Source organism: Dama dama, chromosome 23 (assembly GCF_033118175.1).
Source record: "Dama dama isolate Ldn47 chromosome 23, ASM3311817v1, whole genome shotgun sequence".
NCBI lineage: Eukaryota > Metazoa > Chordata > Mammalia > Artiodactyla > Cervidae > Dama > Dama dama.
Window position 1 is genome coordinate 8965219 of NC_083703.1, and position 1034782 is coordinate 10000000.

At 38.5% G+C, this 1034782-nt stretch overlaps 7 protein-coding genes, 1 long non-coding RNA gene and 1 other non-coding gene across 16 annotated transcripts; 3 read left to right on the forward strand and 6 right to left on the reverse strand.

Moving 5' to 3' along the window:
• Window positions 1-38057: 38057 nt before the first annotated feature.
• Window positions 38058-90011, reverse strand: ESF1 (ESF1 nucleolar pre-rRNA processing protein homolog). The gene is made up of 15 exons (XM_061125962.1): window positions 89991-90011; window positions 89763-89855; window positions 88285-88969; window positions 84645-85048; window positions 83874-83987; window positions 81833-81933; window positions 80698-80850; window positions 78105-78219; window positions 76304-76451; window positions 72905-73066; window positions 53799-53920; window positions 50841-50928; window positions 42312-42394; window positions 40764-40910; window positions 38058-38861 (listed from the first exon to the last, which is right to left on the reverse strand). The coding sequence occupies exons 3-15, from the start codon at window positions 88925-88927 to the stop codon at window positions 38568-38570; spliced, it is 2574 nt and encodes an 857-aa protein (XP_060981945.1). The 5' UTR covers window positions 88928-88969; window positions 89763-89855; window positions 89991-90011; the 3' UTR covers window positions 38058-38567.
• Window positions 90012-90068: 57 nt separating this feature from the next.
• NDUFAF5 (NADH:ubiquinone oxidoreductase complex assembly factor 5) lies at window positions 90069-117967 on the forward strand. 7 transcript variants are annotated; one of them, XR_009689989.1, is made up of 11 exons: window positions 90069-90407; window positions 92763-92803; window positions 97943-98006; window positions 101244-101291; window positions 102609-102712; window positions 103376-103415; window positions 107252-107449; window positions 110842-110902; window positions 114821-114917; window positions 117176-117259; window positions 117598-117640. XR_009689989.1 is itself a non-coding variant. In XM_061125963.1 (11 exons), the coding sequence occupies exons 1-11, from the start codon at window positions 90183-90185 to the stop codon at window positions 117946-117948; spliced, it is 1041 nt and encodes a 346-aa protein (XP_060981946.1). In that variant the 5' UTR covers window positions 90069-90182; the 3' UTR covers window positions 117949-117967. The 7 variants fall into 7 exon arrangements, 3 of the variants coding, with proteins under 3 accessions (XP_060981946.1, XP_060981948.1, XP_060981947.1); XR_009689990.1 differs by having other exon boundaries at window positions 117165-117259; window positions 117598-117616; XM_061125963.1 differs by lacking the exon at window positions 114821-114917 and adding an exon at window positions 117856-117967 and having other exon boundaries at window positions 117598-117680.
• LOC133044564 (chromobox protein homolog 1-like) lies at window positions 92811-94420 on the forward strand. Its single transcript, XM_061125967.1, has one exon. The coding sequence runs from the start codon at window positions 93476-93478 to the stop codon at window positions 94040-94042; it is 567 nt and encodes a 188-aa protein (XP_060981950.1). The 5' UTR covers window positions 92811-93475; the 3' UTR covers window positions 94043-94420.
• Window positions 117968-130498: 12531 nt separating the features above from the next.
• SEL1L2 (SEL1L2 adaptor subunit of SYVN1 ubiquitin ligase) lies at window positions 130499-236033 on the reverse strand. Its single transcript, XM_061125968.1, has 20 exons — window positions 235971-236033; window positions 207091-207146; window positions 201173-201341; window positions 184554-184656; window positions 180018-180180; window positions 167234-167287; window positions 166749-166808; window positions 166578-166659; window positions 165216-165370; window positions 164514-164570; window positions 156289-156357; window positions 155077-155154; window positions 150479-150541; window positions 149828-149915; window positions 146607-146755; window positions 145315-145480; window positions 145124-145198; window positions 140553-140725; window positions 130826-130954; window positions 130499-130686 (listed from the first exon to the last, which is right to left on the reverse strand). The coding sequence occupies exons 1-20, from the start codon at window positions 236026-236028 to the stop codon at window positions 130567-130569; spliced, it is 2067 nt and encodes a 688-aa protein (XP_060981951.1). The 5' UTR covers window positions 236029-236033; the 3' UTR covers window positions 130499-130566.
• LOC133044566 (large ribosomal subunit protein eL21-like) lies at window positions 133913-134471 on the reverse strand. The gene has a single exon (XM_061125969.1). The coding sequence runs from the start codon at window positions 134430-134432 to the stop codon at window positions 133950-133952; it is 483 nt and encodes a 160-aa protein (XP_060981952.1). The 5' UTR covers window positions 134433-134471; the 3' UTR covers window positions 133913-133949.
• Window positions 236034-240179: 4146 nt separating the features above from the next.
• LOC133045347 (U11 spliceosomal RNA) lies at window positions 240180-240312 on the reverse strand. Its single transcript, XR_009690220.1, has one exon. It is a non-coding gene; the product is annotated as a U11 spliceosomal RNA (small nuclear RNA).
• Window positions 240313-246439: 6127 nt separating this feature from the next.
• Window positions 246440-961115, forward strand: MACROD2 (mono-ADP ribosylhydrolase 2). Its single transcript, XM_061127556.1, has 6 exons — window positions 246440-246726; window positions 253852-253968; window positions 339975-340082; window positions 746404-746433; window positions 960489-960605; window positions 961024-961115. The coding sequence occupies exons 1-6, from the start codon at window positions 246681-246683 to the stop codon at window positions 961113-961115; spliced, it is 510 nt and encodes a 169-aa protein (XP_060983539.1). The 5' UTR covers window positions 246440-246680.
• Window positions 584117-597051, reverse strand: FLRT3 (fibronectin leucine rich transmembrane protein 3). 2 transcript variants are annotated; one of them, XM_061125970.1, is made up of 3 exons: window positions 596824-597051; window positions 588455-588655; window positions 584117-586896 (listed from the first exon to the last, which is right to left on the reverse strand). In XM_061125970.1, the coding sequence occupies exon 3, from the start codon at window positions 586851-586853 to the stop codon at window positions 584904-584906; it is 1950 nt and encodes a 649-aa protein (XP_060981953.1). In that variant the 5' UTR covers window positions 586854-586896; window positions 588455-588655; window positions 596824-597051; the 3' UTR covers window positions 584117-584903. The 2 variants fall into 2 exon arrangements, with proteins under 2 accessions (XP_060981953.1, XP_060981954.1); XM_061125971.1 differs by having other exon boundaries at window positions 587905-588655.
• LOC133044214 (uncharacterized) lies at window positions 695747-703460 on the reverse strand. The gene is made up of 3 exons (XR_009689898.1): window positions 703219-703460; window positions 697344-697488; window positions 695747-696069 (listed from the first exon to the last, which is right to left on the reverse strand). It is a non-coding gene; the product is annotated as an uncharacterized LOC133044214 (long non-coding RNA).
• Window positions 961116-1034782: the final 73667 nt, after the last annotated feature.

Sequence of the window (1034782 nt, forward strand, 5' to 3'; positions counted from 1 at the left end):
GTTTTTAAAGGAATCTCCATACCAGACGGAGGGGCTGTATCAATTTACATTCCCACCAACAGTGTAAGAGGGTTCCCTTTTCTCCACACCCTCTCCAGCATTTATTGCTTGTAGACTTTTGGATAGCAGCCATCCTGACTGGCGTGTAATGGTACCTCATTGTGGTTTTGATTTGCATTTCTCTAATAATGAGTGATGTTGAGCATCTTTTCATATGTTTGTTAGCCATCTATATGTCTTCTTTGGAGAAATGTCTGTTTAGGTCTTTTCTCCACTTTTTGATTGGGTTGTTTGTTTTTCTGGCATTGAGTTGTATGAGCTGCCTGTACATTTTGGAAATTAATCCTTTGTCAGCTGTTTCATTTGCTATTATTTTCTCCCATTCTGAGGGTTGTCTTTTCATGTTGCTTATAGTTTTCTTTGCTGCATAAAAGCTTTTAAGTTTAATCAGGTCCCACTTGTTTATTTTTGTTTTTATCTCCGTATAACGTATCTTATTCAGTTTTGCTAATTGTCCCCCTCATCTCCTTTTTCTGGTTCAAGTTCCAGTCCAGGGTCATATTTGCATTCAGTTGTTATGTCTCCTGAGTCTGCTTCAGTTCAGAACAGTTATGAATCTTTCTTTATCTTTCAGACAGTTACTGAATCTTTATCTTTCAGGACTTTGGCAATTTTGAAGAGTCAGTTATTTGGGGGCCAGTTAGTTTGTAGAATATCCCTCAAATTAGGAAATCTATTTTTTAAGTAATTAATCTGACAGACGTTTATTAAGCATTAGCTGGGGAACCAGCAGACACTATCCTGACCTTCAGGAGATTTGTGAAGTTTTTTTTTTAATTTATTATTATTATTATTTTATTTATTTATTTTTGGTTGTGCGGGGTCTTTGTTGCTGCTTGGGCTTTTCTCTAGCTGTGGCGAGTGGGGGCTACTCTCTAGCCTGTGGTTCACGAGCTTGTCATTTCAGTCGCTTCTCTTGTTGCAGAGCACAGGCTTCAGAACACAGGCTTAGTTGCTCCGAGGCATGTGCGATCTTTCTGGATCAGGGCCTGAACCCATGCCTCCTGTATTGGTAGGATGATTCTTTACCGCTGAGCCACCAGGGAAGCCTGGAAAATCTATTTTTGTGTGTTTTTTGCTTTTTTGGCTGTTCTGGGTCTTCGCTGCTGCACCGAGGCTTTCTCTAGCTGTGGTGTGAGGGCGTCTCACTGTGGCGGCTTCTGTTGTTGTGGAGCACAGGTTTCAGGGTGCTGGGGCTTCAGTAGTTGCGGCATGTAGGCGCAGTAGTTGTGGGGCATGGGCTTAGTTGCCCTGGGGCAAGTGGAATCTTCCCAGACCAGCGATCGAACCCCTGTCCCCTGCATGGGCAAGTGGATTCTTACTCATTGGACCATCAGGGAAGTCGTTGAATCTAATCTTAAAGTACTGCCTCTCCCTTTCATACTTCTCCAACCCAGATTCCGGAAGGGTATTAGGGTTCTGCTCTTGTGAGCAAACATGTGCTAAGGGAAACTTGGTGAAACTATGCCAAATAAATATTTATTTCTTCTACTCATTAGGGACATCCTGAAATACAGAGTCTCATGCTACTGATTTCATAAAGCTTATATGATTGAGTCTGAAATTTGGTCATCATTTTCAAGGAAGCCATCAAGTAGAATTTAATTAATTGCAAACAACAGAAGAAGCAAACTCAAGTTTTTAAGGCCATAGAGAAGATGTATTGGCCCATGTAACCGAGAAAGCTGGAGCTAGGCTGAACTTCAGGCAAGAGCTTCCTGGCCCAGGACTTCTAAGGTCTTTTTACCTAAACTCTATCTCCCTCTGTTTGGGTTCATCCCAAGGCTGATTCTCTCTTTGGTCAAAGAGTGGTTACCAATAGCAACTGGTGTGACATGCTCTTTTATCTACATCCAGTAAATTACTGAACATTGTCTCTAGCTCAGTCACTCAGGCTAGAATATGGAATGCACTGATTGCCTTAAGCCAATCGTAGCTCACCTCTGGAGCTGAGAGTTAAACTGCAGTCACCATTTCACATGTGGGGTGCTGTTGGGGAGATGGAGAAATGGGCAGGGCATATGCAGGTAACTGTGTCCACCCCAAGCTGGAATCCTTAGAAGCAGAAGCGCAGTTTAGTGTCTTTATGGGGAAGGGAGACTCTGCACAGGTGTGTTCCAATAGATGCTCAATCAATGCTAAGATAGTCTCAGTGAGAATGTCAGAAAGAACATTCTGGAAGAAAGCAGGCATGGTAACTGAGTGATACTGGTTTTTATTGCTGCTTGCATATGGTCCTATTGGCTCATTCGGTAAAGCATCCACCTGCAATGTGGGAGACTTGGGTTCAATCCCTGGGTTGGAAAGATCCCGTAGAGGAGGGCATGGCAACCTACTCCAGTGTGCTTAACTGGAGAATCCCCTTGGGCAGAAGAGACTGTCAGGCTTCAGTTCATGGGGTCACAAAGAGTCAGACACGACTGAGTAGCTAAGCACACATGCACACACACATATAACACTGTCTTTAGTAGCTATTTCAACCCATGCAAGCTCAGGTGTGTTCTGCACATGGCATACGGGATAATGGTGGTCACCAAGTGAAAAATGGGATCCTTGGGCAGGTAGGTTTGAGAGCTGTTTTCTGTATCAAACATACCTATGTATCCTCTCACATCTTCTTGGCCCACTATTTTATTCCAGCCATTGCCATGGCAACTCCACTGTGGGCATGTAACTCACTTCAGTCACATCATGTGTTTTCTGCTTCATAGTTCTTTTCACCACCTGACATGACACGTGTTATTTATTTGCTGGTTTATGCTCTCTCCTTTCAGTAGAAGGTAAGTCCTATGATTATTTCCACGTGTGTCAGTCAGTCAGTTCAGTCGCTCAGTCATGTCCAACTCTTTGCAACCCCATGAACCACAGCACGCCAGGCCTCCCTGTCCATCACCAACTCCTGGAGTCCATCCAAACCCATGTCCATCGAATCAACGATGCCATCCAACCATCTCATCCTCTGTCATCCCCTTCTCCTCCTGCCCCCAATCCTTCCCAGCATCAGGGTCTTTTCCAGTGAGTCAACTCTTCACATGAGGTGGCCAAAGCATTGGAGGTTCAGCTTCAGCATCAGTCCTTCCAATGAACACCCAGGACTGATCTCCTTTAGGATGGACTGGTTGGATCTCCTTGCAGTCCAAGGGACTCTCAAGAGTCTTCTCCAACACCACAGTTCAAAAGCATCAATTCTTCGGTGCTCAGCTTTCCTTATAGTCCAACTCTCACATCCATACATGACCACTGGAAAAACCATAGCCTTGACTAGATGGACATTTGTTGGCAAAGGAATGTCTCTGCTTTTTAATATGCTATCTAGGTTGGTCATAACTTTCCTTTCAAGGAGTAAACATCTTTTAATTTCATGGCTGCAATACCATCTGCAGTGATTTGGGAGCCCCCCAAAATAAAGTCTGCCTCTGTTTCCACTGTTTCCCCATCTATCTGCCATGAAGTGATGGGACCGGATGCCATGATCTTAGTTTTCTGAATGTTGAGCTTTAAGTCAACTTTTTCACTCTCCTCTTTCACTTTCATCAAGAGGCTTTTTAGTTCCTCTTCACTTTCTGCCATAAGGGTTGTGTCATCTGCATATCTGAGGTTATTGACATTTCTCCCAGCAATCTTGATTCCAGCTTGTGCTTCTTCCAGCCCAGCGTTTCTCATGATGTACTCTGCATATAAGTTAAATAAGCAGGGTGACAATATACAGCCTTGACGTACTCCTTTTCCTATTCGGAACCAGTCTGTTGTTCCATGTCCAGTTCTAACTGTTGCTTCCTGACCTGCATACAGGTTTCTCAAGAGGCAGGTCAGGTGGTCTGGTATTCCCATCTCTTTCAGAATTTTTCCAGTTTCTTGTGATCCACACAGTAGAAGGCTTTGGCGTAGTCAATAAAGCACAAATAGATGTTTTTCTCGAACTCTCTTGCTTTTTCAATGATCCAGAGGATGTTGGCAATTTGATCACTGGTTCCTCTGCCTTTTCTAAAACCAGCTTGAACATCTGGAAGTTCGTGGTTCACGTATTGCTGAAGCCTGGCTTGGAGAATTTTGGGTATTACTTTACTAGCGTGTGAGATGAGTGCAATTGTGTGGTAGTTTCAGCATTCATTGGGATTGCCTTTCTTTGGGATTTGAATGAAAAATGACCTTTTCCAGTCCTGTGGCCACTGCTGAGTTTTCCAAATTTGCTGGCATATTCAGTGCAGCACTTTCACAGCGTCATCTTTCAGGATTTGAAATAGCTCAACTGGAATTCCATCACCTCCACTAGCTTTGTTCATAGTGATGCTTTCTAAGGCCCACTTTACTTCACATTCCATGATGTCTGGCTCTAGGTGAGTGATCACATCATTGTGATTATCTGGGTCGTGAAAATCTTTTTTTGTATAGTTCTTCTGTGTATTCTTGCCACCTCTTCTTAATATCTTCTGCTTCTGTTAGGTCCTTACCATTTCTGTATGTAAAGTATTCCATGTATGTAAGAATGTGAATTCTGTGAATATTTATTTGAGTGTAGCTGTGTATTAGTCACTGTTGTAATTAAATGTCTCATTCACTGCACCCCCTGTACCTACAACAGTGATTAACACATAGCAGTGCTCAATAAATATTTGTTAATTTAATCAAAACTATGCAAAGAAGAGAGTGATCAGATTATGGCACAGAGATAGATGAACCACTTGTGGTATCCCTGGACTTTGCAGTTGCATGCTTTCATTATAAACAACTTTCATTTTTGATCGGGCTAGGAATTGGGTTTTTAGGAGGAACTGGCAACTGAAAGAATCCCAATATACTATGGAACTAAATGTCTCTAAATTTTATCCCCTTGTAGCAAAATGGGAAACCTATTACTATCTGCCCAGACTACCTTACAGACCTGTTAACATTTGTGTACCTCAGTTGAATTACTACATATGGAAGCACCTGGCTGACGTCAACATACTTCTGTCGTGTGTGATATTGTGATCCACTGTCGCTAAGTCACTTCAGGTGTGTCCAACTCTGTGCGACCCCACAGACGGCAGCCCACCAAGCTCTCCCGTCCTGGGAGTCTCCAGGCAAGAATACCAGAGTGGGTTGCCAGTTCCTTCTCCGTGTGATCCACTACTAGGTAAATAATAGAATCCTAGCATTAAAAGAAAAGTTAGACTGGGAAACTATATTACTTACAAGTTATCAGAAAAGCTATTCTGGCAGTCCAAAGTTCTCATCTAGGGACAGGATTCTACCCAGCTCCACTGAGTAAACTTACAGGGATAAAGGAGAACCAAGAATAAAACTGTTCGACAAGTTAAAAAGGAGAAGAAAAGGAGCAAATGGTGCTTGCAGATAACCATGCCCAGACCCCTTCTTTTTATAGATGAGGCCAAGAAAACATCAATGTTTTGTTCAAGGTTACATAGCTACTTCAGTGGCAGGATCAAGACCAGAAACCTAAGCCTCTTGGCTTCCAATCCCATAGTCTTTCCAATACCACAAATTCACAATTTTCTTCTTCTGAAGTTTTTCTCTGTGTTTTTCCTTCCTCTAAATTTTTGGAGATAAAGCATAGTGTTGGGGATCAAACTTGAAGTCTTCTCCATTTTAATATTTGACCAATGGAAGAATTTTCAGACAGAAGAAGGAGAGAGAGAGGAGGAAATTCTTCTTCCAGTATTCCAGAGCATTCCTGCCCAAGAAAATCTCAATAGCTGAGGCCGTTGGCTGCCACCTCTGTTCAAAGGCCTGAGAATCTTTCTTCCAAAGTCTCTTGGCTCTGAGACCTTTAAATTACACTGGTCTTTTATTAATTCCTGAAGGTCTTTTCACAAACATTGAACTAGGTAATAAAAGAAGATCAACTTTCAAAAGGAAAGGAGAAAACATCCACACAACTCTATGAAATGTGAGGAGTGCACACACGGGAGTGGGATGTTTGAAGACGGGGTCCACTCTTTATGGAGCCACTTCTAGGATCACGATCAGCCCTCAATATAATGGTGAAAGTGTTGACACAAGCATTGGCACCTGGCCTCTGTCTCCTGTGACCTTTCTGCAGCCAGCATCACGGTCTTGCTCTCTCTATTCCTACTCCTGGCTCTCAATCTCATCACACATCTTGAGATGGGAAAGAAATGTCAAGTTGGGACTTCCCTTATGGTCCAGCAGTTAGGAATTTGCCTGCCAATAAATGGGGCACAGGTTCGATCCCTGCTCTGGGAGGATCCCACATGCCACAGGTCAACTAAGCCTGTACGCCACAACTACTGAGCTCACTTGCTGTAACTACTGAGCCCACTCGCTGTGACTACTGAAGCTCTCATGCCCTAGAGCCTGGTGCTCTGCAACAAAAGAAGCCATTGCAAAAAAAAAAAAAAAAAAAAGAGAGAGAGAGAGATAGAGAAAGAGAGAGAGAAAAACCACCTCAGTGAGAACCTGCACACTGCAATGACGAGTAGCCCCTGCTCACTGCAACTAGAGAAAGCCCTAGCATAGCAACAAAGACCCAGCACAGCCAAAAATAAATAAATTTCTAAAATAATAAAATTTAGAAATGTCTTGTTGGCAGTGGCATGCAGAGATCTGAAGCTCAGAGATATACTTTGGGGTCACTCAAGCCTTACAGATTTTCCCAGCAGAGGAAGCTAGGTCACCCCAGCTTCTTCTAGGGGCAGCTCCCATCCAGTGACTAATGGCTGCCAGAGCACGATGGCCAGGCCATCTCAGCTTGACTCAGGACAACTCTGAAGACCCGCTCTGACTTCTGCCCTGCCTCTGGACTGGCTGAGTCTGTCATTAGCCCCACACCGCTCAACTTCTCCCTCTGTCCACGTATGCTTCTTTACCTCCCTTTCCTCAGGGGTTGATACACAGGACACTCCCCAGTCAACATCCTGCCCATCAAACTACATCTCAGAGTCCACTCTACAGGGAACCCAACTTGCAGAACACTCCCTTGCCCCATTCTTGCTTCATCTGTGCTTCTGGGTTCCCTATTTCTTGACTTGCTGATGGAACCTCTTACCAATTTTTCAACAATTAACTTGACCATGTGTTCTTCTGTTCCAGGTTTTCCAGAACCTGCCAGTTCAGCTGTTCTCTGTTGGTCTCAGCACTAGGAAACACCTTCCAGTCACTTGCTAAATCCTACTAGCTGAGGCTTTGTTTGTGGGGACCCAGATGTTCATTCCTTGGGACAGGGTGAAGACCATATCCCCTGTTTAGGTTGGATGAGCAGAGAATGTACAGTGCTAGCATCCTAAAAGAGCCATTGGGTCCACTGAAGTGGGATAAAAATAACCACAATCCAAGACAGAAGATGTGACAACATGCAAGTACACAGGCACAGCTTTAAATCCTGTGATGAGACTCTGAACCGCGAAGCCACGGCTGAAATACCAGAGGAAGCCCTAAAACTGTGAGGTCTCAGATGAAATTTGATAGAAAATAAAATTTTATATTTATCCCCAGTTGTCTGCTTTTTGCCTAAATTCGTTTGAATTTCTGAGCTTACCACCATTCCTCAACTTGTAGATATACATATATACTCATTGTGCTGTACTATCATTTATTTATCTTTAATATTTAATTATTTTAAATTAATTTAAAATTTGTCCACAGGTAATTTACTTTCTCAGCTGAGCTACAATGTCTTGTCTACCACTTCTGTGGATTCGTTTCTGGAAATAAATATTTAACGTGCTAATGAATAAATATACACAGAAGAGAATGGCCAGATCATCATGCCAATAGCATGGTTTGAGTTTCTGAATCCAGCTGAACCTGAAGACCTCCCTCCGAGGTTTTTAGTGACAGTCATCACATGTTCCCTGTTTGGCTCGTGCCAGTTGGAGGTGTGTTTTCAATAAAAGAACTTGTAGTTAGAACTCTGGCACACCACGTGATTTTGGGGAAAGTCGTTAAACGTCCTTGAACTTGTTTCCCAAGTAGCAAAAGGGCAAAACCCTGTCTACCTCAACGGAAGTAGATGCTGTCATATTCCCTCGAGCATTACAGGTTCCCTCAAGCTACAGGTTCACCTGAATTCCAACTGCTAGCATTTCAGTATCTTTGCCAGAAGTCTTCTTAACAAGACCAGTTTCTGCCGCATCTACTCGCCGGAGCAGCAAGTATACAATTTCCCCAGCTCCCTCAGTCCCGGCGTGGGGCGGGGCCGGGGCGGGGCCGGGGCGGGGCCGGGGCGGGGCCGGGGCGGGGCCGGGGCGGGGCGTGGGGAATCCCTGTGACGTAGTTTCCTGTGCTGTCCTCAGAAGTTCCCCAGAGAGGTTAAGCTTCCGCTGGCCACAGTGGTAACCTGCCTAGCCACGGGATCACCCTTCCTTTTCTTCCCTGTCTCCCTTCCCTGCACGCCCATCAGCATTTCCTGTGATCTCATCCCGGATAGACTGCTAACACTCAGATTCCTGTCCCAATGTTACTCCTCAGTCGTGTCCAACTGTTTGTGACCCCCAGAACTGTAGCCCGCCAGGCTCCTCTGTCCATGGATTTCTCCAGGCAAGAATACTGGAGTGGGTAACCATTCCCTTCTCCAGGGGATCTTCCCCAGCCAGGGATTGAATCAGGGTCTCCTGAATTACAGGCAGATTCTTTACTGTCTGAACCACTGGGGAAGCTCCTCCTTTCCCAGAGAGCGTCTACATGAAGACAGTTACCTTTCCAACACTGGCAAACTCGTATCTCTCAGGGTGATTTGTCTGTGACTAGGACTCTAGTGAATTTTGATTGGCTGAAGTGGTTTGAAAGTATTAGTCACTCAGTCATGTCCGACTCTTTGAGATCCCATGCACTGTAGCCCGCCAGGCTCCTCTGTCCATGGGATTCTACAGGCAGGAGTACTGGAGTGGGTTGCCATTCCCTTCTCCAGGGAATCTTTCTGACCCAGGGATTGAACCTGGCTCTCCTGAATTGCAGGCAGATTCTTTATCATCTGAGCCACCAGGGAAGTAGTTTAAACTAAGTAAACAATGAAGCACATTTGCAAACATAAAAGCTGTGATAAACACTCTCACCCTGAAGCCACGTTAAGCTCTTCATTTTATTCTATACACAATTATGTGTCTTTTAAAGATAACACTCCCAGGGAACTTCCCTCAAGGTCCAGGAGTTAAGAATTCATGCTTCCAATGAAGGGGACCTGGGTTCAATCCCTGGTGGGAGAACTAAGATCCCACATGCTGTGTGGCGTGGCCAAAAAAAATATGTCTGTATCCTAAAGATAACTCTCCAAAAGTGTCCTCTTCAATGGATTCTTAAGATAAAAGGATAAGGGAATTCTACACATGCTGTCTTACTTTAAAAACAGCTGAAAGGATGTGTACATTTATAGAATCAGTTACATGCACCACATTAATGTGACTGAAGCTGGAATCTATTCCCACATGACAAGCAAGAATCCCACAGAACTGTGCTGGGTGAAAAAGTATTTACTGTGGCTTAGAGAGGCTCTTGCTCAAGGTTCTCATCTTGGGAGGATGAGAAATGAGACGTCTCTTAATGAGCCAGTCCGCAAGTTTAAAAACTAACCGCACCTAACGTGAGACGGTGAGTAGCAGCTGCAGCCCTCAGAGGACTCGCCAGGTGCTCCCAGTGCGGGAAGACTGCCGGCCCCGCTGGTCTCAGCAGTGACACCTGCTCCCCCGGCTGGGGAGCGTTACTGGTGCTGTCATCCTCAAAAGCAGAGGACAGGGAACACAGTCCAAAGAAGAACCAGAAATGGGGGCAGACGGGGCTGGTGGTTTGACTAGCAGGTTCCTCCACTTAGGGACTGGAGCAGGGCCATCACGTCCTGTTTCCTGTGCTGGTGGCCCCCAGAGCTCATCTTGGCAGTGACCCATCACTTGCAGAGCTCTTTCAGATGTCTGGGAATTTTCCTCTCTTCCCACAACCTTCTCACCCTTCCTCCATTCCATTTCTCATACCCCAAACCACATCATCGAGGGTCCACTTAACCTCTGCATTACAATTTATGAATTGTTTCAGACCTACTTTCGCTTCTACCCCAGTTTCCACTATTATTCAGAGAATCATAGGATATCATAGTTGTAGGCCTCCTTAAAAACAAAATAGTACTGTGAATGCATATGTGTGTACGTATATAAATACACACACAGGACTTCCCGGGTGGTCCAGTGATTAAGAATCCGCCTGCCAATTTACAGCACACAGGTTCGATCCCTGGTGTGGGATGATCCCACACGCCTTGGAGCAGTTAAGCCCACGTGCCACAACTACTGAGACCCTGCTCTGGAGCCCATCCTCTGCAGCAAGAGAAGCCACAGCAATGAGAAGCCCATGCCCCACGGCAAGGAGTAGTCCCCGCTGGCCTCAACTACAGAAAGCCCACATGCAGCAACGGAGATACAGCGCAGCCAAAAAGTAAGCAAACACACACACATTTACCAGGTAGGTGCACGGATAACAGATACAAATAGATGATGGTCGATAGGCAGAAAATAAGCAAATGTGGTAAGAACTTTAAAGTTTTTTATTTTACTTTTGTCCAGTGTTATTGAGATATGATAGACATATAGCTTTCATAAGTTCAGGTGTTACAATGAATTGCTTTGATACACTTATATGCTGCAAGATGATTACCACCAGAGCTTTAGCCAACATATCCATCACATCACATACTTACCTTTTTTGTGTAAAGTGGTGAGGACATTTAAGATCTGCAGTAACTCTCCATTACACAATACAGAATTACTAACTATAGGCACCATGCTGCAGTTTAGATCCCTAGGACTTATTCACCTTATGACTGGAAGTCTATACCCTTTGACCAACATTTCCCCATTTTCCCAGCCCCTGGTAATTACCACCCTACTCTCTGAGTTCACAATTGCAGTAACATTTGAACCATTGGGGAATGTTGGTATGTGAAAGTTATTTATATTATTCTTGCAACCTTACTCTGACATTATTTCAAAGCTAAAAAATTTTTCTAAAACAAGGCAAACCAACAATAAGCACACTACTATAATTATGATTCCAGTAAGCAGTAATTTTTATTATTAAAAACCTAATTTTTAAGGTAGAACACCCAAAAGCTATTTTAAAAGGCTTTCTTTAAAAAAAATAATTTACTTATTTGCTTTTGGCTGTGCTGCTCTTTGTGGCTTTGAAGGGCTTTCTCTAGATGCAACGAGCAGGGGTACTCTGTTGCAGTGTACGGGCTTCTCATCGCAGTGGTTTTTCTTCTTGCAGAGCATGGGCTTTAGGCACAGGTAGTTGTGGTGCACAGACTTAGTTGCTCCTAGGCATGTGGGATCTTTCTGGACCAGAATCCAAACTGTGTCCCCTGCATTGGCAGATAGATTCTTATCCACTGCACCACCAGGGAAGTCCCTTAAAAGGCTTTCTTCTCTCCTCCCCCCACTTTTTTTTTTTTTTCATTTTTACTGAGGTGAAATTCACATGACATGAAAATAACCATTGCAAAGTGAATAACTCAGTGGCATTTTGTACTTTGACACTGTTGTACCAGCACCACCTCTGTCCAGTTCAGAGTGCTTCATCATCCCAAAAGGAAACCCAGTGACTATTAAGCGGTAACTCTCCATCTCATCCTTCTCTTGGCCTCTGAATGCCTCTATAAATTTGCCTATTCTGGATATTTCATATAAACGAAGTCATTCAATGTGTGTCCTCTTATGTCTGGCTTACTTCATTTAGCATAATGGTTTTGAGGTTCATCCGTGTTGTGGCATGTATCAATAGGTCATTTTTATGGCTAAATAATATTCCATTGTATAGTTATATCACAATTTGTTTATCCATTCATCTGTTGAGAAATCTTTGTGCTCTTTCCACCTTTTGGCAGTTGAATAGTGCTGTTATGAACATGGATGTGTATGTGTTAATAATAGAAAACCTAAATTCTTCATGTTTTTAATGTTTATTGATAGACATTATAAGTTCATGCCTGAAGTATATCTAAGCTTAGACTTTTTGGATATACAAGTCATTTCTCTTTTGTGTGTGAGTTAGATTGGGTTTGGTTTCTGTCAACTTGGAAGAATCCTGACTGCTACAAACTTTAAAATATCTCTCAAAATGTTGTTTTTTGGATCTATGGGGTTAGGGGGAAATCTGTTCATTAAGAATACCTTTTTGAAACATGGCCAAGTAAAATTTTCTGAAGTTCAGCACTCTTCTGTACCCAAGAAGCTTGAAATGAATAAGAATCTGAAATATTTCTGAACTAGAAGAATGATCTCAGTTTAGCACAAAACATTCCTGAACTGTATCTGCCACCACAACAGGATAATCATAACACAGAGCTTTTGAATCAGAAGCTTTTTGCATGTGTCAGATTTAAAGAAATTCATAGCACTGTGTTCGTGAAAGAATTAGAACTTTAAAAACCATCTCTCTCCTAAATCACTGGATAATCATTTTTAGCAACTCATGTGAACAGAAGTCCTCAAACACAAATGCTGTTCTTTATTTCTTCTCTCAACATTTGCTTCCTGCCATCCATCTTTCAGCTCTTGCGGTCATAGGAACTTCAGATTTTCTTTTCAGAAGTCTTCTAGGAATTGCCTTTGACTTACTTGATGAAACCCTCACCGCATACACTTCTTCAGAAGAACATGGTTTCATCCGATTTCTGTTGAAGAAAAATCGAGCAATTGGAGAATTTATCTGCTGACAACCTTAAAAGGAGGTCTCATCACCTTCAGTTCATTTTGATCTTGGGGTCCTTGACTCACCAGGTTTATGAGGATGCAAATATGGTGTGAGTTCTGTCAGGTTCCCTCCATGGCATGGTGGATCAGCAGTGGAGTTTGTATCTCCTTCTGCCCCTTGAATCTGTTTCCTCTCCTGTTCTTCCCTCAAGGCTACTCTGGATTGAGCCAATCAAATACCCAATTCCCAGAAATGTGATCATGGTAGAAGACGTTCTAATTCAGTCTGACTTGTTCACTTGAACTGAGGTGAATTGAGGAATCATCAGTCATTGGATACAGTCAGTGAACGTGAGTAAAAGGAGAGGAGAAGACAGAAAGGATGGGGAGGAGCAGGGCAAGAGGGATAGGGAGCTAAAGAGACAAAGAGAAAGAAAGGGAGGGGAGGAAGAGAGAGATTTTCTTGGTTTATATGACTGAAATGACAGAGGAATCTATCTTCAGATAAGGCTTGATCAAGTGGATCAATGACCTCCCCAAGGACAAGACTTTTCTGCATCTCTTCTCTATCTATGACAAGATCAAGATGATCACCACAAAGGCTCAGAGCTGTATGCTTTTTTTCTTTCACCCAAAAGGGATGAGATCCAGAATTTCTGCTTGAAAGCCCCCCAAGTCATGCTGATTGGATGGACATAGGCCACATGCTCACCCCTGCATCAGTTACTGTGGCGAGCAGGGAGATGAGCGGGATAGACTACGTTCATTGGATGAGTCTAGGTCATGTGTCCCGCCCATAGAAACAGCAGAGATCGGCACCCCCAGATCCACGTAGGTCCCTGGTAGAAACTTGGGACTACAGGCAAATGGGCAAGTGGGCAAGAGGGAAGTGGGAATGGAATCAAATAATGTACACCATATTCCTCTTTCTGTTTGGGCAGACAACTTCACATCGTGATAATTCCTCCTTCTTAATCTCCGTTGGCTTCTGCTACTTATAGCCAAAGAATGTTAACTAAAGGCATCCTCTTGGAATAGTGAAGAGAGAAAAACAGTGGCCTAACCTTCAGAGAGAGGTTGGACACTTAGCTTACACAAGAGGACAGTAATAGAGTTGGGGTGGCTCTGCCCACCAGTTCACTCCCCACTGGAGATGCCAAAGTGAGCAGCTCTTCCCCCAGCCCATCTTTGTTCTGTCTTTCCTCCCAAGGTATGACTATATCACCAGGCATTATATGATTCTAGTGTACATCTCATTAAGATGGCCCCGCACCAGCCCCTGCTATAACCTGTACTCAACAAAAGGAACAGAATGGCTGGAGAAAGAACCGGCACAGCAGCGCGTATTGCGTAGGTCAGTCTCCAGTGTGGCTTGTTTCTGGAGGGTTTTCAAAGGCAACTTTGCTAAAGGACTTTCAAGGAACGTTTCTGTAAAAAATACTTTTTCAAAAGACGTTTTGCTGGTTTATTAAACTGGACTCCATCATACCCAGGCAGATAACTATCACCCACGAGAAGCTAATGAAGCTGACCAGTGGGAGGGATAGAATATCACTGTGTCTACAAACATGACAGTTTGCTGGTTTGGCTCATATTGAGCAGTTATTAAAATGGGTCTCAGTACTTTGCGCACGGTTAGACCTTAATGAATATTGTGACATGGTACGGCTGATTTAGACAAAACAATCATGCCTGGTAATGTATCTTGGTGAGATAGTCTAGACCCAGCATGCTTGAATGCTGTTTGGGGGCATTTCATGGTGGTTTAGTGCACAGAGAGAGGTGTCCTAACTTCTAATACCACTTCTGCCATGAACTATTTGTGTGATCTGGGGGAAATTACATAAGTTCTCCGAGTCTCAGGTTTCCCCCATGGTGAAATGGGGAGAAAAATGCTTACTCTACTTGTTTTTCAGAGTTATTAAAAATCAGTGGCCTGTGCTCTCTTGGGCAGCAGCGCGATGTCTTTTAGGGGAGAATGGATGCTATACAGAAGGAAAACTATTCAGATGGAAAAAAATTGTTGGTGCCTCCGGAGACATTCAGTGAACAGTTTATCCTGCCTAATGCACCCTTGGATGTTGAAATAGAACCCACTACGAAAGTACAACCCACTGGTAAGCACAAAGTCTCCAGAACTCCACAGAAATCCTAATGAAGATGGTATTTCTACTTCTGTGTTGCCAACCCCCAACTTATGATCTTTGACCCAAAAAGCTCAGGAAAGGTATAAATTAAGAAAAATAGTCTCTGCTCTCCAGAGCAAAGCCTAATGCTAAATCAAACAATGAAAGAGACTTTGAGAGCCAAACACCCAGCTCCAGATTTTCCAAGCAGAAAAAGTAAATATAATGGGACCTACTTATGGTAAATTTAGACATTGTGATATATAGTGACGTGGAATGAGGCTTAGGTTGTTCCAAGCAGAGCTGAGGTCTGCGGTTATTGAATCCCTTCTCCTGGTGAAGTTGTTTCACAATTTAAACATTAGGAAGTATCTTTCCTGCATCAGCCTAAATCCTGTCCTCAGGTTGCTTCTCTCAAGGATCTGGCAAGGCTTGTGAAGCTACAGACTTGTCTTCTGTTCATTACTGCAGTTGCTTTATCACCGTCCATTCCTCTGAAGGATGTAGCTAAAAAAAAAAAAGTATCTCCAGGAACCTAGAATATCCCCTCTTGGTACCTACCTAGCAGAAAGACTTCCCTGGCAGTCCAGTGGCTGAGACTCTGAGCTTTGAATGCAAGGAGAGCAGGCTCAATCCCTGGTTGGGGAACTAGGATCCCACATGCCATGGGGCATGGCCGAGAAAATACTAAAAAAGAAAGATGCTGTCATGCATGTCCACCACAGACAAACAAAGAGTGCTTAGAGCTGGACTGTTTGTAATAGCCTTAAAGTGGAAACAGGTAGGTATTTAAATTAACTTTCCAACTTTCTTCATTATTATTTCAGCATCCGAAAACTATAGGAAATTAGATTGGTTGTACAGATCCAAGGAGACTGAGAATTCTGTCAAAGGGAAAGTTTTAACCATTCCTAGAATGACTAACAATCCGTGTGTGTGTGTGAAAATGGGGTATTTTCAGTAAACCCACATGTGACGGGTGAATTGCCAGCAAAGTTGTTAAGAAGTGACACAAGAACTTCCCAGATTGTCCAGTGGTTAAGACTCTGCACTTCCACTGCAGGGGGTGTGGGTTTGATCCCTGGTCCAGGAACTAAGATCCCACATGCTTTGAGGTGCACCTTCAAAAAATTATGGCAGGACAAAAATAAAATTATATTTTTTAAAAAGAAGTGACACCACTCAGCTATCTCATGACACAGGGCGTAGAAGGGAACAGAAATCTCCCCAAGCTAACTCAAGGAAAGGTGGAGTTATGTAAGGATCCCAGGGAAACTTGAGGGGCTCAACTAGAGGAAAGACAATTGGCAGCCACGTTCTTCTTGTCTCCAGAGTTTCATGGTGTCTCATCATTGTCACTTTCTGTCTGTTCTGTTCTGTCTCATTTCTCGCCGATGATCAGTTCTCTCCAATTGCTTGTTAGGTAGCCAGTCAACCCACACGATGGCTTTGGGCTGAGCCTATGTGACCTTCCAGTCTGGCTAACTAACTTTATTTCTCTCTCCCTGGAGATGCTTTTTTAGACACTCAATAAATATTAACTGACTTGGTAGACACTCAATAAAAGTAAATACCCATGAATCACTTGGTAGACACTTAATAAATATTAATTTTCTTTTCCCCTTCAGAGAATGAACAACATTGGAGTAGAAAAGAATGTTTGTTTGATAGTGAGTTCATGAAGCAATATTCTTTTCCCTGCCCTCCACATGTGTAAGGTAGAGAAAATACTTCCAGTTGGGTAAAGTACCCTTCTGGAAAGACCTCAGAAATTCTGACCGATTTGGCAAATCTACAAGATTGAACCAGGTAACTATTGTTTCTTAAATCAACATACTCTGTGGCCATGAGAAGGTGTTTATTTTCATATCCCCAAAGTTGCAATTTATGATTTTATTATATAGTAAAAGAAAGAATAATAAAACCCATTCAGCCTCCACCTGGCTGTGGATGAGGGCGACGGATGACTTTTCTGTTACCTCTGCTATAAAGAAGTCTAAATCTTGATTGGGAGCTGAAGTGACACATAACCTAAATGCTCAACTCTCTTGTGATGAAGCTTGAAATAGGATCAGATCAGTGACCTTTAGCATATATTCCAGAAGTGACATATATGACAATTTCTACTGGCCCACAGACTAGCTCTACAGGGTAAATGCCTGTAGAATCGTCTGTGTTTGTCTGCACCACACCCACTCCCATCCCATCCATTCTCCACTCTTCCCTCCCCTGTTCTGTGCCTGGCAATCTGGCCCCTGCTGACCAGAGTTCTTTGTAAGTGACATTTCTGGTTGGGTTTTGACAAAGGGAGCCCCTGGCAGTGTGGCCCTTAGACCCCGGCAACAGGGGCCAGCCCTGGGCCCGATGTTTTATATAGCAACATAGGCCACAGACACATGCAATAAATAAATAAGTAAATATATATATAAAGTAAATAAATAAAGTAAACATATATAGTAAATATATATATATAAAGATTAAAAGACACATGGGGGACTTGACTGGTGGTCTAGTGGCTAAGACTCTGTCCTCCCACTGCAGGGGACCTGGGTTTGATCCTTGGTCAGGGAACTGCCTCGTGCCTCGGAGCAACTAGGCCCGCAGTCCACAAGATGCAACAAAAGATCCTATATGCTGCAACTAAGACCAGATGTAGCCTAATAAATACATAAATAATTATTATTTTTAAAAAAAGACACACTTTTGTGTGTGTGCACTTTTGTTTCTTGGGCGAGAACACTACCATCAGAGCGGACAATGCTCAGTGGGCAGGAGAACTTAATGGCTGAGACCTTAGATGAGAAAAAAGACATTAGCTTGCTAAATTCTTCCCCTTTCAGAAGCGCAACGGGTTTTAGAATAATGAAGTATTGTTTTCTGGTGGTGCTAGGTGTCCATTTCCTTGCTTCTCTTTGGTTGTTTTAATTCAGGCTCTGTGTATTTAGTATTTACAACACTGTCACCTGTTGGCCAAGGAAGGCTGTGTGTATGCAGTCCAGATGTCACCTGAGTGAGCTATGAAACTGATTCTCTACATTTGGCAACTGTATGAACATCAAATGCTAAGATGGTAAATAGATTTGTGCTATAAAACTATTTTTAAAGGTTCTATTAAACTTAAAAATGCTTAGATTTTGAAATGTAATAATTTTGGAAGGTTCTAGAACAAAAAATTTTTGAAGGAAAATATGAAAAATAATTTAAAAGTTTTTACAATTACTTTGCAAGTCTTATGAAACTTTGTTGAAATGTTAAGTACAACACAATTGTATTTTAGCTTTAATCTTTTCACCTTTATTATCAACAAAACATGAATTATGTGAAATATAGATAATAGAACATAGTGATTTTGCTGAAATCAAGATAGAAATTAATTCTATGCACTATATATAGGGAATACTTTATAAATTGATTATGTCTTTATTATTCATCCAAACTTTGCTGGCCATAAAAAGCCAATCATACGTCATCATAATTAAATGTAGTTTTCTTTAATATTTTGTTGACTTTCAATTACATAAAAAACACAGGTTTGCATATGTTTTCAATTATGTGGTTATAAAGGTATATTTGTTGTTTTGGAGCAAGTTTTAAACTTTGGTGTTGTGGGCCAGACAGTTTCTGTTACAACTCTTACTGAGTGGAGTGTTAAGTAGCCACAGATAACATGTGAGAGTGGGCAGAGGTGTGTTCCAAAAACACCAAGGCAAGCAGGCTGCTGGGTTGGGTCTGCCGGCTGTGATTTGCAGATCGCTGTGTTTTCCCAGTAGTCATGTATGGATGTGAGAGTTGGACCATAAAGAAAACTGAGTGCCACAGAATTGATGCTTTTAAACTGTGGTGTTGGAGAAGACTCTTGAGAGTCCCTTGCAGCAAGGAGATCAAACCAGTCAGTCCTAAAGAAAACCAGTCTTGAACATTCATTGGAAGGACTGATGCTGAAACTCCAATATTTGACCACCTGATGCGAAGAACTGACTCATTGGAAAAGAACCTGATGCTCAGAAAGATTGAAGGCGTGAGGAGAAGGGGACGACAGAGAATGAGATGGTTGGATGGCATCACCACCTCAATGGACATGAGTTTGAGCATGCTCTGGGAATTGGTGATGGACAGGGAACTGAACTGAACTGTGTTAGAGGAAGCAGAATGTGTGAGACTCTAAAATGGAAGTTTGCATGCAGAAAGTTTACTGCAGTGGGGTAGGACTCGGCAGGAAGAGAACTTGAACTGGGTGTAGTCACAGTAGACTCCTCAGCTGACCCATTGGGAAGCCAGCCCTCAGGGTTGACCCTGTAGTCTTGCCCCAGCTCAGGGCAAAGCGGCCTGGCCTTTATACCTCCACATGCCCTGGGTGGTGTGGACCTCCACTGCGAGGTGTGACCCTAGACAGGGCATCTCCCTTCAACAGAGGGCAGTGCCCAGAGGGGGACCCCACTGTTGACTGTCAGTACCTCATCCTCCCAGAATCAGTGCCTGCATCTTAAGGAGAGATGTGAAGGTTAATTTTCTGTGCTATTTGTTGGGTCACAGTGCCCAGACACTTTCTCATGGAATGTTTTGTTTTGTGTTTTTGGCCCCAATACATGGCACATGAGACCTCAAGTCCCCAACCAGGGATCAAACCCACACCCCCTGCCCTGGCAGGTGAAGTCTTAACCACTGGGCCGTTGGTGTCCAGATACTAGGTCAACCATTGTTCTGGATGTTTCTGTGAAAATGTGTGTGGATGAGGCTAACACTTAAATCGCTGGACTTTGAGTGAAGCACATGACCCCCCCCCCCCCAACCCTCATAACATAGGTGGGCCTATGCAATCAGGTGAAGGCTTGAACAGAAGAAAAGGCTGACTCACCTGAGCAAGGGGGAAACCTGCCAGCAGACAGCCTTCAGATTTAAGTCATAGCTTCCCTGTTCCTCGGGTCTGCTGCCTGATGGCCCACCCTGCAGACTGTGAACTTCTCAACCTCCACAGTCAAATGACTAATTCCCTAACATACATTTCTCTATTATATACATACATCCTATTGGTTCTGGAGAACCCTGGCTAAAAGAAGAGATCTCGATGATGCACCAGGATGTTTACTATGACTGTCAAAACAGGAGGACAGAACATGCGGAGTGTGTAATCTTGCTTTGCAACTTTTAAATATTCAAGTATATGGCACGTGGGCTCTGAGAAATGGAGTATTTCCTGCCATATCGGTAAACAAGGGATGTCACAGTCATCAGTGACTGCAACCGCCATGGAGGGTGAGTGAAGTGGTGAGCCCCGAGAGGACTCAGGATATGAAAGAATACCCGCCATCCAGCGGCCCTCAGACAGCAGCTATTCTCAGCGGTGAGCCCCAAGGGGACTCAGGATGTGAAAACACAAGATGCTGGTCCCAGATGGATTAGGTACATGTCAAAGGAATGATTTCAGTGAGCCCAGACTCTTGTATCTTCCCATACATAAAAAAGTGCTAAATTCCTTAACTTGGTATATCGGGTTTTCCTTTAATTAATGATAATCTTTTGACATTCAGATTACCTGCCCATTTTTGCAAAACTTCTGTATAACCTGGTTATCCCCTGGGCTTCTCAGAGCAGCTACCTCAGGATTACTTGAGATGCTGCCTCCCAAGCTTAAAGTCCTAAAAATTCCTGCCAAATAAAACATAACTCTCAACTTCTAGGTCATGAATATTTTTTAAGTCTACAGCCCGATGGCACGGTCTCCTGTCTGATGGCACTCTTGAGCAGCTCACTAGGACCTGTAACCAACTGTAGGTATCTCTTTTAAATTCCATGTTCTCTGGTATCAGTTTGGTCGCTTGAAATCATCATGGTGAGAGTATTTCCAGTAGAGGAGTCAGCAAACACTACACATCCAGGCTGGTTGTGTAAATGGTTGTTAAACACGAACCTGTCTGTAAGGGGCTGGGTTCCGCAAGCGTTAGGAGCAGGCTTGCCTCTACACTAGCAGTTCACCAAAGACGGAAAGTCCCTGCTGCATGGCTTCCTCTGTCCTGAGTTCCTGTAACTCAGCTTCCTTCCCACAACCCTCCAGAAAATGGCAGGTCACAGCTCCCCACGGCTGCCCTGCTCTGAGTGCATTCCCACTCCTGACTGTCCCGTGGTGAGGAGGCCCTGCCCTGCAGACTCCTCCGCTGAACCGTCTGAGACAAATTGTTTCCTTCTGGGACCTCGGTGGCACAAAAGGGGGCCAGCAACTCTGGCTCCATGCTCACCCTAAGATTCAATGCCATCTCTCCCTCCATTTTCAGTTTCCATCGTTTGCACCAACAGCTGATAACCTGTTACATTTCTTATCTTCTCTCCTTTATACCTTGTCCATTCTCTACTCCTTCCAAAAGACATAGGAAATAGGGTGAAATCCCAGAATCAGTCTCCAAGTCACATGTCAAGGGACATTTCACAGCTAGGTGTTTTGTCCCTCAGTCACCTTGGTTATTAAAAATGTGTGTCAGTGTTGCTCAGTGAGGTTAATTTTGAAATCCCCAACTGTATAAAAGGAAGACAAAAGCCAACTGTCAAAATTAATTGGAAACAATGTGTTTAATTTCAGAAGGCGAGAGTGATAGAAATCACATGGAGCTGTTCATCTCTGGCTCATCTCTTTGAATTGTTTTAAGAATCAAAACCTCTTGTGGTTTTGACTCATAATCTCACATTTCTGCATGTCTGACATACACATTCAGTAATAGGTCTGGGCTTAGGGCAAGAGCCAGGGGCTGTGGGTGGGGAGTGGGCTTATAGACCCTGCACCCTACCTGGGCCATGGAGCTGGTGGAGAGGCCTCTGTCTGGAACACACCAGATCAAGGTGTTCTTGACCTTTTAAAAATATATATATAGTTTTTATGATATTTTGACCAGACCACGTGGCATGTGATATCTTTGTTCCCTAAACAGGGATTAAACTCACACCCCCTGCATTGGAAGCACCATTAGATGACCAGGGACGTCCCTGTTCTTGAACTTTTTTCCTGTTATGGCCTCCTGAAGCTTATGGACCTTTCCCAGAAGAATGGTTTTAAATATAATAAAATCACTTTAAAATATATTTAAGTAAAAAAAAAAAGGTTGGGGGGGGGGGCGCTTCCCTGGTAACTCAGATGGTAAAGAATATGCTTGCAATGCAGGAAACCCAGGTTTGATCCTTAGGTCAGGAAGATCCCCTAGAGAAGGGAATGGCAACCCACTCCAGTATTCCTCCTTGGAGAGTTCTAGGGACAGAGGAGCCAGGCAGGCTACAGTCCATGGAGTTGCAAAGAGTCAGACACGACTGAGCAACTAACACACAGACACATACAAGTACAAAAAACATCACCACAATAGCTCTGGAGTTTGGGAAGGTTTTCAGGTTGCCTCTGTGCTTCCAGCCCCTCTGGTCACACTGTTTCCCTAAGTCTGCATCAGTGACTCTACCCACAACACAGTGTTGGTGAGCTTTAATCACAAACAATGCAGAATAACTCTGCTGTCTTCTTTTTCATTTTTTTTTTTTTTTAATGACCTATGCTTTTTTGCTTGGAAGGAAGGAAAGGGGGGAAACGAAAGAAAGAAAGAAGGAAAGAAAGTAAACCAGGGTTTATTGGTTGGTTTGCTCAGCCCTTCTTCCTTCTCCTGCTGGAAATAGACCCAAACTTCACCCACCTGCCCTCAGCCCCAGTGAGTGAGGGACAGAGTCCAAGAGAGTGGAATAGATGGACCCACCTGACCCAAGGTGAACCAATCATATATTCTATTCCAGAAAATTGCCCATTGAGTCGGGTTGTCAAGATGTAAAACAGTTGCTTCTAAGACAACTAGGAGCAGCATTCTTGGGATAAATTTCCAAGCCACGGCTGACAGAGATTGCTAGAAGCACCTGGGTCCATCATTTGGAAAGTTTAGCTCTTCCTTTGAATCCATGAGCTAAACATTTTTCTGTTAATAAACCTCTTCCTTTGCTTGTAACCCAGGAACACTAACTGACCCAGAAATGACTTCTGGCTTTGCTGAACACTAATGTGGAGGAAATCAGCATAATCTGAAGAGGGAGAAGACCAGGGGAGCGTCTCTCCAGGGTGTCAAAGTGGAAAGACAGGATCTCAGGACAGTCAATCACAGCGAATCTTTGAAGAGGCCTTCCAGCCCCAGCCATCTGTCTTCCAAGCCCCCAAGTCGCAGCAGCCAAATTGAGAATACCAAGGAGCCTGGGAAAGCTACTTTTGACATACTTTCAAAGTATTAAGTTTAACTGCAGTAGAGGCCTTGGCCATTATTTAGTCCATTTTAGTAGGTTTTAGATTTAAAATGTAAAGCTTTTTCTTTTTTTTTTAAGTTTGTCCACCCCACACAGTTTGCAGGATCTTAGTTCCCCTACCAGGAATGGAACCCAGTCCGAAGGAGTGAAAGTGCCAAGTCCTAAGCACTGAACCTCGAGGAAATCCCCATAAAGCTGTTGCTGCTTCTTTTTTCCCCTTATCTTGTACCATCTAACAATACAAAGATCTTAAATGAGTCTGACCAGCAGTTTCACATTTGGATTCACATAAAGTCACTTCCAGAGGCATTGGTGTGTTTTTGTTTTGTTTCTTGATGTGGACCATTTTTAAAGTCTTTATTGAATGTTTACAATACTGCTTCTGTTTGTGTTTTGGTTTTTTGGCTGTGAGGCATGTGGGATCTTATCTGCCCAACCAGGGATCAAACTGGTGGCCCCTGAATTGAAAGGCAAAGTTTTAATCACTGGCTGACCAGGCAAATCCACAGGCATTGGTTTAAATCAATGGCAAAACCATGCTCCCAATCCAGGGAAACTCCAAGAAAAGATTTACCAAACTTATGTCAAAATGGATTGATTTGGAGAGGTGAGGGGGGTTGGTGGGGGGATGGATGGATTATTTTCTGGAATGTAATAATAATAATAAAATGAATAAGAGCTAAGACTTCCTAAACAATCAGTGTGTGTCAGGCAATGTTCAAGAGGCTATTTCAAGCATCATTTTATTTAATCCTTAAAAGCACAGTATTGTGAGTAACACTATATTGAAGCTGAAAAATCAAGACTGAAGAGGTTAAATTGCTAGCTCTAAATCACCTGTTAGTAGTAAGTGGCAGAGCTGAGATTGAAAACCAGATTTCCCGACTCTATATATACACTATTAATGCTATGTATAAAATAGATGGGCTTCCCAGGTGGTGCTAGTGGTAAAAAACCTACCTGTCAATTCGGGAGACATAAGAGGTTTGGTCCCTGGGTGGGGAAGATCCTCTGGAGGAGGGCATAGCAACCCACTGCAGTATTCTTGCCTGGAGAACCCCATGGACAGAGGTCCACACAAATGAAGCCACTCAGCATGCCCGCATGCACATGTAAAAACGGATAACTAGCGAGAGCCTACTGTGTAGCTCAGGGAACTCTGCTCAGTGCTGCGTGAGGACCTAAGTGGGAAGGAAACCGGAAGAGGAGGGGATATGTTTGTATGTGTAGCTGGTTCACTTTGCTGAATGGCAGAAACCGACACAACCTTGTAAGCGACTGTATGCCGATAAAAAAATCAGTTAAAAAAATAAATCCTATACTCTTAACCAGGACGTTAGTTCCTACATATCCATTGCTGTGGACACCCTCATTATTTGTCTTGGGTCCTAAACCTGGCCTGGTCAGAGTCCTGTTTTTCCCAGCCTTTGTGCACTGCACGGCAATGACGTAGTGGTGGGAGCCCACCGTAGTGTAACACAGCCCCTCATTCAAGATTGCCACAATAGGAAGGATACAGCCTGATGTGATAGCAGTAGACATCCTACAAGTAGGCCATCAAAAGAAAATAATTAATATAAACAATAATAATAAAATGTGCATAACTTTTAACATCAAGTTCGGGAGGAGGGATGAATTGGGAGATTGAGGTTGGCATATACACATTACTATAAACAAAATATATAACTAATAAAGACCTACTGTATAGCACAGGGAACTCTGCTCAATGCTCTGTAATGGCCTATATGGGAATAGAATCTTAAAAAGACTGGATTTATGTATATATATATAACTGATTCATTTTGCTGTACGGAAGAAATGAACACAGCATTATAAATCAACTATACTCCAATAAAAATTTTTTTAAATTAAATAGGCAATGCCAAAAAATTTAATTAAGTTCTCAGGGGAGGAAGAGAGTTTCCTTGCAGATACATACAAAAAGACCAGGATGAGAAAGTGTACTGAGTCCCAAAGGGTGGAGGTTAGGGCAATGAAGCATCTCAGTCCAACTGGATGGGCTAGGTCATGCTGCCAAACAATTAACTCCCAGCTAGTGGCTTAAAATAAGATTTCTTTTTTACATGAACCCTGAACATCTAAGTGCTATGAATCAATGAAGAAACATTGGTGACTTTCTCATTTTATATTAGGTTGATGCAAAAGTAATTTCGGTTTTGCAACTGTTGAACTTCGTCATTTGATATTGGAACACATACTTAAATAAATGTGGTATGTTTACACTTCATTTTAATGCACATTTCTTTTTTTATGCACATTTCTTGCTTTATGTTTTTGCCAATGAATTATTACTTGCTGTTTATTTTTTTATGTATTTTAGACTATTGAAATGATGTTAGACAAAAGGCAAATTCGAGCAATTTTCTTACTGGAGTTTAAAATGGGTCATAAAGCAGCAGAAACAACTTGCAACCTCAGCAATGCATTTGGCTCAGGAACTGCTAGTGAACATACAGTGTGGTGGTGCTTCAAGAAGTTTTGCAAAGGAGACTAGAGCCTGGAAGATGAGGAGCGTAGTGACTGGCCATTGGAAGTTGACAACAACCAACTGAGAGGATCATCAAAGCTGATCCTCTTACAGCTACTTGAGAAGTTGCCCAAGAACTCAATGCTGATCATTCTATGTTCATTTGGCGTTTGAAGCAAACTGGAAAGGTGGAAAACCTCGATAAGCGGGTGCCTCATGAGGTGACCACAAATCAAAACAATCATGGTTTTGAAGTGTAGTCTTCTCTTATCCTATGAAGCAACAAAGAACCATTTGTCAACGGGATTGTGATGAGTGACAAAGTGGATTTTATATGACAACCAGTGACAACAAGCTCAGTGGTTGGACCAAGAAGCAGCTCCGAAGCACTTACCAAAGCCAAAAGCTTCCTGATCTCTGGTGATCTACTGCTGGTCTGGTCCACGACAGCTTTCTGAACGCCGGTGAAACCACGACATCTGAGAAGCATGCTCAGCAAGTCAATGAGGTGCACCGAAACCTGCAATGCCTGCAGCCAGAACTGGTCCACAGACAGGGCCCCGTTCTTCTCTGCAGCAATGCCTGGCCACAGGTCACACAACCAACACTTCAAAAGCTGAGTGAATTGTGCTACAAAGTTTTTGCTTCATCCAGCATACTCACCTGAACTCTTGCCAACCACTCCTTCAAGCATTGCAACAATTTGTTGCAGGGAAAATGCTTCCACAACCGGTAGGATGCAGAAAATGCTTTCTAAGAGTTCGTCAAATTCTGAAGCATGGATTTTTAGGCTGTGGAAATAAGCACATTTATTTCTCATTGGCAAAAATGTATTGATTTTCTTGTTTTGATCAATAAAGATGTGTTTGAGACTAGTTCTAATGATTTAAAACTCAAGGTCCAAAACTTGAATGATTACTTTTGCACAAATCTAGTAGTACTGAAAAACAACCTAAATAAATTTAAAAATATATATTGTACAGGAAAAATAAAATTAAACAATCTGTCAAGGTTAGTTCTTTTTTGTTCAGGACAGGGAATTGGATAAAACATCGTGGTGTCCAATGTTCAAAGCTGTACTATTTACAGTAGCCAAGACATGGATACAACCTAACTCTCCACTGAGAGATGAATGGATAAAGATGTGGCACATATAAGCAATGGGATATTACTCAGCCCTAAAAAATCACCAAATAATACCATTTGCAGCAACGTGAATGCAGCTAGAGATTATCATGAAGTAACTCAGAAAGAGAAAGACAAATGCTATATGCTATCACTTACATGTGGAGTCTAAAATATGGTACAGATGAACCTATCTACAAAACAGAAACAGACTCATAAACTTAGAGAACAAACATATGCTTACCAAAGGGGAAGGGGGAGGAATAAATTAGGAGTATGGGATTAACATAGACACTCTACTACATAAACAGAGAATAGATAACCAACATGAACCTACTGTGTTGTACAGACAACCATACCTAATATCTTGTAATAACCTATAATGGAAGAGAATGCAAAAAAAAGAGATAAATATATATGTATGTATAACTGAATCACTTTGATGTATACCTGAAATCAACACTACATTGCAAATAAAGTATATTTCAATAAAAATTAACAACAACAAAAAACATCATGGGGAAATACTGTCTATGATCATTGGAATGGGATTTTTCTGGAGTGCAGCAGTCATTACACTGTCTGCAGCCTAGGGTTCCATGTTGGATACCTCTTTGAAGTCTTGGATTCTTATTGTATTTCACATATGTAGTCCCTGGCCCTCCCCACTTCCCCAAAGAGGAAAAGAGACAAATAACTAAAAGGATTAATTAAGAAATACTGATGGGTTACTAAAAAAATCCAACAGTTCAAAGTCAGTAACCCATGATGTAATTGGTACAGTGGACATCCACTGGAGCAATTCCTTAATTCTTTTTTTTGGAAACTGGCTCTCATTGACCATAGTTGATGGGTGAGGAGGGAACACAAGCTGGGCCAATCACATTGTCTCCCTGGAAATTTAGAACTTAGACTATTTAAAAAATAATTTTGAAAAAATTCTTTATTTGAAACAATCTCAAACTTACAGAAAATTTTGCAAGACAGTACAAAGATATTTGTTGATCCCTAAACTGTGTGACAGCAGGCTCCTGACATGACACCTCATCACCTAAAGTCATGCTCTTCACTGAATTTCAGTCATCAAAAGCAGGAAATTAACACTGATAACTGCTACCAGTTCATCCTCAGGCCACTCAAGTTCTTACAACATTCCATTTCCTTTGTAGTTATAGGGTCCAGTTAAGAATTATGACATTTCCCTTTATTAGAGTTTGGAATTTTAAAAGTGATATATGGCCTTCCCGGGTGGCTCACTGGTAAAGAATCCGCCTGCAATGCAGGAGATGCAGGTTCAATCCTTGGGTTGGAAAACTTCCCTGGAGAAGGAAATGGCTACCCACTCCAGTATTCTTGCCTCGGAAATACCATGGAGAGAGGAGCTTGGTGGGCTACAGTTCATGGGGATGCAAAAGAGTTGGACAGACTGAATGACTAAAGAACAACAAAAGTGACATATAGTAAAACAAAGCCATAGACAAAGGTTTCCAGAGGAAAGTCTTCCCCAGAGGTACTTCCTGTTATCAGCATCTTGTGCATACTTCTTTTAGTCTATTAAGTTCCTCTTAGCGCCTGAAAAACTAAGATCAGGTGTTGAAGTTCCTCTGTTAAGAATGTTATATGTTTGCTTTTGGCCCTTGCCTCATGGCTTGTGGGATCTTACTCTCCTAACCAGGGACTGAACCTGGGTTCCCCGCAGAGTAAGGGCAGAACCCTAACCACCAGACCGCCAGGGAATTCCAGCCCTTTAAGAATGTTGAATACCTGTTAGAACTTTCCATCAAGACAAAGGTTAAAGAAAAGAAGATTTCAGTTTTCCTTCCCTCTTTATAGGCATTGAGGATCCTTGTTGTTTAGTGCTTTCAAGTGCTTGGAACTTAGAACATTTTTAGACTATCATATAAGTCATAACTGTGTAAAATTGCTTCTGTCTTCAGTTTAGTTCAGTTTACTTGCACAGTCTTGTCCGACTCTCTGCAACACCATGGACTGCAGCACGCCAAGCCTCCCTGTCCATCACCAACTCCCAGAGCATGCTTAAACTCATGTTCATCAAGTAGGTGATGCCATCCAACCATTTCATTCCCTGTCGTTCCTTCTCCTACTGACTTCAGACTTCCCCAGCATTAGAGTCTTCCAGTGAGTCAGTCCTTTGCATCAGGTGGCCAGAGTATTGGAGTTTCAGCTTGAGCATCAGTCCTTCCAATGAATATTCAGGACTGATTTCCTTTAGGATGGACTGGTTGGATCTCCTTGCTGTCCAAGGAACTCTCAAGAGTCTTCTCCAACACCACAATTCAAAAACATCAATCCTTCAGTACACAGCTTTCTTTATAGTCCAACTCTCACATCCATACATGACTACTGGAAAAACCAAAGCTTTAACCAGACAAATTACTTTGTTGGCAAAGTAATGTCTCTGCTTTTTAATATGCTGTCTAGGTTGGTCATAACTTTTCTCTGAAGGAGCAACTGTCTTTTAATTTCATGGCTGCAGTCACCTCAAAAAATAAAGTGTGTCACTGTTTCCATTGTTTCCCCATCTCTTTGCCATGGAGTGATGGGACCAGATGCCATGATCTTAGTTTTCTGAATGTTGAGTTTTAAGCCAGCTTTTTCACTCTCCTCTTTCACTTTCATCAAGAGGCTCCTTAGTTCCTCTTCACTTTCTGCAAATAGGGTGGTATCATCTGTGTATCTGAGGTTATTGATATTTCTCCCGGCAATCTTGATCCCAGATTGTGCTTCATCCAGTCCAGCATTTCACATGATGTACTCTGCATATACGTTAAATAAGCAGGGTGACAATATACAGCCTTGACGTACTCCTTTCCCGATTTGGAACCAGTCTGTTGTCCCATGTCTGTTTCTAACTGTTACTTCTTGACCTGAATACAGATTTCTCAAGAGCCAGGTCAGGTGGTCTGGTATTCCCATCTCTTGAAGAATTTTCCACAGTTTCCTGTGGTCTACACAGTCAAAGGCTTTGGCATGGTCAATAAAGCAGAAGTAGATGTTTTTCTGGAATTCTCTTGCTTTTGTGATGATCCATCAGATATTGACAATTTGATCTCTGGTTCCTCTGCCTTTTCTAAATCCAGCTTGAGCATCTAGAAGTTCATGGTTCATGTACTGTTGAAGCCTGGCTTGGAGAAATTTGAGCATTATTTTACTAGTGTGTGAGATGAGTGCAATTGTACGGTTGTTTGAACATTCTTTGGCATTGCCTTTCTTTGGGATTGGGATGAAAACTGACCATTTCCAGTCCTGTGGCCACTGCTGAGTTTTCCAGATTTGCTGGTATATTGAGTGCAGCACTTTCACAGCATCATCTTTCAGGATTTGAAATAGCTCAACTGGAATTCCATCACCTCCACTAGCTTTGTTCATAGTGATGCTTTCTAAGGCCCACTTGACTTCACCTTCTAGGATGTCTGGCTCTAGGTGAGTGATCACACCATCTTGGTTATCTGGGTCGTGAAGATCTTTTTGGTACAGTTCTTCTGTGTATTCTTGCCACCTCTTCTTAATATCTTCTGCTTCTGTTAGGTCTATACCATTTCTGTCCTTTATTGAGCCCATCTTTGCATGAAATGTTCCCTTGGTATCTCTAATTTCCTTGAAGAGATCTCTAGTCTTTCCCATTCTTTTGCTTTCCTCTAGTTCTTTGCATTGATCACTGAGGAAGGCTTTTTAATCTCTCCTTGCTATTCTTTGGAACTCTGCATTCAAATGGGTGTATCTTTCCTTTTCTCCTTTTCCCCTTTAGCTTCTCTTCTTTTCACAGCTATTTATAAGGCCTCCTCCGACACCCATTTTGCCTTTTTGAATTTCTTTATCTTGGGGATGGTCTTGATCACTGTCTCCTGTACAATGTCACGGACTTCTGTCCATAGTTCTTCAGGCACTCTGCCTATCAGATCTCATCCCATGACTCTGTCACTTCCACCGTATAATCATAAGGGATTTGATTTAGGTCATACCTGAGTGGTCTAGTGGTTTTCCCTCCTTTCTTCAATTTAAGTCTGAATTTTGCAATGAGGAGTTCATGATCTGAGCCACAGTCAGCTTCCAGTCTTGTTTTTGCTGACTGTATAGAGCTTCTCCATCTTTGGCTGCAAAGAATATAACCAATCTGATTTCAGTATTGACCATCTGGTGATGTCCATGCATAGAGTCTTTTCTTGTGTTGTTGGAAGAGGGTCTTTGCTATGACCAGTGTGTTCCCTTGGCAAAACTCTATCAGTCTTAGCCCTGCTTCATTCTGTACTCCAAGGCCAAATTTGCCTGTTACTCCAGTTATTTCTTGAATTTCTGCTTTTGTATTCTAGTTCCCTATAATGAAAATTATATCTTGTTTGGGTGTTAGTTCTATAAGGTCTTGTAGGTCTTCACAGAACCATTCAATTTTAGCTTCTTCAGCATTACTGGCTGGGGCATAGACTTGTATTACTGTTATATTGAATGGTTTGCCTTAGAAATGAACAGAGATCATTCTGTCATTTTTGAGGTTGCATACAAGTACTGCATTTTGGATCTTTTCTTGACGATGATGGCTACTCCATTTCTTCTAAAGGATTCATGCCACTGTAGAAGATATAATGGTCATCTGAATTAAATTCACCCATTCCAGTCCATTTTAGTTCGCTGATCCCTAAAATGTCAATGTTCACTCTTGCCATCTCCTGTTTGAGCACTTTCACTTTGCCTTGATTCATGGACCTAACATTCCAGGTTCCTATGCAATATTGCTCTTTATAGCATTGGACTTTACTTTCCTCACCAGTCACACCCACAACTGGGTGTTGCTTTTGCTTTGGCTCCATCTCTTCCTTCTTTCTGGAGTTATTTCTCCACTCTTTTCCAGTAGCATATTGGGCACCTATGGACCTGGGGAGTTCATCTTTCAGTGTCATAACTTTTTGCCATTTCATACTGTTCCTGGGGTTCTCAAGGCAAGAATACTGAAGTGGTTTGCCATTCCGTTCTCCAGTGGACCACGTTTTGTCAGAACTCTCCACCATGACCCATCCATCTTGGGTGGCCCCACATGGCATGGCTCATATTTTCATTGAGTTAGACAAAGCTGTGGTCCATGTGATCAGTATGATTAGTTTTCTGTGATTGTGATTAGTTTTCTTTAATTGTCTTGGTTGGTATATAATATTCACAAGGAGATTTACTAAGCTGTGTTTAATTTTTTACCTTACATAACTGTATATAAATATATTTTTTAATTATAATTATATAAAATGTATGTAACCATGACTTCCCTGGTGGCTCAGAATCTGCCTGCAACCCCAGTTTGATCTCTGGATTGGGAAGATCTTCTGGAGGATGGCATGGTAACCAGCTCCAGTATTCTTGCCTGGAAAATTCCATGGACAGAGGAGCCTGGTGGGGTACAACACATAGCGTCACAAAGAGTCGGACACAACTGAGCGACTAACACTTTCACTTTTCACCTAATTCAACAGACGAGTTATCTTCGTTTTAATAGTATCACGACAAAAAGTTCCAAATTCATCCCTGAATCTCAAATATAAGGCAAAATTCTCTTCTTCTTCCACATAAAAATTGGACCTATAACTTAAAACGTGGAAACTATGATGGTGTCATCTTATTCCTCTTGTTCAGTGGGCTAAGGAGACTGGCCTATTGGTGTCAATGTGAGTAAAACAAGGCTAATAGAAGAAAACAGGAGTAAAGCAGAGTTTCTGAGGACATTGCATAGTTCCTGTTCGCAGCCTCTTCCTGAGAACTAACTGCCTTTTGCTTTGGATTCAGTTCTGTGAGATCCCACAGGACCTTTATCATAAAAATCCACCCTCACATCTTTTAAAGTTTTTGCTTGAGGTAGTTTGAATTGTTTTATGTTTCTTGCAACATTCCTAAGGCAATGGTCAGGGGATTGAGGTTCATTTGAATCCAAAGAAATCTGAAGGATCACAACACCTGGGTGGTTTCTGATACTGCTGGGGCCCTCCAGAAGAACCGTAAAATTGTCCTAGAACAAAGCTTTATAACAGATCCAAATGGAAGAACATACATAAATCCAGTTGTTGTTTTCAGAGTTTTTCTTTCATCAAATGATGAACTGCTGTCAGATTAAGCTTTTTCTTTTAGAGTCATTCCACTCTAACTTAAATGTCTTTCCTAACTGATTCTTGGTTCAATGATTTTTCCAAAAGGATTTAAAACATTTAATGTACTTTATTGGCCATTTCTTGCCTTATTCATCAGATGAGCTTCTTGAAACATGATAGAGTACATTATTTCTTACTAGTCTGAGAGAAAAGATACTTCTGATTAAGTTCAGATTTTAGTAAAAAGGGTTAAAAAACTCATGACCAGCTAAAGACAAGATCACGAGTAGTATGAAGGATAATGACTCAATTTTAATTTTAAAAAATTCATGGAAACAGCTCATAACCCCAAAGCTGGCATTTCTCACAACTTTCCTCAACACAATATAATCTTAGTCTATTTGCTTTGGCATTGTCATATAGCATGAAGTTCTCATCTCTACATTTTCACAAATTTTGGGTAATGCATAATCCATACTTTAGGCTGAGCACAGACTCTCATTCACACTCTCATTCTCCCGTGTGCCTGACTCTGGTTACTCTTGGCAACTCCTTTTTCATAAACTTTTCAAGGAAGTAATAATGTGAACCCATAGATGCTGAATATAGAGTTTGTAACTCTAATGTCAGTGGGGTTTGTGGAACAAAGGGTCTCAGTTGCCGTCCAAGAGTTTTGTCTAACTTCTCTTGACTCATGTCCATATCCAGAAATCTTGGAAACTTACATGATTGAGCATCCTGTTTTGGCCCTCTCAAGCTGCGAGTACTCTGACTATAATTAAATATCAAGTTTCCTTAAGAATATGGAGAAATGATCTGCAAAGCAGGGCAAAATAGTCATAAAGACTATGGCCCAGGACTGCTTGTTGTTCTGTTAAGATATAGGTAGAACAGCAAGTAACAGACTTGAGAAAATAGTGGCTTAAACTAGACAGTATTTTCTTTTTCTGTTACATTATTGTTTAGTCAATCAGTCAAGTCTGACTCTGTGAGCCCATGGACTGCAACATACCAGCTTCCCTGTCCTTAACTATCTCCTGGAGTTTGCTCAAACTCATGTCCATTGAGTAGATGATGCCATCTTATCCTCTGCTGTCCTCTTCTCCTGCCTTCAATATTTCCCAGCATCAGGGTCTTCTCCAGTGAGTTGGCTCTTCGCATCAGGTGGCCAAAATATTGGAGCTTCAGCTTCAGCATCAGTCCTTTCAATGAATATTCAGTACTGATTTCCTTTAGGATTCACTGGTATGATCTCCTTGCTGTCCCAAGGATTCTCAAGAGGCTTCTCCAGCACCACAGTTCGAAAGTGTCAATTCTTCATCACTCAGCCTTCTTTATGGTCCAACTCTCATATCCATTGTTACATAGTTATCTCAAAAAAGACAGTTCATGGGTGATATGGTGGCTGTGCACCACAAAGTCCTCAGGGATCCTGGGTCCTTCCAGCTAACTATCCACTAGTTATCAGTCTACATAATGAAACTATTAGTAGTACATAATTTTAATTTATTATTATGATTAAATTATTTCTACATAATGAATTTAATATTATTTCTACAAAATGGAGTTTTGTACTCAGGATCCAGTATGGCTGCTGTAACTTAAAGCATTACATCTTCATTCCAGGCAGTCAGGTAGAAGGAGAGAACGGAAGAGGCAAAACCAGTCTGCTAACATCAAAGGAAGGTCCCTAGAAGCTGTCATCTGCTTCCAAAAGGCTGCAAAGAAGGTTGGGTAAAATTGTTTTATTCTGGAAAGTCCTACGGTTAACATGGAAGATGGAAAGAACACATATTTAGAAACAACCATTAGTTTTACCCACAGTCACTGAAAGTCCCTTGAGGAGCATGTATAACCTTTTTTATTGGTCTCATCTTCTTAATGATCCTATCGACTATGGTCTAACTGCTGGTATAGAGTTTTCTTCACTGATTTGGGCTGTTGCTTATACTCATGCTTGCAAAGGCTACAGACTCAGGTGATCTCAAATAATGGAGCACTTACTATAATTGCAATATATATATTACAACTAATACAATTGTATATTACAATTATATTAATGTGCAGGGGAAGGTTTTCATGAAGTGGCTGGTGAGGCAAGCCTCATTTTCCAAAAATGGCTGTGACCACATTTTTGGACATGCATACTCTTCGAAGACTTTGCCACTCTCTTCTTTAAGAGGTGGAGTTTAATAAACCCCTCACGTGGGAAGACCTGTTCAACCACCTCGGTGAGTTAAGTATGGATGGCAGGCGTGACACTCTGTGACATCAGAGTCTAGATCAGAAAAAGTGAGAGCCTCCATCTTGATCACCTTTGGAACCCAGCTCCCATGCTCCTAATCAACAGCTGGCACCAACTTGCAAGTCACTGAAGGAGGCATTTTGGAAGCAAATCCGCTAGTCTCAGCTAAGGGGATGTGGAGAATACATGAGCCTTCTCCATTGAGCCCTCTGGACACTGAGTATTTTTAAGAAAATAAATGATTATGGTTGTTTTAAATTGCAAAGTTTGAGGGCGATTTGTTATAAAGCAATAGGTCACCAGAATGGTCGGGATCTTCCCTTGTAGCTCAGTCGGTAAAGAATCTGCCTGCAATGCAGGAGACCCGGGTTCGACTCCTGGGTCAGGAAGATCCCCTGGAGAAGGAAATGGCAACTCACTCCAGTATTCTTGCCTGGAGAATCCCATGGACAGAGGACCCTGGCAGGCTATAGTCTACGGGGTCACAAGAGTCGGACACGACTTAGTGACTAAACCACCACCACCATGGTCAGGAATCAAGGAAATTTACATGATCTTGGAGAGTGAAAGTTAGGTCTCATGAGCATGGGAATGTAAATTTAGGAATGGGAGGACTGTGAATTCCCTGGTGGTCCAATGATTAGGACTCCATGCCTTTGCTTTCACTGCCAAGGGTGAGGCTTCAACCAATGGTCATGGAACTGAGATCCTACAAGTTGTGGCTTAAAAAAAAAAAAAAAAAGGAATAGAGGGATCATTCAGGACCCAATATTGTTCAGGTGAGACTATCTTTGTATCCTTGAGTGTCAGCATCCAATCAGGAGAAAGAAAGAATTTGAACAAGGAAAGTTTAAATAATCACTGTAACAGGGTATTAGAGGAACTAGTCATTGTTGTTTAGTTGCTAAGTCATGTTTGACTCTTGCAACCCCATGGACTGTAGCCGCCAGGCTCCTCTGTCCATAGGATTTCCCAGGCAAGAATACTGGAGTGGCTTGCCATTTCCTTCTCCAGGAGATCTTCCCATCCTAGGGATTGAACACTTGGCTCCTGCTTGACAGTGACTTCAGTTCAGTTCAGTTGCTCAGTTGTGTCTGATTCTTTGTGACCCCATGAACTTCAATATGCCGGGCTACCCTGTTCATCACCAACTCCTGGAGCTTGCTCAAACTCATGTCCATCAAGTCAGTGATGCTATCCAACCATCTCATCCTCTGTCATCCCCTTCTCCTCCAGCCTTCAATCTCCCCCAGCATCAGGGTCTTTTCCAATGAGTCAGTTCATTGCGTCAGGTGACCAAAGTATTGGAGTTTCAGCTTCAGCATCAGTCCTTCCAATGAATATTCAGCATTGATTTCCTTTAGGATGGACTGGTTTGATCACCTTGAGGTCCAAGGGACTCTGAAGAGTCTCTTTCCCTCTATTCCAAACTTTTTTTTTTTTAAATGAGTATTAAATTTTGTCAAATACTTTCTCTCTTCTTATACCTGTTAATACAGTGGATTACTTTGGTTGGTTGTGAAAGAACCAGTTTTGCATACCTGGAATTAAACCTCCTAGGCCATATAATTAAACCCTCTTGGTGCATAATTCTTTTTATACATTGTTAGATTTAATATGCTAACATTTTGTTGAGTATTTTTACGCTTAAGTTTTAGAGACAGATGGATTCTCCAGAAGCAATCTCATCTCTACATATTAACAATAAACACCAGTGTGCAGGTATTATTTGTACTGTCTTTGGTCTTTGTATTACAGATACCATGAACTACAATCCAATCAAAATAAATGTGACCTTAAGAGTCACCCAAACTACCCTCACATTGTGGGTAGTGTGACAGTGGCCATTTTTTATCCCAAGTTTTACTACCAGGAATTATTTATTGAGAACCTAATATTCTTGGTGTAGAATGTTTATTTAACAAAGTACCTGATAATGCCATTCTTTTTTTCTACTTAAAAAAATATCAACTTTCTGAGAAAAGGAGCCAGGGCTGTGCATCTGTTCCATTTATTTGTTATAATCAAGTGTGTGCCTGACTAGTAAAATGAGACTTACAATTAAATATAGTGACTTAACAACAAAGGGCTCAAAAACAAAAATCCAAACCAAACCAATTAAAAAACCAAAGGGCTAAAAAAACCCCCCAAAAACCAAAGGGCTAAATTTCACAGTAATTTAAAAATCAAACTGAGTAATCCCAACACTATGATTAAAGTTTAAAGGAAAAAAGCCTTTTTCCTTGCATAAATGAAATATATACAACTGTTTATAGACAATATTCAAAAATACATTAAGATTCATGATCTTTTGTGATGAGTATGTAAATACTGCTTTATTTGGCTGAACTACCTAACAATGTCAGCACTTCATGGTAAGAACACCATGCCCTGCACATACTCTGCATTTTTCTGTTATTATAAGCAATTTTAGATAGCTTCTTTTTTCCTTCCCCTTTCAGAGACTGTTTATACGCCCTTATTATCTTGACATCATTCTGTATCTCATATCCTTTTATTCTTGAAAACATATAGTACATTGGCGGGCTTGAGTTTTTGTACCGATAATGTAAGTTTACTGTTAATCAAAAACTTGGCCAAATTCCTACTGCCTTTTTTTCCCCCAAGTGATCATTTTGGGTTTTTTAATTTTCATTTACCTATATAGCACAACTACTTCTTCTAAGTGGTCAGTTAACAGTTTATAAAATCTAGACCAGATGAGATCCAGGAGTATTAAAGCCTCAAAGGTGTGTTTTAATTTAATTAAAAAATTAAGATTTCTTAAACTCCACAGCAGCATATCTACCATTCCAGGCATTTCAAAAATCTGAAGGGCAGACAGAAGGATTTCCTGTTACTATAATTAGAAAAATCATCACAGAGTTCACAAACATTTCAAATACCATTATGAGTAATGCAAACCTGGAACTGCCTTTTCATGGAGATGTACTCTTAAAGAGTTAGTTCGGTTTTTAGATAGTTTTAGTTTTCCAGAGAGTGGTTTATTTGAGGTGAATAAGATGAAATGAATCAGTGTACACAAAATAATAAAAACTTTTATTTATAAATTAATGAACTATAATAAACATGACCAAACAACAAAGAAAGTTACTAGCTTCTATTCATTATGGCTAGAAAAATAAATTACTTAAACAAATATCTAAATCTGCCTCCTGCTTCCAGAGAAATTAATGTATTGCATATACATATTTTCAAATTGTTCCCAACTCTTACTCCAACTCAAGACTTGGGTAGTACTCTATTTTTTACATAGGAATTGTAAACAGTCTTTAAAAAAGCTAACAGAGTAAAAAATATTAAAATTTTATAAACCTTATAGTCTGGATTGATTATGATTAATTTGTGGAAATATACAGTACAAATCTTTCAACCACCCACAATTAGGTCTGTTATACATGGAAAATAAATTTTATGACTGTCAGATTTTACTAATATTCTTGAAAGGTAGACTGTTCCCAATAAGTAATCCTTCCACCACTTCTGTATACTTTCTACATTCTCAATTCAAAAAGAAACAACAAACAATTACTTGACTTTTTGTTTTTTTCTTGCTTGAAACTGCTCTGTTTTGTTTTTTACAGATTTAATCAACATTGACAAGGCAGGATCAATGGATCTCTTGTGTGATTCCTTTTGAATTTCACTCTCCTTTTTCTTTACTGCCTGAGTAAGTTCTTGCTCTTTTTGTTCTCTCTGACGGGCTTTCTCCTCAAGGATTTTTTCCATAGCTTTTGTTTTCTTGAAATTAGGATCTGAAGGATCCAAATTGAACAAGTGGGAAGTATACATTGCCTGAAACCTTGCATCCTTAACATTGACCTGCAAACCCAAAAGGAAAGTATAAATACATAAAATTAGTAAACCTAATAAGACCAGAGTTCAAAAAGTCAGTGAACTGATGATAAAAAATACAAATGTATTTTGCATTGACTCATTAGAAAGCCATTCCTCCACAGATCTTCAATGGAGTTTTTAAGTTTATTCTTGAATCACATGTGCAGGGCACACTGTTCTTATCACACAATGACAATATCCTTGGAAGGGAATTATCACAGTCTATATAGACACAGTGGTCTGTTACTACCGCAGCCTCTTAGACTGTCTGCAGGAGTGACCAAAGGAGACACAGGCTCACCTATGCTTACGGTGTGAAATCTCTTTCTGGCTGAGATAATTAAGCCAGTGATGGTATCTCCTATTGGAATTTTAGGCCAAGTCACTGCCTTCTTAGTACAATAAATGTTTTTTTCAACCTTGGTGCCAAAATGAGCAGCTACTGAGAGTGAATCAAAACAGCAGATTTAAAGATCATAATGGGAAAGATGGTACCCCCAAGACTAAGATCTGATCAGATACAAGCTTCAAATTTATCCTTTATCTTTCTACAAAAACACTGAATTCCCACATTTTAAGAGCATACTCTTAACTCCAGCCAGGCCTTCAAGTATTGCTGGGTACAGGAGTGACCAAACAGAAAGTGAGCATGACTCCCTCACTGCCACCCATCATTCCCCTGTGAAAAAGAGCCCACCCAGAGATGGACTGTAGAGTTATTTGTAGTAAGGACCACAGGCTCACGTGATACTACTACCACACTCATGAGAAATGTTTTTATATGTGATGGTCATCATGCATAAGACATCCTTTTCTGCATGATGATTAGTTATCATAATAGAATATTTGACTATAAATAATTCTCTGCTTTTAACTTTTTCTAAGAAAACTAATTTACCAAAAATTGATTTAGTGGAACAGCACCATACTTGGAGCTGACTTACAAAAACCAGAGTTACACAGTGGTCTCAAAGTCCCTCTCAGTGCTGCTTAGAAGTTATTTGTATGCTTGTCTCAATTCTCTAAACAAATTCAAAATCTCTCCCATCTTCTTCAGAGTCTATTCTTCCATGCCAATGGATGGAAGTCATCCAATAGTTCCTGAGAGTTGTCTGTAAGTTTTCTGTACAGGGTTCAAACTCAAGGATGGGGACTGTGTGGCCACTAGAAATATGTACTTAGCAAAAAAAGAGGGAAAAGAGGGAACAGTGGAAACAAGAGAGCAATTAAAGAAGTGTGGTCTGGGACTTTCCCGGTGGTCCAGTGGTTAAGGAACTGACTGCCGACGCAGGAGATGGGGGTCTGACCCCTGGTAGAGGAAGACTTCACAAACTGGACAACTAAGCCTACATGCATCAACTGCCGAGCCCATGCACCCTAGAGTTCATACTCCTCTGAGAACGCATCACAATGAGAAGCCTGAGTGCCACAGCTACAGGGCAGCCCTGCTCGCCAGAGCTAGAGAAAGCCTGTGCAGTGCGACAGAGAGCCCACGCAGCGAACGCAGACCAGCGCAGCCAAAACCAAAAACATCGCACCCACGGCTCTGGCCCTTTCAGAGAGTGTGACGTGAATCTGCTATTTCGTTGTCAGGCTTAATGATGCAGAACTTTCCCAGTGTGAGCATCACACTGCATGTGATTCTAATGCTAAAAGCTACATATTTTGGTGCAACATAGCTACCAAAAGAGAAGCCTACTACTTCACCTGACGCTCAGAGAACCACCCTGGGGATGAACTGGTTATACTGGACTAAAACGATGGTAGTTTTGGCTCCACAATGGGTCCTTCCTGAGATCAAGGGGCCAAGCTCAATTTTTATCTAAAGAGCTGACTTTAGATTCAATGCCAGCTTTTAACAGAATAATGACTTCTGTCCCTGGTTACCTCAAAGTCATCCTCCAATAATTCCTTCTTCTTCATGAGCTGTTTTTTCTTCTTTTTGCTCAGATTCTGGTGCTCCACAATCTTGTTATAATTGAAGTGTTTCTTGCTCTCTTCCTCCTCATCCATCACAAGCAAAGCCATTTCAGCCTGTGGAGAGAAAAAAAGAGTTCAAACATATGACAGTGTTTTTTCTCTCCTCAAACAGGAGTATGGAGCACAAAAATCCCCTCAGAAAAGGAGAAGCCAGTCATCAGTGCTCTGGGGTGACACCTGTCATCCACCACTGGCTGTGGATCACTGACCCATAAAGAAATCCACAGACCGCTGTACAGCACAGATATAATTTTTTGGAGCAACATCATTGACAACAGGAGAGGAGTGAACACTTTATTTAAAAACCAGACCACATTTCACATTATGTAACTGATCAGTAGGTGGTAGAAACAAAAGTCCTCAAGTTCCCCAAATAAAAATTCCTCATTTTCACTTTGGTCTTTTTAAGCAGACACTAAATCTCGTAAACATGTAGTAGTTTGTGATACAGACTAGACTTTCCACACATGTGCTTTAGGAACAATGAACTCCTTTTTTCTTTTGCTGTTTTTGCCTCTACTTCTTCAATATTGATATATTTCTATGAAGGCAAGATCTTAATATTTGCTTCTGAAATCTAATATAATGCCTGTTTCCACTCAACAGGTATTTTCTACTGACCACAAGATTAAATGTAAATCTTCAAGAATCAAGTAAACAACCATGCATGCTACAGAGAAAACAATCTTCCTCCACTACCCACTTGGACTGCTTTAATTTCCTTTCCTTTCCATGACGGGTACCTACAGCTGGCTTTCCTTTTAGAATGATTTCCTACAAACAAGGATTTTCTTTGTGTTCCTTAACTCTATGAACACTATTGCATATGCAATAAAAGATGCATTAAGATGCAGAGTTTAGGTGACCAGCCTGGCTCCCTCCTAGACAGTGCTGTGACCATCAGACTCAGGAATGCTGCTGACTCCAATGCCTGTCTCAGCAAAAACACGTACTACTACTGTGGGTTATGATGAAGTGCTTAAGGATAATATTCACTACACTTCCAAGAAAGGCTTTAATTCTGCACATTAATTTTCAGTAATAAAAAGAGAGAAACAAGCATTTAACAAGCCATAAGGCAAACTCTATTACAGGACAGATTCAGACTGAATTAAAACCATGTCAATATTATTTTGAGGTTTTAATATTAGTATTTTTGTCTCTTATTGTCGGTTTTGTCCTTTACTGTCAGTTATAATAAGAGTTTTGAAAGATAAGATATTTTCCTCTTAATCACAAAGGGACATGCCTTGGGTGTGAGCTAAATTTTAACTCTGTACTTGGAGAAATGTTTGGTGAAAAGGAGATATTTTAAAATAATGCTGCTAAAATATTTATAAACTTCACTGTTAAAATCAGTTATTTTTTAATTAGACATACTGGAAACTCATATGGACACTTTCACTTGAAGTGTACATATCACTTGTCCATTAAACATGTAACCATGACCATTACCTTTTGTCTTTCTATTTCAGCTTCTTCCTCTGGAGATATGTCATCTTTTGCAGATTTTGTTGATTTTTTCTTTTCTTTTATACCTGGCAGAACAAACCAACATAGAAGGGTTAAAAATTATGACTATCACAAACAACAATTTACTTATACTATTTATTTAAAAAATTTTGTTTATAACAAAAATGCAAGGTATCTAGAAATAATCTTACCAATAAATATATAGAAACTAAAGAAACAAACAAAAAAAAGTATTACTGAGATGACTATGGGTATGAATAGAATAATAATGGTCTGGACATGATGAGTGAGTATTATAAAAAAGGAACTTCTTCTTAAAGTAATGTATAATTCTACATCAATTAAAAAGAAAACTTGTAAGATCATTCTGGCAGAAATGGAATAAACACTAGATAGAATTCAGTATCCTCTCATTTATACATTTAATAAAATTCTAAATAAAATTTTATTCAAGGAAATCTTTGCAAGGAATGAGATAGATCTGATTTACTAGTGATACAGTATGCTAAAGTGTACTACAAAGTGGAAAAAAACAAAAATGTTGTAACTATACAATGAGAAAAATAGAACAGTATGGCTTAGCATATAATAAAATGTAGCACCATACGTCACTGGAAAAAGAAGGGATTATTCAATAACTGGTGCTAGGCAACTTGCTCTATTCTGCAAAGTAATCCTGAGCGATGGCTGTGTGCATGTGCTCAGTCACTGATTCATGTCCGAGTCTGCGCGACCCCACTGACTGCAGCCCACCAGGCTCCTCTGTCCATGGGATTTCCCAGGCAAGAACACTGCAGTGGGTTGCCATTTCCCTATTCCAGGGGATCTTCCCAACCTAGGAGCCATACTGCATAATGTACAGAAAAACAAAATGCAGATGTATTAAAGAGTTAAAACTAAAAAACAAACAAACAAAAAAACCTATGAAAAAATACAGGGGAACAGCTACCTGATCTTAAAGTAGAAGAAACGTTTTCTTAGCATAAGAACAATAGAAGAGATCAAAGAAAAAAAAAAGTAATTTAAATATATAAACTCTTAAAACTCATCAGCAAATTGAAAAATTCATCTGTTTAGTGACAATTTGACAATAACTACCTGGAAGTAAAAGTTTAACAAAACCCTTTCTCCTTCTCCAAAGACAAAGCTGATCTTTGTTTAACTTCCTGTTGTCTACTATTATTAGACAAAATTACTTATGGCAAGGGTGGCTCTTGATTAGAAAAACTTCCAAGGATGCAGGGACTTCTGGAGACCACAAGATGTCAGATGAGATGTTCCTGAAGGAGAGGTAGTAACCAATGGCAGTTAAGAGCACTTGAGTCTGGAGTGATTAGCTTGGGTTTAAACTCTGGCTCAACTCCACTCAAGCTATAGCATTCATGTTTGTGTCCTCCTTTGTAAAGTGGGGCACCTACCATCTAGGGTTACTGTGAGGACTAAAAAGATGTGAAGAGCTTAGTTAACATCAGGCAAATGGTGCTATAAACTACCTGCTATTATTTGCTATTATTGTTATAACATTCTGGCTACATATATATGATGTTCTGGGTTCCTTGTGATCACACAGATGCTCTGTTTTATTCTTCTTTTTGTGTGTCTGTTGGGAAGAGTTCAAAGATAATTGGTGTCAAAGTATGAAGAACCAGTCTGAAGAGTAAGAAGCTTCAGAATCCACAAAGCCACCTTCCAGAATGTTATTACACCATGTCAACCTTCTCTGAGCTGCTGGACACTCTTATTTGTATTTGGATGAGCTCAGATTTGTCCTTCCAATGCAAAGAAACCAATGGTTACTACTTTAGAAAACAGTAACAATTTAATACTGCTACAGCACTTACTATGCATCAGGAAACAGTGCTATTTACTTCCTTTCATATATGAACTACTTTAATCCTCACAATAACACTATGAGGTAGATTCTGTTATTTATTACAATTTTCATTCTGTTGTTGACAAAATTGAAACAGAGAGAGACTGAGTAATTTGTCTCAAGCTGAGTAAGCAAAGGAACCATGATGCAAACCCTAGCACTCCAGTTCAGGCTCTGGTAATCCCCACACTCTACCCTGCGCTATCAAATGTCACTCTCCCTGGAGTAGTTCTTTCCATTTACAAAGTACTTTGTTGTGAAATAATAAATTTCAGAGAACATATCATGATGGCTGAATAACCATATCTAGTGACAGATAACAGGAAGTCAAGATAAGCTTTCTTTTTTAAAAATTTATTTATTTTTAATTGGAGGACAATTGCTTTATAATATTGTTTGGTTTCTGCCATACATCAACATAAATCAGCCATAGGAATACATATGTCCCCTCCCTCTTGAACCACTTTAGAAGCTGCCTTGCGGGCATTAGCCCTCTGCATGGGGGCAGCCCTGCCCAGCTGAGAGAAGATGACGGTGTATAAAGTGTGGCCAAGTTCACCCCTCACTGCTGCCAAGGCATCTGTCTGCACTTTCAAGAAGAAAACATTATTGTATGTAGTCCTTTCTCGAAGTGAGACAGTGTTCCTTATTTCAAATGTTTCTCAGGGAATGATATATCTGTTTTAAGATTATAGCCTTTTCTCTGCTGTAAAGTACATGCACGTACGTGTCACACACATATATAAAAGTATCATCAAGGTTCCACTTTCTTAGAGTCTGACCCCCACACCCTCAGTTTACCTCTGCTCCTATACTCTTAAGGCAAGAACTCCTTTTGAAGTGAACAGACAAGTGACATATGCAGAAGATCACGCTAGCACGGGGAAAAATCAGGCTGTCTATGATTAATACATGAAGGAGATAAAGATCTTCACATACAGCTGTGGGAAATCCTTTCAAAGAGCCCACAATGAACTGTTTCAGATTTTATAACAACCTGGTGAAAAGCCATAAAAATAAACTTGAAAGGAAGACTTCAGTAGGGAGGAAAAAAGTCTCCAAGATGGTTGGGACTAAAAATGGTATCTAATTTTAGCGTGATGAAAATTTCTTTGCTCAAGAAGAATTTACTGTGTGCTAAACTGACCTGTTTAGTCCGAAGATAAATAACGTGTAGAGACCCTTTCTGCACTGTTAACAAGACCGCAGTAAGAGGGCACATCTTTACTTATTCATTTATTTAAGAAAAAAAAAAAAGCATTTTCCCTTTGGAAAGTTTTCAGACCTAATTTAGATGAAGACTACTGGGGAAATGAAAGTCCCTGTTCTAAAATGTTACCTTTATAACTTCATTTTCCATTACTTGTAAAGTCAGAGGACTGTTCCTGTAAAAAAGTTCTCTCAGAGTGTTCAGTTGAGCACTTCTTGTGGGACAGCAGTTAAGAGAACGCACGGGAGGGCAGACTGGTCTCTGTACCTACCAGATGGGAGTGGCAAATCCCCTAATGATTCACACTTAGCAGCCAGCTCCTGCACCCAAGAGCGCTGACTCATAATCAGATACAATATACCGCCTGTGTATCTTCCTCTGAACCAAGGCATTCAGCCTTGCCTGGAAAGCCAGCAAGTCCTTGTGTCCAGCTCTGACACATATGGGTCCTGGCTCTGGTCTTTACAATGCACTTGAAGAGTTACAAAATGCTTATAAAACCATTTGTAAACTGTAAAGTAACATATGAGTAGTATACTGTAAGTACTCAGCATACTGGCTGAATGAACCAAGTACATATACTTTACTAGATTTTTTTTTTCATCATGTTGTGTGGTCTGTGAGATCTTAGTTCCCATCCAGGGATTGAACCTGTGCCCCCTGCACTGGAAATATGAAGTCTTAACCAACAGACTGCCAGGAAGTCTCACCTTATTAGGTTTTCTTTGTATTTTACCAAATATCTAAAGTTGTCAAGACAAAGGATACACTCTAATAGGGTATATTTACATGTGATATACTCTAATTCACTCCTACTTCTTAAAAAACAAAATCTTATTAGAGCTTATGCAGTTAGATAGGAATAAGCACATTATCCCACCATTTCATTTCTAGAAAAAAAAAAAAAATGTTTTAACTCATTCTAGAAGTACATCTTCAAAACTCACATCTAATATTGAGTTTGCAGCTTAGAATAAAATAGAAAGAATACAGCAAATTTAGAGTCTATAGGGAAGAAAGAGAAGGGAGAATTAAAAAAGATTTCTGGTACTCATATTGGCTCCTAACCCGAGCCAAATACCAGGTCTGGCATCAGTCAGGGAACTTGATTTCTCCATATTTTTTGAACAGTAAGTTAGCTCTGGGACTGCCTGGGGTAAAGCTGTTATAAATATACTGAAGTCCATCTGGCTTAGAATGTCTCTGTCCTGCTCAACTGTGGGAACTGAACTATATACCCTTCCAAGCACAAACGCTTTTCCTATTTCACAGCTGTTCCTTCTCAGTTTCTTAAACTTTCCTACCTTCCAAGTATACCGTCTCCAGGATACGGTACTTTATGCAGGCTCTTGATTTCAGGGCCCAAACATGCATCTTCCTCTCTCACCAACACTTCCTACCTCTTGTTCTGTGGTTTGAAATACTATTTATAAGCTAACAATTCCTAAGTATATATTTGTAATTCAGCTGATCTCCAAGGCTCATATATAAATGTTAACCTAATACCTCCATGTAGATATCTGATTGACATCTTAGACCAATTATATACTACTGATCCTTTCCTAAGATTCTCCTTAACTTAGTAAATAGCAGAACATTATCGCAGCCACAGGACTGGAAAAGGTCAGTTTTCATTCCAATCCCGAAGAACAGCAATGCCAAAGAAAGTTCAAACTACTGCACAACTGCACTCATTTCACATGCTAGAAAAATCACGCTCAAAATACTCCAAGTTAGGCTTCAACAGTACGTGAACCAAGAACTTCCAGATGTTCAAGGTGAATTTAGAAAAGGCAGAGGAACCAGAGATCAAATTGCCAACATCCGTTGGATCACAGGAAAAAACAAGAGAATTTCAGAAAAACACCTACTTCTGCTTCATTGACTATACTAAAGCCTTTGTGTGGATCACAACAAACTCTGGAAAATTCTTAAAGAGATGGGAATACCAGACCACCTGACCTGCCTGCTGAGAAACCCGTATGCAGGCCAAGAACCAACAGTTAGAGCCAGACATGGGACACGAAACTGGTTCCAAATTGGGAAAGGAGTGCATCAAGGCTGTATATTGTCACCCTGCTTATTTACCTTATATGCAAAGTACATCACGAGAAATACAGGGCTGGATGAAGCACAAGTTAAAATTAGATTGCTGGGAGAAATATCAATAATCTCAGATATGCAGATGACACCACCCTTATGAAAGAAAGCAAAGAGGGACCTAAGAGCCTCTTGATGAAGGTAAAAGAGGAGAGTGAAAAAGCTGTATTAAACACAACATTCAAAAAACTAAGATCATAGCATCAGTCCCATCACTTCATGGCAAATAGATAGGGAAACAATGGAAACAGTGACAGACTATTTTCTGAGGCTCCAAAATCACTGCAGATAGTGACTGAAGCCATGAAATTAAAAGATGTTTGCTCCTTGGAAGAAAAGCTATGACAAACCTAGACAGCATATTAAAAAGCAGAGATATCACTTTACTGACAAAGGTAGGTTTAGTCAAAGCTATGGTTTTTCCAGTAGTCATGTGTGGATGAGAGAGTTGGACTATAAAGAAGGCTGAGTGCCGAAGAATTGATGCTTTTGAACTGTGGTGCTGGAGAAGACTCTAGAGTCTCTTGGACTGCAAGATCAAACCAGTCAACCCTAAAGCAAATCAACCCTGAAAATTCACTGGAAGGACTGATGCTGAAGCTGAAGCTCCAACGCTTTGGCCACCTGATGTGAAGAGCTGATTCACTGGAAAAGACCATGATGCTGGGAAAGATTGAAGGCAGGAGGAGAAGGGGACAACAGAGGACGAGACAGTTGGATGGCATCACCAACTTAATAAACATGACCTTGAGCAAGCTCTGGGAGATGGTGAAGGACAGGGAAGCCTGGCATGCTGTAGTCCATGCGGGGGGGGGGGGGGGGGGGTCACAAAAAGTCGGACATGACTGAGTGACTAAACAACAACAATTGCAGAGATTCAAAACAAGAATCTAGGAGTCATGCTTCGAAAATATTACTAGTAAGCTGTGTAGACTAACCATCTTGTCTAGACCTCTGCAAAAGCCTGGTCTCCCAGCTCTCAGCATGCTTTCTTCAGTCTGTTCTCCGCAGGACCCAGAGGAGCAGGCTTACATACATACCACACCACGTAACATCCTTGCTTTAAGACCCGTTAGTGGCCTCCCACTGTCAGTGAGTAAAACCCAAATTTGTCGCTGCGACACAAGGCCCTCCCTCACACTAAACTGCCATCTGCCCACATTCCAGCCACAATGGTGCCCTTCAATTCCACCACACATTCTTTCTCACCTCACGGCTGTTCTACCCACCTTCCCGTCATTTGAAGTGCTTTTTCCCCCAGCTCTCCGCGCCCAACTCCTCCTCATTCTGCAGGTCTCATCTCAAATGTTACCATCTCCAAGAAGCTTGCTTCACCCACCCTATATAAGAAAGCCACTCTCCTTCTTCTCTGGTACATGCTCTGTATTATCCTATTAGTTCCTTTAGAATACTGATCCTATTCTCATAACATTCTTATTTGTTACCTGTAAAGAATCTGCCTGCAGTGCAAGAGACCCAGGTTCAATCCCTAGGTTGGGAAGATCCACTGGAGAAGGAAATGGCAACCCAGTAGCCTTACCTGGAAAATCCTATGGAAAAAGGAGCCTGGTGGGTTACAGTCCATGGGGTCACAAGAGTCGGACATGACTTCGTGACTAAACTACCACTTCATGTCTTCCCGTCCCTAAAACCATAAACTCTGAGGGATGTAACTTGGCTTGTATTGCTAGTACTGTATCTTTAGCATACCAGAGTGTTTAGCACCTGGCAGGCACTCAAAAATATTTATTGACAGAATGAATAAACAATATATGGTGAGACCATGTCTTGGTCTAATTTTTATGTAAATTTAAAAAAAATCACTTTTTCCTTAAAAGAAAACAAGATATAAATTATTATTCCTAGGAACTATTCTGAAATCAAAAGTATATTGAAAACAAGCAAACTTTATCTGTACTTTCCTTTGGAACTTTTGATACTAACTTTAAAGAAAACTATTCACAATTTAAATGTGCTGATTCCAAGAAACAAGTTACCCTAAGCCACCACACTACATAACTTACTCTTTGAATTCTACTCTGAGTTCTGCAGTTTGACCAGATTTCACAAGCCAAATGAAGCACTTTGGAATGAGAACAAGGAAACGATAATGCTTCACATTTCTCCGTTATAAACTTGGTTTCCTGAAATGCGAGAATAAGGCTAAAATCCATCATCTTCTAGGAATGACTGCTCAGGTATGATAAGAAGAAGAATATGTTAAGTTTCCATTTCCCTTTCCAATTCCTAAGAACCTCACATCCTATAATAGAGTTTATTCATCTTGATCCCCTTTTTCATCAATAAAGCATCAGTACTAAAAGGCTATAACAACCAGGAAATAATTTTGAGCAATTTTGACTTTCCTGTAGAGAACTATTCTGGCCCACTAGTCACAAGGGACGAGAAGCAGGGAAACTTCATAAAATCCTTCTTACAATGCCAGCTTGGAGTTGCTCCAGGAGCAAGCCTTTGGGGTTCATGTGTGTGGTATGCAGAGCAGGGAAGGGCAAAATGCATGAGAACAAATGGAAAAAGCTTACAGTGGTCCTGTACTGACTTGTCCAAGTATGGTCTGAACCTTACCATACATATTTATACACACACATTTACATGGACGAAAAGGTAAGAATGAATGCATTCAGGAGAGAACTGACTGGTACATGTGCAATGGAAACAAGGCTCCTTGGAAACTGGAAATCAGATACCTGAGAGTTTATTTAGGGATTCAAGGAAAAAGGGGAGGAAGCTGGCTTTTCAGCTACATGAAAGCTAATCTTGAAGCAGAATAAATGAAATGGGATAAAATGAAACATAGATGCTGGGTCAACTGGAGCCAAAAAGTTTTCCCACCATGTACACATGTTTCACACATGCAAGCCATGTAAAAATTTTAACATATCCACATGAACACAAATGGATTTATTCCATCCTTCCAATTCTTCACAGAGTTTGCAAAGAGAGACCTGGAAAGGATGTGTTATATAAAAGCAGTGAAAGCACACAAAGATATGACTTCCTTTTTTTCCTCATCCTTTTATAATCAATCTACCTAGAATCCAGAAAGGAATCCTCAGTAAACTGTGAAACTAATCATGTTCACCCAAAGCTTCCCATAATGAAATTGCTTCTTGTATGTACAGGGGACGTGCTGGCCTCCCTATCCGACCAGTGGCTACATCCAACACGACAAACTCGCTTATAAGCCACAAGGGAGCCACACAAATTCCAGGGGTTTTCAAAGAGTGCACAGCTTACATTGTCTCTACCCATGTCACCTTTTTCGCTTTAGATTCCAACTGAAAATTACAAATATGGGTTGGCTTACCTATTTTTTTAGCTTCTTCAGCAAAGTATGGGTCATTCATATCAACATCAGAGGGAACATCATCTTCACTGGCCTCTTCAGCAAGAGCCTTAAAGATGAATATAAAAAATAAATACAGTTTATTGTAAGGACCAAGACAAATAAATGTGAAGAAAAACCCAATTTCTTTTAAACCAAACAATTCAATCTAAAATTAAACTAGTTTTCAAAAATGGCTAAGTTTACAAAATTAACTTCTGATTAACTCTTTTGTTTGTTCAACAAATACTTAGGGAATACTTTATAAATACAGGAACTATATAGGGCTTTTGAGAGAGACAACAGTTATCAGATATATGGTTTCTGTCTTCAAAAATTTTACGATCTATTAAAAGAAATTAGCCACATAAACAAAGGTATGGTGGTGGTTTAGTTGCTAAGTTGTGTCCGACTCTTTGCGATCCCATGGACGGTAGCCTGCCAGGCTCCTCTGTCCATGGGATTCTCCAGGCAAGAACACTGGAGTGGGTTGCCATTCCCTTCTCCAGGGGATCTTCCCGACCCAGGGATTGAACCTGGGTCTCCTGCATTGCAGGCAGATTCTTTACCGACTGAGCTATGAGGGAAGCCCTAAACAACAAAGGTATATAGTAATAATAATTAAAGATAGGAAGTTCCAAAAGAGACAAAAATAAAACACATTTGAGGAAAAGAATGCTTTTAGATGGGTGATCAGTGAAGAGAGGTAGCCTTATCTCTCAGAAAATTGAGAAATGGCAGTGATTAACAGCAGTATGAAGTAGTACACTGTGGAAGCCTGGTAGGCTGCAGTACATGGGTCACAAAGAATCAGGCATGACTTAGCGACTGAACAAGTACACTGTGGGTTATCTTTCAAATCATATTTAATGCAATTTATCTGCTGGTTAGTTAAAGAAAATGATTCTTTGTTATGAAATTTCAAAAATACAAAAGGAGTAAGGAAGGTATAATAAACCTCCTGTTCTCATCACCCAATTTCAACAATCACTTTGTTTTATCTATAATCCATTCACGAAAACTTCTGTACTAATTTTAAGCACATCAATCGGTTACATTTTCCCTAATCAAATTCAAACAGTTTACTAAATTAGTATATTTAAGTTAAAAAAAAATCAAGTCTATAAAGTAAACAGAATATATGCAAACTAAGATCAGACTAACCAGATGGAGTTTATCCCCAGGAATCTACAATATGAGTCATTTTTTTTTTTTTTTCAATATGAGTCATTTTAAGGAAAACATCTAGAATGCACATTGCTAAACATTATCCTACATGCTGAAGAAGACCCACCAAACCCTAAAGAATGTTCATTTTGGTATTACTATCCTTTTGAAGAACAAGGACTTCTAAGAATTTTTCATCAAATTATTATAATAGGTTTAGCAGCAATATGAAGTTTATAGCAAAGATTCTAAAATACTTATATATCTAACTACATCTTTATTTACATATTTTTAAAACTGTTCTTTTAGATCCAAATTACAGCTATATCAACTATGGCAAATAAACATGTATTAATTTCTTCAGTAATAATCTCTCAGTATCAAATGGAAGTGACAAAGAGTTGGGGAAAAATATTTTTAACCTGAATTCTTCAGATTCTCCTGTATGTGGAGAATTTCATGAGATGGAAGAGATCTGCTGAATCACCAAGTCCAGCACTCAGTATAGAACTGAGCACTCAACAAACCTGTTTTTAATATCATTGATAAAATTAGTCCATTCTAAGCTCAATAAAAGCAAAAGGTAAAAGCACAAGGAAATATCAAAGTACCAACCAAATGAAAATTAAAAAAAAACAGCTGCTAAATGTTTCACAGAAGAGTGACTACTTTATTGACTCCATGAAGACCCACTTCTAAGTCTTCCATTAAACTGATGGCTTAATAACTTGTGGAAATATTCTCTTTTAAAGATATTTTACTGCCTGGGAGAGGCAGAATATCAATGCAGGCAGGGCTCTGACTTCATTTCCTCATTTCCTCATTTTTCTATCCATTTCCAGAAACACTGAGTGTTAAGAGGAGTACAAAAATCAGCCCACTGCATCATTGCATTCCGTAGCCCTCTTTCAATACTGCAGTGCTCGTATCTACAGAGAGAAGCAGTGCAGTGCGCTTCTAGAAGGAGCCCTGGGGCAAGAGACCTGGATTCCGGCATCAGCCCGGCAGTTAACGAGGTGCATATTCTCAGATGGATCACTTCATTTTCTACAACCATCAATATAAAACATCAGGGTTGGACTAAAAGAAATCATTTAAGATTCCTCAGGTTGTAAAATTCTCTGACTAGTGATATAATCTTAAGATAATGAATGAACTGCTAGGATGCTGCATTTCACTGACAAGACAGAATATTTTTATTGGCAGGAACCCTAAGTGTCTCTGTTATTACTAAGGATTCTAACTCTGGAAAGATGTTATTTCTGAATCATGGGAGTCAAATCAGATTTTTCACAGACAACATATTAGCACACACAAAATATCTTCAAAAAAGGGATCTAATGACAATATGTTAAAAGATCTATATGCAAATATTGAAAAATTTCACAAAGAGTGAAAAATGCATCTTGAGAAATATACAGAAAAAATTTCATTCATTCTGAAAATGTCTCTCTCTATATATATATCCCCAAGTAAAAATGCCTGTCTGTACCTCTCTTTCTCACAAACACAGAACAGAATCAAACTGTCTTAAATCTAGAAATCAACTGAACTATGCATTTTATTGAGGCAGCACATAAATGTAAAACATTAGTGCGCAGCGGTTACCGTGGCTCTGATCTTTCACAGGTTTTATGCATCATTGTGTAACCCTGCAGAAAACATTTAACCTACCCCAGTGAGTGGTTACGTATGAGACAATGGGTGCCAAGCACTGGCACCTTCTGATACTTAGTGGCTGTTCAATAATTATTCAATCATAATTATTGATACCTTTTGTTTCTTTTTCAGTCTTTTTTTCTCTTTCTTCTTCTCTAAAAATTGTTCCCAAGGGGTCAGTTTATCCTTTCCTTCCAATTTGTTTTTGACCATCTCTTCTGCACTTTCTTTCAGGCCTAAGGGAAAACACAAGTAGTTTAGTTTAAAATGTTGTATCTTCACTCACTTAAAAATGTAATTAACCAAAAAAGATTATATTAATATATTTACTAGAGAAACAAAAAATGCGATACTCCAATGTCACAGAGTAACATAATATCAACCTACATCAAAGCTATTTACTAAAAACAAACAACTATAAACCTAACCAAACCAAAATAGATAAACAAACCAACTCAGCAGCTAAATATATGGTCAAGCTACTAAAGAAAACTCCTTTACTTAGCCTCAAACTTTATTTCTTGGTATGTAATTTAACCACTTGAGACTCGAAAGGTAACTGGTCTTTTAACACAGTTATGTCTACTTGCTTCTGTTGCCCAAGTAAAAGCTTATATTCCCTGGAAACTATAGGTGACCAACAAAAATTGATTAGTAAGGCCATCTCTGTGGAAATACCCCTGGAGGAAAGAATTCCTGTAATTTCTTCTCAAGGACTCATTCTGTGAGTGCACATCTTTAAGATCAAAAGGGCCATCAAGTTCAGATCCCACTTTCCATGGTTTACGTTCTTTCAGTGATGTTATTCGCTCTCATAGGGTTCTTGCTCCTTATATTCTGCGCTTCCTGAGATGTTTCTCGGTGGCTAATGCAAGAACTAGAGAGGGGTGAGAAGAAAGAAAAAGCCCCATGGCTGATCTATCAGTTCATGAAGACCTTACTACTGCCACAGTAAAGGAAATGTGAGGACTGTGTTATCACCTTTGATAAAACAAATGTTTATTTTGGAGTATTTTTGGGAGGTCATGTTCAGTTTGGAAAGAGGGGTCTTTAATATTCCAAAATTAATGGAATGATTCGAGAGATGAGGTCAATCCAGATCATCTTCCCAGATACATTCTAAATTCTAAGAAAGTCAAAACCATTCTAAGGATGTAATTCCCTTCTTCCCTGATGAGTATACTGAGACTGAGGATATTCAGCAGCTTGCCTAAGAACACAGAATAAGGAAGCTATGTACAGTTAGACTTTTAACTCTTAATTATCCTCTATACTATTACCAGATACATCTGAAATGCTGGTTTGATTGAGAATAAAGAAATGCATAGTCCACAAATAAAATCTAAAGCTTTGGGTCTCAGGTTCCTTATCTGCAAAGTGAGGCTGGGCTGGATCAGAAGCATACAACTTCTTCCTCCCACATACACTGTTCTTCCTCTTAAAGAAAATATCTGGTAAAAGACCAAATGCACAAAAGAACTGAAAGTCATACTTTGGGTCCTAAGCCCCAAAGAAGAGCATGAAACAGCTGGAACAGATGATTTTCAAAGGTCCCCTCTGGCTTATAAACCAAGACTTAATTTCTAAATTTCTATAACTTAGAAAAGCATTAAGGTATAAGCATACTCAAGGTTACTCAGATTAGCTTTCATGATACACTACTGGTATGTCTGATTTATGACAATACTCTCTGATTTATGGGATGCCAAATCAGAAACTCAACTCTCAATTCAAAAATGTTTCTTGTTAAGAAAAACACAGTTCACTTTACTAAGCAGTTTTCAGGAGAAATGTGAACTGTAGAAAACATGTCCAGATCTCTGACTGAATCAACAGATACATAGCACCTTAGGAAATGTAAACACTGGTACTCACTTGGGAGAAAGCAGCAAATCCTGACAAAACAAGTTGATTTCAAATAGGAAAATAAAATAATTTATATGTTATGCCTGTGGGTCAGCACACAGTCCAGTCTCAAATTCTAAATGCACAGTACTGTTATTAAATATGTTTAAATAATAATCTTTAAGATATTCTACTACAGTTTCCTCAAACATGAAGAAAGATTTTACTACTCCAAAATACTAAATTAAGCAATATATTTAGAGTCCCCCCACCCCCACCCCACCAAAATGTATTCTCTGGTTAATTTTAATCCTTGAAACATAAACTCTACTCCTATCTTGGCATGATGTTAAGGAAGGTGTTTCTTTTACACGACTAGACCACTGGTTTAATGGGTCTCAATCTCTATGAACTACTCCAATGTGACGACTGGGTCCTGGCATTTTGGGGGGACATGGATATCCTTATAGTTTGGTAAGAACTATGGAATCTCTGAAACACTGTGCTAGAAAAACTTGTCTACAATGTTCAGAAGTTTATAGATCTTCAACACCCATTTCTGTGGAAGGACCCAAAAGGCCTCAGGCAAACAGTACTACGGGGCAACAGAGGTCTTGAGGAAGGCGGGAGTCTGTCTCCCAACTTCAAGACTTACTGGCCCTAACACTTGTAGGCGCTACATGAAGGTTTCTTATTTCAGTGTGACTGTCATTTTGGACCAGATAATTCTCTGTTGTGAAGGCCATCCTGTGCACTGCTGGATGTTAAGCAATGTATCTGGTCTCTCTACACTAGCAGCCAGTAGCCCCAGCCACGAAAATCAAAAATTTCTCCAGAACTGCCAGTGTCCTCTTGGGGAGAAAAATCTCAACTCAGTGGTTCTGAGTTGAGAACTACTGTTATTGACAATGATTAGAAGTCACTTCTGAAAAGAAGGGCTGTATTTCTATGTTTGTGTCACATAAACTATGAATTATTTTATTTGGTACTTGATTATAATAATGTCTTTCCTACTTTGGCAATTTCAACTGAGTATGCCTTTTCTTTCAACCAGAACAAAGGCAGCTAAAGTCACCTTCTTTTGAATCCCATAATATTAAGCATAGCGCCAGACACATAGTAAGTACTTACTAAGCACTTAATTGATCTGTCTTGAAGAAAAAATTCTCATTTCAAGCCAAGTGTTTGATCTTTAATGTTTGGAACATAGTCTCTCCAACAGAAAATGAATCAAAACTTTAGGATCTAAATAAATGGCCTTCATCCCGAAACGGTTCATGCATTTTTTTTTTTTTTTTTAAGGAGCTACAGCTCTAGAATAATTCATGAAATATCATTCTTGGGAAATATTTTCCTGGTATTTAGTTTGTTTATAACAATAAAAAAATAGCATCTTTAGTTAAATCTAGTCTGAAATTTTTTGCCTGGCTCTCCCTTAATACACCAAAATAGTAGAAGGACAAACACGCTGCAATGAACTAATACACCGCCACGATAACTCAAAAATGCTTTGTTCTTGCTGTCATCATGAGGTCATTTAAATCTCTTGCCACAGATCACAGCTGTTTATATTCTAAATTCTTAAAAATATGCCCATCCCAGAAGCTTCTTGGCATAAGCACAAGAACATTCTTCAGACAGTTTTAGCCTCATTTGAGAGCAGCCACTATGTGACTGAAAAACAATTTCATTATAAATGTCTACTTTTATGCAACTTTGTTTTTTAAAAGTTTTAAGCATATAGTCAAGGGCTGTTGACTTAGTTAAAAATAACATTAATAATCCTACAAATAAGGGGTGAGAAGCTCTTTAAAACCAACTATGAACACAGATGACTCCATTTTAACAATAATTATTTAAGTGCAATTTATTCAGAATTATTTTGGCAGTTTGCATACACACAAAAATACTTTCAAATATTCTTTCAAAAGCCACTAAAATAAGAATACACATTTCTTCTGACCTAGCTCATTTCAAATTTTGAAAAGTCTTCAAAGGGCAGGACATGAATAATAATTTATAATAACTCAACTAGGTACTATAGTTGGTTTTGTTTATAGAAATAAAATAAATATTTTAAGATTTCTGATATAGGCTGAAACTGGCACTTTTAAAAAATGTATGTGAGAACTCAGGATCCACTGAAAATATTTATGAACACTTATGGTTCAATCTTTATTTATGTATGTTGTATGTTTAAATGAGGCCATGGTAACACTCAATTCCAAAAGTAGCTTCTAAAATGTAGCTAACTACCATCACCAACTGAGCTCCCAACAAGGAATTCACTCTGGGTGTAAGGGCTTTTAGAGGAAAATAACCAACCATGCCCTGAGGAACACCGACATCAAAAATATCCCTTCAAACTGGTCAGTTTTCTCCAATGGTAGGGGGAGAGAGATATTTACTTATCCTTCAAGTGTATCAGATATGCAAAACTACAAATCTTTGTAATGAGAAAGATAAAGATTTGAAGTGTTTTCAACTTGGTTCAAGATTTGCTTATCACAGGAATTTGTTTAGAACATTGTTCACAATTTGGTTCATAATCTGAACTTCTGTAACTCTTTTTCTCCTAAACTCTTATAGTATATTCTTTTATTCTGCTCTATTTAACACAGTTGTAACTTTACATTTATTTGTGTGATTTTTTAAAAAACTATTATTAATGGCTATCTCCCTTACTAGGTTGCAAGCTCTGTGACGGTAGAGGCTACAGCTTGCTTTTATTTTTACCCCAACAAAGGTAACCCTATGCTAGTGGAGGGCCTACTACATAGCACATGCTCTGCTGAATGAATGCAAATGCAATTGAAAGGATACATAAGTCAAATTTGTTCCCAACCTTACAGACAGAGAGCAATAATTCATGAAATTAAAAAGTAAAATAACAACTAGCCCTGGGAACAATAGTAAATAACAGAATTTAACAATCAGCCAGACAGAGCCAACAAAAGCTCTTTGTATGCACTTAACACTCTCAGAATACTGTTACATCTACTACATGGAAACAACACGGTTATAATAAAGATAAGAGAGTAGTATAGGTAAGCTATTTCGACTGGGAAGGCTTCTCATATAACACTTAATTCTGTTTCTCCTAAAAAAGTCAATGAGGTAGTCAAAGAAGACATTCCAAAATATGCACTAAATGAATAAATGTTAAGGCTTTTTATTGTTGTTCATTGTCTAAAAGCCATTTCAGTGGGTAGCAACTGGTTTACATTTGCCTTGAATTTGAGCTTATCATCCTCTACCCTCTTCTGAAACCCCTTTTACTCTCCCATAGAAGGATGTCTTCCATTTGCCAGTATATTCATGTCACTGTGAACTGAGCTGTCCCTGCTTCTTAGAATCAAATGTTCTTACGAAGCTGACTTCAAATATAAGACATTTGGGCTTCATTAGGAAGCTATTGTTTCCTGTATTTGTCTGTACTTTATTTGTATGTTGTCTTTGCCTTTCAAGTAGCTTGTGATCACAATGTACATAATAGCAAGCTGTCCTTAATACTCACAGAGTAAAACTCTGGCCAAGTCTGATGAAGCCATTCTGCTCTTTAATTTGTGGCAAAGAAGACTGAAGAACTATTTTTCTATTGTCACTTTATATACATAATGTTTACAGACAAGGTAGGAAATAAATGAAAACTTAAATGAATGGCTAAGACATAAGGAAGCTAAGGGAATTTTTTGGAATCTAGTCAAAATAAGAAAGCTCAAAGAGAAATGTTTAACTATCTTAGAAGTAGGGATTTTCCTTGGGAACATATACTAATCTGCTCTGGTTCAGCATGGATCTTGGGTTTTAACAGGCTGCTAGCCAAGGAGGCAGGGGACTGAGTTTGGAGCTCGATCTGATTGCAGGGCTCAGCAGAGACCACCACCACGAGGCCAGGGTCCTTTAGGAGATGATGCTCCTCCTCCAATGGTTTAGAAGGAATACATGCCTTTCTTGGCTTTGGCCACGGGCAGAACAAAAGAAGTAAAAACATATTTTCTCCCTCAGAGAATTTATAACCACAGGCCCACACATCCATGGGTTTGTGGCTAGGATTCACACCATTTGTGCGGCTCCAAAACCCTAATCCAAAAATTTGGTTTCAATTGGTCCAGGATTGGGAGTGCCCTTAGGTACCTGGCAAATACTCTCTAAAAGAAGCATGTTCTTTTGACTCAGGCCTCTGAGAATTCCCATAGGTAAAGAAAGATCCAAGAACAATGAGATCATAATCAAAATTCAATATGAACCAGAGTAAACTGAAACAAAATAAGTCAGACCTACAAAGACTAAAGGTTTTGGAATTATACAGAATATAAAGTCAGCACATTTTAGAGAAACAAAAGAAATTAAAAGATAAGATTATTAAAGGTATAAGACAGATTAGAGGAAGGAAAAAACTTCCAGAAATGAAAAGCAACTGAAATTATAAAGTCAACCAAGATAAATAGCAGACAGAGGTAAAGAAAAAATTAATGAACTGAAAGAAAGAAAAGAAATTACCTAGCACGCTGCACAACACACTCAAAGATATGGAAACTATGAGTTAGATTCAGAATGAGAAAGTACCACACATATCAAATGGGATTCTCAGAAGGAGAAAATAAAGATGACGGATAGGTAATATTTTAAGAGAAAAGGGCTGAGACGTTTTTGGAATGTTTAAATGAATGGGGAGTTACTGATCTTCAGAATTCTGGGTATCCAGTTAATAATAAGCAAGATTAAAGCTACCAAGCAAAAAATGACCTAGATATATACCATGGTGAAACTCTAGAATACTAACTAAAGTATTTTAAAAGCCAGGGACAAAGACAGCACTGTGGAATAAGGTCAACTCTTTCCATGACAGGGTTCAGAAGTGGGCCCCTGGGCCCTGGGATTAAAACAGCATATTCTTTAGTTACACTGGCCTCACTTGTAAACTCACATCAAGAGGAGTCAAGGGGAAGCCCTGAATGTAAAGTAACTATGCCCCTCCCTAGAAAAGGCTTAAGTGGTGACTAGGTTGGCATATAGTCAAAGCTATGGCTTTTCCAGTAATCATGTATGGATGTGAGAGCTGGACAATAAAAAAGGCTAAGCACCGAAGAATTGATGCCTTCAAACTGTGGTGCTGGAGGACTCTTGAGAGTCCCTTGGACTGCAAGGACACCAAACCAGTCAATCTTAAAGAAAATCAACCCTTAATATTCATTGGAAGGCCTGATGCTGAGCTGAAGCTCCAATACTTTGGCCACCTGATGCAAAGAGCTGACTCACTGGGAAAAGCCCCAATGCTGGGAAAGACTGAAGGCAGGAGAAGGGGACAACAGAGGATGAGATGGTTGGACGGCATCACTGACTTGATGGACATGAGTTTGAGCAAACTCCAGGAGATGGTGAGGGACAGGAAGCCTGGCGTGCGCAGTCCATGGGGCCGCAGAGAGTCAGACACGACTGAGCGACTGAACAGCAAGGCTGGTGCATCCATGGCAACAGCAGACAGTCTTCCCTCCCTAACCCTCGACACTCGCAGCCTCGCCACGGTCTAATCTAGAGGTCACCCACACACCCACTCCTCTGTCACATCTCCTTCTCCCTTCAATTCTCCATCACTAAGTTCTCCGGAATCCATGGACATCATCAGCAAAAACCCACCACTGCATCTCTGAACCTTTTCTTCATCTTCCTGCCCTAACTGAAACCTGGCTCTCCCCTGAAGGGTCTGCACAAGGCAGCACTTTCAAGCACTTTCAAGTTGCTCATGGTGGTGGGGGCATTCGGTTTCTTCAGAGAACAGTCACCAGCTGGCCGAGGGCAAGGGTGGATATATGAATCAGTAAAGCTCTCTATCTGGTTTTAGAAAGTGTTAGTGGCCCAGGGTTAGGAGGAGTAACTTACTGACCAATAAATCAGGGACCCAATCAATAGATCCTTACAGGTTTGAAACTCTGGTATCTGACAGAGGTGGTACATCCGAGTTCTGGGGGTAAGGAGAGATTTATTCTATAAGAAGAATTAAAAAGCTCTGCCATGCAAAAGAAGTTGAAATTGAATTCCTACCTTATACCATAAAAAAAAAAATCAACTATTGATGAATCAAGCACTTAAAAGTAAAAAATCAGTCCCAAATGATACAAATCCACCCTCCACACCAATGTTAATAAAGTTAAGAGCTTTACCACAGAATTCAGCCATTTAAAGAATATAATTTGATGGTTGTTAGTGCATTCACAGATATGTGCAACCATCACCACAGTCAATTTTAGAACATTTAATTCTTCTCAAAAAGGAACCTTTCTCTCCTCAGGTTCCATCAGGTTGAAGTGTTCAAGTTCCTCTCTTCAGTTGAAGCATTCAAGACACTTCAACACTGCCCACCCCTCAACCACTAATCTATTTCTTTTCTCTATGGTTTGTGCTGGATATTTAATATAAAATACGTGCCATTTTGTGACTGGCTTCTTTTACTTAGCACAATACTTTCAAGGTTCATTCACTTTATAGCATGCATCAGTACTTCCTTCTTTATATGCACCCATACTTTTTAGAAATACTTAATAAATGAGATGAAAACATATACAATGGAGAGCAAAAGAGTGGATGCTGAAATCTGGATGATGGTTACTCTTAGGTAACGAGAAGCAGGAGAGATCAAATGGATGGATTTAAGTTGTTGCACAATTCTAGTTTTTGTAGTGTTTTCACTTATTATTTACTAAAAATAAATAAAAGAGAGTCATGCTGGATCAATGGTAAGAGTGTCCTAATCCAAAGACTGTAATTAATGAACTCACATGAACTAGAGGTTCATAAGAATAAAAGGACACATTTAGTATATTTGCCTATACCACTTTTGTTCTTCAAAGAACATTATAGAGGGAATAAAAAGGAAAATCACCAACTAGAAAAAGTTATGTGCAAAATATACGGCTGATAAAAGATGAGCCCAAAATATAGAAGAATGCCAAATACAGGAAGAACTCCTAAGAATCACTAAAGCACAAAGAACATTAGATTAAAAATGACATCAAAAGACATGAATAGATATTTCACAGATAAGAAAGCAGGAAAAAAATGCTTTTTTCATTAGTAATTAGCCAAATGTCTGACCAATCCTTTAAAAACATGTCAGGCCATACATCTCCATTTCCCATTACCTTTCCAGTACAAGCTAAAGACCATCAGAGGCCCTTTGTGATCTGGCCACCTCTCTGCCTTCACCTTCTACTACTATCCACTCCCTGGCTCATTCTGCCTCATTATTCCTGAACAAATCAGAAATGCTTTCCCCTCAGGGTTTTTGCATTTACTGCTTCCCCTGCCTGAAATGTCCTTTCCCAGGATAACACAGAAGGTACCACATACTTTTGTACAAATGTCATTTTCTCAATGAAGCCTTCCCTGACCGTCCTGTTTACACTGCTGCCCACTCCCACCCCTGAACTTCCTACGCCCTACCCAGGTCTTATCCTTTTGCTTCCATAGCTCTTAACCACCATCTGATTATTTTAACCATTTACTAGTTTACTAATTCCCTTCCTCCCCTCTCTCCCTCAACGCACACACCAGAATGGAGGACTCCACAAAGGCCTAGGTCTTCGTCCGTTTTGTTAGTGCTATAGAGAGGAGGGCGGCACACACAGCAGGAGCCCAGCTAAGCTTGAGCCTAACATACAAACTAAAACCATAATGAACACCGTCACTTACAGACGCAACCGGCAAAAAGTCACCCGGCAATTATCAGTTAACAGCGAGGATGAAGAGCTGTGTGAACTCACACTACCAGTTAGAGTGAAATGCCACAAGCACCCAGGAAAACAACCCAGCATGACCTTGTTAAGGTAACTGTGAGTGTGCTATACAACCAAGAAATCTGACACATATCCAAGAAGTTCTATATATACCTTGGTGACAAGTCCAAGAATATTCACAAAGACACTGCTTATAAGAGCAAAATACCACAACAGCCAGCAACAGAACAGATATGATATATCTATAAGGGAATTTTATGTAGCAGTGAAAATTAATGGACCATGTACTCACATATGGGTTATGGATAACTCTCAAAAATAAAATGTTAAGAGCAAAAAGAAATGACAGAAGAATACATAGAGGATACTTTTATCAACTTCAAAATTAATAAAACTAAATAAAGACTTTAGGATACATACATGAGTGGTAAGACTATTATATAGAAAAGGGGAATGATTAACATGGAATGTAGCTTCACATTTTCTTCTGGGGGAAGGAGGAGGGTGTAACAGGGACTGCAGACATTGGTGATGTTCTTTCTTAAGCTGGGCACACAGATATTCATTTACTTGTTTTCCTTTAAATTGTATACATACACTGTGTTTAGCGTCTGTGTCTGTGTTCTTCTTCACCACAATAAAGTGTAAAAAAAGGCTGTGCTTGTGTGAATGTTCACTCTTTGACAACTATGTGCTGATAAACTGGCTTTCACTAACCTTTGTCATCTAATTCCCCTCAAAATAATAGGTACTTAAACTCAGATTTTCTGATGTAAGCCCTCTGTGCTCTTTCCATGATCATAGTAAACTACTGTTATCCCAAACTTCATTATAAGAAGGTCCCAATCTATACACTTTCTTTAAAAACCCACCTATCAACTAGTGGCCTGAAACTCAGGTGTCTGTTTTCCTCCCTGGGAGAGACTATAGAAGCTACTAACATAAGGGCATTTTGAGGCTGCAGTACAACCAAAAGAGCATTTCTAAATCAATTAAACCAAAAAACCTCGTCTTTAAGAAAAATGAAAAGAAATGAAAAGCACTTTGACCTCAGTAGCATTTAACAAGCTAGATTTTTCTTGCTGCTGAACTCTTAAGAATTTTCTTCTACCATTACTGGGATGAGTTTATATAAGTAAACTGTAATCCTGACCAGACTACTGTTAAAAAGACTTCCCAAATAACTATTAGGAAAGCAGTGTATTCCCAACCTTTTCCCTATGATGATAGATATAAAAAATAACGTTGTAGGGTACACCGGAGTAAACGGAGGAGACAACCAGAGAAGGAAACAAAGCTGGGGCCTCTGGCTGGCCTCAAGGAGAAAGGGATCAATACTTGGGCAAATCAGTAACTCACAGGTGGTATGTTGGATGGGAATCTCTGAAGCAGAGTATCATTTAAGGTTTACTCTTTCAAGGTTCCTAATATTTGCAATTACCCCAGATCTTATTTCACTGGCAATGTCCTCTACTGCAACATTGAAAAAATTACAGAGTAAGAGTTAACAGAGAATGAAAGTAACATGAAAATTTAGAAAATTTAGGACTTCAATTTATATCCATAGCTGCTTTTATAAGCAAGCACTGTTGCAATTCTTAGGGATTCACTATTGACAGAAATCTACTAATTTATGACAGGTCAAGCATTCTTTGGGTTCAAAAAGATATCAGAATTTTGGAACACTAATTAACAACATGTATGCCTAGAAACCTGCAGTGTTCAACGCAAATATGCAAAAGTTTTCCCTTGCCCCTTTTTTTTGAAACCTTCAGAACAGGTTACTAAACAGAAGAAGGCTTCTCAGAAGACAGGCTTCTTAGACATCATCACACATGTGATCCTGGCCGTGGACCAAAATGTTCCCTCACGCTGAGAAGTCTGTGCTTCTGGCTCAAAATTATGCATCCAAATAAATTACTTTAAAAACACTTTTAAATCTCTCTATGCCTCCACATAAAGAAGGAGTAACAGTGACCTACAGTGAAATATACTTAATGACAATCTAAGCTGACGATGCTTAGATCTTGGTGAATTGTGGTGGAGAACACTGTTGAGAGTCCCTTGGACTGCAAGGAGATAAAATCAGTCAATCCTAAAGGAAATCAACCCTAATTATTCATTGGAAGGACTGATGCTGACATTCTAATTATTCTGGCCACCTGACATGAAGAGCTGATTCATTGGAAAAAGACTCTGATGCTGGGAAAGATTGAGGGCAGGAAGAAAAAGGAGTGACAGAGGATGAGATGGTTGGACAGCATCCAGTCCATCAATGGATGAATTGGAAAAGCAAAGCGTACGCACATACATACATGCCATGGGATATTATTCAGCCTTAAGGAAGGAAGGAAGGAAGGAAATTCAGACTTATACCACAGCACGGATGAACCTTGAGGACATTCTGCTAACTGAAATAAGCCAGTGACAGAAAGATAAATACTTTATGATTCCATTTATATGAGATATTTACAGGAGCCAAAATCAAAGAGACAGAAAGTAGAATGGTGGTTTCCAGGGGTTGGAGGAGGGCCAATGAAGAGTTGTTTAATGGATATAGAGATGTAGTTTCATAAATGCTTCTGGAAATGGATGGTCATGATGGCTGCACAATAGTATGAATGTTCTTAATACCACTGAACTATCCACTTAAACACACCTAAGATGGCAAAGTTTATGCTATGTGTATTTTATCACAAAAAAATTGGGGGAAAAACCAAATGTGTTAAAGTAGCATAAGGATATATGGCTTTTCAATTATAGGGGGAAAAAAAGAAAAGAAGAGCAATAATGAAACTGCTGAAAGCAGTCTGAGTGAATTCTGTCAAAATAACATATGGAACATGTGTGAGAAAAATGACAGTTTGCTAGCCAGGCAGTTAGGATATAGAATGATGATGTGGGACAACCTCAAACAGAAAAAGCAAAAGCTCTGCTTTAAAGACCAAAGAATTCACAACTTCAAACAAATCGGCATAGCTGTGGGCTGTGGGAAAACAATACATGAAACACACTCTCTGCTCTTGAACTCACTTCAGGCAGATTGTAAATCTAAGGCAAAGTCCAAAAAAGTACTACTGTCTGGAAGTTGTGGCTGCAGATGCAAACAGCGCAACTGACGTGATACACATGCAGAGGGAAGGACCACATGAAAAGCAATGGCCGAGGTGCTGGCAACCAGAGGCCCTTACTGATTTACATGCTTAACTGGGATCCTAAAATAGCAGACCAGTTAACCTGAAACTTCTAAACATATGAGAATCTTGAGCACTTTCTGAAAATAGTGTTATTATAAAAATATCTTCAGTTTTGCTTTAGATTTTTTTTTAAAGCTTCCTGAAAAACTTAAAAAAAAATTAAATCTTAACAGAGAAAATTATCTTTAAAATAATCCAGGAAATTCTAAGAAATTTACTGGCAACTCTACGGAGAAAATGTGCTAGCACTGTTTTTTTAGATAACTCTAGCTGCTTCTCATTTTTACGACACATTCCACAAATGATTCAAATGTTTATTGGGTTTTTTTTTTCCTTTTTGCACAGTAAAAAGTTTCAGCTTATTACCTTACAAGGCCCTTACAGGCAATCTGTTAACTGGATGATTTACAGGAGTGTACACCTCAGTTTTAAAATCCGAGCCATCTACTAGCTGTGGCCAAGTAACAACAGTGCACTGCAAACTGGTTTCCTCCCCATGACCAAAATATGAAGCAAAATGCAAACTCTTTTCAGCTTATTTGAAGTTCAGTTTTCCATTTAATGCTCTCCTCTACAATGAACTCAAAATTTTAAACATCTGGTCATTTTAAAAGTTCTGACCAAAAAAACATTTTTTTGTGACTATATCTCAAATAATGGATATACTGGCAATAAATGGAAATAGACACATAGCCAAAAGTAAATAGTGAACAGGTTTTGAGAAGTCTGAAAATAAAACTGTTTGAAGCCGGACTGCCTAGTAAAATGAATGCCCAACAATTCAAAAACATTTTATTTCTAAATAAAGAATGAATAACACCATAGCTACAGTGTGTTTACGCTTCCCATTGAGTCACTGAATACAGAAAGGGAGACAGGATAAAGATGGGGAAAAGGAAGTACGAAGGATAAAGAACAGATATCAGAAACAAAGATATATGATGTACACCTTAAACTCACAAAGTAACATATATCTATTATATCTCAATAACGTTGGGAAAAAACCCAAGTCAGATCTTACTGCTCCTTAGCTGAAAGACTCCAGTTGCTTCTCATACCACTCGGTGAAGACGTCCAAGGCGAAAACTGGCCTGCAAGACCTTCTGACCCGGCCCTGTTATCTCTGAGCGCGCCCACTGTTCTCTCCGCACGCCCTCACTGCGGTCACACTGCTCTCCACGTGCTCCTCAAACACAACAGACAAGCCACAGCTGCAAAGCCGGGCACTTGTCGCCCCTCCACATGCACACTCTCCTCTCACGGTTCACCCCCGACCTCTACTTCCTTTTGCTGCTGTTTAGCTGCTCAGTCATTTTTGACTCTTCGTGACCCCATGGTATGTAGCCCACCAGGCTCCTCTGTCTATGGGATTTCCCAGGCAAGAAATACTGGAGTGGGTTGCCATTTCCTTCTCCAAAGGATCTTCCCAACTGAAGGATCAAACCTGTGTCTCCTCCATCGGCCAGCAGATTCTTTACCGCAGAGCCCCTGGGAAGCCTTCTATTTTCTAAATATTTTCCTACTAAAGACTTATCTGTCTCCCCTTAACCAGAATCTAGGCTTTAAGAAGTCAAGGATTTGTGTGTTTTGCTCACATGGTATCTAGAATGGTTCTTGGCATATGCTTAATAAGTATTTGAAGGAAAACTTAGGCATGGAAAGATGCTGAATAGAAAAAAGATTAGATGTCCTTTCACCAGTGCACATTAATCACCAGGTAACTAAGAAACAGAGGACATTTAATCTAATCTCCTTTAGGGACTCCCAGGGGGCTCAGTGGTAAAGACTCCACCTGTCAATGCAAGAGACGCAGAAACACAGGTTTGATCCCTTGTTTGGGAAGACTGTCTGAAGGAGGAAATGTCAACCCACTTCAGTATTTCTTGCCTGGAAAATTCTATAGACGGAGAAGCCTGGCGGGCTACAGTCGATGGGGCTGCAAAGAGTCGGATGTGACTGAGTGAGTGAGCACACACACATGCCTAGTCTTGCAAACATCTATGTCCCTGTCAATCTAGGCCAAATAAGAGTGAATGCTTAGCAATAGGTGAGCACTAACATACTGGCTTCCCAGGTGGCTCGGTGGTAAAGAAGCTGCCTGCCAATGCAACATACACAAGTTCGATCCCTGGGTCGGGAAGATCCCTTGGAGAAGCAAATGGCACCTGGAACTTGCCAGTATTCTTGCCTGGGAAATCCCATGGACAGAGGTGCCTGGCAGGCTACAGGCACCTGGGGTTGCAAAAAAGTTGAACACGACTCAGCGATTAAACAACAATAACAATCTCCTTTAAGATGATAGACAAAGAAACAGGTCATTATGAACACGTCTGTTCATATTCTGGATGAAATGCCAAAGGTCAAAATATACAGCTTGCATTATCTACAACAAAAATTTATCACACAGATTAACTGAACTATTAATACAGGAGAGGTTATTATATATTTATATGAGATAAAACTCATTATGCTCCACTTATATGTATATCACATATGCCCCAATGAGGCAAGTTCATTAATGAAGCCTCAATATGCTAATTACATGTCACCTTCTCTACTCAACAAAATGAGTCAGATAGGATACTTTTCTTTTAATAGCCACACACTGAGATGGGAAACAATACCCCACATCAAAACAATGAATTACAGATTTCCTTAAAAATCTTATAATTTAACATTTTAAATTATTTATAACATTATAACATTGTATTCTCATGTTTCCATGAGGAACTAAAATATCAACAGAAAGAATAGTTCATTCTAGTTATTACACCCATGTACCTATTATCTGCCCCTCTTAATCTTACTCTTAAGGAATTAAAACTCCTAATGTTACTATACTGCATGCGTGCTAAGTCAATTCAGTTGTGTCCAACTCTTTTGCAACCCTTTGCACCAGAGCCCACCATGCTCCTCTGTCCATGGGATTCTCCAGGCAAGAATACTGGAGTGGGTTGCCATGCCCTATTCCAGGGGATCTTCCTGACCTAGGGATTGAACCTGCGTGTCTTATGTCTCCTGCATTGGCACGTAGGTTCTTTACCACTAGCGCCACCTGGGAAGCCCATTATATTGTGCAATCCAATGTAAAAAGACAGGAAGTTTAAACATTTTAAATTTTTTTTTTTTAAATCAAGCTAAGCCATACTCTAACAAGTGTTAGTGATTATTAAGAGTACTTATTATTTTTCTAAAGAGTTTAATATTTGGGAAATTCAAGTCACAGAAAAACTGATGCGTGATAAAGTACAATCTTATACTGACCCTCTGTGGTTTAATGAAGTATAACATCAAAAAAGTTCCGTGGTTCAGGGTAATTATTACTGGGAACATACATTCCTTAAGACAAATTCAACAAATACACCTATGACATGAATAGTACTGTGTGTACTACGAAAGTACATTTATAATACCTCATTAAGCCAGAAAGGTATTATTAGTCCCACTTTCCAAATAAGTAAACTGAGATCCTGAAAGAGAAGTTCATTTGTCTCATCTAACATGTCAGTGTGTAACAGATCCCTTACATTCACACACACACAGAAAATGCACACACTTACTTGTGTGCACAACCACACCAAGGATCTACAGGTTAATAATACCCCATATGGGGCCTTCAAAAAATACTGTAAAGACTTTAAAAAAATGCATTATACAGCAGAATATCAATTTTCCTTCATTCAACTAAGAGCAAAAATTATATTGTGAATGTTGATGATAATTCCATGAAACTGGCGCTATCATCATTGTTGAAGGCTCTAAAAACTGGTACAACCCCTTTGGAAAGCATTTGGCAATAATCACAAGACACAAAAAGTGTCTGTGTCCTTTCCTAGTAATTCCATTTCTGGGAAGCTATCCTATGAAAATAATTCAAAATATGGAAAAAGCTATAGATTATTTATAACATTCTAGATGCTTGGCATCTGAGATTTAAATTTTGAGGCTTGGAAACTGGTAGTTCCAACAGCCTGTGAGAGAACCACAGGTTGATCCACAGCATATGTCAAGGTGCTATGTGAGTGAGGAAGCCGTGTTACTGACTGCTGAGTGAGTCTGCCTGCCAGGATTAGCTTCTCTTTGTGGCCTCTGCGGGTTCTCACAGGCACTGACATTTCTAAAACAGGGGGCTGGGGAGGGAGGAGGAGCATCTTTGTTAAAAAACTGTTTTTATAAGTAAAAGACCCTAAAGGAGTAAGCCAATTACCTGGCTGGTGATGAAAGTGAAGAGATCTAAGAAAGTACTGATATTTTTGGCTTTGGGATTTGTAACAGCCTTAGATAACATTTCTTTTCAATGCCATGGGCCTACTGAAGTGAAAGATTAGAAATATGATTAAAATATGATTTAATATTCACCAATAGAGAAATGATAAATTAAACCACAATCTACCTAATCACTCAGTGGCTGAATAAGGGAAATGGAATTACAGATGATAATTTTTCATTTTGTATTTCAAAATATTTTACATGACATTAATATCACATCCACAAATAGCAAAGTCAAGATAAAAATGTACTGCTAAATATCAGAGGGAACAGTGGCTAATTTATTACATGAGGTCAGCATTACCCTGATACCAAAAGCTAAGGACACTGCAAGAAATCGAAACTATAGGCAAGTATTCCTCATTAACACAGGTGCAAAAATCTTTAACAAAACATTATTAAACCGAGTCTAGGAATAAAAAGAAGGATAATGCACCATGACTAAGTGAGTTTTATCCTAGGAAAACTGTACTGTTTAAATCTTCCTATGCATCACTTTCTGGTATTTTTCACTATATAAACTATATTAATAAACACAAAAGTTAGATCTGGTTCACTCAATATCTCTGTAAAATATTTAATAGAAAACTTTTCAATCAAATTTATTTTAAATCTTTCTTATATTGTCACCTGAATATCTCAATTTAAAACATCTTCATTCAACAAGCTCATCCTAAGGTTAGAATTAAGCTACAATTCCAACATATTTGATTTAAAAGATAGACTCCAACATTTCTTTGAATCATTAACCCAAGGACCTCAATTAAAAAATTTCTTCACACATCTCTGAGTGGTAGGTTCATACTGCCTTATTGTGAAACTTACTGACAAAGGATACTCAACCCCTTAAGGCAGCCTCTGTGTTTTTTACTGAACAATTCTAACAATACAGAGAATTCCTCTTTATACTACACTGAAACCTTTCATTCAACTTTTACCCACTGGTCAAACACTGACTTCTGAGGTAGGAACTGAGATTAAATCTTCATTTACATACTTATCATGCAAGTACTTGAAAATATTAAGTCACTTTAGATTTTTCCTCTCCAGGCTAAATTAACTGTGTTCCCTTAGCCACTGTGCATATGCTAACACCACTAAACTTCACTTTTTCTTTCCACCACTTCTCGCAAAAGCCAAACATTTAAAACACATGGGTTAAAACACAGCACCAAATTCTTACAGAACATGTAGGAGACATATGGCCATCCTGATAAATTTACTATACTATAAATTTACTAGCATATCAAAATATGCTAGTCTCCCCGCTCCATGAAAACAATCTATGAAAACAGACATTTTACTCTCAGTGCAAAAACAAATGAGTTGTAAGAAACAGAAATAAATGAACACAGAACACTTAACTTTTAAGCAATGGTGTTATTAACAGTATTCTTTCATTGAGACAAACTGAGGCTAAAATAATCGAATCATTGCTAAAACTCATATTTATCTTTAAGATATATATAAAAAGCAGTAATTTGCAAAAACAGTATTATTCACAAAGATACATGCTGATTTGCCCAGGACTGTTAAGAAAAAATACCTATGTTAGAAAACAACCCTCATTTATCCTCTTACCTTGGTTTAGCTTTGACAAAGTTTTAATTATTATCGTAGTAGTATTTTACTACTCTAAAAAGTTCCTGAATCCTTCAAGGCAGTTATAAAAATCATAATGCTATACTTCTTGGACTATCCAACAATATTTAAAAACTGAGTTAATTGAGATGGAAAACTACATATTACATATTTTGTGTTAGTGAATCCTCACTAAGTAAAGTCTACTAGTGGTTAGTAGAGAAAAATCCACTTACGAATTACATATTTTGAAAAGAAGTTTAATGACTTTAGAATACATGGTGCCTGGAATCAAGTTTCTATATTCTGAGAACACTGGAATCAAGCCTAGAAAAGGCCTATTTTCATAAATGGGTAATTTATAGTGAGTAAATTAAAGAAACCAAGAATAAGCCGGCAAGAGTCTAAAACAGTAGTCCCAAAGTGAATTAAATGATGTATGCAAATATCATATTAACTTCCTCATGAAAACATTCCTGAAAATGTGATTTTTTTTTTAAGTTAATGTTTCCAAAGAGTTGATCTTCTTTTATTATCTGATGTCCCCAAATGAAGGAAAACAGTGAACATTTGGTTAGTATCTAATTCTTACCTGGAACCCACTTAATTTCCATTTCCATATCATTTTCTTTGCCTTTCTTTTCTTTGTCTTGAATAACTTGTAAGAGTTGCCTATATTTAGCAATTTGTTCTTCATCATCCTTCTGACCTTTTTTTGTTTTCCCATCTTCTTCTACACTGACTCCATCATCACCTAACAAAAAAATCAATTTCACTTAATATACAGAAAAAATTTCACTTCTAACTTCACTGTTCAATCTTAGTCACTGCAGCACTCTTCTCAAAGCTGTCAGATACACTATAACAAGAGAATATCAAAATCAGACTTAAACTTAACACAAATGAATTAAATGACTTAAATCTTATTTACAATAAAAATCAGCTGCAATGTAAGTTAGTACAGTGATAAAAGTATACTTGGGAATCTCTGTTTTTATTAAAATTCGTACTCAATATAATCCTGTAGTCATGTAACACCCTTGAATTTCTCCACCCTATAAGCAAGATAGCAGGAATGGCATTTCTTCCCCCTTTATGTCTCCTACCATCTAACACATGTATGGTCAATAAAAGGAGCTGGAGTAGTGTTGGGATGCATCTGATACATGGATTTAGCTGTTCATACTGATGACACAGATAAAGGAAGTTTCCTGTTATCTAAAACAAAGAATAACAAGTCCTTTCCACGTGATAATGAGCAAGCATGCCTACTCTCAGGGTCTCATTAGCACATATAGAATAAAAATGAACAAATTAGAAGTTTGTGCAATTAATTTTCCCATGTGGAAAAGCTTCACATTTCCATTTCCTAATTTTATAAAAATAATCATAATACAAAGGAACAGTGTAAAATTCATGGGCAACAAATACCAAAGAAAACTAATACGTAAAAAGTTTGTTTGCTCTGTATTTCCACTGTAATTCTCCATGTCAAAAACATAAATTAAGAACTTAGGTTTTAATGCAAAACATACAGACTAACTGAATTGAGTAAATGTCCTCAGTAAAGGGAAATTTACAGAAGACCCTCTCTTCTATGAGCTATAGCTAACTGGTCACTAAATACATCCAATATTATTAAGCATTTAGCTGTGAAACATCAATGTTAATAGATTGTCCTTACATCTTCAAAAGGTGATGTGAAAAAAATTGGTTAAATAAATGTTTTTATAGGTTTTTTTCCCTCTGAATGAATAAAAAATACTCCACAACATTCCTTCCATCCTATCACACTTTTACATTTTCACTTGAACAGCTGAAATTCATTTTTTTCCTGTTTGTGCTTTATGCCACAATAATAATGTTGGATGGAATTCTGTCATGTATCCCGTAATTCAATGGATAAAACATCAGGAACGCATTAACAAAATGGCAATGTATTTCTTTCTATTAAAAGCTTACTTCTGAAAACATAATTAGAAGCAAGCTGCTTCCAGGTTGAAATTTTAGTGGTAAGTCTCTGATGGCCTACTTTAAATTGATTTTTTCCAGTACTAAAATTTTACTTTCTGAAGCTCTAAAATGTGGGTTAACTCATGTAAGTCTGTTTTCTCCCAATTTAAGGACAATACTTTGTGAAAGACTTAATTCTATATAAGGAGTGAAAAAAAATTCTAACAGTAAGAAGCCCTGGTGTAATCTCTTATAAACTACAACAGGAACATCCAGTAACTTCAAAGCATTCAAATATACTAATGCATCTATCAGAGGTACTAAATTATAGATTAAGGTAAGCTTGCAATCAATTAAAATACTGAAGAAAAATGCATGTTTTTAAAAACTTAATTAGTACATTTCAAACAAAAAGCCCAATTAATCCTTAAAGTTTTAGAAGTAAAAATATATGATATGAGGTAGTATGCTAAGACTTTATATATGTTATCTCAATCTTTTCAAACACGAGCAGGTACTATCATGATCCCCATTTCACAGCTATGAAAAGAAAGGCACTGGGGCAAAGAAAATCTAACCCAAGCCTCAAAGTTATTTTAAAAAGAAAAAAGAAAACTTCAAAGAACTGACAAATTTGCAAAGGATTACCAAATCAGAATTAAGGAGTAGATGATCATTATTGAGAGGACCCCATTGCCCTGAATGCACCTACTGGTCTACCAAACAAATAGCCCTGAGGCTAACCGACAGTTCTGGCAGTCTCTCAGGCCAACAAAACAAAAGTTAAAGAACCAACTAGTACCCCATATTTAGGAGGGACCCCGAAAGATATACTCCAGGGAAAGGATCAACCAGCAGTAGACTAGCATAGAAAGACAGTAGATAAAAAAATATAGGAGAGAAACAACATGGAAGCTACAGTGAAAAGATATAATATATATTTAATTGGAGTCCCAGAGAAGGTAAAAGAAACGCCTGAATAGATAATGGCTGAGAATATTTCAAAACTGATTAAAAGATACCATGCCACAAATTCAAGAAACCCAACAAACTCCAAGCATAATAAATTTAAAAAATCTATTCTTAGTTCATATTAAAACAGCAGAAAGACAAAAGGAAAGAGAAAACTTTTAAAAACAGAGAATAAAATCCAGACACCCTTCAAAAGACTGAAGAAAGTAGAGTGACAGCTGACGTCTCAAAACCAACAAAACCAGAAGCCAGCAGAATATTATTATCAATGTGGGAACAAGAGGACTGTCCACCTAGAATTTTTTTTTTAATCATGAAAATATATTCATAAAGGCAAAATAAGGACATTTTTAGACTAAACTAAAACTCAATTTTGGAAATTACCACAGATATACTTAAGGTAGAAAGAAAATGATCCCAAACAGAAGTATGAGATTTAGAAAAGAACAAGGAGCAAAAGAAGTAGGGAAAATGTGAGTAAATGTAAACAAAACAGTAACATTAATGTACTATGGGACTTAAAAAGCAGAGTACACAGAACAGCATGGAAGTTCTTTTAAGATTCCTTGTACTCTCTAGGAGGGTAAAAATGTTAATTAGTATTCAACTTTAATAAGGATGCAAGTCATGGTTTCTAGGATGATCACTAAATGAACAGACAGAGTCTATTTTGTAAACTGAGCAGAAAAATGGTATGTAAAAAATAATCCAAAAACTCTTAGTTTAAAAAAGGGATGGTAATAATGCATTTTACTAGTTTAGGTGATTGCATAACTGTAAGAATCATGTGTAGTCTAAAAGACCAGACCCTTTTTTTGTGAAGTTAGGGTTTTAAAAAAAGTGTCTTTGGTTGAAGAAATTCAGGCTAAGAAAATATCTCTAAATAAAATATTTCAATGACTATCTACCAGTATATACAATACTGCACATGTAAGCATACTTCACAGACAATTTAAGGATTAGATACTCTCTTTCAAGCTACTGCCAAAGACATATTGTCATTAGTAAGTCTAGATTAAGTATTCAAATATTTACAAAAGTAGAACACCAAAAGACAAACAAATACCTTGCGGTTCTTCTTCTATTTCCTCTTCATCTTCACTGGAAGAAGCTAAATAGGCTTGAAAATCCATGTCCAAAAGCTCTTCCTTTTTAAATTTCCTGTTGAGTGTTGTAATTCTTTCATGATCAGTCTCATCCCAAGTGATCTCCACCTTCCACCAACGAATAAGTAAAAATAACAAATAAAAATGGAAATGTCAGCAACCCAAACTTGTAAAGAACACTTATTGTTAACGTGGATGTTTAACAGTAAACTAATGAAGACACACTAAAATCAATAACATATAACATGGTTAAGGCAAAAGTTTCTACCTGTGGAAAGGGAACCATTTCAATTAACCTGTGCTGTTATCCGAACTCTCTACTATATGCAAGGCACTTCATTACTGGGAGTAAAAATTCATCAGTATATGGACTGACTGTGGTGAAAATAAGAAAGCGCACTAGTGAAAAAGTTAACATTATGATGAATGAGTCAAACATGTTTTTCACCTAGAGTTCTAGGCATTTCAAGAGGTCTAAAAACTGAAACTTCCTGATAAAGCTTTTAGAACAATCTCAGTGTGGTCCTTTTTCCAAAAGAGATTAAAAGCCACTGAAAGGCATTTACTGGTTTAAAGTACAGGAAACCCTCATGACACAGGAATTTATCTATAATATGATCAGTCTGGTGACATACTCCTGTCTTCTACAAAGCCCCCATTCTCAGAGTCTTGTTAGAGATTTAATCTCCATCAGAGGGCGGGTCCCGCATCCTTACTTTTTTTCCCTTCAGGCTAACCTCCCCAGATCAGAACAAAAGGAGTTCTGATTAACTAAAACATCCAATCCAATCCTTAAAATAACTGCCATTGTTGGAGAAATTACAGCTAGTTCCACAATTCAGAATTATTCCCATTCTGATAATTAAGACTGAGCTGATAACCACAAAATCACTTCTGAACTGAGACAGATGTGGATGATACAGCCAGGCCATAGGAACTCCAGACTGGCTGACTGGACAGGCCTGCCTATTTTTCAGGCTTGAAAATAACATGATCCTAGGTTTGATGGGACTGAATCTTTCAGACCTCACTTACTGCATACTGGTGGGGTTTCCCTACCCTCAGTGACTAATCAAGGCCACACGGTACCCGCAGGCTGAGGGTGGCAGACACAGCAGCTCTCTGCCCCGGGCTGGCCTCAGAGGAGCACAGGAGAGGCAGCGAGAGGCAGCGAGAGCCCGCGTGGCTGCTGCAGGGCTCAGCTGTGGGTCAGAGGCACATGGGGCAGGAGAGCAGACAGGCGAGGCAGCCAAGTAACAAACTAATTCAATAAAAATCTGCTGGCTGTTTGTTACTAAACATTAACGTGACATCGAGTAGTCCAGAATTGTTCTACTTCAATTGTTTTTACAATTTGGGGTCATATCTGCAGAAAAAAATGTGTTCCTATTTTAAATCTCCACTGCTTCTAACTATGATTTGAAGTAATGTTAGCTCATTCCCCCTACTCTGTAGGATACTAATAACTGACATATTACTTATTAAAGAATCTGGTTAAGTAAGACTGTATAGGAAAGACAGAAGAGAAAAAAGAAACATTTGTAGGTAATTGACTCAGGCTTAAAGGCATAACAAAAATCTGGAAACAGGTTCAAATAGATGGGGTAGATAAAAATGCAAATACACCTGTGTTTCATTTCTATTTGTACTTATGCATTAAAACTTTGAATACTTTCCATTTCTAAAGATGCTATAAGTAAATAACAGTCTTTTCTTAAAGCAACGGAGTCCAGCTATACACTTTCTAAAGTGAAGAAATACCGTTGATGTTCCCATTGCAGCAGATGTGAAATATTTTGGTTTGTATGCTGTTAAATCCACTTCTGAGGCTACATCCTTGGGCTCATCATCAAAAGTAATATCATCTGGTATAAACCTAAGAAACAAAGGAAAAAAATGAATTCATTTAAACATATGCTGCAGTGATAAACAACCAGAGTTGAGACTGTCTTCTAATTAAATATGGTTTATACATACATACCACATAGAGGTTCTACAGAACACACATGCAGATGAAGTAAACAATGTTAGAAATAATCTTGGCACAAAACTTCTGAAGTTCATAAGCTATAAATCTGTAATTCCACTAAATCTAAGTGAACTCTGTAGGTAGAAACCCTGCATTAAGAGTCAGTTAATATGAGTCTGGTGTAAACACACATGAGTCCCTCATGCTTCAAAAAGACCTAGATTCCTGATAACATAGTCACTGACTTGCTTCATGATATTCTGAAGATCAGACAGAATTATTAATGGGGAAGTACTCTGAAAATAAAGTATCATACAAACAAGATATCACTGAAATAATGAAAAGCTTAAGGCTGATTCTTCAACACTAAAAATCTTAATATTATCTTACAATTTGTCACAAATAATAGCAGTTAAATGTAAATTAGTTACTGTAACTGTGACAATTCTTAGCCATCAGGCTAATGAATGGGAGGAAAAAAGCAAAGAGAAATGATCCATGGTTATTATATTTAGGTTTTGTCATTTTTATAAATTTTATTTCCACACACCCAAAAAAGCATGAGCTATATATTGCACCAAAAATGATATTTGAGGGAAGGAATGAAAAATGAAGGTTTATTAGGTCTACAGAATATCCTCCACCACATATACTTATGCACAGAATTAGTAGAAGAAACATAAACATCTGAGATCAATATTTTAAACGCTGTCAATAGGCATGATTTTGAGGCTGATGAATAGAGTTCCCTATATAATAGGATAGCAGCAGAAAACTCAACTTTCTTTTATGAAGTTATATATGACAAAATAAAACAGGGGATGTAAGTTTTTTCCATGGTCACTGATCTTATTTTCTAGGTACTGCCAAAGGTTATTCTAACACTGCATGGAAATGTCCCAAAAAGGAAAAGAAAGAAAATGATCCTGAGAAGAACATGTAAACATGAACTCATGACAGGCAGTTTGACATTCCAATGTTTAGTGAATATAATGAATACATTTAAAACAAGCACCTCCTTTTGAAATTATTAAAAAGAGAAGGAAACAGCTTGTTTGATGAGATAGGCCCTTCTTGCTATATACTCAAGCATGCTAAAATCTTACCCCAAACTATCAATTCAAAAAATTTTATTTGTATTTTTCTATGAGTCAGAATGCTTTTGATGTATGAAAGTCAGTGAGTATCAACTGATGCATTTTTTTTCCCCTAAAATATTTCATCTTGACAAGAAAGCCTCTAACAAACTTGGATACCAAGAAGTGATTTCTAGCAAGAGGGAGGTTCAAGAGGTAGAGGAGAAAACAAAAAAGAAAAAAAAGAAAAGAGTCAATGATTGTGAAGCACGCTCTTAATATATTGATGTGTCTACGTATTAGTTGCTTAGTTGTGTCCAACTCTTTGTGACCCCACGGGCTGTAAGCTGCCAGGATCTTCTGTCCATGCAACTCTCCAGGCAAGAATACTGGAGTGGGTTGCCATTTCCCTACTCCAGGGGATCTTCCTGACGCAGGGATTGACCCCAGGTCTCCTGCACTGCAAGCAGACTCTTTACTGTCTGAGCCACCAGAGAAGCCTTAATATACTGATACTTAATTTAAAATTAAAAATCTTAAAAAAAAAAATGATTTCTACTGACAGTGTCATAGTAGAATGGTTTACTGGGTTCAAAGAAGTAGGCCAATGATAAAATGGTACAAGTTTAGCTTCCTGGTTTCCTTGGAACAGACATTCCCAACCACCTAAGGTTTTTCAGCTTGGGTCAGTGAAGCCTGAGCACATGGTGGAAATAATGCCCAAGTCTGAAGACAAGGCCAGCAGGACCATCTACTCATCAGCACTGTCCAATCGAACTTTCTATGATGATGTCATCAAAGTTCTGTTTCTGTTCTGCCCAACATGTGGCCATTAAGTACTTGAAATGTGTTTAGTGTGACTAAGCAAATGAATTTAAAAATTTTAAGTTTTTAATTAAATGTAAATAAGCCAGACATGATTACTGGCTACTGTACTAGACAGCACAGATCGAGAGACACTAGTCTATTAGCAAATTCCCTTGCCTCCACCTCAATGCTTTAGATAAAGTTACTTCACTCTGGTTCCTAGTTCTAAAAGACAGTTGCCAAGAAATATTACATAAAACCCACCATTAGAACACATCTGACATACCTGAAAGGACATAAATGTGAGGTGACTTCTATCTAATACTTAGCATTTTCTCATTTCAGTTTTCTTTCTTAAGAGTGATGTTCTATGAGAGCACTCTGCTGAAAGCGAGAAGTCCTCTTAGAAAATGGAACAACAGCGAGCACTGCCAATTCTAACCTCTTAGTTCTCACAGTCACACTGTGCTAGAAGGTTACACTGGTACCACACACTAGTTACCTTAGATCTACAAACGAACAACTGCTTTCGAATTCCAGGCCATCACAATCCTCATAAATTTTAGCGGCTGTTTCAGGAGAATCACAGTCTACTACTGCATAATAGTATTTCAGTCGTTTGAATTGATAATCTCTCAGTTTTTCTCTAGAGGCCCTAAAAAGGAGGAAAAACTCATTAGGCTTACTTAAACAGGAACACAAATACCTCTCTCCTTGTAAAAAAGAAATGTAATTGTTCCAAAAAAAAACATATTACAAACTGGCTTTTATTATAATCCATCTTCCTTTATGAATAGCCTTCTTGCCTAACATTAAATACTTAAGCACAATTTATTATTTTGACAAGGTACAGACTAGGGATTTTGACTGGAATTTTGTATTTAGAAAACGGAAGCAAGAATTACATGTGGCTACCTCTAATTTTAATTGTTAGAATAGATTATTTTTTGTTTGTTTGTTTTATTACCATATATGGCTTTCTCAAGTAAATCCACTGAAGAGGACCACTGTAGTATAACATATGCTAGAAAAGCACTAGCTTTTATTATAAACAAATACCTGATCTTATAAAACTTTATTCATGTGTTGTCAAGACTAAATGGTATTTAAGTTCAACTTACTTAACTACAGCATATTCTTTGAGGGTCTTCATCAGGCAAATAAAAATTTGCCACCAATTTTTATTACATGCACATATAGCTCCACCTAGTGGATTCAAAACTACTTAAAGTTTATTTCTCTACATGATGATGATTAAGAACTTTATTATTCTTGCATTCTTGTATTTTTCTATTTAACTAAGAAAAACTATATAACTTGGAGGTAAATAATTTCAATGCCCTTTACATAGAAATCAACATCTAAGAAAAAAAGCAAAACTTACTGATTCAGGTTTAACCATGAAGTGTTTTTCAAAACTGCAATAATTACTTTCATGAATACAGAAATATAAATATATACAGAAAATGTGTTTGGAATAGTGTGCCACTTCTGGCAGACTTTAACATTCTTTGCAACCTGTTTTAACCATGAATGGCACAAATATAAACTTTAGTTCCAACTATGAAAGTGACCAGAATTCTGAATTAGTGATACAAACTCATATGTAGTTTTTTTTTTTCCAGAGTGTTTAATACCAGTCCTTTTCAGGAGCATCTTCAGGAATGCTTAATAACTCCACTGGTCCTTGAACATGCTCTTCCTTCATCCTCTCCTTTCCAAACTCCGAAGGATATATCTAAACACAAAAATATAAAATCAAAGTAATTTATAATTCCCTTTTCTCAAAATATACAGACCTTTGAAGGTCAGGAACTCTAAACAACTGGACAGAATGCAAACAGCAAGAATGGCACACACATACATGCTCCCGTGTGTGAAAAATGACTGGATAAATAATTTGAATTAAATCTTTGGTATTTTTTTAATCCCGGCTACTTTTGAGACTCAGGAAATATAATCATATTAACCTTCAGTGTTTTATTACCACCAGGCTTAATATTCATTTATTAACTAATGTAGGCTTTTTTTAGTTGTTTGAAATATGTAATTTATCGACCAGGGAATCCAAGTTTTTCTCACTAATCTAAGTTGCATAAAACAGGTTTTGTTTTTTTTTTCTATGAAGCCGAGCCAGGTTTATTCTAATACATCTATAAATAATACTATATTTAAAAACAATTAATCCACAATGCATGTAAGATAGGATGATGCAGGGCAACAGATTTAAACCATAACAGCTTTCAATGTAGAAGTTTTTAGCATATATGCAGTCACATATGTTGATTCTTTGTGGTTTTTCCTCTTTATAAGTCCAGTGATTCCTACTACCCATCTCCTAAAACATATTAACAAAAGCACCATTCTATTTCAATTCTGCCTATAGGTTGATTTTTAGTTTTTTCCTTACTTCATCTGGCTATCATTTGGCAAAGGTGAAAGTGAAAGTCGCTCAGTTGTGTCCGACTCTTTGCAACCCCATGGACTATATTTCTCCAGGCCAGAACACTGGAGTGGGTAGTCTTTCCCTTCTCCAGAGGATTTTCCCAACCCAGGGATCGAACCCAGGTGTCCCACATTGCAGGTGGATTCTTTACGAGCTAAGCCACAAGGGAAGCCCAAGAATACCGGAGTGGGTAGCCTATCCCTTCTCCAGGGGATCTTCCCGACCCAGGAATCAAACCGAGGTTTCCTGGATTGCAGGCAGGTTCTTAACCAACTGAGCTATGAGGGAAGCCTTAGTTGTCCCCATGCTTCTACCCAAACCTGTAAACTTCTGCAAGTTTATAATGTTATAAAATGTTGTGATGTTATAACTGGTAGGGTACATCCTTTTACACTGGTATGATTTCTCAAAGACTTATGAGTCATTCTCACTTGTTTATTCTTTTAGATGACTAATGGCAACCTTTTTCTTAACTTTCATTTGCACTGAGATTTTGACTGAAACTATACTAAAACTATAGAACTGATATCTTAAATATTTAAACTGAACAACAGTAATTTAGAGTTGCGTCAGGCACTGTGGTAAATACTTCGTATGATCTCCTTTTCATTGAATCCTTACCACTACCTTAAGAAATACTACTGTTGTATCTACTTAGAGGAGAAAACACATTTGAGAAATAATCAATAAAATGCACAAGATCATATAGCATGTGTCAGAATCAAGATTTGAATACAGGTCTGTCACACTGCAAAGTCTAGAGTCTTAATCACTATGTGGGCTTTCCAGAAATACAGTATCTCAAAATTTTTCAATTATTATTTATCAAGTGTTATAGCTTACTTCATATAGGTCGTGTTTATAAGGTAATCTGTAAGATTTTTATATATTTCTGCTGGTAGTAAAAATAGACTTTTACTTGTTAATGTTAGTAATGAAGCATTTTTAAAAAATATTTATCTTATACCCTGTCCCTTTACTGAGCTTTATTATAATAAGCTTTTCAACTGATTATTTTGGTTTTCATAATTAAACGCAATCATATAACCAATCAATAATTTTACCTGTTCCTTTCTCACCTTCACACTTGTTTCAGCAGTTTTCTGTCTAACTGTATTGGAACAACTTTCAGATTAACTATTTTCCTTAAAAGGAAAACTATGACTATTAAAAAAAGGGATTTAACTTAGAATGCTTAGAAATATTTACTTCAAAATGAAATAAATTCTCACCTTTACAGAAAATATAACACCTCCTTTAGGTTTAAATGAATTGAACAAAGCCAGCAAATCTTTTGCCTTCAATCTATCCCAGTCCATGTTGCAAACTGCTAATCGACACGTAATCTAAAAAATGACAAAAATTACTTATTACATAATCTAGATCATTCCCAATGCTTGCAAAATTAATATAGTAAATATAATGCCTTCTCCCCCCAATCCTGAAATCATTAATATAGCATTTATCTAAGTGATTTCTTCTCTAAGTGGTTTTCTAAGATAATCACTATATCTAAGTGATTTCAGTATGTAAAAGGAAACTTCTGATGAGCCATACAACAGTAAAACTGTAAACAGAAAAGCACTTTCTCTTATTTGGTTCTTAGTTTTTGAATCAGAACATGAGGATGGGTTGATTCTTTAACTACCAAGTTTGTTAAGCTATTTTGCCACCCATGAGTGAGTAGGAAACTTTAATATATATTAATCTATAGCATTTCTAATAGGTACAGTAGGAACTGATACACACTTCTAGTTAAAACAACCATTTTCTAAAAATTTCACAACTTCTAATTATTTATATAGAAATTTACCCCTAACTGCTGGAACAGATATTAACTTTATATAGGTATATTCTGTATCAAGAAGTTTTAACTAGAATCACCATCAAGAGTAATATTTACCAATAAAGCTTTACCTTATCAATTTAATGACATTAATCCTACCATCCATAACAGCTACTTGTACTCTTGACAAAATAATCTTATTTATTCAAAAGTTTACCTCATCAGCCCGAGGAGCATCTTTATCTAATTCTCTCCAAGCATGCTCAAAACCAGATTCCTCTGGAAGTAAATCTGCCATATCGTCTTCATCTTCAGAACTGGTTTCTATATTTCCTTTGCCCCTTGCAAGATCAGGGCCACTGTCACTTTCATCATTATCCTCACTATCCTCGTCTTCCTCATCATTTTCAATTCCATCATCATCATCATCTTCTTCTTCTTCATCATGAAGATCAGCAGCAGCAGCCCTACAAATGCCTGTAATTTCATCTTCAGATTCTTCATCACTTCCTGTTTCACTAGCACTTTCTGAATCTTCCTCCAGAGCATCTTTGTCAAATATTTTACCACCTGTTGAGTCTTCATGACCATCACTGTCTCTTGCCATTATGAATGGAACCACTGCAAAAAGGTCAAAGGAGAAATTTAAAAAATGTAAACCCTGAATTAAATTAAATCCAAGTTATTTTGACCTCAAATCCAGTAAAAATATAATTTCCATGAAGCAGACTAAAGGAAAATATAAATTCAACAAAATTTATGCCTAACCAAATGAAGTTTTGTTAGGAGGAAGAGTAGGAACTAAGCTTTATTTTAGTATCACAAGAGTGGGGAGTAATAAAAGATAACTAAAAACAAGCTTAAAAAGGGCATTAACCTAAGTTCTATAAATGGGATCAGAAAACTACCACAATTATGAAGGTAAATTAGTATGAGATAAACATCAGAATTCATTTTTAAACAACTTGCTTAAAATAACACCTTGGGGAGACATTCCTATCTAGTATTGCAGTATTTCTTAATCATCAGTTATTATCATACAATTTTCATGATTTTTGCCTATCACTGACATTTTTCATGAAGTTGAATGTTTTTTTAATTAAAAATATTAGCTTGTTCTAAACAATATCCCTGAAGTCACAGATTTCATATATCTGTGATGTGGTGGTTACTTTTTTCCCCTAAGATGTTGAACCACATAACTATTAATATAAAAATAGTTTAAATATCACCTGATAAGAAGACATCTTCTCACATTTACCAGTGGTACACATATCACATTTGGGGTTGTATAACAAACTGAACAAATTAAACAAGCTAGTATTTTAATATTTTTGACAATATCAAGTATACTCGTAACATTTATTCATTCACTAAATATTTGTTCAAAGCCCACTGTGTACAAAACCTTATTTTAAATAATGAGGGAATGCAAAGAAACAAAAATAAGCTAATAAATAAATAAACAATGAAGGAATACAAAAATAACTTCCTCTGTTTCTAGATGGCAATGCTCTGGTAGTGACTGCAAATACTACTACTTACTTACCTATTTTTAAAAAATGCTTTATTATTTTTCCTCTGATTACAAAAGTAATGACTGCTCATTGCAAAAGAAAAACAAAAAAATATGGTTTGATGAAGAAAATAAAGATGACTACTAACTTTTCATTGAGAAGTAACTGGGTGTTTATTTTGGTATGTAACTCTGAATTTGTTTCCAATGATACACCCACTAACTTGTTTTTAAGTAGCTGGTCATACCATCTACTCAATTTTGTAACCTATTTTTAAAACTTCATGTGTCACAGACATATTTGGATGTATCGTAACTCATTTAAGGGATTCCTTGACAGCTCAGTTTGTAAAGAATCCACCTGCAATGCAGGAGACCCCAATTTGATTCCTGGTTTGGGAAGATCCACTGGAGAAGGGATAGGCTACCCACTCTAGTATTCCTGGGCTTCCCTTGTGGCTCAGCTGGTAAAGAAACTGCCTGCAGTGCGGGAGACCTGGGTTGGGAAGATCCCATGGAGAAGGGAAAGGCTACCCATTCCAGTATTCTGGCCTGGAGAATTATACAGTCCATAAGGTCACAAAGAGTCAGGACTGAGAGACTCTCACTTTCCCTTTCTTTCACTAATGACTTATGTTACCATTTTTAAAATTTCAAAACAGGGCTACAGTCCACGTTCTTTGCACACGTCTAATAACTTACTTAAATTCTTAAGCACACAAGTGCTGGGCAACATTTTAAAATGACATGTAATATCAAACTGCAGCTCCTCACATCACCTTTACCTCACAGCACTTAAAAAGCCCCTTGGGCACAGTAGTTGCTGGAATGGTAAGTGATGAATAATAATGAGCAAAAGATAGTGATATGTGGAGTCACTTAATCTCTACTTATAGATAATGCTTTTCCTGGATTGAGGAACCAATGAAAATTACAGTAAGCAACAAGGTGGGGCAGAAAGACTCAAAGACTTGGGTTACAGGTCTGTGTATCCTTACATAAATCACTTTAACCTTGTTTCCTAAGTAACGTAATTTCTCATGGTTATTGAGAAACTTAAGATAACATAAAATAAATCCAAAGGATTACTGGACATATTATATTAACCCAGTACTCTAAATCTACCGAAATTTAAAGGAAGCTAGACTAACTTAGCTCACAAACATACCATCAGGCCAACCTTGCTACTGTTCCCAATCTGATTTTATTTTCCATTTTCAGTAACCAGACTTGCATCCAGGTAAAGCCTCTCTCTAGTTAACAAATACAAAGTAGCAGTGCTTTGTTTTTTTTTGAGTAACCTCTTCCTCCAAATTCTCAGAGGCCTTTACTTCTACGGTACTTAAAATTACTCTATTATGTATTACGGTTCTGATTTCTTCCACTTTATATCTGCACTATCCAATATGGTAGCCAGCAACCACATATGGTAACTGAGCACCTGACAAACAGCTCATCCAACTAGACACAGTAAGAAAAGAGAATGTAAAATATCCTATTTTTATATTATGTATTGAAATAGTTTTTGACATATTAGGTTAAATAGAGTATATTCATATATCTATTAATCATCGGTTTCTTACTTTTTAAGGTGTCCGATAGAAAATTCAAAATTTTCTATTGGACAGTACTGCTTCAGATCAGGGCTACTGCACAACGTTGCAAGCAGTTATTTGCAAAAGCTGATTTGCAAAGGGTCAAGAAGGGCTGCAATCAAAGCCAAACTCCAATCACCAAGCCACACACCCTGCAGGAACAGCGTGTCTGTCTTTTCGGGAAAAAGAACCTCTGGTATTGTCCTCGCCAGAGGACACAGCTCACAGAGCTGTGAGCTCTGGAAGCTCTGTGGGTCCAGAAGGGTGTGTGTTTTTCTAATTTTTGCACAGGCATCACTTAAACTAGCAGTAGCCCTAAAATGGGAGGAATCATGTCTTAATGTTCTATCTGCCCCATATTTGTTACTAAAAGTAGTTGAATAAATGAAGCAATGCCTGAGTACCCAACTCTACTTTCTTTCTTCAGATACATCTCATCTCACCCCGTCATGAGATCATGTGACACTTTATCTAGAGAACACAGCAGTCACTAGGGCCCACTACAAATCAAAATCACTGGTTCAGCCTCTTTCAAGACTCATACTTTTATTTGTCTCTCTTCTAGCCATTACGGCATCAAATCAAAAATTATCTTATGGTGTATTATCTTTCATAGCTTTATACTTCCAAATAAGTATCTGACCACTCCTATACTACGAAAATAATTATACATATTTCCTTTTTAAAAGACCAGTATAAAAATAAATAATATAATACCAAAGATTCCTTAGTTCTTTCCAACCAACCTGATTGCATTTTTCTTCTTCTTGTCTCAGAATACTTGACCTTGGGAGACTGAACAATCTCAGAGGTGCCTGAGTCTACCGTTCTTAGCTGTCCTTTGGGAAACGAGTCTGTGTTATGCTGGACTGTGTTTTTTTCCCCTTTTGTACTTTTTTGTGTAAATTCTTTGCTATCTTTCTCAGGACTTACTGAGTCTATCTTCTTAGATTTGCATGAAGTTTTCATTTTCTGACTTCTCTCAGAGTTATCTAAATCATTCTTATTTCCAGAACCTTTTTGACAAATTGTTTTGTTTTTTTCCTTTTTATCTTCAACAAGATTTTTTGACTCTACTTCATTTATAGTCTGGGGTTTTTTCTTCTTCATTTTCTTTTGACTCAGTGTTTTATTATCCTCATCAGAGAGATCTGAATCAGAATCTGAAAGGTCGTAAAAACGTTTCAAGTCCTCTGTAGTGCTGTGGTTGATAGGACGTCCTCTTTTATCCACAGCATAATTCAATTTGAACTTTTTGTCATGAAACATTGCTCGAAATCTCTTGTCAATTTTGACTTTTCGATCCTTTTCTGGCATTTCCCAAAATCTTGGGTCCTTTGCAACACGCCTAAACCGTTGGTCACTCATAATTTCTTGTTTGGACGCCATTTTTAAATGTGTAACTGGACAAATGCCTGAAGAAATCAAATACTAAAAAATAAAATCATAATGAAAGGTTAGTAATAAAATTAAGTAAGATACTTGGAGAAAATACTAATTCACAATACTATATTCTAAGCTACATTAAGTAAAATAAAAGAGGTCTAATTTCATTTCCCAAATGAATCCTGAGTCGCATCCAGAAAAGAAAACTTATCATAATACCTTCTTTGGAGAACAGCATTTGAAGAAATAAAACTTAAGGCAAAACCAAGCAGAATTCCAGGTCTTTATGGAGGGAGGCAAATGATTACTAGCCAACTGCCCTCACTTAAATATCCCATATTTCTACTTTATATTTGTATGTGTTACAAGTAAAAGCTAATATGATTAAAATATCCTTAAGTCTCAGTCGGTCTTATTTGTTGCTTCACATTCTGGTCCCATTCTCTCCATTAATCCTGACTTCGTTTTGTTTGGAACAGCCTTTAACTTCGACCAGGCTGTACTGAACAAAATGAATTCAGGTTTAGCTCACAAAGTTCCCCCTTTGTATACGACCACCCTTCGTGAACCAGGTAAAGCCTCTCTCTAGTTAACAAATACAAAGTAGCAGTGCTTTGTTTTTCAAAAGAAAGTTTTGGTTATGACGCACCATTAAACATCTGACCCTCAGAACAGCCTTGTGGGGTAAACAATTCATTCAACTATCAGAGGTAAAGCGTACAGATGTTCAGAACGAAAGCACTTGACCTCCGCCAGATATTCGGAGACAGGAAGGCGACCTGACCTCACCTCGGTCGCGCGCCCTCATCTCCGGTGCCCACCTGCCCCTCCTACCCACCCGGTAGCGCCGGGAACACCAGGGAACGCGGACTTCCTTCGCAGCTCGCAAACCTCAGAGAGCCGCTTTGGGGCTGAAGTCCCTCAACACGACCTGGAGGAGGAACAAAGAAGCTTGAAGAGAGGGGTCGGAAAGGCAAGGAGGAAGAGCGCGGCACTCGTAAACCCGAAGGAGAATCTCTGGGATACTGGCTCTGTCCCTCTTCTCCTGGAGCCCAATTCCACTCACTGACTCCGAATCCTCTCACGGCGTCACATGGGGCCCCACAGCCACAATCCTCTGCGAGACAGACCACCGTGACGGCACGCGAACTGGGCCAAACTTCCTCCGCTTTCCCTCCGCGAAGTGCTCTGGCGTCTTTGCCTTAGCCTCGGCGCATGCGCTCGATAACCGAGCCGGCTAGGGGTGTAGGAGCTGGAGATGGCTCTGCTCACCCCGCTTCGGTTCTCGTGGCGGCAGCTGCCGGCGGCCGGGGTCCCCGTGAAGAACTTCGGCCTCAGGACGGTGGCCTCTGGCTCCTCTTTCCCGAGTGGTGGTGGCTCGCCCAAAGCCTTCAACATCTTCGATCGGGATTTGAAGAGGAAGCAAAAGAACTGGGCGGCCCGGCAGCCGGAGCCGATGAAGTTCGACTACTTGAAGGAGGAGGTAAGTCTGCGAGACGGCGCGGAGGGTGGTTCAGCGCCTGGACTTCGGGTCCCGGAGCTCCGGCCAGGACCCGAACGCCGCCACCTCGCCGTGTGACCTTGAGCGGCCGCCCTGCCTGTCTGGGCCTTTGCTGTAATCGCGCCGGGGCCGGGCGCCGGTGTTTGCAAGGTGCGATTCATTCATTCATTTATTCATGCCCTTGGCAGATAGTATTAATACTTGAGTTACAGGTATACCTGGGGCAAAGCAAGACCGCTGCCCTCAAGAGATTTCATTCTTGTGAGAGACGAGACAGTAAATAGAAAAGGTAATTTCAGCTAATGAAGTAAGGCCAGGTAGTGAAGTGAAGTCGTAAAGTGACTGCACTGATCGGGGGCAGACGACGAGACAAGACTTTAATCAAACTGGGGTCTGGGGGGTGTCGGGGAAGCCTTGCAGGTAAAGGGAAAGAGGAACCCAGAGGCCCTGAAGCCAAAAGCGCCTTGTCAAGGCCTCCAGGAAAGCTCCAGTGGGAGGTAAGGGAGTGTCCAGGTCAGGAGGGCCTTAATGGGTGAGAACTTTGGATTTTCTTCTCTCTCTCAGCTGTACATTCCATGTGGTAATTTCTGGCCACATGCAGCTTTTGAGCACTTGATATGTCCCTTTAAGATGTGCAGTAAGTGTAAAGTACAGTGGGTTTCAGTGAATTAATTTGAAAAAAGGATGTAAAATATTTCCTTAATTTATTTTTATATTAATTACACATTGAAACTCTATTTTGATATTCTGGGTGAAGATCAACTTCTTTACTCTTTTTACAATGGCTACTAGAAAACCTTTGGAGAAGGGCATGGCAATCCACTTGCCTGGAGAATTCTATGGACAGAGGAGCCTGGTGAGCTACAGTCCACGGGGTCACAAAGAGTCGGACACGACTGAGCGACTAACACTTTCAACACTTTCGCTAGAAAATCTGAAGTTGCTCATGTGGCTCTGATTGTTTTTCTATTGGCCAACATGGCTCTAGAGTCTAGAGGAATGGGAGGCTGTTGAATGGTTTTCAGCAGTGAAGTGATGGGATCTGGTTCATCTTTTAGGAAGATTCATTAAGATGAATTAAGATCTCTGATTTGTCTGTGCTGATTTGAGAGACCTCCTGCTCTTTACCCAGGTAGACTAGGGACTTGAGTCAGTTTCTACTCTCTGGACAGGCAGCACAGAGCTCAGGCCTATGTAAGCGCTTCTTCAGGGATAGACCAAAATTGAAATCAAGTGTGACGAGCTCTTTGAAGCCATTGCAGCCAACACTTCCTGAGCTCCTACTTTGGGCAGAACCCTGTGCAGGTCCTGGCCAGATCAGATGATTGACTCTGTTCTCAGGGTGACACATATAAATATTTAGAAGATGTGAGTTTCCAGCACTCTTTTCCAGGAAAGGCAACTGGATTACAACTTGACTGAGGCCTCACCATTGTTTAGGACTAGAATAAATGAGATAAAGTGTGTGAGAGTCTGTTAAAATAATAAAAGATTTTCATATCAGTAGTGTAATAAAAGGTTTTCATATCAGTAGTGATACACAAAGTGGACTCCTCTGGGAGTCCACTCCCACTTCCTCTCCGCCTCATTTCCCAAAGAAAATACACATATATTCTGTTCTGAACTTTCAAGTCCTAGTAGAGACTCTGCGATGTTTACAAGGGGATGAGTGGAATGTGGGGAATATTAGTCTCCCACATCTTTATTCCTGCTGCATGAACCTAGCCCAGCAAAAGCCTTATGACCTCTTTTAAACTGGATTGGGATTGAGGAGGTTTCTTTAAATGTGGCAGACTTCTAATTTGCAGATGTTGCTCAGAAAAGTTATTTATCTATTTAGGAGTTCCACAAAATTTGTTAATAGTTACCAAATAATTAGTTTTTGTTAAATGATCACTTATACATTGATCTGTAATAATCCCCAGCTAACTAATTTTTCACTTTCACGTATCTCACACTAATATCTGTGGACGATATGCTTGTTATGTTTCTGTTGCTTTTTTTTTTAATAAGGGTATCCTGTTGCTTTTTGTCTTTGCACTCTTGCAGCACATAAACTATAAAGTCATAGATATACAGAATTTAGTCTTCTTTCCTTAAGTTGACTTCTGAGGTAATTAACTCAGTGTGTTTCCTTGGTTATTTTTATTTATGATGTTCCTATTCAGAATTTTAAAAGTTGCTGAGGTCAAATTAAAAAAGGGATAAAGGGAACTCAACATGTTGAAATATAAGTAGCCTATGGATTGTTGATTACTGGGGAAAGTGTTAACTTCTCTGTTAAACATACTCATCTTTACTTTTGTACATCATTCATTGCCTCTTGTCATCTGTCAGGTTGGAAGTCGGATCGCAGATCGAGTGTATGACATAGCCAGGTAAGTGATGACTGTCATAATAAAATACAATCAGTTTCCCTCGTGGCTCAAATGGTAAAGAATCTGCCTACAGTGCGGGAGAGCGGGGTTGGATCCCTGGGTTGGGAAGATCCCCTGGAGGAGGGCATGGCAACCCTCTCCAGTATTCTTGCCTGGAAAATCTCATGGACAGAGGAGCCTGGCGGGTTGCAGTCCATGGGGTCACAAAGAGTCCGACATGACCAAGCGACTAACACTTTCACTTTCAACACAACTTTTGGAGACTTAAAAAGTTAAATGCTTTCACTTTCACAGGTAGCAGAAACCCCAGTTACATAGTGGCTTTGCTCTAGAATTGCTCTGTGATATTAGCAAATCACTTTTTGTGCTTTTCTTTGTGCAAGATATCCATTAAATTAGACCAACATGAGATGAATTTATTACATTTGTCTATTTTTAAAAAGGGAAATTTTGCTCTTTTGTTCGTCTCAGGGGAGGGCCGTTGGCAGGGGCCTGCGATCCGCCGCTTCAGTGAGGGGGCTCGACAGTGGTCACCCGGCTTGTTGCTTTTCTGGTCGCCACTCCCCAGCTGGCCGGACAAGACCCACCAGTAGCGCGGCACCGATTCCTCTCGGGCTTGTGGGCGCTGCTCTGAGCAGCGTCATCCTTTATACCAGAAAGCTGGCGGGCACTATGTGGAAAAAACAAAAGAAGAAGAAAGTGGAGGAGGTGCTAGAAGAAGAGGAGGAAGAGTACGTGGTGGAGAAAGTCCTAGACCGCCGAGTGGTGAAGGGCACAGTGGAGTACCTGCTGAAGGGGAAGGGGTTCTCAGGTGAGGATAACACATGGGAACCAGAAGAGAACCTGGATTGCCCTGACCTCATTGCTAAGTTTCTGCAGTCACAGAAAACAGCACATGAGACAGTTAAATCAGAGGGAGGCAAGTGCAAAGCTGATTCTGATTCGGAAGATAAGGGGGAGGAGAGCAAACCAAAGAAGAAGAAAGAGGAGTCAGAAAAGCCACGAGGCTTTGCCCAGGGTTTGGAGCCAGAGCGGATTATTGGAGCTACGGACTTCAGTGGAGAACTCGTGTTCCTGATGAAATGGAAGAACTCTGATGAGGCTGACCTGCTTCCTGCCGAGGAAGTCAATGTCAAGGGCCCGCAGGGTGTCACATCCTTCTACGAGGAAAGGCTGACGTGGCATGCTTACCCCTCAGAGGATGATGACAAAAAAGATGGTGAAAATTCACTTTCTTGAATACCAGCCCCTGTCACATCTGACTGTGGGTTTCAAGTGGGGAAAGGAGGAGTTCTACTTGTCTTGACACCATAAAGGTGGCTTGAGAAGATGTCCTTTGAAGAGCCAGTATAGTTTCTGTGCCCTACAGCAGCCCAAGTGCTTTAAAGCCGTTCCATGCTGTATAGTTTGCACACCCATCTCCGTGGAGGGGAAGGAGGGTCAGTGTTTCAAGGCAACCCGTTCTGAACTTTGCTTAAAAAAAAACAAGCAAAGGGCCTTCTATGAAGGACAAAACGCAGAATGGGATGTGGGAGAGCAAGAGATACTGTAAATCTTCAAAGAGCGTCTCCACAACCCCCCACACAGCCTTCTTCCCAATAGTGTTAACTCTGCATTTTTACAGCGTAGCATGTGTGTAGTTTTTGGCTATTACTGGTGTATTATTTGGGGTGGGTGGGGTGGGGTGGGAAAGAAGGGAGATGGGTTAGGATCATTTTTGTTAAAATTTGGGGAAATGGTGAAACAAAAGAACAAACAACTAATGATGATTGAGTTCTGTGTCCAGAATATTGTATACTTTCAAAAAATGTCATTGGCAACCTAAATGAGGACTGTGAGAGACTGTTTTAAAGCTGTGAATGCCTGAAACTTAGAAGCCAAGGTATTCCCTGTCTGAGCTCAATGCTGTTCCCAACAAAGGACTAAGAAGCTACCAAAGCTGCCATTTGGGGGATGGAAACTGGTTGAGGAGGAAAAGTCTTATTGGAGTGTATACACAGGCAGATCATTCTGTCTCAGAGGCGCTACTTATGAAATTGACAAGAAGACCCTTTCTTTTCCTGTTGTGAAGTTACCAATATCAGCCTCTCCATCCAAACCACTGGTGAAGTATTTAGGGAAGGGCAGAGAGTGGCATAGGAGGTAAGTGAGTAGGGAAAGACAAGAGCCGGTGCTCATAGGGTGGAAAACTCTTGGAGCCTCTGTTTTTTGAACTTTGAAACCATTGGTGGCAGGGTTTAGTCACTGACAGCACAAGTTGAAGAGTTGAATGACTTCAAAAGCTCTCGTCTCAGGAGGAGATTTAATTTTCATACTGGGGCAGTGGTTCACTTTAAAACAAAACAAATTTTTTAATCCTAAGAATTAACTAAAATCCAAAACGCTGTCTTGAGTCATGAGATCCATCAGTTGTTGATATGGTCTTGACCTGCATCTAGAACTCCATTGTAATTTTTAGGCGTGTGATAGGTTTTTGTGGAAACTTGTTTAAATGTAAACTTCATATCAACAGTCAGTTTTTTGTCTTAATAAAACTATATAGATTTATTAAAAAAAATAAAAATAAAAAGGGAAATTTTGTAAAATTGCAAACTCTTGTTATCATATTTTAGATATATTCCTGGCTACTTGAAAGAGTCATGGGGTGAATCAGTTTCATAAAATTAAAGAAAATTCTTCATTGTTGCAAAAACCACCTTAATTTAATCTGCTTCATTAGTTTCATTATTTTAAAAATCTGAAAAGTAGCTAATTCTTTATGGTGTAGTCATTCATTTGTCTGGAGAAGGCAATGGCACCCCACTCCAGTACTCTTGCCTGGAAAATCCCCTGGATGGAGGCTGCAGTCCATGGGGTCTCGAAGAGTCGGACACGACTGAGCGACTTCACTTTCACTTTTCACTTTCATGCTTTGGAGAAGGAAATGGCAACCCACTCCAGTGTTCTTGCCTGGAGAATCCCAGGGACGGGGGAGCCTGGTGGGCTGCCATCTATGGGGTTGCACAGAGTCAGACACGACTAAAGTGACTTAGCGGCAGCAGCATTCATTTGTCTGGATTTTAGGTCATTTGTGATTTAATAAATGAAACATTAAACTTTCCAAATCAGATTGAATTTTGTAATCTTTCTCTGTCATAATACTCAGCAAAACACAAGTCTGTGGAGAGGACTGTGATTGCAGCTAAAAAAGCATGTCTTAAAATAACAGTTAACTCTTTGGAATTAAATTATTAAAAATATCAATCTAAAATGTCTTACACTGATCTATTATTAGCAAGAATAGCTTATTGTCAACACTGATCTTATGTTCAGATTTTAAAACTAACACAGAAGATTATTAAATGTCTTATTTGTGCTTTCTGAGGCTCACTTAATACTGTTAGAACCCATGATAATAATATTAGTAACTCCTAACTAACTGTTGTTGAACATTTGTACTGTGCTAAATACTTTACATGCTGGATAAAATTCTCATACCAACTGCATTTTATAGATGGGGAAACTGAGATCCAGCAAGATTAAATCTCTTGTCTGTGGTCACAGAGCCAGTAAATTGCAAGCCTAGAATTCTAACTCATGTCTTTGTGATTGCAAAGGCTATATGCTCTCCAAGGCCACACTGCCTCTGTTCAGTCAAGACACAGGGCATTAGCTATATTAGACGTTCTCTCGCCAGTGGTTCTCCAGCTGTGTACTGGTGTTCTATACTTGTGACATAGGTTTTTCACAGAAATTGCAAAGGTACTCTCCATTCCAATAGGAAAAGTTTTATTAGTGCATGAAGTTTCTTTAAAAATTGTCACAAATTTTTCATAAACCTATGATCCACAATTGGATATGTAAAGTGATTTAGTATGAGATGGTATGTTTGGAGGAGACAGCATAGCATAGTGGATAAGAGTTCTGGTCAGGCTTCTTTCCGACTGAATTCAAGTCTGACTGCTGCTTATTAGCTGAATGACCTTGGACTGACATACTTAACTGTACACTTAGCCCACGGCTTTGAACCTGATAAGATTTCCGTAAAAGTTAGCTGTTATTTAGTTGATGGTTTGTTTGGGTTTTAGTTTATCATGTTATATTTCATAGTATTTTACATAGTAATTTCTAAGTTGTCTGCTGCCTCAACAAATTTGAGAAATAGGGATAAGTAGTAAGTTCTTGATAGGTATGCCACATATTTTCATGTTAATTGCATTAACTCTCTTCATTCTCTGTCTGAGTATATTATCAGATTGAAGTTGTTGTTCAGTCGCTGAGTCATGTCTGACTCTTTGCCACCCCATGGACTGCAGCACACCAGGCTTCCCTCTCTTCATCATCCTGGAGCTTGCTCAAACTCATGTCCCCTGAGTTAGAGATGCCACCCAACCACCTCATCCTCTATCATCATCTTCTCCCCCTGCCTTCAGTCTTTCCCAGCATCAGGGTCTTTTCTAATGAGTCAGCTCTTCACATCGGGTGGCCAAAGTATTGGAACTTCAGCTTTAGCATCAGTCCTTATAATGAATATTCAGGATTGATTTCCTTTAGGATTGACTGGTTTTATCTCCTTGCAGTCCACGGGACTCTCAAGAGTCTTTCTCCAACACCACAGCTCAAAAGCATCAGTTCTTCAGCGTTCAGCCTTCTTTATGGTCCAATTCCTATATACATGACCACTGGAAAAAACCATAGCTTTGACTAGACAGACCTTTGTCAGCAAAGTAGTGTCTCTGCTTTTTAATACGCTGTCTACGTTTGTTATAGCTTTTCTTCCAAGGAGGAAGCATCTTTTAATTTCATGGCTGCAGTCACCATCTTCAGTGATTTTGGAGCCCAAGTCTGTCACTGTTTCCATTGTTTCCCCATCTGTTTAAGTACTTGCACTAAATCAATTCTTCAGATCCATGTCGTGGAGCACCCTTGTGGAAAGCCATTCATTGTGAGGCCCTGGGAGTGGCTTGGCCAGACAGCCTTGCCATTGCCAGTGTGTTCTCTGATGGAGACATCTGGTGAGGTGAGGGAGCCAGGCAGATGATAGGACTTTGAAAGTTGTGTTCACGAGAATCTTTTTTCTTAAGAAAAATTTGTTTTTAGTAATTACTTTATGGGCTGTATTATTATAGACAAAACATAACTCCTGTGTCTGTTTTTCAGAGATTTCCGTCTCGCTTTGGATGTTGGTTGTGGAAGAGGTTACATAGCAGAACACTTGAATAAGGTATATTTATTCAATGACTTAATTTACTTGGAGAAATAAAATTGGCCAATTTTGAGGAAAAGCTTTCTTAATTCAGTTTGTATCATATTTAGATTTTGATGACATCAGAATTGTTCATTTGGTTTTTTTTTAATTGCTTTTTTAAGTGATAGAATCAAAGGTTGTTTTATGTCTACTCCTGTGTTTTTCTTAAATGAGTTTTTTCTTTGAATCCATTTTATACAGTGTTCCCACTGGTAGTTTCTCTAAGTCTATATACAGTACATTGTGTGTTATTCCCACTTTGTTCAAATGTTTTTTATAAATCACAATAAAAATCACATTGACATTCATTTGGGACATGTGATTAAGCTTATTTTTTTATCTATGGAAAGTATTTACTTCATCATTTGGTTGGACATTTTTGTGTGTAATTAAATATAAATAGTCTTTATTAATGTCTATACTATTTTATTTTTCATTTTGTAATTCAGACCAAAAAACATTCATTAATTGTTTTAGCTTCTCTATGTAGGACACTATGCTGGACACAGATCAAAGTGGGATTTCTATATCAAATCTACTTAGGAAAAAGTGTATACTTGAGCCAAGATAGGGGAGGGGTATGTGATGAATCTCTGAAAATACTATAACTGATGATAATAAATGCCATGGAATTGGTGCAATGATTAAACTGCAACAGGAGTCAAGGGAAAGGAAAAATCAGTGGAGTTCATATGACCAGAGACTTCTGAAAGGCACAGAATCTGACCTGAGATTTGATAGAAACTGGATTGGTGCTCATAGCGACTGGAATTTAAGACATGGCTGGCGGGAAGGTGGAAGTGGAAAGCTGTCGGGTGTGATCAGCGATGCTTAAGGAAGGTTAGTTTGGGGATGGTGTGCAGGAGGGATTGAAGAAGACAGAGTATAGAGAAATGGACCAATTAGAGGGCTGTGTCAAAGGCAAGTGTAGGCATAAGAGAGAAAGGCCAGCCACCAATGTGGAGACGGCAGGATATAAAGGAAGGGATGTAGAGAAGACCTGGTAGAATCTACAGACCTTGGTGGAATAGGTAAGCTCTCTGGGGCCAGTGTATAAAAAGTAATCTTCCACACTTGTGTTTAGAGGTAAAGGAATGAGGAGGAGCCAGCAAAGATGTCTGGAAAAGTAAGATATGCGTGCATGCTAAGTTGCCTCAGGGTGTCTGACTCTTTATGACCTTACGGACTGTAGCCCGCCAGACTTCTCTGTCCATGGGATTCTCCAGGCAGGAATACTAGACTGGGTTGCTGTGTCCACCTCCAGGGGATCTTCCCGACCCAGGGATTGAACCCACATCTCTTATATCTCCTGCATTGGCAGTTGGGTTATTTACCACTCGCGCCACCTGGGAAGCCCAGTAAGATGGCAAGTGTCTTAATAAGACAGTGGGTTGTAAGACGAAGCAGAAATCCGCTGAAGCCAGTTCGAATACTAGGACATTCATTGCTTAGAGGCTCTTGCACTACTCCAGGATCTGGAAGCACAGCCAGGCCTCACAAGTGTGGGGACTTTGACACATCAGAGTGGAGGTCCTGTTCACGTACCACACGGCTGGCTTCTCCCTCTGCCCGACCCCCGCCCCAAGGTCTGTCCCTGGTGTCCTTCAGGCAGAGCATGAGATCGGAATGTGAGACCCGGACTCCGAGTGTGCTGCTGCTGCCTCCTCCTGGCCCGTGAGCACTGGCTGTTAGCATCTTTTCCCCACTCTGTGTTAGGGACATTGTTTCAACAGCTTCAAGTCAGCCATGGTGGGAGTTATACATTAGGGAGGTTGGCAAATGCTACAAAGCAGGGCCTGCCCAAAACCAGTTGTTACACATTTGCCAGCCTTCCCCTGAGGTCTACACGCTCCACCAAGTCTGGGAGCGGCCGCCCCATCTCCCAGTCTCTTAGTTGAAATTTTCAAGTGAGAGGCAAGCAGAGATGATCTGACCCACCTAATGTTCACCCCTCGCGCTGATGTGCTGGAGCTGGCTTTCGAGACAGACCATTGTGCACCTCTCTTCCCAGTGCCCCGCTGACAGCTTGTCTTGGTAGCATGAAACCCACCATTGTCGGGCTGGTTGCACTGTGGAAATCATCAGATCCTGCAGCTCTGGGCACTTCTTTTTTTTTTTTTGAGGGCCGTGGTTAAACATGTACCGCATACCAGTTGCCCTCTGCTCATCAGCAGCCTCCAGATAGTGGTGGGGTGTTGAGGTAAGGTAGCCTTTCCACGCTGTGGGCAGGCACCTTCTTCTCAAAGTGGGTAGGGTGAAGTAGAGAGGACTGGTGTTTCTCACAGAGAAGGGAAAGCAGGGCAGGACAGTGCTGGGGGTTTCTAGGAGGCCGTCAGGAGTGCTGAGCCTCTCGGAGGTCAAGTGCAGTAGGACTGGGAACAGGGGGAACAGCGGCCGTAGCTGGTGGGTCGGTTATGAGTGATTTTTATGACGCATGTGAGTAGGGCAGTGAGGGTGGAAATAGATCACCGAGAATCTAGGGGCACTTCGCGAGAAGTAGTGCTGTGGCTTACAAACAGGACAGCCGTAAGGGGGGTGGAGGTGAGGAGAGTTTCCAAGATTGGGAAGCTTATTCCCATTGTAAGGTGAGGGAGGGAGAAGCAGGAGAGATAGACTGAAGACTGGAGAGGTAGGGGAGGAAAGAGCAGGTTCCTGGGGAAGCGAGAGCACGGTGAAAAGTGGCCATCTCAGCGAGAAGTATCGTGGTGCCCTTTGCTTTGGGAGGGAGGAAAGGACGCGTGAAACAGAGGGGAGTGTAGCCACTGAGGCCTCCCAAGCATCTGTGTTTGTTAGGGCTTTCTTTACTCTTTGCAGTCTCTTTGAATAACAACCAAAGGCAGGAAAACCATTCCAGATCTTCTGTGTCACAAGAATGAGGACTAGCTCTTAGCGTATTATGGAAAAGTTACCACGTAAAACCTGAACCCAAAGATGGTGATTATTCACACCTATATTCTCTATTTTATTAAATACTGTTAAATATATTACATATAGGGTTGGCTGCATAGATTTAATGCTATGTAACATAATATATGTTATTAAAGGTGTTTGTCTACCATACTAATTATTTGCAGAAAAATACCCTTACAGAGCTGAAAATTAATCAAATTATCACTTTTTCCTTCAGCAGTTTCAACAGTTGTTTTATTTGTTACTGGGTTCTTTTGGTTGCCTGTCTTTTTGTATTATCTAATCAACTTTATTGCATTGCAGGAAACTGTTGGAAAGTTTTTTCAAACAGACATTGCAGAAAATGCTTTGGTAGGTAGCTTTTCAATACTATTGATTTCTGATCACCTGGTTTGGTTTTTAGTTCTTTACTTTTTATTTTTATTTCCTTCAGAATGAAGTGAGTTCTTTTTTTTTTTTTTTTTTTTTCTGATTATACTACAAATGAAGAATTAAACAGTATAGGAAATCTAAAGGGAAAGGAAAAATCACCATTAATCCCACCACTCAGAGACAACTGCTGGTGACATTTTCATCTGTGTCTTTGTAGATATATAGCTGTGTCCCCATCACAGCTTTATGCAAACAGTGTTATGCTAACATGCCATTCTTTTGTATCAGTGATAGATGCACACACACATATAGTATTCCAGTGTGGGAATATTCCATGCTTTATTTACTAAATTTCTAGCTTCTCAATAACCAACACTGCGGTGAGCATCTTTATATCAGGCAACTTTCTGTGTTTGATTTATTTTTCTCCCTGGGAATAAATTCCCAAGAGTGGAGTATATGGATTCATTGATGTTCACCTTTCAGTTTTTAATATCCGTCTCTAGACTGCCCTTTGAAGACAGAACAACAGCTTTAAATGAAGGCCCTCTTTCCTCCTCCTCGTTGGCAACAACAGGCCAGTTATTTTGTCTTTGTCAGTCTAATAGGTGGGAAGTAGAGTTTTGTCCTTTTTATTTGCATTTCTCCAATTGCTGAGAGCAACCAAACAGCTGTTGATATCTTTTGGCTGTGGGTGTTTTTTAATCTGTGAGTTTTGTCAGCAGTTTTGTGATGTGCCTGTCCCTTGCTCCTTTCTCTACCTGGCTGTTCTTATGCTAGGTGGTTTGTAAGAACTTGTCTTCTGGGATATTCATTTTTCTTTGTGTATTTTGTAAATTTTTTCCCAAATATGTTGTTTACATTGTTTATTGCTCTTTAGAAGTTTTTGATTGGTTTATCATTAAGCATATCGCTCTTTCCTCTTATAGTTTCTGATTTTTGAGTCATGTCTACTTTGGCATTTTCATCTAAGAGTCTAAAGTGTGCACCCATATTTTCCTCGTACTTTTTTGGCTTTGATTATGCCACTGAGACTTTCAGCTTTCTGAGGTTTGGTTTGGTGTGATGTGGTTATCCCATTTGTTTTTCCAAACAGCTAGCCATTTTTTCTGGCCAATCTTAAGTGCCATTTAAGATATATTTTTTTAGTGCTTTCTCTTTGGCTGCTTTTTTAATTTTTAAGAACTAGAAACTTTCAAGTAAATATAACATAACTTATGTTTAACAAACAATGATTGTGTTAATAATTAAGATGTTATATAAATGTGTTTTTGAACTTTTATTTTTAACCTTTAGAAAAATGCCTTAGAAACAGAAATTCCTACTGTCAGTGTTTTAGCTGATGAAGAATTTCTTCCCTTCAGAGAAAATACATTTGACCTGGTGGTTAGCAGTTTAAGGTTGGTAATCCATTTGTACTTTTAAAAATATATGTACGTTACAAATAGATACGCATGTGTGTGTGTGCGCCAAGTCGTTTCAGTCATGTCTGACTCTTCACGACCCCATGGATGGTAGCCTGCCAGGCTCCTCTGTCCATGGGATTCTCTGGGCAAGAATACTGAAGTGGGTTGCCATGCCCTCTTCCAGGGGATCTTCTGACTCAGGGATCGAACCTGCATCTCTTAAGTCTTCTGCATTGGCAGCTGGGTTCTTTACCGCTAGTGCCGCCTGGGAAGCCCTCAAAATAGGTATATTATTCTCTAAAGTTATAAAGTAATATTAAAGGTTTCTCCTATAACAAAAGGAGGGTTATCCCCTAATATTTTTATTTTAAAACTTATATGAAAACAGTGAATTTTTTTCCTTAAGGAGTTTATTTTTTGGCCACTAAATTCAGGATCTTAGTTCCCTGAGCAGAGATTGAACCTGGGCCCCTGCATTGGGAGCATAGGGCCTTAACCACTGGACTCTACCAGGGAAGTCCCAACAATCAGTGAATTTTGACGTGCCATTTCAAACATCCAAATTTACACCTTTTCTGTGACTTGCTATATTAGTGATTCTTGTGCTAATTGACTATACAGATTAAGTTAAAACAGATATGTGTTTTCGTATTTTAGTTTGCACTGGGTGAATGACCTCCCTAGAGCACTTGAACAGGTAAGAAGCTTAGTGCTTTTCAAATAGCCTGTGTTATTTTGTTTATTATTAGAAAATTATAGACGTGCCTACTTTTACACAGAAACTTATAGATGGTTTCTGTTTCACATTTTTGACAATTGGAAATGGAAGCAAATCAAAAATTTATTATCTTCTGTGGGCTGGATACACTTGGTACCCTTTGGCGTGTTAGGAAGTATATGGGTGACTTTCCGCTCCCAGAGAATTCTATAAATGTAACGATGGAGATGTTACTAAAGTTTTCATAAATATTTAAAACTTATTCAAAATAGTATTACTATCATAAGAAATTTTATGTGTGGCTTTTTTTTCTGCCTTAATTGTCTATAAATTTTTTGTGAGTAGGAACCCACTTGTACTTCGCCCATGCTTTATACTAAGACATTGCTGATAAATGTCTGTTGGTTGATATTTATCAGCAAACAGGTAAAGAAGGGGTGGGTAAAAAGCATTATGTTCAGAGGAGAGAAGGCGATTACTGTGGCTTGGAGTGGCCTAGGAAAGCTTCGAGAGGAAGACATTTCTTGAACAAGGCCTCAAAGGACAGGTCATATTTGGAGTGGGCGTGCATTCCAGGAAGGCAGGATCCTGGGATAGATGGGATGTGTGAGTGACTGAGAAGCCCAAAAGGACAGAGAGGAAGCCTGGGGGAGGAGAGTTTAGTGCCAGGTGTAGATGATGGATATTGGGACCAACTTTAGAGGACCCAGTGACAGGGTAAGCAATTGAGAGTTTTTTCTTTATGCAGTTCAGAACCACTAGTGCATTTTGAAGAGGAAAGTGACATGACTAAAAAGCTGGTAGGCAGGAGAATAACTACTGTATCTTACACAGGTATGGTTTGCCAGTCACTCTGCTCTGTTCCATGTATGTGTGAAATAACTCTGCAAGACAGCTTCATCTTGCTGATTAGAAAACTGATGCAGAAAGTCGGTTAAGCTGGAGAGAGACTGTGTCCGTGGTCCAGGCATGAAATAAACTGAACCCAGGTGGCAGCTGTTCAGTGGCTCAGTCGTGCCTGACTCTCTGCAACCCTGCAGACTGGAGATAAAAGGAAGAGAGGGGTCCTCAGGACTCTGCAAAGTAGGAATCAACAGTTTGGTGGCTGGTTAGAGCTGAAGATCGAAGAGAGGTCAGGAGTGAAAACTTGCCTCCCAAGTTTTGAGTCTGGATGACTGGAGATAATTAGTAAGAGTAGGGGAAAGAAAACCCACTCCAGTACTCTTGCCTGGAAAATCCTATAGATGGAGGAGCCTGGTAGGCTGCAGTCCATGGGGTCGCTAGGAGTCGGACATGACTGAGTGACTTCACTTTCACTTTTCACTTTCATGCATTGGAGAGGGAAATGGCAACCCACTCCACTGTTCTTGCCTGGAGAATCCCAGCGACAGTGGAGCCTGGTGGGCTGCTGTCTATGGGATCGCACAGAGTCGGACACAGCTGAAGTGACTTGGCAGCAGCAGGGCAAAGAATGGTAACGATCAGATAAAGGGACTAGAAGATGGTAATTAACAGAAATATAGCAGCTGGAAAGTGGAGTTGGTTTGAGAGTATGTGTTCTGTGTATGTTGGATGCCATGGGGAAGAGCAGCGGGTACGTTTGCCAAGAGACAAGTGTCTATGGCACTGCCAGCCAAAAGATAAATATAGGATCCTGGGAAGCTGTCCAGGCTCAAGGTAGAGATTGGGAAGTCATTCTTGTGAAACCTACGGGAACTGATAAGCCCTCTGAGGTAGAAACAAACTGATCATTTTAGGTACTTTAGTTCTATGAGAGTTTGGTGCCAAGAGAAGGAAGTAACACTGAAGGGACTGAAGGGAAAAGATTTTTATAGTCAGTTTGCTTATACACTGTTTTATATAAAATTGCTTCATAATAATTTAAATATACATTCAAGATATATAGAGTAGCCTACCATGATGTGCTGGAAGAAGGACAAGCTGGAATCAAGATTGCTGGGAGAAATATCAATAACCTCAGATATGCAGATGACACCACCCTTACGGCAGAATGTGAAGAGCAACTAAAATGCCTCCTGATGAAAGTGAAAGAGGAGAGTGAAAAAGTTGGCTTAAAGCTCAACATTCAGAAAACTAAGATCATGGTATCTGGTCCCATCACTTCATGGGAAATAGGTGGGGAAACAGTGGAAACAGTGTCAGACTTTATTTTGGGGGGCTCCAAAATCACTGCAGATGGTGATTGCAGCCATAAAATTAAAAGACGCTTACTCCTTGGAAGGAAAGTTATGACTAACCTAGATAGCATACTAAAAAGCAGAGACATTACTTTGCCAACAAAGGTCCGTCTAGTCAAGGCTGTGGTTTTTCCAGTGGTCATGTATGGATGTGAGAATTGGACTGTGAAGAAAGCTGAGTGCCGAAAAATTGATGCTTTTGAACAGTGGTGTTGAAGAAGACTCTTGAGAGTCCCTTGGACTGCGAGGAGATCCAACCAGCCCATCCTAAAGGAGATCAGTCCTGGGTGTTCATTGGAAGGACTGATGCTGAAGCTGAAACTCCAGTACTTTGGCCACCTCATGCGAAGAGCTGACTCATTTGATAAGACCCAGATGTTGGGAAAGATTGAAGGCAGGAGGAGAAGGGGACGACAGAGGATGAGATGGCTGGATGGCATACCAACTCAATGGACATGAGCTTGGTAAACTCTGGGAGTTGGTGATGGACAGGGAGGCCTGGTGTGCTGCGGTTCATGGGGTCGCAAAGAGTCGGACACGACTGAGCGACTGAACTGAACCATGATGTGGGTTCGGATTTACTTCAGAGTTCACCTTGCCCTATATGAAAGTAAAGTCAAAACTAGTTACAGACTGTAGTTCCAAGAGTCATTGAGTAAACATCTGTGATTCTGGAATTGTGTCGCTACTGTTTTGTTTAAGTTACCAATTAAAAATTGTTTTTGTTTTACAGCTGAAAAATAAGTTGGTTACTTCTCCTTAACTCTGGGTGTAACTAAATTAATTGATATGTTAATATTTAACTAAAATGTTACTGGGCATTTTAGTTGTGAATCATAATGGCTTCCCTGTAAATCAGCCTTTTCTGCTTAATAAGCCACCTCAACTTCGTGTTTTAAAAAAGTAAGTCACGATTTTGTGAGTTAGGGATTTGGGCTGGACTTAGGAGACTCTTCTGGGTCTGGCTTGGTTCACCCGCGTGTCTGACCTGGGGGTGGCTTGTCCCGGAGCTGTCAGATGGCTTCAGCTAGACTCCTGGCTGATCCCTGCATCTCTTCCTGTCATCCTTCAGCAGGCCAGCTCAGGCTTGTTCACAGCGGGGCCCGAACATGGGGCTCCTAGAGAGCAGGCGGAAGCAGCAAGGCCATCGAGCCCACTGCCATGCTGTGACTTGCTCTGCATTCTTTGGGTCAGAGCAAGTCGTGGGGCTGGTCCAGATTCTCCTCATGGGGGCTGTTACAAAGTGACATGTCTAAGGGCACAGATGCAGGGAAGACAGTGATTTCTGTAACCTACCACACTTAAAAGTCTTGTTCTTTCAATATTTTACTGATGGAAAAAGTAAGTTTTATCTATTATTAGAAAATTTGAGCGCATATAATGTATTTTATAGATATTAACACTATCAGTGAATGTTTATCTGTCTTTACAATAATATCCTGCAGAGCCTTTCTGATAGTTGGTTGTCTTAAGTATTATTTATTAAATTATCTGGTTTTTAACTTGACAAGATAAGAATGGTAATCATGAAATATTGATCTAGATTCCATGTATTTATTCTTTCAACATTTTTGTGTCTGAAATTTTGAATCATGTTGTTGTTTATATTTATTACAGATTCATTATGTTTTGAAACCAGATGGAGTGTTCATTGGTGCAATGTTTGGAGGTGACACGCTCTTTGAACTCCGGTGTTCCTTACAGTTAGCGGAAACAGAAAGGGAAGGGGGCTTTTCTCCGCACGTCTCCCCTTTCACTGCAGTCAATGACTTAGGACATCTGCTTGGGAGAGCTGGCTTTAATACTCTGACTGTGGTAACTATCAAGAGAATCGAGTAACCCATTAAGCACGCGGTTCAGAAATACTCTGTCTCTTTTTATCTTGATTGACACAAGGTAGGAATGTAAAATTTTTAGTATTTATTACCTAAATAAGTAACTCAAAAAGAGAAAGTACCTCAGTTAGCAGGGAGGCTATTTTCTAAGACATGCTTGTCCTTGAGCCCCTTACATCCAGAGTGGGTGTACCACGAGAGACAGAGCTTCCCCGACGGGGCGGAAGGAAGTGTCAGGAGCGTTCACAGCACGGCCTCTCCCACCAGCTCTCAAGGAAAGTGGTGTCGTGTGAGGCGGAAGTGAGGGAATGTGCCTTCGTGAGGCCCAGGGTTAGATCAGGTTAGACAGGCTTAAAATTAAAATAGCTTTTTAAGGAGGTGTAGTGTGAGTATATGTCATAAAATCAGCCCACCAAAATGGCTTTCATGCCCATCCACGCTCTGACAGAAAGCAAGGGGCTCAGACTAGCAGGGCCTCTGATGTTGGGAAGGGGCTGTGAGGGGAGGGGAGAGACACCAGATGAGGAGGCGGCACAGCCCTCGTGGGGTGATGCGAGGAGCTCGTGCCTGGTCAGACGGCTCAGTAGGAATATTAGAGGACTTAAAGGTTGTCGCCCGTGAGGAGAGAAATGAAACTTCTATCCTGAGTCATCAAAAGAAGGCTAAATTATGCTAACAACATGCAGTTTTCTAAGTTGTAAAGTGGGTTATGTGTTCTGGAAAGATTCCCATTGGTGCATGATCTTCTCTATAGTTTATAAAGTTAGAGGGTAATTTAATAATAAATTTATGCAAATTTGTTCCTGGAGACATATACATTGTCTCCAAAGTGCTATTTTAACATTGTATCCTGACTAATTTTCAAAAACTTCTATACAAAAAAGCTTTCATATAATCAATTATGCAGGTTTATGTTGCATATAACATTAGATATATTACTTTTATATTGCAATGGATTTTTATTTTTAAAGTGAAATCAAGTTAAATTAATATCATATAATTATATTTATATATATGACCCTCTTAATGAATTTTTTTTTTTAATTAGTTGGCATTCTAAGTGAAACTCATCTCCTTTCAGAATCATTTCCAGACTAGTATATTAGGAGAAAACTGTGAATATTATCCTTCGTCTTGATTTGAATAAGACCTTTGACAAGGCTATTTTGGTACTCTTTTGATTGAGAAGGAGATGGTACTTTTAGTTGGTTTCATTGAAATGTTTTCACAGGATATTGTTTAATGGTAGGCATCAGCCTAGAAGGAATTCTTTTTTTTTTTTCATCTTAAAATCTCTTTTTAAAATTAGTTTCCCAATGTGGAAAAATATATAGAAGAAATGGACTATCCAGAGGTGATCTTATTAAAAAGTGCATATACAAGTTAATCCATGCATTGTGTTTAATAGAAGAAGAAAAACACTCAGAGAGAGTAACACAGCGGGTCTAAAATGAGTGGAGGTCTCCTCCTGCCTCCTGACACCACCCCCCCAAGCCCGTCCCTCTCCACATGGACGCCTTTTGTCAACTGTCTTGTTTGTCCTTTCAGACATACTTCCTCACAGATTGGAGTGCAGTTATATCGCTTAAACATACATATACAACAGTACATATACTCTTTTTCTTTTTTCTATATGCAGTCTTCTTTTCCCCCCTGTCAATAACTTGGAGATCTTCCACTACAAACATATACCTCCCACATTCTTTTTTGACAGCTATATAGTATTTGAGGCTTCCCTTGTGGCTCAGCTGGTAAAGAATCTGCCTGCAATGCGGGAGACCTGGATTCGATCCCTGGGTTGGGAAGATCCCCTGGAGACAGGAAGGGCTATCCACTCCAGTATTCTGGCCTGGAGAATTCCGTGGACTGTATAGTCCTTGGGGTTGCAAAGAGTCGGACACGACTGAGCAACTTTCACTTTCACTTTTTGTATAGTATTTCATTGAATAGGTACACTTTATTTAACCTTTTCTCTGTTAATGGACATTTAGATTGTTTTCAGTTTGTTTGTTTTTTATATTCTTTCAAACAATGTTGCCATGAATTTTCTTTTACACATAATCTCAGCACGTATGTCAAATTGCTGAGTCAAAGAATCTATGCATTTCAGATTTGACACATAAAATTACTGTCTATAAGGTAGCATTAATTGACATGCCTCATCAACAGAATATGTTAATTTCCTGCTTCTAAGTAATTTTGTGTCTCTAATGTTAGAAAAATAGGGTAGTTGGTCATTTTGTTTAACATTTCTTTAGGAATTAAAATGGATATTTTTGATAACTGTTCTTTAGGGTTTTGTACTTGATTCTGTGCAACATTAAGTCCAAAATTGAACACATATTAGATAAAGCTACAGACCACAAAAAGATCTGAATGCTTCAAAAGTAGTGCCAATAAAATAAAGTTTGAGATACGTGCAGCATTTTGATAGCACAGTTAGGGGGAAAAAGGAAGTGTCGTATATTCAGGGTTAGTTTCCATTGTAGATGAACTCCTACATCTGAGTGGCTAACACACAGTTTTTATCAATCCCAGCCATTCTAGTTGGGCAGCTCATGTCCATTCTGTAGTTGTGCCATAGGGGCCTTGTGTCCCCTAAGGTCACTGCCCCAGACGTGCCCTGGAAAAGGCTCCCTAGCTGTTTATTACCTGCCTCCACCTCACTTCTCTTTTGCCAGAAGAAAGATGTGGGGCTGCGAAATGTCCAGGAGTACCTGGGTATTTGGGGAGCATCAGTGCTCTCTGCCACTGTCCCAACAGTGAACTCCTGCATCGAACTTCAGAAAGAGCGGGACACCATTGCTCACCAGGTCACTCAAGAAATAAACTGTGTGTGTCCAGCTGTGTGTCCATTCCTGAACTAGTCCTTGCAGTGCTGCTGCAGCACTGGGAGTAGGATGGAAGCATCTTGGGAGGTGACCCTATTTGACTCTGGGTGTCATATTTAGAGAGAGATTAATACTGACTATGTAGAGAAAAATGAAGTTGGCATGTGTAAGGATCTACAGATTTTGTCTAGAAGCCTAACCCTTCCCCTAAAAAGTTATAGTGTCCTGGAAGACTTTTCAAAGACTGGAAGAAAAGGGTAGTTTACAGAGTACAGAACAGACTTTACTTGTGTGAATCCCAAGGAGAGAATGAGAGGCAGTCGATGGCATTATAGGATGGTTACTGTTACAATGGCAAGCATTTACCCTGCAATTTGAAATCTTTGTAAATCAAGTGTAAGCAAGATAATACCTGCGAAGAGGATCACAAAGATTCCTGCTTACTGTGAGAGATTGGTCTGGGGAATTTCTGCAACTTCTTCTCTAATCTAGATTCTTGGTAATGAATGCCAAATGAAGATTCTGCTTTCTTTTTGAATAGGACACTGATGAAATTCAAGTTAACTATCCTGGGATGTTTGAGTTGATGGAAGATTTACAAGGTAAGACACTTTAAGGAATTTTTAGGCCCCTTTTGAGAGTCATATTTTGCGAGCTGACTATGGCAGTCACTGGGGCCAAGCCCTGGAGATATGCTGGGTAAGGAAAAAGTGGACTGTCTTGATGGAGTTTTTAATACAAGCTGGGTGCAGCCGACCTGAGGCAGCGGCCACAAAGATAAATGTTAAACTAGACATGTGGTAGGTGCTGTGCAGTAGGGGCACTTGGTGACTGCCCACGAAAGGCGGCAGGATTTTCCTGAAGGAGCGTGTAAGGATGGCGGGACACCTCAGTGACATTCTCGAGCAGCACTTGGCAGCTCGGATCCAGGCCCAAGAAAGCAAGCGTTGGCTTGCTGAAGGACTGGAGGTTGCCAGAGGGTTAAGTGGGCTAGGTCCCGATCTGGGAGAGTCAGTGAAGTCCTGTCTGAGGAACCGATGGCTGTGCCCTCAAAAATGAAGTGAGGCCACTGGGCGAAGCAGGAAGAGCAACATGTGCAAAGGCCCAGTTGCAGGAAAGAACATGCAAGAACTGAAAGAGGGGCATTTTGGCCAGAATAGAGGGAGTAAAAAGAGAGGACTGATTAAATTGGCAGGATAACGGGGGCCTTGTAGCCTTTGTTAAGATTGTGTGTCTTTTTCTTAAAATGCCCCGTGAGATATTTTATTGAGGGAGGGGTCATCATGTCAGATTTGTATTTTTTAAGTGGATTGGCAGATAAATGAGTAGGGAGATGTTGCTGTGAAGCTTCCTGAGAAATGACGGTGCTTTGGACTCAGGTGGTGATGGTAGAGATGCTGAGAAGTGAATGGATTTGATTCAGGAGACGTTTAGGAGATAAACGTGATAGTTCCTGCTGATGCATTACATGTGGGCTGATAAGGAGAGAGGCGTTTCAAACATGGCACTGAGTTTCTAGCTCTGATAGCCAGACAGATGGTACCCTTCATTGATAGAGAAACAGTGGAAGACTGTTGAATTCACGCCTGGGCATGTTGGGTTGGAAATGCTTCTGAAATCCCTGCGATGAGACATCAGGTAGGTGGCTGAGTGTGTGGCTGTGTAGCTAAGAGGAGGCAAGTGGACCAGGTAAACGCTGAGAGTCACTGTGAATAGGTTACCACCTAGAAGCAGTTGCCTGAAGCGAGAAGAGAAAGTGGCCTGGTCCGGAGCCTTTAGGAACCTAATGTGCAGTGACTGCGTCAGAAGAGGATGAGCCTGCAGACACTGAGAATGTGTAGCTAGCAGGGTGCTAGGGAGAAACAGCAGAAAGGGATCGTATTACCTAGACTAAGAGACCCTAAAGAGTTAAAGACAAAGGAAGTGTCAAACGCTGCTGGAAGCATGGTGTGGACTGAAAGGAAAGCCCGCTGACGGAGGATGAGGATGAGGAAGCTTCGGGGAGCGCTCTGCTGTCCGCGTGGGCGTGGTGGGAGAGGCGGAGGGAAGGGGATAGGTTGACACGTGTGGAGGGGGGTGGTTCGGGCAGCATGCATCTGTCTTCTCAAGAAACTTGATTATTCGAAGAAGAGGGGAGAGAGGGCAAAGTTACAGGTGTGAGTTGGGGAGAGGAATGGGAGATGGGGTGAAGTTTTTTTATGTTTCGTCTCAAGACTTGCATTTATTGAACAGTTGATTAGAAGAACCTAAGTGCTTCCATAGAAGAGGTGACTCTAGAAGAGACAGAGAGGACAATTAATCAGGTCAGGTACCCGAGAAGGTGGAAGGGGGTGAGATAAAAGGGGACAGGCCCACATGGAAGGGAAGAGGGACAGTGCAGTGGTCATGGGTGTTTGGTTTGATAGCGGGAGGTTCCCGTCTGATGCATCGATGCTTTCCATCAAGCAGAGTGTAAAGTCGTATACTGAGACTCAAAGGGTCAGAGGTTTGCAAATGAGTAGAGATTTGATGTAGTCACTGTAGAGAATAGGAAGGTGAATGGATCAGAGAGAGTTATCAAGTTTGAAGGGCGCATTTGAAGTTGGTCGAATGCATCTGTGACTTTCTCTGACAATAGCTGGCAGCCGGGGACCTGGTACAAATGGAGCCATATCAGTCTGGCTTGGGTCTTTACTAATTGAGAGTAACAAGAAGACAAAGGCAAAAGAGAATTCCAAGAGTGTAACCGAGGTCATAGGGCAGAAATCTAAGCTGGAAGAAAAAGGAAGTAGTAAAAAAAAAGAAGGTGGAGGAAGAGCTGATGGACTGGGAGAAAGTAGAGGAGGTCAGAGGATGATCGTAGTTGAAATACATGAAGACGCTTGAAGGAAGGAGGATATGGTCAGAAAATGGGATGTTTGGACTGGTGATTTTAGAAGTGAAGCAGTTACAAGTGCTGACTCGTCCAGGACACATTACAGGTGTGATGGTAGAGGTGGTGTGATGGAGAATCCCGCTGGTGGTAAGGAGACTCAGAAGTCTTAGAGGTCCTGGTACTTGCCAGTTATTAACCTTGGAGTCCTCCGGGGTGGTGGCACCACCTGGGGTACAGAGGGAAGCTGAGCCAGGTGCCAGACCCTTCGTTGAATCAGAGGAGGGCCTGGGAGCCTGATGTCCGACAGCAGGAGTGGGAGAGGGGGCCAGCCAAATGGTCTGGGTCTTCATGGAGCATAGGCGTTCGCCGAGGTGTTCAGTAAAATGCACCAATTGTAACTGTACAGATGCCTGTATTGTCAAGTATTACATAAACCACGGACTAGTACCTTTTCAGCCCCTCGAAGATTGCTTCATGCCCCTTTCCAGTTGATAACCCCTCCCCTTCCCTCCCCCTGATGGTTTCAGTCATATATTTTGAGGAACTGTTGCATAATATTCACCTTTAAGCAGCTTTGCCAGTGTTTCTCTTTACTGTAAAGCCTTTTACACAAATCATGTCTTTTAGTCTTTAATGTTTCTTATTCTTAAGAGGATTAAGAGGAATTATCTAAAGATAACTTGTGAAAATAATATTTATCAAAGTTGATAGAAGCATTACCTGGTTGATTTTATATTCGTTCACTCACTGTTTATTGAGCGTCTACCATGTGCAGCCGACTGAGCCAGTGTTGAAATGACAGCTTCTGATCATAGGGAACGTATGCTTTAGTAGAGAAAGAGACACACAGAGATAGACATGTGCTATTAACTGTAAAGTGGGATAATTCTTTTTACAAAGTGCAGGGAGAAACACAGAGAAAAGTCCCTAAGTCTGCTTAGGGAATCAGGGATGCTTCTGCAGAAGAGGCAGCACCTAAGCTAAAATGAGTTCATGATAGAAGGAAGGGGTGGGTACCCCTCTGGGGGTCAGGCCTTGAATTCCAGGCCAAGAGAGAGGTCTGTGTAAAATCATGGAGACTCCAGAGGGGACTCTCAGCCTCCACTTTCCTAACTGGGAAACTGCATCTTAATTCAGCATTGCTCAAATATGTAGAATGGGAGGATGATGGGAAGTGACATAGGCGAGTCCATCAGAGGCTTTTCTAGACTTTATCGGGGGAGCACTGCAGTCTGTTGGGAGAATTTTGTGCTGAGGAGGGACAGTCAGATTGATGTGTGCGCAAGCTCACCCTCCAGCATCGTTTATGAGGCCTATTTGTGAGGAAGGGGAGACCGGCTAGCATGGCTAACCTCTCCTGTGTGGCATGAGGAGACTGGGCACAGAGAAGTGACTAGCCCAAGGTGAGGTGCTTGCTTAAGTGCTCAAGCCACATCCTAAGATGTCGGCCACTGTCCCCTGGAGAGCCCCGAGGCAGCTGGCGTGGGAAGAAGGGCGGTCGAGGGGCGAGTGCTGGAGGGGGTGCTCGGCAACTCCCAGGGGTGCTGCTCTGCGGAGCGGAAGACGGTGCTACCGCCCCGTGGGTTTTTGGCATGTTACATCACGTTACACTTTTTTCTTGGCGGTGGTGCTGTTTCTCATTTAAGCTGCTATTATTAATTCACAGAAGAAAGTCCAGAACATTGACCTAATTTTGCAAAACAAGTTGCGTATCCGCCAAGGAACACATGAGAAGTTTTGGAGGCTTTCACAGTAGTTTTAAGGTAAGTTCAGTTGTTATTTTTTTTAGACAATACTCAGTATTGTTCCTAGTAAACCATAATATATTAGACCTTTTTTTAAATAAGCAATTGAACTTGACCTTAAAAACACTTTGAGAGTCTTAAACAGTTACCTGTTTCCCAAATCCTTCTGTTATCCCAAAGCCCAGAGCCAGTCAGAAGACCCCAGATGTGTTTCCCGGGTGGTCTCCAGGAAAGGTCTACCAGGGTGTGTTATAAAGGTGTTAAAACTTGAGTTTAATAGAGCTAAAATGACTTTGTCCCAGGTTATTTAAGGGCCAGAGCTGGAATTATGATCCCAAAGTCTAGACTTCGTTTGCCACATGACACTGCTTCTCTAGAGAGAAGATTCTCATGTGAGGGAAGGGTAGGTGTCCCCAGCAACAGTAACACATTAGTGTCTTTGAGTTTCTGTATCAGAAAGCATCGTGCCTAATAATCTTAATTAGTATGTCCTTATACCAATTCTTTGCACTTCCCAGGTGGCGCTAGTGGTCAAGAAGCCACCTGCCAATGCAGGAGACGTAAGAGACATGGGTTCAATCTCTGTCTGGGTCAGGAAGATCCCCTGGAGGAGGGAATGGCTACCCACTCCAGTGTTCTTGCCTGGAGAATCCCCGTGGACAGAGGAGCCTGGCGGGCTACAGTCCGTAGGGTCACAAAGGGGTCGGGCACGGCACAATGCCAGTTATTTAGAAGGCATTTAGAATTTCTGGTGCGTTAAGTACTTCCGTTAAAATAATTAAACCTTTTTTTCACTGGTGTGGCCTCTACCGTGTCAGTCGTAGCAGACGGGAAGTTAAGGAGAAGGGAAAGCTCCACAGCACCATTGACTGTCAGCAGCAATGATCCTTCCAGCACGGGTCCCAGTGTGCCTCTGGTCGCTTGTTGTGGTTGATGGTCATTATGTGGGAGAATTTTTTTATATTGGATTGTGTCATGGGTTAAAATGTTAGTGTTGGGAGCCTTTAGAGATCATCTAGCCTGGCCACCTTGAGGCCCCAGAGTGTTGGATCTGAGGTCATCTAGCTACTTCATGACCGCAAGAATAAGATCCACCCTCTTGTTCATGGTGATTCCTCTATCAATGCTGGTTTGTACACTGTGTCTCTTGTTCTTAATGAATTGGGACTGCTTTACTCACAGGATATGGGACATGGCTTTTAGTATCAGAGTTTCGTTATTTTAGGGAATAATAAGGACATCTTGGGATTGGAGAAAGCCAACAGATTTACTCATTCCATCTAATCTGTTGATTGTTTTTCATAAGGCCATTGGAAACCTGGGAGACTATTACTTTTAAACAACTAAAGAACATTGACATTGGGAATTTTATTGGTATCTCTTCTGAAAGTAGAAAAACAAAACTAAGAAAATGCTTTTTGATCATATAATATATAGAGAATAAATGTAAAGGGTTTTTAATTTTGATTCTTTTAATTTTGCAAGCTAGTTTAAAATGTGGGCTTTCAAAGTAATTTCATTTGACTGTATGCATTAAAAATATTAAATATATAACATTAAATTTTAGTGAACAAGAAGAGAACATAATCCTTGCTTTTAGCTATCAATTTGAAGGAAAGAAATCTAAAAATAAGTGTTAAAACATTAAGAAAAGTGCCCCTGAAGAGAATGCACATAATTGTTTCCTAATCTGGGATCAGTAAAATGTTGTAAAATCTGAAAACACGTTTTGGTACGACTTGAGTCTTCAGGCTTCCTTGGTAGCTCAGCTGGTTGGTAAAGAATCCACCTGCAGTGCAGGAGACCCCAGTTCAATGAGTCTTCAAACCCTCTTCCAGGTTTCACGTTCACACTTACATTTATGGCTTGGAAGGAGTGAGGTGTTGCACCAGTGTCCTGTCCTCTTTCAAAGAGCCGCTGAAAAGGGCGTGAAACGTGGCATCACTAGAGAGACCCTTGCCGGCTCCTGATGACCCACCTGGGGGGCTTGTGGGCTTGCTTTGGCCCAGCTGGCTTATCATAGTCCATTGCTGCCACATAAAGTGTGCTTATGGGGCTTGCCTCCCGAAATTTGACTTGTCTCACTACCCAGAGGCTTCAAGTAGCTTTGTCTGAGGGTCACTAACTATGATCTGAGAGCAAAATGAGGTTATTTATCTTACATGACTGTCAGAGATGAGGGACAGGTATTCCATTGGATGAAAGAAGATTAAATCTGTGCTATTGAGCGGCTCAGGTATTTGCTGAATCATCTCAAACCTCTAGTGTGTTTTTAGGGATGGGTGAGAGTAACTGTGCTTGGAACAGAAAGGCCCTCCTGCACCGAGACACGATGCTGGCAGCTGCCGCTGTGTACCAAGGTAAGGAGGCCGCCCGTCCTCCCAGCCAGGCCTCGCTGACCGGCCCGTGCCCGTCGTCTCTATCCCCTGAAATCGCACTGCTCTTTGTAAGGCACCTTCAGACTTCTTGTCCTTCTCTCAAACACAGATCCTGTGGCTGTGTATCCTTTTCCCCCAAGGCCCTATTTCTTTACTGTCAGCTTCTCAGTGTTACGGACTTTTTCACAAGAGCCTTTCTCAGAATCCCATGAGTATTCTAATGGTCATTTCTCTTTTGGAGGACATACTTTTTTGGAACAGATTTTTTTTTCCCCCTACTTGCATTTTTTTCAGACTTTAACCATGATTTGTTTTTATAGAAATGTACAGAAATGAGGATGGTTCTGTGCCTGCCACATATCAGATCTATTACATGATAGGATGGAAATACCATGATTCACAGGTATTATTATTAATATTGATCACTTTTCTTCCTGGGTTGATGTTTCCATTTTCTTTTTATTTATTTACTTAGGGTGGGGGATTTTTTTTTTTTTTTTAATATAAGACAGCATTAAAGGGTTTAATTAGAGCTATAGATATTTATTCATAATGTCCTTCATGTTTATTATTTTCAGGCGAGACCAGCTGAAAGAGGTTCAGCAACTGTATCATTTGGAGAGCTTGGAAAAATAAATGATCTTATGTCACAGGGGAAGAAGTCACAATAAATATTTTATTCAATGTTAATGTAGTCCAGACTTTTCATCAGTGATTGGTAACTTTCACATCTAAAATTAATGCATTCTGAAGCAAGAAGCAATATATAAGCTATTTACCATCAGACTTTTCTAATAATTAGAATCGCCTAATACTCCATCTATATTTAGTAGTGATTTCAATTGCACATGTTTTCTATTTTAATATGGATATTGTTATCTAGTAATTTGAGAGACTTGTTTGTAGAATCAACCTAAAAGCAAGAAGATATTTATTTCTCTGAAAAATCCAAAGATGTTCACGTATGTAAATGCTGGACCTGATAGAAAAACACCACTCATGCTAACGTTTTGTACTTTTCCCTCCATCTGAGCTTTTGTTATTTCTTCGAGAAGACATTAGCAATGGAGATGAGGGGATGAGGGGAAGGACAAGTTGGTAGATTCTTTAGTTTTCTGGTTCTTTGGCATAAAACTGTAGACTTTTATAACAACTACTCTAAGATACTTAAGCCAGAATTATTTGTGATACTGTCTTCCTTGCTCTTTAAAGAGGAACAGAGGATGATGAACCTCTTAAGAGCTATTAAGTAGTTTTGTACTTTGGAAGAGCATCTTCTTGAATCCTTCCTCGCCTTTTTATAACCATCAGAATTCTAATCTTGTTCCTTTTTCACCTCCACCATTTGGGTGCGAGTCCCATCGTTTCACACTCTACCTTAGTTAGGAGGGGAACTTGACTACGTCCTTTTTTTCGAGGATTTTCAAGGATTACAAAGGCAAAATCACATGTCAGGTACCTGCAGAGCGATGAACAGGGCTGTCTGACTTTGCCGTTTCCGGCCTCTGGCACTGCTATTCTAATGTAAGTCCACCATCCCGTTGTCATGATCAAAGTGATCTGGAAGCAGTGTAGAACAGGCGGAAGAAGGGGTTGCAAGGCCGCGGGGCAGGGTGGGGGGTGATGCTGGGAGGCACCCAGGAGTGACTTCAGGCGTGTTGTCACCGGTCAGCGCCAAGTCGTTTGCTGTGCTTTTCATGCAGGGGCGCAGCCCACCGTCCCTCAGCCGTGGGGTATCACAGGGTGGGCTTGCCTCTGTGTCTCTGTCCCCCCGCCTGCCCTCACTCTACCAGTAAGCACCAAGCCCTCCCTCAGCCAGCGCTGGGTCTCACACGGTAGCTATTCAGCTCCATTTTGAGTCAAATTAAACTATGTGAAGTCAGAAAGAAAAACACCAATACAGTATATTAACGCATATGTATGGAATTTAGAAAGATGGTAACGATGACCCTATATGTGACACAGCAAAAGATACACAGAGATTAAGAACAGACTTTCTTTTTAAATTAATTTATTTATTTTAATTGGAGGCTAATTACTTTACAATATTGTAAAGATATTTAAGAAAAACAACTACGTGGATAATGTGCCCTTTCATAGACTGAGTTACAGTTAAAAGCAGAATTTTGTAGGAGAAAAAGAAATTACTGTTCTTGCTCTCTTTAGTTGGGACATTCATTGATATTAGAAGTTGGGATACTCTTGATAGCCTTTTTTTTTTTAATAAGAGGAAAAGAATACCTAGGAAGCAGAATTTGGGGAAATTTTTTTTTTTTTTTTTTTTTTGTTTGTTGAGCTTGTTTTTTTCTTTTAAGTTCAATTTTCAGATTTGAAGGGAGAAGAGAACAGTGAAACCCCCCTGCATATTACAGTGTAAATAGATGCCTGAGGAAAGGATACATTCCACAGTGTCTGTCCCTAAAGGACGCGTGTTTATATGTTTATTACTTGTTTTTGAAGAATGCATGCAGAACTGTCCATGCTGAGGACAGGGGCTGAGGAACCAGGTGTGTGTGCACCTGTCCTGGTGTTTGAACACCCGTCAGAGGTGCATGGAGTGGGCAGAAGCGAGGAGGGAGGCCTGTACCTTCACTTTCTAATCTTTCTGTAAATTTTGAGGTTTCTTGCCAAGGGTATTAACTTTCGTTTATTTCATGCCAACAGAGAATATGTGGATGGTGGGGTGGGGCTGGGGAGGAGTCTACCTTGAGCTATCTTAGAAATGAGCTACAAAAATAAACAGGAATTAACACAACGAATTGAGGACACTTGCTGTTTAATGTGAGTGACCATTGTAAAATTGTTCATGTCTGCTTGAAGTATCTATTAAGGTTTAATTGTTTGGAACCCTTAGAAAATACATTTTTCTGAATAACTATGTTTTCCAAATGATTAAGGACATCCTTTTAGGTCACAAAACTTTTTAAAATGTCTTATAAGACATATTTCCAAAATACGTTTCATTCTTAAACAGTGTACAGGAACATAAGCATTTCTTTACAACTTTTTTCTTAATAGCTTTGTAACTTTTTGTCTTTATAACTGACCCTAAGAAAAATGTGGTTTGTCTCTTTCCCTGCACTTTTCTTGCTTGCTGTCAATCTCAGTAGCCTGACAGAAATGAACTTGCTGGCTCAGCTTTTCTTGCCTTTTCTGATGTGTAAGATTAGAGTTTAGATTGGAAGTTTTGAGGACAGTGTTTAAGGTAGGAAAGAGGAAGAGGGTTCTACAAGAAGGACTCTCCTTTGGAATAAAATGCATGGGCTTTATTGGTTCCCTCAACAAATCCCCGCTGAGGCCCACAAGCCAGGCTCCCGACCCTTCTCTGCACTTAGTTGTCAATCCAACAGGGCTCTCGGGGTGTGGACCTGGGACACCTGTTGGCTCCTGGGAGACTTTCTGGATTATTTCTTGGTTCTTAGCAGTATACCAGGTTGTTAGCCTAGAGAATTCCAGAAGTGGCTAGCATACATGAGAAAAAAAAAAATATTTTGAAAACAAAGGATTTCTGCAGGATTTGTTGAGATGGAAGCTACCCATAGACCCTCAAGTCTACATGAATGTAAAAAGTTGTAACTACAGAAAGATGCATCTCATGAAGTAGCTATGAAGCCAGTTTTGTTTTTCATACCCTTTTAGTACCATGTTTATCCACTAGGTGGAAACAGTTACAGTACGGCCCTTAGGGAAGACAAACGTCTGGTGGCTTGGATGGTAAAGAATCTGCCTGCAATGAGCGAGACCTGAGTTCAGTCCCTGGGTGGGAAGGCCCCCTGGAGAAGAGAATGGCTACCCACTCCAGTATTCTTGCCTGGAGAATTCCATAGACAGGAGCCTGGCAGGCTACAGTCCATGGGGTTGCAAAGAGCCAGACATGACTGAGTGACTCACATTATACTGAAGACATAATTTTTATAACTCAGTATTTATCCCTTAAATAAGGATAAAATTAACTATTTAACCGTCAGTTGGCTTCTGCATAAGAAAGAAATCAACATGTAAAAAAAAGATATTTGGGGAAAAGTATAGTTGGCATAGTAGTTATATTTTATTCCTTCATAAATTATTATTTTAGCTTCTTGCCTAAGAAATGTTTTGAGCATTTTTTTAATAGAGGGGGTCTCAAGGTGGGGTGGTTGTTGTTGTGGTTGTTAATAATGTGAAGTTTATTAGTTTAGAAAGCTAATAAACAGATTATTTTTCACAAATGTTATTGTGTAGCTAACTCTGCGACCCATGGACTGTAGCCCTCCAGGCTCTTCTGTCCATGGGATTTTCCAGGCAAGGATACTGGAGTGAGTTGCCATTTCCTTCTCCAGGGGATCTTCCCGATTCAGGGATCAAATCCACTTCTCCTGCATTGGCAGGTGGATTCTTTACCACTGAGCTTCCACAAGTTGGTGTACTTTAATTCTCTGCCTGGAAACTTGATAGGTGTTTATCTTGCTGCTTTAAAAAAATTAATTTGAAGATAACAGAAGGTACTGCTGTTAACAAATAGGGAAATAGTGCTTTGTGTCTGTGTGGTTTTAAAATCTGCCTGCAGATTCTTCAATACCCTTTCCTCCGAGAGGTGGAGCATCATCCTCCTCCCTGTGAGTTTGGGTTGAGTTCAGGGATCCTCTTCCAACAAATAGAGTATGGCAGCGCTGTGTGTCCCTCTGAGGAGGCAGTCAGAGGCCCCGCTTCCTCCTCGCCATGTCTGGGGTCCCTTCCCTGGGAGACCAGTGCCGTTCATGGGGACATCAACCAGCGCTTGGAGAGGACTCAGATCTGCCAGCAAGTGAGCCAACTCGGAAGACATCTTCCACCCCATTCAGACTCCCAGGTGACACCTTGATGGCAGCCTCATGACAGACTCAGAACCAGCCAGCTAAGCCACTCCCAAATTCCTGATCCTCACAAACAGATAACTGTCAGTGTGTGGAGTTATACGTTAAGGCAGTGGCGGGTAACTAATATGCTGTCTTTGGAGATGCCCAGGATGTGCCACGATGTTCCTTAAAGCATAGAACATAGCCTGCTTATTTGAAATTGCGTAAAGTCAGCATAAACTACGTTACCTTTTCCTCAGGGAGACCTGGGCCTGAGATGTGCTTACCTTGAGGTTTGAGTCCATGGTATCTAGAAGTAGAACTAACCTCCCAAGGTGAGTGGGCTTCAAATTTAGGTTGGAAATGTAGTAGGCTTCAACTTCTATTTCCTAGGAATACTGTCCTGGGATCACTTTTCTAGCAACCTGATGGGGTGAGTCCATAATGAACAAGAGAGTGTGAGGCGGCTCTGGCCTTGGGAGTTCAATGAGGCGACGGCAGCCGTGGTTTTCTCAGTCCCTCCTGCCTCAGCTGTTGAGTTGCTCACGGCTTGTTATCAGGATGGGCTGTTGATGCTGTGGGTTTGTTATAGGCTCTCAGGTGAGCACAGTTCTGTGGAAATGGTTCAGCTCAGTTCAGTCGCTCAGTCGTGTCTGACTCTGCAACCCCATGGACTGCAGCACGCCAGGCCTCCCTGTTTATCACCAACTCCCGGAGTCTACTCAAACTCATGTCCATTGAGTGAGTCCCTGATGCCATCCAACCATCTCATCCTCTGTTGTCCCCTTCTCCTCCTGCCCTCAATCTTTCCCAGCATCAGGATCTTTTCAAATGAGTCAGCTCTTCACATCAGGTAGCCAAAGTATTGGAGCTTCAGCTTCAGCATCAGTCCTTTCAATGAATATTCAAGACTGATTTCCTTTAGGGTTGACTGGTTGGATCTCCTTGCAGTCCAAGGGACTCTCAAGAGTCTTCTCCAACACTACAGTTCAAAAGCATCAATTCTTTGGTGCTCAGCTTTCTTTATAGTCCAACTGTCACATCCATACGTGACCACTGGAAAAACCATAGCCTTGACTATATGGACCTTTGTTGGCAAAGTAATGTCTCTGCTTTTTAATATGCTATGTTGGTCATAAATTTTCATCCAAGGAGTAAGGGTCTTTTAATTTCATGGCTGCAGTCACCATCTGCAGTGATTTTGGAGCCCAAAAAAAATAAAGTCAGCCACTGTTTCCACTGCTTCTCCATCTATTTGCCATGAAGTGATGGGACCGGTTGCCATGATCTTAGTTTTCTGAATGTTGAGCTTTAAGCCAACTTTTTCACTCTCCTCTTTCACTTTCATCAAGAGGCTCTTTAGTTCTTCTAAAGAACTAAATGGCTAAGGATAATCTAAAAGCCAGAGTCGCTGTCTTGGTCTTGGCTGGCCTTTGCCAAAACCAGGCAAAGATAAACTGTGTGTAGTCCGAACGCAGTCTGATCCATCTCTGGAATTCTTGTCGAGTCTCGTGCGGGTGCTTAGGACCCCCAGTGCTGGCTGTGTCAGAGCCAGGCCTGCAGAACAAGAGTCAGGAGTGGCTCCAGGCCCCAGGGTCAGGAACCTGTGCTGAGACTGGGAGTGGGAGGAGGGGGGGAGGAGGAGAATTCCAGAGGAGGACTTGATAGCCTTGCCAAGAAACAGGAAGTGGAGGGAAGGGCAGGGAGTGGAAGCCGGGGGTCTGGCTTTGGTCCTGGTGTTCTGGTTCCTGACACGTGGGCCAGCAGCATCTCTGACCTCAGGATGTTCACCTGTGGAATAAAGGTCTGGCTCTCAATCTCAAGGGAGGCCACAGGCCTGCCTCCCAAGTCCCTGAGGGGATTCTTCAAACAATATTTTTTTCCACGTTCCTCCTATTGGTTGAGAGTCCAAGCCATGAGGATTCCCGTCCCTGAGGGGAGCAGGAGGCATCGTCATTATGGTGGGAAGATGGCTGTGAGCCCTCTCTAGCAGGGTGAGCTCAGAAACGTTCAGCTTGGTTGAGGACCTGGGGCCCAAGACAGGAGGAGTCAGGATCGCCCTCTCGCCCTTGCAGTTTCTCAGTCTTCATGTTGACGGTTGGGGACTTGTCTTTTCAACGTTAACTTGGATTTCAACTGAAGCCAGCTGAACTTCTCAACAAAAACAGCTTCATTTAACCCATACCAAGGTGCCATGGGTTGGCAGAGCCCTCCTTTTAAACCGGAGTGTATTACACCTCTGCCAGGCAATGTGCTGAGGCTCTGATAAGCATGCTCGATTCTCCTTTCATTTCCTCAGCTCTCTGGCAGGTAGATGCTAGTACCATTGCCCCATATTTCAGATGAGGAAACAGGTTCAGAGAGGCTGTGATGACTTCCCCAAGGTCACATGCATGGAAGAGCCAATGTGACTTTGGTTTTGTCTGGGACGAAGCATTTAATTTTATCACACTGTCTTCTTTTGGGGGTCGGAGCCTTCTGTGTGATGTCCCAGTCATTTGTCTCTACATCTCTTCTCCCCTTTTAAGTGTAGTATGTGTCAGCCAGCGTCTTGGAACCTCCTCCGTCTCCAACACATGCCCAGTCCTGCACTGGAATCCGCCCCTGTGGGACCCCCTGCCCTTCAAACTCTTCCGGGGCCCTTCCACTCTAAACTCGCTTTCATCCAGTTCAACTTCATCCTGCCTTCTTCTCCTAAGCCATCCTGAACTTCTCTGAGTTCCATCTCCGTTAGCCCTTTATTTGATGTTCTTTGTCTACAACTTCTGCCTTTCAGCTAAGTATTCAACCCTTTAAGCAGTGGCACTGCTATAATCAGGGTTCATCAGCCATGGAGATGGTCCAGATGGACTCGCTGCCAGGCAGACAACAGGGGGATCCCCATGAGCACAAGAGGCAATGGGACCCTGGAAATACAGACAGTGGGGGCACCAGGCAAGTTCAGCTTCAAACTTCAGGGATCAGCTCCTTGGTTGGGGTTCCAGTGGTGTCTGAGTATCTCGCAGAGCAGGGGGATTCAGATTGCAGGGGCCAGGTGAACTGGGAACAGGGAAGGGCTTGGTGCTGGAAAATAAGATCCTGATGTGAGGTCACAGCAAGGCCCGCATCAGGATGACTGGGGATGATAGTCTCTGGTTCAGACAAGATATCCGGCTGTCATTAGATACCGGGGGGCCTAGGAGAGTGATCAGCATGAATTCTGAAATCAGACCTGCCTGTCGAATCCATCACTAACCAGCTTATCTTGTGTTGGTTACTCACCTGCTGACATGCACCATTCTTAGATTGTATGATGCCCAGCAGAGAATAAGCGCCAAGCTTGGAAACCAAGCTAATAAGATGACTTACATGTGCAGTGCAATAGCCCTCAAATTACAGTGTTACTAGGTCCTACAAAAGAAGATAAGGGTTGGAACAGGGGGGAGAGGAAGAGTTTCCAGAGGTAAATATGGTTGGAAAAGCTGAGTCACACAAGATTCAGTGGGTATTTTTCCTGTAAGATGCTTCAGAGTCTTTACTATGCCCACATTGTTGTGAATCTCCCACAAGAGGCTATGTGTGCATGCCTGGTAAGTCGCTTCAGTCATGTCCAACTCTTTGCGACCCTATGGACAGTAGCCCACCAGGCTCCCCTGTTCTTGGGATTCTCCAGGCAAGAATACTGGAGTGGGTTGCCATTTCCCCCTCCAGGGGATCTGCCTAACCCAGGGATCAAACCCAGGTCTCTTATGTCTCCTGCATTGGCTGGTAGGTTCTTTACCGCTAGTGCCACCTGGGAAGCCCCACAGAAGGCTATACTTTATGGCATCTTCCAGACTTAATGACCCAATAACCCCTTTATCAAGGGGTACCCTGCAAGACTGTGAACATGTTTGGGGAAATACAGCCTAGCACAACTCCTGGCATTGTGAAGGCTTTTTGAATAATTTGAATAGTTGCAGGAAAACTTATGATCAGCCATGAGAATGCAGTCACTTGCAAGAGTTGTTTATGAACTTTCTCAAGGCAGTCCAGTGCCGGGATTAAAAGCACAGACTCTGGACCTGGTTATTCTGGCTGTGTGGCCTTCGACAAGTTACTTGACCCCAGTTTCCTCTTCTGGAAAAGAGGGAAGATGATACATTATCCTCCAGGAAAGGTAGTTGTAAAGATCTAATGAGTTAATAACACATTCAGTTAGAACAGTGCCTGGCACATTATAAGCATGATATGTTGGCTATTATTATCCCAGACAGAATGAATTTTAGAGAAGCTTTCAAGAACAAATTATTGACTGCTATTACGATGCTAGCTTACCATTTGTCTTACATAAAATTTCCTCTTGCTCATACAAAAAGACTGATTAATAAACAGATACTGCTTAAAGTCATTATTCCTTTTTTTAAAAAAGAATGTCATAGGCCCTCAGACAGCTGTTTTGCATCTATGGCAAAATCCAAACCTGAAATATAAGAGATTTGCTCTAATATTCTCTTAGGTGAAGATTGAACATTCCTTTTTTCAGAGGCACTTTATCTTCACCTAGAAATTATTTTCTAATTAATAAAACACAAATTAGGATAAATCATTTCACACAAGCACACACTACAAAATAATGTTTCCATATCAAAACACATGCACAAATGCTGAATGAAACTAATTAGGTGGCAGGAAAAAAAAAAAAAAGAAAGCTAAAACAACCTAAAAAATCATTCTTGCCATACATGGAAATATTTTAAGACCTTTTCTGATATAGATCTTAATGTTATACTGAAAAGTCTGGATTGGAATTATAAAACTTTGGAGCTGTAAGACATTAGAGAAATCTTTCTTAGTTTGCAGTTGAGGAAACTGAGTCCCATAGAGAGACTCATTTGCCTGAGGTCACTAGCCGGCCCTGGAGAGACAGGCTTGGAACGAAGATGTTCCAGAGTCTTGTCCAGCCACCTGAGGCAGGCCCGGTCATTCACACAACCCCAGCAGAGCCAAGGCCCAGCCATCGTCCCCACCCGGCCGGAGGCGCATTTGTGAATGTCCCCAGCACAGCTCTCCATCCAAGCACCGAGTCTAGCGAAACCCAGAGTCACCCACGGAATCGTTTATAGCACACTTCCGTGTTGTGGGTTACAGTAGACCTCGACCTAGGCTCTGCTGCCTGGCTCCCACCCGCAGAGATTTTTGTTTAATTCAGCCTTGGGAGTTTTAAAAGTTATAGAGCATCAGCTTTCCTAAGGTGAGAAAACTGTGTGAATCACAGATAAACTCCACTGTAACCTCCCTTGTGTTGTAGCTGGGAACTGAAGGACCAGCTGCTCTGCTGGGTGTAAAAACGTGAGTCACTGTGCACTTCGTGACAGTGCTGAGAGAAGGGGGTGAGCTGGCCCGGGCTGGGGTGAGGAAGGCGGGTGTGGACCAGTTGGTCACCCAGTGCTGGCTGAGGACCTTCCGTAGGTGGAGGCCTGGGTACTCAGAGACGAGAAGGCCCATCCCGCGCCCTGAGGGCTCACGTGCAGCTGGACTGGCCGCGGACCACAGGGAAGCTGACACCGCTGTTTTCCTGCTACCAGAAGTCCTCTGACTGAGACACGTGCGGGAAGGCTCTGTGTGAAAGAGTGTGTGGTGCCCGGTGATCAGTCACCACGAGGCCGCCCAGGTGTGGGTGAGGGAGCTGCTACAGCCCTGGCTCGGGAGGAGAAGCCCAGAAACAGACGTTTGAATGAGTCAGACACCCTGAACCACGCTTGCTCTCAGAGCCTTTGGCTCGTGTTCACTTGGAGCAATGAGCTGAAACAGGGAAGTGATGAGCTCACCCTGGCCCCGCTCCTAGGTTTCAGGCAGTGCTCCCCTCGACACAGCACACCGCCGTCTCCCTTTCTGCCCCACCTGCAGCTGTTCTCACAGGCTTTAGCTCGAAGGAGCTCACTCTTCACCCGGTCCTGGAGCCAGGGCTCACCGACTCTACACTCCCCTCTGCATTTATCCCAATCTGATGTGCTGCATTCCAGACACCTGTCAGATAGAACTGCACAGCCAGCGTATGCATTAGGCCCTGACCTGAGGTTTCGATGTTGCCTGCTCCTTCCTTTCACATGTGTAAATTAGGCTTTTATTGTTCCTTTGGAAATGGAACTCTCTAGGAAGTCAAGGATTGTGTGCAGGAAATTCTAAATACTTGAACCTCAGACAGGCCTGGATAGTTAATGGCCAAAGAAAGACTGTGGCTGGCATGTGGATATACAGTGTTTACAAAGCATCTGTGAAGTTCAGTTCAGTTCAGTCACTCAGTCGTGTCCTACTCTTTGCAACCCCATGAACCTCAGCACACCAGGCCTCCCTGTCCATCACCAACTCCCGGAGTCCACCCAAACCCATGTCCATTGCATCAGTGATGCCATCTAATCATCTCATCCTCTGTCATCCCTTCTCTTCCTGCCCTCAATCTTTCCTAGCATCAGGGTCTTTTCAAATGAGTCAGTTCTTCGCACCAGGTGGCCAAAGTATTAGAGCTTCAGCTTCAGCATCAGTCCTTCCAATGAACACCCAAGACTGATCGCCTTTAGGATGGGCTGGTTGGATCTCCTTCAGTCAAAGGGACTCTCAAGAGTCTTCTCCAACACCACAGTCCAAAAGCATCAATTTTTTGGCGCTCAGCTTTCTTTATAGTCCAACTCTCACATCCATACATGACCACTGGAAAAACCACAGCTTTGACTAGATGGACCTTTGTTGGCAAAGTAATGTCTCTGCTTTTTAATATGCTGTCTAGGTTGGTCATAACTTTCCTTCCAAGGAGTAAGGGTCTTTTAATTTCATGGCTGCAGTGACCATCTGCAGTGATTTTGGAGCCCCAAAAAATAAAGTCAGCCATTGTTTCCACTGTTTCCCCATCTGTGAAGTTAGGCTTATTGAAATCTCACAAATCTCCAGTCAGGTAGGAATTAACCCCATTTGATGGAGGAAAGACTAGGGTTTGGAGAAACTATGCCCAAAGTCACAGAGCTACTAAGGGACAAAGCTGGACCTCAAACACAGGGTGTTTGGTTCCAAATCCATTTCACTCTACTTTCTGATTATGATAGACATTATCAGTTAACTCTCTTCCTATCCCTAGTTTGGGTTTTCAAGTAGTCAAGTACAATCTTTTCCTGCCTAAACACCCAGCATTTTGGCTGGAGAACTAACCTCTGGGTACTGAAACCACACTGACTGTTATCACCTCAGCTGTCCCCATGTTTCAACCAATCTGCCATGAACTTTTAGAGAATATTAAAAGTTGCCATTTATGGAAATTCATTCTAGATGCCAGACCCTGGGATAATTCCTTTACATGCATTATCCCATTAATCTTCATACCAGCTCTCTAAGATCTTGAAAAAGTGAAAAAGTCATTCAGTCGTGTCCGACTCTTGGCAACCCCATGGACAGTCCATGGGTTTCTCCGGGCCAGAATACTGGAGTGGGTAGCTTTATCCCAAGGGAAAAAGATGAAAAGATTGATCTTTTCGTTTTGCAGATCAGGAAACTGAGGCTCAGTGAGGGTGAGATTTCAACCTGGCCCTTGACTTCGGTTGTGGGTCTCCTGCACCTGTCTCCTCCCCGCTGCCCCAGCCCTGCCTCATCCATCAGGGGGACAAGAGCCAGGCCCTTTACCTTCTGTTCTTGGAGGCTTGTACCGTTACCCACTGTGAGTCCTCCGAAGGGGAGTGCCCAGGGTTCCAGTGAGGACTGGAAGAGAGGGATGCAATGCTGGACAGGCCCCAGATGGAGCTGTTCAGTACACGGCTGCAAAGGGAGCTCAGACAGAAGGACCCCGGTGAGGAAGCTGAGTCAGTCCCCGGGCACAGCACTGCCATGAGGAACTTTGGCTCATCAGAGATAGACTGTGGTTCACCAGGTCATTCCCTCAAGATAAGATCTGTTTGTAATTTTTGCCTTTCTCAAATTCTGAGGGATCTGTGTTCTTGCCCTTCTCAAACTCTCCCTTCTCCCAAGTTCAGTATGTCTGTAGGGGCCGAGAAACCCATTTGTCCTCTCGAAAGAGGACAGGTTGTCACAACCACATGAAAATGGATGGTCTTTATCCCTAACTCAGGACTAGAGCCTGGAGAAGGAAATGGCAAGCCACTCCAATATCCTTGCCTGGAAAATCCCATGGACCGAGGAGCCTGATGGGCTGCAGTCCATGGTGTCCCAAAGAGTCGGGCATGACTGAGCGACTAACACTTGGGACTGGAGCGCCCCAAAACGAGAAGTCTGTAAGGGAATCTTAGCTGATGAGTCTCCAACAAACCTCTCCCCATAAGGAGTCATCTCAGCTAAGCAGGAGGTCTGAAATGGTTTCTTAGAGGACAGGTCCCAGTCTTTGTCCATTTTCCCTCAAGGCCTGTATAAGAAGTCAGCAGCAGGCTCCTGAGTCTGATGGGGAAGTTTTTTATTTAGTGAAGATAACTTGAAGTGAACTGGTTCCCGTGAGCAGGTTTTTCTATGGTCCAGATCCTACCCATAGCGATTTTTAAGCAAGAAGATCAGCACAGCAACAATTAGGCCAATCACAAATAAATCCCAGTATGGTCCAATGGTGTTGTCCAATGTCATCCATTTCCATTTCCTTGTAAACTGCAGGCAAGAGACATTCTGTCAAAAATAAACCCAAGCCTCCCACTTTATTCAGAACATCATCTCCCCCTCATCCCTCTGCCCAAGAGTTGCTCGTTGGAGTTTCCAGAGATTTGGGACCTATTTGAGACAAACTTACATTAAAAAACAGGATATCTTGGAGCAAATGCACAGTTTGCAATTTCATGAGGGCCAAGAACACTGGTATGTGAGCGTCTGGACTTGTTTGAGCAGCCATGTCGTATAATCTCCTGGCCAAGTGAATGTCCTAGAAATAGAAGAACAGCCCATACTTATTAAGCACAGATTCTTTAGGCATAATTAAGTGAAAGCCACTGTTTGAAATTTATCTTTGGTAGGTCTGAATGCTTCCCCCACTACCCCCTACCCCAGGATGTTCATGCCTTAATCCTTGGAACCTATTAATAGGGGCTTCCCTGGTGGTCCAGTACTAAGACTCAACTTGGAGCTCCCAACACAGGGGGCCTCCGTTCAACCCCTGGCTGGGGAACGTGATCCCACACGTTGCAACTAAGAGTTCGCATATTGCAACTAAGATGCAAATAATTTTAAAAAGATAAAACATAATAACAAGATTGCTAAAGTCTATTAAAATTTTTTTTTACATGAATGTTAAAAAAATGTTATGTTACAATGGCAGAGCAAATTTTGCAGATGTAAATAAGGTTTCAAACGTTAAGGTAGGGAGATTGTCCTGAAGGACCTGGTGGGCTCAGTGTAATCATTTGAACCCTTAAACACTGAGTTTTCTCACAGAGCAGAAGAGAAAGGCAGAGAGATGTGGCAGAGGAGAAGTCAGAGGTTCTAGGCATGGGAAGGACTCAACTTCCTGTTGCTGGAAGGGACCCCTGGACAGGAGAAGGAATGAGGACAGCCAGCAAGGAATATGGGGCCACCAGTCATATAAACACAAGAAACTGAATTTGGACAATGATCTGAACAAGTTTGGAAGCAGATTCTTCCCTAGAGCCCTCCGTAAGGACCACAGCTTTGATTTCAAGTTTGCAGACCCTATGCAGAGGGCCCAGTCGAGCTCACTTAGACTTCTCATCTACAGAAACAGTGAGATAAATGTGTGTGATTTTAAGGCATTGAGTTTGTGGTAACTTGTTACAGCAGCCATAGAAAATCAACACAGTCTCCAAAGAGCTTTCTTGGTTTCACTGAACCAGATCTATGATTCCAATTAAAGGGGCAAGAGAACAGACATTAACAATACAGCTCCCAAAACAAATGGCAATACAGATAGTGGTAAGCATTTAAAGTTCCTACTTTTCTTCATGTACTTATTATACTTGAAGGTATGGGATGTGTTAATTCATTGTCTCCAGATCCTTGAAGACAAGGGTTTGAACTGCCTGTTTGCCCCTGAATTCCCAGTGCCTAATGAAGTGCCGGGTACATGGTAAGTCTTTAATAACACATCAAATGAGTGAATAAATGAGAAATGAGTGAATAAACTACTTTGGCTCTCAGGCTGGAATTTGATTCCATAAATGACATACTATATTTTTAGGAACATTTTTTCCTATTAAATTATGCCATGGCAGATCAAAATGTGTTTCTCTTTCATTTTCACCTACTTACGGCTTGTTTTTTGCTTGCTTTATAGTTGTTTTGTTTCCCCAAACAGAATAATGAGAAGGCTAAGTAGAATTGCTTTTAAAGATGTCCTCTGCTTGGATGCCTGTGGATTATTTTCAAAAGGGGAAGGAGAAGAATTTTTCACAAACTGTAGTCATCCTGCATGTCTCTCCCCTCCATCTCCCAGACTTCCGTTACACAGGCCTTAACAGTTGTGAATCCTGAAGCCTCGGCTAAACACATTTCTTGGGTGGTGTCCTCTCGGCTGTGTTCTGCTTGCCATTTCTTAAATTTTTCCAAAGTTTTGTGGACTGGTAAATTCATGTTTGAGAAAGAGGAATAAGGCCTGCTTAAAATACTTAAAATTCAGGAGACTGTTCAGAACAAATCTTTCTGGCAACAGAGAAAATGGATGTTGTAAAAACTCTAATTTGTGTCTCTAATTCCAACAAATTCAATGGCTGTTCATTTGAAAACACCCTACAGATGATAACAGTGGTGTCACCCCCACACGTGACAGGCATATTAACTTGAATATGCGATGTTCAGAAAAAGGCAGCCTGTGTCAATATCTCAGGCATTCCTTCTTATTTGAAGCCAGCAAGAGTTATTAATTCATTTCCTGGGGCACAACTATAACAATTCAGTCGCTTGGCTTATAGTAAAAAATAGCAGAGAAGTACCATTCAAGTGGGATGAGCTGGCTCCTGGCCAAGGCGACCACACCATTAGCAGAGGAGGTGGGATGGGATAGGAAAGTCTTTCTTTAAAATTACCAGAGAAAGAAAATCCTGAATGTTTCTGGCTAATTAGGGCAACTCATAGAAAGAAAATTTTATTACTAGACCCTGGAAAAGACTCCTTGTTCTTTGATCTTATTTGGTAAAAAAAAAAAAAAAAAAAAATCAAAATCATTTCCACACAAAAATTCCCCTTGATAAACAGTGCTTTGGTGATTCCCAAGGTTCATTAAATATGTCCATTACACATCTAGTCCACTTACGTTTAACTTTTCTGTGGTATATTTGAGTTTATTTTGCTTTAAATTCACTGATTAGGAGATTATGTAAACCGAGCTATAGACTTCTTACATGTTTCTGACTATAATGTCAGGTGTGCTGAAGTCCTGTTCAATGCTCACATGTTCAAAAGTTGCTCACAAGTCAAAGATACAGAATTCTCCAGCAATAAAGTATCTGGTTTATGAAAATTGTTCAATCACATGAAGTAGGGGCTTTCCAGCCCAGAATCTTTGGATGTCATAAAAAATTCCTTATACTGGGACAGAGATAGTTTCTTTAATAATCCATTCTTATTTTCTTATTATAAATACATTAAATTAGTGGAAACTTTGAAAATATAGAGGTGAACAAATGAGGGGAAAACACCCACAATCTCAGTGTACAGAGGTAACTACTGATATTCCACACACATCCTACTGGCATTTCAGTGTTTTTATATTCATATACACATATTTTTTTTATTAATATCTGTCAATTTATTAAAAAATGGAGTATACTGAACAACAAACTATCTTACATCTTTAAGGAAGAAAAAACACTAAATTTGAAAAGACATCACCCACTGAATTTGGACACAACACCTCTACTCAATTAAGAGAAACATTTGTACAGTCCAGGTCTTTATTTTTACACCCTTCAGGCCATGAATTCATAGGGAATGGGTTCCAACAGTTCAGGTTCCTTTCCATTGATCCTCACAAAGTGTGCTTCTCTGGGTGGAGCAGGCTGGCGCTTCAGCTGAACCCAAGTCCCTTTCTCTTTGGCTTCCTTCTTTTTCTGATCATTTTCCTTCACACGTTTTAGGAAGCTATCTCGGCTCTTAGACTGCTTAATATGCTCGATACGCACATTAATTCTCTTGGCAAGAATCTTGCCCTTAACTTGTTTGTTTACAATGATGCCAACAGCATGCTGGGTAACATTGTAGACTCTCCCAGTTTTGCCATGGTAACATTTGTGGGGCATTCCTTTTTGAACAGTACCCATTCCCTTGATATCTACAATATCACCCTTCTTGTAGATTCGCATGTATGTGGCCAAAGGAACAACTCCATGTTTTCTAAAAGGCCTAGAGAACATGTAGCGGGTGCCCCTCCTCTTTCCCTTTGTGTTGGTCATTTTGGCGAATTACTGGAAGATGGCGGTTCCGGCCGAAAAGAAGCTATATTCATATACACATATTTTTAATTCAGGAATTTTTCACTGTGTATACTTTGTCTTCTGTTTTCTTAAGCTAACAATATATTTCAAGAAATATACCACATTCTAAGATATTTCATTAGTCTATAAGATTTTTATTTTTAATGGTTGCACCGTATTGCATAATAATGGCTGCTGCTGCTGCTGCTAAGTCGCGTCAGTCGTGTCCGACTCTGTGCGACCCCATAGACAGCAGCCCACCAGGCTCCCCCGTCCCTGGGACTCTCCAGGCAAGAACCCTGGAGTGGGTTGCCATTTCCTTCTCCAATGTATGGAAGTGAAAAGTGAAAGTGAAGTCACTCAGTCATGTCCGACCCTTGGCGACCCCATGGACCGCAGCCTACCAGGCTCCTCCGTCCATGGGATTTTCCAGGCAAGAGTACTGGAGTGGGGTGCCATTGCCTTCTCTGATAATAATGGCTAATACTTATTAAATATTTACTGTGTAACAGCCACCTCTATTGTGGTGTCATTTAAACACTATGATAATGCTCTAGGGCAGATGATATTAACCCCATTTTAAATATGAAAAAACTGAGACACAGAGAGCTTAAATTACTTATCCAAATTCATATGACTTATAAGTGGCAGAGCTGAGATTTTACAGGTTTGTAAAATGAAATATTATTGATTCAGGCTGAGGACTCGTACTGTCAGATTCTGTTCTAAAATGTTTTTTTGACATAAACAGTAAGAAACACATGAAACTATTTTTATTTTGGGGGTTTTTTTCCGCTATTTTTGTTGTTGTTGTTTTGATATTCTTTAAAATGAAAGAAAGCATATATGTTTTAAGATATTGACTAGAAAATCTATCCAAATTAAGACAAAAAGTGAGAGGACATTAGCCTTTGGAAATGAATTTCAATATATTATAGTTAGACATACAAGATAACACATTTTTTTGGTTCCTGCAGGTAAAACAAAACCACATCTACTGAATAAACTACAAATAGATCTGTCAAAAATAAAAGTGTTTATGGCATGAGGCATTTTTATTTCTCATTTGTCTGGTCTGACCAACTATGGAGTATTAGAGCTGAAGCTTTAAACACCAGAACAGAATTATTTTCTGGAAAAGCCAAGTTAAAGTTAGATATTAAAATGGCCCTCTCAGAAATATGACAGGACAAAATATACATCTTTTAGAGAGTCATGACCTTTCTTAAAACATTCGGACAGTAATTTGAAGTAGAGGATTTATTTTGCAAAAAGAGAACTATGTTCAGCAACATGATTCAGTTCATTTCAGTTCAGTCGCTCAGTGGTGTCTGACCCTTTGTGACCCTATGAACCACAGCACGCCAGGCCTCCCTGTCCATCACCAACTCCTGGAGTTCACCCAAACTCATGTCCATTGAGTCAGTGATGCCATTCAACCATCTCTGTCACCCCTTCTCCTGCCTTCAGTCTTTCCCAGCATCAGGGTCTTTTCAAATGAGTCAGTTCTTCGCATCAGGTGGCCAAAGTATTGGAGCTTCAGCTTCAACATCAGTCCTTCCAATGAACACCCAGGACTGATCTCCTTTAGGATGGACTGGTTGGACCTCCCTGCAGTCCAAGGGACTCTCAAGAGTCTTCTCCAACACCACAGTTCAAAAGCAACATAGAAATGAACATTATTTTTCATACAAAGTTAAAAGCACATTATATTTCCATCCTGACCACTTACCCATCTCTTTAAGAGAGATAAGCTTCACCTAAATTACTTCATCTGATTGATGATTGTCATGTATAACTTTATTGCTACTTATGTCCCAGGTATTCCTTTGGGAAAAGTGTATGGATCCATCACATATTCTAATGTATTGTTGACAGATTATAAGATAAAGTCAAGCACGTATCTGCTGATCTTTTTAAGTTGACCTGTCTTTATACTTAGAAATGTCTCTTAGTAGTAGGCTTCTCTGGTGGCTCAGACTGTAAAGAGTCTGCCTGCAATGCGGGAGACCCAGGTTTGATCCCTAGGTTGGGAAGATCCCCTGGAGAAGGAAATGGCTACTCACTCCAGTATTCTTGCCTGGACAAAGGAGCCTGGCAGGCTACAGTCCCTGGGGTCGCAGAGAGTGGGACACGACTGAGTGACTATCATTCCCTCACTCTCTCCTGTGTGCACACACACTGTTTTGCACTTCCACCATTATTATGGATGTGGCTCTTCAGAGCGCACTGTGAACCCTTTGAAGAAGGCCTTGTTCTTGTATCCCCAGAGTCACATGCAGTGTTTCTGGACACAAAACAAGAACTTGGTAAATATCTGAGTAAGTAAATGAATGAAGAAAAGCAAGGCATGGTACCACAGAAGTTTAGAATCAGATGTCTTTTAAATCTAGGGATTCATCAAAGGATTCACAGAGGAGATGATATTGGAGCTATTCTTTGAAAAACGGATTGGTCTTCAATGGACAAAAATGTGAGAGGAGATCATTCCAGCAAATGGGGTGATATGACCTAAAGTCAGGAGAGTGCAGTTTAAGGGCATGGGGGAAAGAAAAAGCAGCCTAGAAGACATATAGGGAAATAGTGGCTCATCCAGCCATTATTACCAAGGCAGGTTAGGTCAAGGAGGGTTTTGAATGCCAGGGTAAGAAGTCTGGACTTCATTAGGCAATAGAAAGTCAGTAAGATTCTTTTTTATTTTTGCATTTGCTCATATTTATATCCTTGTGTGTGTGCGCGCGCGCGCACGCATGCTTTGAGGGAAGTTAAGTGGCAGAGTAACAATACTGGAGTTATACTGTTAAAGTATAAAGAATAACCTGGTGGGGCTTTGCTAGCTGTATGTACGTTAACTGAAGTGATGCTGACATCTGTAACAAACAAACCCCCTCGTTTCAGTGGTGTAACACATTCAGCCGTCCGTTGTGGGTGTTACTGGCTGGTGGTAAATTTTCCTGGGGTGGTTCTGTGCTCCAGCCTCTGGGAGAAGCTCCATCTTCTTAGCAGCCTTGGCCCAGAAATGACACTCTTCCCTTTCACATCCATTCTTTCAGTGAAGAGTAGTCACATGGATGTGATGGGAGCTGGGAAGTGCAGTCTCAGACTAAGAGCCATATCCCAGCAGCAAGTATCTCCTCCATCGGCGATTACACATCTTCGGTGGACAGAGCTTTCTCTGCCATACAGTTAGTTCAAGGAAGAACGCTAGAATGAGAGACCCCCGAGAAGCCTTTACAACAAACAGAAACTTTGGCCTGAACCAGGATAAGGACAAAAGAACAGACAGTTTAAGTTGAGCGAACTTAACTTGAAATCAGATATTGGAGAACGAGATGTTGAGATATTTCTCAATGAAGCCATTAGGATGATTAATCTATATCACCCTAGTCCCCAAATCTGCTCCTAAAGAAGGATGAGAAAAATAACCCATATTTTTGCATTGATTTACCAAGAGTTTATTTGTACCTTTCTTCTTCCAGAAGGCTTAACTACAGAGTTTACCAAAACCCTATTTGATTCTCTGATAAATCCTGTTAAAAATGTTAGACTCACCTTTTCCACTGGTTTGCATGAGGTTTAAGTAACACAAAGGATGGTGAAGAGCCTTGTTAAAGACATGCATAATAACTTGATGACTTGGGTGCTATCAAAGCCTGTTCTCCTAATTGCTTTGCTTTCATTAAACATCCCTGGAACAAGCTTTGGGCTTTTAATTATCCGCATATTTGTTTTAAGAATTAGAAGAAGTGATATCTCGTCATTAATTTGACGGCAAGATAGCAAGATTAATTAAACTTGGCCTCTGGGTACTTGGTTATTATTTTACTAATTACTAAACAAAATAAATTAATAAAGACAAAAGAGCAATGTCTCCTCATTAACTGAATCTAAAATTTCTGTGTCCAGGTCTGAGGTTAAGCGCAGCTTTTTCTTTTCTTTTTTTGGTTAAATGTGGAGACTTTCTGTAGGAAAAAAATGTATGTGTGACTGAGAGACTGATCAAAATGAACTACCCGTGATTTAACAAGAACCCTGACTGAAAAGAACAGAAATGTGACTAGAGAGAAACTTCAAAGTCTTTTCTAGATGGATGAAATGTCTGTCTCGACAGCTGCTATTTGACATTGTGAAGAAAGTGCCTAGGAGAGAGCCCAGCAGTAGCTCCACAGAGAAAATCCGAAGCCCCTGAGGGGGCAGGCCGGCTGTGCAGAGCCGCTCTCCCCACTGCGGGGAATCAGGGCTAGAGGACCTCTCCGCGGTGAGGTCGCCACGGCAAGTCCTCCTTGACTCACGGTGGGAGGGAGGGGGGCAGGAGAGCTCATCTGAATCTAACCCACGAGGTGGGGTCACCTTTATCCCCTATATAGACAATGCTCCTCTCACCAGTGTGATTAAGTTTTACATGGGGAATGAGGAACAAAAGCTTTAATCCTATTGAAGCCTAATTTAGCAATCCTTCAAGTTCTCTTCTGATCTACATAACAGCCATTCCACACACTGTTTCTCGACAAAGCCCTTTCACAAAGGCGTATTCGTTTCATCCTTAAAGCCTGGGGCAGGGCTTGTATCACTGTTCTGTTGTACAGATGTGGATGACAGCTGGGAGGGAGGGAGTGTGGTTTGATAACATCCGAAGAATCAACCAATTTAGCTATTCGGTCCGTCCCCTCTGCCCCCATTTTATAAACACCGGAAACTTGCACCTGCTAAGGACAGGGATAACAGACTGCATCTGGATTTGACATTCTTTCCACGACTTAGGGTGCCGGGAAGATGAAGAGTCATTAGGCAAAAGGCAGGTGCGGGGGAGCACAGAAAGGCAAGGATGTCTCCCACTGGACTGTGGGCACCTGAACGAGAAGCCCTTGCTGCAGTGTGCACAGGAGCGGCTGTCAGCTAGGAAATTCCCTGCAATACTCCCCAGTTACTAGCACAACTGGAAGGAAGAAGAAAGCATAGAAAATGCATTAATGCAGGGCCCACTCTTCCCACCAGAAACGTGGGGTCAGATAGGTCTGGGTTCAAATTCTGGTTCCACCACCAATGAGCCCTGCAAACTCGGTCTTGTGATTTAACCTGCTCTGTGGTTTCCTGATGCAAAAATGGAGGCCAATGATAGGATGCACCTCATTGAGTGGTAATGTGACTTAAAGAGGTGGTACCCACAATACACCAACACCTGGCTATTATTTTCATTACTGATATTTAATAAACCTTTCTCACCCTGTCAGACCCCGATGCCATCTTCTGCCTTAATTACACCTACTAAAGGATTTACTCAATATTCCCTTATAGTTTTAGCCCTCTTCTTAATGAATATGTCTCATCTGCTCAAGTCAAGTGTAGCTTTTAAAGGATGGAGATCCATCTTCTGGGGCCTCCTAGAGCTCTCAGCGCTGTGTCATCTACGCAGCAGGTGTTTCAAAAGACATTTCTGGATCAAAGCACCTCACAGTATCCAACTGGGACCTCACTCTCACTTTTTCCTTACTACTGAGAGCTTGAGAATTAGTGTACAGATTTTTTTTAATTTGTATTTTTTTGGAGTACAGTTGATTAACAATGTTGTATTAGTTTCAGGTGATTCATATCATGGATTCATACATGTATCTAATCTTTTCCAAATTCTTTTCCCATTTAGCTTATTACAGAGTCAATGGAAACTAATGGAAAGAGGCCTGGAGGTGGAAGGGAGTGGGGGCAGAGCCCACTACTGTTGCTGGAAAAAGCATGAATTCACTATGAATCAGATCGGTCAAGACTAGATTCTTGCCTGGAAAATTCCGTGAACAGAGCAGACTGGCAGGCTACAGTCCATGGGATCACAGAGAATCGGACATGACTTATCTCACACACACCACACACAGTCCAGATTTCTTCCACTTGTTAGTTATGTCCTAAGGCATCATGGAGAAAATAAATCCGGTCTTATGGAGCCTATGTTAGGGTCCATAGTACATGTTGGGCTGTGGGGGGTACTCAGCAAATGTGAAGACGTCTTCTCTCCATTGATGACATCAATGAAATGGGAAACATTTACAAATTTTCCTGCCTGTGCAGCCATTGCCGCTAGGTTTGGATGATTACCAGCACCATTACCTTTGTGATGCCCAAACCATGTTCGTACATGTAGCCCAGGTTGAACATGGCTTGTGCGCTGTGGTACTTGTCGGCTGCGATGCTGTAGTGTGTGGCTGCTGTGTGATAGTCTTTCTTGGTCCCGTAGCCATAGTAATGGTAATCTCCAATTTTCACTCTAGCAAATGCATTGCCTGATAGAAATACCAGAAAGAGAAGAAGAAGAACTCAAATGATTCAGGTGTAGTTCCTAGTAACTCAACCTAGTGATAATCTATACAGAAAAGAAGAAAAAAACACACTTAGAATCCCACAATCAGGATTAGATATGATTTATGGATAGAACACACAATGCTAGCTGTCTTCATTGAGGGATAATTCCCACAGTATGGCACAAATGTTCTTAAAGAGTAAAACATCATAAAAAAGTTTTTTTACATGTACACGCCGCTATATTTTTATTTTTGGCCATGCCGCGTCTCCATTGCTGCACGTGGGCATTCTCTGGGGGCGGAGAGTGGGGGCTTCCCACTGCCGTGGCGTCTCAGGGGCTTCGGTGGTCGTGGCACACAGGCTCAGCAGCTGCGGCTCGCAGGCTCTAGAGCAGAGGCTCAATAGTTGTGGTGCATGGACTTAGTTGCCCCATAGCATGTGAAATCTTTCTGGACCAGAGAGCGAACTAAGCGTCACCTGCATTGGCCGGAGGATTCTTATCCACTGTGCCACCAGGGAAGTCCCAGAATATAACATTATTAATTTTACCTTTTAGATTCATTTTCTGAAGGTAGGTCAACTGGATCCCATCCCTCTTTTCTCAGATATCAATCCTGCAGAAGCTCTGCTCTCCGGCATCGCCAGCTTCTCCCCCTTTCTAGTCCCATCAGTCACACAAACACCCTTTGGTATCTTCTGTGAATGACATCAAACTCTTCATCCCATTTCTTCATCCCACGGCATCTCCTTGTCACAACGTCCCATTTCTCAGTTTACTTCACACTCAGCCTTTCCAAAAGCGTGTTCTATACTCACTGTCTCGAAAGCATCTCCTCCCACATACTCTTCAACCCACCCCAGCCTGGCTTCTGCTCCCCCGTCCATGAAACTGCAACTTTCAAGGTGGTTGATAACTTCCATGCAGCCAAAACCCTTGGCTACATCCCTGTCTTCATTGCACTGGGCCGCTAAGCCACACTGGAATCCCTGGGCCTAACTGCCCAAGTCCTTGCTTCTCTCGACTTCCCTCATGCCCCACAGGCCTCTCCTTTACAGACTCTTGCCTGACTTCCTCTACTAACTTCTAAATGTCGAACTGGTAAGGGCTTATCACTGATTTTATTCCTCCAGCTTCTCTCCCTTCTTTTCTCCTCTCTTGCCTTCCCCTCCTCTCTCCACCAGTCTGCTCTGATGGTGCACGTCATCTCATCTAGTTCCACAGCTCTCTATGTTCACTATTCCCAATTTTGTATTTCCAGTCCTGTCTCTCATAAGCTCCAGATTCTTACAGGTGCCTTCTTGACTTTGCTACCCGGATCTCAAACTTGAGACATCCAGTAGAGATTCTTAACACGCCATTACCCCTTCCTACAAACAAAATCATCCATCAGTTTCTTTCCTCTCTCAGTGCCAGCACCCCACTTCTCAGGCCATAAATCTAGGAGAATTATCCCCAGTTCTTTCCCCTCACTTTTATTATCAAATCCATCTGCAAGTCCTCTTTCTCTAAAACACAGCCATTTTCTGCCCTCTCCTCTACCATCTAGTCTCATCCTGGAATATTACAACAGCCAAGATGATTTTTTCCAAATGTAAAGTCGAATCATGTTATTCCCTGTGTGAAAACCCTCAAGCGCCTTCACTTTGCACTTGGAATAACCCAGATTCCTGACCTGACCTGCAAGCAATGCCTTGTCTGTCTTCTGCCTCCCTGACTATCCTTATTGCTTGTCACTTTCTTGGTATATTCTGGCCTTCTTCATATTCCTTCAACAGACTGAGCTCATCCTTGCCTCAGGATCCCTGCACTAAGATTCCTTAAGCCCCTCTGCCTGGCTTGTTTGGAGTTCCTCATCCTTCTGATCTCACTGCAAATGTCACTTCCTGCCTAGCACCTCCTCTGATCACCTTGTCAGACTACCCTCCAGAAACTATCTGTCCCATCTCTATGCTTTATTTCTTCACGGCACGGATTACTATTATTTTGTTTACTAGTTTATTTTCTCTCTCTCTTTGCTGAGAGAAAACTTTGAAGCTCTTGATCACTAATACAGTCCCAGAACTGGAACGGAACCTGATGAATATTTATGGAATGAGTGGATAGACATGGTAGGGAACTTTTTTAGAAAATGCTTTGCCCAGATGTTAAGTATTTTACAATCTTAACTTCTAACAAACATGAAAATATTCATGTCGGAGTAGAAAAAATTCACATGACTTTTTAAGATGTGAGACTTCAGCCTTTTGAAGGCTAATTAGGGATGACCTCTAAGGGGGTCTCTGGGGCCCATGCTTTCAGTCATTAGGACTATGTTGATTGGAAAGATGAGGGGATGCTCAAGCAAGACATCCACTTCAACTGTGGCCAACCCTGATGCACAGTGTAGGCTTACTTGGAAAACCGGAAAGTAACCTTGTGTGATATGGTCCATGTCATTAAGGGCTATAGGACTCCTTCTAAGTTTTTCTCCCCATTTGACCTAATACAAAGCCTACAAAATTTTGAAATTGATTCCTTTGGGTTCTGAAGTTCTTTTAACCTTTTGGAATCCTGTACTAAAATGTAAACCGGCTTTAGCTTTCTATAAGTAGAAGTAACGTCATAAAATTCTTAAGCTGCCAAAGATATTAGTTGTTAGGGTTTGCTTCCCAGGTACTTCAAAATGTACAGGTAGCTGGGGGCAAGACCTTATAGAAATGATACCCAGAAGAGGGGCCCGGAGAGGCCTGGAGAGGCAAGAGATGCCTTGAGTTCTAAAGAGAAACCTGTTCCATCTCTAATTTTGCCCAAAGCTGCCTTAACCTTTGACCCCAAGATTCTGTCTGCACCATAACCACAAAAGAACAGGACTCTGCATTTTTTAGCTTTACAAGCAGTAAGCAGGACCCCGGAGGTCTCTAAGAATGAAAGGTTGTGAACAAGCAGATTTTCCAGCGGATTTGGCTCCACTCTACTCAGGGGACTGACTGGGGGCAGGTAGCAATCCTGACAGGCTCCCAGAGGGTCAGGGGGAGGGATTTCCCCTCCAGTTCACCATCTTGATGGTTCAGCAGCCTCATCACACACAGCAGCTCCCAAAGCTAAGCACCACCAGTGACTGACTGGAAGCCTAACTTCTACCACTAGACTTCCTCACCTCGAGGCAGCCATTCAGTGGCTACATCTTCAGGGACACTCATGTCTGACCTCTCTTTGACACATAATTATTTTTAGTGGTCTGACATTTTTATATTGGTGAATTCTGTTTAATATTAATGTCCTCTTGTTTTCAAGATCTCTTTCCCCTGGTGCAGCTTCTGCAGCACTTTATGGCTTGGGGTAAACCTGTATTTGCTACAATTGAGCTGATTTGCCACAGCTGAGAGATTGCTGGTGGTGTTTCCCCACTCCAAACAAGGTCTTCATTGAATTTTAGAAAACATGGGCTTTTCTTTTTTCAGGAATTTCTCACTAAAATCACACGGATGGCTTGCCGCTGTGGTAGCAGCTTGGCTGGATCCGAGAAGACACCAATGGTGACTTTTTCTTCTGCCTCATCAACTGAGAATTGTTTTTTATCCTATTCACTTCTTGGAGAAAAGGGATGATTCGACCATAGCATGAGGTGACTTTAAGAAATTAATTGGAAGTAAAATTGCTCTCTTACTATAAGACAGTTCCTCACATATCCAAATGCCAGTAGTGACAGCTTTGCAGAAGCTCTCTGCTTCTGGTAATATGATTTTAGGGAAAGAATGGAATGAGACACAGTGATGCAAATGCCACCTGCCACTGCTTCCCCACCACCCTATCTTACCTTCCTCATCACATGTGATCCCTGTAGTGGGGCCTAGGAACTCCAGGAAGTGGGGTGGGGGGGTGGATCTTGCTAATTAATTTTTTTTTCTGATGCTACCATACTAATTGTTATAATAAGGATCTGAAGTTTGTGGTAATCTTCAAAGTGATATTTTAAAAGAAGAATCAAGCAAGTCTTACAGCCATAAGTAATTTTATCTATAAACTCATTGAAAGATAGATAATATCTCTGATAAGTTAAAAAAAAAAAAAAACTCAGCAAATGAGTGACTGAAGCAAGACCAAGAAAACTGATTTCTTGAGTAAAACTGTCATGTTTCAGACAACTGTTTAGGTCCCCTGGAGACAGCGCCATAGAAAAATTCCTGCCATATGCTAAACTGGGGACTTTGAGAATAACAAAAGAAATTTCTGGAAATGACCTCCAACCAAAGACTGACCCTATCATCAGTTTGAAATACCATGTACTAGATATTCTGCACCTTTCTGCCTGTGCATCCAAGAGCTCAGCTGTAGCAAATCAGAGGAATAATAGTGGACATGAGCCAGACAGTGCTTATTTTTATCTAAGTTCGGATACCTTGAATGGCAGCTCGATTCCATAGGAGAAGTGCCATTGGATACATCTTCTCTTTTTCAAGAATTTTAGCCTTTTCTTAAAAAAAAAAAAAAAAGGAGACATTCCATTAGGAAGGCTTAAGATGCCCCTGTAGTAAAGTCAAATATGCATATGTACGATTAAGGAATGCAGAGAATTTTAACTTATCTTACTAGTTTCCAAAATGAATGCTGAATTGCTCTGAGCTACTTCATACCCCATTTCTGCAAGCAGTGCGTACTGAACCAGAGAAGAATCTATATCACCATTCTTATAAGCAAAGTATGCTGTCAGGAAGTTCTCAGCCCACTGGCCTAGTTCACAGACACCTTTATAAAGCTGTGTTTGGAAAGAAAAACCAAGCAGACCAGTTAGCTAATACGTGTCATTCCATGCAAATGATAACTGACATCAGTCTTTAGTTCCTCCTGGCTGGTCAGGCCAGGATTTTTGGTCTGAAGCATGGCTTTTGAAAATTATTCAGGGTGAGGAGTTCATACCTTTCACAGGCACAAAGATTATAAAAGTGTGTATTTTATTTGTCTTGAGCTTAAAGTTCCTGGGGCTTATTTTAAATTTGTGTAATAAACTTTTTTGACTTGGAGGCTATTTGGCAGGACAAGAATGTATCAACTTCTGGGTTTTTTTTTAAGGGCCTTACCGGGCACTGCTGCCCTGTGAGGGCAGCTAATGTGGAAAAGAGGACGAGGGGAAGACAGCGCCTGAGGGTGCAGGTGACAGAACGGTGCGGGAGGTGTGGGGAGGTATGGGGACAACTGTCAACTGAGCCGAACAGCGCTTACATAACCAGAAGAGGTTAGCATACATAATTCATTAGGAGGTTGGCAAAGGAGCAAATCTAAAGATAGATTATTAGCTGGCAGCTTTTGAAACGAATTTCAGAGGGGTCAGATCACAACGTGGAGGTATTTATACTGGTGCAGGGGAAGTGTTTAATAAATCAATGAAGGACATTAAGATCCTAAAAGCATTCTTTTGAAAAGTGCACCACTATTCCAGGTTAAAAGAATTCACTTTCTCAGGTGTCATCCAAATCATCAGAGAACCCTCAGGACCTTGCTTTCTGGGAAGAAGCGGGCTACATTTTCTAGGCTAAATCAAGCCTTTCATTTCCCAAGTTGCAGCTCCCAATCCCTCTAGAAGTGCCAAGTTGCCCTGGCGATTTGATTGAAGACTGGAACAGAGCTCCCTGACTGAATTCTGAGGAGAGCTCTGAACTTGATGAAAAGCCAAATGCAAGAGAGAGGGAAGATTGCTTCTCTGTCCCCCTTTCCCAGGCTGAGTTACATCACTGCTCTTCCTCTCTGGCAAATGTCAGTATTCACATTGTCAGCTGGAAGAAACAAGATAATATGTATAAAACCAAAGGCACCACAATTTAGGGACAGTATCACCTCCTCTGTGTGACAAATGAAAAGTACTTCAGAAACAGCTCTTGATCTACCTCCACAGCGGTTCTGCATGATCGCAACACTCCTGTTCCCGTGGCGTACATCTCAGCCAGGTAATAAATGGCTAGGGGCTGCCCACTCTGAGATGCCAAGTAAAAATATTTGAAGGCAAGTTTATAATCCTTCCATACTCCAGAGCCAGCTGAAAAATAAAAATCATTTTGAGCCACCCCTTATTTACATTATCTTTTTATATTATAATCTATGCATGTAATGGTCATAGTGATTCCTGCTATTTTAAATAGGTTGAGAAGACTCAGGCAAAAGTCAAGCTACTCTCGATCCACTATTTGCAGGGGTGGTGGGGGGGGGGGAGTTGAGTTAGATTAGAAGTAAGAGTGTGGAAATGAGTGTTCTCTGCCCACTCAGCAAACTGGAGAAGGACTGTCTAGTCTCATGAAAATGTCTCCTCAATATGGCACATATTGTTAAAGAAGTTAATGGAAAGGAGGCCAAGTGGTAGTCTCTGGGGACCAGAAGTCCCTCCGTGACGTGCGCTACCATCACTGTCGTCCTTCCATACCAGGGGGCCAGAATAGCTCCTCCCAGACGTAACCATGGAGTTTGGGGCAGGCGACTCCCAGCTCTAGGGGGCCCAGCTCAGACTCAGCTCATGCCTGGGGCAAGGAGAGGTGTTTGGAGATGGTGTGGAGAATCAGCTACTCCCAGAAGCTGGGGTTCTTGTCAGGGTTCTCCCATTACTCCTTTCGTGACTTGGGTACCTTGGGGCATATCCTTTCCAAGAGGAAGGGCTTTCTTTAGGTGGTTCTGACATTGCCTCCCAGCTCTAACATTTCTTAGCCTTTGGAAGCAGTGCCAGGTTGCTGCTGAGAGCAGCGGCTCTGCCGGTAGTTCATTTGGGTTAGAATCCCAGATCCACTGAGTGTGTGATCATGTGACACAAGTCGTGTAAGACTTGTGACCTCAATATGGCTCAGTTTGCTCATCCATAAACTGTGGGATACCCCGCAAGACGTGTTGAGAGGACTAAATGAGTAAAAACATATCAAGACTTAAATATCAGCCATAACTGTTACCTTAATTTTAGAAGCTTGAGGAAGCTGATGGATCCTGGGGCTGGGACTTGGAATAAACCAGAAGGACAGGCTATCTCAGGCAACCTTCCAAGATGTACAGAACAGACTCTCCAGCTGGACTATTGTGGAAAATGCCAGCTGACCTCTAGGCCAGATCTGGCTTCCTGATGATGCATCTGCTCCTGCCCTTGCTCCACCTCTGATGGGACGGACTGAGACAGAATACTCAAGATATATTTGGATTTCTTGGTATGTGTCTTGGCCAATCTCTTCCTCAGTCCTTACAAAAATGATTACAAATCTTCAAGGCTTTCTGAGATCACCTACCTCAATCACTCCACCTTTGTTCTCAGATAATGACTGTACCTCTGAGCTCACTAAAGGAATCCTCTCATTATCTTTCCTCACTTGCCTCTCTCCCTAGATTTACAACTGCACCATTTGTTTCATCATCTCTCCAGTTTTTGAGGACGAGAAATCCCTCCTCTTTATCAAAGCTAGTAAAGCTCCCTGGACCTGATCAGATACTTGCAGATTCGCCACTGGTCAGGTAAGAACAGAAATGCCACCTAAATTTTTCCAGAACCTCTTCATCAATTATCTCATCTCCCCAATGACACATTAACCGCCTCCATTGGCTGACTCTCTTTCATTTTTCTGCAAAAAATTATACTCAAGTCTCTCACCATCTTAAAAACAACTTTCTCTTGATTCTTGGTCTCCCTCATGCTATTATCTCATTTCTCTCCTCCATTTAAAGGCACACTACACTTCCAAGAATATTTGGACCCATCTACCTCTTCACCAGAGACATTACTTTGCCAACAAAGGTCCATCTAGTCAAGGCTATGGTTTTTCCAGTGGTCATGAGAGTTGGACTGTGAAGAAAGCTGAGCACCAAAGAATTGATGCTTTTGAACTACGGTGTTGGAGAAGACTCTTAGAGTCCCTTGGACTGCAAGGAGATCCAACCAGTCCATCCTAAAGGAGATCAGTCCTGGGTGTTCATTGGAAGGACTGATGCTGAAGCTGAAACTCCAATACTTTGGCCACCTGATGCGAAGAGCTGACTCATTGGAAAAGACCCTGATGCTGGGAGGGATTGGGGGCAGGAGAAGGGGATGACAGATGATGAGATGGCTGGATGGCATCACCGACTCGATGGACATGAGTTTGGGTAAACTCTGGGAGTTGGTGATGGACAGGGAGGCCTGGCGTGCTGCGATTCATGGGGTCACAAAGAGTCGGACACGACTGAGCGACTGAGATGAACTGACTGACTGACCTCTTCACCTCGCATGTACTCCTCAGCCCACTATATCTGGCTTCCCTCTCAACCAGTTCGATGACCTCACAAACATCCTCCTTACGGATAAGTTCCACTTTTTTCAAAAAGTGAGAACCAGGCTTTTCACTGAATTTCAGCGGAGTATCATTCATTTACTCTTTCTTGACATTTCTACCCCTTGTCCTCCTTAAGATAACCTCCTCCCCACCCCATCCCTCTGACTGTGCATTTTCAGTCTTCCTGTGATGACTCTTTCTTTGCCCATATTTTCAATATGGTGCCAAGGATCACCAGGTTTCTTTTTCTTTTTTTTTAATTTATTTTTATTAGTTGGAGGCTAATTACTTTACAATATTGTAGTGGTTTTTGTCATACATTGACATGAATCAGCCATGGATTTACAAGTATTCTGCATCCCGATCCCCCCTCCCACCTCCCTCTCCACCCGATTTCTCCGGGTCTTCCCAGTGCACCAGGCCTGAGCACTTGTCTCATGCATCCAGCCTGGGCTGGGATCGCCAGGTTTCTTATAGTGGCCTACCACTTCTTTCTCTCACACTCTCTCTCCGTTCCCTTTGGAAGCTCAGCTACTCTTAACTAACACCTATATGTTGATGCCATCCAAATCTTTCTCTCAAGTTTGACCTTTCTTGTCAGTTTCATACTTGCTCAAACTTGGCTTTTTAAGGTGAACTTTCTGGTTGTACCTCATTGCTCCCTCCCCCAAATAGTGTACTTTTCCTTGTCTTCTTCAAATTCCTCCTCAAATTGCTGCCTGCTTGTTCTGTCTAAACCATCCACACCAACCCTTTGATTTGTGTTAAAAAAGGAGCAGACCTAATGATGCATTTGTCATCCTAAGTAAAGCAGCCACATGTATAGTACTTACAGTAGTACATGAAGCCTAACTGAAACTGTGCGTTGGGCCATCCCTTCTCTGCAGCTTTCTGAAAGTATTTAAGCGCTTCTGCATAATTCTGCAAGATAATTACACTTTGTTACTCAAAGGTACATGCATAACTCCATGGTAACAATTGCCTTCCACTTTTTTAAAGAGTGTAGTTAGTGCCCTATGTGATTTAAGCTAATTAAAATTGTGTCAGAAGTGTTACACATTTTATTTCATTATTATATTAGATTCTACTAAGAAATAATTATCTCATTATCATTGTAAATTATGTCTTTTCCTACACTGACAATAGGTTCTGTTAGATATTGGGAGAAGGTCACTCAAAAGACAGAAGTTAAACTAAGAAGACAAATTTATCTATCCAAAAAAAAATCCTCTTGGGTTAGATGATTTCTAAGGTTACTTAGAATCTATGATTCTAAGATATTAATTGGGGTTGTTATTCTTGTCACAAGATTACTCTATGTCTCTAGCAAATATTTCACTGGATTATTTTATTTTGTATTATCAGATATGATACCTTGGCAAACCAGGTAATAGAGACTAATTCCTTTAAATTAATCAATGGTCATCAATTTCACCCTAGTCAATTTCTGGAAACATGGAAGATGATAAAACTATTTAACTTACCACAGGAACTCCTTTCCCATAAAAGTAAAGAAGACCGAGCCCATGAAGACCAATTGCATTGCCCTAGAATGGGTTTAAAAATCGAAGTAAAGTCTTAGAAGAATTCATGATAAGGAAAAGTATTGCAAAATCATTCACAAAATTTGAAACACGCACAATAGGAAGTGAATTAAGGCAGGTTAACTAGGCAGTTGGCATTATTCTGACCCTCTCTACTTTCTCTTTTCACACTTCGATAGCCCCCTTCTGACCAGAAAAGAGGGAAATGACAGTCACATCTTTCCTCCAATCTTCTTTTTCTTATGTTTTTTAAAATTGGAGAATGATTGCCTTATGACATGAAATCAATTTCTGCCACACAACAGTATGAATCAGTTATAAGTATACAAATACCCCTCCCTCTTGAACCTCTGTCCCAATCTTTCATTCAGCATTTCTTCAGGGATTGCTTTGTGAGACTCCACAACAGGCATCGGGCAGAGGTAGGAGGTGAAAGTCAAAAGATAATGAGGCAAACCAGACAGCCCCTGCCATGGCTAAAGACAGCCTGACAGGTCCGTGGGCTCTGACCCGCTAAGAAAGACCTCTTAATCATGGCAAAGGCGGTGAGTCCTATAGTGGAAACAGATAGATGGTGTTGTAGGTACCCCAGAAAAGGGACACTCAACTGCCTGCAGGACTGAGCAGAATGAGTCGTTAGAGGTGGTGACATTTGAGCTGGGTCTTAAAGGATGTGTAGGAATTTTTCAGAAGGGAGAAGCCTATCTAAACACTTATTACCTGCTTTGGGCAAAGGAGGTTGATGTAAGTGGCCAAATAACATTTTAGAGACTGTGGATTTCAATCTAGCCATTGTGGATGGTAAAGCACAGTTGGCCTATGTTTTTTTATTCAAATTTTACTGTTTATTAGGTTTATAGTATTTCCTTAGAAACTTAAGTTCTGATCGAAAACTCTCCAAATTTCTTTTTACTGCCTAAACATATTCATTTGTAATTATTTTTAATAATTTAACAATTGAAATGTAATTATTGCAGATACAGATAGAGTACTTCTCAGTGAGACAGAAATTGCACATAACTAGAGACGGCACAGTTCAACAACTATTTCAATATGCTTAACTTTGAACCTATCTCTATTCAAAGGGCCAGCCAGTGTAAGAATTCTTGAGGACAGTCTATGTGCATTTCAAACAGCTGGTATATGTCTACCGTCCTCTTCTCTCTTCTCCCCTGACTATGTCTACCTGTAGACCCAGAAGTTTGGGGACAGTCTGCTCTGGGGGTAAAGCCTAGTGTGATGCATGTGGTAAAGTGTTGAATCTATTTCCTTTTAGCTACCCTCATTTACTTATTTTTTATATTTTTTTATGTAGACCATTTTCAAAGTCTTTACTGTTACAATATTGCTTCTCTTGTTTCATGTTTTGTATTTTGGGCTTGGGGCTTGTGAGATCTTAGCTCTCCAACCAAGGATTGAACTCGCACTCCTTGCATTGCAAGAAGTCTTAACCACTGGGCCACCAGGGAAGTCCCTATCTTTATTTAGATGTTGAGAGAAATGAGAGGGAAGGGAAATGAGAGGAAGGAAAAGGGAAGGAGGCAGAAAGAGAAAGGTTAGAATAGTGGAGACAAATTCCTTTCTTTCTTTAAGAGAATCCCTGGGGACCCAGGGGCTCACTGGACGACTCACCAATGGTTTAAGGCCCAGAGTAATGGACACGAGTTTGCGCAAACTCCAGGAGATGGTGAAGGACAGGGAAGCCTGGCATGCTGCAGTACATGGGGTCACGGGTCACAAAGAGTCAGACACGACTTAGCGACTAAGCAACAGCAAAACCTGTTCAGAACATTCAGATCAAGAGCAGCCGACTCAGATGCCCCCAGAGCCATGCTGGTAATGTAAGACGTGCGTAAGCCAGGTTATGGGGGAGAGGTGGAGACCAGGGCGAGCCAAGAGCGCCTGCACGTCTAAAGGCAGCGGCACCTCCTCCGCTCTGCTGCGGCCCACTGTCCTCACGTGGAACGGCCACCTCATGTGCTCAGCTCTTCTCATTTTCCAAGAAAAGCTGGACATCCAAATTTTGATATGAAATTTCCTAATTTTTAAAACTCCTTCCAAGCCAAAAAAAAAAAAACATATGCGTAGGCAATCCCTCTCCTTATACACAACTTCCACTTAGGGCTCAGTGCTCTTGCTGAGATGAACTGACACGAACCTAGGGAGCAAATACTCAAGGAACTCCTATGAGGAACTGAGATCGCGGCCCTACTCTCGGTGGAGAGACGTGGCCTTCAGACAGGAGGAGGGAAGGCACGGGGTAGAAGCAGTGAAGTTCTAGCAGTACTTAGAATAGACAAGGGCACGTTCAGAAGGGGGAGGGCATGAAGTGTGCTGGGGAGGCGGGGAAGGCTTTGTGGAGGGACAGAGGACTGAGCTCTGCGCAGGGGATGGGTGTTCAGAATGATTCTGGGAAGGGAGAGGGGATGGCAAAAGTGTGAGGATGGAGCTGGCTGCCGTGTCCACGGTCGTGAGAGAGAAAACCAGAAGAATATGGTCCAGCTTGGGCCCAGCATCACAGTCGATGACTGTTCATGTTTCTGAGTAAGATACAAGTCAGAAAATCCATAGCTTTGCATCCTGGTACTGATATGAGTTGGAAACAAATTAAAAAAGCAGCAGTTAAAACAAAACATCTGTGTGCCTTCTTTGGAGAAATGTCTGTTTAGTTCTTTGGCCCATTTAAAAAACAGTAAAAGAAGATTATGGGGCTTCCTTGGTGGCTCAGTGGTGAAGAATCTGCCTGTGTTCGATCCCTGGTCTGGGAAGATCCCATATGCCATTGGGCAGCTAAAAATGTGCCGCCACTACTGAAGCCCGTGTGCCCTAGAGCCCGTGCTCCTCTGTAAGAGGGAGGAGCCACCGCAATGAGAAGCCCCTCCTGCACCGCAACGACAGAGGCGCCTCTGCTCACTGCAACTGGAGAAAAGCCCGTGCCGCAGTGAAGGCCCAGCACAGCCGAGAGATGGTCACCCAAAGGTTTGAAAAAGAGCAGCGTACACGTGCAGGAGTGGCAGACAGAAGATCTACACTTTGGTGGTGAGCCCAAGGGAGAAGTCTAATAAACTCTCCTGGAGATGATAAAGGGTTACATGCTCGTGTTTACCTGGTGCCATTCAGAAGAACGACCTTAAATACAGTGTTAGATTTCCTCAGGCTTAGGACAGATCACAACTGGTTACACAGCCCTGGCCAGCTTGGGGGCTGGGTTCATTGACACACTCAGCTCCCCGGCGTTTTGCTCCTCTAGCCGACAGACCAGCACTATTTGCTGTTTCGTTACCCCGCCTCTTTTTCAGTCTGCTCTCCTCATCACCCTAATCTAATGGTATTCTGGATGACTGTCTTGCTGAGCAACAATTTCATATAAATTACAAGGGAGGAGAGCCGACTACCAGCCTTCTCAGTAATTTACACCATAATAGCAGCAGTTCCGAGGTGCTAGTCATTTATAAATAGGCTCCTAAAGCAGCGTGTGGGCTTTTAAAAGGCATGAACAGTTGAAAATATTCTCCATTTGAGCACATCTCTACTGCCAGTGTTGCAGTAAGATGGTGTAAGACAACAAAAGGCTTCCTACCCCGCCGGGATAGAACCTTCATCAAGGCTGCTCTCCAACGTTAGGGTGGTGGGTGCTGCTCTGAGGATGTCTTTTATGCACCAGAGGGCTTTAGGGGAGCCTGTTAAACTTCACCTGACAGACCCAGCCTCACTGAGCTTAGGAACCAAGGCAGGCACCTCAGTGGCAGGAGCCACACTCCGTGATTCCTCTGTTTCCTCACAGATCCAATCCCTTCTGCCTTGGATATGCTTTGAAATTCACTCTACCTAACGGGCCCCAGACTTAGAAAGATAATTGCTGATACACAGCACGTACTATGCACCAGGCACTGCTTCAAGTATTTTTAATATGAGGCACAAAACTGTTGATTCATTAAATCCTGAAAACAACAATATGAGGCAAGTGTTCTTATATTCTCATCTTATAGACAGGGAAATTGAGATGCGGAGAGGTTAAGTAACCTGTCTATAGTCACACAGTCAGCTGAAGGACTGGCCTTCGAACCAGGGATTCTGTCTCCAGAGCTGTGCTCTCAGCCATCTCATCCTGGCTCTTGGACAGTCTTCTGCCTGAGCCAGAGCTTTTGAGTAAGGTCAGAGGAGAGAAAACTGGGCATTTCTTGATTATCTTTTTACTCAACTTACCATAGTTACTGACTGAGTAACTTTGCTCTGCCCTCATCTCTTTTGTTTCCTGAGCTAGATGGCCTCATGTACTACATGGTGGAGGGGATGCTGAGCTTCTGTCTGGCCTCCAGCTAGGATGCTATCTTCCATTTACCAAGAAGGCGAGATGGGTCTCTGCCTACCCCAACCTCCTATTTTATTGTCAGTGACACCGTTCTGTACCAGGACCCTACGCTCCTCCCAGGCCCGTTAATCTGGCACGGGGCTTTAGAGTTAACGCTTCAGCCCCAGTCTGCATGTTAATACAGGCAAATGTTTTCACGTGTCTGCAGGACGGGCTGGGTACATACCTTACTAGCGGCCATAGAAAAGTATTTGAAAGCAGTAGCGTTATTTTGTGGTGCTGCAGCATTTCCTTCTAAATACATCTACAAAAAAGAAACACACACACACACAAATAAAAAGATGTAAAAACTAAAGATTTCGAGGGCAATGAAAATGTTTTAGAACGACATCGAGGTGATGATGGCACAACACGTTGAATGTAGTAAATGTCGCTGAAGCACACACTTTAAAATGGTTAATTTTATGTTATTTGAATTTCTCCTCATTTTTAATAAAAGGAAAAATTAAGGATACAATCTAGTACACACACTCTAGAGCACCCCCACCTAAGGGTGAGAAAAGAATCCTATTGGTGTTTTTTTCATGTTCCCTTGCATCTAAATTTACTGTATGTAGTACTTCTGGAAGCCAGGCACTTGTCCCCATGGTTACTGATACAGACTGGCTGTGGGAGCCAAGGGCAGTGCGCAGGGGAGTGAGTGGTCTTGGAAGGAGAGAAGGGGCCACTCCAGAGGAACCTTCCACAAAGGCTCCTCCCATCAGCCAGGGAGGACCTGGTTCTTTGGTCAGTTTGGAGCTGGTTCTCCTTCCAGGGACAGTGGGAGGAGGCACCGCATTGGGGGGAGGTCTGTCCCAGGGTTTGATGTACAACTAGATCAGATCTCCTGTTATACGCCAGGGGTTCATGGGGAGGGCTCTGAGTTACGCTCAGCCAGGAGCCCTGGGCCACCGGTACTTTCAAAGACTGCTTTGGGGTAAGGAATAGTTAGGGAGTTTGGGACTGACGTGTACACACTGCTATGTTTTAAATGGATAACCGACAAGGAGAGAATGTATAGCACTTGGAACTCTGCTCAGTGTTATGTGGCAGCCTGGATGGGAGGGCGGTTTGGAGGAGAATGGATACATGTATGTGTATGGCTGAGTCTCTTTGCTGTCCACTTGAAACTGTCACAATATTGTTAACAGCTATACTCCACTATAAAATTAAAACTTAAAAAAAGACTGCTTTTGGTACCCCAGATAAGGACCACTATTGTATGGGACTTCTTCCCAAACTGTCACTTCAAGAATACCTCTGTCAGTTTATAGCTGAAGGCCCTGCCTAGCTGCTTTCATGAAAAAGGTGGGCAGACCTATTACCCTACACTGGTTCAGTTAGCTGGTACTACTAGGTTTTAAGAAATGAAAACTATTGATCAAGATGAAGCTTGTACCTTTCCTATAAATGCCATAGCATTTGCGCTCCCAGCTTTTGCTGCCTTTAAGAAGTAGTATAATGCTTTCTGGAGAGAAAAGGAACAGCATTATTGACAGTTATAAACATATCCTGTAAAATAGCTTTTGCATTAAATTTTATTTCATTTGACATGCATTAAAAAATATCTGTGAAATGCCTACTTGGTTTAAGGCACTCACTACTCCAAGTGCTATTTCAGTCATGAACCTGAAGAGTGGGAGATGAATATATATTTCATACATACAGTTTTAGAATGTGAAGGCTTGTTTTTCACATTTGGAAAGGCATCATGGGCATGTTGCTTTGTGGAGGAGAGATAAATCCCAGCTGTAGAACTAAATACTCCATTATTTTTAAAAAACTACACTTGTATGTTGACAGTATGTACTTAATGTGTAAGACAGTTTGTGTAACTGGCAGAATTGGATATATAGCATCCTAATGTTTACGGTGCAGGAGGAATAAGACCAGACATGCCTGGTTGCCTACTAGGACCAGGTCTCTCTGCAGAGGTGACCTCAGACCAATTCTTTCCAAAGAAAATCAGAGGGGGCCAGCAAAACCTGACTCTCTCTGGGTCATAACATTAAATGAAATGCTCAGTCTAAATGCACGGGAGTGGACCTGTCTCTTGCCGCCTCATTCCTCAGGCCTCCTCCTAAGTTCTCTTCAGAGACTTCATGGAGAATTAAAGAAATAAGTCCCAGGAATGAGAAATGAAGACACACTCCAAAGTGTCTTAGTAGGACACAACTTTCCTCTCTTTAAAAAGCCTTGACTGATTGTAAGGATCTGCAATTGATGGGCAAGGATCTGCCCCTTCCCAAAGAGAAGAGAACGCTTAAGGAAGAAATCTAGGTAGTTCTTTTATATGTAAATTTTCTCTAGAAATATCGGCAACTTATTTGAGAGCTGTACACATTATGTCCACAAGTCGGTCTGCCGTGGACATAAAGTAAACACAAAAGCCACCATCCTGGACCTCATCACGTCATGGATCCATTCATCCACCCAGCCTTCTCCTCTTCACTTATCCTTTCAAGATCTTGACTGATACCTGCCATACGTATGGTAATATGCTAGGTATCACAGGTGATTTATAGGTGAACAAAACCCACTGTGCTTACTTTGCTTCTTAGCAACACTGCTGTGAAAAAGTATACGTAAATAGCAATGACAATAAGTGAAAGGTAGAATAAAAGGAACACTAAGAAGAATTAGAGGGGTTTAGAATAACAGAAATTGTACCTAGTTCTTTTAAGCAATTTATAAGATTTTTCTTCCTTAATCTTCAAAACGGCACTGTAAAGAAGGTATTACTAATATCTGAGCTATTTAGTGACAGTTGGAGTCAAGAAGCCAATATTGGCATCCTGCCAGCAGCCTAAATCCAATTCCCATGCACTTGGCACTCTGCCTTCATGGTTTAAAGAACAAGGGCTCATATGATAAAGGCCACACAAAAGATGGAGAGGATTCACCACACACAGGGCATCAGAGGCTGAGGGAACAACGTGAGCAAAGAATGGAGATGGGACTGTCCAAAGTGTGTCCAAGAAATAGTCGTTACTTCACTATGGCTGAAGTAGAACATTCAAAAGCTAAGATGTGCTAAAATGTGATGGGACAATATTATTAACAGGCTAAGGACTTTTATTTTGTTTGGTTTAAAAATAGAAACCAGTGGAGATTCATGAGCACGTGGGAGTGTTGAAACAAATGCTGCTGAAAATGTCTGGAATAATATAGGTGTCAGTTGGATAGGAGAAAATTGTAGCAATGCATGATTTACTATACCAGTTACATATTGGCAAATAAATCAAATGTATGATAAAATGTATGATTTACTAATCACATTTATCAAAGAACATCAATATAAAAAAATATTTCCTATGAATATCCCTGTTGAACCAAGACCCAAATATATCCATCGAGAACCATAATGTGTGCAAGTCACAGTATAGCTGGCCTTGTTTCCTCATTCATGTTCTCCTCCTCTGTGCTCTTGGGCACTCTGTCTTTCCCCATCATAGCACGCATCCATTGATCTAATTATCTGCTTAGTTTTCTGTTTCCCCCAATGTTGAATCCTCTGTACTTAGCACAGTGTCTACTGTATATTAGGCAGTCAGAAAATGTTTCTAGGATGAATGAATGAGTGAGTGGATGAAAGAATAAATTTGTTAATCTCTAAAACAAAGGGACTGAATTTTAATCTTTATGGTCCCTTCCAGCTCTAAAATTATGATTTTATAAACTTATTTTCAAAGTCCAATTTTAGAATTTGGGCTCAAATATTCGGCATTAGAGAGTTACTCTGTGGGAAACTAGATTTGAACTGTTAAAAGAGAATAACCTATTCCCCAGAAGCAAATAAGAATCCTGGAGTTTTTCCCCATCCTTCAATACAATGAGCCCATAAAGACCAAAAATTGAGGATCTAATTTCTCCTTCTACTTTCCTTGCTTACTTGGCATCTCAGTTCTCTTTAATTTCTCTTTACATTAACCTGCCTTTAATGTTGGGCTTCCCAGGTAGCTCAGTGGTAAAGAATCTGCCTGCCAATGCAGGAGATGCATGTTTGATCCCTGGGTGGGGAAGATCTGGAGAAGGAAATGGCAACCCACTCCAGTATTCTTGCCTGGAAAATGTCATGGACAGAGGAGCCTGGCAGGCTACAGTCCATAGGGCTGCAAAGAGTCAGACATTACTGAGCACACATGTCTTTAAAGCTATTGTTTCAACTGCATAAACATTTACTAAACACTCTGTGAAAGTATCTGGCAAGCTACTTCAATGGTCATGCATGGGCCAACCTGCATTCTTGTTCTCAGAGTCAAGTATTCATCCATCCATTCATCTATCCATCTGCTGTGGCCTGCATATTTTGGTTCCCCTGCAAATCCACATGTTGAAAACCTACTACCCAACATGATGGTATTAGGAAGTGAAGTTTCTGAGAGGTGATTGGCAGAGTCCTCATGAATGGGATTAGTGCCCTTGAAAAAGGCCCCAAAGAGCTAGCTTGACCCTTCTGCCAGGTAGGGATACAAGGAAAAGCCTATAAATTGTAAGAGGGTCCTCACCCAAACATGGTGGCACCCTGATCTGAGACTTCCAGTCTCCAAAACTGTGAGAAAATAAAGTTCCATTGTGTATAAGCCACCGAGTACACAGTATTTTTGTTTTAACGGTTCAAACAAAAACACGATCCATTCATCCATCCATCTTTCAAATATTTACTGAGCACCTACCATCATATTTTACTGATTATAAGATGTATACCCCCTCATCTCTCATTTTAATCAGGACATTTTTTACTACCAATGGCATCATATAATTTATATTGGTAGTGTTTTCTCTTGCTCAGTAAAACATAATGTGTCTTATAACTGATGGTGTCTCAGGATGAAATATAGTGTGTCTTAGGCATTATGCTAAGTGAAGTTTTATTATTTGAATGCACATCTGTCTTTTTATTTTAACTGAAAATGATTTTTCGTTGTTCTAAGAAAATCCCTAGTTTAATCAGTTTGCAATGTTTCCTCTAGAATGACATGCCAAGAAAATGTTTTGTTCTAAAAACATTTGGGAATACTTCTTTTATCTCAGGTTCTGTAAAATACTCTTAAAAGGGATAGCATTAGCTCTCTTCTTTTTAATGGATGGCAGAGTGGACAAAGCAGTTGCCTTTACATATTTGATATTATTCCTCTGTTAGGTGTAACTTAATTATGCCTTATCTACTTTAATAACATGCACCAAAACACCCAGTTTTTCCTAATCCAATTCATCCTGGGCCGGTATATATTTAGAAATGCAAATAACATTAAAATGTATGTAAACAAATTCAAGACAATGTAATCAAGAATTGCATATACAATACTTCCCAATAATTAAGAATCTTGTGCGGAGGAGATGGTGAATGTGTTGCCTATAGTGACAACTCATGAGAGAAATTAGTTCAGTCAAACAATGAGGAGGGTGAAAACATCAAGCTAGTCATTTCTAGATATTTTGATTTTTAATTTGCTGGACAGTGCTGGGACAGGACTGGGAAAGGTCAGTTTTCATTTCAATGCCAGAGAAAAGCAGTGCCAAAGAATGTTCAAACTACTGCACAATTGCATTCATCTCACATGCTAGCAAAGTAATGCTCAAAATTCTTCAAGATAGGCTTCAACAGTACATAAATCGAAATCTTCCAGACGTTCAACCTAGATTTAGAAAAGGCAGAGGAACCAGAGATCGATTGCCAACATCTGTTGAATCATAGAAAAAGTAAAAGAATTCCAGAAAAAAATCTACTTCTGCTTCATTGACTATGCCAAAGCCTTTGACTGTGTAGATGACAACAAACTGTGGATAATTCTTAGAGAGATGAGAATACTGGACCATCTCACTTGCCTTCTGAGAAACTTGTATGAAGGACAAGAAGAAACAGAACTGGACATGGAACAACAAACTGGTTCCAAATTGGAAAAAGGAGTATGCCTCAAGGCTATATATTGTCACCCCGCTTACTTAACTTATACGCAGAGTACATTGTGTGAAATTCTGGGCTGGATGAAGCACAAGCTGGAATCAAGATTGCTGGGAGAAATATCAATAACCTCAGATATGCAGATGACACCACCCTTATCGCAGAAAGCCAAGAGGAACTAAAGAGCCTCTTGATGAAAGTGAAAGAGGAGAGTGAAAAAGCTGGCTTGAAACTCAGTGTTCAAAAAACTAAGATCATGGCATCTGGTCCCATCACTTCATGGTAAACAGATGGGGAAACAATGGAAACAGGGACAGATTTTATTTTGGGGGGCTCCAAAATCACTGCAGATGGGGACTGCAGCCATGAAATTAAAAGACGCTTGCTCCTGCGAAGAAAAGCTATAACCAACACAGACAGCACATTAAAAAGCAGAGACATTACTTTTCCAACAAAGGTCAAGGCTATGATTTTTCCAGTAGTCACATATGGATGTGAGAGTTGGACCATAAAGAAGGGTGAGTGCCATAGAATTGATGCTTTGTGAACTGTGGTGTTGGAGAAGACTCTTGGGAGTCCCTTAGACTGCAAGGAGATCCAACCAGTCCATCCTAAAGGCAATCAGTCCTGAATATTCACTGGAAGGACTGATGCTGAAGACGAAACTCCAATACTTTGGCCACCTGATGCAAAGAGCTGACTCATTGGAAAAGACCCTGATGCTGGGAAAGATTGAAGGCAGGAGGGGAATGGGACAACAGAGGACGAGATGGTTGGATGTCATCACCGACTTGATGGACATGAGTTTGAGCAAGCTCCAGGAGATGGTGAAGGACAGGGAAGCCTGGCATGCTGCAGGCCATGGGGTCACAAAGAGTCAGGCATGACTAACTGAACAGCAACAAGCAGGCATCACTTATATTTATAAAGAGCCTCACAATAATTTTCTTTGGTGGACTAAAACATTAGCATACTGGCTCAAGTGGTGATTCTTAGGCTGAGAAATAACATCTAATTCTTAGGATGCTGTCATTCATTTATTCAGTAGACAGTAAGTACCTAATACGTACCAGGTACTGATCTAAGTATAGGACACACATTAGTGAATAAGATGGATAAGAATTCACATTGCACTGCAGGAGGACAGTTAACAAGCCAAGATCAGTAAAGTACAAGGAATGAGAGGGTCTAGAGAAAAATAAACACAGCATGATAGGATAAGTGATTAAAAAAACATGGTAGAATTGATCAAGAAAATCCTCTCTGAGGAAGTAAGATTTTAAGGATAAGAAGCTAGCCATGGGGAGATCTTCCCACTCCTCTCTGCACATTCCACACTATTCCAAGTTGATTTTGTTGCAGCTAAGCTGTGGCAAGTTGCAAAAATAGCCATAATACTTTGCAGGTCTGCCTATTAAGAGAAGTTCTTTTTCCTAGTCTTTCAATGCTGGCTGGCCTTGTGACTTACTTTGACCAAAAGAATATGGCAGAATTGGTTCTGTCAGTTCTGACCCTAGGCCTCAGGAGACTTTCACTATTGCATTTGTAAAACATTTGACTGCCATGTAAAAAGCGTGGGCCTGCTGGCTGGAGGATGAGGGCATGTGGAGAGACCAAGTCATCCTAGCTGCCATGGACCAGGCCATCATAAATCAGCCAGCCCTGGTCAAAACTCTAGCAAACTATAGATGTGGCAACAAGCCCAGCCAAGATCAGAAGGATTACTCAGCTGAACCCAGCCATAACTACTGACTTGCCAAAATCATGAATTAAATAAATGGTGGTTGTGTTAGGCTACCTAAGTTTGGGGATGGTTTATGATGGCAGCCTAAGCTAACTGGTAAGCCAATGAGTCTTGATGTCTGATGCCTTGACGGGAATCCTTCATCCAAGTTCAGGTTTCTTTAGGCTAAGGAAAGCAGGAAGGATCAGCTTGTGCTTGCCCAACTGCTGGGATGGTTCTGGAATTAAACCAGTCTTTTTGAGATGTCTGGATGGGAAGAATGGGGCCCAACCTACCAACAGAAAATTAGAAGCAACCTGAGTGATTACATCATTCCTTTTTCTTGCTTTATGAATAAGGAAACTAGATATCAATGGCTAATGTTTTTTAAACTTGTTTCTTGTTTTTGCTCAGGTCAAGAGTAAGTAAGTAAGTTTTAACTTGAGTTTAAGTAAGTTGTAATGAAAGGAGCACAGGCTTTGAATACAGAAAAACTGAGTTGGACTTTTACTGCTTAACACTCTTACTACCTAGCTGTGAGATTTGAAACAATTTACGTCATCTATCCAGCCTCAGCTTCTCATCCGTAAAACAGAGCTAATGTGTGTGAATGAGCCCATAGCAGAGTTTGTCTGGGCCATTCAGCTGAGGCCCGACTGCCTGGCTGTTGCTGCTAGAGCACCAGACTCTTCTACTGCCAGTCTCGGGACTGCACCTCCTTCTCACCTGGAGGCAGCTATAGCTCCCATCTGGTGTTCATGCGGCTGCAGCTGAGTGGAAGTGCTTAGCTTTGTGGGGTTTTATATACTCTACAAAGGTTAGGGGGCGTTCTGTACAGGCGTGGCTTTGGTGCCTTCACAATCAAATTCTGTCTTTATGGAAAATGGGAACTTCTTCCCAGTTTTGCATCTTGTAGTTAGCAGAAGAAACTCATTACAGGCTGAAATCTGATATTGGCATAATATTGTGAATCCAGAAGTTCTCACCCAAGAAGCTAAAACCTTAGTTGAAGACCTTCAGTTGAGCTGTCCTGGGATGGATGCATATGTTTATTTCAATTGCTACCTATTTTATTACATTTTATAAAGCTAACTTTGACATTTACCTAATGCATATAGTACCTCATAGAAAACAAATTATAGTGCCAAAGATACATTCATAAAATAACAATATAAAGTGAAATAGCAAGTAATAGCAGTTCAGATTTTTATGTAACTGCTGGAAAAGTAGTTATTTCTATTGCTTAGCCATTGGGATTGAAGTAGAGCAAATACTCCTTTGAGATGGTGGGCACATGGCTCCTATAAAATGACAAGGGTACAAAGTCATCTTTTAAGAAGAATCTCAGTTACTTCCCCAGATGTGTGGGGATCTAGGGCCTTAAAACTACAATCAGGGTTGAGACAAGACCTCGTCCAGGGGCTTTGGCATCTCACTGAAAAGGATCCTGTGTAGATTAAGTTTATTTTCTTTTTTCTCCACCATATATTTGAATTGTTAATTAATCATCTAACTTCATTGGTATAAAGTAAGGTTAAGCAAAGCAATTGAAAGGAGCTTTACAAATTTATAAAGAAGCTTAATAATATACCCAATTATGTTGGAAGCAGCCTCTCCTCTGATTTAGCTAAAGGGGGTTGAGGCTGGTCCTCAGGCTCCTTGGCAGGAAACTCCAGGTGGACTTGCCGCAGCTGGCCTTAGGGGAGAGAGTGTGTCCTCCCAACCCAGCCCCAGGGCAGCTGTGAGTTTGGGTGGGAAGCTGGGGGGTTCAGTGGGAGCCCAGAAACTCCCTGCCCCAGCTACTCGTTCGCAGGCCTCTACCCCTCTGTATATAGAGGCAGGTAGAACAGTGCTTTCTCCACCGAGCTCTGTTCTCCTTCCAAAGCTGGGAAGCAAGTCTGACAAGGGAAGCCACGGTGGGCTTTCCCCGGCAGCTCTTCCACCCACCCTCAGCCTCTTACCCCACCCACATGACTCAAGCTTGAGATGGACTTACATAGTAATCCTGATCCAGACCTTTCCTCCCAATTAGATGCAACTGTCCGAGAGATACCTAGAAATGAGGAGTTTTGGAAAATGATTTTCGCAGTAGTATTCATTTTAACAAAGAAAAAGGGAAAAAAAATCACCTGATGATTTTACTATAGTACATCGATCCAGTTTGCTGCAGTTAGTGTGTCTTAAAAAAGAGGCAGGAAACTGTTTTTTATTGGGTAAATGGTTGACGTTGGGTGTGCAGCTTCTTCAGGGGCAGGAAGCTGGCCTGATGATGTGCAGCAATACCCAGGCACACTGGTGACCTTAACTTTTGGCTCTCAAAGGTCACATAAATGATGTCCCATGTCTATTCTCATTTCCAAAGACAGGCTGCTTCTGGCTCCTGATAAGAGTTCATTCATTTTAAAACCAACATTTATGGTACCTTTTTTCTATAATTACAATCTAGGTTTTTTTTTTTTAATAAGTTTTTTAGGAGTAAGTGCCCAAAAAAATGCCATTACTATGGCAACTGGCTCCTTCATAAGCTATAAGAAACTACAAGTTAGGGAACAAAAAAGGAGCAGAACAAAGAGGAGGGGGTTCTCTTCCCTTTCCTATTCAGGATGGGGCATTGTTGTTAACCCTTCTAGGACTCAGAGAGAACCAAGCCCTTTGTGATTAAAATGTTCAAAAATTTAAGCTCATCTGTATACATTACTTGTATCTGAACATCTCCTCTTTCTGCCAAAAATTTATAGTACTGGTATATGTCCCAATCCAAAATCTCACTGTTAGAACTCAGATTTTCAGGTCTTTCGGTTAGTCTCACTTTTTCCACTGGAATACCTTCACTTTTTTCCAATTTATCAGCGACTGTGAACAGAAACAAGTCAGAGCAATATATAACATTCATCTTAGAGCAAGCACTATTAGGCTTATTCTCTTTAAATTATGCCGAGATCAGGTCTACTAACAGAAAAGAAATATACTTAGGAGACAGAAATTTGCTAATTTTGTTTATTTGGTTCTGAGAAAAGTATAAGACACTACCTATTCTTTGTAACCAGTATAATCACTGTATCAATATATGTCAGACCCTACTGAAGACCTTAGCCAGGCAGACTCGGGATAGATGTCGGAAGAAGGAAACCAACCTTTCAATCACTGACTTTTTCTGGGCATCCTGAAACTACAATATAAGAGTAAGAACTGCTTCTTATTTACTTCCTTTGGATAGTCTGAAAGTAAACTGTAAATATGCTTGAGTAAACCTAACAAAACAGCAGTTTGCAATATATATATATATATATCAAAAAATTTCAGTTTCATTAAGCACATAAAAAATCTTGATATATAAAGCATCTTAAATTCAAAAGCAGTTTTTTCCTCAGATCCTAATCATGACAAAGATGTAAATTTAGATGTTATTATGATTATAGAAACTAAGCAAATGAACTTTAGCTTACTCACTTCTTAGACTTTTATTTAATACTCTATTTTGCAGTCCAGTTTAGTGATGCTGCATGTGGAAATATTACATGCAACTTTGAAAATTCTAGAAATATATAATTAACCTCATGCTCTTTTTTTTTTTTTTGTAGACAAAGGATAGGGTAATAGAGTAATGGTTACTTGAATTGTTCTCAAATGCAATGATAGAGATTGCCAATGTATGTATCTTGCACATACATTGTACAATGTACGTACATCCATAGCTTCAGGAATTTTTTAACAAGGCATCCTATATTTGAAATGTTTGAATTATTGAAACTACTCAATATTTATTGATATTATATTTAAATTCTCAGTTTAAGGAAAGAAGATCACAGGATCAAGTAAAACAGAATTATTTGGAGACATGAGCTGACGAAAATAAAAGATGAGTACAATCATTTAGAACTTTTTGAAAAGTAACTTAAGAAATCAGAAACTCCACATTGTATGGAAAGAACTGTATTATAACTGATGTTAAAGCACAGTCTTTAAATAACTTTCATAAATATTTCAACTAGTATTGATTTATTTTTTTAATTTCTTGGTAAGTCTCTTTATCTTAAAATAAACTATGTGGATTACTCACTATAATCTGCCACTTTCTTGTAATGACTTAGGGCAACTTCACAATTCTGTAGAACATTGATTCCTGACAAATATCTGTACCCCTAAAACACAGGCATATAAATTCTTAATATTCTGACAATGCTATATTTATAACACACTTATTTGGGCTCAAGAATATTTAATTACAAACCAAAATCATCTGCGACATCATGCTTCCTCCAGCACTTCCAAAGGTATAATATATCAGTGCCTAAATTAGAAAAAAAATTATTTGACATCTAACTTTGAAACTCAAACCCCAAAACTGCTTTTTTATTCCTAGCTCAGCAATGAACCTCCAACTACTCCCATATAAATCCCAAATTTCATTCTCTTCCTCTTTAAAGATGGCTGCCATTCACTGAGGGCTTATGCAGTCCTGAAGTTTGTGAAAAGGTGATTGTACATGATATTTCCTTAAAACATCACGAAATCCCTATGGAGTAGATATTATCTGAAACTTTATAATATGGAACATTAGGAAGCTAATGGCATTCAGGCCCTAACCTTCTCTAACTATCGAGCTATGCTGTTACCCACCACTCCAGAGTGAGCCCTTCACTCAGAGTAGACTGTCTATTCAGTGTCCTTTAAAGAAATCTTTTGTTCCAAAAAGAAAAAATAGAATGACTTTACCTTAGCTTGGTTGTATTCCATTCCTATTCCATAAGAAGACAAAAATCCTAAGGCCTAAAGCCCAAAAGAAAAAGAAAAATTCAATAAATCCATTTATTTTAGAGTTATTACCAACATTAGTAAGTACTATTTTAAATGTCTGCTCTATAATTACTTGTGTTGTTAACTTATTTCTTATAGTATAGCAAGTTGCATTATTATACTTTTGCTAAGGCGGCGCGAATTTAGAAAAGGTAACAATAATGGAAGCTTTTTATAATACATGTGGAAATAAGCTAATACTTAGTGAACTTTAGAATAACTATAGTGATAAAATAATATAAACCAATGCTCTGCATGTATCTGCCTTTTTAGAATTGTAAAGACATTTTTCTCCAATATGTTAAAATTTGAATTTGAATATTTTTCTTCATATTTTAAAAATAAAATGTGATGGATATAAAAAGTTTGAACAGGAAAAATTATATTGAATAAAAAGTCAAAGTCTAAACACAGATCAAGATGGTGGAATATGGAGGCCTTGTTCCTCCAATGGAGCCAAAATATACAGTCCAAAAAGCCTTTATGAGAACTCAAGAAACCAGTTAAGAAATCACTGTTACCCAGTCAGGCTCACAGCAAAGAACGGTCCATTGAAATAGGTCAGAAAAGCCATTTTATTTAATCTGCAATCACTCCTCCCCAAGCCAGCACAGCTTGGTGTGAGCAGGAAGGAAAGAGAAAAACGGGATAGGAATTCTGACTTTCAAGGAGTAGCTGATCAAAGATCTGACTTTCATCTCATCTGATTTACAGCACTGGCAGAACTGGAACGCTTTAGATGCTAGGGACCTCTAAGCAATAAAGAGAGCTTAGAGACTTGTTGCAACACTAGAGAACCTACACTACCATCGATTGCAGTACTTAAGGGACATGAGCAAACCGAACATTATATTACATGTAACAACATGGTAATACATATTGTGGGAGTCACAGAGGAGTGAGAGAAAAAGGGGCAGAGAGATTATTTTAAGAAAATTTGGCTGAAAACTTCCCAAACCTGAGAAAGGAAATAGGCGTCCAAATTCAAATTCAAAGAACTCCAAGGCTATGGTTTTTCCAGTGGTCATGTATGGATATGAGAGTTGGACTATAAAGAAAGCTGAGCACCAAATAATTGATGCTTTTGAACTGTGGTGTTGGAGAAGACTCTTGAGAGTCCCTTGGACTGCAAGGAGATCCAACCAGTCCATCCTAAAGGAGATCAGTCCTGGGTGTTCATTGGAAGGACTGACAATGAAGCTGAAACTCCAATACTCTGGCCACCTGGTGTGAAGAGCTTGACTCATTGGAAAAGACCCTGATGCTGGGAAAGATTGAGGGCAGGAGGAGAAGGTGACGACAGAGGATGAGATGGTTGGATGGCATCACTGACTTGATGGACATGGGTTTGGGTGGACTCGGAGTTGGTGATGGACAGGGAGGCCTGGTGTGCTGCGGTTCATGGAGTTGCAAAGAGTCGGACACGACTGAGTGACTGAACTGAACTGAACTGAAGCAGGATGAACTCAAAGAGCCCAATGCCAAGATATATCATAATCAAACTATCAAAAGTCAAAGACGCAGAACACTAGATTCAGCAAGAGAAAAGACTTGTCACACAAAAAGACATTTCCATATGATTATGAGCAGATATATCAGCAGAAACATTACAGGGTAGAAGGGAGTGGGATGAAACATTCAAAATGCTGAAAGAAAAAAGCTATCAACCAAGAACACTATATCTGGCCAAACTAATTTTAAAAAATGAAGAAGAAGTATAGAAATTCCCAGGTAAACAAAAACTGAGGGAATTCATCAACACTAGAGCTGCCTTATAAGAATTGCTAAAGGGTGTTCAAGTTGAAAGAATGTTAGACATAACACAAAAGCATACAAAAATATAAAACTGTCTGGTAATAAATATATAGACAAACACAGAATCATATAATAATGGTGGTGGATAAGTCACTTTTAATTCTGGTAGAGAATAAAAGATAACTATAACTAAAAAACTATGCTAGTGGATACAAAATATAAAAAGATATGATTTGTGTCACTGATAACATAAAATGTGAGGAGAGCAGAGTATATGTGATTGAAGTTAAGTCAATATCAATTTAAAATAGATTGGTGCAGTGGTAAAGAATCTGCCTGTCAATCCAGGAGATGCAGGAGACATGGGTTCAATCCCTGGGTCGGGAAGATCCCCTGGAAGAGGCAATGACAACCCACTCCAGTATTTTTGCCAGGAAAATCCCATGGACAGAGGAGCCTGATGGGCTATAGTCCATGGGGTCACAGAAAGTCAGACACAACTGGACAACTGAGCATGCATGTCATGACAATAAGATGTTTTATGTAATCCCGAGAGTAACTGCACCCTCGAGAAGGGAATGGCAACTCACTCCAGTATTCTTGCCTGGAGAATCCCATGCACAGAGAAGCCCAGCAGGCTATAGTCCATGGGGTCACAGAGAGTTGGACACAACTGAGCAACTAATACACACACACAAAGAGTAACTACAAGGAAAATACCTGTAGAAAATGCACCAAAAAAACGAGGAGGGAATCAAAGCATGCCATTACAAAAAATAAATGAAAGACAGAAGAAGGCATCAAGAGAGGAAAAGAAGGACAAAGTAACTATAAGACAAACAGAAAATAATGAACAAAATGGCCGTAGTGAGTCTTTCCCTTAAAGAAGTTACTTTAAATGTATATGGATTAAACTCAATTAATAGACATAAAAGGCTGAATGGATAAGAAAACAAGACCCAACTTAATGCTGTCTACAGAAGACTTATTTTAGATACAAAAACACACATAGTCTGAAAGTGAAAGAATGGAAAAAGATACTCTATGTAAATTGTAACCAAAAGAGAGGGATGATCACACTTAGACAAAATAGACTTCAAGTCAAAACTGTCACAAGAGATAAAGGATATTGTGTAATGATAAAAGGATCAATTCACCAGGAAGATATCACCATTTTAAATATATATGCATCTGAGAGCAGAGCACCCAAATACGTGAAGCAAACACTGACAGAGTTGAAAGAAGAAATAGACACTAATACAATAACAGTAGGAGATGTTAATTCCCCACTTTCAAAACTGGATAGAACAACCAGACAGAGATTAATAAAATTTTCTTTGTCCACAGATGACATAATCTTGTATGTAGAAAACCCTAATGATTTACAAAAAACTGCTAAAACTAATAAATTTAGAAAAAGCATAGGATGCAAAATCAACACACAAAAATAAATAGATTTTCTATACATTCACAATGAACATTCAGAAAAGGAAATTAACAGTCTCATTTTCAATAGCATCAAAAACAATAAATACTTTAGAATAAACTAACCAAGGAGGTGAAAGGCTTGTACACTGAGAACTATAAAACATTGCTGAAAAAAATCTGAAAATACATAAATAAATGGAAAATATCCTATGTTTATGTATTAGAAGAAATAACATTGCTACTTTATATCCGGAGGGATTAGATTTAGTGCAACCCCTGTTGAAATCTCAATGCCATTTTGCAGAAATAGAAACAACCATCCTAAAATTTATACAGAATCTCATATGTAAACTCACAAAATAGCTCATCTATCTTGAGGAAAAAAACTAAGCTAGAGGCCTCACACTTCCTGATTTCAAAATATATTACAAATTAGAGTGATTCAAAATCTGATGGTACTGGCATAAAGACAGACATATAGGCCAATGGAACAGTGTAAAGAGATCAGAAATAAATCCTCATATATATGGCCAAACGAGTTTCAACAAGGATGCCAAGGTATCGGATGCTTCTGAGAAAACTGCAATCTGTTCTTTCAATTCTGAACATTAATGTTTCTGTTCCAGTTACTGTGGCTGGTGTAACAAATCACTCAGAAACTTGGTGGCATAATGACCATTTATTATGCCAAGGATTCAGTGGGTCAGGAATTCGGCCAAGGTAAAGTGGGGATGGCTTTTCTCCGATTCATGATATGGGGCCCTTAGTTGGAAGACTCAAAGGCTGGAGTTGCCATAGTCTGAATTCTGGTTCATTTACACGTTTGGCAGTTGATTCTAGCTGTTGGTTGAGATCTTATCAGAGGCTAACAGCCAGAACAACAACATGGGACGTCTTCTATCACATGAGCTTCTCCAAGTATGGTGACTGTTCCAGGACTGAGCACTCTGAGAGCGAGAGCCGGGCAGAGGTGTATCCTTTTTAAGACTCCGCCTTCAAGGTGATGCAGCGTTACTTCCAGCAGACTCTCTTGTTTGAAGTAGTTACAAGCCCACCTGAAAGCAGTCTTAACCACTGGACTGCCAGGGAATTCTCAACCCTAGTATTTTCTGACAAGTTCTTTGCTATCAGATAGGATAAGATATTTCAATATCATCTTGTACATTTTTTGCCCCACACCTGGAATTTGAATTTTCCAAAGGAGTTGGCTTCTTTTCAGTGGGAGAGGATGTCTATTGTTTAAGAATAATTCCTTTGTGGGGGAAGAATGAATATCTAAATTTAACTTTTTATTTCTTGGTAATCAAATTAAGAGATGTATATGTATTAAAAATTAAAATTCTAATACTTCTGAGGGCTTAAAATTTAAACAGCAATGCCCTGCTCCTTTCTCGGAAACTCCCGATTTTCTTCATAGAAAACTACTTTTAATTATTTTGGCTGTTTTCTTCTGATAATTACCACCATTATGACTCCTGATAAATTGCTACTATTTGCTGCTAATTTATATTTTTCACACATTTAGCTATAGATTTGCTACATGATAGATAAAAATTTAGGTCATCTACATGACTTTCTTCTTTTTTCTTCTTGTTCCTCTTCTCAACAGAGTCATAATATTATTTTTTGTCAGAACATAATTGTAATAGTCTGTTTTGATGTTCCTAATATTTTCAAGCTTCTGCTCATTTGTAAGTTTATCATTCCTATCACCATTTTAGAGGTTCATTCCACACTCTTATGCATATCATTGGTAATACACTGTTCTTTCCATCAGTTCAGTTCAGTCACTCAGTCGTGTCTGACTCCTTGCGACCCCATGGACTGCAGCACATCAGGCCTCCCTGTCCATCACCAACTCCCAGAGCTTGCTCAAACTCATGTCCATTGAGTCGGTGATGCCATCCAACCGTCTCATCCTTTGTCATCCCCTTCTCCTCCTGCCTTCAATCTTTCCCAGCATCAGGGTCTTCTCCAATGAGTCAGTTCTTCGAATCAGGTGGCCCAAGTATTGGAGTTTCAGCTTCAGCATCAGTCCTTCCAATGAATATTCAGGACTGATCTCCTTTAGGATGGACTGGTTGGCTCTCCTTGCAGTCCAAGGGACTCTCAAGAGTCGTCTCCAACACCACAGTTCAGAAGCATCAATTCGTCAGCACTCAGCTTTCTTTATAGTCTAACTCTCACACCCATACACGACTACTGGAAAAACCATAGCTTTGACTAGACAGACCTTTGTTGGCAAAGTAATGTCTCTGCTTTCTAACATGCTGTCTAGGTTGGTCATAACTTTCCTTCCGAGGAGCAAGCATCTTTTAATTTCATGGCTGCATTCACCATCTGCAGTGATGTTGGAGTCCAAAAAATAAAGTCTGCCACTGTTTCCACTGTTTCCCCATCTATTTCCCATGAAGTGATGGGACCAGATGCCATGATCTTAGTTTTCTGAATGTTGAGTTTTAAGCCAACTTTTTCACTCTCCTCTTTCACTTTCATCAAGAGCCTCTTTAGTTCTTTGCTTTCTGCCAAAAGGGTGGTGTCATCTCCATATCTCAGGTTATTGATATTTCTCCCGGCAATCTTGATTCCAGCTTGTGCTTCATCCAGCCCTGCATTTTGCATGACACAGTCTGCATATAAGTTAAATAAGCAGGGTGACAATATACAGCCTTGACGTACTCCTTTCCCGATTTGGAACCAGTCTGTTGTTCCATGTCCAGTTCTAACTGTTGCTTCTTGACCTGCATACAGGTTTCTCAGGAGACAGGTCAGGTGGTCTGGTATCCCCATAAGAGTTTCCCACAGTTTGTTGTGATCTACACAGTCAAATGCTTTGACATAGTCAATGAAACAGAAATAGATGCTTTTTCTGGAACTCTCTCATTTTTCGATGATTCAACAGATATTGGCAATTTGATCTCTGGTTCCTCTGACTTTTTTAAATCCAGGTTGAACATCTGGAAGTTCATGGCTCACATACTGTTGAAGCCTGGCTTGGAGAATTTTGAGCATTACTTTACTAGCGTATGAGATGAGTGCAATTGTGTGGTAGTTTGAGCATTCTTTGGCATTGCCTTTCTCTGGGATTGGAATGAAAACTGACCTTTTCCAGTCCTGTGGCCACTGCCGAATTTTCCAGATTTGCTGGCATATTGAGTGTAGCACTTTCACATCATCCTCTTTTAGGATTTCTTTTCATGCTTTATATTAAGAACAATTTGGTAATACACACAGGAGGGCATGGCAACCCACTCCAGTGTTCTCGCCTGGAGAATCCCATGGACAGAAGAGCCTGGTAGGCTACAGTTCATAGCGTCTGAAAGAGTAGGACACTACTGAAGCAACTTAGCACGCATGCACTCACTCAGCTTACTAGCTGATGGAATATTTGAAGAGCACAAGTTTATAGGCAGTGTCCTGTGGTGGATTGCCAGAAAAGCTTTCACCTTGGCATAAATCCATTAGTCTATACTCTTTATTCACTATTATCAAAGCCCACATTTCTACTTTTTCATCTAGTTTATGGTAATATAATCCAAGACTTTGTTAGATGTCTCCCTAAAATCAAGATACAAGGTCTGATAATTTCATCAAAACAGAAAATGATTAATTTCTTAAACATTTTATTATAATTTCAAGGACAAAGAACTATGTTACTTTTTAAACTAAGAAACTGACTGCAGAGAGTTCAATTCCTAAAAGCATAATAGCTCTAACATGTGGTTTAAAATTTATAATCTACTTAATTCATAAACTAAAAAAAAATTATGATGCCATCAGTTTCTCTTTAGTCTCAAAGGTTCCATTTTTAGGAAAGTTGATCATAAAGGCTGTTATTACAAATGAAAGGCGTCTGGAATCCTGGTACTCCTCTAACCTCTATAGTTATATTTAAAATGTTTAAATTGGCTCTTTGCAAAAATACCTTTAGCCAATGTTATCGGCTAAATAATTTAGTTTTTCTTGCAGCTCTTAGCAATTTTTGATTCTGCTCAATTTAGAATCTTGTTTATGTAGAAACTGATAGAACACAAATATACTGACCTTCATATAAGAAAGTGAAGATACTGTTCTACTTAGTTGATCGTGTATTTTAAGATACTTTCACCAACACTGAATCATTTTGTGCAGAGCCTACCACACTTTTTGGCCTGATCCTCTTGGAGAAAATTGTGAGGTCGGGAGGTTGTGGATTGTGTGGGAGTTAATTTCCATCCTATGCTTGCAGGGGAGTGCTTTCTCTATATAATGCTCAGACTACAAAGTAAGGAACTAAAACCATGACTTTTGCAGCCTCAAATAATCAACTCAAAGAGCACGTTTCTCTCTTTAGCAGAAAAATAACAATGAGTGATTTTGAATTATTTCTATGGAGGGCTCCACTTTTTTTCACTCTTTAAAACATGGCAGGCACTCGTGGAAGACAAAAGATGTCACAGACTATCATGTAGTAAATATGCCAATTATAGTCAGGGTTGTCCTATTTCTTTACAGTTGGGCATGGTCACCTAACAACTTTACAGTAATAAGTTTTTTGTCTTCGGTCTTTTCTGAGATAAGGCTGAGGTGAAATGAGATGGATTATAGAATGATTAAATCTTAACCCAGAAAAAAAAAATTGCTGTAAGTTGAAGAGAAGCTATGCTATAGCGATGACATCATTGGTAGCTTTAAAAGGTCAAACTCTGCAAATTAGATGTGTTTATAAGACTCCGAACTCAACTACTGTGCTGTGTTATAGTATCTGGTATTTAAATTAAAAAAGTTAAGTGTAGAGGATATTTTAATCAATTTCAAAGTAAATTACTCAGGTTCCATAATAACAGTTTAAAAATTAAATATTCCTCCTTTTACTTTTTCTATAAGAAATCAAAAGAGAAAAAAGATCAAGCATTTAATTATTGTAATTATTTTATGAGTCTTAAAAGCATCTGTGGTCATTCTTTTTAGCTTAAATTGCAAGCCAAACAAAAATGTGATCAACCCTGATGAAAAACTCAGTTCCTTTTTGTACTCTTAATACAAAAAGATGATTTACATAAAAAAGAAATGCTCTACACAAGTGATCCTAGAATTATCAAAATGATTATTTGGTACTAAAGTGATTTTTTTTTCCAATTGTAGCACAGTGCTAATAATCATTACCATGATTCAATTAATTTCAAGGTGATACAATGTGAATGATCCATTTCTTGATTCTTAAAGCAAATGAGGTTTAGGCCCTACCTTCTTGTTTGGCAAATTAACAAACAAAGTTTCGTATTGAAATAGCTCATCAATATTAAAAAAAGAGTGAGCCTTCCTAATTCAGAATTTCTGCTTCCTAAATGAGAATCAGAGAAACAAAAAATACAAAACTTATCTATCTCTAGCTGGTATAGTGTAATATCTTATAAGATATCTTTTATTTTTATTTTTGCTTGCACTTTCTTCAGTTTTCATCATTTTCATGAAGACTAATATATGAATAGTTTTATTCAGAAGCTACAGTTTTCTTGAAAATCAATTCAACGAACTCTGTTCACAATCTTAGTTGCTTTTATTGCCCTTATTGGGATTTCTTTCAGTTTATTTGGACTTTTTGTCAGATGAACCATTCAAGGTGCCTGAAAAGAAATGATTATGCCTCTCTCCCTCCAATCAGCTTCCCTTTTATGCATAGCCGGAACCTGCATTTCTCCCCCTACCCCCTCAATGCCACTTTATAATCTGAATTCATATCTTTCTTGTTTTCTTTGTTAAATTAGGGCTCCACGAGCCCTCTGGCGTTCTGGCTTCTACCATCTATTACACTTCAGTATTTCCACTGCCCTCGACCTCTTCCCCAGAGATGGCTGTCTTCGTTTTCTCTATCTATCCCTCTCACTCGCTTTCATTGTCATTCTCAGTATACCATTCAGCTTCTTTAGCCACATTTCTGTTGCTACGTTGTCCTCACAGTTCCCAGCAACATTTCCTATATCAACCTGGCACAAACAGCTTGAGCGGAAAGGTGGTCAACCGGCTGGTCCTGTTAGAGAACTGTGATCAATATGGCATGTGGCCAGCCTGGTCCCAGAAACCAGCCATCGAACAAAGCAATGTTTGTACCACAGAATATTTTTAACTGTTCTTTGTACAAGGAGATAAATCAACTGCACAAGGATTTGCTGTTGGAAATAGATTTTTCTGTAGCGATGACTGGGATAACAGTTAAAATTTCAGAATAGAATCCAGCATCCATTAGAATAGAATCCAGCTGTAGCACTGGACCAGGGTCTTCTAGGCTCCCTGCCCATCCGGATAACACTTTGGTTCAATATCATGGGGAGCTCAAGTGAGGAAGGGGAGTCTGAGAGAAGAATAAGGGTGTTCAGGTTGTCAGGGAGAGCATAAGAGCTTGGGGCAGAGACTTTTTCCAATCAGTATCGCAGCACTTCAACAAACAGTGTGGCTGAATTTTGTACATCAGGTTAATGCTGGCCTTTCAGGTGAAGCATTTGTCCTCATCCACATTTTGTTTTCTTGCCCTCCTTGTCTGTGGTCCATGCCACAGAACCATACTACCTAGAGCATGTGGAGTAAAACTCTGATGTCAGCTCTCAGTCCATATGTTTAATGTACCTGATATGTTAATTTGGGATTTCTTTTCTGGAGTAGTGTTTTGACCTTGCATCAAATATGTCATTCAAGTACAGACAAATCCTTCATGTTGCCTATATCCAGTATTCTAGACTGAGTGTAAATGTTCCATTCATCCTTGAAGCCTTTTCTACCTGCCCCAGGCAAAGCCAGTCAGACACTTTTCTGTGCCTAAAACACTTTATACCTTAACTCTAGCCCACCTAAACTGTGCTGCAATTATTTGTTTATATTTAAGATTGGCCCATAAGGACTTTGATCTATTAATTTTTTCTTCCAGTCAACAAGATTGTGTGTGGCGCATAGTAAGTGTCCAAGAAACAACTGTTGACTTAATTAATACACCCACTGACAAAGCACACGTCCACCAGTTCATTACCTAGGGATTAGGTAATATTATTTGTAGTGGTGGACATGATGATAACATTTGGTGTTTTTTTGGAACTTTATATTTTTGATTAATCAAATATGGGATCTATTCACAGGGAAAGAGATCTATTTGGGTTGGCCAAAAAGTCTGTTCGTAAGAGCTTACGGAAAAACCGAAATGAACTTTTTGGCCAACTCAATATGATATATTATTAAGTGAATCAAGAGCTGATTAGGGAACAGTAATTAAAGTATGTCTCATTTTTGTAAAGAAACATTCTACAAAGTTATAGAAAAAAAATCCTAGGAGGATAATAGTGAGAGTAATAATAATATTTATGTATTTTTTTCTGGTGAATGATAATAAAGTTCTAGGTATGGAATTAAGTGCCTTCATACATTATTTTAATCCTCACAACTTTGTTAATTCACTCATCATGAATTAATTCACTATTCAGCTATATTTTTTTTGCCCCAGGCACTGCACTGTATTTTCAGAGATAGAGTTGCTGCTGCTGCTAAGTCACTTCAGTCGTGTCCGACTCTGTGCGACCCCATAGATGGCAGTCCACCAGGCTCCCCCATCCCTGGGATTCTCCAGGCAAGAACACTGGAGTAGACTGCCATTTCCTTCTCCAACGCATGAAAGTAAAGTGAAAGTGAAGTCGCTCAGTCGTGTCCGACTCTTAGGGACCCCATGGACCACACAGCCTACCAGGCTCCTCCAACCATGGGATTTTCCAGGCAAGAGCACTGGAGTGGGGTGCCAATGCCTTCTCCGAAAGATACAGTAGTGAACCAAATAAACACAGTACCCAGAGTTTTATCATTATCCTAGCTCATCTAATTTCCTAGATGGAAATTAGGGAGGTTGCCCCACCCATCAGAGTTCCTCTGGTCCAACTCCTGGTTCAAATGAACGTACAGACTCACAAGAGGCTACACTTGTCAGTCTGCTCAGGCGGACGTAGCATAGGAAGCAGAGTCTGCCAGAGGGCGGCATCAGCCTCCTTTGTGTAGGAGTCCTTGAAGCTGGTCACATAGTCCTCCAGCAGCCCTCATCTTTAGTCCCTCAGATGACAGACCAGGCTCAAGGAGATGAGATCTGCACTGGGTGGTGTGGCAGCCCCCCTGACGTGAAAGCCTCATTCCTTGTATAACAAGTCCATAGGCATAGTCAGTCCACATTGCCCAGGGTCCCTGCGAGAATTACCACATCATCTGGTATGTATAGTTCATGAGCGTTTCTCCCAAGGTAGTTTACCAAGCAGAGGTCATTTCAACGACAAGTAATACTACCTGGAAACATAGTGAACATTTTATTCCTATCATATCACCAGGGAAACAGAAGTAGAGGGTGAACCAAAGGTCAAATCCTCACACAGAGGGGGTAAGGATTTTGTTAAGTAGAAAGTGGTAGAGTGGATTTGAAGTTAAATCTGTCTGATTCCAAAGCTTAGCTTCTACATGTACTGGATGGAAAAAAAATGATCTCTGGGAAGAAAGCTTTTAGGTAATTTTTACTCTCTTTCTCAAACTTTCTGAATTCACAGGGGTTTTTTTTGTTTGTTTGTTTTTAATTGTAAGCAGCATAAATTTCTTCTCTAATCAGAAAGAAATGTTTTCATTAAGAAGACCAAGAACATGAAAACATACTTTTGCTACTGCACCAAGTACAGGTAGCCAGAAACAAAACAATGTATGCACTTGCTCTGTGATGATGATGCTGTAAAAAGAGGAAGAAGCCAAACAGAAAAACAGTAGTGGAGTCAGGATGGTTGGCTTATGAGAGGCTTTTTTTGGGTTTTGTTTTCATTGTTTTCCAGATTTTCTATGAAATGCTTATGTTATTCTGGGAATAAAATGAAATGTTGGTTGGTTGGTTAGTCACTAAGTCATGTCCTACTTTTGTGACCCCATGGACTGTAGCCCACCAAGCTCCTCTGTCCCTGGGATTTCCCAGGCCAAGCATATTGGGGTGGGTTGCCACTTCCTTCTCCAGAGGCTCTTCCTGACCCAGGGGTCAAACCTGTGTCTCCTGCAGGCAGTTTCCTTACTGCTGAGCTACCAAGAAAGCCCCATAAAATGAAACACACATTAAAATAGAAAAGCAAATCTATATAGCTTGTAAAATACTTAAACCAAGTAAAAACCAGGCAAACATCATCCTAAAGAAATAGATTTAGTTCCATATTTCTTTGCATAGGTAAATGCAGAGTATTTTTTTTAAATAAAATTTAACTATGTTAGGAGTTTGGAGTTCTCACGTTATTTTAAAACACACACGTGGACGTGGAAGATGGGAAGGGGGATTAGAGAGCCGCTCTGTTCCGTTCCTGAAAGTCACTCAGGAGCTAGAAGGACTTGCCCCAGGTCCCTGCCCTGGGTCCTGATGGAACATTTAGGGCATTGCAGTAACTTTCCTAGGCCTGGGCTTGTGCAACAGAGGCTCAACTTCTCTCACATGTGATTTGTCTATAGTTATTTCAGGAGGTAGCTATTTAAGATATAATTTTCTCTCAAAACTCACGTTTTGGGCTTTATATGATCCTTCCTTAGCCAAGGACTCATATAATTGGATAGCTGCTGTAATGTTTTGCATGCCAAAATTTCCAAATAGCAAAGCATCAGCCATTTTCTCCATAGCTTTCAAGTTTCCCATATCAGCTGCTTTGGCAAAGAATATGTAGGCTCTGTTTCAAGAATATGAAGTTAGAAGTGTGAGTATCAAAAATGAAAATTTCTGCTCCTCCTTCATTCTGCTTCTAACAAGAAGGACCCGGTTGACATTGCTACTAACACTACAGTTTAACTATAGTCCATTACATCTCTAGACCAGAAGATTTTTTTCAGCTCTAAGTCAGTCTAAGACTATAATTTCAAATATATCTGACAAATGATGAAGCTGCTGAAAAGGAAAAATATTTAAGCTATATCATCCATGCTTCAAGCTTGTATACCAAGTGGAGTGAAAAACTGGGGCATCTGTCCGAAAATAGTAAACCTTCCCACAGTAAATCCCATTACTTATGAGTATTTGATTTATAAAATGAACTCTGAACAATATAACTAAAATCAGTTTTAAGAAATCAAAATTGCAATCTCACACCTAAGAAGTTACTATCATAAGAACAACTGTCCCTTTGCATTCCAAAATAATTTTCTGAAGCAGAGTATATTCTTTAGCACAACAAAACCAGACTCTGTGGAAAAACAATAACCAAACAAAACCATAATGATTTTTAGGACTCTAGAGTCTGACCGACTGGGTTAAAATCTACCATTAATTAGTTTGAGAGCTTCAGGCAAGTTCCTTAACTTCTCTGTGCCTCTGTCATCTATAAAATTGGATAATAATAGCATCTACTTCATGGGGCTGCTGGGAAGATTCAATGAGATAATCCATGTGAAGTTCTTGGCATGCTGCCTGATATAGAGTAAGCCCTCAATAAATTCAGCTATAATTATTATTAAGACTATTGCATAAAGTTTTATGGCATGGTAATTGTTCTCCTATAATTTGTGGGTAAATCACATAAAGTTAGTGATTACAAATATAGACACCAGAGGATTGCCTTGCAGTACATTTTATGAGTCCTGGTCAGAAGTCACCCAGACCTGATCTGTGTAACAAGTAGTGATGGAGAGCCTTGCAAGGTCAAAACTTGTGTTGGAGACAGAGAGTGCTTTGAGGATTTATTTTTATTCTTATCACTTCCCCTTTGGTAGCAGTAAGATCACAAAGCATTAACCTCTGCCTGTGACCTTGACTCAAATACAGGAATAAACACACAAATCTACCATAGCTACCAATTCAGAAGGATTAGGAGACTCAGCTTTATATACCCTTACCCATGCTGTTGCTAAAATAAGTTGCTCATGGTCAAAGGCTGGAGCCGAATAGAATAGGCCAGAAGGGCCAAGGGTGAGAGCTATCCAGGTAAGCATTAGGGTCTTGCATGGTAAACAGAGAGTAGGTCCCAGTGGAACCAAAAGAAGCCAGGAGATCTAGCAAAAAATTAACCGTGGTCAAATCAAGTGGAAGTTCTGGGGGCCAGAAAGCAAATGGTAAGAGAGAAGGTTTCAAAGGTCAGTGACTGCATGAGTTTGGCATCACGGGACAGGCATGGTACCAAGTACAGATTCCCAGGAGCTCTTCTGTCACATGGCTTGTTGCCGCAACAACATAGTCTGCTGGACTAGAAGGGTACCAACATGGTCCAGAGCAGAGAAACCTGAGATGGGCTGCAGGGGCCAGGAGTCCATGTATTTGCTGGTCCCAAAAGGCAGCAAAAATTTGCAAAACCAATCCCTCTAGGTGACTTTGAGTCTGAGGGAGGAGGGGGTACATCTGTCCCATATCAGGGCAGTCCAAGCTGATATATGGAATACCAGAAGCTGGACCCAGGATAGGAGAAAAGTCATGGCAAATTAGGTGGGATTAAGATCAGGACTGCAATCCCCAAGAGGGAAAAAGTAGGAGAAACTGGGCAAAAGAAAGTTCAGTTAGGTGCCTGGATTGTCTCTAGAGGATTTGGTGTTGGATGTTTGGGTGGGTACTGGGGAAAGGGGAGGCTACATGCATCTCTAGGACATGTCAGAAGCTTATCTCCAAACCTTCCTCACTGATGAGTAAGTCTTAATGACAGTTAACCTTGGATATCATAGAGGCTTCTCGGTTCTTTCAGACAAGTTTGTGTTTCCCTGACATATGCTTGTTTAACCTCTGTACTTCTAGAAGCACTAGCTTGTTCAACAATTTTCCTCGCATACATATGAAGAGACTGAACAAATGAAATAGACCAAGATGTGAGTGTGGATGAGGCAAAAGGACTAGCAGTACCTGTGACTTATGCTACCCTCAGTGAGAAGTGGTGAGGCGAGGAGCGGGCAGGGCAGAGGATGAAGAGTCGCAAAATGACTCCCCTCTGGTCTGGGGGCATAGCCTTTTCTCTTCCCTGACCAGAATCAGAGATGGTGAAGTTGGCTGTATTTGGCTCACGTGGAACGCAGACAATCCTGAACACTGAAGGAGTTTCACACATCTGGGGAAACTGCTGGGGTCTCTGGTTATGAAGAGATTTGGTTTCAGTTCTCCACCACTGCCAGCCTAGAAGGGTCAGCAGACTCAGGTTTATGTACCCTCCTACGTGTCTGTGCTGCTGCAAACATAAGCTGTTCTGGGATTCTTGGGCAAGGACTGGAGCAGGATGTGGGGAAAGAGTAACCTGAGATTGAGTGACACCTGGTAGGCAGGAAGGTTCCTGCACTGCTGGACGGCCCTGCAATGAAGGGCTGGGTTTTCTCCCCATCCTTTAAGTCAAAAAAGGAAGGCACCTATCAAGGTTAGGCAGAACCTTCTAAGAGTGATTTTGTCCCATCAGGCTGAATCTAGGAGCTCCTTGGACTTAATGGGGCCCCTCAGCTTGGGTTCACCTGCTAGTTTGAATCTCAGGGACAAGCCCTTCCCAGAACGCCACTGTTCTCTCATCCTGCTAGGCTGGGCTCAGGATTCCCTGTCCTTCTTACTCATCTTCTCAGTGACACCCAAATGAGCTGACTTCCCTCTAAGGCTGGATTGTATTTTGGGGGCTTGGTTTAACTCCATCCTCATCATGACAGTCCCCAGGGACACTTAGCATGAGGCTTCAGTTTTTGCTGAGGATGGTTTATTTTGCTCTTATTAAGTGCTTCTAATTTAACTTTCCCTAGAGAGAGGACCAAATCCCTTACTTCCTTTTTCTTGTCACTTTGGAAAAATCAAAATCTTTTTGACCTTCTATTTCCTCCTCCATGATTTGGGGATAATAATTGATGTTTTACAATATCATTGTGAACAATGAAGAATAATATCCCACAACAAGTCACATGAAGAAGGAGCTTGAAAAATGGAAGTTGTGATGTTGTGATAACCAGGTTCATACTTAATCCCCTCACCCTATCCTCTACACTCTTAAGCTTGTCTCAAAGGCTTTGAGCTTTAGGAAAAAAATTATGGACTCTGCAGCTGCCCTGCCTCGGGTTGGCTACCACAACTCTGGGAAGTATCCCATAGGGCTGGTATGCCTAATCTGTGTGAAAACAAAAGAAACATCCTGTTGGAGGTTCAGAGTTTATTCCTTCTATTAAGGTTCAAGACACACTTGACTTCTTCTCTTCCATACCTTCCACTTACCAGGACTAGAAATAAAAATAACAAATACTTATCTCCTTATTTTTAGAAATAAAAATAACAAACACTTATCTCCTTATTACTGCGTGTCGGACATGGTTCTAAGAGCTAGACTGCGTTAAGTGGTTAAGTAACTTTCTCTGTCCCACAGCCAGTAGATGGTAGAGCCAGAGTTCAATTCCAAGGTTGTCACTAGAGACTTGATAGGACTTCAGGTTGTCCCCCTATCCTGGGGACAGGGGGGAAAAGATACTTCTGCCTCCCATTTAGACAGAGCAGACATGTGAAACAAGGAACAGGGGATGTGGTATGAGACCACGTGGCCACAGCCTGGTCGCCTCCCAGCTGTGCATTTGTCATCACCTCCCACTACCATCCTGGAATCTCTGTTCCCAGCATTTTAAAGGGGGTAAAAATGAAACTCTTCTTAACTCGTAATTCTGTTCTGGGGATAAAATGGCATGACATACACGAAAGTGTCCTGAAAACCATTAAGTGAGGCTCAAAAGCTGTTAGGCAGCACAAGACGTTCTAAAACAACAACGACTCTAGGTCAAATAATACATATTTTTTTCAAATAGTACATATTTTGTTTCACTTGAGTCGATGAAAGCCAAAACAATATTTTTGCTTGAATGCTCAGATCAGTGCCTTTATTCTGCGTTTCACTTAATGTGTAGGGCCTATGGTTTCACACGTAAGGTCTATCCACATGTTTAGGCTGATAATTTGTAGGAGTCTTTAAACACCATTTGATCCTTTTAAAAACAAAAGTTTATAGGCAAATAAGCTTATTTGTTATACCATTAAGCTTCTAATGACAAATCAGATTTTGGCTTGCTCTCTTTTCTCAACCTGGAAACTGAACTTGGCTGGAGTGCTGGGTGGACTTACTCTGCTTTTTGTTTCTGGTTTTTAGACTGCTGGAGGATCTTGATGCCCGTCTTAAAAAGCTGGTCTCCTTCCTCCGTGGAATTGTTCTTTGCTTGCTGTTTTACTGTAAATGGACAAACAAGGAAAAATGACATTATTTTGTGTTTTACATTTTAAAAATGATGTGCTGGCATATTATTTTGGGGTTTGCTCTCCGTATTTTTTAGCCTCTGCATTTCAAGATCACCCTACCTTTGGCTAGATGGTAGAAGGTGTCTACGAAAGTATTCTCTTACTCTCTTTTGTGAAAGGGTCTTGGAGGATGGAGGAGAGAGATGGATGTTTCTGATGATAGGAGGGAGAGAGATGTTCCCATTCTGAAAAAGGGGCGCAAAGTCCTGCAAGCAGAAGACAGGAAGCAAGGTCTCCAAGGGAAGGGGTGGCTTGGTGTATCCTGCTATCTGGATCTTAGATACCGGGCTTTTTAGTGCTCTGATCTCTTATCTAAAGCAGAAGATACCATGGCCAGTGTGTACTCAGGATTGGGGGAGAGGTGCTCCCTCGTCCTCCCCAGAGTCTTTCTAAGACCTTTCGAGCCTGACTGAGAACTGCTAGGGGTGAGCGTCAGGAATAAGTGGGCAGGGTAGGTATGCCAGAACACACCTAGGACCTTGAAGAAGGCACAAAGGAGGGGATCAATAATAATTTGCCTTGTGGGATGATACCTCAGAGTAAAATCTTATATTATTTAAGGAAAATAAGAAACATAATTTTACCTGCTATAAGAATAACACTTCTAAAACAGTGATATAACACTTCACAATTTTCAAAGCATGTCACCAGTTTACAGATGGGGAAAGCTGTTTAGAAGGAAAGTCTGCCCCCACCCCAACACACACACACATACACACACACACACACACACACATCATTCCATAGCATCACAGTGCCTCTTGAAGTCCATTATGACACTCACTGAAACCTCTGATTAGGTGAACCACATGTGAAGCCATTTTAAAGGAGAGGCATTCTGGGATTTGATGCCTCATTAACAAGAACACAAAAGACTTTTTAAGTGGTTCTTGCTTTTCTTCTTCCTAACAAGCTATCAGAACTGCCCACTTTCTTTTGTAAACTAAAAAAAAATTACAATTTACAATCCAGTTTACAGTTATTTTGAATGCTTAAAGTTATCCAATCAGTTTAGTAACACCAACATTTAGTGTCTAATTTCTGCTTTGAGTTATAGGTTATCTATACTAACGACTAAAAATAATGGGAAAAACATATTAATCTGTGTTTGGAACGGCAATCGGTCCTATTAAGATGCTTTCAAAGAGGGAGAATACATTTTGAAAGGTTGTCTCTACATCCATATATATGAGAGAAATGATTTACCACTATAGATTTCAAGCCACGGTTTTTGCATTTACATGTGACATGATTTTGGGCTTTCCAAAAACTTATTAAAATACAAGTTTCATGTACTATAAGAGGGCTTAATTACCAGTAAAGTTATCTTGACAACACTTTTTCTTTGTGTGGGTTAATGATTTCCAAATTTGGGTAAAGTACAGTCAGGAAATGATTTGAGGAGACAATCCTGAAGTTGTTGTAAAGGACTTTCATGACTCTCGGGTCCTCTGGATGCCTGTTGCTCTGTCCTGATAGGAGCTCTTCAGTGACTGAGGAGTGCTGGGGATGAGCCTCAGGGACAAAGGATGAGCGGGTGTCCCAGAGCAGTATTTAAGGCAGCAGCAATTGTGGAACTTGCTCCAACTAGACGAATTTGTACTTCAGTCTTTGTCAGAGGTATAATCTGTAGACAGTTCTAGACATTTTATTACTTTGTCTGTCTTATTATCAATATTCTCTATCTAATTTGGGGACTGTCATGGGCTGAATTATAACCGCCAAAATTTGGATGCTGAAGTCTCATCCCCCAGTACCTCGGAATGTAACCTTATTTGGAGGTAAGGTCTTTAAGGAAGTGACTGAAGGAGGCTCTTTGAGTGGAGCCCTAATCCAGTATGACTGGGTGTCTGTTTAAGCAGAAGAAACATCAGCAGCCCGCTGGCATAGAAAAGAGAAGATGTAAGGACACAGTGAAAAGGTGACCCGCTATAAGCCAAGGAAAGAAGCCTTAGAATGAACCTGTTAACACCTTGATTGCGGACTTCCAGCCTCCAGGACTGTGAGAAAATCCATTTCTGCTCCTTAAGCCACTTTGCCTGTGGTATTTTGTTATGGTATCTCTGGCAAACTAATACTGATGCTAACTCGGTATCACATGGAAAACAAGCTGTCTCTTCTCCGCATAAGAAGGGAGGCACCCAAACTCAGCTTCTGATCAGATCAGTGGCTACCCTCTAAAAGCAAGAAGGACTGAGATTTCCCACGGGCATCCAAGCTTTCCAGATGCTGGACCTCTGAATTTCCTAGGCAACCAAATGCCCAAGTAGCCCACCTCTGACAAGGCTGTGTTCTCATTGCTGTACTCAAAGTACCATGTAGTTGGTGGACCTTCCAAGTAACCATCAATCTCTAGATCCAGAAAACCTTTCTAAGATGATGGGCGAAACAGGAATCTATGCCTCTTCCTGCTGACACTTCAACTGTAAAATTCTCTAATCAAGTCTCTTTCTTAACTCCTGTCACTTGTCACTGTGGAATTCATGCAGAATCCTCTCATTCATAAGGACTAGAAGCAAATCTTTAGAAGAAAAATGGCCCACTTGCTTGTTTCAGATAGAAGAAGAAAGAGTGAAGTTGGAGACAACTCCTTCTCTGCCATTCATACATTCCCTTGTTCATTTCATTGGTATGAATTGATACTTACCATGTGTTAGACACAATGCTAAACATTGTATCTTAGCCTGGCAGAGACAAACATGTTTACCAAAAATTACAAGGCCATCTGGTAGGCTCTACATAAGAAGGCACTGTGGGAATACAGGAGCCTTCTTTGTTTGTAAGCCACAGAAACCCAATCTGATTGACTTAAGCTAAAGGAACTCATTAGGAGGTTCACAGATTCAATGGGGTTGATCAGGAATCAAAGCATCCTTGCAAACAGTGGCAAATGCTGCCACTGGGGTGGACCAGGATCCAATCCTTTTAAGACCTTCCTCTCTCTGTTCCAGCTCCATGATGAGTCTGATGGGTCTAGTAGGGAAGACAAAACATCTCATTACATTCCTATAAGAATGTATCCACTGGGGGAAACCTAATTCCACAAAAGGAAATTGGGATGGTGAGAAGGGTAAAACAGATGATGGGAAGCCCACAAACAGCAAATGCCCACCCACTTCAGGTCCCTTACTCTGGCTTAGTGAAAGAAAGAAATCTTCACAGATGAAATGCACTTCAGACAGTTCTCCAAAGGCAGGTAGGAATTTGCCAGACCAAGAAGATTAAACTGGTACTCCATTTGGAGGAAACAGTTGGTACAAAAGAACTGGGGTGGGCAGTGTATTTCAAATGAAGATGGAGAGCTTGCAAGTCATAGCTGGCCAGGCAGTCAAAGCTGGCAGCAAATGATACTGAGGAGAGTGGACAGAGATGTGAAGGACGAAAGGGAGGAGGCAACTCAGGGCATTGTGAAGGTGAAGGCAGGACAGCTAGGAGAAAGACAGAGGGAAAAGAAGTGGCAGGAAGACGGCCCTGATCAGAGACAGCTGTTTTTGAGTTTGAAATTATATCGGTGCAATGGCTCTACATGTGGCTGGTAAATGGCTGAGGAGAAATAGGGATGGAGTTGATTGGAATCCAGGAGGTCTAGCAAGAAAGGCAAGGTCTTACAACAGGGATATTTAACCCTGCAGGGCTCTGGAGGCTTCTAGCCACTGACTGATGGATGTGAAAGCACAAGAGCCCAGCCCCCCTGCCTGTGGGATGGGGACAATCCTCCAGTGCAATTTGCTCTTCAAAATCCTAAACTTCTCCTGAAACTATCTTTGCTCAGCTCCTTCCCTTGCCTTAATCTGCATTACTCACTTTCTTCAATGTTTCATCAGAAAATCTAAAACTTTAACATTTAAATTCAAGTATATAAATATTATCTAAATGATCTAGAAAAATAAAAGGGAAAAGAATAATAAATTCCTTAGTTTGAATCTCAGATTTTATTACTTCATGAATCACATAAAGGACCACTGAGAGTTAAAAGAATGTCTTGACACTGAGAGTTAAAGGAGATGAATATCTTCTACTCTGACTAAAAATCAGGTGCTTTCACCATTAAAATGATACAGAAAGATAAAATGGGAAAATCTTTGCTCTGCAGAAAAGCTTGCCTCCACAGACACTGCATCTATTTTATTTTAATTGTATTTAATATAAACCAACTTCAGTTTCTGATTTTCTGAATAATGCATCAGAAGAGATCTTCAATTTGCCCTTAACATCTGCTAGAAAGATACAATCTCAGTTAAGGTGGGAGAATAACGATCCATTTCTAAAAATAACATTCCACCCAAGAAAGAATGACTCAGCAGAGTTTAGTCAGATAAAGATGCCATCAACTCAAATACACTTGAATAGAGCACAGATATTTACAGCAGTCAAATTTATTCATTCTGTCCCCAGATCATTGTCCTCAGACATAAATACTTCCATTGGTATTTCTTGGAAACAGTAGACAAATTATAAGTAAAAAAAAATTTTTTTTCCCCTTCAAATATCTACTAAGCAAAGCTTAAAATGAGAGATCCTGACTTAGAAAGATATAATTCATGATCTAAAAATCCTTAATTTATCAGAAAGACATGCATTATAAAAAGTGAAGAATCAAATAATATACAGTTATAGTTATAATAGGTGCTAATATTCATAAACCACTTCAGTTGTAGGCAATTTTCTCATTGGCTGTCATTTTACAGATGAATCATGTGTTAAACACAAAGTTATTATCAAATGATGAAAAATTTGAATAAAAGGTCTAAAATACATTTTAAAAATAAATTTACTGTAATTGTTTAAAGTATCTTAAAGTTGTTTCTTTATAGTAATACTTCATTTACCTGACTCTTAAGAAATATGTTTCATATAAATCATTTTCCCCATTAGATGAATCATATCTCTTTTTATTTTGACTATTTTCTGATGTAAATCCGTCTAAAAAGGGTGTAAGATATTTCTCCACCTTCCCCAACACAAGATAATGAGTGTGATTTAACCAGGTCTTGATGATTCAGAGCATCATTATACACACATGATAATTCACAGTCTGGTTGGTTCGGACATGATTATGTAAGAAGACAATGCTTATGGGAGGCCTTGAATAATGGAAAGACCTTCATTAGTGAGTAGGAACAGAAGGGGCAAGAAAAGAAAGTGGCATGCTGTATTCATGTCCTCTGGGGTGGACAAGAGTGCCTGCTGGAAGTGGCTGGGGTGACACTTAGCTGCACATGATAATTTGTAGCACCTTAGGTCACTGATTCCCAAAGGGAATGTAGGATATTTTTTTACTGGAGTACAGTTGCTTTATAACGTTGTGTTAGTTTCTGCTCTACAACAAAGTGAATCCCCTATCATTTCAGTTTGCAACCCCACGGACCGCAGCACGCCAGGCCTCCCTGTCCATCACCAACTCCCGGAGTTGACTCAAACTCATGTCCATCGAGTCGGTGATGCCATCCAGCCATCTCATCCTCTGTCATCCCCTTCTCCTCCCGCCCTCAATCTTTCCCAGCATCAGGGTCTTTTTCAGTGAGTCAGTTCTTCCCACCAGGTGGCCAAAGTATTGGAGTTTCAGCTTCAACATCAGTCCTTCCAATGAATAATCAGGACTGATCTCCTTTAGGATGGACTGGTTGGATCTCCTTGCTGTCCAAGGGACTCTCAAGAGTCTTGTCCCACACTACCGTTCAAAAGCATCATATGTATACACATATCCTCTCCCTTTTGAACGTCCCTCCCTCCCCTCCCACCACCCCACCCCTCTAGGTCATTACAGAGCACTGAGTTGAGCTCCCTGTGGTACACAGAAGCTTCCCACGAGCTATCTATTTTACACATGGCAGTGTATATACGTCAGTCCTACTCTCCCAATTTTATCTCACCCCATAAAATAATTTTCAGTGGTACACACACAAACTTTAAAACTTTGATAGTTAAAATACCTAATATATATTCACCTGTAGATTCTTTTTATGTCAAGTGATGCTAATTTTTTTAAAATAACCATGAAACATTCCAAACATACAAAGAAATCACAGAAAATGGAACATACCTCACTATCACCCTCCCACCTCACACACTCAGTTTAACAGATGGTAACATGTTGCCTCATTTGTTTTATGTATCAGTTGTAAGGAAACAATGTCCAGACACAAGCAAGCCTCCTCCCAGCAAACCTGCCCCTGGCTCCCTCTTCAGAGGTGGGTGTTTTCCGGAAGTTGCTCTGTGGCTCTCCAGTTATTTATTTGGTTGCGCTGGGTGTCTCGTTGCTGTGCCCACTCTTTCTCTAGGTGTGCAGAGCGGAGGCTACTCTTTGGTTGTGCTGTGTGGGCTTTACACTGCTGTGGCTTCCCTTGCTGTGGAGCAAGGCTCTTGGGCGTGCAGACTTCAGCAGCTGCGGCACGCGGGCTCGGTAGTGGTGGCCTGATGCGCCCTAGAGTACGGAGGCTTCAGCAGGTGCAACAGGTGGGCTTGGTAGTTGTGGCTCACAGGCCCTAGAGCTTGGGTTCAGTAGTTGTGGCACACAGGCTTCGTTGCTCTGCGGCATGTGGAATCTTCCTGGACCAGGGATGGAACCTGTGTCCCCTGCATTGTCAGGCTGATTCTTATGTACTGTACCACTAGGAAAGTCAACTGTGTAGCTCTTTTACTACATATGTGTACCCAATGTTATTCCTATATATAAATAGCATCATACTGTATATCTTTTGCAACTAAGTTTTTCACGGTTTGAGATTTATTCATCTTGATTCAAGCAAGCTTCATTCATTCATTTTAACATTGCCAATTGTCTGGTCAAAATTCTTTGTATGAATGAAAGTGAAAGTGCAAATGAAGTGAAAGTTTCTCAGTCATGTCCGACTCTTTGTGACCCCATGGACTGTACAGTCACTTCCTTAGTGGCTCAGTGGTGAAGAATCTACCTGTCAACTCAGAAGATGTGGGTTTAATACCTAGGTTGGGAGGATCTCCTGGAAAAGGAAATGGCAACCCACTCCAGAATTCTTGCTTGGGAAATTCCATGGATAGAGGAGCCTGGAGGAGTCCAGGTGGTCGCAAAAGAGTTGGATATGACTTAGCATCTAAACAACAACAATATTCCATTGTATATATGTACCACAGCTTCTTTATCCATTTATCTCTGGATGGACTTCTAGGATGCTTCCATGTCCTAGCTATTGTAAATAGTGCTGCAGTGAACATTGGGGTACATGTGTCTTTTTGAATTGTGATTTCTTAGGGGATAAGCCCAGTAGTGGGGTTGCTGGGTTATATGGTAGTTTTATTGCTAGTTTTTAAAGGAATCTCCATACTGTTTTCCATAGTGGCTGTATCAATTTACATTCCCACCAACAGTGCAAGAGGGTTCCCTTTTCTCCACATACTCCCCAATATTTATTGTTTGTACGTTTTTGATGATGGCCATTCTGATTGGTATGACCTGATAACTCATTGTAGTTTTAATTCACATTTCTCTAATAACGAGCGAAGTTGAGTATCTTTTCATGTGCCATCTGTATGTCTTCTTTGGAGAAATGTCTGTTTAGGTCTTCTGCCCATTTTTCACATATACTTTTAAAATTAGTTTGTCAAATACCATGAAAATCCTCTTGATCAATTTTTAAGCTAATTTGACAAGATATAATATCTTACAATTTTGAATTTTCCCATTCACAATCATAATAACTATTTATTCATTTCTTTTATATATTATTCAAAAAGGCTTTATGCTTTTCCCTTTCTCAAACATCTTGTATATCTTTTATTAGATTTATTCTTAAGTACCTTTTACTTTCTATTGCTACTTTAAATAATACTTAAGTAATTTTATCATATTTTGCTTTTCATATATCATATACAGAAATGCTACTGAGTTTTATATATTAATTTTTAAATCTAGCAATTTTTCCAAACTCTATTAATTCTCATAGTTTAACAGATTTTCCTTAATTTTTCAAGATCAGCATCATATCATTCTGGTGAATTGTTCTTATGAACACTATGTGACGATACTTTCTCTCTACTAAGTGTCTTTATCTTTTAAGTCTATCCTGTATAAAATTAATAATAGCTGTCTTTCACTTAGTATTGCTTGAGATATCATTTCAGTCCTTTCATTTTAAATCTTTTTGTGTCATGCTTAAAGTATATGTCTTGAAAATGGTATACAACTGAGTACAATATTTTTATTTTAATCTAAAGGTCTCGTCTTTTCACTTCATATTTTCTTTCTGAGCTGCATTCAGGGCAATTTCTTCTGATCTTTTCTTATTTCATTAATGTTCTCTTCAACAGTGTCTAATTTTTCTGTTTACCCATCTGCTCACTTAATTTAAATGAATATGCTTTTGTTTTTCCTTAGTTCTCTTCGGTTCTTTGGCACAGATGGTCATTCGTTTTTCATGATGTCTTCTCTTTTTTCTTATGGTTTCTTAATCATTTAAAAATATGTTTATTTCATAGATTTATTTTCATAAACTTGAGGGGTCTATGCCTTATACTGTGTGTGTGTGGGAGGGGTGTGTGTGTGGGTGGGTGGATGCATGTACTTGCAAACTGACTCTCGCTGACTAGAATTTTTTTAACTTGGTGCATTAAAATTTTTTTTTCCATGCAAGCTTATCTCCAATAAGGTTTTTAATGTAGAAATTGTGGAAATGTTTCTCCAAAAAGTGATTTTGTGCTGCTTCTGTCAGGTTTCCAGATTTATCAACTTATTGGTGGAAGGAAATTCATATATGTGAACATATTGGCTTGAAAAGTATTCACAAAAATACCGGGTGGCATAAATTCAAATTCAAATCTATATAAGGTGCAGGGATGTGGTGTAAGTTTTCTCCAGGGAGATGCTTTTCCTTGTGAGAGCCAAGAGGGGGAACAGCTTCCTTGATATTTGCCTGTAATGGTGGGTGGTTGGTTTGTATTTCCTAATCTCCCCTTTCACTGTATGCACACCTTTATGAGACTCTTAGCTTCACTCATAGCTCTTCATTCCAATTCTCTTGTCAAAAATCCTTATGTCTGTTTTATTTCCCCAGCCTAGGATTAAAACTCAAGGCTCATCCATTACCAGTTCTGATCACAGCTTGCCAAAACATCAATTTACAGGTTTATTTTCCATTATTTCTCGCACCTGGGGATTTCAGTTTCTAGTGAGCTCAGTTCTGCATTTAAAAAGAGTTTTGGTATACTTTAGGTGTAAATTTTAGCTATTTGTAGCAGTAGGATTTTTATATTGAGTTAAATCACCATTTTGCAGAATAGGAGAGCTTCAGTGATTTAAAAAAAGATCAATTCATTTGCAAAACGTGTTGATTCAGAGAAAACTTTCAGTAAGTAATAGGAAAGCTATTAAAGGGTACACAGATTGGGTTCTCTGATAACCAGACTTTTTTGGGGTTAGTTATTAAGAGGTAACCTTGGGTATCTGGGGGAGAAGCTGGATTGGGCAGAGAGAGAGAAGCTATGATGCAGGCCTGTAACAAAGAATAAGCCTGACTCCACAATGCAGCCATTCCTTTAACTCTAACCCTTGTGCTCTATTGCCTGTGCTTTTTCAAGCTGGCTCTGCATCCTTTGTAAAAGAATGTTGCCTGTAGCCTGAAATATACATCAGTGCCTATTCTCAAGTTTCTGATCTTTAAAGGCATAACACTTTCCCATTCATATAGGGTTAAAAAGTTGCAGAACAGAAAACAACAATTGTCTTGCTGAAGGATAATAGGTTTATAGGAACATTGTGACAATATCTGGTTGGACAGCTGCAAGAATAAAGGATTCCTACACGAAAAAGTTTTCAGCAAGTTTTAATACCAAAGAAGCCTGAATTCTAACTCAGGTAAGATGGTTCTTTGGAACACTAATCCACCATCTTTTTGGTCTGCTGATTTTCTGAATAAAATCACTATTCCTCACCCCAGCAATGCATCTCCTGATTTATCAGCCTGTCACATGGTGAACAGGACAAGCTTGCACATGGTAAAAAGCCCAGTAAAACCCTTTCCTGACCACACAGGGTGCTCTGGAGTTAACATGTCTCTTCTAACTTGTCCCAATTAGGCTGACATGGTCAAGGCTTTATGCGCCTAAATTGATTGGAACTGGAAGTGGGCTTCCTAAAGTCATTGGAAGTGGGCTTTCCCTGGAAAGAGGCATAACCTTGGGTTATGCAGTTGTCTGCACCTAAGATAATCCCTGAAGGAACTGCTGCTGAAGGCTGTCTGTGAACTATACTCCCAGCAACTGGGCAACAAGTTCCCCATTGTGGAGAGAATCTGCATGGCACTTCCCAGGGTCCTCACATACATTCCAAAGTCAATAAAGTTTATCAAATGATAAACTTACCCTAGCTGGTCACAGACTCCAGAAGTGAGAAAAAAAAATGTGGAGACTGGCTTAAAGTAAGATTCCAAGACACCGCCCCCTGCCAGCCAAGCACGAAGGAGTGATATGGTCTGATCACCAAAATTAATGATGACTTAATTCCAAGAACTGCCAGGAAGGATCTGGTCAGGAAGGACAAAGAAGCTAGTGTTCCAGTTTCCTGCAGGAATAGGTTCCACTGTTCCCACTGCATGATTAATTATTGATTTATCTTGCTAACAATTTAACAAAGATAATTACTCTATTAGACTCAACTCTGACTCAGAAGGAAATATTAATTGTTGAAATTATAGTGATAAGATACCCTGAGAGAAAATGAGCATGCCATTAAAAAATTGTAATAGGATGTTAAAGTATTGTGTTCAGCTCTAAAACACTATTCAAATGTACTCTAAAAATGTAAGGCTTTATTGTTATTATTCATTTATTTTTTTGGTCATGTCACACAGCTTGTGGGATCTTAGTTCCATGACCAGCGATCCAACCTAGGCCCACAGCAGTGGAAGCACCAAATCCTAACCACTGGGCCACCAGGGAATTCCTAAAGTTTTACTATTTTTATATAGCACCTATATTATAGAGAGTGCTGAACCTGAATTCAGAAGGTCTGAGTTTACATCTTAGAATGTAAAGGTACAGGAAGAATTCAACTCAATTTAATTCAGCAAATATTTATTCATATTAAATATGACAGACAAAATTACTTCTTGCCTTGAAGTAAAGGGAATACAAATGCTATTGTTTATAGTTTCAACCTCTAGGAAAAGGAAAAACTGGTAGAGGTCTGAAAATTGGTAAATAGTTCCTCTACGTTCAATATGTGGAAAAACACATTCATATTCTAGAAACAGCTTGATGTCAACCTCCTTTATTTCTAATTTTTTGAACAAATTTTTATACACAGTTTATGACCTTGAGTTGAGGAGATATGATCACTATGAATTAGGAAGTTGTTTGGAGAATGTTAGGTTAAATCTCGTTTTTCTTTTCTGAAGTCTGAGGAGTAGCATTTATATGAAACACCTATATCCCATGTTTTATGATATCTTATGCACAAAATGTTGAAACAGAAACTGAATGGGAATGAAATTTAACAACGTTTTTAGCCAGTTCTACAACATGCATGCCTTCCCGAGTGGCACAGTGGTGAAGGATCTGCCTGCCAGTGCAGGAGACGCTCGTTCAAGCCTTGGTTTGGGAGGATTCCTTAGAGGAGGAAATGGCAACCCATTCCAGGACCCTTGGTGGGGAAATCCCAAGGACAGAGGTGCCTGGTGGGCTACAGTCCATGGGTCGCCCAGAGTCAGACACAACTGAGTGACTGAGCACAATGACCATGTATAACCCATGCTCCTGGTTCACTTTACAACTTGTAAACCTTCTCTCTAAGGAAGGTTTACTTCTCCATGGCTTTCTCTGCTTTATTAACTGCTAATTCTACAGTTTCCTGATACCAGACTTCTGTGTGGGGTTGGAGATGAGGGAACAGGAGAGGGGGGTTGCCTATTTTCTGTCTACCGATGCTTATTAAGGCACCTTCCCAAACAAGGGCAGTGCACTGTGTATAAGGCAGTCTCATAACTAAAATTTTATGTTTTCAACCTCATCACATGTAGATTTTTATCTGTCATTAGGGGGTAAATATAATAATAGAGATTTATGGTGGATTATTGTGGGCTCTAGGCTCTAAACTTGGTCCTGCCTTGTTACCCTCTACAAGGATTTGGATAAAAGATTGATAGGCATGCTCATCAAAAACTTGAACGACAGAAAACTAGGAGAGTTTGATTGATATAATCAATAGGTTGAAATAATCCCAAATAAACACAATAGATATAAATGTAAAATCTTTCACTTAGATTCCAAAATTTAGATGAACACATAAGGATGAGGAGATACTCGGTTGTGATGGACAGTTTTGTGTTTCTTCTTGGTGAGGATATAGTCCCCAGTTATTAAATTCAACATGAATCTAGTTGTTGCTGTGACAGAATTTAGCAGGCACATCTAAGTAAGAGAAGTTATTCTAGATGATCTGGGTCGATCTGATTCAAACAGTTGAAACGCCTTAGGAATGGAATTGAGGTTTCTCTAAAGAAGAAAAAATTCCAGCTGTGAACAGCAGCTTCAGGTCCTGTCCAAGAATTCCTGTCCGGCCTTGTTGATAAACTGCCTCACGGATTTTGGACTTGCCTCGACAGCTCGCATAATAATCATGTAAGCCAGTACCTTACAATAAGTCTTCAAATATATATCACCTACTGGTTCTTTTTTTTCTGGTTGAACCCTGATTGATACATTGGCATAGTACTTTTAGGTGAGAAAAGATTTCAGCTTGCTCTAACTTTGTTACCTGAATCTTAGAAAAAATGTGCACACAGCACAGGCTTCAGTGGGGATGGGGGCAACAGCTCCGTGACCGGAGTCCATATCCATAGCAGGATGATTCTGTCCCACTCCAGCTGCCTAAGATCACTATGGAGAAGGGATTTTGGTTTAATATAAGTTAAGAACTTTATAAGAAAGAGATATCTTCAATAATGTCACAGGCTGCCCCGTATGACGCAGTGAGCTTAGTCACATGTATTTAAGTAGGAGCTGGTATTATCTGCCTGGAATATCTGATGAAAGATGCTGGCCGAGATGACCACTAACATTTCCTAATTCTAAGATTCTATAATATTACTTTTAATAACTATGCTTCTAATGCATGACACTAAAAGTCCTCCTCCTTTCAGTTAATGCTGTTTAATTTCCCTTGTTTAAAAAGTCTGGTTGTCTTCTGATTGTCTTTCTAGAGCCATTCCACCCTGCTCTATGCCCACATGGGCTTCTTCAAAGGACTCGTTTGTCCTCTAGCTTCTGCTTAGATTTGGCTGAGAGGCACCACCTGGAAGTCTGAAGGGTAGGAAGAGAGCTAAGTATGCCCTGGTTTCCTGGGTCTGGGTTGTTATGAGCTGGCTTTGTCCTTGACCTAAGGTCATACTTCTGTTAGAGGGCCCTGTCCATACAGCTCTTGCTTTCTTTCTTGGAATCGCTGTAGCCACTGCTGCCCTAAGACCCCTCAGACCTAGGGCTGGTAATGAGATTGCTGTTACTGTTCTGGTGGGGGCGGGGGGGAGGGTTATTTTGTGGCTTCTCTACACTCTGTGTGCCCTTTCAGAAATAGGCCCTTGATTAAACTTTACTTATTTTCTTGGACTCTGAAATCACTGCAGATGGTGACTGCAGCCATGAAATTAAAAGATGCTTGCTCCTTGGAAGAAAAGCCATGACAAACCATGACAGCCTATTAAAAAGCAGAGATGTTACTTTGCCAACAAAGGTCTGTATAGTCAAAGCTATGGTTTTTCCAGTAGTCACATATGGATGTGAAAGTTGGACCATGAAGAAAGCTGAGTGCTGAGGAATTGATGCTTTTGAACTGTGGTGTTGGAGAAGAGTCTTGCAAGGAGATCCAACCAGTCCAGCCTAAAGGAAATCAGTCCTGAATATTCATTGGAAGGACTGATGTTGAAACTGAAGCTCCAAGACTTTGGCCACCTGATGTGAAGAACCGACTCATTGGAAAAGACCCCGATACTGGGAAAGATTGACGGCAGGAGAAGGGGACGACAGAGGATGAGACGGTTGGATGGCATCACCGACTCAATAGACATGAGTTAGAGTAAACTCCGGGAGTTGGTGATGGACAGGGAGGCATGGCATGCTGCAGTCCATGGGGTCACAAAGAGTTAGACATGACTGAGCGACTGAACTGAACTGAACTAATATGACTCAATGTAAATGTGTCATTTATATCCTGTAAAAATCCTACCTGATACTTCAAGTCACATGCATGTCAACATTTTTATGTCCTATATAGAGCCAACTCTTCAACTGAGCAGTGAACCAATCTTTTGGAATAAATATGGGAAAATACTCTTAAAATATTAAGATTTTAAAAATTTTAAATCTTTATCAAGGCAAGACTCATAAAGATCAAGCAGAGACTACAGTTAGTAAGAGTCTTTCCAGCTCTAAAACTAACCTCTCTCTTCTGGAAACCCTTAGTTCTTATTTTCTAATTATTGCTCTTATTAGTAGTGATCACTTTCCAATACTTATAATACTTATGCCAGAAGGAAATACTTTCTAATTTATGTAAATTTTTATGAATGGATGTTATGACTATTGCAAGACAGGGCTTTTCAAATGTTCTTGAAACATTTAGATAGGCAGTGATGAATGCATGTATACTCCCTAGAGATGTGGAGGAGAGGAAAACATTTTTTTAAAGTCTTAGGTTTGATAATTCAAAACGTGAATTTTGAAATATACTGTATACATTATACCATTAGTTCTAAAATGAAAATGTTTTCAATTATTATATTTACAATTATTTATTTCCCTTAAAATTATCAAGTAAATTTTGTGCTCAGGAAATTGAGCATCTTTGCCATTTAGTTCAATATTTGCCCTAAGCCATTTTGAGAAGCATGGGGTTAAAAGCACTTGTCCCATGCTTACTTGCAAAATACTGTCCACTTACTTTGTGAGATGCATATGGTCCCCTGAGAGCTAGAGGATTTTGGCACCAGACTAAGTTAAAATTCTAGTTTCCCTATTAAATAATGGTTTTATACTGCAAAGAAAATTACTTTATTTCTCTGTGTTGCAAGTTTCACACCTTATAAAGTGGAAATTATACAACTTATCTTAAGTTGACTAAACATTAAAACAATATGGGAGATGCTCAGTTTATTATTTATTATTATTAGGCATAATACAACCAGTTCCATATAAGGGAAAAAGATCTCATTTGAAGGATGACCTTAGTTACTCTTTTAAAAAGCAGAAGCTCACTTTATCATTCTCTACCTACCTTATTCACCAAATTAATCAATGACTTTCATATCTTCTATCCAACTTATGGACTGATGTCCGCAGCATATTGAATGCTTTGTGGCTAGTGGGATGCTCTTTGGTATAGGTGTTACTTCTGTTCCCACCCTTTGCATATTTGCCAAAGATCAGGATTGCTTGTTGCCAAATCTATTTGTATCGATTGTACTGTTATTATAATTACAGAATTTAACCAAACAATATGCAAACTTACTAAAATAAGTGCAAAAAGAAAATGTTTCTATGTAAAGTGATTGAAATATTATGAAAAAATGTGATAAGGAGAGCCACTAAAAGTTATCAAATTTAATTGTAGGTAAACCATTTATATATGACTGGGGGGAAAGTCAGTAAATATCTGGAAGGATTTTGCTCATAGTTGTTCCATAAATGTTTTTAGCACTTTGTTTCATTAAAAATCTGAAACAGGAAATCATAGATAATACAGTTTGAGTGCGGTTTACACTGGAAATACCAATCTAAACAAAAGGCAGGCCATGTTTCTATGTCAAAAAATGGTCAAATGTATGTTTCAGTGTTCATGATTTAGATTTAAAGTAACTTTAAGATATATACATATTATTTTTATAATGCCATTAAAAACTGGTGTTCTTAATTTTTCTCTGCCAAAGAAGATTCCCTCTCTTACATAAGATGTTAAATGACAGACACTCATTCATATTTATTAGAAGAGACAAAGCTTTCACATACCACATTTGAATGTTGAAAGTGTCTTAAGTTTTATAACTGAGCACCAGTTAGCTCCTGCACACAGAACCTATGGAGACATTATTTATATTTTTCTAGACTCTTCTTGTACCAGAGAAATCTATCAACTAATCAGGTATGGCTTTACTAGAGAGAGTTTTAGATTGCTAGACCAGAAAAAAAGGGTTCTGTATTAACTTCAGTTTTCTTTAGAGTATGAGAGTTTCCATTAGCAAAATATTTGATAAATGTTTTATTCACCTAATTACAGATTTTTTTATCCATGAGTCCTACCTTGCTTGTTATCCATTGGTACAAATTCCAAATCAAGTCGGGGGATAGAAGCTAACAAAATTTAAGGCTTTCATGAGTATAAATCTTTATGACTATATCCCAAGATTTCTTGGAAAGTAGCTATAAAATTTGATTTTAAATTACATGAAGTCATTTTAAATTTATATGTGAGAGGGAATTCTACTTACAGTGATCTTTATTTCTTTTCCAGAGATCTTTATTTCGAATTCCTTTTCGTCTTAGTTTATGCTGATTCTTCTTATTTTCTAAGAGATTTTCTTTTTTACTGATTACGTTAATTGGCTTTCCTTGTTCCAATATATTTGATAAATCTTGTTTGACTTTGTTCACTGATACCTACAAAGAAAAACATTTTTGCTCATTTTATGTGTTTTGAAATGAAACAAAGAGGCTCTTTAAAAATAGATTTACTGAGATATAATTCATATACTATAATATAAATGTATAATTACACATTTGCTTGTTTATTAAAACATTTATTTTTACTTTTTGGCCATGCCATGCAGCATGTGAGATCTTAGTTCCCTGATCAGAGATCAAAGCTGAGTCCCCTGCATTGGAAGCCCAGAGCCTTTAACCACTTCCAGGGAAGTCCCTATAGTTATACATTTAATATGATTCAACAGTCTTTAGAACAGTAACGGATAATGTGCAATCATTACCATGGTCAACTTTAGAATATTTTTTATCACTTCAAGCAGAAACCATGAATCCTTCAACTGTTACCCTCCCTCTACTCCTCTCCCCTCTGCTCCCAGCCTCCCGCAACCACTAATCTGCCTTCTGTGTCTCTACACAATCCCGTCTTCTGGACTTTCCTGTGAATGGAATCACATAGTAGGTGAATTTTTGTAACTGACTTCTCTCACTTAGCATAATGTTTTCACGTTCAATCCTTGCTGTAGCTTGTATCGTCACTTCATTCCTCCACATGGCCAAATACGATTCTCTGTATGTATACACTACGTTTTGTTTACCCATTGGACATTTTGGCTAGTTTTACCTTTTCACTGTTATGAATAATGCTGCTATAAACATTCATGCACAAGTCTCTGTATGGATACCTGACTTTATTCTTACGATATCATAAGTTTGCCATATCTGGCAAATAAAAATACAGGATGCCCAGTTAAATCTGAATTTTACGTAAGCAATGAATTGTTTAAAAGTGTGGGTGTCCTCCCTGGGTTGGGAAGATCCCCTGGAGAAGGAAATGGCAACCCACTCCGGTATCTTGCCTGGGAAATCCCATGGACAGAGGAGTCCATGGGGTTGCAAAGAGTCAGGTGTAACTTACCAATAGACAACAAATGGACAAATATTATATGTTAACAAATGGACCCATAGTATACAATGGCTCAGAATCAATAGCCAGGTCTTCAAGTCAATGTCACCTCTGCTCTATGCTGTCATTCAGGGATCTGGGCAGACAGAGGCTATGCTAGCTTCAACATGAGGATTCCAAGATTTCCCTGAGTGTTGACTGATATCTAGCAGACAGAAAGGGAAAGAGCACAGAAGATCTTATGCAGAAAATTTTTGTTGTTGTTGCTTCTTTGTTTTTGCTTTGTTACATTTGATTTGCTTTGTTCAATTTTCTTTTATAGGCCAGACCTAGAAGTGGCAGACAGTGTTTTCATCCACTTTCCATTGGCTGAAGCTGTCACATGGCCCCACCCAACTGCACAGGGAGCTGGGATATTTGGGTGTCATGAGGAAGAGAAAATGGATTTTGATGGGCCTACAGCATCTGTGATACAATGGGATTATCATGTTATTGCTATTATAAGAAATTTAATTTTTCAACTCAAAAACAGCCAACAGCTAAGTTGAGGAGGCAGTGAAGCTTGGCAAATGCCTCTGATTGCCTGCTGTTTCTGTCTCCTCCTTCTACAGAGGCTGTTTCCCAATTTTCATTCCTTTCTCACCCAGCAAGAGTGGGCAGAAACACAGCCAGTTGGAGCAAGTATCAGGGAGCCCCAGCAGACAGAGAGCCTTCCTCTAAGTCTTAAAAGATTACATAATTCAATAGCAAGTATTTATTGTCTATCTCAGACCCTGTTCTAAGATCTGGGGAGATAGCCATGAACAAAAGTATTCTCTGTCCTCATGAAGCTGAGGTTCTGGTGGGGAAGAAGAATCCAGTGATTAAAGGAGGTTTAAAAAAGCAAGAGTGAAAGGGATGGAATTGATCGAAGTTGGGGTGTTTTTGACATGGATGGGAAGGGACAAATTCTCAGATAGCATTTGAGTAGACCCCTTTGTGGGGAAGCAGGGAGTTAGTCATACAAACGCCTTGGGAAAGAGAGTCCTGGAAGACGGAATAGCAAAGAGAGAAGACTTGAAGCAGGAGGAAGCAGGGGTGCAGTAAGACAGCCCAGCTGAAGCAGAATACGGTGGCGGGTAAATGAGAAGACAGAGAGGCAGCTCCGAGGTCACCCTCAGGATTGCCCATCACATTCTGTGTGAAGCAGAGACCTGGGGAGTGTTCTGCGTGGAAAAGCGATGCTGACTGACTTAAATTTCCAAAGGACCACCCTGGATACTGTGTGGAGAATATTTAACGTTGGAGAAAGAGTGGGGAAAAAAGGAGCCTGCTGAAGTAAACTGGGTGAGAGTTGATGGTGGCAGTCAAGTCAGAAGATGGTAGACGGAAGTGGTGATAGTGGCTGGTTTCTGGATATGTTTCAGAGGTACCCTTGGCAGGATTTTCTGTGGAAAGACGATTCATGTGTATTTTTAGTTTTTAAACGGCAAACCCAGTGGAAGTATGTTTTTAAACTCCAAGTTTAAAGTATGTGCTTTGGAAGTATGTTTTCAAACTTCCAAGGCCCATTAGAGACTGAATATAGCTCTTAATCAGAGTGACAGAGTGTTTTGATAATGTCTTACTTGGCTCTGCTGCTGCTTCACTCCCCCGCCTCCTGAAATTCATGCCAGATGAGCTTTTCCTAAGGATCCATTTGAACACATCACTGACCAGCTCACAAGCCCTCAGTCCTCAGTAACAACAGGATAGAATCAAACTCCATTGCGCAAGATCTAAGACTGTTCAGAGTATGGCCTAAAAATGTCATAGTAATCTTATTTCTTACTACTCCCACACCTGCCTGAACATCTGCAACAGCCAAACTCTTCTATTCCCTGTTCTCCAAATAGAACAGGTTCTTTCCTCCCTCCTGAAGCCCTTGCTTACAGTCTTCATTGCTACCTCTTTCCTGTTATCCCAACTACCATGCCTGGTCCCAGACCCAACTCAAACTCCACTTCTCTCTGACCCATAGTGATCTCCCTCTCCTCGGACCTTGTGATAGCTTCCCTTCTTCATAAGCAACAGCTGAGATGATTCTACATCATGTATTTCGTGTTATATCTACTCAGCTAATTCCGGATGCACTGTAAATTCTTTAGTGTAGTTCTCATTTCACATAGAGTGTCTTGAGTAGAGGGAATCCTAACGAATGTGTTGATTTCCTTATTTTGGGGAAATCCATTGCTTTCTTAAAGCACAGGAAGAGTGGGAACATCTTCTCTCAGGAGGAACTAAATGATTTGTGGACTTGGAGGAAACAAGGTTGAATTTATCTCACTGTACATTTAATCCTAATTTACTTGTGGCTAGCTCATTCTTCTTGTGCCTGGCATGTTCCCTTGTGGCTCAGAAGGTAAAGAATCTTTCTGCAATGACGTAGACCCAGGAGACCCCGGTTCGATCCCTGGTTTGGGAAGATCCCCTGGATAAGGGTATAGAAGTTCACTCCAATATTCTTGCCTAGAGTATTTCATGGACAGAGGAGCCTGGGGTCGCAAAGAGTTGGACATGACTGAGCAACTACACGCTCTTTCTTTCATGTTTCTTGTACCTAGAGACATTTCCAAAGAAGGGCCAGTCCTGTGGTTTTTTTGCCTGAAAGCAAAACCAAACAAACACACAAGCAAAAACAGTCCTGGGATATGGGATGCACATTGAATAGCTTCATGTTTAAAAGAGTAAGGTATCCTGCTAAGGCTAGTGATTTGACTTAAGGGTTTATTCTATTTTGTTTGGAAGTTAATTAATTGGTTTTATTCTTTAAAAACACACAACTTTACATTTTAAATACAAGAAACTTTGATTACTTGTTAACATATAAACAGGTAACTTGTTCATCCAAATTGCTCACATCCCCAAAGAAATGTATTATAGATTTTTAAGACTATTATTTCCATTCTCTTCATAGTATTTTCTGTTCACCACTAATTAGATGTGTCTAACTGTGGGCAAGTTAACTAACCTCTCTGTGACTCAGTTCAGTTAATGTAAACTATTAAATGTAAATGTAAAATGGGGGTAGTAATGCTGCCCCGTGAAAGTGAAAGTGTTAGTCTTTCAGCTGTGTCTGACTCTTTGCGACCCCACGGACTGTAGCCCACCAGGCTCCTCTGTCTGTGGGATTTTCCAGGCAAGAACACTGGAGTGGGTTGCCATTTCCTTCTCCAGTGCATGAAAGTGAGACGTGAAAGTGAAGTCGCTCAGTCATGTCCGACTTTTCACGACCCCATGGATTGCAGCCTACCAGGCTCCTCTGTCCATGGGATTTCTCAGGCAAGAGTACTGGAGTGGGCTGCCATTGCCTTCTCCGTCCAATAGGCTACCCTCGCATATTTTCCCATCTTGGACACGAAAATAGTACTTTTTTCCCCCAAATATTCTAAGATCTCTAGTACAGTTCATATTTTTCTTTTTTTGCTTGGCTATCCATGGGTAAAGTTGGGGTCCTTTCCTGTGTTTACTATATAGGCCTCATCTATTGATGCTGGGCATTAGGGAGGACACTTATGGGCCTGATCAATATCCTTGGTCCCAGGTAGTAAGGTGATCCTCAGACCCAAAGAAGGCTTGGGTCTTCTTACATGCTATTGGGTAGGCACTGCATATCACAAGGCATCATGGAAAACAAAATGACCTGATGAAGCACATGTCCTTCAGTCTCTACCTGCTCAAGGACAAACTGAGTTTTTTGCCAAGATCACTTCTATTTATGCAGATAACAATCCCACTGCTACTTATGGGATGTGGTAGTTATGGTAATGGGGGAAAGCTAAATTTGGAGGGGTTTAGAAAATGTTGCAATGTAGAGAGTTTTTAAGTTATGCAAACATTTCTTCAAAGTTTACCTGTTTAACCTGGATTTTAGATTTAGTCATTAATCAATAGACATTTAATGAGTGCCTGCTAAGTGCCAGGCACTGTTCTAGCTACTGGGATAATAGCAGAGACAAAAAATCCTGCTGTCATGGAGTTTATATTCTAGAGGAGGGAGAGTGACCGCAAACATAACAAAGTGTTACACAATGGCAGTTCTGTTACAGTAAGGAAGGGAGGTACAAAGTGTTGGATAGGGTTAGTAGTTTTGGATAGAGTGATTGCAACTTCACAGAATGCCTAGGGAAAGACCCTCCTAAAAGATGATTTTTGAGCAAGGGAAGGGAGCCACCTGGACATCTGGGCTCAGGGAAATTCCAGGCAGAAAAAACAGAAAGGTGGGCACGTGTCTGGGGGTTTCTGAGCAACAGCACAGAGTCCGGTGTGTCTAGAATGGTGTGTAAGGGAGGTGATGTCAGAGAAAAAGCAGCAGGACCAGATCACAGAGCCTGTTAAGCAAGACATTGGTTTTACTTGGCATGAGGTGGGAAGCCACGAAAGGGTTTTAAGGAAAGGAGCAAGGGTTGCTGGGCTGAGAACAGATTGAAAATGCTGAATTCTTTCAAGATGTCAGAAGACATCCTGAGGTTAATCAAGTTTAACAAGGATCTGTGGCTCTATAAGCCGGGCTGGTCTCTGTCTTGGTATTTTAGGACCTCAGACAGACCATGATTTATAGGAAGGCTCAAGCCTGATGACATTCTTTTCTTCTCACAGTGGAATGAGTAACTATTTGTTGAATGGATGAACAAAAAATGTGGATTGAAAATGGAAAAAAATAACAGAAACAATAGTCAAAAATTAGTTTAAGAAATTCTGAGCATACCAAATAAATACTGTTAATAGTGCATATAGCTTAATTTGTGTTGGGAAAATATAATGATTTAGCAGAATTTTTACCTGTGTGGTGACATTTCTTCCTTTCTGCTTTTTACTATGTTTTTCTGCTTCAATAGCTGAAATATACAAAACATTTTTATAAAATACTAAAATTTTTAAAAAATTTCACTAAGTACAGTTTCTTGTTAAAAAAACTTGTGGGGTAACTTAGAATTCTAAGAATAATAGCTAAAAATAATTAAAAACTTAAAAGTTATTAATGCGATACAAAGCAATTTCTTCACTGATAATTTTTAAAGATGTAACTTGACACCAGAGATAATCTAAATACTTTAATCAAGTATCCTGAAACTGATATAACCTGAAAGAGTTCTACAAGTAATAAAGCTAATTACAACAGTGAAAAACTTTCTGAGCTACAATTTAATTAAAGTGTGTCTATGTAAATAAATGCTATCTATTAATAGAGAATATTAAAACACAGGAGAGGGAATACAATCTTTTAAATTTTTATAGACTCATCCATGTGGCAGAGAGACTAAAAATTAATACAGTTGGATGATACAAATATCTGAGAAATGTAGAGTAGTATAATTATATTAAGCTTTGAAATTTGAGAAAATTTTCACAAGAAAATTTTAATGACTCTTTTTATAAACAGAAGACTATATATACCATATATTAATAGACTATATATGTAGTCATTGGTATATTTCATTTTTGCATAGTACTTGAATTTTATTAACGTACATATTTAGAAAAATAAGAATTTGAAAACCTGATAATAACAGGGCGATAATCATGACATGTCAACTACTTTATTAGTATTACTCAGCTTCAATTACTGAAAAATTATTTGATGAACAGCAAAAATGTCACCCTACATATTTCCTGAAGTAAAACATGCATGTACATGATACATTCACCTTTTACAGACTGAAGAACTTGACTCAAGACAAATATAGGGAAATCCAAATTTTACATTTCCAATATATGAGTTTGTCCTTTAAAGCAGGTTGTCAATGTTCTAATGTTCAGTTCAGTTCAGTTCAGTCGCTCAGTCATGTCCGACTCTTCGCGACCCCATGAATCGCAGCACACCAGGCCTCCCTGTCCATCACCAACTCCGGGAGTTTACTCAAACCCATGTCCATTGAGTCGATGATGCCACCCAGCCATCTCATCCTCTGTTGTCCCCTTCTCCTCCTGCCCCCAATCCCTCCCAGCATCAGGGTCTTTTCCAATGAGTCAACTCTTCGCATGAGGTGGCCAAAGTACTGAAGTTTCAGCTTCAGCATTAGTCCTTCCAATGAACACCCAGGACTGATCTCCTTTAGGATGGACTGATTGGATCTCCTTGCAGTCCAAGGGACTCTCAAGAGTCTTCTCTAACACCACAGTTCAAAAGCATCAGTTCTTCGGTGCTCAGCTTTCTTCACAGTCCAACTCTCACATCCATACATGACCACTGGGAAAACCATAGCCTTGACTAGACAGACCTTTAGTGGCAAAGTAATGTCTCTGCTTTTTAATATGCTATCTAGGTTGGTCATAACTTTCCTTCCAAGGAGTAAGTGTCTTTTAATTTCATGGCTGCAGTGATTTCGGAACCCCAAAACATAAAGTCTGAGACTGTTTCCACTGTCTCCCCATCTATTTCCCATGAGGTGATGGGACCAGATGCCATGATCTTAGTTTTCTGAATGTTGAGCTTTAAGCCAACTTTTTCACTCTCCTCTTTCACTTTCATCAAGAGGCATTTTAGTTCCTCTTCACTTTCTGCGATAAGGGTGGTGTCATCTGCATATCTGAGGTTATTGATATTTCTCCCGGTAATATTGGTTCCAGCTTGTGCTTCTTCCAGCCCAGGGTTTCTCATGATGTACTCTGCATATAAGTTAAATAAGGAGGGTGACAATATACAGCCTTGACATACACCTTTTCCTCTTTGGAACCAGTCTGTTGTTCCATGTCCAGTTCTAACTGTTGCTTCCTGACCTGCATACAGGTTTCTCAAGAGGCAGGTCAGCTGGTCTGGTATTCCGATCTCTTTCAGAATTTTCCACAGTTTATTTTTGACTTTAAAAAAAATTAATTTGATATGTTTTATCCTTTCTCTCACTGATGAACTTTAGCACTTAGTCTCATAATTCTGTTTACTTCCTAAGCCAGATCTTATAGAAACTGATCGGGTTGTTTGATATTTAGTCCTCTATCAAATTAGAGAAACAGTTGGCAAATTCTAAATAAAAATCCAATAAGTACATGGTGCCAAATGCATTAATATAAAGCATATGAAAACTTTTAAAGATTATGTAAATTTCAAAAAAATTATACACATTAGGATTGCTCTTTAGATTCAGAATGTAAAATAAATTATCCCAAAATGAAAATGTTTACTACAAATAAAACTTTCTTTATCCCAAGTTTGCCAAGTAATCATTTGGGGTCATGAATACTCATTATCAGAGGCAACATACAGCATCATGACCCACCATTCGGACTTTGAGTCAAACAGGTCTGCATTCAAGTCATAATTTTATATTTATTTCATTAATGTGTTGTGCTAATCAAATGAGATAATCTAGGTAAAATATTTGGCATAGTACTTAATACATGTTCAGTATGTTTAAATGTTATCTATAGATAATGGCAACCCACTCCAGTATTCTTGCTTGGAGAATTCCATGTACAGAGGAGTCTGGAAGGCTACAGTCCATGGGATCGCAAAGAGACGGATATGGATATGACTGAGTGACTAATACACTAATATATAAAATATATAAAAATAATAACAATTATTATTATTATATGAAGCTTACTTCTTTAAAGGACTCAAGATGCCTTCAAGATAATAGTACTTGTAAATATGTATTTTAAAAGGACTATGATAAATAAAGAATTATTAGATTTAATACTCTATTAGAATTTATTAATGCTTTGCCTATTTGCCTTTTTCTCAATTAAGCACTTTCTTCGAAACAAATTAGTCTAATTATATTTGTGTTTTAGAAATCAGACAGTGACTGATACTACAGTCACAGTCAATGTCTACTAGCTTAAAAATTCCATTAACAAGAAGTAGAAAAAGCAATGTGATTTGATATATTCCCATTATTATATTCAAAGTACAGACAGTAAAATTAAAGTTAGTATGTACAGAATGTACAGACACAGAATAAGAAGTACAAAGTGTCATGTGTATTAGAGTAAGAAAAGAAAATTATGGATATTAAATGGAATAAAGTATGTATTATACATTGGACCAGAAAATCAAACTGTCAGTTGGTCAAAAACTAACATGAAAATTACAGGGCTAAAAGCAGTTATCAAAGGTAAAATAAATGTAGTTAAAAGAATTAGTGAAATGGGAGGAGATATAATAGTCTAACTCAAGGAACAAACTAATAGCTTAAAACACAAAAAGAAGACAAATGTAGTTGGTCATTATTTACAAGAAAAGATGCACAATAAAAAAAAAAACTCTTTGAAATTCATTTCAAAATATGTGTTTCTTTTCTAAATATTAGGCTTCTAGGTTTTCACGTAGATAAAACAACGTTTTGATGGGCTACCAGGGAAACCATTCTGCTGCAAAAAGTACCTTGCACAATGTTTTCTAGTAGATATTTATATTAATTGAGAGACATCTGTGATTGTTGGAGACCTCTTGCACTTTCATTCTATATGAACATTGATACTGCCACAGAGTTTAGCACTCCCTGAGAAAAACACAGTCTACTGGGTGCAGGAAGAAAATATTAGGCTCTCTACTTATGTGGAATTTAAAAATATCTTTTATAATTCCTACTTCTGGGGTGTGTTTTATAATAGACTAGATCAGTAGTAGGGGACTTCCCTGGTAGCTCAGAGGGTAAAGAATCCACCTGCAATGTGGGAGACCTGGGTTTGATCCCTGGATTGGGAAGATCCTCTGGAGGAGGCCATGGCAACCCACTTCAGTATTCTTGCCTAGAGAATCCCCATGGACAGAGGAGCCTGGTGGGCTACAGTCCACGGGGTTGTGAAGAGTCAGACACGACTGAGCAGCTAAGCAGAACAACAAGATCAGTAGTATATCACTCTTATAAATAATGTGTATAACAGCAGAATATGCCATCAAAACGTTTTGATACGGAGTTAGCTCTGGAAGGGGACTAATGTTTTATTCAGCTCTAGAACTGTAGCTCTAGGTATAATTTATTTATCTATTTACTTAAAAACTTTTTATTGGGGCATAGTTGGTTTACAATGCTGTCTGAGTTGCAGGTGTCCAGCAACATGAATCAGTTCTGCATATACATGTATCCACTCTTTTTTAGATTCTTTCCCCATATAGGCCATTACAGAGTGTTGAGTAGACTTCCTTGTGCTATACAGTAGGTCCTTATTAGTTATCTGTTTTATACATAGCAGTGTGTACGCATCAATCCCAATCTTCCAATTTAACCCTTCCCCCTTTCACTCCCTGGTAGCCATAAGTTTATTTCTATATCTGTAATCTAACTATAATTTATTATATGTCAGTTGGTTTGCATAATTTAGCTCCACTCTCCTTAGCAACCCAGCAAGATAGTAAGCACAGAATATCTATATTTCTATTTTACTGGTGAGGAAACTGACACCAAATGAGCATGAGTAAACTTGTTCAAGGTCCCATGGCAGAGTGGATTCAAATGCAGGTATGACTCCAGAACCATCCCTCTTTTTACCTACTGAGTCTCCAAACTATCAAAGGATTGATGATTGATCAAATTGCAAATTCTACAATGAGATAAACTCCACTGTCTTTTTAAAAAATCAATTTATGCACAATATTTTATATGGCATATCTATTTGTATAATGTGAAACATACACTTTTATGTACATAAGAGCTTCCCTATTGGGTTGGGAAGATCCCCTGGAGAAGGGAATGGTTGCCCAGTCCAGTATTCTTGCCTGGAGAACTCCATGGACAGAGGAGCCTGGTGGGCTACAGTCCATGCGGTTGCAAGACTAGGACACGACTGAGTGACTAACACTTTCTTCTTTCATTGAGAAAGAAGGATTTTGAAAAAGTAAGGAAGAAACTAGCACTACAGCTCACTGCCTCCAAAAGAATTATTGATGTGCCTTTTAGGGGTATGGAGTGAACCTGAACAACTTTATAGAATATCCACAAAGTTTTAAAAGAGTCGTGTTGAAAAAAACATCACAACTTGGAGTGAAAGAGACTGAAATAGAAGAGGCTTCTGGGCATCTATCGTTCAATGAGTAGGAAACAGGATGAGAAAGCTTCTCTCTTACAAGCATGGGTCATTTCTTACTGAGAAGGAAGAACAACCAAGAGGGCAGAGCTGAGAGTGTTGCCCAGAGCCCAGAAGAACAGAAGATTAGGCATATATTTCAAGAGAGTAGAATTGGGCCCTAATCAAGGAACTCTGCCTACTCTTGGAGTATAGAAACTTGCCAACATGCACCTGGCTGGATTTCCAAATTGTTATGGACCAGTAACAATTGTACACTTCTCCCTTCTCCTTTTTGAACATCAGTGTCTACGGTAGTGTGGTTTTTCTATCTCTCCAGTATACATTGGTACCTGAGGAAATGGGCGGATAACTTGCCTTTTTAGTTCACAAGTGTCTGAATCTAAGAACTGTAACCAAGGAACCTCACTGACATCTTAACCTGATGCAGATTATGAGATTGTGGATTCTGAGCCTTATGCCATGACTGGATGAGACACAGACAGTTTTGGAAGGGGAAGGGAGAGGATCATGTGAGAAAGAGGTGAATCATCAAAACCTAGGGTAGACTGTTGTAGATTACCACATCAACCGCCCCAGTGAATCACAATAACCCATGGTCATGCCCCTTTAGTGCTTCCTTGGTGGCTCCACAGTAAAGAATCTGTCTGCCAATGCAGGAGCCATGGGTTCAATCCCTGGGTCAGGAATATCTCTTGGAAAAGGAAACAGCAACTGACTTGAGTATTCTTGCCTAAGAAATGCCATGGACAGAGGACCCTGGGGTCTACTGTTCATGGGGTCACAAAAGAGTCCAACATGACTTAGTGACTCAATTCAGTTCAGTTCAGTTGCTCAGTCGTGTCCTACTCTTTGCGACCCCATGAATCGCAGCACACCAGGCCTCCCTTTCCATCACCAACTCCCAGAGTTTACTCAAACTCATGTCCACTGAGTCGGTGATGCCATCCAACCATCTCATCCTCTGTCATCCCCATCTCCTCTCGCCTTCAATCTTTCCCAGCATCAGGGTCTTTTCAAATGAGTCAGCTCTTCAGATCAGTTGGCCAAAGTATTGGAGTTTCAGCTTCAGCATCAGTCCTTCCAATGAATATTCAGGACTGATTTCCTTTAGGATGGACAGGTTGGCTCTCCTTGCAATTCAAGGGACTCTCAAGAGTCTTCTCCAACACTACAGTTCAAAAGCATCAATTCTTCAGCACTCAGCTTTCTTTATAGTCCAACTCTCACATCCATACATGACCATTGGAAAAACCATGGCCGAGACTAGACGGACCTTTAGTGGCAAAGTAATATCTCTGCTTTTTAATATGCTGTCTAGGTTGATCATCGGAGAAGGCAATGGCACCCCACTCCAGTACTATTTTGCCTGGAAAATCCCATGGACAGAGGAGCCTGGCAGGCTTCAGTCCATGGGGTCACTAAGAGTTGGACACGACTGAGTGACTTCACTTTCACTTTTCACTTTCGTGCATTAGAGAAGGAAATGGCAACCCATTCCAGTGTTCTTGCCTGGAGAATCCCAGGGACGGGGGAGCCTGGTGGGCTACCGTCTATGGGGTCAAACAGAGTCGGACATGACTGAAGCGACTTAGCAGCAGGTTGATCATAACTTTTCTTCCAAGGAGTGAGAGTCTTTTTATTTCATATCTGCAGTCAGCATCTGCAGTGATTTTGGAGCCCAAGAAAATAAAGTCTGCCACTGTTTCAACTGTTTCTCCATCTATTTGCCATGAAGTGATGGGACCGGATGTCATGATCTTTGCTTTCTGAATGTTGAGCTTTAAGCCAACTTTTTGACTCTCCTCTTTCACTTTCATCAAGAGGCTCTTTAGTTCTTCTTCACTTTCTGCTGTAAGGGTGGTGTCATCTGCATATTGATATTGATATTCCTCCCAGCAATCTTGATTACAGCTTGTGCTTCATCCAGGTCAGCATTTCTCATGATGTACTCTGCATATAAGTTAAATAAACACGGTGACAATATATAGCCTTGATGTACTCCTTTCCCTATTTGGAACCAGTCTGTTGTTCCATGTCCAGGTCTAACTGTTGCTTCCTGACCTGCATACAGGTTTCTCAGGAGGCAGGTCAGAGGGTCTGGGATTCCCAACTTAGTGACTAAACAACAACAAACGCTCCTTAACCGTGTGATTTTGCCCAATCCTCCCATCAAGAGGTGGAGATTATGTTTCCTATTCTTTGAATGGGTTGCTTTTGTGACTTGTTTCGGCCAAAAGAAATGTGGCAGATGACATTAACTTCAAAGGGTAGAACTTGGACCATTCAGTCTCTTTTACTGTCTTGGAAAAATGCCTTGAGATATCATACCTGAGTAAAAGAGCATATGGAGGGAGAGACCCAGCTGTCCCCACTGACCACCAGCTGAGTGAAGCTGCATGAGTGATCTCAGGTGAGACCAGTGGAAAAACCACCCAGTCAACCTCGAAGTGAATTACAACAAATAATAAATCATTGTTTCAAACCTCTGAGTTTGGGTTTTTTGTTATGCAGCAATTGATAACTAAAATAAGCTTGTTTCTTCAGCCTACTAGGACTCCTCAGATAGAATTCTCAATTCTCAGAAGCCACATTAGACCAATACATGATGCCAAAATAAATCATATATATATAATAAATTCATAGCATTGAGAAAAGGATTTTAAAAAATAACACCCTCAAATATTGCCTTGATCATTGTTCTTTTCAGACCTACTTTCTCTTGAAAAGCTTGATATAATTAACTCCTGGCTTTACCATGAAATCCTCCAGTTTGGCTCACCTCCTTTCTTTCCAAGACATGGTTTATCTTCCTTTAAGTGAACATCAGGATAGCAGTTAATGTGACTTTGACTGACTTAGGTTCTGCAAAAAAACACTTCTATCTTTAGGCGGGATCTGCCCAGGGAGTTAAAGTCAAATAAAATCTGTTTCTTTATTCATACAACACTGACAAATGAAACTAAACGAAGTATTTTATTGATTCTCCTATCCTAGTTCTCTAAAATGGTGCTTTCTTCCTCACTATGATCTTCACCTGATTCATTTGGTGTAAAAAATATTAGCAATTGGTCTTTCCAAGCTTCCTTTTTGACCCTGCATAGTACACTGGCTTCTGTGACTTTACACTACCCTGGATATCGTTCTTTCTTTCAAACCCCTATGCTAGAGCTTCTCAGCAGTTTTATATCCACTAATGACTGTGTATTTCTCAATGCTTGGTCCTCACCTTTTCTCTCTGGTGTGATCTAAGGGCTGAGTGCGATTAGGAAGGGCTTTGAAGTGGACAGATGGTGAGTGCAGGAGGTCATGAGCTGGGAAAGGATAATGTGCTGATTCCGGGACAAGCAACAAGCAGCCACGTCAGAACTAAAATTGTGGGAATCAAACTGCGATGGCTGGAAAGCATGGAAACACAGGTTACAGGAGAATCCAGAGAAAGAATCAGGTTGGGCAGAAGTGAGACAAGTGATGAGCCAAAACCAGGCAACGAGGACAGTTTGAAAACTTGGGACTAAAATCATGGGGGTAGGTCAGGGTGGGAACAGAAGTGTGTAGATGAGCGAGAAATGACTAAACAACTGTGGAAATGTAGGAGTAGGAAGACTGAGGGTTAGCACCTGTATGGGTCCAGAGATTATTCTGCAAAAGCATTTTTGTGGGGGTGAGTATTTGGTTTCCTGTGGAAAGTGTAGCAAGAATGAGATCATCATCATTTCAGGCCTGCTTTCTTATAACAGCCCTCTAACAGATTGAATAATAATTTATCTAAAACCATACAGAAATGGTATAGCCCTAACAGAAACAGAAAATATTAATAAGAGGTGGCAAGAATACACAGAAGAACTAGACAAAAAAGATCTTCATGACCTAGATAACCACCATGATCACTCACCCAGAGCCAGACATCCTGGAATGTGAAGTCAAGTGGGCCTTAGGAAGCATTACTACAAACAAAGCTAGTGGAGCTGATGGAATTCCAGATGAGCTATTTCAAATCCTAAAAGATGATGCTGTGAAAGTGCTGCACTCAATATGCCAGCAAGTTTGAAAAACTCAGCAGTGGCCATAGGACTGGAAAAGGTCAGTTTTCATTCCAATCCCAAAGAAAGGCAATGTCAAAGAGAGTTCAAACTACTGAACAATTGCATTCATCTCACACGCTAGCAAAGTAATGCTCAAAATTCTTCAAGCCAGGCTTCAACAGTACATGAACTGTGAACTTCCAGATGTTCAAGCTGGATTTAGAAAAGGCAGAGGAACCAGAGATCAAATTGCCAACATCCGTTGGATCATCGAAAAAGCGAGTTCCAGAAAAGCATCTACTTCTGCTTCATTGACTACACCAAAGCCTTTGACTGTGTGGATCACAACAAACTCTGGAAAATTCTTCAAGAGATGAGAATACCAGACCATCTTACCTGCCTTCTGAGAAATATGTATGCAGGCCAAAAAGCAACATTTAGAACTGGACATGGAACAACAGACTGATTCCAAAATGGGAAAGGAGTACACCAAGGCTGTAGATTGCCATCCTGTTTATTTAACTTATATGTGGAGTACATCATGCAAAATGCCAGGCTGGATGAAGCACAACCTGGAATCAAGATTGCCAGGAGAAATATCAATAAACTCAAATATGCAGATGACATCACCCTTATGGCAAGAAGCAAAGAAGAACTGAAGAGCCTCTTAATGAAAGGGAAAGAAGAGTGAAAAAGTTGGCTTAAAGCTCAACATTCAGAAAACTAAGATCATGGCATCCGTTCCCATCACTTCATGGCAAATAGATGGGGAAACAATAGAAAGAGTGAGAGACTTTATTTTCTTGGACTCCAAAATCACTGCAGATGGTGACTGCAGCCATGAAATTAAAAGGTACTCCTTAGAAGAAAAGCTATGACCTAGCTAGACAGCATATTAAAATGCAGAGACATTACTTTTCCAACAAAGGTCCTTCTAATCAAAGCTATGGTTTTTCCAGTAGTCATGTATGGATGTGAGAGTTGGACCATAAAGCTGAGTGCCGAAGAATTGATGCTTTTGAACTGTGGTGTTGGAGAAGACTCTTGAGAATCCCTTGGATTGCAAGGCATTCAAGCCAGTGCATCCTAAAGGAAATCAGTCCTGAATATTCGTTGGAAGGACTGATACTGAAACTCCAATCCTTTGGCCACCTGATGTGAAGAACTGACTCATTGGAAAAGACCCTGTTGCTGGGAAAGGTTGAAAGGTGGGAGGAGAAGGGGTCAACAGAGCATGAAATGGTTGGATGGCATCACCAACTCAATGGACATGAATTTGAGTCAACTCTGGGAGTTGGTGATGGACAAGGAAGCCTGGTGTGCTGCTGTCCATGGGTCAGAAACAGTTGGACACGACTGAGCGACTGAACTGAACTGAAATGAATCTAATTTTCATCTGATTTACATCTTCCCTCAGAATAATTTCACCCAAATACTGTTTCCGGCAATGCATGCATAAGCTTAGAAGCCCTTAAGTCTTATTGCACAATGGCTAACTTCCTATTTTGAGTTCTGGTTTCCTAATCAGGTTTAATTCCACATTCACAACTATTTTTTCAAGTCCAAATAATCTCTGCTTCATTAGCTACTAATTATTGGTTTTTTTTTTTAAGTTCTTCCCTTAAATTTTAACAATTCCTATTGAAGAGACTAAATATTAAAACTGTTAATAAAAAATATGATGTTAGGTCACTGATTGTCTTTTGTGAGATACTTAGCTTTGGACATCATCAAGAATGATGTTTAGAAATAACATTTCAAACATCCTTTTTAAAAATTTTATACATTTATTAGGACAAAGGATAATATATGTTGGAAGCTGGGGAGAGTTGAGTGTATGCCCTAAGGAACATAAATTAGTGATGGAGACACAGACAAACCTGAGACCCATGACTAATAATCTGTGCTTATGCACAATCCTGCCAAATTAACAAGTAGGAACAAAATCTCTGCCATCAAAGCCTCTGCTGACGTAAGACCATTTCATCGCTATTTTTCACAACTGGAGTGTAGTTGCCTCGCAATGCTGTGCTCGTTTCTGCTGCACAGGGAAGTGAATCAGCTAAGTGTATACACAGATCCTCTCCCTTTCGGAGCTCCCTTCCCTGCACACCCCCTCTTCACCCCTCTGCATCATTCAGGGTACCGAGCAGAGCTTCCTGTGCTGTGGGAACTTCCCACTAGGTCTCTCTCCTACACATGGTAGTGCATATATGTCAATTCCCAATGTGTCCCGTCACCCTCTCCCCCTCACATCCCGTCTACATGTCCATTCTCTGCGTCTGCAGCTCTATTCCTGCCTGCAAATGATTCATCTGTACCATTTTTCTAGGTTCCACATGTATGCCTTAACATGCGATATCTGTTTTTCTCTTTCTGACGTACTTCACTCTATATAGTCTTCTTACTTAAGCCATGTGACCTTAGATAGTTTAACTTCTCTGAGTCTCAGTTTTGTATAAAATGGGAATAGCAATACTATATGTACCTCTTAGAGCAGATGTAAAGACAGGATAGAATTAAAGTGTAATGTTCAGTGTTTTACCTAATACATGACAGCTAAATAATAAATGTCAGTATAATAATAAATATAATAATAATAAGTGTCTCTTTCTCCTTTTCCAAAGGCTTATCTTTTTAAAGAAAATGGTACTAGCACCTGTGAGATAAGTACTTCCCTCATCAGAATAAAATTAAGAAACTATACAGGTTTGTTATAATAGCATATAATTCTGCTCTTGGATCTAAAGTTCAAACAAAATGCTTTTAAAGTTACTACTGAAAACTTAGAATCAAAGAATCTCAGTTTTGGAATCGTCAAATGAAATTACATAGCCACAAAGACAAATTTTTTTGAAAAATTTTACACAAACATGTGGCTTTCCTCTTCAAAAAAATTTTTTTACTGTTGCTATGCTTCATTTCTGAAACAACTTTGAATTAAGTAGTTCTATTCATGAAGTTGTGTTATTTTTAAATCTTTATATAATATACTGTTTTTCAAGAACAAAGATGACACAGGACTATATAACATTACCATTCTTTTTTCCCCCTAGCTACCAATGGAATTTTTATCCTTTTTGCTCTACCATTAGAACATTACAAATCTGGGAACAGGCTGACCAAGATGAAGGTGCCTTTAAGTTCATATGTTCTTATATATGTAGAATTAATTGACTGATTGAGACCACAGATTAATTGACTGGTTACTTTTAGCAACCTGATATGGAGGATTTGTTTTGAGTATTATAAGAAGTAGTTTCAGAGCAGGTTTAGAACTATTGGAGCTTTTAGTTCATATGTCCTTATTTATCAATGTGTCTTTCTTTAAAAGTAAGAAAATGTGGATTATCAGTAGAGCAAGGTAATATGATTCAGAGGTCTTTAACTATAGTCTTAGTTCCCCTTGTAAATAGATGTGCTAATTGATTTGGGATGAGGCATTTATGTTTATCACATCTTGTCTTCTCCGGTGATCTAAATGTATAACTTGGGGTGATTAAAATTACTTAAATAATTAATGCAGTAGGGATCAAAACTGACAGAAGTTGAAAGAAAGATAATTTATCCGGGCCTATTAAATCAACCAACACAGGAAGTAACCATGTAGAACATTCCTAAAGCTTTTCTGTGGTATATTTGTATATTTTATACAAATATACACTTTATACAAAATATACATTTTATACAAAGATATATTTGTAGAAAACTATGTATGTGACCTTAGAAATGTGTAGTAATCTTGATACTGTAAGCACTTGAGGTAATATTCAACATCTACTTAATGTGGAGATAAGAAAGTAGTTTGTGGCTAATTCATGTCAATGTATGACAAAAACCACTACAATATAGTAAAGTAATTAGCCTCCAACTAATAAAAAATAAATGAAAAAAAAAAGAAAGTAGTTTGTTTATATGTAGAAATTTTTTGTTAATCATTCTTGAGGACTTCTGACATACTAAAAGTAAAATCCAGAATTTCAGGTTTGGAAGAGAGTCATCTCTACAATGATGTTACATTTCATTAGTTAATGGATGAGTTCAGTCTGTTCAGTCTGCTCAGCTGTGTCTGACTCTGCGATCCCATAGACACATGATATTCTCAAGGAATTTGCTGTTACAAACAATAATACTGTAATGGATAATCCTGAACATGTTTTCTGTGAAACATGTATAAGGGTTTGCTAGAGTAAACAACAAGAAATAAATTTGCTCACTTAAGAAGTAATATACCCAACTTAAATTTTAATAGTCATTGGTATATTCTGTTCAGTTCAGTCGCTCAGTCATGTCCAACTCTTTGCGACCCCACGGATTGCAGCACTCTAGGCTTATCTATCAATCACCAACTCCTGGAGTTTACTCAAGCTCATGTCCACAGAGTTGGTGATGCCATTCAATCATCTCATCCTCTGTCATCCCCTTCTCCTCCCACCTTCAATCTTTCCCAGCAACAGGGTCTTTTCAAATGAGTTGGTTCTTTGCATCAGGTGGCCAAAGTATTGGAGTTTCAGTTTCAACATCAGTCCTTCAAATGAATATTCAGGACTGATTTCCTTTAGGATGGACTGGTTGGATCTCCTTGCAGTCCAAGGGACTCTCAAGAGTCTTCTCCAACACCACAGTTCAAAAGCATCAATTCTTCTGTGCTCAGCTTTCTTATATAGTCCAATTCTCTCATCCATACATGACTACTGGAAAAACCATAGCTTTGACTAGACAGACCTTTGTTGGTAAAGTAATGTCTCTGCTTTTTAATATGCTGTCTAGGCTGGTCATAGCTTTTCTTCCAAGGAGCAAGTGTCTTTTAATTTCATGGCTGCAGTCACCATGTGCAGTGATTTTGGAGCCCCCCAAATTAAAGTCTGTCACTGTTTCCATTGTTTCCACATCTATTTGCCATGAAGTGATGGGACCAGATGCCATGATCTTAGTTTTCTGAATGTTGAGCTTTAAGCCAACTTTTTCACTCTCCTCTTTCACTTTCATCAAGAGGCTCTTTAGTTCTTCTTCGCTTTCTCATAAAGGTGGTGGCATCTGCATATTGGCATTCCCCAAAAAGCTACACTGACTTATAATTCCACACATGGTATACCAGAATATTAATTTTTCCTCACTCTAACAAACGTTTTCAGCTTTTTCCAGTGTATTGAACTTTGCATAGAAATTAATGATTAATTAATGATCTGGCAAGGTTAATGATGTTTTCACATTTAGGGGCATTTGTAAAATATATCCTTTCCAAGGAACTGACTGTTAGATATTTAGCCCATCTTTCTATAAGGCTTTTAAAAATACGTACCTTTAGGAATTCTTTATATATTCTGGATATTATTTGATTAATATTAATATTATAATATACCACCCTTATGGCAGACTGTGAAGAAGAACTAAAGAGCCTCTGGATGAAAGTGAAAGAGGAGACTGAAAAAGTTGGCTTAAAGCTCAACATTCAGAAAACTAAGATCATGGCATCTGTTCCTATCACATCATGGCAAATAGATAGGGAAACAGTGGGAACAGTGGCTGACTTTATTTTTTTGGGCTCCAAAATCACTGCAGATGGTGATTCCAGCCATGAAATTAAAAGACACTTACTCCTTGGAAGGAAAGTTATGACCAACCTAGATAGCATATTAAAAAGCAGAGACATTACTTTGCCAACAAAGGTCTGTCTAGTCAAGGCTTTGGTTTTTCCAGTAGTCATGTATGGATGGGAGAGTTGGACTGTGAAGAAAGCTGAGTGCCGAAGAATTGATGCTTTTGAACTATGGTGTTGGAGAAGACTCTTGAGAGTCTCTTGGACTGCAAGGAGATCCAACTAGTCCATCCTAAAGGAGATCAGTCCTAGGTGTTCATTGAAAGGACTGATGCTAAAGCTGAAACTCCAATACTTTGGCCACCTAATGCAAAGATCTGACTCATTTGAAAAGACCCTGATGCTGGGAAAGATTGAGGGCAGGAGGAGAAGGGGACAACAGAGGATGAGATGGCTGGATGGCGTCACTGACTCAATGGACATGGGTTTGAGTAGACTCTGGGAGTTAGTGATGGACAGGGAGGCGTGGCAGGCTGCGGTTCATGGGGTCGCAAATAGTTGGACATGACTGAGTGACTGAACTGAACTGAATATTATAATAAATAATTAATATTATTTGATTATTTGATTAATATATATGTTGTAAACATATACATTTTTCAATCTGCTGTTAGCGTTTTAACTGTTTATGGTGTCCTTTTTAGCAGAGGTTTTAAATTCTGATGAGGTCAAAATTATCAATCTTTTTCTCACTTACAACCTGTGTGTATGTATCTTGTTCAAGAAGGCTTTTTTACCAATCAGTTGAATATACATTCTCTTATATTTCCTTCAGCTATTTTTTAAAGTTTTGATTTCACTGTTTACTTTTTAAATCCTTCTGGAATCAACTTTTGAGATTGGTATCAAGCTGAATCTAACATTGTTTCCTAAATGAATGGACACTTTGACAACAGAATTCATTACAGTCAATCTTTTACCATTACATTAAAAAACCTCTTTTCAGGTACTAAATTCTGATTTGTACACTGGTCCATTTTAAAACTCTCTGTTCTATTTTCTTTATCTATTTGTGTATTCTTCTGCTAATACTCTAATTACTGCAGATTTTTAATTGTGTATTATACAGTCTGGTTGCACAAGAACCTCTGTGCAGATCCACACAAGTACACCCTCACTGTTCCTCTTTTAAGAACTTATCTTGGGAATTCTAGCATAATTTCTCTTTTAGAAAAATTTTAGAGTAAGGTTGTCAGATCCATCTCAAAAAATGTGTTGATATTTTCTCTGAGATTGCATTGGATATACATATTAATTTACAAATACCTGGGATATTTACAATATTGAGATACATTCAGTAGCCTTAATTTATTTAAATTTTCTATTTCTTCAGAAAAATTTCATTTGTATTACACATGTATGTATTGTTTCACTTTAACTAAATTGATTCTTGGGTATTTTACAATTTCTGTTGCTATTGTGGAAGGGATTTTTTAAATGAATTTGTGATTGCTATATTTTTAAAAATTAAAATGAATATTTGTGAGTAATCCTAAGTCTTAAAGATTTCTTTGCTTACCATTGAATTTTAGTGTTCCTCCTGAACTTACTTTCCTCCTTTCCTTATGATAGAGCATATCTTCTAGTAAATATTTCATCTAAAATTTGTGGGTGGTAAATTTTCTGAATCCATTCCTGTCTGAAAATGTCTTATTTAGCCATTACACTTGTCTGAGCATTTGTCAGATTATACAATTCTGGATTCAAAATCATTTCACCTCAGTACAAAGAAAATATTTCTCCAATATCTTTTTGTATCCAATGTTGCTGATGAATTTGAAGTCAATATGGTGCTTTTTTCCTTATAAATAATGTATTTTTTCATTTTACAAGTCTTTAGAATTTTCTGGTTATCCATGAAATATTTAAATTTTACCATTACTTTCTAGGGATGGGTCTTTTCTCAGTCTTCTTACTTGGCACTCAGTGGAATTTAATCTAAAAATGTGAGTCTTCTTTCACATGTGAGGACTTTTACTTCTTTATTTCTTTCTCTAAGTGCTTTTTCTCTTTCTGGAAATCCAATTTTGTGGATTTGTAACTTTGGATTGTTCCTCCAAGGCCTTTAACCTTTATTTTATACCTGTCTTCTCTGTCCATTCACCTTGTGGTCTAAGATAATTTCTCAGGTTGATCTTTGAGTATCCAAGTTTCTCCTCAGCCCTCAATTTTGCTATTCAGCTTGGAGACTTTGTTTTCTTCTTCTTCTTCTTTTACCATTATTTATTTCATTTCCAAAATAGCTCATCTTCCTTTTCTTCATTAAGACCCGCTCTTGTTTCAAGGATACAATAACCTCCCTAAATACATCTTATGACAATCATTTTATGTCTTAAAGTCTTCAACCATCTGTCCCACTTGTTCTGTTTCCTCAGGTGTTATCAGGTGTGTGTGTGTGTGTGTGTGTGTGTGTGTGTGTGTGTGTGTGTGTGTGTGTAGGCTGATGCTTTTCTCTCATGGTGTTAGTTTTCCTCAAATGTTTGGTGAGTCTTGATTATATTCTTGTTGGACTTGGATTTTCCCTCTTAAGCTGTATGTGAATGCTGTAACAATGAACTTAGCTTGCCACCAGTAACTTAGTGTTGCAGGACATGCTATTAGGATGTGACAGAAGCTAGTCTTCTGGGATAGAGGTTCCCCGAGCATCACTAGACATTTGCAGCTGTAACCTGTATTTCTGGCCCAAGTGCCCACTCCAAAATGCCCCCACTTAATGGTGCTTTGCTCCTTGTGTGCTTAATTATTTTATTAAGTACTAAAAACCTTATCTGAGTGAATTCTTTGAGACTTACAATGAAATTGCCTTCCTGTGAAGAGAACATGAATTTGCTTTTGCCAAGTGCCTGACGCACTATAATACAGGACCATCTTAGATCTAGTACTGGACTTAGAGTACCTGGGATCATCAAGTCTGAAAATCTCCAGGAGGGCTAGAGATCACAACTTCTTAGAAATGTATTTTTTCTTTTTCCTTTTCTCCCTGCTCTTCTAAGTGTCAAGACTCTGCAAATCCCTGGACTTTGGAAGGGGTATATTTATTTCTGGTTTGCCCTTGTCCTAAGAGTATAGCACTTTAAGGATTTAGGTTAATGTTGACAAGGTTTCCTATTAGACTCCTCACCTCGGACAGCTCTTGAGGACTAGATTCCATCCTCCTTGCTTTGTGAGGCCACTAAAACCAAAGCCCAAGTTTATCTGGCTCAGGGCAAAAGCTGTTTTGGTGTTCAGGTATAGGGCTGGAACCACGGTAAGGCAAGTCCTGGCCCTTCTCAGGTATTCTTTATTTACTTCTTTCATTCCAGCAATTTCTTATATATTTTTTAAAAATCTGGTAGTCCTTTACTAACTTCTCAACTCATTTGTATACTTCTGTGTCATGTTTTTCAGTGGGTGGGTTAGTCCAAATAAGCCCTCACCTAGGCTTTTGTTACTGGCAATCAACCTTTTTCTTTTCCTTTCTATCCGGTGGGAGTGCTATGTAGTGATGAGGGGAGTAGGGGTCAGAATTGCTAGACTGCTTCTAATGTTTTCAACCAACAATCTTTTCTTTTTGCCCTGGGGCTTCTCTTCTTTTTCCCAAATCCATGTGTACATTTCTTTTTTCTAGCCATATTCTCTTTTTACATTTTTTGGCAATAGTTTCTTCTTTCAATGCATTTCTATTTCTTCTCCTTTAGGTATTCCTAATTCCATTGCAGCCATGAAATTAAAAGATGCTTACTCCTTGGAAGGAAAGTTATGACCAACCTAGATAGCATATTAAAAAGCAGAGACATTACTTTGCCAACAAAGTTTCATCTGGTCAAGGCTATGGTTTTTCCAGTAGTCATGTATGGATGTGAGAGCTGGACTGTGAGGAAAGCTGAGCACTGAAGAGTTGATGCTTTTGAACTGTGGTGTTGGAGAAGACTCTTGAGAGTCCCTTGGACTGCAAGGAGATCCAATCAGTCCATCCTAAAGGAGATCAGTCCTGGGTGTTCATTGGAAGGACTGATGCTGAAGTTGAAACTCTAATACTTTGGCCACCTCATGTGAAGAGTGACTCATTGGAAAAGACCCTGATGCTGGGAGGGATTGGCGGCAGGAGGAGAAGCGGATGACAGAGGATGAGATGGCTGGATGGCATCACTGACTCGATGGGCATGAGTTTGAGTAAACTCCAGGAGTTAGTGATGGACAGGGAGGCCTGGTGTGCTGCGATTCATGGGGTTGCAGAGTCGGACACGACTGAGCGAAGGAACTGAACTGAACTGAACTGAATTCCATTTTCAACACAGATATTTGTTTCTCAGGACTGATGATCTGTTTTCTTAAAAAAAAAAACAAAAAACAGAAACTCCTCTGTGAGGGAAGCTGCAGGGTATATATTACTTTTTCCAATCTGGGAATATTCCCCTCAGTCCCTGGTAACCTCAGCTCCAAGTCTGTGGGGTAGACTTAAAGAAGTCTTAAAAGAAACCAGTTTTCCTTGCCTACCATATCTCTTTGGTGATAAACTATATAAATAAAATTAGATGGCTACAGCTAAAAAAACACAGTAGTAATATTACAAAATCAACAAAAAAACTGATAACATGCCACTGTTGAAGTTTATGTAATTGTCATTCTGCCAAAACGACTGGTTGAAAAGCAAGTAATGCAAATCAATCACCTAGCTGTTTGTTCTATACAGAAGCAAACACATATACACTACATTTTAAAATATTTGGATGATTGATTGAATTTATATTTTTCATCTGGTTGTTTGGTAGTATGTAGAAATAGCTCATGGCAAGTAAATATGGTAATATTCAGAGCAGTCTACTTTGGAGAATACATAGAATAACAAACAGGTGATAGGAAGTAAAAAACCAAAAAGCAAAACTTGATTCTCATTGGAGGATTTCAGTTTTACTAAACTCTAGATTTTAGAGTTTTGAAAATGTGTAAATCTAGAATAATAAAAATATTTACATGACTTATTTCAGAGGTTTTGGAAATGTATTTTACAAATTTTTAAAGTGTTACATGGGTATTAGTTATGATCCTATTTTACAAGTGCTAATTGTGCATGTGCCAAGTTCTGCAATAAGTTATAAGAAATTAATAAAGGTGGGGAAAACACAATCTCTACATTCAGGTAGTTGACAGTTTAATGAGAAAGGTAAAAACTAACTCAATTGTGAGACTGGGATGCATAAGAAAATAAAGGCACAATTTTCTATGAGGAAGGGCTTGGGAACGCTTCTTATTGGAGGAGTAGAACTTGAAATGGACCTTGAAAGATTAGTAGGATGTTATGCTGTGGATTTATTGTGGTGAATTATTTTCACAACTCTGGCAGATAGTCCTATCACATGTAAAAACATTGAATTAGATGATTCTTAGTGCATCCCAGGTGGCTGAGATGGTAAAGAATCTACCTGCAGTGAAGGAGACCTGGGTTCGATCCGTGGATTGGGAAGGTCTCTTGAAGAAGGGAATGGCTACCCACTCCAGTATTCTTGCCTGGAGAATTCCATGGTGGGCTACAGTACATGGGGTTGCAAAGAGTAAGACACAACTGAGTACCTTACACTTTCTTTCTTCAGTGCATTATTAACCATATGATCAAGAATTTGAGGTTTTGCACCTGAGAACCCAGGATGCTGGGAGAGATGTTGATGCCATTAAGAAGACAAGAAACATAAGAGAGAAACTAACTTGGAGAAAAAATGGTCTATTTAAGATGTTTGCAGATTATACACTCTTCATGACAATCATGTAGCTGATATGCAGGTCAAGAGATCTGGAGGAAGGTCTAGGGTGTAAATGAAGCCCTGGGGAACTTCCCTGGTGGCCCAGTGGCTAAGACTCCATGCTCCCAATGAAGGGGGCCCTAGTTTGATCTCTAGCTAGGGAACTAGATCCCAAATGCTGCAAGTAAGAGTTCATATGTCGCAGCTAAAGTCCCTGCGTGCCACAACTAAAGATCTTGCATGTCACAATGAAGATCCCATGTGCTGCAACTAAGAACTAGCACAGCTAGGTAGATAGATAAATTAAATATATAAAATAAATATAAAAGTCACAATTATTAAAAAAAAAAATTGAAGCTTTGGGGCCTGGGAGAGAGTATCAGAAGCACAGAATATGAAGACCAAGAAAGCTATGCAATGAACTTTGGGCTTAGCATTTAAAGGGAGGGTTGAGGAAGACAAACCAGTGGAAGTGTCTAATAAGACCATACAGAGGTAGAAGGGAAAAGAATACAGTGAAGAGTGTCAAATGCTGCAGAGAGTTTAAGTAGTAAGAACAGTAAGAGCCCCCTGGTTGGTAATCAATGGCTATTGGTCTTCTTTAAGAAAGCAGTTTCAATAGATGGGAAGTAGATCTTAGAATCAGTTAGGAACAGGTAGACGGCTATAGGGCTTCCCAGGTGGCGCCAGTGGTAAAGAACCTGTGTGCCAGTGCAGGAGACAGAAGAGATGTGGGTTCAGTCCCTGGGTCGGGAAGATCCCCTGGAGGAGGGAACGGCAAGCCACTCCAGTATTCTTGCCTGGAGAATCCCATGGACAGAGGAGCCTGGCAGGCTACAGTCCATGGGGTCGTGAAGAATCAGACACGGCTGAAGTGACTCAACATGCATGCACAGACAGCTATCACTGGCAGAGAGAATTCTTGGGGTAGGAGAGACATATGAGTCTTTGCATGGAGAAAATGGAGTAGAGTTGGCAAGAGTGATTTCTAGTATGACAAAAGGACATGGCAAAAGAAGTTAGTTCCTCAAAGCAGACAGAATAACCAGAAATAAAGCTGATGCCAGGGCATCCATGGAGCAGCTGAGGGAGGGGTCCATCCTGCCCTAGATCCTCAGGTTGAGGGCTGCCTTCTCCCCACAGAGTGCTGTCCTACTGAATCGTTCCAAAGAGGAATAGTAACTTAATATAGAAACGTTTCAGATGACTCTAGGCTATGAATACAAGGAAAACATTTACATATTTCAGGACAATTCACAAGAGGAATGAGCTTCCTTACTGATCTCTAACATCACATAGAAACCGAACTTCTGTCTAGTAGTCAATGGTCACCCCATGACACTCCTGCTCTTTCCCGCTTCTCTGCAAGGAAAGATGCTCCAGATACTGGCAATTTATTTTTTCTCTATTTAGCGGCATAATGTAAGGGACTGAAAAGAAACAGAGGTAATTGAAAACTCCTGGATTTCATGAGTTATTCAAAATATAATAGAACTGGTAACAAAAAGTAAGTTTCTGAAGCAGTAAGACATTGCCTACTTCTACTGCTTAGACCCAGCACCCTCTACAACATATCCAGGACTTGGCCTTTACGTGGCTCCTCTCTGGACCCTCCAGGAATGTAGATGTGATTGCTAGGCAATTGCTTTCTGACCTCTGATTAGAGTGAGATTGATGAACTTCTTGCCTTTTTTAACTGGGAAAGACAGTTGCTGGGTGGCAGAGTAACAGGGGAGAGAGTTGCTGAGAACTTTCTATTTTAGTGTGTATTTCAATTTACTTTTACTTTATTTTTTTCAAATTGTAGAAGTTTATGATAGTGAGAAATTACTACCAGAAAGTGAGATAGGATAGAGAAACCTTGGATCCTGAGTGATCTAGAGCCAGAACTTCTGGCAATGTCTTCTCTCTGCCTTAGTTATATACCTTATGTGTGCATGTGTGCTAAGCTGCTTCAGTAGTGCCCGACCCTTTGCGACCCTATGGACTGTAGCCCACCAGGCTTCTCTGTCCATAGGATTCTCCAGGCAAGAATACTGGAGTGGCTTGCCATGTGCTCTTCCTCTAGGGGATTTTCTCAACCCAGGCATCAAACCCAGGCCTACTGCGGTTCCTGCATTGCAGGTGAATTCTTAACCGCTGAGCCACTGGAGAAGCCCCTATGTACCTTATATTACCTTTTAAACCAGCAGCTGAACGGGTAGGGTGAATAGAAAACACACTTTTAGTTTTATTTCAATTTTCTAAGGCACACTTTGGGATAGACTGCTCAGTCTTTCCATGAGCATCAACTACTTCATTTTGAGCATTTACTAAAAGGGAAACCTAAGGTCAGTAACTATTTTAGAATGTTCCTGAGGTGAATGCAGAGTCAGGGAAAAATTGCAGTTATGGCATCATCCCTGTCTCAATAATTTCACACAAGTGAAGTCAAAGTAAAATGAACATAAGTGAAAAAAGCATAAGAAGGCAATATGCAAGCTCTCAAGGTATATGTGAACGTAAAAGGTGAGACCTGTTTTGCCTTGAAAAATAGGTAGAGAGTCAGGAAGACAAAATAGAGTAGGTTTAAGGACTGATTTTTACATATAGACCTTCAGGTGTTTTAGCACTTGCTGGGAAAGCAACTGTCTTCTCCCCCATGAGTGCTTCCCTCATACCTCAGTTGGTAAAGAACCTGCCTGAGTGCAGGAGACCCCAGTTCGATTCCCGGGTTGGGAAGATCCGCTGGAGAAGGGATAGACAACCCACACTAGTATTCTTGGGCTTCTCTGATGGCGCAGATGGTACAGAATCCACCTGCAATGCAAGAGACCCAGATTCAATCCCTGGGTTGGGAAGATCCCCTGGAGAAGCAAAGGGCTCCCCACTCTAGTATTCTGGCCTGGAGAATTCCAGGGACTCTATAGTCCATGGGGTTGCAAAGAGTTGTACATGACTGAGCAACTTTCACTTCACTTCTCCCGTACGAACTTCTCCTTTGGGTCTCTTTATATACCTGCAACAGATAAATGATATGTTGAAAACTCCTCTGACCCTGCAAAGTGTGATAATCCAGGAAGAGCTCTGTACTCATCATTGACTGTCTCTACTCGCTCTCCTCCTGTTCACTCCTACCAACTGAAATCAAATTTTTTCTCTGCTTCTCTGAAAAAAGTGCCTTGGAAACATAAATATTCGCCAGCTATTAAATCCAGTGTTCACTCACTGGCCTTTCTTTCCCTTCCCTACCCTCTCTGGCATTTGGCACTATTGGTTATTCTCATCTACCGGGCTTGCTTTCGCTCTGGACTCTTGTGACTCTCTTTAGTTTTGTTTTCCATCTGCAGTACTCCTTGGTCCCCACTGCTGTCTCTATAGTTGAAGTCCTCATTTCTTGTTTGGGTCATTTAATAGTCTGCTACTGGTTACATGGTCATCAGAGTTACAGCCAACCCACCTACCTCTCAACTACTAAAGTCATTTTTTTTAAAAAGCATAATTCTACTCACGTTCTTCAATGAGTAAACTCTTAAATGACTCCCTATTGCTCACAAGATCAAACCCAAGCTTCAAAGCCTATCACACAGTCTTTGCCTACTTCTCCAGCCTCAAAACTTTGTGTTCCACGCTTATTTATAGACCATGCTGTTTTATTCCTCTACGTCTTTATTCCCTTTACGTGGTCTAAAATGTTTTCCTCTTTTGCCTGCTTAGTGAAAACTCACTAATCTTTCAAGATTCAGTTTATGCCATTTCGTTTATGAAGCGCTCTGCTCCACAAACTGATAGAATTGGCCATTCCCTGATTTGTGCCCTATATATAGTACCTTATAAATGCTGTTATTTAAATACGTATATGCTTAGTCGCTTGGTCATGCCTGACTCTTTGCGACCCCATGGACTGTAGCCCACCAGGCTCCTCTGTCCATGGGATTTTCCTGGCAAGAATGCTGGAGCGAGTTGCCATTTCCTCCTCCAGGGTATCTTCCTGCCCGGGGATTGACCGAGGTCTGCTGCATTGTATGCAGATTCTTTACCGCTTAGCCACGAGGAAGCCAAATACCTGCAACATTTTACAATTTATTCACTTATAACCTGTTTTCTTCTTAACTGCTCAAGGATAAGGATTGTGTCTTAGATAATCTTCATGTATCTCTGGCATATAATTTTTGTTATATTCTTCCTATACCCCTGACATATAACTTTTATTAAATACTTCTCTCCCTGCAAGTCAAAGGCTTTTAGTATATTCACAGATCGCTATAATTTTAGAAGATTTTCATTACTCCAACAGTAATCTTGTGTCCTTTAATTATAATCTTCCCAAGTATCCTACACCTCCGAGCCCTAGGTAGTCAGTAAACTATTTTCTGTCTCCATGGATGTGCCTCATCAGGACATTTCATTTACAGGAGATCACACAATACATGGCCTTTTGTCTAGTTTCTTTCACTTAGTACAATATTTTAATGATTATCCATATTGTACTTTCTTTTTTGCTGAATAATACTACATTGTATGGATACACCAAGTTTTTTTCTTCACTCATTCGTTGGTGAAGATCAGCTTTTCCCCACTTGTTGGCTGCTAAGAATAATTCTGCCATTTGTGTACAAGTTTTTGCATGGAAATAAGTTTTTTGTTCCCTGGTATATGTACTTAGGAGTGTAATTTCTGGATCATATGGTAATTCTATGTTTAATCTTTTGAGGAACTTCAAGTCTGTTTTCCAAAGCACTGTACCATTTTTAAAAATTGAGGTGAAATTCATAACATACAAGTAACCATTTTAAAGTACACAATTAAGTAATACTTAGTGTATTCACAACCATCATGTATTTTTATTTTCAAAACTTTTTCATTAGCCCAGAAATACACTTTATCCTCATTAAATAACTCTCCACTGTCTCTCTGCATAACCACTGGCAACCACTAATCTTCTTTCTATTTCTATGGATTTGCCTATTCTGGATATTTCACTTGCATTTCATATAATAAAAATCAAATAACATGTGACCTTTTGTATCTGGCTTCTTTCACTTATCATAACATTTTTGCGGTTCATCCAACTTGTAGTATGTTCCAGTACTTCATCCTTTTCATGGTTGAATGATATTCCACAGTATGTATACACCACAATTTGTTTACCTACTCATCCATTATTGAGGTCGTTTCCATCTTTTAACTATAAAAAGTAATGCTTTTTTTTTTATCATAAAAGTAATGCTTTTATAAGCATTTATATACAAACTTCCAGTGTGGACATATGCTTTCACTTCTCTTGGGAATATTCCTAATAGTAGAATTGATGGGTCATTGGAATTGATGAGACATATGGTAATTCTTTCCAAATGTGGTGCTGGAGAAGACTCTTGGGAGTCCCTTGGACTGCAAGGAGATCATACCAGTCAATTCTAAAGGAAATTAACTCTTAACATTCTTTGGAAAGACTGATGCTGAAGCTGAAGCTCCAGTATTTTGGCCACCTGATGAGAACAGCCAACTCATTGGAAAATACCCTGATGCTGGGAAAGAATGAAGGCAAAAAGAGGAGGGGGCAGCAGAAGATGAGATGGCTAGACAGCAGCACAGGCTCAATGGACATGAATTTGAGCCAACTCTGGGAGACAGTGAAGGACAGAGGAATTTGGCATGCTGCAGTCTAAGGAGTCACAAAGAGTTGGACACAACTTCAGTCACTACTGAACAACAACAAATGACAATTCTAAATTTAACTTTGTGAGGAACTGCCAAACTGTTTTCCACAGTGGCTGTACCATTTTACATTTCCACTATCTGTGTGTGAGGGTTCCTATTACTCCACATCACTTCCAAATCTTGTTATTTTCCTTTTTTTAATTATAGCCATCCTAAATGAAGCTCAGCTGGGGAAGATGGGCTGCTGAGCTTGTGGAAAGTTGCGTTATCAGCTGGTGAAAATGACTCCATGTTCTGGCCCCTTTGGAAAACATGAATGTACAAGCTTGCCTGCTTCTTGCCACTGGTTTCTGTCTCTCTCCATCTTCACTTCCACCTACTCAACCTTTTCTCTCCTTTATTGCCTTCTCCTGAGGGTGACCAACCTTCTAGGTTTACCCGGGACTGTCCCATGATTGTATATAATGTAATATTTCATTGTGGTTTTGATTTGCATTTTCTTATTGAGCAATGATGTTGAATATCTCTTTATGCAATTGATGGTCATTTGTATATCTTTTGGAAGAATATCTAAATCCTTAGCCCATTTAAAAATGGGGTTTAAAAAACTGGGTTGTGTGCTATTTTGTTGATGAGTTGTCAAGATTTTTTTCTTATATTCTGAATACTAAACCTTTACTGAATATGATTGTCAACATTTTCTCCTATTCTGTAGGTTGTCTTTTTAGTTTCTTGATGCTGTCTTTTGAAACATAAAAGTGTTTAATTTTGGTGATGTCCAGTTTATGATTTTCTTCTTTTTGTTTGTGCTTTTGGTGGCATATCTAAGAAATCATTGCCTAATCTAGGGTCAAAAAGATTTATGTCTATATTTTCCTCTAGGAATTTTAAAGCTTTAGCTATTATATTCAGGTCTTTAATCCATTTTGAATTATTTTTCATATAGAGTGTGAGGTAGGTGTCTGACTGTGGTGAGATAGGTGGGTCTCCAGCTGTCCTCATCATATGTTGAAGAAATTATTCTTCCCCTTCCCCATTAACTCAATATTTTGGCATCCTTGCCAAAAATTGATTGATGATAAATGTGAGGATTTATTTCTGAATTTTTAATATTTTATTGATCTATATAATCTATCCTCATACCAGGACCACACTGTCTTGATTACTGCAACTTTGCAGTAAGTTTTGAAATAGAGAAGTATGTGTCCTCTTCTTTTTTAAAGAAGAACATTCATTCCTATACTAATTTTCAGATTTTGTTAATTTTTACGAAGAAATAAGCTGGGATTTTGGTAGGGATTACACTGAATCTGTAGATCAAATTGGAGAGTATTGCCTTATAATATTAAGAGTATCTTAACAATATTAAGTTTTCCAATCCATGAACATGGGAAGTGTTTTCATTTATTGAGATTTTCTTTAATTTCTTTCAACAACTTTTTCACTTTCAGAGGATGAACTTTGTGCTTCTTTTGCTAAATTTATTTCTAAGTACCTTATCTATTTTGATGCTATTACAAGTGGAACTAATTTCATTTTTGGTATGTTTACTGTGATGGTATAGAAATAGAATAAATTTTTGTGTATTAATCTTTTATCCTGCAACCCTGCCAAACTCATATATCAGTTCTAATACTTTTTAATAGAAAATCTTAGGATTTTCTGTGTATAAGATCATGTCTTTGGTAAATACAGAGAGGTTTACTTCTCCTTTCCCAACCTTTATTTCTTTTTCTTATTTAATTGCCTTGGCTAAAACCTCCAGTACAATATTGAATAGGAATTGCAGGACAAAAGAACAAGAACAAAGATGTCTTGTTCCTGATCTTAGGGGACCACTGGGAGAAAACATTCAGTGTTTCACCATTAAATATACTAGGTGCCAGTTTTTGAGGATGCCCTTTATTAGGCTGATAGGTGTTTTGATTTCTTATTTATTGAGTGTTTTTATACAAAAGGGAAGTTAATTTTTGTTACATGTTCTTCTTGCATCAATTGAGATGACCATGTGGTCTTTGTCATTTGTTCTATTGTGGTGTGTTACAGCAATTAACTTTCAGATGTTATACCAACCTTGCACTCCTAGGTTAAATGCAAATACGTATTTCTTAAATTGAATTCATGATGAGCAAATTATGTAAGGACTGGGTAAAAATTAACTCAATAAATGGAAGAGAAGACTGGAAAATAATTTCCATTTTAAGATAGTCACTAGTTAGGAATTATGGAAACTTTAAAAGTAGAATTGTTATTGTGGAAAGATTGTAAGAGACTATAAGAATATCAATTAAAGCACTTTACCACTCTTTGAGTCCTATAATTCTCATTTAAAATTCTAGAACTAGATCTTCATGATATTCTAGATTTAACAAAACTCAACAACCTGTGTCAAATATCCCTACTCTATAAAAATTACTATAGTGCTTTTCTCATAGACTGGATCAATGTCTGCCTCTCTTCTCTCTCTTTCAATCTCTTTCTCTCTCTCTGTTTCACACACACACACACACACACAGATATAAACACATATCCTTCCCAGGTACTGTCTTAAATGAGAGTATCATTGCTATCTATCCTTATTGAATATTTTAAAGCGCTTGTCCAAAAATTATGTTAATTAGAAACATTGTGAAGTTATTTACAATTTTCTAATCAGATTCCACTCTTAGTGCTAAGACCCTCATAGAGAACCATAAGGACAGAAAAACTTACTTTTAATTGTGACCCCAAGAATTAACAATATCTCTATGAGCAGGAACAAGGGCTTCATCTTCTTCTAAGTAGCTCCTTCTTACTGTAACACAGGCCGAACTAGGTGGCTAGCCCACAAGCTTCCTCTTTTCAGGCCTGTAGGGGTCAGGACTTGGTTGCTAAGCAACAATTTCCTTACTCTTGGGCCAATGAGCTGCCAGGAATTTCCTTTCAACCTGGAATGATGGCAGCTGATGGACAGAGCAGGCTGTGGGCAAGGAACCACATCTAGTTTGCTACTTCTCTGGTGAGAGATAAGCGGTAGGCTTGAAATAGGTAGGAGCTGCTCTCTGAACTCTTTTCAGAGTTGCTGGAAGTTCTTATTTTTATGTTACCTCCAGAGGTGCAAGCTGCAATTATGGGAAACCACAATTAAGCACATGAACTAACCGGACGTCATCCTTTAATCTAACATCTAAAGGGTACAGAGGACAAGAAGCATATGGACAACTGTGTTGTCCCCATCTTGGTGAAAATGTTCCTTCTCTGTTCAAGTAAGGAACTGCTGACGTTTTACTAGGGCCAAGACAAATTTCAATCAAGTGTTTCATTAGGCATTTTTATAAAAGGTGTTTAAAAATGCATCATTTATTATCTTAAAATATATGGGCATTTCACAAATGAATACCCTCAAGGCTAGGACCAGATATTAAAATGAGCATTTAGGTTGTGAAAGTCACTCAGTTGTGTCTGACTCTCTGTGACCCCATGGACTATTCAATCCATGGAATTCTCCAGGCCAGAAAGCTGGAGCGGGTAGCCTTTCCCTTCTCCAGGGGATCTTCCCAACCCAGGGATCGAACCCAGGTCTGCACAATGCAGGCAGATTCTTTACCAGCTGAGCCACCAGAGAAGCCCAAGAATACTGGAGTGGGTAGCCGATCCCTTCTCCAGTGGATCTTCCTGACCCAGGAATCAAACCAGGGTCTCCTGCATTGCAGGTGGATTCTTTTACCAACTGAGCTAACAGGGAAGCCCAAGCATTTAGGTAAAAGTATGGCAATATTAACATTATCCAAAGAATGGAGCCAGTAAAGCAATCATACCTAAAGTATACCCAACTTTTACAGTGTGTTCAGATAATTACTTCAGAAACTGATGTATTTACTGCCTTGAATTTTCAGCTTTAATTTACTTCCTTTATTGTCACTGCTGTTCTGACGAATACTACAAAAACCCCAGAAATTTATTCTCTTACAGTTCTGGAGGTCAGGAGTCCAAAAGGATTCTTACAGGACCAAAATTAAGAGCAGGTCTAGGGACTTCCCTAGTGATCCAGTGGATAAGACATCCAGTTCCCAATGTAGGGGACCTGGGTTTGATCCCTGATCAGGGAAGTAGATCTCACATGCTGCAAAGAAGACCCGGTGTGGCCAAATAAATAAAAAAAAAGTGTTTAAAAAAAAGAGAGAGCAGACCTAGTTTGTTCAGGGGAGAATCCATTCTTTGCCTGGAATTATCCAGCTTTTAGTGGCTGCCCACACTTCTCAGTTTGTGGCTACATCACTCCAATCTCTGCACAACCATCACTGTGCTTTCTCCTCTTCTGTGGTTTAATCTTTCTCTGTCTCCCTCTTAGGACACCTGCACTTACATTTAGGGACCACCAAAATACAGGATAATCTCTCCATCTCAAGATCCTTAGTCATATCTGCAAAGTTCCTTCTACCAAATAAAGTAACATTCATAGGTTCTAGAGATTAGGTCCTAGAAATATCTGAGATCATTATTTAATCTACCAGAGTCCCTAATATCTTTTCCTTTCACTAAGGGACTTCAAAATATAACTGTCCCAACATCTGTGCTTTAAAAAACTGTCTAAATAAAATTTATTTAAACTCTTAATATCATCCATTAAACATTCCTTACACAATCTTTTTACCAGTCCCCATTTGGATCCAGAATTATCAGCATCTTTCTGCAGATGATTTTGCTTCTTGTTTTCACTCAAACCATGGCCATTTGACCTATCTTCCCTTGACTTCCTTCCTCCTATGTTCAAACTTCTCTCACTTTTGATTCTATCCACATTTACTTTCTCTGGTACTTTAATCTATTTAGCATTTGTTCTTCTTTTTCTCTTTTTGTCTCTTTTTCTTTTTGTTTCAATCTTTTTGTATCAGTCTTCTTAATTTAAAAACTCTTCATTCCATCTCTCCTAGAAAAATTTTCTTTTGACTCCAGTATCCTTACTACTGTTATTAATATCTTCTCTATTTATCTTTTAGCCTCCAAATATCTCAAAAGAATACTCCATAATCACTGTTCCTGTCTTGCTGCCTCTCACTTATTCTTCAACTATTTGCTTTTATTTTCACTAATTTATAGAGACGATAAACCCAATTATCTTTTCTCAGTTCTTATCCTACTTAATCTCTGTGAGATATCTGACATTTCTGATCATTAACATCTTCTTGAAAATATAGTATTGGTTTTTCTGAAAATGTAATTGCAATTAATTTTCTACACTGTTGAATAAACTTCTCATTCTTCCACTGCGTCCTCCCTCATTCATTCACGTGTTGAAAATCTGCCATATGCTAAAGATGAATGGTAATACTGTTTGAGGTGTTCACAACAATTTTATCTGTTAGTTCCTCTCTTGGTTTTCACATTAAAATTAAGGTGTCCCATTTTGGTCTCATGTACTCTTGATGAAAGTGAAAGAGGAGAGTAAAAAAGTTGGCTTAAAGCTCAACATTCAGAAAACTAAGATCATGGCATCTGGTCCCATCACTTCATGGCAAATACATGGGGAAACAGTGGAAACAATGGATGACTATTTTTCTGGTCTCCAAAATCACTGCAGATGGTGATTGCAGCCATGAAATCAAAAGATGCTTACTCCTTGGAAGGAAAGTTATGACCAACCTAGACAGCATATTAAAAAGCAGAGACATTACTTTGCCAACAAAGGTCCATCTAGTCAAGGCTGTGGTTTTTCCAGTGATCATGTATGGATGTGAGAGCTGGACTACAAAGAAAGCTGAACACCGAAGAATTGATGCTTTTGAACTGTGGTGTTGGAGAAGGCTCTTGAGAGTCCCTTGGACTGCAAGGAGATCCAACCAGTCCATCCTAAAGGATGGTGTTCATTGGAAGGACTGATGCTGAAGCTGAAACTCCAATACTTTGGCCACCTGATGCAAAAAGCTGACTCATTTGAAAAGACCCTGGTGCTGGGAAAAATTGAGGGCAGGAGGAAAAGGGGATGACAGAGGATGAGATGGTTAGATGGCATCACAGACTCGATGGACATGAGTTTGGGTAGACTCGGGAGTGGGTGATGGACAGGGAAGCCTGGCATGCTGCGGTTCATGGGGTCGCAAAGAATCGGACATGACTGAGCGACTGAACTGAACTCTTCCTTAATTTTGCTAACATTTCTCTATAGATGCTTCCTTACATTTCATTAATTCAATAAACCTTTATTATGTGCCAGGAATTGGGCATTTTCTGTGAATGGTGAGCAACAAGATATACTTCGTATCCTCAGAGAGTTTGTTAAGTCTAGATTAAAAGATAAATATTAATAAAAATAATCTCACAAAACCTGTGAAAAGTGTTTTATAGGAAAATGAATTAGTACTGATGACATATAAGGGGAAACTGTGTGTAGAGGCCAGGTGGGGTCAGAATCACCAAAGGTTTTGCCAGGGAGAAGATTTTGCCAGCTATACTCTGAAGAAAGAGAATGGGTTGGCTAAGCATGACATGTCCTAGGTATAGTGATAAACATGTGACAAGGCCATGTGTTGAGAATAAGATGTGTTCAAGGAGCTGAAAAGCTCTAAGGGCTGCAATGGTTGTAATCAGAGATGGGTGGCGGGGTGAAGCATGGTATAAATTAAAGCAGAATTGGTAGTTGAGGGTCACTCCTAAATGATTCAGTTTTAACAATGATTGTTTTAGTCAGCTTGGGTGGCCAAAACAAAATACTGGGTGGCTTGAACAACAGAAATCAATTTTCTAACAGTTCTAGAAGCTGGAAGTGATCAGTGTACAGCGTCATCTGCTTCTTGTGAAGGCTCTCTTTCTGACTTGCAGATAGCTGCCTTCTCTTTGTCTTTACATGATGGGGGACAGTGGAATCAGGACCATGGAGTTAGAGGGAAGGGGGAAAAGAGAGAGAGCGCATGAACTCATCCTCTTTTTTTTTTTTTTTGGGGGGGGGGCGCCAGGACCAACGATCACCAGCTGCCCCATTAGCAAAAATTATGCTTCCGAAATCTCTTGATGTCGATTCCGCACGTAGAGCAAACGAGCTGCCCTACGTGTGCCACTCACGACAGAAGCCCTTTTTTTCATCCTCTTTTTTTAAGGTCACAGTCCTACTGGATTAGAGCTCCACCCTTATGACCTCATTTAACCCTAATGACCTCCAAAAGACCCTATATCCAGATATAACCATATCGTGGGCTAGAGTTTCAACATATGAATTTTTTGGGGAAACTCAATTCAATCTATAATTAAGACCATCAGAAAGTCACTTAATGAGCTACAGCAGTGAAATGACTTGATCAAATTTGATAACTCTAGATGCAGGGCAGCGAACAGACAGAAGAGAGGCAAAAGTTGACAGGGGGACAGACAGTAAGAAGTCTTTAATTCAGACTTAGCTTACTGCAGTGATATTGGAAAGGTGAGTAATTCAAGAATAGTAGTATGGAAATAAAACTGAGAAGTATAGCCATTCATTTGAAATGAGAGAAAAGTTTAAAGAGGTACCAGAATCCCAGGGACGGCAGAGCCTGGTGGACTGCCATCTATGGGGTCGCACAGAGTCAGACACAACTGAGGTGACTTAGCAGCAGCAGCAGCAGCAGGGATGGTGCTTAGGTTTCTATATTGCTCAACTGAAATGGGTGATGAAGCCATTCAAAGAGATGAAGATGATGGAAGAGGTCTAAGAGTGGGGAAAAGACCAGTGTGGTACATGGCACATTTCAAATACTTCTGAGATATTAAATATTAATATTTAGTAAGCTCCAGGAGTTGGTGATGGACAGGGAAGCCTGGCTTGCTGCAATCCATGGAGCAGAAAAGAGTCGGACGTGACTGAGTGACTGAACTGAATTGAATGATTTTCAATGGTATTTTGTCAGAGTAATTAAAACTAAATACTGAAACAAGGACCCTCTAACTACCAATGCCTTAACACAATACATAAGTTTCTTATTTACATCATAGTCCGATGTGGTACTCCTCGGAGCCCAGAGATACTCCTTCAAGCAGTGACTCAGGGATCTAAGTTCCTTCCTTCTTGAGATACTGTTTCTGTGATCACTGTGGAAAAGAAAGAGAATATGAATGAGTGCACAGGTGGTCTGATGGTTAGGCCTGGAAGTGGCATGTGTAACTTTTGTCCCATAACTGACCCAGGATGCAGTCATATGTACTAACTAAATTCAAGTGAAAGTCGCTCAGTCGTGTTGAATCTTTGGGACCCCATGGACTATACAGTCCATGGAATTCTCCAGGCCAGAATACTGGAGTGGGTAGCTTTTCCCTTCTCCAGGGGATCTTTCCAATCCAGGGATTGAACCCAGGTCTCCCACATTGCAGGCAGATTCTTTACCAGCTGAGCCACCAGGGAAGCCCAAGAATACTGGAGTGGGTAGCCTATCTCATCTGTAGGGGATCTTCCTGACCCAGGAATAGAACTGGGGTCTCCTGCATTGCAGATGGGTTCCTTACCAGCTGAGCTACGAGGGAAGCCAACCAACTTCAAGGGAGACTATAAAATATGGTCTTGTTATGGATTAAGAAAGAAGACACTGTATTAGTGAGCATCTCTGCCACATTTACTATGTGCTAGTCACTTTGTGTTTTAACTCATTTAATCCTTACATCAATCTTATAAGGTAGATATTATATTTTCATTTCCACATAACAGATCAACCCCCCCTCCCCACAAAGTTTAGAGACCTTGAGTAAATTGCCAAGAGTCACATAATCAGTAAGGGTAAACCTAGAATTTGAATTCAGATGAACTGGCTCCACATGCCTTTTTGCCAGTACGTAACATTGCCTCTTAAAATTAAGGTCCAGTACATGGTAGCATGTATAGGTCTAAAGTTCAAGAAGAAAGTTTTCCTGGAAATAATAAATTTGGGAGCCATTGATGTAACTCAGGATTTCCTAACCTCAGCAGTACTGACATTCTTTGTTGTGGGGGACTATATTGTGCATCATAGGTTGCTTAGCAGAATCCTTGGTTTATACTCACTCAAAGCCAGTAGCATTCTTCCCTCAGGTGTGACAACCGAAAATGCCACCAGACATTGCTTGTGTCCCCAAGGGAGACAGAATTGCCCCTAGTTGAGAATTATAGTTATAAATGGAGCCATGAATATGGATGAAATTATTCAAAGTAAAAAGTGAAAAGAGGTAAGAAGCTCTAGTTCTGAGTGCCAATGAACTCCAACATGTAATGACTGAAGAGAAAGATGGGGCAAAAAAGGAGACTGTAAAGGAATGAAGATATTAAGAAGAGGTGGCAAGAATACACAGAAGAGCTGTACACAAAAGATCTTCACGACCCAGATAAACACCATGCTGTGATCACTCACCTAGTCAGACATCCTGGAATGCCAAGTCAACTGGGCCTTAGGAAGCATCACTACGAACAAAGCTAGTGGAGGTGATGGAATTCCAGTTGAGCTATTTCAAATCCTAAAAGCTGGTGCTGTGAAAGTGCTACACGCAATATGCCAGCAAATTTGGAAAACTCAGCAGTGGCCACAGGACTAGAAAAGGTCTCTTTTCATTCTAATCCCAAAGAAAGGCAATGCCAAAGAATGTTCGTGCTACTGCACAATTGCACTCATCCCACACAATAGCAAAGTAATGCTCAAAATTCTCCAAGCGAGGCTTTAACAGTATGTGAACCATGAGCTTCCAGATGTTCAAGCTGGATTTAGAAAAGGCAGAGGAACCAGAGATAAAATTGACAACAGAGTTCCAGAAAAACATCTATTTCTCCTTTATTGACTATGCCAAAGCCTTTGACTGTGTGGATCACAACAAACTGTGGAAAATTCTGAAAGAGATGGGAATACCAGACCACCTGACCTGCCTCCTGAGAAATCTGTATTCAGGTCAAGAAGCAAAAGTTAGAACTGGACATGCAACAACAGACTGGTTCCAAATTGGGAAAGGAGTATGTCAAGGCTGTATATTGTCACCCTGCTTATTGAACTTACATGCAGAGTACATCATGAGAAATGCAGGGCTGGATGAAGCACAAGCTGGAATCAAGATTTCTGGGAGAAATATCAATAACCTCAGATATGCAAATAATACCACCCTAATAACTGAAAGCGAAGATGAGTTAAAGAGCTTCATGATGAAAGTGAAAGAGGAGAGTGAAAAAGTTGGCTTAGAACTCAACATTCAGAAAACTAAGATCATGGCATCTGATCCCATCACTTCAAGGCAAATAGATGGGGAAACAATGCAAAGAGTGAGAGACTTTATTTTTGGGGGCTCCAAAATCACTGCAGATCGTGACTGCAGCCATGAAATTAAAAGATGCTTGCACCTTGGAAGAAAAGCTATGACCAACCTAGACAGCATACTGAAAAGCACAGGCATAACTTTGTCAACAAAGGTCCATTTAGCCAAAGCTATGTTTTTTTCTATTAGTCATGTATAGATGTGAGAGTTGGACTATAAAGAAAGCTGAGCGCCAAAGAATTGATGCTTTTGAACTGCGGTGTTTGAGAAGACTCTTGCGAGTCCCTTGGATTGCAAGGAGTTCCAACCAGTCCATCCTAAAGGAAAGCAGTCCTGAATATTTATTGGAAGGACTGATGTTGAAGCTGAAACTCCAATACTTTGGCCACCTGATATGAAGAAACTACTCCTTTGAAAAGACCCTGTTGTTGGGAAAGATTGAAGACAGGAGGAGAAGGGGACAACAGAGGATGAGATGGTTGGATGGCATCACTGACTCTACGGACATGAGTTTGAGTAAGCTATGGGAGTTGGTGATGGACAGGGAAGCCTGACATGCTGCAGTCCATGGAGTAGCAAAGAGTCGGACCTGACTGAGCGACTGAACTGAACTGAACTGAAAGGAATGACTAGACAGGAGGAAACTCAAATTGAAGTGAAAGTGAAAGTCTTGCTCAGTCGTTTCTGACTCTTTGAGACCCCATGGACTATACAGTCCATGGAATTCTCCAGACCAGAATACTAGAGTGGGTAGCCTTTCCCTTCTGCAGGGGATCTTCCCAACCTAGGGATCTAACCAGGTCTCCCACATTGCAGGTAGATTCTTCACCAGCTGGGCCACAGGGAAGCCCAAGAATACTGGAGTAGGTAGCCTATGCCTTCTGCAGAGGATATTCTTGACCCAGGAATCTAACAGGGGTCTCCTCCACTGCAGGAAAATTATTTACCAACTGGGCTATCAAAGGAAAAGAACTCTGTAAGGAGCAATAAGAGGTTAATAGTGTTAAATGCTGCTGAAAGATCTAGTAAGAGAAAGATTGAATAGTGTTCACTAAATATAACATGAAGGTCACTGATTACCTTAGCAATAGCCATTTCTGTTGATTTATAGGATAGAACCCAGAACCCAGATTAGAGTGAATTGCAGAACAGAAAGCGGGATGTAAGAAAATGGACACAATATTTTGAATGGAAGAAGCTATAGCTTCTGCTAGCAGTAGTGGGTGTGGGATCACAGGAGGAACTTTTTTTTTTTTTTTTTAACATGGTAAAGATCTGAGAAAGTTTAAAAGTTGATGGATGGTCCCAGTTCTTTGAGTCAACATGAGATAATCAATAGTGTAATATTCCTAAGAAAGCACAGGTGGAATGCCTGGCTCTGGCTTGGGGTGGTAAAAGCTTCTCTTTTTTAACAGAAGAGATGGTGCCCAGATAACGCACTTTCCTGTAAACACCTAACATTTTGTATTTCTAACTGAGAATTCAATATTTTTCCCACAAAATTGAAACTGTTTTTGTATTGTTCATACTATTAATCATATTGCTGTTTTCCTCAATTATACCACGAAACCCTATATTCTTTCTCTTTCTCATTCTCTTCCCCAAATCTATTTCGTTACCAATTTATATTGATTCTGCCTTGGTAATGTGCCCTTTACTAGAGTTCACCTTTTATTTCCACTGCCAGTAAATGAGTATTTTTATTACTAGTTCAAATTTCACTTCCTTCTTGAAGCTTTCCTTATTTCTTTCAACTTTTTAGTTTCACAGTGTTGAGAAAAACAGAAGCACTGTCACAATAAAAAATTTTACCTGTGTTATTAATCATTTTCATGAGTGTCCTGTTAATCAGAACATTTCATTCTTTACAATTCTAAGTGGGGCCTCCCCCTTTCTTTTCTATTAAAAGAAACTGTGTTCCAAATAATTACTTGCTCTTACACATCTGACTTACCTACAGCACATATGGCACAGTACTCTAATTATCAAATGCGGATTCACCACTTTCGTCAAATCAACCTTGTAGATGGTCTGATGTTTAGAAACACCATAAATTTGGGGAGGGGGTTACCCAAATTTCCCCTAAATTCTAGGGCACCCTACTCTTATGGAAGACTTAAGTAGAACTGGGTTTTCAGAACACGTGCAGACTAGTATTGCCCAGATTCAAGCGAACGCTTTAGACCAGCAGCTTTACCTGAAGCAACTGGCGGAGAGTAAAGTAAGATGACGGACTTTGATTAACACCCACTTGAACTTGCTTTGATGGAAGTTCTTCAGTTTTCAATATTAAGTTTTGGCTGCTCACTCCTCCCCGGGTCTTAAAACTCTTGAGTAGTTCATTTTACTTCTGTTCCTTCCAGACTTCACCGGAATCGAGTGAAATATGTAGTTTCTACTACAAGGTCGGGGAGCTGATAGTGTATGGTTTGGAATCATCACCTAATCCTTTCTCTTCTTTCGGTTATATTTGCCCACCACGAGGGAATCCTCAGATTCTGTGGTAAAATCGGTCCAGACGGGGCGATGAGAGCTAGCGAGTACAATTCGTGTTGACTGACAGCCCTCCCACATATACAGCTTTAGGCCCTGAGGCAGCGTTGCCCGTCTGCAGTCACCTGGCGCACCTAGCTCTCCCCATAGGCCACGCCCTCGGGTTCTCCCTGCGCAGCGAAACCCGAGTGAAGCCCAGCTCTTCTCGTAGTTCCCGGGTGGCCGCCCCACGCCACGCCCCAGTCGTGAGCCACCTCCAGCCCCCTCGCGCCCTGGCTCCGCCCCCTCCAGCTCCCCAACGTCTCCGGCGTCAGGCCCGAGCCTGCGCCTGCGCGTGCGCCCTGGGGCCGAAGTCGGGGCGCGCGGCGGCTGGAACGCGGAGAGCGGCGGGAGGTGCAGCCAATGGGAGGCGGCGCTGGCTAGCGGCTGGGAGGCGGGGCCTGCGCGGGTGTTAGGTTAGCGCGAGGCGTGACCTAGTTGACAGGCTCTGAGGTGCTGCTGTGGCTGCGGCCGTAGGGCTGAGGCGGGTGGGAGCCGGAGCCGAGCGCGGGCTGAGGGAGGAGGGCGGCGACTGGAGAGCGGCGAGCGGCGCGGGACCCGGAGCCTCTTTCACTTTTTCCCTCCCGAGTGCCCCCTCCCCACCCTCCCACTCCACACACACCCTGTTTGCCCGTGAGCCTGGGGAACTTGCAGCTTAAAGCCAGCCACCCCCACGGCAACATGTACCCCAGCAACAAGAAGAAAAAGGTGTGGAGAGAGGAGAAAGGTAACCCGGCCGTCGAGTCCTGGGGGGTCGGGCGGCGGGGTGGGTTGGGGGCGGGGGTCAGGGGTCTGTGTGCCGCGGCGCGCTCCGCCCGGCTCCTGCCTCGCGCCCGCCCAGCCGGTGCCGCCTTCCCGGCAGGTCCGTGTGTGTACACGCGCGCACGCCGGCGTGCACGCGCCACCCCCGGGCACCTGCGGCTCGCGCACGTGTGGGCGCACGCCCCTCTCCGCCTCCTGCTGCGCCCGGTCACCTTCGCCTGGCCGGCGGCGCGGACCTCTGCGCGGCGGCCGCTGGGCTCCGCCGGACTCCCTTAAGCCCCCCGCCCTGTCCCCGGACCCCAGCCGGGGTTCTGGGATTCCCCGCCCAGGTGTCCCGCGGACACGTGCCCGCCGGCCAACGGCCGGACTGCCGCGGCTGATGCTGCCCGGCTCCTGCGGAGCCTCAGCCGGTCACCCCTCGCCTCGCTCCCTTGTGCTCCGCTGGCCGGGCGTCCCCGCCTCTCGGTGTTCAGTCAGGGCCTTTCCTTCTGCGCCCGCCGCAGTGTGACTTTTGGAACCTGGATCTCCGGGGACACCTGAAGCGAGCGTATCTGGTCCGCGAGGCTAGGTGCCTTTGGAGAAGTCCGAATGGGTTTTTCTCCGCAGTGCTTTTCCTCTCGATTCCGTCACGGTCTGAAGTTGCTCCGAGTAAGATTATGAGACTAATGTCACTCTGTGAATGAGCCTACCCCTGAGTTTTGTGCCGATCCAAGCTTGCCCACATCAGTCAGGTTGACGGCGGCATTGAGGTCGATAAAACACTGAAGTGTGCGACTCAACCATCTCCCCCCCCCCCCCCCCCGTTTCTCTTTGGCATCAGTTAGGCAATATTCTAAGAGTCTCTGCAGTTTTTTCTTTGTTTCTTAAAAATTAGCTAATTATACAGAAATGTAGTAAAAAGTACTTGCAGTGCTACTGCTAAGATATACTAAACTTAGAGTATGTCAAGAGTGACAGAAGTGCAAATCTCTCCTAAGTACCTTACCTTCTTTATAGAACAAGGATAAAAGAATGACTAGAGTGAAAGTTGATTTCCTTGATAATAGATGTTTAAAACCTGTGGATTGTTTTTGCAGTTCCTGGTCTTTATAAATAAGGCCAAGCAGCGGATGAAAGAAAGGGAATGAATGTAGGAAAAGAATCCTTTAATATAGGGCTTACTTCAAACAGCGCATGAATAAAGAGATTAATAGGGATTTCTTTTTCCACATTAACTACTGGCAAGAATTAACATAGCATAACTGAAGGAGCCAATTAAAAGGGTCTTTAAATATTTTTGCATACCATTTAATTACATTTTAATGATTATGGACATATATAGAACTAAATTTTGGTGTTGCAAAACAAATGCTGTTGATATATAAAGTAGTGTAAAATAATTTTGTTTTGTTTTCCCAGTAGAAGATTTTTGAATTTCAACAAGAATTTATCTTCTAAGCTTTGAAAAATCTTTTATGCCCATTTTTATTGATGATCTTGAAATATTAGATTGGTATTATTGATAATAATGAAGGCAGAATAGTGAAAGACATGGAGATTGTTTTCAATAGATGAATAATTGATGAAATTATAGCAATTACTTAAGAACTATCTTTATTCCATAATGATGTTCCTAAAGTAACAATGTTATAATGGTTCCTTCATTTAACGTATACACTGTTAGACTGTGATAAACAAGCATTTTAGAAACTGTAATGTCTTGATTTTTTTCTTCTCTTACTTGTAATAATAGAAAATATTACCAAATTAATATATCCTAACAGAGAAGCAAAGGCACAGTTAAGGCGTTTAACAAAGTAAATTTTTCTCTTGTCCAAAATTAACCTATTTTTACATGAAGTTAAATGTTAAAAGAGAAAGTTATTATGGCCTTGAAGACATTTTAGTGTGTCAGTGTCTTAATCAGAATATCTATTTTTGCAATAAATAGTATTTATAATATTGTAAATCAACTATATTTCAATAAAATTTCTCTCTATCTTATGTTGTGCCATCAAGAAGGAGCTAAGGATTTCCAGAATAGTAGTATTAAGAAGCTGATGGAATGCATGACCTTTTTCTGAATTGCAGTGAAGAGGGTATTATCGTATTTTTGTAGCTGTTATTTAAATCTAAAGGAAGGCTTACCCACCTCATTGAAATGTCAAGGCATTCTATAAACATATTTTAATTCAGTATACCATATACTAAGTATGACTGAAAAGCTGAAACATCCCTTAAGGAAAAGTTTTGTGTAAAACTGAAGAGACTGTGTATATGACTGTGGCCTCCAGTATGTGTCATTGTTTAAAGTCCACATAGGTTAAATAAATGATGTTGATCTAATAATTTGCACCCCCTAATTCAAAAGTACTCAGTGTGTATTATCATTTTAAGTACTGAAAGTTAAATTATCTCAGTGTTTTATCTTGTTGTCTTCTTTTGTGTCCATAGTTGAGTTTTTAAGTAAATGGAATGACAGAGGTCAGGTTGCTTTCCCATATGTACTCTGATACTAAAAAGTACAAGTTCCTTCATAGTATTTTCCATCCTGATTGTTGATATTGCAGTATTTCCATGTCAGTGATCTGAGCTTTTATGGTTGTGCTTTGGTAAACCCCAGTCATCACTTTTCTTCCTCTGTGATTATTTCATATTTACCATTCCCTTCAAGCTTCCTTTTTCACCAAGACCCCAACCTCCTATACTAAACAGATGACATTCCCTTGTGTGTGTGTTTTTTTTGGCTGCGATTGGGCTTTGTTCCTGTGTGCATGCTTTCTCTAGTTGCAGCGTAGGGGCTACTCTTCGTTGGTGTGAGCAGGCTTCTCATTGCGGAGGCTTCTCTTGTGGAGCATGGGCTCTGGGGGTGCAGGCTTAGTAATTGTGGCACACAGGGTTAGTTGCTTCGTGGCATGTGGAATCTTCTGGGCCAGGGATCGAATCCATATCCCCTGCGTTGTCAGGCAGATAACTATCCACTGTATCACCAGAGAAGTCTGCCATTGCCTTTTTGATTCATGGAGAAAATACATGTCATGAACACATGAACAGCCCTAACTTCATTCTCCATAGTCTCTTTCTTTACATGTCCATTGTTTTCAGCTTTCTTCCTTTTTTTTAGAGGAAACACTTTTTTTCCCCTTGGTTTCTAAGGTTAACCCATCTGCTTGTGCTCTTTATATCATCTGTATTCTTTGAGATCTTGTATTGTCATTTATGCTCATTTGGGTATGTTTAATTTCTCAGTGTCTTTGGGTTCCTCTTCTTAGCCTATAACAATGATTAAGTCTCTTCTACCCTAAGGTAGCGTTCCTTCCACAGGGTTCCCCTTGGAGTTGCTATTCTCACATTTCTCAGTCCCTCAGTCTCCTGGGTCTCAGTTATGCTTTAAGGAAACTAATGTTTCTAAAGTCACGCAGTAATAACAATGATGGTGGTACTGGTATAAAAAAATACTATTTGAGTTCTGTTTTTGTGTGCCCAGCATTGTTTTAAGTAACATACTTGAATTGTCTTATTTAATTCTCACAACTTCATGAGGTAGTATATTGTAAGCTTTGAGCTTGCACTCAAAGTTCTCTTGAGTTTTGAACTCCATTTGCCTGGGTTTGAATCCTAGTTTATTGCTTACTAGCTGTGAATCTATAGATAAATTATTCAACTTCTCTCTCTTAGTTGTCTCATCTATACATTGGGAATAATACCTACCGGCCTACCTCAAGAAGAAGAGAGATGTAAAGAGATTAAGTAACCCAAGATCACATAGATTTGCATGATTTGCGTTAGAATGCAGATGGCTCTGTTGACCATTTTGTTCTCTTTTCAGTGTTGTTTTTGACCTAGGTGATAAAAATATGTGGCTTATTAATTTTCATTCTTCCTGATCTTCCTGTAGCAATTGACAAGATTTCCCCTCTTCTCCTCAATAAAACACTTTTCTTTGCTGGTTTCTTTATCACTGGGACACTGATTCACCTTGTACCCCCAGTGACATCTGTTTTGTTTTATTTTCCGCTCTTTGTGTCCACTCCCTAAATGTTATTTGTTTGAGATTTGCTTATCCTTCTGTATGAACTTACTGTAGGACTAGAATTTTAGGTTATGAATTCCAAAATCACTAGGCTGGTTTTCTTTCTCCTGAGTTCCAGATTCTTGATTTCAACTTGAATGCCCTAGAGGTCTTAAATTCAGTATAGTGTTGACTCTGGAGTATTGTAGTATTGAATAGATCACATGTAAGCTGGTTCTAGGAGCAGGGAAAAATGTTGCTTCCCCAATTTTTGTTCACTTGCGCTTACATAAATACTTTTTGCCGTTTTATTTCTGTGAAAGAATCTTTTAAATTGATTATTTTATGAGGGTTCGATTACCTAAAATGAAATACTATCCTTAAAACCACTTACCTAAACTACTGTACCTCATAGTATGCTGAAAGAGAATCGAGAGTGCGAGTATGACTGTCAATCGCTCTACATCATGGAGACCTTTGGTAAAGTACATGATACATCATGACAGCTGACATAACAAAATGAGTGAGGATGCCAGTGTCAGTTTATACATTGAATATTAGTAAATCTTAACTTGTTATTCCCTTAGTTTCAAACAGAATTTTTACATTATTCCCCCCCCCCCCCCCGTATCCTAGTAGATCATTTTATGCACCATCTAGGATATGCATAATCAACTTTGAATATTAGTGGTATAGTTTTTAGGGTAAGGGCTTCCTTGGTAACTCAGCGGTAAAGAATCTGCCTGCCAATGCGGGAGATGGAGGTTTGGTCCCTGGGTGGGGAAGATCCCTTGGAGAAGGAAATGGCAACCCACTCCAGTATTCTTGCCTGGGAAATCTCAAGGACGGAGAAGCCTGGTGGGCTACAGGCTATGGGGTTTTAAAGAGTTGGACACACTTAGCAACTAAACAACAACAACAGCACCCAAAAAACAGTTTTTAGGGTAAGATTAAACTGCTTGGCATGGTATAGAGATTTCTGTCCATTTTTGTTTTATGTTTCCAGTTACTTTTCAAATTTGTGGCCATTTTCCACGTTGTATTAATACCTTCATTAAATTATTCTTGAATAGTTTATTCAAAGCTCAAAATTCTCTAAGCTAGGTTTCAATAGTACGTGAACTGAGAACTTCCAGATGTTCAGGCTGGATTTAGGAAAGGCAGAGGACAAATTACCAACATCTGTTGGATCATCGAAAAAGCAAGAGATTTCCAGAAAAACATCTACTTCTGCTTTATTGACTATGCTAAAGCCTTTGATTGTGTGATCACAACAAACTATGGAAAATTCTGAAAGAGATGGGAATACCGGACCTGCCTCCTGAGAAATCTGTATGCAGGTCAAAAAGCAACAGTTAGAACTGGACATGGAACAATGAACTGGTTCCAAATTGGGAAAGGAGTATGTCAAGGCTGTATATTGTCACCCTGCTTATTTAACTTATGTGCAGAGTACATCATGCAGAATGGCGGGATGTCATGATGAAGCACAAGCTGGAATCAAGATTTCTGGGAGAAATACCAATAACCTCAGATGACACCACTCTTAGGCCGGAAAGCGAAGAAGAACTAAAGAGCCTCTTGATGAAAGTGAAAGAGGAGAGAAAAAGTTGGCTTAAAACTCAACATTCAAGAAACTAAGATCATGGCATCCAGTCTGATCACTTCTTGGAGAATAGATGGGGAAAGAATGGAAACAGTGACAGACTATTTTCTTGGGTTACAGAATCACTGCAGATCGTGACTGCAGCCATGAAATTAAAAGACGCTTGCTCCTTTGAAGAAAAGCTATGACCAACCTAGACAGCATACTAAAAAGCAGAGGCATTACTTTGCCAACAAAGGTCCATCTAGTCAAAGCTATGGTTTTTCCAGTAGTGTGTGGATGTGAGAGTTGGACTATAAAGAAAGCTAAGCGCTGAAGAATTGATGCTTTTGAATGTAGTGTTGGAGAAGACTCTTGAGGATCCCTTGGACTGCAAGGAGCTTAAGCCAGTCAATCCTAAAGGAAATCAGTCCTGAATATTCATTGGAAGATCTGATGCTGAAGCTCCAATACTTTGGCCACTTGATGCGAAGAACCAACTGATTTGAAAAGACCCTGATGCTGGGAAAGATTAGAGGCAGGAGGAAAAGGGGATGACAGGGGATGAAATGGTTTGATGACATCATTGAGTCAATGGACATGCGTTTGAGAAAGTTCCTGGAGTTGGTGATGGACAGGGAAGCCTGGCGTGCTGCAGTCACCTCTTGGGGAGCTTTCCCTGAGACGGTAGTACTGTATAGTGGCTAATGGTGCAGGCTACAGTTGTTGATGGAGAGATCTATGTGGATTTTAATGGAAAGCTCTCTAGATTTGAACAAACTGCTGAACTTTGATGTGCTTCATTTCCCTATCTGCAAAATCCGAATAATTATACTATCAGTTTTGCTGAGTGTTGGAAAGATTATTTTAATAAAAGTATACATGTGAAGGTCCTGGCACACAGTGAGTTCTTTATAAATGACATCAGCTGTTGTTAATTCTAAATGTTTAAAAAGTGTTATAATATTAGAATCAAGACTTATAAAGTGTTATTTATATCACCTCCACAAAGGTATTATTAAATTGAAAGGGCATTTTTATTGTTGATGGCATCATAGAATTAAGGAATATCTTGGTGGTTGCTGTTATTGTGCTTTTAGCATTTGTATGTATTTGTCTTAGTATTTTTTATTTTATTTATGTAGCTATTATTTTTTATCTTGCCCGTTTCCCCTTTTGTCTTATGAACTCCTCCAGAGTTAAGGGTCACCTTTGTCCCTGCAGTGTATAAATGTATCATTTGGCACATAGTGGACTGCCAGTAGATGTCTGAAAGAGCTTCTTTCTGGACTGTCACAAGAATGTTTTCCTCATCAGGCTTTTATCTTTTTTTTTTTGCCTGCTGAGTGTTAATTTGACTCCATTCAAATATGGAGTCACTAGATTTGTATTTTGGTATTCTTTAAGCCCACACCAACTCTTGGTTACTTTAACATGGTTAATATTTAAATTATAAAATAATTCCTGAACTTAAAAGTTAAATACAAATGGAGATTCTGCTTTTATTTTGCAAGAACGTTTGCTGAAGATGACCATAGAGGAGAGACGCAAAGAATACATAAGGGATTATGTTCCCCTGAACACCATCCCATCGTGGAAAGAGGAGATGAAGGGCAAGAGCCAAAATGATGGTAAGTTTCTCAGAACATTTTTTCAGGTAGATACCATTCCTATTTGTTTATGACCTCTGGAGGACAATTGGTGATAGAATGGAATAACTGGCATTTAATAAAGAGATGTCATTTTTGCTATCTGAAATAATTGGTTGTCATTTAATTGTTTTCAGCAATCTACCCTGTGTTATTTAAACTTAAGAAATTGTATTAACGTAATTCATGTTTGGAAGTATACCACATTTATATGGTACTTTTTTACAGTTACTTAAACTATTCTACAGTAGTGTTTGAAGCAAATTATATTAGGGATATACTGCTTTGGTGGGATGGCCTGTTGTGTTTGTTTTGATTAAGTTCATTTGAAAGTTATTTTAAGAATTGGATACAGTTGAAAGAGTGTATTAGGAAGAACAGAGAAAAACCAAATAACATTTCATGTAATTTTAGAGAAGAGTTTATATGTTGTATGATATGATATGTTTACCTGTAAAGTATTTGTATGACAAAGTTAACTCACTCTTAAAGTTGTTATGATCTAATGAGAGTCTAGATTGTTTTAGGGAAATATATGTGTTAGAATATAAATGAACTATTAAGTATTAGAAAGGTATATGGAAACAGTTCTAAAAAAGCATAAGAGATTTAATGGATGTTTGACATATTATCTCTGAATGAGTACTCATTGGTGTTAATAGTCTGAATGTGAAATTTAAGAAGAAATGGTATTTTTAAGGATATATAAATATTGAGAATGAAAGCTAATTTTATGAAAGGGACTTAGAACCTTCTAATTTCATAGATTGTGGTCTTAGACCGGGGCTTCCCTGGTGGCTCCAGAGAGGAAATTATAGAGTGTACTGTGGACCCAGATCAAGAAGACTGGCATGGAATTCCTATGGGTAAAATCTGTGGGAAATAGCAGCCAAATTAGCCTTTGGTGTCTGTGCAGAGAACACGTTTACCTCAGTGTCTGGGCTTTAGAGAGAATTTTGTTTTTCTAGGAAAGCAAAGCCTGTGGGTTGTTTTAGAGCTTACTCTGCCTGGAAACATGTGTGACCTTGGGCAAATGAGGTAGTGGCTGTACCCCCAGTTCTTTTGGGGTCACTGAATAAGCTGATTGAGATGTACACATCTAACCTGCTTGCCCAGTGTCTTCAGCAAATGCAGTTGTTTTAATAATGGTTGAATTAAGACATCATTGAGAGAAGACAGTGCTGTGTAAAGAAAAGTGTATAGATCAGAAGGACAGATTTTTGGGCCTTGTCTGAACTAAGGCCATGTGCCTCTTCATGTTTTGGTCTCAGTTATTTATTTTTTTGTTTATTAGAAACTGATAGTGAATACTTAAGCTCTACTTTTTGTGACAGGTGAATCTCTCTTTACTTGTGCTTCATTTATCTGATTTTCTTTCTTCATTGCTGTTGTAGGTGGTCATTTTCTAAGGGTGATGATCTGTTTAAACAAATTTTGCATCCTGAAACAGGTAGATTTCTGTTGCTGCCAGAAGAATTGAAAAAGCAATAGTGATATGTAGGCTGCACTGCCCAGTTTTGGGTCTGCCCATGTCTGTGTAGAGGCTTGGCCTTTGTGTTGGTTGCTGTATTTGAATATTCAGCGTGAGAGACTTAGGGTTGAACTGGGTTGTTAGAGAACTCAAGAGTTTGGTATTTTCAGAGATACCACAGACCAAAATATTTCCCCCAATCAGAGAAGATACATTGAGTAACACCTCACATTGTTATTCCCTAACAAGAGTCTATTATTTAATCACTTCTCCCAGTATGAGCTCTGAAAGTGATTTACAACTGCTGTCTATATTTCATTTGTTTCTTCAAGTTTTTTGAATGTGAGTGTTTTTCATGAGGAACTAGGTGGTGTTATCAGAATTGTATTTCTATTAAACAGTGTTTTATGTCCATTTAATGTTACTTTATCGTGACCCAGAAATTGGTGACTGGTCTCTTCTCTTTTTCATGAAATGGAATAATACTGTTAATTTCTTTGCATTATATATATCTTTCATTGTGATTTCTTCCAGTGTTACCTATCCAGTGCTCAATTATACTGAAACATTAGTCAAGAGAATTTTGGTATTTTATTAGTTTGAAAGATCCTTTAAAAATATAAATCTTTGAAAAATGGTAAAGGTCAATTATATAGTAATATTTTTATATTTTAAAGTGTTTAAGCCACTGCTTATAAATGTGTATGTATTAATATATAAGTAGGTATTGGTATTTATAATAATTTAATCTTTTAAGTATAAGATTTCAAACTACGTTTTAAAAGACGTCTGTTGATAAGTCTGTGCCATTTAGTTTCTGATTTGTAGGAAAGGAATAATATTTGTTGGGCTAGCATAAGCATAATATTCCAATTTTAAGTTTAATAGTTTATTTATTTATCTGTGTTTTTTTTGGAAGACCATTTTGGCTTTGATGTCCATGATTACATGAAATGTTCTCAGGCTATTGTTTAACATTTTTTTTCTTAATTTGGTTCAGTTTTCCTTTAATTAAATGCTTCTTATTATTTCATTGTAATAGACATTTAAATAAAAATGAGGAGAGTGGCCAAATGTATTTGTTGTAATTTTAAGCTGTCTTAACAAAAGGAAACCAAAAATTGCCAAATAATATAAAATTAGTGTTTCTCCAGAAAGGAGGAAGCAAGTAGATGATATTTTTTACTTTGACTTACTTGTTTGATAATATCAGAAAGCTAGGGACCTGTAGATGGAGAAGGACATGGCAACCCACTCCAGTATTCTTGCCTATAGAATCCTGTGGACAGAAGAGCCTGGTGCGCTGCTGTCCGTGGGGTCCCACAGAGTTGGACACAACTGAAGTGACTTAGCAGCAGCAGGGACCCATAGAAGAAAGAATGGAAGATTACCCAAAAGACTGATACCCAGAAACCCATTTGCTTATTATTCATGCTTATATTTGTCAACTACTATTAGTAAATCTCTGAAATTACATGCTTCTGATTACTGCTTCCTATGGTTAGCAATTATTAGTAATAATTCTGTTTCATTTGTCAGTTGCTCTGTTGTAGGGAATTTTAAAATACTTGTTTCTCCTATTATACTATTTCTCTAGCACCTGTAATAGTGCCTTATGCCTAGGTGGGCTAAGTTAGTACATTACGTAAGAATGCTTCAGAGGTTAACAGTCTACAAAGGACAATGCTTTTTTATTTTTTTTAAACTTTAAAACGAGCATTTAAAAAGATATATAAAAATAGACTAGTATAATGAACCTTTATGTACCCACCATCCAGTTTCAACAGTTAATAATGATTAGTTTTATGTCATGTGTATCAGTGCTCCCTGGACATTTCTCCCAGACTATTTTGGAGCAATTCCTGTATATCTTACCAATTTTATCTGTAAATACATGTATGTGTGCCTGTGCATGCATCTCTAAAAGATAAGGGCACATTTTTGTTATTTTAATATAACCACAATACTACTGTACCTGAAAATTAAGAATTCTTTAGTTAAATGTCCAGTTAGTATTCACATTTTTCTCGTTATCTCATAAAGAGTTTTGCTTTCTTGTATGGTTGATTTGCTTCAGTCAAGACCTAGACAAGGTTCACATACTGCATTTAATTGATATATTTCTTAAGTCTCTTTTAATCTGTAGTTTCTTCTCTTTCTGTCCTTTTGCCTCTTGCAATTTATCTATTGGAAAAAGTAGGTTGTTTGTCTTACAGAATTTTTCACATTTTGGATTTTACTCAGTGCATCTTTGTTGTGTCATTTAGCATGTTCCTCTGTCCTCCTGTGTTTCTTACAAGCTGGTAGTTAAATCCAGAGGCTTGGTAAGACTTGAGTTTTATTTTTTGGAAAGATTACTTTATAGATTATTATACCTTCTTTTTGCATAAGGTCTGGTTATTGCTGTCTGTGGTGATTAGGACTGATCACTAGGTTCAGATATTGTCTGCCTAATCCATTCTTTGTAAAGTTCCCTAAAATAATAAAATGAGTTAGGTGGAAACTATAAGATTATTTTACTCAGGTATGACAAAATAGTAAAAGGGTCATTTAGAAACTTGATATTTCATATCTTATATGTAATATTCAAATCTGATTTATAGGTCATTTGAAAACATTTAACTAGAAAATACCTGAACTGTGAAGTCTTTATAAGTCTGAATTTCCATTTTTTGAGGTGTATAGAAATATTTTGAGATTTGTGGGTTGACTGGAGACATGTGTGTTTGTTTCTTTTGATTAACTTAGAATTTCAGCCTTATTTGCTCTTTTTAACTAACTTCTACTTTTGAATGATTTTTTAAAGAGGTGACGGCAAACCAAATAATATGTTAACTTTTGTAAGAGGTGGTGGCTGATCAAAGAAATAAAAGTTAACTCCAAATTCCTGAGTCTATCACATTGAGATCTTACTTCAATGTTTTGAATTTTGTTATACTTTACCTATGTCCCAAGTTGACTATTGATATTCAAACATCATCAAAGAAAGAGTATCTTAGTCATGTTTCAGTTCTTGTGAGGAGCCCTGTATTTTTATCCTTAGTAAATTAGCAATAATTATTTCTTGAATGTCAGTATATTTATTAATCACCAGAAATGAGGAAATAAAAATATAATTATGTTGCTGAAAATCAGATGGACAGGGTAAGGGACCATATGGCAAAACAAATTTAAAAATTTTAGTAACTATGATGAGGTGGGCTTTGCTACAGATTTTTAAACTATATTAACTGCACTATTTTTATTAAATATTTAATGTTATTTGAAAGACAGACCACAATTTAAAATGATTAAATAGTTAGAAACATGGTATTTATAACAGGATGGAATTGAGTATGGTTATAAAAATTGGAAAGGTATGTTTCCTATTATGGTCTTTTGATATTGATTCCTTTTAATATTATTTTCAGTTTGAGCAGTATGCTTTAAAAGTAAAATAATCTATAGAAGCAGAGGAAAACTCAGAGCAAAACACCTCTACTTTTTAAGGTAGAAATCTTTTGTTTTCAGTGGGTGGTGATTTTTTCCCCATTTTTTTCATGATCTTAAAATGAATTTAATTAAAAAACAGAAATATCTTTTTGCCTCAGGTAACTAAGATCACTCAGGCTTATTCTTTTAACATTTATTTGTGAAGTTTCCATTACCTGTGAATATGTTGCCCAAGTAGAGCTTATATTAGAAACATATTTTTCACTCCAGAAGTGAAAGGTAGACTTAAAGACTGGGCTTCCCAGGTGGTTCTAGTGGTAAGGAACTTTCCTGCCAGTGCAGGAGACACAAGAGACTTGGGTTCAATCCCTGGGCTGGGAAAATCCCCTGGAGAAGGAAATGGCAACCCACTCCAGTGTTCTTTGCCTGGAGAATCCCGAGGACAGGGTCACAAAGAGTTGGATATGAATGAAGTGACTTAGCACACACAGATTAAAGACTAAAATCCTAAAATGATCTGAATTCTTCTATGATCTGGCCTTTCTCCTTTTGGCCTCTTATATCACCCTTTTTCTTGGTCTCTGCATCTAACCACACTGTCCTTTCTCTTTCTGGAATGTTCTGTGCTCCTTCCAACTGCTGATTATTTATCTTTTTGTTTTTATCTTCACATCTCAGCTTTCAGTTCTCAGACTGAAACCTTTCTATTCTCCCTGCAATCTTCCCTGAACCCTTACTCTGAAACAGGTTCCTATGTTAAATACTTTCATACAGCATTGGTAACAGTTTGTTTTTAATGTACTCAATCATAGAATTATCTGATCAAGATTATCTCCTTATAAAGACTAATTACTGTGAACTTAGGGACCATGTTGTCTGTCTTAATTCTCCTTTATATCCCTGGCATCTAGCATAATGCTTGATGCACTGTAGATATTTAATAAGTATTTGTTTTGTGACTTGAATAAATGATAAACTATTTGCCTGGTGATATTTCATTTCATACATTATTTTTTGTCTTCTTACCTTTTTTTTCACTGAATTATAAAGATTCATGTGGGAATGATGGCCTTAGAAATTAATCCAGTTGTTTTTAATGTAGATAGCAAATACTTTTCCTCTCTGTATTATAAGGTCAGTCTTACTCTTTTAAAGGTTAGATAGCCTAATGATAAGTAACAGTAAAGATTTTACAGAACTACTGTATAGATATTTAACTAGTTAGTTGACCCAAGGATGAGAATTCATGTGTTACGTGCATTCATCAGTATTGTATATTGTTATTTGTAGTACTTAGTAACTAAACATCATTATTTTAATTTCTGTGTGCTTAAATGTCAACAAAACTTAAGTTAAATGAGTGTAAATGTAGAAGCTTAGGCCTATTATATAACAACAGTTTTAAGTGTGGAAAAATTGTAAGGTATTCTGAGTGCCTTTATTTTGCAATTATTGATTTTTGACACATAAAACAGCCTAGAAATTATCTTATTATTATATCCTGTTTAAGTCCTTTACTGAGTTTGTTAGTTTGCTTCCAAAAAGAACTTGGCTACAGATAAAGAATTAGGTTCCCATGGAAGAATTAAGCTGAGTAAGAGAATTTTGAGGATAAATGACGTTCACACTAATGTGTGAAAATATAAACAATTTTTGTGTAGTGGTATTTTGTGTGAAGGTGTAAGAATCAGTTTAGTCAGACATTTGTGAAATAAGGTTAACTTCTAAAATGGAGAAAAAAAGAATATCAAATTATATAGGGATTCATAATTCACTACATGGTTTTTGTTTTTCCTCTGCCTTTATCTCACCCTTGGTCTTCTAAACTACTTTCCAACACAGTTTTAACAACACATAAGTTTTATTGCACATTGCATTTTGTGCCACCAAGTGCTATGTAAATTGCCCTTGTATTTAAACTTGTTTTTAAAATAATGTAGAAACAAAACTAAATTGTTTTGGATACATGTAAATATGACCCAGTTTTGAAACCACAGGATTAGAAGTTCTTTCTGTGTATTTTGTAGGTCTGTAACTTCACCACAGATTCTGTTAGTTTTCTTTTTTAACCCATTAAATGAATTATACTCGCAAGTATGGTTTCACTTAAATATATTTGATCAAAGCACACAGATAATTTGAGATAGGTTATAGACTGGTGGTAGCCAAAGTCAACCTTCCCTCCTGCCCTCGTCCCCACCTTGATTGTCTTTCCTGTATGAGTCTTCTTTTTTCAAATATTTATTTGTTATATTTTCATATAAGTGTTCAAAATAAGGATTTGAACATAATTTACTGTTTTATTGAAGCCTTTGGTTTAGGACAAGTTGGGAGTTTATTGATAAAGCAAGTAACAAAATATAGGTAAAAAGTTCAATAAACATCCTTATGCCTGGCCATATGAATGCCAGGGCAGAAGATATTTGTGCATTTGGAGGTTTGGAAATACTACAGTTTAGTTTGGTCTAGCTCCAGGGCAAGTCATGGATTTCAGATTTTGGTTTGTTTCTTGGAGATTGAATTAGGATATATTCAGTTAAGAATCCAGACTATCCCATCATAGAGGTAATTCTCCCATCAACTTAGATTTGAGATTATATCTGCCATATGAAAATAACAGAGTTAAGAGATTTCCCAAATTTTATACTTTGCCTGTATTAGTGATTCTGTTGGGGTAAAAACTTTCATTTTTTTTCTTTTTGGTATAAGTTGATGCTTAATGTATCAAATCCCTTATGATTATACAGTGGAAGTGACAAATAGATTTAAGGGACTAGATCTGATAGATGGAGTGCCCGATGAACTATGGACGGAGGTTTGTGACATTGCACAGGGGACAGGGATCAAGACCATCCACAGGAAAAAGAAATGCAAGAAAGCAGAATGGCTGTCTGAGGAGGCCTTACAAATAGCTGTGAAAAGGAGAGAAGCAAAAAGCAAAGGAGAAAAGGAAAGACATTCCCATTTGAATGCAGAGTTCCAAAGAATAGCAAGGAGAGATGAGAAAGCCTTTCTCAGTGATCTGTGCAAAGAACTATAGGAAAATAATAGAATGGGAAAGACTAGAGATCTCTTCAAGAAAATTAGAGATACCAAGGGAACATTTCATGCAAAGATAAGCTCAATAAAGGATAGAAATGGTATGGACCTGACAGAAGCAGAAGATATTACAGAAGAATACACAGCAAGAATACAGAAGAATACAGAAGCAAGAATACACAGAAGAAATATACAAAAATGATCTTCATGACCCAGTTAATCACGATGGTGTCATCACTCATCTAGAGCCAGACATCCTGGAATGTGAAATCAAGTGGGCCTTAGGAAGCATCACTACAAACAAAGCTAGTGGAGGTGATGGAATTCCACTTGAGCTATTTCAAATCCTGAAAGATGATGCTATGAAAGTGCTGCACTCAATATGCCAGCAAATTTGGAAAAGTAAGCAATGGCCACAGGACTGGAAAAGGTCAGTTTTCATTCCAATTCCAAAGAAAGGCAATGCCAAAGAATGCTCAAACTACTGCACAATTGCACTCATCTCACACACTAGTAAAGTAATGGTTAAAATTCTCCAAGCCAGGCTTCAGCAATACGTGAACCGTGAACTTCCAGATGTTCAAGCCTTTTTAGAAAAGGCGGAGGCACCAGAGATCAAATTGCCAACATCTGTTAAATCATCGAAAAAGCAAGAGAGTTCCAGAAAAACATGTATTTCTGCTTTATTGACTATGCCAAAGCCTTTGACTGTGTGGATCACGATAAACTCTGGAAAATTCTGAAAGAGATGGGAATACCAGACTACCTGACCTGCCTCTTGAGAAATCTGTATGCAGGTCAGGAAGCAACAGTTAGAACTGAACATGGAACAACAGACTGGTTCCAAATAGGAAAAGGAGTACGTCAAGGCTGTATATTGTCACCCTGCTTATTTAACTTATATGCAGAGTACATCATGAGAAACGCTACGCTGGGTGAAGCACAAGCTGGAATCAAGATTGCCAAGAGAAATATCAATAACCTCAGATATGCAGATGACATCACCCTTATGGTAGAAAATGAAGAAGAACTAAAGAGCCTCGTGGTGAAAGTGAAAGAGGAGAGTGAAAAAGTTGGCTTAAAGCTCAACATTCAGAAAACTAAGATCATGGCATCTGGTCCCATCAGTTCATGTCAAATAGATGGGGAAACATTGGAAACAGTGTCAGACTTTATTTTTGGGGGCTCCGAAATTACTGCAGATAGTGACTGCAGCCATGAAATTAAAAGATGCTTACTCCTTGGAAGGAAAGTTATGACCAGCCTAGACAGCACATTAAAAAGCAGACATTACTTTGTCAACAAAGTTCCGTCTCGTTAAGGCTATGGTTTTTCCAGTGGTCATGTAGGGATGTGAGTGTTTGACTATAAAGAAAGCTGAGTGCCAAAGAATTGATGCTTTTGAACTGTGGTGTTGGAGACGACTCTTGAGAGTCCCTTGGACTGCAAGGAGATCCAACCAGTCCATCCTGAAGGAGATCATTCCTGGGTGTTCATTGGAAGGACTGATGCTGAAGCTGAAACTCCAATACTTTGGCCACCTCATGCGAAGAGCTGACTCATTTGAAAAGACCCTGATGTTGGGAAAAATTGAGGGCAGGAGGAGAAGGGGATGACAGAGGATAAGATGGTTGGATAGCATCACCGACTGAATGGATATGAGTGGATAGGCTCCGGGAATTGGTGTTGGACAGTGAGGCCTGGTGTGCTGCAGCTCATGGGGTCGCAAGGAGTTGGACATGACTGAATAACTGGACTGAACTGAAATGTTATCATACCCATCAACTGTATAATAATGGGAGTGATTTCTATTATTTTGTTAAGTATGTGTGTCTTCTTTGTTAACTCTGGGAATGCACAGATGTTGGGATTAAATGTGTCTATCCTCACATCCCAATTCTGCTGCTGTATACCCTACCTGGAGAACCTATGGCATCCCTAAACTTGTCTCCTCATGTATTAGTTACCCCACTGGGGCTGTTTATTTCTCCTTTTTAAGGTCATGATGAGAACATAATTGAAATCAGAGCTCCTTCTTATTACAGAACACACCTTCCTCTTGTGTGAAACTTCTTGTACTCATAGCCAGTGTGTAATAGAAAGTAGATTTTTTACCTAAGCTTGTGACTGTAAATATACATATAGTTTGAATTTGAACTGTCTGCTTTAGAAGGTAGGAAGCGTGACTGTTTCTTGGAATTTTATTGTATGATGTCTAGTGGAGGTTGTATACCAACCCATTTTGTAGTTTGAGGTAAGTATGCTAGGTAGAGTTAACAACTCTCAAGGAAAAAATTTTAAGACATTGATTATTTAGAAACATCAGAAACTACTTTTTTTTCTTCTTCTATGAGTGCTTGTATGTGGTTTTTAAGAATTTTGAAATTCGTACTATTAGATTTGAGAGAGAAGATGGCATGTAAAACTGAAAATACTTTCTGAATTAAAGGCTACTGTTTTACTATTTCTAATTTTTGTTATTATTTAGCACTTAGTAAGAGTTAATAACAAACTAATAAAATTTCTGGCCTTTAGTGTGTATGAATCCCAATTGTCATTGAAAAGGAAAAAATTTCTGTTTAAAACAAAACTTGGCTGAACAGTTTTTATATACTAAGGGAATAGCATAATATGTACATCAGAGGAGATGACTTTCAGTTGAGAAAAATATCTTGAACATTTGTGGATATGAGAAGCTTGGAAAGGAAAGGCAAAAGCAGACAGGAATTTTGAGTTTCTTAGGCCGCCTGAGAGAGAAAAGTGTGAAGGATGTAGGAGCAAAAGGAAAAGGAGATGTGAGAAGAAATAGCGAAGAGCAAGAGGTGGCAGGAAGCCAGTCCTGATGTAGAGACAATCTGTCCATCCTTAAGGAATATAAATAGGATGGGCTCTGGAGATATTTATCTTAGTTAATTGTTAAAATAGCGGGTGTGCCTGGGTGGAGATACCCAGATGCCTGACATCTTGGTTGTTTTAATGATGGTAGAAATTAAATGACTCATAAGAATACTGAATTTGACCATACTTATAAATGTCTTTGACAAATACAAAAAATATTCTGGATTCTGTAGTCTCTGGGTTCTTCCTCTTATGCAGGTGATACATGGCTGAGCAGAGATAATAATGACCATATAAGTTTACTAAACATATGCTTATCTCAGCTAAGTAACTGACTCAGATTTATGGTAACTTGGTTCTTAAGTGTGTTTAAAAGCTACTTAACCATTTTAATAATTCAGTGGCTTTTTCAGTACATTTTCAGTCATCAGTGTGTGTTAGTCGCTTAGTCGTGTCTGACTCTTTGTGACTCCATGAACTGGGGCCCTCTGTACTTCTTTGTCCATGGGATTCTCCAGGCAAGAATACTGGAGTAGATTGCTATTTTCTCCTTCAGGGGATCTTCCCCACCCAGGGATCAAACCAGGGTCTCCTACATTGCAGGCAGGTTCTTTATCATCTGAACTACCAGGGCTTCCCAATTCAGTGGTTTTTTAGTACACTTAAACTGTCATCATCAGTACCCATTTCCAAAACATTTTTATCTTTCCAAGTAGAAACTTGGTATCTTCCTAGGTGGTGCTAGTGGTAAAGAACCTGCCTGCCAATGCAAGAGTCATAAGAGCTATGGGTTCAGTCCCTGGGTTAGGAAGGGTGCCCTGGAGAAGGAAATGGCAACCCACTCCAGTATTCTTGCCTGGAGAATCCCATGGACAGAGGAGCCTGGCGGCTACAGTCCCTGGAGTTGCAGAGTCTGACACAACTGAAGCGACTTAACGACTTCATGATCCATTATATAATAACTACCCATTTTCCTCTTTGATCCAAGTTCTAGCAATCTCTACTTATTTTTTGTCTCCATAAATTGCCTGTTCTAGATTTCATATAAGTAGAATCATACAATATTTGTTTTTTTATGTCTGGCTTATTTCACTTATTAAAATGCTTTCTATGTTCATTCATATTGTAGTGTGTATTATAATTTTATTCTTTTTTATGGTTGGGTAATATTCTACTGTGTATATATGCCACATTTTGTTTATTCACTCATTTGTTGATAGACATTTGGGTTTCTACCTTTAGGCTATTATGAATAATGGTGCTGTAAACTTTGGTGTACCAGTATCTGTTTGAGTCTCTATTTTCAGTTCTTTTGGCTATATAAATAGGAATGTAATTGCTGGATTATATGGTAATTCTATGTTTAACTTTTCGAGGAACCACAGTACTATTTTCTACAATAGCTGTGCCATTTTACATTCCCATCAGCATTGTACAGGGTTTCCTCCACATTCTTAAAAATGCTTGTTATTTTCTGTTTTTTAAAATAATAATAATATAAAGAATAATTTCTTTCATCAGTGTTTTCTAATTTTCATTGTACAAGTCTTTCACCTCAGTGGTTAAGTTTATTGCTAAGTACTTTATTCTTTTTGATGCTATTGTAAATGAAATTGTTTTCTTAATTTCCTTGTTAGTTGTTCATTGCTTGTACATGCTCAGACATGCAACTGAACTTTATGTGTTGATTTTGTATCTTGTAACTCTACTGAATTCAACCTAGTAATATTTTAGGTTTTCTACACATACGATCATATCATCTGTGAACAGATACTTTCATTTATTCTTTTCCATTCATAGGTGTATTCCCTTTAGGCTGGTGCTGAATTCAGTTTCTGTTTTGTTGAAGATTTTTGCATAGTTATTCATAAGGAATATTGGCTATAATTTTCTTGTAGTGTATTTCTTTATGATAAATTAGTTTTGGTAGGTGTTTCTAGGTGTGTTTCTAGGTATTTGTCCATTCCATTTAGTTTATCCAGTTTTTTAGTGTATAGTTGTTCGTAGTATTCCCTTATAATCCTTTTTATGTATGTAAAATTTATAATCCTGTCCCTACTTTTATTTCTGATTTTAGAAATTTTAGTTTTCTCTTTTTTTATTGGTATGTTTTCACTTGTCAGTATACTTTCTGATTGTTTCCTTTGCCCACTGTTAATTCAAGAATGTGTTGTTTAATTTTCATATATTTGTTAATATTCCAGTTTTTTTTTTCTGTTACTGATTTCTAGTTTTATTCCATTGTGATGAGAAAAGATTCTTTGTATCATTTCAGTCTTTCAAAATTTATTAAGACTTGTTTTATGGCATAACATCCTGGATAATATTCCATGTGCACTTGAAAATGACATTATTTTTGGCTACAGTGTTCTGTATATGCCTGTTAGCTCCTTTTGGTTTATAGTGTTCAAGTCCTCTGCTTCCTTATGATCTTTTGTCTCGTTTTTCCATCCATTATTTAAAGTGGGATATTTAAATCTCTTATTGTATATTTCTCCTTTCAATTATGTCACTGTTCTTTTATATAATTTGGGGAGCTTTTTCTGTTGTTCAGTACATGTAAATCCATAATGGTTTATATCTTACTGATGAATTGACCTTTTAATCAATATATAATGTTCTTTATCTCTTGTAACAGTTTTTCTCTATTAGTATAACCACCCCTGTTCTCTTTTGGTTACTGTTTGTATGGAATATCTTTTTAAAAAATCCTTTCATTTTTAACTTATTTATGTCCTTAGTGAGTCTCTTGTGGCAGCATATAGTTGGATCCATTCTGCCAAATTCTCTCTTTTGATTGGAGAGCCTTATCCTCTCTTCTCATCTGCACATTATAGTCTGTTGTATATCTGCCCTAATCTTGTCCCGGGCTCACAGATTCGGTTTCTGTGAGTCTGTAATTGCCTAGAGCTTTTGTGAGCTCCTTTATGAGCATTGCCTGCTGATTTTTCAGTCTTAATTTTGAGTTAGTTGAAGTAGGGATGAATGTTGTCCGTCAGTTCTTTAAGTATCGCCTTAGAGGAGAACTGACTTACACAAGAGTTTGCAGAGATCTGTTCTAATTCTCAGGAGCGAACTGGCAACCACTGCTACTGCCTCAGGACCAAGACTGCTGCTTTGCTGGGGAGGGTGTAGGACAAGGATGAGTAAAAATATTTACAAAAGTTTCCTACTCTTTTGGAAATGAGTTTTTCTTGATTGGGTGTTTGCTTGGCTTCTGTATACCTTAGACTGTTTCGAGAATTTCAGCAAAGTTGATTCAGACAGTTTCTGCATGTTGTATTTGATGTTTATATCGGCAAATGAGAGGCTGAAGCTATCTGGTTCACCATTCTGCTTGAACTTTATAATTTTAGATATGAAAACTGACTGATGGCTGCTTTAACAAAGTAACCTTCAAGTTCAGTGGCTTACCCTGATAAAAGTTTATTTCTAGTTTACCCAACAGTCCACTGTGAGTGTTTGTGATTAGTGTCAGTGGAGGAGTGGTGGCGTGGTGGTGTTTGGATTGGGGAGTGAGAGTGGGTGTGTGTTTGAGGGAGCCTTCTGTTTCACGTAGTCCTTTACAACAGAGCTGATTTCCAGCCTGTGCCTTCTTTAACGTGTTGCTTCTGAGGTTGCCCTGGAGAACCTTAGGGGGAAGGGGAAAAGAGGGATGTATTAGAGGTTTTTATGAGATAGCCCTTGGAGATGGTGCACTTGACTTTTACTCACGTATGTTGGGCTAGATCTCAGGCACATGGTCATATTTAATTGTAAGACAGGCTGAAAAGTGTAATCTAAGCATATACTTAGGAAGAGGATGAAACTGGAAACTGGTTTTGATGAACAGTTAATAATTTATGCCCTACCAGCCATGCACAGAGCTTCCTTGAACTACCATGTTCTGTTGAATGAGCTATAAGATACACCACTATTTTATATTTCCATTAAGAAGAAAGGGGGAAAAAAGTGTTAGCAATTGAATAAGTACACAATGCCATCTCATCACTCTTACCTCTTTCATTATGTTTAAAATAGAAATTATTTCAGATTTACTCAGCTTTGCCTCAATCCACTTCTGAATCATTTTTTCCCATTCATAGTTGATGTGTTTTTTTCCCACAGAGTTATTTATGTGCAGTTAGGAGAGTTGGTGATATAGCACTGCCTCTGTACCCTGTTTTTGTCTGGGATTTTCTTTTAAACCACTGGTAATTATTCTGTAAGTTTTAATGCTGGCATATTCTTGATATTAGCAGATGGTGTTAATGAAAGGTTTTCAACCAATTCTTGGACTCATGTTTTTTCTTCAAATGGTCATTTGGATTGTTGCCTGAAATGTTGAGAGGTTGCTGTTGTCTAATTATATCACTATGAGAAGTGATAAATTCTCATACACAGTGAAGACTGTCATCACCACCACCTCCACAGCAGCAGCTGTAAATACTTTTAATTGTAAGGCACCTGCCAGTTTCAGAGATATTAAAATGTTTTTATTTTTTGAAGATATCTTACAGTTGAAGATGTATATAGTATGTTGAATTTGTTTTGAAATTCAAGTGTTTTTTTTTTTTAATATTTTGATTCATGTCAATGTATGACAAAAACCACTACAATATTGTGGAGTAATTGGCCTCCAACTAATAAAGATAAATGGAAAAAAAAAAGAAAAAGAATAAAGTAAAATCAAAGCATCAAAAAAAGACTTTTAGAAAATGATGTCTAAGCTATTGAAAATATTGGTTATTAGAATTTATAAAAAATAATTATATTTTAGTTTTTCAAGTTCTTTACTTTGGAGGATTAGGTGAATGGTAAGATGGATCAGCTATTTGGAGCACTGGCTTAAAGTTATGAGAGTCTGATTTTAGAACAATATAGGAAAACACTTAAACACTGTTGGTTGCTTCTGAATGGAATGGACTCTGACAGTGCTTTTTCTGTCATTGGAATTATACATAAAGGTTTTGGATGAAAATCAGACAAAATGAAAGCACTTCTTTTACTGGGCAGTAATTGAACAAAATGTTGTGTGATCTATCTTTCTGATTGCTGAGATTCTTATTCTGTGATAATTTAATTTTATATAAGTGGTCTTCCCTTTTCTGATTGTTGACAGTAATTTATCAATGCTTTCTGTTGGTGATTGGAACACTAGTGATTTTTTTTTCCTTAATGTAAGACAGACAACTAAGTACATATTTCTGTTCTATTTCTAATTAAGTGATTAAACACACTAAACCAAGACGTTCTTTGAAACACTGGCCCAGAGGAAGTATAGATTCAAGGAATAGTACTTTTCTCTTTGTGGATTTCACTACAAATGTTACCTCATTTTTCTGGGGGCTCAGGAAAGTTTGTTGGATCTTTTAAGGTTTAGTTTGTGAAAGGGGCTACTATCAATTTTATTTTTAATTAAAAAAATGTCTTATGAATATGACTTTCTTTTCTTCTTTCCTCCTTCCTTCCTTTCTTTCTGTTGTTAGAGAGTACTTTTGGCCAGACTCTTTGGAATTATCAATACTTAGACAGCTACATAAGTAATCTTCTGACCTGTTAATGACTCAAATGCTCATTAACGAGGATTGTTCAAACACATTTGGGGAGCACATTAAATAGATGAAGGATCACCATTCTATGGGAAGAAGGAGAGCCAGAGATATATATTTTTCTTATTTTCTTCCACGTACCCAATCTAGATGTCAAGTTATCTGGGATTTACTTTTACTGAAAATCATCATAGTGATAATAACACTTCCACTTTAGTTTTTGGCCATTCATAATTTGTGAATAGCTCCAACCTGGAATTTTAAAGACTGTCTATGTTCATGGAATGATTTACTGAGTAAATATATGTTCTTCATTGTAATAAAAACAATGGGAGGAAAACATATCTTTTTTTTTAAATAGAGTTGTACTGTTTTTCTAAGTGTTTGATACATCTCTCACTCTGCTTTATTTTTCTGGTAATATTTCTAATATATTGAAGTACTCTTTATTTAAAGTAAATATATAGTATCTCAGTATGCATATGGATTGAACTTCATTACTTTGATGAAGAATTTCTTAAATGCTATGACACATGAAATATGTCTACAAGTTAACGAGTAATTTATTTAAAGCTTTGTAATTATTTCTTAAAATGAGTTAACATTACTTACAAGTAAATAACATGTAGCTTTTCTTTAAATGTTATTTATATTAATTAAAATTATTTTTAAGAGTAATATATTGTAACAAATCAAATTTTTATTCTAGGAATTTATGTTAAGTATAATAATGATATAAAGAGGTTGGAAACCACTAGAAGTGGTCACTATTATACATTTGTATATCTATGTGTTTATATTTTGTATTTTTATGAAGCAAAAGAGTACATTAAATTGTGGTTATAATAAAGCACTCAAAAGGTATAAAAACATGAAGAATTAACGATGAGAGTTTCCACTTCCCTGAATACTGAATTCCAAACAAGTAAATACTAATAATGTTTAGGCTCTTGTTTTTCTAAACCTTTATAAAATTTTAGCTTATTTTTATTTAATGCAGCAATGTGTCAGGCATTGTTCTAAGCATTAGCAAATAGTGGAGTGTTATTATGAATACATTTTTATGTACTTAGCTTCCCTGGTGGCTCAGAGGTTAAAGCGTCTGTCTGCAATGCGCAAGACCCGGGTTTGATCCCTGGGTCGGGAAGATCCCCTGGAGAAGGAAATGGCAACCCACTCCAGTATTCTTGCCTGGAGAATCCCATGGAGGGAGGAGCCTGGTAGGCTACAGTCCATGGGGTTGCAAAGAGTCGGACACGATTGAGCTACTTCACTTTGACTTTCACCCTAAGTAATAAATTATGAGAAACTGAGACCAAGAGAGGTTAATTAATTTATGGTTTAATCTAGTCAGTCTGTCCATTGAGTCTATGCTCTTAATCTTTCTGCCTCTTAATGCTTTTGTAATGCAAATACTCTACTGTATATGTACTCTTATATATGTACATAGTATATGTACATATGTATATATGTACATAGTTTTTACTATAAAAACTAACATATGACATAGTTCTTTGGAGCTTGCTTTTTCCACCTAAAACTACATTTTGACTTGGCCTTGCTTTTTAAAAACTATGTTTTATCACAATTCATTTAAATTTACTTACCATAAATTATTTTATCCTTTATGGACCCTAGGTTTTTTTTTTTTCCCACAGTTACTAAAACATTATGATGAATATGTTAATAACCCACGTGTAGATCTGTAAGATTTTATGTGAAATCGATTCCTAAAAGTAGAACTGGGTCACAGGTAGTGCAGACTTGAAATTCTGGTAATATTGTTAAATCGTCCTTCAACTGGCTGAAATAATTTATACACACATCAGCATTGTATGAATACCTGTTTTCTCATAATTCTGCCAACAAAAGGTGCCATTAATTCCTGCACTGTCTGCCAGTGGAAAGGGTAAAAACTGTAAGTTGTTGCTGTTGAAAATTGCATTTTTGAATATTTCCAATTTGTTAGACATTTGAATTTCTTTTGTGAATTAATCTATTTATAACTTTTTCACACTTTTCTGTTGGATTGCCTGTTTTTGTGTTTTAACTTTTATATGTTGCAGTATTTTTTAAAAGCCTACTGTCGAAGAGTTTTGTAGTTAAGAAAACAGACTTGATACAGATGGCTAGGCTTGAGTCCTGGCTCTGCCACTTCTTGGGGAAGGTTGTTTAGTCTTCCTACTTAAGTTTCTTCAATGATAAAATAAGGTTAATGATGGTATACCTCAAGGAATTATTGTGAGGATTAAAATATTAGTAATTTTTAAATGACATAGAATAATGCCTAACCCTTAGCCAGTGCTCTTAAAGTACTAGCTTATAGTAATTACTGCTGCCGTCACTTCCATTGTCTTGTTATTAGCAAAATTTAAAATTTTTGATCACATTGGCTAGTGTCTTATTTAGTATCTTTTGCACTTGAGATTTTGTTAAATTAAGACTTTGTTCATTCTAATATCTGTGAAAACTGCCTTTTTAGTCTCTTCATAAAGTTGGGTAACTTACAGGTTGGTCATCTGTGTGAAATTTCTTTTGTGTAGTAGGAGGTAGGTGGCTTACACTTTTGTTCCAAAGAATGTCTAGTTATGCCCATTGGGGTTTTCTTAATCATGTACTAAAATTTCCATGTATGCAAGAATCTGTTTCTGGGCTCTTTTTTTCTATTTCATTGTGATCTATTTGCTAATTCTTGTATCAGTATTACACTCTTATAATTACTATAGTTTATTTACATATTTTGATATTTTGTTTGGGAAAGATCTACTCTCATTCTTGTTCAGAATTTTCATGGTAATGTGATACACTTTTTCAGACTGATTTTAGATTTTGCTCTATTTAAAGAATAGAATTCTATTCATTTTTTATTTAAAAAATCCTGTAAGGCTTTAAAAAGGTTGCTCTTTTAACAGTGTTCAATGTTCTTATCCAAGAAATTAATAAAGGTGATGCATGCACATGGAGAGTCAAACAGTACAGAAGAGCATAAAATGAAAAATAAGCCTTTATCTCTGGCTTACTTCCCAAATCTGTTATCACCATTAATATTTCATGTATGCTGTAGAAAATTTTTGTATTTATATAAATGCGTATTTAGAACTCCCTTATCCTTTTTTAAAAAATACTCATAGGATCATGCTCTAATACTTCCTTCTTTCCACCTCATGATCTATTGTGGAAATTTTTCTATAAGAAATTATAATGGTTTATTTGTTCCTAAAATCTTTCTTGTCTACCCTTGTGTGGGAGTATTGGGATTTTATTTAATCACTCTCTTATTGATGGGCATTCTGATTACATCAATTTCAGTTCTGCTAGTATAATTAATGTTTTATAGCATGTTGTATATTTATCTTTGTATTCTTGTATATGTTTATGTCATAAGGATAATTTCTAGCCATGGAATTGCTAGGTCAAAAGATTCAAGGTTTTCAATTGGCAGATGTTTCAGTTTCCACTCTTAAAATGTTAATTTATCATTATATTCCCACTTACAGTGTATGCAAATATGTATTTCCCAACACCACCTCTGGATTTTATCAACTGTGCTTTATTTTTTCCTCTTTGCTTGCTTTGTCTTTTTAAGTCATGACTGAGGTTGAACCTATTTTAATATGTTTAGTAGGCATTTTTTATCTGCCTAAGTTTACCATGGACAAAGGACCATACTAAGTGAATTGCATATTTGTTTAATGAATTATTCCTCACATCATTTTCTCTTTTAAAGAAATAATTTTTAAAATTAATCTAAGAGGTCAGTGCACATTAAAGAAATTACCTTTAGTTGTTACTTTGTGTGTTGCAGATTTTTGGTTATCACCTATTGTGTATTTTTAGTGACTGTGTATGTATATATTTTATGCACAATTTTATATTTTCATGTGGTCATGTGATATTTCATAATTTTCTTTGTCTCAGTCTTACCGGCTTTGGTTAGGCTTATTGCTAGATATTTAATAGATTTAAAATTAGGATTTTTATTCCTACTTAATTTTACAATTGATTATTCATAAGGTATACAAAAGTTTTGATTTTTGAATACTGATCTGGGATCTTCCCAGACCGGGGCTTGAATTCATGTCCCCTGCATTGGCAGGCGGATTCTCAGCCACTTGTACCATCAGGTGAATACTGATCTGAAATTTTCTTATCAGTAGCAGTCTTTTAAGAGATACTCTTGAATTTTTTAGGTGGACAATAAAGCTTTCTGCAAATAATCTAATGGTGTCTTAATATTCATACCTCTAATTTGCTTTGGCTAATGTCCCTAGTACAGTGTTAAATAAGACTGTTTATAACAGGAGTTCTTGCTTTCTTCTTGACTTCATTGAGATTTATTTGTGTGTTAATAGTCATCTCATCTTTCATGGAGACTTACTGTGAAGGAAAGTAGTCTGCCTGGTACATGACAGTACCTAGAAGGTTAACAGACCTAACTTTTACTTTAATACGTGTACTTGTACACACATTTTATTCTCAACCTTCCATTTATATAGTGAGGATAATTATTCACCTATAATGTAGAATTTTTTTGAGGGAGTTACTAAACAGGATATTGTAGTTACTCTATAAAAGTATCATTATATGACGTTGCCATTTTATTGAGTTGTTTTTAAGTACTTACTGATATTTCACACTGTGGCAAGACTTCTGAATAATGGAAAATTTTTTGCTGTGAATTTTTGGCTACTCTCTCTTCAACCTCAAAAGTAGTTTGTATTTTTTCATGGACATAGTGAAAGCTTGTGTGTGTCAGTCTCTCAGTCATGTTTGATTCTTTGCAACCCCATGGACTGTAGCCCATCAGGCTTCTCTGCCCATGGCATTCTCCGGTCAAGAATACTGGAGTGGGTTGCCATGCCCTTCTCCAGGGGATCTTTCCGAGCGAGGGATTGAACCTGGGTCTCCTGCATTGCAGGCAGATTCTCCACCATCTGAGCCACAAGGAAGCCCAGTGAAAGCTTAGTTAGAGTTGTAAATTGTCTATTCAGTTCTTAAATTCATCATTCAGGAAAATAGAGGGATAAAGTAGTTCAGATAAATAAAAAATTGTTAATCACAAACTTGTTTTTGAAATGCATCAGATAGCTAATAGGGATTCAGTAATGAACAAGACATGGTTTCTGCCTTTTCAATTCTGTATGATGTTTAATATTTAATAGTCTTGTTTTTTCAGGGAGACTTTTTGAGACTATATGGCCCAGATGCTGCAGTGGTAAGAAATCCTGCCAATGCAGGATATGCAAGAGATGGGAGTTTGATCCCTGGGTGGGGGAGATCCCCTGGAGTAGGAAATGGCAACCCACTCCAGTATTCTTGCCTGGAGAATTCCATGGATGGAGGAGCCCTGAGGGCCACAGTCTATGAGATTGCAGAGGTGGACACGACTGAGTGACGTGAGCAAGTCCAGCACTTACTGAAACTAATGCCTTAATAGTTTTAGTTCTTGGCACATGCCTGGAATCTTTTGGGTTCTCAGTAAAATTTTCTATGAAAATTCTACAGTAAAATTTTATTTTAGTATTTTAATTGGTAAGGTCAGTTGCTTTCTGTTTGATTCTGTCTTGTTTATTTTTTTCTTCTATTGCGTTTCTATTCTTAAATGTACATTAAAAACAAGGTGAGTTGTAAGTAACAAAAAAGTTTGCAAAGTTCTATTCAGTAATTAACAAAAGTTCCTTTCATGGTGTCACATAACTGATACTGAATATATTCATCATGCTGAGTATTTACATATTTAATTTGCTTGATAATTTAAGAGATACATATTTTCTTGATTGATAGCTTGATTGAGCTTTACTTAGCTCAAAGGAATGGATAGTTCATTTCTGAATTTAAATCAGTGATGTTGCTAATCTATGTAAACCACCTGTATTTATCTGTGTGTTATGTGGAGAGGAATGAAAGTAACCATAGAACTAAGAATTATTTGAGGTTAATAATAAGGGTCAGTTTTCATTCCAATCCCAAAGAAAGGCAATGCCGAAGAATGTTGAGACTATTGCACAATTGTATTCATCTCACACGCTAGCAAAGTAGTGCTCAAAATTCTCCAAGCTAGGTTCAACAGTATGTGAACCATGACTTTCCAGATGTTCAAGCTGGATTTAGAAAAAGCAGAGGAACCAGAGATCAAATTGCTAATGTTCATTGGATCATAAGAAAAGCAAGAGAATTACAGAAAAAAAATCTACTTCTGCTTCATTGACTATGCTAAAGCCTTTGACTGTGTGGATCACAACAAACTATAGAAAATTCTTCAAGAGATGGGAATACCAGACCTCTTTACCTGCCTCCTGAGAAATCTGTATGTTGGTAAAGAAGCAACAGTTAGACCTGTACATGGAAAAACAGACTGGTTCCAAATTGGTAAAGGAGTACGTCAAGGCTATATATTGTCACTCTGCTTATTTAACTCATATGCAGAGTACATCATGTGAAATGCTGGGTTGGATGAAGCACAACCTGGAATCAAGATTTCTAGGAGAAATATCAATAACCTCAGATATGCAGATAACACCACCGTTATGGCAGAAAGTGAAGAGGAACTAAGGAGCCTCTTAATGAAAGTGAAAGAGGAGAGTGAAAAAGCTGGCTTACAACTCAACATTCCGAAAATGAAGGTCATGGCATCCGGTGCCATCACTTCATGGCAAATAGATGGCAAAACTATGGAAACAATGACAGACTTTATTTTCTTGGGCTCCAAAATCACTGCAGATGGTGACTGCAGCCATGAAATTAAAAGATGCTTGCTCCTTGGAGGAAAAACTATGACCAACCTAGACAGCATATTAAAAAGCAGAGACATTACTTTACCAACAAATGTCCATCTAGTCAAAGCTGTGGTTTTTCCAGTGGTCATGTATGGATGTGCGAGTTGGACTGTGAAGAGTGCTGAAGAATTGATGCTTTTGAATTGTGGTGTTGGATACGACTCTTTAGGGTGCCTTGGACTGCAAGGAGCTCAAGCCAGTCAATCCTAAAGGAAATCAGTCCTGAATTTTCATTGGAAGGCCTGATGCTGAAGCTGCAGCTCCAATACTTTGGTCATGTGATGTGAAGAACCTGACTCATTGGAAAAGACCCTGATGCTGGGAAGGATTGAAGGTGGGTGGAGAAGGGGACGACAGAGGATGAAATGGTTGGATGGCATCACTGACTCAGTGGACATGAATTTGGGCATGCTCTGGGTGTTGGTGATGGACAGGGAGGCCTGGCATACCACAGTTGATCGGGTTGCAAAAGAGTCCAACACGACTCAGTGACTGACCTGAACTGAATGATAAGGGAAACAAGCATTCCCTTGGAATTAGGAAAGCTTCTGTTTTCTTTTTTAAAGGTATCTGTAAAATGCTTAATATGTGCCAGACATAGCTCTAAGTTCTTTACAGATGTTCACTTATATAAACATCCCAGCAGCCCCATGGGGCACAGGCATTATGTCAGTTTACAAATGATGAAGCTCAGGTACCAAGTGGTGGTTTTGCCCAAGGTCACACTTGGTTTGGGAGAGGCCTTCTGGCTTTCTATCCTCTTCACTTACCCTCTGATAATGCGTGCTTTTGTTTTGCAAAAGCATCGTTTATGTTTTTATGTGTTGTTTGCTTATTATTAATTACTTTTGAAAGATGTTTTTTATGCTGTGCATTGTATAATTTTTATGGATTACAATTCATAATGCCATGATTTAATTTTAAATTTAAACAGCTAAAGTAGAAAAAAGTAAAAAAGTAGAGTAGAAAAAGTAAAGTTGTTGTGGATAATAAAATTGTTAATAATTGTCAAAAAATTGTCAACACTGTGAAGATGGCTTTGTTCCCTCAAGTAGATGTATAATGAGTACCACTTGATACAGTATTTATTCACTTTTCTTCATAACTCAACCTGTATTCCAAGTTTGTACTTATGAATTATTGAAAGTTTTTTAAAAAATCTGCTTTTTTAGATTTTTTTTTTACTAGTCATAATTTTTTTTTTCAAGTTAGTGAGATGGACCACATATTGAACACAAACTACAGTTTGCAACTTTTAGCAACATAGTCTGTGAACTTGCTGCTCAGACTGGAGTGCTTAGCTATCTATGAATTTTTAGCAGGGAGTCTGTGAAGCCATGCGATAAAATGTATTACTCTTTTAAAGCACCATTTCTTCTAAAAGATCGGTGGGGGTGGAATATTAAGTAATTTAATTGCTCAACATTTAAAAAGAAGCTGAATGATTCTGAACATAAAAGACAAAAATTTTCACATTGAGGGTCTCTACCCTAGAGATCCTGAAGGTATGTATCAGTTCATTGTGTAGAAAGGTTTTAGCAGTCAGTGATTGCATTTGAAGTCAGTTGGGATCTTGGAAAGTTGTGAAATTAGTGAACTAACCAACATAAAATGCTGATCAATAAGGCTGAGAAAGAGCCCTGCAGTTTTAGCATTCAGTTACTATATATAGTTTCAGTGTATCAAAATGTTAACCAGTAATCTTTGTTGGGTTGTTGAAAAGAATAATACTATCAAAGAGGCATTTTGTTTTAAATCTTGGGAATATTTTTGTTGGATTTTATTTTATCAAACCCCACTTTTAAGTAATCCTGAATAAAATTAGGGTTTATAAAAAAAAGATAATTTGGGGGTTATTGTTTGATTTGCAAAAGCATTGAACATATTTCTTTTTTTTTTTTTTTTAATTTTTATTTTTATTTTTTTTCCAGTGGGTTTTGTCATACATTGATATGAATCAGCCATGGATTTACATGTATTCCCAATCCCGATCCCCCCTCCCACCTCCCTCTCCACCCGATTCCTCTGGGTCTTCCCAGTGCACCAGGCCGGAGCACTTGTCTCGTGCATCCCAACTGGGCTGGTGATCTGTTTTACCATAGATAGCATACATGCTGTTCTTTTGAAATATCCCACCCTCACATTCTCCCACAAAGTTCAAAAGTCTGTTCTGTATTTCTGTGTCTCTTTTTCTGTTCTGCATATAGGGTTATCGTTATCACCTTTCTAAATTCCATATACATGTGTCAGTATGCTGTAATGTTCTTTATCTTTCTGGCTTACTTCAATCTGTATAATGGGCTCCAGCTTCATCCATCTCATTAGGACTGGTTCAAATGAATTCTTTTTAATGTCTGAGTAATATTCCATGGTGTATATGTACCACAGCTTCCTTATGCATTCATCTGCTGATGGGCATCTAGGTTGCTTCCATGTCCTGGCTATTATAAACAGTGCTGTGATGAACATTGGGGTGCACATGTCTCTTTCAGATCTGGTTTCCTCAGTGTGTATGCCCAGAAGTGGGATTGCTGGGTCATATGGCAGTTCTATTTCCAGTTTTTTAAGAAATCTCCACACTGTTTTCCATAGCGGCTGTACTAGTTTGCATTCCCACCAACAGTGTAAGAGGGTTCCCTTTTCTCCACACCCTCTCCAGCATTTATTGCTTGTAGACTTTTGGATAGCAGCCATCCTGACTGGCGTGTAATGGTACCTCATTGTGGTTTTGATTTGCATTTCTCTAATAATGAGTGATGTTGAGCATCTTTTCATGTGTTTGTTAGCCATCTGTATGTCTTCTTTGGAGAAATGTCTGTTTAGTTCTTTGGCCCATTTTTTGATTGGGTCATTGATTTTTCTGGAATTGAGCTGCAGGAGTTGCTTGTATATTTTTGAGATTAATCCTTTGTCTGTTGCTTCATTTGCAATTATTTTCTCCCAATCTGAGGGCTGTCTTTTCACCTTACTTATAGTTTCCTTTGTAGTGCAAAAGCTTTTAAGTTTCATTAGGTCCCATTTGTTTAGTTTTGCTTTTATTTCCAATATTCTGGGAGGTGGGTCATAGAGGATCTTGCTGTGATTTATGTCGGAGAGTGTTTTGCCTATGTTCTCCTCTAGGAGTTTTATAGTTTCTGGTCTTACATTTAGATCTTTAATCCATTTTGAGTTTATTTTTGTGTATGGTGTTAGAAAGTGTTCTAGTTTCATTCTTTTACAAGTGGTTGACCAGTTTTCCCAGCACCACTTGTTAAAGAGGTTGTCTTTTTTCCATTGTATATCCTTGCCTCCAGACTCTACCAGAAAATTACTAGAGCTAATCAATGAATATAGTAAAGTTGCAGGATATAAAATTAACACACAGAAATCCCTTGCATTCCTATATACTAACAATGAAAAAACAGACAGAGAAATTAAGGAAACAATACCATTCACCATTGCAACAAAAAGAATAAAATACTTAGGAGTATATCTACCTAAAGAAACAAAGGACCTATACATAGAAAACTATAAAACACTGATGAAAGAAATCAAAGAGGACACAAACAGATGGAGAAACATACCGTGTTCATGGATTGGAAGAATTAATATTGTCAAAATGGCTATTCTACCCAAAGCAGTCTATAGATTCAATGCAATCCCTATCAAGCTACCAACGGTATTTTTCACAGAACTAGACCAAAGAATTTCACAATTTGTATGGAAATACAAAAAACCTCGAATAGCCAAAGTAATCTTGAGAAAGAAGAATGGAGCTGGAGGAATCAACCTGCCTGACTTCAGACTCTACTACAAAGCCACAGTCATCAAGACAGTATGGTACTGGCACAAAGACAGAAATATAGATCAATGGAACAGAATAGAAAGCCCAGGGATAAATCCATGAACATATTTCTTTAAATAATTTACTTCTTTAGCTTTTTCAGTTCATTATATTCAGTGTTCAGCCCTACATAAAAATGTACATAAATATAAAGCAGGGAAGCACCAATAGTTTACAGATGTTTATTTTTTTTAATGTAAAACATTGTGGTGAAAGATTAAAAGGATATAAATTTGAAAATTTGAATAACCAGTGTTTTTTTTTTTTTTTAAATATCTTAATAGGTGTGAGTAAAAGCAATATTGATAACTGCCTTTAATTTTATTCTAGATGCTGAGATCAGGGCTTGAATGTGCCGCTTTCTTTTTAATTTTTTTGGAGTATAGTTGATTTACATGTTGTGTTGGTTTCAGATGTATAGCAGAGTGATTCAGTTATATGTATATGTATATTCGTTCTTTTTTAGATTCTTTTCCCATATAGATTATCAGAGTATTGAATGCTGCCCCCTGTGTTACACAGTACGTCCTTGTCGGTTACCTGACTTGTGTGTAGTGGTGTGTGTGTGTATGTCCATCCCAGGCTCCTGATCGACCCTTCCTCCCCACATTTCCCCCTTGGCAGCCACAAGTTTGTTTTTGGTATCTATAAATCTGTTTGTGTTTTGTAAATAAGTTAATTTACATCATTTAAAAAATTAGATTCCACATATTACTGGTAGTATATAATTTTTTTTTCTGATTTACTTCAGTTAGTATGATAATCTCTGAGTTCATCCAAGTTGCTGCAAATGGCATTATTTCATTTTTTTGTGACTGAGTAATATTCATATACGTATATACACATACACAGACACACATACATACATACACAAATAATGCATTTTCTTTATCCATTTTGTCAGTGGACATTTTGATTGCTTTCACTGCCTTTTATTAATAAATATGACCATCATCATTCAACTTGTAGGGTGACATGAATCTATTCTTGAAGTATCCAGATGATAATAGCTTTTTTACTTAAATGACTTCAGAAAGAAAAGAGGGGCAAGGTGGGTGATAGGGAACCTTTAAGTAGGGGAGCTGTGGGGAGAGCAAATTAGAGATGGCATGCTATCCTGGAGTGTATTTTCTATGTGGAATTTGCACCCATTAGCAGAGGAAGTATAAAGCATTCTCTTTGTGTAATAAACTAAACCAGATAAAAATATACTTTGTTCTTTTTACTTTTACTTTGTTTTACTGCCATTTAGACTTGACTGAAGAAGAAAAATAGAGGTCAGTAGAGTTGGCATAGTTCTTAGTCTGAGTTTCTTCACTTATCACTGTTATTTGTTCCTTCAGGGACTTTAATTTATATCATCTGTAAAACTCTGTAGATTACAAATTTTCTATTACATGGCTAATTACTTTTGTAATAAAGACTATACTTAAAACAGAAAGTACATTGTCCATGATAAAAAAAAATTCTAATTTCTGCTTTCAAATTTCTTTATGCTTTAAGTAGAAGATTAACCAGAAGTAAGAATTGAAGAGTTGGAGAGTTTTGATTTTTGTTTTTGTTTTGGTGTTGGGGTGGGCGGGGTTGTTCATAAGATACAAGAAGATAACTAAAATAGAGGAGGTGGGGGAAGGAACTTTGTAAACTTCAGACGTTTGTATACAGGATGGTAATTATTTGAGACTCCTCTAAGATGTGCCCCTTAGTTTTCTGTTGTTCTTGCTGTTTTATTGCTTGTTTTGAGGATATGATTTCTGTGATATGATGAGCAATACTAGGATTTTATTTTATTTTTTAAATTTTTTTAATATAAATTTATTTATTTTAGTTGGAGGCTAATTACTTTACAGTATTGTAGTGGTTTTGCCATACATTGACTTGCATCCGCCATGGGTGTACATGTGTTCCCCATCCTGAACTCCCCTCCCACCTCTCTTCCCATCTCATCCCTCTGGGTCATCCAAGTGCACCAGCCCTGAGCGCCCTGTCTCACGCATCAAACCTGGACTGGCGATTCATTTCACATATGATAATATACATGTTTCAATGCTATTCTCCCAAATCATCCCACTCTTGCCCTCTCCCAGAGTCCAAAAGACTGTTCTATACATCTGTGTCTCTTTTGCTGTCTTGCATAAAGGGTTATCGTTACCATCTTTCTAAATTTCCATATATATGCGTTAATATACTGTATTGGTGTTTTTCTTTCTGGCTTACTTTACTCTGTATAATAGGCTCCAGTTTCATCCAGCTCATTAGAACGGATTCAAATGTATTCTTTTTAATGGCTGAGTAATATTCCATTGTGTATATGTACCACAGCTTTCTTATCCATTCATCTGCTGATGGATATTTGCATTATCATTACTTGCAAATATATGTTTGTTGGCCAAGTCCAAAATGTAGTGACAAAAGAAAATAATAAAAAATCCATTGCAATTCTGGAAAACAGGTAAGGATGCTGTCAGTGAACCTTAGGGACTTCCTGGTAAATATAAGACTGATAAGATTAGATTATTAAAAACCACTATTGAACAGCTTATAAGATAGGGAAAATTGCCTGTGGGCATTATCGGGGTAGGTAGACTCTAGGATCAATGAATCTAGATGAGAAATATACTAGTTTCTCCCCTTCACCACACTAAGGGCAAAACCCACCTAGGAAGTCTCACAACCATTTATTATGGGAAGGATGGGAGTCGGGGAGACTCTTGAGAAAAGTAAAGCAATGTCCTGAATCAGCCATCAGTAGTGAACAATCCAGGTCTTGATTTAAACAGATGAAGATAATGATGAAATACTCGATATTTGAGGGCTTCCCAGGTGGTGCCAGTGGTAAAGAACCTGCCTGTCAATGCAGGAGACACAAGAGATGCAGGTCCAATCCTTGGGTTGGGAACATTCCCTGGAGGAGAGTACGGCAACCCACTCCAGTATTCTTGCCTGGAGAATCCCATGGAAAGAGGAGACTGGCAGGCTACAGAGTTGGCCATGACTAAAATTTAGCAACTTAGCACACAGCAGTGCTAAACAGAGGACTCATTCTAAAATAAGCAGAGCAAATAGCCCAGAAATCAGTTAATATATATATAAAAAAGCAAACTGAAAATATTTAGTTTCTAGAGAAAATAACAGTGAAAAAAACCTCTTGACAATTAAAAATTTGATTGTCAAGTACAACCTGTAGAGGCCAAAAAATATAGAAGGTACTAGAATCCAGAGTGCTGAGTTGATTCCAAAGCTGTGCACAGAACACTTGCTGACTTAACTGCTTACATTGGACGACTTAAAATATATGAAACCTAGCTGAAGACGGAATTAATGAGCTAGAAGATAGATTTGAAAAAACAGAGATATGGGAACATGAAAGACACAGAGTCAGAAGAGTAAACATGTCTTAATATGTGTGAAGTTTGAGTTCAGAAAAAGAGAATGAGGAGACTGACAGTCTATATCCAAAGAAGGAATGAGTGTTTTCCAAAATTAAAAGATATCTATCATTAGACTGAAAAAAACAAAAACAAAAAACCAACACAGTAAATCCAGAGGAATCAAAATACCTGGATAATACTAAGGACAAAAGGAAAATAAATGTAGCCAGAAATAGATTACCTGCAGAGAGATAAAACTAGACCAGTAGCAGACTTTTAAACAACAGTAGATGCCATAAGAGAATTCAGCCTTCAAATACTAAAAGATTCCAGATACCATCTTGAAAGTAACTAGCAAAATCAATCAAAAACAAGTGTTTTGAAATATATTTTCAGGCAGGTATCAGATTGCTACAAAGATTAAAGTGTGACTATACTGTATGGGTTAGCATATGTTACAGCAAGAACTCTTAAGTTTGCAGAAGTATAAACAACTAGTTTTTGAGAGTAACTTGGCAATATCTAGGAAGCTTGCAGAGTTGACTCATTGGAAAAGACCCTATGCTGGGAGGGATTGAAGACAGGAGGAGAAGGGGACGATAGAAGATGAGATGGTTGGATGGCATCACTGACTTGATGAACGTGAGTTTGAGTAAATTCCGGGAGCTGGTAATGGACAGGGAGGCCTGGCGTGCTGCGGTTCATGGGGTCGCAAAGAGTCGGACATGACTGAGTGACTGAACTGAGGAAGCTTGAATGAACATTTCTACAATGATCTGGCAATTCTGCATATATATATATAATATATATATATGTATATACTCATGCTTACATATACCTTAGCATTGTTTATTGATCTGTTTTGACAATAACATAAATCAGAATTTCAGGAAACAAACTTTACTGTGTATTGCACACTTTGATTCACCTCTGTGCCTTACTACTTCTTCCCTTTTACCTTTACTCCTCACCTATGACCTTGACCTACTAATGTGATTTTATTGGTGGGTTGTAAGCTGTAGTTTGAAAGACATTCCCTTAAAAAAACTCACATATAAGTGCAATAGGGATGTTCATACCAGTATCATTTGTAAAAGTGAAACACTGGAAGCAGTCTTAAGCTCTTAATAAGTGGAGAGTGGACAAGTAAACTGTGGTATATTTCATATAAGGTGAAGAAGAATGTGTAAAGTATTAAGTTTTTATGAAGCTTAAAAATACAAAGCAATACTATGTACAGTTTATTGGGTGTATACATATATAAAATATATAAGGAAATTCATGGTAATGATAGACACCAAACTTAGATTATCTCTAGGAGGGAAAGAAAGGTATTCTGTTTTGTAGGTAACAGTTTTTCTTCAACTGAGGGGTAGATACATAGGTGTTTGTTAAATGGTATCTTACACTCCTTTGTATGTCTAAAATATTTCACAGTAAATTTTTTGAAAAGGGAGATAGTGATATTGACAGATTGAGATTTCTTTCAGGGAATAGAGTAAAAAGAGTTGGATTTCATAAGAGAAAAGTTTGAGACCTAAAAAATAGATTCAAGAGATCATTATCATAAGTGAAATAAGAATTCAGAAGTGAAAAATGCATACTGTAAAAGCAGTAGACAGTGAAATGGTAGAATAAAATTTTCCCGAGCTGAAGAATGCCATCAAATAAGATATGCTGAAATCAAATTTCTCGTATAATCAAATAGTGGTCAGATTTTGAATTCCAAGAATCAAAAGAAAACCAAGTTTCCAGGTAGAGTAAACAGACTTACCCTAATGCAAAAAAGGTATCAGATTGGCATCTGATTGCACTGGATACTAAGGAACAGTGGAAAATTTCTATAGAATTCTGAGGTAAAAGTACTATGATCCTAAGGTTCTGTATACACGCAAAATTGTTTTGAAGTATTAAGACAAATATAAAAGAACTCTGAACTATAACACTTACAAATGAATATATTATTTGGAAGTACTTAAGCAAAATGAAATGAATCAGAATAGAGAATTGTGGATGGAAAAAAGAAAGATATACTCTAAGTATAGATGAATAAAAGCAAACAATAAATCAAAACAGTGAAACTTTCGGTTAAATCTAAAAACTTGTTGCTAATGTACTTTGATGTATATTGAGGTGTAATATAAAAAGAGAAAATATTCCTGATAAAATGGAAGATATGAAAAAATGACCAGTAGGAAATAAGGTTTAGATGTTTTAATAAGAATAAAACCTGGGCTTTGGCAGGTTATGAGTGGAGGGAGGAAAGTAAAAGAATATTATACACAGTTTGCTATGTAAAGTATTTCTATTCGTAGAACTACAGAAGTGGATACTCTTTACCTTACTTATGAAGGAATATAAAAATCTTGAAAATTTGAAGAGACTTTTGTTGAAAGATGGTAGAGTATCAGCTCTTTCAAATTTCATCACATCTGTTTGAAACAACTAAAAATGTATTTTTTTAAAAGAAAAATACGATGGGCAGCAAGAAAGGGTGACATTGGTATAGCAAATTTGGGGGAATTCCGTGAAGATAGAAAGTAGATGGAATGAGAGAGAGAGAAACAAGAGCAGAGAAAAAACTGCAAGTGAAACCGGTAAGTTTTTCCTTGGTTGACTTCAAGAAACTCCCATCTGTTTTAACAATTTCAGAGGATTCAAGTGGTCTGTGGTGTAATCATCAGATTAATTAATTTAAGAACTGCCTGTACCAGCTGGACTCTCTTCTTCAATTGTAGGGAATGATAGTCAGCAGTGGTATTTGTCTCTAGGATAGGAGACGTGGCTTCTGTTCTGCCTGTGATGAATCTAGGAAAGGCTTCTGATTGTGGATGCTGTGGTTGGAGAGAGTAGCAAAGTGGAGCCTGGAACACAAAAGGGAGGAAAGGGAAGATCAGTTCCCCAGATATGAAACACAGTAAAACAGTCTGCCCCAAAAGTAAAATCTTCCTGTTGTTTGCAGTCTTGCAACAACCCGCTTTATGACATACATTCTAAATTAAAACCTCTTGATATGCTCTGCCCACTCATGTTCATTCTGATATCAACTCTCTAATTCAGGGAAGATTCCTTCAGAAAGTGACAGACCTATAGATCTACATTAGAAACCCTTGCTGTTAAGCTAACTCTGGGACACCATTCACAAAATTGGAAGACCAATGATTAGCAGAAAACCAAAAATATGAGTAGAAGATGAACTGAGAGAAATTGGCTCCTGGAAAATGAGAATGATGCAAGATGTTGGTAGAACCTAAATGTAATTTGCATCCTTAGAGAGTAAAGATCATAAAGCAGCTGAAAAAATAAGTCAGCCTGTTCTGAAAGCAATCTGCAGGGTTCTCAGAAACAAAAAATATTGCTAAAATAAAAAACATTCAAAGGAAGGGCTGAAAGGTGAAAGAAATAAGATTAAGGAAATAGCCTAGAACCTGAAGTTTAAGAGATGGAGATTAGAATATGAGCATTTGTTTAAGTGAAGTGGGACATGGAACCACATATGTGTTCTGGGAATGTGAGGGAGTGTTGAATATTACGGGAGATCAGTATATACAGATGTGACAAGATGGCCAAGATACATAAAGTGAATAAGCACGTTGTGAGAATAGTATTTTAGTATGTTTGTGATCATAAATCATATGCATGTTTGAATATGAATGAGAAAGATGAAAGGACATGAATGATCTCCTTTTGGGAAAAGGATGGAGGGATGAGAGAGGAATACTTTTCATTTTTCTTAAGACATTATTTTATGAGGAGTATATTTTTATTTAAATAATAAGTTATCAAAAATAATGTTGAGTGAAAAGGAGAGCAATGCAGGGATTAACTAAAACACTGATTTACACATAGTCTCAAGTCCATAATTTTCTTTGTAGTGTACAATTTTTCCTGTTACTTCTTAGCAACTGTCTCCTTCCCTTACTTCCTAGACTCTCAACCGAAGTGTATTTTCACACACTTCTCTGAACCTTCTTTACCCAAAGTATTGGGGCAGAGAGTGCTAATTCCTTTGTTGCATGTGAATTTTATGAGAGAAGATATATATATGTGGAGAATACCTTCAAGTAAGGATATTTTCTTGGTATTCCTTTATTAATATAGGTTAGTATCAATCCAACACCTTCTGTGGAATGAGTCAGGATGTAAATAAATTATGTTAATGATTAATAAAGAGAAAAATGGGAGAATTCCATATTTAAGATTTTGAAGTATATTCTGGTGGGATTTTTGGGGGTGAGAGTAGGAATTGCTCAATATCAGAACAGTAACATGTGAGTATAATCACAGAGGTGTGAAGTGGTGATCTGGACCCCCTGAAAGGCCCTGTCCTTTTTGTGAGGAGACGGATATGATCCTTGATCTCAATATGCTACATCTACTGTAAACCTCTGACCCCTCCACCATCACTGAGGATGCTTCTCTAACGGCTGAAGAAGCAGTGGAGGATCACATGAGAGAGTGCCTGAAGATGCTTGCCTGGGACCAGTTATGGGAAGAAAAGTCTTGCAGGTATTCTTCTTATGTGTTTTACTTGGTTGCTGTGTTTTTTTTTTTGTTGTTGTTGTTGCTGTGTTTTTATTGGAGAAAATAATTCTTTTCCTGGAAGGGGTGAGGAGTGGTTGGTGGGAGGTGGGAGATGAGGAGGAGTAGTCTTTTGTAAGTGTGATAGAACAGTTAGGAAACAGTACCAGCATCTTTGTCTTTTTCTTTTTCTGCTTTTACACAATGTTTTCTGTCATCTTCAAAATAAAGGAGGCTATTCTTGAATCACAGATTCACTTCTGTGGTGTTAAGATTCACTAAGAACATTTAGGTACATAGCATGCTGACATAATAGATTACCTAGTTGCAAATTTTAAAAACCAATGGTAAATGTTTAGATCTGTGAATGGTATTAAATTTAAATTTCTGAATATATGCTTAAAAAGCTTGTTTGTAATTAACTTGTTGATTATTTCTTCTTTTGTGTTAGTTGGTCATTTAAACCATTTGACACTGATTTATTTCTTTGGCATGAAGATTTAACACTGCTATGCACTTAAATAATTAACTGGAGCACCTTAAGTCTTACATTTGTGATTTTTCTCTAGAATAGTAGTCTCAAGTGCCAGGAGCCCAGCTCTAGTTCCAGTGCAACTTAAACATATTGCAAAAAATTATTTTCTTCAACTGTATGGCAGAGAATTTCATTGAGATTTTCTAGGTACTACTTATTGAAGTTTTAGAAATGGTATCTTCAGATGTATTCTTGATAATTTGTTAATTCTGTTGTGCTTTTTGAATGATAATATAAGAAGTATGCATGAGTGTGGGGGGAGTTGTTTTTGAAAACGTACAGCATTTGGAATATATAACAATTAAGTGGATATAGACAAAGATACGTCAATAAAATTGACCAAGGAAAAGTAAGTGAAATGGCAGGATATGCTGGTAGTTTTCTTCTTTTTTGTTTGAATGACAATAAGAAATGTTGTTCTTAATAGAGATTTTTGTGTCATTTTCTCTTTCTTTTTTTTTTTTTTTTCTAGCATGGACACTAGGAAAAGAGCTCTTTTATTTCATCTTGTCTTCCAGTCCATTTTGAATCAAAAAAGACTCATTGAAAACTCCTTTGAGAAGAGTCTGTTTTGAAGAAGGAAAAAGAAATACTGTTGAGAGAAGTTGTGCAGACCAGAAGGGAGATAGAAACACATGTTTTTGGTGTGTGTGTAACACCAGCAGGACTTCATAGAACGTGGAGAACTGAGAAGAGAGAAAATTAAGAAATGACTGAAAATTGTGGGGCCTAGTGGGAAAGTACTGGGCATCTACTAATGTGGAAAGGCGGTTGATGCTTCAGTCCCAGGACTTTTTGTCTCTGCTGTGCAGTTAGCATAAATTCTTCTCACATTCTGAACCTCCCCTTTATCCTCTGTGAATGATGGAACTCTTACTTCTGTTTCAGCAGTGCTTCCAAGGATGAGTGAAAATATATGGTGTCTGCCAAAACCTGCAAAGTGTCGTCCATTTACTTATCACTAGAGCTTTGTAAGGTACCCCTCCTGCATTTTAAATTCCTGTAGTTTGCAAAACCAGCCATTGTACGGTATTTGTTGGGGTTTTTTCTTTTTTTTTTTTGGTCAATAAATACTAGATTGTCAACATGAAATATAATGATTTTTCATCATTGTGGTCAGTTTTCTCCAATTTGATATCCATAGTCACCTTGGTGAAAACTAAGATTTTATTTTTTACACTTAAATACTTATGCTGTTTTTGGTGTGTCATTGTATGAGTTCCTGTTTTTCTCGAGATTTTAACAGACCTTGACTTACTGTATATGTCAAAATAAAAATATTTAAGTAGTAAAAATGTTCTAATATTGTGGATACTGATCTTAATTTTTCACTTAGTATTTAGTTTGATTTTCATATAAACCCTGACCCTAAATGTCACATTTATCTCAAATTTTGAAAGTTAGTTTTGTGTTACATAACAAGCATCTTATGGATTTGGCTTGTGTGTGTTTTATTTTATTTTATTTTTTTTTTTTTGTTTTTGTGTGTGTGTTTTAAATTTTACTTGTTTTAAACATTTTTTAAAAATAATGTACTCATTCTATTAGGCAGCTTTTCTTTGGAAATCAGGAGGACTTTATGTTTTTGAAACTGTAATTGGTTGTTTAAGTTCTCCAGACCAGTAATACAAATTCTGAACGTTATTTCTAATTCCATCTTTTCTTATTTTAAGGACTTTTAGAATTAATTGTGATCTTTTTTGAGCATAATATCTCAGTGTCAAGAATATGTTCTCCTCATCTTCCTCCAAGGAGGATATCTTGATTGAAAGTTCCTCTTGTACACTGGGTTCTCTTCTGAGTACCCTCTTACTAATGCAGAGTGATTGTGTGTGTATATGAAAGGGCATGATGTTGTTTCAGTCTGACATAGGAAATTGTACAAACGTGTTTATTAACTGAATTGCTTATTGTGGCAGAAAGCTAGAAATAACTTATAATGCACATCAAGAGGGAGAATGGTTGTGATGGAATGTTATGAAACTCTTAAAAATGGGTTCTTTGTTCATTCTAAGGAGTGTGTGTGATTTGTTTTTAATAAGTGAAGAAAGGTATAATTCACAGTGTTTCCTATTGTAAAAAACTTTGTTTCTATGAAACATGTTTTATATATTTTAGATAAAAGATAATTATCTTGAAATATGGGATGGAGGATAAGGAAGAAATAGGGATGATCTTTTTTTTCTTTTCATATATTTATTATCACATTCATTTCTGTGAAAGTGTTCCTTTTTATAATTTTTCAGGAAGAGTTTAAAAATTACCAAGAAGGTACTTAAATTTTTTTAATGTAGTTTTATAGTATTTTATAACTTTATAAAAGTACAGAAAAATAAAAATACTTGTAGTGGTCAGTGATACACACACACACACACACACACACACACACATGTTGTTATTACTGTGAAATAAGGAGGATGCAGTATGGATTATGATTCCATGGGAACACTAAGATAGAAGCCAGCTTTATCTATAGGAGATAATGAGAGTCAGAGGTAGTATGGACGTTTGAAATGTGGTCAAATGTGAGACACTAAATTGCCCAACAAAATTTAATTGAATTTACTTGTGGCCCTTCTTTCTACCTTAGAAAGGAGCAGGCAGAAGAGGAGCATCCAGCAGTGTAAAGAGGAAAACGTTGACTGTCACTTGAATACTGTGCTGGAGAACAGCGCACTGACTAAAACTGGCCGTTGTGAACCAGGCTCTGACCAAAGCATTTCTGGGCCTCTGTTTCTGAGCTACAAGGACTTTGTACTCAGGGCCCTCCTGGAAATAATAAAGAGTCCCCGCATAATAGAGAATTGATTTTAAGTTTTAATATTGCATCTGCCAGTAAATATTAATAGCTTTAGTGTTTTTTTTGGGGGGTGGGGTTAATATAGTGATACATGTAGATGTGAAGTTGGCCATTACTTTGCTCAACTAGAATATTGGAATATTTATCTTTTAAGACCTGATAAATATTACATAAGGAAAATTACTGCATTAGTAAATACTTGTGGCTTCCTTAGACTTGTACAGGTAACTTCATGAGTTCATAGGGTATAAGTGTTAAAGTATAACTTTAAAATACAGAAAAGTGACAGTTAATACATATGGAAGTGTTAGGAAATGCTTTTATACTATTGAAGGAGACAAAACATTAAATTTATTTTGTATTATGCCCAGGGAATTGTGTGTATAACTTAAGAAACAGTTAACCTTGAGTTTACTTGAGGAAAAAACATAATGTCTGTGGGATAAAGATGAAGTTTTACAATTAAGCTTCCAATTATGTCAAGTCACTGAACTCAGGTTTCACAGGCAGAGGCTCCATCTGCTTTTCATTTTTGTCTCTACTCTTTTTCTTTCCCTCAGCTTGAATACTCATAAGTCCCTTTGATTATTTTAATACATGATTATAAACTTAAATAAATTGTATTAGCCATGTTTTCTCCTTTCAGCTGGATTATCAAAGGATTGTATAAACCAGTATTTTCTAAACTTCAAATAGTTTTGTACAGTATTGTAATCAGGTCTAATATATGTGTGTGTACAGCATAAACTGTAATCTGATTTGTGAGTTGTGGTTCTGTATTTGCCTTCTGTATGTTTTAAAATACTCACCTGTTATTTGGCTTTTATTATAACTCACAGGATAATTATAAAGATTTGACAGTGGCTAGGAAAGCTTTGAAAAATATCAAGATTATACAAACAAATTGTTATTATTTTATTCACTGGTTTAAAAACATTAGAGGGCATAGAACTATATTCTTAAGAGCTGAAAATACTTTGCAAATCATTTACTGATTTTAGGTGTAATTGAAATGGTACAGTTTTAGGAATAGAAATATTTCCATTATATTGAGAAAGAAAATTGAGATTATTTTACTAGATGACTACTGATTATAACCAGTATTATTCAATGAGGTATGGAAATATTTGAGACATACCAAAATTTAGGGACAATCTGGCACATTTCAGAGTCAATCAGTAGACTTTGTCAAATAGTTAAGTGGCTCTGAAAATATCCACCATTATCCCATAGTTTGAGACCACAGTGTATGACCACAAAGTATTGAAATTTATTACCTTTTGTTTCTAACTCACTTTGGCCGAAACTAAACGCATTGTCTTCTTTTCAAGCCTATTCACCCTGTGGAAAAGGATCCCTTCGTCTCTTCAGTTACGGATAGCTGGATAACTTGTCTGAAGTTGTCGTTTACTGCTCTTCAGTAACACCTACTTCCAGCAGGTCCTAAATTGTTAAAATTTCTTCTTTAAAATGTCTTTTTTTTTTTGGTGCTTCTGTTTCTGTCACCTTAGCTACCACCTGAAATCAGACTCTAAATATTTTTCATTTGGGTTATAATGGTACCCTCATAACTCATCTGCCTAACTTTAAAATCTTGCTTCATCCCATCCATACCATTCTGAAAACCATCTTTCTCAAGGTAAATTTGATGAAGTCACTCTTCTGGTGTTCTACCCTTTAAAAGTCCTGTGATAAAGGACTGAACTCATACAAAGGGCCTCTTTATAACACTGCAAGATCTTTTTTCATTATATTCCTTGTGCTTTGTATTACCCCTGGTACTTTGTATGTCCTCATTAAATATTGGCAGAAAGAAGTAATTCTGGTAGGTCCTGAGAGATTGGAAAAGAGATTATAAAATGTATATTGAGAAATTCTCTATGCTTCCTAAAGAACTTTTTAACATACTGTTTTTAATGAGCCTTTGTCTCCATTTCACTAGCATAGTGCTTGGCAATTAGTAAGTGCTCCATAAATGTTGAGTTAATTTGATCCATTTGAAATAATTTGAATCTGAATATTGATGGCAGCAGTGGGTATGGAACATAGTTGCTTTGGCAGAGATGTCATCAGTTTTCATGTTCCATTTCCACTCTAGGTGAGACAAAGAAAATTATACTGCACATCTTCTGAGCCTAGCAATCTCCTTTCTTTTTTAAGCATTTATGTGGGTTTTTTTGGTCTTATTCTTTTTTTCTATGTCTATTTTTTCCAATAAACTTCCATTTTTGTTCTCTTTCCTTAGCCAATTCAAAGATGGCTTGTGGGTACTAATTGTCTGTGACGGGACGTGATTTTGTAAACCAAGCTTCTCTTCCTTTCTGTGTGTAAAAGATATACATATTTCTTTAACAGCCAGTTAAAAGTCAAACTTGTCGATTTACCAAATTGCCAGTTAGATGTCACACTTAATTGTTGGTCTTTTGTGTAGCCTGGGTATTAGATGGCTTCCCTGGTGGCTCAGCTGGTAAAGAATCCTCTCCTGCAATGCAGGGGACCCTGGTTTGATTCCTGGGTCGGGGAGATCCCCTGGAGAAGGGATAGGCTACCCTCTCCAGTATTCTTGGGCTTCCCTGGTGGCTCAGATGGTAAAGAATCTGTCTGCAATCTGGGAGACCTGGGTTCAGTGCCTGGACTGGGAACATCCCCTGGTATTAGATAGCATTTAGATTGAATTAGTCTCTGGGATTTGGTCAGTGAAAAACTTGAAAAGTCATTTATTAACCATTAGTTGTAGATGTTTTTCCTGTTACAGTTAGGACTAATTTTTAGTGCCCGATTTACTCAAGGTTCACTTTGTTCAGAATTTAATAAATAGCGAAATTTATATAGAAATTATATAGCAGTATAGCTGTTAAAAATAAGCACAGATAAGTTCATAAACCCTTAGGTAAATTCTTTCACTTTTCCAGTCAGGCACATTTTGCCTTGAATTAGGATGAAGGATTTAGTGAAACTGTGCTCTACAAATCTATATTTTTCAAGAACAGTCAATTAAGCACTTAAATGCTGTTCCTCCTTTTCATAATTTTTCAAGTAGAGAATTCATACTTGACTCTTTTTCTCTGAACAAATTAAATAATCTGTCAATGGTACACCTCCTTTTTTCTTACCTGTGGAGATAACTTTGGTTTCTAGATTACTACTTGACTACTTGGTCACTGTGCAGATCCTACTTTGTGAGCGTTAACCGCTTATAGTGGCAATGATTCTAACCACGTCCTCCCACTCCAGCCCCTACAGTCACATGCATAATCAGCCGTTCAAAATTATTATCCAAGGTGGCAATTTCCTCCTACCTTTAAACTTGTACAGATAATCTTGTCAAAGGATTCTTTGTATGATGAATTTTCATTTTTCCAGAAATAGCTCAAGGTGACACTTTGATTTCATAGTGCTGTTTAGTTGAGTTTACTAATCTTTATTAAATAAAGTTTCCAGAGTCATCATCAGTGATTTCTTGAAATAGAATCTCTAAATTTAGCTTTGATTTGTTTACTTCTGTTTATTTTTATTGTTGCAGTGAAGGAACAGAATGTGTATTTATTGCCTCTATGCAGAAACTGACTGGCTCAGAATAGAAAACACCAGGCTACTCCATCAAAACTGTTTATGCTCATTTATAGTTTAACTCAACTGACATTTTTAAAGCAGTTCTAATTTTGCTTCCCTGGTGGCTCAGATGGTAAAGAACCCGCCTGCAACACAGGGGACCTGGATTCTGTCCCTGGGTCAGGAAGATCCCCTGCAGAAGGAAACGGCAGCCCACTCCAGTATTCTTGCCCAGAGAATCCCATGGACAGAGGAGCCTTGCTTTCCATGGGACTGCAAAAGTCAGACATGACTAAGCGGCTAGCACAATGACGGTATTGCTTTCAGATACTTGGAATACGAAGAGTGAGATAAAGATTCTGACATCTAAGATATTTTAAATTGTAAAATAGTATGTGTAGTCCTTTTTGGGACTACAGGGACCAAGGAGAAGGAGGTGTGGTTGGGAGAAGTTTAGTAGAAGAGGTGATGACAGTGCTGAGACCTAAAAGAAGAGAATCAACTTCGGAGTTGGTGAAAGAGCACCAGAAAGTAGAAAAAAAGGTTTGTGAGACTTAAGAGGCCTACAGAGTTCTAGAGTCCTTTGTTAGCCATTTCTGAGGGTGGAGGGTTCTCTGTGTGAGAAGGGCAGGTGAGATAGTGGCAGAGGGAGTCAGGGCCACCAGATGAAGGGCCTCGCAGACCATCGCCTTTGCATGACAAATCGAACTAACATACACATGACTTGCCTGTTAAAATACAGATTCTGAGTCAGTAAGTCAGGAGTAGCATTCTGAATTGGGTGAGGGGATGTTCCCAAGTGATGTTGATACTGCTGGTTCCCTAACCACAGTTTGAACAGCAAGATTATCTACTACTATGAAGAGTTTTGCCTTTATTCTATGGAGCTTGAAGGTATGTATATGATCAAACTCTCATGTTAAGAAAATTTTGTTTACGTAAGAGTAGAAGAGGAGACGGTCATCTTTAGACTTAGCAAGGAGAAAGAATTGCGTGATGCTGAAGAGGAGGAGGAGATAGAGGCAAGAGATACACAGAATAAAAAGCACCTGGTTATTAATTGGCTATGGAAGGGAGTTGTTGAGTTAATTTGATAAGTTCATAGGTTTGCAAGTTGACCAGTTCAGTCGCTCAGTCATGTCCGACTCTTTGTGACCCTGTGGACTGCAGCACGCCAGGCTTCCCTGTCCATTTCCAACTCCTGGAGCTTACTCAAACTCATGTCCATTCAGTCCGTGGTGTCATCCAACCATCTCATCCTCTCTTGTCCCCTTTTCCTCCCGCCTTTCCGAGCATCAGCATCCCAGCATCAGGGTCTTTTCAAATGAGTCAGTTCTTCGCATCAGGTGGCCAAAGGATTGGAGCTTGAGCATCAGTCCTTCCAGTGAATATTCAGGACTGATTTCCTTTAGGATGGACTATTTGGATCTCCTTGCAGTCCAAGGGACTCGCAAGAGTCTTCTCCAACACCACAGTTCAAAAGCATCAATTCTTTAGTGCTCCGCTTTCTTTATAGTCCAAGTCTCACATCCATACATGACTACTGGAAAAACTATAGCCCTGACTAGATGGACCTTTGTTGACAAAGTAATGTCTCTGCTTTTTAATATGGAAATTGACTGACTGACAGATAATATCTACTGAGTTAGAGAGGAGAAGCAGGTTGATCTTGTGCCTGTGTGTAGGGGTCAGTGGAGCCGGACTCCACTGGGGAAAGGGAGCAATAAGAAAAAAATGCCAGCTAGACAGTTCTAAAGGACCAAATTGTCATGTCAGGCAAATACATATAGGCCACAGGGGACTCATCAGGTTCGCTCACTTCACATTTATTGAGGGTCTGGTGTTTGCCAAGTTCGCTGTAATACTGCTTAGCATACTAGAAAAGCTGAAATGTGATCTCTTCAATAAAAGATCTTACTAGTGAGTGGGAAGAGACAATCAAATGAATAATTGGAATCTTCACAAACCAATTTGCTAAGGGGATTCCTGGAAAATACAGGGGAAACTTTTAGAGTAGGTGACAGTTCAACGAGGTGTAGACAGGTGAAGAAAATACTATAAGCAAGTGGATAGGAATGGATATCCCAGTCAGTTTGAATGGGAAGTTAACTTTTGGAGTCCAAGTTGCAGGTCATTTGCTATTGTTGTTCAGTCACCCAGTCATGTCCAACTCTTTGTGACCCCATGGACTGCAGCACGCCAGGCCTCCCTGTCCTCACCATCTCTAGAAGTTTGCCCAAGTTCACGTCCATCACATCGGTGATGCCATGCAGCCACCTCATCCTCTGATGCCCTGTTCTTCTGTCCTCAATCTTTCCCAGCATCAAGGTCTTTTCCAGTGAGTTGGCTGTTCACAACAGATGACCAGAATACTGGAGTCTCAGCTTCAGCATCAGTCCTTCCAGTGAGTATTCAGGGTTGATTTTCCTTAAGACTGACTGGTTCTATCTCCTTGCTGTCTCCACTTTCAGGAGTCTTCCACAGTTCGAAGGCATCAATTCTTTGGCATCCTGCCTTCTTTGCAGTCCAGCTCTCACAACCATACATGACCACTGGAAAGACCATAGCCTTAAATATGTGGACCTTTGTCACTTTTCAGCACACTGTCTAGGTTTGTCATAGCTTTCCTGCCAAGAAGCAATCATCTTCTGATTTCATGGTTACAGTCACCATCCACAGTGATTTCAGAGCCCAAGAAGAGGAAGTCTGTCAGTATTGCCACCTTTCCCCTTCTATTTGCCATGAAGTTATGGGGCCAGATGCCATGATCTTAGTTTTTTTTTTTAATATTTAGTTTTAAGCTGGCTCTCTCCTCTCCTTTCCTCCTCATTTGCTATAGCAGGAGCTCAAATTAGAAAGCTGAGTGGTGGAAGAGCAGGCTGCAAGCAAGTGTCTGATTATCAGTTTTCTTGTCACATGTGGTCCCTTAACCTGTAGATAATGAGAGTAGGGCCCCCTGAAGTGGTTAATTTTGCACTTTGCATTTTATAGGAAACAATCCAGTGTCAGTGTGAAGGCTGAATTGGAGAGAGGTAAAATGTAGGACTTGAATCCCAGGTAGACAGTCTTAAGTAGTGTGTCCTAAGTCCAAATAATTGAGCCACCCCCAAACTCAAATTCCTTAAGGGGTCAGACAGATGAGATGAATACAGAAGTATCAGCGTGTAAGGCTTAAGGAAGGGCAGGTTCTGCAGTGAAAGGAAATGCACTGTGTTCCCCCGCCCCACCCCCACCCCAGGGAATCCACATTGTGCTGTAAAACACCCTTCACATTAGTAATTTCTAGTCAAAACCAAGGTGGTTACAGTGTTGACAGAGATAGTTATTTGGAAAGTAGAGTTTCTGTCTTGAGAGACAACAAGAGACCAACTAAGAGCTAAAGTGCATGGGAAGAATCACTTGCTTTTGGTGAAAAGTGAGGACGTGTTGGCTTAGCGATGCTTGTGGAATCTCCAGGTAGAGACAGCTAGTTTACAGTTGTCAGAAGTGGGCTGAGGAATGAAGTTTTAGGAAGTGGAATGAAGATTCTCCAAGGAAAAAAGCTAGAGAGGAGTGGAGTGAGTGAGAGAGGAGAAAGGGCTGAGGATGGAACCCCAAGGACTTGAGAACCTTAAGCAGTGAGCGGCGAGAGGAACAGCAGAGTACTGTTCATGGCCGAAGAGGCTGGTGGCTTGGCTATGCTGGAGACAAGGAATCAGTGTTTCCTTGAAGAAAATCACTCAGTTGTGTCACTTGCCACAGAGGTACACACACAAAGAATGCAAAGAGTCCTTCAGATTTGGTACAGAGCAGCCACTGACTAATTTGTGGGGCCAGAACCCAGAAAACTCTGGATCGTGGAGTGACTGGAAGGTGAGGGAGCAGAGACAGTGATTCCTTTTGGAAGAATTCTTTTTCTTCTGCCATTTGCTAAAAACACTTTCTCAAAGCTTAACTTCCTGACTGATCTATGTGTGATCTATGCCTGTGTGAGCATAGTTACATGCTAGATCAGTTAATTTTATTAATGTAAAATTTCTGGCATAAGTCATAGGAATATAAAGATATGTGATTATTTTTAAACTGAAAAGCTGCTAAAACAAAGATAATTTAGAAAATGAGTTTTTGTATTTATTGGCTTATTCATCTTTCATTAACATTACAGTAATCTGTTTTGTGAGACTCCAAGGAAATATTTTCTCCAAGTTTCTGAGTGAAGAAGAAAACTCTGTTCACTTATTTTCTTGACTTAATTTTAGTACTTAAAAAATGGGCTTAAGCATTGAAGTGCCTTTATAGTTTTACTGCAGACTTTTTTCTTTCTGTTAACTTAAAGGTTATTCATCGGCTTTGCAATGCTGCCCTCTACTGATCACTTCCCAAAATGCATTAATTAACCTGAAGAGTCTCTTCCATCTCTGACTCCACTGGTCCTTTGCCTCAGCCCTGGTTGTTTCCTGTCTTTTATCTTGCCTCAGTTGAGGGGTGTGTGTGTGTGTGTATTTCATAACCAGTTAGACTTCTTACACTCATTTAATGGCGTTAGGGAAAGATTGGAGCTTTGGAGCCAAAAAATTTGGTTATGGATTCTTAACACTAGAGTTCTTTTGAGAAGTGAAGGAGAATGTCTTTTTGTGGCACTCGATACAGTACAGAGTAAGCATTGAGCATGTGGCCGTTCTCTGTTCCACTTTCTTCTCTCCATCGTCATTGACTAGGCTAGAGAGTCAAAATTCTTTTTTACCACCTCTGATTTCTCCTGATACAAAGCATCTCATTATATTAAAATGCCTATTTGCTTGTCCATGCTCTGTAACTTCCAGAGGCTAGGAATCATGTTTGGCTTGTGCATGTTTGTGTCTTTAGTATTTAGCACAAAGTTCAGTACATACAAGATCCTCATTTAGATAACATATTTGTTGTATGACTGTGTGAACAAGTTTTGAATAATTGGCTCAGTTCAGTTCAGTCGCTCAGTTGTGTCCGACTCTTTGCGACCCCATGGACGGCAGCCTGCTAGGCCTCCCTGTCCATCACCAACTGCTGGAGTCCACCCAAACTCATGTCCATTGAGTCAGTGATGCCATCCAACCATCTCATTCCTTGTCGTCCCCTTCCCCTCCCACCTTCAATCTTTCCCAGCATCAGAGTCTTTTCAAATGAGTCAGCTCTTCGCATCAGGTGGCCAAAGTATTGGAGTTTCAGCTTTACCATCAGTCCTTCCAGTGAATATTCAGGACTGATCTCCTTTAGGATGGACTGGTTGGATCTCCTTGCAGTCCAAGGGACTCTCAAGAGTCTTCTCCAACACCACAGTTCAAAAGCATCAATTCTTCAATGCTCAGCTTTGTTTATGGTCCAATTCTTACATCCGTACATGACTACTGGGAAAAGCTCTGACTAGACAGACCTTTGTTGACAAAGTAATGTCTCTGCTTTTTAATATGCTGTCTACGTTGGTCATAACTTTTTTTCATGGAGTAAGTGTCTTTTAATTTCATGGCTGCAGTCACCATCTGCAGTGATTTTGGAGCCCCCCTAAAGAAAGTCTGTCACTGTTTCCACTGTTTCCCCATCTATTTGACATGAAGTGATGGGACTAGATGCCATGATCTTAGTTTTCTGAATGATGAGCTTTCAGCCAACTTTTTCACTCTCCTCTTTCACTGTCATCAAGAGGCTTGTTAGTTCTTCTGCACTTTCTGCCATAAGGGTGGTGTCATCTGTGTGTCTGTGATTATTGATATTTTTCTTGGTAATCTTGATTCCAGCTTGTGCTTCATCCAGTCCAGCATTTCTCATGATGTACTCTGCATATAAGTTAAATAAGCAGGGTGACAGTATACAGCTTTGACGTACTCCTTTCCCTATTTGGAACCAGTCTGTTGTTCCATGTCCAGTTCTGACTGTTGCTTCCTGACCTGCATAGAGGTTTCTCAAGAGGCAGGTCAGGTGGTCTGGTATTCCCATCTCTTGAAGAATTTTTCACAGTTTATTGTGATCCACACAATCAAAGGCTTTGGCATAATCAATAAATCAGAAGTAGATGTTTTTCTGGAATTCTCTTGCTTTTTCTATGATCTGGTGGATGCTGGGAATTTGACCTCTGGTGCCTCTGCCTTTTCTAAAACCAGCTTGAACATCTGGAATTTGACGGTTCACATACGGTTGAAGCCTGGCTTGGAGAATTTTGAGCATTACTTCAGTAGCGTGTGAGATGAGTGCAATTGTGCGGTAGCCTGAGCATTCTTTGGGATTGCCTTTCTTTGGAATTAGAATGAAAACTGACGTTTTCCAGTCCTGTGGCCACTGCTGAGTTTTCCAAATTTGCTGGCATATTGAGTGCAGCACTTTCACAGCATCATCGTTTAGAATTTGAAACAGCTCAGCTGAATTCCATCACCTCCACTAGCTTTGTGCATAGCAATGCTTCCTAAGGCCCACTTGATTTCGCATTCTGGGATGTCTGGCTCTAGGTCAGTGATCATACCATCGTGATTATCTGGGTTGTGAAGATCTTTTTTGTATAGTTCTTCTGTGTATTCTTGCCACTTCTTTTTAATATCTTCTGTTTCTGTTAGGTCCCTACCATTTTTGTCCTTTATTGAGCCCATCTTTGCATGAAATGTTCCCTTGGTATCTCTTGAAGAATTTTCTTGAAGAGATCTCTAGTCTTTCCCATTCTATTATTTTCCTCTATTTCTTTGCACAGATCACTGAGAAAGGCTTTCTCATCTCTCCTCGCTATTCTTTGGAACTCTGCATTTAAATGGGAATATCTTTACTTTTCTCCTTTGTTTTTTACTTCTCTTCTTTTCATAGCTCTTTGTAAGGCCTCCTCAGACAGCCAATTTGTGTTTTTGCATTTCTTTTTTGGGGGATGGTCTTAATCCCTGTCTCCTGTACAGTGTCACGAACCTCCTTCAATAGTTCATCAGGCTCTCTGTCTATCAGATCTAATCCCTTGAATCTATTTGTCACTTCCACTGTATAATCGTAAGGGATTTGGTTTAGGTCACACCTGAATGGTCTGGTGGTTTTCCCTACTTTCTTCAATTTAAGTCTGAATTTAGCAATAAGGAGTTCATGATCTGAGCCATGATCTGAGTTCATGTCAGATCCTGGTCTTGTTTTGCTGACTGTATAGAGCTTCTCCATCTTTGGCTGCAAAGAATATAATCCATCTGATTTTGGTATTGACCATCTGATGATGTCCGTTTGTACAGTCTTCTCTTGTGTTGTTGGAAGAGGGTGTTTGCTATGATGAGTGGGTTCTCTTGTCAAAACTCTATTAGCCTTTGCCCTGCTTCATTCTGTACTCCAAGGCCAAATTTGCCTGTTACTCCAGGTATTTCTTGACTTCCTACTTTTGCATTCCAGTCTCCTGTAATGAAAAGGACATCTTTTTTTGGTGTTACTTCTAGAAGGTTTTGTAGGTGTTCATAGAACCATTCAACTTCAGCTTCTTCACCATTACTGGTTGGGGCATAGACATGGATTACAGTGATATTGAATGGTTTGCCTTGGAAACGAACAGAGATCCTTATGTCATTTTTGAGATTGCATCCAAGTACTGCATTTCGGACTCTTTTCTTGACCATGATGGCTACTCCATTTCTTCTAAGGGATTCTTGCCCACAATAGTAGATATAATGGTCATCTGAGTTAAATTCACCCATTCTAGCACATTTTAGTTCACTGATTCCTAAAATGTCGACATTCACTCTTGTCATTTCCTGTTTGACCACTTCCGGTTTGCCTTGATTCATGGACCTAACATTCCAGGTGTCTATGCAATATTGCTCTTTACGGCGTCAGAGTTTACTTCTGTTAGCAGTCACATCCACAATTGGGTGTTTTATTTGCTTTGGCTCCATGTCTTCATTCTTTCTGGAGTTATTTCTCCACTGATCTCCGCATATTGGGTACCTACCAACCTGGAGAGTTCATATTTCAGAGATCATCTTCCAGGGTATCTTCCCGACCCAGGGATCGAACCCAGGTCTCCTGCATTGCAGGCAGATTCTTTACCAACTGAGCCACAGGGGAAGCCATAGAATGCTGGAGTGGGTGGCCTGTCCCTTCTCCAGCAGATCTTCCTGACCTAGGAATCAAACCGGTGTCTCCAGTATTGCAAGTGGATTCTTTACCATCTGAGCTGTCAGGGAAGCCTAAATAACTGATTACCACTTCTTAATTGGAATCTTGGAGTGTGCTACAGAAGTTTTTCTGGTATTATGCAGGATGCAAATGGATACTGTTGATACATGGTATAATTAGATTTTACCTGTGGCCTTTCATAGAGGTGTTTATTTGCTATTTTGTTCAATTTCTTCTATAGTTGTTAGTCTTTTCAGGTTTTTGACAGTAAAGGTAATTTTTATCTTCCATAAAAGTTGTCAACTTCACCCAATTAAAAAAGCTATTAGCAAACAGTTTTATGTAAAGTTTCCTTATAACATTTGATTTCTTCCATATCTGATTAAAATCCTTTTATCATTGCCAATTTTATGTCTTGTATTTTCATTAAAAAATAATTAGATGGAGGTATGTGTATTGATATTTTTGAAGTACTGGGCTTATCTTGAATTCTTTTGTTTTTCTACTCTCTGATTGCAAAGTTAGGGCTCCCCAGGTGGCTCAGTGGTAAAGAATTGCCTGCCAAACAGGAGACGTGAGTTCAGTCCCTGGGCCAGGAAGGTCCCCTGGAGAAGGAAATGGCAACCCACTCCAGTATTCTTGCCTGGAGAATCCCATGGACAAAGGAACCTGGTGGGCTACAGTCCATGGGTTCACAAAGGGTTGGACACAATTCAACGACTAAACAATAACAGTGGAAAAAACATATAATTTTACCTATATTGCCTCTTCTAGGCTTTTCTAATAATTTAATGTGCCCAGTTATTTTTATTCTTTTTTGTTAAAGCTTTTATTACTCTAAATTTGCTTCTGATGCCCGTATCTAATCCCCATATTGTTTGATGTATCATATTTTTGTTATTTCAAAGCGCTCAGTAAATACAACTGTGATTTTCTTCTTGACCTAAGAGTTGCCTAAGGAGGGTATTTTTAAATTATGAAGTGTGTGTGTATGTATATGTTAACAGTTGTTAATTTATAGTTTTACTATAATGTAAGCAGAGAAAAAGGCCCATATAAATTTCTATTTTTTTTCCCCTTGTGATACATACAGGATTAATATTTAAAATGTTCTTCAAGCACTGAGAAAAAAGATGTGTCCCCTGTAGGGTGTATAGTTCTCTATGTTTATTTATTTATTCACTTTATTTCAGATGCCTTCTACATTTTGACTACTTCAACCGTCATAACTTATTAGGATTAAAGTTTTATATTACTTTTGTGTGTTTGTTGTTTTTCTCACTTTTTAAAACATGTTTCAGTACTATGTTATGTGATGCTTAAAGTTTGTCATTGATATTTTCATAATGGATTTTCCTTTTCATCAATTAAAATAATCTTTTCAATAAGTGTTGCTGGTCAATTTGATACTCAAATGGGGACAAAATGAAACCCGATCTCTGCTTTCCACATGTACATTTGATTTAAGATCTAAATGTGAAAAGTAAAATAATGAAGCATCCATAGGACAATATAAGAGAATATCTTCTTTATCTTAAAGTGGGAAAATATTTCTTAAACAATACAGAACTTTGTAACATAAAAGGACAGTGATGATATGCTCCATCATTGACAGATTAAGAACTTTTGTCATCAAAAGGTACCAGAAAAGAGAGAAAAAGTAAACAAAAGAAAGAGAGCGCATATTCCAGACAAAGGGCATCTATCCATGTTATGTAAAAAGTCTTGTAAATCAATAATGAAAAAAAAACATAACCCGGTAGAAAAAGGGGAATGAGAATTGAACAGGCACTTTAGAAAAGAGGATATTCAAGTGGTTAATAAATATGTGAAAAATTGTTCAACTTATTCACCAGGGAAATGCTGATTAAAAGCTTGATGAGATACTACCACAGCACTCCCTAGAGTGGGTAGAATTTAAAAGATTGACAGTATCAGGTGTCAGCAGAATGTGAATGGCAGTGAAACTCTACTGCTGCCAAAAAGCCACTTAGAACGTTCTGCCAGCATCTGCCAAAGCTCTGTGTACCCAGATACCTGTATATCCCAGCAGTTTCATAAGATTCATGCAGATAACCAGTAAAATCAACTACAATCATTTTCAAAGCAGCAGTGTTTGTGTAAGTCAAAACCTCAAGACAGAAATGTCCATTAGCAGTAAAATGAATGAGTAAATTGTGTATTCTAATCCAACGCTACACAGCAATGAGTGATGAAAATTCCCAAATGACAGCTCCAAGCATGGATGTATTTCACAAATAATACTTGTCCATTACAAGTCATCAGATACAGAAGAGTACATGTTACATAGTATTCCGTGTATATAAGATTGAAACAGGCAAGACTAATCTGGGCTTTAGACCTCTGGATAGTGGTTAGTTTGGGGAGGAGGACCAGATAATGATTAGGAAGTGGTATTCAGGAGATGTCTGGATACCACTGGACACCCTGGAGTATGAAGTCAAGTGGGCCTTAAGAAGCATTACTACAACCAGAGCTAGTGGAGGTGATTAAATTACAGCTGAACTATTTCAAATCCTAAAATATGATGCTGTTGAAGTGCTGAACTCCATATGCCAGCAAATTTGGAAAACTCAGCAGTGGCCACAGGGCTGGAAAAGGTCAGTTTTCATTCCAATCCCAAAGAAAGGCAATCCCAAAGAATGCTCAAACTACCACACAGTTTCGCTCATGTCACATGCTAGCAAAGTAATGCTCAAAATCCTTCAAGCTATGCTTCAACAGTATGTGAACTGAGAACTTCCAGACATACAGGCTGGATTTACAAAAGGCAGAGGAACTAGAGATCAAATTGCCAACATCCATTATATCATAGAAAAAGCAAGGGAATTCCAGAAAAACATCTGCTTCTGCTTCATTGACTACCCTAAAGCCTTTGTGTGGATCACAACAAACTGTGGAAAATTCTTAGACAGGAACACCACATCACGTTACCTGTCTCCTGAGAAACCTGTATGCAGGTCAAGAAGCAATAGTTAGAACTGGACATGGAACAATGGACTGGTTCCAAATTGGGAACAAAGTAGGTCAAGGCTGCATATTGTCACCCTGCTTATTTAACTTACATGCAGAGTACATCATGAGAAACGCTGGGCTGGAGGAAGCACAAGCTGGAATCAAGACTGTCGGGAGAAATATCAGTAACCTCAGATATGCAGATGACACCACCCTAATGGCAGAAAGTGAAGAAGAACTGAAGAGCCTCTTGATGAAAGTGAAAGAGGAGAGTGAAAAAGCTGACTTAAAACTCAGCATTCCAAAAATGAAGATCATGGCATCCAGTCCCATCACTTCATGGCAAATACATGGGGTAACAGTGGAAGTGACAGACTTTATTTTGGGGGGCTCCAAAATCACTGCAGACGGTGACTACAGCCATGAAATTAAGAGATGCTTGCTTGAAAGAAAAGCAATGACAGACCTAGACAGTGTTTTAAAAAGGAGAGATGTCACTTGCCGACAATGGTCCATCTAGTCAAAGCTATGGTTTTTCCGGTAGTCATTGTATAGATGTGAGAGTTGGACCATAAAGAAGGCCGAGCGCCAAAGTATTGATGCTGTCAAGCAGTGGTATATTGGATAAGAGTCTTGAAAGTCGCTTAGACAACAAGGAGATCAAACCAGTCAATCCTAAAGGAAATCAGTCCTGAATATTCATTGGAAGGACTGATGCTGAAGCTGAAGCTCCAACACTTTGGCCACCTGATGCAAAGAGCCAACTAATTGGAAAAACCTTGATGCTGGGAAAGCTTGAGAGCAGAAGGAGTAACAAGGATGAGATGGCGTCGCCGACCCAATGGACATGAGTTTGAGCAAACTGTAGGAGTTAGTGAAGGACAGGGAAGCCTGGCGTGCTGCAGTCCATAGGGTCACAAAGATTTCGACACAACTAAGTGACTGAACAACAACAATTCAAAACACGTCTCTGTGTTGGTAATGTTCTATTTGTTGACATGGGTGGTGGTTACATCGGTATACTGACTTCAGGATAATTCAGTGAATTGTAAAATTTATTATTTGTGAGCTTTTTTGCATGTATATTGCACTTTGATTTAAAAAGTATACAAAGGATATAAATGACAAGCAAAATTATTGATATAGTGTAAGGATACTATTAATATTAAAATAATAGTAGAAATTCAGTATGACTTACCCACAAGTTTGTCAGCTGTTCTGCTGAAGGTGTCCATAAATAATGTCTCTGCCAGTTATTTATGGACTAAAATGCCTGTATGGTCTCAACCAACTTCTTGTGTCCTGGTGTATTTGTATTGCAGGGTGCATTCCAAACAAAATAAAGCTCCCCCCGCCACCGCCCGCCCCGTCCCCCCCCCCCCCCCCCGCCCGAATTCTTTTCTGGCTTTGGTTTTGTTTTCTTTTGGCAGCTATATGTTTGCCCTACTTTTTAAAAATTATTTTCCTCTTTTGAATTTTTACTTATTTGGAGTCATTGACTTTGCAAAGGAATTTTTATTTATTTTCACTCATAATCATAAATGTTGTCTTTATTTTTTATGCTTTATTGCTATTGTTATGCACTCTGTGTGTGTAGGTAATTAAACTTTATTCATTCATAATCATAATTGTTGTTTTCTTATTTTTATACTTGTTGATATTGTTGCACACTTTGGGGCTTCCCTGATGGCTCAGTGGTAAAGAATCCACTTGCCAGTGCAGGAGACAATGAGGATTTGATCCCTGAGTCAGGAAGACCCCCTGGAGGAGGAAATGGTAACTTACTCCAGCATTCTTGCCTGGAAATCCCATGGACAGAGGACCCTGATGGGCCTCTGTGAGGTTGCAAGATGGCAACAGTAATGTACTCCGTGAGTGTGTGAAGGCAATAAAACTTTATTTTTAATTGAAACTTTAAGTTTCTCTGAATATTTATACCTATGTTTTTCTAATTACCCGTTTCAAAAATAATTTTTTACAATTCCACTAGTTTAAAATGAAACCATTCATTTTCCCTATCCTTTTTTTCTCACTCTTACCTTTTATTTATGTAGTTTTTGATCCAGATTAAACTTCTTTGGATTATGTTTTGTATTTTGTTTAATTTCAGGAGTTAATCATGAGACTTAACACTATGTTTTATAACTACATTTATAATCATTAATTTATTCACCCCCAAATTTATTATATACCTGCTAAAGCTCCACATACTCTTTTAGGCAAATAAGAATATAAATGAAAAAGATAGATGGGGCTCTTGATCTCATCAAACTTTATATTATTTGGGTTAGATGGTCAATAAATAGTTACATAAGATATGATGCTTTTATATCTTGAAGGCCTTCCCTGGTGGCTTAGACGGTAGTAGGTATTTAAGATGCAGTCATGAATGTGTGAAGTTTATGCCTTTAAAGAAGTTGCATTTTACCTAGAACAAATGAAAAGCAATTTCAGATTGTGATAAGTGCTATGAAGATGAAAAATCGGAAAGATGCTGAGTGAAGAGAGGGGACCACCTTAGGTAATATAATGAGGGAAGTTTTTCTGAGGCAGTGATACCAATAGAAAGGTTCAGCCATGTGAAAACCTAGGGGAAGGGCATCTACAGCAGGATGTCAGTTGGATTGGAGACAGGTTATTGAGAAAAGAAGACAGCTGGTGTTGAACTGGTAAGGACCTTGGACTTTTTCTAAGTACAGTGGGAAACTATAGGTTCAGGTTTTATAACAAGAAGACTGTCAACTCTAGGGCATCAAACAAGACAGAAGCATCTCATGCAGCAACTCAGTATGGAGTTGATAACGGGCTCTGTTCCACAGGGTTGTGTAAGGACCCTGGTTCCTTCTGTCTTGGTCTTTAACCATCTGGAACGGTGTTACCCCTGTGTGTGTGGTTCAAGCTGCCTTACCACCTATATGTCCATGTCTCTAACTTTGCAAAGAGGGAGTGAAGGACTAGTGACTTCGTTTTTAAGTGTGGCTTCCACTTAAATTGTTAGTCATCATTTAGTCACATGTGCACACTTAGCATGGGAGCTTTAGAAGCATAATCCCTAGCTTGTTCGCCTTGTGGCCTCATAAAACTTGTGTGTGTATGTGTGGGTTATTAATAAAAATAAGAAGTGGAGACTAGGTATTGGGGGACAAATAGTAATATCACAAAGCCACTGAAGTGCTTTCAACAGGGGTTGAACTTTCATTAAAAAAAATTACCCTCATCCCTGTGAATATATTGTGCATGTGTGTGTGGGGGGGGGGGGCAGAAAGGTGAAAATGGGGGTCAGTTAGTCCAGGTGAGTGGTTTATGGTGACCTGGGCCAAGTGGGAGGCAATGAAAATGGAGAGAAGTAGATGGATTGAGTGTATTTTAGATGTAGCGCAACTTGATGAAGGCTCAGTTTCAGGGGACATGTAGGCCCAAGATAATCAATTTTGGAGCCACTCGTATTGCTGGATTTAAAACCATGGGACTGAATGAAATCCTTTTGAGTGAGTGCATGGGTAGAGAAAGAAAGGGTGCTTAGGACTGAGAGTTGGGGAACTTTTTAAGCATATAAAGGTGGCGGCAAGAGCCAGCAAAAGATACTGTGATGAATAATGTAATGGAAAAGAATATATATATATATATGTGTGTGTGTGTGTAACTGAATCATTTTGATGTACAGTAGAAATTAAACACAACATTATAAATCAAACTATCCTTGAATAAAATTTTAGAAAAATTTAAAAAAGACACTGAGAAGGAGTGACTTGTGAGATAAGAAGCTAGAATAATAAGAGGCTAAGGAAAGGACATGTTTCAAGAAGAGTAGTTATGTCTGTTAAATGCTTCTTAAAATATTGAGCAAGATGAGATCCAAAATGTTATTGTGTATGATAATATGTATTGTCGTTGAACTTGACAAATTCCCAATTTGGGGAAGTTTGACAAGAGTCATTTAAGTGGATTAATAGGGTCAGAAGCCAGACTGTAGAAGGCTGAAGAGTGACGCAGTGAAAGTATAAATTGGTCCAGCCACTCAGGAGAGCGCTTTGGCGCTGAATCTGTGAGTACTATAAGGCTTTGTGCTTCCACTCCCAGGAACATCATGGTAGTCTTGCGCTTGTGTACCTGGAAGACATGCCATGCTTAAGAGTGTTTGTCAGTGGTATCGTTCATATGAGCCTCACACTAGGAATAACCCTAATGTCTGTCAATGGAAGAATGGATAAATAGACTGCTACATATTGATACGTAAAATGGACTGCTGTTCCACAGCAAAAGTTGGTGGACTATTGCCTTGTGCATTAGCATGATGAAACCGCAAAACAATATTGATCAAAACAAGCAGTTCACACAAGAATATATACTATTTGATTCTATTACGTAAATTACAAAGATAGTAAAATTTGATGTTTCTTATATGGATACATGAATATTGTCAAGACGTCAAAGGAAAAAACCAACACAAAATTTAGGAAAGAGGCAAGTAGGGAGCTTCAGATATGTTGGTGATGGTTTATTTCTTAAGCTGGATGGTGGACACTTGAATATTCACCGTAAAAAGTGCTGTTCTTTAAAGGTCTTTATTAATGTCTTATCTTGGTATGCTCTACTTTAAAGTTTTATTAAAAATCCTCCAAACAATGGAAGAGTGAATGTGAAGTAAAGGTGTGGTGAAAGTGAATATGGACATTTTGAGAAACTTTTCTATGATGCAAATCTGAGAAAGAATAAAAATAACGATTACTGATCTTGATAAGAAAATTAAGGAGGGCAAAGACTAGGAAACAGTTAATCAGAGATGGAAGTTTGGAGATTACATTTTGAAAATAGTACATATTGTAGGAATGGATGAATAAGTTGAAGTAGAGGAGAGGATTGTTAGAGGTGGGAAGGCCAAGGAACCAAAGGCCAAGTGCATGTTGATGTTCCTGGGAACGATGACAGGAGTAAAACAGAAGAGGACATGAACTCAGAGGGTGGTCTGCAGTGACTAGAGGATGGAGGAAGGCTTCAGTGAAGAAAAGTGATCCTCAGGGATGTTGGAAGAGGAAGGAGCAGACGTGGTTTAGGTGTTGGAACGGTAAGCCTTTACTGCGCCTCTTAGCCTTGAGGGTATGTGCTTAGAGTTTAAAAAACAAAAAACCCTCTATTTGAAATGAATTGACATTCTTAGAGGACAGCTAAGTTTCAGTGAAATCCAGAAAACTGAGGAAACATCCAAAGACTAGACTGAAGATATAGTTGAGATTTCTGATTTCAGAGTAATTCCAGAAGGCATTGCACAGTGGGGACATTTTGAGACCCGGGTTGGAGTCTTGGGGGAACTCTTAACCACCTATGTCCTCAGAAGAAGAATCAGAATATTTTTCTCTATATGAATGGTTCCAGTGCCTACTCTCAGTCCATTTATGCTGTGGTGTTTTTCCTCTTGGATTATTATGTCTTATTTACAGACAGGCTTTACCACTTCTTTTAGTAGTGTTTTGGAATGTGCGTAGTAGTTGTATACCTGGTGAGCCTTTGTATATCTCGGCCAGATAATGAAGTCATTGGGAAAAGTCTCTGTCTCTGGAAAATCAGTAGCCCTTGTTTCACTGATTCTAATACTTGAATTGGTTGGCAGATTTTAAATAGTCAAGACTTGCATTCTTACTTAGATACCTGATATCTTAATAATAATCAGATAATCACAATGTTGTGATCACTCATCTAGAGGCAGATCTCCTGGAATGCGAAGTCAAATGGTCCTTGGAAGCATTGCTACGCACAAAGCTAGTGGAGGTGATGGGATTCCAGTTGAGCTCTTTCAAATCCTAAAAGATGATGCTGTGAAAGTGCTACACTCAATATGCCAGCAATATTGGAAAACTCAGCAGTGGCCACGGGACTGGAAAAGATCAGTTTTCATTCCAGTCCCAAAGAAAGGCAATGCCAAACAATGCTCAAATACTGCACAATTGCACTCATCTCACACGCTAGTAAAGTAATGCTCAAAATTCTCTAAGCCAGGCTTCAACAGTACATGAACTGTGAACTTCCAGATATTCAAGCTGGATTTAGAAAAGGCAGAGGAACCAGAGGTCAAATTGTCACATCCACTGGATCATAGAAAAAGCAAGATAATTCCTGAAAAACATCTACTTCTGCTATACTGACTACGCCAAAGCCTTTGACTGTGTGGATCACCACAAACTGTGGAAAATTCTTAAAGAGATGAGACTATAAGACCACCTGACCTGCCTCCCGAGAAATCTGTATGCAGGTCAGGAAGCAACAGTTAGAACTGGACATGGAACAACAGACTGGTTCCAAATTGGGAAAGGAGTATGTCAAGGCTGTATATTGTCACCCTGCTTATTTAACTTATATGCAGAGTACATCATGAGAAATGCCAGGCTGGATGAAGGACAAGCTGGAATCAAGATTGCCGGGAGAAATGTCAATAACGTCAGATATGCTGATGACACCACCCTTATGGCAGAAAGTGAAGAAGAACTGAATAGCCTCTTGATGAAAGTGAAAGAGGAGAGTGGAAAAGTTGGCTTAAAACTCAGCATTTAGAAAACTAATATCATGGCATCTGGTTCCATCACTTCATGGCAAATAGGTGGGGAAACAGTGGAAACACTGACAGACTTTAATTTGGGGGGCTCCGAAATCACTGCAGATAGTGACTGCAACCATGAACTTAAAAGATGCTTACTCCTTGGAAGAACAGCTATGACCAACCTAGACAGCGTATTAAAAAGCAGAGACATTACTTTGCCAGCAAAGGTCCGTGTAGTCAAGGCTATGGTTTTTCTAGTAGTCATGTGCATGGATGTGAGAGTTGGACTAAAAAAGCTGAGCACCGAAGAGTTGATGCTTTTGAACCATGGCGTTGGAGAAGACTCTTGAGAGTCCTTTGAACTGCATGGATATCCAACCAGTCTATCCTAGTGGAAATCAGTCCTGAATATTTATTGCAAGGACTGAAGCTGAAACTCCAATGTGTTGCCCACCTGGTGCAAAGAACTGACTCATTTGAAAAGACCCTAATGCTGGGAAAGATTGAGGGCAGGAGGAGAAGTGGATGACAGAGGATGAGATGGTTGGATGGCATCACTGACTCAATGCACATGAGTTTGAGCAAGCTCTGGGAGTTGGTGATGTACAGGGAGTCCTGGCATGCTCCAGTCCATGGACAACAGACTGTCTGACTCTTTGTGATCCCATGGACTACAACACCCAGGCCTCCTTGTCCTTCACCATCTCTCGGAGCTTTCTCAAACTCTTGTCCATTGAGTCGGTGATGCCATCCAACCATCTCGTCCTCTGTCATCCACTTCTCCTCCTGCCCTCAATCTTTCCCAGCATCAGGGTCTTTTCTGATGAGTAGCTCTTCGCAGCTGGTAGCCAAAGTATTGGAGCTTCAGTTTCAGCATCAGTCCTTCCAAGGAATATTCAGGGTTGATTTCCTTTAGGATGGACTGGTTGGATCTCCTTGCAGTCCAAGAGTCTCTCAAGAGTCTTCTCCAACACCACAGTTCAAAATCATCAATTCTTCGGCACTCAGCTTTCTTTATAGTCCAACTGTCACATCCATACATAACTACTGGAAAAACCATAGCTTTGACTATACAGCTATTACTTTGTTGGCAAAGTAATATCTCTGCTTTTCAATACGCTCTCTAGGTTTGTCATAGCTTTTCTTCCAATGAACAAGTGTCTTTTAATTTCATGGCTGCAGTCACCATCTACTGTGACTTTGGAGCCCAATAAAATAAAGTCTTGTCACTGTTTCCATTGTTACGTTCTCTATTTGCCTTGAAGTGATGGGATTGGATTCCATGATCTTAGATTTTTGAATGTTGAGTTTTAAGCCAGCTTTTTCACTCCCCTCTTTCAGCTTCATCTAGAGGCTCTTCAGTTCCTCTTTGCTTTTTGCCATTAGGGTGGTGACATCTGTATATGTGATTATTGGTATTTCTCCCAGCAATCTTTATTCCAGCTTGTCCTTCATCCAGCCTGGCATTTCTCATGATGTACTCTGTGTATAAGTTAAATAAGCAGGGTGACAATATACAGCCTTGATGGACGCCTTTCCCGATTTGGAACCAGTCTGTTGTTCCATGTGCAGTTCTAACTGTTGCTACCAGACCTGCATACAGGTTTCTCAAGAGGTAGGTCAGGTGGTCTGGTATTCCCATCTCTTTAAGAATTCTCCCCAGTTTGTTGTGATCCACACAAAGCCAAAGGCTTTGGCAGAGTCAGTGCAGCAGAAGTAGATGCTTTTCAGGAATATCTTGCTTTTTCTATGATCCAGTGGATGTGACAATTTGATCTCTGGTTCCTCTGCCTTTTCTAAATCCAGCTTGAATATCTGGAAGTTCACAGTTCATGTACTGTTGAAGCCTGGCTTGGAGAATTTTGAGCATTACTTTACTAGCGTGTGAGATGAGTGCAATTGTGCAGTATTTGAGCATTGTTTGGCATTGCCTTTCTTTGGGACTGGAATGAAAACTGATCTTTTCCAGTCCCGTGGCCACTGCTGAGTTTTCCAATATTGCTGGCATATTGAGTGTAGCACTTTCACAGTATCATCTTTTAGGATTTGAAAGAGCTCAACTGGAATCCATCACCTCCTTTAGCTTTGTTTGTTTGTGAAGTAAAGGCCCACTTTACTTCCCACTCCAGGATGTCTGGCTCTAGGTGAGTGACCACACCATCGTTATGTTATCTGTGTCATTAAGATCTTTTTTGTATAGTTCTGCTGTGGATTGTTGTCACCTCTTCATATCTTCTGCTTCTGTTGAGTTCATACCATTTCTGCCTTTTATTGTGCCCATCTTTGCATGAAATGTTCCCTTGGTATCTCTAATGTTCTTGAAGTGGTCTCTAGTCTTTCCCATTCTATTGTTTTCTTCTATCTTTGCATTGATCTGTATGAGTCATCATTATGGAGGGTGAGGAGTACTGGATGGTGTCAGCTAGTTCTGTGACTTGGGCAAGCAGTGTAATCTCTTATGATTTTGGTTTCTTTACCTATACAGTTCCAAGGTCTCTTTCGAAAATTCCGTGGGCTTCTAATTTTTTTCTTTTTATTAATTTAATCTTTGTAATTCCTTCTTTCCCCAGTATCGTTTAGATTCAGGTATCTACTACAAGTAAAATCAAAGCCTCTGAAAATGGGAACTTTTCATTTAAATTGTGCCAGTTCACTTAAATATTCATTTAAACTGTCACAACTTTGTATATGACATTGCAGAGAAGTCCATTATTATGGGCTTTACAGTATGCGTTTTGACCCCTAAAGAACACACTAGGTCCTCTTAAAACATGTTCACTAATCGACTGGTCAATGAATTCTCTGTTGTGAACTTACTAGATACCTGTGTCTGTTCCAGATCCTGTGAAATCATGAGATGTTAGTGAATTACTTGGGTATTGCTTCTGCATGCCAGAAATCTTCGAGAGATGTTCACTGCATAATAGTTTGAAGCCTAGTTGTTAAATTTGTTCATTTTTGTGAAATGATAAAATACCTAAATGCTATTTTAAAACATTTTTGTTTCAGATTAGAGATGAACACAAAGACAGTGATTTCAAAAATTTATTTACCCAAGATCCAGTTACAAACATGTATTATAACCTATAAATATGTGTATCTAAGTGCATGTAACTGAAAATTTTTATAAAACAATGCTTTTTATTATGATATATTATGAACTGTAATATTTTAATTCTATTCTATCTTTGTGGAAAAGTTAGTTGCAATCTATCAAACTGAGTTTACCCGTAAATGGATCTTAATCCACACATTAAAAAATCTTACACATGGGAATTCCCTGGTGGTCCAGTGGCTAAGACTCTGCGCTCCTGATACAGGGGGGCTGGGTTCGATCCCTGGTCAGGGAACTAGATCCCACATGCCACAAGTAAGACTCTATGCAGCCAAATGAATAAAAATAAATGTTTTAAAAAAAAAAAAAAATCTTACACTTAAATGTCTAAAAGGAAACATCATTAAATAGACTGCTATTTTTTTCTTGTTTTTTAGGCCTTTTCTATTATTTCTTTATTTGAACCAGAAATTGCCGGGGTCCAGCCTCAGCAGGATCCAGGGGTACCCTCAGGATGAATGGCGTTGGCGAGAAAAAGAGAGAGAGAGAGAGAGTGACCAGATGGGGGGTGCAGCAGAGTCTGGCAAATCTTTATTTTTTACCTTAGCTTTTATATTCTTTTTTTTTTTTTAGCTTTTATATTCTAAGTTAGTACATTTTTTAAGGGGAAGATAGTTTAATATTACATCGGCTTATCCTTCACGAAACCAGGGTGTTTTCTGCAACTTCTTTGTGAGAGTCTTATACATTATCTTCTGGCCTCGGGGCCTATTGACGTTTTATGACCTAGGTGAATGCAAAGCTGTTTTCCGTAATCTATTCTTTAATGAACACAAAGGTCAGTCCTTTTGCAGAAGTTATCAGTTAAATTTATCTAAAAGGTTTACCACACAAAGACTCTGCAGCTCGGGTGAGACAGCCCCTGTTTAGCATTCCTGGTTAAAATTAACAATTCTAAACTCTTATTTTTCTAAATCTTTAACTATAACCAGTTCTAGAATAATATTTTATGTTCTCTAATAGGGCTTCCTCACCCCCGAAGGGCTCTGTGCCTATTAGGGCCTTTATGTGATCAGGTTCTTTATGCTGTGTATGATTAAGGTGTTGTGAGCAGTCATGTGCATTAGTACGCACTTGCCAAGCAGGCTAGAATGCCAGCAAAGGGGTCTAAATTGAAACACTCCTTTCATCCTGGATAATCTTATAGGATACCACCATCTGGGGGACATATTGATTAAAGTTCTAAGTTGATTCTGTTTGGAGAGAGATTGGGGAAGGCCTTCTGCCTGTGTCACAGAAATTAGGGAGTAGTCTAATATAGCAAGCATCAGAAAGACAGAGATCATCTTTAAGGTGAGCGCCGGGGCAGCTTTTTGAAATCCCTGAAGTCCTGATCTGCCTTGCTTGTCAGGTCTTCTCCTCACAACCTTTCATGGGTGGGATCTCATGTGCTGGCTCCCGGCAAGAAATCATTTATCTGACTTTAAAAATTATGATTTGTTAAATTTACTAAAAGTATAGAAATTTGATTCTCTCTCTCATTGGGGTATAACCTTATGAACTTAATCAACTAATTTTTATGCAAGATTATTTTAAATATTAGACTGTGTTATTCTTAAATAAGCTTTAAACTAAGAGCCATTCTCTGTAGCCATATCATAATTTTTAACTAAATTTATTTTTAACAGAGTGTATCATTAAGATAAAACATTAAGCTCCCACCTCAAACGTCTTCAAGGATAGTCACATTAAACTTAAAAAAAATCCTATAAGAAAGAAGTGTGTCCTTATTTAAAGTCCATATGAATCTAATTTTTCTTTAATCTTGTGAGACTGATCCTTATCACGAGGCATTATTACACAGTGGTTAAACAGAAGGATTCTAGAACCATATTTCCAGAGTTCAAATCTTGTCTCCATCAGTTGGAAAACCTTGGGCAAGTTAGTTGCTCAATCTCTTTGTGCCTCAGTTTCCTCAAATTGTTGTTGTTCAGTCGCTCAGTCATGTCCGACTCTTTGTGACCCCATGGACTGCAGCTCGCCAGGCCTCCTTGTACTTCACCATCTCCCAGAGCCTGCTCAAACTCATGTTACCTCAATAGAATGATTATGATTCAAATTGCTAACACGGCGTGTGTGTGTTCAGTTGCGTCCGACTTTTTGCGAACTTATAGACTCTAGCCTGCCAGGTTCCTCTGTCCATGGAATTTTCCAGGCAAGAATACCAGAGTGGGTTGCCATTTCCTTCTCCATGGGCTCTTCCTGATCCAGAGATCAAACCCATGTCTTTTGTATCTCTTGCATTGGCAGACGGATTCTTTACCAACTGTGCTACCTAGGAAGCCCCAGTATGGAGAAACAGGCCATACAGAATAGATGGGTAAACGTTTGAATGTATCTTTTAGGAAAGAGGTGGAATTAGGATGGATGCAGAGGGGTGTTTTGTTCTTATTTAAAGACATGATGGTGAGCACCCTGCACCCTCTCTGGCACACACATTCATGCCTCTTCCAGCATATCCATTCATTCTTAAATCTCATGATTCTTTCAGGTGTTGTAGATGTTACACTAGAAGACTCTTTCTCCTAGGATAACTCATAATAATTGTTATGCTGGGAGTTTGTAACTTCATTTTTGTGCTGAGTTTTCTTCAAAGCCCCTTTTTACTCTTCCCTATCTCCTCCTCCTCACTGTATCAGTTAGCTCTACTGTGCAACAAACTCTCTCAAAATTAGTGGCTTAAAATATTGCTCATTAGTCTCTGGTTAATGAGGAGGTTTTATAGTCAGCTGATGAATTGGCTGGGTTTAGGTGATTCTGGACAGTCTCTCTCACATGTCTGACTGGCAATTGTCAGGCAGATTGGTTTAGGGAGGCTTAGCTGGGATGGCTTGTCTCTGCTCTAAGTGGCCTCTTATTTTCTAGTATGCTAGCCTGGGCTTTGTTTCACAGTGGTCTTGGCATCTCAGGAGGGTGCAGACACCCATGTTCAAGCAAATCGTTAAGCTGCTGTTGGGGTTGCATTTGTTGATGCCCTATTGGTCAGAGCAAATGTCATGGAAAACTCAAGAGTCATTGTGCAAGAGGATTATCCAAGGACATAGATAAAGGGAAGTGTTGATTATTTGTAAGTCTTTATGGTTCAATTTATGAAGCATATTCTGTTACTGAATTTTTACCACATCATAGATCCCTGTGTAAGTTTTGATTTCAGTCTGTTGTTTGATAGATGAACATTTAATTTGATGGGAACTTGGCACATATTCTTTTCCTCATGCTGTTTCAGGATTTTCTATTTTGAATAGATTTTTAATAGTTACCTTGGATGTATAGTCATTAACCTTTGGACACTCTTCTGCAGAAAGCTAACAACCAAATGCTTGTGGGAGATAGCCAGGGTAATATAATTGAGTGAGGCCAACCTAGTTCAGGTATGAAAAAATACACTTTGTAAATTGGAAAACAGAGGATGCTTGTCAAAACATGTAGCCTATCCTCACACGTCATGTGAGGATGTGGGACCAGTACTCCCAGACCTCCTTGTTTTTCACGAGAACGAGGAAATCTGTTTCAATGTGATATCTCTTGGTTTTGAATGTTAAAATTTAATTGAATGCGAAAATTGAAATGCAATTTGAAAAACAAAAATAGTGATACTGTTTACTGAAGAAAATCTTATCTATTGGCTAAATTCAAGAAAAAATGTCAATTTGTGACTTCTTTGAAAAAGGAAAGTATAGTCGCTCAGTCGTGTCCAACTCTTTTCAACCCCATGGAATGTAGACCCCCAGGCTCCTCTGTCCATGGAATTCTCCAGGCAAGAATACTGGAGTGGGTTGCCATGCCTGAGAGGGTAACAGGCAGGAAGGCCAGAGGTCTCCAAACGGAGGAAAGAGGCTGCAAGTGCCAGACATTTTTCTCTCTCTTAAGCGGCAGGAAGAAACAAACCAGCTATATGTTTTTCCTTCTCTAAACAAATTTAAAAGGAGGTTTCTCTTAAAATGCTGTGTTGCCATGACACCTGGTCTCACCTAAAGCTAACTACTCTCAAACCTTGAATTAACCAATACATTTCTTTTTCTTATGGAAATGTTGTCTTAAGCTATGTTAATGTACCCCAGACTCTATCTTCAAGTTGGTTCCGCCAAACGGCCTAACCTACTTACTCAGGTATTGTTCCCCTAATCTATGTAAATGAAACTATTTGTTGGTATTCTGCCCTTCTACAAGATTCAAGTCAATCGTTTTATGGCCAGGGATGAATTATCTGGTGCCATTCTAAATTTTATGACATTCCTTTCTTTTCATTAACAGACTGTGAGTGACTATATAACATACAGCTAAAGACTAGGAGGGGGGTACTCTTTTGCCCCCTTCTGATGCCTATGTCAGAAGCTTTCTCTATCTCCTTTATACTTTAATAAAACTTTATCACACAAAAGCTCTGAGCGATCCAGCCTCGTCTCTGGCCCCGGATTGAATTCGTCTCCTCCAGAGGCCAAGAATCCCGCGTCTTATCGTTCAGCAACAAGCTTTCATGCCCTTCTCCAGGGGATCTTCCTGACCCAGGGATCAAACCTGGGTGTCCTGCATTGCAGGCAGATTCTTTACTCTCTGAGCCTTTTTAATGGATCTCAAAGAACTCCTAACTGAGGCCATCTGTCATCTGGTTTGAACCTGAATAGTTCTGATCTTATCTGCCACTAACTCCCCACTTTGTCATCCTTTCCATATTCTCATCAAGGATGAATCCTTACTGTTCCTCAAGGCAAGCTCTCTCTTCTGACCCTTTGACTTAGGCATACTTTTCTTTTTTTCACTCTCATCCCATCTTGCTGTCCTCGAGTGATATTCTTCCTGAGCCTTTAGAACTCAACTTGGATATCTCCACTAAAGTCACACTTTATTGAGTGTTCTGTGTGAACCTCGAAGTACTTTTAAGTCTTTCTCATGGCATTTGTAGTGTTCTTCCCTGTATTGAAGTTATTTGTGCTTTATTATTTGTGTATGCTTTATTATTCTGCTAGAATGTGGAATTCATAACTTGGCTGGATTTTATATTTCCTACATTGGTTAGTATGGCTATCATGCCTGGATTCCTGCCTAGCTACTCAAGTGAGGTCTCACTGACTTTCCCTGACAGGACTAATTTGGAATCCCAAGGCTGAAAAGAAAGGGAATTTGCTGCCGAGTTTTTCTTCTGTGGAAGTTCTGTGTAACTTGGAGATAAGAAGAGAGGCAATGGATTGAATATTGGCCCAATTAAAGAAGTGAGCTGTTAAGTTGGAAGGTCAGAACAGGCAGAAATCTGGACGAGTGGCCTGGTACTGATTAGCCTGACATGGTCAGATAGACTGTGGAGGTGGGCAGATCAGCAGGCTGGCTGGTTTCAGTTTAGAGTCTCTCAGAAGCATCACTTGCATGGGGTTCCTCTAGCTCTCAGGCTGTATATCATTAAAGTCCCTTCATGAACCCAAAGGTATTTTTTGTCATCATCTTGATTATAATTTTAATTTAAATGATGATTTCTGTGAAAATTTGCTTGCTTGCTCTTTCTTTTGCAGCATGGTCTCCTACTAACATTTTTGTTTTATTTTTAGAGAAAATATTCATTTGAATTTGTAAATACACAGCTGGAGTAAAACCAAGCTGACTTTAACTAGCATCCTCAATAGAAGAGGTGAACTGGCAGTAGGGCCCTTGTTGTGGGATCACCAGCCAACTTATTGACACTCTTGGTAGCTTTTTTTTGGTAGCCTGCCTATAGGTATTAAAATGCAATCCCTATCAAGCTACCAACGGTATTTAGCACAGAACTAGAACAAATAATTTCATAATTTGTATGGAAACACAAAAAACCTCAAATAACCAAAGCAATCTTGAGAAAGAAGAATGGAACTGGAAGAATCAACCTGCCTGACTTCAGGCTATACTACAAAGCAACAGTCATCAAAACAGTATGGTGCTGGCACAAAGACAGAAATATAGATCAATGGAACAAAGTAGAAAGCCCAGAGATAAATCCATGCACATATGGACACCTTATTGTTGACAAAGGAGGCAAGAATATACAATAGAGAAAAGACAATCTCTTTAACAAGTGGTGCTGGGAAAACTGGTCAACCATTTGTAAAAGAATGAAACTAGAACACTTTCTAACACCATACACAAAAATAAACTCAAAATGGATTAAAGATCTGAATGTAAGCCCAGAAACTATAAAACTCCTAGAGGAAAACATAGGCAAAACACTCTCGGATGTAAATCATAGCAGGATCCTTTATGACCCATCTCCCAGAGTAATGGAAATAAAAGCAAAAATAAACAAATGGGACCTAATTAAACTTAAAAGCTTTTGCACAACGAAGGAAACTATAAGCAAGGTGAAAAGACAGCCTTCAGAACGGGAGAAAATAACAGCAAATGAAGCAACTGACAAAGAATTAATCTCAAAAATATACAAGCAACTCCTGCAGCTCAATTCCAGAAAAATAAACAACTCAGTCAAAAAATGGGCCAAAGAACTAAACAGACATTTCTCCAAAGAAGACATACAGATGGCTAACAAACATATGAAAAGATGCTCAACATCACTGATTATCAGAGAAATGCAAATCAAAGCCACAGTGAGGTACCATCTCACGCCAGTCAGAATGGCTGTTATCCAAAAGTCTACAGACAATAAATGCTGGAGAGGGTGTGGAGAAAAGGGAACCCTCTTACACTGTTGGTGGGAATGCAAACTAGTACAGCCACTATGGAGAACAGTGTGGAGACTCCTTAAAAAACTGGAAACAGAACTGCCACATGACCCAGCAATCCCACTCCTGGGCACACACACTGAGGAAACCAGAATTGAAAGAGACACATGTACCCCAGTGTTCATCACAGCTCTGTTTACAGTAGCCAGGACATGGAAGCAACCTAGATGTCCATCAGCAGAAGAATGGATAAGAAAGCTGTGGTACATATACACAATGGAATAGTACCCAGCTATTAAAAAGAATGCATTTGAATCAGTTCTAATGAGGTGGATGAAACTGGAGCCTATTATACAGAGTGAAGTAAGCCAGAAAGAAAAACACCAATACAGTATACTAACACATATATATGGAATTTAGAAAGATGCTAACGATGACCCTATATGCGAGACAGCAAAAGAGACACAGATGTAAGGAACAGTCTTTTGGACTCTGTGGGAGAAGGCGAGGGTGGGTGGGATGATTTGAGAGAATAGCATTGAAACATATATATTATCAAGTGTGAAACAAATTGCCAGTGCAGGTTCCATGCATGAGACAGGGTGCTCAGGGCTGGTGCACTGGGATGACCCTGAGGGATGGGATGGGGAGGGAGAGGAGAGGGGGGCTCAGGATGGGGGACACATGTACACACATGGCTGATTCATGTCAATGTATGGCAAAAATCACTACAATATTGTAAAGTAATTAGCCTCCAATTAAAATAAAAATAAACAAACAAAATAAACAGCCTGTTGTGTAATACAAAGAAAAAAAAAATAGAGAGGATATTAATATGAGGGAACATAAGAATTTGAAGTTTTCTGGGCACTTCAAGTGAGTATCTTCTAGCATCTTAGTCTTCTGAGTGATCAGAGTTCCCCGTGATGGTCCCCTAGCTGTGTATGAGGTAGACTTTAGATAATTTGGCAGTTCCAGGGGAAAAGTGATGAGACAGTTTTGTTCAGTATATTTAAAAAGTTTGAAATGTAAAGTATAATTATGATTTTTATGAAAATTCTATCATTATTAATAATTATAGTCTTAAAGGTTATGCTTTTAAAACAAGGGGAATGTTTGTCAGTTTATTTTAAATAAAATTCATTTAACATAGTTTGTTGCTCCTAAAGCATCTTAATGTCATTAGTGATGTAAATTGGATTAAATTTGCTTTTGTTGTTACTATAACATGGCATTATATTCTTACTTCAGAAGATGGATCATTATCTCTAAAGTGGTTTATTGATGCCTCAAGAAAAAGGTGGAAATAGTAACACAAATTCCAGAACTCAGAATAAGTTTATAAATTTAAATGGTAAACTGAATCTCAGTACAAATAAAGTAGGTATTGGGACAAATGAATCAGCAAGTTTGATGATTTTGCATAAATGAAAGAAAAAGAGAAAATACAAATAAAATGCATGATTAATATCTGCAAATTTGATTTTATTATGTGGTTCTCTAACCCCTGGTGTGTTGTGTGTTATGAAACTTTGTAATTTATAGCAGGAGATCACTGAAGCCGTTGTATTATTTTCAAAGTATGGTAACCACTTTTTTCTAGGGAGAAAGTAGGTAATGCTTTTGGAGGGGAGTGAAATTAATGCTTTTTGCAACTAAAGGGAGTGACAAGATCTCAATAGCAGATACCTCATTCAGAGTTGGACACCTTAAAATAAAAATAGGTAAATGAGAACCTGTATATCTTGGTGGTAAAGAGCATGGCTGTCTAGGTTCATATCCCAGGTTTGTTTAACATTTACCAGCTATGTATACTTGATCAAACAGCCTTCTTTTTGTATACCTCAGCTTCCTTATCTACATGGAGAGAGTAGAGGTAATATGTACTACATAGATTTGTTACGAGGATTATAGGAGGTAATATTTGCAAGCATTAGAACAACACTTGGCACATAGTAAATTCTATATGAGTATTAATTAAATAATTTAGAACTAAATGAAAATGTCTGTTAGAGGAAAGTGTTTTTATATAGATGAGATTATGAGTCATACAAATATAAATTGAACATTTATCAACAATTTTATTAACTCTGGTTCAAAGGAGAATTTAAAGAACCACACTTACGTACATTCACAGTAAGGAACTCTGAAGTGGAATTTACAAGTAAATGCAAATTGTCCATAGGACAGTATCAGTTGCATTCACGAGAACATAATTCGTTTGCATTTCCACAGACAAGGATTATTTGCATTATTTCTGTTTTCTGCAACTTGCGTGGGTGAGTGCATAGTTGCTCAGTCGTGTCTGGCCCTTTGCATCCTTATGGCTCCTCTGTCCGTGAAATTTTCCAGGTAAGAATACTGGAATTGCACTCCAGGGACTGAACCTGTGTGTCTTGGGTCTCCTGCATTGGCAGTCAGATTATTTATCGCTAGTGTCACCTGGGAATACAGAATTATAGAATAGCTCAAAGACAATGAAGGGTAGAGATCATTTGAGAGGGAGAGATCATTAGTGATCTCTAGGGCCTGGTGGTGATCTCCACTGAGCCAGAGCCCCAAATGACCGTCAGTTGAGGCACAATAAGAGTAGATTTTTAATCTCAAAATTCTGAGTATACTCTCTGAAGCTGAGTTAGAGGTTCAGGCTTCTTTATTTGGAAGGTGCTTGCTGGGTTGGAAATCTTTCTTCTTGACTCCTTATTTCAAGCAGAGATTCACTCTTGGGCTGGAAGCGCCTTTGTAAGTCGTCTCTTCTCCCTGTTTGGTGTGCCTCTCCCGTGGGGACTTCTCAGGCAGTTGGAACCCTCTTCTTGAGCCCCTGTGGACTATGTGCTCTGCCATCTCGTTCTACTTCCTTTCTCGTAGGAATCCATTGTATAGTGTGGCATGTGGGTATTTTGTGGGTATTTTGGAACTTCATTGGCTGGCTTCTTTGGGAAACTTAAAATTTCTTCAAACTGGATTCTCTAAGACTAAGATCCCTTTCCCATTACTTCTGGTCCTTCTTCCTTCTGTTATACCTTTTATGTACCCTTCAGTTCCATTTCAATCCTTTGATATATCCTTCTTCAAAACTCCTAACTTCTCCATCTCTCTCTCCCTTGCTAAACTTTTTCCTTCCTATTTCAGCTACTCAGCTCATATAGCACTGGAACTTTAGGCCCCTTGTTCCTCACAGGGGACTCTGAAGGAACTCAGGGGCCCTCGAAAGCAACTGTTAATACTTGAGGCTCAAAAGGAAGAAAAGGTAATTGAAAACAGACTGAATGTTTTGTTCCTCAGACGGGCTTCGGGCACATCCAGGCAGCTGCTTGATATTTCCTGTCATTTTCTCACCTAAAATTTAGTCCACAGCCTCCTTAAGATTACATATCTGGGCAAATGAAAAATCTTCAAAGTTTCCTCCACAAATAATGGTAAAAAACATTAACTCTCATATTGAACGGATAACATTAACTTGTTCTTCTGCCAGAAGCAAAATTTGGATAAAAATATTAAGGGGAGAAAAGACCAGAGTATATTGCTCTATATACCTGACTCATGGCTAAAATTTTAGAGTGAAAGCTGTAGAATCTCTGTGTGGATGTCTGTATGTATGTTTATGTATAGATATGTATGCATGTTATATGTATGTAATATTTTTCTACTTTCAGATGGTATTATCAGAATAATTCATAAAATCCTATTAAGGAATTCTATGCAAATTGGCTTTTTGAAGATAAATTAACATTATATAAATAAAATATTCCTAGTACTCTTAGAAATATAAAAACTAGCCCAAAACCTTTTCATATTTTCATGACTTGGGTAAATTTTTGGTAAATAAGGCTAGTTTAATACTGTTGGCTTAAAAAAAAAGTTTGACTTCTGAGTTATAAGCAGCAAATATAAAAACTGAGCATACATTTTTGTTGTACTGGGCTTACTAGTCAAATAAGCTTATGTTTTATCTACCAGGTATTTAGATTATAAATATTATAAATTCAACCCAAGACCAAATGTGCAAGTAAAGATGTAGTAAAAATGAATTGCGTGCCATTTATGATATCTTGAATATCAAGCATAGCATTAAAAGAAGATCCATATGTTTAACGTTTTTAGGTTTTTGCTTTGCAAAGCTTGCCTAACATGCATGTGCTATAAAAATAGTTAACAGGGTAATAACTTGAAATGATGGCGAGCTTTGTTATAATATGTCTGTATAAAAGTAGTTTCCAAAGACTTTTCAGTACCTTGTAACCTTAAGTAAGTATACTTAAGTATAGATGTTTATTAAAAATCTTGATTATTTTCAAGTAAAATAAGTTATTGAAATACTAATTACTGAACATAACTTCAAGTTTATATACTTTGGTTTCTTTTAATGTAGTGTAGAGAAGCTAAATATATTTGAATATGTTAATAAGTGTTCTTTTGCCATATTGAAAGATTGTACCATTAAAAAACATGTCTCTAGAAATCAAAAGATGCTATATGCATGAAATTTGCTAGTCTGCTACAGAATGCTGAAAGCGAAAGTTGCTCAATTGTGTTCGACTCTTTGCGAGTCCGGGGACTATACAGTCCATGGAAATCTCCAGGTCAGAACACTGAAGTGTGGGTAGCCATTCCCTTCTCCAGGGGGTCTTCCCAACCCAGGGATTGAACCCAGGTCTCCCGCATTGCAGGCGGATTTTTTTTTTTTACCAGCTGAGCCACAAGGGAAGCCCAAGGATACTGGAGTGGGTAACCTATCCCTTCCCCAGTGGATCGTCCAACCCAGGAATTGAACCAGGGTCTCCTGTATTGCAGACGGATTCTTTACCAACTGAGCTACCAGAGAAGCCCTTGCTGCAGAATGCTGGCGTGTGACAATCTGCAATCGTTTACTTCTTAGTCTTTTCTGTAAAGTGAAGAGTACTGATTAAAAATAATAAAGAAGAGAAACAACTCTGTATGCAAAATTTGTGAGGAATGGAAGATTTTTGTTGCTGTTGTTAAGGGAAAAGAGAGTCATTTTATTCTAATTTGAAATAAATGGTTAGTTCAGAATGAGAAAGAGGAAAAACACAGGAGAAAACTTGAATAGAGTTACAGATGGTTTTCAGAAGAGGAATTTTATCTGTGATCAAATTAGTTAAGATTGACTGAATTTGTTTTTTTTGTTTTAAATAAGCCTAATAATGTACTGATGCAAAATTAGAGTTGGATTTTCTCTCTGTTAAAATAGCAAAGTTTTCTTGGATAATTAGTCTGTTCTTAATAAGAGATCATAGAAAGGTCATTATCTTTTAAGTTATCTGCTTAGAAACAAGAATTCTGTGTCTTATCAAAATAATTTCCTGTGTGCTTGTTTTTATTCATTTATAAGAACTTAAGGATTGTTTCATAGTGATCTATGATCCTGTTTATTCAAGTGTTCAAGCCTTTTGACATTTTTGACAACTTCCCAAAGTCAAATTCTAAACGAAATTGTCAACTCTAATTGAGCTGATGTTTCCCACAGGGGCCTTGGAAAATCTCAGAGGGTTTGTTTTTTCACCTAATAAGAAAGAAACATAGGTGGCTCTGTGGTGCTGTGGATAGCGCATTGGACCTCTATACTGTAAAGTAATTATCCTCCAACTAATAAAAATAAATGGGAAAAAAAATAAATGCATCAAATTGTATACTTAAAAAAAAAGAAACATTAAAAAAATAATTTGGTGTATTTGATGTCTTAAATTGCACGTGACACATTGTCAAATAAGAAATACTTTCTCTACCTTTTATTTGTGTGGGTAAAAGTTATTAATAGATATTTCAGAAGTTGTGTGAAGTTCATAGAAATTTGCCAGTACCCTTTTTATCCATCATGTGTCCTGTTGTAATTTTGTGAGCTGTAATTTGAGTTTTTTTAAATCAAAGTGTAGTTGATTTACAATGCCATGTTAATTTCTGCTGTACAGCAAAGTTTTCCAGTTTTATATATATATATATATATATATATATATATATATATATATATGTATGTATATTTCCTTTTTCCCCTTCATGGACCACTGCCTTGTCATGGTGAAGGGGCTTGCATAACTCAATGAAGCTATGAACCATGTTGTGTAGGGCCACCCAAGCACCCAAGATGGGTGGGTCATTGCGGAGAGTTCTGACAAAACTCTGGAGGAGGGAATGGCAAACCACCCCAGGATACTTGCTGTGAGAACCTCATGAACTGTATACAAGAAAAAAAGATATGATACTGAAAGATAAGTCCCCCAGGTCTGAAGGTGTCCAGTATGCTCCTGGGGAAGAGTGAACGACAACTACTAATATTCCCAGAAAGAATGAGGCGGCTGGGCCAAAGCGGAAATGATGCTCAGTTGTGTATGTGTCTGGTGATGAAAGTAAAATCCCCTGCTGCAACCAACAGTATTGCGTAGGAACCTGAAATGTTAGGTCCACAAGTCAAGGTAAATTGGAATTGGTCAAGCAGGATATGGTAAGAGTAAACATCAGCATCTTAGCAATCAGTGAACTAAAATGAATGGGAAAGGGCAAATTTAATTCAGATGACCTTTATATCTACTACTATGGGCAAGAATCCCATAGAAGAAATGGAGTAGCCCTCATAATCAACAAAAGAGTCTGAAATGCAGTACATGGGTGCAGCCTTAACAATGACAGAATGATCTTGGTTTATTTCCAAGGCAAGCCATTCAGCATCACAGTAATCCAAATCTGTGCCCCTACCACCAATGCCAAAGAAGCTGAAGTTGATCAGTTCTATGAAGACCTAGAAGACTTCCTAGAACTAACACCAACTAACTACCTAGAACTAACTGTTCATCTTTGGGGATTGGAATACAATATATATAAACCTATGGCTGATTCATGTTGAGGTTTGACAGAAAACAGCAAAATTCTGTAAAGCAATTATCCTTCAGTAAAAAAAAAAAAAAAAGTAGGAAGTCAAGAGATACCTGGAGTAACAGGCAAGTTTGGCCTTGGAGAACAAAATTAAGCAGGGCAAAGGCTAACTGAATTCTGCCAAGAGAATGCATTGGTCATAGCAAGCACCCTTTTCAACAACACAAGAGATGAGTTTATACATGGACATCACCAAATAGCCAATACCGAAATCAAATTGATTTCATTCTTTGTAGCTGAAAATGGAGAAGCATATGCAGTCAGCAAAAAACAAGACCTGGAGCTGGCTGTGGCTCAGATCATCATTTCTTCTAGCAAAATTCAGGCTTAAACTAAAGAAAGCGGGGAAAACCACTAAGCCAGCCAGGTGTGACTTAAATCAAAATCCCTATGACTATTCAGTGGAGGTAATGAATAGATTCAAGGGATTAGAACTTGTAAACAGTGTGCCTGAAGAACTGTGGACAGAGGTCATAATATTGTACAGGAGGCAGTGAACAAGACCCAAAGGAAAAAAAAAAACCAAGAAGGCCACATGGTTATCTGAGGAGGCCTTACAAATAGCTAAAGAAAGAAGAGAAGCAAAAAGCAATGGAGAAGGGGAAAGGTATATTGAACTAATATGAACTAAATACAGATTTCCAAAAAACAGCACAGAGAGGCAAGACGACCTTCTTCAGTGAACAGTGTATAAACTAGAAGAAAACAACAGAAGGGGAAAGACTAGAGATCTCCTCAGGAAAATTGGAGATACCAAGGGAACACTTTGCCCAAAGCTGGGTACAATAAAGGACATAAATTGTAGAGACATAGTAGATGCTGATGAGATCAAGGAGAGATGGAAGGAGTACATGGAAGAACGGTACAAAAAAGATCCAAATGAACTGGATTACTATGATGGTGTGATCAGTCAGCCAGAGCCAGGCATTCTGGAGACTGAAGTCAAGTGGGCCTTAGGAAGCAGTGCTGTTAATAAAGCTAGTGGATGTAACATAATTCCAGTAGAACTATTCAAAATTTTGAACTGTGGCGTTGGAGAAGACTCTTGAGAGTACCTTGGACTGCACGGAAATCCAACCAGTCCATCCTAAAGGAAATCAGTCCTGAATATTCATTGAAAGGACTGATGCTGAAGCTGAAGCTCCAGTACTTTGGCCACCTGAGGTGAAGAACTGACTCATTGGAAAAGACCCTGATGCTGCAAAAGATTGAAGGCAGGAGGAGAAGGGGACGACAGAGGATGAGATGGTTGGATGGCATCACTGACTCTATGGACATGAGTTTGAGCAAGCTCTGGGAGTTGATGAAGAACAGGGAATCCTGGTGTGCTGCAGCCCATGGGGTCGCAAAGAGTTGGACACTATTGAGTGACCAACCAACAGCAACAATTTAAAACCCTTAAGGATGATGCCATCAAAGTGTTGCACTCAATATGTCAGCAAATCTGGAAGATTCCACAGTGGCCGCAGGATTGGTAAAGGTCAATCCTCATCCCATTTCCCAAGGAGGGTAATACTAAACAATGTGCTAACCATTGGACAGTTGCACTCATCTCCCATGCTAGTAAAGTCATGCTTAAAATCTTGCATGCTCGGCTTCAGTGCTATTTGAGTCAAGAACTTCTAGATGTCCAACCTGGGTTTAGAAAAGGAAGAGGAACCAGAGATCAAATTGCCAGCATTTGCTGGGTCGTAGAAAAAGCTAGGGAATTCCAGAAAAACGTCTATCTCTGCTTCATCGACTACATCAAAGCTTTTGACTGGGTGAATCATAATAAGCTGTGTAAAGCTCTTAAAGAGATGGGAATGCTAGACCATCTTACTTGTCTCCTGAGAAACCTGTTTGTGGGTCAAGAAGCAACAGTCAGAACCCTGTATGGAACAACTGATTGGTTCAAAATTGAGAAAGGAGTATGACAGGGCTGTCTGCTGTCACCCTGTTTGTTGATACACTGAGCACATCATGAGAAATGCTGGGCTGGATGAGTTGCAAGCTGGAATCAAGATAGGTGGGAGAAACATCAACAACCTCAGATATGCAGATGATACCACCCTAATGTCAGAAAGTGAAGAGGAACTGAAGAGCCCCTTGAGGGTGAAGGAGGAGAGTAAAGAGCCAGCTTAAAACTAAATATTAAAAAAACTAAGATCATGGCATCTGGCCCCGTTACTTCATGGCAAATAGAGGGGGAAAAGGTGGAAGTACAGACAGACTTCCTCTTCTTGGCTCTAAAATCACTGTGGATGGTGACTGCAGCCGTGAAATCAGACAACGATTGCTTCTTGGCAGGAAAGCTATGACAAACCTAGACAGTGTGTTGAAAAGCAGAGACATTACTCTGCTGACAAAAGTCCATATAGTCAAGGCTATGGTCTTTCCAGTTGTCACATATGGTTGTGAGAGCTAGAACATAAAGGAGGCAGAGTGCTGAAGAACTGATGCTTTCAAACTGTGGTGCTGGATAAGACTCCTGAAAGTCCGTGGACAGCAAGGGAATCAAACTAGTCCATCCTAAAGAAAATCAGTCCTAAACATTCATTGGAGAGACTGATGCTGAAGCCAAAACTCCAATATTTTGGTTAACGGATGCGAAGAACTGACTCATTGGAAAAGTCCCTGTTGCTGGGATAGATTGAGGGCAGAAAGAGAAGAGGAGGTCGGAGGATGAGATGGCTGGATGCCATCACCGATGCAACGAACATGAACTTTGGCAAGCTTCAGGAGACGATGAGGGACAGAGAGGCCTGGCATGCTGCAGTCCATGGGATCACAAAGGGTTGGACACGACTGGGTGACTGAACAACAGCATATTCTTTTTCATATCCTTTCCCATTTTGGTTTGTAACAGGATATTGAATATAGTTCCCTGTGCTGAATGTAGTAAGACCGTGTTGTTTATCCATTCTATATGTAATAGTTTGCCTCTGCTAATCCCAAACCCATAGTCCTTCTCTCCCTATTTTGAGTTATTTGAACATTGTATGTCATAGAAATAAATATTCCCGTATCAATTATATAAAATTTTTATAATAAAGTCTCCTCAGACCTTTGACAATGACCGTTTTAAGTCTTTTATCATCCACAGATAATTTTTGTTTTACTGTGATTCTTCCCTGAAAACTCTTGTAGTCAGTTATAGGCAAAAGTGCTTTGTCTTAAAAAAAAAAGTGGCTGTTTTAGAAATCCACGAAAAGAACTATGACAAGTACTTTGGAGTGCAGCTTCTGAGGGCACTATTGCTTAAATAACTTTGAGACTATACCTCTGGATCGAGTAAGGATTTCTAGTACTAATGGAGAAGCTGACTGGTTAAAAAAGCCAAAAAAAATACTGACCCAAGGTCTAGCAGAACAAAAATCCATTACATGAAGAAAAAAAGAGTATAGTATAAAGAATGTTTAGTAGAACAGAACAGAGAACTGGGAAATAGATCTCAGTATATAAGATTCGTTAATATAGATATCGAGTTAATGAAGTAAAAGTGAGTTTGTTGTAGTTGTTCTAATACATTAAATAATACCAGCGGGAAGAAAGAATCAGTTACACGGGACTGAATGAACTAACAAAGAATGATTTTGATTTTTATGGTTATTGCTTTGTAACATTGCTGGTTCTTTAATGTTTTAGTTAAGGAACTCCTTTTTAATCTTTTCTCAAGCTGTCTATAACTCATGGCACTTTAGTTGATTATACTTTTGTAAATAAAAATGAAACTTTTATCTTTTCTCCCTACTTGATCACTCCAGAATTCAGAGTCTCTACGGAGTATTCTTATTTTCATGACAGTGACATTATTTGTATAAGTTTAATAGGAATCTGTTTTCCTTGTAACAGGACATAATTGGAAAAATTAGTTGTATAGACTTTGGCTGGAATATTGTATTTGAGAATAAGAATCTCAAAGATGTAGATCTCATGTTATAAGACAGTTTTAAGGAACTAAGATTTGTTTTATAGAGCCAATGCTTACAAAGCCCTTTGGAGAAACCAGCCTGGTACATGGTTTATAGAGTTCTCAGCTTTACAGATGAGTAAGAAAGGTCACTTCCCGGGAATCCCAGGAACTGTAGGATATTCTGGGAGATGAGATTGAGAAGAGATGAATTTACCCAAATTTGTAGGCATTACAGGTTAAATTTGGTGGTAAGTTCTTATATTGGCTTCCAATCTTTGTTCAGTTCAGTTCACTCACTCAGTCATGTCCACCTCTGTGACCACATGGACTGTAGCATGCCAGGCTTCCCTATCCATCACCAGCTCCCAGAGCTTGCTCAGACTCATGTCCATCAAGTCAATGATGCCATCCAACCATCTCATCCTCTGTTGTCCCTGTCTCTTCCTGCCTTCAATCTTGCCTAGCATCAAGGTCTTTTTTAATGAGTCATTTCTTCCCATCGGGTGGCCAAAGTACTGGAGCTTCAGCTTCAGCATCAGTCCTTCCAATGAATATTCAGGACTGATTTCCTTTAGGATCGACTGGATTTATCTCCTTGCAGTCCAAGGGACTCTCAAGAGTCTTCTCCAACACCACAGTTCAAAAGCATCAGTTTTTCAGTGCTCAGCTTTCTTTCTAGTCCAACTGTCACATCCATACATGACTACTGAGAAAACCATAGATTTGACTAGATGGACCTTTGTTGGCAAAGTAATGTCTCTGCTTTTTAATATGCTGTCTAGGTTGGTCATAGCTTTTTTTCCCAAGGAGCAGCTGTCTTTTAATTTCATGGCTGCAGTTACCATCTGCAGTGATTTTGGAGCCCAAGAAAATAAAGTCTGTCGCTGTTTCCATTGTTTCCCCATCTATTTGCCACCTCCTAGCCTTGAGAGGATTTCAGAAGTCTAATTTGAGATTCTTTATGAAAAGTTCCCACAAAGCAAACCTGAAAGGCCTGAGTGGTCAGTGATCATTCTTGCTGCACTTAGGTAAATAATCAGGCTAAGTCTAATGAGACGAGAGTTATTTTGTAAACAAGAATAAAAATGGGGGGTGGGGGCCAGGTTGACTGTACAGAAATATTTTATGTTTCAATGGAAAACTATAGTGTATCCTTGTGGGTTATTAAATTCCAGTCTTGTTGATCATCTTGCTTATGCTCTCAGTTTTCTAGTTTCTTCCAGTGTCTGGCTACAACTCTCCAAAATATTTCCAATTTTTCTACCCTCCTCCGGATTTGGCCTCATTGAGAACTAAATCTGCCCCTTTCCTGGAGCCCTGGAAGCTGAAGCTGGTGACCTGATATAAACTTCAAAGAAATCACCACAACAGATCATGCATGTTGTACAACTTTCATGCTTGCTATTGTGAGGGCCATTCAGAAAGTCTGCTGAAACACCCGATGCCATCACTAAGGATATTCAAACTGCAAAAGATGATTCAAGCCCATCATCTGGGTATCTTCTTAACTTTCTTCCCTCTGGACTCAGAAACTAGTTTTATCGTATGCGCCAATCAATAATCTTTGCTTTTCTTTTTCTTTTCATAGAAATTCCCCTCATTAAATGCCTGACTGCTTGTGCCACCTCGCAAATATCCTCTACTTAACCAAACTTAACTAATAGTTCAGATGGTCCTTAAAGGACAAAAGGCAACCTAATGACAAATGGACTTACTTTGTTCAAAGAAGAATGTCTCTTTCTTCAGATAAGAGCAGGGACTGACAAAGACTCTCTTCTTTAAACTTCAATCAGGTTCCTTGACTAAACAGGGCTTCCTTCCCTGGTGGCTCAGACAGTGAAGAATCCGCCTGCAATGCAGGAGACCCAGTTTCGATCCCTGGGTTGGGAAGACCCCTTGGAGTTGGGAATGGCTACCCACTCCAGTATTCTTGCCTGGAGAATTCCATGGACAGAGAAGCCTGGTGGGCTACAGTTATGGGGTCAAAAGTAGTCAGACACGACTGAGTGACTAACACAAGTCAGGTTCCTTCAAACCCTTTTTTCTAGACTCCATCCTTGCCAAACTTACACTGTTCAACTTTCGTAAGAATCCTGCTTTATCAATCTAGAGAGAATTTTCCATCCTTGATATCTGGTCACCCTTCATGTCTAGTAAAATTCTGTTCCTCTCGCCCCCCACCCAATACCTACCCTAGGTGATATCTGACTACCTGACAGTTCTTTAGCAAGAATTGTGCTTGTTTAACCAAAATCTTTCCCCACCCCCATAGTTTCCTCTTAGTGATAGTAATTTTCTTCCCACTGATCCCCACTCTGCTTCTTGGCCATAAATCTCCACTTGTCTTTGCTGATTGGGAATTGAGCCCAGTTCTGTACTGAGATCTCTTTTCCCTTATTGTGGTAGTTCCCATATAAAACCTGTGTTTTTGTTTAACATGCGTAATATCAATAGAATACAGTCTGGAAGAGCAGCTAGTCTCATATGTGCACACTGAACAGATATTTCAGCTTTCAGTTGGTTAAAGCATGTGAGGAACACGATGTAAGTCAGTGCTTTGTGTACATAAAGAGTGTCTGTGCGGGAACAATGCTTGACAATTTTCTGTCCTGTTTATTACTGAAAACCCAGGATATGGGAAAAGACACATTGGAATCAGCACTGATGGAACACAGCTGGGTGAAAACGAAGGTAGTATGTTGCTGTTAAATATTCAAATAAAAGATGAGGCCTGTAGTGGTAATTTATAGTGTTGCATTTACAGAGAACAGTTGGTAGTCAAAAATAGCCATTTGGTTTTGGTTTATTGTTGGAGGAAATACTGATAGTTATTGATACTATCAAATTTTAGTTTTTTAGTACATTTAGGCCTTTTTGATATACTATGAGAAGAGTTGGGCAGCAGGTGTACTGGCTATGAGGAAAAAAGATGCTCATGTGAATTTTAAAAAGAAAGAGAGATAAAAATATTCCTTCATGATGCTGATAATTCTGATAAGACCATTTTGAGTAACTTATTGAATGACATGTCATAGCAGTGTATATATTAAAGATGTTGAATTGTTTGAAACTTTAGGCTTAAAATATCCCATTTTACAGTTTGCAGTTGAGAGATTAGGATTTCTTTTAAGAAAACTGAACTGTGGTATAAATGGTTTAAACTTTGATGTTTTCTAATATAATTCTTGTTTTGGGAAAAATACATGATTTATTTCTATATATGTTTTAAAGTCACATTACAATACATGCAGTATTATAGACATAATGCTTCATAAGAAAATGAAATACTTTTTAGAACTAAATGCAGCTAGATTAAGAATCTGTTTACCCTGTCTCCCAAATTGAAACAGTCCTATCTTTCTGCTTTCATTTGTGATATGCTTATCAATTAAATGCCTGATGGAGCTTTGAAACTCATCATCAGTGCGAAGTCTTTATAATATCTAGGTTCTCAATAGCCCAAATACCCAGAATTTTCTGACAAAACTACCAAATATTAATATTTATTATCATCCAATGATCTTTAATTGGGAATTAGGACTTTCTAGTTTGGTAAAAGTGGTAAGAATAGAAGCTTGTTGGTCATGGAACTCAGGGTCTTGTGACTTAAAGTCTTTGTCATTGGGCCAGGCATTGAAGGATTAGTAAGAGCACAAACAAAAATTGTTCTCTTTCTCTGATAAGGAGTCAGGATAATAATAAATCAGGGTAATAATAAATATTGAAAACATTTAAAAACTATTGTGGCATTTTGAATATAGATACTGAAATAATATTTGTCACCTTGGTTTGTTAAAAAAGGAAATGTATATTGAGAGCTTCAGTTCAGTTCAGTCACTCAGTCGTGTCTGACTCTTTGTGACTCCATGGACTGCAGCATGCCAGGCCTCCCTGTCCATCACCAACTCCCAGAGTTTACTCAAACTCATGTCCATTGAGTCAGTGATGTCATCCAACCATCTCATCCTCTTTCGTCCCCTTCTCCTCCTGCCTTCAATCTTTCCCAGCATCAGGGTCTTTTCCAGTGAGTCAGTTCTTTGCATCCAGTGGCCAAAGTATTGGAGCTTCAGCATCAGTCCTTCCAATGAATATTCAGGAGTGATTTCCTTTAGGATGGACTGGTTGGATCTCCTTGCAGTTCAAGGGACTCCCAAGAGTCTTCTCCAATACCATAGTTCAAAAGCATCAATTATTTGGCACTCAGCTTTCTTTATAGTCTAACTCTCACATCCATACACGAATACTAGAAAAACCATAGCTTTGACTAGACAGACCTTTGTTGGCAAAATAATGTCTCTGCTTTTTAATATGCTGTCTAGGTTGGTCATAACTTTTCTTCCAAGGAGCAAGTGTCTTTTAATTTCATGGCTGCAGTCCCCATCTGCAGTGATTCTGGAGCCCCCAAAAGTAAATTCTGTCACTGTTTCCCCATCTATTTGCCATGAAGTGATGGGACCAGATGCCATGATCTTAGTTTTCTGAATGAAATATTGAGAACTTACAATGGATCAAATATTATTCAAACATTCTAAGTTCTAAGTAATGAGCTCATGTTCACTGTAAAGTAGCCAGTAATTTATGAACTGAGACATGACGAAAATAGATAACTTACCCAAGGTCACCCAGTTGTTAATTGGTAGAACCAAGCTTTGAACAGTCTGGTAGAAAAGTCTTAAGCTCTTCCTCTTTACCTGACTTAGGAAAACAGCACTCTAGGATTTCCTGAGGTGGTTAAGTCTGCTGTAAGGGTTTTTTATTTTGAAGTCTTCTGAAATATTTGTTGTTTTAACATACAGTTCTCCCACATTATTTTCCTACTTATTATTTTTAGTATTACTACCACCACCAAGGGTCTTCCCTGGCAGCTCGGTGGTAAATGCAGGAGATGCAGGAGACACAGGTTCAGTGTCTGAGTTGGGACGATCCCCTGAGGAAGGAAATGGCAACCCATTCCAGTATTCTTGCCTGAAAAATTCCACGGACAGTGGAGCCTGGTGGTGTCGCAAAGAGTCAGATGTGACTGAGTGGCTGAGCATGCATGCATACCACCACCAATGAATAATTCATTAGAATCCTTTAAGGAGAGAAGTGGCTGCAAAGAAGGGGGTGCTTTGGAGATGAAGAGAGGAAAGATCACTTTTATGGCCACAGATTGATTACCTTAGTCTTGGCCAACTTCTTCTTTGGTTATTGGAACCCAAAGATGATTTAAGTGGCTTGTAACCTACCACCTCTGATCCACCACATCCCTCAAAATGTCATGCTTATTTGACAGTGTCTTTGTGAATCAATAGCATCACCTCCCCCCTTGAAACACTTGCACGTATTCATAAATAGTTAAAAACACTTGAGTTTATAAATCATCTTTCCTAAAAATATATTAGAAAACTTTTTATATATAGCAATTCAATGTATTTTAAAACATTGACTTTATATAGCTTTGTTTAATATATTTTAATATTATTATTTGTTTAAAATACATGAAAATACAGATTACAGTACTGCTGTAAAACATTAAAAATATATCAGGTTTTAGAAGGTAATGTTTGGCTTGTTTTAAATATACCAGCATGCTGACTGCTGTGTGCAGGACAGAGCTTTTTCTCTTTTAAATCTAGCAGTGCCCTCTAGAGGGAAAGGTTTACAGAATTTGATAAAGGAGATGTTTCACACTGCCCTGTGTTCTTGATCCCCTGCCATTCCAAGGGAAAGCTTGTTACATAGCAAAGAGCGGAACCTACAATTTTCTGTTCTGAGTAAATGTTCTTTTCAAGGATGCTGTTTAGGTGACTTGAACAAAATAGAAACAAACTTGTTCATTATTTTGTTGGTAGTTTGCACATTTTTTTTCTCATATTCTTGTGAAACCAGCTGTAAATAATTATGGCTTAAAATTCATATCTTTATAATGTTAATAGCAAGAATTGAATGTTTTGTTGACCAATATAACAGGGCTAAATTTACTGAATGCCTATTATATATATGATACTGCATTTTGTATTGAGGAGTACTTGATAATTCGGGAATAGACCACATTCCTGGTAATAGTTACACATTTATTTCCACTTGTCTAATGTGTCAGAGTGTGACACATATTGGCTCTTGTATTAAAATTGTCTTTATTAAATTAACTAAGAATATTACTATTAATATACATCCCTTCTTTATTACAGAAGAAAATACTCAGGAACCATCACAGGTGAAGAAAAGTTTGAGTGAGAAAGTTTCTCTGTATAGAGGTGACATCACATTGCTAGAGGTGGATGCTATAGTCAATGCGGGTGAGTAATTGATATTTTGTGATGTATTTGTTATACTGTTGCCCTAAATCTGGGTTTGCGTCTTGGTGGGTATCAGGCCAAAAGATACATCCAAGCCAAAACTTGAGAGAAAGAAAGATTTATTACTTAGAGCAAGTAAGAAGAACACTGGGGATCTTTTCCAAAGCAGTGTTTCCCAGAATAGTAAGGTTGGGGAATTTTTATGCTAAGGGTACTTGCATACTCATGAAGGGGCTTGAGCAGAGAATTCAGCTTAGAGCTGGGGCAAAGGTTGACAGAGCCCAAGTTTTAGTTGGTTGAAGTCAGAAAAGGTCATCATCATCTTTCCATGCTCCATCTGGATGGGGGTTCCTGCCTAACTCACACGAATTGTTAGCTGTATCCCTTAAGGAGGAACTATGACTCTGTTTTACTGCTAAACTATTGTTTCTTGACTGTTTCTCCTTTGTTCCTGCATTCCTTCACTTCTGGCAAGATCAGTAATTACTGAGATGTGTTCAAGGGCAAGCATTGTTACCCAGGCTTAGATCACAAAATGACTTAGGCCAGAAATGACTTCTTTAAAATCAAGAAAGCCATGCCTGATTCTCTTTCTCTGGGGACCCTGTACCCCATCTGCTTGCAATACAAAATATTTATTGTTTAAAAATATTTTTTCATAAATAGGAATATAAGTATTTAAGAAAAAATACCCTTCCAGAGATAGAAATGTCATGTATTAAAGACATTGAGATTTGTTTTATGTATGTGCTGCACTTAATGTGCTAACTCTACATGGTATCCATGCTAAGTTGTAACTAGGGTACTGGACCCCTGAAAAAGTAACAGGTTGTTGCAGAAAGTTCCTTAGAAAGAACTTTAGCAGCTGTATTATTGTTGATTTAATGCTTCAGTTAATAGTTGGCCAACATAAAAGCAAGTTCATTAAGCTTTTCCTTCTTTTGACTTTGTAAAGAGATAGGTTTGATCTACACCAGACAGAAGTAAAATATAAAGAAATTATTTCTGTAGTTTCCAAACTCAGTTGCTTGGTTTCAGCTATTCATGTTTGTTTTTAATGGTTTATTTTATGATTAATGATCTTATAATTTGGGGTTTCAAACATTGGGAAAATAACAATTAATGTTAAATTTTAATTTTAGTTTATTTTATAGTGGTCTATCTTTTATGTATTTTACCATGTGTCTGTATCTCAAGAAATATGTTATGTTTGTGATTCTGTAAAAATAAATATCAGTAATTGGATATTTCATAATTTTAATTTGTGTTCTGTAAAGTTAGGCTCTTTGCAAGTTAAAAGGTTTAAAAACAAATGCAGACTTAGGTAAAGAGAAGCATTATTCAAAAAGATTATTACAACAAGGGGTGGAGAATTATCTCAGTAGGAGGAGAAAGAATACTGCAATAGGAAAAACCACTTTGACTATGAGATAAGCAAGCATCTCAAAGTTCAAGCAGAAAAGGACATTTTTTTTTACAGAGAGGCATGAACATTGGATGTGGGTGGCATGATTGGACAGTTGGTCAGGGAACATTTTTCCTTGAGGCATCTTATTTTGGAAGGGGTCATTAAAGAGGGGTTGTTCACCGTCCATTGCTCAAGGGTAGGTCAGAGTTCAGCGGCTTGGAGGAAGGAAAGAAGCCTGAATAAAGTTTGGTCAAGTCTGGTTAATAGGCATTGATCAACCATTCTGGCTGATGGGTACAAATATTTCAGCTAATCATTTATGAGACAAAGAGTGGGAATTTGGAGAGTCTGTGCCTTGGTCTTGTCATAGGATACAAGGGGTCGTTGGGAGTTTTACCTCAGTCATATGGGGAAGACTAGCTCTTTGTAGTAAGCTGTTTTCCAGAACACAGAAGGGTGGGGTTAATCTCTTGACAGACCTTGCTTTCCAGGAATACGGAAGTTAGTTAGCGCTCAGTGTTGTCTCGGGGTTCACTCTGCTGACGTGTAAAGTCAAACGCACAGTAGGAACGTTCCTTGGTGTGTGCCCTAAATTCCATAAACGTGAGCTTTAATTTAAAGAAATTAATTATTTAATTAAAAAGTACATATACATTGGGACTTCCCTGGTGGCTGAGACAGTAAAGAATCTGCCTGCAATGTGAGAGACCTGGATTTGATCCCTGGGTCTGGAAGATCCCCTGGAGAAGAAAATAGGCAACTCACTCCAGTATTGTTGCCTGGAGAATTCCATGGACAGAGGAGCCTGGCAGGCTTATAGTCCATCAGGTCGCAAAGACTTGGACACAGCTGAGTGACTAACAGTTTCATAGTATCTGTACATCACTGGATCTCCTCTATATTGTTGTAATTTCCAGTCATTGATCCCAGTTCTGCCATATGGAGTACAGTTGTTGACATTTATTTCCTTCTTAAATGCCTTAAGACTACTCTCATGAGTTTTCTCTTTCTTGTTATTAACATAACATTGAATTTGCCTTGATAGCATACTTAATAATGCTAGTAATTATGGTTTTCTTTGAGTTTTGTTAACTGTTTACTCATTTATCTCTCCGTTGAGGCTGTAGACTGGTGTTTTTTCTACTTCTGGTGTAATTTCTCGAAGTAGTGTCTTGTCCTTATGATCTTAATAAACACCTGGTCCTCTGTATTTGTTACATTGAACTACACAATTGAGTTTATAGCATCTTTGACCCATAGCACATTCAACAATGGGGACTTGACACAGTGAACACAATTTGGCTTATTTAAGAAAAACAATTTATTTGATCAAGAAATAAAAATAATTTTAGTGAAATAAAATGGTGCTAAAGAGAAAGCATCATTAATAGGAAAACATCCCATTACTCTTTTGATGCTTTGTCCTTGCTTGTGTAATTTTTTCATAGCTGTCACATAGTGTACAAGAGTTTGACAAATTTATACAAAGGCAGGCAGCAACTCCAAAAACCATTTGGCACTGTTGGCCTACCTCTGGCTGAGGTAATTATAGTTTGGCCGTGTTCTGCATCTCCCAAGGACAGCCTCGTCAGGAAGTTCTTAGGCACACGGAAAGAGCTGCCAAAGGTGCAGTGTAATGACTTTATTTACAGCTTTCTGCTGTGCTGCTTGTTTGCCTGGTGTGTCAGGAGAGGAACAGCTGTTAACGTTCAGGTGAACAAGGCGGCATGGCAGGAAACTCAGGAGCTGCCTCTGGTGAGAGGGGAGTGGGAGGCGGTGTGCCCAGCCAAGCTGCCAAAGCAGCCGCGTCATCACTTTCCGCTGTGTAAAGTTCTCTTCCCATGTCTGGGTTAGTGCATTGGAACGCCTGGTTGTCGTGAATGAAAGGATTTGATATTTAAAATTTTTCCCAACCAAGTGCTTTCCAAACTTCAGTCTTGCAGTTCAGTTGCAGTTCAGTCGCTCAGTCGTATCCGACTCTTTGTGATCCCATGGATGCCAGGCTTTCCTGTTGATCACCAACTCCCAGAGTTTACTCAGACTCATGTCCATTGAGTCGGTGATGCCATCCAACCATCTCATCCTCTGTTGTCCCCTTCTCTTCCCGCCTTTAGTCTTTCCCAGCATCAGGATCTTTTCCAATGAGTCAGTTCTTTGCATCAGGTGGCCAAAGTGTTGGAGTTTCAGCTTCAGCATTAGTCCTTCCAGTGAATATTTAGGCCTGATTTCCTTCAGGATTGACTGGTTTGATCTCCTTGCAGACCAAGGGACTCTCAAGATTCTTCTCCAACATCACAGTTCAAAAGCATCAACTCTTCAGCTCTCAGCTTTCCTTATGGTCCAACTCACATCCATACACGACTACTGGAAAAACTATAGCTTTGACTGGATGGACCTTTGTTGGCAAAGTAATGTCTCTGTTTTTTAATAAGCTATCTAGTTTGGTCATAACTTTTCTTCCAAGGAGCAAGTGTCTTTTAATTTCATGGTTGCGGTCACCATCTGCAGTGATTTGCTAGCCCCCCAAAATAAAATCTCTCAGTGTTTACATTGTTTCCCCATCTATTTGCCATGAAGTGATGGGACTGGATTCCATGATCTTAGTTTTCTGAATGTTGAGTTTTAAGCCAACTTTTTCACTCTCCTCTTTCAATTTCATCAAAAGGCTCTTTAGTTCTTCTTCACTCTCTGCCATAAGGGTGGTGTCATCTGCATATCTGAGGTTATTGATATTTCTCCCGGCAGTCTTGATTCCAGCTTGTGCTTCTTCCAGCCCAGCGTTTCTCATGATGTACTCTGCATATAAGTTAAGTAAGAGTTAAATAAGAGTTAAATAAGCAGGGTGACAATATACAGCCTTGACGTACTCCTTTTCCTATTTGAGAACCAGTCTGTTGTTCCATGTCCAGTTCTAACTGTTGCTTCCTGACCTGCATACAGGTTTTTCAAGAGGCAGGTCAGGTGGTCTGGTATTCCCTTCTCTGTCAGAATTTTCCATAGTTTATTGTGATCCACACAGTCAAAGGCTTTGGCATAGTCAATAAAGTAGAAGTAGGTATGTTTATGGAACTCTCTTGCTTTTTCTATGATCCAGCAGATGTTGGCAATTTGATCTCTGGTTCCTCTGCCTTTTCTAAATCCACCTTGAACATCTGGAAGTTCATGGTTCACATACTGTTAAAGTCTGGCTTGGAGAATTTTGAGCATTACTTTGCTAGCGTGTGAGATGAGTACAATTGTGAGGCAGTTCGAGCATTCTTTGGCATTGCCTTTCTTGGGGATTGGAATGAAAACTGACCTTTTCCAGTCCTGTGGCCACTGCTGAGTTTTCCAAATTTGCTGGCATATTGAGTGTAGTGCTTTCACAGCATCATCTTTCAGGATTCGAAATAGTTCAACTGGAATTCCATCACCTCCACTAGCTTTGTTCATAGTGATGCTTCCTAAGGCCCATTTGACTTCACATTCCAGGATGTCTGGCTCTAGGTGAGTGATAACACCATCATGATTATCTGGGTGGTGAAGATCTTTTTTGTATAGTTCTTCTGTGTATTCTTACCACCTCTTCTTAATATCTTCTGCTTCTGTTAGGTCCCTACCATTTCTGTCCTTTATTGAGCCCATCTTTGCATGAAATGTTCCCTTGGTATCTCTAATTTTTTTGAAGAGATCTCTAGTCTTTCCTATTCTATCATTTTCCTCTATTTAACTTTAATCTTAGAGTTCTTTAAATGTGACCCAGGATGAGCTGCCTAAATCTTATATTCTTCTCTGCAGCAAATAATGCATATTTGTTTGTTTGTTTTTTTGGTTTGGTGTATTTTATTTTATTTTTTATTTTTTTTCAGTTAGCAGTAGGTTTGATTTTATTTATTTTTTTCAGTTTTATTTATTTATTTACTTCACAGTATTGTATTGGTTTTGCCATATATTGACATGAATCTGCCATGGGTGTACATGTGTTCCCCATCCTGAATCCCCCTCGCACCTCTCTCCCCATCCCCTCCCTCAGGGTCATTCCGGTGCACCAGCCCCAGGCACCCTGTCTCATGCATCAAACCTGGACTGGCGATTCGTTTCACATATGATAGTTTACATGTTTCAACGCCATTCTCCCATATCATCCCACCCTTGCTCTCTCCCACAGAGTCCAAAGGACTATTCTATACATCTGTTTCTCTTTTGCTGTCTCACATACAGGATTATCGTTACCATCTTTCTAAATTCCATAAAATGTGTTAGTATACTGTATTGGTTAGTATACTGTATTTCTGGCTTACTTTACTCTGTATAATAGGCTCCAGTTTCGTCCACCTTGTTAGAACTGATTCAGATGTATTCTTTTCAATATCTGAGTAATATTCCATGGTGTATATGTACCACAGCTTTCTTATTAATTCGTCTGCTGATGGACATCTAGGTTGCTTCCATGTCCTGGCTATTATTTTAATAGAGTGGATTTTGTAGGTCATGGGGACCATAGGAAGGAACAGAAGGTTTTGATTCAGGCAGACCAGGTTCCAGTTCAGGCTGTCACACCCAGGGCTACTGTTTGTTTAAACTTTTTATATTGAAAAAATTGTAGGAAATTGCAAAAATAGTACAGAGTCTTGTGTAAGTCCTATAGCTATAGTACAATATCAAAACCAATATCAATTGACATTGGTGCACTACTTATTAACTGGACTATATACCTTATTCAAATTTCAGCAGTTTTCACCTGCATTCATGTGTGTGTGTGTGTGTGTATGTAGTTCTATGCAAATTTTACCCATGTATATATTCTTGTAACCACCACCACCACCATACAGAACTGTTCTATTTCATAATAAAATAACTCCCTCCTGCTGCCCTTTGTAGTGGAATCCACATACCTGCCCCCTCTCTGTTCTCTATCTCTTTATTTTTATCATTTTAAGAATGTTATATAAATGGAATCATATAGCATGTAACCTTTTAAAAAATGTTTTATTTGATATTGTAGTTAATATTTATAGTTAATTGTAGTTAATTGTTAGTTAGCTGTTAATCAGTTAACAATGCTGTGATAAGTTCAGATGCACAGCAAAATGACTCAGCCATACATACACATGTATCCATTCTCCCTCAAACTTACCTCTCATCCAGGCTGCCGCTAACATTGATCAGAGTTCCCTGTGCTATATCATAGATCCTTGTTGGTTATCCATTTTAAATATACCTGTGTGTACATATAACCTTTTGAGACTGATTTTTTTTTTGTTTTTTGTGTTTTGCTGAGCATAAAGCCCTTGAGGTTCATTCCGGTTGTTGCATGTATCAGTTTGGTCCTTGCTGTTGCTGAGCAGTGAGTCCATTGCCTTGATAGACCAAAGTTTGTTCAGCTTTTCACCCATTGAAGGGCATTTGAGTTCTCAGTATTTTTTGTAACCAATAGAGCTTCTGTACAATTTTTTTTTTTTTGGTATGTAACAGCGTATATAATGAGACATTTCTGTGACTAGGTCCCTGTATAATTTTGTACTAAAACTGTTGGTCAGAGTTTGGGTCTTTGTTAGAGCCTGGGGAAGAATACGTCTGTTTACTTTCTGGTTCAGTATTATCAGACACAATTTTAGTTGTACCACAATCACAGAAAAATATTTCATAGGAGATGTGATATTTATTCATTTGTGGATTGTGGAGTGTATAATGGAAAAATGGTTAACTTTCCAACTCTAATGTGTTGGCTTTGGTCACAAGATGAATTTGGTTTGCCGTAAAAAGAATTTTTAAAGTAGCAAGTGAGGAAAAGGTTGTTTTGTTTACTTTAGTAATAAATTTTCCTTCCCCCAACATGATGATAAGGAGAGATACATTTACATTGTAGTTAATCATAGAGGTCTTAATGTCAGATCAATCATTATTTTAAATATGCCTTTTTAACTTCTGGGCCAAATGACCAGTAAATTATTTACCTTTCCGAGCCTTAGTTTGTTAATTGGTACAGTGGAGATCATAACAGGGCCTACTTCATAGGGCTGCTGTGAAAATCAAAAGAGGTAATATTAATACATAGAAAGTTCCTGCATCAGTGCTTAGCATATAGACATTCAGTAAACAGTAGCAGAATTTTACTGCTTATTTCTAATATCAGAAAAGTGATTGTTTCTGTCAGTGTCACAGGGTAAATTATGCATGTACCTGAGATCTTACGCACAGACAGACATATAACCGCCTGAAGGGCTTGTACTACGTCTACAGCTGCAGCTGTTATACCGTCTTGTGTACTGAATTGTGTCCAGGAAAAGCCCATTTTTTTTAAGATAAAAGCTAAGTTTCTACAATGTTGTTGGTAATTACTATGAACTAGTGACGAAGGGAAAAGAATTGTTTTTGTTTACTTTAGTGATGTGTTTTTACTGCATTAATTGTGAATGTCATAATCGTGACAGAAGTCAAGCTTCTGACATATGATTGGGTAGATAACCATTTAATCCTTGGTCATAACTTAATATAGCGTATCTGAATATTTACATAGGCAAATCAGGAAATGGAGTTGCATGTAATGGAAGAAATATTACTTTATAGAAATGTCTTTAAATAATCACCCCTACTTGCTTAAAATTAATGTTATTTTAATGTATTTTTTTTTTCAGTAAAACTGAAATAAGGCTAATTTGAAATTAGAATTGAAATCACTGGAAAAATAGGTTCATTTACTCCAAAATATTTTGGACGCAAATTGGTACACCTGTGTTACTTCATCCAGATCAAAAAGCAGAACATTATCAGTCCCCTGGAAGAGCTCTTAGCCTCCCCTAATATCTTGTAGTGAATACATCATAGTGGGTTCACTGTCCTGACTTTTAGTGGCATATATTAGTTTTGGGGCTTCCCAGGTGGCTCAGTGGGTAAAGAATCCACCTGCAATACAGGAGACACAGGAGACGTGGGTTTGACCCCTGGGTCTGGAAGATCCCCTGGAGGAGGGCATGGCAACCTATTCCAGTATTCTTGCCTGGAGAATTCCATGGACAGAGAAACCTAGAAGGATACAGTCTACAGGGTCACAGAAAGTCAGACACGACTGAAGCATGCACACACGCTTGTTAGTTTTGACTCTTTTTATATAAATGGAGCCATATGGTATATATGTCTCAGTGTTTGGTTCTTTCAGTCGTCATTGTACTTACAAGATTTATCTACGTTGTTAAGCGTATATGTCATTGCTTTTCATTATTATGTCATATTTTGTTTTGTGAATGCGCCATAATTTATCCAATCTAATGTTGATGATCATTTCATTTCAATTTTGGGCGTCTTTCTCCTGTAGTAAACAACCTAGCACATTTGTATGTGTGTATGTGTGTTTTTGTGAATAGCTATCTATATATTTCTCTTGGGTTTATATCCAAGAGTAGAGTAATTTTATCATTGGATATATGCCTATTCATATTTGTTAGATCCTGCCGTATAATAAGTGTGTTCTGTATCCATGCCAATGCTTGATATTTACTATGTTGTTTTTAAAAATAGTGCCTCACATAGATGAAGTAATAAGTTTTTAATGAATGTATAAAATATACTGACAATTTTGACAAATCAAATTTTATAGTATTTTTGTAGCTAATAATCTATTAAGGCTTGTGTAAGTGAAGAAATAAAGTAAAAATTGTAAATGTTATTTTCCTATAGCCGAGGATGGGAGTGTTTTATGTAGTTCCTTATTAGGTTCGTAAAGACATACATGTAATGAATTTTCCTCCTGTAGATAGCAGCAAGTGGAACACAGGCAGCCTCGTGCTGTGAAAGTACTGTTACTAAAACTGATACAGCTACCATTACTCTCAGTTCTACTTTTGGCGGATAGAAGACCAAAACCAGAGAAAACAGTCTTAGAAAAGGTATTCTCAAACCTACTTTTGGGGGGAAAAAAGGCAATTTCAGAAAGAAAACATCATGTCTATTTCTACATGTGAAATATCCCACAAAGCCTGTCATTTTGCTGAATACAGATACAAAAAAAGTCCTGCAATGTAGTCTTACAGACACATTCAAAATAAGGTTATATATTAGTTTGTGTTTGCGTTATGGATAATACCTTATCAATAAGACTCATTTAATGTTATATAGTATTGGTAATTTTAAAATGTGTAACATTTATTTTTTCTGAATATATCACTAATGCATATTTATTGCAAAAGTTGGGAAATGCAGAAAAGTATAAAGAAATAAAATGTCAACTTTTAATCCAGAAAAATCACTATTAATAACTTGTTTTATATCTTATAATCTTTAAAATGTTTGTATATATATAGCTATAAGTTGTGTACTTTGCAGCAATACTGTATGTGCTGTATTACAAGCTGCTTTTTCCTCCATTTATGTTGATCCCACTTTTCATTTCCTTAAATGCTACGAACGTGATTTTAAATGATTGTTATTCTGTTGTTTTCACTTTTGTAAATAAAACTATAATGAATGTCCTCATCCCAACATTTTTATGTCTGCTTATTTCATCAAAAATATTTTAGTTAAAAAGAGTTATTAGGTAAAAGGATATAATATTTTGAGAAATGATTTTGATATTCATTGCTCCTTAAAAAGAATCTTTTAATTTACTTTCTCAAGGGTGATATAGAAGTGCAAATTTTTGTAAATACTAGGTTACATCATTGTAAAATCAGTCTTACTAGCTTAATATTGCTAATATTATTCAGTTTCTCTTATTATGAGTGATATTGAATGCTTTTTTCTTATATTGATTGGGCACTTGCATTTTTTTAAGGTTTTATGCTTATCTTCCTTACTAGGTTTATTAGGCATTTGTCTTTTTATAATTGGGGGGTAAGCTTATTATATATTAGCAAGAATACTTTTCTTCTATCTTTTAAATTGTTTCTTTATATTAAGCAGCACATAAAATATATGCTTGTGAAAGATATGAGGTTGTGGTGTATGTTTTAAAATTATTGTAGTTATTACATGGGTGTTCTGGTTTGGGATCTGTGACTCCTCCCTCAACCTCTGCTTTTTGTCTGCCTTTTATTTATTGGTATAGCTCATGCTTTTATTCTACCAGAAAAATTTTAGAATTGTTTCATAACTACCATCACAACAGAAATCTCAGAAATATCAATGGAATTTGGTTGAAATTTAGGTTATTCAAAGAGTTTTGGTGTCTTTAATATAATGCATCTTCTTATCTAGGAATGGTGCTGAGTGCTACCTTTATTTAAGCCCCTTTTTCCTAATAACCCTCAGTGAAGCTTTGCAGTTTTCATCACGTGGATCTCACACAGTTGCTTTATTCTGTGCTGTATTACAGTGCTTAGCTGCGCAGCTGTGTCCAACACTTGTGACCCCGTAGACTGCAGCCCACCAGGCTCCTCTGTCCATGGGGATTCTCCAGGCAAGAACACTGGGGTGGGTTGCCATGCCCTTCTCCAGGGGATCTTCCCAACCCAGGGATTGAACCGAGGTCTCCCGCATTGCAGGCCGGTTCTTTTACTGTCTGAGCCACCAGGGAAGGCCTGTTTCATCCTAGCAAGTTTGTAATTTTGTTACTATCATGAATGGGTATAGTTTTTCTATTATTTATTTTACCAGGTTATTTTTAGTAATATAGAAAAGGTATTAATTAAATAATTGCCCACCTTCTTTACCACAGTTAGTTTTTGTAGCTTCTCAGTTGATTCTTTTGGGTTTTCTAGGCATACACATTGATAGAAACAATATTTCTCTACCCTTTTTATTGCATTGGATGGATACTCCATGATAATGTTATTTGTGATAAGACATTCTTGCTTATTCTTGATGTTGATGAGAATGCCTTTAATCACGTTTCATGATTCATTCAGCAAATATATGTGACTTATCTGCCATATGACAAGCCTTTTGCTAAGTGTGAGAGAGAGAAAATGGTGAGAAAAACAGACATCATCTAAGCTCTTTTAGTTTACCAACAGATGGGAGATTGTAGGTAAGCAGTTATTCGATAAATAAAAATTTCAGTTTAGTCGCTCAGTCGTGTTTGACTCTTTGTGACACCATGGACTGCAGCACGCCAGGTTTCCCTGTCCATCACCAACTACCAGATCTTGCTCAAAATCATGTCCATCGAGTCAGTGATGCCATCCAACCATCTCATCCTCTGCTGTCCCCTTCTCCTCCTGCCTTCATTTTTTCCCAGCAACAGGGTCTTTTCTAGTGAGTCAGTTCTTCACAAGGGTGGCCAAGTATTGGAGTTTCAGCTTCAGCATCAATTCTTCCAATGAATATTTAGGACTGATTTCCTTTAGGATTGAATGAATGATCTCCTTGCAGTCCAAGGGACTCTCAAGAGTCTTCTCCAACACCACAGTTCAGAAGCATCAATTCTTTGGCACTCAGCTTTCTTTTTAGTCCAACTCTCACATCCATACCTGACTACTGGAAAAACCATAGCTTTGACTAGAGAGACCTTTGTTGGCCAAGTAATGTCCCTGCTTTTGAATATGGTGTCTAGGTTGGTCATAGCTTTTCTTCCAAGGAGCAAGCGTCTTTTAATTTCATGGCTGCAGTCACCATCTGCAGTGATTTTTGAGCCCAGGAAAATAAAGTCAGCCACTGTTTATGTTGTTTCTTCATCTATTGGCCATGAAGTGATGGGACAGCATGCCACGATCTTTGTTTTTGGAATGTTGAGTTTTAAGCCAGCTTTTTTACTCTCCTCTTTCACTTGTATCAAGACAGTCTTTGGTTCCTCTTTGCTTTCTGCCTTAAGGGTGGTGTCATTGGCGTATCTGAGGTTATTGATTTTTCTTGATTCCAGCTTGTGCTTCATCCAGGTTGGCATTTTACATGATGTACTCTGCATATAAATTAAATAAGCAGGGTGACAGTATACAGCCTTGATGTACATATTCCCTTCCCAATTTTGAACCAGTCCATTGTTTCATGTCCCATTCTAACTGTTGCTTCTTGACCTGCACACAGGTTTCTCAGGAGGCAGGTAAGGTGGTCTGATATTCCCATCTCTTTAAGAATTTTCCACAGTTTGTTGTGATCCACACAGTCAAAGGCTTTAGCATAGTCAGTGAAGCAGAAGTAGATGTTTTTATGGAATTCTGTTGCCTTTTCTATGACCCAACAGATATTGGCAATTTGATCTCTAGTTCCTCTACGTTTCCTACATACAACTTGAACATCTGGAAGTTTTTGGTTCATGTACTGTTGAAGCCTACCTTGGAGAATTTTGAGCATTACTTTGCTACTGTGTGAGATGAGTGCAATTGTTCAGTAGTTTGAGCTTTCTTTGGCATTGCCTTTCTTTGGGATTGGAATAAAAACTGACCTTTTCCAGTCCTGTGGCCACTGGTAAGATTTCCAAATTTGCTGGCATATTGAATGTAGCACTTTCACAACATCATCTTTTAGGATTTGAAATAGCTCAGCTGGAATTCTATCACCTCCACTAGCTTTATTCAGAGTGATGTTTCCTAAGGCCCACTTGACTTTGCACTCCAGGATGTCTGGCTCTAGGTAAGTGATCACACCATCATAGTTATCTGGGTGGTGAAGATCTTTTTTGTATAGTTCTTCTGTGTATTCTTACCACCTCTTCTTAATATCTTTTACATCTATTAGGTCCATACCATTTCTGTCCTTTATTGTGCCCATCTCTACATGAAATGTTCCCTGGGTATCTATAATTTTCTTGAAGAGATCTCTAGTCTTTCCCATTCTATTTTCCTCTAGTTCGTTGCATTGATCACTGAGGAAGGCTTTCTTATCTCTCTTTGTTATTCTTTGGAACTCTGCATTCAGATGGGTATATCTTTTCTTTTCTCCTTTGCCCTAACTTCTCTTTTCTGAGGCATTAGTAAGGCCTCCTCAGACAACCATTTTGCCTTTTTGCATTTCTTTTTCTTGGGGATGGTTTTGATTAAAGACTCCCGTACAGTGTTACAATCCTCTGTCCATAGTTCTTCAGGCATTCTGTCTGTCAGATCTAATCCCTTGAATCTATTTGTCAGTTCCACTCTATAATCCTAAGGGATTTGATTTAGGTCATACCTGAATGGTCTAGTGGTTTTCCCTACTTTTTTCAACTTACGTCTGAATTTTGCAATGAGGAGTTCATTATCTGAGCTATGATGTCCATGTGTAGAGTCATCTCTTGTGTTGTTGGAAGAGGGTGATTGCTATCATCAGTGTGTTCTCTTGGCAAAACTCTATTAGCCTTTGCCCTTCTTCATTTTGTACTCCGAGTCCAAGTTTGCCTGTTACTCCAGGTTTTTCTTGACTTCCTACTTTTGCATTCCAGCCCCCCATGATGAAAAGGTATCTTTTCTTGGTGTTACTTCTAGAAGGTCTTGTAGGTCTTCATAGAACCATTCAACTTCAGCTTCTTTGGCATTAGTGGTTGAGGCATAGACTTGGATTTCTGTGATAATGAATGGTTTGCCTTGCAGATGAGCAGAGATCATTCTGTCATTTTTGAGATTGCATCCCAGTACTGCATTTGGACTCTTTTGTTGACTCAGAGGGCTGCTCCATTTCTTCTAAGGGATTCTTGCCCACAGTAGTAGATGTATTGGTCATCTGAATTAAATTCGCCTATTCTGGTCCATTTTAGTTCAATGATTGCTAAATTGTCAATATTCACTCTTGGCATCTCCTGTTTGACCACTTCCAATTTACCTTGATTCATAGACCTAAAGTTCCAGGTTCCTATGCCAATTATATCAAAGAAGTTCTTGCCCTGTTGTGTAAGTTCTATGGCCCATATCAGATTCCCCAACCTGGGGATCTGGCAGAGATTGAGAATCCCTGGGGAATTTGAAAGCCAGGGGACTCTGATTACAGAACTTCCACAGGACTGGGGAAACAGACTCTTGTAGGGCACAAACAAACCTGGTGCCCAGGAGAAAGGAGCAGTGAACCCACACGAGACTGACCCGGACTTGCCTGTGAATGTCCAGGAGTCTCCAGCAGAGGCGTGGGTTGATGGTGGGCTGCCTTGGGGTCAGGGGCACTGAATACAGCAGTCATGGAAACCGTGGGGTGTTCTCGCATAAGTCCTTTTGAAGGAAGTCGTAACCCCCAGCATAACCCTTACCTGGCCTTAGGTCAAACTATAGGGAGGGAACATTGCCCCACCCATTAACAGAAAATTGGATTAAAGATTTACCAAGCATGGCCCCCCTGTCAGAGCAAGACTCAGATTTCCTCACAGCCAGTCCCTCCCATCAGGAAGCTTCCACAGGCCTCTTATCCTTATCCATCAGAGGGCAGACACAATGAAAATCACAGTCACAGAAAACTCACCAAACTCATCACATGGATCACAGCCTTTTCTAAGTCAGTGAAGCTATGAGCCATGCTGTGTAGGCCCACCCAAGATGGATGGGTCATGGTGGAAAGTTCTGACAAAACGTGGTCCACTGGAGAAGGAAATAGCAAACCACTTCAGCATCCTTGCCTTGAGAACCCCGTGAACAGTATGAACAGGCGAAAAGATATGACACTGACAGATGAACTCCCCAGGTCAGTAGGTGCCCAATAAGTTACTGGAGAAGAGGGGAGAAACAGCTTAGGAAAGAATGAAGAGGTTGAGTCAAAACAAAAACAAAACAAAAAGCCCCAAAACCCGGTGGTAGATGTGACTGTTGATGGAAGTAAAATCTGATGCTATAGGGAAATGGCAACCCACTCCAGTATTCTTGCCTACAGAATCCCATGGACAGAGGAGCCTGGCAGGCTACAGTCCCTGGGGTTGCAAGAGTCGGACAGGACTGAGTGATTAAACCACCAAAGAGCAATATTGCGTGGGAACCTAGAGTGTTAGGTCCATGAACCAATGTAAATTAGAAGTGGTCAAATAAAAATTTACAGTTATGTAAATTTTGAGTTAACAGATTGAGGCTTTTGTTGTAAATAATAGCTTATAAAATTTTACTTACTGTAAGGAAGCCTGAGATTTTAACTATAGAGCATTTAGGTCCTTATTAGAGTTCATGGTGTCTGAGAAGTTGAACTACAATTGAAGTATTAACCACAGTTAAACAGTTATTGTACGTTTTATGCAAGTAGACAGAATAAAACTAATATTCCATTTCTTTCCATGATTTCTTTGAGGTTCTGCATTGTTTTTCTTCTTATTGACTGAGCACTGAGGCTTATGCGTCTTTATATTGCTTTTCCTCTTTAAAATGGTTCCTCCACCTTTTAGTCAGTTCTTTTCATTGCTTCTGAAGAACTTGATGGGACCTACGAGTCTGTTGAGTAAGGCAGTATTAAAACCAAGTGTTCATTATAAATTTACTGAAATCTCAGACCTCTTATTTTGGAATAACTGTTTATTAGACAGTAGCTAGCTACAGATTACTTATGGGGTGATAGCTAAAGTTTTTGGGAGCATTAGTTGTTAGCATGGAGACAGTAATGTTTAGAAACGACTTCTTACCTCCCTCTGTAGATCTCTCCCAGTACCCATTCCAGTGAAGCCAAGCAAAGGGGAAAGAATTACTTTCCATCCTTCTCTGCCTTAACTTTCCCTCCTATTCTGTGCTGGAACCTGCTGAAAAGTTTCAAAATCACCGCTGTGTGGAAAGCTGTCGTTTGATCAACCTGTGAAATACAGTTGAGCAGACAGATGTGAGTGCAGGATGGGTGAGAGCAATTTTTTGAGGGGTGAACTCTTAACACTGGATACAAATTTATGTGTGAGCTTCCAGCTGTTAAGAATATCAGTGTTTTTGCTTTATCCAGGGTGAGCATAGACAGAAAACAGGGTCTCTATGAGGATGGAGTGAAATATTAAATGAGAAAGAAGCTTTGTGATGTGTTAAAATACTCAAAGAATCCTCAAAAGAAAATTGCTATGGGAATGGGTGACTTCCAGAAAATTTCCTTCTGAGTTTTCAACTTCTATTTTTGACCACTTTTGTCACTATTTTTAATGGAGTATCCCTTGGAGCTAAATAGTAGCATAGTCCTCAAGGGACTTTGAGAGACTAAAATTTACAAAAAAGTTCTGGGGTAAAGTGATTGGAGCTGTTTGGGCATTTATTCCATGTTTTCAGGGATTTTTTTCTCTTTCTGAGAATTCTTCAGTGCACTTAGGAAGTTTATATTTTGTCACACATCCTATTCAGTTGGTTTTAAAAAATGTTTTAGTATTTTTTTGGGGGTGTCTTATTGCAAAAGGAATACACTTTAATATTTAAAATAGGGAAAATATAAAATACAGAAAAGAATAAAACATCTCCATGGTGTTTCCCAGCATATACATCATTGTTTAAGTTCAGTGTTTTTGCTTCAGGTTATTTTCTTTTTATTCCATAGGTGTATTTTGAATTGTAGAAAAATGCCACTTAATTTTTTAACACTGCGATCATTTTTACATGTCATTTTAAATTGCTGTGTGATACTCAGTTATACACATGAATATTGATTTAAGTATTCTCTCATTGTTGAAATTTATATTGTTTCTTGTTTTTACTATTATCAACAGGATGAAACAAACATCCTAGCAGATCTTTGTAAAAAATCTTTGATTAGTCCAAGGGGAGTATATTCCTTGAAGTGAAATTATGGCAGTATGAAAGTTTTTAAACTTTTGATGTATGTAGCCAAATAGCTTTATGGAAAGGTTAAATGAATTTATATCACTTAAGTTAAAAGATAATTTATTTCCCCAAACTTCATCAATGTTAATTTTAATGATTTTTTTAACCTATGCCTTTGAATTGTACTTTATTATTGTTTAAATTTCCATTTCTTTGAAGATGGCAAATATACCTTTTGATATGTGGAATTGAATGCAGGATTTTACCTGTAAAATTTTGTTGGCACCAATAAGGTACAGGTAGCGTGGTGGTGGTATCCTAGAGGCATTGGGTGTGGCTGGGTTGGATGGAGGCTTCAGGACAACAGTACTGAATGTTTCTCAGTAGAGAAACCCAGTAGCCCAAGTTCATTGCCGGTGTTCTGTTCCTGAAATTCAAGATAGTGGGGAAAGAGATGGACATTGCAGTGCCTTGAAATGAGAGAAACTGTTGTGTTCTTTTTTGCGGGGTGGGGGGGGTGGGTTTGTATTGTTTCTGTCCCTTGCAGAGTAGTACCTAGGATCCAGCACAGCACTTGGTCCTGAGGATGTCTTATGGCCATGGCTTTGGTTCTTAGAGGTTGTTGAAAAGCATAGTTTCTCTGAAACTTTGAACCTTTTCTCTGTGCCAGAAAATCTCAGAGCTCACCCCTGGGCTAGAATGGGTGGCAGTCCTTAGGGGCCATATAAGCCAGAGGACCCTGCTTTGTAAACAGTCTTGACATATACTGAAACCATCCCTAGCTTCTGAAATTGGATTCCGTGCTTTCATTGCTACTTTCCACTTGTACTGAGCCAGCTGGATGAGGGGACCAGTCCCTCGGAAGGGGAAGCAGCAGTGCTTATGTGGGATGAAGGGACTGGATAAGAGAATCATAATTCTATTGGTAGTTAATAAATATAAATGTTCTCTGCCATAGTTTGTCTTGTAATTGCATGACTTGTCAGTAGTTGATTATGGTTAAATCTAGTTAAAAACTGAACTTTATAATGGTGCTAGATGACATTTCAGGAGGCCTTGGAGCTGTCTAATGCTCATGTGTGACCTTATATGGAATCCTCTATGCTCCTTTACTTGTAAATTTTTTAATTTTTTAAAATTATACAGTAAAATTGAAAAATAATTTTATGTATACTTCTATTTATTTCAACCAAAGAAATTATATGTTTTATTTGTTTCATATACAACTCAGCTTAATTTCTAAGTTATTTTTCTTCCTTATGACTTTTGGGGAGCTTCTTCTTGTGGGGTTAAAGCATGTGGATGATATTTATTCTCTTCTGTTGGCTGAATATAACTGTAGTCACTTGGCTGTTAGTTTACTTAATTTTTCTTCAATTAAAGCCTTGGTTTATATGTGTAGGGAAAGGGAAAAGTGACATTGATTTCTTAATTCGAGTCATTAATTCATATAAAAATTAGGCTCCATAAATAATAGTGAAGAACACTAGCTTGTCTCTAGAAAGTAAGCGTTCTTATATTTTTCTGATATAGAGATTTTTTAAATTGCAGCAGTTTCAGAGGAATTACTGAGTTTTATTAAATTTGTATTTGATGAATAGTCCCCATATGGAGTAAATTCTATGTACTTAGAAAGAACAGAGTCAATGTTTGATGCTTGAGTAAGAAAAATATTCTTATAGCTCAGATTTGGTGCTTTTTTATTAACAAATCGTTTTATTACACTTAGTGTAGTATTAAGGAAGATTTTGGTCACTTTGATAAGAAAGAAATGTTGGGAAGCATTTTTCAACATTATTAACTGGTTTTAGCTGTCTGGTTGTAAAAGCAGCCAGTGTTTGCTTTAGAATAGGGACAGAAATAAATATTTTGTTTTGGCATACTATCAGTGCAGTGGCATCAGATTTTCACTACTCTTTTTATTTTTGTAACTGTTTGAAGAAGTAAATTTATGGCTTTAAATTTCCCTGGCTTTTTTTGACCTTAAGGTAACTCTGATTTGCTTTAAGTTTTAATTTTATGACAGATCACATCTCTGTTGTGTCCAGAGTTAAACTTCAGGGTAGAGGTATATTTTTCCATCCTGGGATTGTGAACAGAATAAATTACCAGAGAATTATGTTTAAATGAATGTATAAGTGTAGGAATGTTGACTAGACTAGCTACACTTCCCCGTATAAACAGCTTGTTAATGTGCAATCAGTCACTAGAGTTGCCATGAACTCGGAGCTTAATGAACAGGGGAAGACAGAGGATGAATCCCAATTCAAAGTGGATCTGACAGCTTATCAGGCAATTTCAGTGATCACTAATCCATTTCATTTGGCAACTTAATTTATCACACAGTTAGAATTTTCATCCCATGGGTTTCTGGGTGGAAATTAATTCAGAAACATGTCCAGTCCATAGGGTTGAAGAGATCTGTTTAAGCTTTGTGAGGACACTTAGAAATAAGTTATTTTAAATGCATAAAACAGGTTTCTTTTATAATTTTATTTGTGTTTAACCAAGTCTTCCTTAAAATATGTAGATGGTACCAGCATTTGATGGTATATCACAACTGTTAAATAAGGTTCATTTATCCTAAATTTCTAAATTAAACAGGTTGTTAATTTTAACTCATTGATGAAATAACACTAAAATATTATGTGAGTATGTTAATAATTCTGTCTTTACATATATAAAAGTTACTGGTCATGAATATGTTTTATAGCATCCATAGAAAGAAATAATGAGCAAAAGAAATTATTTCTTTAAAGCTTACAATTTTACATCTGCTGAGTACTTATAAATTCTCTAATTAGACTGATTTATAGCTCATTATTTTACTTAAAAATATCTCTTATGGCAAAATTCTTTGACAGAAGGGAAGAAATGTAACCTACCTCTCATAGCTCATACTTCGTGCTTAGAATTTGCAAGAATGAGCCTTATTAATTGGGCTCAGCTTAGGACCTGGCTGTGGTTTAAAATAACTTCAAAACCAGAAACACATTTTCTTCACTTTTTAAAGACTTGATTTATAGTGTATAGAAAGCTAAATTGAATATTGATCCTTGAAAAGCAAATGTGTCCTATAAAAATGACAGAACAAAAGAACACAATACTAGATGATAGAGTGATTGATTGTCCACAGCCTGGAGACAACCTCCTCCTCAGATGTCATCTTTGCTGGGCCTGTGTAGATCTGAGAGTGTGATGGGGTGAAGTGTCACTGAGATTAGTTGCACCCTGGCATGAACTGTTACATTTTATAAGAAAATTGAGGAAGACTTGTAACAAATCATTTCTAAGAAGGAATTTGAAGAATGAGGAATGCAGCACAATATCAATAAGATCTATGATATAACTGCAGGAGGGGACACAGGGAATTCCTTATAATTTCTCAAGCCCTGAAGCGTCTTCAAAAAGAATTTAACTTAGTGAAAAATAATTGAGATGACAGAAAACCACAAACTGGCACAAGGCTGTCATTGATTGGATATGTCAGGCAAATTGTGGCTATCATTCTTATGACCAGCCTGATTAAAGTAATGTCTTCATAATCTGGAGGGGCTCAGTGTTGAATCATCCTGGCACCTTTCCCAAATCCCCTTTCTAAGTCGTTGGCATTTTTCCCTGGAACATACTGCAAACCTGCAGTCTTGGCATTTTAGAAGCTGGGCTTTCATTTTTACCTTTAAAGGAAAATAGTCATCAAGTCCAGTACCAGACCTTGGGAATTGAGCCAAAAGGGAAAAAAAAAAGTCTTCTGTGTTTGACCTTTTCCTTTTTTTCCTATGAGAGTAATGATTAGGTCAAATTTTAGTGGGCATCAGAATCACTCAGAATTTTGTTTTAAATGCTGATTTTATTTTCCAATACCCCACAATTCAGATTCAGCAGGCCTAGGAGGGACCCTTGGAATTTCCAGTTAACAAGTATCTGAATGCAGAGGTTCCTTTGCAGGTTCTCTATGGAATCATTTCTCTATAGTCTTGGGCTTTGAGCGTACCAAGAAAGGCCTACACCCTTGCTCTCGGGTACTCTTCTTTCAGACATTTTTGAAAATCTTCTTTCTTCCAGGCTTTCACATATATGTGTTGGAAAGAACTGTATTTCTCTCTGTTTTCTTAAAGCAGTCTGGGCTTTAACATTCACCCTGCCCTCCCTTCTCTTCCTTTCCCTTCCCTCCTCATTTTCCTCTCAGATCCCCTCCTCTTCTCTTTTCCTTCCTTTTTTATAATGTAAATTAAGTTAGAATTTGTGCCTAATTCTCTGCCATACACTGGGGTGATAAACAGTCTTTGTTCTAAAGAACCTCATACTTTCTAGGAAGATACATACATCCATAAGTAATTATATGATTCAGGACTAATGACAAGTGACACTGAAGAAGTAGAAGCCAAATGCCAGGAAAGGAGTCATTAGGAGTGTGGACATCAGGGAAGACTTGATAGGTTTGATGATAAAGCATTGAGGAGAGTAGCATTTCAGTAGGCATAACGATAAGAAGAAATTGCATTAACAAAGGTCCAAAGCATGAGAAGTCAGGCCTATTAAAGAAATGGTGCAGTGGTTTAACATTTGTTTGTGGCTCTGGAAATATCGCTGGGGTAAGGAGTAAGGAGAATGGGGTTCCAGTGTTGGCATGGAGCTGATGAGTTGGATTTTAGTGACTTCAATAAAAGTCCACATGTGTCTTTCTCTTATTTTATTGGTTCTAATCTTAGATGTATGTCTCTTGCCTGGATGACTTTTCCCAAAGAAGAGTATATACTACTCCCCGTGGGACATTTCCGGAATATCTCTCATTCATCACCACACTAGGAACCCATGAAAAAATCAGCTGAAGAAGCAGTAGAGTTTAACGGTGTGGTAGGCTGAAAAATAGACCCAACCTCAAAGATCCCTCTCTTAATCCTTGGAATTTGTAGTATTACCTTACATGGTTGATGTAATCAAATTAAGGATCTTGATATTTGATTATACACAGAGGAGAAGGCATAGTGAAGATGGAGCCGAGGGAGATCTGAAGTTTAGAATGTTGGCAGCAACCAGAAGCTGGAGGAGGCGATGAGCTTCTCCTCCAGAGTCTTCAGAGGGAGGGAAGCCAAGCTTACACCTTGGTTTCTGCCCAGTGAAGCTGATTTTGGACTTCTGGACTCCAAAACTTTGAGAGGATAAAGTTGTGTTGTTTTAAGCCATGTCGTTTGTGGCAATTTTTAAAAGCAGCTCTAGGAGACTAATACAGTGGTTGAGAGGTTGAGCTCTCAAGTTAGAAAGATGGGGATCTTGTTAGTGTGACTTTAGACATAGTTCCTTAGATCTCTGATGCTTAAAATGTAGTTTTGAAGAGATGACCTACTGTGTATGTGCTTTCTGTGACATCCAGTTCCTGGTACATGTAAACTGCTTAATAAATGTTAAATGTGATGGTGATGATGACAGTGGCAATAGGAAAAGTATAAATCAAAGTGGAGAAAACCCAAATGGATCCATTGTGTTTATAGTATTTCTGATTTAATGAACTACTGACGCTGTTACTTCTGAGTAACTGATAAAGTATAGCTCTTATTATATAAATGATTCCTGGGTCAGGAAGATCCCCTGGAGAAGGGAATGGCTACCCACTCCTGTATTCATGGCTGGAAAATTCCATGGACAGAGGAGCCTGGCAGGCTACAGTCGATGAGGTCAGAAAGTCAGACATGACTGAGTGACTCACACACACACACAGGTGATAGGTAATAAAATTCTACTGAGAAGTCATTTAGTGAAATATGAAGATTCTGTAACAAAAATCCTCAAGTTGGGTTTATATTCTATGAGGAAAACATTGGAAGATCTTGGCTTTTGGGGCAGGGAGTAATTTTTTTTTCCCTTTGTTTTTCTTTTTTCCGTTGTTTTATTTGTTCTTCGAATAACCTGCAGCTTAGAAGGAGACACCTTTTGACTGAAAAACTCTATCTTGGTAGCTAGCAGAAATGGTCTCAGTGGAGAAACAGTGTGTTCACCAATTAGAGGTTCATATTGCTTCTAATTCTTCTAATAGTTTTAGAAGTTTGAGTGAAATTAAGATTTTTATCTTTCCTCAGTGCTGCATGTTGATCACTCATGATAAGAATTGGGAATAAAAAAAGACCAAAAAATGAAGGGTGAAATAAAATAAAACACATAAATACCCAGATTGTAGTGATTTTACTTATGAAAATTAGATCCTGTAAGTAAACTTGTGTTAGAATTATTGGCCATTCAAATGTTATTCTTCAAGCATTAACGCCTGTTAGTGAGCCAAGATGTTAGATCTGTAGATTTACTGAGGCGTGTGTTTAGGCATTGACTGATTCACTTTCCACTGTTGATAGAACTGATGTAATTTAAGAATCTGCTTCATCTGATTTGTGAGTCTCAGAAAAACAGTTGCTTGGCAGCAATGACAGGTCATATGCCCGTGTTGTAGGTAGACTGAAGTAGGGAGCTTTTACATTCTGTCAAACTAAAGCTTCCACCTATGAAGTGAGCTATTATTGAGAGAATTTTGTCTTCTCAGCAATTAGTAAAATATCATTGACAAATAAACCTCACTGTGGTAATTCATCAAATTAAGAGCTTTCTGAGGGCAGGGACTGTGTTATCCATTTATGTATTTCCAGCACCAAACCATGTCAGGTCCATTATTAGTGCTCAGGAGGTGCTTGTGAAATTAGTGAAATGTTGAGTATGCTCTTTCTTGTAATTAGGACTTTTAGTTTGAATGGTAGTAAATAGACTCTGGCACTGAGTATTTCTCATTTCTATCAACTACAACAACAACAAAAATATATAATATATGTGTGTAACATATAAGCATAATATAAATAAAATAAGAGGGAAACAAATTAGCAATTATTCTACCTTCTAGAAAACTGTGTTGGATTTTTTTCCTGTCTCTGTGTGTTTTTGTACTTTTTGGCATAACTATGGTTAGAACAAATACCTAAATTGGTACACAGAGTTTTTTAATTTAATAGAAACATTTTTATGTAGCTTTATATAGTTCATAATTATAATTTTACATGGTTATGTAATGTATTCTCTACTTTTTTTCACCTGTAATCCCTCATTTCGTCATCTGCTTTGGCTTTCTAGTGAATTTTACTTAGCTTTCAAGGCCTGGACCAACAGTTTCCTCACTGTTGCTGATTTTTATGATTGTAGTACTTTGCACAAATATTGATTATAAAACTTTTTGATATTATATAACTTTTTTATTCTTATAAAAATCATGAGAAATGAGGTATACTGGAGTATGGATTATACAGTTGTGGGTCCTAATGCCTCATTCAGTCCTGGTCACTTAATAGGCTCTCAGCAAATATTTGCAGAGTACATATACCATTCTAGAGACTGGGAACCAGAAGGTTAATAAGGTACAGTTTCTGGTTGTGATGCTCCAAGTATTATGGCAGAGACAGGTAGGTAAACTTCCTTAAGAAGTGACTGTTCCAGAGTTGTGTATGTGGTGCTGGGTAAACCCAGAGGAGGCTAATATAGTCATGTTACAGACTTTTCTTTCTCATGATTTTTTTTTGGGTGGGGGGTGGAGGTGGGGACTGTATTTCCAAGAACGGTAGGACTGGGCCACGGAATGTGACGTGTCTGTGGCTCTTGATTTTTCTTGGCGAGTTGTTTTTCAGAGTTTCTGTTCCTCCTGTGTGTCTCTCTGCCCACATTGTTTTCTCATTTATATTCAGCGTGTTGAAATACGTTTTTCACCAGATTGTGGTAGGCAGAATTCTGAGATGTTACTCAGGATTCATCATACCCTGTCCCCCAGCATTTATGCCCCGAGTAATCCCTGGGACTGTAAATTGGATAGTTTTCACTCTCATGATTAGGTTATGTTAAATGGCACAACTGACTTTCAGAAAAGGAGATTATCAGACTAGGTCTGGAGATCCTATAGTTATAACTACATTAACCTTTTTAAAGCAGTTTACTCTGACTGGTAGTAGTAAAGGAGGATGTCAGAAAAATTAAAAACATGAGAAGGATTCGTCATGTCTTTGCTGGCTTAAAGATCGAGGCGGCCACGTGGAATGGAACTGGATTTGTGATACTCAAGTGCCCAGCCTCTAGGAGCTGAGACCAACTCCTGGCTGACAACCAGTAAGGAAACAGGGGTCTCAGTCCTATCACTGTGAATAACTGAATTGTGTCAACAGTAAGAATGCACATAGAAGATTTTTCTCCAGTTTCAGACTAGAACTTAGCCCCACTGAGAGCTTAATTTCAGCCTTGTGATCCCCAGGCACATTGTACCTGTCCTTCTGACCTACAGATGTGTGAGCTCACAAATAGGTGTTGTTTTAAGCTGCTGCATTTGTGGCAGTTTGTTACACAGCAATAGAAAGTGAATGTTATAATAATTATTTGTGATATTTACTACATATTTCTTTTCAGGTTTATTGTGAGTTTTACTTGTATGAAACTTTTGGTATTTTTGTGTGATTGCATTTATTGAATTTCTTATTAGTGATTTCTAGCAATTCCTCAGATTTTAGGAGGTTGTTAGATAGCGTGGTGTGGGTAAGCCTCTAAGAGGATTTGAATCTGAGTCTCAAGTGATAAATTTGATCATATTCTGCCACTGGCATGCTTTTTGAGCAGTAATTTTTAATATTTCTACCTGAATGTTGATGCTTTCCATTGCTGCTTAGCTAAGAATCAATAGAAAGAAATTTACCTTAGGAAAAGATGGGGTTTTCTCAGTAAAAACATTCCTTTTGATGTTTGCATGGGATTTTAAATATAACAGTTCAACATTAATGGGGCCCTAACAATGGTGGACAGCTCCCTATACCCATTAACTCTTCTTCTCACCATACATCTTGGCAAGAGAAATCTCCAGACTTTTCATTTTTTTCTACCCCTCCTCCAAATTGCAGATTCTCTGCATGGCCTTGTTGTTGTTCAGTCACTAAGTCATGTCTGACTCTTTGCAATACCGTGAACTGCAACACACCAGGCTTCCAGGCCCTGCACTACCTCCTGGAGTTTACTCAAGCTCATGTCCATTGAGTCAGTGATGCCATCCGACCGTCATCCTCTGTCGCCCCCTTCTCCTCTTGCCCCTAGTCTTTCCCAGCCTCAGGGTCAGTGAGTCAGCTCTTCGCATCAGTGGCTATGGTACTGGAGCTTCAACTTCAGCATCAGTCCTTCCAGTGAATACTCGGTACTGATTTCCTTTAGGATGGACTGGTTGGATATTGCTGCCCGAGGGACTCTCAAGAGTCTTTTCCAGCCACAGTTTGAAAGCATCAATTCTTTGGCACTCAGCCTTCTTTATGGTCCAACTCTCACATCCATACATGACTACTAGACAAACCATACCTTTGACTACACGGACCTTTGTTGGCAAATTTTTGACTCTGCTTTTTAATAAGCTGTCTAGATTTATCATAGCTTTTCTTTCAAGGAGCAAGCATCTTTTAATTTTGTGGCTGCAGTCATCATCCACAGTGATTTTGGAGCCCAAGAAAATGAAATCTGTAACTGTTTCCACTTTTTCCCCATCTATTTGCCTTGAAGTGATGGGACCAGATGCCCTGATCTTAATTTTTTAATATTGAGTTTTAAGCCAGCTATTTTACTCTCCTCTTTCACCTTCAAGAGGCTCTTTAGTTCCTTTTCACTTTTGCCATTATTGTGGTATCATCCGCATATCTGAGGGTGTTGATATTTCTTCTTGCAATCTTGATTCCAGCTTGTGCTTCATCCAGCCTGGCATTTCTCATGATGTACTCTGCATATGAGTTACATAAACAAGGTGACAACGTATAGTCTTGACGTATTACTTTCCCTAATTGGAACCAGTCTGTTGTTCCATGTCCAGCTCTAACTGTTGCTTCTTGACCTGCATACAGGTTTCTCAGGGGTCAGGTAAGGTGGTCATGTATACCCATCTCTTAGAATTTTCTAGTTTGTTATGATCTACACAGTCAAAGGCTTTAGCATAGTCAATGAAGCAAAAGTAGATTTTTAAAAAAATTGCCTTGCTTTTTTTATGATCCAGTGGATGTTGACAACTTGATCTCTGCTTCCTCCGCCCTTTCTAAACCCAACTTGTATGTCTGGAAGTTCTTGGTTCATGTACTGTTGAAGCCTACCTTGAAGGATTTTGAGCATTACCTTGCTAGCATGTGAAATAGGTGCAATTGTGTGGTAGTTTGAACATTTGGCATTGCCCTTCTTTGGGATTGGAATGAAAACTGACCTTTTCCAGTCCTGTGGCCACTGCTGAGTTTTCCAAATTTGCTGGCATATTGAGTGCAGCACTTTAACAGCATCATCTTTTAGGATTAGAAATAGCTCAGCTGGAATTCCATCACTTCCACTAGCTTTGTTCATAGTAATATTCCCTAAGGCCCATTTAACTTCACATTCCAGGATGTCTGGCTCTAGATACATGGCCTAGATCTGGCCTATTGCCTATTATTGTCAGTGTTGTTTTGATTTGGTATGGGCTTCTGTAAGAGGCTAGAAGGGATAAGTTTTTGGTTTTCTTCTATGAGTCTAATATCAAACTTAAAGGCATAGTTATAAACAACAACTTGACTGCTATGATTTCTAACACCTACCCGTATTATTGACCTTTGTTGATGTTTCAGGTATTTCTCTAACATTCCTGTATTGATGTTACAAACATTCCAAGCATGGGAGTCTTTTACTATTATAGATGCATTTGTTCTTTCAACATACATATATTAAGGACCTACTACGTTCTAGGTCTGCAGGCCTTGTTTTTTTTTTTTTTTTTTCCTTTTCCATTGGAGACTTGTGTGTCAAATAGCTTGTGCCATGAAAATCTTCAGTGTTAGATAAGAAAGATGTATAGTGATTTTTTTTGGCTGACCTCAAAGAAAGGCAGCTGGGTTTTATATAGTCAGAAGCTAGTAGTTATATGAACCTAAGACACTATTTTTATTTTTATAATGTGAATGTGTGATGATTTGTTCAAATATGGGATTACTTCTGTTAGAGCTTAATTTAAGCATTGAGATGAAAATTAGCAGTATGGACTCTTGGAGTGGAAGAATTAATATTGTTAATATGACTATACTACCCAAAGCAATCTACAGATCTAATGCAATCTCTTATCAAACTACCCATGACTTTTTTTTCACAGAACTTAAATGACTAATCCTAAAATTTGCACCAAGACCCAGAATTACCAAAGCATTCCTGAGGAAAAGGAACAAAGGAAGAGGCATGACCCTCCTAGACTTTAGAATATACTGTAAAGTTACAGTGATCAAAACAGTATGGTATTGACACTAAAGAAGATATATGGATCAATGAAGAGCCCAGAATGAACTCACATACTTATGTTCAGTTAATCTTTGACAAAGGCCACAAGAATATACAAGAGAAAAAAAGATAGTCTCTTCAGCAAGTGGTGCTGGGAAAGTTGGACCGCTACATGTAAATCAGTGACGTAGAACACACACTCACACCATACATAAAAATAAACTGAAAATGGCTTAAAGTCTTAAATAGAAGTCATGATACCATAAAACTCCTAGAAGAGAACATAGGCAAAACATTCTCTCACATAAAATGTTTTCTTAGGTCCATCTCTGAAGGCAGTAGAAACAAAAGCAAAAATAAACAAATGGAACCTAATTAAACTAAAAGCTTTTGTATAGCAAAGGAAACCAGAAACAAAACAAAAGACAACTTGCAGACTGGGAGAAAATATTTGCAAACGATGTGACCAACGAAAACTTAATTTCCAAAATATACAAACAGCTCATACAACTCAACAACAAAAAATGAACACCGTGATCGAAAAACAAGCAAACCTAAATACGTATTTCTTCAAAGAAGACATCCAGATGGCCAACAGGTACATGAAAAGATTCTCAACATCACTAAGTATTAAGAGAACAAAATGCAAATCAAAGCTTCAATGAGATATCACTTCACAGAGGTGCCATCTTTACAGATGACATCAGTCAGAATGCCATCATTACAAAATCTACAAATAATGAATACAGGAGAGGATGTGGAGAAAAGGAACCCTCCTTCATTGTTGGTGGCAGTGTAAATTGGTGCTGCCACTATGGAAAAGAGTATGATGGATCCTCAAAAAACTAAAAATAGAGTTGCCATATGACCCAGCAATCCCACTCCTGGGCATATATCTGGAGGAAACTACTTCAAAAATATCCAGGCACCCCTATGTTCGTCACAGCACTATTTACAGTAGCCGAAATATAAACAACCTAAATCTCCTTTGACAGAGGAATGGATAAAGAAGATGTGGTACACATATACAATGGAATATTCAGTTCAGTTCAGTCTCTCAGTTGTGTCCCACTCTTTGTGACCCCATGGACTGCAGCACACCAGGCTTCTCTGTCCATCACCAACTCCTGGAGCTTGCTCAAACTCATGTCCGTCAAGTTGGTGATGCCATCCAACCATGTCAACCTCTGTCATCCCCTTCTCCTCCTGCCTTCAATCTTGCCCAACATCAGGGTCTTTTCCAGTGAGTCAGTTCTTCACCTCAGGTGGCCAAACTGTTGGAGCTTCAGCTTCAGGATCAGTCCTTCCAATGAATATTCAGGACTGATTTCCTTTAGGATGGGCTGGTTGGATCTCCTTGCAGTCCAAGGGACTCTCAAGAGTCTTCTCCAACACCACAGTTCAGAAGCATCAATTCTTTGGTGCTCAGCTTTCTTTATAGTCCAACTCTCACATCCATACATGACTACTGGAAAAACCATAGCTTTGACTAGACGGACCGTTGTCGGCAAAGTACTGTCTCTGCTTTTTAATATGCTATCTAGGTTGGTCATAACTTTTCTTCCAAGAAGCAAGCGTCTTTTAATTTCATGGCTTCAGTCACCATGTGAAGTTCCTTTGGGGTCACGAAAAATAAAGTCCCTCAGTGTTTTCATTGTTTCTCCATTTATTTGCCATGAAGTGATGGCACTGGATGCCATGATCTTTGTTTTCGGAATGTTGAGTTTTAAGCCAGCTTTTTTACTCTCCTCTTTCACTTTCAACAAGAGGTTCTTTAGTTCTTCGCTCTCTGCCGTAAGGGTGGTTTCATCTGCATATCTGAAGTTATTGATACTTCTCCTGGCAATCTTGATTCCAGCTTGTGCTTCATCTAGCCTGGCATTTCTCATGATGTACTCTGCGTTATACGTTACATAAGCAGGGTGACAGTATACAGCCTTGACGTACTTCTTTCCCGATTTGGAACCAATCTGTTGTTTTATGTCCAGTTTTAACTGTTGCTTCTTGACCTGCATACAGGTTTCTCAGGAGGCAGGTCAGGTGGTCTGATATTCCTGTGTCTTTAAGAATTTTCCATAGTTTGTTGTGATCCACACAGTCAAAGGCTTTGGCGTAGTCAGTAAAGCAGAAGTAGATGTTTTTCTGGAACTCTTGTGCTTTTTTGATGGTCCACTGGATGTTGGCAATTTGATCTCTGCTTCCTCTGCCTTTTCTAAATCCAGCTTGAACATTTGAAAGTTCGTGGTTCACATACTGTTTAAGCCTGGCTTGTAGAATTTTGAGCATTACTTTGCTAGTGTGTGAGATGAGTGCAATTGTGTGGTAGTTTGAACATTCTTGGCATTGCCTTTCTTTGGGACTGGAATGAAAACTGACCTTTTCCAGTCCTGTGGCTACTGCTGGGTTTTCTAAATTTGCTGGCATATTGAGTGCAGCACTTTCACAGCATCATCTTTTAGGATTTGAAATAGCTCAATGGAATATTACTCAGCCATAAAAAGAATGAAATAATGCCATTTGCAGCAACATGGATGGAGTTAGAGATTATATTACTAATGAAGTAAGTCAGAGGGAGAAAGACAAATAACCTGTGATATCTCTTAAAAGTATAATCTAAAATATTATACAAATGAACTTATCTTTGAAACAAACACTCACAGACATAAAGAACAGACTTGTAGTTGAAAAGCGGGAGGAGAGACAGAAGAGGGATGGAATGGGAGTTTAAGATTAGCAGATACATCCTAGTAGATAAAGAATATAAAGAATAGATAAACAACAAGGTCCTGCTGTACATACAGCACAGGGATCTGTACTCAATATCCTGTGATAAACCATAATGGAGGCATTTCCCTGGGAATCCAGTGGTTGAGACTTCACCTTCCAATGCAGAGGGGAGTGGGTTCAAACTGGTTAGGGAGCTAAGATTTCACGTGCCTTGCAGCCAAAGAATTAAAAAAAAAAAAACACATGAAATAGAAGCCATGCTGTGACAAATTCAAATGAAGACTTTAAAAATGATCCATATCAAAAGCAACCTTTTAAAAAACCATAATGGAAAAAAATGTGTGTGTGTGTATAACTCAATCACTTCTGTGTATAGCTGAAATTAACACATTGAAAATTAGCTATATTTTAATAAAATAAATTTTAAAAATTAGAAGCATAGAAATGAGAAAACTCTATTTTCCTGGCAGAGGCACATAGTCATTATGTATCAGGAGGTTAGAGAGTGATACAATCATGCAGTGTCATGTAATTTCTAAACTTGAAAGAAGCTGAAAAATTATCCAGGCCAGATGCTTCATGTTACAGATGGGGAGCCTGAGGCCTAAAGAGCAGAAATAACACGCTCAAGGGCATGCAGACTGTGTGGCAGAACGTGAGTAGGATTTAGGTTTCCTGATGCTCAGTGCTGTTCTTTTGCTCAAGTCAGTTACATGTTCTACTGCTCATACTTACTTAATAATTCAGTGGAAACTTGATGTGGATTTGGTGATATTAAGTTAACATAGTTAATAGGCTGGACTCTGGAGAGTTTTTAGGACTTATTGCTCTTGTCTTTAGTATTAAAACTGTATAGTTTCTATTAAAATACTCAGTGAACCTTCTGTCTTTTGAAATATTTGGACATAATTTGGATAGTAATGGAAACTTCTGACTGAAGCATTATAGTTTGGCTTGAGTGAATTTCTGAAATTTTTATATTGCTTTGTTGCTGAGTATTTTTGGCTTATTTGTTAGAGAAAGGGAATGATTCTACAGATATGCTTTCTTCTACTGCTTTTTTTTATTGATCTCCTTTTTTCTTAAAATGACAAAACTAAAAGAGTCATTGTTCTATCTTTTAATAAAAGTATTGATCTTTTATTTGTATAAAAACAGCTTGGTTGTTAAAATGCTTTATTACTTTTATGTCTTAGAAGTATGCTTTTATTTCTTTACTTCTTTTATATTGGAAATCTTAACTGTTTGGTGTGAGTTACTCCAATTGCTGCTTGTTTTAGAGTTGGCTTCTCTTTAAATTGAGAGACATGAATGAGTCCTTTTCCCCCTCTTAATTTCTTCCTGCTGCTTGAAAGACATGTTTTTGTAATTGTTTGATTTTTCTTAGCTGTCAATAATGTTACATAGGCCTTTTTGGGATAGCCTGGTCCTTTGTCATTGGTAAAAGTTCTGTTGGTCTTACCCACTTTTAGAAATTATTTCACAGTAACTGCATTCTTTGTTGCTACTTTGCAGTACATATGGAATGCAGGTGGCTTGGATTTGAATCCTGTCTGTTTCTGTCAGTTACTAGCCAGGGTGTGACTTCTGGGGAACTCTTTTGTGCTCCTGGGAGTAGTATATATTTAGATAGGAGTAATTACATAGATGGACAATATATTTTGCAGAAGTTCTATGCTTTTATATGGTGTTTCCATCTGTTCATTTTTCATTTTTGAAACCTGGATTTTCCTATATTAAATTCCTAAGGCAGTCAGACTCCCTCCCTGGCAGAGCAGAGTCTATGTCCATCCAGTCCACAAAACTCCCTCCCAGTGTATGAGGAATACCTTAGTCATTCAGGATTACAGCCCTTGCAGCGTTTCCTCCAAATTGTGGTTTAACTTGGGTCTGGCACCAAAGTAGTGTTTTTGTTTTTTTTTTAATGAGATTGGTATCAGGCAAGAGAATGAGGGTATCTCTGTAGTCTGATACCACAAAGAAATCAGTTTCTCTCATTCTGCTGAATTTCTCTCAACAAATGCAGAGAATCAGGTACATGGTTTTCAGTACTTGAAGCTTAATCACTAGTATAATCTCCTGACTTTACCAGGCAGTATTTGCTTTTTAACCTATCAGCTCTGTTTTAACCATATGCCATCTGAATATTACAAAATGTCAAATAATTTATATAAATAAAGTCACTGTAATGTTGTTAAACCTTTGTCTCCCGTATAGCACTAGAAATCTCTAGTGATCTTATCAGTGTGCATCCTCATCCTGACTGTTTCTTAAAGTCTCACCAGACTGTTTCTCAGCTGCCCTGTGGCATTGGCCATAGTCTTTCTCTTCCACTCAAGGTTTACTGGTTCACAGGAGCATCACCTTCACTAGTGCGGCAGGATTTATGCTGAAAATGTGAGGAGGAAGGACTGTGACCCTAGGTCCATGCTTCACCCAGTCACCTAGCCTTCCGGGAAACCTTTCAGTTCCCATAGTAGTAGTGTTTCCTAGAGTAGAAAATTTCAAGTTCTGCCTCCCCAGACATAAAGCTGCTTTTAAAAATCCTTCTGAAATAGTGAGGGTTTAAAATCTGCAGGTAGGGGTAATCACCCTGTTCAAGAATGGTAACGTTTCTGGCCTCTGAGTACATTGTGGAGACTGATGGATGTCAGTGAGTGTTTCTAGCAGGCTTATAGCTGGCTTAGGCAAGACAGGGAAGGGAGGGGTCAGGGTCGAACAGGAAATGGTTAACCGCGTACAGAAGGACTCTGTTGTCGTTCAGCTGCCAAGTCATGTCTGACTCTTTGCTACCCCTTGGACTGCAGCACGCCAGGCTTCCCTGTCCCTCACCATCTCCTGGAGTTTGCCCAAGTTCATGTCTATTGAATCGGTGATGCCATCCAACTGTCTCATCCTCTGTCGCCCTCTTCCCCTTCTGCCTTCAATCTTTCCCAGCATCAGGATCTTTTCCAGTGAGTCAGCTCTTCACATTAAGTGGCCAGAGTATTGGAGCTTCAGCTTCAGCCTCAGTCCTTCCAATGAGAATTCTCCTAGAGGAACTGTGTCCAAGATAGAACATTTTATCAGAAGTTTCTCGGAATTGGTATAGAGTTAAGTTTTTTTTCTTTTCTTTCCCCCCCTTTCTCTCTTTTTGCCTCCCTCCTTCCCTCCATCCCTCTCCTCCTTTCTCCCTCCTTTCCTTTCTTTCTTTCTCGATTGAATTCAAATTTCATTATTTTATCCAAGGGCTTATCTACCTTGAGAAGGAATATATCATGTGAGCTACTTCATACATTATTTATCAAGTAAGAACAGAAATCCACGGATTTAATGGGTTAGTATGCTATCCCCATTTCACCTATTCCATCCTGGACTTCAGCATTAGCTAAACTGACTAATTAAATTAATCCCAATCTTATCCTTGTTCCTAACGGACATGTTCTTATATTTAAAAATTTCTTCATATAATTTGGTATAATTGTTAGGAGTTTGTTGAGTGATTACTAGGACTGAAATGTCAAGATGTGTGTAGATTGGATTATAACATAATGAACTACAATTGAAAACTACTTTACACTGACAAGGATGGCTTTAATAAAAGAAAAAGGAGAGGGAAATAATGAGTGTTGAGAGGATATGGAGAAATTGGAACCCTCATTTATTATGGTGGGAATGTAAAATAGTGAAGCCACTATGAAAAACATTTTGGTAGTTCCTCAGGAAATTAAACATAGAATTATCATATTACTCAGCAGTTCACTCCTAAGTATGGTACAAAAGTTTGCATGTGAATGCTTATAGCAGCTTTGTTATAGCTAAAAGATGACAATAATGCAGATGTCCATCAACTGATGAATAAAGAAAATATGGTTTACCCATATGATGGAATATTATTTAGCCATATAAAAGAATGGAATATTGAGACATTTAGACATCTACTAAGCATCTAGACATGCTGCAATGTGGATGGACTTCAAGAATATTATTCTGAGTTAAAAAAGTCAGAAAAAGGTCGTATGTTGTCTGAATCTATTAATATTTACATGAAAGATCCAGAATAGGTAATAGAGACAGAAAGCAGAGTACTGGTAAATAGTGGGGGAGGAGATAGGGAATGACTGTTCAGTGAGTACTGGATGTTTTTAAGGTTACTGCATGTTTTTAAAGTAGAGATGGTAGTTGCACAGCATTGTAATAATGCTAAATGCCACTGAATTGTATACTTTAAAAAGATTAATTTTGTGTTATGTGAATTTCACCTCAGAAAAACAAGAATAATTGAACCCATGAGTTAAGTGTAAAATTTTAAAGTATGGATAGCTGTTTACTCCCGTTAGTCTTTGGAATACATGTTTCAGACCTTCCGAGGTGGCACTAGTGGTAAAGACACCGCCTGCCAATGCAGGAGAGATAATGAGCCACATGTTTGATCCCTGGGTTGGGAAGATCCCCTGGAGGAGGGCAAGACAGCCACTCTAGTATTCTTGCCTAGAGACTCCCATGGACAGAGGAGCCTGGCGGGCTACAGTCCATAGGGTTGCAAAGAGTTGGACATGACTGAAGCGACTTAGCACACACAGGCAGTCTTTCATGAGGTAGTATTTCTTTTAAAAATGTTTAGTCATTTTCCAATACAACATATAATACGTGTCACCAAAGATTAGCAAAAATGAAATTTTAAGTTACCTTAATTGTACCATTTGAAGCACAGCTATCAACATTTTGTATATGACTTTCCTGTGGTTTTCCCAGTGTGTATTTCATGTGCACATAGTCTACATATGCATATTTATGAAACAGGTGTTTATGGCATACTTTTATCACTTGATGCATTAGATAATAATTTGGTCTTTTTTTATGATTTTAAGAGCATGTTACATAGCTTTTCTTTTTTAATGTGTCTGTTTCTTAACTAGCAGCAAAGTAGCACAAAGATTGTGTTTCATTTGTCTTTGACTCTGGAGCAGTTGGATGGAAAAGGTCATTTGATTGAGCTGGGTTGGCCTGGATTGAATTGGATTGGATTGAATTAACATAAACCAAATAGAACTTCTGAAATACTGAGCATCCTGTTTTATTATTATATTCTGTTAGCTACATTTTGGCCAGTGACTTGATGTATCTTTTTCTTCTCTTAGGATATCAGGATTGTATAAGCCTGAAATAAATGTACCAACGTAGTCTATATTAGTTTGCTAGGGTTGTGAAGGTTCTGGAGCCAATTATAATGTGTGTTGGGGGTGTGTTGGGGGTGGGTGTTTCCTCCTTACCACTGAGCAATTCTCTGACACCAGCTGTGTGTCCTACAATTCAACTCAATCCTGACACTGTATACCTAGAGACAGTATTGGATTCCACAGGCTTAGAACTCAGTCCCACAAAACCTCCCTCCCTCAACACACACACACACACACACACACACTTCAGACATCAGTTGCAAGTCCCAAGTTGTCATTGCCATCTGTGCTTCTGACCAACTGGCTGTAGATTGGAGGTTCCACTGACCTCCCCCTGCCCTAACTTGGATTCAGTTAATTTTCTAAATTCAGTTAATTTTTAAAATTTCTGATTTTCTAAAGAAGCTCAGAGAAGCCAGGAAGAACATTTTACTTACGAGATCACTAGTTTATTATAAAAGTGAGTAACTCAGGTGGAAGAGATGCATGGGGTGGGGTACAGGGAAGGGGTACAGAGCGACCTTGTGCTCTTGACAGGTACCACTCTCCTCAAGTCTCTGTGTTCACCAACCTGGAAGCTCTCCGAATCTCCTCCTTCTGTCTTTATGGAGTCTTCAGTATATAGTCATGATTGATGAAATCATTAGCCATTGGAGATTGATTCAGCTTTGATCCTTTCTCCCTTCCCAGGAAATCAAGGGGTGAGAGTGAAAGTTCTAACACACTATTCACAGCTAGTTCCCCTGGCAACCAGCCCTCATCCTTAGGTGCTTTCCAAAAGTTACCTCATTAACATAAACCCCATTGTGGTAGAAAGGAGCTTATTACAAGTAACACGACACCCATATCACCTCTATGGCTCTGAAGTGGCTTCAGGAGCTGAAAACTGGAGGCCAAATATGACAGGAGATGTCCCTGTTACCCTTATTACTCAGGAAATTCCAGGAGTTGGTAACTATGAGATAAGAACTGTGGACATAGACCAAATATGTAAGAAATGTATTTTGATCATTCAAATCAAATATATATTTCTTATGAATCACAATATTGCCTGCCACCATAACAAAATACTGAAGATTGAGTGCCTTAACAAAAAATTACTTTCTCACAGTTCTGAAGGCTGAAAGTCCAAGATCAACATGTTGTCAGGGTGGGTTTTTCCTGAGGCCCCTTGTGGAGCTGCCCACTGTGTCCTCACGTGGCCTTTTCTCTCTGCGTGCACATCCCTGTGTCTCTACATTCTGATCTCCTCTTTTTATAGAGGCACCAGTCAGATGAGATTAGGGCTCACCCTGATGGTCTGTTTCTAACTTAATTACTTCTCTAAAGATTCTGTCTTCAAATAGAGCCATATTCTAAAGCACTGGCTTTGGGGGGACACAATTCAAATTCAGTACCTAATATATTCCAAATAGAGAAAGATGATTTCACTGTATCTCTAAGAATCTTTTTGTGTGGACTCAATTAAACTGAGTCATCCAAGTCTATCAAGAGATACATTTTCTTACATTTTTGAAAGTGAAAGTGAAAGTTGCACAGTTGTGTCCAAGTCTTTGTGACCCCATGGACTGTATTCCATGGAATTCTCCAGGCCAGAATACTGAAGTGGGTAGCCTTTCCCTTCTCCAGGGGATTTTGCCAAGTCAGGGATCAAAACGGGGTCTCCTGCACTGCAGGTGGATTCTTTACCAACTGAGCTATCAGGGAATCCCTATGTTTTTAGGGATAGCTCTAATTTGGAGAGGAGAGAATTGACCAAAAAAAAGAAAAAAAATGTAAGAGACAAGAACAAGAGGAAAAATATTTGATTGTTGCTATCTACATTAAGCATTGGAAAATTCATTAAAGCAATGTATTCTACTATTTTGATTGGCCTGAAGTGAAATAGCACTGTTTTAGCAGTATAGAAGTAACCGATAAACAAGTGTCATCAACCAGTATCTTTTGGGGATCAGAAAAGTTCAGGTTCTAAAAATAGAGACATTCCTTTCGAGTAAGAACAAACTGGGATAAAGTTGTGATTTTTTTGAGATAAATGATGGGTGCTTTAGGTGAACAGCACCATCTTAAAGGAGAATTTCTTTTCAGGGACCAAGTTTTGTTTGATTTTATCTTCACGATCTATGAATACAGAAACTTTTGTTTCCATATTGGATAATATTTATGACTTACTTAAAATGTATACTGTTCATTTGAGCATTGGATGAGGAATTGTTTTTTCTGAGGCGTACTGGCTTTTTAAATCTAAATGGAAATACATTAAAAGTGAAATATTATCTATTTTCTTTTCTCTTGTTCAAAACATGCACTCTATAGCATTCATACGTTAGCAGTCAAATAGTAAAACCAAATAAATTCATCCTGAGCAAGCTAGGTTAATTTGTGCTTTTTCATGTAGATTAGGTTGGCATTTGCTTATGAGGAGTCCCTTAAATGTAGCTTTGCAAGAAACATTTGTCTCTCAGAATGATGTGGATGAAATAACATAAGATGATCTCAATTTAAATGTTCCACTTGAAATCCAGTTAGTTTTTTATTATTCACACTAATTGAAGGAGGGCCAGAACATGTAGACTCCCAAGAGGCCTTTAATCCCAAAACTACTTCTTCTTAACATCTGAAGGCATTTTGGTACTGCATTTGGATAAGGGTGTGCCTAATGCCCTGTGACTTTATTAACAACCTTTGATTTTAGGTAGATATTTAAGTGTATTTAGTCCAGTGGAATATATTCAAGATTTTATACTTCTTTAGGTCTTTGGATTTCTTTCTGTTAAGGGTTAGATCCCTTTATAAGACCCTCTGTTTCTCAGACATACACATAAGAGGCAACACATTTAACAGGTAAATCCCAAATGATGGCTAATGTCCTTTGTAGAGAATAACAAAGTACACATTAATTACTTATGATTAGATTTATAATTTGCTCTCATAGTTAGAAGTTTCTTTATTTTAAGCTGTTCTCCAGAGAAACAGACTGAGCATGTTGGGCTTATATATATATAGCTGTGATCTGAATGTTTGTAAACCCCCAAAACTCACATGTTGAAATCCTATAACCCCCAAAGATGATGGTATTAGGGGAGCTGTTAGGAGGGAGTTAGGACATGAGGGTGGAGCCCTCATGAATGGGATTAACTGTTATAAAAGAGGCCTCAGAGAGCTTTCTTTTTCCAGTCCTGTAACCACTGCTGAGTTTTCCAAATTTCCTGGCATATTGAGTGCAGCACTTTCACAGCATCATCTTTTAGGATTTGAAATAGCTCAAATGGAATTCCATCACCTCCTCCAGCTTTGTTCATAGTAATGCTTCCTAAGGCCCACTTAACTTCACATTCTAGGTAGGATGTCTGGCTCTAGGTGAGTGATCACACCACTGTGGTTACCTGGGTCATGAAGATCTTTTTTGTATAGTTCTCCTGGCCACAGGACTGGAAAAAGTCAGTTTTCATTCTAGACCCAAAGAAAGGCAATGCCAAAGCATGTTCAAACTACTGCACAATTGCACTCATCTCACATGCTAGCAAAGTAATGATCAAAATTCTCCAAGCAAGGCTTCAACAGTACGAGAACTGTGAAGTTCCAGATGTTCAAGCTGGATTTAGAAAAGGCAGAGGAACAGGAGATCAAATTGCCAACATCCGTTGGATCATTGAAAAAGCAAGAGAGTTCCAGAAATACATCTACTTCTGTTTTATTGACTACACCAAAGCTTTTGACCATGTGGATCACAACAAACTGTGGAAAATTCTGAAAGAGATGGGAATACCAGACCACCTGACCTACCTTTTGAGAAATCTCTATGCAGGTCAGGAAGGAACAGTTAGAACTGGATATGGAACAACAGATTGGTTCCAAATAGGGAAAGGATTATGTCAAGGCTGTATAGTGTCATCCTGCTTATTTAACTTATATGCAGAGTACATCGTGAGAAACGCTGGACTGGATAAAACACAAGCTGGAATCAAGATTGCCAGGAGAAATATCAGTAACCTCAGATAGGCAGATGACACCAACCTTACGGCAGAGAGTGAAGAAGAACTAAAGAGCCTCTTGATGAAAATGAAAGAGGAGAGTGGAAAAAGTTGGCTTAAAACTCAACATTCAAAAAAAAAAAAAAACAACAACATTTCAAAAACTAAGATCATGGCATCCCGTCCCATCACTTCATGGGAAATAGATGGGGAAATAATGGAAACAGTGATAGACTTTATTTTTCTGGACCTCAAAATCACTGCAGATGATGACTGCAGCCGTGAAATTAAAAAACGCATGCTCCTTGGAAGAAAAGTTATGACCAACCTAGACAGCATACTAAAAAGCAGAGGCATTACTTTGCCAACAAAGGTCTGTCTAGTCAAAACTATGGTTTTTCCATACAAAGTCATGTATGGATGTGAGAGTTGGGTTATAAAGAAAGCTGAGCACCAAAGAATTGATGCTTTTGAACTGTGCTGTTGAAGAGTCTTGAGAGTCTCTTGAACTGCAAGGAGATTAAACCAGTCAATCCTAAAGGAAATCAGTCCTAAATATTCATTGGAAGGACTGATGCTGAAGCTGAAACTCCAGTACTTTGACCACCTAATGTGAAGAGCTGACTCATTTGAAAAGACCCTGATGCTGGGCAAAATTGAAGGGGGAGGAGAAGGGGACAACAGAGGATAAGATGGTTGGATGGCATCACTGACTAGATGGAGCTGAGTTTGAGCAAGCTCCAGGAGTTGGTGATGGACAGGGAGGCCTGGCATGCTGCAGTCCATGGGGTTGCAGAGAGTGGGACACGACTGAGCGACTGAACTGAGAGAGCTCTCTAACTCCTCCTCCCATATGGGGACTGAGAGACGGTGCTGGCTGGGGCTGGAAAGAGGGCCTTCATGAGAAAACGACTGTACTAGCATCTTGCTCTTGAACTTGACAGCCTTCAGAACTGTCAGAAGTAAATTTTTGTTGTGTATAACCAAGCAGCTGATATTTTGTTACACCAGTCCGAATGAACTATGTCATTGGTTCACACCATTAAGGAGCTGACAGATTCAAAAGGTTTGCAGTCGGCAAGATGAAGACCCAGGAGAGCTGATAGTGGAGTTCCAGTCTAAGTTCGAAGGCTTAAGAACCAATTTAGCCAATGGTGTAGCTCTAGTCCAAACGCTGCAAGGTTCAAGACCTAGGAAAAGCTGGTGTTTAAGTTTGAGTCAAAAGGCAGGAAAAAATTCAAGTTGTAGCTCAAAGGCAGTGAGGGAAAAGGAATTCCCTTATCCAGAGGAGGGTCAGCCTTTTTGTTCTGTTCATTCCTTCAACTGATTGGATGAGACCCACTCACATTGAAGGCCAGGAATGGTGGATTTAAATGTTAAACTCATCCAAAAACATCCTCATAGAAACACCCAGAATATGGTTTGACCAAATACCTGGGTATCTTGCGGCCCAGTTAAATTGAGATGTAAAATTAACTGTCATAATGACCTACCTTAATGTTCTTAGTTGTATGTTTTATATCTTTCATCATTGGTCTTTCCTAGTGGCTCAGCGATAAAGACTTTCCTGCAATGCAGGAGACTCAGGAGACAAGGGCTCGATCCCTGAATTGGGAAGACACCCTGGAGGAGGAAATGGCAACCTACTCCAGTGTTGCTGCTGGGAGAATCCCATGGACAGGGTAGCCTGGCAGGCCACAGTCCATAACATCTCAAAGAGTTGGACACGTCTTAGTGACTGACCACGCATGCACATATGCACTTTTCTCATCAGGATCTAGGTCAAGTTACAGCCTTTGCTATCCAGTTCAACTACAGTATGGTTGATGTGATATCAATGATGATAAGTAAAAATATTAAGTGAACTGATTATTTATGAATATGTTATTTTTCCTGCATTTTTCTAGACACTGGGGATAAGTGGTAAACAAGACAAAGTTACTCCCTCCTGTAAGTTATATTCCAGTGGGAGTGACAGATAACACCCAATAAACAAATACATGTATGTGTTAAGATACCTGGTAGTGATAGACACCATGAAACAATGTGACACATTAAAGAAGTCCATCTTAGAGAGATCGGTCAGGGAAAGTTCTGGCGGGATCACATTTGTTTAGAGAGCTGAATAAAGTCATGTAAACTTTGAAATGTAGCACATATGAGATAAAGTTTCTGGCATGGTTTAAGATCTTCCTTCCTTTTCCTAAATGCTTTTCCTAATGTGGCAGATACTGTTATGTGCCACCCAGATCCCCCTTCCTTGAGGGCTTGTTGCCCCAGCCTCTGGGGGTGCAGTGGACAGATAACCCATAGCTGTCCGTCCCTTGAGGGACCACGTCAGTGGCCAGGAGCAGGCTCAACTAAGGTAACTCTCTTTCCTAGGGTGGCCCACAATCAGTGGCTGATTGGCGTAAGACGTATAAAGGTCTGACCATTCTGGCCCAACTGAGGATACCTCGGAAGGGCCATTCCAGCTCCAGTATCCTGTGGCGTCAGTCAAGGCTGACACTAGACCTATATTGCGATTTCATTTTTCCCTCTGGCCAAACCTGCTTCATTCCCCTCTCTTTGCATAGGTTTGATCCTAGAGGTACTTCTTAACTAACATCTCTTGGTCTACTTCCTGGAGAACTCAATGTTTGCTGTGAAGTTTTCTGAATTTACCATTTATTTGTGGTTCTACAGTAGTAATTGGCAGCCTATTTTGTATCAAGCTACAGTCAGCCTTCCTTGACAGAATCTTACATGTTAATGTGAACTTCACTTTTCTGACTCTAGCACTCTGAAAATGGACTGTCTACTTTCAGCACAGTTTGGAAATTGCTAAAGAGGTTATATTATTTTTTAAGTACTTTGATCTTATTATTTCACAGAGAGAAACATGCTGTTTCAGAAGCAGCAGTTTATCCGCCCTGCTTGGAATATAACAGGATTCTAATATATTCAGTTATATTTAGCTTGAGTCTGGTCAGCATTAACCTCTTTTTCATTTATAAAGAAAAGAAAGTGAAGTCGCTCAGTCGTGTCCAACTCTTTGCGACCCCATGGACTGTAGCCTACCAGGCTCCTCTGTCCATGGGACTTTTCCAGGCAAGAATACTGGAGTGGGTTGCCATTTCCTTCTCCAGAAGATCTTCCTGACCCAGGGATTAAACCCGGGTCTCCCTCATTGTAGGCAGACGCTTTGCCATCTGAGCCACCAGGGAAGTCCATTTATAAAGAGAATGACACAAATTCATATCAATGAGTGGGATTTTCAGATTACCTCCATGCTGTAACAGAAGTGAATCCACTTTAAATTTATAGCCATGAAACTGTTTGCATCAAGTATTAATATAGTAGAAATGCAAAATTCCTGATAATGGCAAAAAAGTGAACCGATTCTAAAAGGGGGAATTTTTTTTAAAGCAACTGTTTTTAATGTATTATCATTTCATACCTTTATACAGTACAGCTAACTTTTGAAAAGTCAATATATAATGTAAATTCCTATTTACTATGTAATTTGCATCATTCATGAATTATCTTCATCTTTACTATATCAAGAAAGATATAATTTTGTAATTTGCATGATTTATAAACATCATCACTAGTTATCTTCAAACCTGATGCAAAAGGCATTATAAGACAACTGCATATCACTGTGCATTATGGGCCTATAAACACAATTTCTCTATAAAATTTTAGCATCTGAGATTCAGAAATATATAACAGTGATAATATTTCATGACTTAGTGGAATTTAAGTTTGGTTAAAAATTGAAAATCAGTGAATAATTATTTTATCAGGCTGAAAATGAAAAAATCATGTATTTCAATAGATAGAGGAGAAGTATTTGACAAAAATTATTATCCATTCTTGATAAGGATTCTTAGAATATTAGAAGTGAACTTTCTTTTAGTACTAGGGACATCTTTGAAAAATCTTCAGCTAATATCATATTTAATAATGAGAGACTGAATGCTTTTTCCCTACGTTGGGAACAAGATAAGAAAGTCCATTCTCATCATTTCTGTTCAACATTTTTCTGTCCCTATTTAGTGCAGAAAAGTAAAAAAAAGAAAAGGCAGAGGAGAAAGGAATGCATAAAATGGTCTTTATCCTCAAATGACATAATTTCCTATGTATGAAACTCTTAAGGATTCTATTTAAAAATGCTGTTAGGATTAATAAGTGAATTTAGCAAAATCTCAGGATGCAAGATCAATACAGAGAAGTCAATTATATTTCTATATACTATCAACAAACACGGAAATTGAAATCAAAATGTACCATTTATAGTAGCATCAAAAAAATGATTTACTTAGAAATAAATTTAGCAAAATACGCAAAAGACTGATGCACTGAAAATTGCAAAACAATGATGAGGAAAAATTTAAAGAAGACCTGAATAAATGGGGAGATATCCTATACTTATGGGTTAGAAGGCTAAATATTGCTAAGTATCAGCTCTCTGGAAATTGATTCATAGGTTCCACACAGTTCCAGTCAAAATCCTTGCTGACTTTCTTATAGAAATTGATGAGATAATTCTAAAACCTATGTGGAAATGCAGTGATCCTAGAATAGCCAAATAAGTTTTTAAAAAAGAAAAAAATTGGAGGAATTGTACTACATGATTCCCAAACTTAAAATTGATCCATGGTAATGAACAGTTTGTTATTGGTGTCAAAATAGACACACAGATCATTAGGATCAAGCATAAATCAATGGAACAGGAGAGAGTCCAGAAATAGTCTCACATGTAGTATAGAAAATTGATTTTTGTCAAAAATATCTAGGCTATTTGGTGGCAAAATAGAATAGTCTTTTTAACAAGTGGCACTTGAATAAATGGACATCTGTGTGTAAAGGGGAACTAAAGAGCCTCTTGATGAGAGTGAAAGAGGAGAGTAAAAAAGTTGGCTTAAAACTCAGCATTCAAAAAACTAAGACCATGGCATCCGGTCCCATCACTTCATGGCAAATGGATGGGGAAACAATGGAAACAGTGAGAGACTTTACTTTCTTGGGCTCTAAAATCACTGCAGATGGTGACTGCAGGCGTGAAATTAAAAGATGCTTGCTTCTTGGAAGAAAAGCTATGATAAACCTGTGATAAAGCTATGATAAAAGCTATGATAAATAACGATAGCACATTAAAAAGCAGAGACATTGCCGACAAAGGTCCATCTAGTCAAAGCTATGATTTTTCCAGGAGTCAGGTATGGATGTGAGAGCTGGACCATAAAGAAGGCTGAGCACTGAGCATTGATGCTTTTGAACTGTGGTGTTGGAGAAGACTCTTGAGAGACTCTTGGATAGCAAGGAGATCCAACCAGTGCATCCTAAAAGAAATCAGTCCTGAATATTCACTGGAAAGACTGATGTTGGAGCTGAAACTCCAATACTGTGGCCACTTGATGAGAAGAATTGACTCATTGGAAAAGACCCTGATGCTGGGAAAGATTGAAGGCAGGAAGAGAAGGGGATGACAGAGGATGAGATGGTTGGATGGCATCACCGACTCAATGGGCATGAGTTTAAGTAAGCTCTGGGAGATGGTGATGGACAGGGAAGCCTGGGCTGCTGCAGTCCTTGGGGTTGCAGAGTTGAACACGGCTGAGCGACTGAACTGAACTGATGTGCAGAAAAGAAACTTCACTGTTATCTCTACACCACATGCAAAAATAGAAGTGAATGAATCATAAAGTTAAATGTAAACACAAAACTAAAATTTTATAATGAATTGTAGGGGAATAAAAATATTGGTTGGAATGTTCTCACAGGTATACTCATTAGACATTTGTTGATAGAACTAGTAAAGGAAAAATATCTCTATATAAATATGTTTATCATTTGTAACCATTATGATAGAAATGGTAATCTTTCCTTTAACATAGTAAATGCATATTGATATTGTGAAGAAACACTCTACAAGGAGGACAGAGGTTGCCTAGCAATGGTCAAAATCATAGTAAATGGCAAACCATTTGGCATGGATCATTTCACAGTATTTGTATTTCATTGAATCCCACCAAATTTAAAATTTTATCAACAACAGAAATTTTCCTTAATAATTCAAGACTCACTCTTGGTTTGCTGTATACATGAAATAGTATACTCTAAAGCTGTTAGAAAATACTTTGTTTACCCCTTCACAGATTTATTTAAATGTTATCTTTTGCATAGTTTATGTGGTGAGGATATAAAGCCTCAAACTTTTCAGCAGTATTTAAAGGGCCTTAAACAGTGCCCCAAACACAAAGCAATAATATGCCCTCTTACATCATCTTAAAAATTGTTTTCAAGTTTTAGTTCAATATAAAACATAGAATTATGGGTAATAGTCCACCCAAATCCAATAATAACATAAATCATGGACATTAACAAGATATTTATCTTCCCTTGCTACATTATCATAAATGACTTCTTATTGAGCACATCAAATATTTCCTTTTTTGATTTTAGTAGAAAAAAAATTACCCTTTCTTAAAGAGAAAGCAATGAAATTATCCAGGGAACTTTTTCTTTCTGGTTACTGTTTCAAAATATAGTACATATTTATATTTGCCTTTTGCTTTGTCTGAATGCTTAAATGTCTCCAACATTCATATGTTAAAATTCCACCCCCAAAGATGATGGTATTAGGAATTGGAGCCTTTGGGAGGTACTTAGGTTCTGAGGGTGAAGTCTTCTTAAATGGGATTAGCGTTCTTATAAAGGGTGTCTCTGGTGACTCAGATAGTATAGAACATACTCCGTAGAGATCCTTCTCCTCTTCCACCACTTCAGGACTGTAACCGGGAGACACTGGCACATACCCAGGGACATATAAGAAGGTGCAACATTTCATGGTCTAAAGTTATTGAAATCATACAGAGTCTGTTCTCTTATCCCTGTAGAATTATGTTAGAAATCAGTTTCAAAATAATAATAATAATCCACATATTTTCAAGTGCTCAGTGCTCCCATTTCATTTAGTTTATGTTTTCCAATTTCTTCATCTCTCTTTTTTTTCTTTCTCAAGCCTTTATCAAGTGTAGTAGAAAAGCTTTTGTATACATATGTATATATAAATAGTATATATAGTATATATTTTAGAAAACCTATGAATTTTTGCTTAGCTAAGAAACTTATGACGTTTTGGTTCCACTTGTTTGACTAAGTATGAATAGAACGCTTATGTATTTTTGTTGTGCATCTCTGGATAAGACTAACTAGTATGATATTTATAAATAATGACTATTAGTTTTTAAGTCTTTTTTGTCCATTAGATTGTTAGGTCTCTGAAGAGAAAGAACCTGGTTCTGTTTTTTCATATCCACAAAACCAAGCAGGACATTGTGTAAAACACACTCGATAAACTTTCATTTAATGAATGAAGAAAAGGAAGAGATGATGTGTTGGACTTCCCTGATGGTCCAGTGGTTAAAACTGTGCTTCCAATGCAGGGGGCAAGGGTTTGATCCCTAGTCTGGGAACTAAGATCCCACATGCCATGGTGTGTGGCCAAAAAATTAAAATAAAAAGAAATGTTTTTAAAGAAATGATATGTCAACTTGATTTGAAGAAGCAAAATATTCTCCATTGCTTAAATGTCTACAGATCTCATGATGGGGTTGCCTTCAAGAGGCCTGTGTTTAGAAGGGGCCCATGCTTGGTTTAATGCTTTGCTGTTGCCATCTTGAAATTCTTAAGAATTTATTTAAAGAAGCTACTTATTTTTATTTTGCACTGAGTCCCACCAATTATGGTGCCAGTCCTGTGTTCAAATTACTTACCATGAACCTTCAGTATTAATCCACAGAAGATATGGCTGTTTCCATTCCTCCACAGAATCTCAGGGTCTAAACTCAACACTTATTTACCTCAGAGTAGTTTATATGAATAAATATTTAACTTCCAAAATAACTCTCTGTAATGGAACTAACAGCTCATGCTTTCCGATTTATATAATTTTTCAAACAATGAAAGATTCTTACGAGGCAACTCTAGAACTATTCTTGTCTATGTCTCCTTTCATCTTCCTGTTCATCCTTTTCTGAGTAAAGTGATTTCATGGTTACACTATATCTAGAATAATAGTATCCTATTTCATTGAGCATTTATTATGAACATGGCTTGGTCATCTTACATATATTATTTCATTTAACCCTCACAACAAATCTATAAAGATAGTACTGTTATTACTGCTGTGTTATGGTTGAATAAAAAAGTAAGTGCTAGTGCAGCCAGGATTTGAGCTCAAGTGATCTTATTCTAGATGAGTTCCTAACTATTACACAGTCCTGAAGTGCAACAAAGAAGTGAAAAATTAAAAAACCTAAGTAGTTTGTCTTTGACAAATGAATGGTCTAAGCTAGGACCAGTACTGTTCAATAGGAATATAATGAGAGTCATATATGTTAAAATTTTCTAGTTGCTACATTAAAAAGTAAAAACAGGTAAATTAATTTTAATAATGTATTTTATTAGCTCAGAATAGTCAACATATTCTATTTCAACATGTGATCAATACAAAATTAAGATATTACTGTTAGGTTTTTACACCAAGACTTTGAAATCCAATGTTTATGTCACAGTACCTCTCAGTTCAGACTAGCTGTATTTTAAGTGCTCAATAGCTCTCTGTGGCTCTTGGCTACAGTATGGGGCAGAACAGGTCTAGCTAATAAAAGCTAGAGGTGGGGAGTAGAGAAGTATTATGATCAGGAAAGAAGTTCACAGGCAGATGGGATTTGAGTTGGATTCTTAAAGAATGCGAAGGTTAGAAAATTGGGGAGAGCATCTCTGGAGGGAGCAGTGTAAAGGGCGAAGGTGGGAGGTGTGTTGGTGCAGACATTTGATTTTCAAATTAATTAGGTCCTTCAGTTCAGTTCAGTTCAGTTAAGTTGCTCACTCATGTCTGACTCTTTGCGACCCCATGAATCGCAGCACGCCAGGCCTCCCTGTCCGTCACCAACTCCCGGAGTTTACTCAAACTCATGTCCATCGAATCGGTGATGCCATCCAGTCATCTCATCCTCTGTCATCCCCTTCTTCTCCTGCCCCCAGTCCCTCCCAGCATCAGGGTCTTTTCCAATGAGACAACTCTTCGCATGAGGTGGCCAAAGTATTGGAGTTTCAGCTTCAGCGTCAGTCCTTCCAGTGAACACCCAGGACTGATCTCCTTTAGGATGGACTGCTTGGATCTCCTTGCAGTCCAAGGGACTCTCAAGAGTCTTCTCCAACACCACAGTTCAAAAGCATCAATTCTTCGGTGCTCAGCTTTCTTCACAGTCCAACTCTCACATCTATATGTGACCACTGGAAAAACCATAGCCTTGACTAGACAGACCTTTGTTGGAAAAGTAGTGTCTCTGCTTTTTAATATGCTGTCTAGGTTGGTCATAACTTTCCTTCCAAGGAGTAAGCGTCTTTTGATTTCATGGCTGCAATCACCATCTGCAGTGATTTTGGAGCCCAAGAAAATAAAGTCTGACACTGCTTCCACTGTTTCCCCATCTATTTCCCATGAAGTGATGGGACCAGATGCCATGATCTTAGTTTTCTGAATGTTGAGCTTTAAGCCAACTTTTTCACTCTCCTCTTTCACTTTCATCAAGAGGCTTTTTAGTTCTTCTTCACTTTCTGCCATAAGGGTGGTGTCATCTGCCATAAGTGGTGGTGCATATCTGAGGTTATTGATATTTCTTCTGGCAATCTTGATTCCAGCTTGTGCTTCTTCCAGCCCAGCGTTTCTCATGATGTACTCTGCGTATAAGTTCAATAAGTAGTGTGACAAGACAAAGGCTTGAGGTACTCCTTTTCCTATTTGGAACCAGTCTGTTGTTCCATGTCCAGTTCTAACTGCTGCTTCCTGACCTGCATACAGGTTTCTCAAGAGGCGGGTCAGGTGATCTGGTATTCCCATCTTTTTCAGGATTTTCCACAGTTTATTGTGATCCACACAGTCGAAGGCTTTGGCATTAGGTCCTTAGTACATAGCAGACACGGTGACACTCAGCATCTAATAACACACATAATCCATAGTGCTGTTGTTTTACACCTGAGCATCAGAATCACCTGGAAGGCCAAACATAATTTGCTGAGCCCCAGCCTCTGAGTTTCAGAATCAGTAGGTCTGTATTTGCATTTCTAACAAATTTCCAGGTAAAGCTAGTGGTGCTGGTCCAGGGACCATAGTTGGTGAATCACTGCCTTCAGTGAACACTTGTGGGTAGATACTATCTCCATTTTATAGGGAAGGAAAGTGAGGCTCAGAAAAGCTAATGACTTGCCAGGGGTTGCATAGGTAGTATATGGCATGACTATGATTCAAGAACAAATTTGGAATTTAAATCTAGTTCTGTTTGTCTTCTTTTAACTCTGAGCGCAAACTTTGATTTAGTTTGATGTATACAACTTAGAGGTTGATCAGCTTTCATGTAGGGGTGAGAGCACTGAGCTGTAATTGTTACACATCTTGCAGATGCACCTGTATTTTCATTATGCATACCCACATCTTTTCACCCTTCATGTTAAAATACCAGCGTTTTCATGGCAGAGCAGCAGGATATAGCTTGTATGTACCTCGGCCTCAGCTGCCAGGTAACTCTCAGCTGGCCCCTGTGGATGGTAGAGCTGCCTGTTTGCTTTTGGTGTCAAGCCTGGGCTTACTCGGGGAGAATGCGCCTGCCACAGATGTCTTTGTTTTTGAACTAGCCATCAGTGATGTTGGCCAAGAGTGCCAGCTGGGGGCTTGTGTACCTACCCAGACCTCCTCCTTATGGATCTTCCCATCTATGCTGGGAAAACAAAGTTGAAATTTACCACTTGTGTTGGCACTAGACTTGGTATTTATTGTGATGAATCAGTTGATTATAGTACAGACTCCTCCAGGATACCCTTCCTTCCTGCCTTCTGCCACCCAAGGAAAAAATTTTCTTCTAGTTCCTAATTTGCTGTAGCATACTGCTGCTGCTGCGTTGCTTCAGTCATGTCCCTCTCTGTGCGACCCCCTAGATGGCAGCCCATGAGGCCCCTCCGTCCCTGGCAAAAACACTGGGATGGGTTGCCATTTCTGTATCCAGTGAATGAAAGTGAAAAGTGAAAGTGAAGTTGGTCAGTCATGTCGGACTCTTCGCCACTCCATGGACTATAGCCTACCAGGCTCCCCTGTCCATGGGATTTTCCAGGCAAGAGTACTGGAGTGGGTTGCCATTTCCTTCTCCAGCTGTAGCATATACCTGGGTGTATTGCCAGGATAGAGCAGATATCTTTAGATGAACTGTAATCCTGGGTGATTCATGAAACCATTCCCTGCAGCAATAGAATTGTATACTATTTAGTAATTTAGAAAAGAGGTATTTGCTTGTAGTAGCTAAGCTCCGGTAATTCCTCATTTCCCTACCAGTCAGCTGTGGGGCTTTAGCTAAGAGGCTTCAGTTTCCTCATCCATAAAACAGGAAGAGTCAGTTTTGGATACAGTTACTTTTCTCTGTGGGAGTGCTGAGGAGCATCGGTTTTGAGTCAAAAACACCTAAGTTTGAATCCTGGCTCTGCCATCTACAGAATGCTTGTGTTTTGGGCTCCACGTTTGCCTTCGCTCGCTCACCCATATATGAGAGTTTTGTCGTAAACATTAGAGGGGGGACGCATGTAGAGAGCACAGTGGAGGTGCATAGCGAGCACTCAGCATGTCGTAGCTCTTAAAACGATAATTCCTTTTCAGCTTAGATCCTGTCTCTGTGTTAATTGTATTAATTCACATGAATAAAGTAGTAAGTAAATGAATTACATACAGCGCTTTCTTTGTGCCAGGTCCTGTTTGAAGCATATTACAGATACTTTATTTGATTTGATTCTTACGGCTGCTCTATAAGATGAACGTTTAAAAAAAATCTCTCATGTGAAATTAAGGCACGAACAATCCACAAACTTGCCCAAGCTTACACTGCTGGGACTTGAGTAAACCAGATGCTTTACTTGGTTTGTGTGAGCTCTCTTGGTCTTCCTTTATTTGCTTAGAAGTGCAGCTCTGCACGTGCTTGCGGTGCTAAGCGGCTTCAGTCGTGTCTGACTCTTTGCGACCCCGTGGGCTGAGCCCTCCAGGCTCCCCTGTCCATGGGATTCTCCAGGCGAGAATATTGGGGGATTTCGGTTCTTCTCAGATACAAAGAAGTTTCGTTAGCTGACTCTGCTCCCTCTTCTGGTGGTGCTCCAGTGACTTTAGTCAGGGCAGCCGGAGGTAGCCCGTTCTTGTCACCAGGGTGTGCTGTGATTCCATGAATCTGAGCTTACGCTGCGGCGAAGCTGGAGGGAATCTCTCCTCTGCTTTTGCTGCTGCTTAGCGACCACGGGTTTTCATTTTGGCTCCTTACCATCACCTGGGTAACTGCCCGAGGCCCCAAGTTATTTTCTCTCTGTGTTCTGCCGTCCTTCCCTGCTCACTGGTGTCCCCGCGTAAACGAGGGAGCCAGAGCTGCTGGCTTGTTAAGCACACTGCCTGGATGCCCCAGAAGAGCTCTGTGTGGGGAAGCATTAGGATTCTGCCATCACTCTCATTATTTTGCTAAATAAGAAATCAGTATGAGGCTGCCAAATTGATGGCTTTTTAAAATTTGATATCAACAGCATTTTCTTAAACTTACCACTGCTTTTAGGATTTGCATTTTAGTGTCTTTTGTCCTGTCTGCTAAGCATCCATAGGTTTGATTAGGAAAACCCCTATAGAATATTAGTATTTTCTGTAACCAAAATAGTCTGTAATTATGAATAAGTATTACTTGGAACTCTGATTACAAAGGATCACTTTATATTTATTTGTGGATTAAAAGAGATTATTGGAATGTCTATGTAGTATGAATTATGAAAAATATAGGTTGAGTTAAAGTCTTAGGGTGGGAGTCTATACACACACACACACAAACACATGTTAAGGAGTATAATATGGCAGTGTCTCTGGCAGACTAATCTTGCATTGTGTAGTAAATTAGGAAAACCTTTTATGTCTTTCATTATTCTTTTTCTTAAAAATTGAATTCATCTCTTGTCGGTAATTACCCTAGAAAATTTGATTAGTGGGAAGCTTAAACAACCAACTCGCCAAAAGGAAGTTATTAGCATGGCAATGTGATCCTGTTTTTAGAAGGTGGTTATGTGCATAGCTTTCAGTATATTAATTAATCTGTAGTTTTCCTTCAAAGGATACTTGTTGCTACATTCTCATAGGGGTTTGCCAGAAGCCTAGGCTCCTTTGTGAGATATCTTGGGAAATGATTTACATTATTTTGGCTAAAGAGACTTCTTTTTCCAGATAATACTGCTTTTAAGCAAACAGCATTTGTATAACCACTTTGCATAGCAACATTCAGCTTGAAGATAACAGCCTTCACATACTTGATGAAATGATGAAATCACTGACCGGCCAGATTCTTAAGTGGGGTCAGCATTTTATAGCAGTGTGATAATTCTGTTTAATGAATGGTTACAGCATCGAGTATGTGTGGAATTCCTACTTGGTGACCACTTACTTGAAGGAAAAAGGGAATATAAGACATTATAGTCTGGTTTTTTCATTGTGACTACATTTCTGACTATTTTATTTAATTGAATCCCCTGTTCTTATAAACACTTTGAAATGTAAAGTCTCTCTTCAGGCGACTGTGGATTGACTATCCTTCATTAACCTTGCTTCACACTAAAATGAGTAAGAGATATATGCTTTTTGAACTGCATATGTAAATTACAACTTCGCTGGCAAAGTCAGCAAATGAAACATATCCTTGAAGAAATTAAAATAATTAGATGAGATGATTTTATGGACATCACAGAGTGTCATAATTTGCTAAGAGAATAGATTTTAAATGTTCTCATCACAAGAAAGAAATGGTAAATATATGACATGGTGGACATGGTAGCTAATCCTACTGTGATAAACATTTTGCAATATATAAATATATCAAATCAATAAGTGTACATAATTTATATGTCATTTATATCTCAATAAAGCTGGGGAAAAATGGCTGGGTGAAAGATGGGGTCAATTTCAGGTATCACACTGGGCAAAGGTTTTCTCCCCTCTTTTGATCTCAATAACATTTTTTTCTGCCTCTGTTTTTTACGAACTCATTTTTTGAGGAGATTTTCAGGATAAAAATCTGATGCCTGGATAGATGTGAATGCACATATACCTAGGAAGGCATTAGTCAGTTTTTTCATGTTCTTTACTTGACCTCTTGGAGATGTATGAGTGCCTTTTATGTGGAATGCATGTAGATTAAAGACAGACTTTTTTATCCTAAAAAAGAAAATGTTAAAGCTGTTGGTGAGTGAAAGTACAAAGAATACATTATATACTTATTTATGAAGAATCAATCCATTTCCTTATTCTAAATCTGGATTTGTCAGTCACTGCTTTTCACAGACTATATTTTGGTGAAAGTGCATGATAGCATTTAAGCTTTTAATCAGGGTATTTTTAGGAACTGTCTGACCTTCCAGGATTCCTTCTCCCCTCAGTCTGACCTTCTGCTTAATCTGTTTTTGTTCATTTATTTATCTTCTACCTCTTAAAATGGACTGATTCACTTTTTTTCACTTATTATTTTTTTTATTGGAGTAAATTGCTTTATAGTATTGTGTTAGTTTCTACTGTCCAAGAAGTGAATTAACCACATATATACGTGTATCCCCTCCCCCTTGAACATCTCTCATCCTTCCCCATCCTACCCCTTTAGGGCGTCGCAGAACTCCAAGCTGAGCTCCCCCTGCTCGGCTCCCACTAGCTGTCTGCTTTACTCGTGGTTGCACATTTATGTCAGTCCAGTCCTCAGTTCATCCCACCCTCCCCTCCCCCTCCCGCATCCTCATGTAAACTTACCCCCTGTACACAGTTTAAAAAAAAGCCTTATAGTCACATTGGCGAGAAGTTTAACACATGGCTCTTACTATGCTAAAAGGATTGATTCACTCTTCATTCATTTAGCTGATATTCATAACCTGCCTGTATTTCCATGATCCAGATCTGTGGTAGGATCTTGAACACAGAGAGACATGGTCCTAGTATCTATTCTCACAGTGCCTATAGTCTATCCAGGCAAAGAAGAAAACAGGTAATTAAGTTATAATTACAACTTTAAGTTTTATAATATTCTTCAGCTCAGTTCAGTCACTCAGTCATGTCCAACTCTTTGCAGCTCCATGGACTGCAGCATGCTAGGCCTCCCTGTCCATCACCAACTCCTGGAGCCTAAAACTCATGTCCATTGAGTCGGTCATGCCCTCCAACCATCTCATCCTCTGTCATCCCCTTCTCCTCCTGCCTTCAATCTTTCCCAGCATCAGGGTCTTTTAAGTCATCATATTTTCACATCTTCATATTAGAGCATATTGTGTGTTTGTTCTGTGACCTTACATGTTCAGCAGCCTGCATGTTTTGTTTATGAGGGTGGTTCGGGGTAGGAAGAGACAACATTGATATGTTATTTGAGTAAGCACATCTTTAGTGTTCCGTAATTGTATGTGTGTCAAAGGTAGGATTGCTCACTGTACTGTCAGTGGTTTTCCAGATCCAGAATATTCTCTCAGGGCTTATCAGGTTCAGCCACTCTATACCAAAATAATTATATTTTTGTCCCAAGGTCCTTGTTTCATGCTCTGGTTGAGAAGATATCCTCTGGGTCACCCATTTTCCTTGCAACCATGCCTCCCCTTTTATTCATATATTAATTGATTAATTTAATGAATATAACTTCACAATGAAGCATAGTATGTGTGTATTATAGCTCTATGTGTTGGGCTTAAGGAGAGTTTAGAATAAAGATAAGAAATTTACTTCCCTCTTTTACTCAAAGAATTTAAAATCTAGTCTAGGGTCTATAGTACTTACAAATAAATACTAGTTAATATCATAATTATTCTTTGCATATGCCCCAGCTCATGTTTGGAGTTCAAAAAATATTGGTTCAATTAATTTGTGTTAATTTTTCATAGTTTTCTAAAGAGAGAAACATCTCTTAGGAAAGATTGACTACTCTGTTCATTATGGTTTAAATCATGAAGCCTCTTTTATTACAGATAGTGGCAACTAGTTTGAAGATACATATTGAGGAATATCAGAAATACCAACTTTTAGTGTTTTCTTATTGGTAAAGTCCTAGATAATAGAGCTTTGATTGCATGACTCTCCAGAAATCTAAAGTTAACTTTAATTCTTTTTACTTTCTTAAAATTATTTACTCGAATAGTTGAATAGTATTTACAAATTAATTAATTTGAAAGCTACACTCGCCACTTCAGTTCTTTCTGCTAAATTGTCTTGGAGTCGTTCTGGGGAGTTTGGGCTTCTTGAAGATTATAAATGTTCAAAATTTTCTGAAATAAAAAAGCAATTAACTCTTCAGATATTTGAACAGGGAATTAAATCAATATTAGCATAATTTTTAACATAATTGTTTTCTGCCTATTAGTTTATTGGAATCCTGTTTAATCACTGCCTAGGAGACTATTGTTTTCTATAAACCAATATTCTACTGAATGGTTTCTTCTTTGTAAGACTAATTTTAGTTTTATCCCCTTTGAAGATATTTGTCAGTTTTGAGTTACTCTGCAGTTTAGTTGTTGGAATCGATAAGCTGAATAAAAACCATACACTTGTCTTCTAGGCCTGCCACTTTCCTGCTTGCTGCTTAGGCTGATGTGATTTCTTGCTGCTCTGATTGACTGAAGGTGTGGGCAGGATGTAACAGTTGAGGGGGGAGGGACAAGAAGAAAAGGGCAGTCTCGGTGCTGACATGTGCTGCCGATGGATGTTTTACTTTTGTAGATTATTGATAACACCTACCCTTCTCTTGGCTGGTGGAGAAATCAAAGACATACCTGAGAAGCCTTCTAGATGGATCCTGATAGATGGAAGGAAAGGGCACCAGGTTTCCCCAGGTGATTCTGATAACCAGAGTTTGAGAACTGCTGGGGGCCTTGCAGGTATTGTCACGTTGAATCTTCACAGCGGCACCGTGAGGTAAACATGACCTCTGTTTTACATAGAAGCAAGCTGTAGTTCAGAACAAGTAAGTGGATTTCCCAAGGGGCACAGTGTGTAAAAACCAGAATTTGAACTGTGTCAGTTCTCTCTGTCTCCAAAATTATGTTCTGCCCATCCACTCACTTTTTCAGCAAGATGTTGACTCTCTGAGCCTCAGATTTCTCATGTGTAAAATTAGATTGATAAATAGTACCTTAAGCTGTGAAAACTGAACAATACATAGCATAGTACACTTAAAACTGCCAGATACTTAAGCTTCCAGTGTTAACTCTCATCCTTATTATTGCCGTAGTTCTGACTGTGGGACATGCATGTTAGAGGCTACTGATATAAAGATAATAAGACATTACTTGTCATCAAACAGTTTAAAAATAGTGGAAAACCAAGCCTTACCTTCTGAAACTCTTTAAAAAAATTGCAGAAGAAGGAACACATTCAAACTTGTTCTATTGAGGCCACCATTACCCTGATACCAAAACAAGACAAAGATACCACAAAAAATGGAAATTCCAGGCCAATATCACCAATGCAGCAGGAGCATCACTGATGAACATAGATTTGAAAATGCTCAACAAAATGCTAGCAAACAGAATCCAACAGTGCGTTAAAAGGATCATACACCATGATCAAGTGGGATTTATCCCAGGGATGCAAAGAATTTTTTAGTATATGCAGGTTATCAGTGTGATACACCAGGTGTCCCCAACCTCCAGGCTGTGGACCAGTACTTCCTGTCAGATCAGCAGCAGTGTTAGATTAGAAATAAAGTGCACAATAAACATAATGGACTTGGATTACCCAAAACCTATAGTCCATGGAAAAGTAGTTTTGTTGTTTCATTTAGTCGCTAGGTCATGTCTGACTATTTGCAACCCTGTGGACTGTAGCACACCAGGCTCCTCTGTCCATGGGATTCTCTCAACAAGAATACTGGAGTGGGTTGCCATTTCCTTCTCCACCATGGAAAAATTTTCTTCCAGAAAATCGCTTCCTGGTGCCAAAAAGGTTGGGGACCGCTATGATATACCACATTAACAAATTGAAGAATAAAAACCAGATGATCATCTCAGTAGATGCAGAAAAAACTTTTGACAAAATTAAACACCTATTTATGATTAAAAACTGTCCAGAAAGTGGGCATAGCGGGAATCTACCTCAAGATAATAAAGGCCATATATGACAACCTACAGCTTGCATCACACACAGTGATGAAAAGCTGAAAGCATTTCCTGTAACATCAGGAACAAGACAAGGATGTTCACTCTCCACTTTTACTCAACATAGTTTTGCAAGTCCTAGCCACAGCAATCAGAGAAATAAAAGGAATCCAAATTGGAAAAGAGGAAGTAAAACTGTCACAGTTTTCAGATGACATGATACTGTACTCTTGTGTAGTATCCTAAAGATGCTACCAAATAACTACTAGAGCTCATCAATGAATTTGGTGGAGTCACAGGATACAAAATTAATATACAGAAATCTCTTGCATTTATATACAGTAACAATGAAACACTAGAAAGAGAAATTAAGGAGACAATCCAATTTATCATTGCTTCAAACAGAATAAAATGCCTAGCAATACGTCTACTCAGGGAGTTAAAAGACCGGTACTCTGAAAGCAATAAGACATTGATGAAAGAGATTGAAGATAACACAAACAAATGGAAAGATATACTATATTATTGGATTGGAAAAATCAGTATTGTCAAAATGACTACACTCCCCAAGGCAGTCCATAGATTCAGTGCAATTCCTATCAAATCACCAATGACATTTTTCACAATACTACAACAACAACAAAAAAATTTTAAATTTGCATGGAAACATGAGAGACCCTGAATAGCCAAAGCAATATTGAGAAAGAAAGTTAGAACTGAAGAAGTTAGAGTCCCTGACTTCAGATTATACTACAAAGCTGCAGTGATCAAAATACTATGGTACTGACATAAAAAAAGACACAGAGATCAATGGAATGGGATAGAAAGTTCAGAAATAAACCCGTGCTCTTAGAGTCAATTAATCTACAATGGAGGAGGCAATAATATACCATGGAGAAAAGACAGTCTCTTCAATAAATGGTGCTGGGAAAACTGGACAGCTACCTGTGAAACAGTGAAATTAGAACATTCTTCATACCATACACGAAAATAAACTCAAAATGGATTAAAGACCTAAATGTAAGAACAGGTACTATAAAGTTTTATAAACTCCTAGAGGAAAACATAGAACACTCTTTTGACATAAATCACAGCAGTATCTTTTTGGATCCATCTCTTAAGAATAATAGAAATAAAAACAGAAATACGTAAGTGGGACCTATTTTAACTTAGAAGCTTTTTCTCAGCAGAGCAAATCATAAACAGAACAAAAAGACAACCTACAGAATGGGAGAAATATTTGCAAGTGATGTGACTGACAAGGGATTAATCTCCAAAATATGCCAACAGCTCATATGGCTCAATTGCCAAAAAAAAGAGAAAAAAACAATAAAAAAATAACCAGAAGATCTAAGGAAACATTTCTCCAAAGAAGACATACAAATAACCAAAAGGCACATGAAAAGATGGTCAACGTTGCTAATTATTAGAGAAATGCAAATCAAAACTGCAATGAGATATCACCCCACACCAGTCAGAATGACCATCATTAAAAAAATATGCAAATAAAGGCTGGAGAGGATGTGGAGGAAAGGGAACCCTCCTACGTTGTTGGTGGAAATCTTACTTGACACAGCCACTGGAGGACAATATGGAGGTTCCTTAAAAAGCTAAAAATAAAGATGTATCCACCCCAGTGTTCACTGAAGCACTGTTTACAACAGTTAAGACATGGAAATAACTTAAATGTCTTTCAACAGGTGAATGGATAAAGAAGATATATATAGTGGAATTGAAGAGGGAAACAGCAACCCACTCCAGTATTCTTGCCTGGAGAATTCCATGGACAGAGGAGCCTGGGAGGCTACAGTCTATGGGGTTGCAAAGAGTCGGACATGACTCAGCAATTAACACACTTGTACAGTGGAGTATTACTCTGCCATAAAAAGGAATGAAATAATGCCATTTGCAGCAACATGGATAGACCTTGAGATTATCATGCTAAGTGAAATAAGCCAGACAGAGAAAGACAAATATCTTATGATATAGCTTTTTATGAAATCTTAAAAAAAGATACAAATGAATTTATTTACAAAACAAAACCTAATTCACAGACATAGAAAACAAACTTATGGTTACCCAAAGAGGGGGGAGGAAGGTTAAATTAGGAATTTGGGGTTAAAATATACACAAAATTACATATAAATTTGATTATCAACCAGGACCTATTATATAGCCCAGGGAACTATACTGAATATCTTATACCTATAATGGAAGAGATTGTAAGAAAGAGTATATATATATATATATATATATGTCTATATATGTATAACTGCAGCACTTCACTGTGTACCTGAAACCAAAGCATTGTAAATCAGCTGTATTTCATTAAAAAAAAAAAAATTCAAACCAAACCAAAAATGGCTAACAAAAAGGTTCCTAAATCATCGAAGAATACATTGAATTCCCATACCAAAAATGGAGAAGAAAATGACAGCCCACTCCAGTATTCTTGCCTGGGAGATTCCATGGACAGAGGAACCTGGTGGGCTACAGTCCATGGGGTCACAAAGAGCTGGGCATGCCTGAGCGACTGAGCACACACATACTGAAGTAAAAAGAACAGTGAGCAATCACCCTGGTTGAATGTGATACTTTATTTCTTGTGGGAATCTGTTATAAGATGTGAGTAAAACTGGGTAGAATAACAGGGTCTCTGAGGTGCAGAGATGGGGCTGGTGGCAGGAGCCGTGAGCAGGGAAGGGACTGACTGCCCACAGGTTAGCCTGAGTGTGTGCAAATTCAAAAAAATTCGCAGTTGCTACATGTTGATTGTTGTGGATCTTTAGGCCGTTTAGAGTCCTTGAGTACTTAGTGTTGCTATCTTTCTTTCTATCAAACCGATTTTTAGAACTCTCATGATGATCTTTTTCTTTTAAATTGAAATATTGTATGTGAGCACAGTGTTTGAAAAGACGAGTGACTTTATGTGTAAGGAAAAGCTTTTAGTGGAGATTTTAGGTCTTTTGAGTCTCCTCTTGACTGTTTATCTTTCTTGTGACTCATAAGCAAATTCACCAGAAAGAAAAATTGAATCTGGAATTGGTTAAGTTTTGCTAGTCTTGGATATTAGGATGAAGGTAATAGTAGAAAGGGTAATTGAACATGTTGGCTAAGTTGAAATTTTAGATGCTTCTGAATTTCAGTGCTATTATTGACTTATGTTTGAGTTACTATGGATGATCTATCCTGTGTTTTTATTCACATTTCACAGTGATTAGCATGAAGTAGGTATTCAGGAATTATGTCTGAAATTAATGCATGAATAATGGTAGGGAATTATCAACTACTGGTAAATTAGTAATTGAGAAACATTTTTGTGATATGTTGAATCAGTTACTTTGGAAGACATTTGTATGCTGAAATGTGAAGAATATATCTGTAAAACCTAATTATTTTGTAAGATTTTGTTTGATTAGTTCCTTTTTGGTGTCATTTCCTCAGAAAATCATTTTATTATTTTGATTCTCTTCATTAGTTTGGTTTTTATCAGTCATCAGCAGTACAGTTAAGCATGCCACAGTGTTACATTACAATGTGCTTTGGAACCAGATATTCACACTTCTTTTTCTGTTGGACTGGTCCTATTTGATGAGATGAGTTTTCATGTAAGGAGAGAAATTGGTGGCTGTATCATAGAACCACATTTCCTCTCACTAAATACATTGAACAGTGTTTGGAAATAATTGGATTTTGTGAAGAAATGATCAAATCCTCTGGTTAAACACAAGTTTGTTTTGTTTTGGGTATTTAATCTAGGTAATCTGTTCCACTGAGAGCATTTCATATGCTTTTATTTAATGTAGTAAATTGTATTCTTCCAGCTACAAAAACCAAAGGAACAGTCGATTGTTGTTTGTGTTGTTTTTTGACTGAAGTGATCAATTTTTAGTAAATATGTCTATGTGAATGTTTAAGTTTTTTTTTTAAATTAAGGCATAGTTTTAGAGTCAGATTTTAGATTCACAGCGTGATTGAGGGGAAGGTACAGAGATTTCCCATATACCTCCCCCTTTATCCACATCCTCCACTGGAGTGGTACCTGTGTTATAATGAATAAAACTTCACTGGTACATTGTTACCCAGAGCTCATGGTTCACGTTACCATTCACTCATGCTATTGCACATACTGTGAGTTGGACAAATGCATAATGGTATGTACCCAAGTGACTTTTAATGTCTCTCTTCTTTTTTCCCCGTAGTTAAGTTGCAATAATACCTGTTTGATAAAATACTGTGATTTTCTCTTTAACTCTTATTTTCATGTTGACATGAACGTTGTTTATGTATGTAAAAATATCTATTTCTCTTATCAATCAGTGGTTAGGCACTATTTCTCTTCCGTTTTGTTACCGTTCTGTCCTCTTCTCTTTATCTTCTGTTTTTCTCCTTCCCCTCCTTTTCCCTTTTAGCCTCTTTCCTTTCTGTCAGTCTTTCTCCTTGCTCCTCTGATTTTCCCACTTCCCTCACACCACCTATACTCAAAGAAGTGAAAAACTGAGGTTCGAGATAGTTTTTATAAAGGCTAATATGGCTGATGCTGAACTAAGGACTACATTTAGAAGTTGGGTTCCTCCTTTGAATTAGAAAGTTGTGTGGGTGTTGTTGTATAAGTTACTTCATTTTTGGTAACCTGCTCTATTGCTTATATTTAATATATAAAAGCCCAGCTGTGCCTTAGAAATCATGTCCAATAATCAAAGTAAGCCTTAAATGTGTCATAATGAGTGTTCTGTAATAGCAATTCAGGTAGTCCTTTACTTTTTGAATTATTATAACTTTTCTCCCCAGTGTAGGTTTTTTTTTCCCCCCTCAGCAGACTTAGCATAACCCAAGGAAACATAAAATTATTATGAAGAAAGATTTCTCTCTCACTCTGGTTTCTGCTCAGTACAGGCATGTGTGTGATCAGTCGCTCAGTCGTGTCCAACTCGTTGCAGGCCCCATGGACTATGGTCCTCCAGACTTCTCTGTCCATGGGATTTTTCAGGCAAGAATGCTGGAGCGGGTTGCCATTTCCTCCTCCAGGGGATCTTCCTGACCCAGGGATTGAACCCGTGTCTCTTAAGTCTCCTGCATTGTAGGTGGATTTTTTTACCACCAGTGCCATGTGGGAAGCCATACAATTTCATTTTTCTTTATTGTTTTTGAACTTTTTTCTTTCTGTTTTTTATCTCTTCCTGCTTTATTTTTAAAGAAAAGATAACTTAAAATCAATTTAGATAATAAAGTATAGATTAAGGTAGTAGTTTTTGTTGGTAAAAAATGTTTCTTTACTAATAAAAAGGAGGAAAGGGAGAGAAAAATGATGAGGAATCCAGTCAATTATGAATTTACCAACAAGGAGTAGAAGTGAGGATGAGATACAGGAAAATATAGTGGTGATAGAGGCAACTTCTATTTCAAAAGAGTAGTTGGGGGTTAATTGTGATTCTTCAACAAATAAAGAAATAAAAAACAAATAAATCAGGTAACCTCACTCACAATAGCAGAAATTTCCTTTTTGTTATATATAGTAGAGTCGCAACATCCCCACATTTACTTTCTCAAAAATTATAATTTTAATGGGAATTTTATATATGCTACTTTTTCCTAAATTTTATAACTTGAAGAAAAATTGAGTTTTTTTTTAAATAGAAGTAATATATGTTTACTATAAACATGATCAGAAAATGCAGAGAAGCAACAAGAATAAAACTTAAAACATCTGTAACCTTAAGCACCCTAGGGATTAACTACAGTTATATTTTGGTATATATTTTCTCAGGTCTTTATCTACACATAAATTTGTATTTTGATTTTTGAAACATAGCATTGTACTTAGTGTTTTGTAACCTCTTTTTTTTCTTCATGATATGTAATAATCTTCTTGTCATAAAATATCTTCTGAAACATGATTTCTAATGACCATGTCATACGGATATGTCATGTGTGTGATAGCTGCTTAATCCTTTATTGCTAGGCATTTAAACTTTTAATAAAGCATTTTATATAAGTTGTGCTGTTACGACCATTATTTTCATCTATTCTTGAAAAAAAAATTTTCAGTGTTGTATTGGTTTCTGCCATACAAAAGCGCTAATCAGCCATAATTATATATACATCCCCTGCCTCCTTAACCTTTCTCCCCTCCCCCATCCCATTCCTCCAGCTCATCACAGGGCGCCAGGCTGGGCTCCGATTGCTGCACGGCAACTTCTACCAGCTCCCCATCTTACACAACATGCTGATGCTGCTTTCTCCATTCGTCCCACTCTTACCTGGCCCCAGTGGGTCCACAGGTCCATTCTCTACACCTGTGTCTCCAGTCCTTCCCTGCAAAAATCTACCATATGACCCAGCAACCCCACTACTGGGCATATACCCTGAGAGAGTACCCCAACATTCATAGCAGCACTGTTTACAACAGCCAGGACGTGGAAGCAACCTCGATGTCCATTTACAGGTGAATAGATAAAGAAGACGTGGCACATATATACAATGAAATATTACTCAGCATAAAAAAGAATGAGTTTGAGTCAGTTCTTGTGAGGTGGATGAACGGAGAGCCTGTTATAAGGAGTGAAATAAGTCAGAAAGAGAAAAAGAAATATCATTTATTAACATATATATATGGAATATAAAAATGGTATTGATGACTATTCTTTTTTGCAGATCTTTATATACTTTCATAACTTATCTGAGGATAAATTCTTAAGAAAGGATATGCAGACTTAAAAAGGGTAGGCATTTTTAAGGCTCTGATTCACAGTGGCAAGTGGTCCTCTAGAATGGCTGCTATCAAGTGTTCCTGCTATCGGATGTGTGGTTATAAATGTCATGGTCTGAAGTGTAAGAAAGCCATCCTTGTATGTGCTCAGATCTAAGGATACATAGATAAGCATATAATCCTATGTTGAGATCAGTGCAGTGATTTTTATGGGTGATTTTGTGGTTGGATACCCAACCATATGGGTGATTAAAACAAGATGGATAGGGCTTCCCTGGTGGTCCAGTGGTTACAAATCTGTCTGCCATTGCAGGGGACACAGGTTTGATGCCTGGTCAGGGAAGATCCTACATGCCATGGGGCCTCCAGGCCCATGAGCCACAACTACTGCGCCTAAGTGCCGCAACTACTGAGGCTCATGTACCTAGAGCCTGTGCTTTGCAACAACAAAGGCCAATGCAACAAGAAGCCCACACACCACAACTGGAGAGTGACCTCCACTCACCACAACTAAAGGAAGCCTGTGCACAGCAATGAATACCCAGCATAGCCAAAAATAAATAATTTTTTTTTTAAAAAACAAGGTGGATAAAACAGGGTTAACTACTTTGTTGACGTGTATTTTATGTATACAGTGCTCAAGTCAACTTTTCAAAATAGCAACTTAATGAAAATCTGCTGAATGATGTTCTCTGAAGCAGAAGGTCTGTATTTATTATTTTCAGCACCAAATAATCATAGATAGATTTCTTCCCAGAGGAAGAGAAAAATGTGTGTTTGTTATTAAACACACAATGCTTGTGATCACACCTAAGGAAGAGATGAATGAGCAAAGGTGGGTCAGCAGACAAAGTTGAAAGTCTGTGCTTGGTGTTCATTTCTTGGTGCATGTAAAATAGATTATATTCAGGTAATCTTGTATTGATAGGCTGTGATATTCAGCCTGGATTTAGGATGATAGTCTGTTTCTGAAAATAGTTAGTTGGAACACTGTGGCGATTCTTTAATTTTTAGAAACGTTGAATTGGATTTACATAGAAAGGCACTAGTTTGCAGGTGGTGTGGTTCGATGAAGTATATCGCAGAACTGGGAGTCATGTACTCGCAGTTGTTTGAGAGCGGCCTAGTGCCTGTCACTTGGTGATAGGAGAGGAGGACAGTTGTGTAGAAAAGATGGTAAATCATCTAAGACATCATTGGCACTATGTTATATCTGCCAGTCAGATTTTACGTTACACGTTATACATTTAAATAGCATAGTACAGTTATTAAGACATTTCAACAGTGCTGTGCTTCATATGTTTTTTTTCCCCTCTCGTCTGAGTTCTGAAGTATGGACCCCTAGCTTGAAGGTGAGAATGACGTGAGGAGAGGATGTTCATGAACCTGATTTTCTGTGCATGGTATTAAGTGCATTCTACTGCAGAGGATCCATAAATTTCATGCCAAGACCTAATAAAGATCAGGAACCTGTGTTGTTAGTCCCAGGTTGCATTTGGCATTGAAGTGCTAGCTAGGACATAGTAGAAGGAATACATTATAGTCATAGACCCACCAATGAAACTGTACCTCACATCTCTGATCTCTTTCCTAGAAAGAATGTTCTTTAGCTTTAAGTATTTTATTCTGATTTAGATTATCATAAAATTGGTGAAAGTTCTGCTAAAAATATTGAAGCAGAGTTTTCACCAATTTTATGATACTTTTTTTTTAGAAATAATTATGGTCTAGTTATTTGGCAGTTATCCAAAACGATCATCTCCAAAGCTGACTCCAGGATAAAAAATTTAACTATTTAAAGTGTGTGAAAGCAGGGTCGCTCAGTCGTGTCTAACTTGTTCCGACTCCATGGGCTGTGGCCCACCAGGACCCTTTGTCCATGGTATTGTCCAGGCAAGAGTTTTGGAGTCGGTTGCCATGCTCTCCTCCAGGGCATTTTCCTGACCCAGGGATCGAACCCACGTCTCCTGTGTCTCCTGCATTGCAGGTGGATTCTTTGCCCCTGAGCCATTGGGGAAGTCCAACTATTTTAAATAGTAGCTTTATAATCACTTTAGTAATTAAGCTGGTAATTGGCCTTCCTTTCTTGTATCTTAACTTCGTGTTTATTTCAGATCCTTCCTTCACTAGATTACATGCTTCATTTATGCTTCTCCATGTTTCAGACATGTTTTGACTCAGTAGAACTGTGTTTGTTTTTAAAGCCTTATGTGGATTTTTTCTTTTAAAAAATCAAACAACAAAATAAAATATCTAGTTTATTAGTAGAGTTTATCATTCTGTTGACAGTTTTTTTTTTGTTTTTTTTTTTTTTGCATTTGGCAAATGTTGTTCCCAATGCTTTGAATAAATTACTCAACAAAAATCAATCTTTTGAGTCTTTTCTCATTCTTTTTCTTTCTGTCTTCTACAGATTTGTTTATTATTATCTGTTTTCAACTAGTACTGGTACTTGTATTTTGCTTGTTGATGCATAATCTTGGCAACTCTTGTGTTTCTGTTAGTGAAATATTTTCGTGGATTCTATCACAGTCATGTGTTAATTTTCATTAATACTTAATATTAAGCAGTTTTCCACCATTGTATGCTTACATTAACTTTCCATTCTTCATTGCCAACCCTTTTATATTAACCAAACAATGTAATTTGCCTTGATTATAAGTTAAAATTTGGCTGAGTGGGTAGATATAGATATATACATAAATATAAACATAGATAGATGTTAATGATCAATCTTTATTTTCTGATCTAGTTTGAAATGGACTGCTAAGGTTATAATTAGAAAAGAATAGATGGTGTAGCTAGGACTTTTCTTGGTACCAGCACAATATTTGAGAAGAAAGTTCCAGCAATAGCAGGGAGAGGAGTAATGAATTGAGCAATCTTTCATTAGTGATAAAGTGTGATTGCTAGAAAGAAAAATAGTCTCTTGGGTGGGAACTAAAAACAGTGGTGAAAGTACACAATCTTTGGACAGAAAAAAACAGTGGAAAACAGTCACCTCCCTAGGGTGGCAGGTGACCCTAGAAAATTTAGCATAATTACACAAAATAGGAATATTCAAAGTGTGAAGAAAAAAGGGAAAAAGAAGTCCACCTAGGAATGTTGAGAGAGAAAATTGTCCACAATTTCAGCTATTTTATGATTATGTGTTATCATTGTGGGAGTAGTGACTGTCTAGTTCCAAGAGATATTAAGATTTTTGTCATGTATAGTCTATATATTAATGAAAACAGATCATATTAGCATTATTTTATTGATCCTCATAGGAAACAATACGAATGGTTCAGTGTGTGACTTCTGATTATATAAAACTGATAATTAAGTGGCAAATGACCACAAATTTTTTTTCAGTAAAAATGTGGTATATATATTCTGTATTGAGAAAAGCTAAAGTAAATGTATCAAAATGAGAGAAAATAAATCTTTGGTATAAAGGCACTCATTATGCCATTTAAAAAATTCCACAAAATTTTACTTCTAGTGTATATTAGTTATTTATAAACCTGATTCCCATGAAAATAGGAGCAAATATTTTAATATATATTTATGTAGTGTCAAAAAAGATTTCTGTTTTTGCAGTCAACTCTCCTTTTAAATTCTAATTTCAGCACTCTTTGCCGGTTTGGAGAAATGATTTGTCAGCTGCTGTGTGAACAGCAAAGTGCGAGAGGAGTCTTAAACGCACAAGTGTTAGGAAGGGGCGAGCCTGTTTGCCGAGATTCTGAACTAATGCTGCCTTGTTTCTTAATAGCGTTAGATCTACTAAATATTGTAAAAGCTTTTAAAGATTAATGGCTCTTTTGCATTCCCCACAGTGCTGATGACTTGATTGTGTCTGATTTTGGACTGACATCATCAGTATTGACTTGAACCGTTACATGGGGTCTGTCCTCATTAGGCCTGATGAGTGTCCTGGCCAGCTTTTGTTGCAGAATGAGGACTTTCTATATGATGAGAATACCAGTAACAAATGGAAATTCCATGGGCACTGAAAATGGGACCTGTCAGCATTGGGTTCAATGTGTAATTTAGTAATACCTTCAGTAATACCTTTTTAAAATTTATCGGTGAGCTCTGATGAAGCTTTCCTTGGGAGACTGGCCTCACATTCCTTTGACTGGAGTTATTCATCTTGCCCTGGGCCACAAGCCTTTACATTAACTCATTTCAGTCTTTGGAAGCACTCACTATGTAACAAATCTCTGTTTTAGCATGTATCATGTGTGTCATAATCACTTGTTTACAGGTCACTCCCCTGCTGGAATGTGAGCTCCTTAAGGATGAGAAATAAGTTGTTTTCTTCTTTGCATCTCCCCAGCTCTCAGCCCTGGGTGGAAAGGAAAGCTCTGAGAACATTGAAACGGAGCGTTATGAAAGGCTTTGGCTGTGTTTCACAATAGAAATCTCTGTTCATTTAGGTTAGAGTTAGTGGACATTGTTTGACTGGAAAGTCCTAGTGAGAATCATTCCTTAACCAGAAAAACTGAAATGTAGCTATTTTATTTAGTATATATATTATATATATAACAATTGAATTTAATCATCAGCATTTCTTTAATATTTCAAATTGAAGAAAGATAATTGGCTCAAGTGATTCAAATGCCTTTGAAAATTTCTACTGTAATTTCTAAATATTATGTCTTTCCTTTTCAAATATATTTTACTCTTTCTTTATAATTAAATATTATTGTAGACACCTTTTCATCAATATTCTGTTTCATGTATAAATTGATTATCTATGGTAGTCTTTTTGATGTCTTTGACTTGGAAATCCACAGATGTAACTGATGAAAAGAGATTACTGGCTTTATTTAATTCAACCTTAAGACTTCAGTCTGACTTCATTTAAAGAAGTCAAGATAAATGTGCTTCTGACTTTATTAATTGTCAGGAGATTTCTCAGCCTCTTTAGTAATTTGTTAATATTTCTGCTGTTGTAGTTCATTTTAGAAAGCTTTCTAAGTCCGTGATGCCCTTTTCTTAAAACAAGGGACATATTTTAACATTTCAACATTTTAATTATATCACTTTTAAATTTAGAATCACTGTGCCTGTGTCACAGTTACAATGATCACTTTTTAAATATTATCTTTGAGAAACGGTTATATACATTTTCCATATATAAACAGAAATTCTCTCAATTTCCTTGAAAAACTGTTGTAGGTGTGGAGCATACTCTGTATTACAGCTGTCTTTTGCTGATTTTTTGGATCCATTTCCAAATTAAATTGAGAATCAATATTTTAAGAAATGTGTTAGCTCTTTGGCTTTCTCATTCTGCATTGCTCAAAGGCCATTTTGTTTTCAGTCTTGCTTAACTATGGAATATCAGAATTTCTGATCCATTATCTTTATTTCCTCCAGGTTATTAGCTTAATGACCTGAAGAAAAATTAATTCTCATAGTACTGAAAGTGACATTCCCTGCCTATATAGCCTGTTGATCCAGTTTTGTTGTTGTTGTTTTGGTTGCTAAGACGTTTCAACTGTTTTGCGACACCATGAACTGTAGCCCACCAGGCTTCTCTGTCCACAAGATTTCCCGGCCAAGAATACTGGAATAGGTTGCCTTTTCCTTCTTCAGGGAATCTTCTCGACCCAGGGATTGAACCCATGTCTCCTGCTTGGCAGGCAGATTCTTTGCCACTGAACCACCTGGGAAACCCTAATCCAGTTTTGAGGCCCCACTAGATTTTTATCATCAGTGGCAAGATAATTTATAATACTTCAAAAAGTTTGCTATGAAAGTTTAAAAAGTTGATTTAATATTCATTTTATTTACACTCTTTTTTATATTTTAGGTTGCTTTCTATGCGAGTTATCCATGTAGTGAAGTAAAAGTCATCAAATTGATGTTAACCTTTGCATAATTTCTGCTTTCCTGAAGGAAATTTTTCTTATAGAATATTACATGATTACTGAAGTTGCTGATTGCCAGCTACTGAGAGACAATGTCTCTAACACAATTTTTGACTGGAATAAAAGAAATTACTTTGAAATGGTTAATGTAATTGTAAGGGTCATTGTGAACAGATGGTTCTCCATTCTGAGGGTTTAAAATCTTGAGTTCTGCAGAGTTCCATATTTTATACATTATCAGGAGTTTATTAGCAAAGTTGTTGAGATAGGATTTGAAATAATACCTAAATTTAACTTTAAGGAGATATTAATTTATACTCCTTTATGTTCCTTTTTGTGAAAGAAATTGGTAATTAGGTGCAATTAGGGTGATTGACTCTCAGAGTAGACTAAATTAAAGTACCAGGAATGGGGAAGAAGAAATGAGAAAAGAGCACATGAGACTTATTCATGCTAAAAGAGTCTTTTATAGAATCTCTAGAGTCAGGTAGAGGTAGACTTAAATTCTTTCACAAGTACAACCTTATATTTTGATTGACTTGCAAATTATATATCTTGATAGAAGTCAGATATTTCTACTTTGTCTCACTGAATAGGCATATGTGTTTGCGGGTGATAAAGCCCTGGATAGGAAGGTGTATCCTACTCATGTTTATGTTCTTGGTGCCTGACACGCAGTGGCTACTCAGTAATCTAGAGAATAAAGTAGTGAATGCATTGACTGAATGAGTGAAAAACCCTCAGTGATCAGTGTGGACAGTCTCAATTGTTAGGCTATGTTATCCTGCCTCTCTGGTCCTGTATGCAATTTTTCTCTACTAGGTAAATCCTCAGTAGGATATTAAGCTGTTGTCACCATGATTTTCAGAAGCAACTGACCTCCTTTTATTTTTAGGAAATCCTGTGTTCTTGAATAGGCTTTAGTGGAATTCACTCAGTATGGTTTCTGGTTCAAATCATATCATTATTTTCATTTTGGTTTATTACTGAATAAATTATCAATAGTAAATAATTTGCCAATAGTGAATAGTAAAATACAGTTGTCATTGACTGCTCCTTGAGGTCCAATATCTTTTTTTGTAAGGGAAAAAATGTTTTAAAGGGAAAAAATATTTTGTAGTGATTATAGGATTTTGAAATTATTGAACAGGAGTGGATCATAGGAAAGATTTTTGTGATAATATGGGAGAGGCAACAAAATTTTCCTTAGCGTTCCCATGATGGTTCTTGACTTCCCTCTTTGACTATATCGTGTGTGTGTATTTTATACTGCTGTTTCTTTATCTATGCCCTGAAAATAGATTCTCCAAATCTCAGTTGACCTTTTATTCTGCTGCTGCTGCTGCTGCTGCTAAGTCGCTTCAGTCGTGTCTGACTCTGTGCAACCCCATAGACGGCAGGCCACCAGGCTCCCCCATCCCTGGGATTCTCCAGGCAGGAATACTGGAGTGGGTTACCATTTCCTTCTCCAATGCATGAAAGTAAAAAGTGAAAGTGAAGTCGCTCAATCGTGTCCAACTCTTAGCAACTCCATAGATTGCAGCCTACCAGGCTCCTCTGTCCATGGGATTTTCCAGGCAGGAGTACTGGAGTGGGGTGCCATTGCCTTCTCCACCTTTTACTCTAATAGTTCTCTAAAGACAGTTTCTTTGGAGAATAGCATCTATTTTCAAGGTTTCAAATGTCACAGGAATGAAGCTAATTGCAGTTTATTTCTCTTTAGTTTTAATCTCACAATTGAACACCAATTCCAGTATTACCAAATGATCTAACATACATTTCTCTTTAAGGTCTCCCAGGCATTTCAAGCTTAACATGCTTGAAACAGTTGGTTCATTCTTATCCTTCTCTAGCTTCAGAAACTTGGACTCATCTTTGGTCCTACATACTTTATCTCCAATTCATTTTTCCTTTTTAATTTCCTTTTTTGGGGGGGAGGAAATAGGGTGACTTTTGCATATTTTCCATTTTCACTGTCCTCCTCCCAATTCAGTCACTTTCCTCATCATGCCCGTAATCATTTTTCTCACAGCTACTTAACTGTTCTTCCAGTCCACATACCTCCTTAATATTGTTGTTTGCTTGAGCATCTTGCTTTCCCCTGAAGACCTGTGAGTGCTTTGCATTGCCCAGAATTACAATTTCAACTCATTAGATTGGAATTCACTGTCTTCTTTAAATTTGCCCCACCCTACCTTTCTGGTTTTCACCCAGCCCTTCAGCCTCTGACTTCAACCACTCTGGCCGTACCAGTCAGCACAGGTGCTCTTCAGCATGTCTGATCTTTTACTTTTCTTCAAGATTTAACTCATTCTATTTCTATTTTGTGAAGCCAGCTCTTTCTAGCATACAGGATTTTTTTTTAATTCTCAGAATTCCTGTAGTACTTATCTAAGCCATTAATTGAGCAGTTAATCATTTACAATGTTGTGACATTTTTGAATGGAATCATTTATTTTCAGTTTTTGTATTTTTCCAGATGTATATGTTTCTTTGCAAACTAACTCTGAAGTCCTTTACTGAGTCCATAGGAGCAGGGACTTTATTTTATACTTTTAACTATTATTTTAAAGCATTTTTTCATTGTAAAGATAAAACCTCATCTAGTGCCATAATCTTCTAGTTAAAATTAAGCTTTTAGTAAATCATGCCTTTTGTAATATTTTTCGTGTATTCAAAAATATTAATTCAAGAAACGTTTAAAACTTTGTTAAGATTATCCTGTATGTCATGAACAGGTCTTAGGATCCATATACTTTAGTATATAGTACCATGTATACTATATGTAGTCTGTATAATATGATAACCAGTCATGTTAGTTGATAAAACAGGTTGATTGAATAGTTCATCAGTGGAAGAAGTAATGAATTAAAATTGCGTGCATCTAGTTTGGATATATCCTGGAGACTGACTTATCCTCATAGTAACCTATAAAAATAACTCTAGGATCTCCCATCAGAGAATGTATATAATTAATTTAAGATACTAGACTTGTAAAATAGATGATTCATAATCTCTAAATATGAAACTAATATATTATAAAAGATTTTAAAAAGAAAGTGAAATAACATAGAAGTTATATACTTAAAAGCCCGAGTCGATGATACTGCAAATGCTGTAAATAGTCAAACACTGAATGAATGGCTCAATGAATAAATTAATGAAGTATCAGCTGAAGAAATGCTAATGTGAACGTGAAAGTCACTCAGTCATGTCCAACTCTTTGTGACCCCATAGGACCTATATGGTCCATGGAATTCTCCAGGCCAGAATACTGGAGTGGGTAGCCTTTCCCTTCTCCAGAGGATCTTCCCAACCCAGGGATCGAACCCAGGTCTCTTGCATTGCAGGCAGATTCTTTACCAGCTGAGCCACAAGGGAAGCCCAATGCTAAAATAAATCCAAACTTAGCTTTTAAGTTGTTGCAGCAGAGGAGCAATCTATTAAGAGGCAAAATAAAAGAATGGATGTTTTCTTTTAAAAAGCTAATAGACAATTTTTTATAGCAGTTTTAAGTTTACAGAAAAACTGAGCAGAAAGTATACAATTTCTATATACCCTCTTGCACATATTCCAGTTCATACAGTTTCCCATATTAACAGCAGCTTACATTACTGTGGTATATTTGTTGAAATTGCTGATGCTGAATTAATAATATTGATGTGTTATTATTAATTAAATTTAATACTTTCAGTTCAGTTCAGTCACTCAAGTCATGTCTGACTCTTTGCGACCCCATCGACTGCAGCACACCAGGCTTCCCTGTCCATCACCAACTCACGGAGCTTGCTCAAACTCGTGTCCATCGAGTCGATAATGCCATTTACATTAGGGCTTATTCTGTTTTTAGAGGTCTATGTCATGAAGTTTTTCTCTTTTATTTCCTTCTAAGAATTTTTGGTTGTATCTAGGTTTTAATTTGGAAATAATTTTTATTTGGACATAAATTCTTTGGGTAAATGCTGAGGAAAATGATTGCTGGATCATATGATAAGACTGTGTTTTATTACTCAGCCATTAAAAAGAATTCATTTGAACCAGTCCTAATGAGATGGATGAAGCTGGAGCCCCTTACACAGAGTGAAGTAAGCCAGAAAGATAAAGAACATTACAGCATACTAACACATATATATGGAATTTAGAAAGATGGTAACGATAACCCTATATGCAAAACAGAAAAAGAGACACAGAAATACAGAACAGACTTTTGAACTCTCTGGGAGAAGGCGAGGGTGGGATGTTTCGAGAGGAATCGGGTGGAGAGGGAGGTGGGAGCAGGGATTGGGATGGGGAAGACGTGTAAATCCATGGCTGATTCATATCAATGTATGACAAAACCCACTGAAATGTTGTGAAGTAATTAGCCTCCAACTAATAAAAAAATTAAAAAAAAAAAAAAAAGACTGTGTTTAGCTTTGTAAGAGATCACTGCTATTTCTTGGGAAGTGGGAAGTGGCATTTTGCCTTCCCAGAAGCACGGAATGGGACTTCTTGTTACTCCACATTCTTGTCACCATTTGGTGTTGTCACCGTTTGTTTCTCTGCCATTCTATTAGATATGTAGTGATATAGAAAGTAGGGAAAACCGCTAGGTCATTCCGGTCTGACTTAAATAAAATCCCTTATGATTATACAGTGGAAGTGACAACTAGATTCGAGGCATCAGATCTGATGAACAGAGTGCCTGAAGAGCTATGGATGGAGGTTAATAACATCGTACAGTAGGTGATGATCAAAATAATACATGAGAAAAACAAATGCAAAAAGTAAAGTGGTTGTCTGAGGAGGCCTTACAGATGGCTGAGAAAAGAAGAGAAATGAAAGGCAAAAGAGCAAAGGAAAGATATACCCGTATCAATGCAGAATTCCAAAGAATTAGCTAGGAGAGATATGAAAGCCTTCTTAAGTGAACAATGCAAAGTAATAAAGGAAAATAGTAGAATGGGAAAGACTACAGATCTCTTCAAGAAAATTAGAGATACCAAGAGAACATTCCATGCAAAGATGGGCACAATAAAAGAGAGAAATATTATGAACCTAGCAGAAACAGAAGATATAAAGAAGAGGTGGCAAGAATACACAGAAGAACTGTACAAAAAAGGTCTTAATAACCTGCCTAAACGTGATGGTGTGATCACTCACCTAGAGCCAGACATCCTGGAGTGCGAAGTCAAGTGGGCCTTAGGGGGCATTACTATGGACAAAGCTAGTGGAGGTGATGAAATTCCAGCTGAGCCATTTCAAATCCTAAAAGATGATGCTGTGAAAGTGCTACACTCAGTATGCCAGCAAATTTGGAAAACTCAGTAGTGGCCACAGGACTGGAAATGGTCAGTTTTCATCCCAATCCTAAAGAAGGGCAATGCCAAAGAATGTTCAAACTACAGCAAAATTGCACTCATTTCACATGCTAGCAAGGTAATGCTCAAAATCCTTCAAGCTAGGTTTCAGCAGTTTGTGAACTGAGAACTTCCAGGTGTACAAACTGGATTTAGAAAAGGCAGAGGACACAGAAGTCAAATTGCCAACATCTGTTGGATCAAAGAAAAGCAAGGGAATTCCAGAGAAACATCTACTTCTGCTTTATTGACTACTCTGAAGCCTTTGACTGTGTGCATCACAATAAACTGTGCAAAATTCTTAGATGGGAATACCAGACCACCTTACCTACCTCCTGAGAAATCTGTAGGCAGGTCAAGAAGCAACAGTTAGAACCAGACATGAAACAGCGGACTGGTTCAATATTGGGAAAGAAGTAAGTCAAGCCTGTATTTTGTCACCCTGCTTATTTAACTTATATGCAGAGTACATCATGAGGAATGCTGGGCTGGATGAAGCTCAGGTTGGAATCAAGGTTGCTGTGAGAAATATCAATAACCTCAGATAGGCAGATGACACCACTCTTATGGCAGAAAGCGAAGAGGAACTAAAAAGTCTCTTGATGAGGGTGAAAGAGGAGAGTGAAAGAGCTGGCGTAAAACTCAGCATTAAAAAAACTAAGATCATGACATCTAGTTCCCATCACCTCATGGTGCATAGATGGGGAAACAATTTAAACAGTGAGAGACTTTATTTTCCTGGGCTCCAAAATTACTGAAGATGGTGACTGCAGCCATGAAATTAAAAGACACTTGCTCCTTGGAAGGAAAACTATGACCAACCTAGACAGCATATTAAAAAGCAGAGATGTCACTGCCGACAAAGGTCCATCTAGTCAAAGCTATGGTTTTTCCTGTAATCATGTATGGATGTGAGAGTTGGACCATAAAGACGGCTGAGAGCTGAAGAACTGATGCTTTCAAATTGTGGTGCTGGGGAAGACTCTTGAGAGTCCCTTGGGCAACAAGGAGATCAAATCAGTCAGTCCTTTTGAATTCTGTAAAGCAATTATCCTTCAATAAAAAATAAACTATTAAAAAAAAAGATCAGTCAACCATAAAGGAAATCAACCCTGAATTTTCTTGGAAGCGCTGAAGCTGAAGCTGAAGTTCCCATACTTTGGCCACTTGATGTGAAGAACTGACTCATTTGAAAAGACCCTGATGCTGGGAAAGACTGGGGGGGCAGGAGGAGAGGGGGACAGCAAAGGATGAGATGGTTGGATGACATGACTGATTCAATGGACATGAGTTCTGAGCAAACTCCAGTAGTTAGGGAAGGACAGGGAAGCTTGGCATGCTGCTGTCCATGGGATTGCAAAGAGTCGGACATGGCTGATGGACTGAACAACGATAGCAATTTACTATGTTGAGCATTTTTTCATATTGTTATGTATCATTTGCATATTGCATGTCTTCCTTGGAGAAGTTAAAATACTTTGCTCACTTTTTAATTGTGCTATTTTCTTATTGTTTAAACAGTTCTTTATATATTTTGGATAATAGCACTTTATCAAATTTGATTGGCTCATATTTTATCCTAGTCTGTGGCTTACATTTTTTTTTTTTCCTTTGAACAGTGTCTTTTGCAGGTCAGAGTTTTTAAGTTTAATGAAAGTCAGCGTATTTTTTAAAATCATTGATCATGCTTTTGATGACTTAAAGTCATCACTAAACCCAACATCACCTAGATTTTCTCTTATTTTATCTTCTAGAAGTTTAAAGTTCTGTATTTTTCACTGGGGCCTATGATGCATTTTGAGTTAATTTCTGTAAATTTCAGTATCTAGATTCTTGTATTTTGTTGTTTGCTTTGCACATGTATGACTGTTGTTCTAGTACCAATTGTTGAAAAAGACTATTATTTCTCCACTGGGTTCTTGCTCCTTTGTCAAAGATATATGTAATATATTTCTGTGTTTTCTATTTTGTTCCCCTATTTTATTTGTCTTTTCCTTTACCAGTATCACACTGTCTCTCTCAATGACTGTAACTTAACAGAATATCTTGAAATTTAGGTAATGTCAGTCCTCTGATTTTGTTCTTCAATATTATGTTAATTATTCTGGGTCATTTGTTTTTTTGATATAAATTTTATAATTAGTTTTTTGTTATTATCTGAAAATAATTTTCTTGAATTTAATGCAATTACAATAAATCTATAGATGAAGTTGGGAAAAACTAACATCTTGGCAATATTGAGTCCTTTTATTCATAAACATGGATTATCTCTCTATGTAGTTATTTAATTTTTTATCAGTTTTAAAATTTTGTACATAATTTTGCTCATATATATTTTGTACATAATTTTTGGATTTATACCTAAGTATTTTAATTTTTCTTCTAATGTAAATAATGTTGTTTTAAGTTTGAAATTCCATTTGTTCATCATTAGTGTGTGAGAAAGTAATTGATTTTTGTACATTAACCTTATATCTTGTAACTCTGCTACAATAACTTATTAGTTTCAAAAATTTTTGTTGTTGCTGATTCTTTGGGACTTTCTATATGATGGTAATGTTATCTGTTAACAAAGAAAATTTTATTTCTTCCTTCCCAATTAAAAGTATACTTTTGATTTTATTTTCTTATTGCATTAGTTAGAACTTACAATATAATGTTACATAGAACTTGTGAGATGGGACAGCCTTGTCTTGATCTTAGTGGGAAAGCATCTAGTTATTCACCATTAGTTATGACGTTAATTAAAAGAGTTTAGGGTAGATATTCTTCATCAAGTGAGGAAATTCTCTTCTATTCCTAGTTTTATGAGAGTTTTGTTTTTTGTTTATTTTTTTCATGAATGAGTATTGGATCTTGTCAAATGATTTTTCTATCTCTAGCAATATGCTCATTTGATCTTACTTATTTAGCATGCTAATGTAATGGATTAAATTACTTGAGTTTTAAATGTTGAACCAGCCTTGAATAAATTGAATAAATCCAACTTGGTTGTGGTGTTTAATTTTTTAAAATAATTTGTTCAATTTATTTTGCAAATATTTTGTTGAGGATTTTCATGTGTTTGTGGGAGATATTTATCTGTTGTTTTCCTTGGTAATCTGCAGCATCTTTTTCAGGTTTGGATTCTAAAGTAATTCTGACCTCACAGAATGAGTTAGGCGGTGCTCCCTTTGACTGTAAGTTCTAGAATGAATTGCAGAGGATTGGTATCATGTTTCCTTTAAATCTTAGGTAGAATTCACTAGTGAACCTGTCTGGGGCTAGTGCTTTCTGTTATAGGTGATTAATAATCGACTCAATTTTCTTTAATAAATATGTGCTTATTCAGATTATTTCTCCTAGTATAAGCTGTCACAGACTGTGTTTTCCAAGGAAGAGCCCCATTTTTTTCTAGCTTATCAGCTTTTTGGGCATGTAGTTTTTCATAATACTCTTTTATTAATTTATTATTACCCATGTGATCAGTAGCAATCTCCCTCTCTCATTTCTCAAATCAGTCTCTCTCTTCTTTCTCTCTGGTTAGTTGACTAGTCGTTTATAAATTTTCTGTATCTTTTTACAGATCCAGATTTTGATTCTAGTGACTTTTTTCTATTGATTTCCTATTTTCAGTTTTATTTATTTTTCAAAGTGAAAGTTGCTCAGTCGTGTCCGGCTCTCCGCTGTTCACTTTTTCTCTTAGAGCTCTTAAAACATTAATCGTATTATTTTAGATTCCTGTTCTGATAATCCCAAAGTCTCTGACATATCTAAGCTTTTTCTGTCTCTTCAGACTGTGTTTTCCTTTTAGTTGTCTTGTGACTTTTTTGTTGAAACTCAAACATGATATGAGGGCTTCCTGGGTGGCTCAGTGGTGAAGAATCTGCCTGCCAATGTAGGAGCCACAGGAGACACAAGTTCAGTCCCCGGATTGGAAAGTTTCTCTAGAGGAGGAAATAGCAGCCCACTCCAGTATTCTTGCCAGGATAATCCCATGGACAGAGGGGCCTGGTGGGCTACAGTCCATGGGATTGCAAAGAGTTAGACATGACTGAGCAACTGAGCACGCATGCAAGCATGATATATTGATTAAAAGGAACTGAGGTAAATAGACCTTTAATGTAAGGTTTTTTTTGTTTGTTTATTTGGTTTAGGGTTAGGCTGTGTTACTGTTTGGGCTTCCCTGATGGCTCACCAGTAAAGAATCTGCCTGTCAGTGCTGGAGACTTGGGTTTGATCACTGGGTTGGGAAAGTCCTTGGTAGAAGAAAATGGCAACCCACTCCAGTTTCTTGCCTGGGAAATCTCATGGACATAAGGACCCTGGTGGGTTATAGTCCATAGGGTTGCAAAGAGTCGGACATGACTTAGCAATTAAACAGCAACAACATATTTCTGTTCACTGTAGCTGTAGGTGTCTGATGCTAAAATTTCCTCTATGGCCCTTCTTTTTTTAACCCCGGTTGTCTTTGTGTTTCTTTGAAGACTCCTTAAATAAGGTCTGGGTCTTACTGTTCTTTCCACTGCAACCCAATTATTATACAGTGCCTCATATCAATGGGCTTCTCTGGTGGCTCAGAGGTTAAAGCGTCTGCCTGCAATGTGGGAGACCTGGGTTTGATCCCTGGGTCGGGAAGATCCCCTGGAGAAGGAAATGGCAACCTACTCTAGTATTCTTGCCTGGAGAATCCCATGGATGGAGGAGCCTGGTGGGCTACATTAGTCCATGGGGTCACAAAGAGCCGGACATGACTGAGCAACTTCACTCACTCACTCACTCACTCACATATCAATGTGGTCATGAGGGATGGGGGGAAGGGAAGAATTCTATAATTTTATGATTAGTCCTTATTTTTATATGAGTCTATTTCTCTGGGTTGTGACCTTCACAAATGCATCTATTCTCTTCATCCTTAGATGAGACAATAGGGCTAGAGATGGCTGGATTTGGCATTTCCCTTAATCAATGCACTTCCCTGGTGGCTTAGACGGTAAAGCGTCTGCCTACAATGCAGGAGTCCTGGGTTCACTCCCTGGGTCAGAAAGATCTCCTGGAGAAGGAAATGGCAACCCACTCTAGTGGAAAATCCCATGGACGGTGGAGCCTGGTAGGCCACAGTCTATGGGGTCGCAAAGAGTCGGACACGACTGAGTGACTTCACTTTCCTTTCTTTTAATCAATGGCAAAGGCTAAAGTAGGCTGGAGTTGGATGTTTTCCTTCCTCTAGAAGCTGATAGGCTCTGATGAAACCCAAGTAGTTTAGTCTCTAGCAGAAGATTTTTCTTTGAGTTTTTTCAATTAATATGTGTTGCAAAATATAAATTTTTAAAATTGTGCCTAAAATAAGAAATAATAGATACTGAGTGAAATTTAAAAAGTTTTCCTCTGTTTTATGTTTGTTATATTAACTTTTAGACATTTGTTAGATGTCTTTTAGAGTTTGGGCATTTAGTGGGTGAAATTACCCACTTACTGGCTTATAAGCAAATGAGGGTTTATTCTGTTGTCCTACTACTTGGTGAATTGCTTATTAACACTAAACTATAAACAGATATAAATGTAATTCTAGGGTCAGTAGAGGATGTGCCTCCTGTAACTATCACTAACAGTTGTTAACCGGATTTCTAAGCTTAGGCTGATCATGGATTTCCCAGTGCCAACACCTGGAATGTGAAATCAAGAACCAATCAAAGTTGAACTTGTTCTTCTCTCTGGTTTAGTAAAGATGCTTATCTGAGAGATTACCATGAATCGTAGGATTGTGAAGTTGCCTGTGATAACAGAAGGCATTTTTTAAAAACGAGAACTTCTGCAAGTTTCCAAAATAATTAAAATGCATAAGACAAACGCAACAGATGGCAAAAAGGGTTTGAATTAAATGTGTGTGACTTTTTTACTACTTAGTTTTTCATGCTAATGTGTTTGTGCAGTTAAGGTGATGACCTTTTATGGTAACATTTGCAGATATATACAGTGGAATGTGCTCTCTGGAGCTGCTAATATCTGGCAATTTTATAAAAGATATGAAAATACTTTGCTAATACTTTATATGTAATTTTTGTGTTGTAATATCAAATGACAAACTGTGAGGTTTCTTTTCTCCTTTATCCAAAGGGTTTGAAAAAATTAACTGACAGTTTTAACATTTTGAAAAAGCTGGTTTAAAATTCAGTGTTCAAAAAACGAAGATCATGGCATCCAGTCCCATCACTTCATGGCAAATAGATGGGGAAACAATGAAAACAGCAACAGACTTTATTTTCTTGGGCTCCAAAATCACTGCAGATGGTGACTGCAGCCATGACATTAAAAGACGCTTGCTCCTTGGAAGAAAAGCTATGACAAACCTAGACAGCATATTAAAAAGCTGAGACATTACTTTGTCGACAAAGGTCCATCTAGTCAAAGCTTTGATTTTTTCCATTAGTCATGTATGGATGTGAGAGTTGGAGTATAAAGAAAGCCCAGGATACCATAAACAAAGTCAGAAGACAACTGATAAAATGCAATAAAATATTCACAGCATTTATACAGACAAAAGGTTATCTCCCTAATACACAAAGAAGGCTTTAAAATGGAGGGGTAAAGGATCAAAAGCCCTATAGAAAAATAGAAAAAGGACATGGATAATTCACAGAAAAACACAACCAGATGAACATATGATAAACATGAAAAAATGATCAAATTCATTCATAATTAGTGAATTATGTAAATTCAAACCACTAAAATATATTTCTCACTTTTTAGAGTAGCAGAAAGTTTTTTAAAAAAATGACAAATTCTGTCAGTGGGACTGAAAGGAAATCATCACATTCAAGCTTTGGTGAAAGTGAAAGTCACTCAGTCGTGTCCAACTCTTTGCGACCCCATGGACTGTATAGTGCATGGAATTCTCCAGGCCAGAAATCTGGAGTGGGTAGCCTTTCCCTTCTCCAGGGGATCTTCCCAACTCAGGGATCAAACCCAGATCTCTCGCATTGGAGGTGCGATTCTTTACCAGCTGAGCCACATGGGAGGAATTGAAATTGATACAGTCCTTTGAATGGAAATTTGGTAATACCTAACAAAACTATGTATTTGTGCTCTGACCCAGCATTTTCACTCCTAAGAAGTTATCATGGATCATATACACCCAAAACATGCAAATTCATCTTTATGAGATTATTTACTGGGATAGTATCTGCAATTGTGAAACGCAGGAAATAAGCTGAATGTCCACAGGCAGGAGAGTGGTTGAATAAGCTGTAGTGTGGTCCCTCTTTGCCCAATGTAGTGTTATGCAGCTATAACAAATGGTAATGAAGGTATTTATGAACTTATTTAGTTATTCCTAGTATTTACTATTGAAAATTGTTAAACAATATAGGGTGCTAGCCTTAATGTAAGAAAGCAGATACACACAAATATATTGGTATTATGAAGAATGCATAAATGACCTGTAAAGTGAAATAGTGGTATTCACCCAATCAGAACAGTAAAAAGAAAAAAAATTAATGAGGATAATGGAAGGGCCCTTTGGGATGACATCAAGCATACAAATACTTGCATTGTAGGACATTTGCATTCTTCTCAGCAGGAGAAGATAGAGAGAAAGGGATAGAAAGTGTATTTGATCAAATTATGACTTAAAATTTCCCTTATGTGAAAAATGAAATAGATATCCAGGTCCAGGAAGTACAGAGAATCCCTAACTAGATGAACCCAAAAAGACCCATACCAGGACATCTCATATAAAAGTCATGTATAAAGGAACCCTCATAAAACTATCAGCTCATATGTCAGCAGAAATTTTGCAAGCCAGAATGGAGTGGCGTGATGTATTTCAAGTGCTGAAAGGAAAGAACCTATATCCTACGATACTCTACTCAGCAAGGTTATTTATTGTTCAGAACTGAAGGAGAGATGAGTTTCCAGCATGAGCAAAAGCTAAAAACGTTAATTTCCACTAAACTGGCCTTCCAAGAAGTATCAAAGGGTCTTAGCATTTTTTAACAATAAAATATTTTAAATTCAGGTGTGTATACTATTTTTAGACATACTGCTATTGCACTTAATAGACAACAATGGAGGATAAACATCACTTTTTTATGCACTGGGAAATAAAAATGTTCATGCAACAGGTTACCGAGGTATTTGCTTATAGTATTCTGGAACTGAAACCAGAATATCTTTGAGGTATGTCTATACATCTTTAAACAAATATGTATTATATGTAATATAATATACATATTTATTGTTTAAAGCATTAAAATTATAAATAAAATCAAAACCAAAGCAATGTAAAATTCAAAGATCTGTGGCATAATAATTCAGAGGATCCCAGGTTCAGATTCCACCTCAGATACTTACTAGGTCAAGGGCTTAGATGAAGTAGTCTTTTTAAGCTTCAGTTACCTCCTTTGGAAATGATGATAATTATTACTTACCTCTTAGGGCTATTGTGAAGACTAAATGAGAAAATGTATGTTAAACCCCTTTGCACATGCATTGTAAGGGTGCATTATGCTAGAACATATATGCATTAGAGTTTCTAAACTGTGAATGTGTTTATTGAAAGGTTTTTTTTTCCCCCATAACTGGGCAGTTAGCTGCCTTGCTGTGGGAGAGGTTTCTGACTCACTGACCAGCCTAGTACACAGTGACATGCTACATTTTTACCAGCCTTTCTTCACCAGAATGTATGGCTCTCTCTCTGATCTTTCTGATGCTTAGCCTAGTGGAACTTGCTAGCCATCTTCTGATATGTTTTTAATGCTGTCTGCTTTTCTGCATTTCAGTAGGGGTTGTTCATCATCATTTTTCATTTGCTAAGTCATGTCTGACTCTTTCTGGTCCCATGGACTGCAGTACGCCAGGCTCCCCTGTCCTTTACCATCTCCTGGAGTTTGCTCAAACTCATGTCCATTGAGTCACTGATGCTATCTAACCGTCTCATCCTCTGCCACCCCCTTCTTTTGCCTTAAGTCTTTCCGAGCATCTGAGCCTTTTCCAGTGAGTCGGCTCTTTGCATCAGGTGGCCAGAGTATTGGAGCTTCAGCTTCAGCATCAGCCCTTCCAATGAATGTTCAGGGTTGATTTCCTTTAGGATGGACTGGTTTGATCTTCTTGCAGTCCAAGGGACTCTTAGGAGTCTTCTCTAGCATCATAATTCGAAAGTATCAATTCTTTGGCGCTCACCCTTCTTTATGTTCCAACTCTCACATCTGTGCGTGATTACTGGAAAAATCATAGTTTGGACTATGTAGACTTTTGTCAGCAAAGTGATATCACTGCTTTTTAATATGCTGTATAGGTTTATCAAGTTATTTATAATCTATATTTGCCAGGTTCCATGGGGAATTAAAGCAAGATGTGGTAAGTGTTTCTGTGCTTTTTAATTCACCGTTTTAAGACCTTAAAGAATGTAATGTAAATTGACTGGAAAAGAGAAAATTTTGAGAAAGATACAGATTTCATGAAGTTGGTGTAAATGATGTTGGAGAACTTATTGAATAATATGTAAAGCTATTGATAAGAGGGGATATGACAGTTTGCAATTGGAACAGAGAAAACTGGTGGAAATGGAACTGGAAAAGCAAAGGATCAAGAGAAATCCTTTGGAAAAACTAATGAGGTTCTCAAATGTTTCTGTTTGATGGAATTTGTAATTATCTTTTATGTGTTAATTGTAAATTGATAGATGTTATAATGAAATAATTTCAGAAATATCAAAAAACTGTTGTGTTTTATTCTTTGATTTAAAAATTATCACAGTTATAACTAAAATTTTGTTTTAATGTAACACAGAGAGAACTTACTTTTTTTTCTTCAAGTTCCCTTTTAAGGTGACATCCCTTCTGTAAACAGACTCAAGTGAACTTTGTGGGGACCAGTTAATCTTAGATAATATTCTCTCTGTATCACCTTCTCCCTTGTTTCCTTCCCACCTTCAGGACACTGCACTTAGGATCTCTCCAATTCTGAGGTCTGAATTAAGACAAATACCTGTTATCTAGTTTCCATATCCTGTGAACTTACTTTCAACTAGTCTGTACCCAAATGTGGTTTAAAGGTTTTAGGAGGTTCAGATTCAGACTGGTATTCTACCTAAGCTAAAATGGTGGTAATGAGATCCACTTGATAAGTTGGGTAGTTTATCCTACAGAGTAAGATTGAAAGTTGGAATAAAACCAGATTATGAAAGATTTTAATGATCAATCTAAAAAGGAAATAAAATTTATCCTATAAATTTTGCTCAGTTGCTCAATAGTGTCTAAGTCTTTGTGACCCTGTGGACTGTAGCCCGCCAGGCTCCTCCGTCCGTGGGATTCTCGAGGCAAGAATACTGGAGTGAGTTGCCATTTCCTCCTCCAGGGATCCTGTAGATTAGTGTTTTTCAAATTGTGTTCCATAGATCACTTGCATCAAAATCACTCGGGATAATATATTAAAACTCTATATTGTGCTCCACATCTATGAATCAGATTTTCTGGGGCTAACTTTAGGAATACAAATTAAAAAAATATCTGTATGTGATTATTATGTGCACTATTGTTTTAGAGCCACTGCTAAACATAAGTAGTTTAAGAATTTTTTCCTTGCAATTTTCTTTTTCATTTTAGGATATTTATGATAATGCATTAGGAAAGCTTTGTCACAAAGAACTTTGAAGTAATGTCATACTTACCTGGAATTATAGTTTCATAATGTCTTTAGATATCATTTCTAAGCTTACTTAAAAAATATTTTTCATATTTAACTCTATATTTAAAATAATGTAAAGATAGCATTAACATTTAACTCCATGCTTTTGAGATTTTTCTTATAAAAACAAATTTTCTTCGAAAGTGTATCTGAATCTTTCAGTTTCTTCATAAGGAGGCCACTGCTCTTATGCAACATTGAAATAACAACATTGTTTTCACCCATTAAAATACCACTGCAAGATATTGTGAGTTGGCTCATTTGCCTTAAATTTTCTTTTTTTAACAAATAAGGCAGTGTTTTGAGTTATGCCAGATGTACAAATGAGAGATTTGAGTGCACTTGTAGAATTTAAATTGAAATGCTAATGAGATTCTGACAGGCAGAAAAAACAACACAGCCTACATTTTCATCTGTTTTATTAAAGTCATTATTTAACTGGAAAAAAACACATTATTTAGAGCTATTTATTTATGTGGCATTTGTAATTCAGCTCTTAAATTTTATCCAATTAAAGTGCTTCTCATTCCATTTCGCTTAATGTGGTGGACTGTTGTGGGCATTCATCTTTCACTGTTTCTCTGTCTCATTCAGCTGTAGAGTGGCAGTAACTCAACTGAATGAATGCATCTCTCTCTCTCCTCCTTTTTTTTTTTTTTTTTTACTAATGCTTACATGTGCTGCTTCATGCTGTGGTACTACATTGACATCTTTATTTTTTATTTTCAGTAATTCCACTGAAATTTCATGGTAGATTATCACACAAGACTGTTTATGGTTATTTCATGCTTTGCTTATTTCACTAGAATTTCTGAAATGTGAAAGTGAGGAAAAAAGTAGCGTTAAATAAAACCATATTTCTGAGAGAATAAATTGATCTTAGAGATCATTGAACATAGGGCACTAAACCTTTTTAAGTACTATTTCAATAAAGATATCCCATGCCTTACCAAAAATATTTCTGATTTTTAAAACTTTTGATTATTATTCATTTGTGCATGTTTTCAGTTTTTTTCACAGTTTCTTTAAACAAAGACTTTTTGTGAATGTTTGAGATTTGTTAAAATGTCTTTATTTTGAACATTGTTTTAGAGCATCTTTTAGGCCTCTTTTACTTATGCTTACCTACCCAACTCTTAGATGAGGTTACAATGAAAGTATTTGAGATTTTAGAGGCTTGAAATTTTATGTAAATATATAAAATAAGTACATTTAGAGGAAAAAAATAGTACAGAATTTCACAGGATAGCGTGAGGCTGGCTGAGGTCAAGCTCATGTTGGAATGCAGACATTATGGGAGGGTCTGAAAGACAATGCGCCTCCTTGAGAAGGCAGCTTCCGTGAAGAGAGTGAAATATGTGAACCCAGGGTTGTACAGATGTCACCCTGAATGTCAGGTCTTCTTTCACTGGCATTTACAACAGGTTTGGGGATTTTTACATAGTAACAATGCTTCATATATTTTAAACTGCCTGGTGATGCTTTTATGAAAATCTGTGGTAAAAGAAACTCTATTAGCATAAAAACCATTTCAGTTAATGTTCATTGAATAAAGTCTCTTTATTAACTAGAAATTGAACCCATGACTGTCACTTCCCAGACATTTATATAAAGATTCTCTCAAGGGTGCTCCATTAAGCAGCATTAAGGAATTTCACACACAGATCTGCATCCTTATATCTGAAACGTTTGTAAGAGAGAGACACTTGATGTGGCAGAAAGGCTTATGAACAGAGATCAGGAGACTGAATTCTGGTTCAGACTCAACAGTCATGAGCCATGTTGGCCTGGATATACCACTTGGCTTCATCAGGCTAGAGTTCTTCATCTGCAGAACGAAGAGCATTACTCACTCTGTGGGTGTTATATTATGATTCTTTCCTATGCCCCTCTTCAGTTACTGTTTTATTTATATAGCTGTGTTTCTAATTGTGGTACTTGTATTCACCCCCAAGAAGCCAGGACACATAACATTTAAACAATGAACACGTTTATCACATCTCCATACCTTCTTAACATGATGTCCAGAATTATTTTTGAGGATGCAGTATTTGGACTGAATTTCCTAATTAGCAGTCAGAATACTTATGGAAAATAGCTTATGTAGGTACAGCCAACTTTTGATTATTCATGCTAATGAGGGACAGCAAGTCTAACTGAAATGTGTATAAAGTCTTCACTCCTCACTTTGTCTTCAGATATGTCTGCTTTTGAAAAGAACATTTGAAAAGGGTTGCTGAAGAATACTAATTTGAGTTTCATCTTCAGTCTGGACAGGAAAGTGCCATTAGCATCCATATGTAGCTTTATTTTTAACCCACTGCCCCATTTTGCCAAATAAAAAAATAGAATTCATTATTAAACCATAGGAGTATACCTTATTTTAATCTATATTTTTTCCATCTCTTTAGAGGCACATTCCACTCATAAACATGCCACACTCATCTCAGTTTACATTTATGTGCACATTTGCATGTACGTTTCATGTACATGCTGCAGTTTTTGGCTTCATCTCTTTACTCATGTTCTTTTTTGTATTTTTCTTTTTTGACACCTGTTTTCCTTAAATAAACTCTTGGCTAAATTGTACCTATCTTGTAAAGCCCAGACTCCCAGTCCTTGATAAGGACTGTCTGGCCTCTTTAATAGTTTGGGTAAAGGGGAAAATGTAGATATTAAGTAGGCTGTTGAATATTATGAAGTGTGAGTCCCTCAGGGTATCTGTCCTACAGTAGGCATTCTACGTAATGCCTTCTGCTGCTTAATGCCTAATTCTAGTGAATGTCTTCCTTCTTACTTCCTTTTACTTATGTCTCCAACCAGAAGTTATCTCTTGTCCCTTGGAATTCTCTATTATGGCACACATTGTTTTTTAGGGTTGTTTGTATGTTTTTCCTTATTTCTTCTATGAGCCTAAACATTTCCTGAGGGCAGTTTCTTGGGAATTAATTTCATTTATCTTTATATATCCCATAATGTCCCTTGTAGGATATCATACACAATTATCGTTAAAAACATTTTGATGAAATGAATAAATTTGTGAACATATCCATGTGGTTTGGGGGAAATTTATAGCAGAATGTAATGCTAGGGTATTGGTAAAATAGATGGCTGAGAGTGAGGAACCTGTGGTAAACTCTAGAGTGTGTGTAGGTGTAGGCATAGGACAGAAGGTTGCTCGATGCATGTCAGTCTGATGTGGAGTGTGTGAGGAGGCTGTAAGTACTTTGGAGCCTCTCTTAGGAGGCAGTTACGTGAGTATCAGGTGGGGAATATGTTTGGGATCTGAGCAGTATCACCCAAGAGACGATGGTTAGCAAGTATGGCAGGACAGGGAACTCATACGGCTGCCGTATCTTAGGATATATTAGCAAGGAATATGGTTTATTTTTAGTGAGTAGGATAAATATGGGGAGAGATGTTGGTTTTGCCCCTGCCTCTGAGAGATACCAGGATGGATTCAGCTGGGCATGCTGCCCAGGGACTTTGGCTGCCTTCACCTCTGATTCACGCAGATGTGTAGCCTTAGCGTCTGAGGCGCTGTGGTTCCCTACAGGTGAGGATGATGCAGGTGAAGGAGTCTGCTTAGAAGAAGCACGATTGGAGGTGTAGATGGAGTTCTGGCCAGCCTCTGGGTGATCTGTCTGAGTGCAGCAAGTCCCTCGCCTTCACAGGGGAGTGAGGTAGACTTAGGAAATCAGTCGGGATGGTACTGTATCATTTAGAATGCTTGCCTCTGCACGTGGTAAATACCTGACTCAAAGCTGCTGAAGCGCAAGTGGTCTTTGTTAGCTTGTCTAACTGAAGCTTCCTATGAAGTTATTGTCAAATGAACTTGATCCAGCTCTTCAAATGATGTCACTGAGGATCTGGCTTCCTTGCAGTTCTCTCTGCTCTGCCTTTCCTAAGTCGCCATCATCATCCACACGCCACCCATGCCCCTGCCCGGCACCTTCACCTTGAAGCATTCCAATATCATAACCTTAATGCGGTCTTATCTGGTAGAAGAAAACCCTCTTTCTTGGTGATCAGATGGACAAGTCTGGACTTCAGTCCAGTTGGACCACTTTTAAGTTATGTGTCCATCTCTAACCATTTATTTTATTTATTGTGATCTAAGGTTACATTGGTGAGGATGGACTTGAGCCTCATGCTCCATCCTGATAGTCAGGGATAGAATAAGTGTAACTCTATAACTTGTGGACTTTGTGGTCTGGGAGTAGAAATCTGCAATGAAAACTAGGTTACTTTTACTAAATGATTTGTGAGGTGGGAGGTGGATTCAGGCCCACCAAAACAGGAGATTTTTACTTCAGGCATTATATTGTCAGGGTTTTAGAAGGGACTACTTACAGAAGCATGGGCAGGATTAAGAGTATAAAACAAGGGCAAGTGTGGCTCCTAGAGACCATTGTCAGCAGGAAGATGTTACAGCCCTAGACCTGTGAGATTAAGGAGATAGAATAGTGTTACTGTAGCCAAGAACTCGAGTTCTGGAGGAGGAGCCAGAGCTGTAGGCTAAGTCATCTCCAGCTCTTTTGTGACCCCATGAGCTGCCCACCAGGTTCCTGTGTCCATTGAGATTTCCTAGGCAAGAATACTGGAATGGGCTGCCATTTTCTTCTCCAGGGGGGATCTTCCCAAACCAGGGATCGAACCCGCATCTTCTGCTTGGCAGATGGATTATTTATCACTGAGCTACCAAGGAAGCTCAGGGAAGAACTACCCTGATGGTTTCCCTTCCTCACCCTCTAATCTCCTGCTCATAGCCCTCATTCATTGAATCCTTGAAAGCCAGACAGCTAAGGAATCAGTACGATGCAATCCTGAAGGGTCAAGCTGCTGGGAACATAGTAGGGCAGAATATGGATTTCAGTAGGGATTAAATGGAGAATAACCAGCACAGAAGACAAATCAGAACTTCAATCTAGTAACAGGGAAATATGTTGGGAAGGAAGACAAATTAGGAGTAGAAACTTACGGGCTAGAAGTTTACTCTCAGAAGATGGTCTGCGTGAAAAGAGACTGATCTCTAACAGAGCATAATGCGGGAGTTCAGCGAGTATGAGGTGGGTACTGAGCCCAGGTTAGTCTACTGTAGAGACTGACGATTACATGCCCTGCTTCTGTTGGGGAATGGGCACCTGCTTACCCTCCCTGTTCCACACCATGATTTGCCTGGGAACTAGGATGTGGCTGCTCCTGAAGACGTGGAACTTAGGTCTACTGGTGGGTTAGGCCCACAGCAGGGAAAGAACAAATAACATGTCGTGCTTGTCAAGGCGAAAACCATTGCTGCAACAGGTAGCTGCCCTGATTCTGTTGCTTGTGGTTATGTTCCTGACCCACATAGCTTGGGATTACTTCCTGCTCAAGCCCGACTTCAGAATTCTCAAGGGAGTTCAGCTGAAACAGCTGAGTGAATGAACAGGGGTGATCTTAACCAGTCTTCATCCGGAGTCCATGCTACGGGCCGCATGGCAGTTGCTATCTAGCAATGATGGTCACCAACTGCTGTGACAGGTATCTAAAAGACTCTGTGGAAAGGGGTTAAAAATGACCAAGATTATAGTAGGAAGCTGAAATCTGTGGCAAACGGAAGTAGTACAGAACCAGCTCCACAGGGGGACAGGGCAAGCACCAGCCATCCTTAAGTCAGCCGGCCTGAGACAGCAAGTGCCTGATACAAAGTTGGAAACCAGAAGAGGACTTGACTGAGCAATAAAACTCTTGGCTGAGCCTAAAATGATTTAAAAGCAGAACAAGAGTGGGACTGTTTAGCAGTAGAAGAGAAGCTTGGTTTGATGCCTAGAGAGAATTACGTGATGCTAAAAAATAAAGGTCATTATTTATTACATAGTTGAACAGTACAAATGTATCAGCAAGCTAGAGACAGTCTTTATCTGGGGTTCTTAGGTCTGCAATTCAGGTGAGAGAATATTATTGAGTCCAATCTGCTTATCAACCCTTGTGTAATGAGAGTATAAAAGTGAATGAAAATATATCCACTCTGCAATGAGAGAGAAATGTAATTAGACATAGAAGATCCTTTTTTCCCTACTTTACAGGATTCAGCCTAAATTTAACTTGAATTGTTCCAAAAGGGGGCTTATTATTTAGCCTTTTAAAATGAGAATATTTGCCTTCATGGAAAATATCTATTTTGTTGAGATAAATGAGCTTTGTTTTTGACTATCTGGGAGGTGTAGAGAGGAGAAGCCAATGGGAAAAGGAATATAAAAAGACAAAAGCTGTCAAGGACTGTTTGAGACAGAGGGATAGGACCAGGAACCCCAGGACCACCTGCCCTGGAGGCCACTGTGGCCTGGCTTTGCCTTGCATTTGCACAGGCCAGTCTTTGCCCACCTTCTTGGGATGTTGTCCCTCCCAGCTCCCCCAGTCATCTCTTCCTTGAGATGCAGTTTGGCTCTCATACTGTTACTGAATTAGGTCATATGGACCCCAACTTCGGCCCTTGCTGGCCTGAGGCCTCTTGCCTTGGTGGGGAAAGGTTCTTTTTCCATTCGGGTTCACACAGCCAAAAACAAAACCCAAGCTTAGATTGAAGCCGCAGAAGCTTTATTCTATGGCTAGAAAATGGAGAAGCAGGAACTTAGTTCACAAATCAAATTCTCACCCTAATGGTGAGAGAGATGTGGTTTTAAGGGGTGAGGACGATAGGAGGGGGGCTGATAATGAAGGGGAGGCCTGTGCATTAGTTTCCTGGGAGGAAGTGGGGTTTCTCCTGGAAGCGGGGAACCACTTTTTTTCTTTCCTTTTGGTCTGGAACTTCCGGCCAGGGCCAAAGGCTGGTGTATTATTTAGTGCCACTGATGTAAAATTTGCATAGAGTGAAACTCAGTGTCTGTTGGAGGTCAGGTTCCAGCTGGTTCTGTCTGGTTTTTGTTTTTTTCTTCACACAGCTTCCTTTCTTTATGTCTGGACCCTGTGACAAAGATAGAGGTTAGTTCCTGCTTAAGGGAGGTGCAGGCGTATGATTCTGGGGCAACACAAACCCCCTAACACCCTTCCTTCAAGTGCCAGCTGCGATCGATCTGTGTCGTGATGCACTTGTCATACTGTGTTGACAGGACTTTCTGATGTGTCTTCTCTGTTACACTCTTGGCCATTTGAGGGCTGAGCCAATGAAATAATAGGTATCCCTACAACCAAAACCAATAGCCTCCATCAGAGGGAGAGCAAGAGGAAATGTCCTTATTTCAGCATGACGAAGGTGTGATGAGGTCAGAGATACAGCTGGGCTTTGGGAAGAGCCTCAAGTAGAGGCCTAGGTGCTGTGGCGATTCTTACCATCTTTTATTTTGGCTTCTTGATCTGTTTAGTTATCCTACTTCTCCTGCTCTGCAGAATGGCTTCCTACATTCAGAAAATACAGCTGCTGACAGCTCTTAACTTTTCCATAGTAAAGCTTTGCCATCAGAGAATGACTAAAGGTTTTGACTTGACTTTCCTGCTCCCAAAGTCCCTGGTTCCCAGGCAGTGTCCCCGTGTGGGCCACTTGTGCCCCTTCCCTGCTCACCTGTCAGCTGCTCCCTTTGATATCAGGTGTGTGGGTGGGATGTGGGGAGAGGAGAGGTGCCAGTAACCAGACAAAATAGTACATTCTGTTCGCTTAACAGATGAGCCTACCATGGAGTCATTGCATTGTTGGGGCTCTACTTGCCTGTACATAAATTGTTCTCTCTAGGCCATACGTGTTTATGGAAGGAAATGATCATGAAGGCAAGTGTTCCAAATACTTAAGTAAACTTTATTTTGGCTTTTGAAATGCATAATATCATTCTTTTTATTGGAGAAATACCATCTTCATTATGTTTTCTGTTGGCTAGCATTAAGATGCAGTCTTTGCATTTATTAAGCGTAAACCGACAGGAACATAAAAGTGAGAAAGATAGCCTGGGTAACAAAAAAAGTTGATTAGGGGGCAGAAATATGCTGTGGTTAATTGATAAGGCAAGCATGTTGCTGACTAACTTGAAAATATTTTTATCCTTCCAAAAGGTATTTCTAAAACCCTGAAAGTGAATATTTAAATGCCACTTTCAATTGAAATTTTCTTACCAGCTTGCTTCATGGCTTTCAGGGGATGACTGACTAGAGTAAAAGAAACTGGCATGTTTACCGCTCACATCAGATGAGTAGAGGAGTATAAAGCTAAACAGCTTTTAAAAACGTCATGTGTACGGCATTAAAATTTGTGTGCATATGTGTAGCTCATATTCACTGAAGACTGATTCTAGATGTTAGTCAAATAGGAATGATTTTAGAAGTGACATATTTACATTACAGGTTGGAAAAATGAGCATAATTCTTTTTCCCTTTTATACTTTACAGGATGGGGAAACGGTGAGTGATGATTTCTGACCGTTGGTCCAGTGTTCTGCCTCCTTTATAACAACTCTGTAAGGGGCTGAGTGTGGAGGTGTATAGATGACGGGGAGGAGGAGCATGCTCCATGATTCAGTTATTAGTGAGGAGACCTCTGTTAATTTGATGTCTGGTAAATTTATTAACTCTCTTGCCTTTGTATGTACATCCTACTGGAGCAACCAGCCAAGAATGATATAGACTAGATTACGTGGACAAATATTGCTTCTGATTTGAATCTATGAGCATCTGAAGCCAGATATCAACTTGATGGACCAATCATATGAATTAGGAGACAACCCATTATTTCTGTTTCAGCCACTGGATTTCTTATTATTCAGTTAGAAACTTGATCTTATCATTTTCGGAATCTAAAACTCTGGTTATCCATCATATGGACACAAAATGTTAAAGGAAAAGGACCTTTCTTCCTACTCTATGTTAATTAACCCAGCCCATCAATCTTTCTTTGTCTGTATGTATTATGTAGTTCCCTGGTAGAATGTATATTATTTCTGTTTCTGGTTTGGCAAGAGATAACAATCAGTCAATTCTCTCTCTTTCTCTGCTCCCTCCTCTCTCTCTCTTTCATTATAACGTGCCTATGTTTAAGAATATCATGAAGCTGAAGTGCCCTTTATATTACCTTTGTAAATGATTTGAGTGAGGATTTTTCTACAGTGATACGAACTACTGACCTCAACGATGATTGCTTTTCTTTATACATCTTGAAGCCAGGGAAGGTTTCCTTTATATCATCATACTGCAATTTGAATTTCTTCCTTTTTAAAAAGTTCTTTCTCCCTCCCTCTCTTTCTCTCCCTGTAGTGAAAAAGGACAGCAACGTTTGACCGTGGGTTATTACTGAAGCTTATTTTCAGGGAGAAAGTAACACTGAAAATTAGTTACCATAAACAGAAGACAGACAGCTTTTTGCTTCCATAAAATAGATGGTTCTCTTTAGGAACTATTGATTCCACTCTGTTAATATTGCAAATCTTAACTAAAATAGACCTTATCTGTGTTTCATGTGGGTGAGTGACAAGGGTTCAACACTTAGAGCTTTTGCTAGAAAACCTGGAGGGCTGCCAGGTGAGAGCACTGTAACAGACTTCTAAGAAGTTGGAAAAGTGTTTCAGGAAGAAAAGCATTCAGTTTAGACAGTTGCATAGTTAACGATTATTAGCCTCAGAGAACTGATAATTAGCTCCAGTCAGTTAAACCAACTTCTAGCTTTAAACCAGAGTAGATGACTTGCATAGCTAAAATGCACAGTAGACTGTTAATTTACACTATCCAGTTCCTTAGCAAAATCTTTTCGTTTTTTGCTTTCAGTGTTGACCTTTTAGGGTAGTTGCTTTCACATGTTAACTGATATGCACCATGCTAGTGTGTTACTTTTCCTCCTAGCATTCTACCATAAGCCTTTTCCATGTTCTTAATTTTGAATGACTGCATATATTTTATGGTAATGATTATACACCAGACATAAATTATTGTATACATACTGATTTGTTTAATACTTACAACACCTCTATGAGATGGCTGGTATTATCTTCACTTTATAATGAAAAACGAAAACTGAGATACTGCAAGTAAGTGGATGGTGTAGGTCCCAAGGCCAGTACATGGCAGACATTAGTTAGCTTTCTTTCCTACCATAGATATTTGTAGATATTGTGTAATGTCTAATGTAGTTAATTATTATAAATATTGGAGAAGGAAATGGCAACCTACTCCAGAATTCTTGCCTGGAGAATTTAGTCCATGGGATCTCAAAAAGTTGGACACAACTGAGTCACTAACACACACACACACACACATTATAAATATCACAAGAGCAAAACACGATTAAGAAAGTGCTTCTCCACATATTAAAGGGTTTTTTTCCCTTAGGATGGGGCTTCTCTGGTGTCTCAGCTGGTAAAGAATCCACCTGCAATGTGGGAGACCTGGGTTCAATCCCTGGGTTGGGACAGTCCCCTGGAGAAGGGAAAGGCTACCCACTCCAGTATTCTGGCCTGGAGAATTCCATGGACTGTATAGGGGTCAAGAAGAGTCAGACATGACTTAGTGACTTTCACTCACTCCCTTAGGATAGTTTTTCAAAATAGAATTACTGAATCAAAGCTTAAAAGTTTTGAAGTCTTTTAATACATACTGTGTTAATAGCTTCCCTAACGGTCAGTTATATTTCAATAAGAATTTATTTTTGCATAGTTCAATAAATCACTTCTGACTCTAGATATTATATTTTAAAGTCTTTGTTAGTTTGGCAGCCAGATACGAATTTCCCCCCTTTATTTTATTTTATTTTTTTATATTCTTTCATATTTTCTTTATGTATTTTTTTTTCATTTATTTTTATTAGTTGGAGGCTAATTACTTCACAACATTTCAGTGGGTTTTGTCATACATTGACATGAATCAGCCATAGATTTACACGTATTCCCCATCCCGATCCCCCCTCCCACCTCCCTCTCCACCCGATTCCTCTGGGTCTTCCCAGTGCACCAGGCCCGAGCACTTGTCTCGTGCATCCCACCTGGGCTGGTGATCTGTTTCACCATAGATAGTATACATGCTGTTCTTTTGAAACATCCCACCCTCACATTCTCCCACAGAGTCCAAAAGTCTGTTCTGTACATCTCTTTTTCTGTTTTGCATATAGGGTTATTGTTACCATCTTTCTAAATTCCATATATATGTGTTAGTATGCTGTAATGTTCTTTATCTTTCTGGCTTACTTCACTCTGTATAATGGGCTCCAGTTTTATCCATCTCATTAGGACTGGTTCAAATGAATTCTTTTTAATGGCTGAGTAATATTCCATGGTGTATATGTACCACAGCTTCCTTATCCATTCGTCTGCTGATGGGCATCTAGGTTGCTTCCATGTCCTGGCTATTATAAACAGTGCTGCGATGAACATTGGAGTGCACGTGTCTCTTTCAGATCTGGTTTCTTCAGTGTGTATGCCCAGAAGTGGGATTGCTGGGTCATATGGCAGTTCTATTTCCAGTTTTTTAAGAAATCTCCACACTGTTCTACATAGCGGCTGTACTAGTTTGCATTCCCACCAACAGTGTAAGAGGGTTCCCTTTTCTCCACACCCTCTCCAACATTTATTGCTTGTAGACTTTTGGATAGCAGCCATTCTGACTGGCATGTAATGGTACCTCACTGTGGTTTTGATTTGCATTTCTCTAATAATGAGTGATGTTGAGCATCTTTTCATGTGTTTGTTAGCCATCTGTATGTCTTCTTTGGAGAAATGTCTGTTTAGTTCTTTGGCCCATTTTTTGATTGGGTCATTTATTTTTCTGGAATTGAGCTGCAGGAGTTGCTTGTATATTTTTGAGATTAATCCTTTGTCTGTTGCTTCATTTGCTATTATTTTCTCCCAAGCTGAGGGCTGTCTTTTCACCTTACTTATAGTTTCCTTTGTTGTGCAAAAGATTTTAAGTTTAATTAGGTCCCATTTGTTTATTTTTGCTTTTATTTCCAATATTCTGGGAGGTGGGTCATAGAGGATCCTGCTGTGATTTATGTCGGAGAGTGTTTTGCCTGTGTTCTCCTCTAGGAGTTTTATAGTTTCTGGTCTTACATTTAGATCTTTAATCCATTTTGAGTTTATTTTTGTGTATGGTGTTAGAAAGTGTTCTAGTTTCATTCTTTTACAAGTGGTTGACCAGTTTTCCCAGCACCACTTGTTAAAGAGGTTGTCTTTTTTCCATTGTATCTCCTTGCCTCCTTTGTCGAAGATAAGGTGTCCATAGGTTCGTGGATTTATCTCTGGGCTTTTTATTCTGTTCCATTGATCTATATTTCTGTCTTTGTGCCAGTACCATACTGTCTTGATGACTGTGGCTTTGTAGTAGAGTCTGAAGTCAGGCAGGTTGATTCCTCCAGTTCCATTCTTCTTTCTCAAGATTACTTTGGCTATTCGAGGTTTTTTGTATTTCCATACAAATTGTGAAATTATTTGTTCTAGTTCTGTGAAGAATACTGTTGGTAGCTTGATAGGGATTGCATTGAATCTATAGATTGTACGGCAAACGCTAATGAGTATGAAAGAGGAAATTAATAGTAACACAATAATAGTGGGAGACTTTAATACCCCACTCACAACTATGGATAAATCAACTAAACAGAAAATTAACAAGGAAACACAAACCTTAAATGACACAATGGACCAGCTAGACCTAATTGATATCTATAGGACATTTCACCCTAAAACAATCAACTTCACCTTTTTCTCAAGTGCACACGGAACCTTCTCCAGAATAGATCACATCCTGGGTCATAAATCTGGTCTTGGAAAATTCAAAAAAATTGAAATCATTCCAGTCATCTTTCCTGACCACAGTGCAGTAAGATTAGATCTCAATTACAGGAAAAAAATTGTTAAAAATTCAAACATATGGAGGCTAAATAACATGCTTCTGAATAACCAACAAATCATAGAAGAAATCAAAAAGAAATCAAAATATGCATAGAAATGAATGAAAATGAAAACACAACAACCCAAAACCTATGGGACACTGTAAAAGCAGTGTTAAGGGGAAGGTTCATAGCATTACAGGCTTACATAAAGAAACAAGAAAAAAGCCAAATAAATAACCTAACTCTACACCTAAAGCAATTAGAGAAGGAAGAAATGAAGAACCCCAGGGTTAGCAGAAGGAAAGAAATCTAAAAAATTAGGGCAGAAATGAATGCAAAAGAAACTAAAGAGACCATAGCAAAAATCAACAAAGCTAAAAGCTGTTTTTTTGAAAAAATAAACAAAATTGACAAGCCATTAGCAAGACTCATTAAGAAACAGAGAAGAACCAAATTAACAAAATTAGAAATGAAAATGGAGAGATCACAACAGACAACACTGAAATACAAAGGATCATAAGAGACTACTACCAGCAGCTCTATGCCAATAAAATGGACAACTTGGATGAAATGGACAAATTCTTAGAAAAGTATAACTTTCCAAAACTGAACCAGGAAGAAATAGAAGATCTTAACAGACCCATCACAAGCAAGGAAATCGAAACTGTAATCAGAAATCTTCCAGCAAACAAAAGCCCAGGACCAGATGGCTTCACAGCTGAATTCTACCAAAAATTTAGAGAAGAGCTAACACCTATCTTACTCAAACTCTTCCAGAAAATTGCAGAAGAAGGTAAACTTCCAAACTCATTCTATGAGGCCACCATCACCCTAATTCCAAAACCAGGCAAAGATGCCACAAAAAAAGAAAACTACAGGCCAATATCACTGATGAATATAGATGCAAAAATCCTTAACAAAATTCTAGCAAACAGAATCCAACAACATATTAAAAAAATCATACACCATGGCCAAGTGGGCTTTATCCCAGGAATGCAAGGATTCTTTAATATCTGCAAATCAATCAATGTAATACACCACATTAACAAATTGAAAGATAAAAACCATATGATTATCTCAATAGAAGCAGAGAAAGCCTTTGACAAAATTCAACACTCATTTATGATTAAAACTCTCCAGAAAGCAGGAATAGAAGGAACATACCTCAACATAATAAAAGCTATATATGACAAACCCACAGCAAGCATCACCCTCAATGGTGAAAAATTGAAGGCATTTCCCCTGAAATCAGGAACAAGACAAGGGTGCCCACTCTCACCACTACTATTCAACATAGTGTTGGAAGTTTTGGCCACAGCAATCAGAGCAGAAAAAGAAGTAAAAGGAATCCAGATAGGAAAAGAAGAAGTGAAACTCTCGCTGTTTGCAGATGACATGATCCTCTACATAAAAAACCCTAAAGACTCTTCCAGAAAATTACTAGAGCTAATCAATGAATATAGTAAAGTTGCAGGATATAAAATTAACACACAGAAATCCCTTGCATTCCTATACACCAACAATGAGAAAACAGAAAGAGAAATTAAGGAAACAATACCATTCACCATTGCAACAAAAAGAATAAATTACTTAGGAGTATATCTACCTAAAGAAACAAAAGACCTATACATAGAAAACTATAAAACACTGATGAAAGAAATCAAAGAGGACACAAACAGATGGAGAAACATACCGTGTTCATGGATTGGAAGAATCAATATTGTCAAAATGGCTATCCCCCCTTTATTTTAATTTGCTTATTTCTCTGTATTTGAATATCCTCTTTTGTACATTAATTTTTTATGCCCTTTTGTCTGTTTTTCTCTTAAAGTTTTAGGCTTATTCTTACCTCTTTTTATATGTTCTTTAACCAAGATATTAACCTTTATTAAAACTTTGCTGAAAATATATTTTCCAGCCATTTGTTTTTTATTTTAGAGAATTCCATTTTACCTATGATGGGTATTTTTGTTTTGTGTGTGTGTACGCGCACATGTTTTCTTGATATGTGTTTTTGTTTTTAAACACAATTTTTCCTCCTTTGTGATTGTTTCTGTTGAAAAAGGACTTCCATTTCTAAGAGAAATGTGAACTTACTTTTTTTCCTATGGATTTTTCCCTTTTGTGTTTAATTTTCAATCAATCTGGATTTTAATTTTGTTATAGTGTTAGCTATATATCAGAATTACAAGGTGGCAGAAAAATAAATTTGAGTTTCATTCTTTTCTTTTAAAGAACTGATTGAAATTTGCAAGAAAAGCCTTAGATAATCTATAAACTATACAACCAGTTTCTTAGATACTATTTTAATAGTTCTTTTCTTTTTACAAAGCAGAAATTGAGAATTGAATTATTGTACTTTTTATCAATAAATTGTGAATAGGCATATTCACGTATAATTTTGCATATTTTTGTGCTTAAATATTGTGTTTGCAGTATTTTTGTCTTTTGCTTTTATAAAAAATTTAACAAAGAAGAACTACCTATCTAACCTTCCTTGTTCTGAGGTTCTGTGTGCCTCGCTGAGGATAGTTTCTTATCTCTAGATTTCTGGCCCTCCTCTATAACTTAAAGCTGAGAACTTCTGTAAGGTTTCCTGATAGGTATAAAGGTTACCCTGATGGGTAGATGTCAAGCATATTATTTTTCTAACTGTTGTATTTAACATTTTGTAGCATGATAAAAAATAGTATTGAGTGATAAAATGGAAATAGAGACAATAAAGATGACTATGTCTCTAGAAAATATAGGAATAAAAGCACCATATGACCCAGCAATCCCACTCCTAGGCACATACCCTGAGGAAACCAAAAGCGAAAGAGACACATGTATCCCATTGTTCATTGCAGCACTATTTACAATAGCTAGAACATGGAAGCAACCTAGATGTCCATCGACAGATGAATGGTAAAGAAGTTGTGGTACATATACACAATGGAATATTACTTAGCCATAAACAGGAATGCATTTGAGTCAGTTCTAATGAGGTGGATGAACCGAGAACCTATTATACAGAGTGAAGTGAGTCAGAAAGAGAAAGGTAAATACCGTATTCTATACAGAATCTAGGAAAATGGTACTGAAGAGTTTATTCACAGGGCAACAGTGGAGAAACAAACATAGGAAAGAGACTTATGGACATGGGGAGAGGGGAGGAGAGGGTGAGATGTATGGAAAGAGTAACATGGAAACTTACATCACCGTGTGTAAAATAGACAGCCAACGGGCATTTGCTGTATGACTCAGGAAAGTCAAACAGGGGCTCTGTGTCAACCTAGGGGGGATGGACAGGGAGGAAAATAGGAGGGAGGTTCAAGGGGGAGGGGATATATGTACACCTATGCCTGATTCATGGTGAGGTTTGACAGAAAACAGCAGAATTCTGTAAAGCAATTATCCTTCAATAAAAAATAAATAAAAATACAAAGATGAATATGTCTCTAGAAAATCAATCTGTTGGCAGTAAATACCAAGATTTCAAAGTGAGATTGTTATATATAGCAACACACATATGTTATTAATAATTTGTGATTTAGTATTTAAGTAGAAGCTTGGCCTTAGAAAAATGCCTATCAAAATATTTGACTGTAATATTGAGACTCCTAAATAATTTGTAATTACTACTTCCAAAATGGTATGAATAAGAATATTTGATCTCCTGGAAGAATTTTTCTCCTCATCATATAATTACTAATTATTTGATAACCCTTATTTGTCTTTTAGCTTCATATTAAAATCAGTGACAAATTAGTATAAATACAGTGATTTGGCAGTGTTGAATAAATTGTTCCCTCTTCTCTACCCAACAGAATTGTATTTAAAATATTTGGTAAACCAAATTCAGTGACTTGTTTTTGAGGTCTGTTTAGTTTATTATCCAGTTGATTTGTATTGAAACTGATTGTTTAATCTATAACCCATACCCAATTTTGTACAGTGTCTTTGAAATACAGGAATTGAGAACTTTTATTAGATTGAAAGGAAGACTTTTATCTTGTAGCTTATTTTCCTTCTACTTTGGATAATTTTATTCCATGAGAATTTTCATTAAAAAATAATTGCAGTCTTTGACACAGTGAAGACAACATAATTACATAATGAATCTCCTTAATTATATCTCTTGTAACTTACTTTTGCTTATATTTTTCATTGTTCAAAAGAAATGTACTAGTTAGAAGGGAGGTAAAATCTACAAATTTGCAGGTCAAAGGGTGGTGGAGAGCATATAAACAAGAATGAAAGGAGGTAAAGCATAGAAGTGTTATAATAATATAAGTATTATACAGACTACTTAGTTACAGTAAGAAATGGATTCTTTGTTCTTAAGGAGATCATGAAACAGAGTCAGGTCCAAAAGTGATAGAAGTCCTCAAGTACCTGGACATTTTTTAGAACTCTCTTTAATGAAATAAAGGTATTATACCTAGTAAATTTTTATTGTTCTTAGAGAACTGTAGACACACGTAAGACATGGAGTAACAAGAGGGCTTAGTATTCCACATCAGAGATCCCTAACTTTCGGCTGTGGACTAGTACCTCCTGTCAGATCAGCAGCAGCATTAGATTAGAAATATTAATAAAGTGTGCAATAAATGGATTGCACTTGAAGTATCCTGAAAGCATCTGCCCTGCTCCCAGTCCGTGGAAAAATTTTCTTTCATTAACTTGGTCCCTGGTGTCAGAAAGTTTGTAGACTGCTATTCTATATAATTCCAAATTAGAGGGAAGAATTTCTTCAAGAGGTAGAAATTATAGAGAATATAGAGAGAGGAAATGCTGTTACTATGTTAGATGTATACTCTAGACTTAAAAAAAAAAAAAAAGTAGACTTAAAAAAAAAGGTAGACTTTAAAAAACTCAGGCAAAAGGTAGATATGATCAAATATCTGAAATAGGAATCCAGATTGGAGCAAGAATTGACAAGAATCTAAATCATGGCGTTATTTCCTTCGCGAATGCCCATAGGAGGCATTGTTAATGACTTTAGTATATTTTTTGCTGCTTTGTCTGGAAAAGATGCCTCTGGAAACCTTCTGAAGATGACACTGCAGGTAGTCACTGCAGTTTGATTGGTGTTGCACCAAATGGAGCCTATGTGATAGGCAGGCTCGGAGAAAAATAGCTAAAAATAGTATGGATTCAAGAGTGTTATAAATCTGTCTCTGATCTGTAAATTCATTAATCAAAATCCTTGGGCGTAACAGTTAAATAGATACGAAGTCTTCTAATTCTTACATTATTCAGTCCACATTTTCCTGTTTTATCTATTAGGATAACTCGAGAGATGTTATGTCATATCCTCCTAAAATCTAGATCACAGTGTCTGGAGAAGTAATTAGGTCTGTTTGCTTAGTTGCGCTTATTCACTCAGTTGTGCCTGATTCTTTGCAGCCCCATGGACTGTAGCTTGCCAGGCACCTCTGTCCATGGGGATTCTCCAGGCAGGAATACTGGAGTGAGTTGCCATACCCTTCTCTAGGGGATCTTCCCAACCTAGGGATCAAACCCAGGTCTCCAGCATTGCAGACATATTCTTTACTGCCTAAGCCACCAAGGAAGCCCTTAGTAAACAACCCTGAAAAGTAATCTGGCTGATCTAGAATACTGGTTCTCCACTAGGAGCAATTTTGTTCCCCAGGGAACATTTGGAAAGGCCTTGTGGATGGTGGGAGGGGTCTAGAGTCCTGGTTCTTGACTGAGAGCTTATTAGAAATGCAAGTTACTGTGCTTCACTTCCTAAGGAAACAGGAAATCTAGAGCTGATGTTCAGTTTGTCTTTTAGCCAGATCTTTGGGTGATTCTGATGTTCCTTAAAGTTTGAAGACCAATTGTGAGCCCATTTTGGCATGTTTGATAAAAAAAAAATGTTTATTCAGCATCTAGCTTGGACCAGGTACCTTTCTAAATGCTCAAAAACCAGCCTTTTCACAATCAGTTGTCTTCGCTGTGTTACCTAATGGAGTGTGTTTATCCTTGTGGTTCTCAAATTATCTAGCATGCTGTACACATTTGTTGAATAGTATTCAACTGCATTGGCAGCTGAACTTCCTTGTCATCTGATTGTAGGCATTCTTATAAGTCTTCTTTTATTGTTTTTCATCAATGACTTGATTGAATATGTAGTTGCCATATTTATCCATAGGGATAAATTGGTAGGGATTGGATGTCACAGGCAGACAGTTACTTATTCTTAATATACTAACTATGACATGGCCATAGTTGTAAGTTCCTAAATAACCATTATGTTCACTTTACCGAGCAATTTTTACTTTCAAGTCAGAATTTAGAACTTTCTTATTAATGGAGTGGATTGCATGGCAGGAACAGATTTTCAATACTCATTGAATTAAATTAAATGTATTTCCTGAGGAACTTTGGGAGACTGGTGGTGGTGGAAGAAAGAGGAGAGTATAAGAGAAAATGGGCAAGATGCTGAATTATTTTGTACTTGGTGAATATCAAGTTTATCAATATACCCCAAAAGGAAAGTGGCATGCAAACACAAGGACATTTTGTTGTGCAGGTTGGCGCTGGCTCCATCCTCACCACACAGCAAAGGAAAAAAGCACGGCGCGTTGTGGCCAGAACCGAGTATTTCACTTCTGCTTACGTCCAGTTGGCTAGAATTCAGTCCCATACCCACCTGACTTCAAAGGAGGCTGGGAAACATAGTCTGCTTTGTGCACAGGAAAAATAGAATGTATATTTGGATGATTAGCTAGCAGTTTATGTTTTTCATGGTTACCTACTGTTATCAAGATTTCACTCTTCAACAGTCCTGATAATTATGTTTATTGTACTTTGAAACAAAAGAAAAATGGTGACCTTGCCTCTCTTCACAGTTTCTGTACATTTCACAATTTAAAAATAAAGTTCATACTGAGGGAAGAAAAGTAACAGATTTGAATAAGCTAAATGATACACACTTGCGTCTTGCCATGTGTCTTCAGAATCACTGAACACATTTTTCATATTCAGTCCTCATTATCAACTTGTAAAACTCTAAGATAATAAATAGTCATCCTTTACAACAACAACTCCACAAACAGGAAAGATAAGTCAAGCTGGGATTTGCAGACAGGGAGTAAGTTCTAAAGTAAGTTGGTCTGGAGGCAGCACCAGGAAGCTAGCAACTGGGGTAGTGTCAAGGGTTGAATTCAGATATTGTGGGGAGGGAAGAAACGAATATGGGCACCCAAGGAGAGAGAAGGTTGGAATCTGTCTTCCTAATTCATAGGGACTTTCAGGACACTTATTGTTGGCCAGGGTCAAATCCATGGTGTGGGCAGTCTGCAGAGACGATGGCAGGTCCCCTGGCCGGAAGCAGGATTAGAGGGATGGAGTTCGTGCTGGGGAGAACTTCCACACTAATTCAGCATTAGCAGATTGTTCTGGTGGCTTTTGAACTTGAAATGATTATGTTGCAAAATTGGTAATATCAGTGGAAATAAAATATAAGCTTATTCACATCCAGGTTTGTTTTATTTTATATTTACTGTGATCATTGAAATTTGAATGTGATTAAGTTTTCAGGTGTACAAAATGCAATTAAAATCATAGCCTGTGCCCCGTGAGGCTAGGAAGAGTGAGACACAGTGAAAGGAAAATAAATCTTAAATTTGGTGCTGCTTGTGGTCTATGAAAGGCAAAATGTTTCATAGATGGCTGGCTGACTGGTGACCCCATGCAACTATAGGAACACATTAGTGTTCTGAGAACATTGAGTATGGTGCCCCTTGTAAGGAAAGGGGAATGCTTGTGATGACAAGGCAGGTCAAGATTTTAAAAGGTTTTGGAACTACAAGCATAGTAGTTGTCTTTACAATACTACAGTAAACCTTGTTAGGATTTATTGATATTATGGAGTGTACCTTATATCTATACCAGTTATGCATGATTTTATGAAATAAGGAGTTACACAGCAGATAAGGTAAAAATATATAAATTATGGAATCCTGTATAGCTCTTGTGTTATAGGAAAAACAACAAAGCAGGGTAGAGAGCAGTTAGCCAGAGTCAGAACTGGGCTCGAATCCTGACTTTCAGTTACAGCATGATGTCCTTGGAAAAGTTATCTAATCTTTGTAAAGCTCTGTTCTCATTTGTAAAGTAGAGGTAATAACCATATTCAAAGGCTCTGGAAATCAAGTGTTTGTTTTTCTTTGTTCTGTTTCTGGGTAACTCACTTGGTAGCAAAACCTGATGCAGACTGAAGAGAAGTTACACTCTTTCGTTATCCTCTTTGGTGTGCATCTTTATACATTTTTAAGCAGACTTATTTATATGTTTGATTAATGTATCCTGTCTCAGGGGCTTCCCTAGTTGCTCAGTGGTAAAGAATCCCCCTGCCAAGCAGGAGACTCAAGTTCGATCCCTGGGTCAGGAAGATCTCCTGGAGAAGGAAATGACTACCGACTCCAGTATTCTTGCCCGGGAAATCCCATGGACAGAGGAGCCTGGTGGGCTTGTGATGTCCATGGCATCACAAAGAGTTGAACATGTCTTAGCAAATAAACAGCAGCAACAACAAGATGCTGTCTCATACGCCACTCCGGCGGATGCTGTGTAACTTCTGTTTGTTATTTTAGATTTGCTCTCTACCTTTTTCTTTTCAGCTACGTGCCTGGGGGTCTGACTTTCTGTAGTCTGTATGTATGGTTCCCTTGAGATAGATTTACCCGTTGAATTTGGCCAGTGGAAGCCTTTGGAAAGAGCTTGGAGACAGGAAGCAGAGTTGAGGGTGTGTTCTGTTGTTTCGCCCAGAACCCTCTGTGAAGGGTCAGCACAGTGTGTCTCTAGATTAGAGGTCTGACCACCACACAAGCCGTGTGTGTGCATGTGTGCGCACGCGTGTGCTCAGTCGTGTCCAACTCTTTGCAGCCCCATGGACCGTAGCCTACTAGGCGTCTCTGTTCATGGGGTTTTCCAGGCGAGAGTACTGGAGGGAGTTGCTCTTTCCTTCTCCACCCCACAAGCCTGACTCTCTAGCTTTCTGAGACTGTCCCCTTCTCACTCTCTGTCTGGCATAGGCGTGGTGCCAGTGACTGGGATGCCAGGTTAGCCAGCGTGCTCTGTGGTTTCCCTGCAGCGTGCCCACATCGTGTTAAACAGCATCTTTATCAGATTTTCCTCAAATGATCCTAGTTTGAGCATAGCACCTGGTTCTTCCTGGGATCTTTAAAAATGCTTAATGCCATTTAATTACTTAAACTTTCTAAATTCACACACACATACACATTTTAAATTCCAAAACGTATCTGACCCCATGGGTTTTGGATAAAGGATTGTGGGTCTGTATTCTAACAATGTCTAGGATAGGCGTTGTATCATATTTTATAAATTGTTACTCTGTTCAAAAGATCCTATTTTTGTACAGTTAAGCACAGAACACTTCAATGATCTATAGATAATGCTGCCAACACCTCATTACTGAAAATAAAAAATCTGACATTCAGCTACAAGTTTAAATGAATCCTTCAAGATAGGTATAATATTTGGATAAACAGTTTCACAATTGTAATAAATTTGCCTTTGTTACTTTTCTCAATTCCATTTGATTACTTCTTCATCAATGAAAATACTTCACATGGCATCATAGGGGGACTTAAGGGGTGTCTAGCTGGTAGGAATAATGTAACTTTACCTAAATTATTTCACCTTTTCTCAGTGTTTCTGCAAGAATAAATTCAGTTCTCCACTTTCAGATTTTTGCCAGTGTGCGGCAATATAGTTTATAGGTAGAGGAGAGAACAAAATTTAGAGTTTAGGGGTGCTAGCTTTGGGTCTCACCTCTTTTATGCAGCCCTACTCACTTTGAGCTTGTAACTTGATTTCTAGAGCCCTTGTCTTTAAAATGGGGTTAAAGTACATACTTTGGGTTAAAATGGGGTTTTAGCCCCATTTTAAAATGTTTTTTTTTTTTTCTTTAAAATGGGTTTAAAATTCAAAAAACTAAGATTATGGTATCTGGTCCCATCACTTCATGGCAAATAGATGGTGAAACAGTGGAAACAGTGAGAGACATTATTTTCTTGGGCTCCAAAATCACTGCAGTTAGTGACTGCAGACATGAAATTAAAAGATGCTTGCTCCTTGGAGGAAGAGCTATGACCAACTTAGATAGCATATTAAAAAGCTGAGACATTGTTTTGCTGACAAAGGTGTGTCTAGTCAAAGCTATAGTTTTTCCAGTAGTCATGTAAGGATGTGAGAGTTGGACTGTAAAGAAATCTGAACTCCGAAGAATTGATGCTTTTGAACTGGGGTGTTGGAGAAGACTCTTGAGAGTCCCTTGGACTGCAAGGAGATCCAACCAGTCCATCCTAAAGAAAATCAGTCCTGGGTGTTCATTGGAAGGACAGATGCTGAAGCTGAAACTCCAATACTTTGTTTACCTGATGCAAAAAACTGACTCATTGGAAAAGACCCTGATGCTGGGAAAGACTGAAGGCAGGAGGAGAAGGGGACGACAGAGGATGAGATGGTTGGGTGGCATCACTGACTTGACGGACATGAGTTTGAGTAAGTTCCAGGAGTTGATGATGGGCAGGGAAGCCTTGTGTGCTGAAGTCCATTGGGTCGCAAAGTGGGCAGACACGACTGAGTGACTGAACTGAAAAATACATACCTTTTAGGATCCTGAGGATTAAAAAAAATTATATTAATCACCTAGTATGGAGCTGGACTCCGTAGAAGAGTTTGAGTGTTTCTCAAACCTGAGCTGCTCAATAGTGGATGGTGTGTCCTGGGATCCATCAGTGACCATTGCACCTGCTGTAGTGGCGTTTGGACTCCTCATGGACTGAGTTGAAACTTCAGGCTCTTCCTGTGAAAATCATGACTCATTTGGGACTGTTCCTTGCCACAAATCACTACAACAGAATGAATGTGAAGTGTATGTGAATTTTCACTGGAGAAGCAATGAGGTGACTGGAACGTTTTCTTATTTGTTTGTAGCTACATATTTAGTTTTTGCTTCCACTTATTCACAAGTGGACTTCCCTGGTGGCTCAGATAGTAAAGTGTCTGTCTATAAATGTGGGAGACCTGGGTTCAATCCCTGGGTTGGGAAGATTCCCTGGAGAAGGAAATGGCAACCCACTGCAGTACTTTTGCCTAGAAAATCCCATGGACGGAGGAGCCTGGTGTAGGCTACTGCCCATGGGGTTGCAAAGAGTCGGACACGACTGAGTGATTTCACTTATTCACAAGTATTATATTTAGCACTTTAAGATTCAATATATTGCCATTAAACGTGAATCATCAGTTTTTAGTCCACAAGAACACACCATACACACATGATATTTTTATATATTAGCCTCACTTGAGAAAGCATCAGTCTTTTCTAATGAAATTCTCTAATCATTTTAAGTAAACAGTAAAGTGGGCATAAAGAATTCCATGCTACAAAGTAGTACAGTTGCTAGAGATGGGCCAAATTGTTGACTGAGGCTCTAGTGGCTAAAGAAAAACAGGCCAAGTACCTGATTCCTAAGGATTCATAGTTGCTTCCTGGTTCCAAGACTTGAGAATAACTTCTTCTGGGGGCTTCATAAAGTGGCATACTACATCAAAAATTTTCAGAAGTAGTTCTGAGTAGAAAAACAGAGCCTTCAGAAATAAACACCAGCATAGGAAGCAGCTTTGTTGAACCAAATAGTCCTGTGGAAGTTGGTTTATCTTATTTGGGCTATAACTTTCATAGTGATAAAGGAATAAGAAATAATTGTCCTTTGGTTTTTTATTATAAAAATTAGTAATCAACTCTCTCTCTGGGTTGGGAAATCTCAAGAACAACATAGCATAAAGTTTTTTTTGACAGTCAAAATAAAATACTGTGTTTAAAGTTACTTGAAATCCATGATTATGATTATTTAGATAAAACATTTAGTTCCAAATTAAATTAAAAGTTTTCTTTATGATTTGTTTTTAGTTATTCTTCTCAAATTAATATTCCATCCAAGAATGGTGAAAGGAGAAGATTAAAAGAAGTCATGCATAAAATCATGTACAGTTAATGAGAAAGTGATTATCATTTGGTTCAAAGACAATTTATTGTGCCTCCTACTAATTGCCATTTTGTGCACCCAGAGGCCTTGGTTATCTTCAGATGGTTTCAGCTTTAGGAGAAATGTAAAAAAATAAATTAACATATACATATATTATTTAAAATAGACCAAAGTTAAGGCCTAAGTATTATTTAGTAATTGAAGTTTGTGAGTGGGCTGAATTTAAAACCATACTTACTAAGTCATTACTTTTAGGAAGAATGTTACACAGTTTGGGAAATGTGCCCTCAACCTTCATGGCCCCCTCTGTTGTAGTTGTAGGTATCTAGGATGGCTACTGTGAGCTTTGCGCTTTGGCTCAAAGTTGTGTTAAAAAAGCCCAAACCAAAACAGGGAGACCACCTGCCCTCATCCCTTTCTTTCACTGTCAACTCTGCTTCAGTTTTTCTCTGCTTGTGTTAAATTCTCCAGAGCTTTCAGGTGGTTAGTTGTTTCTTATGTTTTGTCCAGAGCTGCTTGTTGTTATCTGTTGACCATAGCAGAATCAGGCATGATCATGTGGCTTCCTAAACTCTTAAAAGCTTTTAAAATTAAGACAGTTAATTTTTAATCTACATTTAATTTTCAATAGTCTTAACTGTGAAAGAGTGAAAAAGTGGCTTTTTAAGAGTGAAAAAGCTGGCTTAAAACTCAGCATTCCAAAAACAAAGATCATGGCATCTGGTCCTATCACTTCATGGCAAAAAGTTGGGGAAACAATGAAAACAGTGACAGACTTTATTTTCTTGGGCTCCAAAATCACTGCAGATGGTGATTGCAGCCATGAAACTAAAAGACACTTGCTCCTTGCAAGAAAAGCTATGACCAACCTAGACAGCATATTGAAAAGCAAAGACATTACTTTACCAACAAAGATCCATATTGTGAAAGCAATGGTATTTCCAGTAGTCACATATGGATGTGAGAGTTGAACCATAAAGAAAGCTGAGTGATGAAGAATTGATGCTTTTGAACTGTGGTGTTGGAGAAGACTCTTGAGAGTCCCTTGGACAGCAAGGAGATCCAACCAGTCAATCCTAAAGGAAATCAGTCCTGAATATTCATTGGAAGGACAGATGCTGAAACTGAAACTCCAATACTTTGTTCACCTGATGAGAAGACCTGACTCCTTGGAAAATACTCTGCTGCTGGGAAAGATTGAAGGCAGGTGGAGAAGGGGACGACAGAGGACAAGATGGTTGGATGGCATCACCAACTCGATGGACGTGAATTTGAGCAAGCTCCAGGAATTGGTGATGGACAGAGAAGCCTGGCATGCTGCAGTCCATGGGGTCACAAAGAATTGGGCACAGCTGAGTGACTGAACTGGACTGAATCTTAACTGTTTTCCAGCTGAAAAGTTATGTAGCAGTGTTCTGATAATCATTCCAGTTCTTTTAGATGCTGTAGACATTGTTGCTTTAGGGTATGTTTCATTTTAACTGTCTCATAAGAATACTTATTTTTTGTCCTTTGATGGGAATAAAATTTTGTGGGGAGGTCACACATTCGTTTTTGGTTATGGTTAGGTTACAAGAAGCTTTCTTTGGAGACGCTCTAAATACAACAAGACAAAACAAAGTTTAGAACATCTTATCAGAAGACACAACCCAGAGTTGGACATGACTGAGCAACTTCACTTTGAATTAGAGAATCTTGATTCTAATCCCACTCTGCTATGTAAATTAACTTTTCTCAGCTTCAGTTTCCTCACTTGTAAAACAGGCTAATAATCCCAACCTTATAGTGCTGTTTTGAAATTGTCTGTGTTAAGGGGTTAACAAAGATACTTGGCAAACAATAAACACCCTATTAGGGGAGGTATTATTGTTAGATGCTACTTCTTGACTTATTCCCAATTCCTAGACTGGAGGAACTAGATTTTTTTTTTTTTTTCCACTCTTTGATTCAACCTCTGGGTTTCTGAAGGAAGTTGAGAAGGATTTTGAAGAATAGACTGGAGTTTTTCTTTGAATAATCAAATTAACTCTTTGTGATAATTGACAAATTGTCAACATTTGCTGGATCATCAAGAAAGCAAGGGAGTTCCAGAAAAACATCTACTTCTGCTTCATTGACTACGCTAAAGCTGTTGACTGTGTGGGTTGCAACAAACTGTGGAAAATTCTTGAAGAGGTGGGAATACCAGACTACTTTATGTGTCTCTTGAGAAGCCTGTTTGTGGGTCAAGAAACATCAGTTAGAATGGGACATTGAACAACTGACTGGTTTATAATTGGGAAAGCAATACAACAAGGCTGTACATTATCACCCTGCTTATTTAACTTATATGCAGAGTACATCATGTGAAATGCAGCGCTGGATGAATCACAAACTGGAATCAGGATTGCTGGGAGAAATATCAATAACCTCAGATATGCAGATGATATTCTAATGTCAGAAAGTGAAGAGGAACTAAAGAGACTCATGATGAAATTGAAAGAGGAGAGTGAAAAATCTGGCTTGAAACTCAGCAATTAAAAAAAAAACAACTAAAATCACAGCATCTGGTCTGAGGCAGTGGAGGACAGAGGAGCTCGGCATGCTACAGTTTGTGTGGTTGCAGAGTTGGACATGCCTTAGCGACTGAAAAACAACAGCAGCAAATAACTGACAAAAAATTAAATTCAGCTTTTAGAACTAACCACAAGGAAGAAGCAAGAAGGACAAGTGATATTATCTTAAGTGCTCAGATATTCATATGGGTTTTGCTTGCTCACATAAGGAATAGGTTGGAGTATATCAATAGTATTGTTGTTTCATTGCTAAGTTGTGTCTGACTCTTTTGCAACCCCGTGGACTGTAACCCAATGGGCTCCTCTTTCCACGAGATGTCCCAGGCAAGAATACCAGAGTGGCTTGCCATTTCTTCCTCTAGGGTATCTTCCCAACCCAGGGATCGAACCTGCGTCTGCTGCATTGGCAGGCAGATTCTTTATCACTGTTTGCATGTGTGCTAAGTTGCTTCGGTCATGTCAGACTCTTTGTGACCCTGTGGACTGTAGCCCACAAGGGTCCTCTGTCCATGGGACTCTTCAGGCAAGAATACTAGAATGGGTTGCCCTGCTCTCCTTCAGGGGATCCTCCCAACTCAGAGGTCAAACCTGTGTCTCTTATGCCTCCTGCTTGGCAGGCAGGGGTTCTTTGCCACTACCACCATCTGGGAAGCCCTCTTTAGCACTGAGCCACCATCAGTAATACATGCAGTCTTAAAAAATCCCATGGCCCCGAATCATCCGTCCTCCACCCCAAGTTGCTTCAGTTGTGTTCAACTCTGTGCAGCCCCATGGACTGTGGCCCGCCAGGCTCCTCTGTCCGTAGGATTCTCCAGGCAAGAAGGCTGGAGTGGTTTGCCACTTCCTACTCCGGGAGATCTTACCGCCCCAGGAATCGAGCCTGAGTCTGCCGTGTATCCTGCATTTGCAGGGGTGTTCTTTACCACCGGGGCCACCAGGGGAGGCCATGGACCCAAATACCTCTCAGACTTGTCTTCTACTGATTACTGTGTGTCAGGGGCGACCTAGACATGGTGTGAGAGGGAAAGATGAAGAAGTCAGGGCCCCTTTCTCCTGAGGCTGTCATGGCACTGAATGGTAGCTCTAGGAAAGCCCTGCTAGGGAGAAACTCTGTGCTGTAGGGGAGCAGTGGTTCCAAACTCTTGGTGTTGTGACTGTATCAGTCAGGGTGAGAGAGAGAGAGAGAGAGAGAGAGAGAGAGAGAGAGAGAGAGAGAGAGAGAGAAGGAGATTTGTCTCACGTGACTGACAGCTCGAGAAGCACAGTGTCTTCAGGGTGGACCAGCATGCTGGGGCTCGGCCCAGGGCAGTGCTGCAGTTTTAGTTTAATGGTGATTGGCCAGCACGATTCCCTCTTATTCCAGGGAGGTAAGAATTTATTTTTTCTTATTAAGACCTTCTATTGATTGGATGATGCCCTACCCGTGCTTATGGAGAGTAATTTGCTTTACTGAAGTCTACTGATTTAAATGTTAAGCTTATCTTAAAAATACCTTTATAGAAACATCTAGAATAATATTAGGTCAAATACCTGGGGTACATGGCCTAGCCAAGTTGACACATAAAACTGACCATCACAAGGACCTGTTCTTGGGGTTTGCCTCGGCCGCTGTGTATGGGGCTTCAGATTCAGCCATATATGGGGCCTTAAGCTTTCATCACTTATTACCTCTGTCCTGACTCTGTTCATGATTGTGTTTCCAGCCTACTTTGGCTGCTGGTATTGATCTTGGGTGAGCGCAGCCTGCAGCGGCTTGCAGCGGCACTTTGCTTTCTGGCCAGAGATTGAGGTTGGGCTGTGGCAGTAAGAACGCTAGACCACGAGGGACCAGTGGCCAGTGACAGGGCCCTTGCCCATCAGACCCGAAATGAATTTCCACATGGAGATGGAAAGATATGAAACAAGTAAAGTATTTATTAGGAGGAAAAAGGTATACGTGGATAGACACATGGGTGGGCTCGGAGAGTCACACACTCGTGGTAGTTTAAATCACTTTTTCCTTTTGAGATTGATGAGGGATTTTAACAGCCTAAAAGATGCAGGGATGAAAGATATTTACTGAGCTTCATTTTGTCCCAAGGCTGTTTTACAGATTATGTATAAATCCTTACACTAACCCTGTGAGATGTGGAAATGTGGCTGAGACTAGGAGAGGGCATTCGAGGTTAAACATATGGTAAACGGAGGAGCCTTGATTTGAATCCGGGTTTGTCTGTTTCTAGACACTGGAATAACTGTGTTGTATTACCAAAAGTTAAGGCTTAATTAACAATTTGGAGAGCCAGAATGATGCTTCAAAAACCTATAAGTCCCTTTTTATTGGGCACTTCTTCTGCGTTTCCTTTGGCCAGTCATCTTGCTTTGCCTGGTTCTGAATCCGTATTTGGACTATCTCAGGGTTCTCCCCTGTGTGCCTGCTTATGGATTCTACTGAAGAGGCCTGTGGGTGGTTGGCATCATTTCCTGTGAGGTGATGTCCATCTCTTTTGACCTCCAGGAGACTTTCTGTGCACATGTGGTTGGGAGGGTCTCCTTGACTTGGAGGATGAGGATTATGTGATCTTTTATCTCTTATCTGAATGAGACTCAGCTTCTCCTCCCTCCTTCTGTTTTGGAATATCTGTCCACAGGGGACGGACTCTGGCTGCTCAGCCTGGGGCCCGTCTGTCCCCTGCCTCAGTAGTGTGAGCCCTTTTGCCCCTCGAGCCGCATTAGCCTTCATTTTGCCAGTATTCCTGCCCTGTACAGACCTCTGCTTGCTTCTCCTGTAATCCTGTATGTACCACCTCGATCCTAGACTGTCTCATTCTTCTGCTCACACGGCCTGGCCTGTAGCCTCCTTACCAGAAGCAGGACACTGATAGCTCTTCGGTGGCCACCAGTGTTCTGAGAGTTAACCTCTCCCCTTAGATTTGTATATGTCTAAAAGTTATTGGGCTCTCTGGGGTTTTTATTACAGATTTTAAATACTCCCAGTCTTTGCTAATAGTTTTCGCAGAGCACTGTATCTGACTTGGCAGATCTCTTTTGCTTTGCTTAGAGCTCATTTACTGTAAGGCCATTCCTGCCCTCTTTGTTCTCCCATCCGTGTTTTGTGAGGAGGAGTAATTATTAAATATACTGCCATTCTTTTAATAATTGAATGTGTGTGGTATTTATGACCTGCAGACCAGCCCTTTTGTTTTGCTCCATTATGACTTTTATTCTCAGAGGTCTGTGGTTTTCAAATGCCACTGTTTGGGGTAGCTGTCTGCAGCATTGTTACCATGGCACTTATATACTGTAAACGCGTCACCCTACCCGATATCCTGTTCTAGCTTGCTGCTCAGTGCTTCAGATGGGATCTGATTTCTTGGGATTAAATTCCAGATGTTATTTTACAGCTTGCCATCTGCTTGTTTGAGGAAGTTTCTTTCAGGTCATAGGTCAGATGTATGTTCACTGACATTTTAAAATCTTATTTATTAGGTCTCCACTTGTTAGTGTTTTTTCTATAATGGAAGGATAATTTGTTTCCCTCTTCAGAAGAACTGTAAGGTGGAAACAAATAATTCTAGCTGAAAAACTACATCAAATGATTTCATTGATTGTGTTTTAGTACCCTGGAATATTAGAGGACAAAAAGCACATATTTTTTTCTGCTTTGAAAAGGGAAACTTAAATCAAGAGATATTTTGCCTGCAAACATGACTGCTTTTTAAAAGTATATATGAGAACTAGTATGGGAACAATAAAGTTTGATTCACCTGATAGACTGTGTGGACATTTATTCTTCATTTTCAACTATGATAGTTATATATTAACATGTATTTTTTTTGAAAAAGTATAGTCATTTCTTTTTAAATGTATTTAGCTTTTCAAATATGATTCCCACAGCCTCCTTTACGTTGTAAAAAGTGATGACTGAAGCAATTTTACTTTGAGATATAGTACTTAAAATCTTTGGATCAATATCACCATTTAAGTCTGTAATAAAACCTTATTTATGTCAATCAAATCACAAGTGTAGTTTTTTGCTAAGGTAGAAACTGAATTCAGGACAATTATAATAGACTATCAATCAATATTTTAAAATAAAGGCTTTTTAAACAACATTCTATATGAGTATTGATTTCAGTTGTCTGTGTTAGTATTAAGAGCAAGTGGTCTGAAACTAAGGGATTAAAAAAACACTTTTTAAGGTAGCTGTTTGAAACTTAAACTGCCTTTGCTAAAAACTAGGGTAATAAATAGAAAGTTCTCAGGGCCACCAACAAAAGCCTATTCAAACCATGCTGTAGCTGAAAATAGTGTTGTAATGGTGGCTTTGACTTCTTAATTCCGTGAAAATACCCTAATTCCTGTGTGTGTGTGTGTGTGTGTGGGGTGTGTGTGTGTGGGGGGGTGTGTTTGTATGGAGTGTGTGTATGTGTTTGTGTGTGGAGTGTGTGTATGTGTTTGTGTGTATGGGGTGTGTGTGTATTTGTGTGTAGGGGTGTGTGTGTTTGGGGGTGTGTGTGTGTGGGGTGTGTGTGTGTGCGTTTGTGTGGTGTGTGTGTGTGGTGTGTGTATATGTTTGTGTGTGGGTTGTGTGTGTGTGTGTGGGTGGGTGGGTGTGTGGGGGGTGTGTGTGTGGGGTTTGTGTGTATGTGTGTGTATGTGTTTGTGTGGTGTGTGTGTGTGTGGTGTGTGTCTTTGGCTGTTGAGCATGAGGGGCAGGTTTGGCTGGGAAGGGTGGGCAGTGTATGCATGTGGTTAGAGTAAAAGTGGGGAAAGTGCTTGCTGATCAGTTCATGTGGAGTTTGGATACAGAAGTTTCATGGGTCAGAGAGTTGCTAGGCATCAGAGAATGAACATAGGGAAGCTGTAGTCTCTCAGGGCCTGGCAGCAGCAGGAGTGATGTCCCTCTCCTTAGTAGAGAATCTCAGTGTTTCTGCAGGATCAGTGATGGGGCAGTGAAGTCTTGGTGATGCTGGCTGGTTGTGCATTTAGGATCTTTGTCAACTGGGTGTTTGTAAGAATTTAGTGTTTGGCAAGATTTAGACGCCAACTTTACATTTTTTTAAGTTCTGCTGGCCCATGGATTCAAATTTTTCCTTTGTTTTTAAACATTAATTTAATTACAAGGAACAGAGTCAGTGTTGCTGTTAATTCTTCCTAACTATAGGTTCAACATACTACAAATGTGTAGAAACTTTGGAATTTATTATAAGTGTGATGGGAAGCAACTGGAAATTTTGATCAAAGTTGTATATTTAAAAAGATTTATGTTTTAAAAAGAACTTCCTGACTTTTATGCAATGAAAAATTGGATGTTGGAGACAGGGCAGAAGCTGAGAAAACAGGAAGCTGTTTCCAGACGAAAGATGGTGGAAGCTTGTTTTAGGTTGCTGCTCTTGCCCGTTCTGCTGTTCTTTTCTTTCAATGTGTGTGCGATGGCAGGGCCGGGTACCAGAGCCGGGCTGCCTGGGTTGGAGCCCTGATTCTGCCCCTTCTGAGCTGCGTGATTTTAGGCATCCGTTATGTCATCAGTAAAATGGGCATTGTAATAGCAGCCATGTCATAGGATTGTTGCGAGGTTTATATAAATTAATTCATGAAAAATGTTTAAGATAATATCTGGCACATTGTAGGTATTCAGTAAATGTTGTTGATGATTCTCCTCTGATATTGTTACTGTGAAGTTTGTTACCTGTGACTGGCACATGCATCATGAGCGTGTTAACCCTGGGACCATGTTTACATGGGAGCAGTAGAATCTTGTGACCACGTTGTTGACATTCTTACTAAAGATTACCCTGAGTCTTAGAACAGTCTCTGAATGGTACTTTATGAAATTGCTCTTGTATATACATATACATTAGCTATTCCTATTTTCATCCAGCATTTCCCTGTAAGTACATATTTGCAAGTACATATTTCCTGAAGATACATAGTTATACTGTCATACAAAATTAAAAAGCTGTCATGTATTCAACATTATTTTATTTAAACAATTTTGTTTTAGATTAAGTTCGCAGTGTTTTTGGTATGTAATCTGCTCCATGTGCTCTATTATTATATTTTTTGGTTTTTTTTTCCAGATTGAATGTCTTCTGTTTTTCTAGTTTTTACCAACTTTTGCCAATGTCACAGCTTATATTTCTCTCTCTTTCCCTCTCTTGTCTTTCTCTCTCTACACACACACACACACACACATGCACACAGGCACACATATATGTACACTCTCGACAAACAAACACACATAAATGCTTGGACCTTACAGTTGAGATGCATTCTTGTCAGAGGCCTAACAATCCTGGAGTGAATGCAGCTGCCTCTCCCTTCCTTTGGGAGATCAGCATTACTCATCAGCTCAAATATTCTTGCTTTACCTCTTTGCTCACTGTTTTGGATATGCAGAAAACTTAAATATTTGCTCTTTTACTGCATTGGGATAAACTGGTTATTATGTTTTGAAAGTCAAATATGGATCAAAGTAGTTTTTAACGAAGATTTACTTTTGTTTTTAATGTGAAGAAAAAACCTCGTACTGTTTCTATGTATAGATGGCAATTGGAACTTGTTAAAAGGGCAGTCTAAACACAGGAACCATGTAGCTGCAGGGAGATTAACAAAGGTATCTAGTTATAAAGCCTATGTAAAGCCACACTCCAGATGAATATTTTCAAATGTGAGAGGGATAAAATTTATATTATTAACAGCTGTCGATTTAACTTAGTACAGCCTAAAATAATACTAGAAAATATTTTAATTATGGTTCCAGTTCTTAAAATATGAAAAAGATGTTGATTATACAATGAAATGACAAATATTTTTCACACATGCACAATTACAGCACAATTTCCAGAAAATAGCTAATATAAACTTAAACATTTTTTATGGAAAATGAAGAGCCTTATTTTTTTACCAGTAGTGGATTATTTAACCTTAATCTACATTATACATAATGGATTAATATTAGGACCTTGATTAAACTCATTTTCAGAGATACAGAGCACCTTTTCCTAATTGTAAAGTTGTTCTTAATTGGTTATAATATATAAGAATACCACATTTCTTTTCCTGCAGTTTAAAGCCCCACGTTAAAATGAAGATTATGATAACTTACATAAGATTACTTATTTTGTCAGCTGTTCTACTTGTCGTTATATTTCCCGTTTTGCAGATTGGAAAATAGAGGCACGCAATGGTTAAACTAGCTCAAGCTTATGTAGCTGTTCGGGAGGCCATGATTCAAAGCCCAAGCAGCAGGAATTGGAGTGCCTACTCTGAACCACTAAACCACATTGCCTCCATCGTAATTGAGATAACTCATTTTTCTCCCTTAAAATGCCTTGAAAAATTATGAAGAAATACTTCATCCAGCTGCAGAGTAACAACCAGCTATGTTTATTTTTGGAAATGATAAGGAGTTGTTTTGCCCTATACATAGACTTCTACAAGTAGAGCAATTGCATAACACAGTCTATCTGTGTAGATTACACTTTTTTCATGATTCATTTAACTTCTTGCATTTGGTATCATTTCCTTTCAACCTGAAGCACATTTGATGCAGATTTACTGGGACATTCACACTCTATTTTGGTTTTGAAAGCTGCAGACCTCATTTAACAAGTGCACAAACAACATAGCCATTTGGAACTACTCCATCCTTTATAGGTTTAATTTTTCATTTTCCCTGGAAAGGACAGTAATGCAAAGGAAAAAACATATTTATGGGACTACTTTAGTTTTTATTATAACTAAAATACTGCTTATGGATTGGCTGCAGATTAACCCACTGATATATGAAATTTCTAAACTGAGTGGCTTGCTTCAATGTTAAGAACCAATTTGTTTAGTGTAACTGACCATCCTAAGAATCCTTTGTACTCATTTGGAATGATGATTTTCATATTCCTTCCGCCTCTTTTTTTGTCTCTGAACAGGAAGCCCACGTATATTTTTTAACTCAAATCCAGACTGTTTTGATTTGTTTATGTTTGTGTCTTACAGTTTCAAAATCAAAGTGTAAAACTGGACTGACCATTCCTTGGAGTGGTTCAAAATCGAAAAACAGTTTGATTTCATGTTTATCTTAGATTAAGTGAGAAATCAACTGGAGATTAGAACTCTTCCAATTCATATAAATTCTTGAGATGTCATGAACTTTATAATAAAAGAACTTTCATACTCTTTGTGTGAGATCTCGTAGTAGTCATGCTTACTCTAGCAGTAGTGAAAGTTGCTCAGTCGTGTCCGACTCTTTGCGACCTTGTGTAGTCCATGAACTTCTCCAGGCCAGAATATTGGAGTGGGTAGCCTTTCCCTTCTCCAGGGGATCTTCCCAACCCAGGGATTGTACCCAGGGCTCCTGAATTGCAGGTGGATTCTGTAACAGCTGAGCCACAAGGGAAGCCCAAGCCCAAGAATACTGGAGTGGGTAGCCTATCTCTTCTTCAGCAGATCTTCCCGACCCAGGAATCAAACCCGGGTTTCCTGCATTGCAGGCAGGTTCTTTACCAACTGAGCTATCAGGGAAGCCTGCTTACTCTAAGTTAATAATAATAATAATTGGCCTACCACTGCCCAAAACACCCAAAAATAGAATAAGAAGAAACATTTGTTTACTCGATGAAAATGATTCTTTGACATTTTGTTCAATATTATTATTTTTTATTTTATTTTATTAAATTTTTTTTAAATTTTCCAACTGGATTTTTATTTATTTATTTATTTTTTAATAAAAATGTGACATACAAGTGAGTTTGAAGTCCCTGTTGTTACCTCTTTAGTCCCATAACTTCCTTCTCTCCAGAGGCTACTGCATTTATGAATTCAGTGTATATCTCTAGTTTATACTTTTGTTCATTGACTCTAGTTGAGAGTTGCTTATTTTTATTTATTTTTTATTTTTTTATTTTTTCCACTTATTTTTATTAGTTGGGAGTTGCTTATTTTTAAATGATTAAAAGAAGTCTGGACTCTTGCATCAATCATGATATTATTTGATGTTTTAAACCTTATGTAATCAACCTTTTTCCAGTCAAAATGTTAGTCTTATTTTAAAACCTAGTGTTTATTATCAATTCATTAATGATATCAGTTCATTAATTTTTTTCTTGCATCTTATTCTTATTGCCAAATTAATTTGTATTGAGTCTGTGAGTAGCCAATTCTCTTTCTTGTTATGACTGAAAATTATTTTTATTTTATTATTACTGTTTAATAACTTAGGTTTCTTAGTATAGATACCTGGGTATAGAATTTAGGTAGACATTTTTCTTCAACAATTGAAAGGTAGTATTTTATTGTCTTGTAGCATTTGTTGCTATTCATGAGAAATCAGCTGTCAATCTAATGATTGCCTCTATAGCAGTCTCACTTTTTCTGATAATTTTAAAGATTTTGTATTTACCTTCAGTGTTATGGAGTTTTATTAAATGTGTCTAGGTTTGGATTTATATGCAGGTACTCTGTGTATCTGTATATAAATATAATCTATTCTTAAAACTGAGGATTTCTTTTTTAAATTTTGGAGAACTAGCAGCCATATTCTCTTTAAGTATTGCCTCTATGCATTTCTCTTTTCTCATGTACTGGGACATGTGAAGTATCTTTTCATTCTTGTACCCTAAATCACTTACTTTCTCTTTCATTTTTAAATCTTTTTTCTTTCTATATTGTGTGCACATCATATTTCTCATTAGCTAAATCTAAGTTACAGCTCTTCTCATTTTTTGACATTTTCCATTTCTAGTATTCTTATGTTCTTTATGAAATTCTCCCTTTCACATTGTCCTAGTCTTTATTTATATACCCTTGTAAAAAGATGTGCTTAATATTCAGATTATTTCAGTGTCTTTTTTTTTTTTTTAGTGTATAAATTTTCCATTCATGCAGTGGTTGACTTTCCATCCTTGTGTGGGTTCTAATTTTCTTTTTTCTTTTTACTCTGCTTACCAACAGTATAGGTTTGCTTCCCACTGAGTCTTATGTATTGGGAGTTACAGAAGTATTCCTACAGGATAATTTTAAATTTTATTTTTCAGTGAACCTAGATATATCCCTGACTCTCAACCAGCATTTAAGCTTACTTTTCAGTTGAAGTCCCTATGTCATATATGTAATACAACTTTGGACTCCACACTTAACATGTGTAGCACAGCCTGGGATTCTAATTTCCTATAGATGACTGTTTTTCCAACCAGAGCCCTGATCAACTTTCTGCCTGATTCTCTGCTACAGTGGAGCAAGTGTTTCTAAATCCAGTTTCAGAGATGACTTTCTGCTGGAAACATGTTACTATATTCCAATGTTGTACCTAACACATCCTTCTGTTCTCAAAATAGTTTTTCCTTTATATTGTTGTGTTGACTTCTGTTGAAAATGGTAGGAGTTAATATATTCATTTGTTCATTTAACAAATATTTTTCAAGTGCTTTCTTTTACTGATTACCATATTAAGCACAACAGAGACAGTTGCTGCGTTAGTACAGCAACATTCTGATAGTTGGGGTGAGAGAATCAATCATTCAGTAAATAAACCAATAAATGTCGTATGTGCTGTGCTTAGCTGCTCACTCATGTCCGACTCTTGGTGATCCCATGGACGCAGCCCTCAGGCTCCTGTGTCCATGGAGATTTTCCAGGCAAGAATGCTGGAGTTGGTTGCCATGTCCTCCTCCAGGGGATCTTCCCAGTGTAGCATATGTCATACTTTTTTTTTTTAATGTATGCAATGCAAATGATAAAGCAGTGTAATGGAGATAGAGTGAGGTAAAGGGTAAGTAAGGGAGACAATGGAGATAGAGTGAGGTAAAGGGTAAGTAAGGGAGACAGAGGGCATTATTTTATATTTAGTAGTCAATAAAAAACTGTCTAATTAAATAGCATGTGGGCAGAGGTTCCCCCCAGAATGAAATTGTGATCCATGTGTATTTCTGGTGCAAGATCGTTACAGGCAGTAGAACCAACAGAATACATTCAACCTGTCCTAATAATGCAGGGGTGGCGTGGTGGAGGTGAGAGTCTAGTTGGAAGTTGGACAAATGGTAGAGGGGCCAGCTAATGCAAGCTCACCTTGACTCTGGGCAAGAGTGAAAGCCTTTGGAGGATTCTGAGTAGTAAAGTGAAATTATCTGTGTAATGATTTCAAGAAAGCATTGACTCACCTGATTTGTGGAAAAATTGAGTGTGGGGAGACAGGAGTGGAAGTATGAGCTCCAAAGAGGCTAATGTTTCAGGAGTCAGACTAGAGAGGAGGGTGGTTTTAGCAGCATGGCCAGGGTGGATGTGGAGAGAAGAAAAGGAAGGAGTCGAAGAAGGCCCTGAGGTTTTTGACTTAAGCAGCTAGATAAGTAGAGTTGCTATTTAATGAGCTAGAATAACCTGTAAAGGCATAAATATGGTATGAAAATTAAGTACATAGTTTGGATACATGAAGTGTGGGATAGTTATTAAATATACAAGATGCTGAGTAGAGAATTGAGCCTGATGATATCATCTTCAGAGTTATTATCGTTTTGTGGTTTAGTTGCTAAGTTGTGTCCAACTCTTTGCAACCCCATGGACAGTAGCCCACCAGGCTCCTCTGTCCATGGTATTTTCCAGGCAACAGTACTGGAGTAGGTTGCCAATTCCATCTCCAATTCTACCTCCGATGATGAAATATAGAATCATAAAACATGGGGGTGTCTTGCAAATTATTTTGTTTCACTTTACAGATAAAGGTGCAGGAAGATGATTTCTCATGTGACAGTCTCTTGATTTCAGAGTATGTATTTATGATTGCAAAATAATGAGATTTAAAATAGACATATCAGAATGGTTAAGTCCACAGTATTACAGTATTGCCCTGAAAGTTCATATTTTTATTCCAGTGTTTCTGTTCTACTAAGTCAGTTTTGTGACAGTTATTTGATAATCTTTTTCAGAACGTATTGTAAGCCATATATTAAAAGTCTCCATTATTTAAAATCGGTAGCTGTAATCAAACAATGGAAACAGTGGCTGACGTTTTTTGGGGGGGGGGGGCTCCAAAATCACTACAGGTGGTGATTGCAGTCATGAAATTAAAAGACGCTTACTCCTTGGAATGAAAGTTATGACAAACCTAGATAGCATATTAAAAAGCAGAGACATTACTTTACCAACAAAGGTCCATCTAGTCAAGGCTATGGTTTTTCCAGTGGTCGTGTATGGATATGAGAGTTGGATTGTGAAGAAAGCTGAGTGCAGAGGAATTGATGCTTTTTTTTTTTTTTTTTCATTTATTTTTATTAGTTGGAGGCTAATTACTTTACAATATTGTAGTGGTTTTTGTCATACATTGACATGAATCAGCCATGGATTTACATGTATTCCCCATCCCGATCCCCGCCTCACCTGCCTCTCCACCCGATTCCTCTGGGTCTTCCCAGTGCACCAGGCCTGAGCACTTGTCTCATGCATCCAGCCTGGGCTGGTGATGTGTTTCACCCTAGATAATATACATGTTTTGATGCTGTTCTCTTGAAACATCCCACCCTTGCCTTCTCCCACAGAGTCCAAAATTCTGTTCTGTACATCTGTGTCTCTTTTTCTGTTTTGCATATAGGGTTATCATTACCATCTTTCTAAATTCCATATATATGCGTTAGTATACTGTATTGGTGTTTATCTTTCTGGCTTACTTCACTCTGTATAATGGGCTCCAGTTTCATCCATCTCATTAGAACAGATTCAAATGAATTCTTTTTAATGGCTGAGTAATATTCCATGGTGTATATGTACCACAGCTTCCTTATCCATTCGTCTGCTGATGGGCATCTAGGTTGCTTCCATGTCCTGGCTATTATAAACAGTGCTGTGATGAACATTGGGGTGCACGTGTCTCTTTCAGATCTGGTTTCCTCAGTGTGTATGCCCAGAAGTGGGATTGCTGGGTCATATGGCAGTTCTATTTCCAGTTTTTTAAGAAATCTCCACACTGTTCTCCATAGTGGCTGTACTAGTTTGCATTCCCATCAACAGTGTAAGAGGGTTCCCTTTTCTCCACACCCTCTCCAGCATTTATTGCTTGTAGACTTTTGGATAGCAGCCATCCTGACTGGCGTGTAATGGTACCTCATTGTGGTTTTGATTTGCATTTCTCTGATAATGAGTGATGTTGAGCATCTTTTCATGTGTTTGTTAGCCATCTGTATGTCTTCTTTGGAGAAATGTCTGTTTAGTTCTTTGGCCCATTTTTTGATTGGGTCATTAATTTTTCTGGAATTGAGCTGCAGGAGTTGCTTGTATATTTTTGAGATTAATCCTTTGTCTGTTGCTTCGTTTGCTATTATTTTCTCCCAAGCTGAGGGCTGTCTTTTCACCTTGCTTATAGTTTCCTTTGTTGTGCAAAAGCTTTTAAGTTTCATTAGGTCCCATTTGTTTATTTTTGCTTTTATTTCCAATATTCTGGGAGGTGGGTCGTAGAGGATCCTGCTGTGATTTATGAATTGATGCTTTTGAACTGTGGTGTTGGGGAAGACTCTTGACAGTCCCTTGGACTGCAAGGAGATCCAACCAGTCCATCCTAAAGGAGATCAGTCCTGAGTGTTCATTGGAAGGACTGATGCTGAAGCTGAAACTTTGGCCACCTCATGTGAAGAGTTGATTCATTGGAAAAGACCCTGATTCTGGTAGGGATTGGGGGCAGGAGGAGAAGGGGACGACAGAGGATGAGATGGCTGGATGGCATCACCGACTCGATGGACATGGGTTTGGGTGGACTCCGGGAGTTGGTGATGGACAGGGAGGCCTGGCATGCTGCGATTCATGGGGTTGCAAAGAGTCAGACACGACTGAGCAACTGAACTGGAAGTGGAATCATACTTCAGTTTTTGGTATTGGTAGCTTCTCTAGAATAACAACATTTAAAAAATTCAAGTACATCACCAAAAAGGACACTACCTGCCCATCATTTATGTTGTCTAGTATAAAATGATGCAGGCTGTCTTAGTCTTTTTGGGCTGTTTTAACACAATTGCCATAGACTGGGTGACTAAAATGGCAAATATTTATTTCTTATAGTTGTGGAGTCTAGGAAGTCTATGATCAAGGTGTGAGCAAATTCAGTATCTGATGAGGGCCTGCTTCTGGGTTCACTGCTGACCCTCTTCTCACTGTGTCCTCACATGGTGGAAAGAGAGTGAAAGCTCTGGGAGGCATCTTTTGTAAGGGCACTAATTCCATTCATGTCTTCACCCTCGTGACCTAATCGCTCACAAATGCCCTGTTTCCTTATACTGTTATAATGGGTGGGGGTGGGGGAGTTGGGACTTCAACTTATAAATGTTAGGGGGACACAAACATTGCACAGACTCAGAAAAAGTTAAACATGACAGTTTTTGTCAACAGCAGTACCAATGGGATGAAGCTATACTCTCCCAAGAAGACAAGGCAGCCCTCATTTGTGTAAAAAATTCTCGTCAGTACATATTTTATAGGTAAAAAAACAGAATAGGTCTGGTATCCTATATATCTTCAAATACACTGGTTGTTCCTTTAGTGGTTCTCTTGAGTATCTTTGGGGAGATTAATAGTTGCCCTATATTCTTTTCAAAAGAACTGACCTGTATATATTCCCAATTAGGAATGTAAGACACACAAATGACTAACAGATTTTTAAGATCAAATTGAGTTTATCTGTGAAGTATTTGTTCTTTTTCTCCAGGAGGAATTTGGAAAGAGGGCCCATGTCCTCATTAGAGTTCTCAGAGAAGTGACAGTAAATTAATTGCAAAGAATGATATCATTATTAAAATGAGAACGAAATTAAACTGAGTTTAAAAACTGTATTTATAGATTAATAGCTTGATTCATTTTTTACATTTCTCTCAAAAATAGCAATGTGAAACTGCATTTGTTAGTTATTTTTAATGAAAAAATGATAAAGAGTAAACCAAAGTTGCTCATGATTCCCTTGCCAGGTATTGGAGGTGGGTAACCTAGAAGTAATACATGTAAAAGGTTAGTTGACATTAAAAGTACATGGCCTATATCCATGCTCTGGTGTAAAGTAAAAAGAAATAATGTATAAAGTGAACTTTTTCTCCTTTTATATTACATTTATGCTTCCCTTATGGCTTAGCTGGTAAAGAATCTGCCTGCAATGTGGGAGACCTGGGTACAATCTTTAGGTTAGGAAGATCCCCTGGAGAAGGGAAAGGCTACCCACTCCAGTATTCTGGCCTGGAGAATCCCATGGACTATACAGGCCAGGGGGTCGCAAAGAGTCGGAGACGACTGAGCGACTTTCACTCACACTTACAAGGATTTACATGTGTATTCTCATACATGTATCCAGTAAATGGGATCATGATAATTGGAATCATGATACAAATGTTAATGTTGAGCCTTACTTTTTGAAACTTAATATTTTTTAGATATTATATTGTAAAAAGGTATATACAGATATAAAGCATTCTCTTAGAACTTCAGTTATATCATCATATTATAATTTATTAAATAATGGACATTTTAGGGTGTTTCTTGTTCTTCATATCATGCAAATGTCTACAATGAGCATCCTTGTAGCTGTGTTTTGGCATCCTATGGAAAGTGCAAGGCAAATTCCTGTGGACGAAATGGAATTGCTGGATAATATTAAATTGTAAAAGTGAAAGTGAAAGTTGTTCAGTCTTGTCCGACTCTTTGCGACCCCATGGACTATACAGTCCATGGAATTCTCCAGGCCAGCATACTGGAGTGGGTAGCCTTTCCCTTCTCCAGAGGATCTTCCCAACCCAGGGAGTGAACTCAGGTCTCCCATATTGTAGGCAGATTCTTTACCAGCTGAGCCACATAAATTTATAGTCATTCTGTTATTTTCCAGCCTGATAAATGAAAATGGTGTGTGTGTGTGTATGTGTATTTTTAATTGGGTAAGATTCACGTAATATAAAATTCAGTATTTGAAGTGTACAATTTAGTGACATTTAATACAGTCATGATGTGTGATCATTGGCCTATTGAGTGTTAAAACATTTTCGTATCCAAAAATGGATAAAGCAATCACTGCTCACTTCCCTCTCAACCCGCCCCACAACCTCGCCCCTGGCAACCAATGATCTGCTTTCTGTATTTATGGATTCATCTTTCCTAGGTGTTTTATGTAGGTGGAATCATGATATTTGGCCTTTTGTGTATAGCTCTCATGCCTGAGCATAATGTTTTTGCGTTTCATCCACATGGTAGTGTGCATCAAGACTTCATTTGTGGCTGAATAATATTCTGTCATGTAGCTATACCATATTTGTTTTCCATTCACTCGTTGATGACTGTTTGAGCCTTTTAGCAATTATGAATAGTGCTTCTGTGAACATTTGTGTACGAGTATTTGTTTAATCATCTGTTTTCCATGTTTTGACTGTATTCATAGTTGCAGAATTGCTGTGTCTAATGATAATTTTTTGTTTAACCTCTGGAAGGCCTGCTAAACTGCTTTCCACAGGAACTGTATCCTTTTACATTTACAAGCAATATACAAAGGTTGCAGTTTTTCCACATCCTCACTAATACTTGTTCATTTCTTTGTTTATTTTAAATCATAGCTGTCCCAGTGAGGCTGAATAGTTTTATTTGTAGTTTCCAAATGAATAATGATGTTGAGCATCTCTTCATGTGCTTGTTGACCAAATAGAAGTATATGTTTTTTAGAGAAATATTTATTCAAACTAAATTGAGTTTTGTGTTAAGTTATATATGTTCTTTTTGTATTTTGGATAGTAGACCCTTCCCAGATATATGACTTGCAAATATTTTCTCCCATCCTATAGGTTTTCTTTTTAATTTTCTTGATGATGGTGTACAAAACTTTTTAACTTTTATCAAGTCTAATTTATTTTTTTCTTTTTCTACTCATGTTTTTGCTGTTTTATCTTAGAATCCATTGCCAAATCCACAGTTATGAAGATTTTCCTGTGTGTTTTTTTCTAAGAGTTTTATCTTATTAGGTCTTATGTTTAAACATTTGTTCATGGAGGTAATTTTTGTTCTTTGAGGTAATTTATATATATATATGGTAAGATACAGATTCAGTTTCATTCTTTCCCCTGTAAGCATTTAGTTTTCCCAGAACCATTTGCTGAAGGTACTATTCTTTCCCTATTACATGGTTTGGATATCTTTTGTCAGAAAGGAGTTGACTGTATATATTTGCTTTATTTCTGTACTTTCTTACTTTATTTCTGTTACATTGTTCCATCTGTATATCTATATTATTGGCATTTTGATTTGCATTTCTTTTGATGGAAATGAGATTACTCATATTTCATGTTTCCTTACTATTTGTTTTTATTTTGCCATGAACTGCTTATCCATAGCCTTTCTTGTTTCTTTCCGTGATTTTTTCTTGATTTTGTGTACTGTCTGGATTGTAGAAATTAGTCTTTTATCTGTCATATAAGATGAAGATATTTTCCTAGCTTATGCTTTCTTGTTTTTAATTTTTTATGATATTTTTAATGCAGAATTAAAATTTTCAAGTTATTGTGATTGCTGTCTTTTTCATTTATGACTGCTGGATTTTTACTAGCTTTCTTACTTAAACATAAAAATAAATTTATTCTATGTATTCTTCTAAAACTTTGGTTTTATTTTTTCTTTTATTAAAATCTTTTGTAATAGATGAACACTTCTTTTGTTTTAGTTTATTTTTATTTTTTGGCTACATAGCTTGAGGGATCATAGTTCCCCAACCAGGGATTGAACCTGTGGCCTTGACAGTGAAACAGCAGATTGCTAACCACTGGTTAGCATTTTTATTTACTATAAAAAATTGCATGCTTTTGTAGTAAATTAAAACACTCCAAATACGTATACATAAAAGTGGGTTGTTTCCCTTCTCTCCTTGTTGTTCAGCAGCTAAGTTGTGTTCAGCTCTTTGCGACCTCATGGACTGCAGCATGCCAGGCTCTTCTGTCCTCCACTGTCTCCTGGAGTGTGTTTGGATTCATGTCCATTGTGTCACTGATGCCATCCAACCATCTCATCCTCTGCCACCACCTTCTCCTTTTGCCTTTAGTCTTTCCCAGCATCAGGGTCTTTTCCAATGAGTAGGTCTTTTTGCATCAGGTGGCCAAAGTATTGGAGCTTCAACTTCAGTAACAATTCTTCTGATGAATATTCAAGGTTGATTTACTTTAGGATTGACTGATTTGATCCTCTTGCAGTCCATTGGACTCTCAAGAGTCTTCTCCAACACCACAATTCGAAAGCGTCAGTTCTTCAGTGCCCAGCCTTCTTTATGATACAGCTCTCACATCTGTACGCATCTATGGGCTTCCCTCATAGCTCAGTGGGTAAAGAATCCGCCTGCAATATAGGAGACCTGGGTTCAGTCCCTGGGTTGGGAAGGTCCCCTGGAGAAGGGAAAGGCTACCCGCTCCAGTGTTCTGGCCTGGAGAATTCCAGGGACTATACAGTTCATGGGATCACAAAGAGTCGGACATGACTGAGTGACTTTCACTTTCACTTTCACATCTGTACAGGACTACAGGAAAAACCTAGAGAAGAAAATGGCAACCCACTGCAGTACTCTTGCCTGGAGAATCCCATGGACAGAGGAGCCTGGCGGCTACAGTCCATGGGGTCTCAAGAGTCGGACATGACTTAGCGACTAAACTACCATCACCACCACAGGAAAAACCATAGCTTTGTCTATACAGGCCTCTGTCGGCAAAGTGACGTCTCTGCTTTTCAATGTGCTGTCTAGGTTTGTCATTGCTTTCCTTACAAGGAACAAGCATCTTTTCATGTAATGACTGCAGTTATGGTCTGCAGTGGTTTTGGAGCCCAAGAAAATAAAAACTGTCACCACTTCCACATTTTCCCCTTCTGTTTGCCATGAAGTGATGGGACTGGATGCATGATCTTAGTTTTTTTAATGTTGAGTTTCAAATCGGCCTTTTCACTTTCCTCTTTCAACCTTTTAAAGAGGCTCTTTAGTTTCTCTTCACTTTCTGCCATTAGAGTGGTATTGTCTGCATATGCTTGTTGATACCATACCCTTTATTTCCATTCTCTCTAGTTTAATCCTCTACTCCTTACTCTTTCGTGTTTTACTCATGCCAGTGCAGACACATTTGTATAATTTTTTACATTTATGTTTATGTGTGATTTGTTTATTTGTTTGGAGGAATAAGAGGCTTTTTGAACCATAAACTTAGTAAATATATTGAAAAATGCAGAATAAAATAGTTTTATTAAGTTTGATAGATTAATGTATTCCATTCTGAAAGAGATTATTTTGAACAGTGAACTACTTCAAGTTTAATTCCAGTGTCTTTCTCCTATGTACTCAAATTAATGGTTTGACTCAATTTCTTATTACCTCATCACTCCCTTTCCCAGCTCCCCACCTCACACCACTAAAAGAGGACTTACATAATTAGCTCATTTTGTAATTCAGGGAATCTGTCTTTAAAGGAGATTGTCATTTATGACACAGTGTTTTTAAAATTTTGTTTTGTTTGAGATACACATTAGAACAAAATGATGTTTAAAATATTTTTTTCCTGTTTTCAACATTAAAAGTAAATCTGACAATTAAGTTTCTATGGGAAGTTGAGTGATTTGAAATTTAAGTTCTCTTTATACTTGATATGACGAAAATGTACAAAACCAGTGAAGTTACAGAGAATTTAGACTTAAAAGTTAAATGTACATTTTAAATGAAAACTGAATGGTTGCACTGGTTTCTTGTCATTCTGAGGTGGGAAGTATTGCCAATTCTCCTAACTGTAGCCAGTCCCTACTTACAGACCACAGAGCAGAATTTTGGCCACCGAAAGCTCCAGCTGGAGGCGACCAGGATAAGATACTTGAGGAAAGAAATTTATAGTAAATGTTGACAACACACATGATGCTTGATATAAGTTAAATTTGATTTCTGATTTTCTTCCTGTTCAGTCAGGATCTTTGGAACTTAAAACTCTCGGCAGTCGTTATCGTCTGGCTTCCTCAGACTTGAACCATGAAAATTACTGCTAGTGTGCTGCTCCCCAGGACGTGCACGCTTCCTCTGCCGTGTGAAGACTGGTGTCACCATGGCATTACCAATGTGCCTGGAAGGTTTTCCTGAGACCTTAGAGAGCTGTGGGTGTGTTTGTCTTGTAATTGTCTGCTTTATTTATTTACTTTTTACTCTGCACTTCAGCATGCCGTTTTAAGCTCAATGTTCTTTGTTTTTTGTATAAACTTTCTTTTTCTTCATTTCCAGTTTTTCATTTGCCCTTTTCTGTGTTTGAGCTTTAATCAAGTGTTTTTCTCCTACCATACCTATAACCTTCTCCTCAAATATGCTTGTTAAAGCACAGGGAACTCTGCTCAATATTATGTAACAACCAAAATGGGAAAAGTCTTTGAAAAAGAATAGATGAATGCATATGTATAATTGAATCACTTTGCTGTACAATGGAAACTAATTTAAGACCTTTAATCAACTATATTCCAATATAAAGTAAAAAGTTTTACAAAAGCAAATGGTGAAGGCCTAGTTATATTGGCATTGTGAAGTCTTGTGTTTTTATGTTGTAAGGAGAGAATCAAAATGATCAACTCAAAAATATAACTGATGAAGTAGACTAAAAAAGTGTCAAGAGGTAGTTAGTGATTATCAATGGAAAGTGGTTGAAATATTTAACCCAGATAATACAATCTTAAAAATAATAAGGAAATAACACAACTTTTCTCTGTAAGTTTACTATTTGTGCTTTTCTCAAAAAGGTAAAATTTGCTAATTTGATTTTGACAAATTTTTCTTCTTCCACCCTGTGGTGAAGATAACTAATAACTCCAAAATAAGAAAAAAGATGAACATCTGGAGAGAAAATAGAAAGAAGCAAGGAACCCTAAATATCCCCAGCAGGTTGGATCATCAACCACCAGATGACCCAAGAGTTGGCTGAGTGCATTTCCAAATGAGATGCATTTTGTTGTTGTTGTTATTGCCTTACTGGATATTGGAAACAGTTGATCTTATGTCCCTGACTTTTGATAACATTGGGAGATGGGTAAATATTTCCTGTAGATTTTTCCTATGTGCTTCCTTTATACACTGCCAGAGTAATCTGAAACTTTTTTTAAAAGAAACTATATTGACAGTTGAAAGGGATGATACTAGGGTTCACAGTAGGATAAAAAGATTAGTGGGTGATCAACAAATACACTTACTGGATGTTTTTGAAACCTGTCACTATTTGGATGTCTCAAGGAATACAGTTTTCTTAATCTCAAGAACTTGCCATCACTTGCTACATATCAGTGCTGCATGTTTATTCTTTCTTTCTTACCAATAATTGCTAGCCATATTGTTAGACATAGTAGGTAAATGTGAAGACATCGAGGGGCTAATTTTTAATTCCAACCTTGCTGCTAACTTTGTAGCCCATTGGATAAGTCAGTCAGTTATTCTCTCTGGAACTGACAGTCTCATTCAAGCTTGAGACCACTTGTTTTTACTTGTTATTATAACTTGTTATTGTTGAAAAACATATCAAAAAAGGGAATTGATTCCTTTTTTAATGAGTCAAATGGGCTCTGGTATATGTTTTCTGTCAGGCAGAAAACTTTAATGATGCTTGAATTTATAATGTTTCTTTTTCTTTTCTTTCTTTCTTTTAAAATTACTGCATCCTAGATCTGAGACTTTGCAAAGCCTAGAATATATCATAAGAACTTGTATTTTTGCTGGCACTGCCAGCTAAATGATTGGATAAAAGATTTGAAAGTTCTGTTTTGTTATGAAAATTACAGATTCACCTTCCCTGCTTGTTTTATTTATAAACTAGCCTACTTATTTTAAATGGCCAATACTCTTCAGATAAGTAGATAGACCGACATTACCAGTTTCCACGTAGCTGGTCGGCTGGTTGCTGTGTTTCAGAGCTGGTTACTTACTTAGTCTACTTGTTTAGCACCAGGAATGGAAGGCCCTCCTTCTATGACGGATGAGTGCAGTGCCAGTGTTGCTCCGTGAAGGGGGTGAGAGTAAGAGAAGAAAAGTTAAATTATCTAGAGAGGCGGTGCAACAGAAAACTAAAATTGCTTCACCTAGAACGTAAGTGCAAACCATTTGGCAGCTCCTTAGGGCACTTGTACTCTGGAAAAAAGAACTTCTGTTGGGTTTAGGAGTTTCCTAGAATGGGCAGCTTGCACTCTCTGTTTTACATGCACACTTCTGAAATTGCTTTAATAGACAGTACATTATTATTTTCTATAGAGAATATACCATTGTCATATATGCCAGTTGTCTAGCAAAGCCCAAGCATTTTTAAGCCCTGTGTCTGCAGAGTCTTCCTTTTTATAATTCTATATCCCATTGTGATGGTGATAATTAACTTGCCCTACATCCTATCCAGTGATTTTCTGGTCATCTTAAGCCAAAGCCATAAGATGCTGCACTGTGGAAGGAGCCAGGAGAATGGCTACTGATGTAGAACAACATTAAAGTAATTCAATATTCAAAATTTTAGACATTTTATATTTCCACAGTGTCTCCATTTAAAACAATAACTGTGGAGTAATGTGGATTAGGAAAGCAATGTATTTTAGACGTTAAGACTTTGGCATCAGACTGGCTCGGTGTGTCAGCAAATTTGGAAAACTCAGCAGTTGGCCACAGGACTGGGAAAGGTCAGATTTCATTGTAATCCCAAAGAAGGGCAATGCCAGAGAATGTTCACACTACCACATAACTGTGCTCATTTCACATGTTAGCAAGGTTATGCTCAAAATCCTTCAAGCTAGGCTTCAGCATTACGTGAACTGAAAATGTCCACATGTACAAGCTGGGTTTTGAAGACACAGAGGAACCAGAAGTCAAATTGCCAACATTAGTTGGGTCATGGAGAAAGCAAGGGAATTCCAGAAAAACATCTACTCTGCTTCATTGACTACACTAAAGCCTTTGACTGTGGGTCACAACAAATTGTAGAAAATTCTTAAAGAAATGGGAGTACTAGGCCACCTTACCTGAGAAACCTGTATGTCGGTCAAGAAGCAGCAGTTAGAACCGGACATGGAACAATTGACTGGTTCAAAATTGGGAAAGGAGTACAATAAGGCTGTATGTTGTCACCCTGCTTATTTAGCTCCTATGCAGAGTATGTCATGCAAAATTCCCAGCTGGATGAATCACAGGCTGGAATCAAAATTTCTTGGAGAAATATCAACAACCTCAGATATGCCGATGATGCCATTCAAATGGCAGAAAGTGAAGAGGAACTGGAGAGCCTCTTAATTAGGGTGAGAGAGGAGAGGGAAAAAGCTGGCTTTTTTTTTTTTTTTCCAGTGGGTTTTGTCATACATTGATATGAATCATCCATGGATTTACATGTATTCCCAATCCCAATCCCCCCTCCCACCTCCCTCTCCACCCGATTCCTCTGGGTCTTCCCAGTGCACCAGGCCGGAGCACTTGTCTCGTGCATCCCACCTGGACTGGTGATCTGTTTTACCATAGATAGTATACATGCTGTTCTTTTGAAATATCCCACCCTCACATTCTCCCACAAAGTTCAAAAGTCTGTTCTGTATTTCTGTGTCTCTTTTTCTGTTCTGCATATAGGGTTATCGTTATCACCTTTCTAAATTCCATATACATGTGTCAGTATGCTGTAATGTTCTTTATCTTTCTGGCTTACTTCACTCTGTATAAGGGGCTCCAGCTTCATCCATCTCATTAGGACTGGTTCAAATGAATTCTTTTTAATGGCTGAGTAATATTCCATGGTGTATATGTACCACAGCTTCCTTATCCATTCATCTGCTGATGGGCATCTAGGTTGCTTCCATGTCCTGGCTATTATAAACAGTGCTGCGATGAACATTGGGGTGCACGTGTCTCTTTCAGATCTGGTTTCCTCAGTGTGTATGCCCAGAAGTGGGATTGCTGGGTCATATGGCAGTTCTATTTCCAGTTTTTTAAGAAATCTCCACACTGTTTTCCATAGCGGCTGTACTAGTTTGCATTCCCACCAACAGTGTAAGAGGGTTCCCTTTTCTCCACACCCTCTCCAGCATTTATTGCTTGTAGACTTTTGGATAGCAGCCATCCTGACTGGCGTGTAATGGTACCTCATTGTGGTTTTGATTTGCATTTCTCTAATAATGAGTGATGTTGAGCATCTTTTCATGTGTTTGTTAGCCATCTGTATGTCTTCTTGGGAGAAATGTCTGTTTAGTTCTTTGGCCCATTTTTTGATTGGGTCATTTATTTTTCTGGAATTGAGCTGCAGGAGTTGCTTGTATATTTTTGAGATTAATCCTTTGTCTGTTTCTTCATTTGCTATTATTTTCTCCCAAGCTGAGGGCTGTCTTTTCACCTTACTTATAGTTTCCTTTGTTGTGCAAAAGCTTTTACGTTTCATTAGGTCCCATTTGTTTAGTTTTGCTTTTATTTCCAATATTCTGGGAGGTGGGTCATAGAGGATCTTGCTTTGATTTATGTCGGAGAGTGTTTTGCCTATGTTCTCCTCTAGGAGTTTTATAGTTTCTGGTCTTACATTTAGATCTTTAATCCATTTTGAGTTTATTTTTGTGTATGGTGTTAGAAAGTGTTCTAGTTTCATTCTTTTACAAGTGGTTGACCAGTTTTCCCAGCACCACTTGTTAAAGAGGTTGTCTTTTTTCCATTGTATATCCTTGCCTCCTTTGTCAAAGATAAGGTGTCCATAGGTTCGTGGATTTATCTCTGGGCTTTCTATTCTGTTCCAAAAGCTGGCTTGAAACTCAACATTAAAAAAATAATAATAAGATCATGGCATTTGGTCCCATCACTTTCTGGCAGACAGAAGGGTAAATAGTGGAAGCAGTGATAGATTTTATTTTCTTGGGCCCTAAAATCACTGCAGACAGACCATGACTGCAGCTGTGAAATGAAAAGACACTTGCTCCTTGGAAGGAAAGCAGTGAAAAACCTAGACAGCATATTAAAAAGCAGAGATGTCACTTTGCTGACAAAGGTCTGTGTAGTTTTTCCAGTGGTCATGTACCAATGTGATAGTTGGTCCATAAAGAAGACTGAGTGCCAAAGAATTGATGTTTTCGAGCTGTGGTGCTGGAGAAGACTCTTAGAGAATCCCTTGGACTGTAAGGAAATCAAACCAGTTGATCCTAAAGGAAATCAACCCTGAATTTTCATTCATTGGAAGGTTTGTTGCTGAAGCTGAAGCTTCAATACTTTAGCCACCTGATCCAAAGAACTGACTCACTAGAAAAGACGCTGATGTTGGGAAGTATTGAAGGCAAATGGAGACGGGGACAGCAGGGTATAAGATGGTTAGATAGCATCACTAAGTCGATGGACATGAATTTCAGCAAACTCTGGGTGATAGTGAAGGACAGTGAAGTCTGGTGTGCTGCAGTCCATGAGGGAGCAAGGAGTTGGACACGACTTAGCTACTGAACAACAACATCAGATTGATGTTAGTTTAAATTCACATTTCTTTACCAATTGTTTTGCATTTGTTGCCCTTTTTACTTTCTGAGCTTTAGCAAATTCATCTGTAAAATGGAATCAATAATCCCTACAACACTGAGTTTCTGTGACACTCAAGTAATATGCCTAGGAAGTGCTTGATAGCATACTTGGCATGTTGTAAATCCTGAATACACGGTTATTAAGACTAATAGTATGAGATCAATCCAATATATTTTCTTTTTGTAGTATAGTTTCTGTATAAATATCTGTAAAAAGTTGTCACTCTTATGGTTTCTGTCTGCGAATTTACTACAGTGATGCAAATGAAATAGTTTGAGTCAATAGAAATGCAATGAGTTCAGCCTGTAACAAAGCATTTAAGAAGTGTATTGGATTACATGTAGCTCTTCAGTCTCCAATATTGAATATTCTAATTTTTTTTGCTCTGAAGAATATTTTTCAATTTAGGGTGCTTTCTGAAGGATAGTGATCTCTTGTTGAAAAATATATAGCAGTAGGTTTGGGAACATAGAATGGCAGTTCTGGAATTCTAAACATGTTGGCAGTATAACTAAACTTTGAAATAGAAAGGTCACCTTGAAATGAAATGGGCAGAAGTAAGATGGAAACATTTTTTTGAAGAAACTTGTATTTAAAAGGTTGTCTTTGTGTACTTTTATAGTAATATTCTTGATAAGTATAGAGACCTGCAGTTGTGCATTATCTTTTTTAAAGAGACGATAGTCTTCCAACAGTGTTAAGACTGTGCATCTTATCAAGAGCCATTTGGTGGTGGAATTTTTAGATTCTTGAGTTGGAGTTTCATGTGAGTAGATACATAAAAATATGGGAAACATTGGGAAAAAAATTTCTCCTTAAAAATTCTGTTAGATTGGAAATTACAAATTTAAAAAGTAAAAATGTCTGTAATAAGGTATTTGTATACAAACTTTTATAGGGTGAGGGCCACAATAAATAGATAGTACTAACCATATGGTTTATTTTAGTCAATTATTTCTGAGAATCTAAAAGACATGTTTTCTGATCTGGACAGAAAAACTCATAAAATATAATTAAGAAATATAGTTCAATTTTGTGTTCATATTTGATGCTGTAATTACCCTGTAAATAATGTTTAAGGGCTTCACTGCTGGCACAGTGGTAAAGAATCCCCCTGCCAATGCAGGAGACACTGCTTCACAGGTCTGGAAGGATCCCATGTGCTGCAGAGCAGCTAAGCCCACACACCACAATTACTGAGCCTGTTCTCTAGAGCCTGGGGCCTCAGCTCCTGAAGCCCACACACCTTAGAGCCTGTGCTTGGCAACAGCAGAAGCCACCGCAATGAGAAGCCTGTACACCGTAGCTAGAGAGTTGCCCCCCCCAAGCCTCCCCTCCTCCCTGCATCCAGAGGAAGGCCTGGGCAGCAGCACAGAGCCAGGGCAGCTGAAAACAAAATAAATAAATGAAATCTTTAAAAAGATTTAATTGATTAAACATAATGAGGAATACATTTGCCTGAATCCTACATAAGTTTAGGAAATGAGGCTGTTAAAGATCCTCCATTCGTTGAAGGATTCAGAATGCCTTTCTGTAGGCATTCTTCAGTTTGGGATGGGATGACTCGGACCAGACATTTGGGGAATAGTCTACTGGATTGTAGCATGAAGCATGTAACCTTCGTAGGAAGGTTGCAAAGTAGACAGAGACTCGCCTCAGAGAGTCTGTTTGAAGTTTAGGCAATTGACCATTATTGATGAAGGAGCCTAATATTACAATGCCAACCTTGGAAAGAATACAGAAGGTAGCACCATCAGGTTGTCACTGCCCGTAATGGTCAGAAGTCCAGGGAGGTGTTTAGGAGTGGGAATGCTGGGGATCAGGTCCAGAGAGGAAAGGGCCTTGTACCTTAGAGTAAGTTATCAAATACGCATTTGGAATGTGATTTGTGTAAAGCATTGAGCTAAGAGTGATGAGGGTTATAAATATATTTTTCCTGTTCAATGAAGAAGTTACATAGTGGACTGAAGACATGTACACAGATGTTCTTGTCCTCTTATGTTGGGAATGCTGATAGAAATTTCAAAGATAAATAGACAAGCTAAAGAAGAAAGAGGGAAGGTTGGCAACCCACATATAGTATAATTAGTTGTTAGGGAAATAGAAGAAACAATAAAATTATTTTCTGTATGTTTGAATGATTTTGCTATATGCAAATATGAGAAGAATCAAAAAGTATTATTACACAAACTTGTTCAATATAAGAGAAAAAGATTAATCATAAAAAATAATTATATCTGTGAAAATTATCATTGCACAGCAAAACCGTCCGAAGGGTTGTTGCAAAAAATCAGTAAAGTAGGGTTACCTGGTGTTTAAAATGTGATAGTGAAAGTTTCATTTTTTCTAATCTTATATAACCATTGATAAAATTGCAAATGTTAAATATTTTTCTTCAGTAAGTGTTATAGGCTGCTATCTCCTATGTATCATAAAGTATACAACTATCGGTATTTTGAATGATTAACCCTCAATCTGTCCATGATTTGCCTTTTTATTTTGCATCTCATCTAAATTCATTCTCTCAAAGTATTGGTAATACAAACAAGCCACGATGTAAGCCTGTCTAATGAATTGTTTCCACAGTCTATTGCTGTGCATGCCATGGACTTGGTAAAAGGAAATTAAGCCCTGTGATGGGATTACAAATCATTTCACTGAGATGGATAAGAAAGCACATGTCTTTGAATGGATGGGGCATTTGGGATTCTTAAAAACAGGGGTAAACCTGTTCTGTAAATAATATCTCTCACCTGAATACCTTTGTTATACTGTTTCTATAAATTATTTAAAATCTTTTCTAAAAAGGACTCCTTAGTTTCACTTATCTGCTTCAGGACTTGCTTTCATAGATATTATTTTAAAATACAACTTGAATGTGTTCATTTCATCAATCAAGATAATTTATCTATTGAATCCCATATTTGGTTTTCTTTCTTTTCTAACAGAGAGGCAGTTAATACTTGATAATGAATCCTTTTAAAAATTCTCATATTTTAAAAATGAAAACTTTGAGCTTTAGAATTTCTTTGAAATACATTTAAAATACATCACATTTTCATAATGTATCTTAACCAAAATTTGAAATTCAAATTTATTAGGTGAAATTTGAAGAATTAACACCACAGTGTACTTTTATATGCATTTTATCTTACGTGTGAGTGTGCATGCAAGTACGACTATATAACCTCTCTTTGACCACAGAGTTTGTGGTGTGTAGTCATGACATTCTCCCTCTTCAGGAGGCCCAGTTTCCCCTGGCTCTTCGATAGATCTCATGTAAGTCCGTGACTTTTCAGGTCACTCTTAGGTAGTGATAGAATACGTATACGTATGGTCTTAAATCACAAATAGTCTCAATTCAGTACTTACTAGTCTAGCAGTTCTGTGTAATAATCAAACCTGCAAACCTGATTAAAAGTTGAAGCTTCTTTTCTCTTCCGAACTGGATGTATTGCCGGTCAGTTGCCTGTGTGGGGAGGAAGGTCAGGGCCAGCTGTGAAGAGTGGTAAAGAAGAGATAAGTGAAGTTGCTCAGTCGTGTCAACTCTTTGCGACTGCATGAACTGTAGCCTACCAGGTTCCTCCGTCCATGGGATTCCCCAGGCAAGAATACTGGAGTGAGTTACCATTTCCTTCTCCAGGAAATCTTCCCAACCCAGGGGTTGAACCCGGGTCTCCCATGTTGTAGGCAGACGCTTTACTGTCTGAGCCACCGGGGAAGTCCAAAGAAGAGATAAGAGAACAATAAAGTTTTTACCTGACTAGTATTGTTTTAAATTGAAGTCATGTTTAAAGTTGATTCTTTCTTGTGGGCTGTTTTCTTCCTCATCTTCTGTTCCCTTCACCAAAGGGAAATACATATATCCCGATTCTGGCTGGTAGGGCCATATGCATCTGGTGGTGACGCCTACAGGCCTCACATTCGCTCTAGGTGGTGGTCTTGAATCAGACTTCACATGACTCCACGCCAGCACTCTCTCAGACGCGGTCCACGTGTGGCTCATGGGAAACACATTCTTCAATCAAAAAATTTCTAGGAGAACAGGCTGATTCATTTGCACAATTCTTGCCATCAGGGCAAATGAATAATCCCTCTCTCACTTTTTGCATTCTCCAGGTGAAGTCAGACAGCGTGAATACCCTGTCAGTCTGCAACTTTGGGGGCCATATATGAAACGGAGAGGCAAGGCGCAGACACCCACATACCCCTCCCTTTTATTCGGGTTTGGAGCTTCACTGCCTATAGAAGCTCTCCCCAGAATCTACTCCTGGGTCTTTATTATGTTAATCTCCAAATGCTGACTCTTAAAATAGTGTAGATGAAGGGTTTAATAGTCTTAAAGTTTTCAGATACTTCCTTTGAAAATTGTAATCTTATCTGACAGCTGACTTTAGAATATTTTGCACCTCAATCGCAATTTACATTTTTACATATTATTAAAAATATATAAAATCAATGTTTAATGTAAGTGATTTTGAATTTTCTCCATTAAAACTGCCATAGTTCTAATTTCACATAATTATGCATATTAGAATTCAGAGATTCAAGATTTGCTGAAAAACTTGGAATGGAACTGATTTTTCTAATATTTGTAATGTATTTGTATATATATGTACATATCTATATAATCATAGATGCTTTGAAATATTTTTTCTTTTTCAGAGTGTTTTCAAAGATTGGTTAATAAGTTATTTCTGGCATACTTACTTACACTCTCTCATGACATAAATTCACATTTTATGTGTATTTCAGATCTTCTGTACTTTTATTTTAAAAATACTTCAAATATCACCTAGTAGTAGTAGAAAGAAAGCTGAGTGTCAAAGAATTGATGCTTTTGAACTGTGGTGTTGGAGAAGACTCTTGAGAATCTCTTGGACTGTGAGGAGATCCAACCAGTCCATCCTAAAGGAGATCAGTCCTGTGTGTTCATTGGAAGGACTGATGCTGAAGCGAAAACTCCAGTACTTTGGCTACCTCATGCGAAGAGCTGACTCATTGGAAAAGACCCTGATGCTGATACTGGGAAAGACTGAAGGCAAGAGGAGAAGGGGACGACAGAGGATGAGATGGTTGGATGGCATCGCTGACTTGATGGACATAGCTTTGAGCAAGCTCCTGAAGTTGGCGATGGACAGGGAGGCCTGGCGTGCCGCAGTCCATGAGGTTGCAGAGAGTCGGACACGACTGAGAGACTGAGCTGAGTAGTAGGTTATAAAAGATAGAGTAGATCAAGGCTTTCCGTTGTTTCTGGAGGAACATGTAGGTGGCAAGGAGGATAATGTTATTTTTCAGCACTTTGATTGTAATGTTAGGGAACTTAAGAGGAAATAATTAGTGGTGAAGGACATGAGAATAATATCAAGAATAAATTTAGGATTGGAGATAAAGATTAGGGAGTCATTTCAAAGAAGTTAGGAGAATGGATGATCTCAAAGGGCAGTCTGTGGAGGAGAAGCCCACCCCGCTTGGCATACTAGGAGGTTATCTTTACAGAGGAAGAACATTAAGAGACCAAAGCAGGGAAGAAATCCAAAGGGTTAAGAAAAGAGTCGAGATGGCAGGGTGCTATGGAAGCTACACAAATAAAGTTTCAAGAAAAAAAAGAGATGGTGCAGCAGAAGAGTGATGGAGCATGAGTCTTTGGATGTGGCAACAAAGGAATTGGGGGAGAAACTAGACTGCAGGAAGTGGAAGTAGAAGGCTCTGTACGTTTATTTGAAAAAATAGGCAAGACAAGGAATGTAAGAAATAAAATTAAACCTAGAAGAGGAATGGGGGCAAAAGGGTTGCTTTTAAAATCAAGGACTTGTGAACACTTGAAAGAGTTAGTGGCATGTGAGAAATTACAGTAAAAGTAAAATTAAACCACAAACCTATTGAGAAGGAGAAGTTAAGAGTGGTAGCTAAGTGTCCCCAGAGCAGGGGCACAGGGATTAGCGCTCAGCTGAAGAATCAGCTGTGGCGGGGAGGCGAGACCCCCTCTGGAGGTGGGCGTCTGGGGAGCAGAGTGTGATAAAACATCAGCAGTCAAGGGCTCACATCTTTGAAAGCTACTGAATGAGACTTTTGGGGAGATGGATGTGAGAGAGAGCCAGCACTTGTGTTATTGGATAACTCTCTGGGGTCTGAGAGTACCATTTTGGTGCCTTATCATAGAATGGCATTTGGACCCTCTCTTTGAAATTCTGAGCTTATCAGGTGGCACTAGAGGCACAGAACCCACCTGCCAATTCAGGAGACCTAAGAGATGTGGGTTTGAACCCTGGATTAGGAAGATCCTCTGGAGCAGGAAATGGCAACCCACTCCAGAATTCTTGCCTGGAAAATCCCATGGTTAGAGGAGCCTGGCCAGCTACAGTCTGTAGGGTCACAAAGAGTCGGGCATAACTGAAGCAGCTTAGCATGTGTGCACACCAGACTATCTGCCAGGTGAATTTTTATTTCTGTTTCATTTTTATTTTGATTTAGAAATATTAGATCCAGAAATTAAGACAGAATAGTCTTTGAAATAGTCATATTTTGGGGGAGAGTTAGTCTTTTTGTGTCAGAAGACTATAGTAAAATATAGTTATTTTACAAAATTAAAATACATATTTAAGGGTGGAACTCATGCAGTTTTAAATGATGAAAGCTAATCTTTTTCTCTCAAATTATTTCTGCTACAGTTTAACAGATGCCTTAGAAATTTTATTTTTGGCAGTTGAGATATTAAAGCCAATGTTTTCTTATGATCTGTTTCAGAAATAGGTGTCTTTTATGTCCTAAATATTTGCAAATTTGACTTACTTCTTTTAAGTAGAAGGAAAAGCTGTAGGAAACAACCCTCAAAATATTCAGTTTTCAGAAATGTCAAATTAAATCATTGTACATGCATTTATTGGATTATAATATAGTATAAACTGATATAAACAAATCTTGCAAAATCTGCTTCCCTGCTTATCTGTTCCTGTGTTACAGATTATCCCAAACCTTTAACAACAATAGTAATTTATTTGACATATGATTGTGTAATTTGGGCAGAGCTTGTTGAAGAAGCTTCTTCTCTGTTCTGAGTGGCATCAGCAGGGTGGCTCAGCTGTTGGCTAGAGCCTTTCTTCTAAGATTGCCATCCTACGCGGCTGTTAAATTGATGCCGGGTGTCAGCTAGGCTGCTCACCTTTGGCTCATGGAGTCCTTGGCCCCCTCCCCTGTGGCCTCTCTGTGGGCAGCTTGGCCTCACACTCATGGCACGGCGGGGGGCTCCAGGAGCAAGCGTTCCACAGGGACCACACAAGAGCTCTGTCACCTCTTTAGCCATAGAAGCTGCATCATCACGTCCACTATAGTTACAGGCCAGCCAAGACTCAAAGGAAGGGAACATATAGATCCTGCTTTTCCATGAGTCAGAGTCACATTGTAAGAGGGGTTTGTGGGATGGGAGATTTTACCTCAGCCACGTTTGAGGAATACGGTCTGTGACATTAAGTGAATAAAGGATATAAGATTTGGGCACAATAGTGATTATAACCTACATAATCTGTATCCCCTAAAAGAGGGATAAAACCTGTATAAGAACGAAAGAAAGAGTTAGTCACTCAGTCGTTCCCGACTCTTTGTGACCTCATGGACTGCAGCCAGGCTCCTCCGTCCATGGGCTTTTCCAGGCATGGAGTGGGGTGCCATTTCCTTCTCCACTGGTCTTCCCGACCTAGGGATCGAACCCGGGTCTCCTGCACTGCAGGCAGATTCTTTATCAACTGAGCTGTGAGGGAAGCCCTAAAACCTATATATTCCTATAGAAATAATATTTGAGAGGGGAATCCACAAATTTTTTTTTATCGTGGTCAGATGCTAAGATTTTGAAAATACCATATATGCACCATCCACATTTATTAATAGCAAAAAGAGAAAGAAAAAGGAAACAATCGTAAAGTTTTTGAGATACCTCCCCTCATTTTCTCAACTTTCCCTAATGTTGGCCATTTCAGTTTTATATTTTGAAAAAGATAGCCACAACTAAAGTAAAATTAACCCCTAAGTTTACACTGGCCTCAGGTGCTGAAGGCAAACAAAGTGGATGTTTCTGTCATGTTGGTTTTGCTCACTGTTTCACTTGATCAGAGCGTTAAAATCTGTTTGTTATTGGATGTTTTCTTTCCAAATTATTCTTGCTTTTATTCATCCTTTCTTGTTCATGAAGTTCATGTTAATTAATAATGATTTTAAAAATCTGCTATATTGTTTATTAAAGTTGAATTCCCATTTTAGAATATAGGTATTACAGTATATAATAGGAATATTAATTGATTAATTTTCTTTGGGGAAGTCTTACAGTCTTTCCCACTTCTTTTATGTCTTCTTCATCTTTATTATTGATAACTTAGGATAAGACAGTTGTCAATTTTCAGCTTGCTCTTTTTTCTTCAAAATTTTCTATTTGGCATGGTCCCTCTAAAGGAGAAAAACTGCAGTAGACATTGCCATTCAGAACTAAAATTTTCCTGTTTTTCTCTTCTCTATCTGCTTTTAGCTCTTTCTTGTGCCCTGTGCTCAGTTGGTCAGTTGTGCCAGACTCTTTGTGACCCCATGGGCTGTCTCCCACCAGGCTCCTCTGTCCATGGGGATTCTCCAGGCAAGAATACTGGAGTGGGTTGCCATGCCTTCTTCCAGGGGAACTTCCTAAACCAGGGGTTGAACCCAGGTCTCCCACATTGCAGGCGGATTCTAACAGTTGAGCCTGCCAGGGAAGCCTTCTTGTCCTCTAGAGAGTCTAAATTATAGGTCAGGAGAATTGAGATGCTTTGAGAAACCAATTTTATGTTCAGGAAATTTTCGCTGATGCATACATGACAGGATTTTTTTGAGAAAAAAATTAACTACTGAGGTCTTTGGAAGTTCTGGAACACTGAAAATTATTTGACATTCAGACACATTGGTTAGGAGACTAGTAAAAAGCATTAACATTGATGTTACTACCTGGTTTGTTAATATAAATATGTTTTCTGGCTTCATAAATATGTAAAAAGCATCAATCATCTGATTCTTCTTGTAATCTCCTCCTCCTTGGAATCCCCGATTCCCTCCCACCTCATATGTGTAATTAATGGTCTGCCATTACCCTTTCTTTGGCTTATATGACATGGTAAATATTGCTTTCTATCTGTGCTTTTAAAATATATTGAATATATGTTATGAGAATTTTAACTCCTCATAGTTTCTATTTGGACTGGAATTTGGCCCCAAAGTTTTCTATTTGGGCTAGAATCAATTTGTATTTACCTTCTGGGTTTTTTTTTAGAAGTTTCTTTTTAAACAATTTATTTTACTCTTTGAAGAATTAACATGAATAGTTATTTCCTAGAGTATATTTCTCTTTTAGGGCTTTATATATATTTGCTTATTTATTATTATTAAATGACATCTTCTTGACAAATTTGTTAAAGGGAAATATCAGCTTGCTCAATGGGTTATATCTGTGCCCAAAGTGAATATACAGTTGAAAAGAGAACTGAAAATTTATGCAGTTTAACTGCAGAAGTTTTAAATGATGATCTGATTTGCATTCAGATTGGTGTATGATTTTTTTGGGGGGAATAGAAAATTTCCTTTATGATTGCTTATCAGTGCTTGGAGATTCCATGGATCATGAATACAGAAACATGGCAGAAATGGGAGCACCCAGTGTTGTGGATAAGCAGACATTTATCAAGCTACATATACGTAGATAAATAAACTTGTAGCTCTGACCATTGCTTTGAGGTAAAGTTGCATGATGACATGAATGCTTATGAAGGGGAGTTACCTATTTAGAAAGGTCAGGGGAGGCTTTCCTAAACAAGTGATTCTTGAATTCTAACCTGTGGAATGATGTACTGGAGTTGATTGGAGAGTGGGGATACCATTTAAGGGAGAAGGCCCTGAGGCAAAAGGAAAAAAATGGGTGAAAACGAGTCTTTGCATTTAGTTTTTAATTTTACCCATACTTTGCTAATGCCATTATCTAATAATGTTCTTTTATATAAACTTGACAGAGGCAACCCAAATTGATTCCTTCACAAAATGTATTTCCATTTATATTAGGGACCTACAGTAGATGTCGTAAACCTTACTATTCATTTAAACATTGAGACTGCTTAAAGTTACATCTTAGTAACCATTGTCATTTGTGTTAAAATCAAAAGATATACAGTGTAAGTGGTAAAAGACAGATTAAAGGTCATTAAATTCTATCCTGAATGTTGAGGAGATGAAAATTTGGATGTTCTCTATTTTGAGCTTTTACTTGACTTCTTCAAAGTGACATGCAATTTCATTTATCAGTTGTCTTATTTCAAAATTTTGGATTAGCCTTCTTATCTGATAAAAATTATTTTCTGTTTCTATATTAAGTACTTTGAAAAATAACAGACTTCGTTTCTGGACATCAGGCACTTCTAAAAAGGCCCAGAAATACTTGAATTTAGAATTTAGACTTTGGAAATATCTTGTTGCTTTTTATATGTAGTGTTTGAAAAATACATATAACCTTGAATTTAAATCATGTTGGATCAGAATGATCTTCCCATGTGAAATCTTGATATGCCAGCAGAAGGATGCATGTCTACTCTAGAGACAGTGCTGCTGCTGCTGCTAAGTCATGTCAGTCGTGTCCGACTCTGTGCAACCCCATGGACGGCAGCCCACCAGGCTCCCGTCCCTGGGGTTCTCCAGGCAAGAACACTGGAGTGGGTTGCCATTTCCTTCGCCCTAGAGACAGTGAGTGTAGCTCTAAAGGAGACTTTGGCCACGTATATACATAACATAAAGCATTTAAATAATTTTATTTACTTTTAACTGTAAAAGTGTTCTCTTGGATGGCAGATAACATTCAGATGTTAACCATTCAATTATTTGCTTCTAAAAATGGTCTATTTTTTTTGTGAAAAAATAGAAAATGGAATTCTTTGTTTATACCCTCATGTACTATTGATTTGAGCTTTATGTAATGCTTAAGTGGAGAAAACTAAATTATATACCTTTCCTATTGCAAGCATGTAAAGCAATGTAAAAAAGTTCATCCAATTCAAGGGACATAAGCTCATAGGTTTTCATTACAATCACATCCTTAATGTTCCTAGCATTTCTTTCAAAAGAAGGATTTTTGTCTATTATTTTACAATTGTTTTATTAAAATTTCAAATCAAACAGTAAAAACCAAGTAAAAACAACTCATTTCCTCTCTCTATCATGAATTACAGTTTTTTTTTTTTTTTTTTAGCAAGAAATCTTTTAAGTTGAAGGAACTATGCATGACCCTAAATATAAAGTTCATTGGCCTTCATATGCATTGATGGTGTGTTTTGGCTTGTCGGGGGGCCATCTTTGGAGACATGGTGAGGACTCCTCTCCAGCTTAAGAGTTTTTCAATTCAGTGTATTAACTGAATTTTGCATACAGACCATAATCTGTGTGCTGCATCTATTGTGATAAAACTTGTCAGCTTTTACATTGTTTTGCAAAGGGAAGAATACTAATCTTGGGTGACATTGATATACATTCAGTTTGAAACAAAGTGAAGTTAACCAGAAACTTAATAATTCCCTTGCTTTCTGTCTTTTTAGCTAACCATTTAGCTGTTTCTCTTCAGTCTTTTACTTTTTCATCTATAAATTCACTATAAAGACTGTCAGCTGGTTAATTTGATTGAAAACATGTGTCTAAACTATGTTAGGAAAGCTTTTCTTTTTTTTTTTTTTGCCTAGACCCTCGTGTTATTATTCTTCCTTGTTGATGAATGCAGATGAAGATTCATGATATGTACTCTGGTATTGCCTGTTTTAAAGAAAACACAGTTCAGTTATTTGCTTTGGTCAAGAGTTCTCCTGGGGATTTCTGACATTGGAAAAACTCTAGGTGTAATAGGCAAACTGCTGACTCAAAAGCAGTTAAAAACTTAACTCTTTAGTGGGTAGATTGTCCCAATTCACTTCTTTCATGGGAAACCAAGACTGTTTTAAACAACATGCTCTAGAACATATCCCATTTCATTAGTCTTTGTGTGAGGAAAATTAGCAAGCATGTGTAAGCTCAGGAAAGCTCTGTGCACATTCCATATAGAACGACATCAAGTCTATGATGAACACTTCCGTGACAGAATATGCTAGACAGAGCCAGGGCAAAAAATTGACACCTTTCTAGACTTTGCACTTTTTACACATCCCTGTGGAGGGGCCAGATTAGGCCGTAAGGAGGCAGCTTGTACTTACTGGAACATCTAAACATAGTCATGTTGACATTTGCTGAGCATCACCATACTCTAGGCTCTTTTCTAATTGCTTTATATTGTAGGTTTATGTTTCAGAATACTCTGAGATACTGATATTGTTGTTGTTTAATCTCTCAGTTGTATTCAACTGTTTTGCTACTCCTGCAGACTGTAGCCCGCCAGGCTCCTCTGTTCGTGGTATTTCCCAGGCAAGAACACTGGAATGGGTTGCCATTTCTTTCTCCAGGGGATCTTCTCAACCCAGGGATTGAATCCATCTCCTGGTCGGCAGGCAGATTCTTTGCCCCTGAGCCACCAAGGAAGCCCGCATAATGATATTATTATCCCCTTTCTGTAGCTGGGGAAGCTGAGGCAGGGAGAGGTTAAGAAACCGTCTCAAGGTCACGTAGTTAGCAGAGTGCGAGTCAGGATTTGAACACAAGATGTCTGCCCAAGGGCACCTCAGTCCCTGAGAGTGAGTCGGAGCCCGACCTCATGTTAAGTTGTGTGTGGAGAGAAGCGCCATTTTAAGTCCGTGAGCGTGTGCTGGGGGTGATGCTTAGGAAACCACGCCCAGTAGTGTGGAAGAGGACGTGTCATCCATAAGGCCATGGTGCCGGTGTGTAGATGGCCCATCCCAGGGAGGAAGTGCAGCGTCACAGTGTTCACGCGGGCGATGGGTTTGGCATCTGGCACAAAGACCTCCCGTTAGCCAGTGAATGACAGCACACCTAGGAACAGCCCTGTCCTTCTCTCCGGCCTCCTCCTAAAGCAGCTTCTGAGTATGCTCCCAGGGCACTGCGGAGGAGTCCTTTTCTCCAAAGAGTTGCAAGTGATGGCAGTTAATGGCTGGAACCACTAGGTCCTCACTTTTTTAAGAGAGAAATTACTCCTCGTTACTCTTATAACCTGAATACATGGAACCTTAAGCATGCCCTGATATTACTTGGCTTATTGTGAGTCCTCAGTAAATATAAAATAACCCTGACCTTTTAGAAAAAGATTAATGTGGCTATCAACCGTAGGTGCTAGTATAATATTCTTGTAGTTCCAGATAAAGCACCTAAGACGCAATACACAGCTGTTGTTCAGCAGACATGTTTTTTTTTTTTTTTTTTTTTTAAATTGAGCCTGACTGCTATTGTTTTTCATTCATAGAAAAAGTTAAGCTTCATGGGTAAGCTGTGTCTACTTTGTGGATGAAGAAAACTAGACTGAAAGCTTGGGGACTATGGAAACTAATTTCAAATACCCTTGCTAGGCACCTTCTGTGTATTATGTCACATCACATCCATTCTGGAAATGAAAAAATATTTATCTCTATGTTTCAGTGTAGGAAATGAAGCCCAGAGAGGCTGATCAGTTTGTATAAAGTTGCATAGTTACCAGCACTGAATCTAGGACCAGAGTCCAGGTACAAGGAGCTCCCAGCTTTGCTTTTGTTGTCTCATCCTCAGATATTGTGAAACAGACCATTTTAACACCTCAAAGAGTAAAACTAAAGTACCTTCCAGCTTCCTTTTGAATAATAAGGGGATATTATAAGCTTATGAGAAAACTGGTCTGTAGCACTTATTGGTACAACTTGTACCAACACTACAGGAGAGAGTGGGATCCTTTTCTTGTTCCCATGGCTATCGCCCCTACACCAGCACTCTTGACACCCTTCCTCCTGAGAGCTGAAAGTTCACAGATACCATTCCATTCCTCTCATTCCTCCCAAGCTGCTCTGGCTTAGACCCCTGCAGACTGTCCAGCCCTCCTCCCACCCCAAAGGCTGTGCTATCACGTTCTGAACATCTCACAAAGGGGACATCGTGCTGCTGTCAGGATTGCTGTATTTTCTCTCAGGCCAACCTCTCGTGTAAAGATGGGGACAGCCCTGGTAGTCTACTTGGTAAAGGTCAGATTCCTCCTTCGGTAAAGATTCTAGTTTATAGTTCTTCTTAATCATCACCTACTATTAAGCTAAATGAAATCAAGTTTTTACATAAAGTTTTCTGGTGAGAAAGTTTTTGCTTCTACCCGTGGCTTATCTGTTTAGAGCTCACTAATGTTTCCTCTTAAGAGTCTCAGTACAGCTATACACCTCATGGTGCTTCAACATACAGGCAGGCATGCCTGTGCTCTGAGGAGGCTCAGGGTGCTATCAGGATTTTATCATCGTAACCTCAGTCTTTTTCTATATTACTGTCGGTGCTGTGGATATTAGGGGAGGATAAAGTATTATATAATGACTCTACCCGGAACACACATGCTTGGACCTCTCCCTGGGAAGAACTCTTCTCTATTTAATGCCTGAGAAAAACCCAGTCAACTCTGATTCTAGTTTAAGCATCTCCATTCTATAAAGTGTTTCCTCATTCCTAATTTCAATGAGTCTGTTTATCTCTCTGATCTCTTAGGTCTCTACAGCCCTCACCTGTTCTGCCTCTTCATTCTACTTCTGCTGTCTCTCCTAGGTGGTCTCAACCTTCCCGATTAGTAGATAAGTAAGGGGTAAGGGGGCAGGTACAACAAGATGTGGTCATACACGCATTTCCTTTGTTTACTGTGGTTCTGACCACACAGCAGGTTTACCAGAATCAGAAACTTTCTAGCACACTGACCCAGTTTAACCCTATGATACATAATTTCTTCTCTTTATTCTGTTAAACAAACCTCTGCACACTCTTATGCAACCTCCCCCTCAGTTGAACTTGTAATTATACCTTTAATTACAAAGAACGTCACACCTGTTGTTTCACATTTTAATATAATTAACAAAAATGGAGGGCCTCATTTCCAGGGCATCAAGGAGTGAAGTTTTGCGCTTATCAAAATCTTTACTTGGTCAAATCCCCAAAGGCCTTCCTGGCTCCTCTCTTGCCTGTGATTAAAAGAATGCAAAATGTTCTGTTATTCCCTGACTGTTCTATCTAACCATAAGGTTTCCTGGATCTGTGCACTCATCCCTAAAATAAGTAACTTTGTCCTCTAGGTTATTTACCTAACCTTGATACATTTTCCCTTCTCTAATAACTTTCTGAAAGCAATAGCTTTCTGCCTGACCAACTCGCATATTCTGGCATTTTCCTTTTTATGGTACACTTTTGTACCCACCATGGTGCATTGCAAAGAATAGTCAATCAGTACCTGTCTGAATAATCTAAATATTCAGAATTTGGGACATTTATTGTGATACCTTATGGACGCTTATCTCCCTTCCTGTGAAAATAGAAATGTTGAATGATTTCTCCAGACAAGATAATAGGAGTATTTGTTTTATTCTAGAAGACATGCCTCTTGTTTTTCTTTGTAACTGAGTAGGAAAATCTAACTTCTTCTGTGAGTTTCTTTACTTTCACATTGTTACCACACACAGCAACACTTCTGATGTCATGTGGGATTTTATTCCACACCAAGCAATTCTGTGACACCATCTGGATGTCCTACAATTCATTTAATTCGGATGCTAACTGAAGTTATCACCGGCCCCATAGAGTAAGGGCTCTGTCCCATGAGACTGCCTCTGACTTCAGATGCCAATCCCACAGTAAATCCCCAGGTACCCCCCAACTTCTGTCTGCCTTGGCTATCAGTTTGAGGTTCCCATGATGTCCCCCACCTGGATTCACTGATGTGTTAGAACAGTTCACATGTTTCAGAGAAATACTTACCAGTTTATTATGTAATAAAAGCTATGAGAAAGAATGCAAATAAACAATAGCCAGGTGAAGAGATACAGAGTGAGGTCCAGAGTTCCAGACAGGCGCTTCTGTCCTTGTGGAGGTGGAGCGCATCACCCTCCTGCCATGTAAACGTGTTCGCAAACCTCAAAGCTCCCTGAACCCCACATTTTGGGGATTTTTATGGCAATTTCATCACAGAGGTCTGATGAATCAATAGCTCCATTTCCAGCCCCTTCCCACTCCCTTCTGGAGAATGAGGAATGGGGCTGAACATGCCAAGCTTCCAATCATGGCTTGGTCTTTCTGGTGACCAGGTGCCATCCAGGAGCCCTCCAAGAGTCATCTCCTTAGAAGAGAAGACCCTGCTATCACCTGGGAAGTTCCAAGGGGTTTAGGAGTCTGTGTCAGGAACTGGAGTCAAAGACCAAATATTAGAACCAAGGCGCTCCTGGTGCTCTTGTAACGGGGAAATCACACGGGTTTTAGGAGTTCTGCCTCCAGAACAGGAGTCAAAGCTAAATGTTAAAACAGAAGAGTAGCTAACATCCCTATTTACAAATAATTTAGGAGCTCTGTGTCAGGAACCAGGGTCAGAGACCTGTGTGTGTATGTGCATGTGTATGTGTGTGTGTGTGTGTGTGTGTGTGTATATATATATTTTTTTTTTTAGTATTTCACAAGTGTATTTATAATAAGAAAACAAGAATCAGTTATTCAAAAGACACTCTCTATCCCAGTAAAAGAAATTTTTGATGACATCTAAAGATCTGGGGCTGGAAATCTCCTGTATCATGTACTTCAGCAGTTTTCATAAACCAGCTACCTCATCGCTGGAGACTATATATTTTCTGTTATTTTGTAAGAACTTAGTTAAATACCTGTTTCCTGATCCACCAAATTCAGAATGCTCTTCCTCAATCCTTCAGCACCTCTACCTCTCTGTTCCTTCAGCTTCCCCCTATTTTTCCTTTTTAAATTATACTTCAGGTATACAATAGGTTCAGGTCTACAGCAAAGTGATTCAGATAATGCGTATACACACACACACACACACACATACACATACATATGTACACACACACACACACACACACACACCCCTGCACTATAGAGTTTGTCTTTGATGTTTATTTTATATACAGTGTATATATATGTGTATCTGTTATTCCCAAACTCCTAATTTATCTCTCCCTTCCCCTCCTGTCCCCTTTGGTAACCAGAAGTTTGTTATTTATGTATGAGTCTAGTTTTAGAAATGAGTTCATTTGTATCTTTTTTTTTTTTTTAGATTTCACATGTAAGTGATTTCATATGATGTTTGTCTTTCTCTGTCTGACTTACTTTGTGGTAGTTTAGTAGTAGTTTCTCAGAGAAGGCAATGGCACCCCACTCCACTACTCTTGCCTGGAAAATCCCATGGACCGAGGAGCCTGGTGGGCTGCAGTCCATGGGGTTGCGAAGAGTTGGACACGACTGAGTGACTTCATTTTCACTTTTCACTTTCCTGCATTGGAGAAGGAAATGGCAGCCCACTCCAGTGTTCCTGCCTGGAGAATCCCAGGGACGGGGAAGCCTGGTGGACTGCCGGGGTCCACAGAGTCGGACACGACTGAAGTGATTTAGCAGCCGCAGCAGTAGTACTTTGTAGTAGTTTAGTGCTAAGTAAAGTGATGCTCAAAATTCTCCAAGCCAGGCTTCAGCAATACATGAACCTTGAACTTCAAGATGTTCAAGCTGCTTTTAGAAAAGGCAGAGGAACCAGAGATCAAGTTGCCAATATCTGCTGGATCATCAAAATAGCAAGAGAGTTCCAGAAAAACATCTATTTCTGCTTTATTGACTATGCCAAAGCCTTTGACTGTGTGGATCACAATAAACTGTGGAAAATTCTGAAAGAGATGGGAATACCAGACCACCTGACCTACCTCTTGAGAAATCTGTGTGCAGATCAGGAAGCAACAGTTAGAACTGGACGTGGAACAACAGACTGGTTCCAAATAGGAAAAGGTGTGCCTCAAGGCTGTATATTGTCACCCTGCTTATTTAACTTATATGCAGAGTACATCATGAGAAACGCTGGGCTGGAAGAAGCACAAGCTGGATTCAAGATTGCTGGGAGAAATATCAGTAACCTCAGATATGCAGATGACACCACCCTTATGGCAGGAAGTGAAGAGCAACTAAAAAGCCTCTTGATGAAAGTGAAAGAGGAGAGTAAAAAAGTTGGCTTAAAGCTCAACATTCAGAAAACTAAGATCATGGCATCCAGTCATATCACTTCATGGCAAACAGATGGGGAAACAGTGGAAATAGTGTCTGACTTTATTTTTTTGAGCTCCAAAATCACTGCAAATGGTGATTACCACCATGAAATTAAAAGATTCTTACTCCTTGGAAGGAAAGTTGTGACCAACTTAGACAGCATATTCAAAAACAGAGACATTACTTTGTCAACAAAGGTCCATCTAGTCAAGGCTATGGTTTTTCCAGTGGTCAAGTATGGATGTGAGAGTTGGACTATAAAGAAAGCTGAGCACTGAAGAATTGATGTTTTTGAACTGTGGTGTTGGAGAAGACCCTTGAGAGTCCCTTGGACTGCAAGGAGATCCAACCAGTCCATCCTAAAGGAGATCAGTCCTGGATGTTCATTGGAAGGACTGATGCTGAAGCTGAAACTCCAATCCTCTGGCCACCTGATGCAAAGGACTGACTCACTGGAAAAGACTCTAATGCTGGGAAAGATTGAAGGCAGTGGGAGAAGGGGACGACAGAGGATGATTGTTGAATGGCATCACTGACTCGATGGACATGAGTTTGAGCAAGCTCCGGGAGTTGGTGATGGACAGGGAGGCCTGGTGTGCTGCAGTCTGTGGGGTCACAAAGAGTCGAACACGACTGAGTGACTGAACTGAACTGAGTGCTAAGTCATGTCTGACTCTTGTGACCCCATGGACTGAAAGCCTACCAGGAAATCTCTGTCCATGGGATTTTCTAGGCAAGAATACTGGAGTTGGTTGTCATTTTCCTTCTCCAGGGTGTCTTCCTGACCCACGGATTGAACCTGTGTCTCCTGCACTGCAAGGAGATTCTTTACTGCTGAGCCATCAGGGAAGTCGCTGACTTACTTTACTTAGTATAATAATCTCTAGGTCCATCTGTATTGAAAATGGCATTATTCATTTTTAATGGCTGAGTGTTATTCCATTGCATGTGCGTGCACACACACACACACACACACACACATACACATATCATCTTCTTTATTCATTCCTCTGTCATTGGACATTTAGGTTGCTTCTATGTCTTGGCTATTGTATTGTAAATAGTGCTGCATGAACATTGGGTGTATATATCTTTTGAAATTAGAATTTTCTTCTCCTCTGGATATATGCCCAGGAGGGGGATTTCTGGATCATATGGTAATCTATTTTTAGTTTATTAAGAAACTTCCATACTGTTCTCCATAGTGGCTGCCCTAATTTATACTCCACATCCTCTCTAGCATTTGCTGTTTGTAGACATTTGATGATGGACATTCGCACTGGTGTGACATGATGTCATGTTGTAGGTTTGATTTTCATTTCTCCAGTAATTAGTGATGTTGAGCATCTTTTCATGTGCCTGTTGGCCACCTGTATATCTTCTTTGGAGAAATGTCTATTTAGGTATTCTGGCTATTTTTTGATTGGGCAACCTCCTAACTTCTGTATCATTCCATTTACTTTGCCAGAGTTTGTAATTTTTACATTATTTCTCCTTGCTTAATTAAATTGTGCTTTGTAGCATTTATACTATCTTATTATATAAATGCTGGTTTCTGGCAGAAGTAAACTTTTGAATCTCTTCACCTCTGATAATTTCTGAATATTTTTATTGAACATCCATGACTGACTGATTTTGTCTGGAAATAAAATTCTATGTTTAAAGTTATTGTCTCTGAATTTTTCTGTCCTTTGCCTTATTGGTTTGTAAAATACCTCTTGCTAATAAGATGGCTTGGTCAGGTTGATTCTTTTCAAGTTATCTGATTCATGTTTGCTTTATTTTGTTTTTCTTCTTAGATGAAAATGTTGTTATCTCTTTTCCTTTGGTGTTCTGATACAGCAGGGTTGTATATATATAAAATCGAGTCTTTTTACATTCATCCTGTTTGTCACTCAGTATACCATTTAAATATACATACCTTTGTTTTTTTTTTAAACTCAGGAATTTCAGTAATACTATTTATTTGATAATTTTATCCTTCAAAAATTCTAATTTTCTGATCTAATCTTTATTTCTGATCTGCCTCTAATGTTTGCCTTTTACTCTGTTCTAGGTGGTTTCTTTTTATTCTAGTTTTATTCTTCCCTACACCTTCAAAAAGTTTTTCTTAAGGGTTCATGATCTATGAGAGGGCAGATGGGCTATTTTACTTCTGTTCACACTATGTAAAGTGAAGAGAGCCAGTTTTAAAGGCGGTAAGCAAGCACCAAGAGCCTTCAGTCCGCTTAGTACGTCACTTAATTCCTTTAGAATGAAGGTGGCAGAATGGATATTGTTTTCGTTTCAGAATTTGCATCAACCTTTGAAAAATGAGATGTTTCGCACAAAACTGGATGCGTGGCTCCTCCTGAAACATCTGTAGACGTGACAGCAATCCTCTGGGACTGCAGCATCGCTGCCCCATTGAAATAAGCCACTTGCTCTCCAGTCCAACATAGTCCCCACCGCTCCTTTTGTTTTCCCAGCGGTGGGGCCGAATGTTTACTGCTGTTTGTTTTCATGTTAGTATTGTAAGAGGGATGTTTCTCTGCATGCCTCATCTGGATTGTATTCATTTATTCCTTCAGTCAGGTCAAATATGTCTTTGCATTTGGTGTTCCCTCAACCTGGAACTCCATTTCTCCAAATCTCTGTGTCCATGCTTCCTTCTCATCGTTAAGCTTTTAGTTCAGTTGGTATCTCTTCAAAGAGGATTTCCAAGACTGCTTAGTGATAGTTGCCCAGACCTTCTCTCTGTAATTTTTTTTCTAGAGACTATTTATCTGTTTCTTTTCATGCTCATTTCTGTCTCTGCCAGACTAGAATGTAAGCTCCTGGAGGGCAGGGTTTTTGGCTATCTTGTTTTATATCCTGTTCTTAAAATTGTGCCTAGCAGGAGTGTAAGAAATGTTTATTGGAAAAATTACTAACAATTTCTCTGTCAAAGGAGGAAAAATAAAAGTAGGAAGGTTATGTGTTTTAAGAAAATGGGAGCATGAAGATTATTATAACGTATTTAATGTTTAAAGTAATCTATTACCTCAAGTTCCAGACTAGTCTTCTGTATTCATTTAAACTCTATTAAGTTACTTGCTTGTTCCTAACACCCATAGCACCATGTTTGAGTGTGCTGTTTTAGTTTTAGAGCTTCAGACTGGGGGTCTGATGCATGCATCCTTATAGCAATGGACCTTTAATTCATCACTTCCATTTCACCCCCTTTTCTCACTTCTGCATTTACTATCAGCTGACTCTGAGCTGTTTACTATCAGCTGACTCTGAGCATCCAGTCCCATCACTTCATGGAAATTAGATGGGGAAACAGTGGGAATGGTGAGAAACATTATTTTCTTGGGCTCCAAAATCACTGCAGATAGTGACTCTAGACATGAAATTAAAAGATGCTTGATCCTTGGAGGAAGAGCTATGACCAATTTAGATAGCATATTAAAAAGCTGAGACATTATTTTGCTGACAAAGGTCTGTCTAGTCAAAGCTATGGTTTTTCCAGTAGTCATGTAAGGATGTCAGAGTTGGACTGTAAAGAAAGCTGAGCGCCAAAGAATTGATGCTTTTGAACTGTGGTGTTGGAGAAGACTCTTGAGAGTCCCTTGGACTGCAAGGAGATCCAGCCAGTCAACCCTAAAGGAAATCAGTCCTGATTGTTCATTGGAAGGACAGATGCTGAAGCTGAAACTCCAATACTTTGGCCACCTGATGCGAAGAGCTGAGTCCTTGGAAAAGACCCTGATGCTGGGAAAGACTGAAGGCAGGAGGAGAAGGGGACGACAGAGGATGAGACGGTTGGGTGGCATCACTGACTCGATGGACATGAGTCTGAGCAAGCTCCGGGAATTGGTGATGGACAGGGAGGCCTAGTGTGCTGCAGTCCGTGGGGTCACAAAGAGTCGGACACAACTGAGCGACTGAACTGACTGAACTGGAACCCCTCCAAAGCTTTGTGGTGAAGAGTGGTGCCTTGTCTGCAGCAGCTACGATCTGTGCAACTTCATCTGCCTTCCATCTTTCAGAAATGTGTCTTGGTAGCCAGCCTCGAAGGTGGGCCCCTCTGATTCCCACCGCCTGCTAGTCACACACCATATCGTTCTCTCCCAATCAAACCAGGGTTCATCTGCATGACCAACAGCGTCTTACAGAAGTGTTGGTATGTCACTTGCAAGATTAGGTTGTAAGAGAATTCAGCTTTCATCTTTCATACTCTTGTTCACCACATGCCTTCTGTCCCTGGGATCTGTCACTCTGGGGGAAGACAGATGCCTGTCCTGAGGACATCCAGGCAGCTTATGGGAAGTGGAAGCCTCCAGCGAACTGCCAGCAAGAAACTGAGACCTGACAAGAAGAATGTAAGTGAGTTTGGAAAGACATTCTCCAGACCCTTTCAAGTTTTGCGATGCCTGCAGCACCCTTCAAGAGAGACCTGAGCATGACCCTGCCAACTAAGTTCCTCCAAGATTCCTGACCCTAAGGAACTATATGAGATAATAAATGCTTGTTATTTAAAACTGCTAAATTTTGGAGTAACTTTAAAAAATATAACTATCAATAACTAATACAGTGTTCATAATATTTTGTTGGTTCACCATTTATGATCTCCTACACCTATTTTGTTTTTAGAAAGAAGTGGTGCATAAATAATAAATACATTATCAACAATAGAGAAACAAATCATAAAATATGGACAGATCCAACACTTGATCCTAGGTCTTCGGGGTTCTTCCACTAATAAATGGGAGGGTGGAAACATGCCTTCCCATGCTGGAGATAGCTACCAATAGTGTATGTTGTACAATGTCAGTGATTATTTGTTTATGGAGTTCTGTATTGCTTATCTTCTGACTATGTCTCAGACTAAGAACCCTGTTAAGTGTAAGAAATGACTCAAAGTTGATTGTAATTTTTGAAATCATTTCCTTAATTGCTTTTATTTAGCCTAGTCAAGTTTGTTTGGAGGTGGACTTTTAAATATACCTTTGCAGAATATAGGGCTCCCCTAGAAGCTCACCTGTTTATTGGAAGGACTGATGCTGAAGCTGAAACTCCAATACTTTGCCCATCTGATGCGAAGAGCTGACTCATTGGAAAAGACCTTGATGCTGGGAAAGATTGAAGGTGGGAGGAGAAGGGGACAACAGAGGATGAGATGGTTGGATGGCATCACCAACTCGATGGACTTGAGTTTGAGTAAGGGAAGCCTGGCCTGCTGCAGTCCATGGGGTCGCAAGGAGTCAGACACAACTGAGCGACTGAACTAAACTGCAGTAGCTCACTGGGTAAGGAATCCGCCTACAGTGCAGGAGACCCCAGTTCAATTTCTGGGTCAGGAAGATCCCCTGGAGAAGGAACAGGCTGCCCACTCCAGTATTCTTGGGCTTCCCTGGTGGCTCAGCTGGTGAAGAATCCGCCTGCAGTGCGGGAGACCTGGGTTCAATCCCTGGGTTGGGAAGATCCCCTGGAGAAGGGAACGGCTACCCACTGCAGTATTCTGGCCTGGAGAATTCCATGGACTGTATAGTCCATGGGGTCGCAAAGAGTTGGACAGATCTGAGTGGCTTTCTCTTGTAGAATGTCATTACTAAGTATTGGAGTGTAATATTTTTAAAGATAATTTTTCTCCCTAATACTGTAAATGATAATGATTCACACCTTTATTTGGATATGAGATTAGATTTTTAAATTACATTTTTCTTTAATGTTGCTTAGTAACTTAGGAAATAAAGGCTTCTATGTTCTGTGTCATTTTAAATAGCACTGATGAGCCAAATGGCCATTTTTAAACCCCTATTATTATTCTGACTTAATGTCTGATAGAGGAATTTTTTTCTAGAAAGAAGGTTTTGTCAAAAATAATGAAATAATTGCTCTATGAGGTGTCTATGTTCTGCTTAGGGTCTTCTTTTCAATGGTCTCAAGGATGTTTGCGTAGGCAACATACCGTATGACTTTACATTTTGTTCTACTGTTCGTCAAAATACATTTGCTCTGATGCAGTCCCCTGAATTCATTCCAACAGCCTCAACTGTATAAGGAAATATGTTCAAGAAACCTGTCTCAGTATTACCTCCAGAGTTTGGATTGTCTGTAAACAGAACCTGAGAAAGGGATTTGTACACACATTATTCATTGAGGGAGGACTTTCAGGAGGAGAGGGAGGGAAGCAGGACTCAGTGAAAGGAGTTAAGGAAGGTTAGGTTACACCTCAGTTATGGTTCCGCTCCCCAGTGATGATAGTGGTGTCTGTGAACTGCACCACAGAGCTTGTCCGACACTGAGGTGGGGAGCTGGTGTTTCGGAGTCCCCCACTCAGCCACTGGTGGCTGTGCACTTCTCCAGAGAACAGGGCTGCTGGGAGACACGGGCAGTCAGCACTTGTAGCAGGCGGGCAGCGGGTGCATCCGCCAGGGAGAGGAGTTTAGTAGGGCACCAACAGCGAGTGCTACATGTTATATCTCAGAGTTGATATTCAACATTCATTACTCAAGAAGAATTTAGATACCTATTATGTGTTAGGCACTCAGTATGCCAGCAAATTTGGAAAACTCAGCTATGGCCACAGTGGCCATTCCATTCCAAATGAACTGTGGCCTGCCAGGCTCCTTTTTCCGTGGGATTCTCCAGGCAAGAATACTGGAGTGGATTGCCATTCCCTTCTCCAGAGGACCTTCCTGACCCAGGGATCAAACCCTGGTCTCCTGCACTGCAGGCAGATTCTTTACCGTCTGAACTACAGGGAAGATCCAACCCCAAAGAAAGGCAATGCCAAAGAATGTTCAAACTACCACACAATGGCACTCGTTTCACACGCAAGCAAAGTAATGCTCAAAATTCTCCAAGCCAGCCTTCAACAGTATGTGAACTGAGAATTTCCAGTTGAATCCAGGTGTTCAAGCTGGATGCAGAGAAGGCAGAGGAACCAGAGATTACATTGCCAACATCTGTTGGATCATTGAAAAAGCAGGAGAGTTACAGAAAGACATCTACTTCTGTTTTATTGACTACACCAAAGCTTTTGACTGTGTGGATGACAACAAACTGGAAAGTTCTGAGAGATGGGAATACCAGACCACCTTACCTGCCTCCTGAGAAATCTGTTTGCAGATCAAGAAGCAACAGTTAGAACTGGCCATGGAACAATTGACTGGCTCCAAACTGGGAAAGGGAATACCTCAAGGCTGTATATTGTCACCCTGCTTATTTAATTGCTATGCAGAGTACATCATGTGAAGTGTGAGCTGGATGAAGCACAGCTGGAATCAAGATTGCTGGGAAAAATATCAATAACCTCAGATATGCGCACCCTTCTGGCAGAAAGTGAAGAGGAATTAAAGAGCCTCTTGATGAAGGTGAAAGCAGAGAGTGAAAAAGCCAGCTTAAAAGTCAACATTGAAAAAACAAAGATCATGGCATCTGGTTCCATCATTCATGGCAAATAGATGGGAAAACAATGGAAACAGTGGCAGACTTTATTTTCTTGGACTCCAGAATCACTGCAGATGGTGATTGCAGCCATGAAATGAAAAGACGCTTGCTCCTTGGAAGAAAAGCTGTGACCAACCTAGACAGCAATATTAAAAAGCTGAGATACTACTTTGCTGACAATGGTCCATCTAGTCAAAGCTAGGGTTTTTCCAGTAGTCATGTATGGATGTGAGAGTTGGACCATAAAGAAAATTGAGCACTGAAGAATTGATGCTTTTTTTTTTTTTTTTTTATTGTTATTTTTTTTTCCAGTGGGTTTTGTCATACATTGATATGAATCAGCCATGGATTTACATGTATTCCCAATCCCGATCCCCCCTCCCACCTCCCTCTCCACCCGATTCCTCTGGGTCTTCCCAGTGCACCAGGCCGGAGCACTTGTCTCATGCATCCCACCTGGGCTGGTGATCTGTTTCACCATAGATAGTATACATGCTGTTCTTTTGAAATATCCCACCCTCACATTCTCCCACAAAGTTCAAAAGTCTGTTCTGTATTTCTGTGTCTCTTTTTCTGTTTTGCATATAGGGTTATCGTTACCATCTTTCTAAATTCCATATATATGTGATAGTATGTTGTAATGTTCTTTATCTTTCTGGCTTACTTCACTCTGTATAATGGGCTCCAGCTTCATCCATCTCATTAGGACTGGTTCAAATGAATTCTTTTTAATGGCTGAGTAATATTCCATGGTGTATATGTACCACAACTTCCTTATCCATTCATCTGCTGATGGGCATCTAGGTTGCTTCCATGTCCTGGCTATTATAAACAGTGCTGCGATGAACATTGGGGTGCACGTGTCTCTTTCAGATCTGGTTTCCTCAGTGTGTATGCCCAGAAGTGGGATTGCTGGGTCATATGGCAGTTCTATTTCCAGTTTTTTAAGAAATCTCCACACTGTTTTCCATAGCGGCTGTACTAGTTTGCATTCCCACCAACAGTGTAAGAGGGTTCCCTTTTCTCCACACCCTCTCCAGCATTTATTGCTTGTAGACTTTTGGATAGCAGCCATCCTGACTGGCGTGTAATGGTACCTCATTGTGGTTTTGATTTGCATTTCTCTAATAATGAGTGATGTTGAGCATCTTTTCATGTGTTTGTTAGCCATCTGTATGTCTTCTTTGGAGAAATGTCTATTTAGTTCTTTGGCCCATTTTTTGATTGGGTCATTTATTTTTCTGGAATTGAGCTGCAGGAGTTGCTTGTATATTTTTGAGATTAATCCTTTGTCTGTTGCTTCATTTGCAATTATTTTCTCCCAATCTGAGGGCTGTCTTTTCACCTTACTTATAGTTTCCTTTGTTGTGCAAAAGCTTTTAAGTTTCATTAGGAGAACATAGGCAAAACACTCTCCGACATAAACCACAGCAAGATCCTCTATGACCCACCTCCCAGAATATTGGAAATAAAAGCAAAACTAAACAAATGGGACCTAATGAAACTTAAAAGCTTTTGCACAACAAAGGAATTGATGCTTTTGAACTGTGGTGTTGGAGAAGACCCTTGAAAGTCCCTTGGACTGCAAGGAGATCCACCCAGTCCATCCTAAAGGATATTAGTCCTGAATACTCAATGGAAGGCCTGATGCTGAAGCTGAAGCTTCAATACTTTGGCCACCTGATATGAAGTATTGACTCACTAGAAAAGATCCTGCTGCTGGGAAAGATTGAAGGCAGTGGGAGAAGGGGATGGCAGAGGGTGAGATGGTTGGATGGCATCACTGGCTGGATGGCCATGAGTTTGAGCAAGCTGTGAGAGTTGGTTGGTGATGGACAGGTAAACCTGGCGTGCTGCAGTCCATGGGGTCACCAAAAGTCAGACACGACTAAGCGACTGAACTGAACTGATACATTAGGTACTGTGCTGAATATATAGCAATGAAAGATATAGTGCTTTTCCTCAGAGAAAATAAACTAGCAAACAAATTAATAGAATATGATAGGATGGTTCGGATAAGGAGCTGAGAGCAGGGATAGGACATAGCTGTTATCCTAGTGTTGGAAATAGACATGAGTGAAAAATCTTTTCCAACACTATGTTGCATTTCTAAATACAGGTCAGGGTAGCCTGGTAATGATGACAGGATGGGGGGAAGGCACTGAAGGATGTATCAAAAGTTCTGCTTCTGTGAGTGAGGTGAGAGAAACACACAGAGGTAGATTTGGTCATGATTTCTTTTAGACTGAAAAAAAAAAAAGGCTTTTGATTGCAAACAACAGAAGCCAACTCTGCTAATTAGCACACAAGGGATATATTGGATGACTGAGTGAGTACTCTCAGACATCATTCTTGAAGGTAATGAGAAACCAGTTTAAGGAAGAGCAGAGGCCAGTCTTCTGTGTTGATATCCCAATAGAAGTATGCTGTTAGACTTTCTCAGCCTGAACTTCATGCAACCTTTTGTCACTTTGCTCAGGAATTGTATTCTAAGGAGAGAGCCTTTTTTTGCCATGGGTTTTATCACCTTTCTACCCGTTAGCAAAAATGGGTGTACATGACTGAGGATCCTACCATTGCAGTATCTAGTTTTAGTGTCATAAGTTTCCAGGGAAAATTTAAGTTTTGTTCCTAGAGTAAGTGAGGGGGTGAATAATGGGCAATACAAAAACATAGGTTTTCCATTATACATACCATGCAACAGAATTTGGAATTTATCTTGAATATGACAGTGACTAGACACAGTTCTTTCTAGGGAGTGAAAGAAACAGGTAAATTTGACCAGAGGGCCCCTCTAGTCAGAGTTCTAAAGGCTCACTGGGACAAGGGATCCATCCTGCAGTGGCAGAAAGGAGCTGGGCCAGTAGGTGGGTCCAGGCTTGGATCTTGAGGGAGGGCCAAGAAAGAAGCAGGAAAGGCAGGATTATTATCCACATGTCCAGAAGGGTAAGAACAGGAGGATAATGGCAAAAACCAAGGCTTGGAGTCACGTGGAAAAGTGATCAGATGAAGTGGAGGGTAAGACTAGAGACCTGAAGCTCGATCATATTATTTTGAAAAGAAATGGGAAGGGACAAAACCAAGGTGAAGGTGGCAGGGATGGAGACAAAACCATGAATTCTCAGGAGCCAGACTTTGTCCTGGTTCTGCTCAACTTGCTGCACCAGTGAACACTGGAGAGAGGACCACAGCGGGTCACAGCACACTGTCTCCAGCATCCAGTTTAGAGGTGGCCCTAAGGCATCATTCAGGGCCTTTGGATGCTACCATTTTTGAAGGTCCCCCACGGACTTCCCTGATGGCTCAGTGGTAAAGAATCCATCTGCCAATTCTGGAGACAAGGGTTGGATCCCTGGGTCAGGAAGATCCCCTGGAGGTGGAAATGGCAACCCACCCCAGCATTCGTGTCTGGGAAATCCCACGAACAGAGGAGCCTGGCAGGTTACAATCCATGGGGTCACAAAAAATTCAGACACAACTTAGCAACTGAACAACAACAACAACAGCAACAAAGCAACATGAGGGCTACCATCAGGATCCTGATGGTTGTCATACAGAGTTTGCTTTTCTTAGCAGAATCCTCTGTAATCAAGTTCTATCATACCTGGTGAGGGCTTTTGGTTTTAATACTTTAGAGCAATTTTGGCAGAATGTGTACCCTACCACCTTTCTGAGAACACAAAGCATGCTAAGCTAGGAAAACCTAAGGTGGCGTTTTATAATGCTCCTGATAGTGGAGTAACTGAATAATTGAAAGCACACGAGAGCCACACTCAGAGGGGAACCAGAATACAATGATCATCAACCTGAGTCGGGGTCTGCACAGAGAAGAAGCAGAACTTTGGAGCAGGAGGTTAAAAGTTCAGAGACTCATGGAAGAGGTAGGTGGAGAAAGGAGAGTAACTTTACAGAGTGTCTGGGTAATAATTGTGAAGTCTAGGCTACCCAGCCAAATTAGATAGGAGATGCTGAAAGAAATGAACTAGCTCACTTTTTTCCAATCAAGACTGACTATGCATAGGTTTTTTCCATTCTGCAATAAAGAACTGATTTGTACCTGCTTTTGGACTGAGTGTGGGTGAGGGTGAGGGGGTGTACCATCCCATTTTTGTCATATTAAGGGCAGGGTAAGAGGACTGCATAAATAGATGTTCAACTGTCAATTTTGAATAGTGGCATGTTTGTGTCGTATTATAAACTCCCTGCTCCTACCCCCCAAATATTATATCCTGATTTACATTTCTTTTAATTTTACTGTGAAAAATACAAGTCATCACTGAACTAGGTGGTTATCATTATTAATTTTTAAAATTTTATTTCATTTACTAAACATAATGTGAATATTTACCACTTCTTCTAGCCCTATTCTGGAGAAGGCAATGGCACCCACCCCAGTACTCTTGCCTGGAAAATCCCATGGACAGAGGAGCCTGGTGGGCTGCAGTCCATGGGGTCGCTAAGAGTCGGACACGACTGAGCGACTTCATTTTCTCTTTTCACTTCCATGCATTGGAGAAGGAAATGGCAACCCACTCCAGTGTTCTTGCCTGCAGAATCCCAGGGACGGGGGAGCCTGATGGGCTTCTGTCTATGGGGTCACACAAAGTCGGACACGACTGAAGCCACTTAGCAGCAGCAGTAGCAGCAGCTAGCCCTATGCTACTTCTAAAAGTACATTGGAAGATACTCATTGAGCCAGATTCTTGAGTAGTAGGACCACTCTGCTTAGACCATCATAGCCTTTTTTTCCTTTTTTTAATTTTTAATATTTTATTTATTTGGCTGTGCCAGGCCTTGGTTGCAGCATGCAGGATCTTTCTGGTCGTGGCTCATGAAAATCTTCACGGCCGCATGCCAACCCTTAGTTGCAACATGTGGGATCTAGTTTCCCCGCCAGGGATTGGGCCTGCGGCCCCCACATGGGGAGCTCGGACTTGGCCACTGGACTGCCAGGGAAGTCCCCCGTAACTTGTATAGGTTTTTATAAAGTGTGAGACCCCAGTGACAACTAATAGAGCAGATAACATCTGATTCTCCAGCCAGTTGGGTGCAATGTGGGCACCACTGTGATCCTCAGACCTGGGTTGCACCTGTCCTTGACACTCACCAGCTGCAGACCATAGGCAGGCACTGGCCTCCCCGAGCCTCAGAACTGCTGTTTCTAAAATGGAGCTAATATAAAGCTTCCCTTGGAGCTGCAGGTAGCAAACGAAAATAATACACACAAAACCTTTTACACATGCTGCTGCTGCTGCTGCTAAGTCACTTCAGTCGTGTCCGACTCCGTGCGACCCCATAGACGGCAGCCCACCAGGCTCCCCCGTCCCCGGGATTCTCCAGGCAAGAACACTGGAGTGGGCTGCCATTTCCTTCTCCACATCATAGCCTTTTGAAAATGACCTTTCACTTGGAAAATTGTTGATTGCCTTTGGGGAAGTGTAGATGGGTGGGGAATTGTCTTGATTCCTTCATTATCTTTTACTCATACAGTTGGCTATCTTATGATTGCCTTTTCAAATATATAAAATTGTCCATGGTGTACATAATTTAATTTTCCAGATTCCTGACTTGTAGCAATAAATAATAACAATAATTCCAAGTTGTTTGCCAGACTTATTTGCTTCTGATTTAAAAAAAAAAATAAAATAATAGTACAGCTGAAACTGTGATTTTCTAAAGTGACCTCACTTAAAGATCGCAAAAAATTAGGATTTTTTTTTGTTCCTCATGGAGTTCTAATTGACTGTCAGCAATGCCATGATTGAAATGAATATTTATTACCTAACTGGAAAATAACATTTTTATAAAAGTTTGATAACATCTACAGATTTTGAAAGCTACACACACTTATTGCTGGTACTCCTAGATTTATGAAATTAAGTGACAGATGAATTCAAATGCGTTTGAAGACCTATGTATTATCAGATCACAACAAAACTTCATAACTGCCTTGTACCAAAAAATAGATTCAGGGACTAAACCATCTGTCTTACAGCACTGTGCAGCTTGCTTTTTCCTTTCCTTTCTAATTGCCTATCTTCTTTTTCTCTTGAAAAACATTTGCTAAGGGTACATCAAGAAAGAAAGCTGAAATTGAGCTGCTATGGTTGGAGAATGTTCTGTATTCTCTATTACATAATGAAGTGTATGCATTTTTACATTTAAAACATTTAATTATAATCTTATATTACAGTCTTTGTTTTATCTAACCTTGTGTTTCAGAGGGTATATCTGGATAAGATTTAACTGAATTCACCATACTTTTTCAGAATTCTGGATATTTTTCTCAAATAGGAAATGATTGAATTAAAGATAAAGCAAATGATAATATTTCTATACATGCTAGAGTACTAAAGGTAAAATAGCTAAAACCTATTAAAGATTAAATAAAAGGAACAAAAATAGTATTATAACTAGCTGAATGCTAAAAAAACAGCTTCTGAAAGTCAGTGGGCAAAAATGCTTATTGAAGCCATTGAAAAATAGGAACCTAGACAAAATTATGTTTTTAAATTTCTTTACTTTTCTATCCATGGACATAATGGGTAGTAGAAAAGAAAGAGAGTATTAAACTATAAAGTTTATGCAAATACTAGAAAAAGGGTCTAAAATGGTTGTGATTGTGAAAGTCGCTCAGTCATGTCCATCTCTGCGACCCCATGGACTATACAGTCCATGGAATTCTCCAGGTCAGAATACTGGAGTGGATAGCCTTTCCCTTCTCCAGGGTATCTTCCCAACCCAGGGATTAAATCCAGGTCTCCCACACTGCAGGCAGATTCTTTACCAGATGAGCCACAAGGGAAGCCCTGGAATGGTTAAAAACCAATGAATAAAATAGTTTCTCAAGCTTCTGTCATTAACACTCCTTTGAGAATCTCATCTGCATAGTTTTTGTGCCCAATTAATCTACTATTTCTTTACTTTTTTCTTGAGGTTTACTTTAAATCCAGTCTTTTTTGCAAAATTCTAAATCTTGTTCTAAGCACATATCGGTAAATAAAATTGTAAAAATTAAAAATTGCCTACTTATAATCATTGCATGTGTCTCACTATGGACACATTCCTTTGAGAAAATGGTGTTAAGTGTATCAGAAGGAAACTGTTCCTAAAAAATGAGAGATAAGAAATTGGAGGAAGAAATCTAGAGAGCTAAATACAGAATTACATAATTACAAGAAGCAGGAGAAAATTACATTAGATCTATGCTAAGTTTATCCAAATTAGGTCTCTCCAATCATATTGTGAGTGGGTGATATGAATCTTTTTGGAGACTTGCCCGTATCTCCTCCCCTCCTTCAATCCCTCTGTCCTTCAGTAATGATCCTGGCTATCTGGGATCAGAAGAAAATGTGGAGTGAGCTTTGGATGTCTTCATTTTCATCTGTAGGGCTTACTGCTGATGTTCTTTTTTTCTCTTCTCCATATAAAAATTCAAAAGAGGCTCTGGCTGTTAAAATCTATTGGTATTCCCCACTTAGTCTGTGCACTTCTGCTTAAATATTCACAAGCTATATGCATTACTTATTTTGTTTTTCGTCTCTTTCCCCCTTATTAGCACATAGTCCCATGAAGACAAGGGTTTGTGTGTTTTGTTCGCTGCAGTATCGTGAACTCCTAGAACATAACTTGACAATAGTAGCTGTTCGCAGTACTTATTTAGACTCTAACTGTTAGAGCTATACTCTTATTTAGTTGAAACATTGAGTTGAAACTCCAGAACATTAGCTGTGCCCAATTAGTTTTCTCGATTGTGTACAATTCAGTTTTGCAATATAATTCCCTATTGTTTTGTTTGTCATTATACCTTCTGTGCTTTATACATTAGTCATTTGATACAAATGGTACATATAATGGTATATATTAGTGGTATTTTTTATGAGTAGCAGAGATTTTGTGAAAAGCATTTCAGAGCTTCTATTTCTCTTGCTTTAATAAACACCTTTTACTTCATATAAGTTTATTTGTAGTCTTATGTTAGTAAATGTAATCTTACGGTTTTCAAAGGAAGTGTTTGCACATAACTTTTAAAAAACTTCTTAATTTCATATTTTGTTAATGCTTAAAGTGTACCCTTAACAAATAACTGAGGCAGAGCATGGGTTGTATGCATTGATCCACATGGCCAGAGTTATCTTTTCTAAGGTATGTGAAAGAATGTACAGTAGATATCCCCCCAAATATACTAATTTCCCCTGTTTGGAGTATTTTCTAAAATTTTAATCTAGATTTTTAGGATGTGAATATGTTTCCATAAAAGCTACTTTAAGGAATGTTTATTATGAGTTTGAATTTTTATTACTCAAAAAAACATGTTCAGATTCTCTTCTTCGTCTTTGTAGTTCAGATCAAGTAGAGTGGTTTTGTTCAAAATCACATTTCATTACTAAAGGGTTAAAATGTAAACTTTTTCAAACTTCTCAATTTGAAATTCTCTGTTTTCTGGGTTAAAGGATGACTTCGTTTTTGACCTCTACAGTTCAAATGATGATGAAGGGCATATATATATTTTAAGACTGGATAAGGTAGATAAAAATCACACGTTACTTTCTCATTTATTATGAAATGCAGATTATGTACATTTGCTTGTTTTATATGCTGTTCACTTTTTACATTCTAACAAAAAGGACAATTAAATGAGAAGAAATATAAACCAAATATTTAGAGTAAAAAGCTAGTCAAGCTTTCCCTGGTGGGTCAGAGGTAAAGAATTCGCCTCCCATTGTGGGAGATACGAGTTTGATCCCTGACCCGAGAAGATCCCACATGTCACGGAGCAGCTAAGCCCACGCACCACAACTATTGAGTCTGTGCTCTGGAGCCTGGGAGCCGCAACTCTTGAGCTTGGGCTCCTCAAGAGAAGCCGCTGCAGGGAGAAGCCCACATACGGCAACTGGGGAGCAGCCCCTGTTCCCGCAACTAGAGAAGAGCCCCCGCAGCAATGAAGACCCAGCACGGCCAAAAGTCAACAAATAAATTTTAAAACATTATTCGGAAAGATCAGGGATTCCCATATGTGAATAGAAAATATGTTTCCAAATGTCCCATAATTTATACATATCGTTAATACACAAATTTGTAATCTCTGATAGCAAAGAGAACATTAAAAAGATAGGTATGCAAATATGTTACTTTAGAGAATATTTGTTTCCTTTCCAAGAATATATAACATTAAAATCTTTCCAAACCACACTTGTTTGAAACCTTTACTGGTATATTACTCTTTAGGGCTGAATTCTGTGGTATATTTATTTATTTATTTTTTTTTGTTTTTTGCACATTTATTCTCTTTTTAATTAGCATATACATTGCATTAGTTTAAGTAGTACAGCATAATAATTTGATACATGTGTATGTTGTGAAATAATTGCCACCAAAAATTTAGTTAACATTTGTCACCTCACACAGTTACACATTTCTTTCCCCTGTGATGAGAACTTTTAAGATTTAATCTCTTAGCCACTTGCAAATATTCAATACAGTGTTATTAACTGTGGTCATCATGCTGTGCATTATATCCCCAGGACTGATTTACAGCTAGAAATGAGCACATCTGACCACTTTCACCCATTTTACCCACCCCTTCATGCTCTGCCACTGGCAACCACCACCAAGCTGTTCTGTTTCTATGGGTCCCATTTTTTTAGATTCCACATGGAAGTGAGATTATACAGTATTTATCTTCCTCTGTCTTATTTCAGGTAGAATAATGCCTCCAGGTCCATCTGTGTTATTTTTTTTGTCTTTGCTTATTTATTTATTTTTATTAGTTGGAGGCTAATTACTTCACAACATTGCCGTGGGTTTTGTCATACATTGATATGAATCAGCCATAGAGTTACACGTATTCCCCATCCCGATCCCCCCTCCCACCTCCCTCTCCACCCGATTCCTCTGGGTCTTCCCAGTGCACCAGGCCCGAGCACTTGTCTCATGCATCCCACCTGGGCTGGTGATCTGTTTCACCATAGACAGTATACATGCTGTTCTTTTGAAACATCCCACCCTCACCTTCTCCCACAAAGTTCAAAAGTCTGTTCTGTATTTCTGTGTCTCTTTTTCTGTTTTCTGTGGTATATTTAGGATTTTCCTAATATTGTTTTGCTTTTCAGGTATTTTTCCAGTGCCCTATTTCTTTCAAAAATAGTTAGAAACTATTTTTCAATCAAAATTTAAATATTCATTTAACATTTGCTTTAAGGGTTGTTAAAAAGATACACCTGAATATGTCTATACTGTTGTCCCTTTTCATCCATGGGGAGATTGGCTCTGCAGCCCCCCTTTCCACCGCAGAGGATACCAGAGTCCGAAGATGATCGAGTCCTTTAAATACAGTGACCTGGAGCAGGGGGCCCTCTGTATCCTGAGATGCAGAACCCCCTGATGCAGAAACTGTGATGATTAGCACTGAAGTATGGCTGGCAGTATCTTAGAGATAAGAAGGATGACTATGGAGTCATAATGTGTGGTAATATAAAATGAAGATTCAAGTAGGCCCTAGTTTTCCATGTATCTTGCAGTAGTTTGTTGCATTTTTCCTTTATTGTGTGAAATTAACACTTTAATTTTGTTCCATTTACCATCTATTTGTAGTAGTCATTTACCATCTATTTGTAGTAATATAAGGAAAAAAGGGATTACCTTTTACCATCTATTTACCATCTATTTGTAGTAATATAAGGAAGAAAGGGATTACTTTTTTAGTTTTAAAAAATTCAGCTAATTTCCACAATGGAATGTCAACCATTTCTACAAAATATTTCTTTGCCATTGTTACCAAGAAGTTATATTAAACATTTTTAGTTCTATTTTAGTGATGATGTTATAACTAGTGTTAAGTTCTAAAATAGAATAAAGGCACAAATGATATACAAATTATTAGATGTAATTTGTAGTATGTAGTGTTACTTGCTGATAAAGCCTCTATTTTAATATGTGCATTCTAGTAGTATTTCCAACCTTTTGACTAGTTAGTTTTTGGCTAGTTTTCATCTTCTTTAATGCCTCATTATTTTTATCTTTTAATAGGCAGACTATGTTTTTGAAATGGGGCAATATTTTGAGACTGTGGGAGATGTTACCTTTTTTTTTTTTTTCCAGAAATGATTTATTTTTGCTTGTACAAGCACTTAGCATTCCAAGATCACCTTTATTCTATCAGTTGAGACTATTAGAAGCTGGTCTTTATTTTTTTTGAGATGGCTGGCTTATTTCAGGTTCATTTTATTCCTGTGGTGTCTTAATGGAAAGTTTGTTCTGCCCAGGACCTTACTAATTGTTCAGCCATGGACTTCAGTTTTGTATCCCTTAAATCCCAGAATCTTTTGGAAGCTCCGTTCAGTTTCTTAATGTTTCAGATGCTACTGAAGGTAGCTATTTAAGGTTACTAAATACTAACCTTAGCTGGGGATTTACTCTTGTTTCATACCTTGGTCTCTCCAAATTCATTCCTGCTTTGGCATTTTTCTGATACCTTCAAATCGTTATTGTTATATTTTTCTGAGATTTTCCAGTCGTATGATGTTTGGTCCTATATAATCAACTACAATTATCAGAAGTGGGAGCAAGGATCTCGTTTGATTCTTTGGTTTCTGGAATTAGCTCCTTGTGCATGTCGAGGAGATTATTTAGGGAGGAAACAAAATAAAAATCTCCACCATGGTTCTAGTTATCTTTACTGCACAGCAGTGGGGTACATATAGATACGAGAGAGACTACTAATGTGAATCTTCCATGACAAAGATGATTGGTATGTCATGACTTATTTTTCACCTGGTCAAAATTTAAATGACAGATTCTCTTCACACCAAGCTCTATAGGAATAAAAATAATAAAAAAAAGAATAAAAATATTAAGATACTGTATTCCTAAGGAAAAATTAATCCTTTACCCTACATAACTATCAGAATTTTAAGATGCCATTTTTTCTTTGATATTTGTGCCTTTTTACTCTTCTAATTTTTTAAAGCCAGAAAAGTGGGCAATTAGAAAAAATAAAATATAGCTATAGTGCACTTTTTATATTTTATATAAAAAAGTCTTCAAAGAAATACTTCAGCATAAATGCAAGCGATCTTTTTAATAGCATACTTGCTTTCTGTTAAGATTACTTTAAAGGGAATCAAAATGTTTTTACAACTTAAAAAATTCTGTTGTTATGTGAAGGGGCCGTGTAATTTCTGATGATTTATAAACTTGCTTAAATTAAATGAGTACTAATTAGTTATTTTGGGGTTTCTTGATAAAAGTTGACAGCTAATTAGAAATTAACAGAAATCAGCTGCTTTTACTCCTTAGAACATTTCACTTATTATCTGTATTGTTTGAGTATCTTTCATCTCTAAATTGAAATCATTTTAAAATTACAGTTATGTTCATGATGATATATTAATTAATATAAAGATTTCTTTAATGTCAATTCCCTTAACTTGAAGAGTTAGAATGGTTTGAAAACAGTGGGAAGTATTTTGAACTGTCTCAGTACAAATACGTAAATTAAAGTTGCTAAAAATGAATAGTTCTCTTCTCTTAAATTTTATAAATCAATCTTGCTACTGCTTTGGGGCCAGCTATTTTAATATACTAGATTCTGTACTTTGGGAGGTCTTCCTAGATCCCTGGGTTGGGAAAGTCCCCCAGAGAAGGAAATGGCAACCCAACCCAGTACTCTGGCCTGACAATTCCCCTGGACAGAGGAGTCCATGGGATTGCAGAGTCGGACATGACTTAGTGACCGAACAACAACTGCATACTTTGGGAGCTCCCTTGTTTTGTAACCATAATCTGCACAATTATCCTCAGTTTTCATTCTTTGCATGTATGCTATTTATTACAAGGAATTATTAATATACTTCCATGCAAAAAGAAGTACTGAAAACAAAAAAGAATGAAAAGAGTATGTTTGTTCATGTACCATTTGTTCAATATGTGTGTATCTGCTATGTGTAAAGCACTATGCTAGATGCTGGGGACCCCCAAGTGAAGTGAGTATAGCATTTTCCTCAGGGAGCTGCCAGATTAGTGGGAATAGAGACAAGGAAAAAGGAAGTTACGTGGAGTGTGATTAAGTGCAAGTCTAGGCATCCCTGCTATTTCAGTTGGTAAAGAATCCATCTGCAATGCAGGAGACTCCGGTTCGATCCCTGGGTTGGGAAGATCCCCTGGAAAAGGGAACAGCTACCCACTCCAGTATTCTGGCCTGGAGAATTCCATGGACTGTATAGTCCATGGGGTCGCAGAGAGTCAGACATGACTGAGCGATTTTCACTTCACTTCAGGATTAAATAGAGCATGCCGTGGAGTTTCATTTTTTTCTAACAGTTGCGGAACACTGTCTTGGGTATGTGAAGGGGTAGGCCCCTCTTCTGTTTTTTTGTTTATAAGAAATTGGAGGGGAGGCGGGGAAAACTTGTAAATCAATCAGTTGTTACAGAACAGCATTCCAAAGAGTTGTGTAAAAGTAAATTGGAAACAGATTGACGTTCCTTAGTTCATGCAGCCCTGAAAATGGTTGGGGCCAAGTATGCTTTACTGTTGCCAAGCTCTGGTGTGTGAAAGATAGTTTGTCATTTTATTGACCTGTACCCACCCCCAGTTTGTGCTATTCATTGTACCGTCATCAGTTCTTGGAAGAGCTGACCATGGATGTTAGTAGAAATGCCATGAAATATAGTAATATGATACAAAAATTTTAAAAGAACAATATTTGTGTGTATGTGTGTATGTATGTGTGTGTGCATGGTAGAAGCATGAGTGTATCTGCACCTGTATTTTTGTACCAGAGTGTGTTTCTGTGTATGTGTTGTGTGTTTACATGGATGCATGTGACAGAGGACCTCTGGTTAAACACATTTATGCCACAAGTGGATAATGTCAGTGAGAACTTGCCAGAACTGACTTTGTAGGATTTCTTATTACAAAGGTGTGTGATCATATTGTCATGTTCTCCTTTCTTAAAGGCACTTTGGATCCCCCTAAGCACATACTAAAGAGGCAATGTGACGTGGTGGCTAAGAGCACAGATTCTGGAGCAGCATTGCCTGGTTTGAAGCTTACTCCCACTGTTTATTACTTTTTAACATATTACTTAATCTCTCTGTGCCCTGGTTTTATGACTATAAAATGAGGATGATAATAATAATACCTACTTTGTAGGATTATTGCAAGGATTAAATTATATATGTGTATGTGTGTATATCTATCTATATTATATATAGATATATATATAATATATATGTGTCTTAGAAGAATACTAGTTTAGAATGCCTGTTTTATATTGGGACTTGGTTGTGATATGTGGGTAGTTTTAAGGAAAGGAAGAAGGAAGGAAGGCAGAAAGGAAATCACTTGAATTTACAAAGTTCTGGTTCAATATTCACACATTTTATAGGTGAGGTAAACTAATGCTAAAATATAAATTCCTGAATTCTCAATCATGTACTTTTTCTGATTACACAGAAATACAGACATAGTGATAATGTGTGAGAGTGAAAGTATTAATTGCTCAGTCGTGTCATACTGTAAGGACCCCATGAACTATAGCCCACCAGGCTCCTCTGTCCATGGGATTCTCCAGGCAAGAATACTGGAGTGGGTTGCCATTCCCTTCTCCAGGGGATCTTTCTGACCCAGGGATCCAAACCCGGGTCTCCCGAATTGCAGGCAGATCCATTACTATCTGAGTCAAGATCAACATATTATTTTTCACTTGCTCTGAACTATAAAAATTAAAATGAAAGAGATAATATAAAGTATAATTAAAATGAAAGAGATAATATAAAGTATACTTTATATTATCTCTTTTTATTTTAATTTTTATAAACACTTGTGTATATACTTTATATTATCTCTTTCATTTTATATATATATATATATATATATATACACACACACATCTATATATATAGGTATATATTATCAGTGGCTCCAAAAGAAGTGTGGAAAAAAGTGATAATAAGTACAAATATAGAAATAGAGATTTTTAGTTAAGGATACATAGACATCATAACAGAAGGTGCTTTTTATCCATTAGTTTTAAATTAGTTTTTCTGAATGCTCCCTCGTTTCTGCAGTGAAATGAAAAACCTCACTTCCTGATGTTCCAAAGTTATTGTCTTATTGTACTTGATAGTAGCTTCCTCTGTGTTTGATTTCTTGTCAGCTAAACATGTCAGTTTTTTTTCTGATCACTTAAAACATGTGGCAGGGTGCCAGACACCCTCTTAGGAGTTATCCTTGTTTTCACTGTCTTTTACCATCTAGTCTCTGCTGGACCCACAATAGGACACACGGATTTGCATGAAACTTACATTTTGCCCTAGCTCTGTACATTTCCCTAAATTCCGTCCCAAGTGCTTCTTAAGCAACTGAAGGAAAGGAAGAGTCAAGAAAGAATGCCCTAAAACTGTGCATATACCACATGCAATTCTAGAGACTTCTCTGACCTTTTAAGTGTATGTATACATATACATACATATATATATATATATATATATATATATATATATATATATAAGTAAAGAAGTGGGAAAGCTTGAGGAATGAGCGACCGTGAGAAACTACCATGCTGAAATTCAGGATTTTGAAAGTTGAACCACTCTCAGTGCTAAGTTTCACAGAAAGCTAAGAAAGGGTGTTTTCTGTGTTGAAGAGAAGGTCAGAAGACATGCACACTGGGTGGTTGAAGAGCCACTGACATGAGTGTTGAAGTCAGCAGTGTTATCCTTTGGAGTGTGAAGTAAGTCTAAGTCAGGTGTCAGAGTCTTCAGGGAGTTAAGAGACGTACGTGGAAGAGGGGAAGATGACAGCAAGAGGGAAAGACAAAGAGGAGCGCCGTCAGGAGATGTGTGCCTCCAAGCGGGGCGGCTTGGTGATGCGAGCCTGCCGGTCACGGCCTGGATGTGACCATGGGCGAGTGCTGCCTGTGGGGAGAGAAGCAGGCGTTTCTGAATAAGGCCGGGGTCTAGTTGAAGAAATAAGGTTCAGAGAGCATTCTGGAGCTAGGCTGAAGACGGAGGTGGTGCTGCTGGTGGTAAAGAACCTGCCTGCCGGTGCAGGAGATGTAACAGACCTGGGTTTGATCCTGGGGTCGGGCCGAGCCCCTGGAGGAGTGCGTGGCTACCCACTCCAGTGTCCTCGCCTGGAGGACCCCAGGGACAGGGGAGCCTGGCGGGCTGCAGTCCACGGGGCCGCACAGAGTCGGACACGACTGCAGTGACTGAGCGCACACGGAGGGTGTATAAGCAAACGGAGAGTTTGAGAACAAGACGCCTAGAGGCCAGAGGTAAGAAACAGAGCAGCATGGGGAGCAGCAGTGTTCTGGCAGCGGCAGAGAAGACTGGATTTTGATGTGTGGCCAAGAAGAACCAAACGAAAGGTGTGATGAGATCAACCAGGTCCAGAGCTCCCGTACCCTGCAGGCTGGGACCCTGGCAGCTTTGAGGACCCCCGTGTTTAGCAGCTCTTGCTCAAGGCTCAGACGCTCCGTGTGGCTGCTTGTTTTCTTCCGTCTGCTCTTCCTTCGACACAGTAAACATGCAGAGAAGTTCATGCTCATTCTTTCTGGCATCACCTTAGAGTACAGTGTTTGGAAGTTTTAATGTTTACACTGTATGCTAGTTGCTTAGTCATGTCTGACTCTTTGCGACCCCATGAACTATAGTCTGCCAGGCTCTTTGTCCATGGGATTCTCCAGGCAAGAATACTGGAGTGGGTTGCCATTTTCTTCTCCAGTGGACCTTCCTGGGTCCAGTGGATTAAACCTGGATCTCTTGCATTGCAGGCAAATTCTTTACCATCTGAACCACCAGGGTATCTTTATTCACCATAGATGAGTTTCCAGGTATCACAGTGAGCAGAAGACTATTTCTGTTACAGAATGGATCCTGGTTATGGCTATTAGATGGGTTGTTTTATTTTCATAGAGGGAATATCTTGTAGTGTTGCTTATGATTGTGAGAAGAGGAGTGAGAGGAGGAAGAGAAGAAAGAAAAGGGGAACTAAGTTATTGTAAATGACTAACGCCAATATTTGGCAGACTCAAAATAGGCTTATCCCCAATTTCATTGATTTTGAGAAGCAGTGTTTCTTTTCACATTTTAATATTTGTGAAATGTTAAATGAATGGCGTGTTGCAATTAGAATTGGTTGTATTTTTAGCTTTGGTATTGGTTCATATTATAAAATGCCATCTTGAAGAGTACAATCTATTAAATGCTTTTTTAATTCTTATCTACCCCGTACTTTGTCTCACATTTAAAAAGTTCTTTTATTTTTCTATGTGCTTAATTTCTTTAATTTCTGAAACTCAACTTCATCACCCTATTTTCCTCATACTTTTTATTCCAATTTAATTTTTCTTCTTGCTTGTGTTCTACATGGATATTGTTTTTCCTTCAAAATCACAGCTTTAAAAAGATACCATGTAGTAAAACCTCTCTAAGCCCTGCTCTTTCATTAAATATCAGGGAGTCATTGAGTGACTCATTCAGCCTCTTTGGGTCATAATTTTCCCATATGCAAAGTGAGGAGTTGGGGCTTACTTATATCTAAAGTCTCTTTTTGTTTTGAAATATTTTGATCTCCTGATCCCTCAGAGGGCCAGCAGATCCCTCCTCCTGGGCAGTCCCTTCGAGGAATGAGGGAGCAGTGACATAGAGAATTCTGCTCTATTCTCAGACTCATCTCTTACAATTACATATATTCTCATTTTGCTATTGTTGAACCACTGGTGGTTAAAGATTTGTTACTGGACATTGGCATCCACCAATATCATCTTTAGTTACGTCAATCTACTAGATTAAAAAATAATATAGGTCCCTCTCTTCAAGTATGATGTAAAGATTCAATACATTTTGTAGTGAAAATTTTGATATTCTTTTCTGGGGAATCATTATTTTCTGTTATCTGTGGCATAAGTCAAGAAATAGTCTGACAACTGAAAATTTAGAAGAGATAATTTGTTGTGGATCACCATGTGCATGTGTATATGGCAAATTTACTATAAAACTATGGATAGAAGTCATATTATTTCTTATCAGTTCACTCAGAAAGTCGGGATTGTATGTTACCTAGTCAAATTAGAATGGCTGTTGTGTAACCAATGTAATCAGTATTTTTTAGCAATGATAAATCCTGGAAAATAAACTCAGTTGCATGTGAAAATAGTTGAGTGTCAAGTTTGCTTTATTTGCCAAGTGATTGTCTTGGGGCTACCTATAACGTATATTGCCTTTTTTTTTTTTTTAAGCAATGTAATACTATTGTCACGTCTTAATTACAGAGCAGAAAATACATCAGGTTATCACTCAAGTGGACAAATGATCCAAGTGACGTGTAAGGTAATGGCCCCATATGTGAGAAAACTAGCTATGAAGGAAGAGAATAGTTCCTTACAAATTCCTAGGGAAATTACTTTAAATACGTTGTAATTTGGTAGATATTTGTACTCCAAAAGTCCTTTAGTGAAAGCACAGATTAAGACTGCAAGAATGCTGCAAGGATGTGTATGTGGTTCATTAAGGGGAAGGATTTAATGTGAGTGATAGACTGTAAAACAAAATATAAAAGAAATAATTATCTAGGAAACTCAGGATAATTGGTAGGGAAGCACTGATTTAGCCAATGATTAGTTGGTGGAGGGTCATTTTATGCAAGTATAATAAAATTAATACAAAAATAATAACAGCCAAACTAACCTTTTCAAGAATCTGTTTATGTTCCAGATATTTTCTACTTTAGACTTTGAGTGGCTTAGAATTAGGATGACTATGTAATTTCATCATCCAAACCAAGGCAATTGACATTAAGAAGGCCTGTTCCAGGAAAACAAGGATACATACTTCCTCTGGGCTCCCCTGGTAGCTCAGCTGGTAAAGAATCCGCCTGCAATTCAGGAGACCCTGGTTTGATTCCTGGGTCAGGAAGTTCCCTGGAGAAGGGATAGGCTACCCACTCCAGTATTCTTGGGCTTGTGGGTGGCTCAGACTGTGATGAATCCACCTTCAGTGTAGGAGACCTGGGTTCGATCCTTGGGTTTGGAAGATCCCCTGGAGAAGGGAATGGCTACCCACTCCGGTATTCTGGTCTGGAGAATTCCATGGACAGAGGAGCCTGGTGGACTACAGTGAAAGGGGGTCACACACAACAAGAGTCAGACACAACTGAGTGACTTTCACACACACATACTTTCTCTAGTTAGAATCTACCATGTGTCCACTCTCATTTCTGATTATTTGCTAAAAATGTCTAGACATGTACTAGCTTAAGTCTCAACTGAAGGGAAGTAAAAGCTTTTCTCAGTAAGCTTCTATTCCAGTGATGCCTAACCTTTGCCAGAGCACCCATGTCTTGGACAGTGTGATGACACTGGCCTCTCCTACGGAGAAGTGAGTTAAGAATGAAAGATCAGGGAATTCATACACCCTGGAAACCCATCCAGGGGCAAAGAATTTTGGCTCAAGGCAGAATAAAAAAAAATAGTATAGCGATTATTTTATCAAAGCAAAAGAGCTGTCCATAGCCAGTAATACTTAAGCCATTTTAATGAAACACAATATAAAATTAAAACTGTTTATCATAAAAGTCAAACATACATAAAAATAGAAAGAACAGCTTGCCTTTATATAACTATCACCCCAAATCAAGAACTGTCAAGAATTTTTCACATTTATTTCACTTATTTTTTAGTTGTGGTTGTTGCTAAAAGCAATTAAAAGCAAATCCCAAATTTCATGTCATTTCTCACTCAAATATTTTAATAGACATCTTTAAATATGGCCTTTTTTTTTTTTTTAGTTTACTGCAATGTCATTATCACAAATGAAACAAATTATCATAAATAATTATAACAAAATTAACTCTGATTCTTTGGTCTATGTGATACTCTGTTTATATTCAGAATGTGTCAATTGCCTTGAAAATTGTGTTTTCTACTTGCTTTATATGAATTGGAATCCAGTGTTATACCATGCATTGCATTTTATTTTTACAGTCCCTCCACACTTTCCTGTCTTTTTGAAGTATAGACTGGGCCAGCTGTCTCATATTCTACATCCCTGTGTTTGCTTCCCAATAGCTTTGCATGACTTGATTCCCTGCCCCTCTATTTATTGTAAACAAGAGAGTTAGTAAGCTTAATTAGATTCAAGTTAAATTTATTTCCTTTTTTCATGGAATTTTCCCACAGATGATACTGTGTGTTTTATAGATGCTTCTATATAAAACTGTGAAGTTTTATTTTAGGAATGGTTGATAATCAGAAATTACAGTCTGTGACCCAAAGAAGGGCCATGATTAATCATTCTTCCATACCTCCCCAAAATGTCCGTCTATGTTCTGCCCCAAAGTTCTTGTGACCATCAAAATATTAAGAATATAAAATATTTATAAAAAGCAACAATGTCAAATAGTTTCTCCTAGAACATTGATTGAAGTTACTACTGGAGCATATGCTTTTATTGCTGCCTCCTCCCTTTTCTGGGTTCCTTTATCCCAACCTTTTAAAGAACAGGCCGCCAGTTCCCATAGCAGCCTTTACCAAGATAGATAAATATCAGCATCATGGTTGAAATACCAAAGTGCGGTGCCAACAATTATCCTACAATTTTGTGTTGGCATAATAACACACAGGGACAGGAGCGCATTGCTAATAGCCACAGAGGGTAGCAGGCTAGTCTCTAAACATATTAAAGCGCCTCAGAGGGCTTCTTCAGTGCTACATAATCAAGATTTGGTGATATGAGCTGCTTTGTTAGGACCTGTTGTGAGTGTTTCATTATCTTATTGTGTCTGTAGAAATTGGTGTGACCTTCATAACTTGGCTAAGGTAATATAAGATCAACCAAAAGGAGATTGAACTAGCTGAATGAAGCAGAAGGCTAATCACTGGGAAAAAAGCCTGTGATGTAGTGACTCTTAACTTGTAAATGAGAATGTAAGGGTACAGCCAGTTTAATTGGGGGTTGTCTGACAAATGCGCTGGTATCTGTCATCTCAGAACTGAAATGTTTTGATTTGCTAAGGTTTGATTTGCATTCCTGAGGACACGGATACTATCAGGGATGGATGAGTCTTTGGCTAAAACAAATGATTGAGCTGGCTTTTCCTCATTTTTATTCTCTTTCAAGTGAGTATTGACAAGTTAGATCTTATTATTCTTAGCAACATAAAAAAGAAGTATGGGGACAAAGAGTGCGAGAAAAAAGTTCAGAATTTTTCTTTCTTTTATTTGGAGTTTAGAGGAAACTAAGGTGAAAATGTTCTTCATATAGTTCCTTTGGCCTTCATTGCAGAATAGATATTAATAAAATAAGAATAATGAATGGTTTGCTGGCTAAAGATTTGAAGGGTTTCTGGAACACTGAAGCCGTCTGTAAACATGCTGCAATTTGAAAGTCAGATTCTCTGCAGCCTCTTGGACAAACTTATGTTTTTTATCACATCAGCTTTTAAAGAGATCTTGGGATTTGTATCTCCTATTAGTTATACTTTATTGTGTTGAAAACCTCCTGCTTGCCACTCCTAATTCTAACCCTGGGAAAAATTCCTATTGGTGGCTACTCCCATTGCTTAGGGATATTTTATAAGCATTTTTATCTTCTAGCCCAAGAAATCTGCATAAAATATGCATTAATATGCATTATGTTCAGTAAAGAAATTACAGGGCAGGGCATTAAGCAGATGCCACATGCAAATTATTTCTTTAGTATTGTCTCATTTTAGAAGGGGATATGGAGTAAAATTAAAAATATGCAAGACCCACAAAGCTTTAATAAATTAGCATATATGCATACATATGAGTTTCTCTCAAAAGCCCAACATAAAAAAGTCTTTATATATCTATATGTATATATATACATAATATGCCTACATATATATATGAGAAGTGATTCCATTCCAAAGTAGATCTAATTATTAGACTATGCCCTCTAAACTGAAATAAAATTCTGTTCCTCAGAACTTCTACTTAATTTATTTTTTCTGATATAATAAATGTATCTATGCCTATTTCTTTCCTTTTACGTGGAAACTTTTCAAATTAAAATATATGAAATATATGAAGACAAACATATCTCTTCTCAACCTCTTTTTCCAAGGCCAAATCTATTTTCTCAAATCCTTTTTCCTATGTCCTCATTTCAAGACACTTCATAATTCTATTCAAACTCCTTTAAATCAATGCATTTTGGCACTTATTGGAATATAGTACTTACTGCCTAACACACTACCCAAGTGTGGTCTGGTGGTGGTTTAGTCGCTCAGCTGTGTCTGACTCTGCGACCCCATCGACTGTAGCCGGCCAGGCTCCTCTGTCCATGGGATTTTCTAGGCAAGAATACTGAAGTAGGTTGTCATTTCCTACTCCAGGGGATATTCCTGACCCAGGGTTGAACCCACAGGTATGATCTGGTCAGAGTATTATAACTATTATTTTTTGACATCTGAATTTTGTGCTCTTGGTTTTTCCATTGGCGGTTTAGTCTTTAAGTCATGTCCGACTCTTGAGACTCCATGGACTGTAGCCCACCACGCTTCTCTGTCCATGAGATTTCCCAGGCAAGAACACTGGAATGGGTTGCCATTTCCTTCTCCAGGGGATCTTCCTAACCCAGGAATTGAACGTGGGTCTTTTGCATTGCAGGCATATTCTTTATCAACTGAACTACAAGGGAATCCCTGGTTTTTCATTAATATAGCCTAATTCACGAGATATTTTTTAGTTGCAAAATCACAGAATACTATGGTCGATTAATCTTTAGGCGGTTTGTCATGTTTTTAAAACAAAAAATACTATCAGGCTATATCTTTCTCTTTTTATGTGTGGTTAGTTGAGGCTCCAAGGGATGTTTCAAACCCTGTTCTATCACACAGCACATTAACTCTCACATTATCAGGAGAATTAAAATTTGTATTGGTCAAAAATCTCTCCCTTCCTTTTTTTTTTTCTTTTCTCCCTTTTAATATTGATCCTTTCAAAGAAAATTTGAGTTCTAAACTCACCTCTCTCATTTACAGATTGTGAGGCTGTGGGTAAGACCCTGAGAGTCTGTGAACTTTAATTTTTGCATTTATGAAGTGTGAATAGAGCATAGGTATGAAAGTTAAATGAGATAACACATGCATGGTTTTTAGCATGTGCCTATAGAAATTATTTGATAAGAGTACATTTTCTTCCCATTGTTGAGTTTTTACATAGAAGAATCTGTGTTAACCACTTGATAGACAATGCCTAAACCTACTGCGTTCTGTTTTGTTTTTCTGGCCACAATGCAAGGCCTGTGGATTAGGAACCACATGCCCACTGCAGTGAAAGGGTGGCGCCATAACCCCCAGACTGCCAGGAAATTCCATCTCATACTGTTTTCAAGCTCTGTTCTTGGTAAAACCCTGACTAATTTCTTCTAGGCAAACATTGGAGAGAACTCTGAATATCTTGAATTTAAAACAATATGCATCCCTTTTGCTGTATAATGGAAAATATATTCATTCTGGGAATCAGGATCAGTGTTGCCTGTTCATCTTCATGAAGTTTAAATAATCCTTCTGATTTAGACTTGAAAACATTTTTTTCATCTCAAGAAATGTAAACCCATAGAGAATGGAGTGATAAGTTTATTTGTGCTCGAAGCTAGATTATGTCATAGATGGCCAATGAAAAATGATAAAGGCCTTTATATTTCTCTTCACATTGTTCTTACCTTTATTTATTTGGTTATTACTCATGTTATTAATCTGTATAAAATGTCACTGTAGAGGCAGTGTTTTTCAAGATAGTTTAAAGTGTCAAGACAATTGAATATATTCCTATATTGATCAAGTTTCATCTGTAAGTACAATTTAATTTCAAATAGAGAGGCAGTTTTGACACAGAATCATTTGGCTTCCTGTTAGAGTCTAATTGGGAAGGTTTTAATAGATACAGACTCCCTTTAATTTCACAGTTGATTCTTTGGTAGGAATTATCTGCATCTTTTTTGATGCTCAGTAAGCGCTAACTTGAACATCTGGAAGTTCATGGTTCACATATTGCTGAAGCCTGGCTTGAAGAATTTTGAGCATTACTTTACTAGCGTGTGAGATGAGTGCTATCGTGCGGTAGTTTGAGCATTCTTTGGGATTGCCTTTCTTTGGGATTGGAATGAAAACTGACCTTTTCCAGTCCTGTGGCCACTGCTGAGTTTTCCAATAGACTGGTTCCAAATAGGAAAAAGAGTATGTCAAGGCTGTATATTGTCACCCTGCTTATGTAACTTATATGCAGAGCACATCATGAGAAACGCTGGGTTGGAAGAAGCACAAGCTGGAATCAAGATTGCCAGGAGAAATATCAATAACCTCAGATATGCAGATGACACCACCCTTATGGCAGAAAGTGAAGAGGAACTAAAAAGCCTCTTGATGAAAGTGAAAGAGGAGAGTGAAAAAGTTGGCTTAAAGCTCAACATTCAGAGAATGGCATCTGGTCCCATCACTTCATGGGAAATAGATGGGGAAACAGTGGAAACAGTGGCTGACTTTATTTTTCTGGTCTCCAAAATCACTGCAGATGGTGATTGCAGCCATGAAATTAAAAGACACTTACTCCTTGGAAGGAAAGTTATGACCAACCTAGACAGCATATTAAAAAGCAGAGTCATTACTTTGCCAACAAAGGTCCATCTAGTCAAGGCTATGGTTTTTCCAGTGGTCATGTATGGACATGAGAGTTGGACTGTGAAGAAAGCTGAGCACCGAAAAATTGATGCTTTTGAACTGTGGTGTTGGAGAAGACTCTTGACAGTCACTTGGACTGCAAGGAGATCCAAGCAGGCCATCCTAAAGGAGATCAGTCTTGGGTGTTCAATGGAAGGACTGATGCTGAAGCTGACACTCCAATACTTTGGCCACCTCATGCGACGAGTTGACTCATTGGAAAGGACCCTGATGCTGGGAGGGATTGGGGGCAGGAGGAGAAGGGGACGACAAAGGATGAGATGGCTGGATGGCATCACCAACTCGATGGACATGAGTTTGAGTAAACTCTGGGAGTTGGTGATGGACAGAGGGGCTTGGTGTGCTGCGATTCATGGGGTCGCAAACAGTCAGACACGACTGAGCAACTGAACTGAACTGAACTGAACTGAAGCGCTAACTTGGGCTTCCCAAGAGGTGCAGTGGTAAAGAATCTGACTGCCAATGCAGAAGCCTCAGGAGATGTTGGTGGGTTTGATCCCTGGGTGAAGTTGCCCTGAAGCAGGAATTAGCAACATGCTCCAGTATTCTTGCCTGAAAAATCCCATGGACAGAGGAGCCTGGCAGGCTACACTTACGGGGTTGCAAAGAGTCGGACGTGACTGAGTAACTGACCAAGCGCTAAAATGAAAACAGAAGTTTTCTTTAGTTCCTTAATTCTTGTTTCTGAGAGCTTTTTCCCAAAAGTAACCTAAAGAAGGGGCTTTAATATAAAGAAAATTCCATAGGCAGTCAAATCAGTAAATATTGACGAGGCACTATTGATGAGCAAAGTACTTTGCTTGGCTCTGTTCATGATTCAGTGAATTTCAAATTTTTGCTGTTAGTATTGTTGTTTTGCTTTGAAGAGCCTCTTTGCACTCTAATCTTTAAAACTATAGTCAACCTGTAATAATAATTTTGAATTGAGGGGATATAGAAATAGATATAAATATACTAATGAAACCATATTAAGTCTTTTACAAACCTTATTTAAGTTAGCAGAATAGGTGCTCAAGACTTGTTGAATGAACATGTTCAAAATATTCACTGTAAGATAATATAAACTCTGAAAATGGCTTCTAAAGAACTGGTTTGCCTGCTTGTATAAGGGTTTTGAGAAGTTAAGTGGTGTATGAATAACTTAATTGAAAATCTGGTGGTTTAACTAATTAAACACTCTAGGCTGAAAGAGTTTAGATCAGAGAAAAGGGTGGGGACTGTTGTTTTACTCTCATTTATTCGTCCATTTATCAAATATTTATTTGGCGCCACTTTAGTGCCAGGCATTGTGTTCTTTAAAAAAAGAAAGAAAGGAAATGGGCAGAGTCTACTGTTCTGTACTCAGAGAGGTGGGAGAAGTGCTTTCCAATTTTTCCATTTAGAGAAAGGAAAACATAGTGCTGATAGGATGAGTATTATAAAATATACTGAATTATTTCAGTGTTCATCAGGTAGGAAAAAAAAGGAAAAAAGCAGGCAAAAGAAGGTTTTCTAGGTTGAAATACTAATTGACCTCCTGGAGAGGAGCACTTTGATGCTTAGTTTTCTGAGGAGGGAAAAAAATTTGGGGAAGCGGCTTCCAACTTCAGGCTAAGATGAGTAAGATGAGGTACAGGAGCGTCCAGTCAGAGCCTGTGTGTAAGAAAATGTTTAGAAAATGCTGATAATAATTAATGAATAGTGAATGGTTAGTCAATTTCTGTAGCTAATTGTTTACTCTCAGGATGATTTTAAATATTAACTTTGCTTAGCACTCAGCATTTTTTTAAAAGTTAGTAATTTCAAAAATGTAAGTATTGATTTCAAAAGTGTTCAGATATACATACAGGCATATTCTTATACATGCACACTCATAACACAGTTTCCCCCTACTTTGTAGCCTAACTGTCCTTTCTATTTGGAATATACTGGACAGTGGAGAGAAGGCCACAAGTTACCCACTAGTGGATAAGTTACCAAATTTTAACTTGAAAAGACTTGAAAATTAGTTGGTATGACTGCAAACAAATCCATACTACTCAAGTACTTGCTTGAGAAGCACAACAGTATTGCTGTAAGTTCCAACAGTCCAGCAGTATTCTCTCTCTTTTTGTGATCTAATTGGTTTTGAAAAAGCATAAGGTTGATGTCACTGTAAATAAATATGTACATATAATATAAATATGATAGATAATTAAGTCTTAAGAAATAGAATGGAATATACTTCACAGTAACTATGTTTAGATCACTCAATAATTTTATTAAAGGGTATCAGTATAGGAAACAGTACTTCAAAGCACTACCGTTTTGAATAAATTGCTATCACATTTAGAAATATTTTAGAATACAGGAGTTGTTTTCTGCCGTGTGGATACATCAGAATGTATATGTGTGTGCATGCTAAGTTGCTTCAGTTGTATCCGACTCTTTGCAGCCCTGTTGACTGTCGCCCGCGAGGCCCCTCTGTCCGTGGGGATTCTCTAGGCAAGAACACTGGAGTGGGTTGCCATTTCCACAGTAGATTTTAAATTACTTATTAGTTTGTTCCTGTGATCTTCCTTCTGACATTAAAGCAAGGAAATCTGAATAAAGTATGAACTTTGGCTAATAAAAAGAATAATATATAGATGTTGGTTTAATATTGTGACAAATGTATCATACTAATGTAAGATGTTAATGATATGGAAAACTGGTGTAGGGTGTATAGGAATTCTTTTGACTATTCAGATGTTTATAAATCTAAAACTATTTAAAAACAAAAATTCATTTTATAGTAGAGCTGCATTATGATATATAATATTTGGTGTGAAGTGCTAAAGTTAAATACTAACTTCTGATTATAAACACAAGTTTCTCTTTGTCTCTGTAAAATGTCTGCTTTGGGAATTATAAAGCAGTTCTTTATACTTTCTTCCACTGTGGTCCCTTTACAGATGTGCTACTGCAGTGAAGTTACTTTGATGAGACTATCTATTAAAACCAAGTTTAAGTTTTAAAAAGAATTGCTTATTACTTTAAATAGACAGTTACTTATTGTTAAATAGACTGCAATTTAAGTAAGAATTAATTGAGAATTTGAATGCATTCTTAAGTGGAGTTTTTGTGACTATAAAGCAGAGTTGCTGTGATGAGAAGCTCATGAGGAGTGGGTTGGAGGGGTAGATAGGACCTGGAGCAGGAGTTGATGCTGGTCTTGGAGATCACTGTGGACCTTTGAATACTGAGCAGGGCAAGGGAGAACACTGAAGTGTTGTTTGAAGGAAATATTTCTGTTTGATGCCTGCAGTATGTTTTGGAGATAGGATATGCTAAAGGCTGAGACGCTAAATGAGAGAAAATTTTTGGAGTTCAGCAAAAATAATTTCCCCTTCAGATACCTTGCAATAGAGGCAGCACTTTTTTTTTCTCTCACAAACTGTTCTTCCTTCTCTTCCTCTTGAAAATAACAGTGTAATATTTTGTCTGACCCCTAGACATCCAGCGTAATCATACCTTTCCTCACATTGCCATTATGCTTGCTCTTGATACATTTGGTATTAGCCATTCTTCTACCTTGGCGATTGCAGTGAATTTCAAGAAGTCTATGTTGTCTTAAGATGATTTTTACTGTGATAATAGTAATGAGAATTTTAATCTAAGATAGCAATGTACAGATACCCCCTGTGTTTTATCAGGTGGTTTATTCGCATTTTGACAATTCTGCAGAGATGTCCCTTTTATTTTTATCCATAAGGAAATTGGTTCTCAGAGAAGCTCAATAACTTTTCCTGTTGTCTCTCAGTTGACAAGAAATGGAGGCTGAATTTGAACTTCAAAGCATTTGACTTTTCATGCTACTCTAAAGCCTTTTGATTATAACATATCTTCTCTTTTATAGGATGCATATAAAATTATATGTAAAGATCTAAAAGCATATTTTTTTTTCTCTTTCTGAATCCACATTTCAAATGAAGGTTGTAGGATGTGAAGATTTTTCCAACACATGGAATATGTCAGTACTGATGAGGAAATGTTTCTAGATTAGTATGTCATGTGGGGATCCAAGTGGGATAATTGGATGACCTTTGAGAAAATTAAGATTGCCTCTCAGAGAGAAGTTTATATCCCACTCCATGGAACAATCTTCCAGTGAAAGATAATTTCATTTTCAGTCCTCAGTAAAGACCAGTGAATTATTACCCTAGAACATATGCTTATTATTGAAAATAGTTATTTTAGTAATAGGAGAATAGCCGAATATCCTATGGTAACTTTCCTTCTTTCCACTGTCTATTTAGAACTTTAAATTATCACATATAGAAGAAACATGATCTAAAGTCTTTAGGAATCTTGTTTACTATATGAATTTGTCTTTAAAATTTGGACAAATTCAGAAAGCAAGAAGTAGATGTATAGTTATGGGTCAAAGGGCATGACAATTTAGCCATTTAGTCATTTAAAGAAAGCGAAGAAATTAAGAGATACTATTGAAGTTTACAAATTTAGCATCCTTTGGGAAAAAATATTGCTGATTGTGTTTTTTAATAGAAAAATTTGAGACTTTTCTTAAGGTTAAATTTACAACAGTGCTCTAGAATTATAATTGTGAAATGCTTGGTAAAATGAATGTTCTGTGAGCCACCAGTGAGGGGAAAGAAGTGCCAACAACCAGAACTTTGATAAAAATTGAATATTGAGAGTCATCTGGGGAAACTGGGACCAACTGTCCCTCCTCCAAGTAAAGCAAAGGAGCTAAGGAAATTATTCAGAAGTTCAAGGGTTGACACAGAGGCCAGTAGCCCATTCAGCTCATGGGTTTGATGGGCTTGTGTATATGAATTGAAGTTTAATATTTTTAGAAAGCTTTAGCAGTTTATATAAAGTAATAAAACATTTTACCTTTTTTAGCATCTCTGTAGAGGAAAATCATTTATTTATTTAAAAATTGTAATAATTAATATTAATCAGTTCATTTGCTCAGTTGCATCCGACTCTTTGAGACCCCATGGACTGCAGCACACCAGGCCTCCCTACCCCTCATCAACTTCCGGAGCTTGCTCAGACTTATGTCCATCAAATCAGTGATCCATCCAACCATCTCATCCTCTGTCGTCCCCTTCTCCTCCCACCTTTAATCTTTCCCAGCATCAGGGTCTTTTCCAGTGAGTCAGTTCTTCGCATCAGGTGGCCAAAGTATTGGAGCTTAAGCTTCAGCATCAGTCCTTCCAGTGAATATTCAGGACTGATTTCCTTTAGGACTGACTGGTTTGATCTTGCAGTCCAAGGGACTCTCAAGAGTCTTCTCCAACACCACAGTTCAAAAGCATCAATTCTTTGGTGCTTAGCTTTCTTTATAGTCAAACTCTTACATCCATACATGACTACTGGAAAAACCATAGCTTTGCTAGATGGACCTTTGTTGGCAAAGTAATGTCTCTGCTTTTTAATATGCTGTCTAGGTTGGTCATAGCTTTCCTTCCAAGGAGCAAGTGTCTTAATTTCATGACTGCAGTCACCATCTGCAGCCATGAAATTGAACTTAATACCCAATGAATTAACTAATTTAAACATTTATAAACTATAAACATAAAGTATAAAACCTACATAAGTTAGAACTCTTCGGGTCCCTCAGTAATTTTTGAAAATATAAATGAGTCGTGAGATCAAAACCAGGGGAACTGCTGCTATACAGAAACTTTATTGTAACTGCTTCTTTTCAAGGAATTTTCTTCATATTTCCTTTAGATTTTTGATTCAGAGGCATCCAGTGTAACTTTTGGCTCTTAGAAAACATGCTCTCTTGACAGTTTTATTTCCTAGATTTAATTGAAGGAGAAATAATGATCAACCAGTATGATAAAGTCATTCAAAAGAGGGTAAGTGTCATGGTTGCAGGGTGGGCCCAGATTCAAGAGAAGGAGAAAGAGACTCCACTTTCTGATGGGAAGAGTGGCAAAGAACTCTCAGCTGTCTATCCTGTGTGGTTCGACCTTTGCGGACACCTTGAACGCCATGGCTTTTGGGAGCTTGGCACCTACTCTCATTAGCTATTGTTCTTTACAGTGCTGCAACTTCTGCTTTGCAAATTAACAGAACCTTAATTGGCTGCTGCTTGAATTATTTAAAATTATTACCAAATGCAAAATATTTAATGCAGTGAGACTCAAAAGTGACTTATGGCTGTTTATTATCTGCCCATCCCTCCTGGTTTTCAATTTGTAAATTACTAAGTATTGTTGTTCATATTGATTTACTTAAAAACAGTTTCTTTCAATGTGATATAAAAATGTAATATAAATCGACTGTCTATCATAGTATCAGTCTGCTGTTTCTAAATTATGTATATCCACTTCCTCTCAGTGTTTGTAATGTAAGAGTCTCCTGGTTTTGCCCTTAAGGGTTAATCTATCATTGGTAATTATAAGAAGGTACACTATGGCTTCATTCATATAGTTATTTAATTATTATCTCTTTGGAAGAAATTAAGCCCACAAAACAGTATATAAAAATATGTTTCTTAACGTGAAGACAAAAAGTAAAAAGTGAGAAAAAAAATTTTTTTAACTGGTTACAGTTTTCAATTTGCTTTTCACATGTCCTGAAGTTAAAATGCTGATGAAATGCCTTTCAAGTCTTCTTTTAGTTTCTCCAGTAAAGGTAATATTTTATGCAAGCCCAGGTTAGAAATGCTTGCTTGTTATTAAGCATTTATGTAATTTGGGAATTTTGATAGTTATCAAAGCATGCTAAAAGCACCATTCTTTCAGCTGCCCTTAGAAGTTGCTTCTGAAAATCTGCTTTGAAATTGCTTTCTGAAAGCCTTATTCATGCTATACAGAAAATTAAGCCTTTTCTCTGTTGCAGAGTGGCAAAGGGTCTGTAGATTGTTAGTAGGGGTGTTAGGTTGGACAGGCCTGCTGTTACTGATCATGATAAGTAATGCACTGTGCTTTCTTAAAAGCACAGTATCAGGGAACTAAAGATTGATGGAAAGCTCAGCATACTGAAAATCTTAATGTTAAATTTGTTTCAAAATATTTGATAGAAAGACATTATAAAACTTGGAACATAGCGTATGAAATTTTTCCAGAGTGTTGCTGTCAACTCTTAAGTGTTTGCAGTACCAGAGCATAATTGGTCACCATTGCCATTTCAAACAGCAAATTAACTTACTATGGTATAATGTGTGTCCCTCAGAAACATTCTGGCTATTTTCGTCACATCTGAAAATCCAAGATGTGGATTTTAAGTATTCTTGAGAGGAAGATGTAGACTTACAAGGCATCATTTTAGCTAAATTTTTCCTGGCACCTAAATTCTTATTAAGATGAGTTTCTAGATTAGATCTGAGTTAGGGTGTAGCTGCCACACCTTGAACCTTATTGAGTCTAGAGGGGAGCAGCCCTTGTGATTCACAAGATGTTCTAAATTGCATAATACTTCCTAGATGCCTGTAGCAATCCCAGTGTGATTTTCCAGCTTTGTGAGTGTTCCATATTTCCTTTCCTTCTATCTGGCCAAACTAAAGTGTTTTTCTGATCAGTTTTGGCTACTGGTGCATTTTGGAGAGTTCACATTTCAGTGAAGAAACTCTTGAGTTTCCCTGTAAATAACCTTGTAATGTTTTCATGATGGAGCCTGGGCAAGGCCATATCCTAAACGCTAGATTCCTCATTTTGACTTTATGTATTATTCTGCCCTGCTCTAGCACCCTCTTTCATGCCAATTCCTGAATTATCTTTTACCTCCTTGTTGCCATGCATCAGTCCTTAGCTCATCTCCCTGTGATGCCCTGGCAAGATACTTTAACCTTTATTTGTTTGCATTCCTGGTTAGAGGTGATAGCACACAGTGGAGAAATTCTCCCTTCACTATTCCTTTGATTCTTTTATCCACTCAAGCAGTCATTCATTCTCTTATCCAATAAACATTTATCATACATTTCAGCATAATTTTTAAGTCACTGTCCTTGTTTCTATAGTGGAAACGAAGTTTTATTCAATCTTTACCTTCAAAATAAGGCACATAAAGAAGAGACAGTCACAATACAAAGCATGCATGCATGCGTGTTCTCTAAGTCACCTCAGCCGTGTCAGACTCTTTGCGACCCTGTGGACTATAGCCCACCAGACTCCTCTGTCCATCAATACAAACCACTCTGTGTGAAATGGTGCCACTAAAATTCATTTTGGTTATTTCCCCCAATGGACTTTCTCCCATAAAAAGGATTACATTTAGTGTGGTGATCAGGATGAAGACATTGTGGAAAGCCGGCAGTGAAGTGGCCATTAAGAGGTGAATGGGTAAGGTTTTCATAAAAAGATGATGCAGAATGGTGTTCCTGGTAGAAGGAACTGAGTTAGAAAATGCAAGAGTGAGAAAGAATAGCTTGAGTTTGGAAGACTTCAGATCAACACAAGTTCAGCAAGTATTAAGGAATAACAAGGAAGCAATTTTATTTTACTGGAGATATATCAGTATCACTAGATCCAGAAGTTTGCCCTGACTTCTTCTGTAGTATAACCCTTAAATGTCTGTTCTGATTTCCCTTTGGACATTGATATGCTAGTGACAATCTCCATCTGGGTCCCTATTCTGATGCATTAAAAAATTGTTCACAATATATCAATGATTTTGTACAAAAATTTGTTGTGTGCCACCAATTACACTTTTCAATGGATTGATTGTAAAAAATGGTGGACAATGTAAATTATTGTACTAGAAACCATAAAAAATTAATATATTAAAATGAGTGTATTGTTTGGAACTCCATAAGAGCCACAGAAGCCCACATTCTAGTGTGGCTACACCATAAATAGACACACCATTTCTCCTGAGGAAAACAAATACTTAAAAAAAAAAAAAAGCCAGAAGTTACCTTATGATTTTCACTTTTGAGTTAATAAGTGTCATCAGTTGACACATAGTTCATACATTAGCAAGATTTTTTATTTGAGCCATGAGCATACACCTTTAGTGAAAAGCAGAAGACAAAACAAATACAGCTAAATGTAGACCAGAAGCAAACAAAAAAACACCTTGAGAACTTTTCTCTTTCTTTCTATCCTATCAAGCTCATATTTTATAGGCAGGTAATACCAGGCTTGGTTACAGATGACATTATTGGCCTACCATTGGTAGGATATATGACTGGAATGGAGATTATTTCTGTTGACACCACTGACTATTGTACTTTCTCATTCTTCCTCCTTCCCCACAAGAACCAGTGATATTTATTGATGAGGTTTAGTGGTTCCTACAGTCTTGTGTCACAGTATGTATCTTTTTGTACAGTGCTGACTCCACAATGGGAAGGATCTTTGGGATGTGACCTTGTTATTATCCTGAAACTGATGTCAGAATAGGGACAGATCCTGCAGCAGGATAAAAGAAAAACAATTCTTTAGAAATGGAATTTTCTGCACAGGAGCAATGTTAAAATATTCTCCGTGTGTATGTACTAGCACTGGGGGGTTAATACACCTTGTTTGTAAAACATGAGTATGAACCATGTAGGGAAAACATCTTTAGTGATTCCAAGAATTTACAAATCACTGTCAATACCATGGTAGTCAAAATTTATGTAATCATTCTGATATCTTCTTTCAGTTAATGCCAGCTATTTCTGGGATGAATCTCTTCTATTTTTAGCATTTTTGTGCTTTACTTTTTCATTATTTTCATATACTCTCTACTGCTTATAAAATGTGGTGTTTTACATGATTTTTTCTATAAAAGGAAACAAAAGCTACTAAGTTTTTTGTGTGGTATCTATTCCTGTATTCATTCTAAGATTCTTGTTTGATATAAGCCAAAAACCAAGACCCATTATTGGATGTCTCCTGTTCCAATGGAACAGGAACAGCTAATGGAAATTCAGCTCCAATTAGACTTTAAAGTTGGTTGCTCCCAAAAAGTCTAGAAGTCGTATGAATAGAACTGTTTGCCCTGTTGGGATTTTATTCCTTGCTGCTAAACTCCTAGGCAAGGTGATGGTGATACTGGAGGATTCAGATTTAGGAAATGATAGTGATTACAGTGTTGATGATGATGGTGATCATGACAACGAACATTTATTGAATGCTCATTGTATATTAGGGACTGAGTTAGGCCTTTTATGCAGTACTGTGAGCATTTTATTACTAATTCATTGTTTTTTTTAATTGTTTATTTTTAATCATCTTTTGAATTATTGACTATTTTATGTTGTCTCATAGTAGCAGTTCTATTTTTATATACTTGTTAGGGTAGATTTCACTTTTCTGCCTCACTCCATTTTATATAATGGCTTAGCTTTGAATATCTTTACTTGATTTAGGGAACATTAATTTGCTTTAACATATTACCATTTAAAATATCTCAGGTTTTGTATGGTCTTGTAAAGACTTTATCTTGAAATTCTCTAAAGGGTGCTTTTTTTTCCCTCTTTTTAAAACATTTAAAAAAATTCCTCCTGGTATTCTTGTCACATACCATGATATTAAGCAGATGCTCTGATTGACTGTGCTAGATAATATTAAAAATGCATAAATTCAGGTTTCAAGGCAATTGATAACTTTCACTCCCACATTATTCTTCCAGTATTTGACTCCTACTCCATGACATTTTTACCTTAGTCTTCTAACAGCTGTTTCACTACTTAACTTCAAGCTAATTATTTTTCTCCTTATCCTGACTCCACACAGGTGATGGATCTATTTTTCCTAGACGCTCCTGAAATTCTTAACTGAACCCCTAGAGTACTGTGTCCTATCTTATTCTTTTCAATTCTTCCCCAATGAGGCATGACCAAGAGATTGTTGTATCCTTGAGAGGCAGGTTCTTGGAATGGAGTGGCAGATGGATATACAAGAATCACCAGTGCGGTGCTAATGGAAATTCAGCTCCAATTAGACTTTAAAGTTGGTTGCTCCCAAAAAGTCTAGAAGTCGTATGAATAGAACTGTTTGCCCTGTTGGGATTTTATTCCTTGCTGCTAAACTCCTAGGCAAGGTGATGGTGATACTGGAGGATTCAGATTTAGGAAATGATAGTGATTACAGTGTTGATGATGATGGTGATCATGACAACGAACATTTATTGAATGCTCATTGTATATTAGGGACTGAGTTAGGCCTTTTATGCAGTACTGTGAGCATCTGTCAGCTGCCTTCATTGTCAGTGTATTTTCTATTACTACATAACCAATTACCATAAACTTAGTGGCTTATTACACATTTATTATCTTAGTTTCTGTGCATGAGGATTCCAGGTATAGCTTAGCTGAGTCTTCTGCTTATAGTCTCACAAGACTACAGTAAAGGTTTCAGTCAAGCCTGCATTCTCATCCAGAGGCTCAACCAGGAAAGGATCTGTTTCCTCTCCTGTGGTTTTTCTTCTGAGAGCTTTATTTCTTGCTGGCTGCTGGCCAGAGGCTCCCTCAGCTCCGAGGAGTCACCCTCAGGTCCTCGCCATGTGGACCGACATGGCCACCACTTTCTCACGGCTGTCCCTGGGAGAGAGAGAAACTCCTGCAAGACACGTGCTCAGTCTTACGTGATGTGATCCTGTGTATTAGTCATCTGCATCCCATCATCTTTTCCATACCATACTGCTTAGACGCAAGTCACAGATCCTGCCCGTACTTGAGAGGAGAGCTTTTCACATGGATGTGAACGTAAGGTGGCAGGAGTCCCGGGAGCCACCTAGAAGCCTCTGCATTACTGGCAGGAATTGCTTTTTATCCCCCAACGTCTATTCTTTCTTTTTCTCCCATAAGAAATAGAAATCCTCTTTGTTAAATAGATATGTGATCATCTGGAATAAACATTTTATTCCCTAGATTACCTTGTAGTTAGGCATGGCCATGTGACTAAATAAGGCAGAGCAGCAAGATAAAAGACTTTGGAACTCTGAGGATTTTGTGAAGGTACCTGTCAGCCTTTAAAGATTCTCTACTCCTGACTTTTTGATGTGAGAGGAAAATATGCTTTTATTTTGTTTAATCTATCGTTATTTTTGGCTGTCCTTTGCAGCTGAACCTAATCTTAACTGATGTTCTTTTCCATCATCCCCTTTTCTCTTTGCAGCAGCTCTTCATTTCCATTTTGTGGTCTATGCTTTTTTTTTTCCCCCAAGGAATTTGAAATCACCCTTAGGTCCAAGTTAAGCTAATCAGCACATTCTGTCTCCTGCTTAGAGGGTTAGGACTGTGACCTATGCCACTCTAATCAGAGTGAATCTGAAATATTTTACTGAGAAATTATGGTAATACCTGAATGTAACAGTAATTCTTAAGGAGAAACAGACTTTGCCTGACTCTTGAGGCTCTTGCTTGACAGAGATGACTCGTGGGGCATGTAAACAAACTGAACTTCTTCATTATAAAGGCTGATATTTAGGGGATGGTCTAGAGAAAGCTTTCACACCAGTCCTGAGGTTGGAAATGACACAGAAAGAAGGATTCTGAGAGAAGTGCTCTGACTCCCAGGTTGCAGCTGGATTAGTCATGACTGCCTCAAGCAGGACTGGGGAACTCCTATTCAGTACGACTCTCAGAGACACATGTGTGAGTGGCGAGAGTTGATACCCCTGTGCCCGTGGATTGATGCACATACCACAGGGTGCTGCGATGTTCAAGTGATCAGTTCTTGCTAAACTGTGTATCAGCCTCTACGCCTGTAGTCTTCATTGTGGGGAACAGCGGTATGGAATTTTCTATTAGATTTGTAGAACTATCACAGTAGCCTCCGCTCACTGTAGTAGGATGAACTGTACCATGGTGTCTCCTGTGCTTAAAACAGATTCTTCCTCTCCCGGGGAGTCTTCTGCCTTCAGTCTCTCTTTCACTTAACTCCTTTTAGCATTACATTGATCAAACGTTCATTTAAAAAATGATCTGATTCAATACTTTTAATGTTCTTTATTTCAGTGATTAAGGGCTTTAAAATATTTTTGGCCTAAACAAAGAATAGTTTATTAAACCCAGAGCAGATTAAAATTGCTGAACATTTTGGAGACAGAATGAAACTAAGGATTCGTTAGTCTTTTCCTCGTAGGAACCTAACAGATAGCTTAGGGGATGAAAGGCTTTAAATAAGTGAATAAGAAAGTGCTAATCATGTACTTAATCTATTTTTAGTTAGGCAGTTACCACTGCAACTGTATATGTAGAAAAAAGGAAGGCAATGATTTGGAATAGTCTCAGAAGTTTCTCAAAAGGAAACCAGGCCTTGAGCTAGACAGAGGAGGACAGAGAATTGAGGCTGTCCTGAGAATCCTTGGCGTGAGACAGAAACTGTCACAAGACCTGGATGAACTTCCCTTCATTCCATCTCAGATCTAATGGGACAGAGTTTCAGAAGTGAGGCCTGAGTGTCTGTATTTCTAACAAGATCTTTAGAGAATTCTTTCTGGAAACTGGCTTTTATGTAGGAATTTCTGAAAAGCAGAAAGTGTGCCATATTATTATCACAGCTGCTTGAAAATTAATTTGAGAACACACTTCTTGACTAAAGGACTTTCAAAAAGTCATACGTCATATTCATAGTTCATTGGTATATTATTTATAGTCATTAAAATCATGTATTTGTACATGAGTTGTTGTTCTCTGAATTCTTCCTAAAAATTTTTAAGTCATTAATTTGTACAAGTTTTATTAAAAAGGAAAGAAGTTAGAGTCCACAGAAATAACCTTTCTGCACTCCTTCAATCATTAGTTCATTTCTTTGAAGAACATTGGTTAAGACTGGAGATAAGAAATTTAGAGCAAAATATTCATCTGGTCCTAGAGAATTTTACGGAGATGATATGAATTAAATACAAATAAATATATAAGGCATGCAAAATGTTGCAGGGGAGGGAGTGATTACTTTTAGCCTTGGAAATTTGTGAATCTTTTGTGGAGCATTTTGAGCCTGAAATCTGTACTTAATATGTAGGCGAGTTATGGACATAAGGTAAAAAAAGATGTTCCACACAGATGATCCAATATGAATAAAAGCACCTAGGTTTTCATTTTCAAATAAAACTAGAAAATTCACCTTTTAAAAAGTGTGTATATGCAAAGAATAAAATATTAGCTTAAGGAAAAAAAATAAGAAAAATGTGTATATATTTACACACATATATACACACATATATACGCATGTATATATACACATATATATTTTTGAAATGTGATTCTGCTTGATTCTGATAGAATGACCATTAAATACACATTTTGAAAACAAATATGAAGCTTCTAAATGGAGAAAGGCTTGCCCTTTGTTTTACATCCAGTGCAGTACATGGTGAATGAGTCATGTGATTTTGCAAAATTGATAAGTGTTACAGATTTACCATAAAAAAGGGGAAACGTAGGATCATATAAGTAAAATCAACCTGTTGAAAATCCTGGAGGGCAGAAGGTAAGTAGCATGGTTGAGCTGCTGCCTGTACCCCCACAGCCATCCACACCCTGTCAACTTGCCACGCATAAGTAATGAGTAAGTACTGCATTGTTTCTGTAGGAAGAACAGATGCCATTTTAAAACCCTGAATAAAATCTGTCAGATTTTGGAGGTGTACTTTTAATGCTTGTCTAAGCATTATTTTGTTTATTTTCTCCTTACCTTACCTGTCTTAGGTTAGGTTCCTAGAACCTGACCCTGAGTTGAGAAATTTTGTGCAAGTGGTTTATTGAAATAGTACTACTGAGAAAATCCTGTAAGAAAGCAAGGGAAGTGGGATAACACAGGGGGAGGCTTGACCGAGACGTAGTTTTTCCCCAAATCTAGTCATGGTCGAAGCCTCCTGGAGCTCTGGAGCAGGAGTAGCATCTTGGAGGCAGAGGGACTCACACATTGTATTCCTGTCTTTCTTTATTCAGTCAGTGTCTAAAGCTCTCCTCGGAGGGATGGCTTAACTTCCCAGAGAGGCAGCTCCCAGAGGCTGGGGACATTCTCACTGAAGGGGTGCTTTTGTCAGCAGCCAGGACCTACAGCACATAGGAGAAAGGTCCGCTAGAGATGAAGGGCAGTGATTTTTAACTGGGGACAGCTCTGTCCCTGAGAGATGAGAAATGTTTGGCAATGTTTGCAGTGGTTTTGATTGTCACAGCTCAGATAGAGAGGTAGTAGTGGTCTTGCTCCTGGAATCTGGTGGACAGAGGTCAGCGATGCTCCTAAACATCCTACAACGCACAGGACAAGTCTTCTACGACAGAAAGTTATCCAGTCCAAATGTCAGCAGTACCAGATTTGAGAAACCCTGGGCAAAGGGAATCTGAACAAAGCACCAGTGATGTCTACTACACCCTCCTTTCCATGTGTGCTGTTCTGTGTAGACTGCAATAGCAGGAAACAGTCTTACTTGGATCATATCAAGTGAAAAAAAAAAACTTCATCCATCCATTCACTCATTTATTTATTCATGCATGCATTAATTCAATAGGTTGATTCACCAAGTAACTATTGAGCACCTATTATGAACCAGGTATTTGACCAGGCAGTGAAGATGTAGGGATTAGTGTAACCAGGCATCTGCTGTCAGGAAGCTCAGAAGACAGGAAGTGAGAATCATTACAATCTAGTGACGTTGTCATATGTAAAAGAGAGGTTACACACTTACACAGATTGACTGTGCCAACCAACACGTAAATATTTCAATCATTTGGCAAATTCATATTATTTATTATTAACTACTATGTAATAGGGATTATTCTATTAATAGGTGCTGGGGACATAGCAGTGAATAATAAGCAAAAAATATTCTGCCATCAATGTGTACAATCCAGTGGGAAGAATAGCTCATAAACATTCAAGTGAATAATAATAGATAAATAAATAATAAGGTTTTAGATAGAGCCAAGTGTTCTGAAGGACACAGAAGAAAAAAAAGTGGAATGGAAGGTTGTGGTAGGATTTGTGGGCACCATATTTCAGTAGAGGTGATCAAAGGACACTGCTTTGAGGAGAAGATTGTTCAGATGAGACCTTAATGAGAGGGAGTCTGCCAGGTGAAGTTCTGGGGGACGAGGAAGGCCTGTTTCAGAAAGAGGAAGATACTTGGTCTTGTTGAGGAATGAAAAGACCAGTATAGTTGGATCCTGAGGCATAAAGGGGTGTAAGTAAGGGATGAGTTCAGAGAGGAGAGGGGCTAGATGATGCAAGATCCTCTAGACCCCCTTAGAGTTTGGATTTTAATCTAATTACAATGGAAATCCACTGGTGGTTTTTAAAAGCAGAATGGTGGCATGATGTGAATTATATTTTGAGATGTTCATTTTAGCAGATATCTGATGGTCCAGCAAGGAGTTTCCTGCAGTGATTCAGTGGAAGATAGTGATCACCAAGAATGACGTTGTGTGTTCGCCTGCAATGCCTCCCAAATTGTCTTTCTCTGTTATCTTATACCCTTACTTTATTGGGTAAAACATCTACCACTGAATACTGTAGAGATATTGAAATATATTTAACATGTCACTTTTCCTAACACCGCCACTGTATTTCTGAAGAGGTGAATGCATATTAGGTTTGAGCTTTAAAGAGCAGTGAAGCATTCATTTTGCTGTCCCAAAGGTGGACACATTTTTCGAAAGAGGCAACTTTTCAGATTAGTTATTTAAGACATTAGCTACCTAAAATGTATTTGGAATAGCTTCCCAACCAAATCAAATCACTTTCAACTTTCTAAAATATATATAGTTCTTTACTTTGAATGATGAGGCAACTCAGGATGAATAATCAGTCATTGAATAATTAATCATTTATTTCTTGTGTGTCTGTGTGTGTAGCTCACTGACATGAAGACTGAATTTCTCTTAGAATAAAATAAAAAAGGCTGCTAGATGAATAGTTTCTAGAATGATTATTGAGAACAGCTTGCAACCCAGGATTTATAGCTTGATTACAGTCTTCTCACAGACCTTTGGTGAAAAGCAATCATCAATGTAGTCTTGCCTTGAGTTTGAATGACACTATTTGTTTATTCTTGTGTTCACTGAGAGAAGCATGTAATAAAATGAATTCTTATATGTGTTAGTAGCTAATAAAATTTTTGACACATTAATAGGAATCTTGACAAAAGCCCAGAGGAGCTGGAATATTTTATGAAGATATTTTATAGACAAGTAGGTTTTTATTTTTTATTTTTTTTCATTTATTTTTATTAGTTGGAGGCTAATTACTTTACAGTATTGTAGTGGGTTTTGTCATACATTGACATGAGTCAGCCATGGATTTACATGTATTCCCCATCCTGATCCCCCCTCCCACCTCCCAACAAGTAGGTTTTTAAAATTAGCTAACATATCATATATGTATGAAATATATGATTTAAATATATATTTATTATGTAAAATATATTATCTATATATATATATATAAACTATAGAGGATATCAGAATTATTCCACTAATAAAAAGTAGACATTCTTTTGGTAGAATCTCCCCTCTTGAGACATATTTTTAAGAGGTTTCCCTGGTGGCTCAGATGGTAATACCTGGCTCAGGTATTTGACCAGGCAGTGAAGATGTAGGGATTAGTGTAACCAGGCATCTGCTGTCAGGAAGCTCAGAAGACAGGAAGTGAGAATCATTACAATCTAGTGACGTTGTCATATGTAAAAGAGAGGTTACACACTTACACAGATTGACTGTGCCAACCAACATGTAAATATTTCAATCATTTGGCAAATTCATATTATTTATTAATGTAGGAGACCCGGTTGGGAGATCCCCTGGAGAAGGGAAGGGCTACCCACCCCAGTATTGTTGCCTGAAGAATTCCATGAACAGAGGAGCCTGTTGTCTCAGGTAGACTACAGTCCATGGGGTTGCAAGGAGTTGGACATGACTGAGCGACTAACAGCAACAACAACATTCTTTTAGTAGAATCTTCCCTTTTGAGACATATTTTCAAGGCATATGAATTATAAATTTGGCTAAAGATGGAGCTCTTTGCAGTTGATTATTTAAGTGACATGAATGTTCAGCAGGATTTGTAACTGCTCTAAATGTCTTATTTATAAATGAAAATGAGTAAGCAAGTTTCCTTTTTTTTTTTTTTTTAACTACAACTCTGGCAATATTATTACTGTCTCACCTAATTATAAACCTAGTAGTAACTGTTTCAGACCCATATTACTTTATAGTGCTGAGCTTTATTTAGATGCATGGTATGACAGCACTGCTTTTGGTCAGAGAAGTAGAGGTTGTGCTAATTTCTGTCCATGTCACATTGCAGCAGTTTGGCTAGTTGTTATTCTATGTTGCTTCATAAACTCCTGGCATCTTTGTGAGTGTGCTGGTACCATTTACTATATCTGTGTGATTGCCTTTATTATCTAAGTGACTTCCATTTTCTGTCCCAGTTTACAAATAGGGCAAGTATCATGGCACTAATTTTTAAAATAAAAACCTGAAGGAGCATAGCAGATAAAAATAACTTGTTGAAACCCCTTTTTTTTGTAAGTGGTCAAGAGGCAGTTTAAGATTTGTATGTCAATTTCTGCCTCTCCAAGTCAGGTGACATCAAGTGGGTTTTAAAATGGTCGTAATTGTCCTGTGGTTATCCAGATGTATTTTGGCAGAGCTATAACTAGAATGGACTTTTTGAATATATGTTTCTTTCTCCCACTGACATGCTTCTGGGTGATAAAATTTTTATCATACATGTTACTGTCTCTTAGATCATTAGTTTCCAGTACTCAGGAATTGTAAAAACTCATTAGTGTGTTGGACTCTGGTGCCAGGTCAAATAGAATTTTGAAGTACTATTCTTGATCTGTCAGTTACCTAGACTGATCATACCTTTACAACAATAGAATAGTTTCATAATCCATCCTGATTCAACCTGATGGAGTCACCTATCTATATGGAAACCTAGCTAAATGGACGTGGAAACAGACGTGGATTTTCCTACCTGTAGCTGGAGCCCTAGTCATCAATCTGACTCATAGTTACAGTGACAGCACTTCCTACCTTGCCTGTAGACTGCGACTCAACAGTTTGAACAAATTCTCATATCTATGTGCATGTTATAAATAATACCTAGGGTGCAGCCACCTTGGTAAAACTTGGTATCATCTACTGAATTTGAAGTGATGCATATCTAGAGGCTCATCAGTTCTATTCCCAGATGAATACCCGTCATATTCATGAATGCTGCTATGCACTCACAGACATGTGCAAGAAGTTCTTAGCTGCATTTTTCACAATAGCACAGCCCCCCCACCCCAACAACTCATATGTCCACCAGCAGTAAAATGGATTATGTTTTGGTAGATCTGTATAATGTAATAGTATACAGTGGTAAGGATGAAATTACGTGCATACATAACATAGATGAATCACACAAATATAATGTTTGCCTGAAAGGAGCCAGACATAAAAGAATGCATAGTTGGTGATTTCATTTATGTGAAGTCCAAATTCAGGCAAAACTGAACCAAAGTAGGAAGAGATGCAAACTTAGATAAACTATTAAGCAAAGTAAGGAAATGATAACCGTAAAAGTAAGGATGCAAATAGCTTTTAGGCAAGGATTGTGATTATGAAGAGGCCAGTGCAGAACATCCAGGAGTGCTGACAGTGTTCTTCATCTGGATGGTGGTGTAAATGTATTCACTTTCTGATGATCCATTAAGCTGCCCGGTTATGTTTTATGCACAAAAAATGTGCTTTATATTTCACAAATTTAAAAAAGCCAGAATATAACTGCTTAACCCTGGGACTGTCTGAAAATTAATATTTGGAAAGTACCTTGTAGGGTATAGGGATAATGTCATTTGCAGAAACTTCTGAACAGAATGCTGTGATACTTTGGCCACCTGATGTGAAGAGTTGACTCATTAGAAGAGACCTTGATGCTGGGAAAGATTGCAGGCAGGAGGAGAAGGGTATGACAGAGGATGAGATGGTTGGATGCATCACTGACTCCATGGACATGAGTTTGAGCAAGCTCCAGGAGATGGTGAAGGACAGGGAGACCTGGCGTGCTGCAGTCCATGGGGTCGCAAAGAGTCGGACACGACTGAGCGACTGAACAACGACTGAATGGAGAGCGGAGGTGCCAGACCCAAGGTTTAGTTTTTCACACAAACTTCTAACAGAATGTGCTGTGTGTTATCACCTCCCGCCTCCCACACCCGTTACAGGCAGTGGTTACGGTAGGACCATTAGTGGTGCTTAGCATCTGACAGGTGCTGCAAAGGGCCAGTCATGACTGTCAGTGAGAAACAGTTAGTGGTCCCGCTCAACTGTTGGTCAGTGCCTCAGAGTGTCCTTCCCGCAAGTGAGCAGCTGTCAGCGATGACCCTCAGTGGTCCTGCTCAGCCACTAGTTGCTGCCACACTGGGCCCCTCCCCCACGCAACCAGCTGTCAGTGAGCAACTGTTAGTGGGACCTTTCAGCCAACAGTCAGAGTGGAATGGTAGTCTTCCGATGAGGACTGAAACTGAAGTAAGAGGCGGCTCCTCACTTTCTCCCTGGGGCCATACAGCTTACCCAGCCTCCGGTCAGCAGGCAAGCTGGGGGCCCAGGGAACAGACTGGGGCTGTATCCAGAGCTCCAGAGCCCTTGCCAAGGCCGTCCACTGGCCCGGCCCAGGCCTTGAGGCCCTGGTGACCCTCTCCCCCATCCCCGTCTCTGTGACCTAATGGCAGCGGCCATCTGCATAGGACGCAGTCTGTGGGGCCTGCCCCCTGCTCTGTAGCAGCCTGAGGAGCCTGAAGGGCCGGTGGGGGTCCTGGGCCCCTGGCTCCCTCAGCAATGACAGCTGAGCAGGGTCTGTGGACCAGGCCCTGAGGGAGCCACCAATGAGGTCTGCCTCCTCTTAGCCAGGAACTGGACCTTGGAGGGTGACCCGGGACCTGGCCCTTCCTTGTCAGATCAGAGAATAACATCATTTGGGGGAGGTTTACAGCAACACTGTTACCTGGCCATGTTGTTGTTGTTTAGTTCCTAAGTTGTGTCCAGACTCTTTGCGACCCCGTGGACTGTAGCCTGTCAGGATCCTCTGTCCATGGGATTTCCAAGGCAAGAAAACTGGAGTGGGTTACCGTTTCCTTCTCCAGGGGATCTTCTGAACCCAGGGGTAGAACCTGCATCTCCTGCATTGGCAGGTGGATTCTTTACACTGGGTCACCAGGGAAGCCCATAATCTGATCATGATCTGACCTCAAGAACAAAGGCTCTGACACCACGGAGTTCGCAACAATTAACCCACCCCTCCCTCACCTTTCCTAGAAAAGGGCTTTGCTAAGAGCTTTCAGAAAGTTTAGAGTTTTTAAGGCATGAGTCACCCATCTTCCTCTGGGGCCCTCAATAAACCTTTCTCTGTTCCAGACTCCGATGTTTTGGAAATTTTTGGCCTCACTGTGTATTTGGGACAAACTGGCATTTTGTTGACTTACTTTCTTTCAGTATATACAGAGAAATGTTGATTAATTGAGATTCTCATATTTTCAGTCCTACATTTCATTTTCTGTCTGCGTTAGACCCCCAAATTTATTCAAAGAAATTCAAAAGACTAGTGTAGGATTATAATATGTGCAGCTGCAGTGTGACAGACTCAAGCCTTGGAGCTGCCAGTGCAGCTTCTCTAGCACTTTCACATAGAGATTTTTTTTCTTTTTTCCTATTTTAAAGTTCTCCCAAATCATAAAAATGAGATTGCTGGTAGTTTGAGAGAAATTTCTCCACACCTTTTACTGGGAATAAATTGATTTCACATAAAAGTAAAATATAAATGTACCACTGACAACAGCTAACGTGTTATAATGTCTCTGAGAGCTTATCATGTTTCACACATTCTATTGTATGTGCATGCTTGGGCATTATTGCATGAAAATCTCACGCTACTTCCTGAGGTTGTGTACTAATATTATTCCCATCCTAGAGGTGAGGAAACTGAGATTCAGATGGGTGGGGTGTTGAAAATCGGTCTGAGTCCAAAGCCTATGCTTCTTACTGCTTGAATGTATACTTCATGGTGGATTCATTTAGTTCAAGAGTGCAAAAGAAGTCACTCTTAAGTTTTAATGGTAACTTTAATTAAAACAGAAAATATAAAAAGTTGATAAGCTCTTCATTGCAGTTCCACTGATGTTCTTTATGGATCTTTGAGACCTCCTTTGCTAAGCTCTTACATTTTTAAGCAAAATTCAAAGACAGAGATGGTCAAACTACCTATCTCAAGAATTGGTTCAGTTTTAGACTATTTCTGGGCTCATGTCTGAGACTCAGCTGGGCCAGTTTCAGACCCCTCTTATATTTTCCAGTCCATTAGTTCACTGATTCGTAAAATGTCGACATTCACTCTTGCCATTCCTGTTTGACCACTTCCACTTTGCCTTGATTCATGGAACTAATAGTCCAGGCTCCTATGCAATATAGTTCTTCACAGGATCAAACTTTACTTCCATCACCAGTCACATCCACAACTGGGTGTTGTTTTTGCTTTGGCTCTGTCACTTCATTCTTTCTGGAGTTATTTCTCCACTGATCTCCAGGAGCATATTGGGCACCTACTGACCTGGGAAGTTCGTCTTTCAGAGTCCTATCTTTTTGCCTTTTCATACCGTTCATGGGGTTCTCAAGGCAAGAATACTGAAGGGGTTTGCCATTCCCTTCTCAAAAGTGAACCACATTACAGAGTACCTGAAGAACTATGGGCAGAGGTTCATGACATTGTACAGGAGACAGTGATCAAGACCATCCCCAAGAAAAAGAAATTCAAAAAGGCAAAATGGGTGTCTGAGGAGGCCTTACGAGTAGCTGTGAAAAGAAGAGAAACTAAAGGCAAAGGAGAAAAGGAAAGATACACCCATTTGAATGCAGAGTTCCAAAGAATAGCAAGGAGAGATAAGAAAACTTTCCTCAGTGATCAATGCAAAGAAATAGAGGAAAACAATAGAATGGGAAAGACTAGAGATCTCTTCAAGAAAATTAGAGATACCAAGGGAACAGTTCATGCAAAGATGGACACGATAAAGGACGGAAATGGTACGGACCTAGCAGAAGCAGAAGATTTTAAGATGAGAGGGCAAGAATACATAGAAGAACTATACAAAACAGATCTTCATGACCCAGATAACCACAATGGGGTGATCACTCACCTAGAGCCAGACATCCTGGAATGCGAAGTCAAGTGGGCCTTAGGAAACATCACTATGAGCAAAGCCAGGGGAGGTGATGGAATTCCAGTTGAGCTATTTCAAATCCTCAAAGACGATGCTGTGAAAGTGCTGTACTCAATATACAAGCAAACTTGGAAAACTCAGCAGTGGCCACTGGATGGGAAAAGGTCAGTTTACGTTCCAGTCCCAAAGAAAGACAATGCCAAAGAATGTTCAAACTATCCCACAATTGCATTCATCTCACACACTAGCAAAGTAATGCTCAAAATTCTCCAAGTCAGGCTTCAAATGTACATGAACTGTGAACTAGTAGATGTTCACTGGATTTAGAAAAGGCAGAGGAACCAGAGGTCAAACTGCCAACATCCATTGATCATCGAAAAGCAAGAAAGTTCCAGAAAAACATCTACTTCTGCTTCCTTGACTATGCCAAAGCCTTTGACTGTGTGGATCACTACAAACTGTGGATAATTCTTAAAGAGATGGGAATACCAGACCACCTTACCTGCCTCCTGAGAAATCTATGCAGGTCAAGAGGCAGCAGTTAGAAGTGAACATGGAACAACAGACTGATTCCAAATAGGAAAAGGAGTACGTCAAGGCTGTATTTTGTCACCCTGCTTATTTAACTTATATGCAGAGTATATCATGAGAAATGATGGGCTGGATGGAGCACAAGCTGGAATCGAGATCGCCAGGAGAAGTATCAATAACCTCAGATACAGAGATGACACTACTCTTATGGCAGAAAGTGAAGAAGAGCTAAAGAGCCTCTTGATGAAAGTGAAAGAGGAGAGTGAAAAAGTTGGCTTAAAGCTCAAGATTCAGTAAACTCAGATCATGGCATCCAGTCCCATCACTTCATGGCAAATAGGTGGGGAAACAATGGAAATAGTGAGAGACTATATTTTTGGGGTCCATAATCACTGCAGATGGTGACTGCAGCCATGAAATTAACAGATGCTTGCTCCTTGGAAGAAAAGCTATGACCAACCTAGACAGCATATTAAAAAGCAGAGACATTACTTTGCCAGCAAAGGTCCATCTTGTCAAAGCTGTAGTTTTTCCAGTAGTCACATATGGATGTGAGAATTGGACTATAAAGAAAGCTGAGTGCCGAAGAATTGATGCTTCTGAACTGTGGTTTTGGTGAAAACTCTTTAGAGTCCCTTGGACTGCAAGGAGATCAAACCAGTCCATCCTAAAGGAGATCAGTCCTGAATATTCATTGGAAGGTCTGATGTTGAAGCTGAAACTCCAGTAGTTTGGCCACCTGATGCGAAGCACTGACTCGTTGGAAAAGACCCTGATGCTGGGAAAGATTGATGGCGGGAGGAGAAGGGGATGCCAGAGGATGAGGTGGTTGGATGGCATCACGGATTTAATGGACGTGAATTTGAGCAAGCTCTGGGAGTTGGTGATGGACAGGGAAGCCTGGCATGCTGCAGTCCGTGGGGTCCCAAAGAGTCGGACATGACTGAGGAACTGAACTGAACTAGTGTGTTCCATATCCAATTTCTGTCTTATCTATGAGCAGCGCTTACACTAAAGACCCTGGTGTAATGCAGGAGTAATGGTGCAGACAGAGGAACAGGTGAAGTTTTGTGGTGTGCCACCATGTTGCACAGGCTATAACTGAGAAATGTATCTGTCGTTAGGATATATAGTTTTGCTTAAAGTAATGAAACTAAAAGGAACACTTTGACAGTTTTCTCTAAAATTAGTTGTTTACTTCTTTTTGGTTGCACAGGGTCTTCACTGCTGTGCACGGGCTTTCTCTGGTTGTGGTGAGTGGGGGGCTACTCTTGGTTGCAGTACAAGGTATTCCCACTGTGGTGGCCTCTCTTGTTACAGAGCACAGGCTCTGGTGCACATGGGCTTCAGCAGCCGTGCTGCACAGACTTGGTGATTGTGGCTCACAGGCCCTAGAGCTCAGGCTCAGTAGTTGTGATGCAAGGACTTAGTTGCAAAGGCTTACTTAGAATCTTCCTGGACCAGAGTTCAAACACATGTCCCCTGCATTGGCAAGTGGATTCTTCTCCACTGCACCACCCGGGAAGTCAGAAGCCTGACTGTTTTCTTACTAGCCAAGATTTATTGAGCACCTAATATGTTTCAGGCACTGTTGCAAAGCCTTTTTATATATTAACTCTTAATCTGCACCACAAGCCTATGATGCATGTATTCTTATCTTCCCCATTTACAGAAAGGAAATGGAGGCACAAAGAAGTCAGCTAACTTGCCAAGATCACGCACTGTAGATTTGGGATTTGAATTGAGGAAGGCTAATTTTAGAACTCACTTATGAACGGCTATGTGGTGCTGTCTCTTCCTGAGTTGAACAGAGATTCAGATGTGTATTCTTCTTCTGTATTAAGAAGAAAATGAGGGACTTCCCTGGTGGTCCAGGGGCTGTGACTCTGCCCTCCAAATTCGGGGGGCCCAGGTTCAATCCCTGTCTAGGGAACTATATCCCACATGCCACAGCTAAGACCTAGCACAGCCAAATAAATTAATAAAGATATTTTAAAAAGGAAGAAAATGAGAGGACATCAGGTATTGTGGAATATTGCGTCTTTTGATTTATTTCAGGTTGAACTATCTGCAGAAGAATAAAGGCACTTATGGTTTGGTTGCCGTGTAGTCTGTAAGACAACAGATCTCATAGTGTAGGTTTCTCACACCGTGAAGCATTTGTGAACCCTTTGCGTGAACCCCTTCGTGAGTAGAGATCGAGTACCACAAAGTGTTCTTTTGGATTTCCCTGAAGCAACGTTATGAAATGAATGGTGACCAGGTGTACTGGTCCCTTGTCATTACTTGCTCAAAAAAAATGACCTTTGTATATATTGATTTCCACTTCTCTTTCAAAAATAGGTGTTTTTATTCTACCAAAGATTTGAAATGGAAAAGTTGTATTGCTTTCCCCTTAAATCATTATATATATATATATATATATATGTTTTTTTTTTTTTTTTTACCAAGATATTTTGGGATTATTGATCTAACATGTTTTCATCTTTTGAAACAGATATGGAGTTTAATGTATACAACATTGGTTTCTGGAATTCAATTCATATTTACTTATGAATTTTATTTTAATTCAGATCTTCTGTAGGTAACTATCATGAATCTGAGTTCTTTTAACTTTTTACTTCTTTTTGAATTAAGTCTATTTCTTATAACAATGTAGAAAATCAGATTCTTTATATTTATTTGGATAGATGGAAGAACTATATGTAGAAAGTACATTAGTTTTCTATTACTTAATAGTTACCACAAATTTAGTGACTTTAAACAGCATACATTTAAGTTCTGGGGATCAGAAGCCTATTGGGCTTGTTTGGGTTCTCGGCTCAGTATATCAGAAGGTTCAAATCACAGCATCAGTCTGCTGGGCTTTTATCTGGAGACTCAGGGCAAAAAATCTGCTCCCAAGATCATTCAGATCATTAGTAGAAATCAGTTCCTCATACTTATTGGACTGAGGTTCCTATTTTCTTGCTTATTGTCAGCGAGGAGCCACTTTTCCTCTGCCTGACTGGCTACAGAGAGACCTTGCAGGTTTCCACTCGTACCAGAGAGCTTGCTCTCCCAAAGTGGGTGGTCACAACCACAGTTGTCAGACCCCTGGTGTCCTCTCTGGAAAGTCACAGTGCTGATCAATGTCCAGAAGAAAAGTTGTCCTCAAGGTGCAAGACCCCACAGCTACTTCAGCTCATCCTCGCTCTCTTTGGCTTTCATTCACTGAAAAGACAGACTATGAACAAAATACACATCCTGCATATACTTTCTAACCTCTGAATCTCTCATTTCTGGATGCCTTCATTTGAGGATTCAGCTGACCCTATTTCTTTTATAACTGGTACTTAATATGCATCAAATTTGTTTCTTTTTTTAAAAGTTTGTTGCCTTTTCAGTTCATTACAGTTTCAAGTACTTTTTAATGAATCAAACTTCCCTGACACCCCTCCCAACTACCCCTATTCCAGTTCATTTAAATACATTTCAGCATAAAACCTAAAACTTCCCATTAGAACCAATACAGTGACTCATTCATAAAATGCATTGGAGAGCCTTCTAATGAAGGATAGGGGTCAGCTGTGTCATGGTCCCTTTCTGTGATTCTTTTGTGTGAATTCAAAATCTGCATTGATGCCCTTGAAATACTATGACTTCTTGCATTTTTAACTCGAGTCTTATCATTAATCAGAATAGCTATATTTTGAGTTTCTTCATTGTTCTGTACTACTTTTTTATTTAGGTAATATTGGTTTGTAACATTATGTTATGTTTCACGTGCCCAACATTATGTTTTGACTTCTATATACACTGTAGCATACTCACCTCCAAATTTTGGTTTCCTTCATTACCACACAGTTAATGCCCTTTACCCATTTTACCTTCTTTTACATCTCTTCCCCTCTAGTAACCACTACTCTGTTATCTGTATCTGTGCGCTTATTTTGTTTTTGTTTTTTAAAAAATATTCCACGTATGAGTGAAATTATATGGTATTTGTCTTTCTCTGTCTTACTTATTTCACTTAGCATAATACCCTCAAGATCCACCCAGGTTGTTGCCAATGACAAGATTTTGTCATTTTTTGTGGCTGATTCGTATTCCATTATAAGTATATGTAACATTTTTGCCATCCATTGATGTGTTGATAGGTACTTACATTGATTCCGTAATTTGTCTATTGTAAATAATGCTGCAGTGAATATAGGAGTGCATCTATCTTTTCCAATTAGGGTGTCTGTATTCTTTAGACAGACACCTGGGATTAGATAACTAGATCACATGGTAGTTCTATTCTTAATGTTTTGAGGAACTTCCATACTGTTTCACACAGTAGCTGAACCAATTTCCATTCTCACAAATAGTGTATGAGGATTCCCTCTTCTCCATATCCTCTCCAATACTTGTTTATTGCCTCTTTGATAGTAGCCATTCTAATGGACATATTATGATCTCTCATCATGGTTTCGATTTGCATTTTTTAATTGTTGGTGATGTCGAATATTTTCTTTCATGAGCCTATTGGCCATCTGTATGTCTTCTCTGGAAAAGAATATTTATCCGGATTCTCTGCCCATTTTTAAAATTGGGTTGTTTGGATTCTTTTTCTTGTTGGGTTGTATGAGTTCTTTATGTATTTTGGATATTAACTCTGATCAGATACATGATTTGCTAATATATTCTCCCATTCAATAGGTTGTCTTTCCATTTGGTTTATAATTTCCCTTGTGTGTAGAATCTTTTTAGTTTGATATAGTCCCATTTATTTCTGTTTTTTCCCTTGCCTGATAAAACTTATCTAGAGAGATACTACTAAGACCAATGTAAAAGAGCTTATTTCCCATGTTTTTTTCCTAGGAGTATTGTGGTTTCAAGTTTTACATTTAAATCTCTATTCTGTTTTGAGTTTAATTTTGAATGTAGTAAGAAAATGATACAATTTCATTATTTTGCATATAGTTGGCCAGTTTTCCCAACACTAGTAGTGAACAGACTGTCTTTTCCTTACTGTAATTCTTGGCTTCAGTGTCATAATATAAGGTATCATATAAGCATGGGTTTTTTTCTGAGGTCTCTATTCTATTCCATTGATCAACGTGTCTGTTTCTGAGCCAGTTATATAGAGTTTTGGTTACTGTAGCCTTGTACTATAATTTGAAATCAGGGAGTATGATATCCCCAGTTTTGTTTTTTTTTCCTTAGGATTGTTTTGGTATTTAGGGTCTTTGTGGTTCCATATTAATTTTAGGATTTTTGTTCTATTTCTATGTCATTATGATTTTGGTGGGGACTGTACTGAATCTGTACATTGCTTTAGGTAACATGGACATTTTAACAATGTCGAGTCTCTGGGCATGGGCTAGCCCATGTTTTTGTATCTTCAATTTCTTTCAACAATATCTTATAGTTTTCAATGTACAAATCTTTTACTTTCTTGGTTGAGTTTATTCCTAGTGTTTTAGTCCTTTTGTTGTGATTATAAATGTGGTTGTTTTTTAAATTTCCCTTTTGGCTATTTGTTGTTAGTTTATAGAAATAAAACAAATCTTTGTATACTGCTTTGTGTATCCTGCAATTTTATTGTATTTATTATTTCTGATAGTTTTAAGGTACTGTCTTTAGGGTTTTTGATATATAAAATCATGTTATCTGCAAATAGTTACATTTCTGCTTTTTCTTTTCCAGTCTGTATTCCTTTTATTTTTTTTAATACTTAATTGATCTGTCTAGGACTTCTAACACTCTGTTGAATAAGAGTAGTGGGAATGGGAATCCTTGTCCTATTCCTGATCTTAGTGGTATATCTTTGAGTTTTTCACAACTGAGTGTGATGTTAGTGTAGGTTTGTCTTATATGGACTTTATTATGTTGAGGTATATTCCTTTTATACCCATTGATTTTGTTCAGATGAATGTTGAATATTGTCATCTATTAAGATGATCATTTGATTTTTATCCTTCAGTTTGTTAATGTGATGTCTCACATTGATTGATTTGTAGATGTCGAATCATCCTTGCTTCCCTGGAATATATTCCATTTGACCATGATGTGTGATCCTTTTAATGTTTGTTTAATTCTATTTGCTAGTATTTTGTTGAAGATTTTTGAACTTACGTTCATCAAAGATATTAGACTGTAGTTTTTTTTTCTTTTTCTTTCTTATGTTGTCCTTGTCTGGTTTTGGTATCAGAGTACAATTGGCCTTATAGAACGAGTTAGGAAGCATCTTTGCCTCTTCAAATTTTTTGGAAGAATTTGAGAAGGTATTAGCTCTTAACTCTTCTTTCAGTGTTTAGTATAATTCACCAGTGAAACTGTGTGGTCCTGAACTTTTGGTTTTTGGTTACTGTTTCAATCTCTTTACTAGTAATTCCTCTTTTCATATTTTTTATTTCTTCTTGATTTAGTCTTGAAAGGTTGTGTGCTTGTAAGAGTCTGTCCATTTCTTCTAGGTTGTCCAGTTTGTTGGCATACGGCTGTTCATAAGTCTCATAACCCTTTGTATTTTTGTGGTATCTCTTGTATCTTCTCTTTGGTTTCTGATTTTATTGGAGCTTTCTCTCTTTTTTCTTAGTGAAGCTAGCTAAATGTTTTCAATTTTCTTTATCTTTTCAAAGAACCAACTCTTAGTTTCATCAATCTTTTCTATTATATTTTATAGTGTCTGTTTCATTTAGTTCGACTCTGATTTTTATTATTTTCTTCTTTCTCCTGACTTTGTCCTTCTTTTTCTTCTTCCTTTGGACATAAGGTTAGATTATTTATTTGAGTTTTTTTTTTTTTTTTTTTGGTTTCTTGAGGTAGGTCAGTATTGCTATAAATTTCCCTCTTGGTTTTAATTTTCATGTCTTCAGGTACTTTTTAAGTTCTTTTTTGATTTCTTCATGGATCCAATAGTTGTTTAGTAGCCTCTTTAGTCTCCAGATATTTGTAATGATTCTTTTCCCCCCCAGCTTCCTTCTCATAGATGATTTCTATTTTCACAACATTGTGGCTAGAAAATATTCTTGATTTGATTTCAGTTTTTGTAAATTTAGTAATTCTTGTTTTGTGTCTCAGGGTGTGGTTTATCCTTGAGAATGTTTCATGTGTACTTGAGAAGGATAAGTATTCCGCTACATTTGGATGGCGTGTTTTGTAGAAATCTTTTAAGTTAATCTGGTCTAATGTTTCATTTATGACTGCTGTATTTTTGTTGACTATCTATCTTTATGATCTATCCATTAATGCAAGTGGGGGTTTTAAAGGTTTCTCCTTTTATTGTGTTGTCAATTTGTCACTTTAAGTCTGTCAATAGTTGCCTTATATATTGTGGTGTTCCTATGCAAAGTGCATGTCATCTTTATGGATTATTCCCTTTAACATTACATAGTGTCCGTTCTTATCTGTCACCTTTTTTGGCTTAAAGTCTATTTTGTGTGGTGTGAGTATGGCTCTCCCTGCTTTATTTTGGCTGATATTTGCTTGGAGTATCTCTTCACTTTAAGCCTATTTTTGCCTTTAGAACTGAGATGAGTCTCCTGGAGGCAGCATATAGTTGGGTCTTAATTTTGATCCATCCAGCCACTTTGCATATTTTGCTTGGTGAATTCCATCCATTTACATTTTGTGTAATTACTGGTAGATAAAGACTTAGTACTGCCACTTTATGCTGTGATTTTTTTGTGTCTCACTTCGTTATTTCTTTTTTCTTGTATTTCTGTCTCCCATTTTTGGTGTTTTTTTCTGAATTATTCTCAATTTTCTCTCTTTTTTTTTTTTACTATGAGTTTTCTATAAAACATCTTATAGATAAAATAGTCCTTTTCTTGATAGCATCTTACCTTAATTTGTCTATATAGGTTCTGTCCTTTTCCTCTTTCCTTTTTATGTTTTTGTTGCCTCAGATGATTCCTTTTTATGTAATGAGTTTGTCACCAAATCAAAGTATCTATAGTTATTTTTACTGATTTTTTTCTTTTAACCTTTATGCTATGATTAAATGTTTAACGGTCTATTCTGATACAGAGTTGAAATTTTCTGCTTCTATTTATCACCTCACTCAGTTTTATATACTTTTGCCTTTTCATTTCAGGTAGAAGAGACTCTTCAACATTCCTTGTAAGGCAGGTCTAGCGATGATGCACTCCTTCAACTTTTATTTGACCGGGAAAGCCTTTACTTCTTCATAGTTGAAAGATAACTTTACTGGATAGAGTATTCTTAGGTGATAATTTTTAATCTTTCAATATTTAGAGGCTATCATTCTACTCTTTCCTGACCTATAAAATTTCTGCTAAGTAATCTAAGATATTCTAGTCATTTATTTATCTCTTTTAGTAGGTCATACATTTCCTGAAGACACACTGTATTTTTTATTTGTATATTGATCAAGGTTTGCCACCTAGCATATAGTAATCACTCAGTAATTTTTTTTCTTGTGTGAAAGCATGAATTTGAAATCTGCTTCTGCCATTAAACATTTATGTTTTACCTCTAACATGCAATTATTGGTAGAAAGGCTTACATATCATTACTCAAGTTATTATTAAAAAGCTTGAAAAATTTCCACTTGAGGACTGAATCCTGTGACGTGCTGTTAGAGACCTGTCTGCAGGATGTTGTTGAGCAATTTTTGGGCTTTGTTATTCAGTCTGCCTAATAGCATTACTATGAAGCCTCTGGTTCTCCATCTTGTCCTGGAGGATATAATTAAAGATTGTTAAATGCTTTATTGGAATCATGATCAAATGTAAATCACATGGGTGACTATCTCACAATAATACAAATTTTGACATAAGATAATTGGCGATTGATATCTGAAGTGTTTCAAGCCAGCTTCTCATTCGCAAACAGGGATAAGCTAGCTTCATATCTTCTCGGGAAGAGTGGAGGGGAGCAAAACAGGAGGCACATGGATCTTAACGTGCAGAGAAGCTGAGAGCATGTCCCTGACAGTCTCTCCTCATATTGCCTTGGCAAAATGAAGGTCAAATAGATGGGAAGCCCTTGAATTGCTGGAGCTATCCCAGAGGCGCCAGTTAGTCAAAGTTCCAGTTGCCCCTTGCATATTTGTGCTACAGGGACAAATACTACTAGTTGGGAGCAAATCAGTAGTTGGAACTGAGTTGTATATTGTTGGATTCCTGCAGCTAGAACCTAGCCATTTGTCCTACTGAAAGTGTGTGTGGTTCATGGACCAGACACACACACACACACACACACACACACACACACACACACACATGTATATACACTATTGTCTACTAAGAGGAACAGAGGGGAATTTTATTAATCAGAAAGGGAGGTAAAGTATAAGTGTACTTGGTTAGGGATGATATTGATAATTGCTTACCGTGAATTTGGAAACTGTGGTACAGAATTTGAGAATGAGATATCCACCCCATTAATGTAAAAAACTTGACATAAAGTGTGAAATCTTACTAATAATTTTGATTCAGGCACCAAAAGGACCTTTGCATGTGCCGTTTTGAATTTTGGTGAGTAATATGAAAAATACTTGAATCTCATTCTCAGTTGGTAACATGAGTAGATGAGGGACAGGGACTTCAAAGAAATTTGGCTTTTGTTTTTTTACTAAATTGGAGGATTATATGGGCTTCATCTGCTTATTTTTTTCTTTAAATAAAATTGTAGGAATTATTCAGTTGATTTCATTGATTTGGGAAACATTTTTTTGGATGTAGTCTAGAATAACAATTGTTAAGCTCCTTTAGAACTATGAAATTTGAGGTTAATATGTGACTATGCCAGAAAAATCACAAAACAGTAAGCTGGAAAGAGAACTAAGCAACTTTCAAGACACACTATTTATAGAACTTTAAATTGCTGTAAACTCAGCAAGAACCTTTACCATCATCAGTGGACTTTGAAATTGGCAAAAATTTTTTCTCTTATTTAACTTTGCCTCTGTACTTCATTTTGGTATATTATTTTGTCATTTCTATCCATTTCTTGGTTTTTCTCTTGTAATAGTTGACTTATATCTCAGAGGATATCATTGGTGGTGGGAGGGTAGTAACTGTTTTTCATGTCAGTTGATAAACTAGTTTGGTTTGGATGATTTTACTGAAAGTTAGCGTTGACTGTGTTCATCTGAAAAGGAAACGATTTTGACAATTAAAACATACAAATTGTGAGTGCTACATCTAGCTATTGCAGCCATAATGTGTTGATTGGAAGTGTTGCACGAATCCTTCTCAGGAGCAATCCAAGTGCTGTCCACTGCTCAGAAGGAAAATACGCTCTGTATTTGCCATCACAACGTGCTGATTGCCGTACTTGCCCAAGGCTAAACTTGCTGTAATAAAACTTCTGGACTGAAACACGGTGAGGGCACTTAGCTTATTTGTCTCCTAAGTTGTTTCTGCACTATGTAAACCCCAAACAAACAGCTCTCAGTTTGAAAACCTCAGAGAGTTCTGTCACTAGGCATTACTGAGTTTCCTTGTGTCAATTCTTTGAAGAATATGTTAGCTGAAGGCTTGCAGTGAGCAGTGGAATCTAGATCTTACGTAGTTGAAGGCAGTGGATTAAAATGGTTTAACATCTTCTGACTTTGTCCAGATCACTGTATGAAACTCACTTTGATAAGATGCCTTTCTGTGAGGGCGTTATTAAAGACTCATAGTGGATTCTTTGCCCTATGTATCCTTTGCTGTTTGTTGTTTATTCGCTAAGTTGTGTCTGACTCTTTGTGACCCATGGACTGTAGCCCACTAGTCTCCTCTATGGGACTTCCTAGGCAAGAATACTGGAGTGGGTTGCTATTTCCTTCTCCAGGGAATCTTCCTGACCCAGGGATCAAACCTGCGTCTCCTTCTTGGCAAACCAATTCTTTACCACTGAGCCACTTGCCTTCTAAAACAGTATTAAGTCAGGGATCTTAGACTTATCATATCATGCAAGTTTCTTCGTATGGTAGGAGGAAAATTTGAGAAAGACTTAGAAACATGACTAAACCCATCTTATAAATGCCGTATCCTTTAGAAATCAATTGTGGATTAGCGTGAGGAAGTGCCCATGTGTATCTGCATGGGAGGCTGCATAGATCTCTTCCACATATTTCAAAGTCTATCTGCAACCATCCCTTTTTAAATTCTTAGGAATAGCAATGTGGTTGAGTGCCTCTTAAAGGAAGTAATGAAAGAGAATAACCTACAACCTAGATTACTGTATCCAGCAAGGATCTCATTCAGATATGAAGGAGAATTCAAAAACTTTACAGATAAGCAAAAGCTGAGAGAATTCAGCACCACCAAACCAGCTCTTCAACAAATGCTAAAGGATCTTCTCTAGACAGGAAATGCAGAAAGGTTGTATAAACGTGAACCCAAAACAACAAAGTAAATGGCAACGGGACCACACCTATCAATAATTACCGTAAATGTAAATGGCTTGAATGCCCCAACCAAAAGAAAAAGATTGGCTGAATGGATACAAAAACAAGACCCCTATATATGCTGTCTACAAGAGACCCACCTCAAAACAAGAGACACATATAGACTAAAAGTGAAGGGCTGGAAAAAAAATATTTCATGCAAATGGAGACCAAAAGAAAGCAGGAGTCGCAATACTCATATCAGATAAAATAGACTTTCAAATAAAGGCTGTGAAAAGAGACAAAGAAGGACACTACATAATTATCAAAGGATCAATCCAAGAAGAAGATATAACAATTATAAATATATATGCACCCAACATAGGAGCACCGCAATATATACGGCAAACACTAACGAGTTTGAAAGAGGAAATTAATAGTAACACAATAATAGTGGGAGACTTTAATACCCCATTCACAACTATGGATAGATCAACTAAACAGAAAATTAACAAGGAAACACAAACCTTAAATGACACAATGGACCAGCTAGACCTAATTGATATCTATAGGACATTTCACCCTAAAACAATCAACTTCACCTTTTTCTCAAGTGCACACGGAACCTTCTCCAGAATAGATCACATCCTGGGCCATAAATCTAGTCTTGGAAAATTCAAAAAAATTGAAATCATTCCAGTCATCTTTCCTGACCACAGTGCAGTAAGATTAGATCTCAATTACAGGAAAAAAATTGTTAAAAATTCAAACACATGGAGGCTAAATAACACGCTTCTGAATAACCAACAAATCATAGAAGAAATCAAAAAAGAAATCAAAATATGTATAGAAATGAATGAAAATGAAAACACAACAACCCAAAACCTATGGGACACTGTAAAAGCAGTGCTAAGGGGAAGGTTCATAGCATTACAGGCTTACATCAAGAAACAAGAAAAAAACCAAATAAATAACCTAACTCTACACCTAAAGCAATTAGAGAAGGAAGAAATGAAGAACCCCAGGGTTAGCAGAAGGAAAGAAATCTTAAAAATTAAGGCAGAAATAAATGCAATAGAAACTAAAGAGACCACAGCAAAAATCAACAAAGCTAAAAGCTGGTTTTTTGAAAAAATAAACAAAATTTTTACAAACCATTAGCAAGACTCATTAAGAAGCAAAGAGAGAAGAACCAAATTAGCAAAATTAGAAATGAAAATGGAGATATCACAACAGACAACACTGAAATACAAAGGATCATAAGAGACTACTACCAGCAGCTCTATGCCAATAAAATGGACAACTTGGATGAAATGGACAAATTCTTAGAAAAGTATAACTTTCCAAAACTGAACCAGGAAGAAATAGAAGATCTTAACAGACCCATCACAAGCAAGGAAATCGAAACTGTAATCAGAAATCTTCCAGCAAACAAAAGCCCAGGACCAGATGGCTTCACAGCTGAATTCTACCAAAAATTTAGAGAAGAGCTAACACCTATCTTACTCAAACTCTTCCAGAAAATTGCAGAAGAAGGTAAACTTCCAAACTCATTGTATGAGGCCACCATCACCCTAATTCCAAAACCAGACAAAGATGCCACAAATAAAGAAAACTACAGGCCAATATCACTGATGAACATAGATGCAAAAATCCTTAACAAAATCCTAGCAAACAGAATCCAACAACATATTAAAAAAATCATACACCACGACCAAGTGGGCTTTATCCCAGGAATGCAAGGATTCTTCAATATCCGCAAATCAATCAATGTAATACACCACATTAACAAATTGAAAGATAAAAACCATATGATTATCTCAATAGATGCAGAGAAAGCCTTTGACAAAATTGAACACTCATTTATGATTAAAACTCTCCAAAAAGCAGGAATAGAAGGAACATACCTCAACATAATAAAAGCTATATATGACAAACCCACAGCAAGCATCACCCTCAATGGTGAAAAATTGAAAGCATTTCCCCTGAAATCAGGAACAAGACAAGGGTGCCCACTCTCACCACTACTATTCAACATAGTGTTGGAAGTTTTGGCCACAGCAATCAGAGCAGAAAAAGAAGTAAAAGGAATCCAGATAGAAAAGAAGAAGTGAAACTCTCACTGTTTGCAGATGACATGATCCTCTACATAGAAAACCCTAAAGACTCTACCAGAAAATTACTAGAGCTAATCAATGAATATAGTAAAGTTGCAGGATATAAAATTAACACACAGAAATCCCTTGCATTCCTATATACTAACAATGAAAAAACAGAAAGAGAAATTAAGGAAACAATACCATTCACCATTGCAACAAAAAGAATAAAATACTTAGGAGTATATCTACCTAAAGAAACAAAAGACCTATACATAGAAAACTATAAAACACTGATGAAAGAAATCAAAGAGGACACAAACAGATGGAGAAATATACCGTGTTCATGGATTGGAAGAATCAATATTGTCAAAATGGCTATTCTACCCAAAGCAATCTATAGATTCAATGCAATCCCTATCAAGCTACCAACGGTATTTTTCACAGAACTAGACCAAAGAATTTCACAATTTGTATGGAAATACAAAAAACCTCGAATAGCCAAAGTAATCTTGAGAAAGAAGAATGGAACGGGAGGAATCAACCTGCCTGACTTCAGACTCTACTACAAAGCCACAGTCATCAAGACAGTATGGTACTGGCACAAAGACAGAAATATAGATCAATGGAACAGAATAGAAAGCCCAGAGATAAATCCATGCACCTATGGACACCTTATGTTTGACAAAGGAGGCAAGAATATACAATGGAAAAAAGACAACCTCTTTAACAAGTGGTGCTGGGAAAACTGGTCAACCACTTGTAAAAGAATGAAACTAGAACACTTTCTAACACCATACACAAAAATAAACTCAAAATGGATTAAAGATCTAAATGTAAGACCAGAAACTATAAAACTCCTAGAGGAGAACATAGGCAAAACACTCTCCGACATAAATCACAGCAGGATCCTCTATGACCCACCTCCCAGAATATTGGAAATAAAAGCAAAACTAAACAAATGGGACCTAATGAAACTTAAAAGCTTTTGCACTACAAAGGAAACTATAAGTAAGGTGAAAAGACAGCCCTCAGCTTGGGAGAAAATAATAGCAAATGAAGAAACAGACAAAGGATTAATCTCAAAAATATACAAGCAACTCCTGAAGCTCAATTCCAGAAAAATAAATGACCCAATCAAAAAAATGGGCCAAAGAACTAAATAGACATTTCTCCAAAGAAGACATACAGATGGCTAACAAACACATGAAAAGATGCTCAACATCACTCATTATCAGAGAAATGCAAATCAAAACCACAGTGAGGTACCATTACATGCCAGTCAGAATGGCTGCTATCCAAAAGTCTACAAGCAATAAATGTTGGAGAGGGTGTGGAGAAAAGGGAACCCTCTTACACTGTTGGTGGGAATGCCAACTAGTACAGCCACTATGGAAAACAGTGTGGAGATTCCCTAAAAATCTGGAAATAGAACTGCCATATGACCCAGCAATCCCACTTCTGGGCATACACACTGAGGAAACCAGATCTGAAAGAGACCCGTGCACCCCAATGTTCATCACAGCACTGTTTATAATAGCCAGGACATGGAAACAACCTAGATGTCCATCAGCAGACGAATGGATAAGGAAGCTGTGGTACATATACACCATGGAATATTACTCAGCCATTAAAAAGAATTCATTTGAATCAGTTCTAATGAGATGGATGAAACTGGAGCCCATTATACAGAGTGAAGTAAGCCAGAAAGATAAAGAACATTACAGCATACTAACACATATATATGGAATTTAGAAAGATGGTAATGATAACCCTATATGCAAAACAGAAAAAGAGACACAGAAATACAGAACAGACTTTTGAACTCTGTGGGGGAAGGTGAGGGTGGGATGTTTCAAAAGAACAGCATGTATACTATCTATGGTGAAACAGATCGCCAGCCCAAGTGGGATGCATGAGACAAGTGCTCGGGCCTGGTGCACTGGGAAGACCCAGAGGAATCGGGTGGAGAGGGAGGTGGGAGGGGGGATCGGGATGGGGAATACGTGTAACTCTATGGCTGATTCATATCAATGTATGACAAAACCCACTGAAATGTTGTGAAGTAATTAGCCTCCAACTGATAAAAAAATTAAAAAAAAAAAAAAAAAAGGAACTGGTTGTTGTGGAGATAGGCAAAAGCTAGAAAGAGAGTAGGAAAGGAAAAAAAAAAAGAGAGAGAGATGGAGGGAGTGGAAAACTGGAGGTTGAAAGGATGAAGAATGAGTAATAAAAGTCATTCTGTGGTTATGACCTATACTCTTAAGGGCAGTCCAGTAGAAAAGTTGGCTCTGCTTTTGCTCAGAGGGAAGGAGCACTTTTCATTTGCCAGCCTTCGCTGTGTTTCCTGCGTGTCTTGGGATCGCACATCAGATGAGTAGGAGGAATTCTTCTGTCACTACCAGTGAAATTGTCATCACGTAGCATCGCTACTGTGATCCAACCTTTAGAAGACTTAAATTTGAAAGCAGTATGTGGAATCTCAGCCCTCGCATTATTATTTTTTCTTGTACGAAATGAGGGGAACCCAAGACCTTTTTTTTTTTTGAGGGAGAACATGATTCAACCTCTTCAAGGACAAAGTTTTTAAATGGCCATGTTGTCATATTCAAATAAATCTGATCCCTCAGATAGTATCCTTAAATAAGTAAGAGAATCATTTTCCCTAGCCATAAAAGTATATCACTTAGGACCCTTATAAATACTGCTGATAGTACTACTATTTTAAAGTAGGACATTTGGAAATTAAAAAAGTAAAAAAAAGGCATCTATCTGCAGTGAGCACTCAGGAGTAGTTATCAGAGTCCTAAGTGGTCCTTTATTTTCCTAATCTCTGGGACAGTGGATAACTGGAAAACCCGGCTGCTTTCTGGGGTCATATTTTGAGTAATGCCTATTAGATGCTATATTTTAGCTCGTGCTCCTATGGACCAGTAATATTTAAATAGCTTTAATGACTGCATTTAAATCTATTTTATTCCAGATTAATGCATATAGGTAGTAATTCTTTAACCAGAAGATTACAGAGAATTACCTGATGATTTCACTGTTGTACCTCTCCATGTACTACCATGGATCTTATACAGGGCTAATTCTTGACCATACTGGCTAATGTAATTAATGAAACATGTTGAAACATATGCACATTTGCTGCACTGTGGTTTACAAGTGTTTTTCATTCAGTATAGTAATATTAGTGCTGTTTTTGGTGAAATTGCACTTGGTTTTCCTTACATAATTATTTATGCTCGTGTTTCTAATAGGATGTAGATTCTAGATCTCTCAGTTGTAGACATTATTCATAGTTAGAGCACATATGTGGGTACATGTATGGGATGGGCTTATTGGGGGCTTGGGACAATGGAAGCTTATTTTCTTTTATCACTTTTTTGAAAAAAATTCCATTCCAAGTTTGTGATAATTTTACTCATGAAAGAAAAACTATAGCATGTTTCTAAGTACTAATGTTCAGAAGGGTCAGGAAAAAATGGCTATACCTTTTACATTATTTTTGCAGTGAATTTGGTATTTGAATGTTCTTCAGTTATTAGCATTTTTAGCTCATTAGCAGTGATAACACTGTCCTAAATAACTATAACAGATTTGTAAGAACCAGACCTCTGGACCTAAAGGTCCCCTGTCCCGATACTTTCTGAACTCTTCAGTCAAACGATAGCGTATAGAAATGTTATTCTGCCAAGGATGCTCTTCCTTTCTGTCTGACACTTTCATCTCCCAAATGATGTTAATTTTTAAGAAGTAGTTTGTTTCCCAATTAACCTTCATATACTGCTTTGCGAATTGTACTATAATAGTTACTTAGTAAATATATGCTTAATAAATATTTGGCACTGATATTCAACCAAATATTTGTTGAACTAAAAAATCATGTTACTGTTTCCATTTCCATTACATAATACTAGTAAAACAATAATTCTGGTTAGTGGGTGTGACTACTAGATATTCTTTGCAAATTCTGTGGTTGGGCATAGCTTCAACTAATTCAGGATTCTCAGCCTGCCTGGCTATAGGACTCATCTGTGAAGCTTATAATACTTACAGACTCCAAGGACCCACCCCAGACCTGCTAGCCACAATCTCTGGGTAATTTGGAACATCAGGTAAGTCAGAGAAACCTGAAACTAGGGAGTCTGACCTAGGAAGTTGGCCAATGTGTATCTGTATATTGGTATTTATGGGTCTGGGTTGAGTTAGTAGCGTTCATTTATTTCTAATGCTGATCAGCTAAAATATCAGAAGAGAAAATTGCTCTGATACGTTCTTTAAATTTCAGCTTCTATGAGACTTCATTGAAGTAATTTTTAAATTGTCATAATTGATAAATATAAAATTATTATTCTCATATGTGAAACACTCTTCTAATGCTTTTCATATGTTTATTAATCGTTAGTACAGAGAGGTGAAATAATTTGCTCAGGGCCACATAGGTAACAAGCGGGAAAACTTGACTTTGAACCTAAAATGTTGAATTTCAGAATTTTTACAATTAACCCCTGGAATATATTGCCTGTAGCCACCAAATACTAATGTGTTAGGCACTAATATACTAAGCACTTAATATACTTTTAAAGTCACTTACCAATCCTATAAAGTAGGGTTAAGAAAGGGAAGTTTAGAGAGATTAAGTAATTTGCCCAGAGTTACCCTGCTAGTAAGTGGCAGAACCAGTGTGGTTTGAAGCTTGGTTGGCTCAACTCCAAAACTCTGTGCTTTTAACTACTACCCTATATGCAAGAATGACAGGTTTGAATATGCTATCTCGTTATCTCTCCAGTATACTGTACAAATAATGGTAGTTACTGCGGGCTTTTTGGAAGGTAATTGTATAACACTTTAATGTCTACATTAAGTAATGCTTTCACTTAATATTGGCAATAAAAAGGGTCGACATTGAATTTTAGAAGAAAATCTGTGATATATTATAGAGTTCCTTGTCCCCAAAATATTTTCAAAGAATAGTTTGGTTCCTCTGTTACTCGCTGAAACCAGGGCTCTGGATTAACGTACTTTTCCTAAAGAGTCAGACAGGACTGAAAACCATGGAACGCGCAGAGACCCTTAACGCCGTGTGTTCTAACACTGCACCTGTGTGCTTAGTCATGTCTTACCCTTTGTGACCCCACGGACTGTAATCTTCCAGGCTCCTGTGTCCATGGAATTTTTCAGGCAGGAATGCTGGAGTGGGTTGCCATTCCCTTCTCTAGGGGATCTTCCCGACCCAGGGATTGAACCCGTGTGTCTTGTGTCTTCTGCATTGGCAGGCTGATTCTTTGCCACTAGTGTCACCTGGGAAGCTGTTTTAATGTTAAAGGATAGAACAGTTGGTGGAAAATTATGTATTTGTGAACACTGGGAAGATGTTACACTTAATTTCCTTCATTTGATCATTAAATGTTTTACACATGTGCATTTTGTCATAAGTAAGTGTTTTTCTCTAATTTGAAATAATTTATAAATTTGAGGGCAGGAGGAGAAGGGGACAACAGAGGATAAGATGGTTGGATGGCATCACCAACTCGATGGACATGTGTTTGGGTGGACTCCGGGAGTTGGTGATGGACAGGGAGGCCTGGCGTGCTGCGGTTCACGGGATCTCAAAGAGTAGGACACGACTGAGCGACTGAACTGAACTGATAAATTTAAGTACTTATTAAAGATTTAATAAATCTTTAAATTATTAGAGCAAGGAGGTCTGGCATGCTGCAGTCCATGGGGTCGCAAAGAGTCAGATACAACTGAGCAACTGAACAACAACAACAAAGGATTTAATTTGAAGTGCTTCTCTTTTCCCCTCGTTTTTGTACCAAAATGAAGGTGAAACGTTAATTGGTTTTAATGGCTCCTACTGCCATCTCTCTGTCTAGGACTTGTAAGGAAAGGGGGAGAATTGAAGAAAAACTTGTGAAATTTGTATGGGGAGGTGAGAAAGCTTAATGTGCTTGTGAACCAGCACACTTCTTCTAGGTAGTACTATTGCAGTGTAATAAATATTGAAATCCAATTTTTACTTTTAGCCCTCACCCTTTAAATGTAATAGTTAACATTCAAAGAGGAATTTTCTAAGGAAGCATGATAACTAAACTCCTGTACCTGGAAAATATCAGTGCCTGATAAACTAGGAAATAAGAGTGTCTTATAAAACCAGAGAATAGACCTTTTTTCCCGAGCAAGGGCCTGCTAATTTGGGTTCACAACCAGAATGGAGTAGTCCGGATTGTGCAGTTACTGTTGCACTTCAGCAGAAGACTATAGCTCTCTGAGCCATGTATCTGGCTGTTTATACTCTCTGTTTCCCAGTAAAAATGATCCCCACCAGCAAGGGCTAATTCATCCAAAACACTCTGCCAGTAACTCTGTGACTTTGATTTAACAAGTAACCATCTAGATACTTGTTCTTATATGGCAAAAAAAAATTTATTGGGGTTTTGGAATACATAAAGAAGACTTTTATCACTTTAAAGCTTAAGACAGCAAATCGTTAAAAATTTTGTTACTCCTTCCACTTTTTAGCAGGCCAAAATTTACAAATAGCTCATATAGCTTAATATTAAAAAAACAAACAACCTAATAAAAAAAATGGGCAGAAGATCTAAACAGACATTTTAAACTTTTACCAAGGGTCGAAGAATAATATATTGAGCCCCATCCTGTGTTAGAAAGAAAAGTATGTATGCCTTTGTTAACATTAGCTTCTATAAAATCAGTACACATTCAGAGGGGAAATAGAAATTGCAGAGAAAACCTGTTGATTTTGCTTCCCCACTTTCCACTTTTTGTCACCTTCTCTAATCATGATGGTGTGATCACTCACCTAGAGCCAGACATCCTGGAATGTGAAGTCAAGTGGGCCTTAGGAAACATCACTACAAACAAAGCTAGTGAAGGTCATGGAATTCCAGTTGAGCTATTTCAAATCCTGAAAGATGATGCCGTGAAAGTGCTGCACTCACTATGCCAGTAAATTTGGAAAACTCAGCAGTGGCCACAGGACTGGAAAGGATCAGTTTTCATTCTAATCCCAAGGAAAGGCAACGCCAAAGAATGCTCAGACTACCACACAATTGCACTCATCTCACAGGCTAGCAAAGTAATGCTCAAAATTCTCCAAGCCAGGCTTCAACAGTACGTGAACCGTGAACTTCCAGATGTTCAAGCTGGATTTAGAAAAGGCAGAGGAAGCAGAGATCAACTTGCCAACATCCGTTGATCATAGAAAAAGCAAGAGAGTTTCAGAAAAACATCTATTTGTGCTTTATTGACTATGCCAAAGACTTTGACTGTGTGGATCACAATAAACTGGAAAATTCTTCAAGAGATGGGAATACCAGACTACCTGACTTGCCTCTTAAGAAATCTGTATGCAGGTCAGGAAGCAACAGTTAGAACTGGACATGGAAAAACAGACTGGTTTAAAATTGGGAAAGGAGTACATCAAGGCTGTAAATGCAGAGTACATCATGAGAAATGCCGGACTGGATGAAGCATAAGCTGGAACCAAAATTGCTGGGAGAAATATCAATAACCTCAGATATGCAGATGACACCACCCTTGTGGCAGAAAGCTAAGAAGAACTAAAGAGCCTCTTGATGAAAGTGGAAGAGGACAGTGAAAATGTTGGCTTAAAACTCAGCATTCAGAAAACTAAGATCATGGCATCTGGTCCCATCAATTCATGGCAAGTAGATGGGGGAACAATGGAAACAGTGACAGACTTTATTTTGGGGGGCTCCAAAATCACTGCAGATGATGACTGCAGACATGAAATTAAAAGATGCTTGCTCCTTGCAAGAAAAGCTATGACCAACCTACACAGCATATTAAAAAGCAGAGATACTACTTTGCTGACAAAGGTCCATCTAGTCAAAGCTATGGCTTTTCTAGTAGTCATGTATGGATGTGAGTTGGACTCTAAAGAAATCTATCTGCCAAAGAATTGATGCTTTTGAACTGTGGTGTTGGAGAAGACTGTTGAGAGTCCCTTGGACTGCAAGGAGATCCAGCCAGTCCATCCTAAAGGAAATTAGTCCTGAATATTCATTGGAAGGACTGATGCTGAAGCTGAAACTCCAATACTTTGGCCATCTGATGCGAAGAACTGACTCTTGGAAAAGACCCTGATGCTGGGAAAGATTGAAGGCAGGAGGAGAAAGGGACGAGAGAGGATGAGATAGTTGGGTGGTATCACCAACTCGATGGACATGTGTTTGGGTAAACTCCAGGAGTTCGTGGTGGACAGAGAGGCCTGGCATACTGCAGTCCATGGGGTCACAAAGAGTTGGATATGACTGAGCGACTGAACTGAACTTCCAATGTCACTTCTAATATTAGATACCAAGAAAGTATTTCTTCCATCATCAAAGGTGAAAATAAAATGTACTGATTATTTATTAAGAGCCAAGTATAAGTTGAATGCCTAAGTTGAAATATATAATTTATTCCTTACAATTAGGAAGCACTATTATTATCCTCTTTTATAGCAGGTGAAACTGAGGCTTAGAAAGGATGGGTAAATTGCTCAAGGCCAAATCCCAAGTAGGTTGTAGAAACTGGATGCAAATCCAGATTTTTCTAATTAAAAGACAGTGCTCTTTGTCATAATTCTAATATCAATTGTACATAGAATTTAATAGAGTGTTCTTGTACATTTAGTTTTACACATGTGGAGTCAGCATATCCCAGTGAAGAGAGCAATGTAGAAAAGACAGGAGATCAAGAGTTAAGATCCTTGCAGCTGCATTTGGAATCAGGTTTTTTTTTTTTTTTTTTTTGAAATTGTAATTCTGCCGTTTATATTGTGTGAGTTGCAGAATCTGTTTAAACTTCACTTTCTTTTGTGAATTGGAAAGCAAAGGAGATAATTAATGTGGAATACTTCGTGAATGGTCTGAGTAGTTATCATGAAGTTGGTGTTGATATTCTTGTTTGCAGAATGGTTTACAGTTTGCAAAGAACTTTCAGAAAGGTTGTCTCAGATTTTACTTAGTGATACATCCCTTTGAAGCTCATTCATTCTTTTACTCCTTTATCAAAGAAATATATTTTTGAGTGTCTATTAAGTTCCAGGCATTGTTTTATATGTTGGGGTAATTTAGCAGTGAGGCAGCAGGAGAAAAAAAATTCCTTACTTTCATGGAATTTGCATTTTAATGGGGAATTTGGATGATAACACATACGTAAAATAGTCAGTATATTTGTGGCCCCATGGACTCTAGCCCACCAGGCTCCTCTGTCGATGGGGATTCTCCTGGCAAGAATACCGGAATATGCCCTCCTCCAGGGGATCTTCCCAACCCAGGGATCGAACCCAGGTCTCCCGCATTGTAGGCAGATTCTTTACTGTCTGGGCCACCAGGGAAGCCCCCATATTACGTAACAGTAACAAGAATAAAGGTGACATTTAGCTCCTGTATGGTGAATACTATAAGCCATGCTCTCTTCAGTAGTTAGAAGCATATTTTGATTCATAGATGTGTTTTTCCATTATGGACTTCTTAAACACTGTACACAGGTTATATAGTTCAACTGCAAACTTTTTTTCCAAATTTTGTTTTGTTTAAAACAATGAAGGGATTGATTTTTCTATTTAATTATTATTACACATCATTAAAATTTATGAAGGTTCTTCTAGGTATCTCTAAGATTTTGTGACATATTGGCTAAAATTATGAAATTAAATGTAGATCTCTAATATCTGTCTATGTCATAAATCTGGTAAGTATACTCTGAATAAGGCATTTCACTAATTCAAAGATTATTTTTAAAATAATTATTTAAAAACCATTAAATAATCTTGGCATCACTTTTCTTTTGTACATAAGTTAGTAGTACTCATGGGGTTTATGCCTCAAATTCAGCTCCAAGCCTGGTGAAAATTCTCAGTAATCTGGCACTTCCCTCCTGGGTCTTAGAAGACACAAAAGAATCATGAGAAGGTGTTACAGTGAACTCAGACATAAAGATTTGTCTGCCAACTCTGAGTATAAATTTACTGAAAGCTGCAAGGAAGACAAGTGTTATTCTCAGGGTAGTTTCCAGCCGTTATCGACCACCAAAAGTCACCGTTCAGCATCTGTAAGCCTTGGGACACAAATGCACATTTGCCGCATTGAAATGGTTTGAGATTTAATCCTAAAAAAGTCTTCTAATTGTTACCCCAGTAAAAGGAAGTAATTTTTTTATGGACTCAGAACTCAGTTTTAAAGTTATTGAAGAAACATTTCTGCTATTTAAAGAGAGTGGTTAAGAGCTCAAGCTTCTGGAGCAGACAGGGTCCTCCTTCTACCACTTGCTGACTGTGTAGCTAGCTAACTGTGTATCAGCACTGAGTCCCATAATACTCATTCTTCACGGAGGGGCTAATGGCCATCAGAACTGAAATCTGGTAGTCTGAGCCGTACACCTCTGTCTTCCTCCTCCTCCACCTGAGACCCCTGTTACCAGTCCTCCCAGGGCCTTCCCTTACACTCGAATGAGGTCTGAGCTTTCTGCCGAGGCCTCTGCCCACCAGAGCCTTCAGGGACTCAAGCTGGTGCGCGTCCCTGCCCTCACCTCTGCTTGCTCGCTGAGCCTGAGCCCCCTGACATTTCTTTCAATCCCTGAATTCACTAAACGACTCCGAACACTACCTCATTCTTCGTGTGGTTGACTCTTGATCTCTTAGGTCTTATCCCTTCCCACCCAATCTAAACAGGTTTTCCTGTTATACTCACTCAGGCACCAAGTTTTCTCTCTCATGGCATGTATAAAATCATGTCATGATTTTTTATTTTATATTCGTTTGGTTCTTGATTAATACCTGAATTCCTGCCTCCTCCAGTTATAATCCCCATGTCTTTTTAGTTCATTGCTGTATACCCAGACCCAGGCAGAGTAAATCATCATTAATGTTGAATGACTAAAATATCTAATACCATAAACTTTCAAAACATTAATTTTCTCATCTGATAAATACAATATAGTGCCTTCCTCTGCTTTCCTTTTCTGTTTTGTATCTCTTTCCATCTGAGGGTTTGACCTCCTCTCTGGCCCAGCTCCTAACTGCTTCGTCTGAGCCCATTTCAGCCCTTTACTTTTGGATTCCAACTTCCCATGCTACCTGTTAAGTTGCTGTGTGAAGTAAACAATATTAAAATATTTAAAACAGCACTATGCTTGACCAAGTTTCAACATAGGGCAGTATCTACAGCAATGGTATGTATCAATGGTATGTAGCAATGTATCTACCAAACATTCATTAAGAGCACTGTATGTGTGAGACATTGCTAATGTTTGTAAAACATATTTTTAAAAGATAGCTTTGTTAAACTTTTGTTTTACCTTATCTTTACTGTTTTATTACTATTAGCATTGGTCTTCACATCTCAGAAATTAAAATGTAGAATTCCAGCAGTGATTCCATGCTTTTAAATGGAACCTCGATATAAATGAGCCTCAATTTTGTAATGCCACACTTATTAGAGCCATGTTGTGCATTCAAAAGGGTAATTACTTTGGGTAGTCATTTCCTAGACTGCACTCCCCACCCCCTCAACCAGCTGGCACTGAGAAAGAAGCACTGCTTTCCTGTGTGCACACAATGAGTCTCTAAAATCCCATTATCCCCAACCTCCACATGCTTCCTTTTGAAGTCTCTTTAAAAAAAAAAAAACAAAAAAAAAAAAACCTTTCAAGACAGTCCTAAAATTAATTTCTAATTTCATTTCACCCATAGAGTATAAAAATGAGATGATGGGTAGCAAGTGGGATGGCTCTAGAATATGATTTTCTTACCCCTGGAATTCTCTGATATTTGTGGGAAAGCCTGGTAAAGTTTGCATGGGTGGGTAGACATACTTCTTCAAAAATACTGAGATAAAGTTAGATGTAAATCTATTTTGATGTCCAGAGAATAGAGAAATGTTAATTTGGTTATTCCAGTTCTTTTTCTTTCATCTGTTCATAGTGTCTATAGTAGTTTCCACAAACTTCTCAAGACCGGCATCCTTTTAAACTCTGATCTTCTGTTAGAATCCTCCTCTGCTCTTCTTTTCTGCTTTATGTCTCTTTCCACCTGAGGGTTTGACCTCCTCTTTGGCCCAGCTCCGAACTGCCTTCTCTGAGCCCACTGCTCTCCTTTACTTTTGGATTCCACCTTCCTGTGCTACTCTGCTTCTCTTAGCATTCTTGAATTAATTGACATTTTTTCCCTGAGAATGACACCTTCCCTCTTACCTGTTCCAACTCTTACTGTCACTGTTTGATGAAACTGGAAGAGGGGTGTGGAATAGAGATAGTTTCAGAACAGATTCCCTGCCCCTGAAAGACCTTTTCTTGGCCATGTTTTTTTCCGCTACTGTTCAAAGTCCTTTCTTTTGAAGTTCTTATTTTACATCAACATCATCTAATTACATCATGTCTCCTTCTTCATCTCCAGGGTACTTCCCCATCTTCCTTAAGGCTTGTTTTAAAGCCTTCCCTGCACACCAGTCCTTTTCACCTCTGAGCGGTTGTTGCCTCCTTGCTGGTGACTCTTCCAAAATTGCAGTTTCTCAGTCACAGCCTTTAACTTCCATCCTCCTAGAGGCACAGCCACAGCTTGGACCATGCCTCTTGTGCATCTCAGTTTTCTTTACTCCTGTTAAATAGGCTCTCTGTCCTCATTGTATATTCCTAACTCTATATCCCATCTCATTCCTGAGGTCAATAAAATCTTCCTGTTATTCACTTCCTTTTTCTCTCTCTTGATCGATGAAGATCCCTTTACCTCTGAACTTCTTAAAGTGTAGACGTAATCATTATTTCTGTTTTCTTTATCTCTCATTATCCGATGCCAACATCACAGAGGCATTTTGCCTCCTTATCCTGCTGACAGTGCTTGAGGATCCCTGATGGTCTCCTATTTTTCATATTCAATTTCCTCTTCCAAGTTTATATTCCTGACTGCCTTTTGGACATCCTCCTTTTTAAAAATGTTTCTAGCTCCTTGATTTCATTATACTCAATATTTTCTCATGATGATTTTCCCCCTTTGTAATTCATCGTTTTTGTTTTTTGCTTTCGTTCGCCTCTTTCCTCTTCTACCTGTACAAAGGGTAGGCATTCCTTTGTCTGTTTTCTCTCTGCTTGCTTTCTGTTGGTGATCTCACTCATCCTCTTAACTTTGGTAATCAGCTGTTAGGCATGCATTCCCTTCCTTGATGCTGAGGCTCCGTCCCCACACCCTTGTTTCCAGCTTCCTGGTAGACATTTCCAGAGGAATAACATAAGAGCACTTTAAACCTAAGGCGATTACTAGTTATCATCTAAGTAGGGACACTATCGAAGGCAAAGGTGGAACTATTCACAGGCAGCCAGTGTAAACCTGTGCTGTGCATGTGGTCACCTATTGAATCTCATTCCTGTTACTTTCATCATTAGCAATTGCTCACCAGCATTTACTTACTCAGCTGAAAATTATCTTCAGATTCAGTTTTTATTCTTTCTTCAGTTTCCAGTTCCTGTAAGTTCTACCTTTCCTGTGTCTTTTGGATTGCACCTTGTTTTAAATTTCACTGTTCACTCCTCTCACCTGGAATATTGCATTGATGTCTAACTTGTATTCTTACTCCCAGTTCCTCCTTTTTTTAAATCCTTCATGCGCTAGTCTTTATTTCTACAAAATGTTCCTAAAGCACATTGATTTTTTTATGCACTGCATAACAATCATTGTCAGAGAATGTCATGAAGATGTCTCAGCTTGAAATTTAGCACAGTTAACACAGTTTAACAACATAAAACTTGTTCAGCTTCATCTCCTTCACGGACTCTGTGTTTTCAGCTGGACTATCGGCTTCTCCCCAAACATCTCCTTAATCAGTGGTCCTCAAACTCAGCAGAAACACCTTTGAAATGAAAAGTATATATAAATACTCGAAACCTGAGAGATTTAAATTTAGTAGGTCTGTATTGAGGCCTGGTTAAATTAATAAGGAGCCTCCCCAAGTGATTCTGACAAAAGCCAGCATTGAGAAGCACTGCCTCTGTTTTCCAGCCTCTGTGACTTTGTTCACCATTTTCTCTCCATAACCAATATCTGTTTTTCTTGATTTCTCCTTAAATACTTTCCTATCTTCCAATACCAGCCTTAGTTTTACCTCCTTCATGAGGTCTTCTTTGATCCATCCAGATGGATGTAACAGTTTTGTCTATACTACAGTCACAGTAAACTTTCACTGGATTATTTGTTGTCTTAGGATCTCTAGACAGCACACTTCTTGAAGGTAAGGATCCTACTATTTTATAATATACAAGCTACTGGGTAAGGTCATTGGCTATTGAGAGTTTTTTTGCAGAGATGTTGAAGTTCTTAAGAAAGTGATTAATAACCAAGAGTTATTATTATTATTTGCTAATTTAACCCAAAATCCCAAAATGTAAAGTGCAGTACTTTTAATTCCAACTCTATGCTAAATTAAGATTTGCTAATCATGCTAAGGAGGAGAAAGGAATAGAATTTTAAATGCCACTACTGTTTTCAGGGACAGATGAGCTAATCTTAAAATTCAGTGGTGGATTGGTTCCCTTTTAACACCCACTTTTCAGGTGCTTTAAAGCATGTGGGTCTCTTTGGATTCCTCTTGAAAACTGTCATGTTGGCATATAGCTATAAAATGTGCTTCTCAGAAAATGTGGTGAGGAAAACTGACTTTTACTAGTCCCTTTGACACAGGGGAGTACTTTAATAAATAGGCTTCACTGAAAGATAGAGCGATGTTGCTTTTAATAGGGAACAGAGTGTAAGTATGGTGATTTAATGCAGGTACAAGTGCCTGCGTCCAAAAACAAAGTTTTGATTTTTGTCAAACATTCAGCAGGGGAGTGATTTTCTCCCTCATTTTTTTTTTTTTTTTTGTAGCTTCCCCCATTGTATTCTTCTTAACTGTGTATGGTGTATATTTAGAATTTTTTCCTTTATTTTTCTTTGTTAGTACCTGATCAATGAAAATTTTGAACATTCAGAATAGATGCATATATTTCTATTATATAATTAGTGTCCTTGAGGTAGAGATTTGTATTATTCATTGAAAGTATATATATGTGTGTGTGTGTGTGTGTGTGTGTGTATATATATATATATATATATATATCTCAACAAAGTAGTTGTATTTCATAGTGAGCTTAGGTAAAAGAATAAACTTTTAGCCTTTCAATGTTTTCTTTACTTGCTAGTGTAAAATGTATTTCTGATTTATCCCAGGTAAAATAATCAAAACACATACATTCAGTTCAGTTCAGTCACTCGGTCATGTCCGACTCTTTGTGACCCCCATGGACTGCATCACGCCAGGCGTTCCTGTCCATCACCAACTCCTAGAGCTTGCTCAAACTCATGTCCACCGAGTTGGTGATGCCATCCAACCATCTCATCCTCTGTCGTCCCCTTTTCCTCCTGCCTTCAGTCTTTTCCAGCACTGAAGAAGGGAATGGCAAACCACTTCAGTATTCTTGCCTTGAGAACGCCATGAACAGTACGAAAAGGCAAAAAAAATGCATATATACATAGAACACACAAATTTTTCTGTGCTCCTGAAAGGTATACTAACTAGAAAACAGTTCTTGGCTTTTGACTTTTTATAAACTCACAGGTTTATAGGGACTTTATGGAACCATTCAGCCTTGCTCTGACTTCTGACAGAACTGTAGCTAGACTACTCAAAACCCCTTAAAGCAAAATCAGACTTCCTTCAGATAATGTTCATTATATTCAATGTTAATCACATTTTCTTTGCTAGGTTATTCCTAGAAAACAGCTACCCTTCTTAACAGTTAAGTCAAAGGAGAAAGTACTGAGATACATTTGAAGATGGCAAATGAATATTGAATGAGGATTTATAGGCAGTTGGAGGTAATTCTTCGCAGAGTAGTAGGAGCAGCGATACTAGCACACCACTGGGAACACATGGCTCACTTTGCTTGACCATAATGGTGTGTCTTACATGTTGTGACCACTGTACAGTCTCCAAGCCCTTTGTCTCATCTAGTCCTTACAACAACCCTGAGAGGTGGGTGGTATTAATGGTCCCAGGACAGACAGTATAGACAAGGGCACTAAGCTAAGGAGAGTAAGTGGTTTGTTTTTACTTACCTGGTAAGTGGCAGGTCTGAGATTTTGGATCCTCTGATGCCAACTCACACTACCAAAAAGCTGTTTTTAAAAATAACATTTTTCAAAAACCACCTTAAAGTATCAGCCAGGACAACAGCAGCAGTGTACAAAGACTGAAAGGTTACAAAAGCACATCTGAAGCTTTCTGTAAGAGTATTCCAGCAGACTGTTGGGATATTCGTTTATGCCTGAAACACTGAGCCATTGAAGTAAAATGATACACACGCTCAAGATACTGCTGTCTTTTTATTTGTAGCCAATATTTATTTTTTTTGCCTAGAAAAATACATGGGGATATTTAGGACTACTGTGCTGGGCAGTTTGCTACTTTAGTGATAGGAACATAATCTTGAAAAAGCAAACACGATTATTTTGTACTTTTTTTTGTTTTATTCAGCAATAAGACCACAATTTTTCATATTTAAGGAAGTATGAAAAATTTGTCAAGTTTTAAAAGCTGAATACATGTAGCGTTGGATCAAGGCACATACAAGACTGGCCAAAGGGCGTACAATGCACTTTGGTTTTTTGTTGGGAAAAAAAAAAGTTATGGCAACGGAAAAGTGATGAGGTTTTAAACAAGTCATAGCTCACAATTCAGTAGAAAGCTGGAAAAAAAATGTTACAAGTTCATTACATAGTAGTATCTGGAAAACCGTGACAGTAATGGGCAGTATTCTTGATCATTGTGAAAGTAAATTGAACATTTATGTACAGTGTTAAAACATTTCACATAAACCAGATCTAAATTTGATTTCTAGTATTTATTTTTCTTTTAAATTCTCACTTATTTAAAGTACTACTTTCTTTTCATTGTTGAGGGGAATTGCTTGTAGTTATACTACTCTTAAAATGTGTTTAAGCTTTTTTTAAACTTCCTTTATGATAAAAACATTGTAAACACTAACAAGTGTGTCTTCAAAGTTGACTTTTCAAAAATCAAGACAGTATAGGCAAAACCAAAATGGAATTGATTCTTGTGTTTGTTACGCTATGTGAGTCTAAGTTTTCATGTTTTTTCCTAAGTACAAGTTTCCCCCACTTGGAAGCACGCTTACATTATTGTTTTCGTGAAGTCCTTTATTATCAAAGCTTTGTTAACAATGGCATTAACAACAGCAGACTTCACCCTCCTTTTCGGCCAACTGATGTATTCAGTTTAGAAGATAATGTTTATTTTCTTAAGGAGGTCTAATTTACTTAGCATAAAAATGGAGCTATGCAGCAAGTCTGATATTGCCCATTACTTCACATATTTTGATTATTGAATACCACTGGAATACAAATTTAATAGTTGGAACATTATTTCATAACTACTTTTTGAAATTTAATTTTTCTCATTCAGCCAGTTTTTATTTTTTTTTTACATTTTATTAATACCAAAGTGAAAAATGGCCTGTGCTTATACTACAAGGATCTCATGTGAATGCAGTCCTGATTGTTCAACACAGCAAGAAAATTCACTTTCACAGTCAACAAGTCATCTTACTCAGTAGAACACAAAGTAAATGGTTTATAACTTCAATATTTGCAAGGAAAATACAGTACAAATTACTAAAAAATACTAAAATATAGAATTGTGTTCAGGCATCTCCACTACATCAATCGCAGCAGTAACCTGAAATTTGAAACTTTTAATAAAAAGTTCTTAAATATAAATTATATGGCAAATGTACAGTACATTGCTTTTCTCAGTCTCTTTTTCCAGTGTTTTGCAGTAGAGCAGGGTTCCTACCATCACCCCCCTTAGGTTTAAAAAAACCGACACATGGTCTGCTGCAAGTCCTCCTGCATCATGAGTGTGAGTGATCCGAGTCTGGAATACCACTGTCTCTATAGCTTCGGTTACTACTGCTTTCACTGTGATTGTTTTTGTACAGATTCATTCCATTAGGAGGAAATATGGTGTGTATCACAAATTCCTCCTTTGAGATGGGTTCACTGCTTATCGGTAACATCTGAAAAGAAGTCTCCCTGATTTCCAGGATGGAGTTGTCCTTCTTGGTGCCGGCTTCCGCATAGTCGTCCTTTCTCCTCCGCCCTTTGCTGTACGCACAGTTCCGTGAGAAGAGGGACCCGTTCCTGTGAACGTACCAGCACACCAAAGCCAGCAGGGCGATGGCCACCAGGGCCACAGCCCCGCCAATGATGGCGGCCAGTGGCAGACTGGGGTTTTTGTAAGGTTCTTTCTCTTGCTCTCGATTAAGGGTGGTTGTAGGGTTGTACATTCGAAGGGGTGCAGTTTCAGTCTCAATACAAACAGGAGTTTCATCAAATAGATAGAGGTTACTGGTTTCCATGGGAACCATGCAGACTCGATAGGGTGAATCAGGCTCCAGGGCTGTGACCAAGTATTCGCTGCGTTCTCCTGTTACAATTGTTTCAGTTATAGATCCAAACGCTGGGCTGTGGTCCAGTTTGAGCCAGCTGAGTCTTAAAGCAGTCATAGGTAGGACAAGTTTCCAAGAGATATGAATTGTGTCAGGGGTGACAGATTTCACAGTAATGATAATTGTTTTTCTTGCCGGAATCCCTGTGGTTCGCTGGTCCTTAGTGAGTCTGGGGTTCTTCGGGTCTGGTTGTTTGGTCACAGGAGCTGGCCACTGGCCTTGAGCAGGATGTACCGTATTGGGCGTCCCAGTGGTTATCTGAATGGTGCTTACAACCGGGTTGTCCTTACAATCAAACAGTTCCACATTGAGGTCCTTGATAGCCATCCCTCGAACCTTTTCTGGAGCTTGGCACATGAGCCCACGCACGTTGACCTTCACAGGTAGTGATTGTAACCAGTCACGTACCCATTTCATCTTGCATCCACAATACCAGGGATTGTTTCGAAGAATCAATTGTGTTATGTTGTCCAAATCATCAAAGATACCCTGAGGTAAATTACTTAGGTTATTATTGGACATATCAAGTCGATACAGCTGCCTCAGATAAGAAAAAGCATTTGGGGGCACCCTATTGATATGGTTATCTTGAAGATAAAGCTTCCTCAGGTTTGTGCCTGGAAGGTTTACTGGTGCAGCAGTCAGGGAATTCCGCACCAGTGACAGTTCTGTTAAGTTGACTAGGTTGAAGAAAACTTTATCACCCAATCCATGGTTGTTCAGCAGGTTTCCATCCAAAACCAGGCGTTTTAGGCTAGTGAGGCCTTGAAGAGATGGTGATGAGATAGTGGATATGCGGTTATCATCCAAACGGAGCTCCTCTATAGTCCTGGGCAAACCCCAGGGGATTGTGCTAAGGTGATTACGAGACAGGAAGAGCAGGCGGAGATAGTTACTGTCTCTGAATGCCCCCTCTTCAATGCTAACAGCTGAGACAGAGTTATCATCTAAATGTAATTCTTCCAGATAGGGAATTTTTGAAAGTGAATCATAAGTGATGGTCCTTATGTTATTTTCTTGCAGATGTAACTCTTTGACGTACTTTGGTAGGTTGGTAGGAAATTCATCTAAACTGTTGTGATATAGGTATATTCTTTCTACTTTCAGCAAGTTTTTCAAATCTGATGGAATCCCAGCATTATTTATTTGGTTGTTCTGAAGGTAGAGAGTTGTAGCATCCTCTGGTATTCCTGTTGGAATGGATGTCAGAAAGCGATCATTACAGTAAATGAAACCGGCATCACAGCGGCACACAGATGGACAGGGTTTAGCCATAACTGATAGTGGTGCCACCTGGAGGAACAGCCCGATTTTAGTCCCAATGAGGAAGACGCTCCAGGCTGGGCTGATCATGGTCAGCAGTGTTGAGGTCCTTACACAAGGTAGTTTCAGAGCCCTAAAGTGGAGTGAGTTTAAAAAAAAAAAGCAACAGAAAACCATCAGACCAGCATACTTAAAATAGTATTCAAAATAGATGTGAACATTAAAACATTTAATAATCATTTTTATTAATTTTTTCTTGCATGCTGAGTTTTTTTTTTTTTTTTTTTTTGCATGCTAGCTAATGATGAACATAATCATACAATGTTTTTACCTTAAATATTTCTGGTATTAAGAAGTATTTTGTCCCAAATCTATTTAACTTTGAAAGTTTAATATAGTTTTATTGAATGTTTTAAAGCATTCTCATAGCACTTTTATGTCAATTTTGTGACCACTGGCCAAGCTAGTCGGATTTCTAATTTTTCCTTAATATTCATAATGAATTAACACATAGGAATATGATTTGTTATATTTAAGATAATCATGTTACTGTTCTTTAAAACCAAAAATTTATATCTGCTTTTTACATGGTAAGCTGTACAAGTATAGAAATCTGTAGTAAAAAATCTATTCTCATACTATGGAATAATTACACACCTCTGGAGACCCTGAATCCCAGTTAAGTCAATTGTTTGCTTTTATTATTTATATTATTTTTCTTTGATTATTAATATTAAACATTGTGAGATAGGCATTTCTAGCACGAAAATAAGAAGGGATAGTTTTCATTTACTTTTGGGAAGGAATGATTTATATAACTAATACGTCTGTCTTATCTAAGTGGAAAATTCCATTTCATGTTAAACTAACTCTTTTTTTCCTATTTTACTGTATGTTTTGTACTACATGGTATAATGGCTTTATGAACATTTTTCATTATATTCTAGCTCATAACATGTTTTCATAATGCATTTTATCTTTCTTCAAGTTCTAATCTAAAATATGATTCACCTTTCTCCATAGGTGGAGATTTATAGATTTATACTTATCTAGTGTGTAATATAATTTCTTCTGCACCTTTAGGTATTAATTAGCCTTTATAATTTCAGGCATGAAAATAAGACTTTAATATTTTTCCTACCTTATTGAACGATGTGGGTAAATTTTGCGTGAGTGAAAATCCAATGCACAAATATTATTTTCCTGGTGAGGGGCTGGGACTTATAAACTCTTGTTTAGTCCTTGGAAATGTTCTTCACTGTTTATTCAAGTAATTCTATGCCGCACACACCTCCAGATCAGGCTTGCTGTTGTCAATGAACATTCCAGCTGCGGTTCAGCATGGTGGGCAAGCTCATTAAAGGAGGGACCAGAAACAATTCAGTTTCCTGTTACTATGTAGAGCACATGGCTTCCTATTTTTTTTCCTTTCTTACAGAGTTTCTGTGTGAAGGTTCCTTTTGTGTAGCTTAATTCCCTTAGTGGAAATTGCTCTCTTTGAAATTCTTATTGGTTCTTCTGTGCAATGTGGTCAGAGATAGTAACTTCAGATCCTCATGAAGAAAGCCATTCATGATGCTAAGGCCTGTATAGTAATAGGTTTTTCAGGCAGTTACCCCCCACCTTTATTCCCATCCAGGATTATCCAAGTATAAACTTTGTACAGTAGCTACATCCTGAGGTATGATTACCTGCTGTGAAATAGCTATTTCCAGCTTTTGCTTCTTGATGCTTTTTCAGAATATCTGGAGCAGTCACAGGTTTTGCAAGAACAGATATTCTTTCAAGAGGTAAAGAAAACTTAATTCAAATATTCTTCATGGGAAAAATGGAAGCATACTAGATTTCCTTTATATTTCTGTTCCTTGAAATACACTGGACCTGAGCAGCTCCTGTGAAAGTAAAATGTTTTAATCAGCTATTAACAAAGAACTTTAACATACTAGAGACATTTCCTAGAAATTTAGCTTCAATTCTTTCTTTAGGCAACACCTTTCATCATAGTAGTTGTTGAAAAGGGATAAGATGACCTCTTTGTCTTTTATTTCCCATTTTGCTATATAAATAAAGTGGGAGCCAAAGTTGAGTTTGTCACAAAATAATTTCAGTTGTTAACTGACTGCTAGTGTGACTTTGAATTAAACACAGAAGCGAAGCTTTATGCAAGAGACAGTAAGCCTCTTCTATGGGTTTTGAATGCAGGTCAGGTCAATCTTTAAAATTTCACTTTCATATCTTATATAAAATGATAAAGTGTGCAAAAGGAAGAAAATAAGTACATGAAAGAGGTAAGCAAAGCCACAACTAGGATTTTTTTTATGAAATGCCATAACTTCTTAGATATTTCTGAACATAGTTTTACAAAGTCATATAGTCTACAATTTAAAGAGTTGAAAAGGGTTTGCTTTAGAAGTTTTCTTTTGATTTGCCCAGTGTCTTGTTTAATTCTTCCTGCAGGCCTCACTTTTCCCTATTGTGGAATGTGGGCACTACAACCTTCCTCCTTAGAACTATTTTTAAAGGCTAGTTGATGATCTTGAAACTCTAGTTACTCAGGTATTCTTGGCCAAAGGCAGTGTAGAAGTTCAAGTCATAACATTTTTTGAGAAGAATACAGTTTTTAACAAACTAAACTTGAGAAACTGTATTTGGAACAGAAAGGACACTATTTCAGTCCATCTCCTTGTAATGACTCTTAGGAAAGCATATCAAAACCTGACAAGGCATTTCTCTCTTGGTGCAAACAGGAACATGTCAGTTTCCAAAAATTATCTTTTTAACTTCTGAAAGAGGCTTACAGCTTGACCAAAGAGACTCATGATTTTAAGGATGACTGCTTTGTCCATTATCTAATATGCATGAAGATTTTGGGGGGTGGACAGGGAAGTGGGTAGTTTCAGTATCTGTTACATAAAGTTATATACTCAGGGACTTTCTATACAAGTAAGGTACATTAAGGTATCATGGAAATATTTGACCCTAAAAGTAGAAGCGATTTGTTTCTCCCTCAGTAATTACCTTGCATCCAACAAGGATAGCATCTGTTCCAGAATTCAAACAGTACTCAAACTGAATTTTAAATAAGACCAAGATTTGTGTTTCTGGCTCTCATTGAAAATTCAGATTCTTTTAGTTTGTCACCAGGTATCAACACTATCACAGACTGAATTAACAGAAGTAAACTGAAAAAACGTTACCAATACAATTAATTTATTATTTAGGAAACCTGAAGTAAAAATAGCAGTTAGCAGATGGATAAAGTAGTCTCTAATGAATATAGCAAAGTGCCCACAGAGGAAAGTTTAAGTGATGTATTGCTTAATGTTAGGTTTTACAAGTAATGCCTTTAGGGCTTTGCTCATTATTGTTGAATTTCGGTGGAGTATTTTCTTGAAAACTTGCTTTCTTGGTATGTGAACATGGGAAACCAAGCTGTGAAATTAATAATTACAATGTTACTTTAAAAAGTATCTTCTGTTAAATGTTTTCTAAGCTTGAAAATTATTCGACATATAAAACAATTTGGTAAATTTAAGAAAAAAAAGCAATTTAGGAAACAGTTTTGTTAAAATGCATTAAAAACTAATTAAAACCATTATAAAAATCGCACAGAGAACCTGCTTAAACTGTTGCCAATAGCCGGGCATTTCTCCTACACCAGGACAGACTTTAAAGTTGAGAAGATGAATCTGATGAATGGAAGTTAAAAATTGTTGGTCAGCCTAGAGTATGTACAAGGTGATGATCATAATGATAACCAGAGATACAGCTGGTAGCTGAAGTGTAAGTATTTTACCAATTCAAAATCCAATATGTATTGATTTCACATTTTCAAACTAGAGAAAGAAAAAATATTCCCCACTGGTATGAAGAGGAAGACGACTTTATGTTGTTTGTTTTGCTTTACATGTGTGAAGCTGCTTCCTCTGCTGTATTTGATGTGCAAACTCACATGGCCATGAATACAATGGTGGTAATAACCTGGGATTAACAGAAAGCCTAAAATCTCATTCAGTTCTTGGAAAGTGCCATTCTCTTCTCCCCAGATTGCATTAAAACAAAAGGCAAAAATACAAAACATATTTCTCTGGAGAGGATACTCTTTCAAAAATGAAGATTCCTTCACAAGTTCCTACTCCCTTTACTTAAACAGTCCAATGCATGAGTGACTGTGTTTCATATCTTATGTCTTCTCTTGCCTTTTTATATTTAAAAACTATAGTGCTAAAGAGGTTTGTTTTATTTTGCATATTAGAGGCTGTAATGGTCTTTCCATCTGAAATAAGCAGTTCTGCTTCCATGTTTAGACTTCCCTCTTTCTGAGCTGGTTCTACATATTCATGCATATAGAGACATTGTAGTTGCATGTGACTGATGAAAAAAAAAAAAAATGACCCCCACTGGCATGAACACTGTGGCCAGGTTTCCACAACATCGACTTCAGAGTCTTTATGTCTGCATAGGCTTGAAAGAGGCCATTACTTCTGAACAAAAAGGAATCAATCTTTTAGAAAAATATTGTTAATGGGGTAACTTGGGGGAAAGCATAAATGGAGCCCTGCTTACTTAAAGGAATGTTTAAGGTTTTAAAAAAAAAATCATATCCTTACTTAAGTATATAGCATTTAGAACTGTAGCAAAAAGAAAAACATAATCACCGTACTGGTAAATTAAACTTATAATATGGATCTTCCTATCAGTTTCTTTTTATAAATTAAAAAATATGGATTTAAAAAATGCATTTGTAATGTAATCACATCCATGAAAAGTCACCAATTGATTTCCATGATACACTTTAAAGAAGTATGTAAATAGATAAGGATGCTATCATTTTGAGATATTTTAAGAAAATGAATATAATTGAACAAGTTGTATCTGAATAGAATACTGGTATTTATAGTCAAGAACATGAGGCAGTCTATATGTTTATATGACTCCTTCTCTGCTACTATTTTGGAGGTGGGAATGTTTGAGATGAGAAGGTATTTGGTATTTCTTATGTTTTGATCACTTAGATTAAGATTATATGTTGATAGTGCTAACTTCCTAAATCCTTTATTTGTCCCTTTGAGTTAAATTGATTTTTGATATGAAATCATTGCTCTAAAATAAAATCTTAAATTGAGTAGAGTTTGGAGATTTTAGTTTGTTTTTAATGATTTGCCTCACATCATGGTCTCTAAACTATCCAGGGACTTTTAAATATATTAAATTTAAAAGTGGAAAAGTATGTAGAACTTTTAATCGAAGTTAACTGCATTATTTTGAGTAAAACCTTGAGACTGAAGAAAACACATGATTGCTCAAATTTATCCAAGTCTCTGAATATTTCCGGGTACACTGAAATTTGTTTTTCTTTTTTTTTTTGAGGGGTACACTGAAATTTATACAATCATAATTTAGAGTATTAGGAAAGTAATTTATTTATGAAGGCTTAAACTGCTGCTAGAAAGCTCTACAAAATGATCAATCTCTGAATGTTAAGTCTTTGCGACGACAAATAGTATTTCAAATAAACTATGTGTATGGTTAAACTGAAAAACTGGAGTATATCAGGTTAGTTGGTAGTGACAGCAAAATGCTTTCTAAGCAGCCTGTCTGGTAGTTAAATTTTCCACGATCATCAGATTTCAGGAAAGTTCCAATTCTTTTGTTTAATGCCAGGCAAGCAGAAGGACCTCTAACTCTCCTCTTGAGAGTCATGAAGTCTGAAGGGTTTGCTGAGAGGGAGAGAAGCAAGTGTGCCTTTCCTGACTTGGTTTTACCCAGACTATTTTCTAGCCTAGAAAGTTTGTTTCTTTTATGTAAATAGGGGATGGAAGTGCCAAAGCAAAGGATTTTCACTTTCTCCTTTTATGTTACAGGTTCTTTTCCCCAGTAGGTTTGTGATAAATGAATCTAATTCTGCTTCATTTATTTTGGCTTGTAAAGTTAAATCAAGCATCCTTAAAACAAAAAGGGAAACTGGGATGTTATCTTTCATCATAGTGAAACCTGCTGCTTTATTATGATATTAAGCCAAACTAAATAAGTTAGAGAACCATGGCTTATAAGAATGAATAAGAGATTAATTTAGAGGTTGGTAAAGGTGAGCAGCTGAGAGCTTGGGGCAGGGAACAAGCTTTAAGTTTGCATTGACTTTTAGGCAATTGCAATTAAAATTATGCTTATCCTTGTTAAACTGTAAACATTTTCCCACTGTGAGCCTGATATTCCTTCTTCTGTGTGGTGAGTACAATTTGGTTGATATGCTTTAAGTTTCTAATAGTCAAGTTTCCATACTCTAGTACAACAAATATATAGGTTCGCTGTGTGCCACACACTGGGCTGGAAGATAACATCCATAATCATAAAAACATCCTTTTTTTTTTCATGTCAGAGTTGAGTATAATTGCTGATTTAAACCGTTGAAGAGGAGGAAAATCATTAGCACACAAACTGGTCAACCCACAGTTCAGTGGCGCACTTTAAAAACGGGGTTTAACCAAGTGTGGTCTCTGGGCTTTCTTTTCAAAGTTGCCACGGTAACTTGTGCACGTGAAAAGTGAAAGAATAAAGAACAAAAGCTGTCATTGTCTCATCAGAGAGAGCAATTTCTCCTTTCTTGCATTTAGGCAGACTAATACCTGGAGAGAGCTTTTTATGCATTCCTGACACTTGATTTGGGGGGCTAGGAAAGAGATTATGCATATGTTAAACAAATGCAACTTTAGCTGCTGCTTAAATTACGTTTTGTTCTTTTTTACTTAAAATCTATTTTCTCTAGCTCTCTTGTCAACAGACATCAAAGTCCTGAAACCAGCTCTCCTATGCAATATAAACATGGCTTTCAGTTTGTTTTTTTAATGTGATGTTTTACCAAAGTTAGTGATGTTGATCTGCATTCTGTAACTGGAAAATGCTTTCTGAAATATATATTTCTGTTTTGGTTCTTAAGAGGCAGAAGACTTTTTCCAGGAGACATTTACAGACCATCTCTTAGTTAGAAATGTGTTTGTTGACTTGTGATAAGTTTTTGAAATGGTGGACTGTTAGAAAGAGTTGACAAAAGGTCCTTTTTATGCTCTGAAGAGAAAACTGCACTTTGGAGAATTAATACTGCTGAGAGATTTACTGTAGAGTTTTTGCCCGCTGGGGGGTGGTACACTCTACCAGAACACAGCTTTCAGAAGCCGCTAGTCAGATGTTGGCTGCTGCCGGCCAGTTTTCCTCTGGTTTAATTACAACAAAGCCTCCCGTTGAGAACAGTGAAGGCCTCTGGGGCACAAGGTGGGGGTGGGAGGGAAGGGGGACGGAGGGGAAAGGAGGGCAGAAACTACAACCTTTGAAAAATTTATTGAATCTTATTTCCCTTGTTGGCTTCGTTTATGCTGGCCTTCATTTGACTTTCAGCAATTAGTTACAATGCTATTACAATAAACTGGTTGAATAAAAGAATATTTAAGGGGGTTTATTCAGAATTTTTAAGTTAGTCTTGGATCTTGGCATCAAACACATTCTTTGTTATGTAGCCCACCCACCTTAAAAATAGGGGGAAAAGTTAACCACTGAAATGGCTAGTTTTAAACCTTTTTTTTTTTTTTTTTTCCAGATAAGCAGGTTTAATCTAATATTGATATGAACACTGGCATATCAAGAATAAAAACATAAAGAAGAAACATTCATATAACATTAATGCAAGGCAAGTCCTCTGCTACTGATTTTTGTTGGGTTTAAAATTGTTCAAAATAATCCAGAAAGAGGAGGAAGCCTTAGGGTGTGTGGCCAAGAAAAGCAGAGACAAATCTGTCTGCAGTACACTTGTGTGTTTAAAGCTGATAATTGTATTTTTCATCTGGAGACACTGACTGTTCATTAGGGTCTTGTGTCCCTAGGCAAGAGATGCTGAACGTAATTGGAGTTTCTATTTGATTGGGCAATATAGGCTAGAGAAGAAACTGGGGTAAAGATAATTAATAGCTTGCTAACAAAGTCTGACAGCCACAAGATTTCAACCAAATTTATTTCACACCGCTTCATTTAGCTCTGAAAAAGTTTTGATAGAATTGGAGGCTCCTTAATTAACACTTGGAAGCAAAAGAAACATACCTTCTATTTTACTGCCACATTCAGTTACGACAAATTTTCTTACTGTTTTTCTTCTTTTTGAAAAAAAGTTTACTTGCTGCCCAGTTATATATTTCACAGATGTTAATGTTTAGGAAGTGTTTAATTGGCCATTTTGAACCTAAGCATAATCGATTTAAAATGGGGGGGTGATGAAAAGCCCAATTAATAGCATAGTATTATACAGCACAATTAATAACTGGTAATTAGTATTATACAGTATTATATACAATATTAATGAATTCATTATGTTTATTCATTCAATAATATCTTTGCTGAATCTTGGGCTTGATATATGTTTGGCAGTATTCTATTTAAAAAAGAAATTAGATGTGATTTTCCTGTTTAAACACATGCAATCATGTTTTTGTAACCCTGTTTTTTATTTCAGGCTAATTAATATATCTAGATACGTGTGTTTGTGTGTGTGTACATTGTATACACACATATATCTGCAAACTAAGTGGCATATCTCTGATTTAATCTTCTTACAGGTTAAAACCTGGCATATTATTATTAATATTGGTAGTAGCAGTAACATTAATATTTTGTAGTACTTTTAAAAGGTTCATTTCTTTCTTTCATCATTTCAAAAGAGATGGGTATCAGTCATCTGTCACTTTGAGGTCCTGTCTGAAAACAAATTCATTCTTTATGTTTATGCTGGTTAGGATATTCCTGTGTGATTGGGGATAAATGAAAGGCATAGCTTCAGCCTATACACTATTATAGTGTCTTTATTCATATTGTTTCCTGCTAATGAGGGAACATATGTGTGCATTTTAGAGCTGATAGATTTATTAAGAAAATTTAAAATAGCTAATTATTAAAACCGTTAGAGAATTTGGTTCTATAATTGGCACATATCAAGGCTTTTTTTTTCTTTTTCATTCTCAGGAGGTAAATAAGAATCAAAGCCCCAGATGTTGAGAAAATATAGGCCTGTTGCACTCTTTACTTCTATGCAACCATTTTGTTTCAGATCTAATTCACTGAAAAAAAAATTTTTTGAGTAGATACATTTAGGTAGTTTTTGAAAGATTTGTGGTATGAAAATATTTCTTTCAATGTAAGATTTTCCTATTATAAGTTGTAAGTGAATGGATACTCTTGAGTATCCCACTTCATGAGGCTCTACTCATTTTTCCCCCTGCCACCCTGAAATCCCTGCATACATCAGGCTTAGCTTCCAGGCTGAGCTTTGTTAGTTTTTTCTGAGTAGACTTTGCCAATTACTATGCTAGTCACATACCACATTTGCCCAAGCAATGGATTTTGGCATTCTGCTGGATAGGGGATATGGTTTGTAAGAGAGTTTCCCCCTCCTCTGACTTGAATTCACTAGTTGAGATTTGCAAGCCTGGAATGCTTGAAGCAGCTCTGGCAGGATAGCAGTGCAAGCTTTAAAATCTAGGTGTAGCTGTTAATCCTTACAGAGGCACATCAGTCTCCAGGAGTAGCTGGGCTAGCTGTGAGCAAGATGTATGCTTTTCATGCACTGCGTACTCATGGGCTGAGGGATTATTGATTTTCCTTCAGAGTTGTAAAAACAGCAATTGGTGATCATACCACACATACAGTACACGCCAAGTTAGCTAGACCTTTCGCTTTCTCTCTGTGGAAAAAATCTGCCTTGTGTTAACATTTAACTTCCCAGCTTATCGTTTTCCATAAGCCTCTTTTCAAGTAGCAACTACACGAGACATAAGATAGCCACTTATCGTTATTATTATTTTTTTCTTTAATGAAAGAAAGGTTTCAAGAAACTTCTTGCATTTGGCTGCAAGAGTCCAATTTTTCCTTGCTGGCTTGCACGCACACACACTGCTCGCCCTGGTGACAGAGCAAACGTCCGTATCTGGACGCCTCATGATACCAAGCCATTCCTTTCTAGAGAGTAAAACCGAGCAAACTTTCTGGGACAATCATAAGGAAAAACAGGGGAAACACTTACCAGGAAGACGAGAAAAAGCAATCCCATATATCCTGCCGCGCTAGCTGTAATTCCACTGCCTGGGAACTGGAGTAATAACCCTCCCCCTCCGCCCAGCTCGGAGTCCAGTCCACACAAAGCCCACGGCAGCCGCAGGCTGAGCCGGTCCCGTTCGGATCACTCCTCCACCGAGGAGCAAGTAGGGGCCAGCATTTCAGTTTGCTGCACAGCCCACCTCCAAGTCTGAAGTTAAAGCCTCACCTCGCAGTGGTTGAAGAAGGGGGTGATGTCATAGATGGGCAGGACTTCGCCGAGCTGGCGCTCAGTGAGGTAACTCGAGGATCAGACAGATGAGCTTTGCCAACGCTAGAGGGAGCGAGAGCAGCCGGAATGAGGCGCTTGGCCTGGCAGGGCTGGGATGCCGCTGGTTGGTAGGTGGCCCTTGGGAATCGCAGCCTCTGCTGAAGTTGACTACATACAGCAGGGTGGTGGGAGCAAGCTTATGAAAAATGCAAGACTGCTAGAAGACTGTGTGTTACAATAGAAAGACATGGGTTCTTTTTAAGCCATCTGTATTAGAAAGGAGTTAAGCAAAATCATATTTTCATTGTTGACTAGTTACAGTAATGTTATAAATGTGAAGGCTAGTAAATCCAACAGTGAATATTTATTCAACAAATAAATAGAAAGTAGGTTCAAGTAATTAACTGATTGATTTAAGGGAAGGAAACAGGAATTCCACAAGGGTAAAAGAAAAAAAAAAAAGGTAACCATTTTTTTTTTTTTCTGGAGGTAAAGAGTAAGTTTTTGTTTGTATCTGTTGGTTTTAGGAAGTGAAACTATTTATCATATACTCCCCAAGTTATTTGTACATCTCTTTAGAGCCCAGTAGATAGATTTTTCATATTTAAAGGGACTCTTCCTAAAATAAAAAGGTTTTGAAAAATTAAAGAGTAGTTTTCTTTCTGATATATTTTTGCTTTGAACATGAGTTAAGATACAAACTTAAGATGCAAACATAGAAGAAAGAAATATTTCAGAAATAGTTTTACTTGTATTTAAATTGTTGTATTTTAATTTATGTATATGAGCAAACACTGGGCAATACAGTATCTAATTAGCAGAATTATAGACTTCCTATTTTCAATTTTGATTTTCATAGACTGGTTTCTACTGTTAGAACAACAGTTGCTTTAGGCCCATACGTTTTCCACTGAGTGAATCTCATTTTTTAATGCCATTGGGAAGAATTTTGCTTTTATATTTACCTGGAGGGCAATATCCTTAAACTAATATTATCTGCTTTATTTTCAGAGGTTCTCCTTTGTGCTTTTTAAAAGTTTCTATGAGTGTTTGTTTCTGAAGGAGGCTAGCTAATTGTCTTTCCCAGGAGTATTTGATTATGGTCTCTTCATTAGTTTCATTTAGTTTATCTATTTACATGCCTCTTTGATAGCAGTTTGGCCTTCTGAGTTCCTCTCCAAGAATGAATGATATCACAGTAGAAGGTGAACTCTTGATAAGAGGTATATTGACCTCTATTGTTCTATGATTGCACTGTTACTGGCCTCTGAGGGCAGACCCAATAAATATGGGAGGTTTAGAATTCTAATGTTTGTTGAAAAGCCAATGTCTTAGAAATGTTAGGTAGCAAAAGTTGAATTGAGATGCAGCTGCTGGGTGTTTAGAGGAAATGGAGGTTACACTAGAGATAATCTCTCAGCTAAAGGATGGATTTCTTTTTCTGTTATTACAAAATAAACACATGGGTTAAACTGTTTTATGAAATAATTCTTCCTAGAAGCTATTTTCAGTTTGAAGTTGATTAATTTAAAAAATACTTTTTGCCTAGCCAAATTCCTATAGTTTTATAGTCATGTTTAATCAGTTTTGACTCCATTCAGGCAGACCTTAAACAGAAAAGAAAGATAAATGGACAGTTTTGGTAATCAGTATCCAAAAGAAGGTACATTGGCCTGGGAGTTAGGAGATCTGAGGTTTCCATTCCCTCGTCTGCCATTCAGAATATGACTTACTATGTGCTCTGGGCTTTGGTTCACCACATGGCAAATAAAGGCAGCAGGGATTTATTGAATGCCAATTATGTATTGTTGCCTTTTTTTTTTTTAAGATGTGGATTAAAATGTAGAAGAGGCAAGAGATTATGAAGGAATATAAACTGTACTAAAGGCACTGACTTTGAAGGCCAACTTTGAAGGATAGCTTCCATCAGCCTACCCCATCCAAAAATATATGCCCTTTTGCTGCTTCCATTTGTTTTTGTTTTCGTTCTTTTTCTTTTTTACTTCTTGCTCTTATCAGCTGTCTGAAATTCTGCCAGTTGGAGGTGAACTTGTAATAATATGTATCCCTTTTGAAATAAAATGTGCCGCCTCTGAAAAGACTGAGTTTCTCTGAGTTAATTCAGGTTGCTTTCCTCTCCTCCTTCGTTACATAAGGGAGATGAACTGCAGTAAGGGGACGGCTGTCCCAGTAGGAGGGGAAGGAAGGCAGGCACTTTTCAGTGAGAAGCCCTTTAGGCTCCCAGTCTAGCATATCTGGGCTCCATCTTGGCTTTACCACTTGACTGTAGACAAATTACTAAATCTTTCTGAAATCATTAGCTCGGTACCTGACTTAAATGAGTGGTAACTGCGAGTATTGAGATGAGGGCATCTGAGCACTTGGAAAAAGGAGACATTAAGAAGTGATAGAAGGAAGCACAAAGAGAGGCCAGAGAGGATCAATGACACATTTTTTTGACACTTCAAAATCCCCCTTTGAAGTAGTAGTTCTACGTAGCCAGGAAATGAGGGAGGAAGTGGGCAAATAGGACATTGCCCTGTTGATTTTTTTTTTTTCCTGTTGTCTTCATGCATTTCATGGTCCCATGTCCCTAAGATTTAGAACTAGTAAATACTTTGGGTTGAAAATGCATTTGTCATTTTTTTGCATTTTGTTCAGTTTTATGAGTTAGCCAGTGAATCTAACACCGTACATTAGAAAATGAATTTCAGTTGGTAAACGACTGGCTGGAATATAAGCTTAATTAGCATATTCTGTTTTGAAATAGGAAACTATCTCAGACTATCTAAGCTGATCATGTCGATGAACTTTGCATTTTTCTGTTTTTGCGAAAGGTTATGAGATGTTCTCTGATGGAGGATGGAGGAGGTTGGATTTGGAATCAGGTTTCCCAGGCTCTGCTGTTTACTTGTGTATCCATGTGAAAACAACAACCACCAAACCTCTTTTATAAACAGCTCCCAGATGAAATGGAATAATTCAGCCCTTCCAACCTGCCTAGACTTAAGCTACCCCATTCACTCATTCATTCATTCACTGTACACAAATTCCTTAAAATTCCCTGTAAAAGAAGCTAGTAGGACTAGATGACCACCAGACCTCCAACTATGATATTTGAAATTTAATCTTAAAAGGTATTAAAGCTTCCTTAGGTCTTAGAAAGAAACAGTCTTGATGATTTTCCTTCCCCTCACCCTCTTCCTAAGAATAAAGTCTTCAAAGTTGTGTGAAAAGCAAACCAACCAACAAAATCAGCTTAGGCTTTTGGTATTTTAAAATGCCTTGTGCTTGTTACCAGTGAAGAAGTTTTTGGTTGCAAGTGATGGAAAGCTCAAACCTTACTATCTAATCAACGATTGGAAATCTGTTGCTTCATGGAACTGAGAAGTTCAAATGTCTGGTCTGGCTTCAGGTAAAGCTTGACACAGTGGCTTGAAATATGTCAACAAGAATACAGTTTTTCTCTAGCTCTGCCTTTCCCAGTGTTGGCAGCCTCCTGGGGCCATATACATCGGATCCTTGGCTGCTCCAGGCTTTCCCCTTAGGCAGTGACAATTCCACATATCACATTCCCATATTGCAGTGCTCAAGGGAAGATAGGTCACCTCCAGAAGCTCCTACACATGCACAGATGTATGATTCACTCTTTCTCATTTCTTTAAACTTGATCACACGTTCATTCCTGGACCTATTACAGGAAGAGAGCAGGATATGTTGGTGAGCTTAGTCCTATTATAAGAGCTATGGGTAGGGTTAACCCCACTCAAACACATGGCTGAGAATGGAGGATAGAGTTTGATCTGGAAGACAATTGGATACTGTTAGTTTGAGAAGGAAGGAACGGATGCTGGAGATTAGCTCATTTTTAGAGGACTTGGCATGCTGAAACTTGGGCATGTTTTATAAATTTATAAACTTGAAGCTGCTCTTTTTCTTTTCTTTTTTTTTAAGCCAAAATTTCTATTTAAATTACCAAAACATCTTTAAAAGATTTTTTCTATTTGTAGACCCTCTCAAGTCTAGCCCAGGTTTTTCTGTCAACAGTAGTGATGCAAGTCAGGACACATCAGTACTACATCTTAACATGAGCCTATGGGATGTTAATAAAATATATAGAGTGCACATTCAGCTATCTGTAATCCTGTGAAGTCAGGCCAGATGTTTAATGCACCAGTTAGAAACTGTACCACATTGTTCTGAACAATTCCAAAGGGTATTGGAGAAATAATTAGATTATAGCAGGTCACAGACCGCCTTAGAATACTAAATGGTTTTAAAAATGCTAAATTAAACTGCTCTTCTGTTTTGATATTTGCCTTTTATTAGTCAATACTTAAGATGTACCTAAAAACAATCACATATCCCTTTTAAGTATATTTCCAAAACATACTGCACTGGAGTGAGATCTGTCATTATGGGACTTGAAACAGAAATCAAAGCAAAACATCAGGTGGTTATTTCCCTGCCTGCCTGCCTGCCTGTCTGCTCACCCTCTGATCCACCCTTATTTTCCCCAACATCCAAGTTAGACTCTTATTACAGTTTAGGCTAGGGATTGGGAGAAAGATGATTAAAAAACAAACCTGAGAAAAAAGCACCTCCCAAGAAAGAGGAGGAATTGTGGTTCAGAACAGATTAGTACCTGGCCACAAGCGATGGACTGAGACTATTGTAGAACTGAGCCTGCTGATCCTTCCTCTCTTCCCTTTTCTGTGCTTCCATGTCTGGCCATGCAGATGGTGCATGATCCAACTCCAGCTGATGTAGGCTGGGTCCTTGACCCCCGCCACTCCCCAACGCCCTGTCACCCTTCTCACTTTGTTTTTATATAAAATGCAGAAAGGAGACTTCTGAAATGGACCTTGTAAGAAGCAAACTTGGAGCAAGCAGAGAGTGAATTTTCCCTTGACACACTGCGTGTGGCCCTGGGAGCAGAACATCAGTTCTTTCACTTTTGACGATGGAGATATGAGACCCATCTCGTTTTGCTATTATGGACTTCAATAAAGTAGGGCATTGTAAGGGTTCATTAAATCTGAGAAAGCACTTAACTTATCAAGACAGAGCTGAAACTTGTGCATAGTTGCTTTTTATCTTCATAGTGATGAGTAGGGCCAGGATCATGTCAGAAGGTGCAATTCACTACTGTTAAATTAAGCTATGTTCTTTAACACTTTATCTTTGGGAAAGAAGCAATTTGAGAAATGCTTCTGTGTACTGACCTGGAGGCTCAGACCTTAAGATAATAGTATCTAAGTCTTGTTCTGAGACTTAATTACAAATCAAGGGACAGATTCCTTATTCTTAGAAATGACTTGAAACATAGCTTTGGAGGAATTGCTTACAGTTATTAAGAGCAGATCATTTCAGTTGCTCAGTCATGTCTGACTCTTTGTGACCTCATGGACTGCAGCACGCCAGGCTTTCTTGTCCATCACTGATTCCCGGAGCTTGCTCAAACAAACTCATATCCATCGAGTTGGTGATGCCATCCAGCCATCTCATCCTCTGTCATCCCCTTCTCCTCCTGCCTTCAGTCTTTCCCAGCATCAGGGTCTTTTCCAGTGAGTCAGTTCTCATTGACTGAGAGCAGATCAATAGTCAGTTCTCACTGACAAAGAGTAGGTCAATATACCTCTAATTGTTGAGATACGTATTTACTAGTTATCATACATGTGGATTACCCTGGAGCCACATGATCCTCTCTATATAGCTCATTGTTAATATCCACCAAAACTGTCAGAATTTGCCAACCAACTTATTGTTTCACTGTGTCTGGAGTATTGGTGCTAATTTTAGGTACCCAAATAGATTTTCTGAGAGGACTGTTTCCTGAAATCTTATTTCCAAACCATCTATGTATTTTCGTTGTGTTTGAAGTTACCTCTTTTAAGACTGATATTTTCCTAAAGTTCAAGTTACTTGGGTACATAAATATGTTTGGTGCTTCCCAGGTGGCGCAGTGGTAAAGAATCTGCCTGCCAATGGAGGAGACACAAGTTCTGTCTCTGGGTCGGGAAGATCCCCTAGAGTGGTAGGAAATGGCAACTTGCTCTGGCATTCTTTCCTGGGAAATCCCATGGACAGAGGAGCCTGGGGGGCTATAGTCGATGGGATCAACGAGTCAGACATGACTGAGTGGCTGAGCACATACACGTGTTTAATGTTGAAAGAAACATATTTAAGGTAGAATCAAAAACTGAGGGGGTGGCTCAGATGGTAAAGAATCTGCCTGCAATGCGGGAGACTTGGGTTCAATCCCTGGGTCTGGAAGGCAGTGGCAACCCACTCCAGTATTCACGCTTGGAGAATTCCGTGGACAGAGGAACCTGGCGGATTACAGTCCGTGGGGTCCCAAAGAATTGGACACAACTGAGCCACATACACTTTGACTATACTCAAAAACTGTTTTATATTATATCTGCTTATAAATGACCATTAAAACTGTTCCTTCTTGGCACTGTCTGGGAGAAGCAGATGTGCTACAATTGATATTTTTTCCCTTAAGAATTGGCATGTATTGATTATCTGCAAAATCTTTTGAATGAAATATTATTAATCAATTAGATTTGGAGTAAGTAAATGTTTTACAATACCATCTATTTAAAATAAGTTAAAATTATCATGGGAAATTATCTTGAATATAAATCTACTTATTTAATAAATTTCCTGACCATCATTCATGACAAGTATGTTATAGATTAAACGATGTCTATGGTCCCCTCTGTTTCACTTCCTTCATACTCTAAGTGATTAACCTCAAATTTGGGGAATTTAAAAACATTTATAATTCTTTCATTATTTAAGTTTTTATTCCTTTTGTTTGACATTTAAAATGTGTTAGTGCTACAAATTTGTAGATACTTTCCTAGGTTTCATATGTGTGTTTAAAAATTAAGATCTAGAATTGATGAGTCTTGTTAAAAGTGCACAGATATTGCCAATGTGTTTTAGTGGGTTTTTATCCTTAATAACTTGTTTTTTTAAATGAGGATAGAATTGATACGTGATTTAAAAAATTAGTAATTTTTGTTTGGGAGGCAGCTTTTTGGTGGTTTAATCCTCGTGTTTACACAGAAGCAATACAGAAGCTCTGTGAGTCACTTGCCAGGCAGCTCCTCTTTGTTTTCCTCAGTGGCCCAGGGAGCAGACTTGTCACTCTGAAGTGCTCACCTGTAATTCTGTCTCCCCCTACTTCCCTGGGGCGCGTCTGAAATAAGCTTATCAGATCATGTCTTATTGACAAAAAGCAAAGCTTACTGGTTGACAAAAGAAGAGGAGAGAACAAGTAAAATGTAAATGACAGAGATTTGATGTAAAAAAAAAAATCTGGGTTAACGTTTTAAAATATTTTTTGAAAGTGGGACATACATCTTTTTATATTTGCTTGATTTTTACTTTGTGTAAAATTTTGAGTGCAATAAAAGCTAACAGTTTTGTTATAGTTATGTGTTCCTTGTAAGCAAATCTTTCTATCATATTTTTGAAAGAACTTAGAGAAAAGTATGTTGCATCTTATGTGCTTTCAGTATAATTTCCTGATAGAAAATAGATATGGCTTTCAGACGGAAAGTAGACAGAGCTTCCTGATAGGAAGCAGAAATATTATAAATATTGAAATCAATTATTATGAATGTTAAATAATTATAAGGATATTTTATATCATATTTAGGCTTCCCCTTTTAGCTCAGTTGGTAAAGAATCTGCCTGTAATGCAGGAGACCCACTCCAGTATTCTTGCCTGGAGAATTCCATGGACAGAGGAGCTTGGCAGGTTACAGTCCCTGGGGTCACAAGAGTTGGGCACGACTTAGTGACTAAACCACCACCATATTTATATCCTGTCTTCTTCACTAAACAAAAACAGTCTTAAGGAACTTTTAAATCATATTTATTTCTTGTCCTCTTGATCATATAAAACAATATTACCATCTCCATTATAATGCAGCTGATATTTATTAATTGCATAGCAGACGTAGGAACTTATTCTGGGTACTATGAAGGTGGTATGTGCTGTAAGTCTGATCACTTTGATTCATTCTTTGTTTCCAGACTTTTTAACCAACCTTCTAAAGTTGCTCTATCTACTAATACATATAGATGGGTCAAAACCATCTCCTGACTGCTAGATACTGGCTCCTAAGCAACCCCAGAGAACAAAGAAATCTGACCTTGGTCCATGATTGAGAAAGTCAGGTGAAATGTAGCCAATGCACTCTGGGCTACAAAGAGAGAAAGAGAGAAGTCGCTTAGTCGTGTCCGACTCTTTGCAACCCCATGGGTTGTAGCCTACCAGGCTCCTACGTCCATGGGATTTTCCAGGCAAGAATACTGGAGTGGGTTGCCATTTCCTTCTCCAGGGATCTTCCTGACCCAGGGATCGAACCCAGGTCTCCCGCGTGGCAGACAGACGCTTTACCCTCTGAGCCACCAGGAGGAGTACAAAACTATATTTGAAATGAGACTGATCTCAGCTAAGGAGGGAAAGGTATGGAAGAGACGTTAAGGAAAGAACTAGAGCTGCTAAATAGCAACAGTTGGAGGGAAAGAGAGCCACAATAGGTAGATTTTGAAGTTTTTACCAGTTACTATGGTGGTAAGTGCAAGCAAGAATAATAGAAGAAATTCCTGAAGCATATCATGAATTCATCCTCAGTCATTCTTGTTACGAGTTTTGGGTAAGGATAGAAGAGGTTGCTGAAATAGAGACCAGTGAGGAAGAAAAGAGAAGCTCCTAGACTTGAGGAAACTAATAGCATCAGTGTAATGATACTAGTATTCTGATAATCATGGTATTATGAAAAGACTGATGGAAAGCTAAGTGGAGACTAAAATCCTAAAATTTGATTGCAGAGGGAGGGGAAAAGGTATTCAGATATGGAGATACGTTACTAACTTAGGTTTTTGAGGAACATGACCTTGCTCAGCTCATACCCTTCCTCAGCTCTTCCAGGAAAGACTGTTGAGGCTTTCCAAAAGCTTCTTGTAAGTTTACAGTAGAGTCCCTGGGATTCTCAAGTTATTATCTGTCTACATTCAGGAGTGTAATCCCTTCAATAGGAAGGGTCTTCTCTACATGGAAAGGAAACCACCTGCTTTAGGATGGTGAAAGCTGACACATGCTGAGAAAGTTAGAATGGCCTAACTAAGCCATACCCGTTAAAATGGAGTTGTGTGCATGAGCCTGCAAGACACAATAAATCATCCACTTGTCCATTAGGAATATGGGGCAGCTCTCAGAGCCTTCTGGTTTGTATCCAGATTAACATCTAGTAATCTTAGTAGAGACAACGAAGTCATTCAAAATATGAAACCAGAATATATAGGTTTTAGAACATGGAATGAAAGTACTGTGTCATTAAGTTGTGTCAGAAAGTACAGGAAATAAAGCATTCAGAAAAAAGTTATACCAGTTCAGAATGTATCATCTACCATGTTGTGTGCCAGAATCCTAACAGGCATTGCTGGTTACACTTGGCTCTTCTGAACCTCATTCCTGCCTTTGACTTATCCTGTATGAACAACATCCTTCATTAGTAAACAAATGAACACACTTCTTCACTCAGCAGTTATAGAAAGCCACTAATTCACCTGTAAGTCTCAAGGATTGATTTTGGTGGAATTATGCCTGAATTGTATTTTTTTTTTTTTGCCTCAATATCTCTAAAATGGGATGCTTACAATCTTATATAAAAATAAATGAATGTTGTTTAGAAGGAGACAGAATGACTCTGAAGCCTATGCTGTTAGGAACCGTTTATGCATGTTTTAATTTAATTATGCACTTTAATGGTGGTAAGAATTGACCACCATTGCCTGTTTTCATCAGACCAGTTGCAATCAAGTGTTACAATTCACTTTATAATTTATAGCCATTAAATGACACTGTAAAGTTTTTGTATAGAACTGCCATATGACCCAGCAATCCCACTTCTGGGCATACACACTGAGGAAACCAGATCTGAAGGAGACACGTGCACCCCAATGTTCATCGCAGCACTGTTTATAATAGCCAGGACATGGAAGCAACCTAGACGCCCATCAGCAGACGAATGGATAAGGAAGCTGTGGTACATATACACCATGGAATATTACTCAGCCGTTAAAAAGAATTCATTTGAACCAGTCCTAATGAGATGGATGAAGCTGGAGCCCCTTATACAGAGTGAAGTAAGCCAGAAAGATAAAGAACATTACAGCATACTGACACATGTATATGGAATTTAGAAAGGTGATAATGATAACCCTATATGCAAAACAGAAAAAGAGACACAGAAATACAGAACAGACTTATGAACTCTGTGGGAGAATGTGAGGGTGGGATGTTTCAAAAGAACAGCATGTATACTATCTATGGTGAAACAGATCACCAGCCCAGGTGGGATGCATGAGACAAGTGCTCAGGCCTGGTGCACTGGGAAGACCCAGAGGAATCGGGTGGAGAGGGAGGTGGGAGGGGGGATCGAGATGGGGAATACGTGTAAATCTATGGCTGATTCATGTCAATGTATGACAAAACCCACTGAAATGTTGTGAAGTAATTAGCCTCCAACTAATAAAAAAAATTAAAAAAAAAAAAGAATGTTAATAACAAGAGGAAAACAAAAGTGAATTCCTAGTATTCAGTGTCAATAGAAGGTAGTATAAGTCTTTTAAGATTTTTATAACATATCTATATGCAAACAAATAAAATTAAGAAAATATGTGTTATACTTATTGCTTTTATTTTTATTATTGTAAATTTTTTCACTTAAGAAAATTGTCGAATTTTCTCTGCATTATCAAATATGCCTGGATAGCATCAGTTATAATGGGAGTATAGTATGCCGTTGTTTGCACAGATAGCAGTCACTGTAACTGGTCTGTCTCTTTAGGCATTTGTGTGTTCTTCAATTTTTTAAGATTATAATCAAAATTATGATGAAAATCCTTTTAACTAAATCTCTGTGCTGAAATTTATTGAGATAACTTCTTTGAGGTAAAACTGATGCTTATAGAGCTGACATTTTTTAATTAATTTGCTGTAATCACAAGATTGCACTCCAGAAAGGATGTATTCTCCCAACCCCTGCATCCTTGACAAGTCTGGGTGATTAATCTTCATCTTAATAGGAGGTAAAATTGGTCTTGATATTGTTTAAATTAGTATACATAGAAGGGAGCACATTTTTTTTCTTTTCGGGCCATAAGGCATTTTCTTTTATTTCATTCCCTCCTTCCTTCCTCTTTATTTATTTTTTTCTTTTTGGGTAATTTTGTCTACACAAGGATGTCTATATCATCCTCTTTTTTTTCGGCGAGGGTGGGATGATCTGAGAGTACAGCATCGAAACACGTATATTATCAAGTGTGAAACAGATCACCAGCCCAGGTTGGATGCATGAGACAAGTGCTCAGGGCTGGTGCACTGGGAAGACCCAGAGGGATGGGATGGGGAGGGAGGTGGGAGCGGGGATCAGGATGGGGAACACATGTAAATCCATGGCTGATTCATGTCAATGTATGGCAAAAACCACTACAATACTATAAAGTAATTAGCCCCCAACTAATAAAAATAATTGGGAAAAAAAAAAAAAAGTTAAACAAAGGGAAGTACAGAGAGCAAGTAAATAGAATATGCAACACCTAAAATTAACAAAGGTTTAATTTTCCTGGTGGCTCAGACAGAAAAGGAGTCTGCCTTCAGTGCAAGAGACCTGGGCTCCATCCCTGGTCTGAAAGGATCCCCTGGCAACCCACTCCAGTATTCTTTCCTGGAGAATCCCATTTGACAGAGGAGCCTGGTGGGCTATAGTCCATGGGGTCACAAAGAGTTGAACACAAGTGAGTAACTAAACGCACATAATGTTTCATTTATTTTAATTATTTATTGTTTTAGATCCTTAAAATAGAATATAAGAATACATATTCTTATAATATACACTATATACATATTGTTATATAATATAAAGTTGAAATATCATTTTCTCTCTAATCCACTTAGCTCTTTCCTTCCCCAGAAGCATCCACTGTCATGAATTTGGTGGTGTATTTTCAGTCTATGTTTTCTTATCCATTTAATTAAAATTAGGGTCAGCTGTTAGCCATAAAAAATTAAAAATAAGAGTGACTTAACATGAAGTTAACTTCTCACTTCTGAAAAAGTCCAGGTACATAGTCCAGAGTGGGCATGGCCCTCTACTCAATGATCTGTGATTCTTCTAGTGTCTTATATATTGGGTGGCTTTGATTTCATAATTCAAAATAGTGACATCCTCATTCCAGAAAGGACAGAAAAAGGTATTAAAAAGTATTAACAATTACTTACCTGTTATAAAAATTAATACTTATTTTAATGAAAATTAATCAGGAAGCAACAGTTCGAACTGGACATGGAACAACAGACTGGTTCCAAATAGGAAAAGGAGTACGTCAAGACTATATATTGTCACCCTGCTTATTTAACTTATGTGCAGAGTACATCATGAGAAACACTGGGCTGGAAGAAGCACAAGCTGGAATCAAGATTGCTGGGAGAAATATCAATAACCTCAGATATGCAGGTGACACCACCCTTATGGCAAAAAGTGAAGAGGAACTAAAAAGCCTCTTGATGAAAGTGAAAGAGGAGAGTGAAAAAGTTGGCTTAAAACTCAACATTCAGAAAACTAAGATCATGGCATCCGGTCTCATCACTTCATGGGAAATAGGTGGGGAAACAGTGGAAACTATCAGATTTTATTTTGGGGGGCTCCAAAATCACTGCAGATGGTGATTGCAGCCATGAAATTAAAAGACACTTACTCCTTGGAAGGCAAGTTATGACCAACCTAGATAGCATAGTAAAAAGCGGAGACGTTACTTTGCCAACAAAGGTCCGTCTGGTCAAGGCTATGGTTTTTCCAGTGGTCATGTATGGATGTGAGAGTTGGACTGTGAAGAAAGCTGAGTGCCGAAAAATTGATGCTTTTGACTGTGGTGTTGGAGAAGACTCTTGAGAGTCCCTTGGACTGCAAGGAAATCCAACCAGTCCATTCTACAGGAGATCAGTCCTGGGTGTTCATTGGAAGGCCTGATGCTGAAGCTGAAACTCCCAATACTTTGGCCACCTCATGCAAAGAGTTGACTTATTGGAAAAGACCCTAATGCTGGGAAGGATTGGGGGCAGGAGGAGAAGGGGACGACAGAGGATGAGATGGCTGGATGGCATCACTGACTTGATGGACATGAGTTTGAGTAAACTCCGGGAGTTGGTGATGGACAGGGAGGACTGGCGTGCTGCGATTCATGGGGTTGCAAAGAGTCGGACATGACTGAGCGACTGAACTGAACTGAACTGAATCAGTAATAAGCTGCAACATTGCTTTCAGTTGTCCCCCTATACAAACAAGAGTGCAACGAATATTCATTTACATATCTCTTCTTCTAGGTGGGTGAGCTTGCCTGGCTTGTGTACCTCGAAATGGAATTTCTGGCTCTTAGGGGATGGCTGTCCATACACAATACTATACTAGATATTGTGAAATTCTTCTCCTTGTTAGGGTACCCTCAGCTTCAAATAACAGACAATGGACTTTAAAGCGGCTTAAATAAAGAAATTTATTACCTCACATACCAAGAATTCCAGAAGTAGGGATGCTCTAGGTTTGGCTTCTTCATTGACTCAATATCTTGCTGTCTTCTCTTCACTGCAAAGAATCAAGTGCAGTCAAAACAATGGCCAAAGTCATTGTATCTTTTTAGTTCCTTTGAAGAGCAGGGAAACTTCCTAAAATAGCTTTCTTTCATGTCCTATTGGCTAGAACTGAATCACATGTCAATGTCTAACATGACTGTTAGGACGGAAGGCAGGGATGGTGGATGACAAGTAGGCAGTAAGTAATGTCTGCCTTATTTCTGAAGAGGCTGCTACGTTCCCATCAGTAGCAAATGAGTCCTTGATTGTCAGAACTTTTGTTTGTTTTTGCGAATACAATGAGCATGAAAAAATACTCTTTATTGTATTCCTTGGCATTTTTTCTGCTTCTGGTGGGTTGCTTACCTTTCTAGACATTTATAGGCCTTCTGTGTTTTCTCTTCTGCGAAAAGCCTTATTTATGTTTTTGCCTAGTATTCTCTAGAATCACACCCGCTTTTCTTATTGATTTGTAACAGTTTCAAAAGTATATTCTGAATAATAATTGTCTCTAAAGTTGTGTTAGAAGTGCCTTCTGCCAATAAATGGCTTGTCTTTTTACTTTGAATTTAAAAAAGAAGTTGCTATAACTTAAAGGTTTGTACTTTTTATGTCTAGTCCAAAAATTATCTTCTACGTGAAGGTCATACAAATATTATTCTATTCTTTTTCTTACTGAATGTTAAGTGACTAGCAACTTTTTCTATATGTATACTAGCAATTTTTAAAAGTAATGTGAGTACTCTTCCTTAGAATCTGTAAGATCAAAACTGCTTTTATGATGGTATTAAATGTTGTCTTTTTCACTTTCAATATTTTATACATGTAAAGTGGAGTCTTTCAGAGGCTGTATGGCCTGTAATCTCACAGCAAATTGAAAATATCAAAGCAGAGATGGGACCCAGTTGTCCCTTCTTATATTGAACATTAAAGTGATTTGTGAGACTAACTGATATTTTTATGAATAAGTTTTTTGTTTGTTTGTTGGAGATGACTTTTTTCCTCACAAGATATTTATGTAAATGTATTTGTGATTTATTCTTTAAAATATTGAATTTATAAGTATTTTTAAAAATTCTGTTTTAATTTCAGATATAATCCACATAAATGAAAGCTCTTTGGGATACTCAGTAATTTTTAAGAATCTAAAGGAGTCCTGAAACCAAAAATGTGTGAAAGTTTGCTGTACGTGAACAGTAATTTTTAGTTCAGAAATTCTCTTGCCTCGTAGCTATGTATCCAAAATTAGAACATTTATTTCCTTGTCTTTGGGAAAATATGATTTGGAAAACAATTCTGTTCCCATATACATTGTGTATTAGCTAGAGTAAAGATTAATTAACTTAAATGTTTATCACCCATCAACTGCAATCATCCATTAGCCCAATGGGTACCATGAAATAATAGAAAAAGTGTGAAATTTGGTGTCAGACAGACCTGGCTTTGGATCTCCAGCATGGACACTGTAGCTTACGCTAGTAGCTCAATCTGTCTGAAGCTCCGGGTCGGGGAGGGCGTAGTCCCTCTGCTAGTGTGTCTTTGTCCTTGGGAGGAGAAGAATGTGGCTGAGCAGAGTGCCTGGGGAAGCAGGTCCTGACTCGGCTGCTCACTACTGGGTCTTAATTAAGTCGTGTGTGCCCCCACTGCTCAGCGCTGTGGTTAAGGGCATCAGCTTCGTAGCCAGACCCCCTGGTGCATAGCCCAGTTCTACTTGCTCATTTAATTAATTTGTGAGTGAATTACTTAGCCTGTGTGTGTTTTTGAATATCCTAAAACGTAAATTTGGAGTAATAGTACTCTTTATGCCGTAAGGGTAATTGTGTGAATTGACTGAGTTACAGTGTTTAAAACCCTTTTACAGTTTCGCCGTGTAGTATTAAATGCTTACCTTTTCAGTTATACTTGCTCTTACTGTTAGCTATTAGCTGGAGTATTTCTCTGTTGCCTCATAATAAACCACCCCAAAACCATAGTGCCCTTAAAACAAAAACAATAATATATTTTGTGTACAAATCTCAGTAGTTACAGATCATCTCCGTCTACAGTGGCATTAGCTCGGGTGGCTGACCTGGGGCCTGGATGACTTGGGTCAAGTTGGATGACTCGCACAGTTGATGCTGACTTCTGCTCCGAGCGCAGCCAGGGCTGTTTGCTGGGGACTGCTGTACTCTCCAAGTTGGCCTCTTCACAGGTGTGGTTTTAAGAATGAGCATCTCAGGAGAAACACAGAGAAGTCCGTCAGATTTTTATAACTTGTCCTCAGTAGTCACCTACTTATATGATTTCCATTAGTCACAAATCCATCCAGATTTAAGAGGAGGGAACACAGACACCCTCCTCTCCATGGGAGTGTCAGAGTCACAGAAGACTGTGAGGACTGGGAAATACTGTTGCAGTCATCTTCAGCAAGTACAGTTTGCCATAATAGTAGTCTACTCATCTATGAGATAATGTAATAATCTTGTCATTCTTAATCACCAGCAGAAACAGTCTCAACTGTGTGTATCAGAACTATCTTAGCATATTTTACAAAATGTAGATGGTGGGCAACTTTTCCTTTCTTTTTAGTATTTTTCTCTATTTCCTGCCTTTTTTCAATATTGGGCACTTATTAACATAATGAAAAATTTAAATGAGGATTAACTATTTTGACAGTATATCGATGTATTCTCTATTCTATGAATATGGAATTTTTTAAGTTGAAATGAAAATCTGTTTTACTCCTTGTTTCTCAGTTTGGTCATACTTCTAGTGCAGTGACCACTAGAATAAAGGAAAAGGAAGACAGGAAAATGATCCTGTTCACAAATATTTCTAGGTTAAATGTTGGGTTCCTTAGGTCAAACCTCAGTCACCAAATATAGCCCATAAAGCCATGAAATGTGGTTCTCACTGCTTTATCCTTAGAACTGCAGGTTGCAGACCAATGATGAACTGCTGGTGAACTTGGGCAGAGAGCAATTTCTATTCACCTGTCAGGAAATTCATACACACAGTAAATATGTGAGTACATTTGATAATGATGAGATTCACACAAATGAATGTGTAAATAAGGTGGCACTCTTGAGATTTTGGGAAGTGGCCAAAAGTTTTATCCCCCACTAAAACTTTGTATCTGCCACACAGATCTCACACAAAGCCATCTCTTTGACTTAAATGTGTCTTATTCTAAAAGATGCCAGGAATAGTTCTTTGAAACATCCAGCTTCTCTTTGCAGCTGTAATATACTTTTCCCTTCAAATGGCAAAATTATTCATTTTGAAAAGCAAAGACCATTTCAGGTTTGAGGTGAAAGCAGAGTGAAATATGGAGGTAAAGGATCAGTTTCAAAGAAGAACAGTTCTTTTTAACAATTTAGTCTACTTTGAAGTAGCAGGTGTTGTTACGTATATAGGGAATAGTAAAATACTTGGAAATAAAGAGCATACTGAATGTCACTATGAGGACTTAAAAGAAGCTCATGTGACTTCTTGAGTAGATTAATTTACTCCTGGGGATAGTTTACAAGATAGTTGATTTTTGACTCAGTATAGTTTTCATTTATTGAGCACATATTATGTTCCAAGCCCTCTCCTGTGCACTTTACTTACTGATATTAATTCCTTCAATTCTCTCAACACCCCTGTGATATAGTTAGTACCATTATCCCTTGTTTATAGCCTAGAACAAAATAGTTAAAAACTTGCCCAAGGTCACAAAGTGCAGCAATCAGGCTTCATACCCAGGTTGACTAGCTCTAGTGTCCAGGGTTTCATGTGCTTCTTACTGTGTTGCAGATGAGTTTTGGTTTTGTTTGTTTGTTAAATTATAGTACTTGGAAATTTTGCATTAGGTGATTTTAATTTTGGAGTAGTTGCTTGGAAATTTTTGGACTAGATCAAGAGAATATAGTAGGGTTAGGGATTCTTTCAGAGTTCACATATGAAAACCAAGGGCAAGGCAGATCACAGAAAGGAAGATGAGGCAGCAAATTATTACATTTCAGCCTCATCGCTCAACTTCCTTTGCATCTGGAAGTCAGGTCTAATGTTTTTAGAATCTGGGACAAGGTTTGAGACCCTATACTGCTATTTGTAATAAGAATTTGAGTGAGTTACTTCATCTCTTCTGGGAATGTTAACAGCTGTCCCACCAGCCTCAGGGAGTTGTTGGAAAGAGCAAATGAATGAATTATCGTGGTTACAAATCCAGTCGCAAAATATAAAGTCTGTGTTAGCTATTATTATAATATTATTATAATTAAGAATAATTAAGCATCATTAAGCAACATTTCTTTTATACCTACCTACATTTCAGAAATACCTACTTTGAAAATCACATTTTGTAGTTTGTCCTTTTGTGTGATACAAGGTATGTCAACTGTTTAGAATGATGCTTAGCTTATGATCACACTCAATAGAATCTACTAGTTATTCGTCAATTTCTAGCAGATGTCTTCAGTTTGAGGAAGCAATAAAAGGACAATATCTCCTTCTCTTCAGACAGACGCTGCCAAACTAAGAGCTGAAACATGGGGCTAAGAAGACTTTCCTAGTTGGGAGGGGCTGTGTGGTACTGAGGAGATGTGGAAATTGAATTCACATCTTCTGTGTTCAGTGATAATAATCCCTCTCATTTATATTATCTTATTTATGTACTCATGTGCCAAGGCTGATCTGTTCATGGTGGCCCTCTGAGTACTGTTAAGTATTCCAAGGTCACATCCAGGTTGATAAGATAGAGCGTTATGATCTCTGCCTCCAGTGTTTGCCATCCTTAGACAACCCTTTAAAGTTTCTGAGATACTTTTGATTCTACTTCTTAATCATGCCATTGCTGCAGTCGGGGTTATCAATATTCTTCCATAACACAGGAGACAGACTGTGCCCCCTTTTCTTCTATCTCTGTATTTTTCCCACTAGAGCATACGGTCATGGCTTTGTGAAGCCCTTCACAGGTCTCAGCCCTTTTCTTGAAGTCTAGCATGGATCTGGACGCGTAACAGATGATCCATATAGTTTTGCTGAATTAAATTTTAGTGATTTCAGTCCTAACTGAATGATTGAGAATAGAGCCTTAAATGATTAAGGTTTTTTAATCTTAATCATTATTCTTAAATGATTAAGAGTAAAACCTTAAACCTAAAAATGGAGCTGTTAGCACTTCCCTCATTTTTCCTAAATACCAGCCTTTGCAGTTTCTGTTAGGCATGTCACTCCCGTAGGTGGAAAGCATGTGTGTGTGTGCTCAGCCACTGCAGTCATGGCCAGTTCTTTGTGACCCCAGGGACTGTAGCCCAACAGACCCTTCTGCCCATGGGCTTCTCCAGGCAAGAACGCCCTCCTCCAGGCTGTGTTCCTGACCCAGGGATCAAACCCGCATCTCCTGCATTGCACGCAGAGTCTTCACTGCTGAGCCACCAGGGAAACCTGGTTTAAGGGATAAACAGGCTAATTTAACTGCCTGATGTGGTTCTCAGGTCATTTTTGTCAGAATGGTCAGCAGACTAGGCAGCTGTCTAGAAGCCATGAAGGTTTGTGAACAGGATGTCAAAAAAAGGAGTCAGCATAATCGAGTGACCCTGGGAAGTAGGGAGAAAAGGTCAGGAGTTAGGATGCCTGCCTCTTCCCAGTGAATCCTTCTGACATTTAAGCTTCTTATGTTTTTTCTACAGCTCACCTTAACCTTTTATTTCCTTTGTGTATGCCCAGCAGTTTTATTTACTACATCTGTTTACTGATGTCTATGGTTTATTTGTACATTTCACTTCCTTTTCTAGCTTTATAATAAAGGTCATGTTTTTAACTACAGTGTTGGTGGTTTGTGCAGTAGACCCAGACATCGCTTCTGTAACGTCTGGTGGAATCCTTTCCACAAGACAAAAAGGAGTTTCTGAGTTTTCATAGGTCTGAGTAATGACTTTTGGTCTACAGAAATATAGATTCTAGTAATAATAATGCCAGGGACCTACTGGTTACTGTCATAAAATTAATCTTTTTAAAGTGAACAATTTAGTGGTATTTAATACATTCACAATCCAGTTCCAAAAACATTTCATCCCCTCAAAAGGAAAGCTGTACCCGTTAGACAGTTACTCTGCATCTCCCACCCACCCTAGCTCCTGCCAACTCACAGTCTCTTTTCTGTTTCTATGGATTTGACAATCTGGACTATTCATGTAAGTGGAATCGTACTATTTATGTATGGCTTCTTTCAGTTATAATGTTTTAAATTTTTTATGGCTAGGTAATATTCCAATGTGTATGTGTGTGTGTGTGTACATATATATATATACACACACACCAAAATTTGTCTATCCATTCATCAGTTGATGAACATTTGGATAGTTTCTATACTCTTGCTATTATGAATAATGCTTCTATAAACTTTAGTGTACAAATTTCTGTGTGGGAATAAATTTTCATTTCTCTGGGTCATTGTAATTTCAATTGTAAATTCTAGTCCAATTTATCTATTTTTTTCTTTTGTTACTTGTTTTATTTTATTTTTTGTGTCAAAGCTAAGAATTCGTTGCCAAATCTAAGGTCATGAGGGTATACTACTACAGTTACAGTTTTCGTCCTTATATTTTGGCTATCTATCTATTTGCGGTTAGAGTTTATATATGGAGTGAGTAGGGTACAGCTTAATTCTTTTGCAGATGGGTGTCCAGTTATGCCTGGAGAAGGAGGTAGCAGCCCTCTCCAGCGTTCTTGCCTGGTACATCCCATGGACAGAGGAGTCTGGAGGGCTGTAGTCTATGGGGTTGCAGAAAAGCTGGACACGACTTAGCAACTAAACAGCAGCAGCAACACTCAGAGTTCTTCCAGTACCATCTGTTGATGACACTGTTCTTTTGACCTTAAATAATCATGGCACTTTTAATGAAATTTGAATGACCGTACGTATTTGGGCTTAATTTTGGGCTCTCAGTTTTATTTCACTGATCCCTGTGTCTGTCCTACATGAGCACCTCTGTTTTGATTAATGTGTTTTGAAATTAAGAAGTGTGGGTCCTGCAATTTTGTTTTTCTTTTTCAGTGTTGTTTTAGCCTTTGGAAGCCCCTTAAAATTCCATACGAAGTTGAGAGTTGACTTTTAAAATTATGCAAAAGAGAAAGCCATTGGATTTTGATAGTTTTTAAAAATCTATTCTGCCAATCTCTGACTTTTGGTTGGTGAGTTAATTCATTTGCATTCATATTAATTAATAGGGAACAGCTTCCTCCTGCCATTTTGGTATTTGTTTTCTGTATGTCTAATAGCTTTTTTGTTGTTTACTTCTTCCATTACTACCTTCTTTTCTCTTTAATCATTTTTTTCTGTTGTTTTGTACTGTTTTGATTCTCATCATTTTGTATTTATTTTTAAGGGTTTTTTTGTTTGTTTTTTTCAGCGATTGTCATGAGATTACAATTAAAATCTTAAACTTAAAACAACCTAGTTTATATGGGTACGGACTTATACTCAATAGCATACACAAACTCTTCTCGTATAGCTCTTCCCGATGATGCTTTCATTCACAAATTACACCTTTTTACACTGATGCTTATTAACATAATAATAATTATTTTCTTGTGCATTTGTTTTTTAAATACTACTATAAATTAAAAGAGGCATTACAAATCAAAAACATAATACTGTATTTTTTATTCACTATGTAGCTATCTTTACCAGAGCTCTGTATTTCTTTATATTGTTTCAAGTTGCTGACTAGTGTTCCTTTTATTTTTAGCCTAAAGGACTCCATTTTATTATTATCATCTTATCATATCATGATAAATGTAATTTTCATTATTTTATCATTATATTTTGTCATCATCTCTCACAATTTGTCTTGAGACTGTGTTAATTTCTCATTTCTAAAGGATAATTTTGCTAGTTATAGCATCCTTGGTTGACAGTTGTTATTAGCATTTAAAAAGTTTCATTTCATTCTCTTGTGGCCTCCATGATTTGTGTTAATTTTATTGAAGATCCTTTATATGAGTGATGAGTTCCTTGTCCTTTGCTGGTCTCCAGATTCCCTTTTTGCCCTTGGTTTTTGACAGTTTGATTATAATGTGTCTCTCTGTGGATCTCTTTGCATTTATACTCTTGAAGTTTGCTGAATTTCTTGAATATGTAGACTTGTGTATTTTAGCAAAGTTGGGAAATTTTTGGTCATTATTTTTGCAAGTATTCTCTCTGCCTCTTTCTTTTCTCTCCATCTGAGGTTGCCCTTGCGTATACATTGGTGTGCGTGATTGCGTCCCAGAATTCTCTTAGTCTCTGTACTTTTATCTTCACTGATCCTTTCTTCTGCCTACTCAAATCTGCAATTGAAATCCTTTAGTGAGCTTTTCATTTTGTTCCCCTTTGGTTTCTTTTTGTAATTTCTATCTTTCTTTATATTTTCTATTTGTGTAGATATCTTATTTCTGGTTTCCTTTAGCCCTTTGATTTATTATGAAAGTTGATTTAATGTCTTTATTTAATAAATCCAATTGCTCTGCTTCCTCAGGGACAGTTTCTGTTAATGGATCATAGTTCCTTATTTTTTGCATTCTTCATAGATTTTTAGTTGAAAACTGGACATTTTTAATATTCTTATGTGCTAACTCTGGAAATCAGATCCCCCCCCCCCCGCCCCCCAACTCTTGGGTTTATTTTATTGCTTTCTGTATGCTGGGACTATTTATTTAGTGATGTTTTGATCTAATTTTTAAAGTCTGTTTTCTTTGTCACATGTGGTCTCTAATGTCTCTATTCCTTTAGCTTATGTTCAGTTAGTGTCTTTACAGATAGAGATTAACCTGAATGCCAGAAAGCAAAATACAGGGAAAAAATAGGAAAGAGAGCAAGAGAAGAAAGAAAGAAAAAGAAGAAACAAAGAAAAAAGGTGGGGGGAAGGGAAAATATATCTCTAAACCTCTTGAAATTCTTGTAGATTGGCTTCTGCTGGGGCACTCCTTCAACCGTTTGCCAGGCCACTTTTTATCTCTGCATTAACCTAAATAAGAAATTATCTTGCTTGTGCTCATCCAGTTCAGACATAGGTGAAGGCATAATGTCTGATTAGGTCTTTTCTAGACCTGTACTTTTATACTTTTTCAACCAGTTTACAAGAGTGCTATACCTGCCCTATTTTCAAAAAAGAAAGAGAAGAATAACTCTTCAACTTTTTCTTCCTGGCTTTGGTTGCTGTATTGTATGCCTCAATCATTATGTTTTGTCCCAGAAAACAGTGGATTTTTGTTTACTTTACAATATTGTCAAAGAATTCTTGTCACTTGTCTAAGTAAGTTCCCAGATAGGCAAAACAAAGTCAGGTGCCATGCATTACTTCCCTAGGTAGTCCCCAGAATGGTTAGAACACACAGAATCTTTTGTGAGTGTCTTCTCTGACTTCTCTGGAATGCAGGACCAGGGTAGTACACTGGGTGAGCTAGCTGCCATCTTTAAGCTGTTGTTGAACTAGGGAGGGAGTTAGGGCAAGGGCAAATGAAAACATCACAAGTATATCCTGCCATTTTAGAATTTTCTTTGCTCTGATTCAGTGTTCACTTGGTTGTTGCAACCTCAGACTGCTTCCCAGAGTTCTGACCAGGTTGATTCTGACAGTTTTGTTTGATTTCTTGATGTTTCTGTGAGGGCCGTTTCACTGACTGCACTAGCAGTTTCCTTTTGGGGCCTTAGTTATCATGTGATGTGGTATGCACTGCCTCTTGAATCCAATGGTGGCATATTAATATATGGTCTTCTTTCCTGTTTAGTTTTCCTCTCCTAATTAAATTATCCACACAATTTTTTAAAAGTATAGACAGTTTTCAAGTATAGAAACTCTAGTTCTTCCCTGTACTATGTCCACCACCCTCATTAAAAGTGTCTAAAATATAATCGATAAATACTTATTGTGGAAATACACTCCATTTTCCCCCACACAGCTTCAGATTAAATAAAGTGAAAAATCATTTCATAAATAACCTTTGTGTAACTGAAAACTTTGGCTGCTGAAAATAATTCTGAATTGGTGACAAAGGCAAGATTTTTTAACAAAATGAAATGTAAACTTGTGTGAAGTTAGAAACAGTTGTTGTATTGATTTTCCAGTGAGAAATGATTATCACAGAACTGTCAAGACTATTATTAGACACACATGGGTGTTAACTTTTATCAGCCATTGTGAGACTGTCATTTAAAATTTTATTATTATATTCCTGTTCAATACTTTACAAACTAATGTGGTTAAGAATGATTGGAGAAATTATTAATGTATGAGTTGTAATTGAATTCTCATGTTTTATAGTATCTTTTAATTATTAGAGACCAAAGTTAATTGCTGGAACAAAGCATTGAGGAATGAAAAGAGCAAAAATAAAGTTTGATGAAAGTTCAGCTTGGATTCAACTTCCAAGTAGTGAGACTGGAAGGACTTTAAGGGCAAAGCTTTGTTTCTCTGGGTTTGGGAAAACAGGGAGTACTTGCGATGGAAATTTTCCCTTACCTGATTTTTTTTTTTTTTTTTAAGAGAGAAGAGAATGTAAAGGATTCCTTTAATAAATTCCTATAAGGGGTTTTCTCAACCACTTTTATCTACTGCTCAGAACTTAGATTTAATTAAATTTGCAAGACTGAGGGTGGGGTCAGGACAGTAATCTATTTCAGGGTCAGAGAGCCAACTTTAAATTTCTTGTCCTCAATCCATTGGTATGACTACCTCACTGTTATTTAAATGCATGATTTTTTATTGAATTTCCTTTCAAGGAACACATAAAAACAAATTTCTTTTTTCTAAGAAACAAAGACTCTCCCTGTAACTTACTAGGTAGACAATTGCATTTTCAGTCTGTGTGATAGCACACTAAAACATTATTGTGTAAATGTGCAGGTGAAGATCCTAAAAATTAAATAGTCATTGTATTATTAATAATATTGAATTAACTTACATACATTTTGACCTCAATGGGGAAATTTTTAATTATAAAAGAGATTTGCTTAGGATACTAAAATTTAAGTATAAAAATATTAAATTATTTCTCAAAAGAAATGATTCTCTTTCTTGCCTTGTATTAATTACAACTTTTGCTCTCATATTTTATAATTTTTGAGCAATTTATACTGAACTTATTTATATTGAAATATCATATTCATAGTCTAATCCAGCTTTTTATAAGGTTTAAAAATAACTTTGATCATATTTCATCTACACCTGTCTGCATACATGCCTTTTTGTTCTTAGTAACGTAAGAAGAAGAAAGTTGGTTCTTTTCATTATTGACTTCATTCTACATATTCAATTAGTGTGCAGTTACTATACTGAGATTATTAGAAGTCAAGCAAAGTAATCAATGAACCAAACGAATAGACTTTTAGAATCTCCTTAGTGTTTCTGTGGTTATTATATATTTTCAGGAGGCCTTTGCCAGACTGCCTTACACTATAAGCCTTTTGCACATGGGTTCTGTCTTCCATCATTAATCTTCCCTTCTTTCTTCATCTAGATAAATCCTTCCCATTCTTCAGATTTTAGTTCCTCTCAAATGTCTTCCCTGACCTGCCTCATCACATCAGTTCCCTTGAATGCTTCTGTGTTGTAATTACGTGTTCTTCTCCTCTGTGGCCTTCATCATAGTAAACAGTTTGACTTCTCTGTGATTATCTGTCCAACTCCATCATACTGAGAGCTACATGGGACCTATTTTGGTTTTGCTCACTATTGTGATCTTTGAGTCCTGAAGAGGTCCTGGTACAGAGACAACTTCCAATAGCGCTTGATGTTGAATGGTTTATAACACTGTACTAGGAAACACCCTAATGTGCTGTCCTATTTAAAATTATATGAGCTTGAAATGATTTTTCTAGAAGATAAAATTGCTTTTTAATGTGTGTGCAAAATAAGTCCCATATCCATGATAAATCAAGTTGCCAATTCTCTTACCATTCATTCATTCAACAGTCCCTGCTCTGTCGACTGCTGTTTTGGTTTTTTATTGCGGTATAACAAACTGTCCCCAGACTTCGTCGCCTGATACCACAGTCATTTTATTATCTCTGACAGATTGTGTGTCAGGAATTCAGACAGTGCGTCAGGAATGAGTTGTCTCTGTTCCACGTGACGTCACAGAAGCTGGAACCTCTGAGTTGGCTCCTTCACTGACGTGTCTGCTCAGCAGGGGTGTCTGGGGAAGCCTGGCTGAGGCTGGAGGGCTGTGGCTCGTTTCTCTTGGTTAACTGGGTTTTTTATTCTCCTCCACGCAGTATCAGAACCCCTCTCTCCATGGAGCTTTTACACATGGCCTGCCCACTTAGTCTCTCTCTGTGGTCCTTCAAGCTGGGTAATCTAATTTTTTTACATACACTCTTATGAAGGTAAACATGGAATCACCAGGCCATATTCTGTGTGAATCTCAACCAGACCATTTTAAGCAGAAGGCACTAGATAAGAGGTGAAGGCCAGGGTGAGTGATTATTTGCAGGTGACCAGAGTAAAGCTTCTGTGGTAGAAAGTGAAATAAGGTTTGCTGTCAGCTAATTCATAGACTAGGGAGAGAAAGGTAAGGGAATGAATAATTACGGAAGCCATCAGTTAAAGTTATTAAGAATGTAAGCTTTGTGCAAATCTTACTTTTGCCTCGTCACTTACTTAATGAGTGCTTAGATAGGTTAGTTGGTTCTCTCTCTGAGCCTCAAGTTTCTAACCTGTTCAATTACTTATGCAATTCTGAGAGACATGCAGGAAAGCCTGTGTTGTAAGTAATAGAAAACACATATTCATTTCAAATACAGGGGATTTCACAAAGGCTGCAAGTGAAGTCTCACGTAGCTTCATCCTTTAATGGCAGTATATTAATTTTAAAACATAATAATAAAAGTATGAATAAATTTTTCTTTCCACTTGGAAAGTTAAAAAATATAAAATGCCCTTATTATAGGTAGGCTGAAAAGTTCATTTGGGTATTTCTGTACCATCTTGCTGAAAAAAACCTAATGGACTTTTTGTCCAACTCAATATATTCATTTATGAGGAAATTAAAATGGAAATCACAAACTTTTTAGAATAAGCAAAATATGCATTATTGTGTATCAAAACCTACTAATATAGTCAAAGCAGTAAGAAGAGGAAAATCTATAATCTCCAAACTATTTATTACAAAGCAAGAGTAGAAAAAAATGAACTAGGAAACAGAACACTGTAAGTATAAAGAAAGTAAGAAGAACTTGTTAAAAGTTAAGGCAGAAATAGTTAAACTAAGCACTTGTTTAAAAAAAACTGAGAAAACCTACAAACTTCGACAGCTGTGATTAAAAAAAAAAAGCATGAATTAAGGATGAGAAAGAGAACATGAATACATTTCAGAGATTTAAGAAAATAATTTAAAAAATAGTGTAACATGCATTTAAGAAGCTGGATGAAATATAAAATTTAATTCAAGAGATTTAGAAACCTAAGTAATCAATAACTATAGAAGCAGCTGAAGAACTAGTTGTTCACGTTTCTTTTTTATTTATCCTAATCCCCTTCAGTGGATTTATACTGATTATTTAAGACAGTGGAAAAGGAAACAGGTTTGCAGTTCTCAGCTTCTAGAAATTGAACACCCAATAAATCCCTTTTATTTACAAGTGAAGGCCACCCTCTTCATGATCTTATCCTATTTCCCAGTTTCCTCCACTGAACTTCCCAGAAGAAGGTTCTGACCTCTAATGACTATATATTTCATTTGCTTCAGTCTTTCTGCGTTGTTTTAATACCTTAGAATTTGAAATGGGATTATCAGGAGTGGCTAGGCACGCACTGCGTAGTTGGATCTGAATAGAATTGCCTACTTCTAAAAGTGGGATTCCAATCATACCTTTGGCTCACCTCACATTTAGGATTTCAGTAATACAAACACTTCACATCTTCTCCCTAGTTTTCTTCGCATCTCTCTCTGTTTTCCCAATGTCTCTTCTTAATTCACTGGATTGATTTCTGCTAATAGCATAATTAAATTCAACATATACTAGCTTTTTAAAGTTAGCAAAAACTGAAATGAAACTAAAGATAGCACAGATATATGTGAAAACTATTTTTCAGTCTTAATTAAGCACATTAATGCAAATATCCTAAATAATATATCAGCAAATTATATCCAGTGGTGAGTATATTATAATAATAATACAATATGATTAAGTATGAGTTTTATAGCATTTTATATAAATGTCCATATAAAACTATTTGGCCTTAGGCCTTTTTTAGTGACACATTTTTAGCTAGTATTGATTAAAACTGGTCAAATTTTGAAATGTAATATATTAAAGAAAGGAAAGATACTAAATTTTGTTTCTTTGCTTTTTGATTCAGTCTGTCCGAACATTATTCATAGCCCCCAGCCTTCCTGTCTCCCCTGCCATTTTATTTCTTATTTATGGTAGACTTCCACCCTTCTCATAGTACATTCCTGTTTCTGGAGGATTCTGTGAGGTATTTCCCCACATGGCTGTCTACTTAATGCTTTAAAAAGTTTTGAACCTAGGATTTTTCTTCTAGTCCATAGCCAGGCAGAAAAAGATGTAATCAAAAAGATTTCATTGGTTCTATTTGCTGTATATTCTTTACTGGTCATGCCTCATTCTCCCATGGCATTATAACTCTTTGTTCCAGTGTGGTTTGTTTAGAATGATTCTTTTCTCTGGGGTATATTGTCAAAATTCACACTTGAATTTCTTTTTTAAATCCTCAAATATTTTGCCATTCTAAAGGCTTCTTTAGACCTTCTAAAGACACCCAAAAGATCTAAGGAACACATGGGGAAAAAAATCACTGGCATACCCTTTTGGACAGATATTGTAGGTGAAGGAAATAAAGCTGCAAGTGGTGTCTCCTCTTTCAACAGTCCTGCTTTCTGAGACTCTCCAAACTTCCAAGTGAAAAACTTGAAAGAAATATTTAGTTCCTTTTCCTTGTGATGATGTATCTGGTAAGATTGTTGTTGTGTGTGTTTGTGAGTGTTTAACTTCTATCCTATTTATACATATGAGCTATAAAACATTTGAATTATGATACTTTTTCCAGATTCTTTAGAGCAAAATAGGTTTTATTATTTACAAAGATAATGGCAAGTGTGAACTGTCTAAAGTATTTGTTTAAGATGTATGTTTTTAAATTGAGTTAGTTTGGGGCTATTTGAATATGTTTTGCTTATGTAGAAAATACCCTTGTTTAGTGTTTTTCTGAAGAGTCCCACCTCTGGATCGTCACACAGATACACACACACACACACACACACACACACACACACACACACTAAATAATATGCTTCCAATGACCAGCTTAGAAATAATCAGTGTTTCAGGATAAATTTCCACAAAGCATTGCTTCAGAATGTGCCTTTTTGTAGAAAAGATTAATCTAGCCCATTATAGGCGTAATGAGAACGTCTTGAAAACAGTGGTTCACAGTTTATATGTGAAATCCTACTTTAATTATGCAGTGAGAGTCCACCTAGATACAGGAGGCAGTCACATTAGGAGAGTGGTCCCCATTACGTGTTGTTACTCGAGCTCTATACTCAGATGCTCACTGTTTTCAGTTCAGTTCAGTTCAGTTCAGTCGCTCAGTCCTGTCCTGACTCTCTGCGACTCCATGGACTGCAGTTACGCCAGGCTTCCCTGTCCATCACCAACTTGCAGAGCTTACTCAAACTCATGTCCAGTGAGTCTGTGATGCATTCCAACCATCTCATCTGCTGTCTTCCCCTTTTCCTCCCGCCTTTAATCTTTCCCAGCATCAGGGTCTTTTCAAAGAAGTCAGTTCTTCACATCAGGTGGCCAAAGTATTGGAGTTTCAGCTTCAGTATCAGGCCTTCCAATGAATATTCAGGACTGATTTCCTTTAGGATTGACTCCTTGGATCTTCTTGCAGTCCACGGGACTCTCAAGAGTCTTCTCCAACACCACAGTTCGAAAGCATCAATTCTTCGGCACTCAGCTTTCCTTATAGTCGAACTCTTACATCCATACATGACTACTGGAAAAATCATAGCTTTAACCAGACTGACCTTTGTCAGCGAAGTAATATCTCTGCTTTTCAATATGCTGTCTAGGTTGGTCATACCTCTTCTTCCAAGGAGCAAGCGTCTTTTAATTTTTCATGGCTGCAGTCACCATCTGCTTTTGGAGACCGAAAAAATAAAGTCTGTCACTGTTTCCATTGTTTCCCCATCTATCTGCCATGAGTTGATGGGACCAGATGCCATGATCTTAGTTTTCTGAATGTTGAGTTTTAAGCCAACATTTTTACTCTCCTCTTTCACTTTCATTAAGAGGCTCTTTAGTTCCTCTTCACTTTCTGCCACTAGGGTGGTATCTTCTGCATATTTGAGGTTATTGATGTTACTCCCAGCAATCTTGATTCCAACTTGTGCTTCATCCAGACCAGCGTTTCTCTTGACGTACTCTGCATATAAGTTAAATAAGCAGAGTGACAATATATGGTCTTGATGTACTCCTTTCCCAATTTGAAACCATCTGTTGTTCCATGTACAGTTCTAACTGTTGCTTCTTGACCAGCATACAGACCTGTCTCAGGAGGCAGGTCAGGTGGTCTGGTATTCCCATCTCTTTAAGAATTTTCCACAGTTTGTTGTGATCCACACAGTCAAAGGCTTTGGTATAGTCAATAAAGCAGAAGTTTTTCTGGAACTCTCTTGCTTTTTCGATGATCCAACTGATGTTGGCAGTGATCTCTGGTTCCTCTGCCTTTTCTAAATCCAGCCTGAACATCTGGACATTCATGGTACACCTACTATTGAAGCCTGGCTTGGAGAATTTTGAGCATTACTTTGCTAGCATGTGAGATGAGTGCAATTGTGTGGTAGTGTGAGCATTCTTTGGCATTGCCTTTCTTTGGGATTGGAATGAAAACTGACCTTTTCCAGTCCTGTGGCCACTGTTGAGTTTTCCAAATTTACTGGCATATTGAGTGCAGCACTTTCACAGCATCATCTTTCAGGATTTGAAATAGCTCAGCTGGAATTCCATCACTTCCACTAGCTTTGTTCATAGTGAGGCTTCCTAAGGCCCACTTGACTTCACATTCCAGGATGTCTGGCTCTAGGTAGTGATCACAACATCATAGTTATCTGGGTCATGAAGATTTTTTTTTTTTTTTTTTAAATAGTTCTTCTGTGTATTCTTGCCACTTCTTCTTAATATCGTTTTAGGTCCATGCCATTTCTGTCCTTTTTCTTGTGCCCATCTTTGCATGAAATGTTTCCTTGGTGTCTCTGATTTTCTCAAAGGGATCTCTATAGACTTTCTCATTCTTTTATTTTCCTCTATTTCTTTACATTGATCACTGAGGAGGGCTTTCCTTTCACTCTTTGATATTCTTTGGAACTCTGCATTCAAGTGGTTATACCTTTCCTTTTCTCCTTTGCTTTTAGCTTCTCTCCTTTCTCAGCTATTTGTAAGGCCTACTAAGACAACCATTTGGCCTTTTTGCATTTCTTTTTCTTGGGGGTGAGCTTGATCACTGCCTCTTGTACAATGTCATGAACCTTCATCAGTAGTTCTTCAGGCACTCTGTCTATCAGATCTAATCCCTTGAATCTATTTGTCACTTCCTCTGTATAATCATAGGGATTTGATTTAGGTCATACCTGAATGGTCTAGTGGTTTTCCCTACTTTCTTCAATTTAAGTCTGAATTTGGCAATAAGCAGTTCATGATCTGAGGCACAGTTATCTCCCGTTCTTGCTGACTGCATAGAGCTTCTCTATCTTTGGCTGCAAAGAATATAATCAATCTGATTTCAGTATTGACCATCTGGTGATGTCCACGCATAGAGTCTTATCTTGTGTTGTTGGAAGAGGGTGTTCGCTATGACCAGTGCGTTCTCTTGGCAAAACTCTGTTAGCCTTTGCCCTGCTTCATTTGGTACTCCAAGGCCAAATTTGCCTATTACTCCAGGTATTTCTTGACTTCCTACTTTTGCATTCCAGTCCCCTATAATGAAAAGGACCTCTTTTTTTGGTGTTACTTCTAGAAGGTATTATAGGTCTTCAGAGAATTGTTCAACTTCAGCTTCTTCAGTGTTACTGGCTGGGGCATAGGCTTGGGCTACTGTGATATTGAATGTTTTGCCTTTGAAATGAGCAGAGATCATTCTGTCGTTTTTGAGATTGCATCCAAATACTGCACTTCAGACTCTTTTGTTGACCATGATGGCTACTCCATTTCTTCTAAGGGATTCTTGCCCACAGTAGTAGATAGAATGGTCATCTGAGTTAAATTCCAGTCCATTCTAGTTTGTGGATTCCTAAAATGTCAGTGTTCACTCTTTCCATCTCCTGTTTTCATTTATTTTAGGCTTTTCTCAGAGAATGATCTGATGTAGATAAATATTGTATGTGTAGGTAGTCTTTATTTAATAGATATTATGCTAAATGACTACTAATTTGTTGACAACAATGTCCTTGTTTCAAAAAAGATCATTTTATCATTTTGAATAATTTATAGTTGGAGGAAGAATCTGCAGATGAAATTATTTGTGATTGTGTAATCGTGAAAACGGCAGGTATATCACATTATGTCCATAGACCTATAAGCAATGTTATGTTATTGAAAGTTCAACACTTAACTTTATTTTTCCAGCTTCCTTAGAGTTTAATAAATTGGTTTCATTGTACATTTTATGCCTTCTACCAAAGTACTATTCTAAAAATTCTAACAGATCAAAAATTTAGTTTGCTTATCACAAAAAGCTTCAGCACAATTGACCTGCTGACCTTAATTCCCAGGAAAACTGTCACATTACTTCTTTACCCCTTTGTCTCACCTAACAATGTGACCCACAATACTGCAGATCTTTAAAGTTTCTCAGCATTGTAAGGTCAAGCTTTGGTCACCATAGTTACAGTTTAGCTCTGCAGGTCAGAGGTCAAATGGATTAATGATGTCAGGCACCTCTTTCAATGGTTCTAACACTACTTCACCAAGTAGTAAACAGCTGAGCATATTTAATATGACAAAAGCATTCTTCAGTCTTGCTAATAAGAAGATCTTCAGAGACATATGATAGAAAGGCATTTTCTATAAGGACATGCAATATTGAGGCTGTGCCAATGGCAATAATACTTGACTTATTAGATTTCTATTATCGGATGGAGATTGAAAAATAAAATATGTGGTATAGTTCATATTACACTTTTCTGCACATTGTTCATTTTTCTTCTGTCATCAATCTGTTTGAACATCCATCTGTTTCTAGGAATAGGTATCCTCACCTCCCTAGTCATTTGTGATTAACATTGAAGATGGATAGAAAAACAAACCTTCTGATTAGGGGTATACTGTTTTTCTGTGTGATTGACTTGGGTATCTTTTCTCTTGATTTGGGAAATACGCATTAAAAATAGTTATATTTACTTACAAAAGTGTGTTTTGAAAGCCCTTCTCACATTAGAGATCAGGTAAATTCTCCATCTGTGTTTTATACCCAAATCTTTTTTTATGGCTTCAAAGTCTCTATTTTCAGATCTTGAGGTTCTATACTCAATTATTTTTATCCCTACAAAGAAAGTTTCCTTCATTGTGACTCAGAATGGAAGAGAAAAAAAAGCTATTAAAGCAAAACACTACTTCTAGAAAATTTAAATGTTGACTTTTCTTATAAATTAGAAATTCTCTAAATAATTTTGGATCAAAAATCACAGAATTATACTTAAAAGGTGATGAAGCAAAATATTGTGAGATGAGATTAAAATTATTATTGAAATATATTTAGCTAAATAAAAAGTCACTTGATTATGACTTACAGATTTGAATTATACTGCAGAATGCTTTATTTTTTAACCTGTAACAACATGAAATTTTGCAGCTAATAAATAGAAATATGTTTAAGCAACAGGCTTAAGTTAAAGTAAGCATTAAAGGATGTCCTGTTTCAGAAGGTTTTGTTTCCCAGTTGTACTTTGTGCAGCTGTAAGATTTTAAGCTTACTGGAGCATTTGCTCTTGATCACATACTATAAAGGTAGACAAAGGAGAAGGCTAGGAGGTTTGGCAGCTGGGAGGTGTTCATATGGAATTTAATAGCAAAGAAGAGGGGGGCTGGGCTTTTCTAGGTGAAACAGAGATTGACAGTTGGGAGGAAGAAATAAGTCTTGGTGTCTGAGAAGAGCTGCTAGTTCAGTTGCGTGTAGTTTCAAATGACAAGCTAGCTTTCATGTGAATGAAAGGATTGTCTTCTTCCTTGCTTTCCATTCAATGAAAATCCTTTTTTTTTTTTTTTTTTGATAGACATCATGGAAACCAACTATTCAGCAAAGACATTAAATACTAACCAGTTTGGCAGTACTTAGGAACACTGGTTGAACACATTGATGGACTATTCTATTTGTTCATTATGCTAGGAGAATGCCAAATCAATATTTAACTACCTAAGAATTCACACCACTGAAACACTGGTTATATTTAAAACTGTTTATTTATATACATGGAAAATGTCCTGAAATGCATGAAAAATGACTTGTTCTAAATGTACACAATTACTGGTGTCAAATAAATTATCAGATTGAGTTCTGACTTTAAGAATTTGAAATACCATTTTTTTTCTATAAAAGTTGATGTGTGCCTTGCTTTTAGGTCTCTTGCTCCTGCTACTTACATTTTTTAAATGGACAAATCAACTAATATTTAATTTCATAATATTTGTTTATCAGAAACACATGGAATTTTGTGTACATTTTATTTACTCTTCTTTCTTAAAGTAATTCATTTCTTCTTCTCTTCCTATCCTTTTTAATTTATTTTAATATTTCCAGCTTTACATTTATACAGTCAGCAAAAACAAGACTTAGAGCTGACAGTGACTCAGGTCATGAACTCCTTATTGCCAAATTCAGACTTAAATTGAAGAAAGTAGGGAAAACCACTGGGACATTCAGGTATCACCTATATGAAATTCCTTAAATTATACAGTGGAAGTGACAAATAGATTCAAGGGATTAGATCTGATAGAGTGCCAGGAGAACTATGGATGGAGGTTTGTAACATTGTATAGGAGGCAGTGATCAAAACCATCCCCAAGAAAAACAAATGCCAGAAGGCCGAATGGTTGCCTGAGGAGACCTTACAAATAGCTGAGAAAAGAAGAGAAGTGAAAGGCAAAGGAGAAAAGAAAAGATATACTCATCTGAATGCAGAATTCCAAAGAATAGCAAGGAGAGATAAGAAAGCCTTAAATGAGCAATGCACAGAAATAGAGTAAAGCAATAGAATGGGAAAGACTAGAAATCTCTTCAAGAAAATTAGAGATACCAAAGGAACATTTCATACAAAGATGGGCTTAATAAAGGACAGAAATGGTATGAACCTAACAGAAGCAGATTTTAAGATGAGATGGCAAGAATACACAGAAGAACTACACAAAACAGATCTTCATGACCCAGGTAACCATGATGGGGTGATCACTCACCTACAGCCAGACATCCTGGAATGTGAAGTCAAGTGTTCCTTAGGAACGATTACCATGAACAAATACAGTGGAGGCAATGGAATTCCAGCTGAATGTTTCAAATCCTAAAGATGATGCTGTGAAAGTGCTGCACTCAGTACGCTAGCAAATTTGGAAAACTCAATAGTGGCCACAGGGCTAGAAAGTCAGTTTTTATTCCAATCGCAAGAAGGGCAATGCCAAAGAATGTTCAAACTACCATTCGACTGTGCTCATTTCACATGCGAGCAAGGTAATGCCCCAAATTCTTAAAGCCAGGCTTCAGTAGAACCTGAACTGAGAACTTTCTGATGTAGGGCTGGATTTATGAAAGATAGAGATCAAATTGTCAACATCCACTGGATGATAGGAAAAGCAAGGGAATTCCAGAAAAGCATCTACTTCTGCTTTATTGACTACATACAAGCCTTTGACTGTGTGGATCTCAACAAACTGTGGAAAATTCTTCAAGAGATGGGAATATCAGACTACCTTGCCTGCCTCCTGAGAAATCTGTATGCAGGTCAAGAAGCAACAGTTAGAACCAAACATGGAATAACAGACTGGTTTAAAATTGGGAAAGGTGTATGTCGTGGCTGTATATTGTCACCCTGTTCATTTAACTTCTATGCAATGTACATCATGCAAAATGCTGAACTGGATGAGTCACAAGCTGGAATCAAGATTGCCGGGAGAAATATCAATAACCTCAGATATGCAGATGATACCACCCTAATGGCAGAAAACGAAGAGGAACTAAAGAGCCTCTTGATGAACATGAAAGAAGAGAGTGAAAAAGCTGGCTTAAAACTCAACGTTCAAAACACTAAGATCATTGCCTCCAGCCCCATAACTTCATGGCTAATAGGGACAAAATGGAAAAAGTGATAGATTTCATTTTCTTGGGCTCCAGAATCACTGCAGATGGTGACTGCAGCCATGCAGTTAGAAGACACTTGCTCTTTGGAAGAAAAGCAATGACCAGCCTAGCCAGCATATTAAAAAGCAGAGACATCACTTTGCTGACAAAGGTCTGTATAGTCAAATCTGTGGTTTTTCCAGTAATCATGTACGATTATGAGACCTGGACCATAAGGAAGAATGAGTGCCAAAGCATTGATGCTTTTGAATTGTGGCCCTTGGACTGCAAAGAGATTAAACCAATCAATCCTAAAGGAAATCAACCCTGAATATTCATTGGAAGGACTGATGCTGAAGCTGAAGCTGCAATACTTTGGCCACCTGATGTGGAGAGCTGACTCCTTGGCAAAGACCCCGATGCTGGGAAAGATTGAAGACAGAAGAAGGGGATGATAAAAGATGAGATGGTTGGATGGCATCACTGATTCAGCAAACAAGGGTTTGAGCAAACTCTGGGAGATAGTGAGGGACAGGGAAACCCGGTGTGCTTCAGTCCTTGGGGTCACAAAGAGTCGGAGAAGACTCAGTCACTGAACAACTACAACAACTCTCCTGGCCAAAAGTGCACATGTTTTGCTACTGTAGTAGCTTAGCAGCAGTTACCCAACCTTGGTGCACACTGAAGTCACCTGAGCAAAATGCTCGGGCTCACCGAAGAACAGTCGAAATAGTATAGTTGAAGGAACGCATGCTTTGGGGTCAAACTTCCCTGCAATATGGCTCTGCTACTTAACGCTGTGTGGTATTGAGCAAATTATGCAACCTCTCTGTGTCTGTTTCCTTGGACTTCGTGAAGATTTTATAAAACACTGGCATTAATTTCTAGCCTCGTTCCTGGTACGTAGGAGACTGTACTAAAGGATAGTAGTAAGTGAGAAAAAGAGTCTTCCCTCTCTCCAACAGTGTGTTATGGTGCCCTGAGCAAGAACAGCCATTCAGGCCCATTTCTTTACATAAGGAATGCAGATGCAACAACCCTGGCCAAAGTCAAAGAGTACTTCCAACCTTCAAATTACAGATGCTTTGAAGGTTGGAGACCAATGTAGTAATGTAAGATTAGCTTTCATTCAAATTGCTAAAGCTGCTTGTACCAGGCTCAAGGAAAACACCATCAACATTTGAGAATATTTGTGTAGGGTATTCAGTACTTCAGTTGTCCTTTTCTCGGAAGATTTCCTGGAATGTTCTGTTGAGTTGTGGACTACACCATGACTCCTGTGTCATTGACTACGTGGAGTGATGACATCCATGAAGAATATTTTTACCGCCTTTCTTGTCATTGCTTGAAATTTGTCTCACTGTTGTCTGTCACATAGAGTTAATGCAGACTTGGGGTTTTTTCTTTGGCCTTTTTCAACTCTGTGCATCCCTCTTGGCTGCTAAGAATATTTCTTTAGAAAAGACAAATTGCGTTAAGACTATTTCCTCCCTCCTTTCTGAGCTCATCTTGTTATTTTCACCTAAGGGTCTTCTTACGAACCCAAGAAGATAGTCAAATGTTAACCGAGTTGGATTTGGCCAGAGTCGTCTACCTCTCATCGTACCGTTTTGCTCAGGTCACATTATTTTTCCCTTAACATGTTCTTTTATGTTTATAGACTCTTCTGTGATAAGTATAGCTTCATTGTTTTATTAATTCACTTTTCCATTAATCTGTGTCCTATAGTAAGTGCCATATCAAATATTGCTACAGCTCAGTAATAATCTTCAAATCTAAAAGCCAACAGCTCTGTGACTGACTCAAAATCAGGACTCTAAGTGAATGAATTTTAATATTTTCCAGTAGTGTTGAATGACACATTGGTAAAGAATCCATCTGCCAATGCAGGAGACACAAGAGATGTGGGTTTGATCCCTGGGTCAGGAAGATTTCCTAGAGTAGGAAATGGCAACCTACTCCAGTTTTCTTGCCAGGAAAACCCCATGGACAGAGGAGGCTGGGCTATAGTCCATGGAGTCACAGAGAGCCATACACAGCCGAGCAACTGAGCAGGAGTTATTGAATTATCAGTCTGTGGTATGCATTCACAAGGTGCGGATTGTACGACAGCTGTTCTTGCAGTGGGGTAATTTTCTGTGTGCGTTTTATGTGCACGTTACACAGTGTATGTAGCCGAGGTTCTCAAACGCAGCAGACATCTGCATGGCCTGGAGGTCTTATTGAAGCACAGATTGCTGGGCCCTAGCTCCAGAGTTTCCTACTCAGCAGCCCTGGCAGGGGCCTGAGAATCTGCATTTCTAAAAGGTTTCAGGCCTTGCTGCTGCTGCTTCTCTGGAAACTGCACCATAGGACCCCCTGATGCGGTGAGTGCTAAGTAACACTGCGCAGATCCCCTCCAGGGCGGGGCCCTCACTCCTGACAGCAAGGAGTCCCGGCTGTGATGGCTTCCAGTCCCTCCCTGCCAGGGGCTCTCAGTTGCTGAGAGCTGCCTCAGTAAGACTACGCAGCCTGCTGTCCTTACACCTGCAGGAATTACAGCGGCGATTCTTGTCTCAGATCATGATAACTGAAGGACCGGCTCAGCACCAGAGCTCCTGTGGGTTGGCTCAGTCCTCTGTCGCACCTTCATAGCCCAACTTTCTCTCTGGCCAATCTCCCTTCCTTTACTCCCAAAGCACTGTCTGATTAACCTTTATCTTAAAGTCTGCATCCCGTGGCTCTGACCTGCAGCAGTAGATAATAAAATAATGTTGTATTTGTTAAGTACATATCTGGCCATGATTAAATATCCCAGCTCCTTCTTGTGTAGGAGCAGGAGGTTTGTTATGGTTGGTTTGGTGATTTGTGAGGCCCTAGACCTTTAATTCACCATCAGAATCACTTAGCAGGCTGGTACAAAGCTCCTTTGTCTCTGATTCAGAGCTTTTGTTATTTTTCCCTTACCTACTTTATCTCCCGTGTCTCAATTTGGTCCGTATCTTCCTTTCTGTTCATCAGTGTTCAAAGATGAGAGGCTTTCCCCACAGTTGCCATTCTTCGTCTTTGCTCTTAGAAGCTTTTGAAACTCCATGTGTTTCATAAATCAGGTGGTGGTTCTTCAGTGGGTTAGAAGTAGATTGACTCTCTCCAAATCTGCTGTGTCTAAAATTCCAGATGTGCTCTTCTCTCAGCACTTTTACTATTACTAATGACCAACGTTAATTCTTCCTATGGGTCAGCTGTTCATTTAAGAACTTTAGGAATATTAACTCTTTAATCCTCATAGCATTCTATGAGGAATTTACTATTTCTCTTATTTTAGAAAAGAAGAGGCCATGGCATAGAGAGATTAAATAACATACCAAGGTCTTAGGACCAAGAAGCAGTGACTACAGTTCAAATCCAAGAAGACTGGCCTCAGAATCTGTGCTCTTTCCTCATATAGCATGCTGAGGGTGCTCACATCTGATGTATTATCAGTTTGCATTTATTTTAGGCAGTTTTTTAAAGTTGACTGATTTTTAGCATTTTTATTGAGATGTAATTGCATACTGTACAATTCACTCACTTAGCTGTATAATTCAATAGGTATTCATATATTACATTATTAATTTTTTAAATTGTAAAATGTAGCCATTTAACCATTTTTTCCAGTTATATTGAGATACAGTTACATATAAAATTATATAAGTTTAATGTGTAAAACATAATTATTTAATATATGTATGTATCATGAAACGATTACCACTGTAATTTTAGTTAATATCCATCACCTCACATAGTTATAATTTTCTTTTTCTTGTGATGAGAACTTTTGATATGTATTCTACTGGCAACTTCCAAATAGTACAGTATTGTTTTCTGTGGACACTATGCTATACATTATATCCCTAGAGGTATTTACCTTAGAAATGAAAATTTGTATTAGTACCTTTTGGCCACCTTCATCTATGTCCCCCACCACTTCTAACAACCACCAATCTATTCTCTTGCAATAGCTTTATTTTTTTTTAGATTTTCATATATAAGGGAGGTCATAAAGTATTTCTTTTTCTCTGTCTGACTTATTTAACTTAGTGTATGCCCTCAAGAATGTGTACCTAGGTATAGAATTCCTGAGTTACATGGCATTTCTATGTTTAGCTTTTTCAAGAATTGCCAAAATTTTTTTATAGTGACTGCACCACTTACATTCTTACCGGTAGTGTATAAAGGTTCTGGTTTCTCCACATCTTTACCAGTATTTGTTGTTGTTTTCATTTTAAAAATTATTACATCTATTACATCCTGTTAGTTGTAAAGTAGTAACTCAGTGTGGTTTTCATTTATATTTCCCTAGTGACTAATGATGTTGAAATGTTGTATAACGCTTTTGGAGAAATGCCTGTCAAGTCCTATGCTCACTTTTTAATTGGGTGAAGTTCTTTATATTATTACGGATGTTTTATACTTACCTGACATATGATTTGCATCTTTTTCCCATTATGTAGGTTGTCTTTTCATTCTCTTGAACATGTCTTTTGATGCACGGATATTCTCTAATTTTGATGATGTTCAATTTCTCTTTTTTTTTTTTTTGTCTTTTGTTGGTTGCCCTTTTGGTGTCAAATTTAAAGTTTTATCACCAAATTTGAGGTCAGGAAGATTTACCGTATTTTTTTTTTTTTTCTCTAAGAGTTTTATAGTTTTAGCCCACTCATGTATTTAGATTGTTTTAACATTTTTTAGTTAATGTTTATGTGTGGTGTGAAGTGGGAGCCAATCTTCATTCTTTTGCAAGTGGAATTCCCTTTATTCCAGCACCAGTCCTTGAAGAGGCTATTCTTTCCCTGTTGAATCACCTTGACAATTAACCATAGATGTTTATGTTTAACTCTGGATCCTCAATTCTGTTTTATTGGTCTGTGTATCTAGCCTTATGCCAGTACTGTATTCTCTTGATTATTGTAGCTCTGTATTAAGTTTTGCAATCAGAGAGTGAATCCTCCAACTTTTTTTTTTCCCAAAACCGTTTTGGAGTTCAGGGCCCCTTGCAATTCTGTTCTGTTCTACGATGGTTTTGTACTGTTGGGATTCAGTGTTACTTTGTTTTGCTGCCTTTCCTCTTTTAGGTTGTATTCATACAGTGCCTATCACCGCCTTTTAAAAATATTTCTTGCTAATTTGTTCATCTCCTGATTTATATGTCTACTACTGTAAATCTGTACTGTCTTATCTACAGTTCAGTAATCCAAAACCAAAACAAATCCTGACCAGAACCTCTTTGTAAGCAAAGACTGACCTAGACTGACTGAAAGTATTTAGTCTTTTTAAAAATCTTACCTGATGTGATTATTCTTATCGTTTACAGCAGAAATATTAATATGTTTGATAAGAGGGTACTATCTGAGATCTCATAAGGATGTTATTTTATTTATGGTACATAAACTAGATTTTGTTTTTACAACTGAAGAGATTCTGAATCCTGAAGCATATTTGACACCAAGGGTTTCAAATGAATTATGATTGAGCTGGATTTTGATTTTTGAGGTCTGTGAAGGTGTATCTTCATGATGTGGGGAAAGGGCATCCATGCTTTCTCCAGGAGCACCGCTCTCCTTAATCTTCATGTGTTCACCAACCTGGAAACTCTCTGAACCCTGTCCTTTTGGGTTTTTATGGGCTTTCCCTACATAGGCATGTATAATGAAATAAAAAAGCTTTGGTAATTGATTCAGCCGCTAGCCCCTGACCCTTCCTTGGAGGTCAGGGATGGGACTGAGGGACTGGGATCTAGGTCCTTAATCATGGGTTTGGCTCCTTTGGGAACTGGCCTCCATCCTTAGGAGCTTTCCAAATGTTATCTCATTAACATAACAAAGATGCCTTTATTATTCTACAGGTAGGCGGTTCCAAGGGTTTGGGAACTTTATGTCAGAAATAAGGGATGAAGAACCAAATACATATTTCTTATACTAAATGACAATATCACAATAGTTGTTGACAGAAGAACCTTTTTGGATTGAAGCCAAATATATTGGGCAGGAATTTTCACTAACATTATTTATTACTTATGGCAAAGCAATGTACATTATAAGAAGGGCGACAGCAAGAGCAGTGAGGTGGTTTCTCCTGTATAAATATGTTGCATGAGTAGCGGCTGTGCTTCTCCCTTCATCTAAAAACAGATTCTTTGTCTCTCATGTTCATTAAAACCCAGTGCTAAGACTGTCTACCAGAAAAGGAAGAAAAGTCTATCTTCATCCCTCCTGTCCCCGTGTTATGATAGCAGTTGCTGCCTATATTGATACCAAAGTCTGTTGTTTCATTCATACTCAAATGATGAGAGAAAAAACAACAGAGGGGCGTTTGTCTCAACTATATTGTTCCATGACAATGGTTATTAGTTTTCTAAAATCAAACTTTGGTGATAAAAAGAGTAGTGCTGTTTGTTTCGGTACCACATATGATGGCACTGATCCAAAAGGCAGCTTGTGCAGAGGTGACCCACAAATTTGTTAAGTGCTCTGTATTTTTCAGGAGACAACATGAGGAGTTCTCAAACTTCAGTCATTCTTGAACCACTTTCAGCATTTTTACCGCAGTTGAATAACCCCATATTGTTATTTATTGTTTTTTGTTGCCTTGTTTTTTAAAGAAACTAAATATAAAAATGAAAATTTGTGTAACTATCATAAAAGAAAAACCAATATCTTTCGAATAAATGCATGACTTCTAAAATAAAAAATATACCTATGTTTACTACCTAAAATGATCTCAACACTGGAAACACACCACACTCTCAGGAATACTGCCCCAGGCTGACTATGATGCATCCTTTAAGAGGATGCGTTTATCATAGTCAACCAAGTGAAGGAGATGTAAAGAGTCTCAGGGAGGATGAACCCAAAGAGGAACACACCAAGACACACAGTAATCAAATGGACAAAAATTAAAGACAAAAATAAAACATTAAAGGCAACAAGGGAAAAACAACAAATAACATACAGGGGAATTCCCATAGGCTTATCAGCTAATTTATCAACAAAAACTCTACAAACCGGAAGGAAATGGCACAGTGTAAAAGTGATGAAAGGGAAGAACCTGCAACCAAGAATACTCTGCCCAGCAAGACTCTCCAGACGTGGTGGAGAATTCAAAAGCTTTCCAGATAAGGAAAAGTTAAGGAAACTCAGCACCACCAAACCAGCTTTAGAACCAATACTAGAGGAACTTTTCTAGGCAGGATGCACAGAGAAGGAAAAGACCTATACAAAATAATCTCAAAACAAGAAAATGGTAATAGAATCATACATGTTGATAATTATCTTAAATGTAAATGGATTAAATGCACCAAGCGAAAGATATAGACTGGCTGGGTGGATGAAAACATGTGCATAAATGCACTTCCACTTACCACATCACTCTATTTAACCCCCAGATTGTAAAAACTTGTAATCACTTTTTAAAATCCAGATGCATACCAGATTTATCTTGGAATTTTTTGAAAAATACAAATGCCCAGTTATTGCTTTTTTTCAAAGCAGCCATGTTTAAAAACAACTGGACTGTGTGATAATCTTTTACTCTTATCTAGTTTTTTTCACTTTTTCTATTTCATATTCAGTGCTCCCATTTGATTTAGTTTATATTTTCCAATTCTGCCACCTCTTTTTTGTTATTGCTGTTCTTTCTCAAGGCTTTAGCAAGCATAATAGAAAAGTTTTTGTATACATGCATATATGTATATTATATATACTACATATAATATATATATTTTAGAAAATATATATATATTTTAGAAAATTTATGAATTTTTGCCTAGCTAAAAAAATTAATGACATTTTGATTCTACTTGTTGACTTAGTATGAATAGAATGCTAGATTTCTAATTTATAGGCACACAAACTTTGATACAGTTCTGTGCATTTTGGCATCTGGTATTACTGTTGAAAGTCTAGAAATTTTATTATTTTAGTGATTTAAAAAAGAAAAATTGAATAAGGCTTGAAACTTCAAATCCAGTTCTGAGAATATACAAAAATACTATATTGTAAAGAAAAAGCAAAACAAACAGGAAGTTGATGCATGATACGATATTATTAACTAACCTACATATTTTGTTCAAATTTCACAAAATTTTATTCTAGTGTTCTTTATTTGCTTTCATACCTTATTCAAGAGTCCACCTTGTATTTATTTGCATTGGGCAGCTTCAGCTGCGTGCAACAGATTCTGACAAATTCTTTTTTCATTTTTTTCTATTACAAATATTTTCTAATTTTCCCTGTTATGACTTACAGCGATCATTTAAAAGTGGGCGCTTAATTTCCATATACATGAAATTTTTTAAAGTATCTTTGATATTAATTTCTCATTTAAATGCTTTATTCTCTGCAGTCACCCTCTGAATTTTTTTCATTTTTCTAAATTTATTGAGGTTTTCAATGGCTAAGTCAAAGATCTCTCTTGGTAAATGTCACATTGCACTTGAAAATGTTATTTTCAAATATCTTTTGATATTGATTTCTAACATAAGTCCACAGTGATAAGAGAACAGACTGTATATGCTTTTAATACCCTGAAGGGTTGAAATTTTTTGTTTTATATCCCTGGGTATGTTACAGTGTCTCCTAAGTTATAGTCAATGGAAACTTGAGTAGAATTTGTATCCTACTGTTGGTGAAAATTATATAAATCTTAATCATGTTGTATTGGTTTATAGTGCTTTTCAGGTCTACTGTATCCTTCTACTTCTCTGTATATGAATTCTATTAATTTTTGGAGTTTGATACGGAAACTCCATCTAAAAATCTTAATTTATCTACTTAAAAAATAATTGTAACATATAGTGCAACTTCACTTGAAATTCTGTATTTCCCAAGTCTCCTAAAAATGTGTTATCATACTTTCATAATTTAAAACAATAACAAAAAAGATAAAAAAGAGGATGCATTTATAGGAAAAATTGTATGTGAGGGGAGGGAACCCCACATAATTTTCTCTAAATCTGAAATTAAGAATTCATTAGTGTTTTCTTAAGGCCAAAGTTAAGTACGGTGAAGGGACCACCACAGAAGTCCATACATGTTTCATATATTTCCTCATTGTATGAAAGCAATCTGTTAATATGCTGGTTACCTCAGACTGAAGTCTTCTAGAAGAGGGAAATGGCTTATCCCTCTTTGTAACCCCATGACCAGCGCAGTGTAAAGTAAATACTCAACCCTTCCTAGAGGTTTCTTTAGAACACAAGATAAAATGACAAACAAAAACTGCATTTTGCTTCTTTCTGCACACTGAAGTTTTGAACAAAAAGATAATTCATAAGGTAGAAATGTTTGGAATTTGACTTTTATCATTCGTATTAATTTTCTCTAGACACTTGAGCTCACTTTCAAGAGATTGGCCATTTGTAAAGTGAGAGATCTGATGATACCAGCCATTTATTCCAAAAGGGTGGAAAGACATTATATATTAACAGCTCTTCAACGACATGAAATTAGGAACAAAAAATCGGCTTTCTTGATTTATTATCACAGTGCATTTAAATACAGTGGGTTTATAAAGCGTTGTAACCTGTTAGTAGGAAATAATTATGGGTTGGAGAAATTGTGGTGAGTTTGTCTTTTCTAAACACTTCAAAAATTTTATGTATCAGCTATAAAGACTGAGCCGTCAATGAAGCTTACTGTTAGAGAGGTAAAAATGAAGCTATTATTAGGAATAAAGGCCAACTTTTCATTAAGTTCTACTTTTATCTATTAAAATGTTAATTCGGTTATGGTCTCAAGCTCCTCCTTTATTTCTTATAAGAATATTTAATAGAGAAATTTAATGAGATAGTTTTGATTAAATCTTTTACCATAGTTTTGTAATTTAATACATTGCCAGTTTTTTGAACTACAGATACAAATCTCTTATAATTTTCTATTTGTTTCCTAAACTTTGGTGATTTAAATGCTGTGTTTATGTACTCATTTGCTTATGCTTCTTGGAAACCTAGTCTTGCAGTAAGAGAAGGCTTAAAATGCCAGAATGCTGTGGTAAATAATAAAAAGTCCATTGTATTTTTCACATTATTTAAAACACTAATGAACACAGTCTAATTCAAATTTATAAAATTCTTAATTTTTAAGTAGGACGTTTTATTAAAAATGAAAGCCATTGGCAAATTAATTTTAGATTGTCAGAGAACCAAAAAGAACCAATGTCATTAGAAATTATTTGTCCAAAGCTTTCTTTCACTTGACTAAAATTGAGAAAACTACAGTTGTTTTTGAAGCAACTGTGTGGAAACTCAAGGCTTTTAATATTTTATAATTGGCACCAACCATAATTGTCACAAGGAAAGGAAGTGAACTAAAGTTGTGTTAATATAAACACAAATGTTTTGTTTCCATCTGAAAGGAGAAAGGTTTTTGATGTTCCTTGGTGGAGATATTTATTGCAGAAAAGTCTATTGCCAGTCTACATTCCACTGCAATTGATTTTTAAATATGGAGCTAAACAGGAAATGTCATGAGTAATGTGACCATCTGTCAAGTGTAAATGAAGTCAGAGCAAGTAGATGGAATCTGCACGAACAAGGTAATTGCATTGGAGTTCAGTCTGACAGATTTTAAACTCAAGAAGCTATGAGTCCAGTGTATATTTTCTGTATCACACACTTGTAGTTCCTGTACACTAGGGTTTATTGTAGCTCTTGTCACAGCTCTGATAATTTCTGCTAAGTGAATTTAAATAGCATCTCATTCCAGTTTCATAGTTTCCATCTGATATGCTTTGGAATACCTGGAACTTCATTTCTTTAGTTCTCTTTTGAAATCCTTAGGAGTTCTTTCTGAGAGGAGAAACTTGTTTTCGTAGTAATTATAAATTGGGAGTGCAGGTAAGAGGAGGGAAGAGACACAAAAGGGTACTTTATGAAATCCCACCCCTTTGCTTTGTTCAGAGCTGTGAAAAAGGAATCAGGAATTGTTAAAACTCACACTAGGGGATTTATAGAAGGCATCAAACTGGTGACAAGTTACAATAAAAGTTTTCATTGTAAATGCTCTCAACTAACAATGTAAGATCTCATCTTAGTAATCAGTGGAGAAAAAGTTCTTTCAGGGAAAGTATAGTATATTCTAAAGTGATTTTTTTTTGAGATGTAGATAGTCTTTTAAGTAAAGCTTTAGGAGTAAAATGATACATCTATCATTTTGGTTATACATGTTATATACATTTTTCTTGAAATGTGGATGGCTTTACCTTTATCAAATTACAGTTTTATTATTTCATTGCTGTTTACATTAATTTCCATTAACTCTGTTGTGATTCGTAGTTTAAAATGGGACACAAAAATTGCTTTCATCATTTCACAATTTTAAAATAAGTATCAACATAAGGCTATCCTGTTCCTTTAATGGATCAGTTTAATCCTTAGTAATGTAACCCTTTAAAGTCTACATGTCAAAGATAGCATTTTTACTTGAAGAAAGTAAACATAAAAGAACTTTAAAGTTTTTAGTGTCTGTGTCCTTTGCTGATTTTAATGGACTTCAAAAACAATCAAGGGCAGTGGGTGGCCTTTTACTGGTAGAAGCCAGTTTTTAAATGCATATATTTTTTCTTCCATGTTGGCCTATTACCAGACATATTTACTCTCTTTTAGAATTATATATGGTAAATCAGCTTTTGAAATCTAAATAAGGAGATGTTCCTTTTCAGCAGTCAATTTGAAATGCTACCCTTTATAAATTTAAAATGATTGAAAAACCCAGACATACACATTCATGCTTAGACACACACTACATATATCAAAGGATTTTATATCAAATACACTAATGATTGTATTTGTATCAGATGCACTAATGATTATATTTGTATTAAATACACCAATGATTATATTAGTTGCATGTTATTAACAGCAAAGAATATACATTATTCACTTATACTTTCATGCATATTTTTAATGTCTTGCTGATACACTGTTAATGTCAGGTACCTGATATGTACCTCTGTGTGTGTGTCTGTGTGTTTGTGTGCACATGTGTGCACAAGCACACACATGCACACTCAAGTTATGTCCAACTCTTTGCAAACCCATGGACTGTAGCCCGCCAGGCCCTTCTGTCCATGGGATTTTCCGGGCAAGCATACTGGAGCGGGTTGTCATTTCCTGCTCCAGGGAATCTTCCCAACTGACCCAGGGATCTCCTGCATTGGTAGGCAGATCCTTTTCCACTGTACTACCTGGGAAGTCCAGAATATGTGCCAGACTCTTTGCTAGCTGCATTCAGTTCAATCTATTACTTGTTTTCACCATAGCAATTTAGGTATGTATTGTTTTAATCTTCTTTTACTAAGTGAGGACATGTTAACAGCAGAGTGGCTTACTCAACGTATTCCTAGAAACTGTTGACTTGACAGCTGAAACTCTAATCTGTTTTTATGGAGAGCCATAGTGCATAGTGGAATCCTATAAAATCTGTTTTGTAGAATTCATAGTTTCCTAAAATAGTATGGGGTAACGTTATTTCCATTGAATTCTGCTATATTGCCCCCTCCACCGCACCCTGATTCATCTTTATTTTCCTTAATGGCTTTTCTCAGTCTCCTTTATTTGAAATGCAAAAGAGAAGCCAAGAGCAGAGACAGGTACGTTGTGAGGATGTGGCTCTGGATGAGATCACCAGGAAAGTCTGGAACAAAACTAATGTTGAAGATAGAAGTTTCCAGGTGGAGCTAGTGGAGAAGAATCTGCCTGCTGATGCAGGAGCTGTGAGAGACAAGCACAGGTTCTGTCCCTGGCGGGGAAGGTCCCCTGGAAGATGAAATAGCCACCCACTCTTGTATTCTTGCTGGGAGAATCCCATGGACAGAGGAGCCTGCTGGACTGCAAAGCGTTGGAGGTGTATGAGTCAAATTTGATGTAGTCAAATTTATGCTTTGTGGAATGAAAATTGACTGCAGTTAAGCTCTACTGAGAAAGAGTATAGTAATTTATTGCCACTTCCATGCAGATGAACTTCCCAGGTGGCTAAGACAGTGAAGAATCTGCCTGCAATTTAGCAGATCTGGGTTTGATGTCTGGGTTGGGAAGATCCCCCGGGAAAGAGAATGGGTACCCACTCTAGTTCTTGCCTGGAGAACTCCATGGTGGACTACAGCCCATGGGGTCACAGAGTTGGACACGACTGAGTAGCTAACACTTTCACTTCAGATCCAAGTGTTCAGTTCACTTCAAGTGAGTCACTCAGTCGTGTCCAATTCTATGCGACTTGATGGACTGCAGCACGCCTGGCCTCCCCGTCCATCACCAACTCCTGGAGTTTACTCAAACTCATGTCCATGGAGTCGGTGATTCCATTCAACCATCTCTCATCCTCTGTCATCCCCCTCTCCTCCCGCCTTTAATCTGTCTCAACATCAGGGTCTTTTCCAATGACTCAGTTCTTCCCATCAGGTGGCCAAAGTATTGGAGTTTCAGCTTCAGCATCAGGCCTTCCAATGAATATTCAGGACTGATTTCCTTTAGGATGGACTGGTTGGAACTCCTTGCAGTCCAGGGGACTCTCAAGAGTCTTCTCCAACACCACAGTTCAAAAGCATCAATTCTTTGGGGCTCAGCCTTCTTTGCAGTCTAACTCTCACATACATACATGACTACTGGAAAAACCATAGCTTTGACTAGATGGACCTTTGTTGACAAAGTACTGTGTTTTTTAATATACTGTCTAGGTTGGCCATAACTTTTCTCCCAAGGAACAAGTGTCTTTTAATTTCATGGCTGCAGTCACCATCTGCAGTGATTTTGGAGCCCCCCAAAATAAAGTCCGTCACTGTTTCCATTGTTTCCACATCTATTTGCCATGAAGTGATGGGACCAGATACCATGATCTTAGTTTTCTGAATGTTGAGTTAGTTCTAAGCCAACTTTTTCACTTTCCTCTTTCACTTTCATCAGGAGGCTCTTTAGTTCTTCTTTGCTTTCTGCCATAAGTGTGGTGTCATCTGCATATCTGACATTAATATTTCTCCCGGCAATCTTGATTTTAGCTTGTGCTTCCTCCAGCCCAGTGTTTCTCATGATGTACTCTGCATATAAGTTAAATAAGCAGGGTGACAATATACAGCTTTGACGGACTCCTTTCCCAATTTGGAACCAGTCTGTTGTTCTATGTCCAGTTCTAACTGTTGCTTCTTGACCTGCATACAGATTTCTCAAGAGGCAGGTCAGGTGGTCTGGTATTCCTATCTCTTTATTTCTTTACCTACATCTGATACAAGTATAGTTATTCATAAGCTTACAGTGCTTTCTATTAAACTGCAGTTGCCCTTTAATGAAGTAAAACTTTCTTTTCTTTCTCAGTATAAGATATCAATGACTGTTGAAGATATTGATGAAAACTGATTGACTAACATAGTCAACTTTTCAGCTTCCATAAGCTTATTCGCTGGGATATTGTACCAAAGTCAATTTTTCTGATAATATTTGCTATATCTCTTTAATGCCAGACACAGTAGTTCCCCCTTATCTGCAGTTTCACTTTCCAAGTTTCTGTTACCTGCTGTCAACCACAGCCCCAAAATATCAATTGGAAAAAGTTCCAAAAATAAACAATTCATAAGTTTAAAACTGTGTAGAGTTCTGAGTAGTGTGATGAAATTTCACACCATCCCACTCCATCCTGTGTGGGATGTGAATTATCTTTTTGTACAACATATCTTCCCATTAGTCACTTATTAGCCTTTTTGATGATCAGATCAGCAGTCAAGGTATCATAGTGCCTGTGTTCAAGTAACCATAATTTTATCTAATAATGGCCCCAAAGTGCAAGGGTAGTGATGCTGTCAATTCAGATATGCCAAAGACAAGCTATAAAGCACTTAACTAAAAGGTGAAAGCTCTCATGAAGGAAAAACAAATCATGTGCTGAGATTGCTAAGATCTATGATAAGAATCAATCTTATGTCTCTGAAATTATGAAGAAACAAAAGATAAAATTTATGATAGTTTCACCTCTGCATCTCACACTGGCCACGATGTGTGATAAATGCTTAGTTAAGACAGAAAAGGTAATAAATTTGTACAAGAAGATATATTGAGAGAGTGTGAGACCACATTCACATAACATTTATTAGAGTATATTATTATAATTGTTCTATTTTATTATTAGTTATTGTTAATCTCTTAATGTGCCTAGTTTGTGAGTTAAAATTTATCATTGTTATATAAGCAAAGTGTCATACATGACTGAGTGACTGAATCAATAAGCATTGGAAAAAACATGTATAGGGTGTGGTACTATGTGCAGTTTCAGCTCTCCACTGGAGGAGACATTCTTGAAATCAACCCCCGTGGATAGAAGAGGGAGTGCTATCAGTTCAGTTCAGTTCAGTTCAGTCGCTCAGTCGTGTCTGACTCTTTGCAACCCCATGGACTGCAGCTTGCCAGGCTTCCCTGTCCATCACCAACTCCTGGAGCTTGCTCAGACTCATGTCCTTCAAGTCAGTGATGCCATCCAGCCATCTCATCCTCTGTCGTCCCCTTCTCCTCCTGCCTTCGATCTTTCCCATCATCAGGGTCTTCTCCAATAAGTCAGTTCTTCACATCAGGTAGCCAACGTATCAGAGCTTAAGCTTCAGCATCAGTCCTTCCAATGAATATTCAGGGTTGATTTCCTTTAGGATTGACTGGTTTGATCTCCTTGCAGTCCAAGGGACTGTCAATAATCTTCTCCAACACCACAGTTTGAAAGCATCAATTCTTCTGTGCTCTGGTTTCTTTATGGTCCAACTCTCACATCCATATATGACTACTGGAAAAACCATAGCTTTGACTAGACGGACCTTTGTTGGCAAAGTAATGTCTGCTTTTTAATATGCCATCTAGGTTTGTCATAGCCTTTCTTTCAGGGAGCAAGTGTCTTTTAATTTCATGTCTGCAGTCATATCTGCAGTGATTTTGGAGCCCAAGAAAATAAAATCTGTCACTGTTTCCATTGTTTCCCCATCTATTTGCTTTGAGGTTATAGGACCAGATCACATGATCTTAGTTTTTTGAATGATGAGTTTTAAGCCATCTTTTTCACTCTTCTCCTTCACTTTCATCAAGAGGCTCTTTAGTTCCTCTTTACTTTCTGCCAGAAGGGTGGTGTCATCTGCATATCTGAGGTTATTGATATTTCTTCCAGCAATCTTGATTCCAGCTTGTGCTTCATCCAGTTCAGCATTTTACATGATGTAGTCTGCATATAAATTAAATAAATATGGTGACAATATATAGCCTTGACATAGTCCTTTCCCAATTTGGAATCAGTCTGTTGTTCCATGTCCGTCCGGTTCTAACTGTTGCTTCCTAACCTGCATATAGATTTCTCAGGAAGCAGGTAATGTGGTGTGGTATTCCCATCTCTAAGAATTTTCCAGTTTGTTGTGAAAGCATAGCATAGCCAAAGGCTTTGGCATAGTCAATAAAGCAGAAGTAAATGTTTTTCTGGAACTCTCTTGCTTTTTTGATGATCCAGCAGATGTTGCCAATTTGATCTCTGGTTCCTCTGCCTTTTCTAAATTCAGTTTGAACATCTGGAAGTTCTTGGTTCATGTACCTTTGAAGCCTTGCTTCGAAAATTTTGAGCATTAATTTGCTGGTATGTGAGATGAGTGTGGGGGAGTACTACACTTTGATTTTAAGTATATTCATACTTCTCTGTTTAACATAAAATAATGACTACAGGTTAACCATGTCATGTGACTTTGGGATAACATGATGCTCATTTGCTGTTCATTGAATCATTACAAGGGCTGTTTGCTTGCCCATTGTTCTAGATTGTTATGCTACTTGAGTTCTTATATCAATTCTTACATCTTACAGTTGCTTTGTACAATTGGTCAGCTCTATTTTTGATGTGAAATTGGGTGTGGTCTTTGAGCCTTTAGCAGCTCGTTTCTTCAGATTTGCTGTTTCTATTTAGCATAGCATTGGAAAACCAATGTCATGGCTCAAAGAATTATCATGTTCACAAGAGGAAGTATTTTGTGAGTGAGATGTTCCTCTGTTGTCCTGAGGAACTCCTCCACGATTACAGGTTAGTGTATGGGCTTTAGTAAGTATAAACACCCTGAAAGGGCTGTTTTGATCATCTTTTTACTTTGTCAGCTGGGTTCTGGATGGTTGAAGGCACCAGAAATGTGGCCTCTGAATTCTGTAACCCAGATTTTTCACCCCATCATTAGGATAGGCCAGCTACTTAAAACGAGTAGGGAAAATCTATGCTTAATAATACAATAACATGCTTTGAGGCACTTTTAGTTTATTTGGCAGGTTGTCAATCGCATTTGGATCAGACTGGCAACTTCCCTGGGGATGAAAGTAGGAGGTTAGAAATGTACTAAGATTGTCCCGCCCACTGTTCAGCCACCATCAAACCTATGTCTTTTATATTTTAGATACTGAGCGTCAGTATACAGAATAGCAGCCTCACTTTGGTGAAGTAACTGTTGGTACCTTCTCAGGAAATCATGTCATTTTAAAATCTCCCTTTCTTTTGATTGAAGTGAAATTCACATAATGTACAATTAATCATTTTCAAGTCAGCAGCCTTTAGTGCATGTGTATGTTGTTCAACCATCACCTCTATTCCAACACTTTTTCATTACCCCAGCAAAACACCACATCCCTCCATAATTATTCACCCCCAGCCTTCTCCTTCCCACTTTCTGTCGCACTAATCTGCTTTCTGTGTCAATGGATTTACCGATTCTGGATAGTACATGTAAATGAATTATATAACGTGAAACCTTTTGTGTCTGTCTTCCCTCACTTAGTACTTAATGTAAGGCTTTTTGAGGTTCATTAAAGTCATAGCATAAATGAGTACTTCATTCCTTATTACTGAATCTTATTCTGTTGTTCAGATTGTGTGTGTGTGTGCTTAGTCATGTCCAACTCTCTGTGACCCTGTGGACTGTAGCCTGTCAGGCTCCTCTGTCCTTGGGATTTTCCAGGCAAGACTACTAGAGTGGGTTGCCATTTCCTGTTTCAGGGCATCTTCCTGACTCAGGGATCGAATCCATGTCTCTTGCATCTCCTGCATTGGCAGGTGTATTCTTTACCACCATGCCACCTGGGAAGCCATATACATTCAAGTTGTATATACATATATATATTGAAATATACATTCAAACATGCACTTTATATATGCATTCGTTTTTGGACTATGGAGTTGTTTTTATCTTTGAACTGTTATGTATAAGGCTGCTATAAACATTTGTGTACAAGTTTCTGTATGGATATATGTTTTTATTTCTTTTGGGTATATATCTATGGTGGAATTTCTGGGTCACATAGTAATTCTATGTTTAACTTTTTGTTATCAGGCTTTGGTATCAGGATAAAGCTGGTCTCACAGAATATGTTTGGAAATGTTTCCTCCTATTTTTCGAAATAGTTTGAGAGAATTGGTGTTGATTTTTTTTTCAATGTTTATGGAAGTGACTGGTAAAAAATTGTCTGATCCTAGATTTGTTGGGATGTTTAGATTACTGGTTTAATCTCTTTACATTTGATTCCCTTCTTCACAGTATTATATTCTACAAAATTACTCTGAACACTAAATTAGAGACTACTGACTCAGAGCTACCGGGGAAATGCAGGGTTAGATTTCTGAAAGCCTTCGGTAACAATTTTTGTCAAATCAAAACATAATATTATTTTATATGTGCTTTTCTTTAAAGATACATTAATACTATTTCTTTTTTTTTCCATTTATTTTTATTAGTTGGAGGCTGATTACTTTACAATATTGTAGTGGTTTTTTCCATACATTGACATGAATCAGCCATGGATTTACATGTGTTCCCCATCCCGATCCCCCCTCCCACCTCCCTCTCCACCCGATTCCTCTGGGTCTTCCCAGTGCACCAGCCCCGAGCACTTGTCTCATGCATCCAGCCTGGGCTGGTGATCTGTTTCACCCTAGATAATATACATGTTTTGATGCTGTTCTCTCGAAACCTCCCACCCTTGCCTTCTCCCACAGAGTCTAAAAGTCTGTTCTGTACATCTGTGTCTCTTTTTCTGTTTTGCATATATGGTTATCATTACCATCTTTCTAAATTCCATATATATGTGTTAGTATGCTGTAATGTTCTTTATCTTTCTGGCTTACTTCACTCTGTATAATGGGCTCCAGTTTCATCCATCTCATTAGAACTGATTCAAATGAATTCTTTTTCATGGCTGAGTAATATTCCATGGTGTATATGTACCACAGCTTCCTTATCCATTCGTCTGCTGATGGGCATCTAGGTTGCTTCCATGTCCTGGCTGTTATAAACAGTGCTGCGATGAACATTGGGGTGCACGTGTCTCTTTCAGATCTGGTTTCCTCGGTGTGTATGCCCAGGAGTGGGATTGCTGGGTCATATGGTAGTTCTATTTCCAGTTTTTTAAGGAATCTCCACACTGTTCTCCACAGTGGCTGTACTAGTTTGCATTCCCACCAACATATTAATTATATATAGTATTTTTAAAGTGACAACACTAGCAAACAAAATTTAACATTTTCTTGACTTTGGGGGAACATTATTATATATTTCCTTGTCTTTTAGCTTCAGAACAGTACTTTCCACTGTATTTTGTTTCCGGTTATTATTTCATGAATACATAAATTTAGCCACTGTTTCACTTTTCCACAGCTTCTTCACGTACTATAGATGTTACTTTAGTTGCTTCTGGAGCAGGCTCACATATAGCTTGGCACATTTCTTCTTCCTTTTTCTGGATGTGCCATGTTATTGACTCATTACTGCTGAATTCACATCCAATAGACAACACTATATTAGCTCTATGCTTCAACCATTGGTGTTACAGATAAAGTTTGTTGCTGCTCAGTTGCTAAGATGTATTGGACTCTTTGCAGTACCATGGATTTCAGCTTACAAGGCATCCCTGTCCTTCATTATCTCTCAGAGTTTGCTCAGATTCACATCCATTGAGTCTATGATGCTATCTAACCATCTCATTCTCTGTCATCCCCTTCTTCTCCTGCCCTCAGTCTTTCCCAGCATCAGGGTCTTATCCAGTGAGTCAGCTCTTCACATCAGGTGGCCAAAATATTGGAGCTTCAGCTTCAGCATTAGTACTTCCAATGTATATTCAAGGTTCATTTCTTTTAGGATTGACTGGTTGGATCTCCTTGCTGTCCAAGGGACTCTCAAGAGTCTTCTCCAACACCACAGTTTGAAAGCATCAATTCTTTGGCACTTAGCCTTCTTCAGGGTCCAAGTCTCACATCCATACATGACTACTAAAAAAACCATAGCTTTGACTATACAGACATTTGTCTCTGCTTTTTAATACGCTGTCTAGGTTTGTATAGCTTTCCTTCCAAGAAGCAAGCATCTTCTAATTTCATGGCTGCAGTCACTGTCCACAGTGATTTTGGAGCTGAAGAAAATAAAATCAAGTCACTGCTTCCAATTTTTCCCTATCTATGTGCTATGAAGTGATGGGACTGGATTCCATTATCTTTTTTTTGAATGTTGAGTTTGAAGCTATCTTTTTCACTGTCCTCTTTCACCTCATCAAGAGGCTCTTTAGTTCCTCTTCACTTTCTGCCATTAGAGTGGTATCATCTGCATATCTGGGATTGTTGATATTTCTCTTGGCAATCTTTATTCTAGCTTGTGATTCATCCAGCCTGGCATTGATGTACTTTACATATAAGTTAAATAAGCAGGGTATTAATACATATAGCCTTGTCATACTCCTTTCCTAATTTTGAACCCAGTCTTTTGTTCCGTGTCTGATTTTAACTGTTGCTTCTTGACCTGCATACAGCTTTCTCAGGAGACAGGTAAAGAGGTATTCCTACCTCTTTAAGAATTTTCCACAGTTTGTTGTGATCCACACAGACAAAGGCTTTAGTGTAGTCAATGAAGCAGATGTATTTCAGGAATTCCCTTAATTTCTCTATGATCCAGTGGATGTTGGCAATTTAATATCTGGTTCTTCTGCCTTTTCTGAACCCAGCTTGTTCTCGGTTCACATACTAGTGAAACCCAGCTTGAAAATTTTTGAGCATATCCTTGGTAGCATGTGAATGAGCGCAGTCGTATAGTAGTTTGAACGTTCTTTGGCATTGGAATGAAAGCTATCCTTTCCAGTCCTGTGACCATAGCTAAATTTTCCAAATTTTCTGGTATATTGAGTGCAGCACTTTAACAGCATATCTTTTAATATTTGAAATAGCTCAGCTGGAATTCCATCACCCCCACTAGCTCTGTTCATGCTTCCTAAGGCCACTTAACTTCACACTCCAGGATGTCTCGCTTTAGGTGAGTGACCACACCATCATGGCTGTCCAGGTCATTAATACATTTTTTGTATAGAATCTGTAAAGTCTGCATATTCTTGCCACCTCTTCTTAATCTCTTCTGCTTCTGTTAGATTCTTCTCATTTCTGTCCTTTATTGTGCCCATCCTTGCATGAAATGTTCTCTTAATATCTCCAGTTTTCTTGAAGAGATCTCTAGTCTTTCCAATTTGATTGTTTTCCTTGGTTTCTTTGCATTGTTCATTTAAGAAGGCGTTCTAATCTCTCCTTGCTATTCTCTGGAACTTTGCATTCATCTCACTATATCTTTCCCTTTCTCCCTTGTCTTTTGCTTCTCTTCTTTTCTCAGCTATTTTTAAAGCCTCCCCAGAAAACCAGTTTGCCTTCTTGCATTTCTTTTTCTTTAGGATGGTTTTGGTCATTGCCCCCCATACGGTATTACGAACCTCCATTCATAGTTCTCAGGTACTCTGTCTACCAAATCGAATCTTTTGAACTTATTTGTCGCTTGCACTGTATAATCATAAGTGGTTTGATTTAGATCGTACCTGTATGGCCTAGTGCTCTTGCCAGCTTTCTTCTATTTAAGCCTGAATGTTGCAATAAGGAGCTCATGATCTGAGCCACAGTCAGCTCCAGGTCTTGTTTTTCCTCACTGTATGGAGCTATTCCATTTTTGGCTACAAAGGATATAATCAATCTGATATTAATACTGACCATTTGGTAATGTCCAAGTGTAGAGTCATCTCTTGTGTGGCTGGAAGAGGGTATTTCCTATGATCGGTGTGTTCCCTTGACAAAACTCTGTTAACCTTTGCCTTGCTTCATTTTGTATTCCAAGACCAAATATGCCTGTTACTCTAGGTATCTCTTGACTTCCTTCTTTTGCATTCCAGTCCCCTTTGATGAAAAGAACATCTCTTTTTTTTGGTGTTAGTTCTAGAAGGTGTTGTAGATCTTCATAGAACTGATCGACTTCAGCTTCTTCAGTATCATTGGTTGGGGCATAGACTTGGATTACTGTGATATTGAATGGTTTGCCTTGGAAATGAACTGAGATCATTCTGTTATTTTTGAGATTGCACCCAAGTGCTGCATTTTGGAGTCGTTTGTTGACTATGAGGGCTATTCCATTTCTTCTAATAATTCTTGCCCACAGTAATAGATATAATGGTCATCTGAATTAAAGTCACCCATTCTGATACAATCTAGATCGCTGATTCCTAAGATATTGATCTTCACTCTTGCCATCTCCTGCTTGACCACATCCAATTTACCTTGATTCATGGACCTAACATTCCAGGTTTCCTATGCAATATTTTTTGAACAGCATCGGACTTTACTTTCACCACCAGAGACATCTACAAATGAGCCTTGTTTTCACTTTACCCATCTGCTTCATTCTTTCTGAAGCTATTATTAATAATAACTGCCCTCTGCACTTCCCCAGTAGCATACTGAACAGCTTCTGACCTGGGGAGCTCATCTTTTAGTGTTACATCTTTTTGCCTTTTCATACTGTTCATGAGGTTCTCGTGGCAAGAATACTAGAGTAGGTTACCATTCCTTCCTTCAATGGACCACGTTTTGTCAGAACTCTTCACTGTAACCCATGTGTCTTTGGATAGCCCTGTATGGCATGGCTCATAGCTTCATTGAGTTACGTACGCAAGCCCCTTCTCCACAACAAGACTGAACAATATAGGGGTTAACTTCTTGAGCTTAAGATGATCAGCTTAAAGTCTTCATATAGTTAAGTCAGATGGCTGGGCTTCCTCAGGTATGGTTTCTGGTTTTTTTCCCGTTGTAAATTGACCTTACATTCTTGTTGCTTTATGTGCTTTGTAATTTTTGTGTAAAGAATTGAGCATTTTAAGTATTATAATGTGATAACTGTAGAAATCAGATTCTTTCTCCTCCCCAGGGACTGTTGTTGCTTGATGAAATCTTCAAGTTGTCTGTTTATTTAGTGAATTTTTCTATTTTTTAAAAACATATATTTCTTGTCCCACGTAGGCACTGTCTCTGTTCCATGGTCATCTAGTGATTTTTCAAAGAATTCCTTGAAAGCCTGGATATAGTAAGAAAGGAAAAAGAAAAGTGTTCTGTTTCTCTCTATATATTCCTTTGATAGGTACTCCCTAGGAAGCTGCTTTAGTGTAATTAGATTGAAACAATGGCCAGCCCCTGTGCCGGTCAATCAGTGAGTTGTAGACAGTTCAAAGCACAGAACCCTAGATTTTGGAAGTTGTGTACTGTCCTTACTGGCAGTCAGCAGCCAGCTGCAACAGTACCACCATCTCTCCTCACCAGGGCTGCCTGCCCCAGGACTGGAGGGTGGAAGATGGTAGCTGCTATGTGAAACGTCAGAATTTTCTGAAATTCACCAGAAAATTTATTCCTTTTTCATTTAGCACTCCTCTGAATGCTGCAAGTATTTCACTAGACTTCAGAGCTCTGAAATAGTTTATTCTGACAGTCCCTGACACCTCAATAGTTGTTTCAGTGGAGAAACTAATTTCTGGAACTTCCTGCTTAACCATTACCTATGACATTAAGTTCAGTTGCTCAGTCGTGTCCAACTCTTTGTGACCCCATGAATCACAGCACGCCAGGCCTCCCTGTCCGTCACCAACTCCCGGAGTTTACTCAAACTCATGTCCATCGAGTCGGTGATGCCATCCAGCCATCTCATCCTCTGTCGTCCCCTTCTCCTCCTGCCCCCAGTCCCTTCCAGCAGCTATGACATTACTTTGGTCCAATTTTAAATTTGATTTTAATTTTATTTTCTGTAGCTGAATTTTATGTGTTAAGTCATTTGGAATTTCACTGTAAGTAGTTAAAAGTCATTTAATAGGAAAGGTTAATTAAAATGGAAAAGTATATATAGAATGAAAAATTATTTATTGTCATTATGGTTTTTATTTTCATTGGAACTGACTGACTTATTCCTCAGAAATAACATACATTAAATGGTGTCTGATGTTTTCTCATTTATGAGAGAATTTTTTTAGGTTTTAGAGGTCTAAAACTTGGTAGACTCGGTAGATCAAACTTACAGAAGGAAGTAGAAAAAAAAATGTTAGGACATAGGAATATTACATGATTTCTAGAGAAGGCCAGAGTTTGCAACTCTCTTGTATGTGTATCTTCGATAATAATGATGATGGTATAATCACAACTCTTTTCCAAAATTAACTATACTCCACATTAAAATAAGTGAATAAATATTTGAGATATATTCCCAAGTAATATATGACAAACACTTTCAAAGAATGATCTATTTAAGCTAAGCCTAAGTTCAGTTTTCTATATCCCTATATAAAATATTGTTAAGCAGTAACCCAGCAAATGATTAGTACCCGTTAAAATATGGATTCTTTAGTGATGACTTTGGAAAACCATTAATTACATAGCTGGTATTCAGTAACTGTTTCATATAAGGAAGAAAGAGAATAAAATGTTTTTTTTTTTCTTATCTGTAAAAGCCATTGTTTTACTCAGTTACAATGGAACTAATTAAGTAAAATCTGGAGAGGAAGTTGCTTTTTAATATAAATTAAAGTATGATGAACATGGAGCTATTTAAGTAACTTGTTTTTTGATACTAAAGCAAAAAGTTACTAAGTAACTTGTTTTTTGATACTAAAGTGCAGGGCTTCCTGCATGATGTTAGTGGTAAAGAACCCACCTGCCAATGCAGGAGACATAAGAGATGTGGGTTTGATCCCTGGGTTGGGAAGATCCCCTGGAGTAGGAAATGGCATACTCTCCAATATTCTTGCCTGGAAAATTCCATGTATCCTAGCGGTTACAGTCCATAGGGTTTCTAAGAGACATGACTGAAGCAGCTTAGCATGCACACAAAGTCATGAAAACTTTTGTTTGGGAAGTCCTTTGTGAAAAAAGACAGATGGAAATATCTGTATTAAAATTTGATTGAAATTTTTAGTTTTTAAATCACAATTTTCCTTCTGAGTGTTAAGAAGTTTCCTGCCTTAGGTATATAATTTTTCTTTTTTCCTCTATAAAAATGAAATTCCATACTATTTCTCTTCTTGAAATTAAAAGTTGTCATTCTACTTTCACAGGAAACATTTTTTATATTTGATCAACATCATATAAAACAAATTGGTCTTTCTAATGAAGTCTCAAATTTGATATATGTAGTAATTTTGATATATGTAGTACTTGATATATGTAGTAAATTGTCATATATTTCAAAGTTCTACAAATTTAAATACTTCCCCCTTCTTCCTTTCCTCTTTTCTGCCTTTTCCCTTGCTCCCCACTTCCTTCCTTACCTAAGGTATGACATAATGTAGCTTCTGTGTAGGTATATGCAATTGACTATTTTCTGAAATGTTATATAATTTCAAAAGATTATTTTAGTTTATCTTATTTATGTAGATCAGGAAATGATTCCTTTGAGAGAGATTTTAGTATTATAAGCCACTGAAATATCATTTAGTTTATGTTGAAGTTGCACTTTACCTTATATCAGGGATCGGGATGGGGAATACGTGTAAATCCATGGCTGATTCATATCAATGTATGACAAAACCCACTGAAATGTTGTGAAGTGATTGGCCTCCAACTAATAAAAAAAAAAATAAATAAATAAACCAAAGCAAAAAAAAAAAAAAAAAGATCAGGAAAATTATTGATGGAATTTTGGGAATATATTACTTAAAAATTAGATATGATAAATTTCCAGTCATCATAAATATTTTTATTTTACCTTCAGTTGAATAAATACTAAGCCAAGATGAATCTTCATTTTTTAAATTTTTTATGATAATGGTTTTATCATTCAATATAAAAAATCCTTCCATGGAAACCATTTTCAACTCATTTCTAAAGAAAAATTGGCAAAGTTATTTCTGTGAGCTGCAGTGTTAGCATTTTATGAAGATTGGTGGCACTAGTGATGATGTGGTGGTAATAAAAATAATAATGATGCAGCCATCTCAGTGCCACAACATATCTGATTTGGGAACATTAATATTTTAAAAATATATAGTCCCTTCTTGTTGATAAATCTTATTTCATGTTTTGTAATTTATTTTGATGTGTGAAGATGTCATTAGTCAATTGGAATGCTAATCTTGGAAAGCTTGTACATTTTGGTAAATACAAAATGATAAACTATTTCAAATTTTGCCAATCAGTTTTTCCCTGCTCAATCAAGGGTTAAGACATTTTAGGTAAATTTCAGTAAAATTTTAATTTGGAAATTGTGTTGGCATTTACAGAGAGAAATACTTTATAGAAGTAAAATGAGTAAACTAACATAAAATATTGTTTAATATGCCAATAAATATCATGAGAATTGCTGTTCTGTAATGTACTTGAACAATGACTTAGGTAAAAGAGTAGCACATATTTACCATTAAAATATATATACATTAATGTGAGATGAAAAAGTTTGGGTAGATTATTACATAATTGGAAAATAAATGAGTTTATAAATGTTTACTGCTTAGTAAAATGACATATCTGTATTTGAAAGTGATTAGAAAGTAAAGGTCTTTTTAATACTGATAATAAATGGATGTTTGCCACCTTGGTGTGACATAAATTGGAGTAAAACCTTGATGGTTTTTCCATTATCTATTGATATAGGTAATATAGATAATGGATTCCCTTGATTGTGCCTTGAAGGGAATGCCTCTATTGCAAAACTCATTCTTAGATTTTTAACAGTTATTCATCCTGTATTACAGAAAACTCTTGAGCATAATGTGTGCTTTGATTATGAACATTATAAGTTGTTTAGAATTAGCTCAACCTAGAAAATACTTGAGTTTACCTGAACTCATTTTATCAGGGGAAAATGATTTATTAGGCTGGGAAATGGTATGGTGAGTCTGAAAAAGTTTTCTGGTGAGCCCCAGAATTTTCAGGGTGCTCATTCTAGCTTCATTGCAATGTCAGTTCAGTCACTCTGTCATGTCTGACTCTGCGACCCCATGGACTGTAGCACGTCAGGCCTCCCTGTCCATCACCAATGCCTGGAGCATGCTTGAAAGCATGTCCATCAAGTTGGTGTTGCCATTCAGCGATCTCATTCTCTGTCATCCCCTCTGGTCCTGCCTTCACTCTTTCCCAGCATCAGGGTCTTTTCCACGGAGTCAGCTCTTGGCATCAGGTGGCCGAAGTATTGGAGCTAAAGCTTCAGCATCAGTCCTTCCAATGAATATTCAGGACTTATTTCCTTCAGGAGGGACTGGTTTGATCTCCTTGCAGTCCAAGGGACTCTCAAGAATCTTCTCCAACAACACAATTCAAAAGCATCAATTCTTCAGCAATCAGTTCTTCATTGCAAAACTTGATGGTTTCAAAACTGTGTCTTTCTTACAGTGGCCACTGACCACATGTGACTTTTGAGTTTGAAACATGGCTAGTACAGATGAACTTTAAGTGTAAATTACATACAAGATTTCAAATAATTAGCAAGGAGAAAACAAATGCAAAATATCTCATTAATAATTTATTATTGGTTATATGTTGAAATGATAATTTGGGATATATTGGATTTTTAAAAACTTAAATGTTCCATCTGCTTTTTTTTAAAACCTCTTTTAATGTGGCAGCTATACAAATTTAAGATCCATATGTGGCTCATATTTATGTCTTGTCTGTTTCATTTGGATAGCACTTTCCTAGATGACCTCTTAATTGCTAGGTGCAATTTTCTCACTGGACCAGTGGAGGAATTAGACTAAAATAAACTTTGAGACCTTTTCTAACATCAAATTCCATTTTTTTCCTCCTCCAGTTAAGTTAGGTTGCTACTTCTGGTTCCCCAAATATTTATATTTCATCCAGCTATGTTTTACCTTGAAAGATAAAGCAATATGGAATGTCAGTGTAGTGCTTTGGTAAGCATTTTGGAAGACATAATATCAAGTATATCAGTCACTCCCATTTGGTAGTTATTCTGACACAGATAAGCTAATTTTTGCTTAATGGATTTAGGTTATTCTTTGAGAAACTTAATATCAAATGTTCTGGCCTTAAAGTAAATATATCTGTTGAACCCTGAGGGAGCTCATTTTATTGCCATTACTCAGTTTTCCTGGCATACTAGGAAGCTATGATAATGGAATTTTGTCTTATTGTGCCTTTGTGTTTATAGTTGATCCTCAGCAAATTCTAGATACTTTAATGTAAACTACTTAATAAAAGACAGGAGATATAATAATCCAGTGTGTGATAGAATCTTATTTGGGTTATTTCCCTATTGAAAGGTAGTAGGTTTAACTAATGTGAAGATATATATCAGTGGTTTACTAACATAGCTAATGATTATAAGACTCTTAAAATACATTTATTCTTACGGGTTAATGCAAGTTCAAGGACTTGTTAAAATTTTGCCATTCAGAATGTTAGAACTGGAATCTTCAAGCTATATTTTAAATGATATTTACTTATTGGTGCATAGATTATAAAAAGGTAAGTGAATCAAGAATCTGTAATTATAGATTCTATACTTCAACACCATCACCATTTACTAAGTGAATAACTGGTGGAATTCACTTCACATCTCTAACCTTCAATTTCTAGCTCACTAGCCTTTCAGAGCTGTATGTAAAATAAGATTATATAATATGCGAGTGCCCTCTGAACTTCTGCATAAATATAAGATATTTGAAGTCCAGGTATAGTTCTCTCCTGAGTGTTTAAATGTATTCCTTTCAGCCTAGAGTATCCCCCTCCTAGCCCTACACACTAGGCTGAAGGGGATAGAGAAATCTCATTGTGAGCACAAACCCACTATCTGTTTTTATCCAGACAGTTTTTATCCAACAGCTTGCCTGTTTGGACTGTCCATCTCTAGCTTTAATCCTCCCCAGCTCTCCAATCCATTAACTCTACTCGTTGGGTCTTGATAAAGTGCCACCATAAGTTTCTTATTTTGAAGGTGGGTTGGATGCATGTCTCTTGCACTGACCCATGTGTGGATTTGTGCCTGTCTCCAGAGCCATATTCAAAGCTATGATATTTCCAGTAGTCACGTATGAATGTGAGAATTGTGCTGTAAAGATGGCTGAGCACCAAAGAATGATGCTTTTGAACTGTGGTGTTGGAGAAGACTCTTAGAGTCCTTTGAATTGCAAGGAGATCAAACTAGTTAATCTTAATTCTGAATATTCATTGGAGGGACTGATGCTGAGGCTGAAGTTCCAATACTTTGGCCACCTGATGTGAAGAGCCAACTCACTGGAAAAGACCCCAATGTTGAAAAGAAGGGATGACAGAGGACAAGGTGGTTGGATGGCATCAGTGACTCAATGGACATGAGTTTGAGCAAACTCCAGGAGATGGTGAAGGACAGGGAAGCCTGGCGTTCTGTAGTCCTTGGGGTTTCAAAGAGTCAGACCTGACTGAGTGACTGAACAACAACCAGAGCCGTGCAAGACAGCTCTGGGTCAGAAGGACTTCCATAGCTAACCTCAGACCTGTGCTATCCAGACTGAGTCTGTGGTGTCAATGTGTTTCTAGGGCACAGGACTGCAAAATGTGTGTTCACTCCAGTCCCAAAGAAAGGCAATGCCAAAGAATGTTCACTACCATGTAGTTGCCCTCTTTTCCCATGCTAGTCAGCTAATGCTCAAAATCCTTCAAGCCATGCTTCAAGAGTACATGAACTGAGAACTTCCAGATGTACAAGCTGGATTTAGAAAAGGAACCAGAGATTAAATTGCCAACATCCCGCGGATCATAGAAAAAGCAAGAGAATTTCAGAAAAACATCTACTTCTGCTTCATTGACTATGCTCAAGCCTTTGACAGTGTGGACCACAACAAACTGGAAAATTCTTAAAGAGATGGGAGTATAAGACCTCCTTACTGTTTCCTGAGAAACCTGTAAAAAGTCACAGTTAGAACCAGAAATGGAACAACAGACTGGTTCAAAATTGGGAAAGGAGAATGACAAGGCTGTATATTGTCACCCTGTTTATTTAACTTATATGCAGAGTATATCATAGGAAATGCTCAACTGGATGAATCACAAGCTGGAATCAAGACTTCCAGGAGAAATATCAGCAACCTCAGATATGCAGATGATACACTCTAATGGCAAAAAGTGATGCTTTCTTCTTTTCAGCCTTTTTCTCCGTTTCATTTTGGATAGTTTCTTTTCCCATGTTTTTGGGTCTACTGTTTTTTTCTATATTGCCTAATCAGGTCTAAATCCCATCTACTGTTATTTAATAAAATTTGTATATTGTTTTTCTCAGCCTTAGAAATTTGATTTTTAAAAATCTTCTATGTTACCATATTCATTCTGTTTTTAACTTTTTAAACATATGGAATGTAGTCATAAAGATTCTTAATGCCCTTGTCCACTAGTTTCTCATCTCTCTCATTTCTAAGTCTTTAAGTAATTGATTTTTTCTCCTCCTTACAGCTTCTATTTTATGTGTACCTATGTGTCTTTGCATGCATTATACTTGTTGATTGGATGACAGATATCATAACATTTACCATATTGGGTGCTGAATATTTTTGTATTCTAGCAATGTCTTGACTTTTGTTCTGAAATATATTGAAGTTACTTGAAAACAGTTTGACCCTTTGAGGCTTGCTTTTAGCTTTCTTCGGCAGGACCAGAGCCAACTTTATTCTAGGACTAATTTTCTCCACCACTGAGTTTAACACCCTTTGAATGCTCTACCTGATGCACCATAAATTATGAAAATTTTCACTTCTGGCTAATTGGGACATAAACTTTTCTCAGACATGCATGAATACTGGAGATTGTTCCCTCAGGAAGTTTCATCATATGCAGGTGCTGATCAACTGAAAACAAAGAGGTACTGTCAGTAGATCTCAAAGCCCTTCTGCATGACTTTTTTCTTTCAATATTCTGCCAGTGAACTACAGCTGCCTTGACATTTTTGGGTACTGCACTCCATTTCTTAAATTCAGGAAGACGCTTGAATCCAGCGTAGTTCCTGCTCCCTGTGTTGCCACATGGAAAAACCCTTGAAGCAGTAAGTTGGGAACAATCCTAGGGCCCATTTCCTTTGTCTCTCTTCACTCAGGATCACTATTACATACTGTTTAATACCCTATATCTGAAAATTATTGTGTTGTATATTTGGTCTGCATTTTTTTTTTTTTGCATTTTTAAATTGAAGTATAGTTGATTTAGAATGTTGTGTTAGCTACTGGTGCACAGCAAAGTGATTGTTATATATATATATATATATATATTTTTTTTTTATTATGGTTTACTACAGGATATTGAATCTACTTCCCTGTGCTATACCATAGGAACTTATTGTTTATCCATTCTATGCATAATATTTGCATTGGTCTAATAATTTTAGTTGCTTCAGACTGGAGGGTAATCTGGTCCCTGTTACTCTATCTTGTCCTGAAGTAGAAGTGCTTATACTATATTTAGACTACACTCCGGGCAATAATGATCTGTAATGTATTATAATTATAATACTTGTAATGTTTATGGTCAGTGTCCTTTGGTGTGTCAGTATCATAGGGTTTGCTATGTGATGCGGTTACTACAAAGATGCACGGTGTATCCATATGGATCTATAGAGACTAAATGATTTGGCTGCATTGACCAGTCAATTTAAATACTTATTTTGCCAGAAACTAATTTTCCTTCTCTTTCTTTAAAATATTTTATTGAATTAACTAAGATGAGCATTTTTCTGAGTGTAAGTTTAGTCTAGTTGTCCTATTTTCACCAAGAGACAGGGATACCATAAACAGTGTACATTTTCCACCTCAGTATGAAATAAAGCATGTAGTGTATAGCAGGACTGGTTGATGTATCTGTGACTAAAAATTACATAGTATTTTAAACGGTAGACCATATTTCATGGGAGGAAAGGGTAAGAGTAGATATGGGAATAATCAGCAAACATGTCTTAGAAGTAAGTTTTAAACCGGATAATACAGACCAGCTAGAGTTAAACCGGCGCATGTGTATGTGTGAAGAGTGGGTCGGGTGGAGGCAGCTGGGGCTCAGAGCAAAGAAGAGCTCTAATGCTGAGGAAGCATAAAGACAGTTACTTTGTTTTCTTGGGAAGCTTTAGTTCTTTTCTGAATACAGTCTACATGTACAGACTGTCACAAAGAACTTTATAGAACATTTACTACAGCATTGTTTATAAAAAACATGGTCACGACCCAAATATCCTTAAAATACTTGACAATCATTCTTTGAAATATTATCCCATATATCTATATATGCTCATGTAGTTAGAAAATTGTCTTAACATTTTTCCAGAAGGAAAGAGCAAATTGAAGAAGACCATGGGCAGTATCATTTTTGGAGTGGGTACTTTATAAGAAATATCGGTATTGGGAGAGAGGGGAGATTTTGCTTTTTATTTTATGTCCTCCTTTTCTGCTTGATACTTTGAAGTTACATATATTATTTAAAATAAATGAACAAATACTTAAAATTCAACATTTGATATAAATAAATTCAGCATTTAAAATATTTGGTATTTAAGATAAATAGATTTAGACTAAAATGATCTTTCCTGTGGTTAAACTAATGAGAATCTAAATCTAAGTCAGTCACATTTGTTTCTTCTTGGGTATATTCTGCTTTATTTGCCAGTCAGCCATCCAATCAGCGTGTTTATCTGTATTGACTCAAAAAACTCAGCATGTCATTTCCTCTTCCTTTGTAAGTCTACACCTGTGAGCACTGATGGGGTAGCATTGTGAAAAGGCATCTCACAGTAGTTTTCTTGGTTCACAAATCTGCTTGTCTTTTTTCTTTTTCTAATTCAGTCTCAAGACTGCCACCATATTCTTTAGTGCTGTCTTTTTTTGTAGTCTTGATTGTAATTCTATTCTGTTTCCCCTTTCCTAACCTATGATACTGAACACGTATGGGAGAGGCTGTGTCAGTACCGTTCCTCCCTGTTCTCAGTCTCCAAAGTGAAGTGACAAACGCCAGCTGTTGCCTTCTCTGAACAGGCAGGTTGGTAGCAAACTAAAGATTTTATGGTACGCTGCAGGCCTAGTAAATTCTTTTAAGTATATAGATACAGAAATAGTTTCATAGCACATAGTATGTATTAGCTGTCTTCCTTGCTATTATATGTAGCTATTATAGTTACATGATAATTGTGTGTATGCATGTGCATGTGTGTTTCCAGCTTAATGTCTTCTGGCTCTACTTTTTGTTGCCTGGAATAAAAATTATGAACCCTGAAGGGCAGTGACTCTTGATGTGTTTTTCTAAAACAGTTAAGTTCTCCTTGTACTCTCTGCAATTTTCAATAGCTTTGAAAATATGACCCAGAAAGTGTTTTGGAATAAAATGTGCCCAAGAGAATTGTGTTTGTCCTATTTATTTACTGCTCATGCTAAATTGTTGTCTTATTGTGTTCTTTATAAACATACTGCTCTAACTGTTCTAGTTTGGATCCTCTTAGATTAAGCATTTTACGAGAATAGTGGGTGAAAAGGATTCACATAATAGGGGAAGTGTGTGTGTTTGTGTGTGTGTGTGTGTATTTACTACAAATGTTAAATCCCATTTGACATGTTAAATCTCCTTTGTAGATTTGCATCAGTTATGGCTGGATTAAATGAGACCTCTGAGGTGATGTGCTAACAAAAATGAGCATGTCATCCTCTTTTCCTCAGTGTCCCTTAAGGGTTGCCTAATAGGATCTCTCTCAGCCAACAATCATAAACAGAAAAATAAAAGAAAATTCCTTTTTTTAGAAGAAAAAGAGTTCCAGAGTCATAGGACCTTCAGCTTGATCATATTGTTAAAGTATATCCTTTTGCTAACCACAGAAGTTCGGGGCTATGTTTTCTTGTCTGAGAAAGAGAAAGAGAGTCCACGTTCTACTGAGTGGAGGAAGCTGTCTTCATGGGTGTGTATGGACACAAAAGCATTAAAATGGCTTTAATAAATCAAAGTAGCTTATACACATTACATAAAACATTTCAGAACATGGGAATCATATTTAATTCACAAAGGTGTCAAATTATTTCCTCTTTAATTATTTTTTTAAAATAAGGTGTTAAGGGGATTTGTAGTTTATTTTGGAATATGAAGGAATTTCTTTTATACTGGAATTTTATCAAGATGAGAAAAATGTAAAATTATGCCTTTGTTTAAATTCCACTGGAAATCAAAATGATCACTTCTGAAGAGTCCATAAACAATGCATATCAAGTTATTAGTTTATTTTACCCCTCAAAATTAACATTATTGTCACTGAGTGATTTTCAATAATTGAGGAAAGGCAAGTTCTTTACATATTATTTACAAAAAATGATTTAGACATTGTCTTAATATTTTTTACAGAAGAAAGGCATTCTCCGTATCTTTCAAAATTGTTAGTTGGCTTTATTTTAGATAAAAATTAAGACGTGATATTGTTTCTTTTCTAATACCCAAATAATATACATCCCACACTCAACAGATGATCAGAAGGTCCATCCAGTCTTTAATGGAAACATACTTCAAATCATAAACTATAAATGTTGAAATAGAATTGTATCATCAAACATAATATTTAATTCTACAGATACAAACTAGAATCGTCATATTATTTTGCCTGAAAAATAGTACTACATTCTTATATAGAAGAGACAAATATCCTTTTTATGAAATACTCATCTGCAGGAAACAAGTATCTGGTTGTTCAAAATGCCACAAAGTGAGAATTTAGTTTAAAGAAGTTGCAGGTGGGTAGTGCTTCCAGAAACCTGAGAAATACAAATCAAATTAAGAGTTAAGCATTATCAATGAGGCCTCAGAGATTCTCATAAATGAAGCTCTAATAAACATGAGCTTTAAATCAAAATTTGTAAAGCACATAAAAACACAAGGAACCTAAAGGACTTCAGATATTGGAGTAATTAGATACAGAATCGGAGAAGGCAGTGGCACCCCACTCCAGTACTCTCGCCTGGAAAAGCCCATGGACGGAGGAGCCTGGTAGGCTGCAGTCCATGGGGTCGCTAAGAGTCAGACACGACTGAGCGACTTCACTTTCGTTTTTCACTTTCATGCACTGGAGAAGGAAATGGCAACCCACTCCAGTGTTCTTGCCTGGAGAATCCCAGGGACAGGGGAGCCTGGTGGGCTGCCGTCTCTGGGGTCGCACAGAGTCGGACATGACTGAAGCGACTTAGCAGCAGCAGCAGATACAGAATAGAAATATATATATTTAATGTGATCAAGGAAATAATTGGAGGAATTGAGAATAAAAGTAGGTCAATTAAAACAACCAGTTAAACTGGAGAAAACAAAGGTAAATAATTACTATAAGTTAAATGTATAGTAATGAAACTATAAATGAGGCGGTGGGATGAACACATCTAATGAGTGACTTAGTGAAATTTAGATTTGAAGAAGTTACCAGTAATAGAAAAGAGGGATAAAGAGACACAACACACACAAGAGAGGTTAAGGGTCATCACAGAGTTAGAATATTCATTGAGTCAGAGTTCCAGGACAACATACTAAGGAACGGGGTTGAGGAGGCGTTTGAAAATATAATAGCTAGCAATCTTCCAAGTGTGATTCTGGGTGCACATGTATATGGATCAAGGCAGATGAAAAGAAATCTAAACCTAGAAGGACCTTAGTGGAGCTGTAGGTCACCCAAAACAGAGAAGATATTTTAATAACTAGAGAACACGAACAGATTATCTAACAACAATGAGAATGACAGCTGACTTAGCAAAAGCCACAGCAGAAGCAGAAGCCAGTGTGATTGCTACCTTAAAAGTGAATGTTGTTTCTAAAGTTACATACAAAGTGAGAGTATATAACAGTTTTGAAGACAAAGAGACTTCAGAAGAACACAAACTCAAGAAAATTCTGAATGGAGGACATCTGATATTTATCTACTGAAAATCAGTTTAAAATAAAAATAGAAATATTGAGTAAAATTACTTCTAAAATATGTGGGAAAATCTAGTTATTGACTATATTTTAAAATATTCATATTTTTGTGGGCCAAAAACAAGAAGTAAAATACTGGCAAGTGAAATATGTAACATAAGAGGAATAATTATTGGTCAGGTTTTCCAATGTCCTTGTTTTTGAAAGGAAGATAAACATATGATTAAGTATTAAGTTAATGATTCATATTATAATTTAACCATGGGAATAATAGAAGATATAAATTTCAAGCCAGTAAAGAAAATCAAATGACATGAAGCAAGAAAATTTAATTAATACAAAAGAAAGTTTAAAAATAAGGAAAAGAAAGCATGGCAGATAAGCACAAAACACAACTCTGGAAATAAATACAAATATATATCAATAGTTACAATAAATCCATATGAACTAAACTCAATAAATAAAAGCAATTGTCATGGTAGAGACATATTTAAGACAAACATTGAAATTGGAAAATTAAAAAAGGAAAAAAGTGATATAGCAGGCAAATACCAACCAAAGAAAGATGATATAGCTATGATTGCATCATAAAAGTAGATTTTGGAGCAGGCCTATTCCTAGAGATAAAGAATTCTAAACGTACATGTATGTAATATAAAGTTCAAATAGAGAAAAACAAAACATGCACAAATCCAAGAGCATACTGAGACTTTTTACGTCTCTGACATTAATACTGAGCTTAAAAAATTCAGGAAGGATACAGAAGATTTGAAAGAACACTGAATGTTTGGTTAGCCTTTGAATTAGCTTGATAGCTAATACAACAATAATAAGAATGGTTATTTAGTAGGAAGTTTTTAATCAGAAACCCCTTTAAACAACTGATTACTTGAAGGCCTTAAATATCTTTATGTCTGATTATCATTGAAGGATTTATTAATTGATATTTAGAAATGATTTATTTCTTTTGTGAAGTAGATTCAAAATATTTTGTTAGGTAGAAATATTGTAGGTTTCTCCACTCAGGAATGAAGAGAGTTTAAGACTCTAGGGATTCCAATAGCCTTTTGGAGGACTTTGCCTTGTCCTATGTTCATTCATGTTCCGGGTGTTCTGCCACTGGAACTCAGTAGAAAGGCAATTGAATACTGCTGCTAGGATGGAGTTGAATCTGCTTCCACTGAGCATTTCACGCGAAGGTGCTTGTCAGTAAGAATAGTTATGTGGGCAGATAACTGAGACTTCTTACAAATTCATATTTGTATGGTTACATTCAGTCTCAGAGCTTTTATTTGTTACATACCATGAGTAGTTACAGTTTTGTTGGAGAAAAGACCTGATTATGAGCTACAGTTATTTATAGTCAAAGCTGTGTTTTTTCCAGTAGTCACGTATGAATGTGAGAGTTGGACCATAAAAACGGCTGAGTGCTGAAGAACTGATGCTTTCAAACTGTGGTGCTAGAGGAGACTCTTGAGGGGCCTTTGTACAGCAAGAAGATCAAACCAGTCCATCCTAAAGGAGATCAACCCTGAATATTCATTGGAAGAACTGATGCTGAAGCTGAAGCTCAAGTGCTTTGGCCCCCTGATGCAAAGAGCCGACTTGTTGGAAAAAAACCCTGATGCTGGGAAAGAGGTGAAGGCGTGAGGCAGAGGAGGTGGCAGAGGATGAGATGGTTGGATGGCATTAGTGATTCGATGTACTTGAGTTTGAGCAAACTCAGAGATGGGTGAAGAACAGGGAAGCCTGGTGTGCTGTAGCCCATGGGGTTGCAAAGAGTTGGACACAGCTTAGTGACTGAGCAACAACAAGACCGACAACACGGATATTTACATCCGAAAACAAAAAGTAGTCATTGTGAAGAATCTAATGCATACTGGTTTGTCCACAACACTGTGGTTCCAATTCATTGACTGAAGATCAAAATCCAAAATAACTGCTCTAGTTTTGTGTGGAAATTTACTCATTTTATCTAATTAAAATTAGATCATTTAATTTCAAAACAGTAATAACTTGAATCATTACCATGAATGGTAACTGGGTGATTTTGACTGATAGTAAATGAGAATATTTATGTTAAACAGGAAAAGAACCTAGAGTGTATTTTATTTTATAGAATCCTGAGAACCAGTTTGACAGCAGTTTGCTCATTTCTAACATATATCATGGGGAGAGCCCTGGCAATGCATAGAGGATATTTGTTCTTCATCTGTGAAACTGTTAGTCACTCAGTTGTGTCTGACTCTTTTCAGGCCCATGGACTGTAGCCTCTGTCCATGGAATTCTCTGGGCAAGAATAAGTTCTTCATCTGAGATAACCTTTTAATTGCATTAAAGATAGTAAAAATTATGTACGTCTTTCTGAGATATGCACTAAGTTATTTAAATATTGCTTTTTGCAAATGGAAAAGTAGATGGTTTAGATCTTGGTTTAGAAATATTCTGATTTTATGTTCTTGTTAGTAAGCTGTGAGGCAGTTTGTGGAGAATGGGATAACTCAGTAGAAAGAATGATATAAGGGTGGTAAATGATTTTTAGAACCAGGACAATACTAGATTGTGGTTGTGTCACATTATATATCCATTAGCTACTGAAACTGCAAAATACAGTTATTTTTTTCTTCTTTTAAAGAAGAAAAACCCTATGATTTTCCTCCCTACTATTGTGTGATTAGCTGTCTTGCCCTTATCTATCCAACTAAATAGATGCCACATTCCTCAAGGATAGGAAGACATTCTCTTTGGCTTTCTCACATGCCTAATCTTTCTAGCCCTTTGCCTTGCATGTAGTAAATATCCACTAAATATTTGTCAACTGACTATTTCCCTCAAACCTGGCACCCAGGGTTTTGGCAGCATCAGTGGTCACTTGGTAAACACTTGAGTGTATCAGCTATTAGTCACCGACCTTTCAGAAGCAGAGAGTTCTGGTGACTTTTTAGCCCTAAATTACATTTTGTTCCCTTGCACAGAGGGCTCCAGCAGTCTTCAGTTTTGTTTCCCTCAGCACCTAATAAAGAGCTTTCTCAGGACGAGACTTTGTGTAAAGTTGCTCAATTCAAATGTGGATTCTGGTATCAGGAGAGACTGTAGTATAGCCTTGCAGATGGTTTCACAAAGCCTAATGGCCTGCAGGCATGCTTGAGCCACATTTTCCACCAGTCCTTTAATCAGGATCTAGTGATGCGAGATCTGATGGCAGTGTAAAACCACAGTAAAAGAAGTATACCACCATTTCCCCTGAATGCGAATTTAAGTTCATTTAAATTCTTTCTTGCTCTGCTCTTTTTGGCTCCGTCCTTGCGTTCTACTAGTGTTTCATCTGTGGATCTATACTCGTTTATTTGGCAGGTATAATCTGTCATTCCCTCCCATCCCCTATTGTTTTATAAACTTCTTACCTTATGTCACCCCTCTAGCTGATGGTGACTCTCTTTTCCGACTGCATAGGAGGCTTCGTGCCCTTTGTGTGAAATGAGCTGTCTTTGATTACAGTTCGTCAGTGTGGTCTGACTGCTAACACTGATTCCCAGCAGTCAACAAACTTTGTCATATTGTTCAAGATTAGGTTTCGATGTGTCATTTTAATAGACTAAAAAGCCATTCTCAGTAAAATTGAATTCCTATGGGAATCATTCTTAACGATGCTTTCAAAATGAAGAAAAATGTTGTAATGTTTCGGAGATTTCACTGGGGAGGTATCCAGGTGGCTACATTTACTGATACTGCCCCTTGTTTTAGCTGGATTTGATATTCTGATAATGAATGTTAAAACTTGTTAGCCTTTATTTAGGTAAAACATGATTCACAGTATTTAAGCTTTATGAACTTTTTCATTTAGTCAAGTCTTAGAATGTTTTTATTTCTGTCTCTGATAGAATGAAAATACTTGTTCTGTCTTTTCATTTCTGTATGTGACCCTAGCTAAATTCAGGGCTAGAGCAGGGTCCTGATCAGGGTAGAAGCATGGTGCTTTTGCCTTCTTTATCTTAATGCGGTGTGGTGAAAACTGCAGTTTTGGGGCCATACTCTATGGGTTCATATCCCCCTTGTGTCATTTCACTGATTGTGTGACTTTCAGTGTTAATTTCTCTGTTTCTCAGTTTTTCGTCTATAAAATGAGGATAGAATTATAGAATAAGAATTAATACACCTGTAAAATATATGTACACTTCTAATGTGCATCAGTTCAGTTCAGTTGCTCAGTCATGTCCCACTCTTTGTGACCCCATGGACTGCAGCACGTCAGACTTTCCTGTCCTTCACTCTCTCTTGGAGTTTGCTCAAACTCATGGCCATTGAGTCGGTGATGCCATCCAACCATCTCATCCTCTGTCATCCCCTTCTCCTCCTGCCTTCAATTTTCCCCAGCATCAGGGTCTTTTTCAATGAGTCGGTTTTTCACATCAGGTGGCCAAAGTACTGGAGTTTCAGCTTCAGCATCAGGCCTTCCAATGAATATTCAGGGTTGATTTCCTTTAGGGTTGACTGGTTTGATCTCCTTGCAGTCCAAGGGACTCTCAAAAATTTTCTCCAACACCACAGTTTAAAAGCATCAATTCTTTGGCACTCAGCTTTCTTTATAGTCTAACTCTCACATCCATACATGACTACTGGAAAATCCATAGCTTTGACTAGATAGACCTTTGTTGGCCAAATAATGTCTCTGCTTTTTAATATACTGTCTATGTTGGTTGTAGCTTTTCTAACAAGGGGCGAGCATCTTTCAATTTCATGGCCACAGTCACCATCTGCAGTGATTTTGGAGCCGTCCAAAATAAAGTCTGCCACTGTTTCCATTGTTTCTCCATCTATTTGCCATGAAGTGACGGGATCAGATACCATGATCTTAGTTTTCTGAATGTTTGAGTTTTAAGCCAACTTTTTCACTCTCCTCTTTCACTTTCATCAAGAGGCTCTTTAGTTCTTCTTCACTTTCTGCCATAAAGGTGGTGTCATCTGCATATCTGATGTTATTGATATTTCTCCCAGCAATCTTGATTCCAGCTTGTGCTTCTTCCAGCCCAGCATTTTGCATGATGTAGTCTGTATATAAGTTAAATAAGCAGAGTGACAATATACAGCCATGACATACTCCTTTCCCAGTGTGCATACCTCATATTTATATATCAGTAAATATTATTTCCTGTCATTATTTTCTATTATGCTGTTATTGTTGATCTTTTGAAGTTGTTAGTTTCCAAAATATATTTGGAAACATTCCTTAGCCTTAGGTGGGACAGGATGCAGAAGTAACCAAAGGTTACACTCTTTATTGATTCAGTGGCTTATCTCTGATACCAGCTTTGCTCTCTTTGGTTAACAAAAAGTCCTGCAGTAGAATACAGCAGCTCTCCTTGGGTGGCAGTGTGGAGCCCTCCATGACTACTTAAGCAGGCTTTAGGAATCTGATTTTCTTTCCTCACCAGTTCTTCCTTGAGTAAGGTTTTTAAGTAAGGTCTTTAAGTAAGGTTTTCCACATTTAAAAAGATTTCCAATGGTGGTGTTTTGTTATTTGACAAGCAACTAAATAGGCCATCCTTAATCACCGTCTGGCTATATATATATATATGTCACCTAAGGCTCAGCTACCAGATCTCAGTCTCTGTTTCAGAGGGATTTAGGACCCGGAAGGACTCCAAAGCAGAGTGGAGTGACCTCACTAAGCATTTGGTTATCTGTATAGGCTCATTAGCCACAGACATGGCAATAGAGCACTCTTAGTTAAATGAGGTCTTAATCTCTGTGTAGACTTGCTTTACAGGCACAGATAAAGTAAGGTTTGCCTCTAGAGAGAAACTCGGTTGATTCCAGAGAAAGTCTTTATTTGCCAGAGTCTGGTTGTAGCGATGAACTTATCTTAGGGCTGCTTGTAGTATGTGCCTCAGATTTAGGCCTGGTTGAGTCAGAGTAACCCAGGATACACTAAACTTGTGTCTTGGCTAAACTACTGCACAGGGAACCCTCATCTCTGTTACAGCTGCTGCCCAGGTCGTGATGTCTAGACCTTAGTCTTGCTGGCCTATGCTATGAATTTTGAAGCTTTGTGACTGAGTCTTGCTTTGCTACCTCCTGTCTGCCAGACTTGGGCCCTCCAGACCCTGTTTGTTTGTTTTTTCCCCCAGCCTGGAGTGCATTGCCAGGCAAATGATAGGCCCTCAGCAAATGCTTGTGGAGTGTAACTCCTGGATCTCTTAGCAGTAGGAGCTGTTCAGTTTGCTGTGACGGTGCATTTGGCTTTGACCCTGGTGTTCCTGCACCTGTATTTCTTAATGTTCAGTGAGCCCCTAAAAGTGCCAAGCACTGTGCTCATCACCTTATATTCAGAACCTCATTTTATCCACACCGAAACCCTAATTACAAGTATTTTTATTATCATGGCCATTTTATAAATCAGGAAACTGAGACCCAGAGCCACTAAGTAACTTATCTATAGTCATCGAGGTCGAGTACATTTAGAAGATGGGATTCAAATCCCGATCTATCTGACTGCAGAGCCAGAGATCATAATCTCTACTCTGTTTTCTTTTCCACACCAGTTGAAGAGAGGGTGTTACTAGGAGTCAGCCAACCAATACATTAAGTCCATATTTCATGCAGCTGGGCTAAGTTCCCACCACATGTGACCCCCTGCTCAGATTCTCATGAAGTTGAGGGTAGTGTTCTTACCCGCTGCGTGCATTGGGAAAGGCTTTGTTTTCAGAAAGTTCAGGAATTGAGCAAGAGAGTGAGATGGAAACGCCAACTGCTGAGCTGAATGAGTCCTGCTGGTTTCTTTAGGAGAGACCTGGAGATGGAGCAAGCCGCAGCCCTTCTTCTGTCCCCAGGGCGTTCAGTGTTCCTGTGGTTGGTAGACACCGAGATTTTCAGTTGCAAGTACCTGCCATTGGTTGTCTGAGAAGTGGCTTTGGCTCCTGAAGCCAGCTTAGCTCAGGTGGAGTGAGGAAGTACAGCAGAAGTGACAGGGAGCTCACAGTCAGGCTTCCTCGGTCAGTGACCTTCAAGAGTTGGTGGATAAGAACCTAGTTTGTCTTAAACTTTAGTGTGCTTACGCGTCTTAGAGAGCTGTGTAAAAATTATTAAGTCAGAGAAGAGGTCCATAATTTTTATTTCTAACAGCTTCCAGATGATGCTAACCCTTGAATCATCCTTAGCAAGGCTCTATCTTCTTGTCTCTCATTTGGGAAAGATATGAGGTTTACTGTATGCAATCTTCTAAGTTTCTTTGAAGAATTAAGCTTTAGTTGCCCATAAATGTAACCTGCTAAGTAGTAAATATTTGATAATTTTTTTCCCTTTCCTTTCTGACTTCCCCATCTTTACACCCATGCTTTTTGGCATCATCATCCAGATGAACTGTTTGCACTCTCAGGCCCATCTCAGGCTCTTTTTCTGGTAGAGCCCAATCTAAGCAGATGACTCTACCAGCTTCTAGAATGAACCGCTCCACCAAGACAGTGTGTCTGTCCCCAGGGCTCCAGATTTCAGCTGCTATGAGGTCATCCTCACAAATCTCTTCCAGGAAAGTCACATCTCACTGGACATGAGGTAGCCCAGGTTAAGGTGGTCTGAACTTGGCCTATATTGATCTTAGAGTATTTACAGATGAGGGCATAGCTGGCGTTCTTCCCTTGGTGATTTGCCAGGACTGTTATTTGAGAGAAAGATACTGTGTTCTTGCTGTAGGAACTCTAGAGCCCATAAATTAAATATGAACCAAGATTTCCAAGTACTCTGGGGTAAGTTTTTCCCTTAAGAGTGGAAAAAAAAAAAGCAAAAATGGAAATCTCCAAACCTAATGAGTTAATCCCACTCTCGAGTATTTGTCAGCGTATATAAAGACTAGGGAATGGTTAGTCACCTGTATGCTCTCACTCTGAATTCCTGTTCCCAACTGAAGTCTCTTTTAACTGAAGTTCCTTTTGACTTCTCTGCCTGCTCCTGCGTCTCTCTGAGTCTCATTAACACCAGAATTAAATATGGCTCCTCTGCTTCATTCCCATCATCCTGTTCAGTGCTGTAGACTCCTCCTGAAGGCTTGAAGTTGAAGGATGAGAACTATTTAGAGAACACTTAATTTTCAGTATCACTAAGATGCCAAATAAGTAGGAGTCACTGTCATTTTCTGTGACTAAGAATCAGAAAGGCTTGGCATCTCTTTCTGCTGCCAGGCTTCCCATCGTGGCAGCTAGTTGCCCTGTTGGCCCCTAGGACTCACTTTATTTCTCATCTCTGAATCCAAGCCCTTCCCTATTAGAGCCTTCTTATCTGGTTATTCAAGATGTAGACTGTACAATTCTTGGGTCATGTCACATAGACTGTAAAGGGAATGACATCTCATGGAGTTTTTGCAACTTGACAGTTCTGCTTTCTGTCAACCCCAAAAGTCTCAGACCCTACCCCTAGAAAGCCAGGAGAATTTGAAATTTTCTGTTATTTTATTTTACTTTTCTTGCATCCTTTATTTTCCAGGTGTACCCCAGCATCCTACTTTAAAAGTAGGATAATCTAAAGTCTCATGAAAGTATTTCTTGTTCCCCAACACAAAATACTTGTTCTTTTTTAATGAGGAATTCTATCTTCCTTCTAATCTCAAATTGTGTCCAGCTTCTAAAATTGTAGCTTCTATGCCTTCTCCCTCTTTAACTGAGTGAAGAAAGATAGAAATCCTGTCTAGGCTTTAATCAAACATATAGCTGTGAGGTTTGCTGTCTCCACTGTGGCCTTGGACTCAGGGAATCCCAGTTCCTCCCAGGCCCTGCTGGAGCCAGTTTTTCATCTTGATGTTGCCTCACATCCAAGGCAACCTTAGAAAACCTTTTAATTGATGATTCCATGTTGGCCTGAATAGAAGTAGTTCTTTACACCTTTCATTCCCTTCCAAAAGACTGAAGCCACTCAAGAAGAGTTTGAGATCTAAACCATTCTCAACTACCACAGGCAGCTGCAGGCCTCAAGAAGAAGACTGAATTCCAGAATCTGTGTCCTATGTTCATGCTAGTCATAATAGGGGGTTGGGGATGGGGGTAGCTGGAAACACAGGGAAGGAGCTAAGACAAGGTTCTCAAAGGGACCTAAATAGATTTATCAGCTCTGTAAACTTTTGGAATTTACATAATATTTCAGTCAGCTCTAAAATAGAGATATTCTTTACCTTACAAGGCTGTTATGAGGATTAAACAAGCTAATATTTGTAAGGTTCTTAGCATTAGGTCTGACAGGTCACAAGTTCTCAAAAAAAATTCTGTTGCCATAGAACCTCCAAATCTGTGCTTCTAAGGGATGTAGTATCATGTTTTAGCCTGCTAGTTTTTCTTAAATAAATTGAATCCACCCAGGAAAAGGAAAAGTTTATGAAGGAGAGCTCAAATCCTAAGTGGCATGTGTTAGCACACTGCTCTTACTAGAACAGTGACCCCAGATTGTGGTTAATTGCAACATCTTCCTATGGAACTCCTGTGAAACATGGAACCAATGGTTGAGACTCAGGCCCTGTGGGATGTGACCTTACCCACAGATACAGTCATAGTCTGTTGTTGCCATTTTTGGTAGTAACCAGTTATGTATGCTTTAGCTGCCCTGCATTATCTCAGGAAAATAAACAGCAATAATTTAGTCCTCAATAGCAAATCACATTGTTGTAACTTAAGATTGTATTTGGAACCATTTACTTTCTAGGTAAAAATTAACATTGAAAGTATCTTGGAAAACATTTACCCATATTGAAACCTGAGTCATTCTTTTATCTGCTTGGCCTTTGTACCTACTTTACTCTTTTGAACATAAGAATGCTCTCTTATCTTTGTTTCCCCTCTCTGGCTTTCTTCCACTTTTTTCTTTTGCCTTTAACATTCTTTTTGTAGTACCTTCCTTGACAGATCCACATCTTCCACTCTCAAAGGACAAAGTAATGATGGAAGCATTGTGTTTGTCTTTTGTGCGTATGTGGGCTCATGAGCTAGACCTTTCTACTTGGTGTGACCAGCCATTTACTTAGCCATCATCTCCACTTTTAGTGTCTCAGGTGTGAACTACAGAACTCAGGTAGAAACTGAAAGCAGACTTTCAGCCACTCAGTACGCTGAGTATGTGCTGTAGGTTATACATTTTATCAGAAAATAATCTTGTAGGTTTTACTATCATGGAGTTCCAAACAGTACCAAGAAATCCAGTGGATCTGAATGAAAATATGTCATATCAACTTAATTAGACAGATCTTTAAGGAGTTTGTATATAAGGAAAGGAAAATTATTCAGGAAGAGGGAAAAATAAGAAAGGTATTAGTACATATACATCTGTCAACTTATAATAATGACAATTATTTTATGTATGCATTATATATATTAATTACATATTTTATATTCATTTCAATATTACCAATTTCTGTTTCTTGAGTGTTTGGCATGTGTGTTTTTAAGTCTCTCAACAAACTTATGATGAGATTACTATTATCATACCAATTTTCAAATGAGGAAACTAAAGATAATCAAGGATTGGGCTGGTATTGAAACCCAGTCAATCTAACTTCAGAAACTGTTCTCTTAACCACTGTGTTTTTCTGTCCTCCTAAGTATGTGTAGAGAAGGATTTGGGCAAGTAGGCGCTGGAGCGGCGGCTGCGTGGCGCGGGAGAAGTTCTGTACAGTCAGCAAAAACAGGACCGAGGAGCTGACTGTACTCAGATCATGAACTCCTTCTTGCCACATTCAGACTTAAACTGAGGAAAGTAGGAAACCACTAGACCATTCAGGTATGACTTAAATCAAATCCCTTACGATTATACAGTGAAAGTGACAAATAGATTCAAGGGATTAGATCTGATAGACAGAGTGCCTGAAGAATTATGGGCGGAGGTTCATGACATTGTACATGAGGCAGGGATCAAGACCATCCCCAAGGAAAAGAAATACAAAAAGGCCAAATAGGTGTCTGAGGAAACCTTACAAATAGCTGTGAAAAGAAGAGAAGTGAAAGGCAAAGGAGAAAAGGAAAGATATAACCATTTGAATGCAGAGTTCCGCAGAATAGCACGGAGAGATAAGAAAGACTTCCTTAGTGATCAATGCAAAGAAATGGAGGAAAACAATAGAAAGGGAAAAACTAGAGATCTCTTCAAGAAAATTAGAGATACCAAAGGGAACATTTCATGCAAAGAGGGGCACAATAAAGGACAGAAGTGGTATGGACCTAACAGAAGCAAAAGATATTAAAAAGATGTGGCAAGAATAAGATCTTCATGACCCAGATAATCACGATGGTATGATCACTCACCTAGAGCCAAACATCCTGGAATGTGAGGTCAAGTGGGCCTTAGGAAGCATCACTAAGAACAAAGCAAGTAGAGGTGATGGAATTCCAGCTGAGCTGTTTCAAATCCTAAAAGATGATGCTGTAAAAGTGATGCCCTCAATATGCCAGCAAATTTGGAAAACTCAGCAGTGGCCACAGGACAGGAAAAGGTCAGTTTTCATTCCAATCCCAAAGAAAGGCAATCCCAAAGAATGCTCAAACTACAGAACAACTGCACTCATCTCACACGCTAGCAAAGTAATGCTAAAAATTTTCCAAGCCAGGCTTCAACAGTACGTGAACCGTGAACTTCCTCATGTTCAAGTTGGATTTAGAAAAGGCAGAGGAACCAGAGATCAAATTGCCAACAACCATTGGATCATAGATAAAGTAAGAGAGTTCCAGAAAAACATCTACTTCTGTTTTATTGACTATGCCAAAGCCTTTGACTGTGTGGATCACCGCAAACTGTGGAAAATTCTTCAAAAGATGGGACTACCAGACCACCTGACCTGCCTCTTGAGAAATCTGTATGCAGATCAGGAAGCAACAGTTAGAACTGGACATGGAACAACAGACTGGTTCCAAATCAGGAAAGGAGTACATCAAGACTGTATATTGTCACCCTGCTTATTTAACTTATATTCAGAATACATCATGAGAAATGCTGGGCTGGATGAAGCACAAGCTAAAATCAAGATTGCCGGGAGAAATATCAATAACTTCAGATGTGCAGATGACACCACACTTATGGCAGAGAGCCAAGAAGAACTGAAAAGCCTCTTGATGAAAGTGAAAGAGGAGAGTAAAGAGGTTGGCTTAAAACTCACCATTCAGAACACTAAGATCATGGCATCCAGTCCCATCACTTCATGGGAAATAGATGGGGCAACAGTGGCAGAATTTATTTTTCTGGTCTCCAAAATCACTGCAGATGGTGACTGCAGTCATGAAATTAAAAGATGCTTGCTCCTTGGAAGAAAAGTTGTGACCAACCTAGACAGCGTATTCAAAAGCAGAGACATCAGTTTGCCAACAAAGGTCTGTCTAGTCAAAGCTATGATTTTTCTAGTAGTCATGTATGGATGTGAGATTTGGATTATAAAGAAAGCTAAGCATGGAAAAATCGATGCTTTCGAACTGTGGTGTTGGAGAAGACTCTTGAGAGACCCCTGGACAGCAAGAAGATTCACACAGTCCAGCCTAAAGGAAATCAGTCCTAAATATTCATTCGAAGGACTAACGATGAAGCTGAATCGCCAGGACTTTGGCCACCTGATTCAAAGACCTGACTCACTGGAAAAGACCCTGTTGCTGGGAAAGATTGAGTGCAGGAGGAGAAGGGGATGACAGAAGATGAGATGGTTGGATGGCATCTCATGGACAATGACTTGATGGACATGAATTTGAGTAAGCTCTGGGAGTTGGTGATGGACAGAGAAGCCTGGCATAACTGTAGTCTATGGGTTCACAAAGAGTCGGACACAACTGAGCGACTGAACTGAACTGAAGTATGTATATGGACTTACCTATTTCTGCACATAAATAACAAATTATGTGCATTTATATACAGTATATATTATGATATAAAACATTATATATAAAATTTCCAATTTCATTAAATATCTTTTCCTATAAACTTAACATTTGTAAGTTTAGGACATATTTTTTCCTTTATCTTTAAACCATGACCATGTTTATTTTGGTCTCATGAATGAAAGATGTCACTGGTGTTTCATAAACTTGAACATTTTATGGATTCTTTTAAAAGGAATTTTCATGGACCCTTAGTATTTACATGGATAATTTTGTATTGGAATATTACTGTTAAACGTATAAACATATAACAGATGTACATTCCTTGTGCTTTTATGTCCTAAAATTATTTTAAGATAAATTTTGAGATGAGAAAGCAATAAATGCATTTAACAACTCAGGTTTCATGTGATAGATAATGATGTTCTACTGAAATGTTGCTATTTGAGAAAGCAATATGATATAGGCTTATATACAGTTGGAGTTTAGAGCTTAGCATGGCACAAGTGCTGTAATTCATGTGATTAAAACATTCTTTTCCTGCTTTTTTCCTGTTGAAAGAATTGTGAAACCTTCATTCACCCAGTGTGCAGAGGTAGCGTTTTCCCTTGGTGTGGATGCAACTTTCGTATAGTCAGTGTCTGCCTTCATTTATTCCTCTAAAATAATGCTACTTGGTAGAAATTGATTGTAAAAGCAATATAGATGGGGACTGCTGTGACATGTCAGTACTTTTATCTGAAGGGGTGGTGAGGGGATCTTGCAGATGACACTAATGAGCTTCTCTTCTGCCATCTACACCCTCTCCCTCTGATCTCCTTGTTTTAAATACAATCCTCTCCCTGACAACTCCTAATTTTTATCTGTAGTCTAGACTGCTCCTCTAAACTCCAGACCTGTGTATCTAACTGCCATGTCGACATCTCCACTTAAGATTTCTAAACAACATCTCAGAATTAACAAGTTATTTTGAACTTGTTTTGGTTTCTCCTTATTTCCCTGACCTGCTCCAAACCTGCTCACGCAGTGTTCTCCATCCCTCAAGAGAGCAACCATTACATTTTTCCTGTTATTCAACTGTCAGCCTTTTGTCATCCTTTACTTTTCTGTTTTTTTTTTTTTTTTTTTTAATTTTTATATTTAAATCCAGTCGGCCTGAGAATCTTGCTGGCTTTGAAATATACCCAGGATCTGACCTCTTCTTACCAACCTCACTGCTACCATCTCCCCTCCCACTGCCCCAGGTCCAAAACACTGACTTCCTGCCGGGATGGTTGCAGGAGCCCCCCCTGGCCTCCCTGCCTTTCCCCGCTGGCCTTCTCTACTCGGCAGTGCAGGGTATGTGCTGCCCAGCAACAGGAGATGATGCTTTACGTGAAACCCAGAACAGGTCACTAGATGATTCCTCTCCTCTTCTTCAAGCCTACCGAAGGTTCCCTCTCAGAATGAAAACCAAAACCCTCACAGTGCTCTGCAAGGCCTGCTCCCAGCCCTGTCTTTTGCCCAGTCTGTTGCAGCCTCACTTTCCCTCAGACCTGCGGCTCAGAGCTTCTCGGAGCCCTGGCGCTGCTGTTTTCTCAGGGGGCCACCTGGCTGGCACCCCCTGGCCGTTGTTTAGGTATCCCTTTAACAGTGGGCCTTCTCTGAACATCTGAGAAAACATCTTGACTCCAGCCTGCCTCCTCCTCCTCTCTACTCCCTCACCTGCTTTGGTTTTTTTCCCACTGCATTTATCACCATGTATTACATTTACATTATATTTACATTATATGTATTATATATTATACTTTGTGTATGTGTATGTGTATGTGTATAAATTGCTTATTGCCTGTCTTTTTTTATGGGAATATAAGTTTCATGAAGGCAAGGACTTATTTTTTCCTTAGATCCTAAAGTACTACTTGGAACTTAGTTTGTGTGTAACAAGCATTTGTTGAATCGATCAGTGAATACTCAGTGTTTTGTTTTTACAGTTATTTTTTACCAGAACAAAAGCAAAGGGAAATATTATTCGTTAGAGGTTGTAGATCACAGGGTGAAAAAATGTATATCAGGCTTTGACACAAGTAATCAAACTGCTAAGTGCAACTTGGATTTTATGAAGCATTAGAAATCTTTGTATTGCCAGTTCTCGTTTTACCAGCTGCAACATCGTTTGGGTTTTGCAGTTGAATATGAACTTCTAACTTCCTCCAGGTATTTGCCTGTTAGGGCTTTGTGTACATATTTACAGCTTCTTTGAAAGTTACTAATGGCATTATTCATTTGTGTGACCACTGATACCATGCTGGGCTGTTAATACAGTTAAGATTTTCTGAGAAAAAGCCCTCTTTGTAAATCAGCTGCTCCCCTGATTTTCACTTGGAACTCATCCAAATATTGACGCCACTTAGTTTGTGAAATTTCCTCAACTCAGTGGAGAACCAGTAGCCGGCAGAACCAAAGCCCTGATATGCAGTGGAGATTACCATTCAGAGGGAAGCGTGTCTGTTGAACTGTGTAACAACTATCCATGTAGGAAACCCAAACAGAGTCCAAAGAGCAAATAATTGTGGTGGTTAAACTGATAAGCTGGTGACATAGGGGAAGAAAGTACAAATTGAAGTTTCGGCAACAAGTGTAAGGCACATGTCTTTCCTTTCCTGGTATTCTTAGGAAAGAAATACGATAGCTTGGTTACATGATTAAAATAGACAAAGTCCAGCTGGAATCCCACTGACTACCTGTTGTTTGCTTACTCTTTTTTGTCTTATCAGAGGTGTCGAGATCTTTAAATTGTTACAGTTTACCACTTTTTGTTTTCCTTTATCTTTTAGCCTTTATAGCAAAGTACTGTTAGTATAGAGTTAAACCAAGGCTTTCTTCACATTCTTCTGGTTTATTTCCCCCCCCTGTGGTATAAATTGATGACTTACTCAAAACATTTTTAAATTTATTATAAACTAAAATGTGTATACATTTTAACTATACATACTATAACAAATAGTGCATTCATAAATACATAGTGTTGTTATATAATTTTTAACATATAACATATGTTTTTTAACATATAACATAAAACATATAAACACATGTTTTATATATTTGTTTGTATTGCAAGAACGTTATGAAAATAAGGGATGAAACCAAGATTTGACTTTCAAGGATAAGAAAAAGAACCTCTTCTTTTAAACAGAAAATTAAGTCATGTAAAGATCATACTTCATTGTTGTAGGAAGCATCCTATTGTAAGCACATCTTAACTTTTTTCTTTCCTCCCCTCCTCCATTTCCTATTTGAATTGATATTGATTGAATACCCATGGATATCAGGCAAGAAAAATACAGACTCAGTCCTGGGGATGATGTGAAAGCTAATTTAGCAATCCTAGACTATCATGGAGTAGCTTCTTTAAAGTACATTGGGAATTAATTGGGGTCAGCCTGCACCTGGCTGGACACAGGTTGGACACAGGAAAAAAGAGGCCCATTTTTATGAATTTCGGTTTCTGGTAGTTCGACTTTTTCAAGGGCAAGGTGCTACATTCATTCCCCAAGTCTGGTTTCAGAGACTTTCGTTGTCTCTCAGCTATTTTAACAAATGCACACACACACACATTCTTTATCTCTACCTCTATTTTTTTCTTCCATCTTCCACTTCTTACAGCTCCTTTTTCATCTCAGATTCTAGGCTGCTTTTATATTTTCTTCTTATTTCTCCTCTGAATTTCTTGTTTTAGTTTACAATGTTAGCAGTTTATGTTTTATATTGTTACAAATTGCTTTGAAGGGAACGTTATACATTGATTCAATATGGAAATAATTGCCTTCCTGTATAGAGATCTGAAAAGATAGAGGGGTTGAAAACTGCCCTAAGGATGGATGCAATAAAAGTGAAATGTTTTTAAAAGAAATTAAACAGGCATATTAACTTATTTGCTGCAGACCATTCAGTTCAGCTCAGTTCAGTTCAGTCGCTCAGTCATGTCTGACTCTACGACCCCATGGACGCAGCATGCCAAGCCTCCCTGTCCGTCACCAACTCCCGAAGTTTACCCAAACTCATGTTCATTGAGTTGTTGATGCCATCCAACCATCTCATACTCTGTCATCCCCTTCTCCTCCTGCCCTCAATCTTTCCCTTCAGGATCTTTTCAAATGAATCAGCTCTTCGCATCAGGTAGCCAAAGTATTGGAGTTTCAGCTTCAACATTAATCCTTCCAGTGAACACCCAGGACTGATCTCCTGTAGAATGGACTGGTTGGATTTCCTTGCAGTCCAAGGGACTCTCAAGAGTCTTCTCCAACACCACAGTTCAAAAGCATCAATTTTTTGGTGCTCAGCTTTCTTCACAGTCCAACTCTCACATCCATACATGACCACTGGAAAAACCATAGCATTGACCAGACGGACCTTTGTTGGCAAAGTAATGACTCTGCTTTTTAATATGCTTTATAGGGTGGTCATAACTTTCCTTCTAAGGAGTAAGCGTCTTGTAATTTCATGGCTGCAATCACCATCTACAGTGATTTTGGAGCCCCCAAAAATAAAGTCTGGCACTGTTTCCACTGTCTCCCCATCTATTTCCCATGAAGTGATGGGACCGGATGCCATGATCTTAGTTTTCTGAATGTTGAGCTTTAGGCCAACTTTTGCACTCTCGTCTTTCACTTTCATCCAGAGGCTCTTCAGTTCCTCTTCACTCTCTGCCAGAAGGGTGGTGTCATCTGCATATCTGAGGTTATTGACGTTTCTCCCGGCAGTCTTGATTCCAGCCTGTGCTTCCTCCAGCCCGGCGTTTCTCATGTAAGTTGTAACTTATACGCAGAGTACATCATGAACAACAACAGCAACAACACATTGTCAAACTTCGTAATTCTTATTTGCATTCAGGTCATCAGATTCAGGAAATAATTTTCCTTGGAAGTGCTCAAACTATAACTCATGGAACCTGTCTTCACTAAAACAAGTGGACTTCTTTTGGAAGAGGAGATGTTTTGGAATCTCTCTTGTAATAAAACACAGTACAATGTTACATGTGCTAGGATATAACAAGGCCTAACTTCCATTTCTGCCTCTACCACCTGTTTGGACCCTCTGTTCCTCTTCTTCTCTTCCTTTCTTCCTTGCTCACTTTGGTCCCCGAAAGAATTATAATCTTGGTCCCCAAATGAAATGATAATCCCTCCTTTTGGGCAATTTCTGCTCACTCTGTCTTTCTGCCTGTGTTGTGCAGCCTTTCTGTCCCTAACCTCACCGAGTCCCAGTGTACACACGTTTACACACATACTTACATATGACACATGCTCAGTTGTCGTATGACCTAGTTTGATTACAACTTTGGGAAAGTTGCCCTGTAATGTATGATTGTGTGATTTCTCTATTTTACTCTGTGTAGGTCTAGAAAACCTACCTGGAGTGAAGGCTGGCATTTCTTTGATTTCATCCATGTTAAATGGTAAAACTAGAAATGCTCAGTTAAGACCCGACTCCTGGTAGCTTTTTAAAAATTCGCTTAATTCCTTAGTCCCAGTTTGAGTACTTAAATACCAAATGGATGAATTTGCAGATGTTGGCAGATTGTGTAATGTTCTCTTGTAGATGGAAACAGTTAATAGTTTAATGTAAATGTCCTCTAAAATTTGGGAAAAGGTAATAATTCTGTTTTCTTTTTTGTAACCTTATCATAATTTCTGCCGTGGTGATGAGCAGACTTTTAGACTGGTAATTTAATCAAAGTGTTAATCAAATAATAATATCATGTGAAGCAGTTTAGTATATAGTCTCAAATATGATTTAGTAGAAAATATTAGCCATTTTATAAACTGACATAATTCAATTTTTAATTGGTTAGAATGCAGATTAAGAGAAATATCAAAATGGATTGAATAGTGTTATAATAGCTGATCCTTTTAGAGCAAACTGCACTGTCATCAAAGTGAAGTGAAGTCGCTCAGTCATGTCTGACTCTTTGCGACCCCACAGACTGAGTGTAGCCTACTGGTCTCCTCTGTCCATGGGATTTTCCAGGCAAGAATACTGGAATGGGTCGCCATTTCCCTCTGCAGGGGATCTTCCCGACCCAGGGATTGAACCCGAGTCTTCCGCATTGTAGGCAGATGCTTTACATGCCTATTAAATCTTTGCATTCTACTTTTATATATAACAGTAATGCTATTAACATAAAAACATGTGACTGTTGATTAATAATGTTCGGTCTGTGGCTATTCAACACTCTTTCACAGGAAGAAACACTGTCTAGTATGTATGTGAAATACCTTAATTTTTAGAATTATGTACATAGAAGATTATATCTGTTGTTTTATAAAATTAAAAGGATGCCTGTTGTTGCCTTTTCAGATTAAGCATATTGGTACAGAATTTCATCTTCCCAATATTAATTTTATACTACTCCTGTAGTTTTTTTGCTAAGATCGACTTGTTTTAAAAAGTTAAAGTAAATTATTTAAAACAAGAGAAGTTTTTTGCAATTAAACATTGGTAATAGGATTGAGTTGCAGCAGTGTTACACTCTTTGAAATGAAGTGATAGTGCCAGTGAGAGTTATTGATTAGAATCTTCCTATGGGTACTTACACTGAATTAATGGAATGTGTATGTTTATTAACAGCAAAGATAATGTGGTCATTGAAATGGTGTATCATCCAGTTTTTTAAATTAACTACAATAAGAACTTCCAATAAGCGAATTTTCACTGTATAATCTAATAACACCCCAGAGCCTAGTTCATATGGAACTTTGCTCTGGAGCTGACTCATAAATTCTGTGCTTTTGGATGAGGTCATTTTGGTCCTCCAGTAACTAAACACTTGAAGGGAAGTCTAATACCTTGCTGGTTACTGAACTTCACTCCTGAATTTGGAGTGATGCCGTGAGGAGTTGCCTTTTAATATATAATTTGTATTGCCTGAAAAACTGAGGTTGAGTACTCTGTTTAGCCTGTTATTAATGAATTGAGAGTTCAGCCTCACCTTCACAAATGGTTTAAACCAAGTACCTATTGATATTTAAACTCACTGTAATGTTTCACTTAAAGTGAATAACGGAGGTGGGCATTCTAAGATTGTAAGAAACCCACAGTTTCCTTATTATTATTATTTTTTTTACACTACACGTTTTTATTTTTTCATACTACACCAGACTTTTAGAATTTACAATCAGAATGATTTTTGTGACCTTTAAATGCCCATGGTGCTTGATTATTTTCTCATTGTTCATTGTACTGTGAGGTAGAATTTTTATAAAATCATGCAGCCTGATAATACATTTAATAGCGAGAATAAGAAAGATCTGTCTCATGGAGAGAGATCAAGCAACAATCAGATACTTTACGTCTGAGAGATGAGAGAAAGCTTCACGGGAGAGTTGCCTTGGACTGGTCCTTGGCACTGAAGTAGACGGGGTTTGCTTCTAGCAGCAGACTTTATGGTGCCCAGCCCCGCTGAGGACCACGGCCACCATGGACAGTTCTGGCATGCTGATGGTCTGCCACCTCAGGCTGCAGAGGTGGCGTCTGCACCTCAGGACTCTCTCTGGCCCCCGAGGAGCTCGCGCGGGTGCCCTGCAGGGGCCACAGGGGACTGTGAGGGAGTTATTGCACCCCCATGGTTGGGTTGGGAGCTGATAAGTCTCAGCGGGAGGTGGTAAAGAGCCAGCGGATGAATGCGCAGCTCCCCAGACCTCTCCAGGAGTACAGTTTGGTCATGGGACCTTCGTGTCTTCAGGATTGTGCTCCGGTGGCTCACAGCGGCACTGCTCGTGAGCATTGCCATTGTTGCATTTTATTTCTTTTCTTCTTCTTCTTTTTTCACTCACACGTCCTAAGATAGCTTCGCCAATAAACTGTCTACCCTGAAATTCTTATCCCAGCCTCTACTTTTGATGGTACCCAAACTAAAACAGTTTGGTAGAGATGGAGGACGAACAGGGTGAGTAAAGTTGTAAAGATGAAGTACAGCATCAGTGAGTGACTCAGTTTGCTTGAAATATCAGATTTTTGGCTTCAGAGCAATAAAATCGGTTATGTCACAAGGAAACACTGAGGATTTGCAGATTTTCTTCAGGCATTACAGGTCTTCTAAAGTTTTTGCAAAGGGAGGTGACACGATCAAAGCTCTGTTTCCAAATTCCAGTCTGGTAGTAGTTTGTGGTGGAGATCAGAGATAAGAGAGATGGGATGAATGCAGAACATCAGTGAAGTCAGTCTGGGATCTAGATGAGGAAATGGAGAAGAAGGATGGTGGATGCTCCATATGGCAATTGTGTTGATGTGAATATCAGGGGAATTGAAAGGCATTAGAAAAAATGCAAGTATCTCTAGCCTCTGTTACTGACTGGGAGGATGACGATATTTTGTTTGAAATAGAAAAACCTAGAGGAGAAGTATGTTTAAGTGAGATAAAAAACCTTCAGTTTGCTTCTTTGGAAAATCTGTCTGTATAATATTCATTCTCCTTTTATTTCTTAGTGTCAGAATCCTCATTTTGTACAAGTCCATGATGTGCCCAGCTCAGAGATCTTTCCCAACTTCTCATTACAGCTGGTTGTAGCCATATGACTAAGTTCTGGGTGAAACAGTGTAAGTGGAAATGTGTTAGATTTCAGGGGAAACTTGCAGGTGAGAAGCAGGGCCACCTAGAGCTGTGCCCCTTCATCTTGTCCTCATTCTTCCGCTCTTTTATGGAAAGAGAAGTACAGCAGCAATCTTGGACTGCGAGGGGCTTTGAGGATGAAGGCCACAAAGCAGGAGTCTGTAGTGCCTCAGGGGCCTACAGCAGCCCCAGACTGCCCAGCTCCAGAGCTTATTTACTTAAGAGGAAAATAAGCTCCATCTTCCCTGAGCCACTGGTATTTTATGGCACTTGTACGTAACACTCAATTATGATGCAGAACATGTTGAGTCTGAATTAAGAACAGGTTATCCAGGTGAAGGGGGCTTCCCCAGTGGCTCAGCGGTAAAGAATTCACCTGCAGTGCAGTAGACACAGGTTTGATCCCTGGGTTGGGAAGATCCCCCACAGAAGAAAGTGGCAGCTCACTCCAGTATTCTTGTCTGGGAAACCCCATGGACAGAGGGGCCTGGCGGTCCCAATAGAGTTGGACATGGCTTAGGAACTAAAGAAGCAATAGCAATCCAGGTGAAGAAGTTCAATGGGCATTGTTACATATGTATATAACAATTTATCATTATATGAAATTGTTATATATATATAACTGTTTCCCTCATTATATTTGGAAATATATATATATATATATAAACAGATAAATATAAACAAACAATTTGAAAATATAAACAAAAAATAAATAAATGCAGCTAGCATTTCTGTGATACCAAGCATATGCCAGGTCAGGATACATAGAGTAGATTAACAGTTTGTACGGTATATAGAAATAAGTGACATAGCTGGGGATTGAAACCCAGATCTGTCTAAAGCCAGAGTGTATATTCTTGTGCTGTAATGTGGAACAGAACTCAGAAGACAGGTTATAAGAATTTCATTCTAAGGTAGGGTGATCTGAGAGAAGAAACTTTAAAACTACCAAAGGTACAGAGCTATTCATTTGCATGTGCACTTTGCAGAATAAAATTTTGCTACTTACAAAGCTTATGCATAATATATATATAAGTTGCACAGGATTCATAAGTAATATTATCAATAAATTCAGTTATCAATCTGAATTGTAATAAATGGTGGATTAGGCAAGTTTAAAAATATTTGTCTTGTCTGTTTAGAGATGTTTTATTAGGAATTTCCTAGATACAAACACATGGAGAGGTCTGTAATTAAATTTTAAAGTTGGAAAATAATTTTGAAGTTAGCCAGTTCAGTGCCCTGCTTTTACAGATGAGAAACAGAGCTGAAGCAGGTGAATGGTGGCCTCCTTTGTTCTTCCTGAAAAATGTTGAACATGCTCCCACCTCCGGGTTGCCCCACTTAAAATCCGTTCTGCTTCAAGTATCTGCTGTCATTAGTTGCAGAGCTCAATTTCCCATGTCCTTTACGTGTAGTTCATATATCACTTTCTAGGATGTATTGCTGTTGATTTTTTAAACAGGATCCTTTATTTATTTATCTGTCTACTTATCTGCCACCCTTGCTAGCTCCACGAGGGTAGGTACTTTGTTTAGTTCATTGCTGTATGTCCAATGCCTAGATCAGAATCTGCCTAACACATAGTAGTTACTCAATAAAATATATATTGAATGGAGAGAACAGTATGTGAGGTCATCTCCTAAAAGTAATATTCTGTAACATAGGCTGTAGCAGAGAGGTAACTCGATAGTCTTAATTTCTGTTTTCTTGAAAACCACTGTGGAATTACAGTAAACCAGGAGGGTTTAACATATTGAAAGCCAGATGTTCAAAATCATTCATTTGGAGCACTTTGTGTATGGGGCTTTTTCGAGTCCTTCATGAGTAGCCAGCATGAGCTGTCTTGTTCTTCAGTTATTCCAAATTTCTGGAATATTCCTGCAGTATGGCAGTAGGCCTGGGCACTCTGCCATCATTACTTTTTGGTAGTAAATGACCCTGTAGTAGTCAGAGCAACTTGATGTATTTTACTTGCTAGTAATAAAGTAAAAAGCAGAGATACCGCTTTGTTGACAAAGATCTGTATAGTCAGGTCCATTATTTTCCCAGTAGTCATATATGGAGGTGAGAGTTGGATCATAAAAAAGGCTAAGCACTGAAGAATTGATGCTTTTAAATTGTGGTGCTAGAGAAGGCTCTTAAGAGTCTGTTGGACAGCAAGGAGATCAAACCAGTCAGTCCTAAAGGAAATTAACTCTGAATACTCATTTAAGGACTGATGCTGAAGCCAAGGTTCCAATACTTTGGCCATCTGATGTGAAGAGCTGACTTATTGGAAAAGACCCTAATCCGGGGAAAGATTGAGGGCAAGAGGAGAAGAGATTGAGATGGTTAGATAGTATCACCAACTCAATGGATATGAGTTTGAGTGAACTCTGGGAGATAGTGAAGGGCAGGGAAGCCTAGTGTGCTGCAGCTCGTGGGTTTACAAAGAGTCGCGGACATGGCTTAGTGACTGAACAACACTTGGAAGAATATACGTCAGAGTCCAAGTCTTATTTGAGTCCAAGTCTCTATGCTAAAAAGCATAGAGATTGAAAATTTTATTCATACAAATTCATAGTCATAGATATGTTGTTTAGCCGGTAAGTCATTTCCAACTCTTTTGTGACCCCATGAACTATATATAGCCTACCAGGGTCTTCTCTCCATGGCAGGAATACTGGAGTGGGTTTCCATTTCGTTTTGCAGTTAATTTTCCCGACCCAGGGGTTGAACCTGCATTACCTGCATTGCAGGGAGATCCTTTACCATTGAGCCGCCAGGCAGCAGGCCGTTATAGAAATGCATTTCCTAGTGACATGGCTGTGTAATGATGATGAAATGACGATGACAGTGATGATGACAGTGATAGTGACGGCTAGTGTTTGACATCTCACTGTGTGCTTGCAGTGGTCTAAGCACTTCACACATGCTGAAACTTTAATGCACATGTTGCCATCAGCGGGTAGGGAAGCCTTTCTGGTTGGAGAGTAACAGAGTCTGTTCCTGTGCTTAAACAGAAAAGGTAGTAGAGAGCTCTGCTTACCTTCAAGAAAATTATAATTTAATTTACCAAATTAAATACTGACAGGCTTTTTAAAGAGAATAAACACAAGACTTTTACTTTAGCCCAGTGAGTATGTACTGTCGTACATGACCAATAATATGGAGAATCAAGAGAAAAAATGACTTTCTTAAATTAAGAAAATGATAAAAAATTTGTAAAACAAAATAAATACCTAATAAGTGATTTTTGGAAAGAAACCTGAGTGCCTTAAAATACAGAGAATTGCAGAGTAACTAGAATGATAAAATTCATTCCTCACCAGATAGAAAGTTGGCTGTTCCCAGCTAAACAAAGCAACTGCCTTCTTTTAAGTTTCCTTCCTGAAGAGGTAAGAACCAACAGAAGAGAAAATTTTAGCCACTAGCATGTGGCAGCAATCCAGTGAAATGGAAAGAGAAATGGCTAGTTTACCTGAATATTCTCTCATCAAGGCATTTTGTTAGTATTCTGCAGAAGTGTCTGGAGAATTGATTTGGTTGTATGTGATTTGACACAGCAACATTTTTTTGCAGCCTGGGAAAGCGGTTCCCAGACAATTCAAAATAGAGAAATGTGTCAGGTGATTTTTATGTTCTCAATATAGCTTTATCTATGGAAATGGCTTGCATACACAGTTAATGTTATAATACTGTGACAGAAAACACACAATTCTTTTAACCATTGTCACGTATCACTGAAGACATATATTATAGTTCTAGAAGTTATAGGCACTTTGTGGATTTTCTAAATATTTTAAGTGTCATGCATGAATGGCTGATCTTAGTTTTATGTATTACGCTTTTATTACCAGTAAGTTACAAATACATCAGATAAATGGATGAAAAATTAATCTTGTGATTGACTTGGCTGAAAGATATGAAACTTTTAAGTTTTCAAGTTCTGTTATGCTATTCTGTATCTATTTGATGTTACTTTCAAAGCAAAGAGAAAAAAATTGTCGAAATGTAGCTTGTGAGATAAGTGCAAGGGATTATCAAATCAAATGAGGTAAACCAAAGTTATTTTGAAATTTCCATATATTTGAGTTATTATGTTTAAGACTTTCTGTCATTGTCTGACTCAGCTTAGATATTTGTTCTTTAGAAAAGCCTCTCTGATCTCTACATTTACCATCACCCCCTTTCACAGGATTAGGTCCTTCTCTTATGTTTTCACCTCTCCTTTCTTCCACTCAGTCTGCTCCAGTGATTGAATTAAAGTCTCTGATCCCATGTTCATTGCAGCTTTATTCATACTACTCTAGATATGGAAGCAATCTAAGTGTCCATCGATGGATGAATGGATAAAGAAGACATTCTTCTTTTTTATGGTTGACTAATATTCTAAGTTATATATTGTTTAGCCATGAAAAAGAAGGAAATCTTGCCATTTGTGAGAATATGGATGAACCTGGAGGATATTATGCTAAGTAGAATAAGCCAGATCAAATACTGTATGATCTTTCTTATATGTGGAATTAAAAGAAATGAACTCCTAGAATAAGAGAGTAGAACAGTGGTCACTGGGCATTGGGGGTTGGGGAAAATGGGGATATATTAATCGAAGGGTATAAAATTCCATTTATAAGGTCAGTAAGTTCTAAGGATTACACTTAGTAATACCGTATTGTATACTTAAAATTTGCTTAGAGAGTAGATCTTAAACCTTCTCACCACACACATACACACACACACACAAAGAAAGTGGTAACTATGTGAAATGACGGATATGTTAATTACCTTGATTGTGGTAATCATTTTGCAATGTATACGTTGTACAAACTATCTCATTGTTCACCTTGAATATATAGGATTTTTTATTTGTCAGTTACACCTCGATAAAGCGTGGGGGCCAAATAAAGCCTCTAATCTTGACTTTATTACAAACTCCCCGAAGGCAGGGGTGATGTCAGTGTTACTAACAGCCTAAAGTGAACCAAGGACATGACCCTATCTGTCTTTCCTTTTCTCCTGAATCATCAGTTTCCCATTCTCTGTTGATCTGTGTTATCAGCATACAAATAAGCTATTATTAGTGTTTTTTTTTTTTTAAATCTTTCTTTTGACTTCATTTCCCTCATTTCTGTTTTCCTTATAACTTTTTAGCAAAACTCCTTCAAATGTTTGTCCATACTTACCTATCTTCAGTGTCTGGCTTTCCTTTCTGACCCACTGAAAGCACCCCATCACTCTGCCGACACAGCTGTTATCAAGAACACCATTGAGTTCTACTGGTCGTTTCCCGTTTGCCTGTTAAACACCAGGGTCTGTTACTGTAGGGTCCAGTCCTCTTTCAATTAAACCAGCTACAAGATAACTATGCATTGAAGACTCCTTCCACAGATGACCTGCTGATAACTGTTTTCTTCTTAGGGTGGCCATGACAGTACCATGAACTTGGTGGCTGAAAACAACAGAAATTTGCTGCATTATAGTTCTGACTTGATAGTCAGACTTGTGGTTCAGAACTGAGGTGTCAGCAAGGCTGTACTTCCTTCCCAGGCTCTAGGGAAGAATCCTTTCCTGCTTCTCCCAGCTGCTGGCAGCTTTAGGTGTTCCTTGATGGTGGCTGCATAACTCTAACCCCTGCCTCCATCTCTACCTGGTATTCTTCTTGTCTGTCTCTCCTGTGTCTCATGTGAGGACAGTTGTCATTAGATTTAGGGCCCAACCAGATAATCCAGAATGGTGCCATCTCAAGGTCTTAATTATATCTGCAAAGACTCTTTTTTCCAATTAAACACTCATTCAAGATTCCAGGGATTAGGGTAGACCTATGATTTTTGGGGGGAGCCACCCTTCAGTCTCCTATAATAATGATCCTGTTGTTCAGTGTGATCATTCATAGGATCATATGATATACTATTCTAATCAAAATGGCGATTTAACAACTAATAAATTTTTTCATGCAACAAATAGTTAATGAGTACTTCCTATATGTCAAGCACCATTCTGGGTCCCACAGAGAAAGGGTAGTTAGCATATCTCCCCTCCTAACAGAGTTACATACCAGTCGAGGGAAATAGAATTATCCTTTGATCTATACCTATTGCTTAAAGTACATCAGTATATTTTCTAAGGTTATAGAAAACATTTTAAATTTGTAATTGAGCTCACAAAAGTCATAGTTTTATAAAACCCAGAACATACAGAATACAAAACAGTAATTTTCTCATTCATTCGTTAACAGACTACATATCAGATGTTTTACCAATGTGCTAGCGTAAAAGAGGAAAAAAGTGCCAAAAGTCTGGTTCAATTTACATTTATCTGTTGACAAGTGACACAAAGCCATGATAGTGTGATTATAAACCCCTAGAGTAAGTAGAAAGTGATAGCATTATGACCCTGATTTTCATTAATGTCTTATTTATACCACATTAGTCTAATTAAAATAAATGTAAATATCCTACTATCTATGTTATGAAGCCAATTTCAAACTAACTTCTGTTTCTTTTGAAAACCTTCCCTGCTTTCTCCTCTTCTAAAGGATGATTATGCCTTCTTTCTTAGTAACACTAATTGAGCACCTACTGTATGTCCACACATTGGTGTATCACCCAATGCACCCCCTACCAAACAGTGACCTCCTTAAGAAGAGGATCAGCATCTTTTCAATCTCTTTTGTTTCAGTTGCCCAGCACTTAACACGATACATCACACATAGTAGATACTTACAGATGAATTAAATTTAGTTCGATGGAGGCTTGGCAGCTACCCGGAACAAGATTGCTCAGATGGTGGGTGACCTTGCTGAGTCAACTGTCTGTCTGGGATTGAATTCTTCTTTGCCAATTTAACTTGGTGCCTTCATCTGTAAAAACTTGAAAAATAATAATAGAAGGACTTACAAATAGAGGACTTAACAAAGACTTACTTACTTGCAGGACCCAATTCTTACAAAGTATTTACAGTGTGCCTAAGTTATAGTAAGCACTCAATAAATCTTAGCTATTCACATTGCTTGGTTGTTATTTTTACTACTGTTGTTTTTAAACATTTATCCCTGGTGGTCTAGTAGTTAAGACTCCATGCTTCCACTGCTGGGGGCACAAGATTGGGTCTGTCTCTGATTGAGGAAATAAGATACTGGATGCCACGCTGCCAAAAAAATGTATATCCTAAAATACAATGGAATTTCATATTGTGCAAATAACTTTTAATTGAAAACATGGAAGTTTCAATTTGGCAGGACCGAAGGTTTAAAGTTACAGCCACATAGTAAGTAGAAAGCATAATTAATGGCTTAAAATTTAAAAACCATTACATGGGCTATTTTAGTGACATGATTTGGAAAAAGAATTGTCTACATAAAGCACATATTTTTATAAAAAGAAAAATAAGAGGTGATGTTTTCTAACCTTTCTACTGTTTCTCCCAGGCTACTTTCTTTGATTGGATGATGTCATCCTTAACTATTCCCATTCTTTTATATTTCGTATCTGACTTTTCACTGTTTTTTTTTTTTTTTTCTTGTAGGGTTTCCTGTGCTATGCAGTAGGTCTTTGTTGATGATCTGTTTTAAATAAAGCAGTGTGTACCTGTCAATCCCAAACCCCCAGTCTATACCTCCTCCCAACTCCTCCCTCCAGTAACATAAGTTTGTTCTCGGAGTCTGAAGTCTAAGAAGTGTTCCCATTAAATATTATATCTGTTTTCAGTGATCTTTGATGTTACTATTGCAAAAAGATTATGGCTTGCTGAAGACTGAGATGATACTCTTTTAGCAATAAAGTAGTTTTAAATAAAGGTACGTACTTTTTTAGACATAACGCTGTTACACAGTTAATAGACTACAGACTGTAAAACAGCTTCCCTGGTGGCTCATATGGCAAAGAACCCACCTGCAGTTCAGGAGACCTGGCTACAGTCCCTGGGTTGGGAAGACCCCTGGAGAAGGGAATGGCTACCCACTGCAGTACTCTGGCCTGGAGAAGTCCATAGACAGAGGAACCTGGCTAACAGTCCATGGGGTCACAAAGAATCAGACACAGACTGAGTGACTTTCACTTCACTTCATTACATAAACACAGCTTTTATATGCATTGGGAAACTAAAAAATTCATGTGACTGTCTTTAATTGTGGTTGTCTAGAGATGGTTGGATGGCATCATCGACTTGACGGACGTGGGTTTGGGTGGACTCTGGGAGTTGGTGATGGACAGGGAGGCCTGGAGTGCTGTGGTTCATGGGGTCACAAAGAGTCAGACATGACTGAGCAACTGAACTGAACTGAACTGAGAATGGAACCACTGTCTCTCTGTTATGCCTTTATACAAACTGTTGAGAGAACTCATTGAGTGTGTGTTAAGGTCATAGGCTCCAACCAATATTCTAGGTCTTAAATGTAGGTTCTGCTACTTATAGCTGACTTCAGCTGGAATACTTAATCTCTCTTTGTGTCAGGTTTTCCATTTGTAAAATGAAAATAATATTATCTCCTGATAGAGTTGTTCTGAGGACTGAATTAGTTAAATTGTTTACAGAAGTGCTGAAGTGTAGAAATAACTGAAGAATAAAAACTAGTCCTTAAGATTATTAAGCAGAAATTGATGAAGAGATTTTGAACTTTATGCTGTAGACAAAGGGAAATGTTGAAGACGGTGCAGAGTCTAGTACATGGTCTTTTTTAGGAGTAGGGGATTCTATTTTTTTTATGTTTGTATCCTTGATTACACCTTTTTTTAAAGTTTTATTTTTAATTGGAAGAGAACTGCTTTACAATATGGTGTTAGTGTCTGCCATACCTCAACATGAATCAGCCATAGATATACATAGCACCAAAGTTCCTGAAACTGATTTTTAGTTCTTTTTTTGGTAACTGCATTTCATCATTGATAATAATGATTCCTGTATCATAGGGTGTTATGGGGATTAAATGAGGTAATGCAGATAATGTACGTAGAGCACTGTCTGGCTAATAGTAATTCCCAGTAGAACATTAGCTATTATAGATTGTGAGCAATGGAGTGATGTGATCGAATCTGTGGAGCTTTACATAATTCTGGGCAAAGGAAAATACCTAAACTTCCATATAAGAGCAGACAGAGAATGAGAGGTTTGCATAAGAGTGATGATTAGTGAGTGTCTTGCACTTGACCTATTTTTTCAAAAGGTTGGCCTGGGAAAGGTCATTGCTGAAGATATGCAGTCATTTCTGAGCATCCAGGAGACATTGGTACTGTAGCTGGCCTTTCAGGAAAGCTAGAAAGCCTGACACATGAAGAGGGGATCATATGCAAAGCTCTGTTCCATCGGATACCTTTGTGCAGATTGAAAAGAAGTATCCTTTTCTCTGGGCATCTATAGCCCAGAGTAAGACGCACGTTTTGCAGCCAAACACTTCTACCCCAAAAGCATTTGACATTAGGAAAATTCTGCCTAGCCAGAGAACGTGTCCTTCATTTGTGTTTGTTTGCCAATCCCTTGAATTTGAGGTGGTTTTGTGATTTACTTTCACTGCTAGAATGTGATAGGAGTAACTATGTGACTACAAAGGCTAAGCCTTAACTGGGTTTGAAGCTTCCATTTTTACCCTCTTGGGATTCTGCTCTGAGATCATTCACTCTAACATCCTAGAGGATGGGAGGTTGTGGAGGAGAACATTAGTGCCCTGTTTGACAGCCGGCACGCCCTGGCAGCTGCCTCTTGGGAGTGGTCCCAGGCAACACCAGAGGAACCACTTCTTAGGCACAGAATTGCTTATCTATAGGATCTTAAGCAAGAGTAAATGGGTTTTGTTTGTAACTTGGGTTTTGTCTTTAATTGAGGTTTTGAGGTGGTTTGTTACATAACAGTAGATAACTGATATATCTAGGTCAAAAGGGAAAGATGAGGGGTAATTCTCCATCTAGAGCTCTTCTCTGGAACTTCCCTGGTGGTCCAGTGGCTGAAACTCCATACTTCCCCTGCAGGAGACATGAGTTCAGTCCCTGATTGGGGAACTAAGATCCGCAACCCGTGCTCTGTGGCCTCCCAAAATAAATAAATAAAACTGCTCTCTAATTCCTACATTCTCTCAGATTCCAGTTAAAGACATTTCCAGTGATGAGACATTGAGTCAGATCTTTCTTTCATGGACAGAGATATTAATGTATTACACAGATCAGTTTGGTCTGTAGGAGCAGAAAAATTGTCTACAGAGATTTCCAGGATAGTTTTTTGATACCAGAGTGCCCTAGAAATGTCTGCTGGCTGATTGCCTTTCTAGTCAGTCTATGTCTCCAGAAGACTTAATGAAAGACTCAAATATTAAAAATGAAGAATTGCTGAGTCCCTGCCTAGTTCCAATCACTGTCATGACTGAGATACATTGTCAAAAGTAATGGTCCATGTTTGAAAAAGAATATTCTACATGAACTAGAAACTCATGTGAGATGAGCTAGTGAAAGTACAGCAGGAATCTGAAGAATTGAGAGAAATTAGAAAGAAGTTAAATGCCCTATAGAACTGAAAATATAAATAAATTATGTTTAGTTAATAAGGGAAATTAAAGGAACAGTTGAATATTTATATTTTGATCACATCTACTATCTTATTTTATAAAAACATTATTTTCTTTGATTTTTCGTGATGTTTATTTTTAGTTTTAACCTATAGAACCAGTAGTTTTGATGCCAAGTTGAAAAACACAGAGATGTTAGAATCACACAAGTTTCTTTTGCTTTTCCTCCTACTTTCCTTCCCTCCTCCCTTTCTTTTAGCTTAAAGACTTCCCTGAAAAGGGAACAGTGAACAGTGCACGTCAAGCGTGTTCACACTGGACTCCTGGAGCTTCTCCTTGCACACCTAACCCTGGCCCTTAGGTAGAGCAGAGTGGGCCCGAGCAGTCTGCTCTCCGCTTCCCAGGTCCAGCCTGTCTGTGGCTGGTCCCCAAGGCTGGAATGTCTCCCAGGTCTGCAGTGCTCATCCCTCACAGGAGACCGCACAGAGTCAGAGACAGTGTGACGTTCATCCTTCCACGAGAACTTCGTGTTCTGGTACTGTGGCCCCTGGAGTTCGGAGCTCTTCCTTGCCGAGGATGAAGGGATGAGGATGGAGGCGCTGCCCTTTTAGATTGCATGAAGAGGCTACAGGGCGTGCAGCCTGTGCTCGTTATGGTGAGATTAGTCAGCACCAAAATGGGTAGGTTGTGGGGAATATTGCCAGATCGATTCAGTTAAGATAGAGGAAATATTAGTGATGGTATCATGCAGTGGGTATGTTTGGGTAGCATGGAGTCAGACTGAGCCTGGATCACGGGCGCATCACAGACAGCGGGCGGAGGAGAGTCTGTCCTATTGCCGTGACACCCAATGGTGACGGACAGTCACTGACTAGACTTATCCTGGTGATCACTGCGTCATGCGCTACACTGAAAAACCGTCTTGCTGTGGTGTACACCTGAAAACTGATTTTTAAAAAAGAAGGAAGAAAGGAAGGAAAGAAAGAAGGAAAAAGAAAACACTGTCAGTCAGTCAGACTTCAATTTGAGAAAAGTGGGACTGGGGAGGGAGGGAGAATAGGGTGAGGAGGAGGAGGGGCAGGAGGAGGAAGGAAAAGACGGATTGCCTTGAGGGGGAGGGGGGGGCGTTAAAGCCTCAAAAGAGTGGACAGGACAGTCAGGTGAGTGCAATAGGGAAAGGAAATGAAGCCAACACATGCAGTCCCAGCGCTGGTTTTTAAGTCCAAGATCAAGATGTGGATATCAAGGTTCATCGAGCACACAGTGACACACAGCCCTCGCTTGGCAGGGGAGTTCAGGACCCTCAGATAAACCTGAAAGCTGAAGCTGAAGAAAGAAGCTGTCACGTTCATCCATGGCTGAAAAATACCACAGTCCCATGACATTCAAAAGTCCTATCAAAGCACTTAAAGACTCACTCACTCGCCGTTAAAATGTAGAGAACAGAAAACGAGAGAAACTACGGTGGATGGATGGATGGATGGATGGAGGAATTTCCATGATAGTCTTATCATGGAGAACACCGACAGTAAAGCATCTGAGTCACTTTTGTAAAGAATCTGCCTGTCTTCTTGGCCTGGTATCTTTCCTGTGTCTGGATGATTACCGCCACCCCTACCCCTACCCCCTAACTTTAAGATCAGCCTCCAAAATGATGTCCTTTGTGCTCTCAAGGTCCTGTTGGAACTATCTCTTGGAGCGCCTTTCTGAAGGGGAACGTTTTCACCCAGGTCATCGCTCTGAGACATCTTCAGCCTGTCCCTCCCGACCCCTACCCTCCCCCCAGCCCCACCCCCTCTTCATCTGTTCAGCTTCTAAATACTGGAGTGTCCAAAGAAACAGTCTTTGGGCCTCTTTTCTAACTTCATTCACTCCCTGGGTGGTCTCACTCAGTTTCACAAATTTAATTATAATTTATATTGAAATGTAAACGTATACATCTACCTATATGTACAGACACACACACTCCCAAATTTATATCTTTAGTGTATATCTCTCCTCTTAATTCATGATCCACTTCCCAAGCCCATTTTATATCTCCACTCGAATGTCCAGATCGATATGTTGAAAATTAGCTCCTTTTGTGGTCATCACCATCTCAGTACTTACAGCTTGATGTTATCCTTGAGTCTTCTCTTTAACGCGCATGTAACATCACATAGCTTATCAGCAAACCTTGTCAGTTCTGCCATCAGCATGTGCGGGTGTGTATGTGTGGTGGGGTGGAGGCGAGAGAGAGAGAGGGAATATGAGAATTCACCACCACTTCTCACCACCCCCACAACCATCGTCCTGGGCCAAGACATCATCATTGCTGGATTGTTGAAATAGTCTCCTAGATATCTCCTTGATTCTATTCTTGTCCTCTATGATTTGTTCTCAAGATAGCAGCCAAAGTGGACTGGTTAAAGTTTAAGTCAGATCATGTCACTTCTCTGTTAACAATTTATCAATGACTTCTCTGTCACCTATAGTTGGAATCCTTTAGGGATCTGAGTCATCTGCTCCCCTGCCCCCATTATCTTTCTGACTTCCTCTCCGTCCGCTTTCTCTCTGGTTCTTTCTGCTCTAGCCATGATGGCCTCCCTTCTGTCTCTTGGACTATAATGAGGGCAGGGTTTGTGGCTGTTTTCTTTTCTCTGTATATCCAGCATCTACAATAGTACCTAGCCTACAATGAAGACTTGCTAAATATTTCTTGAAGTTTTGATTATTTCTGAACTTATCTCTTTTTACATACTTTCTCACAAAGGCTATTGTACAAGGTGTTAATGCTTGTATCCATCTTTATTAGAAATCTGGGATGATGATGGAATTTTTTTTTTTCATCATACTGTTACTCTGTTTCTTTTCCCCTCAGGATTATTAACACCTCTTCCTGATTCCCCATTTTCCTGAGTGCTCTTGTCCTCAGATTCTCATTCGCCAGCCCCCACTCCCCCCTGCCCAGAACTTGACTCCCCTCAATTGCCACGCAGTGATTGTTCCCTAACCTGGACTAGGTCTGTCAAAATTAGATATAGGCTTGGGAAAAAAGAATGGAAAAGCCAAATTTTCCTGTTCCCTTTTCTTTATTATAGTGCTTTTATGTTTTATGTTTAAAATCATCTTCAGGAAAATTCCAGGGGTAAAAGTGAAAGTATGTTTGTGTAAAGTAATTGCAGTTGCTCTAGCAGATAATTCCCCAAATCTCAGTGGCTTAAGACAATCCGTTTCCCCCTCATTCATATAAATTCCCAAATGGGTGTTTCTAATCACTGGGCTTCTACATGGCTCTTTCCTCCCATCCTGCAGTTTTACCAAAGAAGAGGGAGAGAATGTGGAGGATTATTGCAGGATGTTTCTGTGGGGCAGGCCTGTGCATATCCATCATTCCTACTCATATTCCTCTGTCTAGAACTTAACTCCGTCATCACAAGCTGATAGCTAAGTTCTGGCGTGGATGGCAGTGTGATTTGCCTTTGTGCCCAGGAAGAAGCCAAAGCAAGTTTGATGATGACCAGGCTAGAGCCTCTGCCATACATTGTATTGCCTTCCTTTCTATTTTCACTCCTTATTCATACATCTCTGATATGACGATTCTCTTTTTGCTTAGTGCTGTACATGAAAATAATAACAGAGCACTGAGCTGGGTAGGAGGGAGGCTTACGAGGGATGGGGTTTATGTGCATTACAGCTGATTCACTTCATTATACAGCAGAAACTAACACAACATTTTTAAGCAATTATACGCCAATTAAAAAAATACATTTTAAAAAAGAATAAAAACAGCAATAATAAAAACTCTGCTTTTCACTGATTATATTTTTAAATTCTTAAAAATAACTGTAAGATAGGACTGCTGTTATCAACATTTTATAGATGAGGAAATTGAGGTATGAAAAAGTTACTGTGTTTAATGTCATCAGCTGTTAAGTGCCAAAGCCAAGATTGAACCAGGCTGTCTAATCTGAGGGTTCACCTGTTTAACAAGCATACTGTATTGATTCCCATGTTTTGAAGGAATTAAAAAGCTTTTTCTACATTATATTGCTTCTCAAGGAGCCAGAATAAACCAGTTAATTTGCTAATTTGATCCCAGGGTCTCCAGTTCCTAAACAGAATTCCTCAAGGCCTCCCACTGCACCTGCACGGAGTAACAAGTTGAGGCTGAAGGCCAGGGTAAGGGAGCAGAGAGCCCTGTCTGTGTGAAAATTCTCTTAGAGCCGTTCATGTGGCACTCTTTACAGATCTTAACTCTCTTAATTGAAAAACATTTCACCAGGCAGTACTACAAGTGATACAGTACTTATAATGAGAAAAAAGTGAAAGTGTAAGTCGCTGTTTTGGTCTGATCCCATGGAATGTAGACCACCAGACTCCTCTGGCCATGGAATTCTCCAGGCAAAAGTACTGGAGTGGGTAGCCATTCCCTTCTCCAGGGTATCTTCCCAACCCAAGGATGGAACCCAGGTCCCCTTGCATTGCAGGAGGATTCTTTACCATCTGAGCCACCAGGGAAGCCCCACTTTCAATGAACTCCCTTGGAAGAAGAGTCACTGATACCAGCTACAAACAATCTATGCACTGCACCTTACCACCTGTTAATGATATTAAGTGTAAAGAAAACAAAGCCCATACATTTATATACCGATACAATAGAATTTTTTGTTTAGTTTTATCTGAGCCACCAAGATATATCAGACACCAAAGTTAATGAAAAGGATCAAGTTGTCAGAGATTATAGAGGGTTATGTGAGGGTGATTTCTTTGAAAGGTAGAGAAAGAGAGAGAAAGAGAAAGAGGCAGATATTGATTGATTTACATATCTGCAAAGCTGAGAGTCTGAAGCCATTTCACAGTAGTACCAGTCAGGTGAGAACCTTGTATCCCCACTTTCTCTACCTCCTTTCTTTTATTCAGGCTATAGATAGGAACTGGTCTGAAGCTAGGGGAAGTAGGGGGAGGGTTGTCTAACTTTTGAGTTAAGATAAAAGTGTTTCTTAATAAATCAGACTGAAACTCTTACTTGCCAAATTGAGGCTCCATTCTGTGACTAAGCAATTTTCTGTTACCTGAAGTGTTCAGAAGTATCACAGGGCTTGCTCGAGTTTTCATTCACTGGTAAGGGAAAAACTTGCCCCATTGAAGCTATTTTAAAAAGTCAGTGGGAGGTAAATATAAGCTGCTTTTAAATTACATGACTTGCATTCCATGATTATATTCCATTATGTAATACTTTATTGTGTTTATAAGGAAAGTATTGCTCTTCAGTAAATACAGATTTTCAAATATGATTAATTTTTAGTTCAGTATGGATAATTGGATATATCAATTCTCTACTTTTTAGAGGGCACTAAAGTTATTACTGAATTCATTGATTAGTGTTTGGTTGATATGTACCTTAAACCTCAAATAATTTGAGAATTATTATAAATCTATAAATTAAACCCACCGCTTAGAGAATCATCTCTCTGTCATTATGAAAGCTGGGATTCTAGTTGAGGAGGCTGAAGAAAGTATAGGCAGTTTCTGTGCTTTGTGTTGGACAAGAGATGCCTTAAATGAGGAGGTTATTTTCTTGTGCTGTTTTCTTCCTTCATCTAAGTCCTTTGGAAAAAGAAAGGATATGTTCAGTGTATGTTCAAACCTTGACAGATTGATTTCTTTCTAGTGCTCAGTTGGAAAAGTCACTCTAAACTAGAGAAATGAATAGGTGTTTTTTTGCAGACTGGCTTGGCATTTGTTTTCATGGACTTTCTCGGATTGCGTCATGTAATGGATCAATCAGCAGACATCTGTTTTGCACATCCACTAAAGTTTGTAGCACCGTGCTTGGCACTACAAGGATTTGGAATTCAGTCTAAGTAAATTCAGTGGATCTTTCTTGGGTACTATCCCATGTCAACAACTGTGCTCAGCCCTGAGAAAATTAACCTGAATGTTTAAACCCATGGAAGGTGGTCTGCTTGTGAAATATGAATACAGTATAACACTCTGTCTAATGATATGAATGTCAAATTTGGTGAACAAACAAAGCTGAGTAGTAATAGTGATGAGGAAAGGATTCATTCTAACTGAAGGGTTAAAGAATAAAAATAATAATTGCTATTACTTATTGATAACTGAAGATAGTTCAAGTACTCTTTAAGCCATTTCTGAATGTTTATTTAAAAATGCTTCTTGGGGTAGGGTTTTTTTTTTTAATTGAAGGATACTTGCTGTACAGAATTTTGCTGTTTTCTGTTAAACCTCAGCATGAATCAGCCACAGGTACACATATATCCCCTCCCCCTTGAACCTCCCTCCCATTTTCCTCCCCGTCCCACCCCCTAGGTTGACACAGAGCCCCTGTTTGACTTTCCTGAGCCATACGGCAAATTCCCGTTGGCTGTCTATTTTACACATGGTGATGTGAGTTTCCATGTTACTCTTTCCATACACCTCACCCCCTTCTCCCCTCTCCCCATGTTGATAAGTCCATTCTCTGTTTCTCCATTGCTGCCCTGTAAATAAATTCTTCAGGATCAATTTCTAGGTTCCATATATATGCATTAGAATATGATATTTATCTTTCTCTTTCTGACTCACTTCACTATGTGTAATAGGTTATAGGTTCATCCACCTCATCAGAACTGACTCAAATGCATTCCTTTTTATGGCTGAGTAAGATTCCACTGTGTATATGTTCCACAACTTCTTTATCCATTCATCTGTTGATGGACATCTAGGTTGCTTCCATGTTCTGACTATTGTAAATAGTGCTGCAGTGAACAATGGGATACATGTGTCTCTTTTCAACCCTGGTTTCCTCAGGGTATATGCCTAGGAGTGGGATTGCTGGGTTATATGGAGGTTTTATTCCTAGATTTTTAAGTAATCCCCATACTGTCTTCCACAGTGGCTGTATCAATTTACATTACCACCAAAAGTGCAAGAGTGTTCCCTTTTCTCCACACCCTGTCCAACATTTATTGTTTGCAGACTTTTTGATGAGGGCCATTCGAACAAGTATGAGGTGATATCTTATTCTAGTTTTGATTTGCATTTCTCTAATAATGAGTGATGTTAAGAATCTTCTCATGTGTTTATTAGCCATCTGTATATCTTCTTTGGAGAAATGTCTGTTTAGGTCTTTTCCCCACTTTTTTATTGGGTTGTTTGTTTTTCTGGCATTGAATTGTATGAGCTACTTATATATTTTGGAAATTAATCCTTTGTCAGTTGTTTCATTTGCTATTATTTTCTCCCATTCTGAGGGTTGTCTTTTCACCTTGCTTATAGTTTCCTTTGCTTTTCAAAAGCTTTTAAGTTTAATCAGGTCCCACTTGTTTACTTTTGTTTTTATTTCTGTTACTCTAGGAGGTAGGTCATAGAGGATCTTGCTTTGATTTATGTCAATGAGTGTTCTGCCTATGTTTTCCTCTGAGAGTTTTGTAGTTTCTGGTCTTACATTTAGGTCTTTAATCCATTTTGAGTTTATCTTGTGTATGGTGTTAGGAAGTGTTTGAATTTCATTCTTTTACATGTAACTGTCCAGTTTTCCCAGCACCATTAATTGAAGAGGCTGTCTTTGCAGCATTGTATATTCTTGGCTCCTTTGTCAAAAATAAGGTACCCATAGGTGCATGGGTTTATTTCTGGGCTTTCTATCTTGTTCCATTGGTTGATATTTCTCTTTTGGTGCCAGTACCATACCGTCTCGATGACTGTAGCTTTGTAGTATAATCTGAAGTCAGGAAGGTCGATTCCTCCAGCTGCATTCTTCTTTCTCAAGACTGCTTTGGCTATTTGGGGTCTTTTGTGTTTCCATATAAATTGTGATTTTTTGTTCTAGTTCTGTGAAAAATGCCATTGGTAATTTGATAGGAATCACATTGACTCTGTAGATTGCATTTGGTAGATTGATTCCTTAATTTCTCTTTCTGATTTTTCATTGTTAGTATATAGAAATGCAAGTGATTTCTGTGTATTGATTTTGTATCCTGCAACTTTGCTAAATTCACTGATTAGCTCTAGTAATTTTCTGATACTATCTTTAGGGTCTTCTATATACAGTAGCACGTCATCTAACAGTGAGAGCTTTACTTCTTTTCTGATCTGGATTCCTTCTATTTCTTTTTCTTCTCTGATTGCTGTACCTAGGACTTCCAGAACTATGTTGAATAATAGTGGTGAAAGTGGACACCCTTGTCTTTTTCCTGATCTTAGGGGCATTGCTTTCAGTTTTTCACCATTGAGAATAACGTTTGCTGTAGACTTATCATATACGGCCTTTACTATGTTGAGTTAGGTTCCTTCCATGCCCCTTTTTTGAAGAGTTTTAACCATAAATGGGTGCTGAATTTTGTCAAAGACTTTCCCTGCATCTATTGAGATTATCATACGGCTTTTATCTTTCAGTTTGTTTCAGTCACATTGATTGATTTGCATATGTTGAAGAATCCTTGCATTCCTGGAATAAACCCAACTTGATCGTGGTGTATGAGCTCTTTGCTGTGTTGCTGAATTCTGTTTGCTAAAATTTTGTTGAGGATTTTTGCATCTATGTTCATCAGTGATATTAATCTGTAGTTTTCTTTTTTTGTGTTGTTTTTGTCTGGTTTTGATATCAGGGTGATGGCAGCCTCATAGAATGAGTTTGGAAGTGTTCCTTCCTCTGCAGTTTTTTGAAAGAGTGTTAGAAGGTTAGGCATTAGCTCTTCTCTAAATGTTTGATAGAATTCTCCTGTGAAGCCATCTGGTCTGGGGCTATTGTTTTTTGGGAGATTTTTGATCACAGCTTCAATTTCAGTGCTTGTAATTGGGTTGTTCATAATTTCCATTTCTTCCTGGTTCATTCTTGGAAGATTGAACTTTTCTAAGAATCTGTCCATTTCTTCCAGGTTATCCATTTTATTTCCATATAGTTGTTCATAATAGTCTCTTATAATCCTTTGTATTTCTGCATTGTCTGTTGTAACCTCTCCTTTTTCATTTCTAATTTTGTTGATTCTTCTATCTTTTTTTCTTGATGAGTCTGGATAAAGGTTTCTCAATTTTGTTTATCTTCTCAACGAACCAGCTTTTAGTTTTATTAATCTTTACTATTGTTTCATTTCTTTTTCTTTTATTTCTGCTCAAATCTTTATGATTTCTCTTCTACTAACTTTGAGGAATTTTTGTTCTTTTTCCAGTTGCTTTACGTATAAAGTTAGGTTGTCTATGTGGTGTTTTTCTTGTTTCTTGAGGTAGGATTGTATTGCTATAAACTTTCCTCTTAGAACTGCTTTTGCTGCATCCCATAGGTTTTGAGTTGTCATGTTTTCATTGTCATTTTTTTCTAGAAATTTTTTTATTTCCCTTTTGATTTCTTCGGTAACCTTTTGGTTATTTAGAAACGTGTTGGTTAATCTCCATGTGTTTGTGTTTCTTACAGTTTTTTTCTTGTAATTGATACCTAGTCTCATAGTGTTGTGGTCAGAGAAGATGCTTGATACAATTTCAATTTTCTTAAATTTACTGTGGTTTGATTTGTGGCCCAAGATGTGATCTATCCTGGAGAATGTTCCATGTGCACTTAAGAAGAATGTGTATTCTTCTACATTTGGATGGAACTTCCTGAAGATATCAATGAGATCCATCTTATCTCATGTATCATTTAAGACTTGTGTATCCTTATTAATTTTCTGTTTTGATGGTCTGTCCATTGGTGTGAGTGGGGTGTTGAAGTTTCCTACTATTACTGTGCTACTGTCAATTTCTCCTTTTATGTCTGTCAGCATTTGTATTATGCATTGAGGTGCTCCTGTGTTGGGTGCACATATATTTACAATTGTTATGTCTTCCTCTTGGATTGATCCCTTGATCATTATGTAGTGTCCTTCCTTATCTCTTCTAATCGTCTTTATTTTAAGGTCTGTTTTGTCTGATATGAGGATTGCTACTCTAGCTTTCTTTTGCTTCTGATTTGCATGAAATATATTTTTCTATCCTCTCACTTTCAGTCTATGTGTGTCTTGAGGCCTGAAGTGGGTTTCTTGTAGACAGCATATATACGGGTCTTGTTTTTGTGTCCATTCAGCCAGTCTGTGTCTTTTGGTTGGAGCATTTAATCCATTTACATTTAAAGTAATTATTGATAGATGTATTCCTATTGCCATTTTCTAACTGTTTAGCATTGATTTTGTAGATCTTTTTTCTTGTATTTCTGTACACTTTACATTTGTTTTAAAGCTGATTTGGTGGTGCTGAATTCTCTTAACTTTTGCTTGCCTGAAAAGCTTTTGATTTCTCCATCAATTTTAAATGAGATCCTGGCTAGGTGCATTAATCTTGGTTGTAGATTTTTCGCTTTCAGTAGTTTAAATATATTGTCCATTCCCTCTCCCCTGCAGAGTTTCTGCTGAGAGATCAGCTGTTAAGTGTGTGGGTTTCCCTTGTATGTTACTGTTGCTTCTCCCTTGCTGCTTTCAATATTCTTTCTTTGTGTTAAGTCTTTGTTAGTTTGATTAGTATGTGTCCTGGTGTGTTTCTCCTTGGGTTTATCCTGTGTGGGACTCTTTGTGCCTGTTGGACTTGATTGCCTATTTCCTTTTCCATGTTGGGGGAATTTTCAACTATAATCTCTTCAAAAATTTTCTCATACCCTTTCTTTTTCTTTTCTTCTTCTGGGACCCCTATAATTAGAATGTTGGTTCATTTGATATTGTCCCAGAGGTCTCTGAGACTATCCTCAGTTATTTTCCTTCTTTTCAGTTTATTCTGCTCTTCTGAAGTTATTTCCACCATTTTATCTTCCAGCTCACTGATTGAATCTTCTGCTTCAGATATTCTGCTACAGATTCCTTCTAGAGTATTTTTAATTTCAGTAATTGTGTTGTTTGTGTCTGTATGTTTATTCTTTAATTCTTCTAAGTCTTTGTTAATTGATTCTTGCATTTTTTCCATTTTGTTTTCAAGGTTTTTGATCATCTTTACTATCGTTATTCTGAATTCTTTTTCAGGTCGTTTGCCTCTTTCCTCTTCATTTATTTGAACTTCTGTGTTTCCAGTTTGTTCCTTCATTTGTGCAGTATTTCTCTGCCTTTTCATTATTATTATGTGTTTAAACTTACCATGCGTGAGGTCTCCTTTTCCAAGGCTTCAAGGCTGAATTCTTTCTTCCTTTTGGTTTCTGCCCTCCTAAGGTTGGTCCAGTGGTTTGTGAAAGCTTCATATAGGGTGAGATTTGTGCTGAGTTTTTGTTTGTTTTTCCTCTGATGGGCAAGGCTGAGTGAGGTAGTAATCCTGTATGCTGATGATTGAGTTTGTATTTTTGTTTTGTTTGTTGTTTAGATGAGGTGTCCTGCACAGGGTGCTACTGGTGGTTGGCTGATGCTGGGTCTTGTATTCAAGTGGTTTCCTTCGTGTGAGTTCTCACTACTTGATACTCCCTAGGGTTAGTTCTCTGGTAGTTTAGGGTCTTGGAGTCAGTGCTCCCACTCCAAAGGCTCAGGACTTGATCTCTGGTCAGGATAGAAGATTCCACAAGTGGTGTGTTACGGCATTAAGCAAGATTAAAAGGAATATAAAAGACCGAGAAACCAAAGTTTAACCCCAGATAATGGCAGTTACAAAGTCAGGCAAACAGTTATTGAAATACTGGAATATAGTATATACATATACATCCATGAGCAAAGTCAGATCAGCCCAACAAAAGTATAGTAGATTGAGCCAGCGAACAAAGGAAATAAAAAATTATATTTACCAGTTAAGAACAAAACTAACTAAAGTGGAATACGTGTAAATCTATGGCTGATTCATATCAATGTATGACAAAAAAAAAAAACAGGTGCCAAGTGGGGAATAAAGCAATGAAAACAAAACTAACAAATATGTTGAGAGGACAGGGAACAAAGAAAAGAAAGAATAGATATTCAGAGTTAAGTAGAAGTAGATAAAGAAGATGTATGTACATTAAAGATTAACTGCAAGGGGAAAAGAACAGTAGGAAAGGCAAACAAAGGAATACATGTAGAAAATATAATAGATTAAAAAAATTAAAATTATAAAAAATAGAAAAGAAAAAGAAATGGATGAAAAAAGAAAGAAAGAAAAAAAAAAGAATACTCCACAGAGCTGCAGAAGCCCAACAAGGAGGCAGAGGTTTATAACAACAATACAAAGTGTGACTGAGAATAAAAAAGCTCAAAAGCTTAATTAGATTTCACAGTGTCAATAAAAGGGGGAAGAAAGGGGGGAAAAATCCAAAAGAATCTACAGAGCAAGTCAAAACCTAAGAATAATAAATGTTTTTCTGGAGTCGCTGCTGTCAGAGTCCTTGCCCTCGCTGGGAGTCACAGTCCACCTCACCTCCCTAGGATGCCCTCCAACACTGTGATGGTCTCTGGACCTGCTCTGGGGGCAGCTCAGATTCTAATCTGGTCCTGCTCCTCTGTGTTCTTGCCTCCAATGCCCACAGCTATCAGAACTAGTGCGTTTTCTCTTGTGGGAGCTCTCAGTGGCCTTTTATATATTCCCCAGACACAGAGTCTGCCTAGTGGATCGTGTGGATTTAATCTGCAGCTTGTACAGCTGGTGGGAAGGTTTGGGGTCTTCCTTAGCCACACTGCCCCTGGGTTTCAGCTGTGGTTTTATTCCCACCTCTGCACGGGGGTCGTCCACTGGGGTTTGCTCCTGAGGCTGCCCTGGAGGACTTGGGTTTGCCCCTCTGAGGGCCGGGTGTGGAGGGGGTGCAGCTGCTTGGGTCTCAGGGGTTCTGGCAGCACCAGGTACTCAGGGGGGTTGGCGGCTAGGGCAGCAGGAAATATAGTGCCTGAGAAGGGTATGGCGGCCAGTATTGGACAATATGCTCCAGTCTTCTTGCCTGGGAATCCCCCTCCCTGACGGAGAATCCTGGCAGGCCACAGTCTGCAGGGTCGCAAAGAGTTGGACACGACCCAGAAGACCCTGTGTGCATAGGCACAAGATTTTTTTGCCTGGGGCAGCTCTGCCCCCATGAGAGTTGAGCATGAAGGTGGTGCAGCTGCTGGGCTCGTGGGGACCCTGGCGGCGCCAAGTGTGCAGGGACACGGACGCCTCTGCCACAGGAGTTACGGCCTTATCTGAGCCTTTTTTTGAGCCTTGTAGCTGGTAATCAGAAGGCCTCTTTGGCCAGTCTTTCTCTGCAGTTCTGCCCATTGAGGCACTTAGAGGCTCCCTTGCCTGGGGTCCTTCTCTGTTGTTCCGCGTGTCAGGCACATAGAGGGGCTACCCTGGGTGGGGTCCTGCTCTGTAGTTAAGTGCGTCAGGCATTTGATGGGCCGGCATCTCTATTGTTCAGTTGCCGATGCTGGCGTGTGAGGGGAGAGAAGCTATGGTGATGGCTCCACCCGCAACGCATGACTCAGCAGTATCGCCTTGCTTCCATGGCTGCCCGGCTTTCCTCCACAGGCATTTCCCACCACAGTCTCCTCCGTCACCTCCCCTTGATCCGTCTCTGCACAGTCAACAGCAGCCCTCGCCCTGGGATTGCTCCACAGTCCCCAAACTCCAGCTCCCAGCCACTGCACCTTCCACGGTACCCTCGTCCCTGTCCAGGATTTGTATGGCTGCGGCAAGGACTGTCTGATTCTCATTCCATTTAGGCTGCCACAGATCAGCTATTTCACTCTCAGCCTTAAACGTTTCTCCTCTGACTCAGACAATTACCCTGATGTGGGGATCAGACCCTTCCTTCAGTTTCCCCACCTGCTGAGGGCAGGTCCAGTCCTACTAACACTCCTGTTTTTCCCCTAGTTCCTTCATCCTACTGAGATTTGCGTGGTTCTGTATACTCTTTCCCACCGGTCAGGTGCTCCTGTCCACTCTCAGCTGCTGTTCTGCCTGCGCTTCTGTGTCTGAAGGTGTGTTCCTGATGCATCCATGGAGAGAGATGTACTCCACGGCCACCTACTCCTCCGCCATCTTGTTCTCTCAGCAGCATATTATTTGGCCCATCTCCATGTTCCTGGCTCCTGTGTTACGTTTTTCCAGTGAAGTCTTCATTCATTGGGTCCTGATTTTCTGAAGTTCAGAAAGGGGGCTGGGCAGCACCCCGATCACACCATACCCACTGCAGTATGCTCCCTGAGCGCTCCAGGGGAGTATCCCCTGAAAGGAAAAGTCCTCAAGCCGGGCACGGTCCCTGTCCTGGCTCTGGATCCCAGGGCTGCCTGGTTCATCCTGGTCACCTCAGAAGAAGGAGGATGCTCTGCAGAAGGCCGTGTGAGCCAGGTTTCCAGGCCTCCGATCTGGGGTAGTTTTCATATGCCCATTTTTCTGACTGCAGTTTCAGTGAGAGATTAAACAGCTTGTCCAAAGCACATAGCTAATAGGTGACAAAACCAGCAACTAGAATCCAGGTCTGTTAGATTTCAAAGCCCATAGCTTTTCTTTTTAGCTACACTGCCATATCTGAGTTTGTGGAGGATCATTCCAGATTAAAAGGACCTGTGAAAGCAGAAGTATAGACTCAAGAAGGAAGCTTTCAGAGATAGATCATCTGGTGTGGTTGTGCATGGCTTAGGAGGCTTGCAAAGACTGAAGGTACATTGTAGAAGATCTTTCCATGCTAAGAAATTGGGCTTCCTTCTAGATGCATAATGAGAAGCCATTGACAAATGTTATTACAAAAAGGATAAATAAACAATGACAATATGTAACAGGTGCTAACTATCTAATGTAACTCAGAATTAAAAAATTGTGCTCTTATTTCTGTGACATTATTAAGAAGTATAGTCCAAATCATCTTGTAATTGAGTCCAGCACAGTGACTGTGTTTATTTGTTTTTGTGTTTATAAGCATGCTGGTGCTAAGAAGTGCTCATTGGGCTAATGAGAACAGAACAGAAGCAAATTTTGTATGTAAATTAGACTGTTTTAGGAAATGAATGTCAATGATGGCAGAGTGCACACACTGAGCTAATGTGTTCATGTTAATCAGGATGAAGCAGACGGTGAGATCCTTATCATCCCACAGCACACAGTAGGACAGGCACACCAAACTTCTAGGAGCTTGCACCAGAGCCACACCTTCAGAGATAGTAATTAACCGAATAAAAATTACATGGAATTAACATTAACTGGGATTTCTTTGGCTTTATCATTCTGGTATTTGTAACTTTGTACTCTGAACAAAATTTGTGACTTTCTGTTGATTTTATACTTGCCTAAGTGTTATGAACCACAGTTGTTTATACCATTTTAAGTTAATATGTATTTAAATAGAATATACACTCTATAATTATACTTAAGGCTAACATTGAGGACCCAGGTATTTAAGTTTGAGAAAGGTTTGAAGAAAAATTACTATTGAGAATGTTATAAAAGTATATGGAGAAAATGGAGATAGAGGATGGGATAGAATGCCAAATGGGTTAAGAAGAGAATCAGAGATGCAGAAACAGGAGTAAAGAGGCAGCTTGGCTACAGCATGAAGTCCTTCTCCTGGTAAGTGGACCTTGAGGCTAAAAAAGCCAGAAAAGTCACATGAATGTTTCACGTCCCCAAAGCGAGGAGTCAACAAGAACTTTTCAAGAGAAGAATGGAGTAATAAAAATATTACTTAATTTGGGCTAATCCCCCAGAGCATGCCCTGATGAGAGGATTTGAGAGAAGGAGTTTATTTTGAAGATGATCCTGGGACATACTGGTAGAGAAGCATGGTGAATTGAGACGTGGGAGGGAAGAGAGGTGGTACAGAGCGTGCTTGTGAAGGAAGATACACTGTGGTTACTCACGCTTAATTCCACTGAGGAATGTGTGTAGCAAATGCTGCTGGCCCTGACCTGTGCCTTTGGGTTATCACATTGATGGACAGAGAAACCAGGGTGTTTAGATTCCTACTTTGACTCGTATTTGGTTGAGAGATTTTCACAGGGCACATTGATTCTGCATGGGCAGCAAAGAAAGGTCTGAGGTCAAACAAAGTCTGTAGGCAATGCAGTGCAAGTATTGGCTATAGAAATAGGGTCGTGTGCAATGAAGGGGTAAGGCCAAACAGGCATGGGGGAACATCCATAGCACCTGCTATGTGATCTTTGAAGGCTGCCAGTTTTGTATACGAAGGAAACTGACATTTCTAAGTGTCTATCATATGCCTTGAATGATGATGGTCACTTGCACATTGATTCCTATAAAAATAAAGCAGAGTAGAGATTCTCTCAGTGTTTTATAGGGGGTAAAACTCATCCTCAGAAAAGTTTGGTAATCTCTAGAAGATCCCACAGCTAAGTCATGTTAGAGTTAGAATTGGGAGTCAGGTTTTGAACCCAGGTATTTCGGATCCAAAAACCTCTGATCCTTTTTCTGCTAATGGAATGGAAAAATGGGAAGTTTGGAGAATAGAAAGTAATAATTTATATCATGCTTTGTTTTTTTCTTTATATTTTATGCTTATTAAGAAGTCAATTTTCCCCTTACTGTAACTGCACATGGCCAGTTATATTCTCATTTGTAATGTGCTAAGTAAAGAAATTCTTGTTTTCTTAAATGCTTATTTTGAGGATATATGACATAGAGAATTCTTAACATCAGAGGATAGTTTTCTTAATGATATGATAGTGTTTCTAGTAGATGATGGATAATCTTGAGTTTTTAATACAACCAATAATAATAGTAGCAGTAATAACACTGTCACCTCGTGTCAGTCTTAAAATACTTTTCATTATACAAAATAAAATAACAAATTAATTTCACTGAATCCTTGCAATAATTCTGATATACCAGCAAGGGTTCTGTTATTACCATATAATAGATAAGGAAGCTACAGTTCAGATAAGTGGCTTATCTGATGTGATTTGGCTCATCAGTGACAAGCCTGGGTCTAGAATTGCATTATCTCAGAATTTATTTGTGACATGCAGGTTCAACTCCTGTTGTGCAATATGTGAAAGTGAAAGTTGCTCAGTCGTGTCTGTGCAGTTCTAAATGAGTACACTTTTAGTCCTGAAGTGAAAGTCGCTCAGTCATGTCTGACTCTTTGCGACCCCATGGACTGTACAGTCCATGGAATTATCCAGGCCAGAATACTGGAGTGGGTAGCCTTTCCCTTCTCCAAGGGATCTTCCTAACCCAGGGATTGAACCCAGGTCTCCCGCGTTGCAGGTGGATTCTTTACCAGCTTAGCAACAAGGGAAGCCCGAAGAAAGTGAAGTCGCTCAGTCATGTCCAACTCTTCGCCACTGCATGGAATATAGCCTACCAGGCTCCTTCATCCATGGGATTTTCCAAGCAAGAGTACTGGAGTGGATTGCCATTTCCTTCTCCAGGGGATCTTCTCAACCCAGGATTTGAACCTGGGTCTCCCGCATTGCAGGCAGACACTTTACCGTCTGAGCCACCAGGGAAGCCCTTTTAGTACTGGGAAACTTGTTACTCAAAGCAATCTTATTTTGACTCCTTCTGTAAACTGAATGGTCTTGTCTTTGGTCCTAATAAGGATTTTTCACATTTGTTTTGTTTGAAAGTGATGAGTTCTGCCATTTTGCCTTGTAAATGACGATGTTTATTTCTCAGTGGGCCTCTCACATACTGCCATTTTTTGTAATTTTGTTTTTTAATTGGAGTAGAATTGCTTTCCACTGTTGTGTTAGTTTCTGCTGTATAGCACTGTGAATCAGCTATATGTATACATGTATCCCTTCCCTCCTGTGCCTCTCTCCCACCCCACCCGCCCCGTCCCCACCCTCCAGGTCATCACAGAGCACTGAGATGATTGACATTTTCTTCTCATAGTGGCTGGGGAAGATCATCGAGAAGATGTGATCACTCTTTGACCCAAGAGCTAGACCCGTGCAATCCGAAGTCCAGCTTGTCTCTCCTTGCCCTTCCCCTGGAATGTGTGTTCTGAAACCTTTCCTATAGCCATAGCCATTTAAAGGGCGCAGACCTGAGAGTAAAGTGTTTTTGAGACCATATGAATTGAATACATGGCTGAACCCAGTTAGGGCCTTGGTATAGACTTTTAACATTCCGGCAGGCTGACGCAGAGATCTACTCATCTTGCCGTCACCCCAGGCAAGACTCATATGTAAATCCCCTTGCGTTTTAAAGCTGCCACCTGCCTATCTGGAGTCCTCTTCCTCTTTCTTTGCTGTGTCCTTGCCCTCTGGGTGTGGGGCCAGTTTTTGAACCAGCAATGGTTAGATTTTCCTGAGATGGCACTCCTCACTATAGGTTGCTGAAATCTACTGAACAGTGTATACTGATTGATATCATTTCTCAACTACTGATTTCTATTACCTTATCTAGTTCCTCAGGATAAGAAGTGAAAGATACAACCTAGCTCTAAAAAAAAAAAAAAAAAAAAAGTTTTTTTGAAGGAATGTCGTGCTCCAGTGCAGATGGAGGGTTTTCTTTTGTGATGTGAAAGTCATAGTCATCTACTGGCATGAATGTTGGTGCTGATGGTGATTTTGCATTTCTGTGGATATTAGATCACCAAGGACTTCCGGTTACTTGAAATTCAGCCCTGAGGAAGCCTGTAGTTTGTCAGTGGTTTGGGGGCTACCGTTCCTGTCTGGTGCTCGTGCCTACCCAGCCCCGTGGGATTGGGGTCCTTGTCTTGAGATGGTGCCATCTATCTTTGATCACTGCTGTCATTTCCTCATAATCCACAGCTTCAGGCTGTTTGGCTAAATCACTTTAGAGTGTTCTTTTCCCTGCTTACCTTGCATGCCATTGTTCTAGTTCGTCGCATCTCACTGTATAAGCAGTGACATTGGAATTCTGTTGTTATCTATCTTCGCATTCTAGCCATGTGAAACTGAGGCATAAGAAAATGCTTCAGTGATGGGAAGTTGATCAAATGCTTTGAGTACGTGAATCTCTTGCTGTTTTGGATATCAGAGATGTTAGCAACCTGCATTCTTCCCCTTTATCTTATTTTATATGACCAGCTTCACAACCAGTCAGTGGACACAGGAACCAGGAACATGTTATACGCTTCATAGTGTTGCATTGTCAGGACCCAGCCCATCCACCAGCAGGTCAACACCAACTCTAGGACACCTTGGGAGCCTCAGTCAGCTACCTTGAGATCTGGCCTTAACAATCAGCAGGCTGACACCAGCTTCAGGACACCCCGCACTCTGTAGCCAGTCTTGTCAGAAACCGATCCTGTCTCCCAGAGGGCCAGCACCAGCTTTGGAATCCCTATTACCCTGAAGCCAGAGACCCCAGGACCCAGCTCCTCGCTTTAGTGAGTTAGCACCAGCCAGGCCCTCCAGCAGCTGAGCCCAGCTCTGAGACATGTTTTATTATAATCACTATTTAAGAGCACCAGCTTACTAGTCACCATATAGAACATTGTGTGGCACAAGACTTATGTAATGTAAAAATGGGGATACTGCATCAATGGGGATATAAAACCAAGCAAATGTCAACCAGTGGAAACCAAACTGTCAGACCAAACCATCAACCAGTTATTTTAACAACACAATTGCCTTATAATCAATTAGTTATGTGATGCAACTGCTTATGGCAAAGATATTTAGGGCAAAAATTACTGGACATGTTGAAGACTGTATTTGTGCAAAGCATTAGACCTGACCAGTGGTAACTGACTTTATAAATTAGGTGGGAGAAAGGAGCAGTAGATACTATTTTAAATAAAAGATGTAAATAGTAGTTGAAAGCAAGTATAAATTACGTGCCGCACAGTAGGGCAGGTCTGCTTTCTGAGTGAATGGAATGTATCCTGGTTTTCTTAACTTCACTCATTTTAAAACCAAAATTAGGATTTTTGTGTTAACTATAAACTATATTTATTTAATATTTAAAATATTTGTTTAATATTACTCTAGATAATATTTGTATAGTATTTTTTCTCTAAAACAACTTTAACTTGATTTACTTTTTCAAAGTTAACTTCTTTTTTTCTTTGCTTTTCATATATTAGCCGATTTTTAAAAAACACTTTTTATTTGGAGGAAAAGTACTTTACAGTATTGTGTTGGTTCCTGCCGTACAATGATGCCAATCAGCCATAATTATACATCTATAATTTCCCTCCCATTCTTGCATCCCACCCGTCTAGGTCATCTCAGAGCATCAAGCTGGGCTTCCTGTTTTATATAATAACTTCTCCCCAGTTATCTGTTTTACACATGGTTGTGTATATATGTTGATGCTACTTTTTTAAAGTTAATTTCTTTTAAAGTAATAATACACATGAACTCATGCATTTCATCTCTAGGTATCCTTTTTAAAGCTATACTTATTTTTAACACCTAATAATAAATATAGATCTATTGAAATACAAACTTATCTCCATGTACCATGTAAAAATCATCAAATGTCTCAATCTTTGAGAAATACTGGCTAATACAATCAATTACTGTGAAGTTTAGTTAAAAAACAATAGAACAAATTTGTGGTGACTCTTGAAATGTATGAATTAAAGAATTCTCTTGCTTCTCTAAGATCATAATCAAAATTGTGGCTCAGGTATATTGTCTTTCAGATAATAGCATATTAATAAGGACTTCTTTGGTGTCAGTATATATTTTATACAATTTAGCTTTAAAAATAGCCTTCAAATAACAGCCTTTCATGAATGTTGAAAGGATTTAGTTTCATTTTTAATCTTTCAATAATAGATCCCAGGAGTGAATAAGGTTACACATTTCACTTTTATAATCATCTTCACTTAATCTGCTGAAGTTAGGAATGCATTAATATGGCATAGCACATTATTTCTTCTAGGCTGCTTTATAATTTTTTCAGAATGATTGCAAATCTTACTAAAAGCAATTCACATACTTCAAAAGGAACTCATCATTCATGATTGAAGACACATAAGCCTAAAGAAATATCTTCAGCTAATTTTGAAGAATCATTGAAAGATTTGGGGAAGCAGCCTTCTTAACCAAAAATAACAAAATTTAGAATTCAGTTTACAGTTATATCTACACTTACATCCATTAGCTCATAATATCCAGACTATATATTAAAAGGGAAATATTTTAAAATGTTGATTATTTTGAGTGGAAATCTTTCTAAAATGTATTATCTCCTTCTTAAGGAAATAATGCTAAATATAAAATACATTTCTTTATGACTCAGGGTCATCATCTATGAGTTTCCATTACACATCATCAGAATCATCATACACAGAATCATACACAGAGTCATCAGATTCTGTGGTGTTCAGTTTTTCTGTCTCTGTTTTCTGTTTGTCTTATTTTGCTACTATTATGCTTGTCACACTAATAAACCTTTGCCTTAACTTTCCAGTTTGCTTCACCTGGTGTTTTATGGCCACAGTGTTAGATAATGTAATTTATTTAATACTATCTGTCAAATGTGAGTGTTTATGAGAAGTTTGTTAAATTTATCATTACAGCATCAGATGGTAGAAATTTCAGGGAACTTTTCTTCCTATTTCTAATTTCAGGAAAGTGTTGTGAATGGTTTCAGTTGTGAGAAGATTAAAATTTAAGTATATGAGGTTTTTGATGAACTACTTTCTGATTTTTGTTTGTTAGTTTTGGTCCTGAATGATGACAGCTTTTAGCAGTGTTTCATTAGCACGGTAGGCTTTAGAGTTTTAGGGCACTTTCGTATACTAGACTGAATTTTATCTGAGCTGTCTGTGTTTACCCCTTGCTTCCCATCTTTGGGATTGGTGCAGTGGAGACATTCTGTAAGTGTCTAGAAAATTTTGAAGATGTACTTTTGAACTTGCTAGGACATAGCAAAGAAGTATTCCCCTTTTCCCCTGACTCTGCTAATTGGAGAACCTCTATCTCTGTCAGTGAAGTTCTTTATTCATTTATATTCCTCATGCTAGTTGTGTATAATATTCACGCATGTGCACACACTTATCTCCCACATACAGAGCAATCACATTTGTCCTAACTTCCCTCATTCCCTTTGAGATCAAAAATGCATTCAATGAAGAGGCCCAGGAATTCTTGTCGCTATGAACCAGGGAAACCAAAGGACCCTGGTTGGGGGTACAATTTGAGAAAAGGCGATTGTTCAGTGTGTGTTCATAGTAACTCTCATTGACTAGAGAGGAGGAAAACACTGGAATTCCAGTGTTTTATGTATATATATTGTGTGTATATATATATATATATTTATGTACATATAATATATTCTATATATATAAATAAATTGCTATTTATATCAATTTAAAAGCCAAGGAAGAATAAAAGTTTACTAACTTTGAAATCCAGAGCTTATCTGAAATGGCGAGGTACCCTAGAGGAAGAACTGGAATTCCACTGTCCAAAGGGGTTTTCTCTCTTATTCATTAACCTTCCAGTTATTACAATATGTTATGATTTACATGCTGCAGGATTTCATTAATACAGTTAATTTTATACAATAAAGATCTTTAGCATATTTGGATATTTAGAATATTTTTTAATGAGATGAGGAATGACCAAGAAAATTCTTTTAGATTACATTGAGGTCTGTGGGTTTCCTGGTGATAGAGTATTTAAAATGTTTTTTCTGATGAACTATATCAATTTATGTAAAAGCAAGGGTTCCAACTTGGTTGACCTTTCTTGTGATAGTCACTGGTTGTCAGAAATCAGTTATTTTGAAAAATGAGCTATATACTTTGCTGCTCCAAACACAGTAAAATCAGTATTGTAAGAATGAGTGAACACGTAAGTGCTTTTCAAAAGGAATTAACGGAGAGCATGAAATGCATTCACCATTTTGTAATTTTGTTTTTAGAAATTATGTATGTCATCTAATAGTGTTATCAGGCTTATAAATCATGGAAATAAAATTTTTAACTTTTTCAAGTATCTTAAAAAAAAAAAGCTATGTGGGTGGTGGGCATGTGTTAATTGTTTTTATGTCTCTGAACCCAGTCAGAAGGTATGCTTTTATATTCTCAACAACTGAAGTCAAAACCCACTGGATCTCTTCTTTTGGAAGATTTTTATTTTTAAGTTTTTCCAATGTTTTATTATGACAGTTTTCATGTACGCAGGCCAGTTAAGAGAATTTTATAGTGAACAGCCATACTAATGAGTTATCTTCTGAAATAGGTGGGGCAGGAGTTTTTATATTAAGTTTATAGAGGAAGAGATTGAGACTGAGAGAGATTGGGAGACACTCTGTGGTCACACGGCTAATGAAGCACAGAGGTGTGACTCACCCTCGTGTGTAATTCTGAGTCCAGCGTCCTTCAGCAAAACCACACTGCTATTACAAAAAGCTGCAGCCTTAACAAGACTCTGCATAGGAGTGGTCTGAAGTTCCGTTCTGAACAGCTGTCATTTGTTAGAGTCCCCATTTTTTCATCCATCTATTCATCCTTTCATTTATTCTTTCAGTCATCAATCAATATTTATTATCTCTTGTATGATAAGCTTTGTAAATTACACATGACCTCACTAGAAAAATAAGAACCAGTCCTTTCTTTACTTTAAAGCTTAATGAATGCCTCAGCAAATTAATTCAATTCATTTATTGCTTTATTATTTAGAAATACTATAGTAATAATTACAGTATTTTATTCTTTTGAGAGAAGAATAGCCACATTTTGAGTTTCTTTAAGTTTATTTGAGCCATATTTTCAGTTCATTTAAGAAAATAGCATGTAATAGAATCAGAGATAAATTTTTGGTTTTGCTGTATGTTCTTAAGAATCTTTGAATCTTAGGCCATTTTACATACTTTATAAATTATCTAGATTAATTTAGGTTAAGAATGACAAGAAATGTTACAAATATAATATAAGACTATTTAAAAGGTTTATATTTATGTATATATATATATATACATATATATATATATCAATATATCATCCCCCAGTATCTATTTTCATAGTTTATGACATTCTCAAAAGAAGACCTCTAACCCAAGAGCTCTGAGTATCATTCCAGATAAGAAATTTGTAAAGGCTATCTTTTAATACAATTTTCCATTTTCTTTAGATATTTCAGAAATTAAGGCTTTTTCTGTATATTCATGTGAAATGATTGTTCTGGGGCTCAGAGAGTTTAAATCTCTTGTCCATGGAAAAAAAGGAATTTTTTAAAAATTGTATCATTCAAAAGAAGATAAATGATAGGATAATTCTAGGTCATAGGAATGACAAATAGACAAAAGAAATGACTTGTGATGGGAGAGTACATATATTTGTATATTAGAAATCTAAGTAAATTATATATGTATATATATGTCCATATCTGAAATGTATTTATATATAAATATTTTGATGTGTAACCAGATTTATATAAGTGTTTGTGTGTATCGTGTGTCTATCTATGAAATATATTTTTACTTTAGAAGTTAGTTGATTGGCTTGAAAAGTTTCCCCTTTAAAAAAAACTTGGAGTGTCACATAATTTTACCAATCTGCATTTTTTTTCAACCTGCATTTTTATTTTATATATTTGTTTATTTATAAAGATTATAAATACTAAGCTCGAAACTACAAGTTATTTCACACAGCTGGTGGATTTTGATATACTGAGTGACAGCCTTATAAGCTGTTTCTTGTTTAAATACTTGCTGTGTAGCGCATAAGTGAATTTTAATGGGCTTCCGTTTTGTTAGAGGGTTTCTGGGACGCAACTGACATTTGAAATGATCTCTCTCTAAGATCTTTGCTGCTTCTGTTAATTGATGGTGCTGTTACCAAGACTCGTGGCACTGAATTCGAGGTGCAAAATAAAAGTTCATGCTTATTTTTACTAATTTGTGTTTCATTAATTTTTGAATTCAAGTATTATAATAGAACAGTTAAAAAACATTAGAAAGTCATAAATCACTAACTGACCTCAGGAGTACCTCTGAGATTCCCATATAGTTGTTTGAAGCAGGAAGCTACCTTAGGGTGAAACATTATTGGGGGAAAAACATGAAAAATCTTTTCTAAAATGATTAAATTATTACAGTAATCTTGAAAAATACATGCAAAGTGGCCATCAAGGCTTTAAGAATAATCAACTGTATTTGCTCAGGAGAAGCAAGATTAGCATTCTTTTCTTTCTGTTTGCTCTGATGTTCAGCATGATTTAAATGATTCAGGGTTTGTAGGACAGACAACTGCTGGTCTTTGGTTGTTAAAAGCATTCCCTTAAGTACCAACTGAGAAAATCTTAACATTTAGGAGGGTTTCAATAAATCTTAATTTTTGGATTAATAAATTTATTTATAATTCTCATTTATTTTAATATTTTGATTTTTCTCTGTATGTAATCATTCATTAACTGATTACTGTTTGGAATAAGCGTTCCTTTCACTCCTTATAAGGAGCATTTAATTTCATAATGGGCAGGATTATCACATTCATATTTTTTGCCTGATTTTTATTAAGGTCTGTTTGAATGCATTTTAAAAACAATCACTTTTTCCTATTTTATTAATTTCCCAAATATTTATAGAATGCTTGCTACAAAATAGGCATCATTTTTGATACTTAAGAAACAGGTTCTAACATACATTGAAGCCTTTATATGTGCTGCTTAGTGCTTTAGTTAATTTTCTTTTTTAATCCTTACAACCCTAAACTGAGAGATAACCTCTCTCATTGATGGCAGCACTGGGTAAAAAGATATGAATATATCATAATTCTTGCCTTTGGAAAGTTCATAGTATAATGGAGTAGAACCCAGAAAAGCAGCAAATTGTAAGTTCATGGTAGAAATGCTGCAGAAAAACTTGTTTCCATGCCACGGACCTTCAGAAGAGGAGTGTCTGTGTGTGGAGGAATCGGCTAATGTGTCACAAAGGAAATGACGTTGGAAGTGGATCCTAGAGGTTCAATAGAAGTTTGCCTAGGGAATGAAGACGGTAGGATGGGATGGCTTATCCTAAGTTGTGAGGTGATGAACGGGCCTTGTAATTGGTGGTTCTGGTGGATTAACTCTGATTGACAGGAGACTCGGTTGTTTGTGTAAGTGCGTGAGTCTGAGAGTGTATGTGTACACACACATGCACACAGTCTGGGTCTGGAAGGTCTAAGGGGCTAGGAGGGTGGGATGATGAGGCTAGAGAGGTAGGTTTAGGGCATTGTGGTAAAAAGTTTCCTTCCCAAAGTTTGGAATTTGATGATCAAATTGAATGAAAGAAAAACCATGTCACTAGTTAAGCCAAAGTTTTCAAAAAAGGTTTTAAAAGTTATAAGTAACAACTTTAGTATAGCCAGATTGAACCAACGGCTGAATGTGTCTCTCATATCCTTTTGGAGTTTACTCCTCTATTTTAAAGGGGCTTCCCAGGTGGCTCAGTGGTAAAGAATCCGCCTGCCAATGCAGGTGACATAGTTTGAACCCTGAATCGGGAAGATCCCCTGGAGAAGGAAATGGCAACCCACTCCAGTATTCTTGTCTGGGAGATCCCATGGACAGAGGAGCCTGGCAGGCTGCAGTCCGTGGGGTTGCTAAAGAGTCAGTCATGACTTAGTGACCAAACAACAGCAACCACTATTAAAAAAAATTTTTTTTTTAACTTTTACTTTACAAAACAAATTATTGAGGCTAGGTTTATTCCAGCTAGTGTCTAGAAGTGCAAATAAAATATATTGCTGGTTCAAGTTCTTTTAACACTAAGTATTGATGTTTCCCTAGTATTACAAAACCTCATTGCTACCTAGACTTGATTCCTGACCAACAAGTCAGTCTGTTGATCACATAGGGACCTTCATTCATTACCTTTTCTCTTCCATGACCTGACTTTTGAGTTGTTTCTTGGTCATACTCTGATTCTGCCAAAGATGAATAAGGTATGGATAAGAAAAACATTGGATGTGTTTTTTCTTAATAAAGTAAACATTTATTAGTGAGAAGGATGAGTAGATTAGACCATATTAGATTGTCTGTTCCCATTTATTTAGTTAATCCACTTTGCTTTTTTTGTTCTTCATTAACATATTAAATGAGATGTCACTGGCTGTGTCTGTCCATCGTGTCAGTGGCAGAATCATTGCCAGTTGTCTGTGGGTTGAGTCACTTTGCTCAGGCTGAACAATCATTGAGACTGTCAGTCCCTCAAGTACCATGGAGGAGGTAGACGTGACTGATATGCAATGAGAATTATAGTCAGAATAATCCTTCTTCAGTGACTCTTCGTGCCCAAGAACTAAGATGACGGAAGGGGATTTTTAGGCCTGGACAGAATTTGGCTGCTGAAAGGACCTGGCAGATAGCCTTCACTAAGTTGCCAGGAGTTCAGATGCTCGGGGAGAGGGCACTATCGCATGTTGAACAGGAAGCCTTGACATTCTAGGGAGTTTGCTCAAAAAATTTAAAAGTTGGGATCAATTAAGGAATGGATTGTGATAACTCTATACCCGGAGAGCAGTGAGTTCTATAAGAAAGCGAGTGGTCTGTGAGATGATTTTAGCAAATTCTTTTGGCCATCACAGCAGTACTGATTGAGTAGAAGGTAAACTGTTAAATGACTTTGAAATTTTAAAGTTATAATGTAAGGATTTACATAGGAAACATCAGGCTCTTGATATTTACATTATTTAGAACTATAAGAATACTGTAGTTTTGTGTTCAGGAATTTGCTTCTTTGCTTCCACTTCACAAGTTTGTATAGGTCTATTTTTCCCCAGGGTATGTAAAACATTTTTAATAAAGAAATTTCAGAATATTTTACACTGTCTCTCCTTTGCTCCAACATTGACTTCATGATGTAGCACCATTATCATTAATGGTAAATTTTATTTATTTGAATTGTATTTATTGGAGAATTTGATATAGAATGTAAAAATGGAATGATTTGAATTTTAATGTAAAACTGCACTTAATATCCATTATTGAAGGTTCAAACTAGACTAATATAATAAAATGTTGGGGGGATACTTTTCTTGTTGCCCTGGAGTTGAACACTAAGACCTAAAGCTAAGGGCCAAGAGGCATCAGCTGCCCACATTCAAAGAAGAGCCTCTAGCGGTTGGTGGTCAGAGGCCCACTCCGTTTAGTGATGAATGCCTCGTGAACGCGCTCTGCTCTGCCCACTGTCACCCGCCTCTGTGACTTCTGTCACAGGCTGAGTCCTCCAGGAAGCAGACTCAGATAGAGATTAACGAGCAGGATGCTTACTGGGAAGCATCCTAGGGATTAAAAAACAAACAAACAAAAAACATAAAAACTGTAGACGAGAGGGGAAGCAAGCAAAACTGAATAGGGAAGAAGGTGAACTATGGTACATTTTCAAAAGGGCCCTGAGTTGGACATCTGGGGAGCTGAGGTAGCCCTTCAGAGTTGTCTTGAGTTGGCGCAAGGGCTGAGCCTTAATATTCTCATGTGGATCAATTATTGGACATGGGGCCAGGCTTTTACACCCTCAGGTTATGAGGTGTGAGCCCCTGAGGAAGGGAGCGTGACCTAGGTGAGGTAACTCTTTTTAGCTGAGATAGTCCCTGGGGAGTCCACCAGCTAACCTGTCATTTGAACTGATATCCCCCTAAAGGATATAGGTTGTGTTTTTTATTTCTCTCTGACTGCTTTCAAGATTCTTTTTTTTTTTTTTTTTTTGTCTTTAGTTCTCAGAAGTTTAATTATGGTGTGTCTTTGCATGGATTTCTTTGGGTTTATCTTATTTGGGATTCACCTCATGAATCTATTGGTTTGTATTTTTCATCAAATCTGTGAAGTTTTCAGTTGTTCCTTCTCTGGATAATCCATTGACCCTACTCTCTTCCCTTCCAGGCTCTTGGATCTATTGTTTTGTCCCATGGATTCCTGAGGCTGTGTTCATTTTAGGAGACTCAAGCTCCTACTTAAATCTTTAGTTTTAATAAGAACTGACTCTATTTAGGTTTAGTTCACAGGTCTTGGACTACCATAGTAGGCTCTAGCTCCAATGACAACTTAGTTTTCATGGCCTTTATGAAATTATGCTTTTGGTTTGCTGTAACTGGAATAGGTGGGGCTCCCAGGGGTCCCTACTGGTTCTGCCCAAGTGAGCAGAAGGAATTTCCTTGTGCTTCTAAATGGGAAAAGGGGAGTCTCTGGCCTGACAGAGTAGAGTGCTTTGGGGTGTGCCTGCTTCTTTTGGTGGGCATCCCTCTGGCCAGCTTTCCGCTGCCCAACTTCTCCCTGGATGTTTAAGTGGGAGAAAGAGTCTCTGGCTTAGTGGGGAAGAAAAGCACTTTCTGAGCCGGAGCGTGTTGTGGCAGATGTCCCCTGCTCATGGCGGACGGTGAGCCTTCCTGGTCTGGGTGCTTGTGCAGGGTCCTCTTTACTGGTACCCCCCAACCTTCCAGTGTCTCTTGCCATAGGGGGAGAGTCTCAGGCCAGGAGGAGGAGAGCACTTTTATTGAAGGCTTGTTGTCAGTGAGGCTTCTATGGATCCAGGGAAGAGGGAATCTATCTGCACTGTCTTCTGTTGCTAGGTTCTGTCAAGAGATGCTGGGCCAGGATTGCCTTCTTCCTTTAGGTGGGAGGAAGTAAGATAGCTCGCACCTCGATTATTCTTCCTGTCTGGGAGTCTCTGACCAGTTCACCTCCCTCCTTACACCTTTCGGAGGTTTTCTTTGGTTGCCTCTTGTATTTGTTTTCAGCATTTATAGTTGTAATTAGGGAGCAAGTGGGAAGGAAGAGGAACAGAAAGAAACAAATATATGCCATCTTGTCTGAACTGGAAGTCTAAGAAGACAAAATTTTGGAAAATATAATATCATAAAATGGGGCTTTCCAGGTGGCTTTAGTGGTAAAGAACCTACCTGCCGATGCAGGAGACTCAAGAGACATGGGTTTGATATCTGTGTCAGGAAGATCCCCTGGAGAAGAGAATGGCAACCCACTCCAGTATTCTTGCCTGGAGAATCCCATGGACAGAGGAGCCTGGTGGTGTACAGTCCTTGGGGTCACAAAGAATCGGACAAGACTGAACACACACACACATACACACAATATCATAAAGTACCATCAACTTGTAAAACAATATTTTTCTTACTTCAGCATCATTCTCATAGATCCTAATATTTAAATATTAAATGCATTAATTATATAATAGTTATAATTTATAGATTTATTTATCTGTAATTATTTAGTGTGTCTATTTTACTTTCTATTTATTCTCAACGCTTATCCCAGAGCATCCACACATAGTGTCTGCTTAACAGATGGTTGTTAAAGAATTAAATTATAACTTATATTTATAAGTGTTAAGTGAGGCACAGAGGTCTAGGTGACCTGCCCACAATTATATAACCAATTACTCGTGCAGTTTGGATTGATGTTAAATACTTTTCTGGTCGACCCCAAGTCCATTGCCGCTGGAATACCACTTACACGTTCTTTGTTTAACTGTTGCTGCTTCTCTTCTGTTCCTGGTATTTGTTTGTATATCTCAGAGTGACGTTGGAACTATAACTATTTTCAATAAGTATTTTTTGGTTCTCCCGTGAGATTTGTTAAGTAATAATAATTTTTAAAAGCCTCTGCATTCAGTAATCAGCATCTCACCAATGATAATACTTTTGCCTGAGATTAATATTAGTGTTTTTCAGTGCACCAGAATAAAACTAATCTCTATTATAGAATCCACAGCTGGCCTGATGGAACTGTTATAACAAAAGTAATTGGTATTTTTTGATATACACAGCATGCAAATTATAACTTGTCTCCTGTGTACAGAAAAAAGAGGATCTTTTTGTAAATGATTAAGTTGATGTTGATAACGTTTTATTTTTCTGTGTTTCAGAGGAGTTTTTTGATGCTTGTAATTTGCATAAACATAATAATATATTTATTATGTCCTTGAGCAACAATTTTTTTGCACATTGAAGAAGGCAGCCATAATCTGAAATAGAGTTATTAAGATATGTAATTTAATTTAGAAAGGAGAAAAATCATAATTTTTTTACCTTGAGTTATCAAAATTATTCTTTAATTTATAATCCTAAATTCCAAGGTGAGGAGTGCTAGTGATAGAAACTTTAGGACAAATAAAAGCATATATTTATTTTCATTTTATGTGTTTCACTATAAGTGTATAAAATCTTAGGCTAGCCAGTTTGCATTTACTTGGTGAAAGCCAAATGTTAATGTATTATTACTGTTTTGATAAATTTAACTGAGCTCAAGTCAAAAGTCTTTGTTAATTAAGAAATATATACCTTCCTTGATGGCAATGTATATATTTTTGTTCATGTTGCCTAAAATACTGAGAATTTTCATGGTTTTGAATGCCACCTTTTAGTGTTATCAGAACATTAAATGTGAGTTTTCCCTTCAGGTTTTATGTGATCTAAATTACTGAATATTGAAAAAATAAATAAATAAATTACTGAATATTGTACTAGTGCTAGTAAGTGACATAGAGAAAATATAGGTAAAGATATTTAATTTCTTTAACTTTAAGTTGTATGATGTATGTAAATACTGTCCATTCTGGTCACTAATTAGATTAAAAAACTAGTACAGCCGCTATGGAAAACAGTGTGGAGATTTCTTAAAAAACTGGAAATAGAACTGCCATATGACCCAGCAATCCCACTTCTGGGCATACACACTGAGGAAACCAGATCTGAAAGAGACACGTGCACCCCAATGTTCATCGCAGCACTGTTTATAATAGCCAGGACATGGAAGCAACCTAGATGCCCATCAGCAGATGAATGGATAAGGAAGCTGTGGTACATATACACCATGGAATATTACTCAGCCATTAAAAAGAATTCATTTGAACCAGTCCTAATGAGATGGATGAAGCTGGAGCCCATTATACAGAGTGAAGTAAGCCAGAAAGATAAAGAACATTACAGCATACTGACACATGTATATGGAATTTAGAAAGGTGATAACGATAACCCTATATGCAGAACAGAAAAAGAGACACAGAAATACAGAACAGACTTTTGAACTTTGTGGTAGAATGTGAGGGTGGGATATTTCAAAAGAACAGCATGTATGCTATCTATGGTGAAACAGATCACCAGCCCAGGTGGGATGCACGAGACAAGTGCTCCGGCCTAGTGCACTGGGAAGACCCAGAGGAATCGGGTGGAGAGGGAGGTGGGAGGGGGGATCGGGATTGGGAATACATGTAAATCCATGGCTGATCCATATCAATGTATGACAAAACCCACTGGAAAAAAAAAATAATAATAAAAAATAAAAAAATAAAAAACTAGTGATATTACCTTGACATTGGTGTTATTTGAATTCATTGTTTATCATGGGTATTGAATATCCATGTATTTTGAAATAATATGGGAGAAATGAAAGTATTCCTTAAGAGAGAATCTGGCTTGCTGTAAAGATAATTGGATAGATGTTTAATTAGGAGGTTCATATATTGGGTTGAATACTAACTTACTAACTCAAAACTTTGTGGCAATTTAGTGTCATTACAGCCTTCATTTCCTCATATGTTATAGGAAAAGTAAAATTCCATTTTGCAATAATGTTTAAAAGATGACAGATACCATATAGGTTGACTCTCAAACAGTTCCTAATAAATAATAGATGCTTAGAAAATTGTCATCATTATCTATTTATATATTATTTAAGTTGGTTGTGATAATGGGCATATTTTCTGTCTTGGTAAGGTTACTAAAATGTGTGTCAGATTGTCCACTGGCTTGGTGATTCAGAGCATGACTTTCTCATAGAAATGAAACATACAAGAGCTCATTTTAAAATTTTCATAAGTTGATCATGTCACAAGGCCACATTTGGTGCAAGTAGTTAGATCAGAGCTACTTTATGATCCAAGTGTTACATGAGGATCAATGGAAAGCTGGGTCAGCTCTTCGGTCACCTGCACACTTTAGCTGTGTAATGAGACTTCACCGAATTCGAGGAAACATGTTGCTTTAAAATGATATGGTTAGATTGGTGAATGAAAACATAGCTCTATTGAATATTCTTTAATATAATGTAAGTAGAATTGGCCTTGCTGGAGAAACTTCTCATACACTACAACAGTTTAGAAAAGTAATAGTCGTACTTAGCCTTGAAATCCACACTGAGCTGAAGCATTCTTACATTTCTTTGTGTTTTTGATCAATTTCCCTTCCATCCCTTTCTAATGAGTTAATATCTATTGAATTTCTTTATCTTTAAAATTCCAAAGTACACTTTAAATCTGCCAATAATTTAATTAGAAAGTAGAGGTACTTTTCTAATCTTTTCTAGCCAAGTTTTTAGTTTGCTTTGAAGTTCAAGACCTATCATGGTTTGTGTCTAGTAAACCTGAAAAGAAAGTGCTTAAAGAGGCTCACCGTCAGTTGAGATGGATTTATTATTTTTACATTAAAAACAGGCCATTTTAAAATTTATATATTTGAAATCAATCAGAAATTCAGACTGAAAATCTTTTCAGGTGTAAGTGAGAAATTTTCACTGATGTATTTTACATTTAAATCAGAAACAGTGCAGTGAACCTCATCTGCAATGTGAAGACATTTTGCTTCTGATTATTAAGGTTTTATGTGCTTCCCAGGGTATACTTGTGAATGTTATATTTTTGCTATTTTTGACTTATTTTAATATGCAAGTTTTAATAATTATTAAACTCTTAAGTTTGAAAAAGGCATATCTTCTGTTATCCATAAATAGTTTGGAGGAATTGTTCTATAGGATAGAAGCATCAATATGTAGTAATACACACACATATAATGATTTTTACTAGAGATTTTTCTATAATGGCAGAACTGGAAAAAAACCTTAGTGCCCATCAATAAGGGAGTGGTTTCACTCAAATTTGTGAAAATTATAGTATATCATAAATTATTTTATCAGACCAGTTCAGTTGCTCAGTCATGTTCCATTCTTTGTGACACCATGGACTGCAGCACGCCAGGCTTCCCTGTGCAACGCTAACTCCCGCAGCTCGCTCTAACTCATGTCCATCAAGTCAGTGATGCCATCCAACCATCTCATCCTCTGTTGTCCCCTTCTCCTCCTGCCTTCAGTCTTTCCCAGCATCAGGGTCTTTTCCAATCAGTTTGTTTTTTGCATCAGGTGGCCAGAGTATCGGAGTTTCAGCTTCAGCGTCAGTCCTTCCAATAAATATTTAGGACTGATTTCCTATTTAGGATTGACTGGTTTGATCCCCTTGCAGTCCAAGAGACTCTCAAAAGTCTTCTCCAACACCACAGTTCAAAAGCATAAATTCTTCGGCACTCAGCTTTCTTTATGGTCCAAATCTCACATCCATACATGACCACTGGAAAAACCATAGCCTTGACTAGATGGACCTTTGTTGGCAAAGTAATGTCTCTGCTTTTGAATATGTTGTCTAGGTTGGTCATAGCATTTTTTTTCTTTCAAGGAGCAAGTGTCTTGTAATTTCACGGCTGCAGTCACCATGATCTGCAGTGATTTTGGAGACCAAAAAATAAAGTCTGTCACTCTTTCCATTTTTTTCCCATCTGTTTGCCGTGAAATGATGGGACCAGATGCCATGATCTTTGTTTTTTGAATGTTGAGTTTTAAGCCAACATTTTCACTCTCCTCTTTCACTTTCATCAAGAGGCTCTTTAATTCTTCTTCACTTTCTGCCATAAGGATGGTGTCATCTGCATATCTGAGGTTATTGATATTTCTCCCAGCAATCTTGATTCCAGCTTGTACTTCATCCAGCCCAGCATTTTTCATGATGTATTCTGCATATAAATTAAATAAGCAGTGTGACAATATACAGCCTTGATGTACTCCTTATCAGCTACAGCCCTTGATATATTGATACATTAGAAAATTAGGTTGCACAATAATTTTTATAGTACAATAATTTTATATAGCACAATTTTATAATGCAATAATTTTTATAGTAGAATCCATTGGTTTTTAAACAATAATACCAGGAAGATTCAATTATGTGTATATATTTATATGAACATGAAGAAAAGTATGGAAAAGAATAGAACATAACAGGAGTTGAGATTGTTTATAACATGTGTTAATTCGCATGTTCAAATGGACTTTTCTTGTAGCTCAGTTGGTAAATAATCTGCCTGCAATGCAGGAGCCCTGGGTTTGATTCCTGGGTTGGCAAGATCCCCTGGAGAAGGAAATGGCAACCCACTCCAGTATTCTTGCCTGGGAAATCCTGTGGACAGAGATGCCTGGCAGGCTACAATCCATAGGGTCCCAAAAGAATCAGACATGACTTAGCGACTAAACTACCACGTGTTCAAATGAGTACTTCTTTTTATAAAAACATTTTGGCAACATCTTGCAGCATGCCAACAAAAGTCTGTCTAGTCAAGGCTATGGTTTTTCCAGTAGTCATGTATGGATGTGAGAGTTGGACTATAAAGAAAGCTGAGCACTGAAGAATTGATGCTTTTGATCTGTGGTGTTAGAGAAGACTTTTGAGAGTCCCTTGGACTGCATGGAGATCCAACCAGTCCATCCTAAAGGAGATCAGTCTTGAATATCTCTGGAAGGACTGATGCTGAAGCTGAAACTCTAATACTCTGGCCACCTGATGCAAAGAAGTTACTCATTAGAAAAGACCCTGATGTTGGGAAAGACTGAAGGTAGGAGAAAGGGATGACAGAGGCTGAGATGGTTGGATGGCATCACCGACTCAATGTACATGAGTTTGAGTAAACTCCAGGAGTTGGTGATGGACAGGGAGGCCTGGCATGCTGCAGTCCATGGGGTCACAAAGAATGGGACACGACTGAGTGACTGAACTGAAGTGAACTGTGGCATGCAGAATCGTAGTTCCCTGATCAGGGATCAAACCTATGCCCCTTGCAGTGGAAGCATGGAGTCTTAACTGCTGGACCACCGGGGAAATTTCTTTATGTTTTTAAAAAATTTTTTAAATTTTTAAAAAATTTATGTTTTTAATTGATAAGGAAAACTACTATATTGATTATTCCCTAAACCATTCTCACTAAGAAAGTTAGTCTGGGAAGAGGTGTGTGATTTAGGGTAGCCTTCACTTGTGACCAGTTTGTGTAAACCATATCTGTTCAGTCAAATTCCCAACAGGAACCTTGGCACAGTCAAATTAGGTTACTTCAAGTACAGCTTTTTTATAAGAGGAATAAGTACACAGGTTGGAGAGAGATATGGTATAGGAGAAACTCAAGGGGTTGTTCACGAACCAGAGGCTACCAACAGCATAGCTGTTACAACTCTAAGCTCAAAGAGATAAGTAGAGGGAGACGTATCAGAACTCAAAAGGAGAGGAAGTCATGTTATGATCTAAATGACCTTTATTCAAGGGACATTGTCAGGCAAGATAAGCTTACAGGAAGAGAACCAGGAAAATAAATACCTGCAACTCATTCTCAACTCTCCCACCAGCTGCTCCAGGGACTTCCTATTGTGAACTCACAAGAGCCAGAGGACCCATTGATGCCATTTGTATAGTTAAATCACTTTGGGCAGAAAACAGGGGTAGCTGTATTGAGTGGGTCTTGAAGAGTAAATAGAAATTATCTGCCATAAAGTAACATTATTTTAAAACTAAATCATCAAAATAGTCCAGAAGACGAAAGTGTTATGATATGCACAATAATGCCATCCATTTTCTTTACGAACATATAGATTTATTTTTAAATTGACCTAAACCCAAAGGCAGACTTAAATATATTTGTAATCTGGAGATACCCTTTTTCCTCAGTCTTATTTGTGCAGAAGTTCTTTCATCCCAAAACTCTGGTGAGGGCATAGCCCAGAACTGGATTGAGGGTAGAGGACAGTAGTTCTCTATGATGAACATGGCCCTGCTCCCTGCAAAGTAAGGATTAGTCTGAATGCTTTTAGTAAGTCCCCACTATTAGTGGAGGTTTTTATGCTAACCTCTAGTATGTCTTCCAGAAGCAGCACTGTAATCAGGGTCTTGGATAGGGAACTGACATTACGGTGCCTCAGCATATTCCCGGTGCCCTAAGTGCGTTCACGTAGTTTAGCACTCTTAAACCTCTCAGCTGACCTGTACCATGACCATTAGTTTACCAACTGGCTGATTAATACAAGTGATTAGATAATCAATTAGAGTTTTAACAACTTTCTCAAGGACAGTGATAGAGTCTGGAATTGTGCCTCCATCTGTTTGGCTCCCTCCTGGCATAGCCTCACTTTGCTCTGAAATTGAGAAAGAGTCATTATGTGTTATTGTAGCTCTTTCATCTGTCCCCAAAATATGACTTTCCCTTCCCCCTCTCTCTCATTCCCCTGTCTTATATTCATTCTCTTAGTTGTGTTTTTAAGAGGTAATTATTCAGTCCCTACTCTTTACTAAGAACTGTGTATGGTACTGTCAATACCAACAAATATGGCATTTACCTTCATGGATATTACAGCTTCATAAGTGTTCTCAAGGTAGCAATCCTATTCCTTTCCTTTAACCCCAATCCTTTAAATTTGAGATTCTTTGTATCAAGCTCTCAATTTATTTACTATGACAAAATTATTCCTTTGTCTTATTGGTTTAAATTAAAATATAAGCTAAAATATACCTTTTGTAAAAACTCATTTGCTGTTTCATTATCAGGGAGAAGTAAAGATTCCTTAATATTATAAGAAAGATGAAATGAAGAAACTATGTAAAACAGTTTTTTAAAAAGAGGTACTGTCTGGTTTTGTTAAAACGAATTAGTCTTTCTGAGAAGTGTATAAATGAGAGTGCATGTTCAGACTTATATTTTCATTAGGATAAAGTGTATCATATTCCCTCAGATAAGTGCATCTTCTGTTTTTCGAATTGAGAGTTCATTTGCATTCAGAATCTTCCTTGTGAAAGACAAGTTAAAAACTTCTTTTCAAGTGTCTGGTATCATTACAATTATAACGCTAATGTACATTTGAACTCTTTCCCCCAGCCCCCTGTTTAGACATGTTTGTTCACTCTTTGGAAAGCCCAAATTGGGTTACTCGAGTAATCCCATTTTTGTAACTGAGCCAGTGTTATCATTCTCAAAATTACAACTGATTCAGGGCACAGTGTCAAGAAGGATGACTGTACGCATTAATAGAAGCATGCACTGATTCCTCTTTATTTCTGTATTGAACTGTGAAGCTGTAGAAACCACCGATGCTTTAGTTTATTCTTTAGCAGTTAAGTTAGGTGAACTTCAGTAGGGTAGCATTTGGTAGACCCCATGCACATTGCATTCTGTTACCATCTTTGAATGTGATTTCAGAGGAACAAACAAACAACAATCATATACACATATGTATGTGTATATATATTTCCAATTTGAAACTGGCAATATTGTATAGTAGATCCCAGGGTCTTCTCCTAGGCCTGATCCTAGACAAGTTACCTGACATCTCTGATCCTCTTTATCTTTCCAGTTTTGTAAAATGAAGGAGTTGGACAAAATAAGTAGTTTTATTTCCATGCTGCAGTATTCCTAGAAGTCCCCAAGCACCCAGAGTAATAGCTGGTGACATCATATTTGCAAAACAGGACAGCTCTAGCTCCTTCCTTATAGTTCAACAAGAATAATTACATTTTGTTTCATTCATTAATACTCTCAAGTAAGTTTTCCAATTCCTGATGCCCTTCCATCTATTTATACATAGTAGGACTTACTGTATTCTATTTTTGGCTTCAAGGTGGGTTACAACTTATCCAACCCACACAGACCCTGGAATAATTCTTTTGAATTCTGCATTGTATGACATGTAAATTATCCATCATGTGTTTATGCCTGGTTTATACATGTGAAATAGTTAAGCCTATTAATTTTCTCTCCCTGTGAGCTTCAAGGAAGGAAATTATACCATTGCCCCAAACTTGTGGCAGGCTTGGTTTTGTTTAGAAGGTGCGAATCTGGGAAAGCATTAACAGAGTGCTGTTGCCAAATTGATAGCTATATTTGTCTGTGTAGATTGTGTTTCCCCGGCTGTCAGTTGAGTTGGTTGCTCCCTGTATAAAGTGGTTCTAGAGTCATGCACATGCTTAGGATTTTCATCTTAACAGGTGTTTTTAGCCCTTCCTACTTTGAATTTCAAAATCAAGGGGCTATGATGTGTGCCATTCTAAAGGGTGATATTTTGGCTTTTGTATTTTCTAGGATAACATGTTGTGAACAAAGTGATGTTTTAAGTAGAGCCCCTGGGGAAGTTTTTTGCCAACAATCATTTTGACATCCCATGTGCTCTGTTGTAATAAGAAAGCAGAATAAATAAGCTAAACGAGGTGGTCAGGATCCTGTCAGGATGAAAGCAACTATAATTTTCTTTATAATGATGAAAGGCAAACAAAAACCCTGAACAAATAGATTTAATCAATGTTTAAAGACTACTCTCTCAGGCTGTTGCTTATTTGACAGATAGTCTTGGGTGGAGTAGTAGAAATGGAGTGGGAAAATAAACAATTACTAAGTACAGATAATAGAAATTACTGGGCAAGTGAAATAAAAAAAAAAGTTCCAAACACTTATCACGCCAGTTTGACTCGCAGTGGACACGGGCTGCTTCACCCAGCTGTGGACTGTTTCACAGACTGAATTATTTCAGACTTGGAAACACAGGAGCTATTATCCATGTTAAGGTACAATGATGGTACATATTAGGTTAGCAGTTTTGTTTTTCAAGATTATTGAATCAAATTTGATTACATTAAAACTGTCAAATCTAAAAGAAGTCCTCAAATCCAGAGGTGCTCAATAGATGGTATGTGTGCTGCCTTTTTATTCTTCCTATCCTTCTCTGACCATGACTAACGTTAATTAGTCATGGCTCTCTTTTCAGCAGAGCCTGGGGTTAGCCTCAGAATCCTTCTCCAATCAGAGGTGCAGGTATATTCTCGTAATTAATGAATCTGAATTGTTTAAAACCTGTTTGCCATCCCTGATTGATTCTAAATTTCCAAACAGAAGAAGAAAAGTAAGAGTTTTGACTATGATTTGCTCGATTCACCTGCTATTTAGTTACTGAAGTAGAGTTAACATAGAGGTTATCTGGCTCTCAGTTCTTAGTTCAGTATCCTTTTTATTACCTTATGTAGACTGAAAAGGATTTTGACATCTTAGGAGGAAGAGTGTTTTAAGCATATAATAAATTAAAGCTTTGTCTTGGGTTTTTAATAATGTTAGGGCCTATTTTGCATCTAGGAACCTCCAGTGACATGACTGCAAATGTAGTAATTGTATTTTTCATCATTTGATCCACAATTTGATTATAATTATATTCTTAAAGGGACACATACTTGTAGAAGAGGGTCACTTAGGAATTTTTTAAAGGAAGACTACTGTAGTGTCATGTAGCGTGCTGCAGTCCGTGGGATGGCAGAGTCGGGTACTACTGAGCGACTGAGCTGAACTGACTGTAGTGTAATATTCCATTTATATCTTGAGAAAACCAAAAAGAGTGATGCTAATGTCAATTACCACGGTTATTTCTCATGTAGGCTAATTATCCCATGAAAAGGATTCCTGCTTTGTATTTAATTACTTTTTGGTTTTGATAATTTTATAATGAATATTCACACTTGTGTATAATTTGATAGTTTTAATTAAAAAAATCAAAACCTAGTTTAAATGGAAGAAAGCTGTTTCTCATAAACTTCAAAAAATAATCATTTGCTTAGGGTATTATAAATAAATTATCCACATTTGTCACTTGAAATTAGATTTTGGTAACTCTTACTCATTTTATGGTCAGTGCTGTTTTTACTTTCTAAGTAGTGAAACTATTCATTTCACTGAGTTGTTATTGTGGGAGTAAAAACTGGAATAGACAGATTCATTAATTTGTAATGAAATTACATTTGAATTTGAATTTATGAATTACAAATTCATAAATTTGTAATTTATTTTAGTTTCTCATTGAATTGATCTTTGAGACAATTACTGTAGCTTCATTTTTTCCTCTACCTCTTCTGGTAACAGGGGCATTTTATTTAGGAAAATATGAAAGAAGTTAGTGCTGGTTACCTAGAAAGCATGCTCAGCAAAATGGAGATTGCCATTTCCTGCTCCAGGGGATCTACCGACAAAGGATCAAACCTGTGTCTCTTGCATCTTCTGCATTGGCAGGTGGATTCTTTACCACTGTACACCTAGGAAGTTCAGTAATATACTGTCCCAGGCACTTCTGGGATTTGAACTCAGGATCTTCTGTTCGATAGACAGGTGCTTTGACCAGCTAAGCCATGATACTGCCATGCTCAGAGAAGCCATTTTTAAATATTATTCTGGACGCAGTAGCATCATGCTTATCAACTTCAAGCTTTCTTAGTTCCTTTTTCCATTTGATGGAAACTCAAGGAATAACAAGAGGCATATCCAAAATTCCCTCCAACAAGGGACTTAGATAGGGACGTAAATATATAAACATATTTCATACATTCTTTTTAAAAACTTTTAAATTTATATTGAAGTATAGTTGGTTAATAATGTCATGGGAGAGGGCGAGGGCAGGATGATATGGGAGAATGGTATTGAAACATGTATATTATCATATGTGAAACGAATCGCCAGTCCAGGTTAGATGCATGAGACAGGGTGCTCAGGGCTGGTTCACTGGGATGACCCAGAGGGATGAGATGGGGAGGGAGGTGGGAGGGGGTTTCAGGATGGGAAACACATGTACACCCATGGAGGATTCAAGTCAATGTATGGCAAATCAATACGATATTGTGAAGTAAATAATAAATAAAAAAATAATGTTACGATAGTTTCAGTTTTCTACATTATTAATCACTATTTCTAAATAAAGTGTAGGAGTTTCCTTACTGACTTTGATTTTACAAAAAGAAAAAGGACCAAAGTTTTCTCTTTCTATACACTTCAGTAAACAAAACCTGCCTTCTCTGTCAATAAAGAAAAGGGATTAAATCTGCCAATTATCTGACTATTAGAAAACACATATTGAGAGCTTATTAAATGCAGACCAAACTGTTAAACTCAAATCTTATCTTTAAGAACTTCCTATCTAATTGGGATATACGTCAATTTATTGGAAGTAATTAAGTAAAAATTCAGTTCAGTTCAGTTCAGTTCAGTCGCTCAGTCGTGTCCGACTCTTTGTGACCCCATGAATCGCAGCTCGCCAGGCCTCCCTGTCCATCACCAACTCCCAGAGTTAAACTACTGTTAATTTCAGACACACAAAAGTCATTTTCACTTCTGTGAAATGGAAGAAATGCATTTAATCCATCTGATCAATAAATGTTGAAAATCAGTTATATTACATATAGGATGCTTTGTAAAGACTGAATAATAGAAATCATAATAAAGATTCACTTTTATTTGCCTACAGTTATGTCACTTTTGCCCCTGTGGCTCAGCGGCAAGGAATACACCTGTAATGCAGGAGATGTGGTTTTGATCCCTGGTCGGGAAGATCCCCTGCAGGAGGGCATAGCAACCCACTCCAGCATTCTTGCCTGGAGAATCCCACGGACGGAGGAGCCTTGTGGACTATAGTCCAGAGGGTTACAAGAGTTGGACATGACTGAAGTGACTGAGCACGCATGCATGTCACTTTTACTGAAGAAAAAGCATTTTATTTTTTAATTTTTAGAGAACAGAAGTTCATAAAATAGACTTAAATTTGATGGATTCTTTAGATAAATCATTATTGGGATTATAGTTATTAGAATTGCTTTGAATTTGATTTGAATATATTTAAGCAGCTTATATTAAGATTATATTACATGAATGGTAATGCACATGAAATTATCTTAAAAATGATTGTGCACTTTGTAGATGCCACAATTTTATGAAATATTTCTATGTTGATGTTAAAAGTGTAACCAGAAATGCTCATCTAGACATGAGCACACATCTGAGATAAATGGACTTGATGGTCCTCCAAGCCTGGAATTCCAGTTCCTACACCTACTCCCACTCATCCACCCACATCTATTGGACAAGTGCCTGATTAAACAGATGGGACTTGGTCTGTGCTCTCCAAACAGGCAAACTCTACCTTTATTAAGCAAAACATTGGGGAAAAATAGGTTATATTGTGTTATTGTGATTCTGGGCATGATAATTTGAGTGTAAAGCTACTCTTCATTACTATTGTTTGTTGTTGGAAATAAGTTTTTCTTTATGAATGAATATGTATAAATTGGAGGACAACAGATGGAGTTTCAGGGATCTGGAAAACCTATAGACAAGGAAGGAGTTCTCAGTCAGATTTAAAAATAAAAAATCAGCAGAAGTGTGAAATGCCATGCAGTTTTAAAAATGCATGTAGCTAAGATTTTTAAGAAAGTGTTTGGGTTTGCCAATAGACATCATGAAATTTCCCCCATCCACTAAAGGTTATGGACCCAAGATAGAATTGGTAATGATTTGAGAGAACAGCATTGAAACATGTATATTATCATATGTGAAATAGATCACCAGTCCAGGTTGGATGCATGAGACAGGGTGCTCAGGGCTGGTGCACTGGGATGACCCTGAGCGGTCATCTGAGGGATGGGGAGGGAGGTGGGAGGGGGTTTCAGGATGGGGACACATGTATACCCATGACTGATTCATGTCAGTGTATGGCAAAAACCACTACAATATCATAATTAGCCTCCAATTAAAAAACTTAATTTGTTTTTTGAATGTTGAATTTTAAGCCAGTTTTTTCACTCTCCTCTTTCACATCAAGAGGCTCTCTAGCTCCTCTTCACTTTTTGCCATAATGTTAACATACTAGAAGCTGTAAGACAAAGCAAGGCCAAGAAAGCCCCAAACATCAAAGCTTCAAAATAAAAGCCAGAACACTGTTGGTTTAACAATAGCTTTTCAGGGAAAGAAAAAGAAAAATGGCCTTATATACACACAGCAGTTCTGAGATCCTGAGGTCAGATGTTTTTGAATTGAGGAGCATCAGAGGCAAGTTTGAACTCAGGACTGTGTGGCTTCAGAACCATTATTTTTACTATTATTCTCTGCTCTTCCAATTCAAAACATCAGTCCTCAACTACAAGATACTAGGAAATGCTCATGAAGAAAATAAAATTCTTATAGAAAATTGTGAAAATGGAAGATATAAAACCAAAGGAAAATATGAAAAATGCCCCCAAATCAAAACAAAAACACCATTAACTTCAAACTTGCCAGCAACATTTAAAATAAATGCATAAAAAAAAAAAAGACTTGGTAACATCTTTCCTCATGCCTCTTCATCAAGTTGCCACTTCAACACAGTTTGATTTTGGGAAAATATTAAGTCCTGGATACCATCTAGGTAAATATTACACGTTTTCACTGTGATGTCAGGAGGGTTTGAGGACTCTGAGTTGACACAGTGGCAGATGACTTGTAGTATCTGAAGTGAGTTTTGTTTGACTAATGGGGTTGCTACTCAGTACATATTTGTGATGAAAGCACCGAGGAAAGCCAAGCACAGCTATTATTGTTAATAGATGGCCCTGTGCTTGGAAGATCATATGAGATAAGGTTTGATGCTCTAATATTGACATATTGAGAAAACCTTCAAAGATGTTTGTTCTCCATGCATTTTTATAATGTTTTCTTTATTGTTGCAATAATAAACCATCACATATGGATATAGGCATTTATTCTTAAAATGTTACATTTTTTTATTGATGAAATCATTAACACTCTAATATTTGCTTCTTTTACTATGACAGTGCATGGTCTGTGGATATCACACTAAAATTGAAGTTAAAGAGTCCTAGTATTCCTTCTTAAATGATTTCTATAATCTTTTGGTAGCTCAGATTTCTCCACGAAGAGTCACCTTGATGACTACGTACTTTATGTTGCTCCAAGAGTTCTGTTTTCTGACTTTTGTAGTGACTAGATTATCATAGGCATAAGGTGCCATGGAACTTTTTGAATATTTGACCTCTTAAAATCTAAATGGAATTGTCTTATATTTTGCTTATTATTTGACTTCTATAATTGTGTGTGCTAGATTAATAGATAAATGGGTGTGAAATGGCAAATCATTGCTTTACAAAAATATTTAAAATGTGTTTCTTTCCCACAAACAAAAAAATTACTGCAAAAAAGAATAAATCTGTTACTGTTTAAGTTCATTCTTATAGCAGAGTAACTTGAGATAGGTTTATTTGATGGTGTTTAATTTAATTAAAATTATCATTATACTTTTCTGTTACATTGTCCTTTGAAATTATTGAAATTGCTTAAGTAACATTTTTATATCTCTACTTGATAAAATGGTGAAAACAGAAGGTTAATTTAGATACAGAATGGTAATAAAAGGATCATAATATGTATTTTATTTTATTAGAAATAAGAACATTGTAAAAATAGTCATTTGAAGAGAAAAAAGAGATAAAAATAATGAATATTTACATTTTCATACATCATAAAACAAAGGATCTATCTTTATATGAAAGTACATATTGTGATATATGTGTGTGTGTATATGTATAGCATGATCATTACCAACTTTTTCTTGGAATACTCTGGCATAAACATACTTTAATATATTATTTAACATCTTTTGTTTGTTTTCTTTTAAACAGCAAATGCCAGTCTTCTTGGAGGTGGAGGTGGTAAGTCCTAAATATCACTTAAAATATATTTTATTACTACACCAACCATAAGATGGTTGGTAAGTTCCCTGATACTTTAACAAAATTAATTTTGCTGTATTCATCAACCATGCAAATGATAATCTTCCAGAGAATAATTCATAACAGAAATATCTTGGGTTTACCTGAATGTTATTTTAACTGACTTCAAAATATGCAGAATACTGTTGTTCTTCTCATGAAGCTTTGTGTTTCTACCTTTGGCTTAAGTTATAGCAGCAGTAAGCTATTGAGATAAATACACATTTGGTAGATAATAGAATCACTTTAAAAGAATTACTTTATTGACGTATAGTTGATTTAAAGTGTGTTAATTTCTTCTGTATCGCAGAGTGACTCACTTATACATGTGTATATATATATGTGTACGCGCTAAGTCGCTTCAGGCATATACAACTCCACGTTACCCCAAGGACTGCAGCCTGCCAGGCTGCTCTGTCCATGGGATTCTCCAGGCAAGAATTCTGGAGTGGACTGTTGTGCCCTCCGTGTGTGTGTGTGTGTGTGTGTGTGTGTGTGTGTATAAATACATATATATATATATATTCTTTTCCATTATGTTTATCACAGGATATTGATTGTAGTTCCCTGGACTAAACAGTGGGATCTTGTTTATTCATTCTATGTATAATAGTCTGTGGGCTTCCCTGTGGCTCAGTGATAAAGAATCCACCTGCAATGAAGGAGATGCAGCAGATGTGGTTCAATCTCTGGGTCGAAAAGACCCCCTAGAGAAAGATATAGCAGCCCGCTCCAGTATTCTTGCCTGGGAAATCCCATGGACAGAGGAGCCTGGCCAGCCACAGTTCATGGGGTCGCAAAGAATCAGACACAACTGAATGAACAAACGACAGCAACAGAACATTTGCAAATGCTCATCCTAAACCCCCAGGCCACCCTCCCACTTGCATTCTACGTCGTCAACCACAAGTCTGTTCTCTATTTCTGCGAGTCTGTTTCTGTTCTGTAGGTAAGTTCAGTTGTGTCATATTTTAGGTTCCACATGTAAGTGATGCCATATGGCGTTTGTCTTTCTATTTCTGACTTTCCTCACTTAGTATGTTAATCTCTAGGTCCGTCCATGTTGCTGCCAATGGCAGTATTTCATTCCTTTTTATGGCTGAGTAATATTCCACTGTGTATATATACCACAACTTATTTATCCATTCTTCTTTCGATAAACATTAAGGTTGTTTCCATTTCTTGGCCATTGTAAATAGTGCTTCTGTGAAGGTAGGGGTACATGGATGTTTTTGATTATCATTTTGTCCAGATATATGCCCTTGAGTGGAATGGCACCTCTATTTTTAGTTACTTTGAGGAACTTCCATACTGTTTTTCATAGTGGCTGCAAGATAGAGGCACTTTTTTTAAGAGTCACTTGTAGTGTGAATTCTAAAACAATGCATCTGGAAACTTGTGGTTTTTCTTTTTTCATCATAATGACTAAAAAAATCTTTGTAGCCTGAGGGCTTCACATATCAGCAACTTACTGTGAAAAATAAAGAAAGAAATTAGTATTGACATTTTGCTTTTTCTTTTTTCCTTTTTAGAGGAGAAAGAGAAAGAGATCAAAGTGAGATAAGGAAGAGAGAGATTCCTGTACTAGGAATTCTTTTCTGATACTAAAATCTTGGCATAAAAATAAAATATTATTTTTATTTCTAGGTTGAAAGATGAAAGCATTCCTAGCCCCAGTCTATATTACATAGTGAGGGAGGAAAAACATATACAATAGAATGGGGTCTTTTTCATTTAGGACCCAGGTGGACATGAGTAGGTTTATTTTCCTCCTGCTCCTTCTTTTCATGTACATGGTTGAAGTAGACATGATTATACGGAGCTTTAGGTTTTCAACAAACAATCTGGAACTTGTTTACTTGATCTTGAACTTTTAAGAAATATAATCCTTTATTAATGATAACCAGGAGATTTCAGTGTAAATTTCATTAGAAAATTAAAATTTTCACCATTGTTCTCATATTTGAATCAATAGATTTTTAAAAACAGAATGTTGGAAGTGGAAATGATAGAAAATAGTTTAAACTAGAAAGTGCTCTTCATATTATCATGTCAATGCGCATTCTGTAGCAAAATATTTTTCTTCTTCCTCAACTTTCTTTAGAAAATACATGCAAGGTTTCTCATTGTTCTACTTCTTTTTTGGTATTCTTTGGGAACTAAAAGGGAAATTTTCCTTCAGAATTTACTGGTTTCCTGGTAAACTTTTATCTCTAGGTTTCTTATATGAAAGAAGCATTAAAATAATTCATTCGTAGTGCTGATTTTCTTCCATGACATGTTAGTATTTTAACAAATTGGACTACTACCATTAAATAGGATAAAAATGTTAAAGTTGAGTCTAGATATATAAATCCAGACTATTATAGTTCTTGGCTAAAGAAAACTGAATTAACTAATTATATAAGTTGAAATCATTTTAGCTGCCCATAACAGAAAACCCCACAATAACAGTGACTTAAAAGAGATAGAAATATATTTCTGTCTCTTCTAAAAGTAGTCTAGATGTAGGCTAGACCAGTGGTGTGATAATCCCATCGAGCACTCAAGCTCTGACTTTTATGGTCTTCTTCCTACTGCATGGAACTTAGGGTCCATGAAGGCTACTGGACTTTAGCCATCAAAAATACGGGGTCAGTAGGAGTAAGGCAACAATAAAGAAAGATGGCTCCTCAAAATCATGCCAGTTTTCTTAGCGCAGCTTTACTAAAGTCCCACATTATCCTTGAATTGATCAAATGTTCATTCGTGGATAAGACAGTTTTATTCCAGGAAGCAATATGCTCATCCAAAAAAGAGCCGTGTTCTCTTTTCTGTGGAAGAAGGAGAGGGTGGAGGTTTTGGCAGGCAGTGACTAGTCTCTGCCATTGTGAGAAGGCAGACAACTAGTTCAGGTACCCTTGTCGAACTGCTGGGTTTCAGTCTACGTGTGCACGACTGGCCTGTATAGAGTTAACTCTAGTGAGTTAGCCTGTATTTCCCTGTGGTTCCTTCAGCCTTTGTGGGAAGAAGTATTGTAAATATTGTCAAATATTGTAGATTTTCAGCAATGGCGAGACATTCAGGAATAGGAAAACTCGGTTTTTCTTTACCTGAAGAATATACTTGAGTCCTCTAGATGGTTGATTTTGCTAAATGCATTTATTTGCCATAATTTCTCATTTCTAAGTTCTAAAATTAGCAGCTCAGTATCATTATAAAGATAAATTATAAGTATTTAAGATGGCTGTAATTTCTTTCATTAAAGTAGGTCATTGACAGGTTTAAATTCATTTATGCACTTCTGGAGATGTCAAGATTGCTCTAAAATGCATGTTTGATTTTTGGAAGGCTGCATTTAAAAATTAAATTTAAGGAATATTTTTAGCCTTCTTTGAACTTATTTTTGGCCTTTTGATTCTATGAGGATCTTATTAATCCTGTCAGTGATATTTGCACAGCAACAGCTAATAATCATCCGATAAGGAACACTTGAACTGATATAATCCTCTTGGATTTAATCAATGATTCCTTTTGTTGACTTGAATTAATATCCCTTCAAAAATCTCTAAAGGAAATAGTTCTTTGATTGACTAAACAATTTGATCAAGAACATTTGGCACCATATAAAAAATAATAAGGGTACCTTAAGTACCATTTTCTCAGGTTCTCAGGAGAGCTTCCCTCCAATTCTGTGTAAGTTGTACTTGAAATTTAGGCAAACTTAGTCTATACAAAATTGTATTACCTGTAATCTTAGCATTTTGCTGTTCTTTTTTGAGTGCTTATTAGCAAGACTTCTCCTAAAAGGAGATTGTAAGTATGGTTACAATCATCCTCTCAGTTTTGGTTTTAAAGTGAGAGAATCATTTCATGTAGGTGTGCATTGTCATCTTTTGCCAGAGGTCACTATCTTAGAAACTTCATGTAACTTAGTGTCACTGCAGTGAACATAAGTGATAGGCTTTCAACTACCTAGGCATATCAGCTAAAATACTTGATAAAATGGATCATCTTTGTATATATTTCCTAGATATATTAAGGGCATATAAATATAATAATATTTAAGTAAGAAGTGGCCGGTCTATAGTGACTGGACTCTATCTTTCAGGAAGCCTTTATATTGCCTATGTAATGGTACGGTGTCAAAAAATCTTAGAAGTCCTATTAATTTTTTACAAGGTCGCCATCATTGCTCACGGTAATAACCTGCACAGCTGTATTGAACATTGATATATAAAACAAGTGAATTTGATTTTCTTATTTAGTGCTTTTGCTAGTCAGGGTAGTCTATATTAAACTGTCCTAGTGGCTTAAGACGGTAAGGCTCATTTCTTGCTCACATCATAGTCTGGGCAGGTTGGTGGCTATCCTACTCAGGCTCTGCCACAAGTGGTAACATAGAGTCTCAGGTTGTTTTCCTATCTTGCACCTACTCTGTGTGATATGTGACTCCAATCACAAAACAGGAAGAAAGAGCTGGTGGATCTTGTGGATTGTATTTACAGAGCAGTTCGTGAATGGCTTGTGTCAATTCTGCTCGTTTCATGGGTCAGAATTCAGACAGGTGACCCCTAACCTGACTTCAGGGAAGCCTGAGAAGAATGAAATGGTGTGGTAAATACCTAGCGCTGTCTCAGACACAGTGCACAGGTGAGATCAGTTTTAGTATTATTTTAATGCTTGAGAGAAATTCGACTTAGGGAAATTTGGTGACTTCTTCAAGGTCACACAGCCTATAAGTGCAAAGGTCCAACAAAAAGACAGGGTTCTTGATTCCCACTCAAGACTCATACCATTACTGATCTGTGATTTTTAATATATCTTTGATCTTTATATTTGCCTTTTCTGTGCACAAGTAGGTCAGTATTTACATCTGGAAAAATTAAGGAGAGGAAAGGAAAACATGCAGCTGAGATACGGATGATGCTTTCCCTGGTTTATTTTAACAAGGCTTAAGCTCAGTTGATAATTTGAAAGTACATACAGTAGCACTATCTTACAGTACCTGTGGACTGTCATCCAGATTCATATACCTTTTTTATGTATTTGATGTTTAGTCTGAGAGCACATTGCGTTTTAAATACCCATTTACTCATCTGTAATAAGCATGTTTTACATGCACAGAGTCCTATGATGTTGTACTTCTGGAATATATAATAAAAAAGACCTTTGGAGCCAGTCTTAAATTATGTCAAGAAGCAGAATTATAAAGAAAAAAGCGGAATTAAAGGGATACGTCCTTGATTTCCTTCCAGAATGTTATGTAACAGACTAGAACAAAAATTACAGTCTCTTAGTTTAGATAATGTCTTTCCTTTTCATTGTCACAGTAATTAACATAGGACTGGAATCTGCTGATAGAACCCAAACAAGACCTGGTTTATGGGATTTGCTTCCTTTTTAGGCTGTCAAAAGCTCCTGAGTACTGAAGCCTGAGGCATAATGTTAGACATTTAAAATGACATTTTCTGACAGAGTAGCAATTTAAGGTTGACTTTTTATATGCATAAATTTGTAGGACTGCTTTTTTAATTATACACACACATATATACATATATATAGATATAGCATATATTTGTATCAATACTGTGATTCTAGACCTTATGCTTGAGGTGCTTCTGTGACAGGTTAATTTTAAAAACTCTAGGCATAAGCAACTATCGCTAAATAAACTCTCAGCCCCAGATGGAATGCGTGGGAAAGCTGCTTTTCTAGAATGAGAACACAGCATATATAATGCTATTCTCTACCTCCAAAGGCTTCTTGCTCTTCTTGTACCCCTCGATAGAGGGGCCTCGATAGACGTGAGCTTGCGTAAGCTCCTGGAGTTGGTGCTGGACAGGGAGGCCTGGCGTGCTGCGGTCCACGGGGTCACAAAGAGTCAGACACGACTGAGTGACTGGATTGACTGAGAGTTTAGCGGGGTGAGGTGCCGCATGCGTCTCAAAAGCAGCAAAATCATAAAACTGTTTGGTCATACAGTAGGTGCCATCGGTGCATCTCCACTCGACCAACAACGCACATGTTCATTCATTCATTCAACAAATGCTCATTTAGTAACAACTGATTGGGATCCCCAAGTGGTTCAGTCAGTGAAGAGTCTTCCTGCAAGGTGGGAGACCCAGGTTCAATCCCTGGGTTGGGCAGAGCCCCTGCAGAAGGAAATAGCTACCCACTCCAGTATTCTTGCCTGAAGAATTCCATGGACAGAGGAACCTAGTGGGCTACATTCCATGAGGTCACAAAGAATTGGACACGCTTGAGTGATTAACACTTTCCCTTTCAACTACGAAATACTAATTTAGTAACTACTGTGTGTCAGTATTTGATTATTTATTTTTTTAAATTGGAGGATGTTTGCTTTACAATATTATATTGATTTCTGCCATACATCAACACAAATCAGCCATAGGTATACATATGTCCCCTCCCTCTTGAATTTCCCTCCCACCTCCCAGCCTATCCTACCCCTCTAGGTTGTCACAGAGCACCAACTTGAGTTCCCTGCATCATACAGCAAATTTTCACTGGAAATCTAATTTTCCCATATGGTAATAGTATTGATTTTTGATTTGGCAATAAACATAACCCTTTACCTGTGACTAGTCATGGTCCCTGTTTGACTGAGTTGTCTGAGCAGTTATCATTCACCATGTTCTTTCAGGTGTTCCAAGAATTTTCCTTGCATGGATCTTTTGAATTAAAATGATACATTAATATCAATATAATGGGCTTCAAGTATCATATTTCTTCTTTAAAAAAGCAGAACAGATATCCTGAAAAATACATTTTTCACAAAAACCCTGAGTTTCAGCCAAGCATTCCTAGCATGAAAAAGCAACCATTGAAAGGGCTTTTCAAGTGTGTCTAAGTGGGAGTGCTTTCATAAATACCTTCTCAACATTCACAGGCAGAGTGGAACACCTCTTACTCACCCTCCACCTACAGAATGGAATCCCTGTGGAGATTGTGTGTTTCACTCTTGTTATGTCTTGAGATTTGGCTGGGCCTTAGGCATGCTGGGGGTAGATCTCGGAGAGTGGTCTGCAGTGAGGGACCAAGTCCAGTTAAAGCAGGTATAGTGTCGGAGGTGGCCCCTCATGAGAGTCAGTCCAGCTTGTTGGGCAGTGAGTTAGCCTGCTAGCTTCTGTTCAGCAGATGGAGGGATCCCAGCACTGTGAAAGAAACTCAGCAGATCTTGCCGTGTTGGTCAGGTGGGGACCCAGTCTAAGGAGTAGAGCTTGAGAAAGGGATGCAATGCTGAAATATGGAAGATAAGTCTTAAGATCTGACTGCATCAGGGGGATTGATCGTGGCCACTGCAGGTGGGTGAGCCTGCTAGGGCCCATCAGGAGGTACAGAAGGAGGGGCCAGGGGATGGAGGGACCAGGAGCCAGGCCAGGTCTGACAACATGCAGTTACACGGTGAGTCAGCCTACCATTGCCCCTCCCTTCTTCTCTTCCTTCTTTCTTTCCTCCTTCCCTCTTCCTTTTTTCCTTCTTTCCTTTTTCTCTTTCTCAGTCAACAGCATGTACTGATCACCTGTTGTGTACTAGTCTTGACACTGAGGTAGGAATGATTCTTATAGCCAAGTGCAGTCTGAAGTATTAATATAAGTATTTATTTACACATTAATATTATAAGAACCAGAAAGGTTCTTATTACAAGAAAAACGAAGCAGAAAAGATGAAGCCAGCATGTCAGTGTGATCAGAGAAGGCTTCCCACAAGAGGTGATATCACTGGAGCAGTCTTGGAGGATGTGTTATCATTTTCTAAGAGAGGAAAGAAATGACCCACTCAGTTGTATTTTTCACTGTTTGATGTAGGTATATCGTATAGATAACTTACTGTGCTTCAGTGGTTCTCCGCACTGTTCTACAGTCAAGTTATTCAGACAATGGTTAAACAGTTTCCTCTGACTATTCAGGCATGCCACTTAAAATGGAGTGAACAGTGTTAGAAATAAAGAAAAGAGCTCTGGTACTAGTGCTGTTGGCAGTAAAGATCCATCACAGCAAGGTGGGTAAAGTCTGGTGGTCACACCAGCACAAGCTCCTCCTTGCCTTGCCTTCTACTCTAACTACCTCATCTGTATCTCAGTCTAAGAATGAACTTAGATTAAATGCCCCTTCATTCTGGCCAAGCTGATTGAACCTGGAAGCATACAGTTCCCTACTGGAGCATCAGTTCTGTTCAGTCACTCAGTCATGTCCCACTCTTTGTGACCCCATGGACTGCAGCATGCCAGGCCTCCCTATCCATCACCAACACCTAGAGCTTGCTCAGATTTATGTCCATCGAGTTGGTGATGCCATCCAACCATCTCATCCTCTGTCATCCCCTTCTCCTGCCTTCAATTTTTCCCAGCATCAGAGTCTTCTCCAATGAGTCAGTTCTTCGCATCAGGTCGCCAAAGTATTGGAGTTTTACCTTCAGCATCAGTCCTTCCAATGAATATTCAGGACTGATTTCCTGTAGGATGGACTGGTTGGATCTCCTTGCAGTCCAAGGGACTCTCAAGAGTCTTCTCCAACACCACAGTTCAAAAGCATCAGTTCTTTGGTGCTCAGCTTTCTTTATAGTCCAACTCTCACATCTATACATGCCTACTGGAAAAACCATAGCTTTGACCCGATGGACCTTTGTTGTCAAAGTAATGTCTCTGATTTTGAATATGCTGTCTAAGTTGGTCATAGATTTTCTTCCAAGCAGCAGGCTTCTTTAATTTCATGCCTGCAGTCATCATCTGCAGTGATTTTTGAGCCCTGAAAATTAAAGTCTGTCACTGTTTCCACTGAGAAGGCAATGGCACCCCAGTCCAGTACTCTTGCTTGGAAAATCCCATGAACAGAGGAGCCTGGTAGGCTGCAGTCCATGGGGTTACTTAGAGTCAGACATGACTGAGCGACTTCACTTTCACTTTTCATTTTCATGCATTGGAGAAGGAAACGGCAACCCACTCCAGTGTTCTTGCCTGGAGGATCCCAGGGACAGGGGAGCCTGGTGGGCTGCCGTCTATGGGGTCGCCCAGAGTCGGACACGACTGAAGTGACTTAGCATCAGCAGCAGCAGCACCGTTTTCACTGTTTCCCCATCTATTGGCATGAAGTGACAGGACTGGATGCCATGATCTTAGTTTTCTGAATGAGTTTTAAGTCAACTTTTTCACTCTCGTCTTCCACTCTCATCAAAAGGCTCTTTAATTCTTTACTTTCTGCCCTAAGGTGGTGTCATCTGCATACCTGAGGTTATTGATACTTCTCCTGGCAATCTTGATTCCAGTTTGTGCTTCATTCAGCCCAGCATTTTGCATGATGTACTCTGCATATAAGTTAAATAAGCAGGGTGACAATATGAAACCTTGATTAACACCTTTCCCAATTTGGAGTCAGTCTGTTGTTCCATGTCCAGTTTTAACTGTTGCTTCTTGACCCGCATATAGATTTCTCAGAAGGCAGGTCAGGTGGTCTGGTATTCCCATCCCTTTAAGAATTTTTCACAATTTGTTGTGATCCACACAGTCAAAGGCTTTGGCAGAAGTAGATGTTTTTCTGGAACTCTCTTGTTTTTCTTTGATCCAACTGATGTAGGAATTTGATTCTGGTTTCTCTGCCTTTTCTAAATCCACCTTGAACATCTGGAAGTTCACAGTTCATGTACTGTTGAAGCCTGGCTTGGAGTATTTTGTGCATTACTTTGCTAGCATGTGAGATGAATGCAGTTGTGCAGTATTTTGAGCATTCTTTGGCATTGCCTTTCTTAGGGATTGGAATGAAAACAGACCTTTTCTGGCCCTGTGGCCACTGCTGAGTTTTCCAAATTTGCTGGCATATTGAGTGCAGCACTTTCACAGCATCATCCTTTAGAACTTGAAATAGCACAACTGGAATTCCATCACCTCCACTAGTTTTGCTCGTAGAGATGCTTCCTAAGGCCCACTTCACTTTGCATTCCAGGATGTCTGTCTCTAGGTGAGTGATCACACCATCATGGTTGTCTGGGTCGTGAAGATCTGTTTTGTATAGTTCTTCTGTGTATTCTTGCCATCTCATCTTAAAATCTTCTGCTTCTGTTAGGTCCATACCATTTCTGTCCTTTATTGAGCCCATCTTTGCATGAAATGTTCCCTTGGTATCTTTTAATTTTCTTGAAGAGATCTCCAGTCTTTCCTATTCTATTGTTTTCCTCTATTTCTTTGCATTGATCTCTGAGTAAGGCTTTCTCATCTCTCCTTGCTATCCTTTGGAACTCTGCATTCCAATGGGTATATCTTTCCTTTTCTCCTTTGCCTTTAGCTTCTCTTCTTTTCTCAGATATTTGTAAGGCATAAACTTCTTTCTCAGATATTAGGGCATCATGTTCTTTTAAAAAAAGAGAGATTTTTTAAAACTCATTTTTACAAGTTCTATTACAGGTAGTGGGTATTTCATTTACTATCTTCCATTCTGGATTTTTAACATGCTTAAACATTTCAGTTTTGATTAGTTTGCTCTAGAAATATAATGTCTTTATCATTAGATGTTCTCTAAATGACAAGATAAAACTTAAAAAAATACTTATAGCAGATAACATGATGAGTATATGCATATTTATGTAATAATTATTTTAAGCATTGTATTACCTTTTATTTCTAAAAAGTTTCCATAGCTAAGATAGTATCATTTACTTTAAACACACAATTATTTTTTTAAATTCTGCAAAATAAGGAGAATAATATATATTTCTATAGATGTGGAAGTGAAGCATATAATATTTGTATTACATGAAAAGAAGGAAAGACTGTTTTTTCGTTCATGTTTGTCATTCTGTAGGTATTCAACCAGTTATATCTTTCAATCAGAAATATTATTGTCATTATTGATTTTTCTTGTTCAAACCTTTTGACAAAACTTTAAAGTGCTAATGTGCCTGTTAATAAGATTTAACATTCATTGAGAAATAGAATCAACACGCCTTACGAAAAGTTTTTACATAGATTTGCTTAGCTCTTGAGCTCTTTAATTCATGCTTGAAAAGTGATGGACAATGAAAATCATGGGCAATAATCTCTTAACATGTTACTTGATTTATGATTTTCACTGAGAACAATGAACCAATTTTGTAATATACTTATAATTTAAAATATTAAGACATAAAGACAGTAGGTTACTTTGAATGAGCAGTGTAGGCATTGGAGCTACAACTTTTATTTTATGTTTCATTACAGTAACTAATCACCTTTTAGATTCATAATTTTGTGCACTATTAGATATAATTGGTTCCTTTCTCTGACATATGCTTCATTTCATTATCTTGTGGATATTCCATAAAGCCTTTGTGTAATCAGTGTATTCAATCTGAACACACTGAAGAAAAGTAAAACCATTTACTCTTAAGTTTTCATGGTTCAAGTTCAATTTCCAGTTAAATTACTTAACTTAAATTACACTGAAGTTAAAATGATAAATCTTATCATTGTTTAATATTTCTTCACACAACTCAATAAAAGATTGTATGTGTTCATTGCAATAGCTGTTTTGCCTGTTAATAATATAAACTGTTGAGACAGAAAATGTTGAATAAAATAGTAATATCATTACAAAACAGATAACATGAGAAGGAATTTTTTACATGTGTTACTGAGAAAGAGAAACCCAACCAAACTGAGGGGAAGACTTTAGATTTTAAAGATATGGTAGACTGAGGAAATCAGAAAATCTCCTTGCAACAAACTCATATAAGTTTGGGATAAAAAAATTAATTGAAGTATGTCAGACACCTTGCAAGAAAGAAATTGCATCTTTGGTTGCCATAAATAAGAGAGTACTGGAAAAGCAGAGTGAACCGAAGCCGTGATGTGAACTGTGCGTGCCTTGTGGCAGGGCAGATGGTGATGGGCATTGGACACTAGGGGCCATGAAGCTAGTTCTCACTGGGGAGTAGAAATAGGATTGCATAAAGTAGGAGGCTAGAGCTTAGGTCCTGAAACCAACTAAAGCCAAGTTCCTCAAATTATTATAATCTCAACAGAAGGTTGGATTTGAAAACAAAACAAAAAAAATTTCTATACTGTCTCAAGGTGACTGCAAGGAGGACTCTAAAAAGTTTCTGTCTTTGTCTTGAAGCTTCATTGTGTTTGGTACTGAAATCTACACTACCTATGTATGTGACAATCCCAAACACAAGAACCCCGACTTTATAGTGAATAAACCTGATAAACACTACCTCAGCCTGGTAATGAAATTCACAACTAACAGCGATAAATCATATTGATAAGGTGTACCTTTGATATGCTATATTGAAAATGCTGCATTACCTCTTATTTTCTCTAAGAATCGATAACTTCAATCTAATCATGAGTAAAATATCAGACAAATGCCAATAGAGGGGCATTCAACAAAATATTGAATCAATATACCTTGAACCTATCATATTTTGATATCATTGAAAAAAAGGAAAATCTGAGAAACTCTCACAATTAGGAGGAGCTTAAGGAGACATGACAACTAACTCTGATGTACTCTTCTGGATGATATCCTGGAACAGAAGAAGATATTAGGTGAAACTAAGGAACTGTGAATAAACCATGGACCTTAGTTAATAATTCTATGTCAGTGTTGGTTCATTAATTGTTAAAATGTACCACACGTGCTTAAGATGTTAAGAATAAGGGGAAGCGGATGTGAAGTACATGGAAACTTTCTGTACTATCTTCTCAATTTCTCCATAAATCTAAAATTTTTCCTGAAAGATAATCTATTACTTTTTTTTTTTTTAAAGGAGTCTAAAATCCACCTCAAATATGCAAGAGTCACAGTAGATATTAGGATTGGACTTCAAAGCTCTTAAGGTAGCTAAATAGCACCCTAAAAGATAATTGAAAATACTAATAAATGTGTTTAACACAACTAAATGTATAAAAATGAGAATCCAAACTCTAAGAAAGTGATAAAATATGAAGAAAAGTCAGATGTCAAAAGAAACAAATCCTAATCCTAGGATTGAGAAATATGGACTTTGAAGTTAAAAACTCTAATAATAGATTTTATAACATCATATTAGACATAGCTGAAGAGAGAATTAGTGACTTGGAGGATAACATTGTAGGAATTACCCAGAATGTCCCACAGGGATAGAAATAGATGGTAAATATTAGAGAGAAGGACAGAAACAAGACAGACAGAGGGAAACATTTGACATATAAACAATGGGGATTCCAGAAAGAGGGATTGCAGAAAAGGCAATATTTGTAGAGAAGATAGCTGAAAAGTTTTCACTTTTCAGTGAAAGAAATAAAAGAAAGAAATAAATTATCTCAAAAATAGACATTACTGATTTCTACTGAGGAAAAATTAAACCAAGAAGTGGACACATTAGAGTGAAGCTATAGAACACAAAATAGGTAGATTTTTTCTTTTTTAAAATGTATTTTTAATTTGAGGATAATTACTTTTCCGTGTTGTGTTGGTTTCTGCCATATAAGACGTGAATCAGCCATACTGTACACTTGTCCTCTCCCTCTTAAACCTCGCGCTCCCCTACCCCCATCCGGCCCACCCAGGTCATCACAGAGCGCGGGGCTGAGCCCCCGTGTTACACAGCGGCTCCCTGCCAGCTATCATGTTAGGCTGTATACACGTGTCAGAGCTGCTCTCTCTGCTTCTCCCCGCTACCCCCATCCCACCCACCCAGGTCATCACAGAGCGCGGGGCTGAGCCCCCGTGTTACACAGCGGCTCCCTGCCACCTAGCCATGTTACATACGGTCATATGCACGTGTCAGCGCCGCTCTCTCTGCTTCTCCCAGCTTCTCTACCCCGCTGGGCCCACATGTCTGTTCTCTGTGTCCGTGTCTCGATTCCTGCCTTGCAAATAGGTCCATCAGTACCATTTTTCTAGATTGTATATGCATGTGTCAATATACAGTATTTATTTTTCTCTTTTTGACTTACTTCACTCTGTGTAACAGGCCCCAGGTTCATTTATGTCAGTTCAACTGACTCAGATTCATCCCTTTTTATGGCAGAGTAATATTCCATTGTGTATATATACCACAACTTCTTTATCTGTTCATCTAGACAGGTAAAGATTTAAAGACATCAGAAAGAATTTTCTATAAAGAAGCAATTTTTAGATTGACAGATAAATTATAAATAGAAATAGATACTAAAAGACAATGAAGTAATAACTGAGGGGAATTAGTGTTAACCTGGAGTTCTTTATCCATTGGAACTTCCATTCAATTGTGAGTAAAAATAAGGACATTTTTAGATAAGCATTGAAAAAATTAATCATAGATCCTTGCTGAAAAAGCTGCCAAAATGTAAACTGGAGAAAAAAGGAATTTGAACCCACTTCCCACCCCCCACCAAAAGACTGATGTATCAATTCTGTTATTATTTTTTAAAGTTTTTTAGATAGAAAATTTTAAATGTGAATATCTAGATTAAAGCAGTATTATGAATTTAATTTTATCATCATGAAACTTCATCAGTTTTCAACTAATAACCAATCTTGTTTCACCTACACCTCCATCTACTCAAGCATGTAGATTATTTTGAAGCAAATCTGAGAATCATATCATTTTACCTGAAGATATTTTGATATGTACCTCTCAAAGACAGGAAGTGTATTTTTCTTTTCATTTTTAAACCTAAAAAGCTTTCTTCTATCAAATGTCCAGTCAGTGTTCACATTATTGCTATCAATTTATGATTTTATTTTTGTAGTATATTTGCTTGAATTGTGATACACATAATATTTATATGCTGCTTGGTTGGTATGTCTTTTTCAATGTATAAATTCCTCCTTACTATCTAATCTAAATATGTATCTCTAAAGATAGTATATTTATGTGTACATGCTCTCAAATAGGTACACATTTAGGTTCATTTGTTTCCACTTTGGTTTTGATTTGGGAGATAGCATTTTAGAATATAGTTTAATAAATTGTGAATATTATTTTATATTACTTTTGCATTTTTGTTTCATAGTCAACTTTTGGGAAAATATGAAGTTTAAGTAATTCTGTCAAGAAATATTTGGATAGGTAAATCTTGCTCAAAGACAGGGAAAAATAATTACAAAATAATTTTTTGAAAAAATGAAATCTCTCTTTTCAGAAATGGAAATTCCTTCATAAGAATTCTGGACTTTTATGAATGCTCTCACTGTGCTTAGCTGGCTAGATGGGACCTAAATGCTTGGAAGCATAGATTCATATCTAAAAGCAAATAGGTTAGAATTAGGAAGTACTTTGCCCAGCTGTCAGGATATGTCTATATATCCACCTAATAGTATAGTAGATATATTATTATGCTTGTGTAGCTTATCTACTTGTGTTAAAGGTAAAATCTTTTCAAAACTATGCAAACAAAAAGTTTATTGAGCTCCTGTTTTAGATATCCCCAGGGAGACTCTGAATGTAACCTGAAAGAGCACAGTAGGAAATAAAAGTCCAAGCAAAATACTGCAGGTCAAGTCTCTTGTGTTCTGGGATCACTTGATTGTATCCCTTCAGTTATGGGGGAGAACTTTTTTTTTGTCATGCATGTTTTGGCTCCACAGAAATACATGGTAGGGCAATTTCTTTGGAAGCCACTTTTATAATCTATTCAATTTCAGCACTAATAAGAATCCTTTTTTTGTTGTTGTTGTTTGGAGCTGCTTTCATTTACCTCTAAACTGGAGATAAGCCGTGGGGTGTGGGGGGAATGAACTTGGACAGTTCTGAATGGGAGTAAATCCACGAGGATCTCAGGAGTCCAGTCACAGATATTATGGACCTGTGAACCACAATGTCCTTTCTTTTGCTTTACATGATCATTTATTGCTGCAGCTCTGTCTTTGGACAAAAGTCATTAAATTTTTTTTTAATGAGTTAAAATAAATTCATTATTTTGTGTCCTAGTTTCCTCCTCTGAAAAGGTGGTTATAATGATATATAACTATTTTACAGAGGTGGAATAACTAATTGCTCATTGGAAAGTGTTTTTCAAATACAAGATGTTAGATACATGGTTATTACCATAGTTGTCATTATTATCTTTATAGTCTCAAACTGAAAGATGCTGGGTAATTTTAAGGTGTGGTGATGTTACATCCAAATAAAGAAGAATATCCTGAATTGTTGGATAATAGAAGTCTAAATACTGTGTGGCAGAGTAGAGTTTCTTTTGTGGGAAACTAATATAGATAGTGGTACCTTATTTAACCCCAAATAAGCCAAAGGATTTTGCATGTAAATATAGGTAGAAGATTATCCTAATAGTAGTTCATTTCATCCTGTGTAGTACTGATTATAAGGAACCTTTCTTTCAATTATTTAAATACCCAGAGTCAGAAATTTTTATATCTTGAAGTGTGATATATTCTAGCTCATGCAACCTTACTAGGTCAGGAGAAAGTGAGCTAAGGGCATCCTTTAGGGCAGGGCATGTGTTAAGGCTGTCTCTCAAAGCACGGGTAGAACAAGAAACAGCAGCATTTCCCTGTCCCAGTGATTTCTTAGCACTGGGGAAGAGTTGAGGAATCCCACAGAACAGAATTGGTGGCCATACTGTGCGGGTGCAGCAGGCAGCTGGGCCTGGGAGTGAAGGGAGGGAGAGGAACCCAGCAGAAGCTTATCAGGCACAAATGTGGTAGAGGATGGTGAGCATGCCATACTCTGGAGGGTGGCAGAGAAGACCCCATATCCTTATGGGGCCCCTAGCCCTCTATCTGAATGGCAGCAGCACAGATCTGGGCAACAGTCCGGAGCCCAGGGTTCAGTGTTGAGGTTGGTATCCAGACTACAGTAGCTTGAAAAAGTAATACAAGTCAAGCTCCAGCTCAGAGAAGGTAGAAGCCACTTAAGTATCTGAGTGTCCAAAACTGGCTTTCTAAGCAGAGATGAACAGAACTTATGTGTGGAGAACATCAGTGGACTCAACTGTGAACACCTGCGGGGATGAGGCAGGAGGACTGAGAAATTCACAATATTGGAGCACCAGAAGACAGTAAGCGAGAAATGATGTATCTATCAGGAGCTCATAGCTAAAATGCTTCCTCTGCTTCTGCTGCAGGGTTATTTCTGGCCAAAAAACCCCCCAAAACAAACAAACAAAAACTCCCAGTTTTCAGAAATGGCTGCAAGGGGCACAAAGCCCTCCACTAAGCTAAGTATTCACCAACATCTGCATCTCATTCCAGAGGCTGAGCACACCCAAGGCCTCAGACTCACAGATGGGTTATATATGCTGGCTGTGCCTGCAGGGTCAGCTCTGTAGTACATACACCACAGCGACATCCGTAAATCTCCAGGTTCCATTTCTCCTATAATTAGAAAAAGCATAATTCATTCATTGGATTTCATTGAACCAGGAATGATTCTACATCTCTATTAGTCCTAACCCCCTGATCTATTCATCGGATGAACTCCTCCTCACCCTTCAGATCTCCACTTAAGTAATCCTTCAGCAGACCCTTCTGCATGCACTGGACATCAGGACTGTCACCCTCCCTACTGATAGTGTGTTTCATTGAAGTTAGTGTACTTAGGTAACCACCTCCCATTCCTGATACATTGTTCTAAACCTGATACGTAGGTTCTAAAATGACGTGGACTGTGTCTTGTTCCCTTGCTGTATGGTCAGAATGCAGCAGAGGGTCTTAAATGTAGTAGGTACATACCAACTGACTGGATGGATGAACAAAGGAATGATAATGACAGCCAACCTTTATGGGTTGCTGGCTCTGTGTCAGGCACTGTGTAAGGTTGCTACATGCACTGTCTCCTTTAATTCTGTCAGTAGTCCTAAGAGATGGGTCTTGTGATTATTCTCAATTTAAAGATGAAAGAGAAAAAATTCAGAGAGGTTAGGATGACAAAGTATTGGCAGACTCAGTATTTTAATGGAGACTCTCAGACCCTGCACCCCTCTCTTTTCACCAGTGCCCCATGATTCATTAATTTAAATTAACCTGGAATTAGTCATGGGAATAAGGGTGTAGCCATAGATTCATGTGTTTCGAAACTCTGCTTTTCTGACTTCTCTGAGTAACAAATTTGATTCTCTGAGAATAAAATTCCCATGCCTCACCCCTGTGTCTAACCTTTATTCTCTGGAAATAACTTTTAACCCTCAGAGTTATTTTCTGGGAACAGATGAATCAGGAATTTCTAGACTTATCTGTCCTTCTGAGAATCACCACTCAGCTCAAGTAAGCTACAGTGCCTACTCTTTAACCAAAGACTCTTCCTTCTACTGATACTTTGTCTTGGGCAAACGGTATTGCCAGTATTCAAAATTTGTGAGGACGTTCTCGTATTCTTGGGAACCGCACTCGGGTTTTCTCTAAGATGACAGAGTAGAACTTGTACTCATCTTCTCCTGTGAGAACTCCAAAATTACAACTCGCTGCTGAACAGCCATCAGAAGGAGAATGTTGGATCCCACCAAAAAAGATACCCCTTGTCCAAGGGCAAGGGGGAAGCCCCAGCAAGATGGTAGGAGGGGCGAAATCACATTTAGAACCAAACCCCATACCCTCCAGAGATGCTCGGAGGGCTCAAACAAACCTTGTATGCACCAGGACCCAGAGACCCCACAGAGACGGAACCAGAATGGTGTTTGAGTGTCCCCTGTGGAGGTATGGATCTGCAGTGGACTGCTGCAGGGGCAGGGTCTCTGGATGCAGTAGACCTGGGTATGGCATAAGCCCTCTTGTAGGAGGTCACCATTAACCCCACCATACAGCCACCAGAATTTACACAGGACTGGGGAAACAGACTCTTGGAGAGCATAAACAAAACCCTCTGTGCACCAGCACCCAGGAGAAAGGAGCAGTGACCCCAAAAGTCACTGACCCAAATGTGCCTGGGAGTGTCCAGAAGTCTCCAGTGGTGGCGTGGGTCAGCAGTGGCCTGCTGCAGGGTTGGGGGCACTGAGTGAGGCAGTGTGTGGGCTGGGCCTTTTGAAGGAGATTGTCATTATCTTCATTACCTCCACCATAGTTTGGCTTCAGGTCAAACAACAGGGAAGGAACACAGGTCTGCCCATCAACAGAAAATTGGATTAAAGATTTAATGAGCATGGCCCTGCCTATCAGAACAAGACCCCATTTCCCCTGCAGTCAGTCTCTCCCATCAGGAAGCTTCCATAAGCCTCTTATCCTTTTCCATCAGAGGGCAGACAGAATGAAAACAATTGCAGAAAACTAACCAATCTGATCACATGGACCATAGAGTTCTCTAATTCAATGAAACTATGAGCCATGCCATGTAGGGTCACTCAAGATGGACAGGTCATGGTGGAGAGTTTTGACAAAACATAGTCCATTGGGGAAGGGAATGGCAAAGTACTTCAGTATTCTTGCCTTGAGAACCCCATGAACAGTATGAAAAGGTAAAAAGATAGGACACTGAAAGATGAACTTCCCAGGTTGATAGGTGTCCAATATGCTACAGGAGATCAGTGGAGAAATAACTCCAGAAAGAATGAAGAGGCAGAGCCAAAGCAAAACAACACCCAGTTGTGGATGTGACTGGTGGTGGAAGTAAAGCCCGATGCTGTAAAGAGCAATATTGCGTAGAAACCTGGAATGTTAGGTCCGTGAATCTAGGCAAATTGGAAGTGGTCAAACTGGAGATGGCAAGAGTGAACGTCAACCTTTTAGGAATCAGTGAACTAAAATGGAAGGGAGTGGGGGAATTTAACTCAGAGGACCGTTATATCTACTATTGTGGGCAGGAATCCCTTAGAAGAAATGGAGTAGCCATCGTAGTCAACAAAAGAGTCTGAAATGCAGTACTTGGATGCAGTCTCAAAAATGACAGAATTGTCTCTATTCATTTCCAAGAAAAACCATTCAGTATCACAGTAATCCAAGTCTTTACCCCAACCAGTAATGCTGAAGAAGCGGAAGTTGAGTGGTTCTGTGAAGCCCTACAAGACCTTCTAGAACTAACATCCAAAAACGATGTCCTTTCATTATAGGGGACTGGAATGCAAAAGTAGGAAGTCAAGAGATACCTGGAGTAACAGGCAAATTTGGCCTTGGAGTACAGAATGAAGCAGGGCAAAGGCTAATAGAGTTTTGCAAAGAGAACGCACTGGTCATAGCAAACACCCTCTTCCAACAACACAAGACAAGACTCTATACATGGACATCACCAGATAGTCAATACCAAAATCAGCTTTATTATATTCTTTGCAGCCAAAGATGGAAGAGCTCTCTACAGTCAGCAAAAACAAGACCGGGAGCTGACTGTGGCTCAGATCATGAACTCCTTATTAGCAAAGTCAGACTTAAATTGAAGATAGTAGGAAAAACCACTAGACCATTCACGTATGACCTAAGTCAAAGCCCTTACAATTATACAGTGGAAGTGACAAATAGATTCAAGGGATTAGATCTGATAGAGTTCCTGAAGAAATGTGGACAGAGGTTCTTGACATTGTACAGGAGGCAGTGATCAGGACCATCCCTAAGAAGAAGAAATGCAAAAAGGCAAAATGGTTTCCAAAGAGACCTTACACATAGCTGCGAAAAGAAGAGAAGTGAAAGGCAAAGGAGAAACAGAAAAATATACCCATCTGAATGCAGAGTTTCAAAGAATAGCAAGGAGAGATTAAAAAAAAGTCTTCCTCAGTGATCCGTGCAAAGAAATAGAGGAAAACACTGGAATGGGAAAGACTAGAGATCACTTCAAGAAAATTAGAGATACCAAGGGAACATTTCATGCAAAGATGGGCACAATAAAAGGACAGACATGGTATGGACCTAACAGAAGCAGAAGATATTAAGAAGAGGTGGCAAGAATACACAGAAGAATGGTACAAAAAAGGTCTTCACTTCCCAGATAATCTCAATGGTGTGATCACTCACCTAGAGCCAGACATCCTGGAATGCAAAGTCAAGTGGGCCTTAGGAAGCATCACTACGGACAAAGTTAGTGGATGTGATGGAATTCCAGTTGAGGTATTTCAAATTCTAAAAGACAATGCTGTGAAAATGCTGCACTCCATATACCAGCAAATTTGGAAAACTCAGCAGTGGCCACAGGACTGGAAAAGTCTGTTTTCATTCCAATCCCAAAGAAAGGCAGTGCCAAAGAATGTTCAAACTAACACACAATTGCATTCATCTCACACACTAGCAAAGTAATGCTCAAAATACTCCAAGCCAGGCTTCAACAATACATGAACAGTGAACTTCCAGATGTTCAAGCTGGTTTTAGAAAAGGCAGAGGAACCAGAGGTCAAATTGCCAGCATCCTTTGGATCATCAAAAAAGCAAGAAAGTTCCAGAAAAACATCTACTTCTGCTTCCTTGACTATGCCAAAGCCTTTGACTGTGTGGATAACAACAAGCTGTGGGAAATTCTGAAAGAGATGGGAATACCAGACCACCTGACCTGCCTCTTGAGAAATCTGTATGCAGGTTAAGAAGCAACAGTTAGAACCGGACATGAAACCACAGACTGATTCCAAATTGGGAAAGCAGTACGTCAAGACTGCATATTGTCCCCCTGCTTATTTAACTTATATGCAGAGTGCATCATGAGAGACGCTGGGCTGGAAGAAGCACAAGCTGGAATCAAGATTGCCAGGAGAAATATCAATAACCTTAGATATGCAGATGATACCACCCTTCTGGCAGAAAGTGATGAGGAACTAAAGAGGCTCTTGGTGAAAGTGAAAGAGGAGAGTGAAAAAGTTGGCTTAAAGTTTAACATTCAGAAAACTAAGATCATGGCATCCAGTCCCATCACTTCATGGCAAATAGATGGGGAAACATTGGAAACAGTGACAGACTTTATTTTGGGGGGCTCCAAAATCACTGCAGATGGTGACTGCAGCCATGAAAGTAAAAGACGCTTGCTCCTTGGAAGGAAAGTTATGACCAACCTCGACAGCATATGAAAAAGCAGAGACATTACTTTGCCAGCAAAGGTCTGTCTAGTCAAAGCTATGGTTTTTCCAGTAGTCAAGTATGTATGTGAAAGTTGGACTATAACAAAAGGTGAGTGCTGAAGAATTGATGCCAAAGAATTGTTGGCGAATACTCTTGAGAGTCCCTTGAACTGCAAGGAGATCTAACCAGTCCATCTTACAGGAAATCAGTCTTGAATATTCATTGGAAGGACTGATGCTGAAGCTGAAACGCCAATAGTTTGGGCACCTGATGTGAAGAACTGACTCATTGGAAAAGCCCCTGATGCTGGGAAAGTTTGAAGGCAGGAGGAGAAGGGGATGACAGAGGATGAGATGGTTGGGTAGCATCACTGACTTGATGGACATGAGTTTGAGCAAGCTCCGGGAGTTGTTGATGGATAGGGAGGCCTCGCATGCTGCAGTCCGTGTGGTCACTAAGAGTTGTACACGACTGAGCAACTGAACTGAACTCTCATATTCTTAAATAAAATAAATAAAACATTATAAAGTTGAAAACCTTTTTCGCTTCTCTTCCCAATTTTATTTCTCCTCCATACAGAAGTAATCATTATGCATTTCATGTGCAAGTGTTTGTTTTTTATCATAGTTCTATATACATGTGTATCTATGAACAATAAGTAATATTGCTTTGTTTAAAAATGCATACGTGTATTATGTGTTATAGATATTCTAAAGTTTGTTTTTTCACTAAACATTGCTTAGAGATCATTAATTACAAAATGATTACTATAAGGATACTTTCAGTTGGAAGAAGAATGGCCTTATTCCTTTTGAATGCATGTCCATAAATAATTTAGATTTTAGGAACATACATACCAGTTATACAAAAATACATCTTCATTATCCTGGTACAGTCAGGTCTTTTTAGTGAAGAAAGATGGTAATAGTGGGAAGCGTACATTTTTGGAAAAGCTGTAGTACTAAATCTCATCTTCCAGATGTTTGAATGTAGCACAGTAATACATCTGGATAACATTCAGGTTGGTGCTCTTAAATCCTTTCCAGTACTTCTTTGTACACGCCATGCGACACTAATTTTTAGCCTAAAAATAGAAAAATATTAATGCAGGTCTTTGGACCCCAATTCAAAGATATGTCAGCCCTTAATCCTTTGTCAAATAATGCAAAATGACTTTGATAAGACACCTAAAGTATTTTTATATTTGGCTATTTTCCCTTGAAATAGAGAACTCCAACAACAATTATTATTGTTATTAAATAAACTCTAGATCAGTGACTCTAATCTTTGGTGTGCATCAGAATTGCCGGAAAAGCTCGTTAAAATAGAGATTACTGATGCACATATTCAGAGTTTTTGGATCAATAGGTCTGGGGTGGAGCCTGAGAATATGCCATTTCTAACAAGCTCTCTGTTGATGCTGGTATGCCAATATGAGGACCCCTCTCTGAGAATTTCTTCTCTAATAAAAGTGATCAAAGAACAGACCTCAGGCTATAATAGATTGAGGAGGTTGGTATACTCTCAAACCCAAACCAATAAAAAACACCTTTAAAGCTAGACCAAAAAAAACCCCAAACAAATGCACAACCATTTCAGAACTCTGAAAATCAAACTATGGAATACAGCAATCTGAGAAGAATTTATACTTTAAAGGCTGTTGAATATCAGGTAAGAATATTGGAAGTTTTCACATTCTTGCTTCTATTCCCCTCTTCCCAGTTTGTTTGGTATGGAAATTCTGCCAGGATGGAGCAGGCCATGGCTGCTGTGGCCAAAAGAGACTCAATTGACTTGGATGTGGATGACAGTCACACCCAGAAGAACTGTCAATGGAAGTGAAGATATCGGCAAGATGAAAGGTCAAAACCTGAGTTGTGGTTTCAGGTTAGACAGACATTTCTGACTGGGGCTGAATACATGTGGAGTGGAGAGTAGAGAAGTACAAAGATTTTCATGTACTCTTGGCCAACCAAGGCTTCCCTGGTGGCTCAGATGGTTAAAGGATCTGCCTGCAATGCCAGAGACCCAGGTTCAATGACTGGGCTGGGAAGATCCCCCAGAGAACGGAATGGCTACCCACTCTAGTATTCTTGCCTGGAGAATTCCATGGACAGAGTAGCCTGGTGGGCTACAGGCCATGGAGTCACAAAGAGTTGGACATGCCTGAGTAACTAACACTTTTACTTTTCACTTCACTTGGCCAACCAACCCTGAAGCTATGTCTATGTGCATAAGGGACAAACAGGGCCCAGAGAATAGAAAACCCGGAGATTTGAAAATAGCCGGAGATTTGATTATTCTCTCTTAACCTCATAAGGATGTTTGAGCAAAATTACTGCCCATTCATTGTCTGACAACTCAGCTACAGTGAAGCAGAGGCAATCTTTTGAAATCTAGGTTTAAAAATAAACACAGGAATTGAAAAATCTAAGCAAAGATATCAGAGACTCTTTATCATGGGAAAGACATATTTCACAGATTTAATAGAAAAGTAAGGTAAGTTCCTATTAAAATGAGCAAACAAACTATCCCTCCGCCAACAGCAACAACACTATTCAGAGGGAAAATGATCAGATTCCAGACCTGATAAAATATGTTAACCAAAATGTCTGGTTTTCAAAAAGTATATGAAACGTGCAAACAAATAGGGGCCTGTGACTGATCCTTTTCTGATGAAAAGTTCTGGAGATTGATGGTGGTAGTAGTTGCATAACAATGTGAATGTACTTAATGACACTGAACTGTGCACCTACACTTAAATGATAAGCTTCATGTTATGTATATTTTACCACTGCACCAAAAAAAGCATTTAAAATACACTGTCACTCAGTGCCCCCGAATGTTCAATTTAGCAAACAAAAAATTTGGAACAGTATTATAAATATATTCAAGGAACTAAAGGGAACATTGGAGAAGGAAATGGAAACCCACTCCAGTATTCTTGCCTGGAGAATCCCATGGACAAAGGAGCCTGGCAAGCTCCAGTCCATAGGGGTTGCAAGAGTTGGGCACGACTTAGTGACTAAACCACTACCAAAGGGAACATGTTTAAATAATTAAAGGAAAGTATGACAATAATGAATCAACAAATAATGATTCTTGATAATGGGGTAGATATTTTAACAGTCTGGATTTAAAGAGTACAAAACTGAAATGAAAAGCCCTAACAGGGCCTAATAGCGGATTAAAGATGTCAGAAGAAAGAATTGGTGAACCTGAAGATAGATCAGTTAAATTTTCCAATCTGAAGAACAGAGAGAAATGATTGAAGAAAAATGACCAAAGCATCATAGAACTGTTGGACAAGAATAAATATGCCAACATATATGTAATGGGAGTCCCAGGAAGAGAATAGAAAAAGGGAAAGAAAAATTATTTTAAGAAATAACAGCCAAAATCATCTCAAATTTGATGAGAAACATTAATCCATGCATCAAGGACACTCCAAGAAATATTTATAAAACAAATACAAAGAGATCCACACAATAGAAAAATCCATCACTATGATTAATGGCTAACTTATAGTCTGACAGTGGTAACCAGAAGGTAGTGAAATCCAACACTAACCAAAACTCCTTAAAAAATAAAGATGAAATAAATTCATTTCCAGATAAACAAAGACTATAGACGTTTCTAATTAAAAAATGCTTAAAAGAAATACTTAGTTCCTCAGGAACTAAGAAAATACTTAGTTCCTCAGTTCCTTAGGCTGAAGGAAAACTACACTAGAAGGTAATGTGAAACAAACAAAAAAGTACCAAAGTGATAAATGTGGTATTATATGTTAATAAAAGACTATTGAGTGTATTTTTCCACATTTCTTCTATTAACTTCTTTAAAATATATAAGTTATTTCGCTTATAACATATATAAATGGACAATATCTGACAACAGTAGCACAAATGAGAGGGTATGAAATGAAGATGGATTACAGCAAAGTTTATACATTTTACCAAAATGTAGTTAATATTGAACTGAAATAGATTTTGATAAATTAATACTCATATTGTAATCCCTGGAGTAACCAAGAGGAAAATAGCTTTTTTATAAAGGTGAAAAATCCAGAGCACAATTAAAGCAAGAAACTGAAAATATTTAATGCAAAAGAAGGTAATATGGGAGGAACAGAGGAAAGACAGTAACCATATAGAATAGGAAAAAGCAAAATTGCACCTGTAAATCTAATCATACAAAAATTCCATTAAATATAAATATTCTAAATGCTACAATCAAAAGCAGAGGTAATCATATTGCATAAAAAGAACAAGATACTGCTGTATGTTTTCTATGAGTGATACATGTGACATTCAAAGATACAAATATATTGAAAAAAGGATGGCGAAATATATACATGCAAACAGTAATCATGAGAGTTGTAGTTGCTATCAGGCAACAAATATTATTAGAGACAAAGAAGTATAATTTATCATGTTGAAAGGGTCAATACAGCAGGAAGAAGTAGCAATTATAAATGTACATACACCTAATAACAAAGTCTCAAAATGAATAAAGCAAAAACTGACATAATTGAAAGGAGAAATAGTATGTTCAATAATAATAATTGGAGATTTTTATATCTTACCCTCAGCAATTGAATGAATAAGGAGATATAAAATTAGCCTGGACATAGAAAATTGGAACACTACTTTCAGCCAATTCACCCTAACTTATGTATACATAAATGCTCCACTCAGATGAATGCAGAATATACATTTTTCTCAAGCAACGTAGAACATTTTCCAGCATTGATCATATGCTAGATAATTAGGAGAAATAGACACAAATTATCAATACAAAGAATGAAAGAAGGTCCATCCTTACTAGCCCTGAAAAAATTTAAAAAAGATTACAAGGGAATATTGTGAACAACCTATGCCAACATACTAGTCAACTTAGATAAAAGAGGACAAATTCCTGGAAATATATATAAATTCCCAAACCTGACTCAAGAAGAAACATAAAGTCTGAATAGACCTATGACATGTAAAGGAATGAATTGCTAATAAGGTCTGCCTATGAGTGACACTGCCAAAAAATGGCAGAGTAGGGGATTCCAAATCTCCATCCCTCCAGTAAAGCGGCAACAACTCTCAGGATCATTTTTTCCAGATCTCTCAAATCTAATAGCAACCAGGGGAACACTTAAGGAAATATCTGAAGTCTGTGAAAGAGCATTGTTGGATTTAACTCACTTGCCTACCATCTCTCACTTTCCAGGATAGCAGTGGCCATGACGATACATGGCCCATGTTTCCAGTGCAGCTTGCTGACACTGGAGCGGGAGCGGTATGGACCGTTCTCTGAGAATTATGATTGTGTGCACTGATCTGTTTGTTGCTTCCCTGATGGTCACCCGAAAGCCTTGTCTTTGCTTCACCTCAGAGCTTTCCCAGGACTTGGGGAGCATTTGTGAAAAGTGTTTAAAAACAAATATAAGAGCTGTAGTCAACTAGGACAAGGGACAGGAGATTGTACAAGTATCAAACCAAAAACCCTGGGAAGGAAGGGTTTGGGAATGAGCTACGTAAGGAAACAAATGCTTTGAAAGGCTTCTGCAGATACAGAAAAAGCCTCTATTTCCAGAAAGCCATGCACATGCCCAGGGCTTTATGTATTCTCAGGAAAGACCCGAGGAGATGTTTGGCTTTCAGCTCTGGCTCAGCTTTAGGCTCAATGGAGAGAGGAAGTGAAGGCTAAGGCAGAGCTGTAAATAGAAGTGTTGAAGAAGAGCCCCGGGAAGAGCCAATCTCCAAAGATGAGAGAGTACTTTCTTCTTGTCTTTTCCTTTTTTTTCTTCTTGTTTTCCTTTCCTTCCCTTATCTTTCCTTTCCTTTATTTTTTTAGCTCCTAACATTTAAGGAATTTTCTATCAAATCAGTAGTCAACAGAGCAGAAACCTCAAGGACATTCATGTTAAAAAGTGCAGTCTTCAAACAAGTCATTGAGGAAAGTCACTATAAGAACTAAAAAACTACCACCCACAACAAGTGAAAACTACAAACCCAGAGAGGTGGAGATAATCCTGATTCCTTATGTGTTTCTCGTATCATTATCGTATTCAAATTGTTTACATTCAACAGAATATTATGAGGCATGCATCTCTATGTTTCAAGCACTGGTCTAGGCACTAGCAAAATAAATCAGACAAAAATTCTTGTCCTTGTGAAGTAGATATTTTATTAAATAAGTTTTTCATTCATTAAGATATTTTTTCAATATTTTATTATGGTAGTTTTCCGACACATAGAAAAGTTGAAACAATTTCACAATAAACCCTCACATGTTTATCTCCCAGATCTCCCACTGATGTCGGACTGTTCTTGTCCTGTCTTGTCTCTCTCCATGTAGTCATGTTGCTATGAGTCAATCCATTGTTTCCTTGTAGCAGTATAATTAGGACTACAAATTAGAAGCAACCAAATATACAATAGTAGGGGTTTAGTTACATAAGTTAATGCACTTCCACCCCATGGACTTATATACAGCCATTCAACTTTATCTTTTTGACTATGGAAAATCCTGTATGCAATAATAAAGATAAAACAGAATATGAAACTGTTCACTGTGCCTTGTAATTTCAACACCATAAAACAAATTATACAAATGAAAAGGACCATAAGTGGATATGGAATATTAAAAGACACAGTCTGTTAGAGTAGTGGAATTTCTGTAACTACCTTCCCTTTCCCTTTATTGTGGTTTTTATTAAAGTTGGTGCATCTTTTATTATTAATTATGTACTTTTAAAATTTTAAAATCAGGACAGTTCAACCATTATCTATGATGTGCATTAAAAATATTTAGCAGAGCAGGGAATAAATTGTAATGTCTTTTATTAGCTAATTGTATATTGAATATTTTCTAGTACCTGCATATATGATGGTGAATAAAGGGGTTTCTATGCCCATTAGAAGCTTCCAGTATGTTAGAGAGTATGTGTTCATACTGTGGAAAATTGTTAAAGAGATGGGAATACCAGACCACCTGACCTGCCTCTTGAGAAATCTGTATGTAGGTCAAGAAGCAACAGTTAGAAGTGGACAGGGAACCACAGACTGGTTCCAAATCGGGAAAGAAGTATGTTAAGGTTGTGTATTGTCACCCTGTTTATTTAACTTCTGTGCAGAGTACATCATGAGAAATACTAGGCTGGATGAAGTACATGCTGGAATCAAGATTGCCAGGAGAAATATCAATAACTTCAGATATGCAGATGACACCAACCTTATAGCAGAAAGTTAAGAAGAACTGAAGAGCCTCTTGATGAAAGTGAAAGAGGAGAGTGAAAAAGTTGGCTTAGAACTAACTCACCATTCAGAAAACTAAGATCATGGCATCTGGTCCCATCACTTCATGGCGAATAGATGGGGAAACAATGGAAACAGTGACAGACTTTATTTTTGGGGGCTCCAAAATCACTGCAGATGGTTACTGCAGCCATGAAGTTAAAAGATGCTTGCTCCTTGCAAGAAAATTTTTGACCAACCTAGATAGCATATTCAAAAGCAGAGACATTACTTTGCCAACAAAGGTCTGCTAGTCAAAGCTATGGTTTTTCCAGTGGTCATGTATGGATGTGAGAGTTGGACTGTAAAGAAAGCTGAGTGCCGAAAAATTGATGCTTTTGAACTGTGGTGTTGGAGAAGACTCTTGAGAGTCCCTTGGACTGCAAGGAGATACAACCAATCCATCCTATAGGAAATCAGTCCTGAATATTCATTGGAAGGACTGATGCTGAAGGTGAAACTCCAGTAGTTTGGCCACCTGATGGGAAGAACAGACTGATTGGAAAAGACCCTGATGCTGGGAAAGATTGAAGGTGGGAGGAGAAGGGGATGACAGAGAATGAGATGGTTGGGTGGCATCACCGACTCAATGGACATGAGTTTTAGTAAACTCCAGGAGTTGGTGATGGACAGGGAGGCCTGGCGTGCTGCAGTCCATGGGGCCGCAAAGAGTCAGATGCGACTGAACTGAACTGCACTGATGTGTTCATAAAAGAAAAGCTACACAATGAGCAGTGATTATGCTGCATGTATTACATAATGTTTTAAAAAGTCAGCTCTGAAAACGGACCTCCTATATTTGATTCCAGGCCTCATTTCATACCACTGATTTGATATTTGGCAAGTTACTTCTGTTTGCCTCAGTTCTTCATTTTTATTGAGGTTAAACATATTTCCGAGCTCTTAGATTTCTGCGAGGATTAATGTTTAAAATAATATCTGACATATGATAAGTACTAGAAATGTTGGCGATTTTTACTATTTAATATTAATATGTTGTTTTCAAGATTCTTCAGTGAGTTAGATTCTTGTTTAACTCCTGTGAATCATATATTTTAATCCATGTGCTCTAATAAAAAACTAAAAGATAACATAATTATGTTTAGATGTTTAGACATTGAAACTGTATATTTTACTTCAAACTGATATATTTAAATTCCCTTTAAAATCTTTATTGGGAAAGCAGCTATTTAGAAATGTTAAGAAATGTCCATTTCTAACTTAAAAATTTATTTAAAATTATTTTAGAGTGCAGATTGATTGCCTGAGAAAGTTGCCTGCTTTCTAGTATCTTAGCAGTAGTACTTAATTTTTCTAGATTTATGGCAGCCTTTTGAACTCCCTCATGGATTGCATTTGATCAGGACATGTGGTCAGATTAAAAGCAGTTTCTCTGTACTTTGAGCTTACTGCCAGTAGGAAACTATATTGAAAAGAAAAAAATGTCTCCTGGGTGTTTGGGATATATTGTATAATCCCTTGATAAAAAATAATATAAATATTTTGTGGTTAGTTAAGGCAGAAATACATAAAAATTTAGATGCTTATCTCACAAATCATCAAACTGAAAAGATAACATTTATTTACTTATCTTTGTATTTTTAACCTCTTTTCCATAAAGAATTTGAGATGGAAAAGTCCCTAGTTTTTAATTCTCCTCTCTGTGAATATTTTAATGCCATTAAGTGGGAATAATTTGGATCACATACAAGATTAGGATGGAAATGATGGAATGATGTAATGACTTTGGAGCAAGTTTTATCCTGTCTCAGGAGAACTCATTATTGGATTGTGTTTATGGAAGAAGATGTAGAAGGAGGAGAGATAAAAGTGGAATAACTTCTTTATCTTCACTAGACCCTCCACTCTGTATCACAGAGTTTTTCTTTTCAGGAGGGCACAAAGAACTTCTAGATACCAAGTTTCCTATTCCATACATAAAGTCCTCTTAAAGGAAAGTTTCTTTTCACAAAGGGGAATTTAAGTTTTAGAAACTCTGTCCTATTTATTGTGTGTTATTTTTATGTGAGTTTCATAGAGAAACTCTGACATGAAAGAAGTGAGCTTTTAATAACCTGGTTTTACATGACAAGTGCTGGGAAAAAACAGACACAGGGTGTGAATGGTGTCATAAGACTGTAAGGGGGACCAGTGCCAGAACTGCAGGTTGGTAAATTTTTTTGGGTAAATCAGAAGATAATTTAAGATTACCTACATGATTGCTCTGTTCCTCACCATCCTTTGAGATATTTGGCATGACAGAATGAAAGAATGCCGGATCTTAACAGTTAGTGAACTGCTTTTCCTTAGAGCTGATGCCTTTGGTTATCTGGGAAGACTGGATAGTGATGAAGACAAGAGTTGATACAAGTGAACTTGAAGATAGTTTAGGGTTATTTTTTGAATTAAAAAAATTGTATATATTATTTAATTGTATATTTAAATACATATGTGTGCATATTTACATACATACACATACATACATTATATATAATTTTGGAAAAAAAAATTCCCAGTCCAGCTGGTATGCATGGCCATTTTGGATTTTTTTTTAATCCTGAAAATGGCTTTAGAGATCATCTGGAATATTCTGAAATATATTTTGTCTCAAAAGTTAAATAATTAACTTCACACCACACTTGACATATTTAAACATACTGTCTGTTGAGTTTGGTTTGTGAAAAAGCCCAACTCCAATGGCTCTCCAACTGTTTTTTATATTTTACAGTGTAAGAATCTCCATGTAAATTATAAAATTATAGATCTCCATGATGCTGACATTGAAAAAAATTATATATATTGTTGTATGTTTGATTTAATCATCTTTTCCAGGGCATGATATTTTAACAATCATGAGGTATGATAAAGTTTCATTCTGTACAGAGCTTTCCATGGCACCTCTGTCCTGACTTGTTCCATGAAACTATACTACACAATTCAATAAAGAGTTAATTTCTGTCAACCTAGTTATTATTTAAGACTGGAAGGAGAAAAAAAATGAGGATTTCAGTTGGAATGAGATGGAGAGTTAATGAGACATAAAGATACAAAAAGTCTGTTCTAGCTGGCACAAATTCCCAGGGAGGTCAAGAGTAGGATAGATAAAAATGAACTTAAAATACAGAGGCAGTGGGAAGGAAATCTGTGAAGGCCCATGATATTAGAGCAAACAGACAGATTTTCTTTCCCAATAGGAGGATATATTTAAAGAGAAATTAAATGCAAGGCGAACCTTGGGAGTGATTTGTAGAAATCACATAACAACTGAGCTGTTCTTTGTTTTCCAGAGTGTGAGGAAACATTCTGTGTTTGTCAACTGATGAGAAAGAGCACTGAATTCTGAATCAGGGAGCTCCCGCGGTGAAGGAAGAAGATGCTGGTGTGTGGATAACCACGCAGCTGGGGCTGGGGGAAAGCTAGCGGTGGAGGGATCCCTAGAGTGTAGGAGGGCCTGGAGCCGCGAATGAGGAAAACCTACAGCCAGCCAGTTAAGACGTCTAATTGGTTATTCATTTGGAAACGAACGGAGACTTAGGTGCCCAGAAGCTAGCAAGTAGCTCAGAAGTGATGTTTCCTGGTGGATAAAGCAGCGGGCGAGGAGGGATTCCAGCCCCCGCGGCTGTTCTTGCCGCTTTCAGAAGCGGAAGTGAAACCCAGCGTGCCTCCGCAAGCCTCCCATTATGTAGAAGCCAGAGGTGAAAGATCAAAGGTGAAAAAGATCACCTTGAGGGGAAAAACCCTCTGCTACTTTAAGACTCCTTACAGTCTTATTTCACAGCAAACCTGTTCACGCGCCAGAGCCCTGAGCCGGGCCGTCTGCATTCCCGACTTCGTGTGCAAGCAGCAGCAGTTGACGGAATTTCACCTCAGGTCCCATTATGCCCAGGGAGGCTTCACAGGCTTCGAATGCCGGCCTTTATTTTATACATCGAGAAGCCTATTCAAACCTTTAGGGCTGTGCCAACTTGGCGAGAAGAGCTGGCAGACTTCCCTCTCTGGGTTTCTTTCGGTTTGAAGGTTTTGAAGTGGGTCTGGGTCTGGTGAGGGAGGCTGTGATGAATGCTGTGTGGAGTCCTTGTGAGGTCTCTTATTTGTTGACTGTAAACTTTTCATCATTTGGCGTGAATGAGAAGCGGCCTTCCTTTGCAAGGGTTTTCCTTTTTTCTGTTTCTTTAAAGTTATCTTAGAGACTTTTCAGTTACCATATGAAATGAAATCATAAATTCTCTGAGCAAATGTCTGTTTTGACAGAGTGCTTTGAAGATGCATGGCAAATGTTTAAACAGGTCCTAATTGATAGGATTTGTATATAATAATTAGTTAAGTTACTAAAGAAAAAAAACTACCCCTTGCTTTTTTTTTTCTTTTTAATTCTCACAAGTTTTCCTATGAATTCTGTAGTTAAACAGTTTGAGTAAAGGAAATATAATTGTGTTAGGTCTCCTAAGTGCTTGACACACTGATGATAAATTTTAAGGTTTAAGGTGAGTCTACCACTTGTAAGTGGGGTCTTTTTTCCCACATAGCTTCTTTAAAACGAGTCTCCTGCATTGCAGGCAGATTCTCTACCCTCTGAGCCACCTTAAAATGAAATCCTCTAGGAGAATAAAGAAAATGCAGATAATTGCTACAGAAGCAACAAATGCATTAAAAACTCACTAAATAATAGTTGCCTGAGTGTATTTGATTTTGTGTGTTTGATTGTTCCTAACTGAATGAAATAATATTTGAACAAAGAGTTTTTATGACTTTCCTATGGACTGGTTATTTACTTTGTGTCGCAGTCTCTATCTTCCTTAATGTTCCTCTACAAGCCACCTTTGCATTGTTCTAGTTTTTACATGACAGTGTGATGAGTTTGCTTCACTGGTAGCTCAGTGATGCATTTAAACTTCTTCTCCCCTGTTTTCTTAAAAACTTCTCCCTAAGACAATATACTATTTTTATTTTAACTTCTGAAACCTTCTTATCCATGGCTTTCTCATCTAACTCTTAAATGCGAAAAGGAATCTCTTCCTTACTGTGCTTGTCATAAAGTGTTTACTTCTTGCTCTTTTGTCATTTCCTGTATGAAAAATAAGTTTCTTGCCTCATTATATTGTGAGGGACTTAGGGGGCAGAGGAGAAGCCTTAATTCTTTCTGAGAGCTAGGATAATATGACACAGACGTCTAATATAGTTCACTGAAATGTGAGCTCCCCATAAATAATAAAGAATTATTGCCAAGAAGCAGCTACTCCACCAGATGACATTCCCCAAGTCTCCCTTGCATCTCAGTGGGGCTTTGTATCTAGTTTTCGTGAATGGAATGCAGAAGAAAATCATGTGTGTAGACCAAGGCTGTCAGGAAACAGGTGTGTCTTCTCCATGGTATCTTTTCCTGTCTGCTGGCTGGTTGTAGAAGCCTCTGAGGACCTAAGAAATGTCAGAGCCACAAGATTGAAGGAGTATGGGTCCCTGTATCACCACATGGAGGAAAGCTGTAGATTGATGAGAATTACGTTGGACAACTGCTTGAGCACAAAATTAAATTCTGTCATGTTAAACCACTGATTTTTTATAGCAGCTAATGTTACCTTCACCAATGTAGGTGAAGAAATCTTGCTGTTTGTCATTCTTGGAGGGATCTTTCAATCTTGCTGATCCCGGAGGAATTGGAGGAAAGCTGCTTTAGTGTTTTCATACTTTGTGAATTGGAGAAGTCTACCAAAAGACCTGGGTTATAAAGATGCCCTCAATGAGTTCCATGAAATGCTGACTGCAGAACCCAGAACAGGTGCAACTGTGATGTCCATGGTGCATTTCCCACTGCCTGAAAATGGAATCTGTCTGGCAAGTATGTTTGATAAAGAAACATCCAGGCAAGAAAGAGAGAGGCTATTCACAATTCTTTTACGAATATTCTAGTTGAGGATCAGTAATTTATCAGATAGAAAAGTGGACTACGATTAAATCAGAAATAATGAAAAAAATTGGAAGAAAACTTTATCAAGAAGAGGAAGGGGTGCTCTGAAGAAAAGATTGAAGATGGATACTTAATGACTGAGTATCCAAAAATATTCTGAAACTAAAAGAAAAATAAAAATTCTACTGAATTCAATAGATGAGCTGAAAAAGAAAATCCTGCTGCTTATGCAAAATTAATGTTACAGAACATCAAGTGAAATATTTTAAAGTATTGTGAAAAAATAGAAATAAAATTCCTTTGATTATAGAACAATTCTGAAAAATTATGTGGAATATATGTGGAAAATGAAGTAGAAATTTTACAAACTCTTTAAGCAGGCATCTAAGTATCCTGATTTGCTTAAGAAATAGTCCTCCCTTCAGAGTTCTTAGAATATTTTATTTTCTAATGCTGTTATTTTATTTTTTGAAATTTATTTCTTAAAATATATATCTTTATGTATTTTTGTATATTGTACGAGATAGGGGTGTAACTTTTTTCCCCCCAATATAAATGCCAGCTGTCAGCACCATTTAATAAATCAACTATCCTATCCCGTTGATTTGAAATGCAACTTTTGTCATCAGATGCATCTTCTAGACACATACTTTATGTGCTCTATTCTTTTTTATTGATATTTTATCTCTTCTAGTAGCCATACCATGCTGTACTGATTATGGCATCTTTATGGACTGTTGAAATATCTGATAAGGGAAGTACTCTTTCAGTATTCTTTTTTGCAAACATTTTTGGCTTTCTAGTCAAAGTTATTTGCCAGTTTACATAGTCACCACAAAACATCATTGACATTGTATTAATCATTGTATTTTTCACTTCTTTGATTTTTATATGATTTTAAAGTTTTGTTTGTGAAGGCATTGTAACTTTATTATGAACTCATTCTTACATATTTTATAGTTTATATTGCTTTTGTGAATAGTATTTATTTTTCCTATATCCACTAATAATTTATTGCTTTATTAAAATGCTGTTGATTTTTTTGTATTTTTATTCAAATACAGCTACCATATTGAATTATCTCATTAACTTTTGTTTATCTATTTTGAAATAAAGACATTTTGTCTTTTTTCTTTCCAATGTTTTCGTTAATTGTTTAATTTGAATGTCTTATTTCATTAGCTAGAACTTCAAAGGCAATGTTGAAATGCAGTAATGGTGAGGCAAGAGTCTCTATTTTTTCCTTTATTTGAATGAAAATGGTTTTAATGTTCCCCTGTATTTGGTGTTTACTGTTGAAGTTTGGTAAATAGTCTTTAAGATGAATCCTATTATCCCTTTATTGGGAGTTTTATTTAAGATGGCTAATGAATGCTACCAAATACCTTTTAGGTGTTTGTTGATATAACTATATTATTTTTCCGTTAGAGGAGGTTTTGATATTATAGAATTGTCCCTCTAAAAGAGAAAAAAAATCAAGAATGGAGTGGCACTACATATAAAAATATGAAGCCTAGTTCCTGCTCTTGTGAAACATTCAGTAAGTGAGGGAGATAAGACTAAAATGTTCATATCAGCACTGCAGAGGAGGTAATTCACATGAAATTATGCAGTTAAGAGAGGAAGCCCAGATCCAGTGAGGTCTGAATTTCACAGGAAAGCTTTCTTAAGGAATGAGAATCTGGAACAAGATAGGACAGGCTTATTCATGAAGTTTTGAAAGCAAAGAAAGGATTAAAGAACGAAAAATTGTATATGTGAGAAGAGGTTAAAAAATTATTCAGCCTCTGGAAATGAAAATTAGGGAGATTTTTAAGATATGAATATGATACAGAAGATAATTTGATCTTCTTCACTAGAGATAGGTAAGGGAAATGACTAAACTTACCAAGTACAGCAAAGAAAAGCATAGCAATGTGAATTGTTAATCACTAAAATGTTTTACCCAAAAAGACATTTATTGCAAGGCTGGAAAATTTCCCATTTCTGCTAGAAAGCAGAGATGCGGAGGCCTTTTCTAGAGTCAAGATCCATTGGTTTTAATGGAATATATTTAGGAAATCAAATAACAGTTCTTTTGGTTGGTGATCTGTTTATTCCTGAAACTCTTAGGTATCCAACACTGTAGGGAATGAAGAGATCAGAATCTATAAGTAGGTTTGTTAGAACCTAGAATACCAAAGAAGTACACTAACAGGAGACTTCTTTTATTTTATTCTAAGTTTTTAAAGGATTTTTTTTTAGTGTGAATCATTTTTAAATTCTTTATTGGATTTGTTACAATATTACTTCTGTTTTATGCTTTTTTTTGGCCCCAAGGCATGTGGGATTTTAGCTCACCAATCAGGTATCAAACCTGCACCCCCTGCATTAGAAGGCAAAGTCTTAACCCCTGGAGCACCAGGGAGTCCTAGGAAACTTCTTTTAAAAGATAGTGGCAGTGGCGTGTAAAGTCAATTTATATACACCGCCTTCTTTTGAAATCCAACAAAAACAATAAAAAAGAAAGAAAATTCAAGAGAAGTAAGTTCCTTTACTGTGATTTGCCAGTCTTGGCTGGATTTTATCCTTATATAAAGAGCTCAAGATTCTATATCGTTCAAGTTCTCTCTTGCTTCCTCTACAACTTCTTCTCCAGATGAGTTGAACTGGTTTTGTTTGACAGAACTGATGCCACCATCTACATACACCTCTGCATGGGGATCCCTTTGTCCTCACTCCCATCACACCATCCTCCCTGGTGAACTACCCATTCTTTGTGACTTAGCTCCAATACTACCTACGACGTATAACCTTTCCTGACCTCTCCATGTAAAGCTGACTAGTCTCCCTTTTCTGCTCCCATTATGCCTTCACCTTTCCTTTATTTTCCACCTGTACTGACGTGCTTTTGCTTTGCTTTGTCTTGTTTTATTTATGGATCTTGTTGTGATCAGTCCCTCCTCTCTCCATTCTCTCCTCCAGAAGTATCTTTCCTCTTCAACCCAGGGCCAGCCTTAAGCAGGACATGAGCATCACACACACTTAAAAACACACACACTGCAATTTAGGTTCTACTGAAGATTTCCGGAGAGGTGAGGAAAGAGGATTTCCATCATGCCCTACGAAGCAGAGATTTATAAAAGTGGATTGCACACTCCCCCCCCCCTTTTTTTTCCCTCAAGTCAAATAGCTTATGCTTTTCTTTCTCATAATACCATCTCTTCCATATATCTTTTCAAACATGAGCTTTGTCACCTTAAGCAAGTTCATTGTCACCCTCAATTTGTATAAACTATGCACTGGAGAAAAAGCTTCTGTAGTTTCTAAAGCTTATGCCATTGAGTGCCTATTCTCTGGCCTTAGGTTGCTTAACAATGTCTTTATTCTTTGGAAATTCATCTTTTTTGGGGGGGAGTCAGTGAATGGGAATAGAGGATTAAGCTATTAATAGTAGGGAACATTTATAGTTCATTTACCCTATGCTAGGCACTATGCTGGGGCTTCCCTGGTGGCTCAGTGATAAAAAGTCTACCTGAAATGTAGGAGACACAGGAGATGAAGGTTTGAACTCTGGGTCAGGGAGATCTGCTGGAGGAGGAAATGGCAGCCCGTTCCAGTATTCTTGCCGGGAGAACCCCATGGGCAGGGCAGCCTGATGGGCTGCAGTCCACAGGGTTGAACAGATTCGGACGCGACTGGGTGATTGAGCACAGGCCCTATATTGATGTGCGAGCTTAGTCGCTTCAGTCATGTCCGACTCTTTGTGACCCTATCAACTGTAGCCCACCAGGCTTCTGCTCCCCGTCCATGGGATTCTCCAGGCAAGAATACTAGAGCGGGTCGCCATACCCTCCTCCAGGGGGTCTCCCCCACCCAGGGATCAAACCCATGTCTTCTGTGTCTCCTGCATTGCAGGTGGATATAGTAATACTATATTAATACTTCATTTAAATAAAATTTAAATAGACATTTAAATAAAGCTCTCGTTATATTCTGGTACCTATAGTTTTGTCTCCTATAGAAAGAAGACTGTGAGCATTTTCGCGGTGATGGCCGTATTATTTTTCTCTGTATTCTTAATACCTGGCAACATGTCAGGCACATAATGAGCACTTCATAAATGCCTGTTGGATGAATAGGGAGACTATGTATGAATGTAGTCTGATTGGTAGGGAGAGTCATCAGTGTGTCCCCAATACCCTTAGCCATAATTCCCTTATATTTGTTTTCTCTTTCCGCCTCACCATGGTCCTCCTCTGCTAATCTGTCCTTGTGGTTGGTGCAGGCCTTGGCTTTCACTCCACTCTCCATAGTTATTGCCAGTTCTCATTTTCTGAAAGCTAATTATTCCATTGGAGATCTTTCAGTCAAGATTCTCTTTGTTTACTCTTTGTTTACACTGGGATGGCTTATCCCTTCCAATATACCTCTTTTCACCATTATGCAGTGATGCTGTTGGATTGTATGGATGGGAAGCAGCACATCCTGCCAATATAGACAGGTTAGGGTCTTCAATCTGGTGGGTACACCTCTAGGGGTTTAATGAAGCCTCTCTCACAGGCCTCTGTGATGAGAATCCTTGGTATGTTGTTGATAAAATGCAAATAACTTAGTCACTCTAAAATATCCTTAGTTCTCTAAGGTTGATGAATATGTTGTACAGGTTATGGCTAATTTGATTATATAATTTATTATTTGAAACATGACACTTTAAAAGTGAGAGAAATGGTATGTATTATTGCATTGGGTCAGAAGTTGTAACCCAGGGCTCTGGTTATGGCTGAAATCTGTTCAGAAAGCCTATCTCCAACTTATTTCAACAAATATGGTGAGATTCTTTCAGAACTCCTCTCTAAGTTACTGTCACCTTAACGGTTCACTTTTCCTGACCCACCAATGTCATTTACAAAATAATTATGTGGTCCAAATTCAACCACCCCTTTAAATTGTTCATATTCTTAACCGCCTTCTTCATCTTAGCCTCAAAATTTGTCAAGGGCTCTAGAGATGCCCTGGGTTCCTTCTTGAACAGAAAGAGGCTGACTGGCTAAATGGAGGTTTTCTTTTCTAATTTACCTTATTAGCAAATTGGAATTTCACTCTCATTTGTGTCCTAATCCTGAATGTGGACTAGCGGTGGCAGGGCAGGAGTGATGGGGGAAGGAAGGGAAGGGTAGGCTAAACGAAGGCTGTATGCTGCCTAGGTGTGTGTCTGTACTTGTCCTCTGCTGGCGTTAGTCTTCGACTCACTGTTCCTTTGATCACCTCTAGGATTCCAGTAAATGGGAAAGGAAGGAAATGATCAGAATACTTCACTTTGCTCTTACTTCATCACCTTCACTGATGCTCCTCGAGCCCTTGACTTTTTCCTTAGCTTCCCTAGCCGTCCTTCCTGGTCCTGAGAGCTGAGTACTGCTTCTCCTGACAGAGACCCTGTCCTGTTTCTTCCCGTGCCTCATTTTTTCTCTCTGGATTCTTTTCATCTTGCTAGAGCCCTGTCACTCTCATGGGGGTGAAAGCTTGCAGCTTGGACAACCCCATTCTCATCTTTTTATGCATGAAAGTTTGAGCAGTTGGGAAAATTCTATTTTCTTCTTTTTGTATCAAGAATACAGGTAGAGAAGATGTGGTCTTGGTACCCCAATTTGAAATTTTAAATTGGTTTTCTAATTGAAACTCCTTTATAACTGACCATTTGGCTTTCAAATACAAACACTAATAGTCTTTGGGTATACTGGTGTTTGGATATACTGGTGTTTGGGCTTCCCTTGTGGCTCAGCTGGTAAAGAATCTGCCCCGCAAAGCGGGAGACCAGGGTTCAGTCCCTGGGTTGGGAAGATCCCCTGGAGAAGGGGAAGGCTACCCACTTCAGTATTCTGGCCTGGAGAATTCCATGAACTATATAGTCCATGGAGTCGCAAAGAGTCGGACACGACTGAGTGACTTGCATTTGGATACTGGTGTTTAAATAGACACCATGTTCTTATTTGTCAACTTATTCACTTACTATCAGAATATTTCTATACAAAAATCTGAAGTTAGCTCTCCAAGATTGCTTAGATGAACTTTGGGAATATCACTTCAGTTCAGTTCAGTTGCTTAGTCATGTCCAACTCTTTGTGACCTCATGAACTGCAGTACACCAGGCTTCCTTTTCCATCACTAACTCCTGGAGCTTGCTCAAACTCACATCCATCAAGTAGGGAATAGAGTCTGTTTATAATTATGTCTGTCTAAACAACTTTTTGCTGATTGTCATTTGAACACATTCAGTTCTAAGATGTTGAAAATAGCAATGTTAATGATAATGATGATCATTAATGTTTCTTAAGCATCCACCATGTAGCAGGTACTGTACTATTCAATACATTATCATTATTCTTCATAACTTTACTGTAATTCAAGCATTATCTTCATGTTACAGATTAGGAAGGTGAATCACAGAGAGAAAGAGTGACAGGCTGAAAGATACACAATGAGTAAATGATGAAGTTAAGATTCAGGTCCAAGCTTGTCAGACTGTGTAATTGACAACTTTCTTCAATGCCATATGGTTGCTTGTACCTGGCCATATTTTACATTATTGCTGTGCCTTTTTTTAGGTTATGAACAATCTTAGAGAGGTGCCAAACACTATTCTGCATTTTTAATGGCATTTAGGCATATTAATTAGGACAGTTGGATGTTAAAGCACTTCAAATAACTTTTTAGATCATTTGCATGTCTAGAGCATGATAAATAAAGATGTCAAATAAACCATGTAGTCACATTAATTTCAAGTTGCCTGTAAGGTTCTCCTGTTCCTGCTGGCTTCCATTCAGTGGATCCAACAGAAAGATGTTGAATCCATGTTGATTACTAGGCTAAATAAATCTACCCTTCTTGTGACCATGATCTTTGAGGTCTAAAGGGGCTTGAGGAGGATGGGAGAAACATTTACCACAAAATTGATTTCTAAGTACAAGGCAGTGATTAAGACTGAAGTTAGGATGCTGGTTCTAAAAACAAACAAACAAATAAACAAAAAGTAGAATTTCTACTGCCATGATGGTTGTAATCAGATATCTTGCATAGCTTAGAGTACTATACAGGTGCAATGAAAGTCCCAGAATGACTCTGAAATCAGTGTCTTTTCGTGTTTCCCTCAACTCTGTCTTGACTCTTCTGAAACTTAAATTGCATAGAAAATGCGTTTTTTCACCTGTCTGTAAATCCTGGTTCCCTTTCTTGTTATCTTTCTTTTTACTTATCAGTTAAAATAGGATGGATAAAAAATGACACGAATTCTGACACTGCAGAAGATATAACTATTTTGAGAGCATACTGACTTTATGAAGATCCAGTGTTGTCTTTCAGAATTTCATGTACATTCTGCTCATTCACACTTAGACTTTTTTTTTTTTTAGTTAAAAAAAGCATTAGTAAATCAAGGCAGCCATCTTGTCTTGCCTATATGTTTTAAATTAAACTGTCAACTATCCTGAGTGTTTTGGGCTGAAATTGTCTCTTCATAGACAAGAAGTCTTTCAAGTCTGATTTATATTTCTTTTCAGATTACAATGTTCAGTTCATCCTTTTGCATACATTGACAACTTACATCAGCTAGTTTTCCAGAATATGCTTAATACCAAGTCTGATTACATAGGCATAAAAAAAAAAAAAAGGCTTCTGGAGAACAACCTGAAAACCACAAATAAAATATACATCAATGGATTACATTAACATTACAGGAAAATATGCTAACATGCCATTTCTATAGAAAGAATGCTCTAGGGACAATGACTCACACTGGGCATTGTGAAATCATGAATTTCAGCAGTTTCATTTTCTGTGATTTTCATCAAAATAGCTAAGAAATAGTTCATGTTTTGAAAAAGCATTTCTTAATGATCTGTTAGACACATCCCAGAATGTCCTAATGTTTTCACATGTGCTTCAACTGAGTTTGTGAGGTTTGATGACACTCTGTTCTGAAATAAATGAGTGCCCCTAAATTTAGTATTATTTTCCATGTCCACTTAGGGGGCAATTATCCCATCATTATGATTCAGGGAAAAAGGCTGATTAAATAAGTGTCTTTAGGAAGACTGAGTAAAATAAGCAGCCTGGTTTGCAAAGAAGGGATTTGATTTTGGGGAAAGGCGGTTAGGTTCCCTTTAGGCCTGCCTTTCTCAATTCCATCCTCAATAGCCATCAGTATGATATGAACTAACATTTTATATAATCTTATTCAGTCTTAATGTAAGATACAGTCTGGCCTTTAATAAACTCGACTGTGCCTCAGAATAAAGTCTGTAATTCTTGACATGGACTACAAAGTTAGTAATCTAGCCCCATCTGCATTTTTAGCCTCTCTGTTCACCAGTCAGCCTAGTACTTTCTGTAGCCTCACTTGCTATTAGCGCCTCCCTCATCTCCTGTTCTTTCATACCCATTTGCCTTTGTTACACGGTTTTTTCTCCCTGAAATACCTTTCCCCCTGCCCCCCGCCCCATTCCAACACCCTTTCACTTTGCTTGTGGATTATTTCAAGAGTCAGCTGATTTTTCTATTGCCCAGAAAACAGATGTTGACCATTGCTTAGAGTTGATTGAGCCCTCTTCTCTGATCCAGTAGCAAGGAATAATCAGCATTACAAAGAAATATAACAAGCTCTTGGTAAAACCTGTGTGTGTATGGTCTCATTTGACTCCTACACCAACCTCTGAGGCAGGTGTATGAGAATAGGTCTTATATAACAGTAACGAGCACAGGTTATCGCCTGGTTTTTTTTTTTGTTTTTTTTTTTGTTAATTCTCCCTCCTCTATCTTTTTCTGTCATGTAGAACTAGTTGTAACCAATTATATTTATTCAGTTCCCATTTTCAGTGACTTCTCAGGAAAGAGCATTAAATGCATTTGTGGCTGAGAGATCTATATAGGAACTAATAGTTAGGTTGCCCTTACCTAGAAAGGTGAGATACTCTATATGGAAGCATTTTGCATAATGAAAAAATTTTTTTATAAATTTTAGGCTGTAATTAACAGAAGATCAAGAGATTAAACAAAAGGAGATTTATTATTTCACATCCCAAGTCCAGAGATATGGCTGTTCCAGGATTAGTCAATTCAATTGTTGGAAGATATAAAAAAATCCAACTTTACTTTCATCTTGCTGCCCTGCCACCATTAGCTTGTTGTTTTTGTTTCCAGGCTGGTCAGTTCATGCTTGTGATATAGCTACTCTAACTTCTTGACCAACTCAATATTTACAAGCCAGGGGAACAGAATGACTCTTCTCTCTTTTTAAAGATTGAGATAAAAATTCTTGGAAGCTTCCCATTAAACTTTTACTGTTCAGGTCCTATCAGCCAGAAGTACATCTCCTGTCCATGCCTACGCAGTCTGGGAGAATGGGAATGAAATGAACATGATCGGTAATGTTAACTGGTTTGCTCCCTGGACCTGTGGAGGAGTTGGATTACCTACAGGCACAGAGCCATTCAGTGCTTGAATGAAATTGGCCATCAGGTGAAAGAACAGGTTGGGATATGCCTTTTCATTAATGAGCACTGCCTACCACAGGACTCTACAATTATGAGTTATCATTTTCAATGTTGGTATGTCCATATGTACCATGCAGCAGTGGTTTTAGAAAGATTCACCTTTGAGGTCATTTTAAAGCAAAGATGTTTTTATTTTATTTTTGAAAGGTAGTAATATTCTTTGTTCCCTGTTTTTGGGTGGGTTGCCTCAGAAGCAGATTCTCAGACAGGTTTGAGTGTAAGTAGTTTGTTTTAATGGAGAAGGCGATGGCACCCCACTCCAGTACTCTTGCCTGGAAAATCCCATGGACAGAGGAGCCTGGTAGGCTGTGATCCATGGGGTCGCTAAGAGTCGGACACGACTGAGCGACTTCACTTTCACTTTTCACTTTTACACATTGGAGAAGGAAATGGCAACCCACTCCAGTGTTCTTGCCTGGAGAACCCCAGGGACTGGGGAGCCTGGTGGGCTGCCGTCTATGGGGTCGCACAGAGTCGGACACGACTGAAGCGACTTAGCGGCAGCAGCAGCAGCAGTTTGTTTTGAAGGTGGTGGTTGTTCTTCTTCAGTCGATCCATTGTGTATGAGTCCTTGTGACCACATGGACTACAGCACACCAGGCTTCCCTACCCTTCATTATCTTCCGGAGTTTGCTCAACCTCATGTCCATTGAATAATAGAACCTGATCCAGGGATTCAGGAAAGGAAAGCCAGCCTAAAGGGACCCATCAGTCAGTTCAGTTGCTCAGTTGTGTCCGACTCTTTGTGACCCCATAGACTGCAACATGCCAGGCCTCCCCGTCCATCATCAACTCCCAGAGCTTGCTCAAACTCATGTCCATTGAGTGGGTGATGCCATCCAACCATCTCATCCTTTCTTGTTCCCCTCTCCTCCTGCCTTTAATTTTTCCCAGAATCAGGGTCTTTTCCAGTGAGTCAGTTCTTCACTTCAGGTGGCCAAAGTATTGGAATTTCAGCTTCAGCATCAGTCCTTCTGATGAATATTCAGGGATGATTTCCTTTAGGATTGACTGGTTGGATCTCCTTGCAGTCCAAGGGACTCTCAAGAGTCTTCTCCAACACCACAGTTCAAAAGCATCAATTCTTTGACACTCAACTTTCTTTATAGTCCAACTCTCACATCCATACATGACTACTTGGAAAAACCATAGCTTTGACTAGATGGACCTTTGTCAGCAAAATAATGTCTCTGATTTTGAATATGCTGTCTAGGTTGGTCACAGCTTTTCTTCCAAGGAGCAAGCGTCTTTTAATATCATGGCTGCAGTCATCATCTGCAGTGATTTTGGAGTCCAAGAAAATAAAGTCTGTCACTGTTTCCATTGTTTCCCCATCTATTTGCCATGAAGTGATGAGACCAGATACATTATCCTAATAATCTAAAGGGACACATTATCAAAACAGTTATGACTGTGGGTGACAGAAGCCATAGGGATAGTCTGGAAAATGATTTAGATACTGAGTCATGGCATAAGGAGTAAGGGAACTGGGGTATTTGTACCCCAATCTCTGTCAGTCGTCCGTTGAGACATTCAGGAGATTGTGTGAACATCCCCAGAACCCTTGATGTGGTTTTTTGGAGCTTGTGGGGAACCTCTCAGGCCGAGAGGCAGATCCTGGAAATTAGGCATCCCAGGGAAGAGATGAGACTAGGGATGTGGGCTGAGGTCAGACAGCAGCTACCACATTCCTTTATGTCCATAAAAACAGGATCAAGAGCAGAAATATCACAAAGCATTCAAAACTACTGGAAATGGTTTTGTCAGACAGGAGAAGACATTCTATATTTTTTACTTAGCTCTCAAAAGGGATCATTTCTAAAGCCGTGTGATTTATCCATGTGTTATAGTGAGCTGTTTCCCTGCACTCTGCTTACATTCAAATATTCTGCTGATTTTAATAGCTCCAAAAATAGATGTTCTCACCTGCAGAATTTGTTTTGATGCTTACTTAGAACAGCTTAAGAGTTGAAACCTTACATTAAGAATATTAGCTCTAATTGTTAGCTGAGTACATTTTGATGTTACAGCGCTGGTTTAAATGCTGGTATCCTTCCAAACTTCCAAGCTGATTAAGAGTTCTGAAATGCAATTTATCTTCAATTTTTAAGTGTGTTTTTAATTTTCTCATTTATGCCATACATAACAGAATGGCAATTATTAAATCTAAAAGTAAGAGAATTGCTCTTCAAATCAGCAGGCTATGCATCACTTAACTCCTACAGTATCACATTCTAGAGGAACAAACTCGTGCATCCCAGTAGCAAAGGTTGTTGATAATAACATAATAATCACTGTGTATACTTGCTTGGCAAGATATTTCCTCCACAGCATTTTTGTTATTTTCTCTTTTTATTTTCCCTGAAATACACACCAGTTAGCCAAAACTAAATGAAAGCTCTGGAAATCATTTTATTTTCCGTTTGTAGTTTAGGAACAGAGAACATAGGAGCAGAAGGGAAGGAAAAGGATAGTGGGTTCAATGTTGCACCCTCAAAAATTATGTTCTCTGGAACCTGTGAAGGTGACCTTGTTTGGAGAAAGGGTCTTTGCAAATAAAGTTAAGGCTCATGAGATGATATCTCCCAGCTTTAGGATGGGTGTAAAGTCAGAGGGAGCTCTGAGACACAGGGACATACACAGAAGAAGACCATGTAACATGGAAACAGAGATAGGAGTCATGTAGCCCCAAGCAAAGGGCTGTCTGGGGTCACCAAAGCCTGGAAAAGCAAGGGATGGTTGTTTCCTGGAGCCCGTGGGGAAACATGGGCCTGTTGACATCCTGATTTTAGATGTCTGCCTCCAGAACTGTGACATGATAAATTGTTGTTTTACCTACCAGTTTTAGAGTAACTTGTTACAATAGGTCTAGAAATGAATATAGCAGCTGTTGTTCGTTTTGTTTTAGTGGTAGAGCCAGTAATGAAGATGTTATGTATATGTTGCCTAGTTTACCGAATGCTCTCATCCGTGACCCTCAGAGCCAGCTGGTGAGCTGAATGGCTCAGAGAAGGTAAATGGCCTGCCCCAGCTATAGTCGTGAGCTCCAGACACAGAACCACCCACAGGAGGCCGCCTCTTTGGCAGGAGTTTGAGGAGCCACTCAAGTCTGGTGGAAAGTTACAGCTCCCTGCCCAGATTTCCTCTTTTCCATCTGGCCTTATAAAAGCTGTGCCTCGGTTTCTTACTAAAGGTTCCTCTCAGGACTCCATGTTCACTGTATGGACATATCCCAATTAATTTTTGTTTCTTTATTATGTGATGATTTCAGTTTGTGCTCATTGTAGAATCATTAATTTCTTCATTGAATGAACATTCCCTTAGACCCTACTAGGTGCCTACATGCATGCATGGTCATTTGCTCAGTTGTGTCCAACTCTGTGACCCCATGGACTGTAGCCCACCCTCTGTTCATAAAAGTTTATAGGCAAGAATACTGGGGTGGGTTGCCATTCCTTCCTCCAGGGGAGCTTCCTAACTTAGGGACTGAACCTGTGTCTCCTGCATTGGCAGGCAGGTTCTTTACCACGGGGCCACCAGGGGGCTAACCCTGACTTATTCTAAAGATCAATAATAATATAGTGATTTTAAAATCCAGAGAGTCTAAGAAGTGTAGCTTTGATGTTTTCTGCAAAAAACAACCTCTTATAACTCATAAAAATTTTAGTGTAAAATGTTTACAGTATTATAAACAATTAGTATGTGCATGTACCATGTGATTGAGGTCATGCATACCCTTTCAATATTTGGACAAGTTGGTTTTCATTAGTAGGTTTTGTTTTGTTTTTCTAATATGCTTCCTCTTGATTAAGAGAGTACATATGCTGCAAGTGTAGTGACCTGAACACCTGTTGCTCAAAAACGTGCCGCTGGTATTTTCTTAGAATGTCAATCACTTCATGTCTGCTTAAATTTACTGCATATACTGCTGAATTATTGATGTGGACTTGAAGGTTCGGATCTGGCTGATGTATTGTAATCAGGCCTTGTAGCAGAGATTACTGATGTGTGTGCTGAGCCTGTGGTATCTTGCTATACCTTCTGTCTTGTGGAAAGGGCCAAAAAATGTAAAGTTGTATTTAATCTATAAAGGACATATAGTAGTCACATGACTTACAATTGTATATCTGTAATTTCTTGATTATTAAGGCTCTCACAAATTTATGGGAAATAAATGACTACTAGCTTTAGCTTTATGGTAGACCAGATGGTGAATCATTTGATCTTGGAAGAAGAAAAAAAAAGAATGGAAATGGAAGAAAAATGCATTCATACCTTGTTCCTAAACATCTGATCACATTATGAGATTCTCTTTTACCTTCAACCTCAAATAATATTGTTTTAAAACTCTCACATCCTGCTATATATCTCCTTTACCAGCATAACTATTCACTTTCTTTGCAGATATTTTTATTGGAAGTCCTAATAGAAGTCATAGTTTGCCTTACAGTACAGGTAAAGAATTTAAGTTGAGAGTCTTCTTACCTGTGTTTGGACGTAGCGTAATGTGTCAACATATATACACTGTAGTTTGAAGCAATAGCGGCTACATTAAAGGTTCTTAAATGTGCCATGTACTAATTTGATGGTCAATATCTGTGATATTAGATCTTCCCCTGCAAGAGAGTTGCTGTTTACAATTCTCATCATCTGTTTTCAACAAATACCAGTTGAAGAAGCAGGAAATTCAGTTCTTTTAAAAAAAAAACCTAAGTTATAATTTATACATGTGTTTCTTGAGGATTGACTGGAGCTCCAAAAAATAAAGTCCACAGCACAGAAAGGACAGCACTGTCAAATTAGGTTTTCACTTCATCCTCAAGGGTGGTTTCATTCTCTTCAAACTGGGTGCTAAGTGAAGAGGAACTAAGTGGTAAAGACCATGTGGGAAATTGAGAGTGCTTTCAAGGTCTTGTAGTTGAATTTTTATTCTCTGGCTTAAGTTTTGTTTCAAATATGGTAAGTAAATTTCAAAAATTGTAGGTATTCTGATGTTCAAATTTAAACATATGGTATATTCTCACTTTTGTCTTATTCATTCTCCTATTTTCCTCCAATGACATAAAATTTTATTTAAAAATACACACATTAATCTACTATAGTTAATAATGGATATTACATATGACTGGGAGCCAATGGGTAATTCTGTTGATCAAGAATGTCCTCATATATATATATATATTTTAGAAGGGCATGGAGATTGCTCTTTTTCCAGCATACATTTTTTGAGCATCTACTTTGTGCGAGGCCCTCAATGTTCAAAATAATTGAAATAATTTATTCATGCTCCAAGGGCCCAAAGTTAATTCGTGGATGAGAGGGAAGAAAGAATTTTGAAAGAGATAAATAAGAGACAGTTACTAAACAGAGCAATGAGATATATGCTCTGTTGTCATTGGAGAAACAATAGATGAAAGAGGCAGGGAGGATAGTTTTGACTTATTATCAGAAAGAAAAGTTTTGACTTTTTAATAACCAAAACCATCCAAAAATGGAATGATACCCCCTTGGGAGCTAGCAAATACTTCTTCATTAGAAATATGTAAACAGAGAGTGAATGATTTAATCTCAGAGTACCATTATGTTGCTTTGGAGGGTTAAAAGAACCTCTAGCATCCTTTCTGAATTTAAAATTAAGCCACTATCCTCTTGAATTAGGTATCTTTATTAAGGTGGGCTTCCCAAGTGGTGCAGTGATAAAGAATCTGCTCTGTAAATGGAGGACCTGTGGGGAACGTGGGTTCAATTCCTGCATCTGGAAGATTCCCACTCCAGTATACCAGGATAGTCCCATGGACATAGGAGCCTGGTGGGCTACAGTCCTTGGGGTCACAAAAATATTCAGATATGGCTTAGCAACTGAGCACCCATTCATGCTTTATAAGGGTAACCTACTTTACCTAGAGGTGTCTTGTCAAAGAGTTGGGCATTGGTTTGATTAGGTATTTAGGAAGTTATGACTTAAAAGTTACTGAAGTCTTAAATAATTAGTGAAGAAGAAGCAGCGAGAATTAATTAGGCAGTGACGTCTCCCCAGCATTTTCCCTTAGCTGCCAGTGACTTTGCACGACCCTTACTTTCCTTGCACTAAATAACCAGGTAGTACTAAAATAAATTATACCAACAGACTTAAGCCTGGGGGACTAAACTTATCATATTGTGTCCTAAAGAGGTATTCTAGAATTGAATTTCTGGGACTTTTATTTATTATTTAATCATACCTATCTTTATAGATAGGAAGTAGTAAGATTCAGTTCAGTTCAGTTGCTTAGTCGTGTCTGACTCTTTGCAACTCCATGAATCGCAGCACGCCAGGCCTCCCTGTCCATCACCAACTCCTGGAGCTTAATCAAACTCATGTCCATCGAGTTGGTGATGCCATCCAGTGATCTCATCCTCTGTCGTCCCCTTCTCCTCCTGCCCCCAATCCCTCCCAGCATCAGGGTCTTTTCCAATGAGTCAACTCTTCGCATGAGGTGGCCAAAGTATTGGAGTTTCAGCTTCAGCATCAGTCCTTCTAATGACCACCCAGGACTGATCTCCTTTAGGATGGCCTGCTTGGATCTCCTTGCAGTCCAAGGGACTCTCAAGAGTCTTCTCCAACACCACAGTTCAAAAGCATCAATTGTTCGGCGCTCAGCTTTCTTCACAGTCCAACTCTCACATCCATACATGACCACTGGAAAAACCACAGCCTTGACTAGATGGACCTTTGTTGGCAAAGTAATGTCTCTGCTTTTTAATATGTTTTCTAGGTTGGTCATAACTTTCCTTCTAAGCAGTGAGCGTCATTTAATTTCATGGCTGCAATCACCATCTGCAGTGATTTTGGAGCCCAAAAAAATAAAGTCTGACACTGTTTCCACTCTTTCCCCATCTATTTCCCATGGAGTGATGGGACCAGATGCCATGATCTTAGTTTTCTGAATGTTGAGCTTTAAGCCAATGTAATTCTTTGTTTATGGACTAGTGTTTACTTATTAGAAGGTATGAAGTAGTTTCAATCTGATAGAAATAGTTCTCTTGTTTGTTGGAGAGAAACACGTCATGGCTTCACAATACAAAAGCTGGAACACAGCAACTCTGAGAAGTAGAATCTTTTAAACTATTTGTCATTGGGAGAAATCACCTATAGTTTCATGGAGCTCTCCACAGAGAACTTTCCCACAGTTTTCAGGAACATGTATATATGGAATATAGACTTTTGGTGATTCCCACTTAATATAAAATAATTCTCTGTTCCTGTTTTCATTTCTTTAAAAATTCACTCACCATTAATGTTGTTGGAATTTGGCCAATACTTTTAAACTTTCATGTCTCAAGTAGAGGATTTCTTTGAGTACAGAAGAATGAAGTAAACCGCATAACATGAACAGAAGAGAATTGAACTTAGTTTCATATTATCCATATTATAAAGATATTATAAAGATAGTATATGAGAATTGGGGATGTAGAGCCCATATGTAAAAGAGCTGGTAATTATTTATTTTATTTTTCATGGGGAAAGATTACCTTTATAAATAAGTATAAAATGGCTAAATGCAAGTTCTTTAGTAGCAAAATAAGAGAATTATTGTTAACTTCTTATAAAATCTAAAGTAACTGGGTTTAACCTTGGTGTATGTGTGTGTGTGTGTGTGTGTGTGTATGTGTGTGTGAATTAAGTTGCATTTCTTGTATTTGTGCCTCTTTGGACTGAAGGCAGAGATTGTTGGATAGCACATCTATTTGTGAAACGTTATTGGGAACATCCAAATTGGCAAAATGATTTGGTGCCCATCTGCAATAAATCAGGATGTACATCTGACTAGGTTGGGGCTTCATGCCAGTGCCTGTCTCAGCATGTTCAGTTTTTAACTGAATTCTGTCAGATTTTTGAGTCATATTATAATTAATGTCACAGACATTTTATACATCCTTCTTATGGAAGTACCTATCTGTGTGACTGTGGTTCTAGTCAGACGTGGTCTGGGTGTCTTCTTGGCCCTGATGTAACTTGGAGCACCTCCTGCATGTGATAAGCTTTCTCTCTCCCCCTCCCATTTTCTGTCTGCTGTCCTTTCACTCCTGGATCGATCATGGGAAAGTGGTTGGGATTTTCTGCTGCACTGTGGAAGGGAGCTCATGTGAGGACTGAGATGTTTTGAGGTGCTTTATATGGTGTCCTAGTTTGTGTACTTCCAAAAATACAACCTGAGACAATAACTTGAATACAGTTTTTGTTGTACAGCCACCCAGCCACGCCCGATTCTTTGTGACCCCATGGACTGCAGCACGCCAGGCTTTCCTGTCCTTCACCATCTCTCAGAGCTTGCTCAAACTCATGTCCTTTGAATCAGTGATGCCATCCAACAGTCTAGTCCTCTGTTGTCCCCTTCTCCTCCCACCTTCAATCTTTCCCAGCATCAGGGTCTTTTCCAATGAGTCATCTCTTCACATCAGGAGGCCAAAGTATTGGAGTTTCAGCTTCAGCATCAGCCCTTCCAATGAACACCCAGGACTGATCTTTAGGATGGACTGGTTGGATCTTGTAATCCAAGGGACTCTCAGGATACGGTAGTTTATCTGATACTCTTAGGAAACAGGGGTGAGGCAAGGAGAGCGAGTCACCCCCCAGAAAGGGTATTTTAATGAGCAGGTTAAGGATATGTACAACTGGCGCTCAGCTCTCTGGGCATCTGTGTCAGATGGCCTCAGAACTGACCATTCTCCATGTGGCATCCAAAGAGTATTTAAAACACACAAATCAGATAACACTACCACCCCTGCCTAAACCCTCCAGTGGGGTCCCAGCGCTCTGAGAGCAGAGCCCGTGCTGCCGATTCGGCTCACGAGAGAGCACCCAGCTTGCTCTGAGACTGCTCCTGCCCACCCCCAGCCCTCGCCTCCCACCGCTTGCCTGCACCTCGCTCAGCTCCATCCGCACTGGCCCGCTTCCTGGTCCAGGCTCACCGGGAGCTGCGTCCCTCCTCAGGATGCCAGTGTCCCCCCCACCCCCAACCCCCGCCAGGATTCTCTTCCCTGCTGCGCCCTTACCTAGCTGGCCCTGCTGTCGTCCAGCTGTCCACTTAGAAGGTACCTCCTCTGCTGACCAGCCCCCTCCCTCACTAGGCATCTCCATCTGTAACCCTCCTCACTTTTCTGCATAGCATGTGTCACAGTCTGGAAGATTATCTCATTTATCTCGGAGTCCACATGTTTGCTGTCTGCCTCCCTGACCTCAGACTCCCTCCAAGTGTAAGTTCTGTGAGAGCTGGGACTTGGTGTGTCTCGTTTCACTGCTGGATCCCTAATGCCCAGAACTTCCTGTTCCATTTTGTGTAGTATTTTGAGCCAAACACATTTTCCCTGCCAAATTTCCACTGTTCTGTTTTACCTAGGGAGGAGGAGGGGAAATAACAATTTTTTTGCAGAGCAGAGTACCCACACATGCAGGGTGGCATTTCTTCTAGCTTTCCTGACCAGATTTAGATAATCAGACACAAAACGTAACACATCTCCTATGGCTCTATTCTTCCTTGACTCTTGCTTACCCGGGGGCCTGGAGGAGGTGGGCTGGTGGTGGAAGAAGAGAGAGTGTAGGAGGGAGTGAGGGAGTAACTTGTACGAAAATGATTTCATCCCACATTTAGGGAAGGAGGGCAGTGTAAAAGCTCTGAGTGAGTAGAAGTCGGTGCTCTTCAAAACTGGGCCCATTTTTGCACAGGCGGATATATCAGCATTCACACCATTGAGATATTTTAGAAAATGCTTCATCAGAAAAAAGGAGTTATATCTAATTTTCCCTAGTAGTAACTTTAAAGAGAATTAATAAGATACATTTGGCATGTGTACCATAAATTATTCTTAAACGCTTTGGAAACTGAAAAACAATGCTGTTGGTATGTTGGCAGGTTGCTTAGCTTTTTTTTTTTTTTTGAGAGACTGGGACCTTTTGTCTTGCTTTGTCCTCAAATGCAGAGACTGTAAGTTTTGGTAAGATGTGATTCGCATGTTCCTGCTGGTTAATGGAGTTAAGGTGGGCTGGGAGGAAGGGTTAGACATAAAGGCTGCCATCGCCAGTTTCTGGATGTTAGGAACCTGCTTCACATGTGAACACCTTGGTCTTTCATCATCAGGAAACTGTCTTACAATTCTTTTAAAGGTCCTAGTAGCTTTTGATAACTCACAGATAATTATGGCTCAGATTCAGTTATCTGGAATACTGTAAGTATCTTCACATATATTTTAAAGAACAAGGTGTCATGTTAGTACTCTTAATTACTAACAGAGTCATAATCTTAATATTTACCTGAGCCAAGTGTAGACTTTCAAAAAAGTCCCAATTTATTCAAAATAAAATTCTAAATAGACATGAGTTTGCGCAGACTCTCGGAGATAGTGAAGGACAGGGAAGCCTGGCGGGTTGCAAAGTGTCAGAAACGACTTAGCAGCTGAACAACAGCAACAAAAATTCTAAAACCAGGAAAATGATGGGACATTATCTTCAAATTGCCCTTGTTTACATACAGGACATTTTCAAGTTTGTCTTGTCTAAGAACTTCGTTATGTTTATCACCCAGATGGTGTTTTACCACATGAGCAATTAATATAATTGGAGACTATGAAGTGTTTATGTCAAGGCAAGAAGCAGTGGAAGCTTCGATGTGATAACGTAGACAGATGAACATATTTTACTGTGTGCTTACAACATTCCCTTTCCCTGCCCTTCCCCTTCTATTTTTATACTAAACAGAAAAGAAGGGGAGTTCACAAAGGCACCCAGAAACTGGCAGTTTCCTGAAAATGTGGTATATTTCTAATTTCCATATATTTCTTTCAGTGGGATGGCCCTGGGAGCACAATTACCTTCAGTGTTGACAGGTGTAAAAAAGGCAAATTCTGCCAGTTCATGATTGAAATGTTATCCTGACTGACTTTTCTGAAACTGGCATGATGGGTAACAAAAGACAGAGATGTTTCTGGGTCAGGTGAAGTTGTCATAATCCCCGTTTTGAACTCCTGAGCAGGAAAATCCTATGTCAAGGTGCATTAGCACCACCTCAAATCAGCTCCTTGAAGGGCTGGCAAGAGATAGGTTCTTTAACTTTCCCAGCCCTACTCTCTCTTCAAAGGGGCTCAAGGAAAGAAAATCAGACAAAATCTCTGAACACTCTGTAATAAGCTCACATTTTTTATGCTTCATCTAGATTTCATTTTCTTATATGATAATGATCTGCCAGGCGTGTAAGAAACCCCTTTTTGTTCCATGTTGCATTGTGCAGCACTTATGAATTCTCTTAGTAGGGAGGCCCCTCCTCAAGTAATGCATGCATTCCTCACCAAAGTGTACATCAAAAATTGGACGTAATGTTATATCTTAATTAGAGAATTGACCTCTCTAAACATAACGTTGTGGTAAGTCCTTGCTAAAGTTTCATGCCTTTAAATCCCAAATAATGGATTGTTCTCTCAGTTTGGATATACTTCACATATATTTTATGTGAGGATATACACCATAATATGTATGTATATGTACACATCATTGTGCTGCTGCTGCTAAGTCGCGTCAGTCGTGTCCGACTCTGTGCGACCCCATAGACAGCAGCCCACCAGGCTCCGCCGTCCCTGGGACTCTCCAGGCAAGAACACGGGGGCTGCCGTTTCCTTCTCCAATGCATGAAAGTGAAAAGTGAAAGTGAAGTTGCTCAGTCGTGTCTGACTCTTTGCGACCCCATGGACTGCAGCCCACCAGGCTCCTCTATCCATGAGAGTTTCCAGGCAAGCGTACTGGAGTGGGTTGCCATTGCCTTCTTTGACACATCATTTTATATATATATATATATATATATATATATATATGTATGTATATACACACACACATACATACATATATACATATATATATATGATCAATACATATATATATGATCAACCCAAGTTTGAACTGAACAAGTCCACATTTTTTTTTTTCCAATAAATATAGTCTTAGCCAGTTTATTCTTGGATGTGGAACATGTAGATATGGAGGGCCACTATTAGACTTGAGAATCCTTGGATTTTGGTATCCTCAGAGGTGGATCCTGGAACCAGTTCCTTGTGGAGACTGAAGAATGATTATGTTACCTGGAGTGAAAGAAACTGACTGTATTACTATTTGCTTCTGGTTTCTCTTGATGCTCCTATCTCTTATAATAGGATGAGATGTATCTCACTGCTCACATCTTAAATTAAAAAAAAAAAAAATTGATAAATAGATCCTTTAAATCTTGATTCTGAGACTCTCCTGTTTACTCAAAGAATGAGCTGATCATAATAAATGTATATTACTACAGGGAACTACAAGTCATGAAATAACACGAAACTCCAAGCAAGAGAATACAAACTGGGGAGGGGAGAACTTACAGGCTCAATTTGAACCACATCTTGGTTTTTTACACTTTACATTAATTGTTAACATTTTATAAATTGAACATATTGTTTGTAAAATCTGTATTTCCAGCCCTCTTTGAATGATCTGAAGGTCTGACATGGCTGGAGCTAAATGTTAAAGTGTTGATTGCTGTCTCCACCCCTCCCTTTTGTACTTTTCTCACCTTACTCCTACATTTATCTTGCAGGTCTGGGCATTGTTGGCATTTGGCAAAGTGTCCCTGCTCTAAACCAAATTAATCCTTGGGCATCCTATCACATGCTGCTCTTTATTTAGTTGCTGTGATGGAATTGAAAAAAAAAAATTATCGACGTTAAGGGAAAAAGACGGTATCATTTGTTTTACTTTAGAATTTCTTAATATATTGGATTTTTTTTAAAGAAAAGAAAGCTTCCACACATATTTCTTTTCTTTCCAAAATGATCTGTCACTCAATGTTCTATATCTTGAGCAGGGTTTAGATATTTATAAGTATATACATTTGTTAAAACTCAAAGAATGAACAGTTACAATTTTTGCTTTTCATTGCATGCAAATTTTATAAAATGAAAGTAAATATTGAACTTTATTTAATCATATGCATATGCAGAAGCATTTACGGAGAATTTTTCTGATTCTGAAAACCACTTTGCAGTGTTCCAGGATGGATTACTGAATGGGTAGAGGTACATATAGATGCCTAGACATGTAATAGAGGAAGCGCAGTAACATGGTAATGGTAGAATCTTGGTAGTGGGTACATGGGATTTCACTTTACAATGCTTCCAACTTTGCTGTATGATTGAACATTTTCATAATTAAATGTTGGGGAAAATAATCTGCAGCTATATATGACTCTAATTTGCATGCAATTTATGCTTTTGGGAAGATTTTTTCCAAACTAAATGCTGTAAAATTTTACGTAACAATTAATGAAGCAGGGAATTATTGTAAATTTTTGAATCTGCCTCTCTAGGATTAATTTTCAAAGAGTTTTTTTACATTAAAAAAGAGTGATTTGGAAATGTAATAATAGGATATTTTTATTCTGTAGAAAACTGTCTTTTGTTCATTTTTTTCCTGTTTCCTATATCTGTTTTCGTATGACCAATATGTCTCAAATAGTGTTCCCTGGGCTACATAAGTTCCATATATTTTATACTGCATATGTGGGATATGAGTTCATTTTGACTGATGGTAGTTTCACTTTATACTTTGCAAGTTGGAGCCATTTAGGATTTAAATGTTGAATGCATATGTTTTTTTGTAAGTAATGGGCATATTGGTACAATTTAATAGGCAGTTTATCTCTCACAGACTGTTTCTTCCCTACATTTAGAAACTTCTAATCTGAAATTATGGACTTCCAAGGTGGCTCAGTGGTTAAGAACCTTCCTGCCAATGCAGGAGACATGGGTTCAATCCCTGAGTCAGCAAGATCCCCTGGAAAAGGAAATGGCAGTCCACGCCAGTATTCTTGTCTGGGAAATCTCATGGACAGAGGAGCCTACCAGGCTATAGTCCACGGGATGGCAAAAGAGTTGGACACAACTTAGTGACTAGAACACACACACATACACACACACACACACACACACACACACACACACACACGCATTCTTTGATTATAAGTAGCAAGTTGTGGCACTATTAAAAGTAACTTTATTGTAAATATTTGAAATGGCAAGGTGTTGGAGGCAATGGTTCAGCCTTCCGGTCCTAAGCAGTAGTCTACTCTTAAACAATGCATGTAGTTAATGATAACATTTGGATTGTCAGTGGGCAGAGTTTGACTATAAAGTCTTCAAGTAAAGCTGTTTCTTCCCTTTTGTAAAAGAAGAGTGAAAGTGAAATTTGCTCAGTCACGTCCAACTCTTTGCAACCCCATGGACTATACAGTCCATGAAATTCTCCAGGTCAAAATACTGGAGTAGGTAGCTGTTCCCTTCTCCAGGGGTTCTTCCCTACCCAGGGATCAAAGCCAGGTCTCCCACATTGTGAGTGGATTCTTTACCAACTGAGCTATCAGGGAAGCCCTTGGAAAAGAAACCCACCACCAGTTAGATTATCTCCAGTGAAATGAAGTGATTTTTAGGATTCTAAAATCCAGAATTTTTTCCACATTACTCTAAATTGAATTTAACTTTTTTCAAGATATTTAATTATTTTATTAAAGCACCATTTGCATTACATTATCAGACATCTTTGAAATGCAGATCATTCTCTGTAAATACCACCATTGGAGAGACCATAGACCTCCTTTCTCCTTATTTTGTAAGATTTCTATTCCTTATCAAAGAACAGCAATCTCCTCTGAAACCAAGTTGAGTCTTAGTGAAATCAGTTTTTCCCTCAAACATTTCCATATCATTAAAATTTACTAGAACTCAGGTCAGTCAGTTCATCTAACATTCAATGAATGCCTATTAGGCTGGCTTCTGGGAATGCAAACATAAATAAGGCATAGTCCCTGCACTTGAAGAGATCTCATGCTCTTATAAAATGCTGCTGTGGCAAAAAGGAGACATAACCAAACATTTAATGGAGGAATATTCTAGTTGAATTAAAATATATTCATCTAATGACTCTTTTTGAAAGTATTATTAGGTTAAATGTATTCTTGACATTTATTTGTAAGTAGTGAAATAAAATTATTTCCTTCTGATATAGTTTTAGAAGATAGAGAAGAGCTCAGCATGTGGATTTTGTTTTTAAGTCATTTTAATTTTAGTTTTTGTGGGTGGGAGCATAGTACAATAGAATGAACAGATTGGGTTTAGAATCAAATAGATCTTGACCTCTATCCTTCACTTACTAACTTAGTGGTCTAGATCTCAGACTTATTTCATTCCCCCATATCTCTCTTCATCAACTGTAAAATATAAGCAGAATACCTGCCTCTTGTGAAAATTAAAATTTTAAGAGAATAATGCCTGAAACCCTCAAATCCTTGCAGAAGGAACGCAGTGAGTGGTGAGTATTGTCGCTGTTGTCATGATGATGAGGAAGGGGAGGGAGACGATGTGGAGGAGGAGGAGGACAAAGATGCCGATAAGGATGATTTTATTGGGGCTCCTAGAGAATCACACCTGAGACAGATTCTACTGTAAGCAGCTGAGGTAGAAGCTGTTCCCAAGGAGCCCTGGTAGGGAGTGAAGAAATAGGAGAGAGAAAGTAGAAAGCCAATGAGTGGGTGGGCAACTGGAGTGTGCTAATACTTAGGAGTTCTGAGAGACAGTGTGGAACATGGACCTCAGAGTTACCCCATCTGAGAGATAAGGGAGCTGGTGTGTTTGTTCATCAACTCCAGCCAGTCATTAGTTGAGGGCAGCTCCAATGGGCCTGAATTCCTTGGCCTTTACAGCCTGCCACATGCATAGGAGCAGTGGTCTTTGGCAGGCAGAGGAGGTGCTCAGGCAGTGATTCAGGTGTTGGCCGTTGGCAGTCAGCCTGGTTTGCTGAAATGGTCAGAGCTGGAGGTGTACGGACAGAACACTGATGCATCTGTCCATGTGATGACAATGAGACTGTTTGATGAAGGTGGGGCATGATATGTCTCTCTGAGAAATGAAATGTAAATGTGGGTGATTAGATGTAGGGACAAGCCTCTCTAGGAGAAAAGGTACTGTGTCTCTGCCTACCTGCATGCACTTTATCAGACAGTCTTGAACTTATTCTAGCCTCGGCCAGTGAGTCGTTTTGTTTTCCCACAAGTTTCCTCTGTACACAAGATCCCCTGTCTGGCCCTGGGTGGGTTTTGTGCACTAGAGGCTGCTCCTTGGATCCGAGACTCCAGTGTTCATTATTCCAGACTTCCTTCCTGGAGTGCTGTGCCTGTCTTAGCCAGCAAGCTTGGTCTGAGATGATCTACTCATTACCGCCTGCAGGATCCCTTAGTAGTTATGATTCAACAGTAACCCACACCTAATGAGCAGGAAGAAGCAGTTCCACCACTTGCTTGCATTGTTTGAGGAGGTATCCCACCATCTCCCAGTTTAATTATGGGATGTGGTTTCTGGGCAGGAGAGCAAGTGAGATATGTTTTCTGCATTTTGTTTTGCTCGTAACTGAATCAGAGTAATTAAGCAATCATGTGGGGTGTCAGCAATAACTTTGTGAACATCAAGATAGTCCATTTCATAACATCAAAATGCTTTGCTTGTCCAAGTTCACTTTTGAGAAACTGTGGTGATTGTTAGGAAAGCACTATTAATTTGAAGGCGTGGAGGAGAGAGATAAGGCACCTCTCCTAGAACAGTGTATGTTCAGGTAGCTATTATATTTGGGAGACACTGAAGGTGTCTTCTTTAATAAATCTCAGAAGGTATACAAGCCATAAACCATTATTTACATATATGGGTATAAAGATAGCTGTATACAGGTACACATACATTATTTCAGCTGTGTCCTAGACACCTAACAAAGATGGAATTGCAATGATTGTTTGCAAAGTCAAAGACGAAACAGTAAACTCTAACCAGAGTTCTTTTAAAATTCACGAGTATAGTCTGTTTTTATTTTGAAAAATGAGAGTAAGTTATTATGGGAATGAATGTATTAGCAATAGTTCTACTTAAATAAGTGCAGGAAAATAGATCCCCTTATTAATTTTTGAAGCATCAAATGCTATGTATCCACACTGTGCAAATGAGGATTTATTGAAACCCTCTTTAAACATGCTAAAAATCTGTCACAGATGGCAATGTGAAATAATTTCTTTAACCTTTCTTGTACTGATAGCATCAACTATTGAGGTTAGCATTTCAGTAGATACAATGCTGTCATAGTAATAGGCATGTTGTTGACGAATATGAGGTTTGCTGAAATAGACTAAAGAGTCCTCTGGGAGGAAGAAAGAAGCAAATGTTTTACAAATCTACTTTCCCACCATGATTAGAAGATGGGTGATACTTTGCTACTCATCATAAATGGTTCTCTTAACCTTCTGACTAGTTCAAGGAAAAGAAGGGCCATGATAGTCATTATTATTCTTATTTAGGGAGCCAGTTTTAGGACGCTGCTGGGGAGAAAGTGGAGATTATATCTTACTATCCATGTTTCCTCCTCTTCTCACCTGCACTGTCAGACAGATCCTTGTCCTTCCTATTTGGCCTCTTGTCTTTCTACTAAACTCTTCCTCCACCTGGCAGGCTTTCCCCTACTTGTGTAGCCAGGTCACATCATCAGAGATCTTTGAAGATTATATTCATAGAAAGGGAAATAGTAGTTTCACAATGCACTACCTAATCCTGATGGCCTCCTCTCACATTTCGAAAGCACATGTAGACTTGAGCTCTAATTTGACAAAAGTGGAAAGTGTGTCTGTTGTTGCACATCATTGTAATCCCAGTGCCTGGAGAAATATCTTGTCACAGTAGGTACTCAATATACACTTGATCAATAAATAAATTAATAGAGCAGAGTAGAAAATAATGCAGTGAAAAGATCATTTTTAGTATCTTTGCCACTTTCTCGCTGTTTGACATGTTTCTTGCTGACAAAATGTGGTCCACTGGAGAAGGGAATGGCAAACCACTTCAGTATTCTTGCCTTGAGAACCCCATGAAGGCAAAAAGATAGGACACTGAAAGATGAACTCCCCAGGTTGGTAGGTGCCCAATATGCTCCTGGAGATCAGTGGAGAAATAACTCCAGAAAGATTGAAGAGACGGAGCCAAAGCAAAAACAATACCCAGGTGTGAATGTGACTGGTGATGGAAGCAAGGTCCGATGCTGTAAAGAGCAATATTGCCTAGGAACCTGGAGTGTTAGGTCCATGAATCAGAGCAAATTGGAAGTGGTCAAACAGGAGATAACAAGAGTGAACATCGACATTCTAGGAATCAGTGAACTAAAATGGACAGGAATGGGTGAATTTAACTCAGATGACCATTATATCTACTACTGTGGGCAGGAATCCCTTAGAAGAAATGGAGTAGCCCTCATAGTCAACAAGAGTCCAAAATGCAATACTTGGATGCAATCTCAAAAATGACAGAATGATCTCTGTTCATTTCAAAGGCAAACCATTCAATATCATGGTAATCCAAGTCTATGCCCTGACCAGTAATGCTGAAGAAGCTGAAATTGAAAAGTTCTATGAAGACCTACAAGAACTTTTGGAACTAACACTCAAAAAAGATGTCCTTTTCATTATAGGGGACTAGAATGCAAAAGTAGGAAGTCAAGAAATACCTGGAATAATAGGCAAATTTGGCCTTGGAGTACAGAATGAAGCAGGGCAAAGGCTAATAGAGTTTTGCCAAGAGAACGCACTGGTCATAGCAAACACCCTCTTCCAACAACACAAGAGAAGACTCTACACATGGACGTCACCAGATGGCCAACACTGAAATCAGACTGGTTATATTCTTTGCAGCCAAAGATGGAGAAGCTCTATAGAGTCAGCAAAAACAAGATCGGGAGCTGACTGTGGCTCAGATCATGAACTCCTTATTGCCAAATTCACTTAAATTGAAGAATTTGGGAAAACCACTAGACCATTCAGGTATGACCTAAATCAAATCCCTTGTGATTATACAGTGGAAGTGAGACATAGATTTAAGGGACTAGATCTGATAGACAGAGAGCCTGATGAACTATGGACGGAGGTATGTGACATTGTACAGGAGACAGGGATCAAGACCATCCCTGAGAAAAAGAAATGAAAAGAGGTAAAATGGCTGTCTGAGGAGGCCTTGAAATAGCTGTGAAAAGAAGAAAGAGAGGTGAAAAGCAAAGGAGAAAAGGAAAGATATAAGCATCTGAATGCAGAGTTCCAAAGAATAGCATGGAGAAATAAGAAAGCCTTTATCAGCTGTAAGTGCAAACGATAGAGGAAAACAATAGAATGGGAAAGACTAGAGATCTCTTCAAGAAAATTAAAGATACCAAGGGAACAGTTCATGCAAAGATGGGCTCAATAAAGGACAGAAATGGTATGGATCTAACAGAAGCAGAAGATATTAAGAAGAGGTGGCAAGAATACACAGAAGAACTGTACAAAAAAGATCTTCATGACCCAGATAAGTATGATGGTGTGATCACTCACCTAGAGCCAGACATCCGGGAATGTGAAGTCAAGTGGGCCTTAGGAAGCATCACTACGAACAAAACTAGTGGAGGTGATGGAATTCCAGGTGATCTATTTCAAATCCTAAAAGATGATGCTGTTACAGTGCTGCACTCAATATGTCAGCAAATTTGGAACACTCAGCAGTGGCCACAGGACTGGAAAAGGTCAGTTTACCTCCATTCCCAAAGAAAGACAATGCCAAAGAATGCTCAAACTACCACACAATTGCGCTCATCTCACATGCTAGTGAAGTAATGCTTAATCCTCCAAGACAGACTTCAGCAATATGTGGACCGTGAACTTGCAGATGTTCAAGCTGGATTTAGAAAAGGCAGAGGAACCAGAGGTCAAAGTGCCAACATCTGCTGGATCATGGAAAAAGCAAGAGAGTTCCAGAAAAACATCTATTTCTGCTTTATTGACTATGCCAAAGCCTTTGACTTTGTGGATCACAATAAACTGTAGAAAATTCTGACAGAGATGGGAATACCAGACCACCAGACCTGCCTCTTGAGAAACCTCTATGCAGGTCAGGAAGCAAAAATTAGAACTGGACATGGAACAACAGACTGGTTCTAAATATGAAAAGGAGTATGTCAAGCCTGTATATTGTCACCCTGCTTTTTTAACTTATATGCAGAGTGCATCATGAGAAATGCTGGGCTGGAAGAAGCACAAGCTGGAATCAAGATTGCCAGGAGAAATATCAATAACTTCAGATAAGCAGATAACACCACCCTTATGGCAGAAAGTGAAGAAGAACTAAAAAGCCTCTTGATGAAAGTGAAAGAAGAGAGTGAAAAAGTTGGCTTACAGCTCAACATTCAGAAAACGAAGATCATGGCATCCGGTCCCATCACTTCATGGGAAATAGATGGGGAAACAGTGGAAACTGTCAGATTTTATTTTTTTGGACTCCAAAATCACTGCAGATGGTGATTGCTACCATGAAATTAAAAGACGCTTAATCCTAGGAAGGAAAGTTATGACCAACCTAGATAGCATATTAAAAAGCACAGACATTACTTTGCCAACAAAGGTCCATCTAGTCAAGGCTATGGTTTTTCCAGCGGTCATGTATGGATGTGAGAGTTGGACTATAAAGAAAGCTGAGTGCCGAAGAATTGGTGCTTTTGAACTGTGGTGTTGGAGAAGACTCTAGAGAGTCCCTTGGACTGCAAGGAGATCCAACCAGTCCATCCTAAAGGAGATCAGTCCTGGGTGTTCATTGGAAGGACTGATGCTGAAGCTGAAACTCCAATACTTTGGCCACCTCATGTGAAGTGTTGACTCATTTGTAAAGACCCTGATGCTGGGAGGGATTGGGGGCAAGAGGAGAAGGAGATGACAGAGGATGAGATGGTTGGATGGCATCACCGAGTCGATGGACATGGGTTTGCGTGGACTCCGGGATTTGGTGATGTACAGGGAGGCCTGGTATGCTGGGGCTCATGGGGTCACAAAGAGGTGGACACGACTGAGCGACTGAACTGGACTGAACTGAACTGCTGTATGACTGTTGATAAGGAAGTTAATATCTCTGAGATTCAGGTCTGTTGTTTTAAAAAGCTTTGACTTGTGTTTTTCAACATTTGCTCATTAAATTATCTTGTTCATTTTTACCTGCTTCTTTAATTTTATCTGGGTTGTATTTTGGGCAGAGTAAGCTTTTTTTTTTTTTCATTTATTTTTATTAGTTGGAGGCTAATTACTTTACAATATTGTAGTGGTTTTTGCCACGCATTGACATGAATCAGCCATGGATTTACATGTGTTCCCCAACCTGAACCCCCCTCCCACCTCCCTCTCTATCCCATCCCTCTGGTAAGCTTTTGCTTAGAGAAAACTGCTGCTAGAGCTAAGTTTCAAGATAATTTTCAGATCTCTTTCTGAGGGAAAATTAAGTGAAGAAAGTTGATAAAAGGAATAAGTTGAAGAATGTCACAATGGTGCAGAACCCACATTAGTGCATTCTTTCACCAGCCAGTAAGGACGCATTTTCTGTTGAAAGCCACGTTGACCATTTAGGTGTTTTTGAGAATATTCACAGAAATACATAGCTAGAGAGACAATCAAAGAGTCTTAACCACTGGGAAGCAGTGAGAAAGTCACTCTTTTCTAAGGTAGCGGATCAGAAAGTCCCTCTCAGTATTGAGCGCTTTCTTGCCGTGAAGTGGATTCACAAGTTTTGGGTTTTCTTTTTTTTTTTTTAATAATCTTAAAACTATAAACTCATTGAGAGCAGGAATGTATTTTCGTCATATTTTTGGTTCCAAGCAATTTGTACCTTGCTTAGCACAAATGAAGTTCTTGGTTATTTTTTGCTGAGCAAATAAGAGTGAGTGACCAATTACATAGCAGGAATAAAACATTATGCATGTGGGTGGGGGATGATGATGCTATCGGGTCGTCATAAGTCTCACTTCCAAATAAAAGCTATACTTTATTACACTGTTTATTGAACTGTTCATATTTACTGTCATCTTACCTTTTTACACGGGAGATGCTCAAGAAAATAAATTCTGCCTTTTCTCCCAGTATAATTGTTCCTAGCTTTGGATAAGTAACTTCTATAATAGAAAATCTCCTTACATGCAGTAGAATTCTTGGTCTGCCTTTCTGTATATGCAATTTTTTATCGTGTAGACTATTTTGAAGAGCTTGAAATTTAAGATTTGATACACCAAGGGTTCTGTTAGATTAAAGTAGTGGAATCGGTTTCTTAAACAGTGCACAGTGTTAGAGTATAATGTAAATTAAATCAACTTGTGATTCAGTAGTCTTTTTATTAGCATTCAAATATTTATTTAAATAGAAACATTAAATTATGCATGGTGGAAAAGAGGCCTTGCTTCCCTGACAATACATGAATGTCATGAAAATGTTTTCCTTCTCTTATAGTTGAGTCAAATGTAGGACATAGGTTAAAAACAGTCTTCAAACTTCATAATTTCTGACACTGTAAGTTATGCTGAGGTTAAAAGAGACATTAGTTGGCAAAGGATTTTTGATTATACATATGACCGGTGATTGGGGTACAGATTGGAGATGATCTATTCTGCCTGGTGGCTCCGATGGCCAAGAATCCTCCAGCAATGCAGGAAACCTGGGTTCAATCCCTGGGTTGGAAAGATCCCCTGGAGGAGGGCATGACAACCCAATCCAGTATTCTTGCCTGGAGAATCCCCATGGACAAAGGAGCCTGGCGGGCTACAGTCCAGGCGGTCACAATGAATAGGGCACAACTGAAGAGACTTAGCGTGGACACGCGCCGTTGCAGTGATCTCTATTGCACAGATGGCCAAGGTAGAAGAGACTAACTTCTTTGCATAAATTTTGAGGGTGGATTATAATTTCAAATGTGGCTATGCACTTGGAACATTTTATAAAGGAATATATAAGAAGAGGATTTTCTTTTTCTTGTATAAAATTAAAATTATAAAAGATAAAAAAGCAGCCTAATTCTCTCATTTAAATTTTGATCATATTAAACTTTGAATGAGGTTTTCCTGAGCTGTCCAAATAGCTGTCCAAAATAGGAAAACACTTTTTATCCAAATACTGCTGTAAATTTAGCTATGCATTTACAATATTCTTTCATATGTATAAAAACATTTTTTATATATTTTCATGACTGTATATACACTGATATATATGGAATTATTTTGAAAACTCCATTTTCCCACTTTTTATAAGTTGTTTCATTGAATTGTTTTTAGTATAGCACTGAATGAATATTGCCTTTAATAAAAACCTTTAATTTCTCTCATCCTTTTCACAGATAAAAGTGTATGCTTTTTATCTTTTCCCTTAAGATGACAAGGGCTTCTCATCAGGGCGATCAGAAAGCATGACTGGCATGCTGAACCTAGTATCAGAACATTTTTGTTTTTTATTCTTTATTTCATCTGACCTTGGAATGAGGTAATGACTCCTAGATCATTTTCTCAAAACTGACTCTGCTTCTCATGCATTTACATTTCAGTGGCCCTTTGAATTATCTAACTCTCATGCTGCCTGGTTTGCGTTTTTAAATGCTTATAATAAATAAAATTTAGGCAATTCTTATCCTCTGGGTTGGAAGGTATGGATGCGGGTTATGGAGAAAGCATCTGTTTCTCAGAAAGGTAGGACATAAACACAGCTTACTCCCCCAAAAGATTCAGCTACAAGAAGAGTAAAATGCACATAGTAAAAAAGAGACCTTAAGGTATAGAAAAAAGAGACCTTGAGGTATAGAATCAATTCAGTTCAGTTGCTCAGCCGTGTCCGACTCTTTGTGACCCCATGAACTGCAGCACGCCAGGCCTCCCTGTCCATCACCAACTCCCGGAGTTCACCCAAACTCATGTCCATTGATTTGGTGATGCCATCCAACCATCTCATCCTCTGTCGTCCCCTTCTCCTCCTGCCCTCCATCTTTCCCAGCAGAGGTATAGGATAGAGGATTCCAAACTTTGCCAAGCTTCAGTATCAGCAGGGAAGCTTGTTAAAATATTTATATACGCTAAACCTATTGAACCAAAATTTAGAATCCTAGGATGTGGGCAGCTGGCTAATATCCATCAAAGTCGGCAATACATGAGGTCAGGACCTAGCCCAATTGGAAGTAAGAAATGGAGGAAATTTCCTGCTGAACTTAACTCTTCCACTATTCAAGTCAGTTCACAGTTCTGAGGCATGGATTTCCATTGGTCACAGAATTTAGGTCATTAGTTAGTGTTGAAATTCCTTGCCCTTGATGACACTAAGGGTCAGTTGTCCCGAGAACTCAACTCGGTCTCATTTCCTCATGTCCTGTGCAGCTGTTTGCTCTTCGTCCTTTCATTTGCCAGTGTAATATCTGCTAGCAGTTCTTCTTTTGGGCTTTTAATATTTCTTCTCATGTCCCTGGGCTTTTCCTGTTTTTATCTTCAGCCCTTGGAGTCAGTATTTCTCCTGTCTCAGAGACTGCCTCTGAATCATCCATAGTTTGGAACTCACCCTTTGGGAAACACCCAGATTCTCACACCTTTCATTTCTCCGCCCTGTTCAATCAGGTCAGGAATGGCTGCTGACATGTCCCTTGACACTGAAAGGTGTGGTCAGACTAGAGGGGAAAATGCTTGTTGAATGTGGAGGGCCGTGTAGCTTCACTTCTTGGCTGCGAGGGCGAAGCCTCCCAGCTCAGTGATGTGCTGGGGCTGTGCGGCCTGACCGTCCTGAGCCAGGATTGTAGCCTGGAGCATCTGGCTGCTCTTTCAGGAACATTCCATTGGATAAACTGGATTTACTATTTCAAGTGTTTCCACGTCCCTGTCGTAGGTCAAAGAGGTAGAACTTATGACGGTAGTTTGAGCTTGAGAAACCCCACTTTACCCAGAATTGCCCTTTAGTTTATGAGACAGCAGTAGAAAAAGGGAGCGATGAGCAAGTATTTAATTATTGAGATTCAGTTGCTTGTATGTGGGGGATATGTACGGGAAAATCTTTACCTTTTCTACACGATTTACAAATTTATTTAATCCTCAAACAACTCTCAGGAAAAAAACAGAATTAAAATAGAAATTTGAGATTTGTCCTTAAATATATCTTTAGAAAAGTATACTTGAAATTCAGTGATTTATAGGGAAATATTGATCTAGAAGATTAGATCTATGGGGAATTCCCTGGAGGTCCAGCGGTTAAGACTCCAAGCTTCCAGCACAGGGGGAAAGGGTGGATCCCTTGTTGGGTAAGTACGATCCCATATGCTACATGGCATGGCCAAAATTTAAAAAAAAAAAATGTTTTTTAAAAAAAAAGTTAGAATTTTTACCTTTATTCTGATTAAATATATGTCTGTTTTGAGACTGAGGTTTTGTTTTGTTTTTTTTAGTACTTTTGAGAGAGACACTTCCCTAGGGAAAAATAGGTCTGGGATTCCATGATGTTCTTTGGTTGATATTCTGAATTATAGAACTGGAATTCTGCCTCTTAAATTAGAATATGGAGGAATGTCAAAGCCAATCCTGGTCCTGAGGTATGTGAGCTCTCGCTCCACTGTTTGGTCAGTGAAAAATCAGGGGGTCAGAAATGTACTTGCTTAGCAATTTCTATGGACCAAGATATGGTGAAAGGCACTTTACACACTTTCATTTAATCCTACTAGAGAATTATTAGCTTCTGGAGCCCATAGGTTATGCTTAAGGAAACTGTGTTTCTGAGATGTTAAGTAACTTAACCAAGGAGGAACTGAGATTAAGTTTCATCTCACCCCCCAGCCCCATCCTCCTCTTGTTCCCACAGGACCACATACAGCCAGCATTCCATCACAGATACTGGCACAGAGGAAAGGCTGGGAATGCCTGCTATGCACACAGGTCTCTGACTATATCATGCACCAGCTTGCTACAGGGCTGCTGCTGCTAAGTCGCTTCAGTCGTGTCCGACTCTGTGCGACCACACAGATGGCAGCCCACCAGGCTCCCCCGTCCCTGGGATTCTCCAGGCAGGAACATGGCTACAAAGGCCCAAATAACAACTCTGTGTGCTCCGTATCCCTTTATTAGCACATCTTCTTTTGCATGGTTATCCAGTGCGAGTATGTGGTGAGTTGGGGCTGTGGGTGGAAGCTGCTGCAATTATTTTTGCCTCAGGTAGAATGCTGACATCAGTTGTAATGAGATTAAAATCTTCTACTCAGCTGTTGCTTGAAATATTCTCTTGTGTTCTCATCCAACTGCTTTAACTAATTGAAGTGACTTAACCATATAATTATTTTCAAATGTTTACAATTACTTTTAGATAAATATAAATGAATGCTTGCCTGTGTATGAACAACAAAAAGAATAATTTGGTACCTCTTCCCAAATAGTCTAACCTTCCTAAGACATTGTGGGAGGAAATCAAGTATACCACAGTGAAGTTCAAATGACATAAATGAGCAATTTAAAAACTAAAATGAATATTACTTTCATGTTCACCAAGATGTAGTAGCCCCATTCCTCCCAACTCCCCCTCCTTATGACTGAAAATCCCTATTTATCACATGACAAACAAGTATTGGAAGACTCTGAAAGACTAAAAGAGGAAGGTGAGGTGGGCTGCCTAGGAACTTGAGGGACTTGAGAAACTTGAGGAACTAAACAGCAGTGAGTACCTTCAATCTCCTTTTTGCCTGTCATATACCCTGGACAGGGGGCTGCAGAAATCTCCATCCCATGACCACCAACAGGTACAGACCAAAAAGCTCTAAGAAAATCCTGTTTTCCTTAGCCAAACAATCAAGACTATGGTGGCCTAACAACATAAAAATTTGGGAGCAATGTCTGTCAAACATCATCAGTAAAACCACATCTGTAGACAAGGAAACTAAAGTTCTGAGATGTTAAATAACTTGCACCAGGTGGATCTGAGAGTCTAAATTCGGTTTACCCCACCTAAAAAGCCCATAGTCCTCTTGGGTTTCAGCAGTGCTGAGCTGGAAGTTAATTCTCTGCACCCTCCAAATGCTGATACCGTAATATTGGACTGTGATAAGTCACATATATTTCATTATGTTGCATATAGAGAGTAACCTGTAAGGAAACTATGTACAACAGTATACTAAAAATCACTGTGAGTCAGGCACCCCCAGCCTGTGGGCTGAGGACTAGAACGGGGCCACACAGTAGGAGGTGAACAGCACGCCGGGGAGAGAAGCTTCATGTGCTGCTCCCCTTGGCTTCCCACTGCTCACATTACCCCTTGAACCATTGTTCAAGTTACCCCTTGAACCATTGCTCAAAGTACCCGCTGAACTATCCACCACTCCCCAACCCCCGGTTCGTGGAAAAATTGTCTTCCATGAAATCGATCCCTGGTGCCAAAAACGGTTGAGGACTGCTGCTGTAAATAAATCAAGATAAGAAACCTTAAAAGGGATCAAATAACCCACAGGAAAGTAAGAAAAGAGAAGCAGAGGGAAGAAACAGAAAGCAAGTTATAAAATGACAGAATTAAACCTGAAAATATCAATTGTTGTCATTCAGTTGCTAAGTCACGTCCAACTCTGTGACCCCATGGACTGCAGCTCGCCAGGCTCCTCTGTCCTCCACTATCTTCTGGAGTTTGCTTAAATTCATGTCCATTGAGTCAGTGATGCTATCTAACCATCTTATCCTCTACTGCCCCCTTCTCTTTTTGCCTTCAGTCTCTTAGAAGAGGTCATAGGTATAAAATTTGTGATGTTGCATTAGGCAAGGGATTCTTAGATGTGACATCAAATGCATAAGCAGCAAGAGAAAGATAGATACACCATGCTATGCTGTGTTTAGTCGGTCAGTCGTGTCTGTTTCTCCGCGACCCTGTGGACTGTAGTGGGTTTCCATGCCCTTCTCCAGGGCATCTTCTCAATCCAGGGATTGAACCCACGTCTCCTGCATTGCAGGCAGATTCTTTACCATCTCAGCCACCAGGAAAGCCCATAGATACACTGGACTTCATAAAAATTTAAAACTTTAATGGTTCACAGCACTTCATAAGGAAAATGTAAAACAACTCACAGAATCGGAGAAAATATTGCAGATTATATATTTGATCTAAGGGACTTATATCCAAAATATGTAAAGTACTCTCACAATTCAAGAAGACAATACAATTTTGGAATGAGTAAAAGTTCTGAATAGATACCTGTCTCCCATGAAGTTATACAAATGACTATTAAAATAGAAAAGAAGCTATGCATCATTAGTCATCCGAGAAATGTAAATCAAGACCACAGTGAATCACTACTTCTCACCCACAAGGATATATAGGTATTATCAAAAGACAGATAATAACAACTGTTGATCAAGTTATTGACAAACTGGAGCCCTCATTCTTTTCTGGTGAGACTGTAAGATGGGACTGTCACTTTGGAAAATGATGTGACAAGTTTTGCTAAAAATAGAATTACCATTTGAGATAGACATATATATACTATTGATACTATGTATAAAACAGGTAACTGAAGAGAACATACTATATAGTACAGGAAACTCTGCTCAATGGTCTGTGGTGACCTAAATGGGAAGGAAATCCAAAAAAGTGGGGATAAATGTATACATATAGCTAATTCACTTTACTGTACAGTAGGAACTAACACAACATTGTTAAGTAACTATACTCCAATAAAAATAAAAAACCAGAAAAACAAAAGAATTACCAATTACCATCTGACCCAGCAATTCTCCTCTTGGCTATATACCCGAGATACAGAAACATACATTCATACAATAAATTGTACATGAATGTTCTAGCAGCATCATTCATAGTAGCACTCAAACAGAAGCAACCCAAATGTTCATCAACTGATAAATGGATGAAATTTGTATTATATTCAGGAAATGGAAAAGTTTCCACAAAAATGGAATGAAGTACTGATACGACAACATGGATGCACTTTGGAAACCTTACGCTGAATGAAACAATTATTCATAAAAAATCCATGTAATGTATGATTCTATTTATATGAAAAGTCCAGAATAGGTAAATCTGTAGAGTCCAGAAGCAGATAGCTGGTTTCCTAGGGCTTGAGATAGGAGTTGTTGCAGGGGGTGGAGGGGGGGTGAGTTTGAAGGAAAACAGAGAGACAATACTAATTGGCGTGGGTTTCTCTGGGGGATGATGTAAATGTTCAAAATTGATTATGGCAATGGTTGAGCAAGCCTGGGAATATACAAAACTCACTGAACTATGTCCTTTAAATGAGCCAATTTTATCATATGTGAATCAACAAAACTGTTGAAAATGCAAATGGTCTAAATACTCCAATTTAAAGACAGATTTTGGCATAGTGGATAAAAAACATGATCCAATAATATGCTGTCTGTAAGTTATTCATTTCAAATAAAACACAGACTGGCTGAAAGCAAAAGGGTAGAAAAACATACACGGTACAACATTAATTTCTAAAAGCAGTTGTTATATTAATACCGGATAAAGTAGACTTCAGAGTAAAGAAAATTATTAGATGCAAAGAGTGGCACTGCAGAATTATAAAAAAAGATCAGTTCATCAGGAAAGGATAACTACTCTAAGTGTGTACTCCTTAAAACAACAGAGGCTACAAATATATGAAGGAAAATGAAATACTACATGGAGTATTCTTAACTTCTTTAAATCCTACTGCATCTGTAACAATGGCCTTTACTTACAGCATAAGTTATACTTTTTATATCCAAGTCTGATTCCTCTAAGAAATGCCTATGTCTTTTTACCCTTGTAATTCTATGCTGTGTTAGGTATTGAATTAATGTGTGTGTGCGTGTTGTGTGTATTTACACCATATAGACAAAGTCGATGATTCCTTAATCATAGGATTTAGGGTTGTTGCTGCTCAGTCCCCCAGTCATGTCCGACTCTTTGTGACCCCATGGACTGCACCACGCCAGGCCTCCTTGACCCTCACCATCTCCCGGCGTTTGCCTAAGTTCATGGTCATTGCATCGGTGAAGCTCCAGCCATCTCATCCTCTGACACCCTTTTCTCCTTCTGCCCTCAGTCTTTCCCAGCATCAGGGACTTTTCCGATGAAAATTTAGAGTTAGGTGATCATCTTTAAGGCTCTTTTTATGATACACATTCACAGAAGCAGAGAATCAAGTTAATTCCATAAACATATACTGGTAATATTTTTGACGCTCTAAGCCTGTTGTAAAGCAGCAGCATTTCTTGCGAAGTGATATGATGGAGAACGATCTCTACCCAAAGAGATAGTATGAGCTTAAGAAATAAAGAAAAATTTTAGTATTCGTGTTTGGGAGCGATACATTTTGTGTTAGGAATACCTATAAAATGTAGGCATACTTGCCTGCTATCTCTCTGAACCTCATGGGTAAAATAATTTTCTTTCTAATTTACTCCTCTTAAGGTATGCAAATTAAATACTCTAACAGCTTGTTATTTTACTAAACAAATAAAACAATATATAAATTTAATTTAAATAAATAATTATATTTTTATAAATCAATACAAGCTGGGCTTTGGTAATTTTAACACATTACCTATGTAAATCCTATCCACTATGATAAATAACTCCAACATAGTCATCTGTGGAAGAGGATGAGTCTCGAATACTTATATAGCTCCTTTCATCACCATCACCCCGCATTTTGTCATCTAATTTTGGTTGAATAGCTCTTTGTTTGTAATCTTTATACATCTAGATTATATATACTCAAATCCCTACTTGATTTATCAGCTTCAAGCATTAAGCTTATATAATTATTTCTAAAGTTTCTGAGGCCTAAAATATTTGTTATAATTTATAATTATAATGCCCAATTTTTTTCTTTACTTATGTATGTTAAATGGTTACAGGGCTCACCTCCAGACTTTTACAGTGGACTTTGTAAGTTGACTGGACTGATTTCTAAAGCTATGAATCATGCATAGTTTGTAGATCCCTTTGGGAGATGCTGAGATTCTCAGAGGTTTTACACGTGTAATCAAGTGAAGGCAGTACTGACTTTCCCTCTCTGCCACCCTGGTGTCAAACAAGGCTCAAGGTCCAGCTATGCTGCAGTTTGGAGCTTTTTTCTTGTATCTATTCACATTTCTGTGTTTTGACCTCCTGAATGTGAAACTTTTAAAGAGCATTTGTGTTTACATATTTAAGTTTTCAAGCTCTTTTGCTCAGTTCTTAATGATTGATATTCTATCTGTGCCTTTTGACAAGCCAAAGATTTCTTGGAGTGAAAGAGAAGTCCTTGATATTTGTTTTAGAGAGCCCATTGGAGAGATTTATAAAAAGCAGCATTGTTAGGATTTTGTTAAAGGAACATTTTAAACGCTAAAAGATGGAGAGGGGTTTCCCTGGTGGCTCTGTGGTAGAGAATCAATCTGTCAGTGCAGGAGACGCAGGTTCTATCCCTGTTGGGGAGAATCCCACATACTGCAGAGCAACTAAGCCCATGAGTCTCTGCTCTAGAGCCCGGGAACCACAACTACTGAAGCTCACGTGCCCTAGAGTCTGTGCTCCTCAGAAAGAGAAGCCTTTGTTAACTTCAACTAGAGAAAAGCCTGTGCAGCATTGAAGACCCAGCATGGCCAAGAGCAAATAAATAAATAAATGAATAAATAAAATTATTAAAAAAAAAAAAACAAAGAATATGGTAAGCTTGGTGCAGATGCTAGGCAGAAGGAATCGTTTGCTCCTCGTTCTCTGTTTCTTGGAAATGTGTATCTGTATGTAATGTACACGGAAACATACCCACTACCATGGATACCCAGGAGGTGAAAATGAGATCAAAAACTGTCTTCCGGAATATGTGGCAGGCACTATTTTGTGGCTGCCTCTCGCTTGTCATCTGGGCATTGTTATAGGAAGTACCGATCAATGGACTTGAACTTGAGTGAACCTGGGGAGATGGTGAGGGACAGGGAAGCCTGGCGTGCTGCAGTCCGTGGAGTTGCAAAGAGTCGGACACAACTTGAAGACTCAACAACAACAACATAAGAAGTACAGTCTATCTCAGGGGTTCAGAAGGGTAAGAACAGGGTGAAATATGAAATTTTAAAATTTCACAACTTATTCTATCAGTGATTATCATCCAGCTTTACTATTTAAGTAGCAACACATCCTGTGTTTGATTGTCATAAAGAATACTTTTTCTGAAGTGGTTTTCTTGAGAGTACTGTTACACAATGGCCTTTGTGTCCTCCGCTAGACCTTCGTACACCAGAGTGGGTCACATTTCAGCCATCCCATTTCACCGTAACTTTTAGGCAATATTAATTGGTTTCTGGTGAATGGCAATACATAAGCTAGCATTAATTCCAGAGTCCTGTCCCCCCAGTAACAGCAAAGAAACTAATAAAATGTATTGAATTTTAATCTGCCTTTTTACCTCTTATTCCTTGAATAAACTTTAGAATTTATTTTGTTAACATACAAGGAACCTCTGACATTATTTTCCTGGAATAAAAATTGATTCATTTTCATTCATCTGAAATACCAGATGCACTGTCAGATTCAAATGAAGTTTTGTTGCTTTATGGTAATACTTAATGATTAAGATATTGTCCAGATAGATTAACACCTAGACCCTGGAAGTCTTATAGTCTGGCATTTAGGTTTAGGTATATGGTGCATTTGTAATACTGCATGCAAGCCAAAGAACATTGCTATCCACTGTTAAAATTTACATATAAAGTATGTATGAGGAATTGTTTATAATCTAAGATAGTGATATTATTTAAAAACATTTTATTAGATTTAGTTTTAGATTTGTAACCTGATTTGATAACTGCTCTTTTCAAATTGTTCTTTCTAAATGTCTTGATCTTTGGGACATTTTAGTTCAGTCATAAACTGCCTTATGATTATGGACTGAAAACTGCTACAAGTTTGGGTAAATACTTGGGATTAATACTGAAGAGCCTTTTAGTATCCAAATAGTTTATATTTTCATGGACTTTTGAGTTTTAATAAAGTGACCTTCATCTCTATGTTAGATTTTTGGAGCTGCATATGGGAATTTTGTATTTTTATTTCCAAAAACAATTCAAGATTTCTCTAAAAGTGAAAGTCGCTCTGTTGTTTCCAACTCTTTGCGACCCCATGGACTATGCAGTCCATGTAGATTCTCCAGGCCAGAATACTGGAGTGGGCAGCCGTTCCCTTCTCCAGGGGATCTTCCCAACCCAGGTCTCCCACATTGCGGGCGGATTCTTTACCAACTGAGTTATCAGGGAAGCCCTCAAGATTTCTCTAGGGATTTTTATTGATCATTGGGATGGTAAGTTTTTGAGGGGTTTTGTAATGACTAAGAGACTGTGTAAATCTTCATAGTATTATTAGATTTTGTCAGTCTGCACAAGTTATACCCATGTATTGTATTGATGAGGAAGGAACACTGCATTAAACATGTGAAATACTTCATGTGTGTTACTTGAAAATGACAAATACTTTATATGGGTTACTTAGAAATGACAAAAACTATCATGTAATAGAAAAAAATATTCTTTGAAACATAATCCCTAGTGCTATATTTTCTCTACTATAGTTAAACTGCAGTCCTCATGTTATTCATAAGAATGAGCTTTGCCATCATTTTTAAAAGCTAAAATAATTGGGATGAGAAACAGAAAATGCCCAAGAAGTTATTCTGATAAGAATTACAAGTCTAGGTCCAGAAAGTCAGTAAACCAGAATTTGAGGCTTGATCATTTTTGTTTTTGTAACTCTAAGAGTCCTATAGCAATAATTGACAATTTGCTGGTTTTAACAGGAAGCACATTACTCTACGGCCATCTGGACATCCTAACAGAACCTATGCCTCTGGATGAGGGAAAGGCATGATGATTAGATAGATGTTTTGGCAGAAAAACCCCTTTTTTAATGTCTTGGGATTTGGGATGTAAAACCAATGGCCATAATTTTGAAACATCTGTCCTTTTCATGATCTACTCTACATGAAAAGAGATTAGGAAATGGAGTGTCCTCAAACACCACTTTGTTGCAGTGATCAAAAATTTTTATTTTATCCACATATGTAGAATAGAGTCAAATTTGCTTCTTAGTAAAACCTATTATACCAAACATGTAGCTTTCTTCTTTTTTCCGAATTCAGCATTGTCTTTATTAACTGGATTACTTTATTGTTTGTATATCCACTCACTCCTAAAGAGGGAATGAGTGATTTTACCCTAAAAAGACATAGATATAATAAAAATGGGAACATTCACTAAGTATTGCATGATAGCGAAAGGATGATTAAACCAACATTTGTCAAGGACAGTAACTATAATTGACTATGAAAATTGAGGATGTGCTCTTTGACCTTGAGTCATTTTCTTACTGTTTAAAACTGGTGTCCAACTGTCCTTTGGATACAAGTCCCTCTCCTGGAAAGAAAGAGAAGTGAGAATGTCAGTGAATCTAACACCCTAGACCCCCAGATTGGGAGAATTTAAAAGTGAATGGTGCGCTTTTCCCCTTCTGTCAAACCTCTTGGCTTCCTGGGTTCTTTTAATCCTCTTTTATTCTTTCTCCCCCTCTGAGAGTAGATTCTATGGGAAAGCCTTTCCCTGAATCTTTTTCCTGTTAGTCCTCTCCTAGGGGATAACTCTGTCTTCTGCGGTGCTAATCTTTTGTCTTGCTTTGAAACTCCTGGAAAAACTTGGTGCCATCTGCATCATTCTGACTATTTTTTGTTCTGTGATGTGTGAGCTCTCAGTTCAGTTCAGTTCAGTTGCTCAGTTGTGTCTGACTCTTTGCGACTCCAGGGACTGCAGCACACCACGCCTCCTTGTCTATCACCAAGTCCTGGAGTTTACCCAAACTCATGTCCTTTAAGTCGGTGATGCCAATCCAACCATCTCATCCTCTGTTGCCCCCTTCGCCTCCTGACTTCAATCTTTCCCAGCATCAGGGTGTTTTCAAATGAGTCAGCTCTTCGCATCAGGTGGCCAATATCTTGGAGTTTCAGCTTCAGCATTAGTCCTTCCGATGTATCAGATTTCCTTTGGATCTCGTTATTGACTAGAATGAGTCAGAACCTGCAGTTACAACCTTCCTTGGACTGCATTGGATTATGGGCCTTCTCTGTGCAGTACTAGGATGGAATTAAATGTAACTCTCACCCCACTTTCCAGTGCTCCTAGTCTATCTTCCACTAGCGTCCTTTCCAAGGCTGTTCCCTCCTCCTCTGCCTGTATGACTGACCGGAGGCACATGCTAGGGTGGGTTACTCCCTTACAGGAGGAAAAGGCCTGCACAAGCTTCCAGGGAGTCAGCTTTAAAGGGGACGACACAGTGAATTACAAAACTCTCAGAGTATAATGAAAGCAAATAGAGCAGTTTACAGGGAAGAAAATAACCCCTTCAGAAGGGAACCGGGATCTTTTTTTTTATATTTAGAAAAAAAAAACTCTTCATTATTCCAATTAGTCATCTATTTAAAAGTTAAGAGTTATAGGTACTATAACACACCTATTAGAAAGGCTAAATTTTAAAAATATTAATAATAGAAAATGCTGAATTAGAACAAAAGATTTTACCATTTGTATGGAAACACAAATGACCAGAATAACTAAAGCAATCTTGGGGAAAAAAAAAAAATGGAGCTGAAGAATGAGCTCCCTGACTTCAGACTATACTACAAAGCTGCATTAATCAGAAGAGTATGATACTGACAAAAAAGCAGAAGTATGAATCACTGCGACAGGATAGAAAGTCCAGAGATAAACCCACGCACCTATGGTCAATTAATCTACGACAAAGGAGGCAAGAATATGCAATGGAGTAAAGATAGTCTCTTCAGTAAGTGGTGCTGGGAAAACTAGACAACTACATGTAAAAGAATGAAATTAGAACATTCTCTAACACCAAAAAAATAAACTGAAAATGGATTAAAGGCCTAAATATAGGACAACGTGCTATAAAGCTAGAGGAAATCATAGGCAGAGCACTCTTGGACATAAATCACAGAAATGTTTTTTGGAATCCATCTTCTAAACCAAAGGAAATAAAAGCAAAAATAAACAAATGCGACCTAATGAAACCTAGAAGTCTTTGCACAGCAAAGAAAACATCCACAAAACAAAAAGACAAGCTAATGAAAGAGAGAAAATATCAATATTTGCTAATGATATGACTGATAAGGGGTTAATATCCAAGGTATATAAACAACTCATACAACGCCACATCAAAAAAACAAACAACCAGATTAAAAAGTGGGCAGAAGTACTGTATAGACATTTTTCCAAAGAGGAAATGCAGATGATCAACAGGTACATGAAAAGATGCCCAACATTGCTAATCATTAGGAAAATGCAAATCAGAATGCACAATGAGGTGTCACCTCACACCTGTCAATAAAAACAAGCTATCAGGTGTAAGACAGGCTTAAAAATATATTGTACAACATGGGGAATATAACCAATATTTTATAATAACTGAATGGAAAGTAACCCTTAAAATTTGTGTTTAAATTTTTTTAAAAATTATAAAAAGCAGATGTAGAGAATGCAGAGAAACTGGATCTTTCATCATTGTTGACGAGAGTTTAAAATGGTACAAACATTCTGTAAAGGAATTTGGAAGTTTCTTTTTTTATTAATTGATTTTTGAGATAATTATACATTTACATGCAGTTGTAAGGAATAATACAGAGAGATTCCATATACGTTTTACCCAGTTTCCTCCATGGCGACAGTTTGCAGAATTATGGTAAAATGTCAGTTCTATAATTTCTACTTGGTTCTTTTATATAGATATACATATATACACACACATTCTGTTTCTTTGCAGAGAAGTTATAACTTTTGCTTCCGCAAAACAATAATACAATATAATTTCCCAGATGTTGAAATTGACAGTCAAGATACAGAATCCTTTGACACCAGGATTCCTCATGTTTTCCTTTTACAGCCACAGTCCTTTCCCTCTTACCCGATCCTTTCCTTAGCCTTCATGTCACAAGAATTTCATATAAAATCAATAGTCAAGTATGTACCTTTGATATTGGACTTTTTTCTCAACATATTTTTCTATAGATTCATCGAAGTTGTTGCATGTATCAGTAGCTGATTCCTATATACTGCCAATTCTTACCATATTCTATGGTATGAATATTGTTTCACTCTTCACCCATTGAAGGACATCTTTGTGGTTTCTAGGTTGGGGCTATAAAGAATATAGGTGCTACATTCATGAATAAATGTTTGTGTCAAAAATCTTCATTTCTCCAAGTTAAATGCCCAAGAGTGCAGTTGCTGGATCATGTGGTGATTGCATATTTACTTTTTAAAGAAACTGCAAGAATATTTCCCAGTGTGACTATAGCATTTACATTCCCACCAACAACGTGCGGGTGAACCAGTTTGTCTGCATTCTTACCGGCTTTTGATGTAATCAATATTTTTTGTTTTAGCCATGCTGATTGGTATGTAGCAATGCCTCATTGTGACTTTAATTTGCATTTTCCTAATGGCTGGTCTTTTCATTTGCCTACCTGCCATTAGAATATCCTCTTTGGGAAATGTCTCTTCACTTTTTTGCCCATTTTCTAGTTGAATTGTTTGTTTTTTATTGTTTAGTTTTGAGACCTCTTCATATATTTTAACTTTAGTGCTTCGTTGGATATCTGGTTAGCCGATATTTTTTCTTACAGGAATCTTTCACAGAGCAAATGTTTTATATTTTTATGAAATCCAAGTTTCATTTTACGGATCATACTTTTGGTATCAAGCACGAGAAGCCTTTTCTTATCCCTAGATCCCTAAGATTCTCCTTTTTTTCTAAAAGTTTTGCATTCAAGTCCATGATCTGTTTTGAATTAATTTTTGCATGAGGTGTGAAACATCAGTCAAACATTGCTCCACTTTTATTTATTTATTTCTGGTTGCGCTGGGTCTCTGTTGCCGCGCCTGGGCTTTCTCTGGGTGCAGTGAGGGAAGGGGGCGCTGCTCTCTATTGAGGTGCGTGGGCTCTGGGCACACGGGCTCAGTGACTGACTCGGTCTCCAGCGCGCAGGCTCGGCAGGTACAGTCCCAGGCTGAGTTGCTCTGCAGCCTGGGGAATCTTCCTGGACCAGGGGTTGAGCCCACGTTCCCTGCCCTGAAAGGCAGACCCCTCACTGCTGCAGCACCAGGGATGTCCAGGCTAGCTTTATTTTTGTGTCCTGAGTGTCCAGCTCCTCCGGCGCCGTTTCTTGAAAAGCCTGTCCTTTCTTCATTTAATCGCTCGTGTGCCTTCGTCAAGAATCCTCTGGCATGTTTGTGTGGATCTGAGTCTGGGTGCTTCGCTCTGTTCCACAGTCTGTTTCTGATGCATGTGTCTACCCCTCTATTACTACCCCATCTCACCCCTGCCCCCGGCCAGTACTGATTGCTGTAGCTACACACCTATAACTTATCACAGTCTACTACTGTCATTTAATCAGTTGAAGTGAAATATAAAAACCTTACTTCTTCTTATACCCCTTTGCCCTACCTTATTTATAATACAATTATCTTAAATATTCCCTCTCCATGCATTCTAGACATATTAGATAGGGTTATGATTTTTGCTTCAATCATAATTCCTAACTTAGAAAACTCACGTGAAGAAGGAAAGCCTAATGTATTTACCCATACTTTTTCTTGCCCTGTTCTTTTTTTCTGCCTGATGTTTCAAATTTCCTTCTATCATTATCTCTTTCCTGTTTATAGAACTTTCTCTTGCCTTCCTTGTAATGTAGGTCTGCTGTTGACAAATTTTCTTAGTTTTCATTGATCTGAAAATGTACTCATTTTTCTCTTCATTTCTAACGAGTATTTTCACCAGATATAGCATTCTGGGATGACAGTTGTTTTCTTTCATCCCTTGAAATGAACTGTGCCACTTCCTTCTAGCTTCCATGGTTTAAATGAGAATTACATCATTGGAATTACTGTTCCCCTTTAAGTAAGGCATTGTTTTTCCTAATCTGCTTTCAAGATTTTTTCTCTTGTCTTCAGTTTTCAGGAGTTTAGTTACGATGTGTTATGGCATGAATCTTTTTGTTTTGCTTTTTTTATTCTCTTTAGGTTTGATTTGACTTCTTAAATCTGCAGTTTATGTCTCTTGCAAAATTTGAGAAATCTTCAACCTTTATTTCTTCCAGTACTCTTTTAGATCTGCCGTCTTTTTACTCTCTCTTAAGGACTCAGATGATGTAAATTCTAGGTCACTATGGCCCTTTATTTATTTATTTGTCTCTGTTATTCAGATCTGATAATTTTATTTTTTTGTCTTTCAGTTCACTGATTCTTTCCTCTGTCTCTTTCCTTGTGTTGTTGAGCTCATTCTTGGTCTTTTTATCAGTTCTAAAATTTCTATTTGATGTCTTTATTGAACTTTCTGCTTTTTTGTTGAGACTCTTTTTTTTCATTTGTTCCCTTTGCTTTTTCATTTGTTTTAAGTATGTTTGTAGTTGTTCATTGCAGATTTTTATCATGGCTGCTTTAAAATCTCTTGTCAGATAATTATAACACCCATGTCATCTTAGTTTGGGCATTTATCGATAGTTATTTTTTATTAAGTTTGAAATCTTCCTGGTTCTTGGTATGATGAGTGGTTTTTTAAATTTTATTTTACTGATACCTAGAGATTTTCATATTATGTTTTGAGATTCTGGATCTTATGTAAACTTCCTGCTTTAACTGAATTTCTCTTACCCTGTTCTGGCAGGGCAAGGGGGAATACTGCCTCCTACTGCTAGACAGATGAAATGCAAGTACCTTCCAGGGACTCTCTTCACACCCAAGAGTGGGCCTCCTTCCTATTGCTGGGTGAGAGTGCACGTTCTGGCTCCCCACAGTAGTTTTCATTTATACTGTGTATGGAAGCCTCTTTATCAGGGTATGGGGGTATGAAAGTCTCAGCTCCCTGATTGCCTTTCTCTGCTGCGGCTGCTGCTACGTCGCTTCAGTCATGTCCGACTCTGTGCGATCCCATAGACGTCAGCCCACCAGGCTCCCCTGTCCCTGGGAGTCTCCAGGCAAGAACACTGGAGTGGGTTGCCATTTCCTTCTCCAATGCGTGAAAGTAAAAAGTGAAAGGAAAGTCGCTGAGTTGTGTCCAACTCTTAGCGACCCCATGGACTGCAGCCTACCAGGCTCCTCCGTCCATGGGATTTTCCAGGCAAGAGTACTGAGTGGGGTGCCATCGCCTTCTCTGACCATTCCTTAATTGGGAGAGGAAAATTGGGCATGCCTCCCTGCAACCTTGCAAAGCTAGAAGTCTGTGCTCTTCACCTGGCTTTGCTGATGGGTAGGAACACATCTTTTCTTTTTCCTGCTGTGTTTGACTGAAATAAACTGGCTGTCCAGAATTCTGTCTTGCTCAACAGTAAGTATTTTTGTTGGGCTTTTTTGTGTCTATATCCATTGGCATTTTTGTGTTAGTAACTTGTTCAATTCCAAGTCTGGGGCATATAGGACAAGGAGTAAACCCAGGGGACTCAATACTCTGTCCTTTGAGTCTTGAAGTCCTTAGCTAGTCTGCCTTTGCTACCCTACTTTTTAGAGTCTTCCTGTGTTTGTTTTATATATGATGTATAGGGCTTTTACTTGTTTTTAGGATGAGAGATATAGAAAATACATCTACTTCATCTTTCTTAGAAGTAGAAATAGCAGTTTCTTGTAAAATTAAACATAACCCTCTCTATTACCAAGGAGCTGCCTCTTTGATGACTTAATCCAGAGAAATGAAGACATAGTCACCCAGAAACCTTTTGTGTTACAAATAGCTTTATTGTAACAGCAAAGACTGGAAATGAGTCAAATATCCTTCATGATAAGACCATTGTGGTATATCCATACAATGGAATAGTACTCAGTAATGAAAAGGAGAAGTCTTTTGATACCTAAACTACTTGGATGGATCTCAGTAATGTTGATCTCAATAATGCTGAGAAAATGAAAAAAGAAAAACAATTTAAAATAGTTATATGCTGTGTATTTCTGTTTATATAACATTCTCACTGTGAGAAAATTATACTGAATGAGATTTCACTAGTTGCCAAGGGTTAGAGTTGGGAGAAGGATGTAACTATTAAGGGTTAATACAATAGAGTTTCTTTGTAGTGATGGAAAAGTTCTGTACCTTGATTGGGGCGATATTTACTCAAATTTATACTTTCAGTGAAATTTCATAGACTCACACACAGACATATAAATGAGTACATGTAAAAATTGGTAAAATCTAATGAAGTTCTTCACCGGAGTGAATAATATTGTACTAATATCAGTTTCCTAATTTTCGTAATGTGCTATGGTTATGTCCATCATATATTTATCTTCACTGGAGGAATCTGGGTGAAGGGCAAACAGGAACTCTATGTATTCTGCAACTTTTTGCAAGTTTTAACTGTTTCAAAATGAAAAGTCATTTTAAGCATAGCTAATAATAATGATAAAATTGTAATGTTGAGAAAGTTTTTAAAAGTTGAGAAGGTTAAATGTTTTCTGTGGTATGTTGATTATTCTACATTTTCCATCCTCTAACTCTAAATCCTCTCTTCCCTGCTCTAGCTTATTCCTAAGAGGCTTATTTTTATTGACTGTATCACCTCCTCTTCCACATCTCTATCTTTTAACAAACTGTTAATTCTGTTCTTTCTCTTATCCCTAAGACCTAGTGATAGAGATAGCTCTCTTTTATTTTTAGAACCTTTGTTAGTTCCCTTCATGTTGTTTGTATCACTAGATATAGCCCTTTTTTAAAATTCTTTTCAGTTAAAACATTTGGGTGTGCTATCTACCCCTGCTAGGATCCTGATACATTTGGCAAAAAATAATAACAATAATAAATATATAATGGAATGACAAATGATAGGCTGGACAAATATTTGTAACTCATGTGATAAAAAATTCCTTTTCCTGACGTACAAGACTTCCTATAAAATGATATGATGAAAACTAACACCCAAAGAAAAATGGACAAAGGGTATGAATAAGCATGTCAGAGAGGAGACATTCCAAATGGCCAATAAGCTTGTGAAAATATGCTCCTGCGTTAGTATTTAGAGAAATACAAAATAAAACAATAATGAAATACTATTTTCACACATAAGATGGAGTCACACTCCCCTTTAGGACTTAAGAATTCTCTTTGCTACTGAGAGTTTATGTGACTGACAATTCTCATCTGATTACCTTTCTAAGAATTTTTCTCCATCAAATGGAGTATATTGCCCAAGATTCTGCCCTTCTCCTGCAAGCAGTGGTTCATGATGTGAGATACAGAGGTCCAATTCCTTGCTCCAAGGTGGACAACTTACAGTTATAAAGGGCTCTTTTCCAAGGATCTCAACCCACAGCGCAGCATGTGTGAACGTGTAGGGATGTATGAACTCTTGTAGTATGAAATGTTGCAATCTCTTTTGGAAAGCAATCTCACATAATCATTGAAAAAGAAATATGTATCTTTTGACTTAACCATTCTGATTTTCAGTGTTAGAAACAAGAAAACATAAATGATGTGTCAGTTCAGTTCAGTCTCTCAGTCACGTCTGACTCTGCAACGCCATGGACTGCAGCACACCAGGCCTCCCTGTCCATCGCCAGCTCCCTGAGCTCGCTCGAACTCGTGTCCACTGAGTCAGTGATGCCATCCAACCATCTCATCCTCTGTTGTCCCCTTCTCCTCCCGCCTTCAATCTTTTCCAGCATCACGGTCTTTTCAGATGAGTCAGTTCTTTGCCTCAGATGGCCAAAATATTGGAGTTTCAGCTTCAGCACATTTGCAATTTTATTTGCTGGGATAACAGAAAGTAGCCTAATATCCATCAATAGAGAAATGACCTACCATTAGAGATGGTACATCTATGCCCTGAGATGTGATGGTCCTAAGAAGAATGGACTAGATTTGTATCTGTGGCATGCACAAGGTATCTGAATGTCAATGGCTTAATCTTGTGTAACAATAAAAGATGCAAAGCACATTACAGATGTACGTGTGTGTGTGTATGTGCCCTGCTATAGCTCATTGAAGGTGAACAAATAACAGTGACTGTTAGAAAAATATGTTTTATTGGAGCTGCTCTTCAGCCAAAACAGACTTACATGGCCATGCTTGTTATTCAGGGATGACCACTTTGATTGGCTGGGTGTTTATTCTATTAGTCAGTGCCTGTGAGGCCTAGTTGTTAATAATTTTTATTGTTGTCCCTGCCTATAAATTTTTGCAAGCCTGTGTATATGGTTGGCTACAGAAACAACAAAATAAAAGATTCTCTAAGCCACATTTGTATTCAAATTATGCCACACATTTGGATGGGAAAGGAAGTATTCAATCCAGGTATTGTATCTGTGTAACAAATATAAACAAGTTAGACTTATAGTAAAAGTTCTAATTCTGTCTGGTAAGATCACTGTAATATTCACTCCCTCTGCACTGTTAATAACATATGGAAGAAGAGAAAGATCACACAGTTTATAATGGAATACTGGCAAAGCATTATTTCTCACTACTCCCACCTTGGACTTCTGGGGATACTGTAACATACATTTAGGACTGCCAAATCCTGAAGTTTAGGAAATACCATTGTAAAGCATAACATATACATCAGAGGTGCCTTAGGAAGAGAAAGGAAATATTTTATTAAAAGCTTTGAACTAGTTGGTGGACTAATAAGCATATTTTTGCATTAGTTGTAATGATTTATATTGCTTTTCTTCTAGAGATGCATTAGCACAATGAAAGAATATTTTGATTGGTTTTATAAATAAATAGGTGATTACTTAAAAAATAAGTATATTCAGGTTAGAGTTTGTTCATTTGTGTTTGATATGATTTGACACTGCAGAAGGGCAAAGGATCTCATTATTACCCAGGTCTTTACAAGAAAGGGTCCCCAATGCATGACATGGCAATTTGTCACCTTTATTTGGATGGATTTAGACAAAGCTTGCACGGTTAGCGTTCAGTTCCTTTGACAGTACCTTTTAACATCCATCTTATTGTTCCATTTGTGGGTCATTGCAAAGCATTCATGATGACTTTGTGGTTTAGGGAGCAAGTGAGGCTGTTTTCTAATTTGTGGTAATTGCTTAACTTACTCAAATAGTTTAATTTACCTCTGAATATGTTCAGCAGCTTAGAAGAAAGGTGTTTGTTCAAACATGAAATCTTTATAATTAGAAAAAAATCATTATATGAGTTTGTGTTATATAAACCTTAGTGAACTTTCTCCTTGCCTAATCTAATTAATCTTTAAATGATAACATTGGTTTAGTTCTTTGTGGGGGAAGGGTGCAAGGAAAGATTATGCATGGAAGATTCAGACTTTTCTGAGATGTTAGCATGCATTTTTTTATGTGAAAGACATTTTCCCCCTTAAATCTCTTCCTAAACATCATTTTGGCTTCTGCCTGAGGGAGTGGATTAGCTGTATCTCTCCTCACTCTCAAATTAACCACCTCCCTGCAAACTGCTACAGCCTCAGCGTGCTTTCAGGTTACCAAACCATGGGGGAGTACACAAAATGTTCTTTCTCTTTCCAACCTAATCTATCTTTGAAGTGCCAAGGAGAGAGAGTCTGGCAGCATGTAAATCTAAAATTCTGTTTTGCTTAAAAAAAGAAAAATGAAATTCTCACCCAGGCATTATTCCCTTCAAAACAGCAATCTTTTCCTGTCCTTTGTCTATCTCAGTGTCTTTGAGCCATCTCATTAGTGGGCTGGTATTCCTGACACAATGCCTTTTAGGAGTTGAATTTCTGGCTAACTCTATGCTGCATTTTTAGTGACAAAATAGCACACAGGCAAAATGAAAAATAACACCAGAGTCTTGAATAATGTTGTTAGCTCAACTTTCGTGAGTTAATTACATTTCTTCTCCTAAAAGGAAAAAAAAAAAAAAAACCAAAAAACTATTAGAACTTCAATTTCACATTATGTTGCTTTCACAAATACAATGGTTAATAGTATAGATATTGAGCCATTACTGAAAATGAATTTTTGTTGCCTAGAGTCTATAGGCAGGAAGAATAATATAAAAAATGAAGACTTTGTATCCCTCCATGCCTATCCAACCCTTCCCACCCTAATTTAATGAAACTTTACTCTTTCTTGAAGAAATTACCTGCTAGACTTGGTTTAGCAGTCTGCCAGTATATACATCCCTCTTCTTGTTTGTTTGTTTTTTTCCTATCAGTTTCTAGGAAGGCTGAAATTGACTGGAAATGACAGTTTCTGCCTATGCTTAAACAATGAAAGTAAAATGAAGTTGGGAAAGTTTATTTTAAAGTGAACTTAATATCTTTTATATGGTTAAATCTACCCAGGAGCTTAAACCTGAAATGCTGGGTGAACATTATAGACTGTGAAAGGTAAAACTATAAAGGAATTTGGATCCTAAACACCATGATTAAGGAAAACTTTTCAAAAACCAGCCATAGACAATGCAAAATAAATCTCACAGTAAATGGTTAAAATGGAAAAAAGCAATCAGCTCCAATCACTGGAGCAACTGAAGTTTTGAGGTTCTTCTCTTCTGCTGGCGAAACTGCTACCACTTCAGAAAACTAGCAGTAGAAGTAAAGCTAAACATGCACCCACTTTCTGACGTGGCAGTTTTGTTCCTAGGTGTACGTCCAACAGAAATGAATCCGTATGTTCATCAAAGGTTTTGCATGGGAGTCTTCATAGGAACATTAGCAGTATTAGTCCCAAGGTGGAAGTAATCAAGTCAGTAGTATGAATGTGTTAGGGAAGCCCCATTAATTGTGATAACTTATTGCAAATTAATAATATAGAAAAAAGAATGAGTCAACTGTCAATATATAGAGAGATATGGATGGATTTCACAAGGTCAATGTTGAATGAAAGTAATTGGACACCTATGAGTATATCTTGTATTATCCAACTTATATGAACTCTAAAAAGAGGGAAAATTAACCTACAGGGTTATAAGGTAGGGTGATGGTTCGCTTTATGGGGTAATAACAGGAAAGGAGCACCAGGTAACCCTTTGGAGTTCTGATGGTGTTCAGTTTCTTGCTCTGGGTGCTGGTTACCTAATGTTTGCAAATTTATGCATAAATATGTGTATCTTTTTTGTATGTATATGTATGTGTGTGTGTATACTCCAGTAAAAAAGATTAAAAAGGAGGAGTGAAGGAAAAAAAACAGCTATCGAAATGAAGAGGATTGGGAGCATAAAAATGTGTGTATTTTGGTTTTATCAACCATGGAAAAAGATCAAGAAAGATACATGAAGATACACGATTAAAACCTACCTGAGTCAAAGTTTTCATCTAAGTGGCCAAGGTTAATTGTTTGAATGGAGTACAAGACCATTATCACAGTGTATCAAACTTTCCTGATCTTTAGAGTCACTCAGGGAAACTTATCAAAAATATTGACTCTACGTCCTTCTTTGGGAGATTCAAGTTTAAGGTGTTTGAGATGGGCCAGTTATCTTTTTTTTTTTTTTTTAATTAATTTATTTTAGTTGGAGGCTAATTACTTTACAATATTGTATTGTTTTTGCCATACATTGACATGAATCCTCCATGGGTGTACATGTATCCCTCATGCTGAGCCTCCCTTCCACCTCCCTCCTCATCCCCTCCCTCTGGGTCATCCCAGTGCACCAGCCCTGAGCACCCTGTCTCATGCATCAAACCTGGACTGGCGATCTGTTTCATATATGATAACATACAGGTTTTAATGCCGTTCTCCCAAATCACCCCACCCTCGCCTTCTGGCACAGAGTCCAAAAGACTGTTCTATACATCTGTGTCTCTTTTGCTATCTCGCATACAGGGTTATCATTACCATCTTTCTAAATTCCATATATATGCATTAGTATACTGTATTGGTGTTTTTCTTTCTAGCTTACCTCACTCTGTATAATAGGCTCCAGTTTCATCCACCTCATTAGAACTGATTCAAATGAATTCTTTTTAACGGCTGAGTAATATTCCATTGTGTATATGTACCACAGCTTCCTTATCCATTCGTCTGCTGATGGGCATCTAGGTTGCTTCCATGTCCTGGCTATTGTAAACAGTGCTGCGATGAACACTGGGGTACATGTGTCTCTTTCAGATCTGGTTTCCTCAGTGTGTATGCCCAGAAGTGGGATTGCTGGGTCATATGGCAGTTCTATTTCCAGTTTTTTAAGGAATCTCCACACTGTTCTCCATAGCGGCTGTACTAGTTTGCATTCCCACCAGCAGTGTAGGAGGGTTCCCTTTTCTCCACACCCTCTCCAGCATTTATTGCTTGTAGATTTTTGGATAGCAGCCATTCTGACTGGCATGAAATGGTACCTCATTGTGGTTTTGATTTGCATTTCTCTGATAATGAGTGAGGTTGAGCATCTTTATATTTTTTACTTTTATTCATTCTATATTTCTTTTATTTTTTAATTCTTTAAAATTTTTTATACAATTTTTAAAGGTTAACTCCATGTACAGTTATTATAACACATTGGCTGTATATCCTGTGTCATACAATATATCCTTGTAGCCCTTCTTAGATTCAGTCGTTTGCACCTGTCACTGTCCACCACTGTCTTTCTTGCCTCTCCCCCATGCTCCCCACTGGTAATCACTAGATCATCTTCTATAAATGCAAGTCTGTTTCTTTTCTGTTATATTCACTAGTTTGTTGTATTTTTTAATTCTACATGTAAGTAATATCATACAGTATTTTACTGTCTTTCTCTGTCTCATTTCACTTAGTGTAATGTCGTTCAATCTATAATTTTGAAACATGACCTAGATAATTCTAATGGTTAGTCAAAAAGTGGAAAATGGAATTATGCACTTCCTTTTTTTTTTTCTATAACAGCCAAAAACGGTGTAGCCTGATTTATTCCTGTTCCTCTTTCCTTCTCCCTAGTCAGCCCACCTATCCCCAATTTCAATTTGAACAGCAATTCTCAAACTTTGCTTTAAGCACTTGTAAAGAGGCAGATATCTTGGTCTCTCCTCAAAGATTCTGAATTGTTAAGTCTGAGGACAAGCATATGCATTTTTCATAAGCACCTTAGAAGGTGTTCAGATTAGAAAGCAGCTGGTTTCAATATACTCTGAGGAACTAGGACCTGCAGGAAAAGAATACCCTGGCCAAAGAGATATATTTGGCTTAGTTTTCTCCTTTATGGCTGGGCTGGTTATCTAACATTGGTTATTATTAAGTCTTTAATAAATATTAAGGTTACGGAAGATAGGAAATGTCTCCGTTCCTTTTCTGGGGCAAATTTCACAGCATCTGTGAATGTATTGCTAGCCAAGGAGGATTAGCAGGTTGTAAGTCCGGATGATTGAAATTCTTTTTGGCACCGTTTATTATGTCATTGTTAGAAATTAGCCTGGAGGAACATCGCGTTTCTTATTATATTTACATCACTTTTAATAAAATGGTAGTCTTTTTCCAGTCTTAAGGTTTATTGAGTATCTATTATGTGCTTTACTTCTGTACTATCCTTTGGTTCCTGTCATTTCATGGGCTTTAATTGGAGGCTTAAGAGCAAAAAAGATTCATATTCCAAATGGTACAGAGCCCAACTGATACAGAGCCTCTTTCATTTTTGATGTTTCAGTTTTCAGAATTAGGATATAGATAAGTGTTTATCTGCTCACAGCTCTATGATAGACTTTCTGTTAAAATCAAAAGGCAGAGACACTGTCAGAGATAGGCTTAGTTTATCTTAGTGTAGATTCACCAGCTCTTGCTCATTGCAATTGTCAGCTCTTTCTCCAATTAAAAAAGACCAAATTATTCAATCTCCCAGAAACTTTGCTTTCCTAACAGCTTGTCTTTATGCATTAAGTGCTTGCTGTTATTCTAGGAGAAGACACTTTATTATTTCAGGAATGTACAGATATATGAGAATGAAAAGGAAGTAAAAGACTATCATCATTCTAGTCAAATAATCAGTCATAGTAAATATTTGCTTAAACCATTTTCTCAATGTTTGGGATGCCAGGCATCTTGACTTTGTTTTGCCACCTTTATTCTGTAGTTCCTGTTGGTACCTGCAAGTGCCTTGTAAAGAGGCTAATAATGAGGAGCACCAGGGTGTGTTTATTTGTTTTGTTGTTTCCACTATTCTAATACAAACCAGCCAGATCTGAATTTCTACAAAAACAAGAAAAGTAGTGTGAACTTGTCTTACAGATAAATTGGTGTCCATTTTGAAGGCATTTTGGCATCTAATTTAAGTATTTACCGCTTGGAGTGAAAGTCTCAAATACTGTTGGCAAGAGAGTAAGTGAGTACAACCACTTAGGAAAGCTATTAGACTGTATCTATTAAAGCTAAACAGATATCTGCCCTGTGGCACAGAGATACTGCTCCTAGGCGTATGCTCAGTAGAAATATGTAAAATATTCATCAAAATACTGAGTAAGAACCTTCATAGCAGCACAATCCATAATTGTCCCCAAATGGAGACTACTCTAAAGCCAAGCAGTAGTAAAGAAGATAGATAAATTGAGTGAGAATAAACGGTCTCTAACTATACACAGTGATATGGATGAATCTCACAGACACTACTGAGAAAACCGTGTCAGATGCAAAAAGAGTATATACTGTATGATTCCATTTATTCAAAGCTCAAGAATAGGCAAGACTAATTTCTGCTCTTAGAAATTAGGATAATGGTTACCCTTGGGATTTGTATAGTAACTGGAAGGGGGCATGAGAAAGGTTTGGAGGAGTAGTGATGTTCTGTCTTTTGATGCTGCTTGGAAGGGTGTTCAGTTTATGAGAATTCATTGAACTCTGTTACATTTATGACAAGCACCCTTTTTATGTGTATATTTTAAGCACCCAAATTTTTAAAGATATTTATAAGCATGAGGTTGATGTGAACTGAAATCAGTTTCCAATTTTTAATCCAAAGTTTACATGTACCTGTTTTAGAACATGCTGGCTTTGGAGAAAAGTAGAGAATAACATATATATATATAAAGTGTATATCCTGAGGCATCATAAAATATCCCTTTTTCAGATAGTTTTTAATTTGGTGTGTGATGAGGAAGTGACACAGCCAGATGGAAAAGCATCAGGATTTGGTATCAAAAACAGATCTGAGTCTGGCTCTGCGCTCGGTAAGCTGAGTTCTTGAGCTAGGTCACGTGACTCCTCAAGGCCTTACTTTCCTCATATGAAAAAGGGCTGTAATAATGCCTAATGTCTATTGTGAGTCCCTGGATTTATATGAAAGAAAGCGATAGTCACTCAGTTCTGCCCTTCTCTTTATGACGCTATGAACTGTAGCCTGCCAGGCTCCTTGTGTCCATGGAAGTTTCCAGACAAGAATACTGGAGTGGGTAGCCATTCCCTTCTCCAGGGTATCTTCTTGACCAGGGATCGAGCCCCAGTCTCCTGCGTTACAGGTGGATTCTTTACCATCTGAGCCACCAGGGGGGCCCAAAGGAAATCATCAGCAAAGGAAAAGTCAGCCTACTGGAATGGGAGAAAATCCTTACAAATCATATATCCAGAAAAGGGTTAATATCCAAACTATATAAGGTATCTCATATGACTCAATAGCAAAAAAAAAAAAAAAAGAAAAGAAAAGAAAGACAGAAAAATCCAAGTAACTCAATTTTAAAATAGTGAAAATACCTAAGTAGACATTTTCCCAAAGAAGACATGCAGATGATCAGCAGGTATGCAAAAAAGTGCTTAAAAAGACTCATCATCAAGGAATTGCAAATCAAAACCATAGTAAGATATCCCCTCACACCTGTCAGAATGGCTATCTTTAATAAGACAAGAAGCAACAAGTGTTGCAAGGATGTGGAGAAAAGGGAACAATTGCACACTGTTGGTGAGAATGTAAACTGGCATAGCAACTATGGAATACAGTATAGAGATTTCTTAAGAAATTAAAATTAGAAATATCATATGATCCAGCAGTCTCATTTCTGGATATACACCCAGTGGAAATGAAATCATTATCTTGAAGAGATATCTATACGCCCATGTTCTTAGCAGCATTAATAGTAGCCAAATATGAAACAATCTAAGTGTCTGTTAACAAGTGAATAAAGAAAATGGGATATTTTTCAGCCTTAAAAATGAAGTCCTGAAATTTGTGACAACATGATTGAACCTGGAGAGCATTTTTTAAGTGAAATATGCCACACAGAAAAAGACAGATACTATATGGCATCATTTATATGTGGAATCTTAAAAAAAAATTCAGACTAATTAAAAAAAAGTAGAAAGGCAGTCATCAGGGGCTAAGGGTGGGAAAAATAGGGAGAAGTTGATAAAGGGATACAAACTGCAATTATAAGGTGAATAATGTCTGAGGACCTAATATGGAACATGGTGACTGTAATTCATAGCACTGTAAAATATAGTTGAAATTTTCTAAGAGAGTAGAACTTGTGTTTTCACACACACACACACACACACACAAAAGTAAATATATGAAGTGATGACTGTGTTAATTAACTCAATGTGCGGCGCTTTCACATTGTGTATGCATACCAAATCATCAGGACATGCAGCTCAAATATCTTATAATTGACAATTTGTCAATTATACCTCAGTGCATCTGGAAAAAAAAAAAATCAGAGCTGTGAGTCAGGCACTTTGCTCTACTACTCACTGTGGTATAGAATTAAGTTTAATCAACTATCTCTGCATTGAAGGGGATTTAATTTGTAGCAGTTACCAGAGTACAGCCAGGCGTACCAAATCATGGTATCATTGCCCTTCTTCCTAGAGCTACAGAATTCATTCATTCACTTACTCATTACAATGTTTATTTATTAATTAAACACATATTTGTTGAGTGCCAACTCATAGTCATTAAGAGACAGACATTCAATGGGAATTAATACAAATCTTCTTCTATTTTTTCCTGAAGTCTCTGTTTATGTTCTTATATTCACCTGAGAATCTGAGTGCAGTTTTTTGGGGGGGAAAAAAAAACACAGGCAAGACCTTTTGAGTTAAAGGTGTTATGGATAAAGAGTTGGATTAGGCCTCACCTCAGTGCAAATAGTAATTTTTTTTTTTTTAAGAATGCACCACACTATGCACTTTCTTCAGGTGTCTCTTCCAGAATGAAAGAATCCTGTATCCTAAAGAATTCTGATTGTTATGCTTCTGTCTTTGTGAGTGTTCCCCACTTCACAATGGAGTAGACTAACTAAAACATCCCTGAACAATTCTACTTACTGAGAAATGAGATCTTTACCCAATTGATCTGAACAGTGTGTGGCTGGTAACTAAACCTACTCAGAGTCCATCTTTGCTGAGGCTCAGGGGATATTCTTGCCATGGGTATTCCATGGGTACCTGGGCTCAGCTGTTACTTATTCCCATCAAAATTTAGTATTTCCTCCTTCAGGATTGGCCTTCTGAGGGCATCTAAGTAGCCTCAACCATGAAGGACTGACCTTTCACAAAACGCCTGATGTTTTCAGCGTCCCATTAGAGGTGTGATAAGTTGGTACAGGACAGGTGCCAGGACCTGTGAGAAAAAGAGATGTTCCTGAGACTCTGTTTCTGCTCACGTTATTCCTTAGGTGCAAAGGTCCACGTCCTGCCTGGACTTCCACATGTCTTATGTTTTGGATTGACCCAGTCAGACTGTTCTCTGGTCTCATTCTGTTGAACCATTCTCTTCAGTTTTATTTCTAACCAAGCAATAGCACTTACCCTGCTTGTTAGAGTTGTGGAATGAAGGCTAGGCTCTGCAGGGACTAATGGGCAAGACAGACATGTGATCTGAACCTCGCCTTGGTCAAAGCGCCTCCTGCTTCAGCTCCATGGGGCGCGTCACTGGGCCTGCTTCTCTGATTCAGTCTCTGTTCACCTGTCCAGTGCTGTTCAGACTAAGGCAGTGTTCTGCATTTGGGAAGTAACTAGTTAAATATATAAATTGTAAATGTATATATTTCAAAAATATATGCATATGTAATTTCTGTATATGTAAAAATAGATATAATAAAATGCGTTGCCTGTTATAAACAAGTACTCACATATTTTTGGTATCATGAACGCCTTTCCACTTTAAAAAATGTTTGAGCACCCCAAAGAGTTGCTTATTCTGTTACACATATAGCAGTGTTTACTGAATTAGAAGGGCTTCCATGGTGTCTCAGCCGGAAAGAATCCACCTTCAGTGCAGCAGACTCAGGAGATGTAGGATCCTCCTAGGTTGGAAGGATCCCCTGGAGGAGGGCATGCAACCCACTCCAGTATTCTCGCCAGGAAAATCCCATGGGCAGAAGAGCTGGTGGGCCACAGTCCAGGGGGTCACAAAGAGTCAGACAGATTGAAGTCACTGAGCATGCCATAGCACTGAGAAATTAAAGCATAATTTTAAAATATGTGTTAATTCCTTTGAAAAATAAAAAACCTGTTATATAAATAGCAAATATAAAACCCACTAATATAAATATATTTAAATGAAATATAGTTATATTTTCTAAATAAAAAATGTAGTAACATGAACAGCATCATTTTACATTTTTGCAAAGACATTTCCATATCGTTGGAAGGACTGATGCTGAAGCTGAAACTCCAGTACTTTGGCCACCTGATAAGAAGAACTGACTCATTGGAAATGACCCCGATGCTGGGAAAGATTGAAGGTGGGAGGAGAAGGGGACAACAGAGGATGAGAGGGTTGGATGGCATCACTGACTTGATGGACATGAGTTTGAGTAAGCTCCGGGAGTTGGTGGACGGGGAAGTCTGGCGTGCTGCAGTCCATGGGGTTGCAGAGTAGGATACGACTGAGCGACTGAACTGAACTGAACTTACATATCATGTGTGGCTTAATGAAGACAGCTGGGTTCTCCTGTCTGTTTCAGCATCAATTTGTTATGCTACCACACATCACATAGCCTCTGGAAAAATACACTGTACATTTTTGAAAAATGAGAATAAAAAGTCAAATAATTTCTTACTATGATTATGAAAATAGTTTTGACCTCATGGACTCCTTGAAAAAGCCTCGGGAAGGCCCAGATGTTTGTGGGCCACACTTGAGGAATGATGTAAGAAATTCATAATTCTATGTATTCCATGTCACATTTAATTTGATCAATTTAATTTCAGTGGGTATTCATAGACTCTTAATAATCCTGGATCCAATAAGAAAATTTATTTTGGTGTATGTGTATGTGTATTTTACAAATACATATTTTAGTTAAATACATATACATATGTAGGTAAAAATTATGATTAGTATTTAAACTTTATTTGGAATAAGGAATATTTAAATGTAATTTTAATCAGAAAATGTTCTATTATGTAGGTCAGTGAACTTTATAAAAATAGGCATATTATTGCCAAGATATAGTATAATTAGATTGCCTAGACAAATATTTATCTATTTATTAGATGATACTTATAATTCTGTAAGTACATAGACCTTGTTGGAAGAGAATCCACTTCTATTAAAATGCCCATTTATATTACAGGCACCTAAATATGTAGCTGTCTTCATCATTAAATTGGAGAGCCTAGACTATAAGTGCTTTATGAAAAAATGAATTTTTCATGGGCATATGATCTTTTAGATAACAGGCTTCAGTATGAGGTATCAGTACACTGATTTCATAATTCAGATTCCTCATCCCCACAATCGGTATTTATGAAAGGGAAAAAGCATGCCATACTTGATCCTCAAGCTGGCATAGAGAGGATGTGCTGCTTGGGCAGAGGCTTCCAAACGTGCAGAATCAGGCCCGGTCTTTGCTGCGGTGCGACGTCCACCAGCAGCAGAGCTGCCAGTCTTCATGGGGGTTAAAGGCAGCAGCGGTGGGATGGACTAACCGCAGCGCCCTGCTGCCCCGAGTCTCCCTTCGATTCAAGGAAGCCCTTGTGAGAGGCTTTTTATGTGAGCCTGGTTCCCTTGCCAGAGTCTATTTTAATTTTTTTTTTTAAATCTTTGCTACTGGATTGAAAGTGTAACTGCCATTTCCAATATGCCTCAGAGCCACTAATGACAGAGTTGCTTTGGGGAGCCAGTTGATTAATTTAGACAATGCAAAACATGGAGGCCCCAACTCAAGAACACTCTGTAGGACTTTGCCTTATTTGGATATAATTAAAAGGCCCAGATTCAACCTAAATGTGACACTTTTCACTGACATCTGGACTTTCTGTTTGCAAACTCTGTAACATAAGGGCTCTCAGAGGTCAAGGGAGCAGGAGGCCACTCTATTTTTCATTCTTTTTCATATATAATAAAGATGAAGGCATACAAAAGCATGTTAAAATGGAATTATATTTTAAAGACTTATATTGAACAAATGAATACTTCTAGCTCTTATATAATGCAGTATAACTTACTGCAGGATTTATTTGAACATATCTTTAAAGTTTGTTACTTAAACTTTGTAAACATATCCAGTAGTAGCCGTGAATTTGAATTGTATGGTAAGCACCATGTTCTTTTGATATAATTCAGAAATTCCAGTTGTCTTTGTGAATGACCTCATATGGTGATAAAATCCTAATTTTTAAGCTCTTTCAGAGCATGATCCTTGAATAATAGACTCTGCTGCTGTGTCTTGAAGGAGTGACACCTCTTCATCAGTAATCAGATACTATTTATGATAATGTTTTTAAACTTAAAGGCACTAGGTGACCACATCTTTGAGGAAATGACTCTTAAGGGGTAGGTAGATTTCCAAACTTTTTAAATATTTTATGTAAGTAACCTATTAATGCAATCCCCAAATGTGCAGCTTTTTAAAAATAGTGTGCTCACCCTTGAGGAAAGCCATATTTAATATATAACTATGTATGCATGGATAAGGAACTAATTTTATACTGGAGATTACCTTTAATGAACCCATAAAACATGTACTTCCAAATTACAGCTTTTTTTAACCTAAAAGTGATTAAAACAATACTTTGTTTTAATCTAAACTTTGCAATTATGGTTTTAGAAATTAGGTTCAGGCTTCAGAACTATTAATATCTAAGGAGTAGCTTGGAATTAGAATTGGGGAAACCATCCCTTGACTTAGAACCACAGGACTGGAAAAGGAAGAAAAGGAATGAATGCCCATTCCCCCTAATTAAAGATGAGAACACTCAGGTCAAATGGCAGAACTGATTTCTCCAAGCGACTTGTTGAGGAGCCTGGTCTAAAATTCAGGATTTCTGAAGGACAACCTGATGTTTTTTCTATTCTATGACGGACCACCTTCTTAAAATTTTACATATTCAGAAAATTCATGAAATTTGAAAGGCTCTTACAAAAGGGAAGATGATTATTCATATTCAGAAAAAGGAAAAAGATATATATTATGCCTATACCAGTAGCAGCTTTTCTATATAATTCTAAAAGTTGAGGGGGAAAAAACTAGTACAGGTTTAAATATGATATAAAATATTAAACATGAGCTATTATAATTGCTTTAATTTTTAACTTTATGAGCTTTTTTTTATAATTTGTCTTTGCACATCACATAATCTTTTTAACAATCTGATGGTTGGATTTTTAAACATTGAACTCTGATGCTTTACACAATTTGGAATATTCTGTTTATTCTTTCACTTAATTGCTAAAAATGTTTATAAAGAATTTTTCATTTATTTGGAGCAAATGAAAATATAAGAAATATTCACAGACAGGCAATTTGTTATGGAAGTTGTGTGTTTTTGGAAAAATGATTGTGTGTGTGTGTTTCATTTTTTAAATTGGAGACAGGAGTTTTGATGCTATATTTAATGTAGGGATCGATAACATTGTGATTTTTCTTCAGACAACTGCCTTTTAGATATGTGTTCTTTGTTAAAATGTCATTTTTTTTCTCTAAAGATTTCTGTTGAGGCAAATGTTTACTTTGCTTTTTAAGAAAGAGTAACTTAGGGAATCTCATCTCACCTTTTAGGTTGTTATGGAGTATAATTTCAACAACAGTGCATCTAATTATAAATACTTTTGCCTTTATTTAGCCAAGACTCCAAAAATATCACAGCCAAATATCAGGTATATCTAGTTACAAGCAGTTTGATTTAATTTTTGTGTGCAAGTACTGCTTCTGAATAAAACAAAAATGTTTATGTCAGATGAAGGTAAATTCACTAAAATTAGCTAGATTTGATTCTATATGGAAAATAGTTTACTTTTCTTCAGCTTTGCTAACTCACAGAGTTGGGCATATAGCTCTGTTTTACAGGTTTTTCAGCTGTTTCTTCTAATAATTCCTTTTCTTCTTCCGGTCTACATGGTTTTCAGCTATTTCTTTTTAGAATCCTCTCATTTTTCTTGGAAGTACTTGTGAACGTTAGGGGTTGTATTTCTTTCAACTTCTAGCTGAAAGCTCTCATCCTCACTTTTTTTTTTTTTACCATTTCATCCTCTTTTAGTTCCGGTATCAGCCTATAGTTTTAAAACCTCACCCTTTTTTTAAACTGGGCAGCAACTGTATCCAATTCTTTATTGTTTGTGTAACAGATGCCAGTGACATTTTATAATCAGGTTGAAAATTCATGTTTAATTATTGCTTTTTGAGCTTTTCGTGTAAAAAACATTTCAATATTTGGTTAACACATTTTTCAGTTATCACATTTTATTTTTAACAGAACTTTAGTTTTTCTTGTACAGATATAGTTTGATTACCGTTAACTTTTTCTTTTTATATGAGGTATATGAAAAATTTGAGGGGAAACCCCACTTTAATGTGTTGCCATAATCAAGGATTTCAAAATCTACTTTGCATATCTTTGTATACTTGAATTAGTATGGAAGCTTGATAAAAAGATGAGATTTAAAGTACTCAACCTGTTAGGAATAAGTAGTTTTATTGTTGATTTAAGCTGGTAGATTGAAATATCTCAGAATGCTAAAGAGGCAGACCAGCAGGTTTCAGGTGATTAAAGAAAATCCCTCATCTTGGAGGAACTTGAAGGAACATGATGCTATTTAAATAGAATCTCATCAGGAAGAAGAAAAGCTTGGAAGTAAAAAGACGGAATGTTTCATGTCGTTATTTGCAAAGCAACTGAACAAAAGGTGAGCAAGATAATTAAGTGCCTTGCTGGTAAGTAGAATTTTTCAAAGTGGGTTGATTAGAGGTCTTTCTTAAAAAAAAAAAAAATTAAACATCTAAGTCTAGGAAATCTAGTTGAAACAGCTAACTCAGTTATAAAGGTGGAGACCAGTTTGGAAGAAAATCGACAGTATTGTATATATGGTGGCAGATGTTCACAATGATGAGTTTAATTGCTCAGCAAAATCCTGATCAGTTCTGAATAGTTTTAGCATTAATGATATTTTCCTGTGTTTTAGGTTTTTGAAAAATGGAAATCCAAGCAGACTTAACATGTGATGGCACTAAATAGATTATTTTCCAGTACCTTGGTTACTGTATTTTTCAATTAATCTGGATAAATAGGACTTGATTCTTTTATGTTTCCCTTTGCCTGAAAAAATACCAAAAGCGAGTATTATCATTCTTATTATAAAATGTTATTTGTAACTGCCAGGCGAAAATGGGATGTCATTTCTTATATCTGCATTTTGTGTTTGAAGACATTTCTGATGATAACATGAGGAAACTGACATGTCCCAGGTTGCGCTTTGTGAACACACGCTGGTAAGGCTCTGCCTTCTCTTGAAGTCAGGCCAGGTCAAAGCACTGATGGACGCATTATAGCTGAAAATGAAAACCAGGAAGTCATGACCTTAGGACCTACTTTTCTGCCGAGGAAAGGAAGCTTGAAGCTAATAAGTTATGCCAGTCAAACACCTCGTGGGCATATGTTCTTTTGCAGTGTTCTTTTACTCTTTTTAACATTCTAATGACCTCAGGCTTACTTAGTAATGCATCCTTTGGGGGCAAACATCCAGCAGCAGATCACTTCATTTGTTATCACTGAATTTGTTTATTTCAGTCAGTCATTGCAGAGCTTTGTCTCCAAGGAATTAATTTTAAAAGTTAAACTGACCCTCGGTCACCCGGCAGTCCACTGTGAGTATAAAATGGAGCCCTACCATCTGCCGTTGAGCAGTTTCAGAGGCTGGTGTTGGGACTGTCGTCTTGGACTGTTGTTGCTTAGTCGCTTCTGTCATGGCCGACTCTTTTGTGACCCCAGGGACCCACCATGCAGCCCACCATGTAGCCCTCCTCCGTCCATGGGATTTCCCAGGCAAGAGTACTGGAGTGGGTTGCGTTTCCTTCTCCAGGGGATCTTCCCCATCCAGGGATCGAACCTGCGTCTCCTGCATTGGCAGGCAGATTCTTTACTCCTGAGTCACCAGGGAAGATCGTTGTGATTTTGGACACCCGTTTGAAAATAAAAAATGATAACAGGGCCGGGCATTCTCAGCTGAAACAGATGATCTAAATACTTAACTTAGAGAAAAAATGATTTTTGGATTGTAGACCCTACTTAGTTACTAAAAACAGCCTTGGTCTTTAACTTGTGCCTTTTTTCAGCCAGCGTTCCTCAAATTTGCCTGCGCATAATTACCTGGGGGAACTTGAAATAATTCTTATGTCCCAGTCACACTCCCCTCCCAGGCCAATCAAATCAGAATTTATATGGGTTTGGACTTGGGAGCACCATGATTTGGGGTTTATATTATTTTTACATTAATTAAGTGCATCAGACTTTGTCACCATGGTTTGATTTATACGGGCACTTTGGTCGACAGAGGATGCTTTTTAATACGCGTGTTAGACATCTTTTATGCTCAATATCATGTATTTCTAACCCAGTTCTTTTTGCCTTATCTATTCCTGCTGTGGGCTTCCCTGGTGGCTCAGTGGTAAAGAATCCACCTGTCAATGCTTAGCGACTAATCAATAACAATATTCCTGCTTCATTAGATGAACAGAGATGTAGCTTGATGACCCTTCAGCTAGTCCGGTGTATTCACATGTGTGATTCAGCCTGTGATCAGAGTGGGATAGGAGCAAATGGTCCCCCGCTCCTCTTTTCTGTCTCAGACAGCCAGTTCTGAATTGTGTCCTACACATTTCCCGAGAGAGGGTCCTCAGGAAGTTGAGTCCCGGTTGCTCTCATTTGCCACTGACTCAACTGCACACCCTTGGGTTGGCTTTCCTCTTTCTGTTTCATACTTCCTACCCTCTCAATCTCCATTCTTGTTTCTAGGGAATCACTTCCCTCAAATAAACTGCCTGCATGCAAGACCTCATCTCAATCTGACTTTTAGTCCATCTAAGCTAAATCAGTCCAGATGGAGAAAATCATGGTAGACATATTTTAATGTGTGATCCCTTTTCTGTTGTGATTTTTGATCACACAATTTTTGTACTTAATATGTTGACTTATCAAACTATGACAGGAAACATTCTATTTCCAAATCTTCAATTCCAGACAATTCCAGATGAAACCTTTGTCCCTGCAGCATCAGTTTGTGGGCCTGATGCCATGGGCACTTTTCCTGCCCTCATCGTATGCAGTGATTTGGTCTTGAGTTCTCTTCTTGGTGTCTCTCCTCCTAGCATTTTGCCCTGTACACTTGATCAGTGCCCACAACAACACTCATTCCTTCCAGACCATGCAGCAAATGTTTTACAGATTCAAACCACATAACTCAGTAGCATCAGCATAAGACTAAATGAAATGGGGAGATTTTGCAGAGAGCAAAATGATGCTGATGTGGTGTGATGCTATTTGTGTAATGGAACGGCAAGCACTTTTTAGGCAGGGTCCTGGTGGGGTAACTGCATCTTTTCTTGCCCATAAATAAATACAGTTAACATATATTAAGAAGAACAGCACATCAGTCTTCTTCCTCCAGCACTGAGATAGATTTCCTTTTCCTCAGTTGAGGACCAGATGTCTGAGGACACATGGACTGCAACATGATGACGACCCTCTTTGCTTTGAGGCATTCATATGGTAAGAGGAGTTGCAGCTCCCATGTCACACTGACTCTGGGGCATACACGCCAAGTGAAATGGTGTCAGCATCGTCCGAACCCTTGATCATTTATTTCTGTCTGTCTCCTTTGGCTGGGTGCATGCAGTTGAGTACATGAAAGTTACAGGCATGGATGATGCGATTCCGTTATCTGGGCTCATTTCGAGGTTCAGCATCTGAGGAACTGTGTGACTGTCACAGATGATTCTGATGTGTTGTGCCGCGTATCCTTGGCTTCTGTCTGATTTCAGGCGCAGATGCAGTAGGCAGTTCTGAGCAAGCTCGGGTTCACCTCAGGCTAGCACGAGCGTGTCTGTGACCTCCCTGCCCATGTGCTTTTCTGTTGTCAGAGCTTCTGCACCCAAATATTAGTAGTGGGGCCGGAAGGAGGAGGATGTTAATGCTCCAGGGGAAGCCAGTAACCAGTGGGGTTGGGAACCCTGGGTAAACGTTTCAGTCTCTCAGCATTTAGGTGGGCAACCCTGGGAGGCATGTGTAGTCTTTGTGGGAGATTCCCATGGGTTCAAGCCCTGGGGAACCCACAGCAGTAACTTCAGCAATGGGTCCTTACACTGACCTCTCTTTTCTCCCTCTCTCATTGTTCATATAATCTCAATCCTGTTTCCTGGGGTCACCTCCCAAATAACCCGTCTATATCCGAGTCTTCAGCTCTGATTTCAGGAGGCTACAAACTAAGATAATGATCTTAGATCTGTTATGTGATCTGAGTCAGTACTTATTTATCTATGAAATGGAAATGTTAAGGTTTACCTGACAAGGTTGTTGAGGGGACTGAATATAATTTATACAAAGAATTTATCCCTATTTGGGGTATACAGCTCCCTTTAGAAACTTATAGGTAGATAGTAAAAAAACAGGCAAGCACAAGTTTGAATACCTCCTCCTAACATACTTCTATAGCAAAGGCAGAAGATAGAACAAACCAGAGATGTTACGTGCGTGAATATTTACCATTTTTCCATTCTATCATCCTGAGACCATTACCACAAGATGTGATCAACCTTTTCACAGTCCAGTCTTTGCACATGTGTTACCTTGGATGGGGTGCCCTGTTGTCCTGTTCTTTTATTCTGTCCTCTAACAGTTGTTTTCAGGATTTATGGGCTTCATTTTCTTATGTCACTCATCTCTAACCATTCTCATTACATTTTATCCCAACCAATGAGGTCTTCAACTGAATATTTTCCCATTTAATAAACTCAGGTGGGCCCAAATTTTATACAACTATCTCTTTTCCCAACATAGTTTGGTTTTGAAATTAATTCTTCCATGGTCCAAAGCATGATGAGCAGCTGAGCCTCTTTAAGGTATGTTTGTTTTAGAAGTACAGTATTAAGACTTGGGCCATTTATTTGAAGTTAAAAAATAGTAAGTATTGAGGGTGACAGATCTTTCAAAATTAGTACGTACTTTTCTACCTACATTCATAGAATAGATTAAGCCTAATGAAAAATTGAAAAAAAATATTATTCAGGATTATCTTAAGTAGAAATCAGATGATCCTTTAGTTAATGAGAAGCCTTGACAAGAAGTTGTTGTTGATTCTATACTAGTTACTTAATAAATTCTTGTTGGATAAGTTATTGGACGATCAAATGAATGATTCTTCCCTGAGGTTTCTTTGAACTGTAAGATTCTGTCCTTCTGTGATCAATGAATCCTTTGAGGGCAAATCTTCTTTCAACAAAATTGGCCTAACGTCCTCCAGAAATCTGGAGATGCCAATCTCCTTGTCTTAATAGCTAAGGACCATAATTTAATCTGTCAGGCAGGTTTTGCTGGAGTAACTTCATTCTGACTGGGCTGAAGGGCCACTTTGAAGTTTACATGTTCTGACCAGAACTGTTACATAGAAGGAACATTCTAGTTGGAAGGGGACCTAGCAGGCTTGTCTTGGAGCTAGGTATACATAAAAGTGTGTTGCTTTTTACTTGGCTGGTATGCTTTTTTTCAGGTAGTAGGATTTCTGAAAATTACGGAGTGCGAACACCTCCCAAACGTATACGCTATGCGTTAGATATAGCCCCATCTCTAAAGAATTGAAACTAAGCCTTTTAGAGTCATGTTGTAAAGTGCCAGAGTAAATTCTGACTGAGGGTCTCAGAGGATATCACAGCAGGAATATGCAAGCCCTTCAGTCTTTGTTTGGGCTGCCATAACAAATTACCCTGGACTGTGGAGGCTTAGATAAGTAATATTTAAAACGTTTCACAGGGGGACATCCAAAACAAAGCATGAGCAGATCAGCTGTCTGTTGAGGGCCCACCCCTGGTTTGCAGATGAATGTCTTCTCATTGTTGGGCTTCCCAGATGGTGTTAGTGGTAAAGAACCCACCTGCCAGTGTCCGTAGATATAAGACATGTGGGTTCAATCCCTGGGTCAGGAAGATCCCCTGGAAGAGGACATGGAAAGCCACTCCAGTATTCTTGCCTGGAGAATCCCGTGGACAGAGGAGCCTGACAGGCTGCAGTCCCTATGGTCACACAGAGTTGGACATGACTGAAGTGACTTAGCATGCACATATTTCTTCTCACTGTATTCTCACATGGTAGAAAGCAGAGAGAAAAGCATCCTCTCTCATGTTTTTTCTTGTAAGGGCACTAATTCCACTTACAAGAGCTCCACCCTCAAGATCTAATGAACTCTCAAAGGTCCCACATCTAAATACAATCATATTGGGGACTAGACTTCAACATATGAATTTCAGAAGGATACAGAGCTAATATATGCATTATCTTTAGCCCATCATTCACAAAATATTTATTGCATACATTTGCTGAGATAATTATTGCCAAAAGTCAGTAAACAAGACAGTTATGGTTTCTGACCTCATGGTGCCTGCAGGAAATCTTTGATCTGTGAAGTTCTATGCCACTGAGGAAACCATTCTAAAGACTACACACCTTTCCATAGTAGAATAGTTATTTGGACACAGTTCTTCTAAGGTATAGAATCTTGGTAGATTAAAATATTTGTGTTTATGTTAAATTATTTTTAAAGAAAATACTGACCTTTAGGTATAGTATTTAGAGTGTGTAGCTTTCTGTATAGGAAAACTCATGGTTTGGTTGCCAAAAGGGGACTATTTATTAATGAATCAATAACCATCAGACAGCATGTATGTTTTTCTCTTGCTAAGTAAAGATGTTCTCTGGACTTGTGATGAAGGGTGATGAGTTGCAACTTAGGTGGCAATGTAAGTGTGTGTGTTTTAAATGTTGATTCTGATGATGTGTGTTGCATATTCTTTGAACAAATAGATCTTTTATATTTTTCTTAATCTTCTAGATACATTGATTTATTCAGTAAAATCTTTCTTCAGGTTTCCTAATTCTAGTGTGCCTTGCAGACAGATGCAGAAGGGTCCTTTCACACAGCACAACTTACACAGCTTCGTAAGCTGCAGAGCTTACATGGTCGTGTTCCGTTTGTGACTTATAGCTGTGTTACAGCCCAAGTGTGGCGCTAAGGAATGAATCCTTTCTGTTGTAACAGTGAAAAAATTAAAGTGCTAGTTTCAATACCAAGAGACTAAGAAAACTCCTTCTGTAGGACTCTGCACAAGGAAGGTCAGTTTTGCCTTCTCTGTAGCTAACTGGCTGGAATTGCAGATGGTGGCTTTATCAAATTTCAAACCCTTATTTGGCATAGTTTGGCTCTGCACACTTGCTTTATTTTATATCCGCCAAATCACTCCCCACAAAAGTTAGTCAGCTATCCAGGGGGCGATCCTGTCTTTCTCTCAATGTTTTGATATGCTACAATTGTTTTATATATATTTATATATATATATATATATACACACAAACACACACTTATATGTATACATATATATGTATATGAGTTTTTTTCAGGAGATTTCTGTCACTGATCTGTCAGTTATAAACTCTGGTTTTAAAATATTTTAATTATTATGACTTTATAATATTTGGAGAAGCCCATATTGCCTCATTATACCTTTTTTGGAAACCTCCTGGATTTCTACATAATAGATATTTTCTTCCATCTAAACTATAAATTATTTCAAGTTCTAAAAAATATTTTTCTATTTTTGCACCTTGTTTTATGTCCGTGAATACGTTCTAACGTTTCCTAGTTTATAGTCTATGTGAACTTGAATAGATTCTACTATTGAACTTGAATACTGTGAACTTGAATATATTCTACTGTCTGTGTGTGCATGCATGCTCAGTGACCAGGTCATGCCCGACTGTTTGTGACCCCATAGACTGCAATCTGCCAGGCTCTTCTGTCCATAGGATTCTCCAGGCAAGAATGCTGGAGTGGATTGCCATTTCCTCCTCCAACTATTGCATGGGAATTATGTAAACCTTAATTATGTTGAATTGGTTCATGGTGCTTTTCAGGTCTACTATATCCATCTACTTTTCTATGTATTTATTCTGTTGATTTTTGCACATTTGATATTAAAACTCCAATTAAAATTCTTAATTTATCTACCTAAAAAAGGAATTGTAATATGTTCTGTATTTTCCAAGTCTGCTGTAAGTGTGTTGTCATACTTTCATAATTTAAAAAATAAAAAAGAAAGAAAAATATTCTTCTGGTGCTTGTAGTTGATTTTATAGCTTAATATAGGGAGGACAGGTTTATTTGTATAATATCGACTTTTATTATCTACTAACAACATATATGTTTTCTTTTATCTGTATCTTTTTTAACTTCTATAGAATTTTATACTTTGCAGATCATTATGTTTATTTCTAAGTGTTTACTGATTTCTCTTCTATTGTAATTAGAATGTATGTTAATTTTTAACTTGGTAAGTGTTATTAAATATCACATAATAATTTTCTCATATATAGCTACTTTGGATTCCATTTTGTACTAAAAATTTTTTAGTTAGTATTTTTATTTCCCTTGTTAGCTATCAAATATTTTCTGCATGTTGTCAGAGTTTTGTCTCATTTTGCAATATCTGAATGATTTTATTATTAAATCAGGACAGAGCTCCATTTTTGTATAGTATCATTAATAGTGACATTCTTACCTAAACTCTGACATAAATGACAGTCCTTCTAATATTTCATCATTAAAAGTTTTTTTTTTTTAAGTTTCAAGAGGGTATCTTTTTTTCAGGTCAAGTTTTTAGAATTTCTCTATTATACAGCATGATTCTTCAAATTATAAATGGATTTTTGATTCATAAATATGGAATTGAGTTTATATATGTATTTACACATATGACACATGCACACATACAATTTAAATGAACTAACTTGAGAAATTTCATTAGTAAGTTTCATAATATTGAATCATTGTTGTATTTTCAAGATGATCCATACTTTATACTGATATGTTAATCTTTGAATATATTACTGTATTTTCACATGTTATTTTAAAATTAATGTATAATATACACACAGTAAAATTCACTATATTTGATGTGTAATTCTGAGTTTTGAGAAGCAAGTGGACTGGTATTATCACCACCCATTCATGTATATTGCTTTGATTGCTGTAATTTATGGTTTTACTTTCTAATTCTGTCAGGCAAATAGGACCACTTTTCTATTTTTTATGTTATTTATCTTTATCTGGCCTGGTGTCCTGTTCATTTTAGCTTTATGGAAGGAATTAAGAACTTTTGCATCTTTTCATATGTTCTGGAACAGTAAATAACATAGTGATCATCTGCTTCTTAATACTTTTGCAGAAGAACCTGCTTCTTCCTAGGAGTAGATAATTTTCTCCTCATGGTTGTTTCAAGTTTCCAGATTTTCCAATTTTATGTATATTTTTAAAGAAAATAATCTGTTTTATTTAATTTTTTTTGAATTACTGGCAAAAAGTTTGACTATTATTTGCCTATGTTTGCTTTTATTTTAATTTAGTTTATACTTATGACCCCTTGCTATTTAATTATATTTTCTTCTTTAACTTAATGCATCTTGAAATATATATTTTATATATCTTTTAAAAGGACAAGTTTTTGCTTTTGTAATTAGATATTGTTTGATTTTCTACTTCATTCTTTTCTGGGTTTGTATTTTTCTTTTCTTTCACTGATAATTTCTCCCAAATTTACTATTATTGTGGGGTTGTTTTTAACTGGATTTTTAGTTCTAGACTTTTTATTTTCTAGCATACATTTAAGTTACATTCTTTCCCCATTACATAGTAAGTGTCATAAAACATGAGTCTGTAGCACCTCATAAAAATATATTTTTACTTCATCTCAGAGCTTTAGATACATATGGTTCATTTTGTCATTTATTTCTAAGTAAGCTGTAATGTTATTTTAAGTTTCTTTTTTAACCAGAAATTATTTAGACTTTAAAGAAAAAAATCATGAGCTATTAAATTATTTTAGAAGTGGGAATATCTAATTTTATTGTTAATTTATAATTTTATTCCATTGCCTCAAGAAAAAGGTATCCTGTAGGCTTTTCTGTTTTTGTGTTGAAATTTTCTTTCCTAACATGATATTTTTGTTTAAAGATAATTTACTTCTTGATTTATGGGATTATATTTCTGGGGTACATTATTTTATATGTATATGTAATGATAAATTCAAATTTGCTGTAATAAGTATTTGAATCCCTTAATTATTGTTATATACTTAAATGACCAATTTCTGAGAGAGATCAGTTATTCTTGTAAAATGGTCAGTGGCTCTTTGTTTCTATTATTGCCTTATAAATTTTGAAGCATGTTAGCATAAAGTCTCAATAAATGAAATATTATTTGACTCTAACTTTTGTCAAAATAAAATAGCTTTCTTGGTTTCATTTTATGCTTTTCACATAGAATTCTATTACATGTTATAGGATTCTCACCATTTATTCTTGTTTTTTATTATTCTCTTGTCTGTTATTATTCTCTTGTCTGTTATATATCTTCTAGTTAGAATCTTTCTGTAACCATTTAATTTATATGTGTAATTCTGCCCGTTCTAAGAGTCTTTATTTTTTTAATAACAGACTTTAAACCGTTCACATTTATTATACTGGTAGAAGTATTTAGAATTATTGCTATGATTTTATTTTTTATTTTCCCTGTAGTGCTCTTCCCAGCTCTGGCTGTATTAATTGTGGCTAGCCAGATGCCAGGTTAAGCTGAAAATTCAGGTAAAAATCTATTTTAAATTTACAGTGCCATGTTCTAACACGAACCAGCTGAAAAATTGTCATCAGCATGCAGTTTACTGAATGTTACATAGTCTGTATGGCATAAATATCTGCAGCATTTTATAAAAATATGCTGCCCTCATATGGAGAGGTATATGACCTTTCCATCTGTGAGACATGTGCTTTGAGCTGCTTTTCATTTGTTGGTGAAGAGTTGTGTTGAGCCATGCATGTATTCATATGACAGCTTCTTGAGGTTAGGATTTAGAACTATGGATATTTGACAATTTTTCCTCTTTGCAGCCCTATGGAGAATTATGCTTTTAGTATCATAATTTATCTCTCTTGATCACTTTTAAGCAATTTTGACTACTTTTACGTGACTGTCCACACCATAATGCTTTCAATTATAAAAGGGGCACTACTAATAATTAATACTGTGGAAACAGATATGGGTTGTCTGGGTCAAGACGGGATGTAAAGCCATTCTAATCCTACTAGCAAGAAGAAAAAAAATTGTAGATGTGATATAAATGAAAATTTCTTTCCACAGCTTTCTGTCCGTAAGATACTCACTAGACAGGTCGCAGGATGTTTAGTCTGGATTTGGAGCTTTGTGGAGTATCAGTGAATGAGAAAAGAGGTTATGATGTAGTGCCGTGGCTTAGGCAGGACTCAGCTCCTAGCACACCCCACGCATTTGAACTGTGAACACATCCTTCCTGAGGAAGGCGTAGGAATCCAAATTCACTCATTTTGCCCAATGTGCTAGAGGTCTGATTTCACTCTTGCATTTTTACTTCTTTTTTTTTTTTTTTATGAATTATGGTCATATTACTTTTTCTCCCTTATCTATATATTTTAATAGTTATTTTATCTTGAATGGCCCTGTTTACCCAGTTGTACGTTGGCTGAGCTTTATTTTATTTTGAATAGCTGGTGCCATTGAACTTCTTTCTGTATTCTAAATTTAATGCATTTAATTAGTTTTCTCCCTCACTCCAAAAGAATATAGGACGGTTAACAGAATTCTTTAGTCTGGGGATTTAAGAGACTCAAATCATCGTATATCAGCTCTCTCTGCTTTCTCCTTTTCTTCATAGTTTCCTTTTTGTAAATTGCAGACTATAGCTAGATTGGCTCCTGGTTAAGTATATTTCATAGGAAGAAAACCTTAAGATATTTCCAGAGATGCCTGTTTTAAAAGTGATTTCAGCAGCAACTATGCTTAAATCTGGCCACCTCTAGTTCCAGGGCAATTTTCAAAACACCAAAAGCCAGTGATGAACTGGACATCACCACTCCATGTCTGCAAGAGAAGAACATTAACTTACTATAGTCTGATGTGTGGAAGAAAATGCACAGCCTCATAAAGTTTGAAGAGAGCTTTTTATATATTTAAGCTTCAGTATAATGCCTTTCTTAGGTTCTGGGAACAGGAGCAGTTATTGTCCTCAAAGGCTAGCTACTGTTACAACAGCTTTTTACTGCAATAGTCAAAAACACATTTGGGTGTTAAAAGCCAGCTATATACCAGGCAATATGCTGAGAGTCCTGGAAATACAGAAAAATATGAAATAATGTATGATCATGTAATTACCGAGTGAATGAGTATACATTTAAGTACTCTAGTATTTCCACAAATGGAGAGCTCAGTTCTTGGCAAGGAATTCAGATAGAATATGAAGGTAGCAGGAGATTGGTGAGCAGACAGAAAGAAGACATGCTGGATGGAAGAAACTTGATGTGAAAGGGCTTGGCAGATAGGAGTGTAGAGGGCGTGACTGGATACTCAATTGTGTGTGTTGGAGAATCACTACAAATACATTTGAGTGGAAAAGGAGGACTCTATTTGTTTGGAGTTTCTTTTAAACTAGGTGCAAAAAAAGAAAATCACATAATGTGGTAAATGAGAGAAAGCCTTGAAGGATATTTGAATGAGAAGAGACATGAGGCCTCTTTATTTCAAAAAGTTAAATACAGTGGTTAGGCTAAATTGGAAGAAGCAGCTCAGAAAGTAGAGACTCACAGTAGCTTATGATGTAGTTGTGGTGTTTTAGAAACTTTGGGGCATTTACCTTGGCCTGCTAAAAGAAGGGAAAATTAGAACAGAGGAAATGCATATTCTGAAGTGTCTCCCATATTTTAGACAGACTACTTTTATTGGCAAGCATAGGTATCACTTACTAGCAGTAACTACAGCAGCTCTGGACTTCCCTGCTAACTCAGTGGTAAAGAATCCGCCTGCCAATGCAGGAGATGTGGGTTTGATTCTTGGATTTGGAAGATCCCTTGGAAATAAAATGGCCACCCATTCCAGTATTCTTGCTTGGGAAATCCCATGGACAGAGGAGCTTGGTGGGCTGCAGTCCATGGGGTCACAAAAGAGCTGGATATAGCAGCAAGCATCTCTATATCAATTGTAATAACTAGCACAGTATTTTTTCTAATGTAACCAGTACAAAATAGAACATTTCTTTCTGTTTATAGTTTCTGTCTTTTTATTATTTTCTCATATTTAGAAAATTTAGTGCCCACAAGTTATTCCTTAAATTTTGGCCTTGCATAATCCTAAAACATTACTGGGATAGTTTGAGATTTAGGCAAATGGTAGATGTTTGTATAATCATTATTACTCAGTGAATTAATTATGATAAAATCTTAGGTCAAAATTTTATTTTGAAGACATATAGTGTGTGAGTCATTTTTCTGTAAATCTTATAAAAACTAAGAGGTACATTTTGATGTTATCCATAACTACATTTTTCTGAAATCATACCAGCTACTAAATATGTCAATGATATCTTCCAAGAATAAAATATTAAAACTTTTAAATGGCTCTATAAAATATATTTTTATTATAATCTTCACATATTGTTACTAGTTTTTTTGCTTGGTTAGAGGAAAATTTTGGCTAACTCTTTGTAAAAAGCAGTTGAATTAAGAATACAGATTGTGCATAATAATAAACTATATATGTGCAAGTAATGTTCTGATTTGTACTTTAATTGCTGTTTATATGCAGTGTGAATTAAGAATAAAACAAGGTGAGGTGAGGGAGGGAAGAATGAATAAGGAAAATAATTAACAGACTCGGTAGCTTTGCATTATAGTTGCTTTAATTAACAGCTTTGTAGTGGCAAAACAAAATGTGATTTGGAAAAGCTAAGAATAACTAGAATCGTGGCACCTTCTTTGGGAAAAAAGTTGTTTATGTTCTTAATATTTATTTAATTTTTTGATACACAGGAGAGAAATAAGTTATATGACATATTTGTGTTATAGAAGATATTTATATGATCAATTTCACCAATTTGTATGCATTGTTAATACATTTATTCATTAATTCAAATAGATTTCAGAATATTATTAGCATATTTATTTTTATCCTTCCAGAATTGTAGGTATATATAGTATTTACTGAGGCTTCCCTGGTGGTTTAGATGGTTAAAAATCCACCTGCAATGAAGGAGATCCAGATTTGACCCCTGGCTTGGGAAGATCCCTTGGAGAAGGGAATGGCTACCCACTCCAGTATTCTTGTCTGGAGAATTTCATGGGCAGAGGAGTCTGGCATTCTACAGTCGATGGGGTTGCAGAGAGTCAGGTGTGAATGTATGACTAACACTTTCTTTTTTTTTAATATTTATTTTTAATCTGTTGATGATTGCTTTACTATATTGGTTTGGTTTCTGTCATGCATCAACATGAATTAACCATAGGTGTACATATGTCCCCTCCCCTTTGAATCTCCCTCCCACCTCCTGACAGTTCCTACCTGTCTAGGTTATTGCCGAGCCCCAGTCTGAATTCCTGAGTCACATGGCAGATTCCCTTTGGCCGTCTATTTGCATCTGTAAGTGTATGCACATCCTTGCTACTCTCTGCCTTTATCTCACCTCTCCCTCTTCTCCCCAGCCCTTGTCTATATCTGTTTCTCTGTGTGTGTCTCCATTGCTGCTCTGTAAACAGACTCCTCAGTACTAGCCTTCTAGATTCCATATGTATGTGTTAACATACAATATTTGCTTTTCTTGTTCTGACTTACCTCACTCTGTGTAATAGGCTCTAACTTCATCCATCTCATTAGAACTGACTCAAACGCACTCCTTTCTTATGGCTGAGTAGTATCCCATTGCATATATGTACCACAGCTGCTTTATCCATTCATCTGTCAATGGATATCTAGGTTGCTTCAATGTGCTGGCTATTGTAAATAATGCTGCAGTGAACATTGGTATACATGTGTCTTTTTTAGTTTTTGTTTCTTCAGGGCATATGCCGAGAAGTGGTATCACTGGGTCATATGTTGGTTTTATTCCTAGCTTTTTAAGGAATCTTCATAGAGTCTTCCTTAGTGATTGTATCAATTTGCATTCCCACCAGCAGTGTAGGAGGGTTCCCTTTTCTCCACACCCTCTCCAGCACTTATGTGTGGATTTTTTTTCACAAATAAAGATGAACTATTTAATCTTTCTTTCTTTAAAATAAATATTCATGTAATATATATTTGTTAGAAAAAACAAAGAGAATTTAGCATTTCTACTATTATTTAGTACTATTACAGTAACACTGTTATTAATATTAACTGAACGAAGTGGCAAAACTCTCACAAAGATATGAACGTGTAAGACTTAATTAAAGCTATTACTGAGAACTGGTTTTCCTGAATGAGCTTTTTTTCCCCTGTTAATTAGTTACCTTACCATATTTATGATTATAGTCTGTGGAAAATGGAGTTTTTGTCTTCTTTTGTTACTTTTGTTTTCATTGTTGTACTTCTACCTATTCTGGTGAACAAGTAAATTAACCAAATTATTGTATGACTGTTTAGTACACTTTTAGAGGTAGCAGAGTATAAAGAAATTGGACTCTGAAGACCCAGTCTGGATTCCTTTGATCTTATTACACTGTTCCCAGTTTCTCTAAGATTCAGTTTTTCCATCTATACAATGGAGTGAAGAAACCTACCTTATAGGATTGTTTGGAGAATCAAATGAGATGTGTTTATAAATGTGATTTGTAATTGGTAAAGTCCTACACATGTGCAACCTACTATTATTTGACCATCTCACTTTGAGAATTTCATCCACCATGTAAATTATCATGATTTGAGATTTGCTGTTCATTGTCATAGTTTTAAACATTGGTTTACTGAAAATTTTCAAAATTCCTATTTGGTTTCAGAAATATGATTTGCAAAGGCAGTAAGTCTGAAGATCAATTTTTACAGCCTTTTCTCTCTCAGGGGATGAAATGATAAATTCTTGATGAAATTACATCATTATTGCTTACATACAGTGGATATATTTCCATTACTGTGTAAATAAATTACTGTGTAAACATATGGTTGAAACCAAGTAAGTTTTATATGAGAATAAAGGCAGTTTGTTGTTCTTGGCATTCCATTTCTTCAAAAGAGCCTTTCTTAATCTTTTAATTTCCAAATAGTGTTTTTGAAGAAATGTAGAGGGAAGAGTGCTCAAAGAGTGAAGTGACTTGGAAATGTTTATTTAAACCTCAAAAAACATGTGAAAAATATCAAGAAGCTTTGTCATCTTCGAATCTGGAATCATTTTGGAAGATCTACTTTGAAAATTAAGCTTCTAACACTAAGAAACTGCCTTACCCAACTATCTTGTTTCAAGGAAAATAGAGAAGGCAAGTTGGCTGAAATGAAATCTGGTTCATTATTCACTAGCCTTAGGGATAATCACATTTAGGGGCAAGGCCTTAATTAGCTCAATTGTTGCTTTTTACCACATGTGTGGCAAAATCCAATTGCCTCTTCTTTCATTTTCCTTTTTAAAAATATCTTCTAATATTGTTCCCAACTTATATATTTCAGATTTGGCAATTCTAATAGCAAGTATTATTCAGTTATATGTTTTTCGATGACATAACAAATTCAAATTTTTATTGTCTTTAAAACTTGTACTTTGGAGTTATCTATTGAACGTTACATTATACTCAGTTACCTTGTTGGTAACTGGCCATGTCCATATAAGACTGACTAAAATATACTCTTTTTATCAAAAGTCTCCGATATAAACAAATCTGTGCTTCTCTACCTTTGTTTGCTTGCTTCAGCCTCCAGTAAGGACTACGGTTGAAAGTTTATTTTAATTAGAGTTTAAAAGTGATGCACATTACAATCAAACATATGGACGTTCCCAGAAGCATTTCTGCAGCAGTACATACATCTGCAGATTCACTTAGCCTTATGATCATATTAAAAAATTCCTTGTGTTTAAAACCATCTTACTTCAGCAATGTATACATTTCTCTTATACTTCTTCTGATATTTCTAGTCTAAAATGTAAAAAGTCTCGTCTTCTTTATTTATCCTTACATTCATAGTAATCATTTTTTCCCAAAGGTATTTATCTTTTTAGAATTTCAAATTGACTTTCAGTGTGATTATTCTAAAATTTCTATTATTTAAGTAGAGTTAAACTACTAGGAAATTTAAGTCCTACAATCTATGACTTTAAAAAAATGCTAGTTGTAGCTTGGAATGTAATTTTATGAGTGATATGAATTTTTATGCCCAGGGCTTAAGTGTATTATGTTTATATTTTGAATTCTTAGTTCTTCAGGTTAATTTAACCAGTTCTCTGGAGAAACTAAATATATTAATGATTTACATATTAATTAAGTAATTTTCACTAGGAGTACTTTCTAGGAAAATGATAGAATTTATTCACCATGAAGCTTTTCTGATAAAAGTGCATATGAAGAACTGTAGTAAGGAAAGCTGTTTGAGGCTTAGGAAATGCCTTTTATGAAGGATTTTAGACTTCTTATTGCCCAACAATTCTTCATAGTGCTGCAACACAGGCCACACACTTTTGGCTAGATTCAAAAATGAATAACTGCAGCATATAAATCATCGGTTTGACAGAACAAAAGTTATCATACCATCATACATTTGAATTATATCTGTATTATAATCACAACAATAAGATGCTTAATTGGCTTTGGATGTATATGCTTAAAAAGTTTAATACAAAGTATAGATATAAATGGGGATAGTTATATTGATAATATACATATTGATTAAGAGAATATGTTTGTGTTGAACTCCACATGGTAAGGGGTTTGTTCTGGGTGTGTCATGGTAAGGAGTTTACCAGCTAGGGGACAGGCATTTCCAAATACTATAAAGCTGTGTGTTTAATGTAATAATAAAGGTATGGAAAACAGAACCCTAGAAAGCAGAGGAAAGTGTAGGACAGGGGCAGAGGCTGGGATGGCAAACCCTAACCCTAACCCTAACCCTAACCCTAGTTAACTCTTCCAGAGGAGTTAACACTTAGGTTGAGCCCTTTTAAAATACATAGTGTGCTATGTACCCAGTTGCTCCAGGCGTGTCCTGCCCTTTGCGACCCTGTGGGCTGTAGCCCGCCAGGCTCCTCTGTCCATGGAATTCTCCAGTCGAGAACACTGGAGTGGGTTGCTGTGCCCTCCTTCAGGGGATCTTCCCAACCCAAGGATGGAACCCAGGTCTCCAACATTGCAGGCAGATTCTTTATCCCTGAGCCACAAAGGAAGTCCAAAATACATGACAAATACTATTAAGACATTGAAGATAGGGATGGTGGGAAGAGAGGGCACTGGTAGAATATAGGAGAAGAATTATTGGAAGATGGTACATTTGATTGGCGCTTTGGAGGGTAAGTAGAATTCTGACAAATGTAAATAGAGTAAATAACATCCAGATAATGAAATAGCAGCAGCAAAAATGTGGGAACAGGCCAGCATATTCTGTAATACTGCCATTTGACTGGATGTGAGCTGCACAGAAGAAGAAAAGGCTAGATAAATAGGTTGAGGCAGACCATAAGAAGCCTAAAATGCTAAACAGAGCTGCTTGGACTCCTGTCTGTAGGAAAAGTCTTTTAGCGGCAGTGCCTAGGATGGCGTGGAAGGTGGAGGGGTTGGAAGTAGAGGTATGTGCTATGTGTCAGGAGGCGGTTATTGAGCTCTAAGTGAGGGGCAGATTAAAGACTTGAATGGAGCAGAGAGTGAGAGTAGTAATGGGAAGGTGGGGACAGATGCAAGGGACATGGTGGATGAGGGATTGACAAGAGTTGACACTAGGGGAGGGAGACGGGAGAGGGTTTCAGGATGAGCTGAATTTTGGCCCCTTGTGATGAGGAGGAAGGTGTTACCAGTGACTGAGATAGCCATCAGTGCCGTTAGGGGTAGGGCTCTGAGTTGAATTTAGGTGTTGAAAGCACATTGAGGTTGACATTTTCAGCCATCACTGAGAATTAAGAGCCTGGTGAGTAGGAAAAACTCAGCTGATGAGTCTACCACACTGTCTGGATACTGCTGACATGATAAGAAATTAAGATTTTAAGGAACAAATGATTAAAGTTTTGAACATGTGACAAGACCATCATCATCCATCCAAAACACTCCCGTATCTTTGTCAAATCCCTTAATATTTCAATAGTATACATTTCTCAGCTAAAAAGGAGGAAATTTGTAACAATTATATATCCATCTTCTAGAATCTGGGATTGTTTGGTCAGATATCTAAAATGGGAGACTGTGTATGTATATATATCTATTGTTATTATATTGAGAAAACTCCAAAAAGAAACAGAATACAGCTAGTATTTTAATTTTTTCAATTATACATTGTAAGATGTTCTAATTACAAAGATTTATAAAAAATTATTAGCTTTTAGTAGGTTTGTACTCTGTGCCAGGCACAATTCTAAGTTCAAGTGTTAAATAATTTAATCCTTAGCACCAGGACTTTCCTGGTGGCTCAGACAGTAAAGAATCCACCTGCAATGTAGGAAACTCAGTTTGATCCCTGGGTCAGGGAGAGCCTCTGGAGAAGAGAATGGCTACCCCCTCCAGCATTCTTGCCTAGAAAATCCCATGGACAGTGGAGCCTGGCAGGCTACAGTAAATGGGATCACAAACAGTAGGGCACGTCTGAGTGACTAACACTTTTACTTTCAGTCTGAACTAACACCATAACATTTTATTATCTCTATTTTACAGAAAAACAAGGCTCAGAGAAATGAAAATATAGCATTTATAAAGCTGACACTTGGGCTTCAGAGCTAAGCTCCTAGTTAGCCATTAATTAGTTCTTGCTGCCTTCACATTGAATAGACACCTGCTTCAGACCCTGCTTCATTTTGTTATTGCATTTGCATCAATGTGGCCTTCTGCATTGCCACATTGCAGAAGCTCTCTCTTTCTGAAGTTCCTGTGGTCCAGATTCATTGCCTTTGCTTTCACACATACTTGTTTCTTCATCTTTATTTTTTTTCCAATTTTTTTTAAAATTTTATTTATTTATTTATTTTTTTATTAGTTGGAGGCTAATTACTTCACAACATTTCAGTGGGTTTTGTCATACATTGATATGAATCAGCCATAGATTTACATGTATTCCCCATCCCGATCCCCCCTCCCACCTCCCTCTCCACCCGATTCCTCTGGGTCTTCCCAGTGCACCAGGCCTGAGCACTTGTCTCATACATCCCACCTGGGCTGGTGATCTGTTTCACCATAGATAGTATACATGCTGTTCCTTTGAAACATCCCACCCTCACCTTCTCCCACAGAGTCCAAAAGTCTGTTCTGTACTTCTGTGTCTCTTTTTCTGTTTTGCATATAGGGTTATCGTTACCATCTTTCTAAATTCCATATATATGTGTTAGTATGCTGTAATGTTCTTTATCTTTCTGGCTTACTTCATTCTGTATAATGGGCTCCATTTTCATCCATCTCATTAGGACTGATTCAAATGAATTCTTTTTAACGGCTGAGTAATATTCCATGGTGTATATGTACCACAGCTTCCTTATCCATTTGTCTGCTGATGGGGATCTAGGTTGCTTCCATGTCCTGGCTATTATAAACAGTGCTGCGATGAACATTGGGGTGCATGTGTCTCTTTCAGATCTGGTTTCCTCAGTGTGTATGCCCAGAAGTGGGATTGCTGGGTCATATGGCAGTTCTATTTCCAGTTTTTTAAGAAATCTCCACACTGTTTTCCATAGCGGCTGTACTAGTTTGCATTCCCACCAACAGTGTAAGAGGGTTCCCTTTTCTCCACACCCTCTCCAGCATTTATTGCTTGTAGACTTTTGGATAGCAGCCATCCTGACTGGCATGTAATGGTACCTCATTGTGGTTTTGATTTGCATTTCTCTAATAATGAGTGATGTAGAGCATCTTTTCATGTGTTTGTTAGCCATCTGTATGTCTTCTTTGGAGAAATGTCTGTTTAGTTCTTTGGCCCATTTTTTGATTGGGTCTTTTATTTTTCTGGAATTGAGCTTCAGGAGTTGCTTGTATATTTTTGAGATTAATCCTTTGTCTGTTTCTTCATTTGCTATTATTTTCTCCCAATCTGAGGGCTGTCTTTTCACCTTACTTATAGTTTCCTTTGTAGTGCAAAAGCTTTTAAGTTTCATTAGGTCCCATTTGTTTAGTTTTGCTTTTATTTCCAATATTCTGGGAGGTGGGTCATAGAGGATCTTGCTGTGGTTTATGTCGGAGAGTGTTTTGCTTATGTTCTCCTCTAGGAGTTTTATAGTTTCTGGTCTTACATTTAGATCTTTAATCCATTTTGAGTTTATTTTTGTGTATGGTGTTAGAAAGTGTTCTAGTTTCATTCTTTTACAAGTGGTTGACCAGCTTTCCCAGCACCACTTGTTAAAGAGGTTGCTTTTTCCATTGTATATCCTTGCCTCCTTTGTCAAAGATAAGGTGTCCATAGGTTCGTGGATTTATCTCTGGGCTTTCTATTCTGTTCCATTGATCTATATTTCTGTCTTTGTGCCAGTACCATACTGTCTTGATGACTGTGGCTTTGTAGTAGAGTCTGAAGTCAGCCAGGTTGATTCCTCCAGTTCCATTCTTCTTTCTCAAGATTACTTTGGCTATTCGAGGTTTTTTGTATTTCCATACAAATTGTGGAATTCTTTGGTCTAGTTCTGTGAAAAATACCGTTGGTAGCTTGATAGGGATTGCATTGAATCTATAGATTGCTTTGGGTAGAATAGCCATTTTGACAATATTGATTCTTCCAATCCATGAACACGGTATGTTTCTCCATCTGTTTGTGTCCTCTTTGATTTCTTTCATCAGTGTTTTATAGTTTTCTATGTATAGGTCTTTTGTTTCTTTAGGTAGATATACTCCTAAGTATCTTATTCTTTTTGTTGCAATGGTGAATGGTATTGTTTCCTTAATTTCTCTTTCTGTTTTTTCATTGTTAGTATATAGGAATGCAAGGGATTTCTGTGTGTTAATTTTATATCCTGCAACTTTACTATATTCATTGATTAGCTCTAGTAATTTTCTGGTAGAGTCTTTAGGGTTTTCTATGTAGAGGATCATGTCATCTGCAAACATGTTTCTTCATCTTTAATGTGAGTCAATTGAGGGCTGGTCATGTGTAGGCAATGGCATCCCACTCCAGTACTCTTGCCTGGAAAATCCCATGGACAGAGGAGCCTGGTAGGCTGCAGTCCGTGGGGTCGAAGAGTCGGTCATGACTGAGCGACTTCACTTTCACTTCTTACTCCCACGCATTGGAGAAGGAAATGGCAACCCACTCCAGTGTTCTTGCCTGGAGAATCCCAGGGACAGGGGAGCCTGGTGGGCTGCCGTCTATGGGGTCGCACAGAGTCGGACACGACTGAAGCGACTTAGCAGCAGCAGTGTGTATTATAAGGGAAGTATTGACAAGGCAGGTGAAAATGAACAGGCTTTGAATCTAGTCCAAATGCTTGGCTTATTAAATCTGAGCATGCTGTCTCGCTAACCACCTTGAACTCTGTTTCTTCATCTGTGAACACTGAGATGTAGAGAGTTAAGCAACAATATATGTGTGAAATGCCCCTGTAATGTAAAAATCAGTCCCCAGATATGCCATTCGCTGAGCACAGTTCACATGGTGTAAAGAATCCACAACATTTTTTAGGGACGCCCCAATATGTTTTAATTTCTTTTCAAGTCAGAAGGGAAAAAAATGAACTTTAATTTGAATAAAATGTTTAATGTGTATTAATATATTTATTTTTATGCTTTTTGTTCATCTTTTGAGATTATCATGTGTTGTTTGTTTTTATTCTATTGCTATATTGTATCAACTAGTTAAGATCTGGAAGAAAACAGTGCTTTCCTGATCTAAATGCCTCTTGGTCATGGCATATATTGGGTTGGCCAAAAACTTTATTCAGATTTTCCTGTAAGATGTTGCAGAAAAGTCCAAATGAGCTTTTTGGCCAGCCCAGTAATTCTTTTTGTATGTTGCTGGGTTCAGTTTGCTATTTTTGTTATTGTAATAAAATATACATAACATATAATTCTGCATTTTAACCATTTTCCAAGTTGATATATATTTTTATTCTTCTATTTCCAGCCTGTTTGTGTTCTTACTGTGTGTCTCATGGTTTTGTATTTTTTCTTTTTCACCGAAGTATATCATTGATTTACAATGTGTTAGTTTCAGCTGTACAGCAAAATGATTTAGTTATACATAATAATACATTCATTTTTATATGATGTAATTGAAAATGTAATTTTAAAAAGCTTTTAATTGAGCAAAATCGGCCTGGGTCCACAAAAGTCGTAACATGTGCTTGGTCACTCAGTGGTGTCTGACTCTATGTGTCCCCATGGAATGTAATCCCATGTACAGTTCCTGGGTTTATCCCGGCAAGAATCCTGGAGTAGGTTGCCATTTCCTCCTCCAGGGGATCTTCCTGTCTTAGGGGCTGAACCCTCGTCTCCTTGGTAGATGGATTCTTTACCACTGTGCCACCTGGGAGCCCCAAAGTCATAGCAGAGTCCTGGCCATTTCTTCCTATTTTAGATTCCTTACAACTCTTCTAGTGTCTGAGCCATATGCTTTCCCCATACATTTTGGTTAATTGAGTCATTAGCCAGCTAGTTTCTAGCTTAAGTAAGTTAAAATAAACTTAAAACTCACATTTACATTCCTTCATCTCCTTTCTAAGTAGTTCATTGTTTCCTTTTCTAGGCTACCTCTGTACTGTGTAAACTTCTCACCACATTTAAACTATTTATTTACATATCTGTCTTTCCTACTAGACCATCAAAACATTTTGAGAACATGGGCTGCATCTTATCCACTCCTGAATTCCCAGTAACTAGCAGAGTACATGGCCCATAGAAAATTATTCATGAAAGTTTGGTGAAATAAATTGATTCTGTTTGTTACATTGGTGTTGTACTGCCAGCCATAGTGCTAACTCCTGGTGGAGATGTGCTTTGTATCTAAGATTTCACCTGAAACTTTTGATACCGGAAATGAAAAATTGTCATCTACTCTGCAAAATGATGACTTTTCTATACTTTTCAGCACTACTCTCTACCATCCTAATTATTCCTTAAAAATTGAATTTAAATAAATTAGTTTGTCAAGACTTCTTCCCTTCCTTGCTAAATTAATTTAATTAGCCAAGGGCCTATGAATATAGTCAAGGCCTTTTGATATCTCCATGTATGCATTTCCATGTTATAAATAGATCCCATGTCTCACTGATCTAATGAGGCTACAATGTGAGTGAGAAATGAGTCTTAATTTTTCAGGACCAAGGCAGACCAGCATTATCTAGTTATAGAATAGGAGAGAACATATATCACCTCTAGGGTTTAAGCACCTATTTAAGTAGACAGTGTTTTTTCTAATTTAACTTCAACTTTATTTATAAATAAATTACTAGGACATTTGTTGCTGATTACTTTGCACCATATAATAGTTTTATTTTTGTTAAAGAGACTGCCAGGTGCCACTTTGTTTTTCATTTTTATTCTTCCTACTCTCTGATTTATAACTTTCTCAGACTTGAAAAGCTTTTATATCTTTAGTAGACTGTGGTATATAGAAGAGTGAGATACTAGAGAGGAAAGGAACTGTTTGCAATTTGGACGATTGTGGGTGATAGTACCAGTTATATCAGAGAAGCTGGAGAAAAGGGTGATTTTCGTTCTTTCTCAAGTCTGGTCCTGCACATTAGCCTGAAACAGGCTTGACTCTTTGCTGAGATTATTTTCCATCTTTAATATCTCTTTGAAAGAAAAGTGGCTGGTTTTAGCTGTGGAAAACCAATGTTTGCTCATGTATAGAGAATGAAATTTCGTAATTTTGGAATGGTCTAATACTTGTAGTCTCATGTTTACTGGATTCTTCTAAAGTTATTTAGATTCCTATTCATGAAGGAAAGATAGTTGATAAGGAAAATGAGTAATTATTACCTTGTTATGAAGTTTTACTGGATAACTTTTTTCTTTTTTCATTTTAGTAGTAACAATTGATAGTATCTACTATTAGCAGGACATTTTTCAGCTAACACAGTGCTTTCAGAGGCATTATTTCTTTCGATGCTTATAACCCCACAGGAGAGTATTATTATCATCAATATTTTACAGATGAGGAAATTGAGCTACATGGACTTTAAGGACTTAGACAAGATTTCACGGTAACCAGCAGAATCAGGACCAAACTCTGGGTCTTGCTGAATTCTCTCATTATTTATGACTTCCTTGCTTCTAAGCCCTTTAAGTCAGTAAGATCTAGCAACAGACCTCCTGGCATGTTTGGAAGGCAAGCTGTATTTGACCCTTCCCAGAATCACTTACCTTAGATATCTTTTCCACCTTCATTTGCTATTTGAACCTTAATTCACCCTTCTGTTCCCTCCAATTTGGGTGTTGTATGTGTTCTCTGTGATATTTTGAATTTGACTTGAAACATTCACATTTATTTGTCAAATTAAGAGCTCAAACAATTACATACCAGCAGGAATCCAGAAGCCTGTAAGTCTAAAAAGAGGCATTCTACCCCACAACTGCCAGTAGAGAATAGATCTGAGTAGTTCATTCACTCCTACCATTGCTTCTGGCTGCCAGTTCTGCAGCTAAAACTTATTCCCTGTGACCAAGGGCCTGATAGGTATACATCCCTTCTTAGCTCACAGGGATGCCTCTTGCTGTGTGCCTTGATTACAGCTCTTGTGGGTCACATTTCCAGGTCCAGGCACTATGCCCTGAAGCAGCATGGCCTTGTTGAGTTTGGAAGGGTTCCCTGCATATGCCTCCAGCCACCTCATCTCTCAGAAACATCCATATGTCCAAATCCAAGGCTCCAGTTGACGTGCTCCCTTTCCTCAAGTCAATTTTATTTTAGTGACTTATTCTCTTTCCTGCCACAGACTTTTGGTGGGGTCTGTGGCAAAAAAGAGATCCTGATCCACCTTAACAGGTCTCTCAAACTTTGAATTTTAGGGAACAGGTAGGTTCTTTCTTCTAGAAGAATCAGGGGTCTCAACAGGTGGCAGATTTTTTCATATTACACCCCCTCCCTTTTCCAAGGAAGAAGTTGCCTTCATGCCTTATGTTCACAAGACTAAGAAGACACCTTCAAGGCTAGGAAAAGGTCTCTAACTCTATCTGTGGAAAGGTTGGTGTAAGCTTAAAATAAACTGCCTTGGGCAGAGCTGGTTCCTTCTCAGGGCTGAAGGAGAACCTGTTTTGGGCCTTCTGATAGCCATGGGAGCTCCTCTTGCTGCTAGGTGGTGCTCTCCCGAGAGCAGCACGCAGTTCTCCCTCTATACATGCCAGCCTGTGTGTCCAAGTGCCCCATTTACGTAAGGACATCTGTCCTATTGGATCAGGACCCACTCTAATGACCTCATTGTACCGTGTCATCTGCAAAGACACCATTTCCGAATTGTATTCACAGGTACTGAAGGTTAGGCCTTCAGCGTCTTTTATGGGAAACAAAATTCAATCCAGAGGAGGAGGAAAGCCCAGAAAGTAAATTAGGTTTCCTAACACTAAGTACCATGGGATTTGTACTGTGTTCTGAAATCTCTTATAATTTTTTTCAGTAGCTATTAAAATGTTTATTCAGGAATGTACTTAGTTGTCATAGATTTAATGGCTTCTGATTTTTCTACAAAATAAGATTTTAAAAAAATTTTCTTTTAAAGAATTTTCAACTGAATCTTGACTTATTGCCTTACTATTATGTAGTCGTTTTCTAAGAATTACTTCTAAGTTTGTTTGAAATACATTTGTTAAGAAAAGATTTTTAGGCTTTAAAGAGAAGCAAATGGGGAACAATACCTTTAGGCAATATAGAGTACCCCTATTTATAGTCTTAGGTTTGTGTGTGTTTTGTCTATTCATATTACCAGGGATAATAGAATGAAACATTTATTCACTGCTGCTTGATATTCCTTGTAAGCTCACAGAGATACCTCTTGAGGATGTAATCTTAGAGATATCAAATAGAGTGTGTACTTCTTACTGTTTACAAATATGACCTAAAATAATATTGAGATGCTTCCTAAATGTAAACAAATGAATTTAACAGTCATTATCTTTTCTATATCAATGTAAGTAAAATAAAACAGTAGTTAAAAGTAAATATGATATATATATAAAACAGTAGTTAGAAAAAAGTTCAGTTCAGTATGGTTCAGTCCCTCAGTTGTATCTGACTCATTGAAACCACATGGACCACAGGATGCCAGGCCTCCCTGTCCATCACCCACTCCCGGAGCTTACTCAAACTCATGTCCGTCGAGCAGGTGATGCCATCCAAACATCTCATCCTCTGTCATCCCCTTCTCCTCCGGCCTTCAATCTTGCCCAGCATCAGGGTCTTTTCCAGTGAGTCAGTTCTTTGCACCAGGTAGCCAAAGTACTGGAGATTCAGCTTCAGCATCAGTCCTTTCAATGAATAATCAGGACTGATTTCCTTTAGGATGGACTGGTTGGATCTCCTTGCAGTCCAGGGGACTCTCAAGAGTCTTCTCCAACACCATAGTTCAAAAAGCATCAATTCTTCGGCGGTCAGCTTTCTTTATAGTCCAACTCTCACGACAGTACATGACTATTGGACAAACCATAGCTTTGACTAGATGGATCTTTGTTGACAAAGTAATGTCTCTGCTTTTTAATATGCTGTCTAGGTTGGTCACAGCTTTTCTTAAAAGGAGCAAGCATCTTTTAATTTCATGGCTGCAGTCACCATCTGCAATGATTTGGAGCCCAAGAAAATAAAGTCTCTCACTGTATCCATTGTTTCCCCATCTATTTGCCATGAAGTGATGGGACCAGATGCCATGATCTTAGTTTTCTGAATGTTGAGTTTTAAGCCATCTTTTTCACTCTCCTCTTTCACTTTCATCAAGAGGCTCTTTAGTTCTTCTTAACTTTTAGCCATTTGGGTGGTGTCATGTGCGTATCTGAGGTTATTGATATTTGTCCCGGCAATCTTGATTCCAGCTTGTGCTTCATTCAGCCCGGCATTTCTCATGATGTATTCTGCTTATAAGTTGAATAAGCAGGGTGACAATATACAGCCATGATGCACTCCTTCCCTGATTTGGAACCAGTCTGTTGTCTCATGTCCTGTTTTAACTGTTATTTCTTGACCTGAATACAGGTTTCTCAAGAGGCAGGTCAGGTGGTCTAGTATTCCCATCTCTTTAAGAATTTTGCAAGTTTATTGTGATCCACACAGTCAAAGGCTTTGGCATAGTCAATAAAGCAGAAATAGATGTTTTTCTGGAATGCTCTTGCTTTTTAGATGATCCAAAGGACACTGGCAATTTGATCTCTGGTTCCTCTGCCTTTTCTAAATCCAGCTTGAACATCTAGAAGTTAATGGTTCATGTACTGTTGAAGCCTGGCTTGGAGAATTTTGAGCATTACTTTGCTAGCGTGTGAGATGAGTGCAATTGTGCAGTAGTGTGAACATCCTTTGGCCTTGCCTTTCTTTGGGATTGGAATGAAAACAAATCTTTTCCAGTCCTGTGGCCACTGCTGAGTTTCCAAATTTGCTGGCATACTGAGTGTGGCACTTTCACAGTGTAATCTTTTAGGATTTGAAATAGTTCAATTGGAATTCCATCACCTCTAGTAGCTTTGTTCATAGTGATGCTTCCCACAGCCCACTTGATTTTGCATTCCAGTATGTCTAGCTCTAGGTGAGTGATCACACCATCATGGTTATCTGGGTCATGCAGATCTTTTTCGTATAGTTCTGTGTATTCGTGCCACCTCTTCTTAAAATCTTCTGCTTTAAAAGGATAGGACACTGAAAGATGAACTCCCCCAATCAGTAGGTGCCCAATATTCTACTGGAAAAGAGTGGAGAAATAACTCTAGAAAGATTGAAGAGATGGAGCCAAAGCAAACCCAACACCCAATTGTGTATGTGACTGGTGATGGAAGTAAAGTCCGATGCTATAAAAAACAGTGTTGCATATTAGCCTGGAATGTTAGGTCCATGAATAAAGGCAAATTGGAAGTGGTTAAACCGGAGGTGGCAAGATTGAACATCAACATCTTAGGAATCAGTGAGCCAAAACGGAAGGGAATGGGTGCATTTAACTCGGTTCAGTTCAGTTCAGTTCAGCCACTTAGTCGTGTCCGACTTTTTGCAACCCCGTGAACCGCAGCACGCCAGGCCTCCACGTTCCATCACCAACTCCTGGAGCTTGCCCAAACCCATGTCCATTGTGTTGGTGACGCCATCCAACCATCTCATCCTCTGTCGTCCCCTTCTCCTCCTGCCTTCAATCTTTCCCAGCATCAGGGTTTTTTCAAATGAGTCAGCTCTCCCTATTAGGTGGCCAAAGTATTGGAGTTTCAGCTTCAACATCCAATGAACAGTCCCTCCAATGAACACCCAGGACTTATCTCCTTTAGGATGGACTGGTTGGATCTCCTTGCAGTCCAAGGGACTCTCAAGTGTTTTCTCCAATACCACAGTTCAAAAGCATCAATTCTTCGGTGGTCAGCTTTCTTTATAGTCCAATTCTCACATCCATACATGACCACTGGAAAAACCATAGCCTTGACTAGATTGACCTTTGTTGGCAAAATATTGTCTCTGCTTTTTAATATGCTGTCTAGATTGGCCATAACTTTCCTTCCAAGGAGCAAGCATCTTTTAATTTCATGGCTACAATCACCATCTGCAGTGATTTTGGAGCCCAGAAAAATAAAGTCAGCCACTGTTTCCCCATCTATTCGCCATGAAGTGATGGGACCAGATGCCATGATCTTAGTTTTCTGAATGTTGAAGTTTAAGCCAACTTTTTCACTCTCCTCTTTCATTGTCATCAAGAGGCTCTTTAGTTCTTCCTCACTTTCTTCTATAAGGGTGGCATCATCTACATATCTGAGGTTATTGATATTTCTCCCGGCAATCTTGATTCCAGCTTGTGCTTCCTCCAGCCCAGCATTTCTCATGATGTACTCTGCATATAAGTTAAATAAGCAGGGTGACAATATACAGCCTTGACGTACGCCTTTTCCTATTTGGAACCAGTCTGTTGTTCCATGTCCAGTTCTAACTGCTGCTTCCTGACCTGCATAGAGGCTTCTCAAGAGGCAGGTCAGGTGGTCTGGTATTTCCATTTCTTTCAGAATTTTCCACAGTTTATTATGATCCACACAGTCAAAGGCTTTGGCTTTTAACTCAGATGAGCATTATATCTACTACTGTGGGCAAGAATCCCTTAGAGGAAATGGAGTAGCCTTCATAGTCAGCAAAAGAGTCCAAAATGCAGTACTTGAATGCAATCTCAGAAATGACAGAATGGTCTCTGTTCATTTCCAAGACAAACCATTCCATATCACAGTGATCCAAGTCTATGCCCCAAACAGTAATGCTGAAGAAGCTGAAGTTGAATGGTTCTATGAAGACCTACAAGACCTTCTAGAACTAACACCCCAAAAAAGATGTCCTTTTCATTATAGGGGACTGGAATGCAAAACAAGAAGTCAAGAGCTACCTGGAGTAAGAGGCAAATTTGGCCTTGGAATACAAAATGAAGCTAGGCTAAGGCTAATAGAGTTTTGCCAAGAGAACATGCTGGTCATAGCAAACCCTCTTCAATTAACACAAGAGAAGACTCCACACATGAATATCACCAGATGGTCAATACCGAAATCAGATTGATTATATTCTTTGCAGCCAAAGATGGAGAGGCTCTATATAGTTAGCAAAAACAAGACTATTAGTTGGCTGTGGCTCAGATCGAGAATTCCTTATTGGAAAATTCAGACTTAAATTGAAGAAAGTAGGGAAAACCACTAGAAAATTCAGGTATGACCTAAATCAAATCCTTATCGATTATAAGTGGAAGTGACAAATAGATTCAAGGGATTATCTCTGATAAACAGAGTGACTGAAGAACTATGGACAGAAGTTCGTGACATTGTACAGGAGGCAGTCATCAAGACCATCCCCAAGGAAAAGAAATGCAAAAAGGCAAAATGGTTGCCTGAGGAAGACTTAAAAATAGCTGAGAAAAGAAGAGAAGCAAAAGCCAAAGGGGAAAAGGAAAGATATACCCATTTGAATGCAGAGTTGAAAAGAATAGCAAGGAGAGATAAGAAAGCCTTCCTCAGTGATCAATGAAATGAAATAGAGGAAAAAGGTCTTTGGAGTAAGACAAATAAATATGATATAGTATCAACTTATTGTTATATGAGTAGCCCTGGGTAAGTAACCTAACTTCCAAGCCTCGATTTTCTCATGTCCAAAATTTGCAAAATAATTTCGTTTTCCTAATAAAACTTGTGGAATAGTTATTTTAAAATCATGTTTAGCATGCTTACAGCAGTGCCAGGGCAGTGAGCCTAAAATAAACATCAACTGTACTGTCAATATACCAATTAAATTAATCAGTTTCACTGAAATCATACTTACTATTTTACTCTGTTAAAATACGGAGCTGAAGAGCAAGGGCTGCTGTGACTCTGTGCTTAGAGCAATACTAGAGGTATGAATTGTCGGCAGTGAATTGTTGCTGTTGTATGTCAGAGAATGTCACTATGGTCCTGTTTTTTAAATAGTTCTTCCTGTAAAACTAATAGTTTTAATTGAGTTAGAACCCACCCTGAGTCATAATATTAAAAACATTAAAAATATTTATCTCACCGTTTGGCTGTTGATTTTTCTTTATCATTAGACACCCTTTCCTGTGCTTTTGTTCTCAAAATTTTTTGTCATTTTAGTTTGTTAATTAGAGAAGCTGCATTTCTTATTGTTACATACTTTTATTCTTTAAGTGGTTGTTTATTAAAAAAAGTTGTAAAAACAAAAAAAAACGTTATACAAACAAATCTCCATTATATAAGTAATACATTTTCATTGTGTGGATAAATAGATAGGTGTACCCACACACACATATACATGTATCAAGCCACCTGTAGTCTCACACTCCATACAAAATCAATGTTTGCAGTTTGAGAGAGGATCCCTTAATATTATCTCTGACTCTTCCAACGTCTTCTGGTCAATTACATTTCATCTGCATTGATACCTGCTCTACCTGGCCACCTCTTTTGGTTGTAGCAACATACAGGAAAGAACATAGACAGCAAGAGGAGCCAATCAGGGTTTTATATTCATTTCCCAGGCCCAGGGCCCTTTCATACTGAGATGGCTCCCCATAGCACTGCTGAGGTAGCAGACATTCATTGAAATTTATTTTCATTGCCTATTATTGTCAACTGAAAAGACACAAACTCTGAGACACCTGTTTTCCAGACGAGAGGAATGGTCACCCAAGTTCACCCCATGTGAATTTACCCTCTACTTACTGCCTGCCCATTCTCTCCAGCTCTTTTCCCATCTGTCTTTCAAAGTGAAGCTAATGGCAGTTTATTTTATTACATATGTTTCTCATTTACTATTGAGGCCTGAAAGTCCTTAATCTGCAATTCTGAAATTTCATTTTCATACCCCAAGTGTTCTAAGAATGAAAATATTTCCATAATTAATATGAAGCTTTTACAGTTATTATTTATGATACTCAATGTGAATATTCAAATGTCAGACTACCAACGTATAAATGCACTTGATTACAGAATATTGCCCCAGATTCCTCTCAAGGTGGTATGTAGCCTGTGTTATCTGCACTAGATTACCTCTCTAAAATCCAAGAAAGTCTGAATTATAAACACAACTGGCCCTAGAGGTCTTGAATGAGTCTTCAGCCTGTATTAGCACGTAGAGGGGGCTGAGGACTGGTGTAATGAAGGGAAGGGCTGAGGAGGATGGGTTCGTTTCAACTGCACCAGCATTCTGCGAACTTCAGGTCTGTACTCCACCTGCCCTTACGATAATGGCAGTGTAAACTGTTTGCAGTCCCCTCCTTCTTTATTTTGTCCATTTCTTACTGTGTTTTGCCAACTGAGACATGTTTCCTGAATTCCTACACATAATCCTTCTTATTTCTACTAATGACACAATACGTTTCCTTCCTCAAATAAAATATAGATTTCCTTTGCAATCAATACCACACAACGGTTAGGCTAGAATGATCCTTTGCTAGAACTATTTTATGTATGATACCTATTTATGGGGACAGTAAATCAATAAATCCATGTCATAGTTTTATCTCTGAGTTCAGAGGATTCCCCAAGGAATAGCAAAAGATCACACTTCAAGGCTATGGAAAGAAGAGAATAAAGCACAGAAGCAGAAGACGAAGGAACAAAGGAATTTCTTTTCCATGGCAGACAGTCGAATTATTTTTAGTTGCTGTTGTTAACATTATTTGGAAAATACCTACCAATGATATATCATGTTTTTACCCTATAACACACTGTGAGGACTTTGTGTGGTTTCCCCCTTGGCATCCATAAATATCAGAGTAATGGCGTTTTGCTAGTTACCGAGTAAAGGAACTGAAAAAAGCATTTCTCATTCCAAGTTTTTCCTACAATGCCAGGTGTGAAAATTCAGGTAAAAGTGAGGACTGTAAAGCAGATTTTCTCAGTCTCAGCACTATTCATATTTTTGGTTGGGGAAATCTTTGTTGTCCAGGGCTGTCCTTGACACTGCAGAAAGTTAGCAGCTTTCCTAGTCTGTACCCACTAGATAACCAGTGGCACTCTCTCTCCCCCCGGTTGTGACAAGGAAAATTATCTCTACATATAGCTAAAAATGCCCTGAAGGCAAACTCATTCCTGCCTCCCCAACTGAGAACCACCTTCTGTGAGGTAACTCTTATGTGTTTAGACGTTTCTGTAGGGAGAGGTAGTGCTGCCGCTGTGATAGCTTTATAGCTGAGGGTGGGGATAATCCCCGGCCACATGGTTTTCTGAATTTTACTTTGCATCTTTTTCATTTTGCTGTGTTTGTTGGTCAGTGATGCTGAGCCAGGACTTTTGCTGGGTGCTGGGATAGTAGTGATTAAGAGAGCAGGTCCCTGATCTCCTGGGGTGTGCCTTCTGAAAGTGGGTGGGGTGGGCGAGTGACAAGTGTAATTAATTAGTGCATGTATGTGAGCTTGCTCCATCGTGTCCAACTCTTCACGACCCCATGGACTGTAGACCACCAGGCTCCTCTGTCCATGGGATTTCCCAGGCAAGGATACTGGAGTGGGTTGCCATTTCCTTCTCCAAGGGGTCTTCTCCTCTATCTGCAGGCAGATTCCTTACAACTAGCACCATCATTAGCAACCAACTGTATGAATAATATAATTTCAAACAGTCAAATATGCTATAAATAAAGTAAAATAGATAATTGGGCAGCATGATTGGAGGACAGTTGATTGCTACTTTAGACAAGAATCAGAGGTTTCTCTAACCTCTGAGCTGATAAAAAGAAAGATCTAAGTGAGGTGTGTGATAGAAAGTGTGAATAAGTTAGTTTTGCTCCATGGCAGTGAGAAGGCCAATGTGGCCGGAACTGAGAATTTACTGAGAGTGGTGCTCTATGAAGTTGCAGTTAAGGAAGGTCTGTGTGCCACAAAAAAGCAGCAGTTTGATTTCACTGTGATTGCAGTGGGCCACCATTAGAGGCTTTTAAGCAGACAAACTAAGATCATGGCATGCGGTCCAATCACTTCTTGGCAAAAAGATGGGGAAACAGTGGAAACAGTGAGAGACTTTCTTTTTTCGGCTCCAAAGTCACTGCAAATGGTGATTGCCACCATGAAATTAAAAGATGCTTGCTCCTTGGAAGGAGAGTTATGACCAACCTAGACAGCATATTAAAAAGCAGAGACATTACTTTGCCAACAAAGGTCCGTCTAGTCAAGGCTATGGTTTTTCCAGTGGTCATGTATGGATGTGAGAGTTGGACTATAAAGAAAGCTGAGCACCGAAGAATCGATGCTTTTGAACTGTGGTGTTGGAGAAGACCCTTGAGAGTCCCTTGGACTGCAAGGAGATCCAACCAGTCCATCCTAAAGGAGATCAGTCCTGGGTGTTCATTGGAAGGACTGATGTTGAAGCTGAATCTCCAGTACTTTGGCCACCTCATGTGAAGAGTTGACTCATTAGAAAGACCCTGATGCTGGGAAAGATTGAGGGCAGGAGGAGAAGGGGACGACAGAGGATGAGATGGTTGGATGGCATCACCAACTCGATGGACATGGGTTTGGGTGGAATCCGGGAGTGGTGATGGAGAGGGAGACCTGGAGTGCTGCGATTCATTGGGTTGCAAAGAGTCAGACACGACTGAGTGACTGAACTGAACTGAACTGAAGCAGAGGAACAGAAGAGTTAGCATGTTCTCACTTAAGGCTTTAAAAAGATCATTTGAGGGACGAAAGTGAAAGTAGGTGAATTGCATTAATAGCCTTTTCAAGAAATGAGTGATGGTGGTGGTTTTATTTAGAGTTGTACATTAAAAACAGAAATTGGAAGATTCAAAATGTATTGCTGCTGCTAAGTCGCTTCAGTCGTGTCCGACTATGCGACCCCATAGACAGCAGCCCACCAGGCTTCTCCCTCCTATTAGAGAAGCTGAACTGCTAATAGTTGCTATTGTATTGATGAGATAACAAGGTGATTCCTGAGTTTGAAGCCGCAGCAGTTAGGAAGATGATACTGCCATTTACTGAGATAGGGAATCCTTTTGGGGGAACGGGCTGGTTTAAGATGCTGCAGGCATTTGAGGGAGTCCTTAAAGGTCACCTCTATCCCCTCTTGTGACTCTTTGCTTTGTGATTACTCATGAAGTGAGAGTATCCACCTCTTTTAGATGATCTTTCATGAACCTCCAACTTTGAATCCAGTGAATCCTAATTTTTGAAATACCAAATACTATAAAGTATTGTTGTTGTTGTTTTCTTTATGCAAAAGTGCTTATGTAGATGAAGATTACACAGATGACCAATTCTCGTAAATCATCATGTGTTCAGAATTGTGGTTCCAGAAAGATGGTGGATTTATATGGAAACAGGCGTCCTCATGTCGCAGCATCTGCCTTTGATCTTTGACCCATGAAGGTCTGGGATCACGCACCGTGGAAGAGAATGAAGCTTCTTTTCCTACACTGGAGAGAGAATTCCAAGGATCCATGTTTTAATATATGGAATTTACCCAGGGAAAAAAAAGAAAAAAAAAAAGAAAGAAACTTAACATCTTTCTAGTAAATTACTAAGAGTTTTCTTTTCCTCTCTCCTTTTATTTCCTAAAGTTAGCCTAAAGCCTGTGTATACTGAAGGGTCTTATAGCTCTCTTGTCCTTAAATTTAAGGCAGCAATAAGCAGACATTTTTTGTAACCAAATCCAAATGTGCTTTAAACTGAGAAAATCTCATCTGGCAAACAAATGAACAACAGCACCAACAAAACGAAATTAATAGGATGCGTTATTTACTTTGGAAAGGGGCTTCTTGTACGATATCTTTAAGAAATGAACAGCATTAAAGAATTTAAAGTATAATTTTAAAAACAACTTCTCTGAGATGCATTTATTTCATCTAACATGGACCTTCTATAATGTGCTCAGTCGCTCAGTTATGTCCAACTCTGCCACCCCGAGGACTATCGCCCGCCAGGCTCCTCAGTCCATGGGAATTCTCCAGGCAAGAGTACTGGAGTGGGTTTCCACACCCTCCTCCAGGGGATCTTCCCAATCCAGGGATGGAACCCAGGTCTCCCACACTGCAGGCAGATTCTTTACGGTCTGTGCCACCAGGGAAGCCTGATACCGTATTGGATCTAAATGTCTCTCATTAATGCATAGGTAAAATGGCCATGGAGATTTTTTACTTCCATTTCCAAGAAAATACAATATAGTCTTTAGTTTTATTTTTCTTGATGAATAAAGTATTTGTCATTGTTCAGTTCCTCCTACATTTTATTGTAATATGAGTTCTTCTGGCAATTTTCCATTTCTACCTGGGGTTTCTTTTTTACTCACAGATGAGTTTATTTCTCAGGTTGGTAATAGTGTTGGGATAAATTCATAAATAGTTATTCTTTGAATGCTGAATAGAAATGTCTTTTATTCCTGAATAAATACAGAATTTACTTGTTGTAGACATTATATTTGGGTGTCAGTACACAGCTTCTTTTTCCTGTTACGTATTTTAAGTGATACTGAAGATACAGAGTGACAGATTTTAATCAGTTAGACCTGGTATGGGTTGAGGTTTTTGTTCTGTGTGTATGTTTTGCAAGGTAATACATGTGAAAACAGATAATAAAATAACAGCAAATAATAAAATAGCTGGATTCAAATGAAGATGCTTTGAAATGATACAAACATGCAAATATGTTATTTTTATTAGTAGTAGTACTCTTTGTGATCATCAAGGTGTGCAAGGTACTGTTGTTGGTCTGGTTTCTAGTTCAGGCGTTAGACCAAAAAAAGCCAAAGTATAGTTGATTTTGTAGTAAAGACTCATTTCATAAGCGTTTTTTAGAAGTACTTTTTAGGAGTTTCATAGAAGTCTTTGGTGGGACTGCATTTCTTGTAGACTTACATTCTTGGAATACCAGTCTTTAGAGTTGTTCATATGGTGGTTAAGATTGTGCCTTATGGTGCCAAACTGCCTGGTTTCAAACCTCAGCCAAATTTCTTAATAACTGTAAGAGCTTAGACAAATTTTATAGCCATTTTGTACTTATATTTCCTTATATGTAAATGATGATAAATAAACAGTACCTAGTTTTGAGGTTCAAATGAACAATATTAGTCAAACATTAGAAGAACGTCTAGCATATAGTAAAAGACAAATGTTTGCAATTATTATTTCTTGAACAAGCCTGATAAAAATTCAGGTTGACAGGTTATCAAACTGCATTGGTCCTGTTTGGAGTCTTCTTTGTTATGTGCAGAGATTGGTAATGACCTGTTTTTGTTTCGGTCATAATTTGCCTAGTTATTACATCTCATATAAAAGAAAAACGAACAAAAAGCAACAACAAGGCTTGGGCCTTCAGAGGGACGAAAAAGGCAGCATCTCAAACCTGTGCTCTATACAAGGTCCGGGCCCAGGACCCTCTGTCGTCGCACCCAGGACTCTGACCTGTGATAACACAGGGCCTTGCGTCTTCATTCTCAGTAAATCTGAGTAGCATTCTTATCTTAAATTCGGCCTTAAGCTGTAGGGAAATCAGAAAATTTGAAAGTGTAGTATTATGGCTGAAATACTAAACTTTTTTAAAAAATGCATGCTTTAGTTTGTTTAGCTGTCTAATATTTTCTCTGTTCTCAAATTAGCTACCTCTAAAAATGTATGATTTTAAATTACATGCTGCATTATGCAGGTACTCATCTAACATTTAAAATGTAAACAATGCCAATGTTTCTAAAGGCAAGAGGTAGGAGATTATTATATGTGAAAGGAAGTAGAATTATGGTCTTTTAAAATTCTAGCTTGCCTTGGATTTTTCAGTTTTAATCAAATTGGCATTTAAAAACACTGGGCTCACAGTTCCGTTAAGAACTGTGTGTTGTTTGTAGAGATTTTTAGGTGCAAATTATCTAGCCAGATGTTTAAACACTAAGGGGAAATCAGTTAAATACAATTAACGTAGTCCTCATTTATCAAGTAGTTAATTCTCAGCAGTAGACCACAAGCTTTTTATCCCCATTTATAGATAAATAGACAATATAAAAGGAAAGATCCAGAAACCTGATTTTGAAACTGTATGAACCTTGCAAAATTAGGAAACATTCTATTCATTATAGGTGGCTTCCCACATTTTGGTTATTGATTGCTTTCGACTTTTCTGATGATTCAAGACTTTAATGAATATTGGAATAAATATTAGGTTGCATTGTAATTTCCCACCAAGTAAATCATATGCATTGATTATGGGCCTATGAAAATATCTGAGAGTGGAGTCAGGGTGGGGTTGCATAGGATACACACACACACAAAATATAAAGATTATATTGCATAATATTGCTTTATTTCAGTTGCCTAATTGCAGCTCAACTCAACTTACCTATAAGACTGTATTAATGTGGACATTTTAATATGTTTAATATGCTATGAGGTGGGTGATCCTAAACTAGTCATGCTGGGAGTGAAATAGTTCTTAAAATAGTTCTGATTATTGTGAATTTTAAAATGTTCTTTATAATTAGTTAAAAGAAAGTATAAAAGTAATATAAAAGTGCAGAAGTTGTGGGTTTGCAAAACAAAGAAAAAAATTACTGCTTAATAAAAAATGTGTGCACTTAATAAAAAACATGTGTACCCTATTATATGGGCTTCCTATGTAGCACTAGTTGTAAGAAAAAACTCTCCTACTAGTGTAGGAGATGTATGAGATGTGAGTTCAATCCCTGGATCATGAAGATCCCCTGGAGAAGGGCATCACAATCCATTCCAGTATTCTTGCCTGAAGAATCCCATGGACAGAGGAGCCTAGAGGACTACAGTTCATAGGGTTGCAAAGGGTCAGAAATGATCGAAGCGACTTAGAAATCACCCTATTATATATCTATATGATCTCTATATATCCCTATCTATTTGTATTTCCCATTTTATTTTCAGTTTTGTACTTCATTTCTTTTATGCATTTACAGGGCTGTTGTAAATATTCTGAGTTGTTATATATGTTCTGGGTTCTTAAATCTTCCTGAGGAAGACCTTAAAAATATTTTGAGTTTTATAAGTCTTATTGGAAATATAGGGAGTTACTTTCAAATATTAATTTTGAGGCTAACATTTTAAAAAGTATTAAAAACAGTGACATAGTAGAAATTACATTAAAAATCAGGGGTTTATGTTCAAGCCAAATTCCAAAAAGATGAAAGTTTGAACTTGGTTATTGTAGCTTCCTTTAGCTCTATCATTTGAGGTCTGGGGTACATCTATGCATTGAAAATACAAGTATGAAGCCATGAGAATAAGTTATCATCCATATGGCTTTCATAAAACCATGCTCTAAGCTTAACAGAGATTTATGGACATCTTTTTCTGATATTTTATTTCACTGTGATGGACTGATTTATTTGGGGCAGAGAGAGGCTTCTGTTTCTATCGTTAATATTGTTGTTGTTAAGCTGCCCAGTCATGTCCGACTCTTTTGCAACCCCATGGACTGTAGCCTGCCAGACCCCTCTCTCCATGGGATTTCCTAGGTGAGAATACTGAAGTGGGTTGCTGTTTTCTTCTCCAGGGGATTATCCTGACCCAGGGATCGAACCTCCATCTCCTGCTTGGCAGGCGGATTCTTTAGCATTGAGCCACCTGGGAAGCTAATATATACAAGGAGAATGTTTGTATACAATGTATACAAGGAGAATACATTTGTTAATGTATACAAGGAGAAACAGAAGGTAACAGGAAGGACTGGATGGGAGCTAAAAAGGGCTTGGCGAGCAAGGATGAGAACAATTGAGAGGGATACAGCAACTTAAGGATACAATTATTTATTTGACAGCTGTTTTCCAGTATGTTAACTTGGGAAATAGGCGAAGGTTGATAACAAAAGGAGTGAAGTGTTAAGGAAACAAAGAAAATACAGCAAAAGAGGACACCCCACTATTTTTGTCTTGTTCCCATGGTTTCCATTATTTCTTTTTCCTTTTTTGCTTGTTGCTACTTTCTGGACATGAAGGAGGGAGTATTTTTAAATTATTTGTGTGGGTGCTCAGTCATTAAGTTGTTATCTGACTCTTTGTTACCCCATGCAGTATAGCCCGCCAGGCTGCTCTGTTCGTGGGATTTTCCCAGCAAGACTGTTGGTGTGGTTTGCCATTTTCCCTTTCAGGGGATCTTCCCAACCCAGGGATTGAACCCACGTCTCCTGCATCTCCTGCACTGGCAGGCAGATTCTTACCTCTGAGCCTCCTAAGGCCCTAAACCACCTGGGGAGCTCTAGACAGTTAATTAACCCAGTAGAACAATAGTTTTAAGAAACTACAAAAAGGTATTCTGTTTTCTACAACACAATTAAATAAGAATCAATTTTAGTCATAAGTTGCACAGCGCTAAACAATTTATTTATCTATCTTATTTTCACCCCATCTGCCTATGTAGACTCATCCTTATTCTTAGCCTCCCTTAAAAATGAAATTAGGTTTTCTTCTTATTCTAATAGAGTCAAAGGACAACCCAGATGTCAGAAGTTTATGTTGTTTTTTGTTTCCACTATTGAGTACTCCCAATTTTCAGGTGGTAAAACATTTATATAAAGCTATAATACTCAATGTAAATTAGTTTGCATTTAACTTTGTCTCTGTAAGTGATGCAGAATAGCAGAGCAATGAAAAGCCACATAGTTGGAGCCTGGGTGTGGGGGGTTGAATTCTAACTCCACACTGAACCAACCAGACCTTGGACAAATGGCTTCTCTCTTCTTTGCCTTAATTTCTTTGTCTATACAATGATAATGATATACTTATATATAATGATATTATATATCATATATAATGATAATACTTATAACATTGTCTTTTTATGTTGTTATGAAGATTAAACTAGTTAATTTAAAGTAAGTACTTAGAACAGTACTTAGAGCACATAAGGTCTTCATAATTCCATGGCTCTCAACTTTGTGACACATTCGAATCACCTAATGAGCTTGTGGCCAAGGCCACACACTGAATCTATTAAATCTGAGTCTTTGGAGGTGGGTACCAGAAGTGAGAGTCATGCAAACTCTTTGGGTGACGCTAATGAGCAGACAAAGCTAAGAACCATTACTAAAACTGTGGGCTATAATTATCCTGCTGACTAAATGATAAACTTCCTGAGGGCAGGGAGAACCCTACTTTTATTAATATACTCCTCAGAGCCGCTATCTCAGTGTCTTATTTGTAACTAATGCTCATTAAATACGTATCAATAAAGGAAAACATGTTGATGATTCTTTAGATGTGTAAAGACGTTGCAGCACCACAGAGGTGCTGATTTTAAGCCTTAATTATTTATTCCCTCATTTATTCACTTATACATGCTTCACGGTTCTGAGTCTTGATTTACTAGGCTAACGGCTGCAGGCATACACAATTTGGAAATCCAGTCCCTGTTCTGAAGAGTTTATAGCCTAGTGTTGTGATGGGGAACATGAATAAACACAAACATGATGTTAATAGTAGGAAAACTGACCATGTTTAAGTGCCCTGTTGCAATTCAGATTCCCTAACAGACTGCCTATAAGATGGAGCATGCTGCCCGTTTGTTTCAAAGTGCTCTTGGGATCAACAACCCTGCTTGAGTGATGAGAGGATGGGAGCGGCATGGAGAAGCATGATTGGGCAGGGAGAAAAAATTACATTTCACTGTATTCCCAACAGAGTGTCCAGACAACCCCACAAAGAGCTCTTCAGAGCTTGTCTCAAGTTGGGCCGCAAGTGTGAACGACCAGAGTTCTTGGTTTCATTAATCAACAGAAATTGATAAGAGGCCAGACAAGAAATTCAGACAAAGCCTTATTGGGAGCCACGGGGAATAAGAACAATTCACAGGTTCCCTTGCTCTCTCCCTGAGTTGGAGGCAAGCTGCTTCCTTATCGGGGGTTAGACCAGAGGGGTGGCTTGGGTGGTCTGCCCACCCCCTTGGTGGTGCTAAATGCAGGGATCATGCATGGATCAACCTGATTTTGCTCCTCACTCCTCAGAAGTGGCAGTTGGATTTTTGGTCTTTTTGTATCTGTTGTTTATAATCTGCCCCAACTCTACATGCACCCAATTCTATTTAGTCTCTTATAGTTTCCTTGTATGTTGCTCAAGGAGACGTTTGTCCAGGTGCAAGTACCACAGCCAAGAGTCTCAGGTCCCAGGGTTCAGGTCCCACCTGTCTCAAAAGGGCTGTTTTTGTTTTTCCGTGTTGATCAGTACTTGGATACAGGGGCTGGAAGACGTGACCTTGGTAAAACACATTTCTTTAGCTGAAGCCATCCCCAAATAGACCTGGCAGCTCAGGGTGTCTTCTGGTAGTTTTCCCAAACAACAGGGGAATACATCCTTCATTCCTAATGGGGGATTTGGGTAGAGCATTATAGTATCACCATATGCGATACAAGAGATTAATTCTAACAAACAAAAAGACTACTCTGACTCAGAGAAGAGAGAAGTCACATTTACTTAAGGGGAGAGAGAAGAACCAAAGGTGAAGTGAGAGACTGCTTTCTGAAATAGATAGTTAACATTTCAAGAGGCTGGGATGAGGTGCAGAGTATTTCAGGTAACATCAGAGTTACAGATTGGGGAAATCTGCAGTTATCAGTTTGTTCAGAAGCTTGTGTCTAGAAACCCAGGATAAACAGTGGAAGCTTAATTTGGTTGCCATTCAGGAGCAGGGAGAAGAGTGGACCAGTGTGCTTTAGCAAGATCAGTCAGGTAGCGATATGTAGGTGTAGGAAGGGGCAGAGCTTGAAGTCAGGCTTATTGGGGAGCAAGCCAATGAAACTGTACCTCAAGGACCTACCTAAGGCGGGGGTACCTGTGACAGGAGGCAGAGAATGGCAAATGACTGATTGGGTTTAGGAGGCAGTGCAGAGATGAGACCAACAGGCTTGATAGCTGACTGAACTCAAGATGGTGTGGGTGGTTAGCAGGTCGGGGATGGCTACATTGAGGAAAGGCATCATGATGGAGAAGCAGCCTCAGAAAGGGCAGTGACTCTGACCCATTGTTAGGACTGAAGAGACAAATGTGGCCAAGGTTTTGCATTGGGCATTAGGAGGACATGAAAGCACGTTGTTCAGGTTGACTTGCATCCTTGATTCTTGTGTTACTGTCTGAGGATTTCCTGACAACATCAGGCCATTTTGTCCTGGTGACTCAGGGAAAGCTCATCAGTGGTCTGAGCCCAGTCGGGTCGGAGCACTGTCCTAACTGGTGCTTGGTAGAGCTGTGAAATACCTGATATTTGTTCCTAGAATGCCAGCCTTCTCTCTTAAACTGTCAGAGTATTTATCCTCCCTCCGTATTCCCCATTTTCTGCCACAACTGGTCAATTATACCACAGTGTTGGTTGCTCCAAGTATCTATCATCTACTCCAGAAGAATCTGTAGTGGCAGATTTAGACTCTGGGTCTTTTAAAACACATTTCAGCACATGGTATTATTTTAAGCAAGAGGAGCCTCTGAATATTATGTTAAGTGTAAGGTCACCCTCAATGATTTAATTTTGAGGACCAGCATTTTCAGGATTTGAACAGGATGGAAAATTAAGCCACACTTGGAGCTTCTTAACCTCAGAAGGAGATCCTGCAAGCTTCTAAACACGGACTTATGGGGGACTAAACTGGGGGGCATAGTATGCCTTAACATAGTTATAATTTCTCTCCCCCACAGAAATGAAATGGGTGGACTGATCTTCTGGTAATTTTTTTATTATGAAAGAACTTTTCCTACTTTATCTTAATGTCTATGGTGTTTCATTTAAGAAGAGCTTAACTGAACCCTATATCGAAATGAACTGTGTTGTAGTAGCATTAGTTCCCAGCTTATTGCTCTGTGAAGGCACAGAATGCTACATAATCTCCCTTCCATCCTGAACTCTTTTAAGAAAGTCATTGAGGTACAGACACTTGAGAATCTCTCTCTCTCTCTCTCTTTACATTACGAATATTTTATTGGAGAATAATTGCCTTATAATATTGTGTTGGCCTCTGCCATACATCGACATGAATCAGCCATGGTTATTTTCTTGCTTTGCAAAGAAATTCCAGTTTAGCATTTACCTGGTTATGGTCCCCACATATTTCTCGAAGGAAGATAAGTCAAGCTTGTTGGGAAGTTCCTGGTCGTATATTATCCAGTCTCGTTACCTGAACAGTCTTGTTTGACATTGTCGGTGTGAACACTTACATGGCTGTGATTAGAGCTTGGTGTCAGTTTGCTTGCTAACTCACTCTTCTTGCCTCTCTCTCTCCATCTCTTTCTCTCTCTTTCTTCCCTAACTTGAAGATTCACTGCAATTCTTTGAAATGATTTATATTTCACCCTAAGTCATTAGTGTATATTTCCAAGTGGCCAATCTTTCCTCCTTTGTTGGTTAATGTTTACAAGCAATCTCTTGGAATAATGACTCACCGTGATGACTTATCACTTGCTTGCCTCCAGTATCAGCGATGAGCTTATGTTTGAGACTTTACCCTTCTCTCTCTGTCATTAAAACAAATTCTGTTCTCAGACTGGTGAATATGATTCTGCACCTGATCTATGGAGAAACATAAAGCATTCTCTATCTATTAGCAAAGATAGATGCTTGCTACACTCCTCTGCTTTTCTGCAAGGATTGTTCTTTAATCTAAAGACCAAGAAACCAAAGGCAAGACCCATTTAGATTACTTCAAGATGCATAGTAGTACTTATATTAGAAGTCACATTAAAGGATAATAAATAACAAGTCTTTTTACTAAGAAGTTTTCCATTTAAAGAACTAGGTCACACAACTACTCTCTTATCAATTTTTATGTCTAGTAAATTAAAAGAAAGTCTACTTTCTTTGCTTAGTAACAGAGTCAAGATGCTGTGAGACTCTGCTGAATTTGAATTCTACCTGTTACTGATACTCCGCATCCTTATAGATGACATTCAGGAGAGGAGAGCCTTTCCCAAATGACTTCAGTCAGAGCCTCACAATAATGAAGGGAAGAGGGAGCTCTGTGGTGCTTATTTGTGCAGGTGGCAAATTGTACCCAACTAGGATTCAGAGTCTTAGAGCTGATGGGAACCTTGAAGAGAAGTGTCTCCAGTGCCCCTTATTTTAGGTAAAGAAGAATGTCCTCCTGACTAAAGTGATAAGGGGAACTAACAGTCTGAGTAATGATTTAACCAAGGTCACTAGAAGGCATCTGCGGTCCACACTCTCAGCTGCCACCCCTGTGACTGTTTTCTTCACCAGTTTATCCCAAGTCCCTGAAACAATGTCTAGTACTTAGAAGGTCCTCGGGGTGAACGGATGAGCAAGAGCCAAGGGGACTACAGAATAACAGTTGCCTTCCTTATAAGAGAGCATTACTTCATCCGTTTTAAATTTATTTTATTTTATTATTTTTTTATTCTTTTTCACAGTGTTTTCCCATTTCAGTTATTGCAGAATATTGAGCAAAGTTCCCTGTGCTATTCAGTAGGTCCTTGTTGGGTACCTATTTTAAATACAGCAGTGTGGACATGTCAGTCCCAAACTCCCAGACTCTGCCCCCCTCCCACCTTCTCCCCACTGGTCACCATCATTTGTTTTTGTTTTGTTTCATTTGAGTCAGTAAAGTAGGATGTTCTAGTATATAAGTTCTGGAGCCAGATTGCCTATATTGAAATTCCTGCTGTGTGATCTTCAACTAGTTACTTACTTCACTAAGCCGCAGTTTTCCTGTAAGGTAGATAATGGACCATATCTCATAAGATTGTTGTGAGGATTGAATGAGTTTAATTATGTAACGGGATTAAAATAAGACCCAGTTTATGGCCAGGGCTCCGTGTCTGTTAGCTGTTACGTTAGGAGCGGGGGCAGTCAGTGGCATGCGGCGTAACCCCTGGGGTTCCTCCTGTGGGGGTATCTGGCATCTGACAGGTCCTTCTCAATGAGGGCAGAATTGCGGGCGCTCAGGGTGGGCCCCTGAAGACCGGCGTCTTTGCTTCTCTCTCCTCACATTCCACATCAGTCACCAGATTTCTGCCACCACAGCTGCTGTGCTGAAATCTCATAACCAGTGTGAATATACTCAGATGGTAAAGAACTAAGCATTTGAAATTGAGGCAGTGAGATGCAGGAAATCTGATGGGCCTTAATCCCACCCAAACCTGATATTGATACTGGCTCAGAGACTCCTTAGCTGCCTGTCCTGGCAAAATTGTTCAAACTCTTGTAACTTTAGCTTCTTCATCTATAAGTGGGATAAAAAAAAGTATCTCTTGTATGCTATAAAAGATTAAATATGACAGTATGTACATTTAAAGTGCCAGGTGCACCATAGGGATATAATGAAGGCTTGATTTTATTACTTATTATCACAATAAGAAAACCTAAGGCCCAAGGCATTGGCAAGAAAAACAATGCCCATTACCATGTAAAGATGCCACGACCTCATTTGCTTGCTGCTTCAGAAAGTGACAAGATAGACAGGTTTCTAGATAGCAAGTACCATGAAAGTATTTTATCTCAGAAGCAAATAGCTTTATTCTTGTAACTTTGAGTCTCATCTTTGAGCTACTTGTTAAAATGATTCTATGACTTGTGGGACATCTCTAATGTTAAAATCTCACTCCAACCATTGTGTTTTTAGAAGGATTTCAGTGTTAAAAAGAAAAAAGAGAGAGAGAGAGGAGGAAAGGAAGGAAGGAGAGGAAAGACTCTCTATTTTCCATATAATGGAAATTGGATCTTGTTGATAAGCCTTTCATTTGACTTTGGTGAGATAAATCTGGGTGTCATCAAAGATGAGGTACTAATCAGAACTATTCACAATAGCCTGAAATAGCAAACAACCCGAGAGCCTCAGGACTTGTATCAACAACAAGAAAAAGACTGTTTCCTGTTTCTACCACAGTTCGCTACTGCTGGCATAGGGACACCGCCACACCTCATCCGTGCCGGGGATGCCGGCCCACACAAACTCCCTATGTGAAGCGTGCCAGGAGGGGACAGAGGAGACAGCGACACTGTGGCTGGACTCTTAACACATCTCTGTGGCCAAAGGATCTAGCCCTGGCATTTATCACGTTGAGGCAGGAAGTAGGTTGGAAGAGGAATGAGCCAAATATTTGGTGACAGTCATTATTGCAATTCTTACGTATTCTGCTCCTCCTCCTCAGCACACATGGTGGGACTGCACCTCTCTGCCCACTCCAATTAGCCACAGTTACGTAATTTGCTTCAGTCAGTGAAGCGTGAATGGGGATAATGTGTCACTTCCAGGCTGAAACTTCAGGATCCAGGGTGCAGTTGTAACATTCCTTCTTCTTGTCAGGGTGACTCAGACGCTTAGGGCTCTATCAGTCTGGATCTCTGAGTGAAGGGGGAAAATAGAGAACCACCACCCCCTCCATCAACCTAAGATGGGCATGTTGTTCCAGCATGGCGCATTTGTGCTATGTCACTGAGATATAAAAATCGTTTGTTACTTTAACATATCCTAGACTATTCTAACTGATTCAGATAGGGAACATATTAGGATAAATTTTCAAAAGTTAAAAAAAAAATTGTTTCCTTTTGCTCGCGTAGATTTATACATCATCAAAGTTAAAGAGCTCAGGTATTTTTTATAATCAGAGAGAGAAAAAAAAAGATTACCTAAAAACCTCAGATTGGTTCTTTTGACTAATAGTTGTGGTACTCGTGTTAGTGGGTAGTCACACTTGGGAGCAAGGAGCAAGGAGCAGGGAGGCTGTTATTAGTTACAGCTATAGGGTAAGGCTGGTGTGGCAACTCCTTTTCTACTAGAAACAGAACATTCTTTAGTGGCCCATCATAAAAACATCTGACAGTGCTATTGGAGACCACGCGATGTTTGTAACATGCTGTTCTTTTTCTCTGATTAAAATGAGTTCACTATGTATTTAGATGTTTTAAAGGGAAGATTCTTAATTTCTTACCTTTGTGCTATAGAAATCAGTGAACACAAGAGAGTACCACTAGCGAGTGGAGACAAGTCTTGTAGTCCACGCAGATGGTTTGTGGATCTCAAGAATTTCCACATTCTCTGCTACTCCTGAAAATGAGAGAGAGAGTGCTGTGAATTCAGGTACAGATCCTACCACTGATTCATTATGTGCCCGTGGGCAAGGTACTTAATCGTTTTGGATCTCAGTTTCCTCATCTTTAAAATGAGGGTAATAACACTGGCATAGGTCATAGGGATGTTGTGTGGATAAACTAATTAATGATTATAAAATGCTTTGAAAGTGCAAAGCGTTGTATAATTGTTAGGTGTTATTATTAAGAAGTATTATTAGTGTGTTGTGTTTAATTTTTATGAGGGCTTCTCTTTGCTTTGAAGTTAGCATCCACGTGGATTGTGGGGTAGGGATAAGTTTACAGATGTTCTGCTCTCGTCCCTCTTTTTGCCTGTAGAAAGTAGCTAGGGTAATCATCATTATGAAGAGTATCTCTTCAAGATAAAAAGATAGGAAATGATCTTTCTTTTAAAAAAAATGGAAATTGCTCTAACTTTAAAAGTATCAATGAATTCTTTAAAACCTCACATGGCCCTGTGTTTCAATAAAGTCTAACAATGTGCAGAATTTGAAACTTCAGGCATTTTCTGCTTTAGCATAAGATAGGAAATGTTCTTGCTTAGATAACTTTAAATCAGCTGAACCAGCTTTTTCTAATTTTCCCACAGTGTTTGCTTCAAGGATGAAAATGAGTGAGGTATCCTACAGAGGAGAGAAATTCTGATCTGTGGATGTGTTTTGCATTTTCAAAAAGTAAAAAACAAAACAAAACAGTTCCAATTAATTTTCATCTGCTTTATAGACTGTCTTGGGAAATGTGTTTCTAGGTACATTAAAAACAAGCTGTTCTTTTGAAGGTCAACCATATACCATGTTTATAGATGACTACACGGTACACCTAAATAACACTGGCTTTGAGGCGAAAAGTCCGAGGTCAGGCCTTGGGAAGACGTGCTTTTAGTTGTGTGTGTCTTGACAAAGTAATTTAGTATCTGTCTCCATTTCCTTAAATAGGTGTGTGTGTAAAATAGTTTCTGCTGAACTCCGGGGGCTCTGGAAAGAATGAAAGCAGGTAGAGATCTTTGAGAAGTGTTTACAAAACAAACTGAGCTATTCAAATTGTATTATTAATTATTTAACATTTTATTTTACATTTAATTTGTTCTTGAGTTATGAAGCCCCTAAATATATTTCAGTGGGTAATAAAGATACTAACTTTGACTGTGTGGATCACAACAAACTGTGGAATATTCTTAATGAGATGGGAACACCAGACCACATTACATGCCTCCTGAGAAATCTGTATGCAGGACAAGAAGCAACAGTTACAACAGGACATGGAACAATGGACTGGTTCCAAATTGGGCAAGGAGGACATCAAGGCTGTATATTGTCCCCCTGCTTATTTAACTTATATGTAGAGTATATCATGCAATATGTCAGGCTGGATGAATCACATGCTGGAATAAAGATTGCTGGGAGAAATATCAACCGCCTAGATATGCCGATAATACCACTTCGATGGCAGAAAGCAAAGAAGAGCTAAAGAGGCTCTTGATGAAGGTGAAAGAGGAGGGTGAAAAAGCTGGGGTAAAACTCAACATTCAAAATACTAAGATCATGGCATCTGATCCTATCACTTCATTGCAAATAGATGGGTAAAATGTGGAAACTGTCAGATTTCATTTTTGGGGGTCTCCAAAGTCAATGCAGATGGTGACAAAAGCCAAAAAATTAAAACACACTTGCTCCTTAGAAGAATAGCTATGACAAACCTAGACACCATATTAAAAAGCAGAGACATCATTTTGCTGACAAGGTCCATATAGTCAAAACTATAGTTTTTCCAGTAGTCATGTATGAATGTGAGAGTTGGACCATAAAGAAGGCTGAATGTGGAAGAATTGATGCTTTTGAACTGTGGTGTTGGAGAAGGTTCTTGAAAGTCCCTTGGAAAGCAAGGAGAGCAAACCAATCAATCCTAAAGGAAATCAGCCCTGAGTATTAATATTATTCATTGGAAGGATTGGTGCTGAAGCTGAAGCTCCAATACTTTCACCACCTGATTCGAAGAGCAGACTCACTGGAAAAGACTCTGATGCTGGGAAAGACTGAAGACAAGAGGAGAAGGGGTGACAGGGGATGAAAATGTTGGATGGCATCACCGACTCAATGGACACAAGTTTGAGCAAACTCAGGGAGATAGTAAAGGACAGGAAAGCCTGGTGTGCTGCAGTTCATGGAGTCACAAAGTATTGGACATGACATCAACTGAACAGAACAACAAAGATATTAAAATCTCAACTAGTTCCCTTGAAACTTTATTGTGTCCCTGTCTTTAGTCTAACCCTATAGCATGATGAGAAAGAGGTTGATAAGCACTTTCTGAGAAATTGTACAGTAAGCAGGACAAAGTGATGTCAGCCATTTGAATGGGCAGTTTTGCCATTAGCTTTGCTACTATTACATTAAAAAAAAAACACCTCTGTGTGCACACCTGTACACCATTACATTTTAAAGTTACTAGAAGCTGTGAATAGGGAAGTCTGGCATGCTGCAGGATTGCAGAGTTGGACATGATTGAATGACTGAACAAAAACATGATTAACTAAATGTTTGCAAGAAGGACAAATCCTGCAGTCCATCTATTTCCTTTCCTAAAAATGGTGACTTCATGAAGTGGCTTCCCTGGTGGCTCAGACAGTAAGGAATCTGCCTGCAATATGGGAGACCTGGGTTTGATCCTGGGTCGGGGAGATCCCTTGGAAAAGGATCTGCCAACCCACTTCAGTACTCTTGCCTGGAGAATCCCATGGACAGAGGAGCCTGGTGGGCTACAGTTGATGGCGTTGCAAAGACTCAGACATGAAGGAGCAAATAACACAAATGAAGTGACAGCCAATATACCAGAGCTGTCAAAGATGTCACAGATATCAAAGAAGAGAGAAATGGAGAATTTTAAAGATTTATCTCGTTATTTCTAGGCCCATTGGCAGACTGCCTAGAGGAGATGCCCTGGTATGCCACTCAGCTCCCCATTTCAGAACTGAGACACTCATTCCCTGTTACTGGGAGTGTTATATGCTGATGACTCAAGCTAAACTTCTCTATTGGTTGTTGTTGTTCAGTTGCTAAGTCTTGTCCAACTTTGAGACCCCATGGACTGAAGAGAAATGTCTTTCTGGAGCTCCCTTGCTTTCTCCATGATCCAGTGAATGTTGGCAATTTGATCTGTGGTTCCTCTGCCTTTTCTAAACCTAGCTCGTACATCTGGAAGTTCTCAGTTCACATATTACTGAAGCCTACCTTGAAGGATTCTGAGCATAACCTTAATTACCATGTGAAATGAATGCAATTGTACAGTAGTTCTTTGAAACTGCTCTTCTTTGGGATTAGAATGAAAATTGTCCTTTTCCAGTCCTTTGGCCATTACTGAGTTTTCCAAATTTGCTGACTTATTGAGTGAAGCACTTTCACAGCAGCATCTTTTAGGATTTGAGATAGCTCAGCTGGAATTCTGTCACCTCCCCTAGCTTTGTTGACAGTAATACTTCCTAAGGCCCACTTGACTTCATGCCTCAGGATGTCTGGCTCTAGGTGCGTGACCACAACATTATGCTTATCCAGGTCATTATGACCTTTCTTGTATAGTTTTTCTGTGTATTCTTGCCACCTCTTCTTAATCTCTTCTGCTTCTGTTAGGTCCATACCATTTCTGTCCTTTATTGTGCCCATCTTTGCATGAAATGTTCCCTTGGTATCTCTGATTTTTTGGAGGAGATCTCTAGTCTTTCCCGTTCTATTGTTTTCCTCTATTTCTTTGCATTATTCACTTAAGAAGGCCTTATTATATTTCCTTGCCCTTCTCTGGAACTCTGCATTCAGTTGGGTGTATCTTTCCCCTTCTCCCTTGCCTTTCACTTCTCTTCTTTCCTCAGCTATTTGCAAAGCCTCCTTAGACCACCACTTTGCCTTCTTGCATTTCTTTTTCTTGGGGATAGTTTTGATCACTACTTCCTGTACAACGTTCTGGACCTCTTTCCATAGTTCTTTAAGCACTCTGTCTACCAGATTTAATCCCCTGAATTTATTTGTCACTTCCACTGTAGAATCATAAGGGATTTGATCCAGGTCCCCTGAATGGCCTAATGGTTTTCCCTACTTTCTTCAATTTAAGTCTGATTTTTGCAATAAGGAGCTCATGATCTGAACCACAGTCAGCTTCAGGTCTTGTTTTTGCTATATAAAACATCGCCATCTGTGGCTTCAAAGAACATAATCAGTCTGATTTTGATATTGATCATCTGGTGATATCCATGTGTAGAATCATCTCTTGGATTGTTGGATAAGGGTGTTTGCTATGACCAGCATGTTTTCTTGGCAAAACTTTGTTATCCTTTTGGACTTGATGTCTATTGGAGGATAGAGGAGCCTGGCATGCTCCTGTCCATGGGGTTGCAAAGAGTCAGACAGAACTTAGTGACTGATCAATGACAACAGCCCCCTTCAGAGGTTATTCCTGCCTCCTGGGCCTAGCTCGGTTCAGTGGCTATTAATTTAGACAGTATAAACCACATCTCCTTGCGTTGATGGGAAATCAGTCTGCAGGACTCTGCCAATACCAGAGCTTCTTGTAGGATTGGCTGAGGCCTGTTTTACAACTGAATTGTAATTTCGTTTCTTTACTCAACCAATTTCCAGGTCATAAAACTAAGATCTAGGATCAATATCCGAAATAACATGGCCAAGGACATGCTAGGTATGCTACAGTCAAAAGTCCAAAGAGCTATAGACCCCAGCTAACATGTCCTAACCAGAACTAAGAGAGTATATGGGAAATTGGATCTGGAGGATGCTTGTTCTAAGTGACTGGAACATAAAGTTGGATAAGGGAAAGTTAATTAACATGGGAAAGCTCTCCCATAATATGAACTTTAATAGCCTGTCAGTGACTTTGGGAGATGATGTTAAAATATTGCTGGGATCGGTCTTAGAAGCTTGGAGACAGTGATGGCCTATAGAATGAAAAATAGAATTGCTGTGGTAGACAGTGGATGAAAGAAATTGCCTTGGTAGATCAGATATACATAAGGCTGGAAACCCAACCAGATGGGCATATTCTGTAGGAAGACCTAGAGGGTGTTCCCTTTACCAAAGTGATAATGGAATCAATAGTGAGAGGAACACCATTATCTCTGAGGAGCTCACTGGTACCTATTCTCTGATGGCCAAGGCTGATGGAAAAGATGCTGTTACAGAACTGGACTTTCTGACAGTGAAGTGAACAATGATGGGCCTAAGTCTGGCCTCTATGAAAATCAAATAAACCCTGGTGAATTACAGAGGTCTACCACAAACTCAGTTAAGCTCCAAGTATATGGTTTGCAGCTATTGATCTGGCAAGTACATTCTTTCCCATCCCTATCAGGGAAGATGAACAGAAACATTTTGCATTTACTTGGGTGAGATGACAGTAAAAATTTAAATCTCTCTGTCTTTCCCTGGAAGTGGCCTGGACTTTCTGGATATTTTACTGAATATCACATTGGCCTCTTACTTGTTGATACTGTGTTTGTCAGATTGATCTGCAATATGTGGCAAGCCTTAGTAAGGCATGTGTAAGGCAGAGGGCAGGAGATAAGCCTTGTGGAAATTCAGAGGCCCTCTGGGCCAGTCAAGTTTTTAGATGTCTGAGATATACTGAGACATCTATACCACCCACATATTTTTTTCAAGAATGAGACGTTCATTCCCTCAGTTGCTATAAGTGTTGATTACTGATTATTCAAAACTGATTATCTCAATAGGAATCGGAAGTAACTCTTTCCAAGGTCATGACCTATACTCATGAGTGTATACTGCAAGTAATGACTGGTTGATGAAGGGGCACAAAAGCCCAACCCCATTGCCTTGATGGAGGCCAATTTTGCAGGGCCATCCTGGATTCAACATGCTGGTAGGATTAGCTGAGGTCTCTGTTGCAACCACACTGCAGTTGAACTTCCCCTTCTGTTGAGTTCTACTTTTCTCACTTCCTTATATACAAAGTTCCTGAGATAACCTCTCAATAAATGTGCTGTACACAAATATCTGCCTCAGAATCTGTTTTGAGGGGAGCAGAACTTAGGACCTTAACCTCAACATCAAAATGCAATTTACTTTAAAAATACTTAAATTTTGTATTTTTGTTTATTATTTTTAGTATTTATTTATTTTAGTTGATAAAGTTTCACTTTTAGCACATATGCAGCATTCCTGGGCATTCTCCTTACACCTTTTTTGATTCTTAAGACTAGTGTCTTTTTTTTTTTTTTATTCTGATTTTTATTTATTTTTTTTTTATTCTTTTTTAAAAAATTATTTATTTTAATTGGAGGCTAATCACTTTACAATATTGTGGCGGTTTTTGCCATACAATGACATGAATCAGCCACAGGTGTACATGTGTCCCACCATCCTGAAAACCCCTCCCACCTCCCTCCCTACCCCATCCATCTGAGTTGTCCCAGAGCACCAGCTTTGAGTGCCCTGCTTCATGCAAGACTGGTGTCTTTTATTCATTCTATTTGATTCAACATTTTAAAAGCGCCTGATATGTAATAGGCACTGTGCCAAGCATTCTGGATTTAATGGCAAATAATGCCTGACCAAATGGTTGATGGGAGAAGTGGTTAAATTAACAGACAATTAAATATACTATGATTCATAGAGCGTGCTGAGGGAGCCCAGACATAGGACATGGAGTTTAGACTGTTGAGCGGCTAACAGAGAAATCTGTAAGGTTTTCTGAAAAAGTGTCTCATCTGAGCCTTCAGGATAAGTAAAAACTATGTGGATAAAGAAATTAACATGTTCAAAGAGTGGGAGCAGTGAGAGGAAAGTAGAGAACAGGTTTCGAAGTTAGAAAGCATTTCCACAGAGCCAGACGTGGTAGACATTGTGGTGCAGAGAACCGACGCATTCACTGACTTGCTCCCGACAGAGGGGAATACGGTCAGATTTTAATTTTGGAGTTATTATTCTAGTCTAGCAGAAGTATAGAGGATAAAATAGAGATGGGTCCAGTTAGGAGCTCCTTGCAGCAATATAGTTAAAAAATGATGGCTTCAACTACCGTGGTGACAGAAAAGATGGAGAAAATAATGGATTCCTGAGATAGAAAGTCAAATCAATAAAAGATTCTGATGGATTGATATGGGAAGTTAAAGGAGTTAAAAGTGGACCTTGGCATCTATCTGCTTTGAGAAGGTAGAAGCATCACTTAATGAAATAAGTGGTGGAGGTGAGGGCAATTGTGGTATATGTGAATGTGTTTATATGTGTTGGGTAGAACGCAGAAGAGCTGAGATATGATGACTCTTATTTTGATACTTCTTCCAAGAAACTTTCCATCCAAAGATATCCAGAGATATTTCCATCCAAAGGTAAATGGATGTGTGAACAGAGAGATCTGGGCTTTGGAGATCACTCATGTTGATAGACAACCTGGGATAATCTCATCTAAGGAGCAAATGTAGAGTAGGCAGGAAATGAAGCTGAAATTGTTTTCAGCAAAGATAGTGAGAAAAGCTGTCTATGTTTGTCATCCTCTCTGTCGGAATTTTAAGTTATAGAAACTATTTAGTATGGTCTTTTAGCCAGGATCAGTGATCCAAGCTTTCTTAATCTTTCCTCATAGTTCTAACGGTAAAGTTCTTTGGAACTATGACCAAGTTTGCTCTTTTTCCATTTTGTTGTATAGAGTAGAACTAGATACATTATATTTATTGTTATTGTATTTGACAATACCAGCATTTAGAAGCCTTCCTAGGATGGCATGTGCTTCACTTACCTGGGAAAACAGGAACACACTTGTGACTTCTGTGAAGTAGGTGACCCAAAGCAGTTCTTGCATGTGGATTAAAGAAAGCAATGCAGATCTTGGACAAAGCAGCATGAGAGGACTTGTGTTTAGGATCTCATTGGTTCACGCATGTGAGATCATTTGAGTAGGAAATGTTTTTAATTATTTTGACCCCTTAAAGAATGTTTCTCTCTCTCTACTAAATGAACCAGAATTTAAGTGAAAGTTAAAAAGTCCCTCAAATTAATCCAAAACAACACATAGCCTTTTGATTTGTGAGAATTAAGTATTATACTTCATTACTTAAAAGCAGAAATTTGTTTAAACCTTAAAAGCAGATGACACACAATTATCTTTAACAATGGGAAAATTTTAATGCATTGCAATCTTTGTTTATTAATTATTTAGGGAGATGTTAAGTGATTTTTAAAACCCTTTTTACCTGAAATGATTATATAATTCGTGTGTAGAGTATTTCAGCCACATTCGATGAATATGAAGCTGTAGGAAAGGTGCCTTTTCTAAATCTGGAGTGACTGATTTCAACCTTTCCCCCAACTCCTCTCTAAGTCTTCAGAAAGGGTAATGAGTGCACAGATGCTGGAAAGTGTCCTGCTATAGAGATGTGCTGTACGTTAGTCTGGAGTCTGGATGTTCTTCCTCTAGCCAAGCCCTTTTTTTTCCTATCTTAAAGAACCCTTAGTCCATCTTTTTATTTCCTGGCTGATCTTAACATTTATAACGTTTAACTTTAAAACGCTAAGGTTTGTTCTTATTTTTTCTGTCTCAAAGAGACACATACAAAGCAATCAGTGCAGCAGCTTCTCATCACTTTCTACTGTGTGCCCAGCTCTGAGTTTATTAACCCTTTTAAGGCTCACAATAATCCCCTTATTGATACTGTTATTATGCTCCCTTATTAGATGAGAAGGTGGAGTCATGGGAAGGTTTAGTAACTTGTTTGAGATCTTGTGCTAGAAAGTGGTGGGACCAGGACTGAAGTCTTGGCACTGGGGCTCCAGAGCGCATCCTCTTAACTATCATGTTGTCCTGTCTTTCAACACTGTGAGCTTTAAAACAACATGAGATACTTGGTGTGCTGCAGAATGTAACTGGGAGATTTGAGCAAGAATGGAGGGGAAAAAAGAACTATTCTTTGCAGGTGACTAAGATTAAAAGAGCCCAAGAGCATCTCACTGGTTTCTAAAATTTAGACTTTAGGAGAAGTGAAAAAAAATTTTTTTGTTGTTGTTTTTTCTTATTTATTTGCTTTGTTTTTTTTTTCGTTTGTTTTTTTGTTTAAACTTGTTACACAGTAGAGGAAGATAATTTTGAATAACTGAACTTCTTTGAGGCGTTAAGAAGTAAACCCCTGAGACTCAAAGATCAAATGGAAGAATGCTAAAGTTAGTAATTGCTTACTAAAAATTCATGTAACTCTTTAAGCCTTCTAAACAATGTAAATCATATATGCAGATTATCTCTAATTATAGTGTTTTTCTCTCTAGATTATTGAACTCTTACACAATAGGATTTTAGTTAGTTCTTACTAGCCTGCATGCCTAGGATTTAAGTAAAAATATGCCCACTGTCAAGAACATAAGCTCATTTATATATTTATAAGTATTTCAAGAATAATAGCAAAATTTAAATCTAATCAAGTCTTGTTATCTACATTGGGAAGAGTAGCACACTGTCTAATCTCAATGAAGTATATTTAGGACAACCTTTCCAAGGAGATAATTCACAGATCTTTAATTGAATCCTATGATTTAAAGCACTTTCCTTGATCTATAGATTATTTTTTGTTTGTTTGTTTGTTTTTTACATTTCCTGGCTTAATAAGAATGTAATTCACTTATGGAATCACTTTTGTGGGTCGTCGGACTTCTAGTGTTCCAACAGCTGTGATTTGTCCATTACTTACTAAGCCAGTTTGGGATTATCAGCACATTTCAACTGCCTTCTTTTAAAGTTTATTATTGGTATTTTTTAAAAATACGTGGGATTCATCATGAACTTGCACACCATTGACTCTTCTCTGTATCTTTACAACTTGAACACACATGCTACTAGAATGGGCTGGCCAAGTGGCAACTTAGATAATGACCATCTGAAGAGGCAAACATTTTGGTTGCTTCTAAAAAATTTTAAATGTAGCATGTAATTTGTAATGTATTGGAATGGCATTTAAATTTCCAGACTGTCTTTTCCTTGAGATTCAAAAGTCTTTTCAACAGCTTTTCATTTAAAATGAAGTGTTTTAGACATAGGGAACACTGGTTGCAATGTTAGTCTGAGTGAAGCTCAGAGAGCAAGGTGAAGGGGCCATGTTGGATCATGAATAATGTTACTTCTTTCCATTCAGGGTGGCCATTCAAAATCTGACTGAACAAGGGAGAATTCTGACCAAAATAGCCCTTAATTATCTCTTAATATAGTTAGTATTTTATTTAAACACTATGTATCCTAGAGTCGGGATTAAAAGGTAGGAGTTATTAAGAAATTAAGAAACTTGCAATATGAAAGCTTGCTTTATTCATACTCCTCTTTGATTATATGATGGGATAGGTAAAAAAACAGATTTTCTAAATAGAGCAGATATGGAAAATTATAAGAAATGGTCAACTGCATGTATGGTTTTTGTGGGGAAAGGTTTTTTTTAAGTAGCCCTGTTCTGTTCTCTTGAGTATGTAAGGGTAAGTGTCTGTCTGTCCCACGAAGTCCCTTTTCTACATCTGTGGCTTTTGTATTTGTTGTTTTTATATTACACATATTGCAGTTGATGGTATCTCAGAACTATTTTGCTGCTGTTGATTCATGATATCCCTTATTTAGCGTGGAAAGTAAGAAGGCAGTAGGTAGATAAAAGTTGTTAGTGTCTGATGCAGAGATGTTTCTTTAAAAGTGTAGTATACACAGTTAAATAATTTGGGAGATTTACTTTTGAAGCAGAGTTTCTCTAACTCTAAACAACTCTGACAAAAATGATCTCTTAAGATACTATTATAAATAAAGCAAGAAAAATATTTTCAGAAAATAAATCTCAAACTTCTTTGATTGTTTTGTTAATCATTTCATTAATTTACTATGATGGGATAGGTAAAAAAACAGATTTTCTAAATAGAGCAGATATGGAAAATTATAAGAAATGGTCAACTGCATGTATGGTTTTTGTGGGGAAAGGTTTTTTTTAAGTAGCCCTGTTCTGTTCTCTTGAGTATGTTTCACTGATTATTGATCATTATTTTGATTGTTGCCATGTGAACATATATTGAGATTTTTCATTTACATGATAGAATTTACAAGTTTGTAAGTGTGTTAGGTTCCCATGACTTCTGTAACAAATTATCAAAAACTTAGTGTTTTAAAATAATAGAAATTTATTCTCTTATAGGCATATAAGCCCACTGAGACTCTTCTAATGCAAGTCATTAAGACTGAAACTTCATAACAGCCTCCAAACTGACCACACCATGTCCAATTTCCCTCTATTCTATTCTGTCTTGCACCCACCAGGTTAATATTCCTAAACCTTGGCCATCTAATTTTCCTGCACAGTTGTGTGGTTTGGCTCCTGATTTCATACGAGCTTAGGTATCAACTCAGCCTAGCCCTGATCTACTTTTTCAGCTTTATTTCTGATGTCTTCCTTACATCATCCTTGGGTTGTAGGTAAACTGCTCTGCTCAAAGGCTCCTGAAAATGCCATTTTATTTCCCCATCTCCAACTCTTTACCTACTCTTTCCCTTTCTAGACATGCCTTTTCCCACTTTGCCTTTTAAGTCTACTCACCTTTCAAGACTCCTCTGAAATGTGGCCTGAAATATGGCTTTGCCCTCACACTCCTTAGTGATGTCTGTAATCTTCTAGCTTGAGTTGCACTTATCGATAAGGAAGTCATCCTTTTGGGGGATGACTGCTTAATGGATATGGATTATGTCCTGCCCTTTGTTATAATTCTTTATAGTGTTTTGCATAGAGGAGTCATTTAACGACTCTCTCTTAAGTGAACTTTTTAAAGCCCACAACTTGAGATGAAATTTGCCATTTCCATGCTGCCATATTTCTCTTTACTCTAGTGTGTTGCTCTGATCACATATTGTTCATGAAATCTGTAACTCTTTACAAATTTTAAATGAACACATTTGTTTTTATCATTGATGTTCTTTCTCTTGAAAATAAATTCATTACACTTCTCTTAGATATCTATGTTAAATGGAGACCAGCATGGGTAATATTTTTTACAAGTTAAGAAAATTTATATAGTACATGTTCATTAAAAATTCAAACAATAAAAAACAAAGTGAAATTGAACATTATTAATGTATACATTGATTTAATCGGCAAATTGAACATTTTAGTGTAAGTTTTGGAGAAGTTTTTTTTCTTATGCACATAAAAATATATAAAAATTTAAATTCCTGTTCCAAATATTTACTTTGTGACAGGCTAGGCTTTGCTTGGGTACCTAAAGATACTGGTGTACTTGTTCTATGTGTTTCTCATCCTGATACCCAGGCTCCAGGAACAGCCCCTGTCTGGGGTATGACAGAGCACAGGAAAGAGAGGAATAGAGAGAGAGAAACTGAGCTTCTGTTGCATTGTGGCAAATATCATGTCTTCTCATAGTCTAATGGTTTAAAACATGCCTTGTGATTATTTTTCATGCTTGACATTTGACCACAGTGTTGGTTCTCCTATTTGTTATGCTCCACTCCCAAGTAGGGATGCAAATTTATTTTCATCTATGGTTCCATCAGCAGAATTGTTCAGGGAATTTGAGCAAAGCCAGATTTCATGAGAGGGTTTTTTATAACATGCCTTTCAGGCTACAGATATTGTGGGGCACGGGGTGATCACAGAGTCTGTAGGAAAGGCCTCTGGTTTTCAACATTGAAGGCTTTTTGTTTTCAAGATATCCAAAATAGACATAACATGTAGAAGTATATGCCCTCAACGTAGTCTCTCTTTAGTCTGAAAATGTGTGCTTGCCTGAGACTAACAGCTCTGGACAGGAAGCTGTGTCCTTGAGGCTTTCATCCTGAAAGGGTGAGAATAAGCGGTTTCAACTCAGGCCACCCTGCAGACTCAACCTGCTTTACCTCCTGGTCTACAGGGAAAGTTTGTCCCCTAGTCTTGTCTCCCAGGCAGAAAGCTGGAGTTAATATTCTAGCCAACAGTCCTCTGACTGCAAAGTTCAGCAAGGATAGGAGATGAAGATGCATCTTTGCGGAGCTATGTCATTGACTGGTCGGAAAACAAAACAAAACAAAACAACTATAGGAAAATCCTAAAGAGAGTGTTAAAATGCAAATATCTCAGTTGTACAATCACCATGTAGTTATTCCTGTGTTTTTTTCAGGATCAGGCAGCAGCACAGTCTCCCTGGCATTGTAGTAGCATTACCACCGTGTGCTTATTGCTTTTACAGTTTATCACTTCATTGTCCCCACTTACATTTATCCAACTTGTTGTTGTCTAGACCAGGGGTTGCTTCACCTACAAAGCAAAGGTCCAGGAGATGTCACTAAAATGTTCCTTTTCCAACCTTCCAAAAGCAGAAGCTGTTTGGTCATGCTTATAGTAGATAAAGCTCACTGATGCTGAATTATCAATGCTAGAATGTTCCATTATAATAGTGTTCAGAAATGAGACAGCCTGCTTTGAGAAGAAATGTAAAAAATGCTAACATAAAATTATTAATTGTCCTGACAATTTTTATTAATGAATTATAAGAATTACTTTCTGGCTGATGGATTTATCATTAAAACAGATGTAAGGATTTTTTTTTTAATTAAAAAAAATTTTTTTCCATATATTTTTATTAGTTGGAGGCTAATTACTTTACAATATTGTAGTGGTTTTTGCCATACATTGACATGAATCAGCCATGGATTTACGTGTGTTCCCCATCCCCCCTCCCTCTCCATCCCATCCCTCTGGGTCTTCCCAGTGCACCAGCCCTGAACACTTGTCTCATGCATCCAACTGAGGCTGGTGATCTGTTTCACCCTTGATAGTATACTTGTTTCAATGCTATTCTCTCAGAACGTACCACCCTCGCCTTCTCCCATAGAGTCCAAAAGTCTGTTCTGTACATCTGTGTCTTTTTTTCTGTTTTGCATATAGGATTATTGTTACCATCTTTTAAAATTCCATATATATGTGTTAGTATACTGTATTGGTCTTTATCTTTCTGGCTTACTTCACTCTGTATAATGGGCTCCAGTTTCATCCATCTCATCAGAACTGATTCAAATGAATTCTTTTTAATGGCTGAGTAATATTCCATGGTGTATATATACCACAGCTTCTTTATCCATTCATCTGCTGATGGGCATGTATCTGCTGATACAGGACACATTGGACAGAATACACAATTTTAAGAAAGTTTTTATAAACTATCTTTTTCTAATGTTCAATGAAAAAATAGAAATTGATTTATTTTTGTTTTGCTTTACTGCATCTATTAATTTTTCAATACTGTACAGTTTGTTTTCAAGGTTTATTTATCTTCATGTTTACTTGATGTAATTCTATTGCTTATTATAATACACAGACTATTCAGCTACAAGAACAAGAATTCTGTTAAAATGTCATTTTAATGTGTTAGTGAATGGAAAAGGAGTTTAATTCTGATTTATTTTTCATGATAGAATTTATTTCACAAGTTCTTCTTAACGAGAAATATTTGGGAATAATGTTGATATGTTGGATAGATGCTCTCTGTCATTTTGTCTGTAAAATGAGATGAAACAAATCTAAACAGATGCCTATTCATCCTCCATTACAGTTTTTAGAGAATATAATTACTATGACCTGAAACTAGGCATAGTTCTCCCCACTTCACCCCAATATTCCCCCATTCCCTATCCCCAAGGGCAGCCCCAAAACTTCCCAACCTCTCCAACTCTCCAACTACCACCCCTAAAGTAATAAAACCAAAATATGCTCAAAGCCATATTGTCTAAAGCTAAGTAGTAGACAGTTTGGAAGTGAGTGGGGCTTAAAGCTGAAGTAAAGAGAGAATGGATATAAAGGAGTATGTTTCTCCTATGGAATTTCATTAATCTGGAACTGACAAAGGGTAAGAAGATTAATTTTTTTTTTCTCTCTTCTTCTCTTTCCTTTCTTTAACTGAGAGTCACTGTAGCATTTACACTTAAACAACTGCATCCCTTTCTGGGGCTCAAGAGGAAACACCTGCAGTATTGAGACAAGCAAGGCCAGAGTAATCCTGGAAAATCAAATGGGAGTCCTGTAGAAGAGAGAAAATGATGCACAGAGACTTTGTTTTAATCCATTACCAGGTTGACTAGATGCCGAACCTTGTTATTATTCATGAGGTATGCAGCTGTGCTCAGACGTTTCTGTATGTTGTATATTTTTGTAAGAAAATAGAAACAAAATGTTCTAGAACATCTTCAGGCTCTTGTTCTTTATATCTGCAAGCGTTTTTTGAGCACATGCTGTGTAAGGGACTGTGGCCTCTGTCAGAGATTCAAAACTCAATAAAATATGGTTCCCTATTTGGGGAAGAAGGTCAAAAGCAGATCAATTACAGGCAAGGATAAGGAAACCTAGAGGAAGAAAACACTAATGCTGATGGAATCTCCTTACATAATGTTACTGAATAACAGTGATTAAAACACATATGAAGACTAGAATTAGAGAGTACCAATAGTCAAGACATATAATAATGATGGTAGATAAAAAACAATAGAATCATTGAATAGAATCATTGAGATGGTTTTCCATCTTCACAAATAAGATGTGTCAATATAACACACTTATGAAATGAAAAACTGGAGCATACCATCAAGAGGAGAAAGGACTTGAGAAGCCAGGGTGGGAGGAGAGGAAAGCTCTGAAATGTTTCCATGGGATGCTCTTAGAGCTGCCTTTCTCTACATGCTTTGAGGATTAGTTTGCCTTGACTTACATATTTCTAAATTTCAGCTTTGTGGGTATACCTTGACTTCTCCAGCTTTAAGAAAAAAATTTTTCACTCTGGAGTGGACATTATAATCACTTTTTAGTCAATCATCTAGATGTACAAGTCCTGGACAAGTTGGTAATCTTACCAGGGTCGTTGATTTGTTATCATTAAACTGCCTAATTGGTAGTTATGTTGAAAAGAAGACTGAGTGAAATATTAAAGTGAAGACCAGAGGGAAACATTACATCTGAGATGTGTAAGTTGTCACCTTGCTTGGTGTCTCTGTTCTGCAGCACCCTGAAGGCCTAGTCATGTCTTCTGTGTAGTTTTACACGTGTAGACTTTTTCTTCAATACCATCTTCCAATTCCCTATTGTTCACACTGTACTGGAGCAATAATCTTTGTCACTTTTGAATCAGTGTCCAGGTGGCTGCTGTCACATTACATCCATTAGATGTTCCTCACACCCACGGAGGTGACGCGCAGTTTTCTGACAATGTGATTTTTTGTTCAAGTTTTGTCTCTTCCGTGGAAGAGAAATTTGCTGTCGTCTTTGACAGCTGGACAAGGAGAGATTGCAATCTCATTTTCCTCTCAGTATTTTCTACCTTGCTGACATCATGAATAAGCAACATTTTAGACAGTTGACTTCCAAAAACCATCCTGACAGGATGGTTTCCTGTCAAGCTCCTGTCAGGATTTTGGAAGTCAGAGAACAACTTCTTTTCAGTTGTGATTTTCTCTAATTTTGTTCTTGAAGTCTGAATTATGATTTTTTTTCCTTTCTGAAGTTTAGTTTTTCCATAACCTAAAGCTGGGAAGAAAAGGAAGCTTAATTCCTTCTTGTGTTTAGTTTGATATGGAGAGTATCCTCTGTGTCAGTGGTACGTCTATACTAATGGGATCCACCAGTGGAAATCTATGTTATCATCTCTTTTATTCATAGTTTAAATTACTATTGTTACATTTTAAATTTAATTCTGTCTTTCACAAGTCAATGTCTAGATGACTTTACATTGACCATTTTCAGGATATCTGTGATTTTTAAAAACCCCATTGCATTTCATACACACAGATATAGCGTAACATTGAAAGAAATGGAAAAGGTAACACTATCCCTGTCATGCAGGCCTTTTCAACCTTCTGTTTTCTCCTCAGTCCTTAGACTTATTAAGAGGAAAGGAGGAAAAGAAATTGGGAACTAAATTAAATGTTTCAGAATTGATCTCAAAGAATGAAATGGAAGTCTTTTAAACACACCTGAAATCTTTTCCTGGTACTTTCTTCCTGACTTCAAAGCTGCAATTTCCTACAGTCACTCTGGGTTACACTTCTACAGTATTGTTTCCACAGAGGGGACTGAGCATAGTTGTTGAAAATATGGTCTTAGAAGCCTGGCTCCAAAACCTGATCCTGCCAGAATTTGTGTAACTCTGAGCAAGTTCCTCACCCTCTCATTCCCCTAGGTTTCACATCTGTATAATGGAGATACTAAAAAGGAATGTTCACATTTTTGAGCTATAGTTAGAATTTAATGAGTGAATCCATGTAAGGTGCTTAGGTCAGCAGCACAGAGCAGGCATTATGTGTGTGTGATAAAGAGATACATACATACTTAGTGTATGAAGTGAAAAGTGACGGTGAAAGTTGTTCAGTCTTGTCCGACTCTTTGTGACCCTATGGACTATACAGTCCATGGAATTCTCCAGGCCAGAATACCGGAGTGGGTAGCCTTTCCCTTCTCCAGGGGATCTTCTCAACCCAGGAATCGAACCCAGGTCTCCCTCATTGCAGGCGGATACTTTACCAGCTGAGCCACAAGGGAAGCCCACTCAACGTGTATCCAGCCTCATATTTTGGTCCAGGGCCACTGGACATCTTATCCACCAGTGATAGCACAGGTTTAACCTTGGCGGTGGCATGTTTGCTCACTTGTTTCCAAACAAATCCCCTGGGTTTCCTGACTAATGTGGAGGAATTAATAAGGGTAAGCTATTTGCATTTAAGCAGAGTCTAAAGTATCTCTTCCCTCCTTCTCTTTTTCCCTTGTGAGTAAACTTAAAATTGTTCCTGGTAGATCAAATTCATCTCTTAAAGGAATTAGCACATCATTAAGATCCAGGTACCTTCTCCTTGAATTCAATTCACTCATTCCATGCCCAGTTTTAGGTATTGTAATCAATCCTTCCTTGCTCTAAAATGTTTATTATTGTTTATCCAATTATCTTAGAAGGTTCTCGTGGAGTAAATTCCCGTGGCTAGGGAAATTCCTTTAATCAGTAGTCTTACAATGACCTGTGGCCAGGCAGGACTGTTGTTTCTCTTCAGCCATAATCTGGATGCACTTACATAGCTCAGTGGGGATTTCTCCATCATTTTTTCCCCTTCAGAAGCTGATTACAGCATAGCTACCATTCAATAAAAAATCTAAAGGCTTGTCTAATTCTCTGGCAGTTCAGAGCCCTTTAGCCAACTATAGATGTGCACCCTTAAAAGTAATAGCATTTACTGAGCTATCACTCAAATTCCTCCTCCATCCAAGTTCTTAACCTTCAGGATTGCTTCAGCATTAGGAATGACACAACAGCACATGAAGTACCGCACAGTATTCTAGTGGGGAGCACCGACTTTTATAACCTCGGAGTAGGACATCGTCTTTGTCTCTCCTAAGTAAGGGGACCACCAATAGGATTGTAAGTAGTTCTTCTCGTCACCCCGTCCCTTTCCATTCTCTCCTGTCACGCTCTAATAGGAGCTTCTTAATACTTTTATGTGTGTGTGTATGTTTTTGACCTCTTGGTAAACCTGTTTGCTACCCTTAAGGAACTTAGAGTCTAGTGGGAGAGGTGGTGGCAGGGTCAAAGAGTGTCCAGAAGGGGCAGGGATGTCACATCCCCCTAATATATAGCAGCCTTCCAAGTGCACCCCACAGGGGTTGTAATATTACGAAGTGAGACAGGCAGGGACCTGGGACCCTTTGCTGCAATGCTTGTACCTGGACAAACTTCTCAAGAAACAAAATACAAACAAACCCTCAGTTCAGTTCAGTCTCTCAGTCGTGTCCGAATCTTTGCGACCCCATGAATCGTAGCATGCCAGGCCTCCCTGTCCATCACCAACTCCCGGAGTTTACTCAAACTCTTGTCCATCGAGTCGGTGATGCCATCCAGCCATCTCATCCTCTGTCGTCCCCTTCTCCTCCCGTCCCCAATCCCTCCCAGCATCAGGGTCTTTTCCAGTGAGTCAACTCTTTGCCTGAGGTGGCCAAAGTATTGGAGTTTCAGCTTCAGCATCAGAAATCCTAAGGGACTAAAAATAACTGCCTGGATGCAGAGTTGGGGCAAATTCTGGACAAAAGATACAAAAAGACCAAAAAAACCCAACTGCCACTTCTGAAGAGCTGGGAACAAAAGTAAAGTGTCAGGAGCAAAACCAGGGTATTGCACATAACCCATGCACTCAGTACCACCTTAGGGGTGGGCAAACCACCTAAGCCACCCCTCTGGTCCAAGACCTGGATTGACCCCTACCCTCACCCCATATAAGGAACAAGCTCACCTACCCCCACTTCAGGGAGCAAGCAAGCAAGGAAATGTTTCCTGTTCTTGTTCACCCTGGTGCAGCAGGGGCCTCACAAAAGCCCTGCCTGAATTTCCTGTCTGTCTTCTGATCAATTTTTATTGATTGAGGAGACCAAGAACTTTGGCTGGTATCAGACTGGGTGAAATTTTAGGTTAAATATGAATTAAGTACTCCTTAGAAAACATAAATATTTTTGCTGTTACATGATACAAAATCCAACTAAAATGTGCATGTTTTCTATGGAAATACAACATAACATCCCCTAGCTCTGCTTTCAAAATACCATAGCTGCCCACTGCGTGTCCCCTTCCACCTGTTCTCCTATATAGAATCTTGGTGCCTTCCTTGGGTTAAATAAAAAGTAAGTGGATAAATTTAATGACAGTCTTCAGAAATCATTGTTAAGTCAGTGCTGTAAACTTGGAGTCTGAGTGACTGGGTGACTATTACAGAGTGATCATTCGGGCATGTCGTGAACCTGGAGCCCTTATAAAATTCAGAACTCATACCATTGCAGGTTTATGTGGCAACACACACCTGGTGTTTTTGTTTACAAGTGCAAGTGGTACTGTTACTTTGTGAAAACCCTTTAAAAGTTTATGACATTTAGTCCATTTGTAATTAGGCCGTCTTGATGAACTTTGGGAGCAGTTGCAAAATTAAATTTTACAAGTAAAGTGAGGTATTGAAATATTTCATCTTACTTTATAATGTATCATTTCATAAGTTGCTCTTCCTGAAAGGAAAAAAGGAAAAGAAACATGAATTTAGTGGCGTTGATGACATAGAAGTTTAGACTGGTTTTCTCTTGTTCAGACAGTAATGCCCGTGTGCTGATTGCTCACGAGCTCATTGACGAATGGGGGGCTGGTGTTGAGAAATACGTGGCCCCTTTGGTGACTCTGGGTCCCTTTTTCACAGTGATAGCCTCAGCTTCTGCTATGAGGCCTGACATTTGGTGATATTCAAATATTTGGTGAATGAATGTATGAGTGAGTGAATGAACAGACTGACGGATGTCTAGATGTGTGAATGAGTGGAATTAAATAAACAAGCACACTAAGCTTCAGTTCCTCCCCTGGGACATGGGAATAATAATACCTATTGGATGGGATTATTGTGAGAATTAAAAGCAATAATGAACAGTCATCCCTCTGTATCTGGGTGATTGGTTCAGGACCCCCTCAGTTACCAAAATCTACAGATGTTCAAGTCCCTTACATAAATGGTGTTATATTTGCAAATAACATACACATATCCTCTTGTATACTTTCAATTTTCTCTGGCTTACTCAAAGTACCTAATACAATGTAAATGCTACATTAGGAGTTACTGGCATGTGGCAAATTCAAGTTTTGCCTTTTGGAACATTCTGGAATTTTATTTTTTTCTAATATTTTTTATCTGTGGTTGATTGAGGCTGCAGGTGCAGAACACTTGTTTACAAATGGCCGATTGTATGTAAAGTATTTAGCAAATTGCATGTAAGCACTAAATAAATTATGACTTTAATAAAATATAAAATTCTGATTATTTTAAATAACTGTATTTTTGCCAGCCATTAAAACTGTGCTCCTGTGAGTCTAAGAAACAGAGGTGAATTTGGATTGTAGTTTTGTATTCTTTGTGCCTAGTAAATGATGTTTCATCATGAGGAAAGGGCCTTCTTTTCATGACTAAGAGCCTGACACAGCTGCTTGACAACTGTTAGTAGCAATGGAAAAATCTGAGTATGTTAGCTAGAAAGCATGATCAATAAATGTGCGTGCTGATCTTCAAAAGCCCATTTCACAGCTCTTTTAGTACTTTGTAGTGGTTTAGTTGCTTTTTCTTAGTAACTCATTAAAATAAAAAAAAATTGGATCCATCATCATAATAGAGTTTTCAAAAATTATTTATAATTTAGTATTCTAATAATGTTTTATATGTGCAGATTATTATATGATAATTTTTCTTCTGAAATCTTACCCTGGGGTAGATTAATATTTCCTTATTATTACAATTTTCAAAATTCTCTAAATAAATATCTTTGAGTCAGATTTCCATTTTACTTAAGTTTATCAAATATGCAATGAATGCACTATATTTAAAATTAATGCTTGTATGACAGAACATGAGGCTGTACATGGTCCATATATGTAACACAATCTTATTTCTATCTTGTCACTTCACTTTTGCCTGCAGAGGCAGAATTGTATCACTCTTGTTTTCACATATCAAATATTGGGTTAGCCAAAACTTTTATTTGGGTTTTTCCATCACATTTTATAGAAAATATTGAGCGAATGTTTTTGTATTTGTATTTGTATTTGTGTGAGCGCAGGATGGGTAGCCAAAAGCAAATGACAACAAGATGAAATAAACAAGCCCAGGATAGAGGCAGGTAGTAGCAAAGTCATAGACAGGGCATGCAGAGGAAAAAGGCCAACAGGATGACATAGAGATTCTCATGGCAATTTTACATGCATGTACTGAGCAATATATACAAATAGAAACATATTATTTTCACAGGGAAAATGATTATTTTAGAATTGCTTCTTGTCAGTGATAAATTTGTTGTGAAGTTGATCTTTGCAAAAGAGCTTTCTTTCCTTTTTACTGATTTGTTCAGTCACTCAGTCTTGTTCAACTCTGCGACCCCATGGACTGAAGCATGCCAGGCTTCCCCTATCCTTTACCATCTCCCGAAGTTTGCTCAAAACTGATGTCCACTGAGTCGGTGATGCAATCTAACCATCTCACCCTCTGTCGTCCCCTTCTCCTCCTGCCTTCGGTCTTGCTCAGCATCAGTGTCTTTTCCAATGAGTCAGCTCTTCGCATGAGGTGGCCAAAGTATTGGAGTTTCAGCTTCAGCATCAGTCCTTCCAATGAACATCCAGGACTGATCTCCTTTAGGATGGACTGGTTGGATCTCCTTGCAGTCCAAGGGACTCTCAAGAGTCTTCTCCAACACCACAGTTCAAAAGCATCAATTCTTCAGCACTCAGCCTTCTTTATGGTCCAACTCTCATCTGTACATGCATGTAGGAAAAACCATAACTTTGACTATACAAACGTTTGTTGGCAAGGTAATCTCTCTGCTGTTTAATACATTGTCTATGTTTGTCATAGCTTTTCTTCCAAAGAGCAGCATCTTTTAATTTCATGGCTGCATTCACCATCCTCAGTAATTTTGGAGCCCAAGAAAATAAAGTCCATCACTGTTTCCATTGTTTCTCCATCTATTTGCCATGAAGTGATGGGACTGGATTCCATGATCTTTTTTTTTTTTTAAATTAATTTATTTTTTATTGAGGGATAATTGCTTTACAGAATTTTGCTATTTTCTGTCAAACCTCAACATGAATCAGCCATAGGTACACATATATCCCCTCCCTTTTGAACCTCACTCCCATCTCCCTCCCCATCCCACCCCTCTAGGTTGATACAGGACCCCTGTTTGAGTTTCCTGAGCCTACAGCAAATTCCTGTTGGCTTTCTATTTTACATATGGTGATGTAAGTTTCCATGTTACTCTTTCCATTTGAAACTTGAGGTTTAAGCCAGGTTTTTCCCTCTCCTCTTTCACCTTCATCAAGAGACTCTAGCTCCTCACTTTCTGTGATTAGAGTGGTATTATCTGTATATTTGAGGTTGTTGATATTTCTCCTGCAATCTTGATTCCAACTTGGGATTCATCCAGCCTGGCATTTCATATTATGCACTCTGCATATAAGTTAAATAATTGAAGTGGCAATATACAGCCTTGTCATACTACTTTCCCAATTTGGAACCGGTCTGTTGTTCTAGGTAAGGTTCTAACTGTTGCTTCTTGACTTGCATTCAGGTTTCTCAGGAGACAGGTAAATTGGTCTGGTATTCCCATCATTTTAAGAATTGTCCACAGTTTTTTGTGATCCATACAATCAAAGGCTTTCTCATAGTCAATGAAGCAGAAGTAGATGTTTTTCTGGAATTTCCTTGCTTTTTCTAGGATATAGTGGATGCTGGGGCAATTTGATCTCTGGTTCCCCTGCCTCTTTGAAACACAGCTTGTACATTTGGAAGTTCTCGGTTCACGTACTGCTAAAGCCTAGCTTAAAAGATTTTGGGCACAACCTTGTTAGCATGTGAAATGAGCACAATTGTATGGTAGTTTGAACGTTCTTTGTTATTGTCCTTCTTTGTGATGGGACTGAAAGCTGTCTTTTTACAGTTCTGTGATCACTGCTGAGTTTTTGCTGTAATAATGAGTGAAGCACTTTAATAGTATCATCTTTTAGAATTTGAAATAGCTCAGCTGGAATTCCATCACCTCCACTAGCTTTGTTGATAGTAATGCTTCCTAAGGCCCATTTGACTTTACACTCCAGGATGTTCAGCTCCAGGTGAGTGGCCACATCATCATAGTTGTCTGGGTCATTAAGACCTTCTTTTTTAATAGTCCTTCTGTGTATTCTTACCACCTCTTTTTAATCTCTTCTGCTTCTGTTAGGTCCTTACCACTTCTGTTCTTTATTGTGCTCATCCTTGCATGAAATATTCCCTTGATATCTCTAGTCTTCTTGAAGAGATCACTAGTCTTTCCTATTCTGTTGTTTTCCTCTGTTGCTTTGTATTGTTCGTTTAAGAAGTCCTTCTTATCCATCTTTGCTTTTCTTTGGAACTTTGCATTCAGTTGGGTATATCTTTCCCTTTCTCCTTTGCCTTTAACATTCTTCTTCCCTCCGCTACTTGTAAAGCATCCTCAGACAACCACTTTGCCTTCTTTATTTGCTTTTTCTTTGGTATGGTTTTGGTCACTGCTTCCTGTAGAATATTATGAACTTCCATCCATAATTCTTCAGGCATTCTGTCTACCAGATTTAATTCCTTGAATTTATTTTTCACCTCCATTGTATAATCATAAGGGATTTGATCTAGGTCATAATCGAATGGTCTAATGGTTTCCCCTTCTTTCTTCAATTTAAGTCTGAATTTTTCAATAAGGAGCTCATGATCTGAGCCACAGTTAGCTCCAGGTCTTGTTTCTGCTAACTATATAGTGCATCTCCATCTTTGGCTACAAAGAACATAATCAATCTGATTTTGGTATTGACCATCTGGTCCATGTGTAGAGTTGTCTCTTGGGTTGTTGGATAAGGGTGTTTGCTATGATCAACACATTCTCTTAATAAAATTCTTTTATTCTTTGCCTTGCTTCATTTTGTATTCCAAGGCCAAACATGCCTGTTATTCCAGATGTCTCTTGACTTCCTACTTTTGCATTCCAATCCTCTATGATGAAAAGGACACATTTTTTTGGTGTTAGTTCTAGAAGGTGTTGTAGGTCTTCATAGAACTGGTCAACTTCAGCTTCTTTCTCATCAGTAGTTGGGTCATAGAATGGATTACTGTGATGTTGAACAGTTTGCCTTGGAAACAAACCAAGATCATTCTGTCATGTTTGAGTTTGCACCCAAGTGCTGCATTTTGGACTCTTTTTTGACTGTAAAGGCTACTCCATTTCTTTTAAAGGATTCTTGCCCACAGTAATAGATATGATGATCATCAGAATTAAATTCACCCATTCCCTTCCATTTTAGTTCACTGATGTTGATGTTTAATCTTGCCATCTCCTGCTTGACCGCATCCAGTTTACCTTGATCTTGATTCATGGGCTTAACGTTCCAGGTTCTTATGCAATACTGTTGTTTACAGCATCAGACTTTCACCAGCAGACACATCCACAACTGAGCTTCCTTTCTCTTTGGCCGAGCTGCTTCATTCTTTCTGGAGCTGTTAGTAATTGCCCTCTGCTCTTCCTTGGTAGCATATCAGAGACTTTCTGACCTGGGGGGCGGGGGTGGGGGGTGGGGCTCATCTCCCAGTGCTGTATCTTTTTGCCTTTTCGTCCTGTTTGTTAGGTGCTCCTGGCAAGAATACTGGAGTAGGGTTGTCATTTCCTCCTCCAGCAATGATAAATAGTTTTATTTTAAAATAAGATCCTACTTTTTGAATTTTTTTCCTTTCAATGTTATTTTATCAATTTAAAATTTTCCTTCGTTGTAACATTAAATAGAACTATAAAGCTCTTTGAAAAATAAACTCTATTCTCTAGGTACTCCTTTTTCTTTTTCAGTCAATGAGTGTTAAACGTATTAGTTATGCCTACAGAATGTAAATGACATGAATTTAACATGAATCTGTTGAATTTGTCACTGTAGCTGCATGAATGAATACCTTCTAGTCAGTTTTACAATTTTGTAATACTTCTTTTTACCTCCCACAACTTTTCATACAGTGTAAACTTTTTTTTTTATATCTAGTTTTCAAGAATAAATTGTTGAGAACTTAGAATTGACTTCTGAAGAGTAAAAAGAATATACCTAAAGTCATATGATGGCTTCCTTTCCCCAAGTTAATTTGATTTGGGTATGTTCAATTTGTAATCTTTTAAAAACTTTTAAATTTTATGAAAATACATCTGTAATACCTTTGACATCCAATTAATAGCATTATTTGGGTATGGTGTTTCTATATATAAGATTTCAAGAGCATTGCTCATAATGTTGCACATTTGTTTCCAGGAGAGAAATTCTGACAGAGAATTTTATACTTGTGTTAGTGTGAACATGCTGTTAGTATTGGTTGCATTTGAAGGATCCTTTCAAAAATAGGTAATGTTCAAAATGATTTTAACTAGAACATAAAAGAGACAGTAAGAGCAGAGAGATCCTATTCTCTCTGTAATTTATTTTAATGCCATCACACAGGGAATTCAAGACAGATAAAACTTCTCCATTTACAGAAACCAAATGTGCAAAAATGGATTATCATTATTTCAGTTGAATTGATAATATATACTCTCTGGCACATTTTTTATTAGAAATTGCTTGAAAAAATTATATATTGTATACAAAGTAAATATATGATGGTAGCCTTAAGATCTCTCTCAATGTTAATTTTCCCCTGATGAATTACAATGCAATTTTCTAGCTCACTAATTTCACTAAAGAAAGTAATGACTAGAGCAAAAGTCTAATCAGCTGCCAATCAGGATCCCTTGAAGCACAGAGTGTCAAAAATTGAAGCAATTTTTACAACTCATAAAAGCACTTATGTTCCATGATATGTCATAAAACCTGATAATGAAGCTACCTTTTTTCTCAACTTCTTTCCCAAACAAACAGCTTTCACATTTAACCAAAACTTTTATTAATATTTGTCTATTAATATACTATTATTATATTATCCATTATAGTACCATTACATTACCCAGCTATTGCAAGATAAATTATTATATATAAATGTCAGTTACAGAGCTCAGTGGATTCACATTAAAAATTATAATGGTGGGATTTTTCTTCCATAGGAAAAAAATTAGTTTTTTTTTGATAGAGTAGATTTTTGATTTTATGTTGTAAAAACAAGGCAACATACTGCACTTTCACCCTCTGAGTCATTTATATGTCATGAAGCCTTTATTCCTCCCATAGTGGTACATAGTTTCATGATGAGTAATCATAGTTAAAATTAATTCATTTACCAGTTTAGAATGTAGTTACTTTCCTGTCTTGCTTAAAACAAATCTTTGGAGGTACTGTGTAATCACATTTCTTCACTGTGTCATCATCCTTTCTATTAAAACATACATTTTCTAAAGCTATTACATGTGTATTTATGTGTTTTTTCATCTGTCTTCATACACATAAATATGTGTGGGTTTTGTTGTTAGTTGAGAGGTGGGAAACATTTCCACACGTCTGAGTATTTGCTGCCAACCTTCTTAATAATCTTTTTACTCAAGTTTGTAGCATGCTGGCATACCCCATGTGTGATCTCAATAAAGCAATCAGCGTTTTCTTTTTAAAACAGAGGCTCGCGAGCCTACTTCACTTGAGGATCTTAATGTGGCCTTTCCTCAATTCTTTGAGAAATTTATTTGTGTAAAAAGGACATACCACCCAATCCCTGATGTTTCTCAAGCTGAGAATTTAAGGATTTAGATGAAGTTACCCAGTTTGTTTAATTGTTTGAATTTTTGTTTCAGCACCTGATCCTTACCCTTCCTTTTTGAGGGAGGTAAGATATCTGAGTGAACTTTAGTAGTTATGCTTATGGGCCCACGTGTAGAAGTTTCTCCATTATCTTGAAAGTGGTGTGATGATGAATGGAACAGTGTTCATCTGAGCAAAAATATTAGCTAAGCTGGTACCATTTATAAAATCTATGAACATATTTCAGTGCACTGGAAGGGTGAAGTGATTGTCATGCCAGATGAGACCTTTCCCCAGGTCTGAGGGGGCATCATTCCAGAGGGTGATGGTCATCATTCAGCCACCAGAATTCCTGTTAATTTTTTTTTCCCTTTGTCCTGGGATTTGCTGTTTTCTGGACTACCTCTCTATTGCTCTTCATTCAGGGGGCACGATATCTTATTTTCCTCACTGAATCAGAAAAACCAAGTCCACCCCTTTCCCCAAAGCACTGCCATCACATCCTGGCTTGGTAGGATAAAAACAATTTTCACTTGAGTAAGAATTTTTAGAGGCAGTCCAAGGTTTGTGTAACTTTGCCACCATAGTGACTGCTCAGAGTGATAATAGCCAGTATTTATGTGGCATTAAACATGGATGGAGTGATAGTACCAGGAAAGGTTAGAGCTCATAGCCTCCGAAGTGTGGATTTTGACTGGAAATAAAGGATACGTAAAGATCAGTGTGGTTTCTGCATGCAGAACGACTGATCGTACAGTAGAATAGTTCCTTACTCTACATAAATGCAAAATGAATATTATCATCAAATCAGGTCATTAGTAAAATTTACAAAATGCTTCTTATAGAACTTTCTAACTCAGAATACCCATTTGACATGTAAAATCTGATTTACTTTCAATACACTTTTTCCAAAATCCATTAAATTAAAAACATTTTACAAATTAAACCATACTCAATGTAAAAATGAAATTAGAGCAAGAAATGTCAAAATATTTAGGTAACAGAAGCAAGCAGTCTAATGTGGATCTTCCTATGTCTCTTTCTGTTCATTAAAAGAAAAAAAAAAATATATATATATATATAAATCTCTCCCATAGAAGGTATTTGTTTTGTTTTTATAAAAATGGAGTCAGATAATATGTATTATTACTCTACAATATAGTTCATTCACCTAAAAGTATGTAATGAACATTCATTTGGGTCCTGATAAAGATCCAATTTATCTTTTTAATAACTATATAATATTCTGTGGTCTGTGCCATTATATAGTCAACCAAGATATATATCTATATAGATAGAGATCTATATAGATCTATCTTGATCTATTACCTTACTCCATACTGGAAAAACAGCATCTTATTGTTAAATAAGATAAGCATCACCTATGCCAATTAGTCTCCTATTTCTAGAGATTTAAGCTCTTGTCTCTCATCTGGGAAAATAGAGAAGGAAAAAGATGGGGGTCCACAGTTTCTCCTCAGAGCACTGTTTTTGATGGGTCCATGAGGCTATCACTGAAATTAATGTGTTTTCTCAGGAGTAGACAGCAGAACTGGAGGCCTATATGTGTTTATGAATGCCAGATGTCCAATCTTCTCCACTTAACATTTAAGGCCCTCCATACCTAAGGCTCCCACCTCCCTGCCCATTTTTGTTAAAGGCATGTTTACATCTTAGAACATGGATAAAAAGAAAAGGAATAGCAGTTTGTGTTCCAGGATACATCCCACCATTTTCCTGTTATGCACTCAGCTAGCATTGCCATGAAGCATGGGCCATCTGCTAGGAGGAAATATTCTTAAAGATTGTGGCAGGTTGGACTAGTGGAACTGGTCCCCAAGAAGGCATTGTCCGTTTCGTCAGCTATACATCAAAAATGACATCTGTAAGGTCTACTCTTATGGGCAGGGATGTGTAAGTAGTAACAATGGAAAGCTTCAGAGTAGAACATCTTCACTGCTTGCGGCAAGGTTCTCCTGGATTAAGCCATGACCACAGCCACAGTGTGGAGAGTAAGAAAGGTCTATCCCCTAAAGAGCCTGGGAGGAATGTTTAAGATCTTAGCTCAGTGAGTCAAGCTTCAGAGCAGGACTGCAGTCCACTCAAGGACATGGGCTGCTAACAAAGAGCTAGAGCTGGAGCTTGGTCATGGGGGACTGCACACATAGATTGGGGGCTGGCATTCAGCTGTAGCTCTGTTAGTACCAGACTACCACACACCCCACCCCCACCCCTGTCAACCAAGGTTTGCCCTGGGTACCACTAGTGTTAAATTCAGGGCACAGAAGCTAATGCCGGTAACCCTTTGTTAGAATCCCACGTCTAGTACACACCCAGGTCTGGTTCTCACTGAGTCACAGGCTGGGTGGGGCTGGGCTCACAGGATGAATATCCTCAGTTCTTGCCTCTGGATCCAAGGAGGGCGTGCACAGACTGATAATGACTTTTTGCAGTGCTCCTGCACATTGAAGGCTTGAGTTGAGCCATTGAGTTGAGTTGAGCCAATAACTTCCTTCTCAGAAAAGTCAAATCCATACACTCAGAAGGAAGAGGAGGTAGAGAGAGACATCTTGTCACCTTATTAAAGTGCCTAGACTTAACACATCCTTTTATTAACATGAGGAGGTTTGTTCTGGGCATTTCAATAGCTGAGATACCTAAGAATCTGGGCCTCCCCATGCTGGTTGCTACTAAATTTTGGTGGGCAAGTCTTGCTACTTGGAAGAGAATTTGTTGGTTATGTCTGCAACTTACTGAGAAGTCCGAAGTATAGCAAGTCTAAGCATCTTATCATGAAAACATGTCCTGATCTGACTTTTAGCCATGAAACACTTGGTTATCATCATTGACTTCCTATTTCCTTCAAGTTAAATGGTGGATATCATTCTATCTTGATCTATTACCTTACTCCATACTGGAAAAACAGCATCAGGAATTGCCCCCTGCCCTGTTCTTTTTTTTTTTTTTTTTAAGTTTTGGACTTTTAATTAATTTATTTTTAAAACATTTATTGGAGTATAGTTGCTTTACAATGTTGTGTTAGTTTCAGTCATGCAGCAAAGTGAGTCAATTATATGTACTCAATGTAATATAGTGTATGTATCCATTCTTTTTCAGATTCTTTCACCATATAGGTCATTACTGAGTAGAGTCCCCTGTAACCTTTAGGCTTTTGAAAAATGATGATGGAGAACAGAATTTATGGTGGAGTTCTTAGTGGTTCTTAGCCATGAGAAGGTTAGAGTTTCACTGCTAAAACATAGTAATTGTTTGTGGGTTGAAAAATAAAATGGAATTAACTTTTTCTGTCCTTTGGTTGTTATGGTAGGCTGACAGCAAACAGCTAGCTGTTCTTCTGTGGCTACATAATCCCTATGGAGCCTCTTTTGTCTTTTGATGCTACTTCCCCACCAAATGATGAGATTTTTTTGAAGGACAGACAGAAACTGATTCCAATAAGTCAAAAAGTTAGTTGTTAATAAACTTTAACACCACGTACCATAGTACAGACTTTAGTGTAGTTGCCAGAAGCAGTGCTGAGTGAAACACTGAAATGACAAGTGAGTTTATGTAATTTCGTCTATGAAAAGCATTCAGAGACAAAACCACCATGGTAGGTAAGGTACAAACACTATTGCCGGACTGAGAGCTGAAAATTATGAAGTATGGAAACAAGAGATCAGTGGAACAGAAGATATAAGAATATCCAGAGCCACTTGGTAGAACATGGGCCTGTAGGATGTCAAGAGGGGTTATGTCCAACGTGGGGTTCTGTGATCAGGTAAGTTTGAGAAATACTGAATTAAATGTCACTAAATAGATGTCTTTCCTGTAAATTTATTATACTAATGTGCACTATTAATCTCTAAGACAGGGACCATGTATGCTGCATTTACCAAACTTGTATGATTTGAAGATCCCACTTAGGACAGTGTTGTTATAGGAGGGTAAAATGCCCAAGAGAAAAGACATAGGGAAGGCGTTCCCAGTGCCGAGAGGACTGGTTTATAGTCTTCCAGAGAGGCAATTGGGACCTGCACAGAACTAGCAATGACCCAACCCTGCTCTCATTACACATGAGGAAAGTACCAAAACAAGAAAGGAGAAGGCCAGAGGAGGACAGGGCAGGGCTGCCTATCTTGACTTTGACTGGACCGTATTTTCCCGATCGTTGGTATTCAAAGCTGAAATCAACTTACCCAAGAATATACAGGATTAACAAGTGATGGGAGAGAAACGTGTGTGGGAAGGACATAGGAGAGGAAGGTAGAGGCTGGAATCCCTGGTTTGTTTGATTACAAATCTCAGCCCTGAACCATGAGGCTGCACTGTAGCAAATTCAAGGAATGAAGGTGGCCTAATACTATCAGAAGCCCAGGTGTAAGATGACCGCATCGCCCGGGCCTGATTCCTGCATCACGATGTGTGCCCTCCAGGTCTTCCCGCCTCACTTGTCTTTGATTCCAGCCACAGATGTGGTGACCAGTTCACAGCTCCAACCAGCCTAATGCATGTCCAACCCACAGTACCTGACCAAATCCAATCCCCGCCCTGGGTTTATGTATTGATGCTATTGATGCTTCTTGGGGAACTCAGAGCCTATGGCTCAGTTATTTAGCAGAATCTGTTTCTCACTTATACATAGATAATTATGAATTCATAAATATATTCCTATTATGAAAGATTCCAGTAGAGCTTCTGATGGGGGCCTAGTCAGGTGATAAACAGCAGAAATTTAAAAACTCCTAAAAACTGTCTGGTCACTAGATACCAAGTCAGGAACACAGAGATACCCAACCAGGCTGGGTTACCTCATCAATATTTTGAAACATGCTTGTCTTGAATTTTATTTTCCTGCCATTGGCTTATTTTCATTATTTTTCATAAATGTTTAGACAGTTGACTGTAAGGGATCTTTGTTCAGAAATTTCTCTCCTAACCTAAATTATTTATGTGTTTAAACCTATAAGTAGTAATATTAACTTTAATAATATTAATTTTGCATTTTGAGGAATTTCAGAAGAAAATAACTTCACCATTATATTTTATCTTGTATATCACATCATTTTTTTTCTCAAACTATGAGGTAGCTGTCACATTTGTAGCTACCATTTAGCCTTATTCTGCTAAAATTCTATTTGTTTCCTTTCTAATTTCCTTCCCTTTTTAATATTGGGTACAACTGTGTCATATTATTTGACCATTGCAATTAACAACAAAACAGAAACAAAAAACTTGAAAAGTTAAAAAACATCACCCCTAGAATCACTCCCACCAATCTTTCCTATACAAAACTCAAAAATAGTTAGCATTTCAGCAAATAGATGAGCCTTAGGTGATATATAATATGGACCTGGACTCACTCAGACCACCATATTGGAGGAATTCCAAGACTGGAGACCTTCTGGCAAAATGTCTACATGATTATCAACATACAGTTGAGGGTGATGGCCTGGGTCTATTTTCTTGTCCTTGGCAGGGTCCTCGTTGCTTTCAGCCTTCCAGTCCTTTCCCTCAGTTCCAGTAGCTCTTTATTTTGCCACTGTGAAGGAATAAGGCCTTCAATAATGCTGTCTCTCTCACACTTGGGGCTTCCTGGAATGTTACAATGGACTCTGTTTCATTCCTTGTCACTATACCAGTATGGTCAGGACTAAGGTTTAGAGACAGACAGTCCCAGATTTCCCATCTCTGCTTCATCATTTATTAGTGAAAACTAAGATCATGGCATCCAGTCTCATCACTTCATGGCAAATAGATGGGGAAACAATGGAAACAGAGAATTTATTTTTGGGGGCTCCAAAATTACTGCAGATGATGATTGCAGCCATGAACTTAAAAGACACTTGCTCCTTGGAAGAAAACTATGACCAAATTAGACAGCATATTAAACAGCAGAGACATTACCTTACCCACAAAGGTCCGTCTAGTCAAGGCTACAGTTTTTCCAGTAGTCGTGTATGGATGTGAGAGTTGGACTATAAAGAAAGCTGAGTGCTGAAGAATTGATGATTTTGAACTGTGGTGTAGGAGAAGACTCTTGAGAGACTCTTGGACTGCAAGGAGATCCAACCAGTCCATCCTAAAGGAAATCAACCCTGAATATTCATTGGAAGGACTCATGCTGAAACTGAAGCTCCAATACTTTGGCTACCAGCTGCGAAGAGCAACTCATCAGAAAAGACCCTGATGCTGGGAAAGATTGAGGGCAGGAGGAGAAGGGATAAGATGGTTGGATGGCATCACCGACTCAACGGGCATGAGTTTGAGTAAGCTCCAGGAGATGGTGATGGACAGGGAGGCCTGGTGCAGTGCAGTCCATGGTGTCGCAAAGAGTCAGACATGACTGAGCAACTGAACTGACTCTTTGGGGCAACAAAGGATGAGATGGCTGAATGGCATCATCGACTCAATGGACAAGAGTTTGAGTAAACTCTGGGAGCTAGTAAAGGACATGGAAGCCTGACGTGCTGCAGTCTATGAGGTCACAGAGAGTCGGACATGCCTGAGTGACTAAACAGCAACCTTTGGTAAGCTGCTTAATGTCTCTGACCGTCAGTTTCCACATATGTAAAGTGGAGGTCTTATTCACATCATAAGATCACTATGAAGTTGAAATGATATCATGTGCTGTAGACTACTAGGGCCCTGCCCTTGTACCTGGGCCCTCGTATATGCACCCCACACTCTACTTGCTGAGAATGCTTTCTGTTCTTTGCCTGCCTTCTGGCTTGGCTCATTCAGAAGGCAAACTGGAAGTCTCTAGAAGTAGCACCTCCAGAAGCAGCCTCTCGTTTGGACCACCTCTGAGGCGTGTGCTATACTTTCCCAAAGGTCCCTGGCAGGACTTAGTTCTGTGGTCCATAGAAGTTAACTGCTTGGTACTACCTCCTTCCTCTTCCTTCTGTTTCATTTTTCCTTCACTTACTGGCTTTCCTGGGATCTTCTTTCATATAAATTGCTTGCACTTAAATCCTTGTCTCAGTGTCTACTTCTGAAAGAACTCAAAATGAGATGTGCAAAGCTCTGTGCATTGTGTCTGGCACATAATGAATAATACTAGTTATTGATTGCAGAAAACATTTAGATATGTAAAAAGAAATCAAGGAGCTATGTTTTTGAAAATCAGCCTTATGGCCGTCCCAGCCACTACTCTGATTTTTCACCCTTTCTCTTGTTGTTGTTTGTTGTTTTTTAAATCAATACTTGAACACTTGTTTTGTATTTAAACAGCAGAAGCATGTTCAGTAGGCAAATTTGGGCAATGACTTTGCTTGCACTGATTTTTCTGCCTTTTAAAATCGAAATTTCTGACACTGACTTTGGTCTGGCAGTTCATCTGAAAAATAATCATGGCAGAATTTTAAATGTGTAGGTAAGAAAAATTGTATTGGAATCACATGGCATTGTAGAAAAGCAAGAGCTGTTTCACCAAAAGGGCTCCATTTTCCCATTCAGTGGATGCTGAACGTTGATAGCATGTTATGATAAATTAACTATGATACTCTTGGAGGCCAAGTGTCTCGGAAAAAAAGCAATAGTAACATCTTAGGCAAAATGGAAAGCATTAGATTCACACCTGAAACTCATTAATTTGGACCAAGGGTTACATTTCACAGAAAGCAATTACTGGGATGGATTGAGTTCTTTCATACACAGTGAGTTTTTATTTTTTTAATTATAAGACTCTGTTGAATGTTTTCTCTGGCCATGGCTGCACTCAGCAATATCCAGAGCTGGTGGCCATCGAGTACTTCAGTGTTTCTTTCTTTTCAGGCTGACAGGGAATAGTTAACTATTTATTACATTCTTAAAAAGTTATGTTAGAAGAACGGATGCCTGTCTTTTTCATCTCTTCTTAAAGAGTGTAGCTCATTGTCAATTGAATAACAGTCTGAGAAATGCACTAATTACCTCTCTAATGCAAACTTGTGTGTAAGTCATAATTGGGTGCTGTGTGTATGTGTTTTGAGTGTGTGTTTATGTGTGTGGATGACTGTGTTTTGCTTTTGCAGACGTTCAGTTGTTAACAGAACATCTATTTACACAAAATTCTTTAGTGATGAATAACTTAATGAAGATAAAATCATACCTGGGTGGCTCTGGGTGCTAAAACTTACCTGTCTCTTCTCAAATGTCATTCTTTACAGGTTCCAGTAACATTATCACTAAATTATAAGAGAATGGGGATTTAGTTTCTTTTTGCTTTGAGTCTTCTTTTATCTTTACACATATTTCAATATTCCTTCTCTTTGCCTCTTCCTTTTCCTAAAGAAGAAACATTTTTATGTGCTAACTTTCAGGGTTGTATGTAAATGCAGCTCATATTATTGTTGATAAATTAACATAATAATCAAGTAGAAATTAAGTTCCTGTGATTAATCAATACAACTCTATTGAACAGCTTTCATTCAAAATTGTTGTTGCTGTTGACCATTTTTGCTATAATGAGTAAATTAGTTTTCTGTGACATGATAAAGACTGTCCCAAATCCCAGAGGTCTATAATAGCATTTTATTTTCTGTGAAGCCATTTGTCACTGTTACTTGATACACAGGGGCTGATTCTCAATCCCTGGAAAAAGAGTTGAAGGAACTTTAGGATCACCTGCCTCCTTCTATTAATGAGTAAATCAAAGCCCAGAGGGTTTGTAACTTTCCTAGAATCACAGAGTTAAGTCATGGGCAAGACTTGAAGCAAAACCCACCACTCCCATAGCCTGTTTCTCTTTAATCTAGTTTCTGTACTGGATGTCTTTTGGCATGTCTGCAGGAGTTAGCCCATGCCTTCCCTCATCACCTCTGATGTGGTTGTATCTTGGATGTCATGGAATATTGAGGGACTTAAGAGATCTTCGTACCTCTGTCGCATTTATACTTCAGAGAAGGAAACTGAGTCCAGAGTGTTGGGATGGCAAAGAAATTCATGGAGGTGATTTATGATCCATTCCATCCATTCTAAGTTTGAAAGAGTGGGGATCAGACTTGATTTCAAAGCACAAGCTGGGCTGTTTCCCCATCCAAGCCTAAGAGAACTTGTGACACCACATACAACAGCTATTCATTTCCATCTGGCGCGGACAGAAGTGTCCTAGGTCATTTACACCTTTCCCTTTCTCTTTGATACAGGTTGGCTGGTTTATTTACGTATCACTGCTGAAATAGGCGATGCATGTTGGCTGAACCGTAGCTTATGGAGAAAAGCTATTCCTGTTTTATTATAATGCATTCAGCAACCCTTTGCTAGCATTGTGATGAAAATATGTGGCTCAGGGTTGTTCCTGGGGAAATGCCAGCCAGGGAATTTGGCTTCAGCCCAGGGACTCTTCTGCTGACGTGAGAGCGGTGTCATTATTGTGGGGGTTATATTGTTGCACCCAGTTTGTTTCCTGGTGCTCTTGGTAGATAATTTTGGACTTTTCATCATGAAAACTGCTGTGTCTGTATTTTACTGGGGTGGGGGCAGTATTTTCTCTCTGCTTTCTTAGGTTTCTAAGTTCTTAGACCATAAATGAGAGTTAAGATGTACATCAATGTCTACCATATTATAAACCACTGCATATAATACCTGTTGTAACTTGAATGTAATACAACACACTCACATACAACAGAGATCCATGTATTCTCACAATAGGGGTGATGCATTCTGGTCTTGCCATATTGTTATCTTCTTACATCTGTGCCTTATTTTGTGTTTTTCAATGCATTATTATTATGGATTTTTAAATTTATGTACAACATAGCATTTACATAATTTTAAATGTTAATTCAAAATCATTTAAAAATGTAACCCCATAAGTTATGATGCCTCATTCAGTGATTCAAGTTAGCATCCATTTTTAAGTGTGTTATTACTTATTCATTAATTGAAGCCCTTTAATTTTATATTCGGCTCTGGGCAATTGTGGCTTATTTGGTGCTTGTTACAGCCACTTTAGACAAGTAAATAAAATCAGATGAAAAACCTCAGCGACAGCTGGAAATAAACTAGTGGTTTGTGTGTGTTTTTGGCAGAGTGAGCTGTGCAGGGCTGGGCAGGGAGAGATGGCAGCCAGCACTGTTGACTCGGCGTGAGGACAGATTCCGTGTCTCTGGGGTTCGGGCTTCTATTTACTAAGGGTTTTCTTTGTCCAAGAAAAGTGCCACATGTGTGGCTGGGCAAGAACATAAAACAATTAAATCATTATCACAAAGGTGATGGTACATGTCTACATGTCTTTCTGGCCTAGTGGTGATAAGAAAACCTTAAACAGAAAGACATAAGACAATGTCAAATGATATGAAAAGGCTCTTTGAAAGGCTTATTCTTGTTGTTATTTTTAATTTTCCCTCACTAGCATGTAGTTTAAATACATGATAATTCTAGGGAATTGCCAGTCTTTATCAGACCACCCAGGAAAGAACAATGTTTTGCCAAAAAGTAAAGCCATTGGCTTGTAGTAACTTGCTTATGACTGCTAAACCACACTTGTTATGGTAAGCAAATGCCTTCTAAAATATCTGTGGGGCATAATGCTGGATTTCTTTCTTTCCTCTCCCAAGGGGGTATGGACACATTAGTTTTAAAAAGACTGTTAAATACCTGATAATTTCAATAACATATTTATGGTGACTGTATTACAGTTTAACCTTTAAAAATGAATTAGCTATTTGTATAGTGTTCTTTCAGTAAACAATTTCACGTCTAGGATGATATAGAGGGGAGATGATTAAGGTTTGGAATTCTTATTGCAAGACTATTAAAAATTAATTATGTCTAATTATCTAATTATAATTTTGCTAACTGGTAACATTCTTGCTGAATAATTGTTTTTTTCTTCCAAATTATACTCACTTTGTAGAAATCAATTTAAGCCATAGCATATGAAGCCCTTAAAATTGTTTATTGACAGGTATCTTGATCTCACAAACTTAAATCATCTTAATACTTCTTAGAATAAAACCGGAAATGGAGGAAGAATAAAAAAAAAAAAAAAAACTGTCTCTAAATCTTGTTTCTCCTTTCAGCAGAGGACCTGTACTCTTAAAACTAGGGATCAGAGCTTGTATTCTACTGTTTGATTTATGTCTTAATTGAGGAATTAGGCATAGTCTAAACCCAGTATTATTTATTTTTCCATTAAAAAGGGGATGGCATATTTGGCCTAGTTTCTTCAGATGTGTTTGTTCAGAGTATTTTAAAACAGTGGTTCTCAAGCTTTACCATGATTAGAATCATCTGAAGGGTTTGTGAAATTCCAGATTCCCGGATCCCACCTCCAGAATTTCTGATAGGTCTGGGTGACCCCCTTGTTTGCATTTCTAAGAAGTTCCCAAGTGATACTCTTGTTGCTGGTCCCTTGGATTACACTTTGAGAACCAATGTCTTAAATCAAACAGCTTATTCCATAAGAGAATGGTGAAGGGATATAATACACATTAAGAAAGTGTATTTCTGGGTTACAGGAGTATGAGTAATTTGGTTTTTCCATATTTTCTACAAGGTAAAAATAATATATATATATATGATCATAAAAAAGAGACTTTTTAGAAGAATACTGCAACTAGTAACTCATTAATCTATATTCACATTCCCCTTCGGAATGGAAAATGTGGCGATGTAGGTGTTTCTGTCTTACCTCGCAGGCAGACATTCCCTTCCGTGTCTTCTGGGGTGGCTTTTACTCAGCAATCACCAAAAAATTGCTTGGTTCCAATTAGAATGTGGTTCCAGTTGTGCTAGAATTTAGTACAAGGAATTCTAGCTCCCCAGAGGTTAGCAAAGCTCTTTGAATATATTCCCTTTATTTTTTCTTCTCAAAGCCCATTCCCTTCCCCCTACCCCACATTACAACCCCCAAAAGTTCTAGTCACAATAGCGTTCTGACCTATACACTATTGGGGAAAAGGGTCTGGTGGGCAAATGCTGGGTACCAGGATGTGCAGAGATTGAGAAATTCTGTTCTGCCTTTTGGGACTGTATATATTGTGTATACTTCTGACTGGAGAAGGCAATGGCACCCCACTCCCGTACTCTTGCCTGGAAAATCCCATGGACAGAGGAGCCTGGTGGGCTGCAGTCCATGGTGTAGCGAAGAGTCAGTCACGACTGAGCGACTTTACTTTCACTTTTTGCTTTCCTGCATTGGAGAAGGAAATGGCAACCCACTCCAGTGTTCTTGCTTGGAGAATCCCAGGGACGGGGGAGCCTGGTGGGCTCCCATCTATGGGGTCGCACAGAGTCGGACATGACTGAAACGACGTAGCAGCAGCAGCAGCATACTTTTGACAAACTTGCCTTACCTCAAGAGTAAGGATTTTTTTTTTTTTTTGGTCTCTTAGAAGAAATCAAACAAAATTATGTAAAGCAAAATAAAATATGCTATCACATAAAAAAATGCCATCACAATTTCAGCCATTTCTTGTCATGTTTCTCTTTTAATAACCTTTTCCTAGACACTTTCATTTTATATTTTTATCTCAGATTTTTAAAAATGAACTACTAGTAAATATAACACCCTTTAAAATGTTCTAAAATCTTTATTTATGACTGTTAGAGGCATGTAAGGGGAGGGAGCTTGGTTAGAGAGAATAAAGGTTATAACCTGCCCCGTCTGTGGAGACAGTGATTTTAATTACATTTAATTCCCATTCACTCTGTATGTTACTTGATCCACTTATTGGTTTAAAAGCATATTGATAAATACAGCAGTGGCTTAACCTCTTGCCCTTCCACCCATCTAGAATTGCAGCCAGGCTTAAGTGAGTTTGCCACATTTAGATGTCATACTTTGTTACTGATGAGAAAGTACTGAGACCCCTGCTAGACAGTTGAGTCTGTGTTTTTTCTTTTTAGAGAAACGTCCATATTCCATTATCAAGATAAATAAATAACTTGTTGCAAAAGGTTTTTAAGATGTTGGCTTATAGTCAAACTATAATTAATAGTTTGAAAAATAGTGTATCCATTCTTCTCCCTATTCTCCTTCAAAACTGCTTTAAACTGTGTCAGTAAATATTTTCCTCGAGATATTTACCTTACTTGCTAAGTTCGTAAGTAATTATCAAAATACATACTCTATCTGACACTGCTTGGCACATATATGTAATATTATTTAGTTGAGGTTGGACCAACAACTTTAAATACCTATTTTTAAAATACATTTTTCTTCATAAACCAGGATACAGTAGAAATGTAAAACATTCACATATTTTATGAACAAATGTGTGAACTCAAGCAAAGAGAGCAGATTGATAATCTTAGTCCTTTCAAAAACATATTTCCCTTTCTTTTCTGGATTTTAGTAATTTGTTTCCAAGGGATTTGGAAATATCTACTTTTACTGGTCAGTGCTGTCCATATGAGAGTGTGCCAAATCTGGTGGTGAAGAAGTTTAAAAATAGCATAAAAAATAATTAATTGTGAAAAGCACTTATTCTAATAAGAAATTATTTTCCATAAATCACTCAACTGCATGTAGGGTTAAGATACACTTATGCTGAATTGGATTCTGAGTTAGCAAGTGACAAGGGACATTGTTGGGGCAGTTGACACAATACAGGAAATATCAATTTCTTGACATGGAGGGTTGTAAGGTGTTTACAATGGGAGTGTCCTTGCTTTGGGGAAATACAGACTGCAGCATTTAGAAGTGATAGGGCATCAGGTCTGCATATTGTAGTAAGTTAGGTAAATGTAATAAATTATTTAAAATTAACATACAAGATATAGTTATGTATTAATTGCTGCAGTGTTTCTCACATTCTTTTTGTTCTGGCATTTAGTTTGATTTTGTATGTCATAGCATTCAATTTTATAATTAAACAGTTTGTACAAACTCTTGGTCATATACCATTTTGGGTAGAAAATTAATTTTGGCTTTGGATAAAGAAAACACTAGAAAAATCATCTTCTCCCCTACCACTTTGTGTTTTATGACCATGAACAAGACTGATGGATGTGTATTTTCACCAATGGATTCACTTTTCATTTGCCATAACTCTTCTGGGTTTCTCTTTCTATAATTTAGATTATAATTTCAAGATCTGGTGAAGGTAATTTATTGTGTGTAGCATTGCCCTTTTTTTCACTGTTGGGCAATATATTTTTACTTTCTAAATTCTCTTTGTTGTTAAGGGTGAGAATTAGATACTTATTGGTTTGACAAAAATCACAGTAAAATAAAAAGGGAGACAATAAATTTTCTCACATGTGCATCAAATACCAGGGTTCTGGCTGGTAAATCAGGAAGAGCACAGAAAGATACAACTGGAGTCCTTTCTAGTTCCACTGTTACAGCCAAAATCCTGACATTCAGGCATATTTACAAGACCCATGTTTCAGGAAGCCCTTATGTGCTTTGAGTAGGCTGAAAAGAATGTGAAATAATTTTACATGGTAACTTTCAGAAGGCTGGATGAGGAAAATGGCATCCTTCTTGAATAAGAAAATCATCCTTGCTTGTTTTCTTTCCTCATGGTTGGTGGTGGATTCATTGCTAAGTCGTGTCCAACTCTTGTGACCCCATGGACTGGAGCCTGCCAGGCTCTTCTGTCCATGGGATTTCCCAGGCAAGGATACTGGAGTGGTTGCCATTCCCTTTCCAGGGGTTAGGTATGTAATAACATTGCAAAGGCTTCCCTGGCAAAGAATGGTAAAGATTGTAAGGAATCTGCCAAAATGGGAGACCTGGGTTTGATTCCTGGATTGGAAAGATCCCCTGGAGAAGAGAATATTTAACCACTCCAGCATTTTTGCCTGGAGAATTCCATGGGCAGAAGAGCTTGGCGGGCTACAGAAGTTTGGCGGGTCATAAAGAGTAGGTCGCAACTGAGCAACTAACACCAACTCTGCAAGATTTACTTTGAAATTTTTGTAGACTGTTATCAACACAGGTAGGTTTTGAGGGTAAGATTTGCCTCACTGTTGTATAGAGTTGTAGCACTTGCCAGATGCTTCATCCTGATTTGGGACTTAGGTCCCCTCTTGGCCTTCGAGATTTCACCCGTAAACCAATACCAGTGGAAGAACAGCCCTGATATTAGATAAAGTGATGAAGCTAATGGTAATTAAAATGTCCACCCGTCATTTAATGAGTGTCTACCATAGTTTAGGTGTCTTATGTTATTTTTTTCTTGAACTTTTTGTTTATATTGGAGTATAGCTAATTAAGAATATTGTGTTCGTTTCAGGTAGACAGCAAAGGACTCAGCCATACATATACATTCTCCGGCAAACCCTAACTCCCATCCAAGCTACCACATAACATTGAGCAGAGTTACTTTGGTTATCCATTTTTTCTCTAGCAGTGTGTACATATCCATCCCAAACTCCCTAAACTATCCCTTCCCTCTATTCTTCCCTCCGCCTTACATTCTTGATCAAAACAAATCTTTAACAATGCCCTTAAAAATAAAGATTATTATTTCTATTTGACAAAGAAGAGGCTCAAAAGGGCTAAGCAGCTCACCCAACTTCACAAATAGTAGTGATGGACCAGAGGTTTGTCCATCCTATCTAACTGTGGAACCTGCCCAAAGTCAAAGTGGTAACAAATGGATATTGGCCTGGCTGAGAGATGTTACGTAAAGACAGCATTTGGGTTTCAGCTGGTTGGCAGATTTCGCTGAGTGCAACAGAGAGGAGAAGCACTGACAAATCCTCTGATACAAGGGCAAATTACTATCCTAATTATGATGCATAATTCTGATGCCATTTTGCTAAAGGCTTCTTTAGATTTCTATCCATGATGCTAAGTGGTACCTGGCACATAGTAGGTGCCTGTGAAGTCCTCATCAGATAATAAAAGTGAATAAATGAGGTAACAAAAGAATAACTTATATAATAGCACCTCACTAATCTTAGTGATCAGAATTAAGGAGTTGAAAAGTTGGGAGGGGGTCAACGGTTAAGATTTCAAGATAACTTTAATTTTTTTAAAAAAACTGCATTATGGGTGAAAGGGCCCAAGCAGGAGGTAGAAAGGTTTAAAAAATGCAGAAGAATTGTTTAAAAGGATGCTTAAGCCTTGACCTAATGAATTACATTTTAAACATTTCTTTAATAAAGGAATAGACATATACAAGTAGTGATTTATCTTCTTTCTTCTTTACACTTTCCAAATTGGTGCTATTTTTTGCTTTCTCTGTAGTCGGAAATATCTAGTTCTGAACAGATATTATGCCTGCTGATTTTATATTACTTAAGTCTCATGTTCTTTTCTTTAATTGTCAAGCCATTCTTACCTAATTTCAATCATAATGGAATCATTTCCATGCTCCTAAATTAGTTTGTTGGAGTTTTTACCTCCAAGCCATCTTTCCTAGCATAATTAACTTACATAAATACATCCTTTGAGTTTTGTTTTCTCCCACAGCCGTAGGGCCTGGTCATCAAATTCTCCCAGGCACTTTTTTCTTCTCATTCAAAACCACTCATATGTACGTTTTCCCTGATTATGAGGTATCATGCACTTTATATGAATTTGGAAGCATCATTTTTTTCTGCCTTCTGGGAAGAAACTTTTTTTTTCCCATTAGTTCCAATATTCATTTTCAACAGAAACTATCAAGATTGCCATTAAACTATTTGCTAAAAGGAGATATACTTTCTTAAATGTCCTTTATTGAAAACCTAGATTCTTTTTCTGCAGGACCAGAATTAAAGCAGACCATGAGCACAGTCCATAAAGTGTGGTTCCATGGCTGTACTGATATCTCAGCTTTCTGCTTTCCCATGGAGTATTAAAAACCAAATGTTAACTAATATGATAAAGTGAAGCAATGATGCCCTAAACTGTGTTCACACTAATTTCTGGTTTCACAGAACTTGCAACAGGTTAAGTCCACAAACAATAGCTTTCTCCAGATGCTAGGATGTGTATGGATTCTTTATTACCTAGCAAATAAATACTGAAGCATAAACATAGTATTTTCTCCGAACAGATCATATTTCGGAATTAATTTCTGAAAACATTCTTAATAGGCCAATTTATGAAAAGTTGGGGGACTTCCAGTGTCACATGGCTCCTATGCAGCAAAGCAAATTGCCCTCCCCATTCCTCATTTACCTTCCATAGGACTGAGTCATTGAAGAATATTTTCAAGCAACATCTTGTGTTTCCAGAATTTATTACATTTTTAAATTTAATTACATTTAAAATACTTTAAAAATACTTTTTAATCTAAACCACTCCACACAAGTAATACAGTCAAGTCCAAACACTATATAATTCACACCTTTACCATTTGATTTCTGAGTCTTCTTTCTCAACATTTCAGTTCCTGAGATTTCATGTGATATACCTGATACTAATTACTCAAGTGTCGTGCAGGTGGCAGAGATAAAATGTTTTCTTAGAGGGCTCTTTAAAAATGGTAGCTTCAGAGGCAGGATTGCTCTTGTTTCATCCTGACAGGGATAGCAGACTTAATAGGTTCCCTGGAGCTTTTCAATCACATTATAACTCTTTCTGTGATGGTCAGTTTTGTGTCCACATTATGTGACCCGACTTTCAACTTGCTTGAACTGCTGTCAAGCTGCTCAGGAGTTGAAAGCTACTGGATGGTTGTTTTCCAATAAGAAAAACAACAATCCCACAAGAAAACCTCTGACAAGGTTCAGAGTTGTGCTCTTTCAAGCCAACCTGAGTCAGACTGATATCTGGACAACATCTTCACCAGCTGGAAGTAACAGTGGCTGGAGCGCCTTCTCATCACGTAAATCTGCGTGGCTTTGCTCTAAGGTGACAATATTCTCTTTCTGTTGCCGTCGCTCATCCGCTGAGGTTGAAACTGTTAGCACGGCGCTCCCTTCTCAGCTAGCTTGTGGTGCTTTTTGGCACTCCTGCAAGAGCACAATGTCTCCTAAATGTTCTCCCAAGACCCAGTGTGTGGTGTTTAAATTAAGGAAGCTCAGACAAGTCTGAAAGGAGCCGCATCCAGCCTTTCCGATCCACTGATTAAAATTCTCGCCAAGTGTTACATTATGCACAGCTTCCTTATTTTGGCTGTAAATTTCATTGCATATTTTTCCAGGATGAGAAAGTTTGTACTTTTTATTTCATAAGCCCACATAATAAACACAGCTTTCTTCAAAGCCGTCTGAGGTGTTGGATGCGTGCGCTGTGTTAAATATAGGGCCCCTTTGTGGAGGAAAGCACACGTGGCCCGTTTTAACTTCTCCCACAAGCATCTTAGATGGGGCAAAATGGTTCCGCTGGGGGAAAAGAAAATAGACATTTCGATGAGCTGCAGGATTATCCCAGCCATGGCTTTTATCCTCTCTGAAGTCTCTTTACTGTGAACTTGAAGAATGAACAAAATCTGCTTTATCAACACAGAGAAACCTATTTACTCTTCCCACACAGCCCCCGCCACTTATTCTGCTCTATATTTTTTATTTTTAATGAGTGAGTTATGAAGCAGAAGTACTCACCAAAAGACCCTTCTCTAGCAGAAAGAAACTGTAGAATTTTTTTCACGTTCAGCTGCTTTCTGGGGAGATACCCTCAGTGTGTCCACCAGAGAACAAATATATTTAGAAGGAGTTTACCTAGAAGAGTCTTTGGGCCTGATGACTGGGCCTGGCCTTGAAAAGGGGGTAAAAATGGAAAGTTTTGCTCCATTGACTTCTGGAAGTGTATTTTCCCTTGGCAGTAGCCTTGCAGGAGGAGGGCATCTTTGAGAATCTGCAGGTAGGGGTACTCAATTGACTTTCAAGTAACCTAGGCCTGGGATATGGGGCTGAATGTCCACTGAAGGTCTAATTAGCACCAGGACCCTATAGACTTCTGGGGCAAATTACTGCTTTCATTTCCCAAAGAGAGAATTACGAAATTCTTTTTTCCTAAGTAGAAACATCCCCTGGCCAAAAACAAAACAAAACAAAGCAAAATTTGATTTGAATCTATTTGTTTAGAAATATTTTAGATGAGTACATGAAAATACAACTTTAGTTATAGAAATCACATAATGATACTCTTCATTCTGTTCTCTTATCAGTTTAGGTTAAATATTGTTTTTTAGTGCAAAAATTTAACTTACCATAGGATGCTCTTTGAGAATTTTTTAGTAAGATATTTCTATGAGAGTTTAGAATTTTTAAGACAAAGTCTTTGTCCATGTAAGTACATACACTGATTTTTTTTTATTTACTGAAAAGGAGTTAGGAAATTTTGTCAAATTAATGAACTACTGTGAGTTCCATTGGGAAGATTTTTCCCATTTTAAAAGTGTCAAGTTATGAAATACTGGGAAAAACAGCCTTTTGCTAAAAGAGGTCTGGCGTGCTGCAGTCCATGGGGTCGCAAAGAGTTGGACACAACTGAGCAATTAAACTGAACTGAACTGAGGTCATTAGTACGTGAAGTCTAACTTTTTTTTTAAACTGAAAAAAAATGTCATAAAGAAAGTATAATTTTATTGCCTGGAATAATTAGCAAAATATTTCTTGGATCTAAGTTTTTTCTCACCATACAATTGTCCCTGAGAGTTCCTTCTGAAAATAAATAATGAGAGAAAAGAAAGTGGGTGTTTGCATTAGGGCAGTAAATGCCATCTTTATGTGTGCAATTTGGAGAAAAGGGCTGCCTTCCAGGACCTACAGATACCCTGGGTCATTAGTCCTTTTAAAAAGATGGAAAGAAAGTGAGTGGCGAAGTGTATATCAAAACAAAGATTCTCTCTTGTGTGTCAGGAGAGATTTTATGTTTCTGGAAATACATACATGCAGACAGCCTGTTGTCATTTACCCTTACACATCTAGTTGAAAGTTCAGAGAGATTTCTTTTTCTCTCATGCAGATTTTGAATCCTTTGTCATCTCCCCTAAACCCATTAGTTTTTCCTGGAACAGATGGGCGTATGGGCCATAAAATGACATATTACTTCTCTGTAGGAAGAAAATGAGGAGAAGAGATTCTATAACACAATTGAAGTTTAAAAGCTAAATTCCTTTGGGAAAGATTACCTTTCTCCATGGCTCTCATTTTCTGATAAAACAAATGAGGTTGTCTCCAAGGCACCTGTTAACATTGACCTTACCTCACCATCCCTACTTCTGAACTTATGTCCCCAGCTACTGGGGAGTTTCTGATGGAAGAGGAAGTATTTAAATGTACTCACTTCTTATCTCTTGGAAAGAGAGAGGTCTCCTTACCTCTGTGCCTCTGCTTGGCCTCCTCTCTATTATAAAGGCTTCTCCAGAAACAAGGGCACAATCTATGTCTTTAATCCAGGCAAAGCCACTCTCTAGAAGGAGCTCTATTATAGCTGCTCTAAGAATGCAGTTATTATTTCCTCTTTACTTAAGGTCAAAATTTCAATTAATGCTTAGACTCTGTTAACATCAAATTTAAAGATTATTTTGAGGAATTATCCTTTCAAGTAGGTCCTGCCTTTTCATATTTCCTTGAGAAGGGTCTTTGCTTGAGTGAAGCAATGAGGATGCCCTTGAATAAAAACTGAGTTGCGTGTGTTTTCTTATCAAGCGAACTCGCCAAATTAAAAAAGAAAAAAAAAGGTGTTACTGAGCTGTTGAGACACCAGCTAGTATATTTTTGCCTGAAAATCCCTGTCGTCTCTGGTGGCAGGTTTAGCTTCATTCAGTGTGTCTCTGTGGAATTCCGGAGAAATATGACCCTCATTCTCTTTTCCAGGTCCTTTAGTAGCATCTACCTTAAGTAAATCCAGCCTTATTGCTGATGGAAATATCCCTCCCTGGTGAGAACTGATATCCCTCCCTGGTGAGAACTGATGAACTATAAGCCATCCTGAGGTCACACGGCTGCCAGACTGGCACATTCTACATTCTTCCCACTGCCCTTCCTTCTTTAGGGATCTGGTCGGTACTGCCCTCACGCCTCCAATGAACTTTTGGGAGTTTTGCCAACTGTGTTGTTACCTTTCCAATGTTTTGTCAACTCAGAATTTTCCAGTACTTAATACTTATCTGAGGGTCAAAAAGCAGGTCCTCATCCAGAAGGAACAGCCTTCAACTGTCAGTAAATTAAAATACATACCCACAACATTTAAATAAAGCACTAGTTACAGAAGCCCCATTCCCCACCCCAGATACTAGCTGACATATGCATTAGCAAAAATTGTTTTCTCTCCTCAAATAAAAAGTCGTTCAGGACTAACGTGACATCTCCACAGATGCAATCAGAGATTCAGGAACATACCAGCCCTTCTTTCTACCATAGCGGAATATAGTCTCAATGCTCATGCTCACTAGACGGCTACAGAAGTCTGACCTGGTTTTAATTTCATACAGGCAGGTGAAAGAATGGGAAAGTCAGAGATCATCATCATCATCATCATAACAGTATAAAGAGATCTGTGAGAGTAAGCCCTCTGTAATGAGCTTTCCTAGAAGCCCACAGAATGGTTTCTCCTTCCATCTAAGTTGATCACACATATCTTTTTCATCTTTGAAAGAGCTGATGGTAAATTATGGATTTCATTTGGTCATATAGCCACCCCAGTCAATATAGAGATTTTGTTAGTGGGGAAAATGAAAACGGATATAATGTGTAGGCAACCAGAAATGCATGTCAAAATGATATTTTCTTGATCAAGAAAAAATTTTTAAGTGATAGCATGGATATGAGGAAGGAATACATGAGTAAGGTCTTCAAATAATTTGTTTACCATGAAATTAACATTGACTAAATATCTTCATCATAATCTGAGTAAGATTTTAATCAACTGGACCTTCTTACTCTTCTAACTAATGAAGATGACACAAAACTCATTCATTTATATTTTTTCAAAGAAAAATTGGGAGGTCTATTGTAACTATTTCTGAGAAATATTATCTTATCCTCACTTGGGGATTCAACTTCAACAACAGAAACAAAAATCACTGTTTCTTGGGTATCTGCAGTTAGTTATGTCTTAGATTCTAGGGAGTTAAAAAAGTGTCTTCTGATTTTTAAAGATCAGTTCCTAAGAACTGAAGAGATGAAGACAGGTGTAGACCCATAGCTGATAACTGCTCCAAGTTCCTGGGCTGAGAAATGTGTAAATGTTTATTCTATTACATCTGTCATTTTCTCCTGGGATCACAGCCCACGTCTCATCATCAAGTTGATCAGAAAGATCAGGAGGTTCATAACAGAAGCTAATTTTTACGTCAGCCCAAGGCTGCTTCACATCCCTGAATTCCTCCTGTCTGTGAAACTTCACCATGTAGATCTTCTTGTCCACCTTGTATTTTCCCACAGACACCTCTCTTCCCTAAAGGGAACACTGATGTTGTTCAGTACCTGACTCATAAGTCTTTCATGCAGGCCACAGGTGACCTCCAACAGAATCAGCTTTTCACTTGATTACCTCAGCTCTATGGTTTTTGTTCCCCTCGAGTTTAGGGCAGCTCTTTAATCTTTTTCCTTTGTTTCTTCCTTTCAGCGTGGATTAATGTTTTGTATTTTTCCTGATGATAAAAGCTAAGTATATCACTTAGCTCTTTCTGTGTAGCAAACATCCTCCAAACTTCAGTGGCTTAGAACAACAGCTGTTCGTATAACTCCTAATTCTGTTGGGTTCACCACAAGCTGGAAGGTTCTTCTCCTCTTAGCTGAGTTCACTCATGGGACTACAGTCAGTTGCCAGGGAAGTTGAGGGCTGGCCAGTCTAGTCTGTTTCTGTTCCAGGTGGTTCCTTATCCATCAGCAGTCTGGCCTGGAAAATAAGCAAGGCTCCAAGTGAGCAACCTAGAGTCAAGGAGTGTTGAAATAGATTCCATCTCTTATAAATGCAGATTAAAACTACAGTGAGGTTTCACCTCACACCAGTCAGAATGGCCACCATCAAAAAAAAAATAAAATAAAATCTACAAACAATAAATGCTAGAGAGGGTGAGGAGAAAAAGGAACCCTCTTGCACTGTTGGTGGGAATGCAAATTGATACAGCCACTACAGAGAACAGTATGCTGATTCCTTAAAAAACTAGGAATAAAGCTATCATGTAACTCAACAATCCCACCACTGGGTGTATACCCTGGAGAAATCATAAGTGGAAAAGACACATGCATCCCAGTTTCACTGCAACACTATTTACAGTAGCTAAGACATGGAAGCAACCTAGATGTCCTTTGACAGATGAATGGACAAAGAAATTGTGGTACGTATACATAAGGGAATATTACTCAGTCATAAAAAGGAATGCATCTGAGTGAGTTCTAATGAGGTGGATGAACATAGAGCCTATTATACAGAGTGAAGTAAGTCAGAAAGAGAAAGACAAATATCGTATGTTGATGCATGTGCATGGAGCCTAGAAAGACGGTACTGAGGAAGCTATCTGTAGGGCAGCAGTGCAGACACAGACACAGAGAACAGACTGTGGGCAGAGCGGGGGAGGGGAGGGCGGGGAGGATGGGGAGAGTGGCATGGAAACATGTATATTACCGTATGTAAACTCAGACAGCTGGTGGGAATTTGCTATACGATTCAGGGAGCTCAAATTCAACGTTCTGTGACAACCTAGAGGGTGGGGATGAGGGGGGAGGCGGGAAGGAGGTTCAGGATGGAGGGGACGTACGTATACCTGTGGCTGATTCATGTGGACATGTGGCAGAAACTGACACGGTATTGTAAAGCAATCATCCTCCAATTAAAAATAAGTGATTAAAAAAGTAGATTCCATCTCTGGATGGGAGAAGCTGTAGAGACACACTCCCTAGGACATGGATATCAAATGGGACCAGTTGCTGTGTTTCTCTGTGCATCAATTGCTGTCGTAGAAAGATCTGTTACACTTAGATTCCTTAAGCACTTATGCAAGCTAAGCTAAGCACTGTACAAATGTTACCTCATTCAATTCTCGTGAGACCCCCTACACAGTAGGTACTAATACCATACCCCTTATATAGATACAGGAACATCTACGTGATGGAAGCTGGCAGTTTGGTTCTGGAGCACTCAGAATCCCTATCTCTAACCTCTGTTGACTCCAGTTTCTTAAATCGTGTACCTCTTTCAGTACTATATGTATGTGTGCATTTTCTTATAAATTATATACAAGTACTACTGTCAATCTATATGTTAAATATTAGTAAATTTGAACTTCATTCTTGCCTATGTAGATAAAAATTATAACTATCAATAGAAGTTTGAATATATTTTTCCATTCTCTGTATGGATATCTTGTGACCTTACTTTGGAGACCATGCTAGGACCTCTTCATGTGCAAGGCATTTCATGATTACCGTATCTGTCTTTGTGAAGCCATATTTAAGCAAAATCCTACTTGGTACTGGATTTCAGTTCTAGTTTAGGTTAATATTGTCGGCTTTAAGTGCAAATTGTTATTCAGTGAACACTCAGATTACTCACCATAAACCAAACTACTTAGCCCTCTCTGGAGCTTTGTTAAGAAAGCACAACAGTGTGGAGGAATGCTTCCCAAAGTCCTCAGCTGGTTGTGTGCATCTTTATTATCTGTGGAAAATACTAAATGGAGATTCTAGGTCTCACTGAGACAGTGACCTGGAGAGACAGATTCCTTGGATTTGGGGTCAGGTCTGGAAATCTACATTTTTCTCAGGCTGCCCAGGTGATACTGACCACACTTTGAGAGATGTAAAACTTGAATTCATATCTGCCACAGGGGGATGATTCTGGATGTCTGTTTTTACAGTTATTGTATTATTTCAGCTTTTATAAAATTAGTAAAGTAAGTACAAAAGTCCCAGCCCAACTGGCAGAATTGTTTTAATGATTAAACTTGTAGTAATTTTGTCAAAGGTCTTTAAAATGCAACACTGTAGAATGTAAAATGCTCCCCAAAGTTTTGGTAATATGTTAAAAGACATATTCTTCATGCTAACAAAATATTCTGTATATTGTTAACTACATTTTATTTTAGTGAAAATAAAAAGCTCTGCGCCTTTCTGTTCTAGTCACTTGGTTCCCAAGGAAAGGGACTGTGGTTTACACTTCTTTGCATGAACGGGAGTATGAGAGAGTAGGCATTGAGAACACACTTTTAATAATAGGCAAAAATGGGCTCCAACCCTAGCTCCTACAAATCTTGCACTAATTCTTTAACTTCTGCTTCTTTATTTGCTTATTAGTCATTCTAGCTAGTAAATCCTACCTGTAAAATGTTTATGATGATAAAATGTAGTAGCATAACCAACATATATTGCCAGCTTCCTACATGCCAGATCTTATTCAAAGTGCTTGTCACGTAATAACTAATTTACTTACAAAACTCTTGTGATGCTGAATAGAGTTCCTGTGAGGGTCCCCGATTTACAGATGAGGAACTCTAAACCTAAGGAGCCAAACGGTGGCACTGGAACTGAAGCCAGTGCCTCCAGAGTCGTCCTGCTTCCACTCGGCAAAGCCGCCTCTCATAAGGTGAAAGCTTCCAAGTCTCTTAGCACCCTGGAAGGCACTTGGTAAATCCTCCAAAGACGAGACATATTATTATCATTATTGGATCCCCTCACAGCTTCTTGAAGAATGCTTTGTGCAAGGTGGTTTAATAAATTTATGTTGATTTGATTTAGAAAGAGCTCTGTTGTATCCTCTTGAGCTTCTAAGGGATATAGTCAATGAGAGAGAGCCTCTTATTTTTCAGGCTAATATGATTTGTGTGGCAGCTTTTAGATTAAGTTATCTTTTATTTACAGAAGAAGATTAAATAAATATGTACAGGTCTAAGAACTTCAGAATCCCCTTGCTAAAAATGGTTTAGAAACTTGTCTTTGTAAGACAAGGGAGAGACCTCACCGGACCAATTTCTGAAATAACTGGATTTCATTAAATGGTGCTTTTAGTATTTTTTGTTAAACATATATTTAGAACTCTCTCCTGGTTCTTTCTTTCTTTCTTTCTTTTTTTTTTTTTGCTGGCTCTTGTGTTCAGTGGTCCACAGTATCTGATGGATTCCTATTCAGTAGTTTATGGCTTGCTTTTTCCTCTCATATCTTCAGCATGAATTTGTCCATTTGTTTTTAAAATAGGGAGCTTTTGCTGAGGAATGCCACAGAGGCAGCTTGGAATCCATGAGTAAAAAATCCTAGGTCAGAAAAATTGATGTGATTTTATGTCCTGTATCTTATGTATTTATTTTAGCTATTTAAATAGTGGAATAAGACTATCCTATAAAACATTCCCAAACTCTAAACACCAAGGTAAAAGGACAAAAGTGAAAAACAGTTCCCCCAAGCACAGCTGAAACTCATCTTTCTACCCCTTAGGTGGTCTAATTCTCCAGGCTATAGTGTAAGAAAACTTAGTTAAGACAGCCTAATTAATAGGCTTAGGTCCTCTGAATTCAGCCTTTGTTAGGTAGCTGGAGGAAATAAGAGGGGAATCAAGGGCCCTTGCCATAGTTAACCATCTGCCTGCAAGCATTCTGGCTGGGCTGTCAGGACGGCAAATGATAGGTCTGTTCTTACAGCAGGAAACCAGGCCTTCGGAGAAGGCCGCAGGCAGGCTTCTCATGGTCCTGATGAAGACCAGCCCTGTAGGTGACCTCGGTGTTCACCCCCTTCCCACCTGACCACACCTCCGGCAGTTTTTAGGCCGTCCTCAGCCTTTACCTTCCATTAGTCTGGTTTTGATCACAAAGTACGAGGAACAGGTACTTGAATGGGACAGGCTGACTTTGGTTCACTGGGTCCTGAGAGCCTAGCATGATGATGGAGTCATTCTGGGATCCAAACATTTTCCATTTAGTTGCTGTGCATTGGAGTCTTGCCCCTGCATCCTGCCTGCAGACAATGGGAGATTAGATGGAGGACATGTGCAGGGATTTTAGGGATTGGATATAGAAGTAGTTACATCACTTTTACTCACATTCCTTTATACAGAACACAGGCCCCTGACCACACAGAACTGAAAGGGTGGCCTGAAAGTACTGTCTAGCTATATGCCCAAGAAGAGAAATAAATGGGCTTTGGTGAACCTATTTATGGAGAGCAGTTTTCTTGTTTTCCTATAGGATACATATTTGGTAAAATATGAAACAAAGGTAGTCCTATCTCTCTGGAAAATTATGTTCAACTTTTAGACTTCTGATCTTGGAATTTTTTAGTTGGAATTAGGTTTAGACATTTGGGATGGGACTGAATATCTTTTGTGTAAACCTGGATGTTGACTGTTGGCTGTCCACCCCACTAACCTTGGGGTGCGGGGTACGGGAGATGGGGAGAGTACTAATATGTTGAATCTCACATCGGCCACTATTGAGCTCACTGCCTTTTCAAGCTGACCGTAAGTGAAAGTAAAAGAGCACCTCTTCCAGCAGCCTGCCCCATACCTGAGAGAAGTAGATGAATTTTCAGATTCTATGAATTTTTAATACTTCTAATATAGTAGCTCATCACTAGATTTGTGTCTACAACCTTGTTGCTGTACATTTAACTTTACTTTTCAAATGTCTGATTCTTTGCCTTTAAAGTAGCCTTACTACTTCTTCAATGTTATTAAATTAAAAAATAAGTTACACTGCTTTTTCTCTCAAATTTAATTGCATTTAATTCAATAGTATTAAATACCTACAAAATGTCAGTTACTGAGATAGCTGGGGATAGGCTGCTTTTCTCTCTCAAATTTAATTGCATTTAATTCAGTTGTATTAAATACCTACAAAATGTCAGTTATTGAGATAGCTGAGAATATACAAGAGAAAAGGTCACCTCCTGTGCCCTCAAGTTGCTGATAGACCAAGCAACAAGGCATACGTTCTGCTATGTGTAATATGGAATTACCGTGTAAACCAGAGTATCGTGGGAACATAAAGGGACACTACTTTGTCCTGTAAATATTGTGAATGATTCTTAGAGGAGAAAACATTTGGACTAGGAGTTGAAAAATAAGAGAGACCTTGTTTGGCAGAAAAGAAAATGGGAGGGGTAGATAGATATCCTTGGTAGAGAGTGCTTTGCAAAGAAATCATGATGTGTTTAAGGGCTGATGAGGATTTAGATGTGGCCAGACCAGACATGTGAAGAGAAAGAATGCGATGATCTGAGGTGGGGAGGGCAAATCGGAACCATATTTGTGAAGGGTCTAAAAGGTCATAATTTGGAATTAAGGGTCTTGTAATGTAAAATATGCGGAATAGCAAATGTTACCTTGCATGTATGCTAAGTTGCTTCAGTTGTGTCCTGCTCTTTGTGACCCTGTGGACTATGGCCCGCCAGGCTCCTCTGTCCATGGGATTCTCCAGGCAAGAATACTGAAGTGGGTTGCCATGCCCTCCTCCAGGGGATCTTCTCAAACCAGGGGTCGAACCCATCTCTTATGTCTCCTGCATTGGCAGGTGGGTTCTTTACCACTAGTACCACCTCGGAATCCCAAATCTTACTTTAATAGGGAAAAACTAATGTTGTTGTCGTTCAGTCTCTTGATCGTGTCTGACTGTTTGCAACCCCATGGACTGCAGAACACCAGGCTTCCCTGTCCTTCACCATCTCCTGGAGTTTACTGAAACTAATGTCCATTGAGTCGGTGATGCCATCCAACTGTCTCATCCTCTGTCATCCCCTTCTCTTTCTGCCTTTAATCTTTCCCAGCATCAGGGTCTTTTCCAATGAGTCAGCTCTTTGCATCAGGTGGCCAAAGTATTGGAGCTTCAGCTTTAACATTGGTCCTTTTAATGAATATTCAGGACTGATTTCCTTTAGGATTGATTGGTTTGATCTCCTTGCAGGCGAAGGGACTCTCAATAGTCTTCTCCAACATCACAGTTCGAAAGCATCATCTTTGGCAGCCTTCTTTATGGTCCAGCTCTCACATCTGTACATGACTACTGGGAAAACCATAGCTTTAACGACACAGACCTTTGTTGGCAAAGTAATGTTTCTCCTTTTTAATATGCTGTCTAGGTTGGTTACAGCTTTTCTTCGAAGGAGCAAGTATCCTTTACTTTCTTGGTTGCAGTCACTGTCTGCAATGATTTTGGAGCATGAGAAAATAAAGTCTGTCACTTTGCCCACGGTTTCACCATCTGTTTGCCATGAAGTGATGGGACCGGATGTCTTGATCTTCTTTTTTTGAATGTTGAGTTTTAAGTCAGCTTTTTCACGCTCTTCTTTCACCTTCACAAAGAGACTGTTTAGTTCCTCTTCACTTTCTACCATAAGGGTGGTGTCATCTGTATATCTGAGGTTATTGATATTTCTCCATGCAATTTTGATTCCAGTTTGTGCTTCATTCAGCCCAGCATTTCACATGATGTACTCTGCAAATAAGTTAAATAAGCAGGGTGACAAATATACAACCTTGACGTACTTCTTTTCCAATTTGGAACCAGTCTGTTGTTCCATGTCCAGTTCTGTTGCTTCTTCACCTGCATACACGTTTCTCAGGAGGCAGGTACGGTGGTCTGGTATTCCCATATCTTCAAGAATTTTCCACAGTTTGTTGTGATCCATACAGCCAAAGGCTTGAGCATAGTAAATGAAGCAGAAGTAGATGTCTTTCTGGAATCCCCTTGCTTTTTTATGACCCAATGGGTGTTGGAAATTTGACCTCTGGGTCCTCTTCCTTTTCTAAATCCAGCTTGTACATCTGGAAATTCTCAGTTCATGCACTGCTAAAACCTAGCTTGAAGGATTTTGAGCTTTACCTTGTTAGTATGTGAAATGAGTGCAGTTGTGTTTGAACATTCTTTGGCATTGCCCCTCTTTGGTCTTGGAATGAAAAATGACCTTTTCCAGTCCTGTGGCCACTGCTGAGTTTTCCAAATTTGCTGGCATATCAAGGGCAGCACTTTCATCGCATCGTCTTTTAGGATTTAAAATAGCTCAGCTTAATCCCATCACCTCCGCTAGCTTTGTTCATAGGGATGCTTCCTAAGGCCCACTTGACTTTGCACTCCAGGATATTACCACTGTCTTTTTCTCTCATATGTGTTTTTTTTTTTCCCCTCCAAAGGGCCAGAAATATAGCTCTCAATTAATATGAGGTCATATTTTAATGGATCAAAAACGTGTATACTTCCAGCTTCTGATAATGACAGAATAAGTTGTATCAGACTAGCCATCCCACTAACAGTATATACAGATTTTTGGCAAAATAAAAAAGCAATGACAAAAAGTACTTACTGGCAGTGGAGAACAACTAAAAAGCAGTCAATTCTCCGAAAGGAAAAAACCACACTTAGTGAAATCTACATTTAAATGGCTTTGACCTAGAGGGCTCCCTCTATCCCACCTGGCAAATGGTTGTTGGAGCTGAAACTGAAAGCAGGATGTTTATTGGCTTTAGGAATCATAGAGCTGACTGTGGGTTGTCAGAATGACTAGGAATTCAGGTAAGGGTCCCAGAACAGGGACAGTCTATCTGAATCTGTAATGAACCACTGAATCTATTAATGAGTACCTGTAATCTTTGAGCTTTGAGCTACGCTTGTGCAGGGAAATACTCCATGGAGTCCAGGAAGGAAACCAGAGCTGGAAGGCTGAGGGCACTGAATAGAGCATTCATCATCTTCTGAGTATAAGGATATCGAGTTTAGAATTTTAATCCCCCTAGGTTAGAGGGAATTGCCAAACACTTTGGAATTTCCACTAAAACCCCTGAAGATTCATGCTTTAGGAATAAAGACTATATCCTAGGACTAAGAGAAAAAATGAAACAGACCAGCCCTAACAAAGCCTAGAGCTCAGTTTCCCTGTTACCTGGCAGTTAACTACCTGCTGGGATAAACTTAAGTACCATTTGGAGAAAGAAAATAAAATCTAAAGCCTCTCCAAGAGGGTGTGGAGAAAAGGGAACCCTCTTACACTATTGGTGGGAATGCAAACTAGTACAGCCACTATGGAGAAAAGTGTGGAGATCTCTTAAAAAACTGGAAATAGAACTGCCATATGACCTAGCAATCCCACTGCTGGGCATACACACTGAGGAAACCAGATCCGAAACAGACACGCGCACCCCAATGTTCATCGCAGCACTGTTTATAATAGCCAGGACATGGAAGCAACCTAGATGCCCATCAGCAGATGAATGGATAAGGAAGCTGTGGTACATATACACCATGGAATATTACTCAGCCATTAAAAAGAATTCATTTGAATCAGTTCTAATGAGATGGATGAAACTGGAGCCCATTATCCAGAGTGAAGTAAGCCAGAAAGATAAAGAACATTACAGTATACTAACACATATATATGGAATTTAGAAAGATGGTAATGATAACCCTGTATGCAAAACAGAAAAAGAGACACAGATGTACAGAACAGACTTTGGGACTCTGTGGGAGAAGGTGAGGGTGGGATGTTTCAAGAGAACAACATTGAAACATGTATATTATTTAGGGTGAAACAGATCACCAGCCCAGGCTGGATGCATGAGACAAGTGCTCGGACCTGGTGCACTGGGAAGACCCAGAGGGATTGGGTAGAGAGGGAGGTGGGAGGAGGGGATCGGGATGGGGAATACATGTAACTCCATGGCTGATTCATGTCAATGTATGACAAAAACCACTACAATATTGTAAAGTAATTAGCCTCCAACTAATAAAGATAAATGAAAAAAAAAATCTAAAGCCTCTCCAACATATCACAGTATTCATATGCCATCAGTAATTCCTTGACATGCAAAGAAATTAGAAAATGTGACCAAGAGTCATATGAAAATCAGCCAATATAAACAGATTAATAGCTGACATAGATATTGAAATTGGCAGACAGGGACTTCAAAATTACTATGTGAAATCTGTTGATTCGTTTTCCTTGGTGGCTAAGATGGTGAAGAATCTGCCTGCAATGCAGGAGACCCAGGTTCCATTCTTGGGTCAGGAAGATCCCCAGGATAGAGGAATGGCTACCCATTCCAGTATTCTTGCCTGGAGAATTGCATGGACAGAGGAGCCTGGCGGGCTACAGTTGGACATGACTGAGTGAATAACACACAAAACATAGCAATGGGTTAAAATATGGGAAGTTTCAGGAGTGATATGAAAACTATAAAAAAAAAAAAATTAAGATCACAAGAACTGAAAAAACAACATATCTAATTTTTTTTTAAAATTCTGTGGAATAAATAGTATATTTAACACAACTTGGTAATAAAAAGACGATAAAAATTAGCAGAAGACATGGACAGACACTTCGAAAAAGAATATATGTAAATGGCCAGTAAGAACTTGACAAGATACTTTGCACCATTAATTACCAGGGAAATTAAAACTGAAATCACGAGATACCTCTTTATGTCTGTTAGGATTGCTAAAATTGAAAAGGCTGAAAACACCAAATACTGCCAGAATTTGAACTCTCCTACATTGCTGGGGGTATATGGAAACTGGTATAATCACTTGGGAAAATTATATGTTAATTCTTTATAAAGTAAAACATATACTAGATCAGCAATTTTATTCACAGGTATTTGGCCAATGGAAAGGAAAACATATAGCCACAAAACAAAGATTTATTCATTATAGCTAAAAATATAAATACTCTAATGCCCACTCACAGATGAATGGATAAAAAAATGTTATATTCAACAATGGGATATTACTCAGGAATGAAAAGGAATGAAATATTAATACCTGCAAGAACACAGATGAATCTAAAAAACATGCTGAGTGAAGGAAGCTAGCCCCCTCCACCATCTCGTATATGAAGTTTGAGATTATATAACAAAACTTAGCTAAGGTGACTGAAGTTGGAACATGAGGTCCCTCTGGGTGGTAAGAGGGGAATTCCATGGAAAAGATACAGGAGAACTTTTCTAAGCTGTATTGGCATTATTACTCCCTAAGTGTATATACATTTGTTAAAACTCATCAAAACTGCACTTCAAATCTGTGCATTTGATTGCATGTTGCATGTACATTGTAATTCACAGAATTGATGAGAATTAAAAAGTAACATAACATGGTGTTTCAATATGCCATATGCAAGAACTGAGGTCAGGCTGCCTGGTTTCAAGTTTCAAAGGCAGTGAACTATAGCAGTTAATAGCATGGTTGCTCCATCAGACAGAACTGGAGTTTTGAATCACATTGCCAGTATTTTGTGATTTTGTGAACGTAGGCAACTTACTAGCCTCCTTTAATCTCCCATTAAATGGAGATTATAAAATTAGTATGTACTTTATGAGTGTCCTTAGTATAGTGCCTGGCATGTGGATGCACTCAATACATTTAAGCTGTAGTAATTATTATTAAATAGCTCTTCGGCTAGACTTTCATTTCCCTAATGCAGTCACGAATGCTGGTATAACCCTGAAGATTTTGCAAATTAGATATTTACAAACTGCATTTTCTGCAATATAAATAATGCAGCAGTATTTAACAGCATATGATTAAGTACACTATCAAATCCTATTTTAGTTATCCGTTTCAAACTAAGTAACTAATGATCTCTTTGCCAAGAAAAAATATTCACATATTCACTTTAAAATACTTTTCTTGATGCTCTTATAAGAAAAATTTAAACATAGAAAAATTCGAACCTAATTTTTTCTTAATAGTTTCACCTTCTGTTTCACATCCCATTATCATAATTTTGATATTTTGGTATATATCTTTCTCGTACATGTGCATTATGCATGTAAATGTGGGTGTGTATGTATGTGTGTTTGTATTACCTTTGTAAACAAAATTGTGCCTATACATAAAAAATAGATAAAATATATATGTTTAAAAAATAGACACAATATGTTGTATATGTATCACATATTGTATGTATTTTTTAAACCTGGCATTTCACTTAGAAATCTTTTCATATTTAGGACTGACTACTTTGCCAGTCTAGTCAAGGCTATGGTTTTTCCAGTGGTCATGTATGGATGTGAGAGTTGGACTGTGAAGAAAGCTGAGCGCCAAAGAATTGATGCTTTTGAACTGTGGTGTTGGAGAAGACTCTTGAGAGTCCCTTGGACTGCAAGGAGATCCAACCAGTCCATCCTAAAGGAGATCAGTCCTGGGTGTTCATTGGAAGGACTGATGTTGAAGCTGAAACTCCAGTACTTTGGCCACCTCATGCGAAGAGTTGAATCATTGGAAAAAACCCTGATGCTGGGGAGGGATTGGGGGCAGGAGGAGAAGGGGACGACAGAGGATGAGATGGCTGGATGGCATCACCAACTCGATGGACATGTATTTGAATAAACTCCGGGAGTTTGTGATGGACAGGGAGGCCTGGCGTGCTGCGATCCATGGGGTCGCAAAGAGTTGGACACGACTGAGCAACTGAACTCAATTGAACTGTTCTTTGTAACAACTATATAATAGTTCACAAAGTAAAATTGCTATGTGAAAGAGTGAACAAAACTTATGAGCTTTTTTTTTAAGACAAAAATTATATATGTGAGTGTGTGTGAATAATCAGCAAAAGAGTGACAAATATCTGACTGCTGAAGAATTCTCCAGGTGGGAGGGTAAATGCTGCTGCTGCTGCTGCTGCTAAGTCGCTTCAGTCGTGTCCGACTCTGTGCGACCCCATAGACGGCAGCCCCTCAGGGTCCCCCGTCCCTGGGATTCTCCAGGCAAGAGTGCTGGAGTGGGTTGCGATTTCCTTCTCCAAGGCATGAAAGTGAAAAGTGAAAGTGAAGTCGCTCAGTCGTGTCGACTCCCAGCGACCCCATGGACTGCAGCCTACCAGGCTCCTCCGTCCATGGGATTTTCCAGGCAAGAGTACTGGAGTGGGGTGCCATTGCCTTCTCCAGAGAGGGTAAATAGTAGTATTCATATTCTTCTTGCTTCTCTATATTTTTCTTTTTTTATATAAGAATAATAGTTATTTAAAGATTTACACAAAACTTCCACCTAAAGAGTTTAAGATAATATTAGTTACTACCATTAACAGGGCATATAATATTATATTATTCAAATTCCATGCATAACTCTGTTAGATACAGCCGTTCATGACACTGATTTCTAAGGAAACTGGAGCTTGAGAAGCATATGGCTGGTAAAGGTAGAGTATGGATTTCAACTAGGTTTACTGAAGTACTGTAGTATAGAGTTCATTTTGCTGTCAGGGTCTTCGAGGTCCAGGTTTATTCTCAGATTTCCCAGGTCTGCAAACAGTGATGTAGGAAAGTCCAGATGAGCTTGTTTCCCTAAGAGACTTGTTCAGCCAAAGCATGTTTCCTTTTCAGTCAGTGGTAGCAAAAGCCACCTGGTCATTTAGACAAGTTACATGCCCCTCAGTGAAAAATTTCCCATTCAATATCTAGTTTCCTCTCAAAATAATGATAATGGTAAACAATGATCGGTTACATGGTGTGGCGGACTATGAACTACTGCACTTGTGTGCTCAGTAGCTCGGCCGTATCCAACTCTTTGTGACCCCATGACTGTAGCCCTCCAGGCTCCCTTGGAAATGGGATTTTCCAGGCAAGAATACTGGAGTGGGTTGCCATTTCCTTCTTTAGTTATTATCAGACCACTAAAATCTGGTCTGTTTTCACAGCCCAGATTACTATTACTCTCTCTCTCTCTCTTAACCCTTCGTTTCAGTCTTGCATTTCCTTTCTGAGTGAGGAACTCACTCACTAACAACTAGATTATTTGCATTTGGTCTTAGCCTCCTACCTATGCGCTTGCCCCTAATCTAGTCAAATGAAGCTTTAATTTCCAGTGGCGTCAGATGTGTGTTTTCAGAAGGTATCTCTCGTTGTGAAGGGCAGTGATGAAGCGGGGCGAGGTGAGATTCAGAGAGCTGGTGAGACCCGGGCCTGGGGGGAGCAGAGTCTCTTCGGGGAGCAGAGCTCGAGCAGGAGCTTGCGGAGGTTCTCCTTTCCATGTCAAGAGAGTGAGGGGCGCCCTTCTAGGTGCTTTTCCAGACGCGATCCACTCTTGCCCACCATCTAGCCCCTAGATAGCCTGAAGATACCTCTGTACCTGTGCCGTGCCGTTGAGAGGGGAAGGAACTTAGAGGTCTGGGTCTTTCTTCCACAGCTTTACTGTCTCAGTTCTGCCACGATGGCAAATGTTCCCGAGTGCCTTTTTTTCACTTGCTTCTTGACCTTTTTTCTTCTATAACCTGTGGTGTACTGGAGGCAACACTTACCACCTTGGAGACAGAATCAGTAGCATTTCTCCCCAATCCTGTGTTTAGGTGACATGGAGTTGATAGCTTGAAATGGACATGGTGGGAGTATTTACCCAATTGAAGCTGGAACAGACCGCAAATTCAGGCTGCGCTACCCGCTAAGGGTCCTGGTGCTTAATATTAAACTGCTTCTGCCGGCCACACAAACCGGAGACACAGAGAGAGAACTGGAGGGAGGAGAAAATGGTGTTTAAGGGGCTGAACACCATGGGTTTCCTTCCCCAGGGCTGTGGTGATTTCTAAGAGGAAAAACTTGAGTTCCTTGGCTCTCCCTGTCCCAGGTTGTGCCTTTATTTCCAAAAGAGCAAACATGGGCTAACTTTTCTCTCTCTCCCGCAGTGGATGGCTGTATTCACAGGGCAGCTGGGCCCTGTCTGCTCGCTGAGTGTCGGAACCTGAACGGCTGTGACACTGGACGTGCAAAGATCACGTGTGGCTATGACCTGCCTGCAAAATGTGAGTTCAGCTCTTTTGAGAACTGTTTCTAAATCAGATGAGCACTCTTGTTTTATTCCTCAGCTGGGTAACTGGAGGAGGAAATGGTAGTGGTGGTGTTAAATTAAATGTGCTTGTATTGAGATTTTGTACATGGTAATGAAATTTGTTTTTTTTAGTACATCTCCAAATATATATATGTGTGTGTATATATATATATGTTTTAATGTTTAATTGTAGATGATTTTTGTTCAGATCCTCAACAAGGTGTCTCTGAAACAGAAAAATAAAAATATGAGCAAAATACACCTTGCAGTATTTAAATGCTGTGGAGTGACAGCTTCTAGAAATGATGCCAATTTCTTATTCCTTGTTCAGGTTTCTTGATTGTGAATGTGTTTAGAGCAAAGGAGATCAAAGTGATGTATTGTGTTTTCAGCTGCCATGGAAAGGCTGATTGGCAATTACAGCCAAGGCATCTGTCACGCTTGGCTTTCAGGAAAAGCCAATGGAATGTGGTTGTCAGAGTGAGAATGTATTTGCTCTTTAGAATGTGGAATGGTCAAAATTTCCATTATATTTGAATGGAAAGAGGTATTGCATTTGATTGACCTTGTTGCTTAGTCGTTTAGCCAACTGTGTAGGGTAATGTGGAATAAAAAATACCGAAAGAGAAGCTGGTTAAAGGCACAGATTTCTTGTATCACATAATCTTCGGGGCTTGGGGGTGGAGATAGAGGGTTTCATTGTACCATTAAGTTGTGCACTCGTCTGGAAATTGGGAAACCAATTGGTTGTTTATCCCATTCACCTGCTTTTTAAGATAACCTGGTGAATGCTTTTTTTGTGGGGGGCAAAAATGAAGTTGATTTCTTTTTTCTGTTTTAATCGTGGAGAATATGTGACTAAAAAGTTATAACACAACCTTTGGACTCTGTAGACTAATTATAGGAATGAATTTGTCATGGGTGTGTGTGAATGGCGAGATCAAGTGTGTTATATTCTTAAGACTGAAGTATATTTAAATTTGAGGATTTTTAGTGAGTAGTAATATATTAAAATGGTATTCTTTGTAGAAATTACAATACTGCATTCTGGATTCCTCACGTGTATTGCTAGTGAAACTACGTCTGCTATATACTGTTTAATTTTTCCTTTAATGGCTTCTCCTTTTCCTTTCCTTGTTAGTGTTTTTATCTTGTGTGAAATAGTCAAATCATGGGCCAATGGCCCTCACTCCTGCTTGGAAAGTATATTTATGTCAGATAAGTCCTCTGTGTGCAGTGGTGTTGAGAGCACTCCCTCGTACTCAGAGGCCCTGAGTATTAAAGGAGATTTCCCTTTCCAGGATGACAGGATTCCCTATTTACCAATATTGGTCATTCTTCCTTCTTACCGCCATACTACCTTCATGATATAGTCGACCGATTCCACCCTGAGGACAAACAGATTATTGATGATTGTCAGACTGGTGACTGTCCTTAAATTACAATGAGTAATTGTAGTCTCCTATTGATTCAGTACTTTCTTTCTTATAAGTTAAAGCACAAATCAAAAGTTCTTCAGCCCTGAGATTTCTGAAGACAGACAGCCTCAGAATCATTAACTATGACCAGATTAAATGGTGGCTCTGTTGTATAGATAGACACCATGATCATTTTGTTTCATGTGCTTGCTCCTGTCTGAAATCCCTCTGTCTGAGCTTCCTTGATTGTCATTCAGCTCAGTTCAGGGTTGTTGAAGGCTTCTACAACACCAGACACTGAGGTACAAAGGTCAATATATACCTGTGCTTGCGGAATTCCGTGACTGGGATTCCTGGGCATTCCAGGACAAGTACGTCTTTGTAGAACAAGGACTCTAGCCGTGGAAAAGTCAATCGTCAGAAGTCAGTATGGAATCTTTGTGAGCTGAGATACTGAATCAGATGACACACCAGCCCAGAGGGCACATCTAGGGGAAAAAAAATCATCCAGCAGGGTAGAAGTTCCCAGACTAGAATGGCAGAACCGCCTCAAGAACGTCACACATATGGGGTATTTGTGAATAGATCTTGGTGTTTCTCTATGTTTAATAAGATTAATGATCTACATTAAAAACATAAAGAAAAACTATGAAAATAATAAGAAATGAGTAATAACAGCTTAGACTTTGCACACTACTCTGTAGTGCATCACGGTACTTTCACCAGCCCTTGTGTTTTAAATTATATTTTATAAACACTGTGTGTGTTCATTTTCCCTCTCCCTATCCCTGAGAGATGTTTTTCTTTCTCATCAATTTGGTTCATCCATTTCAGAGTCATTAACAATTCACAGATGTGCTTTTGTAGCGAAAGAATGAAAAGGGAGCTCATTACATACTGTTTGGGTCATTTTTCCCTTCCATATTTAATAATGCCATGACAGTTTGACAGCAGAGTCTAGTTCCTATCTGTCCTCTGTGACAGCGGTTTTATCATTTAAGGTACTAAAGCCAGTCATCCAGTCACCAGTGATAATATCTTCGTGCATCAGCAATTTGTTTGCAAAATGCTGTTGTCTGGGTTACGGACAAACTTGGTAATTTTGGACTGGTCTTTGCTTCCTTCATGCTTGCTAAATTAATCTATTCATAAGTGCTTGTATTTGAATTAATTATACTTAGAGTCTGTATTCTGTGATCTATCATAATCGGTGGAATGATAAGCCTCAAAGATTTAGCATTTCTTCAGTGCTTGGATATTTTGAATGATCTGTTGTTGTTGTTGTTGTAGAATGGCCAGTCATTCTTATCAAAAGCCATCTTATGAGTGGAAAGAATATTGGTCAGTATTTTAAGGAATTGACTTAGAATGTGGACTAAGGACTGTTTGTATGATTTGACCTTTTGATACATTCTCTTTTATAATATTAGGTTTTTTTGGATTCATAATAAAATTTAGATTTCTATAGGTTTTTATTGTCAACCAGTTGGACATTTCTGTTCATGCTGTCATCATTCTTTGAGAGGGTCAGCTTCATGTAGCCAAGGCTTGTCCATCTCAATTTCAATCCCGGGATCATATCCCTAGCATATGTGCCAAATTAACATGAACGAATGAATGGTTTCAAACATTTTCACCTGACGAAACAAAGAAGTTTTTGCCTGTTGCTTCTACTTCTAATTCTTGCCCTCCAGCAGTCCATTCTGCCCGGTCTTTGTCGATGAATATTCCTAAATTCAAAGTCCCTGTGACTGTCTGCAGGCTCCAGGTGATGGGACCCTCCTTACCATCTTCTGTCCTCCCGCTCACTCACACAGCCTGCTTTGTTGGATCTTTAATGCCTTTTCATTAGCATCCCCTCCACCTGGGATTCTGTTCTTCCAGATATATGTGTGGTTTTTGCCCTCACCTAATTCAAATCCTTGCTCAAACCTCACCTCAGGTATCACCCTTAACTAACCTATTTTTAATTACTTCTCTACTTTGCTTATAATTGTCTATCTGTAGCATTTAACCTTCAAATACACTGTGTCATTTACTTATTTAGTTTCTTGTCTGTCTCCCTAGATTGGAATGAGGACAGTAGTTGTTTTTCTGCATCTTTTTCATTTATTGTTGTGTCCATACAGAAAAAATGTATGACACCTAATAGGGGCTCAAGAAATATTTTTGAATGAACAAATACAATCTAACTCTGTGCTGTGCTTAGTCACTCAGTCATGTCCAGCTCTTTGTGACCCTTTGGACTGTAGCCCACCAGGCTCCTCCATCCACGGGGTTTCTCCAGGCAAGACTACTGGAGTGGGTTGCAATGCCTCCTCCAAAATCTAACCCTGCTGCTCTCCAGATCCTTCAGTGGGTTTTCCTCAAACACTGATTTGTTAACCTGATTATCTTTGGCCTTCCATGATTTACTCTCCTCTCTTGAGCTGCTTACAACCTTTTACATGATGTGAATTGCTCAAGATGGCTTGTCTGTATATGGCACATGGGGTCTATATTGGAGAGTTTCTAGAGAATTCTGTGTTCCTTTCTACTTATCTTCCAAACTCAGCTCAAATATCACTTCTGCCTGAAGCAACTCAACTAAAATACCTTCTTTCTCCTCAAAATCCAGAGGACTGCATGTTAACATGCTGAGAGCACATTTCACTTGCTATTATTATTGTTACTTATGGAAACCTTCCATCTTTCTAGAAGTCTCTTGTGTATAATGGATACTAGAGAAATATCTGTCAAATGAATTGATTGTTAAAGGTAGCAGATTGGTTGATAACTGCTGGTAGGAAAAGGAAAGTCGTTCAGTCGTGTCTAACTCTCTGCGATCCCATGGTCTATAGCCTGCCTGGTCCTCTGTCCGTGCTCCGGGGAAGAGTACTGGAATGGGTTGCCATTCGCTTCTCCAGGGGATCTTCCCGACCCATGGATCAAACCCGGGTCTCCTGCATTGCAGACGGATTCTTGACCAACTGAGCTACTAGGGAAGCCCCAGTTGCTGGTATGGGGATATAAATGTGTACTAATATTTCTAAGAAATTATGAAATCAGGGTTAGTTATATCTTGTGTTTTTTAAATCATATTTTACCATATACCTAATTCCGAAGTCTTTTACCTAAGAAATTTAGTTTTTTTTTTTTAATTATATTTGATTTATAATGTTAGTTTCAGGTGTATAGCAAAGTGATTCAGTTATTCAGTTATATATATATATATATTCTTTTTTGATTCTTTTCCATTATAGGGTATTATAAGATACTGAATATAATTCCTGTGCTGTACAGTAAGCCCCTGACACTTGTCCATTTTGTATACAGTAGTATGTATCTGTTAATCCCAAACTCCTAGTTTATCACTCCCCTACCCGACCACAATTTCCCCTTTGCTAGCCACAAGTTTGTTTTCTATGTCTGTCTGTTTCTAGTTTGCAGAGAAGTTCATTTCTGTTATTTTAAGAAATTTACACTTGATGGACCTTCTTCTAAAGGTGAACAAATAAAAATAAAGAAGTCACATCAAATTTATTTGATGATTTTTAACATAGGTCACATGTCTATTTTATTTCTTGAGAATGTGCCACTTTTAGGCCTTGGGGCTGAATAATCATCAAAGGTAAATGGAAAAAATGTTAAATTTGTGTATATAAAATGGTGGGCTCTGTTTTTTTAAAAAAATTCTTCTATTTAATCTTTGTACAACATCAAAGGGTACTATTAGCATCCAAGTCAGTGCTTTTTGTTAATCATTTGAAGGGAAACTCTTGGGCGAGAGACCACAGCATAACATGTGTGAACATCATGGAGTGGTGGGAATCGGCATCCCTATTTTATTCCCAGGTGCAGTAATAATCAGATGATCGTAGCTTAAAAAAGGTACTGTTGATAATAATTAGTACTTCTCTTGTGCCCTTCATCAAGAAATCACAGTGCTTTGAGACATTAGCTCAGTAGTTCGTTTGAAATTTTTATGAGGAACTGACATAGCAATTTTTTGACATCGTAATATTTTTCTTCCAACACACAGAGAAATTCGGGTACAGAGAGTTTAAGTCTGTTGCTCCCAATAAGAAACCAGGTTCATGTTACAGACACGGCAGTGACCAAGTCAGTATTCCTGAACTAGGGAGCGAGTCTGTGGCCAGCGAGGGCCAGGCCTGCTGCTTGTTTTTGTAAATAGAGATTTTGTCGGAACACAGACGTGCCTGTGTGTTTACATATTGTCTATGGCTGCTTTCCTGTGGCGAAGCTGAGCAGTTGAGACCAGGATTTTACAGCCACAAAGCCTGAAACATTACTGTCTGACCCTTTGCTGGAAAAGTTTGCCAAGAGCTAGTCTATGGTAATACTTACTTTTTATAAAGGAGGAAGCTGAGATTGAGAGGGATTAACTGTTTACTGAATTTCATTGAATGTGTGTGACTTACTCAGATCACTGTTGATAAAAATGAGATTAAAATACCTGCCATCTCTTCCTTGGGACAGTCCCTGCTCCTGTTGCTTCAACAGAACCTCATTTTGGGAGGACAATCTGAAGCCTTTAAGTCTTTCAAATTATAAGACTACTTTGGGAGAAACAATGCTTGGTAGGGAGGTGGAGCGGGGGTGGAGAAATAAGTCGTTTTTCTCAGCAGGGCCAGAACTGGAGAGTGAATAAATCAAACGTCTGAAGGGAAAGTTAAGTCAAACCACCAGAGTGTCAGGCGATACACCCTCCTTCCTTCCTCCTTCAGTTGTGTTAGTCAGTGTGCTGAGCGGGAGCCCGTGGTCCCGAGGACACGCTCGGGCCCTAGGGGTGACTGACAAGACGGCTCTAAGTCAGTCCTCTGCAAAACGCGACCTGATTTCAGCCCTCAGCAGGTGTCTGATTGTGGCGGCGGGGACAGGGCTTGCTGCTGAGCGTGTGACGGCCGCTCTGTGATGGGGTCCTGAGAGCCCTCACCAGCCCCTTCTGAAACGAAACGCCTTACACTCCGCAGAGAGAAAAATGGCTTTTGAAGAACATAAAATCATCTTCCTTCCTGAAGAGAGAGATGAGGTTTTTTTTTTTTTTTCCCTCCTCAAATCAACCCTGATTGGCTCATTTTCCTTAAGTGCTTTAGGAGTTTAATTTCTATCTGAGTCGATTTCTTTCTACTTACCACCTCTTTCATTTATATTAAGTGGATTTTGTATAGCTTATCTCCTTTTGTGGTCTTCATGATGAATATGGACGTGTGAAGGACAGAAGGTTTTCAGAATGGGCTCCGTGGAGAAACAGCAGCAACACCTCCTGGGAACCGGTTAGAGATGCAAACTCTGGTGTCCCACCCCAGATGTACTGAACCAGAGACTCTGAACAAGCTCTCACACGTTCTAGGTGAGAACCATCACCTAGTCAGTCAGGGCAGAACCCTTGCCTTTTGATTGCTCACCCAGCACACAACACAGGCTTCCTTTTGGGTCACAGATTCGAGTTTTCTTTGAAGAGAACTCTGACATGCTCTACATTGCTCTGTGGCATTTTCACACTTAGTGATGGTATCTGTATTTAATTGTTTCCTTGTTTATAACCAGTCTTATCAAACAGGATAACAGTTTAAGGAGAACAGAAGTTGTATCAGTCTCATTCACCTCTAGAATCCTGAGCATCTGATATAATAAATGCCCAGTTCAGAGCTGGAGGCTTTCAATACATGGTTACTGGAGGAATTAATGAAAGCATTTTCTTTGTCATTGTCATAGCTGCGCTGCCATAAGCTGACTAAAAGAACCCTCCAGATAAACCTATTTGATTCCAGAAATCTGCAGAGCTAGAACCACCGCCTCTTGCAGCATATCTGTTACCCTGTCATCAGGCATGCTGCTTGCTCAAAGACTATCTAGCAGAGAAAAAAAGCACATTTTTTTTTTTTTTTTGCTTAATTTGCCCACATGGTGCACATAGAATCTACACTTAGATTATGTTTTTTTTCTCTTTATTTGATTTGATCCATTTTGGTAACATCCCCTAGTGGTTTTGTGATGAAATATTTAAAATTCTAATAGTAAATATTATCTTTTAAAATATCTACAGTTGGGGAGTAACTCGGTATTTACATCGTTGCATTACTGGCTGAGTGTAGAGTGGCTGCCTGTACTTGGCTTGCGCTAGTTGACATCTTAGCAGGCTTTCAGAGGACATCGTCTATACCTTCTTTTTCCTATGTGATCGATAGGAAATAACAGTGTAAATCAATTCTGAGTGATAATGTAAATGGGCTCTTGAAGGCAATTCCCGCTGTGAAATGAGTAGTTAGCGGCGATGGTGGCATTAACCGCAGGGGGGGCAATCAGCCTTTGGATGTGTTTAATCAGAGTTATCAGCTAAGATTAAAAAGAGAGCTGCTGTTGTGCAGGGATCATCATTTTCAGGATTTAAAAGATGAATAGTTGAAGGTGTTCTCATAAAGTAAAGCCATCAGAACTGCTTTGAGTAATTTAGGATGTTTTGAGGTCAGGTACAAGCAAACAGGAAAGGTTAATCTCAGAGTCACAGTACTTAATGGGCAGGAACAGCAGAATACATTTGTTGAAATAAGTAGCAGATCCTGAGTTAAATGAAGATTTTCCTCAGTGCTAAAATGTTTCTTGACCTAACATATACTAGCATATATGATTTGAATACAAAGTGGGTAAACTTATTAAATATCCTTGCAATTAATTACTAATCCCAAAGATTAAATATTAGACCACTTCGTGGCTTGAATAGAGGTGTTTCCAGATGAAAATATTGGTGAGACCAAACTCTGCACTATGGAATAAAAGATTGGTTCTAGGTCAAGAACATTAGTCATTGAGGTAGAGGTCCGAGAAGTCTTGAATCCAGGATATTCTAATTGTTGGGTCAAACCTTCCGAGCCTGAGTTTCCTCATCCATGATTAGCTGGGAGTGGGACAGTCTACATCAGGCAAGGTTGTTAAGGAGTAGACACAGAACCACTTTTTAATACTGTAAGACTATAGATATATAAATTATGTGTGTGTGCATGCTCTGTGTCTGATGCTTTGAGACCTCCATAGACTGTAGCCTGCCAGCTCCTCTTTCCATGGGATTCTCTAGGCAAGACTACTGGAGTGGGTTGCATAAGGCTCTATTATTACTTGTAAACCATCCCGTACCTCATTTGTTTATTCAACCAATGTTTACTGCCGCTTCCTCTGAGCTTGAGTACTCTTTTAGCATATAGAAAAACTACAGTGCAGAAGACCGCCAAGGTCTTCTCCTCTTCCATCTTAGGTTCCAGCAGAGAGAAGAAGAAAATAAATACATTCATGTAAAAGCAGAGCCTCTCAGATGATGGTAAGGGCGATGAGGAAAATAAAAAGTTCCATAAGAATGGACAGTGGAAGGAGGGAGCTACTTTTCCCATGGTGGTCAGGGAAGGCCTCCTGGAGGAGGTGGTACCTAAACTGACTACTCTCTGGGGAGAAAGTCATTGCCACCAGATTGAAAGAGATTTACCACTGGGTTAGGAAAAATCACTTTGCCCAAACTGTGGAACGAGATAGCCCATGAATTTGTTGGTATTTCTTCTTTGCTGCAAGTATTCTATTTCAGTTCTGACGTATGTACAACTTTAATTTTAGTCTAGTTTTTGGAGGTAATAGAGGTAATGCCACTACTGTGGAACTGAGGAATTTAAAAGCTCACTGAATCCTAACTAATTTTACAGTGAAAGAACCTGAGGCTCCTAAAGATTATTTCTTCCAGGGTCCTCTGTTAAGGAACAGAAGCAACAAGAATCTGGGGTCTTGACTCACAGTATAACCCTCTAGAGAGAATACTAAAATGTACTGCCTCTCCTAGTCTCTTTGATCATACTAACTGCCTTATAGGAGCATTGTGAAAAGTTGGTTAACTATTAAGTGAGATGATATACATAAACATACTTTTGAAATATTGATTTCTTATGGCACTTTATTGTTAATAGTAATTTAGATGGATGCACGCGTGCTCAGTCATGTCTGACTCTTTGCAAACTCATGGACTGTAGCCCACCAGGCTTCTCTGCCCATGGGATTTTCCTGGCAAGAATACTGGAGTACATTGCCATGCCCTCCTCTAGGAGATCTTCCTGACCCAGGGATTGGATCTGCATCTCCTGCATTGCAGGTGAATGCCTTACTGCTGAGTCACCAGGGAAGCCCTGTTACTTAGACAAGCTCTATGTAAATTATGGCACTCTGAGTTCTGCTAGTAAAGTTTACAACAATAATACACTAGGACATAGGCAGCAGTGTCTGAGAAAATGTGGAAATCACAGATAGTCATTAAGAGAAATCCTGTACTATCCTCAAGATTCAGACATTTTCTTCAGCTTCTTTCTAGTATCTCATCCTTACAGAAACTCTTCAAAAGTCAATTTCAGAAACTTCAGATGGCCCTGCATTGATTGGAAAGATATGTCCACAAGTTCTTTGGTATTTCTTCTTTGTGTGTGGACTGGACTTGACACCCTTCTAGTGAATGGAATGTGTCAGAATACTGGAAATTTCTTAGATTAGGTCACAGAAAGACTGTGGTTTCCATCTTTCTTTCCCTCCCTTGCTTTCTCTACCTTCTCTCTCTCTCTCTCAGATCACTCTGTGTTAGTTTCCCAGGGATGCCATAACAAATCGCCACAGACTTGATGGCTTAAAACAGTGATTTATTCTGTCACTTCTGGAGGCCACAGGTTCAGAAATCAAGGTAAAGACTCTAGGAGAACATCCCTCTTTGCTTCTTCCAGCTCCTGGTTACGGCAACACTGGGGTTATGTTGCCATAACATATGCATATGCTTCTGTTTGTCCTCTTTTTCCTCTAATGATGTTTATCATTGGATTTAGTTCAGCCCTAATACACAATGATCTCTCAGTCTTGAGGTCTCTAATTTGGTTATCTCTGCAAAGACCCAAATAACTTTACATCTACTGGTTTCAAGACTCAGAACGTGGACATTAACTCTTTGGGATTGCCATTCTACCCACTGTACATTCTCTTGGTAAAGTCATGTCGTGAGGTGGCCTTGAGAAGAGGAACATGAGCTACCCTGTTGTGAGAGACCTCAGACAGCCCCTGTAGAGGCCCTCGCAGTGGGGAGTTGACGCCTGTCTCTGAGTGAACTTGAGGTGGATCATCTGAGGTCTCTCAGCAGCCGTAGAAGTGAGCTTGGGAGTACACCCTCTGGCCTCACTGAAACCTTCAGATCTCCCTGGCTGGTAGCTTGACTGCAGCATCATGAAAGACTCTGAGCCAGAATCACACAGGTAAGCCACTCTTAAATTCCTGATCTAGAGAAATTGAGATAATAACTGTTTGTTATTTTTAAGTTGGGCTATTTGTCACACAACAATAGCTAACTAATTCAGGAACTAGGGCCACGAACTACTGCTTCCTAGCAGGGTGAGGTGCCTACCAACACAGTGGGTGGGGTCATTTTCTCAAACCCAAGCTACCAGGCTAAAGGACAGGCCTAAATGCAAGATAAAAGCAAAATAGAATTTGGGGCTAAAGTTAAACTTGCATTTTAAATAAAAAAATGCAATCATACCCCTTCATGATATCTTCTGTAGACAGCGTACTAGATTGGAAAAATGGTTGTGAATGGAAACATCTATCCTTTTCATACTAATAAAGAAGAACAGAACATGAAACCCAACTTAGTAAGGAAGCATTGGGAGGAAAATTATACAATTTGGTATTAATATTTACCTGATATGCTTTAAGTGTCTTTTAGCCTTTGTAGTTACCAGTCATATATATATATATATATATATATATGAAAGAGGAGAGTGAAAAATTTGGCTTAAAACTCAACATTCAAAAAGCTAAGATCATGGCATCTGGCCCCATCACTCCATGGCAAAAAAATGGGGAAACAGTGGAAACAGTGCGAGACTTTATTTTCTTGGGCTCCAAAATCACTGCAGATAGTGACTGCAGCCATGAAATCACAAGACTCTTGCTCAGTGAAGAAAAGCTATGACAAACTAGACAGCATATTAAAACACAGAGACATTACTTTGCTGACAAAGGTCCATCTAGTCAAAGCTATGGTTTTTCCAGTAGTCATGTATGGATGTGATATTTGAACTATAGAGAAAGTTGAGCACCAAGGAATTGATGCTTTTGAACTGTGGTATTGACAAAAGACTCTTGAGAGTCCCTTGGACTGCAAGGAGATGCAACCAGTCAATCCTAAAGGAAATCAGTTCTGAATATTCTTTGGAAGGACTGATGCTGAAGCCCTAATATTCTGGCCACCTGATGTGAAGAACTGACTCATTGGAAAAGACCTTGATGCTGGGCAAGATTGAAGGTGGGAGGAGAAGGGTATGACAGAGGATGAGATGGCTGGATGGCATCACTGGAGTTGGCGATGAACAGGGAAGCCTGGTGTGTTGCAGTCCATGGGGTTGCAAAGAGTTGGACACGACTGAGCAACTGAACTGAATATCGATATATATTAAAGTGATAGGAATTGCCATTTTTGTTTTGAGAAGAAAAATTAATTCTGTTTTTGTTCTGTGTTGATGCTGTTAACTGAATGAGGCAGAGGTGACTGGCTAGGTATCTTTGTGGCAGGGCCCTTCCAAATCTGTTTGCTGGACTCGGTGGTATGATTTCCATTAGCGCCTTCTTTTTTTCAGAACCACCTCGAGTTTGCTCCCTTTCTAATCACCCACTCTTTGTGAAATCCCTATAATTTCCTAAGGGGTTCTGAAGCTTTCCGTTCCCTACCTGTGACATTTTGAGGTAAGATTTATTCCCCATCTGTGTTTGTTCTGCTTAGTGAAGATCGTCAGAGACAACCTTAACTGTATTTTTACAAATTCTCTTTCAGACTGTGTGTTTTGTACTTGGAGTTCAGTTACCCCTTTGAAGGTGTGTGGAGGATGAAGGGCTATCTTAGAAATCCTTTCTTTTTGTAGACACTCAGTTTTTGTTTTCTTTCATTGTGGCACATGATACCAAACTATTGTCTTTCCTCACATGGCCAGGTGATTTTGTTCCTGTTTTAATGTTACTCCTCTACTTGCATGTGTACACACACACACAGGGCTTCCCTGCTGGCTCAGGTGGTCAAGAATCTGCCTGCAATGCAGAGTTTGATTCCTGGTGGGAAGATCCCCTGGAAGAGGGAATAGCTAGCTACTCCAATATTCTTGCCTGAAGAATTCCACGAGGAGCCTGGCAGGCTATGGTCCATGGGGTAGCAAAGAGTCAGACATGACTGACTAACACTTCCAGTTAAAAAAAATACACACACACACACACACACACACACACACACACGTACATGTTATTTTTCATGTACTCCATTAGAAGTATAGTCTTATGCTGAACATGAATTTCCTTCTGCATTATAATGTGTTTTATATTAATTCAGGGCTTTTTTCAGTTTGTGTAGCTCTTTGGAAAAGTCTTCTGGGAGGGTTTGAGGTGGTTTGGTGGAACTGGGATGGAGGACTTTAGCGATGCCCTGGGGTAAGTACACCTTGCATCTATCAGTCTGTCTGGTACATATTAAGTAGTAATAAGTGTGTCCAACGAACCAAACACTGGTTGGTTCCTAAAATATGTGCCAGGTGCTTGGCTCATCTTTTGGAAAAGGGAGATATGCAAAACAGACAAGGACCTTGCCCTCCTGGAATTGAATTGATCTGAAATGAACACGTGACTTGCCTAAGATCACACAAGTTTAAGTGATGAAACCTTGCCAGGAGTACAAATTGCCCATTTTTCTGTCTATGATCCTTTCATCTTTTTCATGGGGATTTTATTTGGGGCCTCATACAGTGGAAGGATATCTGGCGGTGTTAGCCTTCTTGCCTCATGCCATTTTGGGGGTTTCCTATGCAGAGACCAGTGGAAATGGTAGATTCTGACTCACTTGTACCTTGGGGGTGGGGAGGAGGACATGGCACACATTTCTCCGTCTGTTACTGTAAATGGCTCTGAAAACCTTTTTTCTAACTTGGCATCAGGGGTGCAGGCCTTTCTTAACTTGGGTCCAGTGTAACAGCTGCCTGGCATTTTCTAGTGACACATAGAGCATATTCCCGTAATCCCGATGAAAGAGTTTGATGTTTCACCTTACATAAGAGTAAGGCAGACAGTGATTTACAAACAGTTTTTTTCAGTGGCTGTGATTTGATATCCACACATTTTAGGAAAAAAATCTTTTGGATCTCTAGTCCCTCAGTCACAGTGTCAAACATGCATTATTATATTACACAATGTAGAAACCAATTAAACAGACAAATGTGCTACCTGTCTATGGTTTCATCCTATTCATTTTCTTTAGAAGCACCTTTTGAAAATAAGATTGACACCTGTCTATTGAAGCATCTCTACCAAGGTTTGTTTCCCATACATAAGACACACGGGTGGCATTCCGGAGTTCCCGCCTGTCCCCTGGCGTTATGGCCTTTCTGATCTTTTATTTACTTTTCCCTTAGTCTTTTGTAATTCCCTGTCAAATTTTTGTTGAACTATTTGATTGATTGATTTGTGGTGTAATTCATTTTAAAGGTAGAATTTGGAGCTTCCTGAAATCAGAATCAACCCATGAGAAGTATTTAAATGGATGCCCTTACTGTCCAGAACTTTCTTTCTATTGATATTCTCATCCCATTCACGGGCTTTGAAGCCTAGCATTCTCGGCTCAAATTCAGGCTCTGGATTTGGGCCAGTTGTGACTCCTCTTTGGGCCTCTTTGGCCCTGGACATGAGAGTGAGCATAGCCCCGCTCTCACAGGAGTGCTGAGGGTGACGGGTCAGCATCCGCTGCACGCAGAGCTGTTAAGCGCTGAAGCTGGGCTGTTTTCCCCTGCGGTCATCCTGCCCCGCTTATCTGAAATGTCACCCCATCACTCTCTCTTCTCTTGCTCTGCTTTACTTGATGTCATGGCCCTTATCTTCATGTGAGGTTATTTTATGCCTTATTCGTTTGTTTTTTGAATGTTTGTCTCTTCCACTAGAATGTAATCTTCACGAGAGGAGGGACTTTGTTCACCACTGTTCACCACTGTACCTCCTGGTCCTAGGAAGTCTTTGAAACCATCTGTGTATGAACACCAGGAATTTTAAGCTTAATGACTTATAATTATTAGCACAATTGCTGAAACTAGGCTAAGGAAACAGTTTTGTGCTCTACTCACTTGACTCTTCTAGGATCTTGGCTAATAGTTAAAAGTAAGCCAGGAGAATAGCATTAACATATTGGGAGGTCATGCCTATACTTGACTTTTGGTATGACTACCAAGAATGTGCTATACTTGTACTGTGCCCCCTCCTTTATTTTTCAAAACTGTAGTTTAAGTAGTAGTCAGGATGAAATAAGGCAGAGAGGAAGAGGTTTATAGAACCTCACCTGCGAGTCGTGTCCTGACTGGCCTGACGAAAAGCCAATGGATTGATTGATTGATTTCCCACTGATTTAGTCTGAGTTCAGAGATGATTTCCAAGCTCAATTTATTTTTTAATCTCACTAAAGTAAAGTGATAAATTTTGGGGTTTGACATGTGTTATGATCGCGTTTCTGACTGAGACCACTAGCCCCAGCACTTAAAACTTGCATGTAAATGTGTTCAAAGGGGAAATACCCATGAGTTTTTCCTCTGTGTTCAAACCATTCAGACTTTACAGTGAATAATAAAGCTTTACAGCTTGTTTTTTTGCAAATAGGATGCTGGGGAGTTGCAGCAACAAGAGAAATCTTTTTGCTATTTTGTGTCCAAGTTATCTGTGCCATCTACCCCTTAATTGACCTCCAGAGCTAATTGTTGGTTGGGGTAGAGAAGGTAGGGAAGAAAGCATGATTATCAGTGGTGAGAGGATATTCAGTTCACGTAAATAGAAATTTATTATATCATAAGAAAGGTAATTATCTGACCACTGGGCAATAGAGCGCAATTCACTGTTAACCCCAATTTTGCCAGGTGAGTGAAGGCATAACCCACACCATCTTGCCTCTAGGACTTCTGACATAAAGTTTTAAAAATACAGTTACAGCATTTTGCTTGGGAAGCACCTCTGCTTTCAGCACTTGTAATAGTCATGATCCTGAGACCACAGCATGGGATAGAGAATAAATGAAAGTTGAGGTGATTAGGGGAAGAGAGAAAAAAATACAGTTGTTATATAGACTGTTTAAATACATGGTTTAAATATTCCAGCTCTTTCAATCCTGTCAACCCCTACATTTGTATATTCTCTAATACGAATCACAGTGCTGTGGCTTCATATCAAGTTCCAGTAACTTCTCCACCCTCTGACCACTTTACACACTCACGTACATAAGTCGTGGGGCCCCAAGCAAAATGTTGAGATGGGGGCCCTGGCTTTTCTGTTGTTCTTTATTTTGACTTATCTGCCTGATTACTGCCCTATGTCATTTCAGGTCTGATTTCTCATTGTAATCTTTGCCTTCTGCCTTTTTAAATCCCTCCAAACTGAAGTACTTAGGCCAGATTTATGGAGTGTGTGTGCTTGGTCATGTCCAACTCTTTATGACTCAGTAGACTGTAGCCTGCCAGGCTCCTCTGTCCATGGGTTGCCATGTCCTATTCCAAGGGCTGTTCCTGACTCAGGGACTGAACCCACCTCTCTCGTGCCTGCTGCAATGGCATGTGGACTCTTTACCACTGCACCACCTGGGAGCCCTTTAATGCTGGAGAGCCAGTAGGGGGTCCCTTTGGTCCACCCTCCTCCAACGGTGCATTATTAAGACCTTTGTTTCAGCCCCATCAATGTCCATTTTTTATTCATCCCATTTTTAATAGCTGTTAAAGATTTCCAGTCTACCAGCTTGAGTCCTTAACTCTCTCTTGTCTTTTTCTTCTTTGTTTTTCCACCATCAATGTTTGCTATATTTATTTCTTAACTGATTTGAAAATTTCCACCCTGATACAATTCCCTTGAGCCTCTCTTCTGCCTTTCTGTATTCTTTTGTTAATGAATCTAATATTTTTATTAGCATCTGTATGACCCATAAGAGGAAGCTGAGACAGCAGATTCAATAAGGCTTCTCAAACTGTTGCTTGATTTTGTAATAGTAAAAATACATGGGGTGTCTGTGCAAAAATCCCTGATAACCACAGCATTTACCATGACCTGAGTAATGGGCATAAGGCATATTCATTGGGTGAATATCCCAGTTAATCAGAAAGCCAGTTTCACATGACTAGTATGTGAAACATATGAACTGCTTCCTCTGAGTGTTACACTTGGCATTTTTAGGGGGAGCTAGTCCCCCTTCTCAAAATAAACAGACCTTACAATAGATTTTACTCAATCAACCATGCTGGCTGTTCCCTTGGGAATAACCTGATGTGTATCTGGATTCTCTGTAGCCTTCTATGATTGTTCCTTAGTGAGTCCTATATCAACCCAAATCTATTCTTCTGTCCTGCGACATTCAAAATCAAAGACAGTGCCCCTAAACTAGTCACTCTCATAAAATATTTTAGTACAAGTTCTTCAAGAAGCTGAGGATATAGATCCACAAAATTCCTTCGCAGTGTACCCTCTGGTTTTAGTAATTTCTTGACTACCTTACGTTGATGACTTTCTTGATGACCAGAGGTACCTTCTGTTGTCTTGGTGTAGCTTTTCTCTTTTGAGGCTGTTTTATGGTCAAAACTCAGACTGACCAAAATCTAAGAGTGATCTAGCATCAAGGCCCCACCCAGCACTTTGTTTTAAGCTACTGCAGATAATAATACACAAGGAATTGTATGTAAGAATGGTTAGAATTGTTCTCAGTATCTTTCATTTCCTTATGCATACAATGGGGGCTTCCCTGGTGGCTCAGTTGTAAAGAATCTGCCTGCTAATACAAGAAATGTGGGTTAGATCCCTGGGTCAGGAAGATCCCCTGGAGTAGGAAATGGCAACTCACTGGGGTATTCTTGCCTGGAGAATCCCGTGGACAGAGGAGCCTGGCGGGCCATGGGGTTGCAGAGAGTCAGACACAACCTAATCACTAAACAACATGCATTCAATGAACCAACTTGGGAATCAGATCTACCATTCCTAAATCCCACTGGTAATTTTAACTTTAATAACTGGCCATGGATTCATAGCATGTGAGTAGGGAGCCATTCAGGGATCAAAGATTCTTCATTTCTGGCCCTTTTATCTTTTCTCTTCTCAAACCATGAGTTTCTATGAGCCAGGGCGGGCCTGGTAAATCCCCACTTCTGCCACTTTTGACACCAACGCTGAACTGTTTTTATTCACAACATTCCTGAACCAAATTTGTGCACAAATGTGTATGTGTGTGTGTGTGTTGTCACACCAATGCTGTGAGTCTTTGGGTACTCACTGGATGTTCTACGATTCAGTTCAATTCTGATACCGTGTACATGGAGTGAGTGTCGATGCCAAAAATTAAGAGTTCAGTCCCACAAGACTGCCCCACCCCCTGTCCCAGCCGAAGTCACAGCCTGTCACCAGTGCTTCTCGCTGACCAGACCAGCTCTAATTTGAGGGTTCCTGTCACCCTTCCCCAATGTCTCGGTGGTAAAGAATCTGCCTGCAATCTTGGAGACACAGGAGATGCAGGTTCGATCCCTGAGCCAGGAAGATCCCCTAGAGAAGGAAATGTCAAGTCACTCCAGAATTCTTGCCTGGGAAACCCATGGACAGAGGAGCCTGGTGGGCTTTGACGCAAAGGGTTGTGAAGAGTCCGACAGGACTGAGGGAGTGAGCACAGCCCCCTTCCTCAGGTTTGGCAGTCTGCTAGAATAACCCTTACCTACGGGTGGTGGTTTATTATAAAGGCTACAGCTTGGGAGTAGTCAGTGGGAGAAGTGTAGCAGGGGGGATCCAGGAATGCGTGCGGCTCCTCATGCTCTCAGGGCACACCATCTCCCAGGCCCAACGTGGCCAGCCTGGAAGCAGTCCCAGCCTAGTGGTGCAGGGGTTCATTATGTAGGCATGACTGATTAAGTCATTGGCCATTGGGGATTAACTCCTTTTCCAGCCCCTCTCACCTCCATGAAGGTCCAGAGGGTAAGGCTGAAAGTTCTGAAGCTTTAATTCCATGGTTCCTTGGCGACCAGCCTCCATCATGAACCATCTATGGGTCACCTCATTAGCATAAACTCAGGTGTGGTTAAACGGGGCTTGTTATGAGTATTAAAAGATGCTCTTGTCACCTCTATCTCTCGGGAAAATCCAGAGGCTTTAGAAGCTCTGTGTCAGGAACCTGGGGAAAGATAAATATACATATAGATGTACACACACACATGTGTGTATGTGTATATGTATACATACATACATATATATGCATACATATGTAATATCTTATAGATATATATCTTACTGCATTAATGGTAGTCAGACTCACAATTTGAGGTATATTTGTGCAGAAATATTCTTAAGCACATAGACTAAAATTTTTTATCCTCATACTTAGAAGCAAACTAATTTCTTTCACACAGGTATCCAGTTTCACCACAAAACTTTAAATTGAGAAGTTAGAGTTAACTTCTTATATTAGAAGAACATTATGAGTATTTGTTGAGAGAAGAGGTTTAACCATGACTTTTGTGTGTGTTTAATATATATATACTCATATACTGTTTGGAGAAGGAAATGGCACCCCACTCCAGTACTCTTGCCTGGAAAATCCCATGGACGGAGGAGCCGGTAGGTTACAGTCCATGGACGGGGTCGAGAAGAGTCAGACACAACTGAGCGACTTCACTTTCCCTTTTCACTTTCATGCACTGGAGAAGGAAATGGGAACCCACACTCACTTTCATGCACTGGAGAAGGAAATGGGAACCCACTCCAGTGTTCTTGCCTGGAGAATCCCAGGGGCAGCGGAGCCTGATGGGCTGCCATCTATGGGGTCGCAGAGAGTCGAACATGACTGAAGTGACTTAGCAGCAGTAGCATATACTGTTTGAAAAAATTTTATTTTTAGCATCTTATAGTCATGTAAGGATCCTGGATGTTATTTTTAAGGCAGGTGCCATGTAGGATTAATTTACATGACTATTATAAACTGAATTTTATAGAATTATTTCAAACTTTTAAATAATAGACCTTTCAGATTATAATTGGATATCTAGCATAAGGTAAAATGAAGTTCCATTTGTGAAGCTAAATATCACTCAGCTATTCAGTTATTCTTGGAAGTAGATGTTTAAGCTTGTTCTCTTACAGTGAGACCATATGTGTTCATTTATTTTTCTGGGATAGATGTGACAGATAGCCAAAACTTTTGCTTGGTACCTTGAAGGGGAGAAGGGGTCTGTGAAATGGGCACCTATTTTGTGCCATTCTAGTCACATGTTTGGAGAAGGAAATGGCAACCCACTCCAGTATCCTTGCCTAGAGAACCCCATGGACAGAGGAGCCTGGTGGGCTACAGTCCACGGGGTCGCAAAGAGTAGGACACGACTGGGTGACTTGACAGACATTTACCTGTTATAAAAATACATTTAAATAGGAGAACTAAGTTGCTTACAGTAATAAGATATGTTTCTCTTAGTGAATGCTGGCACTTTTTGATGTATGCTGATCTGGGCTCTGACACAGTGGTCATCTAGGTACCAAACATAGAAATTTAACCTTCAAAACAGAACTGGGCACTGCTAGGGCTATGGGGCTGAGCTAGGTTGTAAAATCAATCTCTCCTCTCCCTCCTTGGAGAAAAAGCTTGTCCTTGTTGGCCTGGAGTTCACTGTCTCAAACCCTAGAGTGGACTTTCCAGTGAACAAAACTAGATTCTGTATGTGGTGAAGATATGAGGCCCTGACTCATCTCACATCCCTTCTGTGAGATGTCATAAGGCCTCTAGTTTAAAAGATGAGCAGTAAATGTACTGTAACACCAGTGTTAAAAATGTACAAAATATTGGTAGAAAGCAAGGCACTAGTTGTACCTTTTCAATGGACAAAACGAAAAGTACACAAGCTATGGTTTCTTTACCCATAGAACACTTAGATTTTTCTTCTGCCTTTTGTCTTTCTGTATATCATTGATGTCTACATATATTTGTAGATACTTTCCACCTGTGACTTTGTGTTAATTCAATTATATGGCTTACATGATTATTCACTTTATCTTTTTTCTATCTTGACTAGTTTAAATTGAAGGCTTTTAAAGGTTTTGTATGTTTTCCATATCAATCCTGAACATCCATAAGTCTAAAAAATTATGTTGGACTCCTTTGATAACTGTCATTTAAATTTGCCTCACAGGTGATGCCCCTTGATTGAAAAGACCTCTTGGTAATCCAGTGATTAAACCTTCTAGTTGGAGCCCAAGAGAGCTATTTTGTACTGAATTGCAGAGCACAGTAAATGGCATTATAATGAGGTTTTAACTTATCAGTTACTTGAATGAATGGGAACTTTGCAATTCATTAGTATTTTATGTGGTAAATAAAGCAAGATTTGTTGCTGCAGATGGGAGCCAGTTCAATCTTTTCTTCTTATAATAAATTATTATATCAATGTATTAATGGTGCTTTAAAGAGAGAAATGCCTTTGTGAAGAGAGTCTAAGTTGGACTAAGAAAACAAGGTGATCACTTCTCTATGTCACTGAGCTTGGCCTGTGTGACAGATTCTGTTCTAGATACTCCTACCATATCACCTCATTTTTATCTTCAAAACAACCCTGGGTGGTGGGGTCTTCTAAATCCCTGTTTTACCTGTGAGAAAATCGGCAACAGAGAAGTTAAACTGCCTTCCCGAGAGCCCACAGCTAGTAAGAGAAGAGTGAGGATTCAGACCGTCCTTCTCCACGGCTCTGCAATTGAAAACAAGATTTTATCTCATCCTTAGGCATAAACATCTGTTTGATATATGAATTAATTTCATTAACATCATTTCTCTTTGATTTCTTTCCCATTTTTTATGAAAGTTGATGATGACATTTAGAAAGCTTCATTTTTTTAACCCAAAAATATTTAAACTCAGAAAAGTACTGAGAAATATAAGAAAGACTCGTGCATCACCATGAATTCTAAAAATATTAACATTTTAACATCTTTACTTCCAGTTTTTTTCTTGAATAAAAGAATAAAACGTTTTTGACAATGTTCTTCTCCTCAATTCCATTCCTTTCTTTCCTCCTTCCTATTCCTTGCCCAAGAGCAACCACTCTTAAAAGAGCTAGATATAAAACTTTCTAGAATATGTTTTTATATTTCTTCCACAGATGTAGAAGTACAGATTTCCCTTGCTATCCCAAAATACATTCCTATGAAACTTTTATAAGCCAAAATGGTGTAAAGTAAAGAAGCAAGTACTTTTTTTTTTTTAATTTGGCAAAAGTTAAAATTCTCTTAAGATTTTTTCTTGTTAGTGAAAACAAGTACAAATCTAGGTCTTTCACAAAAGCGAAGTGGCGTAAAGTGAACTTTCAGAAAGCAAGGGATAACTGCATCCATAAATCATATACACTATGGTTTTGTGTGTTTAAATGCATGAATAAGGCCTCTTGTTGTATGGACCATACTGTTTCTTAAGCCTTTTTATCCAGCATTCTGTTTTTGAAACCTCTCCATAGTGCTTTTGCTAGCTGTCGTTCATTATCAGCTGCTGTATTTGACTCTTCTCTTCTAGACGTGCCATATTTTATGTGTTCATTTTCCTATAGTGGTGATTAGGTTGTTTCCAACGCTCTCTAGTTGTAAACCATGCTGAAATGAACACTTGTCAGCGTATATTGCCTCGCATACACGTGCCTCCTGAGGTGAGCTTGCTGGTTGGGAGGGCTATGCTGGAACCCCAGCGAGATGGGCGTAGAACACCATCAAATTGGGAAGGGGGCACTTCAGTACCGCGTCTAAGAGTTCAAGGAAAGAACCAGCAAGAACGCTCGCCGTGGTTATGAGATGACTAGCAATACATTTGACTGCTAAGAGATAATCCGTGTCCAGGCTTCGTGAAGACCCTACACACAAATGTCAGTCTTCTGTGAGGTTTGAGAGCGAGAACTCTAATAGGCAGGAGACCTGGATTTTCTCCCCAGTGGTGCTCAAACCTAGATTTGTGCCATAAAACCATACCTTAAGGTACTCTATTGTTTTTCTCATTTGAAGATGAGCAAGTTTTTGTGGTAGATTTTTTTTTTTTCCCTGAAGCTTTCTTCTGTACCTGAGTTAAAGCCAGGGCAAGTTTTCTTTCCTGTTAACACCCTTACCCCCACCCCAGCACTAAGACTGAACTGAGCGGTCTACAGGCCTCAGTCTCTGTTGCCCCTGGAGTGCCCTTCTAACCCAGAGCTCCAGGCATTAGGTCCTGTGGGTTCCTCACGTTATTGTTCTTTTCCCTGCTGTGCAAACACTCCTCTTTACTTGAGGGCAGGGCAACTCTGAGCCGTGTGACCCTCGGATTGGATTTTCAAGGGGGCTCAGCCTGTAGCCAACCCCCTCGTGGTATCTGACTTGATGACAGCACATTGTCCCCTTCCTGTCTCACTTCTCCGCCTCTGACCATTGTCATCTAAGCTTCTTATCTCCGGAGTCTCCTTTCTGGGGAAACCCAAACAAAGAAACTCACTGATTCAAGTCGTGCCTGACCCTCTACCTTTAGCCCCGTTCCACACACTTCACAAGTTCTTCCTGACCTACTTGGGCTCATGCTCACAGAGCTGTCCTGGACCCTTGTGGCATTTGCCTTTTGAACCAGTTAATGCAAGGCTTCATGTGATTACCCAGGCTCTTGCTTTTTGCATTCCTCCTCCCAATCAGAAGATGAACTGCCAGAAGTCAAGAGTTGTTTTTCATGTTGCTTTGTTTTCATTTTTAGTGTGCCTCAGTGACCAATATGTAACTAGGGCAGAATATATGCAAGTCTTCATTGAATGATAAAGTAATAGGTCCATCCCCCCAGGGCTGATTTGTGGACGACAGCCATCTCTTCTCTCTTCTTGGATTTCTTTGCCTTTTAATTAACTTCCCATTAGGCCTGGCTGTTGATCACAGTCACCTGCGAGTCTGACAGACAGAAAGTTACTGACTAGGCCATCATTTAGTCTTAGGGATGATGGAAGGGAAAAGCTTTCTCTGGTCCCACTTTCAGGATATTTCAGGTACATTGGCAGAAATAACTGAGAATAAAAAGGTATCGGGACATAGTGATTAGAATTTTAAAATTTTTATCAAATGCCTTTAATTCTAAGTTTATCCATAACTTTATTTTTAATGTTATTATCAGGATTATATGAAGTAAAAAAAAAACAAGCTATCAAACAAACTCAAATATTAATGATTCTAAATGTTTCCTTTCAAATATTTTTGCCACCTTTTCTCTCTCTCCCTCCCTCCTTCCTTCCTTTCTTCATTTCTTTCTTTCCACAGTCAGCCTTATTGAAAAAAAAAATTTAATTAAATGACTTAAAAATTCTTTATTTCCATTAAATACCTCATATGGTTAATAATTAGTAGAAGAATTCAAGTGAATGAAACTGACAGCTTTCAGTTTTGTTTAGCAAATGAGTGTTGACTTTCAACTTCATGCTTTGACTACAGTCTTTACTTTCTTTGTGGAGTGAGGGCAGAGCCTATGGGCTCTCCCCTCCAAAGTCTTCAGTACATGAAGGTATTTGCTTATTCCCTGAGTTTAAAAATCAAAAACATTTTTTTTCCCCTCAAACAGTAATTTTCCATTTGTCATTTATTTGAACCTGCTTAGTGAGTATTGGTTTTGTAAAATATGTTACAAAAAACTTATATCTCAAATCCAGTTCCTTTCAAACTGCATGCAGCCTGGTTGGGCAGAGGAGGCCTCTCCTTTCTCTGGGTTTTATTCCTCCTGAATTGACTTTATCATCAGCCCTCCAGTTGTCTTCAGAGTTCATCACAGATTTTCTCTTCTTGTTGGCAGAAAGCAGGCAGCGCTGAGACTGCAGGGCACAATTGCTGAAAGGGTCCTCTTTCAATTCAGCACTCATTCTAATTTTAACTTATTTGGTACTGCTGTGGAAAAGCTGTTTGCCTGAAATAAGGCAAATAAATAAATGATATCCTGAATATAGAGTTCATAAAATAGGATGCAGAAATCTGGGAGCTAACATTTAGACCCAAGGTACTAATTTTCTTTTCTTAACTTTTCCTCTTTCACTTTTATGCTCCCTTTTCTCCATAATGATCATATCGATAAGGTTGGCAGGGACGAAAGAACAGGATAGGATACAAGATTTGATAAATTTGTTTACGCCTCTCTGTTTGAAACGTGTGGCATTGTGGAATCCAGCGAAGTTTGAATCATCTCCTGAAAGAGTGAGGTGTGGACTGGGTGGAAGGCGCTGCCTGGCCTTTGCGGAATCCAGAGGTCTGAAGGAAGAGCAGAGCGAGCAGACGACCCTGCTCACGAGACCCAGAGCCACGGCGCCGGCTGTTTCCCTGAGGTCTGCTGAATTGAACGAAGTCATGCTGGGTGTAAATATGAAGCAAAATAGAATTCTTAATTTTTTCACATAGGTATTACATCTTAACATTTCCCATAGACCAGTCTCAAGTTTTCTTTCTGAAGGTAGAGAAGATGTATCACTATGTCCTGCCTCCCTGGGAAACAAGAAACAGGGCTGTCTTGATTTTTGTCATGGTTTTCAATGCTGACCTTAGGACATTACTGAGCTCTGAGCTTCAGTATCCTCATCTGTAAGATGGACAAAGTAGGATTGCTCTAAGGATTAAATGAGATAACATACCCAACAGTTACCATAGTACCTGACACTCAATAAATAAGCACTGTCAGCGTAAGCTAGTAATAGCATTTCAATCATTTTCAAGTTTATTGTGACATTTATCCTGCCTGGCAGCCTTGTAGTGCATTGTGTAATAGGGGCAGGCGAACTTTTCTGTAAAGGGCCAGATAGAAAGTCTGTTTAACTTTCTAGTCTATACAGTTTCTGTTGTAACTACTCAGCTGTGCTACTGCAGTGTGAAAGAAGCCAAAGACAATGTGAATGAGCGGATATGTCTGTATCCAGCAAAACTTTATTTACAGAAACAGGTGGTGAACAGATTTGGCCTGGGGACTATGGTTTACTGATTCCTGACAACTCTCTACTTGCTATTATCTGTATTTTAAAAATAAGAAGATGGAAGCTTATTGTTAGGAGAAGGCCCATGTCCTCATTTCTGATTAGTTATATTTGTTGTTTTTCAGTTGCTAAGTCATGTCTGACTCTTTGCAACCCCAAGGACAGCAACACGCCAGGCTCTCTTGTCCTCCACTATCTCCCGGAGTTTGCTCAGATTCGTGTCCATTGAGTTGGCGATCTATCCAACCATCTCATCCTCTCCTGCCCGCTTCTCCTTTTGTCTTCAATCTTTCCCAGCATTGGGATCGTTTCCAATGAGTTGGCTCTTTGCATCAGGTGGCCAAGGTATCGGAGCTTCAGCTTCAGCAACAGTTCTTCCATGAATATTCAGGGTTCATTTCCTTTAGGAGGTACTGGTTGGATCTCCTTGCAGTCCGAGGGACTCTCAAGAGTCTTCTCCAGTGCCACGGTTTGAAAGCATCAGTTCTTTGGCATTCAGCTTACTTTATGGACCAGCTTTCACATCCGTACATGACTACTGGAGAATATGTAGCTTTGGCTTTACAGAACTTTGTTGACAAGCTGATGTCTTTGCTTTGTAATACACTATCTAGGTTTGTGATAGCTTCCCTTCCAAGGAGTAAGTGTCTTTTAATTCCATGGCTGCAGTCACCATCTGCAGTGATTTTGGAGCCCAAGGAAAGAAAATTTGTCACTGCTTCCACTTTTTCCCATTCTATTTGCCATGAAGTGATGGTACCAGATGCCATGATCATAGTTTTTTGGATGTTGAGTTTTAAACCAGATTTTTCACTTTGCTCTTTCACCCTCATCAAGAGGCTCTTTAGTTCCTCTTCACTTTCTGCCATTACAGCGGTATCATCTGCTTGTCTGAGGTTGTTGGTGTTTCTCCCAGCAAGCTTGCTTCCAACTTCTGATTCCTCCAGCCTGGTGTTTTACATAATGTACTCTGCATAGAAGTTAAATAAGCAGGGTGACAATATATAGCCTTGATGTACTCCTTTCATAACTTCGAACCAGTCAGTTGCCCATGTTCCATTCTGTTGCTTCTTGACCCGCATGTAAGTTACTTAAGAGACGGGTAAGATGGTCTGGTATCCCCAACTCTTTAAGAATTTTCTAATTTGTTGTGATCCACACAAAGGCTTTAGCATAGTTATATATGGCACAGTTATACCTACTATTATCTAACTTTTATTTCAGGACTCCATGCAGAGCAGTTTATGATTGCTGTTTCTTACCTAGTGATATTCTGCCTTGTCTGAGAAACAGATTTATTTGCACTATTGACTGGAGCATGGAGATCCTCCGGGCAGTCTGCTTTTACTGTGTATTAGGACCAAGACATCAACTTTAAAAATCAAGGCAGCCCTCTTGCTAGCATGCAAATCCTCATTGACACTCACAAAGGCTGATGCCTTGTCAGTCTTAAGTGAGGGTTAGGAATGTAGCTCCTCAAAGCAGTTTTAATACTTCTCTCTATTGTCAGTAACACTAAAAATGTATTTTTGTAGCCAAAAATGTATTCTTGGATTCTGCATCTTTAATTAAAGGGCTCATTTGGGAGGCATGGGTCAAAATATTGGTGGTGGTGGTGGGGGGAACTGTAAAACAGAATAAGTTCTTGCTTTAGAGTTTTGTTGGTTCTAAGAGACATCCCTAGAGAGACATATGCATTCTATGGCTTGAGCAAAGTCTTGTATTGGTGCTTCTAGGGTTTACATTCATACATGCACTCACAACACTCACGTTCCATTTCTCTCTCCCTCTGTGTCTCTGTGTTTTTTTTTTTTTTTTCTCTCTCTCTCTCACACATACACACAGACACACTTATACATGAATTAAAGAGGGTATTTGGTGTTTACAAGTAGACATTGTGCACCAGACTCTCAGACGGTACTTCATAGAGCTTGCCTGAAGCTATTATTCTGATCCAATTTATACGTATTTAGTTTCAAATTTAGTAGACTTGGTACCAGTTTCTCAGTCTACCACAAATTAGAAGCAGCAAATAGGATAATGGGTTTTAAACATATCTCCTAGTTGATAAGCTATATTTATTTTCATTTATTGTTTTCTCATGCCAGATACAATTGGAAATAGTTATTTACTCAACTGAGTGATACTGAATCTAATGTAAAGAGACATAACATAGGACAAATCTAGGGACAGCAGCAGTCAGAAGACAATTCACAATTTGCAAGCTCCCTTGATACCTATGAAAATGAGGAAGTAAAAAAGGTCCTGAATGTAAAAAAGGCCTAACCAGAGACTTCAGTTATGTTTACTTGACTAAAATGGATACCACAATCAACAAGAAAACATAGCGTGTGCGTAGGGCTGGTGACTAAAGTCCTGCCCATCTGAAGATGTGCTCCCATTTTATCTGCTCAGTCTTGGGCTGGTGACAAGCAATAAATATTCAATAAACCCCTTTAACTGAATTTTCAAAATATGAAGTGTCAAGTTTTAAATAGCATTTATATATAAAAAAAGTCAACATGTTCATGGTAAGGGTGCAGTAAATATTTGGGTTATAATTTCATCTTGTATAATGGGAAATAAGCATGTGGTTCATTGCTGCATATGCAGAATTCCTGAAATAGTCATTGCTTTGATATATACTCATAGAAGAGTAACTCGAGTTTCAGGTTTTTACGTGTTACCGACTGAATCTTCCTTGGGGAAAACTTAAAAGTTAAGATGCCTTTTAACATGATTCAGGAAATGCAAGCATCCTGGTTTGACCCTCATTTCTGCCTCTTTGGGATACTTCCTCCTTATTGCATCCTGTATTTTATTTGTTGTTTTGTCCATATCATGCACCTTATTATAGTTTTAATTGTTTAATTTTTTCTTACTACCTTTATCTACTCATTCATTAGTTCTTACGATATTTTTAAATCTTTCTAAACAGACAAATGCAATTGAGCTCAGTCCACATTTTTGCTCACTTTCTACCTCCACATTCAGGTGTACGATCATTTCTACAGGTAGAGTCCTGATAAGGACCAAGAGAGGGTCCTCCTCTTCTGAGGACTCACATTGGTCTCTGCTGGTCAGCTTTTGCCTTCTGTCTGAGTGGATTCCATGGTACCTTCTCCCAAATGGAGAGGCTTTCGTACCAAGCATGTTAGAGTTAAAATTGAGAGAGAACATGCAATCTTTTTTATCTTTCCTACATTATACCCAACTTTACTACCAGGTTGTAAATTCAGGCTGAGACTTCTTTGTACTCTAAGGATTGAGGGAGTTGCTCAGATTTCTCTGGAGTGGGTCACAGGTATTCTTTCTGGAGTTTTGTTCAGAATATGCAACCATTTTGATTTATCGGAGTCCTTTGCTAAAGCATAATTACAACTTTCAGACAATCCTTTTGAAGTCAATTTCAGCTTTTTTTTTTTTTTTTATATTTACAGAAAAGAGGAATAAATCATGTCTCCATCTGTATCCTGCAGTTCTTCAGAAGTAATTTTCAGTGTTGTTGAAGACTTTAGAAGCACCCAAGTTAATCATTATATCACATAAGTTTTGCAAAAGCAGGATGTATAAACTATTAGCCGTGTTTAGGAAAGTCATTTTTCTTGAAGCATTGAAAGATGTTATTAATCCTAAAGACTAGGTGATAGTTTGTATATTGCCAAATACTTTTTAAAAAAACGTAGTTGGCATCTCTGTTACAAATGGGGTTCATATCCATCACAAGGTTTCTTCATTTCCTTTTCAGAATTGACCCTGTGTTGGTCTCCGTAGTCAGTGGACTAAATGGGGGCTGTGCATTAGTCCACACCCCTTGGCTCGTTCCATATCTCTCCCAACTGCTCTCCTCTCCCAAGTGTTTCCACTTGACTTACAGAAACAGTTGCGTTGTTCTTTGCCCAAATCCCTAGCATTCCCCAGAGAGCTGTTCTAGCTTTCTGTAGAGCACTTGCAGTTTATCTCTGTAAGAGAATAGTTTTGACTTTGGCACTTACTCTATTTATTTTCCATTCTAATAGGAGTCACTCTGGAGCTAGCTAAGCCACTGTTAGTCAGCTTCTTAAGTCCTGTCCAGACCACTTCCATCTGTAGGAAACACACACTTTTTCATGTCAGAAGTTTAATGAAACTAGAGAAGAGAATTCTTTAAAATAACAATAATAATGAAAGACTCTAATAGATTCAGGGAAATTTCACATATATCTTTTCAAAGTGGGGTTGAGTTTGCTAAGATGTTGAGGGTTTTATTTTTTTTATTATGCCCCCAGGTTAGAGTCACAGAAGTTAGTCAAACGTATATCTCTTTTGGTTGGAAATGCACATTTATTTCATTCCTACACTTCTATTTAGGAGAATTATTTTAATAAGGGAAATTATATGGCTGCATGCAGTGATAAATAAAATTAGTATGTATTATTAAAAAGAAACTGAGAAGCACAGCAGCAAAAGTGGGCTGTATTCTAGGGTCTGGGTAATCAGCCACATAGCAGTGTTTGCTTTATCTCACGTGACACTAATGTTCACATCTGAAAAGTGATAAACAGATATTGATAATTGCAGCTGGCTGGCATTCTTTGTTTCTCACGTCACCTGATAGGCATTGACTGCCCTGCATACCACCATTTCTTAAGTAACCAGTCATTTTTGAGACAGTTAGAGACGCTAACATCAAGTGAAACCAATCTTTGTTTTGATTATTTTACCACATCTCAAGTGTAGAGAGGTTACAGATAAACTTTGTGTGATGGCTTCAGACTTTGCACTGATTCAGAAAGATTTTAATGAGAAAGGCCAGCCTTTCTTGTTTCTTGGGCATTCAGAGACTCTTTTTGTGAGTTTGAATTGTCAGTATCTCCTAATCTCTCAACTGCTTTTTTTTCCCTCTTGATTTCTAATCTTACTCAGTTAGAATGGAGGGAAGAGAATACAATAGGGGGATTAATGGCTCAGTATAGAAATGTTTGCTTACTGGACAATAGAAAAGGGAATTTGGGAGACGTTCTTACCCTTCCTGTTTACATTCAATAATGTAACCAGTATATTGAAAAGGCTGTCGATTGTGGTTTTATTTTTCCAATTGTGGATTTCCAAAGTCTTACTGTTAGGTGTTCATCAAATAAAGAAAGAGAAAGAAGAAAACAGAAAAAAAGATAAAAAGATGATAGACTTGAGAAGTTGACAGTCATAAAATGAGACTAGACCAGATATGTTTCTAAGTGCTCACTTAGACTTCTGTCATATCTTTACACATAGCTGGGTGGCTGTGACTATTTCTACCTTTCAGTTAAAGATATAGAATCTTAGAGAATGAGAAGTGGGCTTAGAATCTCCTAGAACAGAAGTAATTTAGCCAGGTTTTTAATTTAGATTATTTGTTACTCCAAAACCTCTTTTTCTTCATTGGTGAAACCAGTTTTGGGAGATTCAGGTTGATGCTACTTTGGAAAGTTTGCCACATGTGTTGTATGACTTCTGCAAATCTGATTGAATAGATTATGTGGAGAACTCCAAAACCCTTCCCTACTGACATGGGTAAAAGAAAAGCATATCCGAGAGCAAATTTTAAGCAGTGTTTATTCACTGAAGACCTACAGATGTTCAAAGCAGTGTGCACGTGCTGAGAAAAGCCCAGAGAAATGCATGCCACGGTCCTTTCCACCAATGCCTTATTAGCTAGATGAAGAGCAAGAATATACACATATGAAACACTAGCACAATACTAGTATTAAACAGTGATTTTATATAGCAAAATAAGGCATGATTAATTACCAGATAACAAGAATTGCATGTGGGAAAAGTTGAGAGCTCTGTATTAGACTGCAGTGGTCTAGGATTTTTTAATAGAGAACAAGGACAATATTTAAGCTAGATGGGGAAGGAAGGGCTGAGTTTACCAAGTGAGGACACAGCTGGGAGGTTAATTCAGGCCTGAACACAAGCATAGAGAAAAGCAGGACTGCACGAGGCAGAGGTATTCAAGTGGGTTGAAGGACTCAGAAACAGGGAGGTAAGTAAACTACTTTGGACAGAGTGAGGCTTTGGTCAGATAAGGAGTAGAGATGTGACTGGAAAGTTGGTTGAGATCACGCTTTCAGTTGCCAGTGTGGACTGAGCCTGTGGCTATGAGTTCCCATAGACATCAGCAGGAAAATTACAGAGTCCAAATCAAATTTGTGCTTTTAGATGACTGTTTAGGCACCAGAGTGCGGCAGAGAGTGTGAAAGTCTACAAGTCATGAGTGTGGCAACCTGCTTGGCTATAGTGTGCTGGGAGGTGTGGGGGACAGGGGGGTGGAGAGACCAAGAAGCAACTCCCCAGGTATGCGTCTCACCTCTGTTTCTCAGGTTGCTGCCTGCAAGAGCCGCTAGCTCATCCAGCCATCTGGTCATTTCCCCCCAGTGTAGCCAGAGTGATCTTTACAATAAATAAACTGTTCCTGCAGAAAGTCTCAACATGGCCTGTAAAGATACTCTTATATTCATCCCTGTCTCCTCACCCTAAAACATGGCCTGCAAGATGTGGCCTCCACCTTCTTTCTAGTCTTATCTTCCACCTTGGTCACTCTTTTTTCTTGAGGCATGTTGGTTTAAAAAAAAAAGTAGCGCGATATCCTTTGTCTTCATCATGCCCCCCTGCAGTGTAGGTCCTCAGTGCACGCTGTCTCCTCTTCCTGGAACGCTCTTCTTTCTCCCCATTGTCTTGTCAACTGCTGCTTATCCTCTCGTCAACACAAATTTCTTTTAAGACCTCCTTGACCAGGTCAGATACTTTATCAAAGCATCTCATAGCCCCATGCATCTCTCTCCATTGTAGTTTTTATCGCATTTGTAATTTCTACATTTGTCTGATTAGTTATTGTTGCTTTTCCCCTAGGGGCACAGTCTGGTTTTGCTCTCCATATAGGTGCAGAATCTAGCATATGCATAGCCCACAGTAGAGTCAATAAATACAGCGTGCCAGGGGCTGGGAGCCGGAGGACCTGTGGTTAAGGTCGAAGATGAACTGAAGTTTTCTGTATTTGATGGCTTCATTTATTGGAAATGTTACTTATTTTAAAATACCTTTGGCATCGATAGTCAGTGATAGAATTGTATTCCCAATCGCAGACTGATCGTTTTAGTGCTCTAGCTAAAGTGATACTTTTTAGCCTGCCTCAAATCCTTTCAGCCTAGACATTGGCAAATGTCCTGTTGGGAATGTAAAGCTGCCACTGAGTTGGAGAAAACCTCTGGAGAAAAAGTCTGCTCTCCTCCAGATTGTTCCATCTGCTCAGACGCGGTCCACCTTTCTGAGCCCCGGGTGAACCGAAACAGACTAGGATTGCTAGTTTTTACAAATTTTAAAGTAAGGCTCAGGGTCTGTGAGCCGAAGGGAACTATTTTTGTTGTAACTTTTAAGTTAAACATAAATAGAGGGTGAGAAAACACAGAAATTAGACAGCTTGGGATTCATGTAAAGACAATCCAGCTGCAACTGCATTATTCAAGATCTTTTTTGCCACTGGAACAGAAAAATGGTAATTAACCAATCAGGATGAAATGTCAATTTGAGAGGAAGGTAATGTGAAACTTTCATAAATCATCCAAACACCAAGAAATCTGTTACATTCTGATTTCCAACCTGCTCTGTTGCTAGGAAAACTCACTCTCATAGCTCTCTGAACATTACATATTCATGCAATTATAATTATTTCTGAAAGATGGACTCTGGTGGTAGGAGGGCTTTTTCTTTCAGTCTGCCTCAAGTTTTTCCAAAGGAATACAGCCACATAATAAGAGTCAAGCTCTGTTGGAATTATTTTTGCTTTACTGTATCAAAATTTCATGATCTAAATAGAAGACATTTTTTTTTTTACATGAGATAGCCATTGTTTGGGGACATTTCTCTGTAGTGTTCGCTAAATTAAAGCTCATCTTTTTAAACCCAGTCTTTATTTTGTTTTTTCAATAGTTCTCAGGCAGAATGAAAGACCTTGCTTCATTACCCTTGCGAGGTGGAGCAAAACTGGTAGGATGATCACAGGGGAGTGAGCTGGCTTCAGTGTTTCTTAAAAATACCATTTCCATTTCACTGGGAGATGGACCCCATACTGTGCTGCAGCCAATTCTCAATTCTTTCTGCTATTGGTTCAGAGGGTCCAGCTTTTGTGGGGAGGGATTATTTGTTTCTTTAAAATCCACCGTGGTTCTTTCCCCTCTCGCCTTTTCCTCTTTCTTTTGTGGGCTGGAACAATACCATGATAGTGATTCTTTGGATTTCTGACTTGCAGAAAAGCCACCTATACTTGGAAAAATGTAGTTAAATTTAATACTGCAGCCGGAGGTGAAATAGAAGTGAAGATGGCTTAACTTGTGAAGTGGGTTAAAAAAAATATGTAATTGAAACAGTATGATGTTGATGAGGCAGTGTGTGAGGCTGTCAGGAGACATTATAATATGTTGATGAAAGACACTAGCTTCCCAGTTCTGCTGTATGCAAATGCTCCATGATTTTTGGTGGGAGAAAAGAACCTGGCATATTAATTAGCTTTGTTTTTAGAGATGCAATTAAGGCCTTTTAATTTCTGCTTTCTGAACAAAATTTGCAGTGTATCCTTAAACCATTTTTAGTCTTGAGTGTTAACTGACAACCTTAGGAAATGAAAACTCTTAATTTGTTTTTAAAATTTAAAGAACCGCCCTCCCCCTCCCCCCCCAAAAAAGCAGTATTTGAGTATGGAGCTAAATAAGCACTGACTCCAAAAATTCTCATTTTATGTAAGCTAAACTGCCTATGAAGCCTTCTAGTTTACTATACTGAATCAAAATAGTTAATTTAATAAAGCTACTATAAAACTTGAAAGATGGAAAGATTATACTATATATATATTCTGTATTTGGAATTTTGTAATTGTTTGCATATTTGACATGTTTGTTTACTGGTGCCATCATTAGCACATTATCCAGGATCTATGTCTGACTGTCAGTCTGTCCTTTTGTCCTAAGGGCTGTGTGTGTGGTTGTGGTTGTGAAACTGGATGTGGGTAATAAGAAGAAATATTAAGAATTTCTAAATATCCCATTAAAAAACTGAGGTGTTAGATTTTAAAGTAAAAGCACTCATTTAAAAACCTTATAAAATGCTATACTTTTTCTTTATATTTTAATCTCCAATTTATTAGCAGATTGCTATATTAAATACCTTTCATGTGGTTTTCTGGTTAACATTTCCAGATGCCCTTAAGGGGTAGCTGTTCATTAACTGAGGAGTACCTCGTCTTTCGCAGAGAGAAGATTAAATTTTCATTTCCATCCAGATTTAAGATGACCAACAAGGGGATAAGGAAGTGGGGCTTTGGGGAGGTGAGAAAAGATCAGAGACAGGTAGCAGAACTGACCCTTGGTTACTGGGATATTGAGAGGTTATTTTCAGTTATTTGCCTGGGTTCTTGAAAACCCAGGCAGTAGACTTGAGGAGGTGTCTTCATGACCTCTGATCCTCTGGAAAAGACTGTGGACTTAGCAGAAGTTAGCTGTAGCCAGGGGAGAAAGGGGAGTGGTGGTCCAAGGCAGGAGGAGTAATCATTCTCCTCAAACACATAGTCCAAGATGATGCCTTTCAAAACAATACACACATGTATGCACGTATAAGACATGTGTGTGAATGTATACACGTGTGGGTATATTAGTATGGTGACATGACGTGAAGATGCAGTACTAGAGGAAACAGTGGTGCAGGTGGTTCGGACGGCGGTGGCAAGGCTGTGAGGCAGACAGAAGCTGGGTAGACAGCAGCTGTCTTTCCGCCTTCCCTTCATCCAGTGCTGCAGAAGCTCCGACACTCACAATGCAGCTTGTTCCCAGAAGCCCAACGTGGCTATGCCTCTCGGCTGACGGAAGGAGCCGAATAGGTAGCTTCCAATCTTACCATTCAGAGTCTGGTTTCTTATCCAACACAAATCATGGTTTCTTAGAGGGGAAACCTTGTTTAGGAGTTTAAGTTACCTGGGAATCAGATCAGCCTAAAACAGTCTTCCTTGATACTTGAGTTTCAAAGAAATGGTTACTTATAGAGAAACAAAATTTTATTGCTTGGAAACTTTTCCAGAAAATAGTGGGATAGGTAATACAATCCCCTGGTAAGGACATGTTCTCATCACAGAAAAAGAAAGTTCAGCTCTAATGTGGGGTTCTTTCATACAGATTTATTGATTCTGTCATGTAATTTAAAAATATATACATAATGAGGAAATGGTAGCCTCTGGTCTAGAATTCTTATGCATTTTATACTTTAAAAAAGTATAGGAATCAAAGTATTATTGCATATTTGAAAAGCACCCTATCTTACTTCTGACCCCTTGAAAATCTTGTTTCACAATTCTCTTTTGTCTCCTAAGATCTTCCCATAGTCTTAAGTTTAAGAATTCCTGAATTCCCACTTAATGAATTTAGTCATATAATCTGTCTTCTCATTATATTTCTCTTAAGACTGAGGCAAAGATAATAGGAATGGAAATTTGGCAATCGTGGGTGGGGGGCTGACCTACTAAGACTCTTATAATTTTTCAGAATATCGTACTCACTACAGAACATTGATAATTCATAAGTGACACATTTAATTGAATTATCCTAAGATATGTATCTTTTAAAAAACAGAAGACTGCTGTGATACTTACCAAATCCTCAAAATGCTATGGGCCTAAGAAAAAGAAAGGGAAGATCTGAATTGTATAGCTATCAGTTAAAAATGTTGTTCAGTCACTCAGTCATGTCCGACTCTTTGGGATCCCATGGACTGCAGCACACTAGGCTTCCCAGTCCTTCACTCTCTCCTGGAGTTTGCTCAGACTCATGTCCATTGAGTCGGTGATGCCATCCTACCGTCTCATCCTCTGTCGTCCTCTTCTCCTCCTGCCTTCCATCTTTCCCAGCATCAGGGTCTTTTCCAATGAGTCAGTTCTTTGCATCAGGTGACCAAAGTATTGGAGCTTCAGCTTCAGCATCAGCCCTTCCAATGAATATTCAGGGTTCATTTCCTTTAGGAGGGACTGGTTGGATCGCCTTGCTGTCCAAGTGTCTCTTAAGAGTCTTTTCCAGTACCACAGTTTGAAAGCTTCAGTTCTTCGGTGCTCAGCCTTTTCTATTGTCCAGCTCTCACATCCATACATGACTGCTGGAAAAACCATAGTTTGACTATATGGACCTTTGTCGGCAAAGTAATGTCTCTGCTTTTTAATACGCTATCTAGGTTTGTCATAGCTTTCTTCCAAGGAGTAAGAGTCTTTTAATTTCATCAGCTGAAAGTAGTACTAATTTGAGGCCTATGCCTTACAATTCTTTAAAGATAGTAACTCTGCCCCAGACATACACACAATCCATAGGAAGTCCCGCTAGAGCCTTGTAGCTTCAGGATGGAGAGAAAAAGACACAGAGAAATAAACTTGGTGAGTGGGAGAGGGTAGTGCTAGAAGAAGAGTTCGGCAGCTGTGTCCTTCTCCTGTCTGTAATTTGACCTCTTATCTTCCTGCAGAAATATTCCTTGTATGGTATGATTTACAGAACATTTTTTTTAAAATGCTTATTTTTAATCAGAGGATAATTGCTTTACAATATTGTGTTGACTTCTGCCGTACATCAACAGGAATCAGCCATAGGCATACATGTGCCCTCCCCAACCCCCAAACCTCCCTCCCACCTCCCACCCCACCCGACCCCTCTCGGTGGTCACAGAGCACTGGGTTTGAGCTCCCTGCATCATAGAGCATGTTCCCACCAGCTATCTATTTTGCATATGGTAATATACGTATTTCAGGGCTACTTGCTCTATTGGTTCCACCTTCTTCCCCTCCTGTGTCCACAAGTCTGTTCTCTGTATCTGTGTCTCCGTTGCTGCCCTTCAAATAGTTCATCAGTACCAATCTTTCTAGATTCCATACATATGAGTTACTTTATGATATTTTTTTCTCTTTCTGACTTTCTCTTTCTGACTGTATAACAAGCTCTAGGTTCATCTACCTCATTAGAACTGACTCAAACATGTTCTTTTTATGGCCGACTAATACTGCATTGTATGTATGTGCCACAACTTCTCTATCCATTCATCTATCGATGGGTATCTAGGTTGCTTCCGTGTGTTAGCTATTGTCAATAGTGCTGCAGTGAACATTAGGGTACTTGTGTCTTTTTCAACTATAGTTTCTACAGAGTATATGCATAGTAGTGGGATTCAGGAAACTTTCTTGAAAGGTAATTACATATAATACAAAGTGTAGGATCTTGTGCTAAAAAACTCCCCTTTGTTGATATTTTTGATCAAATATAATGATGCATATACAATGGGAATAATAATCTGATATTTGCCAATCTTCGGCCATGGTAAAAATCCAAAGTTGATATGCTATAATATATACCTAATTGATCTTTACACTAAATTGCAGTACCTTTAATCAGTCCAATTTATATGTCATATGTAGTTATGCTTTGAGTAAACAAGTGCTTTTAAGTTTAAAGAAATGGGTAATATTTCATCTTCCTAAGCCCTTGGCAGAGTTGGCTTGGAAAAGGTCTTCAAACGGTCAGGGAATGGAACACTTCATCATGAGTAATTTGTTGTTTTGGTTGATACCGTTTTCATATCATAGTCATTTCTTTTTTTTAGTTAGCATTTTACCCTAAAGGCAGTAGATTTATGGATTTTTTTTTAGCCTGACTCATCTCCCAGCTGCCAGGCAACTTCTTTTAACCACATCTACAAATTGCTGGCTGCATCTGCATATACACATAGTGAATTGATAAATATTAGATGAAAGATGTGTTGAAGTAAATTGGAAGTTAAGACTCATAGCATCAATTTACATTTAGACCAATCTAGAAGATGAGTTTAAAATGAAAGTAAATCTTTCAGTTCTATAAGGAGTGTCTTTTGGGACTAGTACAACTAATCTGGACTTAAATAGGAGAAATAATTGTCTATTGTCTATTATTTTACTGTCTAGATTACCCCCAGACTCCTGTGAGTGATCACATTAAATGTTTGTACTAAATAGAACTCCTAAATCGCCCTACTTCACTAGGTTGCTTCCATATTCAGACTGTTCTGATGGCTTTTCATGCCCTTAAAATGAAGTTGAAATTCCTAAGTCTGCCATTCAATACTCTCCTAAATTTAGATCAAAGTTACCTTGTTAACTTCATAAATTATTAGGCCACTTCAGATAATTTCAACCAAGGTAAGACTTTTCCTTCTTCCTCCATGACTACCTTTCATTCAGTTGCCTAACCTGCTAATGTCCTTTTCCCTGGGTCTCCCCTCCTCTTAAGGGTTAGTATGTTAGAATATAACCTTCAGTCCGTGATGCACTAGAATTCTGAACTGGGGTCTTCCTCTTTTTAGCTAGGAAACCGTGGGAAAACCACCATTCCCTCCAGGGCTTAGGTCCTAACTTGCACAGATGTATTAATCAGCTTCTGGCACAATAATTCCTTGTAACAACACAAACTCAGTGGCATAAAAGAAATGTTTATTTCTTATGTATCTGTGGGTTGACTTGGCTCAGGCCAGGTTCTAGGCCCAGTTTAGAATTTCTCCATAGGCATCTCATTCGTTGGGAGATCAGCGGGATGTAGGATTTTTTTTTTTTTTTTTCCTCATGGGAATGGTAGAAAGTCCAACTATCCAACTTTGTAAGTACAATTCAAGTTCTTGCTTTGTTCATTTTGGCCTAAGGAAGTCTCATTGTTGGGTTGTTGTTGAGCTGCTCAGTCGTGTCTGACTCTTTGTGATCCCATGAACTGCAGCATATCAGCCTTCCTGTCCTCCACTATCTCCTGGAGTTTGCTCAAACTCATGTCCATAGAGTTGGTGATGCCATCCAACCATCTCGTCCTCTGTTGCCCCCTTCTCCTGTTGCCCTCAATCTTTGCCAGCATCAGGGTCTTCCAATGAGCCGACTCTTTGCATTAGGTGACCAAGGTATTGGAGCTTGAGCTCCAGCACCAGTCCTTCCAGTGAATATTCAATGTTGATTTCCTTTAGGATTGACTGGTTTGATTTCCTTGCTGTCTAAGGGACTCAGGACTCTTCGCCAGGACCATAATTCAAAAGCATCAATTCTTCAGTGCTCAGCCTTCTTTCTGGTCCAGCTCTCACATCTGTACATGACTGCTGGAAAAAACACAGCTTTGACTATATGAACCTTTGTGAGTGGGGGAATGTAATTCATCCCTTAGGAGAGGAATTATAGTGTCATTGGGCAAAAGGTACAGCTAAAAGGATGTGTGTGTGTGTGTGTGTGTACGTGTGCAAGCTTGCATGTCAGTTGTTTCTGACTCTTTGTGACTCATGATCTCTAGCCGGTCAGACTCCTCTGTCCATGGGATAAAATGATGAAGGTAGAGAATTGGGAATAGTAATGAAAAGTTGTACTGCCACAATGGTTTTATTGAGGAGTTAATTCAGATTATCAAGATTAGGTTTCTTGCAAAGTATGTGGCACAAAGTCACTCAACACATTTGACTTTCTCTCTGTACTTTACCCACACTCACCTGTTCAAACCCTCTTTCTTCCTTTAGTCTCAGTGTGGAAGTCATATTTCCCAGCAAGCCTTTCTTGCTTTCACCTGCAGTTAAAATTAACCGCTTCCTGCTCCATGCTCAAAGCATTGCCTATAATAATCCACTTAAGACCTTTATCTCTTTTCCAGAATTGGGTTTAATCATTGTAAGCAGATTGTAAAGCTCTTGCAGATAGTGTTTTCTCTCTGGGGCTTCCTGTGCTATTCACATAGTAGGTATTCAGTGCAGGTTTGTTGGACATAAATTTATAAACAATTTTTTCACTTTTCTTAAACTTTGTGTTTTATGTTGGAATATAGCCAATTAACAATGTTGTATATCCATTCTCCCCCAAACTCCTCTCCCGTCCAGGCTGCCACTTAACATTGAGCGGAGTTCCGTGTGCTATACAGTAGGTCCTTGTTGATTATCCATTTAATTACAGTAGTGGGTACATGTCCATTCCACATTCCCTAACGACCCCTTTTGTTTTTATTTGCTCTTTAATTAAAACCTATTCAGAGTAGCCAAGTCCTGTACCTTCTAATCAATCCTGCTGCTCCTGCTGCTAAGTCGCTTCAGTCGTGTCTGACTCTGTGCGACCCCATAGATGGCAGCCCACCAGGCTCCCCCATCCCTGGGATTCTCCAGGCAAGAACAATGGAGTGGGTTGCCATTTCCTTCTCCAATATATGAAAGCAAAAAGTGAAAGTGAAGTAGCTCAGTCGTGTCCGACTCTTCGCGACCCCATGGACGGCAGCCTACCAGGCTCCACCGTCCACGGGATTTTCCAGGCAAGAGTACTGGAGTGGGTTGCCATTGCCTTCTCCCTAGTCAATCCTAAATTTTCTTAAAAGCTCAAGTAGAGCCTAGTTGACATTTAAGAAGCTGGATTGGTTCCCAAATCTAGTGAAACAAACAAAACCAATAAAATTCTTTTAACAAGTACCAAAATCATTTAACAAGCTACAAGTTGACTGGAAATAAAATTGTGCATTCTATGAATATAATTTTTGTCTAAGCTCTCATGTTTCCTTAGAGCAAAGGTGATAGAAATAGCTTCAGTGTATAAATGATAGATAATTTTTTGACAGGTATGAGAAAGGGCCAGGCAGAAATTACACATAGGAAACATCATACCTCCTCACCTCCTTTGTCATTCTTCCTGGTGTTCCTGCCAATCAAACTTAGAACTCAGGATGCTCTGAGTCAAGGTAGTTGGCTGATGTCAGGTCTTTTTCCCTCTGAGTAACACTTTCTGTATACCCATCTCTTTGAGTGATAATGTCTGACTTCATCTTTTGCAGAGAAAAGATGAATAATTTTTATATCAGATCAAATTACATTAATAAGAACCTGAGATCATAAGAAATGACTTACCTGCTTATATTAGTCTGACTTTGGTCTCTGACAGTGGCTCCCAGAAATGTTTGGTGGGGTTGCTGCCTGGTACAACCTACATTGTAGGTTAGAACTGTAACCTGTATGCCGTCCTTGTAATTCTCAGGGTTTTTGCACTTTTTTATGTGGCTTAAACTCAAGCTTTATGACACTCCCGTTGCTGACATCCAAAGCAAAGTATGATAAAGTAAAAGCATACACAAAATAAGTACTTGACTTCTCAGTGTGATGACTGTGTGGTAAGGAGGAAACAGTGTTGAACTTGGTATCAGAGGTCCTGGATTCCAGATGTCTGCCTGACACTTGCTAGTTACACCTCAGTGTCTTCATCGGGACATGATTCAGACATGTTTGTCCTTATAGATCCTTTTTTATTATGGTGTTTTCCAAATCTATTTATTGTCAACAAAGAAATTAGGAAACAGGACAGTGATACAAAACGTGGACTACATAATGTGTCTTTGTGCTATTTCCAGTCACTCTTGTGGATTCTGGCATGAGGGTTAATATTGCTTCTTCTTCTTCTATTATTTTTAATAGTTATACTAGGATTATAACACGTTTGGCTCCTCTTGGTAAAGATTTGTTATTTATGTATTTCTTCCTTAATTTTTTTTCTTTGAGGTAACTAAATATATTGGTTTTTAGAAAGCTTAGATGAAATTTGTCATTCAGTATGCCAGGGTCTCATTATAAAACATATCAAAATAATTTTAGAGCATGTTGTTTTAAATGCCTATTGTCCCCTGGGTAATTTTTTCTGAGTTTCCTTATATATATTTGGTAGTGCATTTTTATGAATATTTCTATTTTGATGCCATTCTGCTTTTCACACACACAAATATATATATTTATATGCCTTGGTTTGTAGGCCATCATGATTCTGATTCAAAATTATATACATATGTGTTAAATGCAGTTTCAGTCCCATAAAGGAAACACTGCTGAATATGTTTGTTCTTCTAGTAGTTTGCAGACAAAATGAATTAGGTTGTATTTTATTCTGGAGTCTTTTAATTTTCCTATGAGAAATGGTCTGAAAATTGTTACCTGTTTTTTAAACTGTTGGATCTCCCTTAATAGGCTTGTGTAGAGGATGGGAGCAAAGATAGCATTGCTTTCCTTTCTTCTTGGTATACCCACATTGCATAAAAATTAGGATTTAGGATTTATTTCTTAAGAATTATGAATCTTTTATAGATCTCAGAATCACTGAAACTTGCTGACTCTTTTAAGTAGGTACAGTGAAAAAATGGATGCACTAAGTTCTGGATTGAGGGGTTTTGTTTGTTTGTTTCAATTTCATATTCCCTTACCACTCAGATATAGAGAAAATTGGGTCAATGCTTAAACATGTGGGTCTGGTGTCAAGCTGATTGGATTACGGCATCAATCTCAGGCTCTATTGGCTGGAGCAGGTTGCATAACTACCTGAAGGCAGTTTCATCACCTTGAAAATGGGAGTGACAATAGTTCCTCTCATTTGTTTTATTCTACAAAACTTATTAAGGGCCTACCATGTGTCAAGCTTATATTCCAGATGCTCCGAATGTCTTATAAGACAAAATTCCCATTATTGGCTTCTAATCAGAGGAAGAGGCTTTCTTGATGACAGTGAAAGGAGGAGAGTGAAAAAGTTGGCTTAAAACTCAACATTCAGAAAACGAAGATCATGGCCTCTGGTCCCATCACTTCATGGCAAATAGATGGGGAGACAATGGAAACAGTGAGAGACTTTATTTTTTTGGGCTCCAAAATCACTGCAGATGGTGACTGTAGTCATGAAATTAAAAGACGCTTGCTCCTTGGAAGGAAAGTTATGACCAACCTAGACAGCATATGAAAAAGCAGAGACATTACTTTGACAGCAAAGGTCCATCTAGCCAAAGCTATGGTTTTTCCAGTAGTCATGTATGGATGTGAGTGTTGGACTATAAAGAAAGCTGAGTGCCAAAGAATTGATGCTTTTGAACAGTGGTGTTGAAGAAGACTCTTGGGAGTCCCTTGGACTGCAAGGAGATCCAACCAGTTCATCCTAAAGGAAATCAGTCCTGAATATTCATTGGAAGGACTGATGCTGAAGCTGAAACTCCAATATTTTGGCCACCTGATACAGAGAAGTGATTCACTGGAAAAGACCCTGATGCTGGGAAGGATTGAGGGCAGAAGGAGAAGGGGACAACAGAGGATGAGATGGTTGGATGGCATCACCTACTCAATGGACAGGTTTGAGTAAACTCTGGGAGTTGGTGATAGACAGGGAAGCCTGATGTGCTGCAGTCCATGGGGTCACAATGAGTCAGACACGACTTAGTAATTGAACTGAACTGAGCTAAATAAGAGGAAAATAAATGGTATGTAAGAAATGAGCATGAAAAAATGTAATTCCTGTTTGAAAATAATGGCAGGGCTCTATATTGCATTAATTAGTTTGTAGAGTTGTTAATGAAGGAGACATATTTGAGGTGAGACTTGAATAAAAATGATGTAACCATACAAACAGTGGCCACCTGATGCCAAGAGCTGATTCATTAGAAAAGACCCTGATGCTAGTAAAGATTTAAGACAGGAGGAGAAGGGGACGACAGAGGATGAGATGGTTGGATGACATCACTGACCCGATGGACATGAGTTTGAGCAAACTCTGGGAGATGGTGAAAGACAGGGAGGCCTGACATGCTGCAGTCCATGGGTTCACAAAGAGTCGGATACAACTAAGTGCCTGGACAACAACCATACAAAGGGGCTTTTGCCTGCAAAGCAGGAGACACAGGTTCCATCTCTGGGTTGTGAAGGTCATCTTCCTAGAGGAGGGCACATCAACCCACTCCAGTATTCCTGCCTGGAGAATCCCATGGACACAGGAGCCTGGTGGGCGACAGTCCGTGGGGTTGCAAAGAGTCGGACACAATTGAGCAACTGGGCACACAAGCCTACAAAGATCTCGGAGAAGATCACTTGAGACAAAGGAAATAGTCATGATAAAAGCTCTGGGACAAGAACTAATTTGCTGTAATCAAGAAATGGGGGAAAGGGCCAGTGAGACTTGAGCAGTGATGTAAGGAGAAAGTCATGCAGAAACTAGAGATGGAAAGGGTCAGAAACTATATAGCCTTGTAAGCCAGTACAAGGAATCTGAGTTTTATCATAAGTATGATTAGGTGCCATTGGAGGTTTTAGAGGAGGGAAGACCATGGCTTGCTTAATATTCTTAAAAAAAAAAATCTATATATATATTTCATTTATGAGATATTCTGTATGCCTCAGTTCAGTTCAGTCGCTCAGTCATGTCTGACTCTTTGTGACCCCATGAACTGCAGCACGCCAGGGCCTCCCTGTCTAACACCAATTCACAGAGCCTACCCAAACCCATGTCCATTGAGTTGGTGATGCCATTCAACCATCTCATTCTCTGTTATCCCTTTCTCCTCCCACCTTCAATCTTTACTAGCATTAGGTCTTTTCAAATGAGTCAGCTCTTTGCATCAAGTGGCCAAAGTATTGGAGTTTCAGCTTCAACATCAGTCCTTCCAGTGAACACCCAGGACTGATCTCCTATAGGATGGACTTGTTGGATCTCCTTGCAATCCAAGGGACTCTCAAGAATCTTCTCCAACACCAAGTTCAAAAGCATCAATCCTTCAGCACTCAGCTTTCTTCATAGTCCAACACTCACATCCATACATGATCACTGGAAAAACCATAGCTTTGACTAGATAGACCTTTGTTGGCAAAGTAATGTCTGCTTTTTCATATGCTGTCTAGTTTGGTCATAACTTTCCTCCCAAGGCGTAAGTGTCTTTTAATTTCTGCAATTACCATCTGCAGTGATTTTGGAACCCCTCAAAATAAAGTCTCTCATTGTTTCCACTGTTTCCCTATCTATTTGCCATGAAGTGATGGGACCAGATGCCATGATTTTTGTTTTCTGAATGTTGAGTTTTAAGCCAACTTTTTCACTCTACTTTTTCACTTTCATCAAGAGGCTCTTTAGTTCTTTTTCACTTTCTGCCATAAGGGTGGTGTCATCTGCATATCTGAGGTTATTGACATTTGTCCCAGCAATCTTGATTCTAGCTTGTGCTTCATCCAGCCCAGTGTTTCTTATGATGTACTCTGCATATAAGTTAAATAAGTAGGGGGACAATATACAGCCTTGAAATACTCCTTTTCCTTTTTGGAACCAGTCTATTCTTCCATGTCTAGTTCTAACTGTTGCTTCCTGACCTGCTTACAGGTTTCTCAAGAGGCAGGTCAGGTGATCTGATATTCCCATCTCTTTCAGAATTTTCCACAGCTTATTGTGACCCACACAGTCAAAGGCTTTGGCATGGTCAATAAAGCAGAAATATATGTTTTTCTGGAATTCTCTTGCTTTTTCGATGATCCAGCGGATGTTCGCAATTTGATCTCTGGTTCCTCTGCCTTTTCTAAATCCAGTTTGAACATCTGGAAGTTCACGGTTCACGTATTGCTGAAGCCTGGCTTGGAGAATTTTGAGCATTACTTTACTAGTGTGAGAGATGAGTGCAATTGTGTAGTAGTTTGATCATTCTTTGGCATTGCCTTTCTTCGGGATTGGAATGAAAACTGACCTTTTCTAGTCCTGTGGCCACTGCTGAGTTTTCCAAATTTGCTGTCATGTTCAGTGCAGCACTTTCACAGCGTCATCTTTCAGGATTTGAAATAGCTCAGCTGGAATTCCATCACCTCCACTATCTCTGTTTGCAGTGATGCTTCCTAAGGCCCACTTGACTTCACATTCCAGGATGTCTGGCTCTAGGTGAATAATCACACCATCATAATTAACTGGGTCATGAAGATCTTTTTTGTACAGTTCTTCTGTGTATTCTTGCCACCTCTTCTTAATATCTTCTGCTCTGTCAGGGCCATACCTGGGAGGAGACTACTGCAATAGTCCAGATGAAGATTGTGCTTAGACAAAGTGGTGGTTCTAGATATGGAGACAGACAGAGTGTTAGAGTGGATTTTGGAGGTCAAATCAAGAAAAGCTGCTAATGGATTCAGTTGGGGAATGAAAGGACGGGAAGAATCAAGAACAAATCCTTGAGAAACTGATGGATGGTGACACCATAGCTTGAGATGCACAGAGTGGAGCAGACGCAGGTTTTGAAAAGGACCTCAAGAGTTCTGCTTTGGCCTTGTTAACATTTACCTGGGGATGTAAATCAGCACTTAAAGATACAAATCTGGAGTTTGGGGGAACAGTCAGGGCTGGAAATAGTCATTTTAGAGTTGTTGGTACAGAAACTACAGAAACCCTTGGAACAGGTAAGACTACGTAGGGATAAAATGAAGCAGAACAGAGAAGGTGTCCCAGGCTGACTCCTCTGGTGAACCAAAATTTAGCAGTCAGGCCAAGGAGAGTCAGCAGCCAAGGACTCGAGGCTTGAGCACTGAGGACCAAAGGGAAAACAATATATGTGAGGCCCTTAGCGTGCCTGTACATGGTAGAAAGAAAGATAGTGCTAAGTTGCGCCCAACTCTTGCGATTCCATGGACTGTAGCCTGCCAGGCTCTTCTGTCCATGGGATTCTCCAGGCAAGAATCCTGGAATGGGTTGCTTGCACATGGTACGTCTCTGTAAATGTCAGTGTCTCCTCTGAGTTTCTTCAGAATGCTGAAACTACTAGATTGAGAAGTGATCCCAGGAGTTGCTGAGAAGTGGGGAGCAAGCCAGGGAACGTGAGGAAGCAAATGAGAAGCGCCTTATGCCGCTGGGGGAAACTGGAGCTTAGTCCTGCCGGTGGCCTCTGGGACACGGTGTGGAACCCACCCAGCATTGCCTCCCAAGGGAGGACGGATGTGTGTCCTCTGCCTGCACTTGTCATCAGCGGAGATCTGCTCCCTGGAGTACCTGGGAGGAATGCAGACTCTTCTGGAAGGACACCCAAGTGTGTGCTAGGACGAGTACTGCGCAGACCCCGGTGGGCCCCCGTAGGGTCAGGACTGTTAGGTGTCACTGTTTTCATGTTTCTTACTTGATTAGTCCTACTCATTTTTATCTCTCTTCATTCAAATATAATAATTGATAGGATTAAATTATGAAAGCAAAAGTGAATTCAAAATTCTTTACTATGGGTCATGTAATAAACTAAATACATGACAAACTAGTTGGGACATATTAATCAATCAGTAAAAAATTCTCCTTACTTTTGACCTGGAGTGTTAATATCAGTGAGTTTTAGGGCTCTTCAGTGTCAAATGCACCATTCAGTGGGACATTTGAATACGAAAGTAAATCTATGTGACCCCAGTGTTTGATATTTTTTGAACTATAAGAATAAGAATTCATTTGATACAGTACCTTGCAATTCAGTGCCTTTCTCCAGAGAACTCAGAGGTTACACTTGATGCTGTTCAAAGTACCTAGACATATAAAATCACTAGATCCTAACTCCTGGGGGGGTAGTGAGTGACATGATTAGTATCATAGGTGAAACTGAATTACTTCTTGTCTAAGAATGAGGCAATACTGAGACCAAGACTCACGTTTATTAGTATCTGAATTGGTTTCTTTTCCCCTCTGCCCTAATGGAAATGGTAAAATACTTACTTGAATTTCTTATGTACCTGGTATGGCCCTAGGCATTTTATAAAATTTGTTCATTTAACCATCAGAATAACACTATCACCTAGACAGTGTTATTACCCCGGTTTCACCCACTGAATCACAGAGGTCAGGTGACTGTCCAGTTCATATCTCATAAGTGCTAAGCAGGGCCTCAAAACTAGGCAGTCTGCCTCCAGAGTCCATTCCTCTAGAATTCCTATTGTATAGCTTAAGCAGTAGTGATGGGGAATGACCTTTCACTGAGTTGCTTAAACAAATAATGCATATAATTTGTTTGGTTCTTTTCTATAAATTCACTTTGCTAATCATTTTACTAGGGGTTTAAAAAAAAAACACCTCCCTAACAAATTGTATTTTTTAATTGAAAATATAAGTGAGTTATCTTTTTTAAAACAATCTCTTTTGTAAGGTTTTGAGTAACTAGTCTTTCATATGTTCTAATATATAATCTATTAACAGTGTGATTTTCCCTTTTGTGAATTCTTATGCTTTATCATTGGATTTAAAAATATGCAGGATACCAAGAGATACTCCTACCAATAAACTTCCATTAAAAAAACCTATTTAAGAACAGTCTGCCAGCTAGATGACTTGTATTTGGGAGAGGAAGCTGTATGGACTTGGATATTCCATGAGAAGTATTCTAAAATATTTCATTTTTATATGTGTCTTAGATGCCATTACTTTATCACTCCTCAAATCTATTTCCTTTTACATTTCTTTTGCTAAATGTCTAATCATAGTTTGCAGGGTAATTTGAAATATGTCACATCATTTGATTTCAGTAAGTTTTCTGATACTAGATAGATCTATAAGGAGATCACTTTCATAACAAAAGAGAATCTGATCGCCTCCCTTATGGGAAAACGACTGCTTTTTAGCACGCCTGCCCATATGGAAGGACTCTGCAGTCCCATTTACCCTAAGATATTATGATTGCTTGTCCCATGCTATTTCATACTGATGATGCCTTAAATCCTACTGGAGGGGATTTAAAGGCTCTTGTGTAATACTTTCACAGCCCATGAATTTCAAAAATAGGGGATGCTTAACTTATGGGCCCCAAATTCTGTTTCCACTTATGCCTATGTTAAAGCAGAGCCACAAAAGAAATTTCAACCCCGTGTTTCTTCTCTTATTTAAAACGTGAAGTTCCTTTGTCCCAAAAACTAGTGCCAGATTTATTTCTGTGTTTAGTTTTGTTGTTGTTTTTCAGATGGGGGGAAAATTAAGTATTCTGGTAATTGATAATTACTTATAGCACATTCCTGTAATTGTAATCATTTGCAGATGTAGCAGTTTGTATTTTTTAGAGTGTTAATTTATGAGAACTTGAGCAAGTGAAATTAAGCCGAAGTCCTTATAATTTACATTTTTCGAATGTACTTTAAAAATAAACTGGTCTAATTTTTCTGATATGAGTCCTGAGATTTGCAATTTTATGTGGTATATGTAATAGGTTAAGTTTGAAGACTGAATACCAAAGCCTCTCTTGAATGTCTGTTTTGTCTGATGGCTATAGCCAGATTCCATTAGAAAATTTTACAGAAAATGAGAAACTATTTCACTGTTAACGTCTATGTCACTAGCAGCCAGAGGTGAGCTCTAGATATTTTTAGAACTGTTTGAAGTTAAATTATTTGATGTTAAATTCTGTCGAGATATTGACCAATGTAAATAATTGCAGGTTTTGCAAAGTTCTGTTTATTTAAAAAATTATGTTTTATTCATGAATTTTAATACCACCTGGAAGAGTTGAAAAATGTAAGAATAAATATGAAAAGAAAATTAATGGGTACATTATTATAAAGTTTGTCATGTCAGATTATTCTGCATGTAGATTATATGTGAACATAAAGTTAACTGTATCATTAATCTCTATCAGTGTATTTTCATCCAAGAGACATCATAGAAATATTACAGATAAAAGCTGAAGTGACTGGATTAAAAGTTGCAAAACTTTTAGGTTAGATTTTAACTCATAGCCACATGACTGTATTTATAGCTGCCACTTAGATAAATTTCTTATTTTTGTCTTCTCAATATTTTCTAACAAAAATGGAAAACAGCATTTGGGTTTAGTATCACATAATTGTGCAAGTTTTCATTTACTTTAAAATAAATGATATAAAATATTAATACCTGAGATTTAAAAACTGTATTACTTTAGCAAATGATATATTGTCATTAAATATTGTAAATTAAAATAAAGATATGCCCTCATACTAGAATTTCCATAAAAACATGCTATATATAGTGTAACTTTGGGCTTCTCAGGTGATGCTAGTGGTAAAGAACCTGCCTGCCAATGCGCTAGACATAAGAGACTTGGGTTTGATCCCTAGGTTGGGAAGATGCCCTGGAGGAGAGCATGAAAACCCACTCCAGTATTCTTGCCTGGAGAATTACATGTTTAGAGGAACCTAGTGGGCTACACAGTCCACAGTCTCAAAGAGTTGGACCCGACTGATGCAAATTAGCATACAGTATATACTTTAAGCCAAGGAACATCCATTTTTTTAAATTGATATATGGTTGATTTACAGTGTTGTGTTACTTTCAGGTGGATAGCAGTATTTATATATATTCTTTTTCAGATTCTTTTCCCTTATAGGCTATTACAATAGAGTAGATCCTGCTGTTATCCATTTTATATAACATAGTGTGTCTCTGTTAATACCAAATTCCTGATTTACCCTTCCCCACTTTTCCCCTTTGATAACTGTAAGTCTGTGAGACTGTTTGTTTTGTAAATAAGTTCATTTGTATCATTCTTTTTTCAGACTCACATATAAACCATATCGTACGATATTTGTCTTTGTCTGGCTCACTTCACTTACTGTGATAATCTCAAGGTCCATCCATGTTGCTACAGATTGCATTATTTCATTATTTTCTATGGCTGAGTAATACCCCATTGTATATGTATGCCACATTTTCTTTAAAGATGCATTTAGGTTTCTTCCCTGTCTCGGCTGTTGTAAATAGTGCTGCGGTGAACATTATCTTTTATATGCAGTGTGCATGATTCTTTTCAAATTATAATTTTCTCCAGGTATATATCCGGGAGTGTGTATATATATCTCCAGGTATATATCGCAGGATAATATGGTAACTCTGCTTTTAGTTTTTTAAGGAAACTCAATATGTTCTCCATAGTGACTGTACTAATTTACATTCCCATGAACAGTGTAGGAGGGAGGAGCATCCATTTCTGATGATAGGACTGGCTAGATATTTTGAAAAAACAATACTCATCAAAAGCTCTTAAAATATTTCCCTTAGTATCTTTAATAACCATGCCAAATATATGGTTGAACTGGCTTGAAAATGAAAACACCTCTTCAGGTCAAAGGACTAAATGAAACCAGGAGCCCGCTGCTGTCTTGATTCCCAGTAGCCGTGCTACTGGGGAATAGCCCTGCTCTATGGGGTCTTGAAAATCAAGGCCTGGGACTCAGGGCTTGCAAGTTGAGAAATATTTGTAACTACGAAGTGACCAACTACAAACTGGCAGCATTACACTACTAATTTGCCTGAAACTCCCAAGCTAAATATTTAGAGTATTCTTAGATGATTTATAGAAGCAACTGAAAACCCTCATATATATTCTCAGTACAAATCCCAAATAATTTTATGGATAAAGTCAAAGTGGCCACAAGCTCAGTATATAAAATCACTAAATGTACAAGGAAATCACCATCATCTAGGATCAAGGAAAAAAAAACAAAAGATAGTATCATAATATAATTATCAGGTAAGGTGGTAAATAAGTATTCATGTTATATTTACTAAAATAAAAGATAATTAAAATGGTATAAAATGATTTAACAGCTCTAAAACTAATCAAATAGAAATTTAGCAATCAAAATAATTTTTAAGAAGTCACTCCATGGATTAAATAGTTAAAAACTAGAAAACTGGAAGATCTGAAAGATTGCAGCAGAAAAAGGCAGTTAGTTGGAAAGTGTAAAAGCCAGATTAAGAGATGTAGAGAGTACAGTGAGTAGGTCTAAGGTACCTCTTACTGAAATTGCAGGAGGAAAGAATAGAGAAAATGAAGGAGACTGATACTTGAAAATGTAATGACTGAGAATTTTCCAGAGTCCAGGAAAGGCTAAACCCTTAGATTCAGGAGCATCAGCAAATCTCAAGCAGGATAAATATAAAGAAGGCCACACCAGGATATCTGGAAGCCCACCTGTGGAACCCCAAGGACAAGAATGAAATCTTAAGAGCAGCCACAGAGAAAGGAGAAGCTGTCCCATGAACGAGCACCGTTAGACTAACAAGTCTCTCTCATAGCATCAATGAAAGACAGAAAGAGTTAGATAAAGCTCTCAAGTGCGGTGAACAATGTCAGATTAGATTTATAAACCCAGCAAAACTATCTTCCATGAGTGAGAGAGAAATAAAGATATCTTTCAAAAAAGTTTAAACTGAGCGAATTTACCACCAGCAGACCCTGCCTTTAAAAAGAAAATCTTAGAAGGGAGGTCCAAAGTATTAAAAAAAAAAAAAAAAAAAGGATGAGAAAAGAAATTGGTAGATATGTTGGCAAATCTAGTAAGATATTGATCCTAATAAACCAGTAATAACATCAATTTGTAGGGTGTGAAAATAAAACAAATACTAGACAAAACCTGCCTGTAAGCTGAGGAGAGACAATCAGAATTTTAAAAATAAAGATCTTTTTATTATTCAAGTAGAAGATTTGGATTAACCTTTAAGTATTGTTCAGTGTAAATGTTATATTTTCTAAGGTAACCACTAAAATAATTCAGTGTGTATCTTCCAAACCAGTTATGAACCCGCACATGCACTAATTGTGCAGCAAAATTATTGCTTGCTTTTTCTTTTTTCCCCTAATTTCAGGAATTACTTTCCTCTTATCACCTTGTAGACCTTACATGAATCCAACGAGTGTAATGCAGACACAGTGATCAGCCCCAGTTATCAAAGTGTAACAATACGGAGATGCCAGTGAAAGCAGCGTTTTAGCCATAAGAGATCTTGTTGACCTGTCTGGGAGGAACCATGTCATACTGGGTTCATGTAGGCTCTGGTATTGTGGGAGTATGTGGCAAATTCACATTTGTATTTATTATGAAGATAATTAATTCTAATGAGAAAAGAATTATATTCCCCAATCTACTTTTTCAGATAGCATCCACTATTTCTTATCTACCAAGCTTTTTGATGTCCCACATGGAGCTGATACTCTATCTCTGCCTAAATGACCTCAAAAAGAGAGGGGACTATAACTGATGTGACATTTATTTAGAAGAAATTATGTGAAAACCTTAACAGGATCAGCTGTAGTTATTTGTTAGGAGTCTGTTTATAGTTACCTCCTTTATATATAGACTCCAATCCCTGTACGATCCTCTGATATTCTAAAGCTTTAGTTTTTAAAGTGTGATGTGGGGAACTCTGGGAGATGGGGTCCTCAAGGCCCTTTAGGGGGCTCTATGAGGTCAACATGATTTTGATAATAATACTAAGGTGTTATTTGCCTTTTTAAATTCTCATTCTTTTACAAGTATATTGTGTTTTTTTAGAGGTGACATGACACCTTAACATGCTGAACATAAAAACTGGAATAAGAATCCAGCTCTCTGCTTTTTAAACCAGATACGAGGGATATTTGCAAACATTTAAAACAACGCCATTTTCTACATAGATATTTTACTTTTTAAAATATGGTTATTTTTCATAATGAACATGTTATCCATATTAATTTTTGATGGATAATTTTTAAAATATGTAATTTATTTAAAAATAATCAGTTAATTTATAACAGTAAATATCTATACAGATAATACAGAGAAACAAAAACTCAAAATGTTTAGTAATACTTAAGAAAGTAAAATAACAGGAAAGGACTATTTATGAGTCAAGTGATGCCTTAATAGGCATGGAATTCTTTAGACTGGTTGAAAAGCTCTGTGTCGTGTGTCACTTTGTAACTTTTTCTGTAGCAGAATCTGTTAGGAAAGATAGCACTGGTGTCTAGGTGGAGGTGTTTCTAGTATCTCCTGGGCAGGGTTTGAGTGCTTTGTATTATCGCTGATCTTCAGTAGACTTTCTCTATGGTAAATTAGAGCCCCAAATGTTTTCATAGCTCCAACCTTGAACTGTTATTTTAGGATAGACACCAATAAATATTAGATATCTACTGGGAAGGCAGAGAGCATTTTCAGATTTATGAGGGAGAAAAAAATCAATTGTGTCCCTATGGCTGTGTAAGTCATGAGTAGCACAAGTAGTCTTATGCAAAGTTGACAATATCATGAAATATAAACCATTGCTTTGGAATTTTCCCAGAAATTAAAGTGGCATTATAAAGGACAGTCAATGCGTTAGCTTATATCTCAGGAGGAATTTGTACTTCTGATGGCTTTGCATTGTTACTTCACTTTGGCTGAGCTCTGGAAATTGTTTTTTTTTTTTTTTTCTCTAAAAAGTCAGGTGACCTCACATTCTTCTGCCTTCTGGTTTATTCGTTTTTCCTTCCCCTTCAATCCTTGATTAAATCTTCTTGGCCCCTAGGAGTTCTTATTCCTTATACAGCAAGTCATGCACTTTGTCCTCTTGTTAAGGAATGAATTAATAAGCTTAACTCCCTCTTTGAAGAAGAGTTTGGAATGCTTTCTTGGTGAAAATTAATATTCAATTACTGAGATTGCTATTTGACAAACAGCAGAATAAAAGAAACAGCATAGCTATACTTGAGAATAATTGAAATTGAATTTCAGTTTGGATTATACCACAGTGGCTCAAACTTTCAGGGAAAATTTTAAGTTTACTTTCTTATGAAAGTGAGCACATTTTTTTTTTTTTTCCTGTCGCATATTGATAACAAGACTACTTAACTCACTGCTTTGAAAGAACATGGGCTGAGTGGTTCTTCTTGCACTGGACTTTGTGGTTTTAGATACATCCTATTGACCTAAAAAATCCACTAGTATTTTTCTTTCTTTGGCTTTCAATGAGTTCTCCAAAGGGCAGTAAGCATAATACTTCTTGAGATTGTATCTTTTTATACTTTCTAATATTCCTATGATACTTTTATGAGGCTAGTAGATGAATACTTAAGAGGTGGTTCATGCCATTTCTCTCGGGCAGCCCTTTTACTTGCATGGGTTTTTCATCACAGATTATGCAAGCAAATCTGTGTTGCTTAACTTAAGTTGCTTAAGAAATGTATTTGGTAGTTAAAAATAACTTAAATGTCAGAGAAAAACTTTGTGCAGGGGAGAAGAATAAGAAATTGGGACTTAACAGTATGTGGAGAAGAATCATAGCTTAAGGTATAAAGAGAATCAACCCAAAGAAGTTATATCTACACACAGGCAACTCTCAAGAGAGCTGAAATCCTTATTTTATATCTCCATTTTACTTATCTTTCTTTGAGAACTTGGAATATGCAAATGATTTGCAGAAACAATTATAAAAGCTCTCAGTAATAACATAGATTTTTTTTTCACCCAAATTGAAGTAAAATTATCAATAAGACCCAATTTATCCCAGGCTGATTTTGATCTTTCAGGCTGAAATAACTGGTCTGGGAATCAGAAGACATAGCATTGTATTTTGACTCTAACTCTTATTTGCTGTGCAACCTTGACCTCATTGCTTAACTTCTCAGGGCTTTAGTTTCCTCATTTACATATTGAGGATAACCATGCTTGTCCTGACTGCTTCATCGAACTTTTGTGAGAAAATATCAAATATTAAGCTGGAATCAAGATTGCTGGAAGAAATATCAACAACCTTAGGTATGCAGATGATACCACTCTAATGGCAGAAAATAAAGAGGAACTAAAGAGCCTCTTGATGAAGGTGAAAGAGGAGAGTGAAAGAGCTGACTTAAAAACTCAACATTCAAAAAATGAAGATCATGGCGTCATCACTTTGTGGCTTATAGATGGGGAAAAAGTGGAAACAGTAGCAGTTTTTATTTTCCTGGGCTCTAAAATCACTGCAGATGGTGACTGCAGTCATGAAATTAAGATGTTTGCTCCCTGGAAGAAAAGCTGTGACAAACCTAGACAGTGTATTAAAAAACAGAGATATTACTTTGCTGAGAAAGTTCCATATAGTCAAAACTATGGTTTTTCCAGTAGTCATATATGGATGTGAAAGTTGGACCATAAAGAAGGCTGAGCACCAAACAATTGATGACTTCCAGCTGTGGTGGTGAAGAAGACTCTTTAGAGTCCCTTGGACAGCAAGGCAAACAAACTAGTCAATCCTAAAGGTGATCAACCCTGCATATTCATTGGAAGGACTGATGCTGAAGCTCCAGTTCTTTGGCCATCTGATGAGAAGAACTGACTCTTTGGAAAAGACCCTGATGCCAGGAAAGATAGACGGCAGGAGGAGAAGGGGGAGACAGAGGATGAGATGGTTGAATGACAACACTGACTCAATGGACATGAGTTTGAGGAAAACTCTGGGAGATAGTGAAGGACAGGGAAGCCTGGTGTGCTGCAGTCCATCGGGTTGCAAAGAGTCAGACTTGCTTAGTGACTGAACACCAACAACAGTCAAGTAATGTGTGTGGGCAAGTGCTTTCGGAAAAAATATATAATATTACTGATTTTGAATAATTATTATTACTGATATTAATATCCTTAAACTGCCTTGTTTTCCAATTTCTCCTATTCAGGCACATCTTAAAACTTGTTGCAAACTCTGAAAACACATTACAAATTTTTCCTAGCTGAGACTGCTAAATATTTTCTTTTAAAATTCACACTAAGGTACAAGCTATGGGATTTTTTTGTGTCTCTTCACCTATATTCCAACTCTATTTTTTGTCAATAACAACTTTTTAGAAAATGAACTCTAGATAGACAAAACAATCTTAGCAAAGAAGACCAAAGTTGGATGGTTCACATTTCCTAATTTCCAAATTTACTACAAAGCTGAAATAGTCAAAACAGGGATGAACTGACATATGGATAGACATACAGATCAACGGAATAAAATGGAGAGTCCAAAAATAAGCCCATGCATATATAATCAGTTGATTTTCAACAGGGATTCCATTGTCCATTGTTCCACAATGGCCGATGCCAAGACTGTTGAATAGGAAAAAAGAATAGTCTCTTGCATAAGGATACTGGTACAAGTGGATATCCTCATGTAAAAGGGTGATGTTAGATCTTTTCTCAAAAAGAGTATCAAGCTAGGTCATTAAAATAAAATCCAAAGCTAAAAACCTTACACATACACATACACACAGGGTGAATCTTTTATGACTTTGGATTTTGCAATGGATTCTTAGATATGATAAAAAAAATCACAGGCAATAATAGAAAAACAAAAAAAACCCCACATAATTTGGAAATCATCAAAATGAAAAGCTCTTGTGTCTCAAAGAACACTATCAAGAATGTGAAAAGGCAGTCCAACAAATGGGAGGAAATACTTTTAAGTCCTTGATCTGAAAGAGTGTACTATCCAGGATATATAAAATGCTCTTACTACTCAACAACTAAAAGAGAAACAGCTAAACAGCACTTAAAAATTGAGTAAAGGGCTTGAATAGACATTTCTTTGAGGAACGCGTGCGAATAGGTACATGAAAAGATAATCAACACCATTAATCACTAGAGAAATGCAAATGAAAACCACAATGGTATATCTCTATGCATATGCAAGGATGGCTATTATAAATTTTAAAAAGGGAAAATAACAATGTTAAGAAGAACAATGTCAAGAAGGAAGTAGAGAAATCAGAACCCTCCTATATAGTTGGTGAAAATGTAAAGAGTTCTAACTACTGTAGAAAATGGCTTTGTGGTCCCCCGATAAGTTAAATATAGAATCACCATATGACTTAGCATTCCCACTCCCAAGTATACACCCCAAAGAACTGAAGACAGATGTTCAGACAGAAACTTGTACACAGATGTTCTTAACAACATTGTTCATAATCACCAGAATGTGGAAATAACTCAAATATCCATCAATTGATGAATGGGTAAACAGAATGCTGTTTATCTGTATAATGAAATAATAGTCAGTCATGAAAAGGAATGAAGTACTGATACTTGCTACAAAATGAATGAACTTTGAAAGCATACACTAAATGAAATAAGCCAGACAAACAGCTACCTGCTATATGCTCCATTTGAAGTATAGAATAGGTAAGAAATATCCAGAATAAGAGAATGCACAGAAACAGAAAGCAAATTAGTGGTTGTTGGGGCCTGGGGAAATGGGGAGAATGAGAAATGACTCTTTAATGGGGAAAGGATGTCCCTTTGGAGCGATGAAAATGCTCTGGAACGAGATAGTGTTGAAGGTCACACAACATTTTCAGGCAGTAACCAAACCAACCATGCTTTGTGCTTTGTGTATGAAATACGCCTGAACCACAGTGAATTAGCTAAATATTAGTGAGAATCACAATCATAGAACACTCGCTAAGCACAAGGTACTGTTCTAAGTGTTTTGAATGAATTTGCTCATTTAATTACTTTAAAAGATATACGAAATAAGTGCTCTTCCTCTCTTTTAATATGAGGAAACCAAGGTGTAGAATGTTAGGTGACTTGCATGAGGTCACGTGCTTAATAAGTGGTTAGTTAGTAAGGGATTTGATTCCAGTTGGTCTATTTCCAAAACCAAAGCTCTTCACAAAGACATTGTTTTGTCTCTGCAATAGAAAATGAGACCAAACAGGTAGTACTTCGGCTTCATTGCTAATTAGAAGATATTGGAAAAGTTATACAGCAGAATCCTTATCACATTTTATTATTAGAGCTTTTTATATCTGGGAAAAAAACAAAACAAAGATGAAAGCAAGCAATTCTTTGGAGGAGCGGAGATCTCCTGGCCTATGCATGATGTTAACCGAACAGCAATACATGTGAGGAGTTAGTTGTTAATTGCACTGTCTCCGTAAGCATCTGTGGTCAGTTTACCTCCAGTTCTGATCATTCCTGTATGTGTTTTTCAGTTATTTGCAAACTACTGTGATTTTTCTCACCACAATTATGTATTTATTTTTGTCCTTGTCAAGTATTATTCTCCTATCTCTTGAATCAAGGTTGAAATTTAGTGATAAATATGGTTGTTTTGGAGAAGGCAATGGCACCCCACTCCAGTACTCATGCCTGGAAAATCCCATGGACAGAGGAGCCTGGTAGGCTACAGTCCATGGGGTCGTGAAGAGTCGGACACGACTGAGCGACTTCACTTTCACTTTTCACTCTCATGCATTGGAGAAGGAAATGGCAACCCACTCCAGTGTTCTTGCCTGGAGAAACCCAGGGATGGGAGCCTGGTGGGCTGGCGTCTATGGGGTCGCACAGAGTCGGACACGACTGACGTGACTTAGCAGCATGGTTGTTTTTGGTATTTAGCAGAATATTTTAGAAGTCAGTTTTCTGAAAGTTTTTAATGAAACCATTTATAAAAGGTAAAATAGAATTAAGGCAGAATAATTTAAAAAATTAACCAAGTTGGAATCAGTTCAGTTCAGTTCAGTCGCTCAGTCATGTCCAACTCTTTGCGACCTTGTGAATCGCAGCACGCCAGGCTTCCCTGTCCATCACCAACTCCCGGAGTCTACACAAACTCATGCCCATCGAGTCAGTGATGCCATCCAGCCATCTCATCCTCTGTTGTCCCCTTCTCCTCCCGCCCCCAATTGCTCCCAGCTTCAGGGTCTTTTCCAGTGAGTCAACTCTTCGCATGAGGTGGCCAAAATATTGGAGTTTCAGCTTCAGCATCAGTCCTTCCAATGAACACCCAGGACTGATCTCCTTTAGGATGGACTGGTTGGATCTCCTTGCAGTCCAAGGGACTCTCAAGAGTCTTCTCCAACACCACAGTTCAAAAGCATCAATTCTTCGGCGCTCAGCTTTCTTCACAGTCCAACTCTCACATCCATACATGACCATTGGAAAAACCATAACCTTGACCAGACGGACCTTTGTTGGCAAAGTAATGTCTGTGCTTTTGAATATGCTGTCTAGGTTGGTCATAACTTTCCTTCCAAGGAGTAAGCGTCTTTTAATATCATGGCTGCAATCACCATCTGCAGTGATCTTGGAGCCCAAAAAAATAAAGTCTGACACTGTTTCCATTGTCTCCCCATCTGTTTTCCATGAAGTGATGGGACCAGATGCCATGATCTTAGTTTTCTGAATGTTGAATTTTAAGCCAACTTTTTCACTCTCCTCTTTCACTTTCATCAAGAGGCTCTTTATTTCCTCTTCACTTTCTGCCATAAGGGTGGTGTCATCTGCACATCTGAGGTTATTGACATTTCTCCCAGCAATCTTGATTCCAGCTTCTGGTTCATCCAAGTCCAGCGTTTCTCATGATGTACTCTGCATATAAGGTAAATAAGCAGGTGACAATATACAGCCTTGACGTACTCCTTTTACTATTTGGAACCAGTCTGTTGTTTCAATACATCTAAATATTAAATATAGGGTGTGAAAGCACTCCTTTCTGATTGTAAGAAAAATTTTGGTCAGAGAAAAGACTGTTTGTATTTTGTAACTCCCTCAGGCTTCAAGGTGGTATAATCAATCCTGTTAAAAATGGGCAACTTTGATTCCTCCTAGCTGATCTAAAAACAAAACAAATCCATTTCACTCATCGTTCTCTCATTCTTTTTCTGCTTTATGTTTTCCTCATTGAAATGTAAGAGGCAAGAAGACTGAACCTTATTCCCCTCTGTGCCATCAGTACCGAGAAAAATAGTTGATATGTGGAGGATTGAATGCACTTTGATTGAATGAGTAAGTGAATAAATGAACCTACATCTTGTTTTCTTGAGTCCGTTATTTCTGAAAAAATAGACTTACTTTGGATAAAAATATTTTCAAACCACCTCCAAGTAAAAATTGAATGAATGTAAGGAAATGTAAAAAAAAATCATGAGTTTACTATAGAGCATACTGTTAGAAACAAAAGGAAAAACACTAAAACTTCAATAAAAATAGCTGTTTTGCTGAATATGAAGTAAAAATAGTAAATAAATATGTTAAAATATCTACTTCACTATTAAAATATGCAAATGAAATCAAGAGCAGAGAGCACGTTTTTACCTATAAAATTTATAAGCTCTTTAAATCATAGTATTCACTTCTATGAAGGAATGATGCAGTAGATAATCAGTGAAATTATGAGACAGGTAAAATCCACTAACTCCATAACATGTAGAAGGGCTGTCAAAAAGCAGCCAAGATCAGATGTGAACCACAGGGGCTGAATTTAGTGAAGAAATCCAATGAGTACAAAAAGGGCACTTTGTGGCAGAAATGCAGTTACATCCTCTTTTTTCTTTCTTTAAAAGGCATATGGAATTGAGGTGAGCAATTCTATTTCTGGAAATTTAACTGACAGACTTGATAATCAGACGATAAACAGACGGTAAACTTGTAGCCTACAAGTCATTGTATATTTTGAGTGTCAGTCTGAACTGAAAATATGTTTACATATATGTAAAATAATGTATTTTGAATTTTAATCACTGTAGTAACATTTTATCAGGAGCAGAATATTGGAATAAAGCCAAATATTAATCAGTAGAGGCTTGGTTAAGTAAATTACAGTACAAGCATGCAATGGAATACTATGTAGCTATCTCTTAAAGTAATGATATAGAATTAACTATAAATTGTATTATTAAGTAGAAAAAGCAAGATATACCATGGTATGTATTATATGCTACCCATTATGAAAAAAAGGATAAAACACATATGTTCATCTTTACTTTTCTATTCGTAGATAAAATCTAAAATACTGTATACATTAATGATAATGTTATCTGCAGAATAGATGAGGTAAATAAGAAAAAGCCATGGGAAGAACTTTTTATTGTTTACTTTTTATTTTTATTATAGTGATATAAAAACAACTTATAAGACAAATATATTGTCTACTCAAAAAATAAATATTAAAACAAAACTAGAAAAAAGTGAGATGTGTAGAAATGCATGTTTTCAAGTTGAAGGAAATCATATGTACATGCTTCTGTTTGTGAGATGTTTATCATGATGGTATTTAGGTTAAAGGATAATTTAGGGTGTATACAAATATTTATTGCCAGATATATACATTGAACTATTGTTTACACTAATTATTAGAAGTATCTCGAACACTATGATACATTCACACAATGAAGTACCATCAGCAATTAAAATGGTGTTGAAAAATAATAGTAAAGATATGGAAATGTATTCACAGTACGTTGTTCATGGGGGGACAGAAGAAACAAGTGAGATAATTCAAGGTAGGATCCCATAGCCATAAAATACAGAGTTGGAAAGCATGCGTACAAGCTTATTCACACATATAGAGAAGGAACTAGGTGGATAGTCACCAACTGGTGATTGTATTTCTCTTAGGATAGTTGTATAATATGTAAGTTTTTATTAGCTCTAAAGTTCTTCTAATAATTACAGTAAAACAAAAATATTTATTGAAGGCTTTGAACGAGCTATGTATGCTATATATTAGGCTTTTGGTGACCATCATCTCTTTAATTGCTCAAAACCACACAAGGTAGGTATTAATATTTATTTTACAGATGGACAATCTGAGGCTCAGAGAGATTGAGTAACTTACCCAATAGTGTGCAGCTAGGGTTGGGTGCAAGCCCAGGGCTTTCTGATCTAACACTCATTTCCTGATCTCCCTGCTAAATGATTCGGAGAAGCACCGCTTGCAATGGAAAAAACCTCTCTGCCACTGGTTTTCTTTTTAAGTGGCAAATCTTTGCCTTGTTTTTCAGAACTTATGTTTGTGTGGGATATCCTAATAATGCTCACGCATTCCCTGATAGTAATTTAAATAATCTTGCACATGTGAATTATTTGTGTGTGTGTGTGTGTGTTTTTTACAGTAGATAAAATATGTTAATTTGTGTAAATGGTCTTCTGGGTGCAGATGCTCACCCTGAAAGCAGCCTTATCTTCAAAGCTGCTTGTCTTTCATGTGAGGCTTCTTTTATATGCATAGTTTATTTTCCTAATGCTGTCTCAATATAGGAATAATTTTGAGGAGGCATTTGTGGCTAAATGAAAGAAACAAGAGCTCTCTTGGCTTTGGTAAATATTAATGAGCTCATAGAAAATCTTGTTAGTGAAGTGCGGCACTCTTTTGAGATTTTTCTGCCATCTTGGCCCTTTGTGGGTCCTGCTTCTTTGTTCAGATTAGCATACTGGTGTGTGTGTGTGCTATTGTAAGCTCCGCTTCAGCTCTTTTATGTGCGCTGACAGAAGGCTCACCTTGGTCTATTATCAGGAATGTCTAGGCATCTTAATAATATATTGGATCTCAGCGAGAGGAAAAATAGCAAATCATTCAGAAATAATTAATCTGACTTATTCATTTCCAAGTTTTACCACCAAGGGGACAGTGCTCATTTCTGATCATGGTTATATTGTCATCATTAACAAGCTGAAATCTAACTTCTATTAATTTGCAAGTAAGGAGAAGTTTAGATTCTGAATTGTTTGTGTCAAAATTCACACATACATAGCGTGTGTAAAATTATTGTAATACATGTACAGTTTGTTTTAGGCACCCAGTTTTATTTTAGACAATGCATTGTGTATAACCATCTTTATTTGAGACAATGTATTGTGTATAACCATCTATATATTTTTAATAATTGGTTTTACCTCATAATAGAAAATAATATTTAGCTTGTTATTACCACATTGATTATCCTTTAAAATGGTGTCATGTGGTGTTACTATGTAAATCATGAGTATACCTATTTGCTGATTTTATTCTACCATACATAATACTGGAACATAAGAAGGAATAAAAAAAAAAGTTCCTCTAGTGATGGAATGTAGGAATAATCCAAATTACCTAAAATAAGCCTTTAAAAATTATCCATCATTTAAAAATTCTGTATTGTCTAAGAGAGTATATGGCACTTATAAGGGCATTATCTGACAAAGCAGCATTTTCTTTTCAAGAATGCAGACTTTGAGTCTAGTGACAAGGGGTCATAAATTCATACCTAGTTTTTAAAAAATGAGCCATTGAATAAAAAATCAAGAAAAATAAAGCAGTTATTTGAAAACAATTTTTAGATAAGAAAAATGCATTAAGCACTTTCGAGAGTTATTACTAATCTGTCATTGCCCACATCTTCATCTACTTTCACAGAAGTTCAACGTATTGTATGGTTTTACTGCCGTGAAGAGAGAAAAATGATAGGAACCCAAGAATACAGCAAGAGTGTTTGGAAACATAGACATAAAAGTGCCATTAACCCTTCATAAGTCTCGGCTCCAAAACCTTGCTAAAGTTTTGTTCACACTGATTTAAATAAATTATTTATCAGGTCCTTTTACAAAACAGCTTTTCGGTAGATTTTTATCAGAGGCAATTTTGAACCAAGGTTGAAACTCGATCATTTTTAGTTGCTTGTAAACAGAGTGTGAATCCCTTGAGAAACCATTTCAATTGTTTGAGAAATAAGGAGACAATTCCTGAAAGTGATTTTTAAATCTGAAAAATAAAGCTGGTTGCTGACAGAAGTTTTAGTGACTTTGCAAACAGCAAAAATATAAAGTCATGGTCACATATAGCCATTTATCCAAAGTTGTGTTTTTGGTAAGATAGAAGAGAGGTATCTAATAAAACTCTGGAAATGCAAACAGGGTCAGATGTAGCTTTGATTATTAACAGTTTTGAGACAGAGAGACAGAAAGAATAATGTTTAATATAAAGTGTGGTTATTTCACTTTGATGCATACTCCACTCAATGCAGTTGTAGTATTAAAATTCTACTTTTATTCTTCAGAAAGGTTAAAATCATGGTTGAAATCTGAACCACTGGCTAGATATATCGGTTTCATATGCTAAAGTGCTTAGTCCTGGACACTAATTCTAGGCAAAATATTGAAAATAGTTCTAAAATGTTTAAATTGTACCTTAAAGTTCTAAAGTAATGGAAATTTTATTTTAAAAGTTTGAGTTGCATTAAGAAAGCCCATCATAAAACCCCAATTATCTTTAACATAGCTAATATTCTCAGTGCAATTCAATAAGATATGACAGGAGACCTGGGTTCGATTCCTGGGTTAGGAGGATCCCCTGGAGAAGGAAATGGCAACCCACTCCAGTATTCTTGCCTGGAAAATCCCAAGGACAGAGGAGCCTGGCGGGCTACAGTCCATGGGGTCGCAAGAGTCGGACATGACTTAGCGACTAAACCACCACCAAGATGTCTGAACTATGATTACTAGAACCTGTGAATATTGCTTTATATGATGAAGGGATTTGCAGATATGATTAAGATGAATTAATTAATTCTGGTTTATTTGGGTGGACTCCCTTTAATCATAGGAGTCCTTAAAAACAGTGAAGCTTTCCCTTCTGTAGTCAGAAAGGGAGGTGATTTTGGAAGAAAAGCGTAGAAAGATGCAACATTGCTGGTTTTGAAGATGAAGGAAGGAGGCAACAAGTCCAGGGATATGGGTGGACTCCAGAAGACAGACAAGGCTTGGGCATTAGTCCTCTCTTCAAGGTCTCTAGAAAGAACAACCCTGCCAATACCTGACTTTAGCCCGGTGAAACTGATTAGACTTCTGACCTCCAGAACTATCAGAGAATAAATAAAATTGTGTTGTTTTAAGTGACTTAGTTTATGGAAATTCATTTCAGTAGCAATAATAAACTAATGCAGGTATGTTTAAGATATAAACTGAAGCATATGTATATGAAAAGGTACATGAGCAGAGGATGATTTTTGATCCACTGAATAAAAATTAGATTAGTAAAATCATAGAAGTTACATTTTCAGATAAAAGCCTGTTTACTTTTGTGTTAAATGAACTTCAATTGGAAAATCTTAAAATGTAGTACATTGTTGCAGAATAACCATCCACGGTTCATATTTTTATTTTCACACACTGAGCAGGCCCGTTCCATACTGACTATTAATTTGACCATGTAACTAACTTTGGCCAATCAGACATGATCAAAGGTGGCTCAAACAGAAGCTTAAAAAGTGCTTTGCCACTGAACTTGCCCTTTCTGTGGCCAGAAACCTTTGGCTCACAGTATGAACAGTCCTGGGCTAGCTTCCTAGAGAAATGAGAGATCCTGAGAAGCCTCTAGAATGGGAAAGATGCCATCTTAGACCACCAAGTCCCAGCCAAACGGGTCCAGACTGGAAGAACCAAATGGTCTCTGGTTTCCTTTTCTGCAAAGTTCTGATTTCAGCCATTTGATTTAAGGGTACCAATGAGGTACAACATCTCAGTTACCCCTCTCTGCCACAGATTTACAAAAACACAGAAGGTATTTAGCAATCAACAGGATCATAATATGTAATAATGTGTGTGTGTGTGTGTGTGTGTGTGTGTGCGCGCGTGCATTTTATACCATGAAGTCTGGGGATGATTTGTGTCTCAGAAATAGATAACCAATATAGTGCACCAGGAGCTTTGCTGCTGGCTCAGATGGTAAAGAATCTGCCTGCAATGCAGGAGATGTGCGTTTGATCCCTGGGTTGAGAAGATCCCCTGGAGAAGGGAATGGCTACCCACTCCAGTATTCTAGCCTGGAGAATTTTATGGACAGAAGAGCCTGGTGAGTTACAGTCCATGGGTATGCAAATAGTTGGACACGACTGAGTGACTGACACTTTCAGACACACATAATGCATTTACTTTCTCAGGCTTTCAGTTCAGTTCAGTCACTCAGTCATGTCCAACTCTTTGCAACCCCATGGACTGCAGCATGCCAGGCTTCCCTGTCCATCACCAACTCCTGGAGCTTGGTCAAACTCATGTTCACCAAGTCGGTGATGATGTTCGTTGAGTCGGTGATGCCAACCAACCATCTTATCCTCTGTCGTCCCCTTCTCCTCCTGCCTTCAATCTCTCCCAGCATCAGGGTCTTTTCCAATGAGTCAGTTTTTCACATCAGGTGGCCAAAGTATTGGAGCTTCAGCATCAGTCCTTCCAATGAATATTTAGGACTTATTTCCTTTAGGATAGACTGGCTGGATCTCCTTGCATTCCAAGGAACTCTCAAGAGTCTTCTCCAACACCACAGTTCAAGGTCATCAATTCTCAGGCTTTAGGGTACATTTTAAACATGACTGTTCCTCTAGCAGTGGTAGTGGGTAGCATTTAGCTATCCGATGTTAACTTCTCTTGAATCATATTTAGCCTTTGACTTTTAGGAGGCTGTGCTAGAAATTGTGTCAGGGACTTTTGGGGTATCCTGAGATGACCAAAAGCAAGGTACCTTGACTTGGACTTTTCAGCCACATTTTTTATCTGTACCCTCCAAAATACATCCAATTAAATACAGATTACCAATATTTTTATAAAAACTTTTTACCTTTGAAAAACACAGCATGCTTATTGCTAAATACCTTCTGTGTTTTTGTAAATCTGTGGCAGAGAGGGGTAACTGAGATGTTGTACCTCATTGGTACCCTTAAATCAAATGGTTGAAATCAGAACTTTGCAGAAAAGGAAACCAGAGACCATTTGGTTCTCATGAACACTTACTACTCGGGAATTTATTGAAAATATAAGGACCATGGGAGCAGTCTCACCTGGCTTCTTGGGGAGCTCTGTATTCATTTCTGGGGCTATAAAAGATCACAGTTTAAAGATTCACTGGCCAGATGATCTCTGAAGTCCCTTCCAGCTCTGGAATTACAGCATCATGGCTACTCCTGTCATATTGGGAAGATGATATTTATCTCCATGGAGCACAGCAAAGTTAACTGACTCCCTTGGGGGTGGAAGAAATGACTCTGTCCTCTTCACCATAAACTCAGTCAACTGAAATAACCATTCAGGCCTCCCAGCTGCTTCCAAGTGTTCACTTCCAGAAATCCATCTCTACAATGTGAGCGAGGAACTCCTGTGGTATCTTCCTCTGTGACCATCCATGTTTGCAGAATCATGTGTTTTATTTCAGGGTAACTGATATGTAAGAATTAAAAATGAAATGGAATTTAAGTGTGTTTTTTAGTCAAAGAAAATAGCATTTTTTAGTTAAGGGACTTTTTCCCCCAAATATGTAGTTTGACCTCAAAGGGAGTTAATCAGTGAATCTTACAATATCCTTGTTTGAGTTAATGTTGAAGAAATTACATTTTGTAGAACATGATGTTTGTATTGGAAAGGTATGTGTGTGTATCTATGTGTATGTTTGGATGTCTATGTGTACAGTCTATAACTTTTAAGGATATGATGAAAACTCTATTGTCTCAAAACTATATTGTCTCATTCTGCTTCATGCATAGCTTTTTGATTAGGTAACTGTATCTCCCATGGTTTCATGTAAAATAACAAATCAGATTTTCCAGTGCCAAAACTTGAGCCTTTTGAGAATACTTTTCAAACCATTAAGACATCATCAGTGTACTGGTATCTACCCTGGTGTTCTGAAAGAGTTAATGTAGGTTTTAGAAAGGCTCTTGTTTACTGGCTAATGATATCTTTTCAGAAGAGTTACTTGGCTTCTGTGGAATAGCCTTTTTATCTTTCTGCTTTTTGGTTAAGTCAATTGAATTTTCATCTCGTCTACATTGTTTCATTGTAATTGCAGTCAGTCCCTCATTTTACAAACCATTCTACTCCAAAAATCTCACTTCTGAGTTGGTTGTTGGGAATTTAAAAGGTAGTTTTCAGTAGCAAAATAAAAGCTACAAATGTTGAGTCCGTTTCAAGAATAACCCACAGAAGCTGACTTAACCTTTCATGTGCCCAGTGCTGCTACCCAGTCTAAACAGTATCAAGAGCCAGCAATGTACATGTGGGTAAGATGCTTTTCAAGATCCGAGTTAGGAAGACTGGAGCTCATTCTTCTATATCAGGCCTGTCAGTGGGAGTGAGGGCTTTCTGGTCTTTACGCCTCCAAACTGAAAAGATGCAAAGTTGGGACATGGCCCAGTGATAATCCTACAGCAGTGACTTTCATTGTTTGGGTCAAGGGTTGGGGACCTGGGAGTTGTGTTTAAGGTCAAAACATCCACATAGAGGCTGAAGAGAAGGAGTCAGAGTTGTGAGTAGGGAGCGTGAGGCAGGAGGATGAAGAGTAGAGAGAATATTTGAGAGCCAGCTAGGTGAGTGAGTGGATGTAAACCTAAAGCTGGATTAGGTTTAAAGGTTCTGTAACCTTCACTACTTTCTCTAAACAAGTTCAAAACCAGGTACAGATTCAGGCTCGTTAGGTAGTACTGTGTCTTTCTCCTGGGACTCACTAGCTAGACCAGGCAAGTCCTTTTCATGAGGATAGCAGAAGTGCAAGAAGGCAGGTTGAACTGCTTAGAAGTGGCATGCCTTCAATTCTTCCTTTTTCTTTGAACCAGAGCCTGTTGTCTTGGCCAAATAAAGGAGGGATAGGAAAATTGGCCAAATAGGAAATGGCCAAATAGGAAAATATACTCCACCTCTTTTAGTGGGTGAAACTATAAAGTCACTTTATAAAGGATGTGAATACATGAACAGGTGAAGAATTGGGGCTAGTAGCACAATCTGTTATTAACATAGTAATCTTACCTACCTACCTCTTACTTGTGCACTGGTAGGAGAGCTGTAGGCCTTTACTATCCTTCTGAAATAACCTCTTCCTCTGACTTCTGAGATGAAACAGTTCCTTGATTTTCATCCCATTCCTTTGGCCCACCCTATATTTGCCAATCCAACTTCCTAGAGATTCACTTGGAGATGTTCAAGACCTGATACTGCACCCTCTTTTTATTTCTTTTTAATATGGCTTCTAGTTAGTGTTGTCCATGTTCATGGATCTCATTGCCATGGAAATAAAAATAAAGATGAAATCAGAAATTCTTAAATTTCTCCTCTGGATTCCAGAATTTATATATATATATATATATATGTGGCTTTCTCGATGACTTAGTGGGTAAAAGAATCTGCCTGAAATTCAGGAAACATAGGAGATGCAAATTTGACTCCTGGGTCAGGAAGATCCTGTGGAGAAGAAAATGGCAACCCACTCCAGTATCCTTGCCTGGAAAATCCCATGGACGGAGAAGCTACAGTCCATGGGGTTGCAAGGAATTGGACATGACTGAGCGACTAAGCACACATGCATATATCTTCCAGTTATAAGATATCTTTTTAAAAATATTTATTCATTTTGCTACTTTGGGTCTTATTTGTAGCACATGGGATCTTTCATTCGTTGCGGCATACAAACTCTTTGTTACAGCATGTTAGATCTAGTTCCCTGACCTTGAGTTGAACCTGGGCCCTCTGCATTGGGAGCATGGAGGCTTAGCCACTGGACCCCCAGGGAAGTCCTAATATCTTGAAGATAACTCAGATTCAGCCTTGGTCTAAAGCATCCCTAATACTTCCCCCATCCTACCCCAAACTTTTAGTGCTTCCTAACTCAGTGAATGGTACCATATCCATTGAGTTAAATGTGCCAAAAGACTAGGAGCCACCCTTGATACTATTCTTTTATCATTAAATGCTATTCCTTATGTTGCCAAAATAGTTCTGGAATTCAACTGCTTCTTTCTGTTGCTGCAGTTCCTCCACAGTGCATCCTTGCTCACCTGGACAATGGTAATAACTTCTGAACCTCATCCCCCTTTTCCTTCATCTGACCTCTTCTCTGAACTGAATCCAGAAAGGGGTTGTTGACAAACAAGTCTAATCATTTCCGTCCTTTCCAAAGCACTTCAGTGGATGAAGCCCTGACGAATGGATAGAGATAAAATGCCAAATAGCCCTATTCATTTTTGTTCTTCTCTCATCCCAAGTCATGCTTAATGTCTTAGTCAGCAGTTCTCCAAAAAGTATAACATGAGACAAGAATCTTGTAGGACTTTTATTAGGAAAGTGGAGTCAGGAAGTAGCAGTGAAGGAGTAGGAAGAGTGAACAAGAAAAGAAGGAAAAACCATTTTAAGGGTCTTTCCCATAGTTTCTGCTATAGGCAGGGCTGTTGGAGAAGATGAAGAATAGGACCCATAATGATATGCCTTTGGCCACCTGATGCGAAGAGCCGACTCATTGGAAAAGACCCTGATGCTGGGAAAGATGGAGGACGGGAGGAGGGGGGGGGAAGGGTGAGATGGTTGCATGGCATCATCCAGTCAATGGGCATGAGTTTGGGCAAGCTCTGGGAGATGGTGAAGGACAGGGAAGCCTGGCGTGCTGCAGTCCATGGGGTCACAAAGAGTCAGACATGGCTGAGTGACTGAACAACAACACTGATAGGCCTGCAGAATGGGCAGTTAGTTGTGTGTGTCCACTGCTCCACCCCTGTTTCAGGGTTGCATCCATGTGTATTTAGGTCACCTGAATTTGAGAGCCAGACTTGGTAATCTTCCCCATCTCTGCCTTCTTACTTCCTGCTCATCTTCCAAATCATACTTCATTCCTTTGCCAGAGAGTCCCTGCCCCTGAATGAAACAGGTCATTCTGTCCCTCCCAGCAAAACCACATGCCTCTAATTATGTTCTAACCATTCCAAGTAGATCTCTAGTTCTGGCCACAGTGTGTGTGCTAAGTCGCTCCAGTCGTGTCTGACTCTTTGCGACCCCATGGACTGTAGCCCTCCATGCTCCTCTGTCCATATGTGATTCTCCAGGCAAGAATACTGAAGTAGGTAGTGAGTTTGATTTTGCTATGTTTTAGCTACTGAACTGGAAGTTTGAGAATCATGTCTGCTTTTGATCATCACTGTCTTATCCGCACCAAACCCAGGACTAAGTACATAAAATATGTTCGGTATATATTCAGTAAATGTATAAGTATAGGTCTATGTATGTGTATACATACATGTGTAATTTATAAAGAGAAAATTTGATTTGTTGGTGCATAGACAGATCAATATCAAAAAAGTTATTTTTAGTTCAAATATCTTCTGTTTTTATGTATTGCTTTTTGCTGGTGCTTAAATAGATTACACCAGTAGAATTCTGTTTAAAGGTAGTCATTGAGAAGAGAAAATATTATCTCTTACATTACAACATCTTGATTGATCTGGTAAGGTTTAGTATCGGTCATATTTTCTAAAGAAGTTTTCACTTTATGGTTTCTTTAATAAGACAGTGGTTTTGAGTTAAAAGGGGCGATAGCCAGATCCTAGAACACAGCCCAGTGCCATCTTGCATTAATCAGTGGAGAATAGCACCCCATTCGGCAGCCCTGGGCAATTTAAGGATTTAGGTACTAACGAGAGTGTGTGTGTGTCAGGAGGGGAGGGTAAGTGTGTGTATCCTCTAAAACATGTCCAAATATATATGTTTTTACTTCAACTGGGAGCTGTGACTTTATAGCAGGAAACATGTGAAACTAAATCAGTTTTCATCTGGCTCCTTGCTGATACAAAATGATGATGAACAAAATGGGAATGAAGAGGTAGGTGGGAATCTGCATCAATTATTTTTAATAAAATACTTCTATAAAGGTAAGCTACCAATTGTAAGTTATCCACATTCAACATGTATTTTCTGTATTTCTAGTTACCATGTTACACTTCGTATCATTCAGCATTAATTCAGCAAACATTGATTGAGTGCTTACCACGTGGAGGTAATACAGTACCCTTGGCAAATAGGATGGGCATAGTCTCTACCTTTACAGAGATTATGATGAAGTTGGCATTCTATTGATATTATTAAAATGCAAATTTTTCTCTAAAAATAGCCACCATATGCTGAACACCCCCCCCCTCCCCCCGCCTTTTAACTTCATAGAAGAGAAGCCAGAGCAGTATACGTCTAATTTGGTCTCAAACCTCAACCACCAAGAAATAAATTGTGGAGGAAGGACTATGAAGATAGTGAATAGATAAGGAAAGTAGTTGTATGTGTGTCAATTAGTGGTTGTTTCTATTCCAGTTTTTCTCTTTTGGGAAATGCAGAGAACAGACATTGATGTCTAGTGGGCATAGAGGGTTTCTTTTTATCTAGTAGATGTCTCAGTTATGCACAGTGCTGTGAACTGAAAATGACACATCAACCCATGAACTAAAGACTTTGAGTCCCTAAAATACTTCCCCCAAGGACACTCTTCCCCATATCAAGCATTATAAAAAAAAATTGGGTTGTGCTTTTGGAATCAGAAGATATCTGTCATTCTGGGATCCACAAACTCCTGCCCATGACACATGTTTAGATGAAGTGGATTTTTGTGAGGCATGTCAAGGGGATAGTGGACCAACATGAATTTAAGAGATCATTGTTTTTGTTGAGCCAGGGACACAATAGAAGACATCTTCTGAGTTTTATTTGTTTGCAGATAAAAGAATCATGTTGTAAGGTCTCATGACCCTATGGGACCTTACAGTAAGCAAGGGCATGACGTGTGTCCTGAGAGGAGCTTGGTTTCTTTCATGTCAGCTGATGGTGACTCAGCAATCAAGGCACAGGTTCTACTTTGATGGGTGACGACTCAAGCTCAGGATTCATCTTCCAGTTTCTGTCCCTGACATCATCCTTCAGGATTAGGACAGGTGGAGAAATCAGAGTGATGTGTGCCAGAGACCTCGTCAGAGTGAGGGAGACCACTCTCTCCTGACGCTCTGACCATGAGATCCCTGGGCCATTTCAGATGAGGTCACCTCAACCGTGTTCTCACCACTCCAGCTTTGGGTCATTTCTGATGAAGTCACCTCAGCAACATCCTTACCATTCCTCCTTGGAGGCCTTTGGGGTGAGGTCACCCCACCAGGAACATTTCTTGCCTCATGTACTTGACATTGCTGTATATGCTGATCAAGTCAGATGCAAGTGCCTCACAGCTCCTTATACATGGGTTTTTCGGTTCTAAGTATTGATAAAATAACCTGTGAGTTGGGCCCCTCATGAACAGTGGTTACATTGAAATTTGATGACAAAGTCAAGTTAAATCAGTGAATTTAGAGTCTTACCTACCAGGAAAATAAGACAGTCTTTGAGAAGATTACTTAAGTTACTTTTGAGAGAGTCAAGTTTAGTACAAATTATGTTCTAATTAAAAGACGCTTACTCCTTGGAAGGAAAGTTATGACCAGCCTACATAGCATATTAAAAAGCAGAGACATTACTTTGCCAACAAAGGTCCATCTAGTCAAGGCTATGGTTTTTCCAGTGGTCATGTATGGATGTGAGAGTTGGACTGTGAGGAAAGCTGAGCGCCGAAGAATTGATGCTCTTGAACTGTGGTGTTGGAGAAGACTCTTGAGAGTCCCTTGGACTGCAAGGAG

Coding starts and splice junctions, on each gene's coding strand:
- NDUFAF5 (XM_061125963.1), top strand. CDS start 90,183: ATGGCTCTGCTCACCCCGCTTCGGTTCTCGTGGCGGCAGCTGCCGGCG. Junction 102,713..103,375: donor CTGGTGGTTAGCAGTTTAAG/GTTGGTAATCCA, acceptor TTCGTATTTTAG/TTTGCACTGGGTGAATGACC. Junction 103,416..107,251: donor TCCCTAGAGCACTTGAACAG/GTAAGAAGCTTA, acceptor TATTTATTACAG/ATTCATTATGTTTTGAAACC.
- SEL1L2 (XM_061125968.1), bottom strand. CDS start 236,028: ATGAAGCCCTTGTTCCTGCTCATAGAGATATTGTTAATTCTTGGGGTC. Junction 167,288..180,017: donor GATCATATAAAGCCCAAAAC/GTGAGTTTTGAG, acceptor TTTGGGCTTTAG/GCCTTAGGATTTTTGTCTTC. Junction 145,481..146,606: donor CATGCAGAACCGCTGTGGAG/GTAGATCAAGAG, acceptor TTCCAAACACAG/CTTTATAAAGGTGTCTGTGA.
- LOC133044564 (XM_061125967.1), top strand. CDS start 93,476: ATGTGGAAAAAACAAAAGAAGAAGAAAGTGGAGGAGGTGCTAGAAGAA.
- MACROD2 (XM_061127556.1), top strand. CDS start 246,681: ATGTACCCCAGCAACAAGAAGAAAAAGGTGTGGAGAGAGGAGAAAG. Junction 253,969..339,974: donor GGGCAAGAGCCAAAATGATG/GTAAGTTTCTCA, acceptor TCTTTATTACAG/AAGAAAATACTCAGGAACCA. Junction 960,606..961,023: donor CTATGACCTGCCTGCAAAAT/GTGAGTTCAGCT, acceptor TTGTGTTTTCAG/CTGCCATGGAAAGGCTGATT.
- FLRT3 (XM_061125970.1), bottom strand. CDS start 586,853: ATGATCAGCCCAGCCTGGAGCGTCTTCCTCATTGGGACTAAAATCGGG.
- ESF1 (XM_061125962.1), bottom strand. CDS start 88,927: ATGGCGTCCAAACAAGAAATTATGAGTGACCAACGGTTTAGGCGTGTT. Junction 83,988..84,644: donor ATGCTCCTCGGGCTGATGAG/GTAAACTTTTGA, acceptor GTCATTTTTTAG/ATTACGTGTCGATTAGCAGT. Junction 42,395..50,840: donor TGAAGAAGCTAAAAAAATAG/GTAAGCCAACCC, acceptor TTGTTCTGCCAG/GTATAAAAGAAAAGAAAAAA.
- LOC133044566 (XM_061125969.1), bottom strand. CDS start 134,432: ATGACCAACACAAAGGGAAAGAGGAGGGGCACCCGCTACATGTTCTCT.